Source organism: Nasonia vitripennis, chromosome 1 (assembly GCF_009193385.2).
Source record: "Nasonia vitripennis strain AsymCx chromosome 1, Nvit_psr_1.1, whole genome shotgun sequence".
Classification (NCBI taxonomy): Eukaryota; Metazoa; Arthropoda; class Insecta; order Hymenoptera; family Pteromalidae; genus Nasonia; species Nasonia vitripennis.
In genome coordinates, this window is record NC_045757.1 from 13,812,507 (window position 1) to 14,770,586 (window position 958,080).

The 958,080-nt window shown below is 45.6% G+C and overlaps 43 protein-coding genes and 2 long non-coding RNA genes across 106 annotated transcripts in view; 22 read left to right on the plus strand and 23 right to left on the minus strand.

Annotated features, from left to right (window-relative positions):
- Positions 1 to 28,809: 28,809 nt before the first annotated feature.
- On the minus strand, positions 28,810 to 32,503 carry LOC100113790 (hexamerin). Its single transcript, XM_001599060.5, has 6 exons — positions 32,061 to 32,503; positions 31,287 to 31,930; positions 30,247 to 31,198; positions 30,027 to 30,163; positions 29,663 to 29,948; positions 28,810 to 29,572 (listed from the first exon to the last, which is right to left on the minus strand). Exons 1-6 carry the CDS (start codon positions 32,149 to 32,151, stop codon positions 29,049 to 29,051), a joined length of 2,634 nt encoding a protein of 877 aa, XP_001599110.3. The 5' UTR covers positions 32,152 to 32,503; the 3' UTR covers positions 28,810 to 29,048.
- A 48,100-nt stretch (positions 32,504 to 80,603) lies between these two features.
- On the plus strand, positions 80,604 to 82,393 carry LOC103316542 (transmembrane protease serine 4-like). Its single transcript, XM_008210664.2, has 4 exons — positions 80,604 to 81,209; positions 81,286 to 81,596; positions 81,694 to 82,008; positions 82,074 to 82,393. Exons 1-4 carry the CDS (start codon positions 81,146 to 81,148, stop codon positions 82,263 to 82,265), a joined length of 882 nt encoding a protein of 293 aa, XP_008208886.1. The 5' UTR covers positions 80,604 to 81,145; the 3' UTR covers positions 82,266 to 82,393.
- An 88,721-nt stretch (positions 82,394 to 171,114) lies between these two features.
- Positions 171,115 to 736,650, plus strand: LOC100121944 (teneurin-m). Of its 9 annotated transcripts, XM_032598382.1 has the most exons (21): positions 272,376 to 272,474; positions 286,680 to 286,725; positions 310,476 to 310,524; positions 326,588 to 326,674; positions 378,328 to 378,369; positions 383,385 to 383,387; positions 400,704 to 400,766; positions 442,477 to 442,836; positions 714,612 to 714,794; positions 720,412 to 720,496; positions 722,756 to 722,919; positions 723,016 to 725,073; positions 725,750 to 726,652; positions 726,734 to 727,069; positions 727,162 to 727,369; positions 727,984 to 728,010; positions 729,322 to 729,538; positions 729,632 to 730,009; positions 730,095 to 730,552; positions 730,636 to 733,439; positions 733,517 to 736,650. In XM_032598382.1, the coding sequence occupies exons 7-21, from the start codon at positions 400,739 to 400,741 to the stop codon at positions 735,274 to 735,276; spliced, it is 9,969 nt and encodes a 3,322-aa protein (XP_032454273.1). In that variant the 5' UTR covers positions 272,376 to 272,474; positions 286,680 to 286,725; positions 310,476 to 310,524; positions 326,588 to 326,674; positions 378,328 to 378,369; positions 383,385 to 383,387; positions 400,704 to 400,738; the 3' UTR covers positions 735,277 to 736,650. The 9 variants fall into 9 exon arrangements, with proteins under 9 accessions (XP_032454280.1, XP_032454273.1, XP_032454270.1 ...); XM_032598379.1 differs by lacking the exon at positions 383,385 to 383,387; XM_031927254.1 differs by lacking the exon at positions 383,385 to 383,387 and having other exon boundaries at positions 723,016 to 723,207.
- Positions 208,112 to 210,392, minus strand: LOC116416922. Its single transcript, XM_031927362.1, has one exon. The coding sequence runs from the start codon at positions 209,351 to 209,353 to the stop codon at positions 208,349 to 208,351; it is 1,005 nt and encodes a 334-aa protein (XP_031783222.1). The 5' UTR covers positions 209,354 to 210,392; the 3' UTR covers positions 208,112 to 208,348.
- Positions 210,605 to 212,260, minus strand: LOC116416652. Its single transcript, XM_031925756.1, has one exon. The coding sequence runs from the start codon at positions 212,258 to 212,260 to the stop codon at positions 210,605 to 210,607; it is 1,656 nt and encodes a 551-aa protein (XP_031781616.1).
- On the minus strand, positions 268,798 to 312,018 carry LOC100122072 (sialin). 10 transcript variants are annotated; one of them, XR_004227220.2, is made up of 8 exons: positions 273,361 to 274,572; positions 271,966 to 272,376; positions 270,961 to 271,246; positions 269,936 to 270,521; positions 269,726 to 269,858; positions 269,399 to 269,640; positions 269,115 to 269,323; positions 268,798 to 269,016 (listed from the first exon to the last, which is right to left on the minus strand). XR_004227220.2 is itself a non-coding variant. In XM_032598479.1 (8 exons), exons 3-8 carry the CDS (start codon positions 271,967 to 271,969, stop codon positions 269,168 to 269,170), a joined length of 1,407 nt encoding a protein of 468 aa, XP_032454370.1. In that variant the 5' UTR covers positions 271,970 to 272,376; positions 273,823 to 273,996; positions 274,313 to 274,582; the 3' UTR covers positions 269,057 to 269,167. The 10 variants fall into 10 exon arrangements, 8 of the variants coding, with proteins under 8 accessions (XP_032454370.1, XP_032454369.1, XP_032454374.1 ...); XR_004344766.1 differs by having other exon boundaries at positions 273,823 to 274,408; XM_032598479.1 differs by lacking the exon at positions 268,798 to 269,016 and having other exon boundaries at positions 269,057 to 269,323; positions 273,823 to 273,996; positions 274,313 to 274,582.
- LOC107980648 (THAP domain-containing protein 4-like) lies at positions 335,554 to 336,243 on the minus strand. The gene is made up of 2 exons (XM_016981640.2): positions 335,879 to 336,243; positions 335,554 to 335,789 (listed from the first exon to the last, which is right to left on the minus strand). The coding sequence occupies exons 1-2, from the start codon at positions 336,013 to 336,015 to the stop codon at positions 335,630 to 335,632; spliced, it is 297 nt and encodes a 98-aa protein (XP_016837129.1). The 5' UTR covers positions 336,016 to 336,243; the 3' UTR covers positions 335,554 to 335,629.
- Positions 337,127 to 337,838, minus strand: LOC100120682 (venom protein Y). The gene is made up of 3 exons (NM_001161696.1): positions 337,739 to 337,838; positions 337,426 to 337,653; positions 337,127 to 337,264 (listed from the first exon to the last, which is right to left on the minus strand). Exons 1-3 carry the CDS (start codon positions 337,806 to 337,808, stop codon positions 337,251 to 337,253), a joined length of 312 nt encoding a protein of 103 aa, NP_001155168.1. The 5' UTR covers positions 337,809 to 337,838; the 3' UTR covers positions 337,127 to 337,250.
- Positions 361,264 to 362,297, minus strand: LOC100122057 (astakine). The gene is made up of 3 exons (XM_001605610.5): positions 362,146 to 362,297; positions 361,839 to 362,028; positions 361,264 to 361,598 (listed from the first exon to the last, which is right to left on the minus strand). The coding sequence occupies exons 2-3, from the start codon at positions 361,975 to 361,977 to the stop codon at positions 361,378 to 361,380; spliced, it is 360 nt and encodes a 119-aa protein (XP_001605660.1). The 5' UTR covers positions 361,978 to 362,028; positions 362,146 to 362,297; the 3' UTR covers positions 361,264 to 361,377.
- On the minus strand, positions 388,919 to 390,131 carry LOC100122041 (trypsin-1; the record flags this gene model as incomplete). The annotated part of the gene is made up of 3 exons (XM_031925670.1): positions 388,919 to 389,168; positions 389,264 to 389,567; positions 389,644 to 390,131. Coding segments are annotated over 3 exons (960 nt in total), but the record flags the coding sequence as incomplete, so codon positions are not given.
- Or51 (odorant receptor 51) lies at positions 405,191 to 406,675 on the minus strand. Its single transcript, NM_001190568.1, has 6 exons — positions 406,382 to 406,675; positions 405,888 to 406,285; positions 405,714 to 405,813; positions 405,543 to 405,647; positions 405,324 to 405,482; positions 405,191 to 405,268 (listed from the first exon to the last, which is right to left on the minus strand). Exons 1-6 carry the CDS (start codon positions 406,673 to 406,675, stop codon positions 405,191 to 405,193), a joined length of 1,134 nt encoding a protein of 377 aa, NP_001177497.1.
- Or50 (odorant receptor 50) lies at positions 407,918 to 409,367 on the minus strand. Its single transcript, NM_001190567.1, has 6 exons — positions 409,062 to 409,367; positions 408,599 to 408,999; positions 408,424 to 408,523; positions 408,259 to 408,363; positions 408,036 to 408,188; positions 407,918 to 407,974 (listed from the first exon to the last, which is right to left on the minus strand). Exons 1-6 carry the CDS (start codon positions 409,365 to 409,367, stop codon positions 407,918 to 407,920), a joined length of 1,122 nt encoding a protein of 373 aa, NP_001177496.1.
- Positions 496,095 to 502,968, plus strand: LOC107982206. Its single transcript, XR_001729755.3, has 4 exons — positions 496,095 to 496,647; positions 497,360 to 497,417; positions 502,422 to 502,505; positions 502,702 to 502,968. It is a non-coding gene; the product is annotated as an uncharacterized LOC107982206 (long non-coding RNA).
- A 302-nt stretch (positions 736,651 to 736,952) lies between the features above and the next one.
- On the minus strand, positions 736,953 to 744,580 carry LOC100121927 (RING finger protein 121). 4 transcript variants are annotated; one of them, XM_008211059.4, is made up of 8 exons: positions 744,401 to 744,566; positions 744,174 to 744,208; positions 743,971 to 744,112; positions 743,724 to 743,878; positions 743,421 to 743,649; positions 743,007 to 743,242; positions 742,785 to 742,901; positions 736,953 to 740,337 (listed from the first exon to the last, which is right to left on the minus strand). In XM_008211059.4, exons 1-8 carry the CDS (start codon positions 744,464 to 744,466, stop codon positions 740,322 to 740,324), a joined length of 996 nt encoding a protein of 331 aa, XP_008209281.1. In that variant the 5' UTR covers positions 744,467 to 744,566; the 3' UTR covers positions 736,953 to 740,321. The 4 variants fall into 4 exon arrangements, with proteins under 4 accessions (XP_008209281.1, XP_001605536.2, XP_008209284.1 ...); XM_001605486.6 differs by having other exon boundaries at positions 738,253 to 740,337; positions 744,440 to 744,580; XM_008211062.4 differs by lacking the exon at positions 736,953 to 740,337 and having other exon boundaries at positions 740,844 to 742,901; positions 744,401 to 744,570.
- Positions 744,581 to 745,270: 690 nt separating this feature from the next.
- Positions 745,271 to 802,302, plus strand: LOC100121912 (protein kinase C and casein kinase substrate in neurons protein 1). 17 transcript variants are annotated; one of them, XM_032598421.1, is made up of 12 exons: positions 745,271 to 745,811; positions 771,514 to 771,601; positions 792,774 to 793,182; positions 793,379 to 793,567; positions 795,497 to 795,577; positions 795,692 to 795,703; positions 796,325 to 796,551; positions 796,637 to 796,757; positions 797,939 to 798,049; positions 799,455 to 799,618; positions 799,688 to 799,851; positions 799,936 to 802,302. In XM_032598421.1, the coding sequence occupies exons 3-12, from the start codon at positions 792,820 to 792,822 to the stop codon at positions 800,046 to 800,048; spliced, it is 1,545 nt and encodes a 514-aa protein (XP_032454312.1). In that variant the 5' UTR covers positions 745,271 to 745,811; positions 771,514 to 771,601; positions 792,774 to 792,819; the 3' UTR covers positions 800,049 to 802,302. The 17 variants fall into 17 exon arrangements, with proteins under 17 accessions (XP_032454312.1, XP_031783177.1, XP_016836499.1 ...); XM_031927317.2 differs by lacking the exon at positions 771,514 to 771,601 and adding an exon at positions 775,884 to 775,980; XM_016981010.3 differs by lacking the exons at positions 771,514 to 771,601; positions 795,497 to 795,577; positions 795,692 to 795,703 and adding exons at positions 794,655 to 794,675; positions 794,947 to 794,967.
- A 77-nt stretch (positions 802,303 to 802,379) lies between these two features.
- Positions 802,380 to 809,141, minus strand: LOC100678424. 2 transcript variants are annotated; one of them, XM_008211048.4, is made up of 8 exons: positions 809,036 to 809,141; positions 808,554 to 808,958; positions 807,725 to 807,862; positions 807,573 to 807,638; positions 806,777 to 807,385; positions 805,007 to 806,713; positions 804,394 to 804,930; positions 802,380 to 804,279 (listed from the first exon to the last, which is right to left on the minus strand). In XM_008211048.4, exons 2-8 carry the CDS (start codon positions 808,689 to 808,691, stop codon positions 803,665 to 803,667), a joined length of 3,810 nt encoding a protein of 1,269 aa, XP_008209270.1. In that variant the 5' UTR covers positions 808,692 to 808,958; positions 809,036 to 809,141; the 3' UTR covers positions 802,380 to 803,664. The 2 variants fall into 2 exon arrangements, with proteins under 2 accessions (XP_008209270.1, XP_008209268.1); XM_008211046.4 differs by having other exon boundaries at positions 807,573 to 807,641; positions 809,013 to 809,127.
- On the plus strand, positions 808,601 to 809,716 carry LOC107980505. Its single transcript, XR_004227226.2, has 2 exons — positions 808,601 to 808,954; positions 809,025 to 809,716. It is a non-coding gene; the product is annotated as an uncharacterized LOC107980505 (long non-coding RNA).
- Positions 809,391 to 813,565, minus strand: LOC100121878 (SID1 transmembrane family member 2). 2 transcript variants are annotated; one of them, XM_032598408.1, is made up of 11 exons: positions 813,396 to 813,565; positions 813,164 to 813,310; positions 812,706 to 812,972; positions 812,304 to 812,617; positions 812,073 to 812,223; positions 811,870 to 811,953; positions 811,477 to 811,803; positions 810,832 to 811,384; positions 810,488 to 810,756; positions 810,206 to 810,415; positions 809,391 to 810,119 (listed from the first exon to the last, which is right to left on the minus strand). In XM_032598408.1, exons 3-11 carry the CDS (start codon positions 812,895 to 812,897, stop codon positions 809,832 to 809,834), a joined length of 2,388 nt encoding a protein of 795 aa, XP_032454299.1. In that variant the 5' UTR covers positions 812,898 to 812,972; positions 813,164 to 813,310; positions 813,396 to 813,565; the 3' UTR covers positions 809,391 to 809,831. The 2 variants fall into 2 exon arrangements, with proteins under 2 accessions (XP_032454299.1, XP_031783168.1); XM_031927308.2 differs by having other exon boundaries at positions 813,120 to 813,310.
- A 1,084-nt stretch (positions 813,566 to 814,649) lies between these two features.
- Positions 814,650 to 818,333, plus strand: LOC100678357. 3 transcript variants are annotated; one of them, XM_001603056.6, is made up of 6 exons: positions 815,293 to 815,430; positions 815,511 to 815,585; positions 816,976 to 817,198; positions 817,283 to 817,344; positions 817,470 to 817,584; positions 817,724 to 818,333. In XM_001603056.6, the coding sequence occupies exons 3-6, from the start codon at positions 817,164 to 817,166 to the stop codon at positions 817,785 to 817,787; spliced, it is 276 nt and encodes a 91-aa protein (XP_001603106.1). In that variant the 5' UTR covers positions 815,293 to 815,430; positions 815,511 to 815,585; positions 816,976 to 817,163; the 3' UTR covers positions 817,788 to 818,333. The 3 variants fall into 3 exon arrangements, with proteins under 3 accessions (XP_016836775.1, XP_016836776.1, XP_001603106.1); XM_016981287.2 differs by lacking the exons at positions 816,976 to 817,198; positions 817,283 to 817,344; positions 817,470 to 817,584; positions 817,724 to 818,333 and adding exons at positions 814,656 to 814,792; positions 815,678 to 816,892 and having other exon boundaries at positions 815,224 to 815,430; XM_016981286.3 differs by lacking the exons at positions 816,976 to 817,198; positions 817,283 to 817,344; positions 817,470 to 817,584; positions 817,724 to 818,333 and adding an exon at positions 814,650 to 814,792 and having other exon boundaries at positions 815,224 to 815,430; positions 815,511 to 816,892.
- Positions 818,334 to 827,702: 9,369 nt separating this feature from the next.
- LOC103316633 lies at positions 827,703 to 830,124 on the plus strand. The gene is made up of 4 exons (XM_016981458.3): positions 827,703 to 829,379; positions 829,466 to 829,631; positions 829,704 to 829,841; positions 829,915 to 830,124. Exons 1-2 carry the CDS (start codon positions 829,071 to 829,073, stop codon positions 829,532 to 829,534), a joined length of 378 nt encoding a protein of 125 aa, XP_016836947.1. The 5' UTR covers positions 827,703 to 829,070; the 3' UTR covers positions 829,535 to 829,631; positions 829,704 to 829,841; positions 829,915 to 830,124.
- Positions 830,125 to 831,104: 980 nt separating this feature from the next.
- Positions 831,105 to 831,507, plus strand: LOC107980549. Its single transcript, XM_016981459.2, has one exon. It carries the CDS (start codon positions 831,128 to 831,130, stop codon positions 831,443 to 831,445), a length of 318 nt encoding a protein of 105 aa, XP_016836948.1. The 5' UTR covers positions 831,105 to 831,127; the 3' UTR covers positions 831,446 to 831,507.
- A 111-nt stretch (positions 831,508 to 831,618) lies between these two features.
- Positions 831,619 to 840,779, plus strand: LOC100121812 (zinc finger protein 135). The gene is made up of 4 exons (XM_001605371.5): positions 831,619 to 835,970; positions 837,464 to 837,798; positions 837,877 to 838,240; positions 838,322 to 840,779. The coding sequence occupies exons 1-4, from the start codon at positions 835,901 to 835,903 to the stop codon at positions 838,957 to 838,959; spliced, it is 1,407 nt and encodes a 468-aa protein (XP_001605421.2). The 5' UTR covers positions 831,619 to 835,900; the 3' UTR covers positions 838,960 to 840,779.
- A 1,068-nt stretch (positions 840,780 to 841,847) lies between these two features.
- LOC100678267 lies at positions 841,848 to 843,820 on the minus strand. Its single transcript, XM_031925659.1, has 6 exons — positions 843,791 to 843,820; positions 843,562 to 843,677; positions 843,432 to 843,468; positions 842,900 to 843,135; positions 842,618 to 842,823; positions 841,848 to 842,503 (listed from the first exon to the last, which is right to left on the minus strand). Exons 1-5 carry the CDS (start codon positions 843,818 to 843,820, stop codon positions 842,790 to 842,792), a joined length of 453 nt encoding a protein of 150 aa, XP_031781519.1. The 3' UTR covers positions 841,848 to 842,503; positions 842,618 to 842,789.
- LOC116416331 lies at positions 843,806 to 844,986 on the minus strand. Of its 2 annotated transcripts, none has more exons than XM_031924225.1 (2): positions 844,200 to 844,986; positions 843,806 to 843,926 (listed from the first exon to the last, which is right to left on the minus strand). In XM_031924225.1, exon 1 carries the CDS (start codon positions 844,854 to 844,856, stop codon positions 844,371 to 844,373), a length of 486 nt encoding a protein of 161 aa, XP_031780085.1. In that variant the 5' UTR covers positions 844,857 to 844,986; the 3' UTR covers positions 843,806 to 843,926; positions 844,200 to 844,370. The 2 variants fall into 2 exon arrangements, with proteins under 2 accessions (XP_031780085.1, XP_031780096.1); XM_031924236.1 differs by having other exon boundaries at positions 843,806 to 844,115.
- Positions 844,987 to 847,527: 2,541 nt separating this feature from the next.
- Positions 847,528 to 850,901, plus strand: LOC100120656 (venom protein F). Its single transcript, NM_001161688.1, has 6 exons — positions 847,528 to 847,864; positions 848,975 to 849,079; positions 849,192 to 849,344; positions 849,711 to 850,101; positions 850,316 to 850,383; positions 850,494 to 850,901. The coding sequence occupies exons 1-5, from the start codon at positions 847,778 to 847,780 to the stop codon at positions 850,321 to 850,323; spliced, it is 744 nt and encodes a 247-aa protein (NP_001155160.1). The 5' UTR covers positions 847,528 to 847,777; the 3' UTR covers positions 850,324 to 850,383; positions 850,494 to 850,901.
- Positions 850,902 to 856,248: 5,347 nt separating this feature from the next.
- On the minus strand, positions 856,249 to 859,922 carry LOC100121736 (coiled-coil domain-containing protein 102A). Its single transcript, XM_001605296.6, has 6 exons — positions 859,700 to 859,922; positions 859,503 to 859,633; positions 858,701 to 859,383; positions 858,400 to 858,625; positions 857,821 to 858,302; positions 856,249 to 857,709 (listed from the first exon to the last, which is right to left on the minus strand). The coding sequence occupies exons 2-6, from the start codon at positions 859,614 to 859,616 to the stop codon at positions 857,601 to 857,603; spliced, it is 1,614 nt and encodes a 537-aa protein (XP_001605346.2). The 5' UTR covers positions 859,617 to 859,633; positions 859,700 to 859,922; the 3' UTR covers positions 856,249 to 857,600.
- Positions 859,923 to 860,305: 383 nt separating this feature from the next.
- LOC100679085 (blastoderm-specific protein 25D) lies at positions 860,306 to 880,907 on the minus strand. Of its 10 annotated transcripts, none has more exons than XM_031929672.2 (14): positions 880,439 to 880,588; positions 880,249 to 880,344; positions 867,313 to 867,739; positions 867,008 to 867,117; positions 866,738 to 866,922; positions 866,411 to 866,650; positions 865,647 to 866,067; positions 864,375 to 864,579; positions 863,902 to 864,258; positions 863,488 to 863,827; positions 862,891 to 863,419; positions 862,393 to 862,774; positions 862,212 to 862,312; positions 860,449 to 862,133 (listed from the first exon to the last, which is right to left on the minus strand). In XM_031929672.2, exons 3-14 carry the CDS (start codon positions 867,683 to 867,685, stop codon positions 861,996 to 861,998), a joined length of 3,381 nt encoding a protein of 1,126 aa, XP_031785532.1. In that variant the 5' UTR covers positions 867,686 to 867,739; positions 880,249 to 880,344; positions 880,439 to 880,588; the 3' UTR covers positions 860,449 to 861,995. The 10 variants fall into 10 exon arrangements, with proteins under 10 accessions (XP_031785515.1, XP_031785532.1, XP_032454420.1 ...); XM_031929668.2 differs by lacking the exon at positions 880,439 to 880,588 and adding an exon at positions 880,798 to 880,907 and having other exon boundaries at positions 860,470 to 862,133; XM_031929671.2 differs by lacking the exon at positions 880,439 to 880,588 and adding an exon at positions 880,802 to 880,889 and having other exon boundaries at positions 860,470 to 862,133.
- On the plus strand, positions 869,204 to 876,541 carry LOC100121702 (cathepsin L1). Of its 3 annotated transcripts, none has more exons than XM_016989977.3 (5): positions 869,204 to 869,423; positions 873,561 to 873,713; positions 874,039 to 874,239; positions 874,669 to 875,032; positions 875,321 to 876,541. In XM_016989977.3, exons 1-5 carry the CDS (start codon positions 869,310 to 869,312, stop codon positions 875,530 to 875,532), a joined length of 1,044 nt encoding a protein of 347 aa, XP_016845466.1. In that variant the 5' UTR covers positions 869,204 to 869,309; the 3' UTR covers positions 875,533 to 876,541. The 3 variants fall into 3 exon arrangements, with proteins under 3 accessions (XP_016845466.1, XP_008209263.1, XP_001605314.1); XM_008211041.4 differs by having other exon boundaries at positions 869,218 to 869,402; XM_001605264.5 differs by lacking the exon at positions 869,204 to 869,423 and adding an exon at positions 871,966 to 872,419.
- On the plus strand, positions 880,054 to 884,942 carry LOC100120611 (cathepsin L). The gene is made up of 7 exons (XM_031929703.2): positions 880,054 to 880,153; positions 880,660 to 881,068; positions 882,559 to 882,676; positions 882,891 to 883,043; positions 883,286 to 883,489; positions 883,845 to 884,202; positions 884,325 to 884,942. The coding sequence occupies exons 3-7, from the start codon at positions 882,581 to 882,583 to the stop codon at positions 884,531 to 884,533; spliced, it is 1,020 nt and encodes a 339-aa protein (XP_031785563.1). The 5' UTR covers positions 880,054 to 880,153; positions 880,660 to 881,068; positions 882,559 to 882,580; the 3' UTR covers positions 884,534 to 884,942.
- An 876-nt stretch (positions 884,943 to 885,818) lies between these two features.
- LOC103316630 (cathepsin L1) lies at positions 885,819 to 887,804 on the plus strand. The gene is made up of 5 exons (XM_008211038.4): positions 885,819 to 886,265; positions 886,352 to 886,504; positions 886,583 to 886,798; positions 886,999 to 887,356; positions 887,443 to 887,804. The coding sequence occupies exons 1-5, from the start codon at positions 886,167 to 886,169 to the stop codon at positions 887,655 to 887,657; spliced, it is 1,041 nt and encodes a 346-aa protein (XP_008209260.1). The 5' UTR covers positions 885,819 to 886,166; the 3' UTR covers positions 887,658 to 887,804.
- Positions 887,805 to 889,088: 1,284 nt separating this feature from the next.
- On the plus strand, positions 889,089 to 891,445 carry LOC100120635 (inhibitor of growth protein 5). The gene is made up of 4 exons (XM_001602555.6): positions 889,089 to 889,339; positions 889,911 to 890,303; positions 890,388 to 890,620; positions 890,698 to 891,445. Exons 1-4 carry the CDS (start codon positions 889,303 to 889,305, stop codon positions 890,797 to 890,799), a joined length of 765 nt encoding a protein of 254 aa, XP_001602605.2. The 5' UTR covers positions 889,089 to 889,302; the 3' UTR covers positions 890,800 to 891,445.
- LOC100680242 (beta-1,3-galactosyltransferase 6) lies at positions 891,191 to 893,120 on the minus strand. The gene is made up of 2 exons (XM_003427035.5): positions 892,254 to 893,120; positions 891,191 to 892,185 (listed from the first exon to the last, which is right to left on the minus strand). Exons 1-2 carry the CDS (start codon positions 892,913 to 892,915, stop codon positions 891,900 to 891,902), a joined length of 948 nt encoding a protein of 315 aa, XP_003427083.1. The 5' UTR covers positions 892,916 to 893,120; the 3' UTR covers positions 891,191 to 891,899.
- Positions 893,121 to 893,487: 367 nt separating this feature from the next.
- On the minus strand, positions 893,488 to 897,257 carry LOC100121669 (alpha-1,3-mannosyl-glycoprotein 4-beta-N-acetylglucosaminyltransferase B). Of its 2 annotated transcripts, none has more exons than XM_031929723.2 (8): positions 896,934 to 897,257; positions 895,959 to 896,579; positions 895,836 to 895,882; positions 895,067 to 895,377; positions 894,832 to 894,962; positions 894,648 to 894,755; positions 894,128 to 894,574; positions 893,488 to 894,039 (listed from the first exon to the last, which is right to left on the minus strand). In XM_031929723.2, exons 2-8 carry the CDS (start codon positions 896,490 to 896,492, stop codon positions 894,010 to 894,012), a joined length of 1,608 nt encoding a protein of 535 aa, XP_031785583.1. In that variant the 5' UTR covers positions 896,493 to 896,579; positions 896,934 to 897,257; the 3' UTR covers positions 893,488 to 894,009. The 2 variants fall into 2 exon arrangements, with proteins under 2 accessions (XP_031785583.1, XP_031785590.1); XM_031929730.2 differs by having other exon boundaries at positions 893,556 to 894,039; positions 894,110 to 894,574; positions 896,934 to 897,213.
- A 258-nt stretch (positions 897,258 to 897,515) lies between these two features.
- On the plus strand, positions 897,516 to 899,566 carry LOC100679045. The gene is made up of 2 exons (XM_008211030.4): positions 897,516 to 898,882; positions 898,942 to 899,566. The coding sequence occupies exons 1-2, from the start codon at positions 897,595 to 897,597 to the stop codon at positions 899,244 to 899,246; spliced, it is 1,593 nt and encodes a 530-aa protein (XP_008209252.1). The 5' UTR covers positions 897,516 to 897,594; the 3' UTR covers positions 899,247 to 899,566.
- Positions 899,243 to 909,217, minus strand: LOC100121636 (transcription initiation factor TFIID subunit 1). Its single transcript, XM_016986112.3, has 17 exons — positions 909,102 to 909,217; positions 908,360 to 909,025; positions 907,861 to 908,270; positions 907,428 to 907,787; positions 907,186 to 907,355; positions 906,724 to 907,110; positions 906,052 to 906,651; positions 905,354 to 905,978; positions 904,785 to 905,271; positions 903,677 to 904,563; positions 901,574 to 901,822; positions 901,053 to 901,491; positions 900,826 to 900,968; positions 900,561 to 900,704; positions 900,337 to 900,469; positions 900,034 to 900,246; positions 899,243 to 899,948 (listed from the first exon to the last, which is right to left on the minus strand). Exons 2-17 carry the CDS (start codon positions 908,748 to 908,750, stop codon positions 899,734 to 899,736), a joined length of 5,853 nt encoding a protein of 1,950 aa, XP_016841601.1. The 5' UTR covers positions 908,751 to 909,025; positions 909,102 to 909,217; the 3' UTR covers positions 899,243 to 899,733.
- Positions 909,218 to 910,154: 937 nt separating this feature from the next.
- Positions 910,155 to 913,515, plus strand: LOC100121615 (probable splicing factor, arginine/serine-rich 7). Of its 2 annotated transcripts, none has more exons than XM_008211029.4 (4): positions 910,155 to 910,733; positions 911,031 to 911,628; positions 911,713 to 911,976; positions 912,226 to 913,515. In XM_008211029.4, exons 1-4 carry the CDS (start codon positions 910,409 to 910,411, stop codon positions 912,563 to 912,565), a joined length of 1,527 nt encoding a protein of 508 aa, XP_008209251.1. In that variant the 5' UTR covers positions 910,155 to 910,408; the 3' UTR covers positions 912,566 to 913,515. The 2 variants fall into 2 exon arrangements, with proteins under 2 accessions (XP_008209251.1, XP_001605226.1); XM_001605176.6 differs by having other exon boundaries at positions 911,052 to 911,628.
- Cyp303a1 (cytochrome P450 303A1) lies at positions 912,809 to 917,710 on the minus strand. The gene is made up of 10 exons (NM_001167774.1): positions 917,651 to 917,710; positions 916,118 to 916,203; positions 915,776 to 916,027; positions 914,856 to 915,354; positions 914,588 to 914,768; positions 914,397 to 914,505; positions 914,132 to 914,312; positions 913,823 to 913,940; positions 913,592 to 913,730; positions 912,809 to 913,338 (listed from the first exon to the last, which is right to left on the minus strand). Exons 1-10 carry the CDS (start codon positions 917,665 to 917,667, stop codon positions 913,157 to 913,159), a joined length of 1,764 nt encoding a protein of 587 aa, NP_001161246.1. The 5' UTR covers positions 917,668 to 917,710; the 3' UTR covers positions 912,809 to 913,156.
- Positions 917,711 to 919,245: 1,535 nt separating this feature from the next.
- LOC100121560 (nose resistant to fluoxetine protein 6-like) lies at positions 919,246 to 928,284 on the plus strand. 2 transcript variants are annotated; one of them, XM_031929720.2, is made up of 12 exons: positions 919,246 to 919,571; positions 919,652 to 920,599; positions 924,524 to 924,765; positions 925,103 to 925,320; positions 925,404 to 925,686; positions 925,772 to 925,932; positions 926,031 to 926,199; positions 926,287 to 926,483; positions 926,680 to 926,818; positions 926,956 to 927,151; positions 927,647 to 927,789; positions 927,867 to 928,284. In XM_031929720.2, the coding sequence occupies exons 2-12, from the start codon at positions 920,224 to 920,226 to the stop codon at positions 928,086 to 928,088; spliced, it is 2,346 nt and encodes a 781-aa protein (XP_031785580.1). In that variant the 5' UTR covers positions 919,246 to 919,571; positions 919,652 to 920,223; the 3' UTR covers positions 928,089 to 928,284. The 2 variants fall into 2 exon arrangements, with proteins under 2 accessions (XP_031785580.1, XP_001605172.2); XM_001605122.6 differs by having other exon boundaries at positions 919,246 to 920,599.
- Positions 928,285 to 930,164: 1,880 nt separating this feature from the next.
- LOC100121545 (eukaryotic translation initiation factor 3 subunit C) lies at positions 930,165 to 934,550 on the plus strand. Of its 2 annotated transcripts, none has more exons than XM_031928604.2 (12): positions 930,165 to 930,321; positions 930,676 to 930,781; positions 930,866 to 930,998; positions 931,080 to 931,364; positions 931,445 to 931,527; positions 931,624 to 932,159; positions 932,237 to 932,446; positions 932,521 to 932,674; positions 932,758 to 933,253; positions 933,331 to 933,728; positions 933,800 to 933,941; positions 934,027 to 934,550. In XM_031928604.2, exons 2-12 carry the CDS (start codon positions 930,689 to 930,691, stop codon positions 934,155 to 934,157), a joined length of 2,661 nt encoding a protein of 886 aa, XP_031784464.1. In that variant the 5' UTR covers positions 930,165 to 930,321; positions 930,676 to 930,688; the 3' UTR covers positions 934,158 to 934,550. The 2 variants fall into 2 exon arrangements, with proteins under 2 accessions (XP_031784464.1, XP_031784467.1); XM_031928607.2 differs by having other exon boundaries at positions 930,233 to 930,400.
- On the minus strand, positions 934,135 to 936,944 carry LOC100121525 (vacuolar protein sorting-associated protein 33B). 3 transcript variants are annotated; one of them, XM_008211028.4, is made up of 8 exons: positions 936,790 to 936,944; positions 936,680 to 936,722; positions 936,367 to 936,613; positions 936,087 to 936,298; positions 935,515 to 936,021; positions 935,222 to 935,452; positions 934,822 to 935,147; positions 934,135 to 934,748 (listed from the first exon to the last, which is right to left on the minus strand). In XM_008211028.4, exons 3-8 carry the CDS (start codon positions 936,522 to 936,524, stop codon positions 934,485 to 934,487), a joined length of 1,698 nt encoding a protein of 565 aa, XP_008209250.1. In that variant the 5' UTR covers positions 936,525 to 936,613; positions 936,680 to 936,722; positions 936,790 to 936,944; the 3' UTR covers positions 934,135 to 934,484. The 3 variants fall into 3 exon arrangements, with proteins under 3 accessions (XP_008209250.1, XP_032454493.1, XP_032454490.1); XM_032598602.1 differs by having other exon boundaries at positions 936,367 to 936,624; XM_032598599.1 differs by having other exon boundaries at positions 936,674 to 936,722.
- A 51-nt stretch (positions 936,945 to 936,995) lies between these two features.
- Lage3 (L antigen family, member 3) lies at positions 936,996 to 938,130 on the plus strand. Of its 2 annotated transcripts, none has more exons than NM_001161578.1 (3): positions 936,996 to 937,224; positions 937,313 to 937,441; positions 937,526 to 938,130. In NM_001161578.1, exons 1-3 carry the CDS (start codon positions 937,208 to 937,210, stop codon positions 937,650 to 937,652), a joined length of 273 nt encoding a protein of 90 aa, NP_001155050.1. In that variant the 5' UTR covers positions 936,996 to 937,207; the 3' UTR covers positions 937,653 to 938,130. The 2 variants fall into 2 exon arrangements, with proteins under 2 accessions (NP_001155050.1, NP_001155051.1); NM_001161579.1 differs by having other exon boundaries at positions 937,337 to 937,441.
- Pigp (phosphatidylinositol glycan anchor biosynthesis, class P) lies at positions 937,717 to 938,103 on the plus strand. The gene has a single exon (NM_001161589.1). The coding sequence runs from the start codon at positions 937,717 to 937,719 to the stop codon at positions 938,101 to 938,103; it is 387 nt and encodes a 128-aa protein (NP_001155061.1).
- A 129-nt stretch (positions 938,131 to 938,259) lies between the features above and the next one.
- Positions 938,260 to 939,590, plus strand: LOC100120560 (proteasome subunit beta type-6). Its single transcript, XM_001601870.6, has 5 exons — positions 938,260 to 938,451; positions 938,629 to 938,696; positions 938,772 to 938,903; positions 938,971 to 939,245; positions 939,329 to 939,590. Exons 1-5 carry the CDS (start codon positions 938,359 to 938,361, stop codon positions 939,454 to 939,456), a joined length of 696 nt encoding a protein of 231 aa, XP_001601920.1. The 5' UTR covers positions 938,260 to 938,358; the 3' UTR covers positions 939,457 to 939,590.
- Positions 939,591 to 940,061: 471 nt separating this feature from the next.
- LOC100121489 (sodium-coupled monocarboxylate transporter 1) lies at positions 940,062 to 946,798 on the plus strand. Its single transcript, XM_001605050.6, has 14 exons — positions 940,062 to 940,238; positions 941,283 to 941,924; positions 942,159 to 942,210; positions 942,851 to 942,918; positions 943,248 to 943,402; positions 943,487 to 943,627; positions 943,711 to 943,819; positions 943,907 to 944,016; positions 944,258 to 944,444; positions 944,525 to 944,611; positions 945,155 to 945,243; positions 945,321 to 945,431; positions 945,785 to 945,986; positions 946,092 to 946,798. Exons 2-14 carry the CDS (start codon positions 941,400 to 941,402, stop codon positions 946,152 to 946,154), a joined length of 1,899 nt encoding a protein of 632 aa, XP_001605100.1. The 5' UTR covers positions 940,062 to 940,238; positions 941,283 to 941,399; the 3' UTR covers positions 946,155 to 946,798.
- The window catches only part of LOC100121470 (fatty acyl-CoA reductase 1), a 30,026-nt gene continuing 18,514 nt past the window's right edge, over positions 946,569 to 958,080 (minus strand). The window contains exons 1-8 of one of the 3 annotated variants that reach the window (XM_031928562.2): positions 952,057 to 952,260; positions 951,158 to 951,582; positions 949,744 to 950,060; positions 948,901 to 949,151; positions 948,483 to 948,693; positions 948,224 to 948,409; positions 947,878 to 948,147; positions 946,569 to 947,618 (exon numbers count right to left, since the gene is read on the minus strand). In XM_031928562.2, coding sequence (XP_031784422.1) covers positions 947,537 to 947,618; positions 947,878 to 948,147; positions 948,224 to 948,409; positions 948,483 to 948,693; positions 948,901 to 949,151; positions 949,744 to 950,060; positions 951,158 to 951,535 — 1,695 coding nt within the window. In that variant the 5' untranslated portion in view covers positions 951,536 to 951,582; positions 952,057 to 952,260 and the 3' untranslated portion in view covers positions 946,569 to 947,536. Of the gene's footprint in view, positions 947,619 to 947,877; positions 948,148 to 948,223; positions 948,410 to 948,482; positions 948,694 to 948,900; positions 949,152 to 949,743; positions 950,061 to 951,157; positions 951,583 to 952,056; positions 952,261 to 953,547; positions 953,697 to 958,080 lie in introns of those variants that run through there. The other 2 variants (XM_031928571.1, XM_031928579.1) reach the window with 2 other exon arrangements.

The window sequence follows — 958,080 nt, forward strand, 5'->3', positions numbered from 1 at the left end:
CCGTGGATGTTAAGGTCGCTTACAAAAACCCGTTCGACGAGTCTATGGCTGATTGTCTTTTTGTTCGTGTAGCTGTAGATTTGCGAGCGTATTTCAACGCAGGAATGGTTATATCCCATAAAGTTTTTGCCGACGTTGCGCGTTAGAGAATAGAAATGACGAAGAAAACGCGAAGAGGTTCCTATTTAAACGAATGATTTGCTAAAATGTGTAATTTACTGCATCAATACGATCCGTCCAAGACAAAGAGTAAATATAATCACTGATACACCGAGGCGATCGTAACAGATTCAGCATAATAGGTACTCACTTACGCGCACATAGCTGAGAAAACAGCTCCAGTTACGCGCGCAAAACAGTGCGACAGCACAATAATATGCTCTTGCTTTGATATCGCAGCAGCAGCTGCTTTGCAGCATGTCGATCCAAACTGAAGACGAAGAATAAGGGGCGACGGCATTAGAAGGGAAACGATATTGTTTACGAAGGCTGCAGTATGCAGCGTCGACTAAGAGCGGGGATGAAAATAAGAGGAAGAGGAAGAAAATCCGCTTCTTGAAGGAGATTTCGCCCAGACAATTATACGAGCGGTTATATAGAAGCCGAAGACGAGGATGAGGAGACGAAGAAGCGAGTAAGAACTCGACTGTGACTCATTAAAATTCAGTCGAATTTGCCGCGTCTTTCTCCTCTTCGTTTCCCTCCTCCTCTCTCGCTTTCTCAAGTCGCACGGTCAAAATCCTTCGTTAATGCTAATTACAAATCAGCTTGGACTGCTATCGATCGCCAATTGAGAATTCGCGAGTAAAGCCAAACTAATGACCTGATCGGGGGGGATGAAGAGACCGAGGGATACGCAGACTCTCGGAGCCTTTTATTCGCCTTGCCAGTAATTTCGGCGCTTTGTTTTGGAGCGAGCTTTATTCGCGCAGTTTGACTAGGTTTCTTAACCCCGATGTTTCGCTTTATTTATTGAGGAGACCGGAGACGCCGTAAGCAGATAAAAAGTCGGTATCTTAATTAATCGGAAATCGCCAGGATAAAATAGAGTTAAACTTCTCGGTTTCCCAATGATACCCCAGATACTGCTTTCAGTAAGTCAGCAGTTTTCTACGATAAAATCATTCAAACTTCTAATAATGATCTGCCATTACATGTGGGAATATGGATCTTACAGGGTTGTGATAAATAACTGGATAGGGCAATCTAGTAATAATAAACTGTATTGTGAATAACAAAGTAGAAATACTCTTGAATATACGCTCGTTAGGTTCGCTCGTTCGAGGTCGCTCTGGGACTGCTTCTTTGGCGGGGCCTCGTCCCTCTCGGTGCATCGAGGGGGGTGAGGGTAGCTTGGCGGGGGTGCGACGTTGCTGATCAGCATAGTTGATCGGTACGTTCACGTCTCTCTCGATCTCGGGCTCTCTCTCTATCTCTCTCTCTCTCTCTCTCTCTCTCTCTCTCTCTCTCTCTCTCTCTCTCTCTCTCTCTCTCTCTCTCTTTCTTACCGGCACATGGTATACGTACACGCTAAACACGCATTCCCACAAATAGTTACTCATCATTCGACTTTTATAAGGGTATTAAACCATCAACGCTATGTTATTATAATATCTTTTTTATAGACTTAGAGTATACGAATCCATAATGGGCATTTTCATTCCGCAATGAAAAATACGGCTTTGCGGCTTTGCATAAATTGCTTTTCTGAGTGAAAAATTCAAATCACAAATGCCTGCGTCATCGAGTCATAGCAAAAAAAGTAAAAACTGTGATTTAGTATGCGTTCATTGATATGTATCACAATCCGTAATAGAGGATTCCCGGTTATAAATAATGCGTGGCAATTGCGCAAGTGCTCGCACGAGAGTTATTATTATCTACCTAGATCGATTGACTCCAGACGTAAATATTGTTCTTCGTTAACCTGAGAGCAGTATGGTTTTTGCAGTGATTTACTCACGTCTACCGCAATTTTTTTTAAACTTCCAGAACGTTCTTGAGTGTCTGGAGCGCGCGACACTTTATAATCTCTTTTATCGTTTGCAAAGGAATGTTCAACGTATTAAGTTATAAAACATGAAAACCACAAATTTTTGCTATTGATTCTATCTCGATTTCTTTGCGTCTTATTTGTTTCCATGACGATATACGATTCAACAAGTATATATAGATTTCCATGATCGTGAGTCTTTTATATCTGCTTTTTTACTACTAGGGTATGATCAGGCGCGCAAGCGCGCCAATGTCTCGAATTTGGATTATAATCTTTCATATAGCGCTTGTCCCGTTCAAACTTCCCTGTTCTAACCATATTTGATTCGATTTCTTATGAAAAAATACATTTTGTAATAGTTATTTAATAATTTAATAAAGAAAAATAAAATTATTTACAAAATCTACAGAAAATAGAAAATAATGATCAAAATTCAGAAAATTGGCGCCATTTCGCGCCTGATCTAATCTCAGTATATACATATACAAATAGGTCTGAACATCAGAGCACACAGTCGGTCGGAAATGAGCGTATGCGTTCATTCTAACCCCATAAGCGCATTTGAATAGACTTGTGAAGTTAGCGCCCGGAATAAATAAATATTATTATTTATCAACTTACCTCACGGAAAACGATTCCTCCTCACTTGCGGAAATAATCTCCACTCAAATTTTCACTTGCGGATTTTCCGTTTTTCAATAAATGTAAAAAGAAAACCGCCGATTCAGGCGCGGCGCTAAAACTATACTTGATGCTATTACCTCAAAAAACAACATTTTGACATAAATTTTTTATTGAATTCGATTCCTCCTCATTTGCGGATTACGTAGGAATCATTATTATATGGATTATTAATTAAAATAATTTAAAAAATCATAAATTTTACTCGGGAACCTGGTTTATTTTTAGTGACTTTTGTTCCGTCCGTTCCGATATTCCAATAATATCCCTAAACGTGCCTACAGGCGCTGTGACGATAAAAGTAATGTAGAATATTACGGAAAATCGGTGTAATCTGGCCTGAATATAAGTGCATAAATCGTTTCCTCCTCACATGCGGATTATCGTCCAATAGTTGAAAGATGCCATTGAGCTGCATTATTATTGAAAAATATCGCCTAAACATCGCCAGCCACATAGGCCGATGGGTTATGTAGCATCAGCTGATTATTGTTTTCGTCGTGTAGCTTTGGCTCTGCAGTAATGACTGGACGTTCTGGATCATCTCTGTTTCTCATCAGGGTTTGCTGAATATTTAACATCAGATAAGTATTACTCTATCAACATTTTTACAATCTGTGTAAAATCGTTCCGGGTATTTTGTGTTTTTCTATTTTTTTTCCAGGATTTTAACGCTGCAAACACAGTTTCGGAAGGACGCTTTAAGGTTAGAAAATAAACATTTTACTCAAAATCATGACTTCTTTTACTATTTAATTTATTTATACATTTTCAGATTACCAATTGTACTCTTATCAACTGTGTTTTTGCAAGAAGAATAATTAACTTTTAACGTAGTACGCAACTTTTTTTCATATAACATGTTATCAAATTTCTACGTACATTACAATAGCTATTTTTAATGTGTGTATACTTTTTTTTTTAGGTATTGAGTTGTTTTTGCCAGATCATCTTTCAAATACCAATTATTCTTAACAGATCTACAATAAGTCGTATAATGTACTAAAGTGCTAAATTTTGATGCACTATAAGCTATTACGCCAACTAACATACAATTTTTTTTGTGTATCATTAGTTTTACAGGCATGTTTAATATATTAAAGGTTTGACTTTCAGAAAAATTTTGCATATCAATAAAAATATACTTTGATAAATGTGTATCTAAAGTATATTCCTGTATGTAACAATCAAGTTTGTTCAGATTTAGTATTTCTGATATTGTTTTTGGTTGCAATAGCACATAAAAAACATCTGTTGTGCATTCATTAAAAAATTGCTGAATTAGATGACCAATAGATTTTTTGTAATACAAAATACCATGTTTTACATCAAAATATTTGAAACATAAATCAAATCGTTTTTTATAAAATACTTTTTGTTTTCCAGTTAATAAGTATTCTATCATCACTGCTCCAAAACATGATTTATTTTGGCAAGTATCATTAACAATAGTTTCATAAGAAGCGTAAATTCCATATGCTGAAATGCATAGTTCCATTATACTGTCAAATAAGCAGGAACTTATATACGCGTATATAATTTTGTTATGTTCAATAGATCTTCGCAAAATACCATTCACAATAATATCTTTAGATGATTTTATTTTAGATTGACTATATTGAATTTGAATGTCGGAGCATGGTTCTAAATATTTTCCTCTTTTCTTCGTAACGTTACTTTGAGTTATAGAGTTGTCAAGATCAGTACATCCTGCAAGCTTGGAACTATTCAAAGACAAAGATTTTCTAATGGTTGGAGACATTAATTTTTCATTTACAAGGTACGCTTTTCCAAGTTTCATTGAACCATCAAGAAAAACGCAATACATTGCTATAAATAAATGACCTGAAATAGGTCTACGTATATTTGTTATATGTCTCATATCGCTGAATAATGATTCTGAACGACTTGATGAAGCTACGGTAATCTTAGAGCTGTAAGACTCTGTCAATATGTTTGTCCACGTGGGATACTCAGAACATAAATCTTTGAAATTCTTAACCAGATCAGGACAATAAAAATCATTTTTATTGGTTTCAGCAATATACTTCATCGCACTTAATCTTAAGTTCTCTATTTCAGTTTCAATGCTGTTAAGGTCATCTTCCTCCGACAATTCATCGTCATTTAATTTCTTTTCATTACAGAAATCACAGGTACATGACTCTTCGCAATACTTACATTCATGAGTTTTTATAACACTAAACAAATATGAAGAACTTCGAGCCACTTCACATGAATCACCTCCAATTCCAGGACTTAAGCAGACAATGAAAACTAGTTTTACTACTTTCATAAAATCTTGATAAGATGTTGACGTACTTAGATATGAAATAATTCTCAAGTAAAAATCTTTAATGTTCGGTGAGTATTTATCAAAACATTTTGGCAAATCATCTCTTAATCCTAAAACTTTGTTATGGCATGCTAACAAATATTCTTTGTATGAACAATTATTGAAGGCTAGGCATACAGCATTTTGAAGAGCACTCGATCGATCTGTTACTAGTTGCTGAGGTTTTGAGGCACCGGATTCAAGCCATAAGCTCAAGCAATCTTTTAAAAAAATTGCTGCATGATATTCAGATAAAAATTGAAAAACTGGATAAATTTTTCCACCAATTGATGCACTTATAATATATAAAAATATATGTGACGAAACTTCACTTCCAATCCTTATTTTTTTCACAAAACGTCCAACTGCGTCAAGAGATATAGTGACATCTTCTTTAGAGTTAATAGTGTTCCAAAGATCCATCTGCTCAGGAGACCAAAATACAACATTAAATGGAAAATCTCCAATTTGTTTAATTATTGGAGACCATTTTTAATCAAATTTCATTGAAATTATTGCATCAACAATATTTTTAGTAGATTTTACACCGTAGGCTTTAAAAATACCATCCTGTCTTGCTTTTCGCAACACAGGAGTTGTGTGAACAAGTGGTCCTTCAACATTTCCATAAGCAATATCTTTCTCAGCTTCATGCCTCTTGAATTTTAACGCTTTTTCATGCATAAGAATCTTTTGACACTCCTCTCTTAAAGGTCCGGATAGAGGTCTTTTAGTAAAATGTCTAATAGATCTAGAGTCTTGTGTGCTAATCTGGAATGTATAGTTTTCTGCAGATGTCATGTAACGACAAATTCCTCTCATAGAATTTCCACATTCCTTGCAATATCCAATAAGCTTGATAGAATCATCTTTACGAGTTACATATCCTTTCTCAAAACTATAAGGACAAGGTATCTACTCACATGAGCAGATCTTCTGAACTATAACGTGTGACCATCCTTCAGGCAGTACTTTTTTTCCTTTTCGCAATATTGGTTCAATCCTTTGCCATTCTATTTTATCAAAGGAAATTGTAAATTCAATTTTTGAGCAATTGTCTATAGCTTTTTTTTCTTTTTTTACATTTGCTATACATTCAACATTTTGATTCTGTAAATAATACTGTTTTAATTTTGAGCTTAATCCCTTCCAATCTTTGAACACATAAAAATATAAAGTAGATCCACAAACTAAATGATTGATTGCTGAACTTGCTTCTTTCCATACTTTGTCTGACTTTTTTAGCACTTTTTCATTTTTATCAAAAACAATTTTTTTTTTTGCAAGATCTCGAAAATTTGATCAACCGACACTGCTGAGCAACGAGGCATTGCTGTAAGACATAAAATATTAGATATATTTTAACAATTTTATTTATATCAGTGTGTATAAATCATATGTATACTATGGAAACATTGTTTGTACTATACCGTGAATTATCAATTGTATTGGTTAAATCAGGAATATATATTTTATTCTGAGGTGAACTTTATTTAAATATAAAATACACTGCGTGATCGATACACGTTACAAAAGATATAAGTATAGTTTATGAAATAGATTGGAACTGTGGTGTGCGCTGAGCGCTGGTTACTCTCGGACTGAGACGCTCCTGCGTCGACTGTGCTGTAGGCGGCGGGGGTGCAATAAACCCCAGGTAGTGGACCTCCCGATTGGGGCCTCTCATTACGGCGTCTGTATACCTGTGTGTCTGCATGCTGCTGTGCGTGTACTGTACTGTATGTGTTTGGGTGCATATTTTCGTTGTATACTAACACCCTTCCTCAACGATAATATGCACTTAATTGCGTGCTTTTAATCCGCTCTTTTCAGCAAAATATTTTAGCTTGATTTTGTTAAGCGGTTTCGTCAACATATCTGCGACCATCTCTTGAGTAGGACAATATGTAAATTCGATCATTTTTCTATCCTTTAAATCTCTAATAAAGTGATGTTTAATGTCAATGTGTTTTGTGCGATTACTGCTTTTTTTTATTGTCTATTAATTTCAAACAACTTTGATTATCTTCAAAAATGATGGTCTTGATTACTTTAGTGCTTCTAAATTCTGCAATTAATCGCTGTAACCATATAGCTTCTTGGAGAGCTTCTGCAATAGATATATATTCTGCTTCGGTGGATGAGAGAGCTATGCATGTCTGCTTTCGACACGCCCAACTTATCGTTGCATTCATAAACTGGAAAAGATATCCACTGTTTGACTTGCGATTTCGATGATTTTCTGCCCAATCTGCATCTGCATAGCCAATTAATACTTCTGGACCGCTGCTTTCGAGCACAAGCTCGTAATCTTTTGTGCCTTTTAAATAACGGGTCACTCTTTTTGCCTCCGTCCAGTCGGTCGATGTTGGTTGTTTATTAGATTGGCTTAGTATAGTGACGCTGGCACTAATGTCTGGCCTTGTATTAACGGCTAAATATAAAAGTCCTCCGATTAATTGTTGATATAATTCTGGTTTTTCCATTATAGGTTGACTTTCTATAGCTTTTACGTAACCCGTATCTAGTGGTATGTGTGATATTTTTGCGTCATACAAACCAAATCTTTTTAAAATCTCTTCAATGTATGCTGTTTGTTTTATGCAGTAAAACCCGTTGCTGTTCTTTCTTACTTCTACTCCTAAATATTTCTGTAGAAATCCTAAATCGATTAACTTGAAATTATCTTGTAGAAATTCTGCTGTGCTGTTGATCTCTGCGAGTTCCTTAGAGGCTATTAAAAAATCATCTACATGAACGATCACATAGATAGTACTGCCTTTATCTCGCTTGATATATAAGCAAGGATCAGCGTGGCTCTGTATAAATTCTATACTCTTGAAAACTGAGTCTAACTTTCTATTCCATATATTTGCTGCTTGCTTGAGGCCGTAAAGTCCTCTCTTCAGCTTGCAAACCATGACCTCTCCTTTTTCGCTTTTAATTTCGTACCCTTCTGGTTGCTTCATGTAGATACATTCCTTAAGGTCACCGTTCAAAAAAGCTGTTTTTGCATCAAAATGCTTAATTAGTAATTTCTCTTTACCTGCGATGGCGAGCAAAAGCTTAAAAGTGGTCTGTTTTACGACGGGTGCGAATACCTCGTTATAATCTACGCCGTACTTCTGCGAGAATCCACGTGCGACAAGCCTAGCTTTATACCTGCTTGCTGCACCCTCTTCGTCCTTTTTCGTCTTATAGACCCATTTGCAGGTAACAATATTTTGACCCTTCGGCGCAGGTACGATATCCCACGTATCGTTTTGCAGCAGTGCGTTATACTCTTCGTCCATTGCTCTTTTCCATTCATTCTGATCTGGTCTTGATAACGCCTCGGATCTGCTTTTCGGGTCATCTTGAGTAAGTGCTGCAAATTTTGAGACTGCCATATACCTATCAGGCGGGACTCCTTTGTTGTCTCTTGCCGATCTTCTTAGAGGTGGCTCTTGAGCATCCTCTTGCGCATCGCGGTTTTCAACTTGTACCTCTTCTTCTGCGCTCGAGTGGAAAGACTCATCTTCACTGTCGTTCTCTTCGATTTGTTCTTCAGAGTTATTTTGGGAGAAAGTATGCTCCACCTCTGCATTTGCATTTGTGCGAACTTGATGATTGTCATCTAAAAATACCGCATCGCGACTTATTTTCAACTCACCCGTTTTTGCGTGTATAAATCTGAACGCTTTCGATTCTTCGGAATAGTCTATAAATATGTACATTTGAGACTTAGCATCCAGTTTCCGTCGGAGCTCTTTAGGCACATGCACATATGCCCTGCAGCCAAAAACGTGGAGGTTTTTTTACGTAGGGCTTTTCTTTGAACCATAACTCGTGCGGGGTCTTGTCCGTCGCTTTCGTTGGTAGTCGGTTTTGCAAGAAATTTGCAGTATTTACGGCTTCGGCCCAAAACTTGATCTCCATATTGGCATCTAGCAGCATACATCTCGCCATCTCCATCAGCGATCTGTTTTTACGTTCAGCCACTCCGTTCTGCTGTGGGGAATATGCAGCCGTATATTGCGCCTTGATGCCGTTCTCTGCTAAAAAGCTTTGTAGGCTTCTATTTACGTATTCCCTTCCTCGATCGGACCTTATGCATTTCGGAGTTTTGCCGAACTGCGTCTGTGCCATCTGGATGTACTGCTTTATTATGGGCCCTGCCTCGTCTTTAGTCTTCATAAAATGCACTGTTGTATACCTGGAGTAATCGTCGATGAGGGTTATAAAATACTTTTTCCCTCCAGGCGTTGTAGTTTGCATGGGGCCGCAAACATCCGTATGGATTAAGTCTAGAATGGCCTGCGCTTTATGACCGGACTCCTTCGGAAAAGGTAGACGGGTCATTTTTCCTTCTGCGCAGCATTCACATATAATCCGGTGTCCGCAATCTTGAATTTTTATGCCGATTGCCAGGCTTTTCTCGGCTAAGTCTTTAATTGCACCAATGTCTCGGTGCCCGAATCGCCTATGCCATGCATGTTGGCAATTTTTGTCGTGCTCGATGAATTGCTTTATTGCCGCGCAAGACCTTTCAGCGGCTTGCTCAATCTCGTACAGGGCGGCAACGTCTGAGCCGCACGGCGCGACAGCCTGGGTTTTTCCATCTTTTATTACTTTACAGATGTTATTGTCGAAGCTTACACTGTATCCATCATGGGTCAGCTTCTTCACGGAAACCAGGTTGGACTCGAACGATGGCACGTAGAGCACGTTCTTAATCTGCAATTCTGTCTGCTTACCGTCGACGATGCACTTTATGAAGCCTGAACCTTTACCTCTAATCTCACTGGTTTTTTCCGCGTCGGCTAGCCTCACAACACCTTTTACGGCTGGGTCGAATTCGTGGAAAAAATGCTTAGAGTTTGTCATATGGCTTGTTGCTCCTGAGTCGACGAACCATGTTTTACTATAGTCTTTTTGAGCATTCACACTAAACCGTGCATGTTCAATATTTTCAACTTGCTGCTCCGTTGATATTACACTTGCTTTGGCCATAAACAATTTTTCTCCTGAAGAATTCTCGTTTTCTTTAACTGCATTCGCCTTATTCTTATTTTTGTTCTTCCAGGCCTTAAACTTTGTGCAATCTGGCTTTAAATGGCCAACCTTTTTGCAGAAAAAGCAAATTCTGATTTCTTGAGTGCCTTTATTTTGTCCACTATTATTTCCGTGCGTGGCTTTCATTGCTGTATCACTTGCTGGGAAATTGTCCCTTACGTCCTTTTGCCCTTTCCGCCTCTTATATTTGTCGATCAACTTGCTTTTGATAAACTGCGAGGTTATATCCTTTTCGGGCCTGCTCTCTAATGCCGTGACGAGCGTATCGTAGGATTCGGTCAAGCTTCCCAGTAGCATCGCTGCTAATAAATCGTCAGCTAGGTCAGTTCCGAGGGCAACTAGCTGGTTGACGGTTTTCGAGAAATTTGTGATATGTGCTTCCATATCTCCGTCTTCACCGAGTACTGTACGGCATAATCGTTTTAATAAAAGTACCTTTGATGTTAGAGTTGCCTTTTGGTGGTATTCTTTCAGCGCGCTCCAAGCCTCTTTTGCTGTCTTGGCACTCCTTATGTGAATTAATTGGTCGTCTTCGACTGAAAGACCAATTCTCACGCGTGCCTTATCGTTGCTTTTATTCCATGCAGCTATTTTATCAGCATCAGTTGGCTTTTCTTCACTGATCGCACTCCAAACGTTGTCATGTATCAGCAGAAGTTCCATCTTGTAACTCCAAACGGCGTAGTTTTTACCGTTGAGCTTCTGGAAGGAGCACTTGTAACCGGAGCTTTCTGCCATTTTCCTTACGATGATTAATATATACTTTAACGTTCACTATATTCCAAACAATTCACTTTAATAGCCTATTTTCTTAGTCTTTTTAACGCGCACCGATTCCTGGGCCCATAACCTATTGGTTAAATCAGGAATATATATTTTATTCTGAGGTGAACTTTATTTAAATATAAAATACACTGCGTGATCGATACACGTTACAAAAGATATAAGTATAGTTTATGAAATAGATTGGAACTGTGGTGTGCGCTGAGCGCTGTTTACTCTCGGACTGAGACGCTCCTGCGTCGACTGTGCTGTAGGCGGCGGGGGTGCAATAAACCCCAGGTAGTGGACCTCCCGATTGGGGCCTCTCATTACGGCGTCTGTATACCTGTGTGTCTGCATGCTGCTGTGCGTGTACTGTACTGTATGTGTTTGGGTGCATATTTTCGTTGTATACTAACAAATTGTATTTAATAAAAAAAGCGGTGGAGTATACAGGGTTAGAAGTGAGTAAATCAAAAACAAAGTACATGATTGTGGATAAGCTAGGCATCTGCAGAGGGGAGGAAGATCTCAGAGTTGGGAATTTTACTTTTGAAAAGGTTAGCGAATTCAGGTATCTGGGTACGACCATAAATGATAGAAACGAGATTAATGTCGAAATAAATAAGAGACTCCATTCGGGTAATGCTTGCTTCTACGCCGTGAGTAATTTACTTAAGTCGAGGCTGTTGTCTAAAAACGTTAAAATAAGAATATACAGGACAATAATACTGCCGGTGGTTCTGTACGGGTGCGAAACGTGGGCTCTCACTAAGCAGGCGGACAACCGTTTTAGGGTATTTGAAAATAAAGTCTTGCGAAAAATATACGGGCCGAAGAAAGATGAGGAAACCGGGGAATGGAGGAGACTACACAATGATGAGTTACACAATCTGTACGCGTCACCAAATATTAACAGAATAATAAAATCGCGCAGATTGGGATGGGCAGGGCACGTAGCGAGAATGGGAGACGACCGTACGGCAGCGCGTGTCATGAAGGGCAGGCCGATGGTAACGCGACCTCTAGGTAGACCTAGACGTAGATGGGAGGACAACGTAAAAGCGAATCTAGTAGAAATAGGACGGGTGGGTGTCGATCGGAGAGGTGCATCTTGGGTGGGGTTGACACAAGATAGGGCAGCGTGGAAGGCTTGCGTAGATGAGGCAATGAACTTTCGAGTTCCAAATGCCATGTAAAAAAAAAAAAATTTAATAAAAAAAGACGTTTCAAACATTATAAAAGTGTAGTTGTTCATCTAAGTAGCAAATACTTATAAGATAGTTAATATCTCAAGATGCGATTGATCTGCAAAAAAATCATATAATTTATATTATTGTTTAGAATATATTATTCATCATATTATGGTAATTTTTCAACAAGTTAGCAATAACACTATCATATTCCATTAATACAAGTTTTATCAAATATCCTGAATTAAAAAATGGATAATAGTTACAAACTATTCGAATTAGATGTGAACATAACCTCAATTTGACAAATCTTAAAAGAATAATACAAACGCAAAGGTGGATATATAATTGTCAACAAAGTTTGAATATTCTTAATATTTATGCAAACAATAAAATACTTTTTAACTGCAGTTGATTCTAGTTGTTTATATTGACTATAAAAAAGACGTAGCTTGTGTCTATACTGTGATTACAAGTTTATGGGCGAATTCTCACGAAAAAAGCGACGGTTGGGTTGGTCGCGCTATTCCACGAAATCTGTTCTTTGTTGGTTATCCTGGAAGATACAGCTGTTACCGGCCTTGTTTTTAAAATGCTCCTGTTCTCTGAGCTTTCGGCCGCTCGAGTCATATCGAAAAACATTATTTGCATTATACATATTTAATAATGAGTGCCATAAAAAGTCATTAAAAATCTGAAATAAACATAAGTGACACTTGAATGAACGTTTCAACAGTTTATATGTTTTAGGATACGTAAGGAGGTTATATAAATTAGGTAAACAATGAAATGATTTCTATTTATATTTATTTTAACTTTTTTTATAACAATAACTTAAATTTTTTTAATAAATTAGTATGCCTGCTGGTAAACGACCTGTACAGCATTCTGTGAGGCTAGAAGAGCTGAAAAAGTTTAAAGAAATATTTGATGAAAATGAAAACTTATTACCAGAGTCAAATGCAATTTGGACTCAAGTTAGTGAAAAACTTGACGTTAAAAGAAGGAACATATATGAATATGTTTATCAAGACAGACAAAATGTTAAAACGAACCTACTAAAGTATTTTCGTGATAACGAGAATGCAAAAAATGCAACAAATTGCAATGAAAGAGAAGAAAATGAGCAGAATGATATAAATTATAATCTAAAAAATAATGATCAGAAATATAGATTGAAGCAATGTAACAAAGATAGCTATAATAACGAAAGCTCTGAAGATCAAAGCTGTGAAGAAGAATGCTCTGAAGATCAAAACAGCTGTGAAGATGAAAGCTCTGAAGACCAAAACAGCTGCGAAGAAAAAAGCTCTGAAAAAAAGTGTAGAAAAAACTGATCAAAAATACTTCAATGTATTAGATATGTTGCATCAATTAAGACTAGATATGCAATTTAAAAAATTTATACGTCAAATCAATTATGTATATTTTTACTGTATGTGGTGGAGTCCAGAACAAATACAGTTTTACAGATCAGTTTTAAGAAAAATTAACTATTTAGAACTATTGGTATTGGAAGATTGTATTAATGAAATAAGTATTTCAAAGAATACGAGTGGAAAGATAAATTTATGTACAATTGTTGGAGCTTCTGATTCAAGTCAAGTGTTTTCATTTTGTCAAATGCTTTCAGAAAGTTTTGATAAATTATATCTGTTCTTCTCAGGATGGATAAGATCTGGTGCATCGATACCAGAAGAAATTCTTTGTCCTCCTATATACAAAGTTTTATCCGCTGTTTGTGATGCATTCAATGGATCAATTACTTATGAGCAGTATCTTCAGCAATGTTTTCTTGTTCTTTCAAATTTATTGGTTTCTAATCGTTTACCAAAGTGCACATTTCATATACCGATCACAAGTGTACTCACATGGATGGAAGAATTAGAGTGCTTTAAAAAGGATAGTATAAAAAGATTCTATATGCATAGTATTTTATACTTAAGTTCAATACACGAATGGGATGGGCTTTTGAATGCTTTAAAAGAAATATTTGTTCTTTTACTAAGTGAGTGTGAAAATGAGCATGTCATTAGATATAGACAAAACTTAATTAAAAAATTTGAATCACAGGGTGCATTAAACTTTAATAAGACACAAATTGGTAACATATTAGACATAATAAATACAAAAGTACCTGAAAAATTGACAGAATTTTTTGAACAAAAAAGCAAAGACATTGAATCTTTATGCAGTAGTGGAGAAAGTTTTTATGACATACCAAATGCCTATTTGTGTAAAGAGTTTACTAACTATTTAATTAAATTATGCACTCATTTTTCATTATGGACCTCTTTATTAAAAAATAAATTCAGTCGATTGTCATTGACATCGTCGTATGTGGCCGTTACTACTACAAAAAAAATTAAATGTTGATCAATACATTCAAGAAAATATTAAAAAACTAGAAAGTGAAATTCGAAGTGCAAGAATAGAATTATCTAGCCAAAAATCATTAAAAAAATTTAAATGAAAGTTATTTTCATCAAAATGAAAATTGGATGGGTTTAGGTAATGAAAAATATGATTTCTGTATTGATGAAAATGAAACACTTGAAACCTTAGATGACGAATCAAGTTTTATGCAAATGTCAGACCTCTCGGTATCTCATAAAGAAGAATTGCATAAAAGTGAAAATGAGGCACTTGAAGTAATCGATCATGAATTGAATTATAATGAAGAATTGCATAAAAGTGAAAATGAGGCACTTAAAGTAATTGATCAGGAAATGAGTTATAATGAAGAATTACATAACAGTGAAATTTTAGAAATTATAAACTCCAATTTAGAATCTTCCGAAAGTCTACCATTTCATGAAACGACTGAAAGTAAAATTGTTGAAAATAGTAAATTCCAATCAAAGTTATTACCTGTATTGCATAAACAAGAGACTTTAATTAATTCAAAACTTGAGAAAACTACAGTAGTACAGATAAGAAACATTCAACAAAAAAAGTTACTACACCGAATATCACTAAAAGTTCAAGTAAAACTATTATTAAAACTCAAAATTAACCGTAGAATCTTGTATAATTCAAATAAATGCTATAGACTTATCTCAACACACATTTCTGATAAATGGAAATAAGATGGATCGCATAAATTACAATGATGTATTAATTTCAGTTATCCATACCTGTCCTTTTGATAGCATATTTGAACTTATTATTCTTACGGTACAAAAAGAAAATGAAATGTAGAACTTATTATATAATTCAGTAAATATAGGTAATAACTTGAATGTTTTTAAAATACTGTTATGTTATCTTATTAACAAATGTTCCATTGACTATCTTTACAGAGAGAGAGAATACGTGTTATGTTGCAAGTTAAAACATTAAAAGAATTGCCCAAGAAATTAAATTGTAACTACAATGTAAATAATTTGTTTTCAATCCTTACGGAATCTTCTTGTAATAACACCCAAGAGATATATTGTCATCTTTGTCAATATAGATCATCAAAAACTGTACCTGTAATAGTACCTAATTTGTTATCAATCATAACAAATGGTATCTCTTGTTTGGAAAAAGAAATAACAAATTCTTTACATAATACAAACGTGTATTGCCAAAATTGTTCTAACTATGCAAGTTTGACGTATAACATTAATTCCTATTTAATAATAGACACAGAAGACTGTTACAGAGATGATGTAGTAGAAAATCTGAAAAATAAAAAAATAAATGTATTAGATCAAATACAGCGAGCAATATTCAAGAGATTCCCAAGGTTATAAAAATAAGGGATGCTAATTACTCGTTATCAGGACTTATTGCGTTCACCGGTTCAAATGTTAGTGGAGGTTTAGCCCATTATTTTACTATTTTCAATCATAGTGAAAATACATGGGAAATACGTGATGGATTAGCTGAAACAGTTTGCAAAAAGATAATAGTGGATAAATTTCCTGTGATGTGTAAAATAGCTTCATTACTGTATGTTCGACAACATTATAAAACTTGAATCTGATAAGATTAAGCAAATTTGTTATAATACTATTGTTGAAATTCATAAAAGAAATAGTAAATAAGACATGATTTTGAGTAAAATGTTTATTTTCTAACCTTAAGCGTCCTTCCGAAACTGTGTTTGCAGCGTTAAAATCCTGGAAAAAAATAGAAAAACACAAAGTACCCGGAACAATTTTACACAGACTGTAAAAATGTTGATAGAGTAATACTTATCTGATGTTAAATATTCAGCAAACCGTGATGAGAAACAGAGATGATCCAGAACGTCCAGTCATTACTGCAGAGCCAAAGCTACACGACGAAAACAATAATCAGCTGATGCTACATAACCCATCGGCCTATGTGGCTGGCGATGTTTAGGCGATATTTTTCAATAATAATGCAGCTCAATGGCATCTTTCAACTATTGGACGATAATCCGCATGTGAGGAGGAAACGATTTATGCACTTATATTCAGGCCAGATTACACCGATTTTCCGTAATATTCTACATTACTTTTATCGTCACAGCGCCTGTAGGCACGTTTAGGGATATTATTGGAATATCGGAACGGACGGAACAAAAGTCACTAAAAATAAACCAGGTTCCCGAGTAAAATTTATGATATGATTTTTTAAATTATTTTAATTAATAATCCATATAATAATGATTCCTACGTAATCCGCAAATGAGGAGGAATCGAATTCAATAAAAAATTTATGTCAAAATGGTGTTTTTCGAGGTAATAGCATCAAGTATAGTTTTAGCGCCGCGCCTGAATCGGCGATTTTCTTTTTACATTTATTGAAAAACGGAAAATCCGCAAGTGAAAATTTGAGTGGAGATTATTTCCGCAAGTGAGGAGGAATCGTTTTCCGTAAGGTAAGTTAATAAATAATAATATTTATTTATTCCGGGCGTTAACTTCACAAGTCTCATTTAGATTCAGCTATCAGTTTGTTATGAGATCGAGATCGAGTTCGAGATCGAGTTCGAGATTCTCGAATAGGATTTTTATATAATGGATCGAGATCGAGTCCGAGATCGAGTTCGAGATTCTCGAATAGGATTTTTATATAATGGATCGAGATCGAGTTCGAGATTCTCGAATAGGATTTTTATATAATGGACACGGAGAAAACGAACTTGGGTTTATTGCATGAACGCACTAAGAAATAGTACGTGAACTTAAACGCATGCTTTTTTTGAACGAAATAGACAGTTTGAAGGCAAGTGAGATATACGAAAAACGTCTGAGCGTTCAGTATACAAAAATCGCAAGCGACCCACCGGAAAATCCTATGAACTTAATGCAAAATATACATGACAATGGCGACCACGCATGAGGCTCATAGGATTTTCCGATGGGCCGCTTGCGATTTTTATATGCACTGCGTCCATGCTTCTATTGCGAGTTCGTTCTTTCCGTGTAACTAGCAAGATCAATGCGCGCTCCGTGCGCTCTGCTTTATATTAAACATTTTTATAGGTTAGAAATAAACTATCACGCGCGTCCCGCCATCCATCTCGTAATCTTATTAGCCAATCGACGACCAATCATCAGAGAACGAATAGAATGATGATTCCTCTCTTTTTTAGAGTGGGATAATGCTATAGTGTTACTATGTAGCATTAAAAATATTCCATTAACGTAACAAAATTCTTAGGTCGTCGTATGAATATACCAAAGTTTTACACGAATTGCATCACGAAACAATCGTACGTTAACCAGATTGTAATTACCCATCTTTATTGAAGCTAAATCTTTAGATAACATTGAGTTTTCACTAATTTTGACAGATCTTGTAACAATCAAAAATGTAAATTGAAATCCCATTTGAATATTCAGTGTTGAATTTTGAATTGTTGAAAAGGGATCGCAGTGTGAGCCCGAAGCATAGCAAATATCAGTGTCTCATGCATGACGTGGTTGCTTAATTCAGGAGCCTGATCTAGATAGCATTTCACATATCTGGCAAAATTCGGATAACACGCAATAAATTTCGCCCAAGATGCTGTAGGAGTAGAACAAAATGTATGATACGCTGTTCGCAAAATTATATCAATCTTAACTTAGCGAGGCAGGTAAGCTAATATTAGCCTATAAACATCGTCAAGCCTACGCAGTATCTCTAAAAGATGCTCACAGACCAAAATGCATGCCTATCTCACTTTTCGAGAAATAAAAATTTCAGTTTACAGTGAAAACTCGGTAATCTGCAAACTTATCTCGCGCAGAACGTGCAGGCGTCGCGAGGCGCTGTTCATTCTTCGGCTCCCGGCCAATCACGCTGCCACGGGGAAAACAAAAAGCTCCACGGGAAATAAGTAAGTCGCGCGCAGGGTAACAAGAGAGAAGGCGCGAAATGCGAGGGGCTGCGGAGGTACGGGACGTATGGCGCGGAGAGAGAGAGACTAGATGCAGAGAAACGGGAATAAGAATGCGCGGGGACAGCGTTATTGCATCGCACGTACCTACTACGTGTCGTACGTTTCTATTTACCTTATCGAGCCGTCGAATCGACGCCTTTTCGAATTGCCCCTCCCCATCACGCTTATATTCTTTCCTTCACTTGCTTTTTTCATGCACCTACTGAGACTCGTTCGTTCAAATTGTTTGCACAATGTTTTAGCAAAAGAATAAAAAATTTCTCGCTTCTTTTCACCGAGATGCATTGGACGATATCTCCTCATTAGGGTTAGCCTTAGACACAGGACAGGAGCGTCTTGCGTGTCACGTTTATACGCGCGCGATGCAGTCGCGGATGCAGGCGTCGTCGTCGACGGTTCCTGATTTTCGGGCGTCATGCGAGGCTACGTGCCGCGGCTGTATTGTTCTAGCCTTTTGTGCCGCGCGTTAACTCGCACGTCGACGAAGCCCTGATTTTCCGGGCACCGGTGTAAGAGCACGTTTCGTAAACACACGGGTACAGGGATTCGAAATTTTCGCGTTTTCTCCACGAACATGAATGCGAATGCGTATGAGGACTTTGGTATTTTTGTACTTACGGACTTTCATACAGCGAGTGGCCTGATGGAGCTGCAGGTTGATCTGAAAGCAACGAGAAACCCGATTACCGACTTATTTTTTATCGGAGCAAACAGAAGCTACAGGGCGTACAAAGAAATAATTGTCGGTTGATTCGATATTCAGCGCCTGAAGGCAATTATTTGCGATTCTCATTATTGACTCTCTTAGCCGCATGAAATTCGGAGCAGGGCTATACGTGCCGGGATTGCCGAAGAAGCGAAAAGCAGCGGTTTTTCGCGTCTTCTCGGCTCCTCGTCCCAGCCAAAATCAACAAAACGCCGCGACCGCACAGTAGCTCTTTGTTGTTGCGCAACTTTGCGCCCCGAATGTTTCCAGCTTTCTCTCTCGCTCTGTTTGCTTTTTAATTGCAGCTTCGCGGCGGCGGCGCCAATACGTGCGAGCGCTGCGTGTTACGTGGGCTCCATACCTTCGAATTCCAGAAGCGCGCGAGACGCGCCTTAAGCACGATAAATAAAACAGCGTGTCGCCCGATGGATGGAAAGCATTTAATATCTATTGTCGAGCGAGATGAATTCTGCCAGCTATTTACTATACTCGAGAATCTCGCTGGAGCTTTCTCGGAGAGACACTAAAATTCGTCTGAATTTCATTAAAAGCCAATTAGCTCGGTCTTGCGCTCGCAGCGCAGCCTCCGAATTCCAGCTCCACATCTCCTCCGCGAGTATCATACGATCCCGGCAATCTACCGCCTCTCTTCAGTCCTCGAAGCAAGCCCCCACGTACCAACTATATACGCGAGAGCAAGACCGCGTGGAGCAGCGCGTCTCGCGTCGTTTATATCAATTCGCAACGAGGCAGTGCATAAGTAGATTCGGAGCGACAAATCGCGAGAGCTGATTGTCCCCGGGCGCGAATACCATTAGGCCGCGTTGTTACACGCGCCAGTGCCAACAACAGTGAGAGTGAGAGAGAGAGAGAGAGAGAGAGAGAGAGAGAGAGAGAGAGAGAGAGAGAGAGAGAGAGACAGACAGACAGACGACAGACGCATTTGCATACTTGCAGGGTGTACATTCACGCGCGGCTGCGAAGGGCTTTCGACAGTCTTGACTGTGCGCGGCTCCACACGTGCTGGTAAGTTTGTGAAACGAGGAAGTGCATACCATTGCAGTAGCTAATATTAGATGTATTCGAAGGATGTTCAACAACAGTTCGAGTCGCCTGCAGCGGAATGAACTTTTTAATGGGAAAAAAGTTGCGACTCGCGCAGGCAATATCGCGCCAAAGGAGAGCTGATTACGCGCCTTCTCAGCGCTCAACAGCTGCGATCATTTAGAAGAGAAAGAGAGATGGATCCAAGGAGTATAACGAAAAGAATAAAGAATCCCCCCATAGCCGTCGTTAATCCGATCACGGAGGGACGAGGTGTGTCCATTCGGCTGTGACGCTGCGATAATGGATATTGCCATTCAAAGGATCTCTCGCGTTAAATGACGTCGTCGCTCCCTGTCGCACAGCGGCGCTCTCGAAGACGGGGAGGAGCTTCCGAGGTGTGTACATCGCCGGATATAGCTACCGAGAAGCTATGCGTGCAGTCGATCGAAGACGGCGCGAGGCCGAATAAGGCTCTCAATAATGCGCAAATCGAGAGATTCGAAATTGCCGCTGCTAGAGGGCGCTGAGCTGTAGAGAATGAGCTTTCTCGACACGCGCAGTTGATTAGATCTGGCGAACAAAGGAAAAAAGAGTCGCGAGTCGAGTGCATCGCGTCGCACGGGCACGTGCACCATTCCCGAGCGACTGTCTACACAGTAGCGCACTTCATAATCCTCTTACCCCAACAGCAGCTAAATAATGCAAAAGAATCGCGTCTCGCCCGGCGAACTCTCCGCCGGCGGCTTATGCATATACGAGACTCCCGCGTAAATCCCATAATATACTCGCGATTTCTTCAGCTCGACGCAATCGCCGATGTTTATTCGCTGCAGCTCGACTTGCGGCTAAATTATTAAAGCACAGTGGCGTTGTGTGCGTGTGTTTGTATAATACAGCAGTGACGCGGAAAGGGTGTTACTGGAAGTTCAGAATCCTTCGTGGGAATGCAAAGATCTCGCTTCCTAAGCCACCGAGAGCTGCGAGCTCTGTGTGTCTTGCTCTGGCCTTTTCTGTACGGCGTTTCTGCCACACTGTTTTCGGGTGCGACGACGGAGACGCTTTTAAGGATTTTTTGGGGGGAATTCAGTCTTTCCTTTCTCGGAGGGGTGAAAAGTTTCGTGATTTCACGAGAAGGTTTTATTTTTAGCCGCTTTCTGACGAAAGAGGAGAGATTCTTTGATGTTGCAACAGCAGACAACATTGTATACGTCAAATTTTGGCATCGATTTTTCAACGCCCCGGCCTCGACACGCGGCAAAAATCAAACGATCCATGCAGATTGGCTCGTCAATTGTCCCCCGACTGTAAGCTCGAATAAATATATAATAATCGAGCAAGCGGCCGCAGCTTGGCAATTTCACGCGCGAGCGCTCGCAAATTAATTTCAAAAACCCGCTGGCCCATCAAATTGTTCCAATATTTCCGTTTATGAGTGACAATATATCGCGTAATAAATTTTCCATTAAGCTCTCGCGCGGGCGCGCGGTCATTATTCAACGTACGCGCGGCGGCTGTGCGGTGTATCGCTAACTCGAAATGCGCACACACAAGGTGCGCGAGAGGACTGCGCTTTTTGCCGCGCGCCGGCGTTAATTTTACCCGGCCGCTGTATCGTATACCTGCGTCCTCCTCCCGTGGAATTTTGCGGAAGAGCCAGCGAAGCGCGAGAGAGCCGTCCGGCGCGTCGCTTGCGCGCGCTCGAGCTTTTATTTTGCAAGGGCCACTGCGGACGATTGGGCGCCAATCAAATATCTGCGTGGCCTGCTCAACCGGCTGAATTATATCGAATGCTATATATCGGTGCTTATTGTGCCGGTCGCCCGAATGGAAAAGGCCATGGAGCAGCGGACTTTGCGAAGAAGAAATTTTGTTATTATCACTGTTTGTTCTTCTGTTATTGACGCTGGTTGTACGATTACGAAAATTAATTATTTCTATAATCAATTTTCATTCTTATTCAATGTGCGCCATAGGGCTGTTTCACAGTAAAGCCAATCAACGGCTCGCTGACAAAAATTCGGCAAATTAATTCGGCAAAAAGCTACGAAACGTATTATACCGGCAGGTAGCCGATGACCGAGGAGTCTGAAAATTCCGATAGACAAATACCGAGCGGAGGATGATCCCATGGCTCGAGTTCGCGCGAGAACCAATTTCGTAACTCGTTGACTTCAGTGACCCCGGAGCCGTGCGACTATACGGCTACCAGCACCATCTCCACTCTGCTATTACGCTAACGTCGGGGGCTCGAGAAGTGATTATAAGAGAGCACATTGGACTTCTTCCTTGTCTTTTTTTTCTTCTGAAAATCCCAGCTGTATTTCACGAGTCGGGATCAAGCTCCACAGAGTACATTATCACCGCGAAGATTGACTGATCAAAGTTTAATGGACTTGCGTGAAGATTGCCTTTTTTTAAAAACTTCTCATTAGTTACATAGGCGCTCGATTCTGAAAATTTAACTGGAAAACCGGCGAATAAAACGTCGTTTATAGCAAGCTTGGTTGAAAAAAATGCATCGAAGCTTCGCGTTACAAGCTCGAGTCAGGTGAAAATCCAGCGCTGCGCGAATCGAGCTTTCGCGAGAGGAGGAAAAAATAAATCCTGGCCGCGTGTCGAGTATGCCTGCCGCGGATAAGAGAAAATATGAGGCCTCGATTCGATCTGTCTGCGCTCGCACGCACGTGACGTCAGAGCTGAATGGCGAGAATGCAAAATCAAATGATCCAAATCGTATTGGCCGGGCTACCGGCGGCGTCGGGCTAGACGAAAGGAGAGACGTTTGGCAAAAAAATACGACGACGCCGACGGCGACGACGAGAAGAAACTCGATATAGGTCTACTGAGTCGACACGGTAAATACAGCTATAGGAAAATTAGGGTCGACTCGGATTGAAATAAAATCAAACATCGATTTAATTATGTATATAGCGATTGTGTATAAAAGGAATCGCCGGAAATTATGAAATCTAATGAATGGCCGACACGATAGCGGCCAAATAAGCGAAATAAAGAAAAGTATCCTCCGCAGGCTTTTCACGCTCCCGCCGCTGGGAAAAACTGGAAGGCACGCGGCTTCTTTCAGCCGAGTACGTATAGATAGCGCGCTATTATCAGAGCTGTAATTAAACTCGAGTATAGAGAAGGAACGAAATAAGTCCGAGATTGTACAACGTTTTTTTTTCTTGCTATTGATGGTTTTGCGCGGATTCTCTCGGTCTTGTTCGATATTCTTTTGCTTGTTTCTGAATGTACGTCCGTTTTTTCAGAAGACTCAAAAGATTCATACGCACTCGAGAAACCATAAAACAATAGGGCTCTGTTATTATACAGCTTACTTCCGCCAACGCCTGATTTGATCCTGTACAGACAGGTCATGAGTATTATATACGCATTACATGCGGGGATACACGCCGCCGTAGCTAGCATAGGCCCCGCGGCAAGCAATTAGAGCCTGCTGATATCGCAAGGCGCTGGCCGTGAATCTTGAGACTCGACTCTATCTCTCTCTGGCTCCTGTTATCTAACTTAAATGAACCACGCGTTAATATGGTTAGTGGCATCGTCGACGTCGTTGTAAACCACGTGCCGTAACAGACGAGGGTTGCGCTCATTTCTCGAGTCTTCGTCCGCGCAACGACGGAGCTATCTTTTCTCGTTTCTTTTGATTAGCCTCTCGAGAGAAGCTCGCCAAAGTTGCCGAGTTTTCGCGCCAGCGTTGAAATTAATGGATGAATTTTCTGGCGCCGGAGAAGCCTTCGATTTACTTATCTCTGGCTTTCCAAGCTCTTGCGCTGATATGGAATCTCATTTCGTCAGTCGATGAGCTGCTGCTGTAGTGGTCCGCGTAATCTCGGCGGAGGTAATATAGTCGCCAATACGTTTGATATGCAAATACACTCTGGGATATCGATATACTCTGAATGCCAAGATTAGCCGCTCGTCTCTCGGCCGCGATTAAAATATTCCGATTCGACGGATTACGCGGTCTGCTCCAGACTTTCTTATCCGCGAAGGCTGAATTCGCCTTTATATACGCGCATTACAATAAGCGCTTATTACCCTCTGTAATCGCCCGAATAATTTACTCGCAAAAACGAATGGTTACTCAACGTTTCACCGAGACAGTAGAACAAGCATAGCCGGATTAAAAAAAAACCGGCCAAATAAATCAACTGAAAACGACTTTGACTCGCAGTAGCTCAGCCAGTCGAGACGTCGCATCTAATGCATGATAAATTCGTGGCCGCGCGCGGTGAAAATTTCGCGCCCTGCTTATACGCGCAGCTGTACAGCTAGCCCGAGTGGTAATACTCGAAAGGACTCGCGACGGCTGCAGCGGGCTTGGCTGCCGCGGAAGCCCTTAAAGGATTTCGGAGGCCAGGTTAAGAGCGAAGCGCTGTACCGTGCAATGGATCGGATTAAATATTATTATGAGCGAGGAACGCGAGACGTGTCGCGCTGCAGCCGGCGCAAGTATCCCTCGCTGCAGCAGACGGAGGCGGCTTCCGACGCGCTCTTTTCGCGCTTTTATATCCGACCGGTAATCTTCGTCTCCCTACTCTTTCTAGACTTTTCTCGCGTGTCACGGACGGAATTACGTGTAGAGCTGGTCTTCCTGGATCTGCGAAATGAAGAAGGAATTTCGATATCGATGTAATTAGCTCGAACGTCTTGTAATATGTGCAGAAAGTACACAAAATTAATTCAAGAGTCGAAGTCTCGGAGAAAAAATTAAAAGGTGCGGCTGGATCGAAATCGCGCTGAGGGCGGGCGCGAAAAGCGAATGCATTTTTTATGGCCCACGGGAATAATGCAAGCGCGCCTCCGAACCCGCGGGGGATTATTTTAATAATAAAAGACCACTGAGTTGTACGAAACTGGCTCGAAAAGTATGATTTCCGCCATACAGTTTCCCTATTATTCGACCGAATTTTTTTTCTAAAATATAACTTTCTTGTCATTATATGACCGGGCTGCGCATACTTTTCGAGAATTCACCGAAATTCCGTCGATATTTAAACTCGGAGCGTTAGCCGCAACAGCCTCGCGAAACGCAAAAACGGGGGCGATTTTAATATAACAGTGCGGCAAAACGCGCTATTCGCGAGCAAGCCGCAGTCTGGCGTGCACAAAGGCCTGGCGAGCCGGAAACCAGTGGCTCACGCTCGGCTGACTCCGACCGGCAATTATGCAACGTTTGCGGCGTCTTCTGATGGCTTTTTATCTCGCGCTCTGCACGCGCCAAAGGGTGCAACAGCGCAGTGTAATGAATTCATTTTGCGTCCGATCGATGCAAACGCGCGCGAGCCGTATAAATGTCTAATACCGCATGCGGACGCTCGATATAGATGCAGATGACTAGTTAACGAGCCTCGCTGTTGGGGGGCTCGTGTGTAGTCGTTATTTTGCTATTCATACCGCGGGCCAATTGCTAGCCCCGAGTAGGTGCTGAGGCGTGTGTATATGTATACGTCTCTCATTCGCACAGATTTGCATGATGAATTTTCATTCGTTCGGATTGCCTCGTAGCGCTCGTGTGACCTCTCTCTCTCTCTCTCTCTCTCTCTCTCTCTCTCTCTCTCTCTCTCTCTCACTCTCTCTGAGATTGTTTCTCGGCGCGCTCTCGATTTGAAATTTTCCCCTATTTTAAAACGCTGAAATGAACCGAGTCGGTCGACGTAGTCGAGTATTTTTGAAAAATTGATGGACACGGAATAAATCTATAAGAGTGAGCCTTGGCAACCGTCGTTGTTGCAGGGACGCTTCGTTATCGACTCGGAGAGCTTAATTTTCCGGTTTCATTGTTGCGAGCCCAAGGCGGCCAAAGGGTTTTTCTCTACTCCCCAATAACTATTCGATGTCGTTTTCTTTTCTTTCCGCGGTTTCGATATCGTCGCGATTGCGCTCGAATTCAAATCGACGATCTACTTCGGAATATGTATAAGGTCGAAAGACAAATATCCATTGTTCCCTATAAAATCATTTATCAAAATTAAATAAAAATAAGACACCTTCGCGAGAAGTAATTGAAAGTCACTCAAAGGCGACTCCATTTCGGCATACATTGTCAGTCGGCTCATTTAAATGTCTCTCGGCGGGCTAAAGGGTCACGGCTGCGCAAACCCCTACCGCCGAGCTTAGCGTCTACGGGGCGGATTAGCATAGCGACTTGCCGTGCTCTCTCTCCCTTATTCTCGCTATACACAGCGTATAAATTTTCTTTCGCGGCCCTCGAATTTTCGGTTCGGCTGCTACTTCGGCTCTCCCGGCACATCCGGCGTGGTTCCACCGGGGAGCCGGTAAACAAAGCTCTAATGAAACTTCTAATGAGTCAAATCATATTATCATTCAGAGTGCGGGAAAGCGCGGCTGCAGCGAGACAGAGCAGAGAGAATTCTCGGACGTGGAAAGCTCGAGCCTCCACCGCTGCTGCTGATGCACGAGCTCCTCGAGCGAGTAGTCGAGATTTCCCTAGCAGGCTAAGTAAGTTAGTTACTTTGCGTGCATAAACATACGCCATTACTTAAAATAGCAAGCACACGTCTTGGCTCGCTCCTCTGCCTGTTTCCCTGTGTGTAATTGCAGCGTGTATCTCTTCTAGACGCTCCGTACACGTGCGATTCGAACCTTATTTTCGCTTTGTTTTCTTCGTCCAATTCGATCAACGCCTATATTCCCTGCAAATAATAGTAATTTTCGGGGCTCTCACGACCGAGCAATATTAATCAGCGCGCTCTGTCCCGTTTGCATCGAAGTTTTCAATAATCTCGCAGATCACAAAAGCGGCAAACGGCAGCGGGTTTGTCGATATTATAATTATCGGCTGGGAATTCGAGGAGAAAGGGGACCCCGAGGAGGCGGGGTGTGAAGGGTCGAAATTTCACGATTATGAAACAATGAGACTCGAATCGACGACAATAAGACGAAGGAGCTATGGGTGAAAAGACGACGACGTACGGCTGCTACAATGAAGACGCGGAGGAAAGTTGACTTCCAAGAGAGAAAGAGGCTTTGTTCCGGCATTAATTAAATACCAGCGGCCTGCGCGCGCGTTATGCTCATCGGCTGTGAGAATAATTAATATTCTGAGCTCTCTATTTTCCAGAGTACAGCGTTATAGATTTTTTGCTTCCTTCTTTCTGACGTCCGAAATGTATATCTTCACGAAATGTCTCGACGTCAAAGGAGAAAACATTTTTTGCCCCAAAAAATCCGAGTACTTATTGCCTCGTAGCTTTGGGGTGAAAAGCTCCTCGGCCAAGGCGCGCGCACGCGAATCCTTGTTTCGAGAAATTTTCACACTAGATCCGATTCGAGAATTTATGGCTCGCGACGGAGGTGCGCGCGTGAGCAAAAAATGGGGGGGGGGAGAGAAGGAAAATTCTCGATTGACAAATCCGCTGAACTCATATGCAATAAATCGTCGCGGTCACCGTCCTCTCCCGTTTTTTTCTCTTTACTCCGTGGATTCTTTTCTTCTTCGCTGTATTTATAGCTGAGGGTCGCTGGGGCGATGCGCTCGCATACCCGAGAAAATGATGTTTATAAGAAAAGCCGCTGGAGAAAGGGATCTCTGTGCTTGCAGCGTTCGAATCATAAAATTGAATAATTTCTTCGATCGCGAGTATTTATATGCGAACCAACTAAGTTCAACCTTGGTTCCAATTTTATTACATAAGTAAATGTTAGTAGTGTACGTAAAAATCTATGAAGACTTGCTTTTGCCGTTTTCACCCATATGAATATATCTCCCGGCCTCTCGCACAGAAGCGATAACTAATTCAAAGGTATCGGCAAAAAGCTGGATGAAAAACGCATATCCTCTAACAAGTGCAAACGGATAGCGATGAATTGAGCTCGCGGGCTTCCATTGAGATTTCAATACATGCATATACACTATCCAGCGAGCGATGCTCGAACTCGGTATTTTGTATACCCATTATGCGTAGTGATAGATCTATCGAAAACGCATATGTGCAACTTGGTGAAAGCCGTATGATACAGAGTATAGAACTGAAAGCATTAGATTCAATTTACAAAATTTCCAATGCTTTTCATCGTACGATGCTTTTTGCAACAGTAGTCTATACTTACAGCTTCTAATGCCAACGAGAATAGAAAGAATCGATATTCGCAGTATTCGAGCCATCTATCCAGCAATCCAATCTATCCGTAACGTAGGTAGCGTGCGCTCCAGGTATATCAAGCAGGGCGACGCGCGCGTTAGCCTACTGGCGCAGGAAATTGCGTTTCATTGTAGCGAGAGCCGATGTTTGCACTGAGTTGCAACAGCCTACAGTCAGACACGGAGACAGATAGGACACTGCATCCTCGGCAATCGTCGTGAAAGAAGCGAAAGAAACGGAAAGGGGCAACGGTATCAACGAACGAGACTCGAATTACAATTAAGTGCCGCAGGGCTTGTTGATGAAAGGAGACACTTTGATTGTATAGTGAAGTCTGGGGAAGTCGAGCGCGATTTCGAAAATTGTTATTGAATTTGCTTTATTATTTTTAACAAATTGTAATCATTTTTTAAAAACTTATTATTATATGCAGACGATTATTTTGTGTAACTATTCAAGTTTCAATTTTGAAGATTTTAAGATCAAAAGAAATGTTGCATTAATGTCGTGTAAAAGGTGTAATTGTGATGGCCGATCGAAATGTAAAACGAGAAAGATATATGTTCAAATAATTTCTTTATTCATATGATTTTGCTACGCCAGCGTAAAATCGCTAGAACTTAAATAACAACAAGGACGCAACAACATTCACTCAGTCACAAAAACGCAATCAAGGCTTGCATAGTGCAATCTTTCAAGCGTTCTTTACAATAAAGAAACATATCAAACATATCAGCAGATACATAATTAAATAAAATATTAATAATAAAAGTAAAGCTTGGTGCTCATTTCAACCATCTAGTACTCTGGGATGTACTCGTTGTGGTGGTAGACGTAGACATCCTGGATGTAGATGTTGTGGGCGTAGAAGGCGCTGTCAGCGATCGGTCTGTCGAATGGGTAGCCGAAGGGTTTGTTGTCGAAGGAGACGGCTCCACCGATCACGTCACCGATGTACTTGTTTTGGTAGTAGTTGTGAACATATTCTGATTGTCCCTTGTGGGATTGGCTGTAGTGTCCACCTGGGTAGTATCCGCTGCCGTGGTAAGCTCCCTGTTTGTAGTAGGTCTGGTATTTGCCGCCTTCTGGCTGCTCGGTACCCTTTTGGTAGGCGTACGGGTATTGGCCGTGGTAACCTTCCTGGCCGTGGTAACCTCCCTGGCCGTAGTGGTAGGTGGCACCATGCTTAGGGTAGTCGGTCTTGTAGTGAGAACCGTAGTGATGGCTGTCACCTCCCTTTTGGCTGTAGTAGGTTTGTTGCCAGTGTGGGTAGTAGTAGCTACCTGGGTACTTCTTGTACAAGTATCCCCAGTGCCAGTTTCCTGTAAAACAAATGTTTTCAATTTTAAACCGTCAGAAAGATCATACAACGAAATACAGACTACTTAAGAGGGTAAAGGCGGTAAACATACCTTCGGTGATGATCTGGCTGTCGAAGTCTGGTATCACTTCGATGGTTTGGTATCCACCGTGGATCGTGTCTACTGGGTTCTGAGTGAACTGTTTGTATTCCTCGTCTCCGACGATTTGGTAGTGGTATGGCTGGTAGGTCTGCCATTGTTCTTCTACGACTGGGCCGTAGTGTTCAGGCTGGTGTTGGGTTCCAGCAGTGATGATGAAGAAGAATTGAAGTGGGAATCCGCTTTGAGATCCCTTGGGAAGGGTCAACCTGGCTGGGAAGCCATACAGCTGTTCGGGCTGTACAAGTATTGGGAAGTTAGTACGTGACAAAGTTGAATAATTGTATATTTTCATTAATAAAGCTTGAGTTCTTACGTAGTTAATGTAGTAGGGGCTCTGGGAACTGTAAGCACCCTTGATGCTTTCCTTGAGTTGCTGGACTGATGGGTAGTCGTAGCTCTGACCGGCGAATTGGTGGGAGTTTCTGGTGATTACGTTCTGTCCCTCAGTGACTAGAATATTACAAATGAACAATTAAATAAATAAGCAAAAGCGAAATACAATTTCAGAATATATTTAAACAAGTGAAACTCACTGTCGTAGACGAATTGGTCGAGTTCGTAGAAGTAGTGACGGTGTTGGCTGATGTCGATTGGCTGTCCATCGTAGTTGTATTTGGGTCCAACGTAGACGCGTACGACAGCGCCTGGTACGACCTTCTTGGCCTGGACGTAGATGGTGTATTCGTATTGTTTGTGGTCGAGTCTCTTAAGGTTAGCCTTGACCTTGGGGAAGGGCTGGTATTCCTGGTGTTGTCCCACGGGCTGTACTACAGCGTTATTGAGGTCAACCTCGTAGTCGCTGAAATAGGTGACGAGATCGCCAACCTCAACCTTCTCAATGTTTACACCGGGTACGACAACGTCGTTGTATTGGTAGGCGGGGAGAGCTTCCTGGTAGTAGTGGAACAGCTCGATGATCTTGCTGTACAGCTGGTAGAAGATGGGGTCACGGACAGCAGTCTGACCGAGCTCAAGAGCGGACGGGCTGTATTCGTAGATGTTGTTGAATTCGGGAGCGTTGCCGAGAAGTTGTCTGGCGACGTACTGGAAGCTTCCGTAGTAACGGGGGTTGATGCTGCGGCCAGTTCCTTCGATCAATTCACCAAGAATGTTGAGACCCTCAGGTTGGTAAAGGGAGAGGAAGGCACCCTGGGGAGTGATGACGTGTCCAAGATGAATGGCGTCGAGAATTCTCTGCTCAAGAGCACGGGCGAGCTTGACGAGTTCGTAGTTGTGGTGTCTGGGGGTAATATAGTGGTGCTCATCACGGCCTGGGAAGTTGACACCGTTGGTGTAACGGAAGTTAGGCTTGTAGGGAGTTTCGATGTGTTCGTAGTAGTAGTCGAGTTCCTTGATGGGGGCAAGTCCCTGTCCAAGACGCTCAAGGTTGTAACGGGCAAGCAATTGCTGGTGGATGTAGTAGTAGTGGGCACCGTGACCGTTCTTGTAGTGTTCACCGTGTTCTTTGTGTGCGTAGTCACCACCCTGTCAATTAGTGAAAGTAAATAAATAGCAACTCATCGCTCAACTAAGTAAATGTAGAAAAAGTTTACGATTAGTAGCAGCAACTCACGTATGGGATCATGTAGTGCGCCAATTGGACGTAGCCGTAGTATGCGTTCAGACCAATGTCCTCGGTGAAGTAGGCGATTTCGTTCTCTCCGAAGGGATAGTAGGAGGTGTAGTTTACGTTGATGGTGTAGACACCGTATTTCTCGCCTTGAGCTTGTTGGTAGTCAAGTCCGTACTTGTTTACGTAGTCTTGCACCTTCTGGATGATTCTGGTGTCGAAGAAGTAGTATGGGAAGACTTCGTAAGCCGGGGGAAGGATGACTCCGTACAGGTCTTTGCGCTGGAGTATAGCCTTGGCGAAAGCGTTCACGAATTGGTCCTGGTTAACGTGGACGCGAGCCCAGGCAGCGGTGTTCAAAAATGTTTCGTAGTCCTTGGCGCCCAAGAAGATTTGGACGAGAAGAGCAACCTCCTTGCGGAGCTGGCTGACGGCATCAGAGTATGGGGTTCCCTGAGGCTGTGCATGGCCAGTCTTGACAAGACTGACGTAGTATTTGACGGTCGAGGGGTTCTCGTAGTTCTGCAAGTAGGGCTCGAATTCGTAGCTATAACCGATTTCACGGAGGTGTTGGTTGGGCAGTTCTCCAGCGATGTTTTCCAAAAGGTAGATCACATCTTGCTGCTTCTTCAGGAGTTCCTGGTCAGCTGAAATTTTGAATATAAGAATTTGTTAAAATGTCTTTTATATTATAACATCAGTGAGAATTTAAATTCTGACTGTATGAAAAAAGTAGTTCAAATAGTATAAAATAAATTGGAATGTAAAATCACTTACCAGCATGATATTTCGGAGTGGCGGGAATGGCCGCCGCGAGGGCGAACAAAGCGAGGAACACGATGCTGAAGCGCATTGTGATGCTGTGCATGCTGACTGACACTGGTGCCGGGCCTTTTATACCGAATTCGTATCACTATCGAACAGTTTTGACGTGACCTATGACCCGCCTTCAGCTTGCACTGTGAGTGTAAGACTGTGCTTGCGGAAGATTAAGTAGTCTGATAAATGCTGCGTTTACCTACTGCACTCTAACCAACTGGCATCATTCGAGATGGCCAAAGAATTTTGTCGTAAAAAACAGCGCTTGAACATGCAAAATTCCATGTAAAATTAATGGCAATCGCAGTTTTTATAAAATAATTATTTAGCTTATTGTAATAACAATTCGTTTTACTTTAATACACTGTGAATATATGTTTGGATGCTACGTTGTCAATTTATTACTAGCTTTTGCTAGGTGCCAGATACTAACTATAGGCGCATTTGATTACTAGCATTCTAACTAAGTTTGGTAAATCCCCAAATTTAAATTAAAAATAATTGAACAAAATACTTGTAAAACATTTGAATGTTTGCATAGTTTTATTAACAATGTATTATATGCCAGTGCACTGCTAAAATGCCCCAATCAAATCAGTTTTGACGAACAGATAACTATATATTTTTTCCTTAAAATGTTTAAAGTATTGAATATATAATATTGTTCGCGAATCAAATTGTGAAATAAACTTAAATAAAATCGATTTAGCAATAAACTGCCTTTCAGGACGATGATAGCTTGAAATGTCAAGCTATCAATGCAGAATACTGGATCATATACAATACTATTTCAAAAATATCTATTATTTTGATTTGGTTATGTCTTATGTTCGAGATTATATTATAGCGAAAGAATGATAAACAATCATATCTTAATAAGAGTATTACTGTTTTTGTGAAGTATTTCTTGCCTGTACTGTACAACAAAACATGTACTGTAATAGGTATTCCATAATAAATAAAACATAGTTTGTAACCATTTGGATGGGTATCCTCTCTTAAAAAAGTGTTGGGCTTTGTGATAAAGCGTTTAATTCATGATTAGTCGCCTGGTACAAGAATTCAGGAACGCGAATTTGTGAATTTGATTACATAACCTGCAAGCTACAAACGCTTTGAACCACAGTTAAACAGTTAGTGCTCAGTAGGCGGCAAAATTGAAAATTTTTCTAGAAAGATATAATTGTTGACGTGATCGGGAGTGCTCGAAGCGCACTTAGATTTCCTAGTGTACATAAATTTAGGTTATTTTAAATCACAATTAAAAATACAAAGCAATACGAAAAACGTTCAGTTTGCTCATTATGATAATTTTTTACATTGACTTTGTTGAAGTGCGAATGATCTCTCACACGCAGCGGCAAGATAAAAATAGTATAGAAAAAAATTAGATACGACCACATTAATAAGTAATCCATCACACGGAGCTTTCACTAAATATGTTTACGTGACTCTTAATTGTATGAAAAAAAATCTTTATGCATTAAAAAATAAGGAGATAATGCAATAAAGGATGTTTTATAGTCGATTTTTCATTCGTTTGTGTGAATAATCTATTCAAATATGAGTGTGATTATGAACAAAAGTAGTTTATATACGTAAAATAGTGTTGGATTCAATATTTCCAATATCCAGCATGCATTTCTTAATTCTATCAACACGTGCCAGTCACGTTTTAAAGATAACCGGATTCGGGTGCGCCAACGTCGTCTTGCGTTGAGATTTAAATTATCTGCTTAATTAGTGGTAACACATAATGTTAACAAATCTTAATCTACATTGTATTTATCAAATTGTTTTAAAAGATTCGTGCAAATATTTCGTCTTGTAAAATCTAATTGAATTCTGATAAATTTATATAATAGATATTTTAGATTCATATATAATAATATACGTTAAGTAAGAATCTAAAGAGGTAATTTCAAAGGCTACCCTATAAGTGAACTTATTCATATGATTCAAAATTTGATTCTAAAATATAGGTATGAAGAATTACATAAGGTTGTGAAACTTATATTCCAATATTTTTTTTAACTTATTTGTATCAACATAATAAACACAACTTGAGGGTCGAGATAAAAATTGCGTTTAGCGAATCTCGCATCTCGCCATTTTTATCTTCGTCTGCTTTCGCCTCCTGTGATATATCTGCATGTGTACAGTCACAATCGCATCACGCTTTTAAAACTAAATTTTCATAATATTTGTTCTCTTATTTAAAAGGCTCAGGTGTCAGTGAATCGATGGCAGCAGTGTAATTCTACCCATATAACTAACGCCATTCAATTTTCCGCGACATTGCGTTTTCCTCTCTAGGCATTAACATTTTCGCTTTTGAAAACGCGCCTTCGAAGCGCCTTTGCTTCCGCTTCTCGTTGATTTTTTCTTGCATTATCGCTGTTTTTTTTTTTTGGTCTTACCACCAGACCTCTTCGAAGCTTCGGCATATCGTTGAAATACCTTTTCGCGAAATATCGCAGTGGTTTCACGAGTCGTCGTTGTTGTTATAAAAACGAGAGAAGCGCTCGAGCAAACTGCTTCCAGCTCATGCATATTGAGGATTCAAACCGACCTGCTAGCAATGATGAAAATCAGCAAAGCGAATAATGTACAAGCCTGGCTATTTTGCTCGTTGTTTAATTTGCGCAAGCTCGCGTGAAATAATTCGCCCATCTCTCTCTACTTCGGCTATTTTGCGATTCGAGAAAATCAGGTCATCTCGTTAACTCTGCATCCATTGAAATTCGCTAAATTAAAAACTCGACCGAGATCAAGCTTTCATTATCAAATGCATTATACATTCTACCCTCTTATATACTGCAGCAGTTGAATCGTTGCATCGCAGAATCCAATTGCGATTAAGTTCACGAGCGAGTGATTCTTTGAAGTTTAATTTCTTAAGATTTCAAACTGAAGTGAAGACATCCCCTTCGCTGAAACTCATATGCGTAGCGGCACAAGACTTTCCTTTTGAGAGCTAAGTCATCGACGTCGGCTTTTGTGCAGTACTGTACATACACATTCTGCAGCCGCGCAATTACGATATTGGTTTGATGTTTGCACAGTCAACTTGTCCGACCACTTACTTCCGTCTCTACTGGATCTCGGTCGGCTAGCCACGTTTTACCCTTATTACTCGACGAAAACTTGAGTTTAAAGAAAGACTTTAGTGATCACACAGATGCAATGAAAAAACTCAAGAGGGAGCTTTTTTAGGCTAAGAAAAAGGTGCATAACAACGTACAAATCGCGACTAAACATCCGCGAACTCTCCTGTCAGGCTAGCTGTTTTAGAGAAAACTCACGGGCGGAAGCGATAGAAAGAGCGAGGAAAGAAAGGAGCAAGTCGTAGGCAGGCAGGGCTGATCAAATACTTGATTAAAGAAACTTTCAGATGGGCCATCGACGGCGTAGACACGCGACGGGCAGGCCTGATTGGATAAGGTGGACGCGCGCGATTTCCATCCGCCTTACTTCTCCTGCTCCTTCTACTTTTTCCTCTTCTTTTCGGGGAAGCGCGTCCCAAAAGTTTCTGACTAGCGGCGGCGCATAAAACAAAGGGCTGAGCATCGCCAAATTACTATACCGGCCTTTCTTGAGGATTCTTTGGCGCTGCGGCACCAGCCACGCCGAGGCCTGATTGAATTCGTCGCTCGTTGCGCGCGAGGGATAGGTTTTCTTCGAACCGATTGCTGCTGTAGCTGCGGATGAGAATCGGGAGACTTTTTGCTGGGTGATTAAAGGAGCCGCGGAATTTTGAAAGTGTCAACGCAGGAAATGACTCCTTAATACTCGTTCGTTATTTTTGCGAAAGCTGCAGTAACTTGCGGAGCCCAAACGCAGACACAGAACTTCGGAAAAAAATTATCTTTGGACTTTATCTGCCTTACTCATACTGGTATTTAAAAACGTGCGCACCATTTAAGCTTATTAAAAGATTAGACGGCTTGTATGGTCAGACGATTAATAAGGTGACGAGACCAATGGTTGGTAAAAAGTATCGGTCGCGCGATAAAAATAAACATTTATAACTTTTAAAGGTTTAACATGGATAATAATTATCACCGATTCTCCGCGGTTGCAACACGCGCGCGCAATAATCGTAAAGTGACGAGAAAAAAACATTCCTGTTACTAAATGGCAAGTCGTAACATTTTTATAAATAACCGTATCCACATCGCGTTGCGTAAATATTCAATTTCCTCATCAGTTTTCAACAAGACGCACAGTTGTGCTTCAAGCCTTTAAACATCTGCGAGAAAAAAATAAACGAGAAAACAACCCAGCCATCCATTTTGCAAATAAAACGGAGACGCAGCATCTAGTGAAACGAATACCAAAAGAGCCATGGGGTACAAACACCAGCAGCAGCAGCTCCCTTTGTGCGGGAGTCGGTGTAAAATCACGGCGTATAGCCATTCAAGAGTCTCCCGCGCCGCCGCAGAATCGAGGCAGCAAAGCTCCGGATGCACGGCTGCTGCTGCTCTGGCTTATGGGATTTGGGCGCAAGCGCGATCTTATTAATTTTCCGTTTAATTAGCGCTTAATTAGGCGACGGATTCGGGAGCATTCCCGCGACTAAGGAAACAGTGACAAGGGGGGAGGTGAGGTAGGGGGGGGGGGACGATTGTGTATAGTTGCAAGGCTCGCTCGCGCGGAAGGAAGTACCTCGAGAGGAGGATGAATGCGAATGAATTAATGAATGGGATTCTGTTGTGTGAGGCTTTCGTTCGCTCGCTGTGAGCGAGTGGGTACTATTGATTTTTTACAGCAAAAACACTGCGTAATATATTCCAGAAACGTTATTAGGTATAAAAATCATTGGTTAAATGAAGCTTACGATAACATCGGGCTAAACATCTACAAACAAGTTTGCACAATAGCCAAAATTGCAGACTATCCGGGTCAGCAGTTTTGATCAGACTGCGTAACGATTGGCTTATCTCATTCATTTATCAGAGGCTTCCATTAGTGATCTCTTATGTTTGTATTTTTCCAGATCATTGCAGTGCTATTGATATGCAAGCTCAAATTTTTGGTGTGTTTACGGGCGCTCACTTGATTCTAAGAGGAAAAGAATAAATACTTTCTAGTACGTTACTTTGGCAGAATATAGCTTCCGACTTCATTGTGATTTCGGTATTATAGAGTGGGTACGATTTCGGTAGGGGCCAACGCATTCCTTTTGCGCGGGTATATATCTTTCGCGACATTAGGTGTCGGGGCAAAGCCCGACACTCTATTCTTCGGCTCACTCCATTAGAACATCGTACCTATATAAAGTGAAATTAAACTTTCGGCAAATTTATTGAGATCCTTTGCTCGTTCTCACGGCTCAGCGAGCAACATTTTTGTATCTCGATGGGCCTTTAGAATGTGGAGCCTTACTTCTCGGGGATAAACGTTCACTTAATTTTGAAAAAAATCTAGATTTCATACGAGATGTTTATAGGGATGTGTGAATAATCGTCGATATATTTTATAATTCAGTCGAATAATTGATTACATAGATAAATACCTTAGATATCCAAAAAATGAACCTTTGTTACATGATTACGCTGTAATTTATTAATTACAAAAATAAAATCTATTCAATACAATAGTATAAAGATGTAATACTTTATTCTTAAACTCTAGGCGGTATAAGTAATATAATTGAATATTAAAACTAGCGCGCCACGCGCGGCCTTACGCTCGCGCTTCGCGTTCGTAATGCCTGTCGGTGCTTATACAGTATTATCCTGCTTTTTTTTCAATATTGTTGTCAAAGTTTTGATTGGTATTCTTCTGGCGGTCATCGACACTATCATCAAAACTACTGGAAAATTAGTTACTTATTTGTATTTGTATCAATTATTTATTTTTGTTTGTAGATATTCTTAAAATATATCTTATTTTAATTTTATTCTATTGTAATTTCAGATAAATAATACAACATTTTTGTATCGCAGTTTTCAAGAGGAAGTAAACAAAAGGATGATATTTCGTTTGTAGGATTTCAATTAGAATATTAGAAAATTGATTGTTTAGGTATTTAGCATATTTTAGAGGGATGTAGTAAGCTACTTAGAACTTTTCTTCAATCTAAGCAATTTTCTTTATTGAGTTTAGGTTTTTCTAGTTCAGTATATACGCTTGAATTTTGAAAGTGAATTGTACTGATTCAGCTTAAAAGATTTAATTAATATAGCGTACGTCGTTATATGATGCCAATTTACACGGATTGTATTCGACGATTACGTATTTCCTAAATTATGCATTTTTTATAATTTAATTAAAAAAGTGGTTTAATTTTGTATATATGTATGAGATAAAGGACAAAATATAACTTTCAACTTTTAATAATATAGGAAAATTACTGAAAATAATTAGGTTGGATGGGGCATGTTGCACCTGTTCCGGACGTAACCGAGGGCTACTAGGGATAATAGCAAGTGCGGCGTATTTATTCTTTATCGATAATATATTCTACCTATTAGTAGTTTTAGCGAACGTGTGTATAGATATAGATATAGAGGAGCGCGCGCACTGCTTCGAGTCCCTTCGGTAGTCCTCGGGAAAGTGTCTTTGTTTTAGCGGGTCCGAGTTTTCGGCGGCGTTTAATGAGTAGAGCGTCAGTACTCGGCGACAACTTGTGAGAGAAGGTCACACCAGGACCTGATCGTTAGGAGATTTCAATAAAGTCATAATATCTGATCAACAATGATTTCACAGTTTATTTTTGAACCTTAATGTAGTCTTGTCCCATACAGCACCGAAGTTATTATTGAATTTATGTATCAAAAAATCGCTTTTAGGGTTGTGTATGTCAAAAAGTGTCAAAAAAAAATGTTTGCCACGGTAAAAAGTTATATTTTGAAAATGTTTACAACTTTTACGTTTAACATTTTCATGTAAAATGTAAATCCGTAATGTTTTATGGCAAATAATTGGTTTTTTAGCTGTAAAAAATTGATTTTGGGCTGTAAATTCGAGTTCTAAGCATTTTCATGATATTAATGGGAAAAAGTTGTATTTTTCAAAGATCTATAACTTTTCCATTTAACTTTTTTTGTAGAATGCTTAGAATCCGACTTAGAGCTCAAAAACCGTTCTTAGCGATTTTTGAAGGCGACCGCATTCTGCGTATACGTGCAGGATCAAGCCCAAAATATATATGTCAGCTTAGTATTACGAGGGGAGTTTGCACACAAATTTTTAGACCGATTGATTAAAGTCTTTCCGAGATAATCGCATCATAGGAAAATTTTTATTAAAAAAACGCTTAAAAATCGAACAAATTGTGCCCGCATTTCAAAACGACGTAGAGGATCGGGATAAAAACAAATAATTTTTTAGCTTTTACAAAAGGAGACTTCTCCTAAAATTTCAGCCCGATCGGTCAAAAATTGCGTGAGATATCGCATCTCACACATTTTTCGCACACGAAACTATAAGGCACTTCCGTGTCGCGGTCGTGCCTAAAAAAAGCGAGCCAACTTTTTGCGCACGTCTGGAATCGCGCCCGCGCGCCTCTTAATTCGATCTCAGTGAATTATCGTTCGTTTCGCAAGTGAGGTAGATAAATTTCGAGCGTGACGAGAATGAACTATATCGAGAAGCGCTCGTGCAATGACTTGATGTGCAGAATCGAACACTCTTGAACTTGCACTCAGCGAGAGCAAATATGTACAAAATCAATAATCGAGTTCTTTTTACAATAGAGCGACCAAAACATATATTAATTATAACTTGTACGATTAAATGTGTACGATTGAGTGAAGATAAAATTGAATTTTATTAAATCGATAATAATTATCGATGATAATAACATATATGTAGCAGCAGGTCGCCTACGGTAATACAGCCTTGTGATGCTTGAGGCATGCAGGCATGCTTGAGAGCCGCTCATACTGTAACAGCCGTTTGAGAGTTTATTGAGTTTTAAATCTATTACATTATTCTCATACAATATGGCAATATTGAAATTGCTTAACATTTAAATTTGTACAAAATACCGAATCGCAGTTAGTCATTGCTCTCCGAACTCACAATAAACGGAACCATATACCGTATCTAAAAAAAAGACATGTAAAAAATAACATTCACTGATGTCTTACTACCAAGAGCACAGCTGTATTATCTTCGTATCAGCCGCGCTAAAGGACCTCTTATTGCCTCTCTCTCTCTCTCTCTCTCTCTCTCTCTCTCTCTCTCTCTCTCTCTCTTGCGATATTGAATGTGTACACTCGAAACGCAAGAAAAAAGAGCCGGGAAAGCGCGACAGGAAAGAAATGAAAAGGAAAGAAATGAGCGCCGAGTTATTGCAAAGCACATCGCGATAAAGCTAAATTTAATGCAGAGACACATTCGGGCCGTTGCTGCGCCAGGGACAATAAGACGCGCAGCCGCTGCGCGAGAAAGGGTACGACTACGACGACGACGACGATGAAGGTAAGAAAGAGGGAAAAGCAAAGTTGGCTCCCACGGGAGACCTGCGCCTGTGTCTCTCTTTCTCTCTCCCTCGCCAGTACTCCTGTGTACGCGAGGAAGCGAGAGAGAGAGAGAGAGAGAGAGAGAGAGAGAGAGAGAGAGAGAGAGAGAGAGAGAGCGGAAAAACGATGACAGGACAATTTGCGCGCATAAATCATCCGCCGCGCGGCGTTTCTTTATATCGCCTTAATACGGTCGCCCGTAGGAGAGAGAGAGAGAGAGAGAGAGAGAGAGAGAGAGAGAGAGAGAGAGAGAGAGAGAGAGAGCGAACTATGCAGCGCGTAATTTACGACTGCTCCGCGCACCGCCTGCGAGATTGATCACTGGGGTATTAGTCGTTAGCGATTTCGGACGTGCGGAGAGTGAGATGGTGAGATTTTTCACACTTTCCAGCTTATATCGGCATTTCATCGACGAGCGAAAGACAACACAACGTTCGTTTGCGAACTCCACAGTATAAACAACCGTCTCGGCTGAAATTCCCCGCGAAAACGCTCGGCCGGATGGATTTTCGCGCCCGAAGTCTGAGCGCGGGGTTAACGAGATCCCCGCACGCGGCCAAGTGCCGTTAAGGCACTGCAGCCACTCGGATCATTAACAGCCTTGTTTTACAACTGCTATGAATTATAACGACGCAGTGCACCGCGCCGCTGTACTCGCGCGCACGCGCTTGCATTACTTATAATGCGTAAATACACGTATATTAGCGAGCTCTCGCGTATTACGAGATTCTACGCTCATAAGCATACAATATCGGCTGCCTGTGTGGTATATAGTACGTAGTTTTTGCGGAGCGCTGAGAGAGCGCAAGTTTCTAGTGGAAGCGAGAGGTTCGTTTTATTGTTATGGATCTTCGCGGCAGTTTCGAAGAGTCGTCGGCTTTTTGATTAGAATTTATAGTGCATCGCCGAAGTTACGAGAGGTTCAAGATGTGATGATTATATATTATTACGTCGCAGGTACTGCTTATATAATAAGCTTAATAACTTATGCAATAATTACCTTCATCTAGGTTAAACTCACGAGTAGACTAGAATTACCCCCGGGTTATATCGTCTTAATTTTCGTACGTAATAAAGCGCACGAGTTTTTAATTTTCGAAGCTGCACGACGCCACAGTACGCATTTTATCTCTCGAGTTTACATCATTTTTGAGTAAAATAAAGTCGTAAGATGCATAAAGGACGAATCGTATATGACGTACACGGCGGTAATACCATTTTAATGTCCAGGACGCTACGACCGCTTCGGAGATCAGAAGGAGAGAAAGAAATTGAGCAAGGTGGCAGCGAGTATTAAATTTCACTTTAAATAGCCTTATGAGAGAGAGAGCTGTCATTCTCTGTGTTTCCGCAGATGTTGCCTCCGATTTTTTCCTACGCATGCAATTTTGCCAGCTCTCGCTATTGTTTGGACCCTTTTTTTCGATTCGGTATGGCAACATGGCAATTATGTAGGAGCTAAAACGAAGTTTCGGTAATACCCGAGGCGATGATTAGAATCGAGATCGAGAGTTTGACGCAATCGAATTCACCATTTGCAAATCCAGTTTAATTCAGCTGGCCAAGCAAAAGCCAAAACTAAGAGCATTGTCAGTCAAACTCTCGTGCACACGTGTCAGGGCGAACATACGTAATTCCCAGCAACTCGTCCGCCCGTCGTCCAGTCCGGCGGACACGCATAGGCGAACCTCAAAATTCGCGCATCGCCGGACGTTCGTCCGCGGGAATAGGAAATGAACGACTAATTAGAGGGACTTGGAGCCGAGCGACTGATGCGTGAACGCCTGAGAGTTCGATGCATCCCTCTCCAGCTCCCTATCTCTCTCTCTCTCTCTCTCTCTCTCTCTCTCTCTCTCTCTCTCTCTCTCTCCTCGTGGCGGTGACTAGAGCCGCGGAACGAGAGAAACAAGCATTCGTAACAAGGGCTAGTTAGGCGCTGGAGAGCGACAATGGCGGCAAATTTAGCGCGCTTATTATTGTACACACGAAAAGTTTTGCAGACGGAGAAAGGGGGGGAGAGAGAGAGAGAGAGAGAGAGAGAGAGAGAGAGAGAGAGAGAGAGAGAGAGAGAGAGAGAGAGACTGCTGCTGCTGCTTTTCTCGATCTCGAGTACGCATCCGTGAGAGACGGGTAATAACGGCCAATTCCTGGGCGTTTGTTTGGCCACTTGCGAGCGCCGATTATGTCACTTGGAGCACGGCTCTAGGGGTCGTGATGAGGGACGTATAGTGATGGGCACTTCATCGAAGGAGATTTTACGAAATTGCGCCTCTCTTCCTTCATTGTGCGTACGACAGCTATATAGGAATCGATTTTTCCGATGCCCCGGACCTATGGCAGCCCGGTACGTACCGGGGTCTGGCGCAATGCATCGACGGATTCGAAGCTAACGACGACGAATAACGAAGATTATTTGAAAATAAAATAAAGCCGCGCGGATACGGCCGGTGCAAGGCTGCTCCAGCCTTGAAGAAAAACCAATTCGCAACGCGAAATCGGTGTCCCTTAGCTCGATATTGCAACGCGCAAAGCGCCTCGCAGCCGTTCTTTGACTGACAAGTTTGATTTCCGGCTCTGCCGCTGGCATTAATGCCACCGCAGCCGACGTCCTCGAGGAAATAATTTCGCGCGCAGCCCCGGAGACGGCGTCGGAAATTTCCGCGGAGCAGCGCAGCCATAGCGCGCGATACTGTATATACCGCACAGTTAAATGATGTCCACCGACAGCTGCGGAGCAGCGCTCTCGGAAAAATTCATTCATTTCCCCGCGAGCACCGCGGTAATTTTTATCCTTTTTTCTCTCTGCTCGTGGGGCTGCAATAATAAAATCTAGACGCGACAAACTCGCGTCGGGCGTTAACTTGGCGGAATCGTGACGAACTTCCCGAAAGTTCGGCTGCAAAATATGCCCCGGCAAGGTTAGGCCCTAATCTACTACAGTACTCTACTAGCGGAGAGGCCGCCGGATGAACGCGGGACTGTATAACTCGCTACAATTATTGCGTCCCCTCGCATATACGCAGAGCGGCGTTTATTGTCTTCTTCCCTCGGCGGAATCCGGCGGCGCAGTGTGTATAGCACCCTCGCGGGAGTGATTCATGGCTAAGCACAGGGCCTACACTGGGCAACTCTCCCGAAGGCGATTTTTATTTCGCGGAGGAACGAAGCTTATTAATAATTGATGCTTATTCTCGTTGGCAACTTTACGCGTTCGCTCTTGCTCGTGCGTGAAACTGCTCTCTGCTGTAGAATTACGGGGAGGCAATTATTGAGTTGCGCATCGCAATCTGATTCGCAAAGCTTATTTAAGCTTCCCGAGCTTCTGCGGCGCGGGTAATCTCAGTAATCTCGCACGACAAAGGTGTATGCGTGATTTTATTGCGCCAAATTAACCTCAGCCCGCACTCTATTATTTGTCCGCATTAGGGTAAACCGAACAACGAACTATAACCGCAGATAGTTAAGCTCGTGCCGAGAGCTAAAGCGAATAATCCAGAGCCGGAAAAATTCGGAGGAACCGCGGGCTTGATGATTGGAGTATAACTAGTGCTCGTGTAAGCTCTCGCTGCAGGCGCTCGGTGTGCAAATGTCACCGAGGCCGGCGCTAAAACGAGCGCAATATAACCGGCCTAGGTAGTCGCACAGGGGATATCGCAGCCGGCAGTGCATTTAGAATAACTTACGGCACAGCGAGATTACAAGTCTGCGGAAGCGGCCGGCGCGCAAAGCCCGCACCTTAGCTCCGTCGCTATACGCCGACGCGCCTCGAGCCCATTAATTAAGAGCTTCCGGGGACGGAGGCTGCAATCTTCTCGTTACCGGTGCATACCACGCTGTCAGTCCCTGTACACTGCACACCGATATCGCAAAACTGAAAAGCGAACGTGTACGTTTATTCCCAGTCAGCCTCATCCGCGGGTAGAACGAGGAACGATATTAAATTTCCCCTCGTAATAATAATAAGGCACTTTCTTTGCGAGCGCAACTCCCGCAGCAATATAGTTTATAGAAGCGTATAGGTATGTATAAGGCGACGCGTCGAAGGTCTCGGCATTCGGATATTTCCGCGTCGTCGCGAAAATTCCCCGAAGAAAATCCAGTCATCCCCTCCGGCGCTCTATGCCCTTCGGCATTCAGCACACTCGATCACACAACAGTTATCAAAGGAACTCATTTGAGCGGCTGAATGGATAGAAAGGAAGTCAATCTCGGCGCGCGCAGATAAGGCGCTCCGTTCCGCCGCCTTGGCTCGTCCCGTATATAGCTCGCTGTATACCGCTGCAGAGACGTCGCGCCGCGGCTGCGTGTGTTCCAGTCCCGATGCCGTCTTGAGAATTGAAAGAGTGTGCGCGCACGGAGAGAGAGCTAGTCTTTTTTCAATACCACCTCCCCGCCCTCCTCTCGCTCTCTCATCTCAGTGTGGCTGCAGCTCGACGTGGCTGTGCTTGATTTGTTATTCTCCTTGGCTCTCTTCATTTTTCACCCAGGCGCGCGCGCCTGAAAATGTGTCTTTGCGAACGAAAATACTCGCCGCTGCACCCCCGCGCACTAGTGCCACTCACGTCTCTCTCTCTCTCTCTTTTTCTCTCTCTCTCTCTCTCTCTCTCTCTCTCTTTCTCTCTCCCCCCCCCTCTCTCTCATTCTCACTCCCCATCATACATGTTTATTAGTTGGCCGCAACTCTGCGCGGCACTCCCGCGTATAATCACATGTAAATAAATGTATGGGTCTGCGTATAGTTGTCGGGACTTTGGCGCGGGAGTTACGAATAAGAGGGAGGCTGGCGCTGCCTCTCTCGGTAATAATGGCTAGCGCCGCCGTCTACATAGTCCGGGCTGGAGGCAAACTGCGACGATGCACGCCGGGCTTCAGCGTTTTCGGCTCCGAGTGTAATTGCAGCGGATCTGTGCGGGCTATTTTGCCGTTATTAACGTTCGTAAATATAAACGCGAGAGCTTCCGAGATTGTTTCGATATATGATAATTATCGCTCTCGAGAAGGATGTGCAAGTGTATTTCCATCGGTGCGAGGGAGGGAAAACAATAAGTGGAGAGCTCTACCTTCCGGATTGTAGAACTGTCACCAGCTACAAATCTACATATGTATCCACTTTCGGCCGTGTCTGGGTGTATATATGCATTATACCATCTGCTTTGGGTGGATCGAGCAGATAAAACTTTCCTTCCCGCTCTTTCGAGAGGGAAAAAGAGACGGAGAGAAGAGGGGGCATAATTTGAAGGAGCACGTCGTCGCGACGCGCAAAGTTTTTCTTTAATATATTCTTACATGCGCCCGCAGATTAGATTAAAACGGGGCATGCATAAACCTACCTTCTCTCTCTCACTTTCTGCCGCGAGAAGAGCAAAGAAAGAGGCCGAGGAAGGCTTTGCCGACGCTAAAGTAGTCCAAGAAGAAGAAGAAGAGGAGGAGGAGGAGGAGGAGTAAGAAGAAAAAGAGCAAAAGGGGCTGGGCATAACCGAGAAATGGTAAACGCAGTCGTATTTATGATTTATTTAAGTGGCGAGACGCTAGCAGGAGTGGGGGATGAAATTGGGTTGGAGCTTTAGTGCTCATTGCTGCTTCGGCGGGAGGAAAGTTTGTTTAAAGACGACTGCGCGAGGCTCGTTTTCTTCATACATCCAACAATAATTGAACCGTCGGCATTTTATTCATCCAGACTCCATGAAAGGAGACGAAGCGCGCCAAAAAGATTTGGGAGGGGAAAGGCGATTACGAAAGTAGAGAGACGCGAAGAAAAAGCATAAAAAACGAAAGGGGAATAATAAAAGATTATTCAGCGGTCGGTTATGATAATGCGTCGGTGGCAGCGATGCCAGCGCGCGAGAAGAAATTAAGATAGTGGAAGTCTGCGCACTCGGTATTATATTGAAACTCGCGGAGGCGGCGGCGCTGACAGCCGCATGACGATTACATTGCGCATCTCGTTTGCCTTGGCGGCGGCAGCGTTTGAATTTTTTCCCGCTCCGCAGCGCAGCCAGGTCGTTTATAAAAGGAGCTTTAAATTTCCGAAGCCAGTAGCGGCAGCTCGACTCGCTCGAATTACCCATCGCGAATTTCTTATTAGCCGACGCGGCCGATTGTCGTCGCGCTGGATAATTTTATTCTTCGGATGGCCGTCGCTGGTTTACTTAATATTACCGGCTTTTATTGTGCGACGCATAATCCCCGGAATCTAATTACAGCTTTACGCTGTACGTGTATACGCGTTCCTCTTTATCAGATATTTCCACAGTTTCGTTAAAAAATGAATTTGCGAAAACAATTACGTATTCATACGATTCGCAGGGGACGCAACATCATCAAGGGGGATCAGCCCTTATACATCCTTCGTACTTCCTTACGTTCTTCTAGCACGCCACAGAGAGCGTTGCCGAACAACGACAGCCTATTCACCCGCGGCCCCCCTGAATCGCAGGCCGTCGTCAATCCTCGTCACCGGAATTTCCGCCTGGACATCCGGTAGCGCTAGCAGAAGACGATGACGTCGAGGACTCGACATCAGTAGCGGCGGCGGCGGCAAAGGACTGCACAAGGGGCGTCCAATCAGCGAACTGCAGCTGCCGGCGCGTCGCAAGATTAAACGGCAGTCTGTCAAAGTGCCAAGGCCACCGCCAGCCACGTAAGTAAAGAGGGTAGGTACCTACACGTAGGTGCTGCGCACGCCGCTAGCTTGTAATCCGAAATGCAAACAAATCCTCCCTGGACACACGCGAGAGTTTGAGATAGAGAGAGAGAGAGAGAGAGAGAGAGAGAGAGAGAGAGAGAGAGAGCGTAATTTCATTTCGACCCTTTGACAACTGGGATTTCGCTGCTGTCCCTTCGACTTCCACGGCGTCGTGCGTTCGATTGTGTTCGAGAGGAGGAGGAGGTGGAGGTAGGTATGTCGTGCGGATGAAGAGGAGACGATGGCTTGCGATTTCTGCTTGTGGATTTTGAATGTTCGCGCTGATGTTGACTCGGTACAGTCCGATGTCTCGTGCCGATAACATGAATTTCGTTTATACTATTATTCGGGTATTGTATGATTTTGAGATGAGCCGTAATTTTATATTGCAGAGCAACCTAGAAACCCACAGCCGAAGAAAATCGACGCCTCGAAACAGGGCCAGGGTTTCGCGCATTAACGAGTTGCCATTCGCAATAGCTTAACCGGTGGGCCCCGTGGGATGAGTTTCGCGCGACGTCGTCGAGGGCAATCCAAAAGTGATTGCGGCGACAATGGGCACGACAGCGGCGCTTGACTGCTGCATACTCCTTGTCTTCTCTGGGGACTCGAGCTCTGTCTCTCGATTTCCGTGCCTGGAGAAGCGCGAGCATGCACGTCGCTATTGTGTGTACCTTATATATAGAAGGTTGTGTGAAGTAGATAAGTGCTGGGCGAGAGCGAAAGAGATTAATCGTTGCGTTTCATTTTTACGTTTTGCGTTTGATTATACAGAATATTTTACGAGCAGGATCGTTTTGACCAAAAGGGCGATAGACTGCGCGAAACGTGCTTCGATGCTACACCGAAAGGGAATTTCATCGCATACAGCAATGATGTTTCGATGAGTTGTCCCGCGGATGACTGCTATAGTATATATATAGCTAAATCGAAAATGGAAATAGCTGATGTTCAGCATATGGCTGTTGGAGTCAAAGGAGAATTTTGTTCGATTCAACTGCAAATTGACACGCTGCTATTTTCAAACGCGATATATTCAAGCGTATATTTTCATCGAAATCGCTCCGATAACTTTTCCTCTAGGTTATATACGTTCGATACGCTGTGTAAGGGTTATTCGCGGACATTCAGATTTGGATTTAAAAATACATCTGCATTTCAAACACTGCAGTAGCTATATAGGATGCGCCAATTAAGCAATGAGAGGAATTCCCTCTGAAATTATGTTTTTTTCTTACATTTGTTGTATATTAAGTGCGTTATATCATAGACCATGTCTCGCCTTCCGGAAGGTGATTTTGACACCTGGACATCGTCTACTGGAAGTACAAATTTTTTTTGGTACATTTGTTGTATATTAAGAGCGTTGTATCATAGACTATATCTCGCCATCCGAAAGGTGATTTTGACACCTGGACATCGTCTACTGGAAGTAAACATTTTTTTAACTTTCTTCCCGCGAAAAAAGGTCGCCCAGTTCGGTCGCATTCACCGCCGTCCTCTCGCTTAGCAGAAACCTGGTGCGGCGTTGTCCTCGAACGAGGGAATGAACGGCCTACGATGAGAATCAGGCGGCTGATCGACGCACGGCGGACTTTATCCCGCGATATTTACTCTGCACCTTTTTACCGCTGTACAAATGAGAGAAAAGGATAGGGTGAATTTTCAGGGGATAAAAAAGCGACCGCGCCAGATGAATGATCGCGCGAGGGTGGGAGAGAGAGAGGGACGATGGTAATTAGGAGGTTCCGCTGTTTATCAATGGTAGACCAGACTGCACGCATACACTGAGGGAGCTTGCCTTCCCTTCTCTTCCTGTCTAGACAAACTGCCCTTGGATTTGTAGGCACAGGGACAGGATCCAAGGCAAAACACTCGTCGACAAACGAGCCGCTTCCCACCCTCCTACGACCTACTACTGTTCTGCTATCTTCTCATCGTGTCTCTCATTGTCCCCGTTATTATTGTTTCGGTAGCTGATGATTTTTTACAATGTCGATTTTGTCCCATTTCATATCGCATCGGTAAATAAGAGAGAGTTCGGTTGTAGCCCTCGTAGAAAATTGAGCAGTCAAACTTGTGGGAAGATCATAGTCACTGGCCTAAACTTCCTGGCCAGTTCATTTTCACTTTGCCGTTGACGGTAGAAAAACTGCTCAACAATTCTACCAGGGCTAGCCTCCCGCCGTTTTCAAATGCAGCAGGCGGCAGTCAAATAAAATTGATTTGATCCTGATTGTTTGTTTTTCGCGTCGCTTATTCTCTGTCGAGTGAGGATATATTGAAATCATTGGCGTAGCTGCACAAATAGCTCCAGAGCCAATTCACCTCTAGCGCGCGCACTGTCCGGAAACGCGTCGCCGAGTGTTTTCGGCGTGAAAAGAGTTAGAAAAATACTTCTGTTTCGATCGGGACACTATGGCTACATTTTTACACGAACAGGCTAAAAAAATCGTTGTATTCATTTTTTCTAAAAAACAGAGAGGCGAATTCTACGCTGACCTTCGCTTCTTCATTCGGCGCATCGCTCGTCAGCTCCCATAACATCGGCTCGTTCGGCAGCAGCGGCGGCGCGAAATCGTTGGTCGCGTCGCTCAACCCTTTCTCCCATACACATACATGCTCGCACGCACACACACATACACACACACACACACAGGACAGCAGAACCGGCCGGCGGTTACCGCTTTGACAGTTCTCGCCCGCGCGCGCGCAGTTCGGAATCCAATAAAAAGGCTAATTGAATCTGTGACGCCACCTGACTTCACTAATGAAATTTCAAAGTACCAATTTCACGTTTAGCCGGTGCCGCCTACACTGCGCTACCTGCTGGCTTTCGACTCACACCCTCCCCTCCCTCGTGTGTTGGACACGGGGCGCTGGACTCTGAAGTAGTAATGCACAGTAGCAGCTTCCGCCGCGGTGTCGTCTCGCTTCGATCGCGCGCACGAATCGGAATAAAACGAGAGGATCGGCTCTCCGGCATTCGTCTGTCCCTTTGACTTTGGCTGCCGAGTTTTTCAGCTGCGGCTACTGTTTGATTAGCTGATTATGCTGATCTGCAGGCCAAGGGTTCTAATAATAATCACGCCGCGATTGAAGATCAAAAGGAATACAGACTCTACGTGTGCGAGTGAAAAAGAAACGTGCAGGTATCATATTATGACACATCAAAAGCGACTACGACCTGACCGTCGCTCATTTGCACGTCACTCTTTAGCGGTCGCCACAACTGCGCGTTAGAACAAAGTAAGGGACAGCTGACGTAATTTTCTGCGCAAAAGTTCCGGCTCCCCTGCCCGCATAAGTGCACACAAACGGCGGATCGTTATATAAAGTACACCAGTCCGCGCGGGTGGACGGAAAAAAGGCTTAAGTGTACAAAGAATGTAACTCGGCGCGCGAAAGCCGCCGCATTTCTTCATCGCGCGCGCGCGCGCTCGCACATAATGTAATTCGCGCTAACGAATGCCTCTTCTTAAAAGTGGAAGAGCAAAGTCGCGTCCAAGTGTAATTGCGCGCGACCCCGCCGCCGCGAAATATTGTTGACTGTGCGCGCGCCTGGGGCCGGCCTTATTTTTTCGAGACGCGCGCGCGCGCGCCGGCCTGCAGCAGCCGTACAGAGCAGAGAAAAGTGCGCGCCTCTGAACTGTCCCGCATAATTTACCGAGATAATTAGAGTTTTTCTCGCGAGTCCTCCTCGCATCTCGCCCGGAAAACTTTGGCTCGCGCAATTGTGCATTTTTATCGCTGCGACGGGGCCGGGTCGAAGTTTTACCTCGCTTGCGACAAATTAAATAAACGTGCGACGCGCGCGACAACGATATAAGCGGAGCATGATATAACGGAGCGACGAGTCGGCGGGATGTAATATCGCAGTATTATATTGGGTATATATATAAGCCGAGTAATGCGCGAGTAGCCGCGCGCGAATTCGGGAGGCCGGATATAATTTGGCAGAGCGGCGCCTCTAACGCGCTTCCAATTTCGAGCGCGTTGTAGGTGTGTGCGTGTACAGTGCTATATGTGGCTTCGATCCAGAGGGCGAGTGGGAGAGAGGGAGAGAGAGAGAGAGAGAGAGAGAGAGAGAGAGAGAGAGTGCAGCGCCTAGGCGGCGCGAAATCCGGCTTGCGGAGCCATATTATGCGTGCCAAGCCCCATATATCAGTCTTACGGGGGTGGCCCGCCTGATAACAATTTCATGCGAGGATTACCATGGAGTGAGAGCTGAGATGCAGCGGCGGGCTACACGCTGCGGGCGAAAGCGAAAGAGATCATCCCCTGAATAATGCGTATATTGTTGCTGCAATATTAATCAGATCGAGGATACTGTACTCTGCAACTGATACTCGCCGACGAGACACTCGGCGGAGACCTAATCGTCCGCCGAAATTTAATCGCTATCGTTTGTTCACGACGTATATACAGTTTATTGTGTGTATCATACAAGGATAATGAAGCGCCACACAGTGCGTGATTATGCTCTCCGCGGTATTAGCCCAGCTAGGAATCATCAAACATTTCATATGCGAGAAACAGTCGAAAACGAGCCGCTGAAAAGGCGCGCGTTGGTCGAAATAATTGGATGCGTTGCGCACCGGGGCAACACACACACACACGCGCGTGTGCGCGCGCGTCTCATCGGGCTTTCGACTTGATTAAAGCGCCATTTCTCTGAATGCCCTATCCCGATGCACAGCGCGGATGATTTTTCGCGGTAGACCTATAACTTATAAACATGCAAATCGCCAAAGCGGAGCCGGACTCGGGGCACGCGAATTTGCATGGCTTGCACAGTTGCCTCCGTTATATCCTGTGTACTACTCTGCAACGGACCGCAGTATATAGATGTATACAATGATACTCGCCGGCAAGTTTTAATCCTTTTGCGACACTGTATATTTTCCGTCATGCGATTTTTGCCCCACTCCAATTCGGAACCGACCGACGGTCTTATAACATTTACCGTCGCTCTCACCGATCGGCCGGAAAAATCACTCGAGCGTCAGTTGCGGCTGCACTCGAACGAAATTAAGCCCGCGCATTCCCCCGATGTCTATTTACCAAAATAGCCTACAAAAGTGCGGGAAAAATAGCTTCATCATCGCGGTATGCAAATGTCGAATCGCGCGCGGGCTTCTGCGGATGGAAACGAGTGCACTTACTTGGTGCGCGGTTTTCCATCGGGCGAGCATGCATCGATTCGCCGGAACCGACACGCATTAGTCCAGCGCATTTACATCGGCATTCGAGTGCTGAGTAATTAAAGAGATTTTAGCCCGTCGGCCCTCTCGTGGGCAATTTAGCTGGAGCGAGTTTTTGCAATGTAAATTTTTCGCTGTTATAAAACAGCTGCAAGATACATATAGATGACAGAACCCACCGTAACAATGAAAAAATTCCCCTATTTCTCCGCGCCGAGGTGATAAGCCAACAAGGCGCGAAAGATAATCAAACTCTCGAGAGTAGAGGGCGAGAAAAATCAGCGGAGCAAGTTGTACCCGTGGCTATACGTCGTAATACCCACACTCGCCTTCTCCGCGCGCATAGGTCTCTCGATAAGATTCTCCGGTTCGTAGCCATGAATAAAAAAACACAAGCCCGGCCTGCAAGTGCGCGGCGCTAGGACTATAGCACTGCTCTCGGGCCGAATGAAATTGGCCAACTAATTAAAAGTTCGCGTCGTTATACTAGCGGCGGTGGGGCTAATGATGCCAAGATTGCATTATTAAAGTTTTCTCTTTGTATATATATATATATATATATATATATATATATATATAGAGAGAGAGAGAGAGAGAGAGCGAGATTGCGCGAGAGCTCCTTCTCACCTCGTTTCGGCGATTTTTCGGGCGCCCCGCGGGCCAGCGCGCACCCCTTTATTAACTCGAGCGAGGCAGTTCATTTTTAATCAAGACGAGTCTGCCGAGCTCGTCGCCTGCAGGTTTGATTTGATTTTCGCCCTTTTAATAAAGCCGATTGATTCCGAGCGGTTGTTTTGCTCCCGACAGGGAGCACCACGCACCCCTTCTATTATGCGACGAATCGCAAGAAAATGCTCATCGAACAATAACGCGTAATAATAAATTTTCCCTTCAATCGCGCCCTGCGAACGAAAGCGTCGGTGCGAAATAAAAACTAAGTATATAGTAATAGGTAGATCCTTTTCACAGAGAGCATCGCCTGTTTTCCCCGAGTCCCGCGATAAAAAGACGAAAGAAAAAATTATCTTCGATCAGTCGCGGAAGCCATTAATAAGAAGCTTCCTCGTCGATCAAGGGAAGCGCGAAAGAAAAGGATTTGCGATAATGATCGAACGCGCGCAGAGCGATGATGAATGAATTCGCGCGAGCGATAATGAATGAGCCGGTTAAAGGCGCCGGAGAAAAAGATAATTCCAAAGAAAGTGCGCAGCGGCCATTGAATGCGACGCCGTGTAGTGTATTCTTTCGCCTCGCGGAGCTCGATCTTTTGTATTATGGGTGTATTCCGTTTTGTCTCGAGATTCTTGAGACATAACGGAACGTTCCTATATGTAGTGCTGAAACGCAAAACGGAACGTTCCAATATAATCCGCTGTTGGCGCTGCTGGCAGTACTGCGAATCGTGATACTGCGTGAGCGCGCGAGGTCGACTAGCTATGTAACCTCGTGTTCATATCGGCAAGCCTCTCCGGGGTTTTGGCTGCTGTTTTCGTTGATCGTTTTGAGTCTCGTCTCGTTATCGCCTCGTCGTGATTTAAAAAGTGGTGAAGACCTGGTTCTGAACATTTTAGCTGCAAAGCGATAATTTGACTATTGTTTCATGCAAATTTGTAAAGGGATCTCGGCCCGTTGCATGGATATGGTTGCCGGTATGAACACGAGATTACAGCTAGTCACGCTCGCGCACATTCACGATTCGCAGTACTGACAGCAGCGCCAACAGCGGATTATATTGGAACGTTCCGTTTTGCGTTTCAGCACTACATATCGGAACGTTCCGTTATGTCTCGAGAATCTCGAGACAAAACGGAATACACCCTATATATACAGAGGAGAACTGCGATGCGGGATTCTATTAAAAGTTGACGCCGGACTTTTGAGTTTTAATGCACTGTGATGTAATCGGCCCTCTTATCGCTCGGCTGGAGTGTATATAAAAGTATATGGCTGCAGAGCGCGCAAGGCTTCCGCTGTCCTCTCGTAAATTGGGAAAATAATTTGCTGTTTTAAGAAGTCCGCACGAAGAGACGCTTCTTTCACGGCTCATCGTTTTTTCCCTTATTCTCGGCTGTCAGGCCGCGTCTTTTCTTCTCTCGTCGTTAACTCGCCACCGCCGCCGCGCGCCCGCCGGGAATAAGTTTCGTTATGCGCGAGCTTTATTCTTTCCGGCTACTCGAGTGCGACGAGGCTCTTTCATTTAAAAATTATAATGCGACTGATGAGTCGGATGAGCCGCTGATATTTTAATCATTCGCTACTGTTGTATTCATTGCTCTTTGCTTGGTCTACATTATAGCTGTACGTCACGCATTTGTTGGTTTTATACGGATGACATCGTAGACGAAGAATTGAGATGAATCGCTTCAAAGTCACGCATAATAACGTCATAATCGGGAGGATCTAGCGATGATTGAATTCCTCCCGATTTTGAATCACCAAGAGATCGAGAGCTCGTATTTATTAAATTTCAATTCGGAAATATACAATTAATTTAATTAGACGGCGCGCGGAGCTTTCTCATCTCGCCGCGCGCGATCTCTCTCGTCCGTCCTCCGTGACTTTCTTCTTCCCTTTTTTCTTTATTTCAATAAACGAGCAATCGATAGCGGCCCAACGAAAAGGTCGTCTCCGACTCGAGAGATATAAGACATATAGATATATCATATTCAGAGAGCTCCAAGAGACGCATCTCCCTCTCTCCGCGCTGCGGAATCGAACAACCTCATTACGTTAATTTCCCTGGAGATACCGTCATTTTTCCGATTCCCTACTCTCCCTCTCTCTCTCTCTCTCTCTCGCGCGCGCTTTCCGTTCGTGCGCCGCTTATTCCTCCATTTTTCGCGGTGGCCGGGCGTCTCGCCGATTTTCTTCCTCGCTTATTTTTTTCTTCACCGCTGCGCGCGAGCGCTATGTGCTCTCTTATGGGCTCCTTTTCTCTCCTGTCGCTCCTCCATCTCTTATCGGGTTGCTCGGCGCGAGCCCAAAATGAAACCATTTATTGCCGCCTGAAAGATCTGTCGCGGCCCTGGGAATGGGACGGAAAAAATTGAGGAATTCAGGTTGAGATATTCTTTTTTCAGTAAGATATAGATTTCCGCTGGTTCCCCACAGCGCAAACCACAAAAGTCGGAAAATATAAATTAAACGATCTATAAGATGCTGTGGCAGCAAGAACTGTTTTGAGATCGTTGCGTGCCATCAGCCGGACTAAATTTCAATAAATCCAGCAAAGATCTCGACAATTACCGTCAGAGCAGGGCGGGGAGACTCGGTGAGGGTGTATACTGCAGCGTAACGACGATGTCGCCTGCCGAGAGCCGGCAAACCGAGCGCTGCTCCCGCTTTCTTCCTCGTGTACGGCTGCTAAACTGCCGCAAGTTCGCTCGTCTAAACAAAACGAATCGACGAAGTCTCGAATGATTTCGCCGTTGCACTGAAAAACCGACAGAGAATTATATACGCAGCTATACAATATAATGCACGCACATCGATTAATTGTTCGAAAGCAGCAGCACGTGCTCCTCTGGCCTGATTCTCTACTGCGAGCATCGCAGCCTCCGTTGCACCTCTCTTCCGAAATATTTTACTTCCCCTCTCGCTCCGAGGGTGTGTGTGTGTATAAGGAAAGCCCAAGTCTCGCCTCTATGCCTCGAAAATTAGTGAGGCGATAGCGCGCGCAGGAATTACACCCGAGTCTCCTGGAATCGTAACGGTTTCGCCGTTGGCCCCGCTGGCGCGGGAGAAAATACGTTCTCGCAGAAGGGGCAATGTAAGCCGAGACACTTTTGCCATTTCGAGGCGGAGAGAGAGAGAGAGAGAGAGAGAGAGAGAGAGAGAGAGAGAGAGAGAGAGCCATATGCCACGAGTTTCAAGAGAGAGAGAAGCTGAAATTGAAAGCCCCTCGCTGCCTCCGCCTGACTGCGCCTTCTCGTGCCCTGGCAAGCGTACAACAAGACATTCTATTAAACAATTTGTCAGCGTCGCGAATATAAACTCGCTGGTGAAGCAGCGGCGATGCTCTGCTGGGAGAATCTTCAACCTCGTGCTTCGGGACGAATGTATACTTTTTTAGCTGTGAGTATCGGAGACACTTTTCGCGGAAGAACTGTTGGCATTACTAGTAGCGAAGAATGAAAGACGTTAAAGTTGTACGTTCGCACGAAGGGGCAAGTGATACGCACGTGTAACCGCACGCCGCGTGTACGCCTTGCGGTTGTAATATATCGGGGTAAGACTGATTCATCGCTCGGAGGGACTCGTACAGTGTGAGCCCTTACGCCGCGTTTCCCTGTCTCTGCTTGCACTTTCTTTCAAATTTGCAGGCAGTTACGATACAGATTTACCCAGTGAACGATTTTTGTCTTTAACTAATAAGCAGAGGTTGACGCAATTCACCTATGGGTCGTGTATCGGTCAAAGGCTCGAATGGAGCTTTCATATTTGGCGACTTTTAAAAAGTGCCGAGAGGGCCCATTTTAGTATGACGGAATCCGATTTATACGCGAGAAAGACTTCTAATGAATAATCAACGAAAAGCAGCTGATCCGGATAAGGCAAAAGCCAACTCTTTCAGCTTGATCCTCATATAGGATTCCAGCGAGACTAATCTCTGGATTAATTTTACCAGCAAACGTTGCTGTTTTTGTGTAACCAAAGAGTACGCAATTACACTTTCCTACTTATTATTTCAAAGCTATAAATCCTCTCGAATCACGCGAGCAAATCGATTAATTTCAATATTAACGGCAGAACCCACCGTTTTAGCGAGCTTGCGCAGTGGCATTAATTCGAAATCATACTCGCGAAAACGGCTCGAAAATCCAGGAGTGCAGCACAGCGAGACTTTCGAATCGGCGCATTCGATTCGGAAAGAGTTGCAGCGCGCGCTGATATAGATACATATCCATACACGCATACGTATATAACGAAGGGAGCTGCGACTGATTTGAATGTATAACTGACTCGGGGATATAAACGAGTCTATGAATAAAATTTTAATTCCAATCAGCGGCGCGAGAAAAGCCGGATTTCGCGCCTGCAGCCATGTCCACGCGCAGTGCGAGAGATGCCAGGGATATACACATGAAGATTTTCGTCAGCGCGATAAAATGTCCAATCGTAGAAATATTCAAGATCCCGCGAATAATCAATAAAGCTATACAGCATCGAGATTTCCACGCAAAAATCTCGCGCATCAGCCAGTACTGCAGCGAGGCGCACGTCACAGCGAACTGTTTAATAGCCCAATCATCAGTCCGATTGCAGGCTACATACGCGGGATTCGAGCAAACGGACGGTAATTCCAAGCGCGATTATGCGCATTTTAATCCGCTGCTGTATGCAGCGTTCATCTCCGGCGCTCGGCCGTTACATCCCCCTCACTCTCTATTTGACACGGCCAAAGTTTGGCGTATTAATTAGCGCTCGCTCGCTCGCTCGCTCGTATTTCCATCGGAACCTGATTTCATCGGCTCTCTTATTCGATAAAATTTATGCGCGACGCCAACTGTTTGCCAATCGTCTGCGGTCATCCCCCGCCGATTCGTCAAACAGCCGTAGCAGCCGCCTGTCGACGTTATTACGATGATTTTTCCAAACTCGGGATAAGAGTCGTCTAGAAGCTATACATAAGCGAGCTTTTCATCCGCGTACTGTACAATATTTCGATTCTCGTCATACGCCGCGCCCCGCAGTAGGCTGCATTAGCTATCCCACGTAGCACTGCGCGAGAGACGCCTGAATGTGACAGCGCGGCTGCAGCTCGGCCAAATAAGAAGAGGAAGGATAAGGAGGAGGAGGAAGAAGGTCCGGCGATTTCGCGACGACGCTCTCTCGGGCCAATCGTATCCGTTATTCCGCGCGCGGGTCCAGCTAAGTATTTGGCATGACGTCAAACGCGGATATTAGGATTCCCGTGAGCGCGACGGCGAGCGGCTCGCTGCCGCGCGTATTCCGTCCGTGATCGGCCTACTCGACTACTCGGCTGCTTCACGCACGAGTCGCGCTGGCCTTTCCGCGTCGCTCGCTCCTCTTTATCATCGGCACATGCTGCCGCTGCAAGCTCTTCTCTAATTTTCATTCCCGGACCGCTCTCTCTCTCTCTCTCTCTCTCTCTCCTCTCTCTTTGCATTTTCTTTTTCGATCGTCCACTGCGCAGGAGGGGACTGCTCGAGTGTAATATAGAAAGGCGACGTCGTACGAGAAGTACTTACGTTGGATGTTTCGGTCGAGCGAAAAAAATGCTCGATTTTCCGCTGTAGCTAGCATAAAAAAAATAATAAAAAACCCTTTCCACTCGCATAGTCGAAATTCGCGCAGCGCAGAGACGCGCGCTGGGCTGTGCGCTCATAAGTGATAAATCAAACAGGCAGCGTGTATATTTGCGCGTTATCCGTCGGGCATGAAACAGTCAAAGCGCGAAATTCAGCTCCCTTCGATACGCACACGCGTTAATTCCCTTTCGCGGAATTCGATGAGCGGGAAAAATCTTCAAAGACGGTTCTCGGAGAACACGTATCTACGTAGCTATACGCACGATGTAGTGGCGGGGCGAAAAGAGCTGCAGCTGTAACTCAAAAGTGTCCCTCTGCATAGCAGTGGCATTTGCATTCCGGCAGGGCGATCGACCGGCTTGCGTTATATGTCCTGCAGACGGGCGCAGACAGCAGAGGCGAGTGGAGAGAGGGTTGAAGAAAACCGGAAGTTCCGGGCTCTCGTTAAGGCGGACAACTAGCTCTCGCGCTCACTCGCTAGCTCGGTTTTGCTTTGGGAATTGCAAATTCTCGACTGCTCCGGCAGCGGAGTTTTTGCCGGGCGTGTATACAAAGTAGCTCGACGCTCCGAGATTTCGGAGTGCGCGCCGCTCTGCAGCAGTCGTCGGGGGGTAAAAGCGCAAATATTTGAGCGGGTAAATAGACTGATACTTGATGCAAGCGAGCTCGAGCCGCTCCGGCCCTACACTACTGCTACTACTGCTGCTGCTACTCGATGTTGACGGCGGCGTCGGTCGTTATAGAGAGCCTCCGAGGAGTAACTTGGATGCCGGTTCGTTTCTTTCTCTGAGCGCGTGTACGGTAGTTTATACAATGATCGCGAGCTTTCGCGTTTTTTCAGAGCGGGAATCGGGAAGAATATTGATCGGCGAGCTCGCAGAAGTGGCTGATTGTTGGCAGGCGTTAACTCAGCTCGTTGCTTCGCCGTCGTCATCCATGTGACAACTTATAATTCGATAGAAAGCTCGGATGTAGCGGGACGGCCACTGCTGCCGTGTCGTCTTCTGCTCCCTTAGCCGCGAGAACTAGTTAACGCGGGGGTATGTGTGTGTGTGTGTGTGTGTGTGTGTGTGTGTAGGGTGTGTTCACGGAAGCGCGTTAGCCCACGGTTAACTCGACGGCGAGTTACCTCGGCGTGTGTACACTTTTTCGATCGTTCGCCGTATCAACCTTGTTTTCTGTATAAAGAACGTTTAGAGAAGCTGCGCATAGAGTTAAATTCAACATTTGAACAGCCGCGTGCGGAAAGCGATCGTCGGAGTCGTTTTCGGAGAATATTCGCAGTTGCCGAGAGCGCGAACAGTTTAATTCCGCGAGCACTGATTATATATCTCGCGCTGTTTACCCGGTACGCGCCGCGCGCATAGTCAAGTCGTCGCTGCACCGCTGCGCAATTCCGCTGCGGAGCGCGAGCGGGGGCGTCGAATCGCGATACGTGTATGTCTTACGGATTCCATCCGCCAGACGCGAGCTGGAGCTTCTTCTTTCGTTCTCCCGGCAGTTTACCCTCTAATCAACGCGAGCATACACTCGCGCGCACGCGTGTATCGTAGGAGCGACCGTGTTTTGTCGTATAAAAATGTATTAGCGGATGAAAAAAATATATTCGCAGTGAAACAGATTTGCCCGTTTTAGCGATTCGGGAGCTGCAGAGAGCTGACTACGGGCGAGCGCTTGCTCAGCAGATTGCCATCAATGGAGACAAATTGAGTTGGCCGCGCCGCTGGGCCGCGCTGATCGATGACGCGCTTTCCCTCTATATACCTGCTCCACACACTGGCCGGTATACAGCTGAATCGTTCTAAATCCCATACCCCAGCTTTCGCGTTGCACGAGGCTTTTTAATCGACACCGAGCTGCGCCGAACTTTTGCCACTGATGCTGATGGCAAAATTATGTACGCGCGAGCGGGCCGACTCTGGGCAAACTTTTCCGTTATTCATACAGAGCCAAAGAAGTCGAAAGACACCGATAGTCGTCCGCCTTAATCTCGGCTCGAGCGGATGATGATAAAGCAGGTCGAAAGTCAATAATCTCGAGTAATCCGTCTTTACGAGCGGTTAAGACGCCGCCGCTTGCGGGAAAGCTATTTTCATTCCCTAAATACTCGCGCGCAGCGACTAGGACGACGGAGAGACAAAAGGGAAATGGATATAAGGGATTGAGAGAGAGAGAGAGGGGGGGGGGCTCTGTCTTTCCTCGCTCTTTGCCGTAGCCTTAATCAACTAAAAGCCGTCAGTCTGCGTTTGCACATCCGCTAGCTCTCGCTATCTCTGCAGGGTCTTCCCGACATACGTATATACAGTGCAGCTATGGCTCCGATAACGCGCGCGCGGGCCTCTGTGCGCCTTGTCTTCCTCGAGTGCATCTTTCCAGTGCGCCGCAGCCTCGCGCGCGCGTGTGTGATCTGCCGTCTGAATAGTGAATGATGTGCTAGAGCGCGCTGACGTGACACGGTGTATCGCGTCTGCGGGATCCGATGTTTAGTCTCTCGGCTTTGATTCGCGGTGAATAGTGATTGAAGATCTCGATATTGCCTCTCAGTCGCTCGACGTAGGAGTTGCATCGAAAAACTCGGATCCCTTCCAAAGTAAAAGGTTTACCCTCGTGGTACACACAACTTGCTCGGCATTCGGCGTAACACAAGGGGCTATAGACTCGGGGCGAGCCCCTTGCATAAGCAAATTAGCGGTGCGCAAGCAGCCCTAGAGATTAGTGCGGCGGCGGGGGCCGAGTCGTTAACGCGTGACTCCTTGCTTTATTGCGCGTATTCGCGCGGATCATAACGAGCCGAAAGTTTCTTTCTACTCCACGCTTCTTTCGCGTGCGCGCTCTAAATCATCACCTCCGGCCGCTCTCCTTCTCGCTCGCTCGCTAATCTCGTCGGGGACGAGGGTCCAAATTTACTCGGGGATAATAAGTGCCGCGCGGTGTCGTCTTGGGGTTACGTCCTCTTTTCTCGCCAAAGTCAGTTTTACGCCGGAATTATAAGCTCGTTATATCGCTCCGTTAATAAGGCTCGAAAAGGAGCCTATATGCTCCGTCGAGTAAATTGCGTCGCGCCGCACGCGCAAATGCGTGCATTAGCGTAGCTCCTCGTCGTCGCGTCGATCCTAAGCAGGCGCCGGGGCTTTCAACCAGCTGTGCCGGGAATCTCAAAGAGAGGCGGTCAGTTCTCTGGCGTAATGGTATTGGCCGATCGCGGCGGCGAGGATATAGCCGGTCACGCGAAGCCAAACATCGGCAGGCACAGCAGTAGCGCGCCGGCTGTTTAATCAGGGGATGATGACTTAGGCCGGCGCATCTCCGTCTGCGCGCGGCTATCGCTGCTCCGGAATCTCTCTCTCCCTCTCGCTCGCGTTATACGCTACTGCGATGAGCTATAGCAAAGGTTATTGTGTACACTGTGCATCCAAGCTATATCTTACGGTTTCGCAGATGCAACGTTATCGAGGGATCGGGCCTGATCAACGTAATGAGGCGGAAAGGATTTTCGGAGATCATACTGCATCGTCCGATGAACTTCATCGCTATTTTCCACCAGCATTACCATATTGCTTCTCGCACAAAGCATCCGACTGCGGCAGATACTCTTCCATTATGTACATGCACAGAGCAGCAGCAGCAGTGGCGGAGTTATGCGGCGCCGCGCACACACATTACGTTGATCAACATTAATCAATATCCCGTGAGCGCACGTGCATTAAATGCCCGCCGCAATCACGTGCACGCGCGCCGATTGCATAGACACTGAGAGAGCAGAGGCGCGATCAGCGAGAAAATTTCTGGCTCTTGATCGTAGTGTGTTTGTTGCAGAACAAAGCGACGCTTCTGCGGAGAGAAATCGACGCGTAAAGTTGGGCGAAAATTCAAAGTGGTCGCAACCAGATATCTTTGAGATTGAATTAGTATAATAGTTTTCTAATTACTCCGCGTTTCTGTGAAAAATTCAACGAATTTCTGAAAATGTCCATACTGCTATTATTATTCCGTCTGATCAATGGCTGACATTACTACTCGATGCTTCACCACATGAATCTCACACTTCATCATTTTATCTCGAACGTATTTTCGATAATCAATTTCGTATTTATTTAAAACTCCAAGTTATGAAATCGCGTTACCAACGAATGAACGAAGCAACAGAGCCGCACCCGAGAACACTCCTGCACGTTTATTACGCACGCGCATCAGAGTTATAACCAGCAGCATCGAAATTTCTATATAAAGGTTTATTGCAAAACATTTCTGTAAATTCTAACTTTCCCACTCGCGAGTTTGGAATTTCCCAGTTTAGCGTAGTACGTCCCGCGATATTTATGGAGAGCGCAGAGCGAATATCGGAGGGAAACAGGGCCGCGCGAGCAAACTCCAAGGTGTGTGTAATGCCGAGCGGCGAGGCAAAAAGTCGCGCCAGCACGCGTCAATCCAACGATTTCCTATTTACAAGTTATGAATTTTTCAACTCGTTTGCAGCCGCAACGGAGTTTCCGCATGGAAATTCCGTGGCGCGCGCGAACGAAAGCTCGTGACGTCGCGGCGTCGAAACTCGCAGGTTTTTACTCTTGCTTTTTAACTCGCGTGGATTTATACCATTGCCTAGATTTCATGTTAGTTTAAAATAAACAGATACAAATATAGCGTGAGCGTAGCTCAATACATAGATGAATCTACAGAGTCAATAGAAGCAGCGTTTGTATTTATTGTATTATTATATATTACGAAATAAATTCCTTGTAGCTATCTTACAGTGCCTTCGATAATCGAATAGCAGTTTCTTTTCAATAACACACTGACAACTCCACCTCCGATATCCACCTATAAATCAGGATAAAAATAAAAAGAAGCGCATGTACGCAACGCGCGTAGCGAATAAATTCCTGCAGCTTGTGTACAGCCGGCGGCGGCGGCACGGCACCGTAAAACTCGCAATTAAGTCAATCTCTCTTGGTATATCGAACGCTTCCCATAAACCTCGATAAACGTTTTAAAGCGACTAAAATCACCGCCGGTGATCGACCGCCGGCGCATTGCAGTCGAGCCGAGCGAAAAACCAAAAAAAGGAAGGAGAATATAACGCGAAAAATAAATAAACAACGCGCCGGTGGCCGAAACTATAAAAATCCTAGCGCGCGGGATCTCTCAAAAATCATAGAGCGTTTTTGAAAAAGCCGCGGCGGCGGCGGCGGCGAGCCTAGAGCTTTAATTTTTCCCGCCATAAAGAAGGCTGGGCCAAGCTAAACGACGTACGGCAACACCTGTTCGATGCACCTGGCTTGAAAAAATCTCGCCGACGCAACGCGGGATTATTGTATTTATGCGCGAGCGAAAAAAAAGAATGAATTTTTACGATATTTGCTTTAAAAGTTTTGTTCTTGGTGCGGCGGTCGTTTCTTCTTTTTTTTCCGCGAGTAGCCGCGCACGGCCAACTTTGCTTGCCGTGTAGCTTTCGATGCTCACGGCCCCGGCGAATGCGAAAAGGAAAGTCGGTGTGTAAACATGAAAATTATTCGCAAACGATCGGCTCATTGACGTTGATGCAGACAAGTCAAATACAGATGCCGCAAGTGAAGCTTGGAAATTCCAATTAAGGCTTTCGCGCTGTTAACGTTACACCGCTACGGCTGGTTCATTTTACTTCCGCTTTTTTCTCTATCTCTTCTCTTTTTATTATAGAGACCAGCTCTCGCTACAGCGCGCATCTAATTTTCGCGAGCGAGTGATCAAAGCTAATGATTATGTGCGTAATTACGAAAAACCTCCGGCGCCGCCTCTTTTTATTCCTCAGCTTCGGAAACTTTGCAGCAATAACGAATAAAGTTCGGAATAACGAAGCAACGCCTGGCTTTTATTGGGTCTCGCATTATGCCTAATAAGCATACATCATTAACAGCAAAAATAGAAGTTTATACTGCGCATAAGTGTTGTAGCTCGCGATATTTTTCTAAAATCTCAATGAGAAACGCCTCTGCAGCTGCGGCCGTGGTGAGCCTGACAATAATCGCGCCCGGCGCTATATCGGCGAATAATCCTTCCGGGGAACAACGAACTTCGAACAATTTCCGACTCCCGCGCGGCTTCTGCTCGATCGAGCTTTGTCCTCTATAGCAAAGGTGCGCGACGATCGTGTCTAATTATCGGGACTGCTGCGCCTAATTTCAGGCCAGGGCTTCGACGATCGTCATTAATCTGCCGGCGAGACCTGTGTACGTGGTGTTATATTTAGATAGTGACTCGATCAAATTCTCTCGGTAAAAGAAAACTTGAATTAGAGCTCTTTCAGCCAAAAAGCAGCTCGATCTGTACGATGATTCGAAGTCGTACAAAAAACTCCACCAATTCAAGCTGAATACAAGCGAAACCTCTCAAATTATTTGCCAACATCCACGAGGCGTAATAGTGGCTCTGTAACTGTCGAAAAGTTCTACGTTTATTTTGGCGACCGACGCACAGACCTGCGAGCAGTGGTCATGCGGATAAGCCACAGTGCGTCACCCGACAAGGGGTGTTCGTGACTGTAGGGTCGGTACGTGGTCCTTAAGAGTCAGGAAACTTGAGAGTTTTCTTTATAATTTAAAGAGCTTGAGGTCGTTTCAAATGAATGTATCTTTTCGAACGTTATGACAAGCGAAGAAGATTGATCGGCAGAGCAATGACAATTGAAGATCGCCCGGCGAACTAAACACGTAAGAAAAGGAGAGATGCTTGCGAGAAGCCATTGAGTGAAGTCGAATTTTCTGAGAAATAAAGTTTTCATTTACGAAGCAAAGTTTTTCTGGCGTATCATTTCACAGGCTCCATTATAGACGCATAATGACAGCTATATGCACCTACACACAACAGTAACACACACACACACACACACAGTCTCTCCCGCAAAGCATAACCGGCGTTATGAATGGAGGCAGCGCGCGCCCGGTAATAATCTCTTAGTAACTTCAGCTGATCGATCGCCGGCAATCTCCGATGATCAGCCGCATGAAACGCGCGTATATCAATAGAGCAGCTCTAGGGTGACCCTACAGGAACGCGCATTCAGACTGCAGCCGTTGTGTGCACCGTCGGGGAAACGCGTGCGTTAAAAAGCGCGCGTGTCCATTAGGTGGATGAACTTTTCGGAGGGTCAGCAGTATAAGAAGTCTACGAGTGCTCGCGAATAGGATGTATGAGCTCTTTATTACGTGGAGTTAGCTCATACTGATATTTCAGAAGTGCTACACAGCGCGCAAGAACGACCGCTTGTATACACTGCGGAGACTCTCGCTTTCAGGCGGGGACAAAGTTATCCCATTTGCTACGTCGGGCTCTGCGAGTGTATGTATACCGGTGCCGAAAATGTCGGCGAACCGCAGGAGCCCGCGAAGATAAGCCATCTGAGCGCGTAAGCATACGCAGATCGAACCGCGTGTCCGTTCTATACGTCTCCTGCGCGCTGAACTTGCTCTATATAGCGCGGCAATTCGCAGAGTTGTAATGCAGTTTCCTGCGGTGTGAAAGGCTGCCGCGCAACTACTCCGATGAGTCGTTACGGGGGGCATTCAATGCCGCTTCTCCGAAGATTCAGGGATATTGTTTATACATGCGCGCATTACGACCGCGACGTACTCTCGCTTTCCCGGCGCGCGGTTCGGCAGTCACGCGCCGGCAAGTTCTCGCCGGCGATGAAATTACAGCGAATTCATGTGTATTATCGCGCGATAGATGTATAAGGGCTAAGATAAAAGTGCCCGAATGAATACGGCAGCGGTGTACACAGAAGGTGGGAGTGAAATTACTGTCGGGAGGCAGCATATAGGGAGTATATCTCCGGATGGCGAAGAGAGAGACAGAGGTAGCGCGTGCGATGGTGGCGGTAGGCGTCGCTGCCGCATGCATAAGGCTCGGCCAGGCCGGTTGGAGAGCAGGAAGCGACAGTAACCTGTCGGGTAATCGTCGCGCGCCGGCAGCAGCCTCCCTAACGAACCGCATTTACATTTGAAAGGTGCGCCAATTACCCCGGCCGCCGAGGCTGCCGTGCTCGGGCGTTTTACTTCGCCGGCAGAGCGCGAAACCACATTTGCCAGCCCTCTCTCTCTCTCTCTCTCTCTCTCTCTCTCTCTCTCTCTCTCTCTCTCTCGCTCAGCTCTCTCCCCGTGTGTGTGCGCGTGTGTCTGCATCAGCCGCTGCTGCAGTTGCGGTGCGTGCAAAAATTTTGGGTAGGTAGCTGCTTTCGTTTTAATAACTTTGCACTGCAGCGCCGAAAGAAATTCAATTTGCCCCTCGTGCGTATTAACTCTTGCGAGGCCGTTTTTTCGAAACGAAATTCGAGCTTTCACCACGCGCCGTGGACTAGATGCGTAAAGGCAATATTAAACGCGAGCCCTAGGAGCTTTGTGCGCGGACTTTTGACGTGTTCGTCCATTATTTTCGCAGAGCGCGCGAGAGCTGTTGCCCTTTTATAGGAGCATTCAAAAATTTCCCGGCCGCGCTCGACCATTTCCCGTTCGCCTGCCGCGTCCATTTCCGGTCTGCCTTTTTGCTCGCTTATACATATATTTCGAATTGCTCCCTTTCATCTCATTTTCCGCTGCGACCTCCGAAACACCAGTGGATGACGGCGAGGGGAAGTCTGGATGCTGCTGCCACCCGGTGGGAACGTTCAGTACTGAGCGTCTAATCGAGATTCCATCGAACCACTGCTTTTTAAGGCTTTCCAATGTGTCTTTTTACAATTACTTTTTCGTCACTGAAAAACCACGACGTAGGTGTACTACATCGATCTCGTTTTGCATTGCAGGTGGTTTTGCATTTGCTAAACAGGGTTGCTGCGCAAGGACTAATAAAGCCGTCCACCGCGACACGTTATGGGGCGACGAGTAGCGTCGGTCAATCATCGGTCGGACGGCCGTGCACGAGAAATATCCGCCCATCGAGTTTGTTTAGCAAATTCGGACTCGACCGCCGCGGCGCAATTCGGTTATTTTTTGCCGCCACAGCGATCATCGCCCCGGGCGACGCTTTGAACTTCTATCACGTCCATCCATCTGCCTGTGCGTAAGGCTAGTATTCGACGCGTTGTGGACGCGCGTCGGCTCGTGTAACCATATGTGCCGCCCACAAAGTCCGGGATGGGAAGATGCTTGGAACGATTTTTGGATTTTTGACGCTTTTAGGTAAACTTAAATTCGTTTTGTTCTAATTTTTTGTAATTACAATTACAATCTTAAAGGCTTATTTTGTGATTGCACCTCATGCTCATGCATTATATAATTGAAGTCTATGGTCCAGTTCGATGAGCATTTTTTAAATAAACTTCATCAGCGCAGCCCATAATTAGTTTTACACGCGCAGATCGTTCCCCCAAAGTCTGTAAAATGACGTTTTGCCAGTAGAAAAAAAAACGAACGACGACGCAGCGTGTGTTACTAGCGAAACTGTGCCCAAACAAAAGTGAATTTCGAAAGCTCTGGCAAAAATCTCGCGCGTACCTCTTTCGTCTCCCAGCGCAAACTGGCGTCCACAAAGAGAGAGAGAGAGAGAGAGAGAGAGAGAGAGAGAGAGAGAGAGAGAGAGAGAGAGAGAGAGAGAGGGAGAAGAAAGGCGCGGGTTAGCAGCGACTCCCGTTTGCGAATTCGCACCCGATATTAATTTTCGCGCTCGGCGGCGCGCGTTTCTCCCTCTCCCGGTCGCTTTAATCGTCGTGTCCTTTGTCGAGCGCGAGCTCGTTAACCAGTGACGCGAGCCTTTCATTTAACTTTAATCTCTGGCGCGGAGCGGAGCCGCACGCACTACGAGAATACGCCGCGCGAGAAGGTAAACAACGCGCACACTCGCCCTTTGCTGATGCAATAAAAATGCTCGGACGTAGCCGAGAGGAAGATTAGAAGAAAAAAAATGATCGAATTTTCGAGGTTCGCCTCGCGGAGACAGTCCGGTGATTTATCTCGCTGCAGCGGGGGAAATTAGTGCAAAGGGCAACGATCGTCGCAGTCGATCCGACTGGCTGGAATGCACTCTCGGAATTAATGTACAGCCGTTCCTCGTCCTCGTCCTCCTCGTCGCCTTCGCGTCAGTATATGGAGGAGAGGAAGACTGATGCGCCGTTAATTAGAAAATAATTAGCGCGCCTTGGCCTAGCCTCGGTATCGTCTCTTGCAGCGCCAGACGCCGGAGTAGGTGCTCTTCTAATTTGTCGACGGCGCCTCGCCCGTGAAACTTCAAGCGAGTCTCAAAGGTGTGTGTATAACGCATGCACGCGCGAGTCGCTCGAGTAATAAACGTTTTACACTAATTCCCGCGTCAATCAAAAAATTTCTCTCGAGCATCGAGGGGGAAGCACATCAAGCCCTCTTTTCGAGAGCAATTAAAAAAGGCTCTGCACGACGCACACACACCTCTACTTTGAACCGACGCTCGGTCTTTATTTTCCGATCCTCGGCGCGAATAATTAATATAACGCAGATCGTTTTTTCACAGCGAGCCCAATTTTCTCTTCTGACGATTCTCGTCTCGAATGTATAAAAAATCAATTTCGCGAGCGCGTCCATAGGCGGAAACATTGAACGGAAACTGCAGCGCTATATGCAGGCCTTGTTTCTCCGGCAGCGGCGGCCGGCTTCGCGATCGAGCGAAAGTGTCAGCTTTCCGAGTCCAATTTCGCTCTCGGCCCTCGCTGCAGCCAGCAGCTATAGCGCTAATATCCTGCGCGAATATAAGGCGAGCGAGCGGAGGGAACGAACGCGCGCGCGCGCAGAGATACATAGGACCGCGCGCGGTAATGGCACGGACATTGGCCCTCTCCTTGGCTGTAAAATTGCGGACGTGGAGAGAGGCCTTTCTTGCCCTCTCCCTCTCTATGATTCCGGCTGCTGCTGCTGCGGGGCGATATCGCGCGTCGTTATCTCGATTATCGCGCAACGGCCGCCGCCGCTGCTGTGAAGTGTACGGACGCGTTAGGCCGAGTCTGGGAAGGGTAATCGATGATGCAGTAGTTCCGCACAGCGCGACGATCGGCTTGTACTTCGGCCGAATGGACGATTGTTTTCGCGAGAGTAGGGGCTTCTATGGTGATGGAGCTGGTTATGGGAGGGCTGTTGCGCAGTAGCGCCTATTGCGCTTCGGCAAATCTGAGATAATGATGGCTTTTATATTTGCAATTTTGTGGTAACTTTATTATAGAGACCGCGAAAATTGCGAAAATATTTCCCCAACTAAATCCGCGAAATTGAGCTCCAGCGAGCCGCACCATTGAAAGTTAAATAATACTCTTGATCTCCCTCCCGGGAGTATTGCGCGCGCGCACTTAATTATAGGCAAGTCGACCGGCTCGGCGGCAAGTATGAGTGCGAGAGAGAGAGAGAGAGAGAGCCGACTTTAATTTGGTCGAGGGATAAATTAAAAAACCCGCAAAGCTTCTTTCCGGTTGAGGAGACGGAACGCGGATATTTAATTATTCGGTAGCCGGCTTGCGGATCGCACGTTAGGGCTGGATTCTTGAAAATCAAAACTGTAATTCGATAGCCGCACAGGTGGCTTCGATCTGTTCTCCTTACGACTCGCGCGTTCGACTCTGAATTGATACAATTAGAATAGGTTATCCCGATCGCTCGATGAGCGTAATTTATCGGATTCAATGAAAGCATTATGTTATAGAACGTACGCTGATTGAAAATGCAGGCCGCGGGGGTAAATCAAATACCATCGCATCGAACTCGATTTAACTTAAAAACGAAATAAGAAAATCCTTCCCTTCCCTCAATCAGCCCATAATAGATCGACTCCGTGAAGAAACTTCATCTGCCGAATCAGGCGTCGATTGAAGAAGCCGAGCAGCAGCCCGAAACAGCCAAAATACGCAGTGCGTATCTCCCGAGAGCCGTACGCCTCCGCGCCTAGACTAATCAGCAGGAAAAACAGGCCTCCTCCTTCTCCTCCTGCCCCTCCAGCGTCTCTTCTCGAGCAATCGAGTATCCGACAGCGAAGTTTTCAACTTTGGCCAAACCAGCGCCTAATTTAACCGGCCGCTTCCTATATATATATATATATATATATATATATATATATATATATATATATATATATATATATCCTATATAAGCGTAACAAGAGCAGCGAAGGAAGGAGCGAACGCAGGAGGGAAGGAAGGAAAGGAGGGCGATGCTTGGCCCCGCCTGATAGCATTGTAAGCGTCGCGACTCTAATAACTTAATTACCTGTGGCATTATACGCGCTTATATATATGCGTCTGCGGTGCAGCTGGCGCTGAATCGGGAAACCATTCGCGGTGGAGAAAAAGCAAGCGGGGCAAAGATTCGAGAAATTGAGAGATCGATTTTTTTATAAAGAAAACGCGTTGACACTGTCAAAGTCTGGTGGATTTCAAGAAAGCCAAGGGAAGAGATCCTCGTCTCGCAATTTTGACGGATAGGAGCTGCGCCCTTATTTGTCGATTTCAGGCGCAGCTCGTCTATGCTCCCCCAAGAGAACTTTCGCTCCGCGAGAGTACTGACGGCGGATAAAATCCCATCGCAGGCCGGTGGCGTGATTGAACTTGGCCGCGCAGTTCTTTGTGATCGAATCCGAACACACCCGCAGAATCCGGCTAATGGGCTAAAGGTCGGAGAAAGAGAGACGACGAAATTTCGCATTCTTTGAGCCGAAAGAAGGCGCTTTAATCTCGATAATATATATCAGCATCAGAGCCGCGCGCATGTCTGGCCCCCTATACAGACGAGCAGGCAAAAAGACTACCACTGCTGTACGCGTCGCGCGGCTTTTAGGGGGTCGCGACTGCTGCTAAACGCTATCGAATGTGATGGGGCGCCTTTATTCTTGCTCGTCGACTCGTTCTCTCTTGGTGCAGTCTCCTCTTTTTTTTCTTTCTATTCGATTCGACTCGCTCGTGTTGGCGCTATTTTACGAGTGCTCTTTGCCGATTTTCGATAAACATCCAAAAATTTTCAGAGACCAAAAGAGAAATAAAAAGCAAAACAGCGCGCTAGAAAGGATCGAACAGGAAGCTTCGAAAATGGCTAAACGAGAGCATTAGGTGGTGTACAACGCGGGCGGCGAGAGACGTACGACTACTGCAGGACGAACCGCGCAACCAATGTCTATACATATGTATGCGCGAGGCTAGCTGTAATGCTGTCGCGAGCGAGATGGAGCGACTCGCTCTCGACGGCAACTCGCTCCCCCCGCGAGCCAACAATGGCCGTGCATTAACCTTTGTGTAGTTGTAACTGCAGTCGCCAGATAGTGAGTTCCTCCCTCCCGTTTTTCCCACTCTCTCTCTCTCTCTCTCTCTCTCTCTCTCTCTCTCTCTCTCTCTCTCGCTCTCTCTTTCGGTCTGCTGGACGCGTCGCGGGCGCAGTGAAAGGGTCGATGGGCAGCAACAGAGGCTGCAGCCTGGGCCATGGGAATATAAAGCGAGAGCGGCAGCGCTGCGGCATTTACAACCATTCCGCGTAATCTCGGCGAATACATTCATCGGGCGCTCCCGAGAGTGTCCAGGAGTGCCGAGAGTGAGAGCGTGCCGACGGAATGGACGGACAGCAATTATCTTTGGGTCTTACGCACTTTCGTTCTTGACAAGCTGCATGACTTTCGCGGAGAGTACGAGTTTCTTGATGATTCCACTTGGCCCGGCAGGCGCTAATCCGACAGCTACGGGGTCTCGTTAAAACGTAACGCTGATTGCCATTATATCGAGTCGAGTCGCGGCTGCAGCGGCACAGCCGAGTGCAGGCGGCAGGCTATATGTAAAGCAAACGAGGGGTCGCGGGAATCTGCCACTTCATGAATAAGCAACGCTGGTCGGGAGACTCGCTTCCTCGAATGACGACAAGGCATTTTCAACGCGGCCACTCGCCCTATACTGTATACATGCGACGTCGGAAATATAGAGGATCGTATCGATATCGGAGTATAGAAAATAGCCGTGACGTTTCGATATCCGGAATTCTAAATTAAGCGACTCAATTGGCAAAGTGATAATGGATGCCGATTGTGTCCTGCTGGAAAATCCGAGATGCAGCCCATCTGATGTCAAAAAAATGTACGAAAAAAGACGCAGCCCAGCGACGCTGACGTTTCTGTCAACTTTAATCTTGTCAAATTCGAGAAAAATAACGAAAAAACGATTAGAAAAATAGATCTCGCGAATAGCCGGACGAACGCGCACCGGCTCGGGAATTTTAATAAAACAATATATTTCTCGCGGCGGGTTGAGCTGTCGATGTCAGAGAGGGCCGAAAATTTATCCACTTAGCGTCGAGTTTGCGCCGCATCGCATCTTCCAGTAGCTCCCGACTCTCTTCGTCTTCCACGTCTCTCCGGCAAGTCAAAGCTCCGCGAGATCGCCCGATCGGTCTTCCGCTCGGATTCGATGGAAAATAAGCTTTGCTGTTCCCCGCGCGGAGTTAAATCTCATATATGGCCGAGCTCGCATAAAATAAGCTAGATAAATCTCGGAGTGAAACTTCGGTCCAGGAGGCGTCTGCATTTCTCGCGCGAGGCCCTCATTAAATTATCATAGCTTTGATCGGTTTATTTCTTTCCCGAATATGCTAAGCACAAGGAATGTTCTTTGGAAAAGCTATGATACGCCTGAAAAGTTATACTCCGCGGTCGAAAGGATTCTCCGCCACGCGTATATGTGTGTGTGGAGCAGCTTCAAAGGGCGCGACTTCTGCCACAAGAATTTGGAAAAGGGCGCTGCGTTGCGGCGCTTCTTCTTCGCGAGCCTTCCACTTAGCCGAGCGGCAGAGGCGCGCGTTTTCTCAGTCGGGGAAACTGATATCGCTGGCAATATCTCCGCGTTGTTTGCATTGATTCGCGCTCCGGCGGTCTTTCTCACTCCCTTCTCGTGCACATCTATATTCGCCGAGAGGCTGCGACGACGACGACGCTTTGTGCACGTGCGCATAAATTATTGAGAGCGGGCCGACGTCTATACTCTCTCGTCCTCCTCCTTTCGCGCCTCCTTCGGAATTCCGCGGGCGCGCGCGCAAAGAGCCGTTCGCTCCCGAGCTTTTCTTCTCTCTATATTTCTTATTACTTTCCGCGAACGCCGCATGCCGCATCAGTCTCTTCATTCTCGCGAGAGCCTACCTTCCGCACGACGTCCGCGTGTGTTTTGCTATCGGCATCGTCATCCGAGCTGCGCGGATATTTTTCTATCCCGACGATCGTTTTATCCGTGTTCGAATTGGAATTATTCTCACATTTGCGCCGGCAAGAAGCCTTCAGGAATTAGCCCGATGATAATATCGCGGCGACGATTTCTGAGAGCGGACGGACTCGGGATGAGAGACGATCGCGCGTTACGCAAGCGCGGGATTTTCATTTAAATGCAGATGACCCAGCGCGACTCTGAGGCGCAGAGAGGCGCGTAAAAGGACCGTCGGTTGACTCGACTTTAATATCGATGGGCATCATTAGTCGTGGAAACGCCGTTTTTTAAAGGCACTTCATCGATCTTTGAGCGTTATATCAGTCGAAGCATCATTTCATTTTACGATCAAAAACTGTACCGAATTTCTACCCTAAAAAAAGCTCTCGAAAGCCTCGTATACTATTATCACAGGCCATCTCCTCCGGTCTCCATACGAGCGATTCGATCGACTCGTCAAGCACAGGCATAATATCTCCCGTACGGCTCGGGACCATTCCCACAATCGAGTGCGCACACGAACACGCGCGGCCGGCAAAGTTTCGCATAATGCACGCGACGCTCTTATCGCATTCGTCACGGCGCGTATGGACTGCGAGGCTACACCCTTCCTCGCCCCATCATTAATTATTCAAGAACGATTTCGCACTTTAAACGCTCGGGCAAATGGAAAGCGTCCAGCCGACTGGCCATAATAGAGGTCGGTCAGGGGCGGGGGTGCGCGAGAGAGCTGCACAATGCCCGTTACATTGCTGCATAATCCCCCATCTCTCTCGCTCTGTGCGTATGGGATATTCCGAAAAAAGGAGACGCTTTGCTGGAGTGATAAATAGTAAGAATATATTAAATTGAACTTACGATGTACGCTGTCGATCCATTTGTACTCGCGTGCGGTTGGTTCGCGGAATTTCATACACGTTTTGAAATGGAATGGGTATCCGAAGGAAAACATTTTCAATTCGCGAAGATTAAGCGATTAAGAGCAAGCCCCTTCGTGGAAAACTCGATATAGCCCACATAGCGCGGAGTGTACTCGAGACGGTTGCTCCGCGGAGAGCGTACCGTTAAAGCGGCTGCTACCGGCCATTCAATTTGAGACCACGGGGATATGCACGCGCCGGCCGCGAAAAATGAGGGAAAGACGGCCTTCTCTGCAACTCCCTCGGCCGCTTTAAATGCTAAATAGGCTCGGGGAAGGCAGGAGAGAGTGAGAGAGAAATTCCATGGCTTATACGCGCCCGCCGCGCGTTTTTATACACATACACGCACAGGAGAACCGAGGAGAATTGACCCGTCGAATAAGGGCTTCCTCGGACCATTCGGACCGGGTTTATAGCTACTGGTGAATGTATTTTCACTTTAATGCCGGCCTCCCGACGTTCGGCTGTTTGCTAACTCGTAAACAAGATTGGTTTACTTAGAAAATGCACTTGAGTTCCCTTTTTTACTATATTTGCATTAGAATTCTGTAAGGTTTGAATAAACTGGGCGGGGTTTTTCGCAAGTTTTGGTACGATTGCTGCAACGAAGAGGCTTTTGCATTCGCTTTATGATATTAACGAGAATGTACGATTTTATTTGACAGACGCAAGCTCCGTTATTCGTCGAGTTTTCGATTTTCAATCCAGCGAAGAGCCACCGAATAATTTATCATATAACAAAATAGCATAATAATTGCATATCCTGCATTAGCGAATAGGTTGAAGCACTAGGATACTACAGCTTTTATGAGCCTCATTAGATTTTCTCTTGATTATAGATTTAAGAAATTTAATTTAATCTCATCAAAACATGTAGCTGAAGCCGCGGAGAAGCAAAGTTTAGATCAGAATATCATATAGCTTAAAAGATACCCACCCTATAACTTACCTCATAATAATGTGCTCGCAACACATAAATCGACAAAGTATGTACTTATACGCGTACCCAACTAGAAAAAAGTCCTCAAACAGGATTTTCCCGGAAAGACTTGGGCGTAGCGCAAATCCGCGCTACTTTGTCGTCTCCTTAGCCTCTCAACGGAAGTTTTAAGCTTAACCCAATTGTGGCCAGACAACAGCGGAGGCTCTGCATGTGCTTCCATGCTTCCTGCGCCGTGTTCCTCGCGTATATAAATAACGAGCCAGCGGATGCCATATACTTGCCAAGACAGCAGAAGCTGCTCTCGCTTGCGCGCCTAACGATGGATTTACGGCCGGTTTATTCTCGGGACACGGGGAGCTTTGCATCGCTGCGCGTTTTTTATTTATCACAAAATTCGTTGATGGATTTCCGAGCGTTCATTGTCGAAGCTAAAGTTAGTTAAGAGGCCGTTTGTCTTCGGAATGAAACCCGAAAGCTTCGATCCAGCTCATAATCGACTTTCACGCGCCCTTAACCGAACATCTCGCAATCCATCGCACGGCTGATCCTCCATCCATATCTGCGAGGAACACAGGGGAGAGCTTGCAGGCGTCTATTGCATTTAGCTCGGCCAGCCAGGGAAAGACGAGAGAGAGAGAGAGAGAGAGAGAGAGAGAGAGAGAGAGAAAGAGAGAGAGAGAGAGAGGCGTCGGTCCCACGTCGTCTAACAGGTGCCGATGGATATATCATCCTGGACGGAGAGCAGCTAGTTTGCATGCGGAAGCCCGTATAGGTACGTGTGTGTGTGTGCGTGTGTGTGTGCGTGGAGCGAAGCAGCGCGCGTCGCGCCGTGACGGACAGTATAGCCGGGACGCTGATGGATCGCTCGAATTATCCGCCGGCATAGATATATTCTTTCTGGCTGCATTAAAGTTTCGCGCCGCGCGGCCGGTAATCGACTGCATGGAGGCGCGAATATTTGCGAAAAAGCTTCCGGCGCATCGCCGAAGTACGGGGAGAAAAAAAGTCGAATCAGCTCGAGAATAAAGCCACTCACAGCTACGCTCACTCGAGGTGGCACTTCGATTTTCCCCCCTAAAGTCGATTGTATGGTCGTCCGAGACAAGGTCGCTGCTGGCCGCGTCTTTTAGCGAGCTCTTTGTATCGGTCGATTGACCAGGCACAGCTTGTAATCTTTCTCCACTTGCTTCCAGTCGAGCGAGCGGGTTATATGTACATGAGGTAATTTTGTGAACTGCAACGAGTTACTCGTCCTTTGTATCGCAAGGAATTTAATAACCCAATGGACAGCCGCGTGAGCTGTTCTCACGACGCTTACTCGAAAGCTCTCGGAAATCTCCGTCTACAAAAGAAACAATTTTTCTCAAATTCTCCCTGAAACTGCAATTTCGCTGTTTCGCAAAGGGCTGACATACGCGAAGCGACATCTGCAGAAAAGAAAAGCCAAGATAGCAGTCGTCGGCGAGTCTTGCGGAGAAAAGCTAAAGATTCAAAAGGAGCAGAAAGAAGCGAGAACGTTGGGAGATGGACCAGTGCGCGCAGATCACTTCCGGCCACCTCCAAGATAGCCGCACTACACACACTCGCGTACACGCACACGTACACAATAGCGTTAGCCTCGACAATCGCTTGATTGGGAAAAATTACGGGGCGATTGTTCGACGCGTCGACTGAAGTGTCGACGAGCCGAGCGAAAAAGCAGCGATAGAAGGAGAGAGAGAGAGAGAGAGAGAGAGAGAGAGAGAGAGAGAGAGAGAGAGAGAGAGAGGATACGTTTATTGGTGTAGGGCGCCTTTGTGATAGTCCTTTGGAGGAGAAAGAAGAGCCGGCCGGCGAGTGATGTGTCGTCGGAAGCGACGACCCTCTTTTCGACGACGATTCTCATTCTGGACGCAGCGCCGGCGAGAGGGAAGAGCGCGCGGGCGGCTGAGCCACTAACGAGGACTAGAAACACTGCGCGAGAGCCGCAGCCGCCAACTCAGCGTCAGCCGCAGACGACGACCGCTGCGACCGAGACTTTTAACCGTCCTTTTGAGCGGCGACCATTAAAAATCCTTGGCACTCGCTTCCTATCTCGCTTTCTCTCTGCCTATGGCTGTTTTATTGTTTTGTCGAGTTCGAGAATCGACTAAAAACTAAAAAACGCAGGCGCTCGATTAGGGGATAAAAGAGTGATCAAAGCCCAGATTTCGTCAGACGCTCGGATAGCAGGAATAATAAAAACGGATACGAACATCCTCTCTCATAGTATGAGTATAACGAAGAAATATCCGAAACGCACAGCAATCGCTCGTGAATCACGCGATAGGCCATTAACGCAGCCTGCAGCCGCCGGGCTCATTTTCTCTCGCGATTTGTCAGTTCTGATGGCCCCGCTTTCTCACAGCCCAACTGCAGCAAGAACCTGTCGCAATTTGCGTCTAACGATTTCCCGAGCTCCTAATTCGCGATCGCACGGGTCCACGGGAATTCCTGCCAAGTGCAGTAGACGTCGCGCAAAACGCCTGGATCAAATAACCTATAAGCGCGGGCGCGCACGTAGGTGTGTACACGTACAGAGTGGGGCTTGCATAAATTTTGACATTTGGCTACGAGCGCACGACTCGACGTCCTTATTGCCTGTTTCGACGTGCCCTGCCGCTGGCGTGATTCATTACCTGGCCCGGCAGTTCGATATTTCCGCAACGGCCGCGCTTGTGCTGCGCGTAACGTGGCTTGTTGTATACTCTAACTCGACATCAGTTTTCACGTTATTTAAAAATATACAGTCCAGCAAAAAACACCCATGCTAAAAAAAGTAAAATAATGCAGTAAGCCATACGCAGCATCTGTATATTCAACCCTACGCCACAGCTCTAGCGCGAACCGCAATAATCCACGTATATAATACAATAAGGCGCGTCTCGCAACCCTCATTACCCGATGCTGCTCGCCTCCCACGCAATAAGTTTCCGCCATTACGTCACCGCAGTAGCTCTCGACTTCGCATATTCCATCCGATCTTGCACAATACAACCAGTCTGCGCGTTACACGCTCACACCCAGCCGCGCGTGTACGTATACTCGGCTTAACGACCCGCCCGAGTCAGGAGCACGTGTGACGTTTGACGTGTGGCGCTTAGCGCGCTGCGAGCCTGCTAGTACGGGATTCTTATTAGACGGCTGCCACCGCTGCCTCGGGCTATTTTTAATAGGCATTCATTTCGCCCAGCCAATCGTCCGGGATGTCGTAGAATTTCACGAGGGGCGCAGCAGCACGGATGCTGGTTCCTGCTATAACTGATGTGCGCAGAGTTGAATTTTTGCAAGTAGAACTGGTCGAGGACGCGTCAGACGCGTGTACAGTGTCGAGGTGGTTAATTTTAGAATAGAAACTCCTGTCGCAAGGAAGATCGGAAAGTTTGCACAAACGTTCAAATAACGAAACTCGTCCAAGTGCGAGTTCCGATCGGGAAGTGCCTATATCGGAATGACGTTTTCCAGACAACGCGCGGTTCTCTCTCTCTCTCTCTCTTTCTCTCCCCACCATAACTTCAAAAGATTTTCCCTCTCGGCGAAAGTCATAAATTAAACATTTCGAAACGAGATTTGGAATCGCGGAACGACGGAGCCCGCGAGTATGGATATCGCGCGGTGCGGGGCAAACTTTTCAGTATTTGACGAAGTTCTGTGTGCGGAAACGGCAATAAAGCAGTCGGAAGATCCGACTCCGTTCCCTCGGCCCTTTTTTCCCAAAGACTTTGATTCGGCGCGCGGATACTATATATTATGGAGTCGAGATGACGGCTGTTTTAAAATGCACCGCGTACGCGCCGCGCGTCCGAGAGAACTTTAAATTTGAGCCATCGACGGAAACAAAGAAGGAAAAAGACAAGGGTAGAAGTAAGAAGCCAGGCTGGGGAGGTGGTTTCGGCCGAGGGCGAGGAGGTCGCGACGTATCACGGTTAAGCTCGAAATCCGCTTGTTTATACAAACTAGAAGCGCACTGGTCGACGTAAAGCTGCGCGAGGGACGAGGAAAATAGAAGTAAGATCCAGAAATGCAGCGGATCCGTATACGCGGGGACGCGCGGGGGACGAAGACGGATAGAGGGCGGAAGGTACACAATTTCGAGCGGCCCGGCGTAACCGAAAAACTTTTCCTTTTTATCCCGGCAAGCCTCTTATTGCGAAAGACAATTCCGGCCGAGTCGTCGTCGTCGTCGCAGTCGGGCCCTCCTCCACCCCCTGTTGAATCTTCTCTCATCTCTCGCGCCTATATACCCACAGCGCGAGGGTTTTCCAGTTTTTTCTTCTCGTCGGGCCGAGACAAAAACTGAGCCGCTACACGCAGTCGAGCTGCGAATGAAATTGTCTCCTTCTCTCTCTGTCTTTCGAGTCAGGGGCAATTACTCGAGCGTCGAAATAAGCGGAAAGAGAGATTGATAAAGTTAGCCCCGTACGTATAATTCCGTATTCTCCAATTAAAGGCACGTACGGCGAGATCGATTCGGGGCTCCTGAAAAGTATCGAGAAGCTCGCATCAATCCGACAGCTAGCGAGCTATAGCGAAAAAACAAATAGTCAAAGTCGAAGAGTTGCAGAGACTCGCGTTTTAAAGCTTGATTAACGCTCGGGAGTCTAAGACGGCGTGCATCGACCTCTCCCCCCCCCCCCCCCGCGCACACACACGTGCTCGGCCGCACAACAACACGCGCAGAGGGAAGGCAACGAGGAGAGCGAGCGAGACGGAGGAAGGGCGAGTTGCGCGTTGGGCGACGACACAGAAGCAGGGAGAGAGAGAGAGAGAGAGAGAGAGAGAGAGAGAGAGAGAGAGAGAGAGAGAGAGAGAGAGAGAGAGAGAGAGGGACAGAGCGAGGTGGCAAGAAAAAGGGAATTTCGATCAAACGAGAGAGAGAAAGAGGCCATTGTTTCTCCGGGCCGGAAGAACAATGATGCCGGCGAGCGGCCTCGTTAATTAAACTCCGGAGTCGCTGGCGCTGCTGCCGCTGCTGCTACCACTACTGCTGTGTACTTGTACTACAACTACTCGGCTATACTACTGCCCCGCCGCCAGTGGCGCTTTTTCTTGCCTCCTCGCGATCGGGACAGCGAAGACGAGGACGGCTCGGGCGAACTTGGACGGGAAAAAAGCGCGATAATTAAAATGCCGCGTATCGACGATTTTTGACTCAGGCGCGACTCTTTGCCATGGACTTCAGTCTTCGCGCGTAGGCGCATGTCGGCGGTCGTGTGCCAGCTCTCTCCCCGCGCGCCGAGTCGATCGTAATGACCTAGGAGCTGATAACGCGCCCCGTAATCGATAGCCCCACAAGAGCACGCGTGTCTCTGTCTCTACGAAAATACTCCGAGTGTGTATACCGACAGTCGAGCGGCGAGTATCAGACTGCGAACGATGAGCCGTGACTACATAATACTGCCAATCTTCTTCCTCTCCTCGTCGCTTTGGGCCGGCAATGGTGAGTATGCACATGAATAACGAAACGCTCGACGCTACTCGCGTAACGATTTCTGAGCTTCCCTACTGTGTCACAGTTTCGGCGCTGAAGGCCGAAGCCATCATCGGCGCCGAGGCGGCGAACGAGGGCCAGTTCAAGTACCAGGTCTCAATCCAGGTGCACAAGAGGCACATCTGCGGCGGCGGCATAATCGCCGACAAGTTCGTGCTGACGGCCGCGCACTGCTTCATCAACGACCTGCGCAGATACGTCGACCTGCCTTACAAAGTCGTCGCGGGCACGTCCGACCTGTCGGCTAACTCCAGTGTCGAGGTCAACGGCGACATGGTCTACACGCTCGCGAGATTCGCCCCGCCGCCCTACGACAACGACATCGCCGTCTTGAAGGTGACGAACTACTATCCAGCCTTGTCGAGAATTTCGAGGCTGGAATTCCCGGTGAATTTAACGAATTTGTTTTTTGTTTTTTTGTTCCATGCTGCAGCTGAGCCAGAGCCTGGGACTCGACAGTAATCCCAAGCTGAGCAAGCTGGATTTGCCGAAACCCGGCAACTACTACGTGGGCGAGCAAGCCGTACTGGTCGGCTACGGCTACAGCGAAATTCGGCCGAGATTCGATCTGTACACTCAGGAAATCTTCGGCTACACCAAGACGAATCACCTGCTGAGACGCACGCAAGTTCGCATCCTCGACAAGGACGTCTGCAACGCCGAGCCGGCCAAGTACAAGCTCAACGCCCACAAGCAGCTCTGCGGCCGCGTGATCCGCGACGGGAGTCAAGTTCGCGGCACCTGTCGGGTGAGTACCGTATACTCCGCGAGTGAAAAGGGGGTAGAAATTAATCTCGAGAATAATGCGTGCAGGGCGACAGCGGAAGTCCACTGGTCATCAACAACACCATAATCGGAGTCCTGAGCACCGGCTCGACGACCTGCGACGACTCCGACGAGGCGACCTGGTACTCCAGAGTCTCGCAGTTTCTGCGTTTCATCGGGAACGCCGTGAAGGACGCCAACCGGCGGAGCATCCGCTTCGACGAGATCCGCCAGTCTTAAGAAACATGTATAACGTACGTCAATTATTATGGTAACGATAATCATTCACGCTGCAGTAGCCTACTACTTCTCATCATTGTACTTTGTAGAATTACATAATCACTCGCCAAGACTCAATAAACGATGCTGCTTACGACTAAACGTTATTTCTCTCTGCGTGTACGATCATTTGCACACCTCTCCGAATGGCTCGCTCGTTGATGGATTTAAAATGAATCCGCGCCACGCCCGTCCCCTGCGATAATATAGTAGGAGTCGAGGGCTCGGCATTTGGTTTACGCGACACTCGAAAGCGCGTGTAACGGCTAATTTGCATTTATATTAGCGAGCGTCGAAGCGTGCCGTTCGGACCATTGTTAACGCCGTCTCTCTCTCTCTCTCTCTCTCTCTCTCTCTGCTCTATTTCTCTTTCTCTGGGGTTCGCGCCCCCGCCCCGTCGATTTGACGCTCTCGTACTCTCTCTCTCTCTCTCTCTCTCTCTCTCCCTAAACCCTGAACTAACGAAAACTTTTGAATTCTCTCGGGCGCGACGAGCGTGTTAAATTGCACGAAATGATCATTAGGCTAGAGATGGATAGCGAAGGGTTAGGCGGAGCTTTTCCGTGCACTCTGGACTTTAAGCCTCGATTCCAGCTCATTCTTTTTCGCTTCTACGTTCGGTCTACCGTTATTCGAGAGCGGCTAGTGCGAAAATTCAATTTTTCGCCTGATTCGAGGCGACGCGCTCGAAAAGTTGCGCACGGTTTGACTGACGCGTGCGCGGCGCGAGGGTAATAAACTCCCGAAACTTTGCTCGGAAAAAAACTCATCGCTGCACGTATAAACGCCCCTACTTGTACCGGCTGACGAGACGAGCGGTGACATTGACATTGATCGAGTCGGATCTTTCGCCTTCGCGGATCGATGCACTCAAAATCGCGGCAATTTGCTCGTCAAATAAGTTCGGGCCGGTTTAATAAAGCCGATCACGCACGCGCTGACGCCGCGTTTTTCGTAATTAGCACCGAGGCTGCGAAAAGCCGGAGTGTCTGAGAGAGAGAGAGAGAGAGAGAGAGAGAGAGAGAGAGAGAGAGAGAGAGAGAGGGAGAGAGGAAGCGTGACGGCCGCCGGCGCTGATTGACCGATTTAATTATCGCACTAGGCCGCGGTCGGGGGATTATGTCGTCGGCAGACTGTGAAAGCGGATAGCCTCTCTTCCGATCGTCTCGTTATTCTGGACAAGCCGCCGCTGCTCGGCTTGGATTATAACGTTTCTTCGTGTACATCATATTTTTTCTTACTCGGCTGTGAGCTACACACAAGGGTGACCTGAGAAAAACGCATCAGCTTCAAAATTATCTCTGTCTCTCGCTCTACCCCTCGAGCTTTTACACGTGTCGACGGGGCGAGCTCTCTCGCAATATAATTAACGTTTACGCGTGTCGAGCGGCGGCGCGGCGGCGGTCTTTCTCCTTTCCGCGCTGCACCGGCCGGCGGTATAAACGCGCGCACACATTCGTTTTGCAGAGGCAGCGGCGCGGCCCTCGAGATCCCCAGCCGGGCTTTTATGAAATTCCCGCGGAGCGAATTAAGTCTCGAGAGTGTGTCTGGCCCTCTCCAAGATTCACGTTTACGGCGCTGGAATTTTGAGCGGGAATTTACGCACGGCGCGGACGGCGAGGGGGCGGTATCATGCGAAATTGTCTAGCCGGGCGGAGCTATATGTTTTTACTAGGGACTAATTTTTTCGAACGCGAAAGTGTACGATATTACGCATATCGATCTACACGCCGGCGACGAGTTAATTCGGCCAGTCGCGCTTGGCAGCAGTAGTAGCTATAGTAGCCGGTGACGCGAAAACTGTCGCAGTTACTTGCGGCTGCCGGTCACGTCTTGACCGCACCTTTGCCCTCACCCCTCGCTCTGATTTAAGCCCCGTGTATTCCCTCGATCATCGGGCAGCCTAGCGTGAACGAGCCTGATTGTCCATATTGTCCAGAGCTGCGAGGTTCGCCTGCAGCACTACACAGTGGAGATTCGTGGATGCTTCTCGTGTGTGCGGCGCGCATGTGAGCGGGTCCTTCGAACGATTCGAAGACGGCCATCGTTCCGTGTGTGTACACAAGCGGCAGTCGTAAACGAGGTCGAACGTGAGCGACGCGGGTTTTAAACGATCACACTCGGCGCTCTCGAAACGAAAAGCGAGTAGTTGCATTAATTAGGCGTGCTTTCCAAATTATACGTATAACACACCGAAAGAGAGAGAGAGAGAGAGAGAGAGAGAGAGAGAGAGAGAGAGAGGGAGCTGTAGCGAGGGTATAACAATATAACGAGGCTGGCACACGCGCAGGCTTCGGATACGCTAGCTGCACCTTAAAGCCATACCGTCCTCGTCGGCGGTCGTGCGGGCCGACCACAGAAACACTGCATAGCGTATACACGCCTGCACCTTTGCTCGGCCCGAACGTAAGGCACGCGTACGTCTTCTTAAAAGTGTCTGTGTGCTGCGCGCAGCCGAGCTTGCCTCGCGACGTTAGTGCGCGGTCTAACCGACAATGCCACTCGTAAATATCCAGACGCGCTCGGTTTTGGGTAATATCGCCCGCGTGTTTTGTGATTTACGCTTCGTTTGCCCGCCTTTAAAAGGAGCACCGCGGCTACTTTGACTCTCGGAAGAGGGAGAGCTTCAACTGACGCAGGCAGAACGCGGACGAATTTAATGCGCGAAGCTCGCTCTCACTTATACTCGCATATAGCAGTCACGCGCGTAAACCTTTATTATTGCGTCAGCAGTTTATCACTGGTCCCGCTGCTTGGAGCGAAATTATACCTCGCTCTTGCGGCCCTCGTAAAGTCCCTTCCCGCCGCCTACTCAGCGCTTGTTAGCCGCGCGTACGCGCAATTGACTCGCGCCTGCGTATCTCGATCACATTTTTACCTCTACACAATATGGAGACAATCAATTGCACGCCGTTCCGATACCAGCTGCGTAATGAGAATAATAATAATACCGGCAATCTGCGTCCGCGAGGTTCAATCATGAATTATCCGGCAAATCCCTTATTGTTTATTCCGCTGATCGGAGGTTGAAAAAAAGAGGCAAAAGATCATCCGTAAGACCCGCGCGCTGTATCGCTATATATCTATATTACGATTGCGCTGCGGTGGGAATCTCGTATTTTAATAACGCGAGCGCCGCGGAAATTCAATCTCCGCGGCTCTAATAGGAAAGAGAGAGCGAGAGAGGGAGGGAGAGAGCAGCCGAGTAATCTTTGATGAAACTGACAACGCGAGCCCGGGCGCGCTATGCACATCTGCGGCTAGCGCCGATGACACAAAAGTCCCGCGCACGCGCTCGCGCAGCGGAAAATGAAACGAGAAGGGAGAGAGATCTCGCGGTAAGCCTCTTACACTTTTCTGTATACGTGGCTATATATACATATACACACACACACACACACACAGAAAGAGAGCTAGTTATGCGAATCAATATTTAATCACGTTGAATTTCAGCGCGTCGATAGAGCGATTTCCACTTTTTTACGACTGTTAATATGATAATGCAGCCTTGCTTATCCGCGACGTTTGATGAAATCGGGTGCACGGGTACAGGCCCGTTTCATTAGAAAGTTTATCTCGTGTGGCAATCAGTCTGAATAGTTTAATCGCCGCTCGATAAAAAAAAGATAAACAAATAACCGCTGGCGTGAAATTACCCAGCGTACGACCAATTTGTAACCATCCGACTTGACGTTTAACAAAAAAAAAAAAAAATTCGCGCGTGGCAACAACGCGGATTGACCGCTGCACGCCGCGCTCGCGGGTATAAAAAAAGCATTCGGAGCAAATTCAGAAAAAAGCAGCTGCAGCTAACAAAATGGCGCCTACTCGGCTTTTAATTAAAAGCCCCCGACTCTCGCAGCGGTGCCAGAGAGTATTAAAAGAATAAATCTTATCGCGCGCAATTATCCGCGCGCGCGGCCTGCATACAATGCATAACGAACTCCCGCAGTCTTGAGTTTCTCTATTTCTCTCTCACTATGTATAATATGCCTCTCTTCCACTTTTCCCGCACACATGCACCCAGGCGTCCTCTCGTTTGATCTTTTATAAATTCCGCAATTCGTTCGCAGCAGCAGCCGCATCAGGCTGTGCGTGTGTGCTATAGTGTATATGGTCGAAACCACAGCGCGTTCCGGGCGCAGGTGCCCGTGACAAGTTCCGCCGGCCTGGAGCTGGCCCGCAACACGGCTCACCGGAAATGACGTAATAATTAATGGCCGCGTATCAATTAGCCGCGTTCTCTCTCTCTCGCGCGCGCGCGCGTTCTACTACACACGCTGGCTGTAGAGCCGCGCGCGCGCGAATTTCCGGCATTTTAAATCGCGCGCACGACTGGCCCCTATTAATTACCAAAGGCTTCATCAATTACCCCCGCTGGCGCGCGATTTTTGACACGCTAACGTATCGCCGGCCCAGATGTCGTCCAGTGGCTCGCTCTTCATACAGCCCTCCACTGGCCACTCGATTTGGTACGCGTTCTTTCTGGATGCAGATGAAGCGCGCGTGAAAGTTTGTATTGCGAGTTGCAGCCTGTGATGCCTGTACTTGTCTGCGTAGGGACTTTCGATGCCAAATTTTCAGAGAGCTTTTGATCTCTGCAGCCATAACGACGCCGCACGTATAACCCACTACGACGTTCAATTAATTATCTCGTCTCGTCATCTTATCGAGCCGTCCATCCGCTCGCCTTCCTCGGCCTAAGAATCCACACGCAGCCAACCCTCGAAACAGAGCTTCGAAGGTATAACGCGACGCAGTCGAAGTTGGGCAATATTGGGATATCCGAAAGTCGTTCACCTCGGAATACAAAGGTATCCGCGCTGATACCGCGTCCCGGCCATCAGATCAAAACGCGCGATGGCGGGTATTATTGCCCGTAGAATTTGATAATCACCTGGGGCTCACAGCGCGGGAGACAACACAGTTTGCGGCTGATGGCAATTAGTCGGATGCCTCGAGGCATAGCGCCGCGGCGAGCCGCGCTTATATATTCGGGATTCCTCGCGCTGTCCGCTCGGTGGGCAGTACCGATCTTCGATAAAGCTTGGAGTAATCACGGGCAGAGAGTGGTCCGGGAATCAGCAGCTTAGAGAATTACTGGCAGAGAAGCCCAGAACCGATGCGCTGAGTATATTATTGCAATGATTGTTTATTATTTTCAAAAAAAAGGTCCTGCAACCCCTATATTCCTAGGCCCTCGGTATTCCCAAATGAAAAATAAGCACAGCTCGTACAATGCAGGCAGAGAGGGCGCAGCTACTCGCGCTTGGCTTAGCAGTCAGCGGAGGTAGCCCTTTCCCTTATTCAAAGTTTTAATTGCATTCGGCCTCCGCAGAAACTCATCCCCCGAGCAATCGACTTCCCTCTCTCTCTCTCTCTCTCTCTGGCTCCCTCTTCCGAGCCCGTACTCCTCCCATAACTTTTCACGTGCATAGTCGCGCAGCGCGGCACGAGCGATTAGACGACCGAGTTTTCCGTATCGGTCCAATTACCCCCCTCTATACGTGCACGCGCTCGCCGGTGCAATATTCCGCCCGTCTACGGCTATATACCCATATACTACGAAGAAGTAGCTATATAGCAGGGCTCGTATATCTAACCCACGATTATTAATTAAATCTGGCGGCATGAAGGAGGGGGAGGGAGGGAAGCGCAAAGCTCAGGCTTGTTTCGCCTGGCAAACTGCTGCATATATGGCCGCGAATCGCTGAATTAATGCCGCCAGCTCGCCTCTTCGCAGCCCGCTGCTGCCGCCGTACGAACTGCGCACGTGCCTGCAGCCGCTCTATTATTACTGACGTCATCTCTTCTTCGCTAATTGTAATCATCGTCGTGCCGCTGCGAGGGGGATGGAGTCCGTGGAAGGGTTTAAAAGTTGCCTACAGGGCCGCATTGCATGGATATAAACAGTTCGTTATATTGTAGGGTTAATTTACGGGTTCGCGACGAACGGCTGATGATGCTGTGATTGGTGCGGTTACTTTGCGATTAAGAGATCATACTGAGTGTCGATCTAACGCTTTCAAGACTGATTTATTTTTGTCGTAGCGTCAAGTGGGATAAAAAAATGCAAAAGTTCGTGATCAACCTACAAGACAGTAAGGATGTATCCACCTGGCTATTTTACTCACAACCGTTCATTCCCATATTTAAATAAAAAACAACTCGTACCGCATTCGATGGTTTTCGAAAAATCGCAGTCGCTTTCTTTCATACATTTGCAAATATGACGAAATCGAGGCTCGCGCGCAGTGTACTGCCACTACTGCTACAAGTTCGTCAACCTCCGAGCCGTATTCATCGGCGAAATACCTGCAGTTTGATAACGACGCTGGCGGGCATTGACGCGCACCTCGTCAGTCTCGCGATTGAATTTTGTCCCCTAATGACGCGAGCCCGAGCAGCACATTCAGCCCCCGACGCTCCACTTGGTCCTCGTCAAAGAAAAAGCCGATGCTCTCCCTCATCTAAACTGAACTGAAAAAAATCTGCCGCTCGTTGCGAGCACGCCTACAAGAGAGGGAAAACGAACGTCGGAGAGTGCGATTGAAAGGATGCCTCGCATAATAAAACCGGATGAGGCGCAGCTACGTGCGAGCCACCGCACTCGAGTGTATCAATTTACGGCCGCTGCGATAGCTCGTCTGACATCTACATCGGCCAATCGTCGAGGTCGGCAATTGCGAGGTGTACACGTACGAGCCGGCGCGTTTATTCGCGAGCCGATGAATGGAAGCTATACACATGTACCCTCGTACGTATCGAAGGATCGATTTCACGGACGTGACGACACGTGCGTCGATGACGCGAAAAAGCCCTGCTTTACAAATCGCAGTTATAATTTCTCTCCCAAGTGCAAAGTCTGACCATGCGCGGACCTCTTCCACTCGAACGGCAATTTCAATTCCAGCGCCATCCTCCGCCAGGCACTTGACAAAACTTGCATAGCGCGAAAGCCGGCTAAAAAAACGGCAGCAGAAGCTCGGACGCGTAATTGGAGGATCGGCCGTTCCCTATAATCGAACCCGTTCACCTCGGCCCCTATCCCGACGTCTGCATGCGCACGTTCTCACCTGTAATTTTCAAGTTCAACCGCGCGCGTCCTTTCGTCGGCGATGCGACGCTCGAGTGCATGCATGCAAAAAATTGCGCGCCGCGCGTGTTCGTTAACCGACCAGGCGCGTCGCTGCCTGAAATTATTCGGTCCGGTGTCAAAAGGCCGAGACCAGCGACGACGATGATGACGATGAAAAAAGGGAGAGCGCGTGGAGGTGAGAATACGGATCGGGTGAGAGGAAAAAATTCGTTCGATTCTGCTCCGCTCGATGGGGGACGGGTATTTACTTCTTTCGTGGATGTCGCAGTTTCGAAATGCTGATTGTAGCTTTTTTGATATTAAAATATCAATTTTTTTATGAAAATAGAATATTTGCTACTGATATCTCAACAGAAACTCTCACTGGTTTTTACGCTAATATCGCTTCCATATTCTAGATCCGAATTGGAACGATTTATTCGCGTCGAACCGCGAAGAATGAGCTTTTTTCCTTGAACTAACGAGATATCTATACAGCAGCCGTTACAATTACACTGTAAATGAAATTAAAATTTAAAATCCCCGACAAAAAAAGAAATCGCCAACAAAGTAGCACCAGAGCACTATAGACGCCCCCCTACTTGCAATTAAAATTAACGAGAGCTTTTTGTTCGCACCGCTACAACACAGCTTTAATGCCTCTCTACTAATCAGATTGCTCAAAGTAAAAAGCTCGCAAATCTTTAAGCGGCAAACTTCAACTGAGCTCTTTCTTCCCTGGTTAAAACAACACGAACAACTCGATCCATAAAAAAGCTGCGCGCGAAGTCCCGGGCAAAGCATTACCTGAGCTCGTTAAGGCGCGAATCAGAATTAAAAATTAAAAGAATCAATCTTCGGGAACTTTTTCCCTCGTTCACCTTTACCGTTATCTCTCTCTCTCTCTCTCTCTCTCTCTCTCTCTCTCTCTCTGTCTCTCTCTTTCTATTTCCCTCTCCATCGCAACGAGACTAGCTCCGTCTCTCTATCGTCCTCTCTTTCGTTTTGATGATCGCGATTTGTATTTCTCCGCTGAGCGAGCACGCAGCCCCCGCGCGGCCGCTCGGTCTGCCGTGTAGCCGTAATTACAAGCATTCATTTCACACTAAAAGCCAGTCCGGACTCACTTCCCCCTCTCGATACTGCGTGGAAAAGGGGAGGAGAAACACGCGGGAGTTGGCCAAACGAGCGACGCTCGTTCGAGTCCAATCACGCGTGTGTGAATGACCGGTCGCTCTTTCTCGCTCTCTCTCAGTTGGCCTCACTGTGAAAACGATTTTATTTTCATTCTTCTCGCCTCACAGCCATCCGCGAGGCGATGGCCAAAATATCAATGTTGTCGGATTTTTTTTCTTTCGCGTCGGGCCGATTTTCATTCAACGAATTTTTATACAATTTTTCGTCGAGCTCGCTGTGCTGCTAGTTGACAGTTATGGGTCAGAGAAGTCTAAACGTATGACCACGACCGGCGATGCAGTCGCGCGGAATTGGCATATTTTTTTTTAAACGTCGCTCGCTACAACTGGGTTAGAGTGCTGTGGGAAACGAGGCTACGTTTTCTGAAATTGTTTTTAATTTTAGTGTAAAAAGAAGCAAAGAAATTAGTCGAGCATGAAGAAACAATGACGAACGCGTTCAATCCTTTTAAGCAGGAGGCTATATCGGATGTCGCGCGGCGCGATAAACTCGGCATTTCCCGGTAAAAGGAACGGCGACTTTGCCCCCTTCCCCCTTCGACATCTGCATGCACACACACACACACACACACACACATATATATATATATATGTGTGTGTGTGTGTGTGTGTGGGTGTGTGAGTGTGTGTGTGCGCTCGGAAAATCCCGGGCGGCGCTGTACGGTTGGCCTCTCGATTTATCTCCGTTTCCACGGCACTCCATTGCGGCGGGCCGTGCTTTTATCTAGCCATCTAGTCGCCCGCCCTATGAAAATAGAGCGGCTTCGAGAGAGTAAAGAATGAGCCAATCTCGCGTATGATCGAACATTTCGATTCGGCTCCGGGAAGACATCGTGTGTGTCTCTCCATCGTGTGTCGGGCGAGAGAAAGAGAGAAGAAGAGCTAACCAGCCGCCAGCATACGGCTACGTAAAAGGCGGAAGAGAGAAGGCTAGAGACAGGTTTTATGTGCATAGGAGAATGGAAAGATGACTTTGCGCTGGGCCATGGAAAAAGTGATTTTCCCGGCGAAAATGCAGCTTGATGTTGAAAAAATTTCCGGCGTCGCTGTGAACGTGTATCTTCCGTTACGAAAACATTTCAAAGGTGAACGTTGCATCGAGAAAGCGAGAGGAAAAGGCCCGACGTCCAACCACATGCGGTCCACTTCTACTGAAATGTTATAGGAAGGAAGATAATCCCTTAGGCGCAACTTGACACCTCGCTAGTTGCAGAGTAGTGCGGGTAGCATTTTCCTGGCTAGACAATCAGAGCTTGGCTCAGGCTCGGGGGCCGCAGTGGCAGAGAATATAAATGCCCTCGATTTCGTCTATATAATCATGGGAGTGTGAAATTAACCGGCCAATCCTGCGGCAGCCGACCGCAGAGCGAGAGAACAGCTGGCCCCGCCCTCAGCTGTCGAGCCGCCAGTCCGGGGTCACCGGCCGGCCGAGTGCAGCGCGTTGCGACGCCCCCGCTGCCCGAATTTTTCTCGGCGAACGTTGCTGCTGCTGCTGCGCGGTACTCTCGCGCGAGACTGATCGCAGTCGATGCGCACAGCCGTATAGGCATACCCATACCAACTCGGATTGATGCTGGAAAAATGTTGGCTCTTTCGAATTTACTCACTTTATAGAGTCGAAACGGTCGAAAGGAATGCCCTCTCGATCCACAGAAAATAAACGATGGAACATTTAAAACTCGACTGCTATCCGCTCGGTTGAATATCGAGGGCAACTCTTGCTCGCGCTAGACACGCGCGGCACGACTCGCTTCATTCGATCGCCCAATGTAGGGGCTACATCGAATTCAAGCCATGTACGCTAACGTAATTTCACGTACAGCTCGATAAACGTTTTTACATTTCAAACGCACCTGATCACACACGCCCCGAATATTTCGCGGCGTGCGCGCTTTTGCACATGCTACGCCAAAAAGGGACGCGTCGCGTCACTGGAAAGCCCGGAGAGAAAGTCGAGCCGCACGCACTTTTTCGCTGTATCGTCGATTCCAGCGTCGAATCGCAATCCAATCCCTTCGTTCGCTGCGTGTGTGGCTCTATTTTTTTTGTCGCTGCCGATCACGTTTCCATTCTCGGCGATTATACGTAGGCCGACGTCTGTAATTCTCATATGCGAGCTCGGGGGACGACAAAAGAGTCGACGCGAGACAGCTAGGGGGAGAAAGAAAAGCGGAATTAAACCGCAATCCCGCGATTAAGGCGTTTCTCTGCTGCTAATTGAATCCATAATCTGCGCGGCCCAATGGCTTTCCGATACGGCCTTTACGAGTAGTTTTCCGCGGCGATAGTCGTTTGTGTTTATTAGGCTTCGTTATATTCGGACGCGCGATAGGCCGCAGTCGTTATCGGGGATGATTAAATTTTTTTTCACTGTGCACCGTTAAAACCTAATTATCGCGTGAATGGGTTTCGCGTACCGAATACGATTTTGAACTAAGCTATCGTCTGCTTTAATGGAGCTTTGAACGACTATTTTGAATATTCCCGCGAAGAAAGTTTATTTAATTGTAGAATTCACACACTGCATCTAATTTTACCGCCAGAAGCACTATATCCACACGCATTACGGAGCCTCGTGATACCAAAGCCACTGCTGCAGTCGGCTGTGCAACCAGACTATACGACCGTTCTCGGTAAGCTTAACGGCGTCACGGAGATATTACCGCCACGCGCCTCGAGCTTTTATTTACACGACAGCACTATACGATTCGGCTGCTACACACACGATTCGCGAATATCTATTACCAAGATTGGCTGCTCAAGTTCAAGCCATATCGTCCGAGTTTTTCTACAACGCAAACTCCGAGAAACGCGAGTCCGCCGAAGTTGCTGCTCTCGAGTGAGCCATCTCATCACTCGGCGATCCAGACCGCATTCCTCCTTCTCGCGCCGCGAAGAAAACTCGAGCGGGAAAGCCACGAGCCGGAAGAATTTTCGCGAAGGGTCTACTCTCCTCCTACTCCACGCGCGAATTTCGACGAGCGCGCAAAGAAACGCCGGCGAGGAACAAGAAGCCGAAGAGCAGGGCTAATATTAATAAGTAGAAGGAAAAGTTGGTTTGATCAGTATTTCCGAGCGAGCGAGTCCTAGAGAGAGAGTGAGAGCCGCTCGGCGACCACATCACAGGCGGAAAGAGCGAGCGAGCGAGCCGATGCTATTAGCATAATTACAATACTTTCCGCAGGCCGCCCACTACTGTCCGTCCAACTTTCTGCTTTATTTTAAGCCCCGCTGAGCGTTGTGCACACACACTCTTCCCTCTCCCTCATCCGTTGCGCCGTGCGCTTCTGATATTCCTGATGGGATTGCGGACGAATCCATTACGCTGATGCGGCATTAAAGAGGTCAAATGCTTGGGCTATATATGAAGGGAAGATACGCCCGTAATGGTTCGCCGTGTTCGCTCGGTATATTATACGCGAAGGGAGAGAGTTGCGAGTTTGCATTAATTTTCATGTGTATCACTCTGCGATTAATACAATTAAGTATACAATCAAGTGACTCACCTTGCTCGACGTGAAATACACCTATTGTCGTATACCTGCAACATAAAATGTAAACTTGAAAGCATTATGTAAATGGGTTTGTCAAGTAGTATCAGAGGCGCTTCTCCCCCAGCGTAAAACGAGGGAAATCGTATAGCGCGCGTACGTAGTCTCGATCGATGCCGCACTCGCGCTCCGCCGACTCCCACAGGCCGATTAATTGAGATTTACACTCGCGCGCACTGCACTCGTCCCTACATTACGCATGATGGAGTGCGCCACACGCGGCGGCAAAGGAAAGACGCCGCTGGAATATGGGAAGACGCTGGGGCGCGAGGGTGCCAAGCTGATTCAGCTATACCGTAGGCAGCCAGCCGAGCGAAACAGCGACCCGGAGTGCGCGCACTGATTCCGGCCTGTTTACGCTCCGCGGGGATAAATCCGATCCCGCCGAATCTCCGAATTTTAGCGGCGCGAAGCAGGATTTCCGCATCCGAGGAGGTCACCTTCACTCGTGTGCAGTCTTTGATTGCGGGCCGGAGAAAACTGTGTGTATACACGTACTCGGAGATCATAGTTCTCTCTACTGATTAGTCGGCCTGGGCTTCGAAACAGACTCGCGGGCTGGCCAAAACAAATGAAAGCCGGACGGCAAAAAAATGACTGACACGAATCTCGCAAAAAGGCCGGGGAGAAGATAAAAACTGCACGTGAAACAGATTCTCTCCCGGGAGGAGCTGGGGCCTTGTATGTGTGTGTGTAGCAGCAAGAGAAAGATAGCCGGCGTTGTCCCGCAAAATAGAGAAATCGAAGGAAGCGTTGCGGTGCTAGGCTGACGGAACTCGCTCCATCCGCCCCTCCTCTGGCCCGCTTCGTTGTCGCTTGTAACGAAGTGGATTAGTCAGAGTGACAGAGGGTCGTAATTCCCTGGGCAAATGACGTCGATCGTATAACGAACACATCGTTCCTCGTGCGAGCGCGACTTCCGTGTCCGGACAGATTCGTCTCTCTCTCTCTCTCTCTCTCTCTCTCTCTCTCTCTCTCTCGCTCGCTCTCGTTGAGGAAGAGAGGCCCTGCTGCCAATTCATTTGTCATGCGAAAGAGAGAGAGGGAGTTGTCGAGAGCCTCACAATTGCGAGAGGAGGTAAAGCGAGAATACGGGCGCGCTGGCAAAAAATCGGGAGTTTGGAAGCCAGCGGATATATTTCCTTCAAGCCTTGACCAAAGAGGCGAATCCATTGGAAACTTCGACCATAAAAGACACGGCGTGTGAAAGAGAAGTGAAACTCGGGGGCACATAAATTACCGTTTAGCCGGACGGGCGTCTAATCGAAAATTAATCGGATGTTTGAGCGGTATCAGCTCGGGCGCAAGAGCGCGCCGCAAAAAACACAAGCAAGCAAGCGACGGCAGCGCCGGCTATCTGATCAGTGCCCGACGAGTGGTCAGAAATGATTACCGGTGATTTACGAGGCTTTGGCCGCCGAGCATTCGGACGCTTGCTCGGTGCGCGCTCGCTACACCCTGCGGAGCGGGCGGTAGCTTTATCTGCGAAGTGCAGCGAGCGTCTGTGGAGTCGAAGCTACAATAATCGTCTTCCGGGCTCTGCGATGAGGTGGGGCTCGCTCGGCCGACGACGCGCGCTTTACTGGGCCAAACGATTGTTTTTCGGCTTTTGCTTACGCTGCACTGATCGATAGTGGAATTAATGACGCAAACAGTGGCAGCCAACAGCCGTAAATTTCGCGAATAAATACGATGCATTAGAGTGCCGCATCGCAATGAAAGCTGTGACCCAAAACGCGCTTATCGCGCTGCGCCAGTAATAATTCTTCTTGGTTCGGAGACTAGCGCAGCGACAAGGAAGACGACGAGTCAATCGTTCAGCGCCGCTCGTCAGTCGGAGCATCTCTATCCGAGCTGCGCAGCCGGAGAAGTCAAGGTTAACCGAGCGTCTTATACGGGTTGATTGGCCACAAGCTTCGGTCAACCTCGACTGCGGCTCCCGGCAGCAGCTCCTCGTCATCTACGCCGCTGCTCAGCGCAGTCTATCCTCTTCGGCCGGGCCTGAGAGAAAGCCCGCGCATCTATATATACGCGTATGCAGGTCAGCCGATGCGTATATAGAGCTATGGTCGCGATACATACGACCGGCCGATCCGTCTCTGTCTCCCTCCCTCCCTCTCCCCCCCTCTCTCTCTCTCTCTCTCTCTCTCTCTCTCGCTCTCTCAAGTGCGCCGGGATCGACATGGTAACAGCCTAGTAACTGCATCGTAAGCCGTCTAAGCGAGTATACAGCGCTCGAGAGAGAGAGAGAGAGAGAGAGAGAGGAAAGCCCTCCGCTGCCGCCGCGGCATATACGTACCGACGTGGCCGCTACAGGGCTGTGGGGCCGCGTGGAGGTAGGTGTAGCGGCGCGGCAACGAGAGGATCGGTCAGCGTCGATGGTCTCTTCATCAAGGATCACACGCCTAAATCCTCCTCCGGGCCGGTGCTCGCTCGGGAGGTCGCTGCTCTATACCGACGCTCTGCTCTCTATCTCGTTCCTCCTTCCGGCGTGTACGTCTCTGTCTCTGCGGTCGCTATTACTGTAGCAAGTGGAAACGCCGAGTGTCGGCTGATCCTCTCTCCCTCTCTCTCACTCACGCTTTGTGTACGCGTGATCCCCGCTTTGCTGTTATTTACGTGGATCGCCCGAGATATCATAAATTTGATTGCCCCGCGCTCGCGGCTCTTTGGACTATATTCGAGCTATCCGCACTCGGTCTTCGGTGGATGCAAAAGTGAAAGAGCCATCCTCTCTCCGAGTTATGGGCATATTCGTCAATGGTAGCGCTATACGGAGGATAAAAATTCACGATTAGAACGCGAGACAATATTATACGTAGAGAATCTCGAGAGAAGAGCTCCGGGCGGCTCCATCCCCATCCGCGCGGTTCTTGGCAGCAAACTCGGCCGCTCGCGGGGGGTAATGCCGTTCCCTTGTTTCTCTTCCGCACCGCTGAAGGGTGTATTGTGGTCGCCGCTGGCTGCGCTATCCCATTACGGCCCGCTTCGTGTCGAGAGCCTAGCGCGCACAGCCGCCGCACTCTTGAGAGGAAAAAATCACGCCCCGATTTTTTCTAGGTCGTCGCGAGGAACTTGAAACTCCCTCTTTCTCTGCGATGTGGGTTAGCCTGCACACTCGCCGATGCGCACCCCCGCAAAACGAAGTAATATTTTCCTCTCGCAAATTGCCAAGTGGCTTAATCTCTCGCTTTTTCCAGCTCATTTTTAACTCATACACAACGCCGCGCACAGCCGGCGGTCGCGAGACTCGGGTAATTGCCGTCCCATCCCGGGGCGCGATACTGTCGCCTATATACTGCCCTACGAGAGCTACTGCGCGCACTGGCAACCCGATTAGTCTGCATTTTCACCTCGAGTGGCCTTTCCCCCGCGCGCGAGCGAGAGAGGCGAATATGAGCTCGCCGTAGGCGAGATATGTGCGCGCGAGGGACGCCGCTGAGAGGGAGGGAGCTATGAATATTTCGGTAAGGCCAGAGCGATACTTGTTTGCCTCCTGCGTGCGTCCGGCTAATCGGTGGCGTAATCGTTTTCGAATTGCCGGGATGACACGCGCAAACCCCCCCGTGGAAGAGAGTAATCTCTCTGCGGCCGAGAGGCTGCGGGTGTATGCATACGAGTGTGCCTGCCTGCGAGCAGTGCTCAAAAAAGATGATATTCATACCGGAGACGAGGGTCGCGCTCCTCCGGTTTGTTCGCGCGAGCGAGCGTTGCCGATCCGAATAAATAAATCGTATGCTATATCGAAGGGTCTCTAATCAGTGCGGACGGCACTAACGATAGACAATTATAAAAATAAAAGACGAAACTTTATCGCATACAACCTCGATAATTCTAGAGCGCAGTAGAGAGATAGAGAGAGAGAGAGAGAGAGAGAGAGAGAGAGAGAGAAAGGGAGAGAGAAACGAGTTACAGAGCGACGATCAAATAGTCTCGGAAAAATTGGAATCAGCGTATAACTCGCAACGCTCCCCGGGCGCGCGCCCCTGCCAAAATCATCCGCAATTAATGCTTGCTCACCCTCGCGTCGTTCCCGGGCGCCGCGGCGCGCGCGCGAGTCTCCCGCTGGGACTTTTGTACAACGCGCGCAGCGCAAATTGCCGCTGCTATATACGCGCGGGATGTAAAGTATACAGTAGCAGCGACTCCCGGCTGCAGAGCCTTAACGGCGCTCGACTCGTCGTTGTCGCATCCGGCCATTAAATTGATATTCCCTGAATCGGTGTCAGAAGCATCGCTCGCAAAAGTGTTATTTCTCTCTCGCTCTTTCTAGCGGAGCTCTTCCTCAACGGGACGTATTTGGGGAGCGAGTGGGAGGGGCTCGCGGGGGAAATTTGACTCGAGAGCGAGGTTTTTTGCCGCAGTCATGCGTGTTTTGGGTGAAAAAATATTTCAGATGTACGTAATTGTTTTCGACGAGACTTTTATATCTCTCGAATTCCGCCCTAAACATCCGCTCGCGCAGAACGAGTAAATACGAAACGATCATATATAAACAGCGATAAAAGTCACAAGACCGAAGCTGCTGTACGCATAGAACGTTGTCGATGACAATGGACTTAGCCAACAGCGCGCGCGCCCGCACCAACGTATATCCACTGCCGATCATCTCGTTATAAAGTTTGTTTGATCGGCAAACATCGGCGTGATTCGAGTCGAGTGCTTACGCGGAGGCCGCGTGTTTGCAGGTGCGCTGCCGGTATACACATAGATACGCACGTATGCGCGTGTGTGTATGCAGACGCGAAGCTATGACAATAGTTTTGCGCCGGTGCGCACTTGAAGCCCAACGACGCGGTGCACTTTCGCATCTGAATGGCTGAATCCGATTGTTGATGAAAAAGTTTTCAATCCGCGCTTGTTTTGAGCTGAAAGCCCCATTCATGTACGCGCGTATAGGATTTGTTCGTCGCGTACCTAAATATTGAAAAATAATCTCGATCCGGAATCACCCATGAAAACACACTTCATATCTTGGGGTTATTATTAAGCCGTCGCGACAATCTCGAACCCGAGCGCATCTGCGCCCAACACTTAAGTACATATCCTCGCCTCTTCCCTTGCCCCGTTCGCGCATCCTTGGCTCTTTGTATCCCGGTGTGTCTGGATGTCGCACAGCAGCGTCACGATGGTGACAAAGGGCTCGCAAGGCGATGGGGATTATTTCCCAAATTAATTTCCTTCACTCAGCTGCTACGCGATTATGTGCTGAACTGAGTTATTCTTTCTGCATCAACTTTCAAAAATGCGCATATTAAAAAGATCGAAGATCGCAACGTATTAAATAACGCAACAGTTTTGGACGGCAGCCGCGCGCTAGAGCTTACGCGGACGACCATTAATCCTGCGGTAGTCAACGCTTTTTCTCGCCAGCCGTTCGAAGATGCACGAGCGGCGCCGACCGCTTCTTTTCCTGGATTTACGCTCGCATGATCGATGTTCAGGATCATCTGCCGCTGCCGCCGTATACCGCTGGACGAGAGACGACATAAATCAAAGCTGGCGCGAAGAGGAGAGCCTTTTTCGCGCGACGATTCTTTCCCGTTCACGCGCTGCCGCTCTTTTATTGTCTAAAACGTTGGCCTTTCTTACAGAAATTAGAGATTATAAAAGAAAAGCTAACTACAAAAAGCGTTTTTTACGTATGTCTGATATAATGGAAGAGCAAACTTGACGAAGCGATCGAGCAAATTAACGCAAGAGAGGTGGTGTTTCAGGTATCAACCAGCGACGAAAAATCTGCAAGTACGCGAGTGAGGGGGCTCGATTTCGAGTGCGAAAAAGCCCGTTTGACGAGACGGACGAGGCAGGATTAAATAACAGACGGGCATTGATTGCCCGAGCTGCTACTGCAGTCGGTTCGAGTGAGTGAGAGAGAAAGAGCTGATCCCTCGAGCGCTGTAAAACTCAGCCCCGATATGCCTTTTTCTCCGGGAGCTACACACTGCTCTTCTCTCCCGACGTCGCATGTGCTCGCAGTCTCCCGCTAGGCTAATTTGAGCGTACAGCGCGTGCAAGACTATTTTAATAAATTTTGTCTCGCACAGTTACCACACGCGCGCTACATTGATCTCACCCTGGTCGCCTCGAAATGATATTTCGTCGATTGGCTGCGACCCTTTCATTTATTCGCAGGCGATCGAAGCGCTTCTATTGTGCATCTTGGAAGTGAGCGCGGGACGCTGTGATGCATGCGCGCGGATCTATTGCATGCCGAGATTCCACGGGCCAAAGTCGCGTTATCCGGCTTGTTATGAAGATCTGAGGAATAGTTCAGAGTTACAGGTGCGCGATATGATGCTCTCTTATACTTGAAGTTGAGTGGAAGCGCCGTAACTTCGAGGAGCTGCGCGAAAGAATCGGGGCGGAATGAGAAAGTTCGAGCTAGCGCACGTCAAGCGAAAAAGTGATTGAAGTTGAAGACAAGCACTGAGGCGCGATAGATTTTATTTTGCTTTTTCGGGCGATGTATAAGTTTTGGGCAGATTATGTTTTTTATCCTTTACGTGTAAAGTCGGTCCGCAAAAATAGAGAAGCCCATGTGAAAGAACTCGCAAAGTTGCAGCCGGCGGTAAAGAACCGCCCCGGGCTTTGGGCAAATTTGTAAAATCCAAGATTTCGCATTAGACCAGCCGCGAAGCCTCTCGTCAACTGCGAAACTTTTGCCGCTGAGCTCCGGCGAAATCTGAATATTATACGCGAACTATTATGCCGCTGCTACGGCTACTTTGTCGAGAGGAAAAGATTTCAGACGGTGGCAAGGGCGATGAGAAGACATTTCTGGAATTCGCTTTGCGACGAAGGCGCACTTTAATACGGACTTCGGCGTATTTTTCACGCTCCCTGCCGGATTGTTCTATCAGCTCTTGATGATTTCATTCGGCGTTGCTGTTATTCAGAGTGCACGGTTTATTCCAATAAAATAACGAATAACGTTTAACAAGTTTTGAAAAATCCACGTTGCAAAGTCTAGATTGATTCACTTCGCCGTTGCCAAAAATTGCGCGAACAAAGGAACAGTTTACACACTCGACCGGGATTTCCGGTATTATTAAATTTTCAGCCACTCCGGCGTTTCGTACAACGCGATTTCACCGCAAATGCAGAGCGCGCGGAGCACCTCCGGCGCAACTTTGCCCTCGCACTTCATTCATCGGGAAAAAAAGTTATTCGCCAAAACGCGCGCGTCGACGATACCCTCGCCTCTATTTACACTTTAAAATTTAAATTGCCCGTAAGCGCCTCGCGGAAAAAAAACACTTTTAGGTCCGCTCTCTCTCTCTCTCTCTCTCTCTCTCTCTCTCTCTCTCTCTCCCTCTCTCTCTCTCATTCACTGCTCCTCCCCATACCGCTGAATGGTTCAGTTGGGCTGCCGCTGCAATCTGTTCGTCGGCTGCTTCGCGGCTCATAAAATTGTCATCCTGCGTGCATAAAACATGAGTGCGGGAGGGAAGAGAGTCGCGTGGGAATGCCGCTCCTAGTCTATACCGCAAATCTATACGTGGCGCGCCGCGCCTGATGCTGCAGCCGCGCTCCCATATCTTCGAGCGCGCGAGAGTGAATACGTGTAGCGATGAACGCTGCGAAAATTGGGCTATTGATTGCCGAGATATGGAACGAAAACCTCGTGAAACGTAAAGATTAGAAAGTGTCATTGAAGAAACAATCCTCTTTTCTCTTCGTAAAGGTGGCGGTGATACCACTTGAGCATTTTTGCAGCAGCACCCGCGTGAAATCTATTTTTCCGCGAACTGCCTGCAGCTGCTCACACGATATTCCACGCATACGTAGTGCGAGCGAACGCGCAATTTCGCATGCATAAATTTTTATCCGGGGGCAAAGTAGCTGCTACTGCTGCTCGACGCGACATGTCAACGACAACGACGATCTTGTCGTACGTCGTCTATTCATAGGGATTCTCTCGCGGTTATTCAACGTCCCCGAGTCACATGCTAATATGGTGTATGGAACAAGACTACATTAAGGTTCAAAAATAAACTGTGAAATCATTGTTGATTAGATATTATGACTTTATTGAAATCTCCTAACGATCAGGTCCTTGTGTGACCTTCTCTCACAAGTTGTCGCCGAGAACTGACGCTCTACTCATTAAACGCCGCCGAAAACTCAGGCCCGCTAAAACAAAGACGCTTTCTTGAGGACTACCGAAGGGACTCGAAGCAGTGCGCGTGCTCCTCTTTATCTATAGCTATTCGCTCCGAGGCTGATAGGTCTTACCATCTACTGTTTTAAAATGAGAAACAGCGTGGGATTGTGTCTACTACTTCGGATGGATAAACGACGGAAAATTAAAAATATATAATATAATTGAACTTGCGTTAAGTTTACGTATGCATTGCATGATGTAGTTGTGGCCATATTTTCATCTTACTTTCAAATAAAGTAAGTATATTGTCTAAAAAGTTTTAAATTTGGCAATTAAATTTTTGCAATTTAAGGTTACCCTGCTCTGTATGTATGTATGTGTAAGCTTAAACTTTGTTTCAGTTCAACGCAGATGGTTTTAATTATTTTTTTAAATGTAATAACTACTTACAACTCATCACAATGAACGTTATCATAAGAACTGGCTTCCAACATGTTTCACACCACATTTCCTTTCAACCTCTAACCGAAAAGAAAGGACAGTACCTAGTCAATGCAAAACATGTGCAGAATGTTCAAGAATACACAAAGAATGGTGAAAGTTGTCTAATTGAAGCTGAAATAATTAGGCAAGCTAGTGTATCGGAAGCATCATACAAAACATCTTTAACCGTAATTTTTTTTTTTACATGGCATTTGGAAGTCGAAAGTTATCATCTACGCAAGCCTTCCACGCTGCCCTATCTTGTGTCAACCCCACCCAAGATGCACCTCTCCGATCGACACCCACCCGTCCTATTTCTACTAGATCCGCTTTTACGTTGTCCTCCCATCTACGTCTAGGTCTACCTAGAGGTCGCGTTACCATCGGCCTGCCCTTCATGACACGCGCTGCCGTACGGTCGTCTCCCATTCTCGCTACGTGCCCTGCCCATCCCAATCTGCGCGATTTTATTATTCTGTTAATATTTGGTGACGCGTACAGATTGTGTAACTCATCATTGTGTAGTCTCCTCCATTCCCCGGTTTCCTCATCTTTCTTCGGCCTGTATATTTTTCGCAAGACTTTATTTTCAAATACCCTAAAACGGTTGTCCGCCTGCTTAGTGAGAGCCCACGTTTCGCACCCGTACAGAACCACCGGCAGTATTATTGTCCTGTATATTCTTATTTTAACGTTTTTAGACAACAGCCTCGACTTAAGTAAATTACTCACGGCGTAGAAGCAAGCATTACCCGAATGGAGTCTCTTATTTATTTCGACATTAATCTTGTTTCTATCATTTATGATCGTACCCAGACACCTGAATTCGCTAACCTTTTCAAAAGTAAAATTCCCAACTCTGAGATCTTCTTCCCCTCTGCAGATGCCTAGCTTATCCACAATGATGTCTTTGTTTTTGATTCACTCACTTCTAACCCTGTATACTCCACCGCTTTTATGAGGATTTCCGCGTTTCTTGCTACCGTTTCCCTACAATCCCCCAGTATATCCAAATCATCGGCGTAGCCTAGTATCTGCGTTGTTCCATTAAGCGTTGCGCCCAGCTGGATAACCTGCATTTTTCTAACAGCATACTCTAACGTTAAGTTGAACAGCACCGTAGAGAGCCCATCCCCTTGTTTTAAACCATCGCGTATCATGAAGGGTTCTGATACATTACCGCCTACTCGGACCTTTCCCGTGCTTCCGTTCAGACATATTTGAATTAATCTCACGAGTTTTTGCGGTACACCGAGAAGTACTAGAATTTGATACATTTTGCTTCGCTTAATAGAGCCGTACGCTTTTTTTGAAATCTATAAATAGTTGGTGTATGGTTTCGCAAAATTCCCACTTTTTCTCTAACAACTGTCTTATGCTAAACATTTGATCGCTCGTCGATCTGTTGCGCCGAAATCCGCACTGATAATCTCCTACTATATCTTCCGCGAATGGAGTGAGTAGCTTGTATTACGTTTGGCAGAACTTTGTAGCACGTTGCTAAAAGTGAGATACCCCTATAGTTATTGCAGTCTGTCTTATCCCCCTTTTTAAAAATCGGTATAATGATAGATTCCTTCCAATTTTCGGGTATTGTTTCATTTTTCCAGATGGCACATACTAGTTTATAGATTTTGAAAGTAAGCTCGACGCCCCCATATTTAAGTAACTCAGCTGGTATAGAGTCATTTCCCGCGGCTTTGTTGTTTTTTAGTTTTTTAATCACGGCCTCTACTTCTTGGTAGCTCGGTTCCTCCACGTGGAGTTCAGCAGTGTGAATATCGTCCCCTAATTCTTCGCTATTTTCGTGCACGTTTAATAATTGCGCTTTACTCCTAAAACCCTTTCTGATGGCGTTAATCCCTCTGTACATTTCGCGGGGGTTATTTTCCTTACTGTTAGTTTCTATTCTCCTAATCAGATTCTTTTGATACTCCCGCTTCTTATTACTGTAGATCGCGCTCGTCTGTTTCCTTACGTTAGAATACTCTTCTACGGTTCTATCGCTTCTATTTTGTAAGCTATCTAATTTAGCCTTTTTGCTCCTTTCAAACCAGAGTTCGCACTCTTCGTCAAACCATGGTTTGCTCTTTGGCTTTTTCTTTTTACCCAATACTTTGTTCGCGGCCTCTTTTACCGTTTTTTCGATGTCCCCCCCATAAGCTATTCGGTTCGTCATTCCCCTCCGGCGATGTGTTTGCTTCTTCAAGTGCCTGAAACCTGTTATTAATTTCTATCTGGTACTTCATTCGCTCTGTTCTATCTCGTAGCTTCTCAATATCGAAGCTTTCTACCTCGTTTGCTCGCTTACTATTTTGATTCGTTACTAGTCTAGCTCTTAATTTGGCTACTACTAGGAAGTGGTCTGACAAGGAAAGGTACCCAACCCGAACTCACCGATTTTGATGATTTTCATATATGTTGTAGAACATAAAAAAATAAGAGACACGTATTTTTTTTTATCGGCTAATTTTCACTTTTAAGGGGTAAAAACCTCCCCTAAAGTTAACCCCCAAAAAGCGTTTTTTTTAAATATCTTGGCTTAAAATTAATATTTTTTAATGAAACGAATTGGAGGTTATTTCTTACAAAAAGAGCAAGTATTTCATGGTGATTTGAAGAGTAAGAGTAGCATCCCCTATTTTTTAGGGGTTGAAAACATATATTTTTTGGCATAATTTTATAATAAAAATGTTTAAACCGACTAAAAAAAATTGGAAAAAATGTTTAAACATTCTTAATAACAAAATTTAGTTGACGTCTTTCGGTGTTTTCATAAATATTACCCCTAAGGGGGTAAACCACCCCTAACACAAAATAACTGTAAATATGTAATTCAATACATAATATTTCGTAGAAAGTTTGTATATAGAGGTTTTCGAGGTCGCTGATTACAAATCTGTTATCAGATTTTGAAAATTCAAAATGGCGGAACCAATAGGACGGAAATATCGAAAAAAAATTTTATATAATAAAAAAGTTTTAAACGACTAAAAAAATTGGAAAAAATTTGTAAACATCTATAATAAACAAATTAAGTTTTTCGATTTTTTCATAGATACTACCCTTTAGGGGGTAAACCACCCCTAACACAAAATAACTATAAGTATACTTCAATCCATAATATTTTGTAGAAGGTTTGTATATAAGGGTTTTCGAGATCGCTCTTTGCAAATCTGATATCAGATTTTGAAAATTCAAAATGGCGGAACCAATGTGGTGGACGAAAATGTCGAAAAAAAATTTTAACTTTCATAAAAACTTGTTATAAATGTGTTATCTTTGTAGCCTGTACATGTGAACTAAAGAGCCTTAAACCCTAAACCCCTAAAGAACAAATAGGCTAAATGGTTGTGCTTTTTAACCAAACCACCTCAAATTCCTAAATTTGTAAACAAGAAAATTCTGTGTGTGAAGCAGTTTTATAATTTCCGTAGAAATTGTTATCAGAATGTTATTGCAATTCCTTTATTGTAAATTCAACTTATAATGTATTTTTGTTTATAATATTAGAGTATAATAATAATCTACAATCTTTTATCTGTTGCCATAGTGCATTTTTTGTATTGAGCATAAAATATATTATTTTACGATGTTTTTACAATAATGGTAGTCCTCATAAAAGTGTTTAAAGCACAATGCTTTTTTGCACCAACCACATCGTACAATTGCAATGTTTGTGCACCCTTCTATTTCACAATGTGTTGCACAAGACTTTCCAAAACTGAAATCTATAGGATTATCAAATTTATCTGGTTTTTCATTGACGTAACCGCTTTTATACCAGGAATATTTAAACAAATCTATATATCTCGGTGAAGACAGTTGGTTGTGAACCAATGATTGAAGTTTAATTATATTATTTCTCACATGTAAATTCATATCATGATCCATTAACATTACATTATCAGAAAATGTTCGGACAAAGTTTTTCCAAATACGGAATCCATAGACATCAAGTGGTTGTATTTTTCCTGTGGTTCCAGTTGGAATTTTTTTATGTTAATAATTTTATTTTGTGGCATTGTTTCTTCTATAACTTTGTCACAATGACCACTCCAAGAATCAAGTAATAGTATTGAGTGATGGCCTACATAGGGATAAAATATTTTTTCCAACCAGATTTTGAAGTGATCTGCAATTAAACGACTTACTAATTAACTGATCAACGATATTACAATGTAAAAATTGTTATTAGTTCCCTTACTTGTTGTTAATTTTCCAGATTTGGATGCTTCCACGTACACGTTTTCTGGTCTAAATATGTTTTGTTCTACAATAGGACCAAACTTGCCACTTGGTTCCTTTAAAACAATAAATAGCGGTGACAACAGTTGTCCAGTAGCTGATATTAGTGGCTGTATAGTATAACTATGTGTTGTTGCTGAAATTGACTGTACCAGACATTGCACTTGCTTTTCTCCTTCTACTGCTAATGTTCTTCCAGAATGCATTTCTAGCTGAAATCCGCTCTGATCTGTATTATACAAATTTTCGAGTCCAATCCTTGGTATACACGATTTAACGTCATCGATAAATGCTTCAGCTTTAGCCGTAAGTTCTGCACTACTTTCTAGTGTTTTTCTTGTTATGAACTTATTTATTTTCCTAGAAACTATTCGGTGTGCTTGCTTAAATTTGAGTAACCAATGTTTAGAAGCTTTGAATCTAATATCATCAAAACCAATTTCTTTTTTAGCTTGTAAGGCCCATCGAATTATATCTTCATCTTGGATAATTGAACCACTGTCGAGAGCTGCTTGAAAATTATCCAGGGTATACTGACAAATTTGTGCTACTTTTTCTCTATACGTGCCACCTTTATTAATTGAATGAGCCCAACGGCGTAGCTGACTAATAGATGATACTTTTTTGAATCTGTTTTGCAGTGTTTTGAGACTTAAATTTTGCTTCGTTTTGCTACTTCTCCAAAATTCTACAGCTCTTTTTTTGTATTCAAAATCTAGTTCTTCATTATCTGCTGTACATTGATTTGTTGGTGCTATATCCGGATCAGGAAAATGATGTTGCACTTCATCTTCAATTATTTCCACATTATGGTCTTTATACTCTTCTTGAAAATCCAAAGAGTCATCAGTAATCATTTCTACATCGTTGAAATCATGTGTTGCATCTATTAAAATTTCTTTTATTTTTTCGGCCAACTCTGTTTCGTGATAATTCGTGACACTATCTGGTATGTTTAACGCTTGAAAGTATGCTAATAATAAGTTTAGAACGTTTAACGGATTAATTTTCATTTTTCAATCTAAAATGAAAACAAGCGGTAAAATTTATACAAGCTGTGTTTTTGCATGTAAGGCACGACTGCTACATTTCTACCAGAATAAAACGAGTGAATGTAAATTGAATCAAATCATTAATTTATGCATTGGAGAAGAATTCTCGTTCCACTTTGTGATGTTCGGAAAACTCTATTTTTGGTTTTATTCAACTTTTATTCACTTTGAAATTGAATAATGTAAATCTATATAAAATCACTAAAGAAAATTTTCTACAACTGTATGATACCACTGACAAACAAAAAGACGTACTATTCGTACTTTCCGGCATCGAACTAGAATACCCACAAAACTCACTCATTGCCTAAAAAATAACACAGGCAGCTGAGTTAAACACTCGATGAAAACAATCTAAAAAAAGAACATACTGATTCGCACATATTGTCAACAACTTTTATGAGTGAAAGACATTTATCTGTGGAATTATCATTGAATGTACGATAACATTCATTAAACTAATGAATGCATATAAAATTCCCTTTCAATAACAACGTGTTCTTTAATTGCAAATGAAGTTCGAGTATTAATATTCTTTTATGTATTTTCACCAATAACAAAAATTATCATAGTAATATAATAATAATAATAATAAGAAGAATAAGCATAATTGCAATAGCAATAATAACAGTAATACTGATAATAGCAATGATAATGAAAAATAATAATAATAATTAGAATAATATTTATTATTAAATTTAGATTTTTTGATAAATTCATTAAATCGTAGCAAATAGTATTATTATGGAATTCCAGACTGTAAATATTTTACTATAGATACAATAATCATTACTTCGAGAATTCATCTATAAAACTTTCGGCTTACGAAATAATTGTAACAATGAAAAACTCCCAAGTTTGACAACATTAAATTTTATTACAAAACGCAAAAGAGTTTGATAAACTAATTTTATTAACCTATGTTTTTTCATTTGCAAAAGAGTGTGGACTTTTTGAATTTATAAAATTATATAATTATGCAATTTATGAAATACTTTATAATTTATGAAATTACTTTTGAAATTATGCTAATTTATAAAAGCAGAAAAATAAATAATCTTTGATTGAAACATAAAACGAGACGTTATTTGTTACATACAAAATGATAGAATAAAATATCGGTAATATGTCTATACTCGTGTCTACGGTAAAGCATAGGCCTTCCGCTTGTCTGGAGGTTAGGGGTTTGGAGTCGTTTGGTTAAAAAGCACAACCATTTAGCCTATTTGTTCTTTAGGGGTTTAGGGTTTAAGGCTCTTTAGTTCACATGTACAGGCTACAAAGATCACACATTTGTAAACAAGTTTTTTTGAAAGTTAAAATTTTTTTTCGACATTTTCGTCCACCACATTGGTTTCGCCATTTTGTATTTTTAAAATCTGATATCAGATTTGTAAAGAGCGATCTCGAAAACCCCTATATACAAACCTTCTACAAAATATTATGGATTGAAGTATACTTATAGTTATTTTGTGTTAGGGGTGGTTTACCCCCCTAAGGGGAAGTATCTATAAAAAACCGAAAAACTTAATTTGTTTATTATAGATGTTTACAAATTTTTTCCAATTTTTTTAGTCGTTTAAAACTTTTTTATTATATAAAATTTTTTTTCGATATTTCCGTCCGCCATATTGGTTCCGCCATTATGAATTTTCAAAATCTGATAACAGATTTGTGATCAGCGACCTCGAAAACCTCTATATACAAACTTTCTACGAAATATTATGTATTGAATTACATATTTACAGTTATTTTGTGTCAGGGGTGGTTTACCCCCTTAGGGGTAATATTTATGAAAACACCGAAAGATGTCAACTAAATTTTGTTATTAAGGATGTTTAAACATTTTTTCCAATTTTTTTTAGTCGGTTTAAACATTTTTATTATAAAATTATACCAAAAAATATATGTTTTCAACCCCTAAAAAACAGGGGATGCTACCCTTACTCTTCAAATCACCATGAAATACTTGCTCTTTTTGTAAGAAATAACCTCCAATTTGTTTCATTGAAAAATATTAATTTTAAGCCGAGATATTTAAAAAAAACGCTTTTTGGGGGTTAACTTTAGGGGAGGTTTTTACCCCTTAAAAGTGAAAATTAGCCGATAAAAAAAAATACGTGTCTCTTATTTTTTTATGTTCTACAACATATATGAAAATCATCAAAATCGGTGAGTTCGGGTTGGGTACCTTTCCTTGTTAGTTCTAGAGAGGTATGGGGGTTATCACCTCTAGAACGGTGGACTCACCTACGATCGGAAAAGGATCCGAAGCGCGTGGGTTTAACATACTATCATGGCTCAAAAAAATCAAATCTGATCTATTTGGTAGCAATACAGGAATCGCGGTGGCCAGATAGCGGAGTACTAGCATTGGGTAACTTCACGTACCTGTATGGGGCGGGGAGTGGGGGATCTCTAGGCACCGGATTTCTCGTAAGCAAAAGCATCATACATTCGGTTAAAAGTTTCAAATCTGTCAATGATAGGCTCTCGTACATCATTATCGAAGGTGAATGGTATAGATATGTATTTATTAATGTACACGGTCCTACGGAGGACAAAGAAAAGAAGCTAAGGATCTCTATTACGAAACTTTAGATCAGGTAATCGACCAGTTCGCGTCTTACGACACAATAATAGTATTAGGCGATTTCAATGCTAAAATAGGGAAGGAGAAAATGTTTAGGCCTACTACAGGGAAGGAAAGCCTGCACGAAGCCAGCAATGATAACGGTATTAGGGTCATAAATTTCGCGGCGGCAAAAGATCTTATAATCAAAACTACGTGCTTTAAGCACAAGGACATACACAAGGCAACGTGGACATCGCCGGACGGGGCCACACCGAACCAAATTGATCATTTACTCATTGAAAAAAGACGTCGTACCAACGTTCTCGACCTAAGGGCTTACAAAGGGGCAGATAGCGACTCGGGCCAATTCCTAGTAGTAGCCAAATTAAGAGCTAGACTAGTAACGAATCAAAATATTAAGCGAGCAAACGAGGTAGAAAGCTTCGATATTGAGAAGCTACGAGATAGAACAGAGCGAATGAGGTACCAGATAGAAATTAATAAAAGCTTATGGGGGGGACATCGAAAAAACGGTAAAAGAGGCCGCGAACAAAGTATTGGGTAAAAAGAAAAAGCCAAAGAGCAAACCATGGTTTGACGAAGAGTGCGAACTCTGGTTTGAAAGGAGCAAAAAGGCTAAATTAGATAGCTTACAAAATAGAAGCGATAGAACCGTAGAAGAGTATTCTAACGTAAGGAAACAGACGAGCGCGATCTACAGAAATAAGAAGCAGGAGAATATCAAAAGAATCTTATTAGGAGAATAAAAACTAACAGTAAGGAAAATAACCCCCACGAAATGTACAGAAGGATTAACGCTATCAAAAAGGGTTTTAGGAGTAGAACGTAGAGTATACATTTTATAAACAAACGGAATTTATAATAATTGAAAATATTGTACGTATTTTTTTCAACCTCCGGGCTTAATCTCGGACACTAGAAGATTCTTCCTTGGTGCAGTAAGCCTTAGAATATTCCAAAATTTCTTCTAGCTGATAAAATTATGTAAAACTTATAAGACTATGACAATAATTAAATAAATATATTCTTGTTCCTCTTTTCAAACTTAGCTTTTGTATTTCTTCGCTGAAAACGCCATCACAAAGTCGCACTAATCTAAAATTCAAAATAGCTAAATTTAGAAACATCGTATAATCCGCAAGGCGACTAATTGACAATACAGCACAAAATCCTAAACCGTTGGCTTTCCACCTGACGTCTCTACTCTGCTTATAGTTCGCCTTAACAGCCAATTGATGTATCTCACTCCGCGTGTGTATTCGTTTGCAAAGTGAATCCCAACAGCAGGCGAAGTCGACAACCGCAGGATATGTTCGACGCTGGAACGACAAGAGCGTCCACTTTTTCGGGGGTAACACGTTAGATACAGGTAGCATCTAGCGAGGCACGAGAAGCCGTCAGGACAGTGGACAGGCTCTACGTCTGTGGCTGTAAACTCCACCGCCGGCCGGAATAACCTATACCACCACGACGCTGCAAACTCCGACTCTGTGTGCAAACGAGTAGCCGTCGCGCTTGGCAAAGCTTTTGCATTTTGGCTTGAAAATAATTCGTAGAAAACGCTGCTCGATATAAGTTGATTAACATAGCATACGATAGGGTTGGAACAACAATAGGTAGACCACTTTGCACTCGCGGTTCACAGTCAACAACAACTTTCTCAAGCCCGATCCGTTAGAGCGAGCGCCGTGCCTGCGACAAGTACGTCCGCGGCTCTATATGACGGAAAGACAAACAGACAGAGGCGCTAACGAATCGCCCACCAGCTCGCATCTGGCAATTAGACACGAGTCCATTGATTGACTGAGCTCGCTCGCGCGGTTAATAAGCGCGCGAGCGAGCTGTGAAACTGACGTCTCCTAATTAAGCCTGTGAGGAGCTTCTCTTCGTCCCAACAGCGCTTATTTTCACTCGCACACCTTTGTTGAACGTTCAAAAGGGACGATTACGACGTGCCTGGAGGAGGAGGAAAAACTCGCGGAGACGGCCTGCACATCTCTCGTGGTCATCACGATGTTTGCTAAGGGGATGGCTGGTCCGATGTTGACGCATCGTATTCTGATTGTTGGCTCTTTGGTTAGAAGCAGCTGTTTGGTTAGAGGCGAGTCCGCTGTTAATTATTCGGCGACTTAACAGCAGATTTATCGTTCCGCCTATTTGAGAAATCAAGGTGTATTTAAAAAAAAATTTGGAACTATGAAAATAGCTAAATTGATTTCACAGACGAGGGGAACAATAAAGAGTTGAGGCGAAGCGCACGGGGCAGGACTCATACAATAACAGAAGTGCGAAGTTGCAAGATGAATTTTGGAGACACTTAGCGCGAGGGGTTGATATAGTAGACAAAACCAAACAGAAGCACAGCAGATGTGCCAAATTGGCCGACAACTTGATGGCTCATTATTTTCTAATGAACGTCATCGTGAACCCTCATCAGGCCTCAGGGTTTTGTTGCTTTTGACACGAGACACCATTAAATCTGCGATTTTGCGCGAAATTACTGCTAGCATATAAAGCTAGATAGCAGCACGCAATGATCGAAAGACACTTGGATTTCGAAATTCGAGCGAGGTTGGCAATCTAAGCGTAGGCTTAATTTTCTCACACTGTATCGAAAAATCATTTCGAAATAAAATTGAACGCACTTATCATAAATTATCATAATCATTAAGACAAATAAAAATCTAAGTATTTTCCACACGTGTGCGCGTCGAGTGCAGGTTTGTAAGTAACGAAAATAGAGCGCGAAGGTAGACGTGTGTACTCAAGCAGAAAAGCCCAAAATAGGCGAAGCGATGCGTAACCTGTGTCGCCAAATGGTTGCGGCTCCAACACCCACTCATTGAGAAGCTCGTCTCGCGTGTTCTAATCAAGGAGAATAAATAGAGGCAGACGCAAGGTGTGCCCTTGACACGCACGTCTGGACTGTTTCTGTATTTTGTATGGGGTATAGAGAGACGAACAGTAGAGTGTAAGGAGCGTTGTCGGTATGATCAATCGAAACCACGGGGAACTTACAAAGTATACTATTACAGCTGATTACGAAAGGGCTGGAAAAATGATTCCATTACGACTGAAGCGACTGCGATTAGTAACTTTCGTTGCATTAAAAATTCTGTAAAAGTTAATCTGTTAATTTTATTAATAATCCATCGCTAAAAATATTTTATTTCCAGTACAAGAAATTAATTACTAATCACGCTCACGGATCTGGTGAAATATTGGTACATCGACCTTTAGTCCGCGACTAGACAAGAGCTTGAAGAGCCCATCACGCTTCCAATCAGAGTCTTGCCACCGACACATGTGTTCAAGCGGCTTTCCGAGGGTACGTACGACGAAGTGTGAAGCTCAATCAACATCAGCAATCTTAGATCTATTGCTCCACTCCTCAAGGTGGTTCTATATGTATACGCGAGATGTCGTGAGATTTCTATCTCGAGGTTCACAGAAATTTGAGAATTGTAAATTAATTTTGAACATTTTTGCGTGTAGCATTTTAGATTATTCGTTTTTTTAGGGAGCAACAAATTGAAAGCGACCCGAAGTAATTTTTAAACTTCAAACGTCAGTTCAAAAAAAGCAATTGCTAAGGCAGCGCAGGATTCTCATCCCGCGTATCTTCATTTTCCCCGTTCATTCTCCGTCCTTGCTCTTATACGCAGCTCTCGGCATAACGTTCTATTCCCAGCTGGCAACTTTATTTCCCATAATCGAGCCGTGTGCATCGCGCGCACCTCATTTCACCCTCCTCTGTATCTTACTTGTCGTTCTCCCTCTTTCCCCCTCCCTCCGACCGACTCTCTACATATTCTTCTTTTTCTCTCCTTTCCTCCTCGAGACATTCAAAATTCAATTCAGTCCGGGCGAGTGTGTAAACGCGCGTGCGTCGGCGCGGAATTATTTTTTAACCAGCTTTTCTGAGAACCGAGGGGGCGTCCGAGGGAAAGGGGGTGGCAATCGCTTTTACTGTCGAGAAATTGCTTCGCCCATGAGGAGAAAGTCTCACGAAACGCTGGAAGACGAGAGTGGAGCGATTACGTCGCTTGATAAGAAAACTGGATTGCAGCTACTCGTATACGGCAGAACTGTAGATCGAATTTTTAATCATTCCTGAACAATTTTTACATCACCCTTTCGCGATCCAGACATCGTAAATCTTTCGAGGATCTCGCCGCCGACGCGACAGCGAATCTGCGCCTAAAATCAATTCGCCTAAACCCGTCATCCATCTGTTCCGAGCAAACTACCTCCGAATAACCCGTTCTCCTCCTCTCACCTCGGCGGGAATCCGGAAATAACGTGGCGGAAAAAATCCCGAGCCGGAAAACTTCAAAAACTATCTCGCTTGCGCAGCACGTAATGCAGGAATAAGAAGCAGCAGCCGATAAGAAATTCCGCGCGTCGTCCGTCACGGAGCCGATCCCGCAACACTCGACGCGGCCGATAGGCCCTTATCTCTCTCGGAAATGAAAGCCTAGACGCTTCTAGCCGTTACTCGAGAAGCGGCTCCGGCGAAATGAATACCAAGCAGCCGCGGGGGTGGCGGTTATCAGCTGTAGACTCTGACCCATTGGGCCGTGGCGGTGAACTTGGCTGCCGCCAACTATGCCCTCCTCCGTCAGTCCGCGCTCGGTCGAGCGTGAGATGGCTATCGCGGGAGGCGACGGGGAGCCAGCCTTCCAGTGTTGGCGCGGGAGCATCTTTATTTATTCGTCTGTTGGGCTTATTTATTGGCGCGTCGATGCGACTAACGTGCGGGCGAGCCCGCTGCTGGACGAGTGATAAGGATGGCCGATGATTTAGTGCGGTTTGATAGCAACGATGTCGCGGCTCTGGAGTGCATTCTTTGTTCTATTTGCAGATGCGCATTATTTTTCCTCACACGTGGCATTAGTTGTACACGGTACCCGTCTATGAATCACGTAGTGACGATGAAAACGGAGAAATAAAAAGTCTCGAAGTTCTCTGCGACAACTACAGCGCCAGCATCCATGCAGTAGTAGAGAACACGAGTCAAGAAGCAAGAAAAAAGTGAACAACTCCCTGCACAGAGAGCAGCAGTTTTGCTCGCTCGGCCATCTCGGAACAATGAACGGTTATTGTCGCGGCGCTATTACGACGGCGCCGAAATCGCTCGCGCTCCCAGAGCAACAGCTGCATCGCCGGTCACTCGATTCCGCAGTCCCTCTCTGTACATACCTATATATACATACAGCGCCGAGTCGAGTCTATCTGCCCATTCCTTCCATCCTCGGGACTGCTGCAGCGCACGCCGCCCGCGCCATTATTTCTCGTATCTCGTGGATCCACGCGCTGCTCGTCCCTCCTTTCTCCGCAGCGGCAGCGATACAACTCTGTACATACACACTGTGCGCGGGCGCTACACTGTGTGCGTAACCACTTGGCTATCCGCGCGCGCAACCCTTCCCTCTTAAAGCCCGCGCATACATAGTGCGTGGAGCTATAATGGGCCGAGCGAGCGAGCTACTGCAGTAAACAAGCGGCTCGCGCACTCGAAAGTTTAATTCGATTCCGAGGGATCGATCCATACGGTGCGCTCGTCGATGCAGCCGGCGTCGATCGAATATGCGGTGGGAAGAGGAAAAAAAAAACGCGCGACGATATCGGGACTTATTGGCACGAGTGTATAGCAGAGGAAAAGCCGTATTCAACGACCACCCGGCCTCGCACGACTCGCGTTGTTCCTCTCGGAGATTGTGTAAGAGCCGCGGCGACGAATTATTACGAACGGAGCTTGCACGAGCCCTGATTGAATATTACTAAGGTAAACACACGAGGAGCGCGAGCCATTTGCATTTCCATGGAATATGTTTTCAGCTCGAGGTCTCTCTCCCTCTCTCTCTCTCTCTCTCTCTCTCTCTCTCTCTCTCTCTCTCTCTCGATGACTGTTGACCCTTCCGCGGAGATTCTTCCCGGCGCGAGCCGAGAGCGCCGTGCGATACGCGCGCGTATGAAAGAAGAATCTCTCGTATTCTGCAGGTTACACAAGCCGAGCGTATTAATATTTATAACTCCCTAGCCGAATGTATGTATACGTGTATAACCCGCGGAGCAGCTGCTCCTTCGCAGGAGATTTTGCGACGCGGAATGCATATTTGGCGCGCGGAGAGCAGAGGGGATTCTTGAGAGTCCGGTGCTCCGCTGCTGAGAATTATCTCGAGCCCGTTTTTATTGCAAAAAGGTGTATGAAGATTCGCGTCGTTTGTATCGCCGGGACTGCTTAGTTTCAGAGGCGAGGGCGCCGGCGATTCATTGTATTGAAATGAGGAGCAACGAATGCCCGATATTATTGGCGTCGCTCCGCAACGACCTATTGTCCTCAACGGAAATAATAGTCGAATTCGTAATCGAGCATAGCATGTATCCATCAAGCGCAGGTGCGCGTCCGTCGAAAATAAAGCTCTCTCTCGCTCTCTCTCGGCCGCGAGCGCAAGTCAGTCGCCTGTGGGTAATCAGTATATCCATCGTTCGAACCGCCGGCGATGCACAATGGAGCGAACGAAATCGATGATAATAATACACACCTCATCAAAGACGTCGCGCGCGGGCGCGTCCCCCCGAGCTGCTGCTGCGGGAGAGATCGACGCGAGATCGTAGCACAGCGTGTCCGGTTTCATGGTGATTTATGCTCGACAAACCGTACAGCGATAAGCGCGCGCTACTGCAGTAGAGAACGTGACGGGGCCCAAGGCCATAAGCTCGCTCCCCTGCATATGCACACACGCGCGCGCAGCAGTGGACACACACACACACACATAACCGTAGCGCAGAGGGAGATTTGCATGACAATGATCAGCAGCCTCCTCCGGCCGCGCGCGCGTCATTATGGGCCGCCCCAATCAAACGGCCGAGGCGTTCGGCCCAGTAGCACAGCCGGAGACTCGGTGTTTATTACTCGCGACTACGCGATCTCGCCTACTGTCTCGGAGACGCGATTTGTCGGCCTCGCAGGCCGATATTATCGATTGGCTCGCGCTTTGCTGCTCGACGACGATGATTGGACTGCTGCAGCGGGGGAATCTTGAACGGCGAGTGTACACGATATTGTAAATTCGATTTTCTGGAAAATAAATGATAATAAGTCAATAAATTGAGAAAAGCTGAAAGAATGATCTCGCCGAGGGGTAAAAGTTGAGACTCTCGAGTAGGCCGTGTCATGGTGATCGCAAAGGATCGTGCGGGGACACCTAATCATTTTTCGACTCGAGAAGTCAAAAATAAAAGGCACGTAACGGAAAAATAAATAAGGGTTGTTCCGGGCTACGGTGAGCCGTAGAGACATTCTGTGGAAGTGCTTCTCAATTTTCTTTTCTTTCTTTTTTTCGAACTTTCTGAGGTTGCTATAATAACTAATTCTGGAAAATGAATCCCTCGTCGTTTTGTTTTTTCATTCGTTCTGCGACTCTCGATCTGTCAAGACGTGTTACTTCAAAATAAAGATCTTCAAAAAACCCGAATACGTTTATTATAGTTACGTCGAAAACATCGAGTTTATGAAAGTAGGATAAAGGTACATGATACATCGATGGGCTGTATTCAATCCGAGGCGCGAGGGCGTCTCGATTAAAAAAAAAAATTCGCCATCCCTGAAGATGAATAGCGCAGAGTATCAACGCAGTCGAGGAAGCGTTGATCCGGGACTAATTTGATTTAAAAATGGGAGATTTATTCAGCCGACGGCGAGATGGGAACTTCTCGACGCCCCCCTCGGTCTACAGAGCCACCGGTGATGCCTGCATGCGAGTATCATTACGCACCAGTATATTTGTTCGCCGGTCCCTCGCCGGCGTTTTTTTCTCCATCGACGCTTTCTTCTAGACAATGCAATGGAACTTTCGGACTTTTATCGGGGGCCGAGCACAATGCAGGCCGGTTCGCAATGGACATGCAGCTGAACGTAAATAATAGTACAATACGCGGTCGTGCTTATCATAAGGTACAATGATATCCGTTATCGGTTTATTTTTCCGTGCGCTTTGAATCTATAGAATATGCGAGCAAAACGAAATATAAGCCAAAAATCGAATCCTCCGACACGCGAATATCCCGAGCAACGCGATTACGGCCAGCTGCTATCGCACGGATTAGCATCTGCGAGTAGTCGAACCCGGGATTTTCCAGAATACCCCATTGCCGCTGCCAGTGCATACGGCAACGTTTGGCCGCCGATCAAACGCGTACACGGCGCAGCGGTCATTAGGGATCGATAGAGAGCGAGTAGTAGCTCACTCGCGTCCGTTCGCTTTTACAATTGCCTCGACCGACCGACACTGCAAATTATCGTAACTTCGGTTCGCCGCTTTGTAGCTGCCGCTGTGCGGAGAAATTCGACGCGTTTGACCGCCAATCGAGTTTGCCACGCGCACGCGCTAACGCATGTAACGACTCGCCATTGCTTGAGCTGCCGAAGTTCCGTGTGTGCCGGGAATTTTCCTTCGTATAAACGCTCGCATAATTAAAACGCGAAATCCAGGCAAAGCCGACTGCTTTTTTATCCAATCCTCGGTATCCCTCTCCCTATTCCAACAAAGCAACGGGGTTTCTATAGGGGGATAAAACGAGCGCGAAGCAGCGTTTCCAGGTCGACGCGCGCGCGATGCACGGCATCCGATCAAGCGGAAACCGCGTCCGAACTCTCTCGCACGCCTGTGAAATACACAGTCCGTTCGATTTTTTTCCTTCCACTCCGCATGCACGGAGTCCCGTATAATTGTTATTATATTAGGATGGCGCGTCGCTTGGTTTACAAAGCTGACGCGCGCACGCGCGCGCGTTATTTCCGCTCGACCGCGTGCTCGTCGATCTTCCCGCGAGCGTAATCCCTAAAAATCACAGTAGCATAAGCGTAGCGGCGGCGGTAAATCACGGCGTCTCGAGCGATATTCACCCCGAAATAAGGAATTTAACGCAACGATAAACACGCCGGCCCGCAGGGCAATAAAGCGCGTTTTCATAAAGCGAGTGTACACGCTATTTTTCCCATTCCGTTTACTTTATCCACAAGTCGCCTTTGCAGTTGATCGATTCTCGCTTCTATCAGTCGAGGGCATCGAAGCAATGCCGACCCCTCCTGCGCTCTAATCCTGTTTAGCCTGTGCTCGAGCGGCTCGCGAAGTGAGAGGGAGCGTCCGGCACTGCGTCCATGCTGACCGTTTGCCGATCTCGTGCTCAAATGTAGTGTAGTTCCTGCGACATATGCCTTGTTATTTTCGCTGATTTGGCCCTAGCTGTTCCGTCCACACATCGGTTTTGTCGCAAAAAGAAAAAATCGCATTACGGAGCTCGATTGATTGATTGGGAGGCATTTGCGTGTCGGACAAAGTCAAACACGGAGTCGTCGGAGCATGCAAACTATAGCCTTGGACGAGAATGAGGAAGTCGATGAAAAAACTCTCGTGTTTATCTTCAATTAGGTGTATCAATAGGATTGAAAAAGTTCCCGATGGCCTATACCGATCACTCGACTTCTCCCCGGCGAAGGTCCAACGCAAACTTTGCATCAAGCAGATATCCGAGGATGAAAAAAAAAAGAAATAAGACAGCGTACAAAGCTCAGTGCGCTCGATCGGACGAGGCTGTAGGCAAAGGAGAAAAGAGGCGAAATCGTGTACAGCCGCTTGAAAAAAGAGGGTCACCTGCGCGCAGCGAGTTTGGCCCCCTCTGCAATCGTCATCGGCGAGAATCGATCGTCCTCCGGCGGTGAACGGAGCGGAAGAAGAAGCAGAGCCTCACGAGATGAGGAGATAGAGAGAAGCCGCTCCGGGTATAACGTAATCGGAAAGTCCTTTATATCCGAGAAAACTAAGTTTCGAGGCAATTCGCGTGTCTCTTTGTAAGGAGTAGCTGCTCTCGCGCTAGTGCTGGGAAAGAGAGGCAGATTCCCTCTCTCTCTCTCTCTCTCTCTCTCTCTCTCTCTCTCTCTCTCTCTCTCTCTCGCTCTCGCTTCGACTTTGCATAGCCTCTCAGCTCCGGCGCCCCTTTTTCGAGGGAAAAGAAGGCGAGAGCGGGAGCGCGTTCCTCATCAGTCCAGAGCAGCGGGATCGGAAGGACCAGAACCCGATAGAGCTCGTCCTCCCCCTGTAGCGTACCTGCCTGTCTCGCTCGCGCTCCCGCAATTCTCTCCAATTCTTTTCTCAAAACAAGTTTGTAAAATGCAATTTGCCCTCTCGTCCAGGTTGACAAGTCTCTCTCTCTCTCTCTCTCTCTCTCTCTCTCTCTATCTCTCTCTCTCTCTCTTGCTCTTCTCTCTGATCGTCCTAGACCTCGTCAGCGCACCTCCCGCCGCTGCTGCTGCGCGGTACGCCTTGATCTTCCTCTCGAGCCCAGCTTTTGTTCTTTTCTCGCTCACTTGATTCGGTAACGGCCGACGGGGTTGGTAGCGATTTTCCGCGTGACGATTCTAACGAATATGCATTCCCGAGCCGCCGCGATCCCGATCTTTACGAGTTTAATATCGGGAGGAGTGTTAAGCCTGTATAGTTGCGGAGCGAAACGAAGCCGCGAAATCAAGTAGCGATTCCGGCGTTACCGCACGCCTCTATATAGTTCCGAAATGAAATTTCATTCGCGCCGGTCCCGCAGGACTACGCTACTGCGCATTTCTTGTCCTCTTCTTTCGAGCATTTTACACGAGTGTAGGTAGAATCCGTGTCTCCCTCTCCAATTTTCTCTTCGTTTCGAAAGACGCCGCCGTGCACGGCTAGCTACTGCCACCAGGGACTTTCGCCTTACTTTCTCGCACCCCACGGATATAGTATTATTCTCGCTCGAGACTTTTATTCTCTTATTCCTCTCGCGCTCTGTATCGCGACAAGGAAGAGAGAGGGCGAGATCGCAGCTCTCCGAATTAAAGCAAATTTAAAGAAACAAAGCACTGTTCGCCACTTTCGTGTACTCGCTTCTCGAGATGAAAAAGCTGAGAGGCTAAAAAGTGCTGTACGGCCTCTTATCTCTCGACTCGTCCACCAACCGCCGGACTCGGACAAAAGAATCGAAACGTCCGGTCGCATTATTGTCTCATCGGCCGCACGAGCTGCACTCAAAGGCTGATCCCGTACGCCGCATCAAGACCGCGACAATCAACCTTGCTTTGTCAACGGCGTCTCGATTGTTCCAAGCTCACTCAAGGACGTGCGAGTGTAGCCGAAGCTTCGGAATATCGAGATGCTGAGACAAAGGATCGAGTGCGCCGTAACAAAGGACTTTTCTTAATAGAGGCCACTTTTGCCATGAAAGCTCTCCTGATTCTCGGAGAGAGGGATAGAGTGCATTTACAGCGCGGAAAAGATCGCGCGGATGATAAGACACTCATCGCCATCCGAAAACAACTTCCTATTAGCCATTCAAAGGCTTAATTAACGCCTCGACTACAACGCAGCTAAGAAAGCAGCAGGCTCGTCTCTCATCAGTTTGGATCCTTCAGTTTCACGCGCGCGCGCGGGGCTATCTTCCATTCCACGGCAATAGATCGGCCGTGCGAGCAACAGCCGCCAGGGTGCGCCCAGATAGCCCGAGACATTATCGCGAGGGAGAGAGGCTCCGGGGCCGGGCAGCGCGGTGCAGAGGATCCGAGCGCACATACACGCGCGCGAGCTATGGAGGTACACAGCTAGCGGACAGGCCGACTATATCATCGCGCCGCGCTAGGCCGCTTATCTCGACACGCTGGCATGCTAATCAGCGTTTACTCGAGCCCAGAGATGGTGTGCGTGTGTGTGTGGGACCGCTCGAGGGTTATCTAACTCTCTCTCTCTCTCTCTCTCTCTCTCTCTCTCTCTCTCTCTCTCTCTCTCTCTCGCTCTCGATTTGTCCAAATAATCCTTACGGACAAATTGCCCGGCTGGTATTAACTTCCGAATCTCGTTTGTTTCGCCGCTGATGCTCTATTTTTCCAGAGCGGTTATCGCGCGGATTTTATTTCGCCCAGTGCACTCCTTTTTTTTAGTGGCCTCGGAGTAACGGGTGTTTTTGTTGAATGTGTAAGATGCTCGACGCGATAGAGCTGGGCTCCACGTGTATATCGTTAGGCGATCCATACGCGAGCCGGAGCTTTTTGACCTGGATCTCGTTTCTTCCTCTCCGTACTTATATAATAAAGCCGTAAAATCCCTGTCAAACGATATATGAATAGAAGCCTCGAAGAACTTCGTTACCGCGCGAGAGCGTAACGAAGTCCGCAGCTCGCGACGAGTCGCACGGCAGCGAGTGCGGAGAAAACATTCGCAGAGACTTTAAGCGAAAAACTTGCCGGCTGTAAGTCATCGTTAACCAATCCAGCGGCAGATTTCACGGCTCTCGTCGAAAGCAATTTTTTTTCGGGGTAACTTTTACATCGCGGGACTCGAAGAAGCGGAAAGGAGTACATAATAGAAACGCAGTCGGAGTCGCGCGTCTTGAATCCGAGCGTGAAATAAATGAGAAACAGGTGTCTACATCATTACTTTGGAAACACTTAGAGTTTTTCTCGCTGTCTCGTCCCGTCGCCTCGTCTGCTCTGCCGCTTCGTCGTCTTGTTGGGTCTTCGGGGAGAAGAGAAGAAGCGGAAGCAATTGTCCGGAATCTTCTTTGCTCGGAGCCGCGTTCGCCAATTTTTGCAGCTGACACCTCGGTCCCTTTTGCCAGAATTATGTCTCTAGCGACGATTTAAAACGGAGGAGGCATTGTAAATTGGAAGTTCATGGTCCATTTAAGGAGTTGTATAATCTTCGAAACCATATATAGTATACACACTTCTCATAAACCTTTTACAATTATCAACTTCTTCTCGTTACTGTATCTCTAAAATGACTTTTCTTCTCAAACACACTTGGGGACGAACAAACTTCCCGTCGACCCACATTTATCTTCCGTTCTCCACACTACTGTCGTCCCGACTCATTTCATGGTTGGCATTATATATCTCGCTCAGCTCCTCGGCTTTTTGTCAGCTGCCGGCGGTCGATCGATTCTCCGACTGCGCGGCTCTGATTCTTCAAGCAATTAGCGACTTGTTTCGCAGCTCTTCTTCAATGTTCATTCATCCGTCCGCGAGAAGCATCTCCGATTGTTTAGCCGCCTGCCCGATTCGACTAATTAAATTCGACTCGAATCAGCTTCGTTGAATTCCGTCAGGATTAATTAACTCCGAGTGAAGCGTCGAAAGGCTGACGGCAAGAGGCGCATCTGATTTTTCAACTGCGTTGATGATGAAAAAAGGCAAGTAAGCGAATAGCTCTGTAACAAGGCGAAATCTTGTTTGTTTAACGAATCAACAGATTTGTCCACGTTCAAAGGGCGAAAATAAAAGCAAGCGACGAATTCCGCCGGGCAAGCTGAAGCCCCGAGACGTAGCGACGAATTGGTGATAGCTCGCAACTACGTCAGGGGCTGCTCAAACAGTAAGAAAGTTTAACGATCTTGACAATGGCCGGCCGACAATAACGATAGTTCGATCGTAATGGCTGCAGCGTAGCCCGGCATCAGAGATCGGGAGAGAGAGAGAGAGACGACCGAATAAAAAGAGAGGGAGGGAGGGCAGGAAATTTCCTGCGAGCCGTGCAGCGGCGAACAACGAAGTTCGTTTCCGGCGCAATAGTGACAAAGCCCGGCCTGATGGCGCACTGCGCTCACCGCCATCAAAGCCGCGTATATACATATACATACATATACGTATAGCTATACACGGCCGCGGATAGATATGCGCGTGTACGTATACGGCTGCGAGCTTAAACTTCACTCGGAACTCATCGTTATGTTTGAACTACCCTGCGCGGCAACACTACTCTATCTCCGCTCTGGTCGCACTGCAGCCCAGCTCTCTCTCTCTCTCTCTTTCTCTCTCTCTCTCTCTCTCTCTCTCTCTCTCTCTCTCTCTGTCTCTCTCTCTTGTGATCTCCGTTCTTTCGGCGAGAATTAAACTTGTGCTGGCTTCCCGGCTCTGCAGCTGCAAATGGATTTTAGGGCTCGCGGCTTTTTTCGCTTCGCTTATGCCTCGAAAGTTTGCCAGCTCCCGCGGTTCACTTCCATCCGTATGCTGCACATATAAGTCTGTCTTTGTGCATCACTGCGAGAGAGAAAAAAAATGTCCAATGCAACCCACTCGAGGCTACTTCGGATATATAGCCGCAACGCATTAGCAGATAGCTAGTGCGCTGGCGGGAAGATACGTGCATATTCTATTATAGACTTAGTTGCCTGCCTTGAGAGCCGACGGCGACGCAACCGGATTAGCCCAACTATTCACGGGAAATTAGCTGTGCGCGTTCCAAGGTGGCTCGTGCGAGCGTGTCGAGCGTACGTTAGGCCACTGCTCTCTTTGCCGTGTATACACGGGGGTGCGAGGAGCTTGTCGCGCTGGGATATTGCACTTTCGGATCCTTGTAGCAGCCGAGCGCTAAGCCGCCGGTTCGAGTTAACGTACACGCGTTCGATTCGCGCTTGTTTTGCGCGCTGTTTCCGAATTTTCGCTCACTTTGCAATTACTCGACTTAATTTAATTTTGCAACAACAATCATGCCGATGAAATCCTCTTTTCAAACGCCAAGCTATTATCGAGTTTGCTTGAGCAATACGTTTTTGGAACTCGAACCTTCGCGATCGCTTCCATGCACATTGGGTGATTCCGAACAGGCGTACTCGCCAATTCAAGAATTTTCGATTGTTGCCTTCTATACGCAGCATAAAAGTGAGCCAAAGCCGTATCAAGAGTCGAACGACGACGACGGAGTAAGTAGCGCACTCGGCGTATAGTCAGCCGCGACCATTGTGTCGTCTGCATGCGGCTCCGGTGAGTCCCGTATCGGCGATCGATTGCAGAACTCGCAGCGAAAGTCCGAACTCACACATGCTTTCAGCTGCTATAGAGCAACAAGCGTTTTTTCGAGCCACGCGCATTGTACACGCACCGGGCGTTCAGCGACTTCGCGCCGGCTCTCCTACCCTTATCGATAGCCGATTTTCCTTATTCCTGAAAATTTTTTCTCGAAAGGTATCCCGCGATTCGCTCGACAAACTTGGAAACACACCGGTATATTATAGAGTATAGGTAAAATATGCTCCCCCGACGTCGCGATTGTTCGCGGGGAGCAAAGCGAAAGGGCCATTGTTTATGATAGCGGGAACTGGATCTCCCCCCGAGCTCGTGGCGCGTCCCGTTTAGAATAATGGGCTAATTAAATCGGCGACGAAGCCTATTAGCGCTTTCGCGCGCAACGCGGCACTAATTACCGATCGCGCTGCAATCGAGCGATCCGCGCGTACAGCTCCGTGCGCCGGGGAGAGAGCCATATAATTTCGCGTCGGCTTGATTTGTGCCGGACAATCGCGGACGAGAGAGAGAGAGAGAGAGAGAGCCGTGTTTTAGAGTTGGACTTGATGGATTTTCGAGGGGTGAGGGGGAGCGGCTGGGTAATGATGCGAACGAGGGGTTATTATGGTGTGTTATGGCCGAGGACAAAGCGCGCATTATTTGACCGACCGAACCGCGCACAACTTTTTGATGTTATTTTCCGGATTGACCATACGAATAGGCAGGTTGGTCAGGTGAACGCAGAGTGGCAATATTGGCGAGCGGAATCGATTTCGAAGATCGCTCTAACGAACGGCTTTTCGGGCAACGCTGCAGCCGCGGTGTACGGTATTAGAGCGAGACTGAGCGCTGCAGCTTTTCGCGGAATTCGTGCGCGCGAATCCGGGCGGGCCGATAACGCGCGCCGTCCGAATTGAGTTAAATCGATCGTTAAACTGCAGCGCGCAGCATATCCCGCGCTGCTCGTCGAAAGAGCCATTCGGTGCTTTGGCTGATTTGTCACCTCATCATGGGGATTGTTGAGTGAATGATTTGGCGACCGGTTAACATTCCCTCGCTCTCCCTCTCTTTTATGCAGTCCAATAAAAACTTTGCTAAATCTCGCTCGATGGCAGCAATTTTCAGCTCCATCGAGTCTCGTTTACGCGCGCGTAATGCGTGTAATTGTTTGACACCGCTTTGCTATGCAGAAAAAAGAAGCGGGACATTCCAGCGTGCGGACACACACACGCAAAAGAACCATCAGAGCCGGATGCCTCGCGGAACACCGTAAAAGCGCGTAAAACGGCGGCAGTTACGCTCTACGCTGCAGTACGTGGCGCAGAGTTGTCGCTCTCCTCGTCGCTGCGGTACCATCAAAATTGCACTCCATCGGGCCATAACAATTATTAGCAGGACTCGCTCTCGCGCGACGCGCTGGAAGTGGCACAATAATATGCATTGAGACGGTTAGCGGCGGCGGTGGCGGCCAGCAGCAGCTACCTTACTCGCTCTCTCTCTCGGCCCGCGCGAGCCATTTCCATTACATTAGCCTTGCCGCGTTAACGTGCGCGGCACCAAACGATCCGGAAATAAACCGGAATTGCATATACATACACGCGCGAGAGCTGCGCCCGGGGAACCTTGACCGTCTGGATTCGTGCCAGGACGTATTGTAAGCAGCTTCGTCTATTGGCGGGTTCGATTTTTCCGCGGGGGGACTTGGAACATCTGCGGGACATTACAGAGTTCGGAATTTCGGATCGGAAAATTCGTTTAAAATAAACGAACATCGCGCGGAAGATGCGGAAAATTGCAGTTTCGAAGATGCGTAACGAGACTTGACACGCAAAGCATCGCGCGGCGGCAATTAGCTCGTTAATCCCCGAGAAACGATGGGCCCATTACAAAACGACTCGGTCTACTCGACGTTACGCTGACGAGAAACGCGAGAGCGCTCGCCGCGTAAAACGACTTTATTTTCTCTCTTGGGCTTGCAAGACGTTCCTTGGCTATGCGCAGCCCGGCCCATGTAAACGAGGAGATTTTACGTCATAACAAGCTGCCGAGAGCAAACACGAAAAAGCGCGCGGGTTCCATTGACTTAACGAGCGCGCGTAAAAGTTAAAAACAACATTACCGCGGCCGGAGAGCGGTGCGGAAGGTTCGGTTCTGTTATTATTGCTGAAAATGAGCTTGTAACGGTGTATAGGCTGTTATGCCAGTTAAACGTACTGAGTGGTCGATCGGTTGTTCTATCGGTTTATCGTTAATTGACAATGTGTACGAGATGACGAATGGAAATATTCTTATCGGCAATAAAAATGAGGCGAACGCGAATTTCCACGATTTTACTGTCACTTTGGATTTATGTAATACGGGCTTATGTATGCAGCTCTTCAAAGTTTATCTCGTACGTATTATCGCTGCTGCACGAATTTGATGGGACGCATGAAAATCGACGTGTCACGATAATACGCACCTGACCAAATGGAACTTTTCATTTAGCACAGGTCGAGAACTATATAATGCCCCGCACACGACACGTACCAGCTCCCGCTCCAGGTGCTCGGTTAGAGACCTCGAGTCCTTAAAAAACTTGAAAGCGAAATTTTTCTCTCTCACCGAGAAAGCAAAAGGCACAGAGGAATGAGCAAGAGATAAGTAAAAAAATGCGCGCGCGAAAAGACAAATAGTCAGCAAAAGCTGGCGGGACGCCACGAGCAGGAGGAGCGATTTATTTATTTTTCCTGGGCCTCCTCTCGCTACTCCTTTCTCTTGCTCTCTCTCTCTCTCTCTCTCTCTCTCTCTCTCTCTCTCTCTCTCTCTCTCCGCGGCTCGGAAAATATATAAGGCGGCTAGACAAACAAGGTGGCAGCGCGAGAGACAGGGAGAGTTGGGCAAAAACATTTTATTACGCGATTAAGGAGCGCGCTGACGACAATATTTTAGGAGGCGATAAAAAGTACGCGCAGACGCTGTTTGCGCAAGGCCGCCGGCAGCAGGGCGCGAGCGCGCAAAGGCGAGGAGGAGAAGCAAGAAAATCAGAAAGAACGAAGGATATTTTTTGATGGGCCGGACATTAAGCACGTGCGCTACTGTGCGACCGACGAAATTGCGAATAAAGCTGCGCCTAATTGCGTTGGCTGTTATTTGCATGGCGCGAGGATTACGTTTTTTGTCTCGGGTTAAAGTGTAAAACGGCGAGTTTCACTTAATGCGCATTAACGACGTGTCCCTTGTATAGAGTGTATCGAAAAATCGGTATTTATTACGCGTCGCATATCGAAAGCCTCTTCCTCTTAATTCGACCCGTCAAACACCCGCCGACAAAGCCACACTATACTTCCCCGTTCTTGAAACATTTACACCTCCATAAAGGGCGCGAGACGTTTCATGAAGTATAAAGCACGCGTTCGTGTATATTTGCCGGAGGAAAGTGTGTGACCGGAATGACCAGTGCGCCGGGGCTCCCCGTAACGCGTTCATCAACTTTACAGCGTGGGCTGTACGTACACAGGATCACCTCAGCTTTTCTTTATTACGGCTGCGGGAGTCGCCGCCGCTTGTTTGTTTTCGCCGCGGCGGTTTTCCTTCCGCCTTCTCTCAGCCCCGATGCTTTAACGATTTGTCGCTGATGTCGTATTTCACTCGAATGGGCCTGGCCCGCGGTGCGTGGACAGATTTTAATGCTTCCCAGGCTATACCTGAGCAGGAACGACTTTTTACGTTCGAAGTTGCTGCAAGGGGATGAAGATTTAATGGTTCGGAAATTGAGATAAGCTTTGTATTTTCTTGCTCCGCAGTATACAGACAGCTATGCATGATAATGAGCCGTGCGGCCCATTATTTTTGTACGGCACTCGAACGAGGCTCGCGCCTATCTCGAAAAACTCCATCCGACACGGTAATCCGCAGATCGGCCATAAAGTCATTCAAAAACCAAACCAAAGACAAACCTGTATAGCGAGGGCCGCGAGATACAACGCAATTCGAGATCAATCCGATTGTAATTCCCGAAACGGCACTAAAGAACGCATAACCGAGAGCGGCGCTTCTTGCCAAAAATAAAAGCACAAATCAAAAGGGCATCCATATCCGAGCGCGGCGCGTCAAAGCCGGAACGAATCGTTGCCGTGTGTGTGTGTGTGTGTCCTCTATAACGACGCGGGCCGCTGCCCCAATAATATAAATCCTCGGCGTTATCGGCAACGGCGCTCTAGCACGCCGCTCTCTCTCTCTCTCTCTCTCTCTCTCTCTCTCTCTCTCTCTCTCTCTCTCTCTATCTATCTCTCTCTCGAGCGCGGCGCGAAATTTATTGGCCGAATATTATCGAATGTCGATTATCGCGATAGCATCGGGGCAGCGCCTGCGCTGCTATAGCAGTTGTTGCCCGCCGCCTCGGCGTCCTGCACTGCACCGCGGACTATCATCGTGTGTCCTCGATGCTGCGTCGTTGTGTTGCTCTCGACTGTATCTCGCTCTGGCGCGAGCGCGTGTTTAAAAGCGTATTATTTATAGAGCGCGAGCATTACCGGGTATTTTTCGCCGCTGCAGCCGGAAATTTATTGTTAAGTGCAGGCGCATTAACCGGCAGCGGCGGAGGGGCTTAAAACACCATGTTTTATCAACGAGAATTTATGAAAAGTAACTATATATACGTGCGAGAGCGCGAGTACAGCCCCCGGTATTTTCGCTGTAATTATAAAAATTAAGGGGGGATTTTACTAGGGTCGATGATATCGCGTCTTTTTCCGACGCTGCGCGGCTAATTAGTTTAGCGCGACTTTTTCGGATGTTCTCTCTGTACAGCCGCGTATGTAGCGTGTGCGTTAAAGCAAACAACTGCACGTGCCGCGTCTCGACACATCCCCTTCAATCAATAATTGCCGGAGTTATATAGGAGCCTCGCAACTTTTTATTAGTATCGTCTGCGGACGCTAGTTGCTCCGATCATCTCTCGAGTATATCCTAACGAACGGACACTTGACGGTATTAAGAAGTTATAGATACGCGCGGGCAACTCCGTTACTGAGTTATAACTGGAGGCGCATTAAGGGGCTGATGGCTCCCGGGCGACGACTTGTTCTCTCTCTCTCTTGTCTCTCGCTCGAGGCTCATACTCGGCACACGGCAAATCCGTGTACTTAGCGTCGAATGTTCGGTCGCGTACACGCTGTGTCTTAACGACTGATGAGTTTTTCGAGTCGACTCATAATAGGACACGTTTTTTTGCATTTCTCGAAGCGTCCCTGCGTACAACACACACGTAAGGACGTTTAATTTTACTTCGCGAAGCAATCTCGGAGTCAATCTGCGCGGATCCTCTCCGCGAGATATTGGCTTTAAATTAGACGAGGAAAGTTCATCTCGTCCCACTTGGCGTGCAGTCCCATAGTCAGAGCGAGAAAAGAAGAGGAACTGGCTCGAAATCGAGCTCCGCAGTGCACCGGCTATAGACAAAGGGCCGCACCTTTTGTTCATCGCGAAATTGGAAGCAACAGTCAGTCTCCAATCGATGAAGGAGGAGCGCGCGAGCGACGACTATAATTGTCTTCACGTGCGCGCGATACATGCGGGGAGCTCCTCTCCGACTCTCTATCTCTCTCGCTTATCGGATAATTACCGAGGGATGGCCTTATACAGAGGGCGAAGGGATGTATATATATATATATATATATATATATATATATATATATATATATATATATATATATATATATATATATATATATATACACACACGCTCGCAGCGCGCCTGGGGTATAAAAGCCGCATTAGCGCCGAGTGGAAAAGCGGCAGCCGCCGGGAAAAAGTCGTTAGAAAAAGTCGAGTCGGATCAGGCCTCTCTCTCTCTCTCTCTCTCTCTCTCTCACTCACTCCCTGCCGCCTCTCTCAGCTGGGATGAAGGCGTTAGATTAGCGTGATCTCCAGTGATAACGCGTTCGCTGCTACGCCGGCGCCTCGCGCTTTCTTATTCTCTCTTTAGCAGTGCGCGCGAAGTCTCGCAGGATCGTTTCGTTTCATTCGCCGATGCCCTGCGTGTATATAACGAGCCGACTTCTTCTTCTTCGTCTTAGTGCCTTACACGTCTCCGGACTTTCTTACTCCGAGACTCTTGCTCGGGAGGGATTTTTCCCTCTCTGAGATTGGAGCGATTGGGATTTCGGCCTCTTGTGCGAGATTTTTACAGGCATCTTGACTCTGGCTGAAAATCGCACAATCGCGTATAACCAAGCTGCACGTCTATAATTACCATTGGGCCAATCTCCTCGGACTGCGGCTATCCATCCTCGGCAAGCTACATATAGGCTCGTATCCATTTTTCTCTCTTTCCATCCGCGCCTTTCTCTATACTACACTCCGCACAGCAGCGCAGCTCCGGTCTGCGCAAGCAAGCCTCTCGTGCAGTTTCCATTTCGCCTCCTCGCAATTACTGGCTCTCCGTAACGAGGATCGTATAGCTGCGCGCGCGAGATGCAACTTTTGAAAATCTCCTATTAGAAATAACGGCATCTTCTGGACGTAGCCGACTCGGCCGGGGCTCTCTCCGTACGTGCCTTAAGTGCGCCCTCGGCAAATTGGACCCTGGACACTCAGGCCAAAAAGCTCGATGGGTGGAGGGCTGGAGAAAAAGCTACGGAAAAGCTTGCGAGATGGGAAGACTCGCGCGCACCGTCGGGAATCTGCTGCTTCGATTCGCTTCGTCTGGCCGATATAGGCGTCCATTTCTTTCCTCCCTCGGTCGTTAGATAGATTCTCATTTCGCGTGATAAGAGGCAGTCCCGCTTCGACGCGCAGGAGAAAGACCATTTCTGAGATTTCGCGGAAGCCGTTATTGGGTTTCGCATCTTTCGAGCGAATAATGGCTGAGGTACCGTTCGCCGCCGCCGCTGCTGCTGCAGTTTCAATTACCGAGCAAATTAGACATGAAAATTGCAGCGAGGAATAAAGAAACGTCTCAGAGTCTCCGATGCGGTTCGTTTCACACACGCGCGACAAACGACAATGGAGCCGCCGTCACTTCTTTGTACACCTCTCGACCTCATCCCCTGTAGCGTTGTACCATGTCTCCGCAGGCCGGCGCTCGGTCATTATCGCCAGGACTCGAATAATCAGGTCTGGCTGTATCGCCGACAAACAACACCTCTCCTGGCTCTCTACGTCGAGATCGACGCCGCTAAACTTGTTCGCGCACAATGCCGAGAGAGGAGAGCTGATTGCGGGAAATCGGACTCGGTTAATCCGATTCGAACGATCTTGCTACGCTGCAGCTCTGTGATTGTCGCCGCTGCTGCGTTCGATGCTTTTGTGGGTCACGGCGCGTAGAATCGCGCCAGCGCATCTATTATGCGGCAATTGATTACTTCGCAGCTTTGATCAATTGCACGGATTTTTCGGACCCGCCGATTGCAAATATTGACGCTTAGGTTTGCTGCCGTATTCCTCGGTTATATCGAGACGACGCTAGATGTCTTTTGCAAGATTCTGATGAAAAATAATGACCATCGTTAATCCGAAAACACGATAACCCGCATCAAAAGGGCTGCGCAGTCTGCGGTCGTTATACGAGATCCGCATCGCTACCTCACTTTTAAACGTCGCAGCGACCTATCCCCCCCCCCCTGCAAAGCCGCTCACGTCATTTTGACGAGTGTCACGTGAATAAATAATAAAAGCGGAAGAGAGAGCCGACGACGACGACGAGAGAAAAAATATCCAGCAAGATATAAGAAAGCGCGAGGGGGCGTGAAAAAAGTTTCTTTCGCGATAATGGCAGGCCTGCATCAATTTAGACTTCAAAGGGGTTTCAGAGGATCGGGATGTATAAAGAAGGCAGAGAGAGAAGCGCTCGGGAGCTTGCTTTCTTCGCACAATATCGACTGTTTGGACTGAGCGCGATTGTATTCTCGGTTCTAGAATAACGAAAATAAACGGGTAACAACGTTGAAACAAAAATTCAAAAAAATGTCGATAAAAGCTCTTCTTTCGAAATAAATAGACCCGTTAGAAATCAGTTGGCATCAGAAACGTCAGTGAATTTCCAGCCATTTCACACGTGGATCCGCAAAGTTTTAAAGTGGTCCCAAAGTGTCATTGTGCCTTTCCCACATACCGAAGCCAGGCGCTTTCCTTTTACTCTCGCTTCTTTCCTCGCGTCTCTCCTACGTACATGTGTCTGTTTCTATATCTTCGTTTTTTCCGTTCCCCCCGCGCGACTGGTACCGTATCGATAAACTATAACGCGACAAATGGGTGAGAAAGCGAGTTGACCCTTATCGGGTCGGTCGCTCGCTTCTGGAGGGCGACTGCTACTTTTTTCTCTCGGACTTCCTTTTTGTTTCTGCTCGGCGAGAAATCGCACGTGGACAGTAGCCAGAAGCGATGCGCTAAGATAAGAAAGTTACGCCAAGCGTTGCTTCCCATCCTCCCACGATACCGGATGATTCTCTCTCGATTTATACAAGTTTTGATTTTTTTTCGGATTCGACTTGAGCGAAGACAGTGTGGAGGTGAGTTAAAAGTGTTTTTTTTTTTTCGATTTTGAGAGTGATAACGTTTTTTTAGACTCTTTTCATATTTCATAAGTGCTTGCATTCTTATCAATTTTTTTATCATTATTTAACTACGTTAATCAATCCGACTGTATAACAGATAAAAGCTTTGAGAAATAAATTAACAAATACTATACTTAAAAATGTTTGACTGTGCAAAAGTTTTATTTATATATATTTAATTTTTCTTGTTCTTTTTAATCTTTCTCTTGTCTAAGTTCATTTTGAGATTCGTGATGGTTCGCACGTTTCCGCTGAAAAAGCATTTTCTCCAAAACCATGACAGGTGCCTCAAACAGCAGACTTAGGCCACAACCGACAATTATGCATATTGTTAGATTACTAAAGTAATCGTGCCACTAGAAATATACAAATCATAACCTTGGAATAATATTTAAAGAAATATCATGAAAATTTTAAAATGATAATACATACAACTAAATATTCAGAAAAATAATTAAGTGTTCTCATTGCACCTGCATTCATAACTTGTATAAGCATATGCACAAGATAAACACAATAAGATATTTTGCTTAGTGGAATAAATACTTTCCAGCATAAAATGCTTGATATAGGCCCTAAAAGTATAAAAGAAAGATTATTGATCCTATAAATAAATAACATAATTGTCTAAATCTACCTGCACAATTATAAGTGCTTGCGTATATGATCCAACGCCGAATGCCCAAATAGGTCTGGACAATGCCGCAAAAATTATTTCCCAAGTAAGATTGTATTCATAATCAGCCTCCAGAAATGATCTACTGCCATAAATACAAAAGAAAAAGGCTCCAGCTGTTAAGAGCCATCCTCTTCGCAAGACAAGCTATGGTTAAAGAAAAACGATCGATTGTAGTTTTTGATTTTAATTTTTAATGATAGGTAAAATATGCAAGCATGTTACTTTAAAACTTACTTTGTTATTTTCCCTACGTTTTGTAGCCACTTCATACCCAAACAATATTCCAACGAGCCATGCTCCAGCTCGATTGTAAGGTGTGTATTCAATATCCGTAAACACATTAGTTTTTAATGAATAGCTGAAAAAATATCAGCTTATTGTCAATAAAGACAATAATTAAAAATGTAATTAAAAGACACCTACTCTGACCTTAAAACTATGGAAAACGTGCGGTGCTTAGTGACTCCTACTATTGTTGTAATACTGACAAAGTAAACAAGAAACAATGCTGCTATAATTAGTAATCCGACTTTCGGTTTTTTGTAGAGTGGGTACAAAATTATGGGTGAGATTACAAATAGTTGCATATCCACTACTAAATACCACAGATGTCCAAAACACTGAAAAATAATTACAAGGAAGTAAATTTAGAATGTTCAGTCATTATTAATCAAGAATACCTTTATTTGTATATTACCTGTTGATGGGTTTCCGAAAAATTCTGTCTATAAAATATATTGTACCACCATTGGTTACGGCATTTATTAACAAAACTATTCATCGTCATGTCCCATATTAAACTAGGACTCATTTTCGATACGAATACTGTAGCAATAACGAGCAAGGCAATTACAGCAGGCGTCAATCTGAGATATGTAGATAATAGATAATAGATAATAGAGCATTTGAAAAAGCACTAATTGTAATTTACACCAAAACAAAATTTCTTCTGAAATCTATTTACCTTATATATCTATGTAGATTATACATAAAGACATTGAACTTCCTCTGTTTTGGTATTGTTTTCAAAAAAATATAAGTCATAAGAAAGCGACTCAATACAAAAAATGTGTCTACAGCATATAAAGCCGAAAAAATATACAATGAATTCCATGATCTAACCCACTGAAACATTGTGGAAATAGCCAATAAAATTCACCATTTGTATTTTGCATAGATTATTTTTTGTTTATATACACTTACATTAAATACATCTAAAGTATTGACATTTGCGCCCATAGCGTGTATTTGAAATTCATGGCCTAGTACTACCCAAGCTATTGAAAGAAATCTAATGCCATGGATAATCGGTAGATTACCTTCTTTTACCTCTGTATTCAAAATTGACCTTATACTTTTCAAAAGAGAAAACTGGCTTAAAATTGTTATAATAATATGTCGGTTCATTGGGATACAACCAACTTTGAATGACATCACAGGCTGTACAACCAACCAGAACCATAACAAAAATAATCAAGAGGAAGCTGTAATTTAGAAAATAAAATTTAAAATAAACAATGTAGATGATTATCGATAGGCCTTTTTTTAAAGTATACTAACAAGCAAATCGTAAACTCCAGGTCCCACACTTTGTGACTAATTAAAGCGCAGCTAGCCGAAATTATCTGTATTAGAACATCCTGCTGCTGACTCACCGACGTAAAAGTATTGTTCAAGAGATCAACGACATCCTTACCATCGCATCTAGCAGGCATGCAAATAGACTGCATCAGATTCAGAGATTGATAGCAATAAGTGATAGAGCAATGTTGTAAATGCAATATCGGCCGCGAATCTCGATTCCGTCTGTTATACCTCTAACCGAGGCACATTCGTCATACATGCCCAAATCGTACATATTTCCGACCAGCAAGCCCGAAGGAATTTTTGATGAAGAGTCGAACACTTTTTTAGGAAACAAAAGATAGCAGTAAAAATAAAAATAGAATTAAAATAAGTGCCTGCATATTATATCAACTTACTTTTGAGGGCCCATATTTCTTGATTCATGAAGCCTTTGAGTACCAAATCTAAATCACGATGACACTTATCATCTTCATTATTTGTAGAATTATAATCACTTGGTACCGTGTGATTATTCAACAGGATTCGCGGATCCAATAAATTAAGTTTATGTTCAATATATTTATTTTTTAGTACATTTTCGGAATTGTGTTCTAGAGTTGCAGCACCGCCAATAATGGCTATGAGAAATATCAGTATACTAGACTTGGCGTAGTGCGCTGCGCGCACTGTAGTAGACTATAATTTCATTAACTTATTAAATGGAATATAAATACTTGATTGATATTTTTAATATTTGTTTTCTATCACGGAAATATATCAAACTTTACAATATATGATTCATTTCGCGCTCATATAAATTTCAAAATTGCCGCGGTTTCGTCGCCAACTTCCTTTTAAAATTTTAAGGTTATGTCTCGAGAATAGAATAGTCTCAAGAGTAGAATGTCTCTAGAATATTATAAATACACAAATTATAATTTGATATGTATTATAGTATTATATTACATTTTTAATATTAGAATCAATTTTAGAAATCAAAAACAAATCAAAAAATTCTAACGATACTTTTGACGCATGCGCACTACATAAGCCAATCATATTGACGCATTCTTGGCTTCACTTCATCCGGTCATGACTTTTTTATATAGGGAACCGGGAAAATAGAGAGATACACCGCGAATGACGGCCGGTATTGTCTGTGTCATAAAGTTATAGATACTGCTTACTGCCTATATTTGTACGTATACTTATCAGGTAAGGTCGCGTGGCAAAACTTCCCCACTCTAGCTGATACTATCTTGGAAAGTGAATAAGCGTCACAATCTATGACGATTGGTCATCAGATAAAAATCAAATATGATACCCTATAACATTTATTTGTTATGCTGGATTATTAACTTTTTTATATTTATTCATTACTAAAACAAAAATAAGTCTGAGCAACAGTAGTAATTAATCGCGGCTCACTGTGATTAAGGGGACCTCACCACCTTAAATTAAAAAAAAGAGATATTGATTTTTTGTGTAAAAGCACCTTAAATTGTTTAAATAATCAATCAAACAATTATATTAACTCAGGAATATTGTAAAAATGTTTATAAATACCATATGCCAGGTACAATAGGTCTTCGAAGACCAAAAATCACAATTTTCATTATTTCAGCTACCGCAGACTTACTTCAGTTTTGGGCTTCGAAGGGCAATTTTTTCTTAATGGATCTACTTTAAACACATATGTTTATGGAATGAGTGTGGGAATTTTAAGAAAATTTAATCTTAAAAAGTTGCTAAAAGTTAAGCATATTTTTTGGCATTTTCTAAATATTTAAACAAATTTTTTTATCATGTGTTTAAAGTAGATCCATTAAGAAAAAAGTGCCCTTCGAAGCCCAGAACTGAAGTAAGTCTGCGGTAGCTGAAATAATGAAAATTGTGATTTTTGGCCTTCGAAGACATATTGTACCTGACATATGGTAATTATAAACTCGGTTTGATAATTTTTACAATATTCCTGAGTTAACATAATTGTGTAGTTGATTATTTAAACAATTTAAAGTACATTAACACAAAAAATTAAATATCTCATTTTTTTTAATTTAAGGTGGTGAGGTCCCCTTAAGTCGATGCAGACTGTCACGTAATCTGTAGACCTGTGCGTTCAACAATGTTGATGAGTAATCGACAGGAACTTCCGATCTAAAAATATATAGCTAGACAAAATCATAACCTCTGGTTGCATTAATTTTTGTTTCCAACGCACTGTTTTTCAAAGAAATATAGAAACATTTTAGAGATAAATACAATTTTTTCTATAAATTTTTTTTTATTTTTCTATGAATATATTCATGTACATACACAGTCACTGATGTTTTCACTATTAAATAATGCGAATAGCTGTTAATGTTGACGCTTTCGAACAACAAATTAAAAAAAAACTGAATACTTAAAAGCCGTTTTCGTCGAAAAGTCGATAAAGAGACGAGAGTAGTTTCGTGGTGGATGCAAAGTTCACGGGTTTGTTCGGAGATGGCGTTACTAGTTCCACTATTCGCGTTTGCTTCCCAAACAGTCATTTTCAACTGTTCTGTATACACCCAAACTCTATTGAGAAATATTTTACGTTTTTCATACTAATCACATAATAATACACTCATAAAATTTATTATATGAAATTGTTAATATACGTCATACATTGTGTTGATATGATTAGTAGTCGAATCAACACTACAATAAGTCGTAACAATACGATTGCAATCAATGCGTAAACGATCATAAATAAGTTATGTAAAATAATGATTTCGATCAGATCCCACTTTTCTTAAATACAGCTGGCAATTCATATTCTCTGAACACAACACAAAGTAACAACAGCTCGTGTCTCCGAATCCAGTTCTTTCTTGATACCGCGTCATCTTTTACGAATATACATCCACCTCGACGTCTTATGCAAATACACGTATCGAAGGTACGTTGACCCAGATACCTCGACGTTTGCTGCGGAACGATATCGACGCTGTGCTTGTACTTAACGCGAAAACGGTAGAATTGGCTGAATCTCTCTCTCTCTCTCTCTCTCTCTCTCTCTCTCTCTCTCTCTCTCTCTCTCTCTCTCACCGAGTATTATTTCGCGCGAGATTTTCCAGGCTGCACACGTTCGGCTCGTACGTACGTTTATACTTCGAAGAATAAGGCTACGTGCGTTTCGGGATCGGTAACCCGGCAGAGCTTTAATCTATTGATAAATTTGCCTCATTCACGCTGGTTCATTTTCTTTTATGGCTTTCAGACGTCACTCTTGGCCGTTTTAAAGAAGAAACTCGGAAAGAATGTGCCTTCAGGATATGCAGTAACAGATGTTACATAAAAAGCAAGTAAACGACCGATAGGACCAATCTTTGACACATTTTGAGAGTTCTCGCGGTCTGTTTTTCTTTCTTCCTTTTTCCCCTAAAACGAGAGAGAACGTAAAAAGGAAGATCGACGCGCGAAACCAAAACAACAGCCAAGAATACACGCACATACTGTATGTGCAGGATCATCAAGAGCAAATGTTTTCCTTTCGCTACTCAAGCGGGAATTTCACTTTAAGGATGACAGATGCCTCTTTCCATTACACCTATACGTCTTCCGTTGCTTATACCCTCTCTCTCTCTTCCCTCGTCTACAACGCATGTATGCTAAACAGCGAGGGACTCGGCTGTAGAGAAGCAAAGCACAGGCATCGGCTGGAGAAATTCGCGGAATTTTCGGTACAGCTGCCTCTTCTTTATTTCGAGGCAGAAGGAGCCTGCAGAGATACGCGCGACTTTTTCTTCCGCAGACTTTTTCTTGCGCATCTTTTGTTTTCGTGCAGCCGCGTGTGCACACGCGTGCAGCTTATTCGGCGAAAAAATAACGACTGCACCGCTCGTTGTTGTTGTCCCTGCGTTTCTCATTTCCTTTTTTTCAAGAGCAGGAGGAACACTTGGTCGTACAGGTTGCGCGAAAAACCGGGGGTCGTTCGAACAATCGATTTTGAACGTCCACCGAGTCTTTCGGGTTTTGCGAAATCGCTACAAGTGCTCCTAAATTTACTATTTCACGTATAAACCAATGATGACTTTTCGCTCAAGCAAAGCCGCATCATTCCTACATCGGAGTGGCTCAACTCTCGACGAAGAGTGCGCCAACTCTTTGGTGACGCCAAACAATGGGTCTATATATTCTGGCGGCATATGCGTGCGAAATCGTATTAATTTATCGCGGCGCAATTACAAGGAGCCATACATTACGCACGAAATGCCGCACGTGCGCCAGCGAACATAGCTTAAGAAGTTTCGAGAAGAATTTACGCAAACCATTATCGAGGTATAAAATATTTTCACAGGATTTCAATTTATATCCAGTTAAATTTAAAAAGAGGCCGAAGCATTTCCGCGTCAAAATAAAATCAATCCAGAAGCGAATTTGCATTCATTGACACTCAAACAGCTCCTGACCCACAACGGCGCGCTATACCGCGCACCATATACGCACCAGCCCAGTGAGCAGAGTCTCATTCTCTCAAGCACCTCGGGTGCATAAAAAAAGCAATTCAGCAGCAGTGCAGTGGCAGCATTTATGACTGGCCGCATAGCGCGCGCAGTTCGAATTAGCTGTAATACGCGCTGCACTTTAAAGAACTACGCGTATGCCGACGTGTGTGTGTATATATATATATATGCACTGGTGTGGCAATAAAGGCGATAAGTCACGGCTGATCGTAAAGTAAAAATATAATTCTCCCCTTGCAAATGCGAAATGACCCACTTCCGTCGATAGGGCTCGTCTTCGAGCTAAGAGAATTTTCTTCCTTTTTTTTCTTACTCCACGCGGCGATGCAGAGGAGGCAATAACGAGCGCGGAAGTGCGACAATTTTTCGCCGTTAATAAACTTTTAGTTGGCCGGCGGACAATTGCGGCGGCTTCGATGAGCCTAAGTCGGAGCCAAGTGGGTGAGAAAGGGCGACGTTCGCATGCCACCATTGCTCCGGGAAAACTCCCGGAGACGGAGGCTGAAACGCATGCGAAGGAGCTTATTAAAGGGGATATATGTAACCAAATTTTGGTCATCTGTATTTCTAAAGACGTAAAGGACGAAAAAATGTTGGACTGGCGAGTAGCTCTTAAAAAAAAAATAACTTTTAAAAAAGTAAAAAGTTAGGCAAGTTTAATATATTTCGCAACAAAATTACAGATTGAAAAGTACTAAGATCAATCAAACAAAGTCAAGTTTATTATATTTAATCGTGATGAAGCAAGGAACAACTCTCAAGATAAGTATTACGTAATTTGCCATGCCCGTTTAATTTTGTTTATTGGTGAACAACTAAAATTTCCTTTTATGTATTAGAACGTCATACAAACACCATAAGTACAATGAAACGGGCATGGCAAGTTACGTAGTAATTATCTTGAGAGTTGTTCCTTGCTTCATCACGATTAAATATAATAAACTTGACTTTGTTTGATTGATCTTAATACTTTTCAATCTGTAATTTTGTTGCGAAATATATTAAACTTGCCTAACTTTTTACTTTTTTAAAAGTTATTTTTTTTAGAGATTTCAATCCTTTTTAGTAAAATTTTTTGAGTATTTCATATTCGACGTCGTAGAAATAAAATATAAGCATATTTAGCACCTTTAGATCAAAGCTTTTTTGTAACATTTTTATCACTAACATGAGATAATTGATTGTTGATATACACCACCCTTGAATTATTTCTACGCCAAGACACCAAAACCCACGTCGCGAACTATCCAGACCTCGTTATCGGACACCCTGTACACCTAGACGCCGTCATCGTATGATTTATTTACCTAGACACCAAAAACCACGAAGCGCACGACCTAGACCTCGTCATCGGCCACCCTGTACACCTGGACACCGCGTTCAAGTGATTTTTACACCTAGACACCAAAAACCACGGAGCAAACTACCTAGACCTCGTCATCGGCCACCCTGTACACCTAGACACCGCCCTCGAATTATTTCAACACCAAAAGCCACGGAGCGCACGACCTAGACCTCGTCATCGGCCACCCTGTACACCTGGACACCGCGTTCAAATGATTTTTACACCTAGACACCAAAAACCACGGAGCGAACTACCTAGAACTCGTCATCGGCCACCCTGTACACCTAGACACCGCCCTCGAATTATTTCAACACCAAAAGCCACGGAGCGAACTACCTAGACCTCGTCATCGGCCACCCTGTACACCTAGGTACCGCCCTCGAATTATTTCAACACCTAGACACCAAAAACCACGGTGCGAACTACCTAGACCTCGCCATCGACCGCCCTGTACACCTAGATGCCGTCCTCGTATGATTTATTTATCTAAACACCAAAAATCACGGAGCGCACCACCTAGACGTCGTCATCAGCTACCCTATTTATCTAGACACCTTCCTTGAAAGATTTTTACACCAAAACACCGAATACTACGGAGCACACATTTATAATTCAAGCAGAGGAGCAGACAATGTAGGCTCAATAGCTTGTGCGGCCAACTTCACAGTCTAACCACTCGGTCAAACTGCACGCAGCTAACTTAACGGTCTTACCACTTTTTGGGCTGAAGAAAAATTAAGCAAGTGATTTCAGCATTTTTGTTCACCTGCATACTTGTTTATTATGTTAAAGCTGGTTTATTGCTGATATTTTGGTTTAAAATCATAGTTTGGCATACCAGTATAAACATTTATCAAAATTAGCTGGTTACATGAATGATAAATAATTTATTTCCTTAATTGAAAATTCGAGAGACCAATATAGAAGTAAATAGTGTCACGGGCGCCGCGGCGTCGTCTGCTTCTCAAACTCGCCTTCGTGGCGCTCCCGCGCCACTTGATATCCCGCGCGATTTTAAAAAAGATGCATGTAAAAACAACTAGTTTTTAAACAAAGAACAATTTCATCGGGCAGTAAAACAAAATAAAAGAAAAGTCCGCGGAGTTACGGTGACTAAATAAACTTTACAAGACCAGCCACGCAGAGCTTAAAACACAGTGCTCCCCGCGCTGTTTACAAACACAGCCCTCATTTACGTGCTCGTTCTCGTTAGAGTAACTAATTTGTTGGCCAGTTTGTAACAGAATTTTTCCATCGCTTTGTCATTAACGAGCCCGAAAAGTAGCGGCAGGACAGCAACAACAACAACAACATGACGGCCCCGGCGCACACGCACGTTGCGCCGAGATATTATATTACGCAGAAGCTTTTCTCTCTGTCTCTCGCACGCGGAAGCTGCGCAACGCGCGCACGAGCGAGAGATAGAAGCACAGCGTCGAGGACAAAGTGCCAGCGACATTTTATCAATGAAGCTACATAGCGACTGCGCGGGGGGGGGGGCGCAGCCAATAAACACCGATAATGCCGCGACATTATAGCAATAAACGCTGAGTATAAATACGAATTTGCGAGCTTGACCGCGCGCTCGAGAAGGAGGGGATTGCCCCGGACCTGCGCGACTCTGAAAATTATACCAGGTTATCCAAAAATCAGTGGCTACAGGATCCATATCCAATTTTCAGATTGGATTAGCGGCGCAGCGCAATCTCGGCCTAATTTGCATACGTAACAAGCACCTACAACTCTGCGGGTCGTTTTCCGAAAGCATCGGGCTTTTTTCATCCGCGCGCGCCCTTTTTTCCCCATTGATAAAAGCGAAAGCGATACGCAGTGCTCAGATTAAAAACAAGCCGAGGCGAGGCATCAGCCGGATTAAGCACTTTTTCGGCGGCACGTATACGCACGCAGTGTGAGAGAGGCCCGCTGGAAACCGGCTTATTGTAAATTGATCTAATCTATATGCATTAAAAGCGTGTCGCGATACGCGAGCCCGGCCACGATATCGCATTTTGATAATGCACTCGCGAATATTCAAATTAGCCGCGAGTTTATCAGATTTATCGCGTCTGCGTATAGCGAGGCTGCAGCGGTGTCCAGGCTTAATCCGCCGAATGTTGTGTTTATATGCGACAATCTGTCGCTCCTGGAGTCGCTAATTGTTGTGATAACGATTTCGGACTCGCTCTTTCTTTACATCTTTTTTTTTTAATAGTATTTTATCGCGCGCTAATTCGCTTGTTTATTTTAGCACGGCTGGCTTCGGGGAATTTTCGAGCGAAGAATGTTCCGAAAACAATTGAAATAAACAGAAACGGAGATTTTTACAACTGCATAAAAGGCCAATATTTCATTTGCCGCGCGTGCAGAGGGCAATTTTCCACGGCTTGACTGATGCAACAAACTCGCGGGAATCAGGGGAGTGAAAATAAACGCAAATCTGACAATAAATTGCGCGAGCGCCCCGTATAATGTCCCATTCGGGCCGATGAATCTTTTATAAGCTGTTTTTTGTCGCCCGGCCGCGTGTATGCGTATATACCTCCGCAAAAGATACATTCGTTCACGAAGACAAAGTATTCGCGCCGAGGAAAATAAATAAAAACGAGCAGCGATCTCTGCGGAGAAAAAATAGAGAGAAAGAGAGAGAGAGAGAGAGAGAGAGAGAGAGAGAGAGAGAGAGAGAGTATACCCACGCGATATCCAAACGGAAGCGGGCAGTATCCGCGTAAATGATTCACATGTGCAGTATATAGCGAGGGTGCAAACGGCTGCGGGCGAATAGATTCATTCGCCGTTTCAAAGAGCAAGAGCCCGTAGTGTGTATTATACAATCGGTCAGTGGGGATAAATTATATGACCTAATCGATTGATTGTTACAGTTACAGATACGCTTCAGAAATAGTGATTATCTCGCGATGATCATTGTTTACGGTATCGCATTATCGCTCCTGATGCGATAAGGCGATTGCGAAAATCAAAGACGAATGTCGTCAGAATTCGCGGATAACGTGTTTATAAATAGTAGTAAATAAGAGTAAACAGCTCTCTATCAGCACACACTTTACACGCATATTCCTCGTGATATTCCAAGAAATGCCTATACCGCCGTAGATGCAGGAAAAGAGCATAAGCGCGCAAAGTGAGACATCGCGGAATAAAGCACAGCTTCGGCTTACCAAGCGATTCACGCGCAAAGCACGACTACGGAATTCGCGATTTTTCTCGCGGCAGACTCTTTTGCCCCGCGCAAGTATAGCCCGGAACATTACGATAAATATGCAAGCGCACGAGCCGTGTGTATTACGCCAAGATGCCAGCCGGATATGGAGCAGCCAGCTAACTTTTCCCGATGAGCTCGCGCCGCGAAAACTTTTGCGATTTAACTCTTTCGCTGTTGCAGGAGCCCGAGTCTCCCACTCTCTCTCTCTCTCTCTCTCTCTCTCTCTCTCTCTCTCTCTCTCTCTCTCTCTCTCTCTCTCTCTTTCTCTTTTCTATATATACGCCGTCGAGCGCAGTTTATTACGGGGATATCGCGCGCGATCGGCTACTGATAACGCGAATGTTTCTCCGAGATTTTTTTAGCCCAGCCTGTATGAGAGAGTTTTTACCCTCGTTATAATGTGCGTTCTCAGCTCTTCCGTTGCTTGGAACAACGGAATTCTCGGGAAGATAATTTCTCGGAAATCTTGTACGGTTGGCTCCCGAAAGCCTGCATTGCACGAGAAGGGAGAGAGGACGAGCAAGTTTCAAACTCAAAACTCCTATCGGCAAATCCAGTTTTAAATATCGCTCTCGAAGTCTGGTAGTTTGGGGGCGCTCTCGGTAAATTGTCAGGAAACTGACGTTTCTTCGAAATCCGGTAATTTTTCCGTTTTCGAACTCGCGCTATCGAATCCCTTCATTAAGTTATGAACTTTTGATGCGGAGTCGAGCGCGTCTAGCATTACCTCTTCCAGCACTTCATCATCCTCATTCCCTAGTCCTACCATAGCCACAACGGCGCTAATAAGCCAAGATCTCGGCCGAAGCCCATTCGTTCGGGCTGGATTACTTCATCGGTCGATGACGATAAATCAGGAGGTGAAACCGCTGTATCCCCCAATCGAAATTTCCTCTCGCCCTCTTTGCCGATCGCCACGTATACCTATAGACACGTAGCTGCTGCATCAGCAAAGTTCGGGAGTGCACGCGATCGCAGGACGATTCACATGCGCCCATATAGATTCGGAAAGAAGAAGAAGAAACAGTATAGCAGCAGCCATCGGCTGGATACTCCATTAGAAGTTGCGGCTAGAAGACAGACGGATACTGCACAGCCCATGTATAGCCTATATCTCCGAATCAGAAGCACTGCTGCTGCAGCCGACGATGACGATGAAAGTGCGAGATAGCGGCCGGAGTAAAAGAAAAAGAAGCGGCGAAGAGTACTTTATACTCGAAAGCTGCGACGCCGGCGCACGCGACAAAGTAGCAACGGAGTAGAAGAAGAAGCGGGGGAGGGAGCAGGCCGCGATAAGAAACACCGCAAAGTGGATGAGAGAGAGAAAGAAAGAGTGAGTGAGTGAGTGAGAGAGAGAGAGAGAGAGAGAGAGAGAGAGAGAGAGAGAGAGAGAGAGAGAGAGAGGTGGTAGGTGCCGATACGAGCAATTCCCAGGGGGTGGGGAGGGCGTATAAGTAGATATCAAGTGGCCGTAAGCTACTCTTTCAATCGAATCGGCTCTTATTTCACACGGCGGCGGCGGCGGCGCTGCAGACACTCATATTTCACTCGGGCGCAGTCGAGCCGCAGCCAAGCCAATTGAATCTCTTTATAAAATTACCCCGTGCGCGTGTGTGTGTCTCTTTTTCGGCGCGCGAAAGCTCTTGTTCCGAGAGAGAAAAGCACTTGCTTCGTCTTTCTTTCTTTTTTCGAGCGGATGTTGTCGGAGGAAAATTGAGCTGTCGGCTCGGCGACTCTGATTATGGGATGGGCTTTTATTTGCTTACTTCAATCGTACAAGAGGCTATTTCACTAGTCAGTAGCGCATAAATTTGAAATTTCGATCAAGCTTATTCACAAGCTACTGCACGTGCTCTGCCTGATGAGTTGGTGCAGTGTCAGACGGACAATTATTTGCAATTTGAGAAATATATCGATACTAGCCTCGTCTTTTTGTGTTTTGGAAGTAATATTTTGAAATGCTGGAAATATACATTTTGTATTGAAATGACTCTAATAATCTCAAAGAGCAATTATTTAAATAATTGCTCGTGGAAATTATTTACTACCTTCTTAAAGTTTTATAAATACATTTTATTTGGCTTATCTACATGTGTGTGTAATTGTGAAGAGTTACTGGTTCATCTAAAACTCTTTGCTTTTGCAGCGATCATTCACAAGAGTTGTTTTATCATTATCTTCGTAGTGGTGTCTTTCTTTTCTTGAAACTGGGCTTTACTATAATTTTCAAGCTTTTCTTCGACGTTCAGAATATAAATGGTCTCAAATCCGGCACGCTGTGCTTGTATCTGAGACTGCAGTCCCGAGAACATTGACGAAGTAAATTTTATTCCATACTTTCTTCCAATATTATTCCTATTAAAATAATAATAATAATAAAATAATCTCCTCAATTATTGCTGAAGTTTAATGTTTAGCAATCAATTGATTCTCAGCAGAAAAAGGGCAGTTATAAATATGTTACCTCGCTTCGAGTAAGCGAAGCCCAAGTTTTTGACCACGAAAGGACGGAGAAACGCTAAGACCTGATGAGGAAATATATCTATCTATTCCGTAGATTTTATTGATGTCTACACTTTTCCAAATATCATGTTTGAGTTTGTAGATCTTTTTCATTGTCTGGCACTTGAAGTTTGCCTGAAACAAAATAGAATGCCAAATATTTATGGGCAGAAGTAGATTGAGTTAATGCCGTCTTTAAGTAAAATTTTGAAATTTATTACGCGTTACCACAATATTCTCCAAATCTTTGTTGACTTCTTTAGTAGAGACATAGAGAATGTTAACTGCGATTAGTTCTAGAAGCGAGTCGTCAGAACCTAGTTTGAATGCACCAACACTCATATTTGCATTGAGACAATATTTCCAAAGTGTTCGATAATCTTCTATTGCATCTTTACATTCCTTGAGTTCTAAAAGAAGTAACAAATTTTTTTCCCGTGTTTTAAATATAATAATTAAAAACTGACGCCAAATACAAAAGAATACGATATTATTCAAAAGAATACAATATTTTTTAAAAGAAGTTTGTTTAAAAAATCAGAAAATTTAATGTATTAATTACTAACTCCAAGATACGCAAATATCCGCCTCGGCGAGAAAGAATTTCAACATGTGCTGAATGACTTCATCGTATCTATTCCCTGGAATCTGTTGGATGACAATTCGAACGCGTTTTGTGGTACCATCGTTCATTTGCTCCTCGACTCCAGGATGCTGCCAAACTTTAAGCAGTTCATCTTGTTGTTTCCAATCTTCTGCATTTTCTAAAATTTTCATCTTGTTTTGTCGCGAAGAAATAGATAAAGGTAAAGTTTGAACAATTTAAATACCGAACACTATTTGAATTCGAGTTATTTAAATATAATAGACACTATAATGAAGATAGAATTTGTCACGTTCGATGATTGCAATAAAAATGTATATTTTACTTTAATAAAAACCTCTAATTCAACCTGTTGTTCAATAAATTTATATTTGTGCTGCTATTGTCGGTTGCTGCTTATAACGCGATAGGGGACCAACTATTCAAGCTGAAAATATAATATGAAAGTGAACAAGGTATGATCATTTATTTGTATGAGAATATAGTTTATATTTTATGCTTGATAATAAATACCTTATCTTGCATGCATCTGCCATAACATTCATGTTGCAGATAATGCGTTTTCCTCAAGCTTGGTATACAAATGGTTTCTTTTCACCTTTATTTAACTTATAATACAACTTAAGTTCAACAGAGTCTTCGCACTAAATAAATTGACGCGCGGAAAGTCGGTGGGCCTTTTATTTTTGACAGCGGGTGGAGGGTGCTCAACGAGGGAGAAATAATTAATTACGTGCACGTGTAAAAATTGGCACCTATCATACGCATATATTAAATCTTCTCTAGCATACACAAAAATTATACTTGTTGAGAAATACGTGCACGAGCACGGCTTTATATTTAAGCATTTTGCTATTAAGGGAAAAACCCCACACCCAGGTAATGCAATAAACCTTTCGCCCGCTGACCGTTGCGAGACGCGCCGTCCCCGGTCCGTGGATTAGGATGTGTCCAGATGTGCAATAAAATGCTTCCGGACCTTTTTTATATGCAGGCGAAAAACTGCATCGAAGCTGCAGTTCTCTGCGCGTGCAGCCCTCTGCGGACTGTAGCCCTCAGTTCAGCCCTAGCACTCGACGAGGAAAGGCCTCTTACTCTCGAGTCTGCTCCGCGCCAACATTTTTGCTACAAATTGTATTCTTTTTGCTATAATAAATACTGATATTTTTACTTTAAAATCGATTGAGTTTATTTTGCTTAATAAATTCAATAATACTTAAATATGACGGATAAACCCAGCTAGAGATACATTAATTTAATCTTATTTAGCATATACAAATATTAAACTTTAAACACAGATAGACAGATAAAAGGCGGACAATTTCTGAGTTGAAATCCACAAGTATAAAATGCCGAATCTCAAAAAAAGAGAACAAAAAAACGCTTTTAAAAAATAATAGTTTTTATGTAAACTAAAAATGTATTTATCTTACCTTTTTCATACTATAAAGTGAAAAACAATGTTGAAAAACCCCGCTGTCATTTCTTTTGTTGTACCCACAACGTTTTTCTACTTTTAATGTGACATACCAATTTAATCTTTTGGAATACAACAAACAAATAAGACGAAAAATGAAATTTAGCATTCAAGTTCACCCTCGATAATTCATTTTTTCCTACGCCTCCTGCCTACCCTCTCTCAGTAACTCGCAACGTCGTCGACATCAGCGAGAATTCGAAATACGTAATTTCCCTCCACGCGGGAATCGGCATAAATTTCCTTGCGCGACGACTCGCAATATCGGAAATAGTCGGCAGCAGTGATTACGCAGCTCGGCCGAAATTATTCAAGTCAGCCCCTGGATAAATCAGTATCGATGCGCTCTGATTTATCCGATGAATATTTCAAAATAGAATTCAGCGCTAATTTTCCCGCGGGGACGAAAAAAAAATTAGGTCCCAACGGTGTCGAGAGAACAAATACAGCAGCCACGAGGTGCGCCGTGAACGCGCGGAGAAAACGACACGGCATGTAAACGAAGCGCGTGCCGGAAGCTGTCACAGACGCACACGTCTGCAACGCGAGCAGCGAAGACGAGTCAGCGATAAGAGTCCGCCGAGCCGTACTACGATGCATAGCGTCCGAATGCATCGTAGACGTTAGCTCAGTGGTTAGAGCACAGCCCTCTGGCTCTCGGGTCCGCGAGTTCGAGTCCCGTCGTCTACTTTTTCGCTTTCGACTCTGTCTCCTCTCCATTTGTAACAAAGCGATAGACACCTCGTTAAAAAATAAACGCCGCGAAACAATGCATCGAGTTGCAATAATCTCTCGCTAAGGACGGTTATTAAGTTCCGCGCCGCTGAAAGGCGAGTCGAGTTACAAAAGTCTCTTTTAATGGCGTTCGTTCCTTTAATCCGCTGCGGGATTACGAGCTTCGATTCGCAATGCCCGCGCCCCTCGCTGGTGGCTCCTGGACGACTCGGCTTTTTTTCTCATCCGGGATATTGTCTTTCAATAAACGCAGCTTATTAACGACGACGACTCGCTCCGTTACTTCGCGAGTATCCTTCGATGCAAAAATTTCAGAAGATGATAATGCGCCGTTTTTTGCTTCTCGAAAGTTCCTCACTCGCGAATGAGTGCAGAAGGAGAAATCTAATGCCCGATTAAGTGCGTTGATAAAGCGCTGATCGAGAAGCAGGCTGCGCGAGAGGAAAAAAACGCATCGGAATCGAGGAAAACACGTGTACTCGCAGAAGGCGACGCCTTTTATCCGCATCGATGAAACATCCGCTCTTTCGCTCTTCAAAGTATTCCCGTCCGTTTTTCCATTATTTCCGCGCTCCTTTTTTCCACAGTCGCCCGCGCGAATAGAGAGAGAGAGACTAGGCGATCGCTAGATAGCGCACCATGCGCACCTCTTACGCAAATGAAAATTTCACAGGCTTCCGGGAACAGGATGCAGCAGCGGCAGCGGTTGGAAATATGACTGACTTTTTTACTCGTACAAGCACGCGCGTTTTGTTTGTCGCGCCAGCCATGACACGGAATTTGCGCGCGGTGGACGAGTATCGGGCCAGAATTCGATTGATCTTATTGATTTGGAATATTTCGATCGGCGCGGGTCCCAAGAAGAGAACGAAAAAGAAGCAATTTTCATTAACACCCGACGCACAAACAGAGCCGAGCTAGAAAATCCGTATCCGCGAGACCCGCGCGCAATATCCCGAGGAGATGTGCAGCGAGAGAAAAGTCGACTATCGTCAAACGCCGGCGCGCAACATCAACATCAGCGCTCGCAATATGAAGCCTCTCGCGAGCGAGCTCTGAAAGCTATAGCGCACAAAGGGCTGCAGTGGCAGCTTCATTGCATCCGGCCGGATGAATCCCCTGCCCCTTCCTCCCTATCTCACATTCTCTCGACACCGATTGCGCAAAAGTATGCGCGCGAGCGCGCTTGAAAAATCGCGCGAAGGGAGGGGGGGGGGGGGGGAAAATTGGATGCGCGTGCGCCGCGAGTGAGTGTATGTACGGGCTGAGCGTTAATCCCGATGATTAATGGCGCGAGGCTTTAAATCATTACATGCTTGATCGGAAACTGCTGCTGCTGCTTCTGCTGCTCGGGGAAGTTGTGCGCGCGTTGCTGAAAGAGAGTTGCGGGGAAGGGCTGCGCGCGGAGGAGAAGGATGATCGACAGGCAAAGCCGCGGATGTCGTATAGAGATTGAGCCGTGTAGCTGCTGCGCAATTTTTCACTACGTAGGCAGTGCGTCTAGTTTATGCGAACAAGCCCGCCAAGAGCAACAATGTATAAGGAAGCTCCACAGCCGCCATTGATCTCGGGAATCAAACGAGTAGCCAACAGGCGCGATTGAATGGTCGCCCGCGAAATTGGCGCTACCCTCTCGGATTGTCTCCGTAATGCGATTTCGACGATATCGAATTTTTCCGAGCGAGCTTACACGCGTCCGTATACGTGTGTACACTAGGAACACGACAATAGACACGCATTTCGTCATAGAGTCGGACAATGCACGGGGCTCAGGCTCTGCGATGCGGCCGCGGACAATCGACCGTCAGAGAAACGATGAACTCCCGGTGCAGTCCTTTGTAGGCTTCCGCGGGGACGAAATGGGAGGCTTCGGGAATTCGCAGAATTCAGAGACGGAATATCAGTCTGTATCGAGTGAAGCATACCGAGTACGCGATGAGAGCAGGAGGCGAGCAAATAAACCCTACTCCCATCATAATTCATCGCTTTCCCCATCGACGAGGGAAAAAAAGTTCCGCAAGCACTACGTCACAAGTATATCAACGCGAAAGAAACGCAGTCGCTTTTTCCCCGGTAGAGCAGCGGCAGCATAGCAGCTACAGACCAGTGGCACAAAGTGAACGAGAAAAAGAATTATGAAACGGCCGGCGTGGGGCGTTCGGGGTATCGGGAAAAAGGATGCGCTGGCAAAAAGGATGTACACAGGGAGAAGGAGAGCGAGAGGTATACATGCATACGCGCATTGAATGCTGCATCGGGTGCGCCTGCTACGCAAACTCTCGTCTCTGTCGGCTCGCTCTTTAGCTTATTTTTCCATGCGTAATGAACTCCGCGCGTGCGCGCGCACGTGTGTGTGTGTACGATACCGATACGTGTTCTCTACTTCGGGCCCCCTTCTCACCCCCTTGGTGAGCGCGCACGCGCGGTCAAGCCCTTTTCAATGCGGCCAAACGGCTGCATTTCGCGATTCAATGCCTCTGCCCTCTTGCACTTTGTGCGTGCGTTGCACTGCTGCTGCCGCTTTTTTATCTCTGCACGACGCCGGCTACCCTGATATCGGGCTTCTCTCTCCGAGCTCTATCTTAACGCTTTTTTATACGCCCAGCTATTCGCTCTCAGCTCGCTTTTGATAGTTCTGCAGGCTATGAATTCGAAAACATTTTTCCTTTTTCAGAGATCGCGGTTATTTCGATATTTTTATAGCAGAGCGAGTAGAACTTATTTCAAGGATGGATGAAGATTTAATTTGAAATTTGTCAAGACTCTTGGAGGGAACCTTCTAGTCTTTTGTTTTGAAATTCGCCCAGGACCAAGGATAATTTTTAGGAAAAAGCGAGTATTTGTTGAACAACAATAGCGTTTTCCCCCTCCTTCGAGGTTCATAATGAGACTCTCAAACAAGGAACAAAGTGCGTCGGTCTGGCTTTCTCTCCTTTTTTTTAATTAGACCCTCCGAGTCGCGTAGCCCTATGTGCAAATAAGCGACATTTTTCTCTCGTTTAAACGCGTGTCAGCCGTCGTTTTCTAAGCCATAATTACATGCACTCATGCACATGAACATGATATATAAACATAGTATACGCGAGCGCGTGCGAATGTAGTTGGTGTGCTTACACTGAACCAACTCGACGGGAATGTTGTGACTTTTCGACTTTTTTGTCAATTGCTACGAGCTTCAATTAAAATACACGAGCCGAGATTTTGTCTCAACGCGCGATAATTAGTAAACGCTTTTGAAAATAATTATGCCTTTTCATACACAGCTTAAAGTAAAGCAAAGATGTAAACATCATTACCCGCACCTATGACGGCGTAAAGCACACCATTCGCTCTCGCAACTGATATAGCACCTCGGGATAAAGGCCAGCAGTGAAGGACGAAATTTTCTTCTCATCATCGTACTACCCAGTATAAAATACGAGCCACTCGCTCGCTTTCCAAAAAAGCTCCGGCTCTCTCGCCTCGAATCTCCGCGCCGTTCTTGCGACTCGTACATCATAATAAAGATTTTTAAAAGCCCCCGCGAAACGAGCGAGACACAAAGTACGTTCTCCCGATAATCAGCGCATGATTTACGAACGGGGCGCACTTATCGCCAGCCAGCAGCAGCCTTTAAAACCGAAGCGAGTCAAAAGAAAAGACAAAACAGGGGCAAAAGTGCAAATTCTGTAGCGGCGTCTATGGAAAAAAGCGATAAAATCAAAGGCGATAAATAAACCGCGCGCGACAGTGCGCTAACAACGTTGCGCGCGCGCGCGCTGCAGCGGCTTCTACATTAACAGAGCGATTATAAAGCCGGCTGTTAATTTCTTGGGGCATTTTTGCAGTGACGCGATGCATACGGGTAGCCAAGAGGAAAATAAGCCACCTGCCGCGCGCCAGTCGCACCTGGCTATTGAGAAAGAGAGAGGAATAAAGAGAAAAAGCATCACGCGTGCGACTGCTACTGGGTGCCGAAAATCACTTGATCTCCGCGTTGTCGGAGGTGAAAGTACTCCCGATTCGCGCTGGCAGACTGAATTTTTTAATCAACTTTTTTTCTCTGGAATTTACCTCTCAATTACGCGGTGTAATACTCACTTCGACTCCGCTGCATTGGAGTGTACTAAAAAGGATTTATGTAAACGCGCAGGCAATAGGTACACATACGGCTCGGGGATCGTTATTTCAGAATTTACAGCTCGAATTATTTCTCATTCCCTCTTTCGACTGGCCGCCGCTGCAAAAACGCACGAATCATAATTAACAGCCGAATTAAAAAGCCGAAAAACGCCCAGATTTCGCGCTCCGTGAACGGCGTATATCGCTTTGGGAAAAAGTTAACTGCCGATAAAAATTAAAAGCAGCCCGTAAATACGCGCGTACACATACTTTCTCTCCTTAAAAACATAAACAGGCTTCTATGCCGGCGACGCAACAATCAAAACAAGTGCGCGGCGGCTGCACAGGCTTGCGCAAGGCCGACAGCGCAAAGCTGCAGCTGCGTCCCCGCGTAACGAGAGCGGCGATTCACTCCTCGCGTCCGAAATCCGAAGCTGCGGTGCAGACGGAACAAACACATGTAACTGGCAGGTGTGCGACTCTTCGGGAAATCAGTGCCGACGAGGCTCTTTTTTATCGCAGAGAGTCCCGAGTAGGTGTCGAAACGCCGTCGGCTTTTTTCCGTCGGTGAAACGGAAAAGGATTGACGAATTTACTGTCTCATTATGTACTAAAAATGGAATCCCGCGCGGGAGATTCACGTGCGAGCGCGTCGCTGAATGGCCGATAAATTATTGCGCAGCTTCTGGAGTGACGCTTCAACAAAGCCGCGCGATATTGTTCTTTACCGACGAAGAGCAACGCGTCGCGCTAAGTCGAAAATGCATAACGCCACTTCTGGCACTCGCGAGCCGATAAGGCCGAAAGAAGTGCCGTTCGGATGCAAATGCGCCGGATAAAAATTTCGCGTAAAACACGCGCTTCCTAATGAACTGCCAGAAGCGCTTTTAAGAAAAATCGAGCGTAAAAATACACGCACGCGATAAAGCTGGCTTTCAAGCAGCCGGAGATAAGCCGGCTCGTTACGCGCATTTTTGGCTGCGCAGGCTCGCTTTTAAACGTGCATTTGCGTATTGTGCGCCCGTCTTTTTGGAGGCCAATCGACTGACATCCGAATGGACAAAGGCAAAAAGCATAAGTGCCCAGCGGAAACTTTCTACCGGCGTGTTATGGCAGGTAAAAACGCGCGAACGTGAGCGCCGGCACAGCAACACCTGCTGAGCGCGCGCGCGGAATCATGCGGGTGCACTAATTAAAAATCAGAGTAAATAGAGCTGAGCGAGCTTGTTTGCAAGCCGGAGCTGCATGCCGAGACCCGCAATAACGCCGAAACTCATTAACGTCGCGAATTATTTAGACTGATGTATTCGCGTGGGATTGAACCGTTGAAAATGGCTGGAAGAGAAGAAAAGTTGCCGGAGTTCGATCATGTCAATGCAGCGATTGTGAGGCTTTGATTAGATCGTGAATGAAATACGCGCTAGAGAATGCTTTGATAGCGTTACGCGAGAACGAACTTTGCTTCGTTGATGGTAAAATAATAGAATGTATGAATTCAATCTATACGATGATGCGTAGTTGAAATTATTGGCATTTGAATATTTTTAAAAAAGTTTTTCAATCCTAGTAATCCATTTAACAACTACTGATCGTGCGTCGAAAACAGAGGCTCGATTTTTTTATCAGTGCATTGTTTTATTTAAAAAATATATATAATTTACCTCGCACGTCTCATCCTCAAAATGTTGTGTTTACGAAGTCGAGACTACCCGAAAACTTCGGTACAAATTTTTCATTAAACCGAGAATTAAAAGCCACCTGTCCAGTTGAACGACGAGTATTCGGCCAATGCCAGAAGAAGCTGACTTCGAAACAAAACACCCGAGATCTGGTTTTTTTTCAGTATCTCCACGTGCTTACAGGCGTATGAATATACAAGTTCGCTAAATGCATTCTCACGAGCAGCGAGCGCAGCATGTCAGGTGACATCTGCGCCGCGCTTATCGGGCTTATTTCTCTGTTCCTCGGCAGACCGGTTTCGGTGGCTGCACATATGGAATGGCACGCGCTGCAGCTCTCGGCCGTGTTCTCTCTCTCTCATTGTTGCGCCGCACACGTTCTTCTCTCTCCCCGGAGAGTCGAGTCTCTGCAGCCCGAGGTGAGATTGCGAGAGGGAGACTCGCTTTTTGTAAGCCCGAGGATGGCCTAATGCTTGGGATTTGTAAGTGGAGGTTCACCGAGATACATGCTTGATTTTCAAGAGGACGAGCACAGAGAGAGAGAGAGAGAGACAGAGAGAGAGAGAGCCTCTCACGCTTTGGGTGTGTTTATTTTCGTGGTACCTCGGCAGTATTGTACGGGAGAATCCGAGACGATATTAACCGCTGTGCGAATAAAAATAGAGTACGCGATCAGTGGGGCTTTATCACCGCACACACAAGGTTTCTCGCGGCTATATGGTCACGCGATCTTCCTGTCTGCTCACTTTCGGTTTTCGGAAGGCCGACGATTTGCCCTTTTCTAAATCTCTTTATTTGCGAAGGCATGACCACCAGGAGCATACGGTTCGCGGAAAAAGCCGTCGCAGCTCAATTACGACTCATCGACTGAAAAAGACCTTTGAAGATATCGGCAACAAAGCCGACACTTGGTTTTCTCACGCGCTTCGAAGCAACGATTATCCATCTGCACCGAATAACACCTGTAAGTTAAAACATCGCTAATCCAGCCGACAATCCTATGCGATAATCTCCGCACCGCGAATGTCGTCAAGTCGATCTCGCTGTCGGGTGATTAATCGAGCGCCCTCGCGGGCGAACATCAAAGATGCGAGGCTTGTAACGGCCCTGCGAGCCGCCGGGGCGGCGCGATGTATTAACATAAAAATGCCTGTCGTACAACGTGATAAATAATGCATCGACGCGAAATGCCAGACCCTCAGCTCCTCCTACCTCCAGCAGACTTGTGCGGCGTGTGTTTCCTCCGTCTATTCCTCCCCCCTCTCTCTCTCTCTCTCTCTCTCTCTCTCTCTCTCTCTCTCTCTCTCTCCGAAGTCGATCGCGCAGTGTGCTATATATAAAATAGTTAGAAAAGCGCCCGATGCTAATGAGATTGACCGATTCGGACAGGATACATCTGTAGAGCGGGCTTTTTAAACGCGAACCGGCGTCTTTATACTCGGCACGGAGAACAAGAAGCAGAGTACACAGCTGCATTCCGCCGCAAGCGATAACTCAAGCCGCGCTCTGCGCACGCACAATGCCTTTTACGCGCGGCAATAGCGTTACAATAGCAGAAACTCGCACTAGCTCACGTCGTTCGTTTGTTTTTTCCTTTCTCTCTCTGCCTCGCTTCCGAAGGTGGAAAACCCGATGAATATTATGCCACTCTGCGCGCGAGCGGCCATTCGTAATTGACTTATTTCGCGCTGCAGTCGCGCTTGTCTTTCTCCGTTCTTTATTTTTCGTCAGTCGCCGTCGCTTTGCAGAGTTCTCTGCAGAGCTGCGATCTTCTTTTGTGCAGCGCGCGACGGTATTATCTGTTTTCTTTTGAGGAAGGAAAGAGAGAGCGAGAGAGAGAGAGAGAGAGAGAGAAAGAGCTCAAGCAAAAATCGCAGAGAACAATGCTGTGGGATGACGAACGAAGCGAAGGGCAAATTAACCCTTTGAGGCATGAATCCGCGCATTTGCGGCACTGTCGCGCGACGAAAGATCCAGGGGATATAACTTATGCTGTATGTTATATTATGCACGGCGGTACTGTTTTGTTTGTTTTTCTCCAGCTCTCAAGTGGGTTATGCGCGTAATCGAATACCCTATATATTGGAAATGGGTGAAATAATTTATATTAAACTCAGTATATTCTCTTTTAAATAAGACTTTTATTCTGAGTAGCAGAGAGAAGGAGTACGGAGCACATCTAGACTCTATGAGATTCTGTCGCAGACTAAACTCCTAGCGCATATCGGCGGTGCATAGCGATGCAGGAAAACTGCCTAAAACAATGGTCCTATTCTAGCCCTACAGACAGACTCCAGATGGCTAGACCCTCCAAGAAGTCCGCGTCGCACTACGTGCCGCTGCACCCCGCGTCGTAATCCGAGCGAGCCATAAAATATAAAAACGCATGAATGGACCTTTCTTAAGTTCGAGTATGGTCCGAGATTTAGTTTTGTAACCGGAATATTTCAACACGCCCCCTCAAAAGTAAATCTCGTAATCTGAAATTGCAGTATTAATTTAAATATAAACTAAACATACGCTTAAGTACATAAATTTCTAATTTCCTAGTATATTATATACATGCTTAAAAATACACACAAACAAACGTATATCTTCTAAATTACAAACAATAATATTAACTTCAATGAACTATAATTAATATCTAGATTAAACCCTATGTGCTCTCCTTCTTTCTTCTCTCAGTTACTGGGGAATTACATATGGTCCAACATTTGTTGCACGGATTAGGAAAACCCAGAAAACCTAATCAGACCATTTCTCTCACGCTTATTATACATTTACATAACTATCTTAAAATCTAAGTACAAAATATTTTTTTTTTTATTCTAAACCCATCTCTGTTCTGAATTCCAGAAACTTCACTGCAGGTAATGGCTTGGTTAAGGCATCTGCTAGTTGATTACCTGTAGGAATATATTTTAATTTTATTACATTTTTCTCAACTTGCTCTCTGGAAAAATGATATTTTATATCAATATGTTTTGATTTTCGATAGCTAGTTGGATTATTTGCAATACTAATACAGCCATTATTATCTTCATAAATTATGATTGGCTTTTCAATCGTAATATTGATGCTACTAGCTAATGACTTAAGCCAAATAGCTTCGCTTACAGCCTCATACAGAGCCATATACTCTGCTTCTGTTGAAGAAGTTGCAACAGATGCTTGTTTCTTAGTATTCCAACATATTGTGCACTGTTCATACAACTTAAACAAATAACCAGTTGTACTTTTTCTATCAGTTCCAACTGAACCTCCCCAATCTGCATCAACATAACCAGACAAAATATCATTAAATTCACCTCTTTCATAAGTTAACTTTAAATTAATTGAACCTTTTAAATATCTTAAAACTCTTTTCAAATTTTGCCATAGTTCTTTATTATTTTTATTACAATATCTACTCAAAACATTTACTGCTGTACTCAAGTCTGGTCGGGTACAAATCATTATATAAATAAGACAACCAATTAAATTTCGACAAGGGGCATCATACTTTTCATCAGAATTAAGAGCTTCATAATCAAGTTTACTTGGTAAAGGTGTATTTACAGAATTACAATCACCCATGTTAAATTTATTTAAAACAGTTTTAATGTATGAACTTTGATCTAAAGTTAATTTATTATTATTTCTTTCTACTTTAATTCCAAGGAACATTTTTATTTCTTTCAAATCTGTCATACTAAATTGATTCATTAAATAATTTTTAAAATTGCTCATTGTAGTATTACTAGCAGTTACTATAACTAAATCATCAACATAAAGTACAGCATAAATATTTTGTTGTATATCACCTCTATCTAAAATATAAATACAACGATCGACTGACGAATTTTTAAAACCTTTCTCAATCAAAGTTTTTTCAAAAGTTTGAAACCAGCACCTTGCTGCTTGTTTTAAACCATAAATAGCTTTATTTAATTTACATACTTGATTGCTTTTACATTTAACACCTTCTGGCACTTTCATATAAATTTCTTCATTTAATTTACCATTAAGAAAAGCAGTTTTTACATCCATGTGATGAATTAACAAATTAAATTGATTTGCGAAAGCTACAATAAATCTAAAACTCGAAATTCTAGCTACTGGAGCAAAAGTTTCGTTATAATCGACTAAGTATTTTTGAGTAAAACCGCGAGCAACTAATCGCGCTTTATATCTGATTGGATTACCAAATTCGTCATTCTTTATTGTAAAAACCCATTTGCAATCAACAATATTTTTATTTTGAGGTCTAGTTACTAAAGTCCAAGTTTTATTTATTAAAAGTGAATTTATCTCGTCTCTAACAGCCTGTTCCCAATTTACTCTATCATTACTGTTTTCAATGTCTTGAAAAGAACTTGGAATGTTATAAATTGTAGACAATGCACATAAAATATGATCATCATTTTCATTATAAGAAATTAAAGGCTTTTGCTTAATCCTCTCACTCCTACGGGGCTTTATTTCTTGTTCATTCTCAGAGACAGACTTATTGGTTGTTTCTGTATTGATTACAGATTTTTCATTTACGTTTAATTTAACGATTTTCTCTGAACTGTGATCATAACAATCACCAGATTCAGGCACTGATTTTGACAAATTGTCAGATGCATCAGTTTCAATTTCTAAATTACCATTTCCAATTTTTACTGATTTTGACAGATTGTCAGATGCATCAGTTTCATATTCTATGTCATCAATTATTTTTAATTGGTAATCTGGCCTTGATTTAACAAAATTTGTTTCGTCGACAATCACGTCTCTTACGACAACAAACTTTTCATTCCTCACGTCCCACACTTTATATCCATTGGGTTCATATCCAACTAATATACCTTTCCATGATTTATCATCAAATTTTGATTGTTTTACTTTATTATGAACATAAACAGTACTTCCGAAAATTCTCAAATATTTTAAGTTTGGCTTTTTATTATGCCACATTTCAAATGGAGTTTTATTAGATTTTAAAGCTTTAGTTGGCGATATATTAATTAGATATGTTGCAGTTAAAACTGCCTCTCCCCAAAATACTTTCTCTAACTTAGCACCGCTTATCATCGCACGTGCTTTTTCAGTTAGTGTTCTATTCATGCGTTCTGAGACGCCATTTAATTGTGGGGTACGTGGAACTGTCAAATGGTAACTTATTCCTTTTTCAACACAATAGTCTTTCATCTCATTCGATAAATATTCTCTGCCATTATCAATATATAAATTTACAACTTTTAAGTTGAAATGAGCCTCGCTCTTTGCAATAAAATCTTTAAAAACAGAAAATACATCCGATTTATAGGATATTAAATATGTCACACAATAATGTGTATACTCATCAACAAATATTGCAAAATAGTTTTTATTATTAACCGTCGGAGGAGTGATTGGACCGCAAACATCAGAATGTATTATGAACAATGGTCGTTTAATATAAGTCTTATCCTTCTCTCTATTGAAAGGCAACCTTGACTGTTTACCATTTAAACATGCTTCACATATATTTTCATTAGGCATAATGTTTTTAATTTGATTTATAACATCAACCATTTGTTCATTTTTAAGTTGTAAAAATTTCTGTTTACCTATGTGACCAAGTCGTTGATGCCATAATTCATAATTATTTTTAACAACATTATACACTTTAGAATGTGTATTTCTTTTAGACGCATCAACGATAAAATCAACAATAAGTAAATTATTCATAGGCTTACCTCGAATTATGGTTTTACTACCTTTCGTTACCTCAACACCATTTTGATTGAAAACAATTTTCATACCAGCCTGCTGCATTTTCTGCACTGATAATAGATTGTTTGGTACTTCGGGACAGTAAAGGACACCCTCAAGAATACCATTTACTCCCATGTTGCTTGTAACGTTGATCATTCCTTTCTTCGTTGCTAATATATATGTGCCACTTTTTGCAACGTTTATTTTTATCGGTGGATTTAATTCTATATAACTAGTAAACATTTCATCGTTGTTGATAATATGATCTGAAGCACCAGAATCAATAATAAATCGCATTTTATGGTTTGTTTCTTCAATTTGAATATTATTAACCATAAAAGCATAACTTGAAGTATCAGCAAAAAAAATGTAGTCGCTTCTGGCTCTTCACTTTGAACTTGTTGCACAGTTTTGTTTTTATTTTTCATTCTTTTAGCTAAAAACTGCTGTCTTCTCTTTTTAAAATGACAGGTGATTTCTTTATGTCCAATTCTTCCACAAAAATGACATTTCATTTGTTGATCTTTGTTATTAGTGTTATTTTTAAAGTTGCTATTATTCTGTGAATTATCTTTATTTTTATAACTAGATTTATTTCGAAAGTGAGATTTATTTTGAAAGTTCTTTTTGTTAAAATTTGTTGTTTGTGGCTCTTGCTGAGTTTGAAGTACTTTTGCACTCGTATCACTTGATTCACTCTTTAATTTAACTTCATGATCTAATAATCTTGTTTTTACAAAAGCTAATGTAATACTGTCTTCAGTCAAAGTTTCTATTGCAGTTACTACACCATCATAAGTATTTGGAAGTGTTAAAAATAAATGTGAAACTTTATCCGTTTCTTCTACTCTTGCGCCTGCAGCTGATAACTCTGTTATTAAATTATCAAAAACATTAAAATGACTCATGAGTATAGAATCGCCTTGCAATTTCAAACTCAATAATTTCTTGCGGATCGCAAGTTGCGTAGCTAAACTTTTTCTCTCGTACACACTGTCTAACTTATTGAAAATCTGCCGTGCTGATTGCTCAGTATTGGCAAAACCAAGCATAGAGTCAGACAGATATTCTATAATAACACTCCTTGCAATTCTCTCAGCTTTTCTCCAACTTCTCGAGACTGGATTCGGCTCTCCATCAATCACTTTGAGTAAATTTAACTCACTTAATAATGCACGAACTCTAAATTTCCATACGTTATATTTTTCACCGTCAAACGGTTTAATGTTTCTTTTCGATTTAGAGTTATCCATCTTTAATTTAAATAAAAAACTAGTCACTATTAAAATAACACAACACAAACACAGCTAAACGTTATCTGGGCCCATAACCTATTGGAAATGGGTGAAATAATTTATATTAAACTCAGTATATTCTCTTTTAAATAAGACTTTTATTCTGAGTAGCAGAGAGAAGGAGTACGGAGCACATCTAGACTCTATGAGATTCTGTCGCAGACTAAACTCCTAGCGCATATCGGCGGTGCATAGCGATGCAGGAAAACTGCCTAAAACAATGGTCCTATTCTAGCCCTACAGACAGACTCCAGATGGCTAGACCCTCCAAGAAGTCCGCGTCGCACTACGTGCCGCTGCACCCCGCGTCGTAATCCGAGCGAGCCATAAAATATAAAAACGCATGAATGGACCTTTCTTAAGTTCGAGTATGGTCCGAGATTTAGTTTTGTAACCGGAATATTTCAACACTATACATACCTTTTGCGCGCGAAATTGAACGATAAAATGCCGGGCATACCAAGATTCTTCCGTATAAAAGTAGACGGATCGTTCGCCGTTGGATAAGGTGCGTCAACTCGAGAATCGCGCGCGACAAAGCTGGGATACGATGATGAGAGGGCGCAGCTCGTCGGTTAAAAACCCTAATTGTCACGGCGGAGGTGAAGACGCTCGACTATCCGCTCTGTAATCGCTGGTTGAAGAAAAAGACTCGTTCTCGCGTACTATTGTCTCCGTGCGCGCATAATGCGATGCAAAAGTTTGCGCGAGGCACTGATTGCACAATTGACGCGCATTACGTGTCGAAATTCTACGTGAGCTGCAATTCGAATGCGTACGAGAACGTAATGTCCATCAGCGAGGGGACAGATTTATGTTCTCACGTTGACACTTCAATGCTCCCTTAACGTGTACATACATCTCTCTCCCCCGCCAAGCAGCTACCGAACGTATCGATCCGTGGATCGCGCGATCTAATTTCTCTCGTTGATTCCCCGTACATACGTCTCTCTCGCTATTTAACTTGCTGATGAATAAGTCGTGCGTGTGGTTGCCCTGCAAAATTAAAAGGCCGAGGTGCAGGCGGCGAACTCGAGAGTCATTTCGTCCGAGAGCATCGGTCGCTCACCCTTTTCAATTAAAATTTTTACTCGAGTATACGCCGAGCTCGAGCCCATGCCTGGCAGACCGATCATCGAGTGGAGCTTGCGAGAAGCATCGTCCATGTATACGCGCGCGGTAAAAATACGAGAATAATCGGACAATACGCCGTATACCAATGCAAACGCCGTTGATGCATTCGATAAAACGCCACTTACACCCATTGCAGTATCTGCTATAGCAAAGCATATCGAATACTACCGTGCGGGTCGAAAATTGGTTAAGCTTGCAGCGGCCCTTGTCGAGAAATACTGCACACGAATAAGAGACGTCGCGCAAAATTGTCAAGTGGAAATCGAACCCCGGCCCGCAAGAGTTGGTTTACCGCCGCTTGTGTTGAACAATGACCGGCACTATACGCGAGATGCATGTAACTGTGTAAAGCAAAATAAAAAAAACTACAATTGATCCCGTACGACAGCGGGCCGTGTAGTTTTGCCGTGGGTTAGTTTATATCTTGAGCGCGGCTTTTTCAGGCTGCGCGCCGCGATCGTTAGGTGTTTTACAATTCGTATGTACGGAGGGCTTCGTCGGAACCGTTAATTCTCAGCGTTTGGGTTTACAGCACTCCGAGTCGTAAAATATAGTACGGGGAATCATTGAAATTTGTTTTCGGTAGGTTGCTCGTATATGGAAAAGCTGTTTCGTTGATAATTCACTGAGCGCGCGCGCGCAGAACAACGGAAAAAAGTTCGGCCGCCGCAACTCGCTCTATAACTCTATTAACCGCATCGAGCGAGCGTTTTTAATAAATCGCCATTAGAGAGGCTCTCGCGAAAATCGAAGATCCTTTAATTTGCGATCGTCGGAATTGGGGCGCAACAGTGAGAGAGACCCGCGAAAAAAGTTTGCGCGCGTCAAGAAACGTAACTGACAGGTGGAAAAAATAAAGAAACACGAGAGCGCGAAGTACGAAGGAAAAAGAAGGAGGTCAGATCGCGAGGAAAGTGCCGAACAAGTTGGAGAATTCATTACTTTTAATTGGCCCCAGTACGGCGCGGGGCGACGGTAGTTAAAAATTTCGACTCTTGGCAATGACAGACACACTATAAGTACCGAGCTCGCTGCATCGACGCGGGGCGAAAAACGCAAGGAGGCGCAAAAAGCGTGAGAGGCAGTTGCCTTGCACCGAGTGACTGAGAGAGAGAGAGAGAGAGAGAGAGAGAGAGAGAGAGAGAGAGAGAGAGAGAGAGAGATCGCTTTAAACTTGGACCGTTCACACGCTAGGAAAATTATGAACAAAAGAGCGGAGGAAGGACCAGCCACGCGAAAAAGCATCTCTGGGCGAGAGAGCGCGAAAAAGAGGAGCCAGGCGCTACGCTGCGGCGGAGGGAACTTTTTTAATTAGCGTACATTTGCCGCTACATGTCGTGCGCGACACTCCGCCGTCATATCCCGTTTTCCACTCTCTTCTTATTTCTTCGCCTCCTTTTCTCGGAAAAACTCTAGATTCTGTATCTAATTGTTCGTACGTCGCCTCTTCGGCATTTTCGCCTATTTACGTAAGGACTCGCCGTGACGCGAACAAAATTCATCAAAGCAGTGTGACAACGCCCTTAACGCATGAGTTTTTCCTTATCGCGTAGCTCGGGCACACGCGCGCCGCGCGTCCGGAACGCGGATATAATCTAATTATCCGGCACGACAAATCACGTTATCTACCGCGGCGTAAACGCAACGTAGATGCGTGGCCGGCCTCGCGAGTGCCGCGATGGAAGGCAGGAGGGAAAGGTATGTACGAGGCGTTCCGAGAAAAGAAATTTTCCACGGGCGTTGTATGCAAACTTGAGAGATAAAATTCACTGGATTGATATTGGCTGCTTCTTTCAATTGAAACGTGTAGTAGCTAATGAACAGACATAATTTTTTATCTTTAAAGTAATTCTGAAATTATAATACGTGAAAACAGTTATTGCACGATGAAAATTCATCATAAATACAGCTCCGCCTCGGCACCGGATCGAGATAATCTGAAAATAGAAGTAGAAGACGGCAGAATAAGAAGGAAACTCGGCAGAATAGTCTATAAAAATTAAATGTGAATATTGGCCTTCCGAACACCGAGCTTTTAATTTATTTAAATATACTACTCTCGAATCGCATTAATAACGCGACGAGCCACGTGTATTTAAAGAGATAAAACGTTATTAGCGCGTCTGAACCAAAGCCAACTGCTACACTGAGAAAACTAGATATTAAAATTTACTACATATGCAGGAAAAATTACTATATTATATAGTAACGGACGGTTATACTTGCTTTGTATTAAATTTTACTATCTCAGATAGTAATTTCTATACTGAAATGAAATTTTTTGAACCTGGGCCTCTGGCATGGGAGTCGAGCGCGCTGACCACTTACCCAAACAGTACTGTTATGTACAAAATTTCAAATCTGATATATTAATCACATTTACTCATGAGTTAATATTAATAATAAATTGGCCAAGATTAATAAATAATAGCAGCGAATGATATTTTATCACTTAATAATACCAGATAAACAAACAATTATAGATTTCGGTCTCTGATTACTGCATAAAGCAACTTTATAACCTCAAATTCTGCATGGCACACGGAAAAATTCTTAAAATAATTTTTACATGTAGTAATTTCTAGTAAATACGTAACAAATTTTAATATAAGTCTAACAATTTTTACTATGAATATAGTAAAAATCGTCATGGAGCGAGTATGACCTGCCGTTACTATCTAATATAGTAATTTTTCCTAAATATGTGTAAATTTTAATATATAGTTCTCTCAGTGTACTACTAGACGCAACATATACGCTAATGTATACCAACGGACCGTCCGCCACTTCTCCATTATCGCTTGCGCTGCAACATTTCGATTTCACATCCACGCGGATGCGTAGAGTCTGCGCAGCCGCAGAAAGTTAGCATTGCAAAGTAGCGGCTCTCTCTCTCTCTCTCTCTCTCACTCGCTGTATGAGCGAAAGAAGAACGAGCAAAAGCTGGCAACGCAGACTCCGCCGGGCTTATATGCAAATGCTTAAGTAATTCATTTTTGGGATCCTATTAGGAGCTAGGAGGCTAAAATCGCATTATCCAACGTAATTCGCGCGGCCGCGCGTACTCGGCCGCGTTTAAGACTGTAATTAGTCAAAAGTGGGTGAGAAATTTCCGCGAGCGCGCGGAAACTGCGGGCCAAGCGTCGGGCGAACGAGTGCAGGAGGAAAAAAACTCAAGCCGATTAATCGCCTTTTTTCGACATATTCAAATCGACTCCTCGCTGGCGATCATTTCGAAAGACTATTTCTCTCTCCATTTGTACGAGGGAATGAATTCGATGTACCGATATAACCCGTACGCGCACGCACGGAATCGTCATACTCGCCTATAATAATAGAAATATCACAAAGCGGGAGGCTCTCGATCCGCCATTCGTTTCGGTTTCTGCGTACGCACCGAGTGGAAATCGAGCACTTCAACGAGTCTCTCGTGCAAAAATTGCTCTCTGGCGCTGCGTTTTTCAACGCGCGGCACGCAAGAGAGCCTCGGCGGCCGGACGGCAATTGGATGTGCGGTGTCGCTTGATATGTCCATGATGGAAAAATTCGTTAATTTCACGCTGACTGCGCACTTTCCGTCGAGCTTGCCCTGCGACTCGCGCGCACGGTCGCCCGTTGTATATAGGTAGCTATTTTAATCGGATGCTTTTGTTTCGAGCAGCACACGCACGCGGATCCGTCCCTTTTGCCAAAGACATCCGCGGTATATGGCGAAGTATGCGTGTGGTTTTATTCGAGGAATATTTTGGTGACTTCGAAGTGACGTTTCGAATTTCGATGACTTGTCTGGCAAGAGTGTAGAGGTGTTGGTTTGACGTTTTGAAGTCTCATCGTTTATTCGTCAAGATCGTAAGACACGATGTCGTTCTATTTAAAATAAGGAGGAGCGACTGCGGAGACGAGAAGCAGTTTTCTGATATATGCAAATTGCAAGAATGGATACAGCTGACCGGATAATCCATTGCATGCCCTCGTGAATTTCTTTTCTAGATAAACCGTCCCGAATCATCTTCCTTTCTTGTACAAAACAAAATCAAAAATAACCATGATGATGGCAGGCGTTTGATCGAAAAACTCAATCAGTCCTTACGAAGCCCTAGAGAAATGATAATACATTGCCAGGGCGCGTAAACAAGCGAAAAAGCCCGAAATGGCTCTCTGCGAAATTGGAAGCGGGGGAAAAAGCGAAAATTTCCCGATGACTCAGCCGCCGATCAATTGCGCATTAAAGCGTGCGAGATTTAAGACAGCGCCGTCTCCGTGTCTCTCTGTGCATCTTTATCATCGCCTACACTCGCAAACATTACTTATCTAGATACTACTACGACGGCCCTTTTGGTGCATCTCTCGGCCGCGTTATTCCTTCGACGAGGGGCTGGCGCGTCCTCCCCGCGTTTTTTTTCTCTGCCGCTTTCATATAGCCAAAAGCCGAGCGACGCGACGGAATGGGCTCGGAGCGAGGAGAACAAAAGCGAGTTCGAGCCGATTTCGGACGGAACAATTAAATCCGCCTTTGTTCGCTTTGGCCGAATCAATGCGCGGCCAGTCGCCGACTCGGTATTATATGCGACTTCGTTTCAATTTTCCGCGGCGAGTCCGTGGATTCTGTTCTTTGCTGTTGGACTGCCGGTACAGGGGGAGATAATGTGCTCGTCGGTCAAGAGAGAAAGATCACGTGAATTACTCGGGTTATCATTAGAAGAATTAATTTTGCTGTATGCACACGCGTCTGAAATTCGTTTATTGAAGTTGATCGATTCGGTGGGGAAAAAGGTATAATATTGATGAATGTACCGTTGAATATTTTATAAATAAACCGCGAAAGTTTTCGATTAAATTCTATTGAATTTTCCCTCCCTTTACATGGAAACATCGGAATTAAATTTTTCAGTTGAAAATTCTCTTGCACGCGAAATAAATTGATATCAGAGAGAATGCGGCATCAAATTATATTTGAAACAAATGCACGACATAGATAGTGGCAAGAAATCAATGACTCGAGTAAGCTTTAAAAAAGAGCTAAAAGCCATCACCTTTGGCCATTTCTCTCTCTCTCTCTCTCTCTCTCTCTTTCTCTCTCTCTCTCTCTCTCTCTCTCTCTCTCTCTCTTTCTCAAGGGCCTCTTCATAACCAACTGGCGAGCCCGAAACTTTAGCGAAAAGAGTCGTTTTGAACATCGCGAACAACGGAGAAATTAGAGATACGAACAGGTCGCGTGGTGGACCGCTGCGCTGTCGTAAAGATCAACGGCTTGGAAGTAATAACACTGCGCGAGGCAGTGCATTATAATTGAACCGCCCACAGGATGAAGCAGGCGATATACTATTATCGATGCCACGAAGAGACGCAAAGTACTGCGGCTTCGCGTCTGTCTCCCTGTGTTTTAGTGTGTCTCGTGTGCCTCTCGCGACGCGCTTGAATAGAGGGGAGTTTTGCTGAACGATCTATAATAACATCGCCGTTTAAATTTCATTTCGAGTGCAGTAACGAAAACAGTTGTAAGGAAGACCCACTCCTACGTGGTCGTGGGGCAATATTCAATAAATATTTTCGCACGACGCGAGAGTTTTCGGTTAACGACCGCACGATCTTTTTCCTCCGACGATCCGCGACGACCTAATTTCCTATGGCTTTAAGACCTCGTAAAAGTTGAGGGTCATTAGCGAGTCTCGCGTGATTTTCCCCTCTTTGTTTTTCTTTTGCCCGGACTGTGTATATTGTGGTTCCTGCACTTTATTTTTCGCGAACCGCCCCTTACAAACCTAGTGGGGGATTAATTGACGTCGAGATGAAAATTCAAAGCGAGATTTCTTTTACCGCGCAATTTATCCACGCACTGATTACGAGCCTCGTCGTTTATACGCAGAGATGTCTTGGCGATACTGCGTCGTCGATTTACAGTCATCAAAGCGGGGGTAAAAGGAGATTTTTTCCAGAGCGCAAGCGCAGGTAGACGCGCGGCTCTCAAAAGGAGCGAGAGAGCCGCGGAAAATAGAGGAGGCTAGGTTAAAGCGCGAGAGCTTTGAGAGTTAAAAACGCTCGGCGATCTAAGGGTCTCCTCGTTAGGCGTTTTTCGTGAACCAGAAGCAGCAGCAGCAGCGCTTTACGAGCTCTCCGCGGCTCGCTGCGTCCGAAAGTGCGATTCGAGCAAGGCTGCATCGCGCGATTTCTCGCGTGCTCGAAACGTACGAAATCGGTCGGCCTCCGTCATCGTCAGCGTCATCCGGGCCATCGACACCGTCCGCTTTTTCTTCTTCCTGCTCTCTTCCTCCCCCTCCTCGCGGGGCCATCGGCATCGAGGCAGCAGTCCATCCATGCAGGCTCTTCCTCCTCCTTCGCGTTCACCCCCTTTCGGCGCGAGCGAGCGCGGGAGAGAAAGAGAGAAAAGCTCGCCCTCCCGGGCTGCGCCGCCGCCGCCGCGAGGGTGGCTGCTCTCCGCGTCTACTGGTGTAAGCGTGGCGCGCGGCGCTGGCGGCGCATGCCCATCCGGGTAGATCCAGGAACGGGAGCGAGACAGAGACGGAGGCTGCCGTTGGCGGTGGCGGTGGCGGTGGTGGCAACGTCACCGGCGAACCACCCAGTAACCGTCGGAATCCTCAGTGCGTTCGGCGAACACTTCGCGAGCGGACGCGCGTTATACGCCCTCATCGTAAGCACGCTTCCACGCTGCGCTTTCGCTCATATACTGCTCTCTCACGCTGCTATCTCCGCTCTGACCCCCGCTCTCTACACTCGTTATCTCCGCGTGCACGTCTCGCTTGGTCGTCGAGTGTGTGCGTCGCTGATGAAGCCCTCGCTGCACCGATGAACAAACGGAGCCAAGAATCCGAATAGAGATCGAGATCGAAAGATGCAACGCTAGATCGAGTATCGAAAAGCTCGCGTCCTAGGCAACCCGAAAATCCGCAGGCTGCATCCAGAACGACCCTGTTGAGGGAGAACGGAGCAAAACTCGAGCGGGAGAGTGCGGCGTGTGCGCGCCGCCACGTGACTACGCCGGCCGCGGCGGGCGGAAAGTTGCTCGCGGAAAACGGCTATTTGCCTTCGTTCCCGCACGCGCACGCGAGAGAGACATTCTTCCGGGGAAAGAGAGAAGCGTCGGCAGTGCGAGGAATGATCTGAGGGAGGATTAAAGGCAGTGCGCGGCTAGAGGAAGGGACCCTCCCGTGCTTGCGGGCAAAGGCTGCATAAACATGTATCTCGTGTAAGAACTGCTGTGCGATTTATCTGTGGAGACTCCGCGGACTCTGGGGATCTTGCGGACGGGACAAGTGTACGCCGGCGAGATCAGTGTATACCTAGGACTGCCCCTGGAGTTCACCAAGCCCGGAGAGGAAATCACAGCGCATCAACGTGACCGGTGAGTTTCTTACGCGCTATCTAACAGCCCCCGTTTCTTCTATCGTCGCGGCTTTACACGCGAGAATTTCTGCTACGAGTTTGTTTTCGCCCATGCTCTCGCTCCGGGTGGACTGACTGCAATTACTGCAGCACCGCCTCATTAAATCTTTTTTTTTCGGGGGTTCTATAAGCAGCAGGGAAACATTGCTGCTCTCGCATACGCTTGACCTTTCTCCCTCTCTCTGAAAAAGCACTCGTGTCCCCAGTATTTTTGTATTATTCATATTTATTTTCAACATCGGCCCGGGAGTCGCGCATAAAAATAAGATAAAAAAACTTTCACGCAGTCGAAGAGGAACTGTAAGCATCGTTTTTAATTAACCGCGACGCCGGAGAGAAGTTACGGCGCGGAACTATAAAAGCCTGCGCTTCATTCATGAATATATCGGTCACAAGAAGGCGGCTCTCTCGGTTAGGAGCTTATAACGTCGGCAACGAGCTTGTTTTTGCTCTTTAAACGCCGCGGCTCATTCGTCACAAGCCGTCGCTTAATAATTGCGGTGCGTTCTCCAATTAGCGGGGGTGTAACTCGAGAGCGCGCGCACATAAATACCTACACCACGGCGTTTATTTTCTTAACTCACACAGTGCCACTGCGCGCTATATACTTAGCGACTACTTTTTTTACAGTAATCCCGGGCTCGCCGATGAAACTCGCTTTGTTACGTATTTTTAACGAAAGCTTGCTCGCGGATCCAAATCGAATGCGCCGGAAAATAAGCTGGCTCGCATTTCAACTCGCTTTAATTGCAGCGCTGAATTGCCCCGAGAAAATTTAACCGACTCGAAAAAAGCTCCGCGGACTCTGGGCCGAAAATGCGCTCGGAGCCAAAATAATTATAATCCGACTGGGAAATTCCGGGAGCCCTAATCCGAGCCCCCTCCTCGGACGCACTTAGCGCAGCCGGCAAACAAGCACTTAAACTGGTGCTAGCTGCTCGACGGAGGCAAAAAGGCTTTCGGAGTGACGTTGAGCCGATGCGGAAGAAGGTCGGGCGGCGCCGCGGCTGATTTAGGTATATGTAGGAAGTCGCGCCTTATCGGTGCGCTTCTGTCTCGAGAGTCCTCGTTGGAAAAAAAAGTCGACGAGCCTAACAGGCCGATCGACGAGGGCTTTCTTATCGGCTGCGCGTGTGTAGCGGAATCCGCGGCTGTACAGCTGGCGCGAAGTTGTAACGACGGAATTTTCCTGGAGGGAAAAGTTTAAACGCGAAAGCGTCCTGTGAGTGTGTGTATTAGCGCAGTCGGAGATCGATGATTTATAAATGTATTTCTTTAACGATCTAATTTGGAAATTCCGCCAGCCGAGTCGGGGAGGACTTGGGTCGCGCGCGCACGCGACTGTTCGAACAAACTACGCGGGAGAATAAAGTTTCGAAGCTGAGGGAGCGAGAGGAGAGAGTGAAACTTTGCAGCGGGAAAAATTTAGCATAGAAAACTGAAAACTTGGATTTTTACACTCGTAACTTTCTTTAATTTTTGTAGATGAAAACTTCTTAAGATCATAACGATCTTTTTTACCGACCGAGCCATAATAAAGTAATCTCGCTGCCGCGCACGATCCAGCAAAAATTATTGCAACTGGGTCACAAGTTTTACCCTTCAAAGCGTACAGATTATATTTCACGCGGGCGACGACGCTCTCTCCCTCTCGAGTTTGCCTTTCTTGTCCTCTCTCTTTCTGGAATAACAACGCGCGCAGAGAAAAGTAATCTCGAGAGAGAAAGAGAGAGAAAAAAAGCCGTAACGCGGCAACAAACGTCGCGGCCGTATATAAGATCGTGCAACTGCAGCGCGGCGCACTTTTCCGGGAAATTCGAAAAACGTGCACGAGACCGCGAGACAAAGCACGCGAACAGCGTATGCGGAGGCCGCGGGGCTTTGACGTGTGATCTTTGAACGATTGCGCGCGCGCGCGCCTCGCGCCAATCGATCAGGATTCAATCACCGCCGTTGCGGCGCCTCCGGAATCGTAATAATCGAGGCGCTCGATTCGTCAAAACTGTCATCGGGAGCGCTTTACGCTTCATTTCCGCTAGTTTATTTCTCGGCGGCGCCTGCTCCCGCGCCCTGCCGATGGCCCTGGGCGGCGAGAGACTGGATTTTGCTCCGTTTTTTGCGAGCTAGAGCAATTCCAGCGTGTCGGTGTCGTTGATTTTTTTCCATAAGCGCCGGTGGAATTCGGCGTCTAAAATTGTTTGCATGATGGATTCAATGTTAACGTAAGAGTAATGAAAAAAGTACTCACTCATCGCGGACTGCTTCCATGTGTGTTGAGACGTCTTCTGGATCCTGCATTCTTTAAACGAGCTTTGCTACCTCAGGGAACCCTCCGAACCCGCTCACGAGAGTGAGCGAATTTTTTCCGAAGACTGAAGCTGCGCAAAGCTCGCAGAAAGCCGTAGAAGGCCGCATCTGCAAACAGAACACAATTATCATTACTGCTGTAGTTTACTCTCGTGTGCAGGAGGAATTAAGATGTAAAAATTCTGCAAAAACGTAACCTCCTTTCCAATAAAACTCTCTAAAAGCATCAAGCTCGCGGCCTTTACCCATATACAAGGCACTCGCTCAAAGTACGCGCCGCATCCCACTTTGCGAAAAGATTACACAGCTGGAGGAGAAAGGCGTAGGCCGGCTCGAATTCGCGAACGAGCATTACCCGCGCAAAAGTACTGATTTCCTCGGCAATCAGCGGCAATATAATTCCGCGGGAATTTTGGGCGTGCAGCCGCGGGACACGCGAGCGGCGGAAGTGCGATCGGCTCATTTCAGTTATGTATACTTTATACATCGCGCGATGCTCGCCAGCTACGCGAAGATTTCTCTTTTCTCTGAAGGTGTCGAGTTGACTGACGGCACGGAAACCGTTGCTGTTTTTTGCATTATAAAGAGCGATAACCGATTGTTTTTTATTCTCGAACAAAAGCATGCAGCCGTCTATCTCTCGTTCGAATCCATGTTTCGCAGGCTCGATAACAAATACGATTCGGAACAACGTATAGGCAGACACGCAAGACAGAGCAATGAAAAGCGATGCGCATTATTACGCGCTCAATGCTTTCCCCCGATAATTGTGACACAGATCTGCGAAAAGCGGGTGCGAAGCACTCGTCGCGCACTCTGGTCCGTAAAAATATAATCTATACGCGGACCGTCGGGAATAATATATACATATAGAAAGTCCATTAACATTCGTATCGGGTGATTCGCGTTTGAATCTCTCGGCCGCACGAAGAACATAAACGACTCGCCTCGCAGCGGCGGCATCGGCAGCGTTTTTCCCCTCCCGACTTTGCGCAGTTTCCTCTTTCTCTCCCTGTCGCTCTCCCGTACTAACTCCGAACTTGCGGTATTACTGTCATTAGTATTAAGCGTCTTTATTACCTGTCGCGTAAACATTTACGGCTCGGGGGTCCAGGCGCGCGCGCGTGCGCCTGTAAAACGTTAATGGCCCTGCGATAGAGCCTCTACTTTAGCTCTGCTACCCGCCAGTGAGAGAGAGATTCAGCCTAGCTCGGCTTTATAAGATCGTTTATTCGTTTTGTTAGTCTGTAAATCCGGCTGATGAGGTAATCGACAAAAAAGCGCCGACCGACGCGGATAAAGTTCCCGGTGTGCTCATCTTCCGCGCGCGCACCTCGAAATTTCGGAGTTTATGTGAAGGCACTTTTTTTCATGTTCGCTTTAGCTGGATTTCGGGAACGAGTTTCTTTGAGCATTAGCCTTGGGGACACTCGAAAATTGCTCGCACTCCAGAGGGTTTTATTCGACGCTTTCGTTGTAATACTGCACGAAAAACACTCCGATGCTAAAAATTCACGAGCGCACTTCAACTCGCGAGCGTATTAATTTCAATAACGAAGCCACGGCATCGACAGCATATCGAGGACGAGGTAAAAATCTAAATCTTCATCGCTGATTGTCTGTCAATTATTTATGATTGGCGGCTATTTGTGCAATCTCGAGCGAGTTCACGAAGGTATAAGCCCCCCCGCGGGTTTTATGACTGTCATCCGCAGAAACTGGGACTAAATTATTTTCTCGGCTACGCGACTGCGGAACACTCGACGCGAGCGTGTAAGCGGATACCGAAAAACAAATTGCTCCTCGCCTGTCTATTCCGCCCTTTTATATCGGGCAATGCACCAATGATGTTCGAGGAGGTTCTTTAAAGTAAGGGTGAGCAACGAAGAAATTTTTCAAATCATGATATCGATGAGGCGGAATAAGAGAGCCTATGTATAAATTGTCGAGTCTATCGCGCAGACTGACGTTTTAATCACTATCGCGTGTGTGCGCGCTTGTGACGCGCGCGAATGAATTCCTCCACTTTTTCACGCGGAGCGCAGCGCGTGCGAATCAACTCGTGCAGCTATATACGTTGGCTCGAGGGTCGAGAGAGAAAATTAGACCGGCGGACGCGCGGAGTAGGGGCCTTGATCGCGCGGCGATTCGTGTTATTTAGGGCGCTTGGGACTGCTGCGGGTGGCGGCGGTGCGATCATCAAGGAGCGAGTGTAAAGGCCGTCCGAGAACACGTTGGTACGTTTTTTTGCTTGCGTACGCGTGAGATTTTCAGCTGATAGAGTCGTTATGCAAGTTGCGGAGGATTTTGCGCGGAGAGTGCAGGCTGTATATTATAATATTAGATAGATAGATAGATAGATTAGCCTTTATTTTGCACAAGTCAAAAATACATATGTATCACATATTGTCATTAATTTATCACAGATTCGTATTACGCATTATGTACATTTTTTCTTCTAATTTACTACTCTATCACGTCACTTAAATAAAAACCTTTGGTCATAGATGTTAAAATACATTAATAATATAAATAAATAAATAGAATAAATATTTGGACGGTACAATATCTAACGGAGTCACGAAACAGTCGCAGAATCAGTGTTCTGATCGACAGTACACTCAATCTCGCGTACGTATATGCGCCTCCGCATCACAGCCTTAAAAGATTTAAGCGACGGGAGATCTCTCACGTCGCGCGGGAGAGAATTCCAGAGGCGCGCGCCCTGGGCTTTAAAGGAATATAGCCCCGCATCGGTACGCGCGCTAGGCACCACTAGTTCTTGCGGATCCCTAGCCGAGGTTCTAGACTGGTTCCTATCAAAAAGGGCAGCAAGATACGGCGGCTGTCCCATTACAATTGCTTTATAAAGCATCACCGCCGCGAATAACTCCCTTCTTGCCTTCACTGGAACCCAGCCTATTTTCCTCCTATAGGGGGAGATGTGCTCGTCCCTTCTAGCACCACATATGTATCTCACACATGAGTTCTGCAATCGTATTACGTGAGCGATGCTATATATGCGTGCACGTTTCGGAAAAATTTATCGTCGGAATGAAACTGGAGCAGCGAATCCCATACGAGAACTCGTTCAGTTTTCAGTTCTGCCCATCAGAAACCTTATCTGCGCGCGCTCGTTCCGAGCCCCGAAAGCTACTCCCTCCTTCGCCCCTGCCCGGGCGAACTTTGTCGCTCTTCCCGCGCGCAGTGGCTTCGAAGGGCCAAGCTGCTATTCTAGATATCCCGCTCTCCGTATAGCTCGTTCCCGTAATTTCGATTCGAACAATTTATGTCGCGGGCTCCGACGGGGCTCGCGTGGGTCCGAGAGCGCTGTGCTATATACGTGCGCGAGACGCGCGGGGAGGGGGATGTGTCAAGTATTTAATCAGCGCGCTGGGTCGAGTCCGCGAGTGAGTGAGAGAGACAATGGATGGCGGCGACGAGTCTGGGACTCCATATCCTCCGTCGTCGTCGCTCTTTCCTTCCGGTATGACTGGGGCAGCTCACGCGCTCGCGCTCTCTCTCTCTCTCTCTCTCTCTCTCTGCAATTATGTCGACCTCGTTTCAGGACAGCCCGCTCTCGCGCCAGCAGCCGAGAGATCATTCCCAGCTCTATGTTCCACTGCCTCTCCGTATGACTCTCGAGTCCCGCTATTGTGTTTTTCGACTGTTATGCGGCGCTAATGGTTGGCGCGAAACAGCGGGCAATCATTCCTCCCGAAAGTTATCGACTAAATTCAGCTATAATATAAGCTAATTCGATTTGAAGAGGAGTAAAATTCACGCATTAGCCCCGCCTCGACGATTAATGCAAAAAGCATTAATACCTCGCTTCCTCGTTATACGCGGCGTGGCGGCAAAAGTTATAGAGCGCACGTACAGCGAAAACGCCAGAGGCTTTGCGGCGGTCGCGAAATCTGTGTGCGCGCGCCGCCGCCGCCGCCGTTGCGCTGCTCTTTCCGCCCGCAAGTTTATTACTGGCCGGGCGGCGGCGGCGGAGCCCGGGATTATACAATTTAAAATGAGTTAATTGAAGTGCAATAAGTCGTTAAAACTCTCGGGCAAATTAATTAATGCGAAGCCACCGCGCTCTTAGGAGGATATTCACTCGCGTCGGAGTAGCTGTCTTTTCTCTCTCTCTCTCTCTCTCTCTCTCTCTCTCACTCTCTCTCTCTCTCTCGCTTTTTTCTCTCCCGGCGGGTAATGGGCTCCGGGAAGAAAGTTTTCTCGAGTGACATATAAATGCAATCGGTGTATATTCTTCACCAGCATCGACTCCGTACGATACGGCAATCGTAATTCGCTTTCGAGATTAATCTGCCCCTTATTATGGAGTATGAGTAAAAAAGTGGCTGGGCAGCTGAAATCAAAAGTCGGAGAGAGAGAGGGAGAAAAGGAGCGTTATTATTATACACTGCACAGCGCTGCAGCGCGTCGCTCGGGAGACATTATCGTCCGCACGGGATCTTTAGTAGTTGTAAAATATTATACAGCGCGAGAGCTGGCGCGTAAACGCTCTCGTGCGGCGCGCACACTCGTCGTTGTATAACCCTTTTAGATTTCGCGGATTTTACGAGTACACTGTTTCTCCGCTGGCGCTGCTTCTTTTTCCTCGTAGATTACACCCGCGGCGCTTATACTCCTCGCCTGCGATGACGTGCAGTATTCGCGTTAGCCTCACCGTTAATTCGAATACGGAGTGTATTTGATCCTTTTTACATTAATAGGCGCGGCTATATCGTTTGTTCGAACGGAGAGCATGCCGCTTTTTCCATCGGCGGAAAATGAAGACTTTTCGAAAAAGCCCGCGACCGCAGCTCTAAAGCGTCGTAAGCCGCAGGGACCGAAAGCTCCGCCCGCAGTAACTCGCGCACTATAACCAAGCCGCAACACACACTGCGTATAACACGCTCTCCCTCTCTCTCACGGCGCAGTTCGACGTTTCGCGGCTGCGGTGCGCTACGGCCGAATTAGCATGGCTATCTGCGTAATATACTGGGTCGCGCAGTATCTACGATGTATATATACGCGTAGAGTGCGCGCGTTTTATTGGCTGCGGCGGCGCCCCTTGACACCTTGCCACCGCGGCGCTCCTGGGTATCTTTTATCCACTTTGCGCCGAGCGCCGCGTTAATCCGGTCTCGAGCTCAGCTGGATCTACTGTCCGATTTTTTCTGTCGAATCGTTAATGACACGAGTTTCGCGCGATCGCTCCTATATTAACGTACACGCAGTACGTGTACAGCAAGAGAAGAAGCGCATTTGCATAAAAAATACATAAACAGGCTGTTCGCCGCCGGGCTGGACTCGCGCGTTTCGTCGAAGCAGTGCATCACGATACCGGAAAAGGCCGGCACAGGTGTGCTGTGTACGCGTGCGTATAGTGAGATTGAGAGAGAGAGAGAGAGAGAGAGAGAGAGAGAGCGAGAGAGAGAGAGAGAGAGAGATTTCGTACGAGCTCGTAAAGTGCGGGAGATCGCCGGACCCTTTAACGGAGAGAGATTACGAGGATTCATAAATATTTTTCTCCTCCGCCTTCGTATTGGCAAGAGCTAGAGCGGGGGAATGCAGCTTTAAAAAATGGAGATTGATATCGGCGCCGTTCATCGACAAGAGTAGAGAGAGACGCCTCGGCGAACGAGCTTCTCACGCGCTTTCGCTTTCGGCGATTCTTGCGTCAATTGCCTGTATTGTATAATGAAAACTACTTCGACTGTTTGTACGATATGCGCGACTTGGAAGAATGAAAATCGCGTGATCAAATAATGCACGCAACGATACCCTCTTTCGACGCGATCGCAATCAACGGGACTAAACGTATAAACAAAACAAAGTCCCCGTGAATCGCTACGGACCATTCGGTCGCGTACGTGTGAAACACACAAGCGATCTGCAGCAGTTCTCTAACTCCGAACTGCGCGCGGGAAAAAATAAAGCGCTCTCGATCGGCTTTATCCACTCTTTCTCTCCACGCGCGCCGCGCGCGTTCGGTTAGTCAATCAAACTACGGCCGATATACGCTCTCTGTCTCTCGCGTTCGTGCGCGCTTGTTCGACAACAGCGCAAGAACGCGAGTATTAAGTCCGTAAAAATGGCTCGCGCGAGACTCGCGTACGTATAGTCGCTTGCTGCGAGCGTATAAATCACGAGGGGGGAAGGGAGTAGCGCGCATTTATTAATTTATAAGGGAACGGCCGTAGATCCTATTACGTGGCTTATGCAGCGTGGCGGAGGCTGCTGCAGCGGGAGAATGCGATTAATCGGGCCAGCGGCGGCGGCAGCCTCGGATATTGCGAGCCGAAACTTGAATGTTCTATACTTGCATTACTCGCGCCTGTAGCATTGTATGACTTTGAATCTTCGAATTCGTTCATTGGCCACGAAATGAGTAATTGGTTCCACTTTAGTCGGGAGAATCGTTCGCGTAATGCGATATCCGCGCATGGCAGGTACTCTTTTACCTCTTTTGCAGATTATGTAGGTCAAAAAGCTTACCCGTCGCCGAGGCGGAAGCGCTCGGTATATACGCGAATATACATCCATTAGCATCGTTCATTCTCTTTAGAGCTCTCGCGGAATATGATTTCCGCTTAGAGCTTACATCCCCGAAGTTATTATACGTGGAATTTTTCATTTATATCCCGGAGCCCTCATAAATTCTCCGGGAGAAAAATTATGGTGCCGGAAAACGCATCGTCGATTGTATTTCTTTCTTTTTTCTTTTTTTTTTTTAATCAAAAGCCCGCGCGGCTTGCCGCGATTACACATTTTCAGCTAGTTAGCTCGCTAAAGCGATGAAACCGGCCCAGCCCCGCATGCAGAGCTATACAGCAGCTCCTCCGCAACTAATTACTCTCGACGCTGCGCGGCCTCGCGTGAATCTCGTGATTGCGGCGCTTTGTCCGTCTTTCTCTCACCTGCGCGCGCACTGGGCGATTTGCATTTCTCTCTCGCTCTCAACCGGCCGACGCGCTGCTCGTTGTTGTTGTTCCGAGAGAGAGACTATCTCGAACCGGTTGGGTCGGAAGCAACGATCCGGCTGCAGTGGATTTCTGTGCCTGCAGTCCCCGTATATCACTCGCTCTTACGTATACACTCTCCAGCTCGTGTACACGTGACGGAAGCGCGGGTGGGAAGACGCTTCTCGCCTCAGCGGCTGTTGCGCGAGCAACAGAGCTTTTCTCGACTCGGAGCGTTGATTTATTTCAGGGGTATTAGGCTCGTGTATGTACGGCCGCGATCAGTAGAAAAGGTCGAGTCCGCTGAGACGCGCACAGAATCTCCTCGTCATCGGCGGAATAAGGAGCTTAAGAGTGCTCCACACTTATGCTAGAAGTTCGAATTTTTAGCAGCGCCCCCACGTTACGTCTGAATAACCATTAATAATTTAAACAAACTTAAAGGTTGAAAAGTGGGTGTTAGTGAGTTTCAGCAAGTGTAGTCTATATCAAGGAATATTACAAAATTATGTTTATTAGGTAAAAGTTTAAATTCACATTTTATTCCGTCGGGCAAATTTTAAGAAGCAGTGGCCATTTTGCTAACTACAATTTTACTTTTTCCGACGAAATAAGCCGTTATTATTTAATTTTAATTGCTTAATTTTTTTTCAAACATTCCTTAATACTTATTGCGCATGCTGAAACTCGATTTACGATGATATTAATTATAATAAACAAAAAACGTTTTCTTCGCTAGGTGGCGGGTCACTCAAGGTGTGGAGCACTCTTAAGCGCGTGTTTCCCAGCCTCTCACGCTGTTATTGCACGCACTCCACGCACAGGCTCCTCCGAGGCCCGCTGCAGCTTCTTCTGATTACCCGCAATATTGGCTTTCGTCGCAGGCGTGCTGTAGTTGCGCGGCGAACTTTTTTGCAACGCCGCAGTATCGCGTTTTCGCGTAGGGATTTTTTCTCGGCACGGGCATTATCGGTGTTATTGCGGCCGCAGCCGTGAGAGAGAGAAAGAGAGAGAGAGAGAGAGAGAGCTGTTTATATTTTCATTTTTCCGGAATAGTTTTGCTTCGCGCTCTCGCGAAATTAACGAGGCGACGCTGCGCGCGCCGGGTTTTCTCATTAAACGCCGCTCGGCTCTCCTGAATTATGCATTAGCCTCTCCCCTCAACGGAAAAATACATCGGTATTAAAGCTCTAAATTTGTTATCCTTCTCTATGTTACAGGTAAGTCCGAGGCCAGCGCCGTACACTTGCGAATCTTATCTATAGAAAAAGCGCAACAATAACGGCTCTCGACGACGATTCCGATACATCCCTTTAACCGACGAGCAACAGTGCGGGTACACACGCATCGGCGTTTGTAACATTGAGAAAGACGGCTTCCGCCGCCGCTACGTCAGCCATATAACGCTGTGACACTCAATATCGAAATCGATCGCTAATGGCATTACAAGTAGCGCCATCCCCAATCAAATTAGTCCGCTAACTCGAATCACTTAACTCGTCGTCGTCGCGCGCGCGCGCTGCCCGGCTGCATCCCTTCCTCCGCTCGTCCCTCTCTCTTTCACCTGTGTACATATGCCGCATGTGCTGTGCGCGGCTATCGCTCGCTCTCTCCTCTATCTTCGGTAAACAATGCGCTGTGTGCCGAGAAGTTGCCGCAGACTGCAGCGGGGTACATACCTACGGCTAAAGAGGTTTCCCCTGCTTGCGCCGAGTGCAAGGCAAAACAGTGCAGTGCAGTGTGTACGTGTAGGTGTATAGTTCGACTGTACCAGCGTCCAGCGCTCTGCTCGCTGCTCTCCATAGACGTCTATGGACTTTGGACTGCTGCACGCTGAGGCAGATGGAGAGGAGAGGAAAATTTAGGCGTCTGCGTGTTCGTATTCTCAAAACTTTGCGCGAAGTCGTACGGCCGGAGCTTGGGGTAATTCGCGGAATTCCCGAGAACAACTTGCGGCGAATATCGAAATTTCGACTCCGGCGAGTCTCGGCGGAATATTGAGGCGCGGGCCTGTAATTTATGATAATTTTTAGAAATATTCACGCGGTTACAAGTTCGGCTCGACGTTGCGATACGGTATTTTGCGAAAAAGTGCTATTGAATGCATAAACTTTTAATTAGTTGGCGAATGACGCTTCTAAAAAAATTATCCATCCAGACAGATGGTGGATAATCAGGACGAAGCCGCGCAAAAACTCCGACGCTCTTGTACAAACACGCGATGATTCGCCGGTGTCGGGCAGAAACTCTATCCTTCCTCGGCAAGCAGAAATTCGTCAAAGTACAAAGCTACAAGAGCAGCGGCAGCGAGTGGGATAACTAGATAGCGCGAAAGCAGCAGCAGCCGCGAGCAAGACAGAATTAGAGAGATAGGAGGGAGAGAGACAGAGCGCGAGAGAGCAACATCGAAGCCGGCAGCAACACGGCAGTAGTCGAGTCGAGTTTGTCTCCGCTGTTTGTCGAATGCAGTCAAAGTGCATGTGAATTACCGCATTAACCCGGACTCGGCTCGACTACTCCCACCCCAGCCGCCGACGCCGTGAAGAGTGACTACAGCTGGAGCGGTGGGGAGAAAGTACGTAATTAAAACATTCTCGTAACGGCGCCGCCCCCGCCGCCGCAGCGCTGACACTGCAAACACCGACGCCAGGGCTTCGATTATTTCGATTTGATTGAATCCAGTCGGCCGCGCCGCGGAATTAATTACCGCGCCTGTATGCACTGGACAATCGCGCCTGACTTTTAGGCGCTTTGTTATCTTTTTGCGACGGATTTCGGAATTTTCCGCGCGAGTGATTGACATTTTTCGCCGCGCACAATTAAAGCGCTTATCGAAAGCACCGGGCATTGCATGACGGGCACGCACGAAGAGGAAAGATTCATAAATTTCTGCAAAGCTGCGGGATAACTAGACTTGTGACTACGAAATTGCGTATACAAATGCGTCGCATTAGGCACCTCGCTCATGCGTATTTACAGCCGTTGCTGCAGCTCTCGTCGGACAGAAGTATCAGAAAATTATACGACATTCTCTTATCTGCGGCCGGTTTCTCGACCACACGTACGCCTATATCGAACGAAAAGTAACGCGGCGCTGGAGTGAAAAAGGAGGAGAGACGTCTGCGGTCAACCGGGAGATATCATTTTCGTTAGTTCGTTCGAGAGAGTCAGTCGATTGTTACAAACAGAGAGGAGATAGAGTCGAAAGCGAAAAAGTAGACGACGGGACTCGAACTCGCGGAACCGTGAGCCAGAGGCCTGTGCTCTAATCACTGAGCTAACGTCTACGATGCATTCGGACGCTATGCATCGTAGTACGACTCGGCGGACTCTTATCGCTGACTCGTCTTTCGCTGCTCGCGTTGCAGACGTGTGCGTCTGTGACACGATAAACGCGGAATAATCCACGGGAATACGTAGTTAACGAACACCGGCCAGGGTATTTTACGCGTCTTACTACGATCGTAGCTCAAACGAGAACTTACGGGTGCGTCCTGCTAGCAGCGTTCCCGAGAAAGTACCTGGAAACTACCGAGATTTTTCAAATCTAGCAGGTTTCCAGAGTAGAATCTACATGAAAACCCCGATAAATCAGACATGATTTCTGGAAGAAATCTCGGTAGAATTTTTTCTCCACTATGATTCGTTCATATAACCTTACTTTTCACACCAATAATCCTGCTCTTCATTGACATTGTTTGAAAATATTCATAAATTGATGAATATATATATATACCCTATAAATTCATCTACAATGTCTTTTAAAGGGGAAACACGATTTTTAAGGTGCACATTAATAGTGAAAACTCAACCCTACACATGCATGCTTTCATACATGACAGTATGTACAGCATTGTGTACTGGCTGACTTTGTATTATTCAAGTATAATTACTGTGTAAAAAGTGTCATCGATGCACTCAAAGTCACCAATGATGAGGTTTGCACAGGTATTTAAATCTCATCAGTATGCTAGCCAGTTACTCTCAACCACCAAATCTCTCCTAATCATGGTAAATCCATGATATTAAAGGTGGATGTCTGTTCTTTTGCGTTAAGACTTGTTCAATTATTTAGAAACAGACTGCCATATCAGTTTTTACTTAACAGTCTTGGTTCGGCTTTTCACCCTGAACCCTATGGCTTCGGCATCAAAAAATGCAGGTGGGTCTATGCATGAAAGTCGAATTCATATCAGCTAGAATGAATTCAACTCAATATATTGTTACAACATGCTAACACAAATTAAGTTGCAAAATTTCAACCCTCTAGGTATGATAGTTTTCAAATGCCAAAATAAAATAGTGAAAAAAAGTAAACGAAATCAATAAAATTTGATTTTGCTCTCATTTGAAAACTATCATACCTAGAGGGCTGAAATTTTGCAACTTAATTTGTGTTAGCATGTTGTAACAATATATTGAGTTGAATTAATTCTAGCTGATATGAATTCAACTTACATGTATAGACCCATCTGTATTTTTGCCGCCAAAGCCATAGGGTTCAGGGTGAAAAGACGAACCAAGACTGTTAAGTAAAAACTGATATGGCAGGCTGTTTTTAAATAATTTAACAAGTCTTAATGCAAAAGAACAGAGATCAAACAGACATCAAACTTCAATATCATGAATTTAGCATGATTATGAGAGATTCATATATGACAGTATGCATGTGTAGGGTTAGGCTTTCACTCTCAATGAGCGCTTTGAAAATTATATTTTCCCTTCAAAATCATTCTAGATGAATTAATAGGCTAAATATTTATCATTCAACATTGACTGAAACTGTAAGAACTGTAGTTCTGTCTGCTATGCTATTCTGCTGTATAGCAGACAGCCTCTACAATACGCGTCATATACTTCAAGTATGCCTGTGCCTGGCCTGAACCGTACGCGCATGCGCAATAAATTAAGAGAACTTCTGCTACTCGGGTTTCAGCGTAGAAACTACGCATATTTCTCGACGGATTCGGGGTTTCATTTCTACCGAGTCGCTAGGGAACGGACCAGAACTTATCGGCCATTTGCTACCAGGGGTGTTATAGAAAATTGAAAGAAGCGCTCGTCGGCAAGGCCGAAAAAGGGAGCTACCTCCGGTACGCACGCACACAGTCACAGAGCTGAGAGCGCGGTCGCGTGTTTTATGGAATATGTTGAAGCTTAAAGTCCCGGAGTGGCGCGACAAATCTCGCTCGAGTGGGCCACTTAAAATCCTTTCGAGAACGAGAGAATCCTCCTGGCGAGGCAGCCGCGTGGTCATTTTACTCGTCCCCTGGCTACCTCTGTCGCCCTTTTTTTTCGTCGTTTCGCCGCTGCAGCCGAGCATTTTGTCGAAACGCCGAGGCTTTTGCATTTATGACGAGATATTTTCTCCCTTTGCCTCTCATCCTTTTTTGCGCCGTCTTGCGATTGCATTAGAGCGAGTCGAGGCTGTATGGTTGCGCGGATGGGCAAACGATTAAAATGCGTATAAGCCAGGTTGAATGTACCAGTATACATTATTTCGCGAGACGATATGCTTATTACGGAGTGGGCTCGTCTGTATGACTGTTCGATTCACCATACTTAAACGCGAAAGCGAAATGAGTCAGTTCGATTAGAGTTGATCTTCCAAAATTTCAGCAACTTTTGAACGAGAATATGACTTGAAAGCTATGCATCCAATTAATAAAGGCTCATTTGATTAAGTTATAGGCATTAGACGATTTCGCGAGAAAATCAAACAAATATGCCTTATTCTATTCAGTTATTTAACGCTGCGACATGGATAAAAACAAAGTGCGAGCCGTCGAAAGCAGCTTTATCCGAACGAAATTTCCAGTGGATTACGCACACGCTTCTCTCTCTCTCCCTCTCTCTCTCTCTCTCTCTCTCTCTCTCTCTCTCCTATATACTCCGCACCTGCATCTTCCTTCATCTCTGCGGAAACCTACTCCATTCTCGCCAATTTGCTATTTTTCCTTCTCGGACGACATCCCCGCGCGTCGTCTCGACTAATACGAGGCCGGAGCTTCATCCTTCTCTCAAAGCGAGCCGAAGTGGTAGCTACAGAACGTTATCGCGCGATTCTAACGCAACTCGGCTTCTTTGACGCGAGAAACAAAGGCGAGAGACGCTCGCTCGCGTAGATTGAAATTCGTTCTCGCCCTCCTCGTCCCTCTATATACGCGTATAAATATAGAAGCTTCGCGCGAGGCGTTATCGACTCCGACATTATTCTTCCAATTGCGAGGATAAGGCGCAAGATTCCTTCCTTTCTTCGCGTCTTCGTATATACTTTCCTTTTTCCTCCGCCGCCGTCGCCGAGCTCTTCCCGGGGAACCTTTATTCGACGTTTTTTTTCTCGCCCGAAACAGGTCGGTTTCTGTATACAGCCGACGCTAATACAGCGAGTCGCGCAGCTTTATCAAAGTCTCGACGGCTGGTTTATTTTTTCATTTTCGAAACTATTGTCCTCCGAAGAGAAGATACCGAATCCCTGAAAAATCGTTGATTCACGTCTCGGAGTCGGCACACTTTCCTGACATCTCGATAATATCGCGGCATACCTTTGACTCGCGCGCGGTCTTCCGAACGCTGACGTTTGTCTATGTAAATGCCGTCACTGCGGCGGCGACGGCATCAACTCCTTCGCGAGGTGCTTTTCTCTTAGCTCTCCGGCTCCGACTGCGGCGGCGCTTCATTGGAATATTTCATATCCTCGAGACGACCGAGCGACCGACAAAGAAGTTTGCGAGCGATCGAGAGGCCTTAGCATATTCTACTTCTTTCCATATAAATACCTGATCTGCCGTTCGCGGCTTTTTTCGCGGCTATTATTGCACCGCGGTCATGCGAGCTGGTCTCGCGGTTATTGAAAAATTCGAGAGGTGTGTAGAAAAATCGATGCGCGTTGATGTCGGCGCTTGATGCCTCGCGCGGGATTCTGATTGATTGTCAGTTTAATATCCGCCGCAGCGGAAACGACAGAGTGGGAGAGAGAGAGAGGGAGAAGGCCGCCGAGGATTTTATATTTTCATCCGCGCCGTGCGATTAAGATTTAAAAGTAAATTGCTTTTTTAGCCAGGAATATATCAAATGCATCAGCAGCAGCGTCTCTTCTATCGACTCCCGATGAGACTTCTCTCGAAACTGCGATCCGTTTTCCGCAGCAGCGAGTGTATCGTAAGGGATTAAAAGGCCTTCGAGCGGAAAAGCCCTGGTCGCGAACAAAAAGCTCGAATTAACCGGCTCCCGGTTTCTTCCGATCTTCCGGTCGTTGCAAAGAGCGACGTCCCGAAATTCCCCGATAGCCCAGCCACGGTAGCAGCGGTACAGCGCGGCGAGCCCTGGCCCCTTCGTCTTCGTCTCTTTGCTCCGGTGCCTCGTGTAAATTTACGAGACGCGCGCAAAGAAGAAGAGACACGAGACACGAGACACACACACACACACACAACACAACACAACTACGACAACTCTCTAGTAGTACATACACACACCTTTCTGCGATTCGAACGAATGGCGGCCATAAAGAATAGAAGGCGTCACGGCGAATTCCGCGTCCCTGGCAATGCAAACGGACGCGGAAACTGCCCTTGTTCGTCGGGAAACTCAAAGGAAGCAATTCGATTCTGTCCGGCTGCTTTGCGCGCGCGGGCCGAGCAGGAGTCGCGGAATTTCCATGCCGCGCCGAGACGAAAAAGTTTCATAATCGAACTTTGCCCGAATTGTTTATGACTCGGGCCGCGTATTCCCCCGGTGCACCTGGCTTTCGATAATACGCCCGTGTCATCCGCTCTCCCTGCCTCCTTCTTTTTCGTTTCCCGAGTTTTGTACTCGCTGTGTACTTCGAGAACGTGTACGCACGCGATATTCTTTACGAGATTTAATATGGAACCTCGTGTCCGAGATTTTGGGCAGCAGCACGTTCGCGCAATAACATCGCTTTTGTACTGCCGTGTGCAATATTAAAGTACGAGGTAACAGTTTTTGTCGATGCGCAGCAACGCGCACCAGGATAAGCGTAATCAGAAGCTGCAGCGCGGGAATTTTAAATTAGTCGCGCGGCTGGAAAAGGACACGCAGACGCTAGGTATAGCACAGTCTATAAATCGGAATAATTTCCCTCTTCCTTATCTTAATTGTCCGTGTAACGATTGCGCGCAAGGAAGCATAGGGGATTTGGAAAACTTCGCCTCCCTAGAAACGAGCGGCGGACAGAGGGGAAAAGCAGTGTAGCCAGCCTGAAAAAAAAACAACGAAAGAATGGTATGTAATTCGTTCCGGTTCCCGTTCGAAAGAAACCGCCCGTTTCTCCGCATAATGAGCTCGTTTGTATCGTCTTTATTGGCGCCGAAGAACTCCTACTCCTTCGGGGATCTGCGCCATTATCTAGCAGCGGCGCTCTGCTACCTTATATATTCGTCCTCGCAGCACAGCTCCGACGGCTTTGCCAACAATTTTTTTTATCCCGAGCAAAAAGATGTACACACTCCTCGGAACTTCCGACGCGGAGACAAACAATCCATAAAAATCTATCGTCCCGATTTATCCGAGTTTGCGCACAACTACTGCAGTGCCTTTCTCATTTTCGAATGGCCGAAACTGCAGCAGCCGCTCTCTCTCCAAAAGGGCCATTACGCGGCCGGTACATAGATATACGCGGGTGTAGAGCTCGCGGCGACTACGACGTCAACGAGCCGAGGCGCAATAATCGTAAGTATCCCCGGCTATAGGGAACTTGGACGCGCGGCGGCCAAGAGAGTTTGTGGTCCGGCGCTACATGTGTCCCTCGTCCTGTATACAGCCCCGACTTATTTGCTTACCACCGACGCGAGTTTCACAGCGCGATCTTGATGATTGCTTTTCGCTCTCTATAGTATTCCTTCGAACCGAGAGAAAAAGTTATCGGCGCTCGTTCCTTTCTTAGGCCGTAAATCAGCGCGAGATTTAAAACGGCTCACTCGCGCGCGGCGCGCCCGCGAGATTTACCATTCATCAACTTTCCGGCTCATTAAAACGAGTCAACATACGAGCTGCGCGTCGAATAAGCGGCTTTAAATTTAAAGCGAATCGCGCGCTGAAAAGGCGCTGTAAATCCGCGAGGATGCATTCCACACGCGCAATATATATTGTGCGTTCGACGTCTTTCAAAGGCCCACGGCGTGCTGATCGTCGAGCGCGGCGCGACTTTTTCAATTACGTCGCGCCTCGTTGCATTTAAATCACTCGTTTCATTGATGCGCGCGAGCTCGTAGCCCACTCTATACACCATACAGAGCCATGCGCACGCGTGTGCGCCGCGCGACAGCCGACGATTCAATCAGCATATATTATCATAATTACGCCTAACCCGTTGCACCTCTCTCTCTCTCTCTCTCTCTCTCTCTCTCTCTCTCTCTCTCTCTCTCTTTCTCTCTCTCGACTCATCCTCCTCCTCCCCTTGTTCGTCGTCGTTAGTTTTTGCCCTTAATAAGGTGTCGCTCACGACGAGGTGGATTTTCGCTCGGCGCGTGTCATTGCACGCTCGCCCCGGTGTAATGGGTGGACAATTTTTCTGACCGCGCGCGGCTAACGAGGTCATTGTCCGCTCCCTCTCTCGGCTCGAAATTGCAATTTTATAACGCGCACGTCGCGCGACGCCCTTTTCGAACTCGTGGGGAAATTATGAGATAAGGCATGGGAATTATGCACGCACGAGAGTTCGCGGCAACTAGGCCAAGCGCGAGGCGTTTCGCTTTTTATTTTATGGCCCGCCCGAAAATGCTGCCGGCTCAATGAGGCCTAATCTGCGTACGCCGGCTTATTGAATTTTTTAGGGCGTAAACTTGGACGATTCAGAACTTATACACTCGAGCTTCCGCCGCGCGTCTTATATCGCGCATTTATTTTTCAAAAAGAGCGCCGTGTACCCACATATACTGCACTGTTATTTGGCTAAATTGAATTTTTTATCGGCGAGGGCGTCGCTCATTTCGTTTCGCTCCTCGTTTTTCTCGCGCGCGCCCGCGGAGGATGCGAGAGCGAATATTGGCCGGCCGCTGATGTGCTCTGCGGCCAGCGTGCAGCAGTCAAGGAGTCGGTCGCATTATGCATGTAAAGAGGCGGCGGCCGCTAGCTGGACTAATTAACTCCGCGGATCATTAGCATTTTTGTCCGGCTCCCTCTCTACTCGGCGCACGATAAAAAAGTCCGGCGCCAGGTTCGATGCGTGTGTGTGAGAGAGTGCTGATAGGAGGAGAGAGGTCGCGGTTAAATAGATTGAAAAAATGTCGCCGCGCGCTTATTTGCATTTTTTGATTAATTAGTAAATTAATGAGTGTGCAATTACGCCGCTATTAATTTCGCCCGACAACCGATGATTACTCTTCGTGATAGGAGGTGGATAGAGTTTCTCGTTAGCCGCGAATTTTTGTTTCTCTCTCTCTCTCTCTTTCTCTCTCTCTCTCTCTCTCTCACTCTCTCTCGCAGTAATTATGTGCGTAGAGTCTCGTTTTTATTTTTTCTTCTCCCGCCAAGATAAGGGCCTGGCCGCGAAGAGTATGAAATAACTCAAAATAATCACCGCAAGCTACAATTTTTGCCGGCAAGACAATGGCACACGGCTTACACAGAGCCATCGCAAATCTCCAGTCTCGTAAGCATCCTCCTTTTGGACTCGTACAACAAAGCCGGGCTGCAAGTCCGTAAGAAGGTCCCTTACTGATGCGCGCACGCACGCGCTCGACCGGTATACGCGCGTCTTCTCTTCCCCCGCGCAAACAATGGCGATGCTTAAGTGGCGAAGGCGTCGCTTAAAACGCGCGCGACTGTCGTTATACACGCGTTGAATTATCGGCGACCTCTACGCATCGTGTTTTCGATAAATTCTTCCAGGCGCTCTCGCGCGCGCATTGTTCTCGAGATTCAAATTTTAAATGGTGACGACCATGATTCTGGGACGCAGGTAAGTGCATGGAGTTAACGTGATTACGTATAAGTCGGCGGTGTGCTCGTGGAAAATCCGCGCGACAAAGAAAGTGTGCTCAACGATTAGAAGTTGGAAACTTGAAATCACCTGGGGAGAACGTCCGAAGAACAATGAAATGCGCGGGGAGAGAACAGAGTTGGCATTACGAGAGAGAGAGAGAGAGAGAGAGAGAGAGAGAGAGAGAGAGAGAGAGAGAGAGAGAGAGAGAGAGCCTCGCTTTAGTCCATTTAGCGGTTTTCGCGGTCCGAGCGGAGAATAGCGGCTTAGGCTTTTAAACTCCCGCGGCTATCCAGCTGCCCGAAGCAAAACGCTGTAAATCAAGGGGCTAAGTCACTTTTACTACTTAAAAACGCGGCTCGCTGTAAAGCAGGCTAACGTACACATCTCCTTCCTCTCTCGCTCCGTGTAATTTAGTAGTAGGAAGCGACTTTAATACAGTTATAAACGCGAGCAATTTAACCTCCGCTCTTTTCCTAGTCGCAACCCTCCGACGCGAGAGCAGGGAACTCGATTTTCCAGAATAATTCCAGCCGTTCAATCGGTCGTCCGGTCGAGCGTAAATTTTTACTCTCCCGCACTTCAATTTACGCAGCGGCATCTTCGGATTCCCCGCCGCGGCAGTACACTATATAACGCCAGGTCGCGGGAATCCGCTCGACCGAGCGTGTATACGAGAGACTCGTTGCCACCTCGAATAACTTTCACGCGCTGACCGGAATCGCCCATCGAAATTGAAAGCCTACGGCGGGGGCGCCGGGAGAGTGTACTCGAGTTACCATAAAAAGAGCCAGAACGAAAAATACGAGCGACTTACTTCGAGCGCCTTCGAGCTTAAGAAGAAGAAGATTGACTTTTATACGCCGGACTCTTGTGTCTCGACGAGGTAGAATTTAATTTCGCCCTCCCTGCGCGCACTGTGTGTGTGCTGCTGCAGCAGCGTCGGAGTTGTAAAAATTTTTAGGGGAGAATTAATTTTTCAGCGAGGACGAGTTTGATTGCGCTGCGCGGCGCTATATAGCTGTAAAACCGTCTCGCGGACTGGTAGAATCGCGCAGTTTTTTACTCGCGAAATTTAGACGAGGTCGCGCGGAATTTTTTCAGATTCTCGCGCGGCTTCTTTGAGATAGTCTATAGCGTATATGAAACGAGCGGCTGCGTATTTTTTGCGCTCGAGCTACTCCGCTTTTCATTAGTCTCCATTTGGCTGAGGAGAAACATTATACGAGCCCCAGATCACGTACGCCGCGCACCGGCATTGAAGCGCTGCTCGCTCGAAGGTTTTCGAAACCTCGTAGCCTGATTGGCTGAACACTCGAGGTATATTTTCAAAATGTTCCAGCAGCAGAGAGATTTCGCTGTGCGTACATGCCTCGCAAGAGATTTACGGCGCACAAGACGAGTTGTCAATTTTCGAATGTTTCGAATCTGCGAGTAAAGGCGCAACGGCTGCGCGCTCGAGCAAACAAAACTCCAACATATCAATTCAGGCGCGGCTGATATAATGGGAAGAAAACACGGATTATAGCGTGTCTCGCGTTTTTGCTTACTCCGGCTCTCGCACTTTCTCCTGATGTGCGCGGGGGCTCGTCGTCGCGTCGCACAGTCAGCTCGAAAAATAAGATAATTATTCAAAGGCTGAAAGGCGACGAGCGAGCGAACGCTGAATAAGACAGTAATGCGCGAGCGTAAAACAAGCAAATCTCGGAGCGCGCATTGTAAGCGAGCGCGAGACGTCTTTCGCAGACGCCTTGTTGTCTTCTTCCTCCTCGTTTATCCTTCTCCTCTCCCCCCGCCCCACACCTCCCGCTCGACGCGCTTCCCTCCTTGCTTCTCTTTATACAGCCGAAGGTCGACTCTGTGCGCCGTATTTAACTGTGTTTCGGGGCTGAAGTACGTACCTGCAATCGATGCTGTTTGCCAGCGAAACTCGGGGGTATTGGTTTCGGTATCATGTCAGACGAGTCGTGTAACGATGATTTAAAAATGATTTAAAAATTTAATTTCCCAGAATATCAAGATCCCGTTGGTTTTCGCGAGAGAGGCAAATAATTAATTGTAGCATAATTCGTACATCTATACCGACAAAAAAACGCGTAAAAAATCATGAAAGATTCGGCGTGCATTACATGCATCACATCAAAAGCAAAAACAGACCGCGGCGCCAAGCTTGACCTCAGCGAACATAAATAGTCCGCGTCTCTCTTTCTCTATCTCTCCCTCTCTTACGCGGCGGCGCAGCCAGAAGAAAGGGTAAGTGGAATAGTTACCCGAGCGAAAGTGATGTCGACGGGGTCAGCGCAGCGTCGGCGCCAGCGCCAGCGTAGTGAGCGAAATTCTAGCTCGAGTCTCTCGACGCCTCCGCCTTTTTCGCCGTCGCGATATCTGCCATAGCGTCTAGTCGGAGACCTTGAGCGGTATGGCGAGAGGCTGCGTTATATGCGAAAAGAGAGAGAAAGACAAGTGTCAAGGGTGTCGATATGCGCGGCGTCGAACGAGACGAAGATTTACGGTGAATCCGCGCGCGATGGAGGTTATGCGGCTGCGATCGATTATATTCGAATGAAAATTAATTCCACAAGCTAACTTTATGCGTGTGCACACTCTCATCACACCACTTTGAACAAAAATACGGTCACAGGCTTGCGAAATATACACGACTTCTAAAACAAAGTGAATAGAGAAAAAAAGCTAATCCCGAAAAAGCCGTTCGTTTCCAGCACGACCGCGGATAATACCATGCGAAAATCACTAGGAAAAAAAACTCACCAAAAGGCTCGTAATAAAGCTTCCCTCCAAAAAGCCTCAGCCGACGGAGTCAGTCCAGGCTCATCTCGCCGTCCTTGACAAAATGTTCGTCCTTCTCTGGCCGCTGCACTCGCGCGACGCGAACAAGTTCGTTAAAAAAAAATGGCGGCACGGAAAAGCCTCTTACTCGAACACTATGGATTTCACGAGCGAAAGTTCCAGCAGCAGCGGAAGCTGCATCAACGCGGAAAAAATGGCTATGTCGGAGGGTCTTCGTTACTCTGCAAGCCCTTTTGACGACTGCTCTATAAAGCCTCTCGCGCGACGATGGCTTCGTTGCGTCCACGGATACACCTCGCGGATGTGTTTATTAACGCGTCGGTATAATCTCGGCAAGTCCCCCGCACAGACTGCACTGCGCGAATTTTTCTCATCTCCGAGTGTGTTTCACGCGACGAGCTCGACCGGCGAAATCGCGAGTCCCGACGCGCGCGAGAAAACACGAAAAAATCTTCGACACGTCAGCGGTTAGAAAATCGCAAGGGGAGAGGTGAGACTTCCGGGAATTCGGGCGAAGGAGAAGGACCGAGGGGGAGAGCGCCGCCAGCGCTCGAGGCGCCACCGTTTCCTCCCTCCGCCGCCACCGGCCGATTTTCCTAATCGCGTCTCGAACTGCGTGCGGCTGTCTAGATTTTTTGTCCAGGACCGGCGGGTGGGGGGAGAGAGGACTGCGGAAGTGCGGCGGGCAGTGGCGGTTGACGCATTCGTCCTCCCGCCTCCGGCCGGGCGCCGCTACTCATTATGTAAGTAGTTCGAGGTCGCGCGTATGTTTATCTATCGACTCGCGGCCCTTCGTCGTCGCGATTTCGTTTCGGTGCGTAAATGTACGTACGTTCGCGAGTGTGTCTAAGATTTTTGTGTGTTCTAAAACTGCAGCGCAACAGTTTTATCCACGAGCTGGGCCCGAGTAGCGCGTATCGTGCCGCGGAGAGTGCGTCGTGCGTTTTCTACCTTTTCCTGAAGATGACGAGGGATGAGGAGGACCTGCTTCTTGTGCTGATTCTGCTGGTGGTCGCGGTGATTCAACGCCGGCTTGACAGGCTCGAACCGCCATTTTGGTGAGTCTTCGAGAATTTTCCAACGATTTTTTCGCGCGGCTGTTCGCTCGATTTATCGACGAGTGCGAGTGCGAGTGCGTGTTGAACGTTAATACATCGCGAGTGATTTTTAACTTCATAAACACTAGGAGGTATCCGCAGCGTCCCCGCGAACTGTGAAAAATCCGCGCGAGAAAAAAAAACAACTTCCGGGAATTCGCGCGGGAACGACGCGGCGGAGCGGAATAGGGGAAAAGGAGAAGAGGGCGCGCGCCACCTCTCCCTCCGCTGGCGCGAGATTTCTTCCGCGCCAAAAGCGGGGGGTCAGATTTTTCGTGTCTCGCCAACTGAGTGGACAGAGCTCGTATAGTTTCTTATTAGCTTGAGGTAATTAGCGACGCGCGGCCCTTCGTCGTCGCGAGATAAGTCTCTGCGGGCGCAAGTGTAAATCGTGAGTGTTCGAAAAATGGAAACGGCATCGCAACCTCGGTCGCAATGGTTGTGCGCGCGAGCTATGGGCCCGAGTCGCTTTTCGTACCGCGGAGTGCTATTCCAATGCTTTTCCCTGAAGATGACGAACGTAAAGGTGGCCCTGCTGGTGGTCGCACTGATTCAACGCCGGTTTGGCAGGCTCGAACCGCCATTTTGGTGAGTCTTCGAGAATTTTCCAACGGCTTTTTCACGCGGCCGTTTGCTCGATTTTTCGACGAGTCCTCCGAACATACGAGTGCGTTTTTAACATCGCGAGTGATTGTAGATCTATGGCCACAAGGAGGTGTCTGGCAGTGCCCCCGCGAAGTAAAAAATCCGAGTGAAAAAAACCCGCTTCCGGGAATTCGCGCGGGAATGGCGCGGCAGAGCGGAAGAGGAGAAGAGGGGAAGAGGGCGCGCGCCAACTCTCGCTCCGCTAGCTCGCGTTTTCTTCCGCGCTTAAAGCGGGTGATCGGATTTTTCGAGACTCGCCAACTGCGTGGACAGTGACTTGTGATTAGTAGATACGTTATTTTTGACCAGGAGCCCTTCATCGTCGCGATGTTGTCTACGTTCGCGGGATGAGTCTCTCCGGGTGCAAGTGTAGATCGTGAGCGTTCGGAAAGTGAAATCGGCGTCGTAACAGTTGCGCGCGTGAGCTGGCCCTGAGTCGCTTTTCGTACCGCGGAGTATCGTGTCTAGTGTATTTATTTCCCTGAAGATGACGATGGTCGAGGCTGACCTGATACTGATGTCGATTCTTTTGGTGTTCAGTGATTACGCTAATTCAACGCAGGCTTGACTGGCCAAAGCGTCACCTTGGCGAGTCTTTCACGCGTAAAATTTTTATCGAAATTTGGTTGAGCCTTCAAGTGCGTTTTAAAGCCATACGTCGCTACTGATTTTTAGATTTATAAACAATAGATGGTGTCTGGCAGCGTCCCCGCGAAAAAAGGCAACTCTCAGGGAGCTGCTAAAGTTCGCGCGGGAGCAGAGGGACGACAGAGGGGAGGAGGACGCGCGGAATCTCTCTCTCCGTTAGCGCGCGATTTCTTCCGATTTGTTCAGTAGATCTACGCGCAACTCTCCGCGGTAGGGATTTTGTCCAGGTGAGCGTCTTTATCGTGGACTTCGTAAACGGATTGCGAGTGTATTGGTTACGATGACGAGTGCACTGTGGGGAAAAAGGCCAGAGTTCTCTAGCGGTATACTTTCGGTATATATAATAGGTCAAGCGAAGGTTGAGGTTACGTAATCAAAGGCTCGCGGCTACATCTTCGGTCAATGACTTATTTATGTTGTGCGAGATCGGTGTGTTGTACGCGAGATTCTTGGTATAGAAACTTATTGGATTAGGCGCTTTACTAATAAAAACGTGATGTTCACAGGCAGTATCCCCGCAGTTGTATTATTTGGGGCATTTCGTTTTATTATTTAATATTTTTTTATTTAATTTTTTTAATTATTTTTTTTTTAATTCAATCTTTTGATCATAGTTTTTTCCTTCGCATTTAGTATTCAATTTTGAACGTATTAATTATTCAATATCATTTTTAAAGTTAATCAATTATTTAATAAAATTATATTTTGCGCATATTATGAAGGCATATAAGCTTTTCACGCGTTCTATATAATAACGTAATGCATAGTAATCCCCCTACCCGTTATTTTAACCAGCGCTGCGGATTCGAACGGCGGCGAACGACCGGTCGAGCCGTTTTTTTAACGCGCGCGCGATTGTCCAGCGGGGTAAAACGAATTAAGCCAGCCAGTAGGACATATTCGCAGGCCTTCCATGAGGCTGTTATAGATTTCGCGCGAAAAAGTGGCAAATTTCCAGGGTTAAATTCAATTCTTGCCCGCGCACCCGATAATCGAATCATAGGTTTCCTCTTGGTGATTCGTCGATGTGCTTCTGACCAGCCCCCCCCCTTTTTTCCTTTCCGTATACACTCGCATACATTCGCGCACTTTTTTCTCTGTCTCTCTCACTCGCTCATGGCTTTACCGAATAATTGACTCGATTGGATTATCCGATTTCGTTTTGGCTCGGGTACTCACGCACCGGTCGGTGGGTATATGTACGCTTCTCTCGCGATTCTCCCCGGCTCTCATGCGGCTCTCTTTATAGTCGCGGATCGTACAAAATAAATGTCAGCGCATCATGTATAAATTACTCCGCACTTGCTAACGAACGACGCGCGTTATAGAGCCTGCAGAAATTACGAGACAATGAAAAAATTGAAAGTTGAGCATCGGTACAACATTCGTTTTCGTTAGGCTTTTCACTTCTCGTTTACACTGAATTGAGGGCGGGCCACTTTTTTCCGTAATTATATATTATGCATTACCGATTTTTATCCAGGCTCCGTGTGTCCCTTGCTGAATATATAATGTAACGGATTTGACGGTGCCCGAACCGAACTGAATCGAGAGAAAATGGCTTTCAATCAGCTTATAAGTCTAATTATAACCCGACATATAATGGTGTAACGCAAAACCTTTGCATGTATAGATACACAGTTTGAAGTTTGAGCTTCGTCAAAGGCCTGCACAGTCCAAAGGTAAATTTATACAGATACGCGAAATACGTATCAGCCTAATGAATGACGCTAATTAATGATATCGACCGCCTGCACGCGGAATTATTTCTTCTACGCGCAGCAGCTCGTGTACTGCATAAACGGCCGCGTTAATCGTGTATGCAGTACAAAAACGAATAGGTAGCCGCTCTCGAATACGCACAAATACACGCACAAAGCAGTCGACGAGCGCAATTAAAAGTGCCCATATAGCAGTCAATCTTGTCTTGAGGCGCTTCCGTCTATTCGAAACAAAGCAACAAAACCTCTTAGCATATCCATTTCAAGTCAACATCGAGCGCGAGAGACCCCTGTCTTTCTCGCGCGCATTTAACCTACACCGAGATTGTACACCCTTCGAACGGACAAGCGCGAGTACCGAACAATTCCTCTCTCGCGTCTATTTGCATATTAAGTCCCGAACGATCCCTTATCGCGCGCCATATAACCTGTACTCGCTGTTTAAAGCCGTAAACGCGCGCGCGCAAGTTCCCTCGACTTCATAACTCTCGCACGGACACGCCGCGCTTATACATACGCAATTACGCAATGAAGTCGGAGTACAGTGAGAGAGAGAGAGAGAGAGAGAGAGAGAGAGAGAGAGAGAGAGAGAGAGAGAGTCCATCGGAGATGAGAATCGAGCGGAAACGACACCGCGGGTGTGTATGTGCGCTTCGCGGCGTTAGTTAATCGCGATAATAATCCCCTCTCGCGCGAGCGACTCTCTTTCTCGCGTACACGCAGAGTGTGTACTTGCCTATAGCACATACGGAACGATCGCATTGTGCGCCACATATCCCCAACTCGCAGCTGCATCACGCACGCGTGTGTATTTGCGCGCCTCTACATGTACTCGCTCTCGCGCGCGGGAGAGAGTCTCCCGAAGGCAAATGGCTTCGGTTACATGACGTGTATGCAGAATCGAAGGAGGAGCGGCGCGAGAGATTTGCGCTTGAATTTACGTGCTGGGCTTCGCGGACGGGGTATACCAAGACACGAGCGGATAAACAGACGCTATACGCGCGAGGAGTCTACATTATGCATTATGTGCGCGAGAGAGGACGTTAGGGGAGAAGAGAGTGAGAGTGAGAGTGAGAGAGAGAGAGAGAGAGAGAGAGAGAGAGAGAGAGAGAGCTGTTGTAGAATTACTTTCTTCACACTCGACGGTGGGAAGACGTTGCGTTTGTTTCTAGGAAAATATATCGACGAATAGCGTTTTTTGGGATTTATCGCTGGGATTACTTGCTACTGTAAATTGGAAGGATCTGCAAAATCGTATAAGCTCGAGCTACGCGTAAGTACGCCGGAATTTAATTGAACGGGATAAAACTTGGAGTGTAAAACTATATGGAGCAGCAGTAGCTCTCTCTGGTGTTATCATTTTACACGCGGACGCAAAATTTCGGGGATCTCCGAAGAGCGAGTGCTTTATGTAAGACGTCGTGCGCGGGCACTTTATGACGGGCTTGCATGATTAGAGATTTTACGGACGATTACGTGCTTTACGCGCTGCGCGTCGCCTCGGGGGATTTCGGCTACTGCCTGACTGTGTCCCCATCTCAAAATTCACCTTTATACTCTGACTTTCGAAGAACGATTCAAGCGTGGCTATACGTGGCATAATGTTTGTAACAATAGCCGGCAGAGAGCAATTCAGCAGCATCTGCCTAAGTGTACATCGCTAACTTGACGGTTATTCCCGTTACCTCGATACAGTCGCCTAAATGAATTCGCGGCTCTATAATTTGGTTTGCGCGCTGCGTCCATTTCCCTTGCGGCGACGTTGCAGCGCAGCAGCATCGCCTTCCTCCTATAGTATACGAAAGAGACGAGAGCGCGCGAGATAAGTCGAGCGCGCGGTGGTGGTCAGAGGGGGAGAGGAGGGGGACTAATACCTAGACTAACTAAGTGGCTCTATGAATTCGCAATTCGTCGTCGGTTGGCACTCTACGCGCGAGCCAGCCGTGCCTTACAGCTCCGGTACATATAACTATGCTTGCCTTACACACTATGCACCAGCCGGTGTTGACTTATGCGTATTTGGGGCATTCCGCCTTACGAATTAGGACGAAGAATTAATCAGCAGATTTGCACTGAATTGGAACGTGTGCAAAATACAGCATTTTAAACGCGGTAAATCAATCGAGAACGTCGGAACTTTGATTGTGAACATAAGTAGACTTTTTGTATCGTTCACTGTTTATATTCTTCCGGTTCGAGAGTCGCCGAGGAATTCCTAATGTCCGACTCGTAAATCAACGCGCGGGGTACACACTCTATCGCGTCTAGGCTGCCGCTCTATAGTCTGCCGCAATTCCCCAAGGAGCGGCGAACAACGAGAACGATTCAATGCGACCCAGTTTCTGGATCTGCGATTGGCCGAGCACTTCCTCGAGAATGCATCCCGGCTCTATACATATTCCTCGATACATCGATCCCTCGTTTATACTCACAATATACTCCCGCGAGGGGCTGCAAGCTCGTTTCCGGCACAACTTCTTGCGCGCGCGCGCACGAGTAGCTGCTCTTCTGCGGGTCGGTCCACGCCGCCGCCGGCAGCTGAAAATTACGACTTGACCACCAAGAGGACCGTAGAGAGAAGGTCTCGGCTGTGCGCGCAGATCCGGTTTAACGCGCGCTCTCGGCTCGAGAGAAGAGAGAAGCTTGCACCGCACGCTTCGGAATTTTGCCGCACAATAGCGCACTTTTAACGTCTGTTTTACCGAGATCTCTGGTTCAAATGTTACCCGAAAAATGAACGATATGGTGTTTACGATTGTAGCGAATCTCACACTCTTACTCAAGAGACTGTCTCATGTCGACGCGCACGATAGCAAGAGAATTCGCGCCCCAGACGTGCGACGCCAGCGAGACATTCATTACTTTGTGCTCGTCGTCGGGGCTCTTGTCTCGATAGGCGTGAAAAATGCAATCCGCTTTCTAGACATTATGCACCTCGCGCTAGCAATCTCGGAAAAAACGCGTTGCCCAACGCAGATGACAATCGGCGCTCGACTGCCTGATGCTTTCAATCTGCATTAAAACGGGGGGGACGATGCGAGAGTTCCGTTGTTTTGTACGAACGCGACGCGTGAAAGCACGATACAACTGCGTACACACATGCGACGCTTGATGCAGATAGCGGAAAATTAAAAATTTTAAGAGCTGTCTCTTTTTTCTCTCGTCGCGTCCTCGGTGCAGTATCGCTGTTTCGCGCGCCTAGAAAATGTCGCTGCATTAGACTAATAAAGCAATTTCCAAAGTGGCGCCGCGATCAAGATTGAAATTTGTCGAAAAATCTCCATTTCAATCAGCCAAAAATCCATCTTCAATCAGCCCCTTCACCGCGCGGCGCGTACAAAAACGCCCCGTGCGCATCACCTAACAGATAACCAACCTGCAGCAGCGGCTCACTCTCTTTGCGGCCATAGAAGCTCGCGCGCGCTACTGCGCCGCCCGCTGAGTAATAGACTTTTTTGGCCGCACCCCCGCTGCTTCGCCATCCAGGAAATCCAATATCCTTCTCTCTCTCTCTCTCTCTCTTTCTCTCTCTCTCTCTCTCTCTCTCTCTCTCTCTCTCTCTCTCTCTCTCTCTCTCTCTCTCTCTCTCTCTCTCTCTCTCTCTCTCTCTCTCTCTCTCTCTCTCTCTCTCTCTCTCTCTCTCTCTCTCTCTCTCTCTCTCTCTCACTCCTGCCAGTGTGTGTACCTGCACCGCGCCGAACCAAAGAAAACCGACCGACGGCGTCTTCCCTATACTTGCGTAGTGGAAATGCAGCAGTAGCGCCGGGAAACGATCCGCGAGATATCGTTCCGCCCGCGAGCGACTATAGGGGCCATTGAGCTTTATGGGACTGGTCTCCGTTTCTCCACTGTGCAACGTCCTATCCGTCTGTCTTGTGAGGACGACGAGAGAGAGTGCGCGCGAGGAAGCCGCCTCCTTGTTGGATCTGTAAACGCGCGCATTGTTACGGCCGACTGGGGTTCTTGCATGTGTGCGTTTATCGATTCTCGAGTGAGTTGCGCAGATTTATGCGCTTCCGCGTGTTACACAACTCGAGTCTATTGTTTTCCCAGTGCGCGCGGTGTTTCTGTCTCCTTTCGGAATGAAATGTAAAAATCTCGTTATTTTTACTGGGAAACTATCGTCTGATAATTAACCACGCAATTTTGCTCTCTGTTTTCAGGTACGTATGCACAACTGACCTACTTGCGAGCCACGATACCGTGAGTAACTATTGCGCTTTTTAACTTTGCGCGGATTGATAATTTTCCAATTTGAAGAGCGAGCGCCCTTAATGAGAGCAAAGAACGAATGAGCCGAGAGTATAGTCGGTTATTTCAACGGTAATAAAAAAATCCTAACTTTTTCATAAAAGTTGCGAACTAAGCGAGCGCGGCAGCAGATATCCAGGTCACTGAGATATTGATACAACTTTCTCGGCAAAAAGGTGTATACAAAGGGGTGAATAAAAAAAAGGAACTTTAATCTCTCGCAGCGTCAACTCGTAAATTGCCAACAAAACTCTCCGTTTTATTTTATCCTCATCCCGACTCGCGCAAAAAAGCTGAAAAGGACAACTGTGTTCGCCCCCCCCCCCCCCCCCAAAAAAAAGGAGACAGCGGCGGCGTACATCTTGCCGTAGCCCCGAGCATCGACGATTTTCATTGCCTTCTATATATACGTACATACAATATACACATCAGCTGCTGGCATTATTATTATTATTTTTCTCCTTCTCCTCCTCTCGCCTTTGCAATCGTGCGCGGTACCAAACGATGGCGGCAAGGGAAATAGAGGAGAAAGAGAGAAGGCGTCGCGTAATCAAAAAGTCATTACGTTGCCGCAGCGGCGCAGATGTCCTACAGAAGTGCAAAGCAAGAGGGACGAAATATCCTCCTCCTCGGCGAAGTTCGAGTACCGTCGGCGGCGTTTGTTCGGCCAAAGCGAGATAGCGAAGTAGGAGGAGGAGATGGAGAAAGAGAGAGAGAAAGACAATGTTCCTTCGTATTAATTTCCCAGGCCGTTTCCCTCAGGAAGAGCCATTGTTGGCGCTTGTTTCCTCTTCCGTTCGCTCCTAGAAACGTGTATCTGTATACACATCCTCGCAAGCGCCCGTCCATAATCCCGCGCTCTCTCTCTCTCTCTCTCTCTCTCTCTCTCTCCCTGCTCCTTTTTCCATCTCGGGATTCCCGCTTTCGAAGTGGCTACAGTGAAAAACGCCGCAGTGCGACTGTTATCATTCCGCGTCATTCGCCTTCTCCTTGAGAGCGAGTTTTGGCATGCGCGAGCCTCCGAGAGACCTATCGCTATTTGCGTGCTGCACGTGACTCGCCGTGTTGGTTTTACTTTTAGGACGCCATCAGTTTATTTCGAGTGGAAATCGCGCGCACTGATTTCACAAAAACGAAACGAGGTCGTTTGCTTTTGAATTAGCAAATTTGAAGTACACGTCGGACGTGCTTCATATCCCCGCGATCTCGACATTATCTACGGCCGGAATGAAATTATCGAGTCGGTGATGTAAATGACGATACGCTGTCGCGATGTGCGCTATATTCTGTGTTGATAGCTCATCTAAAGTACAAATTAGCTCCTAGCTGCTGGCATGTTAGACAAAATATGTTCCAAACATCGTTTACCCTGCAGTCAAGGGGTTGAACTCGCTTGCTTCGACGCATACGCGAACACCAAACTCCGTTATTGGAATTTAATTCGCTTCTTCCTCCGTCGCATCAGGTGCATCAGTTTTTTTTTCATAATTCGAGTTACATTACACGAATAAGGTTAATAATTGAAGAACTGAAAAAATCGAATTTGCTGACGGTAAAAAAGGCAATTTTGTGCTCTCCCACGAGCAATTCCAAGCCCAACGCACAAGCTGTGTGATATGTCTCAATCAAATGGCTTCAATTAACTCGAAACAGAAAAATCCATCCAAGTTTGCTAATGCTCCCTGGGAGCTGCCGCGGTGCGAATAGGCGAGCGTAAACCACTCAAGAATTTTTCTCCTTCCGACAATTCCCTTAACGACACTCGGCGATTCGCACACGTGCGTCCTCGTGCCCCCCCCCCCCCGTCGTTACGCGCCGCTCTTTCCTCTCTTATAAAGTCATCTGACCGCCCTCCGGTGTATATTCTCCCGTAAGATTGTCCCTTACCCACTACACGCTCGAACTCACGCACGTTAGCTATCTGCTATCTTTGCACTTTTGCATGTAAATATACGGTATATACCTGCACGTGCGCACTCAGGTAGCTCTCTCTCTCTCTCTCTCTCTCTTGTGTGTGCTCCGCAGCTTTTTCGCCCTGCGCAGCGTGTATACGTATCCCCATCAGGCTGCTTTCGCACACGTGTGTCTCTGTAGCAGCAGCGTGGGGGCATTACACGAGCGTCGTCGCCGTGTGTGCGCGGAGTTTGTATGCGGCACTGGCTTCGTTTATGCCTTGGCGGCCGTGTATACATGTATAGGGTCGCGTGCGTTTGCATATGGAGACGACGATACGCCGTCCGTATGCGCGTGTGTAGCGTTGACACAGAGCTTGCCTATACTCTGCGCCGTCTCTTTCCTCGTGCAAGAGCGTGTGTATACGTATACATATATGCGTCTGTAGAGGGCGATATTAAGATACAGAGATATTGACTCCATTAGCGCGCGGCTATAAGCGGCGCAGCGTTGTTATATACGGACGAGGGTCTGCTGGGAGTCATTAAAGATTCGCTACGGATGCACCGCTATATGCACGGAGTCGTGTGTGTATTAGGGGCGACTATCATGAGAGGTCTCTCTATTAACAATAAAAAAGTGTTGATTTCTCTTAAATAATTTACGTTAGATCTAATACGAACAGGCTAATATCTAATATAATGTTGAAATTATAATTCGTTGTGTGGGCGCGCGTGCGGGAATTAGATACCTCCCTGCACATTTTGGATTAATGCATGCGCGAGAGCACGTGTGCGCGCTGCGGATAACGCGAGTATAGCGCGTGCGAACGGCGGTCACCTACGGACTTGCGTATAAAAGCCCCGTCGAGCACTTTAGTCTTCCGTACAGCGCGTGCGAATAAACGAGAATGAAAGGCAGAAACAGAGAGAGGGGTAAAGAGAGACAGAGGGACTCGCTGGCTAAGGGAACGATAATGCGTTTGCCTATGGGCCAAATAGAATAGAAATGGCTCTCGCTTTTGCAGCAGCGGCGGCGGCGCGAGGAAGCGAGAATAAAAGTAAGGAAATGAAAAGGACAAAAAGGAGGAGGGGGAGAGAGATAGGTGCGGGAAGATTGTCGCACACCTACGAAGAGAGGCAGAGAGGAGCGAATAGAATGCGAATGGCAGAAAAGCAGGGAAATAGCAGACCGCCGCACGGCAAGAGAGAGAGAGAGAGAGAGAGAGAGAGAGAGAGAGAGAGAGAGAGAGAGAGAGAGAGAGAGAGAGAGAGGTGAGGATAAAAGCAGGAAATAAGAAGGCTAGGAGGAGGCGGAGGCGTAGGTACACGCCAACTTAGCCGAAGAATGGAAGGAGAGAGTGGATAAAAATAGCAGCCGCCAGAACAATGGCGTGAAATAATTGACGTTTTATGGCCTCGTGTCTGCGAGCGAGGGATTTTTTTAGACAATCGCACGGATTTGACACAAATGGACCGAGTCCGCAGCCCTCCTGTGTGTGTACGTACTGATGGCTTCTTCTCGCTCGAATATTCCCACACGCGAGTTGATGACGCGAAGCGAAGCGAAAACTCTATTGAATAACATTGCGCTTTTCCTATAACCATTCTCAGCGAGAAAGAAACGATATAAGAATGAGACGAATAATTCGCGCGCGAGAGACGGTACGTAGTTTTACATGCTTTTCTTCGCCCGAGACTTTTCTCTTTGAATTTTAGTCGAGCGCACTGCATGTGCCAGCGGTTAGAGTCCTTTGCCAGCAGAGCTCGCGTATATCGCGTGATAATTCTTGTCATCCTTGTGCCGTATACACCAGATTTACACATGGGAGATTTCTCGTGTACTTTATGCGCGCAAAAGTATGAAGAAGTAAAAACCGCCACCGCCGAGAGTCATAAAACCGCGCGCTTTGTTTTAGAAAATTCCTCCGCGTCCCGTTGGGGAAGCCGCTGAACGAGTAAACGAGACGTTGAGGTAGGAAAATAAAAAAAAAAATTACCCATAACGTATCGTTAATACATATTGGATCCAAGCCGAAGGTGGCACCGCGCGCGCGTTCGGTGCAATGGCCCGGGAAATTTAAAACGCCAATCAGTATAGCGCCTCGAATACATTTCCAGGCAGGCGAGAGGAGCAAGGGGTGCGGGGGGAGCAAATCGTCGCCGTAAAAGCCAATGGCCCGATAGTAATGGCGCGCAAGCTGCGCTTCGGCGCCGAAAAACCGACAGCAGCGCAGACTCTCTCGCACAGGGAAGCAAAGGGCCGGGGAGTATAAGTTCTCTTTGCTCAATTTATAAAGTGTACGTAACGATGGCTTTGCATGCGTGCGCAAGCAAGGCGCCTGCTGTCGCAGGTATACATATCAGCTTGCTTTGCTGCGCGTGTTCGCCGTTATTTTTTTGTTTCGAAAAAACTTTCGGGTCGGGTTGGTTTTCGGCATAATTATTCGAAGAGCTGCTGCGGTGCACATGCAACGCCGTATAATCGAGCTAAGCAGGTTGCCTTCTCTTCTCGTTAAAGCGAGGTGCGATTCGAGGGGCAGTGGTGAAAAAAAAGTGAGATTTGGAGAGTAATTTGAAATTTCCGAAATGCCGGTGGGAACTCTGGAAAAAATTCGTGGTTCGCGGCGGGCAACCCGAATGAGATTACTTTGAAATTCTTCACGAGCTTTTTTTTCAAGTCTTTACAGATTCCTTTTATTATTATTATTACCGCTTATAATAATGTATAACATATCGAATGAATCGCGTGGTTAGGATAATGCTTCGATTCGCCTTTTTACAACGGCTGCGTACAACGAACTTGATAAATATGATTATAACAGTTGCTAGATTCTCCGGGAAAGCAACAGTAGCGGCGAAATAAACAACGTCAAACTAACAACGTTTGTTGCGAGAGAGTTGCGTGGTAGAGGAGGGGGATGAGTAAAAATAAACTTGGTAGCACTTCACTGCAATATACTTAAATTTATTTATAACTTAATTCAATGTTGGCACTGTAGAATGTGTATTGTCGTATGTAGGTTTGTGCGATGTTATTGCTTTCGCGTCTCAGAGCCAAGTAAGCCAAAATCGCGGTTGACCTGTGACCAACAGCTTGTTTGTGTGTAAGTATATAAGTGTGTCAGTGTAGTGTGTATACATGAACGTGAAAAGGTCTTCTTAGTTGGGTTTTGGAACATCCCGCCCGCCTTCGCCAGTTACTGGGGAATCATCATCTTCAAGTGGCAAAACGCTGATCTTCGAAATTGGCCGGTTGTAGCATGAGGTTGCTGTTTTAACATCCACGACTCGAACCAAACCATCGGGTCCGGGATAGACTTTAACAATACGGCCCAATGGCCACTTGCAAGGTGGATATTGCTCATTGCGCAGCAAACAGAGTTCACCCACTCTGATTTGGGTCTTCTCAGTGCGCCATTTTGACCGCTGCTGTAGAGTGTGAAGGTATTCTTCTGACCACCGACTCCAAAAGTGCTCATGCATGTTGCGAAGCATCTGCCAGCGGCTCAGTCGCGAAGCGGAGAGGTCGAGCGTGGACGGTTCAGGGATGGTTACAAGAGGTTCACCGATCAAAAAGTGTCCCGGAGTTAAGGCGGCTAAGTCTTCCGGGTCGTCGGTTATTGCTTGCAATGGTCGTGAGTTCAAGGTTGCCTCGATAAGAGCGAGCAAAGTCGTCATCTCTTCGAAGGTTAAGGGCGTTTCTCCAATGACCCGTTTCAAATGAAATTTGGTGGATTTTACGGCTGCCTCCCAGATTCCACCAAAATGGGGAGCTCCGGGTGGATTGAAGCGCCACTCAGTCCCGTCATTGGCCAAGAGGTTAGCAATTTCTCTCCAGTGCGTGCTTGCTCGTTGAAACAAAATCTTGAGTTCCTTGCTGGCTCCGACAAAATTGAGACCACAATCACTTGTGAGCGAGGCACATATTCCTCGTCTGGCGGAGAAACGCTTGTAGGCTGCGAGAAATTCGTTTGACGAATAGCCTGAGACAGCCTCAAGGTGAACAGCTCGGGTTGACAGGCATACAAACACACATATGTAGCCTTTAAATGACTTAGTTCCTCGTCCCTTGGATAGTCGGAGATTTATTGGTCCCGCGAAATCAACACCAGAGTGAAGGAATGGGCGGTAACGTTGTACACGCTTACGGGGCAAGTTACCCATGAGTTGCGTAGAGGGTTGTGCTCGTTGACGCCAGCATCGCAGGCATCGGAAGATGTACGACTTGACCTGCCGACGTCCTCGTAGAATCCAGACGCGTTACCGCAGGTAATTGAGTGTAAGCTGTGTGCCTCCGTGTAGTGTCCTTTCATGAGCATCTGCAATTAAAAGGTGAGTGAGATGCGAGCGTTGGGGTAATATTAGTGGATATTTTTCGTCCGGGTGAAGCAGCGAGTGCCGCAGCCGTCCTCCAACTCGAATAAATCCTTGTTCGTCAAGTATGGTATTGAGGCGGATCATTGCGCTTTTGCGTGGCCAAGAATTGTGATTAGAGAAGTGTTGAAGTTCCTCCCTAAAGTGGAGGCGCTGCACCCAGAAAATAACTGCCTGAAGCGTGCGTTGAAGCAGAGCAGGGGTCGGTAGACCTGGTCGCGCGTCTTCTTGATCTCTTCTGTGCTCGAGTGATAATCAAGATCGTGCTCGCTGTAGGGCGCAAAGCCAGCGACCGACGGCTCGTAAGAGCGTGGACAATCTGCTGAATCTTGTTATATACAATGGGTCTAACGAACCATTAGATGGTGGTGCACATGTTGCGTGGCACACGACGTTTCTTCGCTCGGGCAACTCATCTTGCAGGTCTTCTTCTTCACGGTCACCTGCACTACTCCATGGAGAATTCGTCTCAATCAGAAAGGGCGGACCATGTAACCAGATGGATGAGTCAACTAAATCAGCACCTGAGACGCCTCGTGATGGCAAGTCGGCCGGGTTGTCAGTACCGGCGACGTGATGCCATGAAGCTTGCGGGAGGGTGATCTGAATTTCTGACACCCTGTTGGTCACGTAAGTTTTCCACGCCGTAGGATGTTCCCGAATCCAAGCTAGAGCTATGTTTGAGTCCGACCAGCAGTGACAGCTTGCTTGGTTGAGAGATAAAGTTTGACGGACTCGGAAAATTAGCTGCGCGAGCAGTACCGCTCCACACAGCTCTAACCGTGGTAGTGATATCTGTTGGAGGGGTGGTTGTTTTGACGTCAAGAGAATTGAGGTCGTATTCCCTGTCTTGTCAACTGTTCGCAGGTACACACATGCAGCGTATGCACGCTCCGAAGCGTCGGAGAACCCGTGTAGTTCGGCGAATTTTGTGTCATTGGATAATCCGAGCCAGCGGGGAACCGAGAACTGTTGAAGTTCGTATAGACCTTCTATGAGAGTGTCCCAGCGTCGCTTCAAGGATGCAGGTAAGGGTTGATCTCAGTCGAGGCCAGCGTGCCACAGAGACTGCATGAAGATTTTGAATGACACAGAGACTGGCGTGATCCATCCCAATGGATCATACAGTTGCGCAATGGTAGATAGAGCCGCTCTTTTCGTGATATTCGTTTTGGGTGCCGTAAGGTTGAATTGAAAGCAGAAGGCGTCCGGATACGGCTTCCAGGCAACGCCAAGCATAGAAATTGCCTCCGCCTGGTGCCAAGAAAGATGCTGAATCTTTGCGAGTTGATCCTCGGGCACATCGGACAAAATCTCCGCGTGGTTCGCAACCCATTTGCTGAGAGGGAAGCCGCCCGCCTTGAGTAAATCAACTAACTCTGATTTAAGTTCAAGCGCTTCTTCGAGGGTGTTTGCACCAGCCAAGATGTCATCCACATAAATGTGCTTCTGTAGAATTGCTGCCGCTCGGGAAAATTTGGCACCCTCATCGATAGCGAGCTGGAGCAGCGTACGGATGGCTTGATATGGAGATGGAGCGAGGCCATACGTGACTGTACAGAGATGGTAGATCATAACTTCCTCATGACCCCATAGGATCTGTTGAAAGGCCTGGTCGCGCTCGTCAATGAGGATTTGGCGAAACATTTTTTCAATGTCGCCCGAGAAGCAGTATCGAAAGCTTCTCCAACGCAACAGAACGTCGAAAATGTCGAGTTGCAACTTTGGGCCAGGATGCAAACAGTCATTGATTGGCAGTCCTTTTGGCAGTTTTACTGAGCCATTGAAAACGACGCGAAGTTTGCTCGTATCTCCGTGCGTCTTGAATACACCATGATGAGGTAGTATAAAGGAAGGTTCTTCGTTAGAGCTTGAAGCAAGTGTCGACTTTTCTTTCATGTGGCCGCGAGAGATGTATCCTTCCATCAATTCATTGTATTTTTCATTGACAGAGGGGCATCTCTTAAGCCGCTGTTCCAATCGATGAAGTGCAGCGAGCGCAGCTGGCCTGGAGTTTCCTAAGTAGATACGATTGGGCCTGAAGGGCAGTCGGAGGACGTACCGTCCATCAGTGTTCCTTTTATGCGTTTTAGCGAAATGTTCTTCACACTCATGCTCGTCCTGCGTTAGAGGGGTGGGCTTGACTGATTCAGCCTGCTCTTGTTCCCAGAAACGAGTGATAAGTCTGGAGAAGTCCTCATCAATAGTGCAAGTTAAGCTGGACAGCGCTCTTGAGTCAACAATCGATATAGTAGGTAGTGAAGCAGTAAGGATCCATCCCAATCCAGTCGCTTGGGCAACAAGTGCTCGCTGGGGGTCTTTGCATAGACCTTCCTGTATGATGAGTGCGTACACATCCGCACCGATAATTATATCTATGGGATCGGCTGAGTTGATCTCAGGATCAGCAAGAGCGAGTCCGTCTAGAAAGTTTCCTACATCATGCGTCAGCTTTGGAGGTGGTACATATGCAGTAAGATGAGGAAGGATGAGTGCCTTCACTTCCCAGCGGGCCTCGCCTGAGAAGCGAGAAGAAATGTTAATCACGGTCCTTGATTTCACTGTGTAACTGGGTACGGCTCCTACGCCGGTAACGGGCGGGCACGCAGGCAGACTGCCGAAGTGCGTGTATGCGTTGAGCGAGAGACTCGGAGATAAACGTAGCTTCAGAGCAGGGATCCACAAGTGCTCGAGCATGTGTGGTACGATTCCGTTCCGAGGTCACGGAAACTCCTGCTGTAGCGAGCAAGATGGATCGGGGCTGCGGTGATGTATCTGCGACATGCACTGTTACGTTAGATCCTTGTTACTGCGAGCCTGGATTCCTTGAGGGCCCATTCGGCGGTAAGCCCTGTGCCGGAGACGTAGTCTGGCTTGACTGGTGCGAAGGCCAGTGGAGCAAGGAGTGGTGGCGCTGTTGACAGGTGAAACATGTTCCTGTTGATTTGCAGTCAGAGAGACGGTGCCGTGTCCCTAGGCAGTTTAGGCAGAGCTGCTTTTCTGAAACGAAGGCATGGCGATTATCGACGGAACAGGCTCGGAATTGGTTCCATGCGGTAATAGAATGGTCTCCTTGACAATAGGAGCACCGACGAGGACGCTGTGCAATAGTGTGCACCGTTAGTCCAGATGCGTTAGATTTCTTTGTCGATACAGTAGAGACTTTCTTTTGTGAAGATTGGCCGGCGGTCGATAAGGCAGGTTGCTGCGGCAGCGACATTTCGAGTGCTTGAATGCGAGATTTCAAGAAGGTGTCCACTTCCTTCCAAGTGGTCGGAGTTTTGGTATCACCAAGGGCAAGCTCCCAGTCCCGCCGAGTGATCGTGTCGAAGCGTCGAACGGTCAAATTGGCGAGGAAATCGTCCATGTGCTCGATGGGCCGTCCAAGAGTTTGTAGCATCTCAATGGCCTCTGCTGTTGCATCTCGGAGCGTCTTCAGCGCCTTGTATGACTCATGTGAAACTGCGGCAATTTCCAAAAGCGAATGATACATAGGTTAATGAGGGCTCTCTTATTTTCGTAGTGGTCTTTAAGTCGAGACCAAGCACGATTATAATTATCGTCTGTTACGGAAACGTTTTTTAGAAGGTCAGCTGCTTCTCCCGATAGGCAACTTTTTAAATAGTATAGCCGTTCAACATCTTGAAGGTCGGTATCACGCTTCATGAACGCAGTAAACATGTCCTTGAAAGAAGACCAGTCTGAGTACTTGCCTGAGAATTGCAGGAGGCTGATCGGGGGCAACTTACGCACGGCAGGCTTTCGCTCGGGGTGTGCGTCGGTCTCCGTTCATGGTGCTGCTCGCTCTTCTAGTGCGGCTAGAGCATCCAAGAACTTTGCCCTCTGATCAATGTAGATTTCTTCAAAATTATCGAAGAATTCCTCCTTGAAGTACGTCTTGCTTTCGTCTGCAGCAGTCTTGATCGCTAAAATCTGTTCATGTCTTTCTTGAAGGGTATTCCATTTAGCGTCCAGCATGCTCATTCTTGATTGAATTGCCCCTTTGGAAGATTGCTGACTTTTCTTAGTGAGATTAAGATAAGCGCGAGTCATAAGATCTGCTTCCTTTGCTTGTCTTGCGATCAGTTCATCCATCGTTGCAGGTTTGTTTTTTTTTTTTTTTGAAGGTGTCGACGGTTGCTCTGTTAGGTGCGACGAAAATAGACGCGTATTGTCGGCTAACAGGGTTGCCAAACGTTAACAGAGATTCCGTACAGCGGGAATGTAGGTGCTGCTCCGAAGTAGGAGAGCGAGAGAGAGAGAGAGAGAGAGAGAGAGAGAGAGAGAGAGAGAGAGATTAGATTAGATTAGATTAATTGCTCTTTATTTTTGTACATTTTGTTGTACATATAACAAATATAGTGTATTATGATAAAGGAATAAATAAAATTTGTGTAAGGGTATATAGTATAAGGTGTGTGTGATGTTGAGAGATGACATGAGATGAAAGAGAATGTATGTATGTTTGTGCGATGTTTATGTGTTTTCCAAATTAAAGAAATAATTTTTGGCTGCTTGTTTGAAGTGTGATATGGATAGTGTGTCGCGAAGTTGAGATGGAAGGCTGTTCCAGAGGTAGGAGGCGCTGATGAAAAATGAATTCCTCAGCGTCTCCGTCTTGAAGGACGGGATGTCCAGTGGAGAGAGAGAGAGAGAGAGAGAGAGAGAGAGAGAGAGAGAGAGAGAGAGAGAGAGAGAGAGAGAGAGAGAGAGAGAGAGAGAGAGAGAGAGAGAGAGAGAGAGAGAGAGAGAGAGAGAGAGAGAGAGAGCAACAGCGTTGCGAGAGATTCGAGACGCGACCAGCTATATGTTCAGGCTTGAAAATATTGTTTCCATGCTGGGTGCGATCCGCGGTCGAGTTTTGTCATAGCAGAGTTGCGGGTTAGCAACGGTTGTAATGAAGCCTCGATCGACGGGATGTAAACAAACTCGAACGGCTTAACCTTCACACAATAATTCGACGAGTCTAGGTGAATCCTTCTATGGCTCGAGGAATCAAAGTTCTTGGCTTATAGTCTGCACCTATGGTAGCGTAATTTAATTGCGTACGTTGAAATTGATGACTTTACCACATGAAGATTCTGCACGTTGAGCTGCACGAATTTTAATTACTATGATTTGTAGTTGAGTGCTCCTCCAGTTTCGTTCACTCACGATTTGCCGTGACGCAGGTGGATGCTATTATCCGGCTCGAAGGACCAGAAATGTTGCGAGAGAGTTGCGTGGTAGAGGAGGGGGATGAGTAAAAATAAACTTGGTAGCACTTCACTGCAATATACTTAAATTTATTTATAACTTAATTCAATGTTGGCACTGTAGAATGTGTATTGTCGTATGTAGGTTTGTGCGATGTTATTGCTTTCGCGTCTCAGAGCCAAGTAAGCCAAAATCGCGGTTGACCTGTGACTAACAGCTTGTTTGTGTGTAAGTATATAAGTGTGTCAGTGTAGTGTGTATACATGAACGTGAAAAGGTCTTCTTAGTTGGGTTTTGGAACAACGTTTAAAATCTAACGAACGCTCGACGGAGCCGCGCAACGAGCGTGAGTAGCATAATAAATGAAAGTCCTTTCTGGCAAAAGGAAAAACGGGAAAATAACTAAAACTCCATCAAAAGCGGCAAAAGACAAACGCACGGACTTTTCGACCAAGTTTGCGCGCAACCAAAAAAAGCTAGCCCCAGCAGCAGCAGTGCAGCGCCAAAAGTCATAAAAGCCAAACGTTTCGTCTCTTTTTTCCGTATCGGTATAGAGAGAGAGAGAGAGAGAGAGAGAGAGAGAGAGAGAGAGAGAGAGAGAGAGAGCGGGGGGGGGGGAAGCACACGTGTGCGCTTCGTCTGCGCTCGCAAAGGTCGAGCTTTTTTTCCCTCGACCCCGTAGTGCTTTTTTTCACCCCCTCGCCATTCGTTGTTTCTGTGTGACAAAGGTAATTAGAGTCGCTGCCGCGCTCGGTGCAGCCGGACAAAAGATACGACAATTACCGCGCGAAGCTCCGATACGTATACACGGCACGGAAGCTGGGCCGTGGACGATGTCAAAGTTATCTTCATTAATTTGCGGAAGCCAAGGCCGCCGCCCGATAAGCCGAGCCGATATGTAAATGCAATATTGTGCACGACCGGAGAGACGCTGCCGCCGCTGCGCTCTGTAGCCGCCAGAGAGCAACAATGTTATCGTGTTTTTATATAAAAGAGCTTTGTGCAGCTGCCGCTGGCGACGTTTTTCCCTGTTTTTCCCCGTCGCGCGTTGCCCTTGTTTTGAAAAACGAAAACTGTTATGCTGGAAGTATATGGCGGCCTTTGCTTATTTATTGTTAAATTGGCGAATGTACACGAACATTCCTCGCGTCTGTAAAGAAGGTTCATGTCCGGTCGTTATCGGGCATCTTGCCAGGGTATTTATATATAGACGCTGTTATTTCAATTGTTCGCGCACATCTGTCTTTAATTGATTTGCAGTTGCGCGCGCGGGGTCTTGAAAAGTGTTGTTTGTAGAAATCATTAAAGTGGCTTTTATCTCTCGTTATATTTTAAAAATTAAGAATGTTTAAGGAGTCTCGTTCTATACCTATAACGTTGGAAATTTCGAAAAATAGCAAAAAAAGGGTTTGGTTTGATTAAATGGGAAGGTTCATGAGACCCCGCTACGAAGTCCCTGCGGCCAATCACTGCAACCGTCGCTTCGGTTTAATTACTCGCCACTTTCTTTTACTTGAACTTTTCATTGAAGAATTAGGCAAATTTATGCGCCAAGGCGTCCCTCATTAAACATTTATCAGCGGCGCGCTCTCTTTGTCATTGGCGCTCGCTCCTTTTTTCCCGTTGCCCACCGCCGCGGAAATATCAGGACGAACCGATGATTATTGGACCGAGAAAATCTGCGCTCAAAGTGTCTGGAAATTACTTTTCAAGCTCCGAGATGAATCGCAAACGAGAAGTTAAAGTTTGCTGCTTATTTCCGGGATCTTTTCTGCTTATAAAGTATACGCGCTCAACGAAAAAAGTTCATCCGTCGCGCAACGGCCCGTAACTTCACACTCCAAACAAGTCGCTCTCGGGCTAAAGAGATAATCGTACGCTTATTAGAATGACCGAAGACTCGGGGCAACGGCCATAAATAGACAAGCGAGATCTCGAGCTGCGACGCCGGAACCAAAATAAAAAGAGGAGCTGGCGCGCGCGCGATAGGGTGACTGAAAAAAGAGATGAGAGAGCTCGTGGAAAATAAAAAGCAAACGCGGCCGCTCGTGCACGTACACTCTATCGAGATAAGCATCATGATGCATAACGGCGCTTTTTCCTCGACGACGACTACTGCTGCTGCTACTACTCGTGGCTCGTTTTTTCACGCCTTCTCTCGCCGGTTGCGGTTTCTCACCGTCTCCCAGTTCCTGATTTAAAAATGCCGCTGCCTCGCGATATACTTACGCCTCGCGCTCTCTGATGTCGCAATGCGATCCGCGCGTCCGCTATTTCTTCGACGATTATTTCGGCAGGCGTCGACTGACGAAGCCCCTCATTAGTTACGATATCGTTCTGTTACCGCGAGGAGGCGGTAGCACGGCAAAACATAATAGGCGTCAGAGGAGAGAGGCGCACTCGCGAACATCTGATTAGGAGGCCGCGACCGTAAATTCGTCAGCGCGCGCGGAGAAGCCGCAAATAAACAAGCCCCGCCGAGAGACAGCCGCAAATTAATCATCGGAGCTCCGCGTACGAGGGCAAAAAATCATCGTATCCCAGAGCGTGGCATCTCCGCGCTTCAAAATTAGTGCGCCCGCTGCTGCTCGTTCAGCGGCTTCCGCAATATTTTCGGCGTATGCAAGCGGGAAAAGAAAGGGCAGTCGTGCGGCTGGCGTCTATCTGGGTGGCCGCCGTCGACGGCTGTTTCGCCACGGCGCTACGGAGCTGCTCTTCAGCTCGTCCGTCGTCGCGCCGCAACGGAAATAGTCCGACGCGAACTGGAGTTACGTCGTCGCGGGCCCTTCAGGAATTCGCCCAGCCATCAGAGTGTTTATTTTAGTACAGTCGACCGGGTGGTCCCTCGTTCTCTCGGAGCCATTTTTTTACGGCAATTGAAAATCCTTTTGTCCGATGCATGTAGGCACGTATTTCCAGAGGACGCGCGCGGGTTTCATCCGAACGCAGAGCATAATGGTAACTCGATTATCCATTCATAAGTGCGTCATAAAACTCGATGCGGCGCGCGGTACGTGGCAGTGCAGGCGCCGCGCGTGAATTCATCCGAAATCCGTAATTTAATTTGCGGTGGGAAAGCACTCTTGTACATAATACGCGAGGAGCTGCGAGCAGGGGCATATAATGTTGCGCGATTTTCCTTGGACGATGGAGCATTACATCGATGTTAATTCGGAACAAAGTTGCGCGAGCGAGCATGCGAGCCGTATAACTGCGCGGCTCGCAGCCTCCTGTCGAAGTTTCGCGATAGATATACACGCCTCCTCTCCCTCGCGTCGTCGGAGTTTGCGGATATTAATTACGCGCGTAATTAATCGAATAAAATTTCCTTGGCATATTCATGCGCGACGACAATAATACAAACAGACCTACATCGCTAGATACTCGGAAGCTCTTTGAGATTATTTTTCATTGCTGACCCTGTATTGGTAATTCAGTCGTTCTGATTTATCCTCATTAACCGGCCCCTGCACTCAGACGATTATTCTCGCAGTCGTGTGCAAAGCCTTCGCGATTTAATTACTCTTTTTCCAAGCTGGCGATTCTCACGTTTTTTTTCCGCTCTCAAGCTCCACTATAACGTACTAACTACTGTCTCTGGAGCGCGTGTGCGGCCCTTAATTTCGCGGCTTACCTTTTCGTAGAGAGGACCCGCTGCTACAGCACTGTGCGCGTTCTATACACATGCACTCGTAGACGCGGGGGCGGGAGTGAGATAGAGTCGGTGCAGCGAGCGTACAACGTTTGACCCAATTAGCGAAATTGCTATTGTAATTAAGCGAGCAAAACATTTGCGCCCGAGTGCATTGTGTTTTGCGCTCTTTAGTTTCACTCTCTTTCTCTCCCCCGCCCGCGCCAGTAGGGCGGGAGATTAAGGTGACGCTGCTAGAGAAAACGAATAATCGCCTCCTACCTTTGCTGCTGCGATTTGGTACACGCGATTGATATAAATACATGTGTAAATAATGAGTTCCTCTGAAATGCGCCGTTTCGCTTTGAAGGGATTATTGTTTATTTGTAAAAATAACAAGCCGTTTCCAGGAGAACGGGCTTTTAAAAATGCATTCGTGGCAGCGGGCGTTTTCAAAAACATTGCAAAATTTATTCGAGGGATATTAAAAAATAATAATAATATGAATGTGCGCATTAAAACGTTCAAATAATATACGAACAACGCTGTTAGGCGGTCATCCTATCATCGACGTGTTATTCCAGGCGGGAAAAAACGTTATCAAAACAGGAGTCGAACGTTTAAACGTGGATAAACAGTCGCGTGCTCAAGCCCACGCGCAGAGTAAACTCGCGAAAAGTAGTAATGTATAGTTAAGCAAAGAGCCAATGTAATCTATCCTTTGCACAGTCGTTAGGAAATCAAACACTCTTGACATTCCTTAAAAATCAATCTCTCTAAGCAGTCGAAGAGAGAAAAAACGGTATATAATACGGGAGACGTACCTGCCGAGACGCTGCCGCAATACAAGTCTGCTCGTGTTTAATTTAACCTTCTTATTTGTATTCCCTGATCAAAAGTACTCAGGTAAATTATTTTGTTTGAATACATGTATTTATGTATTTAAATGATTGATTTTTCGAGCACAGGAATCTAATCTGGAAATTCATTTTAATCTTAAAAATCAGAATCTTTCACAAACGCACAGAAAGTATTAACTAGGTAATTTTTGCCGATTGTGTTTCGTAATTGTACTTCATAATTTACCGCTGTCCTGTGCACAAGATCTGAAGTAACATCGTGCAACAATTCACACTGTAATTTCGTTCCCTTTCGTTTATGGCGACCGAAAGAGTTCGAAAAAATCTCGTTCGCCGTTGTTTGTTGGCAAAAAAACGCTCGCGGCTATATTCAAAAGTCGACTCCCGATATATACATCCTCTTCCTCTCTTTTCCAATGTTTATCCACGTCCCGCAAGCTTGCGAGCCGCCGCGAGAGTTATGAGAATATTTGTCGATATGACGACAACGACGACGACTGCTTGCGGTGAGCAAAAGCGTGGGTGTGCGCGATTTTCTCTCTTTGGCCATAGCGAAAGTCGACTTCTTTTTTACGAGGGGCTGACGCACGCATAAAAGCCCGGGAGGAAAAGAGGAGTAATGGACGGGGAAATAGAGGGTATAAGAAGAAGTGGAGTACTAAATACTTTAGAGCTTTTGAAGCGCGAGGGGAGTCGTGCGTGGTAAGGTGGTAGGGGAAGGCCAAGATTATATTCGATTTTTTTTCCGTCATTGTTTAAAGTGCTCCAAAGTTGTAAGGAATTAAGCTTTTGGTTCGAAAACGGCCAAGGCCGAGTACACGCGTTTTTTTCTTGATCTTCTCGCAGACAAAAAATAGAACAAGTTTAGCGGAGAAGACGAGAAGTCGAAAGATACGCGTTGCTATATAGGGAAGCCGATCTCGCGAGAGGCTCCGGACTCGTCGACTCTGATGTTTGCTTAGGTCGCGGCCGCCACCGAAATACGGCGCGTTAAAACCCGCGGCGATTACTGTACCTGCCACGAGCACACATCCATAACCGCTTCTTCTCTATACACACTCGGGGCATCGACTGGTAACATCATAGACGAACAGTCGGCGTAGCGTGGTATATTTCTTTGCAGTTGTGTGGGGCCGTCGCCGCGGTGTTTTTGTTATTTTTTGTACGGCAGCACGCCTGTTTTGGGCGTATATTGAAGCTCCACTGCCTTTTGTTTGCCTTTCGATGTTGAAAACTATACTGTTTTCTCTCTGCGATTGCTTCGAATACACTCGATACTTGACGCAATAATCCAGTGCGCGAGTTATACTGCATCGAAATATTACTTTTATTTCAAAGTACCACGGAAAAATACTGCGAACCGGGCCGGTAATTGATCTCTCAAATCTCGAAGCATCGATTTCCATTCATCCCACTCTACTCCCTACATTCGCTGCAGTATATGGGTATTATATCCAGAAAACATTGAAACACATCGAGCATAAAGGTTGCCCCGACAGAATCAGCCGTGCTCACAATGAGCCGTCCTCTAGCGCATACGTATTCGAATCACTTTTCAGTTTAGCCGCGCCTGGCTGCCTGATTGAATTCCAATCCGCGCGGGCTCGTTCCGAGGTATTTAATTAATAATTACAGAACGACTTTGCGCCGCGGCTCCCGTGCTATCTATATAGCTCCAATACTTCCAGCCGATTGCACCCGCGCAGGTACGAAGCCGAGGTGGTGTAGTGGGCGGCACACCGCTCTTTTGCTCAGGATAATTCACGCGCTGCTGTGGAAAGAGCAGCGGACCAATTAACTTTAATAGCTCGGAGAGCGGCATGGCTGCGGGATTTTCTATTGTAGGTCAAACGCTCGTGATTTTTTTATTGATTACCCGTGATGCGATGAGTCTCGCGGCTTTCAAGAGCTTGATAATGGGATTGAGTTCGAAAGTATTGGCAGTTCGATTATGGAGAGAGATTTGCTCATTTTCATGGTTTTGGAGGTCGTGTGACGTAAGCTCTTTCGAAAATGAATGAACTTGCAGTATCCATACGGATGAGTTAATATTTCGGTTGGGCAAGTAGTGATAGCCAGATATGGTTAGACGTGAATCTTTGTCACAGCTCTGTATTTTTCTTCCGTTAAAAAAGATGTAACTCGCGGAATCATCATAAAATCCATAAAAGCGCATTGCACACTCAGATCATGCATCGAATGCAATAAATATCTCGAGCATTTCGCTGTGTATTTTTCGGCGCTTCTTGCGATCGCGCAAGCTTTTTTGCCGCTTTCTCGGATCAAAGGCTGTTTTTTCAGCGCGCAAATTCCTCGGTATGCGTGCGGCCCCGTGACAGACACGCGATGAAATTTCGAATTAATGGCAAGTGCTTCTTATATTAATGAGACTCGCGCGTGCGCGAGTGGACCACAAATCTTCGACGGACGACTGCCGGAGGGGGTCATTTCTGACGTGTCTGCCGTCGCTCCTCGTGTTTCTTGCCTCGCTGCGGCATAAATCGCAATGAGCTGCAGCGCACTCGCTTTCGAGCGATGGTATAAAAGAGGGGGATCTTGAGTTAAATATATACCAACTCTGAAGAAGCCTGCAAATGGACCGCACGGAAAAATGAGTTCCAGATTGTTTATAGGTAGGACAGCTTTTTTTATCAATTACTATAAGCTACTCTTGCATTTTCTCAAGGTATACGTTAGAGAATATCTCGAAAGCAATAAAAACAAACGCCATCGATTGTCAAACACAACTGTAAACGACGAATCCCATCGATTCACTGACCTAAAAGCCATTAAGTACACAGCACGCAGTGCGCAGCCCGAGGAGGAGTATCGCGAGAGAAACAAACAGCTTCGCGCACGGCATACGTATAGAACAAAACGAGTCATGCGCTGCAGAAACATCTGCCCCTGCGGCGAGTTCGTGGTCAAGGTGTGCATTTCCATTGCGCTTGCGTGCGCCGCGAACTTTTCTTTTTCTTTTCTTCGGATATAGCCTGCCTCGACGATTGTTTGGTCGACAAATAAAAAAGGAACAGCAGCAGATTGCCCCGACAGACGCAAAAAGAAGGGGGGCGACAACGTTTTTCGCAGCGCTGTTGGTCGTCGCCGCCGCTCGTGGATGTGTGAAAAAATATGCGCGCGTTCGGGGGGTGGCGAGAGCGACGCTACAGGTGTGCGCGTTTAAAAACGCGTGCGGGTACTGTCTCCCCTCGTGTAGGGATTTAATTTTAACTTTCGATAACGCGCTTCCTTTTCTATGTGAAAAGCTAGCAATAAACACTGGGATGTATGGTTATTTTAATTTTTTGTCTGTGTATTATTAACAAAGTATAACGCGGGAGCTTTTCCTTAACGTTTATGAGGAAAGTGCGGTATTAATCCGTCACGCTCCGCCGTCGAGGATTAGGTCCGACACGAGTGAGTAAGAGCGGAGCCTTACAAAATATCTTAATAGCGCGTGCGTCGCTTCTGATCCTCCTCTTAGTCACTTGAGCGATTGCGACAAGAGCTGAAAAGCGCAAAAAATGCGAATAACACGCTTATTCGAAGCAGTGCGTCACTGTTAAGTATTCGACTATTCAAAAATAATACTCCGAACAAATTTTGTCTCTGCGCGTCCCATATCAGTCTAGTTAAGCCACAGACTGCGGACCGAGCTCAATTTCCAAGCGACGCAGAATCCAAAGTATGTAAACAGCGGCGCGTTACACCTACACTCCCCATAGGCGCAGAGACCATAGGCCGAACTGAACTGGCGTGCGGCGGCCGCCTGCACCGATCGGCGCCGCGGCTAATACCGATTATCGTTAATAATCATTAGGTGATTAATATTATATTAACGAGGACGACGTACAGCGATGCTGGGGCGTGCGAGCGGTAACTTCAGCAACGCCGAGAGAACATAATTCGCAATCTACGGCTTATACAGCAATTGGGAGCTGGTAATAGGGTTGTTATGCATTTGATATAGAGCCCGTGTGTACGCGTGTATACAGGTTGAACGCAGCGCTGTTGGTGCGCCTCGCCGGTGAGTTGTGCGGCTGGTTTGCGTGGGCGACGGCTACGGCTGGATTCTTTTCGGGACGAGAGGTGTGTGCTGTATAATTCGCTTTTTTCTTGCCAAGTTTACGAGGTCAGCTCGATGGTTTTGTTTCTTGGGCTTTGTAGCCTCGGCTTGTTAGGAGAGCCGCGCGGAATTTGTTAGGAAGGAAATACTCGCGAGCCTAGAACCGAACGAAGTTTATTCTCTGCGTTTGCGGGAAAAAATTATGTTGTTTACACGAATGTCTCCGCCGCATGGTTACAAGCTTTTTTTCGTATCCCAAAAAGATTTACGGTACAGCGAGCGTTTTATTTTTTACGGCTCACAATCACACATCGTAAACACTATGCTTTGAGATGCGAAGGCGAGAGGGAAAAAAGAAGCGACAAAAGAAATACAGTGGAAATTGATGATGACTCGCGCAATGTAGCTCAGCTCCTCGTAAAACCGAGGCGAAGGAGGTAGAAAAAAGCGCCCGAGGCGTATCTGATGCGTCTAGGAATTAGGCGAGATTAACGCGAGACGCCGCCGGATATTTTTATAATGGCTCTCGTTCTCTCGCTCCAAAAGCGCACTCGTCAGAGAGGAAGCGCCGCGCGCGCATTTGACAGGAAGACATAGTGGCCACGCGCGTTTCGCGGCCAGTGTTTTATAAGCCTCCGTCGTATTTTTCGAGAAAAATTTCTTGCTCTCGCCCGTGGATAGTAAATTTCCTTGTTTTCCTCACACTTTCGTCTTGCCTCTTTTTCTTCTTCCTACTTCTCTCCTTGGTGTTGTGTTTTTATTCTTTGTTTAGCTTGGCGTCGCGCGTTGAAATAGATCTCTTCGATTGAGTGAATTACGCCTGACGCGGGGACGGCGGAAAAAAGAAAACAAGCCATCGAGAAGAATACTTCATTGCTTTCGGTCTGACGAAAGTTGGCCGAGATTTGTTGTTTCAAACGAGAAATTCCGATTTTACGTGCGTACGAAATTAGAGTATATGGAAATTATGTGCGTCTGGTAGTAGGATTCTCAAAATCACACAACAAAAAGCGAAAAACTCGTCCATAATACATATTATTTGGAAAATTTTAATATTTAATATTTAATGTATAATATTGGTAATTTTCGTTTCATTGTTTCACCGGCAGTTTGAAATAATAATTTTAAATTATACACTGAGCTACGTGAAAATCGTAATTCGAAGCTTTTGTTCGAGTTCGTGCTGCTGTAATCAAAGAATATAATAAGATTTATGTAATGATTTTCCGTAAATTCAAACTAATTAAATGCTCATTTCTACAACCCAATGTAACTCGGAAAAAAGATTATCAGCTGCGTATAAAAAGTATTTTTGACGTCGATAAAATGGTAACGAGCCGCATCCACAACCTCGTCTATTTACCTGCGCGGACAGGAAGAGCGAGAGTGAAACTTTTAGCCTGCGGGGAGCCATCAATATTCCAGCAAACATATTGGCTGGCCAGCCGCGCGCGGTATATCTTTCTCCGCAAGCCGCGCCATCGTCGCCCTCGGCTTCGGAGCTGCAGCGCGCGCTTCTATAAAAACTGACAAGAGAAAGACGCTGGAAATCTTTAATAGAAAAATTCATGAATAGAGGCTCGCTGGCTCACCATAGAATTTTGCATTCATATTGCCGGATGGAATTTATTATACGCGATCGATCCCGCGATACGCCGAAATTCGTTTCGTATTGACAGGTCACACTTTGATTTCTCGGCACGAACCGCAGTCATGATTGTCGATATGGGTGATTATAATAGGGAGAGTGCAGACATTTTAACGAGACGCGATCGTAACCGGCAAAAACGCTCGCGTGCAGGTATGCCGCGTCGCTGCAGCAGTCCTATATACCGTGTAGGCCGAGAGTGCTGGACAAAAAATCTCGGTACACACGCGTACATACACTACCGCGAGCGGTCGGGGGTAAAGGGCTGCCGAAGGGCGACTCTCGAGGTTTCGGGTGCATCGGCGCGCTGAAAATCTTATAAATCATAGGCCAGCAAGCAGAAGCAGCGGCAGCAGCATCCGTTTTATCATCGTATGGAAATCCAGTGAGTTATACCGCGAAGCTCCGGCTTCTTATTTATGGCCGCACGCCCGATCATAATTCAGACTTTTTCCCGACCCCCGGCAGTACTCGTCCTCGTCGTCGTCGTCGTCGTTGTGCGAGACTCGCCGCACGAGAGGCGGCCGCGGGAATTCAAAGCGACGTCACGCACGCCATGCCGATTCGCCCGCCGCTTCTATTATAAAGCCAGTTTTTCTTCTCCCGCGACTCGACTCGGCCGAGAGAATAAGAGCAGTCGGAGAATTTTCCGCGTAATGAGCCTCTCTCGTCTCGTCACGTTGTTAATGCGAGATCTAGAACTTCGAAATGATCGTAAATAGTTAGCTTTATCCGGCTTGACAATGTCCGTGAATCGAGTTTGCGACGCTCGCCTCGCGTGTGCACAAATATATGTGCGCAGACCGACACGCAGCACGAGAAAGTTTAGGCAGAGCGAGCGATAAACTTGCAGTGGACTTGGCCAAGTTTACAGTGCTGCTGCTTGCTTGCTCGCTCTCCGTCCGTCCGTCTATGCGCGCGCGTTTATCTTCGGAGAATAGGGAATGTGCCAGCTGATGTTATTACGCTGCCGCGCGAAGGAGCACGTTGTTCCAGCTTGTGAGTCAATCGATAGAGAGGGGGGAGGACCTCGCGTTTCAGCTCCACTGACACGCGATCAAGTTTGATTAAACTCTTCGCTGAAAAATTCAATTTCCATTGGCTCATCGTCCGTTCGCTTCGTTTCCCGGAAAAATAGCTGTCAACAAAGCAGCGAAACTCGAGGAATTTTTAATTTTCATCCTGGGTCCAGCGATAAACGAATGGACTCTCAATTGAGTATTTTCCTTTTGTTGGGAGAGCCGCGGGAATAATGAAAAAATTGCAGCGCCGCCGTCCGAAAGAAGCTGCGCGTCGTCCAATTACCACGAGCGGCCGTACAATTAAAATCTTAATCTCCAGGAGAGAAAGCGTCGCGACGACAAAACTGTCTCGCTTGCGCGCGCTCCTTCTCGAATTCCAGGAACGATGAGACGCGCAGCTTCTTTTCTCGCGGCCGCATACTTTTGCCCGAGTTTTATGACTCCCACCGCGCGCGCGACGTCGGAAAAAATTTGCGTGCTTCTTTTTGCAACCCTTTTTCTACTCTCGACTGTCGTCGCCCTTGCGGCTCTCGAGTTTCAATTACAGTGATTTTTTATACCCTCGCGCGCGAGAAAGTTTCGTTGCAGCGAATGAAATTTTATGCTCTGCCGATCGTTTCTAATTTAGGGCCACTCGCTTCTTCGTCTCCCTTTCGAATTCATAAAGTCAATAAATGCAGAGTGGAACGGTATCGAGCCCGGAGCGTCGCCTTCGAGCTCTAATCCAATTTGCCGGCATCATACACACACAGCAGCTTGGAAAAATGAAGCCTCGACGAGCGACGGAATAAGAATTCAACGAAGAAGAGTGAGTGAGAGAGTGAGAGAGAGAGAGAGAGGGGGGGGAACGACAAAAGAGCGCAAAGACGAGTATGCAAATGCATGGCTCTCGCTCTCTCTCTCTCTCTGTCTCTCCGCACCCCCTCGCGTCGCATGCGATGGCAATCTGCTTAACTTTTCGTCCGTCTCTCGGAGAGAGCGAAATTTCAGCGGCGGAGCTTATGTAAAGTCGGCGTCGTCTATTAATAATGTATTAAGTAATTACGAATACGGGAAAAAGGAGAGAGGATGGAACTCGCATTTGCCCGCGACGAGCCACTCGAAACTTTGCCGATAAAACGGTTTGAGCGAGGGTTCTTTCTCCTTCTCCTACCGCGTATCGCGATCGGGAAATTTTACGCCGGCTGTCCGGGAAATCTACTCGCGGATACGCGAATCTCAACCACTCGCGCGCAAATCTGCGGCAAGCGGCGTGTAGCAATATTTATCGAGCTCAAAAATTTCGAGCACTGCCATCGGGGCCCTCCGCGCTCGTTCATCATGTTTCGCTCTCGCGAGTAAGTCGCGGGGCAGGCAGGACTGCAGTGGCAAAAGTGAAACGGAAAGGAAGAGCGACATTAAAGAGGAAGAGCCAGCAGTGGCAGCGCTGAATAAGAATTTATAGCCGGCGAATCGGCAAATACAATTTAAGCGCCGCTCGCGCGAGCGCTGATCCCCTCCTCCTTCTCATCCCTTGCAAGCCTCTGACAAAGTGGACGCTATGATGGATGCGCTAGCTCGGCATTTGTTTCGCAGCTGCGGAGAGCTCGTCGCTGCGCGATATCGAGGGAGGCTGCGGAGAATCGAGACTCGCGCGTGGCGGGGGGAGTTCGTGACATCCTACTTAGTCGTCGCTGCTGCTCTGGCTGCGCGGGCAATTCGCGCGCCATCCATCTTCGGCCTGTCGAGCCTCATGATTGTACCTACGTACACGCAATGGCTGCAGTTATCTCTCGCCAAATCGTATCCACAGCCAGACTCGTTGTAGTCTTTTATCCGCCGGAAGTAATTGGCTGCTTGATTCGACTTTGTTTCTCGACGATGTGCTCGTGTGCGCGGCTCCAGGCGAAGTGAGAGAGAGAGAGATTCGATCAAGTTCGCCGTGAAATATCTCCTCGAATCTGCTGTAAGTGGATACAGGGTTTGCTTAAGTACCAAGTTCCACGCGCGAGCGCGGGGCGCTGAAATACAAGAAAAGTGAGGAATTTTCGGGACGCAGGCGGAGCAGGAGGAGGGAATAAGAGCTTCGAAAGAAGAGCGGGTCTCCGGTGAAAGACGAGAGACTCGGCTAAAAGGCTCTTCCGAAAAGTCGGATGGTAAAGTAAGTGGAAATCGCTGTAAGCGCGCGCCTCCGCGTGCACGACAAACCGGGCGGCTACATTTTTGGCTCAAGGTCGCGCGCAGCCCGAGCTCGTTGACGAGTCGTAATGGAGCATCGAACCCGGCTGATTAATTCGCGCAGCGCAGCGCGCGGGCTCACCTTTCGCACGATCACATCGGAAGTCGAGTCATCGAATTTACGATATACAGCGCAGAGTGCAGCGCAGCACGCGTCTACGAGAATTGAATCTGCGAGCGAAATCCCGGCAGACTGACGTCCAGGCCAGCAGCAGCAGTCAACTCGTCGCCATCGTCGGTTGACGTTTCTGATTTCCAGGGGTAGGTTATTGGCATGCAGGCCGGCCGGCTCCGCCGCTCTGATGCGTGTCACGTTCCGCCGGCGCGAGCCTGCAGCTCTGGTACTCCCTGCACGCACGTACACACAGGCGCACAGCCACGCACACAGCTCAGCCCCTTCGGACGACATCAACATGCACACCTACACGTAGCTCTCGGCCAATACGAGTGCGCGCGTACTGCTGCACTGCGCCAATAGCCATGGTGTAACGAGCTTTAAAGGGTGCGCGCTTGATGTGTGTGTCCGCACTGCGTTTGATCTGCAGGAGGGACACGTCGTCGTTACTACTAGCCCCCCTCCCAATTCTCAATGAGATCAATGCGCTCCGTATATTCCTGCTGCAGCTGATGTTGGGCGCAGTGGAGCAAAGCGTGCCGCGCACTTTCATGCGCCGGGAATTGCCACGTGTCCACCGTCGCGCGGGATCAAGGTGTATAAGCCCAGGGAGCTTCGATTTACGCGTACAACAACGTCGATGGCGAACTTTTAATTGGTTACGCGCGAGCTACGAGGAACGCATCCGCAGGACTCTAGGGATACCAGTAGCTCAATATAATAATTTACGCTCCGGTTGGGCGTAAATGATCGTGCGCCATAAACGTCGCCGAAATATCCATTGTGTGTCGCAGGAAGGATCGGTCTCTATAAAAAAAGAAAACGAGGCCGCCGGAGAGAAAATGGAAGAAGCAGCGGCAGCTCTCGGGGTACTGCAACTTTCGGAAATTGAAGTGAAAGTGGATGGTAGTGGCTCGATAGGCGGCTCTCTCTCTTCCTCTCCACCTCTCGTATATAAAATCGATCTCGGCGGCAAAGTCATTTCGCCTTGATCACCAAGGGGAAGGAGCGCAAGAGAGAAGCCGATAGCGCGGGTTATCGCGCGCGCGAGATGCCTCGCGAATATACCCTTCGGAATTCGAGCCTCGAAGAAGACGAAATAATGTCATCCAGACGCACACACACCGAGGGGATGAAGAGAGAGACTGGCAAGGGATTTGACTCACCTTGTCGGGCGATATCCACTTTTCGTGAGATTCTTGTCGGAGGACTGAAGCGGAGAAGACACTCGAAAAGTTGGGACTCGTAACTCGGTTAGTTGGTCTATTACTGCGGAAACGATGATTCGATGCGTTGCTATCCTGATCAGTAAGTTGAGGCGAGAGACACTGAAGAGCGAAGAAAAGTGTCGCGTGTTAAGCGCGTGAGAGGTATAGTCCGGTTGTAAAAGCCAGGTAAGAAGGACCTGACAGCAGCGCTTTTCCTCGTGTATCGCTACACTGCTGCTGCTGCCAGCTCAGCAGCGCCTCATCCGCGACGAACCTGCGAGCCTTGTTTTTTATGGTTTATGAAAATATCCGAGTCCCCGCGGCGAATAAAGCAAACTCTCGAGCAAAAATATTTTCCGCGCGATAAATACATTTTTATTCGTCGCCCTTTTCGCGGCTCTGAATTTTTTCCTGCTCTGGCGCGCAAAAATATTGTTGGAGAATTTATTGATAAAACCGAAGAATATACGAAAAAAAACTTTCGCACTTTGAACGCGTAAAAGAAATGACATATGAAATGGCTGGAAAGAGAGAGAAAGAGCGAGGCGCTAATGTACCCCCGCGAAAGACTAAGAGCGTCGGCGGCGCCATTTTTACTCGAAGAAGCGCACGACGAGGGATAGCGCATTAGGAGATAAATATTATAAACTGCCTTCGGGCGGACGGCCCTTACGGCGCTATACTGCGCTTCCTTTGTATTCCGCGAGTTTTTCCTCCGGAGCGCGCGCGCGGGTTATATACGCCGCCAGAAATCCACGCCGAGAGCTGCGGTATGTGCTCGGAAGACTAAGCGAATTTTAACGTACTTTTTTTCGCTCACACCGTCTATACATACGCTCAGTTTTAAGGCCGCTTTTTTCCAGATCTCTTCCCGCTGCTATAGTATTAGTATATTGCTATAGTAGTATCATTTATTACACGCAAGTTCGCGCGCGCAGTTGTAGCGCGACGAGAGCGTCGCAACGATCCGTGTACGCTGCTCTTCTTTTTCGCTCGCGGCGCGTTCTCGTCGCGCGCGTAGAAAAGCTTGTATCGAAACTGCCTCGGATGTACTTCTCGCGGAGGAGCAGCAGCAGCTGCTCTCCGAGGGCGCGAAGAAAAGGAGACTTTCGGCCTGCTTTATCGAGGGTGAGAAGGGGAGGGGGCGAGCGCTTATCGAAAGCACACCCGTAGTCTCGAGTTTCCTCCGAGTAGTTAAAGTGCAGTCTATAAGGAGGCCGACGACGGGGCGTGTATATACAGGTAGGATCGAGAGCGGCAGGAGGAGTATATAGAAGAGCGTGTGCGCATCGAAGCAAGTTCCCACGTTACTTATTTACTTCTCCCTTTCGGCGGCTCCTCCGGTCCGGACTCTTTTTCTCTCTACGCCCCCGCTATTCTGTGCCGCCGCCTCATCCCGTCTGCTCGCTCGCTTCCAGCAACTCCGTCGTCAAAGTTCGATCTCAGCTTGTTCGATCCATCGATCTCGCACCCTTTCTTCAGCAGGGCTCTCTGAACTTTTAACGCTACTGCTTCAGGCCTTGCCCCGCGCGTTATATTGTGTAAGGGGATGAGATCGAACTATGCACCCTCGAGAGGATAAGTCGTAGCAAAATAAGCCCGACCTTGATCGCGTTTGCTTCGATTATCGAGGGACAATGTGTGGCGAGCTGAAATGCTCTTTAGCGCTTGGCTATTGCAAGTCAAGGTTCGTCGATTCGCGCTATAATTGAGCCGGACAGCGGCGCCTTGGTGTATCGCCTCCGAGCTACGAATGCATTGTTAACGAGGGCCGTATAGCAGCACTGCAACGACGTCATAACGAGTTTCTCGGCGGTGCAACTTTCATGCCTGCGATGCAGCGTGGCTTTGGCACACGCAGCCGCGCTTCGAAAATAAAAGGGGAGTTTACAGTGCAGCCAGCGCGGACTCGTTATTTTACGCGCGGAATGAAATAAATATCGAACTCCCAGCTGCTATGCTGCTGAAGAGGTCAGCGCAGAAGGCCGTTTTCCGTGTTGGGCATAATAATAAGAGGCAACTTGGCGTCTCGGCAGTTTCTACGTCTGGCCGCTCGAGCACCGCCTCGCGATAAATTCCATTAGCCGAGTTCACCGGGCTCCTCGTGGAAGCGCCTATATGTTTGTGCGGAACGAAGTCGGACCTAAATCAGCGCGGCCAGAGCCAAGTGGCGCTCACCTACGGGCTTCGTACTCGAGAAAATTTTCAAAAACCGGAACAATCGCAAGTTTGCCTCGAACGGGCGGAGACCAAAGTAACTTGAGTTCAAGGAGTACAATATTCAGAGCGGCCTCCAGTGTGATAAATATAAACTCGTTGAATGCCCCGCTATCTCTCTATGAATACACAGAGAGGGAGCAGGGCGAAAACGGAAAACGCGATCACGTCGTCTCGTTATGCTCTCTAAACGGCGGCGGGAGAGAGTAAGAGCTTGCGGAACAGGTGCACCTACACACGTTACCCGCGCGAAGCTACAATCGTAGCGCAAAGAGAGAGAGAGAGAGAGAGAGAGAGAGAGAGAGAGAGAGAGAGAGAGAGAGAGAGAGAGAGAGAGGGAGAGAGGGACGACGGGGCGGAGTATTTACTGCACTTCCTGACCGGCTAAATTAACAGGGGAATGTCGCTCGGTGATCCTTATCGCGGCGCGCGTCTAGCCAACGTCGTCGTATTTTCGCGTCGTCCTTCTCCTCGCTATACGTGACCGAGCAGATAAGGGGAACGCCGGAGCGTCGTTAGTCTCTCTCGCGGCCGGAAGTACGTCGCCGCACGCGAAAACCGCACGCAGCTAGCTGCCGGTTTCTCGAGAAAGAGAAACTAAAGAGCGAGTACGTTGGTATATAGAAGCTCTGCGTGTGTTTGTGTGTTCGCGCAGTACCTAAGGGGTTGCGCACGCGCTGCTTAACTTCTTTATCTTCCGCCCCGACTCCACGACCTTAAATCTTGCCGCTTTGGGCGAGAGTAGTTGTGGCGAAAATCAGGTGACACCCAACCGTCGTCTCTAAAGCTCGCTCAAGCTCTGTCCCTCCAGTCGCATACGTTTCCAATTAACGTTCGATTTAACAATCTCGCGTCGGCGCGCCGCACAGAGGAAATTTGATATTTTAACGACACTCGACGCGCCGCCAACACGTTCAGCAATGTATATAGGCGCGCGGGGCGCGAATCGAGAACTACAGATAGGCGCGCGCGAGCGCAGTCATCCAGCGAAACACACATCCCCGAGGCTCGTAACTGTCGCATTGATTAGCCCGAGAGCCACGCGGAATGTATTGGCATAAAGGATCATAAACAAGAACGCCCTCCTCTCTGCATCCATACCGCGTATATCGGGAGGGATTGCGAAAATGGGGCGAAAACCGGCGCGCCGCAGCGGAAATAGCCCGGAGGCTCGTCGAAACACGCACAGAGGCGCGAGTGTCCGGGGCCAATATCGGACACGCCGGGATATGTAATAAACCTCGCCGGCCTGCCACAGATCATCCCAAGGCCACCGCCGTGTAGCTATACCTGCATCGAGAGTAATATTATGCGACACGTCGCGTCAGAGGCGCGTACGCGCCGACATCTCTCCGTATACGCATGCAGGCGTGTGTATGTGATTGGATCGTTGGTGTAACATAGGTGCTCCGCCTCCGTATACAGACGTTTCGTATGTTCGCGGTAAAGTATCGCGGGTCAAAAAATACGGTTATCGTCCTCGAAAGAGAAAAGTTTGTGTGTGGAGATAAAACCGCATGCGTGTGTACACTTAACGCGAAACTGCAGAGTCTCCGGGACGCTCATTCCCATGCAGGCGGCCGGAAGAGCGGCGATTCGATATCATCAGCGGCTAGAAAATTTCCTCGCACAAAAAACCAACTCGTTGAGCGCACGTGCTGCTCGCTCTCGAGGGTGGATCGACTGACAGCCCGCATGCGTCCGTAAGTGTACCGCAACAAGGGCAACGAGCTCGTGACTCGTGTTGCCGAAAGGTAACGAGAAAGATTGGAGCTTTGTTTGATTGGTCCGCGGGATCTGCATCGTCATGACATGATGATTTTTCCGTATGTTTTGACTTGTATTATTCAACTATAAGGTTCACCGAAAGCTCCACCAATAAACTGACCACTTAGTCGTTCGTTGCGATGTATATTTATGCGCATCAATCTGCGACAGAGGTGAGGTGACACCAGTTGAGCCCGGCGACTGTCATTCTTATAATAAATTCAAAATTAGTTCGTAAATATCTGCCGCGAGGGGCGCAAATAATACCCCTTTATAATGCAGGCAATAGTTGTGTCCACGTACGTTATTCATCGCAAACGTCGCTGTAAACAACGCTTTTACTGGCCGCACTTCGATCGAGCTCGATTGCGGATATAAAAGTTTCGTTATAATCAGCAATGCGCGTATCGGTACTCTGCGCAGCAAAGCGACGCATTTCAATTCGATGCATTCCAAGCGGGCGAAAACACATAAAACCACTCGAAACTCGGGGCAAAAGTACTCGAAACTTCCATCCGGCAGCGCACAACAACATCAAACTTCCGGTACACGATAATTCACGCAGCATCTTAGCAGCCATCAGCATCACGTCAGCTCTCTGAACGGCGTCGCGCCACTTGCATCTGGCACGTGCTGTACACACAAGACGACGTCGTCGTCGTCGTCGTCGTCGTGCCCTTACGTCTCTGCCGCGCCTGCATCAGCAGCCAGCGCGTCTACCAACGTCTTCTCAGTCTCGGCGGCGGCGCGAGCGTTTCTCTCCTCCAATGACGCGGAGCTCGAGATATCGGCCGACTGCAGCGAGCGAAGACACAAGGGCCATTGCGGCACAATGTCGTCCTTTGTCGCTACGCTGTTGGCCCACATAACATGCGCGCGCGCGAGCGAGTAGACGGGCATGACGCATTGTGCGCGCAAACAGCCCGAACAATCGTCTCGTGGCGTTACGCCAGCGCGAACAATTTAACGACGGCGGCGGCAGCGCGAGTAATTAGCTCTCGTCCTCGCGCAGCGTTTCGTCGAAGGCGCGCATAATCGCCGATTAACTTGTCTCCTCGCTGCGCTGCGATTATTCCGGAGAGGAAGGGAGTGGCTCGCGATTATTCTTGAGAGCGCCGGATCTTTTGATGGAAGTGTCCTGGTGCAGGACTCTTGTCAAATCGAACGTTCGTCTTTGCGACTTTGAGCGTGCGACACGGAATTTCGGAACGCCGGCGAGTCTGAAATTACACGCTCGCCGCGCAATCTCCGTTAATTAGTAATAGATTGACTTGCCAGCGCCGCTCTGTGCCTTGATATCATTACGGCCGGACGAGGCGCTCTAGAAGCGCAATTATCGCGTTGTTCGCGTCACGGGGCTCTGATGATGCTCTCACGTGCCCCAGCTTTCGCGCTGCGAGCAACAATCCGCCCCCCGGTTAATAGCGCCCGATGCATCTCGTCAGCGTGTCGCCGGAAGACTCGCTTGGACACGCGAGAGGCTTTGAGCTTTCGTCGCCTGCCCCCGTAGTTGATAATATATTGCCCAGATGCATTCGATAATGTGATCCGTCTAATCAACGCGAATCTAACCACACCGTATTCTCTTTTTGTTTCAGGTGAGTCCTTGTGAAAGATAAACGTACATATTTTTTCCATTACTGGTGACGACGACGAAGGCGCAGCGATAAGGTAAACGATTTTTCTCACGATATTTCACTTTTACTATTTCTCACAATTACGCTCTCCGCGCACACATATCCCAGAGACAACCTGCAACGCGTAACTCGTCTTTATCGCCGAGAAAACGCTCCCGCGGAGCAATCTAGTCGCGCCAGATATAGCCGAGTCGTCATAATAAACTCGCTTCCTCTGACTACAGTCTTTAGAAACGCGTCGTAAATATGAAATCGTCGCGATCGCAAGATTCGAAGAGGGCTCGGGAGAGTTTGATATCCGTTCGCTCTTGAGCGCGCGCGCGCGCGCGAGCGGCATTTTTAATTCAATCGGTGCCGTTAAGGGGAACGAGTTATCGCACTCGCGCGAGTGATAAGGAGCAGTAGCTCGGGGACTGTTATCTGCCTCGTAAATTACGCGCCGAGACGACCGAATTTTTCTATGTTTTTATGATTCCGTTGACTGCTGTTGGTGATGGAATATGTAAGATCGGAGCAAGCAAAAAATGCGAGAAACTAAGCGCAATAATGGATATTTTTATCGAGCCAGCGTTGTTCGACTTTATCGCCGACTGATAGTGGAGCGTTTAAAAGGCTCGTATCGCTGGCAGACTGTAAATTCTCGAGGGTATTACACACAGTGATCGTCTGGCGCTGATGTGTTTTTATTCTTCTTTCGCGTCTGCGTGTGTAATATTATTGTGCAATGTCGATATGCGAGACGCTGCGTCTTGCGTAAGTACACTGAACTCTCGTCAGAGCTGAACTTTACTGCGACGATTATAGATAAAACACGCGAGTTCATTAATAAACGTCTTATCCCGCACGCTTGTATAAATAAGAAAAGGCTAGCTCTGTCCACGCACGCAGACGCAGCTCGACCCAACGCATGCGGGGGGAATAACCCTTCATCGCAGAGAGAGAGAGAGAGAGAGAGAGAGAGAGAGAGAGAGAGAGAGAGAGAGAGAGTAAATATCCAGCTCTCGAAATCGAAATCGGGAGGGAAAAAAGAGGAACATCAAAGAGCGCACGATGCACTCGACGAACCGAAACGCGCAAACACTCTTCCCCTCGCGCTTCTGTCACACTCAAGGGCCTGCGCAAAGACGCGTAGCGGCGGCGGCAGCGGCAGCAAGGCCTGTTCATCATTTCATTAAATACGCGCGCGAGAGAGCAGCATCCTCCGCTAACAAGACGCGACTAACGAAGCCGGTGACGAGCCGCTAGCGAGCTGAGCCTGCAGAAGGCGCTAGCAGCCGAGAGAGCGAACGAGCTCGCCCGCGCGCGCAGCCATAATGCGATAAACAATTAATTCGACGAGACAACAATGGGCTCTAGGTATACTATATCTACGCGCGCGATACATCGGCTCGTCGCCGCCGGAGGCGCGAACGCGCTAACGATGAGCGACGCTGAGACGCTGCGCGCCGAGGCGATGTGTCTCGGTGTACGATACGGCTTTCTTTTGAGTATGACGAGGCGAATTCTCCCACGACTTCCGTACGATTTTTAAGATGTATAAATACAGTATGGGTATCCGTCGTATCTCCCCTCTGACCGCGGTATCAATCGGAGAGTTTACATTACAAAACGCTTCCAGTCATAAGATATTCCGCCGCTCGCGGCTCTTCATCTCGCCGTCCCATTTTGTGTAGCGACTTCGTTTCTATAAATTCCCCGCGACGCCTATCAATATTCATCTCACGTCCGCATCTAGAACCTCGAAGAAGAAGTAAAAGGCCGCTTCTATTTAACCGATACCCCGCGCAAGAACAAGCCCTTCTCTCTCTCTCTCTCTTTCTCGCTCGCGTGCGTCATTATAATGTGAAAGGCCCGACTCCGAGCTCCCTAAGAGCGTTTCATTGTCGCGCGCGCGCCAAGTCACTTTCGGGGGAGAGACAAGAAGCAACGCGCGCGCGAGCCACGTGGGCGTTCACGCTTTCTCCTCGGGAGAGTATATTTGTGTCTATATACATACGATTGAGCAAGGATACGGAGGCACGCGCGCGTGCGCATGTTTTGTGCGGAGGGCTTCTTCTTTCACGGGGTGCACGCACCGGATGTCACGTGGCCGGGTAATTATCTTCCGCTGTCGAGCGGTGCACGCGAACGACAGGTATACGGAGTCGAAATCGTCCGAGTATTTTGAGACCGAAGCATCCGGCGTCTTTTGAAAGAGGAGGGATAAGTCAGCTGTTTTCCTTATCAAGCACCTGTGTTTATGCGCAATTACAGCCGGCTATCAATGTCCCGGGAACGAGCTATTTCAATTGGAACTTTATCAGGTAATGGAGATACTCATCCCAGAGAAATAGCAATTAACTTACTATCGGCTCCGTTGGCCGGCTTTAAAACCCAGAAGCCCTATTATCAGTACCAAAATACCCAGCTCAACGAAGAAACCATGCGCGAGCGGCAGATACGAGATACCGCGCTCGCATACTGCACGGGGACGATATCTCGCGGCGGCTGTGCGCGAAACTGTCCAGGGAATTCACCAGAAGCTAATTTGCCGTGCGCGCTTCCACTGCGGGGAAAAAGGGAGAAAAAGGGAAACAGCGCTAGCTTCGGAAAAAAGCCACGCGACTAGAAAACGTTACCCACTCCGACGCAAAAAAGAAAGCGAGAGAAGCAGCGAGGATATACAGGGGACGGAAGGAAGCAGAGAGGAAAAAAGAGAGATAGAAGGTAGTGGAAAACCAGTGTAGCAACTGGTCGACGCGCGCGGGGGTGCTGGACTGCACATAAGGGGTACCGGGTTAAAAAATTCTAATTACAAAGTAAAATATATACACACACGCGCGGACTTGCGGCTCGACTGGAGGCAATCTTTCTCTCTTTCTTTGCGAGGATAAGTACGTAACTCAACGTCGGTAGATAAATCCGCTCGGGATTCCCGCGCGCGGAGCTGCGGCCCTCTTTTTTTCAGAGAGACAGACTTGCTTTGTATAGGACGTTCTGGTTGGTCCGAAAGCGAGATCGTGATATTAAAGGGTTGTTCTCGGGACTCTTAACGGAACGATGTTAAACTATAATCGTACTTATTTCGTCGAAAAGAGATCATTAGCGTATCATATTTAGGACCAGGATGTGCGGTAAGGTGTTGCGTTCAAATTGGCCTGTTCACACCCAATGCACCTAGCTTGCCACAGGGGACATATACCTGCAGTAGCGAAGCTCGGTAGCAGGAAAAACCGGTAGCCTCGATCGACACACTACCGCTTCTAGTCGACTCCCGCTGAAACATGCAGCGTAACCGCCGGCAGGAGAGAGTAAAAGGGCACACACACACACACACACACACACACACACACACAAGCTCTCTTTATACACGCGCTTTCCACTGACGTGTGTGCGCACCACTTGCACAGAAGAATCTTTTCCTCTTCCAAGCCCGATCTTTTTCCTCGCATCGCAGTGTTTGCTCGACGTCGGCGCGTTTATAAACAAGACCGGACGCGCGTACACACTGGACGACGTGGTCGCCTTCGGCTCTCTCACGTCGGTGCCCTGAGAAAGCCAACGGCGGGAAATTCAAATTGTTTGTAATGCGATTCTCCGCCGTCGTCGTCGTTTAATGCGCGCGGATTAAAGGGAATTACTACAACGGGGCGATGTCGAGCGGACGCGCGATAATCGAGTTCGTTCGTTTTGTTGCTTAATTGCCGTTGTTTATTTAGGATTTGAAGGATGAGCTCGGCAGCGCGCGCTGGGAATCCCTGACTTAGTTAACTTGGCTTCCGTGAGCCGCCGCCGCCGTCCTCCCGTCGCCTGATTGCGTTATTATGCGCGATTATTATGTGAAGGAGAGAGATGCCGGGGATTCGTTTATTCGGAAATCGCGCCGTCTCTCGACCGAGTTCTATGATCGAGGAAGAACAACATCCTAGTCATCTATAAATGCAACTTTTTTGACAATGTATACAATAACTTACACACGCGACACCAAATGAAAAATCTATTTTATACACGAGTACTAACAATGAAGCCAGCAGCGCATTAGCATAATGTTACATCGTTTTAAACTCGATGCGGACTCCATATAGACTCGAAGAAGATGTTTGTTCAGTGGGAGTAAGAGGTAGAAAAGAAGAAGCCCAGAGCAGCAGCAGCAGCGACAGAGGAAAAAGGAAGCAGCCGCACATGTACACACAGAGAGAAAGAGAGTGAATAAAGGAGGCATAAGCATTTTATTCCCGAGCATACACGGCACACAACACGATCGGACCACCGCGCGCAAGGTGACTGCATTAATATGCATTATTCGCGGATAAATATACACGTGAGCGCGCGCCCGCGAGAGAGAGAGAGAGAGGGCCAAACACGCCGAGCTCGTGCATACGATCGCGACTTTATATTCTTATATGAAGCTGCTTCTGTTGGCGCTGCATACACACGGTGCTTCGCGAGAGCACTGGCGTTCTGTGTATATCAGCTGATAACTCACTCGAGAGGGTGAATTTGTTTAGATTTTTCGAATGTCACGGTGAGACGAAAGAAGAGAAGTCCTTGTTTTGCGCACCTCGGTAAACACGTTTTTCGTTTAAATAAAATTCTCTTCGAGCGCCTTCGAGGCCTCACCTGCATAAAAGAAACGATTCCTCCGCAATCAAATGCAATTCCACGTACTTCCTATTCAGTCGTTTTTTACGGTGCTCAAAATTCTATTACCCCGTTACATGCCAATAAACTTTCATCGCAATCGAGAATACTCGGCGGGAATAATACCGAGCGAGAGCGGTTACTCATAAGCCGTTTCATGCGACACGAGAGATAGAGACCGAATCACCGGGCGGCAGCAACGTGAGCTAAGCGATATAAAAGATTCATTCGTCGAAGTATAGGAGTCTCTCTCTCTCTCTCTCTCTCCGTCTCTCCGTGGACATTGATATTCCAGCGAGTGGCCGAGTCATTTGAATATCAAACACAATCGATTCACGGTAAATCGGGGACAAAGGGTACTAACTAATCAAAAGTAAAAAATCTTGTGTACACTCGTTGAATGCTAATCTCCGTCGACAATTTAATTTGCCACGGCGGCCTGTAGACCTTCTCCCGAATCAGCCAACTTTTCAAGTGTATATTTTTAACTTTTCTTCTGGAGTTTTCTGCTTCTAGAATATCACCGAGTCTAATTTCTAATTGTTAGCAGCCCGTTGATGATATTAAAAGTACACAAGTCGACTTAGCTATTGAGATATACTAATCATCAAGAAGCACTTGAATCCGGCAGATCGATTGGAAGGCCGAACATGCATCGGTGCTCTCTCCCGTCGCCGTCGTTCGTGTCGCAGGTTCTTCTTCTCCTCCGTGCAGCTCAGTGCACGCTGACACGCTACGTGACATCCGGCGGCGGTAGCCGCCCGCCCGTGGTATGAGGCATTGCGTGGCGGTCTCGCGGTGGTCCTCGCCTCTACAAAGACTCTCCCACTCTCTCCTCTTTTTCTCTGGCTTTTTACAATCGAGGATACGATGACGCGACGTCAATGCTAATAAGCGCGCGATGTGTCGCCGTCGTTCAAGTCAGCCGTACGGCGGGGGGCTCGAAAAATTTATCGTTCGAGCGGATGGGGAAGTGAGAAAAACGGAAACCGGCGGACATATGTCACGTCGCTGTCTTCTTTTTTGTCTTTCGTCCTTTTTTTTTATCTGAACTGAGGGTCGTGAACGGCGAACGCGTCCTGGCTTTATAAGGCTTTACGGTCAACTGTACAGGTGGGCCTAAGACTGTATGAAGTACCTGCGACGACAATCTGTGGTTGTTTCCGTTTAAAGTTGCTTACTTTGTTATGTGGATGATAACTAGTTTGCTTGTCCTTTTTTATTTCGAAATTCAGATACGCTTGGCTGAAATACTGCAGTAAGCTTGTATGGTACTGGAACTATTTAAAACATTTCTTTGCAGGGGAAGTCAATGCAGAAACAGTCCCTCGCTGTTATTCACGTTGTTTTGATCTTACACCAAATCCATTATTTATATGCATACCACTTCAAATAAACTTTGATGTAAACTATGGCTAGTTTAAATGCGTCATCGTGAACGATTATTTAACTCGGTTATTCGCATACAACGCACTTTCTCGTCCGCTCGGCGAGTATAGCGTTTGAAAAATTGTCCCGCTGGATATGAAGAAGCGAGAAAAACGGAAACCCCGGACATATGTCATTTCTTTCTTCGTCCTCTCGCTGAGGACATTGCGTTGACTCTTTTATTGTGCAGCATTGTCTTTTTGTTCCCTTTTCGGTGCATGTCGCTCAGCCGGAAGTTTTTTATCCCCGCGAATTGTTATTTTTAATGGACGACTGGCACGTTTTAAATATCTCCTACGCGGCTCTTTATTCCCTTACAGCTCTCTAAATGCAGCTATAAAGAATCGAGTCGTACATTACCCCTGAAACTACAAATTATGCGCCGACGGTCCTTCACGCGCTTTTCACAATTTGTTCGCACAATTTTGAAGTTAGTTGACTACTAAAAACGCGCATTCGTTATCCGCAGGTGAGCCCAACTAATTACCCCCGCGGAAACAAGCCGTTCGAATCAAAAACCAAAATCTCCCGAAATCCCCAGGCAGCCGCGAGAAACGAGGAGGCTCACTCCACCTCCTCCCGCGACTCCGAAAAGGAGAGTACTTTAAATTACGAGCCGGCCTCTGCCTGTTGCAGCCGCGGCGGCGTCCACTTTATCGCGCGAACTCCGCCTTCCTTCTTTTCCAGGCGCAACTCTCCTCTTTTTTTCGCGCTCTCCTTCTCTCGATCCGTCGTAATCCGAGGCTTCTCTCTTTCTCTCGCCTCCGCACTTTGCGGTCGTCGCGAGGGAGAAAAAGTGGGACGGCGCGGCGGGCCGAACGGAATTAAGTGTAATTGATAGTCGAGACTAATGCGGCTGGTGTAGCACAGGCCGCGAGGGCGCTCGACGATATAAATTTTAATTATACAACATCGATTGGATTTTTCTCCCTCAACTATATACAGAGTGCTGCGTACATGTGCATTTAGTTAAGACAAAGAGTAGCAGCGGCACTTCCTGCGCGAACGAACGAGGCATCGGAGCTGTAAAGCCTGGATCATCAGCGCCGGGGAACATCTTCCTCTTTCTTCCGGCACTCTATTATATTCATCATCCTCGTTTCCCTTTCCGAGAGCAGCGCTGCGGGCAGGTTTTACGAGGCTTTTATGACTCATTCGGCGCGCGCCAGTCCGCATGTCCGGCTGGTATCGTGCGCGAGAGCGCATACGCGCGCGCGGATCTTTGTTTTACATTTACCGATGCTTCACTGTGCTGTGCGCTGCGCCTATGCGACCGTATATACAAAGTCCCTCCGCTATACGCTTCGTCTCGAGGGAGCCCACTGCGGCCAGCGCATATCACCGGGGGCTATTCCCCTGAACTGCGTGTATAATACGCGGCGTGCAATTCGCGATACCGCCACTCTCTGCAGCGTACGTACCTCTATTTCTCGTTCCCGCTCGCTCTACTCGGCTATTGTTGCTTTTTTCCTGCAGATCGGCCGATAACGCGCGTTCGTTACACGCGAGATGCACGCGAAATTAAGCGAGTTCGTAGACGAAGCCATCATCCAAGTTCCATCGATAATCCCCAGCCTGATCCTCCCGTCTCCTCCGCGCGGTATAACGAGCTGCGTTACGTCGTCTTCTCGGGTGTTGCGAAATCGTTTTCCGCCGGCTCTGGGGCACCGATCCAAGTCGAACGCGCTCCGCCGAGGAGAGTTTCTTAGGGAGAGAGCTTGCACAGCTCTCCCGGGGGGAGCAATCAACGTCACCAGCAGAATCCGCCCCCGCGTGGCGACGACGATCCCCCGGCGCGCGACTCGGATACATCGCCCGCGAGCAAGCTTCTGTGTACACCATAGAGAGAGAGAGAGAGAGAGAGAGAGAGAGAGAGAGAGAGAGAGAGAGAGAGAGAGAGAGAGAGAGAGAGAGAGCTGCTGGATTTCGGGGCTGATGCATCTTTGAGCGAGGCGGATTTTCGGTAATGTAGAAAATTTACTCGTTATTTTTCGGCATATCGAGTGCGTCGTGAATAATTCAACGTTTCCTATGAAATGTAAATGATTGATTTTCCCGAGCATCCGATCCGGGGTACTCCTTCGGTAATCCAAGACAACCTCTCCCACTCCACCGACCTGTTTTTTGACTCTTCGCGAAAAAAGTCGTGTACAAGCTCCTTCACCAACAGATTTACAATGATTCTCCGGTGCATGCAAACGTGTCGGGCATTCCTCGGCTGCCGAATATATATATCCATTTTTTAATATCCGGCAACTGTGAAAAGGCCAGCAGCAGCGGCTTCGCGGCGGTATCTCGGAGATTTTAAAGGATCAAAGGGGATTGCTAGGACGCGACGTCGATGACTCTCTCCGCGAAACGTAATGCAATACCTCGCTCGGAATTCATAACGAGCGCGCGCGGGATCCTCTCCTCGCGCGCCGCGCCAAGAAAGGATTCCCGCTCTCGCTGGCGCGCGTGTGAATGAAAAGTCCGTCGCACGTCTTCTTGGATTTTTCCCCTCGGCTTTTCTATCTGTTTATCCATCCCTCTATCTCTCTCTTTCTCGCCTCCGTGCGAGGTATTCCGAAGAGCGAGTCGACGATTTTGTATTCTTTTTTTCCTCGCCGCCGTATTATACAGCCTCTCTCTCTCTCACTCTCTCTCTCTCTCGCGCGCGCGCGCGTATCGAATATTTTCGCACTTCCCCTTTGTGTGCACTTTCGCGCTGCACTTTTCCGTCGTCAACCGCGAGATCATGCGGATAGCGTTTGCCCTGAAAATTTCAACGATGAATTAAAATCACCTCCCGCCGTAAAGCAGCGTGTCGTTTACCTCTGCTCGGCGAGACTTTTCATCTCGCGTGCGCGCTCCTCGCATCCTCGCCTGCCCACGTTCACCCCCCTCCCCCTCTCCACTTTTGGCTTTTCCGCAGTGGGTTTCCTTATCGCGCACTAATAATACACACACGTCCCGCGCCGCCGCATCCTTTCGCTTGTGCAGCGCCTGCGTCTGACGTATCTTCCCCGCGATAACGATAACGGCGACGGCTTTGTGTGGGTAAGCGCGGCGGCCCTTTAAAAAGTGCACGTGGGGGGAATCGTCGTCGGCTGGGAAGCTTCCAAGAGAGGTGGAAAAGGTGAAAAGTTTTATTGAAAATAGGCGAGCGAGCTCTGCGCGCGCTGAGAAGCGTCCTTCCGACTCACCCATTCTGGGCTTTCAGCGAGGAAATTGTGCGCTGCTGCATGCGCGGATCTGTCCTCCGTGAATGGACGGTCTCTTTTCAGGGGCCAGCGAAAACGTTTATTTACAGCGGCGATTTTGAGACGCTCGGGTTCATTGTGACGCGTGAATCAGAGTCAGCGTAATGTCGGACAGTGACCAAGCGAGATGGATTTACGATACTCATCTCTCTCGACAAAATTTTCAGAGAACTCCCGCATAAATGAAGTTATACGAGCGGAGCATCGGCGTAAATAACGCGGCCGGTGCGCGATGGCTCAAAAAATTAACATTAAGAGTACACTAGATCCGCGCATTCCGAGCGCGCACCTTAATATTTCTGACCTCGCGCGCGTATTCATTTCTCGAGACGCGTTGGCAGTAAATTTCACCCGATTGATATACGGCCGCGAATGATCGTAATAAAGCTAGCTGTGATATAGGGGAACGATAAAGAAACTCGCACTCGTCATTATGCGCAGCTATCTGCGAGCAGTCATCGTGTGGGTGTGTGGGAGAGGTAAAAGACCGCAGCGCGCACCGATCGTAATAGTTTCGAGACGTGCGGTTGAGATATTTCGATGTTCGCAGCGGCGCGTATAACGGAGGGTTCAAGAACGCCGTAAAGCTCGCGGGCGATCGATAAAAGTGAAAGTGCTCGTCGCTCGCGCGCCGAGCTATAGCACGTGTCCTAATGCCAGCACAGGACGTCATAAATGTGATGGATATTGTAGAACTAACTACACCTCATGGAATGATAGAAGAGGTGATTCACGTGTATAAACGCTCGTAGTTGACATCGCGAATTTACAAGCTTAACTTCTGGCTGCACTTGCATACGAAGCCGTTCTCGCGCATCAGCTTCGCGCAACCGTATTACATCCTCGAGTATGCGAATCGCGTGCGAGCATCTCTCAGCCGTATAGCGTGACTCGACGCTGCAAAGTATAGCAGCTCGCGCGATTGTCGGCGAGTCGTGTTAAGCTTCTATGAAGTGGAGGTATAGCACGCGCTTTGTTTGACAATCGAGTGCCGGCTATAGCGATGAATGCTTAGGCTTGATATTTGGATTCGTTTCCAAGCAGCGTCATAATTAGACGTAGACGGAAAACCGGATCGACGAATCTCCGAAAGCCGAGGAAGGGCAAAAAATTTGCTAGAAAAAGCCATTAAAGGATGAAAGTGCGCGTGAAAAGCGAAATAGCGAGAGGGATAAGTACTTTCTCAGCCGAGCATGTTGCGCATGTATGTAGCTGCAGTACACGTACTCCTGCGGGATAGCGGGAAAAGCCCCGGCCGATCAGCTTTTTGCGCTAACTCGACTCGAAAGATCTCCGACTCCGCAGCGAAGATTCGTTCTCGTGGGATTTATCCGGCTAATTGACTCCTCCGCTATCCTCTCCGGCTGCTTTGCGATTACTTTTTTAATTTTAACGACCCACTCGACGCTCCGTAGCTGCAGCAGCTCTTAATTCCGTTTCAGTCCCGACGTCGCATATAATACGCCGCGACTCTTTAGCGTTGAAGAAGAAGAAACGACCTGCTGTGCGTATACGTGTACGCGCTCTTGATGAATTTTTTCTGCGCGAAGCGAACTCATTTTCGCGAGAGCCGAAAAAGGGAGGCTGCGCCGCAGAGCGTACTTTTATCACGCGACGAAGCTCGAATTATACGTAGAGCGCGTGCGCTTGAAAGTGGGTCGCGACCCGGCCCGGAAACTCGGAAATCCCAGCAGATATCTTTCGGTGTCTCTTTCTATCCCCAGGTATACGACGCTGCGGCGCAGCTCGCCTGGAAATGAAATCAGTCGCGGCGCGAAGCCTCAGGGAATAATCGCTGCTCCGCGCGCGGCTGCTGCTGCGGTCCCTTTTTCTCCCTCTCGCGCACATCTAACGCTGCCGCTGCTGCTATGACTCTACTTTTGCGAAACTCCCGCGCGCGCGGGCGGCGTAATTCGCGTAAAAACTTGTGAGCGGATCGCGTATTTTTCTTTGGCTGCTCCTGTTGCGGGGCTGCATTGTGGATGGGCTCGCTCTCGGCGCTGCCACCGCTGCTGCTGTGTATTACGTGTGACTTCTTAAACCGCTAAGGAATAATCACTGCGCTCGCGGGGAAGCTGTAGAGTTGCAGCAGGATGCACGGTCATAGGGTTCAACGCAGATGCGTCGGAATTTTTTCATTCGTACGCGTTCGAGTTTTAATTATTTTAAAATGTCTCCTGCTGGTTCATATTTTATTTTTGTTAACATCGCTTCTGCAGGGATAATTAATTATACACGGCCGAATTTGGCATCCGCGTTACAAAGCGCTAGGTATTATTATCATTGACCTGAATAATGCAGCCATTTAATACTGTGTGCACGTTATGCGAACATGAAGCTGTTTCAAAATGAAATACGCGGTTATCTTTTTCCGTGAAGTTCGCGCGATAACTCAATTCATTGACAATGATATTTCTTATACGATTCGTAGCGAACGTCCGTTTACACACCTGGCGCGGTTTCTCAAAAGCGCATTAGCCTAACGATCGCAATAAAAGTCGGCGGACATCGCCCAGTTCACAAGCAGTGCACACCAGAAACCTGGAAATCAAGATTACGAGTCGATACTTAACTCCCTTAGTCTATGCTTTACGGAGCAAACTTTTTCCGCTCATCCGCGCAAATAAGCCATGGCCCCCGAACGAGGATCGCACGTAATCATCTATTGTTCCTCGGAGCAGTGCGTTTTATCTTGCCCTCCCTTTTTTTCCTCTCCTCAACGCCGCGGCGCTATTAATTCCAACAAACTGCGAACAGAAAACGGTAATTTATGGTTTATTGCCGACTTAATGCGTATAACCGGCGTCGTTTACTTTTTTACTGCCCTGCGTCGTTGCCTCTTGTGCCGCCGCCGTCTCGGGGTTATTACCGGAGAAAAATAAAGAAGGAAGAGTAGTGCGAGGGTTAAGAAAGCGTTGAAATTCCCGATGAGATACACCCCTGTGTTGCGGACGACGTATATCATTTCTACGGTTTCGCGTGGATTGAAGGCGCGAAAAATTTAATCGGCTCACCATTGTTAGTTCTACCAGAAGCTCGTCCCTGGTAGAGATGTTGACGATAATATTTCCAGAAATAGGCAAGATTTGTATGAACTGGGTAGATTCCAGTCTCAACACATCGGTAGAAATCCCATCTAAAATGACATGAATTCTGGAATATTTCTAACCAGATCTGCTAGAAGTCGTCTACAAGAGTCGCGGCTACATAACATAACCTTGCTTTTTTGCTTCTTTTTTATAGTTCGTAGGATTTGGATGTGCGACCGACTTTTAATTTGCGTGTATACATAATATACATGTATCACTAATACACCTTTGAATAATATTATAACAAATATAATAAGCCACAATTACAAACAGTTGCCAAAAAATAGCCTTTATTGCGCCCCTGGTAATTTATTAGCGCCCGAGATGTTGAATTTTAAAAAATTTGTCGAAAATGACCGTCCCTATAACAGAGTGAAATTGTTCAAAAATGCATTCGAAACGAAAAACCGAAAATTCTGTTTGAAATAGCTCGCATTTTTTATAGGGACGGTCATTTTCGACAAATTTTTTTAAATTCAACATCGCGGGCGCTAATAAATTACCAGGGGCGCAATAAAGGCTATTTTTTGGCAACTGTTTGTAATTGTGGCTTATTATATTTGTTATAATATTATCCATAGGTGTATCAGTGGTACACCTTTTAAATGAAATTATAACAAACATAATAAGCCACAACTATATGCGTTGGTATTATGTAGCATCTGTCGTGACGAGTAAACGCATGCGCAAAAGGTTATAAAATATACGTTAGTGGTCGATCCGAGTTATCGGCGAGATTTCTCGAGTATTTCTAGTCGGGATTCTACCGAATGAATCTGCTGAGCCGCTAGGATATTGACTGGTTCAACCAGCCAAATTTCTACCAGGGATATAATGATCGCTAATTCCAAGCACCGCGGTACTCAACAATAAGCGATTACACATCTTCCCCCTCCATTCTCTCGACGCACCATTTTTTCTCCGTCCTCATCCCTCGTGGCGTAGTCTCATAAACCTGCAGCAGCACCATAAGACCGAAATTGCAGTCAGTCTCGTATATACAGCGCAGCTCGCGTGTCTCGAAAACTATACATCGCGGCGGCTGCGACCAGAAGCACTGACCGAGTAATGGTCGAGCTTCGCGCCACCGAGCTCCATGATTTAGCGCGACTTGTTTTCTTATACTTTCGCGCGCGGCCGGCCGCGTAATCGTTTGTCAAGCCCCACACCGACGCGAAATGTGTCTGGTCCGGCCCGCGCGCTTATCCCCCCCCCCGCGAGCTTTGGCTCGAAATAATAGCCGTTACCTCCCCCTTTTTTGCGCACACCCTCTCGCGCGCCTTATAATGCTCGTTTATCTTGGAGAGAGAGAGAGAGAGAGAGAGAGAGAGAGAGGGAGAGAGAGGAGACGTTGCCGCCGCCGTCTGCGCGATATTTCACCATCATCGCCGTTAAAAGGAGCGCGCAGATGAAGAGTAACGACTGCGACATCGTCGACGACGACTATTGCAGGGCTATAGCGCGCGATGCTGATCGCGTGTTCGAGGATTGTTGTTGCGGGAGCTCGATGCGTTTTTCGAGGACCCGCGGCTGGGAGGCCGTTTCTGCCGAGGTCTGCACGTGCTTGCAGGGAAAGCTCTCGCGTCGCTGAGTCAGGTTTCAACGGTTATTCGAACTTTTTCCCGGCTATGCCTTTGTGGCCGCGCTTTTGTGTGACGAGATGTGGGGCAATGCGGCATTACTGCGCGATGGAACCGTTTGTTATTACGGCTTTGTTACTTCGGGTTTGTTGTTATAAGGTCATTTCTACCTCTGGCTGCGTATATTCGTGGCGAAAAACCGGAGCGCATTGTTGTTGCGTTTCGAGCTTTATACGGCGGTACTCGCCTCTTGTAACTCTCAAATTATAAACTAAGCGCAATGAACTCTGTCGCATATAAATTATCTCCAATCCTGCGCAGAACTTCTTTTATTTCTCCATTTTCCTGGCAATACAAACCGCGAGTAGATGGAGGAACGAATTCGCGATTCCGTAGAAATTGACGCCTTCGTCGCTCCCTATCGTATACATTTTCTTCTCGACTGCGCGATCGCAGCAGGAAGAAGTCGTTCTTCCGCGTGGGCTGCTCTTCAATCAAGGTTACGCAGCCGTGGTCCGGCGTTATCGATTTCAACAACGAGAAGGCGCCACGTGTACGGTGTTATACGGGCTCGCGGCAGGCGGTGCAAGGTTAAAAATGCCCTCCAGCATTTCCCTTGAATTTTCGAAAAGTCCAGGTGTGCGCCAGCGTAATGGGAATATCGAAGCAATATATCGCGGTGTCCGCGGAAACGCAACTAGCATACACGTGTAAACTATGCGGGAAAATGCGTTCAACGGCTGTGAATCAGAGAGCTCTCGTTCTCATCTTCCGATGAGAATCTCGAAATCGACATTCTTGTTTTCTTCTCATAAGGCGAAATCGCGGAATTCCATCTTTAAAGGTCGCACGTGCCGGATGCAACCCGAGGCATGACGTCGATCATCTCTGCATCACCGCGCGTACATATATAACGCCGGCTCCCTCTCGATCGACTTTCGCGCTCCGCCTCTCCCTTTACGTTCTCCGGATTTTCGTGTATTTTTCATCTTCCTCGCAGAGAATCTTTTGCAATTTATCTGCAGGGATATTATCGATGAATATTGAATACGTTTCTCGCCAAGTGATTCGGAAAAAAGGCTCGCTTCGAGCGCGCGCGCCGACTGCCGTGCTAGATCGAGCGAAATTGGTCGGAGAGCAAGTTTTATTACACGATCGTCTATAATAACCTTGAAAGCTGAGCTTGGAATTCCAATCGCTCGCGCGTGCGCCCCTGGAGAGCAGGCGATATGCATTTTATTGGAGCAGCGCGATGGATATAGATCTCGAGAGCGAGAGAGAACCGGACGCGAATCATCAGAATTCATCTCCATCCTTTGCGCACGAGAGCATCCTCGACTAATTTCGGGGAAAATAAAATAATTCAACCGGCCGGCGACAGAGCGGAAAGTCAAGCACCAAAACTCGCGCACTAATACCAGTACGAAGCGAGGACTGTGAATAGCATACACCGACGAACCCCAGTCACGTTTCCGCGTAGTTCTCCCGCAGCCGTGGTCTCGATCTCAAATAAATTGTGCCTCAATCTGGCCTTGTTCTTGTTCAACGCTCTCCGTCTGTTTTTGCCCTCGCCGGCATGCACTTTAGCGCGCAGCGCCGCGCGGCAAATAAGTAAAAGAAGAACAGGTGCGCGCATCGCGAGCATTTAGATTCAGCCCGAGGCGCGATAAGTAAAAGTTGCGCTTCGCTCTTCTTCCCTTTTATTTTTGTCTCTTTCTCTCTATCTCGACTGCTGGCAACCCCCTTTTTGCGCCTCGTGGAAATGAGAGGAGAGAGAGAGAGTTCTCGAGTTTCTGGTCTTCATCACGATAATCCGTCGATTTTCATTCTATATGATGGAAAAAAACAGTCAGAATCTCCTTCGATTCAGCAGTAGTACAGTATCAATATTTCTCCCATATCCCTATAATCGCGTCACATCAGAAGCGCGAAATCCGTGCCCCAGTGGCCGCCACTCGCGCATAACAAATGCTCTCTCTCTCCGCGCAAGTTTTCTCCCGTCTTCTCTCCCCTATTTCGCCGCGCGGTGAACGTTCTCGCCTGTCGTTCGTATTCGCGCGCGCGCGCTCCCAGCTCTGAATTCGTTTGGGAAATGAATTGCAGATGAGAGAGAGATGAGCTCGCGGCCCTCCATTAACGGCTAGAGATGCGGGGATATACTTCCGGAATCCGAGAGCCATACAGCTCTCGGTGGCCGAGTGGCCCCATCTCGCTACTGCTGCTGTATATTTATGTCCTTCGCGAGCGCTCTTCTTTTCTCTTTCCACGGCGATTAATTATTAATCGCGCGCACGCTGGCGCACTCCTGCTTTATTGCCCCGGCTTCGCTCGTTTCCGCATAGTCGAGTTCGAATGCCTGAGTCATGAGGATCGACTGCTTGGCAATTTAAAGTAGACGAGATAATTTCGTGGATCTTCTCTATTCCCCTCCCTCTCTTTTTCTGCGCGAGCGTTGCTAGCCACCCGATCATTATTAATGCCAATCCCGTTTTCCTCTTCACGCGAATCGGAAATGCAGCTTATCGAATAACGCCTACAAGTGGATATGCAAACACGAATTTACGAAACTACAGCGGCTGTATATTCACTGGGAAAAAATCCGTTCCCGGCGTTTGCAGCAGAAGTTTGTCTGTCGCGCAGGTCCCTTCCTCTTTCGCGCCAGATGCGCGAAAGATCGAAAGGTACAGAGAGACGCCGCCGCACCGCGGGCGAAAATGAGGGAGGGGGAAGTTTGCCTATGGGCCGCGCCGCCGTCTTCTCTCTTCTCGCCCCTCTTGAAATCCGAATAAGTTCGCTTTCCCGCAAAGTCCGATGCCGCGAGCTGTTGCTGCTCTGTTACTCGGCGACATTGCGCGCTGACGCCGGCAGAGAGATCTCTGTCTCGTGTTTTCCTTGTGATTTAGTTCTCGCTACGGAGTTTGAAGCACGCGCCATACTGGTATACGACGAGGATAACCGGGAACAATTACAAATAGGGAAAGGCGCGAAGAAGAGAGGAGAAAATGAAGCTGGATAGGGAAAACACGGCGGGGCAGCGCCGCGAAGAGAATCGAACGGCCGCGGAGCCGCGGATAAAAGTACCTAACAAGCAACCACGATAGCCGCACGACTCAGACTCACTGGAAGCGACTGCATATTGGTTCTTCTGGACCTTCCTCGCTCTCCGCCTCCGCCTCTCGGGCTTTGTTCGCTGCTTCCCGTCAATTCCTTCCACTTCCTCGCACTTGGATTATTTCTCCAGAGAGAGAGAGAGAGAGAGAGAGAGAGAGAGAGAGAGAGAGAGAGAGAGAGAGAGAGAGAGAGAGAGAGAGAGAGAGAGAGAGAGAGAGCTGCGCGTCTTCCGAAAAGGCTTGTGGGTGGTCTCGCTGTTTTCTCGCTCTCTAACGGAATTCTGATTGGCAAGCGGGAAGCACTTTCCGTGCAGAATCAAAATCGAAGCGATTTTGAAGCACACGCACGCACGAGATGGTCGAAGGAGTACTTTTCATTCGAATGTGAAAAATCGAGCCAACACACACGCACACACGTCTTGATCCTTCTCTCGCGCGGCGGGAAGGTCCATCGATCGACGTCAACGTCTGGAATTGCGTTGCAAACGCTGAGGTATACTCTCTCTCTCTCTCTCTCTCTCTCTCTCTCTCTCTCGCACGGGGCTACCGAAATGAATGTGTCTGCACCTACGTGTATGCGAAGGGATGACAGATGTCTTCCGCCTCTCCATATAGTGCAGTGTGTAGCAGCTGCGCGCGTCTTGCCACTGCGTATTTTGCGCGGAGCTGCGATTTTCGCTCGGTATAGCTGTACGCATACGTACACTTCGATTTGCCAAGCTCTCGTCGGCGGGAGGGTATGAAAAATTTTGCACCCTCTGTTCTCCCTCCCTCCCACCCTCTCTCGCACTCTTGCAGGGCCATCAATTTCGTTCGAGCCCGCGCCGCGCGAGGAGAAGTTTAATTCGCGCCGATGTGTATATAACGCCGCGTCTGCTGCTGCTGCTGTAATACGCAGCAGGTGCGATAAGAGCTGCGAGTGTGCATAACTCTTTGTCCGCGGGTGAGCCCTTATAAATCGCGCGTGTTGTGGAGCAAATATTTTTTCCGTTCGACGAATTCACGCTAATAAAATATTTTTTCTTCGAACGCTCCTCGTATACCGTATCGTTCTTCATAGGTATACATACGAACTTGATGTGTCTGCGTCTGGCGAACCTTCTCGAAACTGTACTATCGTCCAGAAATGCTCCGTGGCCCAAGGCGAGTACCGCGCCGCTTCCTTGGCAAGAGTAAAAAAGGACGTCGGAGGTCCGCATCGACGTGGAGTCCGGCGACTCGCGCCCGCGGCTTCTATACGCGAAGAAAGCACGCGGACGCGACAAAGGCTATACTGTCGGCGTATACGACGATATAATGGCGAGCGACCGATCGCAACGACGGCTATCGCCTCTGGCCAGAGAGACACGAGACGCTGCCTTTCTTCGAGACTCGAATAGAAGAGCTCACTACGCGGCGGCACTGTATCTGGGTCGTGAACCTCCGCGCTTTTTTCCCCATCGACGATTCAGATTGCAATCAACGCATCGCCAGTTTAATTATAGTCGCGTAGAAAAAATTTATATAATCACGTTGAAGTACATTTTTTTCAACAACAGCGCCGCGCGGCGTCGAAACAAAGTAGTATTTTTGCAACTCGCTGCGCAAAAGAAGAGACCGCGTTTTGCGCATAAGGCACGACCGCTGACGCTCGCGCTTCGCGTTCGTAATGCCTGTCGGTGCTTATACAGTATTATCCTGTTTTTTTTCAATATTGTTGTCAAAGTTTTGATTGGTATTCTTCTGGCGGTCATCAACACTATCATCAAAACTACTGGAAAATTAGTAACTTATTTGTATTTGTATCAATTATTTATTTTTGTTTGTAGATATTCTTAAAATATATCTTATTTTAATTTTATTCTATTGTAATTTCAGATAAATAATACAACACTTTTGTATCGCAGTTTTCACGAGGAAGTAAACAAAAGGATGATATTTCGTTTGCAGGATTTCAATTAGAATATTAGAAAATTGATTGTTTAGGTATTTAGCATAGTTTAGAGGGATGTAGTAAGCTACTTAGAGCTTTTCTTCAATCTAAGCAATTTTCTTTATTGAGTTTAGGTTTTTCTAGTTCAGTATACACTTGAATTTTGAAAGTGAATTGTACTGATTCAGCTTAAAAGATTTAATTAATATAGCGTACGTCGTTATATGATGCCAAGTTACACGGATTGTATTCGGCGATTACGTATTTCCTAAATTATGCATTTTTTATAATATAATTTAAAAAGTGGTTTAATTTTGTATATATGTATGAGAGAAAGGCCAAAATATAACTTTAAGCTTTTAATAATATAGGAAAATTGCTGAAAATAATTGGGTTGGATGGGGCATGTTGCACTGAAGTTATTATTGAATTTATGTATAAAAAAATCGCTTTTAGGGTTGTGTATGTCAAAAAGTGTTTTAAAAATGTTTGCCACGGTAAAAAGTTGTATTTTGAAAATGTTTACAACTTTTATATTTAACATTTTAATGTAAAACGTAAATCCGTAATGTTTTATGGCAAACAATTGGTTTTTAGCTGTAAAAAATCGACTTTGGACTGTAAACTCGAGTTCTAAGCATTTTCATGATTTTATGTTAATGGGAAAAAGTTGTATTTTTCAAAGATCTATAACTTTTCCCTTTAACTTTTTTTTGTAGAATGCTTAGAATTTGACTTAGAGATAAAAAACCGTTTTTAGCGGTTTTTGGAGGCGACCGCATTCTGCGTATACGTGCAGGATCAAGCCCAAAATAAATCTGTCAGCTTAGTATTACGAGGGGAGTTCGCACACAAATTTTTAGCCCGATTGATTAAAGTATTTCCGAGATAATCGCATTACAGGAAAATTTTTATTAAAAAAACGCTTAAAAATCGAACAAATTGTGCCCGCATTTCAAAACGACGTAGAGGATCGGGATAAAAAAAAAATAGTTTTTTAGCTTTTGCAAAAGGAGACTTCTCCTAAAATTTCAGCCCGATCGGTCGAAAATTGCGTGAGACATCGCATCTCACACATTTTTCGTACACGAAACTATAAGGCACTTCCGTGTCGCGGTCGTGCCTAAAAAGAGTCGCGACGCAAAGAGCAGGAGAGAGGCTCCGCATCGTTTTAATTAACGAAGACACAATGGCGCATCTAGCCGCCGTCCGGACATATAATATCCGCCGTATAACACAATCGAGAGTCGCGAGCGCGCTCGCGCGGGTCTCTGGAGAAAGACAGGGCGCGTCAAACGAGCTGCGCATTCAAAGGGCTCGCTCGCCCCCTCACTCTCGCTCTATCTCGTGCACACACTCGAGGAAAGAGATGCAGAGGCTGCGCTGTTCTCGTAGGAGCAAATGACAAATGGAGACCGCAAATTGTGCGGCCCTCCCGACATCCAATTAGCCCGCTCTCTCAACTATCGAGCGCGTGTGTGTGTGCTGCTGCAGAGTGGCTCTGTGTGTGTCCTCTTGGCCGTGGCGCGCGCGGGTGTGGCCGAGTCAGGCGCCGGGGACAGTTGCGTAAGCGGCCGGAAACGACGAGTTCGCCTACACCGTATATACCACCCCGGAGCTGAAGCATCAGAGGAGACGTTTAATCACGGCCAACTTTGGAGCTCGAGGGGTGCGTCGTATTAGTCGTCGCGTCGAACTCGCACACCGCGTGCATATAGCGGCTTGTATCGGGCGCGCGAATCAAAATCCAATTGCCGCGCGTTATCGGACGCAGCCACGTGCCGGCGGCGTATCAGTCGACGGGAGCAGGGTCCAACTGACTGTGGGGCAAGGTCGTTTTGAATTTCGGAGTGATTTGCGAGTCTCCTGTCTGCCGGCCGCGGCGGTGCTACTCCCGACGCCTCTCGCTGTCGCAATAAATCTTTGACATGCGGGTCGGCCGCCGCGCGCGACCACTCGACGCGAGAGAGCTGCACCGGCTACTCTCACTCTCCGCGTGCGCCTACTGTTTCTCACTCCCTCGCGACGGCTCGGCTGCCACTACTGCTGCTGCGACAAGTGCATCCGTGGTGAACACGTATAGTAGAGTTATGGCCGAACTCTTTTGATGTTATGTACAGTCAAAGTAATCGCGTATAGTACACCTTTATTTAATCGTTGCACAATAATCAGCGCCGAGCCGTCATAAATTTCGGACAAACAGCAATCACACGCTGCTCGCCCGGGTGTCTGCACCTCAATTAGAATCAAGAAATTATCCATCAATTCATCCGCCCCCGCAGCTCGCCTCACCGCAGAGCCGACGCGCGTATGCATATACACATATCCTCGTGTCGCACATGTGGATGCCAGACTCGCGCAATAAAATCCCGCCGCTCGCTCGCTGCAACGCTACTAATTGCTCATTAGCTCGGATCAGAGACATTCCCAGCGCGCTCGCTCGCGCCCACGGCATTTAGCGAGCCAATTTCCGGGGGGTCGAGCCCTTTTTCGGCGCAGCCCGGGAAGTGTACTGTATCACTTTCGCTCCCGAGAGCTCGTGGGTCGCATGTGCGTTTTCGAGTCGAAAAATTCATGAGTTCCTCCCGCAGTCGCGCTGATGTTTGCTCTGGAGATTTGTTTGCGCCGCGACTGCCGCACGGCCGAATGATATTTCGAGTTGGCGGAGTATTCGATTTTTGAACGATTGGATTTTTTCTTGCTGACGCTTCGGAGAAGTGATTTTTCAGCAGCGCTGTCGTTTTTAAAAAAAGTAAAAATCCCGTTGGGATAGAAGCACGTGCGATCATTTTTTCAGAAGTTATTTCCAACGCTTTTGTTCCTCGAGCCGCTCCACTGCATACTTAACGTGGACGAATCGTTGGGGAGAAAAATTCGTGAAAATTTGAATTCAGGTTGTACTTTTATTCGTTAGGTCAAACTATCGTGACTTCAAGAATTAACGGAAAAAATGTTACGTGAAAGATTCACGCATCTCGCTGACTGACGGTGCCTTCGCGACTTTTTCCGCGGGATCCTCCCCGCGTGATTAATCGCCATAAATAAGTACAGCGGGAATCGTTCGCCGCGTCGGCGGGTTCGACCCCTCTTTCGCGCCGTCGCGCGACACGCCTCGTCGGAAACAAAGGAAATCGCGCTGAACCCGCTACGGGATACTTAATATTGTAGGACCTTGGGACGATCTTCTCCGCGACGCCGGGAAATCTGCGAAAGTGCCTGCACTTTGCGCGGGGCTTCACTGCCTATTGCCACGGACACGCACTCGAAACGCTGGTCGATTCTTTATTTATGCCCATACGTCGTTGGAATCCCATTTTTTTCTTCTTCGAAACTACAATTTTCACGATTTTTTTCTTCGGGTAATTTCTCGATAAAAATGCCCGGGTGCTTTTATTGCACGGCCGGCGGTGTGCGCTCGTTCATCAAGAAGTTTCGAAAAGCAGGCGCGGCGGACTATACAGGCGAAGGAGTAGAAAGAGCAACGAGCCGAGGAACTCAGCCGGCGGCGCGATGACATCATTAAGGAAACGTCGACGACAGACCGGCTAAAACACTCCCCCGCGATATATCTACGTAGAGTCTCGGTAACACAGTGCCTCCTGCCCCCCATATACACACGTAGCGCAGAGCGAGCGCGGGGAAAAAGAGGAGAAGAAGAGTCGAGCTGCGCACACTTAACCTCGGCCCATTAATTATCTAATCCCCGTTCCTCATAACAATATATTTCGCCCGAGACGTACGTAGCCGCACGACCTTCTTCCTCCTCTGCTCTGCTTCGCGCTGAGGCAGCTCGGGGCCCTCGTTGTGCCATTTTCGCACGATTTCAAGTAGACACTGGGGAAGAGGCCAACACTGCGCGCGCGAGGCTTTCTCTCCCTCTCTACATTCTTTTTTTATTTCTCCGCATATACCGGCGCCGCCGCCGCCGCGACCACTTTAAAGCGTCGAGTTTATCGTTTTGACGCCCTGAAGCTCAGGGTTTTAGAGGCCCTGCGGAGAGAAAGAGAGTATACGTCGCTTTTTCCGTCTGAAATAACAATGCGGCGAAGACTCGCGCAGCTCGGAAATAATAGACGATGCGATTCGATGAGTTGAAAGCTCTTGAATGAATGATCCATTTGATTGAAGCGGTTAATATTCATGCGAGAGCTTTTGAATCGAATACACCTCTGCACAGTTGGGCAGCATCCGCAGTCGGAACTCTTTGAGAAGAAAACAATACCATGTATGTACGAGGGGAGTAGAAAATTCCGATTCGCCACCTATCTTCGCAAGCCGGAAACTAGTAGCAGGGGCAAGGCTAGTCCCCTTCTCCGATACGCGTTCCCAATAAAAACGGAAGCTCCGGTAGCATCACATGTCGCTGAAAAATTTCTTTCAACCTCGCCGGGATCAAAGACCTCGAGAAACTGCGTTACGCTTGCTCCTCGAATGTTTGCCGATTTAGGGCGCGGAATCGTTCCTCTTCGTTACCTAGAGAGCTCCGGGAGCGCGAAAAAAGGAGCAAAAAAAGGAGTCTGCAAAATATCGGATTTCAACACGCCGGTTGCGTTCCATTTAAACTTGCCTACTCCGCAGCAGCGGCAGCCGTCTCTCAAAGAGCAAAGCCGTGTGCCGTGTTAAAAGAAAAAACGCTCGAGTCCCGCTGCAGCTGCACACGTTCGAGATTTTCCCCGACGAGCTTTCGAAGCTTTCCGCGGCGGACATCCAACGCGGCTCTCCAGCAGATATCACGTCTTATGAAAGTACGAGCGCGAGAAAGATACACGAATACATTTTGCCCTGTGTCTTAGTTTCGCGCAAAAAGTGGGTCGGCAGAGTTAATGCCTGGCAGCGGCATCCCTTAATTAATTAGCGCCCGGCCGCCGAAAGTTTCGACGAAGCGCAGCAGCCCCCGAAACTTTCGCGTATATTAACGGAGGAAGGAGAGCGAAGGAGTGGGAGAGGCTAGAGTACGGACTTTGATCGCGCACACGGACTCGCCTTTATAACCGGACGTTTGCTCTTTGTGCGCGCAAGAGCGAGTTGTCAGCACAAAAGTCGCGCTGCACAAAGGGCGACCGCGCGCGAAAATTGAGCCGAGATTATACCTTTGCTGCTCCTGACTAATTCACGACGAGATCCGGACAGAGCTGTTTCGACGGATTGGCTGTTGCGTTGTCACCTCCCCGAAGATTAGCCCGCCGCGTTTCTTCGACTTCTTGAACGCTGGAAATTTTAATTACTCAATTTAACGTTCCCACCGAGAAACGCGTTAATCACGTTTCGCTGCATAGCTTTAATATATTTTTTCCCCGAGAACGAGGAATCCAGTTAGCATTTTTCATGATGAAATTACAGCCCCTTAAACTGGATCAAGCGACGGCATGAATTAACGCGTTCGCACTTTGTCGGCACTCGAAATAACGCTCGGCCGCCGTTAATTATACGATTCGAGGAAATTAGAAAAAAATCGTCTCCAGCCGCGCGCACAAAAGAGTAATCAATTAAACTCGCGAGCGAAAGGGGGGAAAACGAGCCGAGTGTACGGTATGCGCGCGCGCGCGGACGCAGGATATATACGAGCGACGCGAGAGGGGAGCAGCGAAAGATTTATTAGGGGGACTCTCGGCTCTTCACTTTTATCTTACCTGCAATCAACATGTAATCCCTTTATCTCTTGAGCTCGCGTTTTATGCACTCGACGCCGACGCGCGCGCTCTCGTGCTCTCCTCGCGTCTACTATGGCTTGCGGGCTCGTGAGAGGGTCGACTCCTACTGCGGCGCGATGGGACAGGCCGAAGAGGCTAATTAATTAAGAGATGCTCCCGGGCTCGACCTACATAAACGAATCCTGTGCGCTGCGCCGGAGAGAAGAGTGCATAAGAGCTCGGGGATGGTTAAAGAGAATTCGAGCGGATGCGCGCGGAGGGCGCGCAGATCTCGTAAAACTCGGGCCCGCACTTGTCTAGCTAAGGAGGATTTCAGTGCTCGAATTCGTTTAAATTTTCCGCTTGCGTGTTTGATATACGAACCAACGTTGGTATCTTCTTTAAAAAAAAAGAAAAAAACAGAGTCGCATGCAAAGTATCCTCAGCGAGAGCTGCAGTGCAGGCCTGCCGTTCATCATCTCCCGCGAAATTTGATGCAAAATTCATCCGGTGACTGGAGAGCAGAAGAGCCCTCGCGGAACCGCTCCGCTCTGCTCCTCGTTAGTCACGGACTAAAAATAACGAAAAACCCTTTCGCATGCGGCCTGTGGGGCTACACACTACTGCAACGCGCGCGCCGCCACGCCAGCTGACTCTGCGCTAATAAACGTCGCTGCGCAGCCGCCGCCGCCGCCGCTGATGTAAGCATGAAATTCCCCAATCCAGCAAAAACACTTGCGATATTAACCTTTAATCCGTGTTTTTTTCCTTCGATGCCGCGCGAGCGCACGTCAAAGTTGCATGTAAAAGCTCGCTGCATATAACGTGCGCGCAGCAGCAGGCTGGTGCTGCAGTGGGGCGTGTTCTTCTTTTTTTGGAGGTGAAATTTCAGGTCTTTTAGCTTCGCGGTTCTCCTTTTTTTCGACCTACTGATACCCTTTGCTCCGCGTGTCTGCCTCGATAATGAAGCGGTGTTATACTCTCGAAGCGGAATTCAGAATAATCGCGAGCAAAATATAATGTAATATTTTACGCGTGACACGAATATTCAATTCACGTCTATTCTCTGAGTACAATCAACGGCATACACATTGCACCCTATCAATTACTCGGCTAACACTTAACGCGACTCGCGTGAACTTCGGTAGCGCAAGGCGGCAGTATACATGCGCACGCACACGTACCGGGCATTTATAACCTTTCCGCGAGGCTTCGCGAGCTCGCGCGCGGGAGAAATGAATTGCCGTAGTTATGCGTCCGCGCACCTCATTAATAAACAGGGGCAATCGCGTTAATGACCTTCCTCTCGCGCGCGCCCTCTCTTCCTGCCCGCCGCCTCTCGTCTTCTACCTTTTTTATGGATCTTTTTGCGCGCGTCCCTGGGACCCTCAATGCGCGGAATCCGCCTTTGAGAATGACGATGATGCATGCGTGCTGCCGGCACCGGCTTGATCTCTCTCATGTGCCTTGTATATTGCCTAGCGGTTTATATAGGGTTTGGGTCTGGTCGGCCGCTAAGCGTCGAGTGAGCTCGTATAAAACTTTATGCGCCGAGTTCGTCTCGTATCAGTGCGAATTTACGAGATCATGGTAACCGAGTCTTTATATTAAAACTTTATGCATCTCGCATCCTCTGCGCTTGTGATTGCGTCGAATTTAATGGCTTGCGTAGAAGAACAGTGCATAAAGTTTAACAGTAGGCTTCGTCGAACAATCGATTGTTCATAATTACGCTCGGCCTGATGAGAAATCACGGAAACTCAATATTTAACATCCACGCTCTGCAAAAAGCGAAGATTAGCTCTCCGTACTTCCTCTGATTTTCCAGCACACACACAGAAAATCGGCATAATAAATCCCGGCCACTAACCGCTTCTCTTCTTCGAACCGACGCAAACAAAAAAGAGTCGAGCCACTCGAATCCACTCAAAACACCGTAAAGCCTCCTAAGCACCGCAAGAAGACAAACGCGGCGCGCATGCAATCCAAAAATTGTGGCACGCAAATTACGAGTACGGTATGCGCTCGCGATGCAACCGGAAGACCATCATCGCTTTCTCGGGAGGAAAATTCATACAGACATAGAGCAGCTCTCTCTCTCTCTCTCTCTCTCTCTCTCTCTCTCTCTCTCTCTCTCTCTCTCTCGGCTGCATATAAACCATCGGCGCTCCACTTTCATCCGCGCCATGTTTCATCTCTCGCTCGCGAAATTATCGGCAGTTAGCAGATTGTGGCTCGCCGAATGAGCGAGCGAGCGGTCTACGAGGGCTTTTGCATAATTGGCCCATAAAAATGGACGCGCGGCCGACCATAAAGTAAACAGACTGCCGCCGTTGCCTCGGCTTCTAGGCGACTCTCTGTTTGGCTGTACCTTGCCGCGGAGATATCTTGCGGGAGAGAGCCGGCGTTGGTTTTTTTATTTACGAGAGATATTTATATTTATTTCTTTTATGTTGATTTCTGTAAGACTGCAAATAGTCCGCAGGAGTCGCACATAAACAGACACACGAGAAGAGAAGGTCAATAACGCAGAGAAAATGAGCGGAAGCAGCGACGCGAACGCCGAGGCTCTATCGAATTTTCGAGCTAGCCGCGCAATCTCCTCTCGCTTGCACTCTGTCCGTGATTGTCCCTCCCTATACAGCTAGACTCGATTCTACCTTGCTCTGTCGTTCCCTGTATATAGTTTTCCCTATGCGGGAACAGCGAAAATTAGGAGAATCCGATAACGCAGCAGTCCTGCTGAATTAGACGCGCGAAATTGCGCTCGTCCTCGACTTGTGATTTTCGCGCCGGGGGCAGAGCTCATTAACGTTTATTTGTTCGAACCGATCGTAGTCGCGTGATTGTGATGGGAGAGACAGGAGTGAGAGTGCGGCATAATGGATTTGATTGTGCGGTCGGCATTGTCCTGATTGATTGGCGATAAGCGAGCGGTTCTCAGCGGATTGTTATCTTTCCAGTTGAAGTTTGAGGTTTTATGTATTCGAGGCGAATTTCATTTGCTTTCGTGCAGAAAGAATAATTAATTAAAATAGATTCCAATTCCGCGACGAGAATCTACGCGCGACCGGGAGATGGCGGCCCCTTGTGGCCGTCCAACGAACTAAACTCCCTGCAGTCTCTCCTCTGCTCGCGACCATCACCTTCCTTTCACAGTGTAGCGCACACACACTTCAATAATTGCTTCATCCCAAGAAGGTTCACCGCCTCTAACAACCGCTGGCAGCCTCGAAACTACGCGTAGTTTTACGCGGAAGAGGCCATAAGACTTACGACGAAGGGTAAAAAAATGCCGCGTGTAACTTGCGGAAAGCCCGCATCTCTTCTAATTCGCGAGCAAGTTTTCAGTACGCACCTGGGGATCATAAGTACGGCGTGTGTTTGTGTGTGTGTGTGTGTGTGTGTATAGCGATAAGCTACCCGAGCGCATTACGTGTCGTATAGCCTCGCTTTCGGAGAGCGTTATGGCCCGTGAAGCATCTAAGGACTCGAACGCGCAACGACTCCAAGTCGTTTGCCGTAAGCGTGCGTAGGCTGGATTGCGCGAGTCGGAACGAAAGTGAACATTGGATTCTGTGGGCGAATAAATGTGAATGACTGGAGAGTCGTTATATTTCCTTTTTTTGCGGAGAGCTCTGTTACTCTGTAATAACTCGGTGTCGTTGTTTTTCTGTTTCAGGTGAGTCCCTGTTCGTTCTGCCTTTATCTCCTCTGCAGGCGTGTTTTATGGTATCAATCGAAGAGGTAAATACGCTATTGTACGTATTGTATCCCACTGCCGAAGCTAATGTTGAGCAAATATATCAATGTAAATTCAAAGCCATCCGTATTAAATCGTCGCGGAAAGAAAATTTCGCACGCATCTGTCGCTTCTTCCCGACACACTGCTCAAAGTCACGCGGCGACGAGCAGCAGAGAGACAGTAGTAAAAAAAGAGCAAACTCAAGCTCCGAACTCTCTCCCGTGTGTTTCGAATACAAGCGCCGGCTCGGCCCTAAATGAAAATATGTCACTGCCAGCCGCTCGAAATCCGCGCTCAGCCGCCGCCCGAAACTTTGTTATTTGTTCGAACGCGCGCCGGGTTAAATTATGCATGCGCAATATGCCGGAGCGGCTCGACGGCGGCGGCGGCGGAGCCTCGCGCACAGAAAGGAATCGAGGGGCGGGCGCGGATTAATATTAAAAGGCACAAAGGTGTGAAGACGGAATTACAAAGGAGACTCGCGCGCGCGCGGCGGCGGCGAGTAATCGATTCATATGTACATTGGGAAGCGAGAAAATTAATAAAGGGGAATGTATATTTGGTTATTAATACGGAGTCGAGGGCGCGCTTATGGAATATTCCGAAGGAGTCGCACTCTTGGTCGGGTATATAGTCGGCGTTTGACTTTTTTATTTATCCAAATACTTCATCGCTCGAGTAGAATACTCCGCGAGCTGTGCACGAGTGAAAAATCACCGCGACATATTTCAACGGCGAGCTGTATAAACAAAAGATCAAAACAGTATACTCGAATAAAGAGAAATGCAAGAAAGCCCATCAATCTTGCTCCGCGCGCTGCACAATGCGACTTATCGCATTCAATTATACTGAATATCGATATTAGTTTTTCTCGCCTCTCTTCGCTGCTGCTGCAGCAGTGACACGCGTCGAGTTCGCTATCTTCCAGCCGTGGAAGAACAATTGCGGGATAGGCCATAAATTATCCGGCACGTGGGTCGAGACTCGCGCGATAGTCGAATAGGAGAGCGCCGGTAAAAAAAGCTCGAGCGAACAATGAGCAAGTTTAATATAGCGAGCTTTCAAGCAAGTGTGCGTACGAGTGAGATTTTCACTTTCCGTGCGAGCCAGCTGTCAGTCGTCGTCGTACAGTAATAAATTGAATCCGACGCGGCAGTAGTGAGCTTTCCTCGAGCAAAGTGGAAATTGATATTAATTAATTGAAATGCGCGGGCGCTCTCTCACTTCGTGCATTCGATTCTAACTCTATGTCCAATCTAACTCGAGTGTTTTAGTTTCTCCCTCGCTCTCTGTCTCTAACTGAAACCTCATTGAGTTAAACACAATCGAAAGATACACCATCGATTCTCCGACTCAGCGAAGTTCGCGAGAGCGTCTGATTTCCGCGTCAGCGAGTCGGTCAATCAGAAACGGTTTGGCCGAGTTTCTCTCTCTCCCGAGCCGAACAGCTGTGCCACTGCTGCGGCAGCATCGACAGCGCGCGCGTTTCCTCGACCGGAATGAACTTCTCGTGTGCCTCGCGATTCGCCAGCCAAGTGTGCGCGCACACCTTAGTATCGAGAAGATCAATCGAGATGCGGGAGAAAGAGTTTATTCACAGCGGAGGAGACTATCTCCGCGACTGCGAGAATCGATGAGGGAAATTCCATGAACCGCGTGAATGCGAATAATAAGGAGCTTCGTTGCTCTCTCGCGAGAGGAAACAAAACTTAAATAGCAGCTATTCGCTCCCGCGTCAGTTCTCACGCGTAGGTGTGCGAACTGCGATGTCAGCCGTTTTCTTAGCGCGTGGGCTGCGCACTGAGATATACAGCGAATGCACGCGGTCTGCATACATACTTTTGCTCCACATACTTCGTCTGCTATATATGCGCCCGCAGCTACCCCTTTTCAAAATACTCGCTCCGCGTTTGACTGACCCACTTTGCGGAAGGACGACGCTCGGATTCCGATCCATACGCTCGCATGTGTGGAATTCTCGATTATACTCCGATACCTCAGGGTGGGATACGAGAAGGTTATATTCGTCCAGAGGCCGAAGGAACTCTTGCCCGGGTAAAGCCGTGCCCGTGTACTGAAAAAAGTCGATGTTTGAAATTTGCGGAGCTTTAAATCACTCTCCGAACGTCTGGCCAATTCGTCCGCTACCGCACTTGCCGCGCAGCCTTGAAAAAAGTTTCAGTCCATGCGCAGACAGTTGTTAGAAAAAGTACAGCCATAACGGTGCGCGCAATATCGCGGACGCAGTCTCGGGAAAAAGCTCTCCGACGCGCAACGCTATACTTCCGTCAGCTTTCCCTCTCTAGTCAGCCAGCTGGCCGTCCGCCTCTTCTACATAGGGCCACGTGCTCGCACACTTTCTCCGCCGGGGCGCACGTTCTCGCCCGCGCTCTCTTATTAAAGGTGGCGATTTATCGCCAGTAATAACAGACGCGGTCTGGCGCGCCGAGGAAATGTCTCAGGACTGCTGCTCTTCTCTATCTCGCTCTTCCCCTCGTCTGGGGCGACCTCTCTCACTCCACGTGATGCTTTTACATTCGCACCTAGGCACAACTGGCTCTGTTTAATTTTGGCGCTTTCCTTCGATCCGCGCGTCGATGGGCGTCGCACGATTGCGCGAATATCCTAAAATCGTTCGCTTGCGAAAAAAGTAACAATTATTCGCCGTCCCTTACACCTCTCCGTTATCTCGCCTCTTTTCTGCCGCAGCAGCCTGCGTGCGGGCGCTATTCTCGCGGGCTCCCTCGCAGGCTGCTGCTGGGATGAAAGCAGCGGCGCAGTGGCTGCAAAAGGACGAAGAGCCCGTGCACAGAGCTATAGCTGCTGCTACTACATAGCGCAGCCGCACACAGAGAATCGAGAGGAGGAGAGAGAGAGAGAGAGAGAGAGAGAGAGAGAGAGAGAGAGAGAGAGAGAGAGCTCGTAGTGGAGAGAGGAGGGCGAGAGAGAAACGCTCGCATGCGCGCGCGATATCAGCACGCCGGAGCGACGTAATGTGCTTCTCGACGCCTGGCGTGAGGTAGATTAACAATTCCTGACATTTTAGTGGCTCCTCTCGGGAGAGTGCCCCCTTCTCTTCTCCCTTCCGCCTTCTCCTTTCTTTCTCTTCGTACACGCGTCTTGGAGTATACTCGGCTACTGCTGCAGTAGCCCTCGTATAGTCGTCGTCGTCGTCGTCGTAGTCTTGTTACGACGACGAGCTGCCGCAGCGTACCGAGGGAGAGAAGCTAACGAGCGGCCGGATTGATTAATCTCCTTTTTAGTCTAAGCAGGTTCCTCTCTCGCACTTTCCTCTCTCCTGCTCTGTTTGCCCCGCTGCGGCCTGGAATAATTAAATTCGCTCATCGGCTCGATTTGCTCTCCTTTGCTTTCTCATTATGATCGCGAATATTGCAATCGCCGGGCTCGTTCGGTACACGACTTACGGCATACTGTTTTTGTTTTTCGCGTCTCGAGTAATTAAACCAGAGGGTATATTTGTTCGGCAAAAATAGCCCTTGCTTCGAATATAATTAACTCTGGGTAGTTTAAAATTATTATATCTGTACTTAAAAGCTTAAACTGACCCACTTGGATGTAGGAATCGATGCATGTGCTCGTTGTGATATTCTACCGAATTCGATTTCCATTCTTCCATTTCCGTACAAGGTATCGCTTAAAAAAGAATGAGCTTTGCGATTCTCCGAAATCGTCGAGAGAACAAAAAGCCATTCTAATTCTAGCGGTCTCATGAGACATGTCCACTTTGTTCCGTTGCACATGAGGCAGATGCGTCGTTAATTTCCATTGCTACGAAAATACAAGCAGCCGTAGGCAAAACTGCCGTAAAATTCGTTCTAGTCTAAACTCGGGTGTCATCCGGCAGTTCTGCATGCGTTCTCGGATACGACGTGCACGATAAATATCCACCATTGTCACGAGGCCCACCGAGGACAGGAGTAAAAAGGCCTCTCGGCTTCTATTTACGTCTTTAGCAGCCTTCGAGAGGCGATACCCGGACGCCGCAGTATCTCCAGCGGCCTTCGCGGAAGTCGCCCCTAAAATAGCGACCAATATTTCAAGCGTGCGCTCTCGAGTCCGCGAAAGATGAGCGTCACTCGCTGCGTCTCTAATTGAGGATGAGCAAGAGTAGATTCCGACGCGGCGGCAGGCCAGGTGGCTGCTAATTGGCCGGTCAACAGCAGTAGCAGCTACACCGCTGGTGGTCCCTTGGTGCTGCGGCCGCTGCCACCGCCGAGGCTCTAATTGTGGAGTTCCGATAGTTCACCGCTATAAGCTGCTGCATCCACGGCGGGGAAGTGTTGCCAAGAAGAGCAATAACAGAGACGGAGGATCGATTGAGCTTTATGGTTTGTCGTCCGGGCGTGTTTTTGAGCAGTCCCGTCACTTTTGAGCCGTTTCTCCTGGACTAAAATTTAGTGGAAAATATTCCGCAACAAAACACTGTTCTTTCTTAGTTAACTCTGCTGACGGTCCCAATAAAACGATCTCGCTTCAGTTGCTCGTGCAACAGATGACGCTAATACGTCACAGTCGAACCGTTTTACTTGTTTACCGATCGATATCACGTCTGATTCGTTCGTTGCTTGTATATATTGCATAAACAAATACGACCTTTCCGAGCGCACGAAGTTACCATATTTCTCATTTGATTTTCCCGAGACGCCTCCGGCCTAACTAACTGCTCGTCGAAAAAAGTTGAGGCAAAGCACACCTCGCGCACACCCCGAGCATGACAAATGACCCACCGAGCGCCTAGTACACAGCATACATAAATCCGAGTAAATCTCGAAAGACGGCTATCGCATACCTCGATTGATCACCTCGGCAAGCATCTTGACGCGCCGTCCCAGCACCTCGGTCGATGCATCGGGTGTACGTCGTCTCCGCGAGGGAAACCGTTGGCTGATTCAAAGTGGAGCCCGGGCGCCGCGCCGCGCTTTCGCGAGGGCATTATTCATAGGGCTCGCACGGGGATCATCGCGTATAAGTTATTCGTCCTCATGAATTAGTAAACGCGCCGTGCAAGAAGCGGCCGAAGTCCGCACTGCCACCCACGCATCGGGAATTTTAAGGCACGCCCGCAGCTTCGCTGCATGTAATTAATACGATGACGCTGCTCTCGCGCGCGAGCTCCACTATATACGTTCTGCGCCCGTCTGTCTTTTCAACTTGTTTTTAATGCCCGCGAAGCCTGGATGGATAGGAGGTGTAATGGTAATTGAGCTCGGTGTTGTTTTTTCTCTGTCAGCTTCTTGGTCTTGCGTGAGAGCAGAGTAGTTTTTCAAAGAAGCTGAGTAGTGAGAGGTAAGAGTTTACTTATCTTTTGCATACTTATGATAATCTGTTGACTCGATTGAGATCGTTTAGCTTCTGATGATATTTTTGCTGTTTGCAATCGTTGATTCATACGTATTTTTAACATTTCTAGAAAGCACGCTTTGAATGGGTTTCCAAAAATAAAACCGTTTAGAGTGCTCTGAATATTTTGTGCCTTGGAGTTTGTAACCAGACTGGATAAATAAAATTAATAGTAAGAAGAACGAGAAAGAGTATGACTAAAAAGCAAGCAAATTTTATAAAAAAAAATGTATTAAAAATATATATTTACTGATAAAATTTTTGTATAAAAAAAATAGCAGAAATACTGGCGGAATGTTTTCGTTATTTTGATTCGGCAGATGGTGGTGCCGGAGGTACACCACCCGGGTAATTCCAGTTCTGTATTTTGGCCGAGCCGAAAATGGTGAAAACTCCGAAAGCCAGAAGTTGCGCGACGATATTTATCCAAAAAACGTATCGCCATTGCATGAATGTGTGCTGAAATATTAAAGGCGTTTGTGAATAAACATTCCTAGCGATGAACAGTGATCTCAATCAAAATTTAATACTTACTCCGCTTTCTACAAGAGCGCCGACTAGAGCAGGAAGAACGAATGCGGAAATAGTTCCGGGTGTGTTAGTTATTCCCATCAAAATTCCAGCGTAGTTAGGCGCAAGATCGTTCTGATTGCAGAGATGGCCAACGAAAATCGCTCCGGATGTGATGATACTCAAGCATAACAGGAACACAGTCACCTCTCGATTACATCCGATGTACGCAATTATCAACAAAAATACAACAACGGGAAGACAACCTGAGGAGGAAAACAATGCTCGTGTAATTGATCATTAAAATTACAAACATCGACAAAATCGTTCAAAATAAAAGTCAATGCTCACTTATTCCAACTGCGACCTTTCGAGCACCAGTCTGAGACCACCATCCCCGTCTACGACCGTAGTCCAACCCTTTTCCAAGCGCCGAGTTAGTGAATGCATTAATCAAGTAGGGAGTGCAGGTTATCGTCGAATTCTGGGACAAGACAGAACAGTTTTTTGTCAAAAGTAGAATGACAAACAGGTTCAAATTAATCAAAAACGAATACTCACAGTTTTGATGTCGAACCTAAGCATCTTGTTCATGTAGAGTGGCATCTGCGTGAGCAAGAAATACCAGCAGAAGTTGCCCAGACAATTTGTTACGATCAGAGCTAGGAACGGAGTGGACGTGAAAATAGATTTCCAGGGGATTTTGACCTTAGTCGAGACCGGGCCCCTATGTCCGTACGTATTGATCAGCAGCTGCCTCTCTTCTTCGGTGATGTACTTCTGCGTCTCCGGATTGTCGGCGAAGAAGATAGCAAATACCACACACCATATCAAGGGCAAGACTCCGTGGATGTAGAAGATCATCTCCCAGCCCAGATAATTCAGGATCCAGCCGGACGTGAGGATGGAGATGACGGTGCCGAGGGACGTTCCGGCATAGATTATACCCACCCACATGCTCTTCTCCTCGTAGACGACCCATTTACCCACGAGGACGTTCACGATTGGCAGATTGGCCGCGCTCACGAGGCCGGTGAGAAAACGAAGAGCGTAGAGGACGTAGAGTGATCCAGCAGCAACGGGCACCAGCAACGTAAACAGAGAGTTGCAAAAGACGCAAATTAACAGAACCCACTTCGTATTGAATCTGCAAAGAAAATACATCACGATTTTTCAGAATACACGATAATGAAAACAACAATTCATTACTTAAACTTGTTTGATTTGCAATCGTTAGTTAGCTTCTCTCGCTTCAATGTACGTAAATTGCATAACATCTTTTAAATAGCTAAATAGTTCCAATTAGCGATATTGTGCATAGATAGAATTGATCGAAACTTGATGGTAGCAATTAGATCCAATTTCGGGTCGACCAAGCATATCGTTCGACAAATAACCAGGGTCGAGCGAGATTACCACACTACTATACATCAAAGCGACCCAAATGGAAAACCCGACCAATACAGTTACGCATGATTTGGGTTGCACGGATTAATGATTCTATTTTAGGGAGTTTTTATCAAATTTGGATTGTGTTCGACCAGCTAGTGGAATCTTATAAGCCGAGTTTTCAACTTGTCACCTACCGATCAGCAAAGTATCCGGACGGAAACATGCCGATAAGGTAGCCTGCAAAATATATGCTGACCACGAGTCCTTGCTGCGTGGATGACCAGTCGTATGGCCCGTCTATGTCGGCGACGGTTGTGTTGGCGCTGCTTCCGAAGTCACATTCCCCTACGTCCGGTACATCGGTTTTCGGTTTGGCCTTCACCATGCCGATGATGGCCGTGGAGACATTGACCTTAAGGCCGTAGATGATCATGTTGGCGATGCACAACATGATCGCGAAGAGGAAGCGCACGTTCTTGACTGTAATTCAAAGCAGAATAAGTTATACTTTATACAATAAAAAATTTTTTGATTCGTCTCGACGATTGAATATAAGTCTTCGGTAAGTTCAGCTATTTTTAACGTAGCCTCTTAAAATTGCAAGTTATGAAAACAATGTATGTTCTCTCGGCTGCACTGATTGCTCCCGTTCTAGTTTTGAAAGATGAATTGTGAGAATCTCAATAAAGCAACTGCGTCACTCATTGAATGAATTCTAGCACTCAGTATTGATCAAGGAGTGCGTAGCAAAAACTTCATTTACGAATACCGTAAACAAGTTTTTTTAGATTTCACACAAATATGCATCGAAAAGCAAAGAGCCGATAACGAGTTACGCGGATTTCCGCGAAGTTGAGTGATTATAATATCGACAGCCGAGACCATCTTGCGCTTTCGCAATTTGCCGGCAGCAGAGAAGAAAAGCACAATAAACCTCGATCCCATTCTTATCACAGCGACGATTTCTCGGAAACTTTGATCAGCTCATTTAAACCGAGTCTTCCCTCCCTCATTTAAATCGGCAGTCGTGGCCGCAAGCGGCGAATCGAAAGAGATCGATTCGTTCCGAATGCGATGATGACGGGCTTGAATGATTATCGCCGCTTAGCCCGAACGAAATCGAAATTCATAAGAGAAAAAAGAAGCGTCCAATTCTGTCTGCGGCGGTCTGAAATTGGCACTCTATCTCTCGTACTTACTCATTTTCGATTCTGATGCGGCTGCTGCTGACTGGAAAATAAACTCGGCTTGGTCCCGGCGATCGTCGAGGAGATAAACGGACTGGACTGCCGCTGCGGTCGCGGCGCCTTGCGATGCTCGCGAGAAATCTTATTCAATCATCGGCCCGATGTACAGCAGCGCGCGCCCGCCGGTCGATTGGCGAGAGGTTAGCGTGTCAGCTGTTGACGCTCGGCGGCTGGCTGGCTTGCAGATGCGAAAAAATATATGAGGATCGAACTGCGCCCCTCTTTCTTCTTAGCCGTCTTACTCCTCCTCGTTCGTAAACAGCGTAGTTGCGCCGCTTTCGATGATGAAGATGCGCGTATTGTTTTGTTTTCCCCGCTGGATTGATGAAATTCGTTGTGCCCGTCGTACGTCCGAAGTTTTTTCTATAAACAGATCAATTTCGAAAAATTAAGAATGACTTGTGCTTCAAATGATCAATTGAAGAAAATGCGTATTCCTATATCGGCAAATGATTGTGTTTGTGAGTACATTTTTTCTTGACCTTTTAAATCTCAAATTAACGAGCAATGCTTAGACGGCTCGTTCATCCTGTGCACGAAGCTGTAAAGTATCAGTTTATATTTCAGGGACATTCGATCTTAGTAAATCAGCGTATTAGCTGTCATTATAATAATTAAAATGCAATTTTTTTATTTTTTGTTCTAATCTTCTTCTCAGCTAATGTAGAATTACAATTCAACGCATATCAAATGATTTCGCTCCAAAAGATTCCATTAGACGACAGTGACAAAAAGCAGGAAACAGTTTACAAAAAAAGACAAACGAAATAAATTGTCTGAAGCCTTGCATTATAACAAGTCATAAATAAACAGAAGACTCGTGTTACACACTGTATCTTGCGTAACCATTCGAAATTGCAAAAGAGTTTTTGTTCTTGATTTTTAAAAGTCTTCATTTTGAAAAACTAAACATTTGTCCCTAGAACTTTGTTATCATCATAACAAGCTGCTCGATATAAAGACCGGAATATTATGAATGTTATATGTATAGGTTGCGATAGCGGTTATCAATTCAACGTTGCAGTGAGTGCCCTGGTTGAAGAAAATAATTCGTGTTAATGAATATGTACTCCAATAAGTTGCAAGATTGATTTTCTATTATAACGGTGTCTTTTCGAAATCTTTTCTGTTACAATTGCTACACATCCTCTCAACATATGGTTAGCACGTGCGCAAATGCAATGACTATAGTATTCGGGTTTATGATATGCGCTGCTCGAAAGATACTTTTGTTGATAAGTACATTTGCTCGAGTTTTTAATTCAAAAAATAAAATATTACAGCTACTAATAATAAATAATTGAATTTCACACGAAAAAAAACGACTCTTGAATACAAATTACTCACGTTAAACTATTCGCTGACGTTTTCCAAAATTCAAAGTGTCTTTTAAAATGCACGATGGAATAATCAGCCTCAGACTACATTATTTTCGTCTGCATTTACATTAGACTTCGTTCAACGCGTCATTCGCAATCTTTCGAACGTACTCGCTGCGCGGAACACAGCCTCGACCGCATGCACATCAGTATTAATTCACTTAAAACTGTATCGCGTCACTCTCGGCTCTCTCCAACTTTGCCGCCGAAAAAATCTCTACTCTCGCGCACAAAACTCGCGAAGGGCACTTGGACTCTTCCGCGTCGTTCATTCACTTGTTAAACGAAAACAAATCCCTCGTGTCATACTTCTCCGTCCGATAACTTTTTAAAATGTTTGCTTTCCGGTTTCTAGCTAAATTATTCCGTCAGCACGGACGCGGCTGCCTTCGGCGCTCGAATATGTATATACATATATCTATATACGTACTTTCTGCCGGTGCGCGGCGTCTATCTCCCGCGCTCGCGCGCGTATTAAAATTCAAGTTATTCAACCGCCCGCTCGCCTCACTCGTCGGTTTGTTCAAGAACTTGCGGAGAGATGAGAATATTCTTGATGCCGCTGCTGCTCCTCACTCCTCTCCCCACTTCTGAGCGGAGCAAACTGTCGAAAAGATATGACTTTTATTTCCTCCGAACTGCGCGTGCCTGCTCGGATTATCGCCGCAAATGTTTGCCGAATGTACGTATATATATATAAACCACTCATCGAGTTGATTGTGAAGCTCGTCGGAGGCACTCGGTGCAAAGTCCCTCTTTTCTCTCTCTCTCTCTCTCTCTCTCTCTCTCTCTCTCTCTCTCTCTCTCTCTCTCTCTCGACTTATCTTTTCCGTCTGCGGCGAGAGTAAACAAACATGCTGACGCCGCTGCCGGGCTCCGGATGAATAATAATAGTTTCGATAATCGCAGACAGCACTCACAATATTAAACGCACTCTCTTTCTCGATCTCGTTTCGTAACGCCGCGCGCTGTTTGCGCGGAGGCTCGAACTTGCTCGCTCGCGTGCGCGAGAGCAATGACTGCGTAAACGCGCTCTCGCATTTTTACCAGCGACCGCGTGGCTGGCTCTACGCGAGGCGAGATAATTAAATTTTTTGATAGATAAGCACCGCGAGCGCTTATTCGCGCCGCTCAGGCATAATAAACAAAACCGAGCTCTCGCTCTCGATGAGCAATTCTCGCCAGGCTGTTTGCCGTTCGCACGCCTATTCCGGCTGGCCTTTATCGCACGGGTTTCAGCGCTGCTGATGTAGTGGTGGCAGACGACTCGCCATTTGAATATCGCAAGAGTGTCACCGCCTTTTGTTCGGACGGAATTTAGCGCGGAAGTCGCTCATTATCGTGCTTCTGAATTCCAAATTTAGGATATTTTTTTGCTTTGTTCTCGATCGTTTCTCACTATTGTGGCTGCTACCTCTGTCTGCTCCGGTGCTTCTGAGTTTTGACACGCTTCGACGATGATTGTAGTATTAGTATTAAAATAACATTAATCGGGATACACGCCGTGTCGCGTAAAACAATGTCGTGGAGTTGATTTTAGTATTCTTTTAGAAGTCATTGCGAACGCGGTAGTTTTCCTTTGCCGTTTCGCGGTAGTATTTATCTTTTTATTTCAGAAAATGGCTATCCATGACACGAATTCATTCGCTAGGTAATTGTACCGAGCACATTGTGTAACAGAGGAAAACGTTTTTGAAAATGCTTGAACGTATTCGAGTAATTAGCAAAAAACGCGTACAAGTCTACTTTCGCATTTTTAATCAAACCAAATTAAGACTTTCCTTATTTATTCTAGTGAGAGTAGAAATTTTACAGACTAAAATAAACGTATAATATTAATTAATTTAAATATTTGCGAACTAGATGCATTTTATGTTTATGCCCCGAGAAAAGAAATATCAAATTTTTAACTCTATATGTTTTGCAATACTTGTTTATCAAATCTTTTGCGTACGCGAATGATAATACTACAGCCAAGATAATAAGTATAAAGCAATTCCAAACTTACTATATATACGCGAATGACAGGGAAAAACAAGTACTTCTTGCAGTTGGTTAAAATTAAGTTGCTTCTAATCATCGATCCAGAAACTTACATAATAACTCGGAGCTTCTCGTAGAACTACTACACCATTTACATATAATATATCATAAGAAAGGAAAGCCGTCCGTATATGCGTCATGCTTAAAGACTATAAATTAGGCTTAAAGTGAAATCAAGGTGAAATACATAAACAGCCGTCTCTTTTCTTACCATCATTGGGTCCACTTAAGCGGTAGTCGGTCCTAACTGAACTTTTCCTAATCCTCCTGGCTCGCCACAGTCGCGTTATACATTTTTCATCGTTTCTCGCTGCGGCTAAGTCGAAACAACCGTAATAAGCATGACTGAACGCTCTTTGAACTGGCTATACGGAAGACGCCCTGCTCTCTCAAAACTGCCCGGTTGTCTGTGATTCCGCTTATTATCTTGCTCGTTCGAAAACGATGATAGCCGAAAAGTAGAAAAGGGGTTCAACGGGTCCACAATGAAAGCAAACAGGAGAGAAAAGGTCAGGGAAAGATAGTGAAAGGAAGAGAAATAGTGATAATCGAGATGGACTCTGCCTACGTATACGAATCGTAAGCAAATATTTTCTGTTTACCGTCCGCAAGTCAAGATAACGGAGATGAATTTTTTCGTCGCTCAAAATGCCACAGTACTAAACGAGTAAGTTTTCTGGTATCGCCCGGGAACATCAGCTATACTTTCGAGTGCTTCCTGCGAGCAATCGAGGAAAAAAAGATAAAGAGCGACAGAAAATAAAAAATAACGGACGCGCGGAAGAATATGCACGGGCGCATAAAGGCTAAGCAGAGCGAGAAAGCGCGTGTCTCGTCGCCTTTAAACCTCTTCCTCTCTTCTCCGCGGTTCTATACCGAGCGAGCGTTTACCTTTGCGCTCCGGCCCAGGCCTCTCGTTCTCGCCGTATATTATTCTGTAGCGGGCGATGCACTGAAGAACGCGAGCTTGTGTAGGTATACGTATACGTGGTATCGCAATATGCACGCGCACACCGTTCCGAGAAATACGAGCCTTATATATTCGCGCCGCGTATTCTTTCTCTCCCAGGGCTCTTTCTTGTATTTTTGTCCCGCTCGATTGTTCATGAGGACGCGCTTCTGCAGCGCAGAAGTATCGTTATGATTGTAATTACGCTCTGGATTTATCGTGCGTGTTATTTCGCGGTGCGCGATGCTCCAATTTATGTATAATAAAGTTGCAAGTTGTTTAATTCCATTCGGCGAGAATCAAATTACAGCGCGATAATTTTAATCGCTCGCGGATATAAACCGCGTTGCTAATGATATGTAATTAAGTGATGTTATTTTACGCCCGAAAATAAACTCTCATACTCTGCATCGTACGGATACAGATGGGTTTATTTTCTCTATAGCTTGTGAGCTCGAAAAGTAACGTTATAATCTCTCCCACGCGTTTCTATAATTTCTCTTATCTAAATCGTCGCAGCATCCTCGCGCGCGAGCCGCATCTCCTCCTCCCCTTTCTCATTCTCGTACACGTTAATTTACATCGACGGCCATCAGCCGCTCTGCATATATTGGGAGTATCGAATGGACGACGCGTCGTTACGATGCACTTTCTCGCATAATAAGGATTTTTCGAAAGGGGGCAGTCTCGCCTGCTCTTCCCATCCGGCCTTAGTAATGATGCCTCGCCGGCCGCGCTGCTCGATAAGACAATGTCTCGGCCGTGACTCGCTGTCTGCTCTGGTATACATACACTTGCGCGACGCGACAACGCTTTGCAAGTGCCGAGCCTTTTTTCTGATGCAGCCGGGTGATTGATCTCCTCCGGAGAGGTGGGGCAGCCTCGCAAACTTTATTTTTTCCGTGTGGGTTACTTTACATGTTTCGCCAGCCGATGATTTGAAGATTGAGGTCGAGCGTTGAAGTTGTCAATCAACGTATTGTTTATCAGTTTTCTTGGAAATTGCGCTTCGATTAGCTATCGTCGACAGACTATTATGTAAAATCGATTATTCGAATTTACGTATACTGTTATCCTCGTGTAAAATATTATTGTTGCGAAATGCTATCATACGTTTACTTTATCCATATTGTAACTCAAAAGTTTGACTATGCTTCCTTGCATTTAACGATAAGCCGCCTTTACGCAAATACACTCCAATTAGTTTTAAAAGTGTGCCAACTCACCTGACCTGTATAAATTCAACATATTTTCAAAAGCAAGTCCTTGAAATTCCATCACCAAGACTGAAGAGTAAGCAAGCAAAACATTTTCGTTACACGATATGAATTCGGAGTTTGCGTAAAAGCTGTTGATTAGCGTAAGCGAAAATTCGAACGCAGGTAGTTGCATAATCAGTGAACCGTTTAAATATGTAAACATGCAAAGGCATCACCAAACGCGTCACTGGCGGCAGGTCCGAGCGTAATATGTAAATAAAACAGCTCGTTGACAAATCTTTCCGAAGCGGGTATCTATATAGGCTCCTGGCAACAAAACGAATACACCAAGCCACACGGGTATCGCGACGAGAGACGCATGAGCTTTTAATTGTTGACTCGGCCGCGAGTACGTCAACTCCGATGTTTACACGCTATAAACAACGTTTAACGAAGTATTTCCGATTTTTTCCGCGGTGGACATTGCGCGCGCGCGCGGGCTGCCACCCCAGAAATATAAATGCGCTCTTTCTCGTCGTTTTATGGCCGACCAGAGAAGCAGTTTCGCCAACGCTCGTCGGGCACATACATAATTCATGCAGCGCGCGAGTTACAAAGCCGTGAATTATCCGCGCGAGTTCTCGGGAAATCGTAATACGCGCCGCGACAATTCGAAACGGGCGCATGCGCATTGTCGTGCTCGCGCGCGCGAGCTGCCAGTTTAAGAGCGGCGTTTGTTTGCTCAGCCCGCGTTGCTGCCGCTGTTATACTTGCTGCTCGCACGCACGACGTGTATGCTGTACCCTGGTACTGTGTCATGGAGAGAAGAAGCGAGAGGAGCGGCTTCCGCCTGTACGAAATGCCGCACAGCCGCATAATAAAGTGCTAACGATGATTGATGCAAAGCTTTGCCGAAGGTGCGGGTCGTCTCTTTTAATCTTCGGGCTTCGACTAAGTGCGTTTTCGCGGTGTAGCTGTAAAAGGCTGATGTTTGAAGAAGACGAATTTTTCTCAACCGAACGCATTGCATTGATCGACAACTTTTGACATATTGTTGATAATTCAGTTAATCTTTTCCTATGCTAATCAAATTGGATCATGTAATTAGAGTTTCTGCGAGAGAAAAAAACCGATCATGCGTGGTTCAAGTGAACGTTGGTGTTATCAGTTGGACTTTGAAGTGAATCCCAAGTTTTTCAGAGATTGATAGAAGCAAAATTAGAATGTTTTTTGTGGCTGACAATCATCAATTTCTTCGCTGGCGTACGCGCTAGCTGTGTAAAATCTGTAAAGTACACCGATTGCATCGCGCAGTTATGTAACTTTCCCATAATTGTATACGTACTTGTCAGCGCGTTTTCCAATTAATTAATTAATCAAAAAAGCGAGGCACGTCATTCTTTCGTCATTTTTTAATTCTACATCGTTAGCAAATGCCGTTTCAACAACTCATCGCGGCCTTCGAACGTGAGCGAGTAATAAGATAACGCGCACATGTGTGCAAATTCTCTATAATCTGCTCGAACTTCAACGACAATTAGGCGTTGATTGCCACTGTAACTTCGAGATTTATTAGTTGACGTGATTATTCGCGGTCTGTATGTCTATATATCTATCGTGCGGTGGCAGGCTCCGCGGCGGCATATCGAGCGATCTTATCTCGCGCTGATCTTAGAGCTTAGTACGCGCGCGCTGAAAAAAGCCAAGAGAAGGAGGAGTTGCGCAACGAGAGATTATTGAACTTGATGGAAAGGAGTCAAAGCTTCGTTAGCGCCGGTGACGAGTGACTTTTTATATCTCGCAGCGACAGTAACGTGCATTCGGAGAAAGCAGCGGCCTTAATAAGCAGTCGGCTGGATTTGGACCAATTCGAAAATCATTGGCTCTTCATTCTCTGTTTGCGGCTATTCCGAGTTCCATTCAGTCGCGCTGACTATGGAATGTGTTTGTAAGCATCGTGGCGTGGAATAACAAAACGGAGAGAAAAAGTTTATTGCTTTGGAAAAAAACCTCCTCAAATGTTGGCAATGAATGTGAACGATAAAATTGAACCAAATTGATTTCGTTCGCACTATATTACGTGCGGTACACGAGCACGTATATAAATCAACGGTAAACGGGGCGATATATTTTTTGTGTCTCGATAAAAAAAACAAAGAATAACCATACATACACCTTCTAATCGATATAAAAAGTACCTTTATGCGAGGATCGCCCGAGCCATAAAAATCTCATAAATAGCCGCAGAAAAAACGACAACAAGGCAATTTAAAGGGCATATATCTCGGCGGCGGCCGTTCGAAAATTACACATGCAGGAACGTATACGCAGAGAAAAAGAGAAAGAGCGAGAGCAGCGGCAAATACAAGCGCATTTTTCATTACTCGCACGTCACGATCTCCTCCCTTTCGTACATGATAAATTCAATTCCTAAAGCACTCTGATTTTTATGTGGCAGGTGCTTTAATTCGCTCTTCCTCTCTCACTCCACTGCTTTCGCTTTGCCGCATACACGCGCTCGCGCGGCCGCTGTCTGTCGGTACTTCATTACTTGGGCGTATAAGCGCCGAATATAACGAGAGAGAGAGAGAGAGAGAGAGAGAGAGAGAGAGAGAGAGAGAGAGAGAGAGAGAGAGAGAGAGAGAGAGAGAGAGAAAGAGAAAGGGGGAAGTTACCCGCGGGGCGAAAAATAATAAATCCGATTTTTTAAGACACCGCGCGTACTGCTCTCTCGCGAAAACATGGATGGGCCGAGCAGGTGCAGCTCGGAAAGAAAGGTATAAAGGGAGAAAGAGAGAGAGAGAGAGGAGGAGGAGGAGCAAAGAAGACTTCCTTGACTCTTAAACAATGGCCGTATCCTCTTCCTGCTTTGCTCTCTTCGGCTTTGTGCGCGAGAGAGAGAGAGAGAGAGAGAGAGAGAGACCGAGCGAATCCATTCTCAGCCACCCACGAGTTTGAATTACATCCTCTCTCTCTCTCTCTCCCGCTCTATTCCTCCTTCTCTTTATTTATCTCGGTGTGTCGCTCTTTCGGGCTCTCGGCTTTTCATTCGCCCGGCTATGTGTCGATGTTAATCCGAAGCTTGCGCCAGTCGAGAGTTTTAGCTCCTTAGATAAGGGAAACTGGGGCATAGACGAGATACATTGTTTGCGACTCTGGAGGAGCTGCGATGCACCGATGGCTGCGGGGCTGCAGCATCGACTCTCGCGAGCGACTTCTTCAATCTCCTAGACTACAGCCGAGAAGAGGCTTTGTTTGGGTAAGTAGCTTGGCCTCGCGATTTTCGTGAGCTGATTCGCTGGGCTGTCTTTCTATTAAAATTATCGACTCGGAACTTTTCCCGCGCCCCAGTGAAGGTTATCGCGCCGAAGTTACCCGCGAGCGATGCGATTCTTCTCGGAAAGCACCGCGCGAAGAGCCGAGAGAAAGCGTGTGTCACACCTCCCAGAATCGGACAATTCCCCGCTCGGGATCGACGCCTCTTATGAATAAATTCCCCATTGTCACGCGGCTAATTAGACGCCGAAAGCTTCGCTGGACACGCGTAGCAGGTCAGGCCGAAAATCGGGCCGAAATTCGAGGCTCGGTTGAATGCGCGTTCGTTAGCTCCTCCTCACCAGCCCTTTCTGTGTCGCGATCCGGCCAGTTACGCTGCCCCCGTCACACCCGCCCGCAAGGATTAATGAAGCGCCGAATATAGTGTATACGGGATGGCCGCAATCGCGATTTTCGACTCCGCGCTCGATTCTCTGCAGGATTGCGTATATTCTTGGCTTTGAGGTGCGTGTAGGCCGCCTCTGTTGTCGGATTATTTGCGGCGTCATGACAGAGAGCGAGAGTTCAAAAAACTCGAGAGGCTTCTTTTTTCTCGTAATTTTCTTCAGCAGTGTAAGCCTTTTGAAGCTGATCTATTGAGGCCTGATGAGGTAGTGAGCAGTTCACAGTGAGCTTATATCGGGAGCCGATAAGAATCGCATTTTGTAATTATTTTTGACTGACTTAACGCCGCATAACTCAATAAATCACGCATACCAGATTTTCGAAAAGCTACACAGACACGCGTCCAATTAACTCTCGATTTCGCTCCCGCATACAAGATGCTGCAAAAACTACACACATATCCAATTTTCAGAATCAACTGGTCTAATTTCCAAAACAAACCAACCGGAAAGAACGTACACACCACCTTCGTCAACTCTGCTCCCTCGTCGTACGGCCGTGCTGCAACAAGCGCAACAACATCGTCGTCATCATCGGGGCCCGCGATAACGAGGACATCCTCCTCGACTAACAAGATGTGCGCGCGCGAGCTCGCTGCAACACCGAAAGCGAATCACGATACTGCTGCAGCTGCAGCAGCGTCGACGGCGCGTCATAAACGACGCGAGCGCCTACTGCTCTCGCTCGGCTAACAAATGCGCTTAGTTAGCGTCTCGCGTGCAGCCCCGAACGACGGGCACAAGACGTGCGGACTGAGCTGCAAGAGAGAGAGAGAGAGAGAGAGAGAGTGAGAGAGAGAGAGAGAGAGAGAGAGAGAGAGAGAGAGAGAGAGAGAGAGAGAGGCGCGATTATTATAACGAGGCGCGAATTCTCCCTGCGCGTTGTCTCGACTCCGCTGATATGCGCAGCCATAAATTAATCCGGTTTGTTTCCGTATGTTCTAGCTGCGTAAATTGTGCGTTTGAACGCTTCTACAGGCGGAGCAAGTTTACGGCTGTGTGGGAGTTTAATTGAATTTGCAGCGATGATAAAAAGTTTGAATAAACGAGAGCATCGGTTGAGCTTCCGGCGCTCCGTCGCGTCTCGATTCGCCGAGCGATACTGCGCGCGAGTATTCCCTCTCGCGCTCTCTCTCACTTTGACCGTGTAGGTTACATACATTGACGCACACGTGCAGAGCTTTATTCCGCGGAGCCCCGAGGACGAAGTGATTTCCGATAGCGCGTCGCTAGGGAGGTGAGCACGACGAGAGAGGCGACGATCCGAGAAGAGGACGACCTCGAGGGCGTCGTCGTGCATTGTTACGTTGACAAGGGCAATTTTTTCCGGACTTTTCTCTCCTTTTTACATTCTCCGATCCTCCTCCTCCTCCTCCTCGAGCTGTGTATGATGCAGTGTCTTTATACAGAGAAAGAGAGGTTACGGCTACACATAGCCGCCGGCGCATCTGATCCTCTCGTGGCGGTTGTTTGTTTGCGCGCAAAAATTCCTTCTTATATAAAAACCTCCGCGTATATAAGAGCTGGTTATTAAGGCATTCTTTCGATGCTCCGGGAAGGCGAGCCGCGCGACGGCGCGATATTGTTTTCAAGCAAATATTTTCGAATATTGTTCATCGGAGCCCGGGGCAATTCCGCGCTGTAAATTGAAAAATTGTATAATCGACGACAAGGCGCTCTCCTATACGTATACGAGCGGCAGATATACGCAGCGAAGAAGAGCTCCGGCTGCACCCTTGGCTTTTTTTTTTCAGCCGTCGACTCTTGCACCCTATACGCGCGTCTTTTACGAATGATATGATCCGCTTAATGCGTCTCGGGCTTACCGAGTATTATGATACGGCCGCGGGGGCCCTAAGCCCCGAAGCCCGCCGCGCCTGCCCTGACCGACGTCGGCTTACACGCATATTGATGTACCGAGAGAGCCAAGCGCGAGACTTATGATATTAATACGTTAATGCGCCCCTGTCAGTCTTTGCTTGTGCGCGCCAGATATGATGTCTGACAAATTCGTGAGGTAGCCGCTACACGCGAGAACCTATGTAGATATTGCGCTCGTGTTTTTGTAGCTGAACCGCTCGCTCCTAGGCTTTTTTTACACTGAAATTTATCGTCGGTTTGAATATGTATACGAGGATTACCAGCAGTCCGTGTCTAATGGATTTCGTGTGAGCAGTGGAGCTTTTAATTATGCTAATAGCGATTTTCCAGGCTTACTTTGTGTCAAACTGCTCGATAGCCCATCAATTTTGACGGGCTCAAGAATGCGCGTGTCTGATTGGTTCGAGCTGTTTCTACTTGTTTATGAATCCGATTTACTTCAAACTATCTACACTTCCGGACTCTTATCTCGCATACCTCGTGTGCAACAATACCACAAAACGATCCCAAGCTTTCAACGCCAGACAATCGATAAATCCCCCAACACGCTCGATGATCTACCGTAAGAAATCACGAGATCCACGCGAGAGAGAAAACAACGGCGGTTTTATACGCTGGAGCTCTAATGTGATAAAGCCTTTCTTAACGATCCTTTCGTGCGATGTAAGCATACACCGGACGACGATACCGCCCACGCGTCCGGCCGGAGTTGATTGCACAATGGGATTGCGAGCCGCTATAGCTTCTTGCCGTCTGGGATGTGATGTATGCTAAGACGCGCGACGAAATATTTCGTCGAGGACTGGAAGGAATGTTTGGTTCTCCAAAGCCGCGAGGATTATGTTATTAGCGCTCTCGTTTCCGATGAAACGAACGCTGAAGTCTAGTTTATTGTCCCGCTGCTTTCACCCGTTTGCATCTTGTATACTCGAATTGGTGTTAATAAGCATTAGAAATCTAGGTGACACTAAGTCCCTATACGTTTATTTTTCATCGGATCTCATCAGATTAGCTGCATTTCTGCCTAGAGAATTACGTGAATTTGTGTTTCATAGCGCGACTCTTGCTAATTCACGTAACACAAAAACAACTTGAATCAAGACAAAAGAGACGGACGAACAAATTGGAATGCACAAGGAATGATTCAGTGAAGCGAATAAACAGAGCCCCAAGCGCTCTCGAGTCTCATGTGCTTTGCTCCCCGCAGAGCCGCGAATCCGGGGATCGGCGATGGGCGAGATACGCGAGCCCGCATTAAAGGCTCACCCGATAAACACGCTGCGCTATAAATGCGCTTGCGTCAGGCGCTTGGCGAAGAGCTAAAGGAATCGCTGCAGTGAATACCGAGATGTACTGCGGCGAGCGCGAACGCCGCGAATGCGGTGACGTTGACTTTTTTTCAAACTCGTGGGATTATCCCGCCGCCATGCCAATTATAAGCGATAGAATGTACAGGGTCGCGGCTTCGTTTTGCTTCTCGGAGATTATTGATTGTCAGTATCTCGGAAATGAAAAGCGCGCAATCCTGAGGGTGTGTGAGCATGGAGGCAGTCGTACTAGCGCCGAGCAAGAAGTATCCGTAAAACCGTTTTGGATTCTGGCCTTAGACGTTTCTCTTTTAAAATCTTGGAGTGATTTTAAACGCTTGTACTAAAGTAAAAACTTGAGTGGATTCTCACTGACTTTATCGAAGCGAAGTACGACCGGTTTATCCAGATGAATTCTTATTGCGATCGTTCGACTTTGACTTCTTTTTCCGCGTAAACATTCGATGCCTATCGGCGAGAGGACATGATTAAGCGTCTCGCCGATAGGCATCGAGCACATGATTCGCGCATCGAGTATCATGCACTGGGGCGTTGAAAACCCAATTAAGAATTGTGAGTTGCTGCAGTCAAGCTCTGGCAAACTGGCGTTGAAGAATAAGCGTTTTTATTCCATAACTTTGTTATGTACAAGTTAAATATTTCACTATGAGTAATAAGAATTGAAAGTTAGCAAAAAGGTTTCATAAATTATGAACAACTTATCTGCAGGGCACATGTAAAAGAAATGAACGCGACTTTGATTCTGCGAAAAGCTTTCACCCAAATTCATAATTTCTGCGGAACTGCACCGCAATATCGATTTATCGCCTTTCCAAATACAAAAGAACACGTTCTCTTCCGAGCATCGAGCATTAATAAAACAAAAATGCGACGCCAACCTAAAAAACAGATGAAAATCAAAGGGGTCCTCTTTCTCCCCTCGAAATATCATCTGACCTTCCAATCTAAACCGGGGGACCACGACACACTGGGGAGATGTTTTGATTATTAGGCTGCTCGAGCCCGCCACAGAATTTCAATCGTCCCGCGATCCGATTTCCACTCCCCCGCTGAGAACACGATTCCTCCGCGAATATACTCGTGTACATTTCGTGCGCGCGTAGCGCTAGCTCGCTCGCGAAATGAAGTACATACGGGGAGCCCAGGCTACTTTGTTCGCCGCGAATATATAGGATACGGCGGCGGCGCATTCCGATATATCCGAGCTGTACGCCGAGCGCAGTCGAGATACCGATCTTCCGCGGGGAGCCGATTCGTGCGACGCGGAAAAATCGTAAATAAAGAGAAGTAGTTAGCCGACCCCGCACTACGCTTGCGTGCCTCATTTTGTCGCCGTCCCTTCGGGAAATTTTTTTTTTTTTAATAACTCACCGCGACTCGGATTTATCCGGAGGCTTAGCGTTTCTACAGTGCGTAATAAGATGAAATTTATTTAACGATTTTAGCTCGACACCGTATATTATCATCGATTCCCAATAAACGCATAAACGCCGGGGCCGAGTGAGAATTTTTCTATCCAAACTCGTTCGCTTCCTAATGAAATTATCGTGAATTACGGTCGCGCGCGTATCCTCGCGGGCCGAGCTCATATCTTCGCGCGCGCACCCGCACGGGCGACTTAATTAAACGTTTCCGTATTAAATAGTCCATAAATTTTGAAAGCACAGCCCGCACCGCGCGATTATTCATTAAAGATGCAGCGGACGTATCGGCAGTAGCGGAGAGGGAGAGACATCGTTCGGCTCGTCATCCTACGACACCGAAGGGAAATAAATTGGATAAGCTCGCTGCAGGTTCGGGCGCTTCTTGGTTGCGCGCGGGGGAGAGATTATTATATTTTTTCCGGGGATACTGGCGCGTTTCGGCTGCCGGGCTTGTCGGCGGATTAATAACGAAATAGGTATACAATGTAATCAAGCCAACCGAGAGGAGCCTTATTTATTGGCTTGTCTTATTCGGTGCAGTTTCATTTGCCGCGTTGCCGCGCGTATTTTTCTTATTTCGAAGAATCAACGACTCGGCTGATTATGGCTCTGGATTACGGAGCTGTTTATTGATACAAATGGGCTTATGGATTCTCGATATACTGGAACAAAGAAAGTTTCATTCAATGAACACCTTGTATAAAATATATTTTATAATAACAGCCCCTATTATTTCTGTTGCAGGTAAGCATCTCTCATTCCGTCTTTCGATCTCTCGCCTTGAAGCCACGTAAGTGTTAATTCAGAGACTATTTAAGACACAATATGTATAAAATGCCTCAATCGCCATTCAGTCCCGTATTCAAAGCCGCGACGCTTTCCAAGCGCACAAGGAAAGTAAAAAAAATTCATCAGCCGCGCAAAAAGCCTCGACTTCGATTTCTCCATCAACCCCCTTATCCCCGAGCGCATTGTCTCCATACATGCACTGGCTTCTGAAAAGCCGTCACGACGCGGCTTTGTTTATCCTCTCGGCCCGCGCGCGGCTCAGCCTCGAAAATCGTAATTTCACGCGATCTCCCTCTCTCGCTCTTGTGCTCTTGTGCTTTTCCTCCATTATTCCCCGAAAGCGGGACCTTTATCGTCCGGCCGCGATCTCGCGCCACGCGCTGCACTAAATCATCCGCGGAACCGAGTGCACGCGTGCCCAAGGCTGTCCCGAGAGGGGGGATACGATTCTTTTTTCCGAGGAGCGTAGAGCAATCTTCGTCGTGAATCTTGCGGGCCTAGGCTCTTCTTTGGCTCCGGGGCAGCTCGTCTTCATTTGCGTGTGCTGCAGCCATATAAAGTGCCGTTTGCCGGCTTTGTCTCTCTATTTTCCGTGTCGACTGTGATGGTTCAATGTTGCCCCACTTGATGAATTACCGTCAACCAGGGCTTTTTGTCAGCATCGAGCAAAAGGAGAATTTTCCATTCGAAATATTCCTTGCGTACACACCGTATCTCTCTCGCACATCGGCGCTCGAGCACAGCTCATCTTCTCGCTGTATCTATCGCCCGGAGCATCGCCTCACTTCCACGCGAGCCGTATACACACTCGTTAAATCTTGCCATCGGTCACGAGCGCCTGGCACGCTCATATAAATATATGATGCAAGCTCGTGTGCGAGCAGCACCGGCAACACACAATGTACGTACGGGACCGTGCGCGGCGCATCGTTATTTGCGCGTCTTTATAAGGAGAAGCAACGCTGGCTCGTGGCCTGACTTTGACCGCTCTATATAGGACATTGTTTCGGAGGGCTGCACGACGTCTCGTCGCTCTGGAATTTCCTCCAACGGATCGCGACGATTCGTTCTTCTTTAACGAATGATTAAACTGTCGCTGCGATTTTCTCGGCTGCAAATTTCTCCGCGTACAGAGAAGGAAGAAGCGTCGACTGTACACAGCGCACCGGCTCCTCTCCCGCTCGCGCGATCCCTCATTCTTCACGCTTGATTCCCGTCGATCCCCGCGGCAGCTCTGCTTCGCCCTATTATCCCGATCGCTCGCGCGCGCGTGCGCGGCGCAACAAAGGAATCGTTATTAACCATCACGCGAGTGCTGCACGCGAGTATCCATACACCGGCGTGTTGTGGCTGCGCTCGCGTGTGTGTAGGTATAATAAAGGAGAGGAGAAGTGCAGACTCACGCGTTTTAAGACGTTCGCGCGCGGGAGCCGCTTTTTTGCGTACGGGGAGGGAAGTGCATTTGCCGGTATTTGTAAAGGTGCCTGATGAGAGGAGCTGCGCGGAGGAGAGCGTTTTAATTAAGCCTGTTTGAAAAATCATTTTCAAACGCGGCGCGAGGCAGCCCTTTGAATCGATGAATTGGCACGGGAGAGATGCTGCAGCGCGCGCGCAGCTTGCAATATTTCAATGCGGCAAATTTCTGGCTGCATTGAACATTTATCGAGTTTTCATCGGCGTAAATCATCGGCTAACTCTCGTCTGTATAGCAGCTTATAACAATATCGCACAATTATAGGAGGCTAGAGAACCTCTTGGCGGAAAACTGACGCGGCGCGACGGCCGTCTCTTAATTTCCACCCCACATCATTTAGCATAGCAAATAAACCCGAGGCACAATCCTTCAAACTAACCTCGTGCTCCGGTCTCCTCTACGGCCCCCCATCCTCGTTATCTCGAGATATATTAGGTGTTTACGAGGCAAACAGGCAGCGCGCGCGCTCGCTCGCTCGAAACTCAGCTCTAAAAAAGTGTATAGTACATGCGGCCTAGCTGCAGTAGTATAGGTAGTATAGTAGGAGAAAACGAGGCAATTTTCAACGCCAAATAAAACTGGCCCCGTGCCGTTCAGTCCGCAATAAAAAAGTCGCGAGAGAACGAGATGAAGGAAGCGCCGCGCAAGGAAACACTGCGGCGGACGAAAGAAAGAAGCCTCGGCCGCGGATACAGCCCAATTTAAAGGACGAAGCCGGGGCTATTAAGGCCCGCTAATATGCGTGTAACCGAGCGTCGACGGGCCTCGTTGAGAGGCAGCTGTATTTGCCGGCGAGAGAGAGAGAGAGAGCGCTGCAGCTCGCGGTTTATGACCCTTCGCACGGAGCGTAGTCGTCTTTTTGCGAAGGGCCTGATGTTAATGGCGGTTTTCACGCATTTTTTTCGGCGTCTTTGCAACTACCCTGGCATCAGCGCGAGCCTCGATGAAGGCTTTTGTATCGCCTGTACCTGCCTCTGATTAAATCCAGATAGCGTGTTTTGTGTGTGCGTCGACGGGGGAAAATTTTCAATTTTGAAGTTATTTAATATCGGAAACACATTAGAGGCCGCGGGAGAAACCGTCGCCTTAAATCGTTGCTTAAATTTTCAATATACGCTCGTAAACCGACTTTCCATTTCATTTTAAATTAGGCTGCGTTCACAATTGAGCGTATACGTTAGGGTTTACGTAGAACATAACGTTTTGGGCAGTACTGCCAATCCACTGTAGCAGACTGCAGTTGAAAAGAAGGAACACACCTGCTCAAAATTTAACCTATAAAAATGTTTAAATTTGAATTGTATGGTAATAAATTGTAAAATTCTTTTTTTCAAAATAAAATTATAAAATTTTGTAAGAGAATGTATTATAATAAATTAGTTTCTGATTTAAAAAAAAGGTCTACCACTGTCTCAAAAAAAGGAAGGGAGAATAAAAAATAACGCACATTTCCAAATGAAAATGTTATTATTATAATTAGTTCAATAGCATAGGCAATGATTGTATGATTATGTTCTTCATTGTATAAGTAAGCGTTTAATAGCTTCAAACTGAAAGACGAATCATACGTATTTTATTTTAAAATAACTTGAAATTTTGCTCATGCTAAAACTTTGGGCTAAGTTGTATAAAACATGCTCTAATCTTTGTGCTGCATGCGAGTTACCAGCAAAAACTCTTTATTTTTTACCTTATGCAGATCATTTATTAGGCTACACATTTAGGTAGATAATTTTTATTATAGCAGCAGTAGTTTTTTAAGTCAGTAAGTAAAATATTTGTGTTTATTATTTTAGATTAGAGCATGCTTTATATAACTTAGCCCAAAGTTTTTATCATCAAGAATATCGAATAGTAAAGAGTCATAGAGAACAATTAAACAAAACTGGCCATCGATACTTATTTGCAAGACATCAATTCAAAATGGCTTTTCTGAAGATTGAAGCAATATATTGTAAACCAAATTTAATGTCAAAACTATGTTCAATTAGTTATAAACTGTATGCTGGACAAAATTTTAGCATGAGCAAAATTTCAAGTTATTTTAAAATAAAATACGTATGATTCGTCTTTCAGTTTGAAGCTATTAAACGCTTACTTATACAATGAAGAACGTAATCATACAAGCATTGCCTATGCTATTTAACTAATTATAATAATAAAATTTTCATTTGGAAATGTGCGTAATTTTTTATTCTCCCTTCCTTTTTTGAGACAGTGGTAGACCTTTTTTTTTTTAAATCAGAAACTAATTTATTATAATACATTCTCTTACAAAATTTTATAATTTTATTTGAAAAAAAGAATTTTACAATTTATTACCATACAATTCAAATTTAAACATTTTTATAGGTTAAATTTTGAGCAGGTGTGTTCCTTCGTTTCAACTGCAGTCTGCTACAGTGGATTGGCAGTACTGCCCAAAACGTTATGTTCTACGTAAACCCTAACGTATACGCTCAATTGTGGACGCAGCCTTAAACTCCCCGCTCGCGCATACGTCGATTGCGAGTTCAAATAGAGCGAGCGCGAATGAATCTATGTAATAAACGCGTTTAAAGCATGAAAAAGCTCGCGCTCCACCACAAAGACACAAATTCCCGCGACCGCAGCTCGAGCAGATAAAAATGAAGTAGGGGAAGAAGAGTAACGGAAAGAGGAGGAATTACGCAATCAGTCGATTCGATTTAAACTTCGAAATGGATCGAAAGGGCCCTGTATAGATATATATCCGTGTGGATCTCCGCGGCCGATGGATAGAGACAAAAAACCAGGAGAAATCACCAAAGAGAGTCGGGTAAAAAAGCGCGGAAGGTAGCCTCGGTTTACCAGGAGGGCGGCCGCGCAGGGTAATAAATTAGCCCTAGCGAGCAAATCGATCGTCGAACCTGCGCGCGCGCTACTCTGCAAAATCCATCGTCGTACCTCTATATATGAATATACATTCGTACGTACGAAAAACGAGGAATTTAATTATAGTTCAGGGCAGTGAATCACGGCTTTCCGGGCTTTTCTCTCTCCCTCGCGAGTAAGAGAGAGTCTATATGCAGCTCGGCCGCTAGATCGATATTTAGGTATCCCGTTACTGCGTTCGTTTTTGGAGATTAACTCGTCGCGCGCGGCCTTAATCCGCGAGGATCCCGCCGCCGTTGTCGTTATTCCGCGAAGGCTTTCGTTATACCGCGCTGCCCATTGTGTACGCTGCCGCTTGTTGCAGTTCATTTTTGTCGGCTGGTCGGACAAGTGCAGCCGTGTAGTTTTCGCTGTTCGCTGCACCCCTATACCGTTCCGGCTATTTTCACCAATGCGTCATTGTATACGCTCGCAGTGCATTTTCCGAGCGAGTTGCTTTTCAGGCTCGGCGGGAGAACAATCGATTTTCATGATCGCGTCTTGCTTTATGCGACGCAGGTGCAGCGAATATACTGACTTTGAAAAAATACGAAGATGAAAACGACCGATACGTAGCGATGAAATGGCGGTACTTAGCGGTCTATTAATGTAAAATCTGGGCCAAAAAACCGCATTAGGCTTCGCGCAAAAAGTCATCAGCCGGAGTGTGTACGCACCTTGTGAGAGATCCCTGATTTTGACCCAGTGTTCCAGTGAGCAAAAAAACGTGATGAAGCAGCGGCTGGCCGGGCGTGAGTACACACGCGCGGGATATATATTTTTGCGCACGACCGACGGCTTTTTCTGTAGCTGTATGAGTATGTGCACTCGCGGCACATACGGGCAGCACACCACCTGCCGAACACGCCCACCGCCGACGCCTCTCACTCCCTCGCCTCGATCTTCTTCCTTCGTCTGGGCCGCGCGGTTCTCCTTCGTTTTCTCGCTCTCGGTACTTCTTTATCCGTTGCGTGGCTCGTTAGCGCGAAATTTGTGGGCCGATTCGAAAACGTCGGCAAGATCGACCTTATATATTCTTCGCAACTCTTTTGTACTGACAAAAGTCATGCCAGTTAGCGATGATTGAGACTCCCGAATAAGGGGGATTGGAAAAATTTGTGCTATGAAAGGTGTAAGGTATTGCAGTTATCTTAACATTTTTAACGAATAAATTCTCATTAATCGCACGTTCAACTTGAAAAAGTAAGCACTCTTGTGGTCACGTCCGGGATGTGCTCTCTCGATCAATCCCGCCTAGAGGTTCTAAGTAACAATTTCCAACCTCACAATCATATAGCTGATCGGCATTAAATCACTCGCCATGGTAAACAGCGGGCGATGCGGATGCTCAGGTAAGCATGGTTCTCTTGGTCGGGAACGCAGTTGAAAACCTGCCATCCCTTGGTTCCACATACACACGCGCGCGCGCACACACACACATACATCGAATTGGATTAAAGCCGCATCAAAAGCCGGAATGGATATATAATTACATTGGCCGCTTGGTCCTCTGGGTGCGCTGCTATCGAGTGAAAATAATGGACTACCCGCGAGCGTTAATTAAGTTGTATCGAGTGCCCGTAATGTCCCGACAAAGGACACGCCGGAGGAGATAGAAGAGCGAGAGGTAGTCTGGGAGAGGGCGAAAGTACTTGATTTTTATTGAGACTTCAATGCTCGCTGGCATTCAAATTGTGGTGGCTGATGCGCACCTGCGAAAGAGTCGTATCTTGTCAAATAATTATAACTGTAATATAAGATTGATAATAACAGCGTTGCGCGATTATACTTACTGATCCCCCAAGTTAATAAGTGGGTAATAAAAAAGCAGTGAGATTTCGATTCCTCGCGTGTGTCGAGTTATGATAATAAACCCGAGATATTATTATCAGTGAATATATTTATTAGCAACTTGATCGGAAACAATCGTTATGTATTTATAGACTCATTATCATGCGTCGATATTTTCATTCTACCGTACTGAAACGATCATTTATGCACAAGCTTGAACGCTAATTATTTAACTTATGTAACTCAAACTGCGCAAATAAATCCATTTTTTATTGCGTTCAAAGTTGCACATAAAGTGATACCGACTTCGCTCTCGTCGTGTAAATAAAACGATCTTTCAGAACCGAAATACACACTCGTAAAACATGCACTTTCACGCAAAGCCAGCTCGTAAAACCGCGCTCTATAATAATCGTGCAAAAGCATCAATCCTCCGGCAACTTTCGCGGCCCACATCCATTAATCCGTTGTCCCGTGCAGCAGAAGCAGCGGCGGCAGCGGCTGCTCTTACACTAGGAGCTCTTCTCTCCTCGTAAAAATCAAGCAAAGAACATCGCGCTTGTCTCCTCTTCTTCCCTAAGGTTACCCGAGCCGACATCAAACGGTTCCTCCTCTCCCGCGCCGGATTCGCGCGTTATTACGCCGACTGCTGCACTCGATCTATTGTCGACGACTACGTCGTTAACGTTCGCTGCGACGTCTAAGAGTCGTCAGCGAAGAAAGCTACTCGTATTACTTTCGGCCGGCTCTTATTAACGTTAACGAGCGAGCCTCAGCGTAAACGTCGTGCCGGGTCTCGAGCCTTCTGCCTGCAAAGACTGATTACGAACATCCCCTCGAGAAAGAGAGATGCAGAGAGAGAGAGAGAGAGAGAGAGAGAGAGAGAGAGAGAGAGAGAGAGCTGAGAGAGAGCTGAGAGAGAGCTGAGAGAGATGTAGGCCAGAGCTTTTCTGAAAACTCAAAGAGCCGCGAAAAATATATCACCCTGACTCGAGCGCTTCGACGAGTTCAAGAATAATTCGAATTACTGTGCAAACAGCGCGCAAATAATAAATTGCGAGTCTTGCAGTGCCAAGCTCTCCGAATAAAATATGTAGATTACGGAACGAACTGAAAAAACTCCGGCTCGTGCGCAGCGCAGGCAGGAGAGTAAAATTTGTCGCTGACCATATTGAGCACGAAATTACTCGTTTCCTGGGCAGTTCTCTCCCTTATGCAGCGAGCGCGCGCGTCGGAGCAATTCTATTTTACATTGTTTACAATGGAGGGAGAGAGAGGGAGAGCGATTACGCGCGAAAAAAGGAGAGGCTTTGGTAGAGAGAAGAGCAGCAGCAACAGCAGCGGCGGCGGCGCATAATTCTCGCTCGTTTCGACTAATGCATGCGCTCGGCTGGCATTGTTTATGAGGCAAGGTGTATACTAGAGACACACGGAGAGTAGAGGCAGAGGGGCAAAGTTCTGACGCGCTCTGAATTACGATCTCGCGACCCGCGGCAAACTCTCCTCGCGCGCGCGGTTATGGTTATGCGAGTCCGATAAAAGCCCGCTGCGTGTACGTAATGTAAACATTTTTGTTAGTTGCTGCGCCGCCTACTATCTCCTTCCAAATGACCAAGCGTTCAGCGTGATAAACGGATCGTAAATCAAGCGTTCTGTAAGGCGCTTGCTCAAAAGCGTCGCTTGCTCGTCATACCTGCATTTCTCTGCTCCGATTGCTCGACTCAAAAAGTGAGAACCGAGTGTCGATAAAAATCGAAAGACACCCTATAAGTCTGGCTGCATGACGCGTTTACAACGTTTTCATTCCCATAGCTGCAGCGAAGCGACTCTGGCTCTCAGCGCGGCGCGCGGGAGCCAAACGAAGACAGACACGCGTATCATGTATGAGTGAGAGAGGAGCCGCGCGCGAAAGAACCCAAGAAGGCGAAGGAAGGCATTCCGCGAGTAACTAAAGGTGCATGACAAACGAGGCGGCTGCGCTTGCAGTCTTATAGCTGCGCGGAATCTCTCGTCAGCGCACGCGACCCGGAACCATCTCTCTCTCTCTCCCTCTTTCTATACCTATGTGCCTACTCTCTCTCCCAACTACGTGCGAATGCACACGTGTAGCGTTTCAGCGTATTTGCGTACGTTTGCGCGCCCGCGCGACGTTTGCATACACGGGCGCAAATACACGCGCGATATGCCGCCAGCGCCACCGTTGCAGGGCACGAAGCGCTGTTTTACGATGCGTCGTCTTCTCCGCGCTTGCGTGCGAGGATGTCTTGCACTTTAAGCGTATGAGGAGTGGGAGGAGGATTTCCAGTTCCTTTTCTGATGTATGTTTTTTTTTCTCAACCGAGAGCGAGTTTATAAAACCGCTGGGAATGACGTCTACAGCCTTGATGTATCCCGTTATTTTATCGACAAGATTGCGCAGGTCTTTAGAAACCGATTTTTGGGATCCGTTTTTAATTTGTGTATGACCTTGATGAATGAGCTGCAAGAAATGAGGAAAGAAAGCATTAGGGCTGAATTTCGAAAGGAAGAAGACGCAGTGCGCGGGCTAGGTAAATCGCAAAAGCTTTCCCGTAAACATTCGGGTTTCTCCCTGTCGAGTTGCTGCAGTGGAAGAGGGTGAGACGAGCGAAGCTTGCGCTCCTGCTTTTCTCCGCCATCGAGGCCTCGTCGCAGCTTCCGCCTTTCCGAGTCTTTTTCTCTGTTCTACTGCGAGCGATTTTGTTCGCAGGAAGGATTCTTTCAGCTTTGATGTTGGTACAGGCCGTACGCAGGGTTCACTTTTTTCAAAGACAAATAATGAATCTATCACTGTTTAATTCTAGATCACGAGATGCAACAAAAAGATTCTTAAATTTCTAACAGTAAAAAAAATCTACCGGTTGGAGCCTCAAAACTACATCACTCGAATCCACCTGCAATTATTCCGTCTCGAGTACCGCGTCTCATCTACGCGCGGATGAAATCAAACCCCTCGCCAGTATCCGCGGAAAAACAGGCACAGAGGAAAAAGTTACGACAGCCGCACTGGCGATTGTCTCTCTGAAACCGCCCCAGCAAGGATGCAACGCGCCGCTTCGCTTTCGTGCAACCCTCCTGGCAAATAGTCCTCACTCGCCGCACTTTTTTGCGCGAAAGCCTGCACTTTACCACCCGTCCGTCGTATTTTTTCCAGCGACGTTTTCTTTCCCCCCTCGTCTTTCAACTTTGCGTTTTCATTCTCTACGTTGTGTACGCACTCGCTCGATAGTCGAGTGCAGTGTGTGTTTTCTCCGTCTGTGTCGAGACCAGACGCCGTGTGATGTGGACGACTTGTATACTAGTGTTTGCCCGAATACAAGGTGCGCAGGTTTCTCAAGAATGCGCGTACGAGTGTTTTCTTCCGCTGGGAAGAGACATTTAATGCGCACATAAGAAAAAACGAAATGCTAAATTAGAAAACGCAATCCCTCGGCTACGCACTGCAAGGAAAAAAAGAATCTAATAACAATTTTCAAAAACCGCAAAACCCGCGATATAATCTCTGAAACCGTCGTCACGAGCGTAATGACAAACCTCGGCATCGCACTAACAACCCGCAGGCTCGAGAGGTGGCTGGCCCAGCTTTGACTAGCGAGAGGGAAATGCTGCGGCAAATGAGCGGAGCGCGCGCGGTTTACACATTTTTCCCTCGAATCACGCCGAGACTTATTGTCTTAGAGGCTCTATCTCGCGGCATACCTGGACGACCACGACCGCTTCGTCGTTGTATACCCTTTTCCTCGAGAGCTCGACGGTGCACTAATGGCTCAAGGAGAGAGCGAGTTGCGCGACGGCGTTATGAAAATTTACAGATTTTAAATGCCCGCGAACGAGCGTTAAAGAATAAGTTGACTGCCGCCAACATCGCCGTCGACGAAACTTTAGACTCTCCCTCTTACTCGCTCCTTATCTGGCCTTTATGGTCGAGAGAGAAAACGACGGCGACAGCGGGCTCGTCTTGCTCTAACGGCGGAAAACTGGGCTAACGTCTTACTCTTTCGCCAGCGCGCGGACAACTTCGTATCTGTTTAAGCTGCAGGAGCACTTGTGATTTTAAATTCTTCTATACTCTCGAGTGTGAGAGAGAAAGAGAGAGATAGAGAGCGGGCGAGCTGTTTTCGAATTTTAAGGCTGACGATAAAATTTTCAAAATCGACGCTGGATCGCTCGACGACGGGCAAAAGTTAAGCAATTTGAGCAGCCGGTGTGCGCGCGTGTGTGTGCGCGCTCAAGGGGAAAGTTTTTTGATACCGAGAAGGGGAGAATTATACGAGGAAAGCTGGGCGCGCCGAGTGTTTTTCCGCGAGGAAGGATAAGCCAAGTTTGCGGGGATGCTGTGCGTAGCGAGGTTTGTTTAATGTTGTTGGGGGAATATATGGAAGTGTAACGACGCCCGCGCTCGATACAAACAGAATTAGCAATTCATGCGCCGCTTTTATGCCGGTCCTTGTGAAAAATTGCAAAACTAGAAATTGAAACAACTCGCTTCCCTCTGCTGCCCCTTTTTCACAGTAATAGAGGCCTCAAAAGAGCGGATTAATAAGCGAAACTCCGGCAGCAGAGAGAGAGAGAGAGAGAGAGAGAGAGAGAGAGAGAGAGAGAGAGAGAGAGAGAGAGAGAGAGAACACTACTCCGCAACGGTGCCGAGCTCTTCACGTGCGGAATATGAAAAAGAAGACAGACGGCAATAGCGCGCGTCAAAGGCGAGAGAGTATCGCGGATTACAACACTCGGCAACAACGAAACTAATATAAAATTATACGGCCTCTCGGCGGCGTCGCACACAGACACGGCGAGAGAGAGAAGAGAGGCGCGCGGAATTGCGGGACGAGATTAATTCGTTTAGACTCGACCGAGGGCGTCGAGACGCCGCTGCCGCTGCTCCTCTTCTCTTCCGTTTGTGCACGCCGCTGGCTGCAGCTCTCTCTCTCTCTCTCTCTCTCTCTCTCTCTCTCTTGCGCGCGCGCGCGACAGCAGCGGCGGTGACGAGGAGATTGCGCGTCGGGAAAGTTAGTAACTTTATGCGCTCGGCTGGCTGGTTGTTTGGACTGGGCCGGAAGCGCGCCTCCCGCTGCTCTCTATGTATATACTCCACTCGATGGAGACGCGCGCCTCGTCCCGCTGTTGTTGGTAATTTGGCAACGACTACTCGCGAACGAATATTTGTCCAATAATTTTAATCAAATTTCGGAGTAGCTGAACGCTTCTTTTATTTCATATGGTGTATGCAGCTAGCTCGCGTCTTCTTCTCTCGTGTGACTTGGCGCAGAAACGCTGTAGCTCTTCTCTTTCTCTTCCGACTGGACTACTTTGGAATTCCGGAGGCGAGAGCGGAGAAGATGTGGATTGCGTAATCGAATCGACGCAGTCTCATGAAATTTATTTGCGCGGGTAAAACGATAGTTATGTAAATTTACGAGAGCGGATCGAGGGATATTTGTCTTTTGTAGATATATCCCTGCGGGGAGGATCCAATAACGTTTTCAAAAGCCGTTGCCGACGTCGCCGCATTAAACGATCTCGCGAAACGATCCCTTTGATCTCGGTTCAGTAGGTCGACGACCGCCGCACCACGACATACAGAAAACCACGCCGCTTTTCTCTTCGTCCCTGCTGATAGCTGCCAAGCAACGCGCATTTGATTTGCCTCTGCAAATCGCATTGCGATACCAGCCAGTCGGCCCAAGATCATCGTTGATAAGAAGCGCGAGGGGTCGGCCCATCTAGCCAGCTGTATATAGCATAGAATCCAAAGACGTCTCTCGGCAAGTATCCGATATCCAGGCCTTGTTTCCCGATGTACACTCGGTCGCTCTCGTCCAAACGATCGCGGAACAGTTGCCAACTGGCTGATTTCCCCGTAACCGGCAAGAGCGAGCTGCAGGCATTCCGCGGACTGTCGCAGAATACCCCGAGTCGAGATATCCTTTCTGCTGCTGCTGCATCAGACTCGAGACCAAGAGAGATTCTCATCTCGGCGATTCCGGGTCGCGAGGCGTATGCGCTTATGTGCTCCGGTGTCCTGTGGCGCTCCGATGCTATCGAACTCGCAGCCCGGGAATTACAGTGGGAATTTAAGTAAAAGACCGGCTGCAGGCGGCCCTGTCGGTTATATTCTCTCGTACGTGGAGCCGATTTTCGCACGCGAGCCGCCGCTGCGCGAAGCCCGGTGATTGAATGAAATTGTCCGCATCAGCCGAGAGAGGGAGACTAAATAACAGGATTTTGGTCGGCTTTGTACGTTAGAATTTTCTACCGCGAGACACCCTGATATCATATTCAAGCCGCGTGCGTAAACTGCTTTCAAACTGTTTCGCCAAGATAATGTATTTCATCCATCACATCGAGCGCGCATGCTAATGTTCCGGTGAATATGCCTTTGAAATCAATCGATCAATCGATGAGGAATCGGTTAAGGGTACAGTTCGTGGCGTATCGCGATATCGTGAGAGTTTTTTTGCCGTAATCATAATTACCATCCCTGAGCGTCATCATCATCAGTATCCCTCAACCACCCACTGCTTCCGCGCACGCATCGTATTAACGATCGCTGGTAATTGGAAATCAGCCACCTGATCTACCGAGCGCATGAAGAAATTTGCCCGCTGCGAAGGTATAAAGCGCCGGATGATCGCCGCGCGCGCGCGCGCACTCCACGGGGGCCAGCGTGATGAGCTATGACGCGCCGGCACGGACTACTCGGCCGTTTGACAAATTGTTGCCTCCTCTCCTTCTCTCCTCCGCCGCGCGGCAATCTCCATTTCGCCGAGGCTACTCCGCTGGTATATCTTTGTTTTCTTCGCGGATTCTCGGATTCTCCGGGACTGCTATCCAGCGCTCCTCGTCGTGTTTTCATTTTCCTTTTTGCTGCTGCTGTCTTCGAGTGTCTCTCTTTCGTGCATTTCTTAGCCACTTTTTGTTCCTCGACCGCTGTTTTTGTTACAGGAGACGCGCGTTGGAAGAACTGCGGACACGAATTTAGAAGGGGTTTCTCCGGTTAATTATTCGTATTAGGGTTGAGCGCGACAAGTTGCATTCCGCGCTTTCATTGAGACGCATTGCTGCGGCTTTTTGATGAAACGATTCTTCGAAGTTGTGAATTTTGATTTAGAGCGCGCTACCGCGCTGTCAACGTGATAATCGACTAAATTAAGCGAAACGTAACGTAGACGCTTTCACTCAATAAAGCTTATTATGTGCCCAGTATTGTTCGCTATTGCTCTCTCGTGTAGCTTCTGTCGGATAATTATTATTCTGCGTGTTCAATGGGATAACTTGAAACTAAAGTCGCGCCGCGGTTATAATAATACGGATATATTGTGCAACGAAGATGATAACGGGATACTGCGCAGTGTGCAGTTGTAATGAGATAGCGGGTCGTCATTGCATCTAAATAAAACGAAAATATTACGCGGATAGTTTTCAAAGGATCGTACTCGACCCAGTTCGTTTTTTTTTCTCGACTTTTCTCCTATACCGAGCTTCATCCTCGCTCCTCCCTCTCTCGTCTCCTTCGCGCAATCTTCGTTCATTATTCCTCAGCATTGTCGTGCCTCAATCTCCTGACCGATCTTAATTACTCCGCGACAACACAAGAGTATGATACACAGCGCATCATCTCGTCGACTTTATCCATCACTCGCCGCCAGCCGTCATCTCTCGTCTCAATCTCATCTCTATTTGTACGATCGTTCAGCCCATTGTACTGTGTGCAATAGTTGCTGCGGAGCACGCTCGCATCCTTTTTTTTCCGTCCCTTCGAGCCGAGCGTGCATTTCCTCGTTATATTATTTCCTCGAAGTGCAGCCCGCGCCGGCATCTGTCGCGTTCATCGCGCGAGTAGCCGTCCAGGGCCGTACCACGGAATGCATTAATCTACTATCGGCTGCTTCTGTGCTTCTGTCGCGCTTCCTTGTGTTCTACACGTCTCCCCGCGCGGTCTACATGTATACACAGTTACATTTTTCAGCGCTCTGCCTTCCCCGCGCCAGTATACATAACAGCTATACGGGAGCTCGTTATTTCCATCTGCTCCTAGAAGAGAGGGAAAGGAGAGAACCGAACACAAGCGCGACAGTAGCCATTGTAAGATTCAATAACGAGGTCCTTCTCTTTCACCCGCTCTTCGCTCGGAATCGCCTGTTCGAGTTGCTACACATATATAATATACATACAGATTTATCGAACGTGCTCCGTTCAAAGCTTCTCTTGTGAGCTGCTGCTGCTGCTGTTACTGTTGTTGCTAGCGAAACCGGGCCCGAGCTGGCACTTATGAGTGAAATAAGGGGTAATTCCGCAGGCGAAAGAGCGAGAGCAGCAGCATCGGGAACATGCATATTTTTCAAATATTTTTTTGTTAAATCAAGTGTATTTATGTTTGCAGTAGTTGCCTCTCGTGGCAAACTATTTATCGTGTGCGCGCCGTTACGATAAAGTATAAGTGTAGAGTCACTAAAATCGACAAGTAGTATTGAAAAACGAGATAAATATGTATGCGCGAGGGTCATCGGCAGAGTGGCCAACGAAATCCGCTATTCGTCCTATCCCGTTATGTCGCAATTTTTTCACGACCGGGAGAATACTAATTTGGAATTTAGCACAATGGAACGCTCGGAAATAACAATCTCCTCGCGTCAAATTGGCAGTCTTCGCTCGAAAAAAGTTTCAGCGATTTAGCCTTCGAAATGCTGTAATTTGCGGCAACGAGGTAATCCACAGCTCGACATAATACAAGCGGAATCGTGCATTCGTTGCTTTTTCGGCAAACATTTTGATGGTTCGTGATAAATTCGAGCGCTGGTGTTTCAAACCGTCTTTTCAATATAGTTTAACTCATGATTCGACTGAAATGAATGTGTTTAGAATTGTGCATAACAATAGGTAGCAGTATCGTAATTTCATTCATGGAGAAAATCACTCGTGAATGAATGCTATTGCTTTGTTAATGATTCAAACAGGATATTGTTCAGAAATACCATGCCTGTTTAAGGCGTACATTATATCTCTCAACTTGTAAAATATAAAACACGTTCTAGGGCGATTCATAATAAGAACAATAGAGTTATTAAATCAATAATTCATAACGAACAACAGTCTCTATTAACTTAACGAATAATGATTGATCATATCGACATAAAGACGAAATAAATTCCAAGAATGGTATCTCAAAATTAAACAATTACCAAACCTTGTATTATCTCTTCCATGCCGAGAGCTTCATCGGGATTAACCGTTTCATTTTCAAAGTGATTCTAATTATTCAATTAATAACCACGCGACAGCTTCGATAACGCGATAATCGGCATGCGAGGGTGCAACTTCTTTCTCTCGGGCACGTCGAAAATAAAGGGGGATACACAAATGGTCCAGAGTACAGGGGAAGATGTCTTTCGCGGAATGCAGTTGCGCGATATTAATCGCGCGACGTCTGCCTGGCCTCCTGTGACCGCGAACACGTGTTCCGCCGCTTGTGTCGCTCTTGGCCTCTAGAACGAGATGGAAGTGAGGCGAGAGCAGGCCTGGGTGTTCCGCGCACGCTCCATTAAACGACTGGTTGTTAGGCGTCGAATATGCGCGTGTTTCTTTTGCCGCGAGTTTCGCGCGATCTTCTCGAGCGGAATGATAATCGTCTCTCGCGCGCGTGCAACTTCTTATTTTTGTTTTTCAAGTTTGAATAAATTTAAATAGCATTGCCCTAATCAAAACTAATACGTAAAGCGACACGCTCACTGTGCGTTATTTAGTGATGTATGCGAGGCATTCGTCTGGCTTGAATGATGAATATGCAGCGAGTAGCTGTTCCTCCTCGCTGATGAATCATTACGTGGCCATTAATTCCGAGTCGAGCATTTAGTACACAACTTTTGTCGAATTTCAAGTTCACACCAGTCGGCGAACGTTCGATACCCAGACCAGCTGGACGAGACAATCGCACTGGCGTCATCACGTATTCATCGGCCGAAGTCGGGCCAGAGGTGAAAACTCGTCTTGGCAACTGCCGGTAGCATCACCGTCGTTGCGATTGCACAATACAGCGGTCATCAATAGCAGTAGCCTCGCCCCATACGCTTGTACACAAGTTGCACACGTACATGTGTATTGCGCGTACTGCACGAGTGTATATGCCGCATACAGGGAGTTCATGGGTACGGGCCGCGCGAGCGCATTATTCGACGTTCGATACACGTCCGTCCTCGTTCCAATAAACTCATGGGAATTGACAACGTGCGGCAGAATGTGTCGTCCCAACGGCAGCGCCGGCGTCTGCACCGCGCGCACAGTTTCGGTGCGCCTGAAATATTAAATGCCATGCAGCGCCGCCATCGAGAGCCGTTTACGTCGCTGATGTTGCCAGGCTGTGTCCGTTCGCTGCACGCGTGTTCTGCATTCCGTCGCGCGAGTTGTGTTAAAAAATTGCACCGGCGGGAAATTTCTATGGGAACGCGGGCTCTCTCCCTGTGGTGGAAGAGTTTTTTCGGCGGCGGGAGAGGGGCTAAATGCACCACGGATTATTATGTGGAAAATGCGAACACGCGGTAGCGACGGTTTGATAGGGCTTTTATAGCTATCCTTCTTTTTTAATGCGTGTATCCTTTTTCATGTAGAATGCCGCGCGAGTAAATTGAAATAATTAAATGACGAATTTCGGGTTACAAAAAATCCAATTACGACGCGCATCTCTCTAATATCAATCCATGGCTCTGCTCCACAATCAAATCAGGAGTATCTTCGGCTCTGTTCGCCAATCCAAACAACATCGCAACTGGGCAAATATCTCGAATTGAAAGCAGTAGCGACGGCTGCAGCATCATCAAAGATCCCCCCCGCATACAGAGAGCCGAAAGCCAATCGATAAATCGATATCATAAGTGGCCGGAGAGGGCTGAGCGCTGAAAACGAGAGGAGTGTATGGACGCATTCGCGCTGTTACGCCGATATAGCATCGAAAACGCACAGCATCGAACGAGTCGCCAGAGAACGGAGAGAGAGAACGCATGCAGCCGAGCAGGTAGACAGCCGCGGCGTTAATTGTGCCCGGAGCCAAATGCGGCACGCACAATGCCGCGCGCCGGTAAATATTATAATTAGTCCTATCGGACGACCTGACGTAACTCATTTAGCTTCGGACAACGTGGCGGTGTTGTTGGTCTCTCTCTCTCTCTCTCTCTCTCTCTCTCTCTCTCTCTCTCTCTCTCTCTTTCTCTTTCTCTCGCTCCCTCTTGTTGCCTGGAAATCGCAGCAGCGCGACTCGATTCCCGAGGGCTGCGTGCATTTACACGCAACCCGCATTTACTGCGAGCGCAATCGTTGTCCACTGCAGCAGCAGCAGCAGCAGCCGGTGGACGACGAACGTCGATATTGCACTGCCGCCCAGCGTGTCAGGTCAATTTGTAATCCGGAATAAAGCGGAAGAGGGGGAAATTCGCGCGCCCTTTCAAAACACGACGACGACGACGAGGACGACGATGAGTTATTTATTCGCGCTAACCGAGCGAAGCGACACTGCGATTTTTAATTTTTTTTTCGTCGACCGAGAGAGATGGAGCGAAAAAAAACGAGTGTAATTTGTTTACCGGTGATTTACAGTGTGAATTGTTGATCTGGCCGCGGGCGTCGTTTTTTTTTGTTTGCTCGGAATGATTTGTCCCGTGACTAATGAAGTAATTTCGCGACGTTTTGTCGCTGAGATTAACACAGTTTGTTAGTTCATCGCTCCGTTGGTTCGGTGAAAAATTGAGCTCGATATTAAGTCGCCCGTGATAAACTCGATTTTCCCCTTTTTCGCAGCCTCGTGGAAAGCTATTGTTGATTATTTACATGGAAAACATTTACTGTTTTGCATTTTTCTGGCTCCGGGGGAAAAAGTCTTCGATCATAAACAATCGTTGTGGATAAACTGTTTGCTTTCGTTGCACTCGCACCTGCTAATTTCCGAATCCAAGCGAGAAAGCAATTTGTGGAACTGTTCACCTTGCACGAGCAAATTAGAGATGTTTCTTTACTCGAAACACGTAACGCGATGGTCCCTTTCAAAACCCTAGCGAATTTTCGTATTCTCCTTTCGTTTAGCACCGCGAAACCCATCAGCGAGCGCAAAAAACTCTCGGCGTCGGAAAAAGTATTCCTCTTGCCGCCAGCAAATCAGCAAAGGCAGAAGCAGCGGCAAAAAACTAGTCGTTTCAATGAGTCTTGGCTGCATGTGCCTTTAAGTAATTGAACTCTCAAGACTGCTGCCGCGCGAGAGAGAAATAACGCTGCCGCGCAGGCGCGAGCTGCTCTGGCCGAAGTTCAAGTTCGTATAGCCCGAGAGAAAGAACGAGCACGAGGACGGAGAGAGAGAGAGAGAGAGAGAGAGAGAGAGAGAGAGAGAGAGAGAGAGAGAGAGAGAGAGAGAATGAATGTCTTTTCTGGCCGTTAGTGCGTATTCGTGCTTGTTTCAGATATACGGTTGTGGATGTTTTCTTTAGCCGCGAAGCCGGTTCGGGAATGTAGAAATGATCAACGATTAACATATAGTCAATTCAAGCAAGCTTTTACAGACGCGCTCGAAAATTGCATCAGCGAAGCATAAGCTTCATCGAGTAATAAAAGTCGCTCAGTACTTGCCATTCGTCCATCAGAAAGAGACTCGAGTCCGCATAAAGATCGCGAGGAGATGAGCGAGAAACGTAAAAAGCAGAGACGAGAGCGGTGTCTTAAAACTGCGCCCCCTCCCTTGCACACGCCATCAGGTATACCTCCGCGGGGCAGCTCGCGCGCGAGAGAGAATACCAGGCATTGCACTGAAGCGAGTACCTCACTGTCGAGGCCCGGATTTCGCCCTGAGCGGTTCGCACGCTCGCCGAAGAGGTTAGGGCTGGCCTCCTTGCTCTTTCTCTCTTTCACTTGCTTCCATACACGTATACACAATACACGTGGACGCGTGTACTCGCGCGCAGGCGCTGATGCAGCTGTCCGTCTCCGGGAGAGGAGGCTCTTTCTCCCGGATTCGAAAGAGAAGGAGCTGCACCGGTGTAATGGGAGCATGTGCAGAGCGAGCGGGGGTGGTAGAGAGAAAGAGCCTGTGAATACGTAATTAAGGAGTGGGGGCAGGGCGATAAATCCAGGCTGCAAAACGGCACACGTGCGAGATGCTTCTTTATTGTGGGAGAGAGAGAGTCCCCGATATTTGCTTGATGGCCGGTTTTTCGGCCGAGAAAGAGAGAGTCGCGGCGTACGTTGCGTCGGATTAGAGACTTTCGGCGTTAAAATTGAAATCTGACGCAACCCGGCTCGCGCTGGAGACGAGGACCCAGGGCATCAGCGCCGGAGGAACAATTCGCTCCGAAAATTGCAATGCGAAGCGCGCGGGGTGTTTAAAATAATTGCCGAGACGAATCCCGAATGCAATTGCTTCATTGCGGTGCGAGGTGTCCGTTAACGTATGCGAGTGTGCGCCGGCCTATGAATATCCATTGAAAAGAGCGAACGCTACTCTCTCGGAATCACACGTTGCGGGCTCTGCGTAGGCCATAATTTTCAATTGTTCCGGCGCAACGTAGGTGGCCCGTTATTAAAACGTTCATTAATTAACCCTCCCCCATTATCGCGATAAACATGCTTTTAATACCGTCGTTTAGCCCTCTCTTTAATTAATCGCGACGACCGCTTCCACGCGCACTCGGCGGCGCCTGCGTTCGTGAAATGAAAAAAACGGGGGGAAACGAAGTGCGCGCGCGCGGGGAATGCTCTCTCTATCTCACGCAATTACACCGAGAGAGCGCGTTATAACATCTCCATATTAAGGGCTCACGATACGAAGAACGTAGAATTTCCGAATGAGACGTATGTATAATGCATGTAAAATATGAAATGCGAACTCACGGCTTGCAGCACAGCGGCGGCGTCGCAGGCGTCCTTTCGTTTCTTCGATTACTCCGTGACTATCGCAGCCGCGCCATCTATACAGCTCCGCGGCGCTTTCTCTCACGTCGAGATACAGTTATACATGCGGCGTTTATTCCTGCACCTTTCCAACTACATATACCTCTTGGGTCTCGCGCATACCACTCAGCGCATGTACGACCGTACACACACACACACACACACACACACACGACGAAAAGAACGAGCGCGCGTTGTAATAGTAGGTACCGCCCGAGTCTCTCGGCGAATATTATCCACGCGGGCCGAGGTGAGGTCGCGCGCTCTGCGCAGGACTTGTATTCAGGACTCGTAGTCGCGTCGCCACTGAGGCCCGTGCGCGCATGCGATTTTCTGCGGATGCTCGCGTGTGCACCTTTTCGAACAGTGAGCGACGCTCAGCACGTGGACCAACTATACCGCTGCTCCGCAGGCGGTTTGCTCTTTTGCCTCCTCCTGTATGCATTTACTGCTGCTGCTGCTGCTTCTTCTTATTCGCAGTTTTTCTCGTTTACTCGCGCTTTTCGTTTTGCGAGCGTCCTGGTCCGCTTTTACTCGCCGCGCTGCTGTGCCGAACGAGTTTTGCGCGCTGTTAGAGATGGAGCAGGAGGGAGAGCTGAATATGAGGAAGGAAGGGAAGATACGGAGGAATGAAGGTGTGGTGCGCGAACTGGACGAGGCGGATTTTGTGAGCCGAGGTGACTGAACGGAAACGATGTTTTTGCCGGACTCGCGACTATATATAATATAGTATTACCTATTCAGTCGAGAGTCCTTAGCCGGGACGTCTCCGAGATTTCGGAGGTGCAACTATATACGTAGAAGCGGCGCGTTAAAAAGAGTAAACTTAAATAATTCAGCTGCCGGCGAAAATTCCTGTTTAAAAAAATCTCTAGAATGCTAAGCATACTTACTCGGCAACGTAAACGCGCGGTGCCGTCTACTAGGATACGTCCGTGCCCTTTTTCCATACGGCTGCGCCAGAAGCAGTCTAGTCTCGGCGGCAGCCCTTTTATACAGTTCGGCTGGGCGAGCTTCGGCGTAAAGGGATCTCTCTCTCTCTCTCTCTCTCTCTCTCTCTCTCTCTCTCTCTCTCTCTCTCTCTCTCTCGGCTTTTGCATTACATTCTCCACGTGCGGCGTACCTGCTAGGGCGCCGCAGCCGCGCACTGTGCACTCTCGAGTCGTCTCTGGCTGCCGTATTCAAGAATGAAAATGAGAAGAAGAGTATAAGAGTAGAGATGTGTGCGACGCGGGGATTTACACGTGCAAAATGCTTCGTCGGAAAAAACATTCCTTTTTATTTCCGGGAGGGAAAAAAGTCATCGCTATTAGAAGAGCAGGAGATAGGCATGGCTAGTGCATAATTTGTGCGAGACATATATATAACGAGCAAGCAGAGAAGAGAGGGAACAGGTGAAGTTGCGAGGCGCGCTAACAAGATGCTTAATTGTTGGCCGTTTCGCTGCACCGGCGAGACGACGAGGAGACAAGGCAGCGACGCCGGCGGTCACACTGTGACGCGGGAATTCGCGATTGCACTGCACTTCGCGCTTCAATGCTCGCTCGCTGTGCACGTGTCGCTCTGTTTGTCTGATGTTTAATAAGGCTCGAGGGGCACTGTCAAATCGCCGTCGTCCAATGTAACATTAATGCCCCGGATAATGGGCTGATTGTGCAGCTGGCTTTGAAGGTGTTCTTGCAGGTTACTTTTTTTATTGATTATCGCTCAATCGAAGGTGACGAGTTATTTGTTGAAGCGTGATCCTTCGCGTCTGACTAGTCACTGGAGTGATCTACTTGCATCCGATTATTTCTTGTAAAATCTTACAGAAAATTACAGAAAATATCATTTCTTCGTCGGAAAAGTCGAGCATCCTACATCAGCTAATCCTCCCTCGAGCCAATGATAAACCCCTCTTATATCGTGTCCCATCAGAGTGAAAAGAAGCTCGCCGCACCTGTACAACACTCAAGGGCGTCTACAGCCCGTATATACACGCGGCTCTAGGACCCTCTCGAAATGAAATTACAGGCGTCATTGCGCAGACTTTGTTGCCCTCGTCGAATCGCTCTCCTCCTTCGCGAAGCGCAGCAGGAAGCGCGTCTCTACAGAGCGAGGGAGGCTCGTCGGCCGTCGACGAAGGGGTTAACTTTCCCGAGGGCTGCTGAACCCCGCGCGCATTCAGCGACTGACTGGCGGTAATACGGCTGAATCCATTTAGCGACCGCAACTCGGAGAGGGAGGGATGGAGAGAAGGACTACGTTCCGGGACGTTCTTGAGACACCGAGCGCCCGGGAATTTTGAATTATATTCTCGTTCCGCGCGGTTGAGGGTTGCTCTCCGCGACGGTTAATTAAAAATATAATGTCGACGGATTAATCGCGACGAGGCGACGGCGTCCGAGACGCTCGCCGAGATGTTGTGAGTAATTGGTTTATAACGGGGAGCGATGTGTTGCTTGGGTTTTGAATTTAATTGCCTTTTTCGCCGCGCGAGACGCCAGCACCTTCATTTAATGCTTTCTGCGCATTTTACGCAGCCTTACCTTCTTTTGAATTCAATTCAAAGATCAACGCTGTATTGCGCGGGTACTTTATTAAACAATTTAATTATGACGCCGAGTGTATCACACACAGCTTCTTGACGAATTGCGCAAGTTGCAAGATTACCTACCTCGAATAGTGCCGCGAGGAATGCACGTAATGACTGCTGCGACAAATGCAGGACGCTGGAACACTATACTTTTTCCTCGCTTTTTTATACTCAGTAATTGGGTCACTGGTTAGTCAGAGTGACTACCCCTAACTTCTGATTTTAAAATGGACAGGAACTTAGTCGCTGGCTTTATCAAACGTTTAGCAAATATTTTTCGTAGTTAATTTAAACTAAAAGCAGCGAATAGCGAAGAAATAAAGCCTTACTTATGGGATGCGATATGTGGTTAACTGCATGTGCGAATAGTTTGGCAATCTGCCCGGCGTTTGTACCTCGTTGTTTTTTGAAGCAACGATCGTTCACACCATTTGCGTTAAATCACATAATTCACATGTTCATTCGCGTCGTTTTCCAGTGATTTCTCGAATCTTCATAAATTCACCAAGATAAATCTGTCGCGTGCTTCATACGAAGTTACAGTCGCCAAGCTCACGGAATCAATTAGGTTAATGCGTGAACTTTTTCTTCTTCTCACTTCTTCCCCCGAATGTTGTTTTATACACACACGTGCTATTCTCACGCTATTTCTTCCCGTCTTCTTCGCATTCGCGCGAGCGCATCGGTCGATGGAAATGTAAAGCAGTGACATAAGTCCTCCGAATAAAGTGCCTGAATAAAATACAGGTAAATCCCTGGGTAAGAATTTCGTCGGAGTGCCAGTATGTTCGCGTTTAAGTGAAAAAAGAAGTGAAAAGCCCGCGGAGCACGAGTGGAGAAAGAAGAAGGAAAGAAAGTGCTGTTGTTGGTTTGCGTGTGTATAGGGCTGTATATAGGAGAGAAAAAGTTTGTCTCTCGCGAGTCGCCGCGCGACGTAGTCCGAAATACGAGCAGAGCCTCTTTGTCTCGTCGCTTATGCGCGAATTTTACTTGCAATTCCGAGATCATTGTTTCGCTTGAATTCCTCTTTATGTTTGACACCATACTAATGCAAATTTTGCGTTTCTTTCTGTTGCAGGTGAGTCCGTCTGGATAGTTTACTGCATCTACAATAGCGTTGTACACAAGTAAGTCGAATCAAACGACAAAATCCAGTGGAAACTCGTTCCCCTACGCCTCTAAAAGCGTTAACGCCTTAATCCAGCAACGCACTTAGCCGGCAGAGCTTCGGAGCTCAAACCGTATCCGGAGCAAGCTATATACTACGCGCGCTCCAAGAGCCGTGCAGCAGCAGCAGCTGAGGACCTTTTTGCCGTCCGTAGCGGAGGTGAGAGGCTACTGCATATCCGACGTGCGTATGGCCACTTACTCGGGCGTTTAGGTGAGCTCGTTCGCGCTCATACATTATCTCGGCGTTCGGACAGCGTGTAAGTGTAATTAACACAGCGCTGCAACGGCGGCGACGGCGGTAGCAGCAGCCACGTTTCATATAACGAGCCAGCAGCGCGTAGGAGACGAGCGTAGAACGCCAGTCACACGCTAACGAGGGCAAATTAGCCTCCCCTCTGTCGCACGTGTAAGGTGCGCAGCGCCCCGGCGTATTATATACGCGAGAGGTGCTAGATTTTAGGCATGCGCGACGCTGAGGTGAGCAGCAGCAGCAGCAGCAAATTAAAGCGTCTGACGCTCGGCGTATGCTTGCCATGCCATATACTCGTCCCGCGCGCGTATCGCACCTCAGGATGGCCTGTTAGTTGGATTAGCCGAGAGCTGGCTGATGAAATCACGAAAATTGCGTTCATCTACGTCCTCGCGTGTATTCAATTATTTTTCCGCGCTGGAGAAGTTCGGCTCGTCGGAAAATCGATATAGCGCCGCACGGCGCCCACGAAAACATCAGTGCGCTGCTAAAACGTCCCTTAGCGCCTGCCTCTCTCTCTCTCTCTCTCTCTCTCTCTCTCTCTCTCTCTCTCTCTCTCTCTCGGTTTGCTGTAGCGGCTTGCTCGCGCTTACGCGTTTGCGGTCAAGAATGCAAATTCGTCGCGTCGACGGGCTAAATTGCGATCCTTCCGCGCCCGAGTTAACGCCAGCCCGGCAGCTCGCGAAAATTACCCGGGAAATGCGAATTTCAAAAGGTGCGCCCCGTACTGCAGCTCTCTGCCTCGGCTGCGATGTACGTGCTCGGCTGCGCACGTTTTTGCCACTGTGGTGTGCCGTTCGCGCGACGTTCACGCTTAATTTTATTGCGCGCGCCGAGGAGCGCCCGGGACAGTTTAGGGACTCGAAAATAATTTTTAATCAACTCGGGAATTATTTCGGTATACCGCTGCAGCGCGCTGCGGGTCAATCGATACGGCGAATATATATCCTCGTATAGCATATAGTTCTCTCTCATACCTCTCAGTTTGACAGCTCCTCTCGAAATAAACTTATCGCGGCACAGCTCTCCACATATCTTAATACCGGCGAAGCGACGTTTCAATATCAGCAGACCCGATAAAGATTCCCGACGGCTGCACTGGAAACAGTCAATATCACGCACGGCCCTCCCCCCGCAAAAAGAATGCGGCGAAGGAGGCTCTCGCTCGTAAATGGACTCGTTCGCGCGTCCGACTCGCGACTACCCGTAGCGCGAGATTTGCATAGAATTGAGTCTAGCTCGCGAGCGCACCGCGCGCTTCTGTCTCGGCTCTCCGGCTGCCGCCCTCCGCGAGTTACGCAAGCGCGCGACAACTGTGCAGAGGAAAAAGACATTCCGCGTCGCGGACGGCTGGAGGCGAGAGTGCAGTTGGAGGTGGAGGATCATGTGTGCGGTCAATTACTCCGAAATTATGAAATTTCTGGAGTGTAATGCTTCTCGCGTGATAGACGCTCGTCGTTACGTGACGCGGCGGATTTTTTGCGTGGGCGCGATGACGGCTGGATGATTCGAAAACTGCGCGAGATTCTGTCGGCGTACGTATCCTACTTTTCTTAAGTTATTTTTTGCCACCGACGGGTAAAGATAGACCTCACTCGGGCCGATAACGTTTCGCGGGTTCGATAAATCGATGGAAAAATAAATAGACTCGCGGTGAAACCGCTCTAAATATTGCTGGAAAACAACACAACAGCGTTGCATAATGTAACCTGCTCGGTGAAAGGTGTATTACGCGACCTTAGCGTGTCTGTGCGACTTAAATTCAGGAAAAAAGTAAACGCGCGCTGCACTATGTGCAGTCCGTGACGACTGAGGTAGCGCTAGCTGCAGCCGCGAAAAGTAAATAGAACGTAACGATCGGGCGACTATTATCGTGTGGGGACAAATAAGGAAACGCACTGCCCAGGGACAGTCGTTTCTCCTCTCGCGCTCGCCTACGCGTTACGTTACCTCGATCTCTTCTCCTTTTTTCCGACCGCGCGTGGAACTCTATCTACTTTTTTTCGGCATCGTTCAGAGCGGCTCCGAACCGCGATACTTTTCTGATGGCGACGATTCGTCAGGATGCGTTGGTTATTATAAGTCGCCGGGACTGATCCGATATGGGCGGAATCGAGTGGAGAGATACTCGCGAGTGGTATTGTTTCGAGGATTGGCTTTTTTCTTCAGCGGTTGAGAGAAGGTATTGATTAATTTGGAAGGATATGCAACATTTGTTTTTCTCCCGTGAATGCTCGCGCCTCTTGTTCTCGTTCGATGATGGGTGTGAGTTACGGACTGGGTATGATAACTTTCAATCGGATGTTGGGCGGTGATAAGTTTCGGGCATCACAAAGGCTCATAAATATTTATTCCTCGATTGATTTAAATCTGTTTGCATCTCAAATTATATCTTATTCATGCTCTGTACTTCCTATTGTCTCGTCGTGTATGTGTGTGTGTGTGTGTTACTTTTGACAGTTGGCAGTGTGTTGAAAATGTTGCGCTCGCGCTCGCTCGCGTGTGTGTGCCATCGGCGACCGCATATAGCATCGAGATTTCAAGTCACATCCTCCGTCCGCAGTGTAGACCTTCGAAAAAAATGCCCAGGGAGTAGGAGTAACCAGCGGTTCGTTAGGCAGTAATTCGGCTCCGGCCTCGTTAGCTACCCCAGAGAGAGCGTCATCGCCCCTCGAGAAAGCAACCGAGTGGAACGATGATTCCACCCTGCGACGGTTTATGGAAAGTCAATTTTCGCTGACTGATTGTGCGGGGGTGGCTTGCGTGCGGCAGATTAATAAGACAAATAGCCGGGACGCGATGTCGAGCTGCACACTGCATACGTAATGCAGAGCGTCCAAAGAAAGAAGCACGATGAAAGATCGACTGGCAAAACGTCGATACAGCTCTAATTGGCTTTATAAAGCTCGACGAGCAATTATTTCCCTCAGAGAGCTGCCGCTCGCGCGGTATCGATAGCGTAATCAGCTTTTCTCTCGCTGTGTATAATGTATAAGCGCTCGTTTTTTCTCTCGTCCGCTTTTTTGCCCCGCGCGCGCGCTTTGTGTACAGTCGCGGCGAGACTCGGTGTACTAGATCTTTGGCTTTGTCGTGTAAACTGGAAATACCTACTGGAAATACCAGGAGCAGAAAGCTCGTCCATTAATCATTCACAAGAGGCACTCAACCTCGATTCCTTTTTTGCTCCACTCTTGTTCTTTGCCTTCGTTGCCTCCTTTATTCTAATGTGTGTAGCTCGCCAAAAGAAAAATACCCCGTCTCCTCCTATTTCTCGCACTCTCGTGCAGCTGCTCGCGGAAAAAGCTGTGTGTACCCTTGTTTAAGTCTTCTTCTAACGATCGGATCTACGAATAATGAGCGCCGCGATTCACTCTCGTGGATGGTTTTCTGAAAAAAAAAACATCAAGATTTGCCAAGATTAGGCGTCTGCAGCACATGGTGTTCAAAAAAGCTCGCAGACCGTTGGCAAACAATCAAGTAAAAGCGAAACGCACCGGAGGCAGGCAGATTCTCTCTTCATCAAACAAGCAAACAAACGAGCGAGCGAGCGAGCGAGCGATCATTCGGTCAAAGTTATAAATTATACGCGGGGCATAAGCGCAAACTGGACTCTCTCTCTCTCTCTCTCTCTCTCTCTCTCTCTCTCTCTCTCTCTCTCTCTCCTCTGATGCCAGGCGCGAATTACACACTCAGCCCGTATATACATTTTGGGCGCGCGCGCACACTCTCGGGGTAACCACCCACACGGAGAAAGCAAGCAGAGAGCCGCGCACGTATAGAGAGGCTCACTCGGTGATGGATGATGCACGCGTACTCTCTATCCATCTCCCTCCCACCTCTTATCCTCGAGGCTCTCGCTCCGTACTCTCAAAGTTGCACTCTTGCGTGACTCTCCGCACCGCGAGGGATGCCGTTTGAATAATTACCCCCACGGTGCGAGGCTAAAGCCCTCTCCGCTGAAATCCGAGCAGTGAATTTGCCCGGTTGAAGAGAGAGAGGCCTTGCGGTACGTGCACCTACCTACACGTAGCCTTTAAGACTGGCGAGCGCGCGGGCAGGTGCTTTCGAGAGGGTCCCTCTAATTAATACCCCAAGACCAAGGTGCACCACGCCAGAAGTGTGGGAGAGATGGTTATGCGCGCGGAAGAGCTGCTGCTCGTAAATTTGTAATTTGCGCAGTGCCGCGCTTTGGCTGCTGTCTACTATCAAGACGTACTCGGTGTCATTTGTTTTGAGAATCGTTTTTCTTTATGGGGGTGAGTGCAAAGAAATGCGAAAAAACGCAGCGACACGAGCTGGCGCACAATACCGTTTGTCATCAGCCATCGGGAGGCAATACGGGAAAATACCCCCGAGTACGGGCGATATAACACAATCCGCCAGATAAAATAATCCATTGCGCAGCAACAGAGAATAGGAGAGAGCCCGTCACGAGCCATTTGCATCGTCGTTCCGCGAAGCAAAGAATTGCCGTTTACCTTTCGCTCCTCCGAGCCTTCCTATACATCCATCTCGTCCTCTCGAGTGCGTGCGCGGCACTAAAGAGCGAAAACGAAGTCTATACGCCGGCAGCCGTTGAAAAACTTCTTGGTAAATAGTCTCGTCACGTCGCCGATGAATGGTCTGACGGGAAACTCTCCCCGGCTCCGCGAGACAATCGCTGGGGAAATCTGGGGAAGGTCGCTCTCCTGATCTACCTTGCCAGCCCGCTCTCCCTCGACTTTCTCATACTCTCGATGGTTCTTCTTTCTCGTCTTCTACTTCTGCTGCTGCTGCTGCTATGGCTGCGAAGGAGATGTTGAGCCGTCAGCAGAGAGAAACTGGCTTATCTTTTTTCTGCATCGTCAGCGGAATTATCGATCATTTGCTAGGCGGTATCCGTCGCTGTTTACGTGAACTGATTAAATTCACTCGACGGAATCGCGTATGTTCCATTTTTCTAGTGTGGATGAATAGTTCCAAATTCATTGTTTACGCAACAACGCGCGAGTAATCTCTATATGCCCAGTCGTCAGCCCTCTCGAAGAGCTGAAGAGCTTCAGCCCGTCATCCTCGTCGTTGCGCAGCAAGATAAGCTCCTAGCTCCGGAGTGCATCGGCCAAAAGCAAACGGAACTACGCGAAGCTCTTTCACTCCCGTTCCGTCAAAAAGGGAAGAAACGCTTGGATACAGCAGCGGCAACCCCGACGATTCCGTATTTGCGGATAAACAAAGGCGAGAGCGAGGAATACAGCGGCCCAGCGCACACTAGAAGCCGCTAAAACAGCCTCTAAGCGCCGCTAAAAGAGTAAACAGCCCCGGCTTGGTCCGGGCACAAGACAGAGCCGAAGCAAAAAGACGGCAAAACAACAACATCGAAAAGCCAAGAGAAAGACGCACAGATATAGAGAGAAAGCTTGGAAGAATAATGCCTCCTCGCGCGCGACGCCGGTAACCAGAGACCACTGCGCTGCTGTTGTAGCCGGGCGAAGATCGCGCGCGAAACCTCTCCCGCGAGGATATCTTCCTCCCTCTCTCTCTTCATCTCCGACTCGTGCTGTAAGCCAACCGCTGTCGTTATTGCAGCATCGAATATCCGCTGCTGGTACACCCCTGTCTTCAAAACGGCGCATAGCTCCGAGCGGCTAAACAAGGGCCGAGTCGAACACTCGGAAATTCGCTGTTTATTCGTCTCGAGAGGAGATTCGGCAATGGTAGGATTTTATTGCTTCTGCCTGGTTTGAGTAGCTGACGCTATACTGCTTGGAAGTTCTTGAAATATGGATTGGACTTAAAGCTTTCTGGCGCAGGCTAAAATAAAAGAAGCAAAATTTGTGCTGTCTACTATTGAAATTTTTATACTGCACTCTGCAAAATGCTCTGACGTGATTAATTTCGCGGAAACGACAGGAATCCCTTAAGCGGTGATTCGCGGAAGGTTACAACAGAGTTACGAGAAATGTTCAAAGAGCATATTTTATGATAAGCCCGTACAGACAGATCTGTCAGTGAACCGCGTAATATTGAAATGAAAACTTGAAAAAGACGAGTAATTAGCGTTAACTTTAGTGCCATTCGACAAAATATGTTTCGATAATGAAACAAATTGCAGAAATTCAATGATGCGAAGTGACCAAATGCTCTCTTCATCAACTGCCTTACAAGTAATACACACTAACAATAACTTTCATTCTCCAAACAATTTCCCATACGACACGGCGTAACAGCCCAACTTTCCACCCAAGAAGACTCTTTTTACGACTTCATTCTTTCCATAAATGCTCCTCGTAGTCTTCTTATACCGGTGCTGCTACAGACGCTTCTTTTTATCGCTTGCCATCAATACAATCCAGAGTCCCTCATCTCCGCAGAGACAACGAAAAGTTTCGGGAAGCCGGAATCAATTTTAAAGTCTCGACTGTACGGCAATATGCCGTAACTCCGGATCCCATTATAGTTCAAGCTCCCTCTCTTATAAATACTATGTGTACACGTTGTGGGTCGCTCGGAAAGTAGGAACTGCCGACCGTTAGGTTAGACGATATGCCTTTTCAGCAACGTCGAGACATCCCAGTATATAACGACGCCGTTATCCTTATACGTCACAGCAGGCCCTTGTCTCGGGTTCAAACTCACGCTTAATTCAATTTGTCCCGAGGCGCGATAATTTGCGCGACCGACTCTCCGAAGTGAAGCGTTTCGTAAAGGAGCGCGGACGTGGAAGAGACGAAAAAAGCGCTCTGCCAGGATTTCGTGCGGGTTATTCAGAGCCGTCGCTGCGATTTTTCATGGTCGCATGCGGTAATTTATTAACTTTACGTACTCCCGTACCTTTTTGGCGGACGATCTTCGTTCGGTTGCGCGATGTAATTCGGCTTCCTAAAAGGCGACGTAAATTTAATTAAATGGCGAATTAGCCGCGCGGCGTTTCGAAATTATTGCGATTTCCATGACGAAATCCATCCTTCCTCCTCTCTGATTACCATTTAGATGCTCTTTTCAATTACACGGTGCACGTTCAGCGAAAGGAAGCAGGGAGGAAAAGCGAAGCTTAATCACAAAACACTTAGCCTCTCCGACTTAAACGGATGTAGATTTGTAGCGCAGCGTGTCCGAAATAAATAAATTTCTGTTTCGTGTCCCTCGGAAAAACGCCGAGTCGTCCAAGTCGGCCGGAGCCAGAAAATTCTCGCGAGAGCGTTAACCGGAATACTAATTCGAGATCGCAGATTTACAGGTCCTTAATTTCGCTGGCGCCCAGCAGCGCAGCTTTATAAATCCGACAATTTTGCGCGCGCGCCAGCGAGTGCCGAAGCGGAGAAACGCCCGCGTCGCGCGGAATACTAATTTCGCGCGCAAGGTTGTATGTAATTTGAAATCGCGCGAAAAAAAGTCGAGGTGAAAACGGCTGCGCAGGTCGTCGCGATCGATACGGGTGGGCGTGTATTTTTTTTCTCTGCGGCCGAAAGGATTTTGCACACGGGGGAAGCTTTTTTTATCCCTTTGTCGCAGCTTTGACTTTTCCCTCGTTGAAAGAGGAGAATGGGCCGAAACAAGCACTCCAATTATATCAAAAAGTTTCCACGCGGGGGCGGGAAACGAGAGGGGTACGAAGCTGAACATTTTTGTTAGAACTTTATTTTTGCGATGCTCGAATTTTCCAGAATTTTTTTTCGGCTCGGCAAAATTTATCGAAAGCGAATTGGAGGGAGTTGTGAATAAGGTCAAACAAGCGGCTTTCAGGAACGATTCAATGGATCAAAAGGATGAAAAATAATGCTATCGTGGATTCGTCCAGTTAAAAGCTCCTGTGTGCCATTTTAATTGCGGCAAAAAATATTTGCCTTGAGCTATGATCTCTCGTATCAGGGGATAAGCCGATGTATGATACTGAACACTACTTTTAATAATTGTATTCAAGCCCAGCTTAAAATAGCTGTCTAATAATTTTTCAGTAATCAAGTTGGCTCTCCATAAAAACCTTTATAGCCGAGCTTGTCCGCAGCTATTCTTAGCCGATAATATCAATAATGTAACGCACCGCGCAGAGAGCAGCATTCACTCGATATACGAAACAGCCGAAGCCCTTCGAAAAAAGGCTCTCTCTTTTAAAAATCGCGAGCTTCGATGAATATCAAGTGACGCGTAGCCTAGCGCGAATTCAAAGGCTGCAGGAGCGGAGGCGCATGATCTCCGCGCCTTTGGATTTATTCAAAAAAAGGCGTTACTTTCCGCGAGCGAGCTGATGCGCGCAGCCAGAGCAAGAGCAAACTTTCCCAATCTAGTTGGCTGGATGGGCTTCGCAAGCACAGACGCAGACGCTCTAGGTATTCCTCCCTGCTGCTACGGCGAGGAGTCGAGTAATATCGAGTTACCTCGTTAAATTGGAAACAGTTTGCCAGAGGAGGAAGCTGACCGCGTGCCCTTCAAGGCGTCTTTGTTTCTAACCCTTTTTCCTCTGATCTGCAAATAACATACACCTGTGGGAGAATTTTCGTACTCTTTGGAAGAATAAAATGCGAGGAAGTCATTTTGCTCGAGAACGTAAAAAAAAGGAAGAAACGGAACGGGCCGTGCCCGCAATGGAGATTGCCGGGGCCTAATTGTACCATTCCTCGGCTATATTTTTCCATCGAACTTTATGCTCCTCTCGACATAACGATCCGCCGAGATTCCCGCTGAACCATTTCCTTCGTGCGGTCCGTTAGAGCTAAACACAGCTAAAGAGCCGAGCAAAAAATGGCACTCGCTAAAATATTTTCATGCACACGAAATAATAACCTCCTCTGGTCAGCCAACGTGTGTACCGTTCGTTTCTGAAAAGGCTCTCTCTCTTTCTCTCTCTCTCTCTCTCTCTCTCTCGCGCGCGCTCTACATATTCGTCTTCTGCGCACGAATTGCTGCGCAGCGTAATACTTCCTCGTTCGGAGATTTTAACATCCTTTGGAGTTTGTAATTTGCCTTGATTCTCGCGCTCTCGCCTCTGTGCCTAGCTCTCCTATATACATAGATATACATGCACTCTCGCAGTTCGTGCCCCTTTCCATACACTCGCGGGAAAATTACCGGCGCATGCTAGAGAGACAGCGCGGCCTTGCACATTTTGCCTGCGAGGATGTAGTGTACCGATGCATCTTACGTGTGTAGGGACTATTATGTGTTTACCGTGGGCCCATTCTGGAATTTCTCGAGCTTGCTGATACTGAATGGTTTTTTGCTTTTACGTAGAGTATACAGAGCCAGATAAGTTTTCACGTGAAAAATCATAATTAATTAGCGTTGGTCTATTGGAGTTTGAGCACTCAGAAACTTGAAGCGAGAATATTTCCACATTTAACGAAAGGAATCCTTTGGATATAAATGGATTTCTTTTGCTCTTTCCAATGCGGAAAACTTCATGTCCATCTATTAGACACATGTAGAACGCAGCATTACGGTAAGGCCGTAAGTACAGAGGAAGAGAGAAATAGAGAGAAACGCTTCGTGTTTCAAAGCCGTGCACCGCAGCTGTCTGTTCGCCTCGCATGACTATACATCCACTAATTGTCCGCAATGCGCTGCAAAATGTTACAGGATGAAGACAGTAACGGCAACAAAGAAATAATCCATTTGCTCCCATATTAATTCATTCACCAGATTGCTCATAATTTTAATTTTACCATATATTCCAATCCGCATAAACCCAGTGCAAAAAGCAAATCATTTTCTGTATACTCTCAGCATTGCGTGATAATCTCCGCTACTCGAACTCATTACACGCGGCGTAAACTGCAGTTGTATGTACAGAGATATACGTACACACACGCGCGCGCAAACCGAGACACGTCTCCCGCGACGCTAATCGCCGGCGCCACTCTCGCAGCGAAAAATAATAATCGCCTGTCCGCGAGCTACGATTACACGGCGCCCTTATTAATGATCGTTTTTCAGCCGACGACGAGCAGCGCGCATCGATTGAAATACAACGCGCACGAGAGAAGATATAATTACGAGCTGTGTGTCTCGTAAACGGTGCGCTTCATCTTTCCTTGGTGAGTTATAGCGTAACCGCGGACTCGGAGACGGCCGACTTAACGTTTGCGACGGCTGTTTACCTTGTGTAATTTCGTAATGTGGATGGATGCGCTCCGTGGTTTTTATTTAATTGATGTTATTGGGGAGTAAAAGCTTTCGGTAGGATACGGAGCTGAGGGATATATAGACTGCGTGAAATATTGATCGGGCTGCGCCGAAATTTAAGGCGGCGCTCAGGATTAATGGAGCTATCGATGCTGTCGTTCGTGTAACTTTAATCCGGTCGATTTTATATCGAAAAGGAGAGTGACTCTATATTATAATACACGGCTTCTTGAATAATGTATGTGGTATTAAACTCTCCTATCATACGTCTAATACGATGAATAGGATTCAAAATTCCTTCGATATAATGAAAGTAGTTCAATTCAATTGTGTGTGTGTACGATCTTGAGCTAGTTCGGTATCGTTAAAATTAGAACGTTTCAGTTGTATATTTGTTGCTCCGCTGCATCGCGAGTCATCACAACAAACACAGGAGAATGCGATTGAAACCACAAGCGCAACATCCAGAAATCGACTCGTAACTGTTGCTGAGACGAATAAAACGGATCAAAAAGAAAACAATCGGGGTCGCTCGTGCGTAGCAGCGACCAAGCTCTCCCACACCGTTAATTTCGCAATACTCGGAGCGGCGGAATTTATACCCCATAAGTCTGAGCGTCCGCTGATAATTCGCAATAAATGCTCGCGCTTTAAGCACCAATCGCCATGCGAACGTTAATGCGCCTTTCTCCGGCGCGACGGCAGCAGACTTTCCCTTATTCGTTAAAGCTAGGACGCGCGTGCAGTGCAGCTTCCGCTTATTACTGGCTGCTGCTGGGCGTAGATTTAACAGCTGGATGATCAAATTCATGGGCGAGAAACGGGCCACTTTCTTCGAGGCTGTCGAGCTTGTCCCCGATGCGTCATGCTCTGGCCAGGGGTTAGGATGTAAACAGAAGCATTTGATAGGTCGTGAGTTTACATGCGATTTGAGTATTATGCCAAGTGGGTGGATTTTATCGCGCGTGGCATTCAATCAAGCGTATTAAATGAACAGTAATTACTCACGATCGTTATAAAATTATTATCGTCTGCGTCTCGTTCTTTACTGATTCAGCAGTTCTTTTGTTTACTCATGAATCTTGATGTCCAACGGGTATCTTTTTAAAATAAAAATAGCTGAATTGCTTTATCAATATTCGAAAACGCTTCGCTCCGGAATCCCTGACTCAGGCTTCCAAAGCTCACTGCCTTACACGCAAACTCCTCGGGGCGCCTGCAAATAAAACAAGAAAATGAAAAGGATAATAACAACTCCGGCGGCGTATCGCTCAACGTGTACTTACTCTCGCTTAACGTCGCGCTATATCCAGCGACGCTTAAAAAAGCCCCGGCGACCGTATGCGTGGGCGATCCTTATCCGCACACGCATCCTTCTTATCTTCTCCGCTTTATATTCGTACACACGCCAGCTCGCGGCCACGCGTATAGCTGTATACACGCGCGGCAATCATAGGATCGATTGATTTTTATGGCGCCCAACGACGAGGACGACGAGGACGACGTCGACGAGTGGCTCGTAAAACGGGCACAGGACCAAGTGCCTTATTCGCTCCCCTAGAGCGTGCGAGGCGTGCATGCGAGTTAAGTCAAGAGCTCCTTATCCGAGAGATGTGCAAGCGACTGCTTTGCTTTTTGCGAGCGATATGGTGTATATAGTCGGGCGCGTTGTTGGCGGTGGCTTAATGATTCATGGAAAGGCATGTAACGATATGTCGCTATGCGTAAGTACGTGTGACTCGGTATTAGAGGCGGTGGATCGAGTTAATGAAGAGGAGTTGCGCTTTATCTTGTATTGCACGACGCATGTTTGTTGCGCGTGTTTTGCGGAATCCGATAATTAGGCAGATGAGAGCAATTACGCGTGTTTGCCGCTGATTCGTTTTTCGATAAAAGGTATGCGCGCTTTATAGTTTCACTTCGCATAACGTCGTTTATACACAAGCCATATTCCTCACCTTCGCCGGCATCTCGGCCGTTCGAACCCTCCGTCGCCGGCTTTCCCTCGAAAAACAACTGCACCGGCGGCGACGTGCTCCTCCTGCATCTCCTTATTCGGCAGCGCGTTTTTGCAACCAACGACTGCTTCTTGTTCTATCTATATCTCTCTATTTCACCGCAGAGACGGGAGAATGACTCACGCGCGCATAATATAGTTGCGGAGTAAAAGTAGGGTGATATCCCGGCGCGAAATTAAATTACAAATTACGAGGATCGCGAGTAAGGAATAAGGCCGAGGGGCGAGCACCGCTAGCGGACGGGAGTGTATGAGAGCCCGAGTTTACGACTCGCAGTTCCGCTCGAGACTTGCGCGCAGTAGTGCGAGAGCTTCGGCTGTTTAGGGCGTTTATTTGCCTCTCGAAAATAATAAGGAGGGGGGCGAAGATGGTCATGAGCTAGCTGGCATAAGCCCTTCGTGGGGGATAGTAATGCGATTTTAGGACTAAGACGCTGACGCTGTTTGCCGCTTCGTTTTTCAACGATTCTTGGGGGGTGAATATAACTCGTTTCAAGAATTAACGGGGTTCAATCGCAGGCGTCCGAGTCACTTTTTGGTGTAAATATTAAATTTCACCGTCCGACTCTTTTCGCGACAAACGCATCCGCACATACGCGCACAAGCCGCTCAATGGAGCGTCACCGCATCTCTCTATCCTCGCAAAAATGTAAATAGCGTCTCCATACACACACTGCCTACGATTTCTCATGCGGCGCGTATCTGAGAAACTTTTTAAAAGTCAGTACAAGCCCGCAGCTTTTCATGTTTGCGGCTGCAGCACACATACACACATACACATAGCACACGAGACCGCTTAATGCGCACGCCTCGACGAGTCTCGTTTAATGCCCTTTACATATACCGAACGCATTGCGGAAAAATAAATAGGAGAGGAGAGAGAGAGGGAAAGTTGCGGACCCAAGTTTTCGCATTAGCCCCGAAAAAAATTGCAGCGCACCGGGAATTCTGGAAAACTTTCGCTATCCTCTCTCCCGCGGCCGCGTGTGGATATAAGACGGCGGCAGCCGAACTTGCGAATTCAAAAGCTTCCTTAAATTGCCCGGGGATTCGGCGCGCAGTAAAGTCGCGAGGCGATTTTACGGGCTCGATAGCTCAATGAGTGAGAGTGAGAGAGAGGGGGGGGGGAAGAAATAAAGAGTAGACGGCAAAGAGAGAGAGAGAGAGGGGGCAGGGTGTGCGCGTGTGCGGGGGAGCATTCGCGTCGACGCTCTATGGAGTTGCAAGAGAGCGGGTAAATTAGTTCCGGAAACTATTTCGAAGCCGCATTAACGTCCTGCGCGTATAATCTATAAGCCCCTTGTACGAGAGCCAGCAGCGCCAGGACAGAACCGAGCGCGTCGTCGTCGGCGGCGGCGGCGGCGGTGGCGGTAGCGGAAAGAGTGGAAACGGAGGTTTGGCAGCTGCTTCTTAATGGCGATCGGAATGTCGTCTAATTAAACCGAAATATTGATTCCGGCCGCTTGCCGAGGCGACGGTATTCCTCTCACTGGTTAGCTCTCGCGCGACGCGTGTCTCGGAGTCTGGTCAGCGCCGTGTCAGCGGGACCATTTTCTAATTAGACCTACCGAGGATCCTCCACGCAAGCTTTAAACTCCCCACCGGAGTGTGTGTTACGAGCTTTTGTTTGGGTCGCGCGAGTCATTGCGGCCGCTCTGGTGCGCTGTAAAAAAAGTTGAAACGAGGATGGTCATCCCCCCGCGCGACGCCGACCGATATTTCTTGATAAAAATGAAGTTTCTAATTAAGTTGCGCCGAAGCACCAAAGTCTCGATCGTTCCCCGCACTCGGCTAACGAACTTTTCGCCACTAAAAATATTTCACTTTACGACTTTGCCGCGCGCAGCTAACAGTGCGCCGAACGGATTTCTCTTCTGCGTGTATAACGAACTGCCGAGAGCGCCCGCGGAAATAAAAACTTACAACTGGAGCGAAGTCAACCGCGGACTTCTCGGCGAGTATATAGAATATACGGTGAAAAATCGCGCGCAGCAAGCTTGAAAGAAGTCGCAAGCTGCCGCCAGCTCGCTAATTATTTCCCAAACATCGCCGTAACTTTGGCGATCGTTAGCCCGGATATTTTCCCTCGCACTTATATATAGGTATATACAGGCGAGCTACTGACTGCTGTGTTTTTAGCCGTTAATGGGAATCACGTGAGGGTGAGGGAGGAAGTATGGCCGCGACGTCGACGACGAGGACGACTTATTGGCCAACTAAGCCCGATACAGCCGCAAACGACGTGTCCATCTGGCGTGCTAATTAGCAACTCGCGCGCGCGAGCGAACGACCTGTACGGAATATAACGTGGCTGCGCGCGTGTTCTTCCTGCAATATCGGCCCTTTGCTCTTCCTGTGCATAGCTTCGATGTCGAGCGTGCTGTTTCATCGGATGAGAGTCGCGTGCGCGTCGTTAGTTTACAAGCGTATTTAGCAGGGCTGAGGTGATGTTTCGAGAAGCTGTGTATACCCATACTCACGATCCGAACTCGTCTTCAAAGCTTATTCCGTTGTAAACCGCTTACTTTACGCTCCTATCGCCGAAGAATGTCTCAATTTCGTAAAAATATCCGCAATGCGAGGTGAATGAATGCGTTACACAGCGCCGCGCGTTTTGAAAAGCTGCTTATAATTACCCCAAGAACATCATCATTATCCCGCAGTCTCTGTTGCAACAGCATCAGCATTCAAGCTTACAACAACACTTAACATGCGCTATGCCTCTGCATAACTCTATGTAATATCCGCGGCGAACGAACGAGCGAACGCGAGGCAACGAAAGACTCTCGCCCTAGCCATAAATATTCAGCGAACGACGAGGCAAAAAAGAAAAGCCCTATGCGCCGGGAGAAAGTGAGGAGGCGAAATGCGCGCGCAGCCGATAGCCGAGCAATATCGATAAACGCGAACGCCTAGGTTGTTTATTATTGATGCGAGAGCTGTGCCGGCGGAAAAAATTGCAATTGGAGCGTCTGCCGATGCGAGCTCGTGCTCATATTTGGGCCAGCAATGTACCTATACTGTATAGTATATAGGCTCAAGAGCTTCATTTCGCCGGCGAACAATGGCCTCTCGTATACGCCGGTAGCTACGTCGGGTATGTCGGGAGGTATGGCGGAAGAGAGGGGAAAAAAGAGAGAGCCGCCGGTGGGATTGGATTATCATAAAGGAATTGCCGCCGGAGGTGAGATATATCAAGAGGAGACGCGCGCGGCGGCGGTCTATTGAAAGCTCAGGCGGCGCCAGGAACGCGCGCGCGTCTATCGAACAGCAGAGATCGTATTATATAGGAAAGAGTTTCCGTGTTTTTTATTCGAGGCCAAAAGTTGTTTGGACAGATATTGCGTCGAAAAAGGGCGCAGACGCCCGTGCGAGTTCGCACCGACGACGAAATAATTTATCCCTTAATTTTCGGAGCAGCCTCGCTAGCTATGTTATTCCCACCTGTCCCGCTGCGTACAGTAGAACAGTACAGAGTTATTCGAGCTCGAGCACATCCCTTAATAATCTCTCGAGCGAAATACGTCTAATTCCGCGCGTCTGCAATCGCCGACGGATTTAATTAAGTTTCAATTAAAAGCGCGGGAGGAGCTGGCGACAGACAGACAACCAGCCAGCCCAGAAGTCTCATTGTGACGTCTCTTTGTGATTGCAGGGCCGAGCGGAGACGATCCTCGAGGCGGCGCGACTCCAGCGAGGAGTGAAGCCCGAGGTACATGAAAGGTCATGAACTACTCTGAAGGTGAGTGATCGTTTGATCAACGCGCCTGGTTCCACTGGACTCGACGAATTTTCCCGTGCGTGATGCCTAGCTTTCATGCAGCCCCTTGCGCACACAGCCGCTCGAGCCTTCCCTGCATCACGCAAAGTTACGACTCACGCGCGTCTGCAAGACGTCGTCGTCGCGTCTAGCTGCAGTAGCGATATGCTCCGCAGCTTGTTGGGACGAGGACGAGGCAGCTATATACGCATGGAGCTTGGTACGCGAGCGAGCGAGCGCCGATGGAACAGTTCGGAAATTCACTCAACTAATCAAATACCGCTAAAACCGCTAAACAAGTTAGGTTAGCAATCTACGTGCCCTGAATAGGCAACTCGACTTGGCTGCCGCTGCATCAGAGGATGTCGTCGGTTTGCGCGCACTCCCGAGAGTGTGTGGCGCGGAGGTAATGCTCCGCTGCTTCATCTCTTTCGAGCTTTGTGGGCGAATAAGCGTTTCATTATTGATTCGACTGATTTGACTTCTTTCGTTGATGCAGTCTGATTGCAAAGTTGACTCGAAGGGCAGGAAACACTCGATGAAATTTAACTTTGAAATGTTTAAGCACCTTTGGACGCTGTACGTATTACATAGCGTGTAAGTCGACGATGAAATCAGCACGGTAAAATTGATAAAATCAAATTTTCAAACACAAGTTTAGATTATCAAAGTTACGTGCTAAATTGCAAATTACAAGTGGTATCCGTTGCAATTTTACGTTACCAACTTGCTTGTAATAAAAACGATAATCGATTGATAAAAGAAACAACGCAAAGCCCATAGGTGTATCAAGCTCAAACGGCCTCTCTATGGCAGCATCGCGTTTCTCTCTCAAAGAGACTGTATAGAGGATCGTTCGTCGAATTCCAAAAACGTCTCCTCGTCCCATTTACCCAGTCTGCACGTTGACCCGGAGCATCGCCAGCGCGCAGCTTCGTGCAGGCAGGCCAAGAACTCCAGGCGCATCTATACAGCCCGTATAACGTGATCACGCGTGATAGAGCGTTTTCCAGTTTAGCGAGAGGGTCCGCGGCGCTATACACTGCAGCAGAGCGAGGAGAAGAAGGTGAAAAAAGAACAGGAGGACGCCTTTGCATTGTGTTGAAAGAACTGATATCCCGGGTCTGCTGCTGCTGCTGCTGCCGCTATATGCTGCATTCAGATGCTAATACGAGCCGGCCATTAGAGCTCGTCCTCTATCTCTCTATCTCTCTCTTTCTCGTATCTGTTCGGCCGCTGCTACGTGAGCCTTATCTTCGCCTTTGTCCGTAAGACCTTCGCGCCTTGCTTAATATGTTGATTACTTTAGCCAAATACGCTCTCTCTCTCTCTCTCCCTCAGCAGCCTCGGTCTCGGTACAGCAGCGACTCTGTATCGCGCCCCCGCGACGCGGAACAGAGCTTTCCCTGTGGCTGTGGGGCTGAAGAAGGGAGAGTTCTGTAATGAAGTTGCATACGTTAAATGCAATTGCGAGAATACATTCGGTCCTGGATGCGAGTGCGTCTAGACCTGCTCCCGCAAAGAAAACCGCTCACTTTCCTCTACCTCGCGACACCAGGCAAAAGAAACGTCCCCCGCCGTGAAATTTTTCGCGCGGCAGCCTTAATTCATCGTCGGCTCGTCAAACGAATTTGAGTCTGGTCTCCTCGCAGCAGCAGCAGGTTCTCGCTTTAACGAGGTTATCGGCGGAAGCGCTGTGGTCTCCCGTTTGAACGCATGGTCGAACGTCAGAGAGAGAACCATACGCCTCTCCCTTACTTTCCGCACTTGTAACGTAATTACGTCGCTGTTGCCCGCTGTGCCGTATGGGAGAGTCAAAGGCCTGGCGGATTTCTACCGCGGCCATGTCTTTTGCATATAGCGAGTCCGCCGCCGCCGCCGCCTCGTGTTTTAGCTTTGTGCGCAGAACGTCGAGTAGGCTACTGTTTGTTTTGACGATTGCGCGCGCGCGAAATTAAAACGATGAAAGGTGGCGAGCGGCCGGCATCCGGAAGATCCTTTGCGGGAAAAGTCGCGCGTAATTAGCGTAATTAGAGCCGTTTGTCTTTGTCGGCGTGGTCGGGGGGTATAGCTCGTCGTACAGATACACTGGAGGCTTTTTATTCGCTTTCTTAATGGATGCACAGTGGAAAAATAATGCGCTCCGCGCTTGCAAAAAATGCAGCTCGTTTATGGCTTGGAATGAAAAGTGCGCATAGATGCACGTCGATCAGTAAAATAGCGTGACTAACGCGATAAACCCCCCTCCCGTAAATACCGCGAGATTCGATAACCCGCGCGGTCCCTTCATTATCGAGCGGCCAGACCATTGTTCCGCGAGCCCCTCTCTCTCTCTCTCTCTCTCTCTCTCTCTCTCTCTCTCTCTCTCTCTCTCTCTCTCTCGCTCGTATAATTGAATTCCCAAGGTAGCTCGATCCCGGCACTGCATCGCTGTCTCCCGTTCGACGATCGATCCACCTCGGATGCGCGATCTCTATCCATCTCTTTCTTCCGATTTACCAGCGCCTCGCGACAGTTCCGAAATAATCATACACGTTTATCCGCACATGTCTCGCGTCCGCTAAACGGTCGGCTCGCGGCAATATGACAAACCTCACACCCCTTAAAAAATCAACCCCTCGATCAGTTATGTTAATACACAGACACACGCGCGCGACTCCACCCCACCGGGGCAGCGGGCGCATGACGGCGACGGCGAACCTCGTGTGGAACGTCGTTACAACTCCCGCGACCACAGTGCGGGCTCGCGCGCGAGAACTGGCATGACTGATGACCGACCGGCATCGGCGGGAGCCGATTTGTCAATAGCAATCGCTGCCGTCGACGCTATACCGCCGCTGCAACTGATGGCGCGACATCGATTGCACGCCGCCCAAAAATCTCTGGCTGCGACAGTCGCGCGGGCGCGCTAATTTAAGCCGAGTCACGAACGAGGATCGCCGTCGCCGTTGCCGCCGCGGTGCTGACGGATTATACACGTGTTACACACGAGAATTTAGAGGCCTGTACCGAGGGGCTGGGAGGTGTGCGCTACTGTGGCCGAGTTTCCCGAGAGGAATGCATGCGTGCGCGTGCGCTCGCTAGAGAGAGGGACCAACGTGATCTGCCCCTGGTTATGTATTGCCACCACGAGATGAATTGATTATCCGCTTGTACTAGTAATTTCGGACATTCTGATTACATTTAAGCGCCAATACGTGATATTGCAAACGCAGCCGCTAAAGGAAGAAACCCTTTGGATAGTCCAACGGCAAAAATCCAATCAGGGGTAGCTCGTGACCCACTTCTGCCGGCTGGGGTAAAAACCAACGAACTCGAGGGCACGGAGGAGAAAACAAAGCGCTCGACGAATTAATGCTTAGCCCACGCACATCCGTAGCCGAGCGTCGGAGAACAACGAGGTGCGCCGATTCGTTCCACAACTGTGCGCATAAGACGCGCGGCAGAGAAGAATGCGGCATTCAGAGACGGAGAGCAGGTTACTGGCGCGACGTCGACGTCGTTACGAGACAATTCACATGCAAATGCAAAGTACCAATTTTCCCTCTCCGTCTTGCCGCTTTCGAATTTGAATGTCTCCGACAGAATAGGCTTCACAAGACACCAGCCAATAATTTTAAAGAAGTACATAAAACGCCTAGCACATGTAGCATAAGTAACTTCTAAGAAACCTAAAATCAGAACGAGCGCGAAGATAAAGACTAGCAGATCCTTCTCCAGATGCGCATAAGAAGCCACGCGATGTGCAGTGCGGAGGCGCGTCTAGAAGCCCCCGCACGTCGACTCGGTCCAGTGGAAAAAAGTTGCGGAGCACTTGTGCTCGAGGTCGCGCGGAGGCGAGTGGAAACAATGCCGTTGCAGCCGCCCTCGGCGATGTTAACAATGCCCGTTAGACTCATTCATTGCGCGCCGTGTTTGTATAGAGCCGAGGGAGGCTGTGTAGGTGCAGCGCGCGAGAACGCGATGGATGAATGCAAGCGTGTGGGTTTCGTGATCTACGCATATTACACACGGGCGCGCGTGATCGACTCGAGTGTTTTTGATACGGATCTTTCGCCTAGTCGGGTTTTTACATAGCTCTCGGGAAAGTACGCCTTGCGAAAGATGATAATAACGTACTCGTGGTCTTAAGAACGTTTTCCTTGCCTTGATGCCTGATTTGACATGCTCGGCTTACGTAATATACGAAAATATCTCGGAGAGTTGCGCTGAAAAATTCCGGGCATTTGAGAAACTCTCATTAAATCGGATTTTTCGCAAAATTCGTGCCAAGTCGAGAGCCCTCCGAAAAAATCTCGCTCGCGCATTTTGAAAATTCAGCGTGCACGGCGTCGCGCGCGATGAAAAAAGACAGTTGGCCGCGCGAGAGAGCTTTGCAAAGGGGTGTCGAAACTCCTGGATAAAGATGGAAAAGAGGTCAGACGAGGAATATAAAGGGATTCCCTTACAAGAAAGAAGAGAGAAGAAAAAAAGGAGCGCCGAGAAGAAATATCGCATTGTCGCGTACAACGCATCTCTTACCGTCTTTTCTCCTCGGCGCGCGCAAATGGAAAATAATGCGGTTCGCATTAATGAGGGGAGCTGAGTCAGTCGAGAGATAGAGAGAGAGAGAGAGAGAGAGAGAGAGAGAGAGAGAGAGAGAGAGAAAGAGTGAGAATGTACGCGAATCTTTCTCCTTTTCTCCAGATCCCCCTGACCTCCTTTCTCCCTCGCAAGCCTCCCGCACAATGAGAAGAGCGAAGAAGAGGAGCAGAGAAAGGGAGCCGGCCAGGCAGAAGGGAAGAAACTAAAATTTTCGCGCGCGAATTTTTCCCGATCTCGCGCGCGGTAATTGAGGAAGTTTCGTTTTTCTAACGTAGTTTCAATTATACTCCGGCGCACCTTTTTCGCAATTATAAAACCGGCGGAGCGCGCAAGGCGCAATAATTACGAGCGTAATGATAACAATAATACGACGATGAAAAAAAAGAGCCGGAAGGAGGCGCTGGAGGAAAATCCGCGTCGGCGTTCGTTAATTTTTCGCTTTAAAGACGGAAGCGCAGGTGGAAATGACGCGGGAAAATGAAGGACCTGACGAGAGACACGCGTCTTGTAATAAAACGATGAAAAGAAGGAACGTTGAGAGGAGAGATGAAGAGGAGGATGATGAGGAAGGTGGAAGCGGCCCGAAGAGAGAAAAAGAGAGGGGAAAAAGGGAAGAGCCGCCGAGGAAAGTGTCCGAGCGAAGCTGTACGATAACGAGTCGCATTGTGTCCCACGACTGCTGCGACTGAAATTTTCCCTCTTTCTCTCACTCCCTCTCGTTTTATTTGCCAAGCTGGATTTATCGTCCGTTTACTCAACGAGTAAACTCTCTTCTGTTTCCTTCTTTCTTTCTTATTTCGAACGATGTCCACCCACTAACACGTATTTTTCTGCTCTTCCAGACGGTTTTTGACTTAGCCACAAATCTACTTGCGAGTTTACCTTCGGTTTTCTCGCTTTTCGATGGCACTGCGGCGTTTGAACTCTCCTCCACCCTTTTCAAGCTTCAAGCTGCTGCGGCATTGCTTCTTTCAGTGATACTTGGGTGCGATTCGATATTTAAACTTACTTTATTGATAATATTTACTGGAAGCATTTATCCACGACAATGAAAGAAAAAATAATAAAAGGGGGAATAAAAATACCCGCCACCTGCCGGAAATGAATACCATTCCTTGATCTCGACACTCACGGGAGTCGAAACGCCGCATCTTCCCACCCGCCCTCTGAATATATAGCCGGATAAACGGGTACACAAGACGACATAACTTTTGATTAAAATTCAAAAGAATATTTTTCGTCCTCTGTTTCGTCGGCGCAGCACCTCCAAAAGCTGCAAGTGTCGCGAGAAGATTGACAGAGTTGCATAATGCAACTCCTCTGGTTCATGACATTTTTATGAGGCTTGGGATTCGTTGGACAATACGACCAAATCACGGCCGTCCGTATGTGCATACCTGAAAATGCATAGGTTTTTTTTTAAATGCTACGACGACAACAATAGACTCTTATTTACGTGAGAAATTTCTGACTTCCGTAGAAACATCTTTCAACTATACTAGAGCATAATAGAAAGCAATCAAGTTCATCACTGAAAGAGCAAAAATTTTGACAGCAAAAAGTCTATAATATTCATAGGCCCGCGGTTAAAGAAAAAAATTGCAGAGAATGTGAAAAATGAATGAAATCTTTTTTCTCAAAAAAGCCCAACAAAAACAACTAGAACTTATACTGCCATAGAGCACGAAACCTCCTCCGTTCTGCGACGTATACGACTAGTCTCTTTACTTTTGCTTTCGTTTGCGCAAGCTGTCGCCCGTTCGTACTCTTTTTTTTCTCCTGCGTACGACTGACAAGAAATTAATGTTATTACCGTCATTGAGACGCGGGGTGTCCAAGGAATCGACGACCCTTTCAAAGCTCCTCCCTCGCCGTGTCTTTAATTTGCGTTCTCGGTCAAGGAAACCTTTTTTCAAGCTTCTGATGCAGGGGGGAGTATTTTTTAAAGGCAGTCTGAAAACACTTGCTTGGTCTTAGAGAATTTTTAAACAGTACGCAATCAAAAAAAGGGCTGAACACGGAACATTATATAATAACATCGAAAATCGAACGCATTAAAGAATTAAATTTCCAAATGAGTTTCGGCAGATTACTACGCTACATCCCTTGATTTGGAGCGACGGAGAAATTACGGCGGGTTCGGCAGCGATTCTTGAGGCACGTTTGCTCCCGGAATTTTTATATCGATTGCCTCGATTCGCTCGCGCAAGGGTTTCTTCTCTCATATTGACGCACGGAATTCTCAATGAGCCGCTTTGGCACGTTTCGGAAGAAAGTGCGATGACGCCGGCCGAATCGCGAATAAGGAGGGCAAAAAAGCTGCTATATTACGCTCGAAATTACAGCGGACGCGTAACCGTACGAACAGAGATAAACTTTTAATACGGACATTCCATGGAAATTAAGGATGAAGCAGAATGTATTATTATCCACAGTTGATTATTGTTGGTAGGAGGAAAATCAATTGATGGGATGTAGTCTGAAAAATTCCACGATATGTTTTACTAATTTTTGAAAAATGCAGCATTATCATAATTATTATGACTGTTACGAAATAATAAGTCCCGACGAATGTTTTCATTGCATCACACGACATGATAGTGTAACGCACGGAAGGTAAATTTATCCCTCGCTGAAGAAAAAATAAAGCCTTTATACTTACTACACCCACGAGCGCCTCTCTAAATTAACCGGAGTGAAGGCGGCAGCGTCCCGAGTGCATTTATACAACTCTCGAGGCGATTGTTGCTTCGCACGGAGGGTATAAAGTTTAGGGAAATGCTTCGGACACAAAAATCCTCTTGCTTGTACACGACGCACCAAAGTAAATCTTGCAAAACGCGCGAAAATAACGAAATAAAGTATCTGCGTGATTTAAATACGCGCAATTTATACAACCGTCCACAACAACGGTGACTAGCAGCTTTGGAGAAGAAAGTAAAAGCTGGCGCGTGAGAAATGGCTCGTTCAGTCGCATTATCGCCTCTTTCTCAGACGAAGCAGTAGCAACAGCGCGCGTCGGACTTATCGCCGCCGAAGGCAGCTTGGGATTCCGAGAGGCAACGTCCAGCTCGACATAGGCCCGACGTCGGCTCCGGAGAGCCGTTAAGATAGCCGACGAGGGCAGCTCCGAGCCAACGACGTTGCCATCGCCGCGAACTGTGAATTGCTTTGTTTTCATACGGAGCTTTGTTGTCGACCAATCTTATCTATACTCGCTTATTAATGGATATGTGTATAAATAACGCGTGCTACTTAGACCGAAAGAAAAGCCGATTGAAACCTTCCTCGATTCTCCCCGGCTACTTGTCTCGCTTGATAAAATTATTCCCTAGATTTTCTCTCCGCTGAAAAATTCTGCAGAGCTTGATAAATAACGTCGTATCATCTCCGCTGAATTTATTTCCGCACGCGCGCGCCGCGTATCATCATACTCGAGGAAACGTATCAAAGAATTTTCGAGCAGCTACTCCTACGCTACTGCAGCAGTAGTAGTAGGCCAATGAAGAATTTCGAATGTATATCACGGGGTATCGCGGCGACGAGCGTACGCGACCTGGTTTCTCTCGACGGGGAGGTATCTCTCTCGCGCGTTCGCTGTGCTAATGCACGTATCGTCGTCTCCGGCTTCACCTGTAGACGCGTGCCGCCGCCGCCGCCGCCGCGCTCGGAAAGCTCGTATTCTTTTATCTATTTGCACAGGATAGCGCGGATTTTTATTCGAGAGGCTCTACTCCGCGAGCTACTGCCGCTATACTTCTTCTGCAGCTGCTCTGCTTTATGTGTGCGTTAAGGGAAGGGGAGAAAAAGATTGGACTACCTCGCGCAGCTGTATATTATCCCGGATAGAGAAACGTATACATAATGCACAGGCTTTGTCGTGCGAAATTGAGGAATTGAATTAACGATTTTCGTTTAAAATAATGAAATTGTGAACTCGCGCATGCGACAAAGAAAGATTCGATTTATCTTTGCAATCAGCGAGAGACGCGTGCCTCATTCATCACGAGTAGCATGTATGCATTTTTGCGACGCTTTACAGATGAACGATTCAATCGGAGTGACAATTGCGCGGCAAACAACAATGCGCGCATTCTCTCACGTCTGTGTGTGGAGGACGCGTTTCATCGGTTTGTTGGCGAAAATCATTAATCATTAAAACGGCCGCGCCGATTTTCGATGACTACGAGCGGATAGCAAGGGCGCGGCAGTTGCATTATTCTGCATTGTTAACGACGCGCTTTGATTGCGCGACGAAGTGTCTGCTGATATAACTTGCGGGTTGCAGTATTGAACTGGTGGGATTTTCAACAAATTGTTTTCATTTTAACTTCATACCTTCGTAATTTTTTTTCACTCCATTGTTACATTAATCTTCCTTGATTTATATACTGTTGGAAATATAGTTGGAACGTAACTTGGGCTATTTTGCTCTTCAGATTTTTTATTTCCAACAAAATGTGCACTGCATATTAAATCATTTGAAGTTGGTGACCACGATGAACCGTCAGGACTACAAAAAATTAGTTGAAAACGTTTTGTTCAATATTTTAATTTTATTTTGAAAATCATAAAGGAGGTTATGTTTATGTTGATGCGTACTTGACTCTCCGGATAGCAGAAATACACCTTCTTCTTTGCTCCAGTTTGTAACTCATCCGAGGAAATCTGAAAAATCTACAGTTGCTATTGGTAGCTGTATTTTTACAGTTAACTACACAGCATGTTGAGCCGCCCATTTTACTGTCTACACTTATTTATTTACGAAATATTTATTGTTTAATATACGAAACACGACGAAACGCTAAGAAATATTACGACGCAAATCCCACGCTGTTGCATGAATCCGTCACCAGTAGCGCCACTTACCCCCGAATACACATGCAGTCATGTGTTCACGCGAACGCCTCCCGCTACTCGACTCTCTGGCCTGGCAGTCACAGATCGGCCCTTTAGCCTCTCCGCACTGAAAGTGACCCTCAAAATCCGCGGAGTAAAACTCCTAGAGGGGGTCGTGGCAGTCTAGGAATGATTATAAAATCACTCCTAACCGTATTGGCCTGAAGCCACGAATCGCCTTGTCTATTCGGGCATATGAGTTACGTCCGGAACATATGGATTGGTTCAGAAAAAATCAACAGGCTTTGCAGTCAACTTTGATGTTAACAATTCAAAACAGTATTAAGAAAATTTAAGGCAACCAATATCTTTCCAGTTTCAAACGTTATTCTATGCTAAGCTCGCACAAATAATAGCAATGAAATGTTTCCGCATTTTAATTCTTTCAATTCACGTAAGATTAATTCCAGCTCGCCTTCACCCAACTGTATACGAGAATCGAGACTGACAGATGGACATTGTACGCAAAAAATGCGCTGGAAGAGCGCAACGCGCGCGTCGCGGACTGGACAAGGAAAGCTAACCCGATTCTCGGGGACGCCGCGATTAAATGCGACACGTCGCGATAATGCTTGTAAATCGAGCGAATTATGCCAACAGGGTGACGAGGATGTGACGCTGGAGCGTGAGATTAACGTACGCGCACAATTTGCATGAGATCGTGAATGCAGCGGAACGAGACCTGCAGGCGCTAGAAAAGCCATGGCGCTTTTCCTATGCGAAGCGCGCGACTTCTTTCGGTGCGGCTTTCTTTTAGTTTTGCGAGTCAAAGTGTTCGTTAGGTGGTCGCATGAATGAGCATTCGTATTGAAAGTATAAATTTTATTCTTATTTATGTGATAGAATGTGCAGCTCTGATTTGTCATGATAAATTGGCTCGCTCTAAATCAGCTTTCTGTTATATTGTATTTCACGTGGGCTTTTATGAACGCCTTGAATAAGCACATTTAGTTCTTTGAGTATATATAGTATTTATTGGTCAGTGAATATTTTATACATTTTATAGTCTTTTTCGCATCTTCTTCTTCCTGAAAATGATGGTAACAGAAGTTTTAAGATATTTCCAGTCATTTAATTACTGGCTGTGATCTGAAACATAAACGAAGAAAGTTTATAAAAGATTTATAACAAAACAGTAGGTATGTTTTTTTTTCTAAATCTATCAATCATTTGCACGATGATCAAAACTACATGCTATTACAGCGCAAAGTCTATTCTAAAGTTACGCGTAATGCATTTGTTCAACTTACATATATTCCTGCAATGCAAGTCACATTCTGCTTCAGTTCGAAATCCATAAAATGGCGGCAACTCTTGACCGTAGAATGGTACGCAAGAGTTTGTGTTTTCTATAAACTTGTAAAAAACTTTGCTGTTTGAACCGCCATTGAACATAATGCTACGTTTACGATGACTTAATTGACCAAACGGAGTATTGCATCGCGATTTATCATTCGTAGCTAGTTGGAAAGGTACAGCTAAAATAATACAAAAAAAATCAATATTTTTTGTACAATAATATGCAAAACGCGAAAACTAATGTTACTGCAAGGTAGAACTTACTTGCTGTAGCCTCTTCGAATAGAATAACGAAAATGACTGCAAAAGCCAGTAGCACGGTAAAGGCTTTCATTTTGGATAAATGATAAAGGCACTATCTTACTCCAACTGATACTTTTTTACCAATGATTCGTATCATCGGCAGTATTCTTTTTATAGTCAAATTCAAGTAGAGAATACATTGTAAGTCTTATCGCTTAACTTGCCACATAGCTTGAAGTAAATAACAAAGGTATATTTGATTTTATAGGCACGCGTTAAAGTTTTCGTAATGGCCTAACGATAACGTACATTGCAACACATTTAAAGTATCAGGAACAATTTTCTTTGTTCAATTCTAAAATGAAATATTTGTAATATGTTAATCATGTTTTCTTTAAACTTGAATGCTTCATTTTTTGAAGAATTTACTTGTGGCTAAACAGGAACTGCCGGTGTTACGTAACATCAATATGGTGATTTAAGTATACTCATGTAAAATATTTTTGAAACCTTTAAAAAATCATTCAAAAGTATGTTATACGGTGTTGTTTGGTTTTACAAGAATATCTTATCACTTTTGCTATGAGTCATTTCAATATATCACTTCCTTCATTTGCCTAGCTCACGACAAATGTTAAGGTATAGATATCTATTTTGCACGTGCACTGTTTAATAGAAATATACACTTGTAAGACTTTGCAGTCCGATTTAAAAAAAAAATGAAGGGAACTTTTAAATTTCTATTTCTGGTAGTAATATTAGTATTTTTACGGAAAATATTCTCGGCGGTAAGATTTTTTAAATAACTTAATAAATCATTTAATATAATTTAATAAATATACAACTGTTACAATGCCGCTACCCTAAGCGGGTTTGGGCGTTGTCGTCCAGATCGGACGGGTGGGTGCCGATCACCACTACACAGCGCGTCCTTAGGTTGCGGATAGAGGAACAGCCCCTGAGAAAGAGGTTAGCTGCGAATAAATTGAATAAGCAGCTGCGGACAGCCGATAGGAACAGGTGTGGGTGTGATGAGCCCACACTGTCGAACGCATTCATCTAGAAACACTACGCAAGCACCACAACAAAAAAACACTTCACATTATCTCTTATCTCTCAATCTATCTCTTTCATCACACATTACAAAAATGGGCAAAAATCCTGCTGCCGAGGAGGATGCGGAAGCGATGACAACTGCCCCGAAAGGGGATTTGTAGAACGATTCGTCACCTGGTCTTACGCGGTAACGATGCCAGCGAAGTCGCGCTGCCTTGCAGGGGGGCGTTAGGATGCGAGAATGAAACCGTAGTGTGTCTGACGACGAGTTGACACTGTCCTCGTTAAAGTCGAAAAGCTCTCATACTTAGTTCTAGAGAGGTATGGGGGTTATCACCTCTAGAACGGTGGACTCACCTGCGATCGAAACAGGATCCGAAGCGCGCGGGTTTAACATACTATCATGGCTCAAAAAAATCAAATCCGAACCAAAAGGGACTTAAGGGTCGGAACTTGGAATGTTCGCAGTCTATACAGAGCAGGCGCGTTTAAAGAACTCGTAAAGGAAGCTGATAGGTACAGTCTAGATTTGGTAGCAATACAGGAATCGCGGTGGCCAGATGGCGGAGTACTAGCATCGGGTAACTTCACGTACCTGTATGGGGCCGGGAGTGGGGAATTTCTAGGCACCGGATTTCTCGTAAGCAAAAGCATCATACATTCGGTTAAAAGTTTCAAATCCGTCAATGATAGGCTCTCGTACATCATTATCGAAGGTGAATGGTATAGATATGTATTTATTAATGTACACGGTCCTACGGAGGACAAATAAAAGAAGCTAAGGATCTCTATTACGAAACTTTAGAGCAGGTAATCGACCAGTTCGCGTCTTACGACACAAGAATAGTATTAGGCGATTTCAATGCTAAAATAGGTAGGGAGGAAATGTTTAGGCCTACTATAGAGAAGGAAAGCCTGCACGAAGCCAGCAATGATAACGGTATTAGGGTCATACATTTCGCGGCGGCAAAAGATCTTATAATCAAAACTACGTGTTTTAAACACAAGGACATACACAAGGCAACGTGGACATCGCCGGACGGGGCTACACAGAACCAAATTGATCATTTCCTCATTGAAAAAAGACTTCATACTAATGTTCTCGACGTAAGGGCTTACAGAGGGGCAGATAGCGACTCGGACCACTTCCTAGTAGTAGCCAAATTAAGAGCTAGACTAGTAGCGAATCAAAATAGTAAGCGAGCAAACAAGGTAGAAAGCTTCGATATTGAGAAGCTACGAGATAGAACAGAGCGAATTAGGTACCAAATAGAAATTAATAACAGGTTTCAGGCACTTGAAGAAGCAAACACATCGCCGGGGGGGAATGACGAACCGAATAGCTTATGGGGGGACATCGAAAAAACGGTAAAAGAGGCCGCAAACAAAGTACTGGGTAAAAAGAAAAAGCCAAAGAGCAAACCATGGTTTGACGAAGAGTGCGAACTCTGGTTTGAAAGGCGCAAAAAGGCTAAATTAGATAGCTTACAAAATAGAAGCGATAGGACCGTAGAAGAGTATTCTAACGTAAGGAAACAGACGAGCGCGACCTACAGAAATAAGAAGCGGGAGTATCAAAAGAATCTTATTAGGAGAATAGAAACTGACAGTAAGTAAAATAACCCCCGCGAAATGTACAGAGGGATTAACGCTATCAGAAAGGGTTTTAGGAGTAGAGCGCAATTGATGAAGGACGAAAACGGGGACCTCGTAACAGATGACAACGAATTACTGTCGCTGTGGACAAATTATTTCGATAAATTATTAAACGTGCACGAAAATAGCGAAGAATTAGGGGACGAAATTCACACTGCTGAACTCCACGTGGAGGATCCGAGCTAGCAAGAAGTAGAGGCCGCGATTAAAAAACTAAAAAACAACAAAGCCGCGGGAAATGACTATGCCAGCTGAGTTACTCAAATATGGGGGCGTCGAGCTCACCCTGGTAAAAATAACTTATTAAATCCGATTCGAAAGATAATAGGGTTTAATTGGATTTCTTAATCGGAAATTACCGAATTAAAACCTATTTAATCGATTAAAATCTTTTTAATCTGATTATAAGTTTTAGTCGGTCTTAATCGGATTTAAACAGTTGTGTTTTTAAATAAAATGTTATATTTGTTGAAAAATACAACTGATTGAATCCGATTAAAACCGACTAAAAGTTATAATCAGATTAAATAGATTTTAATCGATTAAATTGGTTTTAATTGAATAATTTCGAATAATTTCCGATTAAGAAATCCAATTACAACCTATTACCTTTTGAATCGGATTTAATAAGTTATTTTTACCAGGGCACTTTCAAAATCTATAAAGTAGTATGTGCCATCTGGAAAAATGAAACAATACCCGAAAATTGGAAGGAATCTATCATTTTTAAAAAGGGGGATAAGACAGACTGCAATAACTATAGGGGTATCTCACTTTTAGCAACGTGCTACTAAGTTCTGTCAAACGTAATACAAGCTAGACTCACTCCATTCGCGGAAGATATAGTAGGAGATTTTCAGTGCGGATTTTGGCGCAACAGATCGACGAGCGATCAAATGTTTACCATAAGACAGTTGTTAGAGAAAAAGTGGGAATTTTGCGAAACCATACACCAACTATTTATAGATTTTAAAAAAGCGTACGACTCTATTAAGCGAAGCAAAATGTATCAAATTCTAGTACTTCTCGGTGTACCGAAAAAACTCGTGAGATTAATTCAAATATGTCTGAACGGAAGCACGGGAAAGGTCCGAGTAGGCGGTAATGTATCAGAACCCTTCATGATACGCGATGGTTTAAAACAAGGGGATGGACTCTCTACGGTGCTGTTCAACTTAACGTTAGAATATGCCGTTAGAAAAATGCAGGTTAGCCGGGTGGGGCGCAACGCTTAATGGAACAACGCAGATACTAGGCTACGCAGATGATTTGGATATACTGGGGGATTGTAGGGAAACGGTAGCAAGAAACGCGGAAATCCTCATAAAGCGGTGGAGTATACAGGGTTAGAAGTGAGTGAATCAAAAACAAAGTACATGATTGTGGATAAGCTAGGCATCTGCAGAGGGGGGAGGAAGATCTCAGAGTTGGGAATTTTACTTTTGAAAAGGTTAGCGAATTCAGGTATCTGGGTACGACCATAAATGATAGAAACGAGATTAATGTCGAAATAAATAAGAGACTCCATTCGAGTAATGCTTGCTTCTACGCCGTGAGTAATTTACTTAAGCCGAGGCTGTTGTCTAAAAACGTTAAAATAAGAATATACAGGACAATAATACTGCCGGTGGTTCTGTACGGGTGCGAAACGTGGGCTCTCACTAAGCAGGCGGACAACCGTTTTAGGGTATTTGAAAATAAAGTCTTGCGAAAAATATACGGGCCGAAGAAAGATGAGGAAACCGGGGAATGGAGGAGACTACACAATGATGAGTTACACAATCTGTACGCGTCACCAAATATTAACAGAATAATAAAATCGCGCAGATTGGGATGGGCAGGGCACGTAGCGAGAATGGGAGACGACCGTACGGCAGCACGTGTCATGAAGGGCAGGCCGATGGTAACGCGACCTCTAGGTAGACCTAGACGTAGATGGGAGGACAACGTAAATGTTGATCTAGTAGAAATAGGACGGGTGGGTGTCGATCGGAGAGGTGCATCTTGGGTGGGGTTGACACAAGATAGGGCAGCGTGGAAGGCTTGCGTAGATGAGGCGATGAACTTTCGAGTTACAAATGCCACTTAAAAAAAAAAAGTCAATTGGTGTCGCAGCTGGGACACAAATATCCGGAGTATAAAATCCATTATTGCTGCAATTCCGGATCTGGCAATAATATAATAAGAACGCTTATCCTCCCAATCTACGCCATTCAATTTCAGAATGGGCTTCATAAAACCCATTAACTTTTAATTTCATCTAATCGACTGTCGCTCGTGTGAAAAAAGCAATTACTCCGCGCACTTCAGGAAGCTACAGGAACGCGTTAGTGTAAAGAACGACTTCCCTGTAACGAAGTTTGTCTCGGGAAAAATGGGCCATCGTCTGGCACTTGTTGATTTCGCTTCTCCCTCTCCAAAAAGTGCAACAAACCAAGGATAAAATCACCGTCAAAACTGCTTCGGTAGCTATTCAGTTTATGGTCCTTTTCAAAAAGAGTAAATTTAGAGAAGCTAGAGGAAAAATTTGAGTTTATCTACTACTACGGTTATAGACGGCGTCAATAACATATTTTTCACTTCGTGCGGCGAGCGACAAAATACACGCCAAGGCAGCACCCGCACACTTGTGCTGGTACTATAGGATCTCGCACGTCAATCGGGCATTCGATGACCCAAATTCACCTACGCGCGAGTCCCTGACGTCAGCTGAGAGATCGGTATATGCGCGAAGAGCATCTGCGTGTCGATTCGCACCCGCGTGAAAATGCGTTATTCATGGAGACGAATGGATGACTGGTTGGCCAAGCGAGGCGGGCAAGCATACGGGGCGGTAGGAAGATAGGTTGATGAGATAAGAGAAGAATTGGCGGGAAAATGAGGCAGCAAGCGAGTGAATTAAGGGGGTGGATTTCAAGTGATGGGTAAAAGGGGAATATAGGCTCTCAAGGTTGTAAACGTTAAGGGCGTTGTGTATCATAAGCCTGCGAGTTTTGTGTGCAAAAAATAGGCGTCGGTTAGCGTGGCTTTTCATAGAAACATCTGTTTATTAATTTTTTGATCATCAATTTCGGCTAAGAGTATTTTCGTTGAAAATGTACGGTTGATGCGCTTTTATCAACGCGTCGGTGAGAACTTCTAGTGCATTTAAGCGTCGTTGTATCTATATTTAAAGCAAACTCACGATCCCAGAAAAATCTTTGATATGATGGGTTCCGATATTGATCGACGCGTTAAACACGCTATACACAAGATTATCCTATAATATATTCCTGAGATGCATGCATATCTTAAACGTGACAGAAATAGATTGTACGAGAGTTGACAAATATAAGAGAAAATAATATCGCTTTTGCATACTGGCAGAGCTGACGTATACGTAGATAAGAATAAAATTCGTCGAACCAGAATTACTTTGAAAACATGTCGTGCAGAGTTTTTTTATCAAAATTCAGTTCAGAACAGGAAGAAATTAAATTACTAGAAAAAAATACGCTGAGATTATTAATCACATCTCCAATAAAGAAATTCAAATAGCGTGATGCAAACAGAGAAGTATGTACTCGAAAACAAAAGATCGGAAGCTCGAAAAGAGAATGTCGTAGTACCTATATCACGATACGCGCGGAGAGAGAGCCTTACTCACCCGAGCCGGCAACATCTCTTTCTGGTTCCGATCGACATTCGAAACTCCGAAGTCGAGTCGAAGCTGCAGATAAGCTATATAGCGGGTAACCCGCGAGTTCAGGGAGGATGGGTAGGGGGGGGGGGGGGTAAAATAAAAGCTTCGCGCGTGGAAGTGGGTTAAGTGCTGTAATCGAATTCTTCCTCTTTCCAGTAGCAGCAGCCCTTCTTTTTTCTCCACATGTTTCGTGCCTCCAGTCATCGTTGCATGTGCAAATCACACGTCGAGGGTTCATTCGCTCTCTCAAAGCAGCTTTTTTTTACCTCGCTTTGTTTGCTGGTTTATAAATGCTTCTTAAAAGCGACGGCTTGCCGAAGAGAGGGAGAGCGAAATGAGTCGTGGGGCTAAGTAGTTGACTTTCCGCACGTCACTTTGCTGCTGGAGAATCAGTTTGCGCGCGACATTCAGAATAACTTATGTATCGTCGTTTATAAATTATTACAGCACTTAGGCGATTTGATAAGTCGCGTCGCATGAAAAATTAAAAAGTAATGAGGTGTTTGTGTATGTATACGACATAAAGTCAACTCTTGTGAATTATACACTACAAAGAGAAAATTAACTGCATCTAGGACGTGCAGCTAAGCAAACTAACTCTTGGAAAAGAGGAGGTACAGAGAAGCGCATGATGAAAATAAGTTGAACAAACGTCAACTTACGCACACGCAGCACGTACGTACAACATCATAAAAGGCACTCTCTGTGCTCCTTGTAATGAGAGAAAGTTCACGCTGGAATATCGACAGCTGCAATTGAGCGTGTCGCCAGTAGAGATGACACATCCGTCTATATCCCGGATGGACCACACGCGCGGCAACACGTGCGAACACATGACGAGCTCCGCTTCTGTCTAGCCTTTCTTCCTTCTTCCTTCTTCCTTCTTCCTCTTTTTCATACTGGAAAGGCGTGTGCCTAAAAGCCTCTCATTTGGATGTGGATTAAAAGTCGGAAGATTAATGAATTTTTAAATACCCATTGAATTGCTGACAGACAAGTCCGTTATAATGCAGACTTCTAGTAATAAATATGGAATTAGATGCATTAAATGAAAACCAATAAAGCTAAGATATTTCTCTTCTGAAAACAAGTTACCAGTTTTTTTCTTTGACGCGAGCTGCCCGACACTATGAAATCCACATACACATCCTTTAACCGTATTTTCTTAGTCTATACGAGGAATCCGTCATAAGTAAATCCAGATGTTCTAGGCTTGAGAGTGCCGCGCACACGACACGCCTGTACAAACATGCCGCCTATTAGTCGAGAGACTCGCTGCGCCACCGCCGCTTTTGTGTCTTCGGGAAATTAGAGAAGGCATTCCAAATGGCCTTTATACGAGAAGTTGTTTTCACACAAAACACGAGACGTCTATCTTACCCTGGAGGGAAAAGCGAGAAGCAACGAGTCAAACGCGTTTGATTAATTGTTCAATTGCCAGCCTTTTTCGGCACTTCGAAATTTCGAAACTTGAGGGTTTTTTTTCATTCTTTTGTGTCGTGTTGATGCAGTTAACCTTTTGTAGTACGCACCAGTAGGAAGTTTGATTCAGAAATGCAACGCACTTCATTGGTATGAGAATATAATTAAGGAAATAATTTTCACCGAATAAAGATAATTTACAATTTAGTCGTACACACGATGCGAATAACATTAACAATTATATGCCAGCGAAACGAGTCGCAGCAACTTTATTATTAATTTCCTTGTATTTCTGCTTGCAGGTATGTACGTTGTTCTGCATATATTCGATTGAAATCACTCCAATTAGAGTAAGTACTATTGCATAAAATTTGATGCGGCTGTGCGGTTCGAAATAGCTATGTCATTTATACTTCCTTAAAATTGAACTGCACTTTATTCACGTTTCGCATTACAATATCGTCGTAGCGCGACATTATAAATGCAGCCCCATAAATTACAGTCGACGCGCCAAGAGGCATTTTTTCGCGCACGCTCTGCAGCAGCCACGCGAACGACGAGTAAAATCACGCGCGCGCGTTGTTGACACTAGGTACAAAGAGAGAAAGAGATGCAGCGACAAAATGAACGATGGTATGAGAAACCGTTAAAACGCGCGCTGCAGACAGAACGAGTAGAATATAAGAAGAAGAAGCAAGCAGCGGCCAGAGTAGTAGCTGGCAAAAAGGTATATCTGTAGTAGATAAAAAGACGTACTCTCATCTCTTTCCGGGTGGAAACGGAAGGATAACCCGCGCGCGCGCGATAACGTGACTCTCCCTCTCCCTGCTCTTTCTTCTCGCGCGCGCGCGGGCGCGGCTGTATCGTCGCGAGACTCTTGAATGCGCTTTATTATAAGCATCATTTGTTATCTCTTTAAAAATGATAATGCCCTGGCAGCGGGACGATTTATTATCAGCTGTCACGAAGGGGACAGCGTCGCGCGCGCCTTTTTAATCGCGTTTGGATTGCGCTACTGATCTTTCTTTACGCACGGAGATGAACATTTCTTTGTTGTCCTTGTTGGGCTAAGCCTGCGCTCGTAGGGAAACATAGGTATTGTTCTGCGTTTTTGTCAGCTAAGGTATTCCGTCGTCTATTCGCATTGAAGTTATTGAACTTTCTTTTGACCAATGAACCTATTTTCATTTTTTAGTTATAACATGCTGTGTATATAACTGTTCACGCTGATACTCAAACGCAGTGCATACATTCGCGCATTAAATCTTTATTCGAAGCACGTACTTTTAAACGGCCGCGCCAACCCATTCGCAGTTAGTACACTGTTGAAAATTTCAGCGAATCTATCATCGCGACTCCTCGTTACATAAATAATAATTTTCGCTTTCCGACTCGCAGTTTTTTTTATTCAATCACGCCGATATGTCTTCGTAAAACCGTTACGAGAACGATAAAAAGTTAAATCCACGAGGATAGTTCGCACACTGCGCGCGCCGCTTCCACGTCGAGAAAAATAATCCTCGACTATACACAGCGAGTGAAACCTTATATATATTTAAAAGTCGGAATCCAGCGCGGCGGTCTAGCACCAGTCCCGCGAGGGACAGACTCAACGCGCTGTGCTCCGCGGAGAGCTTCCGCGCGGACAAGCGACCGTTATACGCGCGCGCGGACACCCGCGCATGGGCTCGAGTAGCTGCGCATGCAAATGCGACACGTCCCCGCGGGATCGACGACGGATCGATCGATCGCCTCCTCCTCCTCCGCGAGAGACGTCTTGCGGATCGTAGAGACTGCGCGGGTATTTATGCCCTGTCGTCGCGGATTAACGGCTTGCCGCGTGATTTAAGCGCGGCCGGAGCTGAAGCGACGCCTGCGTTATGTGATTCTCCGCGGCTGATTCCCATTCTCGATGCTGGAATGAGCCAGCTGCTTTTCCGTGCGGGAATTCGAACTGCGGCTTCTCTATGTCAATCTGCATAGAAGAGTTGATTGTGTTTTTATCGAAGTTCGAAACTGACTCGACGATAACAAACCGAAATAAAGCGCCTCCTCCTCGAATGTTGTAACAGAAGAAGGCCGCGCTCTCGCAGAATAATGCCACCTAGCAACCGCTCGCTCGGCGGAATTGGGCCAAGAAAACGAAAATTGTGGCACGACGACCGACTTCTTTTCTCGTCGCAGCCAGACAGAAGCTCGATAACGACTCGTTTCTCCTGCGGGACACTTCCGTTCCGGTTTCGCGACGTCACCGCTCCCTCAAGAGAGGGAGAGATGAGAAAGAGAAAAACGTGACTTCCTGCAGCGGCAAGTTTTCTCTGGAAAATGTGTACACGTGGCGCGATAGTCTACTGCTGATGCGCCGCTAACCCACAGGCCGGTGTCCCGCGGAGAAAATCGACGGATTACCCTGGCAACTCTGTTGCGGCTACAACGCTGATGCGTATTCTTTTTACCGCGAGACGCTCTATTTCTTGCTCTCGCTAGAGACTCGAGTATTGTTTTATTTTCGCCTGTTAAGAAGTAATTCACGGAGTGACAAATAAAGGGGATGGTTTGGTCCATTAAGGGATGCATCGTGTGTTACACTGCTTCTCACACTACGTGTTATTAATTGTGTAAGAAGTTTTTTCTAGTATATTCGTTTCTAATTTCACAATGATATATTCAAGGGGTTTCTCGCGGAAGAGGGGACAAATGAAAATTTAACAATTCCATCATCTCTAATTGTACTCAAACTCCGGAGGCATAAAAAGGCTTTCAGAACTTCATCTATATTCTTATCGCTGCTCGTACGCATAATAAAAGCACATAAATGCCCTGTACTTCGCCGCCCCCTCTCCTGCACACAAATCCCAAAAATGTTGCCCTCATGCTCGGGAAAAGACAGCGAAGATTGCAGGCTCAATGACGAACGCAGAGCTATATCTCGAAGAAATAGAGTGCGAGGGAGACGTTTCTCTCTACTCCCTGATTCTATCCGCTCAATAGATTCGACGATATTATTGAATTAGCTGCAGAGCTCCGCAGCCGTTGAAGTGGGATTTCGCTCTCTCGCGCTCGTTTGCGAGATATCAAGGATAATACGAGCCGCTCGAATCGCCTTTTTCGTTATTAGCGCCATTAGCCGTATATGGATTTTCCTTTGTTATGGGCTTTTTACGTATACCGCGGAGTAGTGAATCGTGCGCAGGAGCACGTACTCCATTAAAGACGAGATGAGGGTGTGGGTGTAACAGCATCCGGGAGAGAAGGTATAGTTTTCTGGCGATGACGATAAAGAAAGAAAGAAATATCGACTGCGGCGAATGTGAAAAATTAATTCGTAAAAAGTGTGCCCCGATGACTCGGGAGAGAGCTGAGCGGCAAAAGCTTCAGTTAGCCCGGCTCTTTCTCGCGTCTTAAAGGCCAGGGTCGGATCAGACGGCGATGCACTATACACTGCGCGCGCGCCAAAAGTGGCACTTCGTCATCGTCGTCGCGCTTAAAGTTCACCAGTTTACCTCTTTCTTCCTCCATCAGCCCGGCAGTCTTTAATCCTCCTTCTCTTCTCGACGACTCAACTTGACCCGTCCGCGCTTCTGTGCGTGCACTACTGCGACCGGCTCATAAGTTGCCTGCTGCTGCTGCTCTTGAGAGCAGACAGTCATGAGGCTACTTTGTCGCGCGTCTCTGCCGCAGGAAAAAGAAAGCCGGCGCGTGCACGTATAGTCTGGGCTAAGAGGTTAAGAATGGAGCAGGGACTTGAACTTTCCGGTTTTCCTCGGGGGCGCTTTTCCTTCTTCTTTTCCCTTCTCCTTTTTTATACCCGCCGCGCCTCGGAAATCCACTTAGGCTGCTTTTAATTCAATATTGGTTTTCGAAACTTTCTCGCTTCTGGCTTTTTCGGTTTTATCATTTATGAAGAGCAAAGTAGCGCCTACATGCTCATCTCTCGACGCCGCGCGGCGGCGGCTGCTGCAGGCTTCTTGGCCTAGGTCATGAGCGCTGACAGTTATTACGCGCCAGCGCATATAGCTTTTAGAACCAGCTGAAGAGAGTAGTAGGCGCTGAACTTCTCCAGAACTTTCCTGGAACTGATGGCGCGCGAGTTGTCATTAATTACCATCCTCTTCCCTTTTATATATCGCGGCGCATCAATGAGTAACGCGGTACACGGTATGCGTTTTCTCGAAAGATCGACTGTACCTTAACTCGCCCAAACTCGGCGCTACAGCTCTCAATTTTTGGACACTCGAGCTGCGCGACTGCCGGTCTGATTACAAGGTCGCTGCAGCTCCTCTTCGCGCGCGGCGAAAGTTTGCGCGGGCGATTAGCTCGAGTGTACTGAGTTGGCTACTGTGCACATCCGGGTAATCGTATGGTGATCATGCTAAACTGCTTCTCCGCTGCAGGACTGCGCCTACCGCTATGCGAGCCTTTGGCGATTTCACGGCTAGACGCTCTCGCTTATACACCCCCGTCTAACATCGCAGTTCGTCCCCGGGACCCGACGAAGAGCTGCGAGAACGCAGACTGGGTAAAAGTCGGGCGTGCACGGCAAGGATCACGATTTACGCGAGCTTGTAATTAGCCCGAAAGTTTTAGTAGCTGCATTTCCGATGAATTTGACGATTACGTCCGAACCAAAGCACAACAAGCGACCGACTTAGCATAATGACGTTTATGTAACACGCGAACGATTTTCGCGTTTTTCGTACCTATTAATAGGGGCTAAAGTGACTCTTTTTTGACCGGCGAGCAAAAAAGTTATTTTAGCGGGCAATAAAAACCTTTATTGCCCGCATATTCGAACAGCGGGCAATAATGGCCTTTATTGCCCGCTAAAAAGTCTTTATTGCCCGCAAAATTTTTTTTTTTGTAACTTAAAAAAAAAGTTGATTTTGATAAATTTGCATTATTTATTTATTTATTAAATTTGTAATAATTCGACATTATTAATTAAATTTGCAATAATCGCATAAAAATTAAAATTAGGCTATTCACGGAAATACATTATAGCAGGAGATTGAATAATTCAAATTCAACGTTGCAATCAATAAATAAAAAATGTACAAACTGTTATGTTCTTGAACAATATATAATTTATAACTAAATATAAATTAACAAAATTTCGAAATTTCTTATTTTTTTCATTAAAACCCTTTACATAATACTTTATTTCATTTTTTTCCAATTTTCTCATTATAAATTCGGTACTGTTAAAATCAATTATTTATTTATAAAAAAAAAATGAATTTGATTTTTATATAATGTTTGAACAAGACAAGAGCACGGTTGCCGTGTCAAAAAATAGTCACATCAGTCCCTCTTAACACGTACGAAAAAACGCGAAAATACGTCCGCGCGTTACATAAAATATGGTGTGCACCAAGGGCTAAGTAGTGGGCTTTTTGGCCTCGTGGATTTTGCAGTACGAGTCAAGGCGAGTTAGCCTTCGGCTCGGGTTAACTCGCCTTGACTCGTACTGCAAAATCCACGAGGCCAAAAAGCCCACTTTACGCCCTTGGTACACAATATACTATTACGCAACAGTCGCAAACTAATAGGATGCGCCTCTGTAAATAAATTGAAACCAATCCCTACAGACTTACGTTCAATCAGCAGCTCTCTCGCTGCTGGCCGTCTGCGCTGAAACAATCAGGCCTAATCTTGGCTCCTTCGCTTCCTGTTAATTCCCGTTTAATAATGTCCCTCTCAGCTCTGGCCGCTCTGAATCGACTCCCTTCGCGATGTGCTGCCGTTTAATAATCCTTTATCCGAGAGCCAAAGTCGAGAGGTTAAGACTCTGGCTTCTTTCCCTGGGCAGATTAGTGCGCCAACGATACAGCAGTGCGTATACGTATACAGTGGAGTCCACAGTGCGAAGGGGGTCGCTGCAGCCAGCCGGCTCGTGTCACCGAGTGGAGGAAAGAAAAAAGCGCCACGACGTCGACGACGAGACGTAGTCGGACGTCGGAAGAGGGTCGCGGGGATATCCTTCACGCGGATCAGACCTGCCAGCCGGAGCTAACGTTATGGATTACCGTCGCGGGATCTTCTCCTTCTGCTTCCCTCTCGCTGCGCTGTCTCTCTGCATTTTTGGAGGCTTCTCCGGCGCGCTGCTTTGCTCCTTTTTGTTCCGCGGAGAGGAAAAGGCCAGGGAGTAGTGGGATTTTCTTTTTTGCACTGGTCGCGCTCGCAGCTTCTTCGTCTTCTCTCGGCAGGGGCTGTACTTCATTATTTAAAGTCCCTCTGGCTATTGAAATATTGAGAGATCTCTCGTCTTGTCGTTGGCTCGATCCCTGCTACTTTGCGTTTTAAAAGTTTTTTCCCTCCATCTTAGCGGCATGACCACGGCGGCATTCGAGATTGGCTTATCAAAGTTCCCCGCGCGCCTCGACGCGCACTGCTGATTTTAATCGTTTTTGAAGCTCCAACTTTCCGAATGATAAACAGATTTGGTGGATCTTGAGAGTTTTCGGACAGGAAGTTAGATTTGTCTTTTTTTTCCTGTCTGCAAAAATTTCGAGCCGGCTCGGATTTGGTTAAATTAATAATTTTAAGTAGCTCCAGTTCTTCGAATAGATCCGATGACGCTTGCCCGTGGAAGGGAAAATGTCATCCCTGAAAAGCTTCGCTCCCCGAGAGCAAATCTCGAGAAGCCGCGCACGTCGCGAAAAAGCTCCAACAATCAAGGATGGCAAGCGAAGCGCACCGCAGAGAGACATCGCCGCTAGTGTATGTACATATTATACTCGGTACAAAGTCTCACGCTAGACGAGTGACTTATATTCGCCCGAGGCTTTTGCGTATTTCCTCGCACACAATCCGGAAGAATTCGCTCGTGCGCAATCGCGTCTGGCCACGCGTGAAATTGCGATCTCGCCGAGCCGGGTAATTATTGGCTGGAGGGAGCCAATATCTCGGGTGCGCAGCGCGCGAATCGAATCACGCGGGAGAACGAGAACGAGCGAGAAAGAGAGAGAGAGAGAGAGAGAGAGAGAGAGAGAGAGAGAGAGAGAGAGACCAGCCCGCTCTCGGCGCTGGAGTCACCCTGGAGTAATAGTCGTGCTTTTTCGCGCGAGGGTTTGTTCGGATGTTTAAGCTCGCGGCGCCCAATTGAAATGTCATTTCTCTCCAGAGATACTTTTCGAGGGTGGGGGGAAATTGGCTGCGAAGCTCTTACTCGTGCGGCGATGATGAATCTGTACTTGTAGGGTTGGGAATGGATTGTAAAAGTGGAGGATGGGACTGTTATTGTTCACTACGAAAGCTCTTTTTTTTAAATGACACATTGTACACTTACGGAATATACCGGTATACAAAAAGAGAAACATCAGAGAGGAGGAGAGAGAATAGTGCCCCGAGCTATAACGCGTGCGCGCTTCCGGAATCGCCCCTATGTAAGCTCTTTACCGCGTTGGCTGAACGACAAAGCGCTGAAAACGAAGAAAAAGATTATGTTTGATCTGGCAGTGTGGGGCTTTTTTCAATCAGGACTTTCAATTTTTCATAGTACAGCGAAGCTGTCGAACCTTCACTGCGCATGATAATATAACTCTAAATATTTTATGCTCGGCGAATTGATGTCACATCTCTGGGATGAATTAATCACAAGGGCTGAAAATGTGAGGTCGATGGTGTCAACAATTATCGACAACGGAGTGTTATCCGAATGACTTGCGTCATTCTACATTCATCTTTATTAAACTATAAAGTAATTGATATAGGTAGAATAATCCACACGTGACGACGATGGCGCAAGTAAATCCGTCCAAAAATAATCAAGCCGATGGCTTTCCAATCGACAATTCGGCGTGAAAACTCGAACACGAGTGAATAAAAAAAGGGGGGAAAATCAACTCGAGCGGATCTCATCCCCGCGATTCTCAGCGATTAAGTTAAATTGAATTCGTCTCGCTCTATAGGTCTCAGGCTATCAGTGATACCAGCAGTCCACGACAGAATTATTCAGGCTAATTTCTTATTCTGAGAGCACGATGTTCTCGGCCAGGGCGGTTGACAGGCTATTAGCTCGCGACTGGCGGAAGCAAAAACAAGTTTGGATATACCGATCCGCTCCTTCTGCTGCTGCTGCTGCTTCCGTAGCTATAGTTATACGACGTAAACACCCGGCCGCGGCGAAATCTAATTAGAGTCTTATGCAGCCCTTTCGTCCCGGGATCAATCGATGCCGCCGCCTCTGTCCTTGCGACTTTCTTCGCGGCTCTTATTCGCGATATCGGAGGGAAGAGGCAGCGGGAGTGCTTGGAAATCCACGGGACAATTGCTGAGTGTTTCGCGAATTTCCGACTTGTTGGAAAGTTTCGGGGAAGTTTGTGTTGTCCGCGCTCTGAATGAAGGCACGGAATTGAAAATTAAGAAACTGCGTCCTCTGAAATTGTTCGCGACTATTGCAAGGAATCAGTTATTAGGGAAGATATATCCTTTTTTCTCTGCATACATTTTTATAACAATAATATTCTCAACTTTTCACTAGAGGCATGGCTTTCACTTATTATACCTTGCCAGGCCACTTGACCAATGAGCTGTGTGGCAAGATTCTCGAGTTTGATAGCATTTTTTTTGCCTGTGTTGATAATTTTTGTCGTTTCAAATTTAAACGTTTTTTTAATTTTTATGCATAGCGCCTTTTGCAAATTCCATACAAAAATAAAAGCGATGCTAAAATAATTATAATCTTCGCGCATGGCTTTAGCACGATCTCAACAATAGCAGTGGAATTATTTTCCAGCTTTAAATTGCCATTTGGAGCGTGAATTGATACGTATACAAAACAGCGCTTAAGTTATAATATTCTTCAATATAACGCTTAAAAAGTAATCCCCATTAATTTATCGTGTCAACTCCAATTATTTCCCGCGAACTTTGTTCATTACTCGAGCGAAAATTAGCTAAACGTCTGTAATCCAAAACCCTCACTTAGAATGAAACGCAAACCAAACGACATTTTCACACGAAAATAGCACCACGCAGTGTAACAAAAATGACGTAATCAACTCGCTCGTCGTATACGCAAAAAAGACATTTCGCGGAGGAGAAAGGAGTTAATTTGTTTCCGGCCGTCTGTTGCAATATTCAATCTTATCCAGATTTCATGTACAACAAATGGACTTTTTTGTAGTGCATCATTTAATAGCGACCAAGTGCCGTAAATTATTTATCGCTCGCGCTACTTCCTTTTCGATTGGTATATTATGGTATAAAAGATGCAGATGTAAATATGTATGCAGCAGCAAAAATTACACATCCATTGAAGGCTCCCTCATCTGCTTCCATTCCTCGCGCAGAAGTCGTTACGAGCAAAAATTGTCAGGATTTCCAGTCCCTCGAGGTCTAGTAGGTATATAGATACACGTAGAGGCGGCAGCTCGATTGTGCAAGTTCGAAAGCTGCGCGGCGACGGCGACGAAGCCCGGCGACTATAGCCTATTAGAATCTGCGCGCGGCGCGCCTAACTTGGAATTAAGTAATCGCTGTTTGCATATTAATTGTTCATTAGGAAGCCTTGAGGTGCTCTTGCGCGCGAAGCTGTGCGGCGGCGGCGGTGGACGATGGAAGATTCTCGCTGTAATACAAAACTTGCAGGCGGGGGAGATGGCCCCCATCGTGCTCGCGCGCGGGCTATATCGCTTTCTTCGCGCCTTTATTTTCGCCGCGTTTTCATGATTATTCCGAGGGACGGCGAGATGCTCTCCTCCGCCGCCAGTGCTGTTCACGGCTAAATTGAGGGAAGTTGGCGGTGGCGTTTGTGGTCCTTAATTGGTTTGATTACGAAGGGATATTGAAATATTTTGTTTCCACTCGGCCTGGATGTAATTAAATTTTTCATGCCCATATAACTTCGATTTTAATTTCCTTCGCTCGTGCAATTTATTTCCATCGTTATACTGCGTAATAGTATATAGGCGTGAACAATTTTCTCTCTTCGTCATCATGATATCTTCATGATGAGGCAGCGGTGACTGCTGAAAATACGCGAAATACTCGACTAATTTTCATTAGAAATCTCTCCACGCGAAGGGAACGCGAGAAACTCGCGGGGAGTGAAAAAAATTGGCAACAGCAGCGCTGCGCGCGAGATGATTTGGCGCCTCCGCCGACATTAACTTTTACGAGTGACGCCGAGTTCGTAGAGAGTTCGATCGTGGAGGGGTAGGTACACTAATAAACGTTCGCCCCGCGCTCGCGAGAAAGTTATTATTCAGGCTAGCAGACGAACTTGCGCAGAAGCGCGCCCGAGTTTTACGATAGCCGAAATCGTCTTTTGTAACTTTCCTCGGTCTCGTCGCGCTGTTTTATTTCGCTCGCCGCCGAAGCTCGCTTTTATTTCCGTTAGTCATTGGGATGCCGCGCTGCTGCTGCTCTCTGAGGCTGTCCAATTTTCGCTCCGCGAGATTACGTATCGGCAGTTGGCTTCTAAATTAAGCAATCTCTTCGGCGTCTAGTTTCTGAGAACGGGGTTTTGCGCTTGAATTTATTCTTAGAATCAAACAATCAATATCGGAAAGAGAATACAACCCTCGTATAATGTACAGCAGTGCACAGCAGTGTGCGTCGACAATACAGACCGCGCTAGTGAAACGCAGAGGCACGGGCGAGCAGCATCAGAAGTTGAGAGTCAACTTATTAATTTGCGGTTAGAGTCGAGCGCCGCGGCGCCGGTAACTTCGGCGGGGCGTCGAGTGGCTCGGCGGGAGCATGAGGCCCCAATAAACGTCATATTAATCAATTAGGCAAGCCCGAGCCTCGGGTAGATATATACGCGGAGGGTCGTTAGGCAAGTAATGCTGCGTGTTTGCGGCTTCAAGGAGGGAGTGAGAGAAAAGGAATAGCGGTAGTGGCTGCTACTGCCTCTAACTTTGGCATATCTGAAACGTCTGTTCTATACCGACCCTGATGCGCATGCCTATACGACAATAGGTGATTTCGAACTGCGATATGTGACTTTTTTCCTGTAAACCTATTGTTGCAATAATTATGTTGAGTACGGAAGGGATTTTCAACCGTGTAGGTGAGATCTAACGGAAGACGTAGATGTCGGCCGAGTTAGGTCAGCCGTGTACTCCGCTCGGTCGACTGGAAAAGAAGTCTTTGAGAGGACGTTCCACAGGAAAAGTAGAGCAGCGTGATTGCGTACAAATCATGTTTTAAGGCTGCAAGCTTTCAAAAGAATCCCAAAACAGTCCTTTGGTGGAGTAGCCTATTCGTTTACCAATATCTTTCAGCGCGTTCTCCGTTGCAAACCGAATAAATTAGAATAGACATCCATATTCATCTTTTACAACTCTATCCGAACAAAAACAGCGCCGTTCCGAGGCAATTCAAATTTTGGAGAAATAACGCTCGCGCTACTCTCGTTCGCGGCCGTGCTGGGCGAATTCGAAATAAAAGAAGAAAAAAAAATGAATCGCAAAACTCTTGCAGCTTCCTCGCGCCGAACGTGCGGCAGTAAAATTACCCCTCGCACTTTTGCTGCGCGCAGCAACAACGGAAGGCAATACAAAAACTAGCGGCGGAATCCATAAAAGCTCGTACACAATAACTCGCGTTCAAAGGCGAGAGCATCTATACGTGGACCGCTTTATCAATGATGCGCGAGCGAAGAAACCGGCGCCTCGTAAAAGAGATCCAATATTACAAAAGCTGGAACTTCCTCTCGCCTGGCTTCTTTTTTCAAAGGCTCGTATATGCTCGACTGATTCGCATTCGCGCACGTGCGAGTATTTTCTCGCCTTTATTATTGCAGCGTGCGTGCTCCGCGGTCGGGGGAACCAAGGTGTGCGATGCGTCGTAAACGCTCGAAAACAGGGCTCAATATATGAAATCAAGCATTCCCGAGCGAAGAATATAGGTACACGAGTTGCAGCGAAATCTCTCGAAAGCCCGAGCTGATTTTTTTTCAGCCGCTAATGCTAAGAACATCAGCACAGCAGCTAGTGCCCAGTGTAAATACGATCCCGGAGATTTTCCGAAGCCATTGTTGCAACTCGTTTGACGCCAGCCACTGAAAATTCCGTCTGTCCCGGGCTCGTATTTGTCGAGTGCTCAGCAGGAGAGCTGCGCGCACCCACACCGAAGCAAACTGCGCGAATAAAGGCGAGTGGTACATAGGTATAGAGAGAGGGAATCCCTGCGCTGCAGTAGTCGCGTACAGAGGGAAGAGGTAGGTCCTCTCCGCACGCACGCGCGCGTATATAGCACCGGGAAACAATCCCGGCGACTTTTGATGGCGTTGGATATTAAATTTTGTCCGCCTCTCTCTCTCTCTCTCTCCCTCTCTCTTTCTCTCGCAGCGTCTCTCCGGCTTTTATTGGATTATACACGACATAACCAGCTAGCAGCGGTAGCAGCAGCAGCAGCTCCCCTCGAGAGACAGAGGAGAAGCTTTAATGGCGAGGCGGGAGCAAAACAGCGAGAGGAAGAACGAGAAAAAGAAAATGAAGTACGACAAAAAAAGTATAAACGGCTGGAGGGGAGATAAGTCAAGGTGTATTGTGCGCGTGGGTGTGTATTCGTATACGCGCACACGCGGGAGTTACAAAAAAAACGTGGATGGAACAGAGAGTTAGCAGTAGTCGTATAAAGGACGTTTTCTAAAGTACACCTCGTTCGCCATTGGCACGTAACACTTGAGACTCGAGAGCTGTGCTCTCGGCATCGCGCGGCTCTCGGAGTCCGCGTTTAGGACTTGTTTGTATGAAAATTAAATACATAACGGCGAAAATCCTTTATGCGCGCGAGCCACTCGTCTACGCGTGCACTTTTGAAGTTGCCGCGGGAAATTTATAGCGCGCCCGTTGTTTATGAATTGCGAATTGCGCCGAGAGCTTTCGATTAGCGAAAACGAAAATTTGAAAAGGCTCGGGCGTTTATTGTTACTTGAGAATGGTCGAGGAGAAATGTAATCGGTCTTTAGAGGTTGAGACTGAGTTGTTCGACCTCCGAAATAATAATCGATTACAAACGCAATGGTACGGATCAATCGAGTGCAGTGCAAATCGTCTTTGTCACCCGGGGCGTTTTAGATGCGCCGCTGTTTGCCGGCGGGCTAGCTCGCGACCTTGTTAAACCGCATCGATTTCTAAACAAAAGCGAGCGCACTCTCCCCTATTTCACGTAGGTGAATCAATTTTCCCCCCAAAAAAGATGCGCTGATTGCGTCGGCCGCGATTGTGCGCCCATCTCTTTTCTATCCTTTCAGCGACGCGGACGAATATTCGTTATGCGGATCGCGAGCGAGCTCTCTTGAAAAGCATTGTCCGAATTAAATGTCTATCTATACCTTCGGAGCAGAAAGATTTCTGAAAAAAGAGACGGAGATGTCGGCCTTTTTCCATTTCTGTAATGAGAAACTTGCGCAGACGAGACCCGGCTGTGAAAGATTTGACTTTGTGTTCCATGTATATTACATAGATTTATTTTGGCATAATACGTTTTTAACGGCAGATGCAAGTGTTTGCTACTCTTTTACTTTATGGCCAATTTTTATCGAATTGGAAAAGGCTCAACTTTACTATCAGGTTTAAGCACTAGCTGCCATACAATAACTTCAAAGCTCTCTTACTCTTCACGTTTCCGATTTCACTTTACTACAACGAATCAATGAGTTTTCAATTTCAATACATCAGTAGTTTTGCAGTGCAACACGATATTTTTTGTACTTTTGTGCAAAGCCGGCCAGATTGAATTGTTCTATCTACATCGGAATAATCATTTCCCAAATAAAAGCGCCAAAATAACAGCACCAAAATTGTATCAAAAACCCTCCTGCACTTCCTCTCGCCATTCTATTTTTCGCCTCGAACATCCGTCAATGCTATATACAGTCCCTCATACAAACGGCCACGGTCGTGTGCGAGACTCACTTGAAATCCCATTTCGCGAGAATCCTATCCAATCAGATCCATCTGCTGGCGTCGAGCCGGGCCGGCGTCCGTGTAATATCGCGCTGGATGGTTCACCGACATTTTTTCGTCACTCTCGCGCCGGAAAAAAAATCAAACTCGAACTTGCTTTTAATCCGCGAAAACCGCGCGCCGGCTCGTCCTTCTCCTTTTTTTCACACTATGGGGGAAAAAGCGCGGCAGCGGACGAACATCAAAACGCCAAATGGATTTTCGCGCACGGCGTAATTGAATGAGCGCGGATTTTCCCAGTTGCGAATCTTTTTTTTTCGCATTCGGCCCAGTAGACGAGGAAGGAAAATATTTCGCGTTTTCGGCGAGCCGAAGCGTGTGATGTTTTCCGCGAGGGACAAACGAACCGCGAGCTTCAGAGAATGAATAAATGACCGCAGTGCATGCCAACGGCCTGTATTCAATTGTGACTTTCATTCATTGACTCGTACTCTCTAACCTTGGAGATTGTTCCTCTTTTTTCTTATTCGGAAAACGATTGCGTTTTATACGTGTCTGTGATAGTTGCACCGAATATTTGTGTATTTAGTTTTAATAAATTTATAGGCATCTTTTATGCATTTCATTAACAGAAATCCGATTATAAGCTGAAAGAAAACATAAAGCAACTAAAGAAAATAATTATGGCAGACACAGCTGCAAAAACCGAGGCATCCCACCGAATTACAATCAATTAGCGACATCTTCTATCAAACTCTCTTCTCACGCACACGCATTCGTATACTCGCATCTAGCCGTGTGGCGGCTCTTTCAATGAAAAAACCATCGCAACATCGCGATCGCGACTTTTTTTCGGCATCCGCACAGCGGTGGTTTTCCCGTCCGTCCCTTTCATAATTGCCGGCGCGCAGTCATTTTTCATCGCGCCCGCTATTTCTGGCAACGGCGCCGGCAAAAGGGAGGAAAAACTCGCTGGCTGTGATTGATGACGACGCTCTGTGTATGTGTATGTGTTGCCATCTCCCCCGGCGAATATATGGGATATTTTGCGAATCGTAGGCTCGTTATCTGTGCTGTAACGAGGATTGCTGCAGGGATCGTCATTATTGTTTTTGATCTGGGTTTTGACCTGAATAAGCCGTCATAATATTTTCCTCATTTCGAAATCCCTCTATCCAGAAATTGCGCTTTTCGTAGTTTTTTTGTTGTTGCGATGAACACGTGTTTTGGCACACCAATTATATATACGCGTGTAACCACTACATTCACTCGTCAAAATCATATCTCCAGCAGATCAAACAACAACAAACAACAACAAAGGAGCATACAGAACAAGGTCCAATACACTAGCCTGCCTGTCACTTTCTACACAGAACGCGAGAGACGGCGCTTAGCTTAGCTCGCGGGTAGCGCAGTTCCTAGAATCCGGCATAGCTTTATCCCTTGCGGTGTAGACACATTCGTACTTATCGTTATTAATTAGCGGCGTACGCGCAAGCAGCCGCTTGGACAGGGGTCGAATTACCCACCACCCCCTAGCACTTTCCACAAATCCGCTTTCCCGCGGACTACTTCGTTTCTCCAGCTGCTCTGTGTTTCGCTGAGCGTCGTCATCGTGGGTCAGCCACTGTTTCCGGGCCAGTGGCTCCTGCTGTTTCTGAAATTCGCTAGCTTTTCCCTGGGGGTGCGCTCGAGCGTGAGAGGACGTGACTGCTGCTACTGCTGCTGTTGCGCTGGATGCGCCGAGGAGCTTGAGAGTTAATTCTTCCGGTGAAAGGGGCTGATGCGCGGTTTTCTTATATATTATAGAGCTGAATGCGGAGAGGGATTCTTTTGGATTGGGAATCTGAGAAACGTAGTGGCGTGGATTTATAGAGAAGATTAACTTTATTCTATTTCATTTCGAGCTTACGAACTAAGGTTTATCACAGTACTTGCGGTACTTGAAATATTTCTATGGTCTACGTCTTTGGGATGTATCATCAAGCCTCGGCTTGTTGCTTCACCTGACATAATCCTATTCTCGAATCGCAGGACAAGCCAGTACTGCAAGGACAAAGCATAAGGTAAGCGTCTTTGATCAGGATCGTAGATCCATCTGGATAGCCGAGAGTGGTGTTGGTCAATCGAGGTGAATTGGGTCTACATTGTTCGCCTAGCGTGGGTTGCGGTGAACACATTGGTATGCTGTACCGTTGTTGTCCTGGAACATATCGAACCTTACTGTCAACTTCGGGTATTCAAATAAACGTCGTAAACGAAATACAAGGAATATATATATATATATATATTCCGTTCAGAATTAACTTCGTGCCCGGAAGCGAATGTCCGTCGAAACCAAAACCGTGGAATCCTAATTACGAATCCAATCGTGTTTACGGCATGATCACGAGAGAGCAGAGATTATACGCTGTCTATTATATTAGTTCATTACTTCACTTACCTATCGTACAACAGGATCCCGGGCGGCAATCTAGGTGACTGGTGCACTCGACCCACGATGGTGGAATCGATTGTTCTTCAATAGCAGCCGCGTACAGCGAACCAATCATCAGACTCAATAGCAGTACTGCGCTCGTCATCTTCGTTTGGATTTTTTATTTTCTACTGTGGTCGTCAGACGAAAGATTTGTCTGTAACAATAATCACCCAAATTAGCCTCGAGCTTTCGTAACGATATTGTACATTATCGACCCAGCAAAAACTGTTGGAACTTGACGGTATAACGAAGCGAAATAAAAAAAACTCACTTGATCTTCCAAATTGCCCTCCTCGCACTTGTACTTCAGTCGGGATCTGCCGGGCGTTTGATACTCGGCGAGCTTTGCAGCCGGCTATTTTATACGCGACGACTCGTCGTAACTCGAAAGCTGCCGGCCGCGTGTGTGTGCGTCTGTATGTATACTCGGAGCAAACGAGCCAGATAAAAGAATCGCCAAAAGTGCTGACTCAAATTTCACTTGTTTAGATATTGTGCAGTAAAGCCGAGCAGATGCGCCACGGCCTTCTCTTTGATTTTTATTGCGGGAATGTAAACTTTTGAATTGTGCGCATTTCTTGGAACTCGGATTATATGGCTGCTTTGACCTACATAGGAAAGAGGCACACTGAAACGCTGGTATGGCATGAAAATGCCAACCGATGCGTATTATTAGCAAAATAAAACAGGGAAATATTTTGTTTAAAATAATGGAGAATAACATCGCGCGTCGTAAGTTTACACAGTATAGATATCACCGGGATTATAAAAAGTTGAGATAATAAGAAATCCGCAATACAAAAATTTTTCCGATTTATTCAGCTGTGCTTTGGGAATTTCGAATCGTTTCAAAATTATAAACTAAAAATAAATATGCAAACTCAAAGTTCGACTTCGCCGAAATGAAAGCAAACAATTTCGAACATAAATACTACATCTGCATGTCTCCGATAGTATTTCGGATTCCTTTGTTAATTTGCCTTTGTTTAATTATATGATTCAGGTAAGCACCGTAGCGAGTAAAATAAAAACCGAAACCCGATACAATTCCATTCACGTCACACGTGAGTATCGATTCCTATTTATCCATCTAAACAATGATCGCGTGCAATTTTCATCATGAAATCAATGACATCCGCGTCAAAACTCGTCAGCAGCGTTGCGTCAGTGCGAAGTCCAGTCTCTCCCACACCACTCGAGCTTTGTGGGAATTTTCCAAAAGTTGCCACGTTTTTGGTTCGTCGGCGCAATAACACTAGATCTACGTAACGAGCTCGTAAACAAGAGCGAGGTAGCGCACGGCTGGGACTATATACCCCTTCTCCAAGCCTCGTAATATCATGTATTTATGCGTGACTTAGCCTGGCTAGCCCCCGCGGGCAATTATACCGGCGGCGCGCACTTTGGTGCAACAAAGCGCCAAAATGAGAAGCAACAATTCACTGCCAAAAGAGTGGCTGCAAGAGTGAGAGAGATGGCTGGATAGATGCAATAAACGCCTCGTAGAGATACTCGGAAAATTTCACGGGTATTTATCAATGCCGGCCGGTTGCAAGCCCGTTAATTCATGTGCGCCTGCAGGCGAGGAGGGCTAAGTACGATAACAAAAAGAGGGTGCACCGATCGGCTGGTATTTTTTCGAAGGGTATCACGCCACACGATAAACAGAGATAATCACTGTCAATACACAGTCGATGACAATGGTATGCACACAATATGCCTTGATTTTTTTTTCAGAGAAAACTGACGGAATATGCTTTGTTTGTCGAGTATTATTTGCTTGAATGTTTCCTGGTACAGCGAATACATTTTGTGTGCATTGGGCTCGTGACTGTTGCTGATCGAACATCGATTAGCATAATATTTTGAAAAATCTCAGCCACATGTCAAATATTTGTCTGCAACTATCCATAGGATTTATTCATTCGAAATTACATAATATAGACACTGATAATGTTTTTTCACATAGGCAATTACTTGAAATCGTTCACGCAATAGTTGCGCGTCTATAGATAATCGTTTACACGTGGCTCGAAATTAAACTGCGAACTCGCGCACCTGAACCAACGCGCCGAGGTTCGGGCAAATACAAATAAAAGCTGCGGTGGCGGTAGCAATAAAATCCGCAATTTTGTCCAAACTTATACACGGCTAATTATACTAATTACGTATTCAGCGATAGCGCGTACGCTCAGTCCGTTGCTAATGGCACTGCAGGCACGAGTAAAACATCCTTGACAGATAAAACAGAGAAGGAGTGAGTGAGAGAGAGAGAGAGAGAGAGAGAGAGAGAGAGAGAGAGAGGCAGTTGGGTCAAACAATTCGGCTTGTATATTTAAACTTTTTTGGCCGAAGCCTCGTCGAATTAATTAAACGTTCAGCAACATCAAAGCTGAAACGAGTAGAACGTGTTGCACGCTCGCTCGTTAATATTTCGTCAGCTGTGAACGCGCGAATTTCGGTACAGTCGAGAGTGTATACGCTCATCCGCGCGCGTGCAGATGTTTCGTCTCCGGAGCGTCTACGCGTGGCACGAATTAAAAAAAAATGCTCGCTTTCGCCGCTGCTAATGGCTATTAACGGGTGGCGATTCCGCGCGAGCTGGGCCACTAATCAAGCGACGTACTCGCTCTGTCTCGCGTGTTTTCCGCGCCCCCATATAATACACACACGAACTGGAGAGATTTATGCGCCGGATGTGACTCGACTCGCGTGCTTTATGGTTTTAAAATGTTCGACGTCGTCTGTCTTTCCTTCCTGCCGCCGCGCGGTCGCTCTACGCTGTATGTTTATATGTGCGCGCGCGAGGCTCGAGTTCCTAGGAGTCGGGCTGCGCGACGGAGACACACGTTTGTAACGCGCACTGGGGGTATGGGGATATGTATGATATTGTCTACTCGGAAAGTCGTTACGGGCTGGTTTTTTAGGAATTGAGTCACGAAAATTGATAGCCTCGCCGAGAAATTGAATTTTAATGGAGCGATAAATTTCGCGATTGAATAGGTATACTTACTGTTTGTCGAGAAAAAATAATACCTTTTCCGCATCAATCGCAGCGAAGATCAACACTCGAACGTTGCGATGGTGCAAGCTCGCGCGAATCTCTTTTCATTGAAAATTAGCGCCGAGGCTGCGTTGATATTGCACTCGAGGCCGGAGTAGATTATGTTTCGCCGCTACAACGTTCGAGCCAAGGGGGAAAAGAGGGCTGTGTTTGCGCAGCAGCGCGGTCGACGAGTGGTGGCGCATATTTGCGCACGATGGGCGAATGTGAGCCGCGAGCGTGGAAAAGGTTTTTGCTATATTTGCAAGGATTTCATGATAACCTCGTTACGATGAGCTTTTTTGCAGTCATCGCAGGAATTAAATATCAGCTGGCAGATGAGCGTAGCGTGAGATGTACATCAGGTATACCAGCGGTATGTTTTTTTGAATCTTTCAACGAATTCTGGGTTGAAAAACAATTGCGAAATCTGGAAAAAACGAAGGTAAACAACGCACCGCGTGCGTCCGCACTATAGCTTTGTCAAAATATCCGTTTTTTCTCGTCTGTATTGATTTTTCAAATTGTCTTGTCGGCTCGTCACAATATTTTTTTCGCTCCATCCAAATACAATTCGATCGAGACTGACCCACAGAGTCCATCGGTTCGAATTCCAATCGAATTCCAAAATACTCAACACAATAAAAAGTCATACAGGTATCATCCTCGTCGCTCAACGGCAGCTATTATAAATAAGCTTCCTCGACTATCTCTCTCGATATTTATTCCGGAAAGTCCGAGTATAAAAGTTCGATCGCGCGGCCGGGCCGTGGAAAGGGAAAATATAACGGCAAGGCGGGCGCGCGGCTGGCATCGTCGCCGCGACGAAGCGATCGTAATATCACAGGCAATTTCCTCGAGGAATTTGATCGCTTCTCTCGACGTTCTCTCTCTCTCTCTCTCTCTCTCTCTCTCTCTCTCTCTCTCTCTCTCTCTCTCTCTCTCTCTCTCTCGCTAGCACGAATGCGCGCTGTACGTGTGCACACGTAGCTGGGAAATATTTTACCGCGTCATTTATGTCTCGAATGAGAGAGAGAGAGGGCGCGAGCGCGAGAACTTCTTATACACGCGTGCTCGTAGGATTTTTGACGCTCAATTTCGCCGGATGCGATTCAAGGCGCAGTATATAGAGCTCTCGGCTTGACAGCTGTATTTCGGAAGAGGATTTTACGAAGAGCTGCAGCGATGATTGCGCCACGAGCGAAGACTTTATCCTGCATCGGAATTTCGTCAATTTCGTCATTGACGAATACGAAAGCCTGTGTTTTCCGCGAGAGAAATTTCATTCGTTTCCAACCCTCTCCACCCTCATCATTCGGCAAAAGATTTTCCGGCTCCAGCATAGCGGAGCACCAGCAGCCGGCATACGGCCAGTCCAGTCGAAAGCTCGTTTTGCTCCCCAGTAGCAGCAGCAGCAGCATCTTCGGCAAACACGCTCGGTACGCTCGGAGCCCGTCAATCCGCGAGCTCTTTCGACCTGGCTATCCGCGACTATATACGCGCGCACTCCACTCCGCCCCCTTTATACTCCCGGTAATGCAAGGGTAAATACAGCCAGCGCCGTGTACGTAGGAAAGAGTGCAGCAGCTATGGCTCTCGGCGAGTGGATGTACAGTGTAAGCGAGACGCGCTGCGTGCGGAGGGATTCTGGATGGATGGATAAACACGCTATGTACGAGAAAACGGGGGAGGGGGAGAGAGATGCTCGCCGCTCGCGTGTAATGTAACTCCGGATGATTGGATTTTGGCTTACTGGCCCGTGTGCGCGCGAGAAGCTCTTCGATCCTCGAGTGCGCGCGAGCGCAAAATTTCGAGAAACCTAATGCGCTGCTTTTCTAAACAGGATTGACGTGGTTAACGTGTAGTGATGTACGTGTACGCCAAAGTGATTATGTGCAAATAATATTCTCGTCGCGGCGACTAATATTCAGCGAAACGCACGTAAAAGCTCGTCGTCGTCGCTGCGAGTGTACGGAAGCGAGTCGAAAACTACGCGTACGTATAGATGCGCGAACAAAACCAGTGGCGCGCGAGCGTAGGGGCAGCATTATTTTACGACTCCCGACTAACGCTGCGATTCACATGCGCGCACATATAAAGTACGCAGTACTAATACGCGCCGGCAGAGCCCCCGCCGTGTATTTTTATTTAGTCTGGGCCGCTATATGCACTGCACTCGCGCCGCGGCGCAGAGACTTTACAGCGCACCCTTTGAGCGGGAGCTCCACTCGCACATGTCGTTGGGATGCGTCTCTCTCTCTCTCTCTCTCTCTCTCTCTCTCTCTCTCTCTCTCTCTCTCTCTCTCTTTATCTCCCGCGGGAGACACTTTTCAGTTTGACGACCCGCGGAAGCGTCTCGTGCATTGTTCGTCCCGAACGCGTAAACAGATACGCGAGAGACTATACGCTCTGATGATACCGCCGAGTCTGCTGCGGCTGGCTTCTTCGTGTACGCGGAGATCTGTTTGCGCTGCCGAGCGGTTTAAAGCTGATATTTATCTACTTTGAAGTTTTACGCTAGTGCGCGCCTCGCAGACTATATAGCAGCGACTGGGATGGATATAGATGGAATATGGAGAAAGATTCAACGCTATGCGACCGTTTATTCATTGACGTGTTATACATACGCACGGTATAATGTTATTTTTTTACGCATGTGCTTGCATTTCGGAAGTCGTATCTTATTGTGCAAATTCTGGAATCAGTCGGTGGGGAACAAAGTCGCATGCGTCGAGTGAGATTGGATCATCCGAGTATCAACGACGAGTAGTGTGTAAGTTACAGAGGAATTCGCGTCGAAGCAAACGCGGAACAAGCTAATCAGTTAACCCACTCTCTTAAATTAAAGTAATGAAAGTTTCACTATTTTGCATAGTGAATATACTTTTCACTGGGAAAGTAGTGGAAAATGATAGGTTATATTTATTTCACTATTTCACTAGTGAAAAGTTCACTAACAAAGTAGTGAACTTTTCACTAGTATGATAGTAAATTTCACTACTTTGGTAAAATACTATGCTCTGCGTTATTTACGTAGTGAGAAAATAACTATTTAGATAGTGAATCGAACTCCTGCGGGTTCGCGAAAGATGTCGTGCAGCGCGCCGGCGCCATTGCGGGCAGTTGTCCCGCGTCGCCGGTCCTGTCACGTTCGGGTCCGTGCATCATCGAGTCATTGTGCCGTGAACCTGGAGGTAAACGTAATTACTCCTGTGCTGTTTGTGCTCGGGTTGTGCATTTATTGTGCCAGATTAAGGTGGATGCGTTTAAGCGAACTTTTTTTTATTTCATTCAGCGTTTTGTGTATAAAATTACATCTGACACGCCTGCAGTCAGTTCAGTAACTACACTCCATGCAGTTCATTGTTTGGCCACAAAGAGCATCAGGAATTCCCTAATGCTCGTTTTACATTTGCTTCTTGTACACACCCACGTATACATATTCGTCGCTCGCGCGTAAATATGTATGTATGCATGCTCGCGCTTCCGGCACGGTATGTAAAATAAGGCACATCATTGACGGTCCTTTGAGAGTTTCAAATTTCGCGGCGCGCGGAATGTGCTCTAGTTTATAACACCGAATATACATAACGCCACCCAATGTGTGTAGCGCGAGCTGTATATGCATGCGGACATAATGTAAACTCGAGTAGACTCGCGAGCGACCGTATTCGCCAATTGTTGCGGACTACGTATATGCGCGGGTGCTGCGCGTCTGTGTATTATGTAACATTGACCCCTAGTGGCAACTGGCCTCGTTTCTTCTGATATTATTCGTCCTCGCCGGAGCGAGTTGCGTAATTTTTTGCTCCGAATGTATTATACATTTCAAAGTATTCCGCCGACTCTCAGCTTTTTAATTGCACCGACAAGCATAAGGCTATGTGGACGAGTGCGAAGAGACGCCAGCGAGAAATAATTACTGCGGATAATATGCGAATTAAAAACGTTCTCACTCCGGACGCAAACATAGCTCGCCAGGGTCTGCTGCTGCGAGGTTATGAGCAGTCGGATTTCTAACACGTAGCGCATATACAGAGATATCAATGTTTGCGGTGGCGCTAACTAGGTGAGCATATTTGCCCCCGACGGATCCCGCGAGGTTATACCAATTCTCGGGCGCGCAGCACTATATGTATAAGAGAGTATGACGCTGGCCCTCAAAGTGTTGCTTTCTGGCGCAGCGGCCAAGGGTCCGCAAACGCGTAAACCCGTCGTCCAGCTGTTACACATTCCGATGCAAAGATTCCCGATGCGCCGAGTTTGCACGTCAGTTTCAACTCGTCAAAGTCTGCACACCTGTCGTATACGTATGAGCATATATACGCGCACTGGTCTCGCGCTAAAAGACCCAGCAAATCTCGCTCGAACTGCAATTGTGCCCCACATTCGGTGGACGCCTGCCACGATTTCGTCTCATTTCCGCATTGTTTAGAGAGAGAGAGAGAGAGAGAGAGAGAGAGAGAGAGAGAGGGAGGGGGTGGGTGGAGGAGTCGACGATAGGCAGCTGTAGGCATCAGCCGATATTATTATGATTGTCGTTATATGAGAGAGGCACGCCGGCAAATCCTGGCGTTTGGGCGAGCGCGCCGCGCGTATACATGCCTCGCGCCATTACCCAGCAGCAGCAGCGGGGGCGGATGAATGTGCGGCGGCTGCAGCCGCGTCGAGCGCATAATTTTGCTGCTATTGCCACGCTGCGAGTGTAGAACAGCAGCCAGTCAAGCCGTGTAACTATTGCAATAATGGCTGCTGGCAGGAGTTGGCTTCTGCTGTTGCTACACTCCGCCGCGAGCTTGGATTCGCAGTGCAGCAAGAGTAGGCTGACGAGTGCTACTTGGCCGATCTCCATTGATTCGGCAGGACTTTTCGACTGATCAACGTCCGTTGTTTTGTATACCAGCGTTACAACGCGCGTATTTATACATACGGCGCTCGTGTGTTATTCCAGCTCTTGAAATTTTTAAAAGCAGCACACACCGCATCCAAGCAGAAGTCGCGCACACGCGTGGAGAGACTCGCTCGACAATGCGCCGCCTCCGCATCAGCCTCGACAGAGAGATAAGCCAATACGCAACAATAAGCAATTTTCAGGGAACAACGAGTCGCGCGTTTTTATGGGACAGAGTCTATGCTCTCTCGTGCGCCGCATTATGATGCGATGCCTCGACAAATACGGACACGCGCCGGTTGCGCGTTGATACTATCCCCTGCACGTGTGCACGGCGCTTCGTTGCTCGAGGCTGTGCGACAGGTTTCTCTGCGTATACACGCTCCGTTCTCACCCCCTGCACTCTCCGTGCTGCTCTCTGGTGTCTCATTGTGCCGCTCAGATGTTTACCGGGGCACAATATTTGCCCGCGACTTATAACCGGCGTATCGACTATTAAGCCGCATGTAAAACGCTTATGCAGCCGAGAGAGGAAAGAGGAGAAGGGGACGCTTCTTATACACACGCGTGTTTGTTTCATCCCTTTTGAGTCTGGTCTGAGGAAAGTACGCCGTGTTGTGAATGACAAAGACTGCGATTATTCATTTATATGTTCGCTGTACGGTCGTAATTTTATAGCGAAATGAAAGTTGAACTCCGATGCGCCTCGTAGATCGATAATCAAAGTAAACAAGGACAGATGGACGATTCACTTTACGCAGACCGAAACTAGCAATAACGCCTCAATGCCTTGGATAAACCCTGACAATCATCCGGCGACGTACACGACAAAGACATATAAAATGATACTCTAGCTTCAGCCCGCGTGACACGAGTAAAACTCAATCATAAACGCGATCGCAATCTCGGCCGAATACAATCTCTCGCGCATCGTAGAAAGACACACTCTCGTTAATGCCTTTAATTGACGGTCACCAGCGCACATATTTGCAGATTAGATCGGCGACGCGCGCAAGCAGGGAAAGAAGCCTCGGAGATTGCGGGGATGCGAGACGCGACACATAGCGTCGAGGGGGTGGCCGGCCGACGAACGAAAACCAGACGCACTCGGGTTATACAGCTGACTGTCGAGGTCACGTGCGCGGCCCTTTCCAAATAAATGCGCGAGACTTTTCTTTCTCACTTTCCTATGAACACATTCGAAGAGGAGAGGGAACAGCTATACGTGTACGGCTTTTCATTTAGCGAGGGTCGAAAAAGGGTCGGGGCGGCGCGTTTAACGACACACATCGACTGCGTGCAGGATTCCCAATGTCACACTATCGCTATCTGGCTCTTTATTACGCAGAGGGTCGCTCACTCGCTACTCGCACGCGCCTTTTTCGTTCGCTGGTGCATCGGCAGAGTTTACTCGGGATTTTCGGTTTATTTTTCTAGCGATTTTATAACGTTTGTGTTTTCTCGCACGAGAAAATCGCCGTGCGTTATATTGACACGCTTTGTGCGGGCTTTTGACTTTTGTTATTATCATGAATAATCCAGTGATCCGAGCGTCGATTCTCGAACGAAGAAGAAAGAAGGTCGAATAAATGCTCGTTATAATTTCATGGACCACATGAAATGATGAACTTTGAAGAAAGCCACTGCCTCACGGAAGCTCTTAAGACGAAGGTACTGAAAAAGAGAATCCTCTCGAACATCAGCGCGAATAAATACAAATAAGAAAGAAATTCCTCGCGGCGGGCGTCTCTTTCTTGGCAAATAAAAAGAAGCAGCGGCGGAAATACACAAGCTGCACGGAGAGAGAGATAGAACGGAGGCTCTCGGCCCGTATTTGCTTATGGGAGAGGAAACTGAAAGCGAGCGCTTGCACCGGCATCCGAGTGCAGCCGCACGAGAACGCGTTTCTCTCTCTCTCTCTCTCATGCTATGAAATTAGCAAACTTTCGACTCTCGGTTCGAACTTGCGCGTGGGCGAGGAAAAACAGGCGAGCGAGAGAGACACAACTTTTTCCTCTTCCTCGGGAAACGTGAACAACTTCGGGCATTTCCTGCGCTCTGTACAGAGGAGGGCGAGTCAAAAGGCAAAGTTTGCCAGCGGCCACCGCTTGCCGATGCTCTGTACTTTTTTACAAACGCCCGCGCGCGAGTGATCCTTTCGTTAATTTATATAGCGAAATGGTGGCATATAATTAATTAGTAATCAAAATGGAGGACTCGCGCAAAAAACAACTCGACCAATCACGGATGTAAAGACTCGAAAACTTTCTAGCGAGGCAACTTTGATCGACGCGTGTCTCCTAATTTTTTATTTCTGCACACGTGCGCTTGAGGTTGATTTCACTGGTTAAACGTCAACGAAGCAGCGTGACGGACGATTTTCGTCCAAGTTATATTGGCCTCGAAACGACTCGTTCGTCAAAGAGATCCGTCTTACTCTTGCATTTGCGAGCATCGAGGACTTCGCCCGACCTCTCGCGTCTACATGACTGTACAGCATCGCAGCGGCAAATCCGCTTTGGAAGGTGACAACATCTCCCCGCCGAGAGAGATGTTCCCTCGGTATAGGTGGGCTACTGGCTAATCCGTAAGTGTCCCCCTATCACACTCTCTGATGCCGCGTATACCTGTATATGGGTATACGTGTAGCTTCGATGGTGCTGCAGCGTTATCTCGAATTATCACCGTCGATGCGACACCGGCATTTCGTCTCGCGCGCGCGAATTTCCCACTAATCGGCCGCGCGCAAAATGGCCGACTATAAAATTACGTAGCGAGGCGCACTTATTTTAATGCCAAAATAATGAAGCGCGAGGCCGTTTGCGGCGTAATTGCCCGGCGCTGCTGATGCTGCCGCCGGATCAACGTAATTCGAGCTGATGATGATGAGCGCGACGGCGGCGCATTTTGCATGACGCTGCGCGTTTATTGTCGCTTTTTTGTTCCAGCTTCTCGCGAAATGCGGCTAGCTGTCGACTCTGCGAGTAATTGCCGCGCTTACGGGTGTTGTCGCGTATAAATTCGCAAGGCGATCAGTCGGCGCGATAATAATTTTAATTGATAAGAGGTGATCAGTGATCGCCCTCTGTGACGCTTGACTGTCTAGTTAAGGACTTTTTGCCTGCTTTGCAAACTGGTATTTTCGCGACGTTATAAGCTGCTATCGATAGTCTTAGTGCCGTCATAAATAATTTCTGGAATAATTAATTTTATTTTCAACTGATAAAATCCGCAGGCACGCGAAGCTTTTACGAGTTTACCATATTATCTAGAAAATAAAACGCGATACATATTAATATTAACTGCGTGATTAAATTTTTATTATTTTATCAAACTAAACCGCCGCTTCGCTTCCTGCTCGAATGAAAAATCACGCGCGCCGGTGTCGAAAAATCATTCCGCTATAAAATCGTCACCGCAGCCCACACGCGTCCCTGAAGCCCGAAGAGCATGAGGCCAAGAGCTAAGTCCGGGGGTCAAGTAGCAAAACAGCCTGCACCAACGCCTCGCGCGCCGCGCAGGAAGGAAGTCATGCGGCGTAGAGTCGGCTACTCGAGCCGGCGCTCGCAGCGTGGGGCTATCGAGTTTGCGGTGCGCGTGCAACTGGATCCGGAAGACTCTCGCACCGCTGCTTCCCTTTCCTTTCCTCGATCCTCGCTTCTATAAGTATAATGCTCGCACTCTCAGCTCCGAAGATTTCCCCGGACGCTCGTTGCTGCCCCCGCTGCGTGGCGAGTCATTTTTTTTCTTTCGAGCTCTCTCTCTCTCTCTCTCTCTCTCTCTCTCTCTCTCTCGCCTGTATGAAATGAAAACAAATAGACGAACCGCGGGTAAATACAGATGGCGAGCTTCTGCGCGCGCGCGGCTGACGAGATGGCTTTTTCGGAAATGAGCGCGCGAGCTAGCAGGAGATCGTTATTTGCAGAGATCTGATTCGATCTGCTCGCGCATTGGGATTGATCGTTTTTTATCGCATCGTACGCCGAGTCGTCGCGGAGGATCGTAAGTGCAAACGGAGGATTATTCTCGGTACTCACACGACAGCGGGGCGGTTAGAGCATCGTGAATGAGCGATCGCCTCGTTACCTCGCGAAATCGGCTCGGTCATAATCACGTCCTTATTACAGCGATTCCGACGTCCATCAACCGATCCCCACAATAGGTACGCGTATAAACAGCGACGAGCCACATGCGCGGAGAAAGTGAACTGCGTCGTCCGGTCGCTGTACTCACCACACCTAGTTTTCCGTCTCTGGCCGATCAATCACGCGTGCTGGGATATCGGCGCTGTCCGATATGTAGGTACGATAATAGCCGCGCCCCGAGACGAGGACGACGACGCCGCGGAGCGAAAGGATGAAAAGGAGGAGGGACACATACGGTAGCTAAATAATCCCGAGTCACGAGCCACAACCGCGTTCGTATATAATAGAGTCCCTTATCAAGCGGCTTTGGCCGAAGCGACATGCGATCCTCGACCCAGTCGTAAACTGCGCCCGGCGTTGATTCGCTCTTTTGGCTATATTGGCTTTTGCTCTTGTCTCTCTCTCTCTCTCTCTCTCTCTCTCTCTCTCTCTCTCTCTCTCTCTCTCTCTCTCTCTCTCTCTCTCTCTCTCTCTCTTTCTTTCCGAGTCGTGCACAGGGCGCGATTCGTACGCTCGTTCGTTTGTCCTCTCCTTTCGATCCGCGCAGGTTCTTTCTTTCTTTCTGTGTCTGGCCTCTGTTTTGTCGCTTTGTTTTTCGCCGCTGGGAGGCGGCGTGTGCGGATTCTGTTGCGCCTTGTTCCCTGTATAGCTCTATGCTCGCGCTGTTCGAGAGAGTATATTGCGTCTCGCCGCACTGGCCAAAGCCTTTCTTTATAGCTGCGACTCTATCCGCACGCTAGGCGCCCTGATCAATAGCCTTTTGATTTGTGCATCACTTTTTCTCTCTCTCTCTCTCTCTCTCTCTCTCTTTCTCTCTCTCTCTCTCTCTCTCTCCCGAAGCACTTTTTAGAGAAACTGGACATTGCGCGCTCTAGCGCGAGTTTTACTCTTCGGAATTCATTATATGTACGCCATTTTCGAGGCAGCGCCGTTATTTACGGCTTTCCCATCGAAAATCATAAAATCCTCGCTCTCCAATCCCTTTGCCTTTCGCGCACTCGGCAATAAATAAAGACACGCGTATACTCCCTTTATGTCGGCTTTTTTTACTCATTACATTCTTCCACAGCGCCGTAAGCTTGTGTTTTTTTCTGCGCCCTCCGCAGACTCGCTCGCGCGCGCTCGCAAAAATATCGACAGTGTAAAATTCAATGGCTAGATTTACGGCGCTCGTAAGTCAGGGGACGCGCTCGCCCCGCGATGACGTCACGTCGTCGTAGTCGCAGTCACGACGAAAAGCGCGTCACGCCATTTTTCTAGCATTTTTTTTTTCTATTCATTTTATGGTGGCTGAGCGCCGGGTAATAAATGGCGAAATTAATTGCTTCGGCGCGACGTTTGATCGCCAGTGCTGCTGCTGCTGCCGGGGATACTCGTAGCGCGACTTTAATTACTTTTTGGGGCAGGGCTTTGGGCGTATATAAAAGAAGAAAAATCGGCCGCGCCGGGCTTTTTTTTATAGTTTTGATCCGAGTCGGTTTTTGTTGGCGCGTTTTAACGATCCATCATTGCGATTGAGCTCTGTATTATATTTTTGTATATCACATGTATAACGTTGTGTGTATATATACGTAGACACGTATGGTAAACTCAAACGGTCTGTTGATGACCAAACCGAACTTTTTTTCCTTCGATAAAGGTTGTTTTAGCTGTATAAAGCTACCACGGGCGATTTTTTTTTTTATTTATTTGAAAAGCCAAAAAGCGTTATACACGCACACGAACGTTTTTTTATTAATATGATTGCATCGACTAACCGTGTTTTTTTTACCCGCATTGTAGTTGCACGAGTCGATTCTTAGAAAATGGGATAGAAAATCAATCGAAACACACAAAAGCATTTATGTTACTGTATCTGCAGCACGATTGAGATCTTGACTTTCACGCGCACGGAATATTGAAATCCGAAAATTTTCTATGGATTTGCGCTCGCATTCGCTTTTTCCAAAAAAGAGTGCGAGCTGCGAACATGAGGCGAGCAAGCGAGAAACTTCTTGCATATCCTCTCTCTCTCTATCTCTCTCTCTATCTCTCTCTCTCTCTCTCTCTCTCTCTCTCTCTCTCTCTCTCTCTCTCTCTCTCTCTCTTTCGCTTGCCAATGCCTGTTTATACTGCGTCACTTGGCAATGCATAGAATTTTTATCGGCTTCTTGATTCAAACTTTTGTCGAGCGAAATTCTGACAAATATAGATTTTTCGTCGTTGCGTAGGAAACAGGTCAGTAATAAAAGCTTCGCTGTATTGATGTTGCAATCGCCTTATGTAATCAAATCTTGCAACTGTCAGATGTCTCTTCAAAAATCGTTTTTAAGTTCCCTAAGACATCCATTGCAAATTCGTTCATTTCCAATACTTTAAGAAGTTAAGAATTAATATAGCAACTCGTTATAATAAGTCGCAAGAACATGTTTTATGAAAATTCAGCGCGAGCGGAATATTGTTTTCTCAAGGAGCAAACTTTAAATCGGAGCAATTTCTTTCTGCGCCTTGCCGAAAGTATAAGCATCGTGTTTTAGAAAATACGTTGCAGCTCTCACAAATTTGCATCATTAAAAACAGCGCAATAATTGCGTTGTCCGAATAAAGTATTTAAAAACTTCGGTATATTATATATAGCGGCAGTGTCATTTCATCGTTATGCGCAAACTTTGGGGCTGCGCTAGCTCGCCTCAAACGCCGCACAGCAGAGAAGAGGTCGCGCAGCGCATGCTCGGCGAATTAAAAAGTCCTCCATATTCATTCGGCGAATAATAACAATTTTATTCGGCCCGGGAAAAAATCCCGCCCTCCAACTTTGCGACGTAAAGTTTCAAGGACGCACTCCGACTCGTGCATACAGCTATACCTACAACATGTGTATATATGGGGCGTGTAGGTGTAACGAGATAAAGGCAAAGAGCCCGTGGGAATCGCCGCGCAAGAAAGTCCGCCGAGCTTCCGCTCACTGAGTGTGTGTATATACATTGGTTGCGGGAGTGGGAGAGAGGGAAGCGCGGTGCGTATAGGAAGGAAAAGGAGAGCCGAAGTAATTGCCTATTAAATCGCGGCCGCGCTTGCGCTGCGGCGAAGATCGGCTACTCGGCTGCTGTTGCCCTCGTTGGGTGCTTTCGATGCATCTACGCAAACGACTCAATTAATTAAGTGTCTCGCATCTCGCTCTTGCCTTCTTCCATCTCGAGAGCGACTGCAGAGATATGGGTCTTTCAGAGCGGCCGAGGCTGGAACTTCGGCTTGGCTTGCACTTGAAGCTTTGCGTGTCACGACGACAATGCATTTACATATCTCTTCTCATTACTCGATGGAATTAGATCAGCAACAAGTTGCAGAATAGACAAACGCCGCCGCGTCGTTATAGGCTCGCATACATGTCGACTCCTGAAAAGTTGGAGCCGACTCGTCGTCGCATCGGATGAAGATAAAAACTTTTGTCACGACGAGGAGGCGGAGACCGACGCCAAGTGCAATAATTTATACAATTAGCCAAGCACAGCAGCGCACGCGTGTACCGCGCGTATCTCGTCGCATCGTAAACGCAAGGTGCACGCGCGCACCTCCAGATACATCTTAGGCGGTTTCGTTTCTTCCTCTTTTTCCGCCTGCAGCTCTCTCCTCTGGTCCCCTCTCGGAATATTCATGGGCGTGTTGCAGAGATGAATATGCGAAGCTATCGATGGTTTAATTAATACATCCGGCGCGAGGTTTTACCGCTGCGGAGTTGTCGTTTAAAAAGGTGGATGACGAAATTTTTCTCACTTATTATCGGCTATTCGCTTTGAAAAACAAGATCGAATCGCGAGAGATACACTAGAGACGATTGGGCGGGCGATAGCTCGCTACGTGCGCAGGATTAAAGCAAAACAGAAACAGAAAGTAATAATAATGAAAAGCTCATTTCCCGGCACAACAACGAAACTCTCTTCTAGTTGTAAATTGGATCATGCTAGAGCCGGCGCATCGCGCCTCCGTTACAATCGATCGGCCATATCCTCGAGCGAAAAGCCAGCTAATTTGGCGCGCACGCGAGAACCGAACGTCGCGCGTCGTCGTTCATGCAGCCGATATGTATACACACAGTCGCGCTCAGGAGTGGAGCGAAACTCGAAAATCGATCGTGTGTGCGGGTTCATTGTCTTGATTTATGTTCGTACATATATACTCGCCGTGCAGTGCGCGCGCGCTCCGCTGTTGTAATAAGCGCCGCTGGGCACTGGCTGACTATTAGTACCGATATGTGTTATATATGCGAATGAGTTTGACCCGTTTCGCGATCGTGCCACCGCGTTGGCCTTATTTGAGCATTAAACTATTACGTTGCTTGCACACACCTATATATAATATGATTTTACTGATCGTTTTCTTTTTGTCTCCTTGCAGGTGCGTACGCTACAATGCTTTCCGGAATTCCGCAGTCGACCAGTAAGTAAACGAATGTGTCTCTCATTGTCGCGATTTCATTACCTCTTTTCAGCTCGTACGCTATGCACGCGGTAATACTCTCGTCGAGCTCTTTATCAATGCCTGAACACTCCCACCGGGGCGTAAATAACGCGTTTACGAGCATCTCAATTATGATATTTACTGTCCGTACACGCACGTTTTAATCCGCCCCACAGGGCGATATACTCACCCCCGTCAGCGATACTCGCACGAAAATAGGGCGGAAACTGTGTGCGCGCGCGCGCGAGCGCTCCTTAATTAAGGATCCGGCGGCGCGTCGATACAACGAAGTTCCGAAAACTCGGGCCTCTTAATAGAAACAAACACGCGAAAAGCAATCCCCCGCAGCAATTCGATGACCCCACGGTCAGGGGGATGGAAAAATGCGAGCGAGCGTGGGTGGGTGTATCTGTCGGATGCTCTCTGTAAATTATCCGGAAACGTCTTAATTCCGAGTGTCATCTTTCTTTTTCTCCCCCCCCCCCCCCCCAACGACTCTCTCTTTCTCTCTGCGTATATAGGAGACGTAGAGATAAGACTGGCGCCTGAGGATTATTTCTGTCGGCGCGTCTGCTGCGGCTGTTGAGTTTACGACGCGGGGGAGCCGCTTGATAGATTTTGCCGCTTCTTCGCCGGTATATCCTTCCTACGAGTTACTCAATTTCGAGCTGTTTAATTAACGATACTGTATTTAATACGGGTTTCGACGACCTATGTTTTCAAACTTTTCTCCATCACAACTTTGAATTTATGATCGAGTGTGTACATCAAGCAGGCGAGCTCTTAATTATTCCGTCCGACCCCCGATACACAGCCGATACTCTACAGTGTTTACGACGCCCCCTCCACCACCTCAAAATCCACCCTCGCGTAAAAGCTGCCTGAAAAAAGCTGGCACAGCCCCCACTTTAATAATCGAGCCCGCAATGAAAACGAAAGCTCTCTTTCTCTCTCTCTCTCTCTCTCACTCTCACTCTCGCCTTGAAGCGTGATTTTAGTGCCGCGCGGTTAACGTTGATTGGATACCTTTTTTCTCTCCGTGAATTTCCTTCCTTCTCTACGGGCCTGTCTTTTTGCCCCTGCACGCGGCTCTAGCGCGCTGGCTCTGCGCGAAATTAAGGTGGATTTATGGCCGGCGACGTTATTTCGTGTTTAACGCCGGTAAATTGACGCCGGCCGAGGGAGAGGTTGCTGCTGCTTTAGCCCAGAGTTTACAGCCCGAAGATTTACTCGATGCTGCAGTGCAGCGACGAGCGACCGCCCACGCGATACTGCTGCCGGTCCATTGCCGCTTTTCGAGGCAAATGTAGATGAGGGTGTTTTTGGGAAAATATGTGGCCTTTGGTGGTTGGTTTTTGGGGGTATATACTGTGGGCTGCGTGAACTTTGGTTGGAGCTTCGCTTGCTCCAGGTTAATTAGATCAAGACTGCTGGTCTATCTTCTTTTTCTCAATATTTTATTTTGAATACATTTTTTCATACGTAATATAGCTTGAATGAAATTGTCTTGCTCGATCGTCAGCTTTGACAGTTCCGTTATCATTTCGTTGCTTTATTTGATTTTCATTCTTGACTATAAAGTAATTTAATCTCCGCGTTTTCAATATTGAACGATATCGAGTTTTAGTTTAAATTTGTAATCCAATCGTTGCGAATCGAGGCGAGAGTAATCAGATTACGATTCCATTACGAGATCCGTCTCGAGTATCTATAGTTTTCAGATCTGGATTCAACTCACAACTCGGTCCGAAATAAATTCGCTCATAAACAAGCTCGCAATAATCCGCCCCGTCAGCCATCATCTGAATTCCGAGCGAAATCCTCGAGCGCAGGTATCGCACCCCGGGAAAAAAAGTTCTGCACACATATCCACGATTGTCGCACGTGTCCCGGTACTTCCTCCTCCTCCTCCCGCTCTAATCTTCCAATATAGATAAAAATTTCAGTCCGCTTAACCCAGTTGTCAAACGATTCTCCGAATCCAGCCACACCGCCTTCGCTATCCCCGTCCCTCCCGGAGTTTCCGCTTTTCTCTCTATTTTAGCGCGACTAGCGCCGGGGAATCCGACGAGAAATCCGAGATATAAAATAACCCAACCCCCGACTCAACCCTGGAACGGAGAAAGAAGCATCAGCAGACGCGCGGACTTGGGTGAGATCGACTTGCTCGGCGTAATTACCGGCCACGAATCCGGATTTAAAGTTTCGAGAGAAAGAGGAAGAAGTAGAAGCCAGAATATAACCGCGGGTAATGAATTAATTAATTTATTAGGATAAAAGTCGAGGGAATACTCCTGGGCTTTCTATAAAAATATATACCCGGAACTCTCGGTTTCGCACCGTATCAGACTGTCAGTATCAATTGCGCTGCAATCTTCCCGAAAATAATTTGTTCTGATTCTCCAATCTGATGGCCGGATGAGGGAATGATTAATTGTTTAATTTTTCATAAATCAGCCTCGCGCGGGCGCGATGAATACACCCATCATTTATCACTAATGAATGCTCGCACGCGCAATCGTACACGGCGCCACACAAGCGAGCCGTCCCTCGCGCGTCGTTACCATAATCAAACTTCAAAACTCCCGCGCTCCCAGCACAAAAGTTTGGCGCGCCACCTTATTCAACCGATGCCCGCGCGCCTGTCCCTTCAAAACCCCCCGTATACGGTCAGCCTAAAAATCCGCGGCGACGCTCAATGTTCACTCGTCAGGGTTGCCAGCTTACGCGCGCGTTAATTATGCCAGCGAGCGGTACACACGACGACGAAACGCAATTAGCCGCGAGGTCAGCTTAAGGAGCGACAAAGTTTGCCAACAACGCGAAGGAGAGAGAGAGAGGGAGGGAAGGAGTTGGGAGAGAGATTGAGCTCACGGGTATACGTGGCGTATAGAGCTGCACGCAGGCGGCTCTCTGTCGTCCTGCGATCTTCCGCTCGAGAGGCTTGCTCCGGGCGACGATAAAGCCGAGTAGCCGTACTCCGACTTGAGCTGCAGCCGGTCAGCTCCTCGACGTTCCACCACCTATACTGTCTCCGACTGTGCGCGTAAGCTCGCGGCGTGTGTGTATCTTGGGTGAGACGACAGCCGAAAATCATGCCCTGTAAGCGACAAAGGGGTGAACACTGGCCGCTGTGATAATTATACCGTTGCTGCGGCGGTGACGATGATTTTTCAGCTATGCTCCCCTTTGCAAGAACGATTCGCGGAACTCGTACGACATAGATCACTCGCGTTTTGACGGTTGAGCAAAAAGTCGCTTCTCACGAAAGAGCCGCATTCATCACTTGGAACGAGATGAGCGGAGCGAATTTTCGCCGCTTCTAAACGAGCGGCTCTCCAAAATGCCCGTCGACTACATGACTCTCCCGTTAATCACGAAGTAGCAGGCTCGCAATCAAGCCTAAACACAGCGAACACGTGTACACACAGCGCAGTGCATTCGGCCGGTATAGCTACTGCTGCTGCCGCTGCTGCTGCAACAATGAACACCACCGAGCCCGCAACGTTGCTTCGAACAAACGAATGCTGCGCGTGTGTACGTACGTACACACGTAGGCATGGAGAAAATACGGGCGGTCGAGGTTGCAGCACTTCGGATCGGCGGATGATTACGAGGCAATAAATCCTGGCCCGCAGCGGAGTGAGAGAGAGAGAGAGAGAGAGAGAGAGAGAGAGAGAGAGAGAGAGAGAGAACGCGAGTTCGGCGGTGGTCTACGGCATCAGAGTCCGACCATACTCGTGCCCAGTCCGCGTCTCTGCAATTACGCGGCGACTTCTGCTGCTGCTGCCGCCGCCGCCGCGTCCGTTTTATGGTAGTCAGTAGGGTTAGCCGAATTATGACGGATGTAGGGGGAGAGACAGAAGTTCAGCTTTGTTCGGCTGAGAGATATTGCTGATACGCAGCTGCCAGAAATCGTAAACGCGTACTGATAAGCGATAGGCATCGGTTATCGACAGCTTTGTTTCCGATGACACGCAAAGAAGGTCAAGTGCGGGAGTCAAGGTGAGATCGACTGGTGGAGATACTTTGGTTATATTCTCTTTAGATTAAGCAGCAGCGTGCATTACTTGCAAAAATGCTGCTTATCGAGGAGCGAGTGCGTTTTAATTGCTATCGAATCGTCGAAAGGAAGAGTATTAACATTCCCAGACGATGGAGAACAGCCTGCGTCGTACGCGCGAAGGTCACTCGCTCGAAGACACGAATTTTCTATCCATTAATCATTTTGCGTTTGATTGTATTTTAATGCGCTCTGCTTTTTTCTCGCTCTCGAGAGGGACCCTTTCGCGAAACAAATGGATTCTCGATGGGTTTGCTTCGCTACCTCTCGACTCAATCAAAAACAAACCGACGGACCGACTTATAACAGTCTACTTGAAAGCCCGCTATTATCAAGAGTCGGCGCGGAAAGCGAAACGTGAATTATGTACTCGGCTGACCTTGACTGACGCTTTTTTCGCGTTTGTTTTAGCCCGCGGCAAAAACGGGCGAACACCGAATCTCTCCCCGTTATTTATAATAAACAGCTGGCTCAGCAATAACCAAACTACAGGATTCGCCCCATCGGCCTTTAAAACAACTCCGTTGCGAAGATACGCGCTACTTTGAAATTCGCTAAATTTCGTCATTAAACCGTGACAGCCCACAACTGTCAAGTCATGGCGCATCTGCGCAACACCCGCAAACTTTCACGCGCGCACACCCCCTCATCAAACTCAATAGCCATGTAAACGCATATCGGATATCGTGCGTGCGACGAAGAACCGCCCTCGAAATCCCGGAAAGCAAAACTGTACGAGCCACCCAGTGTTTTCCAAAAACCGGGCATTATTCCCGCACTAATTTCAAGCGGAATATGTATATTGTATATACGTGTATACGTGTGCGACGAATCGCCCCTGCATATGCGGGTATCGGCCTGCAAGCAGGGACAGACGGCGCAGCTCGAGGTGTGTCGCGCAGGGGTTGGACTCGTCCATCTGTCCCTCGAGAGAGTGTGCCGCCGTTGGTCACCGACTGTCCAAGTGTCCGTGATGTGCTCAGCAGCGAATTAATCCTTGCTTCGAACTACTCGACAATGAGAGTGAAGATTATAGATGCATCCATTCGTTCGGTATTTACGAGCATTTTGTTGTGTGATTGCCTTTTAATTCTGTCCGTTTCAACGAATGATATCCGTGAGAAGACCGAAGCCTAAATTTTGTCCCTACGAAAACTGTAATAACGATTCGCTTAAAATCGGGAGATATCGAATAAATGAAGCTGCAAACTCACGAGACGTGCTCGTAAAGCAGCGCCGCCTCCGCCGAAATTCTCCTACAACGCAAGCACACCTATACGAGTATCCTGCCTAAATAGTGAAAGCGGCTGGAGAGAGAGAGAGAGAGAGAGAGAGAGAGAGAGAGAGAGAGAGAGAGAGAGAGAGAGCAAGGGTCGTATCGTAGAAAAGGGTCGTCGCTCTCTCTCCACATCGTCGTCGTCCGGCTGAGCGGTTCTCGCAGTGAGCAGTAAAAGGGGCGTAGGAGCGAGAGCAGAGAGCGCATTGTGCGTGTAATCACGTTAACCGGCCAAAGTCCAGGCGGCCGCCGCACTCTCTGATTCGACCGGCGCTGCTGCTGCTTTCCTCCTCCTCACCAGGGACCCCCACGTACGCCGAGAGATCCAACCCTAATTTGAATACGGGATTTCACAGTCCCCCGCGTCGCGTTGTCGCTTCGAGAGAGATAACTGCTGGATGCGAGAAATCAATTTATATTCCCTTTTGAGGTAAAGGCGCTCTGCGCTATCGACTGGACAACGAGAGAGGAGTAGCGGCGTATATTGATGTTTACCTTGGAAAGAGGCACACGAGATATTTTTGAAATGCATTATCGCGTATCATCGTGAAGCGAGTATTTTTAGATAGTAGGTAAATTGAATTGTTGCACAGTATAACGCGATCGAATTCCTCGCAAATTAGATCACGCCGGGAGGCACTACACTAACATCATTATCGCGTCGTCTCTTCAGTAAAGCATAACTTTTTGTCACTCGCGATGGTATATTTTCAGTTGTCAGCGAGCGTCGGTGAACGGAGGAAGGTGGCGTTGAAAATTGGTAAAACGGCTTGTTTATTGAAGCTTTTTTTTTAAAAAAGCTATAAAAAGATCTCGCATTCTGTGGTTCAAAGAATTTCAGGGGGATGCTTTATAAATGACATCATCAACAACGCCTTTTCAGACAAAGCGAAAAGCGATCATCAAGAATTCGAGAGCGGATGTCGGTCCGTGAAAGGGATCATCACAAACCCATTATCAGCTAGCAATATAATCACACGGCCGAAATTCCGAAAATTTCATTCGCCCCTGACGCATCCCCGTCTCAAAGCCATATACACACCGCGCGTCGAATCGAGAAGCCATTAATTCGAAAACAATAAAATTAAAACGCCCTCTCGCCTATCCGCAGACGCAAACAGGACTCCCCCGTCCAAGGAAAAAATAAAGATAACCCCGACGAGGCTCGTGCGAATTAAAAAACAATCGAGTGATTAATGCGCGAGAGCGTCTCCGAAAACAGATACAGCAGGCGCGGGGTCCGAATTTTTCCGGGAGACCTTGAGAGACAGACACCGGCAGCGCGAGATGAATCATTATAAAGCGCACGCCTTCGTCGAAACGATGCAGCGCGGCGGCGTCTGCGCGTAATTTATCATTCGCTCGCTCGTGAGCGAACGACGGGCAAAATATCGCTTCCGGCATGGACGTGTATAATGATGGGAAAATATATAGAAGCGGCCGCGCGCCCGTGCGCCCCGTTTGATATGGGCTCCTCGCTGCGGCCAGCCGCGTTTTTCGATGAAGTGTTTTTCGTCGTCCATCTGGAATCCCGTAACGCGTGATTATCTGCACTGCGTGTGATAAATTGCGGGGACATACCGGCCGCCGAACATTTATCGTAGAGTTTCAGATAGGCTATGGTATTTGAAAATTCCAAACAGTTGGACCAACAAAGCGACACTGATTTTCAGCCATGCTCTTGTGCAACACCGGGCGATAATGATGAATGCACGAGAGAGACTACTATACCACCCCCGAACTGCAACAGAGAAATAAAAAGAGCACGAGCGAGAAAGAAAACGCGCCGCAACAGCCAATTACAGGCTAACGCGCGGCGGCCCTCTTCCCACGCCGGCAAAACAAAAGCTGCTCTCTCCCCATCGAGCTCTGCCGTTGCTGCTGCTGCCGCTGCTGTCCGTCCGTCCCTGAGGCATACCGATAAATCGAACATAGAGGAGCCGGGCACTACCTCTGTAAAATAAATTGACTCTCGCTCTGCGCTGTACCGAAAGGGTTTTAAAAACCCGAGCTGTGTACCTCTGTGTGCACTGCTGCTGCCGCTGCGATTACGAGAGCGCGAGTGCGGCTCATTTGTTTCCTCGCGTAAAATCCGATAGCCGCCGCCGCCACTGATGCAGTATCGCGCAGCGACTCGGCAAAAAACAGACGCTCCAGGACACGACTACGAGTGTCGAGTGTCACGCTTTTCCGAGGTCCCGCGGGCAACTGGAAACTGCCTCGGTTTATTCCAGCTTCTTGTTTCTCTGATAAAACAGGGCTGTTTTATCTGCGGGCCATGCAGATGATGCTAATTTTTTTGCATATCCAAAAGTTTCGTTGTGATTTTGTGAAAAGTGATTTGAAATCATTTTGAGTATATTAAGCTTTTGTCGTTCTTGAACTTGCTTCTCGTCTACCCAAGTGTACCTCCCACTCTTTCACTCTCCTCGCCTCGTCTCTTTCATTCGCCTCTGAATTATACCCGATTTCCTTCAGCCCTGTTGCACTGTCTGCCTTTCCCCTTTCGCGCAATTTTTTCCTGCCGCCCGCGCCGCCACGCACACAAACAATCCTCTTAACGGGTCTCATCTAATTACGCCCCCCCGTCTCTTATTTACCTTTAGCCCGTCGCTAATTTCGAGTCTTTCAAATTGAAGGAAATTCCGCGAGCCTGCTCGCTCGCTCCCCCATCGAGTTCAATATAAAACCCGGAAAGAAGGAAAACTGCGGAGGCGGCGAAAAAAGGCGAAGGGTTTCAACGGGGAGCGAGGGAAGAAAGTTCGAGTAGCGATGCACAATTCGTCGGTCGGCTCGTGAATATTTTCTTTGGCGCGTGAAATCCTAAAGAGGCCTCGTGCACTGACGAATATAATCAGGAGGGCGGGGGTAGCGAAGGCGGCCCTCAGGCAATTTATTAGAGTACTCGAAAGTCCCATCTAATTATGTAATTAACGAGGGCACGCAGTCTTGAGTTTAGGGCGCGCAGCAGCGTTCGGCTAATTAGCAAAAAGTTTGCGCCAATGCCGTGTCTTGAAGTGCTCTGTTGCTGCGCGGCTTCTCCGTGTGTTGCGCATTCCTCACTATGTAGTTGCGAAATTGTTCGTCGATGATTTCGAGCGCGAGCTCGATGCTACCGCTCGCGGCGAGTTTAGCTTGGCTCCTTCACGATAACCAATATTGCGTTTCCAATATTCTCGACGAGGCTCGCTCAGGACGCCAGGACGCTATATACTCGCTTATTTGCTACGCCGTTCGTGGTTTTTGGAGGAAAGTGAAGTTTCGAGGAGCGCGGCGCTAGTCCTCGAACTTGCCCGCGATATGCGGCGGGAATCGCCTTATCGACTCGCGAGGATCTCGGACTATTAGATTAGAAATGCGCATCCATCACCTCGTAAAATCCGTCAAAAAGATTCGAGCTATCGACTGTCTCGATCGGCGCATCGACATCGCTTGCGCTCGCGGTCCATTAAAAAAGTCACGAAAGATAAAAATATGCGCTTCTTAAATATCAAAGGTTCTCTGCCGAGGGACGAAACTTCGAAGCGAACACCGCGGACGGATCCCAAGATCGGGTCATTTAAAGGGGAAACAAGCGCCAAAATGAAGGTCGGAGAAGCCCGCAATAAATTTTGCCGGCGCTGCATCTGATCGGCCGTCGGAGTCGTCGCGGTCTAGATCTCGGAGTCCCCATACGACATCGGTGCCTCATCGTCACACCTACCCGGGGGTATAGATGCGAATCTTCGAGTCGGCTGAAACCACGACACATCCGCGAAGAATGAGACTAAATAATTTACTTTACGAGCGTGATGAATTATATTGCGCAATTGTCGAGAAACAATGAACCGGAGAGATCTACCCCGGCTGACACAAGCACCGCGATCAATAACGAATCCGAGCCGTTACATAAAATTTCGGCGATGATTAATATCAGAGGGCTTGATCGCCCATTGATTTTACATCTAAATGATCGACTTTGCCGCGCTCTTAAATCATCCTGTAGCGTGCATTAACCAATTCAATTGAACACTGCTCCCTCTCTCTTTCGATCTCTCTCCTCCCGGTCCTCTTTAAACGAACCGGACCACCCGTGCTCCAGCCGCCGCTGCACATCGATAGCATCTGTCTCTCCTCGCGCCAAACGAGTTCAAGCTTTGATGGATGATCCCGATTCGCGCTCTTTTTGCACCCGGTCTCTGCTATATACACTCCGAAGCTACTTGCATTATCAATTTCGCTTATTACTGCCGCGACATTTTTCCCTCGGATAACGATCATCTGGCTCGAGAAACAAAAATAGAAGAGGAAAGCAAAAGAAGGCCATAACGATTTTTGCTAATTGCGCATTCGTTTGGCACATTACGCATTCAAAGGGCGTATCCACTTGAATATGCCGGGCATTTCAGAAAATACACTGAATAGATAGCGCGCGACGATAGACCCACATCATCGTAATTCGAATTTAGCATATCCCCGGGTAAGCGCCGCCGCCGCTACCGCTACCAGCGTCCGCCGAGCTGTTGCGATAATCATTACGTGCAACGGTTATACCCGCCCCTATATGATACTAACGCACGGGCACGCATAATCGGGTTTTTTTATAATACGTAGCTCACCGCACGATAACCGTAACGTTAATGACGATCGACGCGGCAGTTTTTGTTGCGCGATCAATTGACCCATATGCACGCGCGCACTCGCGTATGTATCGCTGCTCCGTGATTTCGAGTATTCTACTCGCGATTTAAGCGATTAATTCGAGCTTGAAATAACGCGGCGCTCTCTCACGAACCACCGAACAACGCCATTGAAATACGTGTAACCTGTACTCTGTGTCGTATGTATATGTTGCATTCATTAATATTCATGCTGCAATCGTCTTTTTACTTTTGTGTTTTTTTTTATTTTTAATACTCTAATAATTTAATATTCTAAAATTTATGGGTGAATATAAAATCCCTAAAATCGTACAAGTGACATGCTTTGTTAAAAATTATTAATTTTTTAATGAATTCTTACGATCATTAAGTTTTAAATGTTTTAAAGGTGAAAACCTTCGAACCATTCTTTTCTTTCGTTTCCGACAATAGTATAAAATTTAGGGTGGATAGTTACGCAATAATGGCACAGCATAAAAATATATCGTTTCATGAAATTATTTATTATAATCATTGACAGAATGTTGGCATGCCTCGGAAAGTAATAATTTTTTACATTAATATCTCGTGGAAAATCACAAAAAATAATATGAGAGGTCATGCTGTTGACTGGCATTCACCAAACGATTTGTTAGTTCTTCGCAATGATGTCATTGATCCAATCGATGTAGGAAGAAACTCTGGTGTAAACAGATGGCGCTCCGGTGGTACCGCAAGGAATGATTCCCCATGAAACAACACCGATAACTTCGGGTTTGCCGTTCCCCAAAACCTTAATCAATGGGCCGCCAGAGTCACCCTGCGAAAAATTAAGAAATTGGCGTAAACGAGCCAGGAATCACAATTGATTGAGTGATCAGAATTTCTGTTTAAAAATCTGCGAAAGAAACTCACGCTGCAGGCAGACACTCCTCCGGTCAATGGACCAGTGCAGACGTTGGACTCGTGGAGTGGGGATGGTCCGACAAGCCTCTCGAGAGCTTCCTTGCAGGTGGCAAGGTCAACAACGGGCAGCTTGACCTTCTGCAGGATGTCGGGAGTTCCCATGCCGCTGGAAGAGACTGATCCCCAGCCGGAGAGCACTACTTCGCCATCGACATCGCTGCTGGCTTTGGGCAAAGCGATTGGCTGGACACTCTCGTCATAGACCAGAGGCTTCTCGAGCTTTAGCAGTGCAATGTCGTAGGGGGCTACGTTTCTATGAGCAAGGGTGTTTGCGATAAAAATAAGTTTTGTGCACGTTTTTTGTAGAGAAACATTGCCTGATAACTTACCCTGGATATTTGTCGTGAATAAAGATCGCAGATACCTTGGAGAGCTGTTCGGTCTTCTCGGTAGTCTTCATCGAGTGTTTGCCAGCCTTGACGTAAAGCGTACGTCCAGTCACGGCAAGGGGACAATGTCCAGCAGTCAGTACCCACTGGTGGCTAAGTATGCTACCACCGCACAGGTGGTTTAGAAATGGTGCGTTTCCCCATTGCAGAGTCACCTGGTGAGGGAACTCAGCGCGGTCGGCTTCCTGTCCGCCAACGATGCGAGAAACACCGCCGTATGGTACTCTTAGACCAAAGTGTAGTCGTGCTGTAGTGAAATTTTGAGTAAGTTGCGTAATATAGTATACATTATTCCAACATATGTGATAAAAAATATTTTTAATTTGATAATACACTAGTAAAGGATTACTACTTACTTGCGGTGGCAACAGCCAATAGGCAAAGCAAGACTGCGAGTTTGAGAGACATTGTCGGCTCGATGCAGAAATAAATCGGTGGCGAGTTTATATAGTCTTTCGGAAAGCAAGACCAAGACACAGATCGTGATTTCTAATAGATAGCTAATCAATTGAAATGCACTGAACGCATATTGTTTTGGATGATATAAAGCATTCATCAATCACAGTTGATAAGAAAATTGAAATTCTAGCTGCAATGACCGCACTTTCTGTTGCTTTTTTCATCGATACAAAGAAAGCTTAATTCATATCTTTCTACATCTTCCATATGATTGCAACTGATATAAGTGAGAACGATTAAAATAATCGGTCAAATCTTGTCAGCTTATGTGCATTCATTGACTTTCTTAAAACTAATTAATAATTTTTTTTAGTCATTGTAAATTTCTAAACTGTTACAATGCCGCTACCCTAAGCGGGTCTTGGGCGTTGTCGTCCAGATCGGACGGGTGGGTGCCTATCACCACTACACAGCGCGTCCTTAGGGTGCGGATAGAGGAACAGCTCCTGAGAAAGAGGTTAGCTGCGAATAAATTGAATAAGCAGTCGCGGACAGCCGATAGGAACAGGCGTGGGTGTGATGAGCCCACACAGTCGAACGCATTCATCTAGAAACACTACGCAAGCACCACAACAACAAAAACACTTCACATTATCTCTTATCTCTCAATCTATCTCTTTCATCACACATTACAAAAATGGGCAAAAATCCTGCTGCCGAGGAGGATGCGGAAGCGATGACAACTGCCCCGAAAGGGGATTTGTAGAATGATTCGTCACCTGGTCTTACGCGGTAACGATGCCAGCGAAGTTGCGCTGCCTTGCAGGGGGGCGTTAGGATGTGAGAATGAAACCGTAGTGTGTCTGACGACGAATTGACACTGTCCTCGTCAAAGTCGGAAAGCTCTCATACTTAGTTCTAGAGAGGTAAAGAACTCGTAAAGGAAGCTGATAGGTACAGTCTAGATTTGGTAGCAATACAGGAATCGCGGTGGCCAGATGGCGGAGTACTAGCATCGGGTAACTTCACGTACCTGTATGGGGCCGGGAGTGGGGGATCTCTAGGCACCGGATTTCTCGTAAGCAAAAGCATCATACATTCGGTTAAAAGTTTCAAATCCGTCAATGATAGGCTCTCGTACATCATTATCGAAGGTGAATGGTATAGATATGTATTTATTAATGTACACTGTCCTACGGAGGACAAAGAAGAAGAAGCTAAGGATCTCTATTACGAAACTTTAGAGCAGGTAATCGACCAGTTCGCGTCTTACGACACAAGAATAGTATTAGGCGATTTCAATGCTAAAATAGGTAGGGAGGAAACGTTTAGGCCTACTATAGGTAAGGAAAGCCTGCACGAAGCCAGCAATGATAACGGTATTAGGGTCATAAATTTCGCGGCGGCATAAGATCTTATAATCAAAACTACGTGTTTTAAGCACAAGAACATACACAAGGCAACGTGGACATCGCCGGACGGGGCCACACAGAACCAAATTGATCATTTCCTCATTGAAAAAAGACGTCATACTAATGTTCTTGACGTAAGGGCTTACAGAGGGGCAGATAGCGACTCGGACCACTTCCTAGTAATAGCCAAATTAAGAGCTACACTAGTAGCGAATCAAAATAGTAAGCGAGCAAACAAGGTAGAAAGCTTCGATATTGAGAAACTACGAGATAGAACAGAGCGAATTAGGTACCAGATAGAAATTAATAACAGGTTTCAGGCACTTGAAGAAGCAAACACATCGCCGGAGGGGAATGACGAACCGAATAGCTTATGGGGGGGACATCGAAAAAACGGTAAAAGAGGCCGCGAACAAAGTACTGGGTAAAAAGAAAAAGCCAAAGAGCAAACCATGGTTTGACGAAGAGTGCGAACTCTGGTTTGAAAGGCGCAAAAAGGCTAAATTAGATAGCTTACAAAATAGAATCGATAGGACCGTAGAAGAGTATTCTAACGTAAGGAAACAGACGAGCGCGATCTACAGAAATAAGAAGCGGGAGTATCAAAAGAATCTTATTAGGAGAATAGAAACTAACAGTAAGGAAAATAACCCCTGCGAAATGTACAGAGGGATTAACGCCATTAGAAAGGGTTTTAGGAGTAGAGCGCAATTGATGAAGGACGAAAACGGGGACCTCGTAACAAATGACAACGAATTACTGTCGCTGTGGAAAAATTATTTCGATAAATTATTAAACGTGCACGAAAATAGCGAAGAATTAGGGGACGAAATTCATACTGCTGAACCCCACGTGGAGGAACCGAGCTACCAAGAAGTAGAGGCCGCGATTAAAAAACTAAAAAACAACAAAGCCGCGGGAAATGACTCTATACCAGCTGAGTTACTCAAATATGGGGGCGTCGAGCTCACTTTCAAAATCTATAAACTAGTATGTGCCATCTGGAAAAATGAAACAATACCCGAAAATTGGAAGGAATCTATCATTATACCGATTTTTAAAAAGGGGGATAAGACAGACTGCAATAACTATACGAATATTTCACTTTTAGCAACGTGCTACAAAGTTCTGTCAAACGTAATACAAGCTAGACTTACTCCATTCGCGGAAGATATAGTAGGAGATTATCAGTGCGGATTTCGGCACAACAGATCGACGAGCGATCAAATGTTTACCATAAGACAGTTGTTAGAGAAAAAGTGGGAAGTCTTGCGAAAAATATACGGGCCGAAGAAAGATGAGGAAACCGGGGAATGGAAGAGACTACACAATGATGAGTTACACAATCTGTACGCGTCACCAAATATTAACAGAATAATAAAATCGCGCAGATTGGGATGGGCAGGGCACGTAGCGAGAATGGGAAACGACCGTACGGCAGCGCGTGTCATGAAGGGCAGGCCGATGGTAACGCGACCTTTAGGTAGACCTAGACGTAGATGGGAGGACAACGTAAAAGCGGATCTAGTAGAAATAGGACGGGTGGGTGTCGATCGGAGAGGTGCATCTTGGGTGGGGTTGACACAAGATAGGGCAGCGTGGAAGGCTTGCGTAGATGAGGCGATGAACTTTCGAGTTCCAAATGCCATGTAAAAAAAAAAATTGTAAATTTCTAAAAATCTAATTTTAACACTCATATCACATTGTTTGAAACAATTAGTTCAGTAAAAATCAATTTATTTTAAATCATCTCAGACGAATAGAAGATAATATTTGAGGAACAATAATTAAAAAATTAAAACATATTGATTAGTTTAGCATTCACTTTAAGTATATAAATATTATTTATTCGCAAGCATAGTAGATTGCTCTGTATGATTGTTAGATGAGTTATTGCAAGTGAAATCGTACTTTGCGCATTAATCAACAGTTCAATGATTAGATTCAAAAGATACACGTAAATCTATTTGGATATCTTTCATTCATAAATAAAACAAAAGCTTATCATATTCTTCCTGCATTATTGTTAAAATTCGGAGCAGCTTGATACAAAACGCGTGAAATCTTCAAATAAAACCGGGCAATACATATCCAGGATACCGGATTTATTTTAAAATGATTTGTCTCGCACAGAGTCTGCACCACTGCTTCTTTGAAATCCCTCTACTTCACATATTTCTCATGCTTCCCATTTTTTTTCCTTTCATTAGTAGCTTCCACGCATAATTTAAGATCCCCGGGGCATATGGCTCCATATCATTAGGCGCTGTGCAAGTCCCGCCCCAAAATTCCACCTTGCCTTGCGTGCGGTTGATCGAAGCATCAACTTTTTTTCCTTAAATTAGAAAGCTTGTTAGTGATGTGGCAAAAAGTATTCAAAATTGGTCATCTTATAATATGGTGCTTATAAAGGCTGAGTGGTCGGTCGAGGTGTTATTTTTGCGCAAAACTCGTTTAAAGTAAAAATGAAGTACGCGTGTTAAGGGACTAGATAATTTGATAATTATTTTATTTTACGTTTTCAATAAGTTTTTTTTTCATTAACTGTTGTTTAAAAATTAGAGCCGCAAAGCAGCCTACGCGCGTTATATTTATGTTATATATTCTCAAATTCCACTTTTTAGTACGGAGAGATGACGTACAAAAACCAACGAAATCCAAGACTTAACAAAATGGTTATACAATATCTTACTTAGAATAGGATATTTACTTTGAGGCTGTTTACACTATTTTGCAGCACTTTCTTTTAAAATCTGCCGTCACGTCTGTTTGTGTCTTATAATCGTAGTAGACTTTTATTTGCAATGCGTAGCATGATCGAGCTGTCGAAATTCGATAGCACTTGCATTTTTACGCCAACAGTTATCTGATATTAAAAGCTGCTTTTTTCGTAAAAATATTACTTCAGGGTTTGTACGTACTGCTGCGCAATAATAAAATATTGAATGCGTTTATCAAACTACGACGGGAGCTACATTTAATATGTACGATTATTAATTTTTAATTTTTCATTGCTCGTCTTTCAAACAAAGCTGATGAAATAACGTAAATATTTTTCATTCCTCACTGAAACACTTTAATATGTTAATATTCTTGTTCTTCAAAAGCATGCATAACGCCAGATAAGAAGAAAGTAATCTCTCTTCGCAGATCTTCAATGTCAACGCATATAATCGAGAATCTAATTTCGTAGAGCAATTGTTTCGTTTGTTTTCGTCGATCCAAACCCAGCGAGAACGCCGCATAAGAATCTCCATTCCAAAAGCACACTATAGTAAGCGCCGAGGTGAAATTTACGACTTTATTAAGATCCGGCCGCATTGATAAGGCGCGAAAGATAAAGGGCAGTCGCTTCAGAGCCAAGGAAATTGCCCATATCCCATAGGCTCTCCCTTTCTCTCTCCCGCTCATTCTCCATTTCGCGAGAGATTTATTTATTTATTATTCTTAGCCCAGCTCTTATCTCCATATTTATTCGCCGGAGATAAGAATATTTCGTGCTCTCGGTCTCTCTTGCACGACGTCTAGTCTCGTTCGTCGGGCCATCGGTGCGCGCCTGCCGAAGGGTATATGATTGATGCGCGATCCGCGCCGGCCTGTCGGTGTAATCGATATCTTCTCGGAATCTATTCGCAAAACATCCTTTCGCCCTTCCAGACTCTACCCTTCCATCTCTGAAGATGCGCAGAGAGAACTTTTCAATGTATTCCAAGACGCAGGCACACCTGATCCGTAGGATTCGCAAAGCTTTACTTCGTTTCTCTTCTTTTTTTTAAGGAAAATAAACACGTATAGTATGGTATAGAAATATACATTCGTCATCGTTACGGCGCGAGTTTGAGGAAGTTGTTTATACAGTGGTGCCGGATTTTTCATTTAGCTGATTGTTATTTGCACTTGATAAAAAGTGCACGTATACCAAGTATCATTGCAACTGTATGATGCGCAGGTGGCGCATTCTTTCATCATTATAGATTCTTCGTTAACTTTTCTTGCAAAGCTCGGTGGTGCATTTTTATTTTTTCGCCGTGATGCAGCGTCGGAATCGACGATGATTGATTGTCCGATGTGTGCAGCAGCGCGCGGTGAATGTGATTTTTAATGATTCACGATGATTGGATTATTAATGATTCGATGGGCGATCATGAATACTGGGCGTGAAAGTATGAATGATTGCGCAGATTTCAAAGTGGAATCATTTTATACCACCGCGATGGCGAGGAATTCCACGGTAGCTTCGCGAACTTCAAAATTTATTTCGACATCGAAACTGCGGCTTCTAGTGGAAATCTCCATCGGAATAAAGTGTTAAAATAAACTTATAAATTAACGTTCCGATACAATTTTCGCTCTTTAATAAAAACAGTTCTCTCATGGATTTGCTATTCAGCAACGACGGGAAACCTATAGCTTGATTGAGCAATTGATTGCCACTACCGAAGCGGCTCCCACGCACACGTAGACTGTGCATATAAACCTTAAAACCTTCGGCTCGCCAAAGGATGAGAATTTACATAAAGCGTCTATTAAGTCTGTCTTCTCTCTCGCACGCGCGGTCGCACGGGGCTGCTTTATTGAATGCGCGCACACTTTCTCGTGCTGCAGGAGGGAAGGCTGGATCGCTGGAAGGAAAGTAATAACGTTTGTTGAACGACGCGCCGAGAGAAGAGAGATGAAGCTGCAGAGGCTGCTACGTATACTGCGCCAGAAGGAGCTGCCTTGCTTAGCGTTATATTAGACGTTGTTTGAATCTGAAGAGACTATATATATTTTGTTTGTCTGTTTATGATGGTCCATGTATTTATATTAATTTTTAAAAAATTCTAATCGCATTGCAAATAATTTATGCCATCAACCATCGCAATATTTAAAGATGTAGAGGTTTCCTGGATAAGTTCTGTTTTCAATACTTATAAGTATCCAATAAGACACGAGAGAGCGATTTTCGTTTCGTTCATCGCTTGTGTAGCATATCCAAGTTGCCTCTTTTCATTCGTTTCTTTTATTCCTCGAGTATCTAAAAAACACACAGAGCAGGAAAAAACAGCAAAAGCGAAAACAGGCGAGAGACAATGTGAGAGCTGCTATACGTCTAGGGTCGATTTCCTGCAAGGATCCATCGAAGCCAAAATTAATACGCGACGTCGTCGACAAAAAGTGCCAGGAAAATAGGAAAAGAAAAGGGAAAGGTAAACCAAGCTTTCAGCGTATATCCGAGTGCCGGGTTGGCCTATACACCGGGCTCTACCCATCGAGCTTCAGGCGATTCTCCGCGTACGCGCAACTGGGTCAACCCCTTGCTCGTTCCTTTTTTCGCCCCGAGAGAAAGAAATAAGCGAGCGCGGCGCAACAGCGCACGTGAATTCCGCCCGCGGAGAAGGGATTTTATACGCGACTTTGCCGCACTCGTGTCGACCCGAATTTCCTTCCTCTAGATTTCCGCACACAGCGCGGTCTCACTTGGCTCTAGATGACGTCGAGACCAGGCGGAGAATTATTTCAATCGCGCGCGCTCTCGGTGTACCTAAGAAGCTCAGTTTCACCACACGAATTTTATCGGCTCTGCGGAAGCATTCGGCGAGTGCAAAATTCAGGAGCGACCGAATTATAATTGGCTGATCGGGCCAACAACAAAAAATGAGGATCACCTACAGGAGGTGGGGAGAAGGGTGCCGAGCGACCCGCGAAATTGGATTCACTTATCAGCGCGCGCGAGGATGATATCTCGCCGAAATAAACCGTGGCGGTGATCCCCCACCGGCGCGCATTAGAGAGCTGCAAATTGATTTCGTCGGACGGTTGACCATCTGCTGCGCCGACGAATAGTTGTATCGCGTTTGCCTTTATTGAGGGGATCGAGCTCCAGTCGAGTGCGTGCTCGATATTCAAAACGATGAAGCGACTGAAAATCAGTGGACAAGTTCCGAGTTCGGACAGCCGACGAACTCGGACAAAGCAGAACACGCCTGACACGTGTGTCTCGCGGGCGCCACAGGGTGAAGATCGTTGGAGATTTCCGAGGGCCAGCGCCGCCGCGTGCGCGCACACGAGCCCCTTCGTCGCGTCGTGGGATCAATACGCGGCAGGACTAGCTCTTTCCCGCTCCTTCGGCCTCGCGCAACCAACGCTGCTGATTCTCTTAATTTTCCGCGCTTATCTCGCTTCCGTATTCCGAGTAGTTCGCGGTTTGCTCGGAACTTTATAACGAGAGCATAATGCGACAACAGTCATCTTTTCGTCGTTATACCTACTCGACCGATCGCCAACTCAGCAGTTATGTAGTATAAGGTATAACAGTATACTTCCGAAAGCGAATAAACGATATATTTTATCAAAGCCGCGGGTACCCTCCTTCCATCCCGATATCTTATTTCCTTCGCTATCTTACTTTTTCTCTCTGGTTTTTTCCTCCAGTCGGTGTATACGAGGGACGGATGAAAAAGCCGAGATAGCGGCAACTTCTTTCGGGCTTCTGCGAAGAGCCACGGAAAATACTGGGAGAAGTCTCGCTCTCTCTCTCTCTCTCTCTCTCTGTATATAGCTCCGGCTCTTCTCGGGCAATCGCGCAATTACTCCTTCCGTCGTTTCGTTATCAAAACGGCGCGACTTTCGTCCTCTCTCTCTCTCTCTATCTCTCTCTCTCTCTCTCTCTCTCTCTCTCTCTCTCTCTCTCTCTCTCTCTCTCTCTCTCGGCTCGACTCGTCTCTGCGGGGGCGACGTTTTTCTGGCTCGAATTAATTCTTCAGGAGGGGTACATATCGAAATCTTTATCGCGCATCGGCTGCCTTCTTTATTTTATCATCATCGCGTTAGCTCGTAATGGAATGACTATACGAGCTTTTCCGAGAGATTGAAAAAAGCGTTACTTCGAAAATAGCCATAGTTTGTTCGTTATATATAAGCTGTACGTGTACACGGACTCTTGCGATTTCCCGGGGCTAACGAGGTGCGTGATTAACAATCGAAAGCGATGATTAGGCGATTCGCGTGGAGAATTTCGTCCAAGTCCATGACTTGTAACGAATTCTGGTGATTAAACACTAATGGAATTGCTTTACTTCCGCCTCTGCAACTGCTATCGTGTGGCGTAATCTCGCTTTAAAAGAATGACCTTCCGGCTATTAATTTCGCGCTTAAAGCTAAACGAATAGAAGAGAATCTGCGCGAAATCTCGGCGTGACGTACGCCAGAGGAGCACGCGAAACTCGCACTGCAGTGGAAAGAAAAACGGACGCGTGGTGGCGCGAGCAATTATATACCTTCTCTATCAGGCTTATCAAAACTGGAGTGGCGGCTTTGCGGCGACAGTACTCGCCCACCTGTGCTCACTACTGCGCCCGCCGTGAATAGATACATACGTAATTGCGCGCTCGTGGAATGAAGAGAGTCAAATTGAAATTGGCAGATAATACAACCTTTTTTTCCCGTATCTTTATTAGGTTCGTGAAATTCAGATCGTGTAGTGTAATTTGCGAAATCGCTGCCTCGGTTGCAGTGAGAAGTTACGTATTCGATTTTGAACGTATTGTTCAGTTTCTCGCATCGTTTCAGTGGTACGACTTTTTGCATAAACGCGTGCAAAGTATGTGCTCCGCTCGCGTATACGTATTCAAAAGCTTTTGCACGCTGGCGAGACGTTATCGTCTCAGTCCAGGCCGGTAATTACGATTCCCCGTTCGATATCTGGCCTCTCCCGTACGGCTTATCGTAAAAATAATGCGTGTCAAGCACCGTCGTCGAGCCGCGCGTGAGTATACGTATATAGGAAGCGCCCAGTCACTTCCGTCGTACGGGCTCCGTTGCAGCCGTCTTTTCTATTCGGAACGAAATGCAGTAGCGGCTCCGCTAGATTTGTAATTCAAATTTCGCGCGCGCGATTCCGCGAATCGATCGCCGCGCTTGTATATGTATTCACGTGCGCGGCCGCCGCTCTCTACGCCATGGGTATAGGGGGGATAGATTCGATGTCTTCTCTTCGTCTTTCCTTCGCGCCCGCAGTATATACGCGCGACTGGCTTATTTTCCTTTACTTATTCAGCTGTCTTTCTCGCTCCGCCGAGGTACTCTGTCTTTTAAGCTATTGGCCTTTTTTCTTCTTCTCTCGCGCTCGGTCTCTTTGTCCATCCTTCTCTCATCCCTACTTCTCTTGCAAATTAACACCGGGAGGGAGGGATTCTATTAGAGGTTCTCCAGCCATTGTTCCCTCAGATGTACCCGCCCCAATGCGCCGGCTGACTTGCGCTTTCTTTATGCATTCCAGAATGACCTCGTATACCCGAATGTTACATTGTTCAAATATGAAAGTATATGATCGATATTCTAAAGCGATATAAAAAATGGCCTACGTGCTTGATTAAATATCTTACGAGTTTACGCGTCAAAAGCACCCGTCGCTTCTAGACTCGTCTCATTCACAATGCAAATAGCTTGCAACGAACGTACAACTCCGACCCACTTTACGATCTCAAACTTACTGGCGCGTTCTTACTATGCCTCTCTATATATCTTCTATCGCTCTTTTCTCTCGCTCGGCGTCCGTCTCGCGAAAAGAAGGAAAACGTCCGCCGCGTGCGGCTTATCGAACGATCGAATGCGGAATTGCAGCCGCGGTGGCAGCAGTCGAGAGTCCCTGACTCTCTGTCTCCGCGCGATTTTTCTTAATTCCGACAGTTCAATTGCATTCCAGGCTCGTTGTGGTTGGCGACGCTGCTGCTGCTGCTGCTGCGATGGGAGAGCAAAAATATCCGAGCGGAAAAAATGGGAATCCGCAGCGCAATTAAGGGGCGCTCACTGCTAATGTCCTTTCGATCTGCATCGTCTGCAGTCTTTTTGTTCTCTAGGCTATATGCTTCTTCTTCGCTGGCTCTTTGTGCGATCTGACGGATGGTGGGATTGCGCCTAGCGAGATAACAGGATGGTAGACGAACTTTTGACGCTTTTGGGTCGTGAGATTCTTGAGTATATTTCAAGTAACGACTTCTCTTACAGGACGGGGGAAACTCGTGTTAGACCTCCTCGGGTAGCTCAAGCTGCAACCGATATTCATGGACGATAATTTAAACTTTGATAATCTTTGTCCTGCACGCGTAGGATTGTCATTTTCGTATGAATTTCCTTTTTATTTATCGATCTCACGTTGTGCTATGTACTACATATGCTAATCTTACCTATTTCGTTTTTCCGTTTCAGGTGAGTGACCGCGCTCGTCCGACCAACCACCATCCATGACTAGCAATTTACGAAACAAAGCTGGTAAGCTCGAAATCATACATAATATCAATATTAATATTATATCAGTGACAACTGACAATATTGACTGATTAAAATCGAATCGAAATATATTCATGCGTAAAATATTCATATAGACCGCGCGCTTCGGAGAAAACGCGTAATTTTTGTGTCTCTCGGATCCGTCTCCCGTATTGCTCAACGCAGGGGTGGAATTTTTTAATAACCGGCCAACGACCAGCAACACCGTCCACGGGGTGATCTAGAAATGCCTCGAGGATATCGTCTGCGGAATCGCTGACCCACTTCCTTTCTCCTTCCTGTGCCAATATTTTTCTATAAAGACGGCGAAGGGATATATTGGGGGAAAAAGCGACGCGCAGTATATATCGAATGCCGCGCATTTCTATCGCCGCCAGTCTAAATCACTTGTGCTCCGGACCTCTCTTATCGAACTGAATCGTAGTGAGAGAGGGGGTGGTTATAGGAGATGGATGGAAAGAGCAATATATTCGACGCTTCGGATGAGCATATACCTATGCGGTACACGATGTTTTAATTTATTGTTATAAAAATTTCTTTCGAAGGTAAAGAAAGCGCGACGCGTTTTTAAATTATGATGTCTGATACGCGTCGACTAGCAAATTAAAAGCGGAGAGATCACTCGTATCGGTTTTTAATTAACTATGCATGCATGCCGCGTATTCGTCAGCGCGCGTTGTAAAATAATCACCCAGCGTATAAATTATACCCGGGCAACAAAAGTGTCGCTGTGCGCAGGAGTAAATACATTTTAATAAATGAAATATTCCAAAACTCTCGACAATGAAAGTCCCGGTCTGAAAAAAAAGGGATGAGTTAAAAGAGAGGATGGGAAAAAAAGCTAGAAATAAATTTCATTACAGAAGCACTCGGCGGCGGTGGCGAGAGAACACGCGAGAAAAATGGCGCGAAAAAAGCCGTTTAATTTTTTATTTCACGCGCGCGCGCGCGACGAAGTAGATGAAAAATGATGTTTCGCGCAGAAATTTCGAGAGATAGGCGGACGGTGCAGTGGCGAGGGGGACAGCAATTTCCAGTTATAATGGCTAATCCGCATTTCACCGGGCCGCCTAAACGTCGCCTCGTCCGTCTTCTCCCTTCCCTCTTTCTCCGTCTCGCTCCACTATCGTCGCGCTCGCGCCGAGGATAGAGAAGTCGGAGTGGCTCCGCTGCAGCAGTCGCAGCAAAATATAATTGGGTTTCGGGGATTATCCCGCGAGTCCTGAGCTCCGTGCGACTTTCAGCGCCGCGATGCGCTCCGCACTGTAGGTATATAATGCACGATCATTTTTATATCTTTCTTTCTCCCTTCCGCTTCAGCTCGTTTTTTACTGGCTCTTCTGCTTTCGCGCCCCAGTCCCTTATTTAAGAGAGCTTATTTAAAACGCGCGTAAGCAAGTCGCGTGAAATTTTCACTTCCGTGCTCGTCGGGGGTTCTTGTTTTTTTTTGTGAGATTTAACTCCTTTTTTCCCCGAGAGCTACGACCAAGCCAAATCGAATCCTGAATCGCTGATTGTATAGAGGGATTTGCTTAATTAGGCAATTTTCGCCCGACGCGGTCTCGCCGTACTCCGAATAACGGTGCCGTGAATCCTATTCGCTTTGAATGTTAATTTTTTCGACGGATGAATTTGATTAAAAAATTAATGCATAGCTCCAGCAGAACTGTCCGCTATGGAAATAATAAATGCGATTGAAATTCACGCATCCGAGCCCTTCTTTACTTTAGTTTCTAACGAGATATTATGATCGTGCTGGAATTGGACGAGCAAAGCGCGCGACGATCGATCTTCTGCAATTTAAAATTTCCGCTGAAACCGTGCGACGAATTCCCTGCATGCCCTCGCGATGCACACACGAGCAACCTCTGGAAGGTCAACCTTTTTCTAGCGAAAAAATCAAATGAGACTGAAATTTACGTACGAAAAAGGTAATACAAAGCGCCTGAGTGTATGCCTGTGTGAGGGAGAGAAAAGCTGCAGTCAGAGTAGAAACGAGCGGAAGCGACGGAGTGTGTATGGTAGCCGAGCGTACATACAGAAACGGTGGTGGGTACTGGTGCCTGTATAGCGAAAGGAAGAGGCGGAGGAGTGGGAAATAGACCGGGCGCCAGTCCGGTAAATTGGCTCCATTCATCAGAGGGTTTTCCTGTCGCGACGCGACTGCCTGCTCTGGTTTGCTATACGACGCGCGACTGGCGAGCTCCCGCGTCAATGCACCAGAATGAGCGAGATAACAATTTATATCTGATACCTCTCGCTCGCAAAGCAGCTCTTCAGCTTGTGCCGTTTGAAGAACGCTCCGCGAGTCGCAGATAGAAATGTCGATGATTTCAATTTCGGTCATTTTTAGAATAATTACTTATTGTCTCACGCACGTGTGATCATTTTATTAGTGTTACAAAAACAGAAAAATCGCTGTTGTTTCATATGAGGTGATGCACGTACTTTCGAGAAAATGTGAAACTTTGATTTGAAGCCGAAATTCGTTTGCGAATTTCTCCCAAGTTCGGTGATTTCAATTTTCCAAGCAGCTAACTTAGAATACGGATCACTCTGTCTAGCGGCGCCAAAGCACAGGGTGACGACAGAGATGTAGAGAGAAACCAAAGCGGAACAGAGAGTAAGCGAAGGATCAAGATTCCGCGACGGTGCTTCCCATGCGTCTGCTTGAATTCGATGCTTAACGAGCGCGATCCTCGACTATATATGCGCCGCCAACTCGTCCTCTGCAAGATGAAAGGATAAATACCTCATCGTCGTTATCGTCGTAGTGGCACAGCTAGAATCGACGAGCTCCCTTGAGTCGCTGCACTGCACTGCACATGACGGCGGGGGAAATTTCAATAAGAGAATGCGTAAACGCCATCAGGGTCTCGAACGAACTTGAACGCGCGAAATTTGTGCTGGTGTGAAAAATAATTGATTCCGGCACTTTATTCGTTAATTTGATAAAGGCTCTACTAAAGTTCTCTGATGTATTATTTTCTTATTGAAAAGTTATTACATTGCAAAAGTATATGTAATTTGTAATAATTCGTTCGCAAATCATTTGGCGTTGTTCGTCAAATTCGTCAGTTTGAAATTAAAGCGCCAATCAAGTTCTCAAAGCGCCTTTGAGCGAACAAATAACGGTCTATAAATTCTGCAAGCTCGCGAACCAGTGCAGCCGATCGCCTGAAATATGACAAAGCCATGAATAACAACGTCCAACCCAACCCCGAAATCCGTTCTCAGGCAGCGATTTCCCTGACAAAGCGCGGCCCCTTTTTTAACCTAATACACACCCGTATTTCCGCGACATTTGACCGATCGAAGCCCGGGCCGCTTTGTTTCTCTTCGCGAGCGCTCGACACGGCTTTTCACTCAGAGGATTTAGCACCAAGCCCAGGCGCGTGCCTTCATAATCGATCGATATATATTCACCCCCACTTCTAGCGCGTACATGTATGAGAGATGATAGCACCGATAAAGCGGCGCACTTTCTTTCTCGCGAGTATGAGAAGACTTTTTTTCGAGCGAAATCGGGAGACCGGCGTTATAATGCGTGCGTTATTGCCAAGAGGGATGGGGTGAAGTATTGCCGGGCTTGCTCTGAATAAAGTGGACTTAGTCTAATGTATCCGAGTGAAGGTGGTATACTTCTTTCGGAGGCCGATGCTTTATGAGTGGAGAGGAAGAAAGGAAGAAGAGCTTTATTTTTAACGCGGATACGAGGGCATTGTATTGCAGGGCTTAAAGTATCTTTTAAGAAGCCGCTGAAAGGGCAAAGGTGATTTATAATACAAGCAGTGCTAGGATTTTTGCGAGGATGATCTTTGAATTTATTTCGTACATATAGGCTCTTTTTTGAGTCTACAATTATCAATTACTCAACAATCACAAAATATTTAAATAATGTATTTAAGTATGAAATAACTAGTCATACATATGTAATAAATTTTTCAATAACGAAACGCGGCAATCGATTATACGGTTTGTCTCGCCATTGTTATTTTATTAACTTCTCCGCGTCTACGTCAGCCTTAAAATCTACCCATTATTGTTAGAATGCTTTGAATAGTGTTTTTAAGATTATAGTTAAAATATGAGTTTGTTGTTCCATTTTTAGAAATTATACACGGAAAAAAAGGTTGGTAACGGTAACAAACCGCTTGGCAAAATACGTACCAACTATTTTTTTGGTTAACCTAACCAATAACTTGATAAATGTTACCAAAAACGCAGGTAACTTACCAATTATTTTATTATACTTACCAAGTACTTGGTAAGGTTAACCAAAAAAATAGTTGGTACGTATTTTGCCAAGCGGTTTGTTACTGTTACTAACCATTTTTTTCCGTGTACAGATAGTTAGCAACGGAATTCAAACTGTGCCTTCGCATCATTTTTTTATTTTTATTTTCTCAACAGTCAACGCAATTAGCAGTTTTATTGATGATTTTTCGTATTGTCATAAAATATGAGAAAGTGGCATAGGTGATCTAAAAAAATTCAGAGCGTTATGACAACTCCAGAAACACTCAACCATTAACTTACCATTCTAACATAATTTCTGTTGAGTGACTGCATAAAACCGTTGATATATATTCTTGGTAATTTTTGACATCGTTGGATTATTATATTTTTTGCATTTATATCCTTGGCACTTTCCTCATACCATTTTGTGAAATATATCGTAAATCCTATACTTTCGTTCTGAAAAGTATAAGTTTTGATATTGAAAAAGCTTCTGAGATTTTGTAATACTCTACTTACTGCTGATATCATTTTTTCGGCGATTTCGGCACAAACATAAACTCTTAAATAAATTACACATATGACCAAGCATATCTGCACCAATTGCAATGGTGAGGTATTTTTCTACAAAAATTGTTTTTATGATTGATAATATAATTAATTAGTTAATGGAAATACAGTTTAACTTACATTATACAGTACCAGCCCCCCGCCTATACTATATGACATAAACGACGCAATCGATTTAAGTACTGTCTTGCTCACTAACAGATTTGTGTCCTCTATCAACCTATCATTAAAATTATGAAATTTTTATTTATCATTTATTAATTTTAGATTTAGTTATAAATAAATTCAAAGTACAATAAAGTTTTCTGATGCTCATAAATATGTAACTTGAGATGTCTATAATACTTGCATGCTCTAAATTTCTGCTCGACTATTTTTAAACGTATCGTACACGTGTAAAGCAACAATACAACGATTGCATCTGTTATTAAAATACTAGAGGCATGCAAAAGTGTGATAAATTGGCTCAAATTTAGAAATAATTTCAATCCAATAGATTTGATTTCGAACGGATAGCGAGTTGTCATTATTAAACCTCGTTCGTATGTTTCTGCTTTGTTTACATAAGAAATAATAATCACAATAAAAAAAATGAATAGGGTCGCAAAAACTTTTGGATACAAATCACTGTTTTCTAAACGGATGTTATCTTCTGTTCTATTAATCGTCATTTTGGAAGTATAAAGTAGTTGCTAAAAAAACGCATTTTTAAATAATTTCTTAATCGTTATAGTTGTAAAAGAAAATTGAGAAAATATAACTGTGCATATAATGAAGAAATTACATACCTTCCATTTAGTTTCTTGCAGTTTGTAAGAAACGAGAACAATAATATTTTCTGTCATGAAGGATATTTCTAACCATGTATAAAAAACCGTTAAATGATTTTTATTGTGTGTGATTATAGTATTTAGAGTTAAGTATAAAATTATTAGATGGTTTGTCAAGTAAAGCCACCATAACATATTATAAAATACGTTCCGGTATTTTTTTGTTGCATCAGACAATGGCCACGTAGCCATAAGAGTAGCAGACAAACGTAAATATTGGTAGGCTATTTTTGCATTTAAATGAATCCTCATTTTTTACTAAGACAATTAAAAGAAACAAATTTCTGAAACTATCAAGATAAGTAATTATTTATTTTTATAAATATTTTTAATGAAAGAGATAAGTATTTTAAACTTTTAATTAAAATGTTATCCAATTTAAATTAGAAAATTTTAAGTTACTTTCGTCACATTCCGAGTAATACTGAAACGTATTTAGCATGTATCCGAAAACTTAAAGGGTCTTGTCATCATATAATTTCGTATTCTATAATTGTAGCAGCAAATTACTGTAATGTGGTAGAATTGATTATCCTGTACAAACAAGAAGCTAACGATACGGAACTAGGGCAGGTACAAAAATATGTTGTGAACCGTATGTGTGCAGAATCATTCTAAGATAGTCTTATGCAAGCTCTATTTTTAAATATTTAATCTGTTTAGTCCAATTCAACCTTAATAGCTCTAGAAAAAATGTATTATTACATTGAAAACTCCTCAGGGCATAACCTGCACGATTCGCCGTCATGCAGCGCCCCCTGGATTTTTATGCAGCGGAGTCGCAAGTTACGGACTCCAGCAGCCCGAAGCCCCGAAATCAGCGGTATTGAGCTTTACTTCGTTTCGTGAAGTGGGGGCACTGGTTCGCACAGCGGGTGCCTTAAGGTGTTTTCAGTGTATTATGATAATGAACTTTTTATACCCTTACCTTAGTTTTATCACATATAAATATTACGCTATTTTTTTCGAATACTAAACTCAATTTATTTAAGGTTGAGGAAACGAAAATGCTATAGTGCGGTAAGGTGACAAAGGCTATATTTTGCTTGTTTGTATGTAAATTTATCAACATAATGATCAGTTTATAGCGTTCGCACTGCATTACCAATTTATCATGCTATTTTCAATGGGTTTTTGGATGCTATTGAAAATAGTAGTAGATTTTTTCATAATTTTGACACTCGTTTTTTCATACATATCATATCACCATCATTTAAATAATCAAAAAAATGGGTGCAAGATGCCACTAAATTAATGAAGTTGAAAAAAAATTACGTAAAAGAGATGGTGGAGAGAAAATGAAGCGAACGGTGTTGAGATTGCGAACGTTTTGTATTATTTTAAAAATATAATTACAAACAATTCTTATTTATTCGAAATTTTATAATGTTAGTTAAAAATGTTTTCGTGTAATTAACACTTAATACTGTTCATTCGTTGATTGTATTAGAAAGAATGAATTTTAAATCTGAAGTTATATCTCATGCGATTATTTTATTTGCTTACAATGGCCCGAATCGTCATAAAGTATGAAAATGTTGCATATGAAATCTACAAATCAAAAGATTTATAAGGATACATTTCATAAATATTAAGCAATTACAAAACTTACACTTCTTAAATAGGCCCTGTTGAGTGCAGCCATTAATCCGTTGACATATATCTTAGGTACTTTTTGGCATCTCATAATTATCAGACTCTTTACTTTGACAATATTTGGAGTACTAAATGCAATGCTATATACAGTAAATAGCATGTCGCCATTCTAAAGAGATTTTTTCTATTATTAATATGAGAATACATACTCAATGTTATTTTTTTAAGATTAAACTTACAACTGTTAATAACATTTCCGCCGTTTCTGCACATATATAAATTCTTAAATAAACTATCGCGATAATGATGAACTGATGCAACATTTGTGCTGTTACAACATGTTGCTGTCGAATTTCAATATACAAATTAAATCGTATTTTTAATTATATGTTATATATACTTACATTAATTATTTGTACTCCTGCGCTTATACTGTAACACATAAAACAAATGACGGTTTTTACTACTAGAACTCCAGCTAATGAATTCGTTTCTTCGATTACTCTATTGAAAAAAAATCATAATTTTTATATTTCATGTAATTTAATTATTGATGCATTAAATAATTATTTCACTGACAATAAGATTGTTTGATGTTCAGCTATATCATACTTTAGTTTCGTCCAATCTGGTGCTTTTTTAAGTCTTATTTCCAAAGTTTTGAGTTTTATTGCACATGTATAGATGAAAAGCACAGCAACACCATCGGTAACCAATACGACGGACGTATGCATTAAAGCAATTAGTTGATTGCAGTATATAGCAATTTTAGTCCTTATGTCTTCTGTCGGAAATGCGTAACATGTCGTCATAATGAAGCCCTTATTAATCAATGTTGCTGGTTTATGAATGTACATGTACACTACAATCACATACAAAACAGCGATAATCGCAAAGACACTGGCATGAACATTCCTATTATTTAAGGCAGGTTTTGGTTTTTTTACAACAATTTGATTTTTTATAATTTGGAGGAGTAGCTGAAATAAAAAGAAATGATTTATACAAATAAGAATGTTTTATATACTGAAGAAATGCATACTTGTATGCGAGATCCTTGAAGTTTAAAGGTAATCAAGATAACCATGGATTCAACAATGCCGGTTATTTCAATTAAAGAGTACGAAGCTGATATTATATCTTTAGTAGTATTGTAAAACGTTTGCATTGTCGGTAATAAAAGCATCATATGATTCACCACATAAAACCACCACAAACTGTGATTCAAACAAGTAAAAATCTTATTATGTCTTCGATGCACTGGCCAAGTTCCTAAAATTTTCATGCAGTTACACAATATGTTAAAATTTTTTTGAACTGTAAAATTTGGTTTAATTTTTTTGAACATGGTACATCTAGTATCATAGTATCTTAAAAAATTATAGTTATTTTCATCAATGATTTTAATATCTCGTCGCCATGAAAGACTTGTTGTGACTAGGCATAATTACGACAGTTTTCTCTTGTACCTGCAAACTCATTAACTTTCTGGGTATGTAATTAATGGTATATTAATGAGTTACAGTAGTGTACCTATTTATGATACAAGATGATAATGATTCATACGCGATTTGCGATGAAAATGTAACATTACAATTCATTACTGAAATTTGCACCTCGAAGCGAGGTTCCCGAACACAAAAGTTGATAAATTTTCTGATACAACATTCCTTAATCTTTGCACAAAAAGTCAATATAGTCTGTAGTAAAATAATCAAGTGTTTTAACACGTAAAAGCACGACTATAAAACACAAATTTCAAACTTTGAGTCTTTCTAGAATCATCTTATCGGTATTATTTTATTATTTTATTCAATAAGAAACGGATTTCTGTTTCAGAATCGCAACGATTTACTAAAACTGTTACTAACTTTCTACTCAAATCAACTGTTAAATGAATACTGCGTTCTATTCTATGGATAACTCTTAATAGTAACTTTTTGTAAATATGACTGTGTCTATTAGAATAGACTAATCATGATCAAACTACCCTGGTTCCGCGTAATGACCAATGTCTATGATTAGTACACAACTTAAATAATCAGTAATGATCAAGCAAATATGAGTTATCATGATGTACTGTGCATATACTTCTTGGGTGTATGATGAGTATATATTTTCAAAAAGGCTTGAAAAAAATGTTATGCTCATTCGTAAATAACTTATAAAATAATTTTTTTGTTTAAATTGACGTATTAGATTCATAAACAAACATACTGATTTAATTATTTAGGCCACACAAAACTCATTAGCATCGACCATTGAATTTAATCGTGAGTAAAACATTAGACCCATATTAAGCGTTTAAATATTTCCCATAAACATAAAAAAGTACCAGTCAAAGTGTGGTATGCTGTTTGCCAGTAGGTCGCGCACAAATGACCAATGTTCGTTGCTTTTGTCAGTTTGAATGTATAAATATTCAAAGGAGCCTCTACTGTAACAGCTATGGTTTTGACCAAGTTGTGTCACTGGTACAGGAGGCGATAAAAAGAATTATTAAAGCGCGTGTCTCTATACAGCGACAGCCTGTAAGAGGAGAGGAGATCAACCTGTCGGCCACGATCAAAGGGAATTTCCTGCTCCCGAACTATAAAACGTGCGCGCGCAGTAGCGAATTGCTGCTCTGCTCTGTTCTCCTCCTTTTTCGCTCGTCACCTTTTTATTTATTTATTTATTTCTTTTTCATCCTCGCATTCTTGGTTGCGCCGTCGGCGCAGGCGCAAGGAAATACCCTTTTTATGACTGCGACGACGTAATAACTTTCTTATACTTTAATACTTTTCTTTAGCCTTTGTTTATTGCGAATCCTTTTTTTTTATTTTGTCGGTTTTCATGGTAAGCGTTCGCTCTTCTGGTGCACAGCCACGTTAAATGACAGAGAGTTATCAAGGTGTCTGAATCCTGCAAAAACTTGACCACTTTTTTCTGTTTTAATAGCAGAGCGTAATACAGCTATATAATGAGCCTATTGCAGTGCACCTAAATACTTGACGTAATCGCAAATAATATATAGTGACATGAGTACACGCTCGCAAACCCCGACAAACATTCGCCTGCAGATTAGTGTAAATACACAAGCACTCCCCAGTATGTACACATCAGTTATGTGCACACATGCCACACTCGATCGTCGATGTGTTCGTGTAACATCTCAAACGAAGGCCCAATTCAAAGTTCAACAAACGTGACGTTCCAATATCACGAAAAATAAAAATTCATTGCGCGTTTTGAATTGTACGTTAGAAATAAGATTATAAAAATTGCAGTAAAAGCATCGCCTTCTATTTTAAGCAGTGTAGACCAGAGCAGCTCGGTACGCACATGCCCTGCCTCTGCTCTGTAACAAAAGAAGCAGGAGGACAACAGAGAGGGCTGCGAAAAAAGGGGGAGTAGATTTCCGGGGGTGCATCGCTAGTAGCACCACTGCTCGTCGACGAATAATTTAAGCGAGTGATTTGCCCCGGCCGCACGCAGGCAAATAACGCTGGCCGGTAGCTCGTACAATAAACAACGAACTGCTGCTGTTGCAGCTAGACTGCAGCCTACGCAAGTTAATCGCTCCATTGTCCTGATGCTGTTGCCGCCGCTGCAACGCGTCGACGTGCGTGAGCAAATTCCATCGAGAGAGAGAGAGAGAGAGAGAGAGAGAGAGAGAGAGAGAGAGAGAGAGAGAGAGAGAGAGAGAGAGCCATTATAGCCTCCGCACAGCCACCAGTGCGGGGGACTCGTTGAATTTAAGTGAATTTATAGCGCGAAGAGAGCGCGTCCACGGTTTTTAAACTACGGCCGTTGCGGTTTCTATTGCCATTTGTTTTTCCCACGAGAATAGAGCTTCTGCGAATTTACGAACATCAGCGAATGATTTCGATCGCAGCGCTCGGTGTCGCTGCCACTGCTGCACAGGCGTGCAAGCTAAACGCGTAATACAGACTACCATTATAGGCGTTGATTCAGAGAATGCGCAATTATGTTCTGCTGACGCCGCTGCCGCCCGAGAAAAACGTCAATTACGCCACCCACCTGGCTGCAGGCTTCCCTCACCACTGCGGGATTGTGCTCAGCGCAGCAATATTGCTGCTGCAGCGGCAGCAGCAGCACTGGCGCGATATCGCGCGTTCTTCGCATTTTTCGACCCCGAAAGATCACAATGTTTGTCAAATGAGCAAACGCGCGCCAGACGGGCTGCGAGGATTTGTAATGAGAGTACATAACTCGCTGACGATATGGATCACTAGGATTCTTTATTGTTCGCGAGTTATGCTGAATACGCAACGGGGTAGTTCGCTGTACTCTTAAACTCTGAATGGAATCGTAGCATGTGTGAATATTTGCATGGCATTGTAACGAGATCGATACGAAGCACAAATTTACTTTTTGCTAGGTTGACAAATCGGATTTTCAATTCGGTATAACGTGAGCACTGTCTGAGATACTCCGGCTCCAGATCCTTTATTACAGCCCTAAACAATCCGCAAGCACACAGAAACTAATATACAAGTAGCAATCCTGAAAATTGAAAAGCCGCCACCTGCACAATGCATCTGCGCTCCGAAATCTCCGGCCGAAATTAAGATCATCCGACAACAAATCACGTCTGCAGAGAGTAGTGGGAGCACAAAGTCCGGTCAGGGGTCTCATTATGATAATCGACGTATGTCGCGTCCGGCCATCTATCCCCTACGTCCAGTACAGCGGTCAGCAGCCGATCAGTCTTGATTCAAGCCCTCCCCCACTCCTACCCCTCTCCCCCAGGAGCGCGTCGGCCCTGTGCTCTCTCGTTCTCTGTCTCTCTGTACGCCTGCACACATGACCGAAACTCGCACGGAATAATTAACGGGATTGCGGTGGCGCGAGATATGTGACCACCGCCGCGGCGCGAGCTAACCCCCTGTACGCAGCAGCGCTGGCGACTAGGGGTAATCGAAGGAATCAATTGAACGGATCAAAGGACTTCTGCGGCGAGATTCCGTGGAATCGCCGTACTATGAATGAATCTCATTCGTACCGCAATCAGAGTCTCGTGTATAGCTCGGGCCTTTGAGTGCCGCGCGGCTATATGTCCGACACCACACACGAGAGAGTCGGAAGCGAGGGAGAACAAGCGCATATCGGATTATGAAAAGGAAAATCCGCGGCGCTGGCAATCGAGCCTGCAAATAGGAATTAGCGCCGAGCCGCGAGCAAACAATGCTTCGTGCCAAGTCTGCGATTGACTGACTTTTTGCTTTGGGATGCCGTATGCATCGTGTGTACTGCTATAGGCGGCCTATACGTATCGTCCCCCGCATTGCGTTTACCCGGCTTTCAACTCTCTATCTCTGTCTCTTTCTCATCACGCACGCTGCACTTTGTTCCTTTGTTGACTTGGTCCACGTGTATTTTCTCTGATGCCTGCTTCTCATCTCGACTCATCTCTCTGGCAGAGAGAGAGAGAGAGAGAGAGAGAGAGAGAGAGAGAGAGAGTTGCGCTCGCGGGATGATGACATTCTTGTTGTTTCTATCACCTTCTCTGTTGAGCTTCGCTGTTATCCGATCGAGTGTCCATTGACTCTTGAAGACGGGTTGAACGGATTAACATATCAATGTTGTAATCTGCTTTCTGCCTCTATATTTAATCTAAAGAACGACGATGAAAATTATCCAATGATCTTTCAGTTGCCAACGGATGGACGAACAGGAACGACGATATTCCCTTTAAATTACTCCTCCCCGCGAGCACATGCTCATAAGATATCGGTGACGTCGCATCAGAGCTGTCGCCCAAGAGCTTTTCCTTTATCGAAACTAGCATCTTATACTCGTTCCATAAGTAGAGGTCTGAATTGGCAGTCAAGTTTTTTACGACCTACCGCGCCCGAGTTGAAAAAAGCGTCTAGAACAGCGGATAGATAGACACCCCTCGCTGTACAGCATCGCATCCTATTCCAGTCACGAAAATAAGCGAGCGCGCGCGCGCGGAGGGTCGAAAAATCGAGCTGCCAGCTCTGTGCGCAGGGCTACATCACACTCTCGGCTCTGCATTTCGTCTGCGAGTGAGCGAGAGAAACTGTTAGTGCGTCAGAGCGTGATAATCTTAACCTAAAACGAGCTATATACGCGTCTCTTTTGCGAGCCGAGATGAGATTTCGGTCCTTCCTTATCGGATTATCCGGGCTGACTGGAAGTGTGTGCGGGGGCCGCCGATTGAAAACCGTGCCGCAACGGTGGATCTCATCATCGACGCCGCTTCCGACTCTGTATGCATGCGTAATCGATCTCGGCCAAGCCGGCGAGCCAAAAACACCGAAAAAAGAGCTAGTTTTTCCTTGCTTTTCCGACGGCATTCAGCCCGGCTCTCGCGGCGAGAGAAGATGGCTTCGATTGACGAGAGAAACGACTTTTCTTATCGGGATGGGCTATCTGCATTTTTTGAAGGCGGCTATAGATGTGCCATTCTTTCCTACGGCGCCGCGTCCGATCGATCTGAAAGGCAATGCGACGGGTTTAATAGGTTTCAATTTTTTAAAGCCGGTTCCCGCGCGTTTGTAACGTGAAAGACGAGATTTGTTCGTCATAGTTAATTGTTTTTAAAATGAATTGAAAGGTCGAAAAATAAATATTTTTGCGGTAGATGCTCGAGTTATTTTTCGCGGATATTATCTCGAAACTTCTATCCGTGCGAGAGTTTCGAGAAAGTTCGAATCGTAAATTTAGCAAAGAAGGCAGAACGAATGAAATCCGCGAAAAATACTTAGAGAAGATTCATGAAGGTGCGTGGTCTACGGAAAAAGTCAATAAAATTCAGGGTCGACTCGCGAGGAGATATGGAAGGAGAAAGTGGCCGAGAGCATAAGACACTATAAGAGCCGAGGTCGACTCTCTCGCGCCTAACCTCCGAAATAACGCGCGAGTCCGCATACCTATATACACCATCCGTTGCTCTGGGGGTGTGCCGTTAGAGTCGGCTCGCTATACGACTCCCGCGGGAGTCTAACTCTCAGACTCATCCTGCGCCGCGTAACGACCTCCGGCGTCTTCCTCTCCCTCTTATTCCGACGGTTTCTTGGCCTCTAACAGGCTCGCTCTCTTTCTCTCAAGGCAAGGAGTTTGACGCCCGGGTTTATATACGAAAATGCCCGACTCCGCGCGGCTGGCAGCTCGATTTCGACATTCTTGCCGTCCCTAATTCGGCGCTGTTTTAGGAGCATCGCCGACATTATTTCGCTGCAGCAGAAATAGCGCGGAAGTAATGAAGTCCGAAGGAGCAGCGCGCGAGGGTTGCCTCCTACTAAAGGTAGCTTATTAAACGGACTGATTACACGCCCGAAAACTTTGCAGAACTATGCAGCCTGACGACTCTCGAAAATTGTTGCGTTTGCAAAGTCCCCGGCAAGTAGCAAGGGAATGACGATTAATTTATTTTACAAGTTTGCGTGTCAGCGAAGAAGACCGCGCATTATAATACACCTGTATCTCGCGAATATTGCAGAGGAGGCCGATGACGCGGTATAAAGCAATTTCCGAACGTCAAGCCCGGTTTGGAAACGGTCGGCAAACTTTTTCCCTCGCCGCCTGATCCAATAATAACTCATTACTCCGCAGCTCAGCGCAGCTCAGCGCAGCAAACGCGCCGCGGCGAGCTGCAACAAAGTTTTTCGCGAGTTTGCGTTTCAGTAGTAAACTTTTAAGCAATCAGTGCCCTAACTTTTATGCAACCCATTAACAACGGCTTTCGCGGAATATCTCTCACCGCCAGAGCTTATCGATTGCTAATGATCCTCGGCGCGAATATGAACTACAGTGAGAACCGTCTGGAAATGTTATTTCGAATTTTTATCGGGTGCGTATAAAGTGGACGTTAATTGTCTATAGCAGCGAAATATGTGCATAATGTATGCCACGTGCAAACTGGAGCTCAAAATATAACGCGCTGTTAGGGGAATATCGACGTAATTTGAAAACTCGATAAATTCACGGAATCGAATGAACCCAAGTACGGCAGCGAAACAGTCGTAGGATATAATCTGCACATTCTGCACTCGGTACATGTATGAACGTGTAGCAGCCAACAGCTATGTTAAAGCGCAGCCCGCCGGAATATAACGAAATTACTTCTAAATTAATTCCGCTCTCCGACCGATGCAAGCTGCGCGCAACTACTTTCAAAGGATTAATTTTCAAATATTTGAGGAGTGCATGACTTACAGGCTCGCCCTCTCCCCGAGATTGAAGCTCGTAATCTCGTCAAGGAAATCCTTTGATGAGGAGCCTGTAGCGAGGACTCTTGGAAGAAAGTGCGGCCATGGCGGCGGGCGGCCCGCTGCAGGACATTAATTGAATCTCGCGCATACACGGGATCTCACTGCGGTGGCGCGCAAGCGCGAGCTTTTCCTCGGAGCCGAGAGAAAAGGGACCGCCGAGCGAAAAAAGGAAGCCCTGGAGGGATGAGAATAGAGAAGCTGATGGGATAGAAGGGAAACAGTTCGGACTTATCGATTCAAACGAGACGGTCTGTAAAACCGGGAAAAACTGGAGAGTCAAGTTGGAACTCGGGACGGGATTCAAAGCGAGATAGAGAACGAGAGAGAAGGCTCTCGCGAAAGGCAGCCAAAGCCCCGACGAATTCTGCCTGTGATAGAATTGAACTCCCGCTGTATGAAGGCATCGAATCCGCTATACTCTCCCGCTTCTTTTCAGGGTCGTAACAAGGGTCCAACTTTTTCCGAGCTAGCCGGCAAATTTTCGTATTTCAAGTCTCCAAGTTTTTTTCCATGGTTTCTTGCACGCCGGTGATTAAGAGGTTCTTGAAAAAAAATGCGACTCGAAGTGCTTTGCGCCGCAACCGAATAACTTGGACAAAAATGAAAAACTACGTAATGGCTTATTGTGCTCGGAAGTTTACGCAGAGTTAGCAGGACTGTTGTTCGAAATAAGAAAAGTTGAACATTTACTTTTATCGATACAGGGCACGCTCGCGGTGTATTGTGCCCGGAATAATTTTCCTTCAACAATATTACTACAGAGCACAAAAGCTCCAGAGCTCGGATGTAGTCGAAATCGCAGCTGATTCCGATTAACAAAAAATGGTAGGAATTCAGGTTTCCTCTCGAAAACGTCGCAGCGCGCATAGTGCCGCGCTCGTGAGTTGTTAAACAAGAGCGGCAGCGGGCAAAGTGCCGCGCGCTCACCTAAGCCCGGCGCCTCGCGCGCGCGGCAGTGGGAAGAGAAGAGGGTGGACAGCGGATTACCCTTTCTGCAATACGAAGTAATTCCATGAAGAGGTCGACTCTGGCTGGCTACGTATATCAGGGGGAATTAAAGCAGGAGATGCGCAGCCCATACCGCCTGCACAGCCCCAGGAATATGGTAATGCTCGTATGAGCCCAGGAGGCCTGCATGCCTTACACGTGTACATTGTATGGGGGAAAAACGCGCAGTACTGTGTTAGGGGCTGGTCCGCGTCGCTAAAAAGTCGGGAATCCTCGTAATGCTTTTCAAAATGATCGTCAGAAGGGGCTTGATTGAAAATTTGTTGGATAAATAACACATACTAAAGTGTCAACATCTTTTCGTGGACTTCATTCACGCACAGCCGTCTTCGTAAAGCCAGTAGAAAACTACAACTACTGAGTCTTGAATACATTACTTCGGCGACCCTCTCTTGCTAGAGAAAGCCGTTTCTAACAATGGAATCCCAACAGCAGCAGCAGCGGAGGCGGCGGCGACGGTATAGAGCAGTCCGCGTTACGAGAATAGGATAATATATCGTCGGGATAGAGAACTACTTGGCCGCTAATGTTTCATTAACCGTTTTTGGACGTGCTTAAATTTTATCTATATCCCTGGAGTCGAAAGCAGTAACTTAACGTACGCCAAGATAATGGGGCCTCGTCGAACTTGGGCACACAGTAGCTCCAACTTTCATTCCTCGTCGAGGTACGCTCGAAGAATTTAATTTTTTTCTCTAATTTCTCCTGCGACCCAGTTCGCCAAGGAGAGCGCGAGAGAGAGAGTTAATTGTTTTATTGGCTATGCTCGCGGAAGATTTGCATCTCGCCGATGAGAACTGGAGCGAAAATCTCGTGTACTTGCAGGAACGCTACTAGATATACAAATACCGGTACAGATTCTTCGATTTGGAGGGAAAATCGCGTGATCATCCGGAGATGCAATAAAGCAGCGTTATCGCATTAAAGAGAGATATTAGGCAAGAAAAGCAGCCTCGGAGAGGGCGGCCGCGAGGCGAACACAAAGGGAGTAAAGGGGTATGAGAGGGAAGAGAGGAGATGGAGTGAGGACGTAACTCAACGTGGCCGGAATATCAGCCGAGCAGATCTGACATCAACGAACGCCGCCCACTAATACTTTGCCCGCGGGCTACTTTTCTACACGTGCGCGTACACGTACATAAGCGCGCGCGCGCGCGAGAGAGAGAGAGAGAGAGGGATTCGCTCTCTTTGTGTATCTCGGCGTTCGACTCGGCTGTTTCGCATTCTCGGGCATGTTGTTCCGTTCTTCCATTGATTATTTTTCCATCTTCGATACACGCCGCCGCGTCGTATCTCCTTTGATCTATAATTTTCCGTTCTGCTCCTTGTACATTGCGCGTAGGTCCATCCAACTTTTGTATCTCATTTTTGTTAATTCTATTTAACATCAGTGTCTTAATAGGATTTTGTCGGCAGAGTCTTGTTCGGTCATGTGTAATTTCGTTGACGACAAGTGTAAATTCTGAATTGATAATATTGCAATTATTGTTGAATTATTAAATTTGCAGGGCTTTCAAAAATAACACACTATAATGTAGTCAGACCGCTGGCAACAGCTTTTACAAGAGCGTTCTAGTACTTGAATAATACGAAAAGAGCTTTTCAGCAAACATTCGCTAGTTCCAGCAAATGCTTCTAGATGGAGCGAGCAGTTCCATGAGCGCCCATAGGCTTTTACCGATAATATTTTGTGTGTTACATCAGATATTACCAGATTACTAATGGTATTTCTAGCTTTACTTAATAATAAACTTGTTAATAAGTAATGAGTAATAGCAACGCCTGTTGATAACTGAACAATTATTCAGTTAACGGATATCGTACTATACCGAGTGCGTTGATCTGAAACTATTGCTAGCATAATCGGAAAAATCCAAAGACATCTGTCGCGAGGATGCATCGTCAGGACGAATTTACGACACAACTCGGTCGTCGCATAATCATTCTCCCAGCGACGCAGACAGCGATCGCCCAAGAACAGGCGATTCTCCTCGAGCCATAGATTACGGGGAGAGTAATTATTAGACTGCATCTCAAAAGCTCGGGTGCACGCGGAGAGAAAAAGAGAGGTGGGGGGGGGGTTAAAAAAGGATGCTAAAGAGCGGCTCAAAGAGTGACTCGGCTTGTCTCTACATCTCCTCTCCTCCTCTTCCGCGCGTGCGCGCATGCAGCTTCGGTCGGTGGATCGCACAATTACCCATTGTCCGATACAGAAATTTATGTGTGGATAGCCTCTCTGCCTCTCGCCGGGCGCTTCGGGCACAGGTATAACCTCGCGAAGGTGCACCGGCACAGGCCGCTCACTAAATCGCTGCAGCGGGCGCGAAAGAGGAAGAGGCAGAGAAGAGAGAGAGAGAGAGAGAGAGAGAGAGGGAGAGAGAGAGAAGATAAAGAGAAGAGTAGGAGGGCCTCTCTCTCTCTCTCTCAGACTCGCTCGCGAGATAAGCGACGGAGTGTGCAACACACAGGGCCGGTCCAAGGTGAAGTGCGCAAGGGGTGGAGAGGACGGAGGACGTGCTTTGTGATCCGGAACCCTGAGCATGTTAAGGCGAGTTTCTCCTCTAGCCGGGGTAACCCCCGCCGTCGTAAATACAAGCACACAGCAGCTTAGCTGTACACTTTGGCATCCCTTGGCTCGCGCTATACGGCGTCTCGGACCTCGCCTACTCGCTTCTTTCTCTATCTCTCGACAGCTAACTCTTTCCCTTTGTCTCTCTCTCTCTCTCTCTCTCTCTCTCTCTCTCTCTCTCTCTCTCTCTCTCTCTCTCTCTCTCTCTCTCTCTCTCTCTCTCTCCCTCGTGTTATGCTTCCAAATAACTCGCCACGGTTCCGTTGCTGTACGCCGCGATGTTTACTGCGCGAGCGTCGCGGAAGATATCCTATACTGCAGTAACTGTTCTCTCTCGCCGTCACCACCCAAAGATTGTCCAAGCGCGAATCCACCCAGAAGTTCAATCTCTCCTCTGTTTAGCTGTATATGTTAAATACCCCGGCGACTTTATGGCTTTTCTCTTTTTCCTTCCTGCCGCACTATCGAATCTCCGCGTCTTTCTTAATCTTCTCTGTCGCTTCTATCCAGCATTTTTGCCGACGTCCCCCTTTCCACGACTTCGCGCGCATCCACACGTGTGTACTGTACAGCCGCTGCATGAGGTACCGCCGCGGCGACGTCACGACGATGCGCGCGATTTTGCCTCGAAGATAAAGGCCGAGATAGAGAGGTTATCGTCGCATCGGCAGCGCCGCCGACGCTGCTGCTACTATACGGAATATTCGTCGTGCGGCCTTTATCCGCCGAGAGTTACAGCCATCCTACTCGCGCTCGCGCGATCGGTATTTGATGAGAGAGCGGATAAGGCTCGAATCATGCGACTCTTTAGCTATTTCGCTTCCTTGGCTTCTGCTACTCCATCTTTTTGCTAAGGTCTCCGCTGATATGTATACCTGAAATACACGCGGATGGAGAATCGGGCATTCTTTTTCCTTTATATTCTATTTGCGTTCGGCGTGCGCTTGAAAATACGACAGGTCGAGCACATGCGATCGATCGCGAGTCATCGATGCCGCTGCAGAGGAGCTTCGATATATTCTTGCGCGACGAGGAGATTCTTATCGGCGAACGCGATATTTGAGAACACAATTATCGGCTGGATGCGATCTAAAAATAATGTTTGGCGAGCGAAACTTGCTAGAGGCCTTGTTCTTACGTATAGAAAGACATCTACCGTGAGAAATTTGTGGCACCAATGTTATCTTAACCATAATCAAGCGGTTTTAAGCTGTGTAAATAAAAAAAAAAATTGGGGCCCCCACCGCATATACGGCACTGTTCGGCGGGTTCTGTGTGGCGGGTATCTTCAGCTTCATGCAAATACCCGATGCCTCTTCAGCAAACTCGCTCCCGAACGCGTTTCTTTTTTTTCGAATACCCGAAGAGCGGCTTTAATACTCCGCGTCCGACGGCCTATACAAAATTAACAAAAAAGTCCATAGAAAAGTAGTAAATCGCTTTCAATGGAATCCCGATACACGCGGTGCGGCCTTTTTCCCCTTTCTCTTCGAAATACCCCAACGAATTCCGCCGCGCACGTATATGCTCTTCCAGAGAAGAAATTCCTTATCGCCGAGCGCGCGCCGCACTATTAGTGTGCAGCGCTTTAACGACAATTATCCCCCAAAACAAACGAAGGGAAATAAAAACACGTTGAATTTTCAGACGGCGCAGCGCAAGAATATATAGCTGTACGTATGCAGATGGGTCGAATTCCCTCCGCGTCGCATTCACGCTGGCTACTGGCAGCGAAATACATAACGAGCAGTTAGCCCGATAATCGCTTCTGCAGCTCTCTCGTGCTCGAAATAACGACGGACAGTCCCACACCGTTCTCTCTCGCATCGTCGTCGTCGTCGTCAGGAGATCGGCGTTTTATCTGCCGCTGCTTAAGCTATATTTTCTCTCTCGCCTCTTCGTCATCCTCTCGTGGCGTTTATAAGGAGCTTGTAGCGATATACATGTACATGTAGGAGTAATGGTATGTCTATGTGTCGACACTATACTCCGTATAATAGTTCTATGCGGCCAAGTGGAATCTTTTCGTCCAATGCTTTAGGAGGTATGGGATTATGCGCACGGACGAGGCGTACTTTTGCTCCACTTAATATCTGTTGGCCATTCGATTGTGCTTTATGCTTCAGGAAGTCGAACGTTTGAAGTGATGAAGCCGTTACTCTACATGCAAATCGACTGCATAAACAGCTTTTTCCCCCGCGCGTCTCGACAAGCACGTCTTTTACTACTGAACTATCAGAATAAATCCGCTTTAACGGTACACACACACAATGCGATTATCTTCATTTGTTTATCCGAAATTCTCCGGCACATACAGAGGGGTCAGGAAAATAAAAAGCGAGCTCGGCGATCCGCTCTCAACTGCGAGCTGATCGGTCGCGCGATCCCACGGATTGATCTGCTGTTTAAGTCGCGAGTGATCGCCACAGGGTGGTCCGCTCTCTCTCTCTCTCTCTCTCTCTCTCTCTCTCTCTCTCTCTCTCTCTCTCTCTCTCTACCATCTCACATCAGAAACACCTCATCTACTGTCACCTTCAGAAAACTTGCTAAAAATTACTACTTTCAACTCGAAAACACATAACTCATACACACTCATGCACACGCACACACCTACTCATTCTCGCGCTATTCATTTTCACCATCGGTACACTTTTACACTATACATAATCTAAACACGCCTCAACTTACTGTATTCTACTTTCACCTCATAATGCTGAATCTTATTATTGTACAACATAATGTACGCAAATAAAAACTATCTAATCTAATCTAATCTAATCTCTCTCCAACCGGCCTCCTGTCTCTTGCTCTCTGCACTCTGACTTTGTTATTCTCATTATATGTCTCGGAGGTCACGGTATCTCCCGCTTGTTCGTTTTTAGCTTCGACAATCGATGCGCTGTCGATGAATTGAAAGACGATGCAGCCAAATTTGGTGCAACGGCGAGCTTGCTCCTCCGCGATCTATTCGCGTAACTTCTTATTGCGCATACGCGACACAATGAGTTAACTCGCATGCGGTGAGCTGTTCCTCTGTCGATTTTTTTATCCTCCTGCATGGAGAAAGGAACGCTATATAAAGATTGGCCTAACGAACTTCGTCGATTCAAACCGATCGCGGGATCAAGTGATCGATCGGTCGGCCGATCGATTCGATAGACTGTTAGCGATAGAAGGACAGAGACTGATGGGCCGTAGGACGATGATGTGACGTAATGTAAGCTCTTTACATCGCGAAGATACTGCGCGCGATCCGATCATCAGCTTCGGAAGATTTTATTGTGCGCCGGCACTCGTTTATTCGTCGATGGGCTGCCGCTGATTCTCGGAAGAAAGATGCAAACGTGTAAGCCTCTTTGAGTCGCTATAATTGCGCGCCCCCAAGTCTCGGAAAGCCTGAGCGCACCACGAGTAGCTTCTTTCTCGACTCGCTTTGCTTACTGTGTTCCAAAGTTTACGGTGCAGTTGAAGAAGTTAAACGCTGAGAGGTTGTCAGAAATGTTTATTGGTGAATGAGCTGTTATTTTAAGATTGTTTTGTTAATCATCAGTAATCTCGTCATATTGTACGATCTATAATTATATGATCTTTTTTTCTGTTTCAGGTGAGTCCTCGTATTATGAACGATATCCTCGTGTCACGTAAGCACGCTTCAAAATTCTTTTTCCAAACATTGATTCGTCAAAAGTGATAATTGCGAACAATAACTCCTCATTGCCACCCAGTAACATCAGTAAAATATATCTGGGTTACTACACGCAGCACGGGTACTGGTCATAAAAATCGTTGCAGCAGCGGTGCGTGAGCTTCGGATAAAAAAAAAGTTCCATTATCACGCCGTCGTCGTCGGCAGTAGGGGACTGTAAATTAAGGGCACGCAAACGAGCTAGAGTTTCTTTTTGCACCGCCCGCGCAGTAGTTTTTTGAATGCGTTGACGCCGCGCGTATATACCTGAAACTGTTTGCCGAGCCCTTTAATCTGCGCTTTGCAATGGAAAATATTTACGCGTGTAGACACATACACACACACACACACACCAAGCTGGGGAAAAACGAAGTTTAGAATTGTGGAGCAAACGCGACAGCTGCTGGTTAGTTGCTCTGAGTAATTCGCTTGTTAACGACGCGCTGCGCAGCAATGCGAGGTAAATCAATATAGACGCCGCGATAAATCATCACCGCATAGTGTTCCATACATTTATTGTTGCTTCGTGTGCGATGTAGTGTGCGCTGTCAGCATATTTGTTCATTATAAATTCATTATAAGTTCATTATAAATATATCTAATAAGCGATTTTAAATAGGGTCTGAACATTTCAATGTGACATTGCCACGAGAGTCCCAGCTGGCAGTTATAGCAGGAACAACCCAAGCAGGCTCAACAAAAGTCAGGTTTGGCATAGGTGACAAACTGCCATAATATCTATATAATCCAACTAAGGTCCAGCCCAAAATATCTTAGCTTCGAAAATGTCGAGGACCCCGCAATAAGAAATACACCCCTTACTATCATCAAATATATTTATTTTTTAAATGGTAGAAATTGATACATTGATTAATTACCATGTATGTTTTAGAATAAGACTGCTTTTAGGCTACTTGAATATTCAAAACTTAGTCGCTCGTATAAGGATGATCAGCAACAGCCCGTGAGTAGCAATTCACTCAGGTTCGAGTGGCTGTGATGCATTTATACGATGGAGAGAGACATGGCAATCAGTCTTCATACTAATTAATTAAAGGAATCCTAGGAGCGGCAACGCCGCGACTCCGTGTTTGGCGATGCGTCCCGGTGTACTTCATTGTGCAGCGCGCAGACGCCGGCGCGGAACTCGCCTCGAAAGACGCGCTCGTTCCGAGACGAAGTCTGCGCAATAGGCGTTTACGCTCCAACTTGATTATACGCGTTCAACTCTTCGAGATGCCACGTTGCTATAGACAGTTTGATCGCTTTTTCCTCAAACGGGAAATCAGGTTTTCCGTTCGTAATAATCAGCCTATGACGTGGCGTAAAATTAGTAAAAGCTCGGGGATCGACTCGTTAACCCCTTTTTTGCGCACAGTCTGGGATGCGCGAGTATAACAATGCGCACAATTTGTGGGGCGGGCGCCTAGAAAACCCAGCGCGTCCGAATATACGTCACGCGACGCGCACGAGAGAGAACAAGGTGTATAGGTATACCGGAGTTTCGGAGAGCGACGTCGTTTAACGTCAATCACGAGCGTGTAACGAGGTCGACAAACGCCGTGCGGCACCTCTTTTCCCTCTCATTCCCCCTTTTTTTCTGGCGCAAGTGACGCTGCTTTCGTTATTTACGAATTTTTCTCGACCCTTTTTCGCTTGCGCAGGTACACAGCGAGGTGCTCGGCGCTGCTTCTGGCACGCTTTTTGTTAGCCTGATTTTTCTCGTTTCGCTCGTTTTGCTCGTTGTATTCTGCTCAGCGTCCTCTCCTGCAGACTTGTTCTTTTGCCCAGCTATTCGGATTGATAGGCTCTCCGATGGGAAGAGCGAGCGGAAGATTTATTTGCATGGGAGACACCGATCGTGCTGATTTTTTTAGAGCGGACGCGGGGTAATAGGGTTGCAATTACGAACTTACTCCGATCCACCGACGGGAGAATGTCGGCTCTCTCTCTCCCCGCTCGAGTAGTTAGTTCGCTCGAGTTTTACGTTTTGCATTTACATTTACAACTTTTGCATCTGTAATCGAGTTGTAAGAATATTCCGCTCCAGACCGTGCGCTCTCTCTCTCTCTCTCACTCTCTCTCTCTCTCTATCTATATCTCTCTTTCTCTCTCTCTCTCTATCTATCTATATCTCTCTTTCTCTCTCTCTCTCTCTTTCTCTCCACTCGGTTGGAATTGTTTTACCGATGTTCGCTCGGCATTGTACACAGATTTAATTCCGAGCTACAATGATATACAATCAAATCTCTTGCGCTGCATGTTCCTCCGAGTGCTGGGATCGAAATTCCCCCCGTTCCTTTGTCGAAGAAAAAATTAGCCGCGTATATACGTAAATACATCTTCCACGATCTATCCGCCTGGCCCGCGTACATCGTCGACCCACTTTATGTTCCCGCATTAAAGAATTCACGCATATAGCTTTCTCGAAGAAAAGCTCCGGCACTTTGCACCGGGCTCTGCGTAGTTTCTCGCTCGGTCTGCGGAGAAAATGAAAGGATACGTCTTTGCGCCCGGCGGGATGTAAGCGGATTTGCGCGAGCTGCACGCGCAGCTCTTTAAAAAAAGCCGGAGAGGAGGTTAAGCTCGCGAGCTGCGCGATTCCAGTCTAATTCGGCGCTGGAAATGGGGAAGGAGGTGGGAGACCTCCCCCTCTGACCCAGCGCTGAATTATTCATGGCGATGATCCGCGCGTGAGGAATATATTCCCGATCTCTCTCTCTCTCTCTCTCTCTCTCTCTCTCTCCCCCGTTCTCTTTCTCTTTCGAGGTTTTACGCGCCGAGTCTTATTTCTCGCGTGCGACGTCGCCCAGTTTTTATGCGCTCCCCTCTGTGACAAATCATTTTCCAAGCGCGTTCCATTAATTCGCGATATCTTCAGAGAGAGTTTTTTTTTGCCTACAGCTCTATAATTAACAGCACAGCCGCGTATAAACAAGCAAGCAAGTGATTGCTGATGCAAATTCGAAGAGTAAATTCGGATTAATTAAAAACGTCGGTAAGGTGTATACTATACGATACGCCGCAGCGACGCTAAAACTAGGAGAAACATCTCAATCCTTGTCGAGCCGCAAGCAGAATCCCGGTGCTCGCCGCCGATAATTTGCGGTTAAGTGATAAGATTCCCGATTTATGTAAATTAGGCGCCGCTCGGGCGCGAGCTCGCAAGACACACGCCGCGCGAGCGCGTCTCGATAAGCCTCGGTAATCTGGCAGATAAGTTGCGCGCCGGCGCGTAAGCCTCGCGCAAACACAAGGTCGTCGTATCGAGCCCAGGGATCTTCGATCGGCGGCGCGCGCGGTCCTTCGAGCCTCTCCGTTCGCTCGTGTGCATAAGCCTCGTTATCGCGTGTGGGATTAGCTTATCGGCCACGTGTATTCCTTTTAATGAGCTGCCGCTGATGCTGCTACGCCGCCTCGCGTTCGTGATGCAAGTTGTGATAGCTTATGGAGAGGAGAGATCGGAAGCGTTTGTTTTGGGGACTTCTTCGAGCTTAGGATTGGTCAGCACCTGTCGGAGCTTTTATCTCTCGCTCTCTGTGTGCTTAGAAGATAATCCGCCGGCGTCGGAGAAAGAAACGAGGGTGCGAATGGAGACGTCTCGGCGCGAATCTGAATCTGAAGAGTATAATAATCCGAGATGATGAATTCAGTGGGGGATAAATTAATGAGACCCATACATACAGCTCAGTAGCTGAACATTAGCTCGTTCCCCTGCAGCTTTAATTTCTTTCACCTGCTGTAATTGTTTATAAATAATTCATAGACTGCAAGAGGGAGAGGAAGAGAAAAATAATAGCTATTCATAAGCGCGACGCGCGCTCACACATCAGTGCCATGCAGCTTTCTTTCGCGAGCATGTCCCGTGAAACCCAATTCAATATCAATCGCATAATTCCGGAGGCGGCTCTCGCTCCAGCGCTCACATACTCCATACTCTCTCTTGTCATAAATAACTTACTCCAATATCCGTTTCCTCTTTATCACCCGCGTATAATAAAATAATTTCTTCTTCATTCTCTCACTCGTTTATACGAGCCGATCCATGCATTTATATACGTATAGGCGTGCATGTGTCTACACGCAGAGCCGGCAGCGCTCATTCATTAAATCCGCATCCTTTATCTGCGCGGGCTCATGACTGATGCAGGCGCGAATCGCTTAACGACTCTATACAAACCCGCGCTGATGGTACACACACACGTTGCGCGAAAAAAGTGGCGGAAGAATCGAAAGAAGAAAACGAGCGGCGGTGGCGGCCGACGAGAACTGCACAATCTGTTCTGCGGCGGTCACGGCTCGCGTTTCATGATTCATCGCGGTCGTGCGGGTAGCGCCCGGCTAATGGCGCCGGCTCAATATTAATGGCCGAATTAACCTCCGATATATCGCGCAAGCGCTGCGCCCCGTCAATTATGAAAGAGCAGCGGCGGCGGCTATAATTCCAGCTGCGCAGAAAAACTGTTAATACGTCGGCTGTATGTGAACATCGATGCAGCAGATTCATATATGTATGGGAATTCTGCGTGAAACGAACGATTTCGATCAAGCGCGTTTTAATTACCTCGGCTGCGCGCTATTTGTTTTTCTCTATCTCATCTCGGCGAAATTAATTCTGCCCGATCTACGCAGAGTACCACAGTGTACAGCGCCCTCGACGCTTTTTCTTCCGTCCCTCTCGGTCATTCCACTCCACTCCTTTTCTTACAATATTTTTTCTGCTCTATCGCTCATTCTTTCACTTTCTCTCTCTCTCTCTCCCTCTGCTCGCGCCGTGCAGCTCTTTTTTCATCAGCCTCGCGGCGCCGGCTATACCTGTACGTTATCCCCGCCGCGCACTCGTAGTTTCGCGCGGTGCACTTTCGCTCTCGCCATTCTTCTCGTCGGAGATCTCACTTTCTCTCTCGTAGTCGGCGTTGACACCGACCCTCGGCGCCCTCGACGACGACGACGAACATCCATCCTCAATGTCACCGATGGTTGCAGCTCGTCTCTCTCTCTCTCTCTCTCTCTCTCTCTCTCTCACGCTCCAAATTACCCCCTTTCATCAAAATTTACACCTCCTACATCCTCCCATACCTCGCGCCCATTCTTGTTTTTCAGCTCGCTATCTTTCTCCCTCGTCGGCGCGCCGGAGCCGCAACCGATCGCGCGCGCGCACACGAGGATGCTCGCAAGGATGAATAATGTAAGGGATAATTACCGAATGTCGGGGAGCGGCGGCATGTAGCTACCTGCGATATTGTATATAAATGGCTGACTTATATACGAAAAGCTCATGAAAGCTTAATGCGCAAACGCCCGCGGCTATGTGCTGTAAGCGCGTGTAACAGTAGCGCTGCAGTGCTCGTCTCTCTCTCTCTCTCTCTCTCTCTCTCTCTCTCTCTCTCTCTCTCTCTCTCTCTCTCTCTCCCTCTCCCGCCGCTCTCGCGCGCTCTGCACAGTTTGTATCGGGTTCGGGATATATATATGCAACGAATTTAAGATACACACGACGCGCCGCCGAGGAATAATTAGCTCTCCTCTGTGTATCCTCTTTAGGCTGCTCGCGTGCATCTCTCCTCGCCGCTATAAGTAATGACGGCGACAAGCCTGTATACCTTGATATGCAATATCGCTGTGTGAATTTGCGACGGGGCTGATGAAAAAGTTGTATCGCGTGCGCGAACTTGGGTTTTTTGCGCTCCTGGTGCGGATTTATGGGAGGAGGCGGTGGAATTCTGAAATGTGGGAGTGGAAGAGCGGTGGCTCGATGGGCTGATGGTTATTGATAGGAGCGTTAAGATGCTTCGCGTTGATGGGATCTTTCGTGCGAATTGTTGCATATGATTTGCAAAAGCCTGATCGCGATTTGCACATTTTCATGATATCCATATGAAGTGTGAAATTTCGTTCTGAATTTACAATTTCATAAAGTTTGAAGCTCTCCGGTTATCCACAACATACTGATTTCCGGACAGAGTCGTGCATTATTAAATCTCGTCATTATGTTTTCGCGTCGTCGATCGGGACGCGCGCACATAATTAATAAAATCCAAAGGTATCGGGATAATCAAAACGCAGCTCTCCGCTGCCGGAAGTCCCTAATTCAGCTCTCTCCATAAATCTCGGCGTCGCGCATATCCCACCCCCGGGCGTAGAGCGAGAGAGAGAGAGAGAAAGAGAGAGAGAGAGAGAGAGAGAGAGAGAGAGAGAGAGAAGCTCAACAACAACACACCGGCCAGTTCTCCCACACCGCCGCCACCGCCACTCGTCGCGGCCGCGCGTCGAAAGCATCGCCGGCTGCAACGAACCATATGAAAAGAACATTATGCGGCGTAACGAATCGCCGCACGCCCGTGTATTTGCGTCGATCGAAAAGCCGTCGAGGCTAGATAACGCGAGCGCGTGCGGCGGCGAACAATCTGCCGTGGCAAAACTGCAAGCGCGTACGTGTGTGTGTGCATGTGTCTGTATACGCGTATCGGAAAGGCTGGCGTCGATCGAGCCATAAATTTTCGGAAGCGCGAGCGCGCGCGGGGCCCGCAGCCAAGCCAAACCAACGCGAAAATCGTTTCGCAGTTTGTCAGGCCGTCGAGCCTTCCGGCGGTTTCTCTCTTTCTCTCAGTGCGTGCGTGCGCTGGCGAGCATAAAATATGTAGCGAGCGTATGTAAAGAGTCATCCAGTGCCGGTTCGCGCACTCTCTCTCTTCCCGTGGGGATGATGGTTATTGCTATAATGTTGCGAGGGGAGGCTCATGATCGAAATTATCCGCGGGGAGGATCAAAACTTTTCACTGAATTTTTAAATATTTGGCTTTGCTTTTGGCGAATTTTTTCGTACTAGGCTTATATTTTTCTCATACATGGGATCGTGTTTGGCGCAGGTTTCAAGATATCGTCCAATTTTTGTGGTGAACCTACGCGATACATATGACGCGATCAATAAGCCAACTCTCTCGCTCTCTCCACTTATCGCGTTAAAGGGTACACTAATAACGCGTGTGCATTATCTGATTCGGCGACGATTCGCCGGCGGTGCGTCGTAAAGCGTGAACATTTATATTTGCGCCTCGCGGAAACTTTGCGCGCGCAAAGTTTGCGCGTAAATTCTACTATATAGAGCCTCCTTAGAGCGAGTTTTCGTTGATTCGCCCGCGAATGTTTCTCTCTGCAAATGTTTGCGCCGGCGCGTGTAGCCGTTTTTGTCCTTTTTTGTCCTTCTCTTTCTCCCGCGCGCGCTCACGCGTCGATAGTTGCAGCTTTCAAGCATCGAGTGTATATCATTCGCGAAGAAAACTACCCGCGGCGACTTTTATTATTCCAGATTCGCTTTATACGAGCGTCCGCTCGTTAAATAACGCGATTAAATTAACTCTGTTGATTCTCGATGGATTTCAGTAGTTTTTTCCGTCTTTCATTCTCCGGCGCGCCCTAATTGTCGCGGGATTATGTTTACCGCTCATCACCCGCAGCGGCGGCAACAACAAATCTCTGCTCTCTGCGATTCCTGGAGCCGCGCGAGCACTTTTTCCTTGCAGTGGAGACGCTGTGTGGCCATCAGGTGCTCCCGAGAAAAAGATCGATCGCATATTGCGTGCATTCGAGGCACGATGTACGGCGACGCCTCTCTTGCTAAAAAGTAGTCGAGGAACGGGTCTCTACTATATATAATACTCTCGGAGAAGGCGCGAACGTACAAATAAGTGGAATTGTACGAGTGGCCGAAGCACATGTCGCGCGGGGGTAAAAAATATCCGGTCGTCGCAGCGGCGACGACGAGTGTGTAAGGGGAAGAGCGCAGCAGTGGATGAGCTCTTTTGGTTTTGAATCGAATGAGCGGTAGGCCGGCTGTAAAAGGTAATGCATTTCGCTAGACTCATGAATAATCCAGTTTTTGCGCGCTAGTCTTGCGAGCCGACGTGTTTTACAATGATGCCAGGCTGCCTGCATGCTGCAGCACATACTCGGAATGTTCACGCACTCGACGTTAAAAGCTCGCGCAGTCGAAAGCTCGGATTATACGATTTATCGTACGCACCAGCGCGCGCGCGCTGCAGCTTTTCAAAATTATCGCTTTTTGCGAACGCGCGCGCCGTATCAGAAATTTTGACTTCGCAATTATACAGACCTGCCTCGGTACGCGTACAGATGAACGAAAAAGGTGCAACAAAGAGGAGAGAAAAAATACCTCCCGCGGAAGCGTGTTGGGCTGAGAGAGCAACGCGGCAAAACGGCCATAAAGCAAAAAGAGGAGCCTCGTTCGCGCGCGCAGGGAGGGAGGGAAAGCAGACATATCCAGCAAGATAAAGAAAAGAAGCGTGGCGCGGGGAAAAGCGGGCGGTGCGCCGCGCACGGCAGCATAACCAGCGACCGAAGCAGAGCAAAAAGCCCATAATTTCCTCTAAACGCCCCGACCTTGGATGAGCGCAGCTCGCGCCTCCGTTTATGGCGCTCTCGATTCTCTCTCTCTCTCTCTCTCCCTCACTCTTTCTCCTGTGCAGGTTTTGTTTTATTGCCCCGCGGAGCTGGCTGCTACGGTGCGCGGTGTACTCGAGCAGTGGGAAAGAAAGGAGAGCTGCTCCTTGCATCGACATATATGAGATAAATCGCCTCGCGAGAGCTGGAAAACGCGCCGCGGCGTATTGTCGTTTACGAGTGAGACGAGGCGGGAAAGACTCGTAGCTGCTGCTGATGCTTCTTCTTCTTCTTGTTCTCTGCAGCAGCAGCAGCAGTTCGAGAGAGAGAGAGAGGGAGGTCGATGATTTGTGGAGCGTGCATGTATGCTTTTTACGATGCTTGTATTATGGCGGTGTGTAGCGCGTGATGTTCCGAGTATTAGAAGTTGGAATTTATTGGGAACGCGGAAAAGTATGGTCTTCGTTCCCCGGACTTTTCGATTTTCGAGACCTGAGTTCGCGGTAACGTATGTGCGATAAAATTTCCTCATCCGAGTTCGTTCATTTTCCGGATATAAATTAAGCGTTGGTAAGTAAACAGCGGTTCGATATTGACCAATAATTATACCGATAACGTTTTGAAAAGTGTTTCAGCTTCGCGGATGCAAACGTGTATTATCGGGAGTAATAGGCTGCGGATATATAGTTTTCGATAATTATGCGATTTTTACTACGTTTTCAGCGCGCGGCTGTTACATATTTACATTACATTAACCCGGACTCGTTACGAATTTATATTTGCCAGGCAGCATCTGCGCGCCCGTTTCTTCATACATCAGGTATTTATGAACGCGCTGTTTCTGGTAATTACAAATTTTTTCCCCGCTCGTCGTTGGCTCTCTCTCTCTCTCTCTCTCTCTCTCTCTCTCTCTCTCTCTCTCTCTCTCGTCCGCTTCATCCTTTTTAATAACACACCGCGGCGTGCGGGCGATGTTTGAAGTTTCCTCCGTTTAATTTTCGACGCATATTTATTTACATTAATTAAAGCCGAAACGAGGTGAGCCCGCGCCCACGAGGGATATAATCTTTCTCTCCTCGCCCAAACTAATAAGATCTAAAGTGTGAAGGGCGGAGATCGAGTCGTTATTACTTATACACTCTGCCGCGAGACTCGACTCGACGTCTGTTTACCGCGCGCGCGCGCGTTAGCTGAGCTCGTCGCGTAGCCCCGTCATTAAGCGCCGTCGAAATAATACAGTTTAAGGTAATCGAGATCGATAAATCCTGAAATAACGATTTTCGAAATTCCACGCGCGGCAATCTCTTCCTTCCTCGGTATTAAAGTAGGATACGCACGTGTGCTGTGCTGCAGAGAAGGAAAGAGAGAAAGACCGACGAGTTTATAAAAGAGTAATTTAGCTACGGCGATCGAATTGGGACAAGCATTGATTTCGCGCGGAGATTATTTAGTTTTTTTTCTCTAACTGCTCGTAGAATAGATTTTGATTGAATCGAGCTTGAATAATAGGTTTAAACAAATGAGTTGTTATTATTTATCAATGTTGAACAGTATAAGGCAGAGTATATTAAATTCGAATGCCGCGGAAAACTAATTTAATGGCGTAGAACAAGTAATTGTAAACTAACTTGAAAAAAAGCTCGAAACACGTTTAAAAAATCACCCGGAAAATCGTGTTATTTGTCTCCCACATTCATTTTTCTCATAGAGATGAATTTCAAGGCATTTCAGACTGCGAACTTTCGACAAAATCATTAATCTCGAGATGAATTCTTAAAACGTAATTAGTCAAGGACAGCAAATTGAACGTTCTCTCAACCAACATTGTATTTTCACCCTTATTAATGATCCCCATAGCATTCACGAGAGAGATTGTATAACTTTGAATTATACAATAAAGTACACGCATGCTCAAGTCGCTATGGCTCTGCAGACAATAAAAAATGTGAATTTGTTAAACGTAATGGGACAATTATCATTGTTAGCTGTCGGAAAATTAACGCGCAAAGGTGAAAGGACGAATTAGCAAAAATTTGGATAACTGTATGCAAAATGAATCGTTGGAAATTTCCCTCAGACGCCTCCGATATATACCAATGTAATACAGCCACCTGTTGCGCGCGATGTAACATTACAGTACAGCTCAAAACCGTTTGATTTAATACATTTATAACAGCAATTACGCAGATTTGCGTAATGCGACGACTGCGAATAAACTAAATACACTTCGACACAATGGATTCATTACAAGCATCCATTTTAAAAACTTATTCGATTAAAACTCAAAAAAGGCATTTTCTCGGAAGCAATTACGGCGGTTGCTGTACTCGGATTCCCGATAGTACGGCTTATGCGTATTGAATGGCAAGCGACCGGGCTGCTCACCTTATAATCCGTTAACTAGCAGCTGATCCAAAATCGATTCTTTGTTCAATCGACACCGAGCTCCTAGGCGTAAAGCACGCAATTTGCATGACGACACTCGATACTCGAAGCATGTCGCAGATTAGGGTCCTTCCACGAGAGAGAGGATGAACTCAAAAGTATCGAATTCAGCGCAAAAGCATCGGGTATTGCTTTCGCGATTGGTCGTTCATATTTGGACGTTGGAAAACCCGACCGTAAAATTGCGAATTCCCAATTTTTTTCGGCGCGCAGGCAACCCGCGAAATAAAAAACGCCATGCACAGATTACGTTCCATTAAAATCTGCATACTCGGCAAAAGGAATTTTTTTTCATTTTTTCCAGCTACGCACTGCAGCAAGAGTATCGCATTCTTTCCGAAATAATAAATCGTCGCCTCAATTTTCATCGACGCGCGGACGATTTAAAATCCATCGACGCGCCAGACGTCGACGAAAAAATAAACGCTCGCGCGCGCGCGTGCAAAAAAGCCGGCAGCGCCGCTCTATGGCGAAAAGGAGGCAAAACGAAATTTAATCGCACCGCGCGCCGGAGAGTGGAAAAAAGGACGAGTGTACTGGGGATATACAAGTTGGCGACAAGGTCGCAGTAGCTTTGCCGGAGATGCGGGCGTCGTCATTGAAATCGAATAGCCCGCGCGCGTATGTATGACACGTGCACGCGCCGTTTTCTTCTTTTTCACCGTCCGCGAGAGAGAATTAAAGGATGCAGTGAGCAACAATCGAATCAACTGCTGCGTCTTTTTATAGGTATACCGATCATGAAGTGCGATTTGTCGTCCTTGGCGCGCAAACAAGCTGAGCGGAAGGGTAATATCGAGAGGTAGCTTTTGGCCATCGATTACCGGCAGCTGTCGTTTTACTCCTTATGTCAACTTCGGAGCGTGTCACCGTGCGTTAAACATTTTATCGGTTAACCGTATATTTACTTCTCAAGCCGACGCTATGGAGCCGGCAAACTCGTTTGCAGCTGTGCAGTGCGATTTCGGATTTTTATCATCGCGCGATCGAAAAGAGCCAATATCGTTTCGATTATTTACGTGTCGTCTCTCTACACACGTCCCTGCATGTAATCGTAGACGTATACGTGCGTGTGTGTACGTGCCGGCCGCGGAGATCTCGTTACCCATTACACAAAAAGCGGAATGCCTCGAGACTAGAGTCGTTGTGGTCGTCGTCTTCGCTGGACATTCGAGGAAAGAAGAGAGAGAAAGAGAGCGGAGTACGGCAGACAGTGCAAAAGGGAGACCGCTGAGAGAGAGAGAGAGAGAGAGAGAGAGAGGGGGGGGGGAAGCGCGCACAGACTGAGAGAACGAGATAATACGTGCTAGAATGCCGCCAAGACGAGTACGGGAGGAACTGGAATAAGCGCGCAAGTAGTCGTTTACCGCGCGGCGATCGATTGAATTACCGGCTTTTTTAACCGCGCGCGTGAGTCTGCCTATATGCCTCGATCTTTCTCTCTCTCTCTCTCTCTCTCTCTCTCTCTCTCTCTCTCTCTCTCTCTCTCTCTCTCTACGCGTGTAAGTATACGCACCGCCTTTTCTCTCATTCGCTGTCCCCCCTTATCTCTGTAGAGACTCTTTACCTTCCTCTCTCCCGATCCCAGGTATATGTAAGCAAGCTCGCGAAAAAGTTGCCTCTGCAGGCTTAGTTTATGATTGCTCCGAGGGGGGAGAGGGAGGAAAAAAGTTTGTATACGAGAAGAGCGGCGGCGATGAATTTAAACGGCGGAATTACCGTATGATTTATGAAGGTTTTCTCGTTTTTCTCCGCGTGTGAGGCTTGCCGGGAAAATTTTTTATTTTTCGACGAGGCTTTTGCTCTGTTTTTCTCCTCGTGGATGGAAGCTGCGCGTTACGATGCGATAATTAATGCGATGATTCATTTTTGAGATTACGCCGCGCTGCAGCCTGAGGGAGAAAGTAAGGAGCGAAAGTTGCGCACCGCGTTATATCGACTCCGGAGAATCCATGCACGCGGGGGTGATTATGCGAGTCGCGCCATAATTTGTATACGTGATGGATTCGATTGTGAGGGAAAAAAATTGGTGTCGTTAAAAACTCATATAGCAGACAAACGAGCACGTCTTACCTTCGCCGCCGCATCCGAATGATTTTGTATACCGCCCGCGCGTTCCGTAATTAAGAAATATCTGCCCAGCTTAATCATCTTCAGAGAACTGTTGACCTCCGCTCCTTACGTAATAACACACACGAGCCTGATGGCCATCGTCCAGAAATGATCAATCCCGTAAATGATCGTTCATTAAAAGCCCCTCAACTCTTGTTTGTTCCCGGAAGCACTGCGCTCGACGCTGTTTTTTCTCGCAATATAACTTCTCGAAATCCTATTTTTATATTTGCAGCCGCAAAAAGCATCGACAAATCAATCCACGTGGCTCTCGGGCGAGATCCAAAAGTGAAAAAAGAGAGAAGCACCCGCTCGAGCAATCAATATTTCATCAAACATCGACACACTCGAAAAGCCTCGGCGCGGGTATAACGATATTCTCCGCGCTTTCCCTCTCCCTGCGCGCCTTCCGAGAATCGTTAAGTTTTTTTCGCTCGCATGTGTAGCAGTACGACCCGCATCTGGCCCTCCCTTATAACACCAAAAGAGGACACGCGTCGTTATGCGCTTCATCGCAGCCTCCCTTTTTTCGGACACATCGCGTGCGCCGCCGCCGTGGTCGCGCGCGAGATCGATTCTTTTGACGCGAGCTCTCTGTTGAGTGTCGCCCTCCTCTCGTTTTTTTGTCCGATGTTTTCGCGAAGCATAGAGACTCGGTGCTGCTGCTGCTGGTTATGTGTATACGTGTGGATATACAGGCTCCGGCAGAGGCTCGCGAAAGCAGAGACTAATCGCTCCCACGGGCGCGACCGTGACTTGTCAGCGTCGTGGCAGATGCTCCGGCGAGGTGTCGACCGAGACGGAACCGGTTCGTCGTGAGCACGGGAGATGGATATTCCTACGGAGGCTCGTTTTCGCGTTCGGCGACGCGCTGACGAGTTATGACTGCGCTGCGGGCTGATTTTCTTTGACTCGGAGGGAAATGGGGGCGGGGATTGATGTGTGCAGTGGACGAAACCTTATTGATGAGATACAGTCTTCTTTACCATTACAAATACGTTATCGGGTCGAATTCTCGCTTTTCAAAAATTCGCACGAATGCACTAAAATCATATAAAATGACATTTAAAAAACACTTCGATAAAGCTCTTTCGCGATAAAAGCTCTTCAGCTCAGCGGTTTCGAAATCACTGAATTAATTTCGCGCGATCAAAGCATCAGTCATTACGGGAATAAAAGAAAAGGGCTGATCTCTGCAAGAGCACGAGTGAAAATCTAATAACAACTCCCGCGGAGCCGATGCATCATGCACGCACGAGAGATCACTTCTCGACGTATGCATTTGGCATTTGCCGATCCCTGATTGATGAGTTGACGACTGAGGAGCGTATATATAGAGCTGACCTTTTCTAGGCCAATGGAAAAGTGATGAGCCGCGCGAACGAGCGTACGGGTATACAACACGTGTGTGTGTGTACGTTTGTGAGCCGCGGACGAAAATATCGGCGAGCGCGGGGCGGTTTCCGGCAAGAGCATCATTAGAGGCCTCTCTCCGCATTTTTGGATATGTGAGACTTGCCGTGTGTTTCTTCACCGCGTTCTAGGGAAATGTTATCTCAAAATATTTTGAAAGCAAATTGCAGCTAAAGGATCTATTAGTGCGCGGTGTGCTCGGAAATCGAGGGAAAAAATTAGTTGAAACAACGAGAGTCGCTTCGAATAATGGCTTTGAAAACAGATTTACCGCGAGTATATATTTCGAAAATAAAACGACTTCGCTGCAATTACGTTCTACGGGAATAATTATAGCAAGCGTTTAGCGAGCGTACATACGTTTTACGCGACTTTTTATTCAATATCTCGACATGTGTATAATATTACAATACGATTACCGTATACGCAATCACGGCAATTCGCTATTCCCGTTTACTTTTCTCATTCACTGCGAAAACGCAGAAGGGTCGTTATTCCCCATCGCTCAGACACATTCACATGCGAGCTGCCTCTTCTCTCGCTCGCTCATCTCCCGCACGTTCCTCGGAGTTCCATTGTAATTAGGTTTGATCGTGCGTACCGTCAATGGAGGTCCTCCCTCTCTTACCACCCAACCTCCCCCCCCCCCAACGCACACGCGCGCTAACCGAATTAACCCTCTGCTGCTCTCTCTCTTTCCTCTCGGCGACTTTCTCCATCTTTTCTCCCGTGTTTACACGTTCGTTCGCCGCTGCCGCTGTCCGACGGCTCTCTAAACGCCGTGGGCTAAACAAACTTACGCCCGGGGTTTTAGCGCTTAACGAGTTTAGTGATTTTCTAATTGGGTTAGCTTTTCCGCGCAGAGAGCGAGGGAGGGGGGAGGGAGCGGAAGGGTGAAGCGAAAGCTGCGTCGCAAAAATTGTGACCGCTAATAAAAGCGCGGATACTGCACACTGACGAGTCGGTATTTTTATTCGTTCATTACCAGCGAATCTTCAGCTGTTTCAGTGCATATGTGCAAAAGCTCGATTGTAAAAGGGTATAGCGATTTACTTGTAATATTTTTGCGATATAAATAATTCAAAGTTGAGAAGAACTAATTTCTGCGAGATGGCGCCAACGAAAAAAGAGCCTTATGCTATGCAAATGAATTCTTAAGGAGCACTAAAGCTGTCAGATTATTAAGTTCCACTTAATTTGCAGAAATTCCCTTTATAATTTCATTTGTAGAATAAGACGTTACTCGCTGCAAAATGAAATAAATTTGCTGCAATTTACAGCAGCGCTTCTTCCTTACAATTTATTATTTCGTTGTCCCACTTCTTTCTAAAGCACGAATATAAGAGGCTGCTGCAGAGCTCGACTCGACGCTGTTATTATACTTTTCTCTCGCGTGTACTGCGTTGCGCTCAGTGTAATCTCTTTTTATGCGCTTCCGTGCTGGAAAATCTTCCAAAGTTTTCGACGAAGGCTACTTTTCGTAATTTCGAACTTTGCCAAGCTACTTGGTCTTGGAGAAAACAATTTTCTTAAAATTTAATTAGACTCGCCGGTAAGTGGCGGAAAATAAAAGTACTTGTATAAATATTTAGACGACATTAAAAAGTCTTTTGAAATGCATCAAGTTTCGTGCTTAATATGCTTATAAAATTACACGCGTTCTTGTCGTGATACCATGTGCTGCAGCGTTCCGCTGCATGGTTTAGTAAAAAGATTTTTTGTCAAATAACACCAATCGACTTATTTTATAATATGTTTAGCATAAGTTACGAAGACAAAGGAGCTACATCTCAAAGATGTTTTCATTTAATATAAATACGCGCTATCTATCTTGAACAAACATCGGTGCCGGCCGCTTAAAAGCTTAAAACTTCAAGCCAGCCATTATTCAAATATTTTCCGAGTGTTATGGAAACCACTATCGGTGAAAGTGAAAAGAGTGAGAACGAAGCAGCCTTGCCCCATTGTGTGCGAAGAAAAACTGACGTGAAAATTCATTCATAGGCGAAAAAGGTCGGCAGCTCGCTCGCTCATATTGACCCAACACCCCCGAATCTTATTGAAAATGAGACTGTTATCTTAGGCCCGAGAGAAAAAAGCCGTTTGCTTGGGAACCCTCTCGAAGCACTTTGTGCTGCTGTGCCTCGTCGTTCCCCTTCTCCCCCTCCATTTTACGGAACAATCGAGAGTGGATCCTCGGAGTTTCACACATTTCGAATACATTATCGGGTTACAATGGGGGAGTATTGTGGCCGATGCCGACAAACAGCAGCTCGATCACTCATATATTCCACGCCTTCCACTATACTACGAGAGAGATCTGATGTACCCGCTTTATTCCAGTGGGTTATTCTGGCAGACGCAGTGTAAATTGTTCATTCGAGCTCTCGATATTTTCTCTCCGTGTGCAGCATTTGGAAAATCGTGCGTGTATACCCGCGGGACTATAGACGACGTTCTCAGGCCATGGAGTTCATACGTACATACTACACTAGAAATTCATCCTGCCTCTTATTTATTTTCCTGATAACAATACGTATGGGTATGGTAATCGATGGCATTCAAAACTATCCGCTTATATGAATTAAGCGATGAAGTTATTAGATAAAGTGACTCACCCCGAGTAGTCCGCCAGAGAATTCCAGTGTAGAGAGCCAGGGGGTGAAAGGGTTTTCTTTTTTGTCGCTGGCGCGCACGGGGAGGGCCTCTCAATGCAAATTTGTTTACGAACGAGGCTCATTGTTGTCGGGAGCAGAGGAGCGCAGAGAAGTGGGATCGCTTTTTAGGTACATCATAAGCATTATGCTCCCGCGATCGTTATCCCTAATTTCCCTTTTGAATACTCGCGAAGGGATGATGCGCTCGACGATGCGGCTTATGAATTTATGCATGATAATGACCGACGATTCATCGTAGAAATGAGAAAAGAATATTATCGCGCGCGTGGGGTTTGAATTTGAATGAATTCTCCATCTGACGAATTATTCAGCGCGGACCAACGATGCACCTCACCTTCGCCCGATTCTCTTTTTTTTTCATTCGAAAGCATAAAAATCAAGGAAGACGATATTACACCAGGATCTCCATAACTCTAAACCCCGCGAATAATTTGAAATTCTCTCCGACCATTTACAAGTTTTCCTCGGCTGTTTACTACCACGCATAGTCCGTATCTCTCTCTCTCCCCCTCTCTCTCTCTCTCTCTCTCTCTCTCTCTCTCTCTCTCTCTCTCTCTCTCTCTACTATACCACCTACGTGCGTTTCAGCAAAGGAATAACCTCGCTCGCGTTGCTGCGAACTTATACGAGTACAGCTCTCGGGCTATAAAAACGCGAGCCCGCAGCAAAAGTACCTACGCGCGCGCGTTCACCCAGTGACCCGCAATGTGCAGAGCGCTCGGGACAACACGCGCGCAGGAGAATCACCTGCAGCTGCTGCAGGCTCTGCTCTCGACGATCGATTCGCCAGCAGCTAGTAAAACCCGGGCCTCCGCGTTTACATACCACCGCGAGCGCGCGAGTCTTGCTTATGCGGCTAATTTCGCGAATGCACGCCGCTACTTTTTTTCGCAGTCGCTGGCTTTCCTTTGCAAACCTTCTAAAATTAACATTTTTACCGGAGTTGCAGAACCGACCAATACCCGACCGTCTTGTTAGCTCGCGTTTGAAAGTATACACACGCCACTCGCCTACGCCGTGTTTTACGCTGGATAGGAGCGGAGGATCTTTTTTTTTTGTCTCGCGTGAAATCTTCGCACTTCTCGATCTCCTTAGGCAACAGCAGCAGCGGCAGCAAAGGCGCTAAACAAGATAAGAGCCGGCAGTGCGAGTATAAGCGCGCCTACTCGTTTGCCATCCAAGCCCGTCTGTAGCGAGCAGCAATTTGCGCTCGCGAGCGCTAGTTCGATTATTACAGGCCGCGCTCCGCGATTTATCTCCTCCTTCGATTGACGCTTTAGAGGCTGCGCTCCAACGCCTTCGACGCGCGCAAGCCTCATTACACTTCCTAGATTCCCCGCTGCTATAGCTGCTCGCGCCGGTCTTTTAGCTTTGGTTTTTGCTAGCAATAGGATGATGATGATGATAATGATAATAATAATAATAATAACGCGGCTGCTGCCGACGTGGGTGGAGCATCAGCAGCGTGGAACATTCAATTAACGAATTAACCGCTTGCGTGCCGACGAGATTTCATCGATGTTTGATTAAGGATATTAAGGGTTACGAATCAGGCTTATGATTACGGGATGGTCCGGGGGAAGCAAAGTTTCGATGCGTCTGAAATGAAACCGGCACTGCTTTTTGCTTTTCATTCAGCTTTTGAGATCGGGTTCGTGTAGTTTAGAAATGTGCACGAACGCGTATTCCATTAACTTATAAAAGTTAATGCATGCGTGGGTTTTTATGTAAGCTAGTACAAACATATCCATACAATTATATAATTTTGTAACGCGCAAAACCTGCGTACACCTTATTGTTACATTTGTATGCAGATTGGCATTGGATGCGACATAAGCATGAAAACATTAACAAGCTAAAATAAAATAGCCGTGCTAATTCGAGGCCGTCTCTTTGGTGTGCTTCAGGGAAGGGACGCCTTTACCCGGCTTACAGCCTCAGCGGTAGCGAGGGCGAGGAGACGACGCAGAGCTGCAACAGCGCGCTGCCGCCACCGAGTCACCGCTCCGTCTCTGCCGCTGGGACCGCCGGCCGCGGCGGCTACCCGGCCAACAACCACCAGCAGGGTTACGGCTCGGCTCAGCACAAGCAGCGCTCTTATCAGCAACAGTCACTGCAACAGCAGCAGCAGCATCCGCTCTACCACGTGCCGAGCAGTGGAGCCGGACTCAGCGACACCCCAACTTCGGGCAACGCCTCCGACGAGACCCTCACCGACAGTGAGCTCACTAACCTCGCCAGGGACTCGACTCTTCTCGTCCATAACGGTGAGTGTCAAAATTTTTTCATCAGAATTGACCCGCTCTATGGTAAATATATACGCGCGTATCCATCAACTATCGGCCCACGTTCGGGCTATTTTTTTTCGCGCCGACCGACCCCATCGCTCAAACTTATTTGCGAGTGGTACACGAGAAAACACTGAGCCCTCGACCCAGCGGCGTCAAAGATAAATTCCAGTCATCGCGACACTGGCTTCGAAAAAAAGGGAAAACAATCGACAGCGTATCGCGCAAAAAAGCCGTACACACGCCAAACTTGGGGGAGTAGAAGTAGCTGCAGAGTTCGTTTGTCGCCACTGGCGCGTGATCGATGACGCCAAGCTGCCGAGAGAGTGTCGCGGATGACGTTTATATGTATACGCTTCTTGGTGAATATGGCGCGGCGCCGAAGCAGTGCGCGTAAGTCACTCTGATTCAGCCGAAATTACGCCCCGTAATGGAGCGTCATTAGCGTGCGCTGCTCTATTCTTCTAATGGATCCTGTATACTGCCGTCGCGTCGTCGCTTCTCCGCGCGTAGTGAAATATCATTATTTTTTTACTTCACAATGGAGCGGATTGTTGTTGCGGGATGAATGCTTACGAGAGAACAGGGGGAAATTAGTTTTGATGCTGCGGGCGGGGATCGAGCTTGCCCTGATTTTCGGGGATTCGTTACGCTGGGGGACGATAACTCGTCGTAAGATTTACATAGTCCTTCGTAAGTTTCATTATGCGGGATCGGAGTGAAAGCGTCGTCCTTAATTATTTCTTTGGTCATTGCTCATATTTCGGAGAAGACGAGAAGCACTGCTATAATACACCGTTGTAAATCCGTGAGTATCTCCCATAGCAGACGCATTGAGTATAGCGCGCCGCGCGCGAATAAACGTCAGCGTGGAAGAAGAGCCGTAAAGAAGATAAACAAATAAAAACAGCTACAAATCATGCGCTCATTCAATAAAATCACACGCCGTTGCCGTCAAAACAGAGCAATAAGCGCATGCGGCATCGCGGCGGGCCCGCGTGCACTTTTCTGGCGGGTGCATCGCAAAACTCCGCCAACTTTTAATACAGTCAGCCGTTAAACGCCGCGACGCGACGCGACTGCAGCTGTTAAACTAGCATCAAACTGCCGTTAAATGTATAGCTCTTCCTCCCCCTACCGTGTCTCTCCTTACAAAGCAACGACTTCAAGCTCGGAGTATATACAGTCGGCTGCTTTTTTTGCACAACACCACCCCCGTTGGCAATAAAATTCATATCCCTCCTCGCTGGGGCTGCAAAAAAGGGGGCGCGAGTACGGCGAGCGAATTAATTATGGGCGAGCTCCGCTGCTTAGATTAGGGAGAGGAGGAAGTCGTCGGCGGTGCGGCGAATCGATCTTGGTGTACGTATAGTTTTGTGCTGACTCGGCCGAGGCGAGAAATCGGGCTGGGGTTGCCGCGCGTTCTTAGCTGGCAATACGTCATCTTCGCCTGACAAGTCGGCTTGAAGCTGCTGCTGCTGCTGCTGCTGCTACCGGGGCTTTTGCATTATATGGCTGTCCTGCCACCAACGAGGCTCACGAGAGAAGTCGAGAGAGCTGGGAGGTTTCGCCGGGGAATTTCGAAAACGCAGAGTTTGGATTCTTGTTACGCGAATTTCGGACGTTTTCTGACGCGCTTCTCAATTTTGGAAGCTGGTTTCCTAGAATACCAGAATCGTGAACGTTGTAAAATTTGGAATTTTGTTAGCAGTGCGTACCAGTAATTTGCGTTGATTTTATCCACAACGACTAGGATTGAGTTCCTCAATTAACCTCTGCAAATATTATAATTGATCGACGAAAAATCGAGTGGCACGATTCAGCAAAACAAATAGCCAATTAATCATATCGCCCCGTAATTTATTCATCCGAAAACTTCCGCAAACACTTTCACAACAGCAAATCAGGCAGATCCCTCTCCCTTGTCTTTTTTCATTCTCCTCGTCGACTGCTGTATACGGACGAACGTCCCTCTCGATCGCGGTTTTCCATCTTCGGCAAGCGAGCGAGTGCGCGCGCGTGCTCCGCGATTCGCGAAGGGTCATCCATCACCTCTGAGTAATGCGGGAACACGATTTCGCGTTATATTGCGTCGGAGCTGTGTCAAGAGTGACCCACTCGCTGAAGTCTACTCTGTCTCCGCTCTGCTGGCTTCCGTCGTTTCTTCGCATGCTCATTACTGCAGACGGTTTTCTACGCTGCTTCGATGGATCGAGCTGCTGCTGGTGACTTTGTTTGCATGTGGTCGTAATTTCTTTTTTACGTACATGTGGGGTGCATGAAGAACAAAGATCTGCCACGCTTGCGGTATGCAATTGTGCGAAATCAATCGTAACAGTATAACCGTATGGTCAAAGAGTTTTGGACTCTGTGATAAGGACCTTATAGGATACAAATAAGATGCCAAGGAAATTTTGGTTTCAGGATTACTTTTAATTGTTAGTCCATACAGCATATTTCCCTTACATTACAATACAAAACGAATGAAATTCAAATTTATTTTATTTCCGAAATCGAACCTTCATAAATTGGCCCGACCGATTCCAAGCGAGTGTTATCGGTTGGCAGCAGCGCACGTTGGCTTTTCCGTGAATGGCCCGCAACTAAGCGTTCCAACCCGTTCACGCTCCGTGCAGAGAGCACAGGTACGTGCGCTCGAGCGCGTAACGCGTGTCACGTCTAAGCGAGCCGCTCTCTCTCTCTCTCTCTCTCTCTCTCTCTCTCTCTCTCTCTCTCTCCTGCGCAATTATCCGGAATTAGCATGAGAGTAGTGCGTACGAGCGCGCGCGCATGGCTGAATCACCGGCTGATGCCGGCATCATCTCCGGGGTAGTCGTCATCGCTCAACAATTGCAGCCGCTCTCAGGAGCCGCTTTAATAAACGCCCGGCTCTTCAATCATTCGCGCGCGAGCGTCACGCAGGCCTCCTGCCATCGCATCAAGACGCGCGCCCGCGCACGAGCGATATGATGGAGAGAGAACTCCTGATGATCGTGTGCCACTGGCACGTATTAGCATTAATGTAGCGCGTGGGAGTTTGCGATCGGCGTGGCGAATTTTTGGAAAGGGTGTCTCGGGGTGGAAAGGAGAGAGATGTTGTATGGTTAAGTCATGATGAACTGGAGGAATACGGAGAAAAGGTTGAAAGCGCACGATATTTAATGTTCGGCAAAACGAAGATTGATGTTCATTATGCTATTCGGAGATTTTCGATATTCAGCACACGGTGAGCTTCCGGATCCTGCTTTTATTATTCCCGCGGTAAAAGTATCTTTGGATTTTGCTAGAATAGTTAGATGACATCTGAATCAGCAATGACGGTGTTTTAAATAAATTCATAGTTATGAATAATCGATGATCATTACTTCTTCTGGAAGTTCTAAAAGTGTTTGACGAACAAAATCTTCCACTTTTCTTTATGAAACTAGAACGGTATCTGAATCATTAATTTGATTGACTGGTGACGGTAAAGCTCGAGGGCTAAGAGAACCTCGAAAATATGAAACTCAATCTTATAAGTTAACAAGAGAAAGGGTGAATAGAAAATTTCGGTTTTGCATCCGGTGCGTGTACCACCTGTCGTCACGCGATCGCTCGATTGAAAGGCTTCGACAGTTCCAAGAAGGCACGCGCCGTCAAGTCCTCGCACTCTTTAATCGTCCTAATAGACGAAAATAGGACGCCCACCTGACATCAGGTGCACAGCTGATCGGGATTGACGACGACTCGTATCTGGTCTAGAAATAAAAAAAAGACGAAGCAAGTTAGTGGAATAAGCCCTAGCAGATGCCGTGTGGCTTTGGATATAATACCCCTTTTGTTGCTGGAACAGCCGACCGGTGTATACTTATCGGGCGAAAGGTGTTCTTCTCTCTCGAAAGGCTAAGACGTAATAGGGCTTTCTTTCGCCTATTGTGTTTCTCTAGGTTCCGTCTTTTATGCTAATCCGAAATCTATGGGTGAGACTGTGGCGGCGTGCGGTATGGGAGAAATTGGAGAAGCAGGTGACTTTGTGAATTCACGAGTGGGGCTATCCTAGACGAATTTTCAAGTCTACTTCTGATCCAGACCCTTGATACCGCTCCGATGTATTTCATTTGTGTACGACTATAACTATCCGGTCAGCGTATATAAGAGATAATTCCGCACCGCATCGAACGCCAGCAGTTTTCGGAGTAGTGGAAGCGAATTTCCATCGCGTAATAGAAGCCTCCGTCGCCAAGGGCGAATTTTCTCTCCCGACAACAATGACGGCACTCATCCTTCATACGCGCCGGCCCTCTCTTTGCAGACAACAAATAGCTTATAACCAATAGCAAGATGAAAATTCGTCCAGTCTAGCCGAGACTCTCAACTTCGACTTCTCTTCCCCTCTCCCTCTCTCTCTCTTTCTCTCTCTCTCTCTCTCTCTCTCTCTCAGCTCGTCGATGGGTTAACGTATTTAATTAAACTGTTACTTCACACATTGATTGCCAAACTTTGGCGCGCCGGCAAAGGACGGAAGATTATCGAAGTTGCTTCGGCTCGACTCTGATACGTACGTTATATCCAGCACCCTTCTCCTCTACTCCTTGAGCATCTAGCAGCCGACTAACCAACCCAATCTACCTACCGAACGCTGCCTCTCCGCTATCCAGGCTTCCAGGCAATCTCGGCAGCAAGTTGCGTGCGCCGAAGGCGGCAGCTATGCGATGGGATTCTCTTCTCTATAATACATGTATACATGTATATATTCCCTTCGGAGGAACAAACTGCATGTACACGTGTTACACAGAGCTGCCAGACCGATGGCATCTTTATCACGGACCCAAGGAGCAGAAGGGAGGCACGCGCGGCGCTAAATTGCTGTCCTTAATCTCCTGCAGCGCAAGCTGATCGCTCTGATGCGCGGTGCTCAAAGCCCTCAAGAGAGAGAAGAGACGTTCGCTATATTTGCGCGATACGAGCTGCGGCGACTTGATGCCGGTCACGCACTTATAACGCGAATTGCTGAGATTTGCAGAGGATGTCGGCATCGGGGAGGGATTATGATTGATTAAGGAGCTAATTGCGTTTTAATACTTGTTTTCCTGATGGAATATCTCCTGGATGGAACATCGCTTTCATCAGTTGAATGAATAATTCCGTTATGCCGATGCAAAGTCAACACTGCGGATTCATCCACTTAATTCCGTGAAGTTACTCAAACACATCGTTTGCATTTTTAGAGCCTCTCGAGATGGCTACATCCACCCTTCAAGAGATATATCGTACACTCTCGGGCGACTTGCGCGAAAGAGATTAAGAATAAGAAGAAAAAAGTCGAGAAAAAAGACCTAATAGGAATCACTCCGGACGATATCGAAGAGAGCGAAAGAGAGAGTGAGGGGGCGAGGAGACGTCGATTTCGAGGCGGTGAAATTTCCTCGAGCGAGAATATTCTCTGGCCTCCCGTGACATATTCACGCGGGGCTAAACTGACGTATTTCCGGAAATCCGCGACTATGTCGAATCTACTGCAGCAGCTTCGCTCTTGCCAAAAGCATTTCGCGAGGGAGTAGTCGAAGCTTCTTCTCCGCTGACGCGTTCTTTTTTTCGATTCGCTTTCTCTCTTCAGCGCTGCCTATACGTATAGGCTAGAGATAGACAAGCTCGTAAAGCCGTTGTCTTGGACAGTTTTGAGAAGCTTCGATTTTCGTTACGGTCGCTCGATACAAATTATTTAATGCATTCCACGTAAATCGACGCGTAGAATACATCCGGTATTTTACTCGAGCCAAGCTTGCTCCCGGGTCGCGCGCACCGAGAGAGTTCTCGCTCGTCTCTGACACTATCCCGGGCTTCTCCTTCTCTCTCATGTGTCGATCGCGAGCGAGCGGGAGTTTCATTTAAGTTAGAAATTGCTTCTTCCGTAGCGATGATGGGCCGCAAATTGGGCGCGAAACAGAACGCCGGGGAGAGAAGACGCTGAGCGCACGAGTTGAGCGGGACACAAAAGTAGAGTGAGAGAGTGAGAGGGGCACGCGAGAACGGAAGGAAGGGAAGGAGCGCCCGAGAATGAGCTCGTGAAAAGGGTCTATTGATTTTTATTTACCTGCCGTTTGCTGTGAACCAAGAAAAAGAAATCCCTCTTCTCCGTCGCCCGAGCTTTCACCTTCTTTTTCCCTCTTCCATCGCAGTTTAAATACTCGAGTATATTGACTTGATCGGTGTATCTCTCTCTCTCTCTCTCTCTCTCTCTCTCTCTCTCTCTCTCTCTCTCTCTCTCTCTCTACCTCTCGCATGGAGATTATTTCCGCTCGTCTGTGTATAGAGACGACGCGTCTACTCGAAAATTCTCGAGAGAAAAACGACCTGTTATTCTCCGTCTATCGGTTCCGCGAAGTTCGCTATCGGGGAAGAAGTTCGCTCCGATAACGCAAACCGGATGTCGCTCTCTTTCTCTCTCTCTCTCTCTCTCTCTCTCTCTCTCTCTCTTCGCACGCCCCCACACTCGCAGGCAGGCAGGTCTCTCCTTCCTCCCGCGGCGTGGCGATAAAACGAGCTAAAAAAAGCACGCGAGAGCTTGGAAGAGGCACAAGTCGCATAAAAAAGTCAGAGAGGAGCTGTTGTTAACACACTCGCGAACCTCCGCAAAGTATCGGCGATAACGCGCGAACGCGATCTGCCCTCGTCGGACTCTGCCATAGCCAGCGTTTTACACCTTTGTGTAAAACTCGCGCTCGTATAAAAGGTGGTTGCTGCGGCCTTTTCCGTCTTCTCTCTTTTTTTTCACGCTTGGGTATAACCGATGCTTCGCCTGCGGAAAATTTCTCGGTGCGGCGGATGAAAGTTCCTTTGATCGGCGCGAGAACGCGCGTGGCGCTTCCGATGGAACCGGTATCAGTGCTTCTCCTTTTTGTCGGTTGAAAAAAGGGAGAGAGAGTGATATTGGAGTTTATTAAGCGGGTAGAGAGGCGTGTTTTTGTTTTTGCTAACGAAAGTTCAGACCGCTGCAAAACAACTCTGGCCGACGCGGATGCGAGAAGTGCTTGAACGTCGGGGTCCTCTCTGTGTAAGAAAAGGCAGACGTAAAAGAAGTGGAGATCCTTCGCGGAACAAGTGCGGAAGCGTAGAAGCTACAAAGCAAGAGCGGTATAACGTTTCTATTTCTAGGACGGAGCGTCGAAAGTGGCGAGAGACAGCAGTAGACCAAGGAATGCATCCGAGAGGGGTTCGTCAAAGTAACGATTGAAATTGCTTCTGCCTGCGGCCTCAATATCCTCCGGCAGAAGCTCGGAGTAAAAGCAGCGGTAGAACGTACTGCCCATCCCCCAGCAAGCCACTCCAGCTTTTTCTGGCCCCTCTCTATCCCGACTTTGTGCTCGCTTCCTTGGCGTGTGCGACTCTTGAGCAGTAGCCCAATTCCGGCGATTGTCTCTCTTTCCCTCTTTTGCGAGGACACAACAAATTACATTCCGAGTCCGCGAAATCTCCTTTGGCTTTTTCCTCCTCTCTCTATACGCTCCCTGCCTCTCTCGTCCACTCGAAGAAGTATCTGGGAATTACGCGGCCACGTGGTATTGTAGCGCATTGTTTGCCAAAGTCGTCTGCTGTTGCTGTTCTGCTAAAACGTCGAAGCCGCGGATCTGCAGGGCGCGGGAAAGCCGTACGTTTAACGAAGCCTCCGCAAGCGAGTTTACCTTTGTGCGAGACGTGAAAGAACGGGTTGCTCCGCTGGACAGTCGCGAGCGGGAGCTAAAGCCTTCCGGACGATTTTACCTCGCTCTCGCCGCCGGAAAGGAGACAAGCATTCCTTCTCAAAGGTAAAAGGCTTGAAGGGTGGACGGGAGAGATGCGACGGCGGCACACTGCTGCTGCTGCTGATCCAGCGCCTTTGTCTCTTCCGCTTGATCCGAGAGAAGTGAAAAGACGCGCTTGACTTTTCTTCGATCCTTGCCGTCTCTTTCCCTTCCCTTTCCTCCCTTTCGCGCTTCTTGTCGTTCTTTTCCTCGCTCTCCACTCTGCGTGCACTCCACTCGAATTGCTTCAACTTGCCATGTTATATTACCGTACACGTCAGAACGGGAGGGACGACGGTCTGTCATTTGCCTTTTCTCTTTTTGGAAAAACCGAAAATCGCATGTTTATACTTGCGACCTACCTTGCGGGTCCCGAACATTCCGAAAGCAAATCATGAGCGAGCAATATCTTGCATCCCGTAATTTCGAGTCCCCGTAATCCCGCGAGGAGGAACCCTTTGTCCGCTACATCGTCGCTCTCTCTCTCTCACGATATCTCGCTCGGAGCGCTTTTCTTTTTCCTGCCGCTCGCTCCTCGGCAAGCGCGTGACATTGGGATGGATGAGCGCGCGTTACACGGGGCATCGCTCTCTCCCTCTCCCCCCCTCTTCACGACTCTTAATCCGATTGCTTATAGGTATATACCTATGCGCACACTTCCCTCCGTCTCCCTCTCTGTCGCATTGCTTATCCAGTTGATTTAAGAGCCCGAGTCCATTGCTGCCTCTCGCAGACCGCGCTCGCGGAACGAACTGCACAACGTCGAAATGTCAGGGATGCCGGGGACATCAGCGGCTGGGGGGGGGGGGGGCACGAAATGAGAGGATCTATGCCGGCTTCTGCGCGAGCCTAATCTCGCCGCCACTGTCTATCTTCTCTCTTCCTCCGCAGGGAAATCAATGAAAATCCGCTGCTCAACGCTACTCGCGGATTTATCTCGCGCTATTCGCTGCTGCTGCTGAAGAGAAAGAGGCTATTACGCCGCGCCGGAATTGCGAGCTACTCTCTTCTTCTTGTCCTTCTCCTTTTTCTTTGCCTGAGGAATTGTCCATTGTCTTTTGACAATCGTTATGTGAATTATCGTTCAGGAGCGACGAGTGCGAGCCGCAGATATAAATTTGTCTGCGCTGTCCTCCTTGCCGGATGGACACACCACCGAGATTCCCTTGATACTGGATGTAAATGATTCGCGCTCGCTTTCGAATTGATTGGGTAAATTTATTTGGATAACTATCGGTCTTTCGAATACATTCAAAACACGCGGAACGCCAGACATGGTAAAAACTGAATTTCGAATAACAATTTTCCAACGAATGAAAACCCTCTTCTGGCAAATAGACAAGGGGGAAGCCTTCTCTCCACGCCTTTGGAAAGAAGCGAAAAAAAAACATTCGAGCCAAGGATGCACACCGACAGTAGCAGCGTATACGTCAGCGCGGGGAGATAAAATTCTATTTGACGACAGGGTCCCTCTCCTCTCCTCTCCGACAAAAGCATGGAAATGAGCGACGAAGAAGAGCAGCAGCGAGGAGATCCTAATTCGTAAACAAGCTCTCGAAGGATCAAAAAAAGCGAGCGCGCGCGCTCGTCTGCGTCTCCTCTCCAGCTCGCGGGCATGTGCGCGCAAGAAAGAGCCGGTATATACATAGACACGCACTCTGCGCACCGGATGAGAGAAGACGCGAGGGAAGCAAAAGAAAAAATGCAAGGAAGAAAAGTTTACCTCTTCAAGGATCGAAATCAGCCGTAAGGATCCCATGGGGAGTAAACGTTGCGCTCGGTCGAACGTATCGCGCACGTACGGCGCGAGCGAGGAAAAAAGAAACTGGAGAGGCGAGAGAGTCTCGAGGATATGGGCGACGACATACTTGGTTAAATATCCGCGCGATTGAAATTAAAGTGGAAACGATTATTGGAGAAAGAGAGAGATCGCTTAGTGCTCGAGCGCAGTCCGGTTTTCATTTCCGTCGATCGAATGTTTCGCTTCGCGCGTTTTTTTTTATTCCCGTCGGGAGGTGCAGTCACACGGCCGTCCGCGGAATCGTTTACTGAATTAAACTTCGGTTGAATGGTTTTGCGAAAAGGTATACAGGAACTTGAACGGCTGCATCGGCGTTTTTATAAGGTTCTGCTGGTTTTTATTCGAAAGCCGACGAGAAGGAAATGTTATTGGTGGGCAATGGAATTTTATTGAATGAGAAATTCAAGCTAGCAAAATGACTTCGGTTATTGAGGTTGTAATTCAATCTTTAATTCAGAAGATTCTGGAATACAGTTCGGAATGTGCGACAAGTTTTAAATGTGGTAGATTGTGGATTTCCATTTATTGTTTATTTGAAACTGAATCGAGGCAATTTCATTCTTCTGATATTCCAAAATTATTCAACATATTTAAATTTTAAAATATCTACTAAAAATATTAATGGAACCGAGATATCGTGAGCTATTATTCTATATCCAAATAAAACCTATCAAATCATCCTTATTCTTTCATTTACGAGACTGTTCTGCAAACACGAGTTATTAACTGCGGTTTACCGATCGTAGCGTACAGCGATATGCCGCATTGATAAGAGCAAGAGTCGCGCGAAGCCGCTTATTCGGGAAGCTTGCGAGTTATTTATAATGCACTTTAGATGGGCTATTCGAGAGGGCCATTAGCGTTAAAAGCAGCTAAGAAAAGTTCTGTGGATGTGACGCGATGCGCGTTGCGTTATCGCTGCCAATTTCGTGACGGGGGAGAGCGGCGCCATAGCTGCGGAAAAGTTGCGCGATATTCATCGCGCTCGCGAGTACGTTCCTTCTCGCTTTCGAAGGGCGATGAATGTCTAAACGCTCATTGAATGAAATTTAACTTCGAGCCGATGGATACAAATACCGCTGCGAATGCATTATACGACTGGAAAAGTTCGTAGCGATCGGAACTGCTAAAAATTACGTCTACGTCCGCTGCGCTATCACCGCGTATGCGAGAAAAGTAAGGAAGAGATACGCCACAGAGCTCAATCAAATATTCCTTGATTTCAGCGAAATCCACTCCCTCATCTCGAAGCGATCGCCGAAAAAAAGGAAGCTGCAGCAGCAGCAGTACCGCGGAGAATCCGAAAATGGAATCGAGTCGCTCTTGTGCTAGCACCGTAAATCCAAAATCGAATCACTCTGCCGCCGTCGCTGCTGCTACGGCTGCATTCGGCGCACGTATTCCGAGGCTGAAAGGAGGTCGCGGGGCGCTGGCTGGCTCGAAATTCGTTTTATGTGCGGCGCGGAATCGAATGAAAAGGCAAAACGTTTAAGGACGAGATTACGTTTGAATTAACTCGTGGGAGTGAGAGAGGGAGAGGGGGGGGGGGAAGTGAGGCATCTGCGGGTGGACGGTGAAATCGAGGATAACTGTAGAATGCTGTGTATACGAAAATCGCGAAGCTTTTGCCGGAGTTTTACTGCAGTCGGATTTTCGGCGAATAATTTTTGTTACCGGCGACGTGGAAGCTGCGCAGCATGTACATAAGAGACTCAAAATAAAAAGTGCACGCACCCTCGTCCCCATTGTTTTCGCCGGAGTAATTTAAAGGGCCTCCGGATTCTCGCTCACGACGACTCGTCTTTTGCTGGCTAGAGTAGTTACTACGACGCCGCCAACGCTGCCGAGGACCGGCTTGAAATCAGGCGTGCGCGGGGACACAAAAGGGTTTCAAACACCCTCGCTGACTGCCAGGTCACATCTGTTTTCGCTCCTTCCGCCGCGCGCTGCCTTGATTAAAACTAAAGGGTTTCGCTCGTGCGCGCAGCTATACCGTGTACCACCTTCTTTATTATTTAGCCGAGCGACCCGGCTGATTAATTATATCGAGGGTCTCCAGCTACACTCTACTGATGTATAATATGAGCAACGTTTAGAATGTTCAATTTTAATGCGACGGTGTATTCCATTGAGCATTCAACTATCCGAAGACTTTGCGGTAAAAAAGCTGCTCAGCTGTTGGGACCCGCAGCGCAGTGGTATCTCGCAATCTTATCTCCGTACAAAAGGCTGCGCGCAGTTTATCCTCGCGACTTGAGTAAACGTTTTAAACATTCTCGGTAACATGTTCGTTCATCTCCTCCAAAACAAAAGCGAGTCCCTGGCATCGAAAAATTTCGTTCCCTCTGTATACCGATACACCGGGCGAAGAACAACCGTACGACGTAGAGGGTACATCCTCTGCTCTCGGTAATTCGGGGCCCGCGGCTCTCTCTTTCTCTCCTATGGTATAGCAGCAGAGCCGATAATTCACGTCCGAAACACGGCGCGCGGGGCCAATTATTAGCGGCCGGTGTCCTCTTCTTTCTTCGCGAGAGATTGCGAGCGAACGCCCACACGCATTTGGGCGCGCTCTTTCGAGAGCAGCGGCCTTTCTAGATCGCTATCGGCCAGTACACCCGCGGCCTCTGAAGGCTTTCGACCATTATATGCTGCTGTGTGGAGGAGGTTGCTAATGAATCGGTATTCGCGTTCGGGGGTGCAGGTTAGTCGCCGCTCTGCGCGGCGTTTTTTTTTTTTTTTTTTGAACGATTTGTAAATAATCGTGGCATCTTTCTGTTTATTGCAGGTAAGTTTCACGCTCTCTATTTAAGAAACACTGAACATCAAAGCGAGCTCGAACACGCCCTGTATAAAAGGTAATTCATCGACTAAAAGCCGATCCAATTATCAGCAGCCGTGCACAAAGCTCTCTCTTTCTCTCTTTCGAAATAAAGGCTCTCTCGCAATCTCCGTTGCTCTGGACGTGTCGTATGCAAACTAAAGGAAGTTGTCGGGCAACGTCGAACACGGGCCCAGAGCGGAGCGGAAAAAGAAGGCCGGCGATCACCTGAGTGTGTGTATAATAGTGTACTCGCGAGGAGCGCGAGCGCTTAGCCGACTGGCAATAAATTAGACTTACCTGGGTGGCCTCTCTTCTTCCCCTACTCTGGTTTTGCGCGATCGACACTCCCACGCGTGACCGAGCGCCGACCAGACCTCGCCTTCACTTCTTCTTCCGCTCGGATTCGGCTCGCAAAAATTGATTAATCCCTCCTTTGCTATGTCTCTTTCTCTCTTTCTCTCTCTCTCTCTCTCTCTCTCTCTCTCTCTCTTACTCTCACTCCCTCTCGCTCTGTAGCTATGGTCAGCTATATCGCTTTTTTCCATCCTTTTGTCGAGCGAGAGGAGGTCGTTTTTACAACTATACGCCCCAGCCGACAGCAGTGGCCGACGGGAATTTATGCTCGCCTCGTAATTGCTTGCGATCGTTTTAAATGAATTTCGGGGATATGCAGTTCCTTTTTGCTCTCGCGCCGCCGCCAGATATTGAATTCTATTATCGTTATGTGCGCCGCCGTCTGCGGATGCCAAGTTATGGCGCGGCGGGTCGTGGACTTTTTAACTTCAAGATAGCTCTCTCTCCCTCTCTCCCCCTCAATCTAATCTCTCCGGCTTCATATTATAGGCGCGCGCGCGCGTGCACTCTCATTAAACACTTCTCAAACAGCAATCGAGCGCGATGCAGTGTACGAGATACCGATCCATTAGTAGACGCATGCAGCGTGTGAGTGCATTCAGCGAAACAAAAGTATACAAAAAGCAACAGAGAGCAGCCGTCGCGATATCTCCTGCACACAGTGAGAGGCGCGCGCTACTGCTGCTGCATCTGCGCGCACGTCCAGCATTGTATACTTTCTCGCTCGCGCGGATTCAGCACAAAGATGTAAGGGAAGTCGCGGGGTGACAGCACGCATACGCGCTCGCGCGGGGCATCGTGTCGAGATTTCGCCTCTTGGCAGCGTGCATTATGCACGCACACACTGCTCGCTCCTTCACTCGCGGAGATCGCAGCTAGATAAACGGTAGTTTGAACGCCAGCCGGAGTAGAAAGAAGAAGTCGCGGGCAAAGAGAGTATCTCTCGCGCCCCTCTCCCTCTCTCTCTCTCTCTCTCACACACAGCGTCTGAGAGACGTTAATTGGACTGCCGATGCCCTCGTTACGTGTCCTTAGCTGCACTGCTCTCTCTCTCTCTCTCTCTCTCTCTCTCTCTCTCTCTCTCTCTCTCTCTCTCTCTCTCTCTCCCTCCCTCTCTCTCCATAGATCTCGCGGTGGGCTAATTAAACGTCGGCGTACCTCCCCATTAGCGGCAGCAGCACCGCGGGGTGCAGCGCGAGAGTCGCGATTCTTCTCTCCCTTTCTTTTATTTTAGCTGCTCCCGCCCCTCCTTCTCTCTCATAACCTTTCTCTCTGTGAATCTTTGGAGGTATAACGGTCAAGGGATAGCGCGGGCGAGTGGATAAAGAGAGTTAAGCAGCGGCTGAAGATTTATCGGAGCGCGCCGGCCCGGAATAAGAGGAGAAAGGGATCGCGATAGAGGCGCTGTATCGATAATCTATTTAGCCGCGGAGATTGAGATGAAAGGAGAGATCTCTACTTCCTCTGAAGATAGCTAGTTCTTATATAGAGGATGGATTTTTAATTACGCCTGTCTTTAATTGCGCCAGCGAATGAGTCTCTCGTTTTTTCTTTCGCGGAAAAAACAGTTGGTACGAAAAACTAACAAGACGCGCAATAATTCAGCCAAATCAAACAGAGCGCTATTTTGTAATTTCCGATGGCTCGCACGATCCTTTCGTCGCTGAGCATCTGCCTCGACAAAAAAGTCAGAGCAAAAAATCGAGCCGAAGCATTGTCAATATCCTCCAATAGGCCGAAAAAAAAGAGAACAGACGGGATGCCACTCCGCAAACAGAGAAAGCGAAAGGACACGCGTATCCTCTTCTGCGAGATTTATTCGACCAACTACGCGAGAGGCGGGCCAAGGCAGTCGGAGAGGTGGACGGCGGCAATTATAAATCGTAAATTAATAAGCGTAACCTGTGCGCCGCCACCGCTGCCGCGCATAAACAGAACGTGGCGCGCGCGTAATTTACGGTGCCGGCTGGCACTCGGCTGTCTCGTTAGTATATATATGGACTCCCTCGCTGCACGTCAGAGCCTGTTTAAGACTCGCGAGCGCGTTTATCTTCGGCAATGATCGAGGATCGGTCATTTTCTTTCGGTGGCTAGTTTTTTTTTACTGCCGCCGAGTTGTTCAGAGATGGCGAGCCGATATTGGACTGGCTGAAAAACTGTGGAGATTTTGTGTACGGATATACTGCTCGTACACACGAAAATGACTGTTGGGCAATAGAGCACATTAATAACTTTGATTAGTGGAGTATGTGTGCGAGCTACTACTTTTTACGTAATGAAGGACGACGATATCAGTGTTAGTAGATGTCGCGCTCGTGAAAAAAAAAAGGAACAGCCGGTAGCAGCGAAATTGAAGATGGCAGACTCGCAGCCCCCTCTCTCCTTATCTTGCTTGTTGTGGATGCAAACGAGGCATTGACTATAAAATAATGAGAATTTATGGGTCCTCTCGGCGCAGCTTCTTTTCCCCGGCTGACACCTGCGGGAGCACGAGAAGAAAACTCCAGGAGGAAAGCGAGAGCGCAAGCACGCAATTTGTAGAGCTTTCAGGGAGCTTTGCTCTTTTCGCCGCCCACGCGCTCGCAAGTGAGAGAGAAAGAGAGGAACACTGACAATTACCGGTACGTCGTTCGTTTTCACGATGCTGGCTCTCCTTCTCTATCGTTTCTGCTTTCCGTTCTCTTTCTGTGACACTTTTTTCTCTCTCGTTTCCCGGCATTTTTTTCAGCAAGCGAGCTCGTCGTCTTTAACGGCGACAAAGAAAAATCTCCTCTTAAAAGCTTTTATAACGAACCTATTTAACTATAACGGCCGCCAGCAGGCCAAGCCGGCGAGCGGCGCAGTTTAAAATAATAACGTATTGCCGAGCGTTTGTGTTCCCGTGATTGAAGCTATTTTAATTTTCCTGAAGCAAGAGCTTGGGAGATTCTGTTCCGATTATATGAATTATTTGTGGCACTGGCGATTTAGTGGAAGAAATAACTTGTACGGATAAAATAGAACCGCCAGGATAGTGATTAGCAATGAGTTCGCGGAATTAGCAGCAGAATAAAACGATTTGGCACTGGATTTTCTTCCACCACTTGAGCTTTCCGGCTTTGGCTTTAGCAAAGATAGGTGGCGCGTAGGTACTTGTACTTTTTGATATTACACTAAATATTAGCACAATACAGTCTGCCGAATATATTTAATACATCTTACTTATTCATAATCATATGTTAATCGACATCATTAAGAACATTAAGCGCGCGTATAACAGCGCTTTCCAAAAATGTTAAATACAACAGCTCACGCCATAAATTACAATGATGATTAATCAAGTTGGATATTAATCGCGCTAAATGAGACGGACGATGTTAATAACGCGCGTCGTTTAAAAAATAAATTACAAGGACTCAATTAAAATTCTGCCAACTAAAAGCGCCGCGAGCCATCCATGTTTTAACGCTCTGTGAGCGAAACCAAACCCGACACATCGAAGCGCAATCTCAAGCCGCAGCTCCACCAACGCAATACAAGCTTCAGCCAAACAGGAATTCCAAAACCCTCTTGAACATGAATTTATGCGCAAAATGACTTCGGTGCGTTCGCCATTTGCCAAACTTGGTAGCGGCCTTGCGCTTGCGCGTTACGCTGTAATTAACGCTGGCGTATATATTAATCAGCCAGGACTTACTCTAATTTATGCGCGCAATCATCGATGCTTACAGTCTCTCTGTCTCTCTGTCTCTCTCTGTCTCTCTCTCTCTCTCTCTCTCTCTCTCCCTCTCTTTCTCTCTCGCGGTCGAGCGCATTAAAAGAGTCCCGTTTAATTAAGCGCGGTCGTGCACATATAGCGCAGGGATTGTAAATTCACGCACAGTTTTAATACTCGCGGTGCAGGCGGACACGCAAAGTGTTGACCGATCGAGATCGTTTTTAATCCGCGCTTTTCTTGGCGCCCTTGTATAGGCTTTGACGCTTGCGGTCGCGCGCTAGTTTATTTGGTTTATTGTGGGATTCCGCGCTTCAGCGTCTGGCTGACCGTCGGATAATTTATTACGCCGAGTTGCACCACGCGTTCTCAATTGCAGAGCAATCTGGTTCTCGATTTTTATTTGATGGGTGCAGATGCAGCGGGGGATAATTAATAATTCGATCGCTTATTTCGTTTTCTCGGGATTTAAATATACATGGAAATGCTTGAGTATTTATAATACTATAATGAGGTGATTGAAAATCGGCATGGCATTTCGTTTTACGTAGCGAGATCGATTGCGCGCAATTGATGATTTCACGAGAGAATATCTTATTCGCGTTAAACATGCTGCATAGCGGATATCGTTGTTTAATAAATCTTGCGGCCGTCGACTATCATTTGCTCTCTGAAATAACGCTCGAATTGTCGCGGCTGTTTTAATTAAAACGGCGCAGTAGAGAGCGACGCTAAAGTGTCCACCGCGACTCACTGAAGCCAATATATCGATCACTTTCCACAATGATATTTTTCAACCATGAGCGACCATTATTATTATCCTCTTTTATTTCTGCTTTATTTTCGATTTCCTTTTTATGAAGCGTCCAATGACGGGCGCGCTCGTTATTGCCTTTGACTTTATTTGCTGGATCAATGACTGCGTTGGGCTTCAGAACGCGCAGGAAACGAAAAATTCATTAAAAGACAGTCGTGCGGGAAAAATTATACTGAGTAGAAGTTGAAAAATATAAGCAGCGGTAAGTGATCGTAAAATCGCGCATTTTTAAAGTCGTTTGAATTTGACACGGTTTTAAATTGTTCCTCGTGCTCTTTTCCCGCAAATTAAACACAGTCAAAAGTCGCACGAGCCCGAACAAGAGTGCAGTGCGCCCCGTTGAGCCGGCATTCTTCTTCCTTTGAATCCAAAACACGCGCGTATGCGGCCTACTTTAACCTGCCTGCAACAAAACGGGCTAAAATTCTCAAAAGAACAATCGCCGGCTCGCGGAACCTTTGCATTGCGCTCTCGCTCCCCCAACTCTCCAAAAGAGTGCTCTCGCTGCTCGGTCGCAGCGCCATAAGAGAGGAGGATATACAAGTAAAACGAAAAACCAAAGAATTTTAAAAAGACAAGCTCGAGCGTAGAGAGAGAGAGAGAGAGAGAGAGAGAGAGAGAGAGAGAGAGAGAGAGAGAAAGAGCTGCGCGCATTGTTGGCGCATCCATTCTACACATCCAAAAGCCGCGCACGAAAAGCGTGGCCATACGTATATAAATGTACACAGCGAGTGAAAGAGAGCGAGAGAGAGACAGAGAACAGTATTCCAATATATGAGATATAAATAAGGCGAAGGGCAATTACCATACCGTCGTCGGCGCTGCGGCGCACAATTAAATAGCCGGCCTAGCGGCGGTGCGCGTATGCCGCGCGCCGGAGATAAATTGGGTAGCCCGCGGAATTTACATTTCCATCTGGCCGGAATAAATGGAGCCTCGTTACCTGGGGGGCGCACATACACACACGCCGCCGTCGCCGCTACGGCTCCTCTGCTCGTCTTTTTTCTCCTCTCTTTGCGCGCGCGGCGCGGGCGTCCGTGCGCCGCCGTTGCCGCGCGCGGCTTATAATCTGCAAGAACCGACTGCTGCCCCGCTACTGTGGATATATACGTACGTACGTACCGGCTACCGTTCAAGGTTGAGTTGAAGTGCGTGTATTTAAAGTGTAGTCGAGGGACAATCAACTGCTACCGATGCGAGCAGGTGCTTATACGTATATACCGAAGGGATTTCTCCTGAGTCCAGCGGTATAGTTGTGATTGAGGGGTTTTGGTGTTACCCACCGCGCTATGAATTTTGAGCGAGCGCTTCGATGAGAAATCGTCATCATTTTTATGAAAGAAGACACCCTGCATTCAACAGAGGTGAATTTATTACCTGTCACTTCGGAAATTTCTTTTAGGAAGATGCAAATTTTTCGAGTTAACTCTCGTTCACCGAGGTGCGCCCAAACCATCAACGCGAACGGGCCAATCACAATCATCGCCCTTCCGCGACGAGTTCCGGTCATCGAGTACTGCACCACAATGAATCGTCATCGTCGTTCTCGCGACGTTTTTCTCGTCGCCTAGCCAGCGTCTCCCCGTAAAACCGAGCCCCGTCGGTTGTCCACTATCAACTCGCATCCGATCGATCATCGGCAGCGGGCCAATTCGCAGTCGGTTGCGAAAGTGGCGAATTTCCGTCCGCTACGACCCCCTGCATAGTGGCGCGCGTCAATCAGCGCGTTTTAAGGAACTCGGAGCGTCAATTTCGCTGTTGCTGATGGACGGCAGGCAGTCGGTCACGCGAGCTCCAGGCTTCGCCTCGACTATGTTCTGAAAAGAGGGTGGACTACTGCTAGGCCGTTAATTAACTGAGAGCGCAAGCGAAGCCAGTCGGCTGGAGAGTGTATGAACGTTCGGGGGTGGACTGTGGATGCGAGTCCGCCAGCGGAACCGGATATTTCTGTCGTCGACCGCGTTACGCAGTTCGTGATCTCTCTTGGAGTTTCTTCATTATCAGCCGTTACGTTAAAGACGATCGAATGATTCTTGCTGCGCAAAAAAGGCTGATCTCCCACAACAATCCATCGCTTATATCTCCAGCATCATCTTTGTTCGCCGGTTCTAATATATTATTTATTACACTGGTGTCCCGAGGCACCATATCCGCTCCGCGTGACTCAGCCGTCTCCACGGCCCTTTTGACTCTCCGCTGCAGCGCGCGGTCTCTCGCGTCGTGCGAAACGTGACGCTTCGCTCCTCCGTTCCTTTTTCCTCGAGAGGACGAAGAAAAAAAATCTCGATGCGGAAAAAGACGACTAGCGCGCTCACTTGGCTGGTCGCGTTAAATGGCTATGTGGTGTTTCGCGAGCGCGAGGTTGGGAATTTTTGGGATTTTTTGTCTATTGCTGTTCGTGAGGGGCCGAGGAAATTACAACGGCAACGGACATCTTGATAAATGGGAGGTAGGGAAAAAATGCGTGAATTGTAGGTCACACGGGCTGTGTGTGCGTGGCGAGATGAGCGGGATGGTCAATGTTGTGTGATGATGCGATTAGTTTTTGCAGCAGGATGTGCGCTTCCTTCGGCGATGCTGGTGATTTACGTCGCGTAGAAGTGCGAAAAGTCTACTGATTCGCAGCGATCGTTGTACTCTGAGCTGAGATAATCGAAAAGTTAATATCTGCAACGACGTCATAATCTCTAATATGCTATAACATTCCTCAACAAATCGGAAATCGACCTTCGCATTTATAATAAATCGTCACTCAACTATCGCCATAAAACTGCCCGCTCTTCAGAGAGAACACAAAGGAAAAGTATTAGATAGTGTGAATATTCACTCCTCGCAAAAGTGACTTCGCTCATGATCAAGTTCCAGCGGTATCACCTAGAGCTCTCCTCTCTTACTCCGGCAAAACCGCAGTCACGACAGCGGCACCTGGCCCTGACAAGCCACACTGCAGCAGCAGCCCTAGTCTGCTCTCTGACACGCGGCACCCATTGTGTCACACACCCGGGGGTGGCACGGCAGTTGTGCGTGCAGTAGGTATATACCATGTAGTGTGGACAGTGCTGAAAGGCCAGCGGCGACTGTCAGTATAGTGTGTACGCTTTTTACGGCTGGCTGCAGCTGATCAACGCGAGCCTCGCTTTGAGTGGTATCGAGAGATAAGACGAGTTCGGCGTGTTTCTTTTTTGGGTTGGCCCGGAGGGTGCGAGGGCCGATGATAAGCGTGGACACCTGCGATTCTTTCGACTGATAGGACGCTCGAGGTGTGATGGTGATTGGTGATGTTTGCATTGGCGCGGTCTGATTAGAGATATGACAAGCGTGCGTGCCCTGCCAGGGGCGAGGCATATTGTGCCAGTTAATTGACGTTTTTATGACTTGTTTCGAAATAGCCAAAAGTACCCTCGTTTTATTACCATTTCTATAACTATTACGTCTACTGTGAGGGTATAATAAGCAGTGCGCGCTCTTACATAGTTAATTATCTCGTACGGATCTCGCGAGCTTTCGATTCACCACAAAAATTCAACGTTGATTGCACGTCCTCTCCGCGAGCGTGCACTAAAACTCCGGCACATGTTCCAGGGCTCTCCAATAGCCTTTACGTCTAGACGCGTTAGATTGGGATGGTTGCCAGCAGCGACTGCCGCGTGCATACACGCACGTAAGGACATAAGGCGCAGTCACACAGCTCACGGAGTTTGCGTTTTCGTGCTGCTGCTGCAGCCAAACTGTCTCTCTGGCCGCGCGCGAGCGCGGATTTGTTTGGCAAAGTTTGGCCACGGCGCTGCTGCGCTGAAATAAATTCGCTGCGCAATCCACACACGCACACATAGCCAGAGTTTCGACTCGTCAGCCATTCAAATGTTCCTGGTCGCCGGGGTGTGCTTGCTGCGGATATGTGTGTGCGTGTGCGGGTGGAAGAAAAATTCCATGCGGAAAAGCACGGCTTGTTAGCCATTACAGCGCTTCAGAGATACAGCAGCGCGCCTTTTACGAGCCTTTTCGCGATTTTATTTCGTTTTGAGTAACAGTGCTCGCGGCTTTGAATTTTTACCAAAAATTCGGAACCTGGACGCAAGGAGATATATGGCGCATAAATTAAGCTCTCTCGCGCATTGTAAAAGCGGAAGCGGCGTTTTAAACCGCCGTAAATCAGCGACACACGCGTACATACATATGTGTGCCATGTGTGCAAATATCCTAATTAGCTGCGAGAGCCTTTTGATCAAACATTCGCACGCCAAAGGACACAACCCTCCTCGACGTGACTCATCCACACGCGATCTACATACACCTATGTGCGGCTTCAGCTGCGGAAATCAAAATCGCAGTGGAATAAGTAGTAAGGCGTCGATCCAGGACGATATATCGCGTCGTATGTCCCATATCTCTCTCTCTCTCTCTCTCTCTCTCTCTCTCTATCTCTTCCGCGCGGAGCGCATTTCGCTCTTACTCACGTGCGGGGCGCAAACGTAATTACGGGACCACGCGAGCAACAGCTGCAGCACCGGGAAAAGCTGCTGCATTTTACATGAGCGAAGATGGCTGCGGAGAGATGCCGCGGTGGCGGAAGCTTCTCCGGATTAGCCGAACACACAGCTTACACGGCATTTCGGATTGCGTTAGATTTTTTTTTACTTCCATGATTGCGAGAGTAACTGCAGAGTTTCTGCTTTTTACAAAAACGTGTATATATAGTCGCGCTCGTTATGTGTTATTCGAAAAAGCCATGGAAAAATACGTCACCGCGCGACCTTGTCATTTTTTCTTCCGCATTTTGCGCACACGAGCTCGTGTCGGACTCATCGCGGTCAGTCGTGTCATATCGCGGGCAGAGCCATCGTCCAGCCCCGCGGAATCCCCCGTAATAAAATGTCAATGCTCTGGCTCGGCTCAACTCTCCCTCGCTCCCTCTCTTTCTGCAACATGTTCTACAGCCGCGGGACGTAGCTGCAGGCGCGGAATAACAATTATTATTTCACGCGGTTAACGAATGAATTGTGTCAAGCGCAGAGCGCGCGCGTGTAATTACCGTCAAATTGAAAATTTCCGAATGCGCGCCGATGGACTCGCCACCGCGATCCCTTTGTCTCGTCCGCGCATAATCGCTGCAGTTCAGGAATCGCCTTGTTTTTCCGAGGGAGAGAGAGCTTGATTGAGTTTCGGACACACACCGAGGTAGTGGGTGAGGCTTTCTTTTGTTCATGTCGGACGTTAATCAGGTGTGTCACCGTGGCTCGAAAATTCGTGTAATTAAACGTATTTCGTTTTTCCATTTTTAACAAGCCAAGTGGAAATTGGCGTCCGTCGTCAAAGCTACGTTATTTATTTTGAAAGGTTTTTATTGTCACATTGTTATGTCCGAATATTCGGGCGAAAATGAGGTTCCTCGCGCCCGCGCGGGGAAATTGTTTTTTTGGTTGTTTTTCATTGTTACCGTCGATGCCGTTCACGTAGTCGCATTTGGCCCTCGTGCGGTGTTGACAGCGTTTGAATGAAGCGCCGCGTTCGTTAATTTCCCCCCTGCGCTTTTGAATATTGTAAAAATTTACCGTAACACACATTGTCAGAATCCCGAAAACACCAATTCGTCGCGTTTTAGAAGGCGGTTGAAAAAAAAAATTACTAATTTTACCAGCGACGCTCTTGCGGATGAAGTCATTCATCGAGAATCCATTAATATCTCTCTCACGTCTTCATTTCACAATAGCCGCGTCGAGCATTCCACTTTCAGACATGTACACCAGCGCCGATCGTCGTAAAACCCTCTGGAGAATCGACAAAGGCCCATCAGCAGCGCAGTCCTCTTCATCCTTGAAATTCGCGAGTCGTCCTGTCGTAACTCCACATCCGTCGATGCCAAAACCATTAATACACATAATACACGTCCCCACAAGCGGATCAACGCGCGTCTCCTCCTTCTGGCCGTCACAAAATACGCGTTTTAATAACCTGAAAAGTCGAATCCATTACGCTCGACGGAGCCTATAAATAAGGAATGGGAGGAGAGCTTCGCGAGAAAAGGGGCCTCCAGGCAAGGTGGATATGTGTGGCGTATGCACAGACAGAGCAGACCGGGGCCTTTGAGCGCGATGTGTGGCGCGGCGGGCCCCCGCTGGGCACCCCGCGGCTCTCGCGTCGTACATGCACGGGCCGTGTTTTACCTGCTATTCTCTATGGCGAGCTAGCGATCGGTTTTTTATTTGCGAGATCGTTAAAGACGCGCAGATGCCTATCGGATTGCTCGCGTGCTGGGCTGTATTTGGAGTTATTTTTTGTCGAGAGGAGAGAGTTTTGTCGGCTTCGACTGGCTCATCTGGTGTTCGTTGAAGACTTTTGAGAGTTCTACGAAGATTACACGGGGGTATCATAGCTCGTGTTGCGTAACAATCGAAGTGGCAGCGTGACTTTTCGAGTTCATACATATAAATATACTTTCTTTTATTCCGAATACCAGCATACCTGGCCAACAACGCAATATATTTGCTTCATTACAGCTGAAAATAACAAAGAATCCATTTTTTTATGTTTCAGGTATGTACATCACTCAGTCGAGTTTATTTATGCGCCCACTCCCGACTTCCTTGATTTTTAACAAGAGGTATGATTTATGCGCGACACACAGCTCGCTCAAGTACGTATAACATTTATACCACAGAGAATACTTTTTACAACTTCATAAAAGTGGAAAAATATAACGCGCATCGAGAGAGCGCAGAGAGCTGGGGTCCGTATCCAGTGAAAAAGTGCTCGAAAGCAATATCCGAAAATCCAACGCGGCCGGGATCCCGACTCTCATCAAACAACCGCAACGATTTCGCCCGAGCGCGCAGCCCGCAACACAGATATAAAAAACGAACTAACGAGCTCCCGACAACAGCGTAAATCAAGCGTTCACTGCTATCCATCTCTTAGGCTCCGCACACACATACTCGACTTCACACTCTCACTCGCGGCGTATAGCCGGCAGGGCCTGCTCCAACAATGAAAATCATAAATCAGCCAAGTGCACCTCGCGCGCGCGAAGCTATAGCCGAGAATCTTTGTCTCTCTCTCTCTCTCTCTCTCTCTCTCTCTCTCTCTCTCTCTCTCTCTCTCTCTCTAACACACGCTCTCTCGCCTCGGATTTTCCCAAAACTTCCATTCGAAAATCCTCGCGTGACCGGCAGTGTAATTGGGCATAAATCAAGCGGAGAGAGGGACCACGCCTCGGAAAATCGTCTCGGCGCTTTTGTGTTCGCCGCATCATTAGCGGACATTATGTCCGACGTGTTGGATGACAACTCCGCGGGATACGTTCATAATGTACACGAGTTGTATAGCCTCGAAGAGAAAGACGGATAGAGTGTACCGGCATTTGGCTTACACACGCCGTGTCGTCCTCGCGCTGCACACGCGGATATACATAGCGTGGACGAGAGCCCCACCTTGTCTTGGGAGCGTGTTCTCGAGTCCCCTCTCTCTCTCTCTCTCCCCCTCTCTCTCTCTCTCTCTCTCTCTCTCGCTCTCTTGCTCGCGGGTGGTTGAGATAAGTTAGATATATGTGTATTATCCGATTGGGAGATTGTATAATTGTGTTTGTGAACATCCATGATGTTATACGGCGCGTTCCGCTGCTGTGCCCGCCGCGCCGCGCGCTGCACTATAGTATGATGATGCATTGTCGCGTGTAACTTTGCTCGCGAGAGTTAGTACACCGGCTATTGGCATGTATACGCGGCGGTTTATGCTCTCGTGATTACACATCGCAGTGCATTTCTTCGAGTGTGTATACAAGTTCTCCGGAACTCTGTATGCCGGGTAATTGACTGAATGGATGGCGCTTCGCGAGGATTATGAATCGATTGCTAATTTTCAAAAGTCGAAACGTCTTGCATTTACATCTTTGCGCGTATTCGCTCTGTTGTAAAATGGAAATTCACATCCTTGTGCGAATGCATTACTGCGAGGTCCTATACATTGCCCCTCTTTTATTTTAGTCGAAGAGCCGTCTCCAGGAAATGATCCCTAAAATGCGCGCGTGTGTTCCTATTTACGCGGGTATTACTGCGACACTCGAAGCTATAAACGTATTGTATGCCCCGTACTATATGACCGGCCCCCCGGAAATAAGACTTTTTGAAAATCCGTGTCCCACGTTAATAAGAGCTTTGGTGGTGTTTTTCGTCCTGTTTGGCCCATTGTGTCGCGGAGCGTTTTCTCGCGGGTAAGAGGGGAAATAGAATATTCGCATTGTTACGAAATCTTGTAACTGTGAACGCTTGTATAGTGCGATATCTTTCTAATTATACGTGAAAAACGGGACTTTTTTTCTCATGTTTGACACGACAACGTCCATAAATTTATATTACATTCTAAAATAACCCCTAGAGTATTTAAAAGTATCGCGTTCAGCAAGTATAAGTACAAGCTCGCTAACCAATTGATAAATTACTCAAGTTACCGAGAAATCAGTCCCAGCCAGAAAAAGCCCTCTAACCGATGGCAAAACATCGCCTCCCTTTAAGCAAACCAAATCTCCATCTCTGCAATTAACGGTCGGGCACGAGCCCTCTCTCAAAAGAACACCCGAAGAGCAACAATCTCCCCCGAAAAAAAGCTGTCTCCTGGACCAGCAACTCGGCAGCGGCAGCAGCAGTGCCGCGCTCTCGTTTACTTTGAAAACGGAAGCCCCGCAAGCGCCTCTTCGCCAGATACACATCCGGTGCTTTGCTCTCTCTCGCGCGAGCTTTCGAGTGTCCAAAGCGGCGAAGAGAGCGCGCGCTGCTTCTGCCGCTGCAGCATTCGAAGGTATTCTAAGACCGCGAGCTTTGGCTTCTCGCCTCCGCAGGCTCTGCATACACACACACACCCACCCACCCACACACACACATACACATCTATGTACAGAGGGCGACGACTGGGAGGACAGAGAGGTGGCGACAAAGACGCTCCGCGAGTTCGAACTCCTGCAGATGCGCGCAAGGGCTGTCTATGACGACTGCGAGAGCTGCTACGAAGGGGTACGGTGTCACACCGCAAACACGAAAGCACCCTGCGGTTTACTTCTCGCGCGCGCTGTCTATAGTTTCCACTGCGAGAGAGAGGCGCCAGATATCTTAGCGCGCCTCCACGTATATGTATTCGATGTGAAAGTCTATTTACGTGACTGCGCGAGTGCGCGTGTGCACAATATATGAGGAGAGGAAGAGAGAGAGAGTGGAGGTCCTCGAATTCAATCATGCCGCTCACGCTGCAGCGCACTGTCTGTGTATGTGGTGCTGCAACTCGTGCTCTCAATGCTGCTGCTGCGAAGCATTTCCAACCAAACTTCCATTATGCGCCCCGACACCGGAGAGATACTTCGGGCCTGCTGCAGTCACCGTTGTTCAAGCATTAGCAACTAATTAGGCCAATTTAGTGTGTCACGGGAAATTTTGACGCGCCGCGTCGAAAGCACGTGCGCGTAAGTCGCGGTGGGCAATTCGTTGCATAACTATATACTATAAGATATATAGCGTACAGCGAAGCGAGATTTCGCGGCTATCCACAGACTAACCTCTCGGACTACTGATGCGTATACGAGTCTCGTCAACGTTCACTATCTCGCGTATAGTAGTGGTACGTCACTAGGGATCATTACACGTCCGGCTGAATTTTTCAAGACGTCACGGTCGCTCACTGAATAGGGACCAGTTGAAAGCCGGCTACCTAACGGTCTACCGCTACCGTGCACGGCTGCAGAAAAGCGAGGAGTTTAACTTTTACTGCCGCTGCGCGCTCGCGGAACGAGAGAGAAAATGCCCTCTTGCTCTTCTCCCTCGGAAAGAAAAACATCTCGCGCATACATAGTACGGCGCTACACGACGTGCGCGCGCCTATGTACTCTCGCGGTTTTCGTGCAGCCGCTGCTTTTTTCTCGCTCCACTTTTCTACCTCCTTGCCGCGCTTTTTCTGCGCATCGAAGCTATGCGCGCGAGAGTGCACTGACTTTTTTGTCGCTGTATAGCCGCCTGTACCGAGATGCTAATGACGAGTGCGAGGGAGTCGTTCGAGATGGGCAATAAAGGGATATGCGATGGGCGAAGGCCCGCCGAGTAAACAGAGTCGGGAGAGGGTAAAAAGAGCCAAGGGCTTTATGGGGAAGTCACAACGAGCGAGATTTTTTTCTGGCCTTGATGCGGAGGACGCGGAGCGAAGGCAAATTTTGGAATTTTTCGAATTCTTCGAGGCTGTCGGGATTACTATGATCGCGCTTCGATTGCTGTAATTACGCTTACCTTTATTCATCAGCGGCTAGGTGTATGAAAAAGGTACTTTGGTATTCAGAAACTTTCGTTTTTACGCTATCCCGCGCGTTTCGTAACAAAAAATGTGTAATATTCTTTACGCCCACCAAAAATTTACGATCCGCGCATAAAATAAATTAAATTTCCGCAGACTTTCTTACGTCGAATGGTAAATCTAACAAACAATCGCTCGTAAACGAAAATTCGCGTGATCGATAAACCTCGCTGCCCGCAATCTCGTAAAAAATTATTCCTCCTGCACTAGACCAATGCAGTGCAAAGTATGGAGAAACTCTGCTCCGTGAAAAATTAAAGCGGCACGCGGCCGTGCATTAAACGCCAAAAGTGGACAAAACCGTAAAGGCAGTCGAGTCGTCGTTGTCGTCGTTGTCGTCGTCGACGTCGTCGTGTCGCATCGGGGGGGAAAGTGTCGTAACGCCGCGCAAGTTTTAAGGAGAGGCAGACTCGTATAACTCCCCTCGGGGCGAAGTAAGTGTCGTCGCACCTGGCGCTCAGCGACACCCAGAAGTGCCTGAAATCTCGCAGCTACGTCTCCTCTGAATTATCACGTCTCGCGCTCTGATTAACCGAGAGCTATACCGCGTGCGTGTGTTTTCTTGGAGACAAAACTTTGAATCGAACTGCATAGAAAACGTGTTACACCTTTGATCGCCGTGATTTATGTACGAAAACAGCGTAAATTGTAAATTTTGAAAGTCCGGAGCCACAAAAAAGTCATAAACCCCGAGACACACCCATTAATAAAGTACAAACAAACCCGCCGTATTCGCCCACGCGCGGTTATTCCATTTACACCTGGTCGTTACGCGATAGCGGCTATCGCCGAACGAAATCAACCTTAGCGGGTTATCGCTCGACGGGGCTCTCTCCGCGCTCGCTCTTTTTAAAGAGCGTCGGAGTAAATTTTTTAAGTGCAGCCCCCCGTTAACGCGAAAATATAAACAAGCGCGAGCAGCAATTAGCCGGAATACAGCCTCGCGACGACCCGCTTTCGCTTAGCTGAGAGAGAGAGAGAAAGAGCTTGAGAATTCCAAAGACGAACGTGTGTGGATTTTCCGCAGCGGGCGAGAGCTACGCGGATGAATGCTTTACCGCTTGGTAAAACGCCGAAGGAGAAGTTTTGTTTAGTGAGGCGCAGAATATGCCTGCTATTTTGGAAGACGCTCGCGGTTGCTAAAAGTATATAGGCGTAATGGGGCGATATTCGGAGAAAGCTGCAGGACTTGATTAACTCGGCGAAAGTGGCTCGCTTGCTTATTTTTACGTTCGAGGTTTTTTCCCCCGCGAGTAAGAATAAGGTGCTCGGAATTTTACACGCGTTCGTGAATTATTTAGCCGCGTACTATTTCCTACTGTGGGGATGAATTTCTACTAAAAATCTTGGAAAGTAGTTTTGGGAAACACATTGTAAATCGTGACACACGAGTGGCTCGAGCGCGCCGCGACGATAACTCTAAAAACGCGCAAGTAATCCCAAAACGCATAACGCACTAGAGCCGTATAACTTCAATAACTCACCATAAAACTCTCGCGCTCTCGTCCGGCAGTATAAAAAGATCGTAAAACCGTACAATTCCATAATCTACATTCAAGGGAAACTCAGCGGCAGCAGTGGTCAATTCACGAAGGACACGCGCTGTCCCTGCTACTTGTACGCGCAAGAAAACATCTCCCGCGCATTCGGTTTAATCCGGAGATTAGGGCTGTTTGATGGACTCGCGACGATTATTTCAGCGTTCCGCCAAGGCGCTGATTCTCGTAAAACTCTCTCTATCTCTCTGGCGGCACAGGAGTTTTACGATCGACCTCTTAAAGTCATCCGTCTTCGCGCGAGAGGCTCAAGCTCGACGTGCGTCGATGGATTATTTATTTCTCGGGGCAAGCCCCGAAGCGATGAAAACGGCGCGCCTTCAAAACTTTTCTATCTCTCGCTGCTTTTCTTGTTCTTTCGCGAGCTCCGCGCGATGTAGTTATACGGTGCGAAATAAAAAGAGCGCGTGAGACGCGAAAACTTTGCCCGAACGTTATTATAAATGTATCGGTTACGATGATGGATAAGCGTTTCTCTCGCTCAGCGGGTGTGGACGAGCAGGTCTCCTTCCTTCCTTCCTTCCTTTTTTGTGACGAGTACGAAAATCGTGGACGCGAGCGACGAGTATTAAATCTGCGAATGAAAAGATTCGAGACTAATCGTCCGCGGGCGAGTGATGTATTGCTTTGCTGAATTTAGATGTTCGTCGGAGATTTTGAAGAAAGCTGCGGAGTTCTTCGGATGTCGATCAGATTTTTCGGTGATTAATTGTTACTTCTATGCTTTAGATACGTCATATGATTCGATATAAATGTAAAGTTTAGAAATAAGCTATTCACAGATTTTATACTGACGCATCGTTCGATTCTACATTCAACTACGTAAATTTGCATGTATGCAAATATTTCTCGCTGCCGGTCAAACGTGCCATAAACCAACTCAAATATCTCATGCAAACGTCGTACGGCAAGTTCCTATCCCTCGTATAAACACGGCGACTGAGTCAGCCCGGATCGTGAAATTCACACGCTCTTTCCCTCAAAAATTGACGCATAAGTATTCACTCGAGTTGCAATAGCCCAAGCTCAATGCCAACTCGAACTTTTAATATTACATTTAGCCCGGACTGCCGCGGCCGCCGCCAGGCTTATAAAGCGTCGTGCGCGTAATCCAATGCCGTATACTCGCGCGAGGCTTTTACGATCTCGGCGCCGCGACCGCTCGTATAACCTGCGCCACAGCAGCGGCTCAACTGGGAGACAGGATTACCGAATAACCCTCCTTTTCCAAAGTTGCACTTAAAGGCGCTCGCACGTTTTCTAACGATCGTCGTCGTTGTTGCTGCTGCGATCCCGCTGAGCCGAAGTGGAACGCTCTTTTTTTTTTCGAAAAGCCCGCGCGCGCTCGCTCGCGTCAAGTTTAAAATTCAAATTGTTGCGCGCGGTTTATGGGCTCGGTCGTTATTGTGGCTATAAGGTTTTTTCCACGGCGGTAAATAAATGCGATTATCCTCCGTCGTTATTCGTGCCGATAATAAAGAGCGTCATCTTTTACCTGGACTCTTTGAGAAAGTGGATCGCTCGCGCGCGCGCTCGGTTTCAGATGATTTGAAACGCGTCGCGCGAGGTTTATAATGCAATGGAAACTATTTTTATTGCGGTCGCTCGGTAAGACTCTTGTCTTGTTGTTCGTGCGGTGACGGGAAACCTTGTGCGATGTTGAGAGAGAATAGGATTTTTGTGAAGCTATTTAAGGCTTTTATGAATAAAGTTGCGGGATGGCTGGACGTATATCTGCGACGGCGATTGAAATTTTTCGAGAGAAACGCACTTTCGATTAGTTCGGAGATTGTGCGGCAGGCTTTGTTTGTTCACTGCACTCGAAACACGCGTAATTTTGAATGAAGAATGCTAATTTTGTAATTACGTTGCAGCTACACGCCAATCTCCATCATAAAGTATTGATTGGTTTTCGCAATTCAATGCACACGCTTATATATCCTCCGCTGCGATTAATTATTCATAAGGCTTTTCATCGGCGTCGATTACGCTCATAACAACAGACTAGCGTTGAATCTTTTTATATTTCGACGCGTTGTATACAGCTGCAGGCTTCAAGTAAACCAACTTTCGTATGCTTCACACACGCTCATATCTCTTCCTAGACCAGACTCTTCCACATCGAACATCTCTGTACCAGACACACGCGTTCCCCAAGAAATGAATAATAAAAAACGCTGCATCGCATCACCGGAAGTCGAGCGACTCGCGTTCACACGCGCGCGCGGCCAGAGCCCCCCGCACACACATAATACCATATCATCCCGAGACTAGCGCGTTACAACTCTATGCCGCGCTGCACGCGCCTCAGCCCCGAGATATGATTATCTAGGTTTATAGGGCCAGCCCCCCCCCCCCCCCCCCGAAACGTCACACATGCGCGAGCGAGGTTTATTACACGGACAGCCCTGACGTGACTGTTATTATACGGGCGTGTGAGGTACATCATCTCTCTCTCTCTCTCTCTCTCTCTCTCTCTCTCTCTCTCTCTCTCTCTCTCTCCTCGTGGGAGGCCCCGCTGCTGCTCTCTGATTTCTCTCTTTGTGCAGCTCTATGCGTCTGACTGTCTGTCTTATTCCGAGTGATTGTTCTGATGATTGCGGATCGCTCGGAGTTATGCCGAGCCGAGAGACGCGCGCGAGAGCTGCGAAAGTTAGCGATTGAGTGATTTTCTGCTTGCGGCTCGAGCTGATGTGCATCGGAATGGGCAATCGATCAAGCCGGTTGTCTACTTATTACGCGCAGCTCCGATTCGGTCTTGTTTTTATGGCGTTTAGTGATCGGGGTATGAGATTGTGTACAAAATATCCGCGAGAGCTGTCGCAGAGGGATTATCGTTATACTGCGGATGGATCAAATCATTCCTCGTCTAAGTTCAAGAGCGATAGGAGCCAGAACAGTCGCGCTCGATCCTAAGCTTTATTAATATTTCCTACATCTTCAGCGGACCGAAACCTCCTAATCACGAATGCATCCATCAAAATCACTCTCCCGCCTCCAACTCTCTCCTACTCTCGATTCGCCCGTCTTTAATTTCATACGCGTGAGAATCCGACCGCCTTCTCGCCTCTGCATACTGGCGGACCCGAGCACCTAGATCAATTCGAATTCCACGAATGGATTTCCGAGCCTTGAATCTTCGAGCATTGGATCAATTAAATGTCGAGCTGATTGACAAGTGCGAATCGGGACTTTTTTGACGCGGAAGGGGGCGTTGATTATAGGCGTCGGGTCAATCAAATGTTACGTTCCGGGTATTTTATTTTACGAATTTTTCCCTGCTAGATCATTCGACAGTTCTCTCGGGATCTATGCAGTGTTTATCTGAATATAAAATAATTCTGACTAAAGGGACTTTCGTAATGAGGTTTCTAGCAGATTGAAAAATTCCTGCAAAACCAACGTACTGACTAACGCTCATCAACAAAATACAACACCATAACAGCGACTTTTCCAGCAAAAAAAAAATACATACCACTTGACCCACTTTCCGCGTTACACATCCATCCTTCGTAGATGCGCGCAGGCTCACATAAAAGAGCCGGTAAAACCGCACCATTGACGGTGCACACAGCGGCCGTTACGCGCAGCAAAATGTATAATGCCTTGTCAATGACGCAGAGAGTATACTGCAGCTGGTCTCAGCTGCGCTTATAATTCTTCTCCGCGGCCGCAGTCCCGGACAAATCGATTTCCAAAGCGAGCGATCGCCGGCGTCCGTTAAAGGAGTGAATGAATTCCGCGCGGCGATTAGCAGCGGTCAATGCAGGAATCCGACCCGCACCTGACGCTACGGCAGTCTGCACCTGCGAGTCATTTTCTTATTTGGTGCGCGCTCTCAATGACACGAGCGCCTGAGCTGGCTTTTGTCGGCGGATCAAGGGATTATTGGAGAGGTGTCGGGGATCGCCAGCTCACGCGCGCGATGGAATTTTCTCGCTTGGCTGTACTTGTTCTCTCCTTATGCCCGCGTTTGATGCGCTTCGTTTCTGGAAAACCTGAACTTTTCATTCTTAAGAGGTGGGATTCATATTTTTTCTCAACAATGATATCTGCGATCGTCGGGTTACAAAAAGAAAGCCTCCGGTGGTTGCACAAAAGGAAATCGGAACTAACCTTTGCAGCATGTTTTCCAATGCGGAAATTGTATCCTTGTCGGCGATTAATAAACATTACCGCTGATATCGACACGAGATTTCTCAAAAAGTCGACGACGACGATCTCATGACTGCACATGGTAAACGCTTAAATTACGGGCGACCTTGATTCTCGGATTTATCCTTGTGCGCGCGCGAGCGAACTCTACACCGGGAAAACAGATACACGCAGGAATGTACACGCGCGCTCGTACAGCTGACATTTCTCTTTTTACAATTCGATCACAGCTCGACCTCTCCCTGTACTCACTCGTCTCTCTCTCTTTCTCTCTCTCTCTCTCTCTCTCTCTCTCTCTCTCTCTCACGCGCGCGCTATAGAGTTTTCTGCTTTCGTTCGATTGCTTCTTGATTTACAATAGCATTCAATATTTTGTCGATATATGCGCGCTCTCGGAAGTTTTTCCGTGCGAGAAATCGGCCAAGCGAAAGCAGAGCGAATTTCATTTTGCAACCTGAGGCAGTCGAAGATTTTCCCCGATCCGAATCCAAGTGCAAGGTTTTATTCGAAAGCTATTCTGCTATTGATGAACGCGCGAAATGAGCTATTTGAAAATATAAGCCGAGAGCCAAATTAAATTTCGAGTCCTACACGATTCGCGACTAAATCTAATTCGCAAATTTCACTCGTGTATAGTCGGTCTTGCAAACATCGTGTCAAACTCCTCTGCTGCAGCGAATTCCCGAATGTACGCGCAGTCGTTAGGCTGTCAAAGTTTCTTAATGAGGCGGCACTGCGCCGGGAACTTGAGGACTAGTAACAAAAACCGATCGACGAAGGAACGACGAGCGCAAGGAAGAAGTAACAGAAACGAATAAGTAAGAGAGAAAAGAGCGCGAGAGACTGCAAGTTTACCGGTAACTTATTAATCGTAATTGCGGCAGCGGGCAAACGAAACTTTTCTTCAATTTTCGCGACGTCTCTCTGCCCCGCGCGCGTGCCGCCTAATGACGAGGAAAGTAAACTTGTCAATTAATAATTGGCGAGTCGATGCGGTGCCTCGAGGCGCTTAATCCTCCCCCGTCGTCGTCGCCGTCGTCGTCTCCTTCGTCGATGCTTTTCTTCATTTAATTTTGCGGCCAGGCAACGGTAGACACAATTGCGACGCGACGGTGTTGTCCTACCTTTATTGCTTCTCTCCGAGCGCGACTCTGCTTCTTGTTTCTTTTCATCTTTTTTTTCTCTCTCTTGTCTTTCGTCGACGTCAATTAGGATGACAATCTTTAATCCGTCTTAAGTAACGATAATCGATCTTCGATAAATCGGGGAAAATCGTCGAGTCGATGCAGCTGATGTTTAATGAATCGTTATCAGGAGTATCATTACGAGCTGATTTATTATTAACAGCTTGAATGTCAAAATAAAATCACCACTACCCGTTAAAGAGTTGCAACAGAGATCATCATTGTTTTATGCATGCGCCGAAATAAGATTTGATGTTCCTGGAGAAGCAAGAAGTAATTTTGAATCCTTCTCAATCCCCCGTCAAAATGTCATATCGCATTGGCTCTGACCCTCTTTCGACTGTCTCTCGCGGCTGATTTTAAAACATTTTTTCTTGTCGAGTTTTCGATATTCTGCTGTCACAATAACATTTTTCGCGAATCATAATAATTGACGTTTTGCGGACATTATTGAACGATGCTATTGTGCAATGATTACAAGTCCGCGGTCCATACAGATTCACTTTACCCGCGGAATACGATATGAGAAAAGCTTGAAGAAATATGTCTATCACAAAACACCCCTCACTCGGATGCACATGCAAACTCTTCACACCTTTTGCGTCACTTTCATCGTTTTACTCACTCGCTACCGGTATAGCTCCCGGAGAAACTTGGCTCGAAACGTGCTCGCCTCACACTACGCTGCAGAAGAGAGAAGGAGAGAGAAAGAAGCGGCGACATCGGCGGCGTGTCCTCACAAAGGCTGAGGCGCATCACCCGCCGATATCTCGGCGTAACTCGCAGCCGCCGTCGCCGCGGCGTCTCTCCTCCTCTCGGCGTCATCATTTATTCGAGGCACCTACTTACGCGCGACGAGAGAGCGAACCTTCAAAGCGCCCGCTTCGAGGGAGACAGAGATAACCTTCGTTCGCTCGAGCGCGAGATAACGTCAAAGTGATCCCGGCGAAGCTTCTCTCTTTTCGCGCGGGCGAGAGCTAAGGAGGACGCCGGATGATGAGACCGAGAGACGTTTCGATTGAGGAGGAGCTGGACGCTTCTCTTACGGAGGATTTGCGTTCTGTAAAAGAAATAAAGAGGAGATGGCTCTTTGCGCTTGGCTTAGGCCAAAAACGAGTGAGATCTTTCTTGTGGTTAGCTTTGAAAGTGGATTGGGGAACAGTTGTTGTGTAGAGGCTTTGAAAACAATTTTTGTTCAAGCGATTTTAACGAGTTTTTGCAAAATGTCTGAATATTGGTAGAGATGAATTATTTTTGCTGCCCATCGCAGAGATTCGTCAAATCGATTGCGCGTAGATAATATTTTGCATGTGAACCAAATCGCACAAAGTTGCGCGGAAAAAAATTCTTTAAAAAGTAAATTCGCCCGATAAAAAGATTGAATCGACCAAACGGAATATTATTCCTTCAGAAAACTACAAACAAAGACTGAGAGCTCTGTAGCGCTATATCCGTCCCCTCGAATCCTCCGAGTAATATATAATTGGCCTGTCGCCAAACGATGAAAATCGCATGGAAAAATTCTACAGCATCGCTGTTACCGCCTATAGAGCCGAAGTTTCAGAGCTGCCGTCGTACACTACGAGCATAAGAAGGATAAAATAAAAGCAGGATAAAAATAAAAGAACAAGACGCGCGGGAAAGGAAAAACGTGACGCGCCGTGCGCTGCGCAGCACAACCTAGCGAATACTCGAAAAGTTTTTTCCGCGTAATATTCCGCGCATAATCCGCGAACTCACGACATTTTCCGAGCTTTTCCGTGGTTCCGAGGAGAAACTGCTCGAAGAAAGGGAGAGAGAGAGAGAGAGAGAGAGAGAGAGAGAGAGAGAGAGAGAGAGAGAGAGAGAGAGAGAGAGAGCCGGGGGACATTCCGCCGTTGGAACTTGAAGACGTCGTCGAGTCGCTACTAGTCGGTATAGTACACTCCGAGCGAGCTCGCGCTTCCTTTGAGAGCGAGGCAAGAGACGAAAACTGAAAGAGAAGAACCACCTGACGCTCTTGGGAAAAATCTCTATTCGTCTCCGTTACCTTCGAGCGCCGACTCTTGTCTTTTCCGTTTTCCATCTTTCTCTTTGGTTTAGTTTCCGTTTCGTCCGTGTATCGCTGATTATAACATTTTTCAGATTTTTCAAGCACTGCCGCAGACAGTAACCACTTGTTTCTTTTAAATATTCCGGTTTGAAATGGGACAATTATCCGTGAAATCTATCTAATTAAAATAAGAAGATGGTATATCAGCAGGGTACGTGAAATAATTCCGCGTCAACACAATTAATGGAGCCGTATCATAAGGCACGGCTCGGCGTGTATATCAATATTATATAAATAAGCAATAAAAGTTCACCTTCGCGCGATAACGCTTAGAAGCGCCACATAATAGCTGGCCATAAAAATGATAAGTGAGTCGTATTAACGGTTCGCGGGATGCGACGAGAAACGACGACGACGATGTCGGCGACTAATTCACCAATGACGCCGCTCGCGCTCGAAAATGCCGACGATAAATTAATGGCGAGAGAGATACACTCACGCGGCGAATGAAGAGTAATCGCGCACCGCAGAGAGGCACGCACACACGCGCGCGATCACGTATAGCGATAAAGAAGAGTATAATGGTGGATGAAGAAAATTTCGGGACGACCGGGGAGAGAGAGAGAGAGAGAGAGAGAGAGAGAGAGAGAGAGAGAGACATAGGGAGAGAGAGAGAGAGAGAGAGAGAGAGAGAGAGAGAGAGAGAGAGTAAAAGGAGACAAGGAAAAAAGCCGAGGAAAAACGAGGGAGAAGGAGACGTAATAGCATAACTCGATCCAGACAATCCGAGTCTATGGGGCATTCCACTTTAATTGGGTTGGGGAATAGATAAAATCTTTTAAGTGGCTGTTTGCGCGGATTATTCGAGCTCTTTAAGTTGATTTGTTACTGCGGCTTATACGCTTTTCGAAAACTCGAATTGCGTAGCCTGCACTCTCAGATTTATTAATAACAAGAGCAAGTATAATAAACGTCGTTATTAAAAACAGTTATAAAGCGTGACTCTCTTGATGAAATTCGAACAATCCCGTCTTCAAAAAAAAAAGAGTTTTATCACCGTGGCAAACTAAAAGCTTCCGCAAGATTTTCGCTCTATCTTCAGAGATCCTTCTCGGGAACTCGTATAAAGCCGCGCACGTTGTGCGCGGGCTGCTGTCCCTCAAGCTGCGGCGGAACGCAGAAACGGTGTCACTGGGCTGTTCTTGTTTATTGCGCCTTTATGCTTGTGGGGCAAAGCTCGTCACGCGTGATCTACTACGTCGCCCTGTGCGTGGGCTCCGGCTGAGAATTTTCGTTGCTACGGAGGAGATTACAATGAGGGCCGAAGGAGAGAGCGAGGAAGGAACTACTCCATTTCGTTTATTTCGTTGATTTCCGCGAGCAGAACGGTCAGCGACGTCCGAGGTATTTTTCACACTTAACGCACCGTTTCCATTAAAGCTCACCCGCCGTCGACGTATAAGTCTTGGGATGATCTTGTTTTTGCGCTGTCTCTTTCTTCCCCCGGCAAGCTCTTACGCTCGCTTTATGGCCTTGCCTGAGAGGTTGCACCACACAGTAGTGACGCGGCAAACATATCTAGTTTAAGTAGACGGGGGATGTTTTTATTAAAATTTATTCACGTATTTTTCGTATGAACTACGACTAGCATGTTTATGGGGGCGTAAGGTATAGTGGGAAACGCTGTCATTGTCCCGGCGTTGGTGGTTTTTTTTTACGAGAGTCTGTTGTAGATCTTCTTTGTAAACGCGTGTGTTTTTATTATTTCAGCGTGAAAGCCAAGAATTCGTTAAACGTAAATTAAAATTGATTATCCTTAAGTAAGCAAGCAAGAGTACTAATGAATTTTTGAAATAATTCATGATACAATACGAGAACTACCTGCATCGTAAGCAACGAGTCTGCCGTCACGGACCATAAAAATTAGTCATAATCCATGCGCCAAACAAAAAAGAAATAATTATGTAGTGATACGCGGAAGTGTCGATAGCTTCCCCCTAATTTATCGACGAGCCTTCAACAAAGACACGCAGCGTAGGAGTATACACGGGCGAAAAAGCAAGCAGAATTGCCTCCGGAATTTACGGTCGTTCCGTGATATAATTCTCGCGAATCGCCGGCACGCGCTCGAAAAGACGATGAACGATATCGCCTCAGAGGGTTCCTTAATCGATTCTTCCTCCCTCCGTAGGTATCAGAAGGAACGACGACGTGACAGTAAATCATAGACGAAACGTTATACGCGGCATCATCGTCGCGCGCGAAACTTTTCCGCGCCGGGCAATCGCTCACTTTAATCGCCTAATCGGCTACGCGCGTCTGGCGCCAGAGACGACCATGCTCCTCGTCATTAGGTTTTGTCCTTTTTGCGAGAGACGCGGTACGTGCAGGCATTAATGTAGGAGGAAGGTAATGGCTAGCTGCTCGAGTTGCAGTGGCTGTTATGCTCGACTTTTTAACTTTGGTTTTGTCGTTTCTGCTGCGGGCCGAGGATTTATTTCAGACGGAAATGCAGTAGCGCAATATGCTGTAGGGCTGATGATGTTGAAAGAGCGCGTACAAGATGAGGTATTACGGCAATTCCACATGCTGATGTGACGGATTGCTTGTGGGTTATTTTATTAGAAGTCGTTATAGCGCGTATTATTTTGTTTTCTAATAAAAATAGTGAAAATCCATGGCTTACACTGAAATAAATTCTTCCACTCTTATCGATTCCGTCAAAAGCTCGGAGCTGAAACCTAATTCTAATCAGGCCGAGATCTACCCCGCACCACCTTATCAACACCACCGAATTTTCCATTTCACGCGCGCCCTAAAAAGCAGGCTACGGATAAGCCCCGACCTCAGTGCGAGAGGAGACCACCTGTATCGCTCCCGCGGGCGAACGTCTTATTAAAGTGTCTGCTGGTGTGGCTCAGTTATCGCAGTGACCGCTATTACTGATCGCGGAATCGCGTGTGTGTACCTCGACTTTTGTGGGCCGGGGATCTTATTATTGCTCGCCGGCCTTTCTTGACTCGACCCCGCGTGAGATGAGGGAGCGGATTATTTCGCTATAAGCGATCGAATGCCAGCCTTTCGCGTCTCAATTCGTTCTTGTGGTATACTCGTGATCGAGCAGCATTTCACGTTTGATTTTGGAGGTAACTGTGGGAAGAAACCACCCACGGTTGCTGCCAACGTGTTATACTTTACATACAATTCTTCGTATAAAGGTATGTAGAATCGCTTCGGCAAAGAAAACGGAAGCACTCCGGAGAAGCTGACACTGTGACCCCTATTCCCGCAGACACTCTGGGAGCAGCTCAATCTCCCGAGATGAAAAAGCTCAAACTTTGCAAACCGCACGCACGCGCGTACACAACTCTGACGCTTGTCGCTTTCGGCAGCAACTCCTGAAGGCGCCTCACCCCCGCACAAGAGTCTGTATACCTTGGCCGTGTCTGTACACTAGAACCAGCTCGCAGCTTTCGTATCACCAAACGTAAATACCTGCAGGCTGTGTAACACCCTTTCGACCCTTCCTCCTCTCGCTTCATTGACGAAGCCATTATCTTCCCTATACATAGCTACTCTCTCTCTCTCTCTCTCTCTCTCTCTCTCTCTCTCTCTCTCTCTCTCTCTCACGTGCAGATACCATCGCAGGTTTGGCTTTATGATGCGAATCGTTAATTAACGTCACAATCGACGAGGGGAGCAGAGACGACGACACGGAGACGAGACGAACAATGAGGTCGGCTTCTCGCAATCTGCGGACGAGGCGCGCGGGCGCAGCGCACCGATTGTTTGTTTCATATTGTGCGTACGCGAGCGAGTTTGCCTAAACGCGGCGGATCTTACGCGTGTTTGAATACTAAATTGCCAGTAGGGTCTGCGGGATCCGAAAATCGACGAGCTTCTTCTGATTCAGACGGATTACGTAAGAGTGAACGACTCGAGCGAAATATTATTAAATTGTGTAAGCTCTAGTCCTAGGCAAAACCATCGCATCGACCAGAAGCTCCCGTCTGAAAACATCTGCTCGCTTCTCGGAAAGAAAAAAATCCCAGCCTCCGAATTAAAATCCAGTACCGTACAATCTCGCGCGTCGGATCTCAACGAAAATGCGTTCCGCGTGATTCGCCCATATTCCCTCCCGTCCTCGGGAATATTTCTCGAGTGCCGCATAGCGTTATATACACGCCGGCTCCGCTTCTCGCGTATGCTGTGCGTATACATGTATACATATAGACGCCCGGTAATCCATCACGAGCTGTCTATGCCAGAGCGGCAGCCCCGGGGCCAAAGGCAATCCATGCATTTCATTCCAGTGACTTAACTCGACACGTAGCGCGCCTGCCGCCATTTTTCATCACGCATCGTCTGCATCATCATTTTCCTCCTCTCCCCGGCGTATATACCTACACGCAGCGTTCGATTCCCGCACGCCGATCGAGAATCTCACACGATAGACGTCTAGTCGTCTTTTTCCGCACGGAACATTTGCTGGGCGATCTCATCTTCTATGCCGCGACGGCCAGTGCGGATAAACAGTGCGCGGAGAAGGTAAACGCAAGCGTTCAGGTGTACCCAAGCGCTACTGCGCGGAATTTCGCGCGAGTTCGGAAGTTGCAACCTCAGGACCAATAACTTAGTCGGCCGATAGAGGCCAGATGGAAAGCAGACGCTGTTCTATATATACGTGTATGCGCGTCTCCCGCGAGGAAGACTTCAAAGAGTCCATCGAAAACGCTGGCTTGCTCTCTCTCTCTCTCTCTCTCTCTCTCTCTCTCTCTCTCTCTCTCTCTCTCTCTCTCTCTCCCGGTTGTCGCCGTCGATGGCCGCCCGATAGCCCGGAACTTTGCCGATCCATCATCCGCGATTTCGAAGGGGTTTGGTCGAGCTTGGCCCGAGCCCATCTCACGTGTGTGTGTGTGTATATATATATATATATATATATATATATATATATATATATCGGAAGCGCTGGAGATTGTCTTTCGGTATATAAACGGCCGTTGAAGTTTTTCGGACACTTTGCCGGGGGAATTTCCCTCGCTCCTGCACTTTCGGCTTTCTTCTGCTGCCGAGTGCTATTGGAAAGCCGGAGATCAGCCGGCGCCTGTGACATTTTTGGATGAACCGGAGAAACCCGAGGCGTCGGATTTTGCAAAACTTGGGACGTTCGGAGATCCCGTCCGCTCCCGCGAGAGAGATGCAGAATTGCAAAGGGAAAAAGGGTTGGACCGTGTTATTTTCGAAAGCTTCTTAACTTCGTTATCCTCTCGTCTCTGCTTTTTTTTAGAAAATAACGAGCCGCGAGCTTTTATGCTGAAAATTCAGCGGCGGCGCAGACCAAACATCATAGGCACCTTTTTCCGCATGAAAATTATCCGTTCTCTGGACAATTCAGCTCGGCGCGCTTCCCCCCTCCCATTATACCAAAATAATTGCGCAAACAGCGTGAAATTTTAATCTGTCGCTCTTGCGTCCTCCATGGCTTGTCAAAAAAGCGAATCGCAAAAACTCTGCCCCGCGCACACGCAATCAGCGACACGCTGAAAGCAGCGTTATGCACGTCGGTAGCAGCAGCAGCAGCAGCAGCAGCAGTGTAAGCCCAAATAATAACAAACAGCCGCCGCCGCGTCGGACGAACAACAACGCGAGCGACAAACGCGAAAAAGTCGGGAAAAAATTACAGAGAACCAGCTCTCGTGTCTCGCGCGATAGGACAAAGCTACGGGGGAAAAGGTAGAAAAAGTTCGGCGAGGAAGCTAGGGCACACTTAGTAGAATACGCGCGCAGGCAAAGCGAGAAACACACAGAGGAGGTCAGCCATTAAAGCTCCGGGCTCTGAGTTTATGAAGCAGAGCGCGGAGCGGTGCACCTGTCAGGGTCAAAGTGGCGGCAGGCGTGTTTACCCTCGCGAGCTGCTGCTACTGCTACCGAGCCTTCGTTATCGCTCGCTAATTGAGCCCTTGAAGCTCGCAGCGCCGACGCGACTGCAGCACAGCCTTTTCCTCGAGGCTAGAGCTGCTGAAGAGGAGAGAGAGGGAGGAGGGCGAGATATATAGAGTGCCGCTGCCGATCTGGTAGCGACTGCTGCTACTGCCAATGTCGCATTAGCCGGCTACCCCGCCCGGCCCGATGTATCGTCGACGATTTAATTATGAGTGCGCGCTCTATAGCTGCCGAAGGGATGTTGTGCTTTGAGGATGGCTTTTTCCCGCCTGATGAAGGGACTGGGGGCTCGCGCGTAGGTGTAAAAGTTAATTTTGATCGCGAGGAGGACATTTTTTATTCAATCACCCATTTTTTTCGCAAATAGTTTTAGTTCGTACGAAAGCAACGCAAGCACTGCGAGACGGAAATCACGAAAAGCTTCATCCAGCCCTCCCCAATTAAATTTAAATGAAGATCGCAGTTCTCGGCAGCATTTCCTCGCACCCCATAATTTAACCACCCGACGGCATACCAGCCCTCAAGTGAGAGCTGCAGCAAAAAAGGCGCGCAGTAGCGTCGCGACGGCAGACATTAACGAAGGGGAAACATTACGTGAAGGGCCTCGCTCTTTTACCAGCTCTCCTCGCCGCGTCTACGTTGCGCGGGAGAAACTTCTTTTCGCGAAATTGCGCAGAACGCGGAATATTTTAACGGCGGCTCTCTGATCCTTTCGCGTGCTCTCGCTTAAATGCGCGCCGGCTCCTTAATTGTGCTCGGGCCCGCGCTTAAACGAGTCAGCTTACGCGAAGCGTACGCTCGCATCCTTATGTCGTCTCTCTCGCGGCAGTGGAAGAGTTTTGAAGCGGATGCGCTGCTGCAGCAGTCATGAAGCGACTCGTTACGCCGCGATGCTATGTGTGCCGCTCCGGCGGAATCTCGTAGATTTTTCAGTTTGCACGCCTGCTCGTCGTCGAGTATTTTTTTCATTTTTGCGAGTTCGTATCTTGAAAATAAAATGAAAAATAAAAATACGGTCGATTGAGGAGATCGCAAATAAAGCTTGGTAACAGAGTAAATGCAATTCCGAAAACAAAACGAACAAGCCCGTTTACTCAGAGCCCTTTCCTCATTCGGCCAATCCGGCAAACTAACACTTCACCCCAGTGTTTATTATTTATCTGCTTTTCAAGGCCCCGGCGGGGGAGAAAAAAGACAAAAGTCAATCCCAGCAAGGCACAACAGAAGCGGTAACGTGCGGGGAAACAAAGCCGAAGATAAAATATCGGCCTTCGATTGCCGCCGTTGCCGTATTTTCTTGACCTCCTTTTGCCGTGTGCGCGCGCGGACTACGGCAACAACGGCACTTTCGCCCGCCGAGAGCGCGAAACACCGGAGGCAGCTGCTTCTCGGGCTTTCGCAAAGTGTGCGCAAGGACTACTGGCTGCGATTCGAGACTCGAGAGGGTGCCAAAGCGGATCGGGAAATGGACGCGGATGGAAGGATGGGTCGCCGGGGAGAAACTAATCTAGCGGCGATTATTGTGCGGTCGGTCTGCGCTTTCTTCGGATTGTTCGCCCGTGCGAGTGTTTTGCGAGCGACGTGGGATTTTATTTGCATTTTCGAGAAGTTAATTTTTAGCCTCCGCTGCGCGTAACGAGAACCGGCTCACCGCGCGCTGGCGAGCCAAAATATTTACCGGAAATAAATTCTCACCCTTCGTCGCGACCCCAGTACTATAACTCTTCACAAAGAACCTAAAATTACCTTCCCCCGATTCGTGAATCAACGCCTTCGGCTGGTTGTATATCTACAGTGCGCGCCGGAAGAGGAGAGGGGGGAGGGGAGAAAGCGAGAGAAGCGTAAACGGTGGAAGAAAAAGAAATTATTACCGGCTGCAGCGCGCGAAATGACCGGATCGTAACGATTGCCGGCGCGGCGAGCCGGTCGACCACCCACGCGACTTTTGCCTCGCGCTCTCTTTTCGGCCTGCGCCTTTTGCTCTTCGATCTTTCCTGCGCGTCGATGAAGGACGGATGGAGCTGCGCAGTGGAAGAATGGTGGCTGGGAAAATGTAATAATGGCCCGCTCGCGAATCGCAAACTGCGAGAGAGGATAATGCTGTGCTGCCTTTGAACTCTCTCATGTGGTACACGTATATATAATATACGCGCATGGATAATTGAATGTTGGAATCTCGTTTGAATTTGCGATCGAAACGTTAATCGTGTGGAAAACGTCGAATCGTTACGTTTTATTAAATTTAATTTATACATGGACGAAAAGTTCTACAATCGAACGCCTCTCGGTGTAACATAGTTACATAGCCTCGGGGTTCCCCCAGCCAGCCAGCCAGGGATACCTATCAATACTTTGCGAAAGTAAGTTTTGAAGCACGGCATTGTACGTGGAACTTAAGTGCAATTGTATGTATAAAATATGGGGCTACGTCCAACTTATGTTCAATGCTCGATCCCCTATTTAACGAACCCTAGTTTGCGCGAAGCGCGTATCTGCATGTCGATATAATAACGACGTCGCGACTGCCTTGTTAATATTACAGTCCCGTCTCTCTGTTTGTGTGCGTGTGTGCGAGTAAATATTATACGCTTTCACGTCCTTACGGTTAAATGCTTGACGTGCGCGTACGGGGCCGAATAAAGGAAAATTCCCGAGATAGCTGCGGCATAGAACGTATACGATAAACATTAACGGGCAAAAAGGTCGTCATTACACGGGTCCAATTCGGTCCTGGCGCTGATAGGTCAGCCTCTCATATCCTATTTACCCACAATAGCCTAAAGCGAGGCCAGAATTAGAAGTCACAAGCCGTCCGGCCGTGCGGACAAAAGCAGGACGTGCAGCAGCACACGAGCATTTTCGCGAAGAAAACGAAACGCGAACCAGGCGGAACGAAGGAGAAAAAAAGGAGAGCCAACGCAAGCAAGAAGCAGAGAGCCGCGAGGATTACACGAGTCACGCGCACGTACGAAACGAACGGAGCACACGTGAGCTTGAACGCCGAAGAAAGCTGGAATCGAGAGCGAAAGGAAACGACGACACATGAATGAGAAGAAGAAGGAGCGCGGTAGCAGCAGCCCTAGGGCACACCAGTAGCAGCGCCAGTATACACCTACAGTAAGGTCAGAGAGGGAAGGAGGCAAGTTGACAGGAAAGAGAGAGGAACAAATGTGCGGGACACTCGCGCGAGCGGAATAACTTCTCGTTGCCGCTGCGCGGCAGCAGCTGCTGCTGTAGCCGTAGTTTGGGGTAAATAGAGAAACGAACGCTCGGCGTTTCGCGAAAAGGGACTCCGACGCGGTTAAGGAGAAAGAGGGAATTAAGAGGCGAGTTGGAGTTGTCGGGTGGAATGAGAAATTTCCCCCCAGATGCTGATTGACTGATAGCGGGAGTGCGAACGGCGGCTTTGTCGACGAGCGCTTTTCGCGCGCGCGCGATGTATTTTTGGAAAAACGTGATTCATCGGTGAACCGGCTCGAATGAACGTGTATAAAAAAAAATTCGACGAAAAAGCGGGTAAAATATAACTTTATTAAGGACGCTAAATCTACAGCTTTCCCGAAAAGCGTGCGCACTTCTTCCTGGAAATTTAAGCTCGCCGAAAATAAGAGAAGGGTTGAAAGAAGGTCATAAGGAAGGAAACAAGAGGGGAGAGCAGAGAGAGAAACGGCGAGAGAGAACATGAAAGGTTTAGAAGAGAGCCGGCCAAACGAAGTACGCCGCACGTTATTCGAATAAGAAAACTTCCGCTCGTGTTCCTGTCGCCAGAGCTTTGCTTTCGCGATATGAAATATTTTTCAAGCGAACCGAAGATCTAAAATCGCCGCATTTACACGCGTCCCACCAAAGTCGCCCTTATCTACTTACAAACATAACGAGCCGCCGCTAGCTCCTACTCCTCTTAATTTTTACTCCTTTACGCGAGGCTTTCCCCTTCGCTCTAAGAGATCCTCTCTTCGCAATGCTCTCGTCAACGATAATGGCAGCCAGTGGATTGTAAAGGCCGGCGCGTTGAAAAGTTTTAAACGATAGGCTCGTATATATAGCTTCCAGCGGCGCTACACGAAGAGCGTATTAGGTATACTGCTCGACCGGCTTCGCGGGAGTAAGTAACTCGGCGTCACAGCTGCTGCTGCTGCTGCCCTCCGCTTTGCAGTGCTGCAGCGAGTACATCAAAAGTTTGCGCGCAGCTCTCACTTCCGCCGAGCCCATAAAACTCTCGATGCCGCTGGTTTGGGAATGCGCGATGAAGACCATCGCTTCTGATGCTGTCTGCTTACGGCTCGTTTTTAAGGTCTACTGGATGCGAGCTATAAGTATAAGTGATTGCAGATAAACTCTCACAACAGTATAGTAGAAACAATATTGGTATCGCTCGACGAATTTTCCGCGAAACGGTAGAGTCTGAAGGCGACTGTATCCCCTTATCCTCTACAGCGTCATAAATTCTCGATCTCGAGGTAGAAAAAAGCTTTTAAACCTCAATTAAATGTGGAACCAGAGCTGCACTATCGCGATAAAACAAATCTCGCCCTACTAAAAGCCATAGCCCCGATGCTATTCGGCTGCAGCGTAACCGAAAAAGCTCTCGCGACAAGAGATCCTCCCACGATGTATAAGTGAGCGTAGCAGCCCGTAGCCGCAAGTAGTTCAGCAACAGGGGATTATCGAAAAGTCGCGGATTTTGATCCCCGCGGCTGCTGCTCGCGATTTATGGCGATCGCGATAATCCGCGTTGCGCGACTGTCAAGCAACTTTAAACTCGGCCGCCTGCAGCACAAACTTTGCGGCGTTAGCTCGTGTATATAGTTCTGCGCAGAGTAGAGAGAGAGAGAGAGAGAGAGAGAGAGAGAGAGAGAGAGAGAGAGACGCTTCTTCCCTCAACTCGTCCCCCGCCGACGCGCTTTTCATAGATAGTACGAAACGAATGGGTATGTGGGTAGGAGGAGAGAAAGAAAGTGAAAGAACGCGCGCGCGGCGGGCGAAGATTGCCGATACCGCGAATTATAAATGATTTCTTAAGGACTTTATCGCGAGCGGCAATTAAAATGCCGTACATAGGGGCGCGAGGGAAAAAGGAAGAGATGTGAGAGGAGCTCGTGCGAAAATGCACTTTAGATCGATTTGTCATTCGACGGGCTTTTATTTTGCGGCTCGCTACAAATGCGCCACTCTCTCCCTCTCTCTTTATTTTCTCTTTCTGTGCCTTTTGCTTTTGTTCTCGGTCGAGGTGTTTATTTAGTTTTAGAGCAAGAGGCTTTGCTCTGGGGAATCGCTGAGGCTTTCTGAATGCGTTATCTTTATTTATTTTTTATTAAAAACATGATTTATTTCTTCGGCAGAAGAAGTATTTTGGAAATTGCTTTTTTGTGGCCGTAATTAGAGTCGCCGATGACTCAGAGGACGTTCATTTTTACAAGAGAGACACCGATGCTCAAGAAATTCCTCGCAGTACATGATGGTCAGTTGCAATGCCATCGATTGCTATCAGCATGGACTTGAGTGCGTGCTCTTGTAATAAATGCCCCATATTGCTCTGAAGTCATCCCATCCAGATGGCATAAGTTCATTTTACTTCATCTGTCACCTATAGAGCCGTGTGTATATCTGTAAAAATTAGATCTGTCAAGGTGAACCACGCAGGTGTTTTTCGTATGTTCGATCATATTTTTCCGAAATTTTCGTCACCTTCTCAACTTTTGTGTCAAGTGCAGACGAGCGAGGTGAGCTTTAAAAAATGTCATACCTCACCTATAATTCGCTTTAATTTGAATTTCAGATCCATTATTACTCATTTAAATGCGGACAATGAATTTTAAATCTTCTTACGCTCTCGACTTGACATCCCTAATTGTTCTGCCAAGAGATCTTACATATAACACCCAAGTTAAAATACCTCTGCAATCTCGGCTCTGCTCTACAAAAGTATAAGAGAAGACCGCGTGTAAAGTTTTGAAATATCGTGCTTCTTGCGAAAAATACGACGATCCATTAATTTTTATCCGCGTCATGGTCTTGCTTGTCGGCACCTCGGCTTAATTGACTAGTTTTATCGAGGAGGAACCGCATCCTCGCGCTTCTCGCAAAAAAGAATCAGCTTTTCGAGAGGTCATAAATCCTGGCCGCGTGCTTTGATTAATTTCCACTCCGAAAGGACGAAGAAGATTCATCTGGTCGATCCGGTGATTGCTGTCCCCTTCTCTCCTCTCACCTGGGCTTCCCCGTCTGCTCTCTTCTGCCTCTCTCTTGCTCTCTGTCTCGTAGATTGCCGATGTAAATGAGGCCCGGGCGGAACGAGCGCGACGGCTTTATCTGCGACGTGAGAGGCCGCGGAATACAAAACAGCTGCTCGTAGTCTTGAGAGCTTTCGGCCGCACCCACGGCCAATCGGATCGACGGTGGCATATACATCGAGATAGAATTTAACTTGGAGTGCTTGGGACAATCTGGGATGTCTCATCTTTTGCTGCCGCCGCGCACGCACGCATCCTCCCTTTTCGCCCTCAATAAGCTCGAAGCTAAAAATCATCATCATTTCTGCTCGGCTTCCCCGCGAAGAGAAGAAACTTTCTCCTCTCGCGAGTTCGCCGTGCGTATTATATATAGCTCGTCGCGCATAACGTATCCTCGACTGATTTCTGTCGCTATCGTGTGTAAATCATCTTTTATTGGGCCTTTCCTTCTTCATTTTATATCTTTATGATGATCATTTTCATGGCCTGACCGTTTTTTATGCCCTTTCATTTCATGGTTCAATTTTTTCTACTGCCTTTTTTACGACTGCCCTCGCTTACTCTGATTTTTTTTCTTACTCTTCCGTTCTTCCCCGGTGCACGCGAATACAGCCGACTCTAGACTCTTATTCTCCGCTCTCTCTCTCTCTCACTCTCTCTCTCTCTCTCTCTCTCACTCTCTCTCTCTCTTTCGCGCGCAGCTGCCGTACCGCTAATTGTATGCAGCCCACACTCAGCGAGATGACCGACCAGGCAGTCTCGGGGATTTGTAATGCCCTACTACGAGATGTTTGCTTGATTTATTATTCACTTTACCCCGCAGTTTTAAATCGTACTTGAACGAACAGGATACGACTTAAGTGGCAATATAATATACAACAATGAATATCATAAAATTTGTGGAATCCGCGCCAAAGTTAGATGGGCAAAATGTAGGTGCGCGTGCTCTTCTAATTACGCGTCTCCCCAGCATCGGCTTGGATCGTGCGAGGAGCGCGGCAAGAACGTTCGGCACAATTATTCCCCGCCGCCACCGATGCTGCAGGCCACGCGAGTCTCGTGTTGTTGTTCGGCTGAGAGAAGGAGAGAGAAAGAGAGAGACTGTCAATTACAGATACCTGCAGCCCATGCAGGAGGACCCTTTGCCCTTGCCAATACTCGCGAGAACGAGGGAGGTCGGCTCTCAATGAGAATAAATTTCGATGATTCACCGAATTCTTTCACGCCTTGATTGATGCGATAAGACAATTATTCGTAGGATCAAGAACGTGTATCATTGCTGATTCACGAGCTGGCGAGCAAACGCTCGATGCAAATAGCGTCGCCCATGGTGATACGCACACTCGTGGTTTCGACGCTCTGCAGCGCAAAAAGGGACTCGTTAATTTTCGCCGGTTTTTCGATTCGCACACGACAACTCCGGTTGCTGAAAATACGCGCCTTGCTGATTTGTCCAATCAGCAGACTGACCAGAGCGCGAATTAGCGATCGCGCGCCCTGTTTGCGCTACAGTTTACGCGAGGTGAAAAACTGCACGCTGGGATACATGGGGCGTTTGCACGTCGCTGTACGGTATGCATCGGTGCCCTGGCTTGTAGGTTTTAAAGTCGAAATTTCGACGAGGATTTGACGCGTTCGAATTTTACGCGCGTGAATATATTTATCCTGTGTTGATTTTTGCAATTTTAAAATTTGTTTTTTCCACCCGTCTTGCTTTGGATTTAACCACGCAGTTTCCGGAAGGGAATGCATGCAGTGTGCATTATCTTTTAGGAAACGTAAATTCCCGATTGCTGTGAGTAGCATCCCACGCAGATACTTTGCCAGAGAACCGCAATGTTCGTTTACAGGCTTCACGCCTTTTAAAAGATACTGCTCGTTTAATGCCAGTTTTGTTATTAGTTCATGCGATCGCGCGGGGTGTTGAAATTGTGTTCCATTAGTGTAAAACTCCCCCCATTCTCGGCTCTTCATTTACACATCAGTTACGCGTTGAATTTAAAATGATCCAATACTTTGCCTTGCAAATGTCCCCGAGATCGAGCAAAGATCTCGCGGAAAAATTTACAATCTATGAAAACTGGCACGATTGGCCGAGACACGCCTAAAAGTCATTCGTATATATACCGCTAACGAGCGCAGTTTGGGCACTTTAGGCTCTACGCGGGAAAGCTGCTCAGCAGCAACGGCAGCAACAGCAGCTCCCTCTTCTCTGTGCCCCTCCGCGCAGCGGTAAATTTGCATGTCTAGCTTTGCCACCCTCTCGCTCTGCTCTCGACTGTGTACACGCCGTGCAGTTTGTTACCGAGCGAGAGAGGAGCTGCCGCCGCTGCTGATTGCTGATTATTCACAGACGCTAAAATATACAGAGAGGCTCGCGTCGGAGGGAGAGATAGTATAGAGCGCGTGCAGTGCGTGTGTGTGCCTGTATGACGTACACACACGCGTGCACGCGAGGCTCGTCCATCCTCTCTCTCGCTGCCCTCGTGCCGCGTCCGTCTCTTTCTCCTGGGCGCATTCGTCGAAAACGCAATTTGCCGATTACATTTGCGTAAAGCGCAAAGCAAAACTTGATGGCTTGGCCGCGTGTGTATGAAGCTGCGAGAGATGGGCGGCGGTGTTGTATCTCTGATGTGTGCGCGCTTGTTCCGCACTCTCCTCTACTCTGTCCATATATAGACGGCTAAAAAATCAAAATAAAAGCCGCGCGAATCGAAAAATGCTCTTCGGGGAATACGTATACGTACCCATGCTCGGCAGGGCTCGCGAGGGACGAGTGTTTACCAAGCGGATTATACGTGCGAGCAACGATGAAATTAGCTTTTACCCCGGGTGAAAATGACGGACTGTATAAACGTTGTCGTTTTTTTGTTTAGCTTTTCGCTCTAGACGCCCTGATAGCGAAGACGCGACATCTAATGAATCGCCGAGTGCAGCTTGATTGCTTGATTCCTAGTGCAACGAAGGACGAAATAATAATAGTCGGAGCTCGCGCCACGCATTCCGGTAGAGATACACATTTAAAGCATACCGACGCGCCGCGGCGATCCACTTTATCTCTCGAACTCGGGCCCCGGAAAAAGGCGAGATAAAGCGCGAAACACGCGGAGTCGAGCGAGAAACGAATAGACGTCGCCGGGGGCTATGGGATCTCTCTCTCTCTCTCTCTCTCTCTCTCTCTCTCTCTCTCTCTCTCTCTCTCTCTCTCTATCCTTGCGCGGCGGAAAACAATGAATGGATTTATCGCCAGCGGGGAAATCGGAGAGCCTCGCGCCCCCAAGAAAAGCTTCGCTCTCGAGAATGCAAAAGAGCAGCGCGCACGCGCGTGAGTGTTAGACCGTTAAGGGAGGCGCTCGCGCGTTTTCCGAGAATAATTACGGTCGTTACCGATAATTAGCGCAAAGTACGCGCTCGGGACCATTGTGCGTTTGCATACTCCGCCCTCTCTTCTCTGCGTCCTCCTTCTACGGCATTATATAACGAGATGCACAGCGGCGATTATGTCGCGCCCGTGCTCGCACAATTAATCGTTATAATTAATCGCCGTATATTCGGCAATTCGATACCGCTCTCTAGCCTTCCGTTTGCGTCTCTCTATCTTGCGAGGGTGGATCCTTCGTTATCGCGGAATGCGCTGTGTATAGCTGCTGCCAGCGTGTATACAGAGCCGGCTGTTGTTGTTACGCCAGCATAAGGCGCGTTGCCTCTGGGCTTTCGAAAAATTTTGCTGGGGAGGAAAGCCTTTGATCGTTTAATTGCCTGCGTTATGGGCTGAAAATACGTGGCTCGGCTTGCCGCGGTTTTATGCCCGTGATGCACGAGGGGCTGACGTTTTTATATTCCTCGGTGGGCCGATGCCGTTTTAAGCTCGTGCGGAAGCGAGATTTTAGATAATGGCGTTAGGTTAATCAATTAATTCTGAGTAATTCATGCGAAAATCGTAGCCGACGTCTGTTATATACAATAAATTTAGAAACTAACGATGTTTCCACGCCGGATAGAATTTCGAAGTGCAGTCGCGGAGCACACGGAGAGCAAAGCGACAAAACGCCAAATATTTATACCTCCATAACTCGGAGGGGGCAAAAATCTCGAATCACCCCCGTAAATTTGTCGAGTCAGCAAAAAGATATAACTGCAGCGTGGAGGCATCGCCATAACGTCGTCTTCACGTGGCTCTCGAGGAAGCTGCTCTCGCGAAATACGCCGCGTACCATACACGTAGACGAGAGGAAAGAAGAAAAGAGAGAGAGATTCGCATTCGAGACGACGCACGTGCAGTGTCGCGAAACATCTGCTAATATTCGAGCGTCGCATTGCTGCTGCGCAGACGAAACAAGCGCGGCGGCGGTGACGAAAAGCTCGCACGCGCGGAAAAGGAGAGAGAGGGAGAGAGAGAGAGAGAGAGAGAGAGAGAGAGAGAGAGAGAGAGAGAGGGAGAGAGAGAGAGCGAATTGCGGCGCCGATGAAAAACGGCCTTAAAATAAGCGCCACGCGAGGGTACAGGAGGTGTAGCGAGTGCCGCAGTAAAACTTTCAGTTAAATGTTATTTTCGAGCTCTGGGAGCTGGTTCGCGCTGTCTTGTTGCACTGCACCGCCGCCGACGACGAACGACTGCCTGATTTTATGGTTCAAAGGGCTAATCTTTATTGCTTTTGCATTGCTACTCTGAGTCGCCGTATACTCTACAGGCGCTTGTTTACTTTCCACTTACATCCTGTCGTTATTTTTTCGGTCTTTGTTTCCGCGCGGTGTTATTAACTGGGCAATCAACTGTCATTGAGTTTAAAATTATAATTATTGTGTTTTCCGAAACGCTCACATCAACGTGGAAGCTCTAATTCGTTGCAAGTAAAAAAAACTGTGTTACACTTTCTTCGCGACGTAAACGGCAGAGGCATCTCGAGCACGTACGCGCACGCATGGAATTTCCTATTGCTCACACCTACGGGTAATGAGTATGCGCGTGCGGGCGTCGCGCTATGCATCAGATCGAGGTGAGACGTCGCGGAAGCAAGACATCAGTTACATACATATATTTCTTTCCAAGAAGTAACGTTGGCGGCATTGATTGCTAACTGTTCTGTATATCTGAAAATATTCAAGTCGTATTGGTTGGTATTTCTGATATATATTTAACTTTTGGTTTTGGTACGTGACTTTTATTCATTATTATTTTTTATCGTTCTTTAATATTATTTTTATTTAAACAAAAATTTAAGGGAGGTATACGCTGCAACGTTAAGACAAAATCTGATGTGCACTTTTTACTTTTCGTTTGTTCTCAAAATATTCAACAGCATTCTGATAATTCCTGTGTGGATACTTTTGAGGCATGGATGCGCATGTGTACGCATTTTGAAAATTATATCTTGGCGTTATTTGCATTTACTATAAAACTTCCTAGTAGTTTTATAAGAAAGACTTTTGTGTAAAATTTTCCTGAATTATTTAGCACGTTACGAAAACATCAATATCTGATTTGAGCCTCAATAGCAAGTAAAAAATAGATAAGTTCACTGCATTCTTGATAAGGCTGTCCGTATTGCGCAAGATAACAAATTAACGGTATTTAGAACTCTTTCAAAAGATAATGAGTCCAAAGAATGTTTACGTAACGAACGCTCTCCTTCCATTTTGCCGTTACGCGTACAAGTTTTTGCAAGCCGAAAGCAAACGCTGTATTGTAAAACAAGTCGAGTCGTTTTATTCATGACGCAAAAGTTTCCGTTTCATTCGTTGACCGTTCAAAATGAGTCATGCGCCATAAGTCGGCTTCTCGACAATTTCCGTAAAATAACTTTATTTTCCATTTCTCTGTTACAGGTGAGTACTCGAAACCAAACGACTCTGTAATCAACAAACAGCTCTAAAGCATATCAAGGTGAGTGCTAAACGCTGAAATCACGGTCCCGAAGCCAAAGATCAAACGGCGAAAAATGCCCGATAAGCCCATAAATATTAATCCGACAGTCCGCAAAGCAGCGAACCCCACGGCTCCTGCGTTCTCCTAAAAAATGTACAGCCGCATTTGCATACAAGGGTGTGTGTGTGTGTGCAGACGGAGCCTCCCTCGCCGCTGTCGTCGTCGTCGCCGGAGTCGTGAAAAATGCAGCCGAAACGGTCTGCGCCTCGCGCGTATGATAAAAAAGAACCCCGAGTATAAGCGCGTAGAAATTACCGAGGCAAACACAGTCTGTGCGCGAGGCCTTTTTTCACGCACGTGGACCCTGCGCGCTGCGCTTGCGCTTCTTTGACTTTTCCTCTGCTGGGATGAGGCTCGGCAATTGTGTCGTACCCTTCGCGCACGCAACAGGGGAGTATAGTCGGGAGGGCAAAGCGCGCGTGCATTGTCCGCGGAGTTTTTCTGCGTGCGTTTTTCTCTTCGAGCGTTATTCGTTTTTCTTTTTGCGGAGAGACTGCAGGCTGTTTGTTCAGTGGCTTGGCGGGGTGGGCTTCGCGGCTTTTCTAGCGGCTCTACGCCGCGCTGGGAGGGGAATTCTTTAGTGGGGTGGATTTTTTCGAGGTTAATGGGCGGTAAAAATGAAACACAATGCGGGGAATGCCTTATAAATTCTATACACCTTTATACTGTGTGTTATTAAAACGAGGAAACGGGAAAGCTCATAGTAGAAGCAGACGGGTGTGGTAAGGCTTGCGAGGAAAGCCCATAGCATCCACTAATATTCAACGACGATCGGAACTCCCGCACGGAAAAAAAAACACTCGTGCAATCCGCTGGAAAACAAAACGACGCTCCGGCGACACGCACGGCATATAGTACACAATGCTCTCGGCACCTATACATACCTACACATAGCTATATTCCCCGGCAACAGCCACGGACGCAGGCAGTGAGAATCAAAGGTAGCGGCAATAGTTTGTCGCAAGCGCACGTGAAAACCTTATTTCAGACACCCTCCTCGGGCCAATAAAGGCGCAGCACGCGCTTCCTCCCCCCCCCCCCCCAAGATGCGTCGCGTCGGCAGCGTCTTGCGTGCGAGCAGAGCCAACTGAATAATGCATGCGCGCAGCCAGCCCCGCGCCAACATTTTCCCACTCTCTCTCTCTCTCTCTCTCTCTCTCTCTCTCTCTCTCTCTCACTCTCTCCTTGCACGAGCTTCGTTCCAACTTTCCTTCCCATACAGCTGCTGTGCGTCTGCTGTCTAGGATGGGCTTTTTTGGGCTTTTTTCTTGGGGTGCTGATTCGAATTTCGTTGCGCGCGCCAGCGAAGAAGCTTAGTCGGTCGAAGCTTGCTCTCGTCGGAAAGCAGGGGATTTAATCGTGGTTGTTCGTTGTAAAAATTGTAGAATGACGTTATTTTACCCTCGCTATGAATTTTTTCTACACATCTATGTGTATAATATGTCTTTCAACCTGCAGCACTTGCGTTTCCTGCTGCGCCTTTCCACAATCTTATTTCGCATTCTCCTCACTGCAGTGCAGCCACGCAGCGCGGAGATTCCGAGCGGTGCGAATGCGTGCAGCGAAATAAATGCTCTCGTATAGGAAGCCCCGCGGACGCTTTGTCGCGGATAAAACGACTAGGAGGCGCACTGCCTGCGCGGTAAAAGATAAATAGTTATACCCGTCGGCTCTGCGTACACGTAGATACACGCGAGTCCTGTTTCTTGGATCGTCGCGTCGGGAAAAAGGGTAAAAGGGGGAAAAGAGTAGCGATGACTTATTTATCGTGGCTGAGGGTGCGTTTACTTAGGAGAATTACCGTGGCGTGTAGTTTGCGGGTGACGTCTAAGTCAATTGCAGTGCATTACGGCGAGCGAGTGGTATATTCATGGGTATAATTATATTGGAGTTATTTTCGTACGTCGATGAAAATCGTCGATCGTAAATGTTTCTGACGCATTTGCGTCCCGAACTGACAGTCGGCTAAAATAGTCCCCGTGCTTTTGTCTCGGGACAATACGATCGCCAACGCTCTACAAAAATATTTACATGCGGTTACTACATAGTAGCGAGGCAGAGTGGGTTATAATGATGGTACGCGACTAAACGAATTAATCGAGCGAGAGAGAGAGAGAGAGAGAGAGAGAGAGAGAGAGAGAGGCGAGGGAGAAATGATGACTCTGGAATGTTCCGGCTCAAACTAATAAGTACTCAAAGAGAGGACTGACTTTGCTTTTGCGCTCACTCTTAGGGCGGTGCTCGCTTTATCTGCAGTGACTTTGCGGACGTCGCTCGAGTAGCTAAAATTCATCTCAGATAAAAGCTCCGCGAAGTTATACATAACTTAAGATTGTATAAAAAGTGCACATAATCCATCTCGGAATATCCGAAGTTTGCGGAAGACTGCGGATTGTAATTCACGTAGAAGGTAACGCACAAGCTTTTCTTATTTATTTTTTCTCATACGCAATAACGATTAATGTGGATCTAATATCTTTCGATAACGAATCTAACAATCTTATTCAATTCGAAAATAATTGTCGCGAATTCGTCGAGACCGCGCGAAATTACTTCGCTTTCTCTCTCTTCCTCTCACCCCACCAGCTCCGCCATCGGCAGCATCTGCTGCTCGCAAACTATCTTCCGGTGCTCGTCGCTACTCGTTCTCCTCACCTTTCGTCTGCCGCTCTTGGCGCCGGATCGCAAATATTTGCGATAATTCGTGAGAGCGCGCGGTGAGGATAAATAGCGAAGATCGAAACAAGACGACGTTCGGGCGGCAGTCGAGCGCCGTGTTTCATTGACTCTTCGATTACTCACCGTCTGATGCACTTTCCGAACAAACACGAGCAGACGCCGCCGCGCGGCTGCTTTTCGCTCCAAGAAAAATAAGCCGTGAGTTGCATTCGGTTGCAAAAGATTCGGCGCAAACATATAATATTCGAAGAGAGTTTTGCGGTAGAAGAACACGAGAGCTGGAGGAGTCAAGTGAGCTCGCGCAGTTGGCTCCCGAGAATTTTTTGCGCAGTTGGGTACCGCGTTTCAGAGATTGAAATTTTTGCGTTTGATGTCGTGCGGATACAAGTTTCTGAAAAAACAGGGACTGAAAATTTTACCGAGTTTGTGCTAGTTTTTTGCCCACTTCAATTCGGGGAAAAACTTTAGTATAGCCTATGATGTTGATTTTTCATAACGACTGTGTACTTACGCGGTCATTTTTCTTTCGATGATAATGAGCGTATCGCCGCGGAAAACTTGCGGGACTGAATAAACCGAAAGCGATCTCCGCGGCGATGAAATACCCGCAAACTCGCGAAACGAATTAATTTCATCGTCGCGCGTCTTCTTCGCTCTGAAGTTTTTCGCCAACAGCCTCGTCACCGGTAATTAATCCATCTGCACAGTTGCGCGAATCGCGATGCCAGAAACGAGATTCAGTCTGTTTACAGCGGTATAGTCCCATAAATATACAAATAACTCGCATTCTTCTTAAATATTCAATTTATAATCCGCGCCGACGGTATGCTGCGCGGTTTCATAAATATTTACAAGTTGCGCGTAATCCGCGAAAGCGAAATTTTCTGCGGGAAACTGGAAGTTGCGGAAAGTCGGCTTTTTAATTAGGCGTCTATTTGCGTAATACGCGGCTGTGCTCGTTTGAGAGGAGTAGTCGGTCAACCCACTGAAAAGTCCAGGCGCCAAATGCGTTAGAGGCTTGACTTAGGACCGGAAATCACAAAGTTTGTTTGGTTAGTCGGATTTTCGTTTTTGCTCGAAATTCTAGTTATTCTTATAATTATTCGTTCACTCCTGTTACTTTTCGAAAAATAATTACTTTTTGTTTACAAGCGACTGCAAAAGAGTTTGCACAAATGTCTAATTTTACTGTTATCCATTCAAAGTTTTTTCCTCGCGTTTACGTATTACTGCTCGATATAATAGAACAAGGATTTCTGATAAATATATTTACGACTAAATGTGTTCCCATATTTTAATGCATGCATGAATCATGCAACCAATAACTTCGTTTCAACAAGTGTTCATTGTCGCAGGATAAATCTGAAAATTGTGTCCATTTATTATTCATGTTACACGACGTGTTATTGCTTCTCTTTATTGAGGTCACGTATTTTGAAAATAGACTTTACTGGAAATCGATGTCAGCGGATAAGTAGAAATAATATTGTACATTCGACCGCGTATAATTCTTTTGTTAAAAGATTGTATTAATACATAACTGACGATCAACGCGATGATTTATTTTATTTTTAAAAAACTGAGACTGCTCAAAAAGATTTTCCGTATGAGAATCCCCATTAAACTCGAAATAAACAGAAAAGAGATTTTATCGATAATTAACCGTTGATTCTAGTAAAAGATCGTAAAAGTCGTTTCTCGTGGTTCTATTAGAAACCCATCTTCTCCTTCAACATGCTCACGATCCTAACACGAAGAAACAAAACGAAGACGACAAAGCGAGATAAGCAGCCAATTATACTCGCGAGAATCTTCCCATTTCGTCTCTCACGATGTAGGCAGCTTTCAGCCTTTTTGTCGTCGCCTCTACCCGTGAATAAATTCATTTCGGGAGAGTGAGACAATCTCGCTGATCTAATCGTCCGATATAAACGGGGACAACTGAGAATCCAGGCTTTTCTTTTTTTCTTTTTTATCGCCCTTTCCTCCATTTCCTCCCGGTTTATTGTCGCGGTCCCCTTTGCGCTAACGTATTTTTCATCGTTAGCTGGAGAAGAGGTTATTTGTGCTAGCAAAAGTTTACGTCGTAGCGGTTGAACATGGTTCAAGCGAGAATTGGGGATTGTGTGGGCGTTAACGAAAGAATAAAGATGCTAAGAATAAAGGAGATATAGACGTTATCAAGGTTACTTTTTGTAGAACGAAATATCAGCTAAAAGCCGTTCGCAAGATTCAAGAAATGTTCATCGGCGGAACAACTATAAAATCGATCGTTATTTTCAGCTACTGACTTGCGGGAATAATCTAAACCCAAAATGAAACTGCTGTGCTTCATTTTGCTGCTCGTTATCGTGGTAACAATGCAGAGTGAGTTTCAATGTTCTTGTCTTTTATATAGTTTTACAGCAGAAACGATCAAATGTGGATCCAGTATTTTATTGGAATTGTTTTGAAATGAAACATAGGCATTTGAAAACGATTTCAGAAAATATACTAATGTTTCCGTGCCTGATGAAAAAATACCGTTTTTTAAGTAAAATGTATTACTCATTATGTGTTACAGCGGCGTATGGCAAGCCATGCAATAACTTTCAGAGGATCCTCTGCGATTTTAAATGCATTCTGAGTAACAACGTTTGCATAGGAGGTGATGGAATTTTTAATTACACGTGCAACTGTAAAATACCAGAGTAAATGCCTCTGTGCATTATGAATAGCGACATAAGTAAGCGTGCACTTTTTGTACGCGTGGTTGAATTGTCAGCATCTTTTTATTTGTCATTGTATTATTTATAATCACAGCAATAAACAAAACCATCGACCCATGTAAGCCCAGAACAAGCAAATTTTCCCAAATCCATCTACAACATACGCCCAAGCGGTGTAAGTTGCAGATCGACGCACCTAATCCTTTCAGCGTTCCGCTGATGGCCATTAAACAAACATCTATCTCTCAAACACGCGCGCGTGCGCAATCCCCGGCGCATCTCTCCTCGGCACATCCAATCCAAATAAATTATACCGTCAAGTCAACGGCGGCCGCTTGGCTCCTTAACAGTCAGCCAGCTTCGACTTAAGGACAGGCCAAGAAGAAGGAAAAGAGGAAGAAGAAGAACCTGCCACGCTCTCGGCAAAATCCCCAAACTCGAGCAAATCTTTAATTGTATTATCTCGCTGCCTCCTCCTCGTCACTTTGCATTCAGGCTCATCGACCTCTTTACGCCGACATACACGTACACGCGGCGGCGACCGTTCGATGGGAACCTGCTCGAAAGATGCGGGCGAGAGGAAGAGAAGAAGGACGACGGAAATGTATGCGCGCACGAGAGCGCGGCAACGGCTCGTTAAGCGAGAAAACGAAACGAAACGCGCGCGAGCGAGGATAAGACGTATGCATCACGTCGGAGCCGCGCGCGAACTCGCGATAGCATCCGAGGAGGAACACGTTTTTCTCGAACTGAGCGCGTGTGTCACCTTCTTCTCCACCTCCCCTGCCGTCGCGCGCATCTTTTTTCGTTAACTTGAGCGTGGAACGAGCTGATCGGCTCTTTTGTAAAGGACCGCACGGGGCAATTTTGTCGCGAATGAACACACCGAGCGTCTTCAGCTCCGATCCTACGCTCGAAATCGTGCTAGTGTGACTCGTTTCGCTTTCGTTTCTGCATCAGCTGTCTTCGTTGTGCTTCCTCTTTGCTGGTTCGTTTCTTTGTAAGGTTTAGAATGTGTGCACACACGTGTGTCGTCTCGATTTTGAGAGGATGAATGGTACGAGAGGCGAGGTGTCGCGTTTTTTAAAAAGAAGTAGCTCGCGCGCTCCTGACAAATGATCTTGATAAATCTGTTAATTATTTTTGCGTCGATTTACCTGACCGGAGGCAGCTCGTTTAAAAATGTACAAGGTAAGTACAGTGCGCGAATGACCAGTTGAAACAAAACATCCATCAACTTTTGTTTATCGCGGTTTTTGTACCTTCTGACAGACGTTTTAAACATTTTTAATTCAGTATTTCCAAAGAAATTTTATCGCTTGTGCACACCGGCAGGGTCGTTAATCTTCAATAAGCGAGAGCGTACCGATCATTAAATTGTCCCAGGATAGTGTACGAGCAACGTTTCTGGGTAATCAATGTGAATGCAATTCTAAAAGGCGTAAACTATTGACGCTAATATCGGCAGGCATCGTTCGCGGTGAAATATTCAAAATAAACGAGAGTCATCCTCGTCTCCGCTGCGCACTCGGGCCGAAATTCCAGTTCACTCAGACCCTTAATTTGCAGCGTTGCATCTCCTTCTGCTCTTCCATCAAATATATATTTATTCTCTCTACTTTAGAAGCCATTCATCTTAGCCTCGCGCGACACGGAGAGGTTGTATCCGGCATCTCGTTGCACTCACCTCGATTTTTCGGCTGCAATTCGGATCCGGATTACATGTCGACTATGCTCCGCTGATCGTCAGCAGCCGCATTTTCGCGATCCAAGCTCACGCCTTATTTCGCATTTTAACTCAGTAATGAAGATGTCTTTGAATAAACGTATTTTTGCAGAGGTTCTCTGATGTATTTAGCTGAAGATGCATAATGTTTTGGGATATGCATTTTGTAGAAACGATGATCATTCATGTTTAACGGAATCGCAGTTGCACGAACAGGGATCGATTAAGACAGAAACGGTTAAATTAGAAAAGTAATCGATCTTATCCTTCATTAAATATTACTTGGTGCGTGTTGAAAATATAAAATTTTTACATAACTATGTATGAAGAGAACCGACAAAAATATTTCTTTTCTTTTTTGAGCGCTTAAGAGCATCAGTGATTAAAATAGTTCAGTTGGCAATACTTTCCTGACAAATCTTCTGAATAAGAATAGCGCCATAAGCAAATCCAACAACAGACATTCAGAGCGACGATATCGGATATCCATTAATTGGAAACGTTTAGCTCTCAGTCGTGCAATTATTATTCCAGTCCAACTTGAAACGCAGCAGCAGCATTATGTTAATAAATGGGAAATCAATCGAAATGCAAATCCGTTTAAAGCTCACGAGCCCCGAGTATCATAAAATAATGAATTACACAAAGCGCCAGTGCATCTCGTATAACAGCGGCTCCGCGGCGCTAAATAAAAAGCTCCGAAAGAGAGATCAGAGAGGCGGAGACGACAGTTCAAAGAGTATGGCTCTAGCGAATAATTATTCCAACGCAATTTACCTTCCATACCTTTGGATTAAGGGTACTCAGCCGTTTTATACGTGTAGTACCTACTCCTCATCCTCCTCCTACTCCTTCTTTGAAAAGGGAACGCGAGAAAGGAAGAAACGTAGCGAGGTCCCCCTTTGTGCCGTCGCCGCCACTGCCACTGCCTCACACTCTCCCTCTCTCTCTTTCTCGATATCGAAGGATCGGAAGTGACATCGCCCCGTCGAGTCGAGCGCAGGAGGAGGAGAAAATGGAGGCGAATAGAAATAAAAATCGAGAGAGAGGAAAAAATTGTGCAAGAGAGAGAGAGAGAGAGAGAGAGAGAGAGAGAGAGAGAGAGAGAGAGAGAGAGAGAGGTACGGGCTGAAGCGAGTTGAAACGCCGGGGAAGCGACGTAGAAAGATTTTCTTGGAGAGATAGTGACTTGGAAGAGAGGGGGGGGGCGAGCTTGGCTTTCCTTAGAATACCTATACAGATGCTGCAGAATCGGAGGAAATACTTTCAGTTTTGTTTACTTTGACTCTATATTAATAATCCCATCGCAATTATTGACACGCGAGATTTCGTTTTTCCGAGCGAATTCAATCCACCGCTTAGAGCAGTCTGTCAAACTCATTTGAATTCACGTCTCCTAGGGTACACGTTTTCACTTCCTCGCACAAGGCCTTCTCTGCATCCGCGTCCCTTATTAGATGTTCCATTTCATCGAGCGCACGCAGTTTTTGCACTGCTCCGAATCTTTCCGATCGAGCTCCTTTACCTTTTTTTCTTCCGCCTCTTATTCGCGCGTCTCCAATTTCAAGCCTTATTATTCATCCTTCCGCGAGTCCTCCGCAGCCTGCGCACAAATATACATCCGCTGTCTCGAATCCTTGCAGTAAAGTTGCAGCGGCTGTCTTTCTCGCTCGTTTATTTTTCTCGTCGCCTCTCTTTCTCTCTCTCAGTGCTGGTGCTGACACTATACCTTTTTCGTTTCGCTGCCTTATATTCGGTCCTGCTTTTCTCGCTTTTTTCGTTGCCTAGCGCACGCGCGGCTCTCTGTTTTATAATCCTCCAGTCCAGGTTTATGATTTCCTGCAATATGAAATTTTCTTATGCGGGTATTCCTCTCTCTCTCTCTCTCTCTCTCTCTCTCTCTCTCTCTCTCTCTCTCTCTCTCTCTCTCTGTGCTTGCGAGCTTACACCATCGTAGGAGAGAAAAGAATGGGTACACGGATGCTCGGATGACGAATACTTTCTTTACTTTGGTACTGATACCCGTCAGTTATCGCTATTAATTTTAGTGGTACAATCGTTGTATATACCGAGAAAAAAGAATCTATAAAAAAGTTCTCCTCTGACTTTGAAATGTGTCAACACAAAGAGCGATAAAGTCGACTTCCTCGATATAATTAATTTCCGATAGAGCAGCCTTCCAAAGCTCATGCATACACGATAAAACCTGTCCGACACAGTCGCGGCGTTCGATATTCCACACGTTCTCACGGCTTTGAGGGGCCTCCAAAAAAAGGCAGAGACTTATCAATGAGGCGAAACGTATCGTAGATCTTAGAGCAAGGTGTGCGTCGTGGAATCGGAGAAATCAGTGCGCCGAGGCCGCAGCGCTCTTGTCTAATTGGTTCATGATTCACACTATGTCGTTGTAGCGGCCCATTCATTCACGCGCTGCGAGAGAGGGAAAGAGAGAGAGAGAGAGAGAGAGAGAGAGAGAGAGAGAGAGAGAGAGAGAGAGAGAGAGAGCGTAGGAAGACGGGAATTACGAGACACAAGTGCTGAACAAAGAGAAGCGACGACGACGACGATGGGACGGAATGGAGAGCAGCCTCTTGTGTGTAGATAAAGTGATAAAAGAAATGCAGAGCCGACACGGGTGTGACTGGGGAGTCGCCGTTGCATTTGCATGATGGCTAAGCGGATTTGTTCTCGAGGATTTACAATCTTCCGTTCGATCGGATTGACGTAAAGCAATAAACAAAACTGCGATCGTTCGCTAGACACGTCTGGTCATCCCTTACGTTTCTACTGGTGAATTTTCCTGTGAAATAGCGTGCTATACGACGGATTACCGATACACTCTGCAAATATGTAAAACTATTCTAAGCCAGTAGTTCACCAACGGCGTATTTATTTACCAAGCGCATAGGTAATCAGAAATGTTTGCGTTCATTGGTAACGTTTATGCATTGCATATAAACAGCACTAAGTACACACATGCATATTAACACACGCGCTATTTCTCGGCAATAATCCAAGCGAATTTACAGCTTGCTTGCGATGCATTTGATGCGCTATCCAATCGCACTCACGGTCTGTCTTGCTCGTAGCGGTCCACGAATCCCGCGGATTGATTTGCCACGTTCAACGCCACATCAAATCTCTATTCCAACATAATCGACACACCCTCCTCTCCAACCAGTCTCCAAAAATAATTCCGTGCACTAGCTCCGATCAAATAATCGACGCAAGCCACTGTACCCCGGCAAAGCGCAGGAAGTAAAAATGAAAAAACCACTCGGCACGAACGTCAAAAAAAAAAGAATAAAAAACGGGCGATACAACCTAAAAGTCGATAAACACGCAGCAGCAAAGGAGAGAAAAGGGATCGCAAAAAGGCGCGATGCGAAAAGCGCGACACCTACTCTCGCTAAGGATAGAGGCCTGCGTCTCGCCCATTTACACACACGCACACACACATATACATACACAGAGAACGAGAAAAAGACTAAAAGTCCTCGCCAGGGGCGACAGAGACGGGGTAGGGCGCAAGCGGTCCTATCTACGGTCTGCCACAGTGGAGAGAAGAGCGGATAAAGAAGAGCGGAGAGCGCTCCACTTCTGTCTCCGTTGCGTCCCCTCGGGCCCATGCAGCATCCAACGGTAGCAGGCTGCCTGTCTGGCCGAGGCGCGCCGCTGTCTGTCGTTATAAAGCGAGATCAGATAAACAAACGCGCCGGTAACCAGCTCTGACATAATCGAACGGACCAGGTGAGAGGAGGAGAGAGAGAGAGAGATGAGATGACTCGGCGCGATTGTATACGCGCGCAGTCGCTCGCACCCACAGAGTGACTAGGAAAAAACGTGGAAATTTCGTATTGCTGCACTGGACGCCAAGTGTCGATCCGCGTCCCGATCATCTTGACCGCGCGCGCGCGCCTCGCATTGGCAGTTTTGGTTCAGCTCATCGAAGTTCGTTTGTAGTGCAGCGCGTGTGCCGAAGGTTAATGTACCGATGGATGATGAGTTGTGTTTTCGATCAATTCTCCCCGTACACTACTTTGTCGATTTCGTACACGCGAGGGGTTTACAAATGACGTTTGGATTTCATTCGCACGAATTCGTGCCTATACGCGTACGCGAATATATTATTGACATTTATTTGCAACGGTCAGCTATGTGTGATAAAATAAATTGCAATTGACACACACACATGTACATAGACCGATTGGTTATTCTCATCTCGATCGTTCCATTTTTACTCGCGAAAAGAGAAACAGTGCGTACGCGAAATCAACTCCCGCATTCGCGCTCTGAAACAGTCTCAACTTGCCTTATCGCGCGAGGCCGGGGGAAAAATACGCTCGCGGCAACGTGCTTTTTTTACCTTCTCGAAATAGGTCAACGCGTATACGTCCGGAAATCGCTCGGCGCTATTAGTTATACGGATACACGTGTGAATCAATCGCGAACCGAACTCCTAATGGGGTAAACTGCTCGGACCGTTTTATACGTATCGCGGAGAATGGAGTCGCTCCATGTACAATAGAGGATAGAATCGAGGTCAAAGTGGAATGTTCGAGCGAAAATTTAGCTATTCTGATGTAACTTCATACACTTACCGATATGTTCGTAACAGCAGTCCTATTGTTTTTGGTGTCATAAAAATGACACAACTTTCGGAACAATTTAATTTATTAGCAGTAGCGAGTAACCTTTTGCCGGGAAAAAACAAAGTGGCGTTATCGTTTTTATTCATATTGTTAAACATTTTATTGTTTACGTTTTTGGACGTTCAATTTGATGACTATGAGCTGTGTAATAGAGTAGAAATAAAATACCCCTTTTACGACACGAACGAAAATCTGGTCAACGGTCTGAGCAGTAACGAGATACTCTATTCAATAAAAATCCCATTTTAAACCGAGTCGAATTTCACGGAAACGTGACTCAATCAATTTGCCTATCAGTCAGCGGGACGGGATGGTGTATCTGCCTGATAAATGTACCGATGATTCGGTTATACGCGTCGGGCTCTAATCTCGATGAAATGCGCGGATTGTAATACTTTAACCCAGTGAATACGAGCGAAATCCCTTCCCCGCTCACATCTAATCAAAGAGCCCGCATGTTTAAAATCGCATCCCGCGCAGTCAATTTCGCCGACAGAGCCATCGCGAATGGTGCCAGTGTCCCGGTATAAATAAAATTCGGCTCATTCCAAAAGCTCGATAAAAGAGAGACCGAGGAGGAAAAAGAGGAAGCGGGTTAATCCACTCATCCAGCGTCGAGCTGAGCCAAAGAGCGCAAAAGAGAGTGCTGCAGTGGCTCTGGAATTCCGTCGCGGCCTCTCTCACTAACACAGTCGAGCACGCACACCAAGAATCGGCCTCGAGAATGCTCCTCGTCCTCGGCACCGTCGCAGCGACGTCCGTGCTCCTTGATTCCCCTCCTCGTACCCACACAGCGACTCGCGCCAACGTCGTGGTGTGCATGAGCCTGCCGAATCCAGAAAGAGAGAGAGAGAGAGAGAGAGAGAGAGAGAGAGAGAGAGAGAGAGAGCGGGCGCGGGAGCGAGCATTACATACACACGGGGTAGTCTGGCAGGAACGTACACACGCACACATAGCGGTGCGAGCGCGAGGACGGAGAGGAGAGCAGCGGCATCGGCGAGGTGGTGGTAGGTAGCTAGGTAGGAGAAGAGGGTAGTTAGGTGGTGGTAGCGCAGCACCGGGGGCTCGCGCACGGAGGGGAGCGGTAGCAGCAGCGCCGATTTAGGGGATGAAGCGGCGGCGGCGGCAACCGAGGGGTTGTTGCCGCCGCTGCCGCACACTCGCGCACCAAGCTGGCTGTCGAGCATGTAAACGCGAGGCTAGGTGCGTGTATAGGTGCGTTAGAGTATACGTCGGCATCGGGGAGAGATCCTCGGCGGGGAGAAGTAGCCAGCGCTGCTGATATCAGGGCGCATGCGCCCGCGTCAGCGCATGGCCACCGCTCAGCTCGCGCTGCTGGTCGAACGAACGATAGAGAGAAAGAGCGAGAGAGGAGAAGAAAGAAGGACGGGAGCGAGATAGAGAGAGAGAGAGAGAGAGAGAGAGAGAGTGCAAGGAACTCCGCGGTAGAGAGCAGTCAGTGCACCGCCTGGCCTCCAATCGCGAACACCCCGAGAGTCACCCACTATCTCTGGCGCGTGAACTCGCTAAATTTCTATAAATAAATACGAACTCTCGACGCACAGGCTGATCTACGGTGCGCAGATACAGTGCTTTTTCCGGCTCGTTCGAAATAGATCCTCGTGCGAGAGGAGGCCTGACCGCGCGAGCTGCTTCGCGACGATCCTGCCGCAAGGACGATAGAGCAGCCGAGCTGTGGAGGTCGTTAGACCCTCGCGATCAGTTCTCGTATAGGATAGGCTACTTCCCGCGCTTTCGCACTGCCAAGTCGAAGTCAGCGGAAGTATACGTCGCGGAGTGGCGCGCGCCGCGCGCTGCGCTCGAGCTTGAGCTTTTCGCGCCTCTCTCTCTCGCGCGCGAGAGAGTGGAAGAAGGGAAGGGGAGGGTCCTTTGACCCATCATCGCCAGTGCACAATTGCTGTAGTGATACAGTCTCGAGATTAAGGACTATACACGAGTCCTCATTCGGCTTCAGGGATCGAGTATCTGATATCTGTAAAAAAAAACTGTTGTCGCTCGAGCCGCGAAGCAAAGTGCCGTCGGGATACAACTGAAGAGGAGAATCAGAGAGAGAGGGTGATGATCTAAAGTGTGCTCGATAGAATCAAAGTGACCTGTGCAATGATACATCAGGCCGTAGGACGGCTCGTCACAGAGGACCAATGTACCAGCAGCCAGGTGAGTGTCGTCGTCGTCGTCGCCGTCGTAGACGCGAGCCCTCTACCTCTCGATAGCTGTCTTTGGCCTGTGCTACACTGTTGTGTACACACACGTTCTGCTGTACGCGTCGAGGAGCTTCAGTCCCACACACGGAGTCCTTGCTTGCTTGCTTGGTTGCTAGTGCCTCTGCGTCCTCTATCCCCCACCACGCCCATCCATGTACTCGCTCGCTCGCGGCTCTCCGGACGTAGCTCAGCCGTCGGCTCTGCTACTGCTGCTACTTTATATTGCTGCACTGATATCATGCAAATTGTACATCTGCATTCCGAGCTGATAGGAAGTCAGCGAGAGAGTGGAGGACAGGGGGACGTATTCAGACAAGTCCGGCTGGATGGCTAAGAAAACGCCCTTACACCGCTTGTCGGGGTAATCGCGCGATTTGGATTTTGGGGAACTGATGCTTTGGCATCGGTTTTCTGTATTTATTTCATACGCAATACTTTGAAATTCAATTAATGGCTTCGACAACGAGCGAAATCAGTTCGACGTTTGCGTGTGGATTTATTAAACGGATTCTCTTTCATTTTTTTTTCTTTTTCCAGCGAAACGTTGCGAGATGAATTCTCGAGAGTCCTTGAACTTTGGAATTTTCGGCAATATCCATCGACGGTTCGAGAGAGGAAGGAAATTTTTCCCAAAATCCCGAGAGAACGTAATTGAACAAAAGGCAATAAAAAGCCAATTCCATCCGATCCCGTGCTACATTGTTCCGCGTAACCCCTTTCGGTCTGAATACATTAGCCAATGCCGTACGTGTGCGTAGCTCTGTGTTTGCATGGGTTTGCGCGCGTGTGTGTGTGTGCACTTTGGCAAACTCTCACTGGCGAACTTTCTCGACGGCAAAGCGCTGCAGCCGCTACCGCCTCCACTACTTTAAATCCCTTTATATGCCCTTGGCTCGGGGCTTTGCGTTTCGCGAAATGCTGCCGCTACCGCCATATCGCGCGAGAGAGCGCGAGCTGTATAGTAGCGCCAGCGTAGCCCACCTACACAGCACTCGGCGAATTGCTCGGCTTATCGCTCGGCTGAGTTACGAGGGCTGTATATTTCTGCGCTTCGAGCCTAACTCGCTCCTCCACGCGCTCTTCCAGTATAGTCCTCTTCCGCGCGGCTGGTGTCGTCTTTTTTCCTACCCCTTTTCGAGAATTTGTATGGCCAAGGAAAATGTATGGCCGATAATGGCGGCTGTAAAGCGAGGTTCTTCGGCTGCATGCTTTAGGACTCGGATTTAAGCCGATGCTTGTAAGATGTTGGCTTTAAGTTTGAAGGCTGTTTGACGTCGATGATTCGAGATTACGAGCGACGCCTTCCATATCCCTCGTGGATTGTGCAGCTAAGTTTAGTGGAATTCTGTATACACGAATGTAGAATTAACAACTAATCCGACAATATCGTAAGTTTATGCTAACTATGCAAACGAATTTCGATACAGACAAACTATCGGTTTACAATGTGATTGAATCAAATATCTCGGGCTATGAATTATTATCGCGGTTTGATGCTATTTATTAACAGTCAATTTTACTCCTCATAAACAGCATCGATAGGCACTCAAATATTGACCAGATATTAGTTTCAGTTCGAATATAGGTTACACTTGATATTGTAATCCACTCCCATAGAACGACGAGCTATAATGGAAAGTTTCAACGACCAAATGACTTTTTCTAATGGAATACATTACCGTTCTATACTACGCTAACAGTGGTAAACAGCAGTGCCGACGTAAAATTCGTGTACGAAAAAAAGAAATCAATGTTCACAGGATCAACAGCCGCACTCGAGTGCGTCCTAATTAAATTATTACACGAAACACTCAGGCCGTACAAAAAGCAGCCTGTGATTTATGCGTCGAATGGCAAGGAAAAAATCCCCGCAGAAATATCACGAGAGCCTCGAATACATAAGGAAAAAGAAGGAGCGAGAGAGAGAGAGAGAGAGAGAGAGAGAGAGAGAAAGAGAGAAAAGTTGTTTGGTTAGGGTCGTTGGACCTGCGGGAGCTATGAATCGTTCAGGACTCTCCTTCTTCTTCTTCTTCCATCCCGTCTCTCTCTCTCTCTCTCTCTCTCTCTCTCTCTCTCTCTCTCTCTCTCTCGCTCTCCCTCTCGTCAAGTGGTTTTTCGAAGGTTCCTTCCTGGATGTCGTCTGGCGAATCCCGCGGCGTCTTATCGATTCGCGCGAGGAGAAAGAGAGGGAGAGATTGGCAAGCCCGCAGTAAGTCTCGGGCTTTCGGGATCCTCTCACAGCAGCAGCAGCAGCAGTAGTCCGCGTTCCGGCGAATCTTCAATATTTTCTTTTCACGTAACAATGCCGTCGCCCCGACGATCCGTTCCCCTCCCACCGATGCAGCAGCCTGCCACCCTACGTCGACGGCGCCATTAACGATGCCTTTTCTTTTTTCGAGAATTCATGTGGTTTTCTCAAGAGGGAGCGAGAAGAAGTAACGCACGGTCTACGGCTCGGAAATATTTATAACTTTCGGCCTGGATAAACAATGGATGTATTATTTATGGCTGGTTTGATAGAAAGCAATGCGATAAAATTTCTGAAGTGTTTCTCGTTTGTGAGCGCCGCAGGCATGCGTACGCACTGATCCTGAAATAACTGTTATGTTTTGAAGCCGTATCAGGCTTTTCAAAAGATGAGTTTTATTATAACACTTCACACGTAGCGTTGTTCAATGTTTTCCATTGATTATCGAGAGATTGTTCAAGAAAAGCTGCCAGCTGCTAAGTAATAAGTCTTACTAAACTCGTAATGAGCGCGATGACATCATCCACGTAGCGCTGTCCCATGGGGGATTGACCTTAATTGTCTTCTTAAAAGAAACCTTCAAAGCATTACCGAATCATTTTAATTCCGTCAATTAAGTTTGTGCGCCCGTCCTACATTTGTTAAAAAATAAATTCAGCAAGCACCGACAAGAAATAATTCCCGCGCTCAATTATCCAAGTCTCGAAAGTCAACCGCGAGAAATACCGATAACCCCGAGAATGCACACCGCGGGCTCGTATTGTGTACATCGACAGCTATACAGAGCCTCGTCTAAAATCCCTAAGAAGACAAAATGTCTGCATGTGATGACAGCGAAAAAGTAGACTCTCCTCCCTACTCTGTCTCTCGAAGCGCTCTACTGGAGGAAAATGCGAGGCGCTAAAGGCAAACAAGGGCTTAATAAAGGCGAACGGCATTTTAATGAAAACAAATGCGGTATATAGCAGAGCGGCGCTCTCGTATTTTCTTGCAGCCGGCACGTTCGCGCGCAGAAGAGAGAGAGAGAGAGAGAGAGAGAGAGAGAGAGAGAGAGAGAACGAGAAAGAGAGAAAAAGCGCGTAGCTCTCGGTATTAATGCCGCTCTCGCGCACGTGCCGCCAGAGGCGATACTCGCGTACGCGTTTTATACGAAAATAGTACGCAGCGCGAAAATAATGACACGCGCATACACGCTGGCAGTGGCATAGCGCATATAGTATATATATAGTAGCGCCTCGTCATACGCACACCCAGGGTGTTTGCGACTGTGAGCGTTAAGGGGCTGCTGCTGCTACTGTGTGCTTCTCTGCTACTGCTGCAGGACGTGACATAATTTATGGATACGCGGACCCCCAGCGTCTCTGGCTCGCAGGCTATTCATTTTTTTTCTGTTTCAGACTGAGCTCGTATACTTGCGGATAGGTGTTCGCCCGCAATTTAAAGCTAATTCGCGTTTTGAGTATTCTCATGCTTTAATTTAATGCGCTTAGAGTAGAATGAAAGCTCTGAATTTCAACTAGAGGATAACACTTTGCATTTGGTGTAGTTTGAACGTCCGACTCTCGACATTCGCCTATACTCTGTAGTCTTTCAGTATCATCGGCTTTTTGCAGCGATTAGGCTTGAAGAGCCGCGAATAAGACAATAGCTGTGTTGTCGGTATCGACCAGGCGTGGGTGTTACTGTAAGACAACAATAGAGAAACTTCTAGAGTTACTTTGAAGTAGATTACGTTGAACGGTATCTTCCGAAAACGAAATAATGGCATACGAGATTTCAACGGCCTTTCTTCCCAGCTGACGCTACGGCGAAAATCAAAATTCTCGAAGCGTATTCTTTGTGCACCTAATCCATCCAATTAATTATAGAAAACAAGAGCTCATCTTTTTCGTCGCCGACAGACGCTTGCTTCCTCGTCGCTTGCGCGCACTCAGACTCCCCTTCATACTTTCACTCTCGATACGGCGGCTTTAATTGACTTCGACGCGTCATTATTTTCATCGAACTACATCGAGAGCGCCACGGCTCCGTTCTTAATTGCTGGCTGGAGGAAGATTCGAGTCCGGGCGTCTTGAATGTTACAGGCGCGTGTTTTATAAGCTCGAAAATCCAATACGGGAGAGAACAGGGGGAAAGTTGCGTACGCGCGCGCGCGCGTGTGCGTGTGCGTGCAAATCCCTCGAGGGATTTTTGGGTCGCGCTGAATAATTTAGGTTCGGATGAAGCGAAGCGCGCGTACGTACTTGTACACACACATACACAGGCTCCGGCTGGAGAAAGATCGAGTTAAATATTGCAGATGTGTAGGACCTTCGCGATTGAATCGGGGAAGCCGCTGCGTATACGGGTGCGCTTACTTTTTTTCAACGTATGCTCGGGATTTCAGTCTCTTTCGGGTCGCGACGTTGCTTGATGATCGCAGGGGATTCGACGCGATTTGGGATTTTTTCGACGGCGCGGAGCTGAGGGTGAAAGTAGCCACGGGAGTAGCTTGATTGTTATCTGAGATTGCGGTTCGAATGGGATTACATGTTTGATGGTATTAATTTCGTCGGCGGGCGCCCCCTACCGTCTTACGTGTCCCGCTCGCCGTCTAATTGAATGGTAATCTGAACGATCTATTAATTATCCCCGAAGTATTCCGCGATGATGAACCTTCGATATAGCCTGTTATCTATACCCACCTACCCAAATTCCTGCGGTAAACAAGGAAAACACAACGCCATAATAGGGCGCTGTGAAACGCGGGATCGTGTCGTATTCACATAATTTTTATTATTCAGCGGTACATCCATTTCGATAAGGCTTGATAGCGTGTCCAGGCCTTATTAGGGAGGCGAACATATAAACTTCTGAGAGAAAAATTTACAACCTCTTCTATAGCCGGCCGATATTCGTCGGCGAAAGATACTTTATCATTTTAATGGCTCGCAGCTGATGCTACTTGATTTAGAGTCCCTTTGTCGCGCGGCGGCGAATTACTTAATCAGCGAAACAATCGATTATGCAAAAGCCACGCATGTTGATTCGGCGTATGCAGTCTTTCGTCCCGAGCTTAAATTGATTCGATCGACGACCAATCAGTTCAATAACATTCGCCGAACTCGAATTCGCGCAATCAAATAAATCATCGGCCCTCCCTCTCACGCATACATTTACAGCTCCTCCTATACACTGCACAACCACGTAAACGCACGCGCACGAAAAGCAGAACGATGGTTTGGCTCTGCAACGAGCGCCGCATGCTCAACGGTGCAGACCACACGACGACGCGAGCAGAGTGCGGAATCAGCGCGGAATTCGCGGAACAAGATACGCGACCGCGACTTCTTGCATCAGCCGCCGTCCTCCAATTCGGTGTACAGTGAAAAAGGCAATGGAAATTGCAACTGGCGCAGAGACAAAAGATCGGCATAAGTAATCGCCTCGTGGTCCGAAATCGATTTACATCTCCTCTCTCGCTCTCTTCGTATGGAAATAGAAAGAGAGACAGAGAAAGGAAGAGAGTCGAGGCTATCTCTGCAGTCAGATTATTCAGACTCTTCCTCAGCGTTTTTTTTTTTTTTTTGATCATTCTCGTCGTCGTCGTCGCGGTAGCGTCCACGTTAGCCGATTATCTTCGGCTTCTCTTCTCGGTAGCGGCGGCCTATATCCCGGGCAATCAATTGCTGCACTTGATGCTCTCGGCGAACGAAGCAGCGGCAGCAACGCAAGAAGGAGAAATACGCAAGAGAGGCCAGTTGCGGCTTTGGTGAACGCGCGCGGCTGCCGCCTATTAAAAATACTTAACTCGCCGGTCGTCAACCTTCCTTTGTCGATATCGCGGCGCTATGCAAATAACCATCGAGCGGGCGAGCGAGCGTTCTCCTTGAATAATCCGAGAGCGACTCAGCTCCGGAGTCCAGTGGCCGCTGAGCTAGCCGCTGCAGCTCGCTGGGGACTGCACACTGGCTCTTCACCGACAAGCCACTTGAGGCTGCTATGCCTAAGCGGCATCGTTTCGACGCACTTGTGCCTTCAGCTGTCTGGCCTCTTCTATCTTTCTCTTCCTCTTGGGATGCATTAAACCGACCACTGACGAGTGACGTTCAACAGAGTCTTCCCGATTATTGTTGTTGTTACTGCTGCTACTGCACTGCTTCATGCTCCGCTAACTCTTCCAAGACGCGGACGGATACGAGAGCTGTTGGCCGGAGGTTTCTGCGGCCGAGTTGAACGATCGCGAAACAGAGCCTGTTGTTGTATTATTAGCATTGTGGAAGGAAACTTTTTGGAACGCCCGCGCGATAATTGAGTTCTATCGACTATTATGCGGTTTTGGGTTACAAATCGCATTTTGTATTGGTATCAGATTAACCATCAATGCGTTGCTTGTTACGAACAAAAGAACTTTTGAACTGAATAACCATTGCGACAAATAGTTCGAATGTTATCGTTACTCGTTTTGATGGTCCTATGTCTAATTCACTTGCACGTGTGGATGTACATGCTGGTACAGAATTTAGCTCGTCCCCAAATTCAAATTAATTCGCGCGTAAAATAATTACGTACATTTCCAACTGGTGTTCTTGCTCAAGTTCATGTCATGCAGGTATTCCTATAATATGCTCGTCACATGCATTTCTATGTAATTTCAAAAGAAACTTTTAATTTAAAAGACGCAATTAAGCAAAATATTCAACTAATATTCTGGGTAAACATTCAGCCTTCTGCTTAGTGCATTAGTTAACTTAAAAGATAAAAAACGTAAATAACCGGTTCCAAGGCAATCAGCAGAAAAAAAAGAAACAAGCGGATAACAATAGCTATTATTTATGCCTTCAACCTATTTACGGGAGTTAAAGTTGCAACAAACAATTTATCGGCACATTAATCTGAACCAGCTCGCCTCGCGACCACTGATTTTCCGCAGTTTCTCTGCACAATAGTATATTGGCTTAAATGAACAATCACCTTGGGCATTTTGATCTCCAGCGAGCTAGTATAGCAGATATTAGTCGAGGTCAGATATGCCCCAACAGTTCATCTCGGACGAGCGAGGAACACTGGCCTACATGAGCGTTGCTAAACAGAATATGATTATTACTGTTCTGTTGCTTCTTGGCCAATCCGACACTGCCTTGCACTTGCGGTGTCGGGCTTAGCGCAATTTGCATGATGATCTGCCTGCACCGAGGAGGGTACGAAGTAATGCAATACTCCGGATATTCGACGTTCGCGGAAGGATTGAACTTTCGTACACAAACGCATGCGAATCTGTCGGATTCGTTAATGGGAATTTCGCCAAATTTTCTCATATAAAGTCGCCGCGCCGAGAGAAGATGAATTGATGAGTTATTAAGCGCATAACTTTCCTGATTTTCAAACATTGTCGATTCCAGCGCGCCATGCATCAATTCATCAAGCGTAATTAGAACGATTCCATAAAACTCTTGCACGCGAATATCGAAAAGTCATTACCCCCGGAGCTTCCATATGATATCTGGAATAACGAAAAATCGATATATCGGCCACGAGCAGTATACGCCGGGAAGATGTATAAAGTGAGCCGCTATACGCGCCATAGGCAAAAATTGAATATCGATGAAACTCCCGCTTGTTTCCCTCGCGCGGAATACATACATACGAAAAACATCGCTCGCTACACGAAAAGCTTCGTAGCGCAAAAAACAGCAATTTCGAAATACGCGCGCCCGTCAAGAAAAAATCTCAATTGCAATATCGCGCTCGCCGTGTATAGCACACGCTTGTAAAAATTCGAGCCGTCAAGTTTCGCTCGAGGAAAGGACAACAGAGTAAAGTTCCGCGAGAGCTGAGAGAAAAAAATGAATTATTAAGTCAAATGCGCGTTTCTGCTCGGAGACTTTCTTTCTCTTTCTCTCGGCTCACAAGGAAAAGTATATAGAAAAATCTGCTGCACCGCTGAACTATATTGTGCGAAAACGCGCAAAAGGAAAGCGATTTTTCCGCGACTCTCTCTCTCTCTCTCTCTCTCTCTTTCTCACTCTCTCTGTTTCTCTTTCTCCCGATGACCGACTTTTCGCGCGCACAATTACGCGCTCCCTCGTTTTTTTTCCACCTGCTCGCGGCGGTTTTTATATCACTCGCTGCTGCAGCTCGTTCGCGGGCATACACCTGCAATCGTTACGCTAGAGCCCCGAATCCCGAGAGATCGCGGGACGCATTTGCAATGCTCTAAGGCGACGAGATCGCGAATGAGAAAAGATTGCAGCTCGAGTGGCCTCGGAGCGGTTCTTTTTTCTAGCTGTGTTGACGTTGCTGCTCGTGTTCTTTTTTTGTGTTAGTTTTGGCGCTGGATGATGGAGAGAAAAAAAATGCGCGGAGTACGTGGGAAAGGCAAAAGTGAGCGGAAAATTTCAGGTTCCTTCTCTACTGTCTTTGAATGCGCGAATGATTATGTCGCCGCGTGTTAAATTGTGATTGCGAAAGTATGAAATATTCGAAAGAATGTGTATGAAGCTTCGGTTTGAAAAGTGTACACGCATGGCAAATATTAACACGCGTGACGGGTTATGAACAGCGCGTTCGCATAGATGAACCAGAGCATTAGTCGCGACACCTTTTTTTGGCACATGGCATATTTAAATCTAAAAAATAGCTATATGGTCGACGAAACTGTGTGTTTTAACGAACATACCCCGCCCGATGCCTATAAATCATACCGGCGCAGGTCGCTCGCGTAATAAAACGTTTCCTGAATTCGTAACCAGCTCGCGGCCACCCTCCCACGCATTGTTGTATCTCAAAACACGAGCAATGAGTAAAAGTCCATTATATTCGTCGCGCAGTGTCCAGTATAGCCGGGAGAGTCTATCACAAATCGAGGCCCTTAGAGCAGCAGCGGTATAGCAGTCGAATGCTCACGCCAAGTACTCTCCGCTGCAAATAAATAAAACGCACTCAGGCCTGTGTACCGCTCGGCTGTGTGCTGTACGGGTAAGAAAGAGAGAGAGAGAGAGAGAGAGAGAGAAAAGGAGGAACACAATGGGCGCCTCGCGCGGCGAACAATGCGATGTTTACAATAACTTTGCGCTCGCGCGCGAAAAAGCCAAGGATAAGAAATAATAATAGTTTATAAGAAGGGAAAACAAACGCGTACGAAAAAGCTGCTGCAGGTCTGCAGCGTCCCGCTCGACCGAGCGAGAAGCGCTCCTTTGGCTGTGGTGAACGAAATTTACGGCCGGCAGACACAAGGGAGCTCTTCGCGGAAGTTTGAGACAAACAATTTTGCCAACGCCGGTTCTTCGCGAAAAATTCAACAGCTGCGGTGCAGCAAACTGTTCGCAACGCGATAGCGCGACACGATCGATCGTCAACTGCATAAATAAAGCTATTTAACAGTTTCATTCGAAACTCGAATGGCGCTGCTCGGGATGTTTGCGCCGCCAACATGATGAACAGTAATTTAAATTTAATCGTATACCACGCGGCATTTGAACCCGAAAGCGTAATTGTCGCGGACCGGAGAGTAAAAGTACTTCGGATGCAAATAGAAGCGCGAATTACGGTGATCGTGCTGTAAACGAAAATACAGAGAAGGACATTCATTACGGGAGCTGAGTAACAAACTAACACTGGGCTGTGTAGCTTCTAATCTAGATGCGCGCTAAACAACGCTAAAAAGAGGGAAAAGCAAGGAACTCAAGAAGAAGAGCCTCGAGCAGACTCTTAGGCCGCGAGTAAATCAGGCGGACCAAGGCGACGCGCGCGCGTGAAAACAAAGAAGCGAACTATGCTGCATCGCTGCACATTCGAAAATGTAATCAGAATAATAGCGTGAAAAAAAGGACGAGGCGGACTAGCGTGTCTTCTCTCTTGCTCTTTGTTTCTGGCGCACGAGCTTTAATTTGTTAAAAGCGAGAAAGCTCTCGTGCTCGCCGGGGCGAGAAAACGATGCCGGTGGATCACCGTGGAGAAAGAGAGAGAGAGAGAGAGAGAGAGAGAGAGAGAGAGAGAGAGAGAGAGAGAGAGAGAGAGAGAGAGAGAGAGAGAGAGAGAGAGAGGAAGCGCTGGCGGAGATGAGATTCTGCCTGTTAAATGGGCGCATTAGCACGCGTGCGCGAGGGAAAAAATCATTGGAATGCGCGTACGCGAGGGAAGGAAAAGGCGCGAGAGAGAAAGAGTAGTTTTAAAAGGCTGCGGAATTGCCAAAGTTTATGGAGTTCCGAGAGCGAGAGGAGCTGCGTGCACTATACTTGCGCAATCGCTGTGGGATGTGAGCGAGGAAAATATTCTCAAAGAGGACCTGGATCTTTAATTCGAGAATTGCGTATTTCCCGTTGTCGGTCCGTTGTTGTCTTAGCAATATATAGGTATAGCGCCCGAAGACACGTAAACGCACTCTCACTGCTGCGGTTACTGCTCTATTGTCTTTGACGATGAAATTAAACGATACTCGCGCGATATCGATTGAACCCGCTCGATACCTCTCGGCTCTCGATCTCCTTTGGTTCCTTTTTTCCCTTATTTTCGATGAGGAAGAATCGCGGGGAAGTCTCGAAGTGAAAGTTCGATAAAGCGCACTATCCGCACGAATTCCAAAGAAAAACAACAGCGCGATGGAACAGGTTAGAAAAAGGCAGCTCGTTACGAGGGATCTATCAAAGCCGAAGCGCAAGAGGAGAGAGAGAGAGAGAGAGAGAGAGAGAGAGAGAGAGAGCTGGGAAGGAAGAAAAAGAGAGAAGGAAAACTCGAAGCCTGGTACCTATATATATATATATATATATATATATATATATATATAGCCGTCGCGGTCGCGCATGTATCACGCGATCGCGTCACATTCGATAAAATCGAGGTGGTCCCGGGTCATTACAAACTCCCTCGCGCACACGCGTCTCGTGCAATTAATCAGCCATTCGTTAAATTCGTCGCGATATAGATCGATCAAACGCCCGCTGCCGCGTGTATATTATATTGTGTGCAATCGCGCGCGAGCTCCTTGTACAGATAACATCGGCAAGTACGTATAAGCGCCTCTCGAAATTCGGCTTATTTGAGCTTGTTGCTCGTCGAAAACAGGGGTACGTTATTATTTTCGGTAAAACGTGAAACGAGTCGGAGTTTCATAAAATTCTATAATAAATAGCCCATTTTCTCCGAGTGTGCCTATTATACTTCATTTTTTAATTTTCTCTGTAAAACTAATCTCGCGAATTTCTCCATTAAAGAGGGAACTTTGTAACTCCTCGATAATCTTCCCCGCGCCGTCAACCTTAATCCGTTCGCGCACGCCTTCGTCACCTAGTTTGCTAACGCGCCCCAACACTTCCATGTGAAATTTTATCAACCCATACAATCTCGCACGAATCCCACCTATACGCTGTGTGCACATATCGAGTCACGTGTGATTTACCTGACCTCGAATCAAACGAGCCGAACTCGTCGATAGTATTATATATGTATAATACAAACGACTCGATCCCGCGCACACATTCGTTTCGTAATAATAATCGTCATCTATTCAGAACGCCGAGCCATTAAAGAATTACGCACAATTTTCCCCCGTTTAACGCGAGCCATCAATAAACGATTCGAGACGAGCATTATATGGCAAAGCCGGTAAACGAGCCGCGAGTTCTTCTCCCGGCTTCTCTCGAACGGTGCGTGCGTAGCTCGGTTCGTGCGCCATGCCACACGCGCTCCGTCCGAACGCTTAAATGCCGCGTGCGTGCAGAGCGAGTTAGCGAGGTCATCCGCGAATGACAAGCTTTACCTGACAGGGAGAAAGAGCATTGAGAGAGAGAGAGAGAGAGAGAGAGAGAGAGAGAGAGAGAGAGAGAGAGAGAGAGAGAGACAAAGCGAGATGGTCGGGGCTCTGAAAAATTAAAATTTTATTGTTGCCGTTCGTCGCGTGAATGTGACGCGCTTTGTAAGTTGTATACGTAAAGGGTTGCTTCCAACTCGTGTGTATAATTGTATACCGATTGATCACTGCGCTGTCGCCTATTTCGAGATATAATACGTCTATTTTCGTGATTCAAGCCGCTTTGGAGTGTACTATTAGCAGGCTCTTGATGTGTGTATCGATTACGGACACTGTCCAAATTTCATTCCGCGATGGCTTCCACAGATATGCCATTATTACTCAAACTCGTTATCAACGTGTCGGAATTCACATTCGAAACGCGCGCGCGATGCATGCGTATAGGATACTTCTCGTTCGATATTGCCGTACAGCGCGCACGCGACGATTCTATATACGAAACTAAAAAGCGGGAACTAATATCCGACGCGGCGACGGTGTACTGAAAACAGAGCTGACGCGCATACGCGGCATTACTTTTGAATTCAGCTCTCGCGATACCGGGAAAATATAGAATGTGGAAAATAATGCGTGCGTATGCATTCGGCGCACGCACGCGCGATTCACGGCGCATCGTCGCGCGGGCTTTATCTGCAGGCAGCATCCGCGACCACTCTCGTCGCTCTCGTCGATAATGCCTATCGGCTCCCGTCCGGCAGCTTTCCGTTCTTTCCTCTTTTCACTCTCAGAATGTGACGTGCGTGTACCGCGAAAATTGTAACGTCGGGCCCTTCTCGATAATAAGCGCGAGCTTTGACGCAAACTGTAACGATAAAAAATAACGCGTTGGCTGTCACAGACGCACACGTCTGCAACGCGAGCAGCGAAGACGAGTCAGCGATAAGAGTCCGCCGAGCCGTACTACGATGCATAGCGTCCGAACCCGTCGTCTACTTTTTCGCTTTCGACTCTGTCTCCTCTCCGTTTGTAACATGGCTTATTTTATCACGAAAATCCGATGACATCGTTAGCCTCCTGTTTAGCAGCGAGCTTTTTTTATCAGCTCTTTATTCTCGGCCGTTGATTAACGGCTTTGAGAGCTGAAGCAGGCCAGCGCTGAATTTTTTCGTAGCGCAAGATGCAGCACACAGCGCACTTTTCACAGTTTTTTTGCGCTCGGCCGTATAGGTGTACAGCCGTGACGATAACACGGTCGATAGGTCGCGCCCTGCCAGCTCTTTTGAAGCATTATGTAGCTAGTGGACGGGGTGTAGGTGTATAATAGCAAAGCCTCGGCGCTTTTTTGGCGCTGCGGGTAAAGCATTTGGTTTTTTGGCCGAATGTTTTGCTGAAAAAGGGAGCACGCGTGTGTGTGTCTGCGATGTGCAATTTATCGTCGATCTCTGGGTGGAAAAAAGAAGATAAAAGCACGTACGTATGCGATATCCTGGAGGATTTCGCTTCATCGCCATTAACAAATGTCGCGTTTATCAATAATGCACATCGTGTTTTAATTCATCAATGCGCCTCTTCCGTACTTTGTTCCAGTGTATATAGCTTTTCGACTTCATACAGCTTTACGGCCCTCCCAAATTAGCAAAATAGTCCGTTCACCCCGTTTTTATCCGTATGCTCGACGATCCTTCGCAGCCAGAATCGATCGACTTCGCCATCGAAGGAATGCCCAACATGCGCATCTTCCAATCCATGATTTACCGCTAGCGGGAGGCCGCTCCGGTAAAAAACAACCGCTCGTCTTATACCGCCAGCGCCACAAATCACTCGGGTTCGCGTACGCATGCACTGCTGGAAATTAGAGTCAGCATCAGCGGAAAGAGATGCACAGCTTCGCGGGTGTTCATTTTTGTACATACCCGCGACGCGTGCAATCCATATTTATATTGTTTGTGCTCGGCATAACTGAAGCTTCTTCGTGCTGGCGTCCTTTCTTCATACGGGCCGGCGGCGGACTAAATAATCGCGTGTTTCGTCGACTACAATCCTCGGCGGGGCTTGTTATATTTTCGTCTTTATTGCTCGGTCGCGATATACACATACACGCGCTAGCCTATACGAAATCTTTTTGGAGCGATTCCACGTGATTTACAGACGCTATATATACACCGCGAGTGCTGCACAAAAAAGTTAATGCGATTAAATTAAAGTAAAGCACACAATAAAAGCCATTAGGCCCGCGGGATTTATTTTATCGAGGCGGCGATATAGCTCTGCTTGCTGTGTGTAGCGAGTATAACACATCGACTGTCGAATCCGCGCGCGTTATGTACAAAAGCTTGGTAAATTTTCGACAAACTTCAGCGAGAGAGCTGCAGTGGACTACTTCGTATATTTGCACACACGCGGGGTGACGTGCCAGCTATTTGTATTTACAGCGGCGGTGCACAAACGAAAATGTTTGATATTAATAAAACCGACGCGGGCGCGCGCGTATGTGCATTGCTTATGAAGCGAGGCGACGCGCGATTCAAAATTAGCGGGCGTGCATGTCGAGCTTGTGCACCGCGAGCCAAAGTGGATGTACGCTAATAAAAGCGAATATTTATAAAAGCCAGCTGACGCTGCGCAGCAGATTGACTGTTCGCTGCATCGACGTTAAATTGAATGATTGCCCCGCGCGAGCGTGTACACGCAGACTCGCAGCTCGATCGTTCGACCTTTTGAAAGTTACACCGCCTATATATACAGCTTGAAATCGGTTACAAGCAGCGCAGGAGCGCCGAAAAAGTCGAGCGCTTTATCACCGCGCGCTTCGTGTGAATTGCATTCGCTCGGAGATTAGAGCTCGCGTGTACACGGACTGCGCTGCAGCAGCGACAGCCAGATAAAACATAAAAGGCAGATCCTCTGCTGCTGCTGCTGCTGCTGCTGCAATCTCTCCCGATTTGCTCGTCCAACGAGCGCTCGTATAACGAGAAAAGCTTCACTCTGCTCGTCGATCGCTGAAAACAGAGCCAGAGCTGCGAAAAATTTCAGAGACCCGTGCGTAGATCCTGCAATGGCTGCCGCATTCGTGTTTTCCGCCCGCGGAGGTGTATGTAGATACGTTACAGGCAACGCGTATACGTATACACTGGATGGTCGTATACGGCCTCTCTCGGATGCCGGAGCTTGACACGATGTGCCTTTCTCCCTGTATGCGTGTTTTGGGGCTCGTGCTAGGAAAAGTGTGTAGGCTTTTTTTCGACGTATAGACCATTGACGCGCTGTAATTGGGACCCGCGCTGTGTATCGCCATCAGGGTTTTCGCAAAATTTTTTTCTGCGCCGGGTACTTTTGCAAAATAATGAATGTGCCTTATACCTCGAAACCGTATGTAGGCGGAAAAAGCATTTCAGGGATATAATTGGCTCCACAAGCAGCAGCGAGTTTTAACTTTATAGAAATCGGGTTTTCGACGTGTTCTCCTTTCGGACAGTCGGCAGTGGGGAGAAGAGAGACAGAGATGCGTTGCAATATTTTGTTTTCCAAGAGTGGTATGAATTCGAGAGGATACCATGCCCTGCCAATCGAACATCGAAACCGTACAAAACTGAAAATATCGAGAGGTATTGATTGCAAATAGCAACCGCGTTCGATATCCGGTACGTCATATTATATGCACAATGTGCACATACACAAACCGGTTTCTTGTGCATCTCGTATGTGGCGCGGGCGTATACATAACGACGCAAAAAAGCTCGCTGATATCGTTGCGGTTCACGCATCGAGCCGAAATTTAGTGTTGGCCATAAAACGAAGAAGAGACAGAGAGGGACGTAAAAATATATAGAGGGAAAGAGCAAGAGACACAAGTTCGAATACGCGACGCGCCATACGGCGTCCCCGAGGTCCATTTCTAGCTGATGCTCGGACAGCGGCGTCGCCCTCCCCTAAAATAATATCTCGACGCTTGCGCGAAAGAGAGAGTGAGAGAGAGAGAGAGAGAGAGAGAGAGAGAGAGAGAGAGCGAGCGGGATAGAGACAGAAAGAGAAAGAGTCCAGGGGTCAGCGATCTGGGATTACGGAGAGAAAAATGATAGAGACCGTGATAAGGTTCGGCTTTTTATCTAGGAGACGAGGCTGTTTGACACGAGGAGAGCACAAGTATTATAGGGACGCGCCAGAGTTATAACAATAATTTGTTCAGCCGGACAATTTACCTTGATGAAACTGTCATGCTTTATTGCTCTTCGAAAAATTACCCTCTTGTAAAAAATATTCGCGATATTTGCGGGAAAATTCGGCAGTACACGCGTACTGCGCAATTTTGTATCGGGAATACGGAGATACAATTTGAGCCTATTAATTTCGCCCAATGGTTGATTACGAAGTTAATCAGGAATTTTCAAAAAGCAAAGGCAGAAAGTCAATGAATCAGCGGCGTCATCGACTTCATTAAAACTGAAAATACCCCTGCCCGAAGAATAACTGCGAGCAGTGAAAGCGGGGAAAAGCGTCGATTCGTCCGCGCTATAGTTTCATATTTTAACAGTTTTATTCGGGTAGAACTGCGCACCGGCTGGCTCGCAGTTGATTGATTGGCCGAAAGCTCCGCGGACAGTGACGCATGCCCCGGAAATTCCAAATTCTCGCGCCCGCGCGCGCCGACTATAATCGTTCGGCGATCTTGCGAAAAAAAATAGATGGAGGTGAAAAAAGGTAAACGATTAATGACCGGTCGATCACTCTTTATTTACTCTCGAGCTAGCTGCTGCTGCTCTATAATAGCCGCAACTCTTCAACCTTTTTTTCGAGGATAATCGAATTATTCGCTCGTTTGCGAGCTTAAAATTCAAATCGCTTGTTGTCCTACTGGTGTAGGCCGTCCGGCGAGCTTGTCTGCGCTAAAACAAAGGAAGATTCCCGACGCGTCAGTGTATAAGAAACAAGTTTGAAGCGTTTGAAATTTCGTTGGTTAGTGTTCGTGTAATTGAATATATCCTTGCATACGCGGTATCTTAACACGGAGACAAGGTGAAAAGGCAAACATATCCTCGCGAATAAATCAAACCATTTTTATCGCAATCACTGAATTTAAAACCATCGAAAAATCTTCGTTCACGATCTATCTCAACAAGCCAATCAATCTGTTCTCCTCACTGGAAATTTCGTGCTACACATAAAACGTCAATTACACTGGAGCAGCTTAATTTCGGCTTTAACGACGCCGCGCCTTGGGTATTCGTTAAACAGCGACGATGAAAAAAAAAGTCGTTGTCGTCGTCGTCGTCGTTCCTAATTATGGTGAATAATGAATCGTCGCGAGCGGCTTACTTCTTAATTGGCGCGTTTTCGCATGTTAATTGGCAGCAGCGGTGGTTTTTACGTGCGGAACGAGAGGACGGCCAGCGGCAGCAGCAGCACGTGTAGGTACGCGAGAACGCGCAAAGTGCACCGACATTGCAGCCATTTGCATATTCACGATGCCCCTCGATTATGTCGCCAGAGCAGAGCGATTCGAGGGCAGCGCTGCGAGAGTTTTCGGTAGACGAGCTGTGTGCTTTGCGCGATTCTTCAAATTTGATAAAATCGCCTTTCTAATGAAGACAATTTCTGCTTCTTTTATTCTTTTATTTACGGTCGAGCAACTTCTTTCTTTTTTTTTTTTTTTGACGATTCAAGCGTTTTTTTATCGAGTGCAAATATAAAACGATCCTAATTATCGATCACAGATGTCAACGACTCTCCTCGATCAATAAAACATCAGGCGACGGATGTCGCGATGCATCAGGGGTATATCCGCTTTATTTTTATCTCAACCTCGTTTCTAATTTTACATCTTCAACTATATTGAATTACAAGCTGGGTATGTATGTGACTCGTATTAAATATTTTGAGTATATTCCATACAAAATACAAAATGTTCGCGTATTTCTATTTCAATTAGAACATTTTCAAATATATACATGCAAAAGTGATGCTATACCCCTCCACCTATTTGAGGATTCTCTCTTCTGCACAAATCAAGCCTGTAATCAGCCTACTATAGAGCCTGCCATTACACCCATAGCAAAGCAAATAACCGGAGCTCTCTATAGAAAGAGAACGCGAGCCTCGAAGATGCATTAATTCATTATTCCGTGCGATGTAAAGCACATAACAGTGCTGTGTACGTTCATCCGCAAACAAGCTATTTACGACAATCAGCTGTACCGGTTTCATCCTTGTATACAGCGTCAATAATCAGCGACGCGATTCCCGCGGCCTATTTAAATTTAAAGAGGCGATAAATATGAAAGGGCAAAAATAGCCACCGTAAATAAGTCGAAGAATACGACTCTCGCGCTTCAATGGCCGTTTAGCCGGTCTGCTATAAATTGCGATCACTGCGATATAAATACACCGAAACTTACCTTTACACGCTAAATAATTCCAGTACAGCGACGAGAGTAAAAATCCACGCGAATCAAAGTATCTGTGAACATCGTTATCATCAAGTGCTGCAAATATTTAACAAGCTTATTTAACATTTCGAGCATCCACTCCCTCCGCAGTATAGCTAACCTAATCAAGTGATTTCTCTGAAAATAAAAAGCCTCGGTATAGCCCCCCGACGGCCAAATAATTTTCTATCTAAACGCATTATCAGAAGTGGTTGCTCTCACTCTCGGTTCAAGCACTACACGCCGCTCTCGCCCTAATGGCTCGAGAGAGAGAGAGAGAAAAAAGAGAGTCAAGAGAATAAAAATCGAGTCCACGAGCGTTAGCGCGCAGGGCCCTTCCACTTTGCGGCTTTGTTGCAGTGACAATGCCTCCCGGTGATTAAAGATGATTATTCCATTTTTCCAATTCGCCCTCTCTCTCTCTCTCTCTCTCTCTCTCTCTCTCTCTCTCTCTCTCTCTCTCTCTCTCTCTCTCTCTAACGAAGTGAGTGCGGGCTTTTTCTTCTTCTTTGCTTTTGCCGCTAGTGCTTCTATCGAGGCACATCGATCCCGGGAGTCGCAGAAACGAGGTCGTACCGGAGGCGGGAGGTAATAGAACGCCGACCCGTGAATTCAAAGGGTTAAGACTAGTACATATAGCGACGGATCGAAAAGTAGACGCGCGCCTTAGTTTTTTCCCTATCTACAGTTCGCGTGAGCACTCGCTCGAAAGTTTCTCTCTTTTTGATCCACGCATACACGTATAGGGTGATCCTTTATTCTAAACTGAGCGACTCGTCCACACGCGCAAACACACACGGCAGCGCGTGAAATTCGTTTAACGATCCACATACTCCGCCGCTCAGCCGTCCATCAGTTGCACATTTATTTTGCAAATATCCTGCGTCCGCGAATTAAAATTCGAGCCGCGGCTATGGCGTGCATGTATACGCGCGGATGAGAAAGGGCTCGAACGAAAATTCAGCGGCGGTTCAGCGAGGTCAGCGGCTCTGCACCGACGAGAATCCATATATAGCGGCAGCAGCAGCCGCGCGCGTCTTCCTTGCGTGCTCGCCGCCGCGTTCTCTCTCTCTATCTCTCTCATTCTCTCTTTTTTTAATTAAACGCGCTGGACAGGAGGCTATCGCATTTCGGAATTTACGAGGAAAATTCGAAATTGGCCGGAGCGCGCGTGATTACAAACTCGACCGCGCGCGCCGATACATAAATGACGACGACTAGGAAGTATTCGTCGAGCTATATACCGGTGTATAGAACTGCTCTTGCTGTTCTTGCGCTGAGCAAACATTGCGGAACGAGTACAGCGACAGAGAGAGAGAGAGGGGGGGGGGAGGATTCTCGAGGGGATGGATTTGTTCAAGGGATGAAGGGATGTATGGAGAGGAAGGATTGAGCGAGCGGGAGTTGCTTGTTTGATTTTTACGACTGTTTTAATGACGAATGCTCGCTGGCCTTGCCTGCGCGTAACAATGAACTAATGAACGATCTCGCGACGATTTTTGCTTTCAATAACGAACGAGACTGTATACATAGCTAATGCACGTTTTCATTTTGTCTGTTACAGGTGAGTTCCACAATCAATCAAATCTCCAGTAGTGGCGGAATCGATTCGCCGAAAAGGTTTTTTTATCTCTCTGTATACATACCGTATACGCTATACACATTCAAACCCTATACTGCAGTCAATAAAAATACACGGCTCGTGTTTTCGCACAGCCTTTGTTTTTTCGAAAAAAGACATGGCACGGAAATAACGAGAAAATAATTATCAACGAAAGTAAATTTTACGGTTTCAACTTCAATGTAAACGCTCGAGAATTGATCTCTGAAAACCGCGAGTCGTGCGCCATTAATCCGCTCTTAATAAGCGTAGGAGCTCGCGGGTTCAACGGCCGGGTAAAAAGTGGCCGCGCGACCTCTAAATTAACGAAAAAGGGAGAGGGAAGTATCCAGAGCTAGCACGATCTTCTTTAACAATGTAACAAGCCGACTGCGGCTCGCGAAATAAAAGTCAAAGAGAAAAGAGAAGCTCGAGTACTGGTTGTAACAGCAGTAGCAGTACGTAGTACGTACACATGTATAGCTATACGCTGTCCAAAGACTCGTGGGGAGTCAAGAGATAGGGAGCGGGAGTAGCAAACTGCAAAAGAGAAGAGTTAGCCTAGCGTGGCAAGTCTCTCTCTCTCTCGGTCTCTCTCGGTCTCTCTCTCTCTCTCTCTCTCTCTCTCTCTCGGTATAACTCAGAGGCGCGTCGTTCGTGTGCAGCGCTTGAATAGAGTCGCCTGCAGGATCGATACTCCGGCTCGCTCCCTCCCGCTTTTTCCCGGTGTGTGTGTGTGTGTGTGTGTGTCACTTCACTTCGTCCTTTTCCTGCGCGTACGCTTTTGCGCGCTGGTCCCTTATCTCTCGCAGCTGCCGTTACTGCAGTTTGCAATTCGGCAGCGGCGCCAGATGCCGGTCTCTCTTTCTCTCGCATTAAGCCAATGCGAGAGAGAGAGAGAGAGAGAGAGAGAGAGAGGGGTGGAGAGTCTCCTGGATGGCTGATAGCGGAAAAGTATGGCGACCGATTAAGTTTATGGGCTCCGCAATGGAGATTGCGCTGCTGCTGCTGGTGCTGCAGCGTCAAGCAGTCGTTAAACTTGGCTGGATTTCGCTCGAAATAAGCGCGGCTTATTGTTTCGAGGATCGATATTCTTGGAATTGAATTTTTGCACGGTGCCTAATCGGAAGCAGGCTCACTCGACGGAGAATTTCCGCTTCATTTGGTCCTCGCTTCCAGTCTATTTGGTGTGGATTTCGCGTTATACGGTGCCGCTGTGAGGCGCGCATGTCTGCGGAGCCAGGTACCCGGAAAGTCTGTGCCTCGATATGAATTATTTTGATAGTTCGAGTTTACGCGTGAATGTAGCAAATTCATTAGCTCGCGGGACTTTAAAAGTAAACTCGCACCCTGTACGTTTGCATAACCACGTTTCACTGTCGCATCAGCCTGTAACGTTACAGCCACTACGGGCGCGCGTCGCCCCGGCGCCTAAATCATTCGCTAATGCCGCGCACTAAAGCGACTACTCGTCGGCTCTTTTTCTCCCCCTTTCACTCTCTCCTGCGAATTGACATTAATTTCGCGGCACATAATTGCCGCGCATCCCGTAGCATAGCGCGCTAGCAGCAAGTTTGATTACGCGCGACTGCATCGCACAGAGCGGGAGAGAGAGAGGGAGTTACATATGAATTCACATGTATGAACTTAGGTAGAAATTCGTATAGAGCAGCGCAGCATTGTTCTCTGCGGCCCACGTTACTCCATCATGATAATCGCGCGGAATCCACCAATGTAATACGTGATGCTATCGCCGTGCACGGCGTACGATCACATATTCATTAAAGTAGTGTTCGCACTCGCGCAACTACACATACACACACGCGCGGACGCGTTATATTATATCACGACCCAAATTGAAACTTACTCGCTTGATAAATCGCGCGGGCTAGCTTTATATTGCGCATCGCGATGACAGTTATACGCTCTCGCGATATTGCGCGCGGGGCCGCTGCCGCGAGCTCGCGCGCGAAATACACTGAGCCTGGAAAAATTGTTATGAGATCTCTAAATTCTCGTCGCTGAGAGAGGACTGTACGGGGCAGGATGAACTATGCTTTTTGAAAAGTTTAGTTTCGTTTGTATTTTATGGCTCGTTTGAGCGAGTGAGCTGAACTCGATGGCTTGAATTTTTGCTATTCGCGCGTCCTGACGCTTATATTGCATACTAGAGTCAAAGAAGACAAACGACATCTGTTGTTGCACAACTTCGTACTCGCGCTAATTTTTCATGTAAATAGACGCTGATTAAAAGAACCGCGCGCGACTCCTTTCACTCTTGAGCCTAATTGCATTAGCATTGCTAATTTCGAATAAGGTTTGTCGCAATTTTCAACTGGACACATAGCTATTACGTACGTGCCTTCCCACATCTGTGCGCGTATGAGTAAACTGCGCACACAAGGTCGAATATCGATATCGCTCCTAGCCCCCGATAAATCCAAACCAGCCCCAGATACGATTGCAGGACTCACGCATTAATATCATCTCTTGTCGCCCTATTTAATTTCTCGGAAGGAATGAATATCGGGATACACAGTTCGTACAGCAGTAGGATAGTGCCCCTCCGCGACAGAAAGGTCGTTCTCTCTTATCCGATGCTCGCATCTCGTACAGCTGTTTGAGCAAGTCGGTGCACTTTCACCCTGAATTTTCCTCTCTTCCGTACCCTGTGCGGCTGGCGTATTCCGGTCGGTGATTTATCGAAGGATAAATGCAAGCGCTACTGGTCAGACTGGCACTGGACGCTTACACGCTCTAGTCCAGCGGGATCAAGCGACACCAAATAATGACCGAGTCTCTCTATCTCGGCGCAACCCTGGATTAGCAAATCCCGCTCGGAATTAGGTTTACTGCTCGTTCCGCTGTCCCGGGGATTCCCGGACTCGCGCAATCGTAATGCTGCTATATGCAGATACACGCTGACGCTGTCGGAAAATTCAAGATTCGAGGCATGTTACACTTACTGCAACGGGAGCATCGATCCAAAGTCGTATACTGCTGCTATTACGGCTTTAAGTTGGAGAAGGATTTGGAAATCGGCGAATGGGTAAGCATGTACCTGTTTTTTCTTTTGCCGTTGAAAAATCGCGGATGAAATTTCATCCAAGCCGAGTTTCAGTTAAAATTATTAAAACTCGATTACAAATTATATTGTTTGTACAAAACTAAATTGAATTCATCTAATAGCGTTGTGCTTCATTTTCATTTCGTTAAATGGAATTGAAACCTGGTTTATTTGCATAAAGTTAAAATTATATAGATAAAAACATATGCGATTTCGCAGGTTTCATAGAAGTTGTCTTCAACTGAATAATGCTATGCCAGTATTTGTTCAACATTCAAGGCAACTCGGTCGAGTGAAAAATATTTAGTTGAGGCTAAAAGCCCGAGATTGCGGCGCTCTATTTTCCCAGTATCGTAACAGGCCAATACGTTCGAAAAAAACGCAGAGTAGAAGGCGAAACGTCGATTACGCTGAAAAAGTAAGGAGCGGCAACGAATCTCTATTAGTATCGCTGCTAAATAAGTCGTGAGTCGAATGGCCTATGCGCCAAGGAGCTGCAGTACACCCATATACTCGAAAGCCGGCGGCGAGGCATACCGCTCGCGGTTATTAACTATTTACGAACAGATGTCGGAGAGCGAATACCCTCGAAGGATCGTGTGGGGCACGTTCGTGATTTCGAGCGCGCGCGGGGAGCGACAGGATACACGACTCTTCTCTCTCTCTCTCTCTCTCTCTCTCTCTCTCTCTCTCTCTCTCTCTCTCTCTCTCTCTCACGTATAACGGTAGCTCTCCGCGGAATGATTGAGAAAAATGGATCTGCATTAGAAAACGAGTCCGATGGAGGGAAAGAGGCGCGAAGAAAAGGAAGCCGTGTTTTAGAATATCGTGACGTGTCATTGCGAGAACCGCCTCCAGCGACCATTGATAACGATTGCTTTGTTTGGCTACATTGCCTTTGTTACTGGAGCTTGCTGGAAAACCTCAACGGTATTGGGTGCATTTTTTAGAGATATCCGAGTTATGTGGGAGGCTTTGATTGGTTCTGCTCGTGGTAAAAGGTTTTTTGCAAGGCTGATACTTTCGTACCTGCGAAAACATTAATTGAAGGTGTATGTTAAAAACTTTTGATTAATATTTTTTAGCAATTCGAGAAATAAGTATTCGATCTCTCGCTACGAACTCGTGGTGATACTTGCTCTATATATTTCTAAAGCACTGTAAATATTCCATTTCAAAAGAGCAAATCGCGGAAGCATGATTCAAAATACAAAATAAACCGATGTCCTAGAAACGTTTGGGCTATGACGTGCACCAGCGCAGCGAGCGTTTATAGAAATTGTTGCATAGAGTGGATTTTCCGTGAAATAACGTACCATATAGATGTCCCTAAATAACTCGAAACGAAAATTGCACACTTTCAAAACGCGGCATTCATTTATAACTAGCAATCGATGGGTATAAAAAATTAAATAACTTTCATGGCGATTCGACAGAAACCCCTTTGCATCGATATTTGCATAAGTCGGGAGCAAAGCAAAGAGCTATATGCCGGAAAAAGGGAATAAGACGGAAGATAAGAATGAGATAAACGCCGTATCACGCCGCTAAATAATGAATTCTAGCCGTGTAAAGATACTGATGTTTAATTCAATGGATATCGATTGGATTATTATCTTGGCGGGAGAAAACATTTTTTCGCCGCAAATGAAACAGATATAGCCTCTCGGCGCGCGTCGATAACCAATGCAGTGCATATCATTAAGAAAGAGGTAGACTTTCTCCTCCTTGTGCAATTATTTTATCCACGCGACGATTGTATACCCACGAGCGCCAATGTATATATTCGAAGAAACGAATTTGCTATGTAGTATTATGTAATACATCAATTCTAAAGCGCGTTCGATATTCCGAATCGCATAGAGACGTCGACGCACGCGAGAGATTCTCGGAGTGCATATAACATGGCTGTTCATAAATAAACTCGGCGCGGCGCGTTACATGGATCGAGACATCGGCTAGCGCGGAAACGAGCATAAAAAGAAATTGAAATAAACACACAGCGCGAGCGAGCAGCTACTGCCTCACAAAGGTGGTGAATCCGGAATACCAGGTTGTGCGCACACACACTGACACGTACTTACGGCAAATACAAAGGAGGATAAGGAAAGGAGAGCGAGCGAGAGAGAGAGAGAGAGAGAGAGAGAGAGAGAGAGAGAGAGAGGGAGAGAGAGAGAGAGAGAGAGAGAGAGAGAGTCTCATCAGGGCCACGGGGGCTGGCTTCATAAATAATGCAGACCCTCCTATGGTCCCACATTCGCGCGCGTGTATACGTATAACGCGCGAGCCTACATCTGCGCGTTTTCCCTTCCGCAGAGAAACAGATCAAGAGATTGCGCTGCACGCTCTATACGCACCGAGTGAGCCACTTTACGTTTTACTCAATTTTGCGCTTTGCCTGACTCTCCGCTGTGCGTTGCCGATACCACTGTTGCTATACTCTCTGCGAATCTAAAGTCGCGCGGCGTGCTTAGGAAGTCTTTGTGCGAAGTTGTGTCTTGCTTTGTTAAGTAATTTGTATATGTTGCTTGACGTTAATAATAAAGCGAGTATCCGAAGTTTATTCAATCTTCTATTGGAAATTTAAAGCAAATAATTTTTGTTCCGATTCCCAAATGACTGCACCTGTCAGCCAAAAACTCCGAATGTAAGAAAAAAGCCTAAAACAAAAGTAGAGTAAGAGAAACTTAAAAAAGAAGCGTTTCACGGTCTTTTTCCGCACACAAACTCACGCACTCAAACACACACACACACAGTCCCGAATGTTTGCAAACAAGCGAGCGAAAAAAGAAGCAATAGCAGAGGCTTTGCAGCAGCAACAGCGGAAAATAAAAAGCAGCGACTAAAGTGTACCCATCTGTCCTTTTTAAAGAGCAGCAGCAGAAGCAGCAGCAGGAGCATCAGGGGCGGCAGAGCGTGGATGGGTGGGTGAAGGAAGAAAAGCTCCGCATATTGCTGGCGGTGCCGCGGCGAGGCTAGATACCTTCTAGCCGATGAAATATGAATGCCGCCCTCTTCCTCAAGCAGCACCTTCTCCGCACCGAGGCGCACAGGTGCAGAGAGAAAGAGTGTGTGAGAGAGAGAGAGAGAGAGAGAGAGAGAGAGAGCAAGGAAGAGAGGGCGCTCGCTGAATTTGAGGTCGACGCTCACTTATACCAGCGCGCAGCAGCGGCATAGTGCATCCGTCCTCCCTCGCTCGCTCTCTGATCGATAGACTCTTACTATCTTGGGCTCGCGCGGCGGCTATCTCTCTTTCTCTCCGCTCTGCACCCTTTTCTCCTCTGTCTTTAGCTGTTTTCCCCGCTCTCTTGCTTTCCAACTCGCCCCGAGAGTTAGCATCGATTGCCGCCGACGCTGCGTAGTCGCTCCCATGCGATGTATCCTTCTTTTCCGTGAGCGCACTTGTATGTATGTGCATTGAGAATTCGTGCGTTAATGCTTTCTAACGGTTATGGCGTGTTTGAAAACATAGGCTGATGTATAGTTAGTTTATAAAAAGTTTTGCATTACAGTCGCGAGCATAGCTTCGATTATACAATGCGTTATTGCGTGTCTTCTCTTCGACCAAGCCTAGATAGAAGTGTCATGCATAAAAAATTAACTGCATCGAGTGCGAATGTTTTATCGTTTACTCTTGCACGCGAGCGTTCGCTCATATTATATTAAAAGCTACCTCGAAAAGACTATCCATATTCACGCTTAATCGAATTTAAACGTCGCGTTGTAAAAATACCGCGACTCGCAAGAGTACAAGCCTACATTATCACCAATTTGAGTATGTAAAATTCAGACGCCTCTCTTTGGCACGTACGTATCTTACTTTCCAATAACGTCAATATTTATAAATATACCTCCTCGATAATGCTGCCCATAAGATAAAAGCTCGCATTAAACATCAGCACCGCCTCCATTATCCTATAGGCCGCGCTCTCTCTCTCTCTCTCTCTCTCTCTCTCTCTCTCTCTCTCTCTCTCTCTCTCTCTCGCGAAATAGAAATTCATCTCGCGCGCGTTACACAGCGCAGCCGAGAGCAGCCGTATCTTGCTCGAAAATAATTCACACAGACACAAAATGCAGTGCCGAGGCATAAACAATTGCGATAACCGCCATAGCGCGCGCTACATCCATAAAGCTTTGATCGATCGCGGGGCAGAATTTCTTGGCGCGGAGAGCATCCCCCGCGGTTTCTTCTCTCTCTCCCTCTCGCGAATCCGCGGGTCGCTCTATCAACTTATTCCATCGACTGTGCAGAGGCATATCAGCAGCAGTGATGCTCCGTTGCTATAGAGCAGCTCGATTGTTCTTAACTAATTCACGAGCCAGTGTGGCTTATACGCGGGGTCAACCGCTCGGGAGAAAACCGGCTGAGCGAGCGAATAACCTTTAATGCCCCGGGAGCTGATGTGGATGTATACTCTCTGATTGTACGCCGAGGAAGAATGTGTGCCACAAGAGAAGAGTAGCCGCGCGCGCACGAGTCTACGTCGTATACGCGATCGCTCTTTTATCGAGTGCTGGCGCTGCGCTGCTGCTGCTGCTGCTGCTGCTGCTGCTGCTGCTGCCATATTGCGATAAAGCCGAAGATTTCGCACGAGCGCGAAGGCAATTCACTTATCGACCACTTTGCAGCCAAGTAGAGCTTCTGCTGCTCTTTTTCTTTCCTCTTCGCTCAATTCTTTTGCCGTTTCTACGCTGTGCAGCTGATGCTCTGTGGGCATGTCGAGCTGCAGCGTTTTCTTTCTTGCTGCAGCGATCGCGGGAGTCTCTTCTCCTAGTCGAATGTGCGAGAGAGATTTTCAGGTTGGATTTATCTCTCGGCGCGAGGATATAATGAGATTACGGTACTACCGAGGCTGCGGGATTTATTTTTACTAGAGATACGATAATTTCATTAAGGGACGAGATCGACTATCTCTCCTAGCCTCGGATGAGGGCGCTGATATTTATATTTTATAGAATAAGGATGTTATAGAATTATTTTATAGAATATGATTACAGTATAGTCAATTATCAATCGCGAATTTTCCCACTGCATCACAGCTTTTCTGTGAATTTCTGTGACACTCCATACTCTCTCTCTCTCTCTCTCTCTCTCTCTCTCTCTCTCTCTCTCTCTCTCTCTCTCTCTCTCTCTCTCTCTCTCTCTCTCTCTGTCACACACTCCGTTTGTAGGCAGTGCATGCAGAAACGTCATATTATTCGCGTTTTTTAAAGCTATATTATCAAAAGTCTTTAAGATGCGGTAAAAATACTTACGGAAACCGACAGTTGGCGAATAAAGAGGATCGTCGAGGGTGCTCATCGAAATTACTGAACCAGAAGAAATTAATAAACGCGACCGCTGCGACAACGACAAATTGAAAGATTACGGCAGGGAGAGATACAGAGAGTGCATAGGGTCACTTTCAGTGAAAACCTCATTCCCTCTCTCTCTCTCTCTCTCTCTCTCTCTCTCGATACACCGGAATGAAAAATTCGATCTCTCGAGGGTCGGTCACCTATACCCCCGGGGATCCGTTACATAAACAGAGAGGCTGTCTCCGTCTGCCTTCTTCCGCGCAGGTTTGTCTCGCTCGCTCAAGCGGCTGCTCCTTCTTATGCTTCTTATCGATCCGTCTAGCTTTCTCTCATCCTCCTCTGCAGCTTTTGGCTCAAGCTCTCGTACGCGCTCTTGATACAGGCCGAGTTTGACGAACAGGGAGACAGAAAGAGAAGGATTCGTGCAAGGTGACGATGAACACCCACTAACTGCAACGTCTCTCTTTTTTGTTATCGAGTCTTCGACATTGGATATTGAAAAAATTAGTTGTATGCCATGAATTTCCTTGCAATGATATTAAACTCGCCTTTATTCTCGAGGATTCCAAGCCTTGTATACATATAATAATATCTGACTTTCTGGAAAGGCGAGTAAAAATGAATGTCGACGCAAATATTCGATCGCTTTCTTTCTGCGAATAGGATTCTACGAAGTCCCTTCGCTTATTCATTATTATCGGCTATTCAATTTCTCGATTGCTCGTAGAAATATAAAGCAATTAGAACATTTCCTTGTTCTGCATAATTAAAAAGATAAAGTTAATCTGAACTAAGACCATGAAAAATGATTTTCTCATCGTGATAACTGACAAATCCGTATTACACGCAACTATAGCCAAATGTTGCACGACCATCTTTCATTTTTCAAAAGCTCATTCAGCTGGAACCTTCTTGTGCGCACATCACTTGATATAACATATTAATTCCCGCCCCTCTCCTCTCTCTCGTCATTCTCTCGAGATCCGCCGGCAGCAGCCCACAGCATCTTCCACGACGACATCGTCGCATAACCTAGCGGCATTCAGCGCTACTCGTTCCCTCTCTCGTCTTCTCAACTCCCAGAGCAGCCGAGCCGGAGGAGATCAGAGTGCGGGGGTGGCTGGCAAAGTTGGCCCGATTTTGCGAAACTGCGCGCGCTCTCGGGGGGTGGCTGCGTCGCGCGTCCTGCTCCTCTTGATGCCTTTGCGAGCGCATCTCGAATTCCCTTCGACGTAGTCGGCGCCGTCGTCGTCGTCGTCCTTTCGGCTAAATGGAGACGATGGACGATGGGAAACTCGATTACTGGTTCAGTAACACGGAATTCCGGCGCGCAAGCGAGCCTGGGTCTATAAGAGTCTGCGCTAGAGGCTTTTTAGGAATTTCCACGTTGCAGAGCCCTGAGTTGCTTTGAAGGGCTTTAATCCAAATTATTATTTTTTTTTAATTTCGTGGAACATTGTAACAGTCCAAGATTGTTGTACGGTTGCTGCGCGTAGCTATAAGTGCAAACTGTAATAAAAAATATGAAAAGTAACGCAGCGTAATAAGCAACAAGATGTCTAAAGCAGTCTCGCAAATTAAGCAAACGAATCCCTCGTTAACGAAACGCGGTGCTTGCGCTTATGCCTTATACCCTCTCGCGCTAGTCGAAATCCTGCGGAGCGAAAGGCATAATACGCCCGAGCAGTTTACGTACATGATTCGCGTACTGCAGTTTACATACTACAGTCGTCGTCGTCGTCGTCGTCACGGCAATAAGGGAAGATTTCCCGAGATGGCGATACGCGAGACGTCCTCGTAGTCGCAGTCGTTTGCACGTAGAAGAGTCAAAGAGAGTGGATACATGCTTCTTGAGCTGGATATGCAGCCCACGTTTCGCAATGCTCGGATCGCCGCGCAGAGTTTTCTGATAAAGCTTTCAACTTTTTGCGTTAATGAATTATTGCTTTTCATCGCTGCCCGAATGCAAAACAATGTACATTATGTAATGTATATGAGATTACGTTTCTTTGCCCTTGTGCATTCGTTTTAATTTCATTATTTATATTACTCTTCATACGTGCCGTATGACTTTATGTTGCATACCGTGTATTATGAAATTCGAATATTCTCCTTTTTCGTTCAAAACGCATTTTCAGAAATAATTTTCATTGCATATTACAATTTCGAGTTCACGCTGCACCGAATAATTTTCTTTCCGCTGAATTCAGCAAATTTTGAAAATATGATAAATGTGATGCGTCGGCGTTAATTCACGCAACGGGAAAAGCCGCGTCGGAAATAAACAAAAAGCGCGCTCCAGCAAAGTTGTGCTCCCTCGCACGTCTGCGCAGCCATGTTTCATTTCGGCCTCAAACGCCCTAAACATTTTCCCTCCACCGCACGGCCAGCGTCGTCGTCGATGTCTCATTTTTCATCGCGATTTTTCCTCTTTTAATTCGCATTCCCTTTTCCGCTTTCCCGTTCTCCTCTCCGCTTAATCCCTTCCACTTTCTCCCAGTCTTCCTCTCGACTCCAGCCCTCCGCAAGCCTAGCGCTCTATCTCGAGCTCCATGGTATGTATATGTATATGTATACATAGGCAGGTTGCGCGGGGGCCAAGCGCTAGCTGCTGCAGGTCCATTTGGAGGCTGAGTTTGCCGCCGGTTGCCATAGAAACACGAGTGCAGCCGTTATGTCTGTCTCGCTCTCTCGCCTCTTTTGCTGCAGCGCGTCGCCTGCCATACCTATACATTTCTCTATTTCGCTTCTTTATCGCGCATATCGCATCTTCTTCCTGGGCTTCTGATTATCCGCGCGGCCGAAGATTTTTATTTTTGGACTTTCTGTGCTGCATGAATGTCAGTCGTGCGGAATTTTAATTTTTTACCGAATTTTCGTATTACGTGATCCATGTACGTTTTATCTCGAAATTTCGGAAATTCTTGAAATCTAAAGCTCGCGACGGGACGCACATATGAAATTCCGCGCAGAATTATAATTATCATTTTCGTTTTTATTTCCGAGTCGCAGCTTATCTTCTTTTTTTTTTGCGCGCGCGCGAAAGCATAATATATTTCAGTCTCGTTGAAGACGAGACGATCCCTTAAACGCGTAGCGCACACTTGCTGCGTTTTAATTTGATTAAATTAGTTTCCATTAACCCACATTTCCTACATGCGAATGCAGATGTTTCGTGTATTTACATAAAATTAAACTCTGGTATTCCGCTCGCGACGCGAAATTACCACAGAGGCGAAATTTTACTACATATATTACATATGTCATTCAGGTACGAAAGATTAATGCGTCAAAGTCGTTGTTACAAATTGCAGCAGTAGTCAACAAACAATTATAAATTACAAAAAGTGCATTTAGAATCAAGTCGTATAAGTGTACAATAAATCAGCTCTTAAAAAGCCACTCTCGCCAGGGAAAATTATCAATTTTTCCAGAGGGTGTCAACGGCGGCGGTGGCTGCTGCCTCCCCTTTCGTTTTCCCTCCGGCGCGGCGGTGCGAGTGTTCGCGTATCTCTCGCTCGAGTTCACCAGGCGACCTCAACACTTTGGAGAGCCCTCTCTCTCTCTCTCTCTCTCTCTCTCTCTCTCTCTCTCTCTCTCTCTCTCTCTCTCTCTCTGCCTCTCAGCACTTGAGACCATCGCGTACTAACCCCGTGTTGCGTCGCGCGCCTGCCCCACTGGGCTAAGGGGTTAATGGCTCCGCGAATGCATAGTTCTCACTTTTTCTAGAGCCGGATTTTAAAATTGCGAGAGCCGCCTCTGTGTTGGGGGCCGACACGAGCTGGGCGCGCAAGTGGATAGGGAAATCGGTGTCGTCGAGAGCATCGGCTACCGAGGGTAAATATTTTGGGTTATCGCTCCCTATACTTGACTCTGTATCTTGCAGTAGATGCATTACCACGCATTATTGCGTTGATGATTCGATTAAATATTCTGTCACAGACGCACACGTCTGCAACGAGAGCAGCGAAGACGAGTCAGCGATAAGAGTCCGCCGAGCCGTACTACGATGCATAGCGTCCGAATGCATCGTAGACGTTAGCTCAGTGGTTAGAGCACAGGCCTCTGGCTCACGGTTCCGCGAGTTCGAGTCCCGTCGTCTACTTTTTCGCTTTCGACTCTGTCTCCTCTCCGTTTGTAACATTCTGGCATCCCTTACGGGGGAGATCACCGGTTTAGAACCCGGCTAAAAAAATAGATCTCTTCTCGAACCCACGACAATTCCTACCTTACCTACATTAACTACCTTAACTATACACCTACCTTACCCTTGACAGCACTCCACCAATAGACGCCCCAGATCAAGCCCCGTAAGTCATGAGTCTGAATAGATCATGCGTGGACGCCTCTAATCTGCGTGGTAATGCAGCCTGCAGTCTTGTGTCCGAACATGGCCGAAGGCCGAGACACAAGGCCGAAGAAAGCAGGAACTGCCTATTGGTAAGGAAGTGCGCGAGCCGAGGACGGCTCGCCTCAAAGGGGGGTGGTGTCACAGACGCACACGTCTGCAACGCGAGCAGCGAAGACGAGTCAGCGATAAGAGTAGCGTCCGAATACATCGTAGACGTTAGCTCAGTGGTTAGAGCACAGGCCTCTGGCTCTCGGGTCCGCGAGTTCGAGTCCCGTCGTCTACTTTTTCGCTTTCGACTCTGTCTCCTCTCCGTTTGTAACAATTCGTAATTGATCTCCTTTAATCGCTGACGATGTATTTCATATTTTTCTGTTGCAGGTGAGTACTCGCGCGTCCATTAAAACGCCGTCAAACTCATCAAACTCCAGCACACCGGATCAGGTTCACTTAACTCTACTCTCAAATGCGGCACGCCGGCTTATCAGAGCCTACACTTTCGATTTATCGAAACCCGAAACATTAAAATCCCGCGCGCACGACGCGAGAGGAGCAGCACAATCGCGCTCAGCTGCAGCCGTCTATAAAAACACCTCCGCTCCCTTGAAATAAAAGAAAAGCAGCCGAGCTCTCCGTGAAAGCTCTTTAGGCATATCACAGATGAGTTAAAAAAAAGAGAAAGGCTTCGCGCTCCATCCAGCAGCAACCTTTTAATGCCGATAAGCAGAGCGCGCGAACGCCACGTAATCTATGTCATATAAGTGAAGAGGGATGTTCTTGCGCGTCTCTGGCCAGTGTCTTCTCTCCTCTTTCTCTCTTTACAGGGCCCACGCCAGAGAAGAAAGAGAGAGAATCGGAGTTTCTTTCCCGTCGATGTGCGGCGGCGGGCTTAATGGGATTTTAAAGTGGCCCCGCGACCGAGAGAGAAGGCGCCTTATCTCGCGGCCTGCAGCAGCAGCAGTCCGCCGCCGTTTCAGAGGAAGAGCCCACTCCGAATGTACTGTGCACTCTTCTCTCAGCTCGTCGTCTTCCACGAACGCTTTCCGCTCTTTTTGTGTCCGCATGAATTTTTAATACGGAAAATTCAAATTTTAAGCCTCTTATGCGATGTTTCACGAAATGAAAAAAAATACGAACGCGCGAACGTTTTTAGGCACGAACGCGACACGGTAGTGCCTTATAGTTTCGTGTGCGAAAAATGTGTGAGATGCGATATCTCACGCAATTTTCGACCGATCGGGCTGAAATTTTAGGAGAAGTCTCCTTTTGCAAAAGCTAAAAAACTATTTTTTTTATCCCGATCCTCTACGTCGTTTTGAAATGCGGGCACAATTTGTTCGATTTTTAAGCGTTTTTTTAATAAAAATTTTCCTGTGATGCGATTATCTCGGAAAGACTTTAATCAATCGGGCTAAAAAATTGTGTGCGAACTCCCCTCGTAATACTAAGCTGACAGATTTATTTTGGGCTTGATCCTGCACGTATACGCAGAATGCGGTCACCTCCAAAAATCGCTAAAAACGGTTTTTTAGCTCTAAGTCGAATTCTAAGCATTCTACAAAAAAAAGTTAAAGAGAAAAGTTATAGATCTTTGAAAAATACAATTTTTTTCTTTTGAAATCAAATCATGAAAATGCTTATAACTCGAGTTTACAGCCCAAAATCGATTTTTTATAGCTAAAAACCAATTATTTGCCATAAAACATTACAGATTTACGTTTTACATGAAAATGTTAAATATAAAAGTTGTAAATATTTTCAAAATACAACTTTTTACCGTGGCAAACATTTTTTAAAACACTTTTTGACATACACAACCCTAAACGCGATTTTTTGATACATAAATTCAATAATAACTTCGGTGAAACATGCCCCATCCAACCCAATTATTTTCAGCCATTTTTCTATATTATTAGAAGCTGAAAGTTATATTTTGGCCTTTATCTCATACATATAAACAAAATTAAACCACTTTTTAAATTTAATTATAAAAAATGCATAATTTAGGAAATACATAATCGTCGAATACAATCCGTGTAACTTGGCATCATATAACGACGTACGCTATATTAATTAAATCTTTTAAGCTGAATCAGTACAATTCACTTTCAAAATTCAAGTGTATATACTTCACTAGAAAAACCTAAACTCAATAAAGAAAATTGCTTAGATTGAAGAAAAGCTCTAAGTAGCTTACTACATCCCTCTAAACTATGCTAAATACCTAAACAATCAATTTTCTTATTGAAATCCTACAAACGAAATATCATCCTTTTGTTTACTTCCTCTTGAAAACTGCGGTACAAAAGTGTTGTATTATTTATCTGAAATTACAATAGAATAAAATTTGACAACAATATTGAAAAAAAAACAGCTAATACTGTATAAGCACCGACAGGCATTACGAACGCGAAGCGCGAGCGTTAGCGGTCGTGCCTTATGCGCAAAACGCGAAGCGCGAGCGTCTTGCGTGCCTTGCATCGCTTCGCGATGCAAGGCGTCAAGCCAACGCGGCCGTGCGGCTGCGCGTGGCGCGCTAGTTATTTATTCACCAACAACGCGGAATACTGCAACATCGGGAAAATACTTCGATCAGACTTGTTTTTTCGGAGAAATCAGCGCGTGTATTAAGTTATAACGACGCCACGTTAGAGTTAAATTCACCTTTCAATGTTTTAACGAACATAATTACATTTCGTAAAGCGCACGCACACATATAACACCAGAAGAGAAACCGGCGACGTAAGCAGCAGCAGCAGCGCGACGTCATTATTACGCATAATGCGCGCGTAATTATTTTTAGGGCTTTAACAACGAGCAAATAAAGGGGGGCAAAAGCCGGCATTTGATCAATCGACATTAATTAAAACAAATAATTCACAATTAACGAGTTAATTGCGCAAAATTATCTCAACCGGCGCGCAGCTAGTTGTATCTTAATGACGTGGAGCAGTCGAAGTTCGGAGGGGGTATAAGCCGATGCGAAAGCCGTGAGAAAATTAACGGATAAACAGTAATGTATAGCAGAGTGTGCGTGTGCGCCTAACGCGAAAACGTTATGGCACAGGTACGACGCGCCCCTCAGCTATCGCGTGTCTATATAAACTACGTTTATACATACACACGCTTGCAGCAAGTCTTGGCTTACTTAATAAATTTGCGCTGCTTTACTTGATTTTCGCTATTAAAGAGCGCGACATCATCAGAGTTGCAAACATTTTAACATTTTGTCAACGGTAAATACGGATCTTGTGACTGAAGACAGAGAGTGTGCCACAAAGTTTGCTATATTTAGGCGTAAACTAAAGTTGAGTACCAAATCAGACAAATTTCTAAGCGGAATACAGCGTTGTTCAACGGGGAGGTGCGCATTTTCACTTCAAGCAGATAGAATTTCTTTGTGATTTAGGAAACATAAGCCTATAATTCGATCCTGTATGCTCACACTCATGAAACGTTTACTCAGGCTCGCGCATTATTCGAGGCGTACAGCAGTGTGCAGCGGATCCCGAGAAAAAGAGGCTGAAAATGGTGTCGCGTTTCTCGCCTGTAAACTCATCGAAGAAACATAACACGCGCGCGCATACGCTCGTATCCAGCGTTTTTCGAAAATTCGAATCTCCCATTTGCTCATCCACGCCCTCTCGGAGGCATTTTCCAACGCGAGTGAACGGGCAGCGTACAGCCGCGTTATTATGTTATTGGATTTCTCCCAAACAGTAAATCATTGTGATAGGCCGCGGTGTAAATATAAGCGCGGCATTGTGAAGCAGGGAATCAGTGTCGAAATACGAGGTCCTCGGCTTTTTCCACGGCGGTTTTTTTTCAGTCCAATAATTGGAGCCGACGGAAATTCGAAGACACAGCCAATTTTCAAGGGGTGTATCCACATAGGCGCGCCCGTAAATAGGAGCGTATTATTTCGATACCCGGGAGAGAATGCGTGATTCATTGTCATTTTAATGATTAGATAATGGCCAGAATCCCTCCGAACACTATGTATTACGCGGATTTCCGAGGATATTTATGGGACAAATTACGTCGATGATGGCCCCTCATGGAGTATAATTTGACAATTCGATCCTGGATTAACGAAAATTTAAAGCGATGATATCGCGCGCGCGCGCGTGCGTCATCGAGTGTATTATTAGTCGTACAAAAAGCATCGCGCTGCTGCTGCTGCTTATCGCGATTCATAAATCAATGATGAAATCCTCAAAAATCTGGCGCTCAACGACGCTTTTATGCAGAGACAAAGAGAAGAGAACAAGGATCGCGAGCGCAGATTTAATGGAACAGGCGAAAAAGAAGCGTTGAGCTCAAAAATGCAGCAGAAAACAAACGGGAAATCAAAAGCCTTTCTTCGTTAATCATTGCCTTTTGAATGAGCACATATGCGGCTCTCGCGTGCGTGCGCTCGATTTCTATCGAATAAATATATCAATCGCGGCAGGCTCGCTAGAACGGAATTTATACGTCGTTCGCAGCGGCAACGGGAGCTGCCGCTACGTCGCTTTTTCGCAAAATGCAATCGCTCGGACAAATTCCATTTTCAGCAATTTTGAATGAAGAGCCGCCGCTACGCTGCCTCTGCTGCTGCTGCGCCTGACGCTAAAATTGTTTTACGCGCGCACAAAAGTGAAATACCCGTCAAAAGGCAATGGAAGGTCTCTCGTGCCTTTTTGTCTTGCTCGCACTTCCGCCCGCTTTCCCTCCTTTTATGTATTTTTCGCGCTGGAATCAATCGACGACGATGCACACACACGTACATCGGAAAACGCTCGGTTTTCCCGCACGAAAGAATGCAGCACTCTGCGTGTATGTATACGAAAGTGACAGTGTCGTGCCGGCTTAATCCTGGCGACGCAAACGTGCATTAAATATCCGAAAAAGAAAAAAATCGTGTTTTCCATTATCTCCCCGTCGATGGCGCTATGATCGATCGCAGGAAAACATCGCGTTCGTGGTCGTTGCACGCGCAGTCTATTCAAGAGGCGTTGGGCTGGGAAGCTCGAATTTTTAACGCGCACTTTTCCAGTGACAATGTATTTTGTTCTTTGAGTACGTAAATAGCATCTGCTGATAGGCGCTTTTTATCGACAACGACTTTGATTGCATCGCTTGATCGGTTTACTTCGCTGAATTTCATATTCAAGCTTTTCCACGCACAAATTATAACTTCAAAGAGCTTTCGAACATAGATTTACTCTAAAAGTATAAAACGAGCACTTGAATCTTGATGAATAAACCATCGACAATATCAAAAGTAAATACCTCTTTTACGCACGCAATACATCACGGCGAGTTTTGTAAAACGTCTCCATTAAACCAATTTCTGCGCGCGCGAGTTTTAATCGTCGAAAAGAACTCAATGAATGCTCTTTTTGGTTGTCCAAAGAAAAAAAAATAACATACATATCCAAGATACGAATCATCAGTCAAAGCGCATTCGAATCTCGAAAGCAAACTTGGCTGCACATTCAGGAAAACGTCGTCGCGTATAAAAAGCGCAAAAGCAAAACGTCATCGCGCAGTCGCGTAATTAGCATACTACTCTCCAGCGTGTCTAAAGATTATTATTTAGGTTAGCGCGAATGAAAGGGGCCGGTGACGCCAAGTTTTATACATAAAATAACACTCCTAGAGTCTCTCACTCCCGCCCTCGCGTGCCGCGCGCTTGCCGAGCAAATTACGCGACGTGTCGCGCCTTTTCCGCGCCCGGCGGCGAAAATGAGAAAATTAGCGAGGCACGTACACTGCTGCACTGAAAAGGGGATAGAGCGAATGCAACGGTGTCAGAAATGTAAGTAGTAGCAGCGCGAGAGAGCGCGGGCTTTAATTACGTGGGCACTTCGAGATATACAGAGAGAGAGAGAGAGAGAGAGAGAGAGAGAGAGAGAGAAAGAGAGGAAGCTGGAATTACGCCATCTGTGCGCGCGACGATTAACGCGCCCAGGCTTTCCTTTTCTCTGCTTTTTTTTTAAATATAGTACGAGCGAGAGCATGTGAGACTGTGTTTGTCAACAGAGAGAGAGAGAGAGAGAGAGAGAGAGAGAGAGAGAGAGAGAGAGAGACTGCGGATTGGCGAGCATTTAAAAAATTTCGCGCGCGTTTAGCCGAGTTTTCTTTCGCGCTTTATAATCATGATTTGAATGTCTTTTAGAATCTTGAGCTCGGAGAGCCAGTGATTACGCTAATAACGGGCCGTATATAATTGGAGGGACACTTTTGCGCTGCTTTGATGACGAGCGAGTTTACAGAATGAGACACGGAACCGCATAAAAAGCAATATTCCCATTCCTTCGTCGGAAGCCTTTCGAAGAAGCGTATCGGACTGAGACTCAACGAGACACATAATGTGTATCGTACGCCCGCAATAAAAAACAAATCCCCAAGATCAATAAACAGATCATAGACGCTCCCAGTAGCGCGCTTTCACGTCCCCTCGTGCGATGTATCGCTCCCGACCGACCCAAGCCATCAAGCCGCGGTAGCGAAAAAAAAGTGAAATCGAAAATCGCAATAACGAAGCTGACAAAGCTCTCGTTCTATTCGCTCTAAGGTGCTTATCCTAATAAATTCAGATCTGCACTCGCGCTCCCCGCTCTATACAACTGCTCTCTTTTGCGTTATTTTATTATCGTTAGCATAAGTCAGTGCAGCGTTCAGTGCTCTCCTTACTTACGTAGGCGGGTGGGTCGCGTGCTCCTCCCTCCGTATATACACAGCGTCCGCCAAAATTCGCGATAAGAGATATATATTAGGCTCACACGTGGCGCGCTCGAGCCTTCCGGATGACGAGGGACGACGATTCCATCTCGCGTCTAGCTGGGCGAGAGCGGAATAGAGTAGATTAGAAGCAACGAGTGCACACAGGACCCCGGGAGAAAGAGAGCGGCCTCGAGCCTAATAGAATGAAAGCGTCCGCTATCGTTCTATACTCCGTGGATGTATACGCCGCGGGGATGCAACACGCGCCGGCACGACTTAATCGGATTGCAGAGAGAGCGAGAGATGGACGTGCTGGCGCTTTATTCGATACGGGGTCGCCGGCTTTTTTCGGACTGATTCTCTTTTTCATTTTGGGCTTTTCTTTTTACCCCAGCCGCTGCTGCTGCTGCTGAGTGTCGCGCCCGGCCGTCCTTTGTGCGGGTGTCTTATATTGGCACCCGTTCGGATTTCCTTTTGTCGGCTGTACATATAGGACGACTATATATAGTTCTCTCGGCGTCACGATACTTGTTTGCTTTTTCGAGGATTGGCCCGAGAGTTGAAGTAGTCTAAGAAGCTGCCCTTGTTTCAATTTTCGACTTCGGATAAGCATATCGTGCATTTGGCAGCTCTCATTTTTCCCGCTTTTCTATGTTTTTCCCGAGTGAGAGCTTGATTTATTTATTTCCGCGCTTTTTTGATGGATGGCTGAATATTCTAATACGAGCAAACGAAAATAAAGAAAAACTCATCCGAAAGCGCGCGCGCGCGTGTGGAATAACAGGAAGAGGCGAGCGCACAAAATGTCACCCAGAGAAAAGTGGATGAAGCTAGAGAGAGAAAGACACGCGGACCCCTTGTTTGCGCTTGGAAACGATACGTTGAGTCGCGTGTATTTTACATAAGAGTAAACAAAAATCTCGAATTCGGTTAGTGAGGGTTAGAACGAGCCAATATTATTTCTGTAAAGTAATACTTCCCCGAGGTTTCCGCTCTTCAGCGATTTCGCGGTATGACAATAAGCCGCACGCGACGAGGATCTCCTCTTCGGTCTTTTTTTCCACGCTGTTTGATGAGGCTAATTGATTTCTCGTTGGTGTCTCGAATAAAACTGCGCGTAATTGATACGGAGTAGCGGTAACAGGTCGCAAGGGTATTTCCTTCTTTTTGAAATCGAAACGAACGCGATCCAGTATTTCGCGGGCGAAAGCTCGCGCCAAAAGAATCCTCCCAAACATCGCTTAAAACTAACGATCTCTTGGAAGGCAAAGAAAAGAAGAAGAAGAAGCGGGGAAGAATCCGGGCGCGAATCCCCACGGAAATAATAAATGTTTGATCCCAACGCGGCGGTGGCAGCCCGATGAAATACAGCGAATTCAATCGACTTCGATAATTCGATGATAAAATCCGGCGCGCGGAAGTAATTGGCGTGAAAATTTAGCCACGCTGCTGGCGGCGCCCGCCGCTCTCTATACTCTCGCTCTGCTTTCGCAGTGGAAATTGCTCGCTCTGGGTAAGGGCCCGGCGTAAAAGAAAAGAAAGAAAAAGCGTGATCGATGTTAAAGGAAGAGCGAGAAAGATTTCTCAAAGTCTTCGCGGTGGCGGCGGCGAAGGGAAGAAGAAAGAACTTCTCTCTCTCTCTCTCTCTCTCTCTCTCTCTCTCACTCTCTCTCTCTCTCTCTCTCTCACTCGTTCTCTCTCCACTTCTCGCGCCTCCGAAGCCCTTGCAGCAGGATATTGGAAACTTTATCCGCGCGGCGGAAGAGTGAAAAATATAAAACGCGCGCAAGCACCGGGAAAAAAGTGGAAACAAAGTGCGATCAAAGGAGTGCAACCCGCTAGTCACCCCCTCTCCCATCTCCCTTCGCTGAAACATAAAAGCGCGAGCGGGCGGTTGTAAAAGCTGCGGCGGTGGCGACGTTAAAATGCGAATATAAATGCGCTCCAGCTCAGCCTGGAAATTGGAGATTTTGAATCCTTCGCCTCGCAAGTATAGTCGCGTCGTAATTGAGACGCGATTGTTGCCACAGCATTCTCCTCTTAGCGGCCAATCGATACGATTGGCTACAATCGCTGATGCATGCACGTTACTGTATACATGACGACTGAGTAATCGTTTTAATTTAATCTCCAGATAATTTGTCGAGCTTCCGCCGTATAACACGAAGATAGGGCGCGAACGAAATATCTCCGACACAGCGACTCGCAGCAATAAAGAGTATAAGCCGCACATAACGATCGTCGATACACTGGTCAACGAATCAGACGTCGTAAACATTTGGCCGGTCCGAAAAAAAGGAGGAAAAAACACGTCCGGCGCAGTTCCATATAGCGGTGAAAAAATCGGATAACAACTAACGCCCGGGGTATAACTATAAAAACAAGTGCCATATCGCGCGCGCCGCTCCGAAAAAAACACTGCCAGCCATCGAGCGAAGAGAAAACACGTTCGGCAGATAAAAAAAGGAAGTCCGGAATAGATAGAAATAAAGGAGCGGGCCAAAAAAGCATAAAACGAGAGAGAGAGAGAGAGAGAGAGAGAGAGAGAGAGAGAGAGAGAGAGAGAGAGAAAGGGTCCGCGAGACTGTAAAGCACGAGGCGGCGGTAACGGCGGATTCCATTCAATAAAAATCGCTGGAAGAAGAAGCCAACCCCCGCAATGATTTACACGGGGCGAGCGGCCATCCGAAAAAAGGTGCAATAAATACGGCCGGAGGATCGAAGAAGGCGAGCGGAAGAAAAAAGGTACGCCCGTGTACGTGCCTGAAATTTCGAGAGCTAGCGAAGAAGTCGAAAAAAAGGGACGATCGATATAGATTTTTTCTGTGTGCGTTCTACTCTAGCCATTTGCCGGGAGAATGGCACTCTTTACCTTCGGCGCATATGCAAAGCGACGCGAAGAAGTGAGATGTTTGGTTGGCGGAGAGGCGCGAGAGGTTAGGGCGAGGGAGAATTTATGTACACTGTGTGCAGGAGCGCATTTTTCGGCTCGATGCGCGAAGGCTTAGGGGCTCGCAAGGGGTGGGATTTTATTAAAATTTCCGATTTGGTATTTACTTGGAAAGTCGACGACGAGAAGGAGCGAACCGCAATTTCCGTGGGGAGGAGGCGTTGTTGCGATTACTTTTGTTCCTCGAGTCGCCCGAAGGGTTGATTTTTATCTCTGTCATTGTGAATAGCGAACTTTTCCCGTAGTGAGAATTGAAAGGATGGCACAGATCGAAAACACATTTATGTATCAAAGACGTAACGAACGCACAAAAAATATCGATTCCCGTGTACGCGGTGCACAAAGGAAAACACCATTAGGCTCCCTTAAAGGCCAATATTAGATCTTAACGATCGGTAACTACATCCCCGGATCTCGGCATCTATTGTCATCCATCTCCGATAAAATGTCCTTCTCGTGTACACGCAGCTTCTCGATAATTAAGCCTCTGGCACTCGCGTTCCCCAAATACTAGACACGCGCTTGGCGAGTACACAAAAACTTGTGCACCTATACACTCGATGGCCCCGTTGAGCCAACGCAACAATGGAGGGTTCGACGTCGCACCGCAAGCGCGAAAAAGTACAAACGGCATCTCTTCTCTTTTTTCGTCGTTCGTCAAATTTCGGGGTGGGGATGTGTGCATGAACTCGTATATTTGGGGGAAACGAAGGCACATGCGGGTCTACATCACCGAGAGACTGAGTAATTGTTGCGATTTATCAAAGCGATATAGTTCGGCAGAGAAAGAATAGGAGAAAGCAATTTGTTTAGATTAGATATAGTATGATTGATTCGCTCCTCGATCATGCATTGAGTGTGGGATGTGGTGCGATAGGCGGCGTTGTCCCGAGAAACTGTTTCAACGCGTATGCGGCGATATGAGATTATTTATCTCGATCCTGAACTTTTTTATTAAAAAAGTGATAAACAGTTTTCGAAAAACATCATGCATATTTATGGTAGCTCTACAAAATAGAGTTTTCAACTTGTTAACCATCACAGGGATTATCTTGATGCGACGCGATGCGTGCTAATCAAAACAATAACATTTATCTCTCATGCCCAGCCCAAAAAAAACAGCCACGTCTCCCCTGTTCGAGAACAACAGGATACAGAGCTAGAAAAAAAGCAAAGCACATCTCTGAAAATTAAATCCGGTCAGCTGGCACCTAAACCTCGCGTATGACAAAGGAGCGGCTCCGCGCACCACTCGCGAAATCGTGCCGACAAAAAAAAAGCTGCAGCAGCAGACGGAGAGAATGATACGTATCGGGCATTTTGGCAAATGAAAGTGCGCGCTCCCTCTTCAAAAGAGAAAAAAGCAGCGCATATACAGTTGTTTATCCGATCTGCAGATTCTGCCGATTCTCTGATGGCTACAAGGTCGAGCGTCACACAGCCGGAAATTTGCATTTTCACTTGGGCCGCCGAGGCTTGTAATTACGGCGATTAGATCAAGCGGACGTTAATTCGACGTGAGCTCCCTCTACCGTGGCGAATTGCTTCTGCTGCCCTTTCTTTTATTCTTCTTTGTCTCTTACTCGTGGTACCCGAGATTTGCCGATACGATCGAGCGCGCGCGCAGTTGTTGAATTGCCACTGCTTATCGTTGAATGAATTTCGGGCTGGCTTTGAATATTGATAGGCAACGCATTCGGATTCTTCATAGGATTGAATGGTATTGAGAGATTATTGATAATTTGTAGTAGCAGTAAAAAAGCACCAAACCATAGCACCTTCAAGCCGTGGAATAAAAGTTGTGGATTGGCCTTTTTCCTTAGGCATTGAACTTCCAGACTCCCTAATCTTTGGCTAGCGACGATAGGTGGCGCGTAGTCACTTTTTACTTTCCCTCATCGCTATAAGACGCGCTTAGTGCATATATAACGGTGTGTCACCTGTACCTTGTTTAATCTGTTTGAGCCGCTCATGCTATAACTGCCAAACTCGATTGAATTTTCCTTCTCGAAGGATCCTGTGTTTGTCTGTATCACTGTGTACTAAACTGGTGCTTCCTTCGTGCACCAAGCCAGTTTAAACAATCATTCATCTCGAAATATTCCTAAAAAGGCTTACAAACGACGTTATTGAATAATAAAGCTAAACCGTCTTAAATCTACTTAATACCGCACATCTGCTATAGATCCATTGCCTGCTCCATTCTCGAATTCAATATATTTATATCCATCGAAAAGGCCCTTTCCGATCGCGATGCATTATGCATTCGCACTCAGGGCTGGATCCCCCGCATTCGCGTCTCTGTATCTTGATCCATACCTTCACCCCCTCCCTTGGCCCCGTATAACATACTGAGGATCGAGGAAAAAAATTTGCATTTTCATTCTCGCAGGAGCCTATTAAGGAGCCTTTACTGCACTCGATACCGCAGCGTTTGAGCTAATGGAAGTACGCACGACGACGGCTCGACGACTTGTCAAACTTGCCTCGCGTCACGCGCGTCTGCTTAAATCTCCGAATTCGTTTGCTTTGTATTATGGAGTTACAACGGGGGGGGGGGGGAAGTCTGTCTATGGGGAGAAACGTTTTTAGCGTAATGGCAATGCGTGTCATTTTGCGCTTGTATAATTAAAATCGTGGTTATTACGGCTGATGAGCCTGTGTTATTAATGTAATGGGAGAGATTTAAATATGGTTTCGGTTGGCAATTTGAATGTGAGAGATGCTGATGAGAATTTTCATTCTTAAATTTTAAAGCTGGATGTAATTAAATTGTTTAATACGAAATCAATAATTCGCTAAACTGTTCATACGCTAAGGTCAGTTATATATGTTAATTATTAATGGAATTGCGCCTGTAGCTATATAGGTTGCATTGTTACAATCGGTTCGAAAATTTAATAATTAACGCATGGATACACAATTATATCGTTCCAATGAATGCATTTGTTATAACATACCCCGCACAAGTTCATCGAGTCGTCCATCAAAGTTAACCACCTCGACGAAGCTCACTCCCTATACTTACCGTTTCAGCCCCATTCCCGCTCTTCGACTCTTACAAATTCGATCGAGAGAAAAATCGACAGAAAGAGGCCAAACTTCAGTCGTCCGCATGGAGAGAATCAAGCCCACTGCACAGAGAGAGAGAGAGAGAGAGAGAGAGAGCTTGATATTTTTCGATACTCCCGAAAAAGCAGCAGCAGCAGAACACTAGCAGAAAAGTAATTTCGGTGCAGCTGTACCTAACGCATACGCGGATCCACCCCTCGATATATCGAGTCCCTATACATCGCGATCTTATCTCTCTCTCGCAGAGAGCACATCAGTTTCCAGAGAGACTCCGTCGCCCGCATGTGTGTGTGTGTGTGTGTGTGTAACCGTCCTCAAAAGAACCTCGGCGCGATATTTTCTTTCAATTTCGCGGGGATTGGCGGGGAGAGCGAAGGCTTCGCAAAATGAAAGGAGAGTCTCCGGGGCTCTTTCGCTTCGGTGTCCAGCAGTGGCGGCGTCTTCGTGTGTATTTACACGAGGGCGCGCAGCCAAGCCAACTGGAAATGTGCAAAGAGGGAAAAAAAGGAAGAGCCTAGAGAGAGAGAGAGAGAGAGAGAGAGAGAGAGAGAGAGAGAGAGAGAGAGTCCGCATGAGGAGACTCTTGGGGTATGCGGCAGCGGCGGTACAGTATATGAGAAGGGGGGAGAGAAAGGTACCGTTAACAAGGGTGGAAGAGAAAAATCTCGGGCGAAATTAGAAAACTGAGTAAGGGCAGGAAATCACTGAGCGAATAATTCTGCCGTGCAGGGGTAGGCTGCGTGTCTCTTTATTGAAAACTGATCTTGCCCTCTGAGCAGATTGATTCTCATCGACGAATTTTCCGAAAAATGCAAATAGCATCGCGCGATTAATTATCGTATGCACCTGCAGCCCGAGGGTATATAAGAGGCGAAAGCTCCGCAAGCCCAGTAACATACATATAGACGACGTCATGCCCCTCTATACTTACGTGCTCCGCCACGTAGCGCAGCGAAGCTCAGAGGCAGCATCGGCCAAATTATAGATGAGTACCAAACCGCACGTGATCCGAGCAGATAATGCGGCAAATGAATAGCCCCGGAGCCGTAGCTGCTCGCTGACAATGAGCGACTCCGGTGACTCTTTCACGCATACGCACGGACACATAGCGAGCTACGCGCGTCAGCTTAACTCCTCTCCCCCTTAATCAGCTTCCGATCCCCTAATGATTACTCCGCGCCGTCCCGCGGTAACTACATCCGAGAGTCACCATCGAGCTCTCTCTCTCTCTCTCTCTCTCTCTCTCTCTCTCTCTCTCTCTCTCTCTCTCTCTCTCTCTCTCTCTCTCTCTCTCTCTCTCTTGTCCCTACGAGCGTATACGTATCCTACCGTTGCATTACAATGTCTGCGGGCGCGCGCGAGTGTGTGTGTGTGTGTGTCTTGACGAAATGCCGAACGAGCAGCTATGCGCGCCAGTGGCGGGAATAGCATAGCTCGCGCTTTCAGCCGATTGAAAATGGGATTACCGAACTATGAGAGCTACTGCGGCGAGAATGGAAGCCTGCGTGCAGGAAGGGAGTGCACGGATACGGGATTTGCTGCGCACGGGTCGAGGGGAGGCTGCGATGCGCTCGACGCGGAAAACGTTTTATCGCTGAATTTCAAATAACAGTATTAATACTTTTTTTCTATTTTACTTCTATTATAATACGTAAAGGGTTCGCAGTTTGGTATTCGCTCATCAATAAAAGTAATACGATTGGATGAAACGTTATACCCCGAGAGGCAATCTTCTGTGCTATTTGAAGTTTTAATGAATGCATCGTTCAGCCTCTATATCGTAGAGTTCGCTCGATATAATAATCACGCGCTGATCATTTTCCGCAAATTCCAGCTTTATAGGTCACGATTGCCTGCATACAGGTATTTGATCAGCCGCGTAAATGCAACGAAACTATGTGTACACATGATTAAATAGAGAACATTACGCGCTAGATGAATATCCAATGATTTACAATTCCCGAGCATTTGTTTTCCTCGAAAGCATCGAGCCACGAGGAAACAAACAAATTGAATTTCTTCGAGCCGAAAAAAGCACCACGAGCCGAAAGCTCTCGAAAGCCACGGCGCAAAATCAGGATAATGGATTTTCGCGTGGTAAAATTCAATTCCCTTTTGATTTGTCTGAGCTCTGGTAATTGAAATGACGACGAGTGCCGCTAAAAGTCGTCCGGCCTCGTATCTCGACAAGACGTGCGCGGCAGGCCTCGTTTCCTCCTTCTTTAACCGGAGATCGGCAAAGAGGTCGTGCGCGCTCTCGGCGAGGGGGTAGTTAACCCTATTTCTTGCCCGCGAGAAAGATCGATTCCTCGCGCCCGCGCGTTGCTGCTGCTGCTGCTGCTGCAATGCTTCAGGAGAGGCAATAGGGGAAGAAGGTAAGATCGAGTTTCCTGCCGCTGCTGCAGAGGGAGTGTATAAGGTGTCGAGTGGCTCCTCAAAATTCTAGCGCACTCTTGGGGAGGTATAGGCTCAAGCGGGCCGCGAACAAAAAGTATGTCCTTTGTTTACTCACTTTCCGCCCAGGCAAGCGTGCGCTGACATAGAGTATGATTACGGGTGTATAGGATTCGAATCGTAAATTCCATACATCTCTTGATTCGCCCAAAGGACCAGAGAGCGACTTCATTTTCGCAAAAGCCTCTCTTTTGAAGCGCCGAAGCGCTTTGAAAATAAGCATCAAAAACTCCTCCCCTTCGGTCAGACTCCCGCTCTCACTCTGAAGCAACAACATCATCAAGCTGCCACCATCAAGCCGCAAGAGCAGCAATCGTACTCACATCGCAAAGGAACGAGCCCTCCTCAACTCTCGGGTGTATTCGCCAACTGCATATCGCACTCGCATAACTCGGAGGGCAGCTACGAAACATTTCGCTCGATGGTATAACACATACACAGTCAGGTCGGGAGCCGCAGGGGTCTCGTGTACTGGTCAGAACACTAACGCACACACACACGTGCTTACGTGAGAGCTTGTACTAGACTACGATGCTTCCTGCTCTCGGTAGAATTCGAAGTTGTCGACCGGCGGTTCGCTCGATTAGAACTAAACATAGAGCTTGCTGTTGCTGTGATGCACTTGTACATGGACGAGCGAACAATCGAGGGAGTACGTAATTATGTATACTACATGTTTTAATTTATTTCCGCTATTTTTTGTCGAATCGAACGACCATGGATGAACGTCTGGCCAACGAATATTAACGAGAAGGCAAACCGGGAAAGCCGATATGATTGGAAAGAGAGTCAATAATCCGCGTAAAATTTATCGAACCTCAATTGGCTATCCACTGAAGCTCGCGTATATGACCTCGGGTGCATAGGATTTTTCGCGACTCTCGTCGCGCTCTCGCTCTGAAAAGAAAACACACACGCCCGCCTATAAGCACTTGCGATCGGGCACATACGCTTTTGTGTGAATAACCGGCGTTATATCGAGAGCAAACGGACAAACGGACAAAGAAGGACATAAACACAGAGAGGACGAACGAGATTAAACGATGAAAACATGCGGTATAGGCGATGAAAACAGTTTAATATCTTATACGTCTGTAGTCGTGCAGCGTCTTTTTTCCAAATAGAATCTCTGCTTATTAAACTCATTCGAAACACGAGGCTCCACGTGGTAATTCTGGAATCGAGCACAAAGTCAACGCTTAATACCTACATACGCGGGTGACTTCCCTTTTTTTGCGGCCTATACAATGAGAAACACGCTATACGCGCACGCGACGCGAGCCTCTCCCCAAAATGCAAACACGATAAAATCCATCCGCTCTACGTCCCTCCACATCATCCCACCTCCTGCGCTTCGGCAAACAAACTTTGGCTCTGGCCGGGGCTCAATTTGCACTTGGCACGCGGGCCTTTGCCTGGCCCTAGCCTCACGGTGTGACAGGCTCTGCCTTTCAATTATCCCGTGTGCCTGCAAACACCCGCGCGCGTTGCACACAGAGGGCGAGAGCACGGCGGCCTATACAGCCGACAAAAAGAGAGAGAGAGAGAGAGAGAGAGAGAGAGAGAGAGAGGCCGGCGTAATACGAGCGTATAGGTATATAACGTGTACACGTTGACAGTGCACCTATGGCCTGTTGTACGGAGTAGCTTTTTGTTGCTGCTCTTTGTCGCAGAGCGTGTGCACGTGTGAGTATGCATACGAGAAACGACATGGGAGGTTTTATGGAGAGGAGTTTTCTATGGATGTCTGCCTTTAAGCTCCGTAGTGCATACGAATTTTTTTGCCTGCACCTTTTATTTTACCATGGTTAGCCTCTTTTCTGGAATGTGATTTCCGCGTGAATTGTCTTTACGCGTATGATAAATAGAGTCACTCTGAAAAATTACATTCACTTTATCACCGCATCGAAATGTGATTGATTGTAATTTTGCGTTCGCAAGGCATCCGTGTGCTATTTCACGCTAATGAGAATTCTCAATTACCTCCGAGTCATTATTTGATGCTCATTTCTATTTGTTCGATGTTGCAAATAGAATTTCCATTCTGTTAATACTCCAGCGATTTATTTAGAAAAGCATTCATCTTATCTTTCCGGGTCACTCTACGTGCGATGTACTTGTTACAGGGAAAAAACTAATCTAGCTCACTCGGCGAATTCATTTTTTATTTCTGGCCTTGCTTTCTGTTCATTATCATATTATTTTAAAAACAAAGTCATTCTCCCGACGTTCCCTTTCTCTTTTTCTTCAAGCAAAGCTTATACCGTTATTCTTCCGTGTCGCGAGTCGCGTGGCCGCTAGGACAACAGACGAGATTATAATTAAAAAATTAACGTTAATTATGCTGCTCGCGACAGGGCAGACGAGTCGAGAGTTTTTCGCGAAGCAGTGGAGGAGCAAAGAGAACGCCAAATAAGAAAAGAGGCGTCAGAGCGCTAACTGGAATAAGTTTTAATCAACGAAACGTTGGGAGGAAAAGAAAATTTGTTCCCCGTAGTCTGCGCGATAATCGTACGCAAACATCGTGGTTTACGTCTAATAAAACGCATTCTTTTTTATTCTAGGTAAGTAAAAAGTTCAAAAATCAACGCTACATCCACAATCCACATACGTGCAACCCAACCCAATCGACCGAGCGCACGTAAGTGAACTTCTCACAGAGATCAAAACCCTCAACTATCACAACGAGTTACAAACAAGAACCGGCAAAAAGGATCGACCCCTGCTCGCAATACATAGCAACAACCGTAACGCGGCAGTACTGCAGATCAGCATATCCCACCCTCGCGTTGCTGCGTCCAAAACCCAATTTGCCGCGTCGATGACTGCGGGGACAAAAAGCCAGGGGACCAACACCGCCGCGCGCCTGTTCACGGCGCGCGAAAAGGAAAAAATTCCTGCACGTTGTTTTCCACGACTGCTCCGGGGGAGGGGCGAGAGGAAAACGCGCGCGTGGGCGCGTCGATCCGTGAATGCTAATTAAGAACGAAGGGGTCGTCGCGCGGCGGCAAAGGGCGCGCGCGTATAGGCTTCGCGTGGCGGTACCGCATGGCCGAGAATTAATTAGCGCGAATCTCGATACTCTGATGCAGATGGAGAAACGAGGCGAGAGACATTGCGTCGAGGTATGTAGGAGATGGGGTGCGGTAAGGGGTTCCCTGTATCGTAAGGGGTGCGCGCATGTGGTACTAGAGAATTCTAGCTTGGTATTAGATTAAAATAGCGCGGGTCCGCGAAGGAGCCGAGTAAAATTATAACGACACTTACCGGCTCGAAATTACTCGAAGCAACTAACTGGTTCGAATTCGGGTATGAAAAACAACGAGCAACGGGGTAGTAAATACTGCAGATGGCAGTGAGACGAGGGAAAAAACTGAGCTGGAAATTCGACAAATTCCTGGCGCGCACATAAAACGCACAAAGCTCGTTCACAATTCGCATAATGCGCGCGTCGAGTCTGGCTGCGGGAGTGCGAGAAAGTCTCGTCGACGCAGTGGTAGTCTACGACAGAAAAAGGGGAACCCCCTCGTACTCGCTGCAGCGGTAGTAGCAGCAGCTCTCTTTTGGCTCGACTACGCGAACGTCGACGCGACGACGACGCGGGGGCGAGACTCGGCAATGCGGCACTCGAGACTCTCCTCTCTCTCTCCCTCTCTCTCTCTCTCTCTCTCTCTCTCTCTCTCTCTCTCTCTCTCTCTTTCTCTCTTCGTCGCGTCCTTTATCGGTCTTGCGATCTCGCTCGCTCGCCTTTTTTGTTTCGCCCAGTGTGCGAATTTTTTTTCCCTCTTTCCCTGGCGCACTCTTGGCAGGTTCTATGGGTCGAGGGTGGATTATATGGTGTTGCCGCATGCTCGCAGGAATGTGGGAGGAGAAGAGAGGTGTGCATCGGGGATAGCTCGCTCGCACAGGTTTAATTTTTTAAAGCCGGAGGCGTGCTTCGTGCACACGTGCTAAACTTGGTCATTTTTAAATAATAAATTCGACGTCGGCCGTATATACTCCGCTGACTCCGTCGGGCTGTACGCTGGGTAATTGTTGGCCCTGCAACTTTAATGCGTCGGACAAGTTTGCCGTGTGTCCGTTTATATCACCGAGCTGCTTTTCAAGCAGACAAGATTTGCGATTCCTGAAATCGTTAAAGTTTTACGTTCGTCATAAATACCCGTTATCGCGCTATTTCTCTCGTCGCAAAGAAAAGTGAAAAAGAAAATAATATTAGCGTAATCTCTGCGCACCCTCGAGAGCGAACTCCCTTTTCCCCGGGCTTCATTAGGCTCTCTCTCTCTCTCTCTCGCGCGCGTTTTGCACAACAGCCCTTCCTCAGCTGGAATAGAGGGAGGGCTCGCGGTCGTTGCAAACGAGAGAAAGAAAGCTCGCGCGTGCGTTGGGCCAGAAAAAGAAAGGGCTCGTGCTGCAGCAGTTCTCTTTACGGACTACTACTGTACGCGCGGAGGAGGGCAAGCCGCTACTTCATGTTAACCACATCTCGCGCCCGTGACTCCCCGTTATCGTCGTCGTAATAAAGAGTCGAGTCGGAGAGAGGGAGAGAAAGGGAAGAGCGCTTCTCTATTAAGAGAAAACTGCCGGGGTCGAGGGCGAGAGAGTAGGAACACAATAAAGCGAGATGCCGGATAAGACTGCGGGAAGATATTTTCAATAAGATGTCGCGCTGAGACTATATAGGGCATCGGCCGAACTGTTACAGCGTTCGGTAATCTCTGCGCGAGACGTGAATATTTCTCATTCAAAATTGCATTCCGGATAAGAATCTCATATATACTTCTAGCTTTCGTAAGTATACTCTCGTTCGACTGACGTCACGTCGTCGTCGTCGTCGTGCACGACAAAATTAATACTTCGCAACTTGTGCGAGAAAGAGAGAGAAAAAGAATGCGCGCGTTATCCCGGCGACAAAAGTAACTTGCAGACATTATTAATACTCGTCGCTCCTCGTCGAAAGTTCATAACTTGTATCAAAAATCTGCCTTGTCCCCTGTCCCCCCAAACAGCGCGGCGCAAACAAACTTTTCCCTCGAAATTACGCCCGACCAAGAATGGGCTTATCTTCGCTCGTCCAACTTGCGGGCGCGATCGCGCCTCGTCGCTTTATCGGCCGGAGCAACGTAGCGCTCAATGCGCCGCTGAGTCTGAAAAGAGTGTCTGAGCCGCCGCCGCCGGAGTGAGGAAGAGAGAATTTCGCGCTCACGGTATAACCCTTATAATGCACACCTCGAACTCTCTCACTTTCTCTCTCGCTCTATATCGACGACGGTGGGGGGTGCAGATAACGGGCTGGATGTAGTCTGACGCCTCGGGGCTCTCGGTTTTGTGCGGCTGAGCGCTTTTCTTTGCACTGGCTTCTGGGCGGGATGAATGTGTTTCGAAAAAAAAATGCTTTTTCCGTGTACTAACACAAAAAGAAATAAAAGCTTTAGAGAAATGATTATCCCTCCAGATCTGTAACATACATTCTGAGCGCGGACCACTATGAGGGAGATGAAAAATGCCTATGCGCCATCTATTTTCGCTAGAAAGAGACTATATGTATAGAGAATGGTAGAGATGGTAGGCTAGTTTATCTGTGAATGGAAAATATTGAACCACCCGAGAATGGGAGGGATTTCTAATCCGATTACTAAAAAAATGCAAGTCTTCGAACAAAGTTAAACTTTTAGAATATTCTAAAAAAAGGCAGTTTGGAAAAAATGTGTATTGTTACGATTCTTTATTTGTTATCGAATTTCATTTCAGAGCGAAATCGAAAAGCCAGAGCGCAGTCAATTTGAACTCGAAAAAAAGTTTTAAGTGAACTCCGTGCGCGTTCGGTGAATTCAATATACTATATAAATATCTGAACAGAGACAATTTATTTGAAAGAATGTATATACCAATTTTTATTGCATTTTTTACACATGCAATTAATGTGCCCACGATTCAATCTACGGGGTGTATTGACTTTTTTTTAGTGTCCAATAAGTTAATTCAATTTTCTTATTACAGTGTAATAAAAAGTGTAGTAAAATTTTTATCGCAATTTATATAAACTGTATCTCTCTTCTTTCTTTATTTCTCGTGTATCGCGTCACTCGACCATCATACGCACATAACAAGACATATTTTTATAACGTCCGATATAAAATTAATTCCATCGATTATAATTAGTGCAGCTGCTTTTCAATTTTGTAACGCAAACATACATTTATTTATTACAACAACTCAAAGATCGTCGCACAGAGCAATCCTTTGATGGTGAACAAACGGACATCTATTTGTCCTTCTCCTTTTCATATCCGCCCGGGCATTCCATTTTTTGCTACTGGCTGCTATTCTTCCACCGCGCCCCGTCAAATCTCGTTCTGTCTCGTGTACGCGCGTCTCCTCTTTTTCGCTCTTTCTATTATTGCAACCCTCTCTCTCGTTCACTCTCTTGCGTTTTATTACGCGATAGACAGTTAATTATGCTTAATTAAATCCGACTTTCATGGTTAAACTTTGAAGCGAATCGCGTCAGGTGCCGAGGCTGCATCATCTGGACCTGAAGCCGTTGATATCCTTGTATGTGATTTATAGTATTTTTCAATAAAAGAAAAGACAGGCTTTCATTGTTGCGGTGCCATATCTGGCATGATCGTTCATTCTAATTTTCTACGCAGGCGATACCAATGAAGGACAGATTCAGGTCGCTTTTCTCGATCTTAATGAAGTAAAAAGGAAGATAACAGCTGATTTCTCAGCTAATGCCGCGTGCTCGATTAAAAAATAACCTCTCTCCCTCTCTTTCTCTTCATCTTCTCATTCGTGAGTAATGAACATTACACGATTTTTTTCTCTCACCCGCTGCAGCAGCTCTCGTCTCGCTTCTACACTCTTGCTGTCGCATTTTTCCTCTCTTCTGCTCCTGACGTTTAATCATTCGCTAATACACACTCCCAGCATTTTTTCCTCCCTGCAATCGCCTCCCCACCGACGCCGTGCGTTTCATTATACCCCCTTCTCTCTTCCATATCCTCTCCTCTCTTTCGCAGGCAAAAAAAGAGACGCGAAGGAAAATGGAAATCCGATATCGGTGCCTCGACTTGGAAAAAAAAATTGAGCGAGACAGAAAGAGAGAGAGAGAGAGAGAGAGAGAGAGAGAGAGAGAGAGAGAGAGAGAGAGAGACGTAAGCCGCGGCGCGAGCAAATGCAAAATGCCGCGGCGCCAAGAGAAAATTCTATGCGCCGAAGGCGTAGAGAGTGATAAATAAGGGAACCGACGCGATAAGAGGATCAGCCTTATAAATTAGGGTTCAGAGTCTGGAGCTCTCTCTCTCTCTCTCTCCCGATCTGTGCGCGCCTTGGGAAATTCGCGATCCCGACGTAGCGATGATTAATTGGATTTGCTAATTCGCCGATTTAAAATATCTCTCTTTCTTCCTCGCTCTCTTGAGATAGAACGAGCGTTGAGCACCCGGGAGAGGAGAGCTTTATTTCGGTTCTGGCGCTTTATCGCGATATAAAGGGATTTTTCGCGTCGCGCTGACGGGCTGCAGAGAGGGTGATTTTTGGTAGACTCAGGGGTTGTCGTAGAGACTTTTCTCCAGCTCGTGTAGCTGACAAATTATATTTGGCAAAGATTAAGTTGTACGCGACGACGTCCCATCTTTCATCGATACCCCGCTCACATATATCTTAATTCGTGAAAATTAGAGTCAGTAGCTGCGATAAATCACATAACTTGAATAGAAAACACAACTCTCATCGAAGCGACTTTGCGAGGAACGAAAATCTGAAAATCACTGAAAAAGCTATTAAAAAAAGTCAAAGCTGAAGCGATCGCAGCTTTAACGAGCACTCGAACGCCCGAAATTCCCTGTCCTCGTGCACTGCACACACAGCGCCATGTTCCGTACTGTAGTGTCTCTCTATGATTTTTCCTGTCGCGAGCACACGCCCCAGAATTCGCGCTGCTGCCCCTCAGTTCGCTCTCAAATCCCCGCGTACAAGTAAACGGGCGGACTGCATATACTGTATATCCCACGCGGACTCGCGACACTTGTGATCGTGATAAAACCTCTGCGCGAGCGAGGGAGAGAGAGAGAGAGAGAGAGAGAGAGAGAGAGAGAGAGAGAGAGAGAGAGAGAGAGAAGTCACTGTGCCGCAGAGAAAATCGCGAACCTTCCCGGATTGGCTGGATTATATTTCGGGAAAGCGCTGACGCCGCATCGATTTTTTTCTCTCCACTTTTTTACGAATGCGCGAATCGCGTTCTAATTGACGTGCTGCTACAGCGGGGGCTGAGGCGGACGAACAAAAACAGTACACGCGCTTTCTTTCTTCTCTCCCTTGTTGAGGGCGTAGATAGATAACGAGATGAAGAGCGCGAGGGAATAAAAGGGACGCGGAGAGGGGCGATGCGGCTACTGCTGTCGGGAAGGGTGTTGGGACGCAGTTACGTACATACGCACTACTGCAGTAGTCGTGAATATTTATACGATAAAGAATACGAGTGCCTGCGTGTAGCGTCGAGAGGCGGGGCGGAAATAAAAGACCAGGAGAGAGTGTGTGAGAGAGAGAGAGAGAGAGAGAGAGAGAGAGAGAGAGAGAGAGAGGAACCGACTGATTACGTAATTGGAGTAGAAATTGAGCGAGAGGACGAGGCTGCTGAGATTCGCTGTAAAATATGACGCATCCATATTTAAATTTCGATCTGATGAGCGTGGGAGGTTGCGCTGTATAATATGATGCTTATACAATTTATTGACGAACGAGTATTTATAAAAAAGGAAAGTTCAGCGTGGGAATGTACGCGAAGCCCAGTTGAGCGTATAACGATGTATGTAGCAGGACGCGTCAGTAAGTGCGTGATATTTTTGCTTATATTCTAAAAATGATCAACGTTCAGATTGATGTCAGTAATCAACGAAAGGACTTGATGAATTAATTTTTTTATGGAGTTAAAAAGCTCATTCAAATAATTAAAAAGGATTCCGCACGTCGGTCCAAAACATCGATATTTTGTCGATAACGTGTGCCGCGGGAAACAGTTAATTAGTCGTAAATTTAAAAAGTTAAATATAGGAGAACCGGGTCTCGCGACATAATCAAATTCTGACCAACAATGATAATAGTATAGGGTGCCCTACTTTTTGAATAATTACATTATGCACTAACAAAACATGACGTCACGACGATGGAAAATAGCATCATTTTGAAAAAGTCACCAAGCAGAAAAGCAGTTCATCGGATAAACATATTCCCAAATACATTGTAGAACGCGAAAGGAACACATACTCAGCGAATTATAAAGTCAAAGCAACAGCAGTTATTAATAAATATCTGCATATTAAGCTAAATTTACTGCGCACTTCTAAGCCGCGTAACCAAGTTCTAATATGGAATTCCGCACTCCGAGTATGTAAGCACCCGCGTGTGCGAAGCAATGCGCGGATATTTAACAAGCGATATATATTTGGTATAGAAGCTGTGTGCTCGAGCACGCGTTCCGAGTAACGCCGCAAAAATAATAACTCGCGCGCGAGCGCGGTGCGTTTAGCCGGCCGTAAAAGTATGTAACGAGCAACCGAGCGTGCGCATAAGGCTCATACACACACACACACACACACGAGTTGGCGTAATAGCACTTGCGCAACGCCCACGCGCGCATATCTGCGTTCCGAACATAAACGCCGGCCAATTAGACGGCAGATAAAAGCTGCTGCAATTCTCAATGCACAATTAATCCGAAAACGATCGACTCGTAAATCATTTCGCGGGAATTCCTAACACGCGCGAGCTCGAAAAGGTCAAACCTCGGCGCTAATCAACGCTGTAATTTGCTGACCGTATATATTCCTGCCTCGCTGAGTCTCGCTTCGCTCCATATTTAAGTCTCCGACTATGGCCGTGTCGAGACAGGACAAAACGAGAGAGCCGCTGTAGGAACGACAGTCGCGGAGATTATCGGCGACAAAGATAATGGGAAAGCGAGAGCGGAATGAGAGAGAGAGAGAGAGAGAGAGAGAGAGACGCGCGACGTAAACGAGGTGGAGGGAGATTTTCTCAACTCTTTGCTGATTAAAGCGAATTCTCTCTTACTCTCTCTTTCTCGTGCCGGTAATCCGCTTGCGCGGGCTTAGGGCGATCCGGCGTGGCGCGGCCGGCTTCCGACAACGCTACTCTAATTTAAATTTATTTACATTTGTCGACGTGCCTTCTCAGCATACACTCTGTGTTGGACGTCGCTGCTACTGCTGGGGACTGTGGCTTTCTAAAGATGCCGAAGCTTTTCCGTTCGCGTATACAACTGCGCGCGAGATTCCGAGTCGAGATGATGGAACTATTCTATCTCGGAGTATGAGGTATACATACCAATTAATAAACGTTACGAAGTGACTTTTTTCGTATCATCTCTTCTGCGCACTAACGAATCGGGAACTCGCGATCATTGCACGCCGTTTCTAAACCATCAATCAATATTAAAGCGTGCGCACTGTGCAGGACTTCGAAAAGCGAAGCAAAATAACCTGCTCCACAAATCGATCGAGTTAAGCTCACGGCGCCGCGGCCGGCGCACTCATGCGGGACTAACTAAAAAAAGAGTTTCTCCTCAAATAAACGCGCACGGCCCATAATCTCGCACATCTGACAAACGTCGACGATACATTGATTTAGTGAGTTTTCGCGGAGATATATAATGAGATATATAATGCACGAGAGAAAATAAAACAGCTTCTTTAACATGTCCAAGACTTGCTTCTCTGTTCGGCTCTTGTAGATTAGCTCGGCGCGTGCCTGGAATATGCCGCATGGAGAACTTTCGATTCGTTACGACCTGACCCTTTATCGATTGAACCCGGGTTTTGCGGAATTCCATCCGCTACGTGAATTCTGCAAACATAAAGGGAATTTTTCGCGCTTTTTGGTATTTCGGATATTTGTTTCTCAACCAAAATCGAATGAGTTTATTAAATTTCGCAACATCCCGCCATCGCTTGTTTTAAGAGATATTTTCAGTGATATGATGAGGTCGATTCGCGATTCCCATCAGTGGCTCGATAATTGACCATTTTATGAAGGAAAATAATGTTAACAACGTCCATAAAACAAACATTTTGTTGATTAATTAATATTGCGCTTGAAATTTTCAAACCATATTACCCTTGTTTTCCCTTCAAAACGAGCTGCTTATGTATTTAAAACACATAATGTACATCCCCTTATATTATATAAACGTATTTCTTTCTTCGATATTTCAATGAAAACACACACTAGAAGGGATACAAGCAAGGTATGCGCGCTATATAAATAAAAACACATTCGCGGAAAAGTCATAATCCACGCTGCATTAAACTCCCTCGCGGCAGAAATGATTAATTTATATACAGTTATCCCACTCCATCTTACTCTCTTCTACCCCTTGGTCTAATAAATCAATATCCAATTTTCGATAATGAAAAAGGAAAAAAGCCCCGCGGAATGACGCAGCGCCAGAACAAAGTATAACGACCTGCCGGCCATTCGGCACGGAATAAAAGGAGCGAGAGAGAGAGAGAAAGAGAGAGAGAGAGAGAGAGAGAGAGAGAGAGAGAGAGAGAGAGAGAGAGAGTGTATGGAAAAAAACTAGAGCGAGGGCTTTCAATTTTGATTTTTGGAGACACACGCTCGCTGCAGTAGCCGCGGGTCGGAATTTCGGACGCGCTTTATGGGAAGCGGAGCAATTCGTCGGTCGCGGGATTGCTTTTGCATTAATAATGGCTTTATCCTAGCGATACCAAGTTCGATGCGAGGCGCTACTGCTACTGCTGCTACTGCGTTGGCGTTTAACCCATTTTTTTCAGACTATACGCCGAGCCTGGTCTTTTTTCGCTTTCCACCAATTTGCGTTATTTCGATTTATGGTTATGTGTATACGCGCGCGCTCGGTACGTTTCGGCGGACGGCCAAGGCATTTTCTCACAATTAGAGTGACTTTGAAGGTGGGCTTATAAATTATTATCTTCGATCAATTGATATGCCGTTAAACCCCTTTATTATATGAACCTAACGAATATCGCGGTATTACAGTTTACAGACTTAAAAAAATCAAAATAAAAAAGTATTTAGGTCGATGATTTATTATTCAATAATACGATTACTTGTTCACACGCCATTTCATAAGCCGTCGCGTGACAAGCGCACTGTAGCGAATTATGCAGTTGAATAATTGAAAAAAAAATTCATCCACCTGATCAATACTGCAGGAATGCGCGTGTAAGCTGTGTCTCGGAAACGACGTTTCGCGCGATATCTTCCTCCGCGCCGCAAAAATTTCGAGAGTAAAAAGTTAAATTCGTCGTCAAAAAAAAAGAGATCCATCGTGAATACATTATTCAAATCGAGGAATTCAGGCTAGGTGAAAATACGCGCGGGCACACAACGAAATGCATAAAAGAGAATTTCAAGTGCGCAGTCCCCCACACAAAAGGATTCGCCGCTTGGCGTCCCATAAGAATCGTCGTGTGCGTTTTCTGTTCACCCCTTTCCTGCTTGCACACCACGTCCACACGCATGTGTATACCTATATATACAGCAGGCGAAAAGCTGCGCGCGGTGCGTTTCTTTGACGCGAAGTCAGCGCTTTTTGCATTGTATTAGGCTTCGGAGAGCCGAGACGAAAAACAAGAAAATACACGTGACAACTGCGCGCTCGTTCATACGTGTATTTTCGGGTGCTGAATTTTTTACTGAGGGAGTTACCCTGCTGGAAAACACTTGTGTTTCGTTTATTTTTGCCCGCGACGCGACTACCGCTTAATAAGCTTTGGTATTAGCGGTGCTTTAATTTTTACCACTGCTGGAAATCACTCGGTTGGATTTTCCAGACGACTACCTGTCGTTTTTAACAGTTTTTTTTTCAAAGCTCTCGCAGGTTTCATAAATTTGCCATTGAAAAATGCGATCGAAACAGTTACAAGCATATAAATTACACTCAAGCTTCAAACGTATAAACATTTCTCTGCAACGGTAAAGTCTACTCCAGAGTCGCGTGACAGCCCGTCTGTGCTTCGTCATCCACGCGGTAACTACTGCGTTGGCTTCCCGAAACGAAAATAATAAAAAAATCTCAAGGCAGCATCGTCATCATTTACGCTCGACCAATAAGTAAGAAGTCAAAAAGGAGCTGTGGCATACAGTCCGGAGTCGTAGAAAGATCAAAGATGATTCGTTGGGAGAATGGTTGCGCGCGTACGCACACACGTGAGTAGCCAAGGAGCGATGAGCCGGATATTGGAACTTCAAAAGCACTGGAGAAATAAACCTCGAATATAGAGCTGGAAATAAAATAACAGTCAACTTTTGCCTTCCGATAACTCTATTAAGCTTTTTGATTAAAAATTATCCTCGGCTAAGTATAGTTGGAGCGTCGCAATTACGCCCATTCTGCAGTGGTAATCTCCCAGAGCAGGCGAGGCGATGTAAATGTAAGCTGCGACCACTGGCAGACTCGCCACACACACACACACACACACACAAAGAGAAAGAGGACACGAGGGAGAGCAGACCAGTAAACTGGAAGTGCAGCGCATTAGAGGTAATTGTCGGCGGAGTCACGTCGAGCGACCGTGCCACCCCCGTTCCTCTCCAACAGCGCTCGGTGGACTATACGTCGCGCACTCGTCTCTATCTCTCTTTTGCGGACGTGCATCCTCCGATTGGCGGCGGCGCTGGAACGGAATCGAAAGAGCTGCGCGCAGAGTACGCAAACTGAATCACGCGGCTTCCCTTCGACGTTTACCGCTCGATTTACCTTCCTTTATGTACTTTTTCCGACTGATGGAATGCAATCTTGATTCTGCGCATTGTCCTCCTCTCCTCGCGACGTATTGAATATGGTAATGCACGACGAGGTCGCGCGTCTGATCTAAGAAAAAACAGTGGTGTAACGTTCTTATCGAGTATAAAGGAAAAAGTCGGCTAAAAAATTTAATCAATTTCCCGTCCTATCTGCTTTTCGCGATTCCCGCGCCTTGCACGCCAGACTGCATTCGGCTCCGTTTCGCTCCGACCTGCAATTAGTTACTGCAGCCGCTGCAGCTCGGCCTTTGTTTGGCTCGTCGAGCCGCTGCTGCTTGCAATTCTACTCGCGCGCTCCATATAGTACACATAGTCTGCGGCGCGCAAATTCGTCCGATAATTCAGCCGCTGGAATTATTTTTGCCGCGCGGTGTGACTTTTCACGCGAGGATGTTCGTGTCTGCTTGTAATTTGTACAGCGCGGCCGGGCGTAGGATATACACTATACTGCACGCTCGAGAGTCTTTAGTTTTGGTTTGCCCGGGAATTTATTTCGCGAGGAAGTTGCTTCGGCTTTCCGGAAAATTCAACCTCAACGATTGTTCATAGCACCGACAGTCGCAGCGCACGAGAGGACTATTTTTAATCAGCTCGCTATAGCACGAATCTTATACAGACCAAAGTTTCTCGCGCGTCGTAAAACCGCTGAAAGCGATCGTGGCACCGTCGGTATACGCACTGCGTGGACGTATAAAACGCGACACGTGACGCCCTTTTCAGTTAGTGGTAGCGAATGCGTCTTCGCGCGCACGTCGGCAACTGTCGTTATCTCTTTACGTCCCGGCCGGCGTCCCTTTATCTCGAAGCCGCAAAGTTCCGACGGCGACGGCGGCGACGCTCCATTAAAGGAGCTGACCTTAAGGGACGCGAGTGAGACAGAGGGACAGCAGGTGGGAGAGGGAGAATTTGCGCGAGAGGCTAATGAGAAGCTATTATGTAGCGCACCGGCTGCGAACCAGCGTGTCCAAGTTTCCGCGTCAACGTTATAGTTTCGCTCTCCTCCGGTTTACGCGAGGCTTATACTCACTGATGCGCAGCTACAGCAGTTGCCCCCTTTCATTTGACCTTCTCTTTGTTTATTTACTACGGCCAGAGTTTGATAATTATTTTTAACTTCTACGCGGTAAGTTTTTTCTATAAATAAAAACGCCCGAACCGCAAGATCGAGAGCTGAAACTCACAATTACCGAAAATCGAATCCGTGGCTTACATGTTGCAACGACCGCAGACCGATTGAATTTCAGCGCGGTCTCGCCGACGAGCGTAGAACAAGACGTTACCCAAAATCCGTGGCACGTCTCATTTCCGTCCTCCCCTACTCATACTACTGCAGTTTTCGGGACAAACGCTCGGCGCGAGAGCACCGGGGCGGCGGCGTCGGCATAACAGCTTCCGAAAGGCAAAGGGCCGCCGCCGCCGTAGCTGACCAAGTTAAGTAATTTGTGCGCCAGGCCGGCGGCGGCGTCCTGCGAATAAGTCATAACTAAGGTAGATTGTGACTAATTGCGCGGCCTCCTTCGGGAGAGGCCTGTTAGCCGGCGTCGTCGTTTTCCTCCTTGCAAAATGCATCTGTGGGGCCCAGTAGGGAGCTGCCACTATACCGTTGTTACACCACATCCTTGGCACGAGTTTTGATTTATTTTCTTTAGGGAGAACGCGCGCGTGCGATTGAATTAACTTTCTAGCCCGCGAGAGTTTTCGGTGCAAGTGAAGAATTTCCCGTGAACGTATATGCCACAAAGTACTCGAGAGGGAGGGCCAGGTAGGCTGTAGTATAATTGCACGAGACGAGGCAGTAAAAAGCTCTTATACACAACACTGTCGCGACCGAAATTCAAGACTGCGGCAGCGCACGCGAATCGCGCGGGGTTAAATATCATGAGGCTATGGCTCCAATAATACGCCGCCTCGCACGCACCCACGTATTCGCGCCACACTCGGCTGCTTACCCTCGCGTAATAACGCAGCAAAACGGGCGCGTAATTAATTGCGCTGGCACGCACGATTATCGCGATTAAATCCGTTTCTCCTCTAGCTCTCTCCCCGCAGGCTAAATTGCCGTCTGCACGACGACGACGCGTTAGCGACACCGAGTAGGTATACGCGCCTCGCAAATCGTGTAAGGGAGCGACGCATCTCGAATTCCGCATGCTAATCCTTGGCTGAAACAAGGTCGCCCACGTCGTCGCGAGAGAGGTGTAAGGAGGCCGAACCACTGACTGCAGCTGCCAGCGCATTTATGCATTAGGGTAGCGACGATGCGCCGGGGGAGTTTCGAGTGCATCGGGCTGTTCTAGCTGCTGCATCTGATTTTTGAAATTTCCATGAATTTTTGTGTAAACTATGACGATTGATGCGATTACACACTTTCTGGTCGCGCGTCGTGCGAAGCGATTTGTTCGGAATTGAAATTTCCGCTCGTCATCTGTTTTTCAGGAGATTATAAGAGCAGTGAAAATTTAATTTACCCATAATACGCGCACTCGCTTTGTTACAATTAATTAGCAGGTTAATTACCAGGTGATTAATGTTTGTATACGCGCATTTCGGTTTGATCGTGTTTTTATTTCAAGCGCGCCGTTTGTGCAAAAAGCCACAAATCATAATTAATTGCTTCGATAATACCCACGATAAGCGCTTCTTTCACATTGTGTGTACACGCGCCCACGCCAGATTATATCCGCTCGTGAACATATTGTGCGCGCGGGAATAATTTAATTTAAAAAAACTATTAATTTTTGATAAATGTCTTCATTACGGCTATGCGGCGGGGTGGCTCTCCAATTTAAATGCAAATCTACATCGCGCATTATGAAAATGCTAATTACATCTCCATAGTCCACGGCTGCTGTAGTCAGCGCAGCGCAACACTGTGCGCAGGAGACCGAGAGAAAAATCGGCTTTACAGAGGATAAAGGATTCACGGGCTTCCAATAAATAACACGACGAAATCCTCTTATCAAAAGAGTAAAAACTATCGCTCGCAGAAAGCGTCGCGCGCAGCAAACGAAAAAAAGAGAAAGAGAACCGCGGCGAGTATAGCCGTTGCACTATCGCTATCGCGCAGCTCGCAGTCTCTCTCGAAAAAAAAGAAGTGCGCAACTAAGCGCCAGCAGGATAGCGGCTCTCCCGTCGAAAGGCGCGCGCGTAATAAATTCAGCGTGCAGCGCAAGGAGAGTTAATTAATGAAGTGACGCTAATTCCATCCTGTTTCCCTGGCCTTGCACTTCTCTCGAAAACGGCGCCTCTCTCACTCCCACTCCTACGCGAAATAAACTCATGATTTAGAGCGGCTGAAAAAGAGATCTTTATTTCGCCGGCGAGGCGCGCTCGCGCACGGCCGGGACAACTAAGGCCTGATTAATGGCCGTTAGTTTTATTCGTTATATACCCCGGGCGCTTTTATGCAGGAGCCGCGCTGCAGAGAGTGGCTGGGGTGCGCGCGCGCGACGCTGACCTTTATCTCTGCCCTGGGAAGAGTGTATCTTTGGAGAGACAGAGAGAGAGAGAGAGAGAGAGAGAGAGAGAGAGAGAGAGAGAGAGGGAGAGAGAGAGAGAGAGAGAGAGAACTAACCAACTTAGCCCTTTTATTCCCAAGATGTACGGTATATAGCCGACGACGACGAGCTACGGTTCTTTCATGGGCCTTCTCTTTAGTTTTATCGCCGAGTCTCGATCTGGGGGAGCGTAAATCGACTTCCGGCTCGATGCTGCCGATGGATGGGACTTATTTTTAGTCGATGATTATTTACTTGTTATCGCGGTTTCCTTTCAACTCTCGACTGGTTTCTTACTCTAGCTGGATGAACGAAAAATCTAGTCGTCGCGTTCAAAGAGAGTACTTGATATTCTAAAACGGCTTTGAAGAGATTTGAACGTAAAAAATGACCTACATCTTTTGATAGCAAGATTTTTTGCTGCTTTTGCGGTTGAAAAAAACGCAGCGCGTAAATATAGATCCAGGCCTGCATACGAGCGCCGCACACAATGTTTAGCTTCGTACGACTTTTACAAGCGATAACTCGTCTTAAAAATAGATTAAAGATAATTTTTAATGTCCTGTTTTTTTTTCTTCTTCAAAGAGTTATGAGAGCGGCTGGATATTTTGGTATCGACATTTATGTAGCCCGAGGGACGCTCATACCCGTTAAAACTTTACGATCGCCATATTCTTCGAGCGAACGATGTAAATCGGTTTTTCAGATCAACGTTTTCGCGAAATAGAGCGCGTAGTTTCTTCAGATTGACAAAAATCTCCGATATCGAACTCCGTAAATATTCGATGAAGAGACCTCTAAATAGCTACCCATCACTGTACAGATAATACGTTTAATTAGGGAAGCCAAACGAATTTCGACGAAATCCTCGAAAATGTCGAATTAAAACGAATCATCTGGTAGAGCGCCACAAAATTTCAGAAATAACTCGTTCGTCATTCCTGCTTTCCGCAAACTACATCCCGAGAGGAAATACAGCGAACCACAGAACGAGCGAATCAGTGACTATACGGTGAACGCAGCGCGTATATACATAAATAAACTCTCGCGTCCGAAGTAAGACGGAAGGCGAGTACCGCGAGTCCGATGTTGATACAGGGGCCAAAACCCTGCGCTGCCCGGTACTAAGTGGCAATTATATACGCGCCGCCTCGCGAGCTCGTCACGTACTTGCACGTGTACGTGTATGCTCACGCACACCGCCGCTACTTCTATTATAATCGCGCGAGCCTAGCGCAAACCCGGAACTCGCCGAATCTACACGTACGAGCCGACTGTGATGGGATTTTTCATGGGTCATCAGCGAGAGAGTCGCAATCCACACCGAGTGATGGGATAACAGATGTTTCGCGAGGTGCCTCCGGGAAAACAGCCGTTTGACAAATCAAGCAGAGATTGCATCAATTATCCTACGGTGTGCGCTTCCGTGCGCGGGCGTCCGCGAGAGAAAAGGAAAATGATTTTATTCGCTTGTAAAACTTGCAAAGTGAGAAACTTGTGTACTTCCATGTTTTCCCAACACTTTGGCTGCATTATACGAGAAACAAGTGCAAATTCTCCCTTGAACGCGCAACAAGCAGCTGTATATAGCGCACCGCGCTCTTGCGAGTTCGCGTCTTCATTTACGGAAACTCTTTTGTGTTTGTTCAAACCTTGTTATCTTTTTCCCTTGATTAAGTTTTAATGCATTTCAGAAACTTGAGATAACTCGGCAAGCGCCGGCCGTGTGCATATAGTCAGGTGGAATAAGTAAAACTAGTTTGTAATTTATATCTGGGTCAGAGAAACATACACAAGACATCACACGGCGAGAGTAGTATAGCCGTTATTCGCGCGCAGAGTCAATCTACTTAAAATACCTTTTCGCGCTTCGTCGAGTGCATTTTTCATTTGCTAACTATACATCGCGGCTAGCGTCGTTCTCAGCCAACTTTATTCATAACTCACGCTTGTGTACGACGCGCGATTGAAACAACTACGTTACTTTGTTGCGCTGATGGAGATATCCGTAAAAACAAAATACAAAGTTACATCAAGATTTGAATTTCCGGATAGTATCCAAGTTAATACAAAACTGCTATACACCGAACTTTCAAACCCGCGACAACTTTATTCATGAATCAGCTCTTACAAGCGCACATACATACCCTCTCCGTCTTCTCAAACCTGTCAAAAGTTACGAGCCGAGCGCTAATAGAACGCAGACTTTCTCTTGCTTTCCACCTACGTCAAGCAGAAGGTGTATGGAAAAAAATTCGATGCGAAGTTAAAGCTCTCACTTTCCGAGCGACTCGCTCTCGCACGGGTCATGAACCAGCAGCAGCGCCGGCAGAGGAGGTAACAGAACAACGGCTCGGCCATGCTTCGCGTACTTCCTGCATTATTACCACAAAAAGCTCATATTTCTTGCGTTCTATTGCCTCTGTCTCTCTCTCTCTCTCTCTCTCTCTCTCTCTCTCTCTCTCTCTCTCTCTCTCTCTCTCTCTTTCTCTCTCTCTGCGCTGGCCTCTGTGGGGCTTGGCGCGGTTTCTCTATTTCACCGGCTTGGCTAACTATATCACCGGGACCGGGCCGCGAAAGCCCTTCATCCCTTTATTTTACGCCTCCGACTACTCCGGCAACCCCATTGCTTTCGCTTTTCAGCCCCAGGGCCCGCTTGCTCTCGCTGCTATTTCGTCCTGAGTTCTCGTTTTCTTCCTGTACATGCTTTTCTTTTTCGAGGCTTACGTCGCTTACCGGGACCAGCGAACGCTTTGAATATTTCAAATATTTCTCGCTTTTCACTTTAATTCTTTTTAAGCGATTTATTTTGTCCGCTTCGCCTTCTTTCTCCGTTGCGTTTACTTTCTTTTTTTTTCATTCGGAGGAAATGGGGTGCGCAATTCATGTTACCCTTCTGGCACATCGTAGTTCATTCCATCGCCAACGTACATATCGTAATATTGTAGTATTATAGGACGAGCACGTCGTAAAGTGAAAGTAATACTTCTCCGCCCCCGAATGCGAATAACCTGAAAATGGATATTCCGTGTCGCAAGTGTATAAAATCATCCTTTTTCAGAGAATACTTGGAAAAAAGCTCTTCAGTTAAAAATTAAGCTATTCAAGCCGACGTAAAAGATCAAGCCTTCGCTCGCATTATTTGTCGTCATTATTCGCCAGCACGAGCTCATGCAAATAAGAAAAGCTCAATTATATCCCCGCGAGATACCGACTTTCAGACACGCGAATGCTCCTCCTCCTCTATCGCGGTGATAAATCCCACTGCATTACTGCGCTTATAACAATATCAAAGTGATCGCTGCGAGTAAACATAAAGCCTAATGAATACTTAAATTTGTTTGTTACAGGTAAGCATTTCGGATAAGCTTATAGTAACGATTTCATCGGCGCGATGGTATGGTAATACGAGGCTTGATTTAACCAAATGACTAAAAATACACGATCTTAACGCACATTAGTCGGATTCATGTGTTTACGCGAGTATCGGATTATCTCGTATTCTTTGTCTTTCAAGAATGTAACGTGTTGATCTACGAGCAGAACCTTGAGATTCAGAAGGTGCGATTTATGCAACGCGATTTAAACTTATAATTTTGCAAGTTCCCGCCCACTCGCTGCATTGTTTCTATCTAATTCAACACGAAACGCATACAAAACAGATAGCGATACCAATCTCCTTCCTCCTCGTCTATCAGCTCTCATCCCATTCACGAGTGCGTTTAAGACACATGCACACTTATGCAGCAGCGGAACGTCAAGAGAGAGAGAGAGAGAGAGAGAGAGAGAGAGAGAGAGAGAGAGAGAGAGAGCGCAGAAGAGCGAGATTCTGGCGGCCCTGCGAGTATCGGGTTACAGTCCGAGATCTCGCTTAGGAGAACTCGATATCTCGCCGGAAAATCGAGAAGAGTCTCCTTTGATATTACGGCCGAGAGAGAGAGAGAGAGAGAGAGAGAGAGTCTCCTGGAGACTCTCCCCGCGCGCGCGTGTCCCTCGCGACGACGAGTCGTATTGTGTATACGTGCGCGAACGACCGGACGCGTACGTAAATAAGCGAGTTTTGCAATCTTGCTCCTCTTATACGGCAGCTTTCTTTTTTTTATCTCGAGAGAAGAAAACGACGTCGAGGGTCGTATGAAACTAAGGAGAGGTAATCTCGAGGAGTCGATCGCACCGAAATTTGGACGGATCAGTTTTCTTATACCGAGAATCAGCGAAACGCGCGTTTGCGAGAATGCAGCTCGCGCGCTGCTCTGGAGATTTATATTCTGATGCAGCTTCGCGTGAGCTCTCGAACAGATTGCCGCAGTGCTCCGCGATGTAACTTGGCTGTCTTTTAAGTTTTTTTTTTAATTCATGCAAAAGAATCAATTTGATAGTGTCCTAACCGAAAGTTTTTATTATTCACGCTTGCATATGTCACGGAAACTAAGCAGACATTTAAAATTCAAACTCTACCACCGCGGAGTCGTTCAAAATCAGTCTTGATCCTCTAATACTCATCTCGCTCGTAAATCTTTGCCGCACCCTCGAAATAAAAATCCATCCTTATTACCAAATAACCAAGAAAAAAGAAAGCCCGGGTGCACACTTCGCAATAAACATTTTTCTCTCCGCGTCGCGTGAAGAATTTCCCGTTCCATATATATATATATATATATATATATATATATATATATATATATATATATATATATATATATATATATATATATATATATATATATATATATATATATATATATATATATATATATATATATATATATATATATATATATATATATATATATATATATATATATATATATATATATAGTGTACAGCGGGTCGGCGGCGGCCAAGAAAAATCGCGTCCCAGTGGCGTCACGTGCATTGTCCCCTTCCAGCACGGCATTGTCTTCCATATTCTCTTCGCCGAGCGCGAAACCCAAGAAGACGAGGGTGTGCGTGCGTCCGCCTTAACTTTATCCTCGGCGCAAGCGTACGTGCGCGCTTATATAAATGTGTGCCCGCGCGTACACGTGGATATAGCACAGTAGCTCTCTCTCTCCCTCTCTCTCTCTCTCTCTCTCTCTCTCTCTCTCTCTCTCTCTCTCCTTAGATAAACTTTGAGAAATTGGTCGCTGTTATTCAGATTTTGCGGCAGATTACTCGCGCGCCGTAATTAAGTGCCTCCCTTGTTCCGGGAGATTTTTCTTGAAATACTATACAGCTTGGTACAACGCGCTGCAGTAGTAGTAGTAGTGGTAATTTAACTATTGCCTTTGCAGATGCCCAAAAAGCTCGAGAACGCATCAGACAATAGTAGTGGAAATCGGAATTGTACACCTGTTCTATCTATATAATGCACAATGCCACTCGCACGATTGCATTCACTGCATCAGATTATCAAAACGCGAGTCTGCGGCGACGTTGCCTCGTCAAAAGCAGCGTGGAACAGCGCGCGGCGTATTATAGGGTATACAAGCCATAGGGATACATCAGCGCAGCGCTGCAGCCTTGAAATGAACAGTGCAGACGCGTTTAATTGGCTGACGCAGTGTGTTCGAGTCAGTACAGTCCATAGTCCGGCGTAAGCTCTTCCTCGTCGCACATCACAATACCGGGAATTCCTGCGGCAGCCGTATAACTCCAGGCCTGCGTGTATATAGTATATATGCGGAGGCCCAATCGCACTGTCATAATACAATTCCTTGTTACTCGTGCGTTATTAAGCCAGTCGCGCGGCGTCGAATGTCCCTGCGCAGCCGCGCGCTACACTGCAACGCTATAAAAGCTCCGCAGCCAATTTCCTCGTATAAGCTTGCGCGGATTTTACGACGCGGCGCATAATGCGGCGATATTAATCACACGAAAAACAGGCGATGACGACGACGACGACGAGGACGACTCTGGAACAATGACGCACGCACACACCCGCGACTTTATCAGCTCTCTCTAGTCGCTCGCTAACAAAAAGTCCCCGGCGAGCTTTCGCATCCTCTTCGCTCTCGACATCCGGCTTGATACCGTTGCGCCGCGTCGCGCGCATAGAGAGAAAAGTCACAGAGCTTCCGCTCGCCCGCGCTATCCGCCGTCGAGATCCGCCCACCCCGCGCGCTGTGCGAGGATCTGTCGACTTATCTCTCGCGCGGATGCGTACGACAGTTGCGCGTCTTATCAGCTGTCGTGTACGCAAGCCAACTTCTCCCCGAGCTCTATAGCAGTCGTAAATTCCGGGAGAGAGCTGATGCCGATGGGGATGAAATGGAACGACGCGTTCTCGAAGCCTCGTGTCGTGTATGCAACCGCAATTAATTCCTACTACTCCAGTCGACAATCGGAGAGAGAGAGAGAAAAAAAGCGAGAGTCAAAGGCGCGACGCACGCGGCACTTAATTGGAATACAGACGCGCGAGCGTGCGGCATTGCGCCTCACGCTTAATCGCGAAATGAAGGGTTGGCAGCGGCAGCAGTCGTTAATTCGACGAGCCTTTTCAGAGAGAGAGAGAGAGAGAGAGAGAGAGAGAGAGAGAGAGAGAGAGAGAGAGAGAGAAAGAAAGAAAGAGAAGGGAGCAGCAGTAGCTCACCCTCTATATGCGTATACGCGCATACGCAGAGGAGGAAGGAGTCACGGGCCGGAAGTGCGTAACAACGTGCAATTTTCTCCGGGATGCACTCGTAGATAAGCTTCCCGCTGCGCAAGCGGGCGCTGCAGCTTTATCTTGGAATTTGTGTAATGAGAAAGTTGAGTCATGGGCCGCCGCCGTGCGCTACGACTAGATCTACCCCCCTGGTTTGCTCCTAAAGTGTCGGAGAGGTGGGATTATAATATGACTCGGGGTATGAAGGAGAGAGACTCTCTTTCTCTCGAGACTGATCGCTGGGTGTTATTGCACAGGTAAATGCGTACGAAGAGGGGCGGGAACGTCGAATGACACGATTTATTCTCATACTTATTAAGTCCGTTAGATGCTGAGATATCTTCCGCAAGAAAATTTACTTACTCTATTGGTATACGAATACACCAATAGATAAATCACAAATCCGTAGGCACACATACACGCGCGTGCGGGGCAGGAAAGAAAGTTCTCCGCTCCGTACGGATCGGATAAGCCGAGAGAGAAAGGGGCGTGATTTACATGTGCTCCGCGTGTGTAAATTGCCCTTCGCGAAGATGCTCTCTTCGACTTGGAGACGCGGTGAAAAATGAGGGGAAACGCGTGGAAAAAGAGTACATTTTCGAGTAGCAGTAGTAGCAGTATAGTAGCGGAGTGTGCCGGGGCATAGATCCTAATCGAGCTGGCGCTGTTTTTCTCAGGTGGTAAAAACGTCGGACGTAAATCGGCGCGCGGCAGCCCTGCGCGAGGGGTGCAAGGACCTCGTAAAACTCGCCGCGATCTATCGGTCAGCTCGATCTGCGAGCAGTGTGCGAAAAAGAAGTCTGGAGAGCGCAGCTTCTCTATAAATTATCCGCGATTCCGATGTATTTCATGCGAGCTCGGGTAATGAATTTTTGCCTTCGGAATTTTGAGAGAATTTAGAACGAACTGGCGCTGCAGTTATATGCACATTCATCGATTTTAATCATTCCGCTCGCGAGTTGTTTATACACGAGAGATTTAGAGCGAATTTACGATGGTATAACAAATTGTCAATTACGCGAGATTCATAGGGGCGGCGGGTCGATCGCTGCAAAAGCGTTTGGCGTCACTTTCATTGCTTCGCGCCCGTCGTAATAATATACGACTCTTTGGCAAAAATGCACGCACGAACCAGTTCGTATAATACACCTCTATACCTCTGATGTCCTGCGCGTTTATGGCTCTAATAAAATTACGCTCTCTCACAATGCTAATTTCGATCTAATCTCCCTGCCGCGCAAGCTCGAAAATGTACGATTAGATAACTCTCTCGTCGTTATAAAACGAAAATTTTAGCGAGTAAAAAAGCGCGTCAGAATATAAATCCGGCGTATAATAACAAGTCCCGCGCGATCTACTCGCACGGCGCTTCCGTGAACACCGCCTCTCTCGAAAATAGACTGTCCACACACTGACGCACACACGTGCACCGCAACCTTATCGCGCACGAAAATGAGAATGCAAATGTAAATTCGCCGGCGAGGCTCGTTCGAAACACGCGCAGCTTCCACGCACCTTATTCGCGCGTGAACTAGATTCTCTCTCTCTCTCTCTCTCTCTCTCTCTCTCTCTCTCTCTCTTTCTCTCTCTCTCTCTCTCTCTCTCTCGTCTCATGCCTCCGTGCAATTTGCACCTCTCTCTTTCTCTCTCGACTCGCGAGAAACTTTTATCCGATGTGCGGGGCGCATATATATATATATATATATATATATATATATATATATATATATATCCGCGGGAAATATTTGCCGCACGCACGGGGAAATTGGAAAAGTGCGCGAAAAAGACGAGGAAGAAGAAGTAGGTAGAGCGAAGAAGATTCGAGACTTTGAAGTTCAAACTCGCTCGAGCGGCGGAGAGTATACCGAAAACTAGGTCGACCGGACTCGCGGGAGCGAGCCAATTTCGCGAGGGGAGAGAGAGAGGGAGAGGGGAAGAGAGATAGCGACTACCGGAAAATGAGAAAATTGCGAGAAAAGGCCGGAATTACGATAATATTCTACCCCCTGGTTGTACGTCCTGCTCCATATACATGATATCGCGATAAATAACGAGCGCTCGAAAAAAGCTCGAGAGAGCTGCAGCGAGCATCGGAGAGAAGGAGCTAGAAGATAAAGAAGAGTAAAAAAGCCTGGGATACTACACTATTGGTCCTATCGAATCTCCAGGGGCTGCTGCTGCGCGCAGCGTTGATGTTTCAGCCGAGAGCGCGTTGTACTCCGTTTGCTCGCTGCAGGCTCTATACTCTGCAGCGTCTTTTCAGATAAGAAGCCGGAGAGGGGCCATTGTTTCTCCGCGCCCCGCAATGAAAATCTCGAGGGACGGGCCGCAGTGGCGCGCGGGCGGCGGTGCAAGTGATTTCTTACCGCTCTGCGATTTCGCGTCTTTATAATGCTTGCCGGCGAGAGCTCTTGTTCCGCGCGCGTAGGATAGTGCCCGAGCAATCATTGCGACTGGGCCGAGAAAAGTTAAATTATTGTTTCAGCGAGAAGCCATAGTGTAGTGTAGCTGCAGTATACCTCAAAAACGCGCGGTATCGCATACCGAGAGCCGCATTTCGTCCGGGGATATTAAACGAGCGTGGGAGAGACGAGGACGAGGGTCGATAAAGTAAAATACAGGGCTTAATACACCGCGGCGAGCCGAGTTTATTCGGAGGTGGAGGAGGATGAGATAAAAGAATAAAAAGGGAGCTCGGGGATCGGAAAGGGTGGAATTCCAAACTTCTAGACCGAGTGCCGCAAAGTCAGCGCCCGCCGAGGGTTCTTTATTATTTTGTTTATTTTTACCTCTGCCTGTGATGTCCCTCTCTTTACCTCGTCGACGCGAACGACGACGACGACGATGATGAAGAAAAGAGAGAAGACACGGGCGAGCAGCGAGTCTCGTGCAATTTCGAACTTCCCCTCGGAGACGTCGCATTACTAGATTAAACCGCCCTTTTTATCCACGCTCTTTTTTGCTTTTCTCCTTTTCTTCTCTATCTCTCTGTCTCTCTCGTTCCCTGGTAAATAAAACGAAAGACCAGACCGCGAGCGAGTTTTCGTGGCTCCGGATTACCTAGTGGAAATTCGCGAGAAGGATCGTCACCGGCTTTCTTTTTCAAGCCGCGTTAATTAATTGTATTTTTTGCTTTGATCGCGGCTCGATCGATACGCGGCCAAGAGTAGGTGGAATAAGACGCGGTAATGTAATGAAGCTATTTCCTCGCAACTCACGCCTGGTTGGCCCAATTTTAGCCAGCCGCTGTAGCTGCCAGATCGAGTATCGCCGTATAAATCGAACGAGAAAGTTCCGAAAGAAACCGTAAAATATTCCCGGCCTCGATAACTCAGCCGAATTACGTCGTCTTATCTAGCGAAAAAACTCGCTCCCGGAAAAAAGTGGGCTCGGGTACGAGCGAGTCGGATAACCGCGAATAACGAGATTCGTCCTAATCAAGCCTGCGAGCCACGGCGTTCGCTAAAAATGCAAATTTCTCGCGGTGGCAGTGGCGGCTTCTCTCTTTCTCTCCTCGCGCCGAGCAAATTCTTGGACAAGGCGTAGGCTCCCATTTGCATACTACACCCCTGCCCAAATAGGTAATGATCTCCATTTTTTCGGCACCCTTCGTAGTCCGCCTTTCATTTTCTCCTCTTTTACGAGCGAGTGGTTGCATGTGTATGTGCGGCGAAGTAACTTCCTTGGAAACTCTCGAGGAGATTTTTTTCCGGAACTTATTACAACATTTTATACTTACAATAATTTTAATAATTTATTATTCAAAATAATTTACATTTGACGCACGCGTATCTGCGCTAACTTTAATGCATAAACACAAGATTCCCTGCTCAAACTAAGTATAGTTTGTAAATGTAAGTCAACTACATACAAATATGTAAAGTCCGCTCATGCTAAGCTTTTATCACATCAGCGAATATTTATTCATTTTCGAATTTCGCGCAAGCACCCTCTCGCCCGTACTACCCGGAAGGCCCGTTAAGCAATCAGATCCGGAATTTCCCTTTAAAATTCCCGCAACACACGGCCGGTAGGCGATCCCTCGTTTTTTCTTCGTCCCGCATATCGGTCGAGCGCAAACTTTCGAGCGCCTTTTCTTTAAAGCCCGCACTCGGCCTCTCTGAACGCGATCGGAAAGGAATTTTCTCCCTCGACGCTCGGATTGGATTCAATCGTCCGCGAAATCCCGGAGACCCTGTTTCGCCGCTGCGCGCACGGCAGCAAAAGGGAAAAAACACTCGGCGAGCAGTGACCCTCGCTCGATCGCTAATGAGAATCATGCGCCCGTGAGGGCAAAAAGAAAAAAGTCAAGATAAAAAAAAGAGAACATTCAATATTCTCCGCCTTTGGATTCTAGCTCTCTTACTTTACTTTGGACGAAAGGCTGCAGCAGTAGGAATCGAGATGTGAAAAGGGGCCAAAGGGATTCGAGAGCGATGTGCACGGCGCGTGTATATAAAAGAGTACGCGGCTTTTGAATCTCAGTCCCGCGAGCTTCTTTGAAAACGAGCTAGCTGTAGGCCGTCGGTAGAGCTGTACGTGTATGTGCCACTGGTATACACGCTGCGTATACCATCGGGGAGAGGTCAAGTGGCGACGGCTCGTGATAGCGAGAGAAAGAGAGAAAAAAGAAAGTGCATACAGCGCTGATTCAGTAATTAGCTTTGGAATGCTCGATACTTTGATTCTCGACCAGCTCTGGCCCCCTTTATATTGCGCTAATGAATTTCAAAGCGATCCGCTCGAGACTTTCTTGTAATCGATCGCTCGCGATGACGTCAATACGTCACAGAGAAGCTGAAACGTAGCTAATGCGATGACGGTACTATAAAATCTTCTTTTGCTGCTGCGGAGTTTTCGCTGAATATTTCAATAAAACTCAAAGCCGGCAAATTAATTAAGGAGCCGCACATAATATCCTTCTCGGCTCTTTTCGGGAATCCCTCTCCCTCTCGGAGTGAAAGCATTAATCCCTCAATGACCAGCGCTTTATCCTCTAGTAAAACCCTCGCTCTACGGTAAAAAAGCGAAAACAGCGCGTTTAACGTCCGAAAGGCGCAGCGAAAATTTTTCTCCGCGCCAAAAGCTCCGGTAAGGACCAAAGGCTGCAGCAGCCAGGGATAAAGTATAAAGAAGACGAAGACGAGGGTTAAGAGCCAAGCCAAAGCCTCCCTTCCCGAGAAGCGATCCTTTATTTATTTCGTCGGGGCGCCTGTAATATTCATCGAGCAGAAATTGATTTGGAATTAGACTCCGCTCGCTAGAGGAGGAGGCGACCGAGCGCTCGAGGGCTCGAGAAATTGCTTCCTACGAGCCGCTCCTTCTCCGCCGCCGCCGCCGCTGCTGCTTCCTTCCTTCTTCCTTCTCGAAGCGCCGCTGCTTTTCAGCCTTATTTTGCAGCCCGTCGAATTCCTGCCCGCCTTGCACGAAGGACATCCGAATGTCCGAGGGCTATTTCCCTTCTTTCTTCTCGATCTGCGGCCAAGGGGCTTTTCTGGGGCGAACGTGTGGGTCGCCGCAGGTGTAGCAACGCACCAAAGTTTGATAATGAAAAATGTCGGTGCGGGTTTCGTCGATGGGTCGCTGCGCGCTGATGTGCAAGAGAAAAGTTTCATTCGCACCGGGCTGGAAAGTGAAAATTTATAAAACTGTAATCCCATAAGCGAGAGCGCGCAGGGTTGTGCATTGTACGCGCGAATTGCAAACTGCAAACAAGCGAAATTTTAATTATGCTTCATTACGATAACCCAGTTAAAAACACTTCATCCTCGCGAACAGCATTGGATCCCGGTCGTGCCATTAAAGGGCCTCCATCACGAGCGGCCGCGCGCCGGCGGAAAAAGAAGAAAGGAAATCCAATATTTCCGAGACCTTAATTAAAGAAAAAATCTAATAGCTCTCGAAGCTGCTTTCAATGCTCGCTCGGCGCCACCCACCCACACACACATATATATATATATATATATATATATGAGTGCGCGCGTGTGTGCTCCACTCGTTCGGAGCCAAAGTTTTAATGAAAAAATTAACCCAATTAAGTGACCACGCGCGCAGCTGAGCACACACGAATTACGCAGGAGCCAGCGTCGGGGATGGAAAAATCGAGCTCAGCAAGCCAGGCACGCCCTCTCCCGAAAACTCGAAAAAGGGCCAGGAACTAGTTGTCGAGCTACTAGTACGTCATAAAGACGTGGACACGTGATATTGCTGCCGCGAGCTAGCGCGGCTAATATCCAGAATTACGGTTTTTAGAGCAAGTTACGTTGCTGCCTGGCTACAGATTGATCCGCGCTGCTTTGCTCGTTTCTTTCGATTATTATATGGCTGGCAGCTTTTCAGAGATCGCGAGAGTTTTGATGAAGATTGATCGGGAAGGGATCAGTTTTCACTTATTGACGAAAAGTTCTTTGCATCGTTGCGTCTGACTGCAACGCATGTTACTACTGAACGCGTTCGTACTTCGATCCATTATTGTATACGCCGAGAAATCGCGATTAAAGAACCTATTCATACAGGTCATCTAATTACGTCTCCAGACTTTGAACCTCGAGTGCTCTTGTTAATTCGTCTCTCGATATTTTCCAGTCATTGAGATGCCTCCGACTGAAACAACGCGCACGAAAAATCCTGTGTCTCAAAAGTCTCGTGATTGCACAATGGGCCCTTGCTCACTCTTCGTTAATTCACATCCAAGAAAAAACATCCTGCGCAGAGCAGCGAACCAGTCAAAGAGCTCGAAGAGAGCGTAAAACAAAAAAGAGAGAGAGAGAGAGAGAGAGAGAGAGAGAGAGAGAGAGAGAGAGAGAGAGGGAACTAACCAGCGCTCGCCTCGAATTTTAATGATCGCCAACAAGCGACGAGAAAAGCCCTCGTTTTTCTCCCCCCCCCCCCCCCCGCTCCGGCAGACTTGCAGTCGTTGCTGAGAAGGAACAAAAGCGTGTTAATTGAAGACGGCGGCGACGGTGGCTGCCAAATCAAAACTCCATTAATAAATTAGGCCGCTGCGCCCTTTCAAAGGGAATGATCGCGAGCATCCCTTTACTGCTCCTTCGCCCTCGATTTCAGGAGCGCAATTTTCTTCTTATTTATCACAGAGGTAGACCTTATACTCGCGCAAGCTCTTTTCGAGGATGCGCGCGGCGGGCTTATTTATGTAGGTTTCAGTAGTTATACCAAAGCATTAAAATATTTCAATTATATTGCGAATATACAAACGGCCTGTAGTCGGTAATATTTTCTCGGTCTTCGTGCAGCGATCTCACTTTTTAAAGTACAATCGCGGACCCCAATGATTTCCCTTCGCAAAAACAAAGCACGCGAGCCCGATCAATTAAAAGCTCGTGCACAGTATCTCTCGACCTTCCTACACCTATTGCACTTCTCTTCAAAGCCACGACGGCACCGACACACACACACGACGTGTATTTTCTTTTGTCGTTTAACGCTTCGACGCTCGGCTCTCGATTTTTCTCTCTTTGTGCTGCTGAGGCGCGCATAAAGTAAAAAAAGGGGCGCGCGCTATCGATCAGCTATAATAAAGCGACGCGTTAATTGTTTGCCGCCCTCTTCGGCCCTTAAGCGTTCGCTAATTCATTAAGCATCCATCAAGATTTGTAAAGGAAAGCTTGGCTCTAAAATTACTAGCCATTACGGCGCAATCACAATAATGAAAATTCTCGGGCGCGCATACAAACACACGCGCGCGCCCTTATACGTCTGCAGGCGCACGTAAGCTGTAGGAAGAGAAAGAGAGAGGGCACTCGACTATCATTAATTACATCTAAAATGCTAAAAGCTCCGGGGGAATAAAAAGCACGATATAATCCGGCAAAGCCGCCTCTGGCCTTTTTTTCGCGCGCGAGCGCAAAATTTTACTCTCCCGGAAGTAAGCTCCCGAATAATCATCCAGTCCTGCTCTCTCGCTCCCTCTCTCCGAGTCCGCATTCTGTATTCCTCTCGTTTGTCGCGCATCGATCGTCGCTCGCTGCTGCTGCTGGGGAATGCCGCAATCTCTCGCTCGCTCGGTCCTTCTCGCACACACCAACCCGCCGCGCAGCTCTGCAGTCTGAATTCCGACTCTATACATTTATATAGCCGGAAGAGCGACGCAAGCTTTTACATACACGTGTGAGTGTACATACACGACTCTGATCTTTAGCCGCTCGGTATGTGTGATGCTTTTTTTGTCTCTTTCTCCTGAGTCGCCGAGAGAATTGGCTATTAAAATTAGTATTCTGCTGTTTTTTATAGGCTCGCTCGATCGTTAGTTTAGTTTTGTATATAGTGGACTGAAACGTGCTGAACGTGAGCAGAATTTTTCCCGAAGGGGGATTACGGTTATTTACTGCTTTATTCAGTCAGCTCAGCGTGTGGAGCGGAATTTTGATGTTTGAATAAAGAAGAGTTATTGATTTTTTCTGCGCGTTTAATTGTCGTGGATTATACGATTTTATATTATGATAGTTTTTCGAAAATCTTTTGCTATTTGCACTTATTGTTTTCGCGTAAAAGCACGTTAAGCGCTTTTAGAACGATAAATGCGATAATCCGGCTTTCGCGAACCTTCAACTCTTCCATTTGAGTTCAGAGTATGAATCAGAATTCACGCAAAATTAGAGTTATCTCGCTTGCATATTCAACCGACCATAAAGCTCAGTCCTTTCTGTTGAAATTTTCTAAAAAGCTGTGGATCTTTCTCTATTATGTAGCTTATAGAACCAGAAGCTCGGATTATTACATGCAAGACCGAACGGGTTAACCGTGTTTTTGTTTTCTCCATTTGGATTTCGATGTCACGTCGCAATATACTCATACTGCCTCTATTATTCGGCCTGATATTATTTGATACAATGGTTTTCGACTAACAATGAATGCTATCTATTGTTTTATGTACACATGAATCCTGTATTCCTAATAATCGTCAATCATTCAAAATATTGAAACTCGTAGCGCGTCAATAAACGATGAAATATGTCTGATAAATGTTTTCCGCCAATCATGCAAATGTAGGCCATGCCTAATGCTAAAATAACTTATTCGCATTTTCCAGCTCTCTCTTGTATTATCTCTTTCTCATAATCTTAGCTCAGCTCTCTTCCTTATATTCAACCTCTTATATCCCGTTCGTTTTTGATCATGCGCATCATCTCTTCCTCTATATTCCTTCCTCCTTCGCGTCTCCCTCTCTTCCTTCGTTCACAAGAAGTTCAGTCACTCGATAAACTAGAGAGAGAGAGAGAGAGAGAGAGAGAGAGAGAGAGAGAGAGAGAGGGAGGGAGAGAGAGATAGAAAGACCAAGTCACGCGTGTATGCAGGATCTATCGAGGCATAGCATACAGCCGAACGTTGGCCTCTCTCGCATTGATTTGTGGAAACGATCTCCTATCGAGAGGCAGCCATGGATAGGAGGGAGGAGGTAGGGGAAGGAGTGAGTCTCGAGCTTCTAGGCTGCGCGAGATGGCTTCGCAAGGATACGAGATTAAAATCGGAGCACGAGTCGACTCTGCCTTTGTTGCTCGCCATTTTTTCCAGCGTCCTCCTTATATATTTTTTAATCTATGCACGAGATTTTTGCAACGGTTCTTTAAGCGAAATTAGTCGTTCCCACGAAACTCACGCTGTGCTGCTGCTGCGCGGTTTTATCGCGATATTCATGCTCGGGTGTATAGGATCGAATGGCTCACTGGATATGACGAAGTGCATTAGCGAGTCAGAGTTTTCAATGTTTTGCAAAGATCGAGTCGTATACTCTCGCGATGGGAAAAAATAAAGTGACAGGAGTGTCGCGGCATGAGGCAACGCGCATCGTGATTCGCGAGCGTTTATATTGTTCGGATATATTCGTGTGAACATTGTTGGACTTTTAAAGGCGACGTTTGTTTACGGGATTGATTTATTGCATCGATGATTTCGAGAGCAGGATTAAAACGTGAAAAGCCTGTATTCAGATGGAAAATGCTGTTATAATGCTGCTATTATAGGATGGTTTGGCCGGTGTATTTCGCGCGTGAAATACAAATACCGTGTTATCGATGATTCAAAAGCCCGCGCGAGAAGGCTGAGCCGATAGCACTCTCGTTAATAGTTATTATTTTTATCGCGAATCCGAGTTATTCGTTACAGCTGGAAAATTCAGTGAGAATAATCAACACACTCGCGGGGCAGCACGATTGACACTCGTCCAAGAGAAACATATAGAGAATGCGCTCGCAGACCGCATACACCTTTCGACTGTGGCCTCAGCTCGCGAATTATGCAATTTCGAAACTATTCGCGGAAAGCGAGCCATCGAACGAAAGGGAAATTCTCCCTTCGGGGGAGACGGCTAGGACGTCGGCAGCCGTTACGAACTATGCCTATTAAAGCTCGGGCCCGGAGAGAGGCCGCTGACCGCACCAACTTTGCCCAGCAGCCAGGAGCCGGCAATCGAGCGTGAAGCATCGATAGCGTGCCCAACGCGCTCGCTCGGACGGGCAGAGACGTGTGCAAGGGGCAGAGACGCGCAGAGATAGCGACGAGCGATGCCAAAAGTGGTGCATCATAGCTGGATTTATGGCGGATTACGGAATCGCAGGGGTTGCGCGCCGCCGCTAGACGTGGGACGACATGCAGACTACTGACGGGAGAGATGCGAGATTTCACTGACTTGATGCGCAGTTTAGAGCTGGCTGGATGGACGATGTGATGCTGCCGCTGCTGCGGGAGTTTTGTTTGAAACCTTGCGGGCATTCACGCTGAGAGATGTGAGCGCATATACATATATTATACCTATAGATACGTATACATATGCAAGCTGTAGGACGAAATTGCTCTTTTCCAAATTTATTTTCCTCCTGCAGTATGGAGTTGAAAGTTTGAATGAAATTAGTTCGCCAACGTTCTTGCGGATTGTGCTAAAAGAGCCTGGGCAAAGTTAAATTGAAATCAAGTCCAACTGAACTTGCAATGCAAATGAACTCAACTTAGATTCTCTAATTACAACATTTCTTCGTACGCTGCTCTACAGCGAACGTCATTGATTGGATTCGCCGATCGAGTGATCGCGTTGCGGGAATTGTTTGTTTTTCCTATACGCGCGCAGGGGATTTTCATAATTTCCACATCAATCCAGCCCCGAGGCGCAAAAACACGTCAGAGCTCATAAATCCCGGAAAAAAGTAAAACACAGCCAACATCCCCCGCCACTTAAGCTAACCAAATTCCGACGTAAAGACACACAGCCCGATTCCATCACGCAACACGTATAAGTGTATTGTACACAGAGAGAGCCCGGACAGCTCACACCGCTCTCCACTTTTCCGTGAAAGATTAATGAAATTCACGCGAAAAAAACCGGGAGCAAAGGAAAGCTAAGCGTCGCGCGAAGCACTTAGCGCAATCGACTGTTACAGGAAAAAAAACGAACAACCGGGGAAAAGGGATATCTATAATAATACACAGCCAAGCGAGAGAGCGAAGATTAAAAGCGACATTTTGCCTAACTGCGGGCATGTCCCCCTGTGGTAATGAAACTGCCATGATGCTGCGACCCCTGCCGCTCGCGCACACGTACACATAACACACAACGTGCATAGGGAGGAATGTAGCGTTGGAAGAAGCGGCGACGATCAATATATCGACGACAGGCCTTTGTAGCTCCACACAGAAAAACGTTTCTCGACCTGCTGAAATGCGGTGACTTTGATTGTCCATGAACGCGCTGCAGAGAAAAAATCGAGAAAGTATAGAGACGTCCGCGCGGGATTGAAGCGAAGGTCGAGGCAGTTCAAGGCTGCGAGCGATGAGTTTAATGATAGAGGCGAGGCTTTTTGCGAAAATTGTTTTCGTCTTTCTCTCTCCCCGCTCCCGATATAATTACGGGTATTTAGATGATAAAATATACGCGAGGCGTGCGCGGAGGTGTTAAGGGGGCACACCACCTTTGAAATTAAAATCAAAATTTTTCATTAAAAATTTATAAATACTTATATAAATGAACTAAATTTGTATTACTATTCTTAGACATAATTACCTTTATTTTGATGGTTTTAGACCTTCTATACCTCTATAATACCTACGTATAGTAGGGAGTCCATAATTCACTTACCGTAAGATTCCAAAGGAACGAATGGCCCAAATGAGCTCAAACTCCAGGATATTGTTTAAAAGTACATTAGTTATAGTATGAATGAGGGGATTAGGTTTAAATTTCATAGAAAAAAAGTTACATGATAGTTATGTTAAAATTAATCAAAAATTGATAAAAAAAATCAGTAATATGCTTATAAAACTTTTTCTTACGGTAAGTGAATTATGGACTCCCTACTATACGTAGGTATTATAGAGGTATATAGAAGGTCTAAAACCATCAAAATAAAGGTAATTATGTCTAAGAATAGTAATAAAAATTTGGTTCATTTATATAAGTATTTATAAATTTTTAATGAAAAATTTTGATTTTAATTTCAAAGGTGGTGTGCCCCTTTAAAGTATAAGACAAGCAAAAAGCACAAGACGTACCGCGAGTGAAAATGTAATATTTCAAAACCAGTTGGCGAGCCGCGAGCGTCGGGGCAAACGACCGACGACTTTATTACCTAAACGACACTCCCTAATTATCTCTCGCGCGTATAATAAGCAAAAAGCCTCGCGCGCGCTGTCCCTTTAATTCCCAATAACGCGATGCGCTTCCTCTCTCTCTCCTTCTCGCTCGCAAAAAGCGCTGGAAACGAATCCTTCGAACGCAAAGCAGTCTTAATTACGTAACACCTTGGCGAGCCTTTTTGCCCCGCTGCCTCTGCTCTACTGCACAATGCATTCGAACTCACTCCCCCGAAAAAGAAAAGGAAGCGATTCAGTGAGAGAGAGAGAGAGAGAGAGAGAGAGAGAGAGAGAGAGAGAGAGAGAGAGAGAAAGAGCGAGTCTCGAGGGTGCAATGCAGAGCAGTGACTTACGAGCGAACCGATTATATGCGGCCGTCGGAATCTGCCTGGCTCTCTCTCCCACGCGTCCGTCCCGGTGTACCTATATAGGAGCGTGCGCGCATCCCTGATGTCTCTCTCTCTCTCTCTCTCTCTCTCTCTCTCTCTCTCTCTCTCTCTCTCTTACAGTCCGGAGAGTGTATGCGGACCTACTCCCTCGCACTCGGCGCGCATGCAGACGCCAATCCAGATCTCGAGCGAACGCAAGGCCTCGAGATCAGAAATTGCTTGCATTATTTTCTTGCGCGCTTCCTCTCCGCCTCGCTCTCATTGCTTTCTGCTTCTTATTGGGGTCGAGAAGGTGGATGCTTCGAGGCTGTTGCTGGCTTCTTAGGAGTCCTTTTTTCCGAGCGCTCTGTGCAGCGCGCGCGAGAGAGCGAAGCGGAGAGAGACGGGCACGAGAGAGCTGGCCTGGAAATTAGATGAGTGTCGCTTAGACGATAAGTTATTTGCGGTTTCTTTTTCAGAGGCGTCGGAAACGTTCGTTTCCAGCGACTGTGTATGATTTATGCATTACAATATAAGCGGCGTACTTAACATCTTCGTGGATATATTTGGAACACCAAGTCGATGTGTACAAGCTTCTTTGATTTTGCGCTCAATGCTTGTCATTTATACCGAATGCCGAGAGATGTATTTTCGCCGCTCTCCGCCAGCGTCATTATACATACGCCTCTCTCTCTCTCTCTCTCTCTCTCTCTCTCTTCCTTCGTGCGCTGTGCTTGCCTTCACTCTTCCGCATCGCATTCCGCATCCATTACACGGGATACATCTGGTAATGCAAAGCTAAATTTCAATTTCAGTCGAGCGTCTTCCTTTCCCTCTCTCTCCCGCTTATTATTCGCCACTGCGTCTTTATCTCCGTTTAGGGCTTCTCCGGCTTCTCTTCCTTGTGCTTACTGCACAGCTTCGCTCTCTCGCTCTCTCCTCTCTGTCGCTCTTTCTCTCCGCCGAGTTTTACTTTTTAGCGGCGGAATGACCATTACCGGATGCAGCCCTGTTGTTTGACCGCGCGTTATTACAAGTTGCTCTCCGCTCGCAGCTATCACGTGATCCAAGTCTCCCGGGTTGTATACGTCTCGTTCGGAATTTGCATATACGAGCGAGATGACGATTTTTATAGTTGAAAATACGCGAACCGTTCGTCTGTCCACGTGTATAGACACATGCGAATGCAGAAACGTGCACGCGCAATTTCTCACGGGTCATTGATTTTTTGCGGTATTTATTCAGATCAGGACAAAAACACGTTTACACATTTAATTTCAATCCATGAAGCAGGTCGAATATGCTAAATTGGTTCACGGCTCTCAAGGGGCCACCGATGTATAAGCGATTCCGCGAGCGGTGCAGCTCTTCGCGAGATTTCAAAAGTACTAATTATCGTATTGGGCTCTCCGCCATGCGAGGCTCATTTCGCTGAGAAAACGTATGATTAACTTATGAGTGCAGGCGGGGGGTGGCGACTCACTAGAAGAAGTACACGCAAAAAAATCTAAATTGTTCGGATGCTCGAGGTGAAGGTTTTCACTGATTAACGATCATTATCCAGCGCATGTTTCGTGAAAATTTTCGAAACACACTCTGAAATTACACATTTCAACTCCGCGCGAGTGCATTGTCCGCGGTCTCGCAGACTCGCGGGCAGATTGCATATACATGCCGCCGCATATATAAGCACTACTCGTACACCGTAAGTATCGTAATTACATATGCGCGCAAATAAAGACTTTAATCACGCGCGGCCATCAGCCGTGCAGCAACGTAATCCCCGGCTATTCCCAAATCGCGCATATCCATCATCCAAAAGATCACGGGATCAATGCGCCGGTATAACAAAGGCCCCGTGCGCACAGCACAGCAGCTCACGTCCTAATGCATCAGCGAATCGATCCTCCGCCAGCTTTGTGACTTCCAGCTCTGCACTGCTGCTCTCCTTTCTCTCCTCTATATGTACTATCTCCGGTTGTGTCCCGTCTGCGATGATCGTCGCTGTCGACCCTATATACGTATACACCGCACGAATGCATCTCTCTCTCTCTCTCTCTCTCTCTCTCTATGTATACGTATATGTATGTACAAGCCGAGGTGAGATGCAGCCGAGCGTGACCCTTAACGCGAACTAGTCGTCTGTGACCCCCTCGCACCGTTAGACTCGCGCCCGCGCGCCTCACTCGTCTTCCTTCCTCGGGTGTGTAGACTTCTCTCTCTTTCTCTCCGAAAGCAAAGTTTGCGAGCGTCCTGTGTCGTCGGCCTGCTGAACAGTATGTATGGCTGGACAATGAAGCCAAAGCGATCGCGTAATTTATCGTTGTTTTTCGTCCATACAACATTCGTTCAGGGGGGTGCGGAAATGGGCTCCGCCGAGATTTCGACGCTTCTGTTCTCAGTTCTCGCTGAGAGTGCGCTGTTGTGCGTGTACGTCGATGACTTCACGGCTTATTTGAGAAACACGCAAACGTTCAGCGCGGTGCACTGTGATTTATCGGCGGATTTTTCGAATATCCGAAGAACTTGATAAAAGTAACGATAAGCGGAATTTTCATCAGCGACTCTAGGAGTAGAAAATTCATCGTCGCGCACGAGTGACTCTCGAAAAGCTCAATTCCGAGGGTAACTTTCGTAATTTGTCAACGCGCGCCTCTGGGTATTAACGTCTAAATCCCCGCATCTGTCTCTCTTTCGAAAGCGCGGCGTGAAGTAGATGCTCCACTGAGGGTACAGCAGCAGTAGCACGGGGTTACTCGGTTAAAGCGTGTTGCACCGAGAGCCACGAAGACCTGCAGCAGCAGCAGCGTAGAAAGAGACGCGGGAATGGGGGTATAGAGGCGCGTCGGGGAAAAAGTCAGAGGGCAACAAAGCTAATTCACCGGAATTGATCCTAATCGATATAAATGTTTCCATTTTTCCGGGTGCAACGAGCGGAGGCTGCGAAATGCTTTTTGCCCCGAGCCACGACGTTGATTTGTAACCTGTCCCTACGCATGTCTATATCGCTGCGTTTTCGCGGTCTAATGCATAGCTAATCGTATTTCTTTCTTTGTATCTGTTGCAGGTACGTACCTCCTCGATTACTAATATGAATTGAACACGTGTCACGAGAGCGCCGCACATATCGGTGAGACCTTACACACCCATCGGACAGCTGGTTGATTTGAAAATTTCGACTCTGACAGAAATTTCATTTGGCAAAACGCGTTAAACTTTAACGAATGAATATTGCGCTTGCGCGCATATTTGAGCCCGTGAACGCGATATTTATGTAACGCTCAATAGAAACATTCGAAATTCTCGGTACACAGCATCGCGTCGCTTTCTCCGCTCGTAAAAATCAGTAGGCATCGCATCCATGAAATAACTCCGGCAATAAAATATGATTTTTACAATTCCACGCAAACGAACAATGCGCGTGGATCTCTCGACGACTGCAAACACAACAATGCCTCGGCGTCAGGGCGATAAATAACAATGCCACATCCATCAAGCGAATCGCCTCGGCGGCGCGCGCCGCGGCTTTCGTCATTGATTATATTCGCAGCGCGCGCAGTAATGTACAAGCCGAAAAGCTATCTTTGCTCGCGCGCGAGAAATTACAGCCGACGCGCGAGCTTTTGGAAATGCGTTTTTGCGTACAGCTGAAGTTGAGCCCTCTCTTTCGCCGCCGTCGAGCTGTTTTATGAAGAAAGTTTCGACAGCCGCGATGGGAAAACTATGTGGCATTGTTTGCGGAGAGAGAGGGAGAGAGAGGGAGAGAGAGAGAGAGAGAGAGAGAGAGAGAGAGAGAGAGAGAGAGAGAGAGAGAGAGAGAGAGAGCGGCTCCTATAAGCCAGGAAGGAGCATAGAGAGTTAACCTATCTGCTGCAGGCTTGACAACGACGAGATTGGCATTTTCGAAATTGCATTTATAGAACTCAACGCGTATACGTCCCCGTTGCTCTTCCCTCATTCATACATCTTCAATGCTGGGTATGCACTCGACTCTCATGCAAATTACGATTCGCGAACTAATTTTCTGCCCGCGCGAACGACGAAATCTCCCGACCACAAATCACGATCGTAAATAATACAAAGCGGCCGTGTACGCAAATTAATTAAAAGATGGGCCCGCTCTCGACATCGGGCCTTCATTACCATACGCGAAAGCGCAAAGAAGCTTTATGCGCCCGGCAAAGCTCATAATTTATCGCCGTGCGCAGGGCCCGCTGAAAAAAAAAGAGTAGAAAGAAAGAAACAATTAAGCTCCCTTTTCCAGCAGCAGCCTCCTACTATTATACACTCCCGCCGTCGATCGTCACTCTGACTGATTAATTCATTGCGCCGCGGGCTTCGACGGACACGCGCGCGCTCATTGGCCGCCCAGGTGCATTGATTAAACGACTTCGAATTAACGGCGTCCAGGTGCGCGCGCGTACGAGAGGACAAAAAGAAGCGCAGGCGCGTGCTGCTGCGGATATGACTTTTTTTCTGCTCGCTACTCGCGTTGCGATTAATCGTCCCCGATACCGTTGTTGTTGTTGTTATCATTATTGTTCGTTGCCGGAATTATCGATCGCGCGCTGTATACACCGTATGAGCGGCTTTTTATTCGTCACACGCGACGCTTCGTTTACGATATGATACGCGTATGAAATGAGGGTTTGATTGGTTTTCCACGTGAGCGATGTTTATTAAGAGGCGTTTATGCTGATTTTGTTTGTGTAGAAAAAAGGAATAATGTAACGTGTAAAAATGGTCGTTTGATTCGGCCGGATTAACGTGTGTTGGAGGTGGCAACCAATAATTGCTGATACAATTTTCGTTCAATGATAGCAGCAACGTCGTTTCGGACTTCGGTTATAATGAAATTCGCTAGGATATGATTTTCAGCTAGATTGAGTAATAATTCAAACGCGCGGGCGCGCGTGCACGATACTCTGACCACATACACATCCATACAATATAGGTTTATAATCAACATTTATGGTGCTAATAGACAAGATAAATTGCATTGATTGTATTCAGAGCCAAGGGCTTAGTGCGGAAATAAAATTTGTACACGCGCGTTTCGTTGCTAAATTAACGCGTATTATGTACGCAATTCAGCTTCCATCACTTTAACGAGAGAGCGTGATTTATCATTAAACAAAAACACCGCGATAGAAAATATCCTACCTCAATTAATTTCGTGCCAAAATTAGTTAGCCCACTACAAACGGGGAGTCGCGTTGCACGCCGTCGGTGTATATTCGCCGACACAAAGGTTAAAGCTCGATAGCGCACACGAGGGTCATTACACCACGCGATGGATGCTACAGCAACGACGGAATATCGATCGCCTCTAAATTACCAAGGTTTATAAAACCAATGTATAAACAAAAGTTTTTGATAGCACCAGTCGCTTCTGCCTGCGCACGCGTGTATGTACAAATGCACTTTTAGGCGGCACGCGTCGTGTATTCAAAACAATTCGCCAAACTAAATTACAATCGAGTATAACGTTGTTACGTCATCGGAGCCAATATTTCTCTTCGAATCAATATAGCTACATAGTATCTCCGCTGTCTATCATCCCCCGAATGATCTCTCGCTTTAATTCCGCAGCGTCCATACTATATAATTGGAAGCTCGCGTCTAGACGGGAATTTTTAAAAACATTTTTTCCAACGCGCTTATACCGGCTCATCGGGAGAAAAAACAGACGGCGCGAGCAGCTACTGGCAGCAGAGTCTCTTTGATATAACGTCGAAAACGCGCGCTGAAAAAGCAGAGCTAGCACGCATCAGAGGTAGTATCATAGCCTCGTTATGCGCGTGAATCGAGAGGCTCGTTAACGAGATGCGCGCCGCGCGTATAACGACCAGCGAGCCAGCGGAAATAAAAGAGGACCGGACGTCTTTGAGGCTCGCGCTACTGCAGCTCTGAATGTGTGCACTGTATAGCTGCTCGTGCTTTTTTCGCAGGTTCGCATCGGCCGAACGTGTCCGACGATAAATATTTGCTCGTACGGCCGATTTTGAAGATGACTGATAATCAATTTTCGAACGACGCTCATTACCGATAAACGCTCGCGCGAAGCTTTCGAGAGGCCGAGCTGAAAATCGACGTCCCCAGAGCGGCGCTGTGCGACACTCGGCGACAGAATAAACGTCCGAGCGATTAAGATCAAAAGAAGCCCACAGGGGAGAAACTTGCCTGATAGAATAAAAATCTCAAGAGATAGAGAGCGATGGAGAGGGGGAGAAAGCAGGAGCAGCCAAAAGACTCTCCGGCACATGTCCCGAGATCGCCGCACCGAGTGGCTGCTTTGATCTCGGTCCGTCCATTCGCGCTTCAACTATATACAGGCTATATAGCCCGGCTCTATGTATATCCCCCGGTGGCGGTGGCGGTTACCGGATATCTGTGCCTGCGTGTATGTGCGCGCTCGGGCGGCCTTCTTTTTCTTGCACTTTGTGCGCGAGATCGAGCGCTATCTTTGTTTCCGACTCTCGCTAGCCAGGGCTTTTATTTTGCTTTTGTAGCCGTGGCTGGCATATTATACTCTTTCTCTCATTAGCCTTGTACGTTGTACCTGCGTTTGTACGCGTGCACGATAGAGCCGGCTATTTAAGCCGCGGCGTGTGTCTTCCTCGCTCGCTCTTCTCTGTGCGCGATACAGTCTCATGTGGTGAGACTCGCGACCACACGAGTCCAAACTTTCGACTGGTCGCTGTAAGCTGTGTGCTGAAATACTTTCTATTAACGGGGTTCGACCCGCCGCCGCGGTGTGTCTATTTTAAATGAACGAGGATTTGATCGAGCGAGCTATAGCTCCTCTACTTTTCCTTAGACGTCGTGTATAGGAGCTGAACAAAGTGCTGCGCGAGAGCGAAATGTTTTCATTAATAATTCTGTCCAAACAGTCCGAAGGATGGTGTGAAGCTCTTAATCGCACATGTAATTTTCCCTTCGCACACACGCATTACCTGGAACCCCGTCTAATTTACAATTCCCTAATCCCCCTAATTTCATCCCGATCAAGCGGACGACCCGAATCTCTCCCGAATTAAAAAAAAAATCCCACTTCCAATCAAACCCCTCGTACCCACCCCCAAAAAAGTCCTGCTCTCGTTCCATTCTTCTGCGCCGTTCCGCGGCACCTTACAGAGAGAGAGAGAGAGAGAGAGAGAGAGAGAGAGAGAGAGAGAGAGAGAGAGAGTTGCGGTCTCTCGAACCAGAACGCGCAGGCTGCAGCACCGCCTCTCTTAACCCTCGCACGCCCACTCGCCGAATTTTAATTTCCCCGGCTCCGCGCTCCTTCCGTGAGAAAGAAGGAATGCGTGGCTGCGGCAGGAAGGTAGAGGAGAGAGAGAGAGAGAGAAACGCGTACGCGCGCATTTTTCGCGGGCAGCTCCTTTGTTTATTGATTAGGGATTCTTGCGCGCTGGTAACAATGGGAAACGTGCGCGCGCTCGGTATGCGAAAGGGAGCTTTCCAGAATACCGGTGAGGCTGTTTGTGGATCCGATTTGGTCAAGAGAGTCCGCGGTGCTTAATTGACCGTGAACAAATCTTTTCTCCGTATGCGCGTATTCGAAAAGCATTCGTCCAATTATGTTGCGCGAGGGGATTCATATCATCATTAAACGGTGCCCCGCCGCAAAGCCGGCGTAGAGCGTACAAATATACCTAATTATCCGTGTGTGCGTATTCATTGAAATGAAAATGAGATTCGCTGAAATCCCTCGGCTCGGCTCGCGCAGTCAATTCATAATCGAGCGGGGGTGCTGCTCTTGAATAATCTCCGCAGTAGAGCACTTTTTATACGCGCACACGTTTGATAAAACAAAAGGCAAAAGTTCGTATCATCACACACACACACACACACACACACACATGTATGTATATATATATATATATATATATATATATATATATATATATATTTAAAAGATGAAGAGAAGGAAACAGCAAACGATTTTCAGTATATATACACAGAGAGCTGGCGCCGAGTCAAAGGCAAGCGTTTTCCCTCCCTCCGAATGAAAGAAAAATGCGCTGCAGTCTAAACTCGGCCCTCACCCTTTGTTTTTATCCATTTACCGCGCGCGTGACCCTCGACGATGAGTAATCAACAATGTACGCACCGACTCGCGCTCTTGGCAAAACAGGCAGCCCTCAGTGTGTGCTTATACGTATACGTGCTATCAGCGCTGCAGCAGGTACACGCGAGCGAGAGTGTGTAAATATATCGACTGGGGCCGACAAAGACGGATGAAACGGAAAGGACGCCGCCGAAGCAACAGAAGGTTTAGAGACCGAGAGTGTCTGGTGCCCGCGCGCGCCCGTGTGTGAGAGAAGCTGAGAGAGGCTAATGAGTGAGCGCGGAGGGGAAAGGAGTGCGGTATATTCAGAGAGCCTGTAGTGTGCGGCAAAGGGCCGGATGGGACGAAGTGCGTGTGTGTGTGCGTGCGTAGGTTGCGGAAAAATCTGTATAGAAGCTGATTAATAGTTATAATGAGTCAACCAGATTAACGCGACGGCTGCAGTCTGTCCGCTATCTTGAAATTTACACAGCCTCCGGCAGCGATTCAATTGTGTATGCTCTATACGACAACGACTGTTTTATTCCCCTGTCCAAGTTTCAGCAGTAGAGTCGCGGACTTTTTTCGCATAACCCGCATCCGCAGCGCGCTGGTGTTGGCTTCAAACAGCGAGGTAAACAATGCCGCGCCCGGTAAGTTGTATGGGACGCAAAACGGGAGTAAAAAGTACTCGCCTTTATATATACACACACGCTCGCAACTTATCTTTCCTCACAAAGGGCTCCTTAATTAGCCCTTTTCCCCGCGATTCCTCGGTATTCTCGCGTCTGCGTGTATTATATAACGCGTGTACGTACACGACGCGCCGCCAAAGCCCATCAAAACGGATCGATATCGATCGCCTCGTAGGAGAGCAGCTCTAAAATAGCACCTCTCCGCCTACGAGGCTTCACATATGCGGATGTGTGTCCCTAATAAGAAAAGCCACCTGTGCCCCGGCGGCGGTGCGCGCATATTCCATCCTCCCCCTCTGATCTATGTCCGGTTAGTAAATACGCGAGAGAGAGAGAGAGAGAGAGAGAGAGAGAGAGAGAGAGAGAGAGAGAGAGCGGGCATAACGCGCTACACTCCCCTGTATATACATATACACATAAATACCTAGCCGCGCGGCTATACATACATGCGCAAGAGCAGCTTTGTCCGAGTGAGCTGGGCCCGATGCTCTCGCGCGGGGTATCGATCTCTCGAGTATAAATGTGCAGTGTAGGCGCTACGCGTATCGCGGCGACCCTTTGCCAGAGAAAGAGAGGAAGAAAGCGGGTCGATGCCTTGCTTCCTCGCGGACCGAAGGTAATGAAGGCGGCCGTTTGAATTTTCAAGCAACCCTCTCCCGCGTGCACACATGTACGCGCGTTTACGCACCGCGGCGGCGCCTTTCTTGATGCAGGCTCTCTTTCTTCCCATTCATTCGTCCCGCGCGCCGCGCTCTTTTGGCGCTGCAACGCTCTACTCTCTCTTCTTTATTCATCGCGCTCTCCTTCTCTCGCAGCTTATAGAGCTCGTTTGCTTTATTTAAACTGTGCGCGCGCGTTTTTCCCGTACCTGCCCTCTGCCGTCGACTCTCCGCTGTATGAATTTCAATGCGGGTTTGTTAATATACCGATGAGCCCGCGATAAGCATATATAAATTTTGTCGTTGGAAAGAGCATCAGTAGTGCTCATGCGCGCATTTTTCTCCGTCGCGGACAGTCGAGGGTCGCCCGCCGGCGGGGCGATTTTAATCGCTCATTTTTCCGCTCATGCCGGCGACGTATCAATGGCTCTTCTCTGCGGCTTTGTTTGTTTGTTCGCGCGTATGCAGCAGTGGATACATGCACACTGCACTCCTGATCCTTTTTCGTTCGCGCGCGGCTGACCTCGTTGCGACGATTCATCGATCAATTAAAGGAGATACTTTTCGTCGACAGCGCGTGGTAGAGAGCATCTGTTTTAGAATATCTCTCATCGCTCCGCTCTGGATATCCATAACTGATGTCCCTCTGTGTGCACCGTAACCAATTACGGTATAATACCCGCGTTCCGTTCTCCGACGAAAAATTTTAAGCGAACAAAAGCTCAAAGCGTCCCCGCGTATGCACGATAAGGCGAGAGAGAGCGCATTAACGCGCACCCGGTAGTTATTTCGCCGTCGCGTCCTCTCATCAGCGTTTCCTAACGAGCATGATTTATCGCGAAAAAGAGAGGGAGAGAGAGAGAGAGAGAGAGAGAGAGAGAGAGAGAGAGAGAGCTCGTCGACCTCGCGAAACCCTCTCGTCGTCGGATACCCTCCGCGACCAGGCCGCGCGCGATACATCTCCGAAAAAGGAAGAAGACGAGTCGCTCTTTCGCGACGAGCCATCCCCTCGGCGACGAGGCGCCCCCTTGAGAAGTTGGCCAACCGCGTTGTAACGCAATTATACCTTAATTTTGAGAGCCTGGAATATTTTGGCGAGAGGGAGATGAGACTCGCTCTCGCGCGCATCAGACGCCGGTGAGCCGAGGGAGGTGTAATGGTACACCATGTAAAGTGTTGACTTACGCCTGTAGTAACTTCTCCTGGCGGTTGATTGGGCCGTGAGAGAGGAATGAAGGCCAGAGCGAAAGGTAAACGTCGGGCCAAATATTATCCTGGCGTGTGTACACGACTAATTTCGGATGAACAGATTTTCGCGAATCTGCGCGCGCAGCTTGATTATCACAAAAGGATTCTCCGCGTATAATTATATTCCTCGCGTACACATATAGCGCGGCTGTCTGTATCAATAAAATCTCCCCCCAGTACACCACATAACCGATGTATATATTTATCTCGCAGCGGCCATTAAGAAAATAATAACTCGCCACGCGCGTAATTCCACAGCGGCGTATCTAAACCGTCGGCGAGTTACGCGCGCGTGCGCGTGCGGCCATCGTGCAATTAAGAGCGCACTGCGTGAAGTAGCGCATCTTCCCTCTTCACGTGCGCGTATATAACTACTCTGTAAACGCGACCTTGAATTATTTATAAACATCATCGACTAGAAAACCTCGCCAAGGTCATTTCAGCACCTATGCTGCGCAAATCCAACGAGGGCTCATTAAAAATACTTTGCGTCATCGCGAGATCCGTAGAGCGTGTAATACCGCGCGTGGCGCGAACCGGCGCGGGTAAATATATATCGCAGAGAGCCGCAGCGCGCGCGCGCGCTCGGGAGAGAGAGAGAGAGAGAGAGAGAGAGAGAGAGAGAGAGAGAGAGAGAGGAGAGAGAATCATTGCGGGAAACCCATCGCCATTAGTTTCCTGAGCCGATAGCTCGTTCCGACTCCGTACGCGGGATTAGCGCCTCGAGGATTCAACGGTGAACGGCTCTGAAAATTTATATGCGCTATTCGCCTCTGCAGTATACTGCACATTTAGCGCAGACGCGCGAAATCCGCATTTACATGCGTATTTACGCCAACTCTCCTCTCTGTGTCGGTATAATGCACATGCCCGCGTCGTGACTGTGTTATGTTTACGAGTTTATCCGAGTCTTTTGATAATTATCTTTTTTTAGCCGGCTGTATAGCTATACTCGTGATCTCCAAGCATCGCAACGCACGGGTTCCACCGGCAGTTATCACCTCTGGTCGCGGCGTACACGACCGCATCAGTCTGCCCCCGCGCGCAGCTCGCATAATCCCCCTCTGCGCATCAGACACGTCGATTATGATCGTCGCGATATGCAGCCAGTCTAGCGTGCAGTCCGCTGCAGCTGCGATATGTGGAATCGATTCCCGGAGCGCTGGAGGGAAATTGGACTTGGACACTTGGCTGTATTATACTAAACGCCATTAACGTTCAGCGACGACACCCTCGGACGTCTTATCAATCGGGTTCTCTCCCTCAGCCTCTCGCTCTATACGTATACGTATAATCGAGGGCCGGCGGCCTTTAATTCGGACGGTACTGAGCGCGTGCGTGCGTTTCTTCGCTTGCGGTTTCGCGGTCGAAGCGGCGGCCGCGATCTGACTGTGCGAGAGGCCTATACTCCGCGGCGATGTTTCCAAAGCCCTCGATTATCCACTTTTCTGCTTGGGATACCTTCCCGACGTGTATACGCGAGCGACGCTTTCTTTTTGCTCGAGGAGACTCGTTTCGGTTTCGCGGTTGCGTGCGCGCCGGGGAAAAACCGATTGCTCGCGAAAGAGGGACAGATACATATAATGATTGCCCATCTCGCGTGTGCGCCACTCCGCAAGGTGAAACGTTGAAAAGTTTCGAGGTCTTTACGCTGCAGATGCCGCCGTCGGCTGCGGACAGCTTCTAGCGTAATGCGCGTTTAACCTTTGGCAATTGTTTCGATAGGGATGTGCTCTTTTTCGGAGGTATAATATACAGGCTGATTGAATCAACCGATGTTCGAGCTGAAATAAAGGCAGTCTTGTGTATCGCATATCGAACGTTGTTGAGCACGAGATCGGATTAAGTAATTTTTAGAATCCGCAATTAAATTGGAAGCGGCCATGGCAGTGCCAACGCGAACTGGTGCCATCTGGCTCGAGCTTGCAAGGCAAACATCCTCATACATACCGAAAGAAAACTTCGAATCGAAATTGTTTGCTCGCGTCGCCGGGGCAGCGAGCGGTCGAACTGAGAGACGCGACGAAGAGTGCAGTCGGAGCGGCCGGCCCGTGTCAGGCTACTTCCGCGTAATAAAAAGCCCTGGAAATTCCAGTAGCGGATTCGTTCGTCGCTTTCTCTCTCTCTCTCTCTCTCTCTCTCTCTCTCTCTCTCTCTCTCTCTCTCTCTCTCTCTCTTTCCCTCTTTGAGAACGCGTCACAGCGGTAAAAAGGGTTTTAATTTCCGGCGAGAAAAAACAACAGTTCTGTGCTCCTTCTCTCCCTCTCTCGGTGTTTTTCCTATAGGTGTGTGTGTGTATGTGTATATATATATATATATATATATACACGTGTTCCACCCAGACCGCGAGGCTTCAAACAATTTTTATTAAAGGAAAAGCAAACGTTTCGTTTTTAATCAAGCTTTTTATCGCTCGAACGGGCTTCCGGAGAGGAGCAGACCCAGCGCGGATTGTATTTTCGCGAAAATCCGTGACCGTGTATTTTTCGAATAAATTTTGTGGCGCGCAAGTTTAATGTAATTTTACGCTCGAAGAAAGCTCTAAATTTTTTTGTTTTGCCTCGAGCGGAGCCACCGTGTAACTGTCAACAAGCGCGTGCGATGCGAATAAAGTCGAACACGCGTTCCGAAATTTACAGTCGCAGCTCAACCCTCGTAAAGTCGGGTGCATTTTTTTCTGCCCACGCATAAGCGGTCATGCGTATTTTCGCGCCGGCGCCTGGCCTATTAATAAACCGTCGTACACAGCATTGGGTCCGCGTATACACACTCCGACTTGTTAGCCCAGTGCACGTTCGCGCGCGTGACGCGGCACGTCAAAAGTCGCCGGAACGCGCCTTTCATGTCGCCATACTGCCGCGCTGCTCGTAAATCGCGCGTCGTCTGAGGCAGTAGTCCTCCCGAAAAAACGAGAGAAAAGAGCGAGCGCCAAAGAAATTATTGCGGAGACAGAGGCGGCTCAAAACTCCCGGTTGAATTACGAGCTAAGGTCGAGGAGAGAGAGAGAGAGAGAGAGAGAGAGAGAGAGAGAGAGAGAGAGAGAGAGAGAGAGAGAGAGAGAGAGAGAGAGAGAGAGAGAGAGAGAGAGAAGAGAGAGAGAGAGAGAGAGAGAGAGAGAGAGAGAGAGAGAGAGAGAGAGAGAGAGAGAGAGAGAGAGAGAGAGAGAGATGGAGAGAGGGAGTTTTAGGTGAGCTCTCTCGGCGCGCCGGCAGCCAGAGTTATTCCTCCTTTTCGCAATAAAGGGAATTGCTGCGCTTAGTGAGTTTGAACGCCAGCGCGCGTTAGACCGCGCTAATAAATTTTCGCGGACGAGCCCGGGCTGCCGTCGAGTCGAAATATTTATCTGACCGGTGCGGAGTTTCCACTTTTTGATAAAACGTCGGACGCGATAAATATCTTTGACGTTATGAAGCTCCTCCCGCGTGCTGGATTCGATGAGGGTATATATATTTAATTGCGTGACATAAAAGTTTACGGCTTTTTCCGTCACGGCCGGTGACGAAAGAGGCTGTCTCTTAATCAAATAAATCAACCCCGCGTGGCACGGCTTCGTAAAAATATCGCTGACTCCGCGCGGCACATCACCAAACAATAAAAGCTCACCTACGCAATTTTCCATTCCATTTGCAGCCCTCACTCTCCCGCCACCGGGATAATTCTCTCTTGCGCCTAACTCTCTTTGCGCGCGCCTACACCTCGTAAACGTTCCCCTCGGGAGGAAAAAAAATGTCGAAATGCAAAAAAGAAAAAGTCGGAGATAAGAAAGAAAAAACGCGCAAAGCACGGGGAGGGAGTAAGGGAGGAGGCAGAATGTACAGAAAAGAAGAAAATAAAGAGGGCAGAGCGCGAGGAGAAAGAGCCCGGAAAAAGAGGAGGAGAACGTGACGGTACGAAATCCGCTATGGCAGCTTACCGCCAGCTCCTATAATTGAACAGACATAAGTACTCTTTTTATATCATCGCCGGCGAAATGATAGAGAGGATTATGCCGGCTGCATATACATGCCGAGGGAGAGGGAGGAAAATCGAGGAGTGTGTATACATATACACACATACACACATAGCCGGGGATGATTCGGAGGATGAAGTAGCGACGCAGTGGTAGCCGAGGGGTGGAAATAGCGCGCTCTGGGCCGCTATGCTTTTCGCGAGCCGAGTCAGCAAGACGACGACTTTTTCTTGCCTGTCTGCCTGCCTGTCTCTCTGTCTGTCTGTCTGTCTGTCTCGTTCCACCCCTTTTTTTCCTCTTGCTTGCCCTCCTTTCATCCGTTTTTACGCGACTCTCTCTCTCCCAGCCGTGCATCATCCGATGCGCCTGGTCGCGGGGGATGAAATTATGTGACAGCCAGCAGCGCTGATCTCGATACCGTGCTATATACGGCTTCTGCTGCGTAAGATAATGTCTCGTCGGGAGTCTTGCCAGTTTTGCGCTTTTATCGCGCTCTGACGATGTAGATGCCATTATCGCGAGGAAGTGGCGCAGCGCGAATCGCACGATATCGCCGGAATTTCGAATGCGCGCTCGTTTCCTGCCTCGGAGTAATTTTTGGTTTCTCGCGCTTGCGCGCGCGCGACGACGACTATAATTCGACCATCGATTTCGGCTGTGTCGCGAGCGTATTTAATCAGTTTAATAAACGCTCTCGCGTCCGGTCTGATTGAATGCTACGTCAAAGGATTGTCGGAAAATCAGGCCAATAACGAGAGCGCATACGTGTGTTCCACTGCATCATGTCAACGTCACTTTATATACGTATGGCAATGCATGTGTGCTCGTTCTGCAATTTGCCACGCACCATTGACACAAACTCGGCGTCCATTATCTCTCACTGTCTGTCGAGAGGCAGAGCGAGACAAAAAAGACGCGGAAAATAAAGAGAAATATACAAACACACACACGAGCGTCTATACTCCTGCCTTATCGCGTGCGTTGCCATTGTCGTCCGTACAATTTCGCGAGCTGCTCTTCTCCGCGTCGTGTTTTTCAACCGCGTTATCAGCCAATTATTTTCCGCTCCGATAACCGACTAATTACGCGACGGAAATTAGATAGGCGCCATTCGAGGCGGATTGTACAACGAGCGTTTGTGTGCGCATAATCGATGTGCGGGGACGAGCGGAAGCTTTGTTATTCGTTCGTTCTCTACTCGAGCTCTGTAAAACTGCGTGTCTCTCGTGTACACTCTTTTCTCCTCGTTATTATATTCGCGATTGTCTCCGCGTCTGTTACCATACTACGCACATTATCGAGCGTATACGTGCGTCATTAAAAAATAAATAAAGTAGCGATTGACCTTCACATTGTTTGGCCGGCAGGATGAATGACTCGAAAATGATAAGTTGATATTTTTATATTGACTCTCGTCGCATAGAGATCGTTCATTGTCATGGTAATGAATCGCCACCGGAAGCGAACGAGCTAGTATTTTATTTTTAATATCACACACAGGACTCGCCCTGTTCGATATAATCAGCGCTTCTACGAAAATGCGTAAGAGTCTTTATTAATATGATATGTAACGAGGAATTCGATATATTACGAAACGAGAATTCACGGGTACATAACCTTCACCTCTTTGAGAAATGAGAAAATAATAACGTCTTCAAGCGATCAATAGATATACAAGGTAGAAGCCTATCGAGCCCAGATCGCTCCTCAAAGCAGCAGAAAAAATCCTGTCATCAGCAGTTGAGAGACAAAAGAAAATTTATTACAACGGCTTCCAAGATATGAGTCAATGGGTTCACCTACTACTACTACTACGTCGATACTAACGTCGTTGATTTTCGTGTCCATGGCACAGAGTCGGAAGCTTATCTTCGGCTCCGCATCGCTGCATCGGCGCTAAGTACGCGCGCGCAGGTAATTAGGAGAGCGAGACCGTATCGGAGAACAAAGGAGAGAGAGAGAGAGAGAGAGAGAGAGCTCAGCTTCTTTTTGCTCTCTCCCTCACTCTTGGGCTTTCGGTCGTGATCGCTCGCCTTAAATTAATAGCCGACGAGCGTACAGTTCGGCGGAAGATCGATCGGTGGCTCCGTACGTTTTTCCCTCTCGTTGCTGCTGCTGCTGCTGCTGTGGGATCGAGAGCGGATATGTATCGAGGGATGATTGATGATAAGCGATGGAAGAGATATAGGCTGCCGCGCGACGCGTCGCCTCCTCCAGGTGAAACGGAGGCGGATCGGAGGCGCCGATGTGTGCAGTTGCAGCTGGATGTATGTAGGTGAAGGATTTATTTGTGGAACGACTGGGGACTGCTGCGTGTCGCGGCCTATTGCGTTATTGCTCGATTACGGGATACGTCGAACCTGCAGCTCTCCCGCGCAGTGGCGAGAATTTATGACGAGCGGCTTGCGCTTTCTGAATTTTGCAGATTTACTTTTTCAAGTATAGCCGGACTGTTGATGATCCCTGAATGAATGATATGTGAGATAGCTTCCTCTTGAGTTTAGATTGCGTAATAATTCACCACCAGATTCAATCATTTTCAATCGCAGTTGTCACGTTAGCTACCTCGTCATATATTACAATATATATCAGGGCCGATAGGGTACAATCAGATGCGACCGTGGGACACATAAAACTATTGAATATTAGATCCGATTACATCTTATAACTAATGATAGATTGCATTCGATGAAACTTTCGTATCAGATTACCCCCGATCGCACTCGGACGATTAGGAGTAATTCAGATGCCTTCAATATTGTATACGCCTGCCCAGTTTCGAAGTGCAGCAGAAACTCTATTTTGAAATTTCGAAGCCGTATACGTTCATCATTGCGACGTGAATTACAAACTGACTGCGCGTCGAACTCGAAAAGTTCGAGACAGAGATTTCGTTCGTATTTCACTGCTAGGGGAGAATTTCAAAATTTCAGTATGTCACGTTCGCTCGTGAGGCCGGTCGAAAAGTTTGGATTTCGACTCCCTCGGGTCGGCTAAACAGCGTGTAAATAAGCAAAATCAGAGTATCAAGCATCTGTCCTGCCGTCGAGCGCATGGAAAAGCAAACGCCCAGTGACACACATATTCAAAGAAAAAGCAGGAGGGAAAAACCGCGCTCGAGCATCGCCCCGTTCATCCCTATCTAGTCTAGAATAGCAGAATCAGATAGGGAAAGTGCAGTACACCTCGTCAAACAAACGGCGGCGCTTCTCTCGGGGGGATCTCACGCTCACGCGGGCGACACTCCGGCGTGGCCGGTTATCTCTGCCGCAGTTTCACTCCAGGGCGGAATCGTCGTAGCTATACGTACACGTGCATAAAACGGCCAGGGCTCGGGCTCGCTGCACTTTCTCGCTCGGATGTACACGGCGCTCTCGAGTACAGCGCTTCGCACCAAGTAAGCTTTGTTATAACGCCCACTGCACACGTTCTATATACGGGTTTCTCTATACTGGCGCGCACAAGGCTTATCCCCTACTTGCCGCCTTCTTCGCTCGCTCCTCGCTCGAATTGGGTCAATCGTTTCGCGAAGAGAGAAAAAGCTATCTCGAAATTTAACGCACTTCCATTTCCATTTGCGAGCTCTCGGTAATCCTCTCGTATCGAGCCGGCGCAGACGAAGCACATTCCGCGCGCGGCGCGCACAATAAATTCAGATCCAAATTGAAATTCTCCGTGTTCATCTCCGCGCTCCTAAACACATCTATTACAACTCGCTACTTCCTTGTTTCTCTCTCGCAGTTCTCTCACTCTGCCACAGCCACCCACACAGACACACACACGAGAGAGAACTGGCACATGTGCATCTAGATACAACTCTACCGCAAAAGGAAGAATAAGGGACGATGCAGCGCTGCGCGGCAGAATCGCGCAGTCGTCGTAATTAACTCCATTAATAACGCGCGCGTTAATACCGCGAGGATATGAGCTCGCTCGCTTTAAGCGCCGCAACTATATAAGCGTCGAGAGGCTTTTAATTCGCCGCGCGATTTTCTCGCGGGTAACAGAGCGATTTATCGATTATTGCTGGCTAATGATGACGCGCGCGATTCGTCGGCTCTTCTCGCTCGTTATTTATGAATAGACTCGGCACCGCACGAGCTTTTCGCTCGGGCAGCATTCGTTATATTTATAAAGAATCCTAAATTCGTCGGATGATATTACTAATGATGAATCATGCTTATATACGGCTGGGGAATGTACAGTTTTCCAAACCTCTTGAATTTAAAAGTTTTAGTCTAATCTTCGTGGGGACTTACGATATCTTTTAAGCTCCCTCTCGGCGAGTCCATTAAGCCGGCGATCGAGTGTGTGTATCGCGGCTGACACAGGGATCCTCGAAATTTTTTCCCGGATTACGACGACGGACCGAGCGTCTCCCGACTTGAAGTATTCATTAAAGAGATGAGATATACCCTTATCTGAGAACGGCTGGGAGCAATGATCGCGGCAGTTTCGCCAACCGGAATAGGATCCACAGAAAAAACACGACGCGTCGAACGCAGCGCAGCTCTCTTCCGATCGACGACACGCGAGTCTGCAGCACAGCTCGCGCACACGGAAATTGGCACATATTCGACGTCTCGTCGCTCCGGCGAAGGCAATAGCGCGCGGCGCGATCCCTCCGAAAACAATTTCGGCAAAGTGACGAAACTTGGCGCCGAGAGCGCGCGCGAGAAGCCGCGTAACTCCGCGAGGAATTCAATTTCGTCCGATGTGTGCGCCGGCGCACTTCCTTAGAGTACAGAGTAGATGAGTCCCTCTTGCCGCCACCGCCGCCACTGCAGCTGCCGTACACACACGCGTATAAGAGACGCGAGGTAACGTTATTCCGGCTCTTTGACGAGAAGTGCGCCGGGGTCAACTTGAGCGAGGGAGACGCTGTATATTCGCAAAATTGCGACGTGCGGCTGTGTATATTATGAAGAAATTATGCTGATTGCCACGGTATGGCCGCGGCACAGAAAGAGAGAGAGAGAGAGAGAGAGAGAGAGAGAGAGCATCAGATGCTCGCGCGTTAAGCCGGTTTATGGGTTAGCCCGGGAATCTATATGCAATTACGCGCTGTGTTAGATATAATTCACCTGCGGCTGATATGCGCCCGACTGCTGTGAACTACTTTCGACAAGATGGCTTCATAAGACGGCCTGGCATATTTCAGCTCGGCCGCCACCGCCGTCGCCGCCGGTGATTATACATATTATTTACCTATAGAGCTCTCGGTATCGCCAGACAGCGATACTGCCGCTATCCGATTTGGCTAACGGTATAATTCACGAGACAATGTTCGCTCGCGATCTCTATATAGTCCACATGCATAATGAATGGTGACTCGTCTCAGCTTATTAACAACAGCGTTCGCGCGAGAGGAAATCAAAGTTTCCGAAAATTGTCAGACGACTTGCTCAATATTTACGCATAATGTGCAGCAGCAGCAGCCTTGTAAAAACAGCTCTCCTTTCCGAGTGACTACTCTCCGATCGCAAGGCGCAGCCGCTGCAGGAGCGTCTATAGCCCTGACCGCAGCAAAGCCCCGGGTATTCTCCGCCGCGCCGCTCTCTCTCTCTCTCTCTCTCTCTCTCTCACTCTCGTATCTCGTGGCCCATAGGAAGCTCGTTATGGAAACACGCGCTCCGTATCGGCTAACACGAACTGCTGCTGCTGCTGCGCAGTGCAGCGAAAGACCGAAAGCCGCAAACCGCCGCGTATTAAAGCTCCGCGGCGCCCTAATTATATTTTAATGCGTTTCTCGCGAAGGAGGAGTCGGCGCGGGGGCCGAAGCTCGCGCAGAGAGACGAGAAGCGAGAAATTTCGGCTTCTTTTTTCGGCAGAGAGGCCGCCGTTGTCGTGCTTTTTCTTTCTTTTTGCTGTTTTTCCTCTGCGACGCTGTACCGTCGTCGGGGAAGATTAAAGGAGGCAAAGGTCAGGCTGAAGCCGTTGTTTGGCTTGGCGCTCTGACGCGATCGGGTATATCGCTAAATTAGTTGGCCTGTATCGGAGATGCTTATATATAGCGTTGTTCGATACGTCGGCGGGGCGTGGAATATAAAGAGCTTTAAACGATGTAAATTTTGAAGTCGATTTTAACTCATTTTGCGCGAAACGTTGGGGCTTTGCAATGAAAGGTCATCAAACGTTGAACTTTACATATATTACTCGCGAGCGAGTAATTTATTGAACGCGATGCACGAGTTGCATTTATACAATGCAGAAGAAGCCGTGCGAACGTTTTTAATGAACCGCATTAGATAGATTTGAGTCGAGACTGCAAATACTAAACATTGATGATTATGATGGATTATTCGAAACTCTGGCATTAGCATCATTTAGAAATTTCCAGTTTATTCAGTGCGAGCAAATCATTGTTTAACCTTATTGCACCGGATGTACCGCATCACGTAAACATAACGCTAAAAATCAAAATCAAAACGCCTCGCCCGTCACTTAGCAAGGCAAAACGCGTCCGCATTCTTCCACAGCGCGTATATTGACTTTGACTCGTCTCTCGCTCTCTCGGTCGGTGCAGGCGCGACGTGCGAACTTGCAATAATTTTCCGACGACGAGTACAGAGCTGCGAGAGAGAAAGAGAGAGAGGAGAAAAACAGAGATAGAGAACGCGCGCACCGCGCCAAGTAATAATCGCCTTTGCGCGGCCACTCTTCCTCTTTCTCTCTTTCCCTTCTGTGGTCGTTGATACGCGCTCTGAGAAAATAACGGCTCTAGAGTTTTGCATTATTAGCGCGAGCGCGAGCCTTTTGCTATTCCACGCTTCTTTACCTCTCCGTCGTCTCTCGCACACAGAAACTCGGGCTGGTGTACTTGTACTCATGCAGCTGTGCGTGGGTCTAAGTGCGGAGAGACGCTTAAAATAGTCGGCTCAACTCGCTTCATTAAATTCGAACAGTCCCCTCGTCTGTGCTGCGCGCAGCTCTGTGATACAGACTTATCTACGGACGGCTACTGATTATGTTGAAAGCCGCATTATGAGGGGTGAGTGACTGAATCGGCTGATAAAGTCGCTGCGCGATTGTTGTGTTTTTACAGCTCGACAAAGTGCTGCGACTTTGTTTACTACTTATAGGTATAATTAATCACGAAAATTTTAAATGCGCACGAGCAGGTTTGGTCCCAATCTTTAGGAGATCGACAATGCGCAGGGACGAGACGCAGTATGGTAGCGTTATGGTTCACGGATTATTATCTAATTCTCGAGAACACGCCTACATAATGAATGAATCTCTTTCTCTTCCGATGCGACTCGACGCTTTCACCCACTCGAACGCTAGCGGGATAGTCGATATTGTTCCCGAGATAAGACTCGAGATTCCGTTGTAGCCGCGGTGGAGCTGGATACATTTCGGCTTTAATTATTGAGCCTGGAAATTCGTTCGGCTACTGCCGCGCGCGCTGCACTAATTATGCGTCGCGCGCCGGTATTTTTATGAAAATTACATTTTTGACTTGCGTAAGAGCGCCCGCTGCTTTCGAACCTTAATTAATTACGGTTTTGTTCTCGATGCGGGCCGGAGATTGTGCAAACTCTTTTGTCTTCATTATGTATACCATTGGCAAAAAATAAAACGCTGGATAAACTTTCATTTGGCCGCGCGCGCGTAAAAATAGCAGGCATCAATATTTATCTTGCTTTTTAGCTAATTAAGCGCTCTCAACTGTTATAGCCGCGGCTCTAGTATAGTTAAACAATATAATATTTACCCTATTCATCGGGAGCATTGATTATGCGCGGATTTGGCGTAAAAATCCAGCTATACATGTTTGAATTTCTAATAATAATAAGTCGGAGCAATAAGTGCGCGATTTTTAAACAGAAATAATGGAAAATTCTACTATCGAGGATAATTAGCAGTCATATCTGTTCCCTATCGCAGCCTTATCCTTGTCTCATTATGACTCAGTCATCGCGAATGTTGAGCCACTGCTAAATCACCGGGCACAATAGTTCAAAGCGATCGGATCGCTTGTGAAAATTGGAAAATTGCACTTTCCGCCGCGGCGTGTCTTGTGTGTGTCTGCCTCTGTTTGCGTATACACTCGTATCTCGCGATATAAATCATGTCACCCTTGCCCGCGTCGAGTTTCTCCGCTGGCATAATAGTCTCTTCCGCGCTGGTCGCTGGTACAGAATAGAAGCCAAGATAACCGCGTGTAAAAGCTTTTCGAGGTCCTTGTACACATTACATGCATGTGTGTGTAACGAGACCAATTAGGCTCGTGGAATATCGCGTAGGACACAGGGTTGCAGCGGAGATTCGATTGTAAGTGAGGCGTATTATATACACACATGCAGGAGACATCGGCGGTATTTCTCACTGATATTCGCCGATTGATAGTACATAAGTGCGCAGCGGCTGGAATGTCCGAGTCGGAGTTGTAAATTCTGCGCTACCGCAGCTGCGCTTTCTCCGCTCCGATTTTCTCGTGTGTGTGTGTATGTGTGTCTCATTGAGCGCGAGCCTCGACTATTCCAATGAAATTACTTATCGATTCATTTGTGTCTCGAGAGCGTATGCGATTGTATGAAGTTTCATACGTGCACAGAGAGGAAATTCGCGAGTTTCTTGGCGATCCGATCGATAAATCACGTTATTGTGCGGTGTATAAGGCCTACTCGGCTCATTGTGCCCGGCGACTTCTGCTGCTGGAGGAAGAGGTGAAACTCTCTCTTTCTCTGCGGCGGTCTAATTTAGCGGCGTCCATTCTGTACGTAACGATAGGCAAATAAAGAAGTGCGCCTATATATGTATACGCAAGTGGGTAAATGTCGCGCGATAAAATTGCATCGCCGCCGCCGCGTCGAGTATTATAAATTTACTGGGAGATTAATTTGAATGCTATCGACGAGATTTATAAGCGCAGCGCGGCGGAGGGATATTGAATAGCAGTACGAGAGTGCGGGACTTTTGTGAGATAAAAATTTGATAGTTATTCGATCCAGTCGGCATTTATATTAAGTCGCCGACGCGACGCTCTGTCAAGGAAATGCGTTTATATATTATGTATATTACGCGTTTTAGGATCAACGTTCGCCTTCGCGCGAAAAAGTGAAACCTGTTTCTTTTGTATAATGGATCGATTCGTTTATATCTCCGTGTATTTATATATGAGAGATAACGATAAATTGCGAGAATTTTCGTCTACGACTTATAGCTTTGAATATAAACGTGCGGCGTATTGGAAATCGCGTGTCGCAAACGTGTATTCTGCTCAAAAATCAAACTTGTTTTATCGCTTGTAAACCGTTTAGTTTATCTCGCGATATATTTATGCAAGCCTGCGCAGTATGGATAATATTGACTTTCGCAGAGATTCGGTTATTATTTCATATTGTAATTACCGAGATTTTACGCAATAGCTTATCGATCCAATAAACATCCGCTGCAGGGAATTTCTACATCGAATTAATTCATGCTAAACCGCAGGCGATTCCGATATTTTATTCGTCGCCGACCATAACGCGCGATAAGTATACCTGCACATTTTTATTCATCCCCCGCTGCAGCACCGTTGGATAATTTACATCGTGTCAAGCGGCCGACGAAAACTCCCTATCTGCACCCACGCGCTAAAAGCAGGAAAATCGAACGGACAAAAATTCCTCACAGCTCCCCGGCTAAATAACCAGTCGGTCGTATCTCAAACAGCGATTAATCAGGCGGCCGCTTTCGCGGCATTATGCTCAATTTCCCGGCCGCGTGTGTTATAATGCATCTCCAGCGCTCGCTAGGCGTCGACTCGCTCATTAATCGCCCTCGCGACGCTGGACACAATAACCCGCTGATGCACCTGCTGCTGCTGCTGTTGCATACTTTTTTCCAGCATTTTTATTCCTCTTTTGTGTGTGCTCTGGATATGTGCGCGGCGTATATGTTTTCGCGTCGCTGGCTAATTGATCGGATGACGCTGCTTAATAGCGTTGAAATTTCACGCTGACAGGAGCTATACACTGCACGTACGCCTGCGTTCGCCTTTTTTTCCATTGGTTATTCCACTTTTTTTCGGGGCAGCGGTCGCTGTGGCGGAACGATCGAAATTTCGGAAATGTGAGAGACAGATGCAAATTTGTTTATTGGCGGAAAAAAGAGTCGGCGGGACCGTGTGTCGAGTCGTTAGCGAAACACTGCGCGTACGTGTTCTATAGCCATGGGCGCGGAATTTTTGGGGGGAGCGAGGAAATGAATTTTTTGCCAGCTTGGCCCGATAATTGACGGGATAACGGCCGGGTTTGCGCGCGCTTATTTGCTTCGTTATATGCAAGCCGTTCATGCGTTACGCACTGATTTCCCATATTAGCGAATGACACCACTCTTCGATGATCAATACGCTTGTAACGTCTCGTCGCTATTCGCTATAGAATGCGGCAAACCGTCGTTTTCTCGTCTGATATCCGAGAGAGGAGGAGAGAGAGAGAGAGAGAGAGAGAGAGAGAGAGAGAGAGAGAGAGAGAGCGCGATGCACTTGGCAATAGAACGAGGCCCATTGTTCCGAACGAAGAAGAGACGCCCGGCACGAAGCATCAGAGGCGCACACGAGCTTGATGAATGAACGCGCTTGCCGAGTGACTTCATTAATAGTCGGCTTCCGCGAAAGCTTCTGGCCTGCGATTAGATACGACGGAGTGAGAGAGAGCGAGAGCAAAGTTCCCCCGGGCAGGCGCACAATAATAATAATCGACAAGCGCAGCTTCCGGGGACACACGCGAGCGAAACGTTTTATATATATATATATATATATATATATATATATATATATATATATATATATATATAGTGTCGTCGCGGCGATAAGGCGCAGCTGCCATAGCAGGATGCGCGAATAAGAGCTGATGCGGTGGAGAGGAGAGAGGACGGGGAGATTTTCTCTGCGGTGCAGGCGGGCGTTCATTTGCACGTTAATTAAAAATAAATTCCCGCGACTCGCTCTCTCTCTCTCTCTCTCTCTCTTTTTCTCTCTCTCTCTCTCTCTCTCTCTCTCTCTCTCTCTCTCTCTCGCTCGCTCGCTCGCTCGGTGCAGCGGAGCGATAATCCGCGACGACGACGACAACGCCCGTTCGGTTATGTGCCGCGCGGATGTTGTAATCGACGATTTTTTCCCTGCCTCGCTCCTGGATGTCGGCGCCGGGACGAGCTCTCCGGAAAAATTATTATATTATGCGACTGGAGAAGAGCTGTACTCAAAAATCGCCTCTCTTTTATTATAATTATACTAACGACGTAAACTCACTCGGATGTTTTAATCAGAGCTTGAATTAAAACTCGATTTTAAATTTCTGTTCCAGGTAAATATTTGCTCAGTGAACAATGTAGCCCGGAGTGGTCATTATGTAACGCTCTCTCTCTCTCTGGCACTTCGATGATGGAGAGAATTCACTGTATATACGTGAGTGACTGCGAACAGTCGAAAATTCTGCTGAATTTTATATGTGCAATTATGAACAAAATAAGCCTCGGCAGCGCTTGATTATAGTCGCGAGAAATCCATATTATTATTATACTGGAATAATATAACGCCTTCCATATCGCTCCTATTTTTCGGTAATTAACCGACTCGTATATACAGTTGCCTAGTTTCAACGTAATCATTTACGCAGTTACCCAGCAAACATTTAGTTTTGCGAACACACAGCAATAGTTTATTACAAAATTTTAATCGAAGCTAATTTATCGTTCATAGGTTTATCGATGCAGGACGGCAACTGGATTTGGGTCGATACGCGCGCGCGGTCGTTCTGGTAGTGCTGCGTGTACAGCGTAAACGCTGTGTCGGGTAATAAAATTATACGAGATGTCCTTTAATGATTAATTTACACGCCACTTAAATGCGAAATTGGTATTATAAATAATTGATGGTATACTAGGTTAAACTGCGTTTGCCTCTTGTTTTGTCCATATCTCCTGATCTGGACGGATTAAATAGTGGCTCCGATGCGCCGCAATTAACTATTCAAGCGTGCTTCTTTTATTCAACTTCCCCCGCGTTCTCGATCGATCGTGAATAAGTGGGAGAATCATATCGATGATTAACTTCCAACAGCTAGTTTAAACAAAAATACGTTTGTTTGTACGCCAACACAGTGACAACAACAGCAGACATAATCAGTTTACATTCGCAGAAAGGAAAATATCGCAACATCCGAATTTCCACAGGCTGCGGATCAAATTTTCGCCTATACCCGCCGAAAAGGGTCAAGCTTTACAATTCAATGGATCGGGCGCATACAAAAGGCCTCGCTCGCGCATATAGCCCCGTATAAAACAGGCGAGCAACAAAAGCAGTCCCGGCCCGGCTAATCGCAATAAAAATAAATTCACCGCGGGGCGCTCGACGTTATAACGCGTATAATCCCGCGTGTGTAATTTTAGCGAGAATAGCGCCTTCGGGCAGTGTTTGATCAACCCCGGCGCGCGCATGCGAGAGTTCTTCCGTTGCGATCGTTTTTAGGCTGCGGGGAGGCGAGTGTATAATACGGCTCTTTCGCTGTTATCTCGCGCCCGGCGTGAGTGCCAAATCCGATCATGTTGGAACGAAGAGAGTTTGATTGTTTTAATACGCGAGCTGGAGCTGGCTATACTATTGCTGCTGCATTATTAGGATATTTTATTTCGCTGTAACGATCTCACCTCATTTTTTGTATCGGACTTATTCTGTCATCGCGAAAATCGATATTTAAAATAATGTAACGAACCACGTTTCGACATACTGAAAAATACACGGCTTTCAATAATTGCACATTTTCGTCTGAAAGCCTGCGCGCGATCGATATCGCCGAGCCTGACATCGATTCGAGTATTAAAAATGTTTCACAAATTAATCTACCTTGATGTATAGCTGAAGTTCCTCCGGTATAAATTTTAGAAAACAATTTTCCGAAAGAGTGCAGCAGCATCACGGCCCGATAACGGAGGAATTCCTCGCGTTTCTGACCTCGAAAATCATCTGAAAATAACGTCTGAAAAGGGAATAACAGCGCGTCAGCTCCCGTGTATAACCTGCAGCGCAGCATATCTCTCGTCCAGCTTGCGGCTATATATGTAACGACGCCGCCTGCTGGCTCGTCCAGTGATCTCGGCTTCGCACCTACATCACGAGCCGGCGCGCACCCCTCGACATATTGGGCGCGCGCGCGACCCCCGCCTGCCTGTATATACGTATAGGTATAGGTACGTTTACAACGGCGCGCGAGCGTTATTATCGATTGCCAGCCCGGGGGCTTGGACTCTCTCTCTCTCTCTCTCTCTCTCCCCGGCGCAATGCCTGTCTGTTTTGGGCGCAGCTCATGCATACACCGTTGTCGCGTACGCAAGTATTTCGCAGAACCTCGAGCTGGATTTTTTCGTTGATTTGGCAGGTCAGGTGATTCGGTAAAATGGTGTTGCAGTCGTCCTATGTAGATCGCAAATTGAACCGAGCCATATCCACTGCGCAGAGAGAGAGAGAGAGAGAGAGAGAGAGAGAGAGAGAGAGAGAGAGAGAGAGATATCCACTAGGTCTGGGCTGAGATGATGCCTTCCCTCTCGTTTCCCTTCCGCAACATCGAATCTCCGAATAACCATTGCGATTACGCCGACGAGGGACTATCGCGCAGGAATCACGCAGCAACGGCGCTCCGAGTGGAACGGGATCGCTTGACGTGCAGTGCTGCGAGCGAGCTTATAGCCAGAGTGCCCGTAATCAGCCTGGAAATTTTGCAAGGGATGCGAGAGAGAGAGAGAGAGAGAGAGAGCAATCGAGAACACGGCTACGGGGATGATGATGACGACGGGAGATGCAACAGCTCACGACGCGCCAGGATTTCCATTATCGCGCGTTTTGCACTGATTTGCAGAGTCGAGAGAGCGACTGGTATACCGGGGGATGTATACATGTATATATGTGCACCTCTCGAGGGGCATCGGTGCTGTATACCGCCGCTGCTGCATTTTTTATCGATGGGTGATGCGATTACCGCGGGATATCTGCGCATCAGGCGGTTATACATACGTGTACATTCAATGAGCGAACCAATCAAATTACGCCTCGACGCTCTAATTAACAAGTTCGCGTCACCGTGATTTTTCCGTAATCTTTCCCTACACTCCTCACTACTGCGATGCATAATGAATCGTTCACTCAGCGGCACTGGCTATAACGTCATAAATTCCCTGAGCTCATATGGGTCAGAAGCTATCGACTCCCGGCGATAACCACGAGCGCGCGGGAGCGTAAATTATAAAATTCTATCTCGCGACGGCGATTTCGCGGGAGAATACAGGCAGCTCAGTGTGTTGCGAGCTCGCGTGCGTGCTCTTTATCCATCACAGAGAGCCGAGCGAGGGAAAGGAGTGCGGGAGGAGGTACAGATAAGGATAGGCGGCGTTCCGCTCATACTCGAGGCTATTTTTGTTCTATGCGGCTTTTTTCCTCCTTCGCCGACGACTTGTATTAAAAATGACGCCACGATATTGTAAAAAGTAGTAGGCAGGACTTTCGAGCGTTAAAAATGTACATATCCTCTGCTCCTGTGACATCCCCTCGGATAGACGTTTATTTCGCCCTAATTATTCACTGGACTGATGGTTCGATTAAATAGTCGTGGAAATTATTCACAGTATAACCGATGATTAAGTAAGTATGACGGAATAATATAGGCATATCGGCTTTGTGCGATCGTTATCAGTGCGGCGGGCAACTTAAAATTTCAAAAGCCCGGGAATCCCGCTGGTGTCACCCAAACTGCCCATCAAAACACGCGCCGCACCATCACACGTCGACAAACAATAAACGTGGCATTCTCCAACAATAAAGCCTTGTGCGTGTCGAGACACACACACGCACACACACACACGGGAGACCTGTCACGAGGGCGGTAATGGAAAAATGGTCAGCGCGGGGGAGGCGAAAATCGGGCCATTAGGCGAACAAATATTTGAAGGCGTTTTTAACGCGTGTCAGGAGTTGTAACGTCGTGCGTGAGCGGTCAAGTCGGCCGACTGTCGTTGAAGGGATGCGCCTCGTGAAAATATTGATTTTTCCCCAGAGCCGCTCGCCTGTAATACGTGACCTACGTGTATTTATCAGTTGCCTTCCGAGGTCCTAAGTGACAGTTAATTAGGAGCTGTGAGCGCTCTGTCGTTAATTTCGATTAGGCGTTTACAGCCCGGGAATGATAATGTTTACTGGTGCGTCGACGAAACTTTGTATATATTATGATATTGTAATGCACGTACGTGCGCGCACTTGCTTGCGGGCTATGTGTTTTGAATGATAACGCTCTGCGATGCTACCCCTATTCTGAATCATTGATTGTTTTTACAACCTACATACAGTAGTCATCCTTATCGTCAACGTGCGCACATTGTTGATAATTAACCCAAATTTAGAGACAACCTTGATCTATTAATATGCGAGTATACGTGTATACGAAGAGGCATGAAACCCGTGTGAAAGCAATTTGTCACCGGCGAAGGGACTTTTCTCCTTTCCATTTCTCACACCGCGGCGGGCATATCACAAAAGATTTCGTTAATTCCAGCGAGGAGAAAAGTCCTTGATATACACCTATATACACTATACACGCGTCATACTCGTCGCGCGGCGGTAAGCTACGAAGCCGAACTCGCGCACACATCCACGTGCGCAGCCGCCGTGTGTACAGATATAGCGCGAAAGCGAGAGACATAGCAGCCGACGAATGATTAATGAGAGCGCGCGCCCGGGATGTTTTGATTACGGCAGCCGCGGCATCGGAGCCTTGCCTCGTCGGCTGCTGCTGCTTCCGGCTCTCGCGCGCAATCACGACATGCAATTAGAAGATAAATCATTTGTAACTTTGAAATCCAAATCAAGACGAGCAAGCTCGAGCGCGCTCGCTTCGGGAAGGAGCTCGCTCTCGGTAGACGTATACCTGTATACGGCTTTATACTCTCTCTCTCTCTCTCTCTCTCTCTCTCTCTCTCTCTCTCTCTCTCTCTCTCTCTCCCACTCTTGCTCTTTCTGTTTTCGGTATCTTCATTGTGCGACACACGAAACTCGAGCGCGCAATCAAATACGAATGAGAGGAGAGAGAAGTAGTTATACGTATAGATCCTTATTTGTTGTGTGCGTTGAGCAAGGGGTTGTTGCCGCACTTGAGTAGGTTGGCTCGACGCTCTTAATAAATCACCGGCTCTGAACGAATAAACGGCTAGTCGCTCGGGCTAATTATTCTTGGTCTTATCCCGGCGCGATAGCTCGCTACCCGGAATGATACTCGCGGTTTCATTTATTCTTTTCCGTCTTCCTTTGTACGTTAAGTAAGCCGGTATTCGAGCTTAGCTATGTGCTGCAAGCGACAATCGTATTTTGATGAGCTCGCGATGAAAAGGATTGTCGAATTGCTCAACTGCATGAATAACACTGTATGGCTTTAAAAATTGTGATAGATACCCGATGCTTACACACGTAAGCAGTCCTTGTGCAATTTCAACGAAGTCTCGCCAGGCGCATATTATTAACCGAGTCGTAATTGCTGTGCCAATCGTCGCGTAATCTCACACCGTCTCACTTCTTTCGTGGCACTTATAACCTAGCAGCTGTTTAACTGCAGGAGCGTTGACTGCGTCGGTCGGGGAAATTATGCAAGCGCACTTTTAACCGCGGTGGACTTTGTCGTATCTGAATAAGAAAATAAAGTAGTATCGCTGCATCGTGCGCTGTACTTCTGGCTCGGAACAATGGAAAAGTTTCTATAATACAGTTAGCAAAGTCCAAGGCACAAGTATCGACAAGTTTAAATTCGCGAAAGTTCGCTATATGACCGTCGCTGTGTTGGATGTTTTTAGATCAAACACTGCAGCAACACTGTAAGTTTCGTAATCGATTAATTAGAGGGAATAATAGACGCGTAGAGCTCGATGAAAAGCCGAGGTTCCTTTCGCAACTTTTTCTTCGTATCATCGATGAAAATCTTCATTCCGTGAGAAGCTATAAATATAACGAAGCTCGTTCCGCCTTCATTAGTTTTGAGCAGGTTGTTGCCGTGTTTATTAATGAATGCAAGGTCTATTTACACGAGAATAATTAGCTGCCAAGCGTATGGAAATTTCGCAAGGACTACTGTATGGTAATGAGCCATCGATATGTAATCATACACTTGCCCAACCGTAAAAGAACAAACTTGCATGAAAGGACGTCGAAAAGAGCAGCAGCTTTGATTAAAAATACCGTCGCATAAAGGATTATTGCTACAGACACACGTCAGTGTCTTATAGAATAGAGCGACTCTTATTGCTCTCATACTCAATAGGTATGAGCGCGCGACTCCCGAGGAGCTAATTGTGACACGTAAGGCGATTAAACGTCAGCGAGGCATCGTTGCCTGTTGGGGGCCTAATTAAGAGATGAGCTTCTTACTTTCCTCGCGAGACTCGGGATTAATTAATCCGAATTGCCGCGCGCGAGCGTGTATGTATACATACTCTGATAAGACGCGTCTTCGAGCCGCCTCTTAATGTAGATCGAGCCTCGTCGTCGCTTGTACTCGGAAGATTGCATGCGGGCTTTATTCGATTCTATGAGACTTGCTGGCTTCTGCGCTCGTGCGTCCCTTTATTTTTTATACCGAGTTTCTTTGTCCGAGCTGCAGCGTTTTCATCAAGTCGCTTTGCGGGCGAGACGCTCATTGTCGTGATAAAAAAAGCGTCGGATTCGAGGAAATCCACGGATATGGCAGCTTTGTTCACGTCTGCATTCGTACTTTCAGCTTAATTAACTAGTCGTTCTGCGCAGTGCACAACAACGGAGGCACGCGGAGGAACCCTTTCTCGCATTCATTGTCGAGGTGAAGCCGCGCTTGCACTGTTTATTATCACCTGATTTTATTGCTTCTCTCGGAGAAGCAGCCGCGCAGAAAGCGCGAGAAAGATAATTAATGCGCGTCCCGTCTAGTCTCTCGGCTGTTTCTGTGAGCGCAACGCGCACCTTTTCGCGCATAGCTTGCGCGAGCTCGGCAAATATTTTTCTTATATTAATCGAATCGGTTATTCATGAGAAAGAGGAGCGAGCCGCGCCCGGGAGCGATGCGTCTGCAGTACAGCTTCTTTGGTGGAAAACGAAATTCCGGTTTCTTCGGAAAACAGCGCTTTGTTATACGAGACCTCCCCCTGCTTCGCGTAAACAATAATATTTCCAAAATCAGCCGGCGAAATTTCATGAATTTTCCCTTCGAGCGGAATTTAATTTCAAGACTCTCTGCAGTGCACAGAGAGAAAAGGCAGCCCTCGACGGGTTGGGAAAAACGAAGTTCCCTCTCTCTCTCTCTCTCTCTCTCTCTGCCGGAATTAGCATTTTTGCACTCTGCAGCCAAGGCTCATCTTTCCGGCGGCGCGGTCTACATCGAGTGGCCCGAAAACTTTTCATCCAGTCTCTTTTGTTCCTCTCCTCGTTCATCTCTCTTTCTCTACCCCTTCTGCTTCTTATCCCATCGATGCTCGCACAATGGACTGTCTTATTTACATTCATTATGTTCCGCAACGGCAACGGCGTGCTTCCCTTTGCCATGCAAAGTTTTTCTCGATTCTCCTCTCTGCGCCTACACATACACGTACACACTGCAGCGACTCTTTAAAATCTGTTCAATCGACGAGGACGCCGCTCTCGAACTTTAAACAATGAGTCACTCCTTCTGCCCGAGATCGCTAGGGAGAACGAGAGAGAAAGAGAGAGAGAGAGAGAGAGAGAGAGAGAGAGAGAGAGAGAGAGAGAAAGAGAGAGAGAGAGAACAAACTTCATTATTCTCAATTGGCTCGTAACCATAAGCGAGCATATGGTACATCTGCGCGATGCAGCAGCGGCCGTTGCAGCGCACAGCCTCTTGCAGCAGTGCACAAACATCGAACCGGCGGCCACTCGGCGGCTGCGATTGCCTTTAAAATGTTTAAATTGGCCCGTTATTGTTGCTCAGAATAATTCCGGCTTCTCTGTGTTTGCCTCTATGTGAACTCTCTCTCTTTTACTTCCCGTACGTCAAATTGTTATCAATCCACTCGGCTGAATCCTGGCACTGTTTGCGATTACGCACGCGAGTCACTCGGCCGATGCTAGATTTTTTGATTGTTTTATGCTCGGCGCTCGTACAGTGATGTTGATGATGATGGGTTTTATCGATATACACTCGCATACGAGCTAGTAGCTGCACTTTTAAATAAATCTTTTGTGCGCACGAGTGGCGGGCCTTTTAATTGCCTCGATTATACACCGGTCCTTACGAGCAAACTCGTGAAAACTAACTGTGCTTTTTTGTGCAGCATACTCAAGCTCCTTTTTATTGCCGCACATCTCAGTCGCAACTGAGCGATAACGAGATGTACTACGAGATTAGCAATAAGCTTTCAAAAGCGTGAACTCGGTTCCAAAGAGTCGAAAATCTTTTCGCAAGCCCAAGCAGTAATACAGCAGTATCTGAATCCCAGCCGGCGCTTTTCAATCCACCCTCGCAGTCGCGCGATTGATATCAGCGCGCGAGCGCGGCCGGCAGGGGCAGCTGCTGGTCATGAAAGACCTTCGGGCTCGTTTCCTCGTAAATTATTCGCCGTCATAAATCCCCCAGACCTGTCACCCGTCAAGTGTCTTCGAGCCAGTGCTGCTCCGTTTTTCTGCTACGCAGCCTCCCCCGCATATTTTGTCGGGAACTGAAACACTCGGGGAACCCTTTCGTTTCGTCGTTGTCCGGTGTCCGACCGTCTAATTTTTTATTAATTATCGCCGCGCAAAGGGTTGTCCGCTTTTTCCCCTGGTAAAATAAAGATTTGCGCGCTGGAAATAGCCAAAGAGAAAAATCTTGATTTTATGAATAATATATAAATCTCTCGGCGTAAAGGCGCGTATGAAGAATTCATAAACTTGCAAATAAAGCCAATCAATCTCGCGAAATCGGCAAGCATCCCCCTCGCCCCAGCCGATCAATCTTGAACCCTTTTCTCACGTACGCTCCGCATATGCTCATCGAGCCAACAGCATCCTCTCTCCCACGCGAGGAAACGGTGCAGCCGTCTCCGCTATCGTCCAGCAGCAGCCGCACAAATCGAGCGCGGGACGATGGCGGACGCACAACGCCAGCCACTGTCTATAAAATACTGCCGCTGCAGTAGCAGCTTCATCTCTCGGCGTATAAAAAGATGTCGCGCAGACAATGCGCTCGTTTGTTTATCTCAGCCGGATCAAGTGTGCAGCGCGAGCTACTGAAATGGAATTTCGATCGAAGCTCTGTCTCGCTGCAGCGCCTGGGAAGTATCATGATTCCTCTGCGGCTTTATGCATATTTATTCGGCTGCGGGAGTTCCGGTGAAGGATGAGTGGCTTAATTGAAGGCCTTCGTTTTCAGTTGTCCTCATGCGCTTTTCGGGATTGCGATCTTTTATGTTAATGCGGCGCTCGCTTCTTGGGAACGTCGCTACTTGATTGTTCACAGAAATCCGAATAATTTGATAAATATATTCGAGGAATCGAAAGCTCTCTCTGACATTGGTATAATCCATGAATTTTTTAAAGCATCACCGCGCGTAGCCTATCGCGCGACGTCTCGCCTGTACTCGTTCGTTATAGTATATATCTATATAGAACTAGACACCAGCTAGCCGCCGATACTTGGGCCGATACTTCGTTTCCGCCGCTGCCGTTGCCACTGCCGCGCGGTGCAATAATGAAATGGAACTTTCATGTAGTTGAAAAGTAACGTCGAGTGGATGGAGCAAAAGAAAGAAAGTGAAAAAAGCCGGTGCGCCGTATACAGGGAGCCAATATAACCCGGAGAGAGAGAAAGAGAGCGAGCGAGAGAAAAAAGTTATAAATGAAGTCGATAACTCCACCGCGCGCGCGCGTCCAAGTTTTAGCGGGTCTCTGGATTGTCCGGCGAATTTGAACTCTCTGAAATGTACATTCTATTCGCGCGACGCAACGAGCAAAAGTGTGTGCGTGTGTGTGTGTGTGTGTGTGTGTGCGTGTGTGTGTGTGTCTATATATATATATATATATATATATAGGCGCGTCGACGTGCTGTACGCGTATATATGGGTATGAAATGAAAGTACGCGTCTGCCGATATGGGTTTGAACACGCGAGAGTCTATGCAATCGCACCGCGACTCGACGTCCATCAATCATCGGCTCGTTCGGTCTTTCTTTCTATATGCTTTTCGGCTCGACTGTGAGAGGAATTTGCAACCTCGACCCTTTGGAGGCCGCTTTTTTACAGCTTAGTGAGTATCATATGAGTCTGAACGCCTGCTTTTTTTGTATCTATCTTTTTTTTTCGCGTGAAATTTAATTGCAGTTAAAGAATGGGGTTTGAAATATTTTTACGGAAAAATGAAACCCGGCGGACAATTAGCGAGACGTGAATATTTTTCGAAAATGGAACGTTTCTTTTTTAATTAAGCCTCGATTGATGCGCCCAGCATTTCGAAGCTGTCGAACCTCAAATGAATCGATCGTTGAAAAATTTATAATAAACCGGGACGTATCAATCCAGCTTGTTCTCAATGTTGTATACTTTGCTCGCCAATGAAATATTAATACGTAACTTCATTTTTAATTGGTAGCCGAACTCGACATATTAAACGCACAGATTTTGTATGTAAAAATCACGTTAATAAAAATTTTCGATATGGTATTCAGTATGTAAAATCCGACGTTCAATGTGAATCCAGCGTTACCTTATCGCGACGCTCGAAATTACGCGAACTCGCTCGAAACTTTCCAAGTTCAAAATCACGCGAGTCATCAATTCACAGCCTTCATCGCGAACTCCCGCGAAGAGACAACCTTTCAATCTCGTACCCGACTCGCGTCTTCCGCTCGAAAACATAGCTTCAAGGGAAAAGAGAGGGAAGCGGCGGTACACGAAAGGACAGCCTGTGTATGTAGTCGAAAGGGTTGAAGACAAATAAAACGTAGAATAATGCTATAGCTATAGATAGTAGCTTCTGCAATTACTCCGCGAATTCTCAGGGCCTATAAACGAGTGTATAGCGCAGGCACAGCGGTGCGCAAAGTCGACGCGCGGAGGGAGGAAAGCGAATAAACAAGCCCTGCGAAGCCCGAGAATTAGGTGTGTGCGCGAGATAGACAATTTATATATGAGAAGAGGGAGTTGTTGCGTCAAAGAGAAAAGTGAGAAATTGCAGGTGTATGTATAAACGAAGGGAAGGAGGCGCGCTCGTTTGTAATAAGTTGCTGAAGATGTTACCGTGTTCTCGCGCAAGGCTGCAGGAAGTTTACAGTTTGTGGATTGCTCGGCTGGTTTTCTTGAATTTTCAGTTGTTTCACACAGTATGTGAAGATGAATGAAATTCGCGGATTGGGCTGTCGATGATCTCTCGTTGCTCGAACAATAAAAATCACGTATTCATTCCGCCGAATCGATAAAAGCTGGGGTGTATCGCATGGAACTTTGCATACAGATGTCAAATCGTCAATTATTCAGCCCTATACGGCGAAACGGTCGACTCCTATTCCCTCTCTCTCTCTCTCTCTCTCTCTCTCTCTCTCTCTCTCTCTCTCTCTCTCTCTCTCTCTCTCTCTCTCGACAACTAATATACAGCAGTGTTCTACAGGCTATACGCGAATCGACTCTGCGGGGACACTTTTAACATCGCTCGTTTTTCAGTACACGACCGAGGGACAAAACAGAAAGAGAGTCGCGCGTCGTCGCGCTGGAAAAGGGCGAGGCTGTACACATGCATATACATGCGCGCCGATGCTCAGCAGTGTATATGGCGCAGAAGTCGCGGTATATTGCGTTTGCGGCCTATCGCTCGATGGCGCAAATAGGAAGCAATAAATACGGCACTACATCATCCGAGGGAGAGAGAGAGAGAGAGAGAGAGAGAGAGAGAGAGAGAGAAAATCTCGAAATCCCGGGGGACCGTCGAGCGATTGCTTTTGCGCCGCCGACCGGCTGCGTGTAGCTGGGGAAGCTGTTATGAAATAAAAAAGAGTAAGAGCTAGACGCGGAAGGGCATCGATCTTTCGCGCCACTGTATTAAGGCACTAACGGCGTTCGCGAGCTCTGCACAGCTCCCTGGAACAATGTTGTTGCGATATAACTCAAATTCACGAATTTTTCTTTGTCCCGGCTTCTCTCTTTTCCAGCTCCCTCTTCTGCTCGCGCGCGAAGTTGCGGCAAAGTGTGAGCCTGGCTCATTAATCTTTAAAGTGGATTAGCTGCTGTGTTTTTTGGGTCTCTCTCTCTCTCTCTCTCTCTCTCTCTCTCTCTCTCTCTCTCGAGCGATGTTTCTTCGGCGCGCAAGTTCGACGTGATTTCTGCTCCCAGCTCGAGAGTTTTCCTTTCCCCGCTCGCGTTGAGAGTTTGCGCGCGCGCCCGAACTTTGATAAGACTGCATAATGCTGATGGGGCGGCTGCAGCGTTAACCTTTTGAAATTTATGCAATTATAACAAAAAGTCCGTGTGTTTTTGGATTTAACCGTCAAACTTATTTCCCGACGCGGCTTATGATCGATTTTCGCCACTCCTCGCTCTGCGTGAGTATTACTTGGAACAAAAGCGACCGCAAGATCGATACTCGTCCGTGTCAAACGGACTTGAATAACCAACGTAACTAAATTACCCTCTCTCTCCCTCCGCAAAGACGGAAGGGAAAGAAAAAAGCTAGCGCACAGAGACACGCCAATGGCCCTGAGGAATGTCAAGTAGTCTCGGAAGGCAAAAAATCATGCAAATCCATGCAACGACGACGGGGCTGCGGCGCACCTCGCTTGACTGTGTGCGCCATCTATATATGTATTACACGCTCGCGGCGCTCGCGCCGGAGAAAGAGAAACCTCGCGGAAACGCGCGCGGGATTAAGGTAAGTGAAGTCCCGCGAGCACAGCAGCCGAGGCAGATGGAAACGAGAGCGAGTAGTATAACGAGGAGCAATAGCCGCTGGATGAAGTAATGGAATAAGTCACGAGAGGTTTTACGCGGGCGTAGACGGAAAAGAATCTGCAACGATGATCTCGAGCCGTTCAGTCTCGATGATCCTAACGCAATTTTCAACGCGCGTCCAACTTATCGACGCGGCAGCTGTGTGTAAAAATATCCCGACTCCCTCGCCGGGCATAAAACTCGGCTGGCGTGCGTTAATGAGACCGGCGCACACAGCGCGGCGAAGTTCGGGGGAGCGCCGGATTAGGATACTAACGAGTGGGAGATCCGATGATTCCGAGGGGGCCAGCCGGAGCTAGTTTCGCCAATAAGTCGACTGTATATAGTATACATACTGCATCGTGTGCGCCATACAGGCGTCTACTGGGTATAAGGTTTTCCCTCGAGCCGACGTCGGTAATGGGATATCGAAAGGGTACTTGAGCAAGTCACCGTACTCTCTGCTGTGTATACTCTCCCTTTCTTTTCAATCCTTGCTGTACATATCCTCCTCGACGAGAGTTTGCGTTTCTCGCGAAACTTATAGGTAGATATACGCGCGCTACTTCGGCCCGTATAATTTGACGGCAGAGCTGTGCAGCCGAGTTTTATTTGTCTGGGGCAAACGGGTGTAAAATTTAGGAGCAGATCCGCGCGGCCAGTTTGAGTAGTCTACCTTTGCGCGCGCGCGAGCGATAAAGCCGGCGTAAAAGGGCTGGTTTACTCGCGTTTTCTTTTTTACGGTTACGGGCATCGGCCGTAAATTCAATGCTAAATCCGCTATTTATGTGCGGGCTGCGCGGCGTTAGAATTTTTTAATCGAAACGCGTCGGCTGTGTATGTTCTGTCGGTGAGAGAGTTCGATAATGATACGAAAATATAGAATATAACGAGCCGGTTCCTTTTGTACAAGCTTCTGAGCTAAGCTAATGAAGACCCGTGGCTAATCCAATATCAGCGGGCGCAAGTCACTCGCGCGCACAAAGATTCAATTCAAATGAAAGAGATATCCCGCACCCGCCGGCTCATTAACCTCCCAAATCGGCTCCCGACCCACTTTTTTCGAGTACACTTTCTCATCACAGCAGAATTTCGTACGCACAGCCAGCTTCTCATTACCCCCGAAATTTCTCTTCTCATTATATACCTCGGCTCCTCTTTAATCGTACGTCGCTAAAGTCGCTTCTTTGTACAACGCAAGCTCTCCTACACTCGGCGTGCGGCGCGGTTACGTTGCTCTTTTTCGCCGCCATCCATCTCTCTCCCGATTTTCCTTTCCACAGCAGCAGCAGCGGCATCAACGCCAGTGGAACAACAGAGGAAGAGCCAGAAAGGAAGAGGCTCCGCCGAAGTAACGGTCGACTAGGAATTCACCTCTCGTGAGGCACAATCGAAAGATCGAAAGAGTTTCCTATACAGCAGCCCAGCGCCATACGCTTGATTGGCTTCCGGACCCCTTGCCGCGGGATCTCGTGAGAGACAAAATCCTGGAATCCCGTGGGATGTATACAGCGGGAGAGAATCGAATCGGCCGGCGTGCTCGTGGGGTGAAAGAAAGCTGCTCGTTACCGAAATCAAGGAGGCTTTATGTGCGCGAAGGGAGAGAATTCGCTCTCGCTTCTCCGTCTGTCTTCTCTGCACGCGCGTGTGTACGTTTGCCCCGGCGCGCTGGATCCGACCTTATTTATTGCTATTATTTATTTCTCCGCTCCTCTGCTACACCCGCCGCCGCTGAAGCTTTATTGGCGCCACTTGATTAGCGCTCATTAATTCCTTTTACGGCCTTAAAACCTAATTACCGACCAAGGGGCGACGCGCGTGTGTACAAAGGAATTACTTTCTTTTATGGCCGACGCGCGCGCACATCGGCCCGGGCAATGACTCGGGTGAGAGACACAGTGCGTATTTCCATATTTAATACACTTGCTTTTTCGCCGAACGCCCTGGATGTACAGCGCACAAAAAAATATACGCTGCCGTTTCGTTTACGTCGAGAGAGCCAGCTCCTGCAAATATCATTAGCTGGTGCGTATAATTGCAGGCTATGATCTCTGCCGCTCGGTTGTCACTCTCGAGAGAACAAGCGAGATATTTATTAATAATTCCATAAGCGCATTCGATTATATACGAATGCGACGCAACAATAAGGCGCAATTAAACCGGTGTTTCGAGGATACAGAGGCGGGTTAAAAATTTATTAAATTCCGCTTCCTTCTCTCGCGTATACGACAATGCTCGCGCAGCAGTGAAAAGCGCATACATAGGCTGCGCTTGGTGGTACCTCGCTGCTCCAGCTAGTCACACATTGTTCGCGCTCGCGGGCTCCCCTTTGTCTTACATATAAATACGACACGCGCTCGCGTTTATATTTGAAGTGCCCGGACGACCGGCAGTCGTAAACCATATCGGCACACATAAAGCTACGCGAAGGTGGAGGAGAGAGAGAGAGAGAGAGAGAGAGAGAGAGAGAGAGGGCCGCGGACGTGGCCCATTGTCGTGGGCGCGAAGATCCTCGCGCGAAAGCTAGCTTATATGTGTAATGGTTGGCGGAACCGCAGAAACGGGCAGCCAGAGGGTGGAAACAATGGCCGTCGCTCTCTGCACGCAAGGAGGATTAATTTTTTCCGTCCCGGCCCATAGGTGTATAAAATATACAGTATATACACGGAACAGTATATCGATGACTGTTGCAGCGGTATAATCTTGTATACAATACGGTCCCCGATATCAGTAAATAAATTCCAATCGGTGCTAACCAAGCCTGACAAATCGCAGCGGAATCCCGACAAAGCGACCAGCTCGTTATACTCTGCCGATGCGAAACATATACGTATACCCTTGGACCGCATAAACTCGCTTCTAAGAGAAAAAAACGCGAAACCAGAATGCACTGCTGCACCCCATAAGGTACACGAGCGAGTTGGACTATAAAATGACCTACGAAAGCCGATAGCGCGACACGTCCCACGGCGACTATCAGAATTAGAAGCATCGATATGCGCGCACTTGAGCCTATTGCCTCGTGCGTCTGTATATATATCGTCGTATAATATCGAGACAGGAAGTGTCTTCTCTCTTCTCTCCCTTTCAGAATCGCGCGCGTGCACTTACACCGGCGTTTTATCGCGCGCGAGCGCGACAAGCCGGCATCGCGGCGGCGGCGAATAGATCCGCGATATTATATATAGGTAAGCCGGCGCTTTTGCCATATCCCGGGGCGATCGTAAATATTTTCCAGTGCGGCGCGCGGCTTTCCTTTTTTTACGGCGCGCGCGTTGATGCGACGCTGATTTCAATTTTTCTTTACGGGGGAGCATCCTCTTTTTAAGCGAGATTGTAAAAGATACACCGCGCACGCACCTTCTGCGAATTTACGTTTCAATTATACACATGCGCGCGGCGGCGGGGCTGAGTTTATTGTATGCGGGAATATTAATTTCTGCCTGTAATATCGGCCCGACGATCCATAAATCAAAACACCGGCTGATCGACAGGTGAAAGCCTGTGCCTCGCGAACAAAGCGTCGAACGCACGCGTGAAAAATCCGGCGGCTAATGATAAATCCAGCCGCGAGAAAAGAGCGACACGTATGTATGAAAGGGCTTCAGCTGCGTTAATTTTGTAACAAGAGCCACAAATTACAAGCCGAGAGCTCGCCCGCGGAAAAAAGCTATAGTATTAGCTCGCACGTAGCAGCTATAGTAGAAAGAACACAGAGAGAAATTCCTCCTTCTCCTCCCGCTTCTTCTTCTTCTTCCTTGGCATCAGCAGCAGTCGACAAACCTTATGGCGTAAACTGCATGCTCAGTCCTCATAAATCTCGCGGCAGATCGATCGATTCGTGCCGCGCGGCGCCGCCGCTTTCTCATAAAGTTCCTCCTACGCCGTGTACAGTCGGCGGCTGCACCACCGCCCCCTCGGCAGCGCTATGTTCGGCTTTTTTTCGAAGAGAGCGCGCCCCGAGCAAAGAAGAGCGATAAAACATCGCCGCGGAAAATGAATATGAAGCGACAGTTATTAAAGGGCGAGCTGATATCTTGCCTTTTTCGGGGCTCTTTCTCTCTCTCTCTCTCTCTCTCTCTCTCTCTCTCTCTCTCTCTCTCTCTCTGCATGTATCGATTCGACTGTATAATAAACGTGCGCTGGGGTCGTATTCAAATAGTGCGGATGCGCTCTCTCTCTCTCTCTCTCATGCCTGTACGCAACGAAGCGGAGAATTAATGAATTTTGTAATTGATAATATAAGAAGGCTGACAAAACAAAGCGTACGAGTACAACAAAAAAGCCTGTCGCGTCGTTGTTCCATATTTGAATGCGCGTGTACGGTAATGACGATCCCGCAAACGTCCCCGCGGATCATTAATAAAACTCTATGTACGCATACGGCGCGCGCATTATTATCCCATCTACCTCGAAGCCTACCGAAATCCAATTACCATGGAAACGAACTTCTCCATCATCGCGTGCACGCGAGACACATGTGTTGCAGCGGCATCAGAGCAGCAGCTAAAACGAACGAAAAACGAGCGCACTGCAGCACACGCGGTTGTATAAAAAAGCAAATAATAAAATTGTCAATGCCCGCCCGGCTCGACCCCCCAGAAAAAATGCAGCAGAAGCTCGTGCAGGCACGTACACCCGTGTTATAGCTATACGAAAATCGAAAATGAGACGTAAAAAATGAGGGGGCGCGAGAGCGCCGGGGTCCAAGTAGCTTTAATAACCCACGCACTCTCGCTTCTCCGCTGCATCCAGACTCGCACGTCGCTAAGGGGGGCCAGAACTGCTGCTGCTCGCGTACAACGACGTTTCCAAGTGCAGATCGACGCGGAGGTTCGCGCGCAGCAATCGATCCGTCACGGAGTCAGGCCGCCTGCAATCGCCATAAAACATCGACGGTAATGATATTCATATATATATATATATATATATATATCGAAGGAGAGAGAGGGAAAGAGAGAGAGCCTCGCGTTCCTTGCACACAATGCGGCAGCCTCGGGCCCCCGCGTCTACGTTTCACCGTGTGATGAATGCCAATACGTGTATCTACGCGGGAAAAGAAGCCGGAGGATATGGGATGCAGTATGTGTACGCGACTGGACGCTATATACCAAGCCGGAGTTTTTCGCGTCTCTCTCTCTCTCTCTCTCTCTCTCTCGCTCTTGAGGGAAAGAGAAAACGCGTAGGTACCTGCCGAGCGTTAGCATCGCTGCATGAGGATGATGATGATCAGGAGCGCCTGGGGAGCAGCGCACAGCGCGTGTGTATAATGAAATATAGCACTTGCTGGGGGATACTTGTTCGTTAAGGAGGTGAGAGAGAGAGAGAGAGAGAGAGAGAGAGAGAGAGAGAGAGAGAGAGAGAGAAAGGAGAGACGCGGATGAAAACACGCCTGGGATGCGGAATTTGGATTAATTTGAAGATTAACTCGTCGGAGGGAAAATCCTGCGTGTCTCGTCGAGATAGTTCAGAGATGAAATTATTATTCCAGCGCATTTTCGTCATTAGAGCGACATGCGCGAGACAATTTGAATAAATTCTCCTTGGTCCTAAAATTGGAGCAAATAAATAGGGGTATCAGAAAACAACATTTGCCAAGGAGGAAACGCCACGACTCCTGTCATATGTCCTCGTATGCGGAATAAAATAGAATTACCCGTGGTAGAAAAAACGCTACAGCAGCAGTAGTAACGCGTGAGAGAAAAGTAGGGCCGCTATCGACGAAATGGACCTAGAGCCATAATAAGTATACACGCTCCCCTTCACTCTCTCTCTCTCTCTCTCTCTCTCTCTCTCTCTCTCTCTCTCTCTCTCCGCCGATTATTCGCCTCCAGAAAAGCGCAGACGGGGATGGATGCGCGTGTTAGGGCCGGTCTGGGACACGACTGCGCTATTTTTTCTCTCGTACGGCCGAGGCCAAAAAATATAACACGAGAATCCTGAGCAGATTGGCGTGAAAATTTATGTTAATTTGCTCCGGGGACTCTGTGGAATTTCGTGCTACGCAGCGACGATACGGAGCTAACATCGTTTGCGCGGGGACGATGATTTTTTTCCTGCAGCCGACGAGGAGGGTGCTCTCTAATTTCGCTACGCGAAAGTGGAATTCGGCTCGAGTGCAATTTGCAATCTCGGTCTCGCTACTCGCGCGCGTATGATAAACGCTCATGCGATTTATCAAACTTTGTTTGTGCGACAGCGGCGCCGCTGGTTTTTTTGAGTAAATAAACGTATGAATATTTTGCGGGCGCCCGAATAAAACGTAACCCACATTTTTGCGCGCGAAGTCAAAGGGAAATCCGATAAAAATACTTTCGTGTGTTATACGCAGTAGAGGAAAAGAAAATTCGCTGCGCGGACATATTATACCGAAGTTGAATAAATTTGCTGCGTGTAACCCAATTATCGGAAGATAGCTTGCGCCGAAGTAAATTATATTTTAAATTAATGTATTAAAGCACACACGCGCATACACTGCGCACCTCGTTATGATATTCACAACTTGATGTCAAAAACATTAGCCCGAGCTTTAATGCAGATTGCAGGAGAGTCCGCGATGAAACAAAACCAAGTTGCGCGCATTTAAAGCTGTTGCAAGCCCAACAACAAAACTGAATCAAGCATAGTAATCGCGTATTGAATCCGCGCACGCCAGTTACTCCGCTATCCTCGTGAAAGGACTTCCACTTCCGCGTGACACTCCGCGCAGCGGCAGCAGCGCTGGCCCCTTGCAGACAATGCGCGAACCTCGTCGACTGTGTACGCGGACCGATGGCCTATATATGTAATTAAACGTGAAAGGATAGACGTCCGACGTCCGGAGCATCGCGCTCTCGAGAGAAAGAGAGGAAGCCAGGGGAGGAGTCGCGCGAAACCGGAAGCCACGCGAGGCGGAAAGGGAGGCTTAGATTCTTTTTCTCGCTCTGCGGGCGTATAGTTGCAGCGTGTTCAGTCAATATACTCAGCGTTGAATAAGTGTTAGCGCGCGAGCGCGAGTGTTTACTTCGATGCTGTATGTGTGTAAGAGAGGAGGTTCGGGGGGGAGATCGAGGGAGGCGGAGAATCGCCGGAGTTTATTGAGCTGTCAAATCCTCGTAGCCCTGCGTATACTTATTAAATGTATGTATAACGTTGTTTTCTAAATGCTCTCTCGGCGGAAATAGCTTAATCCGATGAAACGTGCAAATTACTTCAGAAATCCTCAGATCCAATTATTTCCTGAACGTAACTCAAAAATCTTGAATTCCTAAAGCCCAAGAGCGCCGCTTGGCCAAACAGATAAACGTCTGCATAGCGCTATATAGTCGCGGAAGAGTAGTCCGCTGCAGTGACAAAGGGCAACTTAAGCGGAAAAAGGAAAAGCAGGAAGTAGAGGGAGGGAGAGAGACGGCAAACGCAAAATTCCAGTAGAGCTTAATCCGCGTGCCGTCTCCAAGTTACTTAATAAGGACGACAATGCGAGGTCCAGCTGTTGGTCCTTTTAACGAGTCCTTAAAACGAGATAGACTCGCACAGAGCTCTCTCTCTCTCTCTCTCTCTCTCTCTCTCTCTCTCGAGCCTTTCAGCGACTTAAGGGACTTAAGGGCATTTGCTGGCTCTCTCTGGCGCGCGCGGGAGTGGTTCTCTCGCTGCAGTATAGCCGTGTACACTTTTTGCTCCATCCTGAAAACGCGCTAAGATTTCACAGAGTGTAAAAGAGCGACAATGGCCGGGAGAACCATCGGTCCTTAAGTTACGTCAGATTAGGTTACCCAGCCGCACTCGATTCTCTTCGCGTAGCCGGCTAATCCGATTCTCCGCGGAGAGTATATGGGAGAACGTTTGCGTCGGAGCTTTCAGACGATCGACATAATTGAGCGTGAAGAGATCTTCCATCGATTGTCATCGTCTAACGTGACATACTTTCCTCTCGGCTGTGCATCAGAGATACGGAATATTCTCTACTCGATTTTCAAAAGTGTGAAAACGGTTCTCTTAGAATACCAGCCGAGCTGTGTACGAATTAAAATTCTTGAGAAAGAGACGCACGGCATAATCTATTACAATGTAAAGCATCCAGCCTCTCTCGAATCAGCTGTTTGCGTTCGACACGCAATTCAATTTTCTCGTTTTCCCATGCAACTACGGTGCGTAATATGCGAGACGGAGAAAAACATCGCGATAACGTCTTCCGAAAGCTTCTCGTGTCGCGGCCAGCCTCCTCCGCAGACAGAATTTTCCCCTGGCCAAGAAGTCGGAAAAAAACCCAACCTCTCTCCTCGTTCATTCTCGCACAAGTACGTCTCAACCTTCCCGCGAGGCGAAATTCTCGAGCGTGTATAATCAGCCTGTGCGTGCGAGGCTCGGCCGTCGCGCGCGCGCGGGAAAGGATCTCTCTCCGGCTGTTGCTGCCGCTGACACAGCGGCTATCGACGCGAGAACGCATACATAATACGCCGATACGTGGCGGGCAGCCTCTAGGCCAGGTTTAAAAATAGTCGCGAGAGAGAAAGAGCGAATAATAGGGAAGCCTTGCTGCAGTGAGTGAGAGAATTTCTTGCGATATTATGCATGTAGAGAGTCGAGGTGGCACGCCAGGCAAGGCATATGTGGCGTTTTTGCTACTCCTCTGGACGCGAGGCTAATGAGCTCCGACGAGGGGGAATATCAAAAACACATTCGCCTGTGTAATTCTCGAGATGGTCGCTTATAAGCGCTCTCGAGACCCTGATAGGGTGCAATATGAGCTGATTGTCCGTTATTTTTGCGTCTCGCTTTTGCCGGGGAACCCGTATACGCGGATAAATGTATATATAACGCCGCGCACGATAGCGCACACACGGCTCTGATTATTAATAGCAGCTTGTTGCCAAGCTCCGCGCACCGTTTGATTTGACGCGTATTATATGAATATCGATTGCGGACCAGCGAATTTCATTCGAGAATTGTATATAAAATCATTTCTGCGCGACTGCTTCGCTTTCCCTGATGATAAATAGCCACCGATATGATGCTCTCCGCGACGGTCACAGCAATTTGCGGATGTAATTGTGCCAGAAGAGCAACTCGTTCTGTCTCATTATCGACGACGTTTACGCCGTCGTTACAATGTGTTTCATTACACCGCGATTGATTGTTTTTTCACGATATCCCGATTTGAAAATAAATTCGCGTGAAAAAACAAAAATTATCGTCTCAAGATATGCATGTCAGGCAAATGAAGCGTTTATCGTGACAATAGGTTTCGCCTCTGGAGCATCGCATGCGCGAAACAGCTTCTAAAAATCGGTAGCCGCTAATTCAGTAGGCGAGAGAAGATTTTGCGTGCCAGCTAGCTCTCGGGGCAAAAGAAAAACGAGAGCAAAACCGCGAAGAAAGAAGACGAGAGCAGCATACGAGCGAAGCCATCGGGGGATTCTCGCGCGCGATTGTCATGAATAATGGAGGGCGTTTCTCGAAAAATCCGCATCATATCGATAGCCTCTCTCGCGCGGCGCGGCAAGGGAAAATTGCGCCACATTCGTCAAGCTCCTGAGCTGCTCAGAGAAAAACGAATGGAATTACACAGAAAAAAGAAATTGGAAAATATTGTTCCTCTTGCGCCAGAGAGACGCGAGAGCGAGAAGATTTTCACTCCGCCTTTTATTATCGGACCACCACGGAGTAGTAGAAGGCGGGAGAGACGCGATGGTGGTGGAAAGTTTATTCGCGCCTTTCTTTTACTGATTCGATTTAAACTTGGACGAAATTCAATTTGCATACTTTGCCATCATTGCGAGTGTTCAGCACGCCATCAATTACTCTTCTTTTTTCTCTCTCTCTCTCTCTCTCTCTCTCTCTCTCTCTCTCCGTCTCTCTGGCTTATTCTCCGAGTTTCGCCTCGCGGACTGAAAATAGATTTGTATTTTATTGTTTTGAATAATATTTTCCCGTGATTCGGGGAGAAGTTTCCGAAAAGCTCGCGAAATATAAATATGTTTATTCGGAGAATATTGTTGGCTGCGCGTACACGGCTGTTCTTTCGTACGTATGTGAATCGATAGGACGCGGAATTGGCTTTTCATTTTAATCGTTTTCGATATTTCACTCGAGTGCTCAGCGGGCAAAGTCTCTCGGCGGTGCGGCGGCGACACCAGTGTTTTTATTTGATTGATCGAAAAAATAATGAATCGAAACGATTGTTGTTTCGCTTTAGATGCCACTATTGCCGCATATGATGCGAAAATTTGACGACTATTAAAGTTCAAAGCCAAGTTCGACGGTGTCGGTGTGAATAACCCTTCTTGCGAACTGCAGAAGTGTGAGCTTCTAACGCAAAAGTGTATGCACTCAAATCTATTTGCTCCTCTTTGAGCAAAAAGAAGCGTCTGTCTGGTGGATACATCTTACGGGGAGGTCGTACATACGTACGAGGAGCAGGAATTTCGGGCTCTTTATGATTGGCAATAGACCGAGGAAATTGGTTTGAAATTCGCGCGCATCGTCGTTGTATGGAATGTATTGGCAATCAGATTTCCCGGGCTGCTCGCCCTTTCGATATCAAAAGACGTCTGCCTTATACCGGCGTCAGACAGAGAGTAGAAAGCGCGAAATATTCCTGCGCGTTGCTCCCACGGCGACCAGGTGTTTTACGCTATATTTCGTTTCTCTCCCAATAATTCGACAATCCCTGTCGAGGGGATTTTCCATTATTTTTCTTCCATATAAGAAATCTCGCGTCTTATATTGAATTCGACAATGCGAGCTATGAGCTCGAAGACATGGAAGAATCGTAACAACGTTATACCTATATAACTTCGTTTCTCTGTTTCTCTTTCCGACGCATAGTGTATCGCACTGTATGTTTATATTATCACACACGGAGACGCGAAACAGTGTACAATTCAACGATCGATACATTGAATTATTTTTGATGAAATAACGATTCCCGCAATATAACGAGTATAACTTTACAGAAAAACGATAATCGAGCGTGGCAGCATGTAAAATGCATTAAAAAAAACGAATTGACAAACTCCCGTGCAAGTGCTTCACGCACAACAGCGCAGACAGACCGACAGAGAGACCCGTTGTACATCCCTTAATGCGAAATCAATTAGTCGCGTATCCCATCCCGCCGCACGATACAGCCGCTCATCCCTCCGCGTCCAGCAGCAGCAGCAGCAGCGGCCACGTAATTAAAAGGGTGAAATTCATTCATTGTTCCGGCGCGCTGAGCTTTTATATTAATGCAATTCGTCGTATAGCCGCTCTCGTATTTTCCCCGTCTACCGAGCTCTCTCGCACGCGCGTATTTGCTTGGTTTCCTTTTTAGTAATCTATTGTCGGCTAGGCGCATTGTCCTTGCTTTGTGCGCCGCAGACTAGACTCGGGCCAGCTCCGATTCCGCGCGTAGCTGCGTATACGCTTTTCATCATCGCGAATTGTAGAGATAGAGAGATAGAGAGTGAGGGATTGAAAGGCCGCGTCGATCTTTGGTTTCGTCGGTAATTTTTTCCCCGTCGACCCGCCGTGCGTTTGGGAAATTAATTAAAACATTTTTGCGCGAGTTTCTCGGCGGAATCAAAATTCGACGCGTTTTTCGGTATTATTCGATTAACAGCGTTTTAATTTGTTTTTTCCAATTTCTGTTTCAGGTATGTATATCACACACATACGCTGCGATACTGCGCGCTGAGAGCTGTGAGTAACGATTTTCATTGTTGGAATGTATTGCAATTTTATGATTTTAACGAGCGCTCGCGAACGTCACACTCGAAATTTCAGCCTAACGAATCAAATCCAATTTATTAGCTATACGTCAAGATTTTCAAAATTGGATCGCTTTGTGCTCGTCGTAAATCAAAGGGCTAGCTCCTTCACATACAGCATCTCTCTCTATCTCTCCCCTTTTATCAAAGTTTCTTACAGCTTTATTAAGGTCTATACATCGCGCGAGGAGGTGTATTTCCGCCGCCGTCGTCTCATCAAAGTACACGTCAAGCTCTGTCATTTAATTTTACCTCGCACCCTCTCCTCGTTTCTTCGGAGCAGAATAGGTGTGTAATACAGCAGAGAGAAGTAGAACGACGACGGGGAAAAAAATCGGCGCAAGAAGGAGCGCGCGGACATGCAAGAAAGAGAAGGGATTACCGCCCAATCGAAGCGTAACTTTGTCACGGCGATTGGTTTTTTGCCTTCTCCGACGGCGGCTTCTCTCTCTCTCTCTCTCTCTCTCTCTCTCTCTCTCTCTCTCTCTCTCTCTCTCTCTCTCTCTGCAGAAAAGTCAGTCAGCCGTGTCACAAGTCGTCTTCTGTGTGCAGGGCTGAGCTGCTCCCGCTTCTTCTTCTTCTACTTCTTCGCTGCCGCCGTCGCCGTCGTAGCTCGCAGTGGCGAGTCGATAGATAAGACGCCTTCTGACAAGCTTTTCCTTTACCTTGCTCTTTGCCTTCTTTATCCTGCCTGCAGACTCTTTTCATTCGACCAGATCTTCCGAGAAGGGACTCTATATGCTGCTACCACCTTTGTCACTCCTATTGTTTTCACTTCCTTGTACGCTCTCTCCCGAGACGTCCTTCGATTTCTGATGCTTTATCTCTGTAATGACAAATACTCACTGTCGAAACAGGGATGTAACAATAGCCATAACGATATTGTAAAATCTTATATTATATCTTCTAGGGGAGCAACCGATTCGAGATGGACGAAAATATTTAGGAGAGTTATAGACGGAAACATCCAGCCATGAAAATATCCCTCCGTTACTAAATCCTCCTTCTCATCCCTCGGCATATATTTGCCTTCGCCAATATACATTTCGTGGATATTCTCTCCCTCTACACAGCTCCGCATCTTTCTCTCTCATCTTTCCCGTTCCACACACATTGATATCGATATTCTCCCCGATACCAGTATAGTCTTTCTCTCAATTTCTTGCGATTTGCCTGTATACGCCACGCGCGGCTGTCCCTCTTTTTTCGCGTCATCAAGGAGCCGCCGCCTTCGCGTTCGTATCGGCTCGTCCCTTCGAATGACTTCTTTCGAGCAGCGACAGCATCAAGGCTTTTTCCCTGATTTTCCGCGCGGATATAGCCCTTTTTGTTGCGCCGCGCGCGCGCACGCTTTTGTCCTCTTTGGCTCTAACCTTGCCGAGAGAGAGAGAGAGAGAGAGAGAGAGAGAGAGAGAATTCAGAGGGGATCTATCTATCAGCGCACGAGCTTTGCACTGACTTTTCGTTTTCTTAGCTACACTGCCCCTCGCCCCTTTCTTTTCGATTCTTTTCAGCATTAATTACTAATTGTCTACGAAAGGATAAGGTCCGGCGAATGACGCTTTTTTCGAGTTCTTTTTACTTAACCAGCTACCATATACTTTAGCGAAGAAAGGTTTTTGCGAAAATGAAGACTTTTTATAATTTACTACCTATAGTGTATAGAGAAAGAACATTATGTTGCGAACGTTCTATATCTCGGTATAATTTATTCGCGCATTAAAGCATACAAGTTATAATCTATTCCGCGCAGTTGACAAATCGATAATAACACACGCTCGGGAGAGAGCTAAAGTCAATGTTTTATTCAGCTCGGCAATCAAGTTAATATGCACGTCGAAGTTATTATTACCGGCGACAAGCTCGAACGCAACAATAGATTCGTTTTTAAATCTATTTTCGCTTCGCTCTCACTCGTCCGCTGCATAAGCGCGCTCGTGTATTCCATATATTCCAATCACATAAGCAGCTATTTATAAGCAAATACGCATGCATATAACGGATATGCACGCCAGCAATAGGCGTCGCTCGATTTGCGTAGATCGTGTATATTTATAAAGCTTCGACTCCTAATTTTTCCACGCGCCCGCCCATCGGCTTGCATTCTCACCACGCGCAGCTCGCTCGCGTACACCTATACACTTCGATATTTCCGTCGGAGAATTTATATCGAGCGATAATTTCGGAGGCGCTTTTTAGTGGCTCTTAATTCCGTCCGCGCCCGAATCCTTTCGCGTCACTTATCGACCCGAGAAAGAGAGAGCGCCTGTATAGCTTTCCCTTTGCTTCCGATCGAACACACACAGTAGTGCATGCACCGTCGAAATAAACGTCTATTTCGGGAAGCCGCTCGGGCGAACGAGGGGAGTATACACCTAGGCGTCGCGCTTTTCATCGCGTTTTCGGGTGATCGTTAAGTTCCTTGGGGAGGAGCAGCGAAAGAGGAACGATCGTTCCCAAGCGCAGTATTTATTTTGTAAATAAACTGGAGCCGGAGATGCGCACTACAGTCGGGAAAATCGGCGAGCGTGACTTTTGTAAAAAACAGAGCCGCCGCGGAAACGGCGCAGTTAAATTTCTTATTCCGTGAGCTCCCGAGCCCGGCGATTTTGTTTCGTTAGCGCCGACAATATAACTGTTTGAAGGAAAAAAAGAGTACTAAATTCTCGTTATTTTTGGGGCCCGGGAGAAAGAAAATACGGTATTGAGTTTCAATGTCTTGATTAGCGTTATAACAATAATTACAACTTGGCTCAAACGCTTACGCAACACCGCGAACGAGTTATCCGCGCTCGTGAATCAGTCGAGCAATAAAGCGCTCGTTCGATCCAGAAGCCTTTCTCCTCTCGAAAATCGTAAGTCTCACTTCGATACGAATTATACTCACTAAAGGCCGCGAAGAGCGATAGACTGAAGCTCGCCGCGCGTATAAGGAAGGCCATTGTACGCGTGTCTTTATAAATAAGTCTCGTCGTCTTTAATTGCGCGCATACATCGTACGTACGCCGCTGCACAAGCGCCGAATCCAAATAAACATGCGGCGCCAGCGACCTTCTTCCTTCTCTTCCGCTAAGACAATCGGCCCGACCACCCAGGATATGTCGCCAGTGCACAGTAAAGTGCCTACACGAGGAAAAAGTATAGCGGAAGCTCCGATTAAATCTTCTCGCGAAAAGGAGGTCTTGACCGGCGATTTTTTTTTAATTAACAAATTACTCGAAGAGCACGCGAAAGTTTGATGTTTAAATTCCGACAAACATCTTGGAGGCAGAGCAGCGATCCATCAATCCGGGCTTGCAATCTTCCGAAATCTCGATGAATGTTCAAACGCGTGCTATGCCCGGACGGCGGCACAATAAGAAAAGAGAGACAAGACGACAATTCGCAAACGTCCTGCCTATGGGCCCGAGCGGAGTGCAGCACGTACGCGCTGCCCTCCTTCCCGTCACCGGTGCTGCAACTCGTATACGACGTCGGCGGACTCTGTCGTCGAATTAACGTCGATTAGTATGCCCATTAGGCAGACGTTGAACTTGTCCCTCTCTCTCTCTCTCTCACTCTCTCTATCTATCCGCTGCAGGGCAATCGCGAGGAGGCAGCAGCTCGTTGCGCCCGGCCGGTCAACCTCCGCTCGATCGTATGTATAGCAGCGCGCCTTCCTTCTCGCTCGCTTCTCTCTTCCTTCGCAAGGAGCTGCACAGCTTGTATTATATATCTGCAGGTCGATCACGATTTGCATCGGAAGAGGAGGGGAGCCAGCTCTCTTCCTCGGTTGACTCGGTCTTCTCCGTGCCCTATAGACTATAACGCTGCTGCGCGATACCGTAGCGAGAGAGCCCCGGCAAAAACGACCGTTCTTTACTCTTTTTCTTTTCAGACAAGGTTGCTGCAGCTTCGTTCTTTTTTTCTCCTGCGCTCGAGCGAGCGTGTATTTATTTCAAAGGAATTTAAATATAATGCGCGACTACGGGAAGAGTTTGCCTCTATGTAGGCTAATATTGTATGGTGTTTGATTACGGTAATGGTAGAACAGAGTATCGTTGTTTAGCCAAAGGATGTTGCACTCCTACGAGAGAATGTTTACTTTATATACATGTACGAGTTTTGTTCGGAGTTGCTTCTGTAGTTCCCGTATGCGGCGTCTCTCTCTCTCTCTCTCTCTCTCTCTCTCTCTCTCTCTCTCTCTCTCTCTCTATACACTGCAGTTTGTTGACGTTTCACGGTGCTTCGTTATATACTGCTTGACTTGCGACGATGAAACGTCATGATTCGTTTAATGCTCTGTTCTCGTAATTCTCTTATGTGGGGAAGCGAGTCGTGATTCGAAATGATGAAAAAATCGAAATACTCGATCAAAGCCGGTTTAATAGCACAGCGTTTGATTACGATAATGATAGAGCGCCGGGCAGGTGCTTGTACGTCAGTTTTTCCATATTTACGATTCGCGAACATAATTTGCTCATGTCGGCAGACTATCGCGTCGATACGAATTAGCTCCCGCGGATACTTGGAGAAAATTAAACGATCGTCGAAAATTAGGGAGAGCGTTGTTGTTTACGGTGAATTCCTATTGTGTGTTTTGCTCGATTGTTTGTAAACACAACGATCGAGAGCGCCGCGCGCTTCTTTATCGCTATTCATGAGCGCGAAGTTTCGTTCAATTATGCTAATGTATTCCCTCAATAAAATTCAAATGGCTTCCTCGTTTAATCGGAAAATCGCATATTGATCGTCTTATTATACTTCAATTAATTATTGCCCTATCGCGGCCCACCGAAATCGAATCAAACGCCCCAAGTATAAGTGTGCATTATCGTGGGCAATGAACCGAAATAGAAATTAATTCCTACATACCCTTCGTGCAGTCGCGTTTGAGAATTACTTTTTCCCAGCGACGCGCAGCGAAAGACAGCGTCGAATCACACACGCGTCCGAGCAGAACATCCTCCCGCGAGAAAGGAAAAAAGCAATTTTGTCTGGCTCGCAACTACGTCTCGGTGCGGGTGCATGTGCTTATACACTCGGCTCGTTCATAGATCCCCTGACAATTGACGCGCAAATCGATTGTAATTGGCCGCCTCCTTTGCAGCAACGCAGCAGCTCGTGAGAATTCCGCGCTCGGGTGGACGGACACCTTTACGAGAAAGATACCCGCGGAGATCTCGCGCGCGAGTCGCCCGATCGTGAGACTTGTTCGCCGCGCGGCGGTGCATCATCCCTCCGCGTTTAATACATCGCGCTTGAGATTCCCATAGGCTGAGGGACCGTGCTGGGTGCATTCGATTATGGTTCTAAGAGTTGTTTGTTTCGGGACGTTTCGAATTGTCTCGAGAGATATGACGATACACGACCTTAATTTTCGAAATGTAAAAGTGCTGTCAATATTGCTTACTATTAGAAGAATATACCCTGCGTGTTATAGGTTTCGCACCGGAGAATAAAATACGAATGAAATCTGATCAGACATTAAAATTCGTTGGCGGACGCGATTGGTTTCTTGCGCGTGCACCGGATCTCATACAGCTGGAGGAGAAATGCGTAAGTGGGATCTCGAATAATATGTCGGAGAGGAGATTAGAATCGTATATAAACTTAGTACAGTGAAGCTCACGGTAATTTTTGTCTGAATGTAGCTCATAGGGTCCGATTGGCAAGATTCGGCGGAGAAGGGTTTGTCGAGTATGGTGGTCGAGTTTTTCCAGGCAAAGATATATCGTGTAAATAAACCTGGAGCGACGGAAGCATAAATAATGCTGCGCATTTCGATATCCACATAGGTCCATAACTTATCATCTCATCCTCCTTTTCAGAGTGGAAAAATTCGAGTTATTAAAGCACGAGGGGAGCGCCGTACCTACAACATATGAATGTACGAAAATACACATTGGCTAAGAATTTGTTATCGCGTTCCAAGCTGACACGTCCATTTGCTAAAATCCAGTAATTTGACTGACGCCATCAGCTTTAATTTTCAATCTTTGCCCCGGTGGTGCGCGCGCGCGATCACTTAAAAACGTCAAAGCCCGACACATTCTACACGACTAATACACGTCTATCCGAAGCGAAAAAAAGTGGAGCAAAAAATGGAAGGCAGCCGGAGTATGGAAAAGAAGACACACGACAAACGCTCGCTCGAATAATTGACAAGAAGCCGCCGCCTGAGCGAGCACACACACACGCATACACAGACAATGTGCTGCTGCCGGAAGCTCCGTTAGAAAATAGTCCGCTGGCTCTTGTCTCTCGTCATTCTGAAAATAAAATAACGGCGGAAAGCTTCGTGCATACACACACACAACACATGCACAACCCTTTCCCCCTTCCCTCTCTCGCTCTCACTCTTTCTCTCGGGTGGGATATTCCTCGGGATGATCCCAAAAACGACGACGTCCATTTGCAGCGGTGTCTCCGTAAATAGCTAATGGCAAGTGTCTCTCCCTCTCTCTTTCTCTCTCGCTCTCGCTCTATTGCTTTCTCGGTGTCGTATTTCTCTCTGTGCGCGGGCTGCAGCCGACAATCCCGGACGTACGTACGGCTTTGGCTTTCCGGTGCGGCGAAGCTGGTAGTCATCGTCGTCGCTGAGTGAAAGGAGGAAAGAGTTGCAACGTATACCTCTCTATACACTCGTACACATTATACACGTGTGGTTTCGTCGCGGCGCGTGTCCGAGACACGTTCTTTGACTTCATTAGCGCGACGCCGGCGGTACGTACGTACGCGGTATATAGACGAGTCTCTACGATGCGATTTTCGCTCGTTTGGCTTTTGAAGAAGGCTCGCTTCATTGAGCTTCTTGCGTCAGCCGGCTTTTTAGCGGCTCGTATTAATTATCGTTTAAAGAGTCGCTTTTTTCGACAGTCGACTTCTTTTGAGGATAAACGCTCTGACGAAGGATGAGTTCTGCATGCAGGAATTTTTGGATTCAGATGCGTATCTCGCGAGCTTGCACAAAGTTTACGGCATGTTTTATCAACGATTAGACGATGCCATAAACAGGGCGAAATTAGTCTCATTAGCGGAAGATTCATAACCTTATTTTTACGGCCAGAAATATAGGCTCCGCTCAACGCGCAGCATCACAGATAAAAATCGTTGAGACTCAATAACGCAATATTGCATCTTCGAACCAATCTTATCCCAAATCGAAATCTCGAATACGTATCGGAAACAATTATCAATTCGCGGCCCCCGAAATAAATATGCAAAGAAGTCCGAACTCGCAACTCCCAATTTAAAAAGCCGGCGGAGGGGACCCCCCAGAATCCTTCAAACGAATCGTCGGCGCACTTTGAGAATCTACTGCGCGGCATTCATGCGAAATGAGGCTCAAAACGCCCGTCGAAAAAGGAAGGAACTAAAGGCCAAGACCTTATCTCCCGCTCTTTCTCTCCTCGACGGACGACTGTTCCTTTAATTTCTCTCTGATGCGTGCGTATACGGGCCGGCCGGGAGCAGCGAGTAGAATCCCGCAGAGAGAAAGACGCTCGCGTATGCAAAGTCCCTTTGATGCTATGCACCTGGCTTCCTTTTTTGTGTACGCGCACAGTGAAGTTCGAATAATTCGCGTTTCACTCTCTCTCCCCCTGTAGCTCTTCTGCGCGAGCGTCCGCCGAGCCTTATCTCGCTGGAGCATCGGATGCGTGTGCGGTATATATAGAGCCAAGACTCTCGTCTTTGTCTCGACTTTTCACTTGTTATTTTTTTTTTACTCTCGATTCGTTTGCGCGCTCGCGAGATATATATACTTCCTCTTTTCTCCCGCGGATGCGAGTAGGATATACGCATGCACGCGGACGGATTCCCTCTCTGTTTGACGCGCCGTGCGCTCGCATAGCAACGGAAAAAACAGCTGCCGCAAGGCCATTTTTCACGCGCATGAGCGCATCTTTCGCGCCTCGTGCGCTCGCGTATGAGAGATCGTTGTTTTATGCAAAATTGGCCGTCCCGAAGAGAGAAATATGCCGGAGCTCGAATTCGCGTTTGTCGTGAGAATTTCGCCCCGCGCACGGCAAAAAGTTTCGCACAATATAATAAAGCTCGAATCGACCCTGTTGCTTTTTCGACAAGCCGCATCGAATATTCGCGAAATAAATGGCTACCGCGTATACTCTTTGCCGATCGTGAAAGGGCTGTCTTGTACAGAGCGACGCAAGATCTCCGAAAGGCTCGTTTCGGCCCTACTGCGCCGAGGGCGCATCATCAAAGCTGCTACTGCGAGAGAGAGTTTATAAACGCGGCCAAGGAAACGAAAGGGAGCAGGCAGCGATTTTGCAAGCGACAAGCTTTATAAATCTCTTGTCAGGAAGCTACACACCTATAGCTCGCGCGCGCGGAGGAAAAACGAAAGGGCGCAACGGAGAGAGAGAGAGAGAGAGAGAGAGAGAGAGAGAGAGAGAGAGAGAGAGGGAGAGAGAGAGAGAGAGAGAGAGAGAGAGAGAGGGACCAAAGGCTTGGCGGGGAAAAGGAAGGAAGGCTTAATTTCCTGTCGCTGCAGCTTCTATACAAGTTTTTCATTAAACTGACGTTAATAACATTCGCCGCATCATCTCGTCGTTCGCCGGCTCGTTGCCCTTTTCTCAAAGCTGCGCGGTGTAAAAGAGCCAATGGCGGCTATACGATCGGAAATTTTTCCGATGTCGACTCGGAGTAATAAATACGTCCTCAAAGAGCAGCCGACCTGAAGCCGTTTTGCCTTCCGAAAATTTCGCGATCCACACGCGATGACGTATCGCGTTTTCTGGAGACTATATTACTCGCCGCACAAATTACGCGGACGCGCTCGTTTCTCAAGCCGAATATATATACGAATTATTCAAATCTCTCTTTCTCGCTTCCGAAAGAAAAGTTCCGTAATGATGTTATACCGGCTCGGCGCACTCGCGAGAGAGAGAGAGAGAGAGAGAGAGAGAGAGAGAGAGAGAGAGAGAGAAAGAGCATGCACGAGATTCCGCGCGTGTAAAATTTCGCGCGCCGCTGCAGCTCCTTTATATTTTATGCAAAACCCGGCCGCGCGCATCGCGAGCGGCTCACGTAACGTATAAGCATTCGCCGTCAAATTTATATACGCACGTATGCGAGAGAGCCGCGCGTAATGCAATATTAAAGTATACGAATATGTGTCACACGTACGCGGCTTTCATCTATTTTTCACTCTTGCTCCCTCTTTCTCTCGATGATTTCGTGATATATCCGCGTAATACGCGCTGACTCTTTTTGTTTTTAATTAAGTTCCATGATTTCGCGTAACAACGATGCGTCATAATGCCAGCGCAGTGTGTGTGTATATTTAGTCGAGCAAAGCGATGTGTACAAGCAGCGAAGTAAGTCTGTCGGAAGCATCGCGCCTCGCTTTATTTCTGGACTTTACGACCCGCCTTCGACGTATAGGTATACGCGCGAGCCAAGAGGTACCGCAAAGTAAAACAACGCTCCCCATTGTGTGTAGCGCGTCATAAAATACTAAAATTTCAACCCCGAAGAATTTCGCGCATTGTCGACTTCTAACACGGCGCGCCGCCGTTGCTCCAAACACACACCCGCACACGGAGAAAGAGAGCGAGAGCGAGAGAGAGAGAGAGAGAGAGAGAGAGAGCCGTATAAAATTAGAATTCCGTACGCGCGCGTGCTCGAAGGGCCGAACTACTACTACACGCCAGTCGAATAATTTCTCGAGGGGCGGCGGCGGCGGCCAAAGAAATATCGTCGAAGTTCGCGCTCTGCCGACGAGTATAAGGGGCAGGTTGTAAAAAAAAAGGAAGACGTATACACACATAGCGGCGCTGCGCGGAGTAAAGGAGAAAACTGCCCGGAGCATCGCAAAGTTTTTCCCTCGGCTCTCGTGGGTGTGATTCGGGATTAAAATACGGGAGAAAGGGTGTAGATTTTCCGGATATGAATTTGTTGCTCGTGTGCGCCGCGTATATAAGTTTGGAAAGAGGCCGCGAAAGGATGCTCTCTCTGGCCTCTGCAGTGTGATATGTACGTATGTAACGCGGCGCAAAGTCGGAAATCTGCGCGGCGCTTATGCAAATCCAAGAAGAGCGACTGCCAGTCGCCTGCTCATATTTGCCCTGCGCGCGTACGACTGGCAAAACGTGACGAATCGTACTCGATGCTCCCTTTGATTAGGGTAATGAACGGCCCAATTAGAGGAGGCTGCGGCTCTCTGTATATACTGCGAAAATTCTCGAGGGCTTGAAAACGGAGCGGAATAACGCTGCGTCAGTCGTGTGTATAAACGTAAACGCGAGGGGGGAAAGCTTCTTCTGAGAAATATGAAGCAACAGTTTTGCTTTTTTTTTGCAAGTTTGCGTTAATTTTAGAAGTGTGCTTGAGCTTAAGGTGTATCGGATCTGATTAACCATCACTCGGCATCATTGCAAAATCTATAATGAGATGCTTCTGTTGTAAATATTCATCGAGCAAACTTGTCTGCAATAAGCGGTAATTTATTTTTATCAAAGTATATTAATTGAGCACTGTATACCAGTCACTCGTGAGAGCGTGTCGAATAATTGAATGGCAACTATTTATGGCGTATCATTTGCAAACAATAGTTTTGACTCTAATAAACGTTATGTATGCACGATATCTTCTAACCCAATTAAATTCAACGCATATACATAAAACAACAAAAACGAGCCAATCACGCGCGGTAGTCCGATGTACTATATACCGGGCGTACGCTGAATTTTACATTAGCTAATTTGACTTTGTCCCAGAGCCATTACCAAAGCCAGCGCGTATACGATCGCCGTAAACGAATCTTATCAATCCCCGCATCAAACTAATTTCCAGTGCACTCAAGACCGTGACCAGCCATCAACCTGTCAATAAAATCCTCTCGGCGCATAAACTGTCCATACAAACTCTCTCGTATGTATACCCTGCGACCACATGGCGAAATAATCGAAGGCGTATTATCCCGCGGAAATGCTCCGAGCGCCATAAAAGTCTCGTACATAATGTGAGTCGTTAACGTACAGGACGAATCCATCGGGAACGAATTGTAGTCCATGATACATTTTAAAATTTCATTATTATTCCCTTTTCATATGAGCCAAACACATTTTATAAACTAGACTATACACAGCGCACGATTCTCGCGCACAACTAGCTTGTGGCATGCAGATCTTTTTCTCCGCGTGGCGGCTGGCTCATCGAAACGAGATTTATATATTATATACTCGGGCCGTGCGCTCGCGTCGCGCCCGATAAAATCGGCGCCGTAAAACTATTTACCGCGCGATCTTCTCGCGGCGGCCTGCCCATTATCGTGATGCTCGTGACGCGTATAGCGAGGAAAAAGCCCAGGGAACCTCCCACGGAATCTGCGTCCCCTGCGGCTGTATGCAGCTCGCGCTCCGACAGGCCCTAGTCTCTAAGAGAGAAAGACCGCGATCGCCAGACTCTTCTTGTGGGAGTTCTGGCCAGAGAAGTGGGGAAAATTAGAAGGATAAGTGCTCGGCGTTGGTATTTAACGTTTGCCCTTGATGGATGATATACATGCGTCACACCACGCGAAGATAACAAGTGCGGATCTCGAAAACACAAACGTATAGTATAGCAGAACAACAAGAGCAAAGATAATGAAGTCCCTTGACCGAATGGGAATGCACACTCCCACAGAGAGCGCGTGAGCTCGACGGAGACTAGGGAGATAAAAGAGAGCAAGCCAAACACACCGCACAGTGCACATAGATGCACAGAGGAGAGGAAAAGGCACTTTGCTGAATTACCATGATCGCTCGAGAACCGCCGCTGCTGCAGCTGACCCATGATTGCCTGCCTGCCTCTCTCTCTCTCTCTCTCTCTCTCTCTCTCTCTCTCTCTCTCTCTCGGACTCTACGTCATTCGCGACCCTAATCTCGATGAGTCACGACTGCAGCGGCTCTCCCTCGGAGCATCAGCATACCTGCCCACCGGAAATCTGCTTTTCTCACTTGGCCATCAGAGGAAAAGGAGAAGGTTAGCTTGTTTGCGTGGGCTCGGGATTTTTCTGCGACCTCGGAACGCCGGCGATTGCATGTGTGTATAATGAACGAATGAGAGAGAGAGAGAGAGAGAGAGAGAGAGAGAGAGAGAGAGAGAGGAATTGACTGTGGGCAAATAGAGCTGCGACCTGATATTCAGGCGATCGTGAGGATGCTTTGATTTAGTTCCCGTTCCAGTTTTTGTTTAGGTCTACGATATTATTCGGTACCGTTCTTCCCCATCAAGATTCGATTTGTACGTGATAGATTTCACGTTTACGCTGCTGTATAGAATTATAAAATATTATTTTTCGCTCATTTTAACGGCCCTTTCAACGGTATATTTTGCTTCTGTTGTTACGTACTCGTCCGTATCTACATTCAGAACGCACGCGTAGGAGAGAGGGAAAAAAGAAAAAAAGGAGAGAAGATGTACAGGTTATGAGAGTGCGAGAGAGGTTCGCGTGATGCGATAGGTGTTAAAGGGGAAATTTTATTACGGAATGCAGAGTTTTATAGGCGCGGGATGCGTTTCGTGAATTACACGTTTTATGGCAGGCTACGATATATCGCGAGAGATGCAAATGCATAATGCATCAAAATCGTTGGTTATACGCTTCTCGGCGTTTAGTGCATATATTTTTAAATAACTCGCGTTTATACCAGCTATCTCCGATGAGATGAGAATTGAATTCTGCTCAATGGAAACAATTTCCATCGTCCCCCATATTTGCGAGGAAAAACAAACAAATCCAAACTGCCAGATGCTTCTGACGCGTGATTTCGAACAATGGGGCAGAGATCGTCGCTAATTAAAAATGAAACGAAAAAAAGAAACGTTCGTTATTACGATACAGGCCGAGCATCGCACGCATACTCGTCGAGTCATGCCCTCTTGATCAACGAAATGCTCACCTACTTCCTCAATTTCACAGTCGTCTATTAGCCAAAACAAGACACTCGCTCTCTTTTTCTCCGATCCCGAAAGGGTATATAAGAATTAAGTGAAAACGAACCTTGTCTAATGCAACGAGAGCGAGAGAGAAAAAAGCCACTATAGCCCGAGCGACCGCAACAGCTGTCCCGCCTCCGTTTCTAAAGAATCGAAAAAAAAGTCATGCATATAGCCACATACACATACACACTGGCGCGGCGCCACGTAGCATGACGGCACTTTCCGAAAATTTCGCCTAAGACCACGCGCCTGCGTAACCGTGACGAGCAGCTGGTCGGGACACGCGTAACCCTTTTTTCCGCCGCCGCCGCGCGACCGGTTTTTCCATTATCCGTCGACTTTATGCGCGCCGCATGACAGGGCTAATCATCGCGCCAAGAGAGAGAAAGGATAAGAGAAAGATGGCCAAGGTGATGATGGTGAAAGGGGTTGGACATCGTGTATAGATCAAAGGCGGCTATACTACTTCTGCTGCTGCAGATGCGGGAAAACGAGAAGCGCGTGAACTGATTCTTATCGCGTGTGGCGTTACGCCGCTTTCAAGCTCGGCGGGTTATGTGCTTCTTTTTTCCTTTTTGGCTATCTTGGCTCTTTTCAGTTTTGGAAAACACGCCTGCCTGCGTGACTTTGATGTGTATAAGTCTCGGAAAGGGCGAGATTGATCTGGATGATAAATATATGAGATTCCGAAAGATGTGAGCTACCGTGTGTGCTGCGCTATATACGGGGGTATCGGGTTCGCTCTCGTTATGGATTTTAAAGAAAGGCGTTTCGTTGTGCACTTTTCACGCGAATTCCGATCCTCCGAACGGGTGATTTACCAGCTTTCGAGCGTCCCACTCTATGCTCTCTATCGTTCGCTCGGTTTATTGACAAAGAATTCAACAATGCGCGCATCTGTCAAATATTGATTTACAGCGGCGTACATATGAATTCGAGTACACGCGCGCTCTGGGGCTCCATTATAATACCCTATATCGCATTCCCTAAACGTCGGCAGATTCTCCAAATCCAATAGTACGAGAATAATAGCGCGCGAGCGTGCATAAATGCATGGAAATAGAAACACGCAGTCGAATTGGTTAAAAATGAATATCAATTCTAACAAAACAATCCCTCATCGCGAATAGCCCGAAAAAAATAGAGCCGAGAGTCTCCTGCGGCTCCATCTTTCACACACTCGTTCCGTCTAACTGCACGTCCGTGGAAGCCGTTTACGCTCTCTCTCTCTCTCTCTCTCTCTCTCTCTCTCTCTCTCTCTCGCCAGCCTCCCTCTTTCTCTCTCTCTCATTCCGTCCGACTACGCGCGAATCTCCGTGTTCCTCAGCTCCACAATGCCGAGCATATAGCTGTGCGCTGCTCATTGCTATTCGGCTTGCGCACCGGACAATTACACGGAGCCGTGTGCGCCAGCAGTAGGAGCCTCGAATACGCAGTGTCTCGAGCGTAACGCCAGAGACGAGCAGCCAGCACACTGTCCCTTTTATGCGAGACGAGAGCATAGAACTGCCGAGTAGCCGTATTAGAGAGAGACAGACAGACAGACAGACAGACAGACAGACAGTAGTGAGGAGGGAAAGCGAATATTATGCGAGCAAATCGAGCCAAGTTACACGCGGATTGGCTTTGGCTTGTGTGTCACGCTTCGGCTGATGAATTGAATGGCTCGATGCCGGCGGTTTCTCTCTCGCGCTTCCAATCTCGCGCACGTACGCTCGTTAACTTTCATTAATTATCGCACTCGCGCGCTGATGCGTCGAGCGCCGAAAGGATTCAATTAAAATACTTAGGCTCGCGACGCGCGGGAGGGGAGGAAAAAAAGTACCGAAAACAGAATATTTCATTCACAGCGTCGACGATCTCGCGCGCGCCTGTTTGCGTATACTTTGACGAGCCGCCGCGCTGCGAGCGAGGATCATTAATCCCGACGCTCAACGCCCTTCCGCGCGAGCGCGATGTATTAAACGCGGCCTCGATAAATCAAATTTCAACTTGCCCTCTCCCCAAAGTCCCGTATGTATATATGCGTGCTTATCCGATTTTATCTCGCACACGTAGCGCAGTAGCCGAATTTTCTCGCGCGCGGCGAGTCTCTTGTACGAACGGCGCGATTTTACGAGGTAATTTTATGGCGAGAGAGCCTGGCGTATACTATATAGTAATGTCCCTTTATTTCGTCTGCTGATGAGCTGCAGCCGCGGCTGCTGACACGCGCGCGAGGTTTATGATGCTCGATTTATACGCACTGAGCGATCGTAATGGCGATCGTAATGGGTCTACGCCTGATTTATCTTATTGTAATTAAAAGCCAAGGCCGTACTGAATCGCGGTAATTTAATACTTCGGAGATAATTTCGATGAGTTGGAAGCAGCTGCTGATGTAGAGGATAGTCAACTCGACCTCCGCATACATTCACAAAGCCGTAATTTCTCTCCTCGGATCGTCTATCAATTATGAAAATCGAAGCTTCTTTAAACCGTATTAGTGCCGTCCACCCGCACACACGCATACAGCGCACGAATCAAGTCGGATTTCCCATTATACGATAAGAATTGACTTCTCTCTTTCTCCCTTCGCCAATCCCTCGTACATAACCCCTCGCTCGCTCGCGCGCGTGCGGCTTCGTCATCCGCAGGACGAAATTGTTAAAACGCGCTCCGAGCACAAAGACACGCCAAAAGCGCCGATTTTAATTCCACGTCTTACATGCGCGCGCGACTCGTCTGATCTCGCTCGCGCTTGCGAGACTGCACAAAGCCGTGGCGGAGAAAAATTCCAGGAGGGTGTATTTTAATCGAGGGTCGCCTGCATTATCGAGTGTCGTCGCCGTGGCGAATGGGATGTATAGGGAAGGTGTGTGTGTGTGTGTGTGTGTGTGTGTGTGTGTGTATATATATATATATATATATATATATATATATATATATATATATATATACGTCGCTCCGTATATACGTGTAAGGGGTGCGAAGCTTCTCTCTCAAAAAGCGCCCGTCGCTCGCACACACGCACAAGAGAAGATTGATAGCGAATTTAGCGTGCAAGTCATCGATTCTGCTGAGATGCCCACGTGCGAGAATTTTTTCTCTGTCTCTCCTCCTCCGCCTTCGCTTCTTATGTGCAGCGCGAGTGTCATCGCGGCAGCTCTTCTCGCGTATCACCGCGCGATAATTAATCCATTTCTATCGCTGCCGATGCCTTTAATGCGTTGCTGCTGATGATGCAGCGGGCCGGCTTTGTGCGACGATGCGATCGCTGTATACATTGTGGCTGCGCGATTTGGCGAGAGGAATTTCGCTCTCAGGAGTGGAACATACTCGATTTTGTGCAAGAGATACGATGTTTTGTTTTGAATGACGTAACAGTTTGGACGAAGGGAGAATGCATTTATGAATAAAATCGCGGTGATAGAACTAATTGATTTCATGAGTTACGCGTGATTAGGATGATCAATGTGTTTTATTGATGAAATTTTCTCGTGTTTTTGTTGCAGGTATGTGTGAACCCTCACAACTTTCAAGCCACGACTGAAGCGGTGAGCTGTGAGCTAATTTAAAAATCGATGAGTAAAAAAACTCGCCATCGATCAAACAATTACACCGTTTTCTATCGACATTAAATAGAAAAAAGTACAAACCCGCGCGGATCATGCCAGTAAAAACCGAGCAAAGGTAATCCCATTTCCCCGAGTTCATTTCGCCAAATCCCTCCACAACACCGAGAGCCGCGCGTAACGATCCCAGATTGAATGAAAGAGCCGAACGAAGCCGTATCAAAACTGCATTCGCCGGGTAAACCCTGTACATCACTCTTGCGCTAACGGCGCCTTGGCCCAGTACTCCACTGCAACATACGGAAGGCGGCCGAACGCGCCTCATGAATGACACGCGCGCGAGCTTCAACGGACACTTGCCTCGTGTTGCTCTCTTCCATTCACCCTTTTTTTCCTCTCTGTCCGATGCCTTTTCGTCGATCGAAGAAGCATCACGGAGGAAAGCGAAAAAAGGGCGCACGCACGCGCAACCTGTCACTGCAGCATCTGTTGCCCATCGCATACATATACAGCGACACACGCAGTCCCATCCGCAGGAAGACAGCGCGCGATTGGAAACCGGTTCGGCGTTGTTTGTGTTTTTGTTTACGAATTACCAGCCGGTCGACTTGCGCTCAGCTATTTTTCGGGGCCAATTTCGCACAGTGACTGCGTGCCCCAGGCCTGATGGACACGTTACACTTACGGAGCTCAGGATGCGAGAGGTGTGTTAGAGCCTGCTATTAAGCACTTAGAGCCAGACTGCCGGAGAGAGAGAATAGTAGTGTGTGCGCTGAAATTGCAAGAGCGATTTCGCGGATATGTGGATGTGAGCTTTCGAATGGCTCCTGCTGGTTTCGGAGTATACTTTCTGGGTTTACGTTTTTTTTTTCGTTGGCTTTACGGCGTCGGTTTTCTGCACGGGATTGAGATCGATGCGATTTCGAGAGAGGTGATTTCGTTACCGCGTCGCCGTGCTCTTATTGGAGTAAATTCAATTAAAATTAAGCGAATCGACCAAAGATAGTTCCTGTCGTATCCTATATAGTACAATATCTTTCAAAACGGCAAAAACTACTATATATACCAAAATGGAAGCGGTGTCCCGCTTATATTAAATTACTAAAACAACCGCTATTTAGATCGCTTGCTAGCATTAGATTTATGAGAATAATTAAGCGGTTAATTAATTTACGTTCGCTGAGTCGTTAATATTTGTAGCTTTCGCGCATTTACATTTTGCGTTCAACGCGTCGAACTCGCCGCAATATAATTTACGGCTTGATTTCCCACCAGGTTAGATATTTTACACCGCCGTTCCCTCAATTATACGAAATTGAACGCATCGCAATTAGCGCAAAAAATAAACTCAGCATTTATTTTTACAAACCTCGAGTTCTCGAAAATTTAGTGCGAGAGCACAGCCATGCAGGCGTACGGAAAATTATCGGTCGGCAGCACAGCGAGACTCGTCTTATACGTATCTTTAGCGCAGCCGAATGACCAGCTTTAGTTCCACTTACTCTTTAAGAAGCAGCGCGCGCTTTTTACCGATTGCACATTCGCTCGGCGGGAATACTGCTACCTCGTCACTTAGCATCGGCCGTATAGAGAGCATAATAACGTTCGAGCGCGAAATCGAGGCAGTAAAACTACAGCCGAAAACGAAATGAGAGCTGCACGGCGCGTCGCGTACGAAATTGCGGCAATTACACAATTGAGCATCCGCGCAAATTTTCTCATGCCGCAGACACTGACACACACCAGCTATTAGAACCTGTCATTATGCGCTTAGAAGCTGTGCCGAGCGCACAATATCCTCACTGTATATTATACTGCAGCAGCGCGACGAGAGAGAAATAATGCACAAAGTGGCCGCAGCCTGTCCATAGAATCTCTCTCTCAGGTAGCCCCGAGACACGGCTACTTATAACCCTTAAACGATACACACGCACACACTTCGCTCTGTTCGCGGCGATTCTGCGAACCCTTTGACGCTACTGCAAATCGGCTCACGCGACGGGGAGTGTGTTGTGTTGGTGAGAGAGAAAAAAGCCGATTTTTCGTCACCTGGCTCCGCAAACACACCGGCTACTGTCTCGGAATGCATAGTGGAACTCGAGAGCCGACGCGCGGCTGCGGAAATCAGATTTGTTCGATTGTCGAGGCGCGTGAATGCGCACTTTTTCCGGGATATTCTTCCTAAGCTGTTTGGGAAGTCTGTCCTCTCTATACTGCGGTTTTCGGTTCAACGAATCTAGATGGGATGCTGCTTTTTATTTTGATAAATCGCTGCGAGAAACGCGACAGTCGCTCTTTGTCCGCGCGCACGTCTTTAGGGCCTAAATTTTGTAAACTGCAGCAGCTATTTACAAGCGAGAGCGAGCTGGGTATGACGTCGAATGACGGATATTAATAGAGTGCGCGGCCAACAAGGCGCATCCTCCGAATCCGCCCAGAGTAAATATGCCCGAAAAACTCGATAAAAAAGGCACGGCCTGCAGCGCCGGCTCCTCGGGAAGCATCAAGCAGCGCGTATAAAGGGTTGAACCTCGGCCGACTGCAGGAATCATCGGCAGGAGAAAAAAGACGCCGAAGTCTGAGGTCAGAAAAGACGCGACCATAAAGAGGCTGCCGAGAAATAAAGGAAGCGAAGGTATACGCGCGGAAAAGCAGCCGCCGCACGGCTGTTTGTTCAGGCGGCTTTATGCCGACGCACAATTACCTGGCGCGCGCGCACTCGCGCACGTCTCGCTGGCTACTGTACACAAAAATGTAAAAGAGCGCGCGAGCGCTTTGGCGTTTATTTTTCCAATTTCACGCAGGAAAAGAGTCTCTCTTTCTCTGCGAACTATGCGCTCCGGTGTAAAAGCCCTCAATTATGACGTTCTCTGCGCAAAGCCGATTTTTTACTATCTGCTTTCTCGCAGGCCTCGCTGAGAGAGCCGCGCGCATTGTATAACGGCTATGGTCTTTGGAATAACATTTCCCTCTCTTTCTCGTCTTTAAGACTGTTTATTCGGCAAACAGTTTATTTTATTGCACTCGCGGGAGGATGGTAATCTCGGCTCCGTTTCTCCGTGCATCAGTGACACAAGAGAGAGAGAGAGAGAGAGAGAGAGAGAGAGAGAGAGAAGAAGAGCCATTTGTATGGCTCAATTAAGAGGATTTTTTTATGTTCCGCGCGCAGTATTATAGAAGCGCACATGGCACTCTCTTTTGTGCTACCACCGGCGCGCTCGCGCGTTCCAAAGTAAATAGCGCGGGCCGTTGCAGTTGTGTTTTTTGGTAATGATATTGAGTTTCGGGAATGGGGTCAGCCGCGGAGAAATAGCAGGACTTTCCAGCAATTGCCGCGCGGCGTTTGAACGCGCTTCTTGTTTTTCTTTCCGCGGCTCGCAAAGAGACTATTTCGGACGAGAAGGAGATGAGAAACTAGCAGAGAGAGAGAGAGAGAGAGAGAGAGAGAGAGAGAGAGAGAGAGAGAGAGAGAGAGAGAGAGAGAGAGAGAGAGAGAGAGAGAGAGAGAGAGAGAGAGAGAGAGAGAGAGAGAGAGAGAGAGAGAGAGAGAGAGAGAGAGAGAGCACTAAACGTTGATATTTTTGTTTCGTTTTTTTTCTTCACCCTTACTCCGCGCAAAGCAATAATTTATAGACGCCAGAGAGGCTCCGAAAAAGAGAATCAGCCGACGCCGAGCGTTTAGCGAAAGTAGCGACTGAATCGCGAGCGCAATAAAGCGCACAAGGAGCCAGCCATGTGGTGCGCAGGCCTAGAGAGAAAGAGAGAGTCGAATCGTGCTGGTCTTTTATATTAACGAAAACGAGCGGCTCGCTGCGCAGCGTCTGCTGTCCAGATTGCGAGAGAGCCGAGCCGCCACCCAAGGAGCGTAGACGCTAGCTCCTATACTGTACGATGTGAGAGCCTTTACTTTGTGCTTTTTTCGAGAGAGGAGATGCGCTGTCTTTTTGTCCGCCGCGTTTCGCCCTCTTTCTTCGACGACTATACAGCCGTGCAGTATTTCTCGATTTTTATTAGTGATTGTATAAACGGCTTGTTAGTTTTTACATAACTCTGCTAAACTTTTACGTCGACATTTTTTGTACTAAAATCCGATCTCTGATTTCCAGCATTCACTTTCTCATCTCACCTCTCCCGAAAACGTGCAACCGAACCGTGAAAACCACACGTGTCTCGACACATTCTTTTGCACTAGGACTCACCCCTCTTTTCTCAACAGCAGAGTGAGCCGGTGTGCGTACGTCCGTATCCATTGACTCCGTAGCATCCATCCCTTGTCTACCGGTGACTGAGCTCATTGTCGTGTTTAGCGGGCCGCGTGAAATTTGCATCTTTCGGGTCCAAACACGCGCGCGGGGGTCTCTCCAAGCGAACAATGCGGGGCACACGCACGCCACTACCGATTTCCCGGCTCCTGCTGCGCGCTGACCATTTCTCTCTCTCTCTCTCTCTCTCTCTCTCTCTCTCTCTCTCTCTCTCTCTCTCTCTCTCTCGAGTGTGTGTGTGTGTGTTTTGAGAGAAGCGTCTTCTCTCATCCAACGTGTCCGTCTTTTTTATATAAGGTATTCTTCGAGAGGAGTAGCTGCCGCGTGAGGGAGAGTGAGATTCTTTATATGCATGATGGAGAGGAGGACGTCGAAGGGGCATAGAGCGGGCGCCGCGGACCGCATTAATTATTCCGGCGGTTTCGCTGCTGTGCCGAAAAAATTTTCTGCGGCTAGTTTGTTTTTTTCTCTGCTGTTCGGGAGAGTTCTGTCGGCCCTGCGCGGAGTTACCGGGATAATATTTATCGCTTTGCGTTTCGTTATTCATGATCTCGCGGCGCGCGCGGGCTCTCTAATTTATCGTTATCGTTATTAAAGTAGTTTGCTTCTAGTTGGCTGATATATTACATTATCGTTTAAAATCGGATACGTTCTCGTATGGATGTGTCTTGTAAGAAAAAAATGTGTAGATACTCATATAGCTTTTGTGCATTTCATGACAGAAACGACGATTGTGATGAATTTTATGCGCGTATGACGCTCTATTCAGAAAGCCGCTATGTGAATTTGATTCCTTCTCACCTTTTCAAAAATGAACGTCTACCTAAAAGTGCATTAAACGTCGCGGTATCGCTGTGAAACACGCCCATCTGTCAATTGTACTGCCCTGGTAGTAGCACACACTCGCCTATAAATTTCAATCAGCCTATATGAACCCTCAGCGAAAAGATTCATAAGTTACGAGGCGTTCTCTGGAAAACACTTAAACGAAGCATGTTTGTTGTCATAAAAATGGACGTACTTTTGTACGGGGAAAATTCGATTTTCTTCTACAATACCGTGTGTTGGGGTCTTTTGTCTATTTCTGGGTGTTTAGCGGTCGCAACAACGACGACGTCCCGCCGCGACGCGACAAACGCGTGTCGCGCCCCTTCGATTTATACGCACTGAAGATTCGGAGATACACACAGAAACACCGATGTAGTCGAGGCTAATTTTTTTGTCATCCGTTTTGAGAATTCGGAGCTTTCGCCAGAATCCCGCATGAATAATACAAGGCGAAGTTCAAACTTTGGATTATCGGTTTCTTATATTACAAATCCGAAAATTACAGTAATGCCTCGTTCGGAAACACCTTGACAATACTTTGATCACAATAATCTGCAAAGACAAAAGGGCCTGGTGGAGGAAAAACAAGAAAGAGAACGCCCAGGATACCAGCTAGCGAGAAGCTATATAATACAAAACGCCTAATTATCCTAATCCACTTAACAGATTAAGCCCTAATCCCCAGTCCGGCAGCAGCAGCCGTCGTCCCTTATACCTTCCCGGCATCTGGCCCCGAAAAATATTCATAAACAAGCTGCAGCCCGGCGCGTATACGTATACGCCAAAACGAACCGCCCGTAAAATCGCAAGCCGCTGCAGGACTCCCCGCGGTGTGCGAGCCGACGACCATCCATCCATGTATAGCATAGCTCGTGCACGACGACTCCCGATCCCTATCTCCGTGCGACCCAGAAAAAGAGAAGAGCTGCTAACCCCGATGTGTATACTTATAGGTATAACAGCGAAAATTCGTTACAGCCCGAAAAAGACACTTGTAGGAAGACGCTTATGCTTCTGTTGGTGTCTTCTCTCGCCGATTCCCAGAGACTAAGCTTCTGCCGTTCTCTTTCTCTCGACTAATTTAGCCCCGAGACGAGACGCAACAATTATCCTACCGCCTGTGGGACTACGCGACGACGGCGACGAGAAGACACGTTTCCCCTCACTAGCAGCTCTCGATGACTAGTCGGATTTTCTCATCGTCGCCGGCGGTCCTGTGTTTGCTCTGCTGTTTGCGGAAAATTGGTAAAACAAACACGTGCGCGACCACTTGAGAGAGAGAGAGAGAGAGAGAGAGAGAGAGAGAGAGAGAGAGAGAGAGAAAGACGAAGGACCAAAGTGCGGATTGGAGGAAATACGAGATATGCGTATAGCTGTAGGGGGTAGTAGTGTGGGGCCTCAGGAAATGCAGACGCCAGACTCTCGTTGATAGAGAGCAAATATGTGGGTGCAGCATGCGTGCCTACACGGGGATCGTCCTTTTGATTTTCGCTTCGCGCGTGTCTGTGTTTGGCCAAGGCGTTGACTGATAATTTCCGTACTTGTTTGGCCCGAGAGGATGAGCGAACCCGTATGTTTGCACGGGCCGTATATTTTTTCCAAGCGGATTTAGTCCGCGCGCACGCGAGATTTGCTGCAGCTAAACGCGTTGCTTTGCCGTTGTTTGTTTGCTCTCGACGGCGGAGGACTACTCGGTGCGCCGGGGGTAAATAAATCAAGGCCGCGCACTGCACCGCCTATATTCGTAACGTAAAAATAAGTGTCTCCCCGCAGCGCTCGAAATTGAATAGAACTATAACTTACCGCAACAACGGAAAAACGCACGAGCATCTTCGAAAACGCCATCAAATCCGTGTATACAGCTCGAGCCTTACAACGTGTGTACACAGACGCTCTCATCTGTGGCTTTCGCACAAGAGCTGAGCATTTTTGTCTCACACCAGACGATACAATGCGTATACATCATACGCACACTTCTCGACGCGCCGCATTCTGATACATCCTGAAATATATTGCTCACTCGCGGGCTCTTATACACGTATACAAGAGGGGGCCGGTGCGGGAACGAATGGAACGAGGAGATTCTCGCACGTCGCGCGTCAAATCGCGCGCGGGCTGCCGCCGTCGTCGGTCCACACACTCGACGATCACGAGCGGTATGAAAGGTTTTTCGGGCGACGCTCGCTTTCCGGGAAAAAAGAAGGGTCTACTGCTCTCACTCACTCGGTCCGTGTTGTGCGAGGTATGTGCGTATCTGTATATATGTACGGGGATGAGAGGAGAGGAGCGTTGTACAAAAAGACAGTTGGGGATTGTGCGGAGCGATGCACAGTCTGCTTCATGTATATTGTATACACGTGCAGCGCGTGCGGATCGAGGAGATAAACTGGATTTTAGGCAGAAAACGACAAGCGCTCGCGCGAGAGACTCGCGGGATGAAAGGAACGCGCTGATCGGAGTGCTTTCAAGACGCGGCTGGGCTTAGCTTTTTTCGCTTCGATTTGCTCCGGTGAAAGGCAAATATTGATTCCGCGCTTATTCTGAGAATGTATTATTAGCGCAATCGAAATACGACGTTTAATTTTCAATGCTTCGCTTGTTCGGAGCTATGAGGACACAAATTAAATCAGCGTTATTGGCAGGCATGCGGCTTTATTACAGCACTAAATCCCTTATTAACGATTTTTCTATTTAAAACGCCTGTGAAAAAAAAAGAAACAGACGCAATTCTGCACGACAATCGTCAGAGTCGCTCGTGAAGAAAAGAGACATCAACAACGGCTCCGCTCGCGTGTGCGTAAATGCGTACCGCACGCAGAGATACATAAACTTCCCCGCACTGATGCAGCTTTCTCTCGCGTCTACCTAAAGCACAGCCAGCTCACAGGAGGGTAGATTTTAAGCATCCACTCCTCGCGCCTACGTTGCTCGAGACAGCTTAATCATTGTTCCGCGGAGCGCAAACGGCCACGAAGAAAATACTCTCTCTCTCTCTCTCTCTCTCTCTCTCTCTCTCTCTCTCTCTCTCTCTCTCTCTATCTCTCTCTCTCTCTCAGCTCTCAGCTGCGGTGCGGTGCGCGCGCGAGGAAATTGGCCTCGAATGTTATGGACCGCGCGCGCGAACGCACCCTCTCGGTTTTTAGTGCCACTTGCGCGAATAAAATGGCCTCTCGCCCCCTCTCGCGAGCCTGGATATACATGCCAGTGCTTTTTACAGAAAGAGGCAGAGAGGGAGAAAGTGTGTTTTCTCGTCGTTTATGTAGCTCTCGTTCCTGGCTTCCTATTATGACTGCGCCCGGCTCGAGGATTAAACTTTTAAATTGCGCCGCGCGCGCAGGAAAAGCGCCTATGTTTATACATACGAGTAGCCGCTGGTTTGTTTGTAATTTTGCTTTTCGAGTGATGGATATTGCGTTGTAAACTCCATACCAGCGGGATGAATTCGACCGCGTACTTTTGTCCCTCTCTCTCTTCTCTACACACACGCACGTGCACATCTACGTTATGGTCAATCTATCGGAGCCGACGATAATGCGCAGCTGCTAGATCCCGAATGAATCGTCGACTATAATACCGCAGCGCATTGACAATTCGCTGGTTCTCTCTCTCTCTCTCTCTCTCTCTCTCTCTCTCTCTCTCTCTCTCTCTCTCTCTCTCTCTCTCGACAATGCATCTCATTCGCTATCGGCCTCTCTCTCGTCGGCTCGGAGCGTTTTCCATTAGTGCACTCGTATAAATCGGTCCCGGTTATTTTACGATCGCGCAGTACGCGCGGCTCAGTCGCCAGGCATTTAATGAACTCCGCGGCGCGAACGCATATATAATTGCGCGAGGAAATTGCCTCTTTGCTATATTTTTCTCTCCTCTCTCTCTCTCTCTCTCTCTCTCTCTCTCTCTCTCTCTCTCTCTCTCTCTCGGCTGACCAATTGACACACATATATTTACAATACATCGTAGTACGTCGTATATTCCTTGGCGATGTGACGACGTGCTGCTGCAGCTGATTTTATGTTTCTGGTAATGGAGACTGGGAGAGATCGTTGGAAATTCAATTCGATCGCCGCGCGGCCTATGGAATAGAAGATCGTTATGGGTTTAATCGGCCGTGCGAGCGAGAGAGAGAGAGAGAGAGAGAGAGAGAGAGAGAGAGAGAATCGCGAGCGACTTAATTCGTTTTATTGAAAATTAAGTGCCGGCTTAGCTCGTCGGCCGATCCCGAGGCGCACATTACGCCAATTGCTTTTCTAATGGGCCACTGAAAGCCGGCCGTTGTAATTGAATGTAGCCTCTTACAAATGAAAAATCGGAAAAGTGGTGCAGCTCGCGCGGAATTGCCCCGTTTGATATATAATCCTCGAAATCCCGTATATTATTATCAGGCTCCAACTGCGTCGTCCAGCCGAAGATATAGCAAGAGCGAAGAACGATTGATTAATGCAAATCTCAACGATATGTATACTTTAGAATTAAAGCGGAAACTCGAAAATTATCTTAACAAGCATATCCATCATATCTCTCCGGCGGCGGCGCAAATAAGAAACGCGTCGTTATAATTCGCGTCTCCTTTTCTCTCCTTTATCCTCGCCGAAATGCGAGAGTTCAGGGAGTATATAGCTTTGCAAAAAGCCATCCATCCATCCCCTTAGAAACTCGCCGGCTGCGCGCGCGCTGCAATCCATCGATGCTTGGCAAAAAAGCTCTCGTCGTCGCGAATATCCCCGCGACTATGGTGCAACCGCGGCGCGTTTCCCTCGAGTGACTGGGTGTATATATAGCAGCAGCTATATACCGCGGCGGCTCCGCAAAAAGGGAATCCCTGTCGGGCGACTAGCAGGGCCAAGTTTTTCGGAGGCTCATCGCCGTCTCTCACGAGGCTCGATCATCGGAAAGCTTTGGGATTCCGCTCGCGAGTACTTATACACGGACTGCGCGCGAAAAGCAGTGGTCGCAGCTGCAGTCGAGCTTGTGGGCACATATCGAGTTTTACGGGAAAAAATGTCGAGGAGCTGGGGGATATGATGCTTATTTGGAGAGAGAGGGGGGGGGACTGATGTACGAGGATATTCGCGATCGTACGTTATTTTCGAGGTGTGCTTTTTGTCGGGCGGAGGAGTTTTAATGATGATCCCCCCGCGCGATGTAGCGAAGCGGGCGCGCTGATGTTTTTGCTGCTTCTTATGCATTTTTTCGGATGGAATCTCGGACAGGAATGCTGCGTGTGTGCGCAGATACTGCGGAATGCTCTATTGAAATAAATAATCGGCTGTTCAGTATGAAGTATTTTGTTTCTGGTTATTCGTCGCTTATCCCCCATGAATTCCAATGTTATAGCGAATGTAATATTCGACTGTTTAGTAATTTTAATCACCTTTGGACCGAATTACGCTAATATTTACGTAATTACATAAAATCATACAATAGAATCGAAACTGTGTCAAATATGTAACGCATATATGATAATTCGCATATGACCTGGACTGTAATACGCGCATATTCTGCACAATTAGCGGCGGAAAAAACTTGCGCAATGTGGATACTCGCACAAAAGCAATTACGTAGCACCAGCGGATAACCTCGTGAGATAACACCCGGCGTTTCCATAAATCAAAATTCCATACTTATATGATATACACATGCGCTGCAGCGAGCTAGCGATAAGCAGTAGCAGCAACAGCAGCTGAATAATACATTAAAAATGCAAATCCCCTCGGCGCGTTTCCTCCTCTAATCGCATTCCCCGCCGACGACGACGAGGAGCGAGAGATAGTCCCGAAAAACCGAAGACGTCGCCGCGTTGTTCCTTCGTGGAAAACTGTCGTGCGCCTCGCGCAACCATTAATCAAAAAGCTATACGCGCTAGGCCGCGTCCGTAATATACCTATAGCTATATATGTGTACAAGGCGCATGCATAATACGAAAAAGGCATGGAAAGAAGCGGAGCGACTCTCTCCGGCGGTCAGCTTTGACAGGTTCGATATAATTAGGCAGCTCCTTAGAGGATACGACGATAGCTCGGCTTATAATCCTCTCAGCTACGCCCCATTGTTACGTATACTTATATATACCTATGCATTTTTATTTTTCCCGCAGAGAGCGAGAGACCGTGTGCGATACATCATAGACGAAGAAATTTCGAGTCCTCGCAGCCGGTTATCGATCACGCGCGCGCCGGGAGCGGAGGAACCGGGGAATTAATAGCGGATAATTGATTTTCGCCGAGGCGAAGATCGAGCCGCTGTCACTCGGCGGACGCCTGCCACCGCCGGCGGCGAGCCGTTGTCATAATTATGCACGTGCGCGCCAGCGAGTCTTGTGGTATTTGCATTCGACCGATGCTTTATCGTCGATTGTTTTCGATCCCGATGCTATGCTTGTTTGTTGGTCGATTAATGCCTTGCTGTTTTTATACTGTGGGTTTGCCACTTTAAGAGCTCCCGATGTATGCGCCCGTGTGTATTATGTTCGGCGGGCTTTCGACGAGGCGATTAATCAAGCATCCGGTGTGATTTTGTATGCTTTATTTTTAGTCTCGCCTTTGTGGTGGGTCGTTCTCCGACAGTTTGTTGTTTCGGAACGCGGTAAATTCGTATTTGCTTTTGGCAGAAATTTGATAAATTCGTTGAAAGATCCCGATCAGCCAGTACGTGGAAGTATATTACGCAAATTAGTATATTACGATACGTGTGACCTAAGTAGCCGATTATTGCACGGCGTGTATTATTATTATGCTTAGTTCACAAGTATCGTATACAATTTATCATCCTCGTGAATAATCTAAAATCAATGAGCCCCATTTAACGCATTTACCCGCGTACGAGGAGCGCAAATCATCGAAAACTGGGACAAAAAATATTATTATCATCGCCGAAAAACAAATGCGCAAACGTGTGCATCAGCTGTGATTATTATATATATATATATATATATATATATATATATATACTCAATATAATTCCGTCCATACAAACGGTGTGATAACCTCGCTCGTAATAACTCTTCTCTCCCGCATGCACATAAAGAGAGCATGTGTGCAACAAATAAATATCACTTTCCCAGTATTGCCACGGTGAATCGCTCGACTTTGAAAAAAAAGATAACGCGCGCGATACTCTTGTGTAAAAGCGTAGTATCTCTACTATACTGCTCGCAAACTTCCGAAAAATTCCGCTCGAGAAGATTTGGAGAGCGAGGCGGGTTTTTCTGGACGGCAGCAGCAACAAAGCCGTTATTTCGCGTGTAAAATTTCTCGATACAAGCCTCTGCAGCGGAGTCTCGAAAATAAAAGCCGCAAGTGCCTGGGCTGCAGTGGCGGCGGCCGCAATAAAATAAAGCCAGCGAGGCGAAGCAGTGCGTATACTCTCTATACTGCTCTGCTGATATCGGCGCGTTTCGAGAGTGGTCAGAGACTACCAATAAAGCCGAAGGAAAGTGACTCTTTCTCTTCCTCTCTCGCTTTCGTTCTTTCGGGCTATATAGCGCGTGGATATGGGGCCAGCGATATCCGCACACACGCGCTCGGGAAAAAAAGGTCGCCGGGCTATGGACTGGCCAAAGGCAAACACGGCGAGAGTTGTATTGAGAGCTGCGCAGGAGGAAATGTATTATCGCTTACTCGGTGACTTTTCTTCGCATACTGGCGCTTGTTCGACCCCCCTCTCTTGACGACGGCGCCGCATCGACAATTTTTCGCCACATATACTCCATAATTCATAATTTCGGAGAGGGCTGCCCTGTCCCTCGCGGCTATACTTTTTCTGGCTGTATGATTTTTCCATGCCCGTTTTCGACAGATGTTTGTGTGTGGATAATATTATCGTTGCTGTATGCTTTTTTGCTAAGATTATTATAACCAAATACCTTATTTTACACGCATACGAATCTCGAAAGATAATAACCCACTGCAGCGCTTCAAATTCCAGGCTAATTTTTACGACGAAGCCAATATCGATCTTCCTCCTCCGAGAATAATATAAACTGTACACAACGATAATAATAATCTCGGTATAATTTATTCCGATCTGCACTCAGCTCTCCGAAACGACTACTCTCCCTCTTCTCCAGTGGTAATTTTTTATCCTCTTCCGTGCACAGTGCTCCCGATGTCTCGAGACATTCCTTCAAAGCGACCAAGCGTTTCCCGCCAGCTCCACCTGCAGCTATATCGGCCGCTCGCACTTTTTCTCCTTCATCGGCGTTTTCGCGCTTCTTGCGCACGCTGCCGCCGCCATGAAACGTGAAATCGCGCGTTTTTCACCGCGCTTTCGTCCGTCCGCGACGGTAAGCGAACGTTGCTGCGCAAGGCCGGAGGTGCGGTTTTAATGTCGCGGCCTTTGATTCCTTGCTGCGCCATAAGAAACTTCTTTCCGAGCGTTTTTTTCAAAGGGTGTGGTGTATAAGGTTATACTTTAAATTGCCTCCGTAGTTTTTGATACCGTAGATTCGAAGAAACCGTCGCGGGTTTTAATCTTGGCGACTATTATAATAATCTTGAGCGAAGCTTAATTTTTTTTTGCACTCTATCGTCATCCAAGCACACGGGGAAACTCAGCGATCGAGTCATCGTGTTCTCGGCTATACAGAAGAACCAAAAATAAAAAAAAGAACAGCGCGCAGAAGGACGCGAGAGAGAGAGAGAGAGAGAGAGAGAGAGAGAGAGAGAGAGAAATGGCCGATGACGCTCGGCTGGCGTGAATCCGTTACACGCCGCTGCCGCCACGCTGCAGGTCGATAATTAGAGCCGCATAGTGGCAAGCCGTGTACCTGTAAAAGCATCGCTCCCGGATCAAGAGCTGCCAACCGACGAGGTGAGGGAGAGACTGACTGTTGCAACGGTATACAGCCAACCGATGCAGCAAATCAAGCATCACCCACTGCAGTCGATCGACGTGTATAATATATCTAAAGCTGCTCGTGCAACCGAATTCGCGCTGTTCCGGCCAATCGAGCTGATGGTGCGGATTTCGACTTTGTCTTTACTTCCTTTTTTCACGGCTGCTACTGCATCGAGGACGCGGTGACGCTGTTTATTGCCACGGGGAGTCGTTTTTAGAGCTTTCGGGGATGAGGTTCGCGGTTTATTGGGTTTTAGGAAGGATGTGTCAATTGTATACGAGGATGACAACCGGTTTTTAGAACTTCTTTCTAAGTATAACTTCTTCATATTTTTTAAGACAACTCGTTTATCCTCGTTAAATTTCCACACTCGAAATACCCGCTTACGCAAAACCCTTCAATACAATATATACTCGTCTATAATAATCCCCAGCCTAACGATACAAACATACGCTCGACGACAATGGCAACGTCCAAATCAGCATCGGATTCAATTAGAGCGATTTATGCACGATTGAAAGGCAAGCCTCTTTTTTAAAAAGGCAAATAAAGAAAGCTGCTTCACAGCAGCGAGCGAATAAAAGCCCGGGCGCACGCACACAAAACGTTGTCACATTAATTCAGGCGATTTGCGCATGAATCGAATCGTGCTTTCGTTCTTATATATATATATATATATATATATATATATATATATATATATATATATATATATATATATATATATTGTTACGTGCGCTCGCAGCTCGATAAATTATGGACGTCGACGAGGACGAATTTTGCCCGCTGGACAATACCTATATATCTACATACACACACGTGCCGCGCCCCTAATATGTACCAGCGGCGACGGCGACGACAACGGCAGCTAAAAAAGAGAGAAGGTACAGTGTTCGCGCAGCGAGAGGGTGCGTACATGCGCCGTTGACAAATGCTAGAGAGCGAGAGGAAGAGAAGCGGAGCGCCGTGCGGCGTAATAGGGCCGATTGTTCGCTGCCGGGCCAATTTGAGTGGCAGCCCGACAATTTTCGTCGTCGGGGACCTTTTAGAGGCCCGCCCCTCTCTCTCTCTCTCCGGAAAAAGGTGAACCCCTTTTTCAGCGCCGCTACACTGGCTTCCATAATCTCTTTTTGCTGCGTTCTTCTCTCTCTCTCTCTCTCTCTCTCTCTCTCTCTCTCTCTCTCTCTCTCACTCTCGCTCACTTACTCTCTCTGCGACTGTATTTATGCTCATAGTCGTATGTGTGTGTATGTGTGAGTGTGTCTTGCATTACTCGCGCTCGACGCTCAATGTACCTACGAATACCAGCCTCCCTTCCAGTCTATTTCCTCCTTACAAATGTTTCTCTTATTCGCTTTCTTTCGCCCGTCTTTGTCGGGCGGGAAAAGAGACAGACAACTTGCCGCTAAAGGAGGAATAAATGTGCGAGTATGTACCGTATCTCTACGCGTTGGCATTCCTTTGTCACGCTACGCGTTTATCTGCGGGATTATGCGGAGTTATCGAAAGGCGTTTAGCTTCGTTATTTTTTGCTTCGCGAGTTTTTAGAATCTATATTTTCACGGTTTAAATGGTGATTTATATGTTACAGTAATAAAGCAGTCAACCGCTAAAACTGACGAGTACTTCCTTTTACCTCTTCCCAAAAAATTCAAACCGACAACTTTCTCCTCCGCCCCAGAAAAGGGATCAGAATTCACCCCCAAAAAACCAATTTTTTGTCCCCAAAACACACTGGCAAGCTTCCTTTGTCGCTAGCGATTTCAGCCAGTACAGCAACGAACCTCCGCCACAATAGACCAACGTCGCTCCGCAGCGGTCGATGCCTGCAGCACATCGGCGTCGAAAAAAAGGGTTGTATATTTTTCCTGCACCGCCGTGGCCCAGCTGTATGTCGCTCGGCCGACCGAGCAAAAAAAAAAAGCTGTACAGCAGCCGTCGCCGCCGGAAAAAGGTGATGATAGTCGAAAAACTCCGACCCTCGAATTTCTGGTCGTTGGCAACGCGGTTCTCGTTTTTTTCGAAGAGAGAGAGAGAGAGAGAGAGAGAGAGAGAGAGAGAGGGGGGGAAAATTAGCCGGTGGGTACTTTTTGTGCGATTTTCCGTTTTATTAGGGGGCCCGAGTCACGTTCCGGTGGAAGTAGGCGATGACAGTTTTTTTGGGCGTTTTTGGAAATGCCCTTGAACCCAGACGCCAGTCGCGTTTGAAAGTTTTAGGCATACGTAGTTTTTATTTATAATCGTTACAGTTTTTCAAAAACCGAGGTATAACGACAGTTAATTTTATGATTCTCGTACATTTAATCTGCTCGCGAGTATCGAGTTTCACTATATTAAACAAACCATTTCGAAAATTAAACCTGGACGCCGTAATTTATAGGCTCATATTATGGAGTTAAAGCAAAGGCGATTATTCAGTAATCTTGAGTAATATCAGTCAGTAGCAAACAAGTTTTCAAGAAGTTTCGTCACTCCGACCTCAAGCTGACAGCTTTTTCGGAATAATCAAAAATTCAAACGATCTCGTATTATTTTTCACTTTTCCCATACCCATCACACATCAAATTCCACGATTCGGCTCGCGTTCATCCTCTCGAGATTACTGACCTTATGATTCTCGTATCGTCGCGTATCTATATAACCATATACGCTACTTTCAGGCTTCGTCGCGCCGACAAATATAATTTAATACTCCCGTGTACACGGCCATTCCCTTTTATAATCCCCGAAAAAAAAGAGAAAGACGAAATGAAATCCCCCACCCGGGATTAACGGGACCCACACATCCACTCGTGCACATGTACGCTCTACTAAAAATTTCAAACTCGCGCGGAGCTGCCGCTTCGAAAAAAAGATTAAAAAGCAGGAGAGAGAGAGAGAGAGAGAGAGAGAGAGAGAGAGAGAGAGAGAGAGAGAGAGATCCAGCGTACAAAGGAAAGAGAACTGGTATTATTATTACCAAACCCGGCGACTGTGCGACGACACCGGCCACTAGGACGATGTATTATTCCGATTCCCGCCTATTATACATCTACGTGTGTATGGCTGCGACGAGCGTGTATCAGGTCGCCCCGGCGTTTTTCACCGATGCCAGCGCGCGTTGAATGGAGTGGAAAGATCATTTTGCCTCTTTTTGGTCTCCTGTCCCCGAGGATTATCTCTCGACTCGCTCCTTCTTTCTTTCTTTCTTTCGCTCGTTCTCGCGCGCATTCCCTCTGTGATCTGTGTGCTCGCGCTGTGTATCAACTTTCCGAATAAACTGCATAATACAGACGCTGAAATGGACTAATTATGATTAATGATTCCTATGATCACATACCGGTTCACGGACTTTTCTATGGGCTGACCTGCTTTTCCTTTAGAAATCTTTAATTGCGTCGAGGACAGTTCGATTATTATATTTCGTTGTGAAAAGCTACGGTCTCCATAAAAAAAAACCTGTGACTTGTTCACTTCAGATGTATTCAAGATCCACTCAAAGTAAACACACGGCCACAAAAATGGGCGCACGATTTAAAACATTCCTCCGGCGCTGACGAGCCCGATGCTGCTGTTGTGACCACCGTCAGCAAGCCAGCGCTGCTTAAATAAATAAATTCGGCTGTCCCCCCTCGATAAACCATTCCATGCAGATAATCAGCCACGAAGCGTAGGGACTCGACTACAACTGTTTAATATAAAGAAGAAGAAAAAAGAGAATCGACGGCGGAGCACACCGCCCGAGTGAACGAAGAAGGGACTTGAAAGGGCCCGACCGCGCAGCGACACATCCATCATATCGGACCCCCCGACCTTTGCACTGTAATACTAATACTGGACCCCGACGACTCTACTTCCCATTGAAATTTCGTGCACACAACAGCAGTTGTATATAGGTATACGTAATGTAGGCACATGCGTGCCTAGCCTGTCGTCCCCTTCACGCGCGTGTGAGAGAACTTAGCAAATAAAATGTCAACTAGAGGGCTAATGTTCTCGTCACTGCTGTGTATTGCGGTGCGCGTTTTTGAGCCGGCCTCGTATGCGCAGTGTGTGTGGAAGCCGTTTATGGAGAGGAACTTTTGATTAGCTTCAATCGTCATGGGATTCAATAAGCCACCCGGGGGCTTCAAACGATTTTTAACGCGTGTCTTTCGTGATCAACGTGCAGGTCATTAATAATATTCTCTCCTTAATTTTCGTCGATAATTCTTGCCAAAGCACGCGCTTAAATTGGCATATATTTCGAAGGGAGCATGTATACTATGGCGTACTTGAGCTAAAACAATATCTTCCAATAAATCAGTAAACTTCCAGCCTCTGGAATTTTTTTCTCCAAAGCCGGCATGGGCTAATTTTATCATAAAAATATACGGCCACTCTTCCACCGCGACGTGCTTTGTGAAAGGAAAAGTAAAAGTCCCGCGCGAACACTCGGTAAAACGCATTTTCACGAACAAAAAATAAACAGAAATATAAATCTTTCCTCAGTCTTCCCCCGCGTTTTTTTATCCGTGAAACTTTCTTCGCTCATAAGCTTCTTTCGGCTCGCACTTTTTCATATTAAAGCCAAAGAAGCAAAAGAATTATATCCCGCGGCAGCGGTGAGAGTATAGAGAAAAAAAAAGAAGCGAACCGGCTGTAAACATTTTCCCGATTTTTTTCCACTCAATGGGACAACAACCCTTGCCCTGCACCTTTTTTTGTATACCCCTCGCGAGGTCCACCGCATTTTTTTTCTAGAGAAGAAAGTCCGCGCTCGGGCGAAAGAAATCTTCGAAGGCGCTCTTTTCACCTTCATTTTTTTCACGCGCGTCGACGTCCTTTTTCCCCCGCGCACGTACACTCGAGGAAGAAATCACATAAGACGAGCAGAAAGATACATACACGATGCGGGGAAAGTCGAGTGCGCGTTCACGTCAATCACGCTTTTGAGGTCGATTAGCGAGGCAAACACACTCGACTGTCTAATCGTTTGCGCTAGTCTCGAGGATCCTCTCGAGGATCCGCCGCGCCTCTGGTGGTCCAGGATCCTCCTTTGCTTTTTTTCCGCTCGCTCGGAAAAGCCCTACTCGATCCCTGCTCGAGATTATTGTCATTGCGCGCAGCTTTGTTCTACAGGCTTTGCTCTCTCGTAATGACGGGAGAAAGGGAAGATTTGCTTTCTGGAGCATGATACCTTTGCAGGTATTACGCGTAAGAGACGCTCCGTTATTGTTCGAGGCGCGTGAAAATGACGCGCGTTTAGCACAAGAATCCTCCTGACCACCCGCGCGCTCAAATTGTCCGTAAATCTCGAATTTATTCTCTCTTCATTCACAGGCTTCAACAGTCCCGAAATGAAAAACTCGCATTTATATAAAATCGCAGCCACTTGAGAACCTACCCATGCTACACACGCGGCGGAGGTCGACGATCAGAGAGAGAGAGAGAGAAAGAGAGAGAGTGAGAGAGAGAGAGAGAGAGAGAGAGAGAGAGTGTCGGCGGATGAAAAGACACCGAACCGAGGGACAGAGAGTGGGAGAAAAAAGGCATCGCAGCCAGATGCGGCGTAAACACACGCAGCGGGATAATGCTCTGGTCGGAACGTAGCTCACGTGCGAAATTTTCGTGAAAACAGTATAAGAGAGCGAGGCGCGCGCGCGCTCGCACGACACCCACGGCGCGACGCTGCGGCATTTGTTCGCCAGGTTTCGAGCCGAGAGCGCCAGAACGTGTCGGCGCATCGAGTGCCTTCATAACTCTGTCTCTCCGTGTCTCTCCCTCTCTCTCTCTTCAACTCGTTTAGTATAGCTGATGCAGCTTCCAGTCTATCTTTTCGGTCTCTGTTTTTTGAAGATATGCTTACGTTTGCCGCCGAGCTGATGCTGTGTGCTCTCTGGCTGGGGATTTAACTTTTACTTGGATTAGGCGGATACGTTGGTGCAGAGAAGTGTCGTGCATTACATTTTACGACATAAATTTTAATCAAATTGAATCGTTATATTTTAACGACGCAATGAATAAAAGTTACGGCTTCATACATAAATCGCGATTCCAGATATGATATCAGTGCGAACAACGATTCATAAATAAAAATCTTATTAACACGTGATGAAAGTTGAAAAACAATCTTCCTCGGAACTCCCACCTCGCGATGGGCATATAACTCGCTCTCTCTCTCTCTCTCTCTCTCTCTCTCTCTCTCTCTCTCTCTCTCTCTCTCTCTCTCTCTCTCTCTCTCTCTCTTTTACAGCCCGATTTTACGACATTCCAGACGGGACAGTCCCGACAATGTATCGGCCTCCGATGCTTATACGCGCAATCTGCCGCCGACCTTCTTCCCTCTCTCTCTCTCTCTCTTCTTCTCTTTTTTTCGTCGTCCAAGGAGTAGACGGGATATAAAGAACGATTTCGTGGGCGGCAGTAGAGAGACGGACATTTGCATAATCGGAGAGTCAGATGGCGAGCATGAATCGCCGGTAGCGGCGTGGATTTTCTGCATGGAGAATCTGGCCGCGCATCTATTCGGCACGAAGCGGTAGCGGCTGCTGCTGTTGTTGCGTCTCGTGTGCGATGTGTAGGTATAAATTGTAGGAGCCAGATTACACGATTTTTTTTGGCTGTCGGGCCTTTAGGGCTGCACCAGGCATCGCTGTGCGAAGGGCGATTCCGGCCGGATGAATGAGATTTACGCTGGATTATTGCCGAGTTTTATCGTTATATTATATGCATTCGGGCCTCGGATGACGAATGTGTATCTAATCGCGATTGTAGTGTGATTTAGCTTTATACCATTCGGAATGTCGAAACAAGTAAGGCAAGTCTCGCGGTTAGAATTTAGTCGGGATATTAATAATTTATCGCGTGAATTTGCGGTGTAAGACGAGAAATCCGACAAATTCACGAGAAAGCCTGAAATTTTGAGTCAGCTATTAGCATGTCCGCAGCGCGAGGAGGAACCAAACTACGATGAAACACAACACCGTTCGCACGTATTTATAAGGCGTGTAAGGAAAAAAGGCAGCAATAAACCAAGTGTAAAAAAACACGCGCTACACATGTACATTTTCTCGCCTGGCGCGCTGTGTGTGTGTATCCGCGATGGAAATTCAAATTCGGTAAACCGATATCGCAGGCGCGCGCGCGACACGAAATCGTTTAAGATGAAGATAAAACGCGACCGGCTCATAAATAAACGACTCATTAAAGACGCAAAACTGTGAGAGAAGAGTATAGAGGAGGAAAGAGAGCGAGAGTGAAATAACGATCGGTTGGCCGGCCGCACGATCAAATTACCGATTCCTCTTCTTCTTCTTCCCCGTAATACACTAAACGATACGAGCCGCTCGCACAGCACGTGTTGGCACGGTGGACTCGCGCACACGCGCGCAGGTTTTTCCTCTGACTCGTCGTCGCTCTCCAGGTGGGTGCGGAGAACGAGGGGCGAGAAAAAGATGATTGTCGATATAGGCCTGTCGTGTCGCTTTGCTCTCGTATACCTGGTGCGTAGATAAATTTTCTAGTTTCTGGTCAGCGAGGCGTGAGAAAAAGGTGAGCGCGGCGAAAGTGCATCCAAAGGAAAACGAGCTCGCGTTCGATCGCGCGTATAAAGGCGAGAGTGAAAGATAGCTGGCCGCGACGATCGATTTAATTTATTTAATACTCCAGCCCCAAAAAATAGCGTTTCTAATCTTCATACATCAGCATGATTACCGCTCCTGTCACCGAGGCTAATAAATATCATAGGCTCCGCGGACTAGAAAAAGTCGTCATTACACATTCTCTCACGAGATAGCGAGGCGCAAGCAAAAAAGCCTCTGAAAACCATCAGAAGTCCACAGCAACAACAAATTACAAGCCACCGCGGCAGCCCTTCCCTTTATACCCGGGAAAATATACAACATCGAGGCACGATAATTCAGCGTTCGCTCTCATAATAGTATCCACGAACACTATAGAGAAGCGCGGCAGAGCCAGAAGAAGAGCGAAGGCGACCGTCCAGCAATGCTCTCTCTCTCTCTCTCTCTCTCTCTCTCTCTCTCTCTCTCACTCTCTCTCTCTCTCTCTCTCTCTCTCTCTCTCTCTCTCGGCACAGCAGCAGGAACAGGAGCGAGATGAAGGCCTCGGCCTCGCTGCGATCGAACGAGTATACGCGCGCGAGCGAGCGGCAGTAACCTTACCAGTTTTTCGTTACCGGACACTTTACCTCGGCTATCTGGTGGTCCGTATCTGTATAGCTTACGGCCACTCGCGCGAGCGGCATAGAGAGAGAGAGAGAGAGAGAGAGAGAGAGAGAGAGAGAGAGAGAGAGAGAGAGAGAAGGAGGCTGTGTGCGCCGTTGGTGGCCGTCTGGCGCCCATTTTCTCGCTTCTTTTCCGACTCTGCAATGGGCGTTGTAGACGTGCGGCTAGTCTTGTGGCCCGTGGCCGCGGTGTAGGCACTAGCACACGGGCTCTTTGGGAGAGGTGATGTATTTTGGAGAAACACGCCGGTTTCTGGAGAGCATAAAGTGCGGGGGGTTCCTGTCCAGCCTCTTGTGTTTTCGGCGATTGACTTTTTTTCTAACTCGAGTGTCGTTCCTCTGTAGCGAAGTCCAGAAGTGACTCTCGGCGCGTTTTACTGGTATTGGTTTGCATCATGAAGGAAGATGTAACTCGATATCAAATGTCCAATGTCAAGCGATCGTTTTTATTTTGTATTCAACTATTCTCCACTTCTTTAAGCAACAACTTTTTCCGCTGAACGCGACACGAAATATCCGTACAGCTGCGTGTCTAATGAGACTCCAGAAAGCCAAACCCCCCGAGTCACACGCCATCCGCACTTCCAACCGTATACCTAGAGATCACTCCTAGAAGCTCTGCTCTATACTTGAGATTTCTGGTATATTAGGGCTGCCTACCGGCGTTGCCACGCTTCCCTGGATTTTATTGTTTTACCTTCTGCGAAGTGGCCGCCGCCGCCACTGCTGCTGCTGTCGATCGCCGACCGCAAAATTGAAAAATATCGCGCGCAGTCACAGCGCGTGTTATACCTATAGGGAACCTACCAGCTTTCGAAAATTGATTTCGCTGGCGTTTTTACGCTCGTAAGGCGCCTTTTAGAGAGCGCGCCGGCTACACACGCCGCTGCGCTGAAATTGATTTGTATTGACTTTTCTGCGCGTGTAATCTTGCGCGAGAGCATCGGTTTTGATGTTTTGATATGTGCTACACTGATGCTTTCACGATATTCTCGTGCACGAGGCATGTGTGATTGCACGCGAAAGCTGTTGAATATGGATTTATGATGGATTCGGCATCGCTTATATCCAAAGACAAAGTAATTTGGCAGATGCAGTGATCGAGAGGTGATAAAAGTATGAAATTTTAATCACTGGCGCAATATGGAAAGTGTTTTTTATGGCTCGGTATTCCTGGAACTCTTTTAAATATTACTGCGAAAGGATAAAAATATTCCCGAGTATTTCTTGTTTCTCGTATTCTATCTTAGTCCTGTTTAAAAACTCATACGTCGTTTTCTCAAAACGAAAAAAGATAATTTTCACGATCCATTGGACTATTTGAGCTTTACAGCTCGCTGACGCGAGTTTTACAGCGTTTCGCTTTTGTACTGTAGTGCAAACAAATGCAATTATTTGCAGATCTATTTATACAGACGCGATCTCCTGATTGCTTCGATTGTCTTCTCTGGAGCTTGATGGTTTCAGCAGAATTATGCAGTAGCAGAACCGAAAGATTTTGCTTTGGATAAAACTACTCGTCAAACAAAAATAAACCGAGCATTTCTGGTTGCATCGAAACTCATCTAATAATTTTCATTCGCAGCTCGCAGTGCGATGAAATATAACCAGAATAAGCTCGAAACCTGAAAGAGAGCCCCAGATTTTCTGCTTGAAAAGCAGCGCTCGCAATAACCTAATCCAAAAGACATACAATTTAATTATAGATGAAATTGCTCTCGGAAATAACCGCCACTTTGTATACCGGATTCCTGCTCGCAATCAATATGGCCACCGAGTTCCGCAGTGTACAGAATTTCTCGAATAAAAATACACCGTCACCGAGCTTCCAACTCGCGTTAGCGTCTCTCACCGTCGGCCTCTCGGCTGCGCGATGACATTAGAATCCTGAATGAATCTGTCGCTAATGCAAGTATTATATAAAAAGCCGCACGTATACCTTCCGCCGATTTAAAATTCTTGACGCGCGTCGCACCGCTGACGGCATGTCTATTATTATTGTAGCGATCCCTCGACTCTGCTTTGATCATCGGATATATGCGAGATATTCTTATTGAAAGAAGGAAACCAATTTTGCCCGGTCTTTTTCGGGTAGATGTGAACTCGTGCGGAGTCGTCGTAGTTTTGCGCGCATGCGACAGCACGATGAATTCGTCATTCGCCCGAGGACGTCAGTGGAGCTTGATTTGGAGAGGTAGCAAGAGCGCGAAATAATCAAATTATTTCGAGAATGATTTATTTGAAGCCTTCCGTTTGCGTCAAAAGCGATATGCTTGACAAGGGTTAAAAAGATTTTTCGTATTGTGTACCGCATTTATTTTAAACCCTCAGTCTCAACTGATAGATGTGTCATCCTGCTGAAATACTGCCCCGCCGTTCTCGATGTTCACGTGCCAAGTTTATAAACGTACTTTGTGAAATGAAATCGCACGTGTCAGGAGAAAGAATCAGTCTATAGTATCCACTTAAGTGTTTTGACTGTCTTATGTCTCTGGCAAGTACGCAATCTTTCTATGAGCCTTCAGTTTGCATGACAGTTAATGCAAGCTACCGAATGGCAGTCATACGGTAAACAATAAATCGAAGATGATTTTCAATCAATATAATTAGTCATTTCGTTAACCATAAATCACCAAACTTAAAAATTCATCGATACTGCCTAAAGTGCTTTCTCCCAAAATCAAAACACGCCGTAAATCATTCCCGCGCGCAGAAAAGGCATCATTACTTATTACTCCCGAAACGATGAATCCCACGTTAACGCTCTCGTTTTTCTCTCTGTTTCAGGTATGTACCCAATCCAGCAACTGCGACTACGGAATAACAGCCGAACGCCAAGAGAAAGCGAACGAAATTTTAAAATCCACAAACTCACGCGAGCCCAGTAGGTAAGGCGCATCATCCTAACACCTATATGACCCACCAGGCGGCTAATTCGAAAAAACAATCACGCTCGAAAACGCCGTTTAACTAACCGTATATATTTCCATGTTTGCCTTTTCTCTCCCACACACACTGCGGAGAACGCCATGTACGTTTCGTTTCCTTGCGCCATCAGCGATACGCATCGGTAGTCCGCGCGGCATATTTACGAGGCCTATTATAGAGAAGGTGATGCCCCGAAGCCTCGAACTATACCGCACACAGTCGAGCGCCGACACATGTGAAGAAGTCCCTTTCGTGGAAAAAGGACCGCCGAAAAAGTGTGAAAAGTCGGCGCTGTTTTAAAATTTAGTATAGCCTTGTACGAAGATTGTATATATTCTTCGTGTGATTTCCCCGCACTAGCTCGCTGGTGAAATCCCAGTGGCGCGAAACGGATGGATGTGTATACAACTGTATACTTGTCTTCCGGAAACGCCGCAGTGCATCACGTGGCTTCCTTCTTACGCATACGTAAACGGACAGAGGATCTTCAAGAATTACGGTGCCGTTTTTTTCGTATACCTATCGAGTTCGATGTATCATCCGGAATTATGCATAAGCTATAGGTAATTAATTCCATCCGTGTATACAGCTTTTTCTTTTTTGGAGATGAATTAAAATCTCACACTCGGGAGATTCGTGGTACGAATAAATTATATATTTTAACGCCGACGATGCGAGACTCATGCGTTTGATAGTTGGCACTCGAGCGCGCATAATATTCGCATCAATCACGTCAAAAATGTTTGCGCTCTCGCGAAACGTAATTAATACATGTGATATGATTTACGCTCTTCGATATACATACTTTCTATTATTATCGCAATGAAATTATATTTGATCAATATATACGATGCATCGCGCAGTGTCGTTATAATGAGACGGAAATGTTATTCTTCCAAATAAGGATGCCAATATCGCGCGCGCGCCCGAACTGCAGAGATGAAACGAGTGTACGTGACTGAATTAAAATGGATGATTTTCATCTTGTCAACGTGCTATTGGTGAACGTTGCAGCAGCAGCAGCAGCGTACTTTTGTATACAATATGCATGTTGTAGAGTATACGCCCTGAATAAATTAAACGAGCCGCGTTTCCGTGTCGATGCATCGGATGTAAATTCGAAAATTCCTAGTTTCGAATTTCGATCGGCTTCATTTCGTGCAATAACGAAGTCGTTATTAATAACAATCCAAACTATTCCGTTCACACCGCACTGCGAACCTCGTCTCTTTTTATCACTGTCCGCGAACTGCCGCAAGCGAGCTGCGCTATATGTATAGCCTCAATTCATTTTCTCGGCGATGTCCGTCGTCGCGACGTTTCCCGGACGCGCGCGCGTGCAGCGCAGACGACGGACGCCGCGGGATTACGAAGGCGAGCGCGCGATTGAATATGCATGCGCGTGAGACGACTGCAGCACCTCCTCGCTCGAATTTCCGTCTCGCGGTGTAAATGCCCTCCCACGGACCTATATATCGCCGTTATGCGCGCATGTGTGTATTTACTCCGTCACTCATCGCCATAAATGCTATATGCGATTATTATTGGATTGACCTTTGTTTAGAAAAAAGGGCATACTATGCGAGTATACAGCGTTGATAAATAAAGCCTCGTCGAGAAATGCCAAATTCGGAAAGCAACGATCCGAGCAAACTTCCCGTCATCAATTCACCCATCACAATTGCATATGCATGCGTCGACGAGTCCAGTCGACTGCCCTGCAGCACACGGGCCGCAGTCCGTTATATGCAGCATTAATAGGCTGCTCGAGTTTCCGTCCTTAAACTACTGCCTCAGCTCGGCCCCCGACATCAGAAGAAATCTCGCGACGACGACCCCTTCGCTACACACACGCAGTCGAATGTACGGCCGGAACTCGCTCTTTCTCTGCGCAGCTCTACTCGCAGATAAACGGCCTTACTCGAAAACGACCTCGACGACGAGAGACCTAGTCAGTGGTGGATAAGATCGAGCCAACACTTCGATGATAGCCCCGTATGTTTGCTCTGAAATCTCGGGGCTTTTTCTACCGATGCGCCGCGGCATATACAAGGTATAGGTATATAATACTTTAGGGATTCCTGCGTGCGGTTGGACTCCGTGTGCGTTCGCCTCCTCGGAGCGATTATAGAGCTGGAACAGCCGTGCGGAGATCGAGCCGAGCGATAGAAGCGGCCGGGGTGTGGATTATATTATTGCCGGAAAAGCAGGAGAGAGAGAGGACGCGTAGCCGTGTGTATTCTCTCACCTTCGTGAGCGTAGGTAGAAAGAGCCGACATAACGACGAATGGATGGTCGGCGGCGGGGGCTTTTTTTATTGGACTTAAAGTGTGCGTTAATTCCTATCTCGCTTTAAGTGCGAGCGTAAATTAGCCTTTTAGTGGGGTTTGTTGTGCTTTTTCTGGAATTTAGTAGGGACTGATTGATAGCGGCACGTATAGAGGTTGATCTGATCTCTCCCCCACGTGCGTTTCAACTCCGTTTCGACGAGATCTTCTCGGAAAAATGTGATTACGAAAAATTAATTATCTATACTGCTTCTAGCCGTGAGCGTTAGTGATGATAACTCGAAGTTCACTGCATGATGTCACGTATCGCCTGACACGTGATCGATTTAACTCTGTTTACAGTTGCAATGTGGTTTGCGCCCGGGCAGTTAAAACTTTCAAATTAGATTTCGTTCGCCCCTACAGCGTGTTACCGCTTCGCCTGCAAAATTTCGACTCGCTCCAATATACTTCATTTACGCGCTAGTCGCTCGAATGACGAGCGCATCTCGCTGCTGCTGACTAACATAAATTATACTAAGATTCGAAACATCGTGTGTGTGGTTGTGTGTATAGCCCACGACAATAACCCAAGCTACTCCTAAGCTTACAAAACGTTTTCTCCCATACAGAGATGACAATCGTCACATGTGATAACCAAGAGAAAAAGAAAGCCATTCACCTAATCCCCATCCGGACGCAGAAAGGAAACAAACGTCTAATCCCACAGTCTCCTCTTGGCCCAGAAGTGAGGGCTATACAGGAAAAGGGTTGGATTTATCTTTTCTTCGTCTCTCCCTTTCTTCGATTCGACTCTAATCTTGATCGACGAAACGTTTTTCCGGACTGTCGTTTTGTTGTCATCTCGCTCATTCTCTCTCTCTCTCTCTCTCTCTCTCTCTCTCTCTCTCTCTCTCTCTCTCTCTCACTCACTCTATATCGTTCGGAAGAGGGAATTTGTCCGAGAGATTCAAAACGCGATTTCAGAGATGCTTATACACGCGCAGGGGCGTGTGCCTGTGCGGTATGTACATTGTACGTATTTATCCCCGTGTACTGTATAACGAGCTGCGCGCACAAAGGAAACGGGAAATTCGAAGGGAAAGTCGGATTTGTATACAGTCGATTTCTACACGGAAGGATTCGATCGCCGCCGATAACATCGTGGATACTTTTTGTCTTGGGCAATCCTTTCTTCGGCTGGCTTCCTGCATACGACGCAACGTTTCGTGCACCGAAATGTATTATAATGTATAAGTGCAATTAACAGTAATTTTGGCACCTTATAACTTCGAGGCTGTGCGTACATTTATCTCATTCTCTCGACGATAAAGCGGTTATACAGACACACCTCCGTTTTAAATCATCCCCGGAAAGTACGCACTTACTTACCGAATTATATCGCGCAGCAGACGAGCGCGATAGCGATCATCGGCAGCGGCCTCAATTTCGTTTTCTTCCTGCGCAAAAACCGGTCACCTCTCTCTCTCTCTCTCTCTCTCTCTCTCTCTCTCTCTCTCTCTCTCTCTCTCCCGTATACGTATACTTACTTATACCACCTTCGCACCTTTTCTTCCCCGAAAACACAGGCTCTCGGTACGCCGCATCGATACATTAAACGCGCCGATAAGTATCGACTGTGCGTACACACAGCGTCGAAAACGCGCTCTCTGTCTTCGCACACGCACTTATTCTCACCTCTGGCTCGAATTTTTCTCTCACGACTCACCCCCGGCAGCGGCAGCAAAAAGGAAGGAAAGGTGCGCGGCGGCGAAAAAAGAGTTTCTCATCTTATACGAGGATCGTCGAGGAAAGCGCCGGCCGGTGGTGCTGGGATTACGTAAAAAAGGTTAAGTCTCGGGGATTGCGTATTGGAGAGAGACCAGATGGCAGGCAGGCAGGCGCACTTAGTGTCCCGAGGGACTGTGTAACTATGCTATACACAGGGAGGACGAAGACTGGCCAGAAGGTGGAGTCGAGCTGCATCAGAAGATGAGAGAGAGAGAGAGAGAGGCACACTGAGGAAGGATAAAGGTTTGATCACAATTGCGGCCCGAGGCTACTTGGAGGAGTGGGAGATGCTCCGGGACCTTTAAAGCTATCGATATGCAAATGTTTGGCTACGGGCTTTTCTCATTAGAGATAGCTCGGGTGTGGAAAATGAGCTCGTTACTAGCGTAATAAATTTAGATATTATAGCAGCCGAGGTGATTCAAGCGCCGAGATCGATCGTTACAATAACGTTACTCATCTCCGATAGCTATGACTGTTAAACTTTATACAAGTGCTGTTTGTTTACACAGAAGTTCATCGTTTTACGAAGCGCGATGCGCCTCTCTCGCGCGCAGGTCGTTAAGATAAAGGCTCATTTGCCTGAGCCGAATGCGTGCAAGCGAAACTTTGGAATGACTCATCGCAACAAACAAACAGCGGCGGGCGTCAAAACTGAATCACTTGTTTCTTTCAACGTCGTGAGTCGGTGCTTCTCATTGTTATACAGCAACGAAGTCGACGCAACGGCTTAAAAAACTACAGACAAAAAGCCAGGGATTGTACTGCGGTATAAATTTTAGCTAATTTCACCGTTTACTACAAACGCGTCGGCCCATTCACAAAAGCCATCCGACACAAGGCTCGAGCAACCTCAGCAGGTATACGTAATATACACCACAGCGGCGAGCGGCGTCTGCATCTCGGACGAGATACAGGATACGATAGGTAGAGAACTCGGGGCGGCTTGGGTTTCCAAAGCGAGAAGGAAAAGAAAAGGGTGTGCGCTACGTAGTCCACATGCACGGCTCGTCCCTTTCATTCCGGCAGCCTCTCTCTCTCTCTCTCTCTCAATGGATCCCCTTAGTTGGCCGAAATTTTTCGTTTCATCGTCGGTAGCAGATAGAAAGACGTGAATTTTATGGCTCAGAATGATACGCCACTGCTTTTATTTCCCTCTCGATGATTCAGTCCTCGCGGGCCGGGAAGGGCTGGTGTTTGGCAAACATTCGCGTTTTTAGAGTGCCTACATAATTACGCCGGAGTTTTTACACTCTCTTTGCGGGGAAGAGGCAGAAAGAGGGACTGGAAGAATCGCTTATTATACGCGGGCACGAGAACAGCGAGAGCAGAAGAGACGAGCCCGAGAGGGCACAGAGTGTGCGGCATAATTAGATGCATTGCGTTCGCGTAATGACGGTACTTTGGTCTTGCAGAGTTTTCGAAATGATAAAGTTGAGGAGATATAGTGTGTAGGTATGTGGTGTGCTTTACGGGAGAAATATTCATTCTGTATTATTTTGAATAACTTGTGTGTGTGTGTGTGTATTTTATAATGATTCGATGCCGGCAGGCGCGCGACTGTTTCCGCTGCTGCTTCTTGCGGTAACACCGTTAACGTTATTTTTATTATTCATGCTTCACACGTTGCGCGCGTTATCTATCTATATGCGGATGTCACATATATTCGTAATACGTATTTTTATACTCGAATAATAACGTTTATTTTCAATGACGCGCAGTCAAGGTGGATGACGAATCGATTTTCGGAATAATCATAGTTTTTAAACGCGAAAACTTTTCCCAAAGCTTTCCCCAATCATCAACCCCTTGAGAAAAAAAACGAGTATACGCAGCAACCCCATTCCTCTCGCGTCGATGATCTTCTCGCTAAATCCTGAAAAAGCCATATTACACGCAGCTCTCTTTCGTCGTCCCTCAGATATCCCATCTAAATCCTTGTGAGAGACAGCCGTGCCGCGCGGGATTTCGCATTATCTCCAAGGAATCTATATCGCTTTCTCTCTCTCTCTCTCTCTCTCTCTCTCTCTCTCTCTCTCTCTCTCTCTATCTCTCTCTCTCTCTCTCACTTTCCGTGAAGTGTTTAAAAAAAATTCAGCGCCTCTCGTTAATCCATTCTTCTCCGGCGCTTTTCTGCAGCCCCGCCGATGCTCTCCCTTTCTTATAAATACCACTTTCGATTTTTACGCGATCTCGCGTTTCGCCTCCGATAAATCACAAGCTTCTCGAACTCTCTCGCGCTGTTTATATGCACGCGTACACTATACCTGCCTCTTTAAAAATAAAAAAAGAAAGAAGGAAGAAAACGAGCCGAAAAAAAGACGCTGCGGAGAAGACGAAGAAAAAAAGGGACAGCGCGGGCGAGCCCTTGAAAGCGACTCTTTGTCTTTCTCGCTTTACTCCCGCACACTCGCGAAACGCGTGCGCGCGGCGAGTGGCACTATAAGCGCGCGGGCGCAGTTCTTCGGAAGAGTCATCGCCGCGAGCGCCGTAATTTACGAAGCTATCATCCGCGCGCGTATGCAGATATGTATTATAAGTGCTCTCCTCGACCGTGGCGTGCGCGCAGCTTTTTCATGCTCTCGCGGCCCTTTTTTGCGCGAGCCAGAGCCATTGTTTTGCACGAAGTCCGCGCCGCGATATTTTTTCGTACGCGAGCTCGTTCTATTTTTAGCTTAGGTGTGTTTTAGCGAGACAAAAGTGCATATAGCGCCGAGGAATTTTAAGAGTTCAATGAATAATATTATCGAGAGAGGGATTTTTTTTCTCTACTCCAGTCGAGAAACGCGTGCGCCGCGCGCATGGTCGCATAAAAGTCTGCGGGGTGATTAAGTAGTATATCATTTTTTACGGCGAGTGCGAGATTATGCGAATGAAGAAATAGGGGGAATAGGCGGTCGTTGCTCGCAGAGGAGATCGTTCGCTGTTTATGAAAAGTTTATTTTCGTCAATGAAAATCGGTTTTGTCGATTATTCGTCGATCACGAATAATAAATCACGAAGAAATTAAAATGCAGACGCACACGCGTGTGTGACTTTTATTAACGAACGGGAAATGCTTCGCGCGCGCATTGTATTTATTTACAGCACTGGTTGATGCTATATTCTTCTATCCTAGCTGTAAAGCAACATTGTCCATATTAAAGCTCGAAATTTATTCAGGCATATCGCCATAGGAATGTTGAACATCAAATTCAACTGCGCGCTGACTTTGCGCACAGCTCTCTCCGCGAGTTTACGGCTCGTAAAGATGTTTTAAATATTCGCCGTCGTGTGAATAAAGCGACGACGATGATTTCATCATGACGTTTCGCCGCAGCTTTTACAATGCAGTGGTCTATACTCCCATGTTTATGAATTATTTATAAAACGTGTATCGTAAATACACACAGCGTCAATCAGCCGACTCTGCTGATATTCGATTATGAAATATAATGAATGTTGTTGTGCTTAATTAGCATTCGTTGAGCACGCCTTTAGTTTAAAAAAATATGCAGTTAGCTAATTAAATTGCCAAGACCTATGATTAAGCGAACAGGTCCGCATGAAAGAAAACTTATCATAAAGCGAACGAAATTCGTTTAAATTCTTTATTACACATTAGCTCAGCGGAAAGTCTCTTTTCTCATGCGGCGCCGCGCACATACGTTCCGCAGCGCACCTGAGAGAAAAAACTCGTCCAGTGATACGACGCTTTTATTGGCTTTAACCTCGCGCGCGCGGACGCTTACGCTTTACAAGCAATACTGGATTAAGAGGATTAGGCGTCATCCCCCCTCCCGTTCCTCTGGCTTTGCTGCCACCACACGTAATATACAGCAGCGGGTCAAGCGACTTATATAGAGACGTAAACTCCCGGAGATACGAGGCACATCTCACGTATTATTACACGATAATACTCGTCGCGCAGTTGTAACGATCACCGCTTAGCCGCTCCTGCGTCTGTATTTCATAATCAAAGAAAGAGGCCGCGCGGTGCTCACGGATTTTTCCGCTGATGCACTTTTCATATACATGTGTATATCACATACGGCTGTGCCGAGGTATAAGTCGCTGAGATACGACGCGCGGTGCGACTCAGCTTCGGATTCTCGTTTTGTGCATCAGAGGGGCTATAAGAGCGATGAAACGGTCATTTGTTATACGGCTGGACACGTCGACGATTACAGCCGAGGATTTTCGCGCGGTGTGGCATAGATCACGGGATTGAGGACCGCTGATATTTATTATTTAGGGAGAATCGCAGTCTTTTTCGCTCGCGAGCCTTATGGGTCAAGGGAGTATTTTTAGATTCGCGCTGTGCCGCAAATATACATCGCATAATACTTTATACCTGCGACTATAGTCGTTGTACTTGCAGCACAGTATACACACAACTATAACACGCATACGCCTATAGCTATAGCAACCATTAAACATTCAGTCAAGATGCATCGGTTATTAGGTGTCGGAAATAGTGCGCTCTTGCGCACAACATTGTTTCGATGCAATATTAAAACGAAACTCCGTATCAAATTTTTCGCAAAGTATCGATAAACTCGATATACCCACATATACAGTTACACACAAGGTCGCGCGTGACAATCCCACGCGGAAACTTTTTATCGCGCCGCCGCTACATAAATTCAAAAGGGGGGTGAAAAAGGAGAAAAACGAGCGTGCGCATCTCGACTTTCCCGAAAGACGAAAGAAAGCGAAGGAAAAAATTAGGTAACTCCCGCGTCGCTGTCGCGCGCCAGCTTATCCAAGGAAATCCGAAAGTAAAATCCTCGCTCTCGCTCGCGATAAAGAAAGAAAGAAGCAGCAGCAACGGTGGCAGCGGCGGTAGCTGCGAGTTGAAATCAGATTCCGACTGTTCGGCGACACGAAATCAAAGTAAACAGAGATTCCAAAGTTCATATAGGTAGAGGATCGAGGTGTGAGAGAGAGAGAGAGAGAGAGAGAGAGAGAGAGAGAGAGAGAGAGAGAGAGAGAGAGGAGTAAAAAAAGGCCGGGAGAAAAGTTTCTTGCGCGCAGAGCCGCCCTCGTCGTCTTTGCTCTATCTTTTCTACCTTAGTCCCCGGGAGATCGTAAAACAAGATGTTTGCGGAGGAGGGGAGGGGATTGCTGGATGATTGCAGGATGAAGCGGGTGTAGAGAAGTCGAGGAGCCGAATGGAAGCTACACTGCCACGTTGAAGATGAGATTTATAGAAATGAGCGCGGGAGCTAAAGTAGTTTGTTGCTCTCGTGTGTGACTCTGCAAAGAAGATAATATATAAGGTTAAACGAGCTTTGTAAAACAATTCATGCACTGCTGCTCTCGTTTTATTGCGCGTCGCCTGGTTGATTGTTGGTGTGAAAAAATCGGGGATACAATAAATTCAATAAAAACGTTGCAATTATGTTCACCGCGAGGAAAGTATAATTCGTTTGGAGCATCACAGGCGAGCGAGAGGCTCGATTCTGCGTGCTGTCGGCGAGAAACCGCTCCGAAAGGCCGAGTAAAAGAGCCGCTAACGCCATCTCTCGTGAGCAATCTCGGCAGTCGCTCCGCGAGAGCTGCGCCGTATACTTACTACAGCGAAGGCTCCGATGCTATATGATCTTACGAAGGTTGAAACTCTCTTTTCTCGGCTCTCTATTTAATATAATTTACTAATAACGCGATAGTACGCGCGTCATTCAGTATAGTAGTTCCCATAATGATTTGTTTACGATTCGGCGATTGCGTCGGAAATACGCATCGGGCGTTTATCGGTCAATAAATACGGGGCTTTAGAATGAAATTTCGGATCACTGAGTTTCCGTGTAAACAAAGTTCACAGCGTGTGTACCGTACGTCGATTGTCTCGAGAAAAACAATTGATTCACCAGAAACGACGGAGCAAGACAGTGACTTGTTTGTTCGCAGTGATGCAGCCCCGGCGTAAGTAGTAACTATTCCGCCTGACAAACAACAACATTCGTCAGTGATACACCAGCTGGTAAAATTACTCCGAAACGAAAGACGGCACTCGTTCGAAAACATTTTCCAAGCAAAATCAGTGCAGCCTCGCGCATTAGAATATAAAGCAAGAGCAGCCTGAAAGTCATACAAGAGTATATCTACCGCATCGGCGCATAAGTGTCTAATACATAAGGGCCTGGCTCGTCGACGACGGAATTCGCTGCAGGGTCGGCGAGCTAGTGGCGCGGGCACCCACGACTCGATCCTCGAAGACCGGCTGTTGTCCTCACCCCCCCCCTCTCCGGCTCTCTCTCTCTCTCTCTCTCTCTCTCATCTCCCCCCTCGTTCACTTTCTCACTGGCGCGCTGCTCTTGCTCTTTCTGCCCCTTCCCTTCGTCACTTGTTCCTTCAGCGGCACAGTCTGCCTATACACTGCCTATGTACGCGCGAGAGCGTCCCCCCTCTCCGCGCCTAAAACTCTCTCCCTCGTACGTGCGCGAGTCTCTCTCTCTCCCGGCTCTATATGTGTGTGTGTGTGTGTGTGGGTATACGTCGTCTCATCCCTGACACTGAGGCGGTGGAGCAGCAGCCTCAGTCTGCCGCGGACGGCGCAAGCGTGCGGTGCCAAGCTTTATCTCCGAAACTCACGCGTACATATACGCGAGCGACGTACAGTCGTCGCTCGAACTTGAAGGGAGCGCGCTCCGATACACACAACACGGAGCAGCGAACGCACAAGTACGCGAGCGCATCGATACGCCGTCGAAGCAACCAAGCTTTATCGTTTAAGTTTCTTTCGTTCGAATTATTCGTTTATTGTCTCTTAACTGCGAAAGTGAAAAGTTCGTCGAGAGAAGAGGAGACTCACGGAGCTGTGATAAATGTGTTGATCGAGAATTGCAACGGAAAGATAAAACGAAAATGAGGAGGAAGCTGCAGTGAAGGAAGGAAGGAAGTGTGCCTATTTCGAGATATTGTATTGTCTATCTCTGCGCTCCGTCTCTCTCGAGTATGTCTGCAGCGTTCTGTGAATTGAGTGAAAATTAGAGCGAGCTTGTCTTTGAAGTTGCTCGGCGCGAAAGAGAGAGAGTTAGAGAGAGGAGTACGCGTAGCGGCGGGCCACTAATGACGTGACGACAAGCTCAAAAGAGTCGCCAAATGTGCGATCATCAGGAAGAGTATCACCACCACTGCCATCAGCAGGATCCGCAACAGGGAACCGCGGTGCTCCTGGATCTCGTCCCAGCCGGCGAGGGACTGCTCCGTAGACCCAGCATGGATTACAACGAGTACACTTATTGCTACGGAGGTGGTCGAGGTAGTGCTACATTCTTCTAAGTTTCTGTTCTATAAGTGCGAGCATTCGTTAAGTGTGCAGTTGTTGAGTTGTTGAGTTCTGTTTAAAAAAAAGAGAAATAATAATAATAAAAACCCTCTTGCCTTCCGCCGCTCTAAGAGTCTGCGACGAAAAGTTCTTATCGTCGGACGGCCGAGGGTTGCTACTGCTGCGACTAATCAATGATAAGGAAAAAGTAAAGTGCGCGGAGTATCGTTGAGATCGTTCAGTCAAGACATATAAACGTAGTAATAAAAGCTCGCCTATATGCGGGAGAGAGAGTACGAGGTTCGTTATTACGTTACACGAGAAGGTAGAGCACCACCTCATATTCAAACATTTTTATCGCCTTTAGTATCTGTGCAACTTCACTTCGCTCTCTTTTTTTTGTAAAACTACGCTGTGCGTTTAGACATGCTAGACGCTACTCTGCTCTCTGTGCTGTATAACTCTCATGGATTGAAGGATTTTAGATGTACCATCTAGATCGGGGATGCGCGACATTCAAGTTCAAAGCTCCAACGCGCTACGCCGCTGAGTATATACACTGTGCGCTGATGCCTTTACCGCGAAACAGCCGCGCGCGCGTGTGTATTGTTCAAGTGTTGACCGCGAAAATTCGTGGCTTTGTTTCTCGCGCGTGCCAAGCGATGTGCTTTTGTTTCGCGGATCCAGTCGTTTTCCGAGAAGTCGCGAGCGGAGGAATTCCGTTTTCGAGATTTTTATCGAAGCCGATTTCTTTCTTCGTATAATACACACGCACTCCGGAGACGAAAGAACAGTTGCGCAAAAAAATGTTCAATTTTAAACTCCGAGTTACCATACTTTCATCGAAAACACATCTGATTTTATTGATTTTAGTGTATCCGCGCTGAAACGTTTTCCATTCAAACGGACTGCCGAAAAAAACACGCTAAAAGCCACGTCAGTGAATACATCGAATGATGAATAAAAAAAACACCCGGCTTCGCTTCGAAAGAGATACGGATTTTTTCGCGAGTGCGCAGATTTTGAATTTGAATTCCCCGTGAAAAATAACGAGCTTCTACTAACAAAAACTTGCATATGGATAAAATAATACGCACACACCCGGGGAGGAAATAGTTGAAAATAAAAAAATGTGACGTGCAGTAATGAATGAGTGGAAAGAGGTTGAAAGGCAAATTAATACGGGGAGAGAGAGAGAGAGAGAGAGGGGGGGGGGAAAGCAAGCGTGTACATAGATATATGAAGTGAAACGATCGGCTTTCGGTATTATGTGCATTGGGATTCTAGTTCAATGACAGTGGAGCGAACTAATACGCGCTCGTGCTCTCGCGGATGATCGGGCTTCAAAGTTTTCAGTGTCGCGTGTGATGATGCCGCTGCAGTGTGTGAACTACGACACATCGCGAGTTTCAAGTTTCTATTCATCCCGCCGCGGTGCGGTGCTTGTACGTGCGTCATCTAGTCGCTTTTTTCTCCTCTATATGAAAGTGAACGAAATATCGCGAAAAATCCACTGACGCATTGAATCGAAAAATCTCCCTTGCACTTATAATACCGAAAACGCTTCAATATTAATCTTCGCGTGGGTGAACCAAGTCCGCGGCTGCGGGCTTAGTCGTGAAAAATAAGTGTACAGTAGCCGTCGCCCGCATCGCTTATTTGCATAATATCGCGTGCGCTATACTTAAACAAACTTAGACATAACGAAATATCGCGGGGAATATAACACCTATGACGTGTATATGAAATTCGCTCGACGCGAATAATTGCCCGAGCTGATGGGATTAAGTGGCTTTGTTCGACTTTTTCAAGTGAAAAGTTTAGTGATATACTTACGCCGCAGCCGCCCCGAAGCATAATTCCGCATGCGCGATTTTGATCGAAATTACTCGGTTCATTAATTATTTCTAAAAATACCTTTAGTTTCCGTGACGGCGTATCACAATCGGGCTGCGAAATTGCGCCTTCGAGGCTCATTTGATCGCGATATAATCTAAAAATAAGTTGATTATTCCTCTGCAGCAGCAGCGCGCAAAACCGCGGCGCCGACGAGCGCGCAAAAATAATCGAGCAATAAAAGTCTATTTCTAAAACTGGAGCATTTGCGCGCACCGCGTACGTACACACACACGCTTCTGCTAATTATAATATCTCGAATATTTAATTCCAAAACGAAAAAAGAAACCACGACCTTTTCGCGCGAAAGAGCACAATGAGCTTCCGCCGGCGTCAATCGTGAAAAAGGATGAAAAAGAAATCCGAAAATACCTATGGAGTATTATAAGCATATATAGGCACTATAGCGAGTTCATCGTACGTTCCGTGACACAATGAAGTGTAGAGTACGTGACTCCTCGTCCCGACCAATCGCTCCCGCAGCCAATCGATTTCGAATTCAGCGTACGGCAGCAGATATATAGCCTCCCTTCCATCTGCATTATTTAACGAGCTTCGTCATATAACGCATGCATCGTCTTCGCTCGTTCGTTTGTCTTTTTCTTTTCGGCGGCTTCCGCTACGCTGATGCCATAGGCGTTCTCTTTGAAACAATGCGCGCGCTTCGCTCGATTAGCAGGCTCTCTTTCGCTCGCGCATTCATTATTCATCGACACGCTTAACACTCGTTCGGGCGAAAAAATTGAATGAACGTACGTATGCGCGCGCCTCGGCTGGCTTTATTCATGCGAGTCGCGGACTTTTATCGCGCCGGATCTATATACCAGAGTGGACATTACGGCGCGTGTCGACTGCGTACAGATTTTCCCGGCTCGTTGCTCTTGCGAAATGCCAATGCTTGTAAGACTCTCGCTGCGTTCACGAGATTGATTTTCAAAGCCCGCGCGCTTGAAAAATGGTTAAGTTATTCGAGATCGAAAAATCATTAATATCGCGTCGTTCATCAATTTCGTAGAATATAATAAAGGCGTCAGAGGAAGGTACTATATCGCGCCGTCGTCGCGAGGAGAAGAGGAATAAAGTTTCTATATGACAAAGAAAAGTTCGGGCTCGCCCTAATAGCCTTCCTGAATCTTTTCTCCTTCTAATTGCTGATGGACAAGCGCGCAACTTTATACTTATACTTATTTTTCTAGCTACACTCGTATACAGACACTGTGTGACAGCGAACGAAATGAGTTTCGTCGTCTCTTGGATTCTTCTCTTCATCTCTCTATCTCTCTCGCGTGTCTACGGGACGTTTATTTGAACGTCTTTTGCCTTCCCCCGTAACGTCCCGTTAGTTTAAAGTTACCTCGCGCGGCGGCATATCAAACCTTCATCATCTTCATAAAGCAAATCGCATCAATCCGGCTGAATTGTCAACGGTATCAGGCCGTCTCGATGCAAACTACTAAATTATTCGCCTCCTCCGCAACGAGCGCACGAGCATTACAATAAACATAATCTTTACGACGTCCTGCTCCGCGAGAGCGGTCAAGACGTTAAGAAGCGCGGCGTGGAAACCCGAAACCCCGCGATCTCTTTCTCTCTCTCTCTCTCTCTCTCTCTCTCTCTCTCTCTCTCTCTCTCTCTCTCTCTCTCTCTCTCTCTCTCGGCATAAAAAAGGAAAAAGCCGTCGACACCTACTACTCTCTATACGTATACGTGCGCGCGGAGCAGCAGTGAGAGATGCGCGACGGCGATTAGCGCGATTTTTTCGGAAATAATATCCACGCGTGCTTCGAAATATCCCGAAAAGCACCGCGCGCTCGGATCACATTTCACTTCGTTATGCTAATTATTTTTTATAATACTCCCCGACGGAGGCTGCGCAATCTCTCATCGCAATTATAACGGTCCATTTTTTTCCGAGAGAACGAGTGAGAGAGAGAGAGAGAGAGAGAGAAAATTATTCTGCATTTTTGCGCGTGCATATTTTTAAGGACGAAGTGCGTGGATTTATCATGGGAGCGGAGGAACGTCAGAAAAATTTCCGAGCTAATGAACGAGGCTCTTGGATTTTGGAATTAGAATCCCCGGGGAGATGCTTATCTGTTTTCGAGAGGTCGTGTGGTTAATTGAATTTAAAGTGTGTGCGTGCGCGAGTCGACGTATTCCTGAAATTGTCGTGTAGCCGGGGACAAGGTAAAACGCCTTTAAACTCTCGTTATATTTTATATTCCCGAGTGTTATAACTCTCATTACCGTTACGACGACTTCTTTAACCGAGCAAACACATGTGATACTGGGCCAAGCGCACGTATTTCGTCTTTATTCGCTTTAAATACAAGCAACTTAATGATGTAACTGTCGCCGTGTGTTTTAATCTTAATTTCGCTGGAACATGTGTTTTCCCGTTAAAAACTCTCGAGGTTAGATTAAATTTCGCGCACAAAAAAGCCGGGGTAAAAGACGTCTGCTCCACTTCCGTCTTGGGCGTCGCGACGGGAAAATCAAACAGAATCAAGAGAGAGAGGCAGAACGAGAGAGAGAGAGAGAGAGAGAGAGAGAGAGAGAGAACAGCGGCGGCGCAGCAGTCGAAAAGAAAGAGTATAGATACACGCGGATAGACGCGCCTCTCGTTCTCGTCGGGAAAAAAGCAGCAGCGGCAGTCGTAGTCTCTGCGTTTGGCAGGTAGCGGATATTGGAAGAAGACTAGCACTGCGCACACAGCGCAGCGAGTGTAGCAGCCTCGAGTAGGGGAAAAACTCGGCGAGCCTGCACATCTCTCGCGATTCGGATATCTAGGACGGAGACGTAGGAAAAACTTGCTTGTTGTTCGATTTTCAGTGTATCTTTTCGGCGCCCTCTCCTCCCGCACACACACACACATAGGTACACACAAACAGAGACAAGTATAGGGCGCGCGAGACTTTGCGAGCCATTAGATTCGCTTCTCTCCCTCCCTCCGCTCGAAACCAGGGGTACATCCTCGCAAACGCCGATCGATAGACGCGCGCGCGCACGTGCCGCTAACGAGAATCGTAGCAACGCTCTCTATCTCTCTCTCTCCCTGGCCTTCTTTTAACCTGCTTCTTTCCTTTGCTCGCCGGCTCCTTCTCTTATTTCGGAGGGAGAGTTTCGGATTTAGGGTTATGGGGAGAGAGAGTGAGAGAGAGGAGCCCAAGAGATGCCATGACGATTGCATGCCTATAGGGGAATGCGAGGCGACGCGCGATGTCGTGTCCTTCCGCGAGAGGAGAAGTAGGCGGAGGATTTTTTCGGGGGAGGAAGTTATTTATCGTTTATTGGATGCAGTTCAGAATTTCGGGACTATACTCTGTATCGGCTTTCCCTGACGCCCGAGCTCTTTTTACGACGGCAAATTAGATTTTAATGTTGCGGGAACGATGGTTATTGCGCTCTCTCTCTCTCTCTCTCTCTCTCTCTCGGGGGGGGGGGTTGACCTACATTTTTCCGGACATTTAGATTGTTATTAAAGATTCGAAAGGGTATATAAGAAAGAAATTTGCCGCGAAGGGCAAATGGCCGTCGACGTGCCGGGCAATTATACGTGGGGACCTCTCGGAACATCGGGGGAAATTTGATAGGTAACGCGGACTATTTGCACAAAGGATTTGCGGGCTGCCGATGTGCCTGCGCAGTGTAATATAGCTAGATAATGCATAATGGGCGGCTCTCGGAACGCGGGCGATTATGAAATTGATGAGAATCTGTTAATTACAGTATTTATAGCCTCTTGAGAGGCCCTCGCCCGTTTAACATTCGGCCGATAATGAGGTCCGATCGAAGCGAGACAAGGACGGTTTGGAGAGATAGAGAGAAAAAACAGCGGTTGATATACTCTATTTCCAATGAGTGGGCCAATAAACCAAGCGTAAAAATCTTTGTCTTGGAGTTTGAGAAAAAAAACGGAATTCCGTGCCGACGAACTCTAGCGTATGTAATGGAGAGTGATCAATTAACAACACGATTAACAGTCGCAGGAAAAATTGCTATAATAGCCGCATCAAGTCCAATTGCGAGGGTCATTTGCACGTTAACGAGTACCTATCTGTATCGTTGCAAAAATTCGATATTTGCATAGGAATTCTTTAATTAAGAGCCGCGACAATCGATTACAGTACGGTATATAGCTAGACAATAAAACAATCATAATTCACCGTTCGCGCTTATTGAGACACATAAATGCCCTCCTACCCGGTATCGTCTCGGGAGATGTAAAAAAAGCCAAACTAATTTACTCCGCGGGTTTCGCAAGCTCCCTATAATTACCCGATGACTTTCAATCCTCGGAACGATATTTCTCGGCGGCGGCGGCGGCGACGAGGAGGAAAAAAAGCCGAGAGCGGAAGAATAAATCGAGCCAATGTACCCGCACACGTACAACTGTAACAGTATCGTTTACGCCCTCCCACGCGAGATCGCATAAGAATGTTCGACACGTAGTTTACTCTCTCGACTCGCCGCTGCCTATTATTGACGAACGTGAAAAAAAAGAAGAAGGAGCAACACACACACCCAAGTATTCGAGAATCACGTTCTAAATGAATTCGAGATGCCTATCGCGTGGCCGGCCCTCAAATGAATCTCATAGGTTTGGCCTTCCTGCTTGTCGTCGCACCGGTTCTTCTCTCTTTGTACCGCTGCTTCTGCTGCTGTTGCTGCTCTGATCCGCATCGCAGCTGTAAATCACAATAAATAAATTACCAGCGATCGTATACAGCCAACATGACGATTCGTTTCGATTCTTCTTCCGAGAGCCGCGCGTACGTCCCAATGTAGTCAGCTGCTTTTTGCGCGCGAAGCCATATTAAATTCATTGTGCACGTCTTTCACGCTTGTTATTTGTACATTTCGCGCTTCTTTTGTTACATACACTGTCCGAGCGGGATGACGCGCGGTTTGCCGTGTGATTTTTGAATCGCTAATTGACTTTCTGATTGTACGATCCTTATCACCGCGGCGAGATTTAGTTTCGTAATTCACGCTGCTCCTATATACGCACATGTTGAAACGTGCAGAGCTATCCGGGTCACCGTTATATTATACGCGAGTGACAAATTGGCTCTTAAACATCGTAATCTTCTCACGTAGCTCCACTATATACAATATTATACGCACAATGGCCGTACCTCGTCTCCCGTGCGAACATTTTAATGCTCTTCGGGTATCTCTCTCTTTCTCTCGCGCGAAAAGTGCGCAAACAAGAGCCGGAGGAATATTTATAGGTCGAGCATCTCTATAATACCGTCCGTTCGTTGTCCGGATGGCTCCGGGCGCACTGTCCCTCTCGCGCGTCTCTGAATTTGCATGGAACAATACTCGCGACACATGCGCGCGTTCTCTCTCTCTCTCTCTCGTATTATTACACGGTATGAAAGATCTGCGCGAGCAGATATCGCGTGTGTAGTCGCGCCCACGAGGTACATACGCGCGTACATATAGCGCTACAATGGGATATTGCTGAGCTGCGAACGACGGGGCCGCCGATCGACTCGTTTGCTTTTCCTTTTCTCGCGCGTGCACACACTGCGCGCAGCTCTTACCCCCGAGCGAAATGTTGTTACAGGCGCGCGCGCGAGCGCGTAGGCGCTTTATGTTTCCTTCGGCTTTGATTTTTCATTAGAGAGCGCTGCGAGTGCATCGTTGTTTTTAAAAGCCGAGCGAGTATGACGGCCTGTTTTTCTACGAACTTTTTTTCAAAGCTCGAGAGATTAGTCGCTGTTTTCGCGAGCGTTTAACGATCTAATTAAACGTGTCAAGGGGGGATTAAATTATATTGGGAAATACACCCCAGCTATTTCTGTTTGCGCTATAAATTTGTCGTTCAAGCTCGATCTTTTTCTATTTTCGCTTTTTTTCGTCGTTCGAAAGCGATTTTTCTCTTCGTCGCGGCCGTCGTGGAAACTCGTATAAAATTATGCAAAAGAAACTTGCTCGCTCACTTTGATATGTGCGCGATGTATTATTCTTTCGCCTCTCGCTTTTTTTAGAATCGCTTCGACTCGACAGCGAGTTGGCGGCCGCACTACGTTTTTTCCGTTCCGTTTCGATAGAGCGTTTTCTTCGCTCGACTGTGATTTATTCCCTATTTTCCCTTTGTTTTTCCGCCCTTGTTACTTCCCACACGCAGCTAGCGGCTATATACCTGCCCATTTTTCCATCTCTCTCTAGGGCACTCTATTTTTATCAAACGCCGCGTAGAAGTTAATTTATTATTACAGAGGGAAAGCATTTTCCACGCTTTTTTATACGTGAATAGCGCATCGATTGCTTCGGCGCGTGGAGAGAGCTGTTTATCAATAATATAACGGCCGGTCAACGATGAAAATGCAAACGCCTTTTCCTACATAAAACACTATCGCGACGCCTACGCGCAAACTTCGTTAATTAATCCTTTAGCCGCATACGAAGATGTATTTCTCAATTAGCGCGTCTCTTCGAGACGCGCACAATGCATCGGCGGGGGAGAGAGAGAGAGAGAGAGAGGCTATACGTATACGCCACACGGAATATCGTCGCTGAGAGAGAGCTGAAATTGACTTTTCCGTTATATTCCGCATCACTTCTCATTAAGCGTTTCCTTCCGCAGCAGCACGCGCATCGTTCATTGTTCGGTTTCTGCAGCAACGCAGCAGCCGTATACGTATATCCCTATACACGCGCGCGCCCACATCCGTCACTCGCGCCTTCGGTTTTCTCCAATTATTGTGAGAGTGCACGGCTCCTCCTCCTTCCCTTTATTCTACATGTTTGTCTGGAGAATTGATGGTAATCATTGACGCTGGAAAATTCCAATCGACTTGACATTTTTATCGCGGCTGTATCTTGAGAATTTCAAATTCGAAATACCACGAGAGCGCACTTATACACACACGCGCAGGACTAACCTAATTCCTCGCCTCTCAATTATCCGTCATTTTCCCTCGGCATTGTCGCACATCCCTCTCTCTCTCTCTTTTACTCCTCCGCCATTTCCATACGTGCGTGCCTTCGCCAATCATAGAGTTCCGAGCGCGCGCACGCACCGCCTTTCTTCCCATGCTGCACCTTGCCCGAAAAGCGGGAGCCAAAGAGCTCGGGGGCAGCAATTACCACTTGCATCCGGCGCAAGTTATTTCGCGGCCATTTCTTCCATCTGTGTATGTATACGCGTGTCTCTGCATGCAGTGCGTTCTGTCGTTGTTTTCGTGGCTCGCGGCGTTGCAGCACGCCGTACGAAGGAAATGTAATAATGATACGATCGATACGCGCGCGCGGTCGGGAAAGTAATTCCATCTGCCCGTTTGTTCTTGTCTCTTTTACCGAGAATCGCTTGTACAGCACTTTTCGGAATCTAATTACTTTATATTATTGGAATCGCGGAGTGGTGAACTCGCTCTCTCTCTCTCTCTCTCTCTCTCTCTCTCTCTCTCTCTCTCTCTCTCTCTTCCAGTCGAGGGTCGGTTCGTGTATTTATATTTGTACTCTCCGGCGTGGAATTGGTTCAACATATCGAGCTCGCGGTTTGAGCCCATGGATATTACAATCGAAGTCTCCGGGAGGATCATTAAAATTACAGCGAGGCTCGAACGCGCTCCCTTTCTCATCGGAGTATCTATGTATAGGATGTATCCGGATGATCGTAAAGCGCGGCGAACTAATTTGTCAAACGCGATTCCCCCTTTATACCGTAAAAGTTCCTCTCCTTCGAACGCCGATAAATCCTCAATAGCCCGCCGCGCTCGATTCTTTCTCTTTCACTTTCGATCTTCTAGCTGCCACGTAAAAAGAGAGGAACTCGCGCGACGAGGAGGTATTTTAGGACTCGCCCCTTTAAAGCGCGCGAAAGGGTAAGTCGCCCGCACTTAAGGAAGAAAAAAGAATCCCAAAGTTTTACTGCTCCGCGTGCAGGAATCCCAACTGCCAATTAAAAAGCGGCTCGGCTCTCTCTCCCCCTCGCGAAATTTCGACCCTCCGAAGGCGAGTTTTCTAGCGTCCTTATCTCCCTCGAGCGAGAAGAGGACGCGACACTGCCAGCGGGAAAAATTCATTTACAAGTTAACTGCTCCCGCGCCTCTTTCTCTCTCTCTCTCTCTCTCTCTCTCTCTCTCTCTCTCTCTCTCTCTCTCTCTCTCTCTCTCGAGGAAAATGACACTGCAGCGCGTAATTATTCTTCTTTATCTCGGTCCGAAAATTAAAGAAAGCCCATTACTTTTCGCGGTCGACGACGACAACGGTTTGCGTAAGCTTCGATTAACTCCTTATTCAAATATCACCGCCGCCGTAATAAGCCTTAGATAAGGAACTTAAATAAAAGAAGCCTTCTCCCCGCACACAACACGCAGCGTACTCGCCTCTCTCTCTCTCTCTCTCTCTCTCTCTCTCTCTCTCTCTCTCTCTCTCTCTCTCGTTAACTTCTTCCGAGTCGCTGCGCCAGGGTAATTGCACGTCGTCGTTTTGCAACTCTCCAACATCATAATAATAATAATATTCCGGTGCGTGAGTCTCGCGCGCCGCACACGCTGGATTCCTATATATGCATAAAGAGTCTGGCTCGTTTGCGGCCGGGCGCGCGCGCGTTATAACGAGCCGCGCGAATTTTCCCAGGCCCCTGCAGACCGCGAGAGAGAAAGAGAGAGACGAAGGTTGAGAGATTGGACTCCGCGTGCGCTCATATATACACACGGCACTCGCTCGATTTAGCGTCTTGTTAGGGAATTTTCGGAGTTACATAGCGATATTGCGAGCATCTGCATCTCCGCGGGCTGATTGCGATTTTTTGTTGTTGTTGCTGACGCGCAAGAGTTCTTGTGTGTCAACGAGGAATAAGATGCTCTGGTTCTCTCGTTTCGTCTATGACATAACGAGTGCTTTTCGAGGCGAAATGAGAAATTCCGGCGTTCGGGGAAAGCCGGAACGACCAGCTGCCGACGTCTGCGCACTGCTTGTTTATGCGAAAGTTTCAATTAATAACCGACGTGGATTCAGGCGTATTCTCCGCCTCGTACCTGTATAAACATTCGGCGCGTCGGCGGCGGCGGTGAAATTACTATTCAACCAGAAAGGGACATAATGGCTGCAACAGCAGCAGCAGCAAAGAAACGAAGGCGATTATTTATCTTAGCCGCGCGATGGAATGGAAGGAAAAGCTTGTAGACACGAATGAAAGATGCGACATTCGTCGTTTTTCCCATTAATTCTCCTAAACGGTCGTCGGTTTAAAGGACGCTGCTATGCAGTCTCATGCCGCGCGTCGTTCTTCTTTTCGGTGTTATGTACAGCCGCGCTCCTCCCATAACGCTGCGCGATGTCGCTGAAATAGCGCACGGATCAGAGTATATAGGCATCTGTGTGTAGGGCTTGGAAAAATATTTTCCGAGGCTTCTTTCGCGAAGCTCTCTGACAAAACAATCGCCGAGGAAGTTGTAAATTCTTGATGCCGCGGCGCGCAGCCCCTTCAGCTGTCGCTCTAGAGCTCTCTCGAGCTGTATCGCGTATATAGTATACTATATATACACCGCGGATCTGCTCGTCTTTTACGCCGGCACAGACACGCACTCGAGAGATGCGAGATTGCATCATTGCGAACATTTTCTAATTTGATTCGGCGAGAGCTTTTTTCCCCGAGCGCGCGACTCTCTTTCTCTCTCGTGAGAGCATGTTGGGGAGGGAAGTGGAGCGAATCGTGTATTTGCGTTAGCTCAGAATGTTTTGAATTGTACATTAATCTTGCGCGAGCTCTGCTATGCTCGAACACATTTTTCTCCACTCTCAGTTTCTAATTTTAGAGAGCCACGCGCGCAGTGTATGCATCGCGTGTTTCAGTATCGGTAGATCGGGTTGTACGAAACGAAACAAAAAGGTTCTTTAACGGAAAAAATCAATTCTCTCGTACATAGGTATACACACATAAAGAGAGAGATACTCGTCTCGAATTCGGTGATCGATGCCACCGCCGCCGCCGGCGTCGAGGACGCATTATCCACGCACTCGAAAAAAATGATGTAGCGGACTCCGCCGAAGCGTGCGTAACGCCGTGCACCGGGCCGCTTTTCTCGAAATAAACAAAAAAAGGAAGAGGCTGCCGTAAAAAGAGCATCGGCAACAATAGACCGAGCGGGCGCACACGCGGCTCCTTAGCAGGCAAAAGTCCATAGCTAATGGAATTTATTATAGACTACGCGTATAAACCCTGATGCATCATCCACGCATATCTTTTTGCAGCCGACGACGACTCCAGCTGTATAGCTGAAAAGTAAGAAGGCCTGTCGTCGAGGAGAACAGCTCCTTTTTGTCATTTCTCTCCCGGTCTGTGAAACATAAACGCCGCCGCTCGCGCGCGCGCACGAGCGGCAAAGGCTCGGCTCTCCCTTTTAAGAGGAGGCCGGCGAGGGAGCAGTCGCGTATACTCTCTTTTCGCTCATTGTTCGATGATGGCCAGAAGTTCTCCTACGGGAATCAAGAGCCTGCCGCTGGTACCACTCGAAGCACTGCGTGTTTTTAACGATATTTTCGGCTGAACGGCATTCCGAGGGCTCTCTCCTCTTTTTCCAGCTCTCTCGAGTAGTCTTGAGTGCGCGCGTTGCTTTTTGATATTATATGCGAGCCGCTCTCTGTGTTGCTGCCACTCGGCTCTAGTTTTTGTTTTTTCGCCTTTAATTGAGAGCTTCGGCGAGGTTCGTTAGGGCGCGACTAGAAAAGGATTAGTTGCGCGGAATGCGATTATTCAATGCTCGAGTATAAGAGAGAGAGAGAGAGAGAGAGAGAGAGAGAGAGAGAGAGAGAGAGAGAGAGAGAGAGAGAGAGAGAGAGAGAGAAACTTGTTGAGATGGCAAGAGCATACAGTCCCGATTTTCATGATAATGCCTTATAAAATTCTGCCCTCGAGGCTGCGGAACATTTGAATGAGAAAAAAGCGGGCGCATGACAAATCTCCCGAGAATCCGGCGACCTTAACTCGATGATCTAGCCATGCCTCTCATCTCTCTCGTCCTCTTATCTAATCCCTGCCGCTACGCGCGTTGTAAGTATATCGTCTTGGACTACCGGCCCCTCCTTCTCTCTCTCTCTCTCTCTCTCTCTCTCTCTCTCTCTCTCTCTCTCTCTCTCTCTCTCTCTCTCTCTCTCTCTCTCTCTCTCTCTCTCTTTCTCCAACATGCGATGCATCATCTCGGGGAGCAGTAGAGTTGACAAGCCGCGGGCTCTTTCCCTGGATGCATTATGGATGTGACGTCTTGCGGGCGCCTTTGTAACGCTTCGTCTTTTCCCTCTTCGAGGAGGAAAAATCGAGTTTCTCCGCGGCGACGGCGTAAACGCTGCTTATATTATTAAATACCGTCGATCCGATTCCTTCGTGTGTACATATTTTTGATGAGCAGCTCAAGTGGCCCCAACTAAATTTAACAATCTCAATCGGCAGTATAGCTCCTCTCGACAATTCCACTCGAGTGCGCAGCGGCTTCATTAGCGCACTATAAATACGCGCGTATATTCTTTGATGATGATTCGTGCGTCGAAAGAAGCCAAGCTACCGCCACGTGTGCTCGTGGCATCACAATGGAAAACCTCCTCCTCTCTCTCTAAGTACCCCACTCGATAAAAGCCAAGTAGGAGGAGCGGCGACTGCGACAAACATTTGTAATAAAATGTCTCGATCCCCACCCCCTCGAGGAAAAATCAAAAACGCCGCGCGCGCGCTCGAATTTGTATACCGTCGTTCTTTCGAAAAATCTCCATGCGTAACCCGAGCAATGGAGCCAACCGGCCGAGGATAATTCGATCGGCTCTTCTTTCCCTCTCGGCTGACCTGCATTGTCGCTCGCGCGACGAGACGCTCTCTCCTACGAATTTCACGGTATCGAAGCTTTGTGTCCTCTCTGTCTCGTTCCATCCGCACGCGCCTTGGAAAATGAGCGCCTTTACCTGGGCGACGCGCGCATTGTGTTCGGGGAGAAGAATCTTCTTCCCTCGACACAAAGCTCTCGAGAAAAAGAGCGTCGGCTCCCCCGCTGATCTATTAGCGGGAATTACCGATTTTTCGAAAAGAACAGCCTCCCGTTTTATTCTGCTATCGATCACCTCTCGGGTTTCGCTCTCTCGTCCCTCGTACGTACACTTTTTTTCGTCTCTTGTTGCTACTGCTGCAGCAGCAGCTTCTTCTTTTTATTCGTAGGGAGGAGGAGGGGGAGGGTAGCTTTTATGGGATTACGCAGGGCGCTAAGTGCCGCGTTTAATGGCATTAGGAAAAATTCGAGACGCGCGCGTGCGTTGCGGCTGCTTTTTTCTCTCTCTCCTCGCTCCGCGGAGAAAGTTACAGCGTAATGGATGGAAAAGCTGTTGAGATTCTCGCTTATTAACATGCGCGCTCTTTTTCATACGGCGCGCATTAGCGGCTTTGCGCCTCTTCCGCGCGAAGAAGAATTTCGTAATACGGCAGTAGCGGAATATATTGTTGAAATATCTATTAAGGAGAACTGCTGCAGCGAATTATACTTAATCCGAGCGGAGGACGAGCGATGCGAAACATCCGAGATAAAACAAAGCCTTATCTGTGTACACCGCGAGGGGCTGTGTACAAAGTAACTTTAGCCGCGTGGGTAGTCGCGTCGATTGTACCGACTCGGCGCTTCTTTATTTTGTCTTTATTAGAACAAAGCAACAGCAACGCTGCAGTGCAGACACTGTCGATGCGCTGTGCTGTCTAGTCTCCGCTGAGACACAACGCAGCTATTCACGTTTTTTTTTTCCGCTGATTACATTTTTTCCCCAGTTAACATGTGCACGATTATTAAAAGCGCCCGAGGCACGAGCGCGCAGCAGTACGCCCTTTCAACTGCGCCCTTTCTCCATAATGCCTCATAATATTCGATCTCTCTTTCGAGCACCAGAGCATACACGCGTTGCTCTCTGCAGCCAAGATAACGTGTTTATATCTCGCTGCGCACGAGGACTGAAAAAATAAAGTAGTAGGTATAGCCTTATCGCGCGCAGATGGCCATAGCGCTTTCCCATTGCAGGGCTTGGAGCTTTTTTTCACGCTGACTTGGAACAAATTTTCTCTAATACAAAAAAAGTCGCATTCCCACGAGCTTACACACATAATAACAACAATAACAACCAGCTTGCGAGTATATAGGATACATGTGCGCGATGCGAAACAAATGGCTACTCGATACGCAACGATGCAAAGCAGGCGGAAAGGTAAACAGCGCTCCGCAGGAATGTTCAATTATCCGTTTATCAGTGTAAATCTAGTAGCGGCCATTAATTAATTTCGCCTGCTTTGCATCCTCTGAATTGAAGAAGAAGCCGCGCGTGCGATAATTATAAGTGCGCCCCCCCCCCCCCTGCCAAGGGAGCGCGCGCGTAAAGTTTATTTGCGGTGCGAGCGCTCTAAGTAACCCTGTTGTGTGTCTTTTCTCAGGGTGTTTGTTGGACAGCGCGGCACCGCGGGTACCACCCGATGTGCCACCCCGCAATCCCACAATGAGCCGACTGAACGGAAGGTTGCCAGGAAGCCACGCGGCCAGTGATCACGAGAGAGATCCCGACCTGGAGCCATCCTGCTTGGTGCGCACCCCATCCGGTAACTTCTACAACATATCCAGTGAGTATTGCACAATATTTCGCTTCACTTATACTTCTCTGCGCAAATACGCCTATCTCTTTCGAGCGGAGGCAGCTTTTTCACGTATTTCACTGCAGCAATTCCTGCGACTGTTAAGGATCTCTCAGAGCTGACTGCCGGTGTCTTCCTCCGATTGTGGAAAATGCCTGCCTCCTTCGGTGCGGTATCGCGAAAAACCGTGAGAAACACGGCCTTTAGTTTATTCTTATTCAAATGTCAAAGTTTATTCTTATTCAAAAAAGAAGCGCCCGGCGTGCTCCGGGAAAATTGAAACCCTCCCGCGCGCGCGCGCGCGCAGTTTTACGCGTGCGCACTATATACGGAGCCGGGTTTATTTAAATGCTCCGATTGTTTTGCTAATGAGAGCCTCTCCGGGCACGGGGATTATGCACTATATCTCCTTCTTTGTCTCGAGGCGCTCTCTGCCGCTTCGGAATTTGTTTAGTCAGCTGTCTTGTATGTGTGTGCGTGTCGGAGAGCGAGGATTATCTCGGGTGCTCATCTTAATTGAAATCGCAGTTTTCTTCTTCCTCCCTGCAGTGGCCTGGGGATGAATTTTTCCAGCGGCGCGCGGAGTACGTAACAGTTGCGCGAAATTCGATTAAATCGTCGGTCTGTGGTATGGGTATCTTTTTTTTTCTCGAGAAAGCGTGAAAATCACACTCGCAGCTTTTCCGAAATCGATCTTTCAACGGCGAAACAAATCTCTCCTCCCCCTCCGGTTTTCGTGCGAGCGGTAAACGTTGAATTCCTGGGAACTAATGGCGATGATTGCCTCTTGCCCTGCAAATTAGGCTTTCTCTCTCTCTGCACTTGCAGCAGCGCGCAGAGGAGGCGTGTGTGGAAGGTTGATTTTCTGCGTGGCTTTGACGAGGGTCTGTCCGGTCCGTCTGGCGCAATCAACGAAAACGAAAATCCTTCTACGTCGGCTTGTACGCTTTGTATGTACACGCGAGTATACACACGAGGAGCAGGATGTGAAGCGATGTATATAGTCGGATCGCAGCTGACTTTCGTTATTATACGGCTCGATGGATCGGGATACTTTGTTTCTCTCGATCGTTATCCGCATTTGGGGTGTCGGTCAGAGAGAGAGAGAGAGAGAGAGAGAGAGAGAGAGAGAGAGAGAGAGAGAGAGAGAGAGAGAGAGGGCGAGGATGACTTGACTTGTTGATGTTGAAACTGACTGGCTAATGTCCTGTGTCTACACGCGCGCACAAAGTCGCTTCCGCTTCCTCTTCTCTCTGCGTCTCTCTGCTGACACTTGCGTTGTAATTACGTGAAACGTTTATCGGGTCGCGCGATCGATTCAACAAACTGTTGTGCTGACGATGTATACACGAACATGTCATAACAGTAATTCGGACAAAAAAATGCAGATGGATCCTCCCATATACTTAGCCGCGAGAAAACAAGCAATAATCCGTAGTCACACGCGGTGAGACATAACACAAATAAGCCGCCGCACGAGTATGTACGTGAAAATCGAAGAAAAACAAAAGGCACTGACCGCGCGCGCGGCCGGCTATCCGTCGGTCAAGACTATACAGCAAGACTCCCCCTCGCCTTATTCGGACAAGGAAAATATAGCCGCGCGCTATCTTATCTCTCTCTTTCTCGCTCAGTTCGGTTCTCTTGCGCCGAGAGAAAGGAGGGAGACGAGTCGGCGATAAGCAAGAATTTTCGGAAAAATCAAATGAACTCTCTCGGGCGCGCTCTACTATCGTAAATATTTGTCCAGGAGCTTAGTGCGCGCAGGGCCTTTTTATCTTATCGGCGATTTTCGAAGGGAGAGAGAGGAGCCCGGGCAAACAACTTCTTCTTTCCGTGCGCATCGTCAGCGGCAGTCGAGGGTATTAAGATCTTACGCATTTTCCGACTGCTTGTATGGCCCTGCAGGATATTACACGATGAGGGAGAATGAGGTTATTTTTCAGAAAACTGTAGGAAATGATGGAATATTGCTTCTCGAGTCGTGCGCGCGAGAGAGTGGATGAGTGAGATGCGGAGAAAACGCGACGAGGACGGGAAAGAGATGCGCCGTGTGTGTGTCTGTGTGTGTGTCTCTCTCTCTCTCTCTCTCTCTATGTATATGTTTGACGTTTCCATGACCCAGATTTCGGGGAGAGTTCTCTCCGGTCGGGGGAGAAGTTTTGATGAGGATTATTTGGAATTGCGGAGAGGATGTTGGTCTTATTAATAGTTGCTTATCTTTGAAAAATTACTCGCGCGAGCTGAATGTCAAAACTTGGCTTTCCCGCGTCTCCTCTCTGCTGATGCTACAGTATATAAATCGAGGGGGGGGGGGGCGGGAAATATCCGGAATTTCAATTTCCGCCGGTGCATTTCTCGGCAAAAAGCATCATCAGCCCCCCGAGAAAAAATACTCTCCCGTAGTACTTCCGTCAGCACGCAGCAGCCTATCCCTTTAAACCAGCTCTAAACGGCAAAAACGGCGCAACTGCGCGCGGAGCTCTTACACGGACCCTTGCGTTTTACGGTCGCGGCGCGGCCTAACGAACGTATTCCCAGTCGGGAGACTGTAAATTTCCTCAACGGAATAAGAATAACAAATCGAGCGGGGCGAGAGACCACAGAGCGCTCGCTCGTCGTACTGCGGCCCGCGGAAAATCAATTCGTGTAATTTCGCGAGACACACTCGAGCGAGCGCGCACGGGGCAAAAATTTTATTGCCTCGGCGGAGGAGCGCACTTCTTCCTCCTTACTCTCTGCGGTTGAATAAAATTTCAATTTGCAAAACGCGAAAATGATGCTACTGCTTTGCACATCGCGCTGCCGACGATGCAGCCTCGCGTTTATCGGAATAAATTTGAGAATACATATCGCTCCTTACGAGGATTCACGCTCCGCAGCAACAGCTGTTTGTTATTATATGGTTTTGAATTTGTAATTTTGTCGGCCCGCGCGCGGGGAAGAATTTCAATTCGCTTCGGTGAAATTTTCACACGTATACTTAGACTCGCACGGGGCGATCAATTTTTCAAGCGAAAACAAACAGCGACCGAGTCTCTCAATACAAGCTTGCGCAACTACAAAACGGACACTCGACTTCCCATCCCGGAGAAAAAGAGGGAAGAAAGAGAGAAGAGAAAAAGATCTCGAGGAGGTAAAAAGGGAAATGCGCGCAAGGATCCGAGAGAAGAAAAGACAGTCTTGCATCTGCGTCCCGAACATAATGCGCGGGCGTGCATAAACGCTATGCGAAGGAAGAAGAAGAAGCGGCGCCGCTCGTGGGAGGAAACGGTTTGCGCTGATTTATGGGCCGCGGTAGACTTCGACTTATTGACTCGCGTTATGCGACGCTCGTATACCTGTATGACCCCGCGCGCCGCCGCCGCCGCCGCCGCTGGAGCCAGCGCTCCTTTGACTCTTACTCGTTTTATGCACGCGAGGATTGAAAGGAGACGCGCCGTGGTTTTACGCTCTCGAGGAGAGAAAGAGATCCCTGTTGCATTGTTTTCGACTCTCTCTGGAGAACTTTGCCTTTATTCAATTGTCCCGGGGAGCGTCTCAACTCTCTTAGATGCGAAGATCCTCTCGAGCGAGCTGTGACAGTGTCGTGTATCGAGAGCCGATCGCGGTGACGCGCTCTTACCCGATTATTAAGGAAATTTTACCGGGGGCCACTCTCGAAAGTGGATAATGCACAGCGATCCGCTATCGTTTTATTTATAGAAAAAAATCGATGATCAAACATTGAAGCCCGCGCGCGCGGGGTACCATCCTGTCCGCTTAAAAATATCCTCCGGTATAATTATTCCGGGTCATGGGAGCGCTGCACGCCTGCTCTAAAATTATTCCAAAGTCGATATCCTCTCTCGCTGGTGTATATAGGTGCAGGCAAAGAAGGAAGAAGCCGTAGTAACATCTTAATTCAAACATCTTAACAGTACTGCAGCGAGCGAACGGGTATAGTGACCCTTGCGGAAGTTTAACTCGACCCCCCGGGCGCGCTAAAAGTCCTAAGCATCATCCGCGCGCGCGCGCGTGTGTGTGTATGCATTCGCAAACGCGCGCACGCACGGGTCCGTGTATAATCGGGCATAATCATCGGTATTCGGACGGAGGGGGAGAGAGCGACGCGAAACCGTCAATTAGCCGGCAGGTATCTCTCTTTCTCTTTCGCGTGCTCTCTACTGACTTCCCACGCCCGCCGCCGCCGCCGCTGCTGCTTCGAGGCTAATTCGCTCTGCAAAGGGAATTGCTTTCTTTCATTCTCTCTCTTTCTCTCTCTCTCTCTCTCTCTCTCTCTCTCTCTCTCTCTCTCTCACTGTGCGCGCGCGCTTATCATTTTTCCCTTTCGTCGAGCTGTACGTTTCGCGCCTTGCGGCGGCTTTGTTTTTTGCTCGCTCTCCTCTCTGTGCGCGCGTGTATACACACATGCGGGAGAACAATGGCAGTGGGCTTATGTGTGTTGCGTTTCGCAACGATTTCGATTCGATTGGGGATTATGAAAGTTCGTATATCGGAGTACTGTATAGCGTAGAGGTGATTTATCGAAGCACGCCGCTGCTTTCTCTCATTCTAGATTCGCGAAATCGCCGCATTGTTCATTGGCCACGCGTTAGTTAACGCGGTCTCTGAAGGCAAGATTCAATTTTCCAGAGAAAAAATCACACACACACAAAGCTGATGCCCCGGCAATTTCTCGCTCTTTTCTCAAACCACACCCAAAGAGAGCAAGCGCCAAACGAGCGTGAAAACAGCCGGCCGCCGCGTTTTTTTGGAAAATCAAAAAACAGACCACGTCTCGATTTCCGTACGCTGCGGCACACTTATAACGCGCATAAAGAAGCCGACGCTGTCGCCAGGGTGGTCTCTGCCGCTGCTCCTTGAAATTCAAAACGGAAAGCGTAGCGCCAGCGTGTGTCTATACTTATCGATTCCACGGCACGTCTTTTCCGCGCGCGCATTATAAAGCCGCATTACGCGCAGCCGAAGCCTGTCCTGGAAAATATGCACTCGCCACCTACCGCGTCAAGCTGTATAGCCGCGAGATGCATCGACGATGGTGGCATCCGCGATATTTTTCTTATTCTCTCTCCGGATGCCGCGCGCCGTGATTGAGGCATTCTGGTTTTATATTTCCTCCGTCGCATCAGCTGTTTTTTTTCTGGTGATCCGCACGTAATCGCTGAAAAAGCTCTCCGCGTCGCGCAGTTGTCAACGGTTACAGCGACACCATCTTTCACGTATGTATGGAAGGAGAACGACGTGTGCAATAGGGGAGTAGTAAAAGTAGGTGGACTCTCCGCGTGCAATATATTTTACCCTCCGCGGTAATTAATTTAAAAGTGGCTCCGCCTCGCTTGCGCGCGTATACGTAAAAAGGGACTCCGACTGCCATCGCATACATACGCGCGGCGCGCGGAGGTACACCAGCCGGCGAACGAGCTGAAACCTTCTCCTCCCCTCCTTTCGAGGGAAAAGAAGGAGCTGCTGCTGTTACTGCCGCTACGATTTCGATTTGGTGATGGATTTTCGCTGGCGGTATTACAGGAGAGAGAAATCGGGAGACTCGAAATTAATTTTAATGATTTATACTAAAGCTGTGTCTTTCTCATTTTTGTTGCAGAGAAACCGAAGAATGATTACAACAATAAGAATCAGTCAACGGGAAACAGTCCAATAAAAGTCGAATTACAAAACAACATGGACAGGTAAGCAAGTCTGACTTATTCCCGTAATGTGCATTTTTTCCCTCCTCTCTATAATCCCCAGCAAGAATGAGCTGCCATCTTCCGTTACGCAAATGAAACTATTCGGCGCATAAATTACCGGAATATATATAAATACACGAGAGGTGTTTAAATTACTATGGGCGCCTCCCTGCGTGCGTAGGCACGAGTTTGAAAATTCCACGGGAGCTTCGGGATCATTTTTTTCCTCGAGCAGCATCAGGAACCTTTCTCATTCGTACTTTTCTCTCGTGCGCTCGGTAGTTTGTCTTGTATTGCATTATAGTATATGGCTACACCCGCGCACCTTGTGTGTTCGAGTTAAAAACGACGAGATTTTCCGAGGCACGTCGTCGTGTAACCGTTATTTTTACACGTCGCTAACAAAAACCAAACACAAAAATACTCGGTGTTATTTTTCAATTCCTTGCGATATTCCATTTGCACACGCGTTCGTAGGTAGGGGGGAAAAAGCGATAAAATGAAACAAAATCACAGCGTCAACAGCTCGCAAGCAAAGATCGTGTGTCCTGCTCTCTCGGAATCGCTTTTCCTACTACGAGTTATTTATGAATTTTCATTCATGCGCTCTCCAGCTCGGCTCACTAAACTAGCAGGCATAATGCCGCGAAAGAAAACTCTCGTACTACTATACGTTCTTTTCCGCTTCATTCACACAACGAGAGAGGGAGAGACGATCGACATTACGGACGGACCTGCCGAGCCTTCGTTTAGCGAGGAAACGAGGAGGAGCAGTCTCGCGCAACGTATATACAATGCCTGCACCCGGCGTAGCTTTTTCTCTCGACTTCCATATACGCACATTTCATTCATCGTCGCGTCGAGCTCGTGATTCATTGCTCGCCGCGGGTGGAGCTTTTCCTCGTATTTTTCGCGCCGAATTTTCGCCAGCTCCTCGATCATTCGCCCGGAGAGAAAGGAAGCCTCGAGTGCTGCGACACGCATGAAAACATTGGGACACGGGACGTCCGATTGAGGCGTCAAATATTTTTATTGGCCTGCAGAGGAAGCTTTTCAGGAAGAACGTAGGTGGCTGGGAACGTTGCATGCGCGCAACTGCAGCTGTTTCACTTTTTACGACATGCCTGTATACATATGAGAAAATTTGGTGCGCTTGTTTACGTGACCTATGCGCAAGAGCAGAAGCGCAGATATTCTTGTTAACCCGTATAGATTTAGTGCGGCTCTCGAGCTCCGCTGTTGTGACTAGCGGCTTTATTAGATAATCGCTGGAATTATTTATGACATTGGCTCGAATCATCGGAGCCAATCCCGCCGCGCGGCCAACTCTCGCTAATTGACTCGAATTTATACGGCATATATAACTGACTCATTGACATGATTTTATACTGACACATGATTCACGAGCCGCTTTTTTTCGGCAATTTATTTTTAATATGCGTCTTCAATTGCCTCGTCGGAGTCGTCTTGATACGTCGAATTGGAAAAAAAACGTCTTAATAATACACTACAACGGACTTGCGTAATTTATAGTATTTTTGATTGGTTTCGATTTGAGAATCGCGTCTCTATATAATTATAAAATGTTCGATTGATCGCAAATTAACTTTGAAAAAAAGTGTTATAAATAAGTAAAAAAATACAGAGACCAGATTTTCTTAAATTGAAGTAAAAAATTAATCACAATCAATCAGACATGCAACGGCTACGGCTCCGGGGAGCCCCAAGCGTTCACCTCGCACACAAGACGTCGAAGAAAACGAGAAACGTGGAATTTCGTGCGCTCTGAGCTAATGCCTTCAAGACAGACCACCTCGAAGAGCGTCTGCTGCACCTCTCTCCCTCTCTTTCCACGTTTTCTCCCCTACACTGCCACTTGTATAGAGGCTTAAGCAGAGAGAATCCGAGTGCTGCTGCTGCTACAGCAGAGCAAACATAAAGCAGGACTGTGCGCAGCGAGCCTGGGAACTCCCTCTAAATATTTTCCTTATGGGCTACTAGCCAGCGAAGCGTATGTGCGCTCTTGACGCCAGGGGGGCAGGGAAAAAACCTGAAGATAAACCTATAAACCTGCGCTAGAAAATCTGGCTCGTCTGTTCACGACGATTTTTTTTTTACTTAACGATCCCGTGATTGATGCGTTTTGTAATTTTAGACTCGAAGTGGCAGGTCTTTAACGACGAAAGAAATAGTTTCATTTGCGAGAAGAAAAAAAATATAATTTTAACATGTGTTTGATCGAATATTCTGTTTGCGAAGGATGCCATTGCCGTACGGACACGCCTCCTCGATGATCCCGATGAGGAGGCAGAGCATCCGCTGTCATTTCCGCAAGGGCATCGATTGGTGCAGCTGGAAGCTCATTGCGATTGTTGTGATAATGGTCTCACTCTGCCTATTGGCAGCCCTTACTTATGTAGCAGGTGGGTGTCGATCAAACTCGATTTACAAATCTAATTCGATGAATCACTTTTAAAATGTAAACTAGAATGTTCATAAATTCGACGTTTTGATTGCAGCATCGAACATGGTGAACTGGTACCAGGGCACCAAAGCCTGCACGGTTCTTGTCGGCGATGGCACGGACGGCAGCAAATCGGCCCTGGACGGCACAGCTGCCGGGAAGAACAGCAGCTCCTCGTCGACGCCGTCATCCAGCTCGGCCGGCGGCAGCGGGGCGGGCGGCAAGCGCCAGCAATCCGGCTCTGGAGGTAATTCACAGCTACCAGTTTACGCCCGCAAGCGCAGAGCTGCGAACTATGACGAGCATGACTCTCCCGCGGTGGTTGTTAACGATTTCGCGGACTCGCGAATGCATGATGGGTCTGCTACTACTACTGCTGCTACTCAGGTGGTGAACGAGGAAGCAAAACTCGAGACACAAACGACTCTTTCCTCGGACACTAACACGCGCTCTATCGCTCCTATTAATACTAGTGGTAGTGATGAATCTTTTGTTTCGTTTTTGCCTGACGAGGCTGAACTTGTTACTGGTGATGGATGGTCTATTTCTGATCGCGAGGTTTTGGATACGACGACTCTGTCTTACGAAGAGATAGAGTCCTCGACTGACGGTTACGGGGATGATTCGGGTACAACTATCGTGGATCCGGGCGACTTTATAGAGGAAATCGAGGATGTCCCGGAGGCTTTGGAAGATGACGCGAGTACTTCTACTGAGAGGAACGAAGCCGAGAGCGAAACTGTGGTGGCTCTCGCTACCGACGAACCGTTTATAGAGTCTACTACACCGGAGATTCCGATCGATGTTTTGTCGAAAGATGAAAAACAAACGAAAGAGACCAGTCACGAGGAAGTTCTGGCAGATCAGGCCGACGAGGAACTTCAACACGATTCACCCGGTCCCTTCAATTTCTATCAACACGAGGACTTGGAAATCGTGAATCTTAAAAGCGAAGTTACCGCCGACAAGCTCACCAAAACCAAAGATCCGTCGTACACGGAAAACGACGTGACGCTGATTGACGACAGCTCGACTTACGACGAAGACGTGAGGGAGCTCGAGGAGCTCATGAAGAAGCCTGACAAGCGCGAGTTTTTCCGTAAATTGGACGAGAAATTTGGTGTTGTGAGTGACGATAAAACGAGGACGAAAATTGTCAGTAGGCCTAAAGAAGAAAATGACTATCGCTATCTATCTAATTCGTTAAACCGCTCGACGATCGAAAATACTAATAGAAATGCCACTTATCAATCCAACTCATCGACATCGAAAACTAATATTCATCAGGAGGACAGTTCAGTCACTCCTTCAGCGTATACAGTCGAGCAAACTACCAAGCAAGACGCAGGCCAACTTAAAGCAAGTACTAACGTGGTTTTGGTAAACGTGACCATAGCATCTGGAAACGCGAAGAAACCACTGTACGTGGTATCGGTATCGGTGCCTACAAACAGCGAGACTTCATCCATCAATATCAACGTCCCCCCTTACCCCAAAGAAAGCTCTTCATCTAATAAAAGCGAGCACGAGAAGGCAACTAACCACGTAACCGAGTCCATCGAAAAATCACTTGCGAGCATTCAAAAATCGCTCGGAACAATAGAAAAAACTCTTGGTCTCGGTGAAAAGTTACCCCACGATATCGAAATGATGTCGGCAAAGGTGACTGAAGCTTCCGAGTTCGTTAACGCTTCGCTTGCGAACAAAACTACTGCAACTAACAATTCGGAGGAGCACGGATCTAAGGAAAGCTTGGTGACCGATATGGGGATAGCTTTGACATTACCACCGCCTCCGAAACCGCCGAGCTCGCCGCCACCTCCAGTCTGGGCAGGCGGCGAGTGCGAATGCTTCTGCCCTTGCATGGATATGCTCGAGTCGGTTTCCGAGGAGCCAGATCCTTACTGGGACGAGATGGTAAGCGATGAGCCTTTGCTCTTTGAAGATTACAGTAATGCAACAGAGACTAAGATGGAGGCCAATGCGACCACTGCGCAGATGTCGCTTAGTAAGGACGAGATGACGACATCTAGAAGTGATGAGGATGGTAGGACGAAGTGCGAAGTGGCCACAACGGCCATGCCTCCGGAGCCAGTTATTTTGATTCTGGAAGGTGAGGGGATGGAAAAGGATGAGTCGACGGGACTATTCGCTATTTTCTGAACACTAAGCTTTTAGGTTTATTTGTGCTGCGTCTTTAGCTCGAGGTCTCGTCATTTTCGTTATAGAGATCAAAAACCTAAGATACGGCATAAATAAAATGAAAACTTTGTTTGGAATTGCTGAACGAGTCCTGTCGCGTTCCGCAAGTACATATAAAGAAGAAGAAATCGTTTTTATCTTTTTTATAGGCTGAATAATCGAGCGATGATTAACAATACTAACGATGCGATTTCACGGATCATCAAAAACGACTAACGACTAATACTTAATTTTTCTTATAGGCTTTCGCTTTTCAATTAAAGTAATTAAATGTGTGTTTTGCTTCTTTTTTTTAATGCAATTTCTATGCGTGATATGGTGTGTTTATGTTAAGAAACTTGCATGAAATATTACAGATAAGACTCTTGGGTTATCAATAATTGAAATACATTTACTTTCTAAATCCAGCATTTCGCATCGTGTAAATATTTTATTTTTTACTCTACATTATCACGTTCACTATACATTTTTTGAAAAATCAGAGACAAATTCATTTGCTTAACATAAAAGAAGAGCTTCATTTTTTATCTTTTAAAACCATTTCTAATCAGACTTGAACTAAAACAAATTCTTTCTTCTTACAACAGGCGGCAGAACGTTCCCTGCGCGCTCTTTCCCACCGGACGGCACGACGTTCGCCCAGGTCGTGCTAGGCCAGCGCCTCAACAAGGAAATCCCCGCTTACAGCTACTGGAACATGCAATTCTATCAGTCGGAGCCTGCCTACGTCAGATTCGACTACAATATCCCAAGAGGTGCAAGCATCGGTGTCTATGCCAGGAGAAATGCACTGCCCACGCACACGCAGTATGATCTGCTCGAGGTGCTTAGTGGCTTCAAGGCCAGGACTACCAGAAGCTCGCACCAACCTTCGATCAAGAAGGAAGTGACGCACTACATGGAACCCGGCCATTGGTTCCTCTCGCTCTACAACGACGACGGCGATCCACAGGAGGTCAGCCTGATCGCAGTGATCGCCGAGGACATGACGCACAACTGCCCGAACGGTTGCAGCGGTAAAGGCGAGTGCCTGCTCGGTCACTGCCAGTGCAACCCAGGCTTCGGCGGCGAGGACTGCAGCGAGAGCGTCTGCCCAGTACTCTGCAGCCAACGTGGCGAGTACATCAACGGCGAGTGCCAGTGCAACCCGGGCTGGAAGGGCAAAGAATGCTCGCTTCGCCATGACGAGTGCGAGGTACCGGACTGCAACGGTCACGGACACTGCACCAACGGCAAGTGCAACTGCGTGCGCGGTTACAAAGGCAAATTCTGCGAAGAGGTGGACTGCCCGCACCCGACCTGCTCTGGCCACGGCTTCTGCGCCGAGGGAACTTGCATTTGTAAGAAGGGTTGGAAGGGCGCCGATTGTAGCCAGATGGATAAGGAGGCTCTGCAATGCCTTCCTGGCTGCAGCGGTCATGGAAACTTTGATCTGGAGACGCAGACTTGCCTTTGCGAGCCTATGTGGTCCGGTGACGATTGCTCGAAGGGTAATGATTTTTTCGTTAGATTCTTTTGAACCCCTTTCGTGTTTATAAATTTATTTACTAAATAATCAATGCCGTTTACAGAGCTTTGCGACCTGGACTGTGGACTACACGGCCATTGCGTGGACAACGCGTGTGACTGCCTACCCGGCTGGTCCGGCGAGCTCTGCAATCTCAAGCAGTGCGATCCGCGCTGCAACGAGCACGGACAATGCAAAAACGGAACCTGTCTCTGTGTCACTGGCTGGAACGGCCGCCACTGCACCATGGAGGGCTGCCCGAACTCCTGCTCTGGACATGGACAGTGCAAAGTTAATTCCGACGCCCAGTGGGAGTGCAGGTGCTACGACGGATGGAACGGCAAGGACTGCAGCGTGTACTTGGAGCAGGACTGCAGCGATGGCAGAGACAACGATAAAGGTTTGCACATTGAAAATTACCATTGTACTGACTGAAAAATTGCTTTGACCAGTATGTGATTGCATGGTAATAAATGAAATTCGTTTCTATAGATGGTCTCGTCGATTGTGCCGACCCAGAGTGCTGCTCAAATGCCAAATGCCGTACCAGTCAATTGTGCGTCTCCGCACCGAAACCTATCGATATTTTACTGAGGAAGCAGCCACCCGCAATCACGGCTTCGTTCTTCGAAAGAATGAAATTCTTGATTGACGACGGTAGTCTGCAGAACTATGCGCGTCAAGAAACGTTTAACGAGAGGTAAGCCTCGTCACTTTCAATTTCCTTTTAATCTTTTTGAATTATAACATTGATACGAGTCTAACAATCGAAGTATACTATAATAATTGACCGAACTATAGGATTTCTGGTAAAAGATACAATGTTGAAGTCTAATTTTAAATTTACAATAATCGAAGTCGAAAAAGTATTAACAGATATATGTTAACGACAAAAAAATGAAATTTCTGCGTTGTTGTGACCCGTGTGAAATCACATCCCAAAAGTTTTTTAACATGTTTTGTATACGTACGTGTGCGCGAATGTGTGCCCTGCACTTAACCTCCCCAACCCTCATTAAATATTTTTCTTCATCGTTCACCGTTCTGTTTTATCCATATATATATACATCATTGTTCAGTTTTCTTTCATGGATTGTCATGTTTATTCATGTTGATTATCTCATTTACTCTCCAAACTTCCTTATCCAGTTGTGAAAAACATAAAAGAAACAATTATTACAAATATCTCCAGTTACTAAAAGAACACGTTTTGTCATTTGTTTCCATCTCTTCATCTCTAACTCTCATCTGAACTATCCTAAAACAAACACACCATTCTAACTGGGCTCTGTTTTGTCCGTGCTGCTCGATCAGTGTGTTCTGGAATCACTTCAACACAAGGTAAGAACAGTAAAAGAGAAACAAAAATGAAGAGAATGATCTTAAGAGCACAGCCTGTTGTCCTTTTGTTTTTGATTAATTCTTCTGTTTTTGGTTTTTTTGTTAGAAAGTGAAGCAATCTAATTTTGATTTTGTACATTTGGAAAGTCCTACCTTATTTGTTTTCTCCATCGTATTGTTGAAGCAGCTTATATCTTGTTTTTTAATTTTTTTTGTTACTAGTTAACAAAAGTAGTCCTTATTTTATTTCACATTGCCTACACACTTTGATATGTGTTTAAGTGTTTTTTATGTTATCTGCATTTGTGATGTCAATTTCCCGCATTCGATAATCATCATGTCTTTGTGTATGTGTGCGTATGTTCAAGAGTTTCAGACTTCTGAAATAATGTGCTGTCGTATTAGTTGAGTAGCAAGAACCGAAATATTTAAGTGTCTTTCTTCAAATCTTTTGTCCTCATACCGCAATACGTACAATTGTTTTTGTTGCATGGTTAAGTTTTCCTTATGAGTCCTATGTTGTGTTCCGTGAATTTTTTTGTTGAGCTTCGAATCTACATACTTGTGTTACATCAGTTGACGAACAAGACTTTTGTTTATTGGAAAAAGACTATTTAATTACTCTTGACCTTTATTGACAATTTATTATTCTTCGATCACCGCAATTTATATAATTTATTGATAATGATTTTTACTATGATAAATCCTTTCAATAAGTTCTAAGCATGTAAACAGACATTTAATAAAATTATACAACCACTTTGATTTATGAAAAAAGATACGTTATACCAATAGACTAAGTTGGAAATTCTCGCATTGATATAATTGGCATTAAAAATTAAATTCATAGTGACATTTACATTCATGTTGAAATGTGAATTCCCAACTTGATAACCACTGAGAGAAGTGGTTACTTCTTTATCACATGTATATAAATTTATATTTATTATAATAATGAATTATGGAATACTTGCAAAGAAGATAGCTATAGTAAATCAACTTCTCTCAGTGGAGATTCTACAGAACGAAGAGTATCTTGACAAAATATCATTTATTATTTACGTAGTACATACATTTTTTTAAATCTTAGCTCATGCCAAAAGTATTATTACACCGAGTAGTTTTTGTATGAACGACAGTCAACGCACGACAGCGTGATAAAAACCATCAGCGAAACTCTTTGAATATTCTTGCGAGGAGTGCTTCAGTTGTGTAATTTGATTTTACATGAATTTCTCACAAGAAATTGAAAGTGTTAAGCTTGGCCTATAAATGCGAATCTTTACTAAATCACTCTTTCCTCCGGTGCAGTCGTTCAGCAGTAGTTCGCGGTCGCGTCGTCACATCGTTGGGCATGGGCCTGATGGGTGTGCGCGTGAGCACGAGCACGCCCCAGGAAGGCTTCACCCTCACCCGCGACGATGGCTGGTTCGATCTTCTGGTCAACGGTGGTGGCGCAGTTACCCTGCAGTTCGGCAGGTCACCGTTCAAACCCCAGAGCCACATTGTCTTCGTGCCCTGGAACGAGGTGAGGAGAAATTTCATTCTCGACATTCGACGCTTCGAAGTTTTGCCGTAAGTTCTATCGGTTATGTTATTAATTCGTGATTTTTTTCACTAGGTGGTGATAATCAACAAAATTGTGATGAGCACGGCGGACGAGAAAACGCCGGTGCATGTGATTCATAGCTGCGCTGCCCATGACTACGACCTGATGAAACCCGTTGTTCTGGCGACCTGGAAACACGGCTTCCAAGGTGCCTGTCCCGATAAGAGTGCCATCCTCGCCGAGTCCCAGGTTGTCCAGGAGAGTCTGCAGATTCCCGGAACTGGGCTGAACCTCGTGTACCACAGCTCTAGAGCAGCTGGTTACTTGTCGACTATTCAACTGCAACTGACCCCTGAAGTCATACCACCTACTCTGAATCTCATTCACCTCAGAATTACAATTGAGGGTATACTCTTTGAAAAAACTTTTGAAGCCGATCCAGTCATCAAGGTGCGTTGTTAAAAGCAATAAGATATAACGTCCATTTACAAAAAAATCAACTTTCAATCTAATACTTAATATTTAACGTTTACAGTTTACTTATGCTTGGAACCGATTGAACGTCTACCGTCAGCGTGTCTACGGAGTAACTACCGCTATGGTCAAAGTTGGCTACGAGTACAGCGACTGTAAAGACGTCATCTGGGATGTACAGACCACCAAACTTAGCGGCCACGATATGTCAATCTCAGAAGTCGGAGGCTGGAATCTCGATATCCACCACCGATACAACTTCCACGAGGGAATCTTGCAGAAAGGTGATGGCTCCAACATCTACCTGAAGCACAAGCCCCGTGTCATCCTGACTACTATGGGCGACGGACATCAGAGGCCACTAGAATGCTACGATTGCGATGGCCAAGCATCTAAGCAACGGTTACTGGCACCAGTGGCGCTCGCTACTGCTCCAGATGGTTCGATCTTTGTAGGAGATTTCAATCTCGTTAGGAAAATTCTAGTCGATGGCACCGTCAAAACTATCGTACGATTAAAGTGAGTACAACTCTATGACATTTTAAAATGCTGCAAATATTTATATGTAACTTTTACTAATGATCAACGTTTAAAATTTACAGCGCCACTAGAGTTTCCTACCGCTACCACATAGCTTTGAGTCCTTTGGATGGTTCTCTCTACATCAGCGACCCAGAATCTCACCAAATTATTCGAGTACGTAACACTACCGACTACTCTGATCCCGAGCACAATTGGGAGACGGTCGTCGGATCGGGTGAGCGTTGTCTTCCTGGCGATGAGGCTCATTGCGGTGACGGCGCTTTGGCACGTGACGCCAAGCTCGCTTATCCTAAGGGCGTCGCTATCTCTGCTGACAACGTGTTGTACTTCGCTGATGGAACCAATATCCGTATGGTAGACAGAGATGGCATTATTACGACCATCATCGGCAATCACATGCACAAGTCTCATTGGAAGCCGATCCCCTGCGAAGGTACCTTGAACGTTGAAGAAGTCCATCTACGTTGGCCAACCGAATTGTCCATCAACCCACTGGACAATTCCCTGCATATGATCGACGACCACATGGTCCTTCAACTGGCACCCGACGGTCGCGTTAAAGTGGTTGCTGGACGCCCACTGCACTGCGCATCGCCCTCATCGACTTTCGACACTGAACTCGCTACTCATGCCACCCTCGTCATGCCCCAGAGCATTGCTTTTGGGCCCTCGGGTGATCTTTATATTGCCGAGAGCGACTCGCAGAGAATCAACCGCGTTCGTGTCATCGGAACAGACGGCAAAATCTCCGCTTACGCTGGAGCTGAGTCTAAGTGCAACTGTCTGGAGCGAGGCTGTGACTGCTTCGAAGCTGACCATTACTTGGCTTCTACGTCAAAGTTCAATACGATTTCAGCTGTCGCTGTCAGCCCAGACGGTGTAGTACACATCGGCGACCAGGCCAACTACAGAATTCGTTCTGTCATGGCCAGCATTCCGGATGCCAGCGATGCTCGCGAATACGAAATATACTCACCTGACACCCAAGAGATCTACGTGTTTAATCGTTTTGGTCAGCACATTGCCACCAAGAACATCCTTACCGGCGAGACCATCTACACGTTTGCCTACAATGTTAACACCAGCAATGGTAGACTGAGCACTGTTACGGATGCCGCGGGCAACAAAGTATTCCTGCTCAGAGACTACAGCGCTCAAGTCAACTCGATCGAAAACACTAAGGGTCAGAAGTGCCGACTTCGTATGTCGCGTATGAAGCTGCTGCATGAATTGAGTACTCCTGATAATTACAATGTCACTTTTGAATACTACGAACCTACTGGTTTACTGAAGACCAAATTAGACTCGACCGGTCGCAGCTACGTCTACAACTACGACGAGTTTGGTAGGCTGACCAGTGCTGTAACACCAACTGGTAAGGTCATCAGTCTCACCTTCGATCTAAGCCTAAAAGGAGCCACGGTGAAGGTAGGACAGAACAGCAGGAAACCAGTGTCGATGCTCATCAAGGGCTCTTCTGTAGTAACCAAAATCGGTGAAGCCGAACAGAGAACTACTGTACTGGGCGACGGTAGCGTTGGACGAATGACTCCGTGGTCGCACACCGTCAGCACTGACACCATGCCCTACTCCATCCTTGCCGAAATCGAACCACTTTTAGGCGAGAGCTACCCTGTGCCAGCCAAACAACGAACAGAGATTGCTGGTGACTTGGCCAACCGTTTTGAGTGGCGCTACTTCTTGCGCAAGGTGCAGGCTAACAAGAATCGTGGTTCAAGCAATGCTGCAAAGACTATTGCCCAGGTCGGTAGGAAACTTCGTGTTAACGGCGATTTCCTCCTCTCACTTGAGTACGACCGAGAATCGAACACGGTAGCTGTATTTAAGGATGACCGCGTAGAACTTCTCAATGTGACATACGACAAGACCGCAAGACCGATTAAATGGGGACCTCGCGATGGCATCTTCGCTGGCGTAGATCTCGAGTACGACAGATTCAGCCGACTCGTCAGCTGGAGATGGGGTAACATGAGCGAGACCTACGGCTTCGATCAGGCTGGACGTCTTTATGAGATCAAATACAGCGACGGTACGTCGATGGTCTACGCTTTCAAAGATATATTCAGTAGCTTACCTCTAAAGGTGACTACGCCTCGAGGCAGCGACTATTTGCTACAATACGACGAGGCCGGAGCTTTACAGTCCCTCACTACTCCCCGAGGACACATTCACGCGTTCTCTTTGCAGACGTCACTTGGATTCTACAAGTACCAGTACTACTCGCCCATGAACCGACATCCGTATGAGATTCTCTACAACGATGATGGTCAGATCCTTGCCAAGGTCTACCCTCATCAGAGTGGAAAGGTTGCCTACGTCTACGATCATAATGGCAAGCTCGAGACCACTCTTGCCGGTCAATCGTCTACCCACTACACCTACCAAGAAACCAATTCTCTGGTGCGCAGCATTGACATTAATGAACCGAACTTCGAGATGCGCGTCGAATACAAGTATCACGCTGGCATTGTTAAGGATGAAAAGATAAAGTACGGTAGCAAAAGTGGTCTGGACAACGCCCACTTCCGTTATCAATACGATGGAAATGCGCGAATTTCGGGCATCGATGTCGATGTTAGCGGGAAACAGCTGCAGCCAATAAGACTGAAGTACGACCAGAATTTGGGTGTGCTCGAAGCCGTCAACGATCTGAGAATCTACAGAAATCTGTTCAACCGATCAGTGATGCAGGATTCGAGCAAGCAGTTCTTCACTGTCACCGATTACGACGAGCATGGCAGAGTCAAAACCATCTTGATGAACATCAGGTCGTTGGATGTGTTCAGGATGGAGTTGGAGTACGACAATAGGAATAGAATCAAGATGCGCAAGCTGATGATTGGTAAGTAATCGATATTTAAGAGTTTGTAATGAGTAAAATTTATTACTGAATAATTCTAATTATTTACTTTTCTATAGGCAAAGACTCAGTTGAGAAGAAAGAATGGACTCGCATGGACAAGATAACTTACAATGCCGATGGTCACGTATTGGAAGTCGCCGACACCGACATCTCCTGGCAGTACGCTTACGACGAGAATGGCAACGTAGTTGGTGTGACCGAACGAAACGAGAAGATTACTTTAGGTTACGACAGCGGTGATCGCGTCGTACAGTACGGTGACGTTGAATTCAACTCTTACGATCAACGTGGATTTGTCGTCATACGCGGCGAACACAAATACCGCTACAACTCGCGAGGCCAGCTAATTCATGCGGCAGAGCACAAGCAATTCCAGATCTCGTACTACTACGATGACAGGGGCAGACTCGTTGCTTGGAACGATGACCGCGATAATGTCACCCAATTCTTCTACGCCAATCCGAAGACTCCTGATCTCATAACTCATCTGCACTTCCCCAAAACTCAGAGAACATTCAGGTTCCTGTACGACTCTAGGAACTTCCTTATGGCTGTGGAAACTTCTGAACAAAGGTTCTACGTTGCTACGGATCAGAATGGTTCGCCCCTTGCACTTTTCGATACCAATGGCAATCTCTACAAGGAGATGAGACGAACACCTTTCGGAAAAATCATCAAGGATACCAATCCCGACTTCTATCTGCCTATCGACTTCCACGGAGGTCTATTCGATCCCAATACTAAACTTATTTATCTAAATAAGAGGTTGTACGACCCAACTGTAGGACAGTGGATGACACCAGCTTGGGAGCAGATGGCCAATGAACTGACGACACCTACTGACATCTTCATATATCGTTTCCGCAATAATGATCCGATCAATCTTAAGCAGAACGTTGAATATATGACTGATTTGCCATCATGGCTGAAACTCTATGGCTATGACATCAACGCAATGCTTGGTTCTGAATATACCAAGGAAATGGTCTACCAGCCAACTGCAACCATCACTTCGCCACAGCTGACGCCTGACTTTGGTGTTATGAGTGGACTCCAATGCATTGTCAACCGAGTACACGACAAATTCTCAGATCTTGGATTTGTACCCAAACCTCTGTTAAAACTCGAACCAAAGACGAGAAATCTTTTACCCAGAGTAGCACACAGGCGAGCTGTTTTCGGTGAAGGTATCCTGGTCTCTAGAATCGGTGGCCGTGCCCTTGTAAGCGTTGTCGACGGTGTCAACAGCGTTGTGCAAGATGTAATGACATCAGTGATCAACAATTCGTACTTTTTGCCACTGCACTTCAGCGTTCACGATCAGGACGTATTCTACTTCGTTAAAGACAACGCCCTTAAGATCCGCGACGATACAGACGAATTAAAGAGGTTGGGTAGCATGTTCAACGTATCCACTCACGAAACCACGGAACACGGTGGTGGTACCTACAAGGAGCTGAGATTGCACAGCGTTGATGCCGTAGTCGTGATCAGGTATGGAGCTGACCCGGAACAGGAGAGGCACAGAATTTTGAAGCACGCGCACAAGCGAGCTGTTGAGCGAGCCTGGGAGATCGAGAAGCAGCTGGTAGCCGCTGGCTTTCAGGGCCGTGGCGATTGGACCAAAGAGGAGAAAGACGAACTCATCAGCCGTGGCATAGTCGAGGGCTATGAAGGTGTTGACATCCACAGTGTCCACAGGTATCCACAATTAGCCGACGACCCTGGTAATGTTATGTTTAACCGAGATACCAAACGAAAGAGGCGAAAGAGCGGTAGTAATAGGAGAGCCAGGGGTTATAGTCACGACTCGTGACTAGAGGAGGATTACGAGGAGTTTTAAGGAGTTTTTTTTTCGTTTGAGTTCGAAGTGGTGAATGATGACGATGTATTTTCGTAATGCGGATCGCTGTGTTATCCTTTTTGGCTTCAATTTTACATTTAGTGGTTATTTTGAAAATTGAAAATAATAAGAGATACGATTTACTTTTTTTTTAAATAACGGTGCCATTTTTATCATGAAATAATATGTAAGAAACGAGGCAGGAGTAATGAAGCAAAAGGGATCATAGCATACGCAAGAAATTAAAGCTAGTCGAAGCGAATGTGTGGGTGATGCAGGCGAAAAAGAATTGTTAACAAACTTGTTTATTTTATTCGATAAGTAATACGTGATAATTGCCACTTTGAACTTTTTCTTTGAATTTTTAATTGTTTAATGTACTTCTTTTATTATCAAGCAGAGAAATATTAGTTTTTCTTTCGAATATAAAGGGTGGCGAAGTACAGTGGCCTAATACTTTTTTTCGCAAAACAGTAACAGGGTCTAAGACACAAACAAACAAATAAATGCAGACATGAGCGAAGGAATATTCGTCCATTTGAAGGAGTTAAGTGATCGCGCTTTTCTCTGGGCAAAAATAAAAGGAAGTGACATGTGGCAGAGTCAAAATAGGCAAAAAGCACATATTTTTAAAAAAGAATTGCAATGCGCGATCGAAAAAAGAAAGAAAAATGAAGAAGGTGGAAGTAAGTGGAAATAATCTTATAGCGAACGATTTAATTTAAGTATGGAAGCGTTATATAAGGCGACTTTGTAAATACGGCTAATCAATTAATATTGTACATGTAGATATTTACTGTATGAAATAATTTATAACGTTAAGACTCGAGTGAAACTGTCGATCAACGCTTTTTTATATTTAAAACTCGAGTACACATAGACACTTATACACGTAAAACACGGAAGTACACTGAAAATAGTAGCGTCGATTTTTCTCTCTTTTATGTTGCATCTCTTCTTCTCTCATCTCTTCACTCGAATCTTTCGTTACAAAAATAACGTGGGAGAAAAATCGACCCTGCTTGCTACATTCTAAGAAAATAAAAATGCATTTACCGTGTAGTTAATGAATAAAAAGTGAAAGCACAAGGAAAATTCGAGGACCGCGGAGAAAATAATTTGTATATAATGATATTTAATAATAATAAAAAAGAAAAATCAATGTAATAAGCGATAATGGAACTTTAAGAAAGTCGTTTGAATTATTTGACGATTGTACTACAGGGGGAAACGAAAAGCTATTAGAGACGATAAAACGAAGAGCGATTTGAATGTTTGTTAGGAAGCAGATGTTTAATCAAGATACAATGTCCAAAGGGAAAATAATAAACTTAATATTTAAGTAAACACGCGTACCGAATAATAATTATATTAATAATAACAATAATAATTATTATATTATTATTATTATAAACTTATGATCGTATAAAAATGCCCCCAGCCTATCTCTCTACTAAAAGATAAAAACAAAGATACTGAAAATACGAAAATTATTTTTTAAATCGATCCATATTCTCGTGGGCTCGTTTTATCCGAAGCAATGATGCTCCTACTTATAATGAAATAGAAAAAAATTAGTAGTCACTTGTGATCAATTATATTACCTTTAAATATACAAGTTTGCATACATTTTTTATGAACTCGAAACATTTTTTTAATTTAAACTCTAAAGTTCAGAGTTATTCTAGATATTTTTACACAAATATAAGATTCTAACGATAAATGTAAGGAGCCGCATTGAGTTCAATACTAACGAGTCTCTTTTTTCTCGTGTTTCGCAACACCCTAATGCAAATTCACCGAAAGTCTTAAGCAAAATTAGTGGAATTTAATAAATGCGAAAAGAAGCAAGTAATTAAAAAAGGATACGTCGATGTTTATAGCAAGTAAAACTTTAGAAAAAAAAACGCGTGCGCGCACAAGTGCGCCGGAACCGAAAAACCCATAGAAAGTGAAAAAATAATTAATAATTAAAAGAACGCGAGCCAACGTGCGAGCCACGTCGCTCCACCACGTTGTGTTCCACGTAGTTGTACAATGAGCTAATGATACATAATCATAACTGCAGCGTACATTTAAAAGTATTTAAAATAGTCGACAGTGATTAAGCGAAAAGTAAATGGTTGAGGAATAATTTTTTGGTAAAATGCGAGTGCGAATTTATTACAGTAATACAAAGAAACATTATATTCGCTGTACATATCTCCTCCAAAACACGTAAATAGCTGTGGTGTAATTCTAATACGCAACATTTAAATCAGCGTAGATTTTGCTACTACGTTTTAGTTCTTTTTTTCATAAGCATTCCACTTTTAATCATTATTTTTGTCTAATAATTTTTTTTTTCGCTTAAAAATTCTCTATTTTTTCATATATTACATACGAAGAATTACGTAAATTTCCTTTATTTTTTAAAGTGATGATAAACTCATAAATTTCTTTATTTTTTAAAGAAAATTCACGTTTATTCATATATTAACATTCTTTGCGCTGAGCGGCGAAAATATTTGTTCTATAAATGTTTCTCTTCTCCATCACTTAAGGAAAAATATTCAAGCATAATAAATCTTATGTTGAAAGGTAGTGATCTGCTGTTTAAATCTTAAAATTATTGAAAATCCGTGCAATTTACTGGCCGGAGGCGTACAAGTCATATTCTTGATAAAGCGCCAAAAATAAGGGAGAGAGAAAAAGAAACAGTAAAATATAATAAATAAAAATTGAAAACACAGATGAAATTAGTCTTATACTCAAAGAAATAAACATATATTAATGAAATGCTTATCGCTGAATACATTCTGTAAGTCGTAAAATTATTTGTTCAAATCGAGAACTTGGATATTATTGGAGATACACATATTTTCTTTTGTTCATTTAAAGAAACAAGAGTAAATCTTAAAAATTCATTGTTTATTTCTGTATTGTTTTTACACAAGTTTTTCTTTTTTGTTATGGTTACTCAAATTTCAAGTTCTCGCGTGATTATTTGAATTTCATTCTTTTTTGGAGCTTATTCGAATTTTCCTTGATTTCGCGCGGTTCGAGGGCGGCAATTTTGAACTTTTCTTCTTTGGCTAAAGATGAAAAAATTGAAAAGCTGCCGTTTCGTAACGCGACTACGAAAAAGCAATACTTTGTAACTATCGTATAATTAATTAGTATCTTGAAACTATGTGCGAAATAAATAAAGGGAATCGGTAATAGCGAAACCGAAAATCGTTTGTGCGTGAGTTCACGAGAAAGAATGAAAATGAATGATAAAAGCTGTGCAAGAGTTAACGAACATATATAAAAATTAATATATATATTCATGCAGTTGTGTTAAACGTAACATTCACAGTGGTTTGAGTTTAGTATGTCAATACGAAACTATAATTAATAAGGATGACCGAGAACGTCGACTTTTGTACATAACTAAATGTATAATTAAATTTATATTTTATTCCATTGACGCGCGACGTTGCCGGCCAATCGGAATATATACTTTTCATACGGACGAGTGTACGAGATGAAAAATGAATTGTCATTCAATTTTGTAAGTCATTTATTGACCGTGATACTCGGCAAAATAAATGGGTAAGGAATCTGCGAAGTTTTTTATACTCGATACGTACAGATAAAAAGGAAGATTTAATTTATGAATCAAGATATACTCGACGCTCGTTCCGTAGAGTTTTTGTTTTCTTGAGATTCTCGAGAATTATTAATTTAAAAAAAAATCACAAGAATCATCATGAAATCAACAAAAAAAAAACTCGTGAGATTTGTAAATATAATTATAATAATATTGTCATGAATTTGTAAATAAAAATGAATGATTCCACAGCGTTTCACGCAAAGTTACACAGTAAAAGAAACACACAAGAAACACGTGTAAACACACGGCAGGTTTATTTTAATGACTATGCGTCGGTATAAATATGAATATATGAATATATATATACATATATATTACCATGTAATATTTAACAAGTAAGGTATACATATATTCTATACTCTTACACGCTAAGTAATCAATAAATATATCTATAAAAGTTCCCTGTGTTTGTGAATGTCTGCCCTTAAACCTATCCTTATCGATCTACTTTTCGCCGATATACCAAAGTTAGAAATATTCTATATTACGTATTTAATATACCATAAATCATCATTTTCACTTATTCAATATCAAAATTTCCATTGTTTGATCTACGATTTCATTAAAAACTTATTGTTGCAATTGAAAGTCTAGTATAGTTTTTATGTTTAAATAGTAACAAGTTATGACACTTAATTACTTCATAATCTGTAAAACATAAACTTTTGCTAAATACTCTAAACAAAAAATTAAGTTTAATATTAGTTGCATGATTATATATGCCGAAAAAATAAATAAAGGTTTCTTTATGATATACAGCTGTCGGCGAATAGTAGGTTATCCCGTCAAATCGTGAACCGTCTGAAAGATCCTCATGCAAGCCCATTGCATGTCTATAGATAATTGTCCTACATTTTTTAACAAAAATTTGTCGGGACAACCGTGAATTTAACAAAATTCAACAAAAAGCCTTTCAATTTTTCATAAACTGGACAATAATTCGCGAGAGTTCCGACAATTTGAAAAGAAGCAGTTACCTGCCTGCAAATGTGAAAGTGTTTATACTCCTGTGATGAAAGTTGTTTTTTCTATGATAAAAATAAATAAATTGATAAAAAATAAGTCTTATAAATTATAAAGAATTAATTAATAAATTAGTTATGAAATTCATTGAAAATTAAGTGCGTGTAATTGCATTACTTTGTAATCTTATACTGATGACTTACGAGTTCTTTGTGTTTTTTTTTCTTTTAACATTCATTTATATCACATATTTTGTGTTGTATAAGCTTCGTTATTAAACCTTTTAAGATTGTTATATATAAAAAACCTCACATATCTTCATGAAAATTCCTCATTGAAAAAACTTTTTCATCTTTTGAATATTTACTGAGATCCTTTATAGTCTATGTTTTACAGCCTTATGCAGCTGCAGGTGCGCTCACGATTCCTTTATTCTGTAAAAATGATAAAAAATATTTTATTTTCAAAAAGCATTTTTGCATCTTGTTTAAAAATATTGGAAGAGTTCCATCTCATGCAAATGAAATAAAATAAAAGAAATACGATGGATATGCAACGTTAAATATAAATCTATAGTTTATTTTTAATAATGTAATACAATTCATTAGTTTACAAATGATTATATTATCATTTTTAAGCAATACCGGTTAATATTTTTATATACTTAAAATCACATAAAATAGATTTAAAAAAAAATAGGAAAAAAACTGTCAGCAGATAAAATATAAAATAAAGAAGTTCCTTATAATAAAAAAATTGAATTCACTATTATTATTATAGTAAGATTAATTCACAAGGTATTGACCGAGCAACTTCGATTTCGGGTTCAACGATCTCTTTATGCTGATATATTCAACAACTTCTTTAAAAATGTAAAGGTATGTAGTAAATGCATATTTTGTAAGATGTAAGGATTCATGGAGCAGTTAGAAACATATGATTGTCATTGAATTTCTTTAATTTAATATTTTTGCTATACAAGTATTTTCTTCTTTATTTTTGAACATAATGTCTTCATGTTTTTCTTGAGTGATATAATCAATAATTTAATGTCGAGCCACGCGACGTTTACAGTGTATCAACAACGTGCTTAACTTACTCTCAATATTATTATTTTATTAATATTATGTACAAATGATTGATCGTACTCGAAGTTATAATTTTCACACATGTATTCTTTTCATTGTTCTTTATTTTTACTTTATACACACGAACACATCCACAAATACACCAAATACATTCATGCACACTGCAAAAATCATTCATTATTACATGTACAGCGGGTCGTGCAAAAATGTGGTTATAGATTGTAGTAATTTACGAAGTATTTATACAAATTTCGTTTTGAAAATTTTATATTTCAGTAAAACAAAATTCTGTTTGTATTCTATATCTACAAAAATCCATCTGTACAGATTTTTGTTTTATCGAAACACATATAGTTGATTTTATATTTCACACTTTCATGTAATCCTTGTAAATTCAAAACATTGCAGAGAATCTTAGAAAAAAAATGTTTGCCGCATGTCTCTGTTCGATTTTATTATTGACCTTAAATGTGCGAAATCTTATTTTTAGATTAGGATTCATATTAAAGCCGTATTCACTATTTTCATTATTTGTAATTGTGATAAATCGTTGAAGCGCATTATACATGATTATAAGTGTTTATTAAAAAATATATCATCATTCAACACCTTAAACTTGATAAAAACGTTTTTCGGATTTTATACTATTAATTTCACAATGAATATTGGTAATGAGATGTAACCCTTGAATACCCAATTATGTACCGAAATAATTATCGGTTGCAAATTGAAAATTTTATAACATATATTTTATAAACACTGAAGCAATCTTATTGCGATATTCCGAGCCAGCCCTTTCAATTAAGAAAATACAAATATCATATGGTCGTAGTCATTAAGATTCGTGACGTTATCAATAATAGTATGAGCACCGTTACTTTTTTAATGTATGATAAGATATTTAAAATTCTAAAATACAAAAGAATTAATAAAAAATCATTAATCCGAGTACATTTTAAGGCTGGCATAAGTGTCTGATAAAATGTAGGCAAACATGAGTATAATAATTATAAATTCATGGGTTATTTTTTGTTTAATTTTCAAAAACCCTCATTTCATTATCGATTATTTGAAGTGGATAATAATAATCTCTAAAATTCTTTTCAAAATACACAAAAAAAGTTTGCTTTTAATAAACAATTTGTGCCCATGTTGGTGTACTTTCTCCGAAATCTCATATTGAGTAACTCTTTTTTCTTGATTTGTTACGAAGATGATTAAACAATAGCTGATTGAAAACCGTATACTTCTTAATACAAATAATATTTTGATAAAAAACGAATGTAAAATTAATAGTGCAATAAAGATACATACAAGCTGCATTTAAGAGTTATTATCATTCATAACTAACTACATAATTTACAACAACTTGAAGGTTCCTAATTCTTATGACTATAGGAATGTCATAAGGCTATTTCTCTCTATTGTTGCATAACTTGAAAATACTTGATCATGTAGTTGAAAAACTTATATATTTCGCAAAAGTAAGTATCACAAAAAATAGTTTCAGCACATCATCACTACCAATAATTAACTATAAAGATGATACAATTTATCAAATAGATCATATTATAGATAACTTTTTCGTATAATTACGAAATCGTTGTCTTATTTACAAAATGACAACATAGCGTGAAGATTTAAACTTAATGAGCCTTATGCCTTTGACTTTTGAATTCATTGAGTAATTATCATTTCTAACTTGTATAAAAGATCGCTGTTTAATTTTTTTGGAACGATGATTTGTTTACCATGTCTGTTCCTTTTATGGCTCAATTAAAGTCATTACTTACTCAAGTCCGAGACTCCAATTGATGCCTTGAACTAGAAACAGGATGACTGGCTGCCAAGCAACTAGCCACCGGAGCCAATCCAGAAGCTGTCCATATAATACATGAGGTTTCTCCCAACTTCAAAATTTAGTCAAGGTTGAAATATTAAGTTAAGAAATAAGTTTTCTTTGTAATATTGATAAATATTTGATTTAGCATAAGTAATGCGTGTTAAAAGGATACGGATTGTGGAACATCTTCTTCAGATCAACCTTTTCCTTGCAGTAAGGACAAATTTGTTTCTTGCCAACAATACACCAGCCTCGAATACAAAATTCATGAAAAACGTGATTACAGCTAAGCTTATATGTGTTTTCCAAAACTCCTTCTTCATGTTCAGAAACTAACAATTTGTTTCCACACACTGCACACACATTGGGATCTAAAGTTCTAGTTGGCATGCTTCCAGGATTATAATACTGAAAATGAAATAGAGTTATTATAATTTTCGTCAGTACAAAAGATTAAAGAGTTGAACTCACTTTGCCAATTGCTTTAATATTTTAAAACCTCATCCATTCATTTAACAAAATAAATAATATGAAACAAACTAAGCTCATGCATGAATGCATTATAATAATTGATGAAATATCTTACTCCAATGTGAGCAGCCATTTTATCAGCACATATTTCTGCTACGTCTCTCCCTAGGACTCCAAAATATAGACCATAAAATAGAAACAATAAACCGCAGTCCATCCATACTTGTGGCTTGACATCAAATACCAGGTTCAAGCCAAAGAATGTAGCTAACATAACAAAATAACCAACTATTCCCAAAAAATAACTTAATTTGTAAATAAAGTAAAACCATTTGTACACTAGTCTGCAACATAAAATCAAACCATGTAATACGGTATTGTATTTTTCATAAATTTATTTCAAAATAAAATGAAGCACCTTGGTGTTGTGCCTTGCATTGGTCGTTGGACAGTCTTCCTTACAATTAATCCAGTAATACAAGAAAATACCAGCCATAAAAATATGAACCTCCACCATAGATTTCTAATGCACATACCCAATGGAATAATCCACATACCGAATAGCGTTATAAGCTGTGAAATATAAGTAAACAAATTAATTATGTAGGCTATTGGTAGAAGTACTTAAATTTTACATATATGCTATACGAAGGAAGAATAAGTACCTGATAAGACTTGTAATGCCTTTGCTTCCAAGTGATAAGGATGACTTCGCTTACAATTACAGTAACTATAAGAATGAGCATCATTTCCATGTGCATGGACTCATGGCCCCGATGCTGCTCATGCATCTTTATATGCTCAACCCTAAAATCATTCGTATTTTGGATGAAAATCAATAATTTCCAAAAAAAAATATAATTTTTACCTCCATCTTTCTTCTGGAGTGAGGTCAGCCTCGCTCTAAAATAAAAAGAATACTTAATTAACAGTTCAAAAACTATAGGATAAATAATTTCGTGCAAGATGATTCGTCACTTTTTGCGTTAATTATAGCGATAATAAATGAGGAAATCGACATATCAATGAAAAAGTGTCCTCAATATTTTAAGGTTAGTAGAACGCTCAAAGAGACGGACGAACAGTTTTGCTTACATCAACAGCCGTGTTATTTGAGAAACGGCGGATAATCACCTTGTTCGGCATTACGTGGATGTCCATTGTGAAAAATATTGTTTACAAATTACTTCGGGAAGATGAAAAGCTTAACGCTATGACATACCGCTACGACTGCAGCAGTCCGCAGTCGACGCGATATTCTGCATTCGTAAACTCTTTGGTAAGTTTACATCGATCCAGTGAGCACCGCTACCAATCTCGCGACGGGCACGAATTTGTCCCTAGTTTTCGATGGATAGACTAGGAACGTTTGGCCTTTCGAACGAATCGCCGCGACCAATGAGGAGCCTCGTTGCTTTCAAAGTTCTAAGAGAAAAGCTTGGCTACGACTTTGATTGGTGCGCGCGTTTCTAGGCGCGTTGTAAAATGCAGCTTTACCATCGAACCGCAAAAAATATGAATAATTAATTTGTACCTCTGCTTTTTCGTAAAAATTGCAACCGTTTCCTGAGCAGCAAAGTGCAAATTACCTCGCGATAAGTAAACACGATCGGACCGAAGTAATCATTCAAAAGTATCCTAATTTAAAAAAAAATATACTGAAGAAGCTTTCTGAAAAAACAATCCAACCGTTCCAAAAAGCCATTTCAGAGCGCACTCGATTGACCGTCGCAAACCACATAAGTAGAATCGCGTCACGCGATCCACATCATCAGCACGAGCTCGCGGGGTGTGGTGCGACGGCCGACGGCAGAGACACGAGTCTTCGCGCAGGAATATATATATATATATATATATATACAGCATATTCCTCCTCCCCCCGCGAGTATGGAGCCGTCGACGTAAGCGCGATCTCGCGGCCGCGAAGCTAAGCTGCTGCAGCTATCTGCCCGCGAGAACCGTGTCCGCGGTTCGGGAGAGGGAGCGAGAAGGAGAATGAACGGAGCGAGTGTGAGCAGAGCAGCTCGCGGTGATCACCAGTGTATATCGTGCTCGCACACTGGGACGCAGTCTCCTCGGCCAGCGCTGCAGTAATCCTGTCGGAAGAGTCTGTTAAAATGAGCGGCCTTGCGCGCCTCACCTGCTGCAGCTACAACGTCGTCTCCTAGAGGAAGCAGTCGCGATTCTTCTGTGCTTCTACTGATAAAAAGTGTGTGTGCGCGTGCAGTGTGCCGTGTCTCAGCTTGCTGACCGTCTGTGTGTCGCGGGCAGCAGCAGCAGCAGCGTCTCCTCTGCAGAGCCTACAGGGGCGCGACTCTGTGTGAATTGTTGATAACTAGTGCATCGGACAGTGCGTTCGTTTCAGTGTGTCATCCTCCGCGTCGACGAGAGAGAGGGAGAGAGAGAGAGAGAGAGAGAGAGAGAGAGAGAGAGAGAGAGAGAGAGAGAGAGAGAGAGAGAGAGAGCTACGGCGACGACGAGCTGCTCCCACAGCACTGCGCTCACGGTGAGTTTTTACACCTACAGCAGATATATGCTTTTAGCTATACTACATAGTATGCTACGTAGACCAGCGGTGTGAACGTCAAACAGGAAGTGTGTGCGTGTGTGTGTGAGTGTGTACTCGCTGGTATACCATTTCAACTTTGCCAGTTTGTTTACCTGTTGTATATCGAGCACACTTTCTGCGAACTACGTTATATAGATATAAATGCACCAGCGAGTAGCAGCTAGACAGAAGTAACAGCAAAGTGGACGGTCCCAACGAGGGGCAGCGCGAATTTCAGCTGATTCATTCAGTGCTGTGGGACTTTCCAATCACTGCTCTTCGCGCACCTACTTTTATATAAGTACCTAATACTCCGTCACCATATCGACTCTCCGCCAACTTGTATAGGACCGCAAGCGACACACGAGGAATCGCTGACGATACGGAAATTATACGAGCATTTCGCTGCCGGTGCTGTCGGTTGTACACTCTCGATGGTTAACGGCGTTCTCCGCGATTTTTTTCGACCCGGACGCGTCGTGCGCGTTTGGAAATTTACGGGATGCAGACACGTGCGGCGCGGGCGAGTGAGCGATGGAATGCGCTTCAAAATATTATTGTCAACGCCTTATCTCTCGGTGTGACACACTTCTTTTCGGTGGAATTCTATCGCAGTGCGCGGTGATCGATCGAATGCTTATGCCTGAAATAACAAAATTAGTGCAGTCTTTTTTTCTTAATAAGTATGTGACCTGTGCCGCGAGGATTTTGACCTTTGCATTCACGGGATGCCTCGTCTATAGTATAGTGTGTGTAAATATAGAAGCTGTTGAGTATAAATACACTAGGTAAAAATGTGCCGCGCGGGACAAATGAGGCTGAGACGCTATTAGGATAAGATATTAAAAATGCAGAGCCTCCGAATACCTCGAGCTCTATCAGCTATAGTGATCTCTCTCGACTCTGTTTACAATGCACGCATGTATACACAGATGCGTTATCGCAATAAACACTGCATACTCCAAAGTTACGTAACGTTCGTCGACGCTAAAAGTGCAACAATTAAATTACGTACTGACATCGTAGTTGCTAAAACTAATCTTGCGGCGTTTCCGTTTTCATAAAACTGTCTCGCTTTTATCGAGCCGCGATAGCGCGCGCGGTGTGTCATGTGTCTCACAGTTTTTGTGTTTACCTCCTCGTTCTGTTAAAAAAAAAATCGTCGGCATTTATCGCTACCATTCTTTCTCTTTCGGAATTTTTTAACAACAAACCTCGGATAACGTTATCGCTCGTGTTCTTGGAGTTAATACTTACCTACGGCGTCAGAAGATACGTTTTCTTGCCTCGCTCTCCGCCTGAGCGTAATAGCTCTATTGTAAATTCATGCTCCTCTAGAATAATTGAGCATTATGAAGTCATACACTCTGGAGTATCTATAGGCTTCGAATTCTCCGGCAATGCACGTTTCTCCGACGGCGTTTTAAATTGAAAAAAAGTCGACAGCGTCGAAGGCTTGCAAGTTCGCGCGATTGGTTTTAAATTAAACCGATGTCTGGACTGATTTACATAAATAAATTTCGAAGTAGTATACTATACATACATTGTATTGTACACACGGTATTTACCTTTCTATTCTAGTCTCGCGGCGGCGATGCAGTGTGTATAAAAGTATCCCATGCAAGAATTCAACTTACGGATTTAATTGAATCCGTGCACGCGATCCGAGCGCAGGGTCAACTTTTAAACTTTTCAGACAACGATACTCTCTGAATTCCATTAACAAAAGCCTTCCAGAAAACTAAAACCCCCTAACCGTCGCGATTAACCGCGGCGATTCTCGATCCTCGCAAAAAAAGCGCAGAGGGAGAGGTCAAGATTCTCGGAAGTGCCACCCACACCCACACACACACATACACCCCCGCGTATTAAGGATCAAGCCTCCCAGACTGTATCTAAATGCCTACTATACAGAGTCGTTCTCAACACACACTAAACCAGCGGCAGGATAGGCTATGGAGCCGGTCGCGCGCCGCTCAAGGTCTTCTCTCTCGCAGCTCTTTTCTGAGTCGAGTATACGGCCTGCACCACCGCCGCCGCAACGGGATAGCTATGGAGCCGAGGCGAGAAGAGAGAGAGAGAAAGATAGAGAGGAAAGAGCCGCTGGAATGCGTGGGAATGTTTGTTTCGAGGGCTGCTCGCGCGCGCGCGACTGCTATATAATATAACAGTGGATGGCGCGCTCGCGGTCGTGACCAAGGCGGGAGAGGTTTTGTTTCCGATCGAAAGGAAACTTGTAGTATAGACGCGCGTAGAGTGTTATAGCATGAGTGGCTGAAACAGTAAGCCAAACAAGGTAGTTATAGCATTGGTGGCATACCACTTTATCTATAGACCCGACGCGCGTATTGTTATAAGGGTGATGGAAAAGGTCTCGCTTAAGATTCAGTCCAAAATTGCTTTGTTTTGGTAATTTAATAATATAATGGTAATCTTTAGGAAATTCCAGTTTTATGACAAATTTTATTTTTGGAAAAACCAATTGACACATAAAAAGTATACGGATATGAAGTTATATTTTAAAACAGGATCCGTGAGTCAAGTTCCCTGGAGATATGATGACATTGTCTCTATATGTCAACGTACTCTTTTAAAAGTGATGAATAAAAAATAAATACCCTTATCAACAATTGATATTGCTTTAAAATGCCAAGCGTTATATACAAAATTATATTTTTAGACTTGCCAGCATTAATGAGTGAGTTCCAACGGTACAAGTGTAAATCGTTTGCTATTCTATTACACGTTTTACAAAAACACATGTTATGTTTTTATGTTTTGTCTCGGTCGTTCATATTGAAATCCAAGTGCCACTAGCTCAAGCCAGTTGAGACAGCCGCACGAGATTACATACGAACTGTATTACGTAAAATTATTTAACATCGCGAACTTATCATCTCTAAATGTTCTGGAAGATTCTCATCGTCGCCTACTCTTCCATTCGTCGAAGAAAAAATCACCGTAATTGCCTTCGACGAACGAATAAGATATTAAATCAACCCTTTTTGCGCACTTCGGAGAAGCAATAAGAAGTAAATCCTGCGCTGACGTTTACAACTCTATATAGCCTGTGCGTAACAAACACGGTCATACGACTCTCGACAGCAACACACAGGCGCACTCATTGAACATTTCAAGGCGCGCGCGATACGTATAGCTCTCAAAGGTCAAGTTGAAGATTGTCGCCGGTAATTTTCGTGCGGGCCATGTTTACAAAGCCCGACACGTCGCGCTCATTTGCATGTCTAGTCAGACGCTTCGTTGATTTTCTTCCGATTTTCTCATTCGAGAAGATTGTAATAATCGAGCGAGTTATGCTTTTTAATCAATATGGGATTTTTCGCTTTATCTGTGTAAACTTATTTGGAAATTCGATTTCAAGCGCACTAGCTCTTTTTTCATATATCTCGGTGGCTGCGGCAATTTTTTCATTGACCCGAGGCAATATTGACAGACACGACGGATTTTCAGAACGGCGCGAACGAAGTGAAAAATCTTGACGCGCGCGCTCAGGCATTCACGTGTCCCGGCAGTGACAGCCGTGAAATACGAGGCAAAAGCCCGCGGCGACGAACCTGACGACTTTACGCTCCTTGAGCCTCGGAAAAACACGGAATAAGTAATAGCTGCAAGATCTTCTAGGCGCTGCTGTGGAATTCAATTTTTTTATACACGATTCCTCGTTTACTCCCTCGGATTCGAGATTCTCTGTTCCTCGTTTTCCAGCTTACGAGAGCGTGTAAAAATTGCACCGCGCACATTACTCACTTCAGAACAACTCGGATATACGCATCCGATACGTCAGAGCGACAATCGAATCAAAGCGCGAGCTCGAACACGAAAAAAGCGTCGTGTAATCGGATTAGAAGTTCGGAATTGGCGCAAAAAACAGTCGTCGCGACAAATGCAGCGAGTATAACGAATTGGCGTAACTCGGTTATGAGCCAGTGCATTGTGTGCAGCACCGAGAGAGGTGTCTATATACTGCAGAGCGGCAAGCCCGGCGTCAACTGAATAACGAGAGCTTTCGTCGTGTCGAGGTTGAGTTCGCCACAAAGAAACGCGGAAGACTGTGCAAGCGAAGAATGTGCTGAGATCCGCTCGATTCTTCTTGCCTTGATCATTTCCTCCTCCTCCTCGTTTTTCCCCCTCGAACGCAACAAACGCGTCCTGTTGATGATGCGTATACGGGTGCTTCTTTTTTTTACATCTTGCATCCAGTAACCTTGATATTTTGCCTTTGTTTTCGAAGCCAGTTTCAGACGAGCGAGTTCTCTCTTGTTTTTGGCTTATGCACGCTCTGGAACGATTGAAAAATTTACTGTGTTTCAAGGACTATTTTTAATCGGCAGTCGATTGAGATAAAGGAAAATTGAATTTATCGATCGCTCGGTCACGGTATTTCAATTGTCATCAACTATAATCTGGATTTACTGCTTTTTACGTAGAATCGATTATATTTGTACTTGGAAGTGCCTGATACAATTTACTTTTTAAAGAGTCTGTTTATCTTTATGGTCTTAGTTGGTGATGAATGCTTTTTAATATATCGCACGCTTTTTGAAAATGTTAGGAACTCTATACTTTTTTTCGAACATAATAGCTTGCAAATAAGCAAATTTTCAGTATCCCATAAATTACAATTTCCATCCAATCAAATGATTAAAAGTCAAGAGAAACTAAAAAGGAATCTCGATCACCGCCTATGCGTATACATAAAACAAACACCATCAGCATAAGCCGCTGTTATCAAGCAACATTGAACCCCTATTACCCGCGCGCATACCAAGCAGCCATTTTTATTCCTGTCTAATAACGCGCGACAAGTACATCAAAAAAACTACCATAGAGAGCCGACCCGACCGCGAAACCTCGTCCTCCGAACGAAAAAAGAATGAAAAAATCGCAGGTGAAAAAAGGCACGCGCGATACTTCCGACATGCGCCATCGGACATCACGGGCGATTACGATCGATCAACGCGGCGGCAGCGCATCTCTCGCGGAAATTATACGCCACCGTAGCAGCTCTTACGCGGCCTGATTCTCAGGCCACGGAGAGGAGAGAGAGCGAGAGAGAGAGAGAGAGAGAGAGAGAGAGAGAGAGAGAGAGAGAGAGAGAGAGACTCACCGGCGGTGAAGTAAGGTGCCAATGACGCGTGAAAGCCCGTGTACATCTGGGGTAATTGTCGCGCGCGTGCATTTTCATAGGGGCTTTTTGAAAATTTCTGCTTGAAGTATACAAGAAGCTTCTGCTTGCGTTGCTAGACGCCAAAACAGCGAGTTCAATTGCGTGCTGAAATCAAAGTTAATTTTACGGCGCTCCGAGAGAGGTTTATTGTGCTGCTCGTAATAAGAATTCGAAAAAAGAACTGTATACACGTCGTCCCGGTCAACGGTCCCATGAGTAATTTGGATTTCATAAGCTGGTCATCGCGTCGGGGAAACTGGGCCAGTTTCCGGGTAAAAGTGAAACGCATATAACGTTTTTCTAACTGTTTTCCAAAGTCCGAGCAAACGAGAAAAGCCAAATATAATAATAGCAGTACGTGTGTAACTCTTCTGTAAAATAATATAATTCAATCGTAAATCCGAGCAACTATGCGAAAGATGAGCTAAGGAATAAATAAATCCCGACGATGCGCAATTATACGCTCTGCACAGTCGGCATAGTAAAAGGAGTCGACAAAAAACACGCGTCATTAATGAACGATCGAAATATCGCATAAGGATCTCCTCCGACGTCAGTGTACAGCGACAAACCCGCGTATGTCTCTCGTTAAGCTCGCGCAAATGTCGCATACACACACACACACATACACACACACACGCACACACACACACACACACACACACATATATATATATATATATATATATATATATATATATATATATATATATGAAAACGCACGCATTGACGTCATCGCGCGCATATCATGCCATATGTGAGAGATTCGGCCAGCTCTCATTCCAACAACGATCTCCCGATCTTCTTCTGTGTCTCGCGCTCGTGTACATATAGGATAAATATAAAGTGAAAAATTACAAGTAAACAAGGCAACGAGGAAAGAACCGTTGCTCTGGTACTGCAGCGCGCGTACAGAAGGCTCCTTAAAGAGAAACTTGCGCGCAGGGAATCGGCATTAGAATCGGCGCGACTCCATCATTGATCAGCTCTTATACAACTGCAGCGACGAGTCCGAGGCGAGAATGGCAGTATAGCAGGTGAATGAACCGCCGAGAGAGGATCTCCTCCTATGCGTGCGTGACCAGCAGCAACGGCGCTATGGGCAAGACTGATGAGCGCACTCTCTTGATACGTATACGCGTGTGCTCGTTCTTTCACGGGTTACACAACTTAATTGTTGTTTATTATGAGAGCGGCAATGAATCATTCAACGAAGCTGCGATTCCCCGATATATTCTCTTCGTTTCGTTTCCTCTTTTCAGAGGAGTTTTACGCTACGAGTGTGGATTTGCACTTTTCATGAGAGTGAGCTTCTCTCTCCCTCGGACGCGCTTGGGAGAGAATATAGCTTTCCACCCACGCGACGACGATGTCAGGAAACTCGGTGCAAAGTCCGCGGACGCGCGGACTCTCTTATATAGTCCCTCTTCTCTCTCTCTCTCTCTCTCTCTCTCTCTCTCTCTCTCTCTCTCTCTCTCTCTCTCTCTCTCTCTGTGCAAAGCGAAATTGGCCGGCCTCCAAGAGCTTCTTCTGCGCTGCTGCCGCTGCTGGCGTGGCTTTCCCCCCTTCTTTTGGCGGCTATCGCATTCCTTAGGCGGAACACTGCGCGTTTTCCGTTTTCTATACTTGTTGGTGCTGTGTGTGTATGTGTGCACGCAGTGTTATAGGCCATCGCTGCAGTGTCGATCGGCCGATTGAGTTTCTCTCTCTCTTCTATTTGCATTATTCATCGCTGGAGCGAGAATTTCTATTTTAGATGTTGCCAGCTTTGCTCGACACTCCGCCGCGCCGTGTACTACAACGCCGGCTGTAAGAAGTATCTGCGCGCATAGACGTGAAAGTATTTTGCGTAAATCCCTGATATCGCTGATGCGTCGCTGTTCTTTGAACGGTTAAATGGAGATCGATCTCTCGTTGTGCTGTTGTTTCTGCTCTACGTTTATTCGACAGTTTTTACACGCGAGAAGTAACGTACAACGTGTCACCTGTGGCTGTTAACCCTGCGCTAGCTATACGCCAAGATCTTAGAAACACTGCGCTGAGTACACATATGAGCATTTTAGAAACCAGTTATATAGCCGACTTTTGCTTCTCTGTTTTGGCTCGTTAACCGCGTGTATTCACCTCGAGTTTTTTTTTCGTAACAGACACTAAGAGCGCGATATAAATATATACACTTTTGGAATAAGATAAAAAGTATTACGAATGACAGTTTACCCATGCGCAGAGTGTATATACGTATAATGTGCCAAGTATACACAATTAATTTGCAAACAATCTCCGAGCTGAGAAAAGAACCATTTGAACAAAGCAAAGAGAGCATAATTGCTTTGCTAATTAAGATTGAAACTTTTTTCGTCGCGAGCAATCGCATTTAAAAGTGTAAAAATATTCCAATCAGATAGCTGCATGCAAATGCAGAGGAAGAAAAGAATCGAAAGAAGCAAAAATTCCAAACTAGTCCAACTCTACAACAACGAAGTCCAACACAAAGTTGTCGAGCCAATTAAGAGCCCCGCAAAATTTTTCTCTCGCCCACGCCAGCTAACCTGCACACAGTCTAATCCTTAAACGGCCGATTAATTATCCCAGCGACTGCAGCAGCTCTCTCCCTCCCACACAGCAAACACACGGTCGTCTGATTAGGCTAGTTATTAAGCATGGAGGCGTTCCGTAATCACTAATTACGCTTAAGGCTTCTCCACGCGCTTACACTATAGGATGGAGAGAGAAAGAGAACCAAGGACTTTATACACCTCGGCGATGCCATGACGCGTGGTCAAGGTGAGGCTGCTGCTGTGTTTTCTCGGGGAAATATAAACATCGCCGCGACTTACGCGAGATAATTAAAAGAGAGGAGCTGCACTCTTCTCGCCAATTAAACCCGCGAGGGAGATATAGAAACGGAATACGGCTCCTACACAGCTGCTGCGGTGGATACTGCATGCTATTATTGGCTTAGCCCGATTGTTTCGTGTTCGTGCGAAGCACAATGCGCTGGTAATGGAGATAGAGGACGCGAGATAAGGCGTGTTTGCGGTGGCGTTTGTACGCACAACTTTTATTGGTCCGAACGACGCTGGCTTTTCTCTAATTAGAACCATATTCGAAAAGCTTTGTTTGAGTTCGCGAGTATGTTCGAATGCGCAGCATTTTTAAAGTGCAACATTTTTTTTTTTTATAACAAATTTTCATTCAGAGATAAATAAACGTAAAGGACATTTGAGGTTACGCCTGTGCTTTATAGAGGGAAACGCTTGAATGGAGGATTTTTTTAGCACGTGAATGGCTGAATTCGTACTTGTGGGCTTCAAAGGGGCCTGCTTTCAAAAGAGTGTTTCTCATGCCGCGCGGTTTTAACAAAAATTGATTCGCGCGACAAACGTGTATACCCACTTCTCAGGGCATATTGCAGTCGCTAGAAGAAAAGGAGAGAAAAATTATTGGGCAAAAGAATCGTTTATTGCATACAGCCGTATGTATTCGTCGAGTTTAGGTATACTATTGATAACCATCAAGATTCTCGCTCAATATCAACACGTTTTATAGAGGCAATCTATACGAGCGTAAGCTAAAACAATTGTGAACTATTCCCTATATCCACAGGCCTATATCCCACTGATATATCAGGAACATTCCGAGCAGTAATAAGTACGTTTATACAGCCAAGGTACTATTCAACATGTTTCATTCAATTTTAGCATTTCTCATTTGTCATTTCTCTTTCTCAGCGAGTTATAAGCGCCTGTTATAAGCGTCCGTTTTGTAACCTTCCATTGCACTCATTTATTAAATGTTCACCTCAGAGCTCTGGACTGCGCGCGAATCTGGAGCAGACGCCGAGAAAAGCCGTCGTGCATCTGATTTAACTCAGGATTCCTTCGGGCGCTCCATGCTCTAGAGCTCGATTGCTTTTGAAAACGATCACCGCACTCCGATTAAAATTGCTCTTATACACAAAGGCTATTATTTCAGAGCTTGCGCTCTATACTATGCATTCGTTGAATGGCTCGATTCGTTTTAAAAACATGATTTCGACATTTTTGCAATAATTTTCGCAAAATTGTATGTCCAAGCATCCGGCCTTTATCCGTATACCACTTGTCTCAGCGCCCCAAAAATAGCCAATCGACTTTGGCTCGTCATTCTTCTGTTTACCCGGCGCTTCTTTAAAATGCTCTTATCCGTCTTAAATCTTGAAGTGTCTGCTCGCTCGCGAGTCTTTTTTTATCGCCTCGCAATAACAAGTTTCTATTTTAAAACACAAGCGCTTATAAATTATACTCTTATAAAGAAAAAATAACTAACTCGAATCGGTCGGCGTATTAATGGCCGGCAGTGTGTGTACGAAGAAAGTAATTAGGCGAAGCCGAGATGGCGTCATTGTGGTGGGAGAGGGTAAATAATGAGAAAAGCCGCGGAAAGAGTTAAGGTCGCGTTGTCCGCAAAATCGGCTATCGGAAATCGATATTCCCGCTTGACTGGCTAGCAGAAGAAAAGCAAAAATCAACGTATATACACACGATGCTTGCCTTTCTCTTCAATTTTCTCTCCTCCGAGCGTCTACACACAGGCATCCGACTATTTCAAGCCGGCTGTTGAAAAATTTGCACGTTAGTGCGAGTATGTGTTCTGCTGAAAGTTTAAAAACGTGCGCGGGCTTCGGGTCAAACTTTCCGCCTCTATATGTATCATGCTTTGGGAAAAATTAATTAGTTGCACACACGGTATTTTTTCGACTCAGGAATGAAACATTTCTTATCCGAAATAAGAAAAAACGCCCGTAGCACCTGCGCGAACTACAATACGCGCGTACGTGTACACATATAGTAGCAGAGATAAGGCCGAGCACGCGTGCGCACATTCTCCCATGAATTGTTAAGCGCGAAACGCGTTCGCCGGTCAGTGAATGCCTTTGGCTCTCTCTCTCTCGTGTTATATACCCCCTTCCGACGCGATGCAGCTATACACACAGCACGACGACGCGACGGCGGCCATTCACTTCGCTTCGCGCATAACTTCATTGTGCGCGAGCGCGCAGATTTGTCCCATGGAAAATGAGGCACGAGAGAGATAGCTTCTCTCGTCGCTTGCGGAAAACGTAGCCGCGAGCGAGGTATAGCCAGGGACGACGAAAATCGATCGATAGAAATACCGAAATACGCCGAGGTCTTTGAACTCGTGTAATATAGTGTGTGTATAACGACCGTCTAGGACTTTAATTACGCTTGTATGCTAATCGTATGCTATACTTCTATCTCACATGAAATATAATTTGCCGTTTATTTGTTTGTTTCAGGTATGTATTTTTTCTCCTCTGGATGAATTCCGCGCGATTATATTCCAACGATGAATTTGTGAGTATAACCATTGGTTTCCGCCGTATAGTTTTAAATTTCTATAAAAACAGACTTTACGGACAATAAAGCGAAGGAGAGAGGTATAATAATGTAGGTCAGGCGATCCTCCAAATCTGAATAATTTCGCGATACGGACACGTAAACTAATAAAGCGCCTTTACAGTCTTCCATCAATAAAATGTGTAACAAGCTGGCTTTTTGCGACAGGCCATATTTTCTCTCTCACTCTCGCCTCGCGTTCCCATTTCTCATGCATAATCGCGCACTCGTCAAATTTATTCAGAGGAATAAATTTAATCGTCGACTATAATGCACACTTTTCCAATTCCAAATAGCAGCGCAGCGTTGCCGTTATATTTTTTTATGAATAGATTCCTCTGTCACCGATACCCAACCTTTTATCCTTCGCTCTATTCTCGACGAGAGATAAGAAGCTCGTGAATACATAACGTCAATACAATCGATGCGTCGTTTCTCCGTATATTAAAAATTCCTCTCCGGCGATGAATTCCGATCTCCATATCCGTACCCTGATGTGTTTTTTCTATACGCACTTTTGACAAAAGAAGAAAGACAATGCGCGCGCGCACCTTCTCGCCGGTATAAAGGGGAGCGTTTTTGCGCGACGATTTTCTCCTCCCGTTCTCATTTCTCTCGCGTTCGCGCTCTCGTCATGCATGCGAGTACGCGCGCGAGGCAATAAATTTAATCACGCGCCGCCCGGCGACTTAATGCGCTTTTCGAATTTCGAGCCGCGTGTCTTATAACGTGAGTATACATACCGGCGCATTCCGCGAGCAGATAAAACGCGAGAGAGACGAAAGGAGATCACGCGCGCGTGTACGTTAAAGATGCGTGTACGCGCACGTGGAAGATTATTCGACAAGTGTGCCAGCCGGATTCTTGAAATTTCGACGTAAGTATAGGCTGGGTTATGGTTGTCGATTATAACGATTGATTTGATGCGGTGATTTATATCGGTGAAAATATATTCTATAATAAGATGGAGTAGAAAAATATCCTTCGAACGTACAAAAAATATCTCGAAAATGTCGTCCTCTAGCTCGAGATGTATTGCTCGCCTCTTAAAGCGAGAGAGGGAAAAAAATCAATCGACGGAATCAACGACACACTCGAGACGCAAATCGCCCCATACGTCGAAGGATGAGCGCGGCAATCCTCGAGTTAGAGCAGATAGTATATTATACGTGTATACAGACACGTTCACGAGCGCCCGGAAAGTGGGTTATCCTCGAACGAAACGCCGCATCGCCGTCGTCGTATACCGGCTTCTTCGATTTTCTCCGCGGGGCATTCGCTCGCGCCAAGTTGCCAAGTGCCGATTCATTAAACTCTCTCTTCGCGAATCTCCATCCGTGTACGTATATGTACAGCTGGCACCGATGTGTCGCGCTGTAATTTTTTTTTCTTGCCTTATATTTTTCATTTCTCTTGTCCCGGTATGAGCGCACTCGAGTTGTGCCGGTACAAGTGTTATATGCACTCGAGAACTGTGTCTTTTTGCGCGTCGATTGTTCTCGAATTTGTTTTCAATGCGCGGCGTTGAAGCTGTAATTATAGAGCTTGATGGGAAATAAAAGGAGATATTGAAGTGAAAAGCTTTTAGAGATCTGTGCAAGGCGAATGCATAATCGTAAATCTTGGAAAATGGCATGTAGAGGTAGGATTTATGTCCTCTGTTTACTGAAATGAGTTCGTACTTACTCGGATTTATGAAAGTAATAATACCGAAGCATTGTTGCTCTCTTTTTTAGTTCTTCTATGCGCAGATCATCTGTTTTAGATTGATGTTTATCATTGAAATGTTAATATATGCAGCAGCTGCATCCGTTTGAAAATAACCAAAAATAGCGAAAACGTAATATATGCTTCGTATCAACATTTTAATTGCCTGTGCGACGAATAGAACTCGAAAAACGTTCTCTCAATTATACGCTAATTACTACCTCGCCTTACGCAACATCCTTAATTAAGCCTTTGATACATATAAAAATATCTTCATCCATTCATAAACCCAGGGTATTATTCAATTTATAACGCTTGTACAACTATTATCTCCCCATATGATCTCCACTAATCTTCTCGAAAGACATTGTTAAACCCGAGGGAAGAAAAAAATCATCGTAGACTCCCGCGAGTGAAGTATCCGTTCGTTCCATCCTATCCGCGCAATACCTCATACACTAACACTCTATAATAGGACAATACACACTGCATATAGCTCGTGTCGAAACAGCTTGTGAATTCCCTCCGAATACAGCGTTGCCAAACCGCGGAAATATCCAAAAGGAAGGGAAAAAACGGGGCATATCGATAATATACATGCGGACTCGAAACAATTGAAAGCTCGAGGCGTCGCTCGCCATCTCGCGTTTAATGATAATCTCGCGCTGGAAGCCTGTTAGAAAGGCTGTAGCGAAACTTGTGTCGCAGAGAAGAGAGAGAGAGAGAGAGAGAGAGAGAGAGAGAGAGAGAGAGAGAGAGAGAGAGTTCAGAGCTGGAAAAGGCCTGTGCACGCGCGCGGTTGGGAAAGTCGCTCGAATTTCTATGCAGCAGCTGCTACTATATGACTCTGGCAATGTCGCTACTTACTGTTGCTTCTCTCCGCGGAAAAGGGAAAAGCTGATTGACCGCAGCGTGTGTTGGAATGCTGCGTACAAGTACGTGTAGCATTTCGCCTGATTCGGAGGATGAAAGGCGCGCGCAGGTGACTTGTTTAATTTCACTCGAAGAACCGGCACTTTTTGCTTCACAGTATAATCACAAAACTCGCGCCTGAAACACCTACCTGCCACACGAATTTTCTACAGTTTAAAACCGAAGCGATACACCAGTTTCCCTCAAGAGATTTCGAGTTACAGCAGCTCTCTTCTCCGCGAAAAATCCATACTCGTGTAATAGCCAGCGCGGCAGTTCAAACGTGCGGCCATTACCTGCCCCTTTTTTCCCGCGGCGTAGTAGCGAACTCCGCCGAAAAATCCATTTCCAATTTCCCCGACAGCTGCGAAACCGCACCGATAAAAGTCTTCTAGCCGCATATCGCGATTTCTCTTCTAATGCTGCACAGTGTGCCGGGAACGAGTCGTCGACTCGTATGGCAAAAAAGCGTCGTCCCAACATAACGCACTTGCGTATAAACGCGCACAGACACAGTTCACCGGCGTATGCGGATAATGTATGCGCGTCTAATCGTTTTCTTCCAGGATATAGCACGCAGTCTTCGTCTCTTTCTCTTCCGCGCTGTTGTGTGGAGGAAAACGGAGAGAAAGACTCCCTGCGCACAGATTCTTATATTGCCCGGGAATCTGGAGCGTGCGAATGGAGCCTGTAATTGACACGTCTACGGCTTTAATAGATGCCATTCGCGTGTTTCATAACTTTCTCTAGGCTGACGCTATATCGGGTGGCGCAGCGTATCCGTGAGTGTCTCTATTTTTCTGCAGGCTATTTGCGCGCGTTACGTGTGGGCTAATTAGGCGGATGGTTCTCTCTTCAAAAGTCTTGAAATGATGGATGAAAATGGTGATCCTAGAATATTACCAACCAATACCAACGGCTTCCTGAAATAAATTCCAAGTATTTCCATCAGCATCGCCGAACTCCCAAAGTCCCGTGTTTACAGCAGCCCGAACACCTCGCCCCCGCAGACAATTCTCGGCAATTCACCAAAATCGGCATTAAAATTCCATCCGCGCCGCCGAATTCTAGACGTGCGTGATTTCGACAGCAACGTCAGGGGCTACTAGAGTCCGCATTACGAAATCGCCCAGAGGGATTACCGAATGGCATGCGTCCGGGGAAAAAAGTGAAAGGAGTCCCCTGAGAGCAGTATTGTGGAGTCTGCTTGCTAGTGGGTAATTAGCATCGATGCTACCCGACGCCCTGTGTATGTACCTATATACGTAGCGTGTTCTGCTTCGGTACAACGCACCGCTGATGGAAATGGATCTGTGCCGTGGTGTGGGTGAACGTGTGGGAGGAGGTGATTTTGAATCATTTCTTTTAATTGGGGTAGGTGCGATTTATCATCGGATAAACTACATAGTGTATAGCCTTATTTATGCATTGCGCGTTACATATTTAATGCGGTCTAATGACTTTTACATCCTTATGCGTTAGTTTCGAATTAGACCAATCGCCGGATGGCGTTACGCAACGTTCACCTCCGTAATCATAATAACTATTGATTTCTCTCCATACCCGCTATTGTAAAGTATTTCAAAACTCGAAGCAACGTTTACGACAATCGTACATCTCCAAAGCTGCAAACTATCTAGGCTCCAGAGAGAGAAATTGCTATCTGTCCGAAAATAAAGATACGATCCTCGCGCACCAGAAAAACCATTATTTTTTTCCGCCTTCTTCCATGGCTCGCACGCTGCCGCAGTAGTAATTGAAGTCGGTGTAGCACGACCACCGCCGCTATACTGATGGCAACGATACGCGCGACCTTCTCTCTCGTGCGGCCCAAGAAGAAGCAGCAGCTAGCACTAGTCTACACCGCTGCTGCTGTTCGTAAGCGAGAGTAGCTCGGTTCCCTCTTTATTTCTCTATTTCCTTCTTTCTGGCGTTCAGTTCGATGCCTCTCTACACACACAGACACACACGTGTCTGCGTACATACGTTGCAGGCCGGACGGAAATACGCTTGGCGAAGTTCCTGGAGGAGAGCGCGAGCGTTCAACTCTCGGCGCTCTCGCTCGCTTTTCAAGGCGAGCCGACGCTGCTGCTCGTCTTCCTAGGCTAACTCGCGCGCTGCTATATGTACACGTGTGTGTACGTGTGTATTAATTCCAGCATGACCTTAGGTCTCGGGAAAGGCGCAGGAGAGAGAGAGAGGAGAGGGGAAGAAGAGGAGCGAACCGTTGCTTCGGCTTGGAAACCCTGACGAGCTTGCGTTTGTTTTACGGGTTTTTGCGCAGGATTTTAAGACGTAGAGCTAGTGTGCTTATTCAGCTGGCGAGTTTATTATGCATGTAACTTCGAGAGAGTCGGCGAGAGTATAAATACTTCAGATGTTAACCTTATATTATGCATGGGACTTTCTTGCGGTAGTAAAATTGTCTGTTTTACTCCCTGACGTTTTACAAAGTTAACTTCTATGTCAGCGCGCTCTGGAACTTTTCGCGCGAATATTTCTCGGCGCGCCGAAAGCAGCGTTCGAAATCGAAATAAAAACTCGCTTTCCATATCTTCAATCTGAATCCGGGCGTAGCCCCGAAATTTGTGTTCTCTCTTGAAGTTTCTGGGGTGAAAGGGTCGATTTCGCACTCCAGTAAAGCTGCGCGGAACGTATAGTTGCGAATTGCGCTTTTTTGAGGTTCGCGTACACGCGAAAAATGCGAGGGAGAAAAAACTTTCTCCCGATGCAAATTAGCACTCTCGGAATATTAAAGGCTGTGGAATAAGCCATATGCTGATATAACATTGCTATGAAAGTCATAAAGAAATTAAGCCGTAACCATTTACACCGATAAGATCAAATTGTAAATTGCTATGATTAGAGAGCAGACCGTAATGCAGCCGTGTGCAGTGTACAATTTTTCATTACAAAGAAAAAGAAACTTGATCGTCCTATCCTCGTAACGTCATTGAGTTGACGTGTACACCTCTTGAGTAATCGTATTCTAATTTGATTTTCTTAGAACCCAAAGGAACCATAAATCTGTTGTATCATATGTTTGTCTCTGATTCATCTGTCTGAGATAAACGTCGTTCGAAAGGAATTAAAGGCTATGCGCGTTCACGAAAAAGAAGGGAAATCATAAAATACTGGGTCTGCAGATAGCAATATCCGCGTAGGCTGAGTGGAATTCGGGACAGGTTAACCGTGCACACGGCAGCCACAGCAGGTTCTCTTCCTCCTCTCACATAATAAGCGGAACGAGAAGCAGCAGAAGAAGGTCGAAGGTGACGAGAGAAAATCCGTTAGGTATATACGTGTGGCGAAATCTTTGGCCACGACGTTGATGTCTGACACTAAGACCTACAAAGCGCTGCTGTGTCAATACTTGTATACACGGACTTTCTTCTTCTTCTTCTATGTTTGGTTGACCAACGTTGCCAATGGTGAAGGATCGTTAATATTTTTCTTGGTCTCTATGATGGGTGTGCTACTGAGGTGTATGCTTCCTTGCAATGATCAGAGCTTCCGGTCAGGTCGTTTTCACCTGAGCCATTGTTCACTCGGACATTGTCGGAAGGTTGTTGGTCGATCTCGATAAACTCGTGGATGATTAGACTTTCGTTTGGAGCTTTCGAATTTTTCAATATCGACGGTGTCGAGTTGGTATAATCTATCGTTGGTGGCAAGAGTGATTGATGTAATAGGTGTAATTAGAGTCATTCGTTTGCATTCATTGCACAAATTCTTTGAAAACCAAATCTCTGACGTCTGAAACATGCGATTTGGTACTTCGAAACGCCTCGTCATCCGCTATAATTGTGGAACCGAATTCCTCTAGTCTCCGTGTACCGGATTGTACAACTTTAGCGTCATTGGAATACGTAAGATTATCCATCGAATACAGTAACAGAATTCGTTACTATAACACATGCAATGGCTTAACACTGTATCTCGACACAGCTCACGCATTCGGCGCTCTGAAACTCTGCAATGCTAACAGCAATTATCATATTTTTCTTCCTCGGTCAGATTAGCATCAATTTAGCTACTTGTGCGCAGCGCGTTGCACAAAGGACCCAAATGATAGCTTTGTTCGTATAAGTAAGGTGGTAGCGACATAGAAATTAAATTAGCATAAGAACGACATTTCCAGTGTGGGTGTTGTTGCACTGGTACACATGCGTATAAGAATGTAGGCTTCGATTGCCATCGACGAAATATTATGTTTCCTGCAAGAATACAAAATTCGAAGCAATTGAGTAATTTGCTCCTTATGTAACGCATATTTTGGTTTTACGATTGTACAGGCGCGGCAATTGATGCAATCGGTGCATAGCATTATCATCTCTGCCAATTGTTTACGTAACGCGACACTTCGAAAGCTAAATTTTCGAAAGCTAAGTATCTGCGACTTGATTTTGTCACACACATCCTCTTGCTAAATCGCGGATTTCACGAAACTCGGCTCTGCAATGTTAATAACAAGCAGACCTTGGCAATTGGGTGATGTTTCAAGTGTCAATCGACGTACGTTATCTCAAAAAATTAATCCAATGAATTTCAAGTATTCGCGTGACCCGTAAATAACGGGCTTCGATATATCCTCCCATATTGCCTCCAACTTGTATTATCTCGACGAAGATAAATATCGACTCGACGCAAAGAAAGAACAATCGTGACGATTAAAAAAATCGGCTTTGCGACATTTTTTATATTATCCCCGAATTATTCAATAAATTCCTACTCAACGCTTTTCTATACGGAACGATACCCCCACCGATGTACAATCTCCTAAAAATTAGAAGGAAAGAACCGCATTTCATAAAAATTTCCAGAGCCATGTATAATCGAACAGAGTCGCAGGTATACGTGATCGGCCTCGTTTCGCCTCTCATGTAATAGTAACGCCGCCGTGCACGTATACACAGACACACTTCCGATTAGACGCGCGGCTAAATATCTTACGCGCGCGGAGTTTTATCGCACAGTCGATTCAATCGAACATACACATACAAGCATACATTTTCTCCGTGGGTTACATAAGTCTCGCGCGCGCTTGCGCCTAATCGTTAATTCGCGGGCGTATACACCTGGCCCCAGGCGTCCTGATAAGGCATCCCCTCCCCGCTAGCTAGCACCAGCGCTTACGAGAGTAATGTAGATGAAGAGAGAAAGAGAGTTCGAGGTTGAATGCCATTATCTGAGAGCGGAAAACCGTGCAGCAAGGCCCGCGCGCCACCGACCCACATTGCTCGCGACTGCTCGAGGTTTTGGGGATATTCGTATACCTACACGTGTGTATATATGTGTGTGTGTGTGTGTGGGGGGGGGGGGGGGAGAGAGAGTGTGTGAATATTGCTCGGATTCTAGTCCCGGGATGGTGTTTTCGGGGGGATAGGAATTTGTGCGCGCGGCTGATAAGCGAGTATAGTCGTCGCTGGAATGAGCGCTTGAAATTTTCAGCGAATCAAGGCGATGCTTATTTCGTGCTTGCGCCAAAACGGAGAATTCATCCGTGCATGTACCAAATATTTGTCGTACAAAGGCTTGTAGGACTGCGTGTGTTGGATAAGAAGCACTTAACAGAAGCACCTTATGCTGAATTCTGTCTTCTAATTACCCGGAGCGCTTAAAACCGCGCTGGCCTAATTCGTTGACGCTTCGATTTTTCGCGTCGCTAAAATTTTTAATATTACGCTTCACGCACGATGAGAAATGTGTTCCAGGAATACATCGAGAACAAGTTGGCATTATGATCTGGAATTCATCTAAAAAGAGCAGCTCACCGTTGCATCATGGCCTCTGCCAACAAAAATTAACAACCTATGAAATTGAAAAATAAAGTCGCGCCTTCAGCTTCCTTAATAAACCAACTGTTCCCGCAAACACTGCGTCCAGAAAGCTATATAGAATCGCCCCGTTACGTGCGCCACGTAACGAGACCGTAATACACAAACCTATAACTCTTTCTCTCTCTTGGACAGCCGTATATCTCCAAGTTCTCTCGGACCGCTCGGCGAGAGTATTCGAGTCATCGAACTCATAAAACTGAGTTATTGCTCGAAAACAGCGGTACACTACTTGCTGGCATCCAATATACATAGCATACATACACACAAGTGTCGCACATAGCTACAACGTTACGCGATATTTTCGAGCGCAAAAAGGTGAGGCCAAGCGGCGACTTACCCGCCGACCTTGAAATGAAAATCGATAGCAGCGAAGCTGTGACCCTTGTCGCTTCACTTGTGATACTGCCGCATTTTACCACCGCTCGAGTTTCATCGGTTATATACAGGTAAAAGCCATACGCGAATTCCCTAACCCTCTCGAGCCGCGGCATAACGACTCTTTTAAATTTCGCGCGCGCTCGATTGCATTGTTTTGACTTTTTTGCGATAGAGTTAACGAGGCAAAAACGGGGGACAAGAGAGGCCGGGAGAGGAAAAACCTGTAGAAATGGCAATGTTCGCCGCAACCCGCACGCAACCCGCTGTTTTGTGTGCGATTATGAAAGCCGAGTTATGTAATTAATTAAGGAATGCGGCTTGTTCTATTTTTTCATCAAGCCGAAAGAGAGACATTTTTTTCAGTTCAGGAATGCGTAAGTGTCTTTTGAGAGAATCGACGGCGACGGAGAACAGTTTTGTTTCGCGGGTTTCAATGTCAATTAGCGTTTGTATATTTCAATCGATATCTCGTGTAATGGCTTAAAGGTTTCTCGATGGTTATCAGATGTGAGTGAAGTCTAACGAACACTTAAAAGCAAATTAGTATTAATAAAGTAGCAGACTTCGAGAAGTTGTATTGAATATTAGCGCTTGATTACTCTTTAGTTATATACCTTGTATCGATCTAAGTAGTTTATCTTAAAAATAATAGATTTATTGCTTGTCATCCCAGTAATTGCTCTTACATTAGACTACTCTCGAAGCTCATAAAATCTGACAGCATTACGTGTGCTATACCTACAGCATGTGTTGTGGCGTTTCTACTTGAACTTCGCAGCGTCAAGTAGAGCAGCAGCTATCACGAAAAATAATAAATCGCGCGCGCATTCAATGCACCTATAAAATCAGCCACATATAATAAAGTACGAAAACTTATTCAATAGTTTCCTTTCTTCTTACGATTCAAAAGTGTCAATTAAAGCCCCTCATTCAGACGAACCGAGTCACACCGCGGCGGCATCAAACACCAGCTCTCACAGCTATAGGCGGCTCGAAAATTCAATAGCGAAGATCGACCGATAAGACTTGCGGATTCATATCTTCTAAAAAAGAAATAAAAGAGAAAGAGCTGCGCGCGCGAAAGAAAAGGCGAAGCCAGCTATAAAAAAAACGAGCTATAAAAAAAAACGCAACAATAAATTCTTACAGCTTATTTTCCTCCCGCATACACAACCTTTAACCAGTCGCGCACTTAAAGTCGATATCATCCGACAATGAGTCAGGCGCCCGTTGGCCTTTTAAAAAAAAAGACCGTTTCGTCGACTTACGCCTTTGCCCTGATGTAGCACGCGGCGGCGTCGATTATGCCATCGAGCCGTCTCGTTATATTATATCAATGACACGCGAGTAGCGCGAGCTAATAAAATACGCGATTTTCCCGTTGACACTCCTTTTTTTCGTATTTTTTCTTTCCATGCGACGTCGATTCACACTCGCTGCAGTATAGTGCATGGCTTACGTGACGTCATTCGCCAGAGCTACGTGTGCGGTTAACGGCTTAGAGGGAGACGGGGAGGGGGGAGACTATGCTCCTTGAATTCAATGGATATAGCATTTCAATGCTCGAGGGATGAATTGGATTTTCGCGGAAATTGGTATTTTATGTGCCCGAGTTCTGCTTTCAGGATTATTTTTTATGGGTTCTATATGAGAGGCTCTGTCCCGAGCTTTTTTCGGTAACAATTGTTTCAAAGTGAAAGTCAACCTAGTCAGATGAGTACATATTTATTGTGGATTAGTCATTCCCAATTAGTCACCGCGGTTTTAGTTTGCTGCGATAATGAAAAAAAAAAACTTTTATTCCATCAACAGAAGGAGATAGCGCTCGACAAAGCCATTCGAAACACACACACACACGAGAATAGCACTCGACAATCGATTTCGAGAGACGACCTCAATTCTTGCACTTGCTGGGTTCTTACCGTAATCACGACATCTCGAATCGATGACCCCTTTCTTTATTTTCCCTTTTTTCCTCGCTCTCTCGCTGTGTATATATTTTGCGCGCACTTTCTTCGCTTGCAAGAATAAACCCCTCTCTTCGTGCATATTCTCTTTTTATGTCTCGTTTCGCTCGGCGGCCAACTTGCCTTTAATATTTGTGTTTCTCAGCTCTACCTTTCGCTCGCCTACTTTTTAATCTAGGATTTATAATTGCTAATGCTCTTCTCGAATCTGGAATGCATCTCTCGAGGCGTCATTTCAATAATCTCTATCTAGCTCGGGCTAATTTAAATTTGAAATATAAATTTTCCTCCGTTTGTGTACAATTAAAATTTTGCTATTCGATTTGAAACGTTCACCGATAGATATAGATTTTTTCAGCTCAGGGAAACGTGCGTGATTCCATCTGACATCAAATAGCATGATTCTGTGTGGACTTTACGACTTATTTATATGAGCGACAGTATTAGAGTTGGCTATCGATCGTCTTAGATCGATTCTGTATTGAGCCGGGATGGACTGTATTAGCTGTAGACATAATTTATCACGCTCGTAAATAGCCTGGTATACGTGATGCGGATGAAGTCATCGCTGCAACTATTTTATTTTATGCTCGTGGTAAAATAATTTTTCCAATTTGTACACAGAGTATATACATTTCTTTTAAAACTCAACGGAGACTGCTTATACGAATACTCTCGTTCACGAAAATGGAAAGCTCAGCTCGTCGTTAAGAGAGAGCTACGCGCGTGTACCTGGTGTACAAAAAGGGGCAACGCAGAAAATCGCGCATAATCGATCGATTAAAATGCTCTTGCCTGCGCAGCGCGGCCGTGCCTGGAAAAACACGTCCGAAAAAAGTCACCGCGAAGACATCGAAGCAACCGCGCGTATAGGACAGTAGCGATTTGCAGCCGCATCGCCGATCGCATTCCACGCCCATGTCTCAGTTCGCGTCCGCTTATACGGAAAGAGCGACCCCCGTCGCGCGCGAGAAGAGAGCGGCCTTTCTCGATCGAGAGAGCAGCCGATCTGCGCTCTCTCGGTGCATCCATTTATGGGGAAATCCGCGAGAGTTGTACGTGACGTATCGTCGATTTCGAAGTCCACTTGCGACATTTTTCTTTTTCGGAGTCAGAGGCTTCTTCTGTGTTGCTTAATTGTCGTCTCGAGATGCGCATTATTTTGTTTGAGAAACTTTTTTTTTATCGATGAATTTTCTTTACGAGATGAGAAGCTCCGGCGGAGATTTATATGGTACTTATAATGGAGTTTCAAAGTTTCTGGAGAGTCGTTCTTTAGCGTACTGTATAATAGAGCCACACGAGGGGACGCGGCGCTATCGTTTATTGAGCGACGAAAGTTGTGCATTGAAATTTTTATGGTTTTCCAATTATAAGAACTTCTCTGCGACACCGATGAGAACTTTGCAAATGATTTATAGCCATGGTATATTGTTTTCAAATTTTTCTCGATTCCATTTTCATAAAAACTAATTGTTCTATAGGGCAAACCATTATTGCTTTTTAAAATTCTTTATCTTTATTTGTCCGGAAAAAGCTCCCTCGTTAGATGAAACTGTCATCAAAGAAGAAAACAGCAATTATTCGCCGACAAAGTGGATAATGCATTGGCCGCGTCGTTGAACACAGGCAACGAAGTTTATTATTTCCCCGCGATTAAACGCACTCTCGAGGCTCGCGAACGTAAAAGCCATTAGCGATGATGATCGATCGTTAGGCCATGCGTGGCTTTTCCATCACTGCGTGTCGTGGAAGAAAAATCACGTTATCTGCAGGTGCGCGTCGTAAATTGAATTAGGTCTGATGCGCGTTACATCGAACGACTACTACCACTATCTCGATCGCTTCGCACCGAGCCACTAATGTGTTTTGTCAGGACGTTTTATCGACGAAGATCTTGAAACACGGGACGGTTTTTAATTTTTCCCGATATCACGTATTATCGCACGATATAGCTCGTTCAATCTATCGAGAATTCTATCTATCTACTCGAGAGTGCGATAACGATTTGATCTCAAATATTGAATTTTGCCCGGCGAAGCGTCCAAATTGCCGCGTTTTACTTCGAATTAGTATTATATGGTCGCAATGACATTACCAATGCTTTTAATTTTTAACGCTTATTACGGTGAATCGGCGAGGTCGATTCACAAATAAACATTAAAAGACTATTACTTCACAAGCGCGGCTTGCTTCTTTTTATAGCGCGGCTACTTTTTATAAATCAGCGCGCGAATGGCCTTGGGGTTGCGCTAGCTGTGTGTGTAGAGACGATTGTCTTATCAATCTCGGAAAAATCTACCGTAATGAGCGCAGATATAATATCCGAGATTGTCAGGCAATGAAAATTTACGAGCTGAAAGCTCGGCTATAATTATATTATGGAGGTATAGGAAGAAATTGTGTCAATCAAATTCTATTGTCAGATCATGATTATTTTGGTGTACTCAGGACGCATATTAGATCGTATCTGCATGCTGAGCTTTGAATCGTTATAACTCGATAGTGAATCGAAATTCCTTGTATTTCCTCAAACTCAGTTAATCTATAATACCCTGTTTTCAAAAAATTCGGCTACACTTTTTCCAATCGTCGTATCGAAGAGGCTTGGAACGAAGGACCTTGCGATCGGACAGAAAAAGTAAACAACGATTTCCTTTCAATCGTCAAAATGCACGCGTATAAGGAAATACGAACGAGTCCTCGTGAGCAATCTTATTCCCTGTATAACAGTCACAAAGGACGCTCTCTCCTCGACAACGCGATGCTTCGCATTATAACGCTATCGCATTGTGCCATTTCCAGGAGAGTTGCTTTGCCATTTGCATACCTGATCAATTCGATACACCCAATTTTCATTATTAATCGTCCTCTTGATGGCTATGGATAATACTCGTTGAGCGAATAATGCAAACACAACGACATAACGGAATCCATCGAGTTCGAAAATGCCGAGAGGAATGCAATAACCGGCGTCACGGTAACGTACTGGCCAGTTTCAGATCAATAAAGCACACGATATACCTATATTTCGACGCGCCGTTACTAAGGGCGGCAGCATCCATCCTCTAGAGAAATATTCGCGCATAGAAAGGACGACGAGGTTTTCGAGGCGTCGCGTCACCCGCAGCAGACAACACACTGCAGCATACACTCGCCCGCACCGACGCGATGAATGCAATTAAGACACCAGACGCTCGACCGTCACGCCCAGCGTTTAATCCAATTCTCAGTCGAGCTGCGGCTCGCTTTCTGTTCGACTTTCTTTGGCCTCTGATTGTTGTTGTCTTTTTCGGTCTGGAGTCGCGCTGCTTTGGATAATGGATCGTTATTGTTGGGAAGTTTGAGAGCTTGAGAGAGAGAGAGAGAGAGAGAGAGAGATAGAGAGAGAGAGAGAGAAAGAGAGAGAGAGAGTCTGAGGAAAACCGAGTTTCTTCTGGGAGAAGTATAGGAAAAGCAAAAGGTTATTACTTCTGAAATTCATTGCATGGGCATTAATTCTCTGATTTCTAATTAAAAGCTTCGCGATACACGACGGGATAGGTATACAATAATTGCGCAAGTGCGAAGCGACGTATGTGAAAGCCAGTATACGCTGCTCATGAAAGCCATGACTAAATGCTAGAAAATTGGATAAGCGAGCGCATTACAGCTGCTGAAGTATATCATCATAAAACTTGATTTCTCTTAACAGACTTGTTTCCTCTCTTTTCATTATTCGAATTACGAGCTCAACTGCACTCGCGTATTATTGTGCGTGTGAAGTGTCTCATGCCGACGCTCCGACGAACGTACGAGTATATTATGAACTGTATCGCGGAATATCAGTTTTTCGATAGCTGCTCGTTTCAATAATTTCGGCTTGAAAAAGAACCCGCGAGGTACTGTTATTTCAACTGGATTAAATAATTCTATACTATATGTACGCTGCAGTCCCGTGTGTATAATCGATTCCCGTCGTATGCCGAGGACAAAACAGAGCCACGTTTAGACGGAAATTCGAGCGTTTGCTGCGCGTGAAAATGTCACGTAGCTGTGTTGTTTTTTAAGTACCGTAGCGCCATTAAGATTTTTCTTTTTTAAATAAATAAAGTTAAAAGAGATGATACGAAATTTCGGTGAACTATTCAAATCTGTCTATACATTGTACGCAATTTTTTCAATGTAGTTTTGATATTTTATTGTAAGAATTATTACTATAAAATAATTGATCGATTGATTTGGGACATGCAAGCAAACTATAATTTTCTGTTTTTATTTTTGTTTCAGGTATGTGTATTATGATTCATAGCAACTTTCTCGAACGTCACCCACGTGACTCTGCAAATCATGACTAAAAATGCAGGCTAGGATTTTGGTATACAGTTTCTTTATTTTCAATACGCATCTTAGATTAAGTATAATGATAGCTTTCTTAGATAATTTTTTTTTTTTTGTACATGGCATTTGGAACTCGAAAGTTCATCGCCTCATCTACGCAAGCCTTCCCCGCTGCCCTATCTTGTGTCAACCCCACCCAAGATGCACCTCTCCGATCGACACCCACCCGTCCTATTTCTACTAGATCCGCTTTTACGTTGTCCTCCCATCTACGTCTAGGTCTACCTAGAGGTCGCGTTACCATCGGCCTGCCCTTCATGACACGCGCTGCCGTGCGGTCGTCTCCCATTCTCGCTACGTGCCCTGACCATCCCAATCTGCGCGATTTTATTATTCTGTTAATATTTGGTGACGCGTACAGATTGTGTAACTCATCATTGTGTAGTCTCCTCCATTCCCCGGTTTCCTCATCTTTCTTCGGCCCGTATATTTTTCGCAAGACTTTATTTTCATATACCCTAAAACGGTTGTCCGCCTGCTTAGTGAGAGCCCACGTTTCGCACCCGTACAGAACCACCGGCAGTAATATTGTCCTGTATATTCTTATTTTAACGTTTTTAGACAACAGCCTCGACTTAAGTAAATTACTCACGGCGTAGAAGCAAGCATTACCCGAATGGAGTCTCTTGTTTATTTCGACATTAATCTCGTTTCTATCATTTATGGTCGTACCCAGATACCTGAATTCGCTAACCTTTTCAAAAGTAAAATTCCCAACTCTGAGATCTTCCTCCCCTCTGCAGATGCCTAGATTATCCACAATCATGTACTTTGTTTTTGATTCACTAACTTCTAACCCTGTATACTCCACCGCTTTTTTGAGGATTTCCGCGTTTCTTGCTACCGTTTCCCTACAATCCCCCAGTATATCCAAATCATCTGCGTAGCCTAGTATCTGCGTTGTTCCATTAAGCGTTGCGCCCAGCTGGCTAACCTGCATTTTTCTAACGGCATACTCTAACGTTAAGTTGAACAGCACCGTAGAGAGCCCATCCCCTTGTTTTAAACCATCGCGTATCATGAAGGGTTCTGATACATTACCGCCTACTCGGACCTTTCCCGTGCTTCCGTTCAGACATATTTGAATTAATCTCACGAGTTTTTTCGGTACACCGAGAAGTAATAGAATTTGATAAATTTTACTTCGCTTAATAGAGTCGTACGCTTTTTTAAAATCTATAAATAGTTGGTGTATGGTTTCGCAAAATTCCCACTTTTTCTCTAACAACTGTCTTATGGTAAACATTTGATCGCTCGTCGATCTGTTGCGCCAAAATCCGCACTGATAATCTCCTACTATATCTTCCGCGAATGGAGTGAGTCTAGCTTGTATTACATTTGACAGAACTTTGTAGCACGTTGCTAAAAGTGAAATACCCCTATAGTTATTGCAGTCTGTCTTATCCCCCTTTTTAAAAATGCGCTCTACTCCTAAAACCCTTTCTGATGGCGTTAATCCCTCTGTACATTTCGCGGGGGTTATTTTCCTTACTGTTAGTTTCTATTCTCCTAATAAGATTCTTTTGATACTTCCGCTTCTTATTTCTGTAGATCGCGCTCGTCTGTTTCCTTACGTTAGAATACTCTTCTACGGTCCTATCACTTCTATTTTGTAAGCTATCTAATTTAGCCTTTTTGCGCCTTTCAAACCAGAGTTCGCACTCTTCGTCAAACCATGGTTTGCTCTTTGGCTTTTTCTTTTTACCCAGTACTTTGTTCGCGGCCTCTTTTGCCGTTTTTTCGATGTCCCCCCATAAGCTATTCGGTTCGTCATTCCCCTCCGGCGATGTGTTTGTTGCTTCTTCAAGTGCCTGAAACCTGTTATTAATTTCTATCTGGTACCTAATTCGCTCTGTTCTATCTCGTAGTTTCTCAATATCGAAGCTTTCTACCTTGTTTGCTCGCTTACTATTTTGATTCGCTACTAGTCTAGCTCTTAATTTGGCTACTACTAGGAAGTGGTCCGAGTCCCTATCTGCCCCTCTGTAAGCCCTTACGTCAAGAACATTAGTATGACATCTTTTTTCAATGAGGAAATGATCAATTTGGTTCTGTGTGGCCCCGTCCGGCGATGTCCACGTTGCCTTGTGTATGTTCTTGTGCTTAAAACACGTAGTTTTGATTATAAGATCTTTTGACAGTGTACATTAATAAATACATATCTATACCATTCACCTTCGATAATGATGTACGAGAGCCTATCATTGACGGATTTGAATCTTTTAACCGAATGTATGATACTTTTGCTTACGAGAAATCCGGTGCCTAGAGATCCCCCACTCCCGGCCCCATACAGGTACGTGAAGTTACCTAGATTGTACCTATCAGCTTCCTTTACGAGTTCTTTAAACGCACCTGCTCTGTATAGGCTGCGAACATTCCAAGTTCCGACCCTTAAGTCCCTTTTGGTTCGGATTTGATTTTTTCGAGCCATGATGTTATGTTAAACCCGCGCGCTTCGGATCCTGCTCCGATCTCAGGTGAGTCCACCGTTCTAGAGGTGATAACCTCCATACCTCTCTAGTACTAACTAAGTATGAGAGCTTTCCGACTTTAACGAAGACAGTGTCAATTCGTCGTCAGACACACTACGGTTTCATTCTCGCATCCTAACGCCCCCCTGCAAGGCAGCGCGCCTTCGCTGGCATCGTTACCGCGTAAGACCAGGTGACGAATCATTCTACACATCCCCTTTCGGGGCAGTTGTCATCGCTCCCGCATCCTCCTCGGTAGCAGGATTTTTGCCCATTTTTGTAATGTGTGATGAAAGAGATAGATTGAGAGATAAGAGATAATGTGAAGTGTTTTTGTTGTTGTGGTGCTTGCGTAGTGTTTCTAGATGAATCCGTTCGACAGTGTGATCGAAGCTACTATAAATTGAGCGGTTTATTGCATGAAGGATTTTTTTTTTATTTATTTAGGCGTACCCAGACCTATAAAGGTTTACACGGCCGTCATTGCATGAAGGATATTCCTAATTTCTACAAAATTCAAACGATGAGAAAAAAAAAGATAATAATCGCACCGCGATCCGAACTTGTAAACGCCACCCCCTAAGCATTACAAAGACCATGGATGACACCTTAATATATAGTTTATAATCTAAGTATACAAACGTATGTAACCTAAAGCCTTAATCTACTGTCGCAATAAAGCGTAATACACGATCTTCTACTTGGCTTGTTGACTTGTTGAGCCTTCTGCGCTGCGCTGATCTGCTGCCTGCAGATGTTTTCGAGGTATATCTGCATCCCTTTGTTAGCCCATCCGTTGCTGCGCATCTGTTCGGCCGCATGCCTGCGAGCCTCGGCTTGTCGATGGATTCTTTTATGCTGTCGCACAGGTATCTTCGACCGCGCTTGCCTGACCCAAACGGCATAGGTTGGGACTTATATCCGCATCACACGCAGTACACAACCAGGGCTTGTCCACATGATCCTTCACTCCGAATTCGCTGGTCCAGATCTTCCGCAGCTTGCAGCTCGAATCGCCTTTCCAAAAAAAGTCTTCTTCTGGCGGATCTTTGCTCTCGCGTCTGGCAGCTTCTCCACTATGGCGTCGTCGCAAGCGTCGGTCGGCCGACGCGCAACGGCCGGCCGACCGACAAAGCGACTCTGTACTCGTCCGCTCTCGCTCATGTCTCAAATCTCACAGTCCACCGTCTTGGCCAGTGCAGGCCCGCAGGGCCACGTCGAAGTTTCCCTTCCGATCTCTCTCCCCTTTGCTTGCATCCCCTATTTGGCAACGATGCTGAAGTGTGCGTGGCAACAGCTTTGACGTCACTGCAAAGTCCAAACGACATGCGTTGCAATTTTCGTGTGGGAAGAATTCGAATATTATTGCAGAATTCTTTCTCGTATTAATTTTTCCCTTAAAATTTGATCTGAAATTGTAACGTCAATTCTTTCTTTTAGTTTATTACGTTTCCAATCACAAATTTGCCTTCCTCTCGCAGTGTAATTCGATACGCAGGCTGTTCCAGAGCTTTAATTTTACAATATCGAACTGCACAATATTTGGCATTAGTTCTTAGATCGTGCCAAATTTGCACAATTGAAAACAACACGAGAGACACTATATGTCAGAGGGTTTCATCCTTCCGATTCTTTCCCACGCGAGCCTACATAGAAATCCACGTCCCGTTACAACTCTGTGTACACACACATATACATCCACGGCTAGATCCTCAATCCGCTGCAGGCGAACGTTCGTCTAATCCACGAAGTCGAGCACATTGTTTCAGCTACGATGTATTACAGTATCGTCTCGTCGAATAATCTGGCGTCGCTGCTCGATGTTCCACCTGTGCGCAACGCGGCCATCCTTACCTTCGGCTCATTGCCGACAGTCCAACTGGTAGGTTATTCTTTTTTATTATTAGCCAAGCGAAATCGACCGTGTTAGAGTTCCTTGAACCGACGATGTTTGACGTGTATACACTGCGGCTGTAGGGAAGGCTGTATTATGCTGTTTGCGAGCGAGTGGAAAAGGGAAATCGCGAGTGTCTTGTCATTTTTTTTTTCGTATGTGGTAATAAGAGGGGACTGGATTTTACTTGAAAAAGATGTGATCGCGGATGAAGTATGGGTTTCAGCGATGCATGATCTATGTAGTTGAAGTTCGCAACGTTTCTATCAACGAAAAATTTTTTTTTAGTTGGTCACTTTTTAATAATTGGTAATGATTATTTTGCTTAAAAAATGGCTAAATGTCAGTTTTGGCGATGATCCCTGATGAGGAACTCGATTTAGAGGGCGCTGCCGAAGTCCGATCCCCAAAACGAGAAATTTCAAACTTTCTTGTCTAAGTGCTCGGCTTACACACATATTATCCCTTTTTTTAAGACGGATTATTGTTACTGGTAGTATAACAAATAATTACAGCAAGTTTGGTTAAAATCGAAGGCGAGGAACCTTATCTAGAGGGCGCTCGAAGAGGTGAAAATCGCGGATTTCGAACTTAGTCAACTAAGTGCTCGGGTTAGAAACCTATTATCCATTTTTTTAAGACGGATTATTGTTACTGGTAGTACAACAAATAATTACAGCAAGTTTAGTTAAAATCGAAGGTGAGGAACCTTATCTAGAGGGCGCTCGACGAGGTGAAAATCGCGGATTTCGAACTTTGTCGACTAAGTGCTCGGCTTACACACCTATTATCCCTTTTTTTTAAGACGGATTATTGTTACTGGTAGTATAACAAATAATTACAGCAAGTTTGGTCATGATCGAAGGTAAGGAACCTTATAAGGTACCGACTAAGTGCTCGGGTTAGAAACAAAGTTCGAAATCCGCGATTTTCACCTCTTCGAGCGCCCTCTAGATAAGGTTCCTCACCTTCGATTTTAACCAAACTTGCTGTAATTATTTGTTATACTACCAGTAACAATAATCCGTCTTAAAAAAAGGGATAATAGGTGTGTAAGCCGAGCACTTAGACAAGAAAGTTTGAAATTTCTCGTTTTGGGGATCGGACTTCGGCAGCGCCCTCTAAATCGAGTTCCTCATCAGGGACCATCGCCAAAACTGACATTTAGTCATTTTTAAAGCAAAATAATCATTACCCATTATTAAAAAGTGACCAACTAAAAAAAAATTTTTCGTCGCTAGAAACGTTGCAAACTTCAAGTACATCATGATCTACGGATTACCGTCTAATCCGTCAGTACATCCTATAGATTCGGTAACGATCAGCTTCAACACCTATAACTTTGCTATAAAGTATAATCAAGTCTCTAAAAATGAGAGTGATGCTAAAATAACCGTGATTCCTACGAATAATCTCATGAATGAAATACGCATTCAAGTTGCTGTTTTTAAATGAGAGTACGCGATAGCGATCTAATCGTTTCCTAGCGTGTGCAAAACTTAACGCTGTAAACCTCGCGCATTGCATTAATTACGCGATCTCAACACATATAACAGTGGAATACTGCTTTCCAGCTAATTGGCAGTTAGAGCATAAATCGATACGCACGAAACACAACGTGCTCTCGAGTTATAATAAACCCCGATAAAACGCTTAAGAATTAATTCGGCGCGACAACTGCAATTATTCGCGCGCGAACTTCGTACGTAATTGACCGAACGGAAATTAGCTAAACTCTACGGTAATTTAAAAATGCGTCATATTGCGTTGAAGAATGAAATTCACACTAAATGTCAAGTTCACAGTAGCAGTACACTGTGTAACAAACGTATGACGTAACCAACTCGCTCGCTCGGCGTATAACACACAAAAAAGGCCGCGAACGCGAAGGAGGAAATCGTCGAGAGCGTTTTCCGGTCGTCATCTGTCGCAATTTTAATCTCCTCCAGATTCCTTGTTATAACGTAAATCGGCTTTCCGCAGCGCGCGATTTAATAATTCCGCGCTTGGCCAACTGCCATAAATTATTTATCGCCCCGCGCTCGCGCGCTGCTGCTTGCGCAAAACACAAGAATTCGGGCTAAGCCTGCGTGCATACCTATACACGCGCATGCGTCTCTTTCTGTTGATGTTTCCGCTTTTTGTCGATCGAATCCATTGCGCAAACGTCGCACGCATTGGGAGATGGATTTCGTCGGTGGTGTATTATATTGGTAAAGACCGTAGTCTGATATTGCAAAGTCCAAACTATACACGCGTTGCAATCACGTCGTGGTGTGGACTGTGCAGTACGTATACGAAGAATTCAATTGCATTGGCTGAATTCTTTCCCGTAATTTGAGCGAGGCTCTAATTCGTCAAAACTCGTTCTATACTATTATCTCTTGTTGCAAAACGTGCGGGGCTGGAATTGCCGACGCAAAGTCGTTTAGAAACCAGTCAAATTAGTAATTTTGAAGCGCGCGATTGAGTTATTGGTTTGTTGGTTGAAAACGAAGCGTTAATTCTTATAAAATTGTGATATATAAGTATGCCCCTCGTCGGCGAAGCCGGGCAATTTCGTTATACCGTAAATGATGACGCAGTCAACAGTGGCGGCAAGCCGATCTGTCTCTCCTATGTATGCGTTTAACGAGATACATGTACCTTCAGCTCGTTTGGCTTACAAGGCGCGTGTGTACCTCCTCGGCACTTGTGCCATTGTTATTAAAATGTCTGTTGATAACTCGTATCGGCTCGTGAGACGAGTACGTTTTTTCTGCGTCTCTGTTGAAAATGCGTGTGTGTGTGTCACTGAAGCCCGTCCTTATAACATATCGTTATGTAATTCGCGAACACTGATTGCATTAATTAGCAGCTTTAGCCGTATCGCCTTTTGTTTGACCTAGAGAAAGCTCTTCATCGATTCCACCAGAAATTCCATTAGCTGATGATGTTTATTTCAAGATAAAGGGGCTAGTATTTTATGCTCAGCCTGGATACATCTCGCTGATTCGCTGACACCAAGAAGGGCAAATTTTCCAACAACAACAGCCTATATACGAATGCACAGTACACCAAGCCCCGGCTTAGAAAACTCTGCTCTTCCGCGTTCGCAACTCTCGGCGAAACAGTTGACTCTGCAGTCTCACACATACGCACGCGAAGCTTTCCTGCGAGAAGCGGCATATCGATTCGCGTCGCCGGCGATTATGGCCTGTATGCAACCTGCAGAGGCTTCTTCTCTTCTGCGGCCGATGCTCTCCTACTCTCCTATGTAGCGATGCATAATATATACACGTATAGAGAGAGAGAGAGAGAGAGAGAGAAAGAGGCCGTAGTAGTATAGGCCGGAGTGCTGTATATACGTGGGCGGGGAATCATCTTATACATCGGCCCGATAATCATATCTTACGCTCTTCCGAGCCTGAAATTGTCGTTACATTATACGCGCCTGGAGATAAAATATAGAGAGATGCATGTACGTATACCACGGCGTCACTATACAGCTTTCTACTTTTTTCGATCTTTCTCAGCTGATCATCTATCCTGTTTTGAAGAAATTCTCTCTCTCTCTCTCTCTCTCTCTCTCTCTCTCTCTCTCTTCAGATGAGCTCCCAAGGTATGACTGTCTCGCGATATGCAGGATCGAAAGGCGGAAGCATAAATCTACGCGGCGGGAAATATCACGTTCGATTATACACGCGAGAGAGAAGGATCGAAGAGCCGAGAGAGACGTGTTTTATTTGTAATTCGTTGCGTAAGAATCGAAACGGAGAGAAACTTTGTGTATTGAGACTCTCTCCGCGTGTCTACCATCTTGTTCGAAATAATGTTAGCTGAATATATTTGCAGCTTTCCTTCCTCCCTCTCTACACGCGCTGTACCTATATTTCTAATTTCCGTGTTCGCGTAAGCCACACATTCATCGGTGAGTTTCCTCCAATAACGTCCACGCATTGTGACAGCTGCAGCAGTTGAAAAAAAAGAGAAAGCATGCGGCGAAGCGCCGACTAAACAGTCGCATTACAGAAAATTTCCAGGTATCGATTTCGCATAAACCGGTAGTATAATAATTACGACGAAGAGGGAGAGAGAGAGAGAGAGAGAGAGAGAGAGAGAGAGAGAGAGAGAGAGAGAGAGAGAGAGACTTATTCGACGCTCTCGCTCTTGCCACCTGTAATAAACGGGCTTTTATCATTCTCATAAAGAGGCTCATCGGAGCGCGCGTGCAGCGGTCGAAGAATAAAAAAACAAGCTCGATGCGTCGAACTGCTCGTTATGAGAGCTCGGTGACGCGCGAGGACGGTTTCAATCACGACGACAACGGCGACACTGTACACCTGAAGTTGGCGACGTTTCTTATACTTATTCGCGTTTTTATTTACCGGCACTGATGCCATCGAGTCTCGGAGAAAAAGTTTATGTTTATTAATAGAGCTAGAGGCATCCTCGACTGGGGGATTAAAAAAAGTCTGTTTTTTAAATTAGCAATCTCCTTCGCCTGCATTGCTCGAATCAGCCTCGAGGTCCTCGCTCGTCACTATCAGCGGCGGCCGGTTATTGCAATTAACACTATTCGCTCGCAGACGCATGCAAATGGGCTCAGAGAGCAGCACATCGGTGCGGTTTACGTAAGCTGATATATAGAGAGAGGAGTCGTCGTCATCGTTTAGCGACCTTCGACTCCCGGCGCATTATTAAGCGACGAATGATTGCTCCCGGGATTTTACGACCGTTTTGTTGCTGCCTTATTGGGTATAAATAATCAAGGATTGATGGTTTTCCTCTCACGTGCGGTTGGGTGTAGTACTTTGAACTCGTCGTATCGTTTCAGCTGGCGTACACACGTTAAAGGAGGAAGTATACTTTTCTTAATTATTCTCGAAATCAATTATACGATTAGAAGCCGGTTAATTCGTGGTAATTTCCCGAAATTAATTTACAACAGACTTTTCGACCATGAGTATATTAAACTCTATTACCTCGACGACACACCGCTATTACTTTAATGAAGACAAAGCACAGTTTACTTGCTCTCATTACATCTCAAGTATGTACGCATCAGTTAATCCCTAATATGAAAATTTTCACATACGCGCACGGCCCCATTTTCATGCAAATTATATCGGGACTCTCGAGCGTAATCGTCAGCTAATTCAGCGACATAAAAGCTCTATCCGTCGTTCAACGGAAGCTTCCCGGGAGCAATACAAGTCTGGCCGCACATGGACTCCATACAAAAGACCTGCCGCGAAAAGAGTATACGCGTATAACGAAATCAAAAGGGTCCGCGCGAGTAGTTGTAGTAGTCTTTCGTCCCTCCGCCACGGAACACGACTGTATACGTGCCCATTAACCTTGGCCCGACAACCAGCAGCGGCACACAGCGGTCTATCGCATCATTCGATCAGCCGCCGGCATGAATAGCCGTCCCCGTGAATCGAGGGCCGTCGTTTCTTTGTGTGTGGGAGTTTGTCTATCTTCTTCGCTTCCACCGTCGTCTTTTTTTTTTTTTTTTTGGTCGCGTGTGTATTATATTCACCTGGTTTCTTCCTCTCCATCGCGAACGTATGCTTAAAATAGAAATCTCTCGTGCACAGGTATTAAATTTGGCAACAACCGACGATAAAACGCGACGGGTTAGAAACTTTCTCGACTACATCGCGCCGAGATACGGCCGAGAGAATATAAAAGCTCGTACTTTATTTTATCCTTATCCACTTTTCGAAGAAACTTCATCGAAAGCACGTGTACACGTCTCGTTTCCCCCCGAAACTTCTCTTGGCCTTTCTCGGCATTATTCGCGAGGATACATTTTTCTCTTGTACACTCGGCGGGCACTACTACTGTACATGCAGTCGGGCTCATTTTCCGTCGCGCTGAGCTTCCGTTGTGTATCAACGAACAGCGCGCGAGCTTTTGTTCGCGTTCGGCCGTCCGAGGAGCGAGCAGCAAAAGCTCGCAAGCTGAAAGTAGAAAAATTTTCCGCCCCATTTTTCAGAGAGGTGTATACTGCTCTGTTGTACAACGTTGTTCACTTTTTTCCGGTCTCTTGTTCAGCTTTGTATTTTTTTTCTCATAGCGCCCTTTTGTGTACTTACTCTAAGAGACGTATTGTTGGCGAAGACTGAATGAGCCGAGAAAGGAGATTAATGTTATACTTGCACAACGGTATAATTAGTGCTTTCGAGCATCGCTGTACGTCGTTCTCTCCTTCCGAAAGTGGATTGACAGTTTCGAATTATTCAGAAAATTTACTTTTAATACCGAGCATATCATTAAAACTTTCAATACTCGCTCTGGTATCTATCCATCAAGCGAGAAACCTCCGCCGGAAATACCCCACCATTCGGAAAATAAGGCTACACCCTATAACACTTTGGGAAATATCTATATACCGAGATAACGGCTCGATGGGCCGCAGTAGAGCAGTAGCAGCGTTTTCTCTCCAGTTCGTTTCCTGCAGCAGCAGCTGTGGCAAAGGTCCGTTTCGAACGCAAAGCCCTCGCGTCGACGGCCAAAATTTTTCCCTCCTCCGAGCTTTTTTGCGCGCGGCACATTCCTGCGCTGCGGGAGGAGAGGGGAGTTTATGGATCTAACCTAGTTGAGCTTTGTGCCTTTTTCCGCGTTGTTGTTGCTTGGAGCGAGTGTGTGTGTGTGTTTTTTTCGTATAGGGCGTTGTTGTTTTTGTAACGAAAATTTATATGCTGGCGAGTGAATGTGATTGTGATTTACGGTTGCGCCAGTGCGATTTTAACGAATTTGCGAGGGACTGCTGTTATGCTGTGCTTTTTCGAATAAATTTTTGGTCACGCCTAACGAGAGCTTATCGTTGGTTCGACGATGAAATTTGAAAACTGAGAAGCGATTGTTCATATTATTCTCTTGAAGGCTGTTGTCTGATACAATAATCTATTGCTCAAAGGAGCTTCGAAATTACAAAAGAGGCATTATCTTTCTATCTGGTTCGATCATCGTCACAGTTATTATTGCAAAAACGATCAGACAAAATCAAAACCTTTAGAAATCCTCGCAAACAGCGTGAAATTCTCGCCACTCGCGGTAAGCAGGCGCGCCAGTGTGGCGGCGCACTTTCCATTTTTCTCCGGGCACGCGCGCGAGTCTCTCGAAATGTCTCCCTCTGCTCCCCTGCAGAAAGCTTGAGGGAGGGTGAGGCATAACCTGGATTTCGGCTGCGCGAGAGCGAAATGCGTCCTCGTTGTTGTGCAAACGACAAGCGCTGCAGCCGTAATTCACTGCCAGTCCCAGCTTGCGACGTCGCGTTTGTGCTTCGCTTCTCTCTCTCTCTCTCTCTCTCTCTCTCTCTCTCTCTCTCTCTCTCCCTCTCTCTCTCCCTCTCTCTCTCTCTCTCTCTCTCTCTCTCCCTCCCTCCCTCCCTCCCTCCCTCCCTCTCCCTCTCTCTCTCTCTCTCTCTCTCTCTCTCTCTCTCTCTCTCTCTCTCTCTCTCTCTCTCTCTCTCTCCCTCTCTCTCTCTCTCTCTCTCTCTCTCTCTCTCTCTCTCTCTCTCTCTCTCTCTATCCATCAATCTGTACACATGTATATTGTACAATAATGCAAATGATAATTCATGAGAAGGAAGAACGCGCTCGATCTCAAGGTCAGCCGTGTACAATTGGTGGAATTAGCATCTAATTGGAATGGAGCTTTCACTTTTTAAGAAATTTTCCTTTGAACGTAGAGTCCGTGCGAATGATGTTTATAAATATAATAGACAGGAATTAAGAAAGAATTTGAACTATTTTTAAGCGTGCAGGGCTAGCTTGCACTTTCATAAAAGCTGCGTGCGTTAATTCATTTCTTCGAAAACACGCGACTAACAGAGTTTGAGCTAACCTGATTTTTGATAGAAAACAATCGAAAACGATTGAAAACTCGCTGAATTTCGAATTTTGTCGAGTTAGAGACTGACAGTGACAAAACATATTCGACTCCACCCATATGAACATTTCGCACAGCCAGCGGGACGTCATGCTTTCAGGTGTGCGTCTGCTCGGTCTCAAAAGCACTAGCTACGGCGCTCTTTTCTATTTTCTAAGGGAGGTCATTCACACGGCGAGTTGAGCGACAGATTGCTGCGCTAGAGACTTGAATAGTTGTCATCTTTTTTCATTCATCTTTCAGGCGCACATATGCGATGCCGTCGGCTAGGCCCTTTGAAATTTTGATTCGCCCGTAATGAGAAAAGGCTTCGATATTTTTCCCTTTACGCGCTGAATCCGTATCTGAAGGAAAATTCGCTTTTCGACATTTTTTCCAAGCTTTTTCGATGTGATTAATCATTGCGAATAGAGGAGGCAACGACCTCGTTATACGCAGCCGGTGAACATCCATTTGAGGATCACCTTCGGTGCACTGCTTTGTCTTCTTTGCTCTCGCAAAACATTATTCTACGCGAGGCTCGCTACGAATGAAAGTTGTTGTGTCGGACAGCAACAAACTAAACTACACTGGTAAAGAGAAACAGCCCGACGTATATAGCACAAGAATATTTTCGCAAGCACATCGAAGATTGATCCTCTGGAGAGGAGAACGATTTTTTATTGCCGTTAGATCTTACGGTATATCAGAGAGCCGAAGGAATCCGTTTTATATTTCAGTCGAACGTAAACACTTGATTTCGTTTTATTTACATTCCGCCGCAGCCGTCAGCTCTTCCCGCGTGTCTTATCTCAGGGCTTACATCGACGCGCAAAAAAATTTTATCGTCGCGCGCGCAGATAACATCGTTTTCATCGAGGCGTTCAAGGAACTTATTTTTTCAACCTACCCCTCCTCTCTCTCGGCGTATAAATCATTTTCATAACAGCGTGCGCGGAGCTCGACTTTAGAGTCATTTGTTTTGGCGCTAAAGTCATCGACTTAGGCACGCTTTCTCACAGCGTGCGCGGGAACATTTGAAGCGTGCGTGGGTATGGAAATCAAATTCCACCCGAAATCGCATACCGCAGTCTGACAATCAAGTAGCATCTACTTCTGGAGCAGAAATTACAGTTGATCAACCCAAAAAATCTGTAACAGTTTCGTTAAAAAGAACCAGATTTGATTCAGAAGGTCGAGATGATGATAATGAACCACACGCTGAGGATGAATTTTATCGATTAACCGAAACACAGCAAGCTACATGTGGTTCACCGTTGAAAAAACGTAGACAAAACAGTGATGAAAAAAGCGAACAATCATTTACTATTGAAAGCATCGACAAAAATATTTCTTTTCATTTTAATAATTCTAATGCTACAATTAATGTACATAATCATCATAATTAACTACAATGTACGATACACTATATTTGTGTTTTAGTTTAATATTTTTTGATAAAACATGTAATAATTTTCTATTAAAAATAATTCATTTTTAAATTTGCAAAAATATTTTAGTTTACTATAATTACACTCGTATATAGCGACAATGTGTGATTTAACGAATTTTTTGTATGAATAAGCTTTCACAGGAGCGTGGCCTATTACGCATTATGAAATAAATTTAATTTGTATAATATACTAATGTAGTATAATGTCGAGCTCCGCGACACTTGTTATGAAAAATAGTATACGCAACTCGTGCGAGGGAAACACGAGTTACGCACTCGTGGTAGTTCAGCGCCCTCGCACTAGTTGCGTAATGTACTATTTTCGCCTTCGCACCGCGCGATATCAATCACAAGAGAGAGAGAGAGAGAGAGTATTACAGAGCGTACGTGCAGCGGAAACTCGTACAACTCGAGGCAGACACCTGCTTAATAAATAATACCGATGTATCGCGTGCTCGGAAAATCGTGCGTTGGTTTCGCGGCCGCAAGGCCAAAACCTACGCGCGGATCGTATAAATCAGTCGATGAATAAAAGCTCGCAGCTGCAGTCGCGCGTGTAAGTATACACGCTGATCGATCCTTCTGAAATTATCATGCGCAGGGCTGCCGATTGCGCTTTTTATTATAAATGAAAAATCGCGAATATATAGCAGACCCGTTTCTATACATAGCCGATGTACATACACAACTCATGCATATTCAAGCTCGCATCCTTATCTCTGTACACGTATTTGCTCTCTTTGACACATAGGCGGGACGTCTTGATTATACACGCATCGAGTCGGCGCAGCTAATGAAACATCGGGTATTAGAAGGCGCGCGAAATTTGAGCAACGGAATTTTCTCGGCGATCTTCTCGCGCGCTCATCGTTAAAAGTCGTAAAAGCTCCCTCTCTCTCTCTCTCTCTCTCCTTCGCATAGCGCAACGTTTTGCGCGAGCGCGAGATTTACGCGCGGACGTAATGCTCGTAAAGCCGCTGTGCGCTCGTTGTTAGTCACGGCTGCAGCGCGTCTTCCTCTTCTGTATACTCCTTTTTACTCTCGGCTTTTACTTGTGGCGCTTTTATCTGCGGCGAATGAGCCCTACTATGGCTCCTCCCTATACCCGCTCCGCGTCGTATCTCGTCGATCGCTCTATTATCTTGTCAGGAGCCAAGCTGAAGACGCGCTTGGTTTCCCAGTTTTTTTTTTTTTTATTTTTTAGCGCGAAATTCGAGATGGTATCGGTTGCAGCCCGTGAACAATTTTAATTGCGATGACGAAGCTTCGGGCGAGTAGAAATACAGATACGCGTAAAATCTCTTTGACGACAAGGGTTCGAGAGAAAAATTTTCTCGCTGTCTGTATTCCTTATTGCACGGCTCTCGGCGTAGCTCGATTTTCCAAAGGGTGCGTCATCAGTCCCCGCTCTCGTAGAGAGAGAGAGAGAGAGAGAGAGAGAGAGAGAGAGAGAGAGAGAGAGAGAGAGAGAGCCATTAAAGCGTATCCTATGTGTCCTATCACGCTCGAGGCAAATTAAGCCTCGTCCCTGCGGATGTAAATCAATTTCGTTCATCACCGCTTCGGTCGCCCTCTGTGATCCTCCGGCTGATTTTTCGAAAATTTTGTACAACCGCGTTTTTTCGACGCTTATGAATATCCAGAGGGGCTAATTACAGACGTCTCTATAATACGTTACTCTGAATACACGCGTTAAGATTTAATTAGCCGCAGACTCTATTCCAAAGCTGTGGCCAGTGTGTTGGGTACTTTGCTTGATTAATTAACGGGTTCACGTGTGCGTGAACGAGTGAGAGAGGAGTAGAGAGAGAGAGAGAGAGAGAGAGAGAGAGAGAGAGAGAGAGAGAGAGAGAGAGAACAGTAATTACGGATTTCATTATAAACCCTATGTGTGTGTGTATGTACGGATATTTTTGCGAACGCTCCGTGAAATTGTAATCCTGTCGTCGAACGGGACTTGGGGAAATGCAGATCACACAAAAGCAGGCTTAATTCAAATTCAGCATCCTATCGTCGAGTAATTCTCTCTCTCTCGCGCGCGCGCGAGGCGGTAAAAATACACTCGCAGCCCCTAGTATACCGAACGCACGCGCCGTAAAATGCAAATTCCTCGAGAGGCCATTTACTCTCTTTCTGCGCGCGCGTACGCGAATGTACACAGCCGCGCACAAGAGAGTTAGATAAATCGTTAAGCCATAACAAAAGCTCGCTGCTATATAGACGGTGCGCGCAAGGGAAACTTATAGGCGGCGGCGCTCCGGAGGTGCTTCATTTACGTGGGTTGAGGAATGCTGCCTGGCCACATACGCGCGCGCGCGGGGCTCGTTTCGAAAGAAGGTCGGATCAAGGCTCTTCTCTTCCTTCCTTTTTACCCGTCATCTTCTCTTCCCGTCTCTTTTTCTCGGCTGACGCAGCTTACTTATTCTTCTTTTTCTCGGAGACTATGCGCTATTTTCGATCCACTTGGTCAGTGTTTTCTTGTGGGGGTATTAAAAGAATCCTTTGCTATTTTTCGTGTGCGCATATAGCTGGACCTGATTCTTTTGAGAAGTGTTTATATGCTCTGTTTTGAAATGCTGCAGTTTCGAGTGCGTGAGTCGCGCTAATCCTGTGTACTGATTTATTCTAATAGTATTTATTAATGCCACACGCCGCACACGCACAGGCAATTTTAAATTGAATCGAGAGATGTATTCAGCAGAGCGGGTTCGTTATAACTGCCACGACAGGTGATGATCGATGGACTGTTCCTCGTCTGCTTCGACGAGGCGACTTTTAATTCCAGTGATATCGAGGGCTGCTATTTTGGATGAAGCTGATCGTTATGATAATTATGTGAATAATCACGTTCTCTGTATAGCATTTAATTTTCATTTCAACAATTCGGCAAAGCTTACCTGGAACTAACATTTCTGATGGTACCTTAGATTAAACTATAATCAATCAAATATCTGAGCCTCCATGCGGGCGTGATGCGCATTATCGACCAAAGACATATATTTCTTTATTATCATCAACACATTCTTCCCAGATGCACGAGATAAGCACTCGACATTCTAAATATAGTATAGATGCCCCAAGATAAAAAACAAGCGGCGTCGTGTTTTCACCCATTAGCGATAAATTATTATTCCACGTCGGAATGCCGTACGTCGTCCACAACAAAATACCCCCACACACATACACCGGATCAGCTTTTCTCGATAACCAGTGAGTCAAGCTTTGCTGAAATCGAGTAAACAGGGGCAAACTTGGAAATCGTTCAAAGTCAAACGCAGCCAACGAACCTGTTCCCATCGTCATCCTTTCGCGGATTAATTGATCGGCGCAGAACTCCATGTCCGTTCTCCCAAGAGAAAAGGAAAAAAGTCAGCGATGACAAACTTCAAAATAATTCGACAGCGATCGCCCATAAGTTTCATCTTTTCCGGAAACCATCAGCTCTCGCGAATTCGGCACAGTGAACGTAACCTGCGTACAAGCGCACGCGGAATGGGCACACACACACAGCGCGATCTTTCTCTCAGCTCTTCTCGGATCAAAGGTGGAATGCAGTTCCACCGACGGTGGCGCCAGTGACCAGTGCATCAAGGAGGGGGGGGGGGAGGCTCTCTCAACGCTGCAAAAATCGAGTCGGCCTCTTGTTTTATACAGCCGCGCAGGTACCCGATAATACGTGACGACCTTTCCAAGGTGTGGGCACACACACACATGATTCACGCGGGATGAAAACTGGAACGATCACTGATGGAAGCGGAGAATGTGAACGTCGGCGAAAGTCTTTCGAAAACGATCGGCTCTAGCTCTCGTTTATGGTTTTATCGGGACTCGACATCGGAGTTCATCCTAACTGTTGTCGCGCGCATGCAAACTGCCGGACTCGAGTGATTCCGCTTGTGACAAGATCTCTCTCTCTCTCTCTCTCTCTCTCTCTCTCTCTCTCTCTCTCTCTCTCTCTCTCGCAAGAAACTCTCTACGGCAAGTGCACTCGTGCGACAACTTATATGTGTAGACATTATGCACCGACGCGACTCATGACGACGACGAAGGCTCTGCGGCGCTGTGTGTGTCTATTATACATTATACATGCGACGAGCGTCGTATATGGTGTACATAGAGTGTACACTATATAGGTATACTACACAAGAAATGCGTGTCTACGACCTTTGCAGCCATTAAGTGCCCCATTTGAAATGTCGTCGAGCTAAAACTATAACCACGCTGGCTAATGATTTTTCGATTAACATTGCGGGCACGTATATACAATGTATAGCTGCGGCTACTCGACCTGCTCCAGTTTATCTGCGCGTTTATCAATTATTGCAGGCGATACGCTTATATTATATGCATGTGCTTCCGTACAGACGTTGACCGCACGCTTTATACTTCATGTGAGCTCGTGCGCGAGGCCTTTATTGGGTGCAAATTATACAGCGCTTCTGAAATATGTCGTGCGTCGTAATATACTGCGTTTGCGTATGCGGTTATATCTGGATCGCGAAGATCAAGAATACAATTGCAATTTCGTTTTATCTTTGCCAAAGAGATTACGTTGGATTAGAAGGGGAGACGCGGCGCACAAAATTAATTAGAGATACCATATTATAGTAAAGTTTCTTTTCCGGTGTCCGTGTTTACCTCGTATACCGAAGCCGCAGCAGGAGTTGGCTGGTCCTGTAATAAATCAATTAGTTCTTCGAAGCGACCCAATCCTCCTCTGAAGGACCTAACTCTTGCGTACAGCAGGACGTCTATCAATAACGCTAACAAACGCTCGATCAGGGGATCGAATTCTATCTCTTTCAATATTCCCAAGCCATCCGAGTAATGACTTTAACTCGCGATAAATTAATCTCAAACATATAACGCAAACGGGAAGCAGGTGCAGTTTATCCGGGACTCTCCTATCACAAAAACGATCTGATCCACTAAACATCCGCCCGTCTATTAATATCATCGTAGCATCGCGATGCTGCAGGCAGTTAAATAAGCACGTCCGATATCCAGTTTTCACGCACTTTGTCTCTCGGCCGAGCCGTCGCGTCTCGCCCTAGTCTCATCAGCGCAGTCGAGCGAACGGGGCAACCTCTTTTCCTCTTCTCGCGCCTCTCTTAAATCGGTTTATCAGCTGCAGCCAGTCGGGCTTAACGAGCCGTTAATCCGTCGCTAATCGATCGGCTCGTTATTTCCAGGTCGGATGTATCGTCGTCGGCGCTGGGGAAAATGACCGATCTCTCCCCTTTACCGCCACCGTTATATATCCTTGCAGCTTTCATCGAGAAATATGCGGAATCCGATTTTATAAGTTGTTTACATGCCGCACTTCGATTAGTCAGGGTCTATTCGAAAAGCAGAAAAAGCAGTAGGAACGGCCGAGAAACAGAACGAACAACCTCCGACTTCTATGTTGCCCTCTCTCTCTCTCTCCTCCTTGCCCTTTTGTGCGATATGTACCGTATAGATATAGGGATTGCTCGCGACTATGACCTCCTTTTCGAGCGACGGTAATCTCCTATTTCTTTTCCAAGCCCGGACTGTGTGGCTCGTCTATTAATTCCTCGAATACAGCGAGAGAGAGAAACCGGAGAACTTTCTTCTCGGGGACGAGATGTTTTTAATTTGTCGGTTAATTTGATGCTGAAATTGCGGCGCATCTCCTTCCTGGAGCTTTTTTACCCTTATTAATAATGAAAAATTGGAATTTCAAGCGTCGATTCACTAAATCACTTGCTACGGACAAACGCAGAAGTGTCTCAATTAGGCAAATGAAGCAACCCCTCACACCTTCCAAGCCTCGCGCTTTTATCATCCGACACACTCTTTCTCTCTTTCTTGAATGCAAAGCAGCCCGCAGGTGCATAATCCTCGCGCTAATATACCCATCCATACATCCGTAAGTGCAGGCTCGCGGCTGATGAATATTTTTTGAAATTCCCGGAATACGAGGCTGCGCGAGCGAGCGAGCGAGAGAGAGAGAGAGAGAGAGAGAGAGAGAGAGAGAGAGAGAGAGAGAGAGAGAGAGAGAGAGAGAGAGAGAGTACAATGCCGTGCACATGTATACGCCGGTGGTATTTGCATGCGAATTCGCGCTTGGGAAGAATGAAGCGCGCGCTGGAACGCGCAATTAACCGTGGCAGTGAAAAGGAATACTTCGGAAGCTCGCTCTCCAGCGCGCGGCTCTCGCGAAACAGCGCCGCACAGTTATGCCGTGCGAGCTTCTATCCCTCGCTCGGTATATAAACGCTTTCGAGGATCGATGCCTCATGTAATGAAATGCGCTGAAAGTGGAAAGAGAGACGCGCGCTAGCTGTAATGAGTTTGTGCTTTGGGAAGACTGCAGCGAGCGCGGATGAGTCATGATGTGCACCTGCGTGACTCGTGAATTTTTTCTCAAATGGAAATTATTCTCAGTTTTCCGCGTCTGGCTTGTTGAGCGAGTTGAAAAATTGTGCTTTTTATTACAAGTTTGCAAGTCAAGATCGTAAATGTATGATACGGGGTTATTAGTCCCTGTGTAAGTTATTGGATGGAAAATAATTTTCTCTAAACAACAGTATAATATACTTCGCAGCTCTCGGTAAAACAGTTGACTGCAGACTCACACTCGGCGAGAACCGGCATATCGATTCGCGTCGTCGGCGATTTAATGACCTGTATGCAACTCGCAGAGAGGCTTCTCTCTTCCGCGCCTGATGCTCTCCTTCTATATCGCGATGCGTAATATATAATAAACGTATGTGTGCATACAAGCAGCTGTAACACAAGATACATTAATTTCATTGCATATAAGAATCAACATGTTTAGCACAATTTTCTTTCAGTCATTTGGTTCGATTGTGTCGATTCAAACAGAGCGATCATTATTACTCCTCACTGTTTTTAGTCAGTCTATTATTTTGTCTTCGCACATAGCTATGAATCCGTGTGACTTTTTATAATACCTATACGAACTAATACGCTTAGTCGCTCATGCATGCATGCGAAACTAGTTCTGCCTCGAAAGATCGCGGAAAGCACAGAGCGACTGCCAAGAAGGGAAAAAAGAGAGAAAAAAGCTCGGAGACTCTGACCGGTAAATACGGCATAACCGGATAAGTCTCACGACGACGCCGAGTCAAAAGTTGAGCAGCTCACGCGGGGTATATGTTATACCGTTAAGACGTCCGCAGCACAACACATGCACTGCACCGCCGGAGATTTGTAGTGGCTTCGCAAATTGGGCCAATCGATGATCGCCCGGACACGTAATCCAATAAAGCACTGCACCTATATATTCCATACACTCAACGGACTTTGCTCCCTCCCGACCGTAACTCTTGTCTCTTGTCGCTGTTTATCCAGCAGCAGCAGCCGCGCGTCTCAGTTGTTTACTTTCTTTTTGTACGATTTATATATAAACGCCAAATTTGCATTTGAACCTAATACGCAGCGATTGGAAACTAACGACATCTCTTTGTCTGCCCAACAGGTGAAGATCAGGAAATCCGAGAGAATTGACTAAGGCATCAGGCATCATGTCTCACCACAGCGACGACAACATGCTGGTGGCCACCTCGGACTCGTTCTGGGAGCCGGGCAACTACAAGCGCACGACCAAGCGCATCGAGGACGGCCACAAGCTCTGCGACAGTTTGATCCAGCTGGTCCAGGAACGCGCTGAGATCGAGAAGAACTACGCGAAGGCCCTGAAGGGCTGGTCCAAGAACTGGAACGAGAAGATCGAAAAGGGCCCGGAGTACGGGACGACCGAGGCTGCCTGGAAGGGTGTCCTCGGCGAGGCCGACAGACTCTGCGATCTGCATCTCAGGGTCAAGGAGAATCTCTGCAACGATATAATCCAGCAGGTCAAGACGTGGCAGAAGGACTCTTATCACAAGGTGAATGATATTGATATTTCCCTTCCCCCATTTTTAGATCGTGCCAGTAGCGCCGCATTGATATTTTTAAGGCAGGGTGAGTGCACCCAGTTTCGTGTCTCTTCGGTGATTGTGGCTTTGCGGAATTTTTCCTATTCGTTAACAACTTTCCTGATGAACTTAAGTTTAACGTACTGATGCTGACGATTTGTCGCAGTCAATGATGACGCTGAAGGAGAGGAAGGAGATGGAGGACGCGTTCAAGAAGGCCCAGAAGCCCTGGTCGAAGATACTGCAGAAGGTCGAGAAGGCAAAGTCCGAGTACCACAACAGCTGCAAGACGGAACGCACCGCAGCCAATCAGGAGAGAAACGCCTCGGCCGACAGTTCGCTATCTCCGGATCAGGTACGTTTCGATTTTTCATCCGTCACTCCACATCTCACATACGATCACTCTCACATCCTTCGATATTCACATTCTCACTGTACACGTATTTTATAATAATTATATACCAGTAGATTATTTTTTCACTCGAGGTAGTTCGAGTTACGCACACAAGGACGAAAGCGCGCAATAAGTATATAGCTCGAAGAAGTTGTTTACAATAATTAAGACGTGCTCGTTTTATCGATTCGTATAAATACAGTCATTTGATATACTTTCACATTCCTCCGTGAGATAGAAGTTTCCGCGGTGCAGCAATTAAAAGTATATTTCCGCGCAAGGGTTTTTGCAAATCGTGCGCGCGAGACTTGCTTTCGCGAGGAAACATAATTGGCGTAACTTTTTGCACTGCCGAGTTGGCGACCCTTTTCTATTTTCGGACAAGCTATCGTTCGATGTAGTGGTTATATCCCGACTGTATAAGCTATACTTCCTTTTCGTCGATATCTAATTCTGGACTGACGTCTGACTTCTACACGGCCACGTGCTTTCCTATACAGAATAATGCAAACTTGTCTCTATATGCCAGTAGAGTCGTGCAGGCTTAATAATAATCTATATGCCAAACTTTCATTCCGAAGTTATAAATAGCCTGGAAAACTTCAAGTTCTTTTGAGACTTGCATTCTTTTGTCACGACAATAAAGCGAAAAATCACTTTTGAAACTTTCATCTTTATGACTTAAAAGAAGAGACGACTATATGACGTATACGGGATGAGATCGAACTACCTCGATATTATCGATTGCAAATTATCAGAAGATTTTTTGTATTTTTGATGCGTAAACTTTTATGCGACACTTGCTAAAGTATATACGAAGAAATCAGTAATTGCGTAATAACACTCCACGATATCTCTGTGTGAAAGAACAAATACCCAACGACTAGTGTGTGCGCACATGCAAAACATGCTTTCCTATACATATAATCAACGTGAACAAACAGAAGCACGAATAATCAATCCGCGAATTTCCCCTCCAACGAAAAACTTTAAAACAATATCTCATGGTGAAAAGAGCAGACGTTTTTAGTATGTACGTTATTTTCAGACTGCCCGAGGCTCTGACAGCGTATGTCGATAATTTTGTCGTGCATGTCGTATGACTTTTTTTTATAAAGAAAGAAATAAAGAGTAGAGATATGCATGCCTTATCTATATGAGACGATGTTTAACGATCGAAGTATACATATAACTACAGCAGCTATATTAATTTTTGTTTTTTTTGTAATATAGATTCGATATATTAGTAGATAAATATATTATACGTCATCGTAATTTTAACGAAATACCTGATTATTATAAATAATTTTAACGAATAATTGTCGCCACGTTATTTTCAGACTGCTCGAGGCTCTGATGGCGTATGTCAATAATTTTGTTGTGCATGTCCTATACTATTTTTTTCAAACATAAAAATTAATAAGACATGCATGTTTTATCAAACATATATTGCTAATGATCTGTGTAATTTAGCTGTATTATTTTACCATAAATTTTATAAATACGTTAAGTAGCAGAGATCGAGAAATATTTGTTTCGTAACTTCTCTAATTAATTACACACGATATGTTGAGCCAATTATATTATGCAGTAAATCTATTTTTATAACGTTACCTTTAATAGTCTCTATGATGTTATATACCCCTTTCTAATTTTCGTATGCGCAATAAAAACGATGAGCGATGAATTTCAATCGATTAATAGAATAGGCGAATAGTGTAGATCTAAATATGTTTGTATAAATACGTTGATACGAAATAAATTTTGTAAAAAATTTCGCACAATCATTCATCCTTGACATCTCCTCAATTCGACGAGAATGTCAAGAATCGCGCGAATTCGGCCTAAAACTGGAAAAAAAGTGTAAAAGAAACCTAACCACGTTTCTAGATGACAAATTGTGGATGCGATGCATGGGCCCTGCGATTTCGAAAAACCTTTAGGAAAACTAAAATAGGCGACGTTGAGCTTGTATGTAATAAACCAATGAAAAGTGCATGTGTCCGCATGTTTATATTAATTCATTCTTATTTTTGTTTCTTTTCGTTCGCCCACACTGCACCACTTGTCATTTGCCTCACACAGAAAGCTCTTACGGTAAGAGAACATGAATTAAACTTAGCAAATTCGAATAATTGACTAACCTAATAAAGAACAAATCGGCGAATTTCCATCTGCATCTATTTTTCCCCTCTTGTTGTTGCAAGCTCTGTTAGTTCTCGCTCAAAAGTTCGAAGTAATTTTAAATATAACTTTTACCTTTTAGCTCTAGTGCGCATCTTCAAGTGCGTTTTCCTTTTTTTTTTATTATTCTCTTATCGTGCTTGTGAAGTAGTGCAAAGAATGTAGATCTGCCTGGAAGCTAGTCCTAAATCATTGGCTTTTTTACATGCAACTTTATAGTGGTTTACTTTTTGTTCTCAACGGTAGTCTAGAATTATTGTTTAACATTTCCTTGTATTAATGTTTGCGAAGTTTTTTCAAAATTTCTTTGATACATATAGATGTCCGTTTGTCACCGAAGGTCAAGACTTTGAAAAATTAACATATCTTCTTAATGACACACAGATCATGAATAATAAACTCAGACGCAAATCTGATCTCCGTAGGCGTGGTGATTTCAAACCTTGACAGTCGGTGTTAAAACAGAGTTTTACCAGTAGCGACGGACGTAGTCGTTCTTTTGCGCAATAAACTATAATCGTTTCTCCTCTGCAGGTAAAGAAGATGCAGGACCGAGTACAAAAGACGAAGGAGGAGGTCCAGAAGGCTAAGGAGAAGTACGAGAGTGCTCTCCAAGAAATCAACCAGTACAATCCAAAGTACATGGAGGACATGACTCAGGTGTTCGAGAAGTGCCAAGAGATGGAGGCCCAGCGACTGCAATTCTTTAAAGACGTGCTCTTCGGTATTCACAAATGCCTAAACATCTCTCAAGATCCAGTGTAAGCATTCTCCGATTATTTGCGCTCGATTATTCGATTTTTTCAGGCTGTTCTTTTTTCACACGTGTCGATGCTTCTTCTTCAGACTTCCACAAATCTACGAAGAATTTTACCACACTGTCAACAACGCGGATCACGAAAAAGATCTCAAGTGGTGGTCGAACAATCACGGAGTCAACATGGCCATGGCTTGGCCGCAATTCGAGGTAAATTGTGATGAATGTCCTCAAGAAATTTCGAGAGATATCCGAATTTTTTCGAAACCAGCATGAATTAGCGTCCTCTTTTTACCGCATTGTAACGTCATTGATATCTTACAACTTAGCGATGTGATAGATTTTTTGCCTTCTGAAGTTTTCTTTAATCAATATTTTAATACAGTAGTACATAGATTCATTCGTGATTTATTTTAAGTTGATCTAGTTTTTATGATACTTAGTTCATTGCTATATAGATATAGTTTAACGCCGTCTTAAAGTTTTGAAAAGTTGTGCGAGTGGCATTTTTCTGGACTTTTATTAACACAGTATATTAATCTCTCGGCCGCACTTCGTTCGGCAAACAAACCTAAATAGAAAAAAATAGCATACAGTTTGCCTAGATATTAGCGCGACTTCGTGATTGCTGTCTTACTTCCGCAGCACGTTTAAAAAACAGCTCAAAAATCGCTAAATCAATATGCAAACCCATTCTCTTTTTCAAAGCTTTAAGACGCCTAATAACCAGTTCCACATCCAACCTGTATTATTCTCTCTTTCTCTATCTATCTATCTTTCGCTGGCTCGCTGCTCGGTTGCTCTCTCGCAGACTCTCGTCTTTCCTTCCACTCGTTTAGAGCTACGTCAGCATCGCGTACGTACACTATGAGAGAGGCGAAATGAGGAGATGAGCCGAGATGGACGTACCAACTGACATTGATTATTTCGGTTAATTCAACATCGTATTATCGTAAAGTCGTAATTCGATAAAAAATATCAACGAATCGTTACATAGGCTTGGTCAAAAGTATACAGTCTCAACGTTGTATTCATAGAAAATTCGATAAATTCACGGTGTAGCGATGAAAAGCATTTTAAAAAATATCGAAGAATGCTAAATGAACGTTAGCACAGCGCTTATTAAGGTGCAGCCGCGCTCGGACGCGTTGAAGCCGTGCTCGCGCTTGCTTTCTTGCGAGGTATATTGCCCTCGCATTACAACCCATTAGAATCGAGCGCGGAAACGAGCACCGCGAGAGAACACGAGAGAGAACACGAGAGAGAGAGAGAGAGAGAGAGAGAGAGAGAGAGAGAGAACCCGTAGCGAGAGATGCAGAAGAGACAGAGAGAAAATACGCATCGGAATGCGTGCATGTGAATTGTGTGTGCCCATTGCCATATTTACGCAGGACTACACCGAGGAATTCCGCGACATCACCAAGGGCTCCAAGTCGAAGGAGGCGCTGCCCACCGGAGCCATCACGCTAATCAATCAACGCCCCGTCGGCGAGGACCTGCATGTAATGATTTTTTTTCAGTTTCTTTCATTTTTTTTTCTTCACTTCATCAGCTCTCCAGCGTATTCATCATCTTCCTACGAACCTATTACGTCTCCTTTCCTTTGCGATTTAACGCGAGTCTATAGCGTTAGTTACTATACGACTCGAGCGTTCTCAGCGAAGCTTGTAATTACATTCTTCTCGAGAAGATTTTATACATGTACGCGCTCTTGTCTGCGTACGTGCATCCGACACACAGAGCTTTTCAAACTTTTCGTTGGTTCCACTTTCGCATCAGATTCATTTTCCGCGACTCCTCTTTCGAGATCATAAAAATCCCTCACTGATGCTTCTCGTTCATAAAACGCGTTCTCTGCTTACGCAACAACGAGCTATAGTACCGCACACTTGACAAAACATAACACACGCGCACACCTGACCAATCATGCCGTCAAAAAAATAATCCGCACAAATGCGTTCATTCGAGCTTGCGCAGCAGCACGCAGGTAAAGTTATACATAGAACAAAAAAAATCTCTGTGCAAACGAAACTAAAGGTGACGATGTCTCCCTTTTGTTTTTATCTGCTCTTATAGAACGTTCAGGGGGAGTCGAGCTCGACGGTAAGTGTGCTCGTTGTTGATCAGTGTTCGGCCGAGCAACCGCGATTCGACGCGGAGACAAGATAAGTCCATGCGACGAAACGACGCTGATGCTGTTCCTTCTTTGTGTGTTTTGCATTATATGATGTCACGCTTAAAAATATCTCTGCGCGAACAATCGTCGATGCGATGAAGTCACCGGCACTTGATTTGACGCTGATGGCCTTTTTTCGCTCTCGTCGCCTTCCTATTTGTATATGTTTAATCGACGTTTCAGTGTCTCGATGTGTTTTTGTACTGCGAAAAACTATATGGAATTTTTGTGCAATGCCAATTTGTTTAGAGTCGAGTACAAACGAACAGTTGCTTATTATTGTTACATATTTAATGACCGAGACGTAGCATTAGTATTTTTTGACGAAAGATATGTGTATTTATAAACTGAAGTCATTGAAATAAATGAACTGATTGATGATTTCTGCCGATGAGCGTGATTATTTATGCTTTATTTCTTTGTTTATTATTACTGTTCGAAACTTTATTGAATTATGCGTTCTTCTTTATTTTGAGTATACCTGATTGAGTTACGCAATTCTTAAATACCTGAATGGCAACTTTGATTTTCGACTTCGATACGAGTACACTCTGAGCACTTTTCAAAGAATTATGCTCGCATGACTTATAATCGAATGTTCTGTTTTATTTGAATATAAGTTATAACCAAAAATACACGAATCACACTTGTTCGAGAATTTAATTATTTCGCGCCTTTTCTCGTCCGTCAAACTCACGATCATTAATATGTTTAACAAAATGTTTATACAGGACTTCCCACCGGTCAATCACAAAGTGAAGGCGAAACCTGCCAGCCGAGTAATATCGACGGATGCCAACCACAGCGACAGCAAAACAGACACCATCAGCTCGAAGCCTCCAGCCGAGAAAAATAATCACGATGGAAATTCTGTCAATAGGAACTCCTCGATCACGTAAATTTAATTTTTTAAAAATGCATGCATTGATTTATATACATACTAACTCGAGTTGCTTCGTTACAGGAACGGTACTAATAACGCTAAACAGGAGTCAAATCCCTTCGAAGAGGAAGAATGGGACGAGGACGCAGGAGAACCACTAGTTGACAATGGCGAGCCCGGAGTACCCGTGAGGGCGCTCTACGATTACGAAGGAGCAGAAGCTGATGAGCTGAGTTTCAAACAAGGTGTGTCCGATTGCCCGTTATCGAAACGTATCGATTCGATTGACTTGAAATTATTGAAAAAAAAAACAATGTACGCTTTCTCAGGTGACATTTTCGAGAAACTCGAAGACGAGGACGAGCAGGGTTGGTGTAAGGGCAGGAAAGATGGCAGGGTGGGTCTGTATCCGGCCAACTACGTGGACCTCGTATCTCCTTAAGAAATCTCCGGGATATCGACGGTGGTCGGCGAAAAATAATAGAGACGAATTGAGAGAATCGAAAATAAGAACGCTACCTTAACAAAAACAAATACATTCAAGCCAAATCAACAGCGAGGGAGAAGAGACGAACGCCACGGCAGCCGACGATTGCTATCCTACGCGAGAGGCGGTAGCAAACGAAAAGACCCTCGTAATACACATTTACTCACGTAAACACATTATGCAGTTTTAACGAAAAGAAATGAAAAGGTTTGTAATCGAGAAATACATCCACCCCCTAAAGTTTCTCCCTTTATTCTGGTGTAGCGTGTTGTTGCGTCGAGACTATACTTAACGACAGATTTTGCGTCGCGAGATCGAATCGATAAAGCAGAAGAATATAATAATAATAAAAATGAAGAAGACATAAGCGCAACTTTTTTCCTTAGGTAGGCTAGATCATAGTGAGAGATCTGTCGCTAGTGTTTACGTAAATAGTTGAATACTAAACGAGAATGAGATAAACGAACGAGCGAGAATGTTCGGACGCGAGGATTGTACAGTCGAAAGATTTAACGGGGAAGACGAAAGAGGGCGAAACAGCGTTTATAATATATAAAGTTAATATTTTACTTCTTTTTTCTTTTTTTTCGCGATTCGTTATTTACTATTAATATTATTTTTATTATGAATCGTCCGTTTGGCGATGAGAATATTTCACGAGAAGCTTCCTTTTCCCGCCCCCGAATGAAAGAGATATTTGCGAATATAGATATGTATCTTTATTGAGAAAGCGTGAGCGATATCTGCGTATTTAATTTATTGTTGCAATTTAATGTGCGATGCCAAGGGCGACGCTCCGTCGAAATTATAAAAAGTATATAAAAATATTCTGAATGGTGTCATTGTACATAATAGTATTAAATGCATAGCAATATATATATATATATATATATATATATATATATATATATACATAAAAAAACATACATAAAGGCTAAAAACTATTACCGTCGTTTGACGAAGTATATTGAAAAAAAAGAAAATAAACGAAATAAAATTAACGAGAATGGACTACACGCGAAGATACAAGCGGAAGAGGTAAAAGCGAAGTATACGCGTTTACATATTTTACCAAAATAATATTCAAGCAAACCGTATAAGACTCAATGCATAAACTGGGACCTAAGAATGATTATAGAAAAATGAACAAAGAAAAAGAAGTATGTGCAAAATCGATTAATTCATCTCATCGACTAACGTCAGGGAGTATTTCTGTAATATTGAACCAATTATTGAATAGCATATCGCATTATGTATTGGAAGTTTTTCTTCTCAAATTTTATACGATGTTGAACACACATGCATTCTACACACGAGAAAAAAAAAGATGCGCTAGTTGAAAGTATGCTTTCCAAATGTAAATAGTTTCTTTTCTATGTCGCTTCTATCCTGGCGACAGCGCAGTTAAATTGCCAAAGTAAGATCAGAGAAAAAATCAACTTCAAATATAATGGTTACAAAATGGTAAACTAACGTTGATCGACGGAAGCTGCGCTAACACTCGACATTGTTTTTGTCTGTTTGATCTAGAAAACTAAACTTTAATCGTATCAACTATTTTTGTTCCTTTTGTTGTTATCTTCGCATTTTTTTCAAACAGAATTAGCTACTTTCTTTTCGTTTCTTTCAATTGTTTGTAATTCTAACTTGAGGGATCTGTCTTTTCGTCAAGCCCTCAAGAATCTGCATTTAATTGACGAGTCTTTGAATAATCGAGTCACGTATGAACCAGATAATAATCGTAATTATATAATTAACGATACAGAAAACTCAAACGTTAATTCAAAAGAACCTCGATTCGGAGCGACAATGTTCGATATACTGTTTACAAAAAAAAAAATACATCGGATTTGATAAGCAATGAACGTTATTGTTTCTCCTGTTTATAATTCGATGAAAAAAAGATGATTGGGCTAATCAAGGTTTGCAAAAGGAGGAGAATTATGTGAAAAAATTGTTGCGCGACGACTACTGTACACAAGATTTTATGTAAATAAAACGTAGAACGAATAGGAAATTTCGATTCTCGTATAAATGCGCCAGCTTTGGACTGATTTTTTCTAATTCTCATTCTCCGAGCAGACCATTATTCTTCAAGGATTTCGTTGATGAGAGATTTGAAAAATTGTTAAGTAGTATATCTAGTTTCTGTGTAAATTTATTATTAGTTGATATGCATATATAATAAATCACCCTTTAAAAAATCAAACAGCGTTCAATATTTATTATTTTACCCTAACTTACAATCAGAAAAGGAAGTAAGAAAAAACATAAATGCCAGTAATTAAAAAAAAAAAATGTATTTTTACATACTAGTTTTAAATCGTTTCATACATGCACATACATACCTACTTCGTATACGTCATCAAAAAATAACACAATTACGCACATTGATTTCAAGGTATTTCAGTAGGTGATAATATGACTTTTTACATTATAATATAATATAGAAAAAATCTTATGTCTTTTAAAGACATACTATTTACAATATTATAAGACTAATGGGAAATTTTCACCGGATTACCCGATTTCAAAAATATTTTCTAGCAAAACACAAACAAGAAGACTTAATTAAATCATGTTACACTACAGTGTTTATCGTATGTATATACTAATTAAATAAAATTATTTCTGATCTAATAATTTCGTGATAATCGTCACTTCTTCGCGATTCTATTTCCATAAAAAAATATATCTAAATTATAATAAGATTAAGATTAATTTCTTTTTTTTATAGTATTCACAATTTGTTAACGCATCGTGCTGCTTTCTTTTAAGGGGTCATAATTACATATATATTTTATATTTAAGATACATTTATTATTCAATCTATTTTTCTGACAATCAAAGTTTCAATTTGAAGTTAATAATTCTACTAATATAGAGCATTTTATAAGATGTGTCATAATTAATTAATTACCAAATATTAATCAGGTCATTATATTTATAAAGATTACTTATAAACCAGTCATTAATTTCAACTAAAAATTGATTTCAAGTAAAAAAAATCGAAAGAACAAAAATGTATTAAATTTGTAATTTATATATAAATATATATATCTTATCTTATTATGACCCCTCATTATAAAAATGTCTCATAATAGCTCAGTGATGTTTTTTACTTGTATGAATAAAACTATTTTATAGCACTGACTAGCATAAATCCGCTGTCACGCCTATCCGTGGCATAAATAGTCCATTATTGCAATGTGTTGATCGCCCTCGCTACGCTCGGGCGCTAACTGCACGGTGCAAAAATGGACTGTTTAGGCCACGGATAGGCGTGACAGCGGATTTATTCCACCCAGTGCTATAAACACCTTTTGCATACAATTTTTACTTAACGAGTGTTCTTATTATAAAAATTGTACAACAACTAGCGGTAGATGTAATTTTTCGTAACAATCATTTATGAGTACTTATTTATAACATCATTTTGCAATTATTAGAGTCGATAAACACACAAAAATAAAATATGAATTTTCCTCATCAAATAAAACTGCATTTTTCATCTGTTAGAGTTCTGTTTCATCTAAACATAAAAAAAATTATCATCTGCATAAACATCTTTCTACAAGTGAGTTGAAACGTGTTCTTGCAGGTCTTTAATGCTTGAAAAGGACTTCTCGCATAATATGCAAACGTGTGCATTTCCATTATGCACATCTTGATGCTCAGACAACTCTTCTGCTGTATCAAAAACTTCATCGCAAACAACACAAAAGTGATGATCTTGCTCTGCGTCTTGTTGTTGTTGTTGTTTCTCATATTCAGCTATCATAGTGGCTGCTTCTTCCTCCTCGTGCATAGGAAGATGCATTGCCAAAAGCAGCGACGAGCTGAACGTTTCAGAACATTGCTCGCACCTAAACATTGACTTTTTCTGTTTATCACGTTTTGATCCCATGCTGATGAGCATATTAATCTTTTCATCGCCATCTTCGAGCAAGTGATCGCCGACGTGTGTCTCCAGTGATTCTTCTGTTTGGAATTTTTCACCACAAAAAGCACATTGAAAGCCTTTTTCATTGCTTTCGTCACTTATCTCTTCACAATGCATTTGCAAGTGGTCCTTCATTTGTTCCTCGTCGACGAAAACCTTGTCACAAACAAAGCATGAGTAACCCTGCGGCTCTTTCTCTGAAAGCATTTCTTCTAGATCTTCTTCTTGGTCATGTTCAGGTATCTAAAAATGAAACAATTAACGTTACCACATCTACGATAAACGTATAAATATAATAAAAATATGTATAAAATTTGCGATAAAATTGCATGGTTCAGACAATATTAATTATTATACCTTTCTATAATTTTCTTTTGTAATGACCATACGCTGAGGTTCTTTAACGGCATTTTTCTTTACTGTCGATGTCGCAGGTGGCTTCATTGTATTTGGTTTCGTAACAATCTGCGTATGAGTTTCAAGATGCGCAACTAACAAATGTTCCGCACCGAAACTGCAGTCGCAAAGCCTACATTTATATTTGACAGAGTCGCAAACATGAGTTTTGACGTTCCTAGCTTCAACGATTGCTTGACACCTCTTGCATCTCATAAGCTTGGGCTTAGGTTTCGTTGATTGCAACAGCGGTGTAGGTGCAATGTTTGCGGTAGGCGGGCTTTTTGCAACAGGTGTTGGTTCCACTGTATGGTTTTTTACATGTGTTTCAGCATCTTCTTTTGAAAATAATTCTAAACCGCAGATGCCACATATGTGTCGTTGACGTTTTCCAGGCTTATGAGTGTTATTTACAGGTGTACTATTCTTCATAGAATTTTTGTTCATTAGAGATGGTAATGGAAGTTTGGCTGGCGATGCTGGAACTTTATTTGCTGACTGTAAACAATAATTTAATATTAAAATTTGAGTCTGTATAACAATTTACATTCAAATCTAAAATAAGTAAACTTACGTTAACAATTGTATTTGTCTGTCTGCTCGCTATAGATGGTAGAGATGAAACTGATTTATTACTATTCATTACCGTTATCACTGGTCTTGCAATATCCTTCATTTTTGGATATATCACCGGTAGAGGTTTCGATTTAATAACCGGTAATTCAGTTACCCCGGAAGGAGTTAGGAGTGGTTGCTCGTTTACAGATGTAGATTTCGTGGATTTTTCTACTGGGAGAGATGAAGGTTTAGTTGCTTTTTCTTTTATAAAAACTGAAGATTCGATTGCCTTTTCTGCGCTGAGAGGCGTTGATATAACTTGGTTCTCTATTAAATCAGCAGGAGATTCAGAAGATATATCTACAATCTCGGGTAAAGGTTTGTTCGTCGTTTCTTTTACGATAGGCGAACGTCGTTCTTCAACTGCTGATTCTGAGCACCCGATCGTTGGCGCTGCTTCAACAGCCGATTCTTGCGCTGTTTTATTTGTTTCTGATGGCTTATCATTAACCGATAATGTGCTGTCTTCTATATCGTAATCCACACAGAATTGTGATATATTCATCGAAGTATCTGAATTAGTTTCTACAATTTTAGATGGCGCAACAGGCACAGGGGTGGACGGTTTATTTGAGACAGATTTTGTTGTAGTTTGTGACCTTTCATCATCCTCTGGTTTCAAACTTAATGAAAATCCGTCATATTTCTTTGGTAGAACATGTTTGCGCTTGCCAAGTGTCCTGCTCAATGGACCTACCAGACCTTTCTGCCGCTTTGCTTTTTCAAGTATATGCAGATTGTTTATTTGATAAGTTTTACAAAGTTTACTGATGTTTAGTCGGGATATTGCTACCTTAGGTTGAAACACAGGTGATTTCTTTGCCGCCTTGAGAAATTCCACCGAAATCTTTTTATTGTTGATCGACCAGTTTCTTTCACAATTCTTTTCAGCTTCATAATTCGTTCGGAGTATTTTTTCGATAATAGTTTTCAATTGGTGGTCAAGCGTCTGATAGGTATCCTTGAATTTGATCGATTTTTTATCAGTTTTGCGCTTTGCAAGTGTTTCATCCATTACACGTTTCCTGATTTCCTCTTTCACAAAATGATCCAGTTCAAGTTGTACGCGTTGTAGAGCTTCTACTTCCATACCTTCAATCTCAATTTTGAGACATTTTTGTACATCACTGTTTTGTTTGTTCACAGAGTCATTCGTATTTTTAGACTGTACTCGCTGCAATTCTACGGCATTTAAAACGTCAACTTTTTGGCCATCCTGACTGGTCGCATCAATGTTTAATCCATTTGTTTTCAATGAAATATCGCTTTTCGATGAAAATGAATCAGGGAAATCCAGCGTCGTTGTAACAATGTAAGTGGCATTTCCTATGGATACTTCAGACGAAACCAGCTGAGGTGTAAAAGAGTCATTAAACTTATTTACTCCAGAGACAACATCCATAGCGTCATTATCTACATCTGCAGAACCTGTATTATTGTCCAATGCTTCAAAATGTTCCTCTATGTTCTCAAAATTTTCAGGTTGATTTTCTGTTTCATTGACCGGTGTAGATAATTCCATTGCTTCTACATCATTTGTTACTGATTGATCCAGTTCTTTATTAGGAAAAGACTTTTTTTCTGATTCTTTAATTGGTGATTTCGAAGTTTCTTTTGCGTCCTTCTTTTTATCATTTTCTTTTGTGCTAATTATTGAATGTTCCTGCAATAGTAAATAAATGTGTTGAATTATTTGCTACAATTACTAAAATAAAATCAAACTTACCAATTTCATATCATTCAGTGTTGACTTGGAAGATTCGATTTTGGTTTCTTTCGATTGCTTATCATCGACATGCGTTCTTCTCGATCTTGTCTTCCGTTCCACATCAATAATAATATCATCCTGATTAATTCTATACTTTTCAGTCATGTTAGTTTGTAAGTTTTTCAAAGCCTTTTCAATTTTTCGCCTTTGATTCTCTTGTTCTTTTTCATTGTTTGATCTGGCTCTTGCTTTTTGCACTGGTGACAACTGTGCACCATTATCAGAATCGCTTTCTGAAGGAACTTCACCAGTTGCAGCGATCAGTGCATTTTTACGCTCCTCCCAGCGTTTGGTAAAAGCTTCACGTTCAATTTTTCTACTACGACCACCACTTTTCCTCGAATTCGTGATTGAACTGTCAGATGGTTGAGTTTTTGTAGCAGAGGCAGTTCCTTTATCTTCTTTATTGGAACCACGTAACGTATCTGAGAGAATATTTTCGTTTGATCCTTCATTTTGAGTTGCTAACAGAGGTTCAGCCAATGGTGCACTTCGAATGCTTGTTTCATTTAGTTTCTTAGAAGTTTCAACTGGTTCAGCTCCTTGAATATCAATTTTTAGTCGTTTCTGAAGAAAAAAAAAATCAATACAAAAGTAATTAGTGTATATGAACATTTTTTATAGTACCAGCTGCGCCATAAGTATGCTATTAGAAGCATGTAAATTAGGTGAAAAATAGTTTAATGATTTAGTATTAATTAAAATAATTCAGTAGTAATAAGTTTGTGAATGATGTTTAAAAAAAAAGCAATACCTGGTTATTATCTGAGTTCAAGTCTCCAGTATCATTTGAGTTTATTAATTTGTCTGCAACATTTTCCTGCTTTCACAAAATACCAGAAGTTAAATCACAAATGATCAATTATTATTTAGAAAAAAGAACAAATATATATTTAAAGTACTCACTGATGGTTCAGCATATTTAAAATGTGACGATAGGGTTTTATTTGTTTTTAAAAATTGTAATTTAAATTCACTCCACATTTCTATTTTATAAAGACACACATAACATATGCTTTTAGGGTAGTTCGGTTTATCCAATACCTGCAAACAAAAAATTGATAAATATTTAAGTACAAACGTATATTATATACATATATATATATAATATATATATATATATATATATATATATATACACACTTCTATATTACATTGATGAACAATGACTTTTTTCTTTGAAAAGTGAAATATTTCATTTATGGCTCAGCATTGATTCACATTAAAAAGTTAAAACAATTGAAAGAGAATGTATAGAGTCATGCAAGTAGATACAATAAAAATTAAACAATTGAATAAGTAAACTTTAATTGAGAAAGTTAAACATGACCTATATGCCTGCTTGTTATTCTTAAAATAATATTTTTAAATTGAGAACAAGTATTCTATCAAAAGTAAACACGGATTATACAGAATCAATGATATCAATGCTATCCGATAAATAAAATAAAGAAATAAATCTGAACGAAAAAGTTAATGGTGAATAGGTATTTGGAATGAATTTTCATGACTAAAAAACAATTAAAACAAAAAAGATAAATTTTACAACTGTACTAATTTTAAAAGTTTAGTAAAATAAAATAAGACCAAAGTAATGAGACCTTTACATCACCCTCCAAAATTAGGGGGGGAGGTAACATAACCTAAAAATCTTTCATTTAAACCTATATTCCGGCTAAGTTTGCGTAATCGAGCGATATTTAACGAATAAATTATGCATCATCCAAACACGCACCTCGACAGATGAACATTTCTCGAGGTCGTGGAGCTTGGGCTTGAGCCAGTCGACGAACAAGTCGTTCATACAGACGTCGCGCGCCAAGCAAAACCGACAGCGGTCGGCTAGGTTCGAGAGTTTGCGTTTCCTCGACATAATGACTAGGCTTTGGCGCTGGATTCTTTACTCCTGGCGATGCTCCACTACCTCCTGTGGGCCGCCACAGGCACCCTCGGCAACATCAAGTGACGCTCACGCAATATACAAGCACTGCCTACTTATAGGTTATACGCTGGCTGACGCGCGTATAATGACCCGTTTTCGCTTCTCACACACTTACACCATCCGGACTGTACTCATAGATTGTTACGTAGAGGCCGCGAAATCTATGCAGTAGTCGCGTCTACGCCGTACTCCAGGTACCTGCAATTCGCTAGATTATACCTAGGCGCAGACTGCAAGATGGAAATAATATACTTATGTTCGCAGAGTGTTCAGACCGCGAGAGTTGGAGGGGAGAATCGTCGGAAAAGGGCGCGAGAGGCGCGAGTCGTCAGTCACGTCGAGTTTGCTGATGTACGCCATTCGCCTTCAACTCCTTTGGCTCCATGTGGTATTGTGGTCATTGCTCGTAGGTTTTGGACCGTCCACTATTCGCCTTGTTAAGTATCCATCAGCGCCACGAAGTCCGTGTAAAATTAAATGGTGTGGAGAAGTTAGGAACCTTGAGTAGGTTGTCGTTAACAAGGCGAATAAAGTAGATTTTTCGTTATCTTTTAGCTGCTTTTGGTCGAGTGACGTATAAGTATATATACGATGACGATGCAGGCGCGCGAGAAATCATGAAACAGTAAGAAACTTGAAATAATTTTCTTTTTATTTTTGTATGCTTTCATGCGAGTATAAAAAGAATATTTACATCGTCACGTGTTATTGGACTATACACATGAATAATAATGACCTAGCGTATGAGTTATTTTCCCATTAAAGATTTAAAAAACAAACTAATTATTATTTCTATTAAATTTCACTCTCTTTTTGCTTTGATCTAGATAGCGCGAGCAATTGACCCTAAAAAAGACAACGACAAAAAGTCTTCACAACTCTTTATGCATACAAATTCTATAATTTTTTTAAAAATTCATAATTTTATCATAATAATAAAACAGTCATTTAATCGATCACAGACTTTCTTTGTAACATTATAAGACTCTTTGCTCTCTAAATATTATTATAATACATTATTGTTTTTGTCGAATAACAATTGCACCACGCGCGCGGTTCACTTTCTTCAGTCTAGAAGACAGAAATGAGACTGCGATGCGCGTCATCGAGGTCGTCGTCGAGAGTCAGCAGCACCATGAAAGAGAAAAACATGGCCAAAGCCGAGAGAAAATGCCAAATGTCGTGGTAGTCGTAGAAGTTTAGCAGAGTACAAGGTCGATTATGCGCCCGTGACTGCGCCGGAGTCAAAGCCCACGATATCGTCTTGTTGATGAAGAAGTATAATGCTCCGCCCCAGGCCACAAAAGACAGCACAATATAAAGCAGTGGCTGAAGGAGAATCTTTTCTCCATGGCAAAGCTGTAACATATCAAGTTGTTTTGTGAATTTTAGCTGATGTTTACAGATGACTGAAAGAATCGTTTGTGTTCAGCTAGTCTACTTACTTTCATGACGATATAGAAGAATGTGTAGAGTATAAGATTCGACATGAGAATCATGAGCAAATACGTGGCGAAATCTTGACGGTGATGCATGTTACCATAGACTGCTAGTCCAAGGTTGCAGAAATTACCCATGACCAACAGAAGTAATCTTCTCCAGTATAGCGGTCGGAAAAGATATATTATTCCAGAACGAGCATCGTGTCTCATCGTCTTTATTTGAATGAAAAATATCATTAATAATTTACTTAAATGTTAAACAAAATACGAAACTTGACGAATTACCATTATCATTCGGCGGAATACGCCTCCATTAAATTTCCATCGTCCCATGTAATAAATCTGTGAACTTAGCCATAGACAGGTTGACAGATGGATTACTGTGAAAAATATCCAAAAGTACAATTCACCATCTAGAACTCCGACAAGCGCTAATAATATGGTAACAGCTAAAACTCCAAATGTTACAGGAGCTTGAGCATTAATATCTGGATGCCTATTTTGATAAATTTTGACCATGCAAAGTACTGCAATGACATACATGAAGCTTGTATCTGAAATTTAAAAAATGTTTGTTGAACAAATGGGTTTTGTAACCAAAAAAGTAAATTCATACTAATTCATCTTACCAAATTGAAAGTTGCTATGATTTGGACACAAATGATAACTGCCAGATAGCACACCTTCCATCATCAAAGCAAAGCCCATAGCATAATATAGACCATAATGTTGAGGAATTCCAAATCCTCTATCTATGTGATGCGAGTGTTCGCTAAATCTCTCTCGCATGCAAACTATAAATATAAAAAGTAAACCCAGTAAAACATATCCCAAATTGGAGAACACGTGGTTAAAGTCTGATAGCGCATAGAATGGATGAGAGCACAGAAAATTGTAGTAACACAGATCTTGATTTCCAGTGACATGAAGCATATTCTGGTATGTTACAACTAATTGAACTACTGGAGCAGTATAAAAAATTGCCACAGTTATGAGGTAATATATGTAAAGGCGAGACTTTTTACGAAGTATTTTTGGTTCTTTTCTGGCGAGATCGCAAACAGAAAGTACAAGTTTTGTACGCACAACATCTTTATCACAATATGCATCCTCCATAAGATCAATATCATCCTCATCAAGAGAAGAATCATCATCCAGAGAGATTTGGACAGCTTCACCAATCTAAACATAAATAAGCATAAGCGATTATTAATTAAATTAATTAAATTTAATCAAATTAAGTAAATCAAGAAAAATTTAATTATTGAAAGTACCTCTTGAAAACCTGAAGTATGAGCGTCAGGTTCAATACTATTTTGCTGAAAACGGCCAAATTCATCTTGAATTGACTGTTCTTGTAATTTTCTAGTACGATGAATTTTACAACATATTGCACCGATAATATAAGCGAAGCAGAATGTTAAAATCATTGATAATGCAGAGAATGAAGCTACAATGTAATCTTGAATAGTAATGCTATTGCTAATTGTTATATTAACTCGTTTTTCACGAATATAATGAATAGAAGAATTTCCTGAACATTCAAAGTCATCAGCATTTACAACCAAAACAATGAAGAAACCTTTTGGATAAGCTTTTGCCTGAAAGAAAAAGTTTGATTAAACTTAATTTTATTGAAAAAAAATTTGTAAGTATTGCACACATACAGGTACTGTGATTCCTCCTTGATTACTAACAGTTTGGTAATACCCAGCATATTGTATACTTCTTTCCAAATCAAAAACAGGGCACTGCAGAATTAATGCAGTATTTTGTAGTAAATTAAATAAAAGTATTATTCAAAATATCATTTATGTCATTTTTTTTTTCTTATAAAAATGTAGTATGAATGACAGAATCACAGTCTTACCGATGTATTTTGAATTGAGAATGTCATACAAGCAGGGTCTTCAGATTTAACTGTAATAAGAACAGATGAGCTATCAGTCAGCCCTTTGAAATCATATCCATAGTAAACTGGTTGTGATGGAGTAATGCTGAATTGTCTTGTCTGTTCAGATCTTAAAGAGAAAAATGTATAAAGAGTGTTATTTACTGATGAGGTGCAATCGTTTGAACATACTGGAAATTTTAAAGTTACCTCATATAAAAGTTGTTAACTGGAGTAAGATTTAAGTTGAAAGTAATATTTTTCGAACTTGCGGTGGATATACTAACAGTAACATACTGATCATCAGAATCATCAAAATTAATGGTTTTATAATATTTAGCTGGACATAATGTTCTACTAGTATTGCTGTAAAGAACAGGATTTTCCAAGTATTTGTTATCAACTTCAAGCGGAATCTGCCAAGAAAGTATTCCTTTCTTTTGCCTAACAACAACAATCAATGGATAACTTGGTTTGGCATCTTCACTTTGTACGACAATCCTGGCAGCGCTTTCCACGTTGGCCTGAAAGCAAGTAAAGAAGCATAGAATATTTACATTTTGAGAATAAAAAATAAAGTTTAATGCACGATACAATACTTGATGCACTTACAGTATTTTCACTATAAAGAAAGACATATTCGATTGACTTATTAAGAGAATATGTATAAGGATAACTATAATTAGCTGGAATAATAATTGGAGTTAGAGGTGTGGTTTCTGTTTTGGAAGACCCAACAGTGAGAATTACAATGAAGACTGCGAAAGCAATCTTCAGAAGTTCCGGATGCCTGGCACAATGCATATTTTATGGTTGCCTCCTGTCAAGCTGAAGTAACAGAAACAACGCCGTCCAAATCACTGCTAATAAGTTCACGCTCTGAAAATTCCATCACATGACAAATTTGTTTAATTATTCAGTAGGCAGTGCTCGTTGTGATTCGTCAATCTAAGCTAACAGACGTGCTATCACGAACAGACGGTCAAAGTTTTTATTAAGTACTATAACGCTCGGTATTGTATTTACCCTCTAAAATCAGACGTTGCTTTTGATAGAATCGACGCTCTCACCGGTGACTAATAAGTAGACTCTCCATATTTTTCGGTCTCTCAGCTCAACAAAACTTGCACTGTGGACACTTATCTCTCTGCTCCATTTTCGCTACAACTGCGTTATTGTATATACCTGCCAGCTATACCAGCACTCGGAATCGGAAACTATAGTAAGAAAGATTAAGTGAGAGAGCGAGGTAGGACTGATCAAGTCAGCTGCTTATGATGCATCACACACGCTCGCGTATACCTATATATTCTTTCTTCTCGCGAGAATGCGAGTCCTTACTGAGAACTGAGATGGCAAACGGCGAGAATAACAAAGCCAATTCGAAGTTATATAAATACAAACAAGGCAGTGACGCCAGTGGCTATAGTGATACATATATACCTAGTTGCGTTATATTGGCTAACCCAGATAACAGCACGTGCTGTCTCCACCGAGACTTGTTGTGCCGCACGGCGTGCTGTCCGTGTGCCGTCTCTGTGCTATCAAGCGGGGACATCTGGCGGGCGTTTTTTTGCAGAGCATGCTCTTGACGTGCCGCACGTCGTGCTGTCACTGTGCCGTCCAGTTGCTGTCTCGACCTAGGGCGTCTGTACGCGACGGCACAGAGACTGCACAGCGACAGCACGCGTGCCGCGTGCTCAGAATGTTGCATTATTAATAATTATGGACTTTAATTAGTAAAGAGCATACATTTATTACTTTTTTTATTCTCTCCAAACCGAATTACATTTAAACATTATTTTATTACATAATTCTAATTATTAGCGATGATTATTAGGTGCAATTGTGCATCAAATTGTAAGAAGAGTTGTGGCTCAGAGGCTAGAGCTTCGGACTTCTGATCCAAAGATCGTGAGTTCCAGCCCTACACCCGGCAGATTTTTTTTTTCTTACATAAAATTTTTTTTATACTATATAACAAAATTTATTAATTATTTATGATGTAGATGCTTAGTTATGCGTTCTAACTAATTTTTATTTAGCGTTATTTTTATATGCGATAAAATCGCTCCCCGCCGGTAGCGTTTTCTGCTGGCACAGAGACGGCACAGAGACGGCACGTCGTGCTGTCTCGCCGTGCCGTCACGTGCCGTCTCTGTGCTGCGGCAGCTGGACGTCACGTGCTGTCGTGGATGCCGCCATCTCGTGCCGTCACGGGGACGTCTCTGTGCCGACACGTTGTTATCTGGGTAATGGGCTGTATGTATTATAGTGATTATAGTGCGGGCTCCGAGCGTTGGCAATACTGCGATGGCGTTCAAGACTTCAAGTAGCGTTCAAAATACTTTTTCGATGAACTGTGAACGCATACCGCGCCATCCTTTACTCCTTTTATTTGAGGTGCGATAAAAAAGAAACAAATTTACGGGTTACTATTTATTATTGCTCACACAGAAATACAAGGCATGAAAGAGCGGGTCAGTGCGCGTGTCCGCAGCAAGGGTTGCGGTTGATTCGGTGACGTCTCGGACTCGGTGGTGGGGAACAATCGCCCGGCATCTTCGAGAGACAGCAGGGATCGGGACAACCGCGCTCATCCCGACACAGGCCTGGACAAGGACCGCGAGGACAACCCAGCGGAGGACAGGTCACGTTGCATACCTCGGGTTCGAGCTGTCTGTAAAATTTAAGATAAGGTAAAGATTCACCTATTTTTAACTTGAAATGATGAACAATTATTGTGATATTTAAGTAGGTTATAAGTATAAAAGATCCTAATGGATGTACAAAATAATTTTGCAAAACTTACATCGATCGTATCTGATGAATGAGCCCACGGAGCTCTTTTAAGTAATTGCGGTTTTGGTTACGTTCGCACATTTTTTTGGATTTTTTTTTATTATTGATGAGTATATAGAAACTAATAATTTTGAGGGAGAAAAATGTTGCTTCTAGGTCCACGAAATTTTGTTATAACGTATATAATTATGTATGCAATTTTAATCTGCAACTTCATATACCGCGATATTCGTATATTTTTATATATGTTGTCGCGCAAATATTTGTATTTATTATTTTTCAAAAACTCTTTCGATAAAAAGCTAAACCGATATTTCGATTCTTGCAGTATCTCAACGAGATTACAACGAGAATCGATTCTGGAATAAACGACTCATTGTATCGAATTTCCTGCGATATATCTAGATACATTGCATAACCTATAACCGATATTTCTAAAAGCTTTGTTTAATATTGTGCGCATTAAAAGTGATTCGTTTTCATCATTTATTAAAAGTAGAAACGTTTGCTTTTTTCAAACCTAGCTGAGACCTGAGTAAGTGTTGCTTGCATATTTATTGATTTTTTTTTGAGATTATTGATTCTTCTAACTCTTTTTCTCTTTATATATTATAGACGAAACTATAAGTACAGAGCCTGTGGCTAAAGTATAAAATGGGGCGACGTTATATTTACAGCAAAAAACGACGTGTAAGAAAAGTTCCAAATAATGTAGTATTAGAATTTGAAAATGAAAAACATTTAACAACTAATTATGTTCATGAAACGCATGAAACAAAAAGTGTACAAGCTCATTCACGCACCGTTAATCTTGACTCAGAACTAACATTACCTCCTTCAACACCTACGATATCATCAGATAATCGTCATCTTGTTGGACTACACAAAAAATCACCTAATGGCGATAACAGATTTCTAGTAAATTTGGAACATCCTATGACTTTGAATTTAAAAAAAAATAGTATAGTAATGGAGCATCCAGATGATGAGGCAGAAAAACGACTGCACAAAAATGAGTTCTGCAAAGTAGGTGATACAGAAATAAAACCAGAGGTATTAAACAAGACAATATTAAACAAAATAAAGATAGAACCATTGAAAAAAACTTCAAGTCCAATAGTGAACAGCAAGACTATTAGCCAAATAGTGACTACAAAACATTCAAGCAATGTGATAAAAAATAATCGAACTTTTATACTAGTTTCAAAGACATCTCTTGATGATATAGAAAAGAATCCTATAAATCTAATACCTAATGCAAATTTGAAACAAATATCTTTCAAAACACTTGGAGCAAGGCTATCAAATTCTCAAATGAAAAATGTTATAGTTCAACATAAGCCTGTGCTATTACCAAAATTAGCATCTGCTACCAGTTTAAATCCAATTGTATGTGTAAGAGCACCAGACAAAGGATTACAAGCTTCTGGGAATGTTCAACACAAATCTATTCCAAATAAATTAACATTTGCTTCTATTTCAAACCCAATCATGTGTATACAAAAATCAGAACCACCATCTAATAGAAATATTTTAGTTCAAAAGCACAAAATTGTCAATAATGTTGAAAAAAAAACTTTAGATATAAATGTTTTAAATGCAATTTCTGATGAAGATACCAAAAGAGTGTACCCAGTAGCTTTGAAAGCAAATAATTTTAAGGATAATGGTGTTCTTGAAATTTTCTCAAATGATGTTGACAGTGAAAATGAGATGCACATACTAGGGATTTAAGGCATAAATGCTTATAAAATAAAATGAAAGACTGTTTGAAGTAGAATAATAATATATGAATATTGTAAATAAACAAATACTATCTATTAATTCTAAATAATTCGCATACAATTGTTGTGCAAGAGTTTGTAAACAAGAGTAAATGCAGAAAAATATTTTGTATATAATAAGTTTCCTTAAATGTTGCCTTGTTGGAATTTTCTTTTGAAATTGTTTTATTAAAAACATTTATATCGTTTAATAAATGTTTAGTAACAATATGAGATATTGTTTCCATTTTTTGATACCTTATTTAAACTTTATCAACAAATATATATGATATGAAATTTTATTTAATTACCACTAGTTGGTATAGTAGGTAACCGTTGCACCAGTAGGATATATAACAGCAATAAAGTAAGATCAGCTGTTTCTCACAAACAATGGTAGCACTAATAAGACGGATTATTTAAAGAGAAAAATTACCAAAAAATATTGTTGGAGAAATTTTACGATAGTGTTTTTGCCAATCTATCTGCACGTTTTGTAATAAAAATGGAGCAGAGTTGCGAAAAAAGAATGGAAGACGTGTAAGTAAACAGTTTTGGAGGTTATATTATTTTGTATTTTTGCTCGTAATATCTTTTAAATAATCGCAATTGATTGTTTATTAGAAACAACAGCGAAGGAGTTGTGGGCTGTATTTTAACAGACAAATCTGGACTTTGTTTAGGAGGTAAATATAAAAGTGTGATGGATGTATGCTTTTATTTCATAGCAAAAATTATTGATTATTTGATATGTATTATTTTAGCTCATATTTTATATCATTTACTTATACTTTATTTTAATTATTGTCAGTAAAAGGAAATGCATCAAGTGATAGTGCTGGGGTTATTGCAGCAATGGCCGAATTGGTGACTAAGATTGAGCCTGGCTCCAAAGCTCCAATAATCTCTTTGCAAAGTGAAACAAGGTAAAAACTTGTTATTAAATTTTTATTATAGTATTTTATCTGACTTTACTTAAGCTTATTCATTGTATAAAATTTGTTCACATTATACATTTATGAACAACATCAATTTATTTTTAATAATACAATATATTTTCCTTAGACAATGCCTTATACACGAGCAAGGTCCAGTTATTGGAGCAATATTCAAAGATACAACTGCCTAAGTGAAGCAATTTCAGGGGGGTCGCGTAATGATCTGTAATATTGTTTTATTAAAAATGTGATACTATAGATTCTATAATTCTTTTAAGAAGTTCTTAGACGAAGTTAATTTTCCATTATATAATTCGAATTTGTTATTGAACTAAGCTTATCTAGATTTGTTACTGTTAGTGGAACAAGAAAAATTAAACATTGTTCTTTAGGAAATTAAAGAATTTGCTATTTTGTGTTTGATAGTAAACAAATATTAAGTTAGTTTCTTTAAATTGTTCAATCAATTCAAACCACATCATCTTTTAGACAAGTTTTGCAATCTTTGAAATGACTTGAAATAATTTTTTTTTTATGCGTGATGCATGAAGCAAGTGAACTTACAGGATCAAATCGTGGTCTTTGACGAAAATGAATTTAAATTTCCCCAAGAGGTGTAAATAATTAATGTTCTCAATCTAAACTTGACTGTTATGTATAGCGACGGAAATGTATGTTCAGACTGATAGATTGTAAACGGATATTGGCTTAAAATGAATAAATTATAAACTTATATACGGTCGAAAAATCATTGGAATCACAGCATAAATCTTAGTTTTCTTTCTTCTATTTCTCAACTATACAGCATTTACAATAAAAGTCGCTATTAATTTACATATTCTGCAGTTCGGGTCTCCGCAGCACGTGGCTAAAAATGAGAAAAAGAAAGATCTCCTGCACCTTTCGACTCGCACATATGTATAGCCACACATGCACACAGTCACGCACACGAGAATAAAGTAATACGAGAGCGCATATATACACGAGCAAAAGGAGAACATCATAAAGTGCGCGATTTTCTCCGGAGAGCGCAGATGCGCGGCACACGCGAAATGTCGTTAAAGACGGCGATGCTGGTGTCGGGTTACGTCGGCACGCGCCCCCGCGTTCGCTCAGTGAACAATGGGGACAGGTGATGTTAGTCTTAGTCGTCGTTTATTGCTATATGTATACGTATATGCAGATGATGACGATATAGCGCGATCAGTTGCGGGTATATGATTTCTTTCTCTCTTTTTTTTCTGTGATGATCCCTATATTGTTAATCGCGTTTTCAATATATGCGTTTTCATTTTTCACCGTCAAACTTCTACCGAGACTCTGTTGATAAATCTATACTGCACACCTCCCGCCAGGACTTCCAAAAGGGGTTACACGTATTTACCCCGCACACGTGCTTCTAATACACAGCCCAGCCAATAGAAGCATCCTACAGCGCCTAGCAGGAGATCGACTATATAGCATAATGATGATTCGAGAGGCGGTGCGTTGGTCCGCTCCGTTTTCGGCCACCTTGTGCACATATAGCCTATACAGTGGTGTCAGTGAAGTTCAAGGGCCGCACATATGCTCTGCACCACCATCGCTTTTCATACACACACACACGCGGACACAGTATATAGGGACCGATGGTCTCTCGAAGCTTAGCTTTTTCTCATGCGCGTCGTTTTAAACAAACACGTGCTGCGCGATCGCCAGACTTCGAGTTTCTCCTATACTTTTGGTTTCCCGAAGATTTTTCTCAAGCGCGTTATTCTCTTCCGTCGTCGGTGTCCGTCTTCTTTGGGGGAAGAACAGTTTAGCTTCACTTCTTCGACTTAAGATGGCTGGAATAATACGTATAATGTATAAATGCGTGAGTGGGAGAAGAGAAGAGAAGCGGAACGATGTGTGTGCGCTTCCTCCCGACGACTTCCGCGCTTCCCGGAAGGTGTGAATTTTTTCCCGCGTGCGGCTATATAAGTATATAGTCGAGGGCTGCAACGCCTCGAGTTATTGCTTCCGCGCTTTCTCCTAAATTGGATCGTAAAAAACAAATGTCAATGTTGTTCGTGTTTTTTTTTTTTTTTCAATACAATGCAATATTATTTGTTTATTCGAACGATATTTTTCTATTTAATTTTTTCAGAGAACGCAAGCTTCAAAGTGATATTGCACGAGCCGCTGGCTTGTTCTGCATCATATTGTATTATAGATACGAAAATAACTTTGCTATTTTCGTCTAAAGCACTACAATCTTCGATATTATACGGCAATTCCCAAACTCGAGAAACAACAAATTTTCCTCTCGACGTTCCCGCGTTTGGTCTGAGCACGAGAACCAGCAGCAATTAACGTCTCGCAGATCAAACACATCTCTTTCCAATACCCAACACGTGCTCTCTCTCTCTTTCGTCCTTTGGCACCCGAACTTTCCCTCTCTCGGCCCGAGAATTTTCTTCGCTCCGGCTTCTCAACACGTGTTTCGGATTTTTTTCGCGCCTCCGATATACATATACAGAGGACTCCGACAGGTTGTCCGCCGAGAAATGTGTGTCTCGCCGGGTAGAGGACACGCCTGAATATAGAAATCCGAGTCGCGCAAGTGCGCGTCTCTCGTGAGAAGATTATTTTTTCTCAAAGTCTTCGCTCCAGCTTGCGGGATGGACCGAGTTGTAGTTTCGGGGGGTGTGATGAGGATCTAGATGCGCTTGGTGACGAGTCTGGGGAATTTCGACTGGTGCGCTTGGACTATTAGGTCGAGGGTGTGTATAACATCTTTTATTTATTTATTTTTTTCATTTTGTTTATACCTGTAAGAAAATTTTGAAAGATTATCCGCTTGCCGTACAATTTCATAACAATTTTTGTAATACTTTATAGCAACTTGCGAAACATTAATTCTCAAGAAAAATTTCCCAAGCCGTCCAAGGCTCGAAAATCATCAAGATGATCTAATATCTCCTCTATGCAATCCAAACAAACGAAACGTCCCAACGAACCCAAAACAGTCGAAACCCTTTCCCGAGAGCAGCATCGGCAGTCTAATATTTACAAAAAAAAGAGAACGCACACATAGACACATGCGCGTGCATTTCGTCTCTTCGTCATCGCTGCACGTAAAACATCACATCCGGGGAATGACCGAAATCTCTCGAGGAGCATGCAGACAGAGAGAAAAGTTGAGCTGTACATTACGCGCTTCTTTCAAACATCCGCTACTCGATTTTTCGGCATTTTCTTCGCTCTGTTTGTTTTTCCGTAGCCATATGCACGCGTACACCCTTGTTTGTGTACTCTTGGGGGCTTACGGACACTTTTGCGCCACGATCTTATTGGCCTTCGTTGCGTGATGTATATCACGAACACGTGGTACTTTACGATGGGCTTTCATACTAACCTGGAGATCTGATGTTATAATCTCACGAATAGAAAAAATTCTCCTAAGGCACCTATCTCCTAACTCGCTGTAGCTTCAATCAGTCAGGTCGTAAAAATTGTATTATTATAAACGCGTAGCATCGTAAGTGCAGGGCGCGTGCGCCGCTCAATTTTGCCAGTCGGCAACGGCCGCTATTCTTCCTCCCACTTCCTTTCGCTCGTTGCGTCTTTTTGCGTTTTCATTAAGGCTGATGGCGCTTTTGGCGGAAATACGCTTATGTGTGCCGCTGAGAGCTGCGCAGTAAGTGATTCTCGGGGTTAACGAAACGCAAGCGTATTATTGTTATTGAAATTTTGACATTAAACATTATATTCTTTTAAAATAATGTCGTCGACGTAAAAGTTTTAGATAGTCGTATAATACATTTTAATCGTTTTTCGTTAAAAATAAAATTCTAGCTTCTACAAAGCACGAGAGTCCGCGAGTAAAAGCCAAATAAACTTGGAAATTTCAATTTACGCCGCGGAGGACTGCAGCAGTTCGGCGCGAAACGATGACGGCGAGGAAACTTAAAAAGGGAGGCTGGCTCAGCTGCTGTGCGGGAGAGATGACGCCTGTTCGGCTCGTAAATCACAATGCGTGTGCAACAAAGAAAAAGGCTTCGCGGTCTCTGGATTATTATTGCGCATAACTGCCACGTGCCCGAAGACACCGAGAGAGAGAGAGAGAGAGAGAGAGAGAGAGAGAGAGAGAGAGAGAGAGAGAGAGAGAGAGAGAGAGAGAAAGACAACGAAGGGCTGGTGTGCGTAATGTGTACAAGTCTTTTCCGGAAATTGCAACGCCATGACAGTACTTAAGTTATGCGACTTGGTTTATGTTCTTTCAAGTGTGGGCGGTTACAAGTATCGTTAAATACAAGTCACGAACAATATCATTTCTGTATATAATATCGAGAGCTTGCAAGCACTGACCTCGGCAAGCGCGACTCGTCTTCAGCACACACACACACACACCCACACACACACACACAAACTCTCCTTTGGCCTGTTCCTCTTATTTTCTCTCGTCGCGGGGGCAAAGCTCCGCGTGCGCAGGCTCTACGTACCAGCAGGAGACACGCGACGACGCTTCTCGCGACCACATGTGCAGTTCGGCTCGGCTTGCGCTCTGGGGACATGTCTGTTATTACGAATGCGACAGTCGACTTTTTTTCGCCGCTGACTCGTTTCGGGTCTTATGCGGAAGGGGATTTAAACGCGGGACAGAGGAGATGCGACTTCATTTTTTCAAGGATCGTCTTGGACCGTTATGAATCCTTTGCAATTGTCTTCGATCGATGCGTCATAACAATACCTGAAAAAACGGATCTCTACAGTCACTTCTCGTGGATGAAAGTCAACTACACGCTGTCAAATAGCCTGCACAAGCCATCAAAACACGCCGCAGACGCAGGCGAGCGTCGCTCCTTTCTTCCGCGCGGCGGTGCGGCAGCTGGCGATTCGCCTCCTCCGCATCGAGTCACGAGTGCTGCGGCAGTAGCAGCAGCCACCGCGGGTGTCTTCGTCTAAAATTAGCGAGGCGATCGCTGCACTGCGCACCCCCGCGCAAAGCCCTTACATGGCTACCGCTGCGCGGCTCATACTTTCTTTCTCTCTCCTCGTATGTGCGCGTCTCTACCGCATTTATAACTATAATAGCGCGAGGGACACCTAATTTGGAGGTCGTTTCGTGCTGATTGACGGGTACTTATTCCGGCAATTTTGGAATCCAAGAAGGAGAGATTGAGGCATCGAACTTGAGCGCGAACACGTCGTACGAGTTCAAGTTCAGTGCTGATGGAAATCCTTTCGGTCCACCAAATACACGCAGAGAGCCTGTATCGTTTGTGTGCATGTAAATGTGTGTGCACAATAAGTGGGAGAGCAAAGGGTATACGCGCAGGCATCTGCGCGCGAGAGCGGATGCAGGCTGCACATTTTATGGGCCGCCCAGTGCAGGAGAGGAGGGGGTGGAGGAGGAGGAAAGAGAGCCCTGTGTACCTATTCTCATCTGGTACAGACGTTCTGCGGCTGTTTACTCTGTCTGCCTGTATATTATACGTACGTTTGATTCAAGGGTGTTCTTTATTAGTAGGCCGCTAATTCGATGTTGCGTGGATTCGGGGGGCGGAAAGAGAAAGTGCTGCTTTCGATGTCGCGGGTATTTTTACGTGCGCACGAAGATGGGATTCAACAATCATAAGCAGAGGATCAACGAAAATAGAGAGGGGAAAGCGAGAGAGAGAGAGAGAGAGAGAGAGAGAGAGAGAGAGAGAGAGAGAGAGAGAGAGAGAGAGTGTCATTAGGTGCCCGCGCGCAGAGCAACAACATCCAAATCTATAATAAGAATTCGTCGCCTGCTGCATACCTTTTCGACTTCTCTTCCTCCCTGTATACTTCGTCTCGACTTCCTCTTCGGTGTAGCTTCACTTTTTACTTGAGTTTTACTTAAGTTCCGAGCTCGTTCTTCGAATCCGGAAACCTCGAGTTGATTTACTTCGCCGCCGGTTCATTCTCTCCCTTTTAAAATACACCCCGTGCCAATGACCTCCATTTCAACCGACTATATAATACACACAATGAAGCCTCGGAGACGCGCACGAGCGAATTGACGCTGTATACAATTCCGTCGAGGTTTATTTTAAAAACCACAGGTGGTTTTTGAAGTTCCTTTACATAAGCTAGCGATATATGAAACACCGATCCGGGTCGCATTCGACCTTGCTCGCTCCAAATTCCTCTAGTCGATTTTTTTTGGCGCCCCACACATCCAACTCTCCCGAGAAGTCCAAGTGGACCATCGGATCGCATCTCGTCATTGGCACAACTCATCTCTCGATCTACTTAGTTGCCGATCGCGCAACCGATTTTTCCGCGCGCCTCTTGGCTCGGACGCAGCTCGCTCGTCGTGTCTTCTAATTCCGCGCGTATACGACTTATTTTCTATCGCTAATACCGCAGAGGGATAATAACCACCTGAGCACGACTCTGGCGCGAGTATATATGGATTATAAAAGAGGGACTCATGCCAAGTAATAATCGTGGCGTGAAGTGTACATCTCGCGCTCGTCGCTAATCTTAGCGACGCCGTCCGATTTTCCTCGTTCCGAATCGTGTATATGTTTTTGAAACTTTGTACAACACCTGATGAGTCGCGGCGAAAATAACCGAATATTAATGTCGAAATCATTAGCTTGGTATATATATACGAAAACAAGTCCCTAAACATTACACCCTGATAATCTCACCAAAAATCCCTCTCTTAACACGTGTCGCGTGTGTTCCCGAAGCCATTCAGAGGCAAAACGAAGGGATGTCCCGAGCCCATTAACCCTTTTTTTCCCCATTCATTCGTCGTCACGGGGAGCATCAGCGTCGCGGTGCACTTCCTGCGCGACCGCCGACGACGCCAACGTTGCGGGGATAGAAAAACGAAGCGCAGAAAGAAGCGGAGAAAGTGGCTCATCAGGAAGACTTGTGTCTGTTTGCGCCGATTCAAGGGCTTCGGCAGATAAGCCGGTGTCTGTCTTGGAGAGATAGCTGCTACTTAGCCAGTGGCTCCAGATGCTCTTTGAGAGACGATGAGCTTCACTAGAATTATGAGTGTACCGAGTATTTGACGAATGGATAGTATATAATCGATCGAATGGAAATTAGGGAGAGAAAATTTTTAATAAAATAATAAAGCGATGACTTACGAAACGAGTTTACCTAACCGATCCAATTACCGCGCACACAGCTCTCGGCGTTTTTTACGCGTCTGCTGTGTGTGTATAGTCGGGCCCCGAAAGCGAGAGTGAATAATACGACGGCTGCGGCGCGTAGGTGGTGCCCGGCGAAGAGAGAGAGAGAGAGAGAGAGAGAGAGAGAGAGAGAGAGAGAGAGAAAGAGAGAGAAAGCAACAGTAGCAGCAGCAGCAGCAGATGAAGAAAAGAAAAAGGGGCGCGTGTCGGTCGCGTGCCGCTCTCCGCTGTATAATGCGTATCGCATCCTCTCTCTCTCTCTCTCTCTCTCTCTCTCTCTCTCTCTCTCTCTCTCTCTCTCTCTCTCTTTCGGCTGCCCCTTTGACGGATCCGCTTCCTTCGCTCGCGGCTGCTGCTGTATACCTATACACGCATCAGAGTTTTTTATCTCCACAAAGAGCCGGAATTTTTTCGTCACTTTCAGATTTTCGTATACGTATACATACATTGCACTTGGCTATAACTGAAGATATTTTTCATAGCCGCAAGAATACTGCGCTCGAGGAAAGACGATTTCAGGGGGAAAAAAGCGTGCGCAGCTGAGGAGGGTGATGCGCGCGGGTCAACGACACACACCCTGCGGAGCGTCTCGACGATCGTCTTGCGAGGAATCTTCGCTCCTTGGGGGGACAGCGGAACGAAGTTGTATTGATGCAGGCATTTGAATACGTCTTATTCGAAGCCTTGAATATGTTCCCCGTTCGCGTCATCGGATAAAATAATAGACACGCGACTGTCCATAGATTCTCGACTGCGACGACGTACATTGAATATACATCCGATAAAGCTGGCGCGATACAGATGTATAATTATTTTTCCCCATAGGCACGGGCCGAGTAGAGAGTGGCGCGGCGCACAATGGCAATCAATTGACCAACCCCATTAGGTTCAAGTGCATTACTAATCACCCCACACAGGCTACATACTCGATTCCTTCCCCGAGGGCGTGAGCAACACATTGTCATTCATATCAACAAGTCAACCATCTGTCTCTCCGGCGGAGCCCAGCCCGAGGCCCCCGCCTACATCACACTTTTATACTCTGGCTCCGCTGTGCAGAAACAGGACACTCCCCACTAGCGCGCGCGAGCCCCCGAGGCTGCAGCATCAGCGGGAAAATTCATCACGACGACGAATCAAAGGCTTACGTACGTACGTGCGGGCATCACCTCGGAAACACGAGCCCCGAAAATCCGCTTCGCCGCGGAATCGACCAGCTGTTCCAGCTCTCTAGCTCGCTCGTATATGGGGGCGAACGCGGCCGCGCTGCATATATGCACGAGGCGGAACCGGTATCCAGCTGATCGGACACCCCTCGTGGACCATATATGTAGGAGCTCCTTTGTAGAGAGGCGATGCTCGCTGGTGATGCTCGTGCGCGGGAGAGCGCGTATATATGGAGGGAGGGAGAAAGAGTAGGAATTCGCCACCTGTGAATTCTTGTTCTTCGTGCGGATGGTCGGCTGAGTGGTCTCGAGGAGAGCGGGAGATGCTGATGGGTTTTTTTCCGGCTCCGACTACACGCAGGGGACTTTCGTCCAGATGCCACTGACTGATTTCGAATTCGTTTGAGCTCATGCGATTACGGCACGAGTGTTGCTCTATACTCTCTCTCTCTCTCTCTCTCTCTCTCTCTCTCTCTCGCTCTCTCTCTCTCTCTCTCTCTCGCTCGGTGAACTTTTGCGGATTTTTTGCGCTTATCTTATATATACCGTACAAAACCATTGAAGTGATCGGTTTTCAAAAAGCTCGTACAATTATATACATAACGCATGCATAATAAAGTAGCCATTAACGACGCACGCACACGAGTATACAAGTGTACACAGCACTCGACTATACAACATCCCCTCGAACATCGCGCGCTAATCCCGCAGCATATTATAGCCCCGGGTCAGCCGAAAATCTGTTAGAGCCTCTTATCCGACACCCTTACATTTCCAAACCAAACACTCCTGCACACACATCTATATAATAGCCTCGTGTACGCGTTATATAGAACGACTGCGCCGACGTAAATCTCCGAGCTAACGACCGAAAAATCGTCGAAAAAACCAGAAGCTCGTCTCGCGTTATGAGACGCGAACAGAAGTCTATGAAATCCGGCTATACACAGACACACACCTCGATATTACGCGGCGAGTGGTTTATACGCGGGCGCAAGTGGCAGCCGCCTGCATCAGCGCTCTGTCTAAGAAAAGCTCGCGAGAGAGAGCAAAGGGGAGTGCGCGCGCTCGCGTAAATATATATACATGTATATATATATATATATAAAAGCCAACTGCCGGAAGCCGCGCGCGTGCCGCCTGTGGATTTTTAGACGCTTCTCTGCGGGCAGCGCGTATTATATGCGACTTGTAATTCTTTTTCACCCTTTTCACCATAGTTGTTTCGGATCTTATCTTCGGGGGTTGACTTGACAATCTTGTCTACCTCGCAGTATATACGAATGTATAGGAATGTTATAAAGTTGCGGGGCACACGGAGAGTGCGTTAAGCCTCGATATATATGTAACCCTCGTGCTTTTCTTGACAAGCGGCATTTCAGCGCGGAGAGATTATACATCTCAGCAGGAAAAACAATGCTTGCTGGTATTTTGAAATTGAACTATTTTTACTTCCCCCTGCGTGCACTCTAGTTGACTAGTCTATCTCTCACTCCATAATAAAAGAAGCATAACGAAATTAAGAGTCACGCGGTATACTGTGGGACTTTTTTTCAGATTTTTTAGCCCCGCTCTCTGGTTTATTTTCAATCGCTCTTCGTTAGCCCCTGTATACTAGGAGTATTTTTTACCGGTGCGCGTACGTGTATGACACGTTCGTCATAAGTACAATCTATCTATGTATATTGTTAGCGATATTTCCGAACACATTATTATTATTACGACTCTCTATCTGCACAGGCATGATGGCGCGCCTGCGATGACATTCCGCCGGATGTGCGCGAAAGCTTCTGAAAAGCTCGCTGGCTCACGGCCAGTGCTTTCGCTTTCCTGTCTGCATCGCGCTGCGGTATTTTCCTTGTCGCGTCGTTATGCGCATACTCGAGTCGACTTCCAAAGCCGGCGGTGCAACGTTATTCGTTTATAATCTGTTTATAATTGTACCGATTCAAACTGTCGAATAGTCAATGCAAATATATACTTCGTTCGCGCATATCGCAGTAACAATAAACAACTGACACGTAAGATTCACCACTGTCGAGCTGACGAATATACCAAAGGATTATATATTTATCGAGGGCCGCCTTTCCAGACACAGAGCTCCAAAATACACGCATATAAGACACCACCTCCAGCCTCGCTGTGCTTCCCATCACCACCTCGCCGCGCGCGCGATATTTCAAGGTTTCGCCTCAACTTATTTAGACAGCGGAGTACAGCAGAGCAGCAGCCACTGCTTTCGTAGAGGAGGTCGTCGTACCCATCACACGCACACACGTGTGCGAGCGCATAGGCACACGAGGCTCCCGATTAAGTGCGCCGCTATACTGCTTAGCTGACCGTGGCGAACCGACCGGGAGGTGGTTTACCCGGAGACAGAAGAACGACTGTGCGCGCGCGTGTGTGTGTGTGTGTGTGTGTGTGTATGTCGAGACGGCAGCTGCAGCGGTGGCTCGAAAATAGCCTCGAGGAGGGCAACCCCATGCCGAGGAGCGCTCGGCGACCCCTGGCCAACTCATACCGCCTACTCCGCCGCGATGAGTCCGTTTCTCTTTCTTTCTTCTTCTGCCTATACGTGTACTGGACTGGATTTTTCATCTTCTGTATGTCGATTTACACATTAAGTTATATGGATTAATTGTCATGGACAAAATTCACGCGAACGCAATTTATACGCTTTTGTACGTCACGAGGAATATGTGCTTGAACAAGTGTTCGAGCAGTTAAATTTTTTGCGAAACATGATGTATGCCTCTTGAGAGTCACGATCTAGAGTTATGAAGGTGACCTGCGTGAATAATGCTTAAACCGAAAATATATAATTAAAGTTAGTGGTTAAAATTGGGATTGAGGAGCCAAACAGGCACCTTATGTATTATATTATGCAGTCAATCTTGAATAAACAATTCGAGCGCAATCGGATCACTGTCGCGTTAGCCCCTGCCATACGATATATAGATTTAAATAGAAAAATCGCGAAAAATCGTTACGTAAGAATATATGTTGTTCGTCATCGCGCAGTCGTATTGTAAATTAGCACTATACATAAAAGTTTCGGGGTCACGATGCACTCTGGTTAAAAAGGGGAAAAATCGCGAACTTCTCATGCACTACAAGTCTATGTTGTTGAGTAAAAAGTACAAACTGTTGGCGAGTCACGTTCAGCATGTTATCCATCAAGCAACTTTTCGTCCTGAGCCTGATCCTCGGCGCTCAAGGTTTAGCATTAGCTGCTAACGATTTCATCGACGCCACGTCCGACATGCTGTTCTTCTACCCGGCACCTCCTCTAGTCTTCATCAAAGCGATTCAAATATGGCAGCAATTCAAGAAAGTTAGCCAGCTGTGGAACAGCGGTAGTCCCTCGGACGGCAAGAAAATGGACAAAATCTTGAGCGGAATGGAAAAATTGTCGATGGACGTGTACGAGATCCAGGAGTCGATACAGCACCAGCTGATGACTCTGCTGCCGAAGGTAATCGATTTGGACAACAAGCTGAACGACATCTACGAGCACAGTGGTAAAATCGACTACCTGCTCCATCTGTTTTTGCTTTACAGCGACGGCTCGCAGAAGCACGAGAACGAGACCATACGAAAGTTCTACGACGTCCTGGTCGATCCCAGTGAAATTTTAATGCGCGCACAGCTTGCCGAAATCTACAGGTTGGTCGTGAAGGTCGACTCTGGCGCGGACGTCGTTGCGACCCTCGCTGACTACAAACAGGTATACCTACTATTCGTCCATTGCCGATGATCCGATACTTGCATAGATCGATCATTTTTTCAAATATCGTAGAGTGAAAGCTTGCGCTGCAAGAGGGAGCAATCGTCGTTGCAGTTGATCAACAATCTTTACAACAATATCATTCTTGCCGAAGTGAAGGGAATCGTTATGATCCATATTATGCCTATAATTTACATCGGCAGATCAATGGTAAAGCAAAAAAACCGTATTGGCTCGATTATATCATAATTATGTGATCCATATTCATTACGTGTGTACGCAGACACGCATTCGTTCAGAACGGAACTGAAGGAATACATCGTCGATGCCTGGGAAAGGGTTTCTCTGCTCATACCGAAATTCAAGAGCTACATGGAGGTCGCCGATCGTGACATCTGGAAGTGTGATCCGGATCATCACATAGCGAGTAATAAAATTGGATCGGTGAATTGGAATTGCTAAACATTTTGGATCATTACTTTTTAGATTGAACTTACCTCAAACTATCTCCGATTTTCACCCAACTGGCAATAAACTCGGGCAGATTCGGGGATGGAAAGTTTCAGGATAAAAAGAGGTATGGACTAATCTCTTATTGGGGCAGCTGGGGAGGTTGCGAAGATCGTAAAAGGGGCTACAGCGACTCTTGCGCGGGATTAACTCGAGATTGCACGGACACGAATGATTTGCAAGTAGACGTCTGTCGGTCGGTAAGTGTTGATCGATCTATAGACATCTCTGCGCTCGCCTAATTTAATTATTACACTGGTTGTATATCATTTTGTAGAAACCCGGCAGTGAGAAAAAAATCGAGTATATTGAATTACTCGGTACCAAGAAAATCTACGGCTTTAAAGGTTCCGAATGTCCAACTAAAGTCGAACAATTAAGAGGAAGTTCATTCGCAGCACAATTCCGTGCCGTAGAACTTTGTTTTTGCACTTGCGAGGAAGATCCAGCAGCGAGCGATGATCGTTATTTCAGTTTGAAACCGGTTACTTCTAACGTAGTTAAAAATAAGTAAGTCCTATACTCTAAGCTCCGTAATACCATAGTTTCCGCAATACTAAGTCTAATGCAACCGAAACGCACACAGAGTGCTAACAGGGGTGAGAATCGTGCTCATGAACAGAACGGTCCAGTTTCAAGTTCAGCAGGGTCGGCTAGTCGAGAACGGCAATAAAGCGCAAAGAAGCGTCAACTGGGGGCGACTTCAACCATTGGATCCCCTTGACCGAAGCTTCGTAGCCGGCAAGGATTACCACAGAATAACTTACGACGCTCGGACAGTCAACATAGACAGTCTGGAGGCGCCGGCTGACTGCGCGCTCACTGGCTTGAAATTCGAGAAGGAGGGTAGCAGCCTGAAGTTAGCGATGCAGTACACACCGATCGATTTCGCCAACGGCAAGCTCATCGCGAGTGGATCGACTTGGATCTCCAGTCCAGTGGGCAGCAGTAGGGACAGGTACGTATGACGAAGAGTAAATCTGCCGATGGTCAACAATCAGAAGGGATTTCTCAAGTTCGCGAAGAGCTCGTTGGAATCGGATCTTGGTGGCAGCGTCGTGCCGTTCATCGACAGCCAGCCGATCACCTCGACTCCCGCTGTCCTCCTCTCTGGTGCAGGTCTCGTGTACAAAGGTGGAAGAAAGTCCTCGGGCTTTATCACGATGAAGCATCTCCGGGTTGAACCCGAGAATAGCAATGCGCTAGACAAGTTAATTCCTCGAGGATTACGACAAGGGGTGTACGATCGACTGTTCGAAGCGTCGGAATCGAATGAAGCGACCGGCACTCTGCTTTTGGATTAGTCAATTCTGTTCGTTTTTTTCTGTTTTCTTCTAATAAATTAAATTAAATTAAAATATCGTAACGAAAGCAAAATTTATATTATAACACATAAAAAATGTTCGAATCTTCTATTCTATTTCAGCCTACGCCTCGCGTTATCTTCTCGTGTTTTCCTCGAGTCCTCTCGCTCTGCCCGTGTGCCTCTGCAGCGGCGGTCGACGCCTATTTTTATCTGCGCACATCTCTCGTTATCTGCAGTCCGCTGTCTCTCGTTTTCCCTTTTCTGTCTGCCTCGTTCACTTCCACGTTTGCGCATAGCCGTTTATTATTTCTCGAAAATGACTCCGTTCTCGAAACGTACATGCAGTTGTCCTTATACATCGATAAATCCAGAGTTTCCCCCTTCGCGAGGCATCTCCTCTCCGGCTCGCTTTTAAACTGGATACCCCCTTTTTCTGAGCCTCGGAGCGGGCGGACAGCCGGTAAGCTGCAATAAGTTAGAGGGAGGAACCAGGCGTTTCCGGGCGCACTTCTGCCTTTCTATCCCGCTTCACCTTTCAGCTTTTCTCTACTTCCCTTTTCAAAGGTGTGCGCGTGTGTGTTTTCTTTTTTCGACTTGGCTCAGCTGGTGCGATACGTGACACGCGACCGGGCTCGCTTCTGTGTACCATGCATAGACCGTCTACTTGACTTGTTGAGCTTCTCGCCTGTGTGTACGAATTATCCCGAGATTCGTTATAAATTTATTCGATGCTCGAATAGTATTATCCAAGCCTTGATAAATTAAGAGGGCATCGAGTGGAGATGTAAAATGTGCTTACCAAGACATTTCAAGAAATTTCGAATTTTCGCTTCGCACGAAAGCGAAAACAAGCGACGATAACATAATGATCACGACACATAATAAACCGAGAGCTTACGCAGACACGAAGTCGTGGAAAAACAGAGACATGCATTATCGTTACTATACTTCATACCATTTACTTGACTTCGTTTCTAGCAGATAAAGACGAAATTTCGAAGCTCTTAAAAATCGATTTGAAATTCGAAAAAATCGTCAAAGTCATAAGCGCGTAGACGGCGTAGATTTAAATCTGCGCTTCGTGCGTCTGCTTTAAATTTCTCCAAAGAGCGAGAGAGCCAACGGCCCCGGAACGTCTTCCCGTTTTTTCCTCTTCCCCTCTCGTCGTATGTCGCTTCCTTCCGATACGCGGGCACATACACACATACAGACACGTGACCGGCTAAAGCGGTGGCACGCGACAGAGATCGAGCGAACGCTCGCTGATGCGACGGGGGCACGACGACGTCCCGAGAGGCTATATTTAAAGACTCGCAGAAGCGATGCGCTCGGAAGATAATTGCGAGAAAAATCGTTTGTTGATGTGGGTTTGGCATTTTTTTCAAGTACGCGTCGTTTAGAACTCTATTACAAGCGCAGCATCTTTCAATAATGCGACTACAACGCGATGTACAGTCACGATTGTCATTATTTTTCACCGATTGCTCCGTCTACTAAAAAGCAGCAGGAATTGCGCTCGTCGCGAGTCAGCCACGCCCACGCGTGTGCAAACCAGCGCGAAGAGCAGAAATGAGCTTGCGAGCTTTGTCGAATCGTTAGGTGGCCGGACGCGGCTTGCGCGAAAAGCACGAGCGAGAGGGTATTAGAGAGATTTGCGTCAGCGCGCGAGAGGCTTTATTTTCGGACGGGCCGACGATGTATAGAGAGAGAGAGAGAGAGAGAGAGAGAGAGAGAGAGAGAGAGAAAGGCTTGCGCCGAAAACGTGACACCTGTTTGCTCTCGATGAGCTTTCCTTTATTTTTCGCTGTCGCTTGTTTTCCCGTTTATCGCAACCGTTCGCTCTTCCGAGCATTAGAATCGAAAAGCTCAAACAGTTGGCTCGCACTCCATGCTCGAGGTCTCTAAAGTCCCGAGAAATCACGTGTGCGCTCGTAAAATTCCCCCGCGAACGCGGAGCCTCGTCGATTGATCATCAACAGACAAATCGCTTACGTAAGCTTCGCCAAAGCTTTACAATGTACGCCCGAGCTTTTGACGTTATACAACCCGTAACACCGTCTCAGCAAACAAACAAAGGCTCGGGCGTCTTATGCAGATCCCCGGAAAAATTTTCATAAGCTCCTGGCGGCACTTGGCGCAGATTCACGCGCGCGCGCGCGTTCTTAAAAGCCGTACATGCGAGAGCCGAAGAAGCAGGTTGCGGCTCGAGCGGTGGTTTCTCTATAACACTCTCTCTCTCTCTCTCTCTCTCTCTCTCTCTCTCTCTCTCTCTCTCTCTCTCTCTCTTTCTCTCTGGCCAGACGCCAGTCGTTCGCGGGTCGGATTTAGCCCCGCAACGCTGACTAAGCCGCGAGGCATTCATTCAATCGCGGCTTCTAGAGCTCGATACGCTATATGCCGGGCCAAGCGGCTCGCGAGCTTTGAGCTTTCGGCCGAGCGCACGCTAAGTGGTAGTTGCGCGCGCGCAAACTCGAGTCAATGAGACTATTTTTCGATTTATATGCGCTTCCTCGCGGTTTTTCGATCACGGGAGGGGGACTATATACGAGCTTTCTTTTGGTCGTCGGGCCGAGTATGCTGAACTCGCGCGAATCTCGGAAATGTCCCTCGTCGCGTTGGCTGTATACACACAACGTGTTTGAAAGCGTCGAAAGTAAGTCATCTGGAGTCGCGATGAATCATGTATTCGCTGTTTTTTTTCGACGCTGGTGCGGTGAATATCGTTTTAATGGCTTCTTGTTCTTCCATCTGATTATTCCTTCTAAGACGATGTCGTGTTGAACATATTGCAAACGGTATTACTGGCACCCATAATACATAAAAATACGCAACAACAGTCATGATAAAATATATCCTGAAAACGACATCATAGCGAGTGTTGGAACAACGCCGCGAAGCAAAGCCATAAGGAGTAGAGAGTAAAAAGAGTGAAAGCCGAGGCACACACGGGAGCGAAATCACACGTCAATCCAGAAAATCCGAGTATCCGCCGCCGAGTGGCGAGCGGCGCACATTATGGCACGGCCGGCGGTTCCTTGCTTTACTCCTCGCGCAAAAAGGGCGGAGGCGGCGAAAATAGAACGCGTCGCCCGCCGTGCGAGAAACGCAATTTCCTCAGCGACGTGTACATACATGTCGCGTGTGTACGTACGTACTTGACGAGGGGCGAGTTCGTATGCTGCACTATACTCGATAAATCTCGAGTTTCTGTGGACGAGTGTTTTGTTAATGTGATCAGCGAATACGCGATCGCAATGAACACATTTTTCGTTGCGTGTGTTGAAACTTCAACTTCAATACGTGTGCGAGCTCCTTCCGAGCACGTGTGCGCGCGCGAGAATTTTCTCATAGAAATTTTTGAGATGATGGAAATTCTCACGTCTCTGTAATACGATAAAGTGGTTTACAACGGGACTGATGAAAAATGTCGCATTATTTTTGTTTTCTACAAAATTTTATGCAAATTCGGCTACTGTAGGAGGATTTTTAATGCACGACAGATGACATTTGGTTCACAGTGACAATTATTGTCTGCCGATGCGCTAAAGTATCGAAATTTACGGCGCTTCACAAATGTCTCTCGAGTATCCGAAAACGATCATCAGCAGCTCGACTCTTGGCTGGGAAAATCTAGCAGGCAGTCCGTGCGTGTTTCCAGAAATATTGTCCATCTTTCACACTTCGAAGCAGCGCTGACTTATCCTGTACACATAATGTAGTGTTGGAAAACCCGCTTTTCTTTCAAGCGCGACATTATTTTAAGTAAACCGTGCCACGTCGAAAATAATGGTTATATTTTTACAAAACGTGTGTATAACAAACCCACAATATATCGTTCGATTTCGCAAATTCGCAATCTCAACGAGAACCTGCACAACACCCCCTCGATGCTCAAAGTCCAAAAAAAGAAATGCCTCCGATAGCCGTACAATACACACCCGCAGAGAAAAAGTGCACGTGCTCTCTCTCTCTCTCGCTCTCTCTCGCTCTCTCTCGCGCACAGCCGGCACCATATCGTACCTATATGTGCATACAACCACACGCATGGCATAGAGACGCCCGGCAGCTGAACGGTGGCGGCGGCGGCGGCGGCGGCGGCGGCGGCTGCGGCAAAGGGGACGAGAGACGAAAATCTCGAAAGAGGAAGGGAGGCTGCGCGCCGCTCGCACACGGCGGCTATATGTAGCCCCGACTTGACGGCGCGGCCACTACTGCGCCCCAGAGCTGCGAGGCGTGCGTATCGTCGTCGTTGCTCGAGTTCTCTGTGCTACTGTTATATCCAAGCGACCGGTATATACATAGGGAGGGAAAAGATCGGTTTGTGAAATCGGCGGACTTTTTGTATACAGTGGAATGAAGAGAGTGTGATTACCGCCGATTTTGTTGAGACCGTTACACGATCGGTATAAACGCATAGGCGAAGGAGCTTGTCGAAGAAGCTAGAGGAGGAGAGATGCCGAGAGCTTTTCTCATCACGAGGCGCCGGTACAATGGCACCGGCGAGTTCGAAGAAATCGGCAGGGGTAAGTTTCGATTTTTTTTTATCATACACTTGAAAATATAATAACGAATCTCGACTGTTTTTCGGCGAATTATTCGGATCCTAAAAATAGCCACGCCTCGGCGCACTTGTTGACGAAGCTGCCTCAAGCTTTCCATAACAATCTCGTTGTTAAACCACGCGCAGCGGCTTCGTTGTTATAGTGGAAAAAGCCCGGCTCCGAAAATATTTATCCGTGAAATCACCGCACGCTTGCGCGAGCCGATCGTTGGAAAATAGATCGGTACAGTGTTCCAACGGATCGTTATTCTTTTCGGACAAAAAATGACGAGCGTATAGCTGCGCGCGTCGCGTCGAAAATATCCACTAGCGCATAGAGAGGATTCGCCGTACCCCGGAGGTTCTTGACCTCGGAAGCTGTGTCACAAACACACACGCGCGCGCGCGTGTACAGATAAAAAAAATGAATAACGAAACAACGTACCTACGTTGAAAGACAGGCGCGTAAGCTTTTCGCGAGCCGGGATCGTTATTACTATATTATCATCGAACCAGAATACACTCGAGCACGCGCTTATTCGACGTAAAGATATTACACGGTAGCGGGCAACATCGAAATCGAAGTACCTGCGAGGATAATCGTCGCCGATAAATCATCCAACGAAATGGTCGTACGGCCGAAAATACACTCGCGACGAGCGTCACGAGCGCATTCAAGCTCCGCGCGCGCGCGCAAGCTCTCGTTGCGGCGCTTGGTGCCATTCAACCCCCGGCTCGTTGCTTCTATTTCCGTTCTAGCCGAAAAGAGGAGCAGCGGCTCGCCGACACATAGCTCTCTCTCTCTCTCTCTCTCTCTCTCTCTCTCTCTCTCTCTCTCTCTCTCTTTCGCTCTCGTGTGCCGTTTTTACGACGTCGTGTTCGCCGTGCTTTCTTTCGTTAAGCTCGTGACGACGATGATGGGAGATTTTCAAATCAAGAGTATGGGTGTATTAATGGTATAGTGGTAGAGCATCTGAAAAACTGTTGACACGATCGCGCGAACTATATAATTCGCAAACAAACAATTCGATAGGTACATGTCATAGAGAGAGAGAGCTTGCGTTACACCGGTTTACATAACTTCTAACGACTATACAGATCGGACATCGTCACATGCCCGCACTCGCGCGAAGAAAGCTGCGCGCACGGATGACGTAAATCACGGGCGATCTGGCTGCCGCGGCGCCGTTTCCCTCGAAAATCGCGCTATCGCGGGGCTTTGGAAAAACGCCAGACTGCGCGACGAATGAGACCTTCGACGCTTCGCTCCTATATTGCCCGCATTAAATCTATTCGCATAACCACCTTGCGCGCGGCGGGACTCTTGGATATCGCGCGAAACTTGGCGAGCGCGCTTCTGATTAAAATACTTGTTGATTCTGTAAGCGCTCTCGAGAGGTGCAATTTATCGTACTCGCATTTTTGGATCGATATCAATGAGTTTAAACTGAACCTTCCCCCCGGCGTCTCTTCCAGAATACAGTCCAGAGCGCGGTGTGCGTCTAGCCGAGTACGGCGGTGGCCAGCAGCCGACATCCGACGGGGCGAGCGAGTGCGGCAGCGAGAGCTCAAGCGAGTGCCCCGAGGAGCTCTACAACTTGACCAAACTGGCGGAGGTGAGCTTGGCCGCCGCGGCCGGTACGCTGGTCCATCCGGCGACGAACGTGTACCATCAGAGACCGGCACCTCTGCCGGCGTCGCAGCAGCGGCTCTTCTTCGAGAGGATGGAGGCCGAGAACCAGCAGCTTCACGAGCTCAAGTCCTGCAGGAGGGCCGGGGAGCGCCAGAGATTCCCGGCTCCGTTCAATCAGGTGCGTTTGACGGTGTTCGATGTGCTCGAACACGATGATACGTCTATCGAATACTCACGAATCGGTTCGAATCGGCAGAACGGCGTGCAACACATGACGACGATGGACATCGTGGCGACGCCGGCGCAGGCTCAGAACCCCATGCTGGAAGGCCAGCACCAGAACTCGGGCCAGCAGGCGCAGGACGGCGCCGAGGAGCACGAGTGCCCCGACTGCGGCAAAAAGTACTCGACCTCCTCGAACTTGGCCAGGCACCGTCAGACCCACCGGTCCCTCGGCGACAAGAAGGCCCGGCGCTGTCCTCACTGCGACAAGGTCTACGTCAGCATACCAGCCTTCAGCATGCACGTGAGGACCCACAACCAGGGCTGCAAGTGCCACTTCTGCGGCAAGTGCTTCTCCAGGCCTTGGCTGCTCCAGGGACACATTCGGACTCATACTGGTAATTGTTAAGCGATTGCGACCATTCTCTGCGATCGACGTGTATAAGTACGCATAGGCCTAACGCCGATTTTCTTTCCAGGCGAGAAGCCCTTCAAGTGCACGATCTGCAACAAGGCCTTCGCCGACAAGTCCAACCTGCGCGCTCACATTCAGACCCACTCGAACACGAAGCCGCACGTCTGCGGCCGCTGCGGCAAGGCTTTCGCCCTCAAATCCTACCTGTACAAACACGAGGAGTCCTCCTGCATGCGCTCGCACCACCAGAAGCGCGAGACGTCCGTCAGTCCGACCTCCTCCTCCTCCTCCTCCTCCTCCTCCTCCTCCTCGTCGCCGAGGACGATCTCGTCATCGCCTTCGTCGTCCTACCCCACGAGCGTCATCGTCCCACCGCGCGGTAACCCCGTGACTCAACCCCAGCAGCAGCAGCAGCAGACTCCAAACTCGGCCTTCTCGGCGATAATCAGACACACGGGTGTCGAGCCGGACGTCGAGGCTCAGAGGAGCAGAGACCTGCTGTCCCGGATGGTCATCAGGACGTCCGTCATATCGCCGAACCCCGAGCATCTCGCAGCGAGGAAGATCGCGGCGCCGTTGCAGCCGCCGCATCATCAACAGCAACAGCCGGCGAATCATCAGGTCTTCGATTTCAACGATCCACAAAGGCTCTCCGCGTTCTCCAGGCCACAGTCGATGACTCTGAACCTGGCGATCGCCTGATCGTTCGCCGATTGCTTGGATTTCGCCTGAACGATCTTTACCGATTTTTCGATTTCGCGTACAAAGCTCAGGATTCGAGAAAAATTGGACTTTTTTATACTCGTGCGCACGAAATCGAAAGGTGTATTTTTAACGATGTTTCTGGTAAATATGAATCGGAAAAGCAATCGAAAGGTCCCGCGAGCGCAAAGTGCGGTTGCATAATTCTCAATCCGGTTTTCCGCGTATCAGTCTAAATTTGTGATCCAAAACGTATGCACGTATATCACACACACACACACACACGTTCTCCACTCACTAGCAAGAGACGTTATTCCAAATGTGTATAAATATATACGTTTATATATCTTTTCCTACTAGGGACCATCTGTAGAGAGTACAGTACATACATATAGCAATAAACGTTAGCTTAATAAGTCACCAAGTGCCTGTATGCGTATATAATAAAATCCGCGCGTCGATAACGCGAAACTGCATTATGCATACACGAATACTTGTAAATAAATATCGCGAGCGTTCGCGTTGAACGCTGAGCCCGATTCTCAGAGTGCCATCTAAAATTAAGTGCATAGCGAATAATAACCAATGCCCGTGCCACGGCAGCTACAAAGTCGCATCTCCGTGTAAATACCGAATGCAAATTATATGAGTTTTTATCTTCACTATGTCTTCATACTACGCAATAGAGTATGCATCGCTGTTACATCTATCTTCTTCTCTTTAAAGTGTTATCGTTTACCTCTTCTTTTATCTTCTTTTTATAATACCGACGTCGCCCTCGCCGGCGACTCGACCGAGTGTGTGAGCTAGTCGAACTCGTCTTGCGATTATCTTTCGATGCCAAAATCGTCCAAAGTTTGACTCTGCCAATGGAAATTTAAGGAAAAAAAAATCGCGTCCGAGGCTGCGCGCGACTTTTCGCTCAACAAGCCTCTATACAGCTACGATACCAATGTTTAATGTTAACTTTCTTGCGACGACTCCAAAACGTGTACACGCTATTTGTAAATATATACTGTTATGGTATCGGTATCACGTGTCGCGGATCGTCGCTTTTATTTTTTATTATACGTTATGTAACTGTCGACCGGCGAATAAGGATGAGGCATGCGATCGAAGCGCGTGGATGCATATAAGATTCCGCGACGCAGTATCGCGAGATGGAGGCAGTTTTGAGTTTAAGAGTGTGCTAGATTTTTAAGCTTTTTGAGTTTACCCATTCGCCAGGCGACAAACGCCCGCGCGAGTGTGCGGAGTGTGTGGCTGCCTGCGTTTATCCTAGTCATCGTAACGAAGAATAGCGCCTTGAGCAACTTTTGTTTTCTGGAACTGTGTACTTACGAATTGTCCTTACGCAAAAAACGACGATTGAAGCGATTGGTTCTCTGTAAAGTTTCTTGTTAAATTGGTATAAAATGGAATGTAATTTTGTTAAAGGTGTATAAACCAGAAGTTTTAAAAAGCTAAATTCTTGTACTGTATGAAAATTATAGTTAAACCGGTTAGACAAACGATTTCCTTACGATATATTATGCTGACTGTAAGTGATAAGATAACTTTTCTATAATGAACTGTAAATAGCATTCCCTATACTTAATTATCTTATAGCTGTTAGCGCAACGTTATTTTATAAGTTTTTATTCAACTGTATATTAATGGGCTTTGACATCATGCACAAGTCGATACTTTCACCCTTGCCTGCTCGACCTGTAATTTACAGAGTGCCTATATATACATATACACAGATTTTTACGACTATTTTCAGTACATTTTGTGAGAAGAGTCTAATGTCTTTAAATAAAGAAACATTATATAAGATATGTCTGGAAGTGTGTACATTTTTTTTTACTGAATCATAAAATTTTAAGTGAACAATAAAAATAGACGTAAAGCGCTTTAAACTTAAAATATATTTACAGACGTGATCACATTGATCATTATCTATAAATGCTACTTTAGCGCCAATTTAGCTTACAAGTTAAAGAGTAAAAAAATAATCTATATGATCTATCCACCGTCGCCAATCGATCATAGCCTCTGTTTTATATTAGTTAAGCCCGTCTTCGGTATTCAAGCTCAGATGCAGCGCGTAGTCGAAGGTCTTGAGTTATTGAGCGATAAAAATCCAGATGATCTCTTGGCTTCTCTGTAAACGATGCCAGCACCCGAAAGCAACGTAAACGGCGTCGAACTGACCGGTTGAGTGTCGAGGTAGGGAACGACGTTCTGGCCGACGTCAATCTTCAGCGAACTCGTCTTAAAAGTGACTCGAATGTCTTTGTTTTCGTACTGGCCAAGTTCACGTAGTTGAACGGCAGATCTTTATCGAACTTGATCTCCGACCTGCAAGCCAGATTAAAAAATCTATTAGAACTTAGAGGTGCCGATTAATTTTCCAAATTCAATACCTTGAATCGTCTCGGGAAGGGCTGGAGAGCCAGGTCGACTGGGTATCATCGAGTGTACCGGTCTCGAAGTCGAATGGGGTGTATCGGATTTCCAGTTTCAGGGCACCATCGTCCACTGCGAATCGCAAGCCTGTGCGAACGCTGTTGGCAGGCGAGTCGATCGTGTCGATGTTGACTTTACGACTGTCCCAGGTGATCTTGTGATAATCCCTTTCTTACCTTTATGGAAAAAAACCAAATTATCAATCGTGCTTATATGTATACCTGTATGCTGTCTATTCTTGATAAGCAATTCGAGAAAACTCGAATCCAGAAGTGTCACTATGCCATAGTTAGTCAATATTTGCACAACTGATGCCATCTTGCAAACGCGTGAACTTTCATATTTTATTCAAGCAGTATACGCGATTCTGTAATGGAATAACAAAAATGAATAATCGATAGAATATTTGAGTGTTATACGAGTGATAATTCAAAAAGTGAGGTCGGCGTAACTATATTTAAATTTCGAATATTAGTACATCTATTGTCTTATCAGTCATTTTTACATAATCTCGTTGAAAAGCACAGACTAGAAGATTGAAGTCAACACTTTTTGGGTCACAGATTCGGCTAAAATTATAAAAAATAAGTCGGTTTTTCTGGCCAATATAACTCCTCTTATAATTATAGTCTCAACCAAATCCACAGAATTATAATAATTATTCCTATCAACAAATCAGGTGACATATGAACGTTAGGCAGTTAAGAATAAGTTACACAAAAATAAATCAGCTCTACTATTTATTAGAATAGTAACAATCCTATTCTAAAATAGGCTAAAATCAAAATTATTTCTAATTGTCTCCTTATCGCATTTGTCGTCGAAATGGCCCGAATAATCGTACGTAACAAGCTTGAGCGTCAAAAATCCAGATGATCCTATTTTGTTATCCCTTAGAGCAATGCCAGCGCCGGAGAGCAAAGTAAAGGGAGCCGGAACGATCGGCTGACTATCGATGTAAGGAACGACGTTCTGACCAACGTCAGTCTCTAAAGAGCTCGGCTTGAACATAACAAAGCCCTTTGTCTTCTCGCTCTCAATTAGATTCACGTGATCGGTAAGTAATTCGTTGCCGGCTTTATTCATTTCAAACCTGCGAGTTGTAAAATTATTGTCTCAGTTATTATGGCAACAGCTTGTATTAATTGGCATAGGTAATTTTTACCAATGGATTTTTTAACGTTTTGGTGTTTAAAATGACTTTTACCTAGAGTCATCCTCGGAGGGATTAGAATACCACTGTGATTTATCGTCATCTAGATGGCCGGTAATGAAGTTAAACGGCGTGTATCGAATTTCCAATTTTAAGGCTTTATCATCCAGCGCAAATCTCAAGCCGGTAAGGACACAGTTTGGTGGCGCATCTAGGGTATCGATGTTTACTCTTGCTCACGAGTCTCGCACCTGATGACTCTACAACAATTAGGACAAGGCAAACCTGTATGAAGCGGATAAAAGTTCAAACGCGCAATGAGGATGTAAAACTCACTTGTTGTCTTTGACGTCAGAAATGACATCTCTCAAGCTAAAGTGACGTAGCGTGTGATTATTGCAGACGTCGTCACAAGTGCAGAAGCAGATATCTGATAAACCTGGCACCAAGAGATCCAAGTCCTTTATATAGATCGTCACGTTTTTAGCACCCTTGCAATTGTTGGAATTACCTAAGACCTCCTCTTTGGCTAACAGTTTCATGTAATTGTATCTTCGAGCGCTTCCGGAATTCTAAAATACGAAACATTTTTAAATTCAAGCATTCTGTATATTATACATACATACATAGCAGATATTTAAATATAGTAGCGATACGCAGACTTCGACTCCATAACTGTCAGCGTACTCGCGTCTCGAATAACGATACCGTAGCATCGGTTATAGAGGTGAACGTGACATTCAGTACTATAACAGATATCGAAGACTTGGTCGATTACAGAACATCCGCCCCACTCTTTTATCGACGATACGGGGTGTACGGATATCTGCGATCATACTTTCTACCATCATTTTCTATTAAAATGTACCTTTGAAAGATTGGTCCCAGTTTGAAAAATGTGTTGCCTGTAACAGAATTGAATCTTAGCAATATATGTTTTTACTATTGCCATTGTCATATGGCTACATTATAAAAACACGGATAAGTGTTGCTATTACCTTCTATCTGCTCCGACGCATCGCAGTTCCAAAACTCTCGCGGAGCGATTTTCATATATTCTTTGAATGTCCGAATGTTTTCGGAAATCCTTGGACAGGCGTTTTTCAAATACGACCTCATATGGTTATTATTCCTTATGAATGAGTCTGTATCTGTTACAGAAGATAATATAATTATTATTTAATCTGTTGCAAAATTCAATTTTCACAACGAAATCGTATAACTTACCGTTTGGCACAATCCTGTGGTTATGAACATACTGAAACATACTGAGAACTTCAATCTCTGCTAAATTGATATTGCTGTATAAGGTTTTCAGGATATGCTGCGACGACTGCTTCATTAAGCACATTAACTGGGTTGACTTTGTGTGACAAATGAAAAAATATAGATTAATTACAAGTTTACAAGACCTATTGTCGCGTATACTATAAGCATAACAATTCAGGTAAAAATTTGGTTTTTGAGCATCATTATAAAAATCATCATCTGCATCATTCACGCTTGGAACAGCTGCCCATTTTCGCCTCTATTAGTTGTACATACAAATACACTATTCCAAATACAAAGAGAACATTCAATATGATACATCTACCTGCTGCGCATTAATAATTGTCAAACACACGTAAAAACCAACCTGCTTCCTATCGGTAATTTGCTGAAATATACTAACACCCGTGCGGACCTCCGTCAATCGTTTATAGACACTAAGCAACTGTCCGGGTATTCCCCGTCATCAATATCAATGATACGATCGTACAGACGTTTTACAACGTCCGGGTCAAATTCTATTCTCTCATTGGAATGCTCAAAAGGATTCGTAATTGATCTCTATCTTGACGATCAACTCGTAGATCTCTATCAACGTGTTGGCTTGGCTAATCTGAGCAACCAGCTGACCTGAGCCCAGGTAGTGTTTTAAGTCGGTCTCAATTCTTTTGACGCCTGACGAAATAGTCTTCATTGTGCTCAAGATTTTCTCGATGTTCTTACTGTCCTGGGACTCGTCCGATCCGTGGAGAGGCTTAAAAGCGTGGTAGATTCTACCAAGCAGCCTGGCAGTTTTCATAATCAGATCCGCCTTTGGGATGAAGTCGACGAAGAAGAAGACATCCTCCAATGCTTGAAGACTATTATCGAGGACGAAGAAACTATTGTCTATCGAAACGCACTGACAATTGAGGAAAAGGCTCGACAGCAAGAGTAGCTTTGTTGTGAAGCATTTTCGGTGAGGTTTAAGAGGTGAATTTAAAGAAAAGTTCAGTATCCGAGTCAGTAAGTTTAAGTCTATCATTATACAATGCTCTTTGAATTGTAAAAAAGCTACTAGATAACTAAACTAGACTACTGCCACTTCCTATGTTACCTAGAAATATGTAACCTAGATGATTCTGATTTAACTGTTTTCGTTCATATTTTCACATCAAGGCTCATGCGAATTTTTTAATTGAGCAGGTCGAATTTTACTTATAGCCAGTTACGCAGAAACTACTATCTCTAGCACATTGTATTTCTGGTTTCCGGCGTATTTTTACATGGAAAAAGTGATAAATGTTTTGGCTTTTTTGTCAAGGTATTAATTAGAATTTTGACTTTTAACAGTTGTGAGAGATTTTGAGACCGATACCTGTTTTTCCATTTTTGCATTTTTTATAATTCGAAAACTAACAGGTCTAGAAAGCTTATATTTTGGATATGGATTTCTTTTGTGATTGTGGAAAGATATTTAAAGTTGAATCGACTTTAACTGAACAACTTCTGATTTTGACTCCGACACTGATGTGAATGCAAACTCATGCTATACGACTAAATAATTATCATGAGTGCTGTAGTCGAACACAAAAGTATTTCAGTGTATCTGTGTAAAATTTCAGTTCTATTACTTTTTTATAATGCAAATAAATGGCATTGTGTAATGATAGACAAAGCCTCCGATTCTTATACTGAACTTTTCTTCAAATTCACTACTTAAACCAATGACGACGAGATTTAGCATTATTAATATTTTTTTTTAAATAGTTTTGAGGGATTTAGTAACATGTTAAATGCTTATAAAATATTAGCAGACGTTAATGTGCCGCCCAACACTTATGGTGGATTTTCTACCAGTGTTATTAGACAGAGATAGAATCGAGAGCGCGCCTTCATTCCAAGTATATTATAAAATTAATGATAATTTGACGCTTTTGTATAAAGTATCTACAAATATAGAGTGTATTATATCAGATACTCCTATTATAGAAATAAAAGAATCGAAAAGAACGTTTATTAATTTATTATAATGCAATTTTACTAACGTATAACTTACTTAATACTTAGTCAATCTGTTGAGCAAGAAAATTCATTCGTTGCTCAATTTTTAGCAACTGAACCTTGAAAAATAACTTTATTTTATAAGCGATCTGCTCAACTGCGCAATTTTAAATGTCTTCAAGCACGCTATCACTAGTCACGCTCAAAACATTAAGTAAGGTTGAAAAGTTAAAAAAAAACAAGTTCTAAAATTACAGAATATTTATATGTATAGAGTGTAAATTTCGTTCAAATTGTATATTCTGAACGTCCGCGGCGAATGAAATTTCCTTTTTTTCGTCGCTTTCCACGAATAAATGTATATATTTTCTCTGTATAGGCCGATTTTTTATAATGCAAGACCTTGCAGTGTTTGCCGCTCTTCGGAGGCAAGAACATAAATTATTTTATTAGAAGTCCAATAACTTGTGATGCATGCGCTTGGCACGTGAAATGATTTTCACGGCCATAGTTGCCTTAAAAAACAAGGAAAAACAAAAATGAACTGTATAATAATGATTAGCAAGTATATAATATATACGCGATGCTGCTACCTCATCAATTCTGGCTATATTAACGAGACATGTCAGCGCTGCTCGACACTTATGCACGTGCTGTACCGAAGCTAAAGCTCAAAAAAGCTCAAAATCCAGTCACTTGACCCACAAACACACATATCACAAACTCTATCAGTCAATCCACGGCACATGGCATCATAAAATCCCACCGGCGAACGGTTCGGCATCGCAAAAACCGCCTCACAACTGCATCTCTGCAGTGCATAAAAGTAGTACTGCAGTATTATATACCTCTCGACTATGGCTCATATCGAAAGCTTGCGCAAGCCGCGCGTGAAGCGTAATATTGGAGCATCCATTGGTCTGGCAAAAAATCGTACAAGTTCCGCCCGATGAATGACGCCGTTGTCGCAGCAGCCGAAAAGAATCGCGAGAGAAAATCTAAACGGCTTAGCTGTGACGCAAGCTCAGAACTTTATCGCAATGGGAACAGCGGGTATTCGGGCCATCTCGCGCGTTGCTGCAGGGCTCTGTGCTCTGCTGCTGGAACCTTGGATTCGATAGGCCTCGCTTGGCTCGCGATCTGTATGGGCGCGTCGTATCTCGTCGTCGGATATGATGGGCGTAAGACGTATTGTTATACCGGGGAAAAAACGAGGGCAAGTGCAGTTATGGTCGAGATCGAGATCGGTATGGATGTACACCAGAGAGGAGAGCTGCAGGCGAGATTTCTTTGAATTATATGAAAATGAAACTCGATTAAAGTGCCTGTATACGCGCAGAACCTAGATATCGCCGGGATTAGAAGGGATTTGCAAAGTCAACAGTGCGCGTCTGCGATTCATCACAGGATCGCGTCGACTCGAAACTATGATGTTGAAGACGGTGTGCACTTATTTCGCAACGGAGTACCAACCGATCCTCCCTCGCTCTACAATCGTCCGGCCGACATCTCTCCAGCATCTCTCTCGTCCTTTAACGGCCGATCGCAAATCGTTCAAGGTTACGACAAAGACTCCATTCATCACCTTCGGCCTGTGCGTGTCACACCCTCGCCTCTATATATCCATCATCGTAATATATCGACGGCAACGGCGGCGCGCATCTCTATAAATAAGCCGTCGTCTTCGGCAGCTAGTCTTGTCAGTCGTCACACTCGCGCGCGCGCGCATCTCGGGTGATCGTGCTTCACGCTTCTCCGCGACGATCGTTCAGCGTCGTGTGGCTGTACTACTCGTATCTGTGCGCTCGTGTAGAGGATAACGCGCAGGGGAGAGAGAGAAGCGAGTTACGGGCGACGCGCTGCAAGCCCTACTCAGTAGGCGAGCGAGTCTGGCCGCGAACACATCGTTTTACGCACGCATAAGTATACGACATCGAGGTCGAGGGACGAATCGTCGCCAGCATGCGTTTCCTTGTCGCCGCTGCTTTGGCCATCGCCGGCTGCTGCTGCTTTATCGACATCGCCGAGGCCAGAGCGCAGAGGTTTCACGTGAGTTATATTGTCGCAGAACATTCGATTATGGTATACTCGGTTAACAGTCGAAACAAGTTTTTCGAAACGTTGTTTCGACTTCAGAAGCTTAGATATTTCGATGTTTGTAATGAATAAAGCTTGTAAGCTCGTGTCGCGTGTATAATGCTTTTATAAACCAGCAGCTATTCAAAATATCGTTGGAATACAAGATTGAATAATTTAAAACTAATCCCAAGAAACTCGGCCAAGTCGTCCCAAGCATTTGCAAGTCTGCAGCGAGCCGCGCGCGTATTAAATTTCCCGCTGACACGGTGGAAAACCATCGCAGAGACAGTAGCTCTGCGCCTACAGCCGTAAGAATATTATTCCAGAGCAAAATCGTTTAATCATCAACAATGACACCGTGAAAAAGAAACAACTATAAGAGTATAACAATCACTCTCACAGTTGTGTGTGCAGTAGAAGCCCAATAGATTCTCCGAAGAAAAGGCGGGTTCAGAGTTCATCGGATAAAGCCTAAGACGCGACGATACGAGCGAACAGCGCCGGCCTCTTTCCACGCGCAATCTGCTTTTTAAGCAATTATTTTATGGCCGACGCGCGACAGGCGCCATTCATTATATCGCGGCTTTTCTTAGCATCCGACTGTACTAGTTTCTATTACGACAGCTGCGTATATAAACGATTATCGCGACAGCCCGCATTTTTCCTTCGCTCGATGCTCTAATAACGCCGTTATATATAGTAGACGAAAGAGGCTATTTTCTGGTGTTTGTAGTCTCGCAATTACGCAATTTCGTACAATTGATCAATGTACTCGACTTACCGAGAGCGTTTTAATTTTTATAGTTTCTATTAATTTTTCTTTGTTTAGCTCGATGTTTTTATTGTTGTTATATACTCATTCAGCGGAAATGGCCGCTCGCGGCAATTATGACTTTTATGCTGATAAATAATCTTGGAGCACTGCAGTTAGCCGTTTGATTATGCGGAAATTTATCAATAGAGCGTTCAGTGTTTATAGTTCAACGCAACTTGATACTATTTCCTTCTTTGCGATGGTTTCCAAATTCTTGTAATGAGTTATTGTGATTTCAAAATTTTTCATTCTCGACAACTTTGCAGGAGAAGACGCGCTTTGATCGATCGGTAGACAATGAATACTACCAAGACACCAACACTCACGTGGTGGTCTACAAGAAGCCGAGAATCTTCACCGACACAGCCACGGTAAGTGTGAACGGCCCGCATCGCATCGGAGCAAAGAAAATGTTCCCCTTTCTCTAAAAATAGCACGCGTTTGTACGGCGAGATAATCATCCTGCGACAACCGATTTTCCAGCACTACACCGCCTACCGAGACGGAGCCCTGAGCGTTTGTTATCTAGACAAGCTAAAGGGCAACGAAGCCGACGACACCAGGCTCTGGAGAGAAGTGATTCGGAACAACAAGCACACCATCTTCGCTTCCGATCGCTCGCTGACCAAAATCGAGGTACGTTATAAACATCTTTTTGCCTATATAAAAGTTATTCCGTGAAGAACATAACTTTTGTTTCAATGAAGAAGGATTAACTCGATACTCTGCGCGCTCGCCATAGAACGATTCAAGGCTCAGCGACTTGCGGCAATTTTCCGTTATTGCGAAAATCGTGTCTTTTCTCAAGTGATGCCGATCCACACGTTGCGTTAATCGCACATTGTTAAGTGCCGCCGGAAACGCGCAAAAAAAGTTTATCCCCCGAACTCGCTCGATTACCGCGCAATCGGCAGGAAACTAAATAATCATTTGCACACCTACTTATTATCTAACCGCCAAAAATAATTATAACAAAAAAAAAAATTATCATCGTCGATTTAGGCCTGGCGTCTGGCGGGTGGGCGTATAGTGGAGTTCTGCCACGGTATGACCTTCATTCTTCTCCAAAACACCAAACCCACGTCCGAAACCGCTGACGATCCCTTCTACAACGAGCTTCCGGAAGATGAGAACGACATCGTCCAGAAACGCGTCGCTGATGTAGTGCTCAGACCTCTGAAGGTCCGCGCCAAACGCCAGACTATTATGGAGGAACGCGAAAGGCTGAACCAGCAAGAATTTGCGAGGAGGAAACGAGAGGCTGGACCGTACAGGGGTGCTGGTCGATTCAGGGGTCAGACGCAGTCGCAGTATCTGAACGTTGGCAATGATGGACAGAAGGAAGGAAAGGCTGAGGCCGAAGCGACCCAGCATGCGTCCAGGGCTGTCGTTAGTAAGTTTCCTTGCTTCGGTGTCTTTTTTGAATTTTCAGCGATCAATTTATATGAAGATTCAGATTTTAAAAGTTACAATTCTCCCTTGCTTATTTTTACCTGTATACTGTTATATATTTAATTTAATGTCGAATCTATTATTCTAAAATGTTTACCATAAACTCACAACAGATGCAGCACATATGTCTCACAAAAGTATATTTCTCTTTTTAGGTTACTGAGATACCTCGCACTCCCTAAACAAAACTAACAATAACCAAATGTATCACTATTAAATAAACGTAAGCTATCTATAATCAATAACAATTTTATAAGCAAAAGTTTTATTTGAAATCGATTTTAACGAATTATTTTCAAATACGCACATATTTATTTATACCTACCCCCATAGGTGGAAGCAGTGGAATGGGCCAAGCTCAGAGTATGTCATCTGGTGCCGACGGATGCGACGGATGTCTCGGATACGATAGATTAGTGCCACCAGCCATACCAGGTATCATCGAATCTCAACCTGGTCTTTCAACAGGTGTGATGGGCAATTCAGTCTGAAAATTCTTACCATGCCTCTATTAATTGAATTAATGTACGCTTGACTCATTCCATCCGAACGTACTAACGACTCAACATTACGCAATGCGCGTACATGATGATTGGATTGTACGTCGCTCATAATAATTATGCACGTCACTAATACTTACAGCATCTATATAAATGATGCCCAGCGCAGTACTTTTTATATTTTTTAATATACATTTGTAGCAAAGATGAATTTATCTAGAATAAAAGCTATTGAGCATAATACTCTGTACTTTTTTTTATTTTTATGTCTCGAAAAGCATATCGCCCCAAATAATCCGAATCACTAATGCCGATTTTAATAAAGGCACCGCTACCGCAGAAAACCACATGCAATCCTTGTTAACGAGTGACAGGCTTCAATTATAAGAGGCGATTTAATGAACGCGAATAAATAGGAGGAGTACCAGGAACCTATCCTGGGGGGACTAGGCCAGGAACAGTGACGTACCCCGGTGGCACACCAGGGACACAAACAACGGGAGGTGGAACGATAACAGGAGGGACTGGGACTGGTCCCGCTGTACAGATACCAGGAAGAATGTATATTCCTGGATTTATTCCTGGCACGCAAGTTGGTGGAACAATTCCAGGTAAAAATATTGGTCATTACTATCACTACTATTATCATACATTTTAAAAGTATATTAAGAGAACTCTTTCTATTCCGCACTCTCCAGGAACGTATCCTGGTGGTGTTCAACCTGCTACTCCACCAGTGGGAGGAGGGCCTGGATCTCAAACGACAGGAGGCGTACAATACCCCCCGGGTTACTATGGTGGAACAGTACCCGGTAATCAGGCGGGTCCCGGTGTACCAGGCACACAAATTATAACTAGTGGTCCTAGTGGCCAAATGCCAGGAGGAGTAGTTTATCAGCCGGGAACCCAAGGAGGAGGCGATGGCCCTGGGGCACAACTTCCCGGAGGGCTTCTCTATCCTTCGGGAACACAGGTAGTGGGAAGTGGTGGTCCAGGAACCCAAACTCCAGGTGGTGTAGTATATCAACCAGGAATACAAGTAGGACCCAGGGGTCCTGGAACACAACCTTCAGGGGGAGTTCTCTATCCCCCGGGAACACAATTAGGAGGCGGAGGACCAGGAACTCAATTTCCAGGTGGTGTAGTATATCAGCCAGGAACACAAGTAGGAGGCGGCGGTCCTGGAACACAACCTTCAGGAGGAGTTCTCTATCCCCCGGGAACACAAGTAGGAGGCGGAGGACCAGGAACTCAATTTCCAGATGGTGTAGTATATCAGCCAGGAACACAAGTAGGAGGCGGCGGTCCTGGAGCACAACTTCCAGGAGCGGTTCTCTATCCTCCTGGGACGCAAGTAATAGGAGGTGGTGGACCAGGAACTCAAACTCCCGGAGGTGTTGTGTATCAACCAGGAATACAAGCTGGAGGTGGTGGTCCCGGAGCACAAGCGCCAGGTATAGTTTATCAACCAGGAACACAAGTAGGCGGCGGACCAGGAGCTCCAGGAGGTATTGTGTATCAACCAGGAACGAAAACCGTAGGTGGTGGTCCCGGAGCACAAGCCCCAGGTGTAGTTTATCAACCAGGAACACAAGTAGGCGGCGGACCAGGAGCTCCAGGAGGTATTGTGTACCAACCAGGAACCCAAACCGGAGGTGGTGGACCCGGAGCACAAGCCCCAGGTTTAATTTATCAACCAGGAACACAAGCAGGTGGCGTATCAGGATCTGAATATCCAGGTGGAGTTACTTATCCTCCTGGGACGCAAGTAGTAGGAGGTGGTGGGCCAGGAACTCAAATTCCAGGTATAGCTTATCAGCCAGAAACACAAGTAGGTGTCGGTCCAGGAGCTCAAACTCCCGGAGGTGTTGTGTATCAACCAGGAATACAAACCGGTGGTGCAGTTCTCTATCCTCCTGGAACGCAAATAGGAGGAGGTGGTGTACCTGGAGCACAAACTCCAGGTATCGTCTACCAGCCAGGAACACAGGCAGGAGTTGTTGGTCCAGGAGTTCAAACTCCAGGTGGTGTTTACTATCCTCCTGGCACGCCAATCACGGGAAGCGGTGGCCCTGGGACACAGACGGGGAGTGTATATCAACCAGGAACGCAAGTAGGCGCTGTTACTCCAGGCACTCAATCACCAGGTAGTGGTCAGGGAACTGTTATCGGAGGCACATATCCGCCAGGAACCCAATTAGTTCGTGGTGGTACGCCAGGTACTAGTGTTTATCAACCTGGTATGCAGTTACCTGGCGGAACATACCTACCGGGTACCCAGATCACAGGAGGTGTTTATCCTCCAGGTAAGCAAGTAGGAGGCGGTACTCAAGTACCGGGTGGTACAGTTTATCAACCTGGAGCCCAAATGCCAGGAGGAGTCGTTTATACGCCGGGAACACAAGTTTCTGCGGGAGGTAGCCCAGGAACACAAACTGGTGTTAGTTATCAACCGGGCGCGCAAATACCAGGTGGAGGAACTTATCCACCAGGCACACAAGTCATTGGCGGAACGCCTTATCCCCCAGGAAAGCAAATCATTGACGGTGTTCCTTATCCACCAGGAACAGTAATACCAGGAGGTGGCGTTTATCCTCCTGGAACTCAAGTTGGCGGTGGTGTTTATTCTCCTGGAACGCAAGTTGGCGGTGGCGTTTATCCACCAGGAACGCAAGTTGGCGGTGGTGTTTATCCACCAGGAACACAAGTTGGCGGAGGCGTTTATCCACCAGGAACGCAAGTTGGCGGAGGCATTTATCCACCAGGAACGCAAGTTGGCGGAGACATTTATCCTCCAGGAACGCAAGTTGGCGGTGGTGTTTATCCACCAGGAACGCAAATAGGTGGCGTCGCTTATCCACCAAGCGTTGTACCTAGTGGACAAGTTACACAGCCTGGAATCACGCCTGGATTACACGTTCCTGGAGGAGTATTAATTCCTGGAGTCACGCCTGGAACACAGTTTCCTGGTGGAGTGATACCAGGCACACAAACAGGAGGTGTTTATCCTCCAGGTAATTTTCAATTAGTTTCCGCTTGTACTAATAATGGTGATATTATCCACGATACTAATAATAATTTTTAATATTTCTTAGGTACTAGCGGTACCGGTACAACAACATATCCAGGACAGGTTCCAGCTGGAGTGACTGGTCCGCCCGTAACGGGTGGAGAGCAAAAACCTATAATGAGAGGTGACATTCCGGGAACTGTCCTGTATCCTGCACCGCAACTAGAAACTGGAACACCAGGTGGTAGCGTACCAACAATCGTACCAGGTACAGCAGTAGCATAATCAAAACAAATTCTACCTTGAACTCTGTTGTACATTATATTAAATCAAATTTTATGAGCGAATAGGTGGATATCCAGGTCTGATTCCAGGTCAATATCCAGGCGGCGGAACCGTATTAATACCAGGTCAAGGACCTGTTGTCGGTGTACCGGGAACTACTGGAGTAGTAGGAGGTGGTGGTCAAACTGTTGTCACTGGACAACAGGCCGGCGGTGGAACCATTAATGCCGCAGCTGACGACGGCTCAGACTCCCAAGCCATCAGTTCGGTCACTCAAGGCGAGGCAGGAACACAAGCCAGTGCCACAGCTGAAGGACGTCATGGTCAAGGCAGCGCAAAATCCCAAGTGACCGGTACCTATACTGGATCAGGATCGTTCTCCGCGCAGGCTGGTACCAGTGATAATACCAAGAGCGCTCAGACTCAGGTATGGAGTTTTACAATATTTCAATTTTAGTTGCAAGTACAACTTGTGTAAACAAGCTAATGCCTGGCGTTAATATTGTGTGACAGGTAAGCGGCGGCAAAGACGGAGCAAAGAGCAGCGCACAAGGTAGCGGTGGTCTAGGCAAGAGCCAAACCCAGGTAGAACTGGACTCGAACTCCGGCGCTACCTCGACTAATGCTCAGAGCAGTGGCTGGAACCACGGGACCAACTCTCAAGTTCAGGCGAGCTCGAAGGGCGGCATGGCCGATGCCCAGGCGAACGGCGAGGGACAGACCTCGAGCCAGGCGCAAATCGGCTTCCAACCGTACGTGAGCGATCGCAAGGAAAACCCAGCCCAGGAACGAAGGGACAAACCTTTCCGAGGTGGTGGCACAGCCTCGGCGCAGAGCGGTACCTTCCGCGGCCAGTCTCAGTCTCAGCTCCAGGGCAGCTTCCACTATGGCATCACCTACACTGGCGCAGCTCAGGCCGGTTCCGGTTCCGGAGCCGCCGCTCTCAGAAAACCATTCAACTTCAGCAATACCGATCCCGAATTATTCAAACCCTTCAAGCTGGAGATAACGACCGAAGCCCCAAGGGAGCAGCTCCAAGGGGAGAGCTCGAACTCCAGGCAGACGGTGATCGCGATCACACAGAGAAACGCCCAGGCGGAAAAGAAGAACAATAATCGACCAGATCGTCCTCCCTACGAGGCGAACGTCGATGACTACGAGGAATACGAGGACGAGGAATACGGAGAGAGGCAGACAACGGCACCCAGCGCGAGACAGACAATGCGTGTCGTTACCGATGGCGAATACGATGTGAGCGTTCGCCAGGAGGAAAGTACCGAGGAATCAACGAGTCGGTCGCTTCCCGGCTACATCGCACCGGCGACTCACCGAGCCAAGGTCACGTCGGTAGCAGGCAGGAAAACCATAGCCCAAGGCGACGGCAGGTCTCAAAGCCAGACGGTTACCATAGTCCCAGTCAGCCGAACCTCGACCACGTCCAGAGCTTCCTCGGACACCAGGTCGCTGAAACCTGCTGTGAGCTCGACTCCGAAAACTAACTACGTATCGGTGGCCAACAGCGTCGCCGGGAAGATAGACGACAAGAATCCACCTGGTAAAAAGTACGAGCATAGATATTACACCAAGAGTTCGACCTGTGGATACTTTACATTCTCATGTAATGTGGTATACGGGGCGAACGGCAGGAGGAAGATTTGCAAGCCCAAGATGCCAACCTATGCCGATGGCACGCCCAAGTGCTAAGGAAATCGCAGAGCGCATACGGTAGTCGAGTTTTTAGATTTTTAGTATTCTTTTGTAGTAGATTGAGAAGAAGCTTTCAATTGATCAAGGCCTCTGTAGTACTGTTGCAAAGATGCTTTTCTTGATTTTTGAGATACAGTTCGTTCGTAAGAGGTAGATTCATTATATGGATCGTTTTTTCTTTTAAATCACTGCCTTGTATTTTGACACTTACAATAGAATCATTCGCTCAGAAGTCATGAAACTTTCACTGCATTAAAACAAAAATTAGTTCTCATCTGTACATGATGAACATCGTGTTATTGTTGTATGAAACACTGCCATTATAAATAACGAAGACTGGGTTGAATAATGAAAAAGATAGACTGCATGTAAGGTTTAAAAATAATGTAATCACAAAATTATACAATTATTAGCTGCACATTCCAGTGTATACTATTTATGTATAAATAAAGCTTTTTTTATACAATAATATTTAAATAAAGGAAAATCAATAAATTAAGTATCTCGTTATAATCATTCAACTTAGACCTAAATAAATGCGTGATAAAGAAAACACCGAATCACAATAAAAAGATGAAACTCGATACATTGTATATACGTATAATTCTTTAAATTGATTCGTATAGAGGATCTTTTCTTTTCAACGATAAAAGCGACAAAATATCAAACTTTGTTTCATGCCTGCTCTTCGCGTTCTCTGCATTAATCATCAAGGTACTTCAAGGTATACAGCTCCATACATTATTGCTTACGATCTGACATATACACGCGCGACATTATCCTTCGCATTAAAAGTCCTCATCGACATTAATTATTTTTCGTTAGATCTGAGTTTTGAAAGAACCTCCAATGTTATAATTATATTTGTATCATTATCTCATCACTGAATACGCGAGTCAGTCATTTTGGTAAATCTGAGGTATCATTTATGTATAAAAGTCTTCTTAATTTTGCGCAAACGCAAGAGGAGTTTCTCGTATGTACAACGAACGTTTGATTATGTACATAACGCGAACAAAAAAATCAGCGAGTAGTTACAGCGATCGGCATAATAGAGTAGAAAAATGATTCTGTTACTACATTCAAATAGAACCAGTTAAAATTGAGTAACGTTAACTTCAACGTTCTTTAATTAAAATACTTTGATCGAGCCATTAGAACACGGTAACATATTAATATCACTTTATTTATGATTAAAGTGTGTGTGTGTTATACTTATAGTTACTTAAGTGAATCACGTTTTTTATTTTATGTGCTAATATTTATCTGCGAATAAAATTTTTTAGCATAAAAAAGTAACAAAAAAGTGTTACTGAGTAAAAAAATTAATAATACGTTATCACACACAACGGAAGTAAAAAGATAAACTAAATAATCACGTTGTATATACATTAAATAAGTATATATATCGAATAAAATACGACAGTCATACAAATTTCTGACTAATTATAATATTACAGATACTAACTAATAATCATTATATCACGAAGCTCATTATACTTCGCATAAAATAAGCATCCAATACATAATTCTAATTCAAAGAATCTCGTGATTCGCTCAAACTTAGAACGACGAGTCACCGTAATCATTGCTTTCTCATTTCGGAAACACTATATTTATACACATTTACAGATACGGCAATAGGGTAGTATTTTTCTCGTAGAACGTTAATTTGTCGCTTCAATCGTGAAGAATAGCTATTACTCTTGTTTATACATCTTTCCTTATATTATAGTTTTCTCTATTTGACCTTAATTATTATTTCTTACGCTCCCAATACTGCGGAAGTTAATTTAAATATATATTTTTGTTCGTTTTATCTTCTGTGACGTGCAGGTACTAGGCAATTTTTAATGCATGGTCTCCGAGAATAAGTGAGTTTACGTTAACTCTCTCCCTTTGGTATCGAATCGAAGGCTCGCTGATAAAATTTTTTGCTTAGCAGTTCTTACCGTCGGCTATCTCGTCCTCCTCGTCATCGTCGTCGTCGCGAGTCTTATCATCCATTATCTCTGCCACTACGTCCGGTGCTCGACTCTCAGAAATACTAGCGAGAAAGAAAATTGAATAAGTCATTTATAATACATGAAATACTTATAATTTTGGATTATATTGACTATATTAGAAAAGCGTTTGAAAAATATGCAACAGTACTCACCTGTTTCTATAGTGCTCCAGTTGAGTACTAGTGTTTTCTAATTGCTCCGTCAGATCCTCGTTAGCCCTCTGCAGTCTTCTGATTGAGTTATTTGCAGCATCAACCTCATCCTGAGCCAGAGCCAATTCCTTCTTCAACTCTTCAACTCTTGCTCTTATCCTCTTCACCTCAGCCTCGTACTGTTCAGATCTGCGACTAGCATGAGATAGCTCGGTAGTTTTTTCTGCTAACATTTTTTTTAACTTGGCATGAGAATGCTTCAGATCAACAAGCTCTTTGTTGCGGTCCAGAAGCTCCTGCTGTAGTTGTTTGGAATCGGCATCGCAGCTTGAAACTGGTCGTGATTTTCGCTCTACTCGGTCTTGCAAATCACGTAGTTCACTGCGCAATTGTTTATTCTCACGCTCAAGCGAAATTTTTTCCGTTTCCAAGCGTTCGCGCTTGCCCCATTCAGCTGCGTTCTCCGCTTGCAACTTTTCTAGCTATAAAAATTTTAATAATTTTTAGTAAAAATTTGTTCTTTTAGTCAAAAAAAATAATAATAATAATAATAATAGGAAAATAAGGTACGATTAATACCTCCGCTCTAAGTTCCGATAATCGTCTATCCATCCCCTCGCGATTAGTAGCTTCGTCAATGAGATCAGCTTGTGCTGCACTTAATTCCCCTTGAAAACGTCCTTTTAATTCCAGCAACTCTTTCATTGCCTCGGTGCGGCTGTCTTGCAACTCCTCACACCTTTCTCTCAACGTGAGTATTTCCATTCTCAGTTTCTCCATACCACGATGTAACGAAGATTTTTCCCTGAAAAATAATCGAAAATCAATTTCAATCAAATATAGATGATTAGAAATGATGTTATCAATTAGGTAGACTTACTCTCTTTCGGCACTTATTGTCTTTGTTGCCTCTTCTAGTCTTAAATTAAGCATAGACATTTTTTGCATCAGAGCTTCCTCATTTGCACTGTCTATTCGGGAATGTCGTTTTTCTTGAGGCGTGGGTGAGGTATCTTTGTGCTCTACAGTGTGCTTTGGTACTGCTCCTTGTAAAATGTACTCTTCTATATCTTTATCTAGAGAACTACGTCCATCTATACTGTCCTTGGCAGTAGGAGGACTTTTACAAGTACTAAACTCTTTTTTTGATGATGAGGGAGTGATGTTCCCTGTCTGTTCAATATTGTTGTATACATCTAACAGTTCATCCACTCCTAAAGCACTTTTCAGCTGTGGGTCAGAATCCAGAACTGAAATCAACTGCTGATCAAACTGTCCTGCATGCTTCAGCAGTATCATGTGAACCTTTTCCATTTCTTTCTTAAGCTGAGTATTTTGTGTTTCTAATTCCCGAGACTCCTGTTTGTAAGCGTTTAAGTCTTTCATGGCAGCTTCCAATTTAGATTTCAGAATTTTAGCCTCCTTCTTGGCCTTGTTTCTTTCATCTCGAACTTCGCACCACTTTTCTCTCCAATTAGCAGTACAGTCTGACCACCATCTCATAGTCTTTTCCATCTGTGCTGCCCTTGCTTTGGCCTCATCCAGTTCCCTGTGCAATATTGCCTAAAATAGTTCATAAAACACTTGAATTTGTATACTTGAAGAACGTAAATATTTAGAAAAAAAATTTTATAGAACACCATTAAACACCCATTCCACAACTATTATGTGCAGTCTCTAACCTCTTTGGACTCCCATTCACTGTCTGCATACCGAGGTGAACCTGGTGAGCTGGCATCATGTTCCCTCAAATGTCTCCTAGAAGACGTTCCACTGGCTGAGGATGACTGAGCCATGGCTAAGGCTATCTCACCTGTAAAATTATTGTCATAAAAATTCTGAAAACAGTTGTTTTTAATTTTCATTCGCAATTACTCACTTTTGTCGGCATTTACTTTTCACACCTCATATCGTAAAGTCAAGGGGTAAATTATTCGATCCGATGAACATCAGAGGGTGCAAAGTGTTTGGCGATTGACATTTGCCTGCAGACGCCAGTGCGTGAATCACATTCACATTTGCTACCAAAATCGATCATCTCAATAATATCTTTGGGAAATTATCTTACATCGTCAATGAGAGGCGATACGTCAATTACTTTATGCGACGGGACGCCAAGTACTCAAAGTTAGTGTAATTAATAAATTAAACACTGCTGAAGGAAAACAGATGTTTTTTTACAGACAAAATAAAAATTATTTGATGTGGTTTGCGTTTTTTATCTTGCCAGGTTATCTTTACGGAAAAACTTAACCATACCTAACCTTACCACAATCGCGGAAAAAACATGGCGATTTGGGCGCGAAAAATTTTAACTGTAATAAAAGAACTTGTCAAACACAAATAATAAAATAAATATATGCGCAGGTGTGAATAATTATAAAAAGTACACGATTTCATTAACATTAACTTTATTATTTTGACGATTGATAACTGATATTATTCATTTTATAAAATAAAGTCGCATTAATTCATTCACAATAAATAATTCTGTTGTATTTTTCATAAGAAATTATTCTTAGTGTTCAATAATATATATTTACTCAACACCTTCTTTATATCTTTATACAATTACAAATATAGTTTCGTTCATTTCACGGGAGTTTCATCTACCTTTCTATGTGCTAAACTTAAAAAAAAATACTAAAGTTTTAAACGAAGCTCAGGTTTTTTAATACTTAACAGAGTATAAGAAGTAACCAATATGTATATGTATATAAATTAATCATTGCGTTACATTTATAATATCAATAATCATGCGATTCCTGGTTTAGTGGTAGTTCCACGTAATATGACAGTTTTATTAGATTTTGCAAAGAAAAAATAGTAAACTAGCACTAGTTGTAAAGCACGCGTTTATTGTATATCACAGCTGTGGACTATAAAATATGCTTTTTCTAGTGCCATGTCAACAAACATGAGTAACTTTCATTTTTACGAAATAAATATACAACTTTGTAATTATAGCCTAACATGTATATTAGAAAAAAATGTTATTTATCATATACGAACATATAAAGTTATTGAAAATTACTTATATGCTTCCTTTATTATAAACAAATATAACTGTCATAATTGATAATATATAACTAGCTATATTATGAATATAAATATATATAATTGTATCATTTTTCCTATATATGCATGGCCAAAAAATGATTGTTTCTACAAATTCATCTTAGATATATATAAAAATGAATGTAAATACTTGATCAAATTTAAGCATATCTTAAACTAAATAAAAAGACTAAGCAATCGACGGTATGGCTACATTTAACGTAAATGTTAATTAATTTTTTTAACTTAAATAGATAAAAGGTACCCACGTTTGATTTGATTATTTTAGATTCGTTTACAATGCACTACAACCTAGAAGTTACGAGTTCTGAGGTTTTTCAAAAATTCATTTACGTATAATACAACAAATTTGTTTCAATATTTTAATTATGTTGAAACAAGTGCCGTTTATCAATATACAAAAATTATATAAAAAGAAAATGACTCATATCAAAATATTATTCGGTTATTAAGATAACATTACAATTACATTTCCTTCAATGACTATAGACGATTAATAATTTCTACCTCATTTTAAAAATTCAAACAATGAGTTACAAAGAGAATCCAATATTAATTTTTTAAAAATTACTTGATAAGCTCGTTATAGAGCTGATTTACAGACTTAGAATTGAATATTATTTATTGCAAGCTCTTTAAAAATGTAACTCATTTATTTCTATGTATGTGTTTTTAAGTAAACTAATAAGGCAAATCATGTTCGTTTATAAACGAACATTTGGACTTATGTTTTTATAAACTACTTATCTTACAAACGATCATTTTACACTTGTGTCTGATATCTTTTTAGGAACCGAATTTTCAAATGTTTTGTGTTCATTCAATTAACTTCATTTTTGTTTTATCATTCTTGAAGAAATAATGACCGATCACCGTTCATGAAATTTAATTATACGGAAGTGTATATTACGCGCAACTTTTTAAAGATTAGTGACGACCATAATTGACAGAAAGAAACAGAAGGACTCTAGTATCTTTTTAGTTTTTGATGATTACATATTTTTCTCTTAAATACCTTTAAATCATCCCTGAGTTCTATCTCTCAACAAATTGCTAAACAACGACACGCTGATTTCAGTATTTTCATCTGATTATAATTATGTCGACGTCGTCTCGATACGATTTTGCGTCAGGATCTGGCAGTGCTGTTCTAGGCGCTTGATCGTCTCTGTAAGTTGAGCATTTTCTACGTACAATTCCTTGGTCAAAAAATCGTTTTTGGTCAGTTTATCTTTCTGAAAAATTATTGTTAGCAACGCGTTAATATTTTATATTGGTCATAAGTTAGATCTGTAAGAATATGTTTCACGAACCTGTTCTTGATTTAATTTTATCTGACGATTAAGCTTATCCTCTGTAGCTTTAATAACAAATTGGAGATTCGACATATCTAATAGATGTTGCTTGTATATTTCTGTAAATAAATTAATATAAAAACTTTTTGTAATGTACGCCAAATATTTATTTATAATAAAAATGAAAATTATAGTTTACCTTGTAAATATTGTTCATTGTTCTTTTGCTGAGTTTGGTAGTATACTTGCATATACTTCTGCTTCTGTTCCTGAGCATATAGTTTTGCACACAGATTCGAAAAAATAGTTTGGTGCTCAGGTGCTATCATAGGATAAATATGATTCGCGTTCATAGTTTTTAAACTCTGCAGTTTCATGATTTCTTGCTTCAATTTCTCCTTCTGTTTTATCAAGTTATTGAATTCGTAATCTACCTCCATCTTTTTGTGGTAGTGATGGTGATGATGTCTACTTTTTCCCTCGCTCCTCCGGCTCTTTTGCCCTTCATGATGTTGCTGTGGAAGATTTTGATGTGTGTTTGCATGGCAGTCGCAACTTGGTTGCGTTGTCAATTTATGGCACTGTCACAAAAAATAGTACTTTTATATTAAATGTTACCTTGTTTCGTTCGAGACATACTGATACTAAACCATTTATTACTATTATGTCAACAAGTATTTTTTCGTTTTACTATTACCTGTACGCACTGTTGCATCGTGCAACTGTTAGCCTCCATAGGAACTGTCGAACTAGTCTTAGGGATTGTGTTCTCAGTAGATCCTCCAGGTGAACAAAGCTGATTATACAAAGTTGGATACATGTCCTTCATCGGCTCTTCTGGGAACTGCACCGAAATATCCGCCAATGACAAACGTTTCTCGCTACTGAGTTTAGCTTTCAGCTCCTCTATCTGTTTTGTTTTTTTAGAGAGTTCCTCTTGGGCCTCATTTCGCCATTGCTCGAACTCTTCCTCGAGGTCATTATACTGCTGTTCAAGACTGAAACGTTCTTCGATCGGCGAGAGTCGGCCATCATGCTTGCCGCTCGGATTGAATTGCTCTTCGTACTCGGCCATCTTGACTATTAACTCAGAAAACTTTTCATCGCTGATCTTTTGCTCCTGTTCAAAGATTTGACGCTCTTCTTCTAGCTTTGTACACCAATAGTCCTCACATTGTTCGTACTCGGCTTTAAGCATTTCTAGACTCTTTTCCAAGTCGCTTACTCTGTTAGTAAAGTCATTGGATTAGCGAATACTTAAAAAAATTGAATAAATAGATAAAGTTTAACAAACCTTTCTTGCAACTGCTTTTTTTCAGCGGCATGTCTAGCTTCTTCTTCTTTTAGCGGATCTTTCACCTCGACGTTACACTTTTTGAAATTCAAATTATTGATAACTCCTTTTTTGCCCGTTTTTTCTGATTCTTTACGCGGTGGATAGTCTCTTAATCCCGATAGCTTGTTTTTCGGGACAGCTTTTATTGTTATAACGTCGAAATTTTCGTCCATGTCATGTATCGTATCATCACTAGTGGAAATCCTTCTGCAATTCTTAAATCTGTCATTTCTAGGCATGACTAGGTCACGACAGGATGATGATTCGTTTATACGGCTACTGCTTTTGCACTCGGCCTCTGCGAGATGAAGAAAGAAACGTTAATTTTTACCAATTCGATAAATCATTTTTATAACAGTGATTCAAGCATACCTAATTCATTAGCTAAATTTCTCAACTGCTTCTTTTTATTATTAGTCGCCAGTGTTGCCTGATTCGCTGACACACTTGACTGATATAGTTCAAGCTCGCTTATCAGCGAAGAGACCTCAGTCCTTATAACAGCACATTCCGCGCAAAACTTTGCTCCAGTAAGAAAGTTTCGGAATTCCTGGATAATTTCGGTCAGCTTATTAATACTGTTACCGTTACTGCTTTGTTCGTCTACCGAGGGCTTGCTACGTGTGACGTTGATGACTTTGATGGTTCTGGAATGATCTGAATATTTTTGATGGTGCTTATCCTCATCCTCTGTATCACTTATTTCGGTAGTAGGCATACTTATCAAACCTAGATTTAAAAAATAGATAAAATGATTCAGAATGTCTTAAATAGCGATAGATTACGAAAATCTATTCATTCGTTGAAAAAAATTTATTATTGTAAGAATTGCTTGGTAATGTTACCATCGTTTTCATCCGATATAGTTGATCTTATCTCTACGCTAGAGACAATACTTTTAACGTCATTATCCCTGTGCTTCAATACTTCTAACTCCGAAGTCAATTCATCATTGTGGTCCCTTAAAACTTTCATCTCCGCCTGAAGCCGCTTTATATGCGACATCAGATCGGAAACCTGCTCATTCTCCCTCGTTTCAATGCTCTCCACCTGAAACATTTCAATAGAACCATTAAAAGTTAATAAATTTAATACAAATTATGTAAATCAACAAACGCACAAAGTTACTGCAAATAAAATTAAGCAGACGAACGCGAGACATGTCGGAGATGCGCGTCTGACGCGACTGAGAGAAGAGCTTCCGGGAGCAATAGACGGACGGATGAAAACATCGAGACGCAGAAGTACGAGACTGTCTTTAATGACCCTTTTAGCACCGCGAATAGAACTATGCGAGGTTATTTCGGGTGACACACACCCCTCGACAAATCCGCACAACGTGTAATCAGTGTTGGATTTCCCAGCTTTGGTTTGCATTCTATACTTTTGCAACGTTTCACACAGAATAGATGTATGTACAAGCTTGTTTTTGAGATAAACATAAAATTGCATTGACAAAATAATAAATACAAAGTAAATAATTAGTTATTTAAACTCGTTATTACGTCAAATTTAACTAAAAAAGTACAAATAATATACCAGTGTAACTTTTTCACTAACGATAGACAACATAATCGACTTCAAGAACACGTGTGCACGAGCAGATCCGAAAGAAATAACTATCACATCGCAGAGTCGTCTCGATTAATTTGGAACGACCAAGTGAGCGGCATATATTTCCAATACTCAAAATCTATCGAGGCTATCGCGTGGGAGGCGAGGAAAAAAACCTGATGGAACGACAAAACGCAACTTCGGCACCTTCAATCGCACCACCACCAAGGACAATTATGCATAATCAGCATCGCGCGGCGAACACTCGCCGTCGCGTTTTTCTCGAATATTTTAGTCGAGCAATTTATATGGTATTCCTGGCGTATACTTTTTGGGAGATTCTTTTTATAAACGTTGCGTATTCTATCGCGCGTTTTTTCGCTTCTAGATGAATCATTCAAGCTTTTACATATAAGTAATAAGTTCTTTCTAAGTTTATTAATTAACTAATTTTTATTATTAATTAATTTTTTAACTTATTAAATTTGTTCTCATACTTAAATTTGTAAAAATTTAATCAAACCTATGTCCATAGAAGTATATACGAACAGTTTTTTTCTTACCTGTTCATGCGCAGCAGCAAGCTCCTGCACCTGTTTAGTTAACTGACTATTAGAAACCTCAAGCTTGCCGATTTCCTCACTCTGATTCTGATTCTCCGTCTCCAGGAGCTTCAACTCCTGCAACACACGTGATAATTCGGCCGTGATTCTCTGTTCCGCCTGCTGCGAGGCCTGGAGCTGTTCCTCTAAAGACTTAATGGTCAGACTGCTCTTGTCGCGTTCAAGATTCAGCTGATCCGTAATATCCTTAAGAGCTTCCTGATGCCGCGCTTCCATCTGACGTATTTGTTCCTGACGAGCTTTGTCCACGCGGGTTTGGTGCTCGTCGATTTCCTGCGCTAGAACGTTTGCTCGATCGTTCGCCTCGCCGATATCTGCTCGAAGTTTGTCCCGCTCGCAGCACAAGTGTTCCATCGAAGTACTGTTGAAAAAATGGATATTGGTGAGATTAGATATAAATTTTGATTTTTTTTAATTTAGACTTTTGCTGTAACTTTATCGTTGTAACTATTTACGACTTTTAAAGTATGTAAAGTTTAGTTAATCTTTAAGTCGAATACTCTTACGACGGACATTCACAAAATTGTTAAAATATAAACAAAGGGAATTAAAATAATATTTATCTAGATTTACTTGACAAGAGATACGAGTTATTATAATGTTTGTTGCCTTTTAATTTATTACTTATTGTAAACCTTTTTCAAATATTGAGTATTGTCGTTACTGCTTTCTTTACTAAAATCAAAGCGCATTTTTAAACTTACTGTAAATTTCTGACTTCTTCTTGGTATAGGGCCAGAGCTCCTTTCAACAAACGCACATATTCCCCTGCATCTTCTGCATGAGACACATCTCTATGACTCTTAAGCTCGGACGATAAGGCATTTGATAAATCGATAAGATTAATTGTTGGTGCGTCGAATCCTAACTCATGCAGCAGAGAATTGGCTTCTGGTATTCCCGCAACTTCCCATAATTCTATAATAGCACTTCTCAACACATGCCTAAACATTAAAACAATATTAATAACCTCATGAAAATTCCTTTCCATTTTTAAGACTTTTTTTAATATTATTATTATTATTATATACCCAGTTTGATGATGTATAAAATCTTTGTCTGACTTTGTTTGATCTCTTCTTGGATGAGTAGACCAATTTATACGTGACTGTTCGTGAAATTTACTACTAGCACTTTGAACAAAATGTAGAAATTCATCTCGGTTGATAAAGCCGTCACTGTCTAGATCGAGTTTTTCAAAAATAAGCTCAATCGACTGCAAGTAATTAAAATATGCATTAATTTGGTATCTTGTTACATTTTAAAAAATAACCAAGGATATAAAAAGTACTTAATCTTACTTGTTTAGGTAGAGTAGAGCCACCATTACAAAAACCATTTATATCTTCTATTGAAAGTGAATTTTGATTACTCCATGTTTCCTGTAGCCTTTGATGATCAAAGGTTTTACCTGCAAAAATAATACAAACATTATTACAGATAAGTTAAATGAAAAAGTAACACAAAAGTATTGGATTAAAATTAGTATAAAAAGCAACAAATTTTCATTGTGAAAAACAAATAAAATTCTACCAAATTTCAAGTGGTAGGCTACTGTATAACAGTCTACTGTTATAATAAAAGGTAAACAATGAATTCTACACACTGCTCTGTAATTGTTGACAATTCATATTCTCCGACTGTGTCCTCTCTCCTGACTGATGATTGTATCTGGTATACAATGTGTTGTTCTTACACAAAGCTTGCGAATCACCGATGACTTCCTTTTCTAGTCCCTCCTGAGATTTTCCGAGCAATGCAAGAAAGCTGTCTCGAAATTCATAAAACGAGACAGACCTATTGGCAGTATCTATCTCAAGCAGCTCTACTATTGCAGTTCTGTGACTCTCTTCCAGTTCCAGCTTGCTGCAGAGTGCCAGCAAGCCATCTTTGTCAAGTCCATTTTGCCCCTCTGTTAGGCAGCTCTTGAAGACATAGTACAGCTGCTGCTCATGCGGATCGCTAGGCTCCTCCTCCATCTCATGCCTCTCTTCTAATTCTGCCGGCTGTCAAAAGTGCAACCTACTCAGCACCTGAAAAGAATGTATTAATATTGGTGTTAGCAATCACAAACATGCTAAATTATTTAATTTTAAATCGATGATTGAAGCTAGATGCAATTAATATGTTTTACTAGAGCATGCAGTTTGTAAATGATTAAATCAGCGACAGCTTTGACTGATAAGAGATTGAGTAAAGGTTACCAAGGTCTAGATACAGTTACAAAACCACAACATGAAATTGATCAATTTCTCAAGCTAAAGCAAAAATAGTTCTCTTGCATTAGCAGCACTGATAGACACAGATAAACAGTTGAACTGAATGCAAATACATTAAGAAAGTGAGATAACAGTTCAGTCCTAAACCGAGACTCCTGACATTAACAAATGTCCGTAAAATTGATGAATCTTAATGTAAAACCATGGAGTAGAGATAAGAGTACCCAGCAATGACTAATGAGTAGAAAATATATGAAATTTCAGATTTACAGATTAAGCAAACTAACCAGATAAGCATCAATATTAGTAAACAGACTGATAAAACCATCAAAGATGTTCCAGATAGCAGTGACTATAGCACTTATACACTCGGCACAGCAGCAATGTTACAATTCTAAAGCTTCAAAACAAGCAGCCAACAACCTATGAAAACAAACTCGCACAGGCAAACATACGCACACCTGTCAGTTCTCTCACTTATATCACCTATCGAGTTGCTTGCAAGGGAGAGGTACTGCGCGAAGCCTGTGCGTAGAAAGAGAGAGAGATACACAGTGAGAATTAAATCCACGTATTCCTCATGAAGAGAGAAAAAAGAAACTTTCTCAGTCTGCAAAAGGGGACAAAATGTGCGCAAATCGAGTGCAGCGTCAGTTTCAACTAGCTCTCCAAAGTAGGCAAGAGCAGCTGAAAGTTAATTGAAGGACGCGAGTCACACGCGAGGAGCCATGGGATCACACACATGCACCTCTCTCTCTCTCTGTCTCTCTCTCTCTCTCTCTCTCTCTCTCTCTCTCTCTCTCTCTCTCTCTCTCTCTCTCTTTGCACGTAGTACTCACAAGCGCTAGCGAGTGTATGTAGGTATATAGCCATATGCAAGACGCCTCGAAAAAAGCCGCCCACGCAGAGAAAGAGCGGAGCAGACACAAAACCAAAACAACAGTAGAGCAGAGGTGTATATATAGCGATACAAGCGTGCGTTACCCTTGAGATTCGTCGGATCATGCGTGCGCCCTTTTCACAGTATACTTATATACGGTTATAGCTTAGCTCTACTGGCGCCGATCGACTGGACTGATAAGAACACTTATACCTGTTCTAACGAAAATTTTCGTTATATGAGTAATTCGGAGCAGCACTTTCGCGCGGGCATCAGCTGATTTGATTTCGCGGATCAAGCTATATACTAGTATAGGTATATATAACATGCGTGTATACACACGGTGGGACGTACTACTGCTATTCGAGAATCGAGAGGCAGTTGTGCGGCTGTGCAGTGAATGTTTTGCTCTAGTGCAGCGTGTATGTCTATAGCTCTCTGTAGTGGGTAGGTAGTACGTGTGTCCGGAAGGAGAGGAGGCTCGAGACAGAGACAGTTGTATATATGTACAACAGTTGTATACATCTTTCACTGCATGGACATTGGACACGTTTTAGCGAGTACAGAGAGCGGATGTCGTACATGTGTGCTGGGTTGGTGCGTACGATCGCAATGCGAGTAGGTATATTACGTTATGAGCGTTCGGTAGATGGCTAGAATGTATCGAGTTCTGTTATTATATAACTATATATTTTCTGAATCGGGAGTAGAGTAGCAGATTGATTTTCTGCTGTCCATGATGGTCATTCGATATATGGAATGGAGGATTTGTAATTATTATTACTTATATAACACGTGCGTGCACCGAGGTTTATTTTGAAAACCATTAATTTTCAATCATTCCACTTTTCGAAAATTCGAACGCGCAACGCGTATCTTACGCGTATTATACGCGGCTCAGCGGATTAAACAATTTTTAATAATGATTAATGATCATTTATCATGCAATAAAAATATCCACAGAAGGGATGCATTATTATTTATTACACATTTGTTATATACATATTAAATTACAGTATACGCGTTATAAAAATAATAATGTTTCGTGTGCTTAATATGAAAATTAATGAAAATTCACTCCTATCATATTATAGCATATGAGTTCAGGGGTGCAGGGGTCTTATTTTTAATTTTAAACTGCAGATGATTCGCATTCGGCTCGACGCTATGGGATTTCCTGCCAACGAGGCGTGTGCGCGGATGAAAGCTGGTTAAAAGGATTTCGAAGGCAGCCATGCGCGCACGTGTCCGCACATCCTAAATATATACATATACACATATATCTTATATGTATATATTTGTGCGCACTTCCGGCGCGAGTGTAAGTGCAAGAACCTCCGACGATCCGGATTTTCGGTTTCTGCGCTTTGTGTGGGAGGGATTGTTATTGGACTACGTGTGTGTTCTAAATTACAGTAATTTATTTCGTGCGTATGTTCGAAAAATCTTTAAATTTTAGTCTATCTTTAAATCTTTAAATTGCTTATATTGATCACTGAATTTATGAACTTTTCCGCGGAAGAAGGATAATCGTTGAAAAAATAATAATAATATACACAAAATAATAATTATTAATCTAGTAGTGTATATTTTAGGAATTTTATGATAACAACCGAGATAAATTTTTAGCGAATGGCACAACTTGGTTCGATAAAATTCAGCCATCTCATACACAGATGTGATATATACTATTCACTACAGTTACATCGTTAAAAAAACTGGATTTTCCCTATAATTCTGCGAGATAAAATTGTTTGCGATAATCCTGATTATACCTCCTCGCATCGCGAAACTAAAGCAATATATCAATTTTGTATGGATATTCAACAATTTACGAAACGATATCCCAGAAAACAATATTTTTCCGCATAATACGCGGCCCATATATATATATATATATATATATATATATATATATATACACAACACGTTTTACCGCAATAAATAAGGGTTTGAGCGAAGAAGCCGCGCTTCGAAAATTCATTCACAGGCTTCGCACGGTCGTCGCATCCGCGTGTAATATGTTTCCCCGAAAGCTGCCTATATACTGCATTATTAATAAGCGCGGCTTAGGCTCTCGGAAAAAGGCGAAAACATGGTCGCAGATTATCCAACACGCGCGTATAACCGCACTAGTATTATAGTCGCCTATACCATTATATACTCTTATATATATATACTATACTATATAGGCAACAAATGTCACTGATGCGGCGCCACGTGGAAAACCAATGTCGTTACTAAACGCGCATTTTTTCCGCTTACACGCTCGAGATACAGAATATTAATGACGTTAATGTGAGATAATATGTATACATACACATATTAAATGCGAACGGATAAGATAGAAAACGCCTCCGTATAAGCGGGGATTCGATTCGGAGAGCGATATATCTCCGGTGAGCGTCATCGTCGTGCGGGGTCGTTTGTTCGACTGTAAGAGGGAGAGAAGTTTATCAATGGATCACCGGCTGTATTGAGAAATAGAGTTTATGCACGGGATTCGATTGACGAATAAGGCGAGGAGGAATAATGGAGTGACAATATAATGGGGAGAGGCTTTGGACGAGTGCATTGTTGATTATGGACTATTATCACTGATGTACAGTGCGCAAATAACACAAAGATTGTTTGTCATCGCGAGAGTAAAAATAATCCTTGTTATCGTTTTGAATTATGGTTTTTGTGAAATATCGATAGTGCATTTTTTTATTGCGTTACATAATGAAAAGTTATATTCCTTTTTTATGGCTGCTATATTGAGGAATACATCTATATAACGATAGTACTGGTACTGCCATGTGCATCATGATCTTGATGACTGTACGTCCGCTATGTGTGACCACCTGAGATTATGTGCGATTGTATGGTGATTATACGTGATGGCGCAGAGATGTATGGGTACATATACAAAAAGACGTAAAGTTCTATTGACATTCCAGTCATACACACTGTACTGAGATGCATTTTGCAGCTATGTCTGTATACGCATAATTTCTATAAGAACATCTAAGGCGATTCTTAATAATGCATACACATTTTTTTATGAACGAACAGATGATCAGATGGGTTAAAATACATATATATATATATATATATATAAAGCCCAATTTGGCTCATTGCATGGTAATCTATTTTGCATACGTTCCTGAATCTATTACAAGCCGAGCCACGTGAAAAGCCCAACACAGTCGTGTCTTGCGCGCGTCGGGAAATCCGAGCGCACGCACGATATTCCGTCCGGCCGTTTACGTTCGCACGTATAAAAGGGACGATTATAATCGGCCGAGCGCGCAGAGTGTGCGGACGTATAGAGCGCATGAACGGCCGGCGGCCCGCGTCAAGACTTGTCGTGCACCAGTGTTGTATAGTGCGCAGGTCTTATATTGCAATCTGCTGTACATCGCAAGTGCAGTGCTGTCAATTAAGGTGCGAGCGAGGCTTTTGCTCGATCGAATATAAGCGAAAAAAGATTTTTAAAAATGAGTGCGATGACTCGGGCGACTGCCGGTGTGGTCGTGTTGCTGTTGCTGATTCTTGACTGTGCGAGATCGGCACCGTCGGCTCCCAATAAACGTAGCTTCGTGGAGGACGATGACTGGGCTGCTTTTAAAGTAAGAGGCATTTCTCAGCATTTTGGTGCGAGGTCTTGAACGAGCTTTTCGGATATCGTGTTCACATTGCGCGCTTAATCGCTATAAGTACAACACGCGAAATAATAATAATTTTTTCAGTTTTGAGTGCAGCGGACATTTTCATTCGTTGAGAAAATTAGCCGAACGGAAACACGTAATACGGAATTTCCTGGATAAAAAACGCTGGAATCGTTCTAACTTACAGTGTATGTGATTATTTAATATGTTTAACGTTTCTGCGGTTACGTATGCAAATGGTAGTACGTATAAAAAATCATACGCCAATCAGAAACGAGCTTTTTAAACACTCTTTACATCCTTGCAATCGTCGAGTAAGCTCTAAACTGTATTTTGAAAAATTGTTAATATATTGTTTATGAACTACTTCTTTGCCTGGGCTAATTCTATCAAGTCGGTTTGATCCACCAGCGGTACTTGACCCTTTTCGAGATTAAAATGATGACTTTTTATTATATATTTCGATCTTCATAAAATATTTTGAGCAATACAACTTTGACAAAAACAGTTTGATCATTATATCGGCTCTATGAGTATTTAGATGGTCTAATTATTTGATTAGCCGCTCTGCATTACCAAAAGAATCGCGCGCGCGCGCAATCAAGTTATTTAGTTGCTCAGTGCTTTTGCCTCTCTTCAATATTGTTTCATATACTTCTAACTTTATAATTTTTAATGTATACCGATATAATTATCATAGAAAGTGACGCAACGAGCACATTAAAATGATTTAAAAATAATTGATGCAGTGTATATAGTACTTCATGCGAAATAAAGGAAAAAAATTTATATCGTCAAGCAGATATAGAAATCCGTACGCAATACTCGCGATTAGGATACGCATAATTCTTTTTCAATTTCATTTCATAATTATATCAATCGATGACGTCAAATTAAAAAAAGGTGACATTATATACCGTGTCGTATCGCATGGCTGAGCGATTGCAGCGGGAAAAATCAGTATCGGTCAGCTGTTTACGCGCATCGAGCGTTAAAAACTTATCAGAATCTTGTGCGCTTCTGTGCTAAACGAACCGCATTTAGTGAATAAATGTACAGAATATAATCGTTACTATGATACATGTAACTCGATTGATTACAGCTGCGTTACAAAAAGAATTACAACGGCGACGTAGAGGAGAATTTCAGGCGATCGGTTTTTCACGAAAATCAGCGCAAGATCGCGGAGCACAACCAGAAGCACGATTTGGGCCTGTTCACTTACAAGGTCAGGATAAACCAATTCGGTGATATGGTGAGTCTATTTCGGAACTTTTATTTTAATATCTCGTATTTAAAAATAAAACCGTTTGATATCGTCTTGAGCCAATTAAATACATGAGGCGATGCTATATATTGTGTGTATATATATATATATATATCTTATCTGTGCTGTAAAGACACGCCTAAAAAATGACTACTCGTGTCTACCCTTGGAGTGAATTTCGCTTGTACAATCTGTAGTGTAGAAACTTGCTATGAAAAAATTGCTTATATGCTTCTGTGAATTATATATACTTTCCAAAACACAGATGCATCATGATTCAACTGCTTATTAAAAAAGAATGATCAATTTGCAGATGTTTGAAGAGTACAAGAACTACATGCACGCGGCGAACAACACGATCACGCAACTAAAGCGGATACCCCGAGGCGACGAGTTCATTAAGCCGAAATCCGCCGAGAATGTGCCGGAACACGTGGACTGGCGACAACGTGGCGCGGTGACACCTGTCCGAGACCAGGGTCTCACCTGCGGCTCTTGCTGGGCCTTCTCTGCGGTGATTATATCTCTTTGTGTTCATACATTCTGCGAATCGCTTAGTTCTCGGTTCGCAAGAACGACAAAAGCTTTATTGATATAGCCTACTATATATATATATATATATATATATATATATATATATATATATATATATATATATATATATATTGCCGTCGGTATTTATAGAATGGGCTGTCATGAATTGAGAACGACCGGCTATTATGAATGGCTCTGCACCGTCGGACGTATCAAAAAATTCGCGCTGTGCGATATAGTGCCTACTCTATATATGTATGTATGTGTGTGTGCGTGTGTGTGTGTCTATATATATATATATATATATATATATATATATATATATTGTTACTATTATCACTTGCGTTTTCGCAACGTGTCTAAAAGCTCTCTGAGGTCGTGAATTTTACAGAAAAATGTTACATTCCAGGCAGGCGCACTGGAAGCCCAGTACTTCAAGAAAACCGGCGTCCTCACAGCTTTAAGCGCCCAGAATCTGATCGACTGCACGATGGAATACGGGAATCTCGGCTGTGGCGGTGGTAGCGCTGCCCTGTCCTTCCAATTCGTCGTCGACCAGAAGGGCCTCGAGCCCGAAGCTAATTACTCGTACGAGGGTCGAACCAAGGAGTGTCCCTACAATACGAGTGACGACGAGGACGAAGAACTCGACGCGAGTTTCATCTACGTCAACGGCGGGGATGAGGCGACGCTCAAAGTAGCCGTTGCAACGGTTGGCCCTTTTTCCGCTGCGATAGATGGCTCGCACGATACTTTTAGGTTTTACTCGGAAGGTGAGTTTCAAGGGCGGATGTCAATCTTGGGGTTGTTTTTGACATTAGATAGAATTTGCATCATTCCCCTGTATTTATAGCTCTGACTTTTGAAGCTTATAATTAATCTATTAATAGCTCTTCGATAATAAGCGAACAACCTCAATCAAGTCACAGTTTCCAATCGATGCAATAAATAATGATGGTTGAAACTGCGCGCAGATGCACCCTGAGTCGCGACCAATTGATTTCGACCGATCAACCCCGCGGAGATGATAAACTGTTTAATCAATACCGATTTTTTGGCAGGTGTCTACTACCAACCCGAGTGCAACGAAGACGACCTGGACCACGCCGTCTTGATAGTCGGCTACGGCACGGACAATCGCACGGATCAGGACTTTTGGCTCGTGAAGAACAGCTGGGGCGAGACTTGGGGAGAAGGTGGTTACTTCAAGGTCGCCCGAAATCGGCGCAACCACTGCGGCATCGCTGCAGCAGCCGTCTATCCCGTCATCTGAGCTTCGACACTCTAATCCTGCATCACGACATTCGCTCGTGCGATGTGTGTAAATGCGTCTGAAGTTCAGAGGTCGCGTCAGCCTGCGACGCAGTTGTGCTATGCCGATCGATCGATTCGGTGGTAACAATGATGCATCGAGAGAACGACAAGTATATATAGGCGAGATTAAGATGCGAACTCGTGCTCGAGCTTTTTTATTGTTCTAAGCTGTAATTGTGAGATGAATGTGATTTGAGCGCGCGGAAAAGCGTGTTTCGAGCCGGTGTGCATTGTGCAATGGAGATTAATATAATAATGTGTGTAAAAATGTGTAGTATTAAATACCGATTAAATTTGTTAATTATTCACTCTATAGCTGATGATACGTATGGTATTTTAAATAGGTGGATCGACACGGACGATGCCTTTGCAAATTTCTCGATGATTTCAAACGATAGTCTGTAAGAATTTCAACTATACATTCGGTAATTTTCGAGTGTCGGTAAGTAAGGAATACGATCGATACTTTAGGTCCCATGCGAAAGTATTTACATTAAATTCAAGTATACCGACTACCAATAAATCGTCGCTAATTACGAGGAGTAGCGCAGTTCAAAAGAATCCATTTAATACTTTTAGGGCATTCGGATTAGAATAATTCTACGCGACGAAATACGGCATGAAATACTATAATCATCGTTGTATCTCTATGCATTTTTAACGATCTTACGATTCTACTTGAATTGTGTGTGCCAGAGCCTATAACTGTTAAATAATTTCTATTATTAAATCCGTATACATAGTTTTTTTATCGTTATGTAAATAATATGTTGATTAGCTAAATAATTAAGTTGAGTTCAATGTAGAATATACTGTGATTTATGTGCTGTATAGGTAAGCAAGTATATTTCTAACTAACTTTTATAACTGTTATATATTTGTATCTGTATTGTTAATTATTGTTAAGATTCTGTTAACTGTCTAGTAAGTCTATAGTAAGCTCAATAAATTCTGTATATTATGTATAATTGTATTTGAAGATTCTATCTGCAGGGTCCCCTTAAAAATAACAAATTGTATAGTATTCAATAGCATGATTTCTGATGATGAAAGCACTTAATGAACCGAGCCTAAAATCCGGATTTATGTAAATATTTGCATAAGCATAATTGGCATTCAGAAGCTACAAATTAGAGCATCGTCGTTTCTTTACAAATACAGATTAACCGCAAGGTTCACGGAACGCTAAAAAATTGAACTGCTAATACTATAACAGATGAGTCAAGCGGTCAAACAAACGCCCATCTTGATTCACATTAAATTCACATGACGACATCATATCGTATATAGCATTGCTTATCCTGTTACCATTCGGCATCTGTTATATTATTTGCGATATAACTCCATTAGTCACTGCAGTCTGTCTACACTTTGCAAACGTTTATCATTCCAAACTATAAAGCGTTCCTATAAAATTTCGATGACGATATGCGATTACATACATATAATGAAGACTCATATAAATATGATTTTTTTTTTCAAATTTCGATTTAGGTTATTTTTAAGTCGGGATTGATGTTATTTATAATCGTGACTCAAAGAGATAGCGACAAACACTTATTTTTACTTTAGCTCGATATTTATCTAATGTTTGAACTGTATCATTCAAAAAAGTTTTGAGGTTTCGTAATGGGCCCGGATTTAGAAGAGAGTCAATGACCACTGCACGAATAAGCACATAACTGTACACTTTCGTCTCTACAATCCTGCCCCTATACTGCGCAATAGAAAATATAACTGGTTGGTCAAAAGTGCCTATAGTGTATTTTTATATAATTATATTTTTCGTGTATCTCTCTGATTAAAAATTTTTCAATGTATTATGCTAAAAAAATTATACTATACTTATCTACCGCGATTAACCAATATTCTGAATAAATTTTAGAGCATTACTCTAGAAAAATCTCTTGCAAGCTTATCATCGACACACGTGAATTCCGCAGTGACTCGAGTCACGAAAACAAAGTTTCCAAGCATCAGAATTCTCCTCGTGAATGTCAATTGTGAACGGGGTTACTCGATACACATTCGATCTTCTATACCATATCACAATCTCTCGCAGAACCGCACATATGCGCATCTCTCTCGCAGCGATATAGTATACATAGTGCGCGATGTCATGGCGAGAAAAAACAGCTGCAGTCATATGACTTGCGCCGCGGCATTGAGTCATCTATAGACTATATAATATCGCGCGAGAAGCACGTGGTGTTGATGCGCTCGTGTGAATACATGTGTGCAACACTGATAGAGATTGTGTCGAAGAACGGTATTATATGCAGCGGGATGCGCGAATTTCGTGAGGTTGTTGACGCTATATAGCTCGTCGCGGTGGGACTTCCTCGAGATTTTTATGTTTTATCGCCGGGGATATTCAGGTTGACGTTGGGAGAGCACGCAAATTTTGATTCGGTCCGCGATCGCTTGCGTAACTGACAATTTTTCAGCGCTGCTTTTATTGAGTTATACTTGTTCGATGTAATCTTTTATTTCTGGCGTAAAATACGCTAAAGTATACAGAGAAGGTTTTGCACGAATGTGTCATGTATATGCATTATTGGCTGACAGAACATCGTCCGGAAGAAGTGCGGTTGGCTCACGTCGTCTCTATCGTACTTTTTTTACAGTAGCCGGAATTCGAAGCGAACTACTGCGACTCAATTATTTGTTTGTGTTTGGAAATAGCTCAAGCTTCTAGGTCTATAGCGCAATATTAACGCAATGTTTCTCATCTGTTTTGATAATGCGTATTTACGTTTTTTCATGGCTACTTGCACTCAGTCAACTGATAACGATTGAGCAAGACAATTTTCGGATTAATTTCGAATCTCGAGTAAAGTTATTACATTCAATAACGTATACACAAATAAGGAGTAAAGTCCGAACGACGAACGACTAAAAATAAAACAATGGCTCCGCATATACTATCCATTCACCGCACCTGCGACGAAATCCAAAATAACTCGAACAATCGAGTCACGCTTCCAAAACCGACATAGACGAACTCAAGTCGCAAATAAACGTCGATCGATCGCCTTATCGAACGCGCGAAAATATCCCTAAAAGCGCTTACGCAGCTCGACAACAAAGCGTCGACTCTTTCCTTTTGCGCGCAGAGTCCGAAAATGCTGCCACACGGTGCTCTCTTTCATTTCCCGCGCGATAAGACTCGCTCGCAGTACGTACATGCGTCGCGCGAACTTAATAGATATACGCTTTCGATAAGCGCGGGAGAAAGAGTCGGAGAAACGAGAGGCATATGATTCGATGAGGCAACAAAAGAATATAAGCTTACGGAGTCTCGTGGTCAGCGCTGGCACACACACACACACACACACACATGTGTGTGTGTGTGTGTGTGTGTTTATATGTATGCTCGTTTCCTGTATTCATATTTATGCGCGATGTTGCCGTCGTCTGATATGCGCATCTGCGACTCGAGGTGGTCTAGTTTATTTGGATCGGGTGCGCATCTCTTTAGTGCAAGAGACGAAATGTTTTCTCTTTGCTTTCGATATTTTAGAGTTGACTTTTTGGAACAATTAGTAAATGATGGGCCTATTTGAATAAAAATCACACTGAAGTAATCGCACCTACCATTGTACCCTAATAGGAATTATTATACAGAGGAACTTAAAGACTAGGTCAATCTTATAACTATGTTTTTTTTTTCTGAAAACGAAGCGTATAATTTGCTGGGTACCTCGCCTTCTTCCATGCAAACGTCATTTTTAAATCCCAATAAAGATGACACAAACAGGACGAAACTATATGTTTATAAACGCTCTGGTACTCCGTTTCGGAAAAACCGGACGATACACCTACTTATCAGCATATTTATGAATATTCATTCCAACGTGATTTTTGTTAAGAAGGGCGAAAAAGAAAATTAGAGCATTTCTAGATTAACATTTTCAATCATCAGACACAATTTTTTGAAAGTTACTCTTGTAAATCAACTTTTGGGGAAATAATCGCAAGCGTGTTTCTATGTTTATTATTAGTATTGCAAAGTACAGGTTCGAAGAGATTTTTTTGCGCATTAAAATAGCCAGAAATGTGTGTACTTTGTATAACATTGAGTTTTGATAACAGCATGATTATTGAGTTACTATCGAAATTAATGTCAATTTTTTCCAATGTTTTGATATAAGTTTTATAAGTATCTATTTTTAGTTAATACCATATCAAAACTCTATCATTTTGCGAGAGATAATAATAAATAATTAACGTATATCTGTAGAGATAAATTCACGGATTTCTAAATTTCAAACATCATGTATGAACAGACAATAATCTCCATATATTTATTTTACATATCAAAGGCTTTTGATCGAATTCCATAAAATTGATTCTCAAGTCATTGACACACATTTCCAGGACAAATTGTCAGTCTTTTGTTTTGAGACAACGGAAGCTCGATAGGTACATGCGAATGAATCCCGTATATAAGTAAGTGGAAACATCAGTGCGGCAGATAAACCGACGGATGTTACTGAAATAAGTTGATAAACTTCAGCAATTTATCACGCGCGTCCAATATCACACATAATCACATCTGCGTAGCGGCATCTCAAAAGGTTCGTATAATATACAATACCCCGAAATTACCATATCTTAGTTATTGAAAATAGCAACATAACACACAAATATGCAGTGCGAGATATTGACTTACCCGCAAGCCTGTGTGAGTTTATGGTCTCTGGATTATGCCCGCAATTCTGCACACGATCGTTTTTGTTTACATCGAAGACAGCTCCGCAATGACGGCCTATAAACAAACAGAGTACACAAAATCATTGGCTATAAATATTTCATCAAATTAAAGTTTTATTCGTCGTTCAAATTATCAAGTATAATATAACCAAAAGTTTCCTCGTGTGTTTGCGCGCGAACTTGCTCTCTTATTTTTTACACTCACTGACGAAAATCAATGTTTACAAAAGACAAAAGATGCTGCGACCTTGCGACACTCAACAATCCAAACAATAATTCCTACTTATCTCGTTACAATCAATAACTTTCAATTCAATTAATGCAAGATTCAAAGACTGTATCAAAATCTATCAAATATATTACTTATTAGTATGCCTCGGAAAAACTTTTCTCGCCATTCGAACGATGAGAAGTCATTCGCTACTACGAGAACCCACAGCTCCAACGACTATCCCCGCTCCTCAAAATCGACTTGACAAGCGAAAATCTCAATCCAAAAACTACATACCTACCGTTATAAGTCCGAATTTCTTCGACAAAAGACATCAATCATCAGGCTTTTCCCCCAAGAGAGAGAAGAGACAAGCTACAATTGGCAACACTGTCGACGCTGCTCAGCTGCTCGCTGTATTGGTCACGTGGCTCGGCTCTCACGGCAGTGGGCAGAAGTAAACACATAAAGCGCTCGCGACGAGCCTCGGCTGCAGCAGTTCTCGAGCGCGACTCACAGCGTTCGCTTCACACGAATTCTTTAACCCATCAAGTTGATCCTCTACGAGGTAAGTGTCTTTGTTCGCTCTTTATCGCGAACGTCGTCGTCGTTGATCCGACTGCGAAATATCTACGCTCAAGTACGTTTATCTCGTTCTATAAGCTAACCGTCTTTTCGTGCAAAAACGTTCTTCCAACGATGGCGAACGTCGTAGTTAGTGTTTTCGCGAGTAGCGTCGCTTCCTCCTTTGTGTCATCGCGATATCGAAGAACATTGACTTCGTCTCTACCTGTCCACGGGACTGTCGCTCTGCGGAAGTCGACGAATTTCTCGCCAAAACGGGCGCACCTGTATCCTATACTTACGCATGACGCAACCGTCGCTGGCGTTTTTCTCTCGCTCTTGCAATCAACTGGTTATTCCGCGAATCGATAGAGCAATTACATGCCATCATCGTTCCTCTCACCTTCTCTGTCTCGCGAAACAAACGAGCGTCAGGTCAGGCAGCGAGATTTTCGAATTTTCCCGTGAATCGAGAAGGAAAGTCCGTGACCCGCTTTGTTTGGATGCGTGTAAGTGTAACATCTACGTACCTATATATACGTATATATACAGTACGCATTGAAAAAGCCAATGTCACGGCGACGCGCGGGAGAACAGAGAAGCTCTGCGGGCCTTGAGCACAAAGAAATGATCCTACGCCGAGTTCTAAGACGCACTTTGTGTATATGCGCGGAGAGGAGATTGCTTTACCATCAAGTCGAGCGTTCTTAGATGCATTTTTTTTACCTTGTTGAGAAGCTAATCGTAATGGCCTTTGCATATGTGCGAGAGTTTTTTGTTATTGTTGCGAAAGTCGATATCTGGGTTACGGAGCGAGATTTGAATAACGTACGCTTGCCTTTGTTTACGTTTTGGAAAACCCTCGTTCCTTGGGATTTCGGAGTTTAAAATTGATTAATTTTATTTTAGCGTAAAGTTGAGAGAGTTAGCAATAAAGTTGTTTTTATGAACGGCATAAAATCGCATGACTAATGAATTTTAAGTAATGAATCATTTTTTTATGTTATTTTTACAATGTTAAAATTTATACGTTTTTTCCTGTTAATACAGAATTTATGTTGTTGCAGAAATACTTGTTTATTTGCATAAAATGCACACGGTTATAAGAAAATTATTTAATTGTTATCACCCATGCTCACATTTATATAATAGTTTATTGACTGTGATAACATTGTGTTTAGAATCCTTGTAAGATTTTAACTTTGCTTTTAAATAGTTTATTATTGAAACAAATAACCAAAAAATGATAATTTATGAACTTTTTTAATGAGTTAATTTTTTGTAACTAGTCTGAAGAAGATAAGCATTACTGATTGAAGATTGTTCTCAAATTAGTTTAAAGAATGAAAATTGTTCGAGCATGCATTACTCACGCTCAGTCATTTGCTTTGGCTATGACTAATACCTGCCTTGAGGCTCCCTCCGGTTAAATTTCTTTAATTTCACAATTTAAATTTGTCAATACTAAGAATGTATATTTATATCTATTTGCAGATAAATTAAAAATTAACCAATCATGAAGACTTTGGTTGTATTCCTATTAGCAGCCATTGCTGTTACCCAGGCTGTTTCTTTCCTGGATCTTGTTCTGGAAGAATGGAAGACCTTCAAGGTAAATGTTACACTGATATAGTTAGTTATCTGGATTGAAATAATATGTCTTAGATTGTAGAAACTTGCTCACATTTTTATATTTTATTCCTTAGTCTAAATGCAGATTTTACACAAAGCAGATCATTCATTCATTCTGAATAAAAAAATGCAAATGATAGCTATGTAACAAGATGTCATTTGTAAGCAAAATGTAAAAACTTGTTTTTTTTTAGGTTCAACATAAGAAAGGCTACAACAGTGACATTGAAGAAAAGTTCAGGATGAAGATTTTCATGGAAAATAAACATAAAATTGCCAAGCATAATGCCAAATATGAAATGGGACTGGTTCCTTACAAACTACAAATCAACAAATATGCTGATATGGTAAGAAATAATGCCAATTAACGCTATATTATAACAAAAACTTCAAAATCAGTATTGAAAAAAAATTAAATATAATTATAAACGTATTCTCAATATCATTAATTATTAAATTGGAAAATAACTGCTTTTATCTGCAAGATAAAAACAGCTTGAAATTGAAGTAGCATTGATAAAGTATAATTAAGGCGAGTTTAACTTGTATTCCCTGTAAAAATACAAGCTCATGTTATTTTTCATTTTAGCTCCATCATGAATTCGTCAACACTCTTAACGGATTCAATAAGACCAAGCCAGGCATGCTCCAAAGTTACCAGAAGCCAGTTGGAGCCAAATTCATAGCACCAGCTCATGTTGAGCTTCCCAAATCTGTAGACTGGAGGCAAGAGGGTGCCGTTACTCCTATCAAGGATCAGGGACACTGTGGTTCCTGCTGGTCATTCTCAGCGGTATGTAAACAATTTCTTACTTCCATTTGCAATTCTCAAGAGATAAAGAGAACGTGCTTATCACTTGTCTCTGATATATTTAATATTACAATTACATGCTTTGTCAATACTTGATTGTTGACTATTTCATTTTCACAAAAGCTTTATATCTTTTTTTATCATTAGAGAAATAAACTCCATATTTTTTAATAATATTTGTTTTTTAAAGAAACAATAATGAAGCATTATTGTTAATGTAGTTTACCATTACAGGTGTGATTATTTTGAAGTTTTATGTTTACTAACGCTTTATTAGTCGCAAAACAATGTTAAATAATGAAAATAATGATTACTAATATTATTTTTGTCTTTACAGACTGGTGCCTTGGAAGGTCAACACTTCAGACAAACCGGCAAGCTCGTCTCCCTCAGCGAACAAAATCTGATCGACTGCTCTGGCAAATATGGCAACAATGGCTGCAACGGTGGTCTCATGGACAACGCTTTTAAGTATATCAGAGACAACAAGGGCCTCGACACGGAGTCTACCTATCCCTACGAGGCTGAAGATGACGAATGCCGTTACAACGCCCGCAACAGTGGTGCCGAGGATGTCGGTTTTGTTGACATTCCTGAGGGTGACGAAGAAAAGCTCAAAGCTGCCATTGCCACCATTGGTCCAGTATCTGTTGCCATTGACGCTTCGCATCAGACTTTCCAGTTCTACTCTACCGGTGCGTGTTTTTATTGCTTAACACAAAAATACTAAAATATTTTTGCAAACATGAAACAAGCAATTAATAATATGTGAAAACTAAGTATGTAACTATAACGAAACCGTATTTTCTCATTTTAGGAGTTTACTATGAACCTGAGTGCTCGTCTACCGAACTCGACCACGGAGTCCTTGTTGTTGGTTACGGAACAAGCGAGGACGGACAGGACTACTGGTTGGTCAAGAACAGCTGGGGCGAGACTTGGGGAGACAAGGGATACATCAAGATGGCTCGCAACAAGGAAAATCATTGCGGTATTGCCTCCTCTGCCAGTTATCCTCTCGTCTAGAAAATTTGTACAAGAAGAGAAATCCAACGAGCCTAACTGAAGTACTGACGTCTTCATGAGTTGGTGTTGTAAATACTATAAGAATTCCAAAGTTGTTTAAACAACGTGTGATTCATTTTACTCTCCGCATGACAAGTGCATCATTTTCGCGATAGGATGATTTTTTTTTTGAAGATAAGTAAGCATTTAATTGTGATTTTTTATATATATACTGTTAAACATGGTATTCTAGGAAAGTATAAGTGTGGACCCATTTGCGTTATCTTATTATTGTCATCATCGAGCATGTCTTATGAGTTTGATTCCATCGTTTTAATTATTAATGAAATAAGAAAACGCTCAAAGTGTTCCTCTGTATTATGAGAGATTTTTACAATGTGAAATAAAACAAAATATATAAATTTTTAAATTTTGATTCTTGATTTACAAAAACCCTTTTTAATAGTAGAAAAATAAAGTTATAATTATATAAAATATATATTAAATTGGTTTCATGTGATTTCATTTTCATTTTTAGTAGTTTTAGTCGCTTTATTTCCTTCTTTCAATAAGTTAAAAATTAATTTTTACAAAATGTATAAACTTAATAATTAAAATTGAATCCAGCTTTGAAATGTTGCCATCCTAAACTGTCAATGAAATTCAATCGGTTGCGATCTCCTATACATCCTGGTAAGTTAATACGTCTTATTTAGGGTTCGCGAATATTCCAGAGATACCATATCAGTGATGCGAGAATTTAGTGCAATGTCAAAATATAACTAAATGTAGATGCATTATGTGTATAAAATCAGATGTGAAGATGAAGTTGTTAACATAAAAATTCATTTTTAATACTTCTATTAGCTCACTTATAAATATTACTGAAGAAATGAAAGTCATAAAGTTGACAATTTGTTAAAAGAGGTGTGTTAGATAGACTTATGTATTGATTTTTAATTATCAGCTGCAGCTTTGTGTAGTTAAAAATGTTTATCAAAAAATGAAAATAAGCATGAATAAGCGCTCGTTATGCCAAATATGACTTAAAGTTTCGCAAAATTTATAATATTGAATACGCGAACTTAGCGCAGATGATTTTGCACAATCGTCTTTTCATTTTCTCTTTTCAAAAATGCTATTCAGCTAGCTACCTGTGCAAATAAGATAAATTATTTTTTTAGCAATATATTATAGATTCATAGCAATTTCTCGAATCTTCCACATAATGTTATCCAAAAATGAGTCACGTCGAAATTATATTTATATAATGTTCACTTTATCTCACGGGGCGTTTGTTTAAAATAAACGCATACACACACATTTCCGGCCCGATAAGCTGCAGAAGGCCTTTTCATAACTGTATGTAACCCTATATATGAATCCAAGGACTGGAGGAGAGGTCGAAGAAGAGTCTAATCTCACGATATGGGAAGGAGTCCCCACCATGAGTCGACGGCTGTTACCCCTTTGCCGAATCCAAGGGAATAAAAAGCCTCAGCTGATCTTCGGAGCTGCTTAGTAGCTTCGGTTTCGTCAAGTAGTTTACAGGATCATTTGATTTCTGAAAGTACAGGGCTACGCTTTGTTTATTAATAAATTTATTTTAATTTATTTTGTTTGTCAATTACTATATAATTTTGGAAAGTTCAAAATGAAGCCGGTCGCCGGATTGTTTCTGTTCACTTTCGTAATCGCGGCCAATTCGATATCCATGTACCAGACATTGGGCGAGGAATGGAAGACATTTAAGGTATGTGCAATGATAACATTTTCGAATTGTCTTTAATAATACTTCAACAGCGCGAATTCAAATAAATCGCGTGGAAAAAATTGCAGCTGACGTACAACAAAAACTACAGTACGACTCTGGAAGACAAGGTGCGTTTCGCGATTTTCCTCGACAATCGGCACAAGATCGCGAAGCACAATCGGGACTTCGAGATGGGATTGGTCTCCTTTTCTCTGGCACTCAACCAATTCGGCGACATGGTAATGTGTATTATTCCAAATTCAAACAATTCCGCGTTGTATAATAATATATTCGATGTCAAGCCGATTTTACTTTAGACGCTTCACGAGTTTGCCAGTAAAATGAACGGCTTCAATCGAACTGCTCGAGTGGATCAAGCGATGTACAACGCGGAAGAAAAATCGGATGAGGGTGCGAGCTACGTCGAGCCGGCGAACGTCGAACTCCCGGACGAAGTCGACTGGAGGAAGCAGGGTGCTGTCACGCCGGTCAAAAATCAGGGCAATTGTGGATCCTGCTGGGCTTTCTCTGCTGTAAGTTACACATAATTATATTTTCGTTGCTATTGAAAATAGTTAAGAATATTTTTTCAATCATGCGCAGTATATAAACTTTTTGCTATTATATGCATTACGAAAAAAGTTCTACGACTTTATAAAATCGCTATAGCGATTGATGTAAATTCAATTATATTTCATAATCAATCTCCTTTTATGATGTCTCATCTCCGCAGACTGGATCTCTAGAAGGCCAGCACTTCCGCCACAACGGCAGCCTCATCTCCTTGAGCGAGCAGAACCTGGTGGACTGTTCAGGTAGATTCGGCAACGACGGCTGCGACGGCGGCCTCATGAACAACGCCTTCACCTACGTCAAGGTCAACAGGGGCCTCGACTCGGAGAAAAGCTACCCCTACGAGGCGGAGGACGATCGTTGCCGATACAATCCGAAAAACAGCGCTGCCGACGATGCCGGTTACGTCAACATACCCACAGGCAGCGAGAGTAAACTTCAGGCGGCTGTGGCCACTGTGGGTCCGATTTCGGTTGCCATCGATGCCGATAGCGATAGCTTCATGTTTTACCATAGCGGTGAGTAAGAATAAATTTCTTGTCTTCTTATTCACGCAATTCGCACGTTATTAAAACGATTTCTTCTTCACGTGATAATAACGCAGGTGTCTACTACGAACCGGACTGCTCACGAACCGACCTTGATCACGGTGTCCTGGCGATCGGTTACGGAACCGACAGCAAGACCGGCAAGCAGTTCTGGCTCGTAAAGAACAGCTGGGGCGAGGACTGGGGCGAGAAGGGCTACATTCGCATGTCCCGCAATCGGCACAACAACTGCGGAATCGCAACTGCTGCCAGCTATCCTCTTGTTAAATAATGAATCGACGCAACTTTGCCAGTTCTATTTTTCATATTCATGTATACCTACCTATTATAACGTATAGCTTATATAATAATTTTTTTTTATGTGATACTCTTTGAGTTTAAGCTTTTTACTTTTTGAAAATATACGTAATACAATTTATTTAGTTATTTATTTATTTATTTAACTCCAGAGTTACAAAACAATTGCATTTCATACAGAGTTGATATTATTTGCACAATAACACACTATAACGACGCAATCCTGCAGAGGAAAACAATATTTCCTGTTCGCAGGTCCGGATTAACAATACTAAAAATACACGAGTACTGGCTAGTCATTGCTGTTTCTTCAGCAATAACATCCAGTCATACAACATACCTTACAATCAATCTTCATTCATGCTTAAGGATAACATGGTTGGCTTACAAGAATACTGATGACAATATATATTATTTTCTAATAAAAAAAAAAAAAAATTAACAGCGACATATAATCCTTTTAATATTAATATATAAAGATTTTGTTAACTATATATTAAAGATCTCATTAAATAAGATTATATTGCACAATTTTTCAGATTCTATGTGTTTGTATTGTAATTTGGTATTGTAAAGAAAAAACGTAACATTTAAAATATTATATTCTAACTTTGTATAATGGCACTTTTCATATTTCGCACTATTTCACCAATAAATGTATATGTTGATTTTTTTCTTTACATATCGTTTTAATGCTTCAGTGCGCAGATTTTCCAATTCAAATTTTCGCGCCCTACGCATGCGCATCTGCGAGCCAAAAATATATAGAGAAAACACTGAAACGTCTATCATATATATATGGTTTCCTCCCGCGTTCTGCGTCCGGGAAAATAAGGTCGGTTCGTTTCGTCTTTAGAACTTATAGTGCGTTCGATTTCGAGCGCGCGATTATGATTTGTTAAATGAGGACGATTTTACAATTATTAACAACACTTTCTCTCTGCGTTTTCTTCGGGCTTGAGACCGACAATAGGCCGCATTAAAAGTGTGTACGAGAAATAGTACTGGACAAGGTAGATCATTCCGGGTGGCGGCTTAGATGTAGACTGAGATCCAAGCAGCTTCATCCTCGGCTGCACGCCAAGTAGTTTTTGGGAGGGAGAGGGAAAGAGAGAGAGAGAGAGAGAGAGAGAGCGAGAAAGCGGGGGGGGGGGTAAGGACCCAGATGTGCAGCAGGCAGCTGGCAGAGGGCTCGGGTGCTAAGGATTAGTGCGCTTGGGAAAATCCCTGCACATGTTTTATGACGGGTGGCAAAAAAGGATCGTAAAGGGAGTAAAAGTGCGTCTCTCGGATTTGTGCGGAAAAACATCGAGGAAAGATTGTCACTTATATTAGAAACTAGATTTTATTTTGAATATTCGCGCTTCTAGTATGGCGGACGGTATATTTATACGTAACAACACAATGGCGACAACCAGTTGATGATCTCTAGCGCTCGCGGCCATATAAGTAGTGCATAAAAAGAGATCGATTTGACGTTCTGTCCGTGCGAGTTAGTTTTCTTCGACCCGCCAAAAACTCTCATATGCATTTACCAACAATAATAACGTGTCGATAGCACGCAATAATCATAATTTTTATGAAATTTGCAACTGCACTGATCCAGAGACACCGTCGAGATGACGACCGCTTTCTACTTGGAGCATTATCTGGACAGTGAGTATACGCTCTGAAAAAATGTAAACAATCCGTCCGCGTTGCTCCAGTTTGCTTTGTTTACAATGTCGCTGCATTATGATTCAGGTTAAATGAAATGTTTAAAAGGTTTTTTAAGGGAAAGGCGATGAATTAGGGTAATTTTGCGGCAACTTATTTGTCTGTCATATATATACCCTAACCCTTCGTTATATGGATGGAATGTCAGCTCTTGGTTTACAATATTTTCATTGCATCTTATGACCATTTATGGAATTTTATACAAAGGATTGAATGAATTTTCAGATAAAACTTGTCTTTGATAGTCTTTATATGGATAAACAGATGTATTAAAAATATATGATCCAATTTGATCTCAAAACTCATATTAGTATAGTTAGATCTTAACAATTGTTAATTTATATCACCACAAAAATAATTGCAATGATCATAATGCAACAATTCAATTCAAAACAATCAGTTAAATAATAAAGCCATGATATTTAGTTGGCTCTATTTAATACTTGACAAAAAACAATCAAAGTAGCAATAACCATCATCTGAATATTAACATGGTTGTTATCTATTCAAGGTTTGGAGCATCTTCCTACCGAGCTGCGAAGAAATTTTAATCTTATGCGTGATCTTGATACAAGAGCACAATTGTTGATGAAGGATATTGACAAATTAGCAGACGAGTATTTAAAAAATATGAAGAAAGAAGCAACAGAGCAAAAGAATGAAAAGTTGACTCGCATACAAAATCTTTTTAATAAAGCAAAAGAGTATGGTGATGATAAAGTCCAATTGGCCATACAGACGTATGAACTTGTCGATAAACACATACGAAGGCTAGACTCAGACCTGATGAGGTTTGAGGCAGAGATCCAGGACAAAGCAATTAGCAGTAACAGAGCACAAGAAGAGAGTGGAGCCACTAAAAAGGGCAGGAAAAAACTCAAAGAGAAGGAGAAGAGGAAGAAAGGTAGTTTCTAATTTTATCCAATGGCTTTATCGCGTTATTAATGCAGTTTGTTAAAAACAGTTATTAATCCATTTTTAATACCAGGCACTGCAAGTAGTGAAGATGAAGCAAAGGGAGCAAGGAAAAAGCAAAAGAAAGGCAGTTCTATTGTGTCTGCAGCAGTGGCTGGTGCAGCAGGTAGTGGATCTCAAGGAGAATCAAGCACACTCAGCCATCCAGCAGATGTTTTGGACATGCCAGTAGACCCGAACGAACCTACCTACTGTGTGTGTAATCAAGTTTCGTATGGTGAAATGATTGGTTGTGATAATCCTGATGTAAGTATAGAATCTTTAAATAATTTACAAAAAATGAAGCAAAACATATTATAAACAATAACATCATATTTTTGCAGTGTGGCATCGAATGGTTCCATTTTGCATGCGTTGGGCTGACAACAAAACCAAAGGGAAAGTGGTTTTGTCCCAAGTGTACTCAAGATCGCAAAAAAAAATAAAAGTAGAGCAATTTCAAATCTTTGTAACAAAGATTTGGACCGTCCTAAATTCAAACTTGATAGTGCTCTTCGTGATCATTGACATTCTTCGTTCATTGAATGACAAAGAAAGTATTGCTGTAAATCATTAGATCAATTGATTTAAAAGAACTACAGCGATTAGACTTATTAAGGTGAGATATCTTCCAACTGGCTACTCTCTCCTTGCATAAAAATAATGATCTCTATTGAGAAGAAATTTTATCGTTTTCATTTTATCATTAAAAGACATCCTTTGTTGCCTTTTGCATATATTTTATAGGCCACTTTCAAGGTGTCAACTTCGACTATTTTTAAGCCTAATCGTCGAATGACAATTACGGGTCGTGATTGTCGTTATTTTAGATTTTTAAATGTTTTATATTTTATGGTCTTGTAAAGTTTATTGTACAGTGAGGTTGTAATAATGTATTGATATAAAAAAAATCAATTGTGTATCTTGGTACATAGTAAAGCGCTTTCTCGTTAATCATGAAAATCAAACATTATACAATTCACTCAAACAAAATTGCAAGACTTTAGTACTGTTGAAATAGATTATGTAAATCAATACACTGTAGTTATTAATATATATTGTAATTAATAAATATATTTGATTTTGCAATAAGGCAATTTTTCAATACAATCCATTACCTATTATATAGATGTGTGTATATATGTACAAATGATATATTTACAAAATATTTATGGCACATGTAGGCACAAGATATTTTAAATATCAATTAAGCTATAATAGATGGCAACCCTTAATTTTTAAAAACAGTATTGAAAATTATCTAGTCAACTATAATTACGTTTAATCTGCAAAAAATTGTTATTTAGTATTTTATATTCTAATAAAGCCTCTTGAGTATCTTTTAAGTTATATATTAGTCTTCTAAACTTCATGTCAATATTAAAAAAGTGCAAAATAAGTTATGATCTGATGATTTCTCAAAACTTTTTAAGATTATTTAAGATGACAAGAGAGAGAAAAGCTTTATCATTAATTATAATCTCTTATACTGGAGTTGTGCATGGATTTGACTATTTTGAAAGTCAAGAAAATTTGTGAAAAATGTTCAAGGAATTCCAGGACGTCTGTCACAGCACTGGCTAGGTGCAACTGTCCAGTTATATTGATAGCCTAAGTAAGTGCTCACTTCTTGTGCACAAAGGTTTCCTGTTCTTGTATAAAATTCATACATTTTCTTCATGTCTTGACTGCTTTGTTTATGTGTTACTAAATACTGGTTTGAACAGCCACGAGAACGATACTCAGTATCAAAGCGGGGGTCATGTTTTCTCTCAATGTTCGCTACTGGTGCTACCCACAATCCAACAGAAACATCCTCTGAATTCTGCAATCTACAAAAAGTTAGTGATTAAAATTTACTACTAGTAATATTTTGTGAGGATAGTTAAATAAAGATTACTTTAAAATGTCTTCATTTTCAGCAATGAATTTGACAAGATTGTATGACAAAATGTATCCTCCTCCCAGAGCATACGGCAGGTAATAATCACAAAGAAACCAGTCTGTCTCCTTCCAGGGTCCACTTCTTTTAACTCTAGCCCTACCATTAAAGTAACCCCAATACAATTCCTTTCTTAATCCCTTATTCTGCCATCTATTTAACTCCTTCAAGATCTGATCCACCACTGCAAAACTGTCATCATCGCACTTGAGCACAAAATCAAAGTCATAATTCTCATACATGTGAACAAATGATTGCAGGACCTTCTTGGTCACAGTTCCATAGGAGTCCAGAAGTTTAGGCAACAGCAATATATCGTTGTGTTTCTGATTCTCCGACTCCACAGTCTGTAACTGCTCTGGCCTAAAGTTCAGTGTTCCAATAGCAAAGAAACTTTTTACCTCGTCCTGTCTCAGCGATAGCCATGTCTTGCGAATAGTGTCCCTGCGCTCAATATTTTCTGGAGCACTCAGTACCAAGATTAGCAAACGAAATTTCTGTTTGTTTACAAGCTTCTTATTTTTATCAGAACATTGCAGAGTTGAAAAGTGGTGCACTCCGAAAATCGTAAAAAGGAAAATGCCCAAAATATATATGAGGCTAAGCTTGACTTTCGGCATCGTTCTTGTATTAAAGGTGTTATACCGATTTAAGGGTGATTTTTTGATATAAGGATAAGCGAGGTTTTCACAAGTGGGACGATGAGCTCAGCATTTTACCGGCTAAGTATTCGGCTACTGTTGCCTTTTCGGCGTGTGCGGCTCCATACTAATCTGTGCGGGTTGGGTTGTCCCGGTTGTTCGTTTACTGCTCAATGCGCAAAATCAGCTGATTTGGACACAGCGGCAGAAACCGCTATAGAGCGCAAAAGGATATATATATATATCCTTTTGCGCTCGCGCCAAATGCTAATTGTATTATTACTGTATATAATCTATCTACGATATTGGTATCAGTTATATTCTTATCGTTTGTTTTGCATTTAAATAATCTTTATTATAGAATTTTCTAGATTTCATCTATAATTCTGTGGCATTGAAGTAAACCAATATCTATTTACTTTTAGAGTTTTTAATCAATTTTTGAATTGCGACATTTAGGCACCTTAGTTTGTAAAATTAGAAATTTTTACTTGTTACCCGTATGTTCTAGTATCAAATATAGGTAAACATCTAAATAAATAAAGTAAAAATGGTTTTGTCACAAATATTATATATTGCATACATTTCAATAATTATATATGTTTTACAAAACATTAAATAGACGCATACATACATTTCAATGTTTAAGATCTTTGCATCACATTTACACACTAAATAGACCATAGATTTTCTTTTCTTTTTCGTTTATCACAAAATTTAAGTGCCAACTGGACTCCAAATGGACCAATGGTATCTTGTTCCCATCGTCGCGACACTGGGGCTCGAGTACAATGTTTTTATTTGTAAAAATAAATAAGATAATAAGAGCGATAGTATACATCAAATGACAATCAGATTGTGTGATTGAATTAAGCAAACAACGCAGCCAACGCAAAAATACGTGACGCGTTCTTACTCGTTAGAAAAGGCTTATTATGGTAAGTTAGCTTTCACAAGAAGGCACGATAAATAATATGATTGGATGTATGTACAGATGAAGTATATTCATTAACAGCAAATCCTCATGCATGATGGAAACGACGTCGAATATGTTTGTTACGAAGCTCTTTTTGTCAGCTATTGAAATCCTCTTCTACATGGATCTGTAAGAAAATTACAACAATATTTGTATGACATTAAATTAATTTTTCCATTATTTTTACTTGTATATACATTTGATTAGATTATTACTTCAGATAAAATCGCCCAATTATCGCTTTCACTGTGTACGGTTAAGCGTAGCACTGCAATTTTTCCTAGTTTCTTATCCACAGTTCCACGAGCAATACCAAGAGAATCAAATTTACCTACAATAATGTAACCATCTTCTGTAACATTATTATGATTTCTATCAACAGAATTAATCGACTGTGGCAAAACCTCAACAGTTGTGTTATAAAATTTATCTGATGGATGCTCAGCATTTCCACTTCTAAATAAATATCTCTTTATAAAAATAGGATGAACAAATTTAAATCTAAGATGATCTCCTGGTTGTGGCAAAAGCCCCCAAAAGAACGAGTCACCCTTATAAGCTTTATTAAGCGTAAACTGCTTATATGGTTTGATTTGAGATTCAACAATTGCATCTGGATTTTGATGACCATAATATAACGTTATTTTGCCAAACTGCTTATCCTAAACATAAGAGTCCAGATTTAGTCAATTGTTTTTAAATTTATACAAATTGCGATATACTTGCAATATTTACCTTCAGTTTCTGTACTTTTCCTTTCAAGGAAGAATGCGTACCTACATGTTGAAATAAAGATGGCTTGTAATGAAGCCACAATTCAGCTTTGGCCATTTTGCAACGTTTCTGCAAATGTATATGCGATTTTTTACAGAATGCTTGAAAGTGTTCTAGTTAGAAAATATATTATGCTTATACTTACGTTATCCATATCGAGACTACATACTTTAGTCGATATTAAATGATCTAAAAGCCAATCAACTGGTTTGTCATTGTAAAACATTAAAAAAAACTGAACTAGCCAAGGCAGATCTACACATTTAAATAATTTTCCTGAAAGAATACGATTGCATCGTTAGAATTGTTTGCATAAAAAGAATAAAAAAATTTTTCACATAAACTATAGTTTCTAAGCAAGAAAAAAGTAAAATAAATACCTATAAAACCAAGTTGACAAAAATCAAGCACAACCCAATTTTCCTTCATACTGACTTTTTGCAAGGCAAAAGATTTCATTGTAGTAATAAAATTTTTTTTAGCCAGTATATCATCTTCTAGTTGAACATAAAAAGTTCCCTTTATCTGAGCATATGACATCAGAAAGGCAAAATCCAAATTTTGTTTTGATCTCCATACTACACGTTGATGGTTGTCACCCAAAGTATCTCGTAGCTTTGCAAAATCAGGATAGTAGGAAGGATGTGGCGAAATTACTTCAATAACTCCAGATTCAAATTCATCAGGAAAGCTGAAATCAGTCAGAAATAAGTACTTACTTTTTGCCTAATTGTAACATAAATAATATAAATGTAAAGTTACAATAAATATGTGACATTCATTCCGTTTTTTAATAGCGTCAAATAAATTGAAACATGGCACTATCAGAATGTCAAAGTACTTTGTTATAATTTGTTACTCTATGGTAAAAAAGTTTCTAGAGTTAAAATGATTGATTGTATTTTTATTACACTTGCTTAGTCATGAGAATACTTCTGAGTCATGTTTGTCTCTCTATCTATTTAATTTTTTTTTAGGAAAAAAATTTAATTGCCAAACGGAAATCACTATCTGTTTTATGTAGTCATATACAAGTATTACTATAAAAAAACTGTTTTTCCTTATACACAAGCTTAACTACTATTATGCATTAGATAATTATCTTTTTATAAGCTATTATACTTACATAAGTAATTGTTTGATACTTACTGTACTTCTATTTGCTTTGCTACATACATAACATACTCAATATCAGTCTGAAAAATAACAGAAACATTTAGCATAAAAATAATTGTGGAATCACAAAGAAAACCATAACACTGTCGGCCTTACCTCAGCTATAAAAACTACAATAAGTGTGTCAGCAGTTTCTTGAGGACTCATACGATCCAAGAGATTTTTTAACGTAGCCATTAAGTAACTCTGCACTTCTCTTCTAACAGTAGGTATGCCTAACACTATACTAACCCCAGATCTCCCCTTACTATGAATAAAAGCTGGCCTCAAACTGTTGGGATCGCTGAGTAGGTGGGGCAGAAAATTATAGACAGACGGCAATTTGACATTTGTCACATTATAATTAGAGTTGTTGATGAAGACCTGCACGTCTGGCAAAAGATGCGCTCCCTCGGTTAGCTGTACCAATTGATAAGTCAACAGCTGTATTTCCTCCTGGCTGTTAATGTACTTAGAGTGCAGGTGCTCCAGCTTGACCTGCAACTCGGCTATACTGTGCTGTAGCAGTGTCTCTTCGTGCACATCTGGCGTAGAGGCAAAGTTCAGGATGACGCACGGCACCAGGATCATGCATAGCACCACAAGCCAGCGCCTCCTCGAAGGAGTTAGACTCATGATGTGGGTCATCATGCTTCCTACGACAATCTACATGGTGCCTATGGGGCCAAGTTATCAGCATTCTGCAAGCCTACTGTCTCTCATCAGCCAGTCTAGCAGCTAAAACAACACAAAAGAGGCTTTGTTATGTTAATTCAATAAACAGAAGATAAAGCCAGCTAGCGCATCAGGCTCGCAGGCTCGGCATTACATAATTCAATTAGCCGGACTGCCGCTCGCGCGCGTAGTCGAAGAAACGAAAACCCTTAAGTGATCCTCGCAAACGCGTACTTATTAAAAAGATCTCTGATTCTGCATGCATGTTAATAAACTTGAAACATACTTGGAGGATAACACAACCCCAAGAATAAAGACAAACACTTAACGGTTGAGTTGACGGATCGCGCGTGGGTGTGGGCGCGGAAAACAATTTAAGTAAGTGTAATTGTCCTTTTTTCCACGCGTACAACTCACCATTTCGCGTTGTTGATCATGAGCGGCGCGGGATGTAATCCTGGAAAATGTCATTTTCGTGCGTCGTACAACAAAAGTCGATATAATTAAGTACTTGCTAAGTAAGTTTTTTTCAGGCTTTGGACGATCGATCTCTCAAGTGTTCTCCTCCTGGAGCTCGTCCACTCCTTGCGGAGCGCGCGAGGCCATCGCGGATACTGGTCTGTAATCTGTTGAGGCGAAGGATTTTTCTCTCTCTCTCTCTTCTCGGAGCTCTGTGCGAGCGGAGTTTGCGTGCGGTGTGGTGTAGGTATATGGTATGTAAATAATGCATGTGCATGAGAGCCGATGGGTGGGGAGACAGCGGCTACTGCCTCATCGTATAGGCCGATGGAGAGAGATGTGAGGGGTGAAGGTAAACATTGCAAGAGGGGTAATTTAGAATTTTTCTATTTGGATTGCGGTGCTGTAATACTTACTTACGCAGATGCGCTAGCTGACGTTGATCGATTAATCTTTTTTTTCTGTTTGCGATAAAAAGGAGAAAATATGAGTCGAGGTACGAATATTATTGTTTTGAACTCTTGACAAATGAATATTGATTCAATATGGTGTAAATATTGCTGTGTTATCGCACTTATTAGTTTTTTGAAAAGTGATTAAATTATCGCCGAGTATCGCCATGTCACTCTGTTTTTCTCGTTATTTGTCACGTTTTAGTGATGAAGAACTTGATGAAAAAATAAAAAATTTAAATGACACTTGTTTGAGCCAAAATTTTGTATTTCAATCAAGCAGATCAAAAAAAGATAGAAGTCTTAAATTGATGACTGAGATACTTTACAAGAGTTCAAGTGCTCAGTTGCAAGCTCGCGAGCCAAACAATTTGATTGAATGTGCAATAAAAATTCTTTTGAAGTATTCTAACACTCCATTGCACTTTGAGCATGAGCCTGTGATACCTGAGAAGAAACGTAATAGTAGATATTTATTGGCAAAAAAAAATTATTATAAATTGCTCAAGGTTTTTTTTAATAAGGAACAAGAAGAAATAGTTGAGAAAATCATTGACGTGTTGCACAGTGAGAAACTTTGGCAAGGAAGAAGAGTTTGCATTGATATAATAATAGGCCTGCTTGATTGTGGATATAAAGGATCCATGATATGTAATAAAATATTTAACAAAATTGAAGCAACTGATTCATCTAATGAAGATTGCATGAAGTTAATCATTAAAGTCTTGTACGAGTTTCTTGATAGTTACAAATGGCCGGATAATCAGGAAACTGTACTAGTTCTGGAAAGGTTACTTCATTTTTATTACAAAAGTTCTCATGATGCTTCTCAAGATTCAAAGAATAGAGTTTATGCAAATTTGAGAGGTGGTTTGGAGTTGTGTGTTAGACACATGATTCCAAATATATCGAACAATCATCTTCTTGTAATAATTCAATACATGAGTTCTTGGTCTGTGAGCAAACATGTAAGTGATAATGTTATTTTGAATTATGGCAGTACTTTGGAATATGCAGCTTACATGCATCAGACGCAATCTTTTGTCAATACTTTATCAGCAGATGTTCTACCCCTTATTATGCAAATGATTGGATCACATGTAAAATTTGTGTCCCTGTTAGGAAACAGAGTATTACAACATCTTATTGACAGAGGAGGTAATCAAATGTTGTTTAACAGTCCTAAAATATTCTTTGAGAATATGCAGTTAAATCTGAAGCTCAGAAAATATAACAAAGAAGATAGAAAATTCTTGAAACAACACAGAGAGGTCATTCATGACAGTTTAATAAAGAGTGTCATATATCATAGAGGTTGTCGACTTAACTTGGAAACTACCTACTGTACAATATGTCTACTGGCTATAGAAGTACCTTGTGGCTTTACAGCTGCAGCTTTGTGCTGCATCATGATGCATCTTCAAGAAATTATAATGAAACGTCCAAAAAAATTCGGTTAGACAACAATTTTAATTTCCAAACATACAATTATTCAAATATTTTTTAACATTCAGGTCGGGAAGCATCTTTTCATATCCACGCAATAATAATTTCTGTACTGTCCTTTGTCTGCTGGATCCATGAAGCAAAGGACTTCCACAACTATGTGAATAAAATCGTAATGGAAAGAGCTCAATGGGCTCCACATTTGAATCCCCCACTGCAATCGCGTTATAATTTCGCTGTCCATCACGTGCTCTGGGACAAACCCGAATTGTTTCTGATCGACTGGGAAGTGCGCTTTGGTCTTTGGAAACGCTTTCGACTAAATGAATCGTCGAAGCATAAAACAAAAAGAGTATACTACGAAGATAGTTGAAATAAAAGTATATTTTAGTGAAGAATCAGACATGAATTCAAACAAATAAGATTATTATTTATGCTCGTTATCGTGGTTCCGACCAACCGTACAGAAATAACAGTAATAAGACTTGCACTTGATTTTTCGTTGATTTGCCTGGGGCCCAAACTAACTTATACAACTATCGCGTTAATTACACTGTGTAAAAATAAATGTATGCAACTTTTTTTGCAGAAAAATATACATACGAGCAAGTTGCTGCTTGCATTTGTTTGGATCCGCTAGGCTTCACCGACAGTGATATAAAATCTTATTTACAAACGACACGTGAAAAAAAAGTTTTTTCTCTGCTTTACGAATGATTTCGCCAGTCAGAAATCTACCGAACACTACGCGAGTCTACAAATATATTTATAAAGTATATTTCGCTTACGTAAATTATGTCTATATTACACTTTGATTCAAAGCAAAGTTCTGTTTTTTCTTTCATGAACACGATTCAAGTTTAGAACCATACACTGCCGTCGCATAGTTCTTCCTCTGCTGGTGGTGGAGGCTGCTGTTGCTCCTCGGGTTTCAGTAAGTCTTTTGACTCTTCCTCGTCGCTCTCTGATACAGCCAAATCGTCCTGAATCTTGGACAGCCCTTCGTCTTTCCTGATTGGCAAGGAAGGGAAGAATGATTCCGAAGGATCATAGTTCGAATCCACGCTCTCTTCTGCTATTTAAAAAGTACATTATCATTAGTTTGTAATAAAACATCAATCTTATATATCTTGCTGTGAATTGTCTAATTAATTACTTACCATGATGTTGAATTGGTAGCTCACCGAGCGTATAAGATCCAGCATTGCCGAGCTGAATCATAGCTTCAGCTACCTGTTGACTATCGTCGTCGGCAGGTAGCTCTTCGGGCCTTACTTCCACCGGTTCGAGCGGTTTCAGCTCAGTCGTCTCGAACGCATCATCAACTCCGAAAGGTACTTCGTCAAACTCATCCTCGCTCGAGAATTGCAAATCTAAAACGATTAAAAAAAAAATTAGAATTAGGGTTATCTTGCTAGAAGAACAATTCAGAGTGAATCCTAAAATCCTAAAATTTGTTTTACCTTCTTCGAGAACATCCTTCTTCTTTGCCACAGGTCTGCCAAGTTCGGCCTCTACATCGCCCTCGACGTCAACAAAGTCGTAGTCATCCATTCCGGACTTTCCGAACGGATGCTCGGGAGAGCTCGTTTGACTCTAAATAATACAAAGTATATTGTGAGATATACTTAGATCATTTGTATTTACAATCGATTTTCAAAAGATATAGTAACAAGAGATAGCTTACTCCTCTGAATTCTGGTTCGGCAATTGTGTAGTTTTCTTCATCGCCGCCTTCGCCAATCCAGGATTGATCAATGTCGGCTTGTTCCATTGCTCGCCGTTGGACGAGAGAAATATTTCTTTCTAGTTGCGATAGATGATCACCATACTGCAAATGATAAAGTCAATCGTAAATTTTAACAATACAATAGAACGGTTTATTAAATATAATCATAACCGTATTGAATATCTAGTATGATTATATTACTATTGATATATTGTAAGTATACCTCAGTCAACGTGTCTCGAGCAACTTTAAGTAATACTTCAGCCTTGGCAGTCAAAGGTGATTTCTCACCGTTGTAAAGTATACAGTTATCGACAATCTGTTGAATATCTCGCACGAATTCCGCTCGACTATGGTATTTATGCGCTGAATAAAAATAATAATGTATTAGGATTTTATAAGCCGGTTGCAGTAAGAGCTTTGATTTAAAAATTGTTCTCTTCGACTTACCAGCAACCTTCTTTGACACAGTTTCTAGATCCATCGGTCTCTTAACAATAGTATAATAATCTTTGATAAGCTTCTTGTTAACTGGCTTGAGGAATTGGGTGGCCTCCGCCATGTTCTTGAGCTTATCGTTGATCACAGTATTTAGAATATACGAGAGTGCGACTTGATCGTTGTCGTCGAGCAGCGGATTGATGGCCTTCTCAAGTCTCATAATCTTGTCTTCCTTTTCGGCAATCTGTTTGACGCAAAAATCGAGCATACGTTGGGCTGCTTCGGTTATCGGATGCTTCAACCCATTGTACAGCAAGCTGTTCTCCTTGATCTGATTGACATCAGCCAAAAAGTCTTCGCGACTCTGGTACTTTTTTTGGCGTAAATTCTCACGGATTGTCTGCAACTCCATCGGACGGTTGACGATGCGGTAGTAATCGGGAACGGACTGAAAGAAATTTACCAAGAAACATGAATTAATACTCAAAATTTCACTCCATTTTGTATAAGAATCAGCATAAAAAATATACCTTTGCATTGACAGGAAACCAGAACAGCTGACCGTCTTCTAGGGCTTTCATGTCGTTAAGTATACTCTCGAGGATTGTAGAAAGCACGACAACCGGATCCGTTCGTCGTCGGTTAACACCTGCGGGTCTCTGGTATTGTTTGAGGTAGTCGCAATGGTCCTCTCCTGACTGGCGCTTACGTTTTCGTGAAGATACTGCGTCCTTTGGTACTTTCAGTAGCAACGTACGGCGCTTCATCTCCTCAGCATGCTGTTGATTTCCAAAAAAAATAACACCAAACGTCCGAGATTAGTAACTGCATTTTTAAAGCGAGGGTGATTGAAATTTTATAGAAATTAAGCAACTATCAAGAATATTGGTTCGTCTCTATCGGTCTTCCCGAGGCAGAATGTGTGGTGAGAAAGGAGAGAAAGAACTTTAAGACATTTTCTCTTTTCTTCTCAACGTTTCGACGGACAATGCCGCCTTCATCAGGAGACTGATGTGAAAAAATTGTATTAAAAACTTGTTGTATAACAATATATGTACAGTATGAAGAATAGAACTTAGAATTATGGAGAAGATCGGTACAAAGTTTTGTCGAGAAGGTCGCGCGGTGGGGGGAACGTAGATGAACAGTGTTTCTCTCTCAGCTGTTCGAGTCTAATTCGCGCGAGTCGAGATTTTTGTCGTTTTTATATAGCACACTTTCAATTTTGAAAACTACCACATTAAAGACAGAGAGATCAATTTAAATAAAAGACTAGTGTCCGAAATGCTACACATACACCTACAAGAAAACTGTATTAATAAGAAGGAAGACACTCAACATTTAAGTACAGTATACACACACCTTATACACCAGCTGAAAACAATACGAACATAAGCCAGGCTCTGACGTCAATAGCGGAAGAAATTGTCGACTCTCTTCTCACTGCTCCGCGCTATAGAAACACGACGAAAATCTCGACTCGCGCGAATTAGAATCGAACAGCTGAGAGAGAAACACTGTTCATCTACGTTCCCCCCGCCGCGCGGCGGGAAAGCGCCTTCTCGACAAAACTTTGTACTGATCTTCTCCATAATTGTAAGTTCTATTCTTCACACTGTACATATATTGTTATACAACATGTTTTTAATACAATTTTTTCACATCAGTCTCCAGATGAAGGCGGCATTGTCCGTCGAAACGTTGAGAAGAAAAGAGAAAATATCTTAAAGTTCTTTCTCTCCTTTCTCACCACACAACCTGCCTCGGGAAGACCGATAGAGACAAACCAATATTCTTGATCACCACCCAGGGACAACATCAGATAGAGACAAACCATTTTTCTCTAAAAATATATTTTTTTTTATTTTAAAGCAACTATCATTGTTACGTTTATTTTTTAATATTTGAATTAGGTCGATGCAGTTTTTGTCAAGTCTAGTTGACTCATTTCTATAAGATTTCAACGATGCATGTAAATAAATACGTTAAGTTCTGTGTTTTAGAAACTAATAGAACATAAAGTTACGTATAAAAGTTATAGATCAGTGTATGGAAATCTGTAATTTATAAAACCTCTGTAGCTTTTTAAATAAATGCCGATTTTATGACTGTAAAAAGCCCGAAAACTGAGTGTAATCCAGTAGATAATGTCCGAATTCGCTCAGACGCGTTGTATTCCTACAATAAACCTTGGAAAAAAGTTGTTCAATTTAGAAAAAAAAATGCATAAATAGAAAATTAATAAAAAAAGTGTATATTTGTTTGAATATATGTCAGTGCACGCGCAAGACGTCGATGCACTTTTCTGCTGTGTTTAAGCTCATTTAAAAATAAGGCGTTTGAGATAAGACGGGAAGAAGCTCAAGATTGCGATCTCTAATTTCTCGAGCGTTCCTTCATGAGCATCTTTTGCAGATAAACAATAAAAAGTGTAATCTGTCGCATCTTTAGATTAGATTTATAAGCAATTTGACAGCGATCGCGTCATTTTTTAATAACAAAGCTTACATTTCATCACTGATTTTTCTAATAAAACACAATGACGCAATCACCGCCGCAGAGGCAGTTTTGCAAGCAGCCCAAGCACCGAGTAGCGCAATTACCCCACACTTCAATTTTCCATTTGAACGTACCTTGATGAGTTTCGACGACAGTTTCACCTTGGTGCCATCGACGTTGACCAGATCCTGATCCTCTGTGTTCATGCACTGCTTTTCGAATTCCTCCTCCTGCTCCTCTGTCATTGCGACGTTCGTCATCGAGGGCGCCCCGCCGATACTGCTTTGGTAGAGCGGACATGCCTTGTTGGTGCGCATGTGACCCACGTTGCCGCAAGCACCGCACTTGAGCTTGAGATCTGGTTTTAATTTAGATTTCTTACGTTTAGAGGGTGAACCAGATAGCTGCTCAGCCTTGTGATGAGGCTTAGCATGCTGATGATTGGGAATGCTAGTCGACGAGCCAAGCTGCTGCAGGCTCGATGAAGAGAAATTACTTATCGCGGGCAGGCTACTGTTGGACATGGTAGTTCCAAGCTGCGTCGGCGTCGAAGCTCCGCTGCGGTCGAACAGGTTTTGCGATGGGAAATGCGAGTTGCTCATCGAATTATTGCTGCCGTTGAGGTTGATTCCACTGCCGCTGCGATCCAGACCTATGCTGTCCCGATGATGATGGTTGTTCACTCTGGCGAGCATGCGTTCGCGCTCTTGATTGCGCTTGATGCGACGAAGTTGTTCCTGGACGCGTCGCTTCTCGCGTTTCAACTCTTCCTTTTGCGCCTCGTCGTATGAGGCGAACTGCTTGATGAACGACTCGTCCTTGGAGTTGCGAATCTTTATGTAGGTATCAATTACCGCGGGCTTGCGTACAATCTCGACGCGCGTGTACTCCTTGCCATCAGGATTCTGGTACGTGCGGTGGATCTTGAGTACGCGACTCTGCTGAGAGTTGAAGTTAGACGTTGAGTTGTCACCTTCGTCATCTTTCTTCTTGTCTTTCAGCTTCTTTTCGTCTTGAGTACCTACAGTCAAGGGGGTATTAGATGATATATTCTATTTGATACTATGTATAATGATGAGCGCTTTCATGAAGATTGATGACTATATATTCCCTATGTATTTATGCAACTAACTCGCTTACAAAATATTCCGTTCACGAATCATCAACAAAACCAATGGCATCGGAATCTAACAACTGAAATAAAACCATGAATTATGAATAAAGGCGAAAAGTCAATATTACCTTGCGTGTCGTTCATCAGCATCTTCTTAAGTTCATGCCTTTGCTGTTCCTCCTTTTCCAGGCTCAGTTGCGCGCTCGTTTTCTTATTACTTAGCATGTTCTCAATGTTTTTACCCATCTCCTCGATATCTGAGCTATCCTCGACCGAACTTTCACCTTCGTCCGTACTTAGGACCTCATGCGATGACAAGACACGGTTCTGGATATCGAAGATGCGCTGGCATTCTTCTTTGTATCGCTCCTGATGCTCGGCTATGGAGAATCGATTGCCTCGAGAGAATTTGGTCATGCCCTCCTCACCCGCTTTAGCTTTCTCAGTAGAGAGGGTTCGGACAACGTCAATGACTTCCCAACGAGATAGTTTTTTGATGTCCTCTTCTGGTACGCCAAACTTTCGAAGAAGGGCCTTGGCGTTGTTCAAAGAAAGACGTCGCAAATCGGCGTCTGTGCCAGTGACAGTTCTTTTGGGTTGCGCCTCTTGTTCCTCCTGTATAATATAATTTGATTATACGTATGTTATTTAGAAAAATAAGAACGCTTACAAAGAGTTAGACAAAATAATAACTCACTTTACTGATAGTTGGTTTATTCGGTACCCTAACATACGAAAATCCTTCGTTGCAACCTGTAGGGTCAGCTGGTCCAGCCAACTGAAGGAGACATTTACCCTTCATAGCCTGAATGTAAGCACGTGTCGTATTCCAGGGCGCGACTTTGACTTCGTCATCCATTTTCAGTTGTATCTCTTCGTCATCGTCGTCCTGAGGCATGAACAAAAACTTCTCACCGTACCCAGCGTCTTTCAATCGCTGTTCGGCTGCGATCATGCTAAAGTACGCGCAGCACTGCTCAGGTGAGACCATTGCACGAATTTCCTCTTCGGTGGGCAACCGAAAGTCTGGCTTGATTACCCACCAGTTCGAGTCCATACCGGTACGCTTGAAGTCGGCGCAAAGCTTCAGCCGTTTTCTTATACTGCTCTCGCTGTGTGATGGAAAAGCTTTTTTAATATCGTCCATCTTGATACGACGAGGTGTGTCGGGTGACTTCCAGAAGAGACGATAGATAAAGACCTGCAGAAAATCGCGCACGAAATTGTTTGCACGCTTAGAGTTAGGACCAGGGACTTCGTAGAGGGGGCACTCTTGGCCAGCTACGAAGAGGGCGTCTATCTCTCGAATGTAATACTGTTGCCTGCAAGGAGAACAAGCATTAGTTATGATTGTTATAAAAATACATAAATTTATAAGAACTTTTCATAACTCACCTTGACCTAATGATGAGGAAATCTGTCTGGGGTACCTGATGCTCATAAATAGGCGCTCTGTACATATTATTTTCCACCGCTTGTATAGTCTGTCCAGGCGTTAGTACTCCCAAGAAAGGACTAGTATGTGCATACGCCGTCTCACCGTATTTGAAATTAGGTGGACCTGTGTCCTTACCCGCCTTCCGCTTGTAATAGTTCTTTATCTTGGAGCACATGCCTACTTGATTGATAAGTGGCGGATGTTCCTCAGAAAACTCGATAAGTACGAGCTCCCCATCCCGACCGGTCAGATCCTCTGCCGTGCGCATAAAGAAAACGTCGCCACCACCAGAGGCTATTCTCTCCTGTTCGCGAAGTTTCGCCTTCTTTTTGATGTGTTTTACAAGAGGTAATACACCATGGGGACCAGGTTGAGCAAGAGGTCCGTGACTGTAACGTTTGAGAGGTGGCCTGTGGAAATTGCGAAGACGCATCTGACCCATGTGAGTCTGCACAAACGGCGCACGGAGCTCAACTACTGGTGTACTGTGCTGAATAAGATTGCCGCCGCCAACCTTCATTCTGAGGGTCGTCTCGGAGGATCTTGGTAAGTAATATCTAAAAGAGGTAAATGCAATTAAATATTGAAAAAAAGTAAATTGGGAATAGATGAATTTTTCCAGTACGTACATGTCATTGGAAATATTAAACGGATCTCTGTCAGGTGACTTTGGTGGCGGTGGCGGTGCGTCTTCTTCCAATACATTGATCACTCCAGCCTTTCCAAGCAAAAGTTTGCTCTTCTTAACGTGAGGATGAGGGATCTTAACTTTGGGTTGCGGTCCGTTTTCCTTGTGCAGCAGAGCCGGATCTATATCATCCGGAATACCCAGGATTATGTTCTCGTCATTTGGATCCAATGTGAGTATCTTTGGTTTAGGTATCCTTTTCATATTCTCGGAGTCCCAAATAATTTCTTCCTCCCAAAGCCCGTAAACTAGTTCCTCGTTTTCGACGGGGAAAATAGAGTACCAAGTATCGTCGTGGTCTGAATGCTGTTGATTGCCTTTTCCCATTCTGTAAAAATTTTTTTTTTAATTTATACAAAATCTAAAAGTTTTTTGAGAAAGTAAAAATAAATGTATTACTTACTTGTTCTTTTGCATGTGCATTGGTGTAGAAATGTTGGAGGTAGCTAGTCTGACATTAGGAGCAACCGATACTGGTACCCCTTTACCAGGTTGACTGAATGCCGCTGTTCGGTTATCACTTGACGGCACCCAACCAGCAGCGTTGTTTTTAGTATTTAATTTGAGCCGAGCCTAGATTAAAAATACAGGGAAAAGTGATTGGTTTAATTGGTTTATGTAATAGTTTAAAGACGTTTCGTTTACCTTATGTTTTATATCATCTCCATTCCATATAACATCATCTTCCCAATGTAATTGAGAAACCATAAGAAAGGCATCATCTGCGGAGTCATCCGCAATTGGTCTTTCTTCTTCAGGCTTTTCGCTCAGCTTGAATCCATAATTAAAGCCTTCTCCCGTTTCAGGTACTTGAAGAATATCATACCACAAATGTGCAGGTCCAAATCGCCAATCTGCAACTTTTGGACCCATATCACCATTTTCTCCAGATTCTCCTTGCTTTCCGGCTTGTTCCTTGTCTTTAACTGGCTTTAATAATTTCTCTTCATCATCTTCACACAACTGATCTGGAGTGGGATCTGGGGCATAATTCATGAACCAGCCCTGCAATGATCAGTGCATTGTAATTAAATTGTCCACTACTTAAATCAATAGAAAAATTAATATTATGTGTTACCCTAAATTTTGGTTTTCTGTTTTCCTGGTCAGAGCCAGAATCTGAATCTTTAAAATCCTGATGCCGTTTTCTCTTACGTCTTTTTCTGACACCTCTCCAAATTTGAGGTAGACTACTTGGCTTTCCAGGACCAAACAATTTTGAAAACCTGAGAACTTTGTTAGGCCTAAAATCAGGAAAGAGTTCAGTAACGTTGACATTAGCATATTTCGATGGTAGCATAGATGCTAGTGGAGTTTCAAGTTTTCTCTTTGCAGCTGCTTCTACTTCTTCTGGTGTCAGAGCTTCTTTCTCTTCAGGAACAGGAGGGGGAGGCATTAATTCTGCATCTGGCTTGTTCTCCACATCTTCGTCATCAGCATCGTAACCTGTTTCTTTTTCAGATTTGACTTGCTGCTTATCTTGAGTATCTACCAAGAAAATCATGTTCGTTAACAAACCTAGTATGTAAATTCAAAGAAACTATGCTTGCTAATTAATTTTTAATTGATAAATTTACCCTTAACTTCTTCAACGCTGTCCTCTGCCAACTCGTTAATATCTGAAAAGTCAAGAGCATTTGGGTCCTTTACAACATAATCAACATCATAATCTTCCTTTGTGTCTTTTTCAATCTCTCCATTCTCCACTGGTAGCTTTTCCACCTGCTCTTTATTAACCCCATTCTCCTGGTCCTTTGAATCTTTCTCCTCGACTGCATCCTGCGCAATCATTTCTTGCAACAAGGAACCCAGTCCAAGGTGATAGAGCGAAGACAGGTGCTCCTTAGCATTGGAGTCCAAGATATCATCTTCGAGTTGGCCATTCTCATCTATGTTGCCAAACATAAAGCCAGCCAGATTCATCTCCGACTCGTACTCCCGCTCGTTGTCCTCGTCCGAATCAGCCATCCTGATAGCTATGTTCTATTTACTCGTAAATGATAGACCTAAGGAAAGGACAGTTGGAGGTTAGATCACCAGGGTCCCGATGATCCGCTTTATCAGCAACCGCATGACAGGGGACGATACGTTCTCCCGGCGCGCGAGATCAGCTGGTTTTATCGAGCCGGTTTGGGTACGAAGACGATCGTAACCGTGATCGACCGACTCGCGCGATGTCCGGACTCCTACTGCGGACTGATATTTAGCGCAGCACGGAGCAGAGTGTCGAGTGCCAACGGCAGCTATATAATAAGATGGCGGATGGAAGATTACGGAACTTTTTTACGGCTATATCTATATACATCGTAGTGTACTTACTATATACAAAGAGAGCGTGCGCGTCGCGCGTGCGACTTTTGATTCGCTGCGTAGCTACTTTACTAGATAAGAGCTTAGAACGCCCCACTTTTTTCATGACTAGCAAGATCAATGCGTGCTCCGCGCGCTTTGCTTTATATTAAACATTTTTATAGGTTAGAAACAAACTATCACGCGCGTCCCGCCATCTATATCGTAATCTCATTGGCCAATCGACGACCAATCAGAGAACGAATAGAATGATGATTCCTCTCTTTTTTAGAATAGGATGACATCAGTTCGCCTAAGTTGGTACACGTATACTAACTTACGTTTACACTATTTTCTGACGCTGTGCAGACGTCCCTGGCTGCATATATTGGTAGCGTGAGACTCGCGCGAGATTTGAATCGGCAGAACGTTGATTAATATAATGTAAGGTGACGTAAAACTAGGAGTTGCTCTTAGTAGGATTTGATCGGGAAAAATAGCGTAAGTATAAGCTAGTTTAATTCAAGTCTCAAAGTACAAGAAAAAATTGAGAAGTGAACTAAAGCGCGCCTCGAGCTAATCTGCTCGATCTTCTCTTCCTCTGGTTTCTCCCTCCGGCCAGGGCCACATAAGCGCGTTCGTCGGCGTTCGACCGCGTACAAGTTTTAGTAACTTTCGGATAATGCCAATAATAAAATTGTCTCTATACAATCTTAACAAGGTTAGATGTACATATGTCATAACTGACAGTACTCGGAGTATACCTTTTGTATTTATTATAAGATTTTTCATGTTTAAATTTCGCGGCATCTTGCGAGGTACATATATTGCAAGCCGGCACCACTGAAAATTAAATAATTTACTTAATAAGCTACAGGTCCATTTAGTTGGGGTGGTCGCGTGTCCTCCCGCTATCTGTAGGTTTCCGCCAAAAAATAAAAATACAAAATCTGCCATCATATATAAATTCATCTCATTTCGTCGTCGCTGTATACTGCAGAGGGGGGGAGGGGAATCGCACCGCGCAAGCGCATCGTCGATATGCACTACCTATATATAGATTTAATATATATAGGTATATAGGACTCGTGCGGACAGCGGACGCGACGGCACTCGGCAGTCGACAAAGATTTGCAGCTTCATTTATTTTCGCCCCCGCGATCGCGGATACTTCCTTTACAAACATGTGAAGATCTGCGCCGCGTCGTTCATTTCCGTCGCGCGAGTTTGAGTACGTATGTATCAAAGTAAAAGTCGTCGAGAAAGTGAGTAAAATATAACCGAAATAACGAGTCGCCGCTTCCAAGCGTCAAGCTAACCTCAAAGTCAGCTTCGCAATGGCGGTGGGCTCGACGACGAAGGTCGTCCAGGTGACGAACATCGCACCCCAGGCGACCAAGGATCAAATGCAAACGCTCTTTGGCTATTTGGGAAAGATCGAAGACATTAGGCTATATCCAACAATCCGAGACGTGGCGGTACCGGTGCAGTCCAGGATCTGCTACATCAAGTTTCACGATACGAATCATGTGGCAGTGGCCCAGCACATGACCAACACCGTCTTCATCGACCGTGCGCTCATTGTCATTCCTTACCAGAATGGAGACATTCCTGATGAGCAGAGGGCCCTTGAGCTTACCAACAATGGTTCCGTTGTACCAGGTAGGTTGGAATTTTTTATTGACTAATGCTTGTATTGGTCATTCATCACCGTTGTAACTCAAGTTGTTTATTTCAACCTCTTTGTAATTCCAAATTTAACAGAACAAACTTTCTATAGTTGCATTAATTGTTCGCTTAAATTTTCATTTGGATCGTAAAATACATTGAAATAATGTGCAATTTTTGTAATGAATCATGGAGGAATTGTCATAAAGAAATTGTCTTGAAAATGAGCAAATACAAGTACCAACATTTTTTAAACATTGCAAAAGTATAATAAGAATCAAATTTTCTTAGGAATAAGAACTTTTCTTCCAGGTCTCTACCCTTCTGAACCTAAGCTTCCACCAAATGTAGTAAATGCCATCGAGGGAATTCCACCTAATCACGTAATAACAACCATGGATCCTAAACTGGAAGCCAATGGTCTGCCTTTATACCCGCACCTTCCTGGGCACCTAGACAGCAGAAAAATTGAGGAGATTCGCAGAACTCTGGTTGTTGGAAATCTGGATGCCTCCACTACTGATCAGCAGCTGATAGAATTCTTCGGCAACCATAATGTCGAGGTGAAGTACACTCGGCTTTGTACCAGAGACTCTGACACTGATCACTACGCCCTGGTTGAATTCTCAGAGCAAGCATCCATCGTGCCAGCTCTACAGCTCAATGGGCAGATGCTTAACGACAGACCCATCAAAATCGGGCACTCGGTGCAGGCCATCATGAAACCTGAAGCCAAGAGCAATGAGGCTGCTCAGAAGGAGATTGAGGAAGCCATGTCCAGGGTGAAAGAAGCTCACAACCTCATATCTGCTACCATTGATCCCATGATCGGTATGCTCTCCAAAGATAAACGCAGTCGCAGTGGATCACGCGGCCGTGGCAAATCTAGGTAACTTTTGAATTCAATTAAAATAAAAAAATTCACAATTTCAATTCAGAACAATTACTAACAGTCAATTTTATTATATTCCAGGTCAAGATCACGTGGACGTTCAAGGCGCTCGCGTTCTCGCAAGCGGTCCCGCTCACGTCACCGACGTTCTCGCTCTCGTCATCGTCGGCGATCACGCTCCAGGTCACGCAAGCGCTCTCGCTCAAGGGAGCGACGCAAGAAGTCCAGATCACGTCGCCGAAGTACCTCTAGGACAAGACATCGCTCTAGATCTAGAGATAGAAGATCAAGATCGAGACGGTCGCGGTCTAGATCCAGAGATCGCAAGAAAAAGTCACCAACTAGGTATTTATCCCAAAATTAAATAAATTATATCTATAATAATTCTATGTTGATTCGTTTATGTAAATTTAAAAGTATTGTGCTTGTACAATTCAATCAAGTCAGTAAAAGATTTACATAACTGTATGATTTTATTGTGTAAACTTTTATACAGAACTTAATTCTACGCTTGAGTCTTACACTTATCAATTCATTTAAATATACAATTCATCAAGCGTATTATTTACATAATTTAACCTTTGTATTTTACAGACGAAGAAGCCGCTCGCATTCCCGTAGCAAGCGCTCCAAATCACGCTCACGCAAATCCAGATCTAAGTCTAAATCCAGATCCTCCAAATCCAAGTACTCGGAAAAGTCTCGCGACAAGGATAAGGAACGCAACAAGGACAAGTCCGAGAGTAACGGCAAGAAGAGCAGTAGCAGCAAGGATGATCGCGAAAAGAACGAGGACACCGGGCGCAGTGAGAAAAAGTCTCGAGATAAGGAGAAACGAGCTGCTGAGAAGGAAGAAAAGCGCTCGGAGGAGAAGAGTCGGGCTAGCTCTGAGTTTAGCGACAAGGAGAAGGATAAGCCGGACTCGGAGAACTAAGGTTTTTTGAAGATACTTCTTCTCACTGTGGCGCAGAGTCGTGGCTGAGCCAGCACTTGGTCACAGAATTATGTAGCTCGCTATGAAAAATGTTGTCAATATTTCCGAATTCACGGGGCTGATAGAAATTTTGATATTTATGAGTTCAGACTTTGCTTTTTATTAATTAGATGTAAGGTTCCTTTATTATATTCATAATAACTTTTCTTAGAAAGTAGGTAATTGTTCAACTGTATTTTTCTATGTACAAAAATAGCAAGTTTTTATTGTAATAATAAAAACTGGGTGCACTTTTACAAAGCATTGTAACACATCTATAGATGAACCAAAATTTCTGCTAGACCCCAGCAGCGAATTCGTTGTATTTTCACACACATACACTGATTACGCGTAAACATTGTATATCCACGTTTTTATCATCATTAACTAAAAATTACAAAATGAAAATTAAGAAAGTACAGCAAGAGAGCTAATGGCTAAAGTTTATGATGTATTATATAAACACAACAGACAACGTTTAACGTACATTTATAACATGAGAATAAAAGGTAGCAAAAATAAAAACACTAGCAAGTAATTAAAATCAAGGCGCTACGTTCGCCTGGTCATAAGGACGCGGAAGGGCTTGGGGCTGGCGGTGACACCGTCGGTGTACTCATTCCGCGGTGGCTCTTCGCCTGGCACTGGTGAAAACGTGAAGTTTTGCAGCAGCGCTGCCGTTATCATGAACATATTGCTCTTAGCCAGCACCTCGCCCATGCAACGATGCTTGCCTGCGAAAGAAAGAAAAGATTTTTTTCTTTAAACACCGATAAACACATAAAAGATTCATAAAATTTAATGGATTGATTGTATTTGTTTCACCGACAGTTTAGCTTCATAATGATGATTAATATGATTGAAATTGTACAAATAAAATAAAAGTAAAGTTTGTCTTGTATCATGAATAATTGGCGCTCTTCATTTGCAGAAACCGCCTTTCCTTCTGGAATAGGTGACGAATAATTTGTTAGAAATAATACGTACCGAAGCTGAAAGGTAGATACTGATCGGGCATGACTAATTTTCCTGACTCGTCGATGAACCTCTCTGGTCGGAATTCCTCGGGATCGACCCAGAATTCACCCATTAGAATTCTGTTAAAGTTTACCACTAACATGCTATCCTGCAGTCGATAAAAACCGTAATTCTGCGTTAGTCTCTGCGATTAACACACATGCGCATTTTTGTTTTTATCTTTGAAAAACTGTAAGCTACCTTAGGTATTTTGTGTCCCATGATATACGTGTCTTTGAGCGCGCGATGCGGTATGTTCATTGTCCGACCCATAAACATCCTCAGCGACTCCAAAACGACCGCGTTGATGTACGTCAATCTGCGAGCACGAAACCATAGCATTGGGCTATATACATGTATGTTTGTAAAAAGTAACGAGAATCTTTTCACTTTTTTACGAAAAGGGTCAAGTGTCACATTGCGGAAGAAAGGAACGCCTGTTTACTTTCGCAGCGAAGTCTTTCTTTCAAAACAAACCGAAGCTATCTCGTATTTAGGAAGAAGGCTCACCTCGGACGGTCGTTCAAAGACGGCAGCCTCTCGCGCCCTATGACCGAGTCGATCTCTTGTTGGGCCTTCTTCTGCACTTGCGGGTTGAGCACGAGAAAGAGAAAGCCAAAACATAGAGCTTTAGACGACGTCTCCGAACCGGCCATGAATAGGTCCACGCAGATAGCGAGCAGCTGAGCCTCTGTATGGGCGAATCGAGATAAAATTTTAAGTAAAAAAATAATAATGTATCATAACGTAAGCTATTTCTTTGACGATGTCGTACCTGAAAAAGTGTCATCGTGATTTTCCGATTGCAAAGCTTGTAGGTAGACGTCCATCAGGTCTCGCGGAGTGGCCGGATCGAAAGTCTTCTTGTGATTTTCCAACTCGTCCTAAGAATCACAAATATGTAAATACTGTTAATTGAAAATTTGTCCCGACAAAAAGCTGAATTTTGCTGAGAGAGAAAATCACCTTCAGAAACTTCCAGAGCTGCTGATGCGTCTCCATGAATTTGTTGTAGCCGGACATCTCGGGCGCGACGTACTTGAGAAAGGGAAAGTGATTGAACAGACAGCCGACCATGTCAACGTCGCGTAGCAGCGTCGTGAAGATCTTTTGCAAGTAAATCAGCTCCTTATCGTCGATATTATATCTGATCGAGTAAATCGCACGCGTATACATTAAAATTCATTCTTATTTATTATAATTCTGATATTAAATTGCAGAGTAAAAGGCTCACCTTTTGCCAGCCATCATGCACCAGAGGGTATTGAGCACCGGCACCCCGAAGAAGTCCTCCATCTCTACGACTACACCTGGCACCTTTGCCGCGGCTTCTCGGATCTCCAGGTCGTCGTCTACCTTCATGTAAAAATCCTCGGCTGTCGGCGACTTTTTCACCGGTCTCTCCTCGAGCACCGTCTGCTCTTTCTTGCCCATATCGTCGTCTTCGTTCGCCAACTGATATATCTGTCCGTTCTTTCTCTTCGTCACGTGTGTGTCAATATTATTGTTGTTGTTATAATTATTATTGTTTGTAATAGAATTGACGGAGGGTTTGTCGGAGGCGACATCGCTGGCCTTGTCGCGGATGAGCTGATCGTAGTAGTTGACGAGCTGAGTGGCCTCGAATTCGATCTGCACGGCCATGTTCGTGCGGCCGAAGCCGAAGTCCCGCAGGTGTCGCAGGATAAAACGGCGCTGCTCCACCCACAGATGACCGTCCACCACCAAGAGACCTGTTGGCCATGTTTAATATTAATAAGGGAAGATTTTCTTTAGTTCGATGTTTAATTCTTATATTTTATTTTAAATCTGGTGAATTAATTTGATGGAATTTGAGAGAGAAATGCGCAAAAAATCGGTGGTATCGCGCGGGCACGTTTAATGGCTCATAAACTCTGATTCTAATTCAAGGAGAGGATCGTAAACTTGGCAAATATCAATAGGTCGAGTCTACATGGACGAATATTATAATTTAATGCAAATTATTCAGCGTGGTCTGTACCATAAGAAATGTCAACAATTTATGGATATATACGATTTACAATGCGTGTCGTGTTCGTCGTCGATACTTTCATTCACGTTAGACCTTTCCTCGAGCTTATTTCATTCAAATTTTGCATATATCAGTGCCTAGTTAAAGCGAGGTCAACATACCTCGTCTCTTGCCGAAAGTGCGAGAATCATAAACAGGTCCGATCGGCCGTCCGTCGCAATTCTCGTTCATGATCATGGCCTTCATACTCTCGTAGTCGTTGAGTATGATGATGCTGTCGATACCGATCTTGAGGCCGATTATCGAGCCGTACTTTTTACTGAGTATATTGCACGCTTCCGAAAAGTAGCCCGTCTCCTTTCGCAGACGCGCCACCTCGAGAGCCGAGCCCAGCACCGGATACCATTTTGGGCCTGTAATTTAAAAAGTTTTTGCACCTCATTTTTCATTTTTTTTCTTCTGCGTATGGTTTTATAGATCAGCGTAAAGTGATTTCTAAGTACCTGGAGGATATCCCTTCGGCTTTCTCGTGCCCCAGTAGTAGAGCAGTATCAGTACGAATAGTATTAGAGTCGCCGTAGGCAGAGCACTGTGAAAGAAACGCAAAGAAATTTGAATGATAGATCGATCCACTTTCTTGACCTCAGTTATCGAAGACAAAAAATCGATAGCACCAGACGTTTCCTATGCCGATCTGTGTCAAGGAAACCGAGGGAGCAAAAGAAAAAACTCATTGGTACCGAATGAATAATACAAATTCTGGAATATACCGACCTGTGCGCCTATATGTATGTCAGTTGGACCGACAATAATACCGATTTTCTCCTAACCTCGAGATTCCATAACACCTGAGTACTTATAAAAAAAAATCTCTCTAAGCTCATAGCCGCTTGCGCTACACATCCGGGCATTAAATGCATTTATATCGAGATATATCGGCAGTAATGTAGTGTGTACACACACAGGCTGAGGAAAGTGAAACGTGGCCCGTGCAGATCTCCCGGGAGAAAGTTGCTGCATGTCCGCGGAAGGCGCAGCCGCGCTTGGCTTTTAAACATCCGCGCCAAGTGCAGCGCGCGGTTATGAGCGCGCGGGAATTACGCAATGATTCTCGTCGTCGCTGCGTATATGCACTTATCGTGCGAATGTATATTATATACCTATATGGAGGACTGTTGCAAAACGCGGATTTTCCCTGACTGATACTCAAAGGGGTGAGACTGTTTTTTATAAAGTCGCGCGAAAACGTTCTCTTCTCTTGACGAAATCTCGTGGATTGTTTGCGGAAATTAAAGGGAAAAAAAAGAAATTCGTTTGGCTTCCTGAAATTTACGAGCAAAAAGTTTAAAATGGATTGAAATTAAAAACTGCGATAGGGCACTGCCTGATGAGAATGTATTCAAAACTCGATATGTCAACCAAAGTAACGTATGCTTTCGCATCTAGTGATCAGCAGAATTTATCAACGATCGACGCCCAATTTCTTTCTTACTCAATATACAGTCGCGCGTATTAAATAATAGTCAACACAGACGGCGTGAACTCTACGAGTTTAAAAAAACAAACGTAAAAACATGAAAAGTTCACCTCTATTACGTGCGTGAGAGACGATTATACGCGTCGGATGACGAGAAGATTATATAGCGACTGTACAATATTACAGCGCGAAAATTAGCCGTCTCGATCGTCGGAGTATAATTGGGCGTATCGAATAGGACTTTTTCCCCCGCAATCGTTACAGTTCATTCATGTGGAATCGAGCGACTCTTTGCCACCGGCGTTGTTCTATAAATAGTCGCGACAAGCTCTTCGATCTTCTCGATTTGAAAAATATTTTGCCACCGGTAAACAGTAATAATGTAAATAAATATTAACAGTAGATCGTATACCTTTTAAATATATATAACGCGCACGCATCATTCAGCAACGAATCATAAGCACCCAAGAAAGATAGCACAACGTTGGAGGCGTACATCGAGGCACGGTAATGAAAGAGATCAAATAAAAATGTGTAAACAATAGTGAATTTTAATTACCCGCTATCCTCGAGCATTTTGCCGAAGCGCAGGCGCGCGAACAGAGCACAGATACTGTCCTCGCGTCCGGGGTCCGACTTACCTTTTATACGCGCCCCTCTCACCGCGATGCAGTTTTGCCCCTTTCGCTCAATACACATAGAGCCGCGTGTATGTCTGAGTTGTTGTGTTGCTCGCGTTTGTGCATGTGCACACACCGATGAAAGTTGCGCATTCACGCGGCGTTGCATTTTCGCGCCCGCGATGCGGATGAGGTTCCTTTCCTTTTTTTGACAGTATATTATGTATGATGCATACATACATGTTTTGTGGCATCGAATCGCAAGATATATATGTGTACATATAGAAGCGGGTTTGGTTTATTGCTGAGCTTTATGCTGGTTGGGTTGATGGAAGGAGATTTTTAGGTGATCGATTATCGGGAGATGGCGAAAGACGCTGCGCGGTTGAAGATGCCGTGGTACTTGTAGCGCTGTATGCGTTGGGTTGCATCGCTGCAGATGTATGTGACGTAACAGGCTTTTTTTAAAGAGCCCAGTAACTTTTTAAATTTGCGCTTGTATTCGTGTTTGAAAATAAAAGTTGACATCGCATGATGGTATCCTGCATAAAATTATAATCTTTGACTTAATCAGTATGTACCAATGTCTATAATTTCGTGTGTATGCGTGATAATTCCGCTAAAACTTGCCCCCAAAACCGATCTCAAAATGGTTTTCTTAAGTAAAATAATTATATATAAAACGCGTATCGAAACCGAGAAGATGTTAAATAATTTAAAAAATTTGTCTATCTATACATCTATATGCATCATTTTGCATGTTCGGTTACGGAACCGACATTTCGCGATTATTAGTTAATGCACTAACCAAATGATATGAAAAATATATAGCCTCTATAAGCGATATTTCATGCAGAGGTTATATACGGAACTGATCGATTCTGCTTTTTCTTGCGAGCATCGGAAAAATAGATCAGCTCGCATATTTGAAAAATTTTTTTGTAGCTGTGGGTGCACGATTACAAATTTGATTTTAATGAGTAATAAAAAAATCAGTTCAATAAGTCTTGAAAAGCAAATATTGTCAGAACCCACATAAAATAAATTTCAAGTCTCAGCTAAGTTCCACACTTAAATGCATAAACGGTTGCTGACTCAAGGCGATTTCGATGCCATGATATAGCTGCTATCGAAGTATTCAGTTTGGACATTTATTTTAATATACGATTAGTATCGCGTATTTGAATACGTGTAATAAATACCGGTATATCAGTGGCTGCTATGTATGTTACATTGTTTTTTTATTTATACGCCTATTATATGCATTAGAAAAATTGCATTATTAATCATAAATGCGAAAAATGCACAAAAATTATTATTATAATATAGTAGAATTTGATTATATGCATAATAATGATCAATTTATGCCTTTTACGGTAGAGTATAATTATAAAAAATTTACGGAAAAAATTAATATGTGTACTTTCAAATTTGAACAATACTATGAGAATAAATTATATAAAAAAATTTAAAAATATATTACACTCTCATTAATTCATAATAATTTTAAAAAACCATATACACTTGGAAATCTTTAAAATATCTTTCGTAACGTATCTTGCAGAAAGCACTATTCTTAAATTTCACAAATTGCTTCTAAGACACTCAGCGCTATTATAATAACAAACAATAAATCAGAATCCTATGCGTAGGTCCAACCAACCAGAGATTGATAGCATGGAGTACGAGGAAGAAGTCTCGTTCATTATTTGACGTCATCATAGAGACGCCGACGTCTCATTATACATATACGGAGAGGCATAAACAACGCGCGATCTACTTATTTTATGTAACACGCAGAAGTATAAGAAACAAAGCATTGAGTTGTTGCACGCGCCGGTATAGAACGATCGAAAATCGGTATGCGACATCTTTCGTTTTTGCCATATTGCTATATTTACTCCGAATTTGTAAAAAAGAAGCTTCGTCCTCCTTTCCAGAAATTCATCAGAGTCTCCGTTGCTCTCCCACTCGTCCTTCATAATCGAACCTACGCCTGGTCACGTAGGCCATAATATACCCTCCCCTGCAAATCTTTCCCTGCAGCAGTACATCTGCAAGTCTAAACTTACCTGAAACTCAGTATCAGTTAGGTATGCCTACAAGCCGGTCAAAGGACGCACATCAGCGCAGTCGATCCTTGCCGGTCAGTCGCTCGACGCACAACATAGGATCCAGTAGTCATCGTACAGTGTACAATAAGTGCTCATAGTTTGCGTAGTAGTGTCGCGGTGGTGGGGACGGGATCGCAATATCATAAAGCCGTAAGAACTCAGGCCGTGGGCTTGAATAGACGAGGCGGCGTTGAGCCGAGAACACCATACGATCGACGATTTTCTCTCCCTCTCTCTCGGCTCTCTTCCTCGGACGACACAGTCTCTTTCTTTTTGCCGAAGAAAGTTAGAAGAAAGTTAGAGCAAATTGTTAAGGTGAGCGAGAGAGGAAGTTCGAAAAGCCACGCCATTTTCAACACTTCGATGGTAAACAATTGAATTGAATACCAAAGTCGAAGATGCTGGTGAAATTCTACGCGCTGAGCGCGCTGCTGTTCGTTGCGGTGCAAGCGCAATCCTACTCGCGCTTGGAGAACCTGACCGCGACGCCGGAGTGTCGCTGGTTGTTGAAGTTCAACAACACGAGCGCCGGAAAGGAGACCAAGGCGTCTTGCTCGTTGAATTCGACGCTTTGCAACATCCAGGACCAGAAGATCAGAAGCGACAAGTCGACTAAAGAGAAGAAGGTGGATGGGAAGTTCTGGTACGAGAACGTGCCGCTACCCCCGATCGAGGTCGCAAGCTCGGCAGAGACGCTTCCCGACGGCGCTTGCAGACGCCAACTGAGGAAGTACCTCGAGGATCTCAGGAATGGCAGCATGTGGGCCACGCAGAGTGAGTAGACATTTTTTTTATTCCCAGAACATTTTTAGATGTAATCAATGTACACAATGATTTTTATCCCAAAAATCCTGATCTTTTATAATTAGCGATAAGCGAGTAACCGCTTGATTTCGATCATAATCCAGTTTTGCCATTGAAAGTCAACAATTGACCTTCGCCCTTGCACCGTGCAGAACTCTGGCTTACTAACAATACTTTTGTCGAACGCCACAACCGTCCACAGCATCCAAGTCTATAGTTACTTATACCGTCAAAAATATATTTTCTACCAAGCGCAGTCTCCCCAAGGTGTCTATATGCGAGAAAATAACGACCCTGAGCCCAATTTCAACGCACGATACCATAGTTCCACACGTTCTCCACGTGATGGAAGGATCCAAACATATTGATGTACACATCGCAGAAAAATGCGTATTACTATCTCCTCACGAAAGCAACGTCACGTGTGCGTCTGCTAAAAATAGACGTAAAAGTATATGCGCGATCTTAATCCGGGCCGTTTAGGCGACTCGATCACCGAACGTGCGTCAGAGCAGCGATCTTTTGTCGATTATACACAAGCCGCGAGTAATTAATTCACAAAAATGGACACGGGGCGCCGCATTAACTTCGCCATCCGCGTGCGTAGTGACATTAAAAAATACCGGTCACCGAAGCCATTGATCACGTGAAAATCGTGATGTTGAAGTCGAGATGATACACGTGTCTCGTCTGTCCTGGTCTTCGGAGCTTACTTGGACGTGTTTTTGTTTTGGTGCGAGTGAAGTAAGGAAGGGAAGGAAAATATATGTTTCATTCGCGTGACGCACGACTTTTTTTATTATGTTTTGCTCTATACTGTATACGGCTGAGGTACGCAGCTGATTTTACACTTGTTGCTCGGGATAAGAGTATCTTTGTTTGTTCGGAGATTTAAAAAACGTTCTCCTATTTTGATTACATTATTTGGTTAGAAAAATAGATCGATTGCCTGATTTATATCGACATAAGCACTATTTTTAGTTTGCCAAAATTGCAATGAACTTGCTTGCCTATAAATTGGTATTACATGCATATCATAGAACAGAAAATTTGCTCATCATTGACAAATGAAGTAATGATATGGGACACTTAACTCATTATATGCATTATCTCTTGCGGCGATGATGGCTTTGATGAAAATGTACAAAAAATGTATTCTTTTGTACAGAGCTGCAAACGTATTTTTATAGTGTTATCGTCTCTATTACGCCAGTATCACTTAAAGTGTGAGTCAGTACGACCAAATATTTATCTTACTACTTTACTAATTTTGCAAAGTCGTGTCGCGCTAGACTTTGACACATCAGGCGATAGCATTTTCGGCCAAATCAGATCTACCCTTTGTCTGCGTCACTGGCTAACGATTTTCTCATATCCTGATAAAAACGAGAAAAATATAATTATATATACAATGCATAGACGCACATCTGCATAAGGCTATAGATGAATTAGAGTGCTTTTGTTCGCAATCCTGCACACATACATACTAGTGTTTTGTAAAGTAGAAACTGATGCTTTAGGTATGAAAGCAGGTGTGTGAAACTAGGTAAAAAAAACTCACTCACAATGTCTTAACAATTATATTATCGTCTTAATAATGAATTGCTGATCGATTACACTAAGAGTGTTTGGCGAATGTCCGAACGCTTTGGCGGTTGTCTGGGAAGAGAAAGAGTAAGAGTTGAACGCGTTCTACCGTACCTATGAATATTAGACGCGTTACAACTATTCTAATCAATAGAGATTCTAAGCAACAATTCAAAAGCTCGAATATACATAATTATATTAGTTGTTTCTACAACATTACATCGGAAACTTAAATATTTATTTATTTAAACTTATACATATAATGAAATTTGCATTCATTACAATCTATAAATTATCCTACATAAATCAGGTTGAACAATTCAAGAGTCGAGACTCTCTAAACTATAATAACAGAAGATTAAAATCAATCTACTTTTTATCAATTCTTATCAGAGAATAGTTGAAGGAACTACTTACATCCAGTGTAAATCATTTAAATCGATCAATTCTAAGAATATTCAAAGATCGAGTACACAAAAATTCATAACTCATTCGTTCGGTTTCAATATCTTCCTCATAAAAAAACGTCTCCCTAACACGCGCGCGCAAAATAATCACCGAAAATCTAATTCATCAAATTTTTAATTATATACCTCGTAAAAATACTCGTTACGTCATATATATCCAAACGCTCTCGAATCCCATCTCACCATGCGCGAAGTGTATCATTAACCGGTCATGTGAATCCGCGCAGGTTCAATCGCCTCGGCTTGTAAATATACACACATCTCTCTCTCTCTCTCTCTCTCTCTCTCTCTCTCTCTCTCTCTCTCTCTCTCTCTCTGTCTCTCTCTCTACGCATGTCCCTACTTTTCTATTATATTAATGACTCGTGTGAAGGTCCACGCGTACAGACGCTATATAGTTACGCAACCGAATCACATCGAAGAAATGCTCGCCTCACGCGGTCCATAGTCTATAGGAAAATATTCCTAAAGGTCTCTTTTTTTCATAGGTATATGCGTTCCAATCGCATTGCCGCATCAGACACTTGCCCGCACGTGTGTTGTATTAGAATTTCGATATAGATTGAGAGATGCTGAGCTATAGGGAAGGAGGATTACGAGTGTTTTACACTGTAAAAAATGATTTTTTTAAATCACCAAAATGTAGTAAAATTACATGAGGTTCGAACCCTTCGTGTAGCAATTTTACTACGATCAGCTACGTAAAACGTAGAAAAATCTAGCAATTTTACTATCCTTGTAGCAAAACCGCTTCGCCCAACGTAGGTCGGATTCGTTTACTACTCTCAGCGTAGTAATTTTACAGGGGTCAGATTCTCGCGTTCAGTGTGAAAATACTACCGCCGTTGTAAAATTACAGGGCGCAAAATAGTAAAATTACTATGTACCGTTGTGAATTTACTTAAATCGTTGTAAATTTACTGTGCTCGGCGTAGAACGGTTTGGTTTACTACTGGGTTAGTAATATTACGTTTTCAAAAATTTTCACAGTGTACGATATGGACCCTCGTTAATAGTCATGATACGAATAGGATTCACGATTTTTCTACGAGCCACCCATCATTATCCGTGTTGTACAGTATTTTATTATATTTCGATCGCTTGATCTGCTTTGATACCTATATATTCTGATAAAGAAGTATGTCGGAACAATCTGATTAACCGAATTTCTTTGAGGAAACGTGCGTGAACTTGAAATATTGGCAGATAAACAGGGGAATTTTCTGGTCGATAAAAAAAGCGCGACTTTGATTAATATTTGGACGCAGATCGAGCCGAATAGAAAGGTGTCCGAGAGGCCGTATCATCGACCTCTCGGACTGTCCTTAGACTGCTTTTTCTCTATGGGGAATGTACCTGTCGTGGCCTTGAACGTGTGAACGCGATGCGAGATAGAATTTTTCCATCGAGACGAGCTGTCATCATCGCGCGTTGGGTAAGCGCGAATCGCGGAGAAAGAATAGGATCGAAAACTCGCCCGAACAACGATGTCTAGGAGTACCTATGGTTATCGATTAAAATCTTCTATTATATACTTGTGTGTTACTAGGAAAAAAATGTATTGACCCTATTGAATCTAATCGTGTGAATCATCGATTTCAAACGTTTATCTTTATGTGAATCCTCTAAAGGCTGATTTTTTGCACCTATTTTCATAGAAAAATCTGAACGAAAAAAAACAGTCGACCAATCAATCGTAACTCTCTTACACTTGGCTATTGATTGATATGCGTCAAACTATCACCGCCTATGTGTTCATCTCGATAATAAAACACTCGAGACACAGAGTGGAATGTTTGGTGAACTCGCGATGCTAAAAAAGCTGAAAAATTTTCCGCAGTGTTCGACGCCTCGGCCAAGTACCCATACGGCATAATCGACGGCCAGACGAGACATCTGGGCAGCTTCGACCAGTGCTATAGAATCGACGCACAGGTTCGAGGAGCCGACGGATTTGAGAACGTCAAGGGACGCTACTGCTTGGTGGACTACAAGTACGAGCAGAGAGATGCATCGGCCGACTTCAAGGGCAAGCTCAACTTCGAATTCGATCCCAATGAGTCCGTTTGGGAAGCTATCAGGGTAAGGACCGTCGACTTTTTTTCAACGCTATCAATCATTGCCTCTTATATTCATGGAATATGCAGGAAGAGTTTAAGTTACCTCTGCATATTTTAAGCGCGAAAGAATTTGGGAGATGCCTCTCTTCGCTGACGAGAAAGAAAGGCATTATCATTTTTTTTAATTCGTCGAGTGCAATTATTAGCAAAAAAAAAAAAAAAACGCCAACAAAAAAGTTTCCTCTAATTCATAAAGCCCATTCGCAAAGCGAATGATCTACTGTTTCTTGGCAAAATTAAACTTTTACACCATACAATAACGATATACCGATACATCCGTTACATCCGATCTCCAACAGGAAAAGGGCGACTTCCGTCGCATCCGTCGTTACATGCTGCAGATGGCCCTGTGCGTACCCGCGGCCTGTAGTGCCGAGGATGTGCAGCAGGCCCTGCAGGGCCCGTTCGAGTCCTACGCAGCCAAGAACAATCTCCTGGTCAAGGTCAGCGTCGATCCGAACAACTGCCAGGCATATCACGAGGAACCGGAATTCTCCACTGGCGCCTTTGTCTACTGGTAAGCTGGGATGAAAGCAAAGGTTACCGTCGTGGCTGTTATAAACATAAGTTTGAACAAAAATTTTTGCCACGAATTTTCAGCTGTGTGCTGTTCAGCATCTTCGCTCTCGTGGTCGTAGCGAGTCTCTACGACGGCACGTTGAGCACCGAAGAGGAGAAGCTGGGCACCTCTAGGGGTCGTCAGCTGCTGCTTTGCTTCTCGGCAAAGCGCAATCTGCACACGATCTTCGAGGTCAGATACAAGCATCGCGGATTGGATACCATTCATTTGCTCAGATTCGTATCCATGTGCTTGGTAGTGGCTGGGCACAGGATGATGCAGTACTATCTCAACACTGTCGTCAATGGGAGAAACCTTGAAATCGTGAGTATTATATCATTTGCAGTGTTTCGTTATTACTTTTAAGACAATTATAAAAACGATCATTATGCGTTTACCTTACTTCCAGACATACGACGTCCCGTCGTTCGTGATGGTGCACAATGGTCCCATAATCGTCGACGGCTTCTTCGCTATCGGAGGTCTTCTCGCCTGCTACGGCCTCTTGGATCAGTTCGACAAGACAAAGCGCATGAACTTCGTCGGGCTAACCCTGATCCGTTTCCTCAGGTAAGCTATATGCGACTTCCTCCAAAGATACCGATCTGGGTGCATAAATTATTTTCTTTGCTTATTAAAACGTCACACTTGTACAATTCTCAATTCAGATTCACGCCGGCTTACGCTTTGCTGATCTTCTTCAACGCCTACCTCTTCCCGCACATGGGCTCCGGGCCGCAGTGGAAGTCGAAGATCGGCGTCGAGGCCGAGAACTGCGCTGCGACCTGGTGGGCACAGCTGTTCTACCTCAACAATTACATGACGATGGACAGAATGGTAGGATTTTGTTCGTTCATTAAAATTCGTTTAAACGATCGAAAATTGAAATTTACTAAAGAAAATGTTCTTTCTCTGTCCACCCAGTGCATATTCCAGTCGTGGTACCTGGCGGTCGACTTCCACTGCTACCTGATCGGCATCGCTCTGATCTACGCGTTCTGGAAGTATCCTAGACGAGTCGGCTACTCTATTCTCGGCACAGCGACCTTCATCAGTATTTTGATACCTTTCTACCTCACCTACGTCTACCGCATCCAGCCGCTATTCATCGGATTCCCTTAGTAAGTATACATTCATCGACAACTCACGTAGGCACCTCTGAATCATACATATACGCATACCGAACAGATCGAATCGAGTAAACATCGTTTAGTGATGTCATACCTATACCTTTATGTACTATACACATCCATCGGAAGATTTGTCCTTTGCGTTAGTGCCGGAGCCGTAATTGAAAACGACAACTTGACTTTTCAGCTTGAACGATCTGCAGATAGATCCGTACTTCGTGCATTACTACGTCAAGTCCCACCTGCGCATGACGGCGTACCTCGTGGGAATCGTCTCCGGAGCCATTCTCTACGACTACCAGAAAGCCTCTTGGCGTATTTCTAAGGTAAGTTGCAGACAAATGTTTGTCTTCCGAATTCCGAATTTGCGAATCGCCTGGATATATGGGAACAGCTCTATGTTCAGGTGATGCGGAAGCAGAGTTATAAACAAATAATAAATAACCTTCTTCTGTAATTGCAGAGATTGTCACAGGGTCTCTTCATCCTGCTGGTGGTATTGCTGAGCATCTACTCCCAGTCTCTGGGCTACCAGTACTACAACCCCAACTCGAATCCGTCCTCGCTCGAAATGGCCCTCTACGCCAGCCTCCACCGTGGCACCTTTGCCGCGAGCTACTGCGCCATTATCCTGCTCATCACCATGGGTGATGGATTAGGTGAGTCCGCCCGAACTCTCAACTCGAACGCGTGGCTTTTGAGATGAACTTTCCTCATAGCTGACCTTGACACAGCTCTGTCAAGTCTGCCGCGCGGTCAACGCTCGCTCTAACGTAGAGTTGTTGTTGCGTGTATATATACTTATATACTATAGCACAATAGTGAAACGGTGGAAAGAAATTCGGCTTTGATGCGGCTTCTTCTCGCAATTCTTTCAAAAGTCCTGCCCAACGACAGCCCTATCAATCATATAAATATATCGATATACGCATACTTTCCGGAGCAAGACACGCTGTTGCAACAGCAGCTTCGCGTCTGGATTCATATGCAACGCGAGAGTCGATCTACTTTTCTATGCGATGTTCCCTTGGCCTCCTTGCAGTCCTTGGATATCGTTTTTAAACGCCTCGAAGTCGCTTTCGTCAATATGTGCTCGTGCGTTAAACGATATTTGCGCGGATAAATCTATAACGATTGCACTTATATTATTTCAGATTTGCACTACAACTTCTTAACGCCGGGCTGGGCCCAACCGCTCGGTCGACTGACCTACAGCGTCTTCCTCTCGCACAACATCCTCCAGTCGTACGACGCCGGCTCTGTCAGGAGCGCCAGGACGTTCAGCGTTTGCAACACGGTAAGCATCGTAGAATCAAAAAGCGAATTTTTTTTAATAATCATATCGGATGATAAAAAGAAAATTTTCTCTTGCAGTTCTGGGACTCGATACCCGACGTTGTCTGCTCCTTCTCACTGGCCCTGCTGATCGCGATCGGTATCGAGGGTCCGTTCAGAAAGCTGGAGAAGTACCTTATCGTTAAGAGATCGAAGAACACACCGATCCCTGCGACGAATAGCAATAAGGAGACGGATATGAACAGCGTGAAGACGATAGAGGAGCTGTCGACGGAGAAACTAGCGGATAAATTAGATTAGTTGTTATAGACGCGACGTGTGTTCCGAGAGAAAGTGATACGTAATTCTGTGGATTACGTAGATTTGTGATTGTGATGAACACTTTGTGCGTCTGCGATGTGCGTAGACGATTGTGCGATTCGAGTGACTGAGCTGTGTATATAGATTGTAAATATTTATACATAGAGTTATAATAAAACTACCATTTTGCTATTAACACTTACTGTTATTTATTTATTCCGTATCCAAAGGACGAGAGGGAATAAAAAAAAAATAAATAAAAGACCCTGTCAATTTTGCAGATAAAAAATCGATTCTATTTTCAAAACTTCTAAGACCTTAAAAAGTCGCTCAGAGCGATCACGCGTAGACAGTTCTGAGCACCGTAAAGAACGAGAACGCACCCTTCGTGGTACGAGCGAAGAAGTCCAAATCGATGATGCCGAAGGTGCCTACCGATAGCCTAAGCGGTTTCTGCGCTCTCAGCGTCAGATTAAAAGCTTCCAGCAGACATTCGCTTCTGGTCGTTATCACCTCGCCCGCCGAGCAGCTGATGAAGAGCAGGAAAATGCCCTGCACCATAACGAAGATCATTTTCTTCGTCAAGCCCGGATTGTCGGTCTGAAGTAGAAAGAGAAAAACGTTGCATATACCTTCATCTCCATGTTAGAGTTGTGAATAATAGTGGATCGATACCACCAAATACATGAACGCCGTGAAGCAGAGCATGGTCGTGGAGAAGAATAATGCTGCAGTAAGAAGGCATCGGACAATTCTTCGCCGAAGTTTATAACGTCCACGTGTCTTCCGATGACGAATTTCAAGAGGTCCTTTCCGGTCGTCATTCCCGTTCCCGTGTTCGGGTGTTTGCTACTCGCTCACTTGGCAGATGAAGATCACGTAGACCATGTCGGTGGTTATCGTGTTTATCGGAAACACGAGCAGCAGCAAAGTTGTTATTATATTATGTTATAATTGCGTAACGATTTCTTCTTCGCACGCTAACATAATACCATGCAGACTTGACAAGTGGGAATCGTGTCTGAAGATGATGGTCAGCGGGAAAGTCGGCAGAGTGTAGCATAGACGCAGAAGGTGGCGGGATAGCGGATTCCGAGCTACTTGCTTATCACGTTGCCGCACTTCAGCCAGAACCTCGCCACATCCCTCTCGCCCTCGTCCTTCCCTTCGCTCTCTGCGACTCGTCCATCTTCAACCTCTTCGAAATCAACTGTACGTACGAGTACCGACGACGAAGAGTGGATGCGGCGAAGACTGTCTTCGGGCCAGATGCCGCAGAGCCAGAGTAAGAGCTTGTATACGACTCGAACAACTTACCCGCAGCCATGACTATATACGTCTCTTAATGTACTCGATGCGTTGAGCTGCACTGCAGTGTATGCGATGGTTGAAACGCTGTTGTGTACTTTTTTTTCGTTGCTCGGCATTAGGTATTCCTCGATGATGGACAGCTGACATATGTATGTGAATAATTGAAGAACGCAGCGCAGGGCTTATTGAAGATAATTGTCCGCAGGCGAACTTCCTTGCTAGCTGATAATAAATGCACTTTGTAAAAGAAAATCGCGGTTTCTTTCGAACTTCCCAGAGTAGCGGATTTCCTGTGATTGACGCGCCAAATTATACTTATGTACAAAGTACGCGATCGCGTAATGGATCTTCATTAATATAAAATTCATTAAGAAACTTCGCGATGCCGAAATTGCAGTAATTTAAGCTCGAAATTTTTCGTAGTAGTCGTCGGCTCTCTGGTAATGATCGATGCGTTTAGTATTTATGAAGGAGGAGCGCGAGAAGATGCAAACAAATCGGGCAGTACACGGCAAGACCTGATTTCGAACGCACCGCAATAATGTAATGAAGTTTTTTGATGTCGCGCAGGATAACGTGAAAGAAAATCGGTACACTTTGGCACTTCTAACTTTCTTTCCTTGCAAGTTTTTAACATTCCAATTGCTGCGCGAGCACGCATGATATTTTCAAAAATAACGACACTAGCGACATTGGCATATAAACGAGCGTATTACGTACTCTCGATGCGTCATCTAGTACAATTTATATATATATATTTTTCCCGATTGCGGCTCGTCCCTCTATCAAATTTTTCATGATCGATGGACGTTCCCGCCATTGCAAGCCATTGCGGTGCAGTCCTAACCTCTTTTCGAGTGGATTGTTGGGAGTGGAGGAATCGACACTTTTTGTTTTGGAATATCAAAAATAATTAGTGCGAGTAAGTGGCCGAATTCAGCGTTTCCGGGAAAACTAAATTTTCCTTTACGCTTCAAGTGCTTTACTTCTGCCGGAAAAGTGTACGTTATGGCTATTCTTTGAACAATGTGTTTGACGGCTTAGCCAGCCGAGTTCTTCGGCTTCCCCCTGTACACGTGAACATTGATGTTTTTTTTTTAACGTTGATGTATTATCGAATTTTTTGAAAAAACTTTGCGCTACGTGCTAACAGTCGTGTCGTTGGTTTCGAAATATTTAACGTCGTTGTTTGCGAAAAACGATGCAATGTAGAATATAAGCATCGAAATTTAATTTTTAACAATATTGCTGATTTTGTTCATTATTTTCTATCTAGTTAAGGAGCCAAGATGAGTCGTTTCTTTGCCACTGCTTCGGACTCGGAGTCCGACACCTCCAGTGAGGAGGAGCAGGTTCAGCGCGCACCAGCAGCAGCTTTTACCGTATGTTTTTGACATTGATCCTCGATGGCAAGTAGTGTATGATATCTATAGACAAGCTAATCATTGAATCATTAATGTTTACAGTTCAGCGATGAAGAAGAAGAAACCAAGCGTGTTGTTAGGTCAACCAAAGAGAAGAGATACGAAGAGATCACAAATCTCATCAAGTTGATCAGAAATTACAAGAAAATCAAAGATATGAGCTGCATGCTTAGCAGTATGTACATTTCATTGCTTCAGAGTACTATTATTTTATTACATTATTATAATGCTAAATTTAACATGCGTTTCTTTGTAGCGTTTGAGGACCTGATGAGGGCCTACCAAAAGGCTTTACCTGTCATCTCAAAGGAAGAAAGTGGACAGACTCCACGTTTCTACATACGTTGCTTAGTTGAGATGGAAGATTTTATCAATGAAGTATGGGAAGACAGAGAAGGACGTAAGAATATGTCAAAGAACAACTCCAAATCATTGACATCCCTGCGTCAAAAACTGAGAAAATATAACAAAGACTTTGAAGAAGAAATTGCCAAGTTCCGGGAAAATCCAGACCAAGATGATGATGAAGAAGAAGAGAAGGGTAAATATTTCTACTCTGTTCAGAATTATTTTACATGCTCTTTTGAGTACCTGTACATTCATTTGGAAATTTTCTTTCAGCTGAGCAATCAGATTCTGATGATGGCCGTGCCAATGAATTCAGAAAACAAGAACCCAGTGCACCAGACGCTTCTAAATTCAAGGTACTTGAATATGAATATATATAATCTATAAAAATCGGCATTTTGAGAGTTTAGCCCTTTCTAATTGGATTTTTTCTTTTTTTTTTAAATAAATAGAAAGGTGCTGATGATGATGGAAGTGAGAGCGATTCTGACTGGGGCAGTTCATCCGACAGTGACAGTTCTAGCAGCTCCGACGATGACAAGCCTCAGCACGTTGGTGCCGATTATTTCAGAAAAACTCAGAAGGAAGGAGTCGATGAAGAATCGAAACAAATCAAAAAAGAACACCGCAAAGATCGTAAGAAGGAGGATAGGAAGAAGAAGCGCGAAGAAGACGATGGCGAGGGCGAATGGGAAACCGTCAAGGGAGGAGTTGCCATCCCGTCAGAAAAGCCAAAAATGTTCGCTAAAGATGCCGAGATCAACACCGGTGCAGTGTTGAAAAAATTGAACGAAATTATTGCCGCTCGTGGTAAGAAGAGGACTGACAGACGAGAGCAAATTGAACTGCTGCACGAGCTGCAATCTATTGCTGAAGCTCACAACCTTGGTGCTGCTGTCTCAGTCAAGATAAAGTTCTCCATAGTTTCTTCAATCTTTGATTACAACCCAAAAGTATCTGATGCAATGAAACCAGAATATTGGTCCAAGTAAGAAAACATACTTTTATACGTAACGTAATAAATGGTGCAATAAAGTGAGTAATTATATTTATCCATTTCCCCAGGCTTTTGGAGCGCATCACAGAAATGCTGAACCTTCTTTCGGCTACACCTGATATGACAATTGCGGATTCTATTCCCGAGGACGAAGAAGAGTATGAAAAAGCTCCTTTTAAGTTACACGGTTGTGTCCTTACTCTGGTGGAACGCTTGGATGAGGAATTCACGAAACTCCTTAAGGAATGCGATCCTCACAGCAATGAATATGTAGAGAGGTACGTTAAACAACCTGCTTGTAAATTTATAAATAATAGAATTTGAGTTATTAAATTAAATCGATTTGATTTAGGTTGAAGGATGAGAAACAGGTAACCACTATCATTGACAAAGTCCAGGAGTACTTGGAGAGGAAAGGATCAGTATCAGAATTGTGCCGTATCTACCTCCGCAAGATTGAGCACCTTTATTATAAATTCGATCCTACTGTGCTGAAGCAAAAAGACGTAAGTTTCACAAAATCTCTGTACTGATTAGCTTATCACCTCTATATAGTGAAAGTGTTATATATTATGTCACGATCTCTTAGGGAGAAGTTCCTTCGGACGTTATCACCTCTGTGAAAGTCATGGAAAAGCTTTGTAAATACGTTTACGCTCACGACGATACCAACCGTCTGAGAACAAGAGCCATCCTTTCGCACATTTACCACCACGCTTTGCATGACAACTGGTTCCAAGCCCGTGATCTCATGCTCATGTCTCACTTGCAAGAGGCTATCCAACAATCTGATCCGGCAACTCAGATCCTGTACAATCGTACGATCGCTCATCTTGGTCTCTGTGCATTCCGTCACGCTAACATCAAGGATGCTCACGGCTGCCTTTTGGACTTAATGATGACCGGTAAGGTTAAAGAACTCTTGGCTCAAGGTCTCTTACCCCAGAGGCAACACGAGCGTAGCAAGGAGCAGGAGAAGATCGAGAAGCAGCGCCAGATGCCATTCCACATGCACATCAACAACGAATTGCTCGAATGCGTGTACCTCGTCTCGGCTATGCTCATTGAAATTCCTTACATGGCTGGTAAGTACCTCGAAAGACTGAACATGATATTTCAGATTTGTAACACATCCCGCATGACAATATCACTGTTATTTCAGCTCACGAATTCGACGCCAGAAGGAGAATGATCTCAAAGACCTTTTACCAGCAACTGAGGTCGAGTGAGCGTCAGTCGCTCGTTGGTCCACCCGAATCAATGAGGGAGCACGTTGTTGCCGCAGCTAAGGCTATGCGCAACGGCAACTGGGCCGCTTGCAATAACTTTATCATCAATGAGAAAATGAACGCCAAGGTTTGGGATTTGTTCTATCAGGCCGATAAGGTACGCGCTATGCTGACCAAACTCATCAAAGAGGAGGCTTTGAGGACGTACCTATTCACGTATTCCCACGTTTACGATTCGATATCCATGCCAACACTGGCCGATATGTTCCAACTGGAAAGACCCCTTGTTTATTCCATTATCAGTAAAATGATCATCAATGAGGAACTCATGGTAATTATTCAATTTTGATAATCCTAGTTAGAAACATAGTGAACAGATTCTAATACTCATTTATTTTGCAGGCATCCCTGGATGATCCCACGGAAACGGTCGTAATGCACCGTAGTGAGCCAAGTCGCCTACAATCACTGGCGCTGCAATTGACAGATAAGGTCAATAACTTCGTTGATTCGAATGAGCGCATATTTGAGATGAAGCACCAAGGTAAGTCAAATAGAAAATATTCTTATATTTTCACTATGTTAATTCTTGATAATAATACTATTCAAATGCTCAATTTCATTTGCAGGGAGCTACTTCTCCAGAGGTGGCAATCAAGGTAACTTCCGTGATCGTCAGAATTATAACAGACAGGGACAGGATTGGGGTCGTCAGAGGCGTGATCGTGATCGTAACCGTGAAGAGAACAGGAATTATTGAATTTCATAAGTAAAGGAATTCCACAAGAATAATGACATTGGCGATGAATAAATCAATGTTTTTATTCAATGAAAATGTATTTATTCATTTAATTACAAATTTTACATCCATTATTTTATAAATCTGTTTAATAAAAATATCTTTTTTTCTCTACAGTTAAGTATTAAAAAAATAGCATATTATTTGAATAAAATAAACTAGTTTTTTCTTTAATATAAATTTTTTTCATAAAAAATAAATAAAATTATATATACATTTATACAGCAAAAAATGTACACAATAACGTCATTCTCAGAAGATTTTTGAAATCTTAGCATATATGTCTAATCAGGCGTTCTGTAGACTCTCAATGATTTTAGTACCTGTTAAAATACAGTCTGATGTTAAAACTAACTGAATACCTGCCGATTTTTCTATCAGCCTACAGGCAGATATTTCATTAAAAGTGATTCCCCCAACTACACAAACCACTACTGTTTGGGGATGAATTGGTCCCTGGATGCCACTAAAACTGCATCCAACAGTATTAACTAACTCCTCGAAAGCTTTTGGATCTGTTATTTGTGAATTAACTATGTTTAAAAGCTGAGCCTAGAATAAAATGAATTTTTATCTGAATAGCTAAAACTTTATTTTACACTTTAATTAAGTTATATTAACTTACTATAACTGGTATGTAAGATCCACTAAAAACATAGCTTGGACAGGTAGGTCCTTTTAAATCTATTGGCTTGGATGGATTTGGAAATAGCCTAAGACGTTTGGCATTGGCCATCCATTTACTCGTCCAGTTTGGTAATCTCTTTAGCATATTTTCTGTCTTGATGCTTAATAATCCAGAGCTTTCTAGCTTATGAAACAATGGTATGTGTTGATAACCATGAGCATGCAAATGAGCTTTTTGTAGAGGCAATATCTCATTATTAGTGACTCCATCACTTGCTATTGACAGCAATGAAAATAGTCTGAGGCTCCTGGCAGGATTGTCATCTAGAAAGAAAAGAATATCAAATATTTATGATACATCTTTTTTTTAAACACAAATAAAAAGTAAAATATCTTACCAATATTTCTCAATATATAATCCAAACATTCTGCTCTTCTGTTACACTCAAGTATTGAAGTTTCTATAGAATGTAAATCTTCAAACTTTGAAGCAAGGGCATTGACAGCAGCTTCACAGGCAGAAATATGAAATTCCAGTTGTTGTTTGGTTTTGGTTGTTTTTTGAAGAGTATTCTGAACATAATGTTTCATTTCTGCCAGTTTCATCGACTGCATTGCTTCCTGTTCAGCTAAAGAAAACCAAGCAATATTAATAATATAATATATAATAATAACTTTGATGGTTTATTACATTTGAGAGCCTTGGCTTTAGTGCGCAATGTGGGAAAGGCATCACTAAAATGCTTATCCCTAACTTCTGCATACACTTGGTCTTTAGTAGGATCCAATTTTGTTTGTGAGGTTCCAAGTGTAGCATTTCCTATATTTATGTCAACTACTTCGCTCAATAATCCTAAGTACGTAACTGGGGTAAGAAGAGTTGAAACAAAGTCTTGACTTCTGTCCATCACAATTAATGCTCCAAATTCATCTTTTGGACTAGGAGCTCCTAAAGAGTCATCCATTGAAGCTATCATTTTCAGTAGTTGCTGACTATGCTTGCCCAAAGCTAAGGTGAAATTTGGAGCACCCATAACCATTCGCAGCGTCCATAGGTTTTTAGCCAAAGCTGGAAGTAAACTACTATCTTTATGGTAATATAAATCAGTAAATAATGGCATCTCTAATGATAAGACATTTCCGTCTGTCCTGATAAACTCCCAAGCTAATGGCCGCAAGCTAACCAATCCAGAAAGTCCTAAAAAATAAATTAAAGTATAGTATGAAAAATTATTAGTTTACTCGAGTATTAAAGATGTATACCATTTTCTTCAAGAAGATTGTTTACAGTTATGGGTATGAAGGGAGCTATCAGCATATGATGAGAAAGGCCAGGTGTCTGAGACATTTCAGATCGAATTTGATCAAAGGCATTTTGACATGCTATTAGATCACAGGTAACTAAATAAATCCTTTGAATGTTTGTTGGTTTAAGTCCTTGGGCAAATTTAAATATTTTGTCAACTCCATATTTTCTGAAATGAATCGATTGATAATATATCAAGTTGTCTCAATGATTCAAGTTCAATTTGATGTATCATACTTCAATACTGTTACGCCTACAAATGAATCAAGAATCTTCATCAATTTTTGCTCAATAATCAAATCCTTTTTTCCTGGTATAACATCTAGAATTTCGACTAGCTTCCTTTGACTTATTTGTTGTAGTGCCGCCAAACGATCATCCAGTGTTACATCCATGATTTTACAGGTTGTTTAGAAGACCACTCATCTATTTTTGGCATTAACTATAACCTATTCTTTTTTCATCTCAGTATGTTGACATATATCTGCAGTATAACTAATTAATATTTTATTGACATAGTTTAAAATATATGGTTTATTCGTACCAATACCTTAAATCAGTCAAAAGTAATTCTTCATCGTGATTTGTTAGAACTGAATTAAAAATTTTCTGAATTATTTTTCTACAAATTAAGATAATTAAATACTTAAAACTTAGTACCTCATCAGTATTATTTATTTATTTTTTTAAATAAATTTGTAACAATTACAAATTTTCTACTTTCCTATACCTGTATATATACAGTACAAATATAAATATATAGGAGTGTATATATATTTTTTTATTCCATATATATATATATATATATATATGTCGGGTGAGGTTAGTCGATGGTCTGCTTTATGTACGCATGCGTAGAATTGCGTGTTTGTAATTTGTATTTTTGCAGGTATACATAACCTTAAAAATCGCGTGTTGAGTTTTAAGAATTGAGAGAGAGATGATAACTGAAGAGTGAAGACCGTAAATAGTGTCAAACCAATATTGTTTTGATAAAATATGGTTACTATATTTAGAAAATAAAATGCGAATTATTTGTTTCGTAACATATAGTTGAAGGACGTTTAATAACAGTATCATGAGCGACCTTACTGTGTATCCTTTTGCATTTTACTTATAACAACGTCTGCAATATTCATATTTACTGTAAAAACAAAAATAATTTTCTTAATTTAATTATTAGCGATTTATCTATACCATTTCCTAGTGAAAGAGAGGCTGATGTTGCTTATCAAACACTGAGGGTAGATGCAGAACCTTCAAGAAGTGGTGTAAAGAAAACATTGACATTGGAGTCAAACACCTTAAAAGTGTATGTTGCTTATATAAAGTGGATTATTATTTGCGGAAACATGCTCATTTCTTAATTTATTCTAATTTCAAATCTTTACTGCAGGAACTTTGCTGGATCAGAGGCACGTAAGATAAGAGTAGGACTAACATCCTTTTTCGAAGCTTTGCTACTTATTACTGAAACTATGAAAGAATTCGGACCTCCAGAACCTAAATATGATCACTACTGACGACTATTGAAAAAAAGAAGATACACTGTACTGAAGTATATACTTTTATTTTTAATAAATCAAAATGTCGGAACGTACTCCAGCTCCATATGGTCCTAGATCAGTCTATGGATATGCCATGTACATAGGATCTAACATGTTATTGTTGTTATATCTTGTATGGGCTTTTATACCAGATGAATTTTTACATAAGAAACTGGGACTCACTTACTGGCCATCAAAATATTGGGCAGTAGCTCTTCCAATTTGGATATTGACAGCAATCGCAGTGTTTGCTTTTGCCATTTATCCAGCTATAAATATGACTCTTACTCCAGATATTGATGATATCAGAACAATTACAGATGAATATTGCTTGAAGAAGAAAAAACGTATTCATGGTGGTATACCACCTGTTTCTGATATTCCAATTACAGAAGTTTGTAGAAAGTTATATTTACAAGAAGATTAAATAAAACCTAATTTTTGAAAATTTCATTATCACTTTTTGATTAATTATCCTTTAATTTACTACATTTTTGCTATGATTAATTATTACATTTAAAAAGAGCGCTAAGGCCGCTGAAGAGAAAAAATAAATTCTCGCGCACGCAGGTAGCGCCACCAGTCTTTGCAACTTTTGAAGAGCCGCCGTCAACACAGGAGAGATTTGCCGACGTGATTTTACAGATAAACTATTAGTAATTGTTGAAATAGTCGATAAACAATGGCAAACGTAGCCGGTCCCATGATGGCAGGTGCAAATCCGATGTCGGATTCCTTGGTCCCGGACTGGGCACATGCTGAACACAGTACTGGAGTAAGTTTTCTCTATCTTTAACAGTTGTTGATTTTGAAGGTTAGGATGACAGTGCAAACTTTAAACAGTTTCAAATTGTTTTACAATTCAGTATAAAAAATTAAAGTCTCGAGGAATAAGAACATTTTTCATTTATGATATGCTTAATTACTTATGCAAAATAACCTTTTCCAACAGACTTCAATCATGGCTTGTGAATTCGAAGGTGGTGTTGTCATTGGAGCTGATTCACGCTCCACTACTGGGTACGTACATTGGATTACAATCAATTAGCTTGAAAAATACTGACTTTGTTGACTATTATCAACTTCATATTGCAGAGCTTATGTAGCCAACCGTGTGGCTGACAAACTAACAAAAGTGACCGACTACATCTACTGCTGTCGTTCAGGATCATCGGCAGATACTCAGGCAATCTCAGACATTGTAAACTATCATTTGGGATTTCACAGGTAAGTCGCAGCTTTACATACACAAACCATTTAATCCAGTCTACTAACAACAATTTTCTGCCATCAGAATGGAGTTGGGAATGGAGCCGCGCGTCGAGACAGCAGCAAACGTTTTCAGGGAGCTCTGCTACAACTACCGCGACTCTCTCATGGCTGGAATCCTCGTAGCTGGCTGGGACTCGGTCAAAGGAGGTCAAGTTTACAGCGTGCCTTTGGGAGGCATGTGTCTCCGTCAGCCCATCTCTATTGGTGGCTCAGGCTCCAGCTACGTCTACGGTTACGTCGACGCCAACTACAAGCCCGGCATGACCAAGGATCAAACCATTGAGCTCGTGACCAACAGTAAGCCTCCGCCGTAGCTATAATTTCACAATCAATTCAATAGCGTCTGGGAAACCCGTGTGTACAAAATATTTATTTTGCAGCGCTGGCCCTCGCCATGTCTCGTGACGGAAGCAGCGGTGGTGTCATTAGATTAGGAGTAATCACCGACAAAGGCATCGAGCGCAAAGTGATTCTGGGAAACCAGCTGCCCAAGTTCTACGAGGGATAATTCTGTTTTGGCTTGTTCGTAACGTACGATTGTAACGGGATGTCGATGAGTACACACACATACACCGCGCACTATGTTTAATTCTAATCTATTCTACATTTGATATAAATAAATTAAAGGTACATGAACCAAAAGCAAGCGTGAGTTCTCAGTTACGCAAGCGTTCATCGTCCTTTCGCATATACGACGTATATCGTGCTAAAGGGTCATTCGAGAGAGAAGCATAATTTAGATGATAGCCGCAGAAATCGCTCCAATCCGTTCGAGCACTATCCAGTCTGACCTCTTGGCTGCTCTCGAGTCCTTGTCATCCTTTCTGCATTTCTCTCTGCACTATATATGCAGCGTATACTCGGCGCACTTCTCTCCGGCCAGCGAAGCGAAATAAGGCGGAGAGTCACGAGGAAGGAAAAACAGAGCGACGTCGCACGTGTCCCAATAACGCAAAAAGAGAATGAAAAGAAAAAGCCGGTAACAGTAACACGCGCGGCTGCACGAATTTAGGCCGTATTATCCACTTGGCCGTGCCAAGCGGCCAGGCGATCGTCTCTTTGGGGCTACACTTATGTGCCCATTGTCGCTTTTAACGAGAAAATCGCTCTCGACTCGCACGCGACACCGCAGTGCACGCCGAGATACAGCCTGGTGCGCACCTCCTGCGCTATCGCCGGGTGAACCGTCGTGTGCACGAACGTGTGTGTGCGGCTGAAGCTGTTTTCTCCCGGTCGAAACATAGGAGCGACTGTCGGGTGGTGCAGCTGAGAGGCTTTTTCAATTCGTTGGTAATTTCTGCATTGGTCCGTTTGTCCATTTTTTTTCTAACAGGTGTTGAATAGAGGATTTGTTGTGAAATTGAAATATTGTATTACTGTTAGTTGTTGAAATTAGTTTTGCAAGTTTCGCGAAGATATATTTGAACCATTTCAAGGGAATTGTTAGACTTGTTGAACGAACGATTGAGGATAAACTCATTTTTGATTGAATGACGTGAGCAGGATGTATTGCAAATTGAAATTATATACGTCAGATAAATTGGAGCTGAGAGCGATATCTTTTTGCACGACTGTGCGTTAAGTGAGAGGTAAGGGATAGTAAATTCATAAATTGGTTTGGGTGCGAATTCGTACGGAATGGAGTCGATAATAAAAAAAAAACTAACAAAAATTACGAATAGAAAGAAAATAGAAGATTGCCTCGCTTCGCCTTTAATAAAACAATTATTAACGGGTGCTAATAATTAGCGAAAAAGGAAATTGTTTTGCGATAAAATAAAAATAGAAATAATAATAACAATAATCTATTCTCATTACTGCTCGCCCTGCGTAGATTTTCGTATCAATTTTAATTTGAGTGCGTGAAAACGATATCATTACGTGGATGACAAACATTTTTTAAATTCTTACATATACTTCAGCACAGGTATAAGGTATGTCAAATAAAAAAAATAAAATTACTAAAGGCGTTTTTAAATAATTTTGTATTAAGTTAGTCTATTTTTTCTATTTCATATTCTAATTTGTAAAGAACTATTGCAATCATTGACGTGAAAATCAAGCTTTTATAATATAAGTCAGATCAGTTTCATTTCAATCATATTGATTTATCCTCTTTCGTATAGCATAGGTTTTTTAATTAATTTGAAACCGCATACGATAATCAGCGATCATAATTAATTGGCTTCGTTTAAAAGAAAATCGCCAACGATACAATTCTATCCAGTTTTAGCAGGTCGGCAATTATTCGAAAAATTCGTTTAAAAGGCTAGATACATCTCGCAAGTCAGCGTATTAAACCAATTTCTTCACAAATCTCTTCTTCGCGAGCAGCTCAGCCAAGCCGCACATCACCCATAGCAGCAGCAGCAGCAGCAGCAGCAGCAGCAGCAGCAACATCAGCGGCTGCAGCTCCACAGTCAAACCCCGAGAATATACGTCTGCAAGAAGATGGCCTCGTCGAACATGCCCTCCTCCATCGGCGCGGCCCCGAACGACGAGTCCTTCCCAGCTCTGTCAGCCTCGTCCCCAGGAGTCGGTGGCGCGGACATGCCCAACGTCCAGGACGTGATCTCTTCTCTGCAAAACTTCGGCTGGCCGGACTACTCCATCTTCGTGTCGATGCTGCTGGCCTGCTGCGGCATCGGCGTCTACTTCGGCTTCGTCAAGAAGTCCCACGGAGAAGACGAGTACCTGGTCGGAGGCAGGAACATGAAGACCATACCCGTCAGCATGAGTCTCGTCGCGAGCTTCATTTCGGGAATTTCCCTCCTTGGAACACCTACGGAGATCTACGTTTACGGGACGAGCTATTTCTGCATTGGCTTTGGGGTCATCATGGTTGGCTTCATCATGTCGAATGTCTACCTGCCGGTCTTCCACGATCTCAAGCTGACCAGCACGTACGAGTACCTGGAGAGGAGGTTCGACAAGAAGATTAGGATCCTCGGCTCTCTTCTCTTCGCCATTGGAATCGTAATTCGAAGTTTTATTCTGTACAAATACGTTTTTATTTTGCAAATCGCTTATACAAAAAGGACGCAATATCAATCTGTCGGCACATCACACAAAAGGATTAAATATCAAAGCCGACAGACATCTCGATCGAACCTTTTTTTTAAATTCAATCAACGCGCGGCATTCCACATTGATAGCGTGTATAAATAATAGAGATAAGAGCTGACCGTGAAACTACGCGCCTTATTCCAGATAACCTGGTTGCCAATCGTCATCTACGTCCCGGCGCTCGCCTTCAATCAAGGTACGTGTGTATATCTATACGGGCTATTTGTTCGGAGCAGTGATTCACGCACTGGCTCTATTATTTCGTTGCTGCCGGACCATTATCCTCATTAGCTTTCGGAAAAATCACGACAATGCACTCTCGACACACTACCTACATTACTCGTCTGATTTGTACGCTCGGAGCTGTCCTCGATGAAAGTATCAATTGAAAAAATACGTATTATTGATATTGATCGAATGCAAATTCAATGTATACTCTGAGTCTTATATACGAGTAAATTTGTTTTCGATACTTTAAAAAGCGAAACGAATCGTATCAATAAGCCACGTGTACACCCTCGAGGTGTTGAAAAGTAAAATTGCAAGTATGCAAATTACGCGAGAGGCGTCGGGGGCCAGTAGATAAGGTACGCGGTACCGTCAGACGCCCCGCGGGATTCCCCGTTATACACGTTGCTTCTTATGTAATAATGTGTATACAGTAAATTAATGGCCCTCGCTCGAAATTCGACGAAAGCACGTCTTCCGGCTACTGTAAGTGAATTTACGAAGAGCCAGTGAGAACCAGATGCACAATTGTATTTGTTCTTATTCTTATTCGAATCATCACTCGTTGAGTCGTCGAGTCACGTCTTTCTCTCTGATCTCTTATACAGTTACCGGAGTGAACATCCATGTAGTGACGCCGTTCGTCTGCGTCGTCTGCATCTTCTACACTTGTGTGGTAAGTGCCAAGAGTACAATACGATACACTTATGTAATTTTTAATTTTAAAATAGTCTACTGTTCTCCGAAAAAACCGATACAATTATGGCTACGCGTTTACACTGCTGCGTGACGCTCCAAAGCAAATACAATAAATTTCGTCTAACGGGGAAAAACCTTGGCTCGAGCGTAAAAGTGCCTGTATACACAATTGATGGCTTTGCAAAGAAAATACTAAAATGTCCCAAGAACACAAGTACTTTTTTTAACTATAAAAAACTAGCCAAACATTAAGCGAACAAACTCGTCGAAAAATCCATAATCGCACACGACAACTCTTTGCAACAGGGTGGACTGCGCGCAGTGGTATGGACCGATTTCGTTCAGACTTTCATAATGTTCGGGGCGATGCTTCTGATCGTAATAAAAGGCACCTCGGATCTCGGCGGTCTGTCCGTCGTTATGCGTCGCAATTTCGACTCCGGCCGAATCGAGATTCCCACGTGAGTCGAATGACTGCGTATACGCGCAGTGTTATACCTTTATTGAATTCGAAATGCGTGTATAAAATCCTCTGTTTGAGTCAGTGCCGACTGGAGTCCGCTGACGCGTCATACCATCTGGTCGCTGGTGATCGGCGGCTGCGTGCACTGGCTGCAAATATCCGCCATCAACCAGAACATGATACAGCGCTACCTCTCGCTGCCCACCGTCGCCCACGCCAGAAGGTAGGAGAAACCGTGCATCTTTTTTTTCGTTTTTTTTCTTTTACAAAAGCTTCGAGGATGCGAGAATCTTGACTCGTTTTCAGAGCGCTCTGGACCTTCATAGTCGGCGTCCTTATACTCATCGGCATCTGCGGATACGCGGGTATGCTCGTCTACGCCTGGTACCACGAGTGCGACCCTCTTACCACCAAGGTGTGTAACGTGTAATTTGACGATGACGATTTTCCGACGAACGAAGGCTGTATACTGAGTCGTTGTGTTTTTTCTGCTTCGATGAAGCTCGCGAGTGCCAAGGACCAGCTTCTGCCGCTGCTGATGATGAACATCCTCGGTGACCTGCCAGGACTGCCGGGACTCTTTGTCGCGGGTGTTTTCAGCGCTGCGCTCAGGTATATTCTTATATACATGCAACTTTTCGAGCTCATTTGAGATTCAATTTTTACGAGAAGTGCGTTCTATTTTCGCCGATTTTCGATTCCTCAAAATTGAATTGAAACGAATGGAGCTTTGATAAAAGCGTATAATGACTCATGCGCGACAGCTGCTGTTTACGAGAAGAATAGTAGGAAATACCTACTCGGAATTTCAGTAGGCACAGCGAGCGATAATCGTTATTCCACTCACACGTAGCTCTCTGTCGACGGGTCTGAACTCCATGGCTGCAGTGGTGCTCGAGGACTTCCTCAAGCCTTTCCGCAAGACAGACTTCAGCCCTAAAACCACCGAAATCCTCATGAAGCTCACCGTCCTCGTCCTCGGTGTCATCTGCACTGGCCTAGTCTTCGTCGTCGAGAAGACCGGTACTCACGTACTGCAGGTAATACACATCACCACTATAACCATCCTCAATTCAGAAAGAAAGCCATTGACACGAGGCGTTTCGCAAAAACGTTGCAGCTGACCACGAGTCTGAGCGCGATCACCAGTGGGCCTTCGCTCGGCATCTTCAGTATGGGTATACTGGTGCCTTGGATCAATGCCAACGTAAGTATATAGGCATCACGCGTCTTTCTCTTCCGTACGGAAACGATCCTTGAGCTTTGCTTCCGGTGTTTACATGACTCAGTAGGCTAGTGAGTCACGATGATCATCACCCTCTCAACGCCATCGCGACGATCTGTTAAGAGAACATAGTTGTAGTAGATGTGTCAACAAATTGCCGATAACACGTTGATGCACGCGCGCTACAACTTGTAAATAGATAGTACTGAAGAACTACGCAAGAGCTTGTGTGTGGGTATCGCGAAAACAGTGTTGACTATTTGTGTTGTGTGTCGAACGAAACCGAACAAAATAAAAACGTGGAGTATAGTGGCAAAATATTTGTTCCTCGTGTCTAGCAAAACACGTGTCGCGCGATCAAAAGCTTTTTATAAATAGCGCGACGCGGAGCTAAATACAGTCGAAAATTTCTATTAATAATTCGGGAGCTCGTAGCTATGCTCGGAATTTTCTAAAGTTAGACGCGACGATTTTGATCGAAGCTTGACGTACATATTTGGAGGAGGGATTTGTGAACGGTTGCAGGGTGCACTCGTCGGAGGGCTTTCCGGACTTGCGTTCATGGGATGGATCAGTCTGTCGGCCGAAGCTGCCATAGCCAATGGAAGGATTAGGTAAGGTGATCGACGATTTTTCTCGCGCACTACGAGGACTGTTTCGTTGCACCGACGAGATGATCGAATTGTTACAGGTTTGATGAGAAGCCGGTGAGTACCGAGGGCTGCACCTACAGCTTCCAACATGCGGAAAATCTTCTGCTGATGCTGTCGCCTGAGACTCTTCTGAACGACCCCGAAGAAGGGTGAGTCTCGTTCATTCAGTCTTGATTTTACAATCTTATGCGATACACGCAAGTATTCTGTTCGTATACAAAAAACGCGTTACACAGTTCGACGAACGCAGCAGTTGACTCCCCTCTTTCCTATATATACATATAATCGATGATAACCACTCCAGCAGAAACGATTAATGACAGACGCAACACAATGAGCGATACCATGAAATGTTAACACAAAGTCATTCATTCAATTTGTATCATCTCGATCTCCTCTCGATTCTTCCCTTATTAGTATTTATTGGCCGGCGTCCCTCGCGAAGGTCAGCCTAAATGATTGAGGAGCTTATATGTATCCTCGATTTCTCATCGTTTCTCAGCGAGCCATGGGCAGTCTACCGGCTTAGCTACTTGTGGTACACGGTCGCGGGTACCTTGGTCACCATGAGCATCGGCCTCGTCGTCAGTATAATCTCCTCCGAAAATATAGACAAGCTTGATCCAGCTCTCGTCGCACCGTTTATCCGCAAGTATCTCAGTCGACCACATCAGCAACAGTCGCCGCAGCTTCTCCGAGTCAAGGTGAGTTGCGCGCGATGCCAATTTCGACAGTTGGCGCGTGATTATAGGATTACGTGCACTGGTTTTTAAAAAGGCGAAGATGATGACTGGGTTGTATTTTCGTAGGTGCCGGCTTCTAATGCGGATAAGGCTGGGAACGAGACGTCGGAGCATGCTTCGGCTTTGTAGCGAGAAAGAGGCAAGAGCTGATGTGATGCTGATGCGGTGTGTTAGTCCAAAATTACCTAATGTTCCTTTATTTTCGTGCCATAACGAACGAATCTGTCATATTATAAGTGCGCGTTTACTATGGTTTTATGGTATTAGTACTATGGTTTTTACAAAGATGCGAAGAGAGTGATTGTTCTAAGGGGGGATTATTCGAACGATATTAATGTTTTTTACTCATTAAAATTAGATTTATTAGAATAACAAGAGATTTCATTTTAAACATATACTTCAGTACGTATATTTATAATAATGTTGATATAATTAACGCACGATCATACATGATATAGATATTAAAAATATATAGTTTGTATATCTATTGTTGAACCATCTTTTTTGTGTGCTTAATGAGGATATGGATATACGTATTTTGTCTGTTTTTGTTTTTTTTCTTTGTTTTTGCATAAGTGTAAGAATCATCGTTATTATTGCAATTGACATTTTGCCCCTTTCCACAGGATATGTACGTAGAGTATATATATTTACCTATATGTATAAATATCGCGACAATAATATGTTACACATGTAAAAAATATTGCTCTGTTATTATTATTAATTAAATATACAACAAAGGCACTTGTGTTTATCGGTGCCTAACGAACTAATTTTCAGATCTATGGTCCCTTTTCATTTCCTCGTCAAACTCATCAGTCGTGTATATAATACCATATCGCAATTTTTTTATACTTTTGAAAATTCACTTGCTCGATTCGTGATTTCTCGAACAAAACGTTAACACTCGCTAAATTTTCGTGCGAAATCAACATTTTCTTTCCTCGGCTCTTGAAATGCGTTATATTCAAAATAGCTGTAACTATAAGTATTCATACAACGCTACAGGCTTGTTTAGTGCAAAAGGAGATAAAAATTAGTGTAAAAAATGTCGACTCTTGCATGCGGAATTCGCACGAAATAGTTCACACATACACGGCTTATGAACTACTGGAAAATTTATATGTTTTTCCGTTAAATGAAGAGTATTATAGCATAACATATCGTACTCGCAGAAAAAAAAACATAAATGTTCTATTTACAAGAATAATCGTGGGATCGTTCTTTTGTCGCGATTCACGGAAATACTGCATTATTATATATTACCTCCCAGAATACTAAATCAGAGAATTCAATGATATACATTATATGTAGATTTCTCGTATAGTTGCTTGACTTATACGACTTATTAGACGGACGAATTGTGTGTATGTGATAGCTATATGTCGGAATAAAGAATCGGACGTCTCTCTTTTTCCTTAGTGTATTAACATAATTGCCGGATAAAACTTGCTCAGCCGTCGCCAGGGTCTCAGCAGACGCTCGATTATTCGCAGAAGCATGGCTATCCGTCACCGGGCGCTCGCCCGCGTCACTATTTTCACCAGCACGTACAGGCTGAAGAGTTGGGTGATTCGACGAATCCAGTAGAGCCTGTCGTGGGAATGAAATTTTCATGAATTTTCCTCGTTTCGACAAATCTGTAGTTTATCAATTATTCGCTCGTGAGCGCTCGCCGTTAAAAATGCAGATCTAATTATGCCGATGGAAGTGTATTATCGCGGACGGTAGTATCTTGATGTGCAATGGAGATGATAATAAAATTTGCTTTACGCGCGAAAGTTGAAATAGGGTGTGTTTTACTTTATACCCGCGCTATAAAAATGCGTGAATAAAGGATAAACGGGCTCACTTGTATAGTTTGCTTCTGGCTTTGCCGAGGGTGTCGGGGCTGTCTTTGAGGACGTATTTGCGAATGCCCAGGACGTACTGGCGCACGTAGGTTTCCCAGTCGAGATTCGTGATGTCGACGTTATACCGGGGTGTGCTACCGTCCACTCCCGAGTTCTTGATGCACTTGACCAGCTCCTTCATGTTCTCCGCGTGGAAGTACCACTCGTTCACGGCGAAGAACTCGCCCGACTTGGCCGCGCGCATCGTGCGCTTCGTCATTTTTATCATTCTACGATTTCAACAATGACTTTCGATATAGATCGCTCTTATTTTTAATCATATAATCGAAGATCAAGAACACTTACTGAGGTTTGCTCCCACGAAAGCGGAGAATGATATCGATAACGAAAGCCGGCAAGAAGTGTAGAATCGCCACGGCGATCTTGTGAAAGAACTGGCTGGACCTATAGGTGACGTGAGGGTACCACATGACGTACTTTGTCGGCGACTCGATGGCGTACTTGCGCGTCATGTCTCCGATCTCTCCCCATCTGTCGTCAGGCGTGAAACATCGTTAGAAAAGTATCGATGAAAATAGCATTATTCCAACTGCAGGACACCTACTTGACGGGGTTGAAGCCGCCGCTGGTGCAGTTGTAGACGCGCAGGGCGCAGGTGTCGCTGTTGGTAAATCGCTGGGGTCGACTGGTCGTTATGTGCCAGGCGGTGCAGATCAGGGTGTCGACCACGTAGTCGACCGGCACGATGTCGACGATGCACTGCGGCTGGCAAACTATGCTGCGCATTGTGCCTCGGCCGATTTCCATCAGAATGCCTGCGAGAGGTGCAGAATTTCAATGACGTTTCTTTTTTTACGCACCAAAGTGGAGTAGAGTAGCTTCGCGCGTATAAGAGATTTGCATCGCATTTTTCTAGCTCTCAAAGCTAGGCGTCGAGAGATGAATTAAAATGCGGACTTTATTTTTATAATGCATCGCGATACTTCGTACAGTCGAAGTGAACGGTTGATTGTTCAACTGACCAGTGATGCCGCAAACGTTGTCGACCCATCCGGGAAAGGGTTCCTGGAAGGCGGCGCAGACTATGCTCGGCCTGACGATCGCCACAGCCGGCAGTCCCACCCCTTTGGTCAGCACCACCTGCTCGGCCAGTCCCTTCGTCAGGGTGTAAGTGTTCGGATGCTTGCCTAGAAGCTTCTTCTCCAGTATCCCCATGGTCTCGTCGTCGAGGTTCTCGCACATGTCCATCAGCGTCTGAGGCTTGACCTTCGTGCTGCAATTATTCGGGGGATGTTAGAATGGAACGAAGCCGCGATCGCGATATGCGTTAGGCGCACTGCGCGATTACGGCGTGGACACATTAGCATAATCGAATGCGAGTCGTGCGCGACCGAATGACATCAGAGAGAGAGAGAGAGAGAGAGAGAGAGAGAGAGAGAGAGAGAGAGAGAGAGAGAGAGAGAGAGAAAGGGAAAGAGTAGGCCGCGATCGAGAATGTAAATTGGCAGAGTAGGAAGTGTAGGAAAAGTCACGGCTAATGTCTTGTTTTCGCGGATGTAACGCTCGCATAGTGATATAACTAACTCGGTATAGTGTGCGTGGGCCGGGATTTATCGGGGTTAACCTGATGCGGGCGAATCTTTCATGAGGCGCGTCTCTTTGTCTGCTTTCTCCCATTGAAATCTAAGTATATAACGATAAACCACATCGCCAAGTTATTACGTAAATCAGTCGCAGTCTACCTCACGAGTCAACGGGGCTATCGCAGAGCCGATATGCGCAATGCACGAGCGTTTTTTTCCTGCCACATTAACTTCAATGCCACTCGCAGCCATATCGCATACATACTCGCGGAGTTGACTGACCTGTAGACCATCTCCTGAATGTCGCGAAGATCGGCATTGCTGTAGGCCGTGCTGACGTGGATGAGACAGGCAAGATTGGCCATGCCCTTGCAGAGGTCGATGATGCGGTCTGTGCCGCGCGTATTCAGATTCACGGCCGTCTTGATGGGCTCGTTGAAGCGCACTGTCGCCGCGCTGTGGAAGACGATGTTGACGCGCTGCATCAGCATCGTTCGGTCCTCCAAGCTCAGGCCCAGCTCCGGCATGCCGACGTCGCCCTTGATCGGGAAGAGCTTCGACAGGGCGCTCGGACACTCCCAGCGCAGTCTGTCGAACACCTGATTTTTTTTTTTTGGGTGGGTGAAAAATTATTGTCTTTTGCTTTAGAAAATGCTGCTCATTGAAGAATATTATTTCAAATAGACTTCGTTATACGGTATAGTCGATTTGAAACGCAAAGTAGAAAACAGTCGGGTCGGGTCAGACACACCTGTTGAAATTACGCGGCGCCTTTCAGGCTTCTCTCGTCTGATTGAACGCGCCTGATATGAACTTATATCGACGTCATCATTTACGCACTACCAAGCGAGGCGTGTGTACTTAATACGCGAGCAATCAAGTTCGCGCATTCGAGAGAAATCAAGAGAAAGTAATAGAATTCGTTTAATCTTATTGCAAGGCACACTTTCTAGATCATTGTGCCGCGTCGCTAAAAATATACTCTCGATTCTAAAAAACGAGCATAACTCGTATATCGGCCGGTAATTAAGTTTTTATAACACGTGCATAAAAAAGACCATTTTCGGCGCCTATAAAGTGGACTGAAAAGAGCGTTAGATAAAATATAGAGCAAGAGTCCCTGGTCATAATACATGTATAAATTAATCCATTTTCGCTCCCTATAAGGTAGAACAAGCCTACAATAATTTGATAATCGAAAATCAAGAGGAGCGAAAATGGTCGTTTTCGCTCCTCTTGATTTATTTTTTTCATCTCTTTACTAAAGCTTTAAATTGTTAAAAACTCTTGAAACAATTTCCAAAATTTTGATTTATATTTATATATGCATCTATACACGCACACCGTAGTGGACGACTCAAAAAACTCTATTCTCGATCAATTTCATAGGCGACAAAAGTGGTCTTCCTTATACACTTGTTATAAAAAGCACGGCGAACAACGAGGGGCGAAAACGGGCTTTGCTAAACGAGGATGATGTTTGAGCACTCGTGTCCGTCTCGGGCTCCTACGGCGCCCTCGACTACCACTCGTGCTCAAACATCATCCTCGCTTGGCAAAGCCCGTTTTCGTCCCTTGTTGTACAATGTACTATTATTATTGACCCATTCCGAGAGACAAAGTTATATATACACTTGACACTAATGAGACGCCGAGTATTAGCCGAATTCGACTGAAATCGATACGCGTAACTCACCGGGTTCTCGATGAGCTCGGTGAACCTCTGCTCCATGGTGCGACCCTTCTTGGGCCTGATGAGCACGAAGATGGTGCTCAGTCTGGAGCAGCTCCTCAGAAGCTTCTCCAGCAGTGCCTTGCCGAGAAAGCCAGTGGCTCCGGTCACCAGGATTATGGCCTCGGCGTAGAAGGCCTCGACGGCCGAGCAGCTGCTACCCGGTCCTCCGCTTCCCAGCACAGAGGAGACGGACTCGGTGCCGTTGTTATTGTTGTTGTTGTTCCCGCCTCTCTGTTCAGCCTCGGAGGCCTCGACCTTGGCCTTCTCCTCGGCACGACGCTGGCTCGCGCTTCGCTTCTCCGCCATCGTCTCGCAGCTCTGAGCGTTGGTTGTGCCCATGGCTCAGCGCGTTACTCTTCTTCTCTGGCGTTACACACAGGCTGTTTCTGGGCAGAGAAAGAGAGACTGGTTATGTATCACGGAGAGACTTTGACGAGCGCGGAGACGATGCGACGAGGCGAAGTTTTTGCCGTCGCTCTTTTTTTCGCGAGATATTATGCGCTTTACAGTTGTTTTACGCGACGCCTTGAGCTGCATTTCTAATTACCCACGGTCTGGCGTTTGAGATCGGTATAATATTATATAGTTCGACCGCAGTAATTGGAGTATTACACACGCCACAGGAGTCGGAAATCCATGTATTATGCATGCGCCGAGCCGAATTCAGCAATCGCGCCAACGTAAAACGTCGCTCGTTCGGAATATATACGTTATAACCTCTATGCAACTGGCGAAAACATCCTCTTCCGCGCGTACGGTGTATACACGCATATCTAACGATTGCAGAGCCTGCAGCGACAAAATGGTAACCCCCGCGCGGAGCACCGATTTCACACTTCGTTCGCGCCCACATCACTCACCTCGAAATCCTCGGGGGTAAAACAGCGACGAGGACTAGGACGGCGCCGACAAGGAGGAGTCACGACACTGGCACAGTGACCGGAATGAAAGAAACGCGCACGAAGAAATAAGCGAAGGGTAGACGACAAGGAGGGAAAGAAAGAACGGCGACCGCGCCACGCGTTGTCGCTCGGACACTACGCGCTCCGACCTCGTTCACAATTACAGATAAATCGATAGCACACCCCCACGACGGCCTGTGTCTTCGCGGGCGGCGCCGACTGTACAGTCCGTTTAAGCGGCGTGTACCTATGTATATAGTATCGAGGTACTGTATATATGACTCGCGGGTGGCTCAGGTTCTGCGAGGGTATATCCCTGGCGTGTAGAGGGTGGGAGGGTGGTAGCGAGGTGGTAGCGGTATACAATCTGTATACGTATAGGGAAGCTCGCGAGTTTTAGGGGCTGATGGATCGAAAGAATTCCTTTTCTCCATACGAGTGGAACTACTATCTAAATTAAACTCGCGGTATTATAATAAAGAGGCAAGCGGAAAAGCCGGAAACGTCTCGCCCCCGCCGATGCATGATGCATCGTATGCGACAATCGAGGTATCAAAGCACATTGCCCGGAGCCAAATTTATCTCTCGACGATCGTCGTGCGCAAGCTTATTCATCAGTGTTTACACGCCTGACTGGACTCGACTTCACCGCGGCCGAATATAGAACGTATAAAACATCAGCGCTTCGCGCGAGAACTGTTGCACATTGTATATCCGACGTCAGAGGCTTTATATAGAGTGTATATGATACACACCATCGACGTTACGGCTTCCGATTCGAACGGAAAAACTAACTCGATTGCGAAGCTCCTTTGCGCGAAGAAGCACCGTAGTGTATAAGAAGCGTGTTCGAATAAGATAATCCGCGACAATAGAAGCCGTCAAAGGGATCGCGTCCGAAAGCGCGCGCAGGCCGATTATAGGTGCGCAAAAATCGAGCTTCGAGTAGGCAGCCATCAGATGGCGGCAGTGATATAGGGGTTGCGTGTGTGCATAATACACTTCCTTCCGCTGGAAAACGCGCACGTAAGGAGGTGTTTGCGCAGCGCAACAGGCTCCGCGCGATTTTGTTTGCTGTCGGCTTATGTCGTCGCCGACGGATTATGTAAATTTCGATGATACACTTTTTACTTCCTTCGGTCTTTCTTCAACTTACGCACTTAAATTTGTCGCGAAAATTGAACTCCTATTGTCGAATGAAAGAAACTCTCGGCTACTACACTTAATTAACAATTGAAGATGCACAACTAGTATTTTACTTATAATTTTGCGATTATACATATCAAACGTTTTACGTTAAAGGGGAAGATTAAAACTAAACTTTCACCTCGTCACCTGAACTCGAGAAAAAAGCGAGGGGACAACGATTGCAGGTAATCAGGCATCACCGCACTTTTCAAACGACTTACGATGATTAAATCCAGACGTTAAATAGAAAATAAAACTTACCTCGTATATCCCCCGCGGACGAAAGCTCCCGACGATGTGCACCCAAAAAACACAAGGTGTATGTTCTCAAATACTCAAGAGGAGTCTATACGCGCGACTTTACAAAGGTGCGCAACGGTGCAGCGATGCGGTTCCGCGGCGCGCGCGCGACTGCCGCCGCCGATGTCTTCCCCGATCGGTTGGCCGTGCATGCATGCAGTCGTCTTTGGGGGGTATATTATGCAAGTATGGAGGTCGCTGCAACCGGCGCACCCGGAAACACTTTCTTCGGGCCGTGTGTGCCGCTGCAGCTATTATATATAAACACGCGCGCTGCATCAGCCTCCCGATGCAAGCAAGGTGAGAGTAGTCGCGCCGGATAAAAGTGAGAGTGGAATATCCGCGCACGCTCACTGCGCGAGAGGGACGGAGATGTGTGTATGCGTGCGCCTGTTTGATCCGAGAAAGATCGACCGTGTGCGTGTGTGTGGACTTTTAATGTGGGATGTTGTTATGTATAGGATATGGACTAAGTTATATGCTGTGGGTTTGTGGGAAACGCGATTAAAACACACGCATGGGCAAATATTTAGATGTTATGCGCATACGTCGTTAAACGGGGAAAGGAATTAGGTTCGAACGTGTAAAGTTGAGTGGAATTAAAAGTGCATCGATTGTGACTTAAGATTTGGGGGCGGATAGGGCTAATTGTTCTCATCGTACGACTCACAGGCGAACTTTCACGTAACCCTAAAGTTACGAAACGGGGCTCGAAAATCATAAAGTGTCTCCGCTGCAAATTCAAATTGACAAATAATTCAATGTAATATGTGCACTAGCGTTCATTTCTATCTTTAGCTTCAATGCACCAGAGCGGCGCCAAATAAAAGTTTGCCCATATAATAAATGATTTCGCAGTTCGCCACTAATGCCTGGTATCGACAAGCGGATTTCAATTGCAATTTCAACCCGATGATATTACAGATACACACTCGGCACTCGACTTTCTGCAAAAACATAATCTAAACAAGACTAGACTCCCATCTGTGCCCGCACGGCGGCGAAAAAAAAGCATCAGCGAGGACACAATAGCTATAATTCGCAAAAGCCTTGAAAATATCAAAGCTGCGGATTTCTCTCGTTATTGTCCCGCTGTACATAGCTAGGCGCGTATACGAGCTTTGACGACTTAATCCCCAAACAAACTCTCTATCCCTCCATATCCGCGCACAAAGAGGGCCTCCGCCACTAGCGAAGCTTAGTGCCCACGACATATTGCTCTCTCCGCGCATGCGGCAAAAGAGAGCCGTATCGCATATTGTTTACTCGGTGTAGTGTTTTTTTTTCGCGCAGCAAAGGTATTACACGTCCGTCGCACTGATTTCCACGTGGGAATTCAAGCGCCGTCGCGAGCTTTTTTTTCCAGCGAAGGTGCAGTCCAGGATAAAAATCTAATGAAACCGGAGAGGCCGAGCTCGCACTTGCTCGGATTCCGATAATTGCGCGATTCCGCGTGTATAATCATGGGCGCAAAGAAAGTTGGAGGAAACTTTTCTAGGGCCTCAGCGAAATTAAACGAACGAGCGGTCTTTTTATCAGTCTGCGACAATAGGAATTGTTAAGCAAAACCGGGGAGACACGTGCTTGATGGATCGAAGCGAGGAGCGCTCGAGTGAGCGAGTCATTTGTCGCGGACGACGACGGACTCACGTGCCCGATACGCACTGCTTGCGGACTGATAAAAAATGCAGGGTATACGAGTTTCTCTGCATTTTTTACGTGTTTTAAAAAAAAAAGAATGTGTAGATAGTTTTACTGAGAATTGCGAGCACCGTTTTTCGCTAAAAGTTTTTAACGAATTCAAAAAAGCTTTACTTTCGAGGGTTTAAGACTTAACGAAGATCCTTTGACATGGCTTACATCGTTACGTTCACCTACGTATTTCGAACGGCGTAAAACGAATGCCACCATCTATATCCGCAACAAAACAAAAAAAAAGGCTCACACGCGTAACTCGCCGCATCTCGCGAGAGAGCCGTTTCGTAATCTCCCTCCCCTTTACCTGCAACCATACTTGCCCGTTTACCTATACACACACACACGCACACACACACACACACATATATATATAAAATACCTTATATATATATACACTCGCGAACGTCGCCAGACTTTTACGAACCTCGAGTGCATCGCGCGTAATTCGTAAAAAGAGAAAATGAACGGTGTACACACACACACACACACTCTCGCGCCGCACTTTCATTTTGCCGATGCAATTTCTCTCCATCGCGCGATACCTATACTCCGCGCGAAAACAAACACCTGCATTTTCAATCTAATTTCGATACAGTATATGTCTATTTGTGCAGTGGAACATAATGTACCGAGTATTCTTGTCGCTTTAGAGATGGCGGTTGCGATTATAATTTATAGTGGACGAGGTGTAGGGGTGGCTTCGATGGAATTCGAAGCGGTTTTCAAGACTCGAGTGAAAACTCATTGGTCTACTACAGTCGTCCTTTTGTGTAGAAATAGCTGTGGGGTGGAGGTAATTGGAGGAAATAATAATAATAATTGCGAAAGCTGCATTGGACGGTTGTGGGTGGATTTATCATAATCAGCTGCGAGATATTATCCTTCTGAAGAGAAGGTTTAACGGCAACAAAAACGCATGGAAAAATATAAAAAAATGTCTAATATTCAATCAACTTTCTACTTATAAGTTCGGTTAACGTTATGAATGCTCGTGAATTCGGAAATGAAAAGAAATAAAACAACAGATGATGTGTTCCGACGTATATAACCGCGTGGGTATAGCAGATTACACGTATATACATATATGCACATTGTACCGGCCTCCGATTGTTCTGGAACGATTTTTCGGAAGCGCGTGATATTTCCCACGAGATCGTATGCATGATACGTGTCCCGCCAATAAAAACCTCGTGAGTCAATGGGGCGGCCAATGACTTGAGATTCAGTTGATGATGATCACGTGCCTTTCACGACACCGGCTAGTATATATACGTTAACCGACGTTGATTTTACGTTGGATTTTCTGTATATGTATAGCACACTTAGCGTTGCAAAATCTTGTCGCTGCTATAAGCCGCGAGGGAAAACCGAGTCCGCACTTATTTCACTTATCGGTATAGACCACGAGCAAAAATAAGATTACTGTTTACGTGGAAATTGGCGTTTCGTAATTCTGTATATTAAGTGTATACAGGGAAGAGGTGCAGATACTAAACTTTACATCAACGTTTATCTCAGTTTATTACTGGAGCAGAATCGAAATGGATACGTTTTTGCTACGATTGTTGCTAAACCACACTGAAACTATGTAGCACAATCAGCGTTATTGCCTGATTGCGACAATGCTTATATGATAAATTGCAAAGGTACAACGCTTAAAAAGTCGGAGCACTTCTGTAAACTTGTGAGTTTGTACTAAAGTTTACAAAAGCCTATATTTTAACTTTTAGATTTTAACAACAATCATTTTGTCGTTAAAAAATTTAAATACTATTGGCGTTCGAAGAGAGGTAAGTATGATTGGCAATGTGCGAGTGCATTTGATTCACGTGATCGAATATTAAAAATTGAACTGAGTTATTCAAAAAGTTTCAACTTTCTCCTCTTTTTGTGAGGGCTTACGTAACGCCTGTTATACCGATTCACGCAAGCCCCCGATCGATTTGATTTTTAAGTAGTGAAAATGGTGTCTCGTGAATAATAATAACTATAAATAAGAATGATGGATGAATAGCCGTATCGCTATACTTTTCAGTTCAATATGGCCTTTCATAGCGTGACGCGACTAAATTGCGCTGGTTTAAAAAAATATTTATTTCTAGAAAAAAGATTTGTACAGGTATGGCTTAATGAAATCATTGTTATTTCATGCTACGCAAGACGTACACAGCACGATTTAAATACTAGATCGCATGCATTTTTATTTGCCTCAGTAAATGAGAGACAGCTAACTGCGAACAGACTGCGAAATTTTATAGTTATTCGTTGTTTTAAAAGGCTCGAAATCTCTAATCTCCGATTTACAAGTCTGACACTTGACGATTTGAGGCCCAACTTTGATTGACGTTTTGCAATCGCTTTTTTATTGTAATCAGGCACTCGTGACTTTATCAACGATGTAAATTCGAAGCATGTAAGCTTCATCGAGAAAGCAAGGTATAACATCAGATTTTTCACTTTTATATAATGCAGGTTGATGATTTATCTACTTCCATAATGCGGGATGCAAATGAAAGACAAATAAGTTTGGACTTTGCAAATATTTAGAATGAAAAAATGTTCCTAGCATTCATTTTTTAGTGTCCAGTTGTATCGCTTGACAATTTCTAAACGTGAATATAGTAACTCTAATTATGTAAGTGATTAAACGGGTGAATAAAAATAAATGTAATAGCAATAAATCCGCATATTCAACCAATTGGAATATCTCAAGTTCTGTACAGTACAGGTCAGCGAAATACATCAATACACCAATGTGAAAGAGTTCTGATGTAATCAAAGTCAGCGTTCTACAAA

Excerpts from the sequence above, each read along its gene's own strand:
- Or51 (NM_001190568.1), bottom strand. The coding sequence starts at position 406,675 with ATGAGGATTCATTTAAATGCAAAAATAGCCTACCAATATTTACGTTTG. Across the intron at positions 405,648-405,713 it reads GGGGGCTGGTACTGTATAAT|AAAAATACCTCACCATTGCA; the intron begins GTAAGTTAAACT and ends CAATTTTTGTAG. Across the intron at positions 405,483-405,542 it reads CCGAAAAAATGATATCAGCA|AACGAAAGTATAGGATTTAC; the intron begins GTAAGTAGAGTA and ends TATACTTTTCAG.
- LOC103316542 (XM_008210664.2), top strand. The coding sequence starts at position 81,146 with ATGAGCCGTGACTACATAATACTGCCAATCTTCTTCCTCTCCTCGTCG. Across the intron at positions 81,597-81,693 it reads ACGACATCGCCGTCTTGAAG|CTGAGCCAGAGCCTGGGACT; the intron begins GTGACGAACTAC and ends TCCATGCTGCAG. Across the intron at positions 82,009-82,073 it reads AAGTTCGCGGCACCTGTCGG|GGCGACAGCGGAAGTCCACT; the intron begins GTGAGTACCGTA and ends TAATGCGTGCAG.
- LOC100678267 (XM_031925659.1), bottom strand. The coding sequence starts at position 843,820 with ATGTTCATAACCACAGGATTGTGCCAAACG. Across the intron at positions 843,678-843,790 it reads CCACAGGATTGTGCCAAACG|GTCGTATTTGAAAAACGCCT; the intron begins GTAAGTTATACG and ends TAACCATATGAG. Across the intron at positions 843,136-843,431 it reads CTGGGACCAATCTTTCAAAG|AATTCCGGAAGCGCTCGAAG; the intron begins GTACATTTTAAT and ends TTCGTATTTTAG.
- LOC100122057 (XM_001605610.5), bottom strand. The coding sequence starts at position 361,977 with ATGACGAGCGCAGTACTGCTATTGAGTCTGATGATTGGTTCGCTGTAC. Across the intron at positions 361,599-361,838 it reads GGGATCCTGTTGTACGATAG|GACAACAACGGTACAGCATA; the intron begins GTAAGTGAAGTA and ends GATATGTTCCAG.
- LOC100121878 (XM_032598408.1), bottom strand. The coding sequence starts at position 812,897 with ATGCATTGTGCCAGGCATCCGGAACTTCTGAAGATTGCTTTCGCAGTC. Across the intron at positions 811,385-811,476 it reads ATACTTCAGGTTTTCAAGAG|ATTGGTGAAGCTGTCCAAAT; the intron begins GTACTTTCAATA and ends ATTTATGTTTAG. Across the intron at positions 810,120-810,205 it reads TCTTCTATATCGTCATGAAA|CTTTGCCATGGAGAAAAGAT; the intron begins GTAAGTAGACTA and ends GATATGTTACAG.
- LOC116416331 (XM_031924225.1), bottom strand. The coding sequence starts at position 844,856 with ATGATAGACTTAAACTTACTGACTCGGATACTGAACTTTTCTTTAAAT.
- LOC100121545 (XM_031928604.2), top strand. The coding sequence starts at position 930,689 with ATGAGTCGTTTCTTTGCCACTGCTTCGGACTCGGAGTCCGACACCTCC. Across the intron at positions 931,365-931,444 it reads TGATGAAGAAGAAGAGAAGG|CTGAGCAATCAGATTCTGAT; the intron begins GTAAATATTTCT and ends ATTTTCTTTCAG. Across the intron at positions 932,447-932,520 it reads AGCAATGAATATGTAGAGAG|GTTGAAGGATGAGAAACAGG; the intron begins GTACGTTAAACA and ends GATTTGATTTAG.
- LOC100121736 (XM_001605296.6), bottom strand. The coding sequence starts at position 859,616 with ATGGCTCAGTCATCCTCAGCCAGTGGAACGTCTTCTAGGAGACATTTG. Across the intron at positions 858,626-858,700 it reads ACAATAAGTGCCGAAAGAGA|GGAAAAATCTTCGTTACATC; the intron begins GTAAGTCTACCT and ends ATTATTTTTCAG. Across the intron at positions 857,710-857,820 it reads CTGGAGCACTATAGAAACAG|TATTTCTGAGAGTCGAGCAC; the intron begins GTGAGTACTGTT and ends CTTTCTCGCTAG.
- LOC100121489 (XM_001605050.6), top strand. The coding sequence starts at position 941,400 with ATGGCCTCGTCGAACATGCCCTCCTCCATCGGCGCGGCCCCGAACGAC. Across the intron at positions 943,820-943,906 it reads GCGACCCTCTTACCACCAAG|CTCGCGAGTGCCAAGGACCA; the intron begins GTGTGTAACGTG and ends GCTTCGATGAAG. Across the intron at positions 945,987-946,091 it reads CGCAGCTTCTCCGAGTCAAG|GTGCCGGCTTCTAATGCGGA; the intron begins GTGAGTTGCGCG and ends GTATTTTCGTAG.
- Cyp303a1 (NM_001167774.1), bottom strand. Across the intron at positions 914,506-914,587 it reads AGCTCTGGAAGTTTCTGAAG|GACGAGTTGGAAAATCACAA; the intron begins GTGATTTTCTCT and ends TGTGATTCTTAG. Across the intron at positions 913,941-914,131 it reads TCTTTGAACGACCGTCCGAG|ATTGACGTACATCAACGCGG; the intron begins GTGAGCCTTCTT and ends TCGTGCTCGCAG.
- LOC100121812 (XM_001605371.5), top strand. The coding sequence starts at position 835,901 with ATGCCGAGAGCTTTTCTCATCACGAGGCGCCGGTACAATGGCACCGGC. Across the intron at positions 835,971-837,463 it reads GTTCGAAGAAATCGGCAGGG|AATACAGTCCAGAGCGCGGT; the intron begins GTAAGTTTCGAT and ends CGTCTCTTCCAG. Across the intron at positions 838,241-838,321 it reads ACACATTCGGACTCATACTG|GCGAGAAGCCCTTCAAGTGC; the intron begins GTAATTGTTAAG and ends TTTTCTTTCCAG.
- LOC100120656 (NM_001161688.1), top strand. The coding sequence starts at position 847,778 with ATGCGTTTCCTTGTCGCCGCTGCTTTGGCCATCGCCGGCTGCTGCTGC. Across the intron at positions 849,080-849,191 it reads TCTTCACCGACACAGCCACG|CACTACACCGCCTACCGAGA; the intron begins GTAAGTGTGAAC and ends CCGATTTTCCAG. Across the intron at positions 849,345-849,710 it reads GCTCGCTGACCAAAATCGAG|GCCTGGCGTCTGGCGGGTGG; the intron begins GTACGTTATAAA and ends TCGTCGATTTAG.
- LOC100113790 (XM_001599060.5), bottom strand. The coding sequence starts at position 32,151 with ATGCACAGCATCACAATGCGCTTCAGCATCGTGTTCCTCGCTTTGTTC. Across the intron at positions 31,199-31,286 it reads CGCACTACATGATCCCATAC|GGTGGTGACTACGCACACAA; the intron begins GTGAGTTGCTGC and ends ACTAATTGACAG. Across the intron at positions 29,573-29,662 it reads CAGCCAGATCATCACCGAAG|GAAACTGGCACTGGGGATAC; the intron begins GTATGTTTACCG and ends TTTGTTTTACAG.
- LOC100678424 (XM_008211046.4), bottom strand. The coding sequence starts at position 808,691 with ATGTCGAGGAAACGCAAACTCTCGAACCTAGCCGACCGCTGTCGGTTT. Across the intron at positions 807,863-808,553 it reads AGAAATGTTCATCTGTCGAG|GTATTGGATAAACCGAACTA; the intron begins GTGCGTGTTTGG and ends TTTTGTTTGCAG. Across the intron at positions 807,642-807,724 it reads TTAAATATGCTGAACCATCA|CAGGAAAATGTTGCAGACAA; the intron begins GTGAGTACTTTA and ends ATTTTGTGAAAG.
- Lage3 (NM_001161578.1), top strand. Across the intron at positions 937,442-937,525 it reads GAGTCAAACACCTTAAAAGT|GAACTTTGCTGGATCAGAGG; the intron begins GTATGTTGCTTA and ends TCTTTACTGCAG.
- LOC100121615 (XM_008211029.4), top strand. The coding sequence starts at position 910,409 with ATGGCGGTGGGCTCGACGACGAAGGTCGTCCAGGTGACGAACATCGCA. Across the intron at positions 910,734-911,030 it reads CAATGGTTCCGTTGTACCAG|GAATAAGAACTTTTCTTCCA; the intron begins GTAGGTTGGAAT and ends AAATTTTCTTAG. Across the intron at positions 911,977-912,225 it reads AAGAAAAAGTCACCAACTAG|ACGAAGAAGCCGCTCGCATT; the intron begins GTATTTATCCCA and ends TGTATTTTACAG.
- LOC100679085 (XM_031929655.2), bottom strand. The coding sequence starts at position 867,685 with ATGGAGGAGGAGCCTAGCGATCCGCATGAGCAGCAGCTGTACTATGTC. Across the intron at positions 866,923-867,007 it reads GCTCTACTCTACCTAAACAA|TCGATTGAGCTTATTTTTGA; the intron begins GTAAGATTAAGT and ends AATTACTTGCAG. Across the intron at positions 862,313-862,392 it reads CAATGAACAATATTTACAAG|AAATATACAAGCAACATCTA; the intron begins GTAAACTATAAT and ends ATTTATTTACAG.
- LOC100678357 (XM_016981286.3), top strand. The coding sequence starts at position 815,550 with ATGGGGCGACGTTATATTTACAGCAAAAAACGACGTGTAAGAAAAGTT.
- LOC107980648 (XM_016981640.2), bottom strand. The coding sequence starts at position 336,015 with ATGGGCGGCTCAACATGCTGTGTAGTTAACTGTAAAAATACAGCTACC. Across the intron at positions 335,790-335,878 it reads TCTGCTATCCGGAGAGTCAA|TCCTGACGGTTCATCGTGGT; the intron begins GTACGCATCAAC and ends AATTTTTTGTAG.
- LOC100121636 (XM_016986112.3), bottom strand. The coding sequence starts at position 908,750 with ATGGCTGATTCGGACGAGGACAACGAGCGGGAGTACGAGTCGGAGATG. Across the intron at positions 907,111-907,185 it reads ATGCACATGCAAAAGAACAA|AATGGGAAAAGGCAATCAAC; the intron begins GTAAGTAATACA and ends AAATTTTTACAG. Across the intron at positions 900,969-901,052 it reads TGTGTCAAAGAAGGTTGCTG|CGCATAAATACCATAGTCGA; the intron begins GTAAGTCGAAGA and ends ATTTTTATTCAG.
- LOC100120635 (XM_001602555.6), top strand. The coding sequence starts at position 889,303 with ATGACGACCGCTTTCTACTTGGAGCATTATCTGGACA. Across the intron at positions 890,304-890,387 it reads GAAGGAGAAGAGGAAGAAAG|GCACTGCAAGTAGTGAAGAT; the intron begins GTAGTTTCTAAT and ends TTTTAATACCAG. Across the intron at positions 890,621-890,697 it reads TTGGTTGTGATAATCCTGAT|TGTGGCATCGAATGGTTCCA; the intron begins GTAAGTATAGAA and ends ATATTTTTGCAG.
- LOC100121669 (XM_031929723.2), bottom strand. The coding sequence starts at position 896,492 with ATGATGACCCACATCATGAGTCTAACTCCTTCGAGGAGGCGCTGGCTT. Across the intron at positions 895,378-895,835 it reads GCAAAGCAAATAGAAGTACA|CTTTCCTGATGAATTTGAAT; the intron begins GTAAGTATCAAA and ends GACTGATTTCAG. Across the intron at positions 894,756-894,831 it reads GTAGTCTCGATATGGATAAC|AAACGTTGCAAAATGGCCAA; the intron begins GTAAGTATAAGC and ends ATACATTTGCAG.
- Pigp (NM_001161589.1), top strand. The coding sequence starts at position 937,717 with ATGTCGGAACGTACTCCAGCTCCATATGGTCCTAGATCAGTCTATGGA.
- LOC100122072 (XM_032598483.1), bottom strand. Across the intron at positions 269,641-269,725 it reads AAAGGTCGCAGTTGGAATAA|GTTGTCTTCCCGTTGTTGTA; the intron begins GTGAGCATTGAC and ends TTTCCTCCTCAG. Across the intron at positions 269,324-269,398 it reads GCGCTCTTGTAGAAAGCGGA|CACACATTCATGCAATGGCG; the intron begins GTAAGTATTAAA and ends TTAATATTTCAG.
- LOC100121702 (XM_001605264.5), top strand. The coding sequence starts at position 872,288 with ATGAGTGCGATGACTCGGGCGACTGCCGGTGTGGTCGTGTTGCTGTTG. Across the intron at positions 872,420-873,560 it reads ATGACTGGGCTGCTTTTAAA|CTGCGTTACAAAAAGAATTA; the intron begins GTAAGAGGCATT and ends GATTGATTACAG. Across the intron at positions 875,033-875,320 it reads TTTTAGGTTTTACTCGGAAG|GTGTCTACTACCAACCCGAG; the intron begins GTGAGTTTCAAG and ends ATTTTTTGGCAG.
- LOC100121912 (XM_032598421.1), top strand. The coding sequence starts at position 792,820 with ATGTCTCACCACAGCGACGACAACATGCTGGTGGCCACCTCGGACTCG. Across the intron at positions 798,050-799,454 it reads CCGTCGGCGAGGACCTGCAT|GACTTCCCACCGGTCAATCA; the intron begins GTAATGATTTTT and ends ATGTTTATACAG. Across the intron at positions 799,852-799,935 it reads TGAGCTGAGTTTCAAACAAG|GTGACATTTTCGAGAAACTC; the intron begins GTGTGTCCGATT and ends ACGCTTTCTCAG.
- LOC100121525 (XM_008211028.4), bottom strand. The coding sequence starts at position 936,524 with ATGGATGTAACACTGGATGATCGTTTGGCGGCACTACAACAAATAAGT. Across the intron at positions 936,299-936,366 it reads GTAGGCGTAACAGTATTGAA|AAAATATGGAGTTGACAAAA; the intron begins GTATGATACATC and ends GATTCATTTCAG. Across the intron at positions 935,453-935,514 it reads TAAAGCCAAGGCTCTCAAAT|CTGAACAGGAAGCAATGCAG; the intron begins GTAATAAACCAT and ends GGTTTTCTTTAG.
- LOC103316633 (XM_016981458.3), top strand. The coding sequence starts at position 829,071 with ATGTTATCCATCAAGCAACTTTTCGTCCTGAGCCTGATCCTCGGCGCT. Across the intron at positions 829,380-829,465 it reads TGATGACTCTGCTGCCGAAG|CGACGGCTCGCAGAAGCACG; the intron begins GTAATCGATTTG and ends TTTGCTTTACAG.
- Or50 (NM_001190567.1), bottom strand. The coding sequence starts at position 409,367 with ATGTTCAAAAAAATTAAACCAAATTTTACAGTTCAAAAAAATTTTAAC. Across the intron at positions 409,000-409,061 it reads TTCAAGGATCTCGCATACAA|CTACTCCTCCAAATTATAAA; the intron begins GTATGCATTTCT and ends TTTTTATTTCAG. Across the intron at positions 408,189-408,258 it reads CGGAAATGTTATTAACAGTT|AATGGCGACATGCTATTTAC; the intron begins GTAAGTTTAATC and ends AAATCTCTTTAG.
- LOC116416922 (XM_031927362.1), bottom strand. The coding sequence starts at position 209,353 with ATGGGTAACTTGCCCCGTAAGCGTGTACAACGTTACCGCCCATTCCTT.
- LOC103316630 (XM_008211038.4), top strand. The coding sequence starts at position 886,167 with ATGAAGCCGGTCGCCGGATTGTTTCTGTTCACTTTCGTAATCGCGGCC. Across the intron at positions 886,799-886,998 it reads CCTGCTGGGCTTTCTCTGCT|ACTGGATCTCTAGAAGGCCA; the intron begins GTAAGTTACACA and ends TCATCTCCGCAG. Across the intron at positions 887,357-887,442 it reads CTTCATGTTTTACCATAGCG|GTGTCTACTACGAACCGGAC; the intron begins GTGAGTAAGAAT and ends ATAATAACGCAG.
- LOC116416652 (XM_031925756.1), bottom strand. The coding sequence starts at position 212,260 with ATGCTCGAGCACTTGTGGATCCCTGCTCTGAAGCTACGTTTATCTCCG.
- LOC107980549 (XM_016981459.2), top strand. The coding sequence starts at position 831,128 with ATGGTCAACAATCAGAAGGGATTTCTCAAGTTCGCGAAGAGCTCGTTG.
- LOC100680242 (XM_003427035.5), bottom strand. The coding sequence starts at position 892,915 with ATGCCGAAAGTCAAGCTTAGCCTCATATATATTTTGGGCATTTTCCTT. Across the intron at positions 892,186-892,253 it reads GAAAATGAAGACATTTTAAA|ATTGCAGAATTCAGAGGATG; the intron begins GTAATCTTTATT and ends AACTTTTTGTAG.
- LOC100120682 (NM_001161696.1), bottom strand. The coding sequence starts at position 337,808 with ATGAAAGCCTTTACCGTGCTACTGGCTTTTGCAGTCATTTTCGTTATT. Across the intron at positions 337,654-337,738 it reads ATTCGAAGAGGCTACAGCAA|CTGTACCTTTCCAACTAGCT; the intron begins GTAAGTTCTACC and ends GTATTATTTTAG.
- LOC100679045 (XM_008211030.4), top strand. The coding sequence starts at position 897,595 with ATGTCACTCTGTTTTTCTCGTTATTTGTCACGTTTTAGTGATGAAGAA. Across the intron at positions 898,883-898,941 it reads GAAACGTCCAAAAAAATTCG|GTCGGGAAGCATCTTTTCAT; the intron begins GTTAGACAACAA and ends TTTAACATTCAG.
- LOC100121927 (XM_008211059.4), bottom strand. The coding sequence starts at position 744,466 with ATGGACATCCACGTAATGCCGAACAAGGTGATTATCCGCCGTTTCTCA. Across the intron at positions 744,113-744,173 it reads ACTCCAGAAGAAAGATGGAG|GGTTGAGCATATAAAGATGC; the intron begins GTAAAAATTATA and ends GAATGATTTTAG. Across the intron at positions 742,902-743,006 it reads AAGAAGATGTTCCACAATCC|TTGGGAGAAACCTCATGTAT; the intron begins GTATCCTTTTAA and ends TAAATTTTGAAG.
- LOC100121944 (XM_032598389.1), top strand. The coding sequence starts at position 400,739 with ATGACTAGCAATTTACGAAACAAAGCTG. Across the intron at positions 728,011-729,321 it reads TGGAATCACTTCAACACAAG|TCGTTCAGCAGTAGTTCGCG; the intron begins GTAAGAACAGTA and ends CCTCCGGTGCAG. Across the intron at positions 730,553-730,635 it reads AAAACTATCGTACGATTAAA|CGCCACTAGAGTTTCCTACC; the intron begins GTGAGTACAACT and ends TAAAATTTACAG.
- LOC100120611 (XM_031929703.2), top strand. The coding sequence starts at position 882,581 with ATGAAGACTTTGGTTGTATTCCTATTAGCAGCCATTGCTGTTACCCAG. Across the intron at positions 883,044-883,285 it reads TCAACAAATATGCTGATATG|CTCCATCATGAATTCGTCAA; the intron begins GTAAGAAATAAT and ends TTTTCATTTTAG. Across the intron at positions 883,490-883,844 it reads CCTGCTGGTCATTCTCAGCG|ACTGGTGCCTTGGAAGGTCA; the intron begins GTATGTAAACAA and ends TTGTCTTTACAG.
- LOC100121560 (XM_001605122.6), top strand. The coding sequence starts at position 920,224 with ATGCTGGTGAAATTCTACGCGCTGAGCGCGCTGCTGTTCGTTGCGGTG. Across the intron at positions 927,152-927,646 it reads CACCATGGGTGATGGATTAG|ATTTGCACTACAACTTCTTA; the intron begins GTGAGTCCGCCC and ends ATATTATTTCAG. Across the intron at positions 927,790-927,866 it reads CGTTCAGCGTTTGCAACACG|TTCTGGGACTCGATACCCGA; the intron begins GTAAGCATCGTA and ends TTTCTCTTGCAG.
- LOC100120560 (XM_001601870.6), top strand. The coding sequence starts at position 938,359 with ATGGCAAACGTAGCCGGTCCCATGATGGCAGGTGCAAATCCGATGTCG. Across the intron at positions 938,697-938,771 it reads GATTCACGCTCCACTACTGG|AGCTTATGTAGCCAACCGTG; the intron begins GTACGTACATTG and ends TTCATATTGCAG. Across the intron at positions 938,904-938,970 it reads TATCATTTGGGATTTCACAG|AATGGAGTTGGGAATGGAGC; the intron begins GTAAGTCGCAGC and ends TTCTGCCATCAG.